Raw genomic sequence first — 1,126,214 nt, 5'->3', positions numbered from 1 at the left:
CTTCTCCCTGCACAGATCAATAGCACCGTTGGGTGGGGGTAATAAAGAGTCTGTTTACAATATTAAATTTCTCAAGACTTGAGGTGGGCTATTTTGGACTCTTCACCACTGATGAATTTTGCCGTCGGCTGCTTTATCTACCTGACAGGAAAACTTGAACTACTGCCATTTCTAAATTGCACTTCTAAATATTGACTTCACGGCGAGATTCGAAGTGTCATAACACAGCTCACTGGAGCAATGAAGATTGTCCAGACCTCGTCCAGAGGCCTGTGCAATGTCCTGTGGGAAGTGGAGAAGGAAGAGGAGGATTTGGGAAGAAAAATAAAATCAAGTCATGTTTAGAAGAAAGGCCACTGCACTTCACTTAATCTTGTAGAGACAAATGAACGCTCACTGGGCTGTTGGCTGTGCGGAGGGGCCGGAGGGGACCTGGGTGGAGGCAGAAAGGAGAGCAGTGACCGGTGATCCCTCAGTTGTCACTAGTAAGAAGGGACAGTGCCAGAGGACTCCTGGCTAGGTCAGGGGGTGGGGCCTTCAGAGATACTTGGCTCTTGGAGAGCCTTTGTTGGGATGTCCAGCCGAGAAGGACCAGACCATGTCTGAGAAACAAGAGATTGCTCATCTGATTTCGATCTAGATTTCAACATGGCCAGATCTGCAGCTAATCTTCATTTCGGTCGCTGAGGAAATCTGAGGAGACTTTCTTTTTAGCTTCTTTCTCCCAATAACGAACACTATAAACTGATCATAAGGTGTATTTGTCACATCACATTAGCTGTCAAACTGTGACTCAAAAGAAGCGATTGGACCTTTCTTGCCCTTAAGGAGCTGTTTTGGAGGAAAACGTGATATTTTACATGCAGATTAGCATTGAGGGTTTTGGGTTTTGTTGTTGTTGTTTTTTTTGTTTTGTTTTTTGTTTTTTTGTTTTTTTTTTTTTAGATATTCAGAGATATAAAACTTCAAGTTGTTCATTATCCTGAAGGAGCCAGAGCCTCCAGGATGAGATAGAGAATAGCGCTCTGTAATGCTGTACAGAGAGCTCTGAAATATGGCAGCCATCTTCCCCTCTACTGCTATGAAAGGCCACTGGCAGGAGATCATGGGTAGAGGAAGCAGCCCATAGGGAGCTGGGGAGAGATGATGAGGGATGTGCTCTTCAGAGCACAAAAAGTTCAAGTTCTAAGACATAGGAAATCAAATTAACCAGCTACCATGGAAGCTGACCCATACAGCACTGGGCCAACTTGTGTCTTGATGGTCCTTAGATTTGTCTAAGGTGGTCCCTAAGTCAGAGTGTCCAATCTGTTCCTTCTCTTAGGCCCATGCACATGGGCCCTTGTACTTGTTAATAATGGTTTTTGGGACACCTGGGTGGCTCAGTGGGTTAAAGCCTCTGCCTTCGGCTCAGGTCATGATCCCAGGGCCCTGGGATCCAGCCCCAAATCGGGTTCTCTGCTCAGTAGGGAGCCTGCTTCCTCCTCTCTGCCTGCCTCTCTGCCTACTTGTGATCTCTGTCTGTCAAATAAATAAATAAATAAAATCTTTAAAAAAAATAATGATTTCTGAGAATGAACTCAAAGTGTATTTTTTGGCTTGAGACCTCATCACAGTGGGCTGATCCATAAGCCTCGCTCCTCTAGCAAGTCTGGTTAGCTTGGCCAGTACACGGACTTCTTTTCTTAATCTCATGTCTGACCCAGAAAAGTTGAGTCTCCATTTAAGGTAATGAAGTCCCCTTAAAACCTTCCCTTGCTTGAAAGCTGCTCATGTCAGCTGAGGTAGTGGCTACGGGCAGAACCCCAGGTGTCTTCTGAAGAAACTCCAGTCCTTTCTCTGAAAGTCTACCTGCCAGCAGAGCCAGCCTGGGTCTAATTGTTCTTCTGCCCAGTTTCTAATTTATGCAGCCTGCTCCGACCTTTGTGGGCTCACCTATGGATGCTAGTCTCTGCTCTGTGGCAGTTTTCCGGGCACTTACCCCAGCACGGCTGTGGGTCTGTTTTCTAGGGTCTCCATCTGTCTGTGCTCCATGCTACTCCAAGAGCTGGCATGGCCTGGAGTGTCCTGAGCAGCTCTCCACATGACCGCCTCCACCCAGCATCCTCCAAACTCCTGCTGAAGGCCCACGCCCTCAGTGTGGGCCATCTGTGATTCAGCCTCAGCTTACTCATCCTTCTCTCTGTTCTTCCAGAACCCACCTACCACTGTCCCCCACAACCCACCGTGCTCCCACAATTCTATCAGGCTGCTGCTGTCCTCCAACCCAGGCCAGTGAGCTTCCCCAGCTGCCTTTCCCCGTTAATCTCTTCATTTCTTCCAGGCCTCCTCTGATGTCTTCTTTCATCATGGCCATCGGCAGTATTACACCATTAAGAATTTGGAAAAAAAAGCATCTATAGCCATGTACATCGGGAAGTCAAATTACCCACTTACCTAAAGAATGAATCTCACCAATGGGAAGATAACTGTAAATGGATTATTTTGTTAGCACTGAAACCTCTCATCCTTAAGTGCAAGATTTTAACTGCCAAGATGAGACTATTCTGAAGACTTCTCACAGCAGCCAGGGTAGTTTGCATGATGACTTACCTCATTGCAGTAAGTAAAGTAATTTAGTTTCTCATTGATCTATGATGGGCAGGAGGAATATTAATACAAGGAGACTTCATTTAATGCAGCACCAAAAAGTTGTAAGTGCTTTGAATTGTCTTTTCAACATTGTAGGGGAACTCAAAATGTATAGAAACAGTATGCCAAATTCTTTTGTAAAGCAGAGAAGCAACACATAATTTACCTCTTTTGACTATCCAAAAATTTTGCACATGAAGAAGTGTGATCTACTACAACAATGTTGCTAAAGCAAGGAAATCAGGAAATAGCTTTGTGTCTGGTCAGATGTTAGCTCAAAACAAAAGTTTAGAAAACATGCCCATAAGACATATTTCTTGTAAGGATCCCACTTTTCAAACTCTGGCTTGGTCTTTGAACATGACAACTACATCATTTGTCTTAAAAGACTCCACGGTGTTTGAGATTTGGAAGGCTGGAGGGACCTGGGTGTCAACACACACTCACCTGGCCAGTAGTACATGTAGACCTTCTTTTTGGCCTTGGTCAGAGTGACCCACAGAGGTTCTGATCCATTCCACCACAGAGGCATCAGGCTGTCTCTGTTGACACCAATGTCAAATGACTTGTTGGTGGTCGGGTCCCACATGTAGTTTCCAATCATCTGGTGGACCTCACAATGGCGGCCTACATTAAGGAAAACACAAGGCCATCAGTTCATTGTTCTGGTCTTTTCATTCTTCATCTTTTTATAAAAGCCATTTTCTCTTTTCTGTTTATAAAAGCCACTCGTGCACAGTGTATTTCTTAGGAAATACAGAAAAACATGAAGATTCACTTTTGATTTTTTTTTCTAAATCATAGAGGTTTCTTCTCTCTTAGATTGTACCACAAAGACAAATGAGAAGTCTAAAAATTGGTTGAGGCTGGGGTCATTTTGTGTGAAGGTAATTTCCCATCCTATTTTAAGTTATACTGAAGACGTAGCGCACACAATTTGACCCATTGTTCATGGCTTGATATCTAAATGTGAATCTATACGGAAATTGTAGCTTCCCCTGGGGCTGGGATGAGATCTTCACCCCAGAGCACCCCTTTGAAACCTCTTCCCACAAAGTCATGAATCTAGATGCTGTGTTTATTCCCTTGTTTTCCTGGATAAGAAGAGTTATTGCCTCAGCGCAGAACAATGATAGAATCTACGACATTTGGAACAGAATGGTGAAAAATAGATTCAACTTTGAAAAACAAAGCAAGAAAACAGCCCTCCAAATGGAGTGTTACACAGAAATGAGGATTGCTTCTGTTGGGCACAGCTTAGTCCCAGAAGAGAAGCCAGAAGTGAAAGACGCAAGCGCTTGGACTCTTTTGAAACGTTAGCTTAAATTATTTATTTTGGAGCAATCTGCTACATCTTTAAAGTAAAAATAACACAAACATTGGCAAGTGCATCAAAAATTGCTGCAATTTTCGTGAGCGTCATTTGGCATCAGGATGAAACACGCTTCACTGGGCTCACTAACTAGGCTTCATCAAAGTGGCTTTTTTTGGGTTTGTTTGCTGTTCTTCTTTCTTCTTGAGCACCTCTACCCTACCTCAACACACACAACAGATTCATTTTTAAACAAAAACAAAGAGAAACCATAAAAATGCATTTCTGAAAATTTGAGACCCAAAATATGATAAAGGAAAAACCTTTTATTTCATCATAGGAACCCAGGCCTTCTACAAATCAGGCTTTGAACTTAAAGCCCAGAAATCCAAACAAAATGGTGTTTTACCCCAGGATGCAGAGTTAGTTTTTAAACCCTGACCACAGATTTCACATGTGGACTGATGAGATTAAAAACAAATAAAAAAAACTTTGAGCAATTTCTCCAATGGTTAAGGCATTTAGTTATATTTATTCCTTCAACTAACATGTATTCAATAGCTCCTATGGGCTCCACATTGTGATAGGCATAGAGATTCAAAATCAATACATGTTGTCCCTATCCTCAAGGGCCTTGTAATGTAATACTCAACAGAGTTTCTTCCTTGGGCTGAGGCTAAGAAAGGGACCAGGATGCAACCTTAACTTGAGACTTGGAGGTATTCTCATCCACTCTTTTGAGGATAACTTCTAGTATGTTCTAACTCGTTAAAAGTAGGAGCATCCTTCTTATTGGTTGATTATGTTTGTTTGTTTGTTTGTTTGTTTTTTAGCATATCAGAGTTTAATAATATCAAGGTGATCCTCTCTTGAGTAAGATTTCTTACCTATACAGCATCCTGTATCGAAGACATTTTTAATTATCCTACTAATGCTCACCCTTTTCACAAGGCAAGATAATCATGGTAATATTCACTGGGAACTGTGTCTTTTTTAGTCTTTTCTACTGTCCTCCTAAGGGCAGAGGTATCTCATCTGGAGCTGGTGTCACAGACGTGACAAGGGTGCAAAATTGGAATGGGGTGTGGAAAAAAGCATTACCAAAGTCAGTAAGCCATACGTTTCTAGACGAATCACAGGAAAGGGCTGGAAGAGCTAGGATAACGGGAAGAGACCCCAAGTGGGAGGGGTACAGGGAATTTCTGTTTTTACCTGAAAATGTTTTGACTATTTTAGAAGAAATGCCTGAAACTCAGTCTAAAGCAGGGGCCTCATGTGATCCAGTTTCCACAAGGTGCTACTTTCAAGGAAGAATGAAGCAACTGAAAATAATTTTTAAAGTACTTATAAATTGTGTATCTCAGAAATCCCACAATATCATTTGATAAAATGTTTCTCTTCTTTTCAACCCTCACACTCAACCGTCTAGACCCTTGAGGGTGCAAACTCTCTCACCCTCTTTTGTTTTTTAGCTAAAAAATTATAAGGAGCCTCCTGTGGATTGTAGAGCTGTCTTATGACTGGATTGTGGGAGGTGTGCTTGTGAGAGAGAGAGAGAGAGAGAGAGAGAACGAACATTCTTCCAGAGAATTTCTGTTAAATTAAATTCTCCATCTCTTTTTTTGAAATATCCAGAGAGCCTCACTGAGGAGAGACAGGATCTATATGTGCCATTAACACAGAGTTCTGGCATATTTTAAAGTTTCAAATGATGAAATCTGGTTTCCTGTGGTTATCTGAGTCCCTTAGCTTTTTTTGTGATGGATCTTCTCGCCTCCCCATTACGTAAAATGTAGCATTAGCCTTGATACTGCTTTTACACACCAGCTGAATCCACTGACTCAACTGAGCTCTGATAACTTTAATTATGGCATTCTTTGGGAAGAATTTTTAAGACAAGGACCCAAGGGTGGCTTTGGTTTCTGCTCCGATCTAGCACACTGATTGGTCTAGCCCAGAGTGGCTCATCCATTCTCTCTCTCTCTTTTTTTTTTAAGGTTTTATTTATTTATTTGACAGAGAGAGAGAGAGAGAGAGAGATCACAACTAGACAGAGAGTCAGGCAGAGAGAGAGAGAGGGTGAAGCAGGCTCCCTGCTGAGTGGAGAACCCGATGTGGGACTCAATCCCAGGACCCTGAGATCATGACCTGAGCCGAAAGCAGAGGCTTAACCCACTGAGCCACCCAGGTGCCCCTGGCTCATCCATTCTAAAGGAAACACAGATGTATGGAGATCAACACTTCTCCAAAGGCTGGAAGTGATATACTTCCTGTTTGCTTCCTGTAAATAAATGGTACCTAAAGAAGATCCTGGGACCAGTGGTTCTCTCTATTTGAGTTAAAGGGCTTCCAAGTGTTGACTGGAGCTCTTTCAACAAGACTAACCTCAGACCCCTGTTTAGAAAGTAGGTTTTATTCTTTTGGTAGTTTGGGGCCTTTAAAATGGGAGGGTGTATTCTTCAAAGGCTTAATCATAGATGCTGTGCTAGTCCCCAGGGGCATCCCTTTGTTCTGGGAAGCATTGCCCTTCTTGGAAGCCAGCAGGAGGATGTATGTTCCCCATCTCATGTCTGCTCTGAATCTCCTCTCCCAGATGAGCTGATTTCTTTCCACAAATATATTAAGGCTGGCAGCCTGTGCTTATAACAGTCTGAGTCTGCTCTTATTCAAGCTGGTTTCCTTACCTACTCTGTCTCTCTCTTGCTCTTTCATTTTTATTGCCTGGGCAAATGCGGTGGCTGTAAAAACAGAACAGAACAAAACACAATGTACTGGCTTCTGCAGCCCACAAGCTCTCATCTCCATATTTCTGCCTGACCTATATCTATTTTTATACATCTGCAACTCTTCTTGGTTTTCCTCTGGTTTGGGCTTTCCAAACAGAGCTTTGCTCAAAGTTTGATTATTTGGACCCTTTCCTCAAGACTTCAACAGGAACTTTCCTGACATGGACACAAACCACAAATCTTGGGTGGTTTTCAGGTATGATGTAAAGAAGGCCTACTTCTGTTCATCCCCTCCTCCAAAACAGGTGGGACTTTAAAAATTTGTTCCAGAAGGTGTAGCACTCACTCTGAAAATGGGGACAGCTCCTGGTACAAAATTTCCAAACACAGTTGAATGTTTTTCTCTTTTTCCCTCCCGAAGACTTTATAAATTTGTTAACACAAAATGTGGCAATCAACCTGATACTTGAAGGACTTGTGGACATTTTTAAAAAAATGAGTTTCAGGGGTAGAATTTAGTGATTTATCAGTTACATACAACACCCATTGCTCATTCCATCAAGAGCCCTCTAAAGAATTTGTGGATCCTTGAAGCCCATCCATAGATGCCCTTCAGTTTAGGAGCTGTTGCACTTGACTAGGGGCCGCCAGTGGCTTCAGGCTAGTGGCAAGTTCAGGGGCTACTGCCTGCCTTTCTCAGAGGAAGCTCATGGAATAGTTTCCACACCTAGAACTACTGTAATGAAAGGAGAAGGATAGGAAACCTGCATTCTTTATTCCCCAAAGTCTTTGTCAAGTGTGTTCTGAGGTAATGACCATCACCAGAAGCTTCTTACCAAATACCCATAATCCTCTGCATCTGTTATATGTCTCTAAACATCTCAGAAATAGCTGGCCTTCACATCAAGTGAAATGACTGCAAATCTATTTTATCTGTAACTGATGGACATCTATAAAGTTGCTGTTAATCAGTCTTAATTTTTTCTCATTATTTTCAAACAGTGAATGTTACTTCCTTTTATAGTTCTTCATTTCATTTATTTTTTTTCATTCACTCAATGTGTATTTATCAAATGTTTATACGACAGGCATTTAAAGATCACAAGCTATGATCCCTCTCTTTGAAGTGCTCACAGCTTGGTAGGGGCAACACCTTGGTATAACGGTTAAGGGGGCAGGTCTTAGAGGCAGACTGCACTGATGTAAATCCAAGCTCTACTATTTACTCTCTGTATGACCTTGGACAAGTAGCTTAGACTCTGTAATGCATCAATTTTCTCATCAGAGTAATAAGGATGGTAATAATTACTGTGATATATACATATGGATATGCAGTTCTCCCTTTGCATGGAAGTGTAGGACCATAAAAATGACCAAGCACAAAAATAAAGAGAAATAAAACCCAGTATATCACTAAAGAAAGTCAACAAACCCTGAGAGAAGAAAGTAAGAGAAGAAAGGAACAGAGAAGAACTACAGAAATAACCATAAAACAAGGAACAAGATGGTAATAAATACATACTTATCAATAATTACTTTGAATGTAAATGTACTAAATGCTCCAATCGAAAGACAAGGGGAGACAAAATGGACAAAAAAGCAAGACCTATCTATTTGCTTCCTACAAGATACTCATTTCAAGACACACACGGAAAGTGAAAGTGATGGGAAAACATTTAACATGCAAAGGGAAGGGAAGAGAAAACTGAGGAAGCAATATTTATTTCAGACAAAATAGACTTTAAAACAATGACTGTAACAAGAGACAAAGAAGGACACTAATCATAAAGGGAAAAATTGAACTAGAAGATATAACAATTGTAAATATTTATGCATCCAACATGGGAGCACCAAAATACATAAAGCAACTAATAACAAACATAGAGAAAGTAATTGACAGTAATACAATAATAGTAGGGGATTTTAACATCCCACTTACATCAATAGATAGATCATCTAAACAGAGAATCAACAAGGAAACAGTGGCTTTGAATGACATATTGGACCAGATGGATCTAACAGATATATTCAGAACATTCCATTCTAAAACAGAAGAATACACTTTCTTTTCAAGTGCACATGGAACATTCTCCAGAATAGATCACATATTAGGCTACAAAACAAGTCTCAACAAATTGAAAAAAATCCAAGTCATAAATGAATCTTTTCCAACCACAGTGCTATGAAACTAGAAACCAACAAAGAGAAAAAAAATCTTTAAAGACCACAAATACATGGAAGTTAAAGATCATGCTACTAAACAATGAATGGGTCAACCAAGAAATCAAAAAGGAAATTAAAAAAAAAAATACACTGAGATGAATGAAAATGAAAATGCACGGTCTAAAATCTCTGGGATGCAGCAAAAGCTGTTCTAAGAGTGAAGTTTATAGCAATACAGAGCTACCTTAAGAACAAGAAAAATCTCAAGTAAACAACCTAATCTTACACCTAAAGGAGTTAGAAAAAGAAGAACAAATAAAATCCAAATCCAGCAGAAGAAAATAATAAAGATTAAGCAGAAATAGATGAAATAGACACTAAAAAGCCAATAGAATGGATCGATGAAGCCAGGAGAAGGTTCTTTAAAAAGATCAACAAAATTTGATAAACCTTTAGCCAGACTCATCAAAAAAGGGTGGGGGAACTCAAATAAACAAAATCCAAAATGAAAGAGGAAAATTAAACCACACCACAGACATACAAAGGATTATAAGAGAATATCCTGAAAGATTATACGCCAACAGATTGGACAATCTAGAAGAAATGGATGAATGCCTAAAAACATATAACCTCCCAAAACTGAATCAAGAAGAAAGTGAACATTTGAAAAGACAAATTACTAGCAATGAAATTGAATCAGTATACAAAAAACCCCAAAAAACAAAAGTCCTAAACCAGACAGCTTCAGAGATGAATTCTACTAAACATTTAAAAAAGAGTTAATAATACCTATTATTCTCAAGCTATTCCCAAAAAATAGAAGAGGAAGGAAAGCTTCTCAATTCATTCTATGAGGCCAGCATTACTCTGATACCAAAACCAGATAAAGATTTTACAAAAAAAAGAGAACTATAGGCCAGTATCTCTGGTGAACACAGATGAAAAAATCCTCAAAAAATATTAGCAAACTGAATCCAACAATACATTAAAAAAATTATTCACCACTATCAGGTTATATTTACTCCCAGGATACAAATGTGGTCCAATATTTGCAAATCAATCAACATGATACATCACATTAATAAAAGAAAGGATAAGAACCATATGATCCTTTAAATATATACAGAAAATATCTTAGACAAAGTACAACATCCATTCATGATAAAAACCCTCAACAAAATATGTTTGGAAGTAATGTATCTCAACATAATAAAGACCATATATAAAAAAGCCTCAGCTTACATCACACTCAATGGTAAAACACTAAGAATGTTTCCCCTAAGGTCAGGAACAAGACAAGGATGTCCACTCTTATCACTTTTATTCAACATAATACTGGAAATCCTAGCCACAACAATCAGACAACAAAAAGAAATAAAAGGCATCCAAATTGGTAAGAAAAGGGCACCTGATGGCTCAGTTGGTTAAGCATCTGCCTTCAGGTCAAGTAATGATCCTGGAGTCCAGGACTGAGCCTTCCATCAGGCTCTCTGCTCAGCAGGGAGTCTGCTTCTCCCTTTACCTCACCCCCACTCCTCTTCTCACTCTTCCCCCATCTCTCTCAAATAAATAAATAAATAGATAGATAGATAGATAGATAAAATAAATCTTAAAAAAAAACAAATTGGTAAGGAAGAAGTAAAACTTTCAATATTTGCAGATGACAAAAAAAAAACCTAAAATCCCTAGAAAACCCTAAAGACTCCACCAAGAAATATTAGAACTGATAAATGAATTCAGTAAGGTCACAGGATACAAAATCAATATATAGAAATCCATTGCATTTCTATATACCAATAATGAAGTAGCATAAAGAGGTGTTAAGAAAATAATCCCATCTACAATTGCACCTAAAATAATAAAATACCTAGGAATAAACTTAAGCTAGGAGGTCTGAGAACTATAAAACAGGGATGAAAGAAATTGAAGATAACATAAACAAATGGAAAGATATCCCATGCTCATGGATTGGAAGGATAAATTTTATTAAAATGTCCATAATACCCAAAGCAATCTAAATATTTAATACTATCCCTATTAAGATATCAACATCATTTCTCACAGAACTAGCACAAACAATCCTAAGATTTGTATGGAACCACACAAAGACCCTGAATAACCAAAGCAATCTCGAAAAAGGAGAACAAAACTAGAGGTCTCACATTCCCAGATTTCAAGATATACTACAAAGCTGAGTAATCAAGATAGTATGGTACTGGCACAGAAACAGAGATCAAAGGAACAGAATAAAGAGCTTATAAATAAACCTACAATTATATGGTCAATTGTTCTTCGACAAAAGAGGAAAGAATATGCCATGGGAAAAAGATAGTCTCTTCTACAAAGAGGTGTTGGGAAAACTGAACAGCTATATGCAAAAGAATGGAAGTGGACCACTTGCTTACACCATACACAGAATTAACTCAAAATAGATTAAAGACCCAAATATGAGACCTAAAACCATAAATATCCTAGAAGAGGGGCACCTGGGAGGCTCAGTGGGTTAAAGCCTCTGCCATCGGCTCAGGTCATGATTCCAGGGTCCTGGGACTGAGCCCTGCATCTGGCTCTCTGCTCAGCGGGGAGCCTGTTCCTCCACTCTCTCTCTCTCTGCCTGCCTCTCTGCCTACTTGTGATCTCTGTCTGTCGAATCAATAAATAAAATCTTCAAAAAAAAATCCTAGAAGACAGTACAGGCTGTAATTTTTTTGACATTGGCCATAGCAACATTTTTCTAGATATGTTTTCTGAGGCAAGGGAAACAAAAGCAAAAATAAATTATTAGGACTACATCAAAATGAAAAGCTTTTGCACGACAAGGGAAACAATCAACAAAAGGAAGTCAAACTACTGTATGAGAGAAGATTTGTGCAAAGGACATATCCAATAAAGGGTTAGTCTCCAAATGTATAAAGAACTTCTACAACTCAACAGCAAAAAGACAAATAATTCAATTTAAAAATGGGCAGAAGACATGGACAGACATTTCTCCAAAGAAGACATGCAGATGGCCAACACACATGAAAAGATGTTCAACATCACTCATCATCAAGGAAATGCAAATCAAAACAACAATGAAATATCACCTCACATCTGTCAGAATGGCTGAAATAAAAAAGATGAGACAATATGTGTTGGTGAGGATGTGGAGAAAAAAGAATCCTCGTGCACTGTTGGTGGGATGCAAACTTGGGGAGCCGCTGTGGAAAACAGTATGGAGGTTCCTCCAAAAATTAAAAATAGAACCACCATATGATCCAGTAATTCCACTACTGGGTACTTACCCCCCAAAATATGAAAGCACTAATTCAAAGGGTTATATGTACTCCTGTTTATTGGAGCATTATTTACAATAGCCAAACTACAAAAGCAGCCCAAGTGTTTAACAATTGATGAATGGATAAAGAAGATGTGGTATATACATACACAATGGAATATTACTCAGCCATAAAAAAGCATGAAATCTTGACTTTTGCAACAACATGGATGGATTTAGAGGGTATACTGCTAAGAGATATAAGTCAATCAGAGAAAGACAAATACCATATGATTTCATTCGTATACAGAATTTAAGAAACAAAACAAATGAACAAATTAAAAAAGAGACTATGGAGAACAAACAGATAGTTGGGGGGGGGGGGTGAAACAGGCGATGGGGATTGAAGCACACTTATGATGAGCACTGAGTAATGTCTAGAACTGTTGAATATTGTATACCTGAAGCTAATAGAATGCTGTATGTAAACGATCCTGGAATTAAGTTTTTTGAAAAATGAAACCAGGCAAAACTATCCTAATAATCAGTGGGAAAAATTAAAATTCTTCCATGGCTTTTAGTATTTTTGTCAAAATATTAGAAGTTCTCTTACTGGAAGTAATAACTATATAGAGAAATGAAGAAATTAGTAAAATTAATACTTATTAGTACACTGTAATTTAAAACATTAGCAATATTGACAAAGAGTCTTATTTCTTTGTAAAAATAAAACTTATCACCCTGGTTTGAAAGTGCTAGCCTTCTTCTTCCCAAGATAAAACACAATACAAGTGAGCATATTTTCCTTGTCTTAGCCAACTGTTTTACCCTTTCTAAGTTTGCATCAGCTTCAAACATTTTATCCTTTGTGCTTTCAGTATCATGAAATATCTCTGAGAATTCTTCTAATATGAAGATCCTCGCTGCTCTCACTTTAGTACCTCTTCTTCCTTGTCATCACAACTGCTTCCTTCATTTATTTCAATAGGTTCACCTTTGCTAAGTTCCTCTGGCTGCACAGTGACCGTGTCCGATAACACCTGGAATCAGCATCCTCCCGATCAACTAGTTCCTCTAAGAGCCCACTTACTTTGGGTTCAGCTCCTGCAAAGGTATTTGCACAAAGCAGTACATTTCTGCCATGTCCTACTTCTAGACTCTTCTTTAAATGTTTAGTAGAATTCATCTCTGAAGCTGTCTGGTTTAGGACTTTTGTTTTTTGGGGTTTTTTGTATACTGATTCAATTTCATTGCTAGTAATTTGTCTTTTCAAATGTTCACTTTCTTCTTGATTCAGTTTTGGGAGGTTATATGTTTTTAGGCATTCATCCATTTCTTCTAGATTGTCCAATCTGTTGGCGTATAATCTTTCAGGATATTCTCTTATAATCCTTTGTATGTCTGTGGTGTGGTTTAGTTTTCCTCTTTCATTTCGGATTTTGTTTATTTGAGTTCCCCCACCCTTTTTTGATGAGTCTGGCTAAAGGTTTATCAAATTTTGTTGATCTTTTTAAAGAACCTTCTCCTGGCTTCATCAATCCATTCTATTGGTTTTTTAGTGTCTATTTCATCTACTTCTGCTTCTATGAGGCGTGGATGTTTTCAGCTGTGTGTTTAGGTCATATTTCTTCCAAAACTTAGCTAAAGAACCTGCATGATCTCCCACTGTAATGCCATAGCTTCGTCAACAGCCCGTCTAAGAAAACAGGCTTTAAAGAGTTGAAATAGTGCCTTGATCTATTTGCTAGAATACTGAAGATGTTTTTGTAGTAAAAAGCATATTTTCCCATCTTTGTTCAAGTGTTGAAGAGAATGAGGGTGACCTGGGGCAGCATTATCCAGCAGCAGGTGTGCATTCTAGTTAAATTATGTGGGTTTATCGCTGGGAGGTGGGGAAGCAACACAGTTACATGTTTTGCTGTCTGTGCCTGAACTAAATAACATGTGCAACAACCAATTACTAAGAGACCTTGAAAGAAGTGATGTGATTGGTCACTGATCGTGATACACATTTGTTATTTACAAAGTGGTCTGTGGACTGAGGAGCCAGCAGTGAATTATACTTTATGCTACAATAGCTGCGATTAAGATCACCATATTTATTTTAGTTAATATGGGGTGGCAACTGAAGTTAGAATCCTGTTGCTGGAGAACTGGTATTATTTAACTCAACTCTGGTAAGTGGATCTTGTACTTCCTCAAACTGAACGGAGTGTGGAGTGTATTTGCATATACACAGACATATGTGCAAGCACATACGCACATAGACACACACACACACACACACACATATATACACATATACGTAGCACATAGTAAGCACTGTTAACACTCAAGTTTATTGCTATTATTAGGGTGGAGAATCACAGAAACAAATATAATCTAGAGATCAGCTGCAGATGCTTTTCTCTTGCACTCTCTACATGAATGGTTGCAACCCTATTTCCACCAAGATTCTTGGAAATTCCCACATCATTGGAGGCACCTTCTCTTCTACACTCTTGCTTCCATTATACATGGCACCCCAGAAATGAAGCTCGGTCATTTACTACATTGCATGACATCTCTACGAAGAACCCCCCCCCCAACAAAATATTCCTCCTTGGCCCCTCACTGTAAAGGTCCCAGCCTTGTCCATCTCACTGATTCACCTCCTGTCCATTCTCTGTTCCACGGCACCTACCAGCCAAATTTCTCTCCAGACCTCAGTGTTCTCAAAAGCAATTCAGTCCTCCAGAACTCCTGCTCAACTCGCGAATTTGCATACTCATTAGCTCATAGAATGCTGGAAAAAAGGAAGGAAGGGAGAAAGGAAAGAGGAGGAAAAAGAAAAAGTGTTTCTTTAAACAGGAGCCACCCACTTTAGAAGGCCATTGTCGTTAGAGTTGCCAGGTTTATTTTAGGGGGGAAAAAAAGAGAGAAAAGGAAAAAGACAAAGATGAATAATTCTCAGTTAAATTTGAATTTCAGATAACAATGAAATTTTTCCTCTATAAGTGTGTCCCATTTTCCATGGAACGTGCTTCTGCTAGAATATTATTTGTTGCTTATCTCGAATTCAAAAGTGGCCGGGCGCATGAGAAGCCGGTTAGGAGGGACCCAGGGAGCCCATGAGGAATGCAGAGTGAGGGGAGGCCAACCCAGCCTGCAAGAGTCAGGGAAAGCCTCTAGAGGAGCCGGGAATTGAAAGCTAGGGAGGACTTTTCAGGCACAAAAAGTACTGCACACGGAGGTGAGGGCGAGCACAAAATGAAGAAGAGATGGGAGAGGGGGAGTTTCTTATTCAGGTAAAACAGAGTTCCACTTTCCGTCACTCATCGTTCAGTTCACTTTCCTTAAAGGGTGAGAAGCTCTTAATGATATGTTGTGCTGGTACGATTCAAGGTGGTCATGGCCTGATTGGGTCAAGGTCCTGGCACAGTAAACAGATGGTACAGCTTCCCGAGAGGCGCGCTTTACAAAGCGGTGGCCAGGGTTTGGGGGAACCAACAAGAGATGGCGAAGCAACCCAAGGTGAGTGTGGCGGAGGGTCAGCACCCCTCCCCCACCGCACTGAGGCTTGAGAGCAAGCGGAGGAGGAGTGCGGCCAGTGCTGAGCTAGGGAGTCAGGACCGGTCTCCCGAATTCAATCTCCTCCCCATGTTCAGCTGAGGCCATCCAGGAGGTCAGCCTCCCAGAGCTCCAGGAGGGCGAGGGGAGGTGGAGAGGCACAAACAGATAAATAGAGAAGACCCAGCATAAAATAAAACCATAAGCCAGAGATTTTTCAAGAAAAATCACATTGACCTCAGAAATGGAGGGAACAGCTGGCGGCCTCCAGGTCTACCTAATCCTCTACCTGTACATTCAGAGGTAAGGGATAACTCTCTGCATTATGTAGATATAAGGTGTGAAAGGGTCGAATACTTGCCCAAGGTCACAGTGCTAACAAGTGGCGCACACGGTACAGGGCAAAGAGAACAAAAGCAACTTGAACTCTGACCCCTTGTCTTTCAATATAATGTTCTTTTGCTCTTCATTTTTCATGACTACAATAGAGTTAGTGGTCATATTTGTAATCCGGAACACATATGTATGCTGCTCTCAAGAGGAAACCTCTTGGCTTTTTTTTTTTTTTTTAAACCATTTGCTTGTGTCTGTAAATATACCTGCAGAAAACAACCACGTAGCCTCTTGTATCACTGAACACTCAGGTTCCACAGCCAGTGAGGAACCAGGGGAGGAATTTCTCTATTCTACAAAAGCTTTCTTAACTCTGATGTATAACCACTCTTACAAAGTAATACGAATCTTTAATTTCTAAAGTCATTCGTTGCATTTTTCTGGGGTCCACTGGTGTTTCCACTGGATGAGTGGGGCCGTGTCTACTCAATATTACAACAGCTCATTGGAAAGGGAGAAATGAAGTTGCATGTTAGGCCCATCAGTTTAGTTGAAACATGGTGATGTAAATACAGGTTCTGATGAGGATCTGGGAAATGATTGTTCTAGAACACATTTTCACCCAGGGGCAGCCCTCAAGAGGCTGAGGCCAGAGTTGCAGGAAGGCCTCTGGGGCCACCTGCTGGAAATCAGTGTCACAATCATGTGTGACGGGCACACTGGGACAGGCTGCCCGCAGTCTGTCCACCCCTGGAGACAATGGCTACCGTGGAGAGATGGCGGGCGTGTGGCCAGACACACCAGGGTCTGGGCTAAGGGCTCTCCCCTTCTTCAGCTGTGGGAATTGAGGTTAATCCTTACCTTCTCAGAGCCTCATTTTTTTTTCCATCTCCAAAATGGGAATAATAGTACTTTCCAGGCAGTGGTATTAAAAATAAAAGCTGTCCACACTACAGTGCCTGCTGTGTTTCAAGTACTATTCTCAGTTCATATGTTATAGGTTGAGTTGTGTCCTCCCAAAACAGGTATGTTCGAGGCCTAACCCTAGTACCTCAAAATGTAACCTTATCTAGAAACTGGGTCTTTAGAGAGGATAATCAAATTAAAATTGAAGTCATTAGGGTTGGCCCTAATTTAATATGACTGATGCCCTTATAAAAGGGGAGACTGGGACACAGAGAGAGCCACATACCAGGGAAGATGCTGTGTAGACAGAGGGAGAAGACGGCCGTCTATAAGCCAAGGGGCACCGAGAGCTACCAGAAGTTAGAACAGGCACGGAAGGATACTCCCTCGGAGCTTTTAAATGGGGTGGGAACCTGCCGACACCCTGATTTCTGACACTGGCATCCAGTAAGTGTGCACTGATTTATTGTAACAGCTCTCAGAATCTAACGTAGCCCTCAACCCTGATAGCAACTCAGGGGATAGGTACTATTATTAGCCCACTTTATAGATGAAGTAACTAAGGCCCCGAGAGGTGATGCTCCTGAAGTCTCTCAGCAGCATGTTTGGTGGAGCCAGGACTCAACTCAGGAGCCTGGGGCCGGAGGCCTTGCCCTTCCCTGGGATGATCCGCTAACGCTAGCTGGAAAGGGCAGGCACCGGCCCCCTGTGCAGCCCACAGCACTCAGCGGGCCCTGAGGGAGGCTGTTGCTGCCGCTGCTGTACGTGCTATCACGCAACTTGGAATGCTTCCCCCTCAAGGACAAGATGGCTTCGGGGAACCGGCTCTGTCCAGGAAGAAGGTGGCAGGAAGTACTTCAATCGGGGCAATGCGCAGGTGGGCTAGAGGCCGAGTTAGACTCACTCAGGTCTTACCACCTGAAGGCCAAAGGTGTGAACCAATCTGACAGGTAATAAGCTTAGTAATAAGACCGATCAACTTAGTAGTAAGACTCATTCTTGGCTACTACGTATGGATCTGGAATTAGGTGTTTTATGCTTCCATCTTAGTATTCAACGTAAATCCCAGAGATGCGCGCTGTCATCCTCATGTGCAGGTGGAGAACTAAGGCTCAAAATGGCAACGCAGCTGCTAAGAAGGCAGAGCCCCAATTCAAAAGCAGATCCCACTGACTCGGTGCCCTTGTGCTCCCCACCATCCACTCTCCTCCAGCCACCAGGCTGCGGATCAGCCCATCAGGACTTGCTCATCTTAAGAGAAATTGCCTCATAACCCAGGGTTGCTTCTGAGACTCTCACCAAGGTAACCGCATGGAGGGGCGCAGGTCTCCAGAAAGCCAGACCCTTTGATCTTTTACAACTGACTATCGTGCACAGACCTTACTATAAATATCTCTAAAGAAGGGAATGCTGCCAGACAAGGGATACTAACGAAGCAGATAGAGATCATACATTCTGTCTTCCTCTGGAAAAAGTCCAGTTGTAAAAAGAGAGGCTCTCAAAGGTCTGAAATCTGGGGGTCTCAAGTTAATGGGTGCATTTAAAGACTGAGTATATACACAACACCTCAGATTGATGTGGCTCCAAGAAGTAACCATATTGCTGATTCAGAGCCAGGCAACCGAGAATGTTCTAAGTCAGACTTTGTACTGCTAGACCCCTCTCAGCACTTCTTGAGCATTTGGAAGCTCTAACGGTGAGTTTAGACCCTATTTAGATGGGTGAACTTTCGAAGGACTATTTGATACCCAAGACACTTCAAAGAATTAAGAATGTCTTGCTCAAGGCACCTAATTTACAAGTTGACATTGGTTTTAAGGATGACCTCGCTTGGGAAATACATCTTATTTTCTTAACTTGTTCAAAGACAGAATTTAGTATGTTCAAGAAGGGGCTTCAAATGAAACATGCACAGTCAAGTTGAAATAAAAGCTCAAAACTTGCATGTTTTTAAATGCAACTACTGATCTATGTGCCAGACACAGTCATGATTAGAGTCTGAGTCATAGATATTGCAAGACCAAGATAACAGGCTTTGATTATAGTGTGAAGTGTAGGGAATGCAACAGAAATAACCCCAAATGTTAAAAAGGAGAGCTAGTTTTTATTAGAGACATTCACACTTGTAGTTTTGAGGTCACTGGACTAAAAAAAAAAAATGTACAGTTTTATTTTTCCGGTATGAACTAGATGGGTGCAATTATTTAACAACGGAGCACAGGAGAAGAAACAAAAAATTATTTTCTTGCGTAAGGACAAAAATGTAAGTTTTGGAGATTTTATTTTAAACACTTTTTATTTTTGGAAAGCTAATATTTTTTAATCAAAGCTCAAAGAAATTTCCAAACAATTTAATCTGTCCTCACCTCTATATACAAGAGGTGTTAGAAACAAGCCTGAACTAATTATTGCATTAATATGGAATCTCTTTTGAGAGACACATTTCCATTTTTCTGAGTACTTCTAGGGACTTCTAGAGATGGAAGGTATTTGAAGGGAGAAACTTCTTATTCTGGATACACGAGTGAAATTCTGCCCGAAGTGAAAAAGCCTCCATCCCCTCCATACCCCCCCGCACCCCCCCACCCGTCCCTCCCCTGCCCCCCTCTCCCGGCAATGAACTGCACTCTTCTCCCCTCTTCACACCACTTGGGGTCATTACTTGGGCATAAAACAGGCTCCAGCCCCCTCCCATCCTATCTGCCTGCAAGTGTTTACATTCTCTCCTCTCACCCAGGACAGCAGCTCTTGCCAGAGCAGGGGGAGGGGCAGGGGGTGGTTCTATTTCTCCAGTTGTCCCACCTGTGGCTGGGGGAGGGGTGGAGGGCAAGGATGGAGAGTTCAACTCAGTAAAAAAAAAAAAAGAAAAAGAAAAAAGAAAGGCACATGTAGTTCTTGGATCCAACCCACATTCTCCAATCCGGCTTTTCCATTGGTGTAAAATCTGGGATGACCGATGGGTGATCTCCAACAACAGGGACCAGATATCAAAATATTATTGGATCAACCATTAATTCCAGAAACTGATAAGGAATCATCAAATGCAGCTGTTCAGGAGTATGAGGTAAACAGCAATGTCAATGGCTCAATCTAGTGTGGACCAACCCATCTATAAAAATGAAAACCATTCCACCCCACCCCTGCTTTTTTTGGCGGGGGGGTGGGGGAGGTAGGAACCAAATGGAAGAAAACTAATTTTTTTTTCCAAGATTATTTATTTATTTATTTGACAGACAGAGAACACAAGTAGGCAGAGAGGCAGACGGGGGGGGGGGGGGGGGGGGAAAGCAGGCTCCATGCTGAGCAGACAACCCGATTGGGGGCTTGATCCTAGGACCCTGGGATCATGACATGAGCTGAAGGCAGAGACTTAACCCACTGAGCCACCCAGGTGCCCCAAGAAAACTAACTTTTGTCAGTGTGATTAGTTTTGTTGATCGTTGCTAGAATGTGTGAGGTATGATGCTGGTCTGTCCAAGTTCATTATACACTGGGCCAGGTGTGACCGTGGAGAAGTGAGACCGGCTTCCCAAGTCATGGGAAACAGTTCAGGTCACCATTGTAGCCACGGTTCATCTGCTCTGATCAATGAGCACCAGCGACCAGCACGTAAGTAGACAGTTTCAGAGCTGACACTCCGCCTCACCTAATGAATTGTATATATAATTCTCCTTGGGTGCTCTTAGCATACATAAAACCTGTCAAAAGAAAATTTGCCTTGCAGATGAAAGAGGAACTCAAATGAGCAATTCATCACTTGGCTAGGTGTGAGAAGTATCTTTTTGATGTCCTGATAGTTTCCCTGTCCAAGGAGTCCACACCGCTGGAACAGAGGAGCTTTCTGAGTTAAAAATAGCAGCTCAGGCAGGATGAGAACAGGCAGGAACTGAGGACCTGTGAGAAGCATGTGGCCTAGGGCATGGTGTGCTGGAGTCCAACAGACTGAAGTCGGGATCCTACCCCAGCCGTGGGAGCTCACACAAGTCATTGAACTTCAACGAGCCTTCATTCCCTCATCTGAAAAATGGAGGTAATCATACTTTCTCACAGAGTTAAATAACGGCAGTGGTTAAAACGTTAACACACAGTAGGCACACAGCAGGCACTTTGGTGGGTGCACAGCGTTACCTAAAGCCCCCTGCAAAGGGCCGTGCTGTGAACGAGCACGCCAGCTGCCGGTGTCAGGGGCTTCTAGGGCGGGATGCGGCTGGGCCGCCTGTCTCCTATTTCGTGCTTGCACCACACGATCAGAGGCAGACTCTCAGATCCCTGAAGGAATAGAAAAGAAGCATCGCCACATATGTGCCTTGCTCGGGAAGGTCTGGGAGGCCTGAATCCCACGTCGGGACATGCGTGGCCCGACACTGCCCTCTACTGGCGGTCACAAAAAACGCCACCACCTGCAGCAACGCCCCGGTGACGCTAAGCGCCTGTCGCCTGTGCCAGCCTCACCTTTCGTGTTTGCATTTCAGGGTTGGAAGGCACTCCAGGATTCTTAAAGCTGCCTGTAGAGATGCTGAACATGCCAAGAATCCGGGCGGAGGCAGGCAACGAGGCCTGGGGGTCAGGGGGGCTCCTTCAGTCGCGCGGATGCAGAGCCAGGAGCATCTCCGGTATGAACGTCACTCATTTTGATTCTCCTGTTGTTTCCTGTCCTCAGCCACCTCGCCTCCCATCCTGATCTTTGTTTTGTTTCACTTTTCTTTTCACTTGCTTCTATTTGGTACTTGCTTCTTATTCGGCATGTGATTCTATTCAGGCTTTTATTTTCCTACTCTTTATCACCCTCCTCTTCCTTTCTCTTTGCCTTAAGGTCAGTGATTTTTCACCCCAATTTGTAAGGGTCACTGCCCTGAGCATTTAACTTCTCTAGCCCCCCTGTGTCCTTCTGGGAGCCGCTAACCCTGTCCCTTGGGAAATGCCTCCCCCCCCAACACACGGTCCATTCAGCAGCTTCTATGACCAGACCTCTCTGACTACAGTGAGTGGGAAAAGGGGGCCACGGACACCAAGCCGGGCCCGCTCGTCCTGTAGTGACAGCTGCTCGAGGATCTGGAATGTGCAGGTCAGGCACCTGCCCCTGCATTCCCCACGTTGGAGAACCCTTTGGACTGAGGTCCTGGACCTAGTGGCACATGGCGCTGAGCAACAAGTCTTAGCATGGTGGCTTTGCGCCTCCCTCCAGGCTGAGCCGCCCATGGCAAATCTCAGTCTTATTTATGTTCAAGTGCTTCTGGGCTCAGTGTAAGTGTATCTCTTCTGAAGAGCTTAAAGTTTAAAAGTTTTCTTTTTTGGGAATGTTCAAACGTACAGAAAGAATAGGATAAACAACAACAGAGAACATTCTGCCTTGGTTTCATGTTTCCCCTCCCCACTGGAATATTTGTAAAGTAAATCCCAGACATCATATTTTAAATCTTAAATAAATCTTCTATTTCTTATATTGAAGAACTTTTTAAAAAAGGATTTTATGTATTTACTTATTTATTTATTTATTCGGCAGAGAGAGCACGAGTAGGGGAAGCAGCAGGCAGAGGGTGAGGGAGCAGCAGGCTGAGCAGGAAGCCCGATGTAGGACTTGAGCATAAGGATATACAGGCCAAATGGAAATTCCAAAACAAATCCTTTTCCAAAAGATTGCTTCACTTGGGAAGGGAGGGATTCTGCAACCCTGGTGAAAGGAATGGATGTAGGTGTTGACCGTCCGTGGTTGTTGCTGAAATCCGTAGATAAAGGTTTACGGGAAACTTGATAGTAAATGGATTAGGCTGACACCATCCAAACCCACAGGTCAAGTTTAATGAAAAGTTAGAGAACCAGACGTTATGAGCGTAGGAGAGTAGACAAGAGCAAGAAAACAGTCCCATCGATGATGGATTCTTGCCTTAAAAAATACTGAACCTGAATCCAATCAGACCACTGGATGGAACTCGTAGTTTTCAAGAAATATAGGAGATGCAGGAGCATATTAAGACTGCCCAAGGCTATAAGAGGCCAAATCTACAACATGAGACATTTTCAGGACAAAAGACCTAGTTTGTCAATTAAAAAAATATTTGAGGGGGCGCCTGGGTGGCTCAGTGGGTTAAAGCCTCTGCCTTCGGCTCAGGTCATGATCTCAGGGTCCTGGGATTGAGCCCCACATTGGGCTCTCTGCTTGGTGGGAAGCCTGCATCCCCCTCTCTCTCTGCCTGCCTCTCTGCCTACTTGTGATCTCTCTCTCTCTGTCTCAAATAAATAAAATCTTTTTTTAAAAATTGAGACTAAATAATAAATAAATAAAATAGAGGACTTGTTGGTTAAAGGAGACTAACAGCCACACCCAAAAACCAAATATGGTTTTGTTTGGATCCTGATTCAAAGAGATCAATGCACAGGCATTTTTGAGATAGAGAACTCAGAGCATGGACTGTGTAGCAGATGTTATTGAATAATTATCATTTATTTTATTGGGTATGAAACAACATCATTTTTTTAAAAAGTTCTTCAATGTGGAGTGCCTGGGTGGCTCAGTGGGTTAAGCATCTGCCTTGGGCTCAGGTCATGATCCCAGGGTCCTGGGATTGAGTCCCACAGGGGGTTCTCTGTTCAGCAGGGAGTCTATCTCTCCCTCTCACTCTCCTCTGTGTTCAAATAAATAAATAAAATCTTAAAAAAACAAAAGAAATTAGGACAAACTAGGAGGAAGGGGCAAGAGCTAAAGAAACACCTTTGCTGGATAGTGAAAGAGGAAGCTCTTAGAAGAGTTCCTAAGTACTTTTTTTGAAATAAAATAGGGTATCAGTCAATCATCCAATCAATTAGAAAAGATCTTAATGCTTTAATTCTCTGCCAAACTAATGAAATATACAAGATACTGTATGTCTGCAACATACCTAATAATAACCAATGAGAACCATATGAGAACAGAAGCTTCTACTATGTGCCAGGTACTGTGCTGAGAGGTTTCCAGAATTATTTCACCTGATCTTCACATTAGCCTTATGTAACAGATAGTTTACAGATGGGAGAACTGCGGCCCAGATAATGAAGTAAGTTATGTAAGTTCCCCTGGCAGGATTGGAACTAATCTATATTTAATTTGTACCCAAAAGTATCTTAAAATATTATTTTGTAATGAAGTATACACATTTGAGTTTACTGCTCTGTTCTCAGGGATTAGTGGAATTCCCCAGGAGACACGAAGGGGCAAAGGTAGTGACATTTGCATGGCCTGCAACTGCACAAGCCCTCAAGTCCCTGGAGCCCCACACTTACACTTCACTCTGGCTCCAGCGATCACTCAGCTGGTCACCTTGGGGCTCTCTCAGTTCCTTCATCATCGCCCGCTAATTCCGTACTTGTATGCACTCACTGGAAATAATCCACTCCCATAAAAGCATTAAGAAACAATGTACCCTTTGCTGAAGATTTCCTAACAATACACTGCACACAGCACTTACACCGAATCCCCAGGAGATACAGTGCTCCGGTCTCTCTTCTCCCCAGGCGGCTCCCAGGACCTAACTCTCGCCTTCCCCACCTCCATACTCCAAAGTGCTCAGGTTTGCTTCCCGACTCCCTCCCCTCCAGATCGACCCCCTTGCTCCCTAGGCCTCTCATTCTCTCTTTAACCTCCGGCAGAGCCCTTCTGCTTGTTCCAAGTCCCAGTTTCCAAACCTGCAGACCCCCATGCATCTCTCCCTGCGTAAACTAGGATCCACTCCCCGTCCAGATCAGAGGAAGACTGTAAATCACGTTATTTTTTCCTCTTACAGGGATTGAAAGAAAAGTGATTCATGTAAACGAATCGCCTAATGATCATTGGATTAAAGGCAACGATTCTTTCCATAATAGCCTTGCTCTCTTCCCTTCTCCACCACGACTGAGTTGATGCCAAAGGCAAATGGCAGAGAAGCCCTTCCTTCGGGGCCACAGCTGCAGAAGAGGGCATTCTATCCCACCACTGGGAAAATCTAAGCCAGCACTGGAATGGGAATCTCCGGGGACAGACTAGGAAGGACTGAGTCAGTATCCCAAGGTTTTATGTTTGTTAGGCGGCAGAGCTCGAATCCAACCCCAACAGTATGACTCCAGAGCCAGCACCGGCGGCCAACAGAGCGAGGGAGTCAGCTTCCCCATTCACAGCTACCACATACCAAAAACAAAGTCTGTGCCAAACAGAATACAAAGTGCATCACCAGCATTACTTTTTTAATCCTCACACCCACCCCGTGAAGTAGACACATCATCATCATCTTTTTATCTAGGTGAGCAGATGGAAGCCCAGAGAAGTGAAGTGGCCTACTCAAGGTGACGAGGGGACAGACACAAGCATGTGCACAGGCCACCGGACTGGGGTTATGGCTCCTGAGCCGCGTGCCGTGCTGCCTTTCCGTGGGCCGCGGGGAGCACACCTCCTATATGGGACCCCAGGAGGGGAAGGATTTGGCGAGGATCAGAGCTCTAGGTACCAGCAGTACAGAGGCGTGATCTGTAATGGACATTGTTACCAGCTTGGGCTGGTGCGGCCTGAAGCAAAACCCGCTGGAGTTGACGGAACCTTTTACAAAGTAACTCAGTAAGAAACTTTCATCATGAGAATTAACATAGGACTAGGAAAACACCAAAACACAAGTGGCAGCTATCTGCACACCATCCTTACTGCCCAGGCTCGGATGGTCGTCCTGGCCGTGGAAATGTGGCCAAAAGGAAGGAATCTGGCCTGGAGAGAGACTCCGTCTTCAGCTACAACCTGAGGCTCAGCTTTCTCACCACTAAGGTGGGACTAAAAGAATCTTACCCCTTTGCACTAGATTAAGAAATCCTAAGGATATATGAGTTAATAATATAAAAATATTCGAGAGCTCTTTGGAAGAAAGGTGCTAGAGAAACGTGACATGATATATGTACATAGTCATGCTTGTATTTATTCGAGAGATTCACGCTTCCTGCTAGTACTGGACCTACTAGATTGTCAGACAAATGGCAAGTAACCAGAATACAGGATTTTATTAGGCAGATATTGAGTGTGTAGAAATATGCGAATAACTTTTACTTTTAGACCTCCAGCTACTGTTGCCAGCTACCGCACAGACAATGAAATAGATTAAACTTGAACATTTGGAGCTTAGATGATTTCCGCCATCGACAGGCGTGGGCGAATGCTGATGTGAAGGCTGGCAGGTTAGGTACTCGGAAGGGCTCTCCCCCTGCAATATAACTACAATATATAATATAACTAGATCCTAGATACAATATACCGCACACGTACACACACACACACACACACACACACACGCACACACACATAGTGTTTAAAATTTTGCTAAGCTCCCAAGTGGTCCCAGATTAGTAGTGTGCCTTCTTTCCTGTAGAAGCAATTGAATCTCTTCTCTCAAGGAAAGTCCCAATTTAAGGCCTCAGATTTCCCACAGAGTAGGTTCAATCAAATATGAGCTTAAACAAAAATTAAAAAAGGACCAAACACACAGAGAAATAAACCAGGTAGCACAGGCAGGTAATTCTCAACAAATGTCTCTTGCCTTCCTTCCGTAGGGACTAATTGTTGCTGAGAAGCAAAGTTGAGCCAGCAATGATAGTTTCCAGCCACCCTTGAATCTAGGTGGAGCTGTGAATGCACTTTGGCCAACATAAAGAAGGCAGAATTGGTTAAAAAAAAAAAAAAATTCTCGGCCTGGCCCACAGTGACTACCTCTGTGATCCTCTGCAATCTCTCCCTGTCCACTTGCAGGATGCTGGTGCTCAGGGGGACGTTGGAAGCCACGTGCGGAATATGGCACAGCCTTCACCAGTCAAGGTCCCTTGATGACTGCATGGAGCAAAGTCCTACCCCAATCCACCCACTTGACATAATGCAAGTAAGAAAAGAGATTTAGGAGACGCCTGGTGGCTCAGTTGGTTAAGGTCATGATCCCAGCATACTGGGATCAAGTCCCCCATCAGGCTCCTTGCTCAGCGGGAGCCTGCTTCTCTGTCTGCCTCTGCCTGCCACTCTGTCTGCCTGTGCTCACTCTGACAAACAAGTAAATAAAATCTTTAAAGAAAAAAAGAAGAAGAAGAAGAAGAAAGAAAAGAGATTTAGAATGCTAAGCCACTGAGGTTTTGGAGTTTAAGTGTGTAAGAAGTCAGTTTGACTTTAACTAACTAATCAGTCACTGTAAGAGTCAGCAGAAACAACTCAAATTTAGCACCAGGGGTTTAAAAGTTTGGGACTCCCATATCTAGAATATAAAATGAGATTTATGACATGTTTGATAAAAGAGAATCTAAATTAACAAGGAACCAAAGACTGTCAAGAAAAACCAGGGAGGCATTTTCACATTAAAAATACAATCATTTAAGTTAAAATTTTGGTGGTCAGCTAAATAGCGGAATAAACACATTTTAAAAGATAGTAAACTGGAATATAAAACTGAAAGACCCAGAAGTCAGCATATAAGGGAAAGAGATTAAAATATGACATAGAGACTGTAGTGGGTTTGAACGGTGGCTCCTCCAAAGATGTCTACCCAGAACCTGTGGATGTGACCTTATTTGGGAAAAGGATTTTTACATGTGGAATTAACTTAGGGAACTTGAGATGAGATCATCTCATCCTGGATCATGCACGGGTCTTTCCAAGAAGAGGAGAAGACACAGACACACACAGGAGAAGGCCATGTGTTGAAGGAGACAAGGACCAGTGATGAATCTACAAGCCCAGGATTCTGGCGGTCCCAGAAGCTGGAGAGAGGGATGGACAGATCCTCCCTTGGAGCCTCTAGAAGGAACCAACCTTGCCAACATCTGGATTCTGACTCTGGCCTCCAGAGCTGTGAGAGAAGACACTGCTGTTGTTTAAAGTCACCTTGTTGGTATTTATGGCAGCCCTAGGAAGCTAATACAAGGACTCAGAGATAGGAAGAGCGGAATGAGAGGTTCTAATTCACTACTAGTAAGAGACCCAGGGGGAAGAATAGAGAGACTGGAGGAAAGTCAGTATTACAAGAATGACGGCAGATAATTTTCCAAACTAATGAAATACATGAATCCTTAGGTAACTGCAGCATATAAAAAAGCAGGTTAAACTGTAATATCAAAATTCATATCAAAACAAACGTAGTGAGGATGCAGAACATCCCTTTCTTCAAAGTATAAACCTGAGAGGGGCGCCTGGGTGGCTCAGTGGGTTGAAGCCTCTGCCTACAGCTCGGGTCATGATCCCAGGATCCTGTGATGGAGCCCCGAATGGAGTTCTCTGCTTAGCAGGGAGTCTGCTTCCTACCCCCTCTCTCTCTCTGCTTGCCTCTCTGCCTACTTGTGATCTTTGTCAAATAAATAAATTTTTTAAAAAATTTAAAACAAAAAAAACGATATACCTGGGAGTAAAATTACCTGAATTACCTGGTCATGGGTAGAGTTTACCCCAGAGAGTCATGGTTTATACCTGTTGTTCCAAAGTAATGATTCTTAGCAACTTTTTTTTCTCAAAAGTGTCCTGATCGATTGTATAGATTTTGAATGTCGCCTAGTCCCCCGCCATAAAGACAAACAGGATCTACAGCAAAACTGAAAATGCATCCTGCGAACCTTAAGGGTAAATCCTATAGGACCAACCCAACCAATGCTACAGAGAGCTACGTGGTCTCAGCATATGTGTGGGGGCAACAGAAGGGCAGCTGTGACCCTTTTCTAGAACACCGTCAACACCCTGAGACCCTTTGATACATATCACCATCTTCCAACTTACATGACACCTTGTCCTGGTTTGGATTTTAAAAAATTGTAGTACTGTTGCCAAAAAAAAAAGTTTATCTGAATCTAGTCACGAAGAAAAATCAGACAAATCCAAAATGCGGCCGGTTTATAAAAGAACTGGCTGGGCTTTTCAAGAATGTTAACATTACAAAAGTCCAAACAAAACAAAAAAGCAAGGATAATATTCTTAATAGAGACCAAAAATCATGGCAACCAAATGTACAATTTGAACCTTGATTAGAAGTTTTATTTCAAAAAAAGTTATAAAGGACACTATTTGGGCAACTGAGAAAATGTGAAAATGACCATGGTTATATGGGGGAACATTCTGTACATGCTGAATTATTTAGAGCTGAAGTGCCATGATGTGGCTAACTTACTTGCAACTGATTCAACAAAAACAAAAACAAAACAAAGCAGAAACCTCTATTTCTCAAGTGGGAATAAAGCAAATGTGTCAAATGTTAACAATTAGAGAACCAAGTGAAGGGCACATGGACATTCCCTAATTTCCAATACTCTCAGGATTTCTTTAGCTTGAAGATTTTTTATTGTAAAAATCTGGGAAATATTCAGATGATAGACGTCTATTCAGCAATTTAAAAAGGAACAAACCATGGATATGAACCTCAAAGCTATTCTGTTCTCATCAGTAGACGAAGCAAGACCCAAGGGACCACGTACTGAACGACTCCATTTATATGAAATATCCAGGGGTGCCTGGGTGGCTCAGTTGGTTAAGCAACTGCCTTCGGCTCAGGTCGTGATCCCAGAGTCCTGGATCGAGTCCCACATCGGGCTCCCAGCTCCATGGGGAGTCGGCTTCTCCCTCTGACCTCCCCTCTCAGGCCCTCTCACTCTGTCTCTCTCAAATAAATAAAATCTTTAAAAAATAATAAATAAATAAATAATATAAGAAATATCCATAGGCGGCAAAGCTAAAAAGTCATAAAGTGGATTAGTGGTTGCCTAGGGTTGAGGCTCAGTGACAAACGGGAGTTATCGACAAATGTGTGCGAGCAGTCAGCCACCGAGATGAGAAGAGAAAACAAGAAGAACTAGAACCAAACTCTGAGAAGCCCCAGTGTGAAGGCACTGGCAAGAAAAAAAAAAAAAAAGAGTCAGTGGAAGTTACACGAAGGTGATATTGAGAGGAGAGAGGACACTCAGAACCCAACAGAAATAGTCTCCAGAAGGTAGGCGTGGTCAAAAGGTAAAATGCCACAGAAAGATGCTGGAAGATGTCACTGGATCTTGTTACTGGAAGGTGTTGGGTTGACTTAGGAAGAGCAGTCATGGTAGAAAGATGACATCAAAAGTCAAACTGTACTTCACATACCTGCCCAACCACAGTCTGAGCTGAAGCCTCCGAGCAGTCTTCCTGCTTCCGCACTAATCCCAGTCGGGTCCTCATCTCGGCGCCCCAGTAACCAGAGTGATCTTTCTAAAATGAAAGATGCTCTCACTCTGCTCTTCTACTCAAAACGCCCCAGACGTGTTCCCCATACTCAGGATAAGATCCAAAGTCTGCACCATGACCTACAGAGACCTGACGTGACCTTGGGTTAGTTCAGGTCCTTCAAGAAGGAAACTGAGCCAAGGCTATACACACACGAGATGTCCTGGAGGAAGCATCTATGACGGATGCAGGGGACGGTGCGAGAGTTGGCAGGAAATGGCTGACACGTGTGAGGAGGCAGAGAAGGAAAGTGTTGGGTAGAAAGAACCTCACAATTCTAAGAAATTTGGGCCAGGTCGATGCGGGGGGGGGGGGTCCTTCAACCAAAGTCACCAGCAAGGGAACGGGCTGCAGCACTGTGGGTTCACTGTAAAATCTGGAAATCGGAGCAGTGCACGTTCACGGCTGCCACACCACTTGTTCCTTTTCAGACCCCACCACTCACCTCACGTCACACATCACACATCACACATCACACCAACGTCCCCAGCACACACCAGCCTCGGACCTTCCATCCCTGCGGGTCCCTCTGCCTGGAATGCTTTGCCCTCAGATATCTACATGGCAGGCCCCTTATTTTCTTTAGGTCTCTGCTCAAATGCCAACTAATCAGAGTCATTTCCAGAACACTGTCAAATGGCACTCTCATCATTTTCAGTGCCCTCGACCTGCTTTAATTTTCTCCATAGACTTTATTGCCACCCGACGTTTATAACCTACCTGTTTATTTGTGGCACTTCACAGGAACGGGCGTTTCATGAGGGCAGAAACTTCACCCTGTTTTGTACATGGGTGTCCCCAGTGCCTAGAATTGTGTATCTCTGGGCCCGGGGAAGGCACTGGATACTTTCTGAATGAATGCTAAGTGGATGATGAGCAGCTTTTATGTCCACAGAGCTAGTGCTCTGTGATTACTTATTTAACGATTGAATGAGTGAGGCGCTGTTCTGGGAGTGGGGGATAGAGCACTGAATGAGACCAAGTCCCCGATATCATGGAGCATACATTCCATAATAAAAATAAAACACTGATGACCGCTTGCTGGAGCCTAGTAGATCATTTATGAAAGCAGAGGCATCTTGTCCTAAGTTCCTTTAAGTTCACTTTCAAGGAGCAAGGTCTTACAGGAGACTATCTCAGGAAAGAAGGCAGATGGCCCGCAGGTTAAAGGAGCCCAGCAGTCTTTGTTTTTAGCCGCGAGTTTATATTTTAATTCTAGAAGTCAAGCATTAGTTTACTTTGTGCCTGAAGCCTTTCCCAGTGGTGTCTCCTTAAGAAAACGTTAACGCAGCTTGCCTTCTGTGAACTCAATTCTGAGACTTACAAAGCAAACATTTTCTTAAAATATCAACCTAGTTCTGTTCAACAAAATCAAACATTGTCTGAGGTTTTTCCTCCAAGTTAAAAAAAAAAAAAAAAGGCTCTTTCACTCTTCCTGATATCATCCAAAGACTTGAGAAGCCATGCTCTGCTTGTGTCATCAGCAGCCACGTGACGAGAAGCTTCCATACGAGCTGCCTCTTGGCCTTCCCACTGTGTTTGCTGCTGGTCCAACGGACCACAGACCGACGGAAGTCTGAGGAAGAACGTACCAAGAGCTCAGGAGAAGCCACACGTGAAAACTGAAGCCAACGAGCTCCAGTGCTCTGAAAATGCACGAGCAATGTGACATCAAGGAGCAGCGATTATGAGGAGAAAAGATGAAGGAGAATAGACGGCCCATTAAATGGTGGAGACATTTCAAAATAAAGACATCAAACCGCAAACCCAAGATTCATTCCTAATCCCCCAGGCCCACTCATAAAGCCATTTTTGCATCTCACTGTTTTTCCCTTAGGTGATCAAGGAGGTCCTGATGACCACGTAGGAGTCGAGCTCTGGTGCCGTACAATCACTTGGACCTGAAACCGAATCCATCTGGAAAGAGGGATAAGGACCAAGATGACAGATAAGGGGATCAAGCAGACCAATGTACTTGCCATTCTTTCAAAACTGAATTTCCTGGATTTTCCCTTCTTAACCCACCAGGGCGGCCACTCAGCCTTTCAGGCCGTCTCTCGGGCTGGGGCTCCGGCTGAGCAGCTCTGTGTGTCCGGCTGCTCGGCGACTGCGTGGGGGAAATGGACTAGGGCCGGGAGGATAAATAGATCCCGGTGGTCACATGGGGACTTCTGCCCTTGGCCGCCCCTGTTTTCACGGCCATGACTCTGTGTGGGGGTTCCTGAGACCAGAGGGGGATGAGGTCCATGAGGTTATTTCCCCCAAAGCATTAAACTGTATTCCTCTAGGAAACGGGTAGTGAAGGATGGGATTTTAAATAGAAATTTCTGGACTAGGTTTCTAATCCCCCAAATCCTACCTCAAGCCAGGCCATTTTCCTTCTTTTTAAAAATCATAAGGCTGCATCTTAACAGGGCAGGGGCGCGTGTAAAAACTAAATTCATGGTTTGCGACGTAAATCTAGGGACATAAGGCTTCCAATGCTAACCAAAGCTACAGGTCCAGCTCGGTCCCCTAGGGAGGGCACTGAGGAGGGGACACCAGGTCCAATAACAACACCACCTTTCCTTTGACAGGAGCTGGGGTCGGAAAGTTTAGGGGGAACCGATCCTCACAACAGATAAGAAACAGCCCCTTGCTGTGGCACTGGGATTCATGTTCCAGGAGCCTCAACTCCCTCATTTTTTTTTTCTTTTTTAAAGAAAAGAAATGAACCGAGAAAGACTCTGAGGCCACAAAGTCAAGAGAGTGCCATGGGCTGGACTAGAACCTACTTCTCTTGCTGCCAGTTCATGGCTCCCCTCACGCAGATCTCTTCAAGAGACCGGAGAAGCGACCAGGCCAGCACCTAACATTGGCTGATTAACGTGGACAGGAAAGGACTCCCGTGAGGGGAGAAGGGGTCGGGTTTGGCAGTGAATAGAAAAAATATAAAATACAGCTAAGCAAAATGCAGAGCAATCCTGTTTTGGCAGAAGCATTGCCTTTTTATTTCATTTTGTGAAGGAATTCTTATTCTCCTGCTGACCACAGAGCCACCTGGAAGGGGAAGCTGGGCTGAGGCAGGACACCTTCGACCTCACACCGTGTCGCCCCGGGGAACTATTGTTTCTGAGAACTTTTCCAGACTCTCCATTATAAATGTCTTAAACTCCCAAACCCGAAATCTCTGGGGAGTACAAAAGAAGTCATCTCAAATCACCAGAGCGCTGCTTTCCTCACCAATTTGGAATTTAGTGAAAAGGCAAAACGTAAGCATGTTAAGTTGGGTGTCTACTTGGCTCTTAAAATATTTGAGTTCGCAAGGGACTTTATGATACCCGTTTCCGCTTTGTAAATCGAGGACACGTCCTGGGTTGGGTGTGGACTGGCCTGGGGGAGAAAAAGGCAGACAGAATCCCAGAGCCCTGCCCAGGGCGATCTTGGCCATTTCTGCTCGGATCTTTCTCCCGCCTTGAGACTGAGCACGTCCCCCTTGGCAGACCGGCCGCGGGACCTCCCTTTCTGTTAGGAGTGGGAGTGGGATGGGGAAGAGAGAAACTGGCCTAGTGTTTAAAATAAAGTGGTTTCCAAGTAACTTTAAAACCAATACAAAGAGGCATTTACTGAGTTCCTACTGGGTGTCAGGGAGCATGAGTGGGATGTGGAGCAACTCGGACTCCCTCTCCATTGAGGGGTTGCCGTGGCCTCCCAGGAGCCCAGAACCAAGGGTAATTGGAAGCAATAGCCCAGAGATGCATCTTGGTGGTCTGGGTCAGGATCCCAGATGTGGCTTATCAAAAGAGGCCTGTTTAAACCATTCTTCGCCACTGTTCAGCCTCGGCCATTTGAGATGAGTAGCTGAGTGTCCGAGGTTGAATCCTCTCTTATACCCGCCCCCAGAAGCGCTCATTGTTCACATTGTCCATTGAGGCTCACAAAGGACGGTTTAAAAACACAGTTGCCCATGAGGTCTCTTAGTCTGGAGGAAGCCTGGAAAGGCACGGACTCTTGCACTGTGGGGGGAGCTGTGCGTGCAGGCATATGCCACGCGTGTAAAGCTAGCCACGAGCTCACTGTCCGAGGGACAGACACTCAGATGGCCACACAGGGTGGAGCTGCCCTGAGGGCCACTTCCTTGGAGGCAGGAAAGGAGAGGCAGCATGAGGCCACGGGAGAATTTTGGACTCCTGGTTATTCTGTTGCTTGGCTTTGTGATCTCGGGCAAGCAATTTACTACCTCACAGCCTTGATCTCTTCATCTGTGAAGTGGGGATAACTATGCCTACCAAACGGGGTTTTATGAGGGTTGACAGATGCAGTATTTGAAAGCACCCAGGACTGAGCGCTACAGATGTACAGACATATAAATACTGCAGACATCTGGGAAATGTACATTCTGCTCCCTGCTGGACTGTATCTGGAAGACAATAGGAATGCTGTAGAGATGTAGGCCATCCATTGTCTTCCCTACCAACCAGAAGCAGCATGGCGAAAATGCTGACTGTTGGATGGGGGTAGGAAGTCCTCTGCCCTGGTCCTATTGACGCACTTCCTGGCTAGGTGGCCTCAGACAAGCTGCTTACTCTCTCCAGACTTAAGGTCTGTCATCTGCAGAAATGCCCTTATGTAACTCCCGACTGTAAAGATGATTATAAAGATCGTGATTATAGAGATCAATCGAAGGCATCAAGATGAGAAAGGAAGAAATAATCGTCCTAATTTGCAGGCAACATGATCTTGCATATTCTTGTATGCACAGAATCTGATGGAATCCATGAAATACTATTAGAACTAATAAACGAGGGGCGCCTGGGTGGCTCAATGGATTAAAGCCTCTGCCTTCAGCTCAGGTCATGATCTCAGGGTCCTGGGATGGAGCCCCGCATCGGGCTCTCTGCTCAGCAGGAAGCCTGCTTCCTCCTCTCTCTCTCTCTCTCTCTCTGCCTGCCTCTCTGCCGACTTGTGATCTGTCTGCCAAATAAATAAATAAAAATCTTAAAAAAATAAAAAAAGAACTAATAAACAAGTTCAGCAAGGTCGCCATATACTAGATCAACACCCCCACACCAACTGGGCTTTCATATGCTGCAAAAAAAAAAAAATTAAGAAAATAATTCCATTCACAATAATATAAAGAAGAGGAAAGTGCTTAGAAATATCTAACAAAAGAAGTGCAAGACTTATGCACGGAAAACTATCAAACATGGCTAAAAAGGTTTAGAACGCGAGTAAACGGAAACCCATCCCATGTTTCCAGATCAAAAGACATCATGTGACGCTCTCTAAATTGTTCTAGATTCAGTACAATCCCTATCAAAGTCCTAGCTGGGTTTCTTCCCCCCCCCCCCCAGAGGTTGATAAGCTTATCCTAAAACTCACTGGGAAATACAAGTGACTGAGAATAGCCAAAACAATCTTTAAAAACAAGCACAAAGGCTGGGGGGGAGGGGTAGAATCACATCCTGATTTCAAAACTTACTACAAAACTAAGTAATCACAGCAGTACAGTCTTGGCATACGGAGGGACATATGGAATAAAATGGAGAGCCCAGGAATAAACTCTAACATTTATGGTCAGTTGCTTTTCAACGAAAGTGTCAAGAAAATTCAGTAGGAAAGAAATACTCTTTTTGACAAATGGTGCTGGGTTACTGCCTCACACGACACACGAAAATTAACTCAAAATGGATCACAAACCTAAATGTAAGAGCTAAAAGTACAAAACTCTTAAAAGAAAACACAGGGGTAAATCTTCATGACATTGGCTTAAGCAGCTGTTTTTTACATATGACATGAAAAGTACAAGTGATAAAGGAAAAAAAAAATCAATGAATAGACTTCATTAAAGGCTTTCACACTTGAGGCCACGCCATTAGGAAGGTGAAAAACAACCTGACTCCTAAGAGAAAAATATTTGCAAATCACATTCCTCTAAGAGAAGTATATCCAAAATGTATGAAAAATTCCTATAACTAATAATAGAAACAGATAGCCCTGTTTTTAACAATGGGTAATATAATCTGAATAGACATTTCTCCCAAGAAGTTATAAAATAGCCACTAAGTGTGTTATGTCAAGGATCACTAATTATTAGGGAAATGCAACTCAAAACCACAGCGAGATACCACTTCTCACCCACTAGAATGGCGATAATGATAAAAGACAATGGCAAGTGTTACTGAGGATATAGGGAAATGGGACCCCTCATACATCACCGGTGGGAACGTAAAGTCAGGCAGCCATTTTGCGAGCCAGTCTGGCAGTTTCTCAAAATGTTAAACGTAAAATTACCACATGACTCAGCAGTTCTACTCCAAAGTACCTATGCAGAAGAAATGACAACATACATCTAGACAAACACTCTGTACACGAATGTTTGTAGCAGCATTATTCGCAACAGCCGAAGCCTGGAAACAACCCAGATGTTCATCAGCTGGTGGACGGACAAACGCAGTGTGGTCTGTCTGTGTAATGGCGACTCCTTGCCAGTGGAAAGGAATGATCGACTGATAGGACATGGATGAACCCCCAAAACCACTATGAAGAGTGAAAGAAGCCAGATCCCCCCAAAAAACACATATCCTATGGTTCAATTTATATAAAATGTCCAGAAAAAGCTAACCTTTAGAGAAAGAAGGTAGATTAGTGGTTGCCTAATGTAGTTGCTAGAAGTGGGAATGAGGAGCAACTACAGGGTAAAAGGCTTTGTGGAGAGGTGATGGAAACAGTCTAAAATGATATTGTGAGGATAGCTGCATACCTCTGTAAATATACTAAAAATCATTGAATTGTACACTATAAATAGTTGGATTTTATGGCATGTAAAGTATACCTCAATAAAATTGTAATAATAATTTTAAAAGATCGGTGGAGATCACAACTATATAGACCCATAAACCAGCATATCGACAGGCAAACACCAGCCCCCGAATCCTCCAAATACAGAATTCATCTACAAAGCACTGTCCCTCCTTTCCATCTCCCTACTGGTCTCCAATCCCTGCTGCTACGTTCAAGCCCCCTAATCTAATGACTTGTTGTTTCTTCTTTTCTTTAATTCTTCTGTATGATAATTCCGTCTCCTGTTGAAAAATCTTTTTCCTTGATTATTTTGACCCTGTTTGACTCCTGCTGATTTTCATTTTGGGTCTTTGCTACAATGGTCTGTGGTAGGTCTGTATTTCTTCTTTGTTTCCTTTCTTCTTTCTCCTTCTATATCACACTCCCTAAATTTAGCAAGGTCCCTCAAGGTTTCATCCCGACCCTTTTTTCTACTCTTGCTATAATCTTCCCAAGGGGATCTCATCTACTCATATAATTTCCTACCTCTCTGAGGACGACTCTGAAATCTTCATCCCTAAACCATCATGACTGGTAAAGAAATCACCACCCAGATATCTTGCAAGTACCCAAGGTCTGAGAATATAAATGATTTTATATAAACAATTATAAATAAACATAAAATCAGTTCTAAATATAAAACTGATTTATATTTTTATTATTGAAGTGAGATATTTTACTGAAATATGAACTAGCTTGTTCTCTTTTTAGATATTTACTTCCATTGTGTTTCAAGCGGGCACCCAGCCCCTTTTGTCTTTGGAGTGGTCTGTGTTTCTGGAACAACAGCTGATACTGCCTGCTGGACACATTCTTTTCCCTGGGACACTGTATCATCTCAAAGGAGCTCATTTGAACATACTGTGAACACATCTCTGCAGGGGAGAATATAAGGAAGGCTTATTTGCCTTTGAGGGAAGCAAGGAAGAGAAAAAGGCAGGGTGGACTACATAATTGCCAGGACCTAGTGCAACAGAACCATGTGGGATCCCTTGTTCATGAATTAGTAAGAATTTCAAAATGGTGACAGCAGAGCATGAAAGCACGTGCAGGGTCCCTATAAGCACGGGGCTCAGTGTGACGTATAGGTCACACAACCGTGAAACTCATCCTGGTGGAGATTTTTCCTCCAGACCAGGGAGAGCTAAGAAGGATTTGCTGGTCCAGTGAGAACAGAAAATGATGCACTGCTCGGTGGCGGAACTCCATGGAGAGGATTGACATTTGAGAGACACAACAGGGGAGGCTGGAGTCAAGACGCAAGGTTTTCCAGCTCAGAGCAGCAGAGCCTGGTTTCTGGAGCCTCATGGGTTGACATGGACCAATGACAAGGGCTGCTGTCCTCAAGGCCTTCGGACTATATATGACCCAGGACCTTTGCATTACCCTAGACATGGAAGAAAAGTCACCCCACTACCCACCCAGCACTGACTGAGACTGAATTTCCACTGAGCCCAATGGGATGGGAGTCAGAGTCAGATTTAGGATTTTTTTTTTTTTTTTAGTTGTGGCAAAATACATGTAATATAAAAATCATCATTTTAACACCATTTTTCAGTGTGCAGTTCAGTAGCATTAAGTGCATTCATGCTATTGTGCAATATCACCATCATCCACATCCAGAACTTTCCTTATTCCAAACTGAAACTCTCTCCTATTAAACACGAACTTCCCATTCCTCCCAGCCTATAGCTACCACCATTCTACTTGCCGCCTCTATGAATCTGACTACCCTAGGTACTTCACATAAGGGGAATCAGCTAATATTTTTCCTTTTCTGTATGGCTAATTTGACTCAGCATGTTTTCAGGTTCACCCACAGATTTGGATTTGGGGAGGGTGGTCAGACCTAGGAGGTCAACTTATTTGGGGTTAAATTGTAAATTTCTATTTTTTCTTTTAATTTTTTTCATATTTTTATTTAAATTCAAGTTAGTTAGCATACAGTGTAATATTGTTTTCAGGAGGAGAATTGACTGATCCGTCACTTGCATAGATGATTTTTTTTTAAGACTACAAAGACACGCACTGTTTCTGACACATTCAAGATTGTGAACTTGGATCCACTTTACACACAGATCAATTCATTAACATTACCAAAAGACGAGCTTCAGTTCTTGTCTGATACTGAGACTTTTTTTTTCTCTGATCCTCCACATCCAACCCGTCTTGCCCATTCCCTCTCCACAGAGCCCAGCCTCTCCTTGACTCCAGGTTCATTCTGCCTCTGAGGACCTGACTCCCAGGCGAGCTCTCACTGCCGACTGGATGGCCTCCCACAGACCCGCAATGCTCAGAAATGTCACAGTAGGCGTCTCAAAGCCCAGTCCCGCTCTCCACACACTCTTCATCGTTCCTGCCTCTGCCCCTTGACTTGCGTAGGACCAGCCACCCTTAAGGCCCGTCCTCCAAGTCTCAACCAAGTCCAAATCCTTTGGCTTTATTTAAATATCAGCACCTCAGCAAGCCTTTCCTCTTCCCCACGCACTCTCAGAAAGAGTCTCTGTGTCTCCTGAGCCTATTCTATTCTGTCCTGTGATTTTATTTATTTCAACACATCTTTAGCCGCTTAATTCCAAGTTCACCCAAGACAGAAGCCATGTCCTGGTCATCTCTAGACTAGCGACTTATTTAGGAGAGTAAATGTTTGCTATATTCTCACATACAGAGGCTTCATGCATGAATGTACTGTATGCGTATATGGTCACATTATATGTTGTCGCAGTTACCAAATTCTGTAGTTCAGACAGTAAGCGGTAAAGGAGTTAGTAAACTCAAAGCACCACCCAGCTCTGAAAGGTCCCTATCTGTGGGTCAAGGCCCTTTATAGGAAATACATCTCATTTGGACTTGCAGGAGGACAGGTGGAGAGAAGCTGGCATGTGGGCTGGAGTGGAGGCTTGGGGCTTCCAGGGAGCACGGGAGCAGAATCCTTCCACAAGCAATAAGTAGCATCAGCAAAGGGATGGACTGAGAGTTCCCTGAGAGGCCTCCAACAAAATTAGTGAGGTGACAAGGGAGAGGTGAAGACATCATTCTCCAGAATTCCATTCTAGTGGGCATTTCACAACTGGCCAACAGGACCCTAAATGGTAGGGACTAATCTGATGTCCACTGAGGGAACCTCCTGAGGTGAATTTTCTGAGACACCCACACAGCTGGCTACTCATTTCAAAAGAACAAACAGATGGCTGGGATTTGGTCAATAAAGTCATTTTTTTCCCCATCTGATTATTTTAGTTTTTAGCTAGATGTTGAAATACACGCAGACACAGTCTGAGAGTAAATTCTCTGGAACAGGATCTTCTTATCTGCTCCATCAGAACTTGGGGGAGGTTTTTAAGAAGCTTAAAGGATAGCAGCCAGCCTTCAGTGACCATCCGTGGCACCGGGAAGTAGAGAGGATGGCTCAGCCATGTCCAAACACCAGCCCCAGCCGTCTAGGTGGTTCCACCTCCTCCTTGATCAGATCTTGGAGGAAATCTACTTTGACTCTCATTCCGTTTCAGCTTATACATCCTGGGAGAGGTTAATAAGGGTGAGGGAAGAAGCAAGAGCCACCCAGGCAGGGAAGCCCCGCTGTGAAAGTGGGGTAGGTCTGGAGCAGAGCTGAGCGCCCAGGCAGAGCAACCCACCGGACAAACAGGCAGGCAGGGTCACAAAGGACGCCGCGGATCCCTGTGCTTGGTGAGGCTCTGCCCTTACCTAGCCGCTGGGTCTGAATCTTAGGCCTCGGTCTCCTGTTCTGCACAATGAGACAAACAAATGCACCAGCATTTCTACAGCTGCTTCTGCTTTTCACATTGTGTGACTCTGAATGCCTCTGGGGGAAATTTTGGATTGGGATATAGTGGGTTTTGTTACATATTCCCAAGCTCATTCCCATAGTTATAATGTTCTATTTTACACTGACGAACGCATGCTAAAATGGACTCTGACTGTACAAGGAGGGGTGCCATGGTTTGGGACGAGGCCAGCTGGCTAACCTGCAGGGGAAGGGGCTGGACTGGGAGTAACGGGAACATGGAATCGGATCCACCCACAGAGCCCAGCACAAGGGAGGACAGCCCTGCCTGCTGGGGAGTCCAGGATGACACGCTAAAAGCAGCGACGGTGTTGCTATGAGCCCCGGAGGAGGAGAAGCACATCCGGTGTGAACCTGAAGGGGGGAACTGAGCAGCCAATGAAATACGGCCAGAAGGACTCCAGAACCCAGTGAGATCCACACAGATATATGAATGCACCAGAGGTTTGTTAAAGAGTGGTGGAACCTTAGTAGGGAATGTTCAGCAACAAAATTCTATAGAGACTACAAAAAAGATACATGACATAAGGCTTTCCCCCAGGGGTCGGACAGAAGTCCCGTTACTAGTTGAACCAGCAAGGTCCGACAAACAATGTCTCTTCTGAGCAAGCACCGGACCCAGACACAGACAACTAACACTCCCTTGCCCGTGAGCAGGTGTAGACCAAAAGCAGGACGGATTGCTGTGCGGACTGGTTTTGTCTGCAGGGGTAGTTGGAAGGACCCACCTAGAGAATAGAAGAGCCTTCAGAGGGTAGAAACAAGGTTGGGCCTGATAGATTGTCTTCAGTCCTGCTTCTCGTGGGGGGCAGTGGCAGCTCCCCTGAGGTGACAGTGTTCCATGAAGGGTGATGGGAGTGGCCTTCACCATGATCTCCTGAGCCCTGGCTGGTTGTTGCTGGAAAGCCTGCGGTATAGACTGAGAAGACCAAAGCAAACCACAGAACAGTGCTTTATGCCCACTAGGCTGGAAAGCATCTTTTTAAAAACTCTTTCAGTGTGAATATATTTCTTAAGTCACAAGGGCAGTGCAATGGACCAAATGTCCAAAGTCATACACTGAAGTCTAATTTCCAACGTGATGTTATTAAGAGGCTGGGCCTTTCGGTGGTGCTTAGGTCATGGGGAGGGAGCCCCCATGAATGAGATTAGCGCCCTTATAAAAGGGACCCCAGAGAACTCTCTCATCCTCCTTCTGCCAGGTGCGGACACGAGGAGAACAGGGCCATTTGCAACCCAGGAGAGTTGCAAGAATCCTCGCCAGAACCAGACCCACTGACATGCTGATCAGAGACTTCAAGCCCCCAGAACTGCAAAAAGTAAATTTCTGTTGTTTGTAAGTTGCGTAACCCAAGGTTCTTTGTTAGAGCAGCCTGAAGGAAAACAGGGGGCCTTCTTCATGCTAAATTAAAACGTCTACTTACTCAAATAGAGATGAACACGTTCCACTGGATATGGATATATTTTTAATTTAATATTTTGAGTAGAGAAATCATATTGTTCAAAAGACGGGCAATAAGACATTGCCCTGCTCTATTTGTCCCTCACATACCTACAAGAGGGAACCGTGGCTCTGGTTTCTTTTCTATTTTTAAAGGTCGGTTTTTCCTCCATTTGGCAAAAATCCTTGCCAGGGCCCCAGTGACCTTGAATGGGGGTGTCTTCCAGCAGAGGTGGCTTGTGCCTCCTGCCTCCTGGTGGGGCCCGACCAGGCAGAGGGTGGGAGACAGTGTTTCTGACCGGAGACCGGAAGAACATGTGTGAAAATTCTGTAAAATAACTGACCACTCACACAGAGTACATGGCCTGGCAGTTGGGAACAGCTCAGGGAGAGGGGTTTGGGGACATTTTTCATGAGTGTAGACGCTGGTGACTGCTCTGAGGGGCCCTCGTGGCCTGACATGGCCTGGCCTCACATCTGCCCTCTTTGGTGGACTCTTGGCGGGGTGTCTCTGCAGGTCAGGGTGTTTCCTAGAGAGGAGAGCACACCCAAAGCCCGGAAAGGGAGCTCAGACAGCCAGAGAGGGTGAACCTGTGGGACAACCCTTTAATAGGCTTCCATCCCCTGTACCCCCCACAGGGGTAGGGGCTGGCGCAGGTGGGGAGCATGTTTGAGGCTGGGCCTGTGATCTGCCAGGGAATGAATGACTAGAAGCCCAATATTGGAGGTTTTCTCCCAAAGACCTATGTTTGTTTAAGGTTTTTGCCTTCAACCATTAGTGCAGAATGTTTCCTCAAGACCACCTGAGGAAGTCAAATCCTTATACATATAGATATTTTTCAGGGAGAACTAGACAGCCACAGAGGCACTGGGCTCAGTTATTTGGCTTGTGTGCAGAATACAGAAGAATAGCCAAGGCCCAGGGATCCCTCAGGCAAACTCTAGGGGTGTCTGACTCCTACATCACTAAAAGGGGGCACCTCCATCCCCTGCCTCTCACCCTCAGGCCGGCATCCTTGTCCCGGGCCATCAGCAGCCAGTGGGGTGAACCACAGACGACTTCCTTTAAATGCATAAAAGAGGTCAAAGGGGACTCCCTGTGATCCTAACAGAGGAGGCAGAACATCACTGAGAGCCCCATCCGATCACCCTCTCCCTCCGCCCCACTGTGGCCCCGGAGAATCTCCTTTGAGCCTCATAACCATTCCCAGCACCTAGAACAGGGCACTTAGAACATTCCCAGCATGTAACTGGCACTCAGTAAGCGCACAGTTAACCCCAGGGCTCTTTCCCAGGCCTCCCATCTTTTTTTTTTTTTTTTTAATTTATTTTCAGCATAACAGTATTCATTATTTTTGCACCACACCCAGTGCTCCATGCAATCCGTGCCCTCTCTAATACCCACCACCTGGCTCCCCCAACCTCCCATCCCCCGCCCCTTCAAAACCCTCAGGTTGTTTTTCAGAGTCCATAGTCTCTCATGGTTCACCTCCCCTTCCAATTTCCCTCAGCTCCCTTCTCCTCTCCAGCTCCCCATGTCCTCCATGCTATTTGTTATGCTCCACAAATAAGTGAAACCATATGATAATTGACTCTCTCTGCTTGACTTATTTCACTCAGCATAATCTCTTCCAGTCCCGTCCATGTTGCTACAAAAGTTGGGTATTCATCCTTTCTGATGGAGGCATAATACTCCATCGTGTATATGGACCACATCTTCCTTATCCATTCGTCCGTTGAAGGGCATCTTGGTTCTTTCCACAGTTTGGCGACCGTGGCCATTGCTGCTATAAACATTGTGGTACAGATGGCCCTTCTTTTCACTACGTCTGTATCTTTGGGGTAAATACCCAGTAGTGCAATTGCAGGGTCATAAAGAAACTCTATTTTTAATTTCTTGAGGAATCTCCACACTGTTCTCCAAAGTGGCTGCACCAACTTGCATTCCCACCAACAGTGTAAGAGGGTTCCCCTTTCTCCACATCCTCTCCAACACACGTTGTTTCCTGCCTGGCTAATTTTGGCCACTCTAACTGGTGTTAAGGTGGTATCTGATCTTAAAGCCGTGGGAACTCAGGGGTGGGAAGATGACAAGACTTATCTGATGCCCAGCGGTCCTGGCAGAGGACCGGAGCGGTCCAGGAGCCGAACCTGGCACCCCGCCCTCCCTCCTGCGCCCTCTCTGCTCCACCAGCGCTTCCCAACCTGCTTTGCCTCAGACATTTGGGTTGGACAACGTGGCATGAACACACAAGGCTGCTCATCCCCAGGGGACGGGGCAGGGACCAGGACCCCAGCACCCAGGCTGGGACCCTGTGCTGCAGACATGTGCACGGTGACCCCACTCATCCTCCTGCTGCACACCTGGTGACCACCAAAGCTCTTCGAGGCAGGCAGCCAGGGGCCGTGACCTTCATCGAGGGGTAAAATACCCACAGTAACCCCGACTACAAGTCTGTTCATGATCCCAGCCTGAGCAGCCCTTTGCCCAAATGCGACGGCTCCACGTGGTTCCCTGACCTGTCTGCCGGACCCTTTCTCCCTGGTAAGGAAATGGCAGAAGGTAGGACCAGGTTATGATTGAGCACAGTATCCAACAAGAGCCAAATGCTACACACGGGAGCCAGAGGAGCCCCAGACCTGCCCCGGGTCCTCGCCTGGGAGACAGTGGACACAATGGCGCTATTCATGCGAGGGGACTCTGAAACTTGAGTATGTGTTGTTTAAAATGTCTCTGAAATAAATGTTATTAGCACACTGACTCAGGCTCCCTCCAAAATAATTTTAAATGTCTTTTAACTCATTTCTGGCATATCGTTCATGATGAAGCAGGTACTGAGAGCAGCGTGCTTCAACCAAACTCCCAGAAGCCTTGGCAAGAGGAATACGGTCCTATCCATCAACACCGGGGGACGGGAAGGGGGAGGGGAGAGCAGCCATGGTTGGAGGACCGTGCCGGAGAACCTTCTGGAAAAGGATTTGCTGTTATTATAATCAAAAGCTTTCACCACATTTTTAAGCTTTACCCACAGCCCTAAACCGTTCCCTTCTTCAAGGGTCAGGTTCCAGCAGCTGAATGCCATATAACAAGAATGCCCTCTCATCACCATGGAAGCCAAGAGAAACACACTTTTTGAAAAGTGGCACTTTGGTGTAGAGAAGTCTGCTGATGGGAGCTTAAATAATGACACACCGGGAAGGATTATTTTTGTACATTCCTGGAACACATTTTTTTCTCTGAGCCTGAGCCAGGTCCTGCCCTTCACACTTCTGTGGCCCTGTACGTTACCCAGCCAGCCAAGCAGGCCGGCTTGCGGCCGCGTGACCAGGACCCGTAAGAAAGATGCGGTTCGATGTCCCTGGGAGGTAAATGACAAGATGCAGACCAAGCTCAGGCAGACGGGAAGAGAGATTTAACTGTGTGTCTGTGAGAAACACCCTGAGAGAAAAGAAGTCCATTCACTGGGGGCCCACTGGGATCCACTGCATCTGTCGTTGTTATTCCTCATGTTTCTGGAACTGTCCTTTAAGACACTCTCTCTGATCCCCTAAAGGGCTAATTCAGATGACTCTCCTACTTCAACTTGAAATCTATTCTGATAAAATCTACTTCCCCCGGTGCCTAGGTGGCTCAGTGGGTTAAAGCCTCTGCCTTTGGCTCGGGTCATAATCTCCGGGTCCTGGATTCGAGCCCCGCATCGGGCTTTCTGCTCAGCGGGGAGCCTGCTTCCCTTCCTCTTTCTCTGTGGGTCTCTCTGCCTATTTGTGATCTCTGTCAAGTAAATAAATAAAAAAAAAAATCTACTTCCCCAAAGAGATGGGTCTCCAAGCTTCCCCGTCTCTGGTCTCTGCTCACAGGAGCCCCGAGCTCTGAGTACCTCCGGGTCCTCAAATCAATTCCTGCTCCCTTCCTCGTACTTCCTCCTACCCCTCAGTGCTGAGTGGGCCTCAGTGAGGGCTGCCTTCAAGCTGCTCCTCAAACTCAACCCGTCACGTACATGAAGAATAGAGGCTTGAACGTTTCAAGTGGAAGAGGAAGAAAGGAGGAACCTACTGGGCTATTTTCAGTGCAGCTTTCAAAGCCTTCCATCAACTGCACGTCTTTTCTTTTTTTATTCCCAAATTCACCTCTCCAGCCCTTCAGCCCACACTCAAGTGGTGAATGGGTTTAGTGCCCTTTCACCTGCCTTGTTCTGCTTCTCTGACTTGCATGGGCTGTGCCTCTCACATTGGCAGATTTCAATTTTTCTTTCTTTCTTTCTTTTTTCTTAAGATCTGGCCCCAAACACATGTCCTGCTAAAAATCTTTCCACTCATCTTTCAATGTTTAGTTCTAGAAGGAACTAAACGGAAACGTCCAAGCCCAGAGTAACTCCCAATAATACTTCTCTGCCTGCCTTGCAGACACTCACACGCCATTCCTTCTCACGAAGACCCACAAGCTTCTTATCAAATGCAGCTAGTGCCCGTTCAGTGTGCGTGATATGCTGCATTAATGTTCAAGACAGTTCCTGTCCCCACTATGACCTACTGGCATCAAGCTTGGCCCTATAATTTGCTTTGCCCAATGGAATGAGTAGATGTGATTTGTGCTACTTGGAGCAAAGGTTCTAAGCATTACCATGTCATTCTGCCAGGTTCCGTTTGTCCCTTAGCCACGTGAACAGCTCATCCCATACAGAAGTTCCTTTTTCAGCCTCGATCTCAAAATGAAGAGGAAATGGGGCAGAGTTAATCCTTCAAGTCCATACATGAATGAGAGATAAACCATGGTTGTAAGCCTCTGATATAGCTTGTTACTACAACACAATTTTGCCTAATCTTAGTGATAAAGTATGTAATAGGTGCAGTTTTTATAATGGTGGCTTTACATGAAGGGTCCCACAAGCCTGGTGGGTAAGTTTTCCTTTCTCCATTCTAATGACAGATAATATTCAAACTTGCAAGAACTTGTTCAAACTCTGGAAGTTAAGAGGTGACAGAATAGATGAAATCAGGTCTTTTGCAGCAAATTCATAGCTCTTTCCACTCTACTGTGTGTAAGGGGCTGACTGTGCTCCCCCAAAACGTGTTGAGGTTCTATCCCATAGTACCTGTTGAGTGTGACCTTATTTGGAAACAAGGTGTTTGCAGATATAGTCAAGTAAAATGAATTCATTAGGATGGACCCTAATCCAGTGTAGCTGGTGTCCTTGTAAGAAGAGAAGAGACACGGAGATACAAAGGGAGAACACCAGGAGACAACGGAGGCAGAGACTAGAGTGAGATGTCAGTGCATCGACAGGCCAGGGAAGACCAAGGATTGCTGGCAACACCAGAAGCTAAGAGAAAAGCATGGGAGATATCCTCCCCTATAGTCTTCCAGAGAGCATGGGTCTGCTAACGCCTTGATTTCTGATCACCAGCCTCCAAAACCGTGAAGGAATAAATTCCTGGTGTTTCAAGCCACCCAGCATGTTGGAAATCAGTGCATCATGTTACAGCAGCCCTAGGAAATCAATGCACCATGTCTAACTCAATTCTGAGGTGGGAACCCCTAGAAACTCTCAGAATATGGGGGACAGAAGAGGTCTGTCTAAAAACACCTCACTCTTCCGTTGGCAGACTTGCGTCACCCTCCTGACTATGTTTGTTTCCAAGAGCTGGCCTAGCGTACCATGCCAGGCAGCTTACACAACAAGAATTTCTGCTTCACAATTCTGGGGGCTAGACATCTGGTAGCAAGATGTCATCACAACTGGCCTCTTCTAAAGCCCCTCTCCTTGGCCTGTAGATGGCCACCTTCTTCCCGGTCTTCACATGGCCTTCCCTCTGTGCACACCTGTGTCTTAATCCCTTCTTTCAAGGACATTAGTCCTATTGGGTTAGGCCCCACCAGATATAAATCTGCAGGGTCGGAGGACGCGATTCAGCCCCCCATGCGATCTCGTGTTTCCAAATGTCTACAGAGCCTGCCATGATGCCTGGGTTCCCACCCTGGCCACTTAAACAATCTGGGATGGAGGCTCAGGACATAAGGATGGCCCTTCCAGCTCTTCAAGTGGCCAGATCCGACCCAGGTTCCGACAGCCAGGACCACACGAAACTTGTCCTTCATTGTCCTCCCACGGGTGTTCAGGTGGTTCTGAGCCATTGGCCTTGCTCGAGTTTTAACGTTGCCTCTGCTTTCTTGGCTTCAGCAATCTTGGTGAGAATCAGGTTCTCGCTTGGGCCATGCTGATGACTCGTTTCCTAGTTAAATCTCCTCCCAGCGCCCCATGCCTTTGATCTCCTACTTTGGCACAGCCCCTCCACATGGGTGACTTTCCTTTCAACCCTCTTATTGCCTCCAACCTTATAGTCAAAATTTAAAACAAAATCGATGACATGTTTTGAGATATATGAGATTATTAGACATAGCTAGTAGTTAGTTCTTCTAAATGGCTGTTAATTGCTTCCATAGAGCAGAGCATAATTTCAGGTTTTTCCCTTCTTTTTTAGTTTAGGAGTTATCTAGAATCAAAATAATAACTGACAAGTTCCCTGAAACTCAGAAAGTTTCAATCATCATTATAATACTGCTTCGTGATAACAAATTTTATTTAAAGAAGGCAGAATAAATAATCCACGGTGCGGAGATGAAGAATAAGGAGAAAGAGAGAGAGAGAGGAGAGAATGATGGAGTCACGTGGGCTCCTCAGGTAGTGAGTGGGGAAGGCAGATCACTGCAGTGACTTCAGGAAAGAAATCTGAAAAAAGAAGGGGGCGTAAACCTTGAGTCTTTCTGGGGCAAAGCATTCCAGAGGTGGCCACCTGCCTGGAACAGGGGAGAACCAAGGGGAAGAGGGTCAGGCATGAGCTGGGAAAGGAACGGGATGGCCGCATGGGGCCAGTTCTCAAAGAACTTTGGATTCTACTTGGAGTGAAAGCAGGATCTGCTGGAGGGTCTGAATGGAGGAGCGACGTGATCGGATTCATGCTGTAAAAGGACTACTCTGGTTGTCCGTGGAGACGCACAGAAGGGTGGGCAGGGCGGCGGAGGGAACAGGGGCTGTTGGGCAGTTCTGGCAATAGAGGGTGTGGACTCTAGGGCTGGAGGTAAGAGGGGTACAGACTTGGCCATGCACCTGGGAAGGGGAGCCCTCTCGGGCTGTGAGGGAGAGTGAGGTAAGGAAGGGACCAAGGAGCGAGCAGTCGGTACAATCAGAGGAAACTGAGGGGGCTATCGGGAAGGAGCAGCAGGGCCCAGCCCAGCGCTGCTGCTGGGCCGGAAATAGAAGCCTGAGGATTGACATTTGACCATATGAGGTCTTTGGTGAAAACAAAAAGTGGAACTGGGTTTTGTGCAAGAGAGAAAGAGAGGAGAAGGAGAGGGCATACTGGATATCGTATATTCAAAGAGGCGTCTAAATCGAGGGACGCTAACGTGCTGGGATGAATGTCCCTGAGCAGATGCTGAGCTTGGGGGAAGGAGGGTACCCTGGAGGCCACGTCCACACCACTAGTGCTGTGGGGATGTAGGGGTCTGTGGGCAGTCCATCAGGTAAAACCTGAGTTCTCCAGAAGACTGAGGAGGCAGGCTGTTTTCAAAACGTGATTTCTCAAGTATCTTCTGTAGTGATTTCTGTTGGTTCAAGTGACAGCCGGTTTTCATTTAAATCAGCTATTTTCACAAAAGCAGGGGAAAGCGTACCTTACCCTGCAATATCTTACTCCATAATGTTGCATCCTTGGTAACTGGGAAGAATTTGTGTCCATGTAATTTCTAGGAGTGCAACAGGAAAGACGTTGGCACAAATATTAATTCTAATGGTTAACATCCTTGGTTTCCTTGGATTCCAGTAGATCAATGAAGCACCTTTACTCAGGCTCTAATTGTCTCCTGGACTGGTCTTGAGGAGACTTCTGTCCCCAGGTCCCAGGTCTGACACCTGACCTCCTCGGCACTCTAGGACGGGGATCAGAGTCCTGCTAATTGCTGGTGAGAACCTGACCTCTGACACCTGTCCTCTAGTGTCCGTCCTGTTACTGACATTGCTTGGTGTCTGGAGTGAGGCACCCAACCTCCCTGTATTTTATTTACAAGTTTTTAAATGTTGAACTGATAATGGCATATTGCAGAACAAGCTAATCTCAGCATATGCTTGTCTCCTTGTAGATTATCTTCAGTAAAGATGAAATTCTAGACCAGCTTCCCTGCTACTCAGGACATTTCTAGACCACTTTCTGCAAATGCTTAATCAGAAGCATTCAAGAATTACAAACAAACGTTGCCATCAGCCTTGATAAAATGATACTAAGTTATACTTCCTCAAAAATATCCACCATTTTCTCTTACCCATGATTTGGATTGAATACATCATTGCTTTTCTTCCATGGATTTTTATGTTAAACTTTACTTAACTGTGAATTAACCTCAGAGAGAGAATAACTTTACAACGAGATCTACAGTAAGAGAGATCAAAACAGAAAGCAGGGGCCCCTGGAGGGCTCAGTTGGTTAAGTGTCTGCCTTTGGCTCAGGTCATGATCCCAGGGTCCAGGGACTGAATCCCATGTCAGGTTCTCTACTCAGTGGGAAGTCTGCTTCTCTCTCTGTCCCCCCCGTATACCCGCCACACACACACTCTCTCTCTCTCTTTCTCTCAAATCAATATATATATATTTTTAAATTAAAAACAAAACAGAAAGCACAGCAGTGGTTGTGTTTACACTGCAACTGTGTTTTAACTGAAAAAAGGCTGGTCCACACAGCTCTTCAGAAAGAGAGCGGATGCACAGCGGAAGCTCTCCACCTGTGTGGGCCATGCATGGGGCTCTTGACTCCAGCTCACAGCCCACCTCCTTCAAAATGCTTCACCTGCCACCACAACTGGAAGAACACTCTTCTCCCTTCTGATCTCCTGCAGCATATGAGGAAAGGACCCTCAGGCTATCTGTGTATTCGTTTGCTGGAGCTGCAAAACAAAATACTGGGCAGCCAAACAGGAGGCTGGAAATCCAAGGTCACGGCGCCGGCAGGTTTCATTTCTGCGGAGGCCTCTCTCCTTGGCTTGCAGATGGCGCCTGCTCACTGTGTCCTCACGGGGCCTTTTCTCTGAGTACATTTATTCTTGGTGTCTCTTCCTCTTCTGAAAGAATATCAGATTGGATTGGGTCCTCTCTAACAGCCTTGCTACACCTTTCTCACTCTCTGAAGACTGTATCTTTACAGTCATTACTGTATATATTACATTCAGAGATACTAGGGGTTGGGACTTCAATACATAAATTTTGGAGGGAAACAATTCAGCCCTTTTCACTCATCTTAGAATATTAGTAGGTACCCAATGTGTTGGTCCTCCTCAACTTGATGGTGGGCTCCCTGGATGAAAGGCCCTGTTTTAAGATTCTGTGTATCCCCAGCAATCAATCGTCTGATGGATCTTCTTGATCACTATTAGAGTTTTGTTCACATTGGTCCTGCTGCCAATATGTATTTTGATGGAGAAAAAAAATCAGCCAGAGTGGGTTTGTGTCAGTGACGAGGCTAGACGATTTCCCAGGTTCCTTACGTATCCCATTACTGTTCATTCCCCGTCACCATCCCTGTGGCTTCCCCAAAAAATCCTCCTCTCTAGGGTGTCAGACATTTGCTTCATTTCTCATATTTAGGCCTCCCAAGAGTTGCCAGTCCTAATTTTTTTTTTTAATTCCCTATGTACTGCTTACTTTCATGTCTACATCTGGCAGTGCCTGAGGTCCTAGCCTGACCGAGGATCTGGAAGCTGAGGGAACAGGCTCAGGGCAGTGCATTGGGCTGCCCAAAGTTGTCCGGCACCATCCTGACCCCAGAAAGACTCCAACCAAGTTTTTCCAGCTCCAAGGCCAATAGCTTAATATTCCTCATTATGCAAAGTAAGAACACCAAACGCTTTATGTCTTGTGGGCAGTAATTCATGTAATGAAGTGAGATCATCATCTCTCTTAGGAATTCTGATGAACCTTATAACAGTATAACTTTTAGTACCAAAGGATCCAGCATGCTCCTTTTGTCGATTCATAAAATGCTCAAATGCTCAAACCATATGTTTAAGTACAATTCCCAATGGATATGTTCTTCCTTAAATGAAAACGGGAACTTTTCAACATCAGGTGGAAAACTCAGCATGGCCATTGGGAGGAATTGTCTCAACATAGCCCCGAGTCAGTTCCAGGGCAGTGGAGATAAAACCAGCTTTGTGGCCTGGTGCTTCCGGCCCCCAAGCTTGCTCTAGGCCATATGCTCACTCGGTAGGTACGAGATAAACCCAAAGACACATGTGCGTGAACGTGAGCCTTGTTAGACACGTTCTGTGTACAATACTGGTTCCATGGGGTGCCTGGGTGGCACAGTCTCTTAGGCATCCAACTCTTGGTTTCAGCGCAGGTAGTGATCTCAGGGTCATGAGATCGAGTCCCACGGGGCCTCTGCGCTCAGTATGGAGTCTGCTTGAGACTCTGTCCTTCTCCCTCTGCACCTCCCACTCGTGCTCTCTCCCTCTCTCAAATACATAAATAAACCTTTTAAAAAATATTGCTTCTATAAAAGTGTAAGTCAGGCTTTCAAATACTACTTCTTACCACCTAAAACTATTCAGGCAGAACATGTATGGCGCTCAGGCTAGCCTCGGTCTGACAGTGAAGGTGAGCTCTTTGCCAGACACTCATGGGCTCTGCCTGTCCCATCACGGAAAGGGCTCTCTGTCACAAGGAGACAAGTGAAAAAAACCCTAGTCGGAGAAGAAGGTATGTCCCCGCGTGACTGGCATTTTGTGCCAATCATTCGTTGTGCCAATATCAAGAATGTGGGTCTGACAAACAAAAGGCCAGGCCACCGGCTTGGTTTCGCTGTGCGGGCTGTCACAGTCCCCTTTTCCTCACTGGAGCCTGGCTCTCTAAAATGGATTTTGTTCATTCTCCACTGGCCTGGAGAAAACTGCACGTGGCTCTTTATGAATTGGGCCTCCCAGCAAGACTCTGCGAGACAACCGGAGTGGGGGTGGTCTGCGCGTGTGAAACTCCCGGGACAGAACTGGAGTCAGGCTGTGACACACAATGCCATCTATGTGTGGCCCAGCAGCCTGCGAACCAGCTCCCTGCAAGGGCAGAAGCATGCCAAGTGGGGACGAGGGGACTTTTGTTCATTCTCTTTATCTTACTGAGGCTGGTTGTTTGTCTGTTGGGGGAAATTAAAAAACAAGCAAATAAATTCCTTGCCTGGGTGCTGTCTGGATTTTTTTTACTCCCCATGCTTTCATTCCTAATTCTCCAAAGTATCTTCTCCCCTAAATTTTATGGCATTTTTATGTACAGATGCATCCACTACCTACGCATGAAGTCAGAAGTATCAATTTGTCTTTCTAGACTCCTTCGGGTTTGCCTCGGTGTGAAGATCCAGAATGAGATCCAAGCGGTCTCCTCCGCTTCCCGTTAATATAATTTATAGAGTTTTCCTTATGCTCGGAGCACGTAGCAAAGTCCTGCATAAGCAGCACTAACAGCGCATTCTTAACAGCCTCCCTGGACAGTTTGCTAAATTCTTTCTGAAAGCCTCTTGCTGGCCCTAACAAAGGTTAACTAAAAAACAAACCAGACGCTGGGAATCCCGCTGTGAGAGCAGAAAATATGGTTCTATCGCACAGATAGAGGACCGAGTTTGTGCCATCACATTTGGCGTTCTGGAAATCCCTGACGAAGATCATTTTTAGGCAAAAAATCAGCTTCCCAAACCCAACCGTGCTCTGGGGTTGGCTAGGGTTTTGTTTTGTTTTGTAACTAAAAGTTAAAGATGGGAATCCAAACCATGAAACAATTTTTTTTTTTCCTTCTCCATGTCATTTGACTTGGCCCAAGAAAGCAAAAGAGGGACAAGTAGCATTGCTCAGTAGTTCTTCAGGGAATGACCTACACATTTTCTCCACACAATCCAGGAATCCTGTGTGTAATTTTCATCATCCAGCACATTGATAAACAAGCGAAAACACCTCCAGGATGACAGATGACTGCAGAGCAAAGGGACAGAAGGAATTTGGTACCAACACACATGCCTTTTTAGCTTGAACTTAGAAAGTACAGAGTTAACTAGAAGTTTTATTGGTGAAACAAGTAACTACTTCTAAAATCATCTATTTATGTCACATGTTCTCCACACCAAAACAGGTCCTTGGGATAACTTTTGGAGAACAACACAACTGTGGGAAAAAAAAAAAAAAAAAAAGTCTCAGCCAAGAACTTTGGCGTCCCAAAGGGCTAGGGAAACCTGAACATTTAAATCAGACTTCGATGCCAGGAGCTCACTGTTCCCTGTTGGGACTCTGGCCACCACCCCCACGCCACCCAGAAGAGGACACAGTACTCACCAGTCATTAGGGTGTAGTAATTGGGGTAAGACAGACTGGGAAAGTCGGGGGTCAAGTAATCCACTTTTACTCCCCGGCTCACAATCTCTTTGAAGCCAGGCAAGGACTCCAGGGCCTCATCACTGATGTAGTCAGAGCGAAAACCATCCAGCAGAAACACCAGGAGCTTCCGGCCGGCCGCGGCTGGCTGCGCCAGGCTGAGTGCGAGGACCAGCAGGAGGGCCCTGAGCTTCACGGCCATGCTGCCAGGAGCCCGCCCGCCCGCCCGGCTGGCACAGCCGTCCCCTTGCAAAGACTGAGGATGGAGAATCTGTAGCTATTCTCTCTTCTAGGGGCTGGACCTTGACTGCTGGCCTTCCTGAGCCAAGTTCACTTTCAGAATTTAAAGGTACAGCACCCCCTTTTAAAAACATCTATGCTCACCCTTTACTAGAAAGTCTGGAGACCAACTCCTTCCGAGAAGCCAGGTCCCCAAACAACCCAGAATCGACACCAGGGGAGACAGGGCGACCTCATTATTTTGGGTGAGCATTCCAGAAATACAGGCACCCACAGAGAGGTAGAAATTTAGAAGATGACGGAAGTCCACGCCAACTTTGCAGTTGGGCTAACCAAGGGGTGGGGTCAAGGGAAAGAGCAATCTTTTAATTTGCTGCCATCCTGCGTCTCTGCCCAGTTTAAACTCTCTGACTTTTTCGCTTACAATTTAGTAACACGAACCTCTTCATTCAGGATATAAACAAGAGATGATCAAAACAGGTGAGCCCCGTTTGTGAACTTTCCACCGGGGTCTCTGTGACCATCACATTTTAAAAACATATTGTCTAGGTCTCAGCCACTTTTTTTTTTTCCTATGGATCTGTATACAGTGTTTATTGTTCTATTTTACAAGCTGCTGGTGTCTGAACTCATCTGCAGGAGGAGGTGGTTCTCACCGTTGGGGAAGGAAGGAGGGTCTGGGCTCACTTGGGGAAAGGTCTCTGAATTTTAAGGATGCGTATAGCCAGGGGTATCCACTTTCCTCTGCCGCTATCGGGGGACACGACCCAAAATGCAGCTCCCTGAGAATCCACAGGTCCGCAGACGCTCTCAAGCCTCCACTGATAGTGATTGTGACGTATCTGGGGAGGGCACTGCTGATATGGCTTATCTTGTTCTACATGATCTTACTGTTTTATGATCACATTTAGACAATTTCTCTAAAGTTTTGGGTCAATAAGTTATTGCAAATAAGCCCCTTTGGTATACATACCAATACACAAGAAAAGAAAGAAACATATGGAATAGAATTCAAAACAAATCCCAGCATTGCCTACACTAAGATGCCCCCTAATCTTTTACCTTCTGGCCTGGAAAAGGTTGGAAATAAAAGCTAAAAGGCAGTAGGTCAGAGAATGTGTTTAATATTAACTGCCCAAAGTCTTATGGTCTAAAGTTTGTGTTTGTTCTCTGGAGGATCTTGTTTGGATGTGGTTATCAACACCCAACACTTAAGAATGAGTACTTCCTGCTACTTGTTTTTCAGAAGTAGACAATGCTGCAAGGTCATTTGTCACACTAGTTTAACCCGGACAATGCAGAAAAATGGAAAATTTCCTCCCAAATCTGGAACCATCTTTGTGTTGAAAGTTGTTCTGTTCCAGGTCTTGCTAGTGTTATGCATGAGCTCTCCAGAGTGTGCCACCCAGATGTGTCAGCACTTTTGAGCCTCGCCTCCATGGAAAAGAAGGTGACATGGCAGAAAAGAAATCAAGGCTTGTAGAAAGAAGACAGGATTCCATGGCCTGGCTTCTGGCATTATGCAATTGTGTGATTCTGAGAAGTTGCCTCTCCATGCGTCAGTGTTCTCCTCTGAAAAGCGATAGAAGCTTTCCGGTCTTTTCCAGCTAAGGACCTGAATAGACATTTTTTCCAAAGAAGATATCCAGATGGCCAACAGGTACATAAAAAGATGCTCAGTGTTGCTCATCATCAGGGAAATGCAAATCAAAACCACAGTGAGCTATCAACTCAGACCTCTCAGGATGGCTAGCCTCAGAAAGATGAAACAAGTGTTGGTGACGATACAGAGAAGGAAATAAAATCCCTACCCTAAAGAGCTAGCTGCACCCCCAAGTTTACTGTAGTATTATTCACAATAACAATAAATGGAAACAACCTACATGTCCATTGATGAGTGAAACCAGGAAGAAGACAGGGTATATATACATATACAATAGGATATTATTTAGCCACGAGAAAGAAGGAAATCCTGCCATTTGCAATGATATGGGTGGACCCTGAAGGCATTTTGCTAAGCAAAACAAGTCAGACAGAGAAAGATAACCCTATGTTCTCACTTGTGTGTGGAATCTAAAAAAATCATAGAAACAGAGAGTAGAATGGTGGTTGGTTGCTAGGGGCTGTGGGGGAGGGGAAATGGGGAGATACTGAGAACAAACTCCCAGTTACGAGATGAGTAAGTTCTAGGATCTAACAACATAGAGTATGATGACCACAATTAATGCTATCCTTGAAAGTTGTTGAGAGAGTAGATCTTCAATGTTCTACCACACACACAAAAGCCCAAACAGTGATTATGTAAGGTGATGGGGGTGTTACTAGCCTTACTGGGGTAATCATCTCGTAATACATACGTGTGTAATGAATCAAAGAGAGCGAGTGGGTGAGCACTCGAGCAAGTATGAGAGTGAACGGTAGAAAGGAGTCCAAGGTAGTATTAGAGAAAGTCCATACGAGAATCATTCTATTTGTTCCTGCCAGAAGAGTAATCTTTGTGCACTTTTTAAATGAAAAAGGTCTCCCAAGAACAGACTCTCTCTTTAAAAGGGCGCCTGGGTGGCTCAGTGGGTTAAGCCGCTGCCTTCGGCTCAGGTCATGATCTCAGGGTCCTGGGATCGAGTCCCGCATCGGGCTCTCTGCTCAGCGGGGAGCCTGCTTCCCTCTCTCTCTCTCTGCCTGCCTCTCCGACTACTTGTGATTTCTCTCTGTCAAATAAATAAATAAATAATCTTTAAAAAAAAATAAATAAAAGGCAGCTGACTAAGCAGGATCACACGAATACGAAGTGGAGTATCTAGAAACCATTAGCCTGACTCGTCCATCATCTCAGGCGTTTCCAGGTCGGAGGCAGGGATCCTTTCTTTCCGGCCGTCAGCAAACCCCGTTCGCCTTCGGACCTGGCCCCAGACTCACACGTACTGTGGTGGAACTCCCCGGGGCTCACCTATCCAGAGTACAGGTAAGGGCTGAACCCACCCCACCACGATCCCAGTCAGGAAGACTGAGCCAATGTGGCTTCTCAAGTTCCTCATTTGATTCTGGTCAAAGCCAGGCTCAGGAAACACCGTGGACAGTGCCACACAGCAGCGGACAAAGCTGAGCACAGTCACATCATTGTCCCAGTTTGCATGTTAGCAAATAGTCTCTGGAGGCCATGGGGGCGGGGGGCTTCATTTGGACCTTCTGAGAACTTTATAAGGTGGGTATTTTTGTTTTGTTTTCTTAATTTAATTTTTTTTTCAGTGTTCCAAAATTCATTGTTTATGCACCACACCCACTGCTTCATGCAATCCGTGCCCTCCATAATACCTACCACCAGGCTCACCCAACCCCGCACTCCCTCTCCCCTCCAAAACCCTCAAGTTTGTTTCTCAGAGTCCACAGTCTCTCATGGTTCGTCTCCCGCTCCAATCTCCCCCAGTTTACTTCTCTCCATCTCCCCAATGTCCTCCGTGTTATTCCTTATGCTCCACATGTAAGTGAAACCGTATAATTGACTCTCTGCTTGACTTATTTCACTCAGCATAATCTCTTCCAGTCCCGTCCATGTTGATACAAAAGTTGGGTACTCATCCTTTCTGATGGAGGCGTAATACTCCATTGTATATATGAACCATATCTTCTTTATCATTTGTCTGTTGAAGGGCATCTTGGTACTTTCCATGTGCCTCTGTGATACAAAGGAAATGCAAGGCTCAGGGAAGCCTAATGCCAAAGAGCCTGAAGCATCAGAACGGAAATTCAAGTCCAGGTCTCTTTAGAGTCCCATGTCTGGGGGGAAAACATTCAATTTTTGAAATTAGGAAAAGGAATCAAAGCTTGAGTAAAAGAAAAAAATAATAAATCCCGTAAGTATCTTTCATTTATCTTGATTGAAGTGAGGGAGGAAATAGGAAATCACCATTAGGATACTAGAGACATGACTATCCTGGGCACGGACGGATACCAGACTCCATGGAAGAAAGTCAGGAAGGGATCAGAAGAACAAAAGGATGGGGTGTGTCAAAGGGGCGTGGGAGCCACACTGAAAGGGCTCCCAGTGGCCAAAGCCAGAACAATCTGCATCATAAACTAAGCAATGCAATATTGGAATTTTAACCCAGAGTACAAAGGAAATATAGAAGTCCATAATGTAAAATGAATTGTTGAGTAAACAAATAAATAGGGGAGAAGTCACAAATATTCCTTTCAAAAGAATTCCCAACAATACATGTTGATACCCTCACTCCAGGAGTTGGAACTTGATCCCTACTCCCTCGCCATCAAGGTTAGGTCAGACCTAGAGACCCATTTTCAAAGAACAGAGTAGAGAAAGGAACAAGTAACTTTGCAGGGGAAAAGTCTGGCAAACCCAGCATTACAGGTGATGGAGGTTAATATCACCAATAATGTCACATGGACATCATGTACCCCTGTCATCTCATAAGATGGGACAGGCACTTGGCTCTGCAAGGTGTTCTTTCCAAAAATCCATAACCCCAACCTAATCGTGAGCAAAACACCAGACAAAACCAGACTGGGGAATTTTCTACAGGATAACTATCAAGTACTCCTTAAGAATATCAAGGTCATGGGACTCCTGGGTGGCTCAGTGGGTTAAAGCCTCTGCCTTCAGCTCAGGTCATGTTCCCAGAGTCCTGGGATCGAGTCCCACATCCGGCTCTCTGCTCAGCGGGGAGCCTGCTTCCTCCTCTCTCTCTCTGCCTGGCTCTCTGTTTACTTGTGATCTCTCTCTGTCAAATAAATAAATAAAATCTTAAAAAAAAAAAAAGAATATCAAGGTTATGAAAAACAAGGGAAGACCAAGACATGGCTCACAAACCATAAGCAGTTGAGGCAACACGACAACCAACTGCCATATGACCCAGGACCCTGGATGGGATCCGTGAACAGAAGGAGACAGGAAGGAAAACTGGTGCATGCAGATAAGGTCGTCCACTTAATTGTTCTGGACCAATGTTAGTTTTGGAAACTATTCTCTGGAGACACACAATGCTAACCTCAGGCAAAGGCAGGGGAAGGGCTTATGGAAACACTCTGCCTTGTTTGTGCAACTTTTCAGTAAGTCTAAAATTTTTTCAAAATGAAAAGTTAAAAAAAAAACGAAATTGAAACTAGAAGCCTGGTCATCAGTAACGGGCATCTTGGGAAGATAAAAGTGCTTTTGAGAAAAACAAAGCAATGGAGTCCTCTGTTTGGGAGCTGGGGGTGAAGATTACTGCAAATACATGCACACTAGCACCGGTCCGTCCACACTGACGCTGCCTCTTGCCATGGTACATGTAAGGCTTCTTACTGAAACAGGCAAGAAAGCTTTTCTATACTATCAGAAGATTTGTTTTAGTGGCTCCCAAACGAGGAAGCTTATAACCCTGTGACCAAAAAAGTATGCGAAGAGAAATCAAGGTTCTGTACCACACGAGTGTCTGGACACTGGTGCCTCCCTCCACCAGTCCCCAGAGAAGCTCTCGCTCTATCTGTACAAGGATCTAGGCACATGGGCATTTACTGCAGCAGTGTCTAATGGTAAAAAATTAGAAACAGTCTAAATGTCCACTAGTGAGAGTATGAATAAGTGACATCAACATTCGTCTAATAGAACACGACACAGCTGCTCAAAAGAATGAACCCCAAGGGTCCGTATTCCCCATCGGCAGTCCCACTTTCCATGGTTTGTTACCTGTGGTCACCCATGGTCAGGATCAGATGATCCTGCTTCTGCCACAGAATCAGAAGGTCAGTAATAGCCTAGCCTGAAGCTGGGTCACACCTACCTCATTCACCTCACTGCCTCTCACCAGGGAGGCATCTGATCGTCCCCAGCATCACAGGAAGAAGTTGGAGTATAGGACAGTAAGAGATTTTGTGACCACATTCACACAACTCTTATTACAGCATGCTGTTATAACTGTTCTATTTCATTGTTAGTTATTGTTGTTAATCTCTTACTGTGCCTAATTTATAAATTAAACTTCATCAGAGGTGTGTATGTATAGGAAAGAACACAGTATATATTAGGGTTCAGAACTATGTGCGGTTGGTCCTGGAATGTATCGCCCACAGAGAAGGGGGAACGACTGTAGACTTAAATGTCGAGTTCTTGGACGGATCTCAAGAACAACATTGAATGGGAAAAACAAACTGCAGGTAGATACAAACAATATAAAATTTTAACATTCAGACATGCAGCCCAATATATAATAGTATCAGCACCGAGGAAATTAAAAACACCACAATCAGGGTTGAGGTTTCCTCTCGAAAGGAGAGAGGAGAATGAAATTGGAGAGACGTACACTGGGGGTTTCAACTATGTCTGTTATGTTCTGTTTATTTAAAAAACAAAGCAAAAACCCAAGGTTGATAGATTTGTGACAAAATGCTACAATTTCACAAACCTGAAGGTTGGTACCAGGGTGTCATTTATATTACACTCTCAGATTTTCTGTGGGCCAGAAACATAGTATAACTTTTTTTTTTTTTTAAATCAGCAGGTCTTGGTGATTAATTGAACATGTGGGTGGTAAGAGAGAGGGAAAGGTCCTGGAAGGAGCCCAAGGTTCTGCCTTGGATGACGGAGTGATACCATTTGTCCAGATCGGTACTGTCGGAGAATTGCCATCTTTAAGCAATCACCTCGTCATATAAATCAGAAAAAAAAGAGAGAAGTTAACCTAATTCAAACCATGGTCCAAGGTAACAAAGGAACTTTATCTTCAAAATAGAACTAGGGAAGTGATCTCAGCACACCCGTCAAGAATGAGCAATTCTGAGTCCCGGTTCAAATATTCTTGTACAAATGACCTAATGTTCTCTCTTTATGTCTTTGCAGGATAAATAGAAATCATCATGGATGCAGAGGGAAGTAAAATGAATTATTTAATAATTATGCAACAGTTGCATGTCAAAACTCACAACCAATTGAAACTGCTTGGTGTTTTTTTGGTTTTTGTGTGTTTTTTTTTTTTAAAGAAAACTGGGAAAATGATTAGTCAAAGCAATGTGTATGTTTGAGTTTATCTTCACTGTGTGAAATGCGAAAGGACAATGCGTGTCCACTGGAAATGCCTTGACAAAAGGTTGCCGCATCTTGGTTGCTGCCAGATAGGAAGAACTGCTTTGAAAAAAGGAATTGGGACCCCAGAATTGCAGGACTGTAAACACAGAAGGGATTGCAGAAATGATCCAACTGTGCTCTCTTCATTTTGGAGAAGAGAGAGCTGAGTATCGAGTGGGTATAGGAACTTGCCTATGGGAACGCAAAGGTAAGTAAAGGCAGAGTTGTCTCCCATATGAATGCTTTTTTAGATTTCAACTTTATTCTGTGTCTCCTTCCACTCCAACTCTCCCTTTTATTGTTTATTTGTCTGTCATATATTTATGACTTGCTTTCAATGGGCCAGCTCCACAATCCCTTATTTGAAATGCTTGGGGCCAGCTATGTTTTGAAATGGAGGTGTTTTTCTGATTTAAAAAAAGAATGCAGTGCACATCGAGTATATTCTACAAAGCTCTGCAGCATCTGAGGCATCACTCAGTCAGGTCTGTTAACATTTCTACAGAAAATATATATACATTCACACTAAGTGGGGAAAACACAAACTGTAAGTGGCTTCACATTGGATCAAGGTGGATGTACACCACCCAGTGAATTCCTGTAAGATCAGGATTCTCCCCAAGTAAGTTATTAAAATATTTACGTTTTCAGAGCTTTTTGAATTCCGGAATTGAGGACAGGGGCATAAACTTGATGTTTTGGAGAAAACCCTCAATGTTATTGGGTAAGGATATTTACTTTGCTTCTAGTCCATGGGGCTTGGTGAGGCCTTGTCAGTGTAGAATACTGTTAGAAAGACAGAAAGGACAAGCCCTCCCTTTGTCCTAATAAAATGCCCAGTGCCATAAGAAGCCCTAGAAGGTAGAGGTGCCTCAAAACTAGCAAGAAGGAGGAACGAGTTGCTAATTTGGAAAGCCATAAACATGTATGTGATTGTTAATTAGAATGCAAGCACCAACCACCTTTGCTCTGGAGGATACTAGTTTAAATCCCAGCAATAGGCATTTGTCCTCTCATGGACACACCAAGCCCCTTGGAAGTATTCTCCTCTACACAACCTTGCCCAGGCCCCAGTCCCCACTGGAGGGCAGCCTTCCTATTAGCCATTTGTGTGTCGGCGAACTCCGCCCTATGACCTGACCACAGCTGATTGGTCAAAGGTGGGCCTGTGACCCAAGGCAAGCTGGTTTAACAGCTTGTATAGGCCTCAAGGGACAAGATGAACATGGCCACAAGATTTCCCTCTCTGGGAACCAGCACTTGGATCATTGCCAGAGACATATGTAAGCTGAAGCCATGAAGAAGCAGAAACCATTAAATAAGCAGAGGAATCAAGGTGGTGGAAAGGAGTAAATGAAGAGGGAGACGCAGAAACAGATGTGGGAGATACTGGATGTCCACAAAACAGAGAAACAGCGTGTAGCCAGTCCCCCTTCCACCTTGGATCCTTGCCAGCTCTGCCTTGAGTCCATGGAATCCTCCCAGTGAACCCCATTTTCTTAAGGGGCTCTGCAGGGGACTCTGATCTTTGCACCAACAACCACCTAAGCACTAAGGCTACTAGGTCACACAAAGTACCTCTTTCCAGTCCAGGGTCTGACAAGTGGGGTTTAGAAAGAAGTTTCCAGTTTCCTGCCTTAAAAAATGTTAAAAAAATGTTAACTATGCACCTGCCCGAACTGGTTCAAGCAGAGCCAGAAGCAGCCCAGATCACCCAGGGATATGCTTTCCAGCACTATGTTTATCCAGGCAGAAGGGCTTGGTCTTCGTTTGACCCAAGATCTCTCCTCATTGTAAGAGGCTGACCCAAAATGTCGAGCTCTCGGAGTCTCTTCCCTAAAGACACCCATGGATCAGAGCAATTTTGCAAATATGCATTTATTACTGTGAGCTTATCTTATAAAAACAGAGACTATTTTGAACACCAAATGCCATCATCATGCAAAAGTTGGGTAGCACTCTTTTACGCTCTAAGAGCTAGGTATGCATATCACAGAGAATGTACATTCCAAGTCAATGTATGTTGCTAGCAACTGAAGCTGAATTTTAAATTTGGTTCTAGAGGTAACTAAAACCTGGTGGTGATGTCATTTCTAGGAATATGATGAACTAAATACCAGGTGTGACCTGCTTGCTGAAATCAACTTAAAAAATCACCAACTAATTTCTTTAAAATATCTGTGAAATGTATTAACAATCTCGAACGAAAGAAAAGAATCACTGGGACCCCAAACCAAGTGAACACAAGAAGCCAGACTGGTCAAACGCTAAGATCAGCTCTCACCATGAGCACACTTGCCAGATAGGGGTGATCTGGATGTTTGCTCTATTTTTTAAATTTATTTTTAAATTTTTTATTTAAATGCAATTTAATTAATATATAATGTATTATTACTTTCAGGAGAATTTAGGGATTCGTCAGTTGCATATAATACCCAGTGCTCATTATAATGAGTGTCCTCCTTAATTACCATCACCCAATTACCCCATGTGCCCATTCTCCTCCCCTCCAGCAACCCTCAGTTTGTTTCCTATAGGTAGAAGTCTCTTATAGCTTGCCTCTTTCACCACTTTTATCGTATTTTATTTTTACTGCTTTTTAAAGTGTCACTCCCAGCAGGGAACAAGAGACAAATCGTAGGCCAGACAAAGATGAGGGGGAGTCTAATAGAATCATTAAAGGGAACTCCATACAACAGATGAAAGACCATCACTAAAAACAGAAAAACAAAACAAAACAAAAAAACCATCTCTCTATTACTCTGAGACAACAAGAAAGGAAAATTGCCTTTCTTGAAATTCTGGTGAGGAAAAGTCCATGAGAATTCTTAATGACAAGCTAGCGCCCAGGTGAGTTTGAATCCAAATGCACACTGTTTGCGTAGTCAAATAAACGGCAGGCAAAGGATGTGGCTTCAAATTACCCCAAACTCATAGTGCCCACAGGCACCTGGAATTAGTAAATATTAATTATAATGCTTATGTAAATGCTGAAGTAATTTGCCTTGAACCAAACAGAAATTCCACAACTGAAGAGTAAAATAAACACGATTTCAAACTTAGAGGAAGTTTTAATAAAAGATTAGACAAAGTTGAATAAAGCATTAATGAACTGGAAAGCAGAGCTGAGAAAATAATGCAGAATGCAGTACAGAAAGAAAAAAGGAAAGGAAATATGAAAGCGTGGTTAGAGGTGGAGGACACCGAACATTTAAACATAATTCCTAAAGTAGAGGAAGAAATGGGGCAGGGTAATGTTGGAAGAGTATTAGTGGCGTCTTGCCCAGAAGCGACCAAGGTCAATAGCCTTCTGATTCAGGATGCCCGATAAGTTCCAGATAGGTTCATAAGAAGTGATGCTTACGGATAAACAAGGAGGACATTCAGCTAAATTACATAAGCCAGATGTAGAAGGACAAATACTGCATGATCTCACTTAAATGTGGAATCTAAAAAAAGTTGAACTCATGAAAACAGAGAGTAGGATGGTGGTTGCTGGGGGCTGAGCGGTAGAGAAAATGGGGAGATGTTGGTCAGAAGGAACAAACTTCCAGTTACACATGATGAGTAAGTTCTGAGGGTTGGCTGTACAGCATGCTGACTATAGTTAATAATACGATATAGCATATCTGAAATTTGCCAAGAAGAGAGTAGACCTTAAGTGTTTTCACCATACATACAAAAATAATGATTGTTATGCAAGGTGATGGATATTAACCAGCTTGATTGTGGTAATCATTGCACAGTGTTCACGGCTGTCAAAACATCACACTGTATACCTTAAACACATATAATTTTTATTTGTCAATTACACCTCAATAAAGCTGAGGGTGGAAAAAATAGTATATATCTAGGCAGATCATAGTGAAATTGGACAACACCAAAGACCAAATAAAATTCTTAGAAAGCAGACATGATAGGGATGGCTGGATGGCTCAGTGGGTTAGGGCCTCTGCCTTTGGCTCAGGTCATGATCCCGGGGTCCTGGGATCGAGTCCCGCATTAGGCTCTCTGCTCACCAGGGAGCCTGCTTCCCTTCCTCTCTCTGTCTGCCTGCTTGTGATCTCTGTCAAATAAATTAATAAAAATCTTAAAAAAAAAAAAAGAAAGCAGACATGATAAAAAAAAAAAAAAGAGAGAGAGAGAGAGAGAGAATAGTTAATAGAAACAAAAAGTAGAATAACAAATTATTTCTTAATCAGCAACAGTGGAAGCCAGAAGACAATGGAGCAATATTGTCAAGTTGCACAGTAAAAAATAATGATGAGCCTAGAATCAGGGGAAATAACTTTCCGTAATAAGAGCAAAATAAAAGTATTTTCAGGCACATAAAGACAGAGAGCGTTTGCCTCACAGACTCATTAAAAGAAACTCTATAAGGGATATGCTTTAGATATGAGGTAAGTTGACCCAATTGGTTTCTGATGCAAGAAGGAAGGAAAAATAAAGAAAATAATGACTATGCGCCTCACTCAGAAGAAACTGTGGTACAGAAAACAGTATTGATAGGCTGCATGGGGTTAAAATCAGAAATAAATACAATAATTACACAGAAAGTGAAGAAGATCTAAGGTCATCTTTGTTGGCTTTCTTCTTAACTGAATATGTCATAGTAAATTTTGTAATCATGCATTTAAAATATATAAATGTAAACTAGTAGGAGGGAGGGAAATGTGAGGGAAAATAACCAACCCAAAACCAAGAAAAGGGATAAAACACAAGAGAAAATGTTGAACAATAGGAACATCATGGGCAACAAAACACACGGTGACAGATACCAATCCAGGTGTCCCATTACTTACGAACAATGCTAGAACTCAACTTTCCCCTTTAAAAGTGAAGATTATCAAATCGGATTTTAAAAATATAACTATATGCCATTTACAAGAATATCCTTAAATATATAAGTCTACAGTTACGTTGAAAATAAAAAGGTAGCACACAGATTCTAGATAAATATCACCAGGTGAGGCTATATTAATATCAGACCAAAGAGAGTTTAAGGAAAAATCACAACTGGAGATGAAGAGAAGCTGCATAATAAAAAAGTTTAGTTTGCCAGGAAAATGGATCAATTACAAAGTTCTAATAACTTACAATATAGTCTCCAAAGATATGCAAGAATACCTCACAGAACTATGAGAAATGGAAGAATCTATCCCACGATGGGAGATTCCAAAACACCTCTCCAAATAATTGATGCTTCAAAATCACTAACAGAGCACATTTGAGGAGCATAATCAATAGGGATGGTCTACTGGAGGCATATTGAACATTACACCAAACAAGCAGAGATCTCCTACTCTGTGCAAGCACACATGGAACATCTATGCAAAATGGACCAAAAAAAAAAAAAACTACTCAACAAATTTCAGAATTTGATACCATGCAGCCCATAGTATCTGGCCACAGCCTAACTAAATTTTAAATCAACAGTAAAAAGAGAATTTTCTTATTCTTTTTCTAACACAAACACCCTGGATTACATATGTCTGGCAATAAAGAATATGCTGAATAATTCAAGGATAAAGAAGAAATCATTATGAGAACTATAAAATATTCAGAATGGAAGGAGAATATTGATACTCCAAGATAAGACAAGCAGATGCAGCTACAGTTGCACTTAGAGGGAAATTTATAACTTTAAATATTTATATTATAAAATAAGAAAGCTTAAAAATTAATGATCTAAGTACCTAACCCAAGAAATTAGAAGTAGAACAATAGAGTAAGCCCAATAAATTAGGAGCAAATCAATAAAAAGAGCCAAAATTAAAGAAATAGAAACGAACCTAAAACAGAAGACAAAAAAACAAAAGTTGGCAAGTTCAATAAAGAAGAGGGAGTGAGAGTGTGTGCACAAATAGACAACAACAGAAATGGAAAGAGGGCCAGAAGATGTCCCAAACTACTTAATTTCAATAAAGTTGAAAAGAGAGATGGGCGGTGGGTGGCTCAGTCAGGTAAGCATCTGCCTTTGGCTCAGGTCGTGATCCCTGCTCAGTGGGGAGTCTGCTTCTCCCTCTGACCCTCCCCTCTCTCATGCTTTCTCTTGCTCTCAAATAAATAAATAAATAAAATCTTCTTTCAAAAGAAAAAAAAAAAACAGAGAAGATTGTCAAATTTCTAAAAATCCATAAGGTAATAAAATTGACTCAAGACTATTAGGTCTTTACTGGTGGTGAACGCAGCGAAACATACAGACTTGCTGTATCACTATGCTATACACTTCAAACTAACAACGTTGGGTGCCAACTAAAAAGAAAAAATTAGGTTCTAATAGTAACAGAAATTAAATAATGAAAAGAGATACTATCACAGAAGCAAAGATGCTAAAACTCCATGCTGCATAAAATTTGAAAAGAAAATGTCAATAAAAATCCTTATATATTATTACTTTTTAAACCCACAGCTCTGTTCACCAGAAAGGCCTAGAAGCAATGTCATCTCTGTAGCAATGAGCTTTTGGGGGGAAAGGCAATTAAGGGGAGTTTCTCCCCATTCCAGCTCATTTTTTTGGAGGGTAAGTGTTACTTGGTAGCAAGAGAAATAAATGGACTGAACTCTGAAGACATGATTAAAAGACCAGACTCTGCAGGTAAAATAATTACATGTCAGTCAAGATCCTTGATTGTGGTTACTTGCTCATGAAATTGACAGACTAAAATAGATTGACATCTTTTTATATTTTTAAAAGAATCATATTGCCAAAGAAACCACAAACCTGGCAAAAGCTTGTGACGATTCCAACCCATACATCATTCCCCAGGCCCTTGAAAATGCACAGACAGGAACTGGATGGTGAGTGCCATCCAGCCAGACGAAGGGGAAGACTGATCACCCTGCTTCAAATGCGGCCAAGGAGGAAAGTGGACAAGAAGGAACCTTCCCAGGGAGGAAGTTTCTGGGGCCAGACAGGATGGTGGACAAGGGCGCTTCTTCCTGGCATCCCTGGAGATGCCAGGCGGGCTGATCACAGAACTTACCGTGCCTCTCGAAAGGGAGATGACTCTATGCAAACCCTGCAGGACCTGAAAGCCAGGGACAGTGGCCGCTGTGGGTTCCCCTTCTGCCTTTTCCTGAACTCGAGTTCGTGTTGTGATGATCTTGTCCCTAGGGATTCCATCGCGGAGGAGGTAGGCAGGCTGACAGCTCGTCTTTTGGTTGATCGTTCTTTGGACCAAAAGAAGACCCACTTGGACCTGTTCAATTCTCTCCATTGTCTGAAGTTCCTGGACCATAAACTGGAGGGCACTCTGGCTTGTTTCCCTGGGGCACAGGTGTATTTATTCTCCATAGAATAAAGAAGGAGGTTGCACATGTGCATGAGTAATTCTGTAGCCAGAAAGGCTGATGGTGGCAGGAGCGACTAAACCGTCCCCAGACATCTGGTCTCCACTTCTGAGTTTTAGCTGGGCGCAGTGCCTCCCTAGCTTGGGAGACCCTCTCTCCCAGTCTCCCTTGCAGGCAAGAGAGGCCATGTGATAAGATCTGGGATAGGAGTGAAGTTATTCCCTTAAAGGCAAAACTGTTCACTCTGTACTTCTTTCCCCGCTCCCATGGAAGGAGAAAAGAAGGAACAGTCACAGTGGCCCAGAGGTGAGAGCTCCACAGCAGAGAGTCCCAGAAGCCTGAATTCCTGAATGATCTCGTGAAGCAAGGCCAGCCTGCTATCCCCAAACCACTCCTCTACCTTTGAAAGTTAATGAGAAAAAAGATACACAAACTTCTGTTTTGTAGAAGCCATTCTTTTTTAGTATCTCTTAGTCATGGCAAAGAGCTGTGCCTCACACTTACGTACTCTTTCCATATGTCCACCTGTATTTTTTTTTTAAGATTTTATTTATTGATTTGACACAGAGAGAGACAACAAGAGAGGGAACACAAGTAGGGGGGGTGGGAGAGGGAGAAGCTGGTTTCCTGCCGAGCAGGGAACCTGAGGCGGGACTCAATCCCAGCACCCGGGGATCATGACCTAAGGCAGCTGCTCAATGACTGAGCCACCCAGGCACCCTGTCCACCTGTATTTTAAAAGAATATGCATTTTATTTGCAATGCAAATAAAATATCATACTATCATCAATATCAATAAAATCATCATAAAATGATGCCCACGTATTTTCACACTTATGTATCATGTTTTCTCTTTCTAAGGCACGGCTAAGAAATAACAGGACTGGCCTCTCCGAGGTGAATTACAAATCCACAGTCATAACTGAGACCCATTTACCTCCTCAAAACACAAGTGATATGACACATCCCGATTAGTCACGGTGGTTTAGCAACAGCGCTTCCAGGGATGGATCAGAATGTCTGTGTCTGAGGGAGGGGAGGAGGGCACGGGCTATTAGCTAATAAGCCGTCAACGTCTGAAATCCGTTACACAGAGCATTGAGCTAAAGTCATTCTGTTTCTTTCCTACTGGGTCCTGTCTGCACTCTATTACTGACATGACTACCCGGTATCCGTGCCTGATTTCCCTCCACAGTGCCTCAACAGGACTCACCTGACCACCAGATTCGCCATCTTACCTCATGAAAAGCAAGCCCTTTAATACAGAAGTTGCATTTTTTAGACTGTGAAATGAGAGGAGCGTCAGGGAACCCAGAATCCTCTAACAGAGGGTCTTGAGTCAGAAAACCCAGAACCCTCCAACATAGAAAATGTACCTGGTTCCCTTTCAGAACCATATTGTCAGATGACCCGTCATTCCAACAGGGTTTGTCGGGTGAACAGTGGCCCCTATCTTAGACCCTATGTGGCAGCACGTAGAGACTTGAAATCATTGGGATTCTATGTTTTTATATAGTGTCAGTTCTGAAATTTGGGGGGGGCCTTCTTTCCACAAAGTTCCCCCCGGGAAGAAAAGACAGAGAAGAGTTTTTAAATTTTAAGCTGCCAGTAAATAGGTAAAAAGGACCCTTGCTTAGGAGGGCAGAGAATACTATGGAAGCGGGAGCCAAGGGAATAATGGCGAAAGTTGATCACTGAGGTCTGCACTGGGGGTGAGTGTGGCAATTGCCCCGTCATTGTCCAATGTGACATCAGCCCTAGATACCTTCTTAAACACAAACACTATTTTCAGCTATCTAGACCCACAGAGAAATGGCCTTGGTTCTTCAAAGAATTGTCTCCCTCTAGTGGCCAAAGATTTCTTGAGACAGACTCAGGCCGGCATGCAAGGTAGCCTGGGTCCACTAAGAATATAAACCTTCACATTTTTGTGGAGAATGTGTAAATAATCCTTGAATTTGGAAATAGAGTTACAGCCTATACTTTTTACAAGTCTATTCACCAAAAATCCGGGAATGATAATATCAATTTCACATGGTTGTTGTGAGAACTAATCTAAACTCATCAAACTAAATCAACAGAGGAACGTTGCAGCTAGGAGGCAGGCCAGGCTCACTCACTGGTAAGACACTGGCTTTGGCACAGCAGCACTGAAGTAAAACGGCAAATGATGATATGTCCTGAACCCTCACTACCCCTCCCAAACAGCTGAAACCAAGAACCTCCAAATCTTCAGAGGTCAAGATTATGGACGCCCAAGGCCTGCTGTATGGACTGCTTCTGACAAACCGGGGTAGGCAGAAGAATGAGAGGTCTCCGTCCTAATTCCCGGGACATGTGTATAAGGTAGGTGTATGGCAAATTAGAGTCGATGGCATTAGAGTTGCTAGGGAAACTGTCCTGGATTATCAGAGTGCAGCCGATGAAATTACAAGCGTATTTAAATGTGAAAGAGGGAATTTGGAAAGGAGGTCAGAGTGATGTGCTGTGAAAACCAGAAGAACCTGAGCCCATGTCACCGGCTCTGAAGTGGGGGGGCAAGGGGGCACAGGTCAAGGAATGAAGGCAGCCTCTGGAGGTGGGAAGTTCAAGGAAATGGATTCCCCCTGAGAGTCTTCAAAAATGAACACAGCCTTGGCAACACCTTGATTTTGGTTCTGCGAGACTTATTTTAAATTTCTGTCATCCAGAACCGTAAGATAATACATCTGTATAGTTTTAAGCCCTGAAATTGGTAGTAACTTGTTACAGCAGCAGTAGGAAACTGACACGTGCCCTAAGTGCTTTCCTGGAGGAAATGTGACCTGCTGTCAGACCTTGAATCATCTGTTCAGAAATGACCTGCCAGTAAGCCTGGCACCATGGGCTCCGAAGACTCAAATCCGACCGAGATTCAGTTTTGAGCATATGTCCCCACCCTCCCGCCACCCCCCACAAGAGGATGGTTATTCAGTGCTCCTCCCCACATCAAGAGGGGATGGTCCTACCATTCTCCGTAAGCCTGGCCAGGTAGTAAGCACATCAGTAGGCTAAATAAGCTTCTTCTCAGACAGAATGAGAGGGTTGGATTAAAAACCTTGTTGGTGGGGTGCCTGGGTGGCTCAGTGGGTTAAGCCTCTGCCTTCGGCTCAGGTCATGATCCCAGGGTCCTGGGATCGAGTCCCACATCGGGCTCTCTGCGCTGCAGGGAGCCTGCTTCCTCCTCTCTCTCTGCCTGCCTCTCTGCCTACTTGTGATCTCTGTCAGATAAATAAAGAAAATTTAAAAAAAAAAAAAACAACCTTGTTGGTCCCCTCCAGCTCTCCAAATTCTATAAAACTAGAGTTCTTAGCTTTTTGAGCAGTTGATAAAATATCAGTGATGCTTTTGTTTCTGCAACTCTATCTGTTCCGTGATGGTTTGATCAGAGACTAAGACTAAGACTAAGACTCAGGGCTGCTGGCAGAAGCCTTTTCCAACCATTTGGCTGCAGCCTCGAGGAAAGCAGGGATGTCCTTCCAAACTACGCCTACGGGTGCTGCACACCCCTCCCACACACATACACCCCAAAGGGCTTTCCTTCGGCTTCTCCTGCTCCTACAGGAAGGCAGTCACCACAGGTTCACAAGTTCACACACACTGCCCGAAGGAAAGTGTGAGCAGAAGTGCCCCCACCCTCCACACAGGCTGCTGGGGAACAAGAGCTATGACAGAGGGGCTGAAGCTCTGTGCTCACGGCTCACAGTGGCCTTCCGGTTGAACCTTCCCCCTGGCCAGCATCACACCTTTGGCTTTCTTTCTTTTTTTTTTTTTTAATTAATTAATTATTTATTTGTTTGACAGACAGATTACAAGTAGGCAGAGAGGCAGAGAGAGAGAGTAGAGGAAACAGGCTCCCTGCTGAGCAGGGAGCCTGATGCGGGGCTCAATCCCAGGACCCTGGGACCATGACCTAAGCCGAAGGCAGAGGCTTTAACTCACTGAGCCACCCAAGCGCCCCAACACCTTTGACTTTCTTAACGAAGTGTCCAAGAAGCTGGAGGCTTTGGGGTTGCAAAATGCGGGAATGGATTTGCCTTAAACTCCAAGACCCTAAATCACCACCCCCAGGCTGAGGAAGGCTTTCTTAAGGGTGGGATGTGTCCAGAATGAGGTACAAACACATGTATTTCCCAAGCCGGGCTACTTGGCATCTGTGCCATGCCAGTGGCCCGTGAGGCTGCAGCCGGGGTTCCGACGTGAGTTTTGGGGGGAGCCACTGCCATTTGCTTTGGCTGTCTTTTTGGAGGGCTTTGCTCTTGAAGTTCTCACTCTGCCTGCGTGGTTGGTAAATATCCTTTTCCGGCTTCATTCTGGGCTCAAAACCAGTGTGGAAAAGTTGATTCATGGATTTGATTCAACCGCCTCTTGTTTCTATGGAAACCCAGACTGCTCCATAAGCCCATTTGTATATTCCTACTGCCCAGCCCGTTTCACAAGCAACTTAAAAGTAGACTGTCACCTCCCCTGGGTATTAACCTTTAACTCAGGAGCGGAAGTAGCTTTGTGGGACACAGAACATTCACATGCAAAGAACTCACAAGAGCCAAATCCAAAATTGTCATTTTATGTTATGTAGCCTCAAACACAGAGGCCCACTGGACTGTGAAGACAGACTTGGTGGTATCTCTGAGAAGAACCAAGCACACCTGTGATGGAAAGGGCTCGGAGGCTGCATCAAAGCTCAACTGTGGAGTGCCGTGATCGATTGGTGATGCCTGCCACAGACCTGGGGGTGGCCGTGGAGACACATGCTCTCCCTGAACTAAATGCTGTTAGTCTGGGGCATCTGGGTGGCTCAGTTGGTTAAGCGCCTGCCTTCGGTTCAGGTCATGATCCAGGGTCCTGGGATCGAGCCCCACATCAGGCTCTCTGGTCAGTTTCTCCCTCTGCCTGCTGCTTCCCTACTTGTACTGTCAGATAAATAAATAAAATCGTGTTAAAAAAAAAAAACACCCACAAACACTGTCCACTTCAGAGCAAAGCAGCACAATCAGTCTGTTGTTCACAAGGGCTTCTAGGAGCTCAGATCCAGGAATCAAGCCAGTAAGTCATAGGAGTCACTTCTGATCCACTCAGGGCACAGCAGCCCCCTAGAGCCAGGTTCTTCATGTCATGGGCACTAGTGTCCCATTCCTTTTATCTGGGGTATGCTATGTGCTTGTCTTGAGCATTTGCTATAAAACATTAAGAGGTAGCTCCATCCTTAAATGGGGGCCCATTCTGCAGAGAGCAGGGGCAGAGAGTGTCCAATTTCCCCTCTCCGGAACCGGGGACCCCAGAAGTATTAACTAGAAGTATTGTTGTTGCTGTAAGCAAAGGGAAGCTGGCTGGGGTTGGCTTCAGTGAAGTGGGAGACCATCCTTGCAAGGTGTGGAGATATCAGGACACCTCCAGAGAGGAACAGGAAGCAACTAGACGTCAGGGACAACTGTCCCAGCAGGACTCTCCCACCATCCTGAATCCGACTCACTATCATCGGCTTTAGACTCTCCCAATGGCTCTTCTAGGTAAGTAACCTGTCTCCATCAGCCCCTGGGCCTCCAGCCCCCAATCAACGCTGTTCTTCCCCTCATTCCAATTCAGAAAGTCCATGGAGGGATTCTTTTTTTTTTTTTTCTTTTTTCAGTGTTCCAAGATTCATTATATATGCACCACACCCAATGCTCCATACAATCCGTGCCCTCCATAATACCCACCACCAGGCTCACCCAACCTCCCACCCCCTGCCCCTCCAAAACCCTCAGTTTGTTTCTCAGAGTCCACAGTCTCTCATGATTTGTCTCCCCCTCCGATTTCCCCAAATTCACTTCTTTCCTTCTCCTAATGTCCTCCATGTTATTCCTTATGCTCGGCAAGTAAATGAAACCATGTAATTGACTCTCTGCTTGACTTATTTCACTCAGCATAATCTCCTCCAGTCCCATCCATGTTGACACAAAAGTTGGGTATTCATTCTTTCTGATGGAGGCATAATACTCCATTGTGTATATGGACCACATCTTTTTTATCCAGCCGTCTATTGAAGGGCAACCACCACCCCACAAACCAGGACTAGGCAAGGAAAGGGGGAAAGCAGCCCTCAGCTTTTAGGGTAGATTAGAGAGCTCAGAATCATCAAAGTCCAGAAGCTTTGGCTAATGGAAGTATGTCCAACATATGGAGTCTGAGGCAAGAGCATCAAACAAAAGAGTAATAATAATCATAATAGAAGTAGTCATAGTAAGAAAAATAATACCGTTCATTGAGCGTCTACTTTGTGACAAACATATTAAAGCCCTTTACATGTACTATTTCTAACTTTACCACCCTGCAAGGTGGTGCTATTGGGCCCATTCTGCAGTAAGAAAAATAAGATCCACCGGACATGAAGAGACTCTCCTATCAGAGCTACTAAGCACCAGAAGTGGTTCTAAAATGAAAGGCTTGGAGAAAGGATCAAGCCAGAGAAAGCAAGTCTTTCAGGAAGTAAAGTTCCTGTGATCCCCTGGGGGCCAATGTGCTTCTGGAGAGAAAGTCTTTTGGGAGGATGATGCAGAGCCTCTGGGCAGAGACAGTCTGGAAACCTGGAAGGTTTGATGCGGAGAGGGGGGTGTGTTTGTCCTGACTCACCTGTTGTTCCCGCATCTGTATTACCAGCACCCCCTCTCGTTCTCAAAGGCAGTCATGTGCTACTAAGTGTTTAAAAGCCGGTCTCACTACAGACACATACATGGGTATGTACTGATGACACGGACGGCACACACACCTGATACAAAGTTTGTGTAGTATGCAATCTACGGATAATACTAAAATATACACTATTCTTTACTGAAAATTCCATCTGTCCAACTGATTCTCAGAGAATACTTTTGTTGGTTTTTGCCCAAATCCTGTATCCTGAGCCAGCCTGCGGCTGCGTTTCCACCACCATTTGATCAATTTCCCAATAAATTGCTAGTAGAAAGCTACTAATTCTTTTTCCCGATAAATGTATTGTCATTAAATCTAATAGGAGATCTACCACCAAACTGTTTCTCTTCCTTGTACTAATTAGATTCAGAAAGCCTAAGCAGAAACTTCTCTCAGCTTCAGTGCCCCTGACTGCTCCAGTGCCGACCGTCCTCACAGAGCTGCGGGGATTACAACATTGTTTGACGCTGCAGTATTTAACAGCAGCTGTATTTGACAGCTGGCTCCAAAAAGTACAAAAACGGTCAGTGACAGACTCACTGCTCGCTGCCAGCATGAGCCAGTGCAGTCACCCCACTAAGAAAGTGCCCCAATTCCAGCAAGATATCGCAGAGTTGCTTACCTTCTAGAAGAATACGTCCAGCTCTCCCTCCGTAACTGCGATGCTGGGGCCTTTCACATCATGATATTAAGGACCAGCCAAGCAGAAGAGAAAGGAAAGGGCATTGGGAGAGGCTTTGCCTCCCAACACATGACCTGGGATCTGGGTTGTGTGGACTCTCCAACTTTTAAACTGTTCCTCACAGGGGCGAACAGGCAGGGACACTGAAAAACAAAGTAGGAGCTCCTGTGAGCTAAGTGGACTCCTGTGATTTTCTGAGTGTTGCAGTTTCTCTACTTTTTACAACCAGCGAGGAGACGTTCTTACAACTTCCCTGTACCTGCCAACAATGTGACTCTGTACTTACAAAACCAAGTTTATCTCAAATGTTTATAAGGCTTCATGGTGTGGGAAAAAGTGACTCCCAGCTTGGATACTTATGTGAGTAAGCTATTCAATCTCTCTAGATATCTATTTTTTTAAGCTATAAAATAGAAACAAGCAAGGGCACTAATACTAAATGTACAGTTTTGTGATTTAATTAATATGAGATGTTTTAACTAATTAATTGAGAATTAAATGAGATAATATACATGAGAGAATCCTTGTAAACTACCAGTGTAAAGTGCTATCATTATACTGTTTAAATTTTTGCTGACATTTAAAACTAGTGGCATCAGTAAGGATAGCCAGCAAAGCTGCCATTAAAAAAAAAACGAAAAACCAAAAAAATTCTCCAAAATTCAAGACAAAAAGCTTCATTTTCTCCAAGTTATTTTTTTCCAATTATTTTAGAACTATTCTAGAAAAATGAAGAATCAATATAAACTATTCCTATAATGCTCCCCACCTTTACATTCCCAGTTCGCAATTCAACAATTTTTTTTATTGAGCCCGTCTCCTGTGTCAGACACTGTACCAGGTTCGGGGAATTCCTGCCCTTGAGACGTTCTTACTAAGTCACTTTCTAAAAACTGGCAGGTAGGTACATGTAGGTTTTTACGCAAAGCAGGACTCGCTGCCAGCATGTCATATCTGAGTGCACCGACGTAAGGACATTCTCCTGTCAGCTCTACAATGACGGGGAATGCTCCATTGACAAGGACACACTCGGGATTCCAGGGAAGGAGCACAGTGTCCCGGGAGCAAAGGGTCCCGGGAGCAAAGCCTGCGTCTCGTTTGTGAAGCAAAGGAGAGGCCAGCTTCTGAGAATGGGCAGTCGGAGACAGAGCAGCTCTCGGTGTTTCGTGAAGCAGAGGACTGACTGCTTCCAGTGAGTGTGGGGATGGCTGGTTTGCTTGCTCGCTTTTGCCTTTATTCTCCGTCCAAAGCTGAATGCTGTCAGTCTTGGCTTAACTGAGGCTAGTCACAGAAAACAGAAAACCAGCAATTTGCTTTAACTATGTAATGTTAATGGACTATAAACTGACAAAGGAAAAAGGACTCCTTAACATGCAAGAGATTAGAGCTCAATTTGAAACAAATAAAAAACATTTACATGTAAATTCCTGTAGCAGACTTTTAATTATTATCTAAATAAATACACTTATTCCCTAATGAGCAGGCTACATTGTACATAAATTTCTAATCCTAAGTCAATGGATCACTACCAAAATAAAGGTTACTGGGTCACTCACTTTTTGGGAGGACTTTTTCTAAGTGTTGTGTCATAATCACTGACGGGAGGGAAATTTAGCGATGCACTTCTTGAGCTGGAAAACATTCAGAATCTTTGACCCCTACTAGGAATCTAATTTAAAGAAAGAATTAGATACAGAAAAGATAAATGGACAATATAGTCACATGAGTGCTATCACAGCAAAAACATTGGTTATAAAATTGTTTTGTCAATAGAATTGATTATTGAGAAACTATTAAGCAGCATGTTCTCAAAGCCTCACGTTTGGGGTATTTATAATGTTTACAAAAATAAATAGGATGTGTAACTGTTTATAATAAAAAATGCCATATGTAAGCTACATTGTATGATACATTTAGTATATATTTAATAATACCTATATACTGTATATATATGTACACATATCACATAGAAAACATCTGAAAGGAAATACACTAAAAATACTAACAGTAGTTTTCTCTAGGTGGTGGGATTTTGAGTGGCTTTTATTTTCTTAAACCTGATCTTCTTTTTACTGAGGTTCCCAAATAAGCCTGAAGATCTGCCAAGAAGAAAGACTATGCTGGCCAGGTTGACATGTAGTTCCTATGACAATTATGGGTACAACTCTAAAATAATAAACTGACATTTTTAATATCTTAACATAAATATTTAGTGGCAAAAAAAAAAGGACCATGATGAAGAATTTGCCAAGTATGAAAAAGTAAAAATATTGGGAAAAGAATCGTCCAGAATTCTACCAGTCAGAGGGAAATGCAATTCCTGTCCTGTGACTGACTCAGTGGCTTTGAGCTATGCCACAGAGCCCTGCTTCTGCCAGGGAAGTGCCCCGGGAGCTGTCGCAGTGGAGAGAGAGCAAGGACTGACCTAGTCCTCCCATCCAGGTAGGGGACCAGAAACAGAACCCCAATCCTCCACATCAATCCATTTTGCATTTTAGACTTTCATCTAATATTGCACTTAAAGAAAGACTTGGTGGCAAAACAAGTACAAATATAACAACTGAAGGCTGCCCTATTCAACCTCTTCTCTAAAGCTAAACCGTTTTGTTGTTTCTAGTTTTTTCTCTAACCTAATGGAGGGTTGAGGATAATGATCATTTTTTTAAAGCTCTCAATGTTGCTAAATTGCAACAAATTGTTGACACAAAGGTCAACCTGTTCACATTCCCATCAGCTTGCTCATCTCACCAAAGCCTTGCCTGCAATGAGCAGAATTAAAAAACAAACAAACAAACAAACAAAAAAAAAAAACTCTGTTAATTTGATAGATTTAAACCACAGTCCCTCATTGTGCTTGCCCATTTTTTTTTTTAAGATTTTATTTATTTACTTGAGAGAGAGAGCAGGAGAGGGGGTAGGATCAGAGGGAGAGGCAGGCAGGGAGCCTGATATGGGACTTGATCCTGGGACTCCAGGAGCATGACCTAAGCCCAAGGCAGTTGCTTAACCAACTGAGCCACCCAGGTGCCCAGTGCTTGCCCATTTTAAAGGCTGCTTCCTCCCCTTTGAGTACTTCTTCCAAGACTCCTTCCATCAGCAAACTCCCCTGTGAGGAGGACGTGGACACGCCCTCACTAAAGTGACTGGAGCTGTCCCGCAGCTGGTGCTTGCGTTGTCTTCTCTCGGGGCCCCAGGCCAGCCATCTGACTTGACTTCAGAGAGGGCCAAATCCCTGGAAGAAGGCCTCTACGAGAAATGGCAGATGCCATCGCTCTTCCTCCTGAAACACTGTCCTGAACCACAGAATCTCAGAACTGTCCGGGGCCCTGAAGAGTGGTCTTCCTCAGGCCTCTGGCTACACAGACGAAGGCTCGAAGCCTGCAGTGGGAAACCAGCGTACCAGTTAACGATACAGCCAAGGCCAAGACCTGAGTCTGTCTCCTGGGGGCCTCAGCCCCATGATCTTCCCAATGCCAGCCTCCAGCTGTCTCCATCACCATCAAACGGCCCCCAAAGCCAGCTGTGACTCTTCAGCCTTCTATCTGATCGCACGCTAGGAAAGGGTGTGTCACCATCATCCACGTGTAAGAATGATTCACAAGGGCCCCTGACCCAGGGGGTGGGCAGAAGCTGAAATCTAGCTCAAGCAGAGGGGTAGAGAATAAATGCAGAAAGGAAACAAACTGGGAGATGCCCCCCTGAACCCGGCCGAGTTTGTAGAGCTCGACTTTCAGAGTCAGCCTATGAGTGACCACTAGGCGGAGCTCTGTTTTCAAAATAAAGTCCTGATCCTTCAGTTACCAACTGGCTTTCAGCTCAAATGACCTTAGCTTGAAGATATCAAAGACTTAATGCAAGGATTCGCTCACCAAATCCACTGGCTCTCATCCAAATTGTATGCCGATGTACAGTCTATACTCTGTAGTGCCCCATGAGTTAAACCTTTCCATTTTGGTCCTTAAATTATTGTCTTAAAAGTAAATAAAATAGGGACGCCTGGGTGGCTCAGTGGGTTAAGCCTCTGCCTTCGGCTCAGGTCATGATCCCAGGGTCCTGGGATGGAGCCCCGCATCAGGGTCTCTGCTCAGCAGGGAGCCTGCTTCCTCATCTCTCTCTCTGCCTGCCTCTCTGCCTACTTGTGATCTGTCTGCCAAATAAATAAATAAAATCTTAAAAAAAAAAGTAAATACAATATATATGTTTCTGCATATGTGTGTGCATGTATAAAATAACACCGAACCAGAGAAGTTACAAAACATGCATTTACCCAAGAAACACAGAATTTTAAATATATATTTAAAATGTATTCTAACATATAAAGCATATATTTTATATTATGTAAGTAAAATGTAAAATAGACTTAATATATATTGGTGTAATTATATCCATTATATATTTAAATGTATTTTAATACATAAAATATGTACTTATCGCATTTATATATTATGTATTTAAAATTCTTTCTGCTGTTGGGCGCCTGGGTGGCTCAGTGGGTTAAGCCGCTGCCTTTGGCTCAGGTCATGATCTCGGGATCCTGGGATCGAGTCCCGCATCGGGCTCTCTGCTCAGCAGGCTCTCTGCTTCTGTCTCTCTCTCTCTCTCTGCCTGCCTCTCTGCCTACTTGTGATCTCTCTCTCTGTCAAATAAATAAATAAATAAATCTTTAAAAAAAAAATAAATTCTTTCTGCTGTTAAGTGACAAATAAATGCTTTGTAACCCGAATTATATATAAAGTATCTATTAAGTATATTCTATGTTTGTATGTAATATGCTAAATATAAATTTTATATAATAAAATATTTTAAAATATTTATTTAAATTTTTCCCTGTTGCTGGTGATAAATACATGCTTTGTAACTCCTCTGGCTCCGTTTTCCCCATAATAACCACCAAAAACCCCCATAGCACAAAATAGCTCTTTTATTGACCCGTTCAAGGTATTTATGTTTCTCTAGCCCACATCTGTTCACATATAGTTGAAAACAGAAAAGAAAGAGAGAGATTAAATTTAAAGAGAAATGTCATTCGCTGCTGTTCCTGGCTAAATTAGGACAGAAAGCACAAAGGAAAACAAGAGTCTATTGTAGCTAAGAGGAAGAGAGGCTTTAAATAGTCCTAACCAAATACGAAAATATAACAGTTCTCTTCTGGTTTCCTTTAGTGCTAGTTCTAACATACAGGTTGAGGGGTGGGAAAAGCATATTTTTAGTCGTTATTATTTATGTTGCTTTGAGGAAAATCACCTGTGTGGAACACAACAAACAGTAAATTGGGAGGTTTTAATGAAATCGACCAGCAACTTTTCTCAGCCCCCCAGGAAAAAACAAAAAGAAAAACTCCCACCGTCACCAAAAACCAGGCTTGCACAACCTCAGGGCAGATCCAGAGAGACCCATTAACTAGACGGCAGAGGGAACTGGATGGAAAAAACACCTACCAACAGGCTTCTCGTCAAGGCAAATATATATCCAAGGTTTCACTTCGGGAAACTGAGACCACTCAAAACGTTTGGAAGATACTTCATACATCCCTGCAGGACCCGGGATCCGAGCTCTGAAAATAACCAGAAAAGCACACACGTGGTACTCTTGGTGATACACAGCTCCTCTTGGTCATTCCAGTTCCCATCCATTCCTCTTTTAATCTAGATTCATTCGGACATAGGAAGTGAGAAAAGCCCAAACTGTGCAGAAAGGAGAACGAACGGGGGTGGGGGTAGCTCGTCATATTGGAGGGAAAACCGTCCCCACAAGTTCCGTCAGTAATAAGAGACTGGGAAAGAAACCTGTTTAGCAGGACGGAGAAACCTCAGGTCGTCAGGCACTCCTTGGACTCAGAATACAGTATCAGAGAACGAATCAGACAGGAGACTCTGGCAGGTTGGTAAAACAGAGCTTTTATAGGTGACCATCTGCCAGGAACTGGGAACAGGAACTTATTTGTCCTCTGGCCTCTGGGCAGTCCTCTGAGAACAAGACTGCACACAGCTAGGAGTGACCACAATCAGCTTGCCCTGTCTCTTAACAAATACTGCCTCTATACGACACCTGTATCATTCAAGGATGAGTAAGTGGGGGGGAAGGGACCCTACGAGGAAGAGCTAATTGTAAAAACCACAGAAAAACAGGAAAGGGAATGCATCTTGATGATCCAGTAGAAGAGTGTCTCTAAAAATAGTAAATAACCTAGAGTAAAATCCAGAAGGTTCAACGAACTGGCGTCCTCTGCAGGATATAAAAAGATACTGTCTCTATTTAGCAAAAGCAAAAACAAAACAAAACATAAAGAAAGAATAAGTGGAGATGAAAATTGAGGGATATGGGATAAATTAATGCTTTCCAGAGATAATGAAGAACCCATCACAAGCCAAGCATGGTGTTAGAAGCGGAGAACACAGAGCTGGGTGAGACAGACATGAGGCCACTTTTGAGGCAGCTCAGACTTTGGTGAAATTCACAGGCAAAAAAGTAATAAATGGTTTAAAATGCGGTAACTGCTATCAAGAAGATGCACAGGGTGCTGATTTAGGGAATTATGGGGTGGGGGCACCTACTTAGATAAAGGCATCAGGGAAGGTTTCTGTAATGGGGTAGGATTTACTCTGAGCTAGCTCTGAAAAGAGCAAGGAAAGAGCATTACTGGCAGAGAAAGCAGCTTGCCTTAAGGAGAAAAAAAGAGTTCTGTGTGCTTGAGGAACGGAAAAAAGAGCAGTGTGCCTGGTGAACGGTAGAAGATGAATTAGGAAACATAAGCAGTGGTCAGCCACCTAGGACCTTTATGGCCAGGAAGAGCACTTTGGATTTTAAGTACGAAAGACAGTTACTGATCATGAATATTTATGTGTGTGTGTGTGTGTGTGTTTATATATGTGTGTTTATTTGCATATATACATACACATACATACATAAATATACTTAAATATATATATTAATTACTACCACATAGAGAATGGACTAGAAGAGACCATAGAGGAAACAAAAAGGTAGAGGGTCTTAATTCCGGAGTATAATGGAGACAAACTGGCTATTTAAAGAGGCAGAGGGCAAGCTCCCAAGATGCAGAGGAAAAGGGTGCAGAGATCAAAAACACAGGAAAGATAACCTAGAATACAGAACTATTTTCTCGATAGCTGGCATTTCTGATGGAGAACTCACAGCCATTGGATGAAAACAATGGAGATAAAAGGACAACTTCCTGAAACAAACAATACCTAAGTCTAAAAAAGTAAAATTACATCCTTTGCCAAGAAAAATTAGAGTCCAGCCCCGGGATATTTCCTTAAGAAATGCCTGAATTTACAAAATAAATAATCAGACTTGTTCAAAGTTATCTGTAGAGAAAAATGTACAATCAGCGTGGCTTTGGACTTTGGCTCCATAACAGGAATTCCCAGAAGGCGCCACAGAACGACATCTAGGGGTCTGAAACGTTAACAAGTATGACTCAAGAATCCTATCGCAAGCCAATAGTGTTACTCATGTGAGAAAACAACAAAAAGGTATTATCACATCTGCAAGGACTAACAAATACAGGACCCACAGAAAAATTACTCAGGTCCTTTCTTAAAAGGGGTGACTCAAGAATGGAGAAGTTATGATACAAATGAAACGAGTAGGTATGTTATTACTTCACTCATAGAAATAAGTCTTATGGGGCCCCTGGGGGGCTCAGTGGGTTAAAGCCTCTGTCTTCAGCTCAGGTCATGATCTCAGGGTCCTGGGATCAAGCCCAGCATCGGGCTCTCTGCTAAGCAGGGAGTCTGCTTCCCCTTCTCTCTCTCTGCCTGCCTCTCTGCCTACTTGTGATCTCTGTCTGTCAAATAAATAAATAAAATCTTTTTTAAAAATTAAAAAAAAAGAAGTAAGTCTAAAAGGATGTGTTGAATATATACTTGAAAGAAAAGTTACACCATGAAAATATATACTACTAATAAAAATTGTATCTAAAATCTCACATACCAATAAGAATCAGGAAATGTGAGTGAAAATTCTCACAGTGAGTAAAACTATTCTATCTGGCTTGTTTTGACACATAATTGCATAATTGCTACGAAGAAAATGAATAATAGGGTCACAGTTTTGACAATAGCAGGGGGGCGTACTCAGAAGAAATTACCAGGTAAGATCTGTTTAAAGAACTACCATTGCTTTACTCTTTCAGAGATGGAGCAAAGGTGCTCTGAAAGGACAGAACATTTACATGTTGGCCCCACAGTATTTAATTAGGTCCAGAACTGACCTAGTTGGAATGATAGAACACAACCGGAACTCGTAACCAATACAGAAACAGACATTAAAAGCACTTTATTCCTGAATCAGCTAAACAGAGCAGACAGTTTATCCATCTTATAATTAAAATAGGGTAATGTTTAGTGAATATGTACAATTCTATAAGCATATCATTCGAGTTAAATGGATATTTATTCTGCATCTTGTCATCGTAAAGCTGAACTGAGTATTTGTTTATAAAGAAGGGCAAAGAGCTTTTCTGTAATATTGAAAAGCTTGTTTTCATAGTTTCAAGGGCAACTGGCTTATAACCATTACACCATGAATATTTATTAGAGGAAACTACATTGATTTAAATTATTTGATTCTAGGACATTGCTTGTTCTCCTAAGATGATAAACAATGGTGATTCAAGATCCACTTAGACCAGAGATGGGCAAACTTTTCCTGCAAAGGGCTGGATAGTCAGTATTCTTGTCCAGGCAGCCATATAAAATACATAAACGAATGGGCATGTCCGTGGTCCCAAAAAACTTTATTTTAAAAATGGGTAGCAGGATGGATTTGGTCAGGGGCCATACTTTGCCAACCAATGATTTAGATGATTCTTCCAAATGGAGTCCCCTCAGTTCATGGAACTTACTTCTCTAATGATCATCCCCCTGGCCCTGCCTCAGCCACTTTCATGACCACACCCTGAGCCACAAGCATGTCATTACTAATAACTGACACCTTTCCATCACCTCGATCCGTCTGCTCCGCTCAAGGACCTCCACTCTTACCTTTCCTACTTAGAAAAGAACTGTGACTCATATAACCCTTGGCCCCGTCAGGTCCTTCAACCCACTGGTCCTTTCTACACTATCCATCAGCCCCTGCTGTCCTTTTGCCCTCCCTCCACAGACTTTAGTCCCATGGGAAATCATGACAATCCCTCCTTTGCATAAATTTCCAGCTCTCTCAACCCTCCTTTGCTTTGTCATTCACTTGGCAAAACTACGCCCCTATTTAAACCCAAATCTCCACACACTGTGCAACTGAATGGGCCTGGAGGAAATCCCAAAGCCACACTGACTGGTCCTTTTCATTCATGACCATAAATCTCCAGTGAGCACTTTCTGTGCCCTTTCCCTAATCTGATCAGTCTCCCACTTTATACCTTCTCTCTCCATGGGCCACCAGCACCTCCTCTACAACCATCGCCAGTCCCTGACAAGGCTTATCATTTCATCATAAAATTAGAAGCTATCAGAATTAAAGTTCCACAAATATGCCAGCCAGCTCGGCCTTCTCTCTTCCCTATACACATTCCTACCCACTTCACTTGTGAGCTACTGCCTCACTTGGTTTTGGACCCCATGACCTCTTATCTACTTAAGGACACCACTCCCAGCCATTCTCCCTTCTCTCTCCAAGGTCTCTACTGAATCACTACTATGAGTATTCAAACAGCTGCCACATCTTCCCTCATCTATCTATCAGTCACTCTGGGTGGGATTGGGGGTAAGGATGGATGGCATTGGGGGTAAGGGTGGGTAGCATGGCAAAAGACCCTGCTCTGAGTAGGAAAAGTAGGGCAGGTAAAAGGAGGTTGTCCTCAGCCAATAGGCAAAACCAGGGCAAAGGGAGATAGAAACCACAGTGTACCCCTAAGAGTGCCCCACTTCCATTTCTCTAACTTTCCAGGCAGGTTTTGAAAGAAAAAGAAGTCCAATTGGTGCCAGCTAAATGTACTTGAAAAGGCAAAGAACTTAGTGTAGTTTCCAACAGACTAGAGCCAGTAACCTGAGCCCAACTCAGCCTGTGGAGAATTTAGATGCATGTCAGAGAGGTTTATGCTCACTCGATTTCTAAGCCCTTGGATTTTATCGCCATTTTCCTTCTTGTTCTATTGAACAATCTTTACAAAAAATACTTGATTATCTTGATTGGAATCAGAGGAAATGGACACTTTTCTTTTCCAACATTTGCACCAGGACAGGTCAGATGATACCGGAGAGGACAGGTATGACAGGTGCAGGATTTGGGAGAATATGGGGCACACCCAGGTGAGACAGGCAAGGGGGCAGGGAAGGCCAGCAGCTTGGGTTGAGCTCCTTCCCACTGGCTTGGCTCTCCTATGCTGGACGGGGGATGGCCTTTCCATCCTCCAGCAGAATTCTAGAAGATGATTTACATGTTGGTAGAGATAAAATGGGAAAAATCCTCTGGGAAGTCAGGTGGATGGAGTCAGGTGCCTTGAGAAAATGGCAGAATGGGAAAATTAACCATTGTCACATGCAGCCATGCCCTGTTCAGAAACTTCAGTCATCCAATCCCCACTGATTCAAGGCTTCATGCCAACTTGGGCATTTATCTTATCATGGTATCTCACCTACACCTGTCCTAGCAATGTCCATGTTTCAGATTTTCCTAGAAATCACCCTCTCTCCACCCTATTTTCCATGTATATAGGACCTACTTTCTGGATTTTCGACCATATTCTGCTTTATTCACCACAGGGTCAAATGAAGTCCTTACTACATTTTTCATGTAAGAGTTTTAGATTTTTTTGTAAATCTACTCAAGAGAAAATTGAATACTGAGCACTTCTGAGTCATTTCCTCAGTATTGGATGTTCACGAGTGCATTTTAGTCAACCCACGCAGAGGCTCTGTCACTGTCACATATAAATGTCACAAAAATATCAAATGCACTTTGAACTGCAAGGACGGCCCTTCCAGACCAGGAGCCATGGCAACACCGGTGGCACCCCGAATTCGTGTGGTGGATTTCTCCAGGTCCTAGCATGGGCTTCTTCATCTCTTTCCCCCTTCTGCTTTCCTACTCCTTTTTATTTTCCTTTCCACCCACCTTTTCTTGATTCTTTCCTGATCCTCATATTCTGGAATTCTTTTCGCAAAACAGGGGTATGCTAGAATGCCAACTGTGCCTCCTGTACCTAGAACTGTGCCAGGCACACAGTGGGTGTCCTGTTCGGTGAACGAATGATCGAAGGAGCTAACGATCCTGAGAACACTGTCGCTTGTTGGGCTGGCAGGAAGGGCTACCAACGATGGCGAAAGTTCCCGCCACAAGACCCGAGCTCGGACAGGAGAACAAAGGCCCAAGCAGGAATCTGAGACCCCCGCCCCGGGCTCCTGTGGACCAATGGGATCCCGATGAGCAGGAGGGATATCCAAATAAGGGAAACTTGCCAAAAGACCCCTGAGCTTTCCCCAAGACCCCTTAAAAGCCCCCTCCTCCCTGCCTTGGGCGCGACTTCCCCCACTCTGCTTTCCAGAGTTGCGGAACCTCGCCCGAGGGAGCCCACCTCCTCCCGGTGCAACTTTCTCGGCTCCCCTTCACCTGGGCCCTGAAACTTCACCGGAGAGAACCTTTAATAAACCTTGCCTTACACCCACTTTGCCTGGTGTTGTGTTTATCTCGCCGGAAAAACCTTACATCGCCGTCCTCTCATTTTTCGAAGCCCACCAGGCTTACCTAAAGCCTGTCGCTTTCTTGATGCCTCGCAGGAGTATTGATAACGGGTAATTATTTTTCTAGGATCTCACCCTTCCTCCAACAACACGTCTTCCTGGAGATGAAATACAACATTTCCTTCGCGAATCTAGGTTTTCGAGTACCACCCACTGCTCAGTCCTTGTTTTGCCAAGACCAGAGCTGGGACTCTAGGATGCTTCAGAGCTTGGAGACCTGAGAGCCCATGCGGCTTCCTGCGTAGGTTTCCATGAGAGAATCTGCACCTGTGCCTGCGAACACCATTGTTTTTGAAGGATGCTTCGTCTAGCTCCACCGCTACTCAACATGGAGAAATCTTTCAACCGGAACACCTGTTCCGCCCTCTTCGGTGGGTATCGTCTGGCGTGACTGTCGTAAAATACGGCTCTTTGCAGAGGGCGGCCGCCGTAAAGCAAGGCTGTCGTAATGGCGGGATGAGGCCCTCTCCTCCCGTCGCAAGGGAGATCCAGTCTACACACGTTCCTGGAGGGCCGTCCTGCGGCAGCTCCCGTAGCCCCTAGATGAGCTTGCAAAAAGGGGCGCTTGCTCTAGGGACAGTACTCAGCACACACTCCAGCAAGCACTTCCCATGAGTTTACTCAGTTGATCTTCTGAAGAACCTTCGGAGGCACGTCCTGGGGTTCACCCCTTTCGCCGATGAGGGGACAGAGGCTTAGATCAATGGAACGACTTGTCCGCGGCAGGAGGACGGCACTGAAATGTGTTCTTTCCCACGGGCAAGCCCAGGTGAGGGTGACAAGAGTTCAGGACAGGCGCTTGGGGTTTGTGCCCCACGAAGTCTTCACCATGGGCGCCCTCGGGGGAACAGGTGTCTCTCTTGTGAACACCTTGCACCTTGAAACTGCTGGTTTAAAAAAGGGGGAAAAATGTTTTTTGCTGCTGCGCTTTTGTTTTAAATATGTAGGGAACCATCTATATTTAGCATAAATGAATATTTGTGAGAGGTCTTGGGAATGTAAATATAATTATGCATTTTGTTTCAGAGTTAAAACCGACTTGCAAGGGGAATTTTGGTCTTTAGCCCGTTTATTAAATCCGGCAGTATCTGAACTTTGTTCTCAAAAGGGAAGGAAAGGAATGAGCATTATTGAATGCTCACCAGAAGCTACCCACTTTACAGAACGATGCTGTCTAATCCTGCAGCCCAAAGTGGGGACGGGGGCCTCCCTGGTTTTACGGGTGAGCAAATGGAAGCTTAACCACAGCAAATGGCAGAATCCGAATCCTGACGAAGTTCTGATGACAAAGCTAGACTGTTTCCATGGCCCCTGTGAGTTGGCTGGTGTCCTCCCGGTGCAGAGCGCTCCCAGATGGGCTGAAACTGGGCCATCGCTGCCCTATAGGCTTTCCCAGTGAGGAGATACCACACGGCCAGAGTGCCCCGCACAGCCCAGCCCTAAATATCAGCTGTATGTTTTTAGGGAGGCTAGCCCCAGAATCGAAAGCAATGCTGCTTTAAAAGCCACTGACGGAGGGAGAGCCTGGGTGGCTCAGTCAGTTAAGTGTCTGACTCTTGATTTCAGCTCAGGTCATGATCTCAGGCTTATGGGATTGAACCCTGCCTTGGGCTCTGTGAGGAGTGTGGCGCCTACTTAGGATTCTCTCTCTCTGTCTCTGATCCTGCCTCCTGCTCGTTTTCTCTCTCTCTCTCTATCTCAAACAAACAAACAAATCCCCCACTGAAGATACTCAACATGAAAGGGACCACCTCAGGTCAGTGACAAGGACTCTTTCCTGGACAAAAACGTCAAATCTTCCCCCACCCTCCTGTCAGGCTCCTCTGAGCCCTCTTCTCAACTAGTCCTCAACCTTGGCCTATGAAGACTTGAACAGAACACTAACATGGTTTCTGACAGTTCAAGGCTACATTCCTAGGGTGACCCTAAGTCCTCCTCAAAATGCTTGTCTGAGAAAGCTCAGGGCTGCCAGAAGAATATACTGTTTGCTCCAGCCAGCCCTTGAAGATGGCGCTCTTGTTTCCCCTTCTCTGGGGGGGGGGGGGGGTAGGAGCCTAACTTTGATAAGTGCCAGCTAGCAAACCCAGATGGGTTTCACATGGACCAACCCCCACTTCTCACTTCTTGCGATTTTTCACTTCCCTGACTCTCCTGGGCTGTGCTCACCCCCCTCTCTGTTGCCCCATTCTCCCTTTAAAATGCTCAGCTGCTTCTGTACAAATGGAAGTTGCGTTCAGTTCACACTGGCCTTCTCCCTATTATAGTGGCGTACCACTGATTAATATCTGTCCATACCATTGATAAAAATCGGCCCTTACCATTGTAACTAGTGTCCAGCTTTGTTTATCTTTACACCACTCAATTGGGGCAGACAGGCTGCTGCCCAGTGACGGTCACTGTCAGTATCTACTGCCCCTCAGCAGCCCTAGTCTCAGCAATCATTCTCCCTTGCCACCACTTCCCCCACCGTCCTGCCTCCTGCCCCGTGCCGCCTCCACCCCTCCTTCTGGGTTCACACTTCTCGTTTCCAGGACAAAATATAAGAATTGCCTGAGTTGGGCTGTGGCATGAAATCAAATAGCGTTTGGGCCAGGTGGGTTTTCAGTATACTGAAATAGTGCAGCCAAGCCCTCTTCTTCAGATCTCACAGAGCAGTTTATTAAGGAGATTGGGAGAAAGCACACATCTTAGAGCCCAAGCAGGGCCACCATGCCTTGGGCTGTTAGGGGTCAGCGCCCACCCCTGGGGAAGCAGAGGACTCCGGTAGGGAAGGAAGCCACACTCCTGGGCTCTTGGCCGCCTTGCAGGGGAGGAATTCTTCGGGCTGGCTTCTTCACTCAGTCTTCACTACCTGCTCTGCAGAACCACCTCCTGCGTCTACAAATGGGGTGTCAACTGGGAGTTTCCATGGGAGTTGGGTAATTTCCAGATAGCCCAGGGTTTCCTCTTGAGCTGTGCCCAAGACCCAGTATGTCTAATGCTTTCAAGTTTTCAGAGGAAGAGTCAGGTATCTTAGGTTCTAGTAAGTCAGCAAACAACAGGTTGTGGCTGAGTGTTGAGACCATCGTCTGGCATGTGAGCCAGGCTCTTTATGAATTTGGGCTAGTACTGTGAGTCGCTAAACTAAAGAAGGATGTTCATCTGTCCTGTGACTTTTTTGGAGTTAGGACATCTAAATATCTTTAAACTTTAATATTCAAACACTTCATATATATTTTCCTGGCACTATGCTGGGCAAACAGTAGGGGTGTAAGAAGTAGAATTATGGAAGGATTACAGATGAGTCCTGGAGTATTCCAAAAGAACTAAAAATTTGACTCCAGAAGGAGGGCAAAGCCATTGCCCATCTCAGCAAAATTTTATTACATTCCAGTAATCCCAGAAGCTGCTCTGTCAAATTTGTTCATCTTTTCCTCTCCCTCCCCACTTCCCAAACCTGTGAGCTATTCTTTTCCACCCAAGGGAATCTCTCTTTCCCGGCATTAAGCTTTTCCATTTCTGCAACCCTATACATTACCACTGAAAGGGAGGAGGAAGAGGAGAAGGCCTTGCTGTTCTTGTCTCTGTCATGTATGAATCTAAATGCCCGTGTAATGACATCTTCCCAGGAGATGCTGTATTACTTGAAGAGCAGCATAAAGCCTTGATCTTTCAACACAGTGTCTTTAATTTCCCCAGGTCTTTCAGATCAGTGCTTTTCAAACTATCGTGCATTGGAAATCTCCTGTAGATCTTGTTGAAATGCAGACTCTATAATTCAGTAGTTCTGGGGTGGAGCCCAGGATTCTGCATTTCTGATTAGCTCCCAGATAATGGCCAAAGGCTGCTGATCCTTATACCTCACTTTGAGGAGCAGGGTTTAGATAGCCTCATTTTTTCCTGTAATGCCCCTAGAAATGCTGCAGTGGGTTTATTAACTTTATTTTCATTGTTGCATCTCTTATTTACAATCTGGCAACCTAAGGAATCCTGGTTGCCCTATGAATTCACCGTCTCATAGATTTGAAGCCCGAGCTGGAGTTCTTTGGCCAGTGGGTAGTCTGTTAGAAATGGTGCCTTGAAGGGCTCTGCCCAAGACAGATTGTTGACTGGGAGACACTAGTTAGGACATTTCTCGTGGGTCTGTAATGAATCAGGATTCAAAGACTATTTAAAAGAATGTTCTGAATAGATTCATCAGAAAATCCAAGGAGCCTCTGTTTAGAATACTTCTCAAACATTGCTGGGCCAAGAGGCTGGAGCAGTGTGAATGATGCTTTTCAGCAGGAGAGATAAGGCAAGAGTCTCAAAGTAATGGGGCGCCACTGGGCTAAGCCTCCAGCTGAATCTGCCCTGCTCTCGTTAGCATATCCTTTTCTAGGTGTATGAACTAAAAAGGGAAGTGTGAGGATGCATCTTATGGAAGGGACCATGGGACTTAGGGTCTGAGGGCTGGGGATTAGGAGTCTGATGTCAGTAAAGACCAAGACCCAAGAGTCTGTGATCACACTGCTGGCCAGAACACACAGAAGGAGTTAAGCATCAGCCAGCTGCATTCTTAAACATTAGAAATCAAAACAAGTTATAGCGGAAGGACCTCCGAGACCACCTGGTCCAGAGTCTCCATTTGCAGATAAAGAAACCAACATCCAGGAAGTAGGGTGACTTGCTCAAGGTCATAATCGCCAGCTAAAATCTAGCTTTTGAACTCATGGTCCTGAGCTCTTTGCAGTTAAACCTGTTGTTTCTCACGTCCATTAACTCTTACATGTGAAATTACACATTTAAACCACCCCACCCCCAGGAATTAACTTAAACTCTGTTTCTGAAACTATACAGGCAGTGGCCAGGAAAAAAAAAAAAACCATCAAAAAATGCCATCACCATATCCCCCAGAGACCTAGCTGTGGCTCCTGGGGACAGCTGTACAGTTTGAGACGTGCTTAGACTGTTCATACAACATGTCTCTCCAACAGAGAACTGATTACATACCCATGAGCAGATTTAATTCCCACAGCAGCCCACTAAGTTGATAATAGCATTCCCATTTTACAGACAGGGAAACTGAGACTCAGATTAGGTAAACTGTAGCAAGTTACACACCGGCTGAAGTGGGATTCAGACCTTGACCAGCCTATCCCAAATCCTAGCTTCTTCCACCCTCTGTCTAGTTCCTCACCCTGCTGTTTTCTCCTTGAATGTGCCAGAAGCACTGCCCAGAAGCTCTGGGAATAGGACTTGGTTCTCTTCTACCCTGGGATAAAGAGAAGAATCCAAGGACAATGGGACCTAAAGCTTGGCTAGTGAAAGCAGCGAGGTCCAGGGAGGACAAAGGAAGACAACTGATGGGAGAATGCTCGCTTGGTGCCCAGCATTCACTGTACAGACTTTCCTCTGTTGTTGTTTCGATGAAGGGATCACTCAAGGTACTTTCCAGCAACTGTTTAAGACTTTTTTGTTTTGATGAGCTGGAATGATAGTGGTTATGTGGGTGGTGGGAGCCCCCTTTCTCACATTTCTTTCCTTCTCTCTCTGTCCTGAGGCCAGGGGCAATAAATCACCCATAAAACAGCCAAAGAGCATGGCAGGCTTGAACAAGACCCAGCTTGTGCTACCATTTCTGTCTAGTTACTCTTGTCTCCTGCCCTTTAACACCATGGGTTGAGAGCTTTGGGGGAAAGGCAGGTATCTACCATACCATGACCACTTTGCTTAACATTGACCATCAGATTAAGGATTTATTTATGTCTGCAGTAAGGTAGTGCATTTGAAAGCAGATTTCTATTAGGGGAGATATTTTTCTCAATTTTGTTGTAGTCAAAAACCAAATTAGATGACCCAGATCTTTGTTCCACACAGGTAGACAAAATCCCCCTGTCCTCCAGTGACAGCTAAACCAGTCAGGCTGTAATTCTTAGAGAGAAGGATGTTGTGGCATGGAAGAAATAGAAAGCCCAGAGCCTACCTCCTGGAACTGAGGGGTTGATTGCTGGAGGAAGGGAAAGAGCTAGATTGAGGCAGACAAACTCTGGGGTTTTGGTTTACCTCCTCTCTCAGGACCTGCTTGAATAGGAAGAGAGGAGCTTTGGAAACACCCAGATCACTGAAGAAAGCCTGCAACCCCGGGATCGGTAGTCCACTTCTCTGGGCAGAGAACAGGAGTTTCAGGTCCTCAGAGAACACTGGCCTTCAGCTCCACACCACATCCAAAATGCATAGGGTAATGGCAAGTGGGTGACAGATAAACCTAAGGAGGGGTTCTGGATGTCCTGGGCCTGAATGTGGTGTACTAGAGTCCCAAGGGTCCCAGGCGCTGGGAACACAGCCATGCTGAGACTGCCATCAGCCACCAGGGAGCTTGGATTACTTCAGCAAAGCCTTGGTGACTGCAGACATCAAGATCAGAAAACATGGCCAGATTCCCAGATGCCTGTGGGGGCTGGAGCACGTTGTCCCAACAGGCTAGATGAGACTGGCAGCCCCTCCGAGGGACCAGTGCAGAAAGTAATCCAACCCAGTCCCAAGTTGCAACAGACTGGAGTGTAAACAGTAGACATAGAAAGAACCCAGGAGTCTCTTCCACTGTGGGACGTAGGAACCCAACCCCTCCCTGGTTCATGCCTATTGTCCTGGCATAGTTTTTAACAGTGCTCTCTTTCACTCAAGTGTCCTGAATGGGTTTGACATGAATGGTGTGATAAATACAGAATAAGGTGCATATTGTGATTCCTATTTATTGATGAGAAAAAAAAGTCACCTATACGTATAAGGTTTCCTTTGGGTCTATGTATCTATGTATCTGCAGAGAACTTGTCTAGGATAGTGCTCGCGGTGTTACCTGGGGATTCGGAGGAGACAGGGAAAGGTTTTCATACGCATGCCTGCTTGTGCCAGGCATGAACTTTTACAAATGCAAAAAAAGTGTCCCATTTGGGAGATAAATGACAATGATGTGTCTGTTCAGAATATAGGTGTCATCTTGAAGAGGAACCAGGGGGGACAGTGGAAACTGAAAGCCTGAGCATTTTCTGCTAAAGGAATTGACTTTTTTTTTTTTAAGATTTTATTTATTTATTTGACAGAGAGAGAGAGAGAGATCACAAGTAGGCAGAGAGGCAGGCAGAGAGAGAGAGGGAAGCAGGCTCCCCACTGAGCAGAGAGGCTGATGCGGGGCTCCATCCCAGGACCCTGGGATCACGACGTGAGCTGAAGGCATGACCTTTTTTTTTTTTTTTTTAAACTGGGACAGTTTATATTATTGCAATCAAACCTAAGTTCACTAAACATAGTTTAGTTTTTCTTTTTACTCAGTGGATGTGGGCTCGGAAGGAAAATCATATCCACCAGAGATATAGAACATTTGCTGTGCCCATCTGAGTAAAGGGTAAGTAGTTTTATGACCATGCTGCAGTTGAATCCTGACTACTCATCTTGAAAGATTGCTTACTCATTTTTTCTAATAGACAGAAACTATACTCTTCTTCTGCGAGAGCATGACCTGCTGCTTTATTTCTCATTTTAAAGGTTTCGCTGTTGGTCCCCACTGAGGCCTGTCACCAGTGGCAGATCTCCAGGGATGAGAGAGCAGCACGTCACAGTGATAGAAATGAATTATGGGGTACAGTCATGGAGCCCCCGCCTTCGGGAGGACAGGTAGGCCTGGGCAGCGGCCCGCCCCCACCCAGTCACTTCTGGTCTGGAGAAGCCTCTCCATTAATCCCAGTAGCTGCATACGTGCCAGCATGTTTGCTATGCGTGCCTTGACATGAAGGACTGAGAAGTACTTCTGAGCCCTCTTTCACAGCTGATGAGATCTTGGGAAATGTGATGATGTCAAGAGAAGCATATGCCCCCCCAAATCTAAGAGCATTGTGATAAAAGTTGTCCTACGTGCTGGCTCTCAAGGACATTTTCTGGACTTCGTGGCAGCAGGTAGACCTCAGAACCTTCCTCCTGCCCTCTCACCTAGAGACCACAAAGCTATAGACAAAGGGAAAGCCAAGATCTACAGAAGTTGGCTATGGGGGAATCCCTCCAAGAACAAACTCTTCTCTGGTGCCCTGTATTGCTCATTGCAGGAAGATGATGTACGTGATAATAAACTTGAGACTGTGGAGGGAGGAAGCGAAACTGACATTTACAGAGTTACGGAAAACCAAGTTACTGTTCAGAGGGGTGTGTGAGGGGTGTACATACACACACACACACACACACACACTCACACACACACCCCATATATGCTACACACTAGTCTCAGTTTACTCTTCCAACTTCTCTTGATATGCCACACTTCACCACATTTCATTGATTCTAAGACGTATGTTTCTCCCCCACCATCTGACATCTCTGAAACTGAGAACACCTTCAAATCAACAGCCTCGTACAATCATTATTTGCCATGTAGCAGTCATGAGACAGTCACCATTGCCTAAAAATGGTAGAACGTAAAAGAGTCAGCAGCAAAATTTAGGGTGACTTGGAGGGAAGCCCTAGGAATTATAAGACACTTCCAACTGTAGGAATCTAATTACTGGGAACAGGGGGTGAGGGAAATGATGAATCAGACAGTTGTGTTCAGCAACATTTCTGAAGCAGGACACAAAAACTAGCCAAGACTGCATAACCAACCGTAAACCCAGCTTATGTGTCAGACCAATGGTATTGCTTCTTCGATGGATTATTTTAAGAAATTGCTGCATCACAGATGTTTAATGTCATCTAGGTCACTTAATTTTCTAATGAGATGCACTTTTGTTTGATTTGCTATGTACTACTGGGTAAAAGTTCATGGTTTATGGAGTTAAATCTTAACTTCTAAGTTTTGTCTGGTAGAGATCCAGATGATCTTTGTCCAATACAAAAGACACATGTTTTATTGGCCTGTAGGACATTAGCCAGTTTTGTTTCTAACCTAGCCATCTTTTTCCAACATATTTTTTTCTTTTTTCCCCAGTTTCATTATTTTTAAAAATCTGAGTATGGTTGACATACTCCAGCATATTTTTTCAATGCTCATAAACCCCTTGTTCCTCTAACTCTCCTCCAAATCAGTTGTTTATTATTTGAAAGCTGTTTATCCTATATTTGCATAAGAATCTTGTTTTTTAACTTTTTGAAAACTGTACATATCAACGGATAAATGGAAGCATGATTGAAAAGAGTTAGGCTCTGAATGTGAAGAAATTTTTGGAATACCTTCACCAATTTTTTTTCCCTTTACCTTCTCTTTTAGGCTTTATAAAAGGTGATTAATATAGAAAATATAAATAAGTCCAAAAGAGGATTTTCAGCAAATTTAAAATAAAAATTCAAAGTAATAAGAAATGGCTCATAATTTAGTTGTTGGTGGTATGCAAGAGAGTCAAAGAAATTAAATCCAACTCCAGAAAAGGAAGCTATTTACAAATGTCTCAAACTCAGAGGTGTGGGTTACTAGACCAGACAAATTGGAGGGCATGGACTTACTGGAATGGTGGCCATAAATTAGTGTCCTGTATGCCATCAATGCCACAGGCAGGGATCAGTGTTGTGGCCCCAATGGGCTGGCCTATAACCTTGGAGCATCAGTATAGGAAGCAAAATGTATTTGGTTTGGGTTGACACAATGGTTTCTTTACCAGATAAGTGTTTTTTAACACCAAGAAAATTTGGATTAACACTTAACTCCTTATTAACACTATTGTATTGTATTTGAAGATAAACTCTTTACTTTGAATTTAACTTATTGTATGAAAGATAATTTGAAGGATCTAGCTAATGGGCCTTGTGATTCCAATTTAAAATGTGTTTTTGAAGCCAAATCAGACCTATGAATACAGAGAATAAACTAATGGTGTTGGCCTGAGGGAAGGGGGGGTCGGAGATGGGCAGAATGGATGAAGGGGAGTGGGAGATACTGGCTGCAGGTGTGGAAGACTAAGTGTCCCGGAGAAAAGCCACAGCATGGAGAATACAGTCGATGGTCTGTCATAGTGTAGTATGTGACAGAAAGGCTAGCTCGCTGCGCTTACCGTGAGCATATAGCATAACATACAATGTTGTCGAGACACTATGTTGTCCCCTTGAAACTACCAACATTGTGTGTCCACTTTACTCAAAAAAGTTTTAAAAAAACACATGTTTTGGGGCACCTGGGTGGCTCAGTGGGTTAAGGCCTCTGCCTTCGGCTCAGGTCATGATCTCAGGGTCCTGGGATCGAGCCCCACATTGGGCTCTCTGCTCAGCATGGGGCCTGCTTCCTCCTCTCTCTCTCTCTGTGCCTGCCTCTCTGCCTACTTGTGATCTCTGTCTGTCAGATAAATAAATAAAATCTTAAAAAAAAAAACCAAAACACATGTTTTCAGTTGTTTACACTTACGATTTTAAAAATACTGGGATGACTATTTTAGTTTGAAAAAATACTGGATCATTTCAGTAACTTAACAAACTGCCTTTATTTATATGTTTATTTTATCTGATTTTAAAAAGTTATCTAAAGTATTTGGCAAACTTTTTCAGTCAGATATGTTCAAAAAGATACCTGAATATAATACATTTATAAAGGGGGGGCGCCTGGGTGGTTCAGTTAGTTAAGCATCTGCCTTTGGCTCAGGTCATGATCCCAGAGTCCTGGGATCCAGCCCTGGGTCCTGCTCAGCCAGAAGTCTGCTTCTCCCTCTCCCTCTGTTGGCCCCCTGCTTGTGTTCTCTCTGGCAATCTCTTTCTCTCTCTCTCAAGTAAATAAATAAAATCATAAAAATAAATAAATAGATAAATGTATAAAGAAAGTTAAACTGTTTGTGGAGATCCTATGATAAATTCAATTAGGCCCATCATTTTAAGTGCATTTTCTCATTTTTTTTTTTAAATATTCAGGTTTCCTTTTAAGTTTTTCAATTGCTGATTGACAGACATTCCCAAATAGTAAATATTATTGAGAACGTGTGTCGATTATAAATAAAAGAACAGGTTTGAAAGTTGAACTTAAAATTTAAGGAAGAAGCAGCTTAGCTCTTAAATTTTGGAAGTTTAATAATTGCATATTATTTTTTAAAACCAAATAGCCTCTGAAAAATCTTTTCTATAAAAAAAGGATCCCCTCCAAAAACTCACAGTGCCGCCCATGTTCACTGTTGAGTAGGACAAGCCCGCTGTGGGGCAGGAAGTGCGGGCTAGCTCTGAACTTCCGCTGGTGCAGTGAGTGGGTCCTGGACAGGATGGTGGTTCTATTTAGGATCTGTTCTTCCTCCTCCCTTCCCATTATTATTTTCCTTCTAGTCCTAGAATTTCAAACACTGGGTGTCAGTATTGCTCAAAAGCACAGACCTGTTCTCGGAGAAAGGATGTCTATAGTTAAAGTCAATCCACTGACCTATCACCCAAGAAAGCTTTTAAATATGTTTACGAGCTTAACCGCAGAAGCCAAGCGAATTGTTGTTCCCATCTCGGAAGCTGGCATGCAGGTTTCACCAGTTCTTCCACCTGACCCTGCACGTCTGCTGTTGTGTTAGAAACGGGGGGCAGCAGCTACCTTGAACCCCATCTGCCCCTTCTGGAAGCCTCCCTCCCGTGCCAGGGACCCCTTGTTGTTAAACAAATGAGGGACTTGGGATTGTGTGTCTCTTTCCCTGAGAGTGATGACTTCATGCAGGTGTACAAGCAGGAGGAGCGCAGGGATTTAAACACCGCAGAGGAAAAGAAATGAAAAGAAATGAGTTGACCTCAGGCTCACAGTTGCTGGAATCATTCCCAGGCACCTGACATTGACCTCCAGGACCAGAAACGCTTCTGCCTCGTTTCCACCCACCGTAGTCTTCCGCCGCTTCTCTATCCCCAAACCCAGGCAGAGGTTTCCATCTGTTTAGGTGGTTGCTTGTTTTGTTTTAATGACAAAGGACGGCCTCCTGCTTAGGACCCAGATTATTTTTCTACCTGGGCTTTCAAATTGAACTCTATCCTGCCGCCTTCTCCTATCTTACTGTTCTTCCCGCCCTGACCCCCGTAGAAGGGCAGGAATTCACTCAGGTTCCAGTGCGTGGGGGTGGGGGCCAGCTAGAAATGACAGCATTGTCACTTGTGAATTTGGAAACCTCTCTCTCTGCCTCTCCTGCCTTTCCTGTTCTTTCCTCTTTCGCTCTGTTCTCTTTCCATAATATAAAATCAATTTATTCCATTAAAGGCTTTCTCTCTACTTCCCACTTAATTTTCTAAAATCTTGACTTTCAAGAGAGACTCTTGCTATTTTGTATGGCACTTCCTATGATTTAATGACTATGAGCCACTTTCTCGATAAGCGAAAGGAAAAGGGGCTTGCAGGTATCAGCGACCTAGCTTTGCCCCTCAGAGAGTGGCCGGGAGCCCTGTGCTCCTTGCAGGAAATGAGAGCTAAGCCTGGAATGCACGTTGCTGTCCAGCAGATCAGAGGTGGCCCCCGCCGTTGGGGATCACAGTGTAGCCTGAAAAGGTCTTCTGGCAAGAGGAGGCCATTGTCCTTGGCCTGACCTGGTGCCTGCTGAAGCAGCTGGAGGGAGCAACCCACACCTCCCTTAGGCTGGTGTGAACCAGTGAGGGATCAGATTCTCTGGGTACAGCCAGGCCAGCTGCCCTGTGAGCCGAGACAGACTGACCCTCGGCTGGGCCACTAGTACTTTGCTGCTTCCGTCTGCCCCTGGGCTGCTTGGCCAAGCCTCCTGCCTCAGTTTCTCTGGCCCTCGTTGTCCTGTCATCTCAGCAGGATCCATCATTTCAATCCCTGATATTGTTGACTTCGGTACTCGGGAGCCTTTATAAAGCTTTTTGGCTAGCCTGCGTGCTTTTTGGAATCTGACACCTCTGCTTTGGACCCATCAGTCGGCAGGTATTAAATAATACACACACTATTTGGTATTCTGCCTTTTCCCCTTGACACTGTTGGGAACATTTCCTCTCCACTATTTCATAGACTTCAACATCACGAGATATCTTATGACGTGTTCCTTGCTGTTGGACATTTAGGTTATTTCCAGATTTTCACTACAACTAACGCCTTGTTAAGCACAACTGTCACAAACTCTTTGCAACCATTCTTTTAAATATTTTAAAAATATATATGTGATAAATGAATACATGCTCTGGGTAAAAACATTTACAGACCAAAGTCCCCCTTAATGACCAATCTGGTCACTATCACTCTTTAAAAAAGAAATATATTCATTTATTTGACAGAGAGAGAGAGAGAGAGAGAGCAAGCCAACACAAGCAAGGAGACTGTCAGAGGAAGAGGGAAAAAACAGACTCCCCACTTAGCGGGGAGCATAACATGGGGCTCAGTCACAGGACCGTGGGGATCATGACCCGAGCTGAAGGCAGATGCTTAACTGACTGAGCCCCCCGAGGCACCACTAATCACGATCACTCTTAATAGAGATAACTACTGTTTCTCATTAGTGCGTATCCTTCATGTTTTTCAATGTGTTGACATCTAAGTCCGTGTATCTAAATGAAGTATATGGTGCTGGATGGTTTTTATTTGTGAGGCAGAGAGTGGTGCCCAGATGCTGTCCTGCTGTCTGTATTCATTCAGCTGACTCTCTTGCAGGTGCTTCCAGAGAGCACATGACAAGGGGCATTCCTGTGTGACTGCTGCATAGGGTCCTGTAAGAAGGACAGACCACTGATGGCTGAGCTATTTCCCTATTGGTGGGAAGATTTGGACTCTCGTTTTTTGCTAGGACCAGCAATGCTATGTTAGATCTTTCCCTTATGCTCATGGGCACCTGTTTCTCCGGGGACATTCAGAGACGTTGAATTGTTGGGTGGTAGAGGAGGCACATGCTTTGTTTTCACAGATACCGTCCAATGGCCCACCAGGGTGGCTGTGCAGTAGCGGTCCTACCAGAGCTCCAGCCAGGGCGCTGGTGGTGCGCAACCCCACCCACGCTTGATCTGATCACACCTGGGACTGTTGCCACCCTGATTAAACGTGGTCTCTTACTGTGCTCTATTGGCAGTTTCCTGATTTCAAATGAGATTAAGGATCTTGGCAAGTTTATTGGCCATTTTAGTCACATTTCTAAAGGGGTAGTTGCTGTGTCAAAGCAGACGCTCTGTGTGTGTGTGTGTGTGTGTGTCTGTATTTCCATAGCTATGTATTTATGTATGTACGTATCTATCTCCTTAAGGGTTACCTGTTTTTTCCCCAAAATGCCCTTCTGTGCAACTGAACTGGATGTATACTCTTATTACAGAATATATAAAATCTATTTCTTTTCATACGCTCTACAGCACGGAGTTCTAAATCTGTTGCTTTTGCTCTGTTTGACAATTTGGTAGGTAAATGTAGCATCTTTTTTCTTTTTTTTTAAGATTTTGTTTATTTATTTGACAGAGACAGAGACAGAGAGGGAACACAAGCAGGAGGAGTGGGGAAGGGAGAAGCAGACTTCCCACTGAGCAGAGAGCCTGATGTGGGGCTCGATCCCAGGACCCCGGGATCATGACCTGAGCCAAAGGCAGACGCTTAACTTCTGACCCACCCAGATGCCCCAGTAAATATAGCATCTTATTTAGTTTAAATTGCTTTCATTAAGAGTAAGATTTTCTATTTTCTTATAACTCGGGGCATTTTAGATTTCATTTTTTGTGCGAGTGGCTTGCTTATCTCTCCCATTTTAGTGTGGCACTCTTCATCTTTATTTCTGGGCGGACCTATAAGAACTCTTTCCAAGCCTTAAATATATTTACCTATGTCTTAGGGTACAATAGGGTTTGGACAGTTCAATAAAAATAATCTTAATATCTTAATATATAATATAATACACGAATATGTTAATATAATATGAAACTACACATAGTGATATAAATTCCTCACAGTATAGTCAGATTCTGGCATGGAAGGGGCCTCTGGGGAAATCCACTTGGGGAACTAAAGCCCCTCAAACAAATAAATACAACTTTTTAAGAAGACTTTGTTCCTGTGGTCTCCATATTGTCTCCTAATGTAGAAAGCTGGCTGAGATAGTGTCGTGATTTTGAAGGCTCGAGTGTGATTAGCCTCCAGATGTTCACGGTTAAAAGATCAGGAGGATGGGGAGGATGCCAGGTCGTCACAGGTCCCGAATGCCTGGCCACTCTTCCCAGCAGCCAGGACTGCTTGAGGCGCCCCCCAGAGCCCCCAAGGCTGCGTCTGCTGTCACACAGGCTGGAACACGTGGCTGCCACCTCCAGCTGGAGGGGTAGCTACAGCCCTTCACTTCCTCTTTTGGCAATTAATCCTCCCTTTCTCTGCATTAGAGAAAGTTCGCCTTGATTTTACTTGTTTCTTGAAGGGCTGTATTTTCTAGGGAAAGGCTCACTCGACAAAAAGTTGAAGAACCTATCCTTGGTTGCAGCTCTAGAACTAGAAGGCTAGTTGTCACTAAAATGCACGCAAACAGTGGACAGTAGCTTGGACAATGGACAGACTCTAGCCTAGAATCATCCGCTGCAGGTTCAAACCCCAGCCCCAGCCTGACTGATATGCAGCTTTGACACAGGACTCAAATTCTAAGTGTCAGCTCTCTTATCTGTAAAACAGCAATCATGTTTGTACCTACTTTAAGGCAGTTGTGAGGATTAACTGGATCCTGGTCCAATAAACATTTTATGTGTGATGTCTCCAATCATTATTTTTCCATCTATTCTCAGAATAGAGGCAGATCTCTATGTGTGAATTACACTTTCCCAGGTGGTAAAAAGGGCCAGATTAGGGCATATAAATTTCTTCTGAAACACCGTAGCTATAAAGGAGTCTGGTATGGTTAAAAGGACCTTGTTTGTCCTGGATATGACATTAGATTTTTTTAAAAATCTCCCTCCGGTTGAGGAGTCTGGCAACCCTGGATTAGCCAACAACGGTTACTATGGCTGCAAAGAGGCAGCAGAAAGACCTCACAGCAGTGTTTACTGAAACAAAGGGAGTCCGTGGCTCCCGGGAGTTCACTCAATGACTGTTCTTACGTCCTTGGGGCCAGAAGACAGCAATGACTGCAAAACACGTAGAGATCCACAGCCATGCCCTTTCGAAGGACATCCCAGAGTGTCCTCGGTGGACTGACAGAAGCCCTCCACGACTCTATCGGGATTTCCCCACTTGGAAAGGGTGGCAGAAGTCTCCTTTCTTAAACACTCTGGGTGATTTTCTGTCTTAAGTTTCACCATGTCCTAAGTCGTGTTTATGCTCTTGGCATTCGAAGGATGCTTCTTCACGTGAAGTGAAGGTGGATGATTCATACTGGCCCAGATTTCTGGATTAATTGCAAGAAATGTGCAAATAGGGGGAAGATTTCAAAAAGCCGCTGATGCCTCTGTGACCTGTATAGGGCTGTTTTTGGAGATATTGGCTGTGGCCTGCAACCTGGGGCTATGCATAGCTACTAAGGAAGTGTGATCTTTAGTTGGGCGGATTTGGCTCTGACTTCGGTCTCTACCCCTTAGAGGTCACGTGACACCTGTTAGTTATTTAATATCTTTGAGTCTCAAATTTCTCGTCTGCAAACTGAACATAACATTGAATATCACACTTACATCAAAGGCTGTTGTGAGGACTAGAGGTAACATAGAGATAACAGTGAGCACAGTGTAGGGAATACAGTTGCGTTTCAAAGTGGGCTGAATAGTGACTCCCCCAAAATGTCCACATCCTAGTCTCTGGAGCCTGTGAATGTTGCCTTGCATGGCAAAATGGGCTTTTCAGGGACAATTACACCAAGAATCTTAAAGTGGGGCTGTTATCTTCAATGACCCAGGTGGGCCTGTTGTAATCACGAGGACCCTTAAACGAGAGAGGTAGGAGATCAGAAGGAATAGTAGGAGAAAGTGATGTGACCACAGAAGCAGAGACTGAAGTGAGATGGCCACAAGCCAAGGAATGCAGATAGCCCCAGAAGCTGGAATAGGCAAGGCATGGACTCTCCCCAGAATCTCCAGCAGGACCCAACCCTGCCAACACCTTGACATTATCCCGTGATACATATCTGACACTCTGACCTCCGGCACTACTATAAGATAATAAAATTGTGTTGTCTTAAGTTACTAAGTTTGTGGCCATTTGTCATAGCAGCAGTCGGAAACTAATACAGTTTCCGGCAAACAGCGGTTTTCACTATCAAGCGCAATAATGTTCGTTCCAAATGTGGAAACATTTTTTTTTAAGATTTTATTTATTTATTTCAGAGAGAGACAGAATGAGAGAAAGCATGCGAGGGGTGAAGATCAGAGGGAGAAGCAGACTCCCTGTGGAGCCGGGAGCCTGATGCAGGACTCGATCCCAGGACTTCGGGATCACGACCCGAGCTGAAAGCAGTGGCCCAACCAACTGAGCCACCCAGGCATTTTTGAAGGCTGTAAATTGCCATATGAGGATGAGTATCATCAATGCCCCTGTTTCATTCTGCTTACATTTAAATCAAGTCTGCTGCTTCTAAACTGTGTATTTTAGCGTTTTCCTATTATTCCATCCATGGATGATAAAGTTATATTCTCATCCTTTTTACCCTTTCCCAAGAAGACCTACTTCTTAAGAGACCATCAGGTGTAGTCCATACCCATAGGGATGTAGACTGCTGACCTCCACCATTCATACGACACTCGAGCTACGTGATCTGAGCATGAAGGGTGAACAGCATGAATGAATAGGGGAAGGAAAAGAAGGTACTCGAGTAGGCCGTGGCAGGGACTGCCAAGACTGTCCTAATATCCATTCTCCCCATATTCTGTAAAGTTTCCTACCTGGGGAAATGACTGCCCATGGAGGGACTACTACAGATCTCAGCCTGCCTTGCTGAGAGGTGTGGTCACGAAGTTCTGTCCAATGACGTGGAAATAGAATTGGCGTATGCAGCTTCAAGGAAATGTCCTTAAAGGGACACTCCATGCCATGCTGCTTTTCATCCCATTCCTGCTGGCTGGATTACAGATGTCCTGGTCACCTCCATCTACCCCACCGAAGCCTAAAGTTGAAGATGCCAATGTAACAGAAGGACTGGTCCTTGGTGATTGTGGAGCCAACATACTGTAGTCCAGAATTGTCTGAGTCCATGTGGAAATAAACATCTATCTTGTTAGAGTAGCTGGCTGTGTTTATTTGGTGGTAGAGGGAATGAGTCATTTGTAATCAAACCAAACCTTTACTTGTATAGAACTTATCATGGAACTTACTATATAGGACGTTAGTCTTACCACTTGCTGGTGAAATAGAACTTCTGGAAGAAGCAGATAAGATTTTTATCGAAATCAGGGAAGGAGAGAGAGGGCCTACAAGAGATTGAGTTATACCAGAAATAAAGTCATGATTTTCCTTAAGCATAGATAAATTGAAGTCGATGATGGTGAGTTCCGAGTCCTGATGAGTAGTTAGGAAGAGCCACTGGAGGAAAAAGTCAAAGACCAAGGAATACAAGGGAAAAATTTAGCCTTGAGGATGACCCAGAAGAATAGATACGTGATTACAGGTCTACAGTCTCTTATCTGAAACCATTGACGCCAGGAAAAAGTTTGGGAACTCGGATGGTTTTGGCTTTTACAGATAATACTGAATGTTCTATATATTTTTATGTATGAATATTTTTAGGTATATATCTATTTATATTTTTATGCTTCTTATATGCTTTTATATACATCTTACATTATGTGTATTTATATCATTAGAGTATGTACTCTATAACATCCCCAGGAGGATATGGGAAGCACTCAGAAATCAAACCTCTTCAGCAGCAAAATATGTGGAATAGTCACACTAGTGCTTTTTAATGACTGAAAACAGTCTCACTGCAGTTCAGGTTATGCTCTTCCAGTAAATGTGTTTGCTTGAAATTTATTTTTTAAAAGATATACACAGGGGCACCTAGGTGGCTCAGTGGGTTAAAGCCTCTGCCTTCGGCTTGGGTCATGGTCCCAGGGTTCTGGGATCGAGCCCCGCATTGGGCTCTCTGCTCAGCAGGGAGCCTGCTTCCCCCTCTCTCTGCCTGCCTCTCTGCCTACCTGTGATCTCTCTTTCTCTGTCAAATAAGTAAATAAAATCTTAAGAAAAATTTTTTAAGAATAAAAGACATATACACACAAAGCAAAAAAAAAAAGCAAAGGTACTTTCGGTGAGGGATTGTGGGCCTCTGTTAGGATTTCTAGTCCAAGGAAACAGTGTCCGTGGAGAAGAGGTACCAAACGATTAAAAAAGAGGGAAATTGTCCTTGGCTTGAAGAAAGGCTGAGTCTCTAGTCCTAAAGAGTTGATTTAATACATTCTATCTCATGTATTAAATACATACATGCATTCTGAGCTCAGCAGTGTTCCTGTGTGGGGCAGGGCCATGGGATTCTGGGGCCCAGGAAATTAGTGCCCGCAGGGCAGAGCACAGAGAGGGACAGTGGCAGAGGGAGCTCCCCAGAGATCTGCAGAGGCTCACACTGAAGACTTTGCTGGAACACTGATGAGAACATGCCAGTGAAGAAACTGGGCCAGGTTGGAGAAAGGACTGCCCTAAAGGAACGGGATTGGATTGTACTGGCCACAGTCCCGCCAATTTGGTTGCAGTCAAGAACAAGAGTTGAGTAGTCAAGACAGAGACTTGTGGCCCCAAGCCTCAAGTATTTACTATCTGGCTTTTCATAGGAAAAAAATGTGCCACCTCCTGATGTAGGGGATAAAAATAGAATACTTTTGGGTGCCTGGGTGGCTCATTGGGTTGAGCCTCTGCCTTCAGCTCAGGTCATGATCTCAAGAGTCCTGGGATCAAGCTCTACATCAGACTTTCTGCTCAGTGGGGAGCCTGCTTCCCCCTCTCTCTCTCTTTGTCTGCCTCTCTGCCTACTTATGATCTCTGTCAAATAGATAAATAAAATCTTGAAAAAAAAATAAGTTAAAATAAAAACTTCTTCAGGGAGAAGAGGATTTCTTTACCTCTTGGCCCCTTCCAGTGCCAGGCAGAGGATCTTACGTTTAAAAGCACTTGATAAATGTTTGGGATGGATGGATGTTATAAGTTGTTTCATCGAGGAAACACAGGGAACGGTTTTTCTCTAAAGTGAATACACAAAAGGAAAAGCACCAAGTTTGCCTGCTTTGCCTTGCCACCCATGGTCAACAAAGCTTAAGTTCATGGTTCTGTGGTATTTCAGGGCGGGGGGTATCATCTTGATTTTATTTGTTTTGGGTTTTGTTTTATCTCTGGCTACAGAGGTTGAGGACATGGAATTCATGACCCATTGTCAGTATTGGTCTGTGCAGGGCCTTTCCTTTGGCTATTTAGTTATTCGCTTTTACCTGCTCACCTCCCCATAGATAACCATTGGAATGTGTTTAATGATGAATTTTTATTTGTGCCAATTTGAAAAAAAAAAATTGTGGTTTTATGCATGTATTTTTAATTTACCGGAACCAGGTTGTGTCCTGTATCTCTTGCTACCTCTTACCCTTCCCACTCAGCACTGCCTTCTTAGGACCCAGACACACTGTCCGTGTACATCTGTTCCGCTGCGTCTAAGCCCTCCCTTGGGTACATCTGCGCATTTCACTTGGCTGCTCTCTGTATTCTGTTTTCCCAGGGTATCATTGAAAGTAACTTGCCAGTTTAATCAATCGTGTTTTCCATGGTTTGCAGAAAGACGAGGCGCTCCATCTCCTTGACCATGGCTGGAATAGGAGTGAGGGGGCCCCGCCCACCCCCGACCCCAGGAGAGGTCAAGGAGGGGTCAGTCTGGGTGTAGGAGCAGCTCTGTTCTCCCTGGTGTCCTTGGCCCCCGGCCTAGCCTCTCTGTTTTCTCACCTGCCGCAGAGTCAATAATCCCTGCCCCACCTATGGCACAGGGCTGATATGAGGCTTAGGGAAACAATAGGTAAAAAAAAAAAAAAAAAGCTTTGAATAGGGTTCCTCCCCACCTACGGGAGTCAGCCCTCCCGGTCATCCTTCAGCTGGTTCCCAAGCCCAACAGGTGACTGGAAAAGCAAATGCTCCCGCCCCCGCCCCCATGCCACAAAGAAGCATCTCTTCACTCTCAGGGTTATGCAATCAACAAAGCCTTCTGCCCTGGGCCCCCCTCTTGTGTCCCTTAGTCACACACACCCCCCCTTCCTTGGTGGGTGACCTTCCTGGGCTCCTCAGGGCGGTGTGCACTCCCTCGGGCGGTCAGTCCCAACCCCGCTTCCCCTTGATCTCCTCCAGCCACCGTCTCCCTTCCTCATATACCCCACACGTTATTTCCATTCCCGTGTTTACTCTGCAACCTAGCGTCTGGGAACACAGGCCTCTCCAGGTTTCCATTCCTCCGCTAGGCCCACAAGAGAGAATCCTGGCTGCTTTTGTGACTATTATCTTAAGCACATTTGCTCAGTCCACTTCCACACCCCCTCCCCAGGACCAACAACAAAAACAAGGTGCCACGTCTCCACCAAAACAATGCCCAAGAATGTACCCAGTGTAGGCGTGGACACAGCCTCCTAACTCCTTTGTGCAAAGACTGGAAGCAGCTTCCGGGGGGGTTGGGGGGGGGGGCTCTGTGCTCCAGGCAGAAGGACTTGAGCCAAATCCAGTCAGCAGCGCTTCCTGACCAGCCGCCCCCCCTCACTCTTGCTCCTTTTTCGCGAACCCCTTCCCTGAGGACAGGAGTTCCTCTGGCTTGGATGCTTCCTCTGCACCCCAGTCATGGTTATAGCATGGCCATTACTATTCAGGACTACTGCCCAGGGGGTGGGCAGATCCGTTTTTCCTATAAGACTGTGAGCTTCTAGAAGGTGGATGCGGGTCATGCCACTCTCCGCCAACACCTGTGAGATGATAAATTTCTGTTGTTGAATCCACGCGGTTTGTGGAACTGTGGCATGGCAACTCTCGGAAACTAATACAGGTGGCCAGCAAGCCTCTATTTCCACTTTTTTTGGCGGGGGGGTGGTGGTAGGCGCTGCAGCTGTAGAGTTTAGCACAGCAACTAAGACTCATTGATAAGAGCTCAATACTTATTTACTGATAGTAAAATTTGTACCCTGGAGAACAAAGAGGAACTGTGGTTCCTGTTCTTGAAGCTCTTGTGATGTGACTGAAAACACAAAGAAGAGACCATTCAAAGTACGTGCTGAATGCCAGGTCAGAGACACGGGCAGGCAGACCGCGGTGAGTGCCGAGCCCGTCACTCAGAGAGGGTGGGCAGTGCTGGGCAGCCATCCCAGAAATCTCCTGTAGACTCCCGAGTCTTGAAGTAAGGGTTAGTCAAGTGGAGCAAGAGAATTGGAGCAAACAGAGCAAAACCTAACAACAAGAGAGAACACGGACTGTTTGTGGACATGTGAGGTAACGTGGAGCCTGATCGTGAGGGGTCTTGTGTGACCTCCTGAGTCTGAGAACCCAAGAGTAACTTTATTTTATTTTTTTCATTTACTTATTTGACAGACAGAGATGACAAATAGGCAGAGAAGCTGGCAGAGAAAGGAGGAAGCAGGCTCCCTGCTGAGCAGAGATCCCGACATGGGGTTGATCCCAGGACCCTGGGATCATGACCTGAGCCGAAGGCAGAGGCTTTAAGCCACTGAGCCACCCAGGCACCCCCCAAGAGTGACTTTAAAGAAGGGAGTGACATGCATGGTCAGGCATGAGTTCTAGAAATTTCTTTCTGGCAAAGTGAAGATAGATTACGGGGCGGGGGGTATGACTCACCACTAGGAGGTTCACCAGTCTTTGTGGACATTAGAAATTGGAGGAGATCTGTCTTTATCATCCCTCAGCCTCAAGGAGAGACCACACCCCCAGTGCCCATCCTGGCCCGAGAAGGCTGGGAAGGTAGACGCACAACCCCACCCTGGTTTGTCCTTTTAATGGGCAGTAATACGTCCTCTGCAGATGTGTTTTACTACTATTTTTAAGTCCAGACAATCCCCACCCTCCTAGAATCTGCCTCTAATTCTTGGAAGTTGGGATAAAACCACATGTTTTTCATCATTCTGCAAAACCGCTAGCTCGAAGCACGTAGCTCTGTGACATTGGGGAAGAAGCTGTGGACATCTGTGTTGTGTTTCTGTTCCCATTCATATTTCTCTGGTATATTAAAGCAAAATTGCACCAGGCTCTAAAGACCACGAGGGAGAATCAGAGGGCACACGGGATCCTGAAAGAATAAGGTGCCCCAGACAAACCATTCCCTGGCGCGGGACAGGAGGCAGAGGAGGGGCTCCGAAGCCCAGGCCATTCCCTTCACCGCATGACACACATATGGGATCTGATCAAAGTCAAATGTATTTTGGTCCTGTCGTCCTGGTGTCATTGTCACCTCTCAGAGGACATGTGGTTGCCCTGAACGCCGTGCTTGTGATAGGAAGGAAAGCGGACTAACAGAACTCACTCTGCAAGCAGGGGAGCAGAGCCTCCTGCCAGGACCCGCTAGAGCCCCAGGCACGTCCGCACCCATCCTGGCCCTTCGGCATCGTCCAGCACTGTTCCAGCCTGGCCCTGGGCCCCTGGAAGCCAGCCAGCTGGATGCAGCCTCAGCACCCTGGGTGTTCACGGTACTCCTTCTGCCCTGTGGACCCCAAATGCCAGAGGACTCCTGTGCTGACCCTTGGATTGCGATAGGGGCTGTTGCTGACATCAGCATGAGCACATTAAGGCAGCCCATGCATGCCTCCGTGGGTCCTTCTCCTGTTGGCGCTTCGGAGGCCCCGCAGGATCTTGGCGGAGCTGGGCGGCCACCAGCGTGTGTGGGCAGACCCGAAGTACTCGGAATTCCCCTGCTGTTACCAATGGGTTCTGATGGGCTTTCCTTTCGCTTCCTCTTGTAGACTTTTGAGCATTGTTATTACTGATGCAATGGACAGCACGGGTCCCATGTCACTCTAGCATAACTTGCATGACAGCAATGGGAGGCTTTGTCCCAGGCCCAGAGGGGCACCTCATAGGACTGAAGGCAAGAAGAACCAAGGCAGTGCCACCCCCGGCCACACATCAGGCCTGGGGAGTCTGCTTTGCTGCAGAAACTATTGAAGTGTCTCCCCCGCCCACCTCATAGAATATTCGGGAGAATCCAGCGAGCTGTGTATTCCACATCCTGGGAAACTGAATAAAAAGGGAGAGGGAGAGTTGTGACCCCGCAGGTCAATTTTATGGCTGTTGTCCGGGACACATATATAAACAACGGATGACACTAGAGTGTTGAGATAAAAGACTCTCAACTTCAATGTCATTAACTTGCAAAGCAGTTTAAAAACAAAACTGAATTGCTATCAATATTCCAGTTGAGATATTTCACATTAAAAAACAAAATTTCCGTCTCCTCTTGAATAAGAAGACAGGACGACACTCAGCCCATGTCTCTGTGTGTCAGCAACCTGCGCCGACTCAAAAGCAGCTCTTCCCTCCCAATGGAGCCCTGTTCTCCCACTTGCCAGAATCCCACCTGGTCTCTGAACTGTTTCTATTCTTTGCCCCTGCAAGGCCCCGCAGACCTTGGAGTTGGTGGGGTCCTGCTTACTCAGTGGACCCCAGAGATCCAATCTGGGGAGTGCTGGGCCAAACGAGGCCCATTCTGGTGACATCCAGTCCCCCAGCACAGAGGGACAGTCCTCTCTGCTTGTTCTTCCTACACTAGGCTGCTAAAAGCAACAGCTCAGAGCATCCACAACCGCACAGTAAGAAGAACAGCCACTTACAGCCCAAACTGCACTGCAGGGTTTCAATGCATCTCGCTGCAAGTCCACATGGAGCCAGGAATGCTTTGTGCCCTGTTCGTGCCGTTGTCTGTCAGTGCCGCCAGAAAAGGGGACAACGACAGGGCCCCAGCACAGCACACAGTGTTTCCTCAGGTTAATGGCGAGGGTCCAGTTCAATGGGAACAGTCTGCCCCAAAGGCACACTTAAGTTTCATCTCTTTCAGGAAATGCCTGCTCATGATTTTTCAGGGGTCAGTTTTCCAGAATCTTTCCCATAAGGTTATTTAAAAAAACAAAAACAAAATCCCAAAAGACTTAATAATTAGCCCCTGTTAACCTCCTGTCTTGTATGCTGGTGTTTGAATACACTGCGGGGTGGCGCGTGATGACGAGCACTAAAACTTCAGACCCAGATAACCAAAGGTAGTGGAGAGGGGAGGGCTCCCATAACACTAGAACATCTGGCCTACTCTGGGCATGAAAGAGACCATGAACGAAGATGTATTTAACTTCTGTTTACTTAGATGCACAGTGTGTTTCTCTTGCTGGACCTTGAAATATTAGTCGGACTACCAAGAGGTAGTCCCATGTCTTCTCCAGCCCAGACTGAGAAGAGCAGGTAGGCTGGGCCACCTCCCTGGAGTTTTACTGACCTCAAGCCCGGGCTGTAGGGAGAAGCACCTGCCCCAAGGGTAGGCGTACGACACTTTCGCTAATACCCTCCCTCCCATTGCCCCCCTCCCCTACCTCCCCACTCACCCTACCTCCCCACTCTACACAGCTAACACAACATGGAACCACTTAACTGAAGTGCTCATCATGGAATGGGACAGAAACTCTCTTGAATGCACAGAAAGTTCTGAATGTCCTGACTTAGAAAATACGCCACTCGATCTTCAGCATATGATTGGCAAACTGCCTTCCACACACTGGGGTCATACTGAGCTCCGACCACCTAAAGAATCCTTTAAAGCATTTCTCAGTTCCTCAAATTTCAGACCCAAGAAGTTAGGCTCAGAAAAACCCCAGGATTTTTTTCTCTTACCTGCCAGAGGCCCGCTTTCTGAATTTTGAAGACAAGCCAGTTCGTAGTAACTCACAGTGGGAAAGTCCCTCCATGTCAAACCATCTGGACCACACGGGCCCAGATGGACCATACCATCAGTTTTAATTTTCAAACTAAACCAAGATAATCTCCTCCAGTGACAGAGCCGAGCCACTTGTCCTAGACACTCCTGTACCTGATGTGGGACCCTCACAGTTCCATTAGAAATATAATTCTGCGCACCACCCCCGTTGGGGGGTTGGTGCTATCCAAGCTTTCATGTGAACGGAGGGCTCAATCAGCTATGGGCTTCTTAGCCCTGAAGAACTTCCATCCACTAATGCAGCTAAGCAAGGAAAGCCCTGTGCCCTCCTCCTTCTCGAAGCCATCACACACACTCTCCAGCGTGTGATAAGTGGACTCGTTAGAACAGAAAGACATGGGCAGGATTTATGGGATGGAGATTGGAGTTTCGGTTCCTTCTCTGCAGCTTAATTCTCTACAGCTCACTTTCCTCACCTATCTGCTCTCCTAGCCCAGTTTGAGGTTCCAATGACTGAACACTGGTAAACAACTCCCTTGGAAATTCTCATATGAAGTTAGTTAGTAACTAGCACTGAGAATGCACAGAAGTCTGTTGTGAGAGGACTTGCATACGCATCCTAGTGAGACATTCATTCTGTGTGTCTGCCGCATGGCTCTCAAGTCTCAAGATCAATATTTCCAGGGTTAAAAGGCGAGTTTCTTGGGATGCTGAGAGAATGAGATCAGCTGGCAAATCAGTAATATCTGGTGAGAGGCCTTTTAGAGGATCATGAATAAATATGGCAAAAATTAATTATTTTTAATTCATTGTTAATTACTAAATAATTACATACACTCTAATTATACAGAGAAATATTTTAATTAATTTTAATTATATTACTAGTTACTTAAGAATTGCTCGAAATAATCTTATTAAAATAATTACAATTATTGATTGATTAATAATTAATTCTGCCAGGTTTGTTAATGAATGAACGATGAAGTGGGCTGCTGTAGTCTGTAGTGAAAGATACAACAGAATCAGAGGGAAAACACAGTTCATGTCATCAGGCTTTCAGAGATCTGTAAGAATATGTGTCTTGGAACTAGAACACATTTTGTTCTAGAATAAATTCTCTGCATTGGTGCTTTAAAGCGTCAAATAGTTTTACCTGATTTTTAAAGAATAAATCATCATTTGTGTAGAGGTTTTATTTAAAAAGAATTCATGGCCCCTAAAAATATAATCAGCTGTAAAAATTTCATCAGATGAACATTTTCTGACTACATAAAATTTAGGACATGAAGATTGTGCTTTCCTTGGGATCTAGGGGGAAACGTGAAGCCCTCGTCACCTGGGAAATTAACTCAATCTGGAAATATGGTGTAGAGAATGATTTTTATTAGGTTCTCGGGCCAGTCAGAGGAATGCCATCTCATTTGAGTGACCAGCCTCACCTTGGTACCTGCCTCCCACATCATCTTCAACAAAAAGGAAGGACTTTTCGTCATCCTTTGAGAAAATGTCCTTTTCATTCTCAATGAAAATTTTCTTAAATAATAAATCGGATTGAGAAATGATGCATAAACAAGATGTGGTCTGGACGCATGTATGGAATATTATTCAGCCCTAAAAAAGGAATAGCATTCTGACACATGGAACCACATAGAGGAACCTTGAAAACCTGATGCCAAGTGAAAGAAGCCAGTCACAAAAGGACAAAAACTGCATGATTCCACACACATGAGGGACCTGGAATAGGGACCTGGAATAGACCTGAAAATAGATCAGATCAGAGATTACCAGGGGTTGAAGGGGGTAAGAAGGAGGGGTCACCTTTTTATAGGTACAGACTTTGAAATGCTGACCAAAGAGCCTTAGAAATAGTGGTGATGGTTGTACAACCTTGTGAATGTACTTAATGCCACTGTATTGTAGACTTAACAGCGGTCAAAATGAACACTGGTAAACAACAAATTTTGTTAATGTGTATTATAACACAATAGCATAATAAAAAAAATACAAAAATAAAATTAAGTAAGATGTCAGATGCTTTGGGACGTCAAATTCCACCTAGGGCCCTTTGGCTGAAAGACAAGACCAGACCACGTTCTCCTCTTCTATCACTGACCACTTACAAACTTCCTCTTTTAGTCGGACATCCCCTCCCTGATGGTTCCTGCTGATCTTACTCTCAGTTTCTAGTCTCACAGCCTGGGGAATGAGTTTGATTGAAGCCTTCATTTTTGGTTTTATCTAAAATTTTACATTATCTTGAAAGCAAAATTGCTATTTAAAGTAAGCTGGGAGGGGCAACTGGGTGCCATAGTTGGTCAAGTGACCGACTCTTGGTTTCCGCTCAGGTCATGATCTCGGCGTTGTGAGATTGAGCCCCACGTCAGGCTCCACGCTTAGAACGGAGTCTGCTTGAGACTCTCTCTCCCTCTCCCTCCCCAATGTGCTCTTTCTCTCTTTCTCTCTCTCTCTCAAATAAATAAATAAATAAATAATCATCTCTTTAAAAAATTAAATAAGCCAAAATATAACTGCAACTTTAGGGAGACTTCACTACACATGGTATCGATTCCTAGCCTACCCGCGATCAGCCTATTTTTACTCTCCTTTTCTTTTATTTCAGAAAGTAAGAATAAAATGGCTTTGCTTAAATATAACAACAATAGCCTCTTTTCTGATTTCGTTTACTTCCTTGTATTAGACAGTTTTCTAAAACTCGCCCGGAGGTCCCTCAAGCTGACTCCATAGCTAGGATGCTTAGAGAATGTCTGTGTTCCTTATAACCACTCGTATCAGATTTGCTTTTTAAATTTCAGGAGGCAGAAAATCCCTTAAAGATTTTCTTTGTAAACAAAGACCTTTGAAATAGCGCCGATTATCCATTTCACATGAGACGGGAAGCTTTTACCCAAGATTAGTGTGCATGGCTTGAACCTGACTCCAGGTTCCCCCCGTTAACCCATGTGGAGGAGAACCTAGTATGATAAGAAAGAAGTGAATGTGAAATGGGCTGTTAACAGATGGTGGTAGTTACTTTTAGGCATCGGACTTTATTCCGGATGTTTCTGTGAGGGTGTTTTTGGATGTGATTAACATTTTTGACTTGGAGTCAAGTAGATTGCCCTCCATAATGTGAGCCGGCCTCCTCCAAAAAAAACTGAAGGCCTGACAGGAACAAATGCTGAACTGTCCCACAAGCAAGAGGGAATTCTGCTGCAGACTTGAACTTGAACTTCAAGTGGTGGCTCCTTCAGGCTCACCGTGCAGGTGGGAGCTCGCCAGCCTCCTTAATCCGTGAGGTTAATTCCTTCGGATACATTTCTTTCTATATATACACACACATCCTTTCCGTTCTGCTTCTCTGGAGAATCCTGACTCGTACACAGATCTGGAGAACAAGCCCCAGGTCTTCTGCTGTGCGTGCTGAGTAATTTCAGCAAGTCGGTTAACCCGAGCCTGAATTTCTTCATCTACAAAATGGAGATTTTTATATTACCTTGAAGGGGGCTGGAGAGAACGTATACGAAGCACAGGATGTATCATGGCTGCTGAACAAAGAGTAGTTTTGAAGAGGGAGCACTACAAACCTGAAACTAAAGAAACCATTTCTCCTCCCCTTAAGGAGCTTATACCCTTGCAGGAGAGAGAAGTAACAATGGAGGTGCTGTGTACCAGTACCAAACCGTAGTGCTACACACTCGCTCTCTCAGATCTGAAGAAAACCCAGCACACCGCCCCAAAATATGCCACCTTAGCATAAGGATTATTTTGAGCTAAAGGCAATTATTTCTTGACCCCTCCCTGTCTAAAAGCAGGGGTGTAAATTTCCATTTATAAAGGTGGATCCCTCTGATCAGGAAGAGGACAAACCCAGAGGACTCTTAGCACCTGAGATGATTCTTAACCTGCATAACAAGCCTTACTAAACAGCTCTATTTACTTTTCCTTCCCTTAATTTCCCATCAGTTACCAACAAAAGCCCCCAAACCCTTTTCCTTTGTCTAGCCTAAAATGGTGTACATATATATATATGCCCCCAATACTAACACTGCCTCCTGGGGTCACATTTCTTTGTGAACTCGGGTGCATCCTTACATAATCAATTCTGGGGATTTTTTTCTTGTTAATCTGCCTTTTGCCAACTTAATTCACTAGTCCTCCAGCTAATGAGTATAGGAGGATAGAGAGAAAAAGTTTATCTTCCCTACAGTCTTATTCAAAATATAGGAGACCTTGCGATTAAGGCTTGATTAAGGCCACTCTGAACTGATATTCCCAATCTCCAATCTTAAACCTATTCCTCTCTTGAATTGATGGTATATTGACCCAGAAAACATAAAGACAAAGATATTTAGGAGGGTAACACTGACAACTAATTGGGTAGAATAGATGGAGACGTATTTAAGAGTAAAATGATCCGTAATTATGGGTGGAGTGTAGCCAGTTTATTTTTGTTGGATGTTGAAATTAGATCTGTTGAATTATATATTGAGCTTCCTTTTTGCTCATCTATAAAATTCAGTTAGTGGTATGCAGTAGGAACGCAGAAAAGCTGGAGCCATTGAATAATGGCTAGATGAATGGTTGATAGTCATGAAATCAAAAATTGTTTACCCAACAAAATATTGTTTACCCAACCCTCTAGGCTAGGTGGCTTCAAGCAAAGACAGTGGAGTCAACAGAGAATTATGTGTTATGTTTTTAAGTTTATTTATTTAAGTAGCGCTGCACGCAACATGGCGCTCAAACCCATGGCCCCAAGATCAAGAGTCACATGCTCTTCGGACTGAGCCAGACAGGTGCCCTGAGAATTATGTTTTAATGGGACGACAGAGTAAATGGAGAAAGGAGATGGATTCTGGAAAAACTGCAAGAATGTCAGATATTGGGAGCCCCCTGACTCCGAGGCCCTGTTCAAGTATTTAAACTTCTAAATACTTGCCCAACCTCATTTTTGGTAAAGGAAGTTATATTTAAGAAAGGAAGATAGAAAACCCATGCCTCTCTGATCCCGAATAAATCTAGTTACTACAACACTCAGGGAGACCGTTTGGTCGAGGCAAAGGAACGTGGATACCCCTGGTGTGAGTGATCTAGAGCGGCTACTGCTTGCTGTCCTGATCGTAAGATAATGCTAGGTGAGCCCATCAGAGAAGAGGTTTTGTCAGACCCAAGTTCAACCATGTAGACCTCAGAGAGTGTGTGATACACTGTTCGTTGGTCCAGCCAGTGCCTAAGGAGGGGTCGGGATTCTCTAAACTCCAGTTCCCCGATGAACACAGAAGGGGCCTTGGAAGCCTGAAGGATGTGCGTTCCTTTTCGGCTCTTTTCCCGCACAGGGGCTGGTGTGTTAAACAGGTGAAAGCAGAGAGACAGCCTGTGTTTTGATTTGGTGCTGAACAAAACGCCATTCGGACTCTGATTTCTATCCTAAGAGCACACACAAAAAGAGTCTACAAACTTAAGTATGGAGAGGGGGATTCTCTGTTACTCCCTAAGTGCCTAACTGGAGCTCAGCTCTCCCCTTCTCCCATTCTGAGAAAATCCCAACTGAGGGATTTTCTTCACCAAAGAGTCATAAGGGTAACCTCCAGGCTAGCTCCAGAGGTAAGAGGAAGTTGGTGTAATTCATGTGATAAAAATTTAATACACATCAATTCTTTATGTTTACTGCTATTAATTTTGCGGGGAGAATGATAAGGCCCCTACCCTCAAAGATGTTACAGCTGAGAGTCAAACATAAAAATGAACTAAGGCTAAGGACGCCTGGGTGGCTCAGCCAGTTAAGCATCTGCCTTCAGGGAGGTCGTGATTCCAGACCGCTTGGAATCAAGTCCCGCACTGACCTCCTTACTCAGCAGGGAGCCTACTTCTCCCTCTGTCTGCTGCTCCCCCTGCTTGTGCGTACTCTCTCTCTCTCTCTCTGACAAATAAATAAAAATCTTTTTAAAAAATGAACTAAGGCTATACACAGAGAACTTAACATTATTGAATTTTTTAAAAGATTTTATTTGACAGACAGAGATCACAAGGAGGCAGAGCAGCAGGCAGAGAGAGAGGGGGAAGCAGGCTCCCCGCTGAGCAGAGAGCCCGATGTGGGGCTCGATCCCAGGACCCTGAGACCATGACCTGAGCCAAAGGCAGAGGCTTAACCCACTGAACCACCTGGCGCCCCAACATTGCTGATTTTAAGACAAGACTGAGAGCACTAAACTTTATTGAGGATCGGTATGTTCCAGCTACTGGCATAGGAACTTTCAGTTACCTCTCTGGTTAAGCTGCCCAGACAGGGGAGAGATACTAATCTGCATTCTACTAAAGAAAGTTCCAGGCTCAGAATGGTTAAGGAACTAGAAAAGGATCCTCTCATCCAGAGTTTTGATTAAAAACTCCAGAAAATCATTCTACTACCTCGAACCTAATGATAAATACTACGCGTTTTAATGAGAGAATGATCACTATATTTTGGTGTGTCCAAAAAAACACAATCTCCTTGGCTTTCCTGAACAGCACCGCTCCCAGCTAAACAAGCACAAGGCCTTATAAGTACAACTCGTCTGCATTCCATTGGCATAAATTCCCATCAGACAGCCCTCTCCCTTCCCTCTTTCCCATCGGCTGGCTTTTAAAGAAGTACCTGCCTTTCTAAGGCAAAAAAAAAAAATTGTTTTTGCCCCTAACCAAGGGCAAAGCCCCTTTCTGAAAATTTTGTTGTCCAGTAACATCTCTGTGGAATCATTCAACACGGGAGAATTTTGTGTGACCGTATGTTCATGCTGGTTTTGTTCTCAGAGTGGCCACAAAGCCAAGTTCAAGGCCAAGAGTGAAAGAAAGTTCAACTGATGGCATGACTTTTCCTTGCAGTGACATGGAACTGTCAGCTTTCTCTGCCCTTTCGTGGGGTGCGTATGCTCACACATTATATATACATATTTAGGTGGTATTTATAAATGCGTCTCAGAAAGATGGGAGTTTCCCATGGACGAGGTAATGGAGACGTGACTTGGCAGTTCTAATCCCCATGCACATAATGTCCAAAAGAGCTCATCCCGCAATCAGGATTTGGCTCTCAATTGATCATTTCATTAAGATTCGACAGGAAATACCGTTTTTAGAGAGTCTGGAATTTTAATAACTCGAAAGACTCCTGATGGTCTTATTTATTTTATTTGCGGGGCTCCCAAAAAGGAATTTCACAGCGTACTGAACGGCCAGAAGTAAGCATTTTCTTACTTGGCAAAACAAAAGCTGAACAACACAAACACCTAGGCACACACTGGTCTATGCGTGCAACCACGATGAGATATTGAGAGCAAAGAAAGAAGCACCGCAGCCTGGGCGGCGGTATCTGCAAATATGAAAAGGACAAACAAACTAACTAACTCGGTGTAAAAATAAGTTGGAGTGGGGGAGGTTTTCTGTGCCTTTTGAAATTATGTAAAGAGAACACTGGACTCAGGCCAGAGGGGAAAAATTGCAGCCTTTAGGGGACTTTTGCTGGCGGCAGGACATCGGCCTGGTCTTTAGTATCATTCAAAAAGCCGAAACTGATTCATCCATACAGAATAACATATAAACAGGAACACAGGCATTTAAAGAAAAAAAAAAAAAAAGGTTCCTGGAGGCAGCCCTGTGCTCTTTTCACTCACCCCCTAGCTCAGTACCATTTAGTTAGTTTTATGAGTCCTTCTAATAAATGAGCTGAGGTGGTTTCCTATAAAAGGGTTTAATGGCGAAGAGCCATTATGCAGGGTCATAGAAATAGAAAAACACCTGCTCCAGCCAAGGTCCCTAACAATACATGCGGGCTTGATTCGAGCCCCAGAGCTTTGGGGACCTTGTTAAAACGGAGGGACACAGACATTCATACATGGGCCTGTGTGCCTGTCCTGGAAGTAGGGGAGGGCTCTAGTTCTCTCAACTTCATTACCAGGTGCTTTGTTACAATGAAAGCAAGTCTCGGGCTGAATTCGGCCATAAAATAAACATTTGGAAGCCAGCAGGCACAAAAAAGTTGTACAACCAGTTCTGTAAACTCAATGAAGTACAGTTCTCTGTCCTACTGGCTCGCTGACAAATTCCTTGCATAACACACTCACTGAAGGCAGATGTGACAGCATTCTAACAGCAAGATTTAGCCCAGCGTCTAGTCAGTCAGGTGCGAGAAACTTCCTGTGAGTTCTGGATATAGGTCTGTTTCAAACCCCAAGGTGGGGACAGCGTGAGCTCTGAGCTAGGCTTTCTAGAGCATCACACCCTGTTTAAGTAATGTGGGGAGTGTCCAATAGAGTATTTTCAACCACCTTATGTATTTTGAACACCTTCAATGCCACCGATGAGCACTGCCTCTACGATCCATCATGCTAAATAACAAAGCCGTTGGTTCTGATAGGAATTGATTGAGAGGGGGCACGCTTAGAACAGCCTCTAGAACAAGAGTGTCCTGATGACCTTTCGGATTCCAACAACCCTTCCCTGAAGTGTGTATTCATCCCTGAATAGAGTCCTTCAACATTACCACACATGCAGTGTTGATTAAAAGCCCAGAGACTGATGCCTCGCTGGTACACGGTCTTGGAAGTTCCTTGCAGACATTGTAGCATTTGTTTTGGGGCAGTTTATTGTTTTTACTCAGAACCCAGACAGGGACGGGGCTTACAAGTTTGAGCTCTAGACTTCAGAGAACCCTATCTTTCCTCTTGCCGTGGTCTGGAGTCTTGGGCAGAATCTGCCCAGACACAAACAGTCCTGTTTCCTCACTCCTGTTCCTATGACCAACCCTATTTAGAAGGTGATGGTAACCAGGCTGAGAGTTGGCTCCTTACCAGGCTTCTCCGTGCAGGTAGGCCACAGAAGTGATGTTTAGCCTGGATTCCAACCTTTTCTTTCCATAATTCTTAATGTGACCTGATGTTTTTGATTTGCCAGGAAAGTACTAGAATATCAGCCAGTCAACACCAGCCAAAACACCATCATAAATAACACACTCGGGCGAGGGGCACCTTAGGCAAAGACGCTCTTCTTGACTACTCTTTAGCCAGGCCCCTCTGAGCCTGCATTCTGGCTGGGCCTCATCACTGGGCCCTGTCTCTGGCCTCCCTAGACCATTTATAGCAAGAATTCTGCTAGTCACCGTACTGAGATTTCCCCCACCCTTGATATCTGACCACCCTGGCCTGCCTTCAGCAAAACCCTAAGTCAAGTTAGCAAGAATCCCCCCTACCCTTGGTGTCTCCTTTTAGTAATTTTCTATCTACCAACCCCTCAAACCCCCATTCAGTTCCTTGGCTATAAATCTCCAGCTGTGTGTTCAGAGTTGGGCCCATCTAAGTCTCCTATTGTAATAGTCTTGACACTTCTGACAATAGTCCTGAATAAATCATCCTTACCATTAACAACAACGGCAGAATAATTTCTTCTTTAACAGTGATGGGACCATGACTCGGGATCAGATTCCCCATTGGACCACTGAGCCTCTCTCCCAGGACCCTAAGTGCACATTTTTGAAGCCTTTGTCTTCACTCATGACTCACTGATTGAGGACCCATCAGTGAGTACAGCTTCTCAGCCAGGACCCCTGACGACAGTCTGCTGAATCATGGTAAGGACAGATTTAGATTCTTAGGATTCTGAATGTACTGTCTGAGGCCGGGCTAGTCTCAGGCTTCCTTGTTTGAAAGGTCCCTTCTGACTTGGCTTTCTTCCCCGGGTCCTTGTTTCCAGCACAGGTGCTCTGCCTTAACTGCTGGGCTGGAAGTCCTTCCCAACTCTTTCTTTCTACTGGGGATTCACTCCCTGATGCTGGGGCTAGAAATTTTTTCCTGGCTCTTTGTGCCTCTTTGTTCTGTTTGATCCTGCTTTTTCTACAGGAACTTCTCAATCAGCTGAACCTCGCCTTTCTAAATCCCTCCCAACTGTATGTTTCACCACTACCGTGCTACTTCTGTCCCCTATATTTCTTGTTGCCATGGTTTCACTCAGAGAATTTGGAACTTTGGTGGCTCCTCTAGTCTAACTCAACTACGACCTCTCCCTTCCCATCACTTCCATTCCTCCTCCCTTCTTTTGCCACTTCCGATCTTCCCTTCAGCTCCCTTGAATCCTTTCCTATGTCCCCTTCTAAGCCCTGATCTCCTCCATTTTTCGGTTCATCCTGCCAGACTTTCCCCTTCCCACTCCAGCCCCCCAGTTCCCATAGTCACTTGAACTTTAGGCCTTCTGTCCCCCATCAGGGGCTCTCAAGGAATGTAAGGACCCCCCAAAGCAACTACATATCGAGCAAAAGAAAATCTTACAAGTTTCCTCCACAAATATTGTTGGAGAACAAAATGGAAACCAATATATGGAATTGAGTTTGTATTCTTCAATTTTGCTAAATTCATCTATTACTCCTAGTAAGTTTTGTTTTATTTTTTTTAAAGATTTTATGTATTTATTTGACAGAGAGAAATCACAAGTAGATGGAGAGGCAGGCAGAGAGAGAGAGGGAAGAAGGCTCCCTGCTGAGCAGAGAGCCCGATGCGGGACTCGATCGCAGGACCCTGAGATCATGACCTGAGCCGAAGGCAGCGGCTTAACCCACTGAGCCACCCAGGTAAGTTTTATTTTATTTTATTATGTTAATCACCATACAGTATAGCATTAGTTTTTGATATAGTGTTCCATGATTCATTGTTTACGTATAACACTCAGTGGCCCATGCAATCCGTGCCTTCCTTAATACCCATCACTGGACTAACCCATCCTCCCACTACCTCCTCTCTAAAACCCTCAGTTTGTTTCTCAGAATCCATAGTCTATCATGGTTCCTCCCCGCCTCTGATTTAATTCCACTGAACTACACTGAGAACATTGTCTATAAATACAGTTTTACCTCCTTTACAGTCTAGATGACTTTTTTTTTTAAATTGCGCTATCTTAATATAGTACAACATATAGTACAATGTTGAATAGAAGTGATGAGAAGAGACATGCCTACTGTTCTGGATCTTTGGGAGAAAGATTTAGTCTTTTACCATTGTATACAATATCAGTTTTACCTTTTTTGTAGATGCCTTTTATCAGAGTGAGGACATTTTTATTTTTAGTTTGCTAAGGGTTTGGGGTTTTTTTTTTTTGTTTCTTATTTGACTAAGAATGGATGTTGCATTTCTATATACTTATAACAAACCACTGAAATCGTAATTATTTTTCTTGTGAAAAACACCTTTTAAATTAGGATCAGAAATATTAAATACTTAAGAATAAATTTGATAAAACTCCAAAAGATCTGTCCCCTGAAAACAATAAAATATTGCTGAGAGAAGGGTGTCTGGGTGATTCAGTCAGCTGAGTGTCCTACTCTTGGTTTCAGCTCAGTTCATGATCTTAGGGTCCTGAGATGGAGCCCTACTTTGGGGTCTGTGCTCAGTGGGAAGTCTGCTTGAGATTCTCTCTCACCCTCTCCTTTTGCCCCTCCTCTATTCATTCTCTCTCATTCTCTCTATCAAATAAATAAATAAATCTTTAAAATATTTCTGAGGGGGCTCCTGGGTGGCTCAGTCAGTTAAGTGGCTCCCTTTGGTTCAGGTCATGATCTCAGGGTCCTGGAATTGAGCCCTGCATTGGGCTCCCTGCTCAGTGGAGAGCCTGCTTCGCCCTCTCCCTCTGCCTACTTGTGCTCTCTCTCTGTCTCTCTGCCAAATAAATAAATAAATCTTTAAAAAAAAAAAAAAAGCTATTGCTGAGAGATATTAAAGATCTAAAGGGAGATATACCATGTTCATGGCAAGAAGATCCAACATTATTGGCCTCTAGAGCCAGTGCAATTCCAGTCAAAATCTCAGCAGGTTTGTATGTGTATGGAAATTAATAAGCCTATTCTAAAATTTTTGTGGAAATGCAAAAGACCTAGAATAGTCAAAACAAGTTTTAAAACAAATAGTTGAACTTAAAAAAAAGAGAACTGATATGAGTAGATCACAAAACTTACCATAAAGGTACAGTTGTCAAGCCAGAGCAATTTTGGCATGAAGACGGTCAAATAGATTGAAGGAGCAGAAGAGAAAGTTGAGATGGGACAGGGGACCTGCACATATATGGAGAATCAGTGTCTTATGAAAATGCAAAAGCAAGTAAATGGAGAATGAGTCTTTTTTATTTTTTTACTGTTTCGTCTCAACAAATGATACCAGCATGATTGATAGTCCACATGCAGGAAGAAGCTCAAGCCATACCTTGCACAGTACATAAAAACTAACTCAAAATGGATCTAAATGTAAAACTGTAAAACTTCTAGAAGGAAATCTCTGTGATCCTGGGTTAGATCTCTTCGATATGCTACCATAAATGCGATTCAATAAAATCATAAACTGATAAATTTAACTTCATGAAAGTTTAGAAGATCTTCTGAAAATGCTATGCTAAATGCTAACATCTTCTGAAGATGCTATGAAAACAGACGAGTCACAGGCTAGAAGAAAATATTTTCAAAACACCTAACTGAGAAAGGGATTTTATCCAGAACATATAAAGAATTCTCAAAATTCAAAATAAAAAAAAATACAATTTTTAAATGGGCAAAATATTTTAACAGATTCTTCACCAAAGAAGATAAAGAAATAATTATATGAAAATATGCTCAACAGAATTTATCATTTGAGTAATGTAAATTAAAAACACAATGATACCATTCCACATTATTAGAATGGTCAGAATCTAAAAGACTGAACACAAGGTTTGCGAGAATGTGGAGGTATCAGAGCCTTATATACTGCCAATGGGAGTATAAAATCATACTATTTTGGAAAACAGTTTACCAGTTTCTTAAAAATTTAGATATATACCTATTATTATGATCTAGGCATTCCACTCCTGGATGTTTGCCTCAAAAATGTGGAAGCATATGTCAGTACAACGACTTGTACAGGAATGTTCATGGAAGCTTTATTTGCAATAGCCCAAAACAAGAAACAACCCAAAGGTCTTACTCAGCAACATAAAGGGAGCTATCGGTATAGGACGGCACAGATGAATCTCAAAACAACTCTGCGAGTAAAAGAAACTGGAGAAAGAAACGCAGACTGTGTGATTTCACTTACACAAAGTTCTGGAGAGTGAAAACCAATCTATGATGGCAGAGAGCAGATCGGGGTTACTTGGTGTGGGCCAGAGACATGGGGGGAGGACTTATGACGGGGTACAGGGAAATGAGACTTCTGGTAGAGATGGTTGTTCACCATCTCAGTTGTGGTGATGGTTTTGTGGGTGTGTACATATGACAAAACTTCTTGAATTGTACAATTTAAAGATGATTTCTTTGTCAGAGAGAGAATGAGCAGGGGAGCAGCAGGCAGAGGGAGAGGGAGAAGCAGGCTCCCCGCTGAGCAGGGAGCCCAATGTGGGGCTCGATCCCAGGACCCCGAGATCATGACCTGAGCCGAAGGCAGATGCCTTCGGTTAACCAATGGAGCCACTTGGCGTTCCTCAAATTGTACACTTTAAACATGTGCATCAAATGTTGTACATTTTACTGTATGTCAGTTATACTTCAGTAAATCAAAAAAACTAAATCCACTACTTTGTGCTCAACACAGTATTTCTCCAGTTTAAAAAGCACCTTCTATGGGGCGCCTGGGTCGCTCAGTGAGTTAAAGCCTCTGCCTTCAGCTCAGGTCATGATCCCAGGGTCCTGGGATCGAGCCCTGCATCGGGCTGTCTGCTCCGCGGAGAGCCTGCTTCCTCCTCTCTCTCTCTCTCTGCCTGCCTCTCTGCCTGCTTGTGATCTCTGTCTGTCAAACAAACAAATAAATAAATAATTAAAAAGTACCTTCTATGGGTACTACCACCTGGATATTGGGTGAGAAACCCGATGTTGATGCCATGTTACAGCTCACAGCTGGATCACTGGTGCTTCTAAGCTGAGTTCCTGTTAAGAAGGATCAGGCATCTTCAAGATGCTCAAGTGAGTGAGGAAAATGGATTGGGAGGAACTGGAGAGGCAGCGTGGACAGGTGGAAGGTAGACGGGATGGATGTGTGTTCAAGCTATAGTGCTATTACTTACCGCGGTGGGACTCAGAGCTAGCTTCTTAATTTCTAACAGTGTATCAGTTTGAGGGTACTTGGTCCAAGCATCAGAAACTGAATTAGGCTAAAATGTGGAACCAGCAGCAGATAAGAATCAGCAGCTCCAAAGATCTTGATAGCAAAAACCAGGTCTCAATAGTTTTACCAAGGATTTTCCTTCCTCTGGTCATGAATTAAATTCCAGAGACTGAGGGTCCAAGTGGACCAGTCCAAGTCACAAGCCTGCCCCTTGACCAGGGGAGAGACAAGCATTCCATTGGCAAACAGCAAAAGGGATTCGGGATGCTCTCAGCAAATGAAGGCAGGATGGATGGTTGGTGCAAAAAAATAACAAAAGGCACTCTAAACCAGTTACGTATTGCCACCTATAGATTTAGTGGCTTAAGAAAACAATGATTTCTTACCTCTCATAAGTCTGTGGGTTAGCTGCTGGTTCCTCTTCTGGTTTCACCTGGCTTGCTCAGGCAGTTGCCTTCTGTGACAGGCACCTGGCTGGAAGGGCCAAGTTGGCCACACTCACATTCGGGAAGTGCTACCGGCTATGAGCTGGTGGGTCTTGTTCCTTCCTCCAGTGGCCTCACATCCTCCAACAGGGCCAGACGTGCTACATTTATAGACATTACAGGATAGCGGTCCATATGAATGAAGGCAGAACCTGCCAGACCTCTTGAGCCTGGGCCTTGGAATTCACATGCATGTCTCTTCTGGCACATTCTCAAGGCTGAGGAGGTCACAAGGGTCATCAAATTCTGGGGAGTAAAGAGATAAACTACAGCCCTGCATGGGAGGGATGGCTAGGTCACGCGGCGAAGAGTATGCATCTTACAGAGGAGTACGTAGCCAGTAAACAATCAGCCAGCGGCATTAAAAATATATTACTTACCTCATTATGATATTAGCACAAATTCCTAAATTCTAGAGTTATTTTGATAACTAAATAAAATAACACTTGGCAGGCCTCACATCTAAAAAACACATGGTGAAAGCATACCTATTGTTAATGTCCCTGAAGACAGAGGTTATAGCCAGGCCTCCCTCACGGAAAATTCTCATCTTCAAATACTTGCTGTGCTAACTTCTGTTTCTTGGTGCAGGCTGCAGGATCTACCATTTGACAAGGAACTGAGCTTTATTGTTGTATTTTTAGGGTAAAATCTCATTTATCCCTTCCTTTGTGTAAACTCCAAATGCAAGTGGAGTAGGGGATGAAACACGTTGAAATTGTACTTTGATTTGCCTTCTTTTTTTTTTTTTTTAAGACTTTACTTATTTTTTGAGGGAGAGAGCCGAGGGGTGGAGGGAAAGGGAAAAGCAGACTCCCAGATCAGCGGGGGCCCCCGACATGGGGCTCGATTCCAGGACCCTGAGATCATGACCTGAGCCGAAGGGAGAGGCTTAACTGGCTGAGCCACCCAGGCTCCCCGGTTTGCCTTCAGTTTTTGTGTTTAGTTTGTGTGTGCATGTTGGTCAGTGTCCAGTCAGAAAAAAACTACAATAGGAATTTTTTTTTTAAAGATTTTATTTATTTATTTGACAGAGAGAGATTACAAGTAGGCAGAGAGAGAGAGGAGGAAGCAGGCTCCCTGCTGAGCAGACAGCCCAATGGGGGACTTGATCCCAGGATCCTGAGATCATGACCTGAGCTGAAGGCAGCAGCTTAACCCACTGAGCCACCCAGGCGCCCTACAATAGGAATTTTAAAGAGAGGGGTGGTTAAGCAAATGTGAAGGCCTGGAGGAGAAAAAGGAAGCCTCGATCTTTCAGAGATTAGGAACAGCAGGAGGCTGACACCATCCGAAGGCCGACGCAGTGCAGGAAAAAATGGCATGATCCAGAAACCACAACCGCTCTCTTGCCGAGGCTGCTGGTATACACCCCCCGGCCCCACTACTCTCGTTGGAAAGTCTTTCCAGAAGCTGGAGAGGGGCTGAACTCCCACCCTTGGTTGCCAGTCACTGGACCACAGCCCGAGTGCGGGAGTGTTGCCCTACTAGAGCGCCCCATGTCCTCACTGCTACTGAAACGCCACCACCTGAACGCAAACCCAAATTCACCTGCTGCTGCTGTCTGGGCCCAGAAAGATGGGCTCCTCCCTCCACCCGCCTTGCAGTATCCCACGGCCGGAACCTACGTGCAGGCCAGCTGGCTGGGGGGTCTGGGAAGCGCAGCTCGCAGGCTTCCAGCCCCTCCAGAGAGAGCAGGGCAGGCAGGGTGGGAGCGGTGCCGGGAGCCAGCACACAGCACGCAGCACCGCGTAGGATTTCTACACAGATGTTTCCCGTAGCACTGCTGTGTGCACCCCCAGATGTTTTCTAGTCAGGTCTGTCTGAAGCAGAGAGAGCCTACGGGGAATGTTTCAGAACTTTGGCAGAGCGCTATCATGCCACATTTGAGCATCTGATCTTCAAACCCCTCTTCCGCACGGCCGTTGACTCCTTTCCTCCTTGGGATTTGGCCGGGGCTGTGTAAACGCTAGCAAAAATGTGCGTTTTACACTCCACTGTGCAAAATACCAGTGAAATCTTTCTGGTCTCCTGCCTTTTACCCACTTGAAGTGCCTCATTAAAGTCATGTGGGGCAGCTTTGCAAAGGGATAGCAGGGTCCTTATTTTCCCTTCAAAGGGCCCAAAAGGTGCTCCTGGTTTTCTCTTCAAAAATGTCTGTAATCTGGGCGCCTGGGTGGCTCAGTGGGTGAAGCCTCTGCCTTCGGCTCAGGTCATGATCTCAGGGTCCTGGGATTGAGTCCCACGTCCAGCTCTCTGCTTAGCAGGGAGCCTGCTTCCCCCTCTCTCTGCCTGCCTCTCTGCCTACTTGTGATCTTTCTCTCTGTCAAATAAATAAATAAAATCTTTAAAAAAAAAATGTCTGTAATCTTTAATCAGCAACTGCACATGAAGGATAACAGAATACGCCACCCCAAAATAGGCTGGTCGGCATTTAGGCCGCGTCACCCCCAAATATGCTGCTCTGGTATACTCTTTTGAGCTGCAGGCAAATGCAGGGAGAGGCTTTCTCTGGACCACCCTTACCCACGAAAAGAGAGGCCTGCCGGAAGGAACTCCGTCGCCATGAATCTCCTCCCAGTAGCATCGTCAACCACGGAGAACGGACTCTTGTCACAGGAGGGCGTCCTCGAAGTCAACCACACAGCCGGATAAACTTTGTCGCAAACTATCACACCTCCCATCTCTCCTTTCAGGGCCCATTTTTCTTTCCTAAAAATCATCTCCTCTCTCCTAAGACGCCTACATTTCCTTCCCCTTTCCCTATTAAGATGGCTTTTAAAACAGGGCTCCTGACTGGCTCAGTCGGTTGGGTGTCTGCCTTCCGCTCAGGTCATGATCCCAGGGGCTGGGGATCGAGTCCCACGTTGGGTTCCTGCCCCACAGAGAGTCTGCTTCTCCCTCTGCCCCATCCCCCCACCTGTTTTCTTTCTCTCTCTCTCAAATAAGTAAAATCTTTAAAAAGATGGCTTTTTTTAAAAAAAAAAATTTTATTTATTTGACAGAGAGAGGTCACAGGCAGGCAGAGAGGCAGGCAGAGAGAGAGAAGGAAGCAGGCTCCCTGCTGAGCAGAGAGCCCAGTGCGGGACTTGATCCCAGAACCCTGAGATCATGACCTGAGCCAAAGGCAGAGGCTAAAAAGATGGCTTTTAAACCTGAATTCTAAGTCACTTCTTTGAGTTACTCATTTGTCCCTGTGTGTGTCCCACATATACATGGGGTAGACTTGGTTTTGGGTTTTTTTTTTTTTAAGATTTTATTTATTTATTTGACAGAAAGAGATCACAAGTAGGCAGAGCAGCAGGCAGAGAGAGAGGAGGAAGCAGGCTCCCCGCTGAGCAGAGAGCCAGATGTGGGGCTCGATCCCAGGACCCTGAGATCATGACCTGAGCCGAAGGCAGAGGCTTAACCCACAGAGCCACCCAGGCGCCCCATGAGGTAGACTTGTTAATAAAAATCTGTTTTTCTCTCATTCATCTGTCTTTGATTACAGAGGTCTCGGGTAAGAACTCAGGATAGAGGGAAATTATTTTTCCTCCCTTACACACATGGAGTCTGCTAGATCCACAGTGATGCCAATGAACTAGCAGCAACTGTCCCCTATGAGACAAGGTCATCTCCCCTTGACACCTGAGCCTGGTTCTTTAGACGCTTCTCGAATTGTCTCTTAGGTTTACTGAGCCTGATTTTCCCTTTATGGGCTCGAATCGTGCTTTGGTCTGCAAGGCAAGCCCTGGGGAGGGGAGGGATATGGGACAAGTGTGATGGGGCAGAGCCGCTCTGACAGACGAGGCTTGATCAGGGCGCAGAGGAAACTCTATCCGGACCATGGAATTAGCTTCTCAGGTAAAATGAGGTCACGCTCAACAGAGAAGGCAGTTGTCGAAATGGCAAGTGAAGCAAGGAATGTTTTGGAGGCAGCAGTCCCCCGGAACCTTGAGGCAGCCTCCATACCTGGCTGAGGCACCCGATGGGGCTCCCGCGAAGGCGATGACAGAGACACAGCTGCGTGGTCGGGGGTCTCGGGGTGCAGGGATGGCATATTACAAAGAAGTTTAAAGATGGAAGCCAGCTGTGTTGCTTTCCCTTTTCAGTCCTGACAAGGACGTAATGACATCATCTCCTCTTGAGGAAGAGGAAAGCTGGGGGCACCTCACATCTGGGAAGCAACATGGCCAGAAGGAATGCCCTGTCTATTCTACCCACACATGAGTGTGAACAAATCCTTGTGAGTGGGCTTCCCCTAAGGGAGCTGAGGGACAAGCCTTCCTGGGCGTCTGTCCTGTGCCAGGCACTGCACTGTGTGTTTGACGCACATGATCCACTGTAGTCTTCCCCAGGACCCTGCATGGTAGGTCTCGGTGCACCCATTCTACAGGGAAGGAACATAAAGTCTAACACTGTGACTGCTCACAGGCAGAGGATTAGAACCCAAGCCTGACTTCCTCCAAAGCGGTCTTGTTTCCATGACAACAGCCTCTCCGTTTTGAGAGAGCTCTGTGCGGAACTGGACAGGAGCTGGACGACTGGCTTGGACAGAAGTGTGTAGCAACAGAGAGGAGAGGGGACAAGTCGGGCTGGCATGGCCGTGCGCTCATCACCGTTCCGCTGCTCCTCATGCCCCTCCTTCCCTGCCTATGGCTCTCAGAGGTGCAGACTAGCCCGGGCCACTTCCTTTTATTTATTTATTTATTTTTTCCAGAACCCTGTATCACTTTGATTTTGGGATCCCAGACGAATGCTTCTGTTGATTTCCCTCACTGTGGGCCCCTTCCCTGCCAGGTCCACGGCCTACATCCCAATCCACCAGCTCTAAGGTGAAGGCCTTTCGTTCCACAGGAGTCCTCCCTTTTCAAAAGGCTGTAAATACAGCTGGGCAGGGCCTGTAGGCCTGCTCTTTAACTGCCCTCCCTAAAGACCCATTACATCACCATGTACCCAGGGGATGGTCGCTAAAATATCTTCTGACCAACTGAAAAAACACATTAATCTTTAAGAAAAAAAAAATAAAAACTTGGCATTTTAGGAAAAGCATAGCCATTAATGTCAGCTTCGTGGGCTCACTTTGGGATTTGCAAGCAACGATTTGGACAATCACGAAGCATGCAGAAGTCCGTGTCATGGAACAAAATGAAAGAGGGAACCCAGAATATGTTCCCATTCTCTAAAATCTCTTTCTTTTAAATTTGGTGTCACGGGACAGTATTTCCTGGCTAGGCAGCCTGGCGCGTCCTCACCCCATGTGCCCTGTTCCTCTGCAGAAAGCACAAGAAGGAGAAAAAGGAAATCTCGTGCCTGGGAAATCGCTGGCCAAAAAATAAAGTAAATTCCTTCTATCCCAACACTTTGCCTTCCTAACCTACTTCTGCACCTGAGCTCGGTGGCCAAAGCCTCGACACAGTTAAGCCAAACAGAGCTCTGAAATCAGGAGGAGAGGGAAAGAACACAAGATGATCTGAGGACAGAGAACAAGCTATTTTAGCTCAGTTTCCCACTCTAGGTGAATATCATCTAGAGAAAAATGTTTGAAACACCGTTTGATGGAAAGCCGTCCTGGGGAAGCAGCAAACCAGAGATTTCCTCTGGGCCAGGTGTTCTATGCTGCTTTTGGCCTTCGCCACTCACTGCACACCCAGCAGAGGGGCAGACGAGCACTGAGGGCACTGGGGTTCTCCCATTTCACGGACAGCTACAAGGCAGACCCTCCCGAGAGTCGGAAAACAATATATCCCCTGCAACAACTTCTTAGGAGGTTTGGGAGACAGATCACTTGGTTAACTCTCTGTGAACTCCATAGTCTTTTCAGAATGCTGTCTTCCTGCCTTCAATTATACTTCCTCTCTCAGCTGTGGGACAGCAGTGCCGCTGCAGAAATGACCTCCCCACTCTTCGAGAGGCTTCGGCTCCTCAAGCGAACGGATGAATGGATGGACGTGCTTGCAACTCGGTCTCTAGGACCCGGGAGCCTGTGCTTGGAGGGGCTGTCTTGCTCCTCTACACTGTCAGATTTCTGTCGACTCAAGAATCTGTCCAGAAATCTGGGGAAACGTTTCTGGTAGAGTGACACCAACTGTCCCTCCACCGGCTTATGCATTGGCCACAACATACAGGAAGGAAGTCACAGCTTAAAAATACAATTCACACGTCAGCGTTCGCCAACATTGAAATTTTAATCTGAAGTCTCATGGTGTCCCATGCTGAGCTTTACCCAAAGTCACTGATATTCAGACATCTCAGAGCATCTCCTCTGGGCTGAGATCTCTCTAGGACAGCCGCCCCAGCAGAGCCAGGGGCAGGGGCAGGAGAGTGGGGCTCTACTGAAGAAACCCTGAACACGGCTGGGTTTGAGTCCCACATCCATAATCCTCCACGTGGCTGCCACATCCGTCTGCCTCGTGGTGAATTCCCCGGGCTTTAGGACATGTCCTCGCATCTCCTTTAGTCCCCCTTAACAAGGATTTTGGAACCTGCCTTCTGGACTCTCCAATGATCGATGCGGGAGCTTGTCACTGACTCAAAGAAGCTTTCATCAAAGTCTCTCCTACAAATTCACCAGAGCAAGGCTTCCCCTATGGAGCCTGCCACCTGCTAGAGGTCCCTACACGTGGTGTGGTCACACTCAGAGCCCACAGCAGCAAAATTTCAGCATCTCCACCCCAAGAGGAAGTGGGTGTTAGTACCTTGAAGTCAATGAACTTCTCCAAACTGCCCTTCAGTAAACTGTTCCAACTTCTGATATGCCTATCTGTTTTCATGTTTTAGATCACTTCCTGGTACTAGCCAGGACTCGCAGAGATAACTGACTTCTTTTATAATATCCCAACTGGCCTCCACACCTCCCCAAAGCCTGCTCCGTGATGGTGAGACTCTGTTACCCAGGGGTCAGTGGAAGGCCATCTGGCATCCAGGATGTGGGAAGTCATCATTTTAATCCACGGACCATCTGGGTCTATTAAGAGACCTGTGTTTGTAGCCTGGTGTTTCACTCAATAAACTGCTTTTCTGAACGTAAACTCCAAGTCATCACTCCACACCGACGAAGTTAAATCAGACACCTAGCCCCAGATATGCCTTCAAGTTACGGCTCTGTGACTGCTCAGAGACGCAGACCCGCAGCAGCCCTTCTCCCTGCCGGGCTAAGAGAATCGTGTATGTATTTGCTGACCAAAGTTCTTCCTAGCCTGGTTTGGCAGAGCCCTCCCCTGATCAGCGTTAGAAGTTGAACAAACAACCTTATCTTTTGGCAGCAGTTTTTAAAAAACATGCAAGTCCTTTGCTTTTTCCTCCAGTGGCCCCCCCCGGGACCCCCCGCCCCCCGCCCCGCCGTACTCTAAGGTGCTACTGCCAACTCCCCACACTTCTCTTTACAGCATTGTCCTAGAATATGGTACGTGATTTAAAAAAAAAAAAAAAATAGAAGAAGAAGAAAAAGAAAAAAAGAAAGAAAAACCACCTGACAGTTTTGCTAAACCAGTGGGGTGAGGGGACCCCCATGGGTAATGGAGATCATTTCCCTGGGATGATAATTGAAGGCCAAGGTCCACTGCACTTCGGGCCCCTCATTTAGAACACCGAGGCCAGTGTTACTGTCACCGCGCCAGCTGAACATCGGCTCCCTTGGAAGCCGGTGGGTGCGGCAGGCAAATATTTATACCTGCAGGAGCTGCTTTGGGCCGGGCTGAGGGCACTGTGCCCAGAGGGCTCCCCCCAGGACTCCTTCCTCCTCTTGCTTGCAGCAAGTCCCCTTTAAACCTTGTTCCACCGACCCTCTGCTCAAGGCCTTCCAAAGAAGGACTGATCGTTGCCTTTGATCGAGCTCCTCACTGTGTAATTTAAACCCAGTTCCCTTGCACATTTGATCTGTGCCTTCGCAGCCCCTACTCATCCGTTGCGTGTAACTCGTTTTTCATCACTATTGCTTGGATCCCTGGGTGAAGAAGTTGCGTATGCCTAGCTCACCCTCTAGTCTCTGAATCTTGTGACCGGACGGAGTGAGCACCAGCTTCCATTTCCTCCGTGCTCCCTCTGCCTGAGGTGCTTCCCTCTCCGCAAAAGTTCAGTGAACACTGACTCTCTCTCTCCATGGTTGTGCAGAAAGAAGCAGGGATGTTCCTATCCTCTGTGGAATGGTCACATTTACAAGTCCCCGAGCGCCCTACCGCCTTTTCCAGGCTCCTCGGTCATCCTGGTGGCTCTCCTTTGGACGGTCTTAAGGATTTACTTGTCCTCTGACAGGGCAGGTTCCACAGCCCAGACATGAAGGGATCACCGAGTCACTTCTAAGTGAACAGCAGGCAGACAGGCAGGAGAGATTCTGGAAAAGCTGTGATGAATGCGCGCTCTTCCGGAACAAAGGCCAAGGCCAAGTCCAGCAGCACCAACAGGACGGGTGTAGCCACTGGCAAGGACAGGAGCACAACCCCAATATCTTCTAGGGTGCGCCTTGAGGAGGGACCCAATGGCCACGTGGGGGGCTCTGCAGCTGCATCTGGGGCACTCCCAGCTCCTTCCCAGCAGGAGCACCATCTTCCAACCTAGAGGATGTATTTGAAGGCCAAAGGGGGAAAAGAGGCACCGAGATGGGCGTGGGCAGGGGGAGGAGGTGGGGGCGCGGGAATTGACCCCACAGGTCATGGAGTTTGAGAAACAGACATGGGTATAGATTCACTGTACACATTAATAGTCAGGAGGTCCTAATATCTGTCAGTGGGGTACACATTTGAAGGCCACCCCCATCCTACAGTAGCTTTGTTGGTGAGGCTTTCTCTCTCAAGATCCTGTGATGGGCAGAGGCATTGAAATCGTTTGAAGGAACTTGGCTGGGAAAGTTTGGACATACGTGTCTAGAATCTGCTTTTCTGTATTTCTGTCTCCTCCAAGAGGTCCAGGGCCACAAAATCACAGGAGGCTGATTTGAAGGGGGAATCACAGGGGGCGAGGCAGCTTGAGGGGTGCAGGAGGCAGACGCAGTATCTTTAAGTATGAGAATAGGGGTGGCACTGTCTCCTTGGGAGGACCTCTTGGGCCCTCTGATACCATGAGAAGCAGCCACAAGAATGGGAGGGCTGCCAACTCTGGCCATCATGACTGTGTCAGCCAGTGGTCCCAGAGCCCAACATAGCTCCCCAGGGATGCGCCATGTTGGCTGGTGCTGCCATTGTTCTTCTCGACACCCAGAAGTTCATCTATACCCTCCACACTCTTACTCGCACTCCAGGCTCCGCTCGAGACCTCCTCCAGGAGGAGGCTTTTCTCACTGCTGCCACCCTTCTTGGAACTCCTGGCACTCGTTGCTTTTACCCATTATGTCTGCTTTTGCTCAATCTTTCCAAGCAGATCAACATTCGGAAGCAATGAGCCACAAGGGTTTCAGAGTTAAATAGAAAGTTTCAGCACTAAATGAAAACTTGACAAAAAGAAAATTCTGAATATCCTGCAGAAGTGTCCTCCATCAGTGCAGGTAGGAGCTAGTTTCACAGCTTCAAGGAACTGGACTTTCCAATGTGTCTGGAGAAGTCATGAGTGAAGATAGAAGGCTTTGCAAAGACATTTCCCCCAGTGCCCAGAAAGAAACGATCGACCAGCAAGGCTACCTCAAGACTGTACTGCTTATTTTAATGAAGCAGGTCACTATCAGAAACAATGGCCATATGAACACTCCATCCTTGAGGAGAAGGCACGAGCCTGGGACGGACGGACTGACGGAGATGCCATGCCAGTGGAGGTTAACTGCTGACATTTTTATTAGCACTGTTATCTGTTTTATTAGTGCTCTGGTTATAAATTCAATAAGCTTCGAATGATCTACCCCAACCATACTTTCCCTTTATAAGCCCAGTTATTCCTCATGCTTGATTTTGCAGACCTAAGGGGCTTTGTGGGGGAGGGGAGACTATATATATGGAATTATAGTAGAAACCCGAGTATTTGAGAATTTGTGGCTATTGACCCATGACACCATTTTCTAGATTCTTGTATCATTTAACTTTGCTGTTTGTATTAGTTTTCTATTGCTGCTGTAACAGATCTCCCACAGACTTAGTGGCTTAAAAACAACACAAATATCTTACAGTCTGAAGATGAGAAGTCTAAAACGGGTCTTCCTGAACTAAAATCAAGGTTAGAGAGAGCTCTATTCCCTTCGGCCTTTTCCGTCTGCTGGAGCCTGTTTTCATTTCTTGGTTCATAGCCAACACTGGCCAGTCAAGTCATTCTCATATTGCATAACCGACTTTCTTGCCTCCCTCCTTCAGTTAAAGGGTCCATGTGATCACACTGGGCCCAGCTGGATAATCCAGGATCACTTCCCATCTCAGAGCTTTGATTTACTCCTATCTGTAAAGCCCTTCTTGTCGCGTAAAGAAACATATTCAGTTTCCAAGGACTAGGGTGTGGACATTTTTGGGGAGGGGGGCATCATTCTGCTACAACTCAGTTCTTTACCATTCTGTGTGTTCATACTTTATTGAGGGCACTGATGCTTTGTTGTTTTGCCTTTTAATTCCCCACAGCAATTGCCCAACTCAGAGAGTCTGATGGCATTTTTATTCTTTTAAAGATTTTATTTATTCATTAGAGAGAGAGCACGTGCACACGCAAAAGAGAATGGGGGTGGGGAGCAGAGAGAGAGGGGGAAGCAGACTCCCTGTTGAGCATGGAGCCTGACTCACGGCCTGATCCCAGGAAGCTGGGATCCTGACCTGAGCCAAAGGCAGACACTCAGCCGACAGAGACACCAAGGCACCCTTAGAGGGTATTTTTAAGTGAACTTTCCTTCCTGACTCTTAATTTGAATAACACCCAGGTGTACTGCTAGGTTGAGGTAGTGTTGACCCAACCATGGCATCTTACACTCTTCCTAGGTAGGATACAAAGATAATTAACGATTGCCCCAATTTTCAATAAATTTGAAGTGTTCAAGATGACTGGTCAACGTCCAGGCTTTTAAAAACATGAGTAACACATATAGCTAAAGATAGAAATAAGTGTGATCCAAGATTGAGCACAGGTTTTCAGAGCAGGAATAGAGCTGGAATTAATGGAGCTGAGGACCAGGGAGAGAGAGAGTCAGAGTCGGTCCATTCTCCCCACATTTGGAATAAGGTCTTGGGGGAAACCAAAGCAGTAGGGAGGGGCCAAGATAAAGTGTGCAAAGATGTAATGGTATCAAAATGAGAACCCAAAGGATATCAGAGTACGTTTATGCCTAAATCTATCCAAAGAGCAAAGGAGTGCACACTTTATTTAAAGCGAGACAAGTAAAATGTTAAGATGTAGAGACTCTTGGAGGGAAGGGAAGGCAGGAGGAACTGATAGAAGCAGCTTCCCCCGTCTTTTGCTTTGTCAGTCATAGGCTCAAATGGATCCAGGTTCCATCAACATTTCAAGTTTGTCTCCATCCGTCCCTGAACCGCTCTCCAATACCATAGTCACACGATGTACTCACCTTTCCCTGTACTTCCCACCTCCCTGTATTTATGTGTTTATTTTTATTTTAAATCAATTTAACTAACAACTAGTGTATTATCAGTGTCAGAGGGAGAGTTTAGTGATTCATCAGTTGCATACAACACCCACCGCTCCTTCCATCACGTGCGCTCCTTAATGTCCGTCTCCCAGTTACCCCACCCCCCACCCACTCCCCCTCCAGCAGCCCTCAGTTTGTTTCCTATCTTAAATGTCTCTTAAGGTTTATCTCCCTCTTTAATTTTGTCTTATTTTATTTTTGCTTCCTTTCCACTATGTTCATCTGTTTTCTTTCTTAAATTCCACGTAGGAGCAAAATCTATATTTGTCTTTCTCGGACTGACTTATTTCACTTAGCATAATTCCCTCTAGTTCCATCTGCGTCGTGGCAAATGGCAAGATCTCATTCTTTTTGATGGCTCAGTAGTATTCCATCGTGTATATACACCACATCTTCTTCATCTTCTTTATCCCACCTCCCTGTATTTAAAAGTGCTGTCCCCTCCTGCCTGCCGTATCTTTCCAGGTTTAGCTGAAATGCAACCAGACTCATCTTGATGAGTAAAGATTCTTCCCCTCCCGGACCCCCAGCACTTTACAAAGTGCGGAGCACTGACCACATGTGGCTTCAAATGCCCACACAACCTCTAAAAGCTGATTCTGCCATGGCTAATGGTATTTTCCAAAGATGACAAGATGACAGCTTCTGCCCAGGTACTTCCAGAACTTTTCCACTACCCTGCCAAGAGGTAGTCTAATTCTCTTTCCTTGGATTCTGGGCGAGGGTGTGGCTTGGCTGCAACCAATGGAACGCAGCAGAAACGAGGCCGCAGGACTTCCAGGTCACAAAGGCCATTCACTGAGCTTTGTCTTGCTTCTGAAGCACTTACACTTTGAGCCCTGACCTTCCAGGTTAGACGTGCAACTGCCCTAGGCTGCCATGCTGTGTGGGAACCACAGCACAGGGAGAGGCCCTGGATGGATCCTCATTGAACTGTGCTCATCTTCAAATGCTCCCAAATCAGACACCAGATATGTGAGTGGAAGAGTCTTTAGATGATTTTTCTCCCAATTCCATATCCCCCGAGATTATGGAACAGTCATTTCTGCAGTCTCAATTTCAAAGCCCCAGAATCCATGAGTAAAATAAGAACATTGTTTTAAGCCGCTGAACTTTGGGGGTAAGTCCTTCTGTAGCAACAGTGACTGGGTTACCAGGTAGGAGCTGTATATGCATTTTCACAGAATTTACTGTTGAGGAGTGTTTCTGAATCTGAGTCATTACTCTAGCCATTTTGTCATCAGGTAGATTAAATTAGAGGACAGTCAGCGACTTCTCCAGAGCCTCAGACACAGTGAGGGAATAGAGAAAGACATGATAAGGTTCAAGAAAAAAATATCTGGAGGGAGCCTATCACTTTTCTAGAAGAGAAAAGTGAGCAGATGTGGGTGCCTACATCTGCTTTTCAGCCTACAGTCTGCTGAAAATAGGCACAACTCCCTCCCTGTTATCCTCCTGGGGTGAACTGTCCCCCTGCTCTAGGGAAGACCACCACCCAGCCTGGGCACGAGCGGTCGCTGCGGGAGGAAAGGAGCAAACAGATCTCAGACAGATGAGGAGTTTCCAGGCAGTCCTGAGAAACGTCTTTTCTGTTGCTTCTCATGTCTGTCTTTTTCATGCCACGTTTTGAGTGACACACACACAGACACACACACACGCATGCTCGTGCACAGCTGACAGTGCACAAGACTTCCCAGGGACTGGACAAAGTAATTGTTGCTGGGAAGAAAAGGGAAGCGCATGCTTCCGGTGAGTTTTGCCCTGTGTGGCTGACGTGTGAGGAAGTGGGCAAACTTCCCAGCACAAGGAGTCTTTGTGACAGGCTCGCAAAGGAGAAGAGAATTATCCCCAGCGAAGTTACTGAAGTGAAAGTGAGCCGTCCTCACAGGGAACCCTGTGCTCATAGGGGGAAGGGTGGAAAAGAAAAACAAAAGTTTAAGTAGGCATTGTAATGTTGTCTCGACAGTTAAGGAGTCGTCGATCAATATCATTAAGACATTTAGAAATCCAAGAAATTATTATTTCAACTACTATTTTTTTTCTTTTCTTAAGACAACTGAATAATTTTGCCCAGACCAGGACAGGAATCTAAAGTTCTTGGATGTTACTTCCCAATTAAATTAATCAATCAAGAAGTAATTACTGAGCAGGAAACTCCAAAACTGTTCATTTGGATAAAGAAAGTCCAAGAACGAACTTCTTGAAATCTGTAGTAAATGGATGTATCCTGCTGTATTAGCTGTGGCTTCTTATGCATTATAAATCCCCTCAACATTCAAGGCTCCCGACTTACATATTAAATTACCAGGCTTCCCTTTTCTTATCCCAAAAAAGGTAAACACAAACTGAGTATTGGTTTAAGGCACATAGGTGTTTCTTAGTATAGTCACCTCCCTACACCCTCAATTATCTGATTACCAAATAGACAAATCTATTTGGTATGTCTGTGCTGACATTCTGGGAAAAGTCAATTACAAATCATCTTATTGGGGCACCTGGTGGGATCATTGGTTCAGTGTCTGACTCTTAGTTTCAGTTCAGGTCATGATCTCAGGGTCATGAGATCAAACCTTGCATCGGGCTCCATGCCCAGTGCAGAGTCTGCTTAAGACTCTCTCGGGGCACCTGGGTAGCTCAATGGGTTAAGCCGCTGCCTTCAGCTCAGGTCATGATCTCAGGGTCCTGGGATTGAGCCCCACATCAGGCTCTCTGCTCAGCGGGGAGCCTGCTTCCCTTCCTCTCTCTCTGCCTGCCTCTCTGCCTATGTGTGATCTCTCTCTGTCAAATAAATAAATAAAATCATAAAAAAAAAAGACTCTCTCTCCTTCTGCCCCTGTCCCCCATGCTCCCTTTCTCTCAAATAGATAAAGCTTAAAAAATAATAATAACAAATACATAAATCATCTTGTATTAGTTAAGAGGGTGTTGGTTGCTATCACACATAAATCCCCAAAAGTCAGGGGCAACACTGTAGTATTAAATATAAAATTTTACTTACGAGGTTTATTTCCCCCCTCATGTGGTGTCCAATGGACACAGGGCTCCACTCAACACAGCCCTGTGGAGACCCCAGCTCGAGGAGCAAATGTGTGAGTCCTCAGCACACAGACCCCAGCGCTGCCCTCTGACATCCAACCAACCTCCAGGTTGCGGAGACAAGGAATCATGTTTCTAGAGGCCAACAATGGAATTGTTTACATACCTTTTGGCTGCATTCGAATGGCGTCATGTGGCCCAAATTAGATGCCAGTGTTTCTGGGCATTGTTATCCCTGGCTGAGTGTCCACTTCCCAGCAGCACAGAAGGGAGCATAGTTCTTTGGCAAACAGCCAACACTTCTGCCTACCATCTTGTTTCCACTACGCATGCTGTCCATCCCCAAGCCCACGGAGGAGTGCCACAGATGATCAGATCAAGCCCAGTCCCCACCAGATCCGTGCTTTGCTGCCTTGGTCGGCATTATATTTAGTTTGGAGCAGTGCCATAGAGCTGGGAGATGGTCCCTCCTGTGACAACGTGGCACTCATGGGTGAGGTCGTGCTGTCTCAGCTCACACTTGTAGCACGGTGATGCTATGACTCTCCGTGTTCCGAGGGTTCATCTACTCAAGGGGTTCTCCCATATGTGCAAGGACTTTGTGGAAAAGAAGAGTGTTCCTTCCATCCTCAATGACAGATGGACACATTGGCATGGTTGGTGACTGTAGGCCAACTTTGGGAATCCAGCACCAGGCATCAAGAAAATTTGCTATGGGCCCCGGGCCAGGATCCTACCACTTAATAAATTCTAGCTACCCTCATTCTTATGCAAGCAGCCACTAATGATGTAATCATTTGCATAATAAATTAGCCTACTCTGGGGGCCCATCACCCTCCTTCTATATAGATATAGGTTATTTTTTTTAAAGAATTTATTTATTTATTTGACGCAGAGAGAGGGATCACAAATAGTCAGAGAGGCAGGCAGAGAGAGAGGGGGAAGCAGGCTCCCTGCTGAGCAGAAAGCCCGATGTGGGGCTCGATCCCATGACCCTGAGAACATGACCTGAGCCAAAGGCAGAAGCTTAATCCACTGAGCCACCCAGGTGCCCCAGATCTAGGTTATTTTAAAGTAATGGCCATGTAAACCGCATTTATTGTTATCACATTATACTAGGCACTGTACAAAGTACAGTATGCGGCTTTTTATCTATACTAGGAACAATGGTGACATTATTGCTTTTGTTTTGTTTTGTTTTGTTTTTTTGTTTTTTTTTAAAGATTTTATTTACTTATCAGAGAGAGAGAGGGGGAGAGAACAAGCACAGGCAGACAGAATGGCAGGCAGAGGCAGAGGGAGAAGCAGGCTCCCCGCCGAGCAAGGAGCCGGATGTGGGACTCGATCCCAGTACGCTGGGATCATGACCTGAGCTGAAGGCAGCTGCTTAACCAACTGAGCCACCCAGGCGTCCCTATTGCTTTTGTTTTTAAAATGAGGTACCGCAGCAAGGTCAAGTAAGTTGTTCAAAGTCAATGAGTGGCTGAGCTGAGATTCGAGTCTCGAACTCGTGACTCCCAAGTGAGCTCTCCTTCCACCACGCTATCCACCAGCTGCCCAAATACACCACGAGACGCTGACACCAGCTGCCGAGAGCACGTGCTAAGCACACACAAGGCCAGCACCCACCCTTCATCCTTCCCTGGCAAGACTCACCCGCAGAAGGCCTCTCAGACTGTTCAGGGCCAGCCTGCGGCCTTCATCTTGATGGAGTAGCCCCCATGTATAGGCAGTCTGATGACTATGGGTTCTTCGCAAAGTGAGTGTTCATTGTACACAACCGTGCACAACAGCCTACGATCGGTGGCCACACCCTCTCCTTTTCAATCTTGCGAAGGCTGAGCCCCAGAGACACAGCGGCTGTTTCGGATCATTGTGTTGGTGTCGTCATTACAAGGCCCACTTCTCTTCCCGTCACATATCTGCTTCTTCACCTTCAACAGTCAGGTGTCCCTCCTCCATGATTCAAACAGTGACCGGGACAGCCTTTTTTGCCAAGCCACGGAATATTCTAAAAGATGGCTACTAAAGCCAAGAATCCCTATCACTTAGCACCTTCTCTGGTAGCACATCTGTGCGTGTTTCTTTGGAGACTTTAAGCAAAGGCAGAGCCTTTTGAGGTTGGAGATCACAAGAAAGAAAAGAACACCACACGGTCCCTGAGTGCCTTCATTAAAATAATGACTTCATTTATCGGAGTACTTAGGATTGCCAGGCCCTGGGCTGAAGGATCTACACACACTGTCTTACACCATCGTCACAGGGACCCCACAAAGACTGTATTCTTATTTCCATTTTACAGAAGAAAAACACAAAACAAAACCCAGAGTCAGATTAGGTAAATTCATCACGAAAGGGAGCCACAGACCTGGACCCCAGGTTTGTCTGTCTCTGAAGGTCATGCTCCTTTCCCTGAACCAGCCCACCTGGAGGTCCCAGAGCTATCTGCAAAGAATACCAGCCCAAAGGAAACCCTGGCGTGGAGCAGAAAGCCTCTCCAGGGCTGTGTGGCAGGGCCTTTGTTGTGCAATTACAAGAAAGGGAACACAGTGTTCTGAAATTGCACAAGGAATGTAAACAAGACAAATGGAATCTCAGAACTGGTGCTAATCCCTTGCTAGAAGTTGTTTCCAGAAAAAAGGTCTTTTGTGTAACATTTGACAAGGAGGATAGGCCCCCAAATTGCTGGGAAAAAAAAGCGCTGAGAGCAATGGCTGAGTTTTGCAAAGGTGTATATCCCTAAAGGAAATTTATTTCTTCCTAAGAAAATGGTTTCCTTGTTTAGACCAGACCTCAAATGCTTGCTGAGCTATTTAAGAATTCCAAGGAAGATGAGAATTAGCTTTTATAGGGAAGGTCCCAAAGCCAGCATTAGTTGATGAAAGTAACTTCAGAAAGTGTGATGGAATGATCTTGGTACTTCATAGTGAACCCCAACGGCACCCACTTAAGATTCGTAACCACTGATGGGGACACCGTGGGAGGGCGTTGTGTGACGGACCCCTGCCGTATGTCTCTTCATATACAACAAATAGATCAAGGCCACGAATTCCCCAAGAATTGCTTCAGTCGCTTCAAATGCAAATGTTCACATGTAAAAATACCTATCTATTTGGTCATATTTTCTTTGTAGCAGAAGCTTCAGAAACTTTCAGTACAAATGAGTTCATAAGATGTAACCATTCATGGAGCATTTACAATTTGTTAGGTCCTACACATAGTATTTATTCAATATTGAAAATACCCTATGAGTTTGTGGACCAAAGAATTCTCATGTCCATGCTACAGGCCAGGAAACTAAAATCTGAGGAGGCTAAATGATTTTCCCCAATATCAAATGACAAAAATAAAATGATAATTGTTTGATGTCCTTTATTCAAAGGAAAATGATCCCCAGAATGGGGGAGTACAGTTCTTCTCAGGCAGTAAAGTACTCTTCCCGAGGGAATCTGGGCAAGAATAGATTGTTTAGAGAATAAGACACAGTAACTCAGAAACAGAGGATGATTGGCTAGGAGGTCAGTGACTTCCTTCTAAGGCAAAGAGTTCCTAGTTTCAAAGTGAAGGTAAGCTAACACTAAAGGTTTGTGACTGGTGTACGCTAGGTTTCTTTGACAGTGATGCATTTCCCTTACGTGTGACTGACTTAGGTTTCAGTCTGTGCAGTGGGCCAAGCCACTTGGGCGGCCTCCATTTTGTGAGTCCAATAGAATTACCTTTATCACCAAGCTCTCATGGTCGTGGGACCCAGCTCTGCATCAAGCCCCACGTCGGGTTCCACATTGGGCATGGAGCCTGCTTAGGATTCTCCCTCTCCCTCTCTCTCTCTCTTAAAATAAAATAAACAAACAAACAAAAATCCAAGGTTTTATATGAGGTTCAAAGATGAAGAAACATAAGACCACATACACGTAGTATATACTTATATGTATATATAGTTCCTTCCTCACCCCCAGAATTGTAGAGAGAGATAGACAGACAGACAAAATGAGATATAGATTCCCCTGAATGAATTTACAAATATTACACAAACCAGTATCTGCCCTGGGGTTTCTTGGCAGACCACCATCTTCATGGGGCAGCTCATTCTCACAGAAATACCCAGGGCACTTCCATTCTTAGACTCAGCACCAGACTGAGCCACCGCTTCAGAGACAGGGAAGTTGTATCCCTTCATCTCAACCCCAGGCCCTTATCTCCTGCCACAGATTTTATCTTTTGCCAGGATGACTGCCAGTTGAGATCATGACCTGAGCCAAAATCGAGAGTCAGATGCTTAACAGATGCTTAACACCACCCAGGTGCTCCTGGAGTAGAGCCATGTTAAACGCTATCATGTTGTCTCAGCCATGCCATGAGGAATTAATGAAAATCCAGGCCCATGCAGTTGGTAGAAAGAGTATAGAGTGCAGTACCATGTCCTCCCTTAGGCTGGTAGCAGGAGCAGTCTCTGGGAAAGGCCAGGTGTGCCAGTAGGGACATGGACATGATCCTGGGGCGGGTCAATGGCAGTGTGACCAGAAGCTCAAGACGGAAGGCCCCGAGAGACCTACCCTTGAGTTCAAGTCAGACAAAATTTCGGGAAACAGCCATGAATGGCCAGCAAACCACTGTGAAGACAGCCAATGTGTTGCAATAGTGTAGCCAGGGGCCATGTCATTAGGACTGTCACTTGGCTACATTGTGCCCTGCCGAGGACAACCAGCCAAGGGGGTGAGTTTGGGCTGAAACCTAGCCTGTGCTCCACTTACCAAGCATGCCCACTTGCATGGGGCTGTGTCCATCTGGCAGAAGTGGGTGCGTATTTCCGATTTTCAGAGAGGTGTTATATGTACTAGGGCAACCCAAATGCCAATGTAGTTTGAGTTACACTTTAAAAAGTACAACTCTGGGATATAGTTAACAGAATAGAGTATCAGGGTGAAGAGGACTCAGGCCCACATGAATTGACTCATGAAATAGGTTCGAGTAGAGAATTATCAGGGGGCTTGGGCAGTGGGCCAAAGCAGGTGACATATCTCCTGTCAGAGAATTGGGAAGAGACATATATATAGCCCCTTTAGCCAGTATTTGGAGTGCAGGGTGCCTTGGGCATTCATATCTATGTGCCACAGGATCTAGGAGAGCTGACCTCAGGGAGCATGGGCAGATGGAGAAAGGCCTGTGCTGTACCTTGGCAGCCAAGACATCTTCATAACCTTCTGGAAAATTCCAGAAACTCCTAGACTTGTGTGAGGGAGAGTCAGAGCAATATAAATCTGTGACTACCAGTTGGATCTCATATCCTAACTCCCATAACCATCAGTGGCATAACCTAGGAATCGTGACTTACATCTAGGGTGTGTTGGAAGGCTTTATTTGTATACCTTCTCCCATCAAGACTTCCTTGGGTCAGGGATCATGTTCCATTCATACTTGTATCCCCCAAAACCTCCTCTAGTTCCTGATACACAGTAGATGCTTAATCTATGTTTGTTGGTAGGGCAAAGGATAGAAAGCTACAGGATGTGATCTCTACAGAGCGGGGCATATCGTGCTCCCACTTACTGATTTCTGGCTGCACACAAGTTTGGGCCACCCAATCTGACACTGCAGCAGTGCTAGGGAGCTTGGAAAAGGCTAAGATGTGAGAGAACAGCTGAACCTCTCTTGACAGTCATCTTGGGACACTTGAGCACTGAGGATTCTTGACTCATTATCTGCCCAGGCTAGCCAGTTCTCTGACTAACGAGCTGGGTGTGGACAGTTTGCTGAGCCGGGAAGACAACCAATGAGAGGAGAGAGTGCACAAAAACCTGAGTGCCAGAGTCCACTGTTTCTTCTATGATGGATGCAATCTAACTTAAGGAAAAGAGTGGACTGGGGGCTCTCCTCTCTAACTCCTTGATTTCATGACCAGTGTACCAAAGGAGAAGACACAGTTGGGGGATATGGTTGGTAGGCTTCGCCACAAACTCCTAGTTTCACTTACAGGTTCCAGGAGACTGAGGCATGAGCTTCATGTTTCCATTAAATATCTTCTTCCCATTCAGTCAGGAATTGTGGGCAAACTTCTCTTTTTGACATTTGTCCTTGGTGCCTGGATAAATGGAGAGTTCACATTTAAGTGAACTGATGTAAACAACTGTTAATTTACTTTAGCTGAATTCAACAGGGGTTTAGAAGCAGGAACTAAGCACACAACTCAATGCATCAATGGACTTATAAAAAAAAAATCTAGGATATCAGGGACTTCCACTAACTATCCAGGTACAGAAGTAGAACTTTGGAAAAATCTAGAAACAAAAAAGGCAGGATGTGATCAAGAGTCCCCACGAGTGGCCCAGTCACTGGGGAGGTCTGGGAAAGATCACTGTGGACTGGGAAATGCTCCCTGTGGGCATGAGCCAGACAGCCAAAGCTGGGTGAGTTAAGGGAGAAGAAGGGAAGGGGGAAGACATTTCAAGCAGGTAGAATGGCATGAGCAAAGGTTTGGAGGTATCATAACTGATACCTCAAAAGTGTTTCTGTTAGGAATAGGAAACAAAGGGAAGTAAGGTTGAATGAGTTGGTTGCAAATAGATTAAATGTTCTACAGAAGAGTATATACTTGACCACATGTATAGGCCAGCGTTTGGCAAAATATTCTCACTGAAAGACTAGCCTTGTTATCTTGAACCTAAGAAAAAAGTTCCATGGTCAAGTAAAAATCACAGTCCCTGCCATCTTCCCATTGGGTAATTCACACTGTGCATTAACATAGTCCTTCAGTAAAGAAAGAAATTGGTTTCGCTTGGTTTAAAGCCCTTTTAAACATGAAAAGATGTGCAACATCGTTAGTAGTTGGGGAAGTGAAAATTTAAAACATAGTCCCCTATTAGAATGCCTTAAAAAAAAAAAAAAAAAAAAAAGAACTGGCAATACTAGGTATTAGGGAGGATGCAGAGCAGATGGAAATCTTGTACTACTGTTGGCCAGAGTGCAAAATGGTACCACAACTTTGGGAAACAGTTGGGCAGTTTTTAAAAATAAAGTCAAATACATACTATCTTAGCTCAGGGCTGCCATAACAAAATGCCATACCCTGGGAGGCTTAGCCAATAGAAATTTATTTTCTCACAGTTCTGGAGGCTGCAAGTCCAAGATCAAGGTGCCAGTGTGGCTGTTTTGTGGTGAGAACTTTCTTCCCAGCTTACAGGTGGCCACCTTCTCTTTGTCCCCAGGTTCAGTCTGTCATCTATACTTACTATACACCTAGCAATCTCACTTGTAGGTCTTCACCCAACAAGATGAAAACTTACATCCACGTAAAAGTAGGACACACATGCTTAAAACATTTTATTCATCATCACTTACTAACAACCCAAATGTCCTCTGAAGGGGACAAGGATACGCCACCTTGGTATAAGGATTATGTTGAGCTGGAGGCAACTGAGAATGAGCAGATGAAGAAAGAAGCCTTCTCAGAGCCGCCCCTGATTAAGAACAGAAACTTCTGAGAAATGAGGACTGCTATAAATCCCCTCTCCTGGGGGAATTTTATGGCCGCAAAGAAGATGGAAAGTAGGCACCAAGATGGACCTACACAAGCAAGTCATACTAAATAATCCTTCTCTCCCATTAGTTTCCCCATATATTTACCTTCCCACAATTTACCACCCCTCAAAGCTCAAACTGTTCTCCTTTGTCTTATTACATCTCCACAAATTTATTGCCCTTTTGCCAAATTGACATGCAAACTTTCAGGTCTGACTGCCTCTTTAGGGTTTTGATTTCTGTGAGGCCCTCCTTATGCATATGAAATAAACCTTTTCTTCCCTATTAATTTGTCTTTTGTCCATTTAATTTGCAGGCCTCCAGTTACTGAACCTAGGAGGGTAAAGGAAAAAGTGTTGTTCTTCCCCTGCACCTTTGAGGAATGACTGGATGAACAAACTGATACATTCGTACAAAGGAATACTCCTCCACAACAAAGAAGAATCAACTACTGACATGCAACCATATGGTTGAATGTCAAGTACATTGTTTACAGGGAAAGAAGCCAGACTCAAAAGGCTACATATTGTATAATCCTGGAATAAGCAAAATGTGTAAGAGTAGAAGGCTGACGAGTGGCTGCCAAAGCCTGGGAGTAGGGTGAGGGTTGACTAGAAAGGGACAAGAGGGAAGCTTTGGGAGTGAAGGAGACTTTTTACATCATGATGGGGGGGGGGGGGGGATGGCTACACAATTGTGCATTTGTCAAAACTCACAGAATTGGATGCATTTAAAAGGTTAATTTTATTGCATATAAGTTGTGTCGCAATCATTTCTTTTAAATGAGCATAAAGGAAAAAATGACACAGAAGGAATGTCAAACAAGTAAAAAACCAAAGTACCGATTCACATGCCTTGGAACTATGTGTACGTGGATCACAATTTGTAACTCGGGTTTGAAATCATAGATGAAGCATTCAGAAGTTACATCAGGATCCATCATTCATTTATTCATCCCACAAATATTTAGTGAGTACTTACATATGCGTTGTTCTAGATGCTGGGGTATTTGAGGGCACGTGCAAATTAAAAATAAGAAGCTTAATCATTGTTGAAAATAAGAGAACAGACCCATCACCATGTTCTTTCAGAATTTCTTTCTCTGTTCTTTGCCACACTATGGAAGAAAATGCAGGGAAGGAGATTACAGAATGTGAGGAGTATAAATTTGTCATTGTTAATATGGTGTTGAAAGAAAATCCCAATGAGCAATTGAAATTTAAGCAAAAACTTGTAAGAGATGAGGAAGAAAGCCATGAGGCTATCTAGGGGAAGAATGGTCTGGGCTAAGGGAACAGTAGGTGCCTAGCCCCTGAGGGAGATTGTACACCTGATTTTCAAATGCTCACATCTCACTGCCTTTTCTTCTTTTGCAAATGCTGCTTGCTGATCTCCCCATCTGACCCACTCACCATGCTCACAAAACAAAGACTCACCCTTTGGAGGAAACTGGCCTTTGCTTATGTCCATCTGTACTCAACTTTATTATGGTGATTCTATTTCTTCAGCATCTTCTCTAAAGAGACCTAGTAATCTCACTTGTTTGAAGTCATCCCCAGTCCTTCATCCCATAAAGCTCCGCTCAAGCAATCTGAGATGCTATTTCCCCAATTCTGAGATGTTACTGATAGTAAAATGCTCTATCACTTTAATAGCCTTTCAGTGGGAAAAAGGAATGAAAGAAAGAAGTAAATAAGAGAAGTTAGGAAGAAAGGGGGAAGGGAAAAAGAGAGAGAGTGGGGGCTAAACTTACTGTATATTCTCTTAAATTCTTTAGGACTTGCTTATCTATGCAATTACATGCTGCTATTATTTTCCTATAAACTAGCAATGAACAGTGGATTTTGAAATTAAAAACACAATACTATTTACATTGGCACTCCCCAAAGTGAAGTACTTAGGTACAAATCTAACAAAATATGTACAAGATCTTTATGAGGAAAACTATAAAACTCTGAGTAGTATTAGAGGAACTAAATAAATAATAAATGGGGGGACGTTTCATGTTCATGGATAGAAAGACTCAAGGTTTTCAAGATGCCAGATCTATAAGTTCAAGGCAATCCCACTAAAATCTCAGCAAGTTATTTTGTGGATACCAATAACCTGGATCTAGAGTCTGTATGGAGAAGCAAAAGATCCAGAATCTCCAATACAGTATTGAAGGAGAAGAACAACATTGGAGGACCAGCCCTACCGGATTTTAGTCCTGTTCTCAAGCGGTAGTATAAAGAAGGTGTGGTATTGGTGAAAAGAACAAGCAGATCAATGCTCAACAGAAAAGAGAACCCAGAAGCAGACCGCCATCAACATAGTCAACTGATCTTTGACAAAGGAACAAAGTGATACAATGGGGAAAAGACCGTCTTTTCTATCAATGGTGCCGAAACAATGGATGTCCAGAGGCAAAAAAAAAAAAAAAAAAAAAAATTCTGGACACACAGATCCTTCACTGTTCACAATTACCAAAGCCTCACTCTGGCTTATTTCATAATCAGAGACTATTCTTCCAGATCATTTTGGACCCCTCAATTATTCATAATCTTGTGGGGACTTGCTGCTCTTCGGCCACACTTAAGAGCTTGGCCTTAATAACACACTTAAGATTGATCATGTAATTTGGAGGCATCGTGGAGAATCCTAGGGATGTATTGTCATTTCCTCTTTGGTTAAAGTTATAATTTTGTTTTTCCTTTTTTAAAGATAAACATAAACATAAACCTTCTACTGAAAGTCACTAGAAATTTTCTGTAGTTTCTGGATTTTGAATAACACGGTTTTGTTTTGTTTTAACAAAAAACTGCATGAAGCGGTCATAACAATTTCCCCTAGCTTTGAAAACTTTTTAACCCACTCTGTGTGGTGAGGCGATTTGTAATGTTTGGCGTGTGCTAGGCAATCTTTATGCGCACATGACATATGTTTGTTTCAACTCAGTAAAATAGTGTAATCTTTGTGAAGTCATTTCCAGTGACCATTAGGGACACACATGTAAGTTAAGAGTATGTGGTGCCACCAAATAAAGAAACAGAAGTGACGAAGTGAAGAGGTACTTGTATGTTGGCTCAGTCTGTGTGGCTATCGGCAGTGCCAGCCCCAGGGGCACCTCACCCTTCTGCGCAGCCACTGGGAAGTATTTTTGACAGAATGTGCATTACAATTCTGTAAGAGTTAACATATAGAAAAAAAATAAAGGGAGTCTTGAACTAGAGAAAATATGACAGCTCTCAAAACTCACAAAGCCAGGGGTGACTGGGTGGCTCAGTCAGTTAAGTGTCTGCCTTTGCCTTAGGTCATGATCCAGGATCTTGGGATCGAGTCCTGCATCCAGCTTTCTGCTCAGCAGGGAGTCTGCTTCTCTCTCTCCCTCTGCTGTACCTCCTGCTTTATGTTCTTGTGCTCTCTCTCTGTGTCAAATAAAGAAATAAAATCTTAAAAAATAAAGTATTAAATAAAGTCACAAGGCCTTGAGAATTCTCTTTAGCCCACAGAGCTGGAACCGTATCTACCAGCTAAGAAGTTATGTCTACCTCTATACTTTCTGTATTCCCAACTCCCCCTCCAGCTCCAACCCTGGAGATAACAGAATTCAAATCACCCTTTGGAGGGAAAAACAATCTAAAAAGGAAAAAGAAGACAACAGTTAGTGTTTATTTTAAACTTCCTGCCTGAAATACCAGGAGACTGATTCCTTTCAGATCGGACTTGGTTTCCTGAAGGCTCCTGGGCAAACATGCATTTTCACGGCTCTGCTAAATCTTGGAGTCTCCCTTTTCTGGGGCCTTGAACCTCACTTGACTTAGTGACTTAGTTGTTGTGAAACACCAACTCACCTCTGATAATAGGAATCAGGAATTCATCTTAGAAAAATAGCCTGCCGTTTCATGTGTTCATGTGTATGTTTTTTGTTTGTTTGTTTGGGGTGTATTTTGTTTCTTCCTTTTTGAATAAAATCATAAAGCAATAAGCTTTTAATCATGGTTACAAGCTCTCCTATGGCAAAATCCCTCCCTTCCTGTTTCGGCAGTAAGAGCTTTGCCTTGCTGCCTCTGGAAAAATTCCCAGCTTTTAGAAAGACAAGCCCCCCACCCCCGAAATATGTGACAAGAACCTGCACAGGGAGGGCAAAACCAAACCAGGACAAGATGCAGGTGTCTGGAAGAGTCACTTTTGGGGGGACTCAGTGCCTCTGCCTGAAAGCCAGCCCCCGGGTGAGAATGGGGGTGGGGAGCTATCCCCTGCAGCCACAGACAAGGAAAGCAAACAGGGTCACAGGCCTCCACTCCGCCCGCCTTGGCAGTGTTTGGTTACTGGAGAGAAAAGAACAGCATCTCTTCTGGGGCGGCTAGAAACCCTTTCCTCTCACGTCTGACCATGAAATCCTCTACATTGATGCAAGCTCTTGGATATCTCTTACTTATTCCGGTTGATTTCTTTTACGAGAAAAGGACCTCTTTTCATTACCCACTGTCTCTGCATGGCACAGCACACTCGGAGGTCAAGGAATTTTCTGGCCACCGGCACGGTCGAGGCTGAGCAGCAGTGCTAGCCCCCAGACCGATGGCCCTTCCCAGGGGCACCGCCGTTGAAAATGAAAAACATCATTTAAGAAGAACAGACCTTTGATGTAAATAAAAAGTCAGCACTGCGTCACAGTGATATACAGAAACGCATCTTTTGTACCTACTTGTATTAGATCGCTGTCTTCAAGCACAATCCTCTCAAAATAATTACTAACTTTTGACATTGATGCTGATCGTTCTTAAGACAATTTCGTCCACAGGTTTTCTTGCGGTCTGTCCTTTGCTGGATGGTAAATGTCAGCAGAAATTTGGTGTCGATTACATTTCATCATAACTTCCTTGAGAATCAGGAAATCACTAATATTTTTTTCACTAAGCATGTACTTTGTAAAACTCATATTGCTCTCCAAATTGTTTATTATAAAAAAAAAGAATTACTAAATGTCAAAATAAATAGTTGTGGATTCACAATACAATATGGGACAAAACCACGTGGAAGTATTCAGGGTACGTGGTCTCTGTGCTGTGGGAGCCGCGCTCAGCTTTTGTTTCCTGCCCACATGACACATACGACCAACCTGTAGTTCCCCGAGTTTGCCACTGACCTTGCCAAATGGCAATGGGATGACGCCGTACATCTCACCGGCCACAGTGCAGACCACCCGGCACGACCTCGGGAGGTCTGGAGACTTGGAGGAGTCATCAACCCCTACACACAGCTGTCTGAAGGCATTTTATACTTTACGCATCCCACAAGCTGTCCTTCAAAAGGAGGTATTCGTTGTGTTGTGTCGGGAAAGTAAGAGCTCGTCTGCCCATGCATCTCATGCAATAAACGCAGACATCTACCAGACTTGCCCAGGTTCACTGAACGCGACTCTCAGTAGAAGTATTTGACAAAGTTCCCCAAACAATCCATGTTCATTACGTTTGAAAAGAAGACAGAATCTCTATTATGAGAGCACAGTATTAAATATATATATAAGTTCTACTGTATTATTTATTAAGTTGTTCCAAACATTTATATCTTTGTTTTCCTTCCGTTATACCTGTTATGTTGATAGGGTCATGTTAAAATCTGTTTTCCATCTTCTTCTCTTCTCATCTCGCATAATTTCTGCTTTATGTTGGTTGTCTTTGTATTACGTGGTCCATAGATGTTTATAATTTCCCTTCATTGTGAATTGTGGTGATTAGCCTTAAGTGTATTTTTTGGTCTCTTTTAAAGCTTTTTCGCCTGAATTCACTTTAATTATTATGAGTCATTACCCTGTCTTCTTATTGTTTTTATTTTTCTGGTGTATTTTTGGCCATTTCTTTATTTTGGGTCTTTTGAATCACTCTGTTTGGGGTGTGTCTATTAAATATAATATGGGATCTGCTTTTGTCTTGTGAGCTCATCTGAGAATTGGCTCATTTGTCCCTATAGCAAGACAAGAGAAGAAACCAGCAAAGTCCATTCTATTGCCTAATATGATTTACATGTTTAGTGTCAAGCCTATTAAACTGTGGTATAATTAGGCATGTGTTATATTTACTGTATTTCCTACTTAGTTGGGCATATTTTCTTTGCTATTTATTTTCTTTTTATTGTTTTTGCTATTTCACAATGTTTGTATGTTTGTTCCAATGGCTGTCTTTCTATTTGTTCCATTTATGGTGCCCTTAATCTCCTTTAATTTTTCATACTGAGACTTTGCCGTCTGGTATGTCCATTTGTATCTTTCTTCACTTATTAACTATACAACTGCCGATTTTACTATTCTACCTTCCTATTTCTCTCCCTTCCCTTTTTTTTTTTTTTGGCTGTTTTGTTTTTACTTTTCCGAAACATAAAATATAGAGATGCTGATCTTCAAACCATATCCTCACCCTTGTTTTAATCTTACCTGTGTAATTAAATATATTGCAACATAGATCATATAATAATTAACTAATATTGATAGGCTAATATGATAAAATTGCATCATAAAATAGATTTTTATCACTAATTCTCTGGCTAAAGTTTTCCAGTTATCTCTCGGTCAGATAAAACTCTTCCTCTAGGGATGCCTGAATGGCTCAGTTGGTTAAGTGTCTGCCTTTGGCTTAGGTCATGATCCCAGGGTTCCTGGATCAAGTCCCACCTTGGGCTCCTTGCTCAGCAGGGAGCCTCCTTCTCCCTCTGCCTGCCTCTCCCCTTGCTTGTGCTTGGTGCATGTTCTCTCTGCTCTAGAAAAGCCCTACAGCACATGTGTACAGTATTCTATGAGTTACTGCAGGTTAAAACCATTTCCTTTAACCTTGGTATTTGAAGGACAGCTTGGATGGATAGAAAATCTTTGGCTCACACTCTTTGTTCTTGGGCTTCTTAAGAATGCTGTCCTTTGCTGACTAGCTTTATAAGTTACTCATGAGAAGTCTGATGTCAGTTTAATATTCTTACCCTTATAAGTGATTTGACCATTTAGTTAGGAGGCCCTGTAGTGGATTGAAGAGTGACTCTAAAAAGATACTTCTATCCAAGTCCCTGGAACATGTGAATGTTACCTTATTTGGAAAAAGGGTCTTTGCAGGTGTAATTAAGAGTTTTGATAGTAGATCATCCTGGATTACCCAGATGGTCCCTAAATTTAATGACACATGTTCTTATAAGAGAAAAGGACAGGGGCATAAATTTGAGAGGCCGTGGAAGAAATGCAGAGGGACAAAGAGGAGAAGGCCACATGAAGACAGAAGGGAGGTTGGAGTGATGTTACCACAAGCCAAGAAACACCAGGAGTCACCAGAGGCTGAGAAAAGCATAGAGGATTCTCTCTTAGAGCCTTCAGAAGGAACACGGCCATGCTGACGCCTTGATTTTGGACTTCTGGACTCCAGCGCCATAGAAAAAGAAATTTACATTGTTTTAAGTCACCAGTTTGAGGTATGCTATTATTAATACAGGCATATTAATACAGGCTTTGAGGATTGTGTGTCCGTGTGTGTGTGTGTGTGTGTGTGTGTGTGTTTAAAAATCTCATGGTTTATTAGAAGCTGTCTCAAAATGTCTCTTTCTAGATAAATTTTCCTAGATATGCAGTAGCCTTTTCAAATACTGATTTACAGTTTTCCTTATTTCTGGAGAGTTTTCTTTAATTATAGCTATGCTTCATTGCTTTATTTTTCTTCTTCAAGAGCTGCTACTGTATGTATGTTGGACCTTATTTGCCTGTCTTCCATTTCAATCACATTGTCTTCAACCCTGGCAACACCTCTCTTAATTTTATTTTCATTCTCTTGATTACTCATCTGCCCTCCTCCAATGCTGAAATCATGCAACACCCAAATCTGTTTTCTTTTGAGCACTTTGTATTTGTTCTTCATTTTTGAAAAGTTTTTGTATTTTTCTTCAATTTATTTCCCAAAGTCAATCAACTCTTATTGCATTTCTTCATATTTTGTACCCATGTATGGCCTTAATTTTTAAGTTTATGATTTTGGTGTTTTCCTAAATATCTCCCTTACTGAAGTAAGAGAGCATTACTGTACAGTTTTCTTCTGCTTTGTTATTGGTTTGGGGTGGAGAATTTTTATCAGTTCAATTGCTGTGATTCTCATTTTCTGTGTTCTTCTAATAGCAACTCTTTACAGAGTTAGGTTGATTTTTTTTTCCCCCCTGGGCATTTTGTAACAGAGTTCCTAATTCAAGAATGTTCTCGGTCCTTAGCTGTCAGTGCAGTGGAGCAACATGTCATTAGTGGACAGTGGGGGAGCAGAGCCATCATGCCATATTTATATGTCATTTCTACAAGATCCTAAGTTTTCTCATTAGTTCATTTCTGTGTCTCTTTACTCTTTTCCCCAGAGATTTTACGTCTCTTTTCTCCTACACTCTGTTCCCACCTTATAGTGACAAGTGATAGGAACTCTCTTGGGATAGGTGTTCATTTCTCTACTTATTGGTAATTTGAAGTTTGAGGTATTCTTTCTTCTAATGCTGAAGTCATGAATCATGGATGGTTTTCTTTCCTGTTGAATTTAAGGTCTGTATGAAGAGATTTGATTTCATGTGGCTGCACTTTTCCTCCAAATATGGAAACTCCCTTGATGAGTGCTTCTTAGCCCCCTTTGAACCCGTTTTCTCCTTTTATCATCATAAAATCTCATACACTATTGAAATGTTTATAAAATGCCAAATAGATGAAATCAGGTAACTAAAACCAAATCAAAGCCATGAGACAAAGCACGGTTTTCTTTCTAGACACACACTTTCCTCTCCTCAGATTCTCATGTGTGAGCATTTCCTCATCCTCTGCTCCAAATCCCTGAACTGAGTAATTTCCAGAGCCATTGCCTTAGTCCATTCAGGCTGCTATACCAAGAATACTATAGACTGAGTGGCTTATAAACAGCAGAAATTTATTTCTCACAGTTCTGGAGGAGGGAAATCCAAGATGAAGGCACCAGATGGCTGTGTTTTGCTGTGTCCTCACATGGCGGCAGGGAGGAGGAAGCTCTTTGGAGCCTCTCTCATCGGGGCATGAATAGTATTCATGGGAGCTCTACCCTCATGATCTAATCACCTCCCAAGGCCCCACTTCTCAATACCATCCTACTGGGGGAAGAGGCTTCAACATATGAATTGTGGAGAGACACAAATACTGTCTGTAGCAGCTGTAATATTGGATCAAGATATTTTGTCATAGTTGTTTTGATGCAGGAATATTTGGATACTTCTAGACTTATGCCTTTTGTAATACTTTTGGTCTATCTTTTTCTTAACTTGTTACTGTCTGATCTGTCCATTTTAAGTGGTTTGATAGGACTTTTACCCCATAACTATCAATATCATTGATAGAATGACTAATACAAGAGAATGAATAATGAATGCGACAATTGCCCCTTCTCTTTTCCTTCTTCTACCATTCTTCCCCCTTGGCCAGAATCCATCCTGTTTACATACTATTATTTGATCATGTCCCCATCCTTGTTTTGGTCTTTGCTACACAATTACATACATTCAATGTTCATCATCAGTGCTTTTGTTGAAGTTTCCCCATTTATCCTTTGCTGGAAGCAGCTCATCCTTCAAGAGAGTTCCCTCAGAGAGCCTGTGTGTGTGGTATTGATTCCCTGTAGGGTCTTCAATGTAGCACTAAGAGAAGTATTCCTCTGGAAGAGAATCAGACACAAAGAGAAGCAGTGGTGGTCCTTGCAGTTCTGAAAGTGAAGAAAAAGACAAGAGGGGAAGTCTTGAGAATCTTGAGGAAATGAAAGAAATACACTTTTACATCATTATGGTCACACTACAATGTTTTTATTATTCATTTTTAATCTGAATGTCCCAATGTTTCCCAGCCTTTATACAAATGATGCCGTATGCCACATAGACTAGCTGTCCTAAACTTGGAAGTCCAGCCTATGCAACCTAAGGCTTTCAGAAGCATAACCCCTGCCACTACTACCACCAGTTTTTGAGGTCCCTCTGGCTCTAGTATCTTGGGTTCTCTGCTCTGTGTACCAATCTACTAAGTACACTTCTGGCATTTTTAGTCTGCTGCTTCCTGTGCCAGCTGCCAGCCCTATGGCCTTGTGGCTTTTAGCCAAATTCTCATTCCTTGGTTGTGGCTGCTACATGTTCCACTGATGTGATCCTACTCCAGAATGTCTGAGAGCTTCTCCTGGCCTCCTGCCTCTGTCCTTTCTAGGGTAGTTCTTGTCATTCTACTTGATCTGCCACTCAGGGTCAGGCCACAGCTCATCAAACCACTAGCTAAGGAAATAAGGAGGGTGATGCATTCTCAGGTTATAGCTTTCCACACCTTCACCCATTCTCTCCTTGGGAGATACGCACTGCTCAAGCGTGGCCAAGTGTCCTTATAACCTCAAGCAATAGTCTTGACACTACTGAGAGCAGCTCACCTGTTCACCTACCACTTTCAGAGTCCTTTTGGCTCCAGCTGGTCACATCACAGGATCTAGTCTCTGACACATTCTTCTAGCTCTTTTTCCAGAGCTTTCTCAGACCCAGTGTTAATCAATTCAGGCAAAAAGAGGCCCTGGAAGGGTACTCCTGCCCTCCTACCTGGTATATGTTTGGGCTCTGACAAAGCATCTGCCATATAAGTTTCCTTGTCCCATCCGTAAGGTGGGATAATATTCCAGGAGAGGGTAGGAATATACCAAGAAAGCACAAATGCTTAATTGTTTATTAGGCTGTTTTATAAGTGTGTTGAAATATACCTACTTTTGAAATTGCTAAGTCAAACATCAAGCATCACATGCATCTTGTGGGAAAAACAGAGCACACTGGTCTGTGTTGGATGGGTATTATTCTACTGACCCAAATGAAGCCAGTCAGAGCCACCTCAATAATCAAAAGTTTATTTAATTCCACTTGGTGGTTTTATAAGGCATTTAAAAAATTTGGTTGGGTCTATGTTGTTAAAATTGAAAGTAACTACCAGCAGGTTCTGACCGTTTTCTTAGCTCCTTCTAAGCCACTAATAGAATTAGCTTGTCCCCAGAAAGGATGGTCCAGGATCTTAAAAAGCAAGCAAACAAAAAAAATGAGACCTACTGATTTTAGCTACGTAGAAACTGGGGTCATGCATTTGAGCTCTGGGATCCTCAGTGGCAAATCCTTGAATCAATCTAAGTCTGGGAAAGAATGGGTAATTTGGAATCAGCTCTCCAAAATACGGATATTAGCTATTTTATATACAAGTTGTATGGTTGATCAAATTGAATGCCTGCAATATGCCCTGTATTTTTATAGCATCATCTTACTTAATGCTTACAACATCCTTCCAAGTGAGGTGCTAATACCCCATTTTATATACAAAGAAGCCACTTCTCATAGATCTTAGGAGATTGCCCAAAGTCATTAATAAGTGAGAGCTGAGCATAGGTTTATCTGATTTCAAAAACCTAACGTCCTTCCACTACACCATGTTGCCTTTCCATATACCCTGGCTACACCGGATGAAGTCTCCATTCCCTGGACAGTCTTACCTGGGATTTCCTACTTTGTTTGGTGTTCTTGGTAAAGAGTGGCTTCTTCGAGGTGCATAGATATCCTGAGTAGGCACTGAGTACCCATTCCCAATTCCTTCTAGTATGCCTTTCTCTAGTGGAGAGCCTGGAGATCTAGCACCGCGTTTCCTAGTCTTTTTTGTATCTGGGCTTCCAAATGTGAGTGATGTTCAACTAATTAAATCCATTTGCATGAGACCGGAAGTCAGCATGGCAGCAAAATCCACCTTCCTGCTGATTTGGCTGTAACCCTCGGCGAACATGACTGTGGAGACACTGGGGCTTCCGGTCACTAATTCAGTGGGTGCCAGGAGATAGTCAGAATGGGGTGACAGGGACTTCCTGATTCTTATATTTCTAGGACAGCCATGTGTTTCCAGGGACCGCCTCCTGATCGCCAACCTTCACAGCCATGGCAGACGTGGAAGCAGCCCGAAAGTTGGCTCCTCCAGCCTTTCACACAATGCTAGAAACACCTGCTTCTCTCTGTTCAATGCCTTTCTGCTTAAAATAGCTAGAGTGGTTTCTGTTTCCTGCAACTGAACCCTGCTGATACACACTGTTTTCCTTCTTTCCCACTAACTGCGGGCCTTTGCAACTGCCATTATTTCAACTGACCCTTTAAGCTCTAAAATGAAAGTTTAAATATCCCCCATTCACTCCCTATCTCTCTTATCCAGCTTTATTTTTCTCCATAGTTTATTGTCACTCGGAGATGATTTATGGGTTGAATGTCCACCCCTCCTAGAATTTAAGCTCCACTGGAACAAGGACTTGGTTTTGTTCATGTCTATACAGTTCTCTAACACTGAGAACAGCCCTGGGAAAGAGTGGGAACATTGTACACGGTGTTGAATCTATGAAACCAGCCTGTGGTTTCCTTCCCATATCATGGAGGTGTTGCAAGTGATCCCTGAACCCATCAGGTGGAATTTGGGCAAAGGCTTTGAGCTGTATTTCACACTTTTACCACGATTCCTGTGTCTATCCCCTGGATGTGCCAGAGCTCAGCCTGGGAAATGAAATCTCTGCTGTATTTCATAATTGCATTAAAACTACAATTCGTCAACTTTGCGGAGAAGAAAGGTGCTGCAGAATTTATAGCACGAGATCCTGTGGGGAACAAAAGAGAAGTCAAAGTCCATAATCTCTTTGGGAGTCAGAAGAGTTAACTTCAGAGAATATTTTTATTTTATTTTTCCAGGTGTGGGCAGAGGGAGAGAATTATAACCAGCCTCCACATCCAGCATGGAGCCTGACATGGGACTCGAACCCATGACCCTGAGATCGTGACCTGAGTTGCAACCAAGAGCAGGAGGCTTAAATGACTGAGCCACCCAGCCACCCCTAGAGGATATTTATCAGTGTTATTTCTTTTTTTTTTTTAAGATTTTATTTATTTATTTGAAAGACAGAGATCACAAGTAGGCAGAGAGGCAGGCAGAGAGGGAGGGGGGAAGCAGGCTCCCCGCCAAGCAGAGAGCCCGACTCGGGGCTCAATCCCAGAACCCTGGGATCATGACCTGAGCCAAAGGCAGAGGCTTTAACCCACCGAGCCCCCCAGGTGCCCCTATCAATATTATTTCTAAGCCATTTCTATTTCCTGATAGATTAGTTTCCTAATGCCAAGGAACTCACCCCCTTTAGCTGCCACGGTTCTCCTGAAACTTCAGACAGTGGGTTCAAACAACTTGGCGATTGGAAATGCCAGCACCTTTGAACTAGTGCATTAGAGAGAATCTGGAGAGTATAAGCTTTCTCTGATCTGTGACCCAGGCTCCCGGCAGATGGAACATCTTGGGTATTCTCTTTCCCTGATGATTCATGGGGACGGGTGTTTGGGTGTTTAGATTTTAAAACATTCTTCTCAACCAAAACTGAAACCGAGAGGCGCAATCACTCTGGAATTTTTTGCACCTGCAAAAACAGCCGTGTTACTAAAATCAGCTGCTTTTGCTGTGCAGACTGCTGCGTGTGATGGTGGTGTTTCTCCAACCATGTGTGTTAGGGGTTCACCGCGGGGCACTTACATGGTCCCGGCATGGGACCTCTCGTGGAGCCAGCATTCTCCGTTCCAACGTGTTTATCAAGCAGATCCAGAGAAACGGACCAAATCTCCAAAGAGCAGCTTGCTTAGACCAACAGAAGTTCACGTGCAGCTTCTCTCGGTAAGAAATTGGTCAGAGGACTCCAGAAAATGCTTTTCAGACCGTGTGCACTCTGAAATGTCCTACATCTTGATTCTTCCACAGCATGACTCAAGTTCTTGGACAGACTTAACATTTCTGCTAAAACCAGCTATTAGGCCTGGCCACTTCCTTCCTTCCTGGCACTATTTTCAGGAGGAGAGACCCGGAGCCCCTGCACCTGTTGCCGGTGTGGCCATAGGAGGAAACCTCTACAAACCCTCATTTGTCCCCACAGCGCAGCTAGGGGTCCCCGATCTGGGGCAGGGGCCAGGGTCAGTGTCCAGAGGGGCCGGCTGGGACTCCGAGACCAGGCAGCCTCAGGAGGGAACATTTCCCCTGGCACTTCCTGGTCTGTAACTGGCCACATTCCCCGGGGGCGCAGCCAAGAATTCCAGCCCTGTTCTCTTGATACTCGGATGGCTGATCCCATGGAAGGAGAGGAGGCTCTGGGGGTGACTGCCAACCTTGTTCCTCATGTTGGGATGCAGATGTGACTGAGATGCCGCTCTGAGATGCTTACAGTCCCTCAGGCCATGACGCTCTTGGGGAGGGGTCCACTGCCCTGGGAACAGATGGTGAGCTGGCTCCTGGCCCCCTTGGCTGGTTGTGGGTCCGGTCCCGCTGGCTCTGATCATCCTGGCCCTGGTTATGCCACTGCGTGGAATTTTAGCATCAGGTAGCTGAACACCACCAGGTCAAAATCGATTTCTGCTTCTGTTTTCTTTCTAAACCAAAACTAGTACGGAGACATCAGATATCTGGCATTGCATGCCAGGGACCCATCTTGGCTACCTCCTTGAAAACCTTCCTAGCATGCTTTTTGTCTTTCTTCAGTAGAAATCTGGCAGAAGAGCGGGGTTCTTATTCTCACCTTTTATCTGGGTCTGTTTGTCCACAGCTAGAATAACAGGGGCTTTTTAAAAACCTAATGAATTCAACGTTCAAAGAATGGCCTCAAGCAAATGGAATGTCTAATGGTCCCTCTCCCCGGCTTAGGGCAGCAGGGAGGCCGCAGGGGTTTAACATCATTTTCATTCACATTCAAAATATTTCCAAAAGCACAAGTTTTAAAATTCAGCATCCTGAGACTGAATCCCTAATAATCTTCCTTATTCCTAAAATGTTTATCTCGGGAGCGGGTCCCTGATAGTTTTAATATATTTTAGATGTGAAGATAAAGGGATGGATACCGTTTGGGGGTTTTGATGTCCAGTGGATTTGTGTGTATTTCTTATCCATGTGTATTTCTTCTTCTCTATAAATACATTTGAATAGACTAAACACCTCCTTTGGCCAGCTACTTCATCAAAACATTGAAAAAATGCTACGCTTGAGCACGGATTTACTTAGATATTTGCAAATGGGGTTCTGGAAGCCCTCTGCAGTTCGAGGATGGGCTGGGTTCTCTCAGCCTTCTGACTGGGAGGAAGTTGCTGTCACTGGACTCACAGTTCACAGCTATACCGAGCTCCTGTTATCAGGGGAGAGAACCGAGCGCCAGCTGCAGAGAATGGAGATGATTGTCCCAAAGGTTGCTAACATTGAACTTGCTACTGACACACACACATCCTCACCCACAGGCACACACACACACGCCTATCATAAAAGCCTATCAGCTCACACAGACGCTGGCCAAATGAAGCATGTGTCCCTAGTACTTCCTCTAACTGACAACAACAAGGTCTGAGGGTTGCATCTCTGAGATGCCCCATCTCATCTGCCTTTCTTCCTCACGTCAACCCTGGGCTTCGTAGAACTAGCTTGTCTTCCTACTCTCCCGGCAAGTAACACTAGAAATGATGCAGCAGATGATTATCTTTTTAGTACTTCAGCTGTGCATTCCAAATCCTGAATTTTCCTTCAGCTGGTTTGCTTCTGCGAGTGTGGTTACAGCCACAGAGGAGGAGGGCGCAAGCGGGGATGGCGTCTGGGCACTGCAGGGCTGCGGCCAGGGGCAGGAGGTGAGCTGGTTCCTCTGCTTTCGGAAGGGGCAAGGGGGCTCGGGATCAGGAGCCACCCTTAACCCTCTGACTGCCAGACCACGTGGCTTAGGGCCACTTTCTGCTATTATTTTTTCTATTTATTTTAAAACAGGATGACTAAATAAGAGGACTTAGAAGTCACAAGAAACAGGGCTTCTTTATTTAGGACTCGGGAGAAGAGCAGGTCTTCACTGAAGAATGGAGCGCTTAAGAGGCTGGGAGCATCTCCTTCCTCTTCAGGGTTTTTTTCACTAAGAAAGTGAGGCTTCCCCATGAAATTGAGGTAAACACACAGTCAACAAAAGGGTTCCTCATGGAAGCAGTCAACCATCAAGATGTGGCATTTCAACCCAACACATCAACCAGTAAAATGCTTCGGTTAATTTCTGTTCTGAGCTGGATAATTTTATGACCACTAATTATGTCTGCAGCCACACATGGAGAAAAGCATAAAAATAGCTCTCTGTCCTTTCGCTGAAAGAACCTTTTCAAAGATTAACTTAGCAATCTCCTCCACAACGCCCAGGAGTAGATGGGCAGGTAAGTCTTGGTTTTCTGATTTTATAGACATCGTGGACGCATGAGAGGTTCGTGCAGTGGTTCTCCCAAGGTCAGGGACACACCTTGAGATGACAAAAGGGTGATGGAGTCTGGAGTTCTATCATGCAGAAAGGCATGCCCTAAGAACCAAAGACGGCTTCTCTGGGGCCCTGGGTCCTGGAAAGTAGACTGAGGTAGACCAGAAGCCCACCGTGTATTTCCTGTTCCTGGTAACATCTTGCCAGTGGGCCTGCTATGGGACATAAATACAAAGTTTTCATCATACATATAAGCCCATGGACAAGAACAGGAAAAGCACAGAGGTGGGTAGAATGTGCCCACAGTAGAGGACATAGTGGGTTGGCTTTGGACCCCCTCCATAATCACACCAAACTTGGCCTTCACTCACGCCCTTGACTCTTACTACCCAGATAACCTTGAGGAAAGGCATTTTTTATTTGAAGCCTCCATTTCTTCCACGTGAAATGGAGCTCAGTCCCTATCTGGGACATGACCTTGATGAGTGAAGAAGGTAGCTCATCCCAACGTGCAGCCGAGCACCTGGCTCGGGGCGAACACTCAAAACAGGAGGCTATTTGATCTTCGGAGTCAGGAGCCTTTCGGGGCTTCTTGTGGCTGAAACGGGAGAAAGTTTTGATCCCCAAGAAGCACAGACGCTTTGCCACCCCTGTCCCATGGTGGAACTCTCAAGCAGACACAGACAAAGTCAGGCATGATGCCCATTAAAAATTTAACTATATATCATATTCATTTATTATCAATCCACAGGATAATCTGATTGCTACATGAGCTCATAAAAGCTTTTTCACCTTTACAAAATTAAAAAAAAAATGTGCCACAAGGATGTAATAACAACTGCTGATAAACAAGAAAAGGAAATCTTAAAATTATAAATTTGCTGTAGAAAAGATAAAAAACAATTATATTTTCTTTAGAATTTTACCTTGAATAAAATATTCCCCTGTATAAAAAATAAAAAAGCTTGCTCTGGTTAGAATTAGAATATTTTTGTCTTCAAATCTGGGAATTTGCATAATATCTCCATGATAGTTTTCCTTTGTACCGCGTGGCATTCAAGCACAGCAGATTAGATTTTCTTTTTCTTTCTTTCTTTTTTTTTTTTTTCTTTTAAAGCAGTCTTAAAAATGGGATCTCCGTGGAGAAGCTCCTTTTCTTCTCCTCCTCCTCCTCAGGGATGTGGAACACAGCCTTTGCGGGGAGGAAAGGGACGAAAGGAACTGGATGGGACCGGCCGGGAAGCGGGACAAAGGGCCATGGTGGGGAGGGGGGAGGGGGCGCTGAATGTGCTGAGAAATAGAGCAAGGTCACAAGAAGAAGGTCTATCTGTAAGTGCTTTAAGATAAGGTGCAGAAGCAGACGGCCGCGTCGCTAGTACTGCCCTATATACATATTCACAAGAATAAAAAATTCCAGCTAGTTCACATTTTCTCATCCGTTCTGAGGCATCCACTCCACCATGCTGGCCTTGACCGCAGGCAATGCAGCACCTCGCCGCCCGTGTGAGTGTTGGTCCTATGACGTCCTTGAACTTGAGGGAGCAGCCCTGGGAGATCCAGCAGGCTCTAGAGATACGCGTCTACCAATGGGCTGGAGTCCTGAGTTAAGAGAAGCCCCAGTACTGGAGTTGGACACAGCAATCAATGTTCTATTGTCAAGGCTTTTTCCCTTAGATTTGTCTAAAATAGGCGTCAGAGAGGAAAAAAATAAAATACAAACAAACAACAAAACAAAGCCAAGAAATCCCAACAACCACTGGGGGAAGTCAAAGGCCTAACAGCTCTTGACACGGGCCTGGGTGATATCCGATGTCTTCTTGATGACACTGGCCCGAGTCTCCCGGTCCGGCCGACTGCTGCTGGGTGCTGGGGTCACAGAGGGAGGGAGGGGGAGGTCTGGTAGAGTGGGCCACGAGCTGTTGTAAGGCACCGGACAGCTCTCCTCTTTGATGGTGACCTGGAGGTCAGGTTTGTTGGAAGTCACGAAGGTCGCCATGCTGGGCAGCAGGTAGGTGCTTCGTGTCCCCATGTTGCTGAGGTACTGTTTGCCTTCAATGTTCCTCTTCCGCCAGTGTGGTCGTCCCTTTCAAAGAAAAGAATCAAGAGACGTATTTTTTTCCTTTGCCTTCTATCGAATGGCTAAAAAAAAAAAAAAAGCCCCCTGTGCCCACATGTTGGTGTGTTAACTGAGTTTCTTAAGAGGCATGGAATGAACAGAAGCTTAGCGACTTGACGTCCCTCAGCCGAGACCCACACCCAGCTGCTCACATCCCAAACAGTGGTCTCGCTTCCGTTTTTATCGATTCCCATTTGCTACCTCCCAGAAAAACAGGCCAAACAGTTCTATGAAGGCAGGAAAACAAGGCAGCAAGTCGGTTTCCGGTTCCCCTCTCCTCTAGCTCCCCAGCCTGATCAGGAGGTAGGTGTTAGGTCATCCTGGCTGGTCTGTCCTAGAGTCTTGCTTCCTCACTCATGGCCTAGTCCAGTCTTTTGAGTCAATCTGTGCTTTCAGAGAAAGGGAAGTGAGGAGGAACTCAGAGGGCAAATGCCTTCCCACTGTGTTCAAACGGGTGCGGATTTAGAGCTCCAACGTGCCAAGCAAACAGGGGGTCTCAAGGGTGACTTCACTCAGGGGAGCTGGAATTTCTGACCTGGAAGAAACAGGGTTGGAATGTCTGTGAGCAGCTACACTTCCTGTCTTTTCGGAGTTCCTGGACTCCACTTGAAGTGTGTAGTACACCGGGAAATCATGAACTGAAACCACCATCAGTCAGTCTCTCTCTCTTTCTCTCTCAAACACAGACGCGAAGCAGGCAGTTAGAGCCATTTCCTGCCATTGTGTAAGCTCAGCCTGGAGCAGGGGAATGGGAAGCAGGAGACTCTGAATCCGGACTGAACACACACCTAGCCTCTGGGCACGGACCGCCGAGGGAGGAGACCCCAGGTACACGCGGAGATATTTTTGCTGAGCCCTTTCTGACGGTGACTTCCAGTCACTGATGTTGGCCACTCGGCCCTTCTGTTCTGCCGGTGAATCGGGATGTGTACAGTGGTCAGAATATCAACAATATCAACAATGGCCTCACTTCAGTCTCCATTTCCTGCCGTCATAGCCTCTTTTCCTAAAAGGAACACCTTACTGTCTCTCCTTCCATTCAGCCCCCAAAGCTTAAATGTAGAATTCAAAATCCAAAAGTATGGTCAATTTTCATGTTATGTGTATTTGATGACACCCCCACCACCAACACAAACTCTTCTGGTAGAACCCATGAGCGGATATAGAGAAACGTAACCAGCAGCAAGGAACCCGAAGTGGTGGTGGGGGGGGCACGCTTTCCCACAGCATCTGTTGGAGCCACGCGGTGGCCGCCATGCTTACCTCCACGCTCTCTTCATCACTGGGCACACTATCGGTAGTTTCGCTTTCTGTTCACAGAGAGAAAAACACAGGGCCATCATTCCTGCCGCTCAAACCGTGGTGAGGCTTAGGCAGTGTTTATAAAATATATCCACACTTCTTTTTTTAAGAAAAGAGAAATGGGTCGGTGAACTCATGACCTTCACCCCCCTTTGTGAGGCTCCATACACATGTGTACTTGGGAGATGCTACAGTGGATTTTATTTCTCTGATTTTGGCGGTTCATCGGAGAAAGGTTTTAGAGTCGGGGGTAGCTCCCTCTCCGAGGGCCAGGCTATGTCTTCTCACGGCCGCAACCTCCCAGGACTGGGGTGTCGGCCCCCGCGGTGCCAATCCGCGCTCTGCTTCCCAGGACTCTGCTCACCCCTTTTCCTCTACCCACACACCCCACGTGAGCTTTCTCCCACTTCATGTCAGTCCCGACTCAGAGCCTTCCAGGATCATTCCCACTTACTTGGATCCCTCCTTCACCTCATATCTCTTTCACACTTCTATCTCGGGTTTATAAAGTTGCCTCTTCCACCCTGGTTACGGAGGTAGACAGATTCTGAGGGGCTCCCATGATCCTCCTCTCCTGGTGTCTACTTGCCTGTTGGGACTCCCTCCTCTGGAAGGTAGCTGGGACCTGTGACTCGCTTTGAGGCAACAGAACACAGCGAGCGATGGGATGTTACATTAAGTAACTGAGCCCTGTTTCCTGAGGAGACTTCCTCCCTTGCTGGCTTTGAGGAAACAAGGAGCCATGTTGGGAAGGTTTGCATGACAAAAAACAAACAAACAAAAACAACTAAGAGCTGCTTCTGACCAACAGCTGGCAAGAAACCAAGGCTCTCAGTTGGACAACCCACGCCTACGTTCTACCCCAAATCATGTGGGCTTAGAAGTAGACCTCCTCCCGCCATTCTGCCCTCAGACGAGCTAGCAGCCCCGGACCACGCCTTGACCACAGGTCTGTGCATGCAGTGGGCTGAGCAGAGAAGCCCGCTCAGCCATGCCTGCACTCCCGACCCTCAGAAGCTGCGCTGGGATCATAAATGCGTGTTGTCTGAAGCCACCGAGTTTCTGGTGATGTTGCGATGCAGCAACAGGTAACTAATCCGCTTATCATCCTGAGCCAGTGTGCCAGCTGCGAGACACAGAACAGCTTCGCTGACTCCACAGAGTGTAGCTTCCTCATCTAAGATGTGAGTATGAACATCTTCCAGAGAGGACTGAGTGAGGAGTCCGTGGGAGGATGTGTGGGAAAAGCCCGAGCACAGGGCCGGGCCCACAGCGTACACTCAATGCGCGACAGCACACCTTCGTCCTGAGCTCATCAGCCTTGCTCAGCATTGGCTTTGCACAACAGGCTAGATGAACAGAGTCAGAGTCAATAGTTAGTGATTACACATCATCTGTAAATATAATACAAGATTTTTTTTAAATAGAAAAATTTAAGTTAAAATTTTTAATTTTTTAAATTATTTGTCATTTCTTTAAATAAAAAATTAATGGTGGGCAGCTCTTCAGTGTCTACGGCAGTGGGAAATGAAAGCACGGAGGGTAGAGAAATACACTGAGCCTTAGGGATCCCGGAGTCTGGGTCCTTCCTTTGCAGACAGGGCCTACAGAGAGCATCCGGGGAATGTTCATAGAGAGCCGGGGGCCAGGGCTGTACCCCTGCAGAGATCCTCAGTGGGAAGCAGCTTCTATGGCCACCCCCCGCCCCTCATGCAGAAGAGCTCAGGTACTCTAGCACCTTCTACCTCTTTCCGTCCCAAACCTACAGAGCAGCTGACCTCCCGTCTCCCATCCGGCTGGTGGCACAGCAGGGACCAGATGCCCCGGCCCAGACAGAGCCTTTTCGACCATTCAGAGCACTAGCCCCATAGGACTTAAAGGTTAAAGAACAAATGGCCAAAGTGAGCCCCAGGGTCATCCCTTCACCAATGAACACGAGAACGCTGACCATCCTCAGCCACTCTCCAGGGACGCCCCCTGGGCATGAGTGACCCCAGAGGGCCCACTGGGAGCAACCAGAGCTCGGGCCTGGCCTCGCCTTTCCTCAGACCTCCCCAAAGCCTCCCTAGCTGGGAGCAACAGCCGCCTGGAGAAGGCTTCGTCTTAGCTGACCATGGCCATGACAATGCTGACGGACAACAGCAGCTAAACACACAGCAAGGTAGAAACCCTGCTCCCCGAACCCTCATGCTGGCCCAGTATCCCACAGAGGCAGCAATCAGGATGGCCACTCCCAGGAAGAATGAGGAACAGAGATGTTGAAAACCCTGCCAAAGCTGTGGCCTGAGTCAGCACGGAGGACAGAAAACAAAACTGCACGTCCGACTCCAGGGCCCCGGGCACAGAACACAACAGCTCCGCTTCCCGCTGCGGTCCTGCCACCCCGGCTGAAATGTCAAGATCCCCTTTTCCATTTTTATGCTTAGCTCTCTCTGTGCCCTGAAGCCAGGGTTCCTCTTCCTCCCATACATGTCTAGACCCTCTTTGCTCCTACTGACCTTCCATAAATACCGTCATCTTCTGGTCCTTTTCCCCCTTTGAAACAAACAAACAGACGCCAACAGACCTGGTCGGGGGGGGGGGGGCAGGGACAGCTGGAAATCAATGGAAATGAGCAATCCCCACCAAGGCTCTGGGATCCAGCCCCAGCCCCAGCCCCAGCCCCAGTCCCAGCTGCGGGAGGAGGTGGAAGGCAGAGCCTGGGCAGACTCCTTGGTAAGACCCCGCAGAGAGACCACAAACATGACCGGCATGCTTACTGCCCTTAAGGACCCAGTTTTCAAAGCTTCAGGGAACCAGTCTGTGACCAAAAAAAAGACATCCATGTTCTGAACTGACATTTTCGGCTAATGCAAATGTTCGTCAAGAGCGTGCCTTCCAAATTAAGATCACCTGCTTTTGGAGTGACTCTGAAGGCTCTCCATATTAGCAAGCTGAGATTTCCAGCTTTCATTGCTTATAACCATGGTCCTGCGTGCCTTTCCCCCAGGAGCACGAGATGCCTCAAGCTCCAGCCTGAGGACTCCAGAGCCTTCTCTCTGGAGTAAGCCTGGCTCTCTCAGCTGCCCCGACACCACTGGCTCCCGGGGCTTTGCTGGGCACGCACAGACCCGTGTTCCTCTGTTTCTCTGCTTCTCCTTCACTGTTGCTGTTCTCAACACCCGTTCCTATACTGCACGTGGGTGCACGGCAGCTGCTGCGTCCAAGTCAAGGCTGCGGACGAGTATCAGCGTGCACTTTTATTTCATTTTCCCTTTTGAAGAGTTTAGATCTCTTTTTTTTTTTTTTTTAATTGGTAGTGAATACAATGGAATAAAAAGAAACTGCAGCTGCTTCCGTAGTGTGGCATGACTAAGCGGAAAAGCAGGTATGTTGAGTACCTATCACAGGTACACGAGTAGCTCCGTTTTAACACTGTGGCCCCAGTGTCCCTGAAAGTGACTGGTGAGAGGGAAGGGGGTCAACCCCGGGACGGGCTGATCTCAGAGGCCCTTCTTCCAGAGCTGCGGTTCTGGGAGACACTAGTCTTCACTTCACACGCCCCTTCAGCCCCATTTTGACTGTTCAACCACCTCAGGAACATTCTGGGGAGGGAGACAGGAGGCTTGGTGCGAAAGCCTTTTTTGCATTCTGACATCCTGGTACATTTTCTGGAAGGCTCCTGTTCAACAAGTTTTACAAGACAGATTGGCAAGGATTCCTCTCCCTCGGTCCTTTTCCTCAGCTCACTAGAAAGTTCAATCAAAAGGTCCAAATCAGAGGTTTCTTCGTTTCAGAGCACTTTTACCTTTGCCCCACTCATTAAAAGGCAAGGTTTCTCTGGTTTCCATGGGGACTCAAAGTCTTCATTGCTAATTGCTGGTCAAGAGGCAATCTCCACTCCCTCAGAGACAACCAATTAATCCTTTCTACTATGCTTTCTTCCCCATCCCCTCGCCCAGTCCTCCATAAAAATCCTCCTTGGGGTTTCTTTTATTAAACCATCAATAATCTAGTAAAATCTTGGGGTCATACACACATCAGGCAAGAGACCACTATGCAGAAGACCTTGAAATAGAAAATGACTATCCTCCGGAGTTTCCCAAGGCTGGGCTCTGGGATATCTCTCGGCATGAAAGTTCTAATCATCCAATGAGAATCTTATACTGTCTTCAAACATCCCATGCAAGCACCTCCGCTCAGGGAAACCGCCTCTTTCCTTGCTCACCACTTAGACCATAGAGAAGATGGACTTGCAAAACAGACTGTGGTTTTGTAATACCACTGGATTATACTTCAGTGATCAGGGAGGATTAAAAAAAAAAAAAATCACAAACAACAGCCTCCAAATACCAGTTTTCGAAGCAAGTGAATGAAATGGTGAGAGGAAGTTGAAATTCAGTTGAATTTCAGCCCCAACAAAGGAAACTTATCATAACCAAAAAAATACCCCAAAACAACAACAAAACAACAAACCAAAAACCAAGCAACAACAACACAAACCAAAAAACAAAAACAAAAAACCAGACAAGCAGTAAGAGGGGTGAATGACAACCCAAAAGCTGCCTTTCCCAGCACAATGCTATAAAGTTCCTCGACCAAAAGACCTCAACCGGCCATGGTCCCTAACAGGTAAACTCCAGGTCTGTAAGCTCTGGAAAAGAAGCAGTGATGAAACATCTTGGCTCCTACCAATACGCCTCACTCCAGAAGGTTCTGGAGAATTCAGACAATGAAAACAAGGGAGAGAACTAAAGGCCAGACTGAAGAGCCAGCCTCCGACAAAACTCCTGCTGCCTGCCAGGCTGGCACTGCAATCCTTCTTTTCTAATCTATGCAAATGTCCTGAAAAGGGTAATGAAATTTTCATCTCTCTCTGCACGGCTCAGCTGTTCCTGGGATTCTTCTGCTGAGGCAAAATGCCACTGAGGGCAGAACAGCAAGACGACGTCTTTGCAGAAGCCTCCAGAAGGCTTCAGGAAGGCTGTAACAGATACACAGAGAAGTTGGTTCTGAAGCTCCAACCCTTGCAAAAATTTGAAACAGCCACATGGGTTGGAATAATGCCCACAGCGGCACCATGGAGGAGAAAGTCACACGTTTCCAGCCATAGCTGTGCAAAGTAAGCAAAATAGCCTAGTGTTAGCTCAACTGTAAAACGAAGGCATAAACATGCTACTCTGGCCCCTTTGGTGGGTCCTGAAGATGGGGGACGAGGATGCGTTCTGCACCACAGAGCCCTGGGCACGTGTCTGGGGAAGGGTGACTGGGGAAGGGTTGAGCACAGGCTTCTGGTACCAGCGACATGTTCTTCTCCGGACATGCTGCCTTACCCACACTGGCCTTAGTTCCCTGATTTTTAAAGAGGGACTAACAATGATACCCAGGCTGATGGGGCACAGCTCCCAGGGCACCATAACCCTGCAGCAAATAGGAGTTTATATCTTGGCAAAGACCACCAAGGATCTCAAACAGGTAGGGGCTCAAAATGTGATGATGAAGCAACCTGCGACCAGCTTATCCTCTTTGACAGATTATAGGCTTCCTGTAGCCAAGAGTCGCTCTCACGTTCCTTCTACGTTCTAGGCATAGAAGAAAGTCAGGATCTTGACGACCTTAGGCGGAATCAGCCCATCACCAAAGGACAAGCACGGTATGATTCCACTTCCGTGACCTACCCAGAGTAGCAGATTCATGAGGCAGAAAGCAGAGTGGGGCATTGCCAGGGGTAGGGGGAGGAGAGAAGAAGGAATTGGTGTTTCACGGGGACAGAGCTTTAGTTGTGTAAGATGAGAAAGTTCTGGAGCTGGATGGTGGTCATGGTTGCACAACAAGGCGAGTGCACTTACTGCCACCAAAATGTGCCCTTAAAAATAGCAAAAATGGCAAATTCTGGGCTATGTCCATTTAACCGCAATTTTTAAAAAATCATCTAAAAATACATAAAGTTGGTGTTCAGAAAATTGAAGGTTAGGTCAGTGGTTGACAATTCATGAAGACCCTGTCATTTGAAGCAAACTAATTCTAATACTGACTGTGTGCCAGCCACCGGAGGGGCACCCAAACTAAACGACACTGTCTGGAGGCACGTAATGGACACTGGGAAGATTCCTGAACGTGTACAAGAGCGGACTACAGTTCCTCGGTACAGGGCCTCTGTTTTCTATTTTTAATGTTTGCAAGCAGTAACACTGACTCAGAATTTATATTTCTAATTATAACCGAGTCCCCAGAAAATGAAGTGGAGATTGTGGGAGAGCGTAAGATGACGTAATGGTGGTAGACTAGGGAGCTACCACTTTGTTCTGCGAAGATGCAAGAGCCGCCTGAATTCAGTTCTAATCCTAGGACTGCCTGAGTCGATTCCTGGTTATTATGTGGTCCTTCCCCAGGGAATCAGAGCCGGGCCCAGGCACCTGGCCTGATGAGAAGCTGCACTAAATTGAAAGAGAAGGGGAAAATAAGTGGGAACTAGTAAACACGGTGGGATGGAATGAGGCTCTGGGTCTCAAGGCTGAGTTCAAGTCCTGACCCAAACACTCACTGGCCACGTGACCCTAGGACACCTGCCTTCACTTCCAAAAATTTGAAGGAGTTCTTTGAGGTTCTATCTAGCTTGGTCCGACTCAGATTCCACTGAAAACACCCTTCTGGATTTCTGATAATTTATGCAAATAAAACAGACATCGATGAACTACTTCTCCAAAGAAAAATTGTTAGTCTTGCATGAAAATGTTATGAGTGATCGAGTCAAGAAATGCTGTGCCCATAGTCTTCTGAGAACACAAGTACCCAAGATGTTGTTCATGGAGAAAATAAAACAAGAATAATTCGCAGGATGGAGGAAAGGTTTTTTGCTGTGTGGTAAAGCGGTTGGCCCCACGGGAGGGGCTGCACCACACCCCTGAACCTTGCTCAGCTCTAAAGGTTCCCTCCGACCCTCTTACCTGCATAGGAAGACACGGGGGAAATCTGCAGAGGGTAGAGCTCACTCATGCTGACCGGCTGTTCGTCACTCTCGGTGGTCACCTCTACAACCTGGCAGATGTCCGGAGGATTAGCGACAATCTCTTGATCCTCGATGTTGCTGTCCAGGTGTGACTGTCCTACAACTTCAAAGACAAGACAGCCATAATGCACTGATGCCTGACTCCCCACAACAGCAGGCCCTCTCAAGAAAGACAACCTTTCCCCAAAGAGCTGAAGAGTCAGGAATCAAATTCTCAGTCACCATACATCATCGGCCATGAAACTGAAGAACCCAGCCTTAGCTTTGCGTTAATATCTCCGGAGAAACAGCTTTGCCAGGAACCTGGCTCCCCGGGGCCATTCCCAGCATGCTGGCCCATGGTGCTTACATGTGGCAATGTCCCAAACACAATCCAGTCATAGCCAAGCCTGCAGGACCAGGGATTGCACCCAGAACTAGCCCTAAGTCCAGACAGACAGTGCTTTGAACTTGACCCATTTCTGTCCTCTGCTCTTGCTCCGAAGGAAGCTGCTGTGTGCCAGGTCGTGGGTCCAGAGAGACAGAATCAAATCTTACTAAGGAGAAAGGACCACCAGAATGCACTCCATTGTTTCATTTCCAGCTGTGGGGGCTCTGCTCGTGCTCCCAGCCCTTTCCTATCCTCCAGGCAACGTAACCAGGGGAGGAAACACCAGACGATGGGCCAGAATGCTTGCGCGAGCCTCACACCCGCTAACTAGGACACTGAGAAGATGAATTCCCACCACCGGCTTCTGAATCCTGCCTCCACTTTTTGTTAATTAAACTTCTTAGTCGTTTAGTTCATTGTAGATTCACATACAGCTGGAAGAAATCATAGAGACAGATCCTGGGTGCCCTTCATCCAGTCTCCTCCAATGGAAACATCTTGGAAAACTCTAGCCCAGCATCAGGGTACTGACACTGGTAACATTCTACACATTTTGTTCAGATTTGCCCAGTCTCACTCGTAATCCTGTGTGTGTGTGTGTGTGTGTGTGTGTGTGTGTAGTTAGTTTTATGCCATTTGATCACATATGTCATCTCATGTGTTCACCAGCACAAATTACAAAACAGATCCATCATCACAAGCATCACCTATCCCCACCTTCTGTCGGCCTCTCCTCCCCACCGTCTCCAACCCCTGACATCCGCTCTGTTTCCCAGTTCTGTAATTTTTGTCCTTTCAAGGATGTTTCATAAACAAGCTCACCCAGTAACCTTGAGAGAGCAGCTTTTTTCACTCTGCCTAATTCACTGGAAATTCAACCCTGCCGCCGGTCAGTGCATATTAATAGTTGGTTCCTTGCCACAGCTGAGTAATATTCCCCAGTGTGGATATACCACAGTCTGTTTAACTAGTCAGCTCACTGATGGTCTTCCGGGTCATTTCCATTCTTTGGCTATTACAAATAAGGCTGCCAAGAACATGGGTGTATGGGTTTTGTATAAATGTAAGTTTCCGTTTCTCTGGGATCAAGGCCCAAGAGTGCTGGATCACATGGTAACTTCACATTTCCTTTTATAAGAAACCGCCAGACCACTGCTTGGTGTGGCTACACCGTTCACATTCCCGGCAACGTAAGGATGACCCGAGTCACGCACATTCTCACCAGCTTTTGGTGTGGTCACTATTTTCCTACTTTGGCCACTCTGAAACCTCTCGGAGTTTTCACTGTAGTGGTATCTCACTGTTGTGTTCATCTGAAAGCCCTTAATGCCCTCCCCTACTTTTAAATAGAACTGACCTTATACCTCGTTGGCAACTGATTGAATGAGGTATCCTTGAAAACTGGCATCGATAAACAAATGGAAACAACAAAGCAATCACAATGTTTCCCCAAGGGCCTCAAAATACTTGGCCACCATAATCAATGTTTTACTCAGGCCTGTGTAAGTTATTTAAACATCCCCCCCCACGCCCCCGGGGAATGACAGGCAAGCCATCCTAATCCTTTTATCAGTGAAAAAGCTCGGGCACAGAGAGGTAGATTAACTCCCCCAAAGTCACACAGCTCAGGTTCTGAGCAGAGCTCCTTTTCCCTCCCGCTTTCTTGACCATCAGGTTAGGCTAAAAGGCCACCACGTCCCTATCTTCTTCAGAAGTCTGCCATCGTGGACAAGTTCTTGTCTTAACCACTCAGTATTTTAATTGCTCCAGTATTTTTGTTTATAAATGAGTTCCTGTTTTAATTGCTTTTTGGAGAGAGATGAAATGACTAGCACGAGGTAAAGAGAACATGACCTGATTCTATTCAGAAAAGCCTTGAGAAGGGAGTGAGAATTCTCGGGTTCTGGAATGAAGAGAGGGGAGGCACCCAAGAGGCTGGGGGAAGGAGATGTGGGGACGTGCTAACCGTCCACGGAGCCGCAGCACCTCCTCAGAGAGGAAGGGAAATGGAGTGTTGTTTAGGTTCTCCTGGGCAGGGGGGGAATGCAACTAAAGAAAAGGCAGGCAGGTTATAAGCGGCAGGTAGTCCCCAAATTCTTTTTTTTTTTTTAAGATTTTATTTGTATTTATTTGAGAGAGACAGTGAGAGAGAGCATGAGCAAGGAGAAGGTCAGAGAGAGAAGCAGACTCCCCGCGGCACTGGGAGCCAGATGCGGGTCTCGATCCCAGGACTCCGGGATCATGACCTGAGCCGAAGGCAGTTGTCCAACCAACTGAGCCACCTAGGCGTCCCAGTCTCCCAAATTCTTATTTTATCCCTTAGCCTATCCTACTTGAACACGAAGACCATCAGTTATGCTGTTCACCAGACCCAGACTGAATGCAGACACTGACCTCTCTCAAGTTTCTTCTGCCTCTTCTCCCCTGGAAGATAAAATGGCAGGAAAACAAGATTTCCCAAGTCCTAAAAGCAGCTGGTGGATAGAAAGCAAACAGGGTGTGCATGTGTGTGTCTGAGGAGGGCTTGGCGACAAGCAACAGGTAGTCTCTGCCCACTGAGGCGATTGAGGTCTTCTATAAACTTGATTTAAATCAAAGCTGCTCTCACTTGCAACCCTCTAAAATTCACTTCTCTTTTGCCCTGTCATTCCAAGTAGACCGCAAGCGAGCCGGGCGCACACATAACGGCAGCAACTCAAGTGTCTTCCTATCCTCACAGCCCCTTGCTCTGACCAGGAAGTCTCTCCCTCACTGCTTCTCCTCACAGTGCCCAACTCAGCCAGTCTTTCAACTCACAGATTTACTGAGCACCTACTTTGTGAGGGACATTGTTGTCAAGTATGAGGAGGGGCAGAGCACCATCAACCCAGTCAAGGGCCTGGTTTGTGAGAACTCTGGTGGGGCTCTGGGCCAGCACAGAATGCTCCAGAAGTTAAGTTTAGGACAGTTGTGAAAAGAAGCAGAAGGGAAGGCGGTCAGGGAGAGACCATATGAAAAGAGCTGAAAAAGTGGAGTATTTTTTTCCAGTCTGAAGACTCAGAGGTTTCACTGAGGCAGGAGCACATGGGCTGGAAGAGGGGGGTGAGCAAAGGCAGTGTTCAGAATGCCTCTGCTTTCTGGAGCCTTCTCCTGACCACCCCAGAACAGAAAGACTTCTCCTTCCAGAGCGCCTCTCCCTCACTGTCCCCAGTGCTCAGCTGAAACTACAGCATGACACAACCTTGTTCTACTTCTTGACTTTCTGCCTCATCCCAAGGTAATACTGTATCTCTTCCTGTAACTTTTTATTTGTGTGCTTCATCTCCCAACCAAGCCTCGGCTCCTGAGAGAGTTGAAAAGCAGGATTAGAACCTTCTGTACCAAGTCCCAGCACAGGCTCATGGTCTCTGCCTCAAGCAGCCCATGAAGCTCTGCTAAACAGACCGACCAGAGCCCAAATCCCGCGGGAGGTCACGGCCACATGAAGACACCTGTAACAATGAAAGCTTCCTAGTGAATTTCAAGACTTCTGGCAAGGGGGCTTTTCAGAACCTAAATGAAGTGATGGAAACAGAGGGGGCCACAGTAGCCAGAAACTGGGCGAAAGAGGAGGAAATGTTTCGAGGGGGAGGTGATCAAATGTTCAAGACCATAGCGGTGGTTACACAACTGAGTGCTTCTGTCAAAATTCACAGAACAGTACACTGAAAGGGGTTCATTTTAGTCTATTTCATGTAACATCTGAACACCATGGGGGCCTAACTCACAAGCGGCAAGCCCAAAGAAGCAAGGACTTGCCAACATCTGAGATGCTCTCTGGATGCTCTGCAGGCACTAGCTCTAATCATCTGACCGATCTCTCTCTCTCATGAGTTTCCTGAACCACCAGCCTTTGCCCTGAGTGACAATACAGATAGCAACACTGACTCCTGACAGTCAAAAAGACACACGCGTCGTAAGCCATCAGCAATCTGCTACAGTGATCCAAGTCAGAACAGACACCGTGTGGGGCGCCTGGGTGGCTCAGTCATTAAGCATCTGCCTTCGGCTCAGGTCATGATCCCAGGGTCCTGGGATGGAGCCCCGCATCGGGCTCCCTGCTCAGTGGGGAGCCTGCTTCTCCCTCTGCCTGCTGCTTCCCCTGTTTGTGCCCTCTCTATCTCCCCCACTTTCAAATAAATAAATAAAATATATTTTTTTAAAAAATGGCACCATGCAGGGCCCCCGAGTACCCTGACTGACAATTAAGGGTAATAAAACCAAACACTTCCTGAGCACTTACCTTTGCCTTTCCCACTGTCCCCTGACCTCCCACCTGGAAGGCTCCACGACCCCACAGGGAGGGTACAATGATCACCCCCATTCTAGATATGAGGAAGGGCATCGTGGAGAGTTAAATTTTAGTTCAAGGTCAGAGGGCCGGTAAGTGGCAGAACCAGAAATCAAATTCCACCCTCCCTGACTGTGGCTCAGCTCCAGTGCTCTGCCGGGCGGTCTCCCCCAACCAAAAGGGCTCAGCAAGTTCCCACCGGGCTGCTCCCGCCTTTCTAAGCCCATCTGAGGCTAAAAACTGGCCACTCTCACCTTCATGAGACTCGGGGCTCATAGCCCGTAGGGAAATTGCTTTCTCAGCAGCTCAGTACTGGGTGCCGAGGAAATTCTCTAATGGTTGGAGGGGCTAGGAATCCACTAGAGCTTCTCCAGCACATTGGGTCAGCCCATCAGGAAAAGAGTCACCCACAGGAATGCAGTTTTATCTGGACCTAGTTGCTAAGAATTGCAACAATATTATTCATGGCTGCTTACTGATGCACCAGTTTGGTTCCTTAAAAGGCCATTCTGACTTGATGAACCATTGCTGTCTTAGTGTGGGCCTCCACCTGAGAGAGCCGTCACCGGCCTATGCCCCACAGAAAGCTATCGGAGCAGAGACTATTAGAAATGAAGACACGGGGCTCTGGAAGAGGGGAGTGGGGTGGTCCTACCACTTTATAGCTAAAGAAAGCTGAAGCCCAAGAGGCCAGCCAGACTGCCAAGGTCATCCAGGTCGCTGTAGGGTTCAGCATAAAGCTTATCAGCGGGCATACAAAATCAGGCTATCCACGGTACTGTGGAGAGAAATTTCTTCTTGATCCTATCTGAAAGTTCGAGAATTGAAACTGTTAATATTAGTGCTGTCGATGCAGCACAGACGAGGCTACCCTCCCTACTCAAATATATTTCAATATAATTTTGATAATATAATAATCATAATATCATTTGGCCACCTTCTAACTACACAGTGATTTTTCCACTATGCTCATTTTGTGCTCCCAACAACCCTGGGAAGTAGGTAAGATCAGTATTACTATTACTTCTGTCTTATATTTCAGGAAATCGAGTCTCAGAGAGGCTAGGGAGTTTGCCCAAGGTCATGTGGTAAGTGAAAAAACTGTGGGAGTAGGTCTAGAGACTATGTCTTGTGACTCCTAATCTGTGTGCTTTTTATTTTATTTTTTGTAAGAAAACGCAGCCATGATTTGGGTTAGATGCCCATGAGCCACGGTGGGAAAGATGGTCACTATGGGGTTAATGGAGAATGGACCTCTGTCCTTGCATGGGCCAGACATCCCAGCTGCAGCCTGTGCCCACCTCAACAGGCTGCCGTAGGTCAAGGCAAAGCAAGAGCGTGACTGGGGCAATATACACTCTTCACTCCCACGAGAAAACAGCGCTGCGTGCTACCGTAATAAAGGGAAGCAAATAATCTGTCCCAGTAAAATCTCAGTTGAGTTAATCAACACATCTCAAGGGTTGATGGGCTGGGAGCAGAGATGTGGATGAGAATTCTTGGGGTAGCAGCTTACACTTCCCAGCAGAACTGCCAAATGTCCACGTCTTTCTGGGTCATGTGGACGAGCCCTCACGGCCACTCCACAAGGACGACACGCACAACCCACCTAGCTTTCTCAAGGGACAGGCACATGGAAGTCAAAATATTCAGAATAATTCAAGTTCAAAAACAAATATAAAAGGGGTCGGCAGGGACCAGGTAGCAGGGCTCTGGGGACACAAGAGAGACTTTGCGTCGCAGGCAATGGTGACATGGTGAGACTGGCATTTAAAAAAAAAAAAAATCCCATGGCACCTGGGGGTGCTCAGCGGCTAAGCATCTGTCTTTGGCCCAGGTCATGATCTCAGAGTCCTGGGACTGAGCTTCGAGGTTGGGCTCCCTGCTCAGCAGGGAGTCTGCCTCGCCCTCTCTCTCTGTCCCTCCCCCTGCTTGTGCTCTCTCTCTCACAAATAACTAAATAAGATCTTTTAAAAAAAATTCTTTTTAATTTAAAAATTACAAATTAAAGAAAAAAAATCTGTCCATGTGGAGAATGAGTGGGGAGGGGGCAGAATGGAAGCAGAGCCCCAGCAACAGTGAAGGTGACTGGGGGTGATATCGAAAAGAGAAGGAAGGGGATGGATTTGGGAAGGATGAGGGGAGACAGGAGGAGCTGATGGTTAATTATAAATGAGGGGGGTGGCAAGGGAGAGGAAAAGGGTGAGAAATATATAGCCTCTTAAAAAAAAGACGGCAGGTTTCTTGGGCAAATAAAAACGTCTCAAGGTTGAAAAGCAACACCAAACCACTGCCAAGGCTCATGCTGGCACACAGCAACTGAGAGTGTCCTGTGCAGTCCCGCATCTGTGACCAGGCTTCCCCAGGTCTAGTCCCCTGAAGAAAAATAAGGTGCACTCTCGGTTCTGGGTCTGGGATGGGTCTATTGTGACGTTTGGGTTTCACATCTCACATGGAGTTTCATATTGCTTAGAGTTTTCTAGGAGTTCTGGTAAAATTGGATGCTTTGTCCCTCAGGGGCAGAGAGCTCAGCCCTCCCGGAAGAAGGCACAGGGCATAGCACACAGGCCACTGAGAAGGAGCATGGAAGACCTTCACTCCCTCCCCCTGCTGAGGGAGGCACCTTCCATCTAAAAATCTACCTCAAGCTATTTTGTATCTTGTAGATGGGAGTTTTTGAAATGGTACGCACCAGGAAAAATAGCAAAAAAGAAGAGTGGACAAAGGGGCTGGGAAAAGATGAAGACACAATTCTATAGCCTAGCAGCACTTCTGGCCACCCTCAAACGATTACGAATTCTGGTACCCAAGGCTGCCAACCTTGAGTCACAAGCACGAGGCCCCCGTAGGGACCCGAAGATGGTCTCTATGTTGTGAATGTGTGTTCTCTTGCAACTGCAAGTCCTCTCTGGTTATACCTGAGTTTCTAAGCTTGTCTAAAAGAGCTACTCGATCTTTACTTTTCAAATCAGTCCAATTTGGGAGCTATTACCAAAAAGTGTACATCCCATAAGGTGCACTTGTGGGCAGACAAAATCCAAATCGCATTATTTCCTAATGGCTGTATGTCTAGTCACCAAGGATTGCCTGATTGACTTGGGAGTACTGAACAGCCTCCCTGCGTGCCAGCAATCTCTGCTTTATTGAAGGGTGGGGTCACCTTTTACCAAGGAACACAATGGGGCTATAAAGCACTGCCCAGGGAGCCTGACAAAGCACCCGCACCTGCACACTTTTTACCCTGGCCTGGAGATGATTTCCAATCCGGCTCAGCAACAGCTCTGCTAACCCGGGCAAGACGCCAGCAGGGTCTCGTCAGAACCATTCAACATGTTGCTGGCGTCTTCCGCTTCCTAAAAACAGAAGTCACTGCACACAAAAAAGAATTCAATGCTAAAGAAAAGTAAAAATAAAAATGAGGAGGTTTTTCTGCTTTGTTTTGTTTTGTTCTGTTTTTTTTTCTGCCACCCTTCAAAGGAAAGCAGGCTTAGGCCTTTGGGCCTGCTCACCCAGGCCATTTTATCATCCAGGAGAGACAGAATGTTAGAAGACAAGACTTAAGTGCTGAGACACCGTGCTCCTTTTTGGGGTCCCAGCACAACTGGCTAAATCGGAAAGTGCGTTCAGCTGTCAAGGACAAGACCAGGGCCCAGCCCACCAACAGCCACAAGCATGCATGTGTGTGTGTTTCTGCTGTGTAATTCGTGGCAAAAATAAAAGTCAACCACAGCAGCCATCAAATAAGAGTTCTCCTCTCACAGCGACTGTTTCGTTCACTTGCAGGATTCACTCACAGCAGCCTCCACCCGGCCTGGAATGAGAAGGTACTAGGCAGCTGGCCTCTGCTAGCTTAACTTACTAATTTTCAATCTATTTTCCTCGCTAGGAACCGAGAGACCATGTGAAAACCTGCTACCATACAAAACACTCATTTCAGTTCCCAATTCAAAATCTTACCCACATATATGCTTATAAAAGCAGAATGAAAAACACCCAGAAGCTTCCTTCTTGGGGCCTAAAGACAAAACTGGAATGAACTCTGGGCTCAGAGACGCATGAACTGAAAGCAAGGACTGGTGTCATTTTTTAAAATCAGGCATTTTTAAAAGGTTGAGAGAGAGAATCTCTCAAATTCCACCGTGGCCTTGGGAGTCAGAATCCCTGTGTTCTCATCTGGGTCCACAAATCACAAAGGCTGGGGATGGCTAATTAATGGTCACGGCAGGAGTGGACATAAAAGCTCTAGGAAGGGTTTAAAAATCCGAGGCAGTGCTACCATTCACAATGATCACAAATTATCCCCTTCTTTAAAATACTTGCATGGATCTACTTGCTGTATTATTATGCACCTTTGTAAGGGCCACCAGCTAATTAGAGATATTCAAACTCCTTTTACTGCCCTCATTATTATTTTTTTATTAGGCCAAGGAAGAGACTCAATTAATCCAGCAGGTGATTTTCTAACCAAACTGGGCATCCGGCTTCCGGCTTTGCCCCGGAAGTAAGGACTCATTAAATCAGCACCAACCCCCATAGCAGCAATCATACCAAAGGGCAAGGAACAATCAACCTGACAGAGAATTTACATGCCAAAGACTCAACCAGATGGTTTGTGCTTTTGTTTTTAAAGGTAAAGAAAGCTCTGCACTACTGTGATTTTTGTTCACCATTTTATACCAGGCTGAATTCACCTCATAATTGAAGGAGAGCTCCAAACCAACCAGCTCACTCGACAGAGCTCAATCTTAAGAAAAAGTGCCTGGAGTCTTGGCAAATATTTTCTTTCTTTCTTTTTTTTAAATAAAGGGCTCATTGGGCAAGGCTTTCCAGAGGCTGCCTGCTCAGGACAGGAAGAGCACTGAGAACCCAGGAGGGGTTGAAGCAGCTCCAGGCGAAGACCAGAGTGCTGGTCACTCCCCAGGGGGGGTGAGAAGCCGACTGGCAGGCATGGGCTCCCATCCTTCCCTCACACTGCCTCTGCCACAGCCCTCAGCGTTCAAGGGAGTCCCTACATACACCACCCTACCTCCCTAACTCCAAAACCCAGGGGAAGAGGGGGAGGAGGGACTAACATGTGTAGCATCTGAGGGTCGGGAAGTGAAGGCACCTGGACAGGAGGTTTGCGCTCCTAGTTCTGCGTGATCTCGCTGGTTTTACCAGCATCAGAAGCCCTGACAGTCTACAAAATGGAGAAGAGTTTCATGAACCACAAGGTGCCCAAGGACAAAGCCTGCTTCTGGATTCTGGGGCTGGTGCTGGAGGATGAGATCACCGCAAGGCCTCCACCATCTACTCAGCGCCGTGGCCCAGTGGGATCTGGCTGAGACGAAATTCACTCTGGTCCCCCTCCTGCCTGAAACCCTCCAAGAGGTGGGGTCTACAGTGTGTGTGTGTGTGTGTGTGTGTGTGTGTAAAACAGTTGTGAACTTGACTGTCTCTCATACTTCAATTAAAAAAAAAATTTTTTAAACACACCCTCCAGCAGTTCGGGAACTAAATCCAATGTCCTTCCCATGGCCAGAAAAGTCCCCAGGACCCCACCCTTCATTCGTCTCTGACAGACCTTCGTGCCCCTCTCCCCAGGCTCACCCGCACTCTGCCACTCTGGACTTCCTTAGCCCTCCAAGCAGGTTCCTATGTGGGGATCCACGCCAGGCCATCCCGGCGCTCCCCCTCACCCACCACTTCAGAGGAAATGTCACTCCTTCCAGAAGCTTCCAGAAGCCTCCCATCTGACACTGGCCCCAGATATTCTCCCTTATTCTCTTCTTTGCAGCATTTCCCACACATGCTAGTGCGGTAGTCATCTGTGGCCATAAGTGTTTACTGTCTCCTTCCACAGAACTAGGGATGGGGCTTGTCCTGTTCCCCAACCTATTTCTAGCACTGTCTGGTGTGTGGACGGTGCTCAAGAATCTTGGTGGAACGAAAGTGTGCCATTTGGGCCACAGGTGTCTGTACCTCAGTTCCTTCATTTGAAAGAAGAGCTCTACCTTTGTGGCAGATTGTGCCACGGACCGGGTTCTGAGAGGACCCTCTCCTTGTTCCCGAGTACAAAGAGTTAATTAACACTTTTGTCCATGGGACTGCTTACTGAAAGATGGAGAACCGCTAATCATGAGGGCGGAAGAAACCCATTTCATCTACTGGATTCTCCTGGGAAGTCACTCTTGGCCTATTTTCTTGAGGCTGACCCATCAAAAGTTCCTTTATCTGGTCCTCAAAGGCCTTTATTCTTCAGCCCTGAAATCCGGGGGCTGGAACTTCACATTTTGAGATGGTTCCAAGACCTCCTCCCACTGACTATGTTATTTCAAATCACGTTTTACAAATTTTAGACCCCAGGGGGCTGCTGGTGTAGATAAAAAATGAGATGTCAAAACAGTTTACCTATGATGTTCACCGTACTATCCACTTCATTTTTTATAGCTGAAGTCAGGACGGCATACTCAGGAGAAAGATCACTTACTCCATTACTAAGCCCCAAAGATGACTCAACTGGTTCTTGCTAGGAAGAAGAAAAGAAAAAAGAATTGAGAACACTTTCTTCCGCCTCCTTTTTCTTAGCTTAAATTCTACCCTCTGTCTAATTTTTTTTTTTTTTTTTTTTTTTTTTTTACTGCTACGGTCACGTTCATCCCCTGAATGCATTCCCTGGTAATTTCAATCAGCCCAGAGCTAAAGCAGCACATTTCTGCATGGAATGTCCTGTAGGTATTTCCCTGCTTTCATTTTCCTTCGAGGAGCACATCTACTCGGCTTTTCTGAAAGGCTTACACCTGTAGACAACAGTCTGGGGGTTCAGCGGGGCTATGCAACTGTCTGTGGGAAGAGCCACGTGCCCAGCTTCCAGGTGGAGGGAGAGAGTGCTCAAAAGGGTCAACTCCTGGCTTTCTAAGGAAGAAAAGCTTCCAGAAGCTTCCTTTACAACAACTTCGGAGGAAAAGGTCTGCCTCCACCATTGCTAAGAGCAAGAAGCCGGGGAGACTTTGTGAATAACTTCTCCTCAGATAAGGTTTGCCCTAGACACTGGCCACCTGAGCACTCGTCACTGAGGGGCTGGTCGGTAACGAGCCAGACTGCTCAGAAGGCCATCTCCCCCTGTGGAGTCTAGCTGGGCAACTCCACAGCCATGGCGTCCCGCAAATGCCTTTCGACTGTCTGAATGTTCCAGACAGCCCGAGAGGCTATTCGTTCATACTAATGAAATGATGCAACAAGTTCCTCATCCTTAGTGTAGCTCTCACTTCCGGTCAAGTGTCCTGGAACCCTCCCACCTCTGAGAGGGTTGGGGGACTTTGGGGAAGCCAGTCCTGAGGTACACATGGACTTTCAGGACGTTGACGAGAAGAGTTTTTCCTCATGGGAAGATTGCATCTGCATCTATGACAGCAATCGAGTCAGACAAAAAAAAAAAAAAAAGCCACACAGGACAGCTCTTTTGGGAAACCAAGATGGAGAACGGAAGCAGAAAGAACACAAGAGGGAGCAGAAGATCATCAGAGGTAGACATGCCTATGATTTGAAAAACCCAGAGAGGTGGGCATCTCTCAGGCATGCAGGGTATCCTTACCATTTATGGGCTACCCGGAATCAGGGATGAGCCCCCCAAAATCCTAGGGAAGCCACACAGGAAGGAGGGGGAAAGCACCTCCTCCTTGATGATCCCCACCTGGCAAACTCCCATCATGAGAAAGAACTTCAGCTTGGAAGACATCACGTCAGTATACAGCTCAGTCCTAAGAACTTTCCCACACGCACACTGACAAGAGGCACCAAAGGGCAGGGGAGGGGCCCAGGACCCAGGCCAGCCCCCCCAGCCCCCCAGGGGGAGTCTTTGCCCCTTTCTCCTGCAGCACCTTGCATTTGCCCATTTTGCGAGGCCTTTCTGGGGAAAAAAGTCGCCTGCCTGGGACTTGAGTCTCCATCCCTTCTCCTCCTCCCTTACGCCCCTGTTAGAGCCTGTGGTGGGTGGAGGCCGCCCCTCTGGCCTCGGCCTCAAGCTCCAGGCTCCCGCGGGGCTGGTATGACAAGCCCGTTTGTCTGTCAGGCTTTGCTGTCACACGGGGGTCAGAGCCTGGCTCCTCACCTCGCGCTGGATGCGGGACCTGACTGAAGCCTCTTGGAGCCTCTCCCGGGGCTGTGCAGACAGTGGGAACTTGAGGACAGAGCAGACTCCACTCCCAGGGACCACGTGAAGATTGAGATAAACAGGCACCTGGCGCTTACTATCAAGTTAACACTTTCCACTACCCAAGCATAAAGAAATGAGGCTAATAAAACTGCTCTCAAGTACAGGGACCTGTCTTCCAGGTCCGTCACCCAACCCCACACACTGACATCCAGCAGGGGGGAAGGACTGCGCTGTCCCTCTTGACAACGCGACTGTCCCACGTTACCGTAATTCTCCGCCTTCTCATGGCACCTGCCTCTCTCACTGCCTCCTCCGGGGGCTCCTATTCCAGGGCTCTCCCCACCCCCCAGACATGCTCCAGATTTCATTCTGCTACTTCTTTTTCCTTGATGGCTCCAAAGGAACCATGTACAGAACATCTAAAGGAATTGTCGCAAGACCACCCCCGCCGTGCCCAATCTGTATGGGTTCCTTCTGTTGTAAAGTTATTTATTTATTTTTTTAACTCATTCTGCTTGTAGGTTTCTGATAAAAGTCATGAGGCAGTCAGACTTGCATATATTTAAAAACCTAAATTATCTTACTCTCAGCTGAAGGCCTCTGTTTCACATGATCTGCCGTTTAATTAGTGGCAAGTGATACTTCTATCACTTTCCACTTGAGAAAACTATGACTCAGAGACTAAATTAATTTTCTAAGATCACACTACTTCTAGCCTAAGGAGATACAAGAACTGAGCTAGGTCTTCAGTCATGCGACATGAGCCCATTCCAGGAGCTTTCTGCCTTAATGAACCCCGCGTGCATCTCAACAGAAATTCAGACAGAACCATTTTCCACATCGCTGTCCCCACCTCACCCCGACCTTGTGTCCTGCGCTACTTCTCTGATGGAACCCTACGCTCTACCACTGGAGAGTGCGTTGGACTATTTTGAACAAGGTTTTATTCCTCCCATCCTGCTTCAAAAAATGCCCTGTTGCTTCCAAAGTCTCCAGTGCAAACCATCTCGCGGGTTCTCGCCCTCCGGAAGGACAGTAGTGAACTGTCCCATGAGGGGCAACAGCCAGCATCTCTCCGAAAGTTCTTCACTCAGGGTGCAAAACAAGGATCTTCACTGATCTCAGGCCTCAACTAGACATGTTTTTTTGTTTTTTTGTTTGTTTTTTAAGCAAGGAACTCAAAATTACAAAAAGGGCACACAGTTCTCTGGAACATGCACACAGAGGTCTCTGTCCCGTGTCTCCCGGTCCTGTGTGGTGCCTGCTCCCGCTCTGTCCCCTGCTGTGCCATACCACGGCCTGGCCTGACCGGCCCTCAGCCAGACCCCTTTCTGTTCCCTTTCTGGCTTTAGACATAGGCTCTCCTGTGAATCAACTAGTTTTGGTTTCTAATCCATCCCAGAGAAAACCAAACAGAGACCATGCGTAAGTTCAGACCCCTCTGTGGTGCATTAACTCTGCCAAATCTTTATGCCCAAGAACCTTCCTTCTCCGTGTAGAATCTAAACTTTGGCCTGCAGTTTAAGGGGTTTGGGACAAAAGCAAACTGGCATGAGAGAGAGAGAGCGTCCAAGGGCAGGAGCCGCTCTCTTTAGACCTCTGAAGTCTCAAAAGCTGAGCTTGCTGGAGGGGGTTGGGGTGGGCCCGAGTCAGAGGACAGCAAGGCCACTCAGCCTCCTCTCCAAGTCCAGTCACTCTCATCCCTGTGCCACAGCCCCTTGTCTAGATGTCCCTTGCCTAGAGGCAAGATACAGCAGCCGTCTGAGCTTTTCTGTCTACAACCCAGTTCCCTGCTGCCAGAGATGCCCTAATTCATCTGTGCAAAGTCGGGCTCTCTGCAGCCCAATTGAAGGAGATCTCTAGAGCTCTCTACTAACTAAAATTTCAGGCTGCCCGCTGGCCTTCATAAAAGTAGCCTGGGGGTGGGGCGCCTGCGTGGCTCAGTCGGTTGAGCATCTGACTCTTGATCTCAGCTCAAGTCTTGATCTCAGTGTCGTGAGTTCAAGCTCAGTATGGAGCCTACTTAAAAAAAGTAAAAAGTGTGGGCGCCTGGGTGGCTCAGTGGGTTAAAGCCTCTGCTTTCAGCTCAGGTCATGATCCCAGGGTCCTGGGATTGAGCTCCGCATTAGGTTCTCTGCTCAGCGGGGAGCCTGCTTCGCCCTCTCTCTCTGCCTGCCTCTCTGCCTACTTGTGATCTCTGTCTGTCAAATGAATAAATAAATGAAAAATCTTAAAAAAAAAAAAAAAGGTAAAAAGTGGCCTGGAGGGGTGGGGTGGGGGGTTTGTACACTCCTCACCATGGGGCCACGAGTAAGATAGGTTGACGCCTCCTGCCCAGTCCTACGACATCTTCCTTCCTTTCCTTTCTTCCCTGGAACTAGACTGTCTTCATCTTCTTCCTACTCTCATTATAACCTTCCAAACCTCCCTTTAACTTCTCTCCTTTACCTTTTTATCTTGTCCTTGAGGCTCGTGTTCTTCTCATACAGCTTCTCTTCTTCTTTTTCTACTGTCAAGGCCCCCGGGGTCATTCCTGAGTACCTGACCGCACACCCGCCGCCCCACACCTACCCGAACTCTGGGCCCATGAGATCCCACTGTCATTCACACTCAACACGTTCCAAGTTAAACTCAGGTCCTCCTCCACAAAACATGCTCCAGCCCCACCTGTCCCTTCTATCAGGCTTGAAACTTTGATCTGCTGCTGTCTACACCCTCCGCATCCTCTCCGACATCTCCCCGTCTGCATTCCGAGGGCCCCCAACTTCATCTACACTTGCACTGCGCTCTCCGCCCCTCCGTTCCGTCCTACCGCCATGAGAAAGACCTCCTCCCCTTAAACATCAACTCCACTGTGCACGGCTCTTACCCAAGGAACTCAACCAAGCCTCGTTTCACATCATCCCGCGAGTTTACTCAGCCACAGAGCCTCCGGGCTGAGCTCTGAGTCGTACCCCCAAGAGCCACCAAGAGCGGAAGGAGGCAGCAGCCCCAAGCAGGCAGGCAGGCGGGCCCTCTCTCCTGCTCCATCCGGGGCAGCTCTGCATCTGCCTGTGTTTCAAGCGGGCTGCCAGTCTCTGTTTTCATTTGATTAAGGTCTGGAAACTGAATACCTCTTCCAACCAATGATGGGATCGCTCCAGTACCAGCCCTGAGAGGTGGTCTCTGGATAGTGATGGGGAGCATGTTGCTTTTAATCCAGCTCAAGGTCACCGTTAGAGCCAATAGCTTGATTAGAAAGTTCTGCTAAAAACCAGGACCTGCTTTTCTGTAACTTTGACCCAGAGGTCTAGGTTCAGAACTAATACAGACGGGGCCTGCTCTCTCCCAGGTGACCTGAGACACCCTCCTAGAATACAGTTCCCATCACAGCACCAATGCTTTGATCTGGAAGCACGTTATAGGTACAAAGCATGCATGTTTCACTGTCAAACAATCCTAGGAGCCAGGAACTATTCATGTCTAACCCTCCCCACCCACGGTCTTTTGTTTCCCACTGTTGCCTCACACTGAATCCTGCTCTAATTAAGCCAGTTTCCTGACTCATCCCGGGAAGACCAAACAGCAACTCTGACTTCCCGGCCTTTATGTCATGCTCCTGGTGCTGACCGCCATGGCGCTGACTGCCATGTTACTCCATCCATGCCCCAAAGCCTGGCTCAGGTATCACCACTTCCAAAAGGCCAAGAGGCACCAGGTGTGGTGAAAGAGTGTGGGATTTGGAGCTGGACTGACCTGGATTTAAATCCCAGCAGTGCTACCTTGGAGAAAATTACTCAACCTCCCTGTGCCTCCAATTCCTCATATACAAACAGGAGATGACCCGCCCATCCCAGGAAGAGCGAGATGACATATTAATTAGAGCTCAGAACTTGGTAGAGGCTCAAAAATGTCAGCTACCACTCCTCTGTTTATCCCCTTCTCTTTTTACTGATGTTGGCCTCTGTGACCTTTTTTTTGAAACACACAGTATGGGACTGTCCGCTCTCCTGGGTCTTAAGTCTTATTTCCTTAGATGGGCAGTTACCTCCACATAGGCAAGGCCCAGCTCAAGTAAAACACAGCACACTGAGTTCAGAGCATATATATTCACAACAGAGAACACTGAGGAATATCGAGGCAGAGTTTCTGCCCCTACTACATGGCCGGTGGGCCTCGGTTTCCCAGTCTCGGGGGAAGCGATTTGCTGAGGGAACTTACAGCATGGAGATAAACTGCCTGAGTGACCTCAGAAAAATTCTGACACTTAGCCCACAGGTTCTAAACCTCATTTGCTAGTTAAAACTTCAACTTGAACTGAATGAAGATTGGGAAGAGTTTGTCGCAATAGGAAAATTTCGCACCTTGTTCCTACATCGAAGACCAACATTCTCAGTGGAAGAAGCCTATCTAGTCTCCCCTGTCACACACTGGCATGGGACCTATTAACTCAGAGCTTGGGCACTGTGACAACAAAAAGTAATGTATTAATAGCTCGGGAAGGATAAAGTCCTTCAACTGTACAATTCCGGATAAGTTGGAGAGATCCCCTAGGAAACGTTCTACCGAAACATTTTGTGAATGCAAAGGCATTCACTGTCGGGAGCCACAGAGCTTGGGAAGCCTACTGGCCTTATCTACGTTCAGAGGCCACACTGTGGGACAGATACAAGCAGATTTAAAGTCAGAAGTGAGGCTCTCCTTCTTTCTGATGAACCGCCTGCCTTCTGCTGAAGGGACAATGTCTCTCTGAGGGACAAGTCTCAGGGACTAACCACATTGTTGTCACCGGAGGATTTCACAGTATACACTTTGCTGGGGGCTCTCACTTGCTTCCCTGGGCCACCATGGCCAAGCCTCACCTGGGGCTGTCCCTTCCACCCCTTGCTCAACTGTGCGGCCATAGGGAAGACACCACCACATCCCGTGCTTATGAGAACAGCCCGTGTCATCAACTAGAAGAGGCGCATCTTCTCAGATGTCCCCAGCCCTGAAACAGAATGTGCCTTGTCATCAAGTGTGGGCCATGGTCTCACCGCAAGCAGTTTTTCTTGCTCTGACAGACCTAAACTGATAGTGTTCTCTCACTGTGGGCTCTGATATTCGATGGGGCATGGAAGGCATGTTTGAGCAAGGTTTGCTGCTGGCGAACGTCAGTTACTCCCTTCTGTCTATTAACTGAGATGGGGAAATTAAATCTGTGCTGCAATGTAACACCCCACTCTGGCCTCACACGTTATCTCTATTTATGCATCTACTTAGTGATCGAATATGTACTGATTATCTGTTCTGTACCAGGCACTGAGCTAGATGCTATGAAAATAGTAGTGAATACGACACAGTCATACTCAAGATTGCAGCAAAGTCTTCCAAGTCACCTATTTGTGGGGAAGTCCTACTTTTCTGACTAAATAATACTCATTAAAGTATAGGCCCCCGAAAAGAATCCCAACTCTGGGAAACTTGATACAAATAATAACTAGTGGGTTTTTTTTTTCAATTGCAAGGAAAAAATAATTTTTAAAAAGATTTTATTTATTTATTTGACAGAGAGATAGAAAACACAAGTAGGCAGAGCGGCAGGCAGAGGGAGAGAGAAAAGCAGGCTCTCCACTAAGCAGGGAGCCCGAAGCGGGGCTTGATGCCAGGATCCTGGCATTATGACCGGAGCCAAAGGCAGAGGCTTAACCCATTGAGCCACCCAGGTGCCCAGAAAAATACATTTTTTTAAAAAGTGATGTTAGGGCACCTGTGTGGCTTAGTCGTTGGGCATCTGCCTTTGGCTCCGGTCATGATCCCAGAGTCCTGGGCTCAAGGCCCGAGTTGGGCTCCCTGCTGAGTGGGAAGGCTGCTTCTCTCTCTCCCACTCCCCCTGTTTGTGTTCCCTCTCTTGCTGTGTCTTTGTCAAATAATTAAATATTTTAAAAAATTAATAAATAAATAAAAAGTGATGTTAAAGGAGACCTACAGATTAAGAGAAAACTTAAGAGGGCCACCTGGAGGGGCTCAGTCAGTTAAGCATCTGCCTTCAGCTCAGGTTGTGATCCCAGGGTCCTGGGATCGAGTTCCACATCAAGGTCCCTGCTCAGTGGGGAGTCTGCTTCTCCCCCTGCCTCTGCCTCCCTTTCTCTGTCTCTCATGAATAAATAAAATCTTTTTAAAAAAAATAAAAATAAAATAAAATAAAACGTAAGAGACACAATGTGTAAAACCTTACATGGATTCTCATTCCAGTAAACAGGCTATATAAATATGACATCATTTATGAGACAACTGGAAATCTGAACACTGACTATTTTTTATAATATTTGGAGAGACTGAGGAATTACTGTTAATTCTTCAGCTGCAATAATGCTACTGTGTTATTTTTAAGGAGTATCCATATTCTGAAGGGAATTGAACCAGTAATTGGGGAAAAAATCATATAATATGGGATCTGCTTCAGAATAGTGCGCTGAACCATATGAAATGGTTTGAGTCAAAAATGGCTGAATATGGGGCGCCTGGGTGGCTCAGTGGGTTAAGCCGCTGCCTTCGGCTCAGGTCATGATCTCAGGGTCCTGGGATCGAGTCCCGCATCGGGCTCTCTGCTCAGCAGGGAACCTGCTTCCCTCTCTCTTCTCTCTGCCTGCCTCTCCATCTACTTGTGATTTCTCTCTGTCAAATAAATAAATAAAATCTTTAAAAAAAAAAAAAAAAGGCTGAATATCGGCCACTCTCATGGGCTGGAGGGAAATGGATGGTGGCACCCACTCCTGAAACAAAAAAGTCCCGAGCTATTAATGTGCAAATTGGGGTGATGGCCACCGGGCAAATTCTCCTCAGCTGTCTCCTTCTTATGCATATAAAATTTTTCCACAATAAAAAAGTTAAAACAAAATTGGGCCTCAGTACTGTGCTATATTTAAAATAAGTCACAAACTAAAAATATTTAGGATGGAAAGTGGACATGTCAGTTCTGAAATATTCTGCTCAAGTATTTGTTTTCCACTCCGACGGGAAGATGAGCATTTCCGAAACTTTAACAGTCTATCTCAGCTGCCCCTCAAATTCTATCTACCTTCACAAGTCTCCCTTTATTTCAGAAGTAAATACTGTTGTGTTTTGTCTACTGGGACTAACTGGCTTGTTTTTAAACACAGTGCTGTCTGGATAGCTGGGGTTATTCCTCCAACAGCGATTCTGGCTTAGGAATCAGAATAGTTGGCATTGGGTACCAGGGTGGCTCAGTGGGTTAAGCCTCTGCCTTTGGCTCAGGTCATGATCTCAGGGTCCTGGGATTGAGTCCTACATCGGGCTCTATGCTCAGTGGGGAGCCTGCTTCCCCCTCTCTCTCTGCCTGCCTGCCTCTCTGCCTACTTGTGATCTCTCTCTGTGTGTCAAATAAACAAATAAAATCTTTTTTAAAAAAGTAAAAAAAAAAAAGAATAGTTGGCATCACCTTTAAGTTCAGTTCTAAAGGACCATGCCACTTTGGCCATGTGTGCCACCACCCTTGGACCCATGTAACTCAACTCCCTCGAACCTCAGTTTCTCCATCTGTAAACCGAGTGCCTTGAGCCCTAAGACAATCTGACGGTCTGTAGGGCTGGGAGTGTAGTGTCTGCTCTCCGGTCAGCCACTGAAGCTCATCCTCAATTTAGCACAGGTATCTGGCTATTCTCTGTTTAACAAGGCCATGCCACGTAGGCACAAAGACCCTCACACTGCAGGGGGTTCCAGACCACAGAGCCTACTGAAAGGCTTGCACGCACGTGCACACACGCGCGCCCACACACACACATACACACACATCTGTATGGAAAGACTTGGGGAGTTGCAAGAGTTAGTTCTGAGGTGGGGAGAGAGACTAGAGAGAACCACACGGACAGGGTGTTGTTCGAGCAGAACTCTGTGTCCCCAGCCTTAGGGCCTGTCATGGAATATATGCAGAACATGGAGATGATACATTTTAACATAAGTATATAATACTTAATAGACTTTAAGGTCTATTTATGAGCCTGAAAACATGATATCATCAGATTGTAGCTGGTTGCTGGAGCTCAGCTAGAACTAAGGGACCAGCTGGCAACAGTCGTGGGGACCAGATGGAGGCTGGAGTCCAGCTCAGTGTGAATTTGCGACTTCATTCATACACTGCTCCATGACACTGGATTAAGCAGGGGATGCAGGTACCAGAGTCTGTGCTGGGGAAAAGCCGAAGAGGAGACATGAAAAGCACATACAACACAGGAGCCAAAGAAGAAAGATGAAATACTTCACAGTGATCACGTTGCTTGTTTTTATGAGACAGAACAGGAATCATTAATATGGTCAAACTTTGGCTTTCTCTCTGAACAATAAAGATTACCTTGATGTGCTTAACTCTGTCTTCTTTTTCTGTCTTTGGTTTCTTTCCTGTGGCAACAAAAAACAGTCTGGGGTTAATTCATGAGGCACATACCGAAAACAGTTTCCCCTCGATTCGTTCTGGAACTTTCAATGAACCTGTACGTGCTTTCACCCACACACAGCCAAGTTTCTCTGACTGCCTTCAGCAACCTGACGGTCACTTCCCCCAGGCAGGCAAGGGGAGGACTATTACCCACAATGTGAACAACTGCTCTCCCCTCGGAGTGACCACAGATGTGGAAATAAAGAAACCACAGAGATACTACAATATATATGACGTAACCATTGTTTTAGTTAGTAAATATCTACCTTTCTTCGAAGGTCGCTCAGATAAGGGCAACATCCGGTATACTCTGAATGCATTGTTTCCCTTCTTTATACTTTTATCCTTGACTTCTTCAATGTCAGGCAAGGAGTTCATGGCACATCGAAAATTCGCCTTCCATGTTTTGGGATCAGGCTTATCTACTCCGGGCTGATGCTTTCCTAACAAAAGAGCCAAAAGAATGAAGGTTAAGAAAAAGAGCAGGGAAAAATAGAGCGTAGAAGTTTCTGGAAACATATAGGCTTGCTGACCAGATAGTGCACACATCCCTTTTTAATTCCAGGCTCCTACAGTGACCAGCCATGCTGCTTTGTCCGGGACCGAGACCGAATTCCTGGGATGTGAGAATTTTTGTTTTAAAACCTAGACAGTTCTGGGCAAACTGGGACAAACTGGTCACCCCAGCTCTCACCTAACAGCTTGAGAAAAAAACTAATAATGGTAGAATGGAGAGGCAATGTAAGTAACAGAGAAAGCTGGCAGGCTGGGGAAGTCTTCAAGCCCAGGTAACTAGAGTGTCCCTTTTTCTTCAAACTCTCAAATATTAGTAAAAAGTCTAATTCCTGTAAATAGCATTCCCTCCTTAAATTCTGTTATAAATAAATATATTCTTGACTACATTTTGGAGAGAGAAATTCAAAGCAAGTTTACCACTCCAGAACAAATAAGTTTATGGGGAACATGATCAGAACCCCACATTCACAGGAAATTTAAGGACTAAGTGTCACTTCTGAGCAAAGCATCCCTTCGGAGTGAGGAAGTTCATGCCCCCCGTGTCCTGGCTGTGCCTGGGGACACACCACAGGTTTTTCAGAGCTGTCTTCATAAGGCCATAAGCCTTATGTGTATAGTAAAAAAGAAAATATTTTCAATGGTTAACACTGTATTGTGTAATTGAAATTTGCTAAGAGAGTAGAACATCAGCGTTCTCACCAAAACCAAAAATAATAAAAGGTAAATATGAGAGGTGATAGATGTGTTAATTAATTTGATGGGGAGAATCTTGTCGTAGTGTAGACGTCAAATCATCACGTGGTATACTTTAACTATCTTACAATTTTATTTGTCCATTATATCTCCAAAAAGCAAAAGAAAAAAAAAAAAAAGACACTGGGATGCCTGGGTGGCTCAGTCAGTTAAGCGTCTGCCTACAGCTCAGGTCATGATCCTGGGGTCCTGGGATGGAGTCCTGCACCAGGCTCCCTGCTTATTGTGGAGTCTGCTTCTCCTTCTCCTGCCCCTCCCACCACCCATTTGTTCTCACACTCTCTCTAATAAATAATATCTTTAAAAGAAAGAAAAAAAAAAAGGAAAAAAAGGCATGAAATCAACAATAAACAACAGTCTGCTTCTGTGCCCCCATGCGGGGGCTTTAATACCTGTGTGGATCGCCCAGTTTCTAAAGAGGGGCGCATCTTTTTCGACATCCCATCCATGTCTAGCCGCGTGCATCCAAGGGATCTGGAAAATCTTCTTTTCCTAAAAAAAAAAAAAAAAAAAGTAAAAAAAGAAAAAAAAAAAAAAAACAAAACCCACAGCCATGGGGTTCAGGCCACCTTTGCAGAAGGTTCTTACATCCTAGCCAGTAAGATGCTCTCCTACGTGACACTGGGTTTGCGGGGCGTCTCCAGTAAAATCCAGTAGGAACCAAACCCACCTCCCCCACTGGGCTCTAGATCTCAACAGCCCATTCGGAAGAGATTCAGAGTCCTGTGGAGTCTGGCAGAATAGGAATGCATTCCAAGGTCAGAGGAGTTGATTTTGGGATATGCCAACGTGTTCTGTTATCTGTGCCATTTTTTCTTAAAGGACCACAGGGAACTGGCCACTGACTGAAACCTCTAATGCTTATTGTTATCGTTGTTACCAGTTGCCTTAGGTAAATTAGGTAAATTAAAACTTGGGCAACTTTCCAAAATTACACCCATTTGTGCTCCTAAAGGGAAATCAGGGTTATCCGAGGTCACTGCCACAGAGATCAAACACCTCAATCTACTGTGCAGCCAACAGAAAAAGACTGGGTCTACTGCCCTGCATGAAACAGTAAGAAATGCAAATAAAGATGTATTAAATGTGTGGAGATATTACTTTTTTAGAAAAGTCTCTTGGTACAATTTCTACAACAGACCATTTTCCATCTCTTTTACTACTCAAGAGGTAACTCAAAATAGTTTACATCAGCCCTGGCCTTTAAACACAGGATTAGAAACCAGTGCTTTGGAAACAAAGTCACACTCATGTGCAACTTCTTCAACCAGCTCTCTCCCACCAGTCTCAGCAGTTAGTGATTTCCCACAGCACTTTACATGTGACTGCCCATGTGTTCATGTGGTCTCGGTTTCATTTTTTGCAAGAATCTACAGAGTTCCATGGACGTCATTATCTCTGCCCTACAGGTGAGGAAACTGAGGAACAGAATTAGATTCTACAGCCAAGGAAATGATGGTAGCAAGCATCCGAATTCAAAACCAGGCCACGTGATCCCATCCATGTTCAATCACTATATCACACCACACATTGTCTCCCAGTGGTCAGACTGAGGTTTCTCATCTTATGACACATCCGTTGTCTTGACTTCTGTGGAAACCAAGCCCAGGAAAACGGTCCATTTTTAAGCCCTAAAGGTAGTTCAGGTAGTTTCTAAGTATGGGGATCTGGGGGAGGAAAGAAAATGTCAGTAGGGATTTTCCACCACTTTGGTCTCTCACACAACAAAAGATAGAAACCATCCCAACCAATCCCAAAGGGACTTGATGCCTCTAAGAAGCCTGAACTAAAAATATTTCAGAATATTTGAGAGTTCCCCAAAAACTGTTTAAAGGGAACATTCTACTGTATTTAAAACTCAGTTAATAAAGAACTGAAAGCAAGAGACTTTTCATAAACCCCTCCTCATTCAGTCTGCCTCACCCACCGAGATAGCGTGGTTTCAGGTTAGCCATTTCCAAAGAGCAGTGATCAGCCAAGGGCTGAGGGAAATTTTATTTTTTAACGCAGATGAAAATCAGAGCACAAAATCATTTAAGGCAGTTTTTGATATTCATGTGAAAATGAAAAAAATAAATTTATTTCAGTGAAAGAAACTTCTCCAGAAAGAGCGACCAGATCTAAAAGTTTACACTTAAACAGGCAGACCCTTTATGGAACCTGCTGTTGCACATTTTTGTAGGTCAGGGGAGTTCAGAGGGGACACGATCTGAAGTCTAGCTCATGAAACACAAAGTTGATGCTGGTAAGTAGGTTTTTTTAAGCATTTGCACATGTGCTGTTACATGCACACATGCATGCTCTCACACACACACCTACCAAAATAAGTCTCACAGAAACTGGGCCCAAATCACAAACCCACAAACAGAGCAGCTAAACCTAGCAATTATCTACCATGCATCCACAGATTATCTTTCCTGGGCAAAAGGTCTGAGGGGACCTTTCTCGAAAGAGGATAACTAAATGGCCAATAAGCACATGAAGACACCCAACATTGCGAAGCATCAGGCGAGTGCCAATTGAAACAACAACGAGATACCATTTCCTACCCCCAGGGTGGCTAGATTAAATTATTTAAATAATTAAATAATAAGTTGGCGGTAATGATGTGGAGAAACTGGAGGCTCCCTACATTGCTGGTGGGAATGTCGCCCAGCATAGACACTGTGGAAACCAATTTGGCTATTCTTCAAAAAGTTACACACAGAATGCCCACATGAGCCAGTAATTTCACTCAAAGACTTATAAATAGGCGTTGAAACAAGTATTTATACATGAATGTTCAAAACAGCACTATTCACACTAGCCAAATGTCCACCAACTGATGAATGGATAAAGGAAATGTTGTACATGCACAAAATGGAATATTATTCAGTCACAAAAAGGAATGCAGTATTAACAGGTGCCACAACACGAATGAATCTTGAACGTCACATTCAGTAAAAGAAGCTTTCTACAAAAGGCCACATCGTGAACAGTTCCACTTAAATCCAAAGGGGCAGAAAGCAGATTAGTGAATGCCTTTGTACAAGGAAAGGATGTGAAATGCTTTGCAATGGAAAGTGACTGCTTAATGGCCAAGTGTTTCCTTTTGGGGTGATGACAATACTGGGATTATAGTGATGATGACTGTAGCCAACATTGTGAGCAGAAAAATCCACCAAACTGCACATTCAAAAATAGATAAGTGGCAAATTAAACAGAAACCACATGTAACTTTTGGGGGGGGGGGTGTATAATAGAATTTATTTTTCTTCCTTATCTTTTTTTTAAATTTTATTTTATTTCTTTTCAGTGTTCCAAGATTCATTGTTTATGCACCACATCCAGTGCTCCATGCAATATGTGCCCTCCTTAATATGTGTAAGTTTTAACTAGTTTTTCATATTGCAAAAAAATAAACTGCTACTAAACATATCACATCTCTCTCTCTCTCTCTCTATTTTTTTTAAGATGGTGCTGAAAGACAAAGAAGATAAAACTGGAAGAGATTCTGAGCAGCAAACATTCTGGTCTTCAACCAGTGTGTCCTATAGGATGGTGACGGCGTTTGCTCTGTGTCTGTGTGGACCCCGGGCCATCAGTCTGTGCTACCAGAAGCCCTGCGTGCCCCATTCACAGAGGCTGTTCACACCATGTTTGGAGGGACAGGATGTTCTAGACTCAACCCATGTTTATAGAGAGAGAACTGTGCCTACCTGAGGGAAGGAGAGAGAAGCAGTGCTTGAGTTGACAGGAACATTTACGATTATCTTGAGGAATGCAGAACATACCTTGGCCCTAAGTGGCAACTAGCTCTCTTCATTTCCTCTGCCTCTTCTCTCCCCCAGTGTTTAGAAGATGTTCCAATTTACTCTGCTGTTTTTGCTGGGGCTCCTCACCTTATTCTGAGATGACCTAACATTTAGACAAGTGTGAGCCTGCTTTCAGAGTGAACAGAAGGATAAGGTCTGAAACTATCTGGTGACGCCATAGGCCTGAGGAGTGGCCTCGGCCACCGGGGTCCAGTCCGATCTCCCATATGCAATGAGCACGTCAATAACCAGAGGGGAAATTGATCAGAGCTCTAAGAGAAACAATGAACCTGGTTGTGGCTGCCTCCTTCATTCCTCAAGAAAAGCCCCAGAGAAATCACAAGCAAGCATTTGGACCAACCCAGCAAGGACCTGGTCTCTTCGACAAATCAAAAACAAGAAGTGGGGAAAAAAAAAAAAAAAAGGAGAGGCTACTGTTCATAATCAAGGACAATCAGGAGATACTTCAAGTCTGAACAGCCCTCTCTGGATTCTGACTGAACAGATCAATTGTAAAAAAACACACTCTGGGGAACACAAAGGCATGCTGAATATGGGTGTGCGGTGATGATATTAAAAGTTATGATTAATGAGGAGTAATCTATGGTTAGTCAATTGATAATGGTATTGTGAATATACAGAAAATGGCCTTAAGTCTTACAGACAGACATATGCTGTCACAGAGTTGTTTCCAAATGCCCCCGCACACATGAATACTCTAAATGTCAATAATCTTTAAATCTGGATGTGAATTTCGAAACCACATGAGAATATGCTATACTATTCTTTCTAGTCATTAGACAATTCAAACCTGCCATGTATGTTTATAAATACTCATAATAAAAGTAACAGGGCCAAGCCAAGGCCTTCTGCATGAGCTTGTGCTAATGCATCTTCGCTGAACTTCCTCACTTCTCCCTCAGAGGACACGTGCCATCACCGTCCTCTGCAGCATGCAGATGGAGAACAATTTAAGGCATTTATTAACCACCTATTTGTCTCTTACTAAGAATGTCCCAAATACAATGGACTCTCCACTTGACAGAAACATGCCAACTGCCAACCCAATGTTCTTAAGTCCAATTATCTTCACAGAACAAAGACATGGTATCCAATGTTGCTCCTCTTCAAGTACACATTGTTCTCCCATTTACTCATGGAACAGTGCTCACCCAAAACTTCCTCAGGTGGCCTAGCACCGAGCCAGCAAGCAGCAACATTCAAGACAGGCCTGGACCGCCCGCTGCGGCCATCCAGCATGGAGTAGTTCACCCCAACACCAACACATTCCGAACAAGGCAGCTGAGGCTTAAGTGAGTAACAAAACCAGTCTTCAGTGGGAGAAGAGATTTTACAAAGACCTCAAACCACTCAACACACCATCGGGGATTCTTAGGCAGAATGCTTCTGAGTAAGAAGGAAATAATAGGGGACGCCTGGGTGGCAGTCAGTTAAGCGTCTGCTTTCAGCTCAGGTCATGATCCTGGGGTCCTGGGATGGAGCCCCACATCGGGCTCCCTGCTCAGCAGGGAGTCTGCTTCTCCTTCTCCCTCTACCCCCTGGCCACTCTCTCTCATATAAATAAATAAAATTTTGAAAAAGAAGAAGAAGGAAATAACAGTAAGGTTTCCAGTGAAATCTTTACATGGGCAGAAGAATACCAAAGCCAAAGTGAACAGAAACCTATAAAAAGATGGCTTGAGGAGGTGTAGGTATGGAGAGAAAATGTCCACAGTGACCAGGACAGCCCTGCCTGCGCGTGCAGACACAGCCACAGGCACATTCCGCCCAGGCCCGTGCACGGCCTGCCTGACCGGTCCCCCGGCGCTCCAGCCCCCCGGCCTCATGAGACGCATCATCCGCTGAAGCCATGGTCCGCTCATGTTGAGGCCAGACCAGGTAGGTCAGGGGTCTCCTTTCCCCACCGCTAGAAGAGACCTCACAAGCCAGGGGCCAGGAGGGCCACCTACGAGGGCCCAAGTGTTCCCACGCCCTTTCCAGTCATCTATCAGAAAAACAGGGACAGAGAGGACGGAAGAAAAGGTGTCTGAATGGAGAGTCCCGGTTAGGAAGCAACCATAAGAGGGTGCATTCGTTTCCCAGAGCTCTCCTAACAGCTGCCACAAAGCAGGCAGCTTACACCACAGGAATCCATCCTACCACAGGCATGGAGGCCAGAAATTTAGAAACAAGATGTCAGCAGGGCCGCATTCCCTTCAGAGGCTATAAAGAAATCCAAAATCAAGATGTCGGCCGGGCCACATTCCCCTCAGAGGCTGCAAAGACAATCTTTGCTAGATGCTTCCGGCTTCCGGTGGTCCCAGGCATTCCTTGGCTCATGGCTGCGTCTCCGTAATCTCAACATCTGTCTTCACGCGGCCTTCTGCTCTTCTGTCTTACATGGACACTCGTCACTGGACTGGCCCAGCTAGATACTACCGGGTAATCCTGAGATCATTCATCTTTTCCAAAGACCCTTTTTCCAAGTCAGCTCACATCCAGTTTCCGGGGCCTACGGTGTGGATATATCTTTTGTGGAGAGGGGAGGGGCGAGGGGAGGCACAATTCAATCTACTAGAAGGACAGTTAACTGCACCGTATTAAGTGCCTTCTCGTGCAGGGGACACGATGACACGGTAAGTCTGCCCCTGCATCAGGGCAGCCAAAATTGGTGGATGTACTTTTTAAAAAGGAAAAAAAAATTACTTCTCTTCAGAAACCAGGAACTTCTGTTTCAATGCCACATTCTAAATCAATATAGGTGATGCCATTTTGTTCTTTAAACATAATCCTACTTGGGGCTCCTGGGTGGCTCAGTGGGTTAAAGCCTCTGCCTTCAGCTCAGGTCATGATCTCAGGGTCCTGGGATCGAGCCCTACATTGGGCTCTCTGGAGCCTGCTTCCCTCTTTCTCTCTGCCTGCCCCTCTGCCTACTTGTGATCTCTGCTGTCAAACAAATAAATAAAATCTTTAAAAATATATATATAATCCTACTTAATGTCTCTGTGTCTTGGCTTCCTTGTCTATAAAATGGGAAACATCACAGCATCTCCCCCATTGTGGGGATTGTGTGAGTCAACGCACGTGTCTCACTGAGAGGAGCACCTGGCACTTCATAGGCATTAATTTTTATGATTATTATCATTATCAAGCACCCTACGTTTCTTCAGTTCTCCTTGACGACAGTCTTCCCTCCCCTTCCTGTATCACCACCTGTGGCCTGCTAACCACGCAGGCCAAGACCGGACCTGACTTCTTGTTTGTGTCTTTGGAGCAGGCTAATTACAAAACTCCTCCAGGATACAAATCTGAAACGCCATGGATATAGCTTGCCTAGAAAAAGAAACTATTTGCCGAGAGACCATAAGATAAGGGGCCAGTTCCCATGGAGAGACCATATGGTTTACTTATTTCCATTCACTTGTTACCCCCACCTTGTTTCAGAAAAGGACCCACCACTGAAACCGATGCACTCAAATACAATACCATTCCAGTTAAAACAAGTGAAAAAAAAAAAATAAGTGGGTGAGGGAAAAAGAGATAAGGCTCAAGAGATATCTGAAAAGATAAGACAAAGCCAGGAGAGATAGGAGTAAGCACAATGTTATAGGACCCTCCACACTTGTTAGAAGTGGGCCACAATCAAGCTCGAGGCTCTTAAGCACGCCATACGAGGAGAAAGCCTGACCAGCTGAATTATTCATCGGGTCCTTGAGATGAAAATGAGGAGGAGGCAGAAGAGGAAAAAGAAATTTACTCAGAAGAACTGTGATATTCCTGGTAGCGGGAGAGAAGCTTTTCCCTTGGGCCCTCTTCAAGAAGGCGTGATATATTAGTGGCTTTTCTGGTGATAACTATATATTTTCAGGTGTTCTTCATTTTGACAACCACTCTCTCCCTGTTTCACTCCTCTAACAGGTAGGATCAATTAGATTGAGAGTCTGAGGTTGGTAAAGTAAGGGAGGATCTATGTACGTGTGTGTGGTGTGTGTGTATACATGGAGGGTTGTAAATGACAGCCTGCTTTCTTAGGACCACATCACGTGTTTCGTGATAAAAAAGGAGACCCTTTTTTTTTTTAAGATGAAAAAACCAGAAAGTTCTCTTTACCCAGATAATACTGAGAAGAGAGCCAAGAAGTTTCCTTCCCAACACAGAACCCCAGAGTTTCCATGTTCTCCAATCCTAGAAGCCAGGGGAAGCAAGAGAGGCATTTAGAGAAAGAAGGGGGTCAGAATCATTAAAGAATAACACAGATCATTTTAGGTTGGTTGGTTTTGTAATTAACAAGCATAAGATTTTGAACACAAATAACACAATTTTACTTTTTGGCCGTCTCCAGGCTCATCTTTTAGTAAGTACCTCTCTCTCTCTCTCTCTCACACACACACGGCCACCAGCACACGTACCTTGTTAAGCCACTTCAGCCCAGGTATCGTATTCGAATTGATCTGTTCCTCCAGCCACGGGCGCATTCGCATCCTTTCCACTGGCATGGTACCCTTTGCAGAAGAGAAACACAGCATTAGGTAATTCTGGTAATGACCGTCAGGTCTGACAAGTTCTACACCCCTGCCTGACCCTCTTCCACTGTCCCCTTCCCCAAAACCGCACAGCTGACAGGCACAGGGGATCGGAGGGCCAGGCCGGCTGTGAGGGGTCTCTGCCCGCTGAGGCACACTCAGTCCCAAGGAGCCGTCTCAGTGGGGCGATGGTTCGGGCTAAGCATGCTCTCAGCTGAGAACGTCCCATGGGTGTAGGCGGCCTGGACTGGCAAAAAGCCTGGACACCCGAGTGACCTGGCCTAAAGAGAGATAGCCCTATCCCAACCCGGTGGTGTTGACAACAGACCTCTTCTGTGTATCAGGCGGGTATTGGGGAGACCAGCAGTTTACAAGTAACTTTTGGGTGTTACCTTTCCAAGAGCCCAGGGTGGACCCAGCAAAACAGTTGTGGGAAACAGTGCTTAGAACCAACTCATGGCTCTCAGGCATCAAGGTGACACAAATGTTCTGAACCGCAAATGTTCATACTTGAATGTCGAAAAGCATCCATTCACTTGGTATGCTATCTACTTCCAGAGCCCAGCGGCATCTTTGGCCTGGCTTCAGCTCGGGGCTCAGGTTCATGTCCTCTCTTGCTCCCTCCCTCAAGGGTCTCCCATCATGGCCACGTCCTTCTGACCCGAGATCCTCCTCCCTCTCCTTTAACTGACCTTCCCTCTGGAAATGGCTGCCTGGCCTAAACACGGTTCTGGTCCCAGCCCGCACACTGCCTCTCTTCCCTCCTTGCGGAAACATTTCTAGATAGTCTTTCCCTTGGCCACTCAAATACATCCAGAGTTCAGTCACTGACGAAGGGCTATCTAGCACTCATCTTCATCCTATTTGCATGTAATTTAAATGGGATGTGGGATTCAAAAGCAAAGATGAGGTCCATTCAAGCCTTCCCTCTACAAAACTTCACGGGCAATGGGACATCATCTTCTTTTCAACCCTTAGCTGTGTCTTCCTTCTTTTATTCATTTCTTCCTCCAAAAATGAACTCCGAAAATTCTATTGGGATGAACTTGGGTTGCAAAGATCAAAGTCTCGGTCACTCTCTCTTCTAGCTTGCGGGAAACTTCTCTCCCCTCCATGCCTCCCCCAGCTCATGCCAGCGTGCGAGCATCACCATGTAAACCATCTGTGACCACAGCCTTGGCCTCGAGAGCCTGATGACATTCTAGAACTCGACCCTAGAACCCGCACATCTCTCCCAGTTCAGATCTGCTGCAGGTGCCCCCTCAGATTCCTTGCTCACACCATGCTCTCTGCTCCTCCTTCCCAGGCCCTCCCGCTCCTCCCCCATCCTCCAAGACCCAGTTTCTGCTCTCCTTCTCCAGAGGCCTTCCCAGACCACTCCCACCTGAAGAAATCCTCCTCTTGGACTTCCCCAAAAGTCACTGACAGTTCTGATGGTCTGCCAAGCTGGGCTGCCATTGCTGGTTGGCCCTGTCCACTCATGTGGAGGCTTCAGGCCACCATTCTTTGAGATAAGTAACAAGAAGCTCAGGGACCCCAGGGGGCTCCCACGGCACCACTCCTCTGAGTGGTTCCCAAGTCATTCTAGTCCTTTGTGCATTCAACCCACCTTTTCAAGGTCATTTGTTGAGAACAATATTCCAGGAACAGGAAAAGGCAAGACATCCTCTAGCATCTAAAAACTCCTAGTCTAATAGGGGACAGGAAGGAAGAGATGACCATACCACACGAAGAGTCCTGCGTACGGAACGAGACTAGAAAGCAGCCGGCAACAGGAAGGGTGCCCGAGACAGGGCCCGGAAAGCCCTGCCTCGGGATTGTGTTCATCATCCCAAGACTGGAGGGGAAACTGGGGATTGAGGAAAATGAATGATACAATCAATTTTGTGGACAGTGGATGCCAAAATCCAGACCAGTACACCACAGCAATACACTCTATTTATCGGGCACACAAATATTGACTTGGCAGGTCTAGGTGAGCCCTGTGATTCTCTATTTCTAATAAGCTCCAAAGTCCTTGGACCAGGCTCTGAGGAGCAAGGCTCTAGATTGACTTCTATTTTTACTTGCGAGCCACCTGCTCTTCTGTGCTCTTCCTGAAAAGTCTGGTCATTCTGGCAGGCAGACCCCCTCCATTACGCTGAAAGTATCACGTTCTGTATCACCTGTCAGTCCATCCCTTATTTACATGCCGTGCCTTTCTAACAAGGACACAGCTCAGCCAAACCTCGGGCTCTCACTTACCTAGCCAAAATACCATGGAAATCACACACGTAAAAAATGTTCTAAATCTTGAGTCAGGACTGTCATTAATCATAAGCAGATTTTTAGGAAAAGCAAAGATAGCAAGTACCACCTAATCAGAGTAGGATCAACTCTGCTACAAAGGGCTTTTCTTATTTCGGGTTCTACGTTTCATCTTGTTTTAAACACCTAGGACTTCCCCCAATGTTACACACCGAAAAAAATAATAATCCTTTTACATGAAGCTACTTCCTCTAATTATACTTGACCTTACAGCCTCGTCCTATGTCCCACACACTAAACAGGTAATATACCAGTGGTCTCGCCATATGACACAGAAGAAAACAGGTTCCATCTGACATAGGTCTCCTACGACTATCACAAGTTGAATGCACGTTCTGACTTCTGCAGAAGAAAGCAAAGGTGGAATTCTACATTGAGCCTAGCGCCAGAAACTCATAGTTTGATACAAAAAATTAATGAAATTTCCAAAGATTAAACAGCTAGGAGGACAGTCACAGAGAGTCAGAGGCTAGATACTGAGAAAAGAGGCTTCCTTGGCATGCATTTTCTAGCTTCTGTCAATGAAATTCACGGTGACAGATGGGTCTTTCTTCTGGAAGGCAAGTTTCCCATAGGCACCTGGTTCCATGGGCCACAGGAAACTTGAACAGAGTTGAGAAAGGTGTGGAACAGGTTAAAAAGACAAAGATGTGCTATTTTTGGCAAGAGAATCATATTCCACCAGAAATCGAAGACACTCGTGTCCCAGTCCTGACCTTATCATTACTGGCATGTTTCCTTGGGCTAGTCACCCACCCTCTGGTCCGCACTCCAATGATGTAGGAAAATGAGAGGTTTCAAAAAGATAATTTCTCAAGTGATCTACGAATCTAGGAATCCTTTTGTGACATGAAGGCTCATAATCTGATTTACCTTTTGTGTAAGCTTCTACGCTTATACAGTGGGTTGGTTTTTAAGAATGAAATGCTTGGCGGGCACCTGGGTGGCTCAGTTGGTTAGGCCTCTGCCTTCGGCTCAGGTCGTGATCTCAGGGTCCTGGGATCGAGCCCCGTGTTGGGCTCTCTGCTTGGCAGGGAGCCTGCTTCCCCCTATCTCTCTGGCTACTTGTGATCTCTCTCTGTCAAATAAATAACTAAAATCTTTAAGAAAAAAAAAAAAAAGAGTGAAGTGCTTGGGGCACCTGGGTGGCTCAGTCATTTAAGGGTCTGACTCTTGATTTCAGCTCAGGTCATGACCTCAGGGTCCTGGGATCAAGCCCTACACCCCGCTCCTCACTCAGCAGGAAGTCTGCTTAAGGATTCTCTCTCCCTCTCCTGTCCCCATCCTGATCGCATGTGCTCTCTATTGTTCTCAAATAAATAAGTAAATCTTTTTTTTTTTTAAGTGAAATGCTGAAATTATGGCTCTTCAAGCCTAAAATACGAAGCATCTACCCTCGAGCCCGACAAAGGCACTTTCTAAAATCACCTGTCATTACTCCTTTGAGATGTGGGACTGGGATCATCTTTTAAACCCATGGCATTAGCCTCTACATCAGTTCAGTACACGGTGGGTATTTAGAATATTACTGGCACCGGTGTTGCTGCATGAATGCAAGCTACTCCCCAAGACTCCTAGGAAGTGAACAGCGCCCCGTGAGGTTGACAATGGTAGGGTCACCCTCAGAGTCAGTAACGGCAGTCATGAATTTTAACCTAAATAACTGAATCTTGGATCTTGGAATAGTAACAGCAATGGCTACTATTTACTGAGCACATACTATATGCCAACCCATTAAAACCAGAGTTTTTCTGAGTTTCCTGTGTAATTCTTACAACCCTAGAAGGTAGGGACTTTAGTGTTCCATATTACAGATGACCGGATAGGTAAAGGAAGTACTGAAAGGCAATCTCCTAGTCAGTAGGAGAGCCAAGACTCTCATTCTGATCTCCCTGAAACGCTCAAGCTTCAGAAACCCTAACACCTGCTTTTTTTCTTACTCTAGAAAGCACTCAGTTATGTTGGTCTTTTAACTCTTCTACTTAACTGAGCCTTTCCCAACTCCTGTCTGTTTTGCATACCACTGACATATTAAATTTCCTAAAATACCACTTAAATCATGTTAATGTTCTGTTCCAGTGACTTCTAAACATCCCTGCTGGATTTAAGATAATAAAATCCTTGGCTGGGGGAGGCAGTGTGCTTTTGGTAATGACACAATAGGTAATTCAGACCTAACTCTCAAGGCGAATAACAAGAAAACCTACACAAAACATGTTTTTCAAAATCTGTTTAGAAGAATCAGAGAACTAACAAGGCAGTAAAGAATTAGGAGAGGAGGATCTGGGAAAAGAAAGAAACCCAGGAAGGTAAACCTGACATTTGGCACGTTCTTCTCCCAGCCTTGGGGCATCTGCTGATTCCTTAATAGGAGACTACAGGGCATGTAGAAACTGAGCAAAGCTTCTGACACGTTTGTTCATTCGGGGGACCAAGGGGGACAATGAAGATCAGGACCTAAGTAGGAAAGGGAGTGCAGGCAACCAAACACACACACACACACACACACACACATACACACACAAGCTTCATTTGGGATAAAACTAACTGGAAATAGACTAACCACAAAGACAGAAGCCTAGCTTTGAATCACTTCAATCCCTGATCAAATTAAAATGATCTGGAACTCCCAGAAGTAAACGTAATCATATCTTGAGGAAGACAACATTATCCTAGGATTTATATTATCTCTGGAGTTTTTCATCCACACAATCAATATAGTTGAGAATACAAGGATAAAAGACAACAACAACAAAAAAAAGTCAATGAAATATGGACAATAAAAACAGACCCACAGGGATTCAGACACAGGTCTTAAACAGATTTAAGGGATACACAGGTACCAAAAGTTTTCAGACACAGTTTTTGAGACAAGTATGCCTAACGTGTTCAATAGCCTTTAAAACAAGTATGCCTACATAACAAGACAAGATGGACAACGTTGGCCAAGAACTAGAAACGAAAAAAGAAATTCTAGGACTAAAAGGCAAATAATTAAAATTAAGAACTCACCAGATGGTTTTACTAATAGATTAGACACCATGATAAAATAAAACAAGAAGAAGAAGACAGGTCAGAAGGAAATAAACAGAATGAAGCACTTAGAGACCACAGGGTGAAAATGTTATCTTCCAACCACAGATTTAATAATTTACTACAAACCCCAAACAGACAAATACAAATAACACCACACTACAGTATGCATGCTGGAAAACAAAACCGTAGCAAAAAATCTTAAAGACAGCCAGGGGAAAAAAACAGGCATCACCTTCGAAGATCATACAACAAAACCTCAAGACCCAGAAGCTTTAGGGCAGTTACTCCACAGAAACTATGGGAGACAAAAGACAATGGAAAGGTGTCTGTAATGTACTGGCAGAAAAAGCTGCTATTTTAAAAATCTGAGCTACAGCAAAAACAGCAGCCCCACAGCTCGTCAGTTTCCAGTTATAGGGGCACAGGAGGTGGTTCAAAATTAGGGAAGACAGCCGAGAGTATGGGTGCTATGCCACAAATATGAAGGGCTTCAGCGTGAGTCTGACCACAGCAGCGCTCCATCCCGTTTCTTCAGCACCTGCGACATTGATCTGCTCTTATTAGTAACCTGCCAGGGCTCTTGTCACCACACAGCCATGTGCCCACCCCTCCTACAAGCCTACAGAAATGCAGCCCTTCTAACAGAAGCTAGCTCCAATCTCTTTTCATCTACGAAACCTCTCACCGCTCTAACCAGTGAACCCTCTCCTCCTATGGCAGCCGAGTCATCCAAGGTATCACAAATATTTATTAGTAAACACATATTTATTGCAAGGAACTTTGCTAAGTGCTAGGGAGGATTCAGAGATGTGTAAGACACGATCACTAGCCTCAAGGAATGAGTAAGTTAACTGGGGGTATGAGACATAAATTCTATAAAGCGACCTAATAATACTCTAATTACGATAATAAAAGACTGCACTAGAGATCAGAAGGCAGTATATGATTAATTTCCAACTACGTGAACTAGTTCGTGAGGAATCCATAAATCGTCATGGGATGCATTGGTAAGGCAAAGCTTTGCGGCACAGTTAGAGCTTCCAGGATGGGGAAGAACAGTCCAGGCACGACAGGGTGGCAAGCAAGTCAGGCAAAGGCGAAGGCTAGTATAAAGGGCAGAGGCAGGACGGGGTAAGATGGGTTTGCAGATGTGGGCGGAGCAACGGACTTGGGCATCGGTGTGGGCGGAGCTGCGTGAGAATCAGCGAGCAGGTGAGCAGGGGAGCATCGCGGGCTGGGTGGTTTACAGAAATCATCGCTCACCCACACACCGACCATTATCAGTTACATACTATTATCCCCATTTTAGGGAGGAGGAAAAGTATAGCTTGAAAAGGTAACTTTAAAAAAAAAGGAAGGAAGAAAGAAAGAAAGAAAAAAAAGAAAGAAAGAAAGAAAGAAAGAAAGAAAGAAAAAGAGAAAGAAAGAAAGAAAAGGAAACCATGTCCCAGCCGCCTAAGCCCCTAGAAAAGGGACGGAGGCCTATACCCCATCACCCAGCTTCTGTATAGAAGGTCCAAAAATATTGGCTGTGCGCCTGAGATCAGCCGTGTGCAGCAGTCACACAGGGGCAAACCGAGGCGAGGAGATGAGCCAGAGGCAACTGCTCTCTGGTCCAAGGCGCTGGCCGTGGGAACGCAAGTGGCAACACCCGCGCAGGAATGTACTTGGGGCATTTCCTAATAACTTTTCCTGGCTATACGGTAATCTTTTCCCAAATGCGAGGGACTCTTGCATGAATATTCTAACTCCTCACACCGACCTTTGTACCCTTTTGGCAAAAGCTGAAAATTCAAGCTCAAAATTATGTGAATTGAAAGGAAGCTGGCGTTGCGAACTGAAAAGCCTCGTCACCACCATCCCTTGGCCCCATCACCTGGTCCAAGTGCTTCCTGGGAATCAGCCCCTGGGCCAGGGCTTTTCATGCATTAGTCCATTTAATCTTCAAACATGCTAGATGAGGTAGAGTGGCTTATCCCCATTCTACAGGTGAAGAAATGGAGCTGCCTACCAAGCTGCACAGCTATTAGGCGGTCAAGCTAGGATTTGAACCCACATCCACCTCATGCGAAAGAAGATGCCAGAAACCCCCCAGGCCAGTGTTTTTCCAAACGCTGCGTCATGAAATCAATGCATGGCACTATAGTTTTCAGGTAAGTGAACGCACAATACAAACGATGAGAGTTCCCCCAATAAGGGTAAGGTTGTTTTATTAAGCTTTTTTAAAAAACCAATTTTATCTTATATTATCCTGGTACTATGGTTAAAAAGGGTATAAAATGCATTTTACTGGGCCGAATCGCTCCCCAGCTGTGGATACAGATGTGTGTGCACCTGTGGGTGGCTGGGCGGGTGGGTCATAGTGGAAAGTAGGAAGCAGAAGAGAAGGATATAGCAAACCTTAGAACCCTAAAAAGACTCCTGGAAGACAGAAGTGAAAAGCACGAGAGAAGTTGAACAGCAAGTGTCCGGCATGAAAAGACTGTGTTCAGAGCTAAGTAACAGACTCGGGTTTGAGACCCACCCAGTTGGCAATCCTTAACACTTGTCTGCCTACAGCATTCCCACCACTCGGCACACTCTGGTGGGACCATGGAGGATGAAGTCAGCAATTCCAGTCATGAAATCGGGAAGACATTTGAACCCTGGTTTGAGCACCAGACCCAGAAAAAACATGCCTCTCGCTGTACATGTTACCTGCACCAATGCAGAACCAACGTCAAAAGTCGTATTAAACTGCAGGAGTGTTGATACGCAAGGGAAATCAACTGTGTGATGTCTACTATTGTCAGTGATGCAACCCTCATTCCAGGCACTTACTGTTTTATTTTACTCAACTTTTGAAGATGTGCGTCACAGATTCCTTTAATAATTTTAGTAAGCCACTTTTTCTCAAGGTTTTAAGCAATTCAAGCATGAATTCTCCATTCTCCTACAATGTGGGTTTTTCAAGAGCTCAACCTTGGAGCGCCTGGGTGGCTCAGATGGTAAAGCGTCTATCTTCGGCTCAGGTCATGATCTCTGGGTCCTGGGATGGAGCCCCGCATCAGGCTCCCTGCTCACTGGGGAGTCTGCTTCCCCCTCTCTCTTTCTTCTTCTGCCCCTCCTCCCTGCTCATTCTCTGTCTCTCAAATAAATAAAAAATAAAATTAAAAAAAAAAAAAAGAGCTCGACCTTGAAAAATGGGGGCAGGATTGCCAGAAATGGCTACCCTCGATGTATCAGCACCACTCGTTATACTTTTCTATTCACCTATACCAGCACCCGCCAAAATGCCTGTGCTACATTAGTACCAGGGGAACTTTTTTAAAATTTTTTTTAAATTTTTTTGACAGAGAGAGAGAGATGACAGGCAGAGAGGCAGGTGGGGCAAGGGAGGGGAGAAGCAGGCCCTCTGCTGAGCAGAGAGCCCAATGCGGGGCTCGATCCCAGAACCCCCAAGATCATGACCTGAGCTGAAGGCAGATGCTTAACCTAACCCACTGAGCCACCCAGGTGTCCCATTACCTGGGGAATTTAAAAAAAAAAAGAAAAGACTCCCTGGTCCCATCTTAGACTCGCTGAATAAGAATTTCCAGGGATTAGGAACCAGGGATTTTTTTTTTTTTTTTTAAATCCCAGGGCAATTTGGATATGCCGCTACACAGATATCACAGTCATTCAGTCCCATCAGCTCAATGGCCTTCTAGATCCCGTATGCATAATAAACATCTCCAAATGAGTCATAGGAGAATGAGGACGCCAATGGTGAATAGATTTCATCATGAATAGAATATAAATACATATGAAATTAGAATTCTAAAATGCCTTTAAATACCACGGAACAAGTTTCCCATACTGAGAATCATCCAAATTATAGTTTTGCATATTCACCGTTCCACCCACAATTTTCTTATTGGACGTGTTTTCTATATCTTTTCAGAAGATATTACCATAGCTATTTTTGAAATATTTCCCTGTCTCTGACCACAAACTACTCTGGTACCTGCAACAGTGTGACTGAGCCTCTGATAGTAACTCTGATAGCATCATTGCAACCGAAACTGACGGATGGCCTCCATGTGTGTGCTCGAAAGACACCAAAAGGTATCAATGGTTTTCCGTACTGTTGGTGAGCCAACGGTCATTCTAGGAAACTGTTCTCAGTGCAGCCTAAAGAGAACAGGGGTTCTCTCCATCTAGAGAGCAAGCCTGGAAGGAAACGGGGGACACAATCTGTCTATGTAGACCTGTGCTTTTTGGAGAAGGGGCCCAGAGCCCTGCCCTCCATCCCTGCCTAACGACCCCCACTCCCCTGTCCCCTCTTCCCAGAGAACCCACTCTCTGGCCCCACTCTCTGCCCAACACAGCTACTCTAGCACTTCTCCCCTACAAATGGGTCTCACTTCCTCCCTCTTGCTTGCTCATGTGGCACAAACTCATGCCAGGGCTGAAGAAGGCCCAGTCCTGACACCACCATGACACGTTGATGGTTTATCACATCACCTGAGCATTCAAATTCCTGCACGTCTTTTTTGCTCCTCCCTCATCAGCCCCTGTCACTGTTCCCCACGGCAGTGATCTCGGATCTTTCCATCCTCGCTCTGTCTAATTCACCTTCACACTCACTGATCCCAGCAAAGGCTCCTGCCTCTCCCTTCAGAGAGAAAAACAGATGCCACCGGCCTCTTCTTTCTGAATTTCTGACTCCTCTCCCGCTTCAAACTTATCTGGACTTCCATGCCCTCCTTTTTTCCTTCTCAGACCAGGCAGGTGGTGATATCACTCTTTGCAAGGGGAATGTGGAAGGTTTAAGAGGAGAAATAATGAAATTGGTTTGGGTCTATTGGCTTTGAGATATCTTTGGGATATTAAAAAAAAAAAAAAAAAGAAAGTGTTGGGTGGGCCATTAGTTCCATCAAGGCTAGAGGTCTGGAGAAAGGCCTAGCCTGGAAACAGCCAGCCACCCCACCCTCTTTGCAAACTTCCCTTGAACTCCTAAACACTGCCTCCAACATATATCCCATGCTCCTTTCAAGCCGGGCACCTGGGTTAACATTGCTACATATATTAGCATATACGTCTGTGTTGTCTTCTACTTTGCATCCAGCAGGCACCTGATAAATACATACCAGCCCTATCCTGCAATTCTGCACGTGTTCTGTCCCCACACAGTCCAACAAGAGAGCCACCAGCCACATGTGGCTCGGAACACCTGAACTGTGGCTGAGGTGAATGAGGAACCACTGGTCCCCAAAGACGGACAGGGAGTTTCAAGGCCAGTTCTAGTTTTTCCAAATTACAGTGAGTGCTCAGGTGTCTGGTCAAAACAAAATGTCTGCCTAGGACACCCTAGTGGGGTTTTTGAAGAGGCAGGCTTGCCACTTGACATTGAAACGGCTCTATTTTGAGAAAAGCCTGGGCTGCTTGTTGTTGCTGTTGTTTGCTTGTTTGTTTTTTCTGTTTTTTTGGGTTTTGTGTTGTTGTTTTGGGGTGTTTTTGTTTTTGTATTTGTTGTTGTTGTGGGTCTTTTTTTTTTGTTTAGTTTTTGGTTTTTTGAGATAATTCTGGTTTTAAAAGGCCTGACTCACACTCTGCAGGCTTAATCACCTTTTGGAAGGCAACCTGTTGGAAAGTGAGGGAGCTTCCGTGTGAGTAATTCGTATCCCTGTTCCGACCTGCAGGCCCCTGGAAACACCACCAGCTGGCGGGTCCACAACATGCAGGATCCCATGCTACGTGACAAGATACGAGCAACAGCCGGTGAGTCTTAAGTGCTCAACAGCGTCAGGCCAGTTCTCAGCTTGTTGTGAGTATTAGTTCGTTTGATTTACCTCCATCCTGAATGGTAGGAGCTCCCAGAATCTCCATTTTACAGATGAAGAAACTGAGACACGGAAGATTAATAAGTAACTTGCCCAAGGTCCCAGATCTACGGAGTGGCTGAGTTCACATTTAAACACAAGGGGTCTGAGGCCCTTACTTGACCTTTGGACCAGGAGGCCAAATTAGGGTCCACATAAAGAGGCATGGAGCGCCCAGTACCTCCCAGTCAGACACAGTGTCCGCACTGGGTGCCTGTTCTGAAGGGGCTTCCTGGGCCAAGACAGCCCCGTGGCCAGTAAGCACTGCTCCAGCACACTGGTCAGTCCGATGCATAGAAAGCAGCTTCCCGACCTCCGTTATCCAGCACACCCCCGTTAATCCGTACTTCCTGTCCCGCTTCCTGCCTATCCTGGCTGGTGGAAATCAGCAAGACGTACTGCATATCCTGTCCAGCCAGAGCTTCATTTTTGCAATCTGTACTGGGAAAACAGTAGTCCGCCACTCCAAAATAGAACCATCTCCCTGCGCCCCACCCCTTCACCTCTACCTCCATCTCCTGGTTAAGAAAGCAACAGGAGAGAACCAGAGGGTTTGTTATCTCTGTGTCTGTCACTGGGGTGCATTCTCCCGTTGTTTTCCTTTCTGCTTCTGCCATAAGGCGGGGTCACCTGGCCCCAAGCATGGGCCACCTGAGTCCAGGGTGGTCTTTAGAAAGGGGGGGGAGGAAGAAAGTGAGCTCTGCCCAGCCTATTCTTTTTTCTTCTTCTTCCTTTTACTTTTTTGTAATCAATTAATTACCATATAGTGTATCCTTAGTTTCAGAGGTAGATTTTAGAGACTCGTCAGTTGTATATAACACCCAGTGCTCCTTACATCCTGTGCCCTCCTTAATGTCCATCACCCTGCTACCCCATCCCCCCTGCTACCCCATCCCCCCTGCTACCCCACCCCTCCACCCCCCCAATCCCTGCCCCTCCAGCAGCCCTCAGTGTGTTTCCTAGAGTTGAATCCCTTACGGTTTGTCTCCATCTCTGCGTTCATCTTATTTCTCCTTCTCTTCCCTTATGCTCATCTGTTGTTTCTTTAATTCCACAATGAGGGATTCTTGATGAGCCCCAAGAACTATTTCGGGAGCACCCATAAGAACCACAGACACTCTACCTCAACGCACATTTTGCATGAACATTTCTGTAAGGTCCTGAAAACCGCTCAGGTGGTAAGCATGTGGGGTATCTGTCGATTTCCAAGCTGGCTGTGTGTATGCAGAGCAAACATGGGCCATGAAGGCATTTTGCTTCTCCCTCATTTTTAGGATCAGGACCTCTAACAAGAGTCAACCCTCAAGCCCGCAAATGCCACGCCAACCTGCCTACATCCGTACATCCTCTGCACCATGTGTGTCCTACACCAACTCACTCCCCTCTTGGAATGAAGGGCCAGTTTTAAATCCACCCTTCCCAAAAAGCTTTCCCTGACCAATGCAGGTTCAACTCGTATGGCAATAGCCTTCCTGCTCGTATAGATAGCCTTCCTGCTCGTACAGAGAGAATGGCCCCTAGAAATAGCTGGATGTTAATGATAATTGATCTTGTCTGACTCTTCGCTAATTAAGTTGACCTGGAACTTCCCAATAAGTGATTACAATTGCCACAGGACCTAGCACTATCCTTATTTGTCACTGACTAGCACAGTGGCCATGATGCACGGCAGACAGGCACCATGGCTCAGGGACAGCATGACCATATGAGTGGGGTGAGACCTGAGAAGGCCTTGGAGGCTCCTGTGTCCCAAGGAGCTAGTGCCACGTCCTTATCACCATGCCCTGTATGAGACTAGAACTGAGGAGTTGTGACCCTCACTGAGAATTCAACCTGTCATTCCTCTAAGAAGTCAGAAATCTCTTTAGTCCCACTACTTTCTCCACAATTAGAGGGAGCACACAGGTCTAGGAGTAGTGCCTCAGCAACCCTGGCCATTCCCCGGGGCACTGCCTCAGGAACCCAATGCAGAGGGGAGCAGAACCCCAGATCCTTAAGCCTCAGTATTCTCATCTGTAAAATGGAGACAGTTTGTGGTAGGATTAATAAGATGTGTAAAGTGCCTCGCCTACTACCCGGTCAACAGTGGATATTTAATAATTAATGGTTTCCACAGACACAAATTTTTGGTCAGGGGTATTTGATGGAGTGTCATTTCCAACACCCAAAAATGTAAATTGATCCAAATACCAGACAGTAGGGACACGGTTACGTAATATGCAGTAGACTCAAATAATGAAAAACCACGACTCTAGAAGAGTATTTCATCTGCATGGGAAAGTGATCGGCATACATATATTAACACAGAACTAATCTACTTAAATATATATTCTATGTATTTTTATCTATTCCATCAAAGTGATATATAAGTTAATATAGTTCAGAACATAATACTAGTAAATGAAAAAAATAAAAAGCAAGCAGGGAAGCACACTTAGAGAATATGCTGAGTCGGGGTGCCAACACAGGGCACCCCTCTTGACCACGGCCAGAACTCACCTCCCACACACGCTCTAGCTGACTCCTACAGAGGCCAGTGCCTGAGACAGGACAGACCCTGTGCATCAAGACACAGCTGTTTGGCCTGGAACTGGGTGGCCAGGGGCCAGAGGAGTCCCCCAACCCCAGCGCTACCAGACCAGGTGAAGAAGTTTGCTCCACAGTAAGTAAAACGTTGTTCTCCATTACAGCACAGGGTGTCTAGGGGCAGGGTACAGAAGGGGAACAGTCCCCAGGAGGAATCCTAAAACCACATCCTAATGAGTGCCATCCTGTGTTCACTCCAAGTCCTGAGGTTTCCAACAGCCCTGAGGGCAGCACAGTGCTCTAATTTTAGATTAGAGAATAAGTACAGTATGACAATAAAGAACATTCTTCTCAGAATGACAGGGTTCCCATCTCGCCTTCCTCCCCTCACCCTCCCTTCACAGATGATGTCGTCCAAAAGCCTGTTAGCCGGAACCATGCAAAGCAGATGTACTGTGTTGAAGAGTGCAGCCCCCAAATTCATGTCAACCCAGAACCTTGGATATAACCTTATTTGGAAATAGGGTCCTTGCAGATATGATCAAGTTAAAATCAGGTCATACTGGGTTAGGATCCAACACGACTGGTGTCCTTACAAGAAGAGGGAAGTCTCAGGGCGCCTGGGTGGCTCAGTGGGTTGAAGCCTCTGCCTTCGGCTCAGGTCATGGTTCTGGGGTCCTAGGATCAAGCCCCACGTCAGGTTCCCTGCTCACGAGGAGCCTGCTTCCCTTCCTCCCTCTCTGCCTACTTGTGATCTCTGTCTGTCAAATAAATAAATAAAATCTTAAAAAAAAATAAAAAGAGGGAAGTGTGGACAGATGACACACAGAGAGGGGAGAAGGCCGTACGAAGACAGAGACGGGGGTCGGGGGAGCCTCCCTAAGGCAGAGAACGCCAAAGACCCCAAAGTGAGGAGAGAAGCAGGGAGCAGTTCTCCCTGAGAGCCCCCAGAAGAAGCCACCCTGCCAACACCCTGATTTCAGACTTCCAGCCTGAACTGTGAGACCATGAATTTCTGTTGTTTAAATCACCCAGTTCTGTGGTACTGTACGGCAGCCGTAACAATCTGAAAACAGACATTTGGGGAGCAGCACAAAAGCATGCTAATGTGGGGTCCTGGCATAAAGAGAGGGTCTCCCCTTGACATAAAGAGAAGAAGCAGTGGCATATAGCATGGGGAGTAAGGAAGCCCATGGGCGGCAGCGAGGATAGACACTGGGGGAGATGGCAGCCTAGAAGGGGGTGTCAGGGCCCGAGTGGGGTGACTAGGCTCCTGTCCAGGGGCCGCATTCTCATCCAGGACAGAGCAGCCTGAGTAATGAGGTGGGGGGGGCAAGCTCATTGCCATGGGGAGGCCGTGGGGATGAGCAATGGGATACATACAGGTAACAGAGTAATTCATTAACATAGTAAGGATAATAGGAGCCACGTTTATCACTTTTGGATACAGAAGTTCAAATATAGAAAGAAATCTAGAATAACTCTGGGTGTTGGAACAGAGTAAGGGCTGAGTTCATGGTTCATCATATATCTCAATAAATACAGAGCTAAATATAGATGTAAAAATCTGTGTCTGGGGGTGCCTGGGTGGCTCAGTAGGTTAAAGGCTCTGCCTTCGGCTCAGGCCATGATCCCGGGGTCCTGGGATGGAGCCCCACATCAGGCTCTCTGCTCAGTGGGGAGCCTGCTTCCCCCCGCCTCTCTCTGCCTGCCTCTCTGCCTACTTATGATCTCTGCCTGTCAAATAAATAAATAAAATATTTTTAAAAAAAATCTGTGTTTGCATACAGTACATATAATCCCTGCCCGCTAAAAGGGTCTGAGGGCGGCAACATACCATTACTGAGTACTCGTAATGTCACAATCTTAGTTTCTAAATAACATTCTCCACTCGAAGGAATCAGGGCTTCTTGGGAAAATGGCTGATTTCAGGTCTAGGGCATGGAACGCAAAACATGAGCATGAACCATTTTGGGGGACCGGAAAGAAGTGTCCAAAGAACTCTGGCGACACAGCAAGAGGACAGAGCAGGCAAATCGGGGACAATCTGAACATTGAAATACTCATAAAAGTGTGTTAAGGTCCACTGAATGAAATAGGGATCAATGAAAAAGTAAACAATATAAAATAAAATATAAAGCAGAATGCCAGGCAGTAAGCGTAAACAGAGTATGGAACCAAAAATCACCACTTGACAGCTACCGAAGAAATAACCACCAGCAAACATCAACGGATGCTAAAATGAGGGCATGAAAGACTCATGAGGACTGGAACACTTACAAGGTCTTGAAATACCTCCCACAAAATATCTTTTTAATAAAGGCATTAGGGCAAAGGGAGAGAATCTTAAGCAGCCTCCATGCCCACCATGGAGCCAAAGAGGGGTTCGATCTCATGACCCTGAGATCACGACCTGAGCCAAAATCAAGAGTTGGACGCTTAAGGGACTGACTGAGCCATCCAGGCGCCCCATCCACAAAATATTTCTTATTACAGAGGGAAAAAGAATAACCTTACAAGGGAGAAACCTAACAGAGACCTCTTTAAGCCGAATGATCAGATGAGTATCACCAGTAAACTCAAGGTCATTCACCACCTAGAGGATGCAGTGAAAATGGAGTCCCATGTCTTGATACTCTTGCAGAAAACACACCACTCAATCTAGTCACGAGTGAACGTCCAACAAGCCCTAACGGACAGGCATTCCATAAGACAGCAGGGCTCATCACTGTCAAAAATCTCAAGGTCACAGAAGTTACCGGAAGATGCAAGGCACAGGACACCAGAGCCTAGGGGGGATTCCTCTGCCATGAGGGTCCCTGTTAAAACCACAGGCGGACCTGAGCGGGGTCTGTAGATTAGGCGGCCCTAATGTCAACAGCCTGTTTCTGCACGTGATCAGGTTGGAACGTGGCCCTGTTTGCGGGAAAGACAGACTCAAGCATCCAGGAGTGATGGGATGTCGTGTTGGCAGGTGACTCTCTTTGGGGGGGAAAAATGCTTTTTTTTCCCAGTGTTCTTGCCATCTCAGTGTAAGTCTGAAATTAGTTGGGAAGGAAAAGATTTGGTGAGAAAGACCACAGCAGAGTTCAGGAGTGAGTTGCTGTCTCGAGGGGGAACAATGGCAAATACATTTCTCTGCAGATGCAACAAATTCTAGAAAGTGCCTCTCTGGTGCTGCAGTTAAACTGTTGGCAGTTTTTTCTCAGTCCAAGTACCACGACCGGATTAAGTACACACAGCAATGATGATATCCGTCCATCCATCAGGGGCAGCGCCATCAAGCACCAATTAACTCAACGAGGAGCCTGGAAGTTTCATTTCCTGGGGAAGATGGGGAGTGATGGTCCATAATTCACTTAAATTGCAAGTTGTTTGGAAAACCAGACGTGATCAGGAGCTCGCCTGCCATAGTTCAGAGAAGGGTCTCGGAGTTAAGCATGAAACATTGACCTCCTAAATTCTGTACTAATATTTAACAGCAGTTAGCAGTTATCTAAACTTGAAAACACGAGGGTGGTGTCCCAGGGATGTGGCCTCACCCTGACAGTGAAGTTAGCAGCAAAGAAAAGCGGTTCAAAGCCCCCAGGCCTGGGCTGCCCCCGACTGCCTTTGCCAGAGAGCTGGCCTTCAGAGGCCCCACGCCAGTGTACCCTCTAGAGGACATTTCAGGCCCTCGGCTGTCACTCGGTGCCCCCAAAGCTGGCATTCCTGGCATAGTTTCATCCCTCTGGCGAGGACGGCTCCCCTCCCTCAACCTGTCAGGCACTTGGCTCCCAGAACGCCCACGGTGAGTAAGGGTTTTGCTACTTGCTTCTCATTGACAACCTTTCCTCAACTTGCAGAATTCAGAAGAGTGAACACCCTTCAGTTCTCCTTGCTTTAACTTGGCGGAACACGGCGGTAATGACTTTGGCCTCGGAGTCAGGAGCACAGATTTCCAAGAGAGTAACTCTAGCGCTGGGAGAATAGGAAGTGCCACCCGTGGGTCAGGAACAATTCCTTCCTTCAGCAGCGCCAGTCCCAAGCAGCCATTCTGTGAGCTCTGTGTTCCAGCCCCAATGCGAAAGCTACCCGGCGGCCAGAAACACCCCCCCATCTGTTTAAAGCCCATTGTTGCCTCTCCCTCCACTGTCCTTCCTCCCCAATCCTCAAGCTAGTGGGGCTGCCCCAAGGCCTCTGCCCCTCCATCTCAAGAGCGTCCCCTTTCACTGCCTGACCTCACATTTTCCCCGTCTTAGCTCCCCAAACCAGCTCCTCCAGCAAGCCTCCAAATCCATATGGCCCGCTTGACGAGAATCCCCACGAGGCCCCAGAGCTCATCATGCTCTATATTCCCAGATTCTAGACTATGGCAAAGGCTGAGGCTTCATAAATAAACCATGAACTTAGGATGTATGCTGGGCATCAACGATCATGACGGGGGGAACAGAGAGGGGCTTCCAAACTACAAAAAACAAGGCTAGTGCGCAAGCAGTTATAATAAGGGAAGCCAAGGATATGCCATTATAAAAAGGTACATATACCTGCTGCGGGGAATCCCGTCTAAGAAAGAAGGTATGTATACCTTTTAAAATTTTTTCCTTGTAAACAGCTTCAAATGATCATACAGCTTCAAGATGTAATGATGTGGAACCTTGTCTATTTCAAAGCTGTGTATATGACAGCTCACTAGAAACTGATGGAAGCCCATCAGCCCCATGTGGCTGTCCCCAAGAACTCATTGATGGTTGAGATGGCAACCAAATCATTTACTGTCCAAAATGGAACCGTTCTAAGCATGAATGGGGCCTGATTAATAGTTATACCTTGACTCTGAACAGATGTAAAGAGGGGCTGTCCCTGGAAAAACAAGGACATGGGGGTGTTCTTGTTATGGGAGGTCAAGGCTCTTTTATTCGAAATCCTTGGACCAGGCAGATTTCAGAATTCAGCCATGTGGGGGGTATTAGAGGCAGAATATGGTGCCTCTGCCTCACAGAACCAGAACACCCCCAGGAATATCTAGAATAGAACCCCTTCATCCAACCCAGCAATTCCTTCTGCAGTAAAACATGAACCCTCACGCTGACTGGGATGAGAGAAAACTACAAATCATTGTATGCCAGTTCGGGGCAGACCATCCTGCCAAATGAGTCATAACAGAAACTTTTAGTTTGCAGGGCTTTTTGGATTGCAAATAAAAGATGTGGGATCTGTAATTAATTTCAAGTTATTTCTACCCTTGGAATATATTAGTGTTCCCATATTATACAAGGAAATCATATCTTCTTCCTTAAACTGTACTTACATCATAAATTAATCTGGCATGCACTATGCTTAAATTAGCGAATAATAATAGCACAGTTTTAGTCCCGAAATGGGAAGGTTTCATGCAAACTTCTTTTGCACGTTAAAAAGTAGGGAAATACTTCTGCGGAATATTTTTATAAAATTTGCAATCTTAAGCAGCCATTTAAAAATTATTCTTGCCTTTATGTCAGACCTCCCTGGCAATATGGATATATTTTCACTTTACCAATCTTATATATAAAATATTTATTTATTAAATAAGAAAACCCTTAAATAAGATGCAAAATGTCTTTCAAATATCCTCCTTAGGCATTTGTTGTTGTTGTTTTTTAAGATTTATTTATTCAATAGAGAGAGAGATAGGAAGAGAGGGAACACAAGCAGGGATATTGGGAGAGGGGAGAAGCAGGCTTCCCACTGAGCAGGGAGCCCCAAGCGGGGCTCGATCCCAGGGCCCTGAGATCATGACCTGAGCAGAAGGCAGATGCTTAACGACTGAGCCAACCAGGCGCACCCTCCCTAGGCATTTGCAATGACATTGTTCCTTCTCCCATAATATTTTAAATATTTCATTTCCAAAATGAAATTCATGACAAAAAAAAATACTTTCACATGTGTCAGGTTGGAGCGAGTTTGTTTTATTGTCTGTGTCATCTGAGCGAGGACTGCACCATCCATGGACACAGATGGGTAGAGGAGCCACGCTCCCATCTGGCTGAATGAAGCTCTATCATCGCCAGAACCAAAAGCACTAAATACTCAGCATGGCACAAAAGCTCATTTACTCGAAGAACTGTCTGGAAAGTTTACCTGCTCCATTTTTTTTTAAATCACTTTAAAATAACTTTGAAGGAAAGAGCCTCACTGTCATGGCCAAGTGAGAACTACAGTACCCGCTGGACTTGGGCAGAAAGTCAGTTCCGAGATCCGGAGGCACACAGCTTCTCCAGTGTGACATGTGAAGAGAGGAAACACACTAAGGCTAATGACGGTCAAGGTGAAGAGCCCCCAGAGAGCTTCCTACCGTAAGGGCTAAAGCACTTACACCAGCGTTTACATCTACTGACTTAAACTATTTATAAATACCCACGTTAAAAAGTCAAAACTTGCTTGAAAAAATAAAGCTGTCCTGATTCTTTAGCAGATAACGATGGTGACGTCAGTGGATGGCAATGATTATTTCTAGAGCACCCACGATGCACCTGGTGTTAAATTCTAAGCCTTCTATACATGATCTCATTAACCCTCACAGGAACCCTATGAGGCAGGCGCTGCAATCATTACCGTTTTAGGAACAGGAAGATGTGGCTTAGCCCTTCCTAGAGCTGATTCCGTCCGCGCCCCCCCTTCCCCGCCCCGAGCTCCATTATCATGAGAACCCAGCGTCCCAAAATAGGCTCCAACCTTGAGTGGACAGTACTCATTCCCGTGTGCCCTTTCAGTCCTCAAACATAAACGCTAGAAAGCTGGTGTGTTTCCCAAGCTTTCCTTGGGATGCTGCCCTCCGTCTGACAGTTGCCTCCTCTAGTCAGGATCGTTTCAGGAACAGGAGACTTCAAGTCGGTCACCCAGGGCTTGCCCGTCAGAAAGAAAACACAGAGGGGCGCCTGGGTGGCTCAGTCAGTTAAGCATCTGCCTTTGGCTCAGAGTGCTGGGATCCAGTGTCCACACTGGACTCCCTGCTCAGCAGAGGGCCTGCTTCTCCCTCTCTCTCTGCGTGCCGCTCTGCCTACTTTAGCTCTATTTCTCTCTGTCAAATAAATAAATACAATCCTTAAAAAAGAAAGAAAACACAGAGCAGAACTGTAGCATTTCCTAACACTTTCTGTTTCACTGGGTCTTTGTTCTGAGCGAGGTACAATTAAGAACACAAATTACCCACACACAAGGATGGAACAAGAAGATAAGTGAGATATCTGGGGCTTTTTCTAAAAGAGGGAGCCACGTGGTGCTGGAGGGCTCCAGGGCTGCGCTGATGAAAACACTTGCTGGGGTGTGTGACCTGTGGCGCCAGATCCAGCAGCACAGATAAGCAGGGGGTTAAAACCTGACATCCCTAAACAGAACTTTGAAGAACCTTCCCCCCTCTCCCTGGTGCTGCTGGCAACCACGTGATGACAGAGGCACCAAGAGGGGTCATCAGGGTACAAGATTTCATGCTGCCCTGGCCCTTTGCTTACCCTCCAGCCTGCAGCTCGAGGCAGGGGAGAAATGAGGAAAGGCCTCATGAAGAAAGGTGCTTCCTTCCTGAAAGTGGCTGCTTCCGAATTACACACTTTCCTTAAGAATGGACAGACCAAATGTTTTGGTTCAGGGAAATCGTTCTGCACCTGTCGTATCTGCTGCAGGAAGAATGAGGGCGAAGGAGATTCGAGCCATACCTGGGGACTCCCAGGAGGCTGGAAAAGTCTCATCACAGCATGACTTTGTTCATTTTCTCCCCGCCAGCTGCCATGAAGGGAACAGAGCAGAAAAGGTCACAGTGTGTAGTATGGAGTCTGGCCCAGATGCCTCTTCCCAACTCTAGCTCTATTGCTTCTTATCTGGGTGACCTTGGGCAGGTTACTCACCCTCTCTGTTCTCATAGGCTTTTGCAAGGATTAGATGAGGAAACGTAATACCTCCAGAACAGCTCTATCTCTCATGGGCTATAGTATAAAAAGGTACAAATTTTCCAAATAGCAGCTTGGCCACAGGCATCAAAAATTTTATTTTATTTAAAAAAAAAATTTTTTTTAAATTTTTTATTTTTTATAAACATATATTTTTATCCCCAGGGGTACAGGTCTGTGAATCACCAGGTTTACACACTTTACAGCACTCACCAAAGCACATACCCTCCCCAATGTCCATAATCCCACCCCCTTCTCCCAAACCCCCTCCCCCCAGCAACCCTCAGTTTGTTTTGTGAGATTAAGAGTCACTTATGGTTTGTCTCCCTCCCAATCCCATCTTGTTTCATTTATTCTTCTCCTACCCACTTAAAATTTTTATTTATGAGAGAGAGAGAGAGAGCATAAGCAGAGAGAGTGGCAGGTAGAGGGAGAAATATGTTCCCTGCTGAGCAGAGACCCCAATGCGGGGCTCAATCCCAGGACCCTGGGATCATGATCTGAACCAAAGGCAGATGCTTAACCGACTGAGACACCCAGGCATCCCAGTACCAAAAATTTTAAATGATATCCTTTGACCCAGCCACGTCACTTCTAGGAACCTTTCCCAAGCAATTTAAACAAGCCTGTGTGAAACATGTTTTCTTTAAAAAAAAAAAAAAAAAAACTACAATAATCATGAAATCTGTTACAGATGCAAAGGTAATATTCTCATTCTTATTTTAAAAAAAAAAAGTTGCATACAGTTGCACAGATAAATTACTCCCCAGATACATCTAATTAATGAACTAAGAGCATTTTTAAATCCATCACCTTTCTCAAGTATTTTCCAGAAGAATTCATAGAAGGACCTCAAAGGGCAGAAATCATGCTGTGACTGCTGGGTGTGTTCGGGCCCAGACCCCAGTACCTAGATGGCACTGATTCTGCAATTCAGCAAAGCAAGAATCGTGGACAGATTTCCAAGCATATGGACTCGGGCTCATCCGGCATGTTCAAACCTTCTTTCCATATGGAAAACAGGAAAACAAGCGACCCTAATTTTTCCTTAATCAGCATGTCCTCTGAGCATTGCCTTTGCAGTACAGAAGGAAAGCACTCTGAAAGGCAAGGTTGCTTTGGGGAGTTAAGTAAAAAGTTCACTTAAGACTGTCCCTCATTCCATGAATAGGTTGGTGTCCCAGGGGCCACTGGTCTAAGTCAGCAGAACGAAAGCCTGGAAAAGATATCTTGGTCGTCAGGTATGCCAGGAAGGTAGGGAAGACGTTCAAGAAGAGGGTGCATGTCAGAAAAGTGTGGACAACGAAGTGGGTAAGTAGGCCACGCTCACACTCGCTTGGGGAAGGGTGCGCGGCAGCAGATAGCAAGGACCTGAATTCACCGATTTATTGCTATCACTCAAGTCCCTGTAACACTCTGCAGACCTCCAGTGGGCACGCTTGGTCCCGACTGGGTAGACAGAAAGGTCAAGGAAGGGGACACAAGGAAAGAAGGGAGGGCAAAGCTTTCGAGGCTGAGGTTTGAACAGAGAAGTCACCGGGATTCTCAGGAGGGCCAGCATCCTGGAACCGTCTAAGAAAACCTGTCTGCCACCAAATGACAAAACTGCCATCTGATTTCAAATCCATTTGTGGCGGACTATGTTGAAAACCAATGCCTTCCAAGCAGAAAAAAACAGGTGCCTGAAAAGAATTTGCTCTGAAAAAGGTTGACTTTGAAGGGCAACTGCCTATCTTTCCCCCTCGATGAGAATAAAGGTTCCCTTCCCTCAGTCCACATCCACAGGCCGTGCCTGAAGTCCTTCTTGCTGCCACTTTTCCTTTGAGGATTTCCTTTGAGTTGTCCCCCCGGCCAGTAAGCACTTAATAAAGGTTATTTCTTCTTTTTCTTCTTCTTTTTCCTATTATTATTATTATTATTACCACTACTACTACTACGACTACTACTGCTACTACATCACCTGGTGCAATGTCTTCCAGCAGCTCCAAAAGGCCGCCTGAATAAAATCTGAGCCACAACTCAGCCTGTCCCACCTTCCCGTCTTTGTATCCCACTGATTCCTCCCAAAGCTCACAGCTTCATGAACTTGAGAACGGGCATATCTCTGTATAAAGTCCTTGTGAGCAGGAACTTCATCTTATTCATCTTTAAACCTCCCCAGATATCAAGCGCAGCGCCTTGCAAATAACTTTACATAGTAATCGTTTACTGATAAGTGTTGGAGAAGGTCAGGGAAGAGCCGGAACTGCCGGCTGAACTGTGAGCTGGACCCCAGCAACAGGACACTCCTCACCCCATCCCCTGTCCTCCGAATGTGCATTCTCCTTGCCTTTCCTGCTCCCAGAAGTTCCTCCAAGGTCACAGCCTTGAGATAGTGATGTGATGTTGAGAACACCTGCACAGTGTATGTGACTGAACCCAGTTAAGGCCTCTGTAGAAGTGTGTAGGGTTTGGTGGGCAAGTGCAGAGATCCAATCGCCGTGCTGCCCGCAAGACGACCCTAATTTCCAAGTTCCCTTATTAAAACTGCCACCTACCAACCTGGAGTGGCCTGCTTCTTTCTCCATCTCTCTCTGCCCTCTGAGTAGAGGGGTCAATTTCAGATCACACCGGGGAAGCTCCCAGGAGAGTTGCAAACCAGCCTAAAGGAAGTGGGCAGATCCCTCCATGGGCGGGGGGGGGGGGGGGGGGGGGGGGGGGCGCGGGCAGAGGATACGAACAACATGTTGTGATGGAAAGAACTTATTATACGAGTAAGTGATAAAAAGTAGGGGGGACTAGTGATTACAAAAAGCATGCAACCCAAAAAAGAATAATTTTACTATTTTCATGACATTTTCCAGAAGAATTGAGCTTTGTACATTAACAAAGCTCTGAATTACATTTACTCAACTTTTCACTCAAAAAATCTTATTGAGCCAGGTACTATAAAGAGCCCTATGTACCAAGCACAATGACAAAATTTGGGGTGGGGGGTGAGGACACAAAGGAAATGAGGACATGATCTCTGTCCTCAGAGTTGACCCTGCAATGATGGACCCAGGCACATAAGCACCCAACTCCAAAATGAGGTGTCTTGTCCTTAGGTAACACTAGAGAAACAAAAGGAAGACAGTAGAACTTTTCGATGATGCACTTCAGGATCTAAAAGGGTCTGCGATAACTGAACGGGGCATTCAAAACCCCTGGGCTGTGGTTCGTTCTCCCCATCAGACTCCCCTGTCCCCATCACCATTTCATCAGCCTCACAACAGTGTGACCCTGAGCTTTATAGGGGTGAATTTCTTTTGTGAGGCATTTTGGGGGAGTTCTACTGTATTATGTAAAATCCCCAAAGAGCTAACTCTGGAAGACTTCCAAGAAGAGGGGGCATCCTGGAGAGGGAAGGGATCCTCAGGTGAAAAGCAAGGGGAAGAACATTCCAGACAAAAGGGGGAATAACAAATAAAGGCAAGAGGAAGGAAGTGTGCGTGGCATGTTTGAACCATTAGTAACAGGGAGAAGCTGTGCCCCAGGGAGAGGGTGGGAGTGGTGGAGAAACAGCTAGAAGGCTTGTCTGAGGCTGGCTAATTAACAGAGAACCATTTGTCCTTGCACCTTAACAAGGGTCCCTGTTGACTGATGAGGGGAAACACCCGATGCACCCCAGGGCACATACAAACATGGCTGATGTGCTCTCCACCGGCCGTCTGGTCCTGTTCCTTACTAGGCAACACAGCACATGAGTCCTGTTAGCTCTAAGGTACTACAGATGGGCCCGTGTCTGGACAGGAAATAAATGGAGAACTAGGCCAATCATTACAATTCAATGCAGCCAACATTTACTGATTATTGGGTATATGAAGTCATCTTGCTGAGCCCTGAGGAACGCATGACAGCACTCCAAAATTTATCAGTGGAGTCGAGAAGGCAGTCATTAATAATAGATGTAGAATGTGATATATTGTAATATAATCCAGAAAATTCTAGGGCCTTTGAGTAAGATCTTCAAACCTTAGCCTGACAGTGAAGTGGAGAGCCCAGCAAAGATCCATTATATGCTCTCAAGGCAGCCAGTCAACCAGGCTGACGTGGCCTCCACACCGGATGGAGGGAGCCATTTTGACTGCAGCCGTGCTGAGGGAATGCAGGTGGGAAGGAACCTTCCCATGGCACGGCCAATCTCACCAGTTTCCTCTGGGCTTCCTGAGTCCCTGTAGTTTAGGCCTGACCCTAATGATCCATGAACCAGCCCTTCCATGGCCTTGGCCTTCAGGAAGGGGAACTCAGAGAATGTGAGCCAGTGTACCTCACGCCTGGGCAGGGAGGAGCGTCCAAACCCAACCGCCAATCTCACTCCTGAGGGGAGAGCGAGATCCCCATCACTCTTTGAGCCAAAAGGACACCCTAGCCTGAAAACTTCTGGCACCCTGCCATCTACTCTCTTGGTTCTCTTGGTTTCTCATCCATATTAAGGACAACCGTCTACTGTAAACCTATTCATAATCACTTCCCTCTCTTTATAAACCAGATCAAAACAAACAAAAGCGAGCACAAAAAAATATTTTCATACCTGGGCATCACTTCCTCTTGGGAACCTATGAAAACACCTCAAAAGCAGGCCTGGTTCTCATCAAAAGCACAATCCGGTCCTTTCTGCAATGTCCGTCATGCGTAGAACGATGTACACACACCCCCTTCCATCTCCTCTCCAGTGGGGCAGGCACACCGCCCCACCACACCCCGCCAACAGTCATCCCCTACCACTCTCTAAAATGTAAGGAGGCGATGTTCCAAATCCCCAATCACGCCCCCCCCCCCATAGAAAACCTGCTCTATGCTCAGAACAAAGCCTTTCCTTACTGGAGCACACGACTTGTGGTAGCTGTGGTCCCCCAGACCCAGCCGGTCACTCCCATGATCCATCTGGTCCTGCCCCACCAGACCCTCCCCCTCCACGCACCGAGACCGGAAGGAATCTTCCGCCTGTCTTTTCTTTGCTCTGACTGTTCTTTCTTTCTTTCTTTTTTTTTTTTTTAAGATTTTGTTTATTTATTTGACAGAGAGAAATCACAAGTAGATGTGGGGCAGGCAGAGAGAGAGAGAGGGAAGCAGGCTCCCTGCTGAGCAGAGAGCCCAATGCGGGACCCGATCCCAGGACCCTGAGATCATGACCTGAGCCGAAGGCAGCGGCCTAAACCACTGAGCCACCCAGGCGCCCCTGACTGTTCTTTCAACCAAAGACGCCCTGTTCACCCATTTGCCACCAGTGGCCAAGGCCGTCCTCCTGTGGTAGGTACGAAATGGAGCACAGCCTCCATTTCTCTAGGCAAAGACACAGATCCTTTGGCTTGCTGGGCTTGTATCAAGCACATATTTCATTCTTCTTGTTAGGACAGATGGTTATCTACCGCCTGTCTCTCTAAGTAAATGATAAGCTCTTTGAGAACATGAAATTGTCAACTTTATGTCTCCACAACCACCAGGCTTCACACACACCGGTTTGTAAAGGTCTGCTGAAGGAATTAGTTCTCCTGAGAGTTTCATTTAAAATATGTGCTTGCAGAAAGGAGCCTTCAACTTTATTTCATCATCATCGTATTTGTTTTCATAGTCCTGGAGGTGAATTCTGAGGTCTCTTTAGAAAAAGCCTGGGCCCCCAACCTGAAGGGAATATAAATTCCACCACCACCACCCCGCCCCCCTTATGTCAGAGACATTATGTATCTTCTTCCCAATTAGTCACAAGTCGCTCTTAGTTATAATCCGTATGTTCTCTTGGCGGGCTGTATGATTTAATAAAGACCAACACCACAAGAGGATCTGGTGAAATGAAAAATCTGAGCACAATGTAAATGCAAACCAAGAGTAAATTTGCTGCTGTACATTTGTGATATTTCACTGAATTTCCTCATCTCCTATTGCTCGCATAAGAACAAATAAATGGGGTGTCTGGGTGGCTTGGTGGGTTAAAGCCTCTGCCTCCGGCTCAGGTCATGATCCCAGGGTCCTAGGATCCAGTCCCATGCCGGGGCACCAGGCTCTCTGCTCAGCAGGGAGTCTGCTTCCCCGTCTCTCTCTACCTGCCTCTCTGCCCACTTGGGATCCCTTTCTCTCTGTCAAATAAATAAATAAAATCTTTAAAAAAAAAAAAAAGAACAAATAATTGGTTCCTTATTTGGTCGATAATTCTCAATAAATATACAGATGCTTTCATTTTACTTTACAGATCTGTTATTAAAGCAATAAATTTATTTTTCATCCACACAAATGGTAGTATTAAGCCATTACTGGATGCATTACATTTAAATTCTCATGCCCCAAGTGTTAGTCTAAGGCTCCTTTTACTCACTTTTATCCTAATACCACAGTGGTGATGAACCTGAGGGTTTGTTTACTGAGCACCATAGGAAGAGCCCACTACAATTAATTCATTAACATGTTCAAGCACTGCTATGACTTTCCTCGTAACAGAAATCTTAAAATTCAAACTACCACACTACAAAAAGTTAATTCTTTACGACAGAGTTCAACACGACATACCGAGTACTTCATCTGGCCACAAGATCTTGGGCAGGTCATTTGAAGTCTCTAGCTGAAAACCTGAAGCAGCAGACCATAATCTCTAATGAAACTTCCAATTCTAGTACTCTATTAAAAGATTAAATACTTTTATCTGATTCCCTGTTTACCATGCCACCCTGATTTACTTCATGCAATGTAATTTAATTCCTCAATGTGCACACTTTATCAACTTTACATCGCAAATATTACAAATGATCTTATGCCCCATGCTATATATACTATATGAGGAGGGATCATTGTTAGCTTTTCAGATCATCTAGCACGTCATTTTGGAACCAACAGGAAAGAATGACATAATCCTACAACTCAGCAACCGAAAAACCCAAATAACCAAATCAAAAATGTGCAAAAGATTTGAATAGACATTTCTCCAATGGAAATATACTAATGGCCAAGAACATCATCAGCTGCTAGAGAAATGCAAATCAAAAGCACAATGAGGGTGGTGTCTGGATGGCTCAGTCCGTTAAGTATCTGTCTTTGGCTCAGGTCATGATCTCAGGGTCCTGGGATCAAGCCTCATGGCGGGCTTCCTGCTCAGCAGGGAGTCTGCTTCACCCTCTCCCTCTGCCCCTTCCTTACCATTTATGCTCTCTGTCTCTCTCAAATAAATAAAATCTTAAAAAAAAAAAAAAAAAGCACAATGAGATACTGCTTCACGGCCATCAAGAGAGCTAGTATTAAAAACAAAAACCCTAAAAAACAGAAAATAGCAAATGTTGACCAGGATGTGGAGAAACCGGAACCTCCATGCATTCGTAGAAGGATACAAAATGGTACAGCCACTGTGGGAAAGTTTGATAGTTTCTCAAAATATTTAAAGCATGCAATTACCATATGATCCACTGGACTGAAAGAATGGGAAGCGGGAACTCGAACTGGTTCTTTGTAGACTACCCATCACAGCAACACTCTTTACCATAGCTAGATGGTCATGGTAACCTGAGTGGCTATCAACAGGTGCATGGATAAACAAAATGGGGGAATACTATTCAGTCTTAAAAAGGAATGAAGTTCGGCACACCTGAGTGGCTCAGTCTGTTAAGCCTCTGCCTTTGGCTCAGGTCATGATCCCAGGGTCCTAGGATGGAGCCCCACATGGGGCTCCCTGCTCAGCCAGAAGCCTCCTTCTCCTTCTCTCTCCCCCTGCTTGTGTTTCCTCTCTTGCTCTAACAAATGGATAAATAAAATCTTTAAAAAATTAAAAAAAAAAAGGAATGAAATTCTGGCACCTGCTACAACGGGGTGAACCTAGAAGGCGTTCTGCAACGTGACCAAAAAAAAAAAAAAACAAACAAAAAACAGACACAAAGGTGCAAATATTGTATGATTCCACTCACGTGAGGTAGCTGGCATCATCAATTTCATAGAAAGTAGACCGGTTGTTGCCAGGGGTTGAGGGCAGCTGGGTTATCGTTTAATAGGTACAGAGTTTCTGTTTGACAGGGTGAGGACGCTCTGGGGTGGATGGGCTGACAGCTGCACAGCATCATAAAAGCCCTTCACGCCACCAGATTATACACTTAAAGATCTCTCTAATGGTAAATTTTATGTTATGTAACCTTTACCGCAATTAAAAAAAAAAAAAAAAAGTAAGTAGCATTTACGAATTCACTACTGTTTGCACTGCTTCCTTCAGTCCTATCACGGATGATGGTGACTCTTTGATTCCAGGCAACCGGAAGTTTTCATGAGCCAAACGCGTGCGCGCGCAGCCAATGGGCGCATGCGCACACACCGAGCGTGCGAGGAAAGAGAGGGAAGCCAGGGGGGAACTGAGGCTTTTCAAAATAAAATAAGGGCCAGTTTCCTGTTCCTGGTGATGACACCTCAAACCAAGCGAGGGGAAAGCCTCTCCTGGCCACGCGCACGGTCAGCTTCTCCCAGCACCCACCTCTGGGGAGGGAGGAGAGCAGGGACTCCGATTAGCAGCGCTGCTGGTTAGAGCGCCGACCTTGAAGGAAGGGAAGTAGAGAGCCGAGATCGAGATCAGGACTTCCCCCACGTGGTTTTCCTGGACGATAAAAGATGCCAAGCAACAGTTGAATTCTACATGCCAAACGAAGTGTGGAAGGATTGTAGAAAAACAAGAGGGACAACAAAGCAGTATGCTGTTTTGTGCCTGTTATGTGGTTTATTATTAAGAATCTGTCTTCTAGGGGCGCCTGGGTGGCTCAGTCGTTAAGCGTCTGCCTTCGGCTTGGGTCATGATCCTGGGGTCCTGGTGTCGAGACCCACATGGGGCTCCCTGCTCAGTGGGAAGCCTGCTTCTCCCTCTGCCTGCCTCTCCCCCAGCTTGCATTCCCTCTCCCGCTGTGTCTCTCTGTCAAATAAATAAATAAAATCTTGTTTTAAAAATCTGTCTTTTAGGAATTAAAATGTATACAGCCGGCCAAAAATGTGTGCTATTGGCGCTGCTGCTTCCCCTAGGCTCTAAGACAAGGCCATGTGGCCCATCAAGACCTCTAGAGGGGATTCACCCACATCTAACAGCTCTTCCAGAAGTGGGGCCTTCCCAACTGCTTGATTCTGTTTTATATAGCTGTTAAAATTCGTGATCTCCTTGCAGTCATATCCTCTTGGCTAGGAACGCAGATCCTCTACCTAGCTAACTCAAATCCAAGCTTATTACCTTGTAACCTTTTTCAACCTCCCTCTCCACAGTTAGCACTGAGTAAATAAATACCTGTGAAATACATTAACTGAATGAATGAATGAACAAAATAGTCCACTGTGCCAGGGGAATGACTCATCTTAACCTAAACTGCAACCTGACTTTAAAGAATTTTTTTTAAAAAATTCTTAAGTCTTAATGTATGAAATGCACCTGTAAGAGAGGCAAATCCTCCCCCGCAATATTGTAAATTCATCCTGACTTCTCCACTCCCCAGTATGACCACACCCAGAAGTGGAAATGTAGTTCATCTGTCTACATTCCCCCCTGGGGCCTCCTTGGCAGGCTCCCCATTTCTACTTTCATTTTATAACCCAGAGGAGAAAGGGGAGCACTGCCATCTGTGTTGGTCTCTGGGAGTACCCAGAACACCCCCACAAGCCCACAGTGTCCTTTTGGGGCAAGAGCTTCTTGTCTGACTTCTCTGTCCCGATTCTATCCTGAGAACCTTAACTTCCAAGGTCAGCTAAACAGTGCACACGAGTGAAGTTTTTCCATATGAACAAAATCCCAACATTCCCCAAAACGAGTCAATAAAGATTTACCTTCAGGATTACTATTTTTTAAAGTGAGATTATACTTTCCTGTTCTTCTGTCAGTTGCAAATCCCCAAACCTACTAGAATTCACTTAAAACTAATCTGCAGTGTTTTCATTGGTAGAAAGCAATCAGGAAAGCTCTGACCCACTGAGCAGCTGGGAATTTCTATGCTGAAGGTTTGGTTTAGTCTTTATTTTTCTAGCTGCCGGCCCTGCTAACATGATTCAATGAAGGTCGTATTTAATCTCACAGAGAAAAGCTACCTAAGCAGTTCTTAGGTAGGCTTCAGTAAAAATAAATTGCCTTGGCTCTATGGAGAAGAAGTCTGTAGCTTCAACCCAACAATTATAGTCAGAGGGAACAAATAAAGGCAACTATAAAATACTGTACTTGATTTTCAAAGAATTTCACTGCTTACACGTTATGACTAAGTGTTCATTAATAATAAGGTTATTGTTAATAACTAACCCACCAAGAAAGGAGCAGCTCCCAAATATCCCCAAATCCCAAATATCTCCGGTTTATCAGTGACTATAGCTTATTTATACGTACAGGGAGCAATTAGTACACTCGCTGGATCTTAAATGTCAAAGAAAAGAGCTGGTAAAATTGTTTTAAAGTCCTAGGTACAAAGGAGAAGGAAAAAAAACAATTTTTCACCTTCTGGATGTTGAACCCCTAATACAAAGCGACAAATCTCGATGTTTACATGCCCAGTAGATATACCATTAGGTTTCTAACCCAACACAGCTCTGGGCCATCCATTCTGAACCGGAATTCAGCCTTCTGAGCTAACCTTTGCTTTGAGGCTGAAAATCAAATCAACAAATATTTATCTACTTCTTACTGCGTATCAAGTATTGGTGGGGAACACCACCAGCCTAGCTCACAAATCCCATGCCGGGTAGCTGTTACACATGGAGAAACCCAAGGAATCGAGGATTGTCTTAACAGTTCAAGGGGCCAGAAATGTTCAGGGCGTTTTAGTATCTTGGGCTGAAGAGATCAAGGTGGGGTTTATCTGGGGAGGTGGGGGGTGGGGGAGGGCCGTGCAGTTTTCACCAGATGACCGGACCACATCACCAAAATGACCGCTCAAATCTGCTTTCCCTCAGTCCTGTTAGGTTCAGTCCTCCGATAACAACTTTTCCCCTTACTTCTCTTCATGTCCTAATCCTGTACCACACCTAACACGGCAGCCATTTGCGGCCACCGCACTCTCAAAATGCGGCCAGGCTGAATTTAGATGTGCTCTAGGCACAAAAGACACATTGGATCTCGAAGATTCTGTACGAAAAAGGAACGTAAATGACCTCATCAGTATTTTCATATGAATCACATGTTGAAATGATAATATTTTGGACATGCTGAGCTATATTAAATAGTAAAACTAAATTTTCCACTTTCTTTTTACTTTCCTAACATGGCTACTAGAAAATTAAAGATTATGCCTGCAGCTCATGTTTTATTTGTATGGGACAGTGTTTTGTTTTGTTTTTTAAAGCTATGCTTTGGTACTCTGCCTCTGCGTCTGGTTATATCCAATACTAGCTCATAACAATCCAAAAATGTCTCCAGGATCTACAAAGGGATGAAAACTATTCTAAACTTTTTTTTTTTTTTTTTCAGATACAAGTCAGGGATTTGGAGGTTTCTGCAGTTGTGAGAAATCTTACGCCACACTCTGATGGAGTCCGACACTAAGTCATTCTCCAATAAAGGTTGTGTGACAAACAGAACTCTGCCGGATTCCTCAGTGGTCCTGTGAGATACTCCATCCCGATCGAGCCCCAGGAACGTGTACAATACAGAGAATGTATAGGGCATGTCTGCATTCACTTCCCCTAGAAACATTTGATTCTTCACTGGGCCATGAGAATTGGGTCTGCAGCCATTTGTCTAAATTAATTGCTCTGATCCAAGAGGATAATTGTACTCTTACCCGCTCCGGGGGGCCAACTGGTTATAGCTGGGACTAGCTCCCTGGGTTAAGTTCCCAGGGTGCCAGAAAGACCTGTCTCTAAGCGTGGACATTTCAAATGGAATGAAGCCCAGATCTTAGGAATACTCCTAGAAAAAGCCTGACATTCCAAAATGTTAGGATGAGAACCCTGAATCCTTTCCATCCACTCTCACGGGAGCATAGCCCACACCCACCTGCTCTCACAGCATCATTGAGGGTCTGGGAATGGCTGTCCATTGCCACACCCCTCTGGCTGTGGACCTGGCCATCATGATGGCTAAAGAAGTCTTTTCCCCTCCCCCAGTGTCTTGTTTCTGCTGTATTCACGAACATAAAGGAGGTATCTGTGAAGTGCAATAACATTTGTGACCCCCCACACGCACACATTTTTTGACAAAACATGTCCCACCCTCCCCTCACCAAGGAGCCCTCAATCTCAGTGGCTTCAAGTACCAAGAGCTGAAACTGGGACAAAGGCATCTCTCAGCATGAGGTGGGAAAGTCCAGCTTCTACAGCCTGGCTCCATCCATCAGGGCAAACGAGCTCAAGAATGGCCACATCCAACGGTTGGTTAAGCCTCTGACTCTCCATTTCAGCTCAGGTCTTGATCTCAGGGTTATAAGTTCAAACCCTGCTCCCAAGTATGGAGCCCACTGGGGGGGGGGGGGCCTTATCCACGTACAGCACCCTCCTCTGCAACAGCCCAATCTTAACCTTTATCAAGGTGAGGTCAGATGGCACACTTCAGAGTTGTTGTGAGAATACTTTCCCGGTTATAAAAGCAATTGTACTGCTATATTAATTTGGAAACTCCCAGTGTTTCAAGGGGAGAAAAAAAGCCGAGCACCCTTGATCCTACCATGCAAATATTTTCTGCCAGCTATGTCTTTAATGATGTATATACGCATACACATACATCTGTAAAATAAAGTTAGGGTCACAGTTAAGTATCTCTTTTCCTCCACTCAACTTATATCACAAGCACTTTTCCATCATTAAATGCAAAAAGATGAATTTGATCAGCTATCTGTCCTCATCATCCGGATGTGCGGGAGTTCATTTACATGCATCCCCATCGCGGGTACTTAGACTGTTTCCAAACTTTCACTATAACAAAAGCTAATTTGATGAACACCCTCATAAAGAAATCCGTCCCATCTCTGGTTACTTGACATGAGTACATTCCTAGAAGTAGGATTACTGGAACAGAGGGTTTAACATTTTTAAGACTTTGAGAATGTAACATCAAACTGCATTCCAGAAGATTTACTTCAACATACAATCCCAACTGCAACACGGAGTGCTTACTTTCACCATCGGTGACCTTCGGGACCCAGTGAGGCATTCAGGACTCAGCCTTAACTGTGCCACCTGTTCTTTGGGGGAACATGGAATCAACCCTTACTGCTTTCCTGATTCCTAGTCCCCTCTCACAACCTGACCCCAAATAAAAGAGCAGCGAGGAAGACCAGCATGGGATCTAAGAGAAGACCAGCATGGGTCTGAGACAGCGATTCCAATATTTCTAAAAATGTGTATCACCATGTGTCTTCCTTTCAGGGCCCATGGTTGCCTCCAAAGGCAATTCTGGACCGAGTCTGAGAGAGGCTGAGGCCTCCGCCCGGGACATCAATTCCCCTAGCCACCGCAGCCCCAGCACTCTTACCTCAAAAGGCTTCAACCAAGCCTAAGGGAAATCTACCCACAACCTCCTGTTCACTTGCCCAAAGTCGGCTGATGCCTAGCGGTTTTCCCATCAGATTCTACGTCCCGCAGGATAAAAAGGCTTAATTCCAAAGTCAGACATGGGGGGGGGGGGGTCCTTTAGTATTTCAACTTGACCTTGCATTCCTGCTAATTAACTACCAACTTGCTCCCTGCTTCCCTGAAATTCCTTCAGTGACACCTGTAATGAGACAGAAAATCTACCTGCCTGAGTCCCTCTTTTCTCTCTCTCCCATTCCAGAATTCAGGAGGCGCTATTCTGCCCTACACCTTATTCTGTTTTTTCATCATCTCCCTCTACGACAGTGTCACCTTCCAAAGCTCGCCCAGTCCTATCCTACCCATCCACGCACCCACTAACACCCCCTATCCAGGTGTTAGGACGCTCTTCTCACCACTGTAATTCTCATCCGGTTCAATAATTCCAGGGTAAGGAGAACAAAAAAAGCTCTCTTCAAAAATAATACATTAGGTATTAGTTGGGGAAAAAAAAAAAAAAAGCAATTTGTATGCAGTCCCTTCTCAGTCAAAATGTCAACCTCATGAAATGGTAAAGTCAGTAGGATTCTAAGATTACAGGGACAGGACAGTGTATTCTATCTATAAAATATTTCTTTAGATCCTACACAAAGCTGACATTTATCCGCTCAATAAGAACAAATTACACGGGAAGCTCATCTTTCCTTCCATCACACTGGGTGTGCGAGCATAGTAACAGATTGCTCAGTAGGCCTGAGAAGAAATTATTTATGAAAATTACACAGCACGTACTTAACTTCCAAAAATATTGGTTTAATGAAAATTAGAACTTTATCACACAAAATCCTAAATTAAGATATTTCGGTAAATGACACTGGCCTTGCCCTTGAGATAAACATGCTCAGAATCCCTCATCAGAAAGAACCACACGAGCCTTGTTTCTCATAAAAAGGGGGACGATGCTCCAATCCACGATTCTCTCTTGTTTAACGGAGCTGAATACCACACTGATAAAGGGGAAAATGAGCTGTACCAGAAACAAACACAATACAAACCCATAACTTTTGATGGCCTTCCTAGACCAAGAGACATACCCATAAAACAAAGCCCTTCTTGCCTCTTCAGAATGGAAAATTCAAAGGATCACAATCATCACACTAATATCACATTCATAGGACAAGCAAGGTCAACACAAGCAGGCCAGCGGAGAATGACCATGGATTCCCTACTCAAAGCCCTGTCTAAAATGTGGGAAATAGGTCTGCATAGCAGGGCCCAAGACAATACAAAAATAATCGATCAGGTCCTAAGAAGAGATACCTGATTCAGTGGTTCTCTGCCTTTGCTCTGGCCCATGCATCTGAGGGACAGGGATCCAGGAGGCTCTGGTACGTAAAAGGCTTGCTATAGGGGTGGGGGTAGTGGGTTCTTTGGGTGAAAGAATCAAGGAGAGGAAGGCACTGTAGACATTCTTAAGTCTAGAAGTTCCTTGCGGCTTCTGAAAGCCCCCTTCCCCCAGGTGACGTTGAGGCGCACAAGAGCCCCATACCCCGTAGCAAACAGAACCATGCAGCCCCATTTTACAGATGTGAAAACTAAGGTACCAAAAGGAGAGGTGATCGGGAGAGTTAAAGAAAGGGCGCAAACTCAATTCCGGGCCTCTGGACACTTGAGTTCACTGCACCTGCTCTACACAGAGCCTTGAACACAGCTGGTGGTCAACAAGTATTTAATAAACTAGTGATAGACGGTTACATGTGTGTGTTCATTCACTAAAATAACTGCCTGGGTTATTATAATTGTTCACATCCTGGGATCCCTGGATGAGTTCCCCAGCAGAACACAATGTTCCTGCCGCCAGCAGGGGTCCTGGGCTAGTTGCAGAACTCAGAGAGCCTAAGGGGACTATGAGTTTTAGATCAACCAGATTTGAGGATGCTCCTCCTCCAGGGTGGATCAGGAGTTCTGCCTAGAAGTCTTATGCCACTCTCATAATAAACATAGGCCTCAAAGTCTTCCTAACTAAACCAATTTATTTCAGGCACAGTTTGTCAAAAGATGGAGCTGGTGAGGGGGAAAATCACTCAAAAAGGATGCTTGAAGGTAAAATGCTGGCAGCTAGGGGCCTGCTGCCTGTAGCCCACGGGGCCTGGCAGAGTCCCCAGGACAGGATAGGGCTTGGCATCAGGTGCCCCAGGGCTGGATTTGCTGTTGGTATATCTCTCTTGGTATATTATAGGTAATTTATCAGTCTTTGTTGAAAAATCAAGATTTATTCCAACTGCCTCACTTCCGTTTCCAGCATCCACTTCCTTGAGTGCCATTCCTGAACCCTGCCTTGGGCAGACATTCTGCACCCAACAGCAATCACACTCAGGACAAAAGCAGGACACATCTGGGGCAAATGAGCAGAGAGCCCTGCCCTCCTACCCCATATGAAAAGGACCTGATGTCCCATACAGACAAAGAGAAGAACTGATTTTATTCTTAATAAAACTGACACTTCACGGCAATTTACATTCTGTTTATATATTACTTTATGTACTTTTAGATGTTATAGTTTATCAAAATATACTATCCGTTTATTACACATATGCAGTGTTGGGCATACAGTAAGCATTCAATAAGTTAAAGTTAACTGAATTCCCTTAAAGATGTTACAGCTAGGGGCGCCTGAGTGTCTCAGTGGGTTAAAGCCTCGGCCTGGGGTCGTGATCTCAGGGTCCTGGGCATGGGGGGGGGGGTCTCAGCTCAGCAGGGAGCCTGCTTCCTCCTTCTCTCTACCTGCCTCTCTGCCTGCTTGTGATCTTGTCTGTCAAATAAATAAATAAAATCTTTAAAAAAAAAAAAAAGATGTTACAGCTAAATACTAAAATCAGCTAGGGACATACCCATAATAAAGATAGTGAATTAGAGAGTCTGAAGCAACTGTGAAGAAAATTCACACTAAAGCACCTTGAGCCTGAAAAGATGGAGAGAGAGAGAGAAAGAGAGAAAATACATTGGCATCACTGTTATTTCCATATCATTTGGTCTCCATGGATACCATCTAATTCTCTTCTGACAGGAAAAAATTCACTGACAATATTATATTTCACTATTAAATTCTTTGATGCTTTACATAAAAAAGCTATGCTGTGTTAATTCCTCGCCATTATCCATATACTCTCAGAAGAAGTTAATCCTTTTTGCTGCAAAGTCTGTAAAAGAAAGTCACTGTTCAGTCCTGATTTCCTGGCTTTTTCACATTAAAAATAATGACAGAATTCTGAAAGTTAATGCCTTACACATTTGTAGATTGCTGTAACTTATACAACCTTCTTTCATACCCAGTATCTCATCTGTTCCCCAAAGCAACCCTATCAGATAGGCATTTAAGTATTATCATCACCTTCCACAGAACTAACCCCAAAAGGTAATCACCGGTTGTGTATTATCAGCTCACCAATTACAATACAATTTCCCCAGAGGGCAAGGAAATTCTTCTGTTCTGAGTTGAACCCGCAGAGCCTAGAACTGTGTCTGGTGCTTACTGAATATCCCAGGAATATTCATTAAATGAATAAATAAGGCCCTTCATCTGCTTTACTCCCCTTTTTGGTGTAAAGCACAAAACAGAACCATGTCCCAGATACCCCATTTAGAGTTCTGCTCTCTATCAAAAGGAAATTGAGCGAAAATGTTCTAGAAACAACAGAGCTCATATTCAATAATCATAAGAATAAAAGGACAGTGTCCCTGCAAACATGAAGCAATGAGTGCCCACCAAAAGATAAAAATCCTACAACTCAAATGTTCCACTACTCCTTGTGAGGTTTAACTCGCTTGGGTATATTCAACATCTGCCTGATAAAGGACTTCAGAAGGCAGAGGAAGAGAAAAGTGAGGCCATGGTTCATAGAACTGTTAGGACCTTAGGACAACCATTTCTTTGCCATAATTTGCTTCCAATTTAACTACAAACTCTAACTCTTGATTACCATGACATTTTTACAGGTAAGTCTGAGATATGCAAAATTATCTTCAACTTGTGAAGATCAAAAGAAAAAAGACAAGTCACTGAGAATGAAGCATATAAATGTTTAATATTAGGAAGCAATTACAAATCATCACAGAACAGAACTCCTGAATCCAAGAGGCCAAAATCTAACTTCTTACACAACAGGCTGTGTTATAAATTATAATCATTCACTAATTAGGAAATTCCGGACTTTGCCATCCATCAATCAATAGACGTTCCAAGGTTACCCCGCAGAAGTGCCCGTTTAATTTCCAAATATTCCATCTCCGAAGTTTCCTTAGAAAAGATAAATTTTTTCTAGGATTTTTTAGGTTTCTATTTCTACCTCTTTCCCCCCTCCAAAAAAAAATAAAATTAAAAAAAAAAAAAAAGAAGAAGAAGAAAAAGGAAGGAAGGACCAGGCGTTGGGAAAATTAGAGAATCCTGAATCTGTGTGCACCCCGAAGTGAAACAGTGATCCCTTCCAGGTCCTGGTGGGGAGCGCGCATCTGCCTGACATCAAGACGACCCACCTTTCGAACTCAAGTCTGTCACCAGACCTCTGTCTGCACCTGCCCAGCGAGCACCAAAAAGTGCAGGCTCCTAAGCTCCAGTGCCATTTTCAATCGGTCTGAAAACTAATAAATGACGGCAGGCTTGACAGCAGCCTTGGCGATTCCTGAAAATCCACAACAGGAAATGTAACTATCCTCCACCCTCCCTAGCCATTCATCAAAAGCAGACCGAGTCGCAGCAACAGAGAGGCCAGTGGCACAAGGCAAATGCCAGCAGTTTTCCTCCTGGAGAAAGACTCTGCGTTTTCTTATTCCGTGACCGAGGACGGGGAGCCCTACCCACCGGCCGCACCGGAGGGAGGTAGCTGAAGAGGGACGGAGCGGCTAAAAAATGTCCCCAAGTTCCAAACACTCCACTAAGGGGTTGCATACGAGTGAACGCCGCCCCGCTCGTGCGCGGCCACCCCGACTGCCAGTCCCAGGGGGCACACGTACGGCTGATGCCCCAGGCTTCTGCCTACACCCCCGGACCCGGGCGCGCGCCCGGAACACCGTCTCCGCGCCCGGCTCGGGCTGCCAGCCTCCTTCCCTTCTCCCCCTCTAACAGGGCAAGGGGGTAGGGCGGCAAACGTACCGAGACCTGGGGCCAAAGACAGATGCCGGCGCGTCCTGGCGAGGGGACGTAGTTACACCCAGAGGCCCCTGGAACTTGCAGCGGCTGCCCGAGCCCCTCTCGGGGGCCGGCCCCCAGGCCGGGGCACCGAGCGCGGCCGCAGGCGGGCGGGCGCCACGATTGGCCGCGGCGGGCAGCGCTCGGTGGGCGAGCCCGGCCGGCGAGGCGGAAAGGAAGTGGCGGCCACGGCTGTGCACCAACCACGTTCGGCCGGCGGGCGAATGCCACTCGGCGCCCAGAGCGGGGTCGGAGGGCGCGGGGCGGGCACTCGCGTCCCCACCCCGCCGCTGCCCGCGCCCCTGGACCCCCAGGGGACGCCCGCCCCCACGCCTGCCAGCAGGGCGCCGCTCGGTCCCCGGAGGCTCCCCACCCCCACCTCGCCCGCTCCGTAGCCGAGGCGGGTCAGGCCCAGCGCACCAGGCCGGCCCGGGGGCGCCTGCGGGGACCCGGCGGCGCCCGGCGCTAGGCCGCGGCCGGGGCGGATGACCCCTCCGCGCGGCGCCCTCCCGGGACGCGCCGCCGGAGCCCCTCCCCGCGCGCCTGGACAAGTGCAGTGACAAAGCCCCCGGGCCAGGCCGGACGCTGGCCGGCGGGAAGGAGGACGCGGCGTCCCTCCGGAGCGGCGCTGGCGGCAGCGGCCCAGCTCCCAGGAAGCCGGGCGTGCCGGCCAGGCCCGGCGCCCAGCCCCGCTCGGAGCCCGCCCGCCGCCTCCGGCCGCTGGCACCCGACGCCCGCGGCCGCTCCCCCAGTCCCGCGGGCCGGCGAGCCCTGGGACCGCTGCGGGGCGCCCCACCAAGTTTCCTTTGGCCGCGGCGCCAGGCGCCTCTCCTGGCCGGGGCGCGGGGCGCAGGCGGCGGGGCGGACGGCGGGCTCCTTCTTGTTTTCGCTGGGGCTGCCCGGAGAGAGGCGCCGCCGCCGGACACCGAGAAGGACCCGCTCCCCTCCTTCGGATCTGGTGGCGACCGCGTCTGTAAACACACACGCACGCAGACACATGCACACGACAATTTTGTTTTAAAAGGAGGCCCGACTCCGGCGGACCTGCACCCACACACACAACACCTGGGGCGCAGAATCACACAGAGCAGGTCTGTGTCCATGGAGCCACCTCTCCCCGTCTGCAAATCCAAAAGTGAAATTAAACCTCCACCAACCTCCTCCTCCTCCTCCTCCCTCTCTACCTCCTCCTCCTCCTCCTCCTTGCAGCCTCAGCAGCCCCAGTAGCAGCAGCAACAGCAGCAGAACCTGCTTCCCCTAAAATCAGATGATCCATAAGAGCTCCGACCGTTCCTCCAAAAATCGGTATTAATATTCATGAACCCCAGCATTTTCCGCCTGCAAAACACTGTGTCAAACCGTCAGGACGCGCGCACACACACACAAACACACACACACACACACATCCCCTCCAGTCCTCACAAACATGCCCTCGAGAAAAACACACACGCACAGTCACAACTATTATTTGAAAAATGTTACCTCTCGGTGTGCTTTTTCACACTACCAATACAATTCCGCAAGGTTTAAGTGTTGCTAGGGTGTGTGAAATGGAAATGAAAGCCCGTCAGTTGAATAATCGCAGGAGCAAAACTAAAAGTTACTCCCCGGCTTGCCTGAGAACAGTCCAGATCGAAAGCAAAACAAGGAGAGGAAACTGCGAAGAGCTGAGGCTGGAAATCCCCCCACCCCCCGCCCTCCTCCCTGCCTGGCTCCCTCCCTCCCTCGCCTCCCCCCTCCGCCCTCCTCCCTCCGCCCTTCCTCCCCAGTGTTTGTTTCAAGCTTGTGCAAGCAGGAGGTGGAGGCGGAGGGAGGGCGCGCGCGGCCCGGCCGGGAGGTGCGGAAGTTCGCCGCCGCCGCTCATTGGCGGGCCGCGCCGCTTTCATCATTTCTCGGAAAAGTCAATTTCATTTTCACTTCCCCACGTCGCGGCAGCAGGAGCAACAAGCGGCTGCTCGTGAGTCTGTTGTTGGCACCCCGGGACGCTCCCGCTCGCCGCGCCCACCGCCGAGGCTTGGGTGGGAGAGGTGGGGGTGGGGGTGAAGGGGGTGGTCCGGGAGCGACCCGGGCGCCTGCTTCGGTTCTGGCCAGAAGCTAGCGGCGGTAGGAGAGGAACGCAGGTACCCGAGCCTCCACCCTCGGGGTTACCTGGAGGTTGGGAAGGAAGGAAGGGGGAGGAGGCGGAGGGCGGCGAGGGGAGCAAAGGGGGCGCTTGCCTTCCAGCGGGTGGGGCAGGTGTGAGTGGTGTTGAGCATCGCTGTTTTCAGGGGGGGGGGGGTGACAATTCACTCTGTGACATGCCCGCCTCCAGGAATAAAAGGAACAATGAACTGACAAGACAGCAGTACTTCGATAGTCACGCAAGAACTGGGCCCGCCGAGGACCGGCGACCTTAACCTTAACTGAACCGTCGTCAGGAGTTGAGGGTGTCACCATTTGGAGGGCTGTCGCCATCTCTGGCACCACCTGGCGCTCTGTTCCGGAGGGAAGGTGATAAAAGGGGGTGCCCCCCCCCCCCGGGTCGGTCTACAACATCACATGCGAGTTATCGCCGGTGCAACAGAAGTTCCTTTACTGCAGGAGGAGGTGCGCAAGGGTGTGAGTTAATCTTACATCCAGATGGCTTTATCCTGGCCGGTCCAGGAGAGGGGCTTCGTACTGGGATGCGTTCCTTCAGCCAGGTTGAGATTTGGCCCCTTTAACTTAGTAGCTGGGCCTGCTCCCTCAAGTTGTTCGACCAAAGGCCTCGGTTTTCAATGCTGTGAAGCGGGGATAAGTGATAGAAGCCAAGAATACAACTACAGCACCTGTCCCCTTCAGGGTGTGTGAGCTCACACCAGCACAATTCATTTGAGACCTACCGCTTTGGGGTCCTTTGCCTTAACAGTGTCAATTCTCATCTAATTATACCTCTTTCTTCCCTCAACTGCAGTTTAACCAGCCTTCTCCCAACTTCTCTCTGCCACCAAGAAAGACCCTTCCTGGGAGGCCGTAGCTATTGCATGTGAACACTTCTAAAAACATAGCGCCAACATCCCTCTTTGCCACTGAAGTATTGAATTCTGTGGATTGGAAGAAATAAAAGTCTCTCAGTGTGCATATGTGATGAGGAGATGGCTGAGTGTTTAGGATTCTGCTTCGTGGCTGTGATCTCGGAAACAGATCTCACATATGCACATTGCTTCTTCCCTCTCCTGTAATACTGTCTGACACAGACACTTGCTTCCTTATTTCATAGAGCATTGACCACTCCAAGCACTGAGCATCCTTATAGACAAAGTCTGTAATGCGGCTGTCGCCCTTTACCCACCTAGGGACACAAGTTAAAAACCCAGTAGTCATTCGTGATGTCTTCTTTCCCCCAACGTACATCCAATGGGTAGCACCCTACTGACCTGTTGATGCTAATACATGTGGACCTGGCCCCTTCATCCCCAATGCACTCCCTGTGACCAGTGAAGGCAGCTGTTGCCAACCATGCCCACCCTTGGGCTCCTCCGGGTTAGCAGCCACGCGACTGTCCAATGCAGTAGAAAACTGACTTCAAATAAAGCATGATTCTAACCCTAATTCTGCTTCTCATAAACCGCCCTGTAACCTTCAGAATAAAGTCCATTTTTTATTACATATTTATTTATTTGGAGAGAGAGAGCGCAAGCGATGTTGGGGGGTGGTTAGAAAGGAGGCAGGCAGAGAGAGAGAATCTCTGCCAGGCTCCACACCCAGCATTCCGTCAGACACAGGGCTCCGTCTCGCAACTCTGAGATTATGACCTGAGCCAAAATCAGGAGTGACTTCACGACAGAGCCCCACAGGCGCCCCATCGAGTCCATATTATTTAACGAAACCTATAAAATCCACTATGACCTGGCACTGAGCTACTTTTCCAGCCTCATCTCCTACAACTGTCCCCCCCACCCTGCCAGCTCTCTGCTCCTCCCTTTTGTCTAATCAGCTGTCATTTCTTTCTATAAATCACCAAGAGCCAGCCTCTTTGTTGTTTTATCCTTTGCAGGGTACCCAGCACACAGAGACCCAAATACTTGTGAATTAATAATCACCTGCCCTTTTTTTATCATGAAATATTTTAGACTTTTCAGAGTATTTTACTTTTTAATATATCATAACTGATATTTATTGTACAGAATGCAGAAAATGCAGCAATGTTGGGAGAGGAAGATAAGCCACCTGAAATGTCACCAGTCAGAATTTGGGCTGTTGATATTTTTATGCATTTCTTCCTTTAATTTTCCCAAAGGGCCATTTCCAGTCCTCATTGGCACAGTCTCTCTGTATCATGTAGAAATGCCCGTTGCGCTGCCCATTTTCCATGATGTCTGAGTGACTTTCCTCTGTCCTGTTCTATTTCTTGGCCGGCTCCTCTTCTGCTGCCAGCCCCCTAAATTATGGTGTTTCCAGACATTCCATCTTAAACCCTTCCATTTTCTCATTCCACGTGCTTTCCCTTTGAGTGCTCTCACTCAAGGCCAAAGCTTCAGATAGCTTTATTTGGTGTTAGCTCCAAAATCTGTAGCTTCTGAAGGCTGAATTCATTACCTCCTGGACGGTCCTTGGGTTCGACGAATTATGCATGTCTAAAACTGAGGACATCTTTCCCAACAATCTTGTATATTTGTCACCTCACTGACCTACCCAGCAGACTGGCAGACATCCCTGACTCCTGCCTTTCCTGAGCCCCCTGGAGCTCCCGGAGGCAGGGGTACTGTTTCCAATTTTTCAGGCCCCTGAACACATAAAGCATGGGATGAATTTCACTCTGTTCGTATAACCTTGATGATGTATCGCTACAGACCAAAAGTATAAATACGCCCCCCAAATCCACATGGTATTGATATACACAGTCAAGAAATATTTCTTAACCCTTTGATGAGATACATACACTCATAAATCTCTGGAAAATGGATTGATGTAGCAAAATATAATCTTTTCGAAAGTCCCTGAATAAAGTGACCTTTGCCATTCCAAAGAAATTTGACCAGACACCTTGGTCTAATACAAAACCATTGTTCAAGCAGTCTTCTGTAATGAAATGAGAGTGATCTCCTTAGTGAGGCCTGTTAATGTTTCACCTGTGGAATGGAACCTTCTAAAAGATCCATCTGCATGCATTAAAGCTAATTTCTTTTCAAGGAAGTTGAATAAGAGCAGTGATTGGTTGGGGCTGTAGTGATTGATCTCTGTGCAGTGAAGGATTTCAACTAAGGAAGAAATTTAAAGATACATTCAAAGTTAACCTCTTTCAGATGGGTTTTTCATTTATTCTTCTAACAAGAATGGTTTGATAAAATAATCATTCAAATAGCAAATATTTATTAAGTGCCCACAAATTTTTCTCAGCGCTGGGAACTGAACCAAAACCATTGGAAATCTTGGCCTCCGGAGAAGGTTTCTTATAGTCTAGTAAACTGACATGTTAATTTCCATTACATTGTCCCCTCCATGTATAACCACATTAAAGTTAAGAATGTGCAATACAATGGCTGGCTCATTAAAGTGTTAAGTATTTGTAGTTCTGATTACATCAGTAGTCTTCTCATCCATCAGTCAATGGATGTCCCAATCCTCTCCACCTTATCAATGATACCACTCTGTTCTGGTCACAAAGCATCTTCTTCATGGTGTTATAATTCAGGGGATTATAAAATCATAGAAAAGTATTCCACACGTGCAAAAGCAGTTCATCCAATACATAGACTATAGTCCTGAACTCCAGAGAATATTATTGTGAAGTCCATGTTAAATAAATATACAGTCAAGTTGGATTTTTTTTTGAGACAATAGAACTGTGATGACATTGAAAAGCACTCAAAGTTCAAGGATCAGGGGCATCAAGTTGGAGAAATTCTTTTTTTTTTTTTAAGATTTTATTTATTTATTTGACAGAGATCACAAGTAGGCAGAGAGGCAGGCAGAGAGAGAGAGGAGGAAGCAGGCTTCCTGCTGAGCAGAGAGCCCGATGTGGGACTCGATCCTAGGATCCTGAGACCATGACCTGAGCTGAAGGCAGAGGCTTAACCTACTGAGCCACCGAGGCACCCCAAGTTGAAGAAATTCTTGACTATTACCTCATGTAATGCTTTCTCCCACTTCACTAGAAACTGAAATGAGGTTCATTTTGTTGCAATTATTCTCTGAAAGTCATGAATTTAAATTGAGTGACATATTGCCCTGTCCTTAGTAGTAAATATTAATTTTGTCCTGTTCTGATGAAGTAAGGGAAAAAAATATTCTTTAAAATTGCCAGGATAGGGCACCGCACCCTGGCTGGCTCAGTTAGTGGAGGGTGTGACTCTTGATCTTGTGGGGGGGGGGTTGTAAGTTCAAACACCACATTGGGTATGGAGATTACTTAAAAATAAAATCTTTACAAGTAAATAAATAAAAGGAAAAAAATAGGATGTGTGTGTGTGTATGTGTGCACGAGAGAGAGAGAGAAAAGGGAAAAAGATTATCTTGTCTAAAAGCAAGGTTTACATTTTGAAAACTTCGTAAATCGTTTTTTGCTAAAATTTCTCTATTCCATCCCACATAGCCTTGAAATATTCATCACTTCTTCAAGGTGATAAACAATAAAGTAATACTTTTATTTTTAAAGTCAGAAGGAAAAGGTGTCAATTAAAAAAAAAAAAAAGGAAAAAGGAAAAGGCATCCATGGTTCTTTTTTGAGGTTCTTCAGAAAGAATTACTATAATAATTTCAAGTATTAAAAATATTTTAAATAAGAAATAAATTTCAAGTTTTTAATGCAAACCACATAATTCACTGGATCTGGATATTTAGAGATTTTTGTTTTGTTTTGTTTTTTGGTGTTTTCAAATGACTGACTTTATTTTTTTTTTTAAGATTATTTATTTATTTATTTGACAGACAGAGATTACAAGAAGGAAGAGAGGCAGGCAGAGAGAGAGGAAGGGAAGCAGGCTCCTCGCTGAGCAGAGAGCCCGATGCGGGGCCCGATCCCAGGACCCTGGGATCATGACCTGAGCTGAAGGCAGAGGCTTTAACCCACTGAGCCACCCAGGCGCCCCCTGACTTTATTTTTTTTAACTGATGCTTATTTTTTTATATTTTTTTAATTATGTTATGTTAGTCACCATACAGTATGTCATTAGTTCTTGATGTCCTGTTCCATGATTCATTGTTTGCATATAACCCCCAGTGCTCCATGCAACACATGCCCTCCCTAATACCCATCACTGGGATCACCCATCCCCCAACCCCCCCCCCCAACACCCTCAGTTTGTTTCTCAGAGGCCATAGTATTTCATGGTTGGTCTCCCTCTCTGATAACCCTCCCCCTTCATTTTTCCCTTCCTTCTCCTAAATTCAAATCAAAACCACATTGAGATACCACCTTACACCAATTAGAATGACCGAAATTAACAAGACAGTAAACAAGTGTTGGAGAATATGTGGAGAAAGGGGAACCCTCCTACACTGTTGGTGGGAATGCAAGCTGGTGCACCCACTCTGGAAAACAGTTCCAAAATTCCTTAAGAAATTAAAAATAGAGAAACCCTATGATCCTGCAATTGCACTACTGGGTATTTACCCCAGAGATACAGATGGAGTGAAAAGAAGGGGCACCTGCAACCCAGTGTTCATAGCAGCAATGTCCACAATAGCCCAACTATGGGAAGAGCTGAGGTACCCTTCAACAGATGAAGGGATAAAGAAGATGTGGTCCATATATACAATGGAATATTATTCAGTCATCAGAAAGGATGAATACCCAACTTCTGCATCAACATGGATGGGACTGGAGGAGATTATGCTCTTTAGAGAATTTTTTGTTACAGCTTCCACTCTTTGTAAGTTCCTCACTTCCAGCAAATGAAGTGCGATGACACTCAGCGTGTTCTCTTTCTTGCATTCTGAATGACACCCCTTTGTTCTACTTGCAAATGTTTGGAAATTTGCCAGTCAGACAGAAGAGTGTCATGAAACAAAGGATTGAGAGTATTTTTAAGTCTGACTTACTGGGAAAAACTTCACCTCCGCTAAATCCGACATGCGCGTAACAGTTCACACACACACACACACACACACACACACACACCCTTGAAGGTGGTAGGAACAACACAAGCCCCTGCTCTCCCAGAGTTTACATCCCAGTGGGGGCAATGTCAACAGACAACCCAACCAATAAAAAAGTTACAGATTTGTCTTGGTGTTTTGAAGGAAATAAACAAGAGCTTTGATTGAAAATACCAGTGGATCTAGGTGGTCAAGGAAGGTTCCTCAGAGAAAATGACAGTTAAGCCAAGGCTTAAAGAACAAGAGGATAGGGGCACCTGGGTGGCTCAGTTGGTTGGGCTCCTGCCTTTCTGATCCTAGGATGGAGCCCCACATCCACATCGGGCTCCCTGCTCAGCAGGGAGTCTGCTTGTCCCTTTCCCTCTGCTGCCCCCCCTGCTTGTGCTCTCTCTCTCTGGCTTGTTCTCAAATAAATAAATAAAATCTTAAAAAAAAAAAAAAAAAGAAAGAAAGAAAGAAAGAACTAGAGGATCCTGTGTTAGTTTCCTAAGACTGCCATAACAAAGCACCACACACCAGGCAACTTAAATAAACAGGAATGTACTGTCTCCCAGTTATGGGAGCTGATAGACCAAAATCAAGGTGTCACAAGGAAAAGGTTGATTCCTTCTGAGGCTGAGAGAGGTATTAGGTCCATGCCTCCTGGCTTCCGGTAGTTTGTCAGGAGTCTTGGCCCTCTTTGCCAAAGATGATCTCTGATCTCTGCCTTTATCTTTACATGGTATTCGGGAGTGTATCTGTGTCCAAAATTCTCCTTTTTATAAGGATACCAGTTATTGGATTAGAGGCCCACCCTACTCAGTATTGTCTCATCTTAACTAATGACATCCGCGAAGACCTGTTTCTGCATAAGGTTGCATTCTGAGGTACTGAAGGTTAGGACTTCAGCATATGAATTTGGTTGGGGGTTGGGGGGTGGGGAGGACACCATTTAACAAGTAACAAGTTCTAGTCGTGCACTAAAGGCCTGGGACAGGGGAAAGCATGGGGACAGAGGCCCTAAGAAGCGGAAGGGTCTGGTGAATTCTGGAAAACATGACTGAAGATCAAGGAGTTTGGGTTTTATTCTAGGATCAATGGGCAGGTTTCCATGGGTTCTGTGGTTTTAAAAGGTCATGTTATAAATTTCCCAGTTGTCGCTTTAGCACTGCAATGCAAGGATTTCTTAATTTGTTGGTTTCTTAGGAGAATTTGCAACGGTTCTTTTTTTGCCCTCTCAATTCATTAAGTGTGGAATTGCTGAGGAAATACAACATATTTATGATATTCTGAAAGTTCTGTCTTTTTTATTTTTTTGAAGATTTTATTTATTTGTCAGAGAGAGAGCGTGGGCACAAGCAGGCTAGTGGTACCACTAGCCTACCACAAGCAGTGATAGGCAAAGGGAGAAGCAAGCTTCCTGCTGAGCAAGGAGACTGACATGGGACTAGATTCCAGGACCCTGGGATCATGACCCCAGACAGAAGGCAGATGCCTAACTGAGACACCCAGGCATCCCCGGTTTTGTCTTTTTAGACTCATTTTTAATTTCTCAGTTAAAATATTTATTTCCAGTTAACTTTCTCTCTGATTTTCATCTCCAGAAATGAAGTAAGTTTTTACTTCATTCTTTCTACCCTAAATAAACTTTCCTTAAAGAAGAAAGAAAACAAGAAGATATATTCAACTATAGATTCCAGGCATTTTCCTCAGACTATTTTGAGTAAACAGTGATCATTTTCAAGAGATTGTGTTGCCACAAAAATCAATATTCATTCCGAAGTTCAATGGCTCCAAACTATTTCAGTGTTTTGATTTCTAAAAAAATTTCAGATTTTTTTCTGTCAGAAACTCCTCATGTAATAAATCGTTTTCACAAAACTGAATTTTTGTTGGCAGAACAATCAGCATAAGTAAGAATTCATGGTTTGCCTTGAACGTTCTGTAATTTGAAAGCAAATATTGGTTTAAACAGCCCCTCACGTATTTTCTCAGCCTCAAGTTGTGGATCCTGATTTCTGCACCACTCCTCTCCTGGCAACCAAAAAAAGGTCAAGTTTTTTTCTGTTTTATGTATTGAGGTTCTGAGTAAGCTTTAATTTAGGGAAAAGGTTCTGTTGTTTTAAAAAAAAAAAAATTTTTTTTTTTTCAATTTTAACACTAACGGCCACAAAAACTGTATGTCAGTTTTACATCGTTTTCAGATAATCAGAGAGAAAAAAGAACACACAACCAACTCTTTTTTTTTAATATTTTATTTATTTATTTGACAGTGAGAGATCACAAGTAGGCAGAGAGGCAGGCAGAGAGAGAGGAAGGGAAGCAGGCTACCTGCTGAGCAGAAAGCCTGATGTGGGGCTTGATCCCAGGACCCTGAGATCATGACCTAAACCGAAGGCAGCGGCTTAAGCCACTGAGCCACCCAAGCACCCCACACACAACCAACTCTTAAGTGGGAAGCCACGAAAGACTGAATGAAGGAGAGAAAGGAATACAGACACCAAGTGACAGGAGGTGATTGAGGTACCAACGTTCTAGGCTCATCAACAATTGACTTGCTCAGGTGTGGGCTCACATTTTTCTTTGTTTTTATTTCCCATCTTGATGAGACCTTCTCGCAATGCAGAACAAAAGAATCGTGACTACTGGTTTTCATGTATGCAATTGAGGTTTGAACAGACCTTTTTCCCTCATTGAGAAACTGGAAAAAAATGACCCCCCGAGCCTGTCATCTTTCATAATGTTCAATGCATGTTTTACCACATATGCGCTTTTTCTTTTGTTGGTATTTTTGCTTATGATGAACTTAAGTATGATAGTAGGAAATATTTATACCACACAGAGGGGAAAAGGAAAATAGAGTTTGTAGGTATGGTATGACCACCCCAAAGATGTCTTATGAATAAGGCCAAATGGAACTACATCCAAACCTTAACAGTGATTGTCTTTGAGCAACGGAACTATGGATGATTTTTGTTCCTATTGAAAAGTTAATGTTGTTTGAGAATAGATTTCACTTTTATTCATGTAAAACTTTAAATACTACTATATAGGTGATTTTGGAAAAGTATTTTTTGATATATGATGTTTAAATAAATTACTTGTGAATTTTAGCTAGTTTTTTCCATAGAACTTCAAAAAAGAAAGCACTGATGAATGTATCTTGTATTTTAGACTACATTCTTCTAAGAATTTTAAACCTATATCTCTTTAAATTACATGGAAGATAATTTTTTTCCTACAGATAAATGCCATGGAGCTTCTCCTAATCTTTTATTTTATCAAAACATTCATCTTTTAAAACCCATTTATGTTTTTTTTAAAGATTTTATTTATTTATTTGACAGACAGATCACAAGGAGGCAGAGAGGCAGGCAGAGAGAGAGGAAGGGAAGCAGGCTCCTCGCTGAGCAGAGAGCCCAATGTGGGGCTCCATCCCAGGACCCTGGGATCATGACCTGAGCCGAAGACAGAGGCTTTAACCCACTGAGCCACCCAGGCACACTGTCCCATTTGTGTTTTTATCCTAACAGTTCAAATAGTGACTCTCCAAATGAACATATATGAACAAGCTTATAATGTGTATCCAGATAGGTAGCCATTAATAAATGATACATCCTATGATCATTAATATTTCAATAACCTTTTGCTTTGATTCACATCATGGCTTAAATATGCTATTTGAAAGCAAATAAGAATTAAGAGAAATCCATAACAACTAAAAGATCTTGTCTAATTATAAATTTTCATTTCACTTATATGCAAATTTCAGTTACTATATTCTTAGCAATCAAATTCAAATTCTTAGATCTCAAACATGAATGAGGACTAAGAAAAATATCAAACTTCTATGTTAAATTTGTTCTTCCTGCATCTCGTCTTTCTGGCACTTTCATATTTAGTCATCACATTTCCTTTTCTGCTTGCTCAGTTTCCACATACAACCAGATCAGTAGAAGGGGAGGGAAAACATCTCATTTGAGGGCAGTGAAGGAAAGAATCTCTCTTAATCTATCCGTCCCTCTCTCCTACATGCACACATGTGTGAATATGCACGCGCGTGCACGCACACACACATACACACACACACACACACACAGAGTAGAGGAGGGTTCTCTGCGTGCAAATGCTCATTTGGAATTCAGGATGTATTTTACCACAGAAATAATAAGAAACTCTAACAATGTAAGTAATACAGTTTACCTTCATTGTGGGTTTACGAAGAATTTGTAGGCTGGCTTTGGAAACCAGTTTGACGACACTACATAAGGGAAATGTCCAGTCTAAAATCTTAACAGCTGTTTTCCAAGGACGTTGTTAGAGTACTTTGGATTGTGTGGGTCTGGGACTGCCTGCCCTCTGCAGGGCTGTGCTTGGCGATTTGGAAGAGAAGAGGAGCAAGGAGGCCTGGTTCCTGACCTCAAGGCATTTGCAGGTTCCACTGGGAGACAGGGCCTGCAATGAAATTGTTACTTCATCCCAGAAACAGGTTGGTGGCTCCACTCCCAGATATCATTTTAATACATTTATTTGCCTGTTTGTTTAGCAAACAAGTTCAGTGTGTTTCTTGACTCTATATTTGCTCCTTACATAATATTTTCTAATATAAGCATTACGTGATTATACTAGAATATTAGAGCAATACAGGCCTATTTTGTAGTGACAGAATTGGAAAGCACCTGAATGTCTATCGGTAACTAAATGATTGAATAAATCGTGGTTGATCTATTCTATGGGATGTTACGCACAAATAAAAAGAACACATTAAGACTTTCTGTTGAGCTAGAAAGGAGACCAGGGTGTGTTTCTTTTTTTAATTTTTTAAAATTTTTTTAATAAACGTATAATGTATTATTAGCCCCAGGGGTACAGGTCTGTGAATCACCAGGTTTACACACTTCACAGCACTCACCATAGCACATACCCTCCCCAATGTCCAAAACATCACCACCCTCTCCCTACCCCCTACCCCCAGCAACCCTCAGTTTGTTTTGTGAGATTAAGAGTCTCTTATGGTTTGTCTCCCTCCCGATCCCATCTTGTTTCATTTATTCTTTTCCTACTCCCCAAACCCCCCATGTTGCATCTCCACTTCCTCATATCAGGGAGATCATATGATAGTTGTCTTTCTCCGATTAACTTGTTTCGCTAAGCATAATACCCTCTAGTTCCACAGGATGTATTTTAAAGAGAAAATGACAATGCAAAGAGCTGTTCATATTGTGATCCTACTTTTGCAAAGACAACAAAAAAGTGTTTGAATTTAAAAAGGATACAGGTATATATACAAAGCTATTAATATTGGACAAGTGGGTTACTAATTTTTTTTTTATTTATCTCTGTGTTGAGAAAAAAATGATATTTTAAAAAAGAAAATCTGGAAATACAGAGCAGATTTAATAGAAAAAGTAAAATCTCTTTGATTTCTGATTTTTATTTGGTTAGGGTAGTGTCTGTATGGGAGAGAGAGATGGAGAAAGAGAGAACAAGTCTGGATAATTGATTATTAATAAGTAGATTTTTCTTGACTGTCCACTGTGTTTATGTCACTTCAAGGGTCTTCTGGCAAAAGTGTTTTAATCCAAAGCCACCAGCAGACCCAGAGTGGAAACGCTTCTAAGCAGGCCGGCATTTCAGTTCCATTTGGGATCTACCTACTCTCCCTGTGGGAATGGCCCATCTTAGCCTGTTCTGTACATCTCTCCTACCTAAAGGGAAAGGAAGACTTTCCTAAAGTGTAAAACTGTGGGAATAAGGGGTGTTATTCTCACACCAGTATGAGCCCTGCTCTTGTTAATGGTTCTCTGCTTCATACTGATGAATTTTCCAACATTGTCTTAAAGAACCAACATGACTTCCCACCAGGCAAGCTAGATGTACTCACAGGAAGGAAGCGAGCAGATAATGGAGTCCAATCTGCTAACTATGTTTTGAGAAAATGCTGTATACATTTCTGCTCACCATTACCTATAAGCCCACGACACAAGTTCAGTGAGCTCTGAAAAAGGAGTAGCTTAGTCCAGTATTCTCTATATTTCTTCTGAAGAATTATTCACCAGGAGGTAGATAACCATTATATCAACATGACACTTTCATCAGTACAAAACTGAACCATTCCAGACAGTAAACAACAAAGCATGGCCAGGACTTCCAAAGGAAAAGCTAGTAGGCTTCCCTAAGGGAGTAGGATTTGAGCTGTATCTTAAAGAATAGGTTAAAAGTAGAGTAATTAAAAATATATATTTGTGTGTGTGATTAATAGCCAGCATTAAAAAGCCTTGACAGAAGCTTTCAGACTTTGAAATGTCCTCTCATCCCACAGAGAACACCCATCTAACAAACTCATTTGGTCCTATAGTCCAAGCTAGTTCTGTATTTAAGCCAAAGAAATTTTGTCAAATTATACATTAAATGTATTGGTAGGGTTAGGAACTAACTTCTTCCATTAAAAATTAGAGATGGGGGTGGGGAGAAAGATTGCTAGATCCAACATGAAGAAGAAATAAACGTGTGTTTACTATGATCTCTAATGCAGATCTTTAGCCTCTAAAACTATAGATGGAAAACTATTTCCCTGCGATACTTTAACTGATTCCTTGGGAATGAAAGAAAAGTTACAGTCACCAGATGGTGCCTATAGATGTGAATTTCTTGGATCCTCTTAGGGCACGCAGCGATGGGCAGCTGACACTATGATGGTGATAAACCTATTCATGGTCATGGTCAGGATGTACTGAAGAGTTGTCTCAGCTTACTTATCAACTCAGCATTCCACTCACAAGTGGCTTTGATTACAAATCTGTGTCTGATCCATGATACCAAACAGCTGGTGGAAACTTAATACCTTTTGTCTAGATGTTTAGCTTGTGGTCATGTAGGCAAAACACCTGTGCACTAACCTAGTATTTCATCCAGATGTTTGATAGTGTGTGCCTATGACCCTTTCACTATATACTTTATTTCTTCCTGTTAGCCAATATAAAGCCCAGATTAGATTAAAGTTCAATTTATCTCCAAGTTTATGGTTTAATTAAACAAAAAACAAAGGAATGCTAAGAATCCACATATGGTGAGCCATGTTTTCTGCTATAAAAAATGTGAGAGACTCTTGAGTTCAGAATAACAGAGTAATAACATAACCCACCCAAACAACTTTTGTCAAAATTCACCAACCAAGAAATTTCAGGGATAACAGGTAACAGAAATGTATATCAATCATTAGGAAGCTAAATGATGTCCATACTCCATGTCCAATATATGGAAGTAGATTTTAGAAAGAGGAATAATAGCAAGAGGCAAAGGCTGAGCAAAGAGAAAGAAAGTCAAACCCTAACACCTGCCAAGGGAGTTGGAGGGATAGCTGTGAGAAGTGGGCTAATTTTCCACAGAGGACCCAGAAAAGACACAAGAATAGGAAATACTGGGAAGGGGGCAACAGGATTAAATTAAGTCTATCTAAAGAACAGTTAGATCCTTACAGTTCTCCACCTTTTCTAATTCCCAAGCAGTTTGTTGACTTCTCTTTTACCTTCAAATACTGAAATGGGCAGTGGTAGAGTTCCTTCCAAAGTCAGTGAATCAAGGTAGTCTGTTTGCTAAACATTGAAATCTCCATCTCCCTTCCAGAACACCACCAACATCCAGAATCAAATTCCTAAATTGGAGATTAGAGGGTGTTACCCCAGAGGAGATACTGGCCAACACTATTTGGAGAGCCTCAGTAGAAAACCAACTGGTCCCCCCAAGTTTGCCTCAGTGAAAAACACCAGCTCCTGTTCAAAGAGCTTCTGGTTGGGTCAGCTTTTTGGTGCCTTAATCTTAAGAGTGAACACCTTAACATAACCACAGTGAAAACAAAAAGAATAAAGAATTTCCACAACAAAGATGATGCAGGAAAGAAAACATTAAAAAAAAAAGTTCATTGGGACGCCTGGGTGGCTCAGTTGGTTAAGCAGCTGCCTTCGGCTCAGGTCATGATCCCAGCGTCCTGGGATCGAGTCCCACATCGGGCTCCTTGCTCAGCAGGGAGCCTGCTTCTCCCTCTGCCTCTGCCTGCCATTCTGTCTGCCTGTGCTCGCTCTCTCCCCATCTCTCTCTCTGATAAATAAATAAAATCTTTAAAAAAAAAAAAAAGTTCATTAACATCATTAAAGATATGATAAAAGATACTGCATCTATAAATTAGGAACAAAAAAATATAAAAAGGAACCAGTGGAGAACAAAAAAAGTTTCTAGAAATCAAAAATAAAACAGAATGTTTAAAATTCTATAGAATAATTGGAAGACAATGTCAAGTAAATCTTACATAAAGTATAATAAAATAATAAAATAAGAGAAAAGGAAAATAGGAAAAATGAATTCCTCCCAAGACATCCAATCTCTAGAAGAAATTCCAGAAAAATGATAATTAAGATAACAGTGGAGAGAAAATTAGTAAAAGCACAAGAAAATACCTCAGGACATTTTGAGGAACATGATTTTCCAAATATAAAAGGTATATTTGATGAGCACCGTGTGGGAAGGAAGATACTTGATGATCTATACAAGGATTATCATCACAATGAAGAACCAAAAAGACAGTTTGGCAATGAAAAAGTAACAAGGACTATACCTGACCTCCTGCAGTAAGCAGTTAGAAACCTGGACAAAACATAGAACAACTTGTTTCAGGCATTGACTAGAATCCTTGAGAAAAAAGGAAGAAATAAGCCAGCGCTGTGCTCTTTGTTAGAGGCAATTTCCACACTGTGGTTGCAGTGATGGGGTGGGAGGAGGGGAACCAAACAGAACCAAGAAAGGGAGTAAAGAAACAAATATGATAGGTCAGAGAGGCTGAGGAGCTGGGAGTTGTGAGGCAGAGCTCTCAAAAAAAGGTAGTTATAGGGGCACCTGAGTGGCTCAGTGGGTTAAAGCCTCTGCCTTCGGCTCAGGCCATGGTCTTAGGATCCTGGGATTGAGCCCTGCATCGGGCTTTCTGCTCATCAGGGAGCCTGCTTCCGCCACCCCCCACCCCGCCCCCGCCTGCCTCTCTGCCTACTTCTGATCTCTGTCTGCCAAATAAATAAATAAAATCTTAAAAAAAAAAAAAAAAAGAGGTAGTTATATAGAAAAAAGATTCAGAAATGTGTATGGTCCCCTTTAGTGTTTGCTGACTCCCGAGCCAGGCATGTGGAAACTAGTACTCCAAAATGCTAGACAAAGAATGCCTGGCAAATTAAATGTTCCCAGAGCTCACACAGACCTTGAAATTGAGCACTCAACCCCCAACAGGCAGAATGAAGAGGACTTACTGATCATCCAAGGCATTTATGCCTCTCAGGTAGGGCTGAACAATCCTGGGAGTAAAGGCTACTTTCAGTATGTCTTAGCAAAGCTTAAAAACAGACCTTAAAGGGATAAAGCTGATATGGAAGTAAAACTACCTGCTCAAACAAAGCCAAAAACTCATTACGGTAAGACAAAAATCAAACAAAATCCAGACATTCAACAACATAAAATACACAGTGCCTAAAATCCAATAAAAAATTACTAAATATGACAAGAAGTTAAGAAAATGTGACCCATAATTAAGGGGGGGGGGGTGTCAAGCAATAGGAACAGACACAAACAAAAGCCACAGACGATGGACTAGCAGACAAGGGTTTTTTTAAAGCTATTAGAACTGTGGACACATTGAAAGGAAAATAAGAACTCAATGAGGAAATACATGGAAGATATCAAAAGAACCAAATAGTGAAATTTCTAAGATACAGAAGTACACCATCTGAAAAGAAAGTTTAACTAGATGAAACCACACCTAGAGCTTGGCTTCTCCAGTAGGAGATCACTAAGGCTCCTTGGTGATCAAAATTACTCTCATTGCTCATAAGTCATGTGGATAGCATATATCCTTAATATGATGTGATGAGAATGTCACTTTACCTCTGTGATCTTCCTCCCCCAAACCCATAACTCCATGTGGCAGACAAAAAGAAAGTCCCCCAAAATGTTCACCTTTCAAAGCCCAGAGCCTCTGAATATGTTACCTATGGCAAAACAGACTTTACAGATGAGATTAAGGATATAGTCTTTGAGATGGAGAGATAATCCTGCATTATCTGACTAAACACAATCAAATTGCATGAGTCCTTAAAAGTAGAGACCCTCTACTGGCTTTGTGGTCAGTAGAGGGAGAGAGTGAGAAAGATGTGACAGTGGAAAAAGCATCAGAGAGATGGAAAGGTCAGAGAGAACTCCTAGGTTTGTAGATGGAGAATAAAACTACCAGCCAAGAAACTGTAGATGGCCTCTAGCTGCAAAAGTCAAGGACACAGAATCTCCTGAGAGGTGCCAGAAAGGATCACAGCCACGTTGACACCTTGATTTTGGCCCAGTGAGACTCATGTCAGACTTCTGACATGCAGATTCATAAGAAATAAATGTGTGCTATTTAAGCCACTAAGTTTGGAGTAATTTGTTACCTCAGCAATGAAAAATAAGTCTAATCATGAAAAAAAATCAGACAAACCTACACTGAAAGACATCCCACAAGATATCTCCCCAAAACTGTCAAGATCATCAGAAAACAAAGTCCGAAAAACTCACAACCTAAAGGAACCTAGGGAGACATGATGACTACATATAATGTGGTATCCTAGATGGGAAAAAGGATGTTGGGTAAAAACTAAGGAAATGTGAATGAAGTATGGACTTTAGTTAATAATAAAGAATTGACGGTTCATTATTTGTAACAAAGGTACCATGGTAATGTAAAGAGTTAAGAATAAAGGAAAAAATATCATGTAGAGAAGAACAAAAACAAAGAAGACAGCAGACTTCTCATCAGAATTTTGCGAGCCCAGAAGACAATGGAATGGTACTAATTAATAATCTGATTGATGAATTCAATTTAAAAAGCAGCACAATGCAAAAAAGCATAATTAAACAAGTGAAACTATAAAAAGCTTCTGCACAGCAAAAGAAATCATCAACAAAATGAAAAGGCAACCTATTGAAATGGGAGAAAATAATTGCCAATCTTGTATCCTGTAAGGGGCTAATATATAAAATATATAAAGAACTCCTGTAACTCAAAAGAAAAAAATCAAACAATCAGATTAAAAAATCGGCAGAAGATCTAATGCATATTTTTCCAAAGAAAATATGCAGATGGCCATCAGACACATGAAAAAATTTCTCTACATTATTAATCATCAGGGAAATGCAAATCAAAACCACAATGAGATATCACCTCATACCTGTGAGGATGGCTAGTATCAAAAAAACAAGAGATAACAAGTGTTGGCAAGGATATGGAGAAAAGGGAACCCTTGTGCACTGCTGGGAATGGAAAATGATACAGCTGTTATGCAAAACAGTATAGAGATGTCTCAAAAAATTAAAAATAGAACTATTATAAGATGCTGGAATTCCACTTTTGGGAATTTATCTGAAAAAAATTAAAACACTAAACTCAAAAAGATATGTGCACCCTCATGCTCATTCCAGCATTATGCATACTAGCCAAGATATGGAAACAACCTAAGTGTTTTTTCAATGGTTGGATAAGAAAATTATGGTATATATACAATGGAATGCTATTTATCCATAAAAGAGAATGAAATCCTGCTATCTGCAAATCTATGGATGGACTTCAAGGGCATTATCTTAAGTGAAGTAAGTCAGACAGAGAAGAAGAAATACTGCATGATCTCTCCATATGTGGAGTCCAAAGCAAAGCCAAACAAAACAAGACAAGCTCACAGATAACAGAACAAATTGGTGATAGCCAGAGGCAAGGCATGGGCATTGGAAGACAGAGGTGAACTGTTCTTTGTTTTCTTGTTTAAATAAATGGACTTTGTATTTTATTCTTTTTTAAGGTTTTATTTATTTGTTTGACAGAGAAAGAGATGGTGAGACAGGGAACACAACCAGGGGGAATGGGAAAGGGAGAAGCAGGCTTGCCGCTGAGCAGGGAGCCCAATGCAGGGCTCCATCCCAGCACCCTGGGATCGTGACCTGAGCCAAAGGCAGATGCTTAACGACTGAGCCACTCACGTGCCCCAATAAGTGGACATTTTAAAAACCAGGAAATGGAAATTAAAGTTTTTTTTTAATGATATTGTAAAACGACAAGAAGAAAATATCTTGGAGTAGATAAAATCAAAGTCTTGGAAGTCACTGAAGAAAAAATTAAATTTAACTACATATAAATATTTTTACATTCAACATGAAAAAACAAAGTAATAAGACAACTAGCAAACTGAAAACAAATATTTGCAACATATATAACAAGGTCATGATTTCTATGAAATAAAAAAATAAATAAGATTTCTTCCTAAGTCTACTTAGGAAAAGACCAAAACTCCAATAGAAAAAGGACAAGTACATAAACAAAGGGAGATGTTTCATAGAAAAAAAATGGGTACTAGACATTTTATGAAGATATTTGATGGCAGCTATTATGAAGTAAGTGATCCTTAAAATAAGAATTTTTTTTAAAAGATTTTATTCACCTATTTGACAGACAGAGATCACAAGTAGGCAGAGAGGCAGGCAGAGAGAGAAGAGGAAGCAGGCTCCCCGCTGAGCAAAGCCCCCCCCCCGCCCCGCCCAGCCACATGGGGCTTGATCCCAGGACCCTGGGATCATGACCTGAGCCAAAGGCAGAGGCTTTAACCCACTGAGCCACCCAGGAGCCCCAAATAAGAATTTTTAATAAATGATTTCTGGCAAAGATCAAAAAGCCTGATAGGAAATAATTTTCTGCAAGTTCAAGGGAAAGAGATGCTCTCATACACCTGTTGTAGGACAGAAAATGGGTGCAACCCTTTGGGAGGCCAACTTGACAATACGTATCTTAATGTAAACTTCCCATGCCCTTTAACCCAGCGTTTCTAGATATTCATTGTTTTGCTAGCTTAGTAGATATACGCTTAGGCACTTGGTACTCATTGCAGCACTGTTGTTCTTATAAAAATGTGTAAATAATCCAAAACTTTACAAATAAGAAACTCTGTAGTGGACTCAAAACTTGGAATTTAGTTTAAGAGACAAGATTTGGGGCGCGTGGGTGACTTGGTGGGGTCTCTGCCTTCGGCTTGGGTTGTGGTTTCCGGGTCCTGGGATCGAATTCTGCATCAGGCTCTCTGCTCAGCAGGGACCCTGCTTCCTCCTCTCTCTCTCTGCCTGCCTCTCTGCCTACTTGTGATTTCTCTGTGTGTGTCAAATAAATAAAAATCTTAAAAAAAAAAAAAAAAGACAAGACTTACATACTGGAATCAATTAGAAAATAATCCTAGGGCAATGTATCCGCTTGCACATTGTACGTAGACAAATTATGCTGCTGATCCCCCAAAGTAACTTTTTAGAACAGAGTCCACCACTGTCATGGGTTAAATAGTGCCGCCCCCCAAAGACATGTTCATGTCCTGACACCCAGAATGTGTGAATATGATCTTATCGGAGACTGGGCCTTTGCGGACATGGTTAAGTTCAGGAAATTGAAACAAGATCATTCAGGATTATTCTGGGGGGCCTAAATCTAAAGACAGGTGTCCTTAGGAGAGACAGAAGAGGAGAAGACACACTGATAGAACAGAAAGTGTCAGGAAGACAAAGGCAGAGAGAGAGACTGCATTGGGGATACTTGCAGCTCCAGAAACAGAAAAAAGAAAAAGGAAGAATTGTTTTCCAGAACCTTTGGAGGTCAAGAACTGTGGTTGTTTTTATGTTTCTGCTATATATATAATGTTACTAACTACTGATTAACCACCCCTACCTTTCAAAGTCCACAAAATCAAATAGATCCTTAACCCTACAATATATGTCCACATTATTTCGCTGAACACCCAGATTCTGTGGGTTGCATAGAATTTCATCATACCACATCTCAATTTCATGGGCCCATGTGGTCCCATATGGGCTTCTGGGTGCTTTGTCCCCTTTCCAAGTCGATCAGTTGTCACTCTCAGACAAATGTCTGACCTTAGTGTTTTTTTCCATCTTTATTCCTATTCAACGCCAGGAGAGATCAAGCGATTGGGAGAAAATGGAATGGCACATAAAGATTAGTTTTTGCTTTGTTTTTTTTTTTTTCTCTCTATGCTTACAAATAATTTTTAAAAATCTTTTTGCTATGTTAATACCTCCAGTGAAGACAACTAAATAGATTAAATGTGTTTTCAGAGGAACAATAAGGCCAGTGATCTTGATAAACCCTAGTCAGTGCACACATTTTAGCTATTTCACAGGGCTCAGTAAGAATAATGAATGCACAACCTTGAACGCCCCCGCCACACACACAGGTATCCTATCGCAGACTCATTAACAAAACTTAAACACTCACTTTAATGATATTATCTGACCTATTTTTCATAGAATGACCCATTTTTCTAAAAGACTTAGACCAAACCAATATTCCCAGGTTTGGGACCACCAAAGAAGGAAGGAAGCGGACAGAACTAACATTTGCCGAGTGGATGTTCCGTGACAGGCTCTCTTCTAGATGATTACCCACACTATCACCCTGAGAGCTCATTCCCTTTGAGGTTCAGGCTCTAATTCCATTTCAATGTTTTATCATCTCTGCCTGGTCGGCTGGAGGAGGCTTCTACTTTGGTTTCCTGACAGCCCATTCTGGACTCGGATGCACCAGAGTGTGATTAAAATAGATCGCATCGCTTTCCTGCCTAAGCCCCTTCAGGCACTTGCCATAGCAATTAGGATGAAATCCACACTCCTTTCAATGGCCTACAAAATCTCGGCTTGTGGTCTGGCCTGCACCCTACTTAGTTAGCTCTGTCTCACTTCATCTGGGACAACTCTCTTCCCCACTCACTCCCGAAGCCTCAGCTCAGGGCTCAGTCAGTACAGTGCAGCCCACAGGCAAAGAGCTGACCACCAGTCTCTGAGAGGTCCCTGAGCTCAGAATGGTTTTTCACATTTGTAAAAAGTTGGAAAGAACCAGAGAAAGAACACGATTTGGTGACCCGGGGAAATGACAAGCAATTCAAACATCAGGGGCCATAAATAAAGTTTTATTGGAACCCAGCCATGCTCATTCGTGTATCCATTATTCAGGGAGGGCTTTGTGCTACAAAGAGCTGAGTAGTTGGAACAAAGACTGAGTAGCTCACAAAAGCTTGAAATTTCTACTAGGTGGTCCCTTGGCAAGAGAAGTTTGCTGGACCCTGCTTTACTCACACTGGTCTCCTTTCTGTTTCTAAGACTCACCCCGTGCATTCTTTCCGCGGGGCTTTCTATTTCCTGTTCCCTCCTCCTGGAATGTTCTCCAGCTCTCCGAGTGTATTCTCCTAGGGTCTCATTATCATGGACAAAACTAGCAGAAAGTCACGTACTGTGAGATTCTATCTCTCTCCTATGAAAGGGTCAGACTCCGATCCCTGGATAAAGGATTGGATTTCAAATTCTTCCTTTCCTATCTGGCAGCAGCAAGAAAACAAGAAGCTTTTTGGAGGCCAAGGTTGGCTCTGAACTGCCCTGACCTGGTGATTCCCTCTGCAACCGGTGGGAATGGATGTGCCTTGCCAGTCGCACTCAGTACTCTAAGAAGCTGGAGGAGAGACTGCGTGTCCCATCTTCCAGACTCGAGGGAACAAAGAAAGCTTCAGACACTCTTCTCATGCTGTTTCAGCCACAACTCAGTCCCATTAGAGCCAGCATAGCAGGTGCACAGCCCAGAATTCTTAGTGTAATCTGCGAACATGGGAATGCAAAGGAGGATGAGGTTTCTATGATTATAGCACACTGGTACACGGAAGACAGTAGCCCTCAGTATAAAAGGTAAATACATTCGGTCTGCGGTGTCGTCCAAGTGCCCAGATCTTGGATCAGGAGACCGCCTCTCCCCCTATCAGCGGCAGGATCATGCCATTTGTTGACCCACTGAGTCAGCTTCCTGTTCTGTAAAATACCAACTTCTTAATCCTCTTTCAGATTCCTAAGGATCAAATGGGAAAACATTTGTAGAAGTGCTTCTGCAAACTAAGTCTTAAAGAAAAAGTATTTCACGAGCCCTCTTGTAATGCTATAAAACCCTGTGACAACTCCCACAATTTTGTGCATATTTTAAGACTTTTTAATTAAATTGGTATGTGCTTAAATGTTATTTTGTTCTCAAAATAGGTAAAGAAGGGGCACCTGCGTGGTGCAATCAGCCGAGTATCTGATTCTTGATTTCGGCTCATGATCTCCGGGTGGTGAGATCAAGCCCCACGTCGGGCTCCATGCTCAGTTTGGAGTCTGCATGAGATCCCCTCTCCCCCACTCCTTCTGCCTCCCCCCGCCCCCGTTCATGCTTTCTCTCTCTCTCAAATAAATAAATGAATCTTTCTAAAAATAGATAAAGAAAAGATACATATAAGATTCTAGGGGCTGTCAGCTTAAAATGCAAGTACATTCAGTGAGATGCAGGAGGCAGCCTGTCTGAGGTGAGGCGAGGACAGGAGATTCTGAAAAAGAAAGCCACAGAGATAACAGATCAAGGTCAAGTGAGAGGGAGAAATGTACGGTACCTCCTCTTGCATTCATGTGGCAGTTTTAATTTTAAAACAATATATTTCTCAGGGTGCCTGGGTGGCTCAGCGGGTTAAGCCTCTGCCTTCGGCTCAGGTCATGATCTCAGGGTTCTGGGATCGAGCCCCACATCTGGCTCTCTGCTCAGCAGGGAACCCACTTCCTCCTCTCTCTCTCTCTCCCTCTCTGCCTACTTGTGATCTGTCTGTCAAATAAATAAATTAAATAGTTAAAAAAAAACAAACAAAAACCCCAATATATTTCTCAAAGCAATTGGGTGAATGGGATGTGCTTCAGGAAGTGTTGCCGTGTAAGTGAGCATACACAGTGCCACAGGGGGCATTCTGATGGAGCCCCCTGAGGGAAAGTGTGAATTGGAAAAATAGAGGAACATGCAATAAATCTGTAGTGAGTGAGGACAGCTCTGGGCCAAGAGCTGGTTTTAACATCAACCCGTATGTCTGTTACAACCTGAAAGAGGACCCCATCCCTGGGGTCCAGAGACGCGGGTCCAAGTGAACGCTCTAGTGCCTGCTGGCCATATGAAGTTGCTCTCTGGGAGCCAGCTTTCTCATCTGCGAAATTGGGACAGTATGCTGTATCTTTCAGGGTGGTTGTGGGTAGAGATAAGCGTGCAAAGCCGCTTGCACTGTACGCTGTGCAAAGGGAAGCTGTTGGGGCCGTTCAATCCGGCCAGGTCTGTAACTATGCTTTGTTCAAACTGCCCCATCTTCACTGGTTTGCAAAAGATACCAATGTCAGAGCATAGCCAACACTAGAAGCTGACAAGTCGTACCTGGGGTCCTGGAGATGATTCACGGTAAGAGCCCTGCGGGAATAGACAGAACCCAGGGGCCAATGTCACAATGCAGATCTTCACGTGACTCAAGAGTCTAGAGTCCAGGATGTGACAGATCAAACGAGGCCAAAGCCACAGACCTAGAGAAGCAAACCCAAATCCCTCAGCACAGATCTCTACAGAAACTCACCAATCGCCTTTGAAGACGTGGAGGTGGTGACAGACCACCTTATAGACCTGGGGTCCAGGGTGGGTGGCCTCTCCTCCACCTCATGTCCACCTTCCCTTCCTGACTACCAGCCCCAGCTGGCAGATGAGATCACCACGCAGTAGTTCAATATTCCCAGTCAATGTATAGAAGATGAAAGACAATTTAGGATTACCCATAATGTATAAAACAATGGCGTGTACAAAAGATGATTACTGGACCTTGTGTAATCTTTTGTTACAAATGTACTTCATGAATTTTCAAGAAAATCTAGCATGCAGCATGTATCAAACTTTATTGTACTAATAGAAAAATGTTATGGGCTTCCCAATTCATATGTTGAAGCCTGAGCTGCCAGTACCCCAGAATGTGACCATATTTGGAGACAGCACCTTCAAAGGGGCAATTAAGTTCAAGTGGAGTCATCAGAGTGGGCCCTAACACAATGTCTTTATAAAAAGAGGACATTAGGACATAGACAGAGATACCAAACAGGTCCAGGCACAGAGAGATGACTGTGTGAACACACAGCAAGAAGGTAGTTAAAAGCCAAGGAGAGAGGCCTCAGGAGAGACCAACCTTGCCAACACCTTGGCCTCAGACTTCCAGCCTCCAGAGCTGTGAGAAAATACATTTCTGTTATTGAACCCCCCCTCCCCCAATGTGGTACTTGGCTGTGGTAGCCCTAGCAAATTAAGGCAGAAAACCCGTTAATATCTTAATGCCTAGTTTGGGATATGCTGGAATAGATGAATAATCATTTCAATACGATTTTATTAAAATTTATGGTGGATATTTATTCATTTTTATGCATCAGTTACCTAGTAGCCCTGGTTTATAAGCACTAACTTAGCCTTTGTGTGAGTTCTTTGCACTAGACCTGTGCAAATGCCCCATGGGGTAGACTCTGCCATTACAGACAAACTCAGTCCGTTCTCGGGCTGTGCTCCTAATCCCCAGCCGAGGCCTATGGGACCGTGTTGGCTTTGTACCAATATGGCTAAGCCGGAACCATGTTTCCCGGAAATCAGGCAGCAACCTTTGGAAGGCGGAAGTGACGCGGCGGCCATGATTGAAGCAGAAGGTCGGTGTGGGTGGCAGCTCGCGCACCATGCGGTACCTCTGCTGGCTCTCCGCTTCTCCAGTTTCTCTGAATCCTGGCTAGGTCTGTAAATAACTCCATGACGAAGTGCACCAGCTCTTCTGCAGGTCTGCTTCATCGTGGAAGTCTCAGGAAAGGCATCAAAGCCCAGTTTGAGACCTACAGGTCCCTTCTCTTCTGCGCAGGTTCCGGTCCTCTCCTGCGCTCCTCGTGGCTCCACTTCGCATCCGTCTTCCCCTCCTGAAGCTAGCCCAGCCTGCTGACTTCAGACCCGCGTCTTGACGCGGGGACAACAGATTGCACAGACTGCTTAACCAGCTCCCATAATCATGTACATTCTAATCCCTACAATAAACTCCTTGTTTCACTCAAAGTGGTTTTGCTTCTCCAATCAAACTTTAATTGATACAGATTTTGGAACCAGAGTGAGGGCTGCTGTAATAAAAACCTAAAACATATGCACTGGCTTTGGGACTGGCCTTGAAAAGTCTGTCAGCAAAGATTTAAATAAACATGAGGAAAATATTATTGGAATCTGAAAGAAAGGAGACATTTTTATGGAGTGGCTTAGGGAAGTTTAGCAACATTGACACCCACGGTAACTTGGTAAGTAGAAAACGCACCAATGAACTGTGCGATCTGGCGGAGGAAATTTCCAGGCAGTGTTGAAAGTGCCACCTGGCCTCTTCCAGCTGCCTACAATAAAATGAGGGAGTTATAAAGATAAGCTAAAGAACAAACAATTAATTATAAAGGTGACAGGACTTGCTGAGTCTGAAAACAAAATGGCTTCTCGTTCCCAGATGGCAAACAAATCTAAAATTAAGAGGTGGCTTCTGGATCTGGTTCCAGTAAAAATGGAGCAAGCAGATTCCATAGTCTCTCTCCCACTGGTTACATCTAAAAACACTAAACAGAACATGAAAGGTAATAATACTGGGAGAACTCTGAAAGGTAATAATACTGGGAGGGTTGGGGAGGGAAATCAAAACTCCAAAGGCCAATAAGGTGGTGAGAAGTTTGGGGTGTTTTTTCTTCCCCAACTCTTGGCATAAACTCACAACTTGAAACTTGGAACAGCTTAAGTTGCAAAGACAGGAAAATATCTCAGAGAAACCCTTTCTTTCTGATCAAAAGAATAGGGAGGGTAGGGTGCCCAGGTGGCTGAGTCCGTTGAGGATCTGACTCCTGATTTTGGCTCAGGTCATGATCTCAGGGTTTTGAGATGGAGCCCCTCATAGGGCTCCTTACTCAGCAGGGACTCTGCTTAGGATTCTCTCCCTCTGCTCCTCACCCCTCTCTCCCATGGGCTCTCGCTCTCAAAAAGAAAGAGAGAGAGAGAATAGAAAGGGGAGTCCCTTCATAAAAGACAGTCATTAGGGAAATTCTCAATTTTATTTCTTTCTGACCTGTCCTGATTCCATAAAGCATTGAGACTTAGGGGTCTTGGGGAGGGGATGAGTGTATTTTGCTTGTGGGAGGGGTGTGAGTCATTGGGGCCAGAGGGTAGACTATAGCTCACTATATCACCTAAAGACGACCATAAGAGTATCTCCTGTCCCACCTACTCTTCTGAAAATGCGATCTTATCATCTCTGCTAAGAGATGAAGTCTGTATCTCTTCCCCTTTGAATCTGTGTGAAGCTTTGTGACTACCTCATGCAAAAGTGATACTAATGGAACTTCCAAGGCTCGATCATAAAAGGCGATGCAGTTAGCTCCTGGCTTATTCTTTGGACATGTGTTTTTGGAGGCCAGCTGCCATGCTGTGTAGAAGCCCACAGTACATGGGGAAGCCAGGCATGAGTGTTTCCCCGCGGCCCCAGCTGAAATCCCTGCTGACTGGAAGCGATAACCTTGGATTCCAACCCCAGCCACCCCCAGATTTCAACCCAGCAAGAACAGCCTACCAAAGCCAAATCAACGCCTACAATTATAAGAGATAATAATAATAAACATTTATTGTTGTATTATGCCACTGAAGTTGGGGTGGTTTGTTACATGGCGATAGGTCACTAGAATGGGAACCATAAAAACAGCTGTTCTAATTTCTTGCTCAATAGCTCTTTGGAATTTCTCCATATCTATTCTCCTACCTCCCACCTGGAACAGCCAGCCCTGCATATTGATTGCCAAAGCGTTCCCACCTTGTTGTTCTCACATTGTGGTTTACACTTCTCATCTTGATCCTTATTGACTGGGAAACCCTGCAGCCCAGACACCTACACTAGGAATTGCCTCTAAGATCCATCCTCAAGCTTTGCCCTTCAGATGTGGGACCAGCAGAGCAGGAAGGAGGACCTTTCATGACTTGGGGATCATAAGTGTAGAGAGAAGCTTAGTAGCCCCTTGTGAAAGTGAGAGTGAGTAACGGGTATAATTATTGTAATTATCACACTACAGAAATCTAGAGAAATGTTGTCAAAAATACAGAGTAAGTCCTAAAGGGAAGAAAGAAAAAATCAGGAGAGAAAAGAGGAAATGAAAGGGACATGTCAAGAACATGAGAAAAATAGACACAGGCTTCTGAGAAATAGAGGGGAAGAGATACAATCAGGAGGTAAGAAATGGAAAATGAGGGCAGAAACCCAGGACCAGTGCCTAATGCTTGAGAGGTAACCTAAAAGATCTGCTGAGTCATACACACGTGTGTGGAGCTCCGAGACAGCCATGGCGTTGTGCAAGGAATGCGCTAGCACTCTACCATATGTAATCTATACTTCATCGAGAAAGTGAACAAGAAGAAAGAAAGAAAGAAAAAAAGCCCTAACTGGACTAATGTATACCTATCTTCTGCCTCTGCTGTCAGAACAGTAACATTCAAGTCAGTTATATATCTAATAATAATGCAAAACTATGAGCTTTGGAGATGACGCCTAAAATTTTGAGGGTCTTAAAGGAAGAGATCTGACAAGGATCACTCTGCTTTCAACGGTGCCTACAACGTTGACAGAGCATACTGAAGGATGGGCGTTGGCTTCCCGACATCTGATGGGATGTTAATCATTTAAGGAACAAAGTGTGCTCTACCATTAAATAAATTATGCTGTAAGAAGATGAGAGCCATGACAGAGGTCAAGAAAAGCAATAACAAAATAAGCGATATGGTAGAAAGCAAGAGTCTATAGAACATGGCTCCACTTTACTGAAGGACCCCAAACCAAAGAAGCATGTTCTTTCCTCCCTATAGCCCTGAATGAGAAAAAAATTATCCTATGAATCTGAGACAGAGAAGGTAAAATAATCTGGCTTTACTTCTCATAGCACCCTGGTTTGAAAGGGCATTTGATGGGACATAGCCAGGGTGCTTGAGCAAATGCGACACAGGTGGGCCAAACTATTGAATCCCTCATCCCTGGGAGAGGCCATGTGCAGCCCCATGCATTTGCCCCTGCATGCAATACACAAATATTATCTATCATTATTATTTTCTATGTGTCTCCAGTGAGGTAGAGAAAACAGAGTTATAGTTGAGTTGATCATTTATTGGCAAGACCTTCTTGTAAGTAACAAGTCTGTGCGTAATCTACCCTGATTCCATCCTGGTTAAGGAGAAGGGAAATCCACTTCAAACTACTTTACTATCTGCTTGGAACCCTTTCTCCAATCTGGGCTTTACACCCAAATTTATGTGGGGAGAAGTAGACTAAGGTAGGGGAAGGGTAATGGAGTTTACTGACCAGCTAAGTGACCTTGGGAAAATTACAAATATCATCTAATGAAATCCCTTCACTGTATCCATGAGGAGCCCAGAATGAGGTTAAATGGTTTGAAAGATCAAAGCTATGGGTAGGGGTAACACCAAGAATACAACCCCTATTCTCTCCAGTGCCAGTATGAGGCTGCCCCCGCACTTGAACCAGACTCCTGCCCTGCCTGCCATGAGTAAATTACTCATTTAAAGAAAAAAAGAAAAAACCCACCATGTCACATAGGGAAATCAGCAGGACTATGGTCCAAGAGGACTGGCTGGCCACCAGGCAGGAAGTTCATAATGGGCGAAGGGCCTTGACCTACTCCTCACATTTAAAGATCAGAGTTCTGCTTTGTTGATCCAGAAACCCCAGAACTCGTTGCATCATGGGAGGACAGACTCATACCTGCTGTCCCCAAAGACCTGAAATACAAACCAGTGTATTCCTTGATAAGGGGGACTAGGTCCTCCCAAGGACTATTTCTGCCATCTTCAGTCACTCCTTCTGGTTATCCAGGTCCCTTAGGGGCTAAGCTGAGGAGCACGAAATCAGAGCACCCCAGCCTCCATGAGACCTGACAAAAATCTTGCTCATAATAGGGTATCTATGACTACTGCTTCTTCCTCCACGCCCATCCCACCTGCTGTTGAATTCGGCTGTCTGGCTCCTCGCCTGAGAGGGCGTTGGCCATCCCACTCCTAGAAACACTCGTCCTTCCCTATGTAGAGCAAACACAATTGATTCCTGGTCCTCTGTGAGAATAATGACGTTCAGTCTCAGATAGGCTTCTATAGATGTCCTGATATAACACAATGATTAGTGGGGGTCATCTCTATTTCCTTAGTCAATAATTGACTGACTATCCTTAGTCTAACTTCCCTCACTATCTTTTGATACGTTCTCACTTAGTCCCAGAGGTGAACTTTATCTCAAAGCTGTGCCTTCTTGTTGCCGCATGCACTGACTACAGATGTTTCTAGAAGCAATGCCTAGTGACTAGTTCGGGAGCCACCCAATGAATTCTCACTGACCCGATTTTGGGAAATCAGGAAGGTTAACACACATTAGAGTTGCTCACTTGGGATTATTTTCCCACCGAGTGGCACAGAGGGGCTGATTTTGTGTCACTGAAGTACCCTTTAGTGTGACTTCTCCACATACCCCTCCCTTGGTCCACTTTCCATTTGTTTTCTTCTTTTTGAATCTTTGGCCTCCTTTGCTCCTGCATATTTGTAGCATGGCACAACCATGAGCTGCACTGACCAACCGCCTCACTTCCTCTGGAGAGAAGCAGAGATGAAATCCTGGCCTTCGGTGCTCCACTGCCAATTCTCAGCCAGGAGGCTACTTGGGGGGCCTCAATTTCCTCAACTGCAAAATGGTGACAGTCCCTTTTGTCACCTGTCTTCTTCCCAGGATTGTTGCGAAATTCAAATAAGATAATATAGCTAAAAATAGTAGGAGAGGCTTGGCAAGCCACACAAATGTAAGGAAAACATGCAGTCATTTGCAACACAAATAATTAGGCATTCATGTTCATTCATTTAAATGTGGCTTTGTTCCTTTCCTGTATCTAATTAAATCAAGAGAAATGTCAGGTGTAAGATTCTAAGGGAACAGGATTATATTCTTCCAGGACAAGAGAAATATGCCCTCAAGTGCCTTGGAAATAGAATCAACTTGGTTTTCTGTGCTTTCGGATTAAAGCCCTATCTGGAATCCTTATGGCTTTTTATCTTTCCCAACCATTTTGATGCTAATGTAGGAAAGTTCAGCAGGGATGAATATTCTAAATATATATTACTTTGTTTAATGAGTATCTTCATTAATAGTTATGGTTCATCATGTGACTGGCTTTTTTCAAAAGCAAGAGTAGGCGGATAGCAAGCCAACCCTTGTGCTTGCTTGGAGAAGAAAATTCGGAGACCCAAATAAGTAAATTTAATTAGAGATTTCACATGGAATGATTGCGGGATGCAGGCAAATTTCACCCTGCCTTACAGTAGGAGGGCTTTGTCCTGGTGCATAGCGTTTCCAAGGCCCTTGCTCCTCGGAGCCCTTTTCCCCTGCCGCATACAGGCTTTTGCAGCTGCTGTAAGGTGTAGAGATTTCATTTGAAACGCGGAATATTCTCCAGCTTCTGTAATAACCTGCAGCTGTTTGACCACTGGCCGCAAGAGGTTGAATGTTGTGCATTGTCCCCGGAGCTACTTCAAAACCAAAGCAAAATATTTTCCACTTCCGAGAACCAGTGAAGGGCCACCTATTAGTGGAATTTAAAATATTTCTCCAATTAAGCCCCAGACCTATAGAGTCAGTTTTGAATGTGAGAAGAAAGGGACAAGGAGTTAGTCGAGTTGCTCTAAAGAAGGCTGTTCTTGAGATGAAAAAGCTCGCTGTTTGGAGCAGCCTTCAGCCCTCCTTCTGAATAAGGAAACACCTGCGTGCAGGGGAAATACAAAACCCTCATTCCCTCCAGGCGAAATGAAAGGGAAAAGTTTGTGGATTTTTCTGGGCTGTTGTTGAATGCTCAACACCTGTAAGTGAATGCCTAACTAACAAGTAGTGTGCACCGAGGACAGACAATAAGCTGTTGGTTGAATTAGTAATTAGTGAAAACTGTAACTTTAGGGAGGATTTCCTTTATAAAATTTCTTCCAACCGAGTTCAAGTTTTTCCTTCAAATTCTAAAAATACGTGATTGCGAGATGCCTGGGTGGCTCAGTCGGTTAAGAGTCTGCCTTCCACTCAGGTCATAATCCTAGGGTTTTAGGATTGAGTCCCACATCAGACTACTTGGTCAGCAGGGAGCCTGCTTCTCCCTTGGCTGCTGCTCCCACTGCTTGTCCGCTCGCTCGCTCTCTCTCTCTCTCACTCTGACAAATAAATAAATAGATAAATACATATATAAATAAAAAAAAATAAATAAAATAAGACAAAAATACATGGTTGCAAGGTTGTAACACCACTCTGGGAGGGACACCCACAGATTGGGGAAGGGTGTATGTTCCTGGCAAGCTAGATTAGTTGAACCAACCCTGACTTGGCAAACTAGATTAGTGGAACCAAGGGGATGACAGCAATCTCAGCAGATATCACTTATACCCTGTGTCCTTTTCTATCAATGCATTTCCATTCCAGCGGCCATTAGACCCTGGATTATTGCTAGGCTAACACTTGTTTTTCTTTTCAAATTGTTTGGGATTGACCACACTGGAGCTGGTCACATTCCAAATACTTACACCAGATATCTTTAACAAGAAGTGTAAACCAATGGTATTTAGTTGTGTTTTGGAGGAATATTTGAGTGACGGTTAGAGATTCTAGGATTAGAAAAAAGACACAATGGGCATGACTGTCATGGTCTCCTATTGCCTCTTCAAAGCCACCCTCTTGTTTTTGTTTCTGCCATGTAGATAGACCAGAAACAAAATGTCAAGGTTTTATTTTGGTCACTGGGCTGTCACATGTATCAATTTGATTTTTCTCCTCCTAGATGAGACCCAGGTGGCAAGAGGTGACTTTCAGAAAAATATTTACTTTCCACTGAAGAAAGATGTCCTTGACAAAGGTGACTTTGGGGGCTGGGATGCATGGTTGTGCACAAAGATTTGGTGCACAGAGATGCTACAGCTGACTCCTTCTCTTTCTTTGTCCCAACTCTGAGGATCTTATTCAGAAGAAGAAACCCTGGGATTTCTTGTACTGTAAAGTTCACAGGAAACTAGATATGGGCCTGATAAAACCAGCCTTGTTGGGTTTTCTCATCAGAGTGTTAGCTAGTATCTATCTATGTTCCTTTAGTGCCAAGCAGCCTAGACCCAGAACTAGAAGAGCCCGCGGAGTTCCCCAGAGGTAGACACTGGGATCCCAAGAACAAATATCTTAACTCAGCACTATGACTTGGATGCATGCGTACCGTGTCTTCAAATAACTGCATTTGCCCAAGAGCTGAAGGGCCTTTTATAGTAGAGTCCTTCAACCATAAACGGAGTGACGATTTGCGATCCTCGTATGGTACACAAAAAGGACACAGAAAAGAAGGAGAGAAATGAAGCAGGAAAACAAAAGAACATTTCTCCATCTACTCCCCTGCTCTTTACCGAGCGTCAGAGCTCCACTAGGATCACAGCATGCTTCAGGGAGCTATGAAATCCTGGAGTCTCTTGGGACAACTCCTATTTGAAGAGGCCCATGTTATGCTGAATGGGGGATCCAACCTGGAAAGGCTTGCTTTTCTTCTCTCTGCATCTCTGACATGTCTGAGCTGCTTTCTAGTGCGATCACTATGGCACACAGGGAGCCTAACCACGTTGCTATGCCTCTTTCTTCTGCTTCTTTCTATTGCAAACTTTTTCCTTCTAACACATTTGAGGGCGTGGTATGTAAACGTACATGTGAATTTTTTGATGTCGGAATTGAGGAGGAGGAGGAAGCTTTAAGAATGTCCCAGTTTTGCTTATGCGGTATCAGCAGACCCTTCAGGGCACCTCTACCAGAAAAAGTAAGACTCTGTGTATTCCAACCTCTGTCACTTCTGTAGTTCCTGCTTCCGGTCACTCCTGTGAGCTCAGACCGATGACCTGCCCTTAATGACGGTCCTTGAGTGAAACTGAGACACTTAGGTACAGTTTTTGAACGTGCACTTTCCTATTCAGGACTTCCCAACTCATTCCTGTCCCACCTCTTTTGGGGGAGTACGGATAGATTCACCTGCTAAAAAGGCAAGGCAAGTGCCCCCAGCTGGCCAGGCTGAGCTGTTTCTGAAATTCAGAACGGCTATGACTCATGCCTCCTACAGTCCGTTAACTTCTCACTCTGACTCCTACAAACCCACTTATTTTCAAATTTGCTCAATAACTATGACATTCAAAGGCAACCTGTCCATGCACAAGGTACTGAGAAAACACGCAGTGAGACCTGAGGGGGCACAGAAGAAATGCTGACCGCAGAGGGAAGACTTTTTTTTTTCTTGGATGCTGGGTGGTAAGACATAGTTACAAATGGGATTCAGCAGCAAGTTTTAGGACATGCACCATCCTGCCCAGTTAAGGGAATGCAGTCATCCTAACTGGTGATTTTCAGGAAGTCACTCCAGATTTTAATTGAATTTACAGGCTCCTACGGGATTAAGAACAGAAGGCTTTGTGCCCAAGGCAGACTGAGCTGGTTAACAATGAGTTGAAATGGTTTTTGGCCATAAAGTTGTGATGCTCAAACTTATTCTCCCTGTGAACACTTCTGGGACCTGTGGCCAATGTCACAAGAGGAATGTTTTTAAAAAATGTTTTTCCAGAGAAGGTTCTGGTCTTTTCCTGCATGGGTCCAACTGCCAGTGCAATTAAAAAAAAAAAAATTCAATGAATGCATAAAGCAGAATTGCAGCTGCATTTAAGAGAACATTGGGAGAAGAAATGACAAAAAGAAACCATCAGTTTGGTGCAAAGTCTCCAAGTAGCAAGTAGCACCAATTTGTCCCATCCTTCCATTTGACTCCATGAATTTAAAGGGGTCTTAGCTGCCTATACGTGGTCAGTGTCCAGGGATTCCAGGAGCCTATAATACTTTGCAAAGAGGAAATATTCAGCAGATTCATTCAGCGAGTATTTGTTGAGTGCCTACTGTGTTTCAGCACAGAGACACAATGAGTTACGATCACAATAGCTGGTGTGGGAATCAGCGCCCCAAAATTGAACCCCTGGACTATTAGTGGGAACCCCAAAGATACATATTCAGCATGAGTCCAAATTAAAAATACAACTCGTTTTCTGTGTTATGAATTTTTTTTTAATTTCTTTGCTTTGAAATGAGATCCACACAGACTATAACCTTTCACTTTCACTGAGGTCTGGATGCCTATACGCAACTCTCAGAGGAAGGCTCACCGAGATGTCTGTCAGAGCGGCTCTGTAATCACCTTTAAACCTAAACTCATTTTCTGCCCTCCACATCTGTAGGTCAGCTGATGGCAGTCAATTGCCCGAATCCAAGCCTTACCTCCTTCTACTCTTTCACTTGCAAGATCTGATTAGTCGTCCCATCACATCACTTTAATGCTTTAAGCACTATTCAAAAAATATGTGATCTCTTCTGTAGATATAGTACTGGGCATTCGTAGATGGGAACTATCATCATCCCATTTTACAGATGAGCAAATAGGACTACAGAGGTAAAGTAACTTGCCTAAGTTCACACACTAATAAACAGTAAAGCCAATATTCACGCAAGTTTCTCCAATTCCAAAGACCAGGGGTTATAAACCCTGCGCCTCTAACTTAACAGTCACTGCCCTGGTTTAAGCTTTGTCCCTCCCTCTGTCCTCTTATTATCTCTCTGCCCTTACTCTTTTCTTTCCTTTGTTCATTTTTTACCTTTATTTTATTATTTACAGTCAAATGTATAAAGGTATAATATGTGAAAATGAAATTCACCCCTTTCCAGTACAGTTTGATGAGTTTTAACAACTTGTATGGTTGTTTCCAGCACCCCAAAGAGTTCTTCTTGGACTTTTAACAGTCAAGCCCTTTCTCTGGTTCCAGACCTTGATGATTATTAGTCTGATTCTTCCCTCTGTCATTTTGCCTTTTAAAGAATATAACGTAAATGGAATAATATAGTGTATAACCTTTAGCATCTGGCGACCTTCACTTAACATAAAGCTTTTGATTTCATCCATGCTGTTGTGGGTATGAATAGTTTGGTCCTTTTAATGGCTGAGTATTTTCCTTTGCATGGATGGACCACTGTTTGCTTAGCCATTTCCCAGATAAAGGACATGTGAATTGTTTCTAGTTTGGGACTACTATGACTAAGCTTCTAGAAATATTTGCATGTAGGTCTCTGTATAAATATATGTCTTCCTTTCTCTTGGTTCAATAAATATATAGGAATGGGGTTATGGGTCAAAAAGAAAATGTTTGTGTGTGTTTGAGTTTCTAAGAATATCTCACACTGTTTTCAAAAAAGGCTATATAATCTTGCATACCAACCAACAATGAATGAGAGTTAAATTTGCCCTCCATCCTTACCAGCACTTAGCATTGCCAGTCTTCTAAATTTTAGCCATGCTAGTATGTATATAGTGGTATCTCATTATGATTTCTATTTGCATTTCCTTAATGAATAGTGACATTGAAAATCTACTTAATGTACTTATATCCTATCCATTTGTCTTCTTTAGTGAAGTATCTGCCAATCTTTATCTCATTTTTTTTTAAACTGGGTAGTTTGTCTTTTGATTATTGAGTTTTGAGAGTTTTATATTTTATGTATAATTTATTAGATACATATTTGCAAATATTTTCTCCAAATGTATGATTTGACTTGTCATTTTCTTCACAGTGTCTTTCAAAAACACTTAATTCTGATTAGCTCCCAGTTCTGATTAGTACAATTTATTCATTTATTTTCTTTTATGATTCCTGCTTTTTTTTTCTTACTAAGAAATCTTTGCCTAAGCCAGGGTCACAGAAATTTTCTCCTACATTTTCTTCTGGATGTTTTATAGCTTTACCTCTTATATTTAGGACTCTGATCTATTTTTGAGTTAACTTGCATATGATGCAAGGAAAGGGCCAAGGTTTATTTCTTTGCCTATGGATGTCCAATAGTTTGAACACCATTTTTGAAAAGACCACGCTTTTCCCATTAAATCATTTTAGTACCCTTATCAAAATCAATCAACCATATATGTATAGGTCTATTTCAGGTCTCTTTACTCTGTTCCACTGATCTATACCTTATTTTTATGCCAGCACCATATTGTCTTATATACTGTAATTTACAGTAAGTCTCCATCAGGTAGTATGATTCTCCATTTCTAAATTATTTTGGCTAGTCTAGGTATTTTGCATCTGATACAAAATCAGCCTGTTGATTTTGACAAATAGCTTGCTGAAATTTTTTTATTTGGATTGTATTGATCTATTGGTCAATTTAGACAGAATTGGCATCTTAACAATACTGAGTTTTCTAATCCATGAACATTATTTAAGCCTTCCTTAATCTCAGCAACATTTTGTAGCTTTTTGTGTATGTCTTAATTTTTTCTTAAATTTATTTCAAGTATTTCATTTATTAAAAGCATGGGAAATGATTTTTCTATTTAAATATCCAATTGTTAATAACCTTGCAATCGTGACCTTGATAAACTCACTTATTTATTCTAGAAGATTTTGTAGGTTATTTGGTTTTTTCTATGCAAGTGATCATATAACCTGTGAACAAAGACATTATTTCTTCTTCCTTTCAAACTGATATGCACTTAATATCATTTTCTTTTCTTAGCACACTGGGCAGGATCTGTAATAATTTTGAGCAGAGTGGTCAGATCTGACATCCTTGTTTTGTCCTCGTTTGGGGAAGTAAAACATAAAGACTTTGACTCCTAAGTATTATGTTACCTTCAGGTACCCCTTATCAGATGAAGGAGATTATAATCTATTCATTGTTTCCTGAGAATTTTATTTTATTATAAATTGATGCTAAATGTTATAAAATGTGTTTTCTGGATCTATTCATATTATCATATGGCTTAACCTTTACCATCTGTTGGTAGAATGAATTACATGGATTGATTTTCAGCCATTTAAAGAGCCTCGCAGAGGGCCCTGGAAGAGCATGACTTTATCTTGGGGATCATGGGTTCCCATGTTGGGTGTACAGAGTACTAAAAAATAAATAAATAGATTTTTTAAAAAGAGTCTTGCATTCCTCAGATAAGCCCTATTTAGCCATGATATATTTTATTCCTTTTACATATTGCTGGATTGTATTTCCTGATGTTTTGTTAAGGATCTTTACATCTGTATTGATGAAAAATATTAGTCTCTAGGTTTTATGTCTTTTTCCTATTTTGGTATGAGTGCAATGTTGGACCATTTTCTGGAAAAATTTGTGTGGAATTCATACTATTCCTTTCTTAAACATTCAGTAAAATTCATCACTGAAGTCATCTGATCTGGAATTTTATTGTGGAAATGTTTTAACTATAAGTTCAATTCCTTAAAAGAGGGCTATTCAGGTTATCTGTTTCTTCTTGAATGAACTTTAATAGTGTGTGTGTGTGTGTGTTTTATAAATATGTCCGTTATATTTAACTATCAACATTATTGGCATAAAGATGACCCCAATACTTATTTTTTAGCCTTCTCATATCTGTAGGATTTGTAGTGATGTCCCTCTTTTATTCCCAATATTGTTCATTTGTATGTTGTTGTTCCTCTTCTTTATCAGTTTGGCTAGAGGTTTATCAATTTTATTGATCTTTTCAAAGAAATAGTTTTTTATCTTATTTATTTTCTCTATTTGCCCCCTTATTTTTTTAGCACGTTGATTTCTGTCTTATTTTTATTTTTTATTATTTCTTTTCTTCTGCTTGCTTTGGATTTAATTTTTTCTTGATTTATAGGCTTTATCTTAAGGTGCAAGTTCAGGTTAATAATTTGAGTTCTTTCCAATATAAGCTTTTAATGGTATAAATTCTCCTGTAACTGTATTAAGGAAATTTTATATATATACACCATATCAATCATTCATATTATAATTATGTCATAATTATAATTGATTAAATTATAATATTTCCTCATCTTTGTGATTTCTTCCTTAATGTAAGTTATTTAGACAGGTGTTGATTAGTATTCAAATATTTCAAGTTTTTCTGGATATCTTCCTGTTATTGATTTATAGTTTAATTTTTTGTGATAAGAAAATTTACCTTGTATTAATTTCTGCATTCCATACTTTTCTCCTCAAAGCTACACTCTAAATGAAGAGTATCTCTCTACATTGCCATGGAGTGATCCCCAGAAAACAGTGTGAAAAAAGCAAGGTAGAATTACAACTTATATATGTTTTTTAAATGGAAGGATAAACCACAAAATTAATAAACAAAATGATTCCCTACAGAGTGAATTGAAAGAACCATTTAGAAGGGAATAGTAGAGATTAGATTCTTCAAATATACTTTGTTTTGTATATTTTACTCTAGAAGCATGATTATAATACAAGACTGAATTGGAATAAGAGGGGAAAAGAAACTCTTAAAAAAACAATATGATCACGAAATCATACAGACAAATAAAATGGTTTTTCCACAATGCTTTGTATTTGCTTACAAAAATAAACAAATGGTCCGTTTAAACCTTCTTAAAAGAAGTATTGTGGTTAAACTTGATCAACTAGTTTTTGTCTGGGAGCCAGAGTATAAAGAGGGAAATATAAACCCCAAATCTTAAAGAGGAAATTTTGTAATGAGAAATACCTATTTGCTCATTCTTTTCCTGAGTAAACATTTTAAATTTCTGGTTTTTTATGAAGAAAGTAAATCTAACTATCTTATTCTTCTACTAAAAAAAACCTCAAGGACTCCCCACTGTTTACGTGAACAAGTGTGATACCCATACCCTTGGTAGTATCTGAGATGATTTTAAGTCACCTGTGGACAAGTATTTTCTAAATTTTTAACTATAATGTTCTTACTGTAAAGTGTATTAGAAAAAACTAGCATAACAAGACTGATTTCAGGGACATTACGCTAAGCAAGTTTAAGTTAAAAAGTGAGCTGATGGGAATATCCAACAAATATTACAGAGACAACAGGGATATGGCAAAAGTTGGTAAAGCGTGGGGGGATAAGTTGTTTTGGAATCAGCGGCTAACAAGGTGAAGTTCACGTAGCACACAAGGTCTTCTCTCTCCACCTCCTTTCTTGCCACTTCTTGCCCAGCATTTTATGTATGCGTCAGTAACAAACATGGAATACCAGCGGGTTTCCATCCTCCAAACTGTGTCTTGCCTTCCTATGCCTATCCTTTTCTTCTCGCCTGTCCTCTCAACTCCAAATGAGCCCTTCAGCTTGCGTGCAGACCATACATCTGTACTTCTGTAGCCGCACCTACCCACAGTCTACAGAAATGATGTCTTTGTATGCTTTTAACCCAGAGGATTATGAGCTCCCGAGGGCAAAGATTGTTTTATTCATCCTTGTACCTCCAGTGCTAGCACAGTGGTCATTAACTCAAAATCGTCTTGCATGAAACCTAGAGTCAGCGTGGAATATGCTTAGTCATAAAATGGTAGAGCTTTTATTGAATCCCTCCTGTGTGCAAGGCAGGGTAGCAGACAGTTGGGAGCAAAGAATAAAAATAAATCCCTTTAGGTAGCCTGTAATGATCTCATTTAATCCTCAGAATGCTTTTATGAGTCAGGAATTATTCTCTAGCTTATAGATGAGCAATTTGAGGCTTGGAGTAGTCGCCATCTAGCATAATGGTTAGAAGAACAGATTCTGCCTTCAAAAAGCTTATATATAAGGGGTTCCTGGGTGAGGTTAAGTTGGCTGAGTGTCTGACTCGGTTTTCAGCTCAGGTCATGATCTCAGGGCCCTGGGATCAAGTCCTGCCTCCTGCTCCCCGCTCCTGGCAGGGTCTGCTTGTCTCCTTCTCCATCTGCCCATCCCCCAACCCACGCGCTCACTCTGTCTTCCTAAAATAAATAAATAAATCTTAAAAAAAATAAGCCTATAGTCAAATCCACTTACTGGCTCTGAGTGGGTTACTTAACCTCTCTAAATCTAGGTTTCCTCTTCCGTAAAATGGAATAACAGCAGCAATACCTACTTCTTTGGGTTGTTTTGAGGGTTAAATGAGATAGTGTTAATAAGGCTACCTGAACAGGGTATGTATACATATATTAAGTCTATGTCTATATCACATTTTAAAATGCATGTATACATATATGTATCACAATAATTATAATAATATAGAAGAGACTATTGTATTGCTTCATGGTTTGTCTCAATTAACAGGAGATGTAAATAAATTACATCCACAAGTAATTTAAAAGCAACTCAAATCATTATATCATTCTTTGAAAATGCCAAAGAGGATTTCCTCCATACCACACAATCAAATATCTGTAATATCTTTCTCATCTAGCATGAAACTGCCCAAAGCCCTACTGATCAAAGCATGCGTCTACTTTCCATCTTTTTCTGCCTATGTCTGACCCTCTCCCCACCCCAAAAGAAAACCAAACAAAACTCTCTCTTCAAACACAGCCTGTGCTGGCTTTCTTTTTTTCTTTCTTCTTTTTGTCTCTCTCATTTCCCCTGCCAAATCCATTCTTTCCCCCAAATAACTTTCTGCCCTTTCCACTGTAAATCAATTTGGCTGTGAACCTAAAACAACTCTAAAAAGTAAAGTCTATATTTTTAAAAGTCTTTGGAGCTTTCTTGGTTTATAGGCTGTGTCACAGTTTTCTGGTAGTCTGCATAACACTGACCGAGTTATTCAGTTGAGGAGGAAAATAACAGCTAGCATTTTTTGGACATTTCCCATATGACAAACCCTGTTCTGAGTATTTTATGTATATTATCTCATTTAGGCTGGACCCTCCCCTCCTCTTAATTTTACCTTGATCTGTCAGGTGGGGCCCAGTTATCAAGATGGCAAAGATAGGCTTACCCTCATTGGGTGGGAGAGGAGACCCTATAAATATGTTACCTTTCTTTCCATGTCTCAATAAGTTAACCTCCCCAGTTAAGAGGTTAACTTAATGCTTAGTAATGGAGGAGGTAACATTTCTCTCCAACTCCAAACCCCACAATCTTTGCAAACTCCATGAGGATAAGACACTAGATTACTTAAAGCTGAGCTGTCTCAAAGGATAATAATAGAGTATAGACCAGTGGCTGCCAGAGATTAGTGTGACTACAAAGACATAGCACAGGAAGTTTTGTGTGTTAGTACAGTCGTTCAGTATCCTGATTGTGATGATGGTTACCTAAATTTATACATGTTAAAATTCACAGAATGTATTCCACCGAAAATTCCATTTCAGTCTGTGATAATGATAACGAAAAAGGAGGAGGAGGAGGAGGAGAGGAAGAAGAGGAAGAAGAAGATGAAAAAGCAAAGCTGTTGTACAAAATTTCTCCCATCCAATATGGATAAACTACTGAAATTGACCCCAAAATCAGAAACTAAAAAGTCTAGGCTGTCTTTCCTCTCTAGGAAAACCATACCTAGGGTCAAGTTGTGACTAAGCAAAGGCTCCTTTTTACCTTCCACCTCCTTTTCCGAGCACCCGCCCTCCTTGCCTGACCCTCTCCTGCAGCCCTGCAAGCAGGGGCGCCCATGGGCTCCTGCTGCCCTCCTCCCACGTGCACAGGATCTGCTACTAGTAACATCCGGCCCACTGCCCTGGGATTCCTGTCCTGGGGAGCTCTGTGCCTTTGACAACTATAGCCCTAATCTATGTATCAAAAGTAATTTCTTTGACATGAGGTTCTGCTCTCCGCTGGTTGTCATAGCAGGAAGGGTCTACTGAACCCTTGCTCACCAAAGGGAGGTATTCCTAACCAAGAATGATCGAACGGGATGGAAATGTTAGTCAGGAGTAGACAGACAATGGGCAGATGGGGGGGGCAGGGAAACTTTCACAAGCTCATTCCACTCATTTCTTGTAGGTCCTGCCCATTATGGCCTCAAAATATAAACAGCCCTTCCCAGAAAGATGTTATTCCTTTTTTTTTTCTTTTTAAGGTTTTATTTATTTGACAGACAGAGATCACAAGCAGGCAGAGAGGAAGGGAAGCAGGCTCCCCGCTGAGCAGAGAGACCGATGCGGGGCTCGATCCCAGGACCCTGGGATCATGACCTGAGCCGAAGGCAGAGGCTTTAACCCACTGAGCCACCCAGGTGCCCCAATGTTATTCCTTCTTTAAAAGTCTTCAGAACAGTGGGGGAGGCTGTGTGGGGTGGGGGGCAGAAGTACATGGGAACTCTGTACCTTCTGCTCAATTTTGCTGTAAAAGTGAAAATGCTCTTAAAAAAATGATGTCTATAAAAAAAAGAAGTCTTCAGAGCCTTTTCAGTATGTATGCTATATGGCAATTCTTCAGCTAGTCTGGGAAAAATGGACTTTATTACTCAGTAGAGTAATAATAAAATAGAAACAGCTAGAATTTTCTGAACAGTTAACCTATGACGTTCTGTTCTAAGTGTTTCGCATATGGGTTCTCATTTAATTTCCTAACAATCCCAAGATGTAGGTGCTATTATTGTCTCAATTTTACAGGTGAGGGAATTGAGGCAAAAGGCCAGAGCCAGGTGACCTCTTATGACAGACATGGGGGTATGCCACCCGGAGGCCTGGTCCTGGGGCTCCCCTGTGGTGGGGGTAGAGCAGAACAGCCAGCCCCTTGCCCTGTGCTCCCCAGGGCTGGTCACAGATGCAGATCATGCCTGGCCCGAGATCCTGCCCTTCCTGGCAACACAAGTGAGGTTCCATCCAAGGTCGGTGTGGAAAGGTCGGGCCATTTCAGCTCAGTGAAGGACAATGACCGCCCAAAGCTCCCTGCAGGGTTGACTGAGGCTGTCAGACTTGGGTGTTGTTCCTACCCCTTCCACCTAGCCCCACTTCTGCCCTGCTTTCATAAGTGCTGATCTGCAACACATATCCTGTACCCCAAACTCTGTCTCAGCATGGACTTCTGTAGGACCCAACTTCCATAGCGCTGGCCAGGGGTCACACAGCAGCTAAGTGATGGTATCATGAGTCAAACCCAGGCAGTCTGATGTTTCCATATATAAATACAGAAACAGAACATTGATAGCAATGGTTGAAACCATTACTTGGAATATCAGAAACTTTGTTTTTAATTCTTTATAGTGGCTTTATTGAGATATAATTCACATAACATACCATTGACCTTTTTCAAGTATAAACACAATTCAGTGTTTCTAGTATTGTCACAAAGCTATACAACCATCACCACCACCTACTTCCAGAACATTTCACCACCCCGAAAAGAAACTCTGTACTCACAAGCAATTACTCCACATTTGTCATTAATTTGGTTCCCCTAAACAATAATTAATGTAGTTAATCTATTCTTGTGGATTAGGCTATCCATTTACTATCATCAGAGGTACAAACTTTATTAATTTGACTCTTTTTTAAAGTATCAAAGCCATAAACGTGTTCAAATTCTTGTTTTGTAATGTCACTCCTAGGAACGGATTCTCTAAAAAAAATTAGAAAAGATGGAGGAGGGGGCAGAAATCAAATTGTTTGCTACAGTAGAGTTTCTACAACTCAAAACATGGAAACAACTTGGTCCATTGTGGGGAATGGTTAATGAAATCATGGCACTTTAAGAAAATGGAGTATTATGCATCCATTAAAGACCAAATAGCAGGAAGGAAAATGCCTGGTATCATATTAACCATAGCGGCAGAATACAAAATTATATCTACAACTACGTAAAACATGTACATATGGATAAAGATCAAAAGGAAATGGATAAAAATGAAACAGTTGCTACAACAGGATGTTGGAACCCTGAATTATTTTTATCCTTCTGAGTTCCTTTATTATGTCAAAATGTGGTCCTTGCAATAAATTAGAATTGGAGGGAAACATGCATATATCTACACCAGTGAAACTTTTCATTCAGAAGGGCAGGTGGCATGACATGAAATTCTCATCAAGAGCAAAGACTTGGGATGCCTGGGTGGCTCAGTTGATTAAGCCGCTGCTTTCGGCTCAAGTCATGATCCCAGCATCCTGGGATTGAGTCCCACATCGGGCTCCTTGCTCAGCAGGGAGTCTGCTTCTCCCTCTGCCTCTGCCTGCCATTCTGTCTGCCTGTGCTCGCTCTCTCTCCCTCTCTCTCTCTCTGATAAATAAATAAAATCTTAAAAAAAAAAAAAAGAGCAAAGACTTTGGAGTCACACAGACTTGGATTTTAATTCTGGCTCTGATACTTCTGATATGTGACTTCAGACCCTGACCTAAGCTCTATAAGCCTCATTTTCCACGATTAACAGGAGCTGATACTATCTACTGCATAGGGCTATTGTGAAAGATTTGAGGGACAGCGCCTACTACCACTTCATAAACGGAAGCTACTGCTATTTTTTTCTTGCATGAGTAACAGTGATGGGACTCATGGTAGTGGGACTGACAAGGGAACAGAGGGAAGGGGACAGAGGTTTTTGTTCATGAAAATACTACTAGTAATGCAAACTTTGAATGGCAATACGACTTTACAGTGAATAAACAGGTAGAGGATTTTCCATCATCCTTATCAAAGGATTCCTCCAATTTAGACCAACTGGACCTTGCTTCCAGGGAAAGTTGGGGTTGAGGTCTTTACTCTTTCTTCGCTGGAGACCTCAAAAATTCTGTACCTGTAAGGTACTCTTCAATGTGCTGGTTGGAAACTTCATCAAAGAAAATCAAGGACTGCTGAATTTGTGTGACTCATTTTATGAATGAATACAAAGGCCTCCCAACTATTTTCATTGCTGTAATTGTTAGTATTATCATCATCACTAACAAAGAGCCACTGTGGCATATTAAGCAAGTCCTATCCGTCTTTGTCTGTTCCGGAGGAGGTATGCTCTTCTCCCAGGCCCATGTCTCCCTTGAGCACAGGACACACAAGCCCACTCAAGGAGCCAGTTCCACTTCCTTATGCCTCCATTTGTCCTCTCTTCTCATCCCCATATGGACATGCTGTAGCACCTTAATAAAAAACAAAAATCCTCACTTTATCCCATAATCCCTTCTAGGTACGGCCATTTCTCTGCTCCCCTTTACAGCAAGTGTCTCTGGAAAAGAACAGAAGAATGCTAAAATTTACGAAAGCACAGTGATGGGAGTATGTATGTTGCATTATTCTTGCTATATTTTTGAACAAAAGTTTCTTGAGCTATAATTGAAACACAGTAAATTGTATATGTGTCACATGTACAGTTTAATACTGTATGAGTTTTAGTAGTATACAATAATCAATAACTACATATTTCATACATATAATTTAATAATAATATATGCACTTAACCCTGATTATTCATTGTTATTATATAAAACCAAAATTTTTTGTATATTGGTCTTGCGTCCTGTAACATTTGTAACCTCAGTAGTTTTAGAAATTTCTTGTAGATTCCAAAGGATCTTCTACATAGACCAAGGGTTAGGAAACAATGGCCCATGCTTGATTTTCAGGTAATGTTTTCCTGAAACACATAAATACTCATTGGTGATAAATTGCCTATGGCTGCTTTTGCACTAAAGTGGCAAGATTGAGTAATTACAATGAAGACCAGACTATCTGCAAATAGTTTTGTTTCTATAACTTTTAGCACAAAGCTGAATAAAAGCGATGAAAGCAAACATCCTTGTCTTGTTCTTGACCTTAGAGAAAAAACATTTAGTCTTTCACTATTAAGTAAGATGTTAATATTGATTGTTTGTAAAGGCCCTTCCATAACTAGTTTGCTGAGTTTTTAATCATGAATGGATGTGGGATTTTGTCAAATACTTTTTTCTATTTCTATTAAAATTATCATAGTTTTTAAAATCTTAGGAATCTAATTCTGTAGTTTTCTTTACCTACAGTGTCTTTGGTTTTGGTGTCAGGGTAATGCCAGCTTAAAAGTGATTCCATGTTTCTGGCATTCTGGAAGCATTTGTATAGATCAGTATCATTTCCTTATTCAATGTTTGATAAAATTCACTAATGAAGTCATCTGAACGTGAAGTTTTCTTGTGAAAAAATTTAACCACAAATTAAATTCTTTAGTACAAATAGAGAAATTAGGGTATCTCTTCCTGCTTGGGCTTTTGTAATTTGTTGTGCCTTTCAAGAACTGCACATTTCATCTAATTTGTTGGGTTTACTGGCATAATATTGTCCACAATATTCCTTATCATCCTTTTACCATCAGGGGACAATATAGTGATGCCACCACTTTGTTCCTGATGTTGAAAACCAGTGTTATCTTTCTTTTTCCTTCATCCTTTCAGATAAAAATGTCAATTTTATTGTTTCCATCGATTTCGTCTATTGTTTTTGTTTTCTACTGTATTGATTTGTGCTATAATTTTTTTTAACTCAGCTTTGGGTTTAATTTGCTCTTTTTTTCCCTAGTTTCTTAAAGTGGAAGCTGAGATTGATAACTTAAGATCTTTCTAATACATCCATTCAATTCGATAAACTTCCTATGTACTATTTTATTGTCATACTGTGCATTTTATATGCCCTTTTATTTTATCTCTTTTAAAATACTTACTCATTTTTCTTTTTTTAAAAAGATTTTATTTATTTATTTATTTATTTGACAAATAGAGAGATCACAAGTAGACAGAGAGGCAGGCAGAGAAAGAGGGAGAAGCGGGCTCTCCACTGAGCAGAAACCTGATCTGGGCTCAATCCCAGGACCCTGAGATCATGATCTGAGCTGAAGGCAGAGGCTTAACCCACTGAGCCATCCAGGTGCCCCTCTCACTTTCCTTTTGATTTATTCTTTAACCATTTGTTATTTAAATTACAAATATTTGAGGATTTTTCTAGTGACCTTTCTGTCATTGGTTTCTAATTTAATTTTATTATAGAGAAAACACATTGTATGAATTCAATCCTTAAGAATTTATTCAGAATTATTTTGTGGGCCAGGATATTACCAAGTTGGTATATGTTCCATGCACATTTTAGAAAAATGTGTATTGTGTCATATGCAAGCTAACTATTCTATGACTAACAAGTAGGTTAATTTGATTGATAGTGTTCAAATTACATATTATCTTAGAGCTTTTGAGGTCTTGATGAATGTCTTCACAATGATAAATCATTGTGGAATGACATTTTTATCCATGATCTGATATTAATATAGTCATTCTTTTTCTTTTTTTTTAGCTACTCTATCTTTAGATTAGTATTAACATGGTAAATATTTATCATTATTTTATTGTTAATCTCTTTGTATCTGCATTTGAAGTGTGATTCTTTTTTTTTGTTTGTTTTTGAAGATTTATTTATATGAGAGAGACAGAGAGAGAATATAAGTGGGAGGTGCAGAGGGAGAGGGAGAGAGAATCTCAAGCAGACTCCACACTGAGTGCAAAACCTGATGTAGGGCTTGATCTCACAACCCTGAGGTCACCACCCAAGCTGAAACCAAGAGTTTAAATAACTGCACCCCATGGGTATCCCTGAAGTGTGATTCTTATAGGTAGCATATAATGGGTCAAAATTAGGATGCCCCAAAACAAATTCTATTTTATCTATTTTGAAAATCTCTGTATGAAATGTAGACCATTTACATTTAATGTGATTACTGATATGATTAGGTTCACATTTATCATTTTTCTATTTGCTGTCAACTTGTCCCATCAGTTTTTCCTCTCTTTCATCTTTTTCTGATTTAATCTTTTCTGATTTAATCTTCTTTTCATTTGAGTATTTTTTATGATATCATTTGATCTACTTTGTTAGTTTATCAGCTATAACTGTTTTGTTATTTTTTGTGGTTGCTGTAGACATTTTACCTTACCACAATCGGTCTTGAAATGATATTATGCCACTGTACATATAACAACCTAAAAGTATGTTACTTTATGTTACTTAAACTTTTTGCTATTATTATCATGTGGTTCAGCTTTATATATGTTGTAGTCCTATATTACAGTTATTATTTTTGTTTAAATCATCAATTATCTTTTAACAAGATTTAAATACTTTCAAAATCTTATATTTTTACCTATGTAGTTTTCATCTTTGGTGTTCTTCCTTTCTTTGCTTAGATCCACCTTTCCACACTATTTCTTGTAGTGTGAGTCTGCTGGTGATGAATTCCTTCAGCTTTCATATATCTGAAAAAAATCTTTGTCACACTTTTATCTTTCAAAGACAGTTTTGCCAGGTATACAATTCTCAGCAGTCTTTTAAATTATTTTATATGCTTTAAAGATGTTGCTCCAATGTCTTATCATCTGCATTATTTCTGGCAAGAAATCTACTGTCACCCTTATCTTTGTTCTACTGTATGTAATATGTCTCTTTTGAGATGTGTTTTTAAAATTATCTCTTTATCAGTAGTTTTGAGCTGTCTAGTCATGATGTGCTTTGGTGTGATTTTCATCATTTCTTGAACTTGGGCTTGTTGAGGGCTGTGAATATATGAGTTTATAGTTTTCATTAAAATTCAAAAAATTTCCTTATTATTACTTCTTACAAAATTTTTTCTGTCCAAGCTTCTCTCCCAATTACATATTTATGAGGCCATTCAACACTCTTCCACACCTCACTGCTATGCTGTTTATTATTTTTTCTGATTAATTCATTAGTGTTTCATTATTGTTATTTCAATTTCATTAATCTTTTCCTTTACAATGTCTAATCTGCTATTGATTCCATCCTATATATTTTCATCTGTGATATTATAGTTTTCATCTTTATACATATTTGGATATATTAATATCTTCCATATCTCTGTTTAAATTTTTGAACATATACAATAAAGATATAATAATCATGGTCAAGTCTTTGTTTGCTAATTCTAACATCTGTGTCACTTCTAAGCTGATTTTGGACCAACTGATTTATCTCGTTATTATGTGGAGTATTTTCTTGCCTGATTAACTTTTATTGGATATCAGACATTATGATGTATTTTTCCTTGAAGGATGCTGGGTATTTTTGTATTCCTATAATGAGTCTTGAGCTTTATCTTAAGAGGTTAAATTACAATGATTTGACATTTTTCTATCTCATTTTTAATATATGTTAGCCAAAAATGCAGTGTCTGTGGCTAATTAGTCTCACTACTGCCGCAAAAGCTTCTAAGCACTATAACAAATGTTACGTGAATCTTGAGTTCCATTGTGGCTGGAGGAAAAAGACACCATTCCCAGCACTGTGTGAATACCAGACAATATTTCTGCTAATCCTTTTAAAGGAATCATGTGCTAGTGTGTATTCAGTTAATAATAAAGTGAGACCTTCTCCAGATCTTTGAAGTTCTCGCTCTGTGGCTCTCTCCTCTACAGTATTTTATTCTGTGATGTTAGTCACTTAGTCTCCCTAGACTCTCAGCTCCACATCCTCAATTCAAGGATCCCACCAGGCTCTGTCCCCTTTCCTGTGCTGAGGCCCAGAAACTCACTCAAAGCAGTAAGCTGCAGCAGTCATGTGGCTCACTCATTTGTTTCTTCTCTTTCAAGAATAACTGTCTTTTGTCACCCAAAGTCTTTCAAATCACTGTTTCACGTATTTTGTCCATTTAAAAAAATGTTTCATGTGGGAAAGTAAATACAGTCCTGTTATTCAATCTTGGCTGGAAGTGAAAGTCTCTATTCTTGCTATATTTATTCATGAAAATGTCCACAAATAAAACAAATTAAGAAAAAAAAAAAAAGGAAAGAAAAAAAAAACTCTGCAAAAGAGAGTCTTCTCTGTTTCCACTGTATTCCTTCCCATGCTTTCTCAAATCCACTGCAATCTCTTGTCCCCCAAATTATGGAAACCATGCTCTTCAATGACCCACAAAGGATGATTCTCAGTCCCCCTTCCACTCACCATCAGCTTGTAACCAGTTAATCACGCCCTCCATCTTGAAACACCTTTTTCCCTTTTATATCCATGATACCGCAACATACACTCTCTTGGTTTTGCTGCTGTCAGCCTCTCTTTTGTTGGATCCTCTTCCATTTTCCCACCTTTAAAGATTGGAGGACCCCAAAATCAGTCTTTAGTACTTATCTTTTGTCTATTCACACTCCTTCCTTATTTCATTTCATTCAGTCCCAAGATGTTGAATATCATCTGTACATTCACTTTTATTTCAACTCTAATCTCTTTCAGACTTACTTTAACTTGACATTTTCATAAGAATTTTTAACAGATATCTAAAACTTAGCATGTCCAAAATCAATTCTTTTTTTTTTTTTTTAAAGATTGCATTTATTTAACTGAGAGAGGAAGAGAGAGAGAGGGCACAGGATTGGGGAGGGTCAAGGGAGAAGCAGACTCCCCACTGAGCTGTAAGCCTGACAGTATATCATACTTAACGGGTCAATCCAACAAGATCTAACAATTAAAAATATTATGCTCCTAACTTCGGTGCAGCCAATTATATAAAGCAATTAATAACAAAATTAAAGAAGCACATTGATAACAATACAATAGTAGTAGGGGACTTCAGGACCCCACTTACAGCAATGGACAGATCATCTAAGCAGATGATCAACAAGGAAACAAAGGTGCTGAATGACACACTGGACAAGATGGACTTCCCATATGTATACAGAGCATTCAATCCTAAAGCAACGGAATACACATTCTTCTTGAGTGCACATGGAACATTCTCCAGAATAGATCACATACAGGGTCACAAATCAGATCTCAAATGGTACCAAAATACTGGAATTTTTCCCTGCATATTTTCATATCACAAAGCTTTGAAACTTGAACTCAATCACAAGAGGTAATTTAGAAGCAACACAAACACTTGGAGATTAAAGAGGATCCAACTAAAGAATGAATGGGTCAACCAGAAAATTAAAGAAGAATTTTAAAAATTCATGGAAACAAATGAAAATGAAAACACAACTGTTCAAAACCTTTGGGATACAGCAAACATGGTCCTAGGAGGGAAGTATATAGCAATATAAGCCTTTCTCAAAAAATTAGAGAAGTCTCAAATACACAAGCTACCCTTACTCCTAAAGGAGCTGGAGAAAGAACAGCAAATAAAGCTTAAACCAAGCAGGGGAAGATAAGTAATAAATATTAGAACAGAAATCAATGAACTAGAAACCAAAGAAGAGTAGAACGGATCAATGAAAGTGGGAGTTGGATCTTTGAAAGAATTAATAAGATTGATAAACCCCTAACCAGACTTATCAAAAAGAAAAGATAAAGAACATCAAATTAATAAAATCATGAGTGAGAGGAGAGATCATGACCAATACCAAGGAAATACAATTTTAAGAACACATTATGAACAACTATATGACAACAAATTAGGTAATCTGGAAGAAATGGATGCATTCCTGGAAACTCATAAACTACCAAAACTGAACCAGGAAGAAATAGAAAACCTGAACAGACCCATAACCAGCAAAGAAACTGAAGCAGTAATCCAAAATCTTCCAACAAAAAAGAGTCCAGAGCAAGATGGCTTCTAGGGGAATTCTATTAAACATTTAAAGAAGAATTCATACCTTTTATACTCTGTTTCAAAAAACAGAAATGGAAAGAAAACTTTCAAACTCATTCAGTGAGGTAATACTTTGGTTCCAAAACCAGACAAAGACTCCACCAAAAAGGAGAATTACAAATCAATATCCATGATGAACACAGATGCCAAAATTCTCACCAACATACTAGACAGTAAGATCCAACAGTACATTAAAAAGATTATTCACCATGACCAAGTGGGATTTATTCCTGGGCTGCAAGGGCAGTTCAACGTTTGCAAATCAAACAATGTGATACATTACATTAATAAAAGGACAAGAAGCATATGATCCTCTCAATTGATGCAGAAAAGCATTTGACAAAATACAGCATTCTTTCTTGATTAAAACTCTCCACAGTGTAGGGAAAGAAGGAACATATCATAAAAGCCACACATGGTAAGCCCACAGTGAATATTGTTCTCAATGGGGAAAAACTGAGAGTTTTCCCCCTAAGGTCAGGAACATGACAATGAGGCCCACTCTCACCACTGTTACTCAACATACTACTAGAAGTCCTAGCCTCAGCAATCGGACAACAAAAAGAAATAAAAGGCATCCAAGAAGGCAAAGAAGAAGTCAAATTCTCTCTCTTCGCAGATGACATGATAGTTTATGTGGAAAACTGAAAAGACTCCACCCCAGAGTTGCTAGAACTCATATAAGAAATCATGGCAGGATGTAAAATCCTACAACATGGCAGGATATAAAATCACTGCACAAAATCAGTTGCATTTCTATACACTAACAATGAGACAAAGAAAGAGAAATAGGGAATCAATCCCATTTACAATTGCACCAAAAACCTAGGTATCTTAATACCTAGGAATAAACCTGACCAAAGTAGTAAAGTATGTGTACTCTGAAAGCTACAGAACACTTATGAAAGAAACTGAGGAAGACACAAAGAAATGGAGAAACAGGGTTGCCTGGGGGGCTCAGTCAGTTAAGCAACTCAGCTCAGGTCATGATTCTGGGTCCTGGGATCAAGCCCTGTGTCAGGCTCCACGCTTGGCAGGGAGTTTGCTTCTCCCTCAGCCTCTCCCCCTGATTTGTACTCTCTCTCTCATTCTCAAATTTAAAAAAAAAAAAAGAAAGAAAGAAAGGAATGGAGAAACATTCCATGCTTATGGATTAGAAGAATAAATATTGTTAAAATGTCTATGCTACCCACAACAATCTTCAAATTTAATGGAATCCCTATCAAAATATCATCAATTTTTTTCAATGAAATAGAATAAATAATCCTAAAATTTGTATGGAAGCAGAAAAGACCCTGAATAGTCAGAGGAATGTTGAAAAAGAAAACCAAAGCTGGTGGCATCACAATTCTGGACTTTAAAAGGAGAATTAGCTCCTTTTAATTAGCTCCTTTTTAAGCTCTATTGGACATCTATAATCATCAAGACAGTACAGTACTGGCACAAAAGCAGACACATAGATCAATGGAACAGAATAGAGAGTCCAGAAATGGACCCTCAACTCTATGGTCAACTAATCTTTACATAGCAGGAAAGAATATCCAATGGAAAAAGGACAGTCTCTTCAACAAATGGTGCTGGGAAAATTGGACAGCCACGTGCAGAAGAATGAAACTGGACAATTTTCCTATACCACACACAAAGATAATCTCAAAATGGATAAAAAGCCCAATATGAGACAGGAATCCATCAAAATCCTAGAGAACACAGGCAGAAATCTATGTGACCTTGGCTGCAGCAACTTCTTGCTAGACACATCTCCAAGGGCAAGGGAAGCAAGGGCAAAAATGAACTATTGGGACCTCGTCAAGAAAAACCTTTTGCACATTAAAGGAAATAGTCAACAAAACTAAAAGACAACAGAGAGGGAGAAGATATCTGCAAATGACATATCAGATAGAGGGCTAGTATCTAAAATCTATAAGGAACTTATTAAACTCAACACCTGAAGAACAAATAATCCAATCAAGAAATGGGCAGAAGATATGAACAGACATTTCTACAAAGAAGACATCTAAATGGGCAACAGACACATGAAAAAGTGCTCAACATCACTCAGCAACAGGGAAATGCAAATCAAAACCACAATGAGATACCACCTCACACCAGTCAGAAGGCCTAAATTAACAAGTCAGGGAAAAAACAGGTGTTGGCAAGGATGGGGAGAAGAGGCAACCCTCCTCCATTGTTGGTGGAAATGCAAGCTGGTGCAGCCACTCTGGAAAACAGTATTGAGGTTCCTCAAAAAGCTGAAAATAGAGCTACCCTAAAACCCCCTAATCACACTACTGGGTATTTACTAAAGATACAAATGTAGTGATCTGAAGGGGCACGTGCACAGGAATGTTTATAGCAGCAATGTCCACAACAGCCAAACTATGGAAAGAGCCCAGATGTCCATAGACAGATGAATGGATAAAGAAGATGTGGTATATGTATACAGTGGAATATTACTCAGCCGTCAGAAAGGATGAATACTTACCATTTACATCGATGTGAATGGAACTGGAAGATATTACGCTGAATGAAATAAGTCAATCAGAGAAAGACAACTGTCATATGGTTTGACTCCTGTGTAGAATATAAGAAACAGCACAGAGGATCATGGGGAATAGAGGGAAAATTGAAAGGGAAGAAATCAGAGAAGGAGAAAAACGATGAGAGTCTCTTAACTATAGGAAACAAACTGAGGGTTGCTAGAGGGGAGGTGGGGGTGGGGTAATTGGGTGATGGGCATTAAGGAGGGCATGTGATGTGACAAGCACTGTGTGTTATACGCAAATGATGAATTACTGAATGCAACATCTGAAACTAATGATGTACTATATTTTGGCTAATTGAATCTAAACTAAACAAATAAAACCCTTGTCAGTGCTAAGGGGTAAATGACCTAATATAGGACCCTTGGTTAGCAGGTCACATTAATATGATTTTTTTTATGCAAAGGTAAAGTTTAAAGCTGAGATGGGTACACAAGGCTAAACCGCTCTGTATAACAAAGAATAAAAATATTATTTCCTTGGAGAGTCTGAAGGGAGAGGCCCAAGAAATAAAAACGGGGCTCCACATAAATGGGAAAGATAAGGGGAGGAAGAAAAAGTTGTGGGAGGAGGAAAGAGTTGGAGAGTAAGATGTCTGGTAAGAAACTGGAGAGAGAAAGCACAGAGTCTCTCCATGGAGGTTAAGAGAGAAAGAAGTTCGGTGATAACAAGAACTCAGAGCCAGGCCGTCCCTGGAAAGTGACAGGAATCTTGGGAACTTGACCCCAGTTTTACTCAAAAGTGACTAAGACTGTCACATCTCTGGAATGGGAGGAGCAATGTATAAATACAACATTCATTAACCTCCTTTCTACCTTTTAAGAAACGGATGGAAACAAATAATCGAGATGTCCTCTTTGGAAAACAACAGCAACAACAATTTGATGTGAACGGAGCCCCCTGGGGTCCTGCAGGGAAAGGTGGGAGGCAGCGCAGCAATGTCCATAACAGAAAGTAGGTTTCCAATTCTGTTAAATGTTTCCATTATCAGGGAGGATGAAGATGTGGCCATCCCACTGCGAAAACAAAGTCAAGGGCTGGAGTCTTACTCAACTTTATTCTAGGCTATCCTTATTAAGAAAGGATTTATTAAGATAGTCTATTGTTTTGGCTAGGACATCAATTAGTCTTAATTTGACATTGAATTACATTGACATTCAATTACCCTTAATTTAAAAATAATAAACTTGAAAGTACTGTTTTAATTCTTTGTTATAAACATGTCTACAACAAAATTCACAAGAGAGCAAAGAGTAACTCTGGTTAAATCAGTGTGTTTCCTTTCCACTTGGGAAACAGAGCACAAAACAGTGATCCTTTTATGACCACACCTAGCATTTAGATACAAAGTTATCTTGTAATCTTGAAGTGAGGTCCATGGGACCACTGTGACCCACCAAAGGCCAGCCATCCTGAATTGGAGGACACTCAGAATATGTCCCTGCAAGTTTTACTTACAGTCCTATCTATGTGAAGAAATAAACGGTGTTGGGTGAAAACAAGAATCTATTGTTCTGAAACATGGCGTTCTCTCCCTTCTATTTCTTATAACAACAGAACAAAGCAGAAGTCAAGCAGCAAAAACATAGCTCAAATGCTGCAGCCAACTGTCTATTTTTTTTTTCACATTCTGCCCACACCTTAAATAAACATGAAACATTATAACTAGCTACAGTCAGATACTACAGGAAACAGCAAGGCCAGAACAAAAACCTCAGACATCCGGCCTTTATCCTTCTTCTACATGAAATCTACTTTGCTTTATGACTATAAATGTTGCCTTACAGAAAGGTAAAATCAGACATGATGTCATAGAATGGCTAGGTCCACACAACCTTTCTTGAAATTAGTATTTGGCTGAAAAGCACACAACTCACAGATCGGAAAAAAATTATGTTTTATCAGAGGTGACCAAAACTAAAAATTTTGTTTGTATCACTGTCAGGAACAAGGCATGGACGGGGTTCAATATGAAGGTCCATTCCTTTGGATATTTTCTTAAATGCCTGTTAGCTATTTATGGTAGTAATTATAGTGGAGCTGGGTCAGGGTTATTTATAAAGCTTTGTTGAAAACTAACATCTCTTTTGTTGTCCTGATCAACAACCTCAGGAGAAAACAAAAGAAGGCTGGTGGGTAGAACAGCAGCAGCAAAGAGTGCACATTTTCTCTCATGTATCAGTGGAAAGCAAATGAATGGGGCCTCTGACCTAGAACCAACTACCCCTGCATTTAAAATGGCAGCTTGTGGGGGCACCTGCGAGGCGCAGTCAGTTAAACCTTTCAGCTCCGGTCATGATCTCAGGGATGAAGTCCAGCATTGGGCTCCTTTCTCAGTGGGGAGTCTGCTTCTTCCTCTCCCCCTGCTCATATTCTCTCTCTCAAATAAATACAATCTTTAAAAATAAATAAATAAATAAATAAATAAATAAATAAATAAATAAAATGGCAGCTTGGGGCAAATCGAAAGATTTGTTGCCAATATGTTCTCTGGGCTGCATCTGCTGAGAGATTTTCATTCTGTTTTGCAACTGAATAAAAAGACCTTGAACCAAACTGCCTATGGCCCCCAAACTCCTGTATTAATAACAATTCTAACTTTTGCATCCAAACCTCACAAGTCTTTTATCTGTTCAATTCCAATAGTTTTACTTTTAGTCTATTTCAATAATTTTTTTTAAAAAAAATATTTATTTATTTATAAGAGAGAGAAGGAGAGCGATCGTGAGACACAGCAAGCACCAGCACGGGAAGGGGGAACAACTGGGGAACAAGAGGGGGAAGCGGGTTCCCCACTGATCAGGGAGCCCCATGCAGGACACCAGGATCATGACCTGAGCTGAAGGCAGTCGCTTAAGTAGACTGAGCCACCCAGGCGCCCCCTACTTCAGTGATTCTTATCAATGTCCCACCTTTGATACTAAATACTAATCAGAATGATAACAGCCGGGCGCCTGGGTGGCTCAGTGGGTTAAGCTGCTGCCTTCGGCTCAGGTCATGATCTCAGGGTCCTGGGATCGAGGCCCGCATCGGGCTCTCTGTTCGGCGGGGAGCCTGCTTCCTCCTCTCTCTCTGCCTGCCTCTCTGCCTGCTTGTGATCTCTTTCTGTCAAATAAATAAATAAAATCTTAAAAAAAAAAAAAAAAAAAGAATGATAACAGCCACCTCTCAAGAAATGCTTATTACATGCCAGGCCCTAGGCTGAACCTACGTTATACATCAGCTCTTTGTAACGGGAACAAACCTATGTATTAAATATGATTATTCTCAGTTTATAGATGAAGAAACTGAGGCTCGGAGCCATTAGAGAACCTGTCCAAAGCCACAGAGCTAAGTAGGAGGATATAGGGTATGTTCACCCGAGTCTTTCTATGCTGCCTCTGCACTACTTCTTCCACCTTCAACGTATCCGACTGAAATTCCTCCCTTCTTCCCAACAATCTGCTCTCCTGCCGCCCTTCCACCTGGCTCCTATCTCAGGATGGAGTCGTCACCATTCATTCCACGGATATTGTACTGGGTGTTCATATGCATTGAGAGCCTACTGCGTGCTGGGTACTGTTCTAGGTGCTGAGGACACATCAGTGAACAAGACAGACCAAACCCCCGCCGGGTGGAGCTTACATTCCAGAAGGGGCCGAAAGACAATAAACAAGAGCAAGCCGCGAAGCACCTGTGCTGGTCCTGCCTGAAGTGAGGTGCAAAGAACCATCTCCCCGTTCAGAAAAGCAGAGTCTGGGCACAACTAGGCAGCGGTTTCTCTGCTGCAGCCCTGCCGCGTTCTTGCGACCGGTTAAAATAAGCTACTCCCAAAGCTCTCCAGGCGGCCCACAAGCTCCTCCTACCTTAAACTTCCCAGAATGGCCGAGCCGCTGTTACCCAGGAAACGGCCTGGCAGGAAGTAAGGCTGCGCGGGCAACATCACGATGCATCCTGGGAGTTGTGGTCCGCGCTCAGAATGCGCAGGCGCAGCCGTGGAGGCGGGAGATGGGGCGGAGAGGAGCGCACCCAGGAGCAGAGCCCCACGGGGATTGTAGTTTTTCATGAATTACGCACATTAAAGGCGTCAGAAAATCAGACGCGGTTCCAAGACTTTTCATTTCAGAAGGTAAAGGGATCCGGAATGGATGCCTGTGGGTCAGGGAGACTTGGTTTGGGAACGGTGAGGGTCGTCCTCCGTTCAGCGGTAAATCTGAGATGAATTGAGATAGCCCCCAAATGGAGAGAGTGGGGCGAAGGACAGACCCCATAATTTGCAAACGGGAATATGGAACGACGAGAGGATACAGTGGAGTAAGGGAAAGAAGACGCCCCAGAGACTCAGAAAAAGGACCGACCTCAGTATTCACTTCATGAATCAGAGTATTTTTCAGAAATTTTGGCCTCTTCAAAAAGGATACAGAAAAATTACGTATATGACATGCAGTCTAATGAAAGTATGGCACAGTCTGGAAGAATATGCCGCAAACCGTTAAGATTTTTCTTTGGGATTACCTTTTTTTACACTTTTATGTGTATCTTGAGTTGTTTACAAGGGCTAAGTATTCCTTTCTGGTAAAAGATACCTCAAGTATAAAAAAAAGTATACAGAGCAATTTTTTAAACATCTTGGTATCCTTCCTTCTTCCCTTCATTCCTCCCTCTTTCTTTCCTTCATTCTAAGAGGAAAAAAAACTACAGAAAAAAATAACTTTACAAATAGAGATGTCCTTTATGTAGCCCTTTCTCCTCTGCAGAGAAATACACACACTTGTTCGCACACGCTCAGACACGTACACAACGTATCTATTCTGCAAAGTATGTACGTGTCTGTGTGTGGATATACATATAAATGTTTGTGTATTATGTGTTTTTCAGATGATGGTGTCATACTGTTGTATAATTCTTTAATTGGCTTTTTTTTTCTGTAATTGGCTTTTACTACTCTGCATCCTGTTTTTGAGATTTATCAAGCACAATGCATGTAGTTCTAATACTTCCTTCTGTATATCATTGCATTCTATGACAATGACATTTAATTATCTAATCTGGCAAGGAATATTTACTCTTTTAAATATTTTGCTTCTAAACAAAATATTGCTATGTACATTTTTAAATAGGTGCATGAGTTTCTCTAAGGCAATTACCTGTGACTGGAGTTGCCAGGTCTTGGGATTATACCTGCTTTCAGTTTCACAAACTGCTGCCAAGTTGCTTTACAGAGTAGCTGAACCTCTTTCATTCTATCAAAATTGAATTCCCTGTGACACACATTCTTGCCATCACTGAGTGTTTCCCTAACTTTCTCATTATTGTTAGCTTCATTGACTTAAAATAGTATCTACTATTTTAACTTACATTTACTTGACTTTGTCAGAATTTTTAAATTTTAAAAACGGGACTTTTTTCTCTTTTTTCTACAAGAAACATTTATATTTATATAATAGAATAATTTATTTTGGATTTAGATTGCATTTTGATAATGGTGTCTTTTTCTCTGTATTGTAAGTTTTTTGTACTATTTTACATTACTTGTATAATTATTTTTAATTTTATTACACTACTTTTCGCTATCTTTCTTTATGTATGTCGAGGACTAAGCAACACTTCCTTGCTTATGTAGAGAACACTGTATTTCTAGTGAGTTCTGTCTAAGGCTGCCTTAACTTTTTAGCCAGTATGGCAACAAACAGTATTGTGTATTATGTACTCTGTACTCAGAGTATGTGTACATATTGAACCTGTAGGCCTCAACCTTTTTCTCCTGAAAAGCTTTTCACCAGAAATTTTCTATTCCTATTTCAGTTTACTTTCAGCATTTCTGATTATTTGGCCTTGATCTCTTGGCTTTGCCCATTTCCATCTAAATCAGTTCATGCTTTCTCCTATTTTTTTTTTCAGGCATTCTCTGTATCTTGCTGTCAACCATAAGACATTTTTAGGAATCAGGTGTATAGAGATAAAATCGGCACATAGTACAATTCACCCTTTTTAGTGTGCAATTCCAGAAGTTTTGACAAGCATACGTAATGATGTATCCACTACCAAAATTGAGATAGAGAACAGACCCATCCTGCCCAGAATGTTCCCTCATGCTCCTTTGTAAACAACTCTTCCAATCTGATGCCCTGGCAACCACATATCATTTTCTGTTCCTATGCTTTCGTTCTTTTGAGACTGTGATTGTGTTAGTCTGTTCTGGTTGCTATAACAAATTATTATGGACTGGGTGGTTTCAGTAACAGACATTTCTTTCTCATAGTTCGGGAGGCTGGGAAGTCCAGAACCAAGGCGCCAGCAAATTTTGTTCCTGGTGAGAGCCTGCCTCCTGGCCTGCACATTGTCTACCTTCTCACTATGTCCTCACATGGACACAGAGTTCTGGTTTCTTGTCCTCTTCTTTCTTCTTAGAAAGACACTAATCTCATACTGGGGGGTGGGGGGCCCCTCTATGACCTCATTTAAACTAGATTTCCTCTCAAAGGCCCCATTTGCAAATACCATTGCATTTGGAGTTAGGCCTTCAACATAGGACTCTGCGGGGTGAGAGACACATAGTTTCAGTTCATAGCAGTGGTATAAGTAAAATCATATATAGCCTTTTGAGGCTGAGTAAAATGCATTTAAGAGTCAACCATTTTGTGTGTGTCAGTAGTTTTTTTTTTTTTTTGCCAAGTAGTATACCAATACATAGATGTATGGCAATTTGTTCCAGGATCCATCAGCTGAAGGAGATTTGTGGTGTTTTCCAGTTTGGGGAAAATATACACAAAACTGCTATCACCATTTGCATACAGGTTTTTGGGTGAAGGTTCGCTTTCATTTTTCTTAGGTAATTACAAAGTAGTGGGTTTGGTATGTCTTATTTAAAAGTGTTTATATGAAATTGCCAAACTGTTGCCAAAGTGCCTGTATTATTTTTATTCCCACCATTGTGTTTGACAGCGCCTGGTGGTGTTCTTTTTCCTCCCCCACTCTAACTATGTGTACCGATTCCTCATTATGGTTTTAATTTGCATTGTCCCAATGACTAAAGATGATAAGCATTTTTTCCTGTGTTTATTTGCCATTCATAACTGTCTTTTTTTAAAGATTTTGTTTACTTATTTATTTACCTTTTTAGAGAGAGAAAGAGCCTGCACATGCACAAGCTGAGGGGGGAGAGGGGGAAGGAGGAAGAATCTCAAGCAGGCTCTGTGCTCAGCTCGATCTCACTATAGAGCAGGGAACCCGATGCGGGACGGGATCCCAGGACCCTGGGATCATGACCTGAGCTGAAGGCAGATGCTTAACAGACTGAGCCACCCAGGCACCCCTGTGCTTTATCTTTCCTGCCTTTTTGCAATAGCTAAGGCCATCAGTATTATTGTTCAATAGGAGTGATGAGACAGACGTCCTTGATTTGTTCCTGTGTTACTAGGGGAAAGCATTGAGTTTTTCACCATCAAATCAGATGATAGTTAAGGATTTTTTAGATGCCTTTATCAGCTTGAGGATCTTCCAGTCTATTCATTGTCTTCTAAGAATTGTTATCATAAATGAGTGTTAGATTTTAGCAAATGCTGTTTTGCAGCTATTGAAATGATCATGTGGTCTTTCTTCTTCAGTTCCTTGTTATGGTGAATCACATTGCTTGATTTTCAGATGTCAGACTGGCCTTATATCCTCAGGATAAATTCTATTTGATCATGATGTTTTACTCCTTTTATTAATTGCTGGATTTCACTTGCTAATATTCTGTAGAATATCATTGTGTTTGTGTTCATGAGGGATGTTGGTCTGTAGGTTTCTTTTTTGGTAAAGCCTTGTTCTGGTTTTGACATCAGGGCAGTGTTATTCTTATAAAATGAATTAGGACTCTTCTCTCCTCTTACTACCTTTTCGAAGAAACTTGGTGTAGAACTAGCATTATATTTCACCAGTGAAGCCATCTCTGATAGTTAATATTATCTGTCCAATTTGACTAGGCCATGGCAACAAGATATTTGGTCAAAGATTATTCTAGATGTTTCTGCAAAGGTATTTTTCAGATGAGACTAACATTTAACTCAGTAGACTTTTAATAAACAGACCCACAATGTGGTTGGGCCTCATCTAATAAGTTGAATGCCTTATTAGAAAAAAGAGCAACCACCCTGAAAAAAGGGAATTCTGGTAGCAGACTACGTGAGTCTCTAGCCCTGGCCCATCCCACAAATTTCAGGCGAGCCAGCCTCCAAATGTACATTATTTTAAATTGTTTCATTACTTGTTTGCAAAAGTAAGATAACCAATCACAACATGCATCCCAAAAAAACAAAAACCATTCTCAGTTTCATAACTTTAAGAAAACAAAGAAGAAAAAAAAAATATTTGGTGTCACCATTTACCCCTTCAGAGAAAAATATCAGCCATGCATTTCATAAGCTGGTACAGTTTCTTACAAAAACTTGCATCATGTCTCCAGACAATTCTCCTACGTTGGGAGGTTGAAGATTACAGTGTAGATGTAAACATCTTAATGAATTTTGACAGGAAGGTCTTTATTTCTTGACATTAATAAAAGGATATCACAAGACAGAAGACTTACTTAAGACTTAAATGACTCATAGTAAAATTAGTCTTATTGGGACTGTGCTTTAACCTAATTAATAATCTCCTGCCAGGGGAAGGGAGGACTGATTTCTGTTAAGATGACCACCTGGGAATTTGAACCTACAATCAAAGAATATATAGTTGGAGCTAAAGGATAAGACTGTTATTCAGAGAAACTGGATGAAACCTAGGAAGTTCAGAAAAGACAAAGTTGGGGTGGGTTTTTTTTTTTAAATTTAGATATAAACAAACAAATATACAGTCCCACATAGAGCCTCTGACTTGTGATTTTTATTTCTTCAATTATTTAATAGTTCATCATTGGTGGTATTGATGCTGTCTATATAATTTCAGTTAGTTGCATTATTATATGGGTCACAAAAATAATACAACATGGTAAATAACTACTGAATACGTAAAATAGTAATAGTTAAACTCACACTTATCTTTATCAAGGGCGGGAAGTAGTTCTCAAATCACTGAGAACTATGAATCCCTCCTGCTCAGCAGCAGCTGTGATCATGTTTCCAGTTGCCTAGACAAGCTTTTAGAAGAACAGACTATCCCCTGTGGGTTAGAATGTGGAGAAATGGATCCTCTTCTACACTTTTGGTGGAAGGGTATATTGGCATTGCTTTCATGAAAGTTGGCATGATATTAATATTTTAAATATTCTTCAACTCAGAAATTTTGCTTCTTGTTATCTATCCTAAAGAAACACTTGTACATGTCCATCTCCCAGTTATCCATGCCCCCCCCCTTCCACCAGCAACCTTCAGTGTACTTCCTGTAATTAAGAGTCTGTTGTTATGGGCATTAAGGAGGGCACGTGATGTAATGAGCACTGGGTATTTTATAAGACTGATGAATCACCGACCTCTACATCTAAAACCAATAGTACATTCCATGTTGATTAATTGAATTTAAATTTTAAAAATGTGTTATAAAAGAAAAGAAATACTTGTGTATGTGCACAAAGAGGTGGGTATAAGGATTTTCCTTGCTTCCTTTCCTTGCTTCTTTATGATCATGAACAACTGAAAACAACCTAAAAATCAGCATTGGGACAGTAACTAAATTATGGCATATCTATAGAGTAAAAATATATTGCAGCAATCAAAGGGAACAAGTGAAGTCTGACATAAAAGAAATTCTTAAGGACAGACAATGTAGTGGGAGAATGGGAGGGGAGAAGTAAGCTGTGGGATAAAATACATAGTGTGCTATGGTCTATGTCTGTGAAGAAAAATATATCATGTATATGAACAAGAAATGTATGCATAAAAATGCATTTTAAAAGGTCAGGAAGAGGGGCGCCTGGGTGGCTCAGTGGGTTAAAGCCTCTGCCTTCGGCTCAGGTCATGATCCCAGAGTCGTGGGATCGAGCACCTCGTCAGGCTCTTTGCTCGACAGGGAGCCTGCTTCCCTTCCTCTCTCTCTCTCTCTCTGCCTGCCTCTCTGCCTACTTGTGATCTCTGTCAAATAAATAAATAAATAAATCTTAAAAAAAAAAAGTTCTGGAAGAGTGCACTTCTTCCAGAGGATTAGGATTGGGGGTGACAGGATTTTGCTTAATCTCATAGTGTGATTTTTATAACTGGAATGCCATTTTCAGGTATTGTTACTCATACATCTTCAAAATTTATCAAATAAAAGGCATGCAGAAGAGAGGACAAGACATTCAAACAGGCTAGTCACCAAAAAACCAATACCAATAGCAAAAAAAAAAATTCCAAAAATATTTTGAAAATGTATCAAGAATTAATGATGGCTCTTTTTGGGTGATGAAGCTATGAATGATTTATTTTTAACTTCTCTTTCTATTTTTCTCTATTTTTCAATTTTTTAAATAATGGAAATATATACCAGAAATTTTTAAAGGACTAAGAAATGGCTGGTAAATCCCAACTAGCATGCTTCCACTTTTTTTTTTTTTAAAGATTTTATTTATTTGACAGAGAGAGATCACAGTAGACAGAGAGGCAGGCAGAGAGAGAGAGAGGGAAGCAGGCTCCCTGCTGAGCAGGGAGCCCGATGCGGAACTCGATCCCAGGACCCTGAGATCATGACCCTAGCTGAAGGCAGCGGCTTAACCCACTGAGCCACCCAGGTGCCCCAGCATGCTTCCACTTTTAATTCTTACTCTGCCAGGGAGGGTAATTTAGTCTATTTGGAGTATGTGGACATTTCTGATGAAAACTCCCATGGAAAAGTTGTGGTGAATGGCCTTCTCCTGATGTCATGTGACAGACCTTAACACACTGATACACTGCAAACCAACTGAAAAAAAAAAAAAAAAAAGCCCAGATTTGTAGCATTTTCCGATTTCATGGTTATGGGTTGAATTGGGCCTCCCCAGAAATATATGTTCAAGTCCTAACCCTGTGTACCTCCAAATGTGGCCTTATTTGGAAATAAGGTCATTCTAGATGTAATTAGTTAAAATTAAGTCAAACTGGAGCCGGGTGTGCAGTTAAACCAATATTACTGATGGCCTTGTAAGAAGAAGAAAAGTGACACAGAGAGACACACAGGAAAATGTCAGGGCCCACAAGTGGAGGGATAGGGCTCACACAGGTGGAGTTTGGAGGGATGGACCTATAAGCCAAGGAATGCAAAGGGTTGATGGCCACCAGCAAAAGCTAGAAAGAGGCAAGGAAGGTTCTACGCAGAATGTCAGAAGAAGCATAGCCCTGTTGGCACTTTGACCTCTGACCTTCAGAACTATAAGAGAATACAGTACAGGTATATCATTGATACTACTTTTATAATAGCAATTAGTTACATCATTACAATGGTTAGGAAAATAATGCTGCATAATAAATAATACATAACATGGTAATAGTTAAATCGCAATTATGGTACTTTGTGGTACTTTGCTAAGGCAACCCCAGGAAACTAAGAGACAGGTATAATAAGTACTTCTGTCACGGCCATTTGATATAACTTCATTGAGTGCAAAGTTTCGAAGGGGTGTACAGGGCTGGTTCTCATGAGCCAGTATAAGCCAGCTCCAGCACATCCCCAAAGAGCTGACTTCGAAGCCATAGAGAGTTCCAAGTTTGTCAGAGAAGAATCTGTCCGAGGTTTGACCAAGAACTTTCAGCACAGAGGTATCATTAGTGGACATTGTCTTATGTTGTCTAACTTTTCTAAATCTCTGTGTTGGTTTCAAGAAGCACCTTAGGCTATATCAGTTCTAGAGAAGCAAGTGCTGTCATGAAATGTGAAAGTACCTGATAATCATTCAAATATCAATGACGACATGAGGGAATGTAGGTCAAGTTCCTGGGTTGAGATAATTCCTGTGTATATTCTGACTGTTTCAGTTAGGAGTTTAGAAACCACTCAGCACTGATAGATATCCTGGATGGAGAGAGTCAAACACAACCACAGTGATACTGGACACGTACAAGAATGTCAGGACACTGGAGTCTTCCTGCACAAGCTCTCTTCTTGTTCCCATCCCTCCAGTGAGGACCTGGGGCTTTGGAGTCGGTCAGACCTGAGTTCAAATTCCAGCTCTGCTGCTTACAGCCTCTTTGGCTTGGAAGAAACTCTTTAGCTTCTACAAACTTCAGTTTCCTTTCCTTATCTGTAAAATGGTAATAGTATAACTTAATTCAAAAGTGATACTAGAACTTAATGCAGAGGTCAATTATGAGGATTAACATTTAATGCAACACCTGCTATATAATAATAATAAACAGTGAGTAAATAATAATTAAACTGTGGCAGCAACTCCCTGATGCAGGAGTCCTTAATCCAGGAGGTCGAGCAGCTCAGTTCCCAGAGTTGAGCCACAGAGGCTTGTTGATCAGGTCTGACGGCAGCGTAGGAGGGAGCGAGCGTCCATGTGCCCCACATGCTCGGCCAGGGGTGCCTTGAACTAGGGAAACACCTGCTCCTCTCGGTTCGGTTTGAAGCCTGCCTCCTTCCCAGGTTCTTGAGGTCTGAATCCACCCACAGTTTAGTCACTCCTCGCCAAAACGAATGTGCGACGTTGAGAGGAAGCGACAACCGTGGACGATCAAGACCAGCACAAGCCAGCATCTCTTTAAAAAGTCGGTGGAGACCTCTGTCTTGGCAGGCCCTGAAACCCAGGAGAGAATGCCTGAAACCGTGGATGGTACTGAACCTTATACACATGATGTGTTTTCCTAATTAACCTTAAGTAGTAATAAACCACAACTATTACGACACTATGCTGTAATAAAGCTATATGGATATGGTCTTTCTGTGTCTCCAAATACCGTGTTGAACTGTACTGGGCCTTCTTGTGACCAGGTGAGATGATAAAAGGCCCGCCCGTGCAGAGCCCGGCAGGTGAGTGACGCATGCGCACTGGACACGCAGCGCGGCTGCTGCTGACTTCCGGACGCTCTGTCAGCCAGAGGAGCATCTGCTTCCGGGAGGCTCCACCCGGGAGCCAGGGACCACCACAGAGCCCCTTTGCTTCTGGAGGAAAGAGCCAGACGTCTCAAAGGTCAGTCTGCCCCCCAAGTAGGACCCCAGGGCCTTCTGGATATTCAGCAAAGACAGCTCCCCAGCACCTAACTCCATCTCCATTCTGGGTTGTGATGATGTCGCTACTTGTCTCATTGTGGTCCTGAGACACACACAACGTGTGTCGTGACGCATTTTGAGGGAACTAACCCAGAGTTGGGTTAGTTGGTCACGAATTCCATAATAAAATGCTTTTTCCGCCAGCGCACAGTGAGGAAGGGTGCAGTTGCGCCTCCTGATCGGCTTCAGTGAAGATGGGCATTGTCACCAAAGCGTCCTTAACGTCTTGGTGAATTTGACAGGACAGGAAGATGACATTCAGTTAGTGACAGTATGTGAGGCAGAATTAAATGGTCACAAAGAAAATGAAACCCACTTTCCAATAACTTAAGGTATGACTGTCAGCTTTAAAACTGGGGAGATTTACAGAGCCTTCTTCTGAGATGGAGGTCGGGAGACCGAGCTGCGCACTGCACCAGATTTTCAGGGAAATGTCCACTCCTTTGGAAGGAATACCAGGACCTGAATGACCAAGCTCCAATTGGCCCACTTAATGACCCATTTTTAATGTTTCGTCTCCTGTTTCCCGTCCTTCTCCCTCTAGCCCCATGGAATGCTATGCCATCCAGGAGGCAGTCTAATCCTTCACCTCTCTCATTGGTCTAGTCTGTTCCCACTCTGTGGCCTACTCTTCCTCTCCCATCCATTATCTACTCACCCTCTGAGTCAGACCTGGAGCCCTGTCCCTTCTGCATGGTCTTCCTGACCCTCTCAGGAGGACCTTCTTCCCGGCTTCCGCTATACTTGGTCATTACCTCCATTGTAACATTTATCAGTTTTTATTATAATCATTTCTATTTCTCCTCTCCAGGAGAGATAAGCCTCTCAAACTTAGAGGTGATTTTGAGTTTCTTGTTGTGTCCCCAGTGCTTTAACATAAATGTTTAAATACTATTTAATGAAAACCACCAATTTCTAAAGCTGTTGGCAGTTTACAAGTCTTTTTTCAAACGCATCATTTCTACTGATTCTAGAAGTGACTCAGTTTTACCTATTATTAGCAATTATTGTCATCCCACTTATTTTGCAAATGAGGAAGCTACGGTTCACAGAAGCTATGGCCTGAGCTACTCAGCTAGTAGATGGTCAAGTTTTAAAGACCTGAACATTATAATGGTATTATTAAGGGTACTTTAAGCCGTAGTTTTAAAACACAGATAATCTTGTTGATAATCTGAAACATTGAAAAATGTTGCTGAGAATATAGTTTACTGGTTTCACTACAGAGCACAGAATAAATTCTACTAACAAATATTATAGCACTAACCTTAAAGATAAAAATCATTCTATTAGAAAGTAATATATAGTATTAATATACTACTATATTACTATACCTAGTATATTACTATATACTAATATATTATATAGTAATATACTAGTATATTACTATACTACTATATATTACTATACTATTATATATTACTTTCACAAATAAAAAAAATCACCACCAGAAAACATGGCAGTTAGTGAACCTTATTGTTGAGCAGGCTGCTGTTACATTTTATTGAGTAGTATTTCTGTTCTTGGGATAAAGTTTAAAACAGCAACTAGAAGAACTGTTTTAAGAAAAGACTGATTTTATTTTCAGCGGTGTGTCATCATATAAAAGTTATCCTCACAATGGAAACTGCTGGAAATAGTCAAAGTTTTGCAAAAGTTTTTCATTAACTGTTTCGTGTTGTCCGTGCTTTAAACATAAACAATTGCAAACTCTTCATAAGCTGTTGTAATGCTAGCTCAGCGGATAAATTAGTAAAACTCCCTTTCTTTGAAATCCTAAGCCAAAAAAACATTCCTTGCAATGCTAATAAGAATAAATGGACTTGGATGGGCCATCCAAAGGTTCTCCTATTCCAGGATCATGTGCAAAAAAGAAAACATCGACTTAATTGTGTTTCTTGCTTATCCAGGTCAGTAGGTACCAATATCCACATATCCAACTGCACAGAGATGGAACCTAGAACAGCAGGAGGTGGTGTATGAGAACACGGGAACCAGCGGAAAAGGGGGGAGGGGCAGAGCAATAATTAATAGCTGGCAGGTGTGGTCTGCAGGATGTAGGAGGCAACTGGTGGGCTAGAGGAAGAGAATGAGAAGAAAGGATGCTCATCCAAGGCAATGTTAATGAACCAGCCAAAAGGCCACAGATGGGTACTTGCAGTCAGAGAGATGATCAGAATAGCAGAAATAGCACACTTGGCACATAGATATGGGGCCTGAGGAATTCATTTTACTTTTAAGTTTAATTTTGTTTTAATTAATTTTGGTTCTAATTAATTTTTTAAAGCTTTTAAGTTTTAAAAATCTTTTAGTTTTTTATTGTGATACAGTAGATACAACACATACCAGTTTAGCCATTCTGAAGTCTACAGTTTAGAGGCATTAAAAACATTCATATTGTTGTATAACCATCACCAACAACCGCCTACAGAACTTTTTCATCTTCCCAAAATGAAACTCTATACCCATCAAATAACCTCCTAGTACCCTGCCTCCGCTGCCCCTTGCCTGAGACACCATTCCACTTTCTGTCTCTAAATTTGGCTACTCTAGGTATCTCATCGGAATAAATCATACAAGATTTGTCCTTTTGTGTATGGCTTCTTTCATTTGGCATAATGTCCAGGTTCACACATATTATAGCATGTATCAAAACTTTTTTCCTTTTTAAGGCTAAGTAAGATTCTATTGTATGTAGATACCACATGTTTTTTAAAAAAAAATCATTCATCTGTCAATGGAAACTTCAGTGTTTCCACCTTTTGGCTATTAGTAATAATGCTGCAATGAATGTGGTTTGACAAACATCCATTTGAGTCCTTGCTTTCAGTTCCATTATGTGTATACTCAGAAGTGAAATTGCTGGCTCATACAATAATTCTATGTCCCTCCCTTCCTTCCTTCCTTCCTTCCTTCCTTCCTTCCTTCCTCATTCGTTCATTTTTTAGAGGGACTGCCCTATCATTTTCCACAGTGGCTATACCAATTCACATCACTACCAGCAATGTATAATGAGTTCTAATTTCACCACACCCTCTCCAACACTTATATTCTGTTTGTTTGGTTTCTTTATAATAGCTGTCCTAATGGGTGTGAAGTTGTATCTCATTATGGTTTTGATTTGCATTTCCCTAGTAGCTAGTGATGTTAAGCATCTTTTCATGTGCTTCTTGGACATTTGCGTATCTTCTTTGGAGACATGTCTACTCAATGTTTTGCCCATTTCTAATTGTTTGTTTGGTGGTGGTTGTTGAGTTGTTCAAGTTCTTTATATGTTCTGGATATTAATCCCTAATCCAAGAGGTGATTTGCAAATAATTTCTCAAGTTCCATGAACTCTCTTTTCACTCTGTTGATAATGTCCTTTGATGCACAGAAGCTTTTTGTATGTTTTGTTGTTGTTGTTATCATTGTTTTTGTTTTAAGTAAGCTCCATGCCCACCATGGAGCCCATTGTGGGGCTTTAGTTCATGACCTTGAGACTGAGACCTGAGTCAAGATCAATGCTTAAGATCGATGCTTAACTGAGCCCTGATACACAGAAGTTTCTTATTTTGGGGCTCTTGGGCGGCTTTGTTGGTTAAGTGGCTGCCTTTGGCTCAGGTCATGATCTCAGGGTCCTGGGATCAAGCATTGGGCTCCCTGCTCAGTGGGGAACCTGCTTCTCCCTCTGCCCTCCCCCTGCTCATGTGTGCTCTCTCTCTAATAAATAAACAAAATCCTTTTTTTGACATTTTCTTTTGCTGCCTGTGTTTTGGGTGTCAGAAAATTTTTAGTTCTTTTTTTTTTTTTTTTTTTGGATTGTTTTTTATTCATTTGACAGAGAGAGAGCAGGCTCCCCACTGAGCAGAGAGCCAGATGTGGGGCTCCATCCTAGGACCCCAAGATCATGACCTGAGCCGAAGGCAGAAGCTTAACCCACTGAGCCACCCAGGTGGCCCCAAACTTTTAGTTCTTAATTTTTGAAAAATACCATGTCTCTTGCCTCATATGTACCACCAGACCAGGTCCTTTTAATTGCTAAGATTTGGTCAGAGGTAACTGCATTTTGAGGTGGAGAACATATAATTTCAGGATTGGAATGGAAAACTCAGGTAATTATTAATGTTCCAGATGCAAGCAGAGAAGGTTCGGTATGCCAGCAGCTTACTAATCAGTCTTAGAAATCTGTTTTCGAATTCCCAAAGGCAGGAGTAGGATTCAGTACACAAAGGCCTCTTAGGACCAAATAGACAAGGTGTGAAGATGAGAATGAGATAAGATTAAATAGGATAAGGTGGGTTAATAATATGAGGCGGGCTTTTGTCTGGAAGATTGAAAAAGGGGGGAGGGGGCTTCGCTTTCCTGAAGGATACAAGGTGGTCAGCGCCCTCTGGTGGAAGACCCTGGCTTGTTCTGACAGAGAGAGAAGGGTTTGACCTCTTCCGGCAATTCTGTATTAGGAATGTGAACGTTAAGATGCTGTGGGCTCATTTTAGACTCTGGGACACTTTGGCCTCTGGATTTCTATTGCCCTTCACAACCCACTCTCCTAAGACATTCAAACTTACATGCAAATTTGTTTACCCTGTGCCACTGGGGGCAAGCTGCTCTAGGTGTGAAAGTTTAAGGATAGAAGCTCACACCTTCCTCCCAACTCCTCAGGAGATTTGACAGAAGTCTTTCCCTCCTGAGGCGCCCAGTCGGGAGCAAGGCCTCCTCTTTGGGTTGAATCAACCATCTTTCCTCCTGGACATATTCTTTGCCTTCCTCAAGACATTCGCTCTGGATAGACACTCGGTCAAAGACACATTTCCCTTTAGGGTCTCATTCCTTCACTGCTTATCTTCCAGTCACTTGTACTAAGAGCAAACTACCCCAAGGCTGTGCTGCTTCTGGAGAATTGAAAGCTGCTCCCAGGGGACGTAGACTTTCTACTGCTTCACAAACACAGACCTTTACCTGAATAGGATATGGCAGGAAAGTCAATAGTGATTATCACTTGCCTCTGAAGGTCTCTAGATGCTTTGAATCTCCCAGGGCTTTATTACTTTGCAGTCTCCTAGGCAGATGAGATATATTTCCATTGAAGACAAGATAACCAGCCTGACGTGACCTACTTGCTATTTATGTCCCCAGCCTGATCGGCAAGGGACTTTTGCTCAGACTCCCCCTTCTTACTGGTGAGCACAGACATGTGTCCACTCAAGAAAACCTGGAACCAGGAGGAAGCTGACTTCACCAGGGAAGGATGTCACTCTCTATGTAATCATGAGGGAGCAGTGATCCACCACACAGGCAAAAAGTGGGCAGGAAGGATGTGGGACCTTTGATATGAAAGGTGTTTACTTTGGTATTTAAGGGATATCAGGGAAAACGTATGATGGGAATTTACTAAAATCAGTTGGTTGTAGAGCATTGATTCCCTATAGTTATATTTTCTTCTGACAAAACTTCTATGTAGCTAGTATGATTGTGACTGGGGTTGTTAGTGCCTATTTGGGTGGGAAAATTTTTCTTATACCCTACAAGGTTCTTCTGACTGGTCTAAGAATTTAAATTGACAGAGAGAGATTAACAGGAGAAAATCAAATTTGATCACGTGTATTTGAGCAATCCACATAAATGTGAGATATCCAAGGACAGGCAAAATGACGTATATATGTCGTTTTGGATTAAGGAGAAGGGGTTAGTGGTCTGAGGCTTCAGAGAGAAGGAGGCAATTCACAGAAATAATGGAAGGAGCAAATGTTTAGTAAACAAATGCTTGTTAGGCCATCCAGAAAGAATGGGACATAGAGAGGACTTCGATCAAACTGGCCTTGCTATGTTCCTCGCTATCTACCATACCTTGTTCATATTATACTGTAGTTATCTATGGTGGTACCTTCCTTCCTAAAGCCAGCCCTCTATCTAAAAATGTTTAGGCAAGACAAATAAATGAATAAATAAAGTAAAAAATAAAAATTTTTAGGCAGTTAGCGGGAAGGTCTTAAAAAAATCAGCTTAAAATAATCCACATGCCAAATAGACATATTTTGGGGCAGTAGATTTTGTTTCTCTACATGCCAGTCTAGTGACATCCAGGTTCCTAGTTGGAAGTTGTAGCCAAATTTCCATCAGTTAGCTATGCATGTCTTTTATAGTGTTACCAGCAAAATCTCTATCCTCCTGTCTTCTCACATCTCCCACGTCACAATACTGTGTCTCTTCTGCCTGAGTCCTTCTTGCAGATTATCCAGGAGCTTTATGAAAACTCAATTCATGTCTGTTTGTACTTTATTTTTTCCTAGATTTTAATTATTTATTTGAGAGAGACAGAGACTGGGAGCACAAATGGGGAGGAGCAGAGGGAGAGGGAGAAGCAGATTCCCTGCTGAACACAGAACCCAACATGGGGCTCGATCCCATGACCCTGAGATCATGACCTGAGCTGAAGTCAAGAGTTGGACACTCAACCGACTGAGCCACCCAGGTGCCCCTGTCATGAAAGTCAGGCCCCCTGGAAGGAAGGCAATAAGAAAGCAGCTATTAGAAATGTGGGATAGTATGGTTAGCCTTGTGGTTACAACAAAAAGCAAACAACAAAAGATAAAAGAATAATAATATTACATGCAAGTGGGTCCACCAAGAACTTTTGCTGCTTTTTACAGTATTTTTTAGGAAAAAGAAAAAAATAAGTATGGCCCTAGGAAATATATATACACACACACACATACATACACACACACATATATATATATTTTTTTTTTTTCCTCAAAGTCATACTGTTAAAAGCTAATTAGTTTGACTTGAGATATTTTTGGAAGAATGTGGAGAATAAACAAACACATACACTGTTCATAGAAGTAGTCTGCTGACTTCCAGATCAGAGGCACCCAATATATAATTACTTTAATATATGCCTCAGTCTTCATGTCAAAATTCTGATGCCTCTGGAGTTTGAACACAAGAATGTGTTTCCATGCTCTATGCCGGTTTCTGATCACTCATCTTTGAGAATCTTGTTTACTCAAGTCAGTTGGTTTCCTTGAAACATTGTTGCTAACAGTCAGTAGTCCAGCATCAGTTTTTGGGTTTTTTTATTTTGGGGGGGGAGGTTTTGCTTCAAAACACAGCAGACGAAATGACCTTAGCATTTTAAGATCAGTTTTATTTGCCCGTATGTAAACATATGTGTTGTTTGATCAAAAAATGTATTACTCAAGTAAAAATTATAGAGATCTTTTTGAACATCTGCTTAATCTTTGTTTTACCTTTTAGTAAAAAACATTTTATTTAAATTGAATTTAATTAACATATACTGTATTATTAGTTTCAGTAGAGTTTGGTGATTCATCAATTGCACACAACACCCAGTGCTCATTATATCACGTGCCCTCTTTAATGCCCATCACCCAGTTACCCCATCCACCACCTCCCCTCCAGCAACCCTCAGTTTGTCCCTAGAGTTAAGAGTCTTCTACAGTTTGTCTCCCTGTTTTCTTCTTATTTTATTTTTCCTTCCCGTCAGCTATGTTTATGTTTTGTTTCTTAAATTCCACATATGAGTGAAATCATATGATATTTGTCATTCTCTGACTGACTTATTTCACTTAGCATAATACCCTATAGGTCCATCCATGTCATTGCAAATGGGAAGATTTCATTCCTTTTGATGGATGCATAATATTCTATTATATATTTTTATACACACACACACCCCATATATATATACACCACCTATTATTTATTCTTCTTATTATTTTATTATTATTTATAATTAAATTATTGTTTATTATAATAAATTATTATAATAAAATATATTTATTATATCTTATTATTATTCTTATTTCTTAGCTTATTTCTTATATATACTACACACATATATATACCACATCTTCTATAGATATAGATATATATCTGTTCTTAAAAATAATCAGCTTATACAGATGTGGTATCTATATATACCACATCTATATGTATATATATACCACATCTTCTTTATCCATTCATCTGTCAATAGACATCTGGGCTCTTTCCATAGTTTGGCTATTGTGGACATTGCTGCTATAAACATTTGGGTGAGGCGCCCCTTCAAATCACTATTTTTGTATTCTTTGGATAAGTACCTAGTACTGCAATTGCTGGGTCCTAGGGTAGCTCTATTTTTAACTTTTTGAGGAACGTCCATACTGAACATCTGCTTCATTTTGACTAGTTTTAAATTCAGCAGTAGTAACTCCAAAGCAATTCAACTTATTTCTATGGTATGACACCACACGGGCTAATCTTTTTGTCTTTTTTCAGTGAAATTGACAATGTTTGGCAGTTGCTTTAAAACAATATACTAGGTTAACCTAAAAGAACCTAATAGCTTTCATTCAATTGATATGAGAATATCACAGATCTCTAGATTGGATAGTACAATGCCTGCTATTCAAATAAATGCAAATTGTTATAATGTAATGACACCTATAAATACTAAAAGCAGATCCATGGATGTTAAGTTAAGGTATAGAGACCAGTATTTCTACTTATTATTCTAGAGCAGAAATATCTCAGTTACATTGATTGCAAAATAAAATAGGAACTTTAGATGGAGTAGGACTTAGGAATCAAACAGACCAGGTTATAATTCTAGCCCTTATACATATGAACTGCATGACTTTGGGTAGGTTATGTACTCTCCCAGAATTTGAATTTCTATATCTTCAAAAAGGAAATTAAAATCTATGGTTTATGTGGGGATAAAGAGGATGAACGCAGATGCCATGGGCAGTGTCTGGTCCTTAAAGCAGGTGGCATTAAAGAAACATTGGTCCCCTTCCCACCTATATTTTTTGCTTATACTATAAAGTTGGAAATGGGCTGCCATCAGGAATAGTCTTAAGGGGCTCTTGGGTGGCTCAGTAGGTTAAGCGTCTACCTTCGGTTCTGGGTCATGATCTCAGAGTCCTGGAATCAAGTCCCGAATCCGGCTCCCTGGTCAGCAGGGGGTCTACTTCTCCCTCTCCTCTCCCCCTACAAGTGCTCTTTCTCCCTCTCTCTGTCAAATAAATAAATAAAATCTAAAAAAAAAAAAAGGAATATTCTTGGAAGAGACTGATTTGGAAACTTTTCTTATTAAAAAGGGGATGGAGAAGTGCCAATTTTATGTCACAAGGATTTATTGTCATATACTTGGAGCTTTATGCTCACAAGATATTTTTAGAACTTTTAGAGCTTTAAGAGAACAGTTTGGATGTCATCTTATTCCTTTAACATGGAACTTTCTTTCCTTTTCTGAGATTTGTGGACAGTATCTTTTATAATTCTCAAATAGTGTAATTTTCTCCCTAGAGTCTGGCCTATTCTAATAGCTACAAAACAATATTTTTACCAGCAGATACTACTGCATTTTTTATGAAGATTACAGATTGAAATTTCTTCTGAGTTTATGTAGTGGGGGTTTTTTTAGGAATAGGGAAGAAATACTTCTATAATCTATAAAATAGAATAGAAATGGTGATTACTTTCTCCATATGTCTATCATATTATATTTTATTATATTTATATACATACCGGTTTCCTATTCCATAGTATACGTTACCTGAAGGCAGAGGCTGTGTCATACATTCCCTGTACCCCTAATGCCTAGCTAATCAGAGAGCACACAGTAGGTGCTCAATAAGTGATTTTTTAAAAATGTGCTAAGAAGGAGCGCCTGGGTGGCTCAGAGGGTTGAGCCTCTGCCTTTGGCTTTGGTCATGATCTCAGGGTCTTGGGATTGAGCCCCACATGGGGCTCTCTGCTCAGCAAGGAGCCTGCTTCCTCCTCTCTCTCTGCTTGCCTCTCTGCCTACTTGTGATCTCTGTCAAATAAATAAATAAAATCTTTTTTAAAAATGTGCTAAGAATAAATCTTGCTACATAGAAAAATACATATGAGTACAATCTACAGAGATGGCCAGGACCTCAAAATTCAGTCTCCAACTGTCAAAACCTTACCCATCCTTAAAGGCCCAGCCCAGGAGAAAGAAACTTCTTCCTAGATACCCTCTGATCTTTCCACAACCCAGAGAGATAACCCTACTCACTTTCATATTCTCATAGCACTTTGTACATCTTTTTGAATATTTGCCATTTTCTGCCTTGTGTTATAATCTGCTCAGTGACTCAGGTATGAATTATTAACTTGTGCCTACTCATGGTTGTGTCACCCTTAAGCATCTCACGGTACTAACAGACAGTGGTCCTCATCGAGTGCATGTTAAATTTATCCCTTATTTAACAGCTAAGCTCTGAAATCTTTAAGTTAAAAAAAATTTTTTTTAAGTAGCTTCAAAACCCTTTTGGAAACAGGTATATTTTTAACAGAGTGAACATAGAAAAATACTGAATTTTGTATATTAGAAGAAAACTACCTGGATTTGCATCTGGGTGCCATCATTTATTGCTACTGGACCATGGTCAAATGACTTAGACTCTCTAGGCCTAGTTCATTCATCTATAAAAGAGGGTAATAATAATACCTAACACTTACGGTTGGAGACAATACAGGTAAAGGCCTTTGAAGAGAGTTTGTTGCATAGTGAGCTCTTGGTAACTGTAATCTGTTATTTAATGATGATGATGATAATAATAAACCCAGAGATTGTTACTTCATATTCAGCTTTTTAAAAAATACCCAACAGGGACAGCCACTCAGTCAGTTAAGCATCTGCCTTTGGCTGAGGTCATGATCCCAGGATCCTGGATCGAGCCCTGCTTTTTGCTCCCTGCTCAGTGGCAAGTCTGCTTCTCCCTCTCCCTCTGTGATCACTCTTGCTCTCACTCTCTCTCAAATAAATAAAATCTTTAAAACAAGACAAAACAAAAAACATCATTGTTAAGACTAATGTCATGAAGATTTTCCCCTATGTTTTTTTTCTGGGAGTTCGGCAGTTTCAGATCTTGCATTTAAGTTTTATCTATTTTGAGTTGATTTTTGTATTTGTTGTAAAATATGAGTCCAATTTCTGGTATGGAGTTTTACATTGCTACATTGGTGCTTTCTTGTGGCCATTCAGTTTCTGCAATCCCCTTGACTTCAAACACACAATCCACCTTTTTATTTTTCTTCTAAAATTCTTCTCTTTGTGTAAGATTCATCTTTGCCTAAAACAGAGCCCATTTCTCTCCAGTGTGTTTCCCACATTCCTTACTACCTAAGACAGGCATTGGCTCTGGTGCTGCCCTACACCCCCTGCAGCCAACACTGAGTCAACAAGAAAAATTTCCCACATTAAAATATTCTGAGATTCAACCCTCAGGTAATAATTCCCCTGCTTTTAGTCATTCATATCCTTTGGTTCACCGAAATGTTGAGTCTAGTGCCTTCTAATTGCTGACCTAAATAATATCCCCAGTTTTTTAAATATAAAGTTTATTTTAGTAACAACCGTGAGTCATTACAGAAGCTAATGAACTTGGGAATTCTATGAAATCATCCAAGCATATAAAGCCTATTTTCCAAGGTTCCTTTTTCTTAGTTCAAGGCCACAAGAATTGGAACATGATGGAACTTGACTTCCAGCCCACATTTGCCTTATGTCTAGATAATTATGAGTTATAAATCAAGCTAACAATTTGTTAAGTGAACACATTCTATTCTATGTTAAATCTTTTTTTTTAAGATTTTATTTATTTATTTGACAGAGAGAGAGATCACAAATAGGCAGAGAGACAGACAGAGAGAGAGATGAGGAGAAGCAGGCTCCCTGCTGAGCAGAGAGCCCAATGCGGGACTCGATCCCAGGCCCCTGGGATCATGACCTGAGCCGAAGGCAGAGGCTTAACCCACTGAGCCACCCAGGTGCCCCTCCTATGTTAAATCTTAACAAACATACCATGGTAATGACATGTAAGGCCAAGGTTGAACTTAGAATTTTCAGGTTCCTTGGTGTTCTGTATAGGACCTTGGTGACAGAGGCAAAGCTGGCCCCAGCCCTGGGCCAATCCCCTTCCCTTTTACCCCAGCCCTTTTCCTTATGTAAGGGCCTTGTATCCCCCTATGTGGACTCCTTAAGGCCCATTCCAGCTCCAGCCACACATCCTTACTCCCTTCCCACAGTAGTACCTGGGTATCCTTTGGGCAAGCACAGTCTGTCTTTTGAAGAGGGATGCAGGGAAGAGGGCCTGCAGGCTCAGGGCCATTGGGACAGGCGCCTGACTATCCAGAGTGTGTTCTAGAAGAGAGGGTGCAAGCTCCAGGTAGGAAGGAGTACAGTCAGGGAAGACCAGAGAGGCACCTCCTAGAGCACAGGTCCAGGCAGGGCCCTTCTTGCCCAAGTCAACTGCTCAATTGACACATGACTGTGTCATGTCCTCTCAGCCCGCTTCCCATTTCAGGCTCAGCTCCAGTGGACAGTTCCACAGAAGCACAGACTTTCCTTTTGTTGCCTGCATAAGCTCAAGTTCAACTTTCTGGCCCATAGCCATTCCCAGCATTGTAGGAGTTTGCCTACACACGAAAGCAGGCCAGAAATATCTCTGAGTTACCCATCTCTGAGGCTCCATCTCAACTCATACAGGACAGGACCAGTTGGGGAAGGGCTCAAGCTTCCCATTGCTTTGGGTAGACGAATCTGGAGAGCTTTCCCTGAGCCCCTTTTGAGATCCTCGTAGAAACAGGAGAGCCACCTCCACAACACACCATTATCTTGGCTTTGGCTTCTCTTCCTTCCCTGACTCCCTCACTCACTCTCTCACTCTTGCTTCCAGGAATCATTTCCCAAATAAATGCCCCCCACTCAAGTCCGTGCCTCAGGCTCTGCTTTTTGGGATACTCCACAGAATAAAGAGACACATCTAAGAAATCAAAGGACTAGAATATCTAAAGTCCTTTTATGAAGCTTTACTCCTATGGCTAAATTTTGCCAAATCAACCAGAGCCTATTGGGAGGCAGGATAGAGGCAGCTGCTTATGGAAAATGAAGAAGGAAGGGAAGCAGACCAGAAACAAAAACCTATTAGTAATTTTGACATCAAAGATGACAATGAGCAAGACAAAGTGCGAAGAGACCCTTGAAACAGTTGGCCAAGGGCCGAGGCTCGCATATACCAGAATTTCCTGGACAGTCCCCGCTTCAAAGTTTTGACATGAGATTCATAAACACATCCTCTAGTCATACTGTTGTTCAGGTTTAAGTTTCAGAAAATGAGGTCACAGACCATCCACAGCCATGACCAGGCCAGGAGCTGCTTTCTGTTGCTTGGGTCCCTTGTCCAGAGCCAGGCCTTAGGATCGGCTTCCTACATAGTACGTAGTGCCTAGTTCCCGGAAGCTTAAGGGAAAGAGCTTTTCAATAAGACCAACAAACACCACTTCTTTCACAACCTAACCCTGTTAGGGGGACCCTATTGCAGAAAGCCCCTCTAGGGCCAGTGTACTACTGGCCTCTGGACGACCTTGCTCTGTACCAGCTTTCACTACCAGGCTCTGAGTAGGCACCGGAGAGCCCAGACTTTGGCCCCTGTGACAGGGAGTCACTCGTGGCCTAAAAGTGAACCCAGCCATCTACTATTTACCTGCCCAATTTACAAACCAAAAATAGGGTGGATGGCTGAGAGAGGACTAACCCTGTAAACCATCAGTCTCAAGAGCTGGAAGGACTAACCCCTCACTTAATAGATGAGACTCTGCCATAGGATTATAGCCTCTGGTATATACATTAGGCTCTTCTGTAGATTTGGTAAAATTAATCCTAAAACCTTAAGGGGTTGCATAATGCAACCATTTGCAATTTAATAATGTTTTTAAGGGGTAATTTTGTACTGTAAACTGGTGGGGAGGGATCCTGCAAGATGCAAAAGGATTGATTTCATTATCTGTGCTGACCCCCAGTGGTGGAGGTAAGAAGGCACACCCAGGAGTGGGCACTGGTGTTGGTGCATCCAGGAGACAGACATTACAGACCTAAGAATAGACAGCGGCCCATCCTTATAGTCAACGTTACAATAACCTTATAGGCTTGATCCTTCTCTTCAGAAATGAAAACGACATCACTATAGTTATGAGTAAACACCTTTTATGTACTAGCACTGGAAAAAATCAAAATTTTGACCTCCAGATATAAGGCGATAAAATGTTTTAAATATCCCAGGTATTATTCAGCAAACATCACTGAAATGAGCCATGAGTCAGGCACTGTTTTAGGCCCTTAGAATACAAAAATCAGTAAAATGAGGCCTTTAGCTAAAGGAACTCACAGTTCTTTCCCCGGAATGAACACTCAACAAATCATCACATTCAGTGTGATGTGACCCGTTATAGCAACAAATTGGCTTTTTCCACTAATATTATTAAAAGCATCAAACATCAGAGATATCAGGGAAGAAAAAAATAACTTGGCAACTATAGGGTTGCCAGAATAAAGCAATAGAAAGTGTGAACTTTTGAAATATGCCAAATTGCAAATTAAATAGAAAACGGTAGGTAATGAAGCAAACAGCAAAAATCTTAGCAAGCAGTATTATGAAAAGAAAATAAATGCACTAACCTGAGCTTTGGATGTTTTTGTCATGCAAAATGGAAGGTAGAAAAGAGGCAATATGCATCAATCTCAATTTATTAACACATTTCAGTAAAAAGTAGACTGAAATATATTTGTCCTTAGCAGATGAACAAAAGGAATAATTCTTTAGATTTTAGACTTAGATCTGAGCGACCTTGGCTGAAAGGATGGAAGCAATTTTGAGCCATTTAAAAAGAAAGTAATTGAAACTAAACTGGACCAAAATTTAGGATTAATTTAATTTAATTAGGATTTAGTTACATTTAATTAGTAGTCTATGAGATAAATGTTACCTAAATAAATGACAACCAAGAAATGACAGACACATTCTAAAATATCAAAAACTAACAACATCTTGGTTTGGACACCTATCACTGAGAAAGGACCAAAAATGGAAATTTCTACTTTTTAAGAAAATGTGAAACTTTTGGGTAAAAATGATTGAATGCCGTTAGATCACAGGATCTACCTCCCTCAATACCTAATGATACAAACTACCTGAAGAGAAACAGCGGAGTTCCCCTAAAGTAACTGATCATTGTGTGATGTCAGGCTATAGCCTTCAGAAAGAGATGCTGACTAATGAAAGAGAAAGAAAACTTTGGCAAGGCTCTGCCAGATGTCAGACCCAGTCTCACCAACAAAATGAGTCCAGAGCCACTGGGTAGTGCAGGTGCATCTAGGACTACAAGACCACAAGGATCTCTAAGAATGTTGGCTATTGTATCAAAATGAGAAAATAATTTAAATTAATGAAAATTTCATGCTGTTTTATTTTTTAATTTTAAAATATTTTACAGGAAAATGATTTTTACAACAAAATATATGATCTGATATGTTTGATATCATAAAGAACAAGAGTATCTCCAAAAATGAGTGTTCAGAACCCATCATAATATCTAAATATCATAACATCTAAATGACCCTCCTAATATGCCCCATATCCAAGAGAAAGAAACTGAGGGAATAGCTTTGTCCTGTCATGGAGTGAAAAAAAATTTCTCTAAAGCCCAGCATTGGTTTCACTTTTACTTCAGTTATCTATTTTTCTGTTAAATTCAAGAAAATACAACAACTGAAGAAAAAAAAAAAAACTGGCCAGATGAGCTCAACAATAGAGTGGAAATGATAAAAGATAAAAGCAGTGTACTTAAGAACAGTGAATAGAAATTACTCAACCAGAAAATAGATTGGAAAAAAAATGAACAGGGCCTCAGGATCCTGCAAAACAATAACAAAAGTTATATTTGTATCATTGGTCCCAGAATGAGAGGAGAAAGAATAGAGAGCTAGAAAAATATTCGAAGAAATAATGACTAAAAACTTCCCAACTTTGGTGAAATACATAAACCTATAGATGCATGAAACTAAATGAATCTCAAATGAAAGAAATCTGTGCCAAGACACACCATAATCCAACTTTTGAAAACAAGCAAATCTGAAAGTAATCAGAGAAAGATAATTGAGAGCATCAACTCAAAACAGCAGATTACTCATCTGAAACCATGGAGGTCAGCAGAAAGTGGCACATTTTTCAAGGGCTGATAGAAAAGAATAGGAAACTGTGAATCGTATCCAGAGAAACCAACCCTGAGGAAAGAAGGGTAGGGAAAACAAAAGCATCCTCAGATGAAAGAAAACTAAGAGAATTTGGCACCAGCAAACTACCCTTGACAAATAATAAAAGCAAGTTCTCCAGATAGAAAGAAAATGGTAATAGAAGGTTTGCAACTTCACAAAGAAAAGAACAGTGGAATGGAGAAAAATAGGGGTAAATATAATGAACTCTCCTTCGCATGAGTTTCTGAGATCATTTTTGAGGGTTGATGCTGAAATTATAACACCATCTGTTTGGTGTTCAAAATATGTAGAAGAAATACTTGAAATAATTATATTATAAAAGGAGGGAGGGTAAAAGCATCTAAATGGAAGTAAGTTTTCAGTACTTCACTTGAAGTAATTAAACACTGATACCAATAAGTCATGTGATAAGTGTGATAAGTTATGTATGTATATTGTAATACCTAGAGCAACCACTAAGAAAACTATACAAAGCAACATACTCAGAAGCAGTATAAGTTAAACAAGGTGGAATCCTAAGAAAATTATCAAGCATCCCACTGGAAGGCAAGAAAAGAGAAACAGAAGAAACAAACAGAAAACAATAAAATAGCAGACTTAAGCTCCAGTGTTTTAAGAATTACTTTAAAGGTAAATGGTTTAATAATACTAACTAAAGGACAAAGATTAGCAGAATAGATTTTAAAAATAAAAAAAACATTGAATTACATACTGTGTACAAGAAACTCACTTCCAACACAACATGAGTAAGTTGAAAATTAAAGGATGAATAAAAGACATATCATGCTAATATTAATATTGATAGTAGATAAGGATAACAGTTCAAGTAGATTTCAAAGATAAAATTAAATGGAATAAAGAAGTGCATTATGTAATTATTTTAAAAAATCAACCAAGATACTGATTGTGTGATACTGATACTGATAGAGATACTGATTGTGTGTATGCCAAACAATAAAGCTTCAAATAAAGGCAAATATAAAACTTTTACTCCAATTAGCATTATAATGATCCCATTTATTCAGACTTATTTTACTCTATCCTTGCTTCCATCATCTATCTTTTTATCTTCCTATTTATCTGTATATGTTCCAAGAGAGGTGGATGGTGTGGTATTTTCCTATATTAATGATGGTTATTTCTATGTTGTGGGGCTGAGGTGGTTCTTTGCCATCTTCTTTGTCTTTTGCTGTATTAGTCTGCTATATTTTTTAATATGAGCATTTTTTTAAAAAAGTAAAGTCATAAAAGAAGTAGCTACATTGGGGCGCCTGGGTGGCTCAGTGGGTTAAGCCGCTGCCTTCATCTCAGGTCGTGATCTCAGGGTCCTGGGATCGAGCCCCGCATCGGGCTCTCTGCTCAGCAGGGAGCCTGCTTCCTCCTCTCTCTCTGCCTGCCTCTCTGCCTACTTATGATCTTGTCTGTCAAATAAATAAATAAATTCTTAAAAAAAAAAAAGGTAGCTACATTAAGGTAAATTAATGTAGAAATTAATGAGTTCAGTGTTTGAACATTTTATTAGCATTTCTAATTATATTTTTTTTAATTTTTTTTTTAAGATTTTATTTATTTATTTGACAGAGAGAGATCACAAGTAGGCAGAGAGGCAGGCAGAGAGAGAGAGAGGAGGAAGCAGGCTCCCTGCTGCGCAGAGAGCCCGATGCGGGACTCGATCCCAGGACCCTGAGATCATGACCTGAGCCGAAGGCAGCGGCTTAACCCACTGAGCCACCCAGGCGCCCCTCTAATTATATTTTAATTGGATTTTGAAGTACTATCTCACAGAAAACAGATGTGCTCAACCTATGTTCACTGTGCATTTGCCTGAGCTGTGCTTCAGTTTAAGCAACTTGCTTTGTAAAGGGACAAAATTGAACCAGACCTTAAGTATATGTAAATGCTTATCTATTGATTTAATTAAAATGAGATAGAGTCAACTCTTCATTTGAATAAAGTAGAGCATCCTGAACTATATTCTGGGACAGCTTGTGTTCTAGGTACATAGAGATGACCGATGCTTTCAGCCATCAGGAAGGCTCAGTGGGCCCTGGAAGCCCTAAGCAATTCACCTTGGCCACAAGCTCTGTTGTCCATTTATCTCCGTCTGTTTTAGGGATGTTATTTCCTGTGCATGCTGTGATGAAAAGAAAAAAAAGGAGCTGAAAGATTTATTACTCTTATGCCTCAGTCACATTGGTAAATGAAAGCGAAGTTGCTTCTAGATGACCTAAGAAACCTCACTGGTATTGACGCCAACATGCATATTATTAAACAGAGCAAATGATTATCAAGTAAGACAACAAGCTAGAATTGCAGAATTGTAGTGGTTATAGGTTACATTTCATAGACCATAGCAATAACTATTTAAGTCTATGTATGTTAAGAGACTCCACAGTTAAGCAGAAATTAAAACATCTTTCATTAATACGACTGTGAGCACTTTCAACGTACCAATTTTTCAGAACTAACTAGATGATCCATGAGAGTTCCTGCTTTTCTGCAATACAAAGAGAAGGGAGAATTTTTTTTAAAGATTTTATTTATTTATTTGGCAGAGTGGGAGACAGCAAGAGAGAGGGAACACAAGCAGGGGGAGTGGGAGAGGGTGAAGCAGGCTTCCTGCCAAGTTGGAAGCCTGGTGTGGGGCTCGATTCCAGGACTCTGGGATCATGACTTGAGCCAATGGCAGCCACTTAACAACTGAGCCACCCAGGTACCCAAGAAGAGAGAATATTTTATTTTATTTTTATATTCTTTAGATTATTAATGTTTACCAGCAGCATTATCAAGTCGAAGTACACCAGTTCCAAACAGCACCAAGAGAAAAAAGCAGCCTTGACAAGATTAGATCTAGAAATAGAAAAAATGAAAAGAGCCAGGAAGATCCAAGACACAATTAAAGAAGAAAGAGGGGAGATTTACCCTGCCAAATATCAGAACTTCTACGAAGCTATGGCACTTAAGATAGCCTGGTTTTGCCATAGAGATAAACCAGCTGACCAAAGAAACTGGCCCGTAAAGTAGAATAGAGTCTCTGAACAGGCCTCCACTTATTTAGTCTATTATACACACACACACACACACACACACACGTATATATATATGTATGTATATGATATATATATATATATATATCATATATATATGACATATAGGTAGCATGGCCAATCAACAAGGAAAGGAGGGGCTTCTCAATAAACAGGACTAAGAAAAAAATGGCTATGAAGGGAAAAAGAAAAATATATTTTTATCTTTATCTACAAAAATTAATTCCAGATGGATCAAGAACTTAAGTGTCAGAAGCCAAACTTTAAAATGTTTAGTAGAAAATATGGAAGAATAAGATGTGAAAAGACATTTAGCCATAAAAGGAGAATGAAGTTTTTATTGTAGCAAAATAAAGAACTTCTTTCATCAAAAAATGAAAAGACAGACTCTAAATTGGAAGGAGATATTTGTGGTACATAAAATCTACCAAGGATTAATTTCATATCAATGCAGTATAAGGAGCTCCTGTGAATTCACTAAAAAAAAAAAAAAAAAAAATGACAACCTGGTAGAAAATTGGTAAAAGACATCAATAGGACTTTCTTTTTTTAAAAAAGATTTTATTTATTTATTTGACAGACAGAGATCTCAAGTGGGCAGAGAGGCAGGCAGAGAGAGAGAGAAAGGGAAGCAGGCATCCTGCTGAGCAGAGAGCCCGATGTGGGGCTCAATCCCAGGACCCTGGGATCATTACCTGAGCTGAAGGTAGAGGTTTTAACCCACTGAGCCACCCAGGGGCCCCCCAGATTTCTAATTCTTGAGTTGTGTGCTGTGGTGCCAGATGCTCATTGTATTATTCAGTATTATTCAAATTCATTGTATTATTTAAATATTATTCAAATATCAAGTATTATTCAGATATCAAGGGTTATTCAAATTCATTGTATTATTCAAGTATTATTCAAATATATTTATAAAGAGGCCCAAGCACAGTCCAGGATGAACTATGAACCAACGTGTCCTATGAACCAAGAATTATGATTAATCTATTTTGTGTATTTTAAGTCATTTTATTTATTTTTTTTTAAGATTTTATTTATTTATTTGACAGAGATCACAAGTAGGCAGAGAGGCAGAGAGAGAGAGAGAGAGAGAGGGAAGCAGGCCCCTTGCTGAGCAGAGAACCCGATGCGGCACTCGATCCCAGGACTCCGGGATCATGACCTGAGCCAAAGGCAGAGGCTTAACGCACTGAGCCACCCAGGCGCCCCTTTAAGTCATTTTAAAAAGCAGCAGAATTTTAAACAAATGCAATGTAGCATTTCTTGTCACTTTCTTATTCTACAATTTCCTTTGTTGCCTCTGTAGCAATATTTTATTTTAAATTTGATTTTTTTGTAAAAATTTCTTACATTTGGTTTGTCAAGATTTATTTTCCAAGTCTACTCTTAAATATGTAGTGTTCACTGTCTGTTTGTATCCAGGTGAGAACATTTAGAATACATTCTTTTCAAGGGGTTCAGCTTCTGCAACATGTTGTAAGTATAAGTCATGATTTCCCTTCTAATTGTAATTGTCACCTAGAAAGAAGATGGCATTATACTCTTGGGGTTGATTTTTTATGTAGCCTAGGATAGGATGAGATACTGGCTTCTCTCTTTCTTCTTTTTTTTTTTTTTTAAGATTTTATTTATTTATTTGAAAGACAGAGATCACAAGCAGGCAGAGAGGCAGGCAGAGAGAGGAGGGGGGAAGCAGGCTCCCCATCAAGCAGAGAGCCCAGTGCGGGGCTTGATCCTAGGACCTGAGCTGAAGGCAGAGGCTCAACCCACTGAGCCACCCAGATGCCCCAAGATGCTGGCTTCTAACAACACAGATTCATTAATGACCTAGCACACTAATCTATTAGTTGCTAGTTATCTTTGTGTTTTTCCACTAAGTTGGAAAAGGAAAATACAGATTCTGTGAAGTTAGCCTAGTTGTGTTACTCATAACATTTAGGGAGTTTGGTTTTGTTTTGTTTTGTCTTTTAACTTTTGCTGCCTAACTGTCACACTTCCTATGTCATATGAAAGACACTTTTCCTATAGGGATTCTTCCTTAGTGCCTTGTGGCACATGAGAACAGACCCACCATTGAGAAGCATTTAAATAGCTTGTATATTAATTTGAAAATTCAAGGAACAAAATGTTATTGTATCTTTTAGCTCCTAAACAGAAGACCACAGTGACAGTAAAGTAGGTCAAGGCATGGTAGCAGAGAGAGTTTGTCTTGGTCTTTGAGAGTGAATCCCCCTTACCACTTAGTCATGACTCATTGACCAAACCAGAAAGTTCAGATGGAACAATACAGCAAAATAGCAAACATCATGGTGTGTGATCACCGTAGTGTGCTGCTGATACTTTCAATGGACACTAGACCTATCATCTCGTTGATGACAGGTAGGTTGAAAAATATTTCCTTGGACATTTTCTTCAGTCTTTCCAATTGTATTGGGATGAACTTAGTGTCCACAGGAACACAGGTTGGAATTTATTCCTTGGCAGGTGTAGGCTAGAGGAGCGGGTCTGTCTTTGGTCCTTGTGGCCTTAGGTCACCCTAGGGAACACGATGGTGCCACTACTAATTTAGAACATGGTGGAGAATAAGTTGCTAATCCGTGTCTAGGGAGAAAAAGAGATATTAATAGCATACAGCTATAAAATGAGGGGGACTAATACTTGCTTATTGTGAGAGGTAGGAGTTTCAGATATAAGAACTTAGAACTTGACAGCCAAATTAGTTACTGGGGCTTGGTAAAACCTCTTCCAGTGAGGCTTAAGCAGTGTGAAAATGGATGAACCCAAATGTGAAAACAGCTGGATCAATTGGTAGAGCCTCTCCTACTTGCAAATGAAATGTTGCATCTTGTATATATTGTTATAATCCAATCTAGCGCCATTTAACTAATGTAAAGTCTGTCAGAAGTGCTAGGAAGACCCAAAGTCCTACAAATTAATACTTCCTATGAGGAGATTGTCAGTCTTTTATAAACTACAGGTTTTATGTTCATGCTATGGGCGGGGCCATTTTTAAACATATATTATGGCAAGTTTCTTTTCCAAATGCAATTTTCAGATTTTTACTGTTCCTGCTGGATCTGGACAATGTGGGTAGTGAGACAGTGTTGGTGTTATAAAGCTTTACAAACTGTTTACAGTGTCCTGAAAAATGCTCACTAGGTCTTAATGAACAAGGCATTTCAAACATTGGAATAAGGTCTTTTCCAACATTGGCTGACAGATATTTCCATCCTGAAAATATACAAATACTGAAGCATACATTTATAACGATAACATTTTATTTGAATAGGTTAAGTATGAATAATTAGGAAGATCCTTCAAGGAAAAGGGTAAGTTGCCTTCTTTGTCTTTAGAGTTCTTCTTATACCGTGGGCCTGAAAAATGGGGAATTCTTATGACACTAGTGAGGTTACACTGGCAAAATTATGGAGAGTGTAACTACCATCTAATTACTGTTGGAATTCCTTCTTTGTTCATGGGTGCCAGTGGGAAGTCAAAGTAGTGGGAAGCAGAAGTAAATACTTTGGCAATACCAAGTGGCCGTCTAGGAAGTGCCAAAGATGATTTGATTACCAAGTCACCCTGACAGTTGGAATGTAAGGTTGTCAGAGAACACTGGTTATGTCTTGTACACCAAGGTTCCAGTTTGAGAATGAGGAATAACGTATTTGTATTAGATATCTGACAGTATAATAGTCACAGAAGACATTGATGCTGGGGCCATCTGGATATGTTAGCTCCTTCAGAATTGAAGCACCCTTATGGTATTACAACCACCATTAGCCATAGTTATCCCAAAGCACAGTCTGGGCCACTGAAAATGTTACCAGCTTTTTGTGTTTTGTGTTTTTTGTTTGTTGTTGTTTTTAGAAGATACAGTACTCACTTAAGGAAGAACATCAAATTCTGCTGCTTGGGGGTGACTTTTTTGGCCAGGTAGGGGTGGGGCCTCAGTTGTCTCTGTGGTGTTTGGCTTGAGTAGGGTGGTTATTGTCTAAAAGTTTTCTGTATTGCTAGGCATATGCTTTCCCGGTCCCTTGGCTAGAAAGAGCAGACTTCTTTGGAAGCTTTTTTCTTTCTTTGGTGTGTACTCATTGGTGTTTATGAGTGGCTAGTTTCCTCCTTAGTTGATCCAAGATACATGAGACAAAAACAAAACGCGGGAAATTCACTGTCACATCATTCCCTGAGTTCTGAGGTTGTTCCCCAGACTTCCTTTTTCTGTCCACCGTCAAAGTCTTACATTTGCTTTATAATGTCTAGGCATTCTAAGCTATACTTATCAGGAGAAGTAGGAGAGAAGTGCGTCTACTCCATCTTGGTCCCTATGGTGTTTTTGTATCAATGAAATAGATATTACATTGGAATTAAGAAACATAGCATGAATTTCAGATGTCTCTAGAGATACGCAGAGTGATCTAGATCAGAGTTTTTTCCAGTGGAAACCCTAGGTCTGGGTCACATTTAAAAAATCAACTTTATCTGGTTTAATATTCATACAATAATGAATATGTTACATACAATTGAATGCACTAATTTTAAGACTACAGCTTGTTGAGTTTGACAAATACATACACTTGTGTAGCCATTACCACCATTAAGATGTATTCTCATTTACCCCCTAGATCTCCCTTGTGCCCCCTTTGCAGTTGACAGAGCCCTAATCCCTGTCTCAGGCAAGAATTGATATGATTTCTCTCAAGACAGCTTTGATTTTGCCTGCTTTAATTCTTTATTTAAATGGAATCATAGGGACTTCTGGGTGGCTCAGTCAGTTAGACATCGGACTCTTGATTTCCATGCAGGTCGTGACCTCAGTGTTGTGAGATCGAGCCCCACATCATGTTCCTCTGTGAGGAACCTGCCTAAGATTCTCTCTCTACCCCTTCCCCTACTCTTTCCCTCACTAAAAAAAAAAAAAAAAAAAAAATAAGTGAAAATTGGAATCACATCATATGTACTCTTTTGTTTGGCTTCTTTTACTCAGCAAGATGCTGCTAAGATTTATCCATGTTGTCTGTACTGGTATTTGTTTCTTCTTATTAATAACAACTCTTTTAGCTCTCGGCTAGCTCAGTCAGTAGAGCATGAGACTCTTAATAACGACTCTTCTGTGGTACAACTGTCCCTCAATTTGTGTATCCATTCATCTCTTGATGGACATTTCTACTGTTTCCATTTAGATCACTATACATCAAGGTGCTGCGAGCATTCATGTGCAAGTCTTCCGTGGGCATCTATTTTCATTCCTCTTGAATAAACACCTGGGAGTGGAATGAGTGGCTCATTCAGTAAACGTACATTTAACTCTATAAGCAACTGCCAAACTGATTTCACAAGTGGCTGTCCAATTTTGCATTACCAACAGCAGTACGTGAGAATTCTGGTTACTTCACTTCCTTGGGCTCTGGCTTCGAGCCACCAACACTGATGAAGATCCCTCCAGAGCCAGTGTGTTTTCATTGCTAGGCTCAGCCAGTGGCACTTCTTACTAAATCTAACTGGTACTCCCACCATGCCAGCTCTTTAAATTCCCTGGAGCTGAAGGGTTGAGTGAGGTCAGATTCTGGGGTCTTCCCCTCATATACAAGCACAGAACCACAATCTCCATTTGACTTTGGAATTCTGGATTTTAAATCCAGCAAGTCTTTCTCAAGCCTAACCCCACTATTTGTCAGCATAGCTGATACTTCTTTATTGACACACTGCCCAGGGTTCTTAAGAAGCCTAGCCTGAGGGTGCCTGGGTGGCTCAGTGGGTTAAGCCACTGCCTTCAGCTCAGGTCATGATCTCAGGGTCCTGGGATCGAGTCCTGCATCAGGCTCTCTGCTCAGCAGGGAGCCTGCTTCCTTCTCTCTCTCTCTCTGCCTGCCTCTCTGCCTACTTGTGATCTCTGTCTGTCAAATAAATAAATAAAATCTTAAAAAAAAAAAAAAAAAAAAAAAAAAGAAGAAGCCTAGCCTGAAAGAAAGAGAGAAGAAACCATCTGGAAAGGCAAGGGTGGTGACACCCAGTAGATCAGTTAGCAATCAGTAAACTGATAGGAGATAATGAGCAAGATCCTTTTGTAGTTGTTTTAATCCTGATAGACCTTGGAAGATTTTTAGGTTACTTACTTTTAAAATGTGGGCTTGTCTCATGGAACGTATTAATATTAATACAAAATAATATTTTCCTTGAAAATGAGGAAAAAAAGGCTTTATGCAAATGAAATATTCCCCAATTAATTCCATTAATTCAATTTCAATTAATTAAAAAATAAATTTTACCAATCTCTTTCTCTTTATAGTAATAATCATGCAGGAGATTAAATTTTACTTGAAAAATCCCTCAACCCACCCAAAATGGGCTAGTATTTTGTTAATTCTCTAATTGTTACCTACTCATTAAACAACTTGCTAAAATCTTACTTAGTGGATACTTCTCTCCTTGGACAGCCAGGGCAGACCAATCTGTGGACATTTCGACATTTTGATCAGGATAGTACTGCAAGAGGCCCAGAGCAGGGGGCCGGAAGTGTTTGGTCCTATCTGAGCCTTAGTTTCTCCATATTTAGATTGAGAGTATTTTTAAAATTAGATCTCGGGCCGCAGGACCTATAATCCCAAGCCCATTTTATAGATGGATGCCCACTCTAGCCTTAAGATATCTATCTGCAGGACAGATAGAATGGAGAGTACCTGAGATGGTAAGAAATGCTTCCCCAGGGCGAAACATTTCCCAGAAGGACAATATTATTCCAGGGTGTGATCTCTGAAATGTTTGCCGTGATTCTATATACCATCTAACAGGGAGAAAAATCACCTTGTGAATTTTCCAAGTGAATCAACTGCTGATTCACAGGCGTGTCCATGAGATGTTACTCATCCCATGGGAAGACTCAGCCCTCAGTCCTCCTTTGGAGTGGAGTCTGACTGAGCAGGTCTAGCTGGCAGAATTATTATGTTCTCCTGGTTTCTGCCCCCTGGTGTCCACGCTCCATGTGATTCTCTTCCCCTTGAGTGTAGGTGAGATCTGGAAATACAGTGGGATTTCATCCTGTGATAAGGTTGGGTTACCTGCTAATGGGGAGGGATCCTACAGATGTAACAACACCAAGAGGGAGATTATTTGGGGTGAGACTGACCTGAGCAGGTGAACACCTCAAAAATGGATCTGGGCCTTCTCTGAAGAGAAGAATTGTTTGAAGTGAGAGAGATCCTCCTACTGGCCTTGAAGCATGTTAGAAACTGTCTGTGGAGGGAGCCAAGTGGCAAGGACCCAAGGCTTGTACCTATGGAGAGTGGTTTCTGGTCAATGGCTAGCAGGCAAACAGGGACTTTTGTACTATAGCCGTAAGGAACCAAGTCCACCAATAACTTTTATGAGCTTGGAGACGGTTTATTTCCTAGTCAAGTGCCCGGGCAGGGATACGGGGCCCAGCTAACATTTTGCCTTCAGCCTGCTGGGATCCCAAACAGAGATCTAGCTCAACCGTGCTCAGACTGTAGGCCACAGAAGCTGAGAGAATAAATGCATATTGTTTAAAGATGCTAAGCTTGTAGTAAGTGGGTCTGCGGCAGCAGAAAGCAAATAGAGCAGGAGCCGTTCAGCACTCATCTCCTCCACCCAGCTTTGTGCCCCTTGACTTTACAACCCTAGCACAGGGCCTTGCACATGGCAGGGCAGAGAGTCCAACCTGGTATGAGCTCTAAGGATCTGATGGAAACCATGGAGGATGTATTAGGTGGTAGTACATGACCCTTGATGTAGGATAGGACCCATCACCTGTGAGGTCCTAATCTGTGTGCTTCACAACCACTGTGCAAGGATGATAGTATTTGTTAGAATCCTTTTATGAATAAGAAAGCTGATGTCCATGGAGGTTAACCAAGATGCCCAAGGTCATGTCATTGATGAGCAAAAGGTCAGGCTTCATGGCCAGATCTTGATGACTCCAAAGTCAGCGAGCTATCGTTTGCAGTCTCCTTCCTATTCTTTACCTCCACTCTGTTTTTGAGTTCCCAAGGGCCACATGGTCCCCCACCTCCCAAGTGCTTGACTCTGGTGTGCTCATGTAGTTTTACTCCTTGCCTAGAGCAACCCTTGTAGACAAAACATTCCTCGTTGGTCCCCTTGCTCATATATGTTTGCTGCTCCTCACACGTGCCATGATGGACAGAAGCTCCTGGCTTTGATACTCCAATGCCAGGAGCCACTGCTCCTTTGCCTTCTGGAGCCTCTGGTGACAGGTGAGAGAAGAGTAGAGTTGAATAGAAAATCAGGGATATAAAAAAAGAAAACTATGAATAGGTATCTTCCCATTTGTAGCCAGAGTAGACTCCCCAGATCTGTAGCATTCCAACTCTATTCTGGGATTTGTTCACCCTTCTTTAGTTTGGCTTTTTAAAATGATGCCGTATAGTTCTTGCTTCTCTTGAAGGCAGTTTCTGGAAAATAAGTCTCTGCCACTTGTTCAGACTGTTTTTAAGGATCTGAGATCATCTATGTTTCTGTGCTTTCCTACAGCCATTCTCAAGGAAGGGCTTGGTCCTTCCTGAGCCTCTATCCACTGGACGGATTCTCCTTGCTTGTGCTGCTTCGCTATCTCAAGAGGCCAGAGCTCTAAGAATCAAGATAGGGGTTTCTCACAATCTGCTTTGCAGATGCCTCCTCTCTGCTAGATTCTCCTCTCTGCTAGATTTTTTATTTGTATCTTTTGGAGAAGTAGTAGAAAGAGTCAAGAATCTAAAGTCAGAAATAGCTGGGTTTGTGTTCGGGTATCATCACCAACGGACTGTATGACTTTAGGCAAGTTATTCAACCTCCCAGCTTTCATTTCCTTAGTTACAAAATTAGGAAAAGAATACCCCCTTCGGGGCGCCTGGGTGGCTCAGTGGTAAAAGCCTCTGCCTTCAGCTTAGGTCATAATCCCAGGGTCCTGGGATCCAGCCTCACATCGGGCTCTCTGCTCAGCACGGAGCCTGCCTCCTCCTCCTCTCTCTCTCTGCCTCCCTCTCTGCCTACTTGTGATCTGTCAAATAAATAAAAATCTTTAAAAAAAAAATACCCCCTTCATCTGATTCATAGGAGAACTATAGGAGATGATGCTTGTAAAGCCTCTGGCGTGGAAAAATTGTGTAACAGTGCTAGCTACTATTATATGCACATGTGGCAAAATGATAGTAGGCAATATTAACTGATGCATTCTCATCTTCGTCATTCCCACTTGCTTTTACTCTCTTATGCTCCCTATTCCCATACTGCCCATTTGGCTATTAGACATGAGATTTTTGTGTCCCCAAGGAGAATTGTCGCAGCAGAAGAAAGAGGGCATTATGTTCTCAAGTCCTGATGTCTACGGCTGAAGCTGACACAGAAAGAGAGGGCTGATCTGCTTCTTCCCTCCCCTGCCTCCTTGCCACTAGGTCCAAGTCCTCCAAGCTGGAGGAGGGAAGAGACCTAGCAAGGAGAGTAGCAGAATGAGTCACTGGTGTGGGTTTTGCCCATTTTCTACTTGGAACCCTGAAAGAGAAGCTTCCACAATAACACCCCCCCCCCACCAGAGTAACTGTAGAAAGAGCAGACTCACAGACACCCATGTAGCATGTCCCAGTCGCACTCAGGAAACAGCTAACTAACCTTCCTCTGTGGTCTGAGGTGCAGTTGCCTTTGAGGGGTGCAAAACACGCCATCCCCAAATGGGCCTCTTTGGCATAGGATTATTTTGAGTCACATAGGATTATTTCGAGACACAGGAGAAGCTCTGAAAAGAGAGTAGAAGTTACTCTTTTTCAAGAGAAATTTGTATTTACAAAGGAAACTTCCACTTGTAAGGATGTCTCCCTCTATGTACCAAGAAGAGAAGGATGACTCTTTTTAAAAAAAAAAAAATTTTTTTTAATTTCTTTTCAGTGTTCCAGAATTCATTGTTTATGCACCACACTCAGCGCTCCATGAAGGATGACTCTTAATCATAAAAGACTGACTGATGGAGGGAGCACAGACTTAAATCTGTGTAACAACCTTACTCTTGTTTATCTTGTTTTTCCTGATAACCTCCCACATAACCAGCCCACCTCACTCTTCTTTCTTTTTTCTTTAGCTGAAGATGGTAGTTAAGCCAGAGGCTAAGCCATCTCAAGGAGTTATCACCTGCTTTTCCCTGGGTAGCTTCCATTTACACATGAGGTATACATGTTAGTAAACTTCTGTTTTTTGTTTTTTGTTTTTTTTCTTATTTTAATCTGATTTTTATCACAAGGGTCTCAGCCAAGCATTCAGAAGCTTACAGGGAAAATGATCTTTCTTCCCGTACAGGGGCCTCAGGGATTCAAGGGCATTGAGTAGCAGCAGAATAAACCACGAAAGCAGAAGCTCACTGGGAATGCAGATATCTCCACGGATGCCAGAGAGCAGAAGTGATGAGGACAACCTAGCAAAATGATGTAAGTCTCAGCAGGACTGTCACAGGCCCCTGTGACAATGGAGGACCACCTACCTCCAACCATCCAACCTCTTCCTCCCTCCATGACACAATGCTTCGCAAACTCCCAGGCAAGGAGAGAGCCTCCGATTGGCTGAGTTAACACTGACTGGAGCAAGTGTGCCCTAGATTGATGAGTTTTCCACTGCCAAGTAGTACTGAGGTTCAAGTGACTCAATTTATTAACAGAGCGCTGAAGTTAATTTGTAGACCCACAGAATGGAGGCTGTCCCAGTGAACTGAACCTCTGAGCCAGTGTGCATGCACATGGGCATGTGCTCATGCTCACACACATACACACACACAAACACACCCACATCACCATGGCATCCTTCCTTGCTCTGCTTGCCTCTGGGAGTGATCTCTTTCGCCAAGGGCCATGCCACCCTAGACTTTCTCACTATTCTCATACTTGGGATTAAAGACACTTTAAAGCAAACTCCCGTATTTATTAAAGCTTTCTTTCTTTTTTCTTTCTTTCTTTGAGATTTCATTTATCTATCTGAGGAAGAGGGAGGGAGAGAGAATCTGAGAGACTCTGTGCTGAGTGCAGAGCCCCACGTGGGGCTCGACCCATGACTGCAATACCTGAGCAGAAACCAAGAGTCGGGTGCCCCAATTGACTGAGCTACCCAGGCACCCCTGCCGCTTAGTTTTTTTTAACATACACAGTTCTAGGTCAAAGTCATCTAAGAACCAGAAGGTATAGCTTTCTCTTTCACCTAGGTTATTTGCCTTTCTATCTAATCAGCTGCTAATTTGAGCCCCAGGAGAAGTTAATTTTTAAGAGTGCTGCCCATTTCCTGCTTGGCACCCTGAAAGAGAAAACTCCCACAATACCACCCCCATCAGAGTAGCTGTAGGAAGAGCAGACTCATGGACACCCTACCTGTCCCAACAGCATTCAGGAAACAGCCAACTAACCTTCCTCTGTGGTCCCAGGTGCAGCTGACTTTGAGGGGTACAAAATTTCACCGACTCTTCTCACACGTCGTGCTTTGAAAAAATTACTGATACTGATTATTTGTACACTAGAAAATGTCCTCAGTTGAATGTCATCCAGAACATTCTGGTTGACAAGTAGTGATGCAGTTCAGCGGAAGCTGATGTGACTGATGAATTTATCGGGATGGCAAAGGCACGAGGACAATTCAGAGCAAAGCAGCAATTGACCAGGCTTTTTTCTTGAAGGTGGTTTGGCTACTTTTGGTAGGATATTCTGGTGAAAGATAAACTGAGGCATATTACATTTTTAAGAGTTTATTTGAGTAGAAATGGATTTGAATCAGGCAGCAGAAAACCACAAGTGGTTAGGAGCTCCTTGGGGCCTCGGGGCAAGACTTGCATAGAAAAGGCAGAGAAGCAAAGCACGGAAATTGCTTGATTGGGTCTAGCTTGAACAGTTGCCTGATTTGGAAAAGTTGGCTGTTTGTGATTGGTTGGCCTTAGATTTGAATTTCTTAGCCTAGAGGCATCGTTGGCTTAGGTTTGGGTCTACTTTCTGGGCTGCCCCAGCATCAGGGTCACCTCGGTCCAAATACTTACCTTTCAATTACAACTGAAAAATAACCTCTTGTTTGAGCCTCCTGCCTGGCCAGAGCTGAGCTGGAGAGAGCCAAAGGCATTGAGGTAGGTGATCAATTAGGACAAGCCAGAGTGAGAGTAACCATGGAGCCTTTAAATGCTTATTGGGTTGGAGGAGGAAGAGGCAGACTGGGGAAGCACTAGCTCTCCCAGTGTTTTATTTTTCACCCTGGAACAGGGCCAGCACAAACAGGAAGCCCAGACAAAAGGCTCCTGCCAGTTTGTGGAGGGGGTGGAGAGAGCTGGGGAAGAGTAGGAGTGAAAATACTGAATACTGAGTCAGAGTGACTCAGAGCTCAGGGTCCCCCTGCCCCCAACTCTAGAAGGTGCTCTCTGCAGAGGTGCCTGAAAAATGCCTCAACCATGACCCCCCCGCCCAGAGCCCCCTGCATAAGGAGGCCTCCAAATGGTGGTGATAGGGCTAGGAATGCAGGTATTTCTATGCATCACCAGCCAGGAGGGCCCAAGGATCCCTCCAGAGACTCCATGCGTTGCACACAGACACAGTGCATTGGCTTTGCATGAAGTGGGCTATGAGGAGGTGAGCTTCCCCCCATGAGGTCCACTAGGTAAAGCCTCTGTAATTGGCGAATGTGGGGCCTGAGAGATCACGCAAAGTGTTGTGACCTGGAGTCACACTCCTCACCCCTCAGCTTGACTTTCTTATCCACAGCTCAAGTCCTAACTGGATGTCAGTGGGAAGAGATTTGTGACCCGCCCCCACCCAAGGAGTTTTCAAATGTGCCTATTTGAGTAGGCCTTTCTGAGCACCATCTGTATTCTAAACCCTTGTTAGTTCATTTGCTGTTTTTCCATATACTTCCTGAGAATAGATATATGATAAATGTTGCCTGTATTATCTTGACCTTGATGGCTATTTTCCTTTAAAACAGTAACATGAAGTCAGTAATATACTCCTTTTCTGTACATCTATACACTGGTTTGTTAGCAATGAGGACAAATGGCTGGTTTCTTTTCTTCTTTTCTTACGTGTTCCGATGTTGTGATGTTCATTCTCCTCCATACCCACTCACCATGTAAAACCCAGTGAGGAAATCAACATTCTTTCTAGAACTAGTGTACCATATGCACCTCACATGGGTGGTAAAAGCAGTCCCTCAAAAGCTGACCTATTCTGACTTAGCTTGGCCTTGGTTCTCTGCAGCTGGGGGAAGGAGGCTATACCAAGATCAGTCAGTTGACCTGCCCTAGGATCAGCTGGAAGCAACCCCAGTTTTTAAACTATTGAGTCATCCAGGTTTGCTTTGCTTTCTTTTTTTGACAGATAAATAGGTAGAGATTGGGAAGCTAATCAAAGGCTACTTAGGATGGGCGGAAGTTAGACTTCACATGCTCTGGAATTTTCTTTGACTCAGCTTACTTTTGTTGACTTGAAAGGAAGGGAAATAGCCTCTTATCAGGTGTTCCCTGTTTTTTTCAACAACCACTAACTCCACAAGGGAGTCTTTTATCTTTATAGTCCTAGTATCTAGCACGGTGCCTGGCAAAGAAATTATAAATACTCAATAAATATTTGTTGAATAAAAATGTTAAATTCCCCAGGGACTGTCTGCAAATTCAAGACTGAACCTGCTAATGTGGCTGCCATAGTCAGGCAGGCAGGCAGGATCTCTCTCAAGGTAGCTCAGCATCATGGTTTAGTGGGTAGACCCTACAACTAGACTCCTGGGTTCAAAATCTTGGCTATGCTCCTTAGTTCTTTGTGCCTTTGGTCAAGTTACTTTAGTTTCCTGCTCTGTAAATTGGGGCTGTCTTGTAAGGTTGATAAGAGCACTACATGAGTTAATATTTAAAACCACTTAGAAGAGTGAGGGCATAAAGTTGAGAGCTGTATGTGTTGACAAGTAAATAAAGTAGTTTTCCCAGTTCTATTGACATATTCAATGGCAGCAAATTCATGGATATCTAAATAACCTATCATGGTTCTACTGTGCTTTAATTTATCAGACAACTTCTCTGTCGTTATCTTTTTTGTTGTTCTGTTTTTTTGTTTTGTTTTGTTTTGTTTTTAGAGAGAAAGAGAGAGCATGTATACACATGCCTGGAAGTTGGGGGTTGGGGAGAGAGGGAGAGAGAGAATCCCAAGCAGGCTCCATGCCCAGCACAGAGCTCAATGTGGGGCTCCATCCCATGACCCTGAGATCATGACCTGAGTAGAAATCAAGAGTCACACTTAACCAACTGAGCCACCAAGGAACTCCTCTGTCATTATCTTTGAACAAATTCTCCTATCACTCCTACTGGTAGGGAGATATTATGACCCCCATGTTAGAGAAGGAGAAACTGTAGTTCAGACTGGGGAAGAAGTAGTTTGTTAGCTCAATAGAACCAGTGCTTAAATACATGAAACCCAACAGAGAAGGTGTGGATGTGGGTGGTGGAGTGGGGATGGGGAATTCTGAACTGAAATGAACTGTGACTATGTTCTGCGAAAAATATTTCTTAGTCATAGTTCCAATATAAGTTTCATATGCTGGAAAAAAAAATGGGTTGCCCACCAACCATAATACCTCCAGAGATAGTGCACATGTCAACTTAACATTTCCTGGAATTTGCTTGACACAATTTGAAATTATGCCACTCTCCAACTAAGGTAGCTCTTTCAATGCAGTGACTTAAAGGGACATGTCCATCAATCAGTTCTTCAGCACAATGTAGATGACCTTAAGGCTCTCACAGATGAACTTTCACAATAAGCTTCCACCAGCGACTTGAGTTTTAAGGAGAAATTTGTAAAGAGACTCTCTAACAAATAATTTAAAAGTTTTAGTGGTTAACTTTAAGGATATGAATGTATTATAGCTTTTTTTCTTAGGCTCTCATTGGATAAACCAAACCACTGTTTTGGTTCAACCGTCTCAACCTTCCAATTCTGCTCTATGCTTGAGGGTGTATGAGGAAATGCAGGATAGGAGAGGGAGAGAGCAGGGATAAGTCAGATCCTAATTGTGTATGATTATATACTAATATTAGAAATTCAAATGAAATTTAAGTGATATTTGACTGGTTCAAACATCAGAAAGAGATATTTAGAAAGTTCATATTCAATTTCTCACATTAAAGATTTCTGAAAAAAATGTTTTCAGAAGGCTAACAAGTCGATCAAGAGGGATAAAGAACTGAAAATAAAATAGAAGGATGGAATATTAATTAATTAAAGTCTTTAAATTTTGTATCAGCCTGGGTTGGGTCAAGGAAGTATTGAATCAGACCACAGCTGATATGCACAAGCCAGGCAAATCTGATTTCTTTTTTTTCCTCACTCCAAAGTCTCAAGTTCATAGCAGGAGACAGGAAGCTATGGGGGGGGGGGGCGGTGGGGGAGCAAGAGATGGGGAAGGCAGGGTGAGAATGCACAGGTGCAGAACAGGCTTTCAGTTCATATACTGCCTCTACCCATCTCCCTAGTGGTAGTCCAACTCATTCTTACAGATTTTTAAATAGTAGAAACTCTCAATAGGCACCACTTACAAATTTTATTTTTCAACCCTTCCATCTGAATTTACACTGACAACAATGGCTCTGGAGGCAAAATGTTCAAAATAGAGACATGGCAGCATTGGCTAAATTGGCTAAATGTAGCCTAAATAGGGAGCTATAATTTCTTGACTGTATGACATTCTGATTAAATATTAGAAACAAACAACAACAACAAATGTGCGTGCGTGTGCGCGCGCGCGCGCACACACACACACACACACTCAGGTTTTGAGCAGAATCAGGTTTTTTTAAACGTTAAAAATGGGAAAGGGTCTTGAAAACCTTGAAGGCCTGGAAATAAATACTATAAATGAACAATAGGATCTGGAAATACTATAAGAAACTTATTTCTTTATAAGATTGTTAGAGACTATTAGATATGGATAGGTTATAGAATATTAAGTTTTGTTTCCTCCCTGGCTTGCCACCATCTTCTGAGCCTCCAAACCCAGATCACCTCTCCCCTCTCCTACCATGGCTTCTTCTGCCGGCTATCCCTCTTCACCAGGCTGCTTCTGCTCTGGCCAGTCATTTTTAGCTAATGAGAATGATCACCGCCTACACTGCCCACAGGTACTGTGATGAGTTCTTAGTCACAGAACTTTCATATGCATCTTGAGAGTAAGAGAGAAAGAGAGATGACAGTCTTAAGTCCAAACCTGAGTTGAAAGAAGAAATAGCAGAACAGGTGTTGGCCAAGATTTTCCTCTCATTCAATTCATGGGTAAGACCAAGGATCATTAAATAGGCCCCCAACAGAGTTTCTCCAACAAAGATCCAGGGATCACCCAAAGTGCCTGTTGAACAGAGATTCCTGGACCCCATTGTCCTTGACCTCTTGAAGCAGGATCTCCAAACATGGAACCCTGGTATTTTCTTTTTCACATGGTGATTGTGAGGCCTGCCAAATTTGAAAGGTTATGAGCTCTCTCTAGGCATGGCCAAAGCACCACTTACTTTTACATACCATGTGAGTACTGTGAGAGTCTTTAGAAACCCTTGACTTTACGCCTGTGGACACTAGGAAACAGGTTGTAATTTGGCCACAATCACTCTACTATTAGTGGCCTACTAAGACTGGGACCCAGATATCTTCCTTCCTAATAGCCATATATGATTTACATCTGTGATTTATTATTTCCCCCTGCATCTAAGAAACGGACTGATTGAGATCCTCCCACAGCAAAATTCACTTTTTTCTCTTGCTCAAGATTAACTGATAAGTTGGATAGATTGGAAAAGAAATGAAGACTTAAATTGGAATCTTTTATTTTAATCTATGGAAAGTTCTGGCAAATCACTAACAATGATGAAATAGTAACAGTGTACGTGGAGTATCTTTGGTCACAAGATTTCTGTTAAAAGACAATTCTGGGCCATTTCTAGTCACTGCCATGTCTCACTGCTGAAGTCTCATCATGGAAGGACACTTTTAAGAGTACAGATTTATTTCAGGTAGCAAGTAGAACTTTATTGGACTAGAGTAAGAGTAGCCCTTCTCAAATGCTACATCAAAGATTCAGATCTGATACCAGTTTCAACATGTATAGGTTTCTCCCCCACACCATCAAGCAATTCTTGGACACTCTCATGGTGTCTTCCAATGCAGCTTGATTCTGACACTATCTACCTGGAGAGAGTGTCCTACGGCACAGGGTAAGGGCTCAGTCCTGAAAGATAGCCACTGTCTCCCCATGCCAATTGTGGGTTCGGATTGTCACCTGTGCTTCTGATGACAGTCTATGAATCAGAGGTTCCAATGATTCCCTTATGGGTGCCTTTGGTGGGATACCCTTCTAATGGGTTCCATTAATTAGCTAGGGTGCCTCACAGAACCCAGACAAGCATTTTATTTACCAGATTACCAATTTATTATAAGAGGATATAACTCAGAAAGAGACACAAGAGAGGCATAGGACAAGGTATGGGGAAGGGGTGCAAAGCTTCTGTACTCTCTGGGTGCACCATTCTCCCCATGTCTCCATGTGTCCATCAACCTGGAAACTGTCTGAACCCATTTCTTGTGAGTTTTTATGGAGGCTTTATTACATAGGCGTAATTGATTAAGTCATTGGCCACTGGTGACTGAACTCAACCTGCAGCTCCCTTCTCCTCCCCAGGGGTCAGACCAAGGACAGGGAGGATGAAAATTCCAAGCTTCTTATCACATGGCTCCTCTGGCAACCAGCCCCCATGCTTAGGTTACCTGGCTTTCCAAAAGTTATCTCATTGTCATTATAAAAGTCACCTTTATCGCTCTTATCATTTAGGAAATCCCAAGGTTTTTAGGAGCTCTGTGTCCTATTTCTTATTATAAATCACAGTATCACATGGACCATTTCAACGTGCAGGAAGTTTGATCCTGGCCAACTGAGAAAAGTGAAGATAGTAGAACGTGTGCATATGTGTGTGTATAATGAGCATACCACCTTTTCTTGGGAAAGTATTGGTCCTTTAATCTGAGATTGTGTCCTTCTTTATTTGGAGGGGGAGGTAGAAAATGAGAAGTTGGGGGGAGTTAAAACATCTTTTTTTAAAAACAAATAATGGTGATAATAGGTTGTGTTCTAGAGAACGTTCTTACTTGGCAAGAACAAAAGTTGGATATCTTTAATTCCATAAAATCCAAGGTTGTAAACACAACTAGATTATGTAACATTACCTTATTACCATGTTCTCTCATATTGACTCTCATTTCAGCAAATCAGTGCTCACGTGCCTGGGGACACACCTGACGTTCTCACCTCTTAGTTCCATGACCTCATTTCCAAAATTCTGGGTTAAGCAACTTCATCCTTCTACTCAGTCATATCTTTTTCAGGATCAGATTTGCCCCACCTTCCACTCACTCTCTGACCATAATGTCTCATCATTTCATCCAAGTTTATCAGGACCGTCAGGCTCTGGACCACTGTTCTTACTCCCTGCATTTGTCACCCTTCTGTTTTCACTCCCCTCTCCGGCCAGCTTAGATTCCATGGTTCATCCATTCAGTAAATCATTTTTCAGCGTCCTGAAGTCCTCTGTATTCTTCTTCTTCTTTTTTTTTTTTTTTCATATAAATGTGGGCAAAGGCCCAACGTTGGATAAAGCCAACACACACCAATACCCAAACAACTGAGTGTAACCAAGTAAAATCACACCACGGGGCAGGCTGGTGCCGCTGTGACCTGATTCATAATCACTGGTGCCAAGGGGACCCTCGGCACTGCCCAGCGACTTACCGAGCTTCTCTGGTCAACTCACTCTCCTGCTCTTGACAACGATTGTTGCAAACTTTCCTTGATGCCTTGATCACCTCCCTAACTCCGAGCAGAGACCTTGTCTTCTACTTTGTAGAACATAGAGGCTGTTATAAAGGAACTTCCTGCCACAAAAACTATACACCTGGCTTCATTAGCACCCAGCTTCACACTTTCCCCGTTAAAAAAAAGTCTTTCCTCTTCCCCGCAATTATGCTCCGATTTACCCTCACTCATTTACTGCTCTGACTACTCCTTCTCTCTCTCCCTGTCCTTCAAAGCCAATTTCTCAAGTTTCTTATACTTGTTATTTGCTTCTTTGCTTTCCACTAATGAATCAGTCCACTCAAAGCTGGATTCCGTCTCTGTATTTGCAGGGTCCCCTTTGTCGGGATCACCTATAAAACCTGCCCTCACAAAGCCAATGCATATTTAAAATCTTCCTTTTCTCTGAATTCTCAGTGGCTTGTCACATTTCCTCTGGAAAGTTTCTTCCCACAGCTTTCTCAGCCCATACGGTTTTCCCGTCTTTGACTTGAATGGTCCTTTTCCTCCTTTCCTTGTTCAAAGGTTGGAGCTTCCTCTTCTGGTGTGCATTCCCCCCCAGTGCCATCTCTAGGCAAAGCAACTACAAGGCCACTCTTGATCTCCTTAACCCCCCCACCCCCCCATCCTTCCCCCACCCACCCACCTCTCTTGTTGACTCTCCTCCAGCCACAGTGACCCTCTGAATGCTCTCCTTCAACCTTCCAGGCAGAAATGGGTTTTGGGAAATTCTTTGGTAAAATCAGAGAATTAGCACTCAACACTCAGGACCCAAGCATGGGTCCCTCCCAGGGAGGGCTGTCGGGTCCCCAGGCTTATATTTAAGTCACATAAAACCAAAGCATAAGGAGCAGATTAGACAAGGACTCTTCCAGCCCAGACAGGCTCCTTAATAGCTTTTTGTACCAAACTTAAATTTGGCAAAAACGTTTTCTTGAAAGGGAGATGCTTGCCTTTCCTGAAGATGCCTAAACACCTCAGTTCTTCAGGTCTTTTCATTATTATTTTTTTTAAAGATTTTATTTATTTATTTGACAGACAGAGATCACAAGTAGGCAGAGAGGCAGGCAGAGAGAGAGGAGGAAGCAGGCTTCCTGTTGAGCAGAGAACCTGATTCGGGGCTCTATCCCAGGACCCTGAGATCATGACCTGAGCCAAAGGCAGAGGCTTTACCCCACTGAGCCACCCAGGCGCCCCATCTTTTCATTATTTAAAAAAAAAAATTTAATTCCAGGATCACTAACATAGAGTGTTGCATTAGTTTCAGGCGTATAGTATAGTGATTCAGCAAGTGTAGGCATTACCCAGTGCTCACCGTTAAGTGTACTCTAATCCCCTTCACCCATTTCTCTCACACCCCACCCAGCTCCCCGCTGTTAACCTCCAGTCTGTTGTGCAGTTAAGAGTCTGTTTTTTGGTTTGTCTTCCCCCACTTCTGTTCCTTTGTTTTGTTTCTTACATTTCACATTTGAGTGAAGTCATATGGTACTTGTTAGGTCTTTCATTATCAGGGTGGTAAAAGGTAGAGATTCTGGGCATGAAAATTGTCTTGTGAATATTTCTTGGCCTGTTTACCATGTGATAATTAATGATAATCATATTGTAAAGGATAATTATAATCATATTGCAAAGGATAAGGATGGAACAAGTAGAAAAATCAACCAAGAAACTAATACTTGTTTGTTCCGTCAACAACAAAATCCCGAGAATGATCTTGGGCTCAAGTTCTAATATTAATATGTTATGATGTCTCAATTAATACCTCATGGCTGAGACAAAGAAGTTAGTGAGCTAAACAAAATCATCTAATGTGGCTTTGGAAATGTATGGTGCCTTCTTCACCCCTCCCCTCTGTACTCCTAATGTACAATCCGTGTTCTCATAATTGAGAAAGTTTTGTGCCCCTCTCACCTCCCCTTGATTAAATTCCATTTTTGAAGGCTTGAAAGGTACAATAAAAAGGAGTCATTTATATCAGTGGGTTTTAATATGGAGCTGGGAGGCCATTAAGGTGGGCCTTATGCACACTCCTCCCGGGGTGGAAACATGGACTTTTACACTGGGCCAAACAGCCGATATTCCCAGGACTTTGCATGAACACCTGCAGTCTGGTATAGGAATGAACTTTTGCTCAGTGATTGCCTTCACAAGCAATTATGGTTAGCCAAGATTGGTTTTCTGTTGCCAACATCAACCAAATTCTTTGCCAACATAGACATGCATTCCCTTTTCTCTTTAATAAACCCTGACTTCTGTTTCCTAGTGGGTCAAAATTTGGGTTGCTACCTTAACGTGTACTCCCAAATTGCAATTCTGAGACCCAAAATAAATGTGTTTGTTTGATTCAGTTCTGCTTCTTCTCTCAGTTGACACAGGTAATACACTGACATGGTTCCAGAAAGTTGAAGTCTTATAGGAAAGTGAACACATGTGAAATCTCACTTCCATCCCTGACCCCATCCACCATTTACATTTTTATTAGTTTCTTCTTCTTCTTTTAAACCCTCCTGGTGTTTCTTTATGAAAATGCATTCTTTTTTTTTTTTTTGAAAGATTTTATTTATTTATTTGACAGAGATCACAAGTAGGCAGAGAGGCAGGCAGGGGAGGGGTGGGAAGCAGGCTCCCTGCTGAGTAGAGAGCCCGATGTGGGGCTCTATCCCAGGACCCTGAGATCATGACCCGAGCCGAAAGCAAAGGTTTAACCCACTGAGCCACCCAGGCGCCCCAGCAAATGCATTCTCAACTCTGTCCTCCCTTTTTACACAAAATAGAGCATATTACCTATGTGTTCTGTTTCACCCATTTCTACTTAATCATACATAGGGGAGATCTTCACCTATTGGTTAAGCAGACTCCTCCCCACTTTTTACAGCAAATCATGTTCCATTATGTGGACGTATCACAGTCTATTTAACCTGCCTTCTTTATAGATGGGTTGCTGTCTTTTTTTTTAAACCATGAAAACAATGTTGTGATGAGTAATTGTACCTAAAATTTTGTGCATGGACAGATGTATGGGTAGCTTGAATTTCAAAAAAAGTAGATTGAAATGAAGAACATAAAATTTGGTTAAGTATTGCCAGATTCTCCTCCACAGGGAATTACACCATTTTGCAAACCAACCAGTGGGAGGAGGTATCTCCTTGTGTTGCCCACAGAATGGTATCTAACTTCAGGGCTTCTGTCGATCTGACAGAGGACAGATGACACCTTACTTTAATTTGCTTTTTCTCTTATTACGATGGAAATTAAGCACTTTACCTGAGTGTTAGGGACATTTGGTCTTTCCTTTTCTGTGAACTGTGTCCATGCCTTTGGTCCATTTTTCTACTGAATCGCTGGCTTTTTCCTTTTAATATCTCAAACTTCTTTAGATAGTAGTGAGATTAGAATGGACTCATTTTCTCAACCCATTATAGAACTATAGCTTTAAAGAGTCTTTAAAACGTTATTCATGCCACCCTCTATTCCCTGAAAACAGGAATCCCCTATTCCCAGTTCGGACCATTTAATTTAGTTTTCTGACTTAAAAACTATTCCATGTTCATTATAGAAACACTGGAAGGAATTTAAAACTTCACGTTTGCACTTTGTTATACTCCTTTTCTAAGTACGTTATTTAAGGGAACACTTTCCCAGGGTGGCCACTAGGGACATTGTGGTTTGACATACATGTCTCCCAAGTTCTTTTTCCCCTTCTATTAGCCCCACTGAAAATGCATGTGGTGGAAAATGCCCTTTATGCTGTTACTATTCTGCAAAGCAAGGAAACAAGCAAAAACATGGTCATATTTAGGGACCGTGGTCTCTACAGACCTGCTGTCCTTCCTGGCATCCTGGTCATCTTAGGAAGATGAAAGCTCTGCTTATCCTATTCAGTAATTCGCCACCACCTCAAAATATTTGATGACAAAATCCTGCTGCATGCTTTCTAAATCAAGCTCCAGATCTTGGTTAAAACTGTTTTTAAACTAGAGTTAGTGGCACCATATCAGAAATGAGAACAACAAAAACTTGAACATGTTGGTGATTTAAGTTAAAATTTATATTTTGAAATAAAAATGCATAACAAAAATTTACAAAACAGTCACACAGGAACACATCTCAAGATACCAGGACATGCCTTATTTACTTAGAAAAAGTTCCACAGGTAAAACAAAGAGTGGTCATTTATAAATGTCAGTTTCTTTCTTTGAGCAAGAGATAGCTCACCTTAAATGTCAAAACCCCTGAGGCCCGGGATGCAGCAAGGACTCAGGACCTGCCTGAGGGAGGCCGCCTGTGGGGTTGGCCTCCATGGTGGGGGCTGCTTCCCCAGGCATTAGAGGAGAGGGGAGACTGGTAATTTCTAAGGTCCTGCGTGCCAAGGGCCTTTCATTCAATGAACGGGACATCATTATAATTACCATTTTTTGTACCTTTGACTGTAAACTTCAACAGAAAATAACACGCTTAAAAACTGTACCATAAAATGTGCTATGGTTTCTGCTGTGACTCTTAGCACCTTTGGAAAATTTCCACCTCAGAAATTTCTGAGTTGGTTAGCTCTCTTGGAGATTCCTGCCTTGGGTTGGGGGGGTATCTTCCACGCACACTAGTCCATACGGAAAAACTAGCTAGCGGGCCTTTTCCCAAAGCCGGTCCAGGGCTCTGCCCTCATCACACAGGCTGTGCCCACAGTGTCTCTGCTCAGGCTCAGACCATCTTCTAATGACGGAGTGCCCAGCTGATTGATTTATTGTTTTTCGTGGCATTTCACTGGTTACTATGTAAGTTGTATTTTAGTGCATTCCTGTAAGAGTTTCTTCAATTCACGCTGCTAGCAGCGTGATCGACAGTGTGAGGTTTTTACATAACATCTCTTCACATATTTTGCTGGCATGTGAAGCTCAACAGATTTGGCTCAGGCACAAAGGACAGGATTTGGGTGCTGGTGGATAGCTGCATCTCTGCACCTTGCAGTTCTAACTCTGCCTACCCCCTCTTGATGTTGCATTTAGCTTAATTCCTGGCGAGAGTCAACGAGATTTGCTCACAATTCCTCTGGCAAAATAATTAGTTTCCTTTTCAATACTAAACATGACTTTTTGCAATAAAGACATGCTCGGGCCCAACATCACAAAACCATGCTCTCAGACAAATTACCAAAAAATACAATTGACTTGTCTCCAAATCCTGATTCTAAAATCAAGGTAGGTCTTTAGGACTTTGACCCTGCCCACCGAGCCCCATATTCTAGGATACATTATTCCCCATTAGCATGTCTGTGGTTTGACAAAAATCAGAGTACATACTCTCATATAGGAGCATGTTAAGATCATTGAAATTTATAATTACAGTGTTTATCCTCTTTCGTGATTACTTAAAAATTCATTACAGCATCACTGAAACTTGTTAATTTTCAGGGCAGTTGATTTAGAAACATTTCCTCTCACAACGATTGTACTACTACCCATTTTTATTTATTCCTAATTAAATTCAATTTCGACTACCTGATTCTGAGTGTGAGGTAGCCTCATAGTTTTATTGCTATGAAAGTAGCAGGTTCCAAAGTACCATGTGAAGTATTCGATTAGATTAAAATGAGAGGAAAATACAGGATCAGTTAAACCATTTCCTCACTTGGCATATGAACTAAAAAAAATAAAAAATAAAAAATAAAATAAAAAAACCAAAAACACCATCCATCTTTAGTGGTAAAGATACAGTTCTTTTGTGAGCATAGACACAATACATGGAATCTGTTTCTTTCCATGAAAAGCAGAGTCAAGAGAAAAGGACTCAAATTCTGTGGCTACCTTTCGGTTAACCCGGGTAAGAATGTGCATAAACTCAAGCTTGTGAGCATACAGTTTCAGCATCGTGCAGAGTGACTGGATGAACCAGGATCCGTCCTTTGAGTTTCGCCAGGAATAGTAACCTATGAGGCAGAGTAACAACCCAAGTACCATGAGTATCTGATTTTATAGATTATGTATAATCACAAAGGTAAAAACAAGCACAAAGATCCACATGCATTACCAGCCATAAAAAGGAAATAAACACCTCCTCTTGTTTCAGGGGAGATGCTGCTGGGGGTGGGGTTGGCGTTGTGCATACACCTCTCCTTTTGGTAAGGAAAAAAGAGTGTGAACTACCTTCCCCGCTGAATCATGGTGAGCTCTCTTGTTTGGGCTTCCCTTCTCATAGGGAGGAAGAGGGAAACATGTGAAAGATGCAGGGACAAATGTGTAAGAGACACTATTTTAAGAGGCATGATGTTGCCATCAGATTACTGATTCACCCCAGACATCAACTGCTTATGTATGCACATATTTGCATGTCCTAAATTTGTCTACAAGGCATCCAGACAAAGTATGATAAAGACATTACAGAATATTCAAAAACTCGAAAAAAAGAGAACACAATGTATCCATTGTACTTTTCCTCAGATTAACTCTCAGATCTATTGCTTCTAGTTTGGAAGTGCTTTACCTGGAACTGTCTTGAGGTTAAAAAGAAATCATATTGAGCGTATTTAAAAATGTAACATTCTTTAAATATACATTTGTCCTCTGTTTCCAAACTTTGTGTCACCCCGAGTTAGCTGTGTAATAAATAAATTGCACAATCAATTGATACTTATTTATAGGAGGACAGGTACAACACAACCGCAATAATATGTAGTAACCGATTTCTTTTCTCCCCATTCCACTCTACCCTCTCACACACTATTCAGGTTTATTTTTATTATTTCCCATCTTCCGAGGAATTCCTGGAAAATGTGACAATATAGCACATACTATACCGTATCATAAGATTACAATTCATCCCCTATATTACAATACACAATATTGTATTGTATATTATAATATCTGGCATTAAGTTCATGGAGGACACTGTGGATGTATGCTTTCTTATTTTTTTAATTTTAATTTCTTATTTTTTAAGATGATTTATTTATTTGGTAGACAGAGATCACAAGTAGGCAGAGAGGCAGGTGAGGGGGTGGGGGGGGCGGGAAGCAGGCTCCCCGCTGAGCAAAGTGGGGGGGGGGGCTCAATCCCATGACCCTGGGATCATGACCTGAGCCAAAGACAGGCTTCAACCCACTGAGCCACCCAGGCGCCCCTCTTATTTTTAATACATTTAGTTAGACAATATATAGTACATCATTAGTTTTTGATGTAGTGTTCAACGATCCATTAGTTGAACTTAACACCCAATGCCCATCACAATACGTGCCCTCCGTCATGCCCAACACCCGGTTACCCCATCCTCCCACTTTCTTATAAGTGCACACCTTCCAGCCGAACTTTGCTTAAAGATGACTTTCTGACACTTCTGTTACCTTAAAATACAGACCCCTTAGCTGTTTATGAATGTGAAAACCTTGGAAACCTTTGGAACACTTGCTCTGTGTTTAGACTCTCCAGGTAACGTCTGTTATCGATAACTGTCTTACCAGGGGCCGTGGAATAGGCATACAGGAAGTCCGCTTCAACTGGTATTTTCTGACAGGCCATGTCGTCCTCGGCGCCACTGTCCGTCTCAATACCGCAGTCCAGGTCTGTGCCTCGGCAGGCCTAGCAGTTAGAAAATAAGCATTTAAAAAAAAAAAAAAGAAAAAAGAAAATAAGCATTTAAGGGCGCCTGCATGGCTCAGTTGGTTAAGCTTTTGACTCTTGATCTCAGGTCTTGTCCTCAAGGTCGTGAGTTCAGGCCCCCATGCTGGGTGTGGACTACTTTAAAAAAATTTATTAAAAACCATTATGTGTGTATACATATAATTGTTATTTCTAAGAAATGTAAAGGCTGGGTAAACATGGATGTTAAATGAGGAATCTTTTTGATTCAAGTCTAAAAGGAATATTTATTCTCTATCTTGTAAGTGATAGTTTAAATGAATAAAAAAGTTAAAGTAGTTCAGTAGCTTCAGGGGAAAAAAATAAATCATTGGCTAATCCACAAAAGAGCAAATTAATTCCTGATTAATCCTCAGTAACTAAGTTGTTTAAGTATAAATTACCTGAATAATGAAAAGTTTGGGTTTTCCAGTCAGACTTCGACAGTAATCCCCTCTGAAGAAACCTGTTAGTTTTTTCAGGTCAACAGGTCCATTGGTTCCAAAAATTATTCCTTCATCCCCATGGCTTAGAAGTACACAAACAAAACTGCTCCTTTTGCTATGATCTTCTTTAGAGACTGGAGAAATGTTTACAAGTAAAGAAAATAAACATAAAAAAACAACACAACTTCATTCACCCATCATGTTTAAATACCATCGTATTTAAACTGTACCTGAGGAAGATGAAGAAACGTGAGGACAGAACTGAGAGATCATCAAAACCCACCTTGGGGCAGTCGACATACCTCAAACCATGTTAGGGAGGTAGCATGAGTAACTTTTACTTTATGTATATAAAATGTGGGATTATATAGAATATGGTGCCCCAGTTCTCATGCCTTATTATTATAATTACAGCTATCCCATAATATAAAACTGTACAATAAAGGAGGGGTCATCATTCTTTTAATTATTTCTTACCACTGTCCATTAATTCCAAAATTTCTTCACATGTGAGATCATTTTTATTCCTGACTTCATATTTCAAGTTCGTGAATGTTTCCCGGAGGTTTGCTGCATCTACATCTGTACCAGACCGAGGTGCCATTCCTTGAAAACAGAAAGGATTACTTATAACTGCATTAAAAAAAATAATAATTCCTCTGAAATAAACTATTCAGCAAGTCACACAATCCACAATAAAATCTTTTCAACTGCTAAGAAAATTCAATGACTTTGATCTAACACACAGTCTCTTTAGTTTCTTAGCATATAAGACACTTCATAACATAAGCTGAATCAGTGCTATGGTCAGAAGGGTATCTTTCACAGCTGCTTAGATAGTGAAAAACACAACTGAAATGCTTAACGAGAGAAGTTCGGATAAATAAATTGTGATTCACTTACATAATGGACTACTGTGTTGCCATTAACATTTCTGTAGACATGACACAGCTCAGTCAGTTGAGCGTCTGACTCTCAATTTTGGCTCATGTCATGATCTCAGGGATGTGGGATCAAGCACTGCAGTGGGTTCCAAGCTCAGCCCAGAGTCTACCTGGATTCTCTCTCTCCTTCTGCCCCTCCCCTGATCTCTCCCTCCCTCTCTCTCTCTATGTCTCTCAAATAAATAAATCTTTAAAAAAAAATTTCCATAGACAAAATTTTGCCATGGGAAATGGTCATTGTATTAAAAAACCCTGTAAAACAGGATCCTACTTTTGTGTAAGAAAAAATGCTATATATAACAATACACACATCTCACACATTCAGAGGAACTGCATTTTTTTAGGTTCCCAACAATTTTAAGATCCATTACTACTTTAATATGCTTCCAGAAAAACACACACACACACACACACACACACACACACACACACACACACACACAAACCACTACCACATTAATCTTGTTCACCAGGCATCCTGCTATGAGTAATTTCCTTCAACCCTTCCAAACACCAGTGTGACAGTGACTGTGACCAGCTTCACTTGGACAGATGTGGGAGAGGGAGCAAAGAGAAGTTCAGGAACTTGTTGAAAGTAATAAGGCTAGCGTCAGTCCTGTACCCAGGGGGTCTGGGCTTCAGGTTCTCCTTTAGAGTACTCTCCACATAAATGGACAGACTGACTATACAATGTGCTCAGATCTAAAAATGGCAAAGTGTTAGAGAAGACACACCTTAGAAATGAGTAAATTATAACATGTATTAATACAAAAAAAATAGTCAATGCCTATGCCCACAAAATACTGTTGATAGAGCATCTCTGAGTAGTGTGACTATGAGTGACTTTAATGCTTTTTCTTTTATTAATCTGTAGTTTCTGAAATTTGTATTATGGCTATAGGTAATTTTGTAAAATTAAAATAAGCCCATCAAAGTTTTGACTTTGGAGAGGATGACGACACCATTCAACTATGTGACAAAGAGACTGAATTCTGGTCCTGGGTTGTGAGCCATTTATTTGTTTGTTTGTTTATTTTAAAAGATTTTATTTATTTATTTGACAGACAGAGATCACAAGTAGGCAGAGAGGCAGGCAGAGAGAGAGGAAGGGAAGCAGGCTCCCCGCTGAACAGAGCACCTGACGTGGGGCTCGATCCCAGAACCCTAGGATCACGACCCAAGTCGAAGGCAGAGGCTTTAACTCACTGTGCCACGCAGGCGCCCCATGAGCCATTTAACAGTAGAACAGAAAACACAAGACTATCAGGAGAGCACTGTGAGGACCTGACCTTCACATTTCAAAGCAGAAGAAGAGCTCATTCAATTGCTAAAGTTAGACTCCTGGGTTAAGTAATTTGTGGTTATGGCTGTTAAAGAATAGGTTCCACAGTGTAAAATTCTACAGGAAGTGGGCATTATAACTAGCAACGTGATGTAGAGTATCTATCTGATGGTTGAAGGTGGCATCTCAACTTATAGCCAAAAGCAATACGAAGACTTTCGTTCAGATTCAGACACCTACTTTTCTCACTACTCCTTCCTCATAACTATTCTAACACCAAGTTCTGCTTATCGTTCCAGGGCAACCTGGATTCTTCTGGCCATTTTCACCACCGGCCCAATAGAAGGCCTCCTAAATTGGATCTGGTCCTTCCAATTTCTTTAATTAAAAATTAAGTCTAATGTGATCGATATGCCGATTCAAAGAATTATCACAGCATCAATATAAATATAAAAAATAAGAAATGGAGAAACAGCCCAAATGTCCATTCATAGGATAAATTATGCAAATTAAGCAAATGGAATACTATATAATAATTAAAAGATCTGATAATTATATAGCAACGTGAAAAATGCTTACATTACATTAAGTGGAACAAGCAGAATACAACTCTGCTTACGTATTATGAATCAAATTAAGCTTTGAAAGAAACTCTCAGGAAAAAAAGAATCAACACATCCAGATTTTAATGAACTTTCTGGGATTATAAGAGATTTGATGGTTTATATTCTCTAAATATATATATATATATATATATATATATATATATATATTCATATTCTGAACCATATCAGTAGAGTCACACCCAGTAGAGAGACTGAGAAGAGAGATTTAGTGATCAGGCCATGGGGAACTTACGAAAGCAGTTTCTGCAGAGGTAGAAAACAGAAAAGAGATTCAAGAGGGATGGAGAGAAGTGAAGATGGCAAGCTTACAGCCCATATTTTCAAAAATTTAGAAGAGATAAAAATCAGATCATAGCTTAAGAGGAAGCAAGGTGAAAGAAAGGTCTCTTTAAGATGGGGTTCTGTCATTTTTGTGGGGGGAAAGGAAAAAGTTAATAGAGCAAATGAAAATACAAAGAAGTGAAGCAGTGCTTCACTGGAAGGAGGTGGATTCAGAGTTCAGACTGCGGGGTAGGGCGTGGTCAGGCACACACCAAGGCCACACATCCCAGCTCTGCTACTAAACGATCTGTGTGAACTCTGTGTCAGAATTTTAACCTTTCAGCATCTAATTGTGGTTATTTTTCTGAATTGTTGCAAAAATTAAACGAGATAATACCTATGAGGTGCCTCACACAGTTTTGGGAAAGAAAAATATACTGCTCCTTATTTGTTGCAATCTTTCTGTTAGAATGAACAAGGGAACAGGAGAATAAAGAAGCAAGAGTTTTACAAAATTTGGGGCAGGAGAGCCAACATATAGATGGGAAGCTAGCTGTTGGAAGAGGGAGAAATTCTGATAATGGGCGGAAGATCAAGAGTTCGTGATGGACTATGTGTAGGGTCCTGCTCTATCTTTACTTTGTGGCTATTCTGTGTTTACTAACGAATAACATCAGTTCTATTTTTTATATTATACCAAACGTAAATGGTACAATATTTGAAGAGGACTAAAAATTACGTTAGGGTACATACCAGTACTTCTATGAAAGTTCTTATTATTAATTATTATACATAAACCCATTTCAGGATAATCCATTTTATAACTGTTGTCCAAGGACATTCCAGAGTCCACTGATTTGCTTCCATGTAAGATCTTTCTGTTTGGAAATCAAAAAACAGTTAACAAAGGTAGAAATGATCGATGCTGCTGTTCACAGTAATACAAATTTTATAACACATAAGAACAGTTCACATTTGTTGAAAGAATGTCAGGCTTTGTGCTATAGGCCTTTCCTGATTTAAATTTCATGAGAAACAGATGTGGAAATGCATATCCCGAGGCTCAGTGCTGAAGGTGACACAGACACTGTCAGAGCCAAGGGTGAGCACACCTGTCAGACTTCAGAGTTCAGGCTTTTACTCTCTACATTTTAAGTTTTCCTCTAAATTTTTATAAAATTTCACCAAATGTATTTTATAGTTTAAAACTCTTAAATTTCTTATAGCTTGTGAGATATTTATCTCTCAAGGTAAGAGTAAGATCTTAAAAATACCCTGAAAATGAGAAGAAACTGAAAAAATGCAAATACATCTCAAAGAATGTTATTTTTCACCATTCCTAAATTGTTCTTTAAACACTATGAGCTGAACAAATTAACAGTTAATACACAGATCACTGTTGTAAAGAATTGGAAATAGTTGTCTACAGGTCACTTATCCAAAAATCTGTTATCTAGACCATGATCAAAAAACTTTTTTTTCAAAAAAGCCAAACATTAAGTATTTTGAGATTTGCAGGTCGTACAGTCTCTGTTGAAGCAGCTACTCCATTCTACTGGTGAAAGTAGCCCAGGACGACATGTAAAGGAATGTGTGTGGCTATGTCCCAATAAAACTTGACCAAAATAGACGGCAGGCCTGACCTCTGATCTAGTCCAAGGATCAGGACACATCAGGTCTAGGGACACCAAACATCAACACCTCAAGTCCACGTCCTCATGCATTTAACCTGAGAGTATTTCAGATTATATACAATTCTACAAACATTGTTGGGAAAAGATTAAAATAGTAAATTAAAGCAGTCGAGGTCAGAAACAACTATATTTAGCGAACAGTGAAGATCCCCACATTTTACGGGTGAGAAAATTTATGCTCAGAAAGCCAACTGACTTGTTGAAAATCATATAAATGGTGGATCCCAGAACTGTAATTCCCCTCCACCCCTGCTGCCTCCTTAGGAGGGAGGGCTCCTCTACCATCAACAGGATAGCTGCATGGGGAGGGGGACATGCCTGACGCAGAGCAGACTCAAAAGCCGAGGAACACGAGCATAACTTATCATCGGATTGAAACAGACCTAAACCTGTTTTGGGGTCCTGTGCAATTTGCTATTAAATTATATTCTGTATGATATGAAAAGGTAGGAAACCTTTTAAGTCACTTAAAAAGGTTTAAAGAATAAATAAAAGACCCCAAACTTTCTAAAATGAGATTGTATTTCAAAAGTTTAGTTTCTGGGGCGCCTGGGTGGCTCAGTGGGTTAAGGCTCTGCCTTGGGCTCAGGTCATGATCTCAGGGTCCTGGGATTGATCCCCGCATTGGGCTCTCTGCTTGGTGGGGAGCCTGCTTCCTCCTCGCTCTCTCTGCCTGCCTCTCTGCCTACTTGCGATCTCTGTCGTCAAATAAATAAAATCTTTAAAAAAATTTTAAAAAAAGTTTAGTTTCTAATAAATCTCTTCAGTTAAGCAGACACTGCTAAATCATTATTGGTAACCTGGTGATTGTTCTGTAATACTTTTGTTTAGTATGAAGATCACTAAATAATTACTGTGATTTTTGTCCAAAATAATAATACGGGATCTCAGAAGAAACTTTCAGATTTCAAAGTTCCACAGGGGATCCCAAGTGGATAATGACATGAATTACATTAACGGTGTTTACATCTGATCTTTTTCCTTTCTCCATCTTCTGGTTATGGGAAGCATTAATAAGCAAACTACTAGAAAGAGGAAGACAGAAAAACAGACAGGGCAAGATCATCTAAAAGCAGGCAGTTCTTCCCCAGACTCAGAACTGGCATTTCATTTTAGTTTTAAAACTCATAAATAGGGATGTCTGGGTGGCTCAGTTGGTTAAATGCCTGCCTTCGGCTCAGGTCATGATCTTGGGGTCCTGGGATCGAGCCCCGTGTCAGGCTCCTTGCTCAGCAGGGAGCCTGCTTCTCCCTCTGCCTGCTGCTCCCCCTGCTTGGGCTCTCTCTGGCAAATAAATAAATAAAATCTTTAAAGAAAAAGAACAACTCATAAATAAACAGAAAGCCAAAAAATCTCCTCCAAACACAAAAGCTGTCATCCTACAGACAGATTTTGGGAGGCACAGAAGAATTGCAAGCTCTGACTCTCCTAAGGCATCCTTCTGCAGGTTGGGGATTCTGACTATGGGGCAGGCGCTGTACCTCATCGTGCCCTGTGCCCTCCCCACAGTATCATGAAAGTTTGGTTTGAAAGACGAGATTCAGGGAGGATAAGTTAACATGAGCAAAAGCCACGCAGCTGCCAAGGGAGATGTCAGCTGGTTCTCTCGAGTTTGAAAGCCCTTTCTGCTTCCCCGTTCCTTCAAGTCTGCTGTATTACCTACACATCTTTCCTTCATTATAAAGGATAGAAATAGAATATTTTTCTATTAGAAATATATTATAGAATAGATTAGAATAGATATATATAGAATATAGAGTATATATAGAATATATAATCGAATATTTAACATAATAGAATATATAGGAATATATTATAGAATAGAATATACCCAATAGAAATACTCACGTTTCTGAATTTTTAATGGATTTTGCATCCACTGTGTGTTCACTGTTCTCCATGGATACTTCTAACTGGAATATAAAGAAGACAGGAGTTAATCTGTCATTAGAAGACCACGGCATTATATTAATTATTCCAATGCTATATATGGACATTTTACCACTGGTATTACCACTCCTGGCTCAGCTTCTCCTCTCTTGTTAAAGGTTTTTGGGGGTCAAACCGGAGGGCTATAATCCTTTCTAAAAGTATGTGCAATGTAGTCCATTTCTTTCTCTTCTCTTTTTTAACTGAGCTATGAACTTCATTTAGTGCACAGGTAAGAAGCACACAGCTTGATAAATATTTACATTTATCCACTCCCACCTTATCAAGATACAGATTGCAATTTGTTTCTCTCACAACAGATCAGGTCAATCATTGCTAAGAACTTAGTCTTCCAAGGCAGCACAGTCGAGACGAAACCCGGAAACTTCCCATCACAATGGTATAGCTCACATGCTACTATGCTACAAAGCTTTAGATTCTCAAAAGACACAGCACCAGGAAGTCCAAACTTCCATGTAATCTTTACTCTGAAACTGGGCTTGAGAATTCCACCTACTCATCTAGGGCTAGAATGGCCAGGGAAACCTAGAAGAAAGAACTAAAGTTTCTGCTTTCAATCTTCCATCAGACAATTCCAGTGGACCTGACACGGTGAGCGAGTCCTTATGATCGGAGCAGCTGGCACCCACGGAGGACTTATTAGACAGCAGGTACTGTGCTAGGCATCTCATCTTTCCTCTTCCCACCACTCCTGAGAGTCAGGAAACCCCATTTCTAGTGATTAAATGACTCTGTCCACAGTCACAGAGCTAAGTGACTCAGGCCCTCTCCTTCCCACTCTGCTCTGCTGCCTCTGAAGAAGCCAGTTCCTTACTACTTGTCTTCTGGAGTTCTCCCATGTCTTCTCTGGCCTTCCAGAAGTAAACGTACTTCCCATGGCAATCTGCCTCCCTAAATGAAGAAAAGAGAAAAACAGACCCCCAAATTCTTGACTTTCTCCAGCCTCTAGAAGCCCTGGCAACCGCAAAAATACAAATCAAAATACAACTTTAACCTGACTCGTATACTAAGATCAGAAATCGTAAAATAATATAAAAGCCCATCAATAGGTCTCAGCCAACCACAAAAGCCTTTACAGAAAGTCCTAGCATTCTTCACCACTTTTAAATTAAAAAAAAAAAAAAAATTATGATACATAAATCTACCATCTTAACTATTTTAAGTATATAACTCAGTAACATTAAGTATAGTTACATTAGTGTAAGCTATCACCATCATCCATCTCTAGAACTTACTTTTTCATCATCCCAAACTGAAAATCCCTACCAAACCCACCCTTTTCCAAGCCCAAAGCTAAGGAGACCTCTTCTGTTCTCCAAAGCTAATTTCATTCCTGCCTTCTCCCCAAATACCGTGTGAACCTATGGTTAGAAAAGATGGAGACAAGAATATGGAAGAAAGGAAGTGCGACCATTTCAATTCAACCACAGAGGAGAGCAGTGTTTTACTTCCTCTCAAAGCCAGTCTTTCTTTTGCTTTTCTAACAAAGACTCTTTGCTTTTCTACCATCTTGTTTCCTATAGGCTTTCTAGAAAACCAAGGGAGGATATAACCTTGGTTATATCCAAGGTGAATATAACCTTAGTGAGCACATGCTTTGTAACAGGTATCACTGTAGGCACCAAGACAGAGTGGAAGACAAGACAAAGTTCTTACCTTCAATTTTCATCCTAGAAAGGAAGAATAATTATAGATTGATAGTAAGATTTCTGACACTAATTGGGACAATGAAGAAAAGAAAATGGGGTAAAGTAATGGAGAGACTGGAAGTATAAGCTACTTTACCTAAGCTGGTTGAGGAAGTCATCTCTCGGGTAATGTTTATATCAAGACTTAAATGACACAGAAGTTGTCTTTGCTGGGAAGGACCAAGAAGTACAAAGTCCCTGAAAAAGTTTGGGGTACTCATGGTACAGAACAAAGACCATTTTGACCAGTGCATGGTAAAAGAAGGGAAGGCATAAAAAGAGATGAAGTAGGGAAGGTGAGATCACATAGGGCCCTCAGGAGCCAAGAGCGGCTTTGGTTTTATTCTGGTTGCAAGGAAAAACCATTGGTGTGTTTTAAGCAGAGGTGGGATGGCATGCTTTAAAAAGATCTCTCTGGCTGCTGAGTGGAGAATCAACTGTAGAAGATTGGGGTAGAGGCACACAGGCCAATGGAAAGCCTTACAGAATAGTTCTAGAAAGAGATGATGGTGGCTTAGATTAGAGCTGATCACTGGATATATGTAGTTAAGAGTCTGGAACTCAGGGAGAGATCAGCACTGGAGATACACAGGGCACTCTCCTATTTACAAGGCCAGCCTGAGACTAAGAAAGATGACTGAAATGAGGAGGGAGGTGAGTGGGGAGGAGTCAGATGAATGCTGTATACCAAAGCATGCAGAAGTCTTTCAAGGAATGTTCCATGCTTTAAATTTTGCTAAGAGTTCAAGTCAGTTGAGGACAGACCATTGGCTTTGGCAAGAAGGTCATGGGTATAGTGGGGATTATGAGGAAAAAATTGTCTAACACCTGGAAATGGGCAAAAGTAATTTTTGTATAGCATTTCAGTGTGGTGCTGGGCATGGTCTAGAAGAATCTTGAGGATTCGCTGACTTTATAGCCTGTCTTTTTTTTTTTTTTAAGTTCTTATTTAAATTCTAGTTAGTTAACATAGAAAGTAATATTGGTACCAGCAGTAGAATGTGGCGATCAATCACTTACATACAACACCCTGTGCTCATCCCAAGTGCCCTCATTAATACCCATATGCATTTAGCCACGCCTTCCCCACCTCCCCCCCAGCAACCCTTCTGTTCTCTATAGTTAAGACTCTCTTATGATTTGCTTCCCTCTCTTTTTCCACCCTTCCTCCATATCTTGTTTCTTAAATTTCACGTTTGAGTGGAATCATGGTATTTGTCTTTCTGACTTATTTTGCTTAGCATAATACACTGTAACTCATCCACATCGTTGCAAAAGGCAAGATTTTATTCTTTTTGATGGCTGAGTAATATTCCATTGTGAGTATATACGGGTGTTTGTGTGTGTTCACACATAGCGTATCTTCTTTGTCCATTCATCAGTTGATGGACATTTGTGCTCTTTCCATAATTTGGTTATTGTTGATAATGCAGGTGCCCCTTCTAATCAGTATGTTTGTATCCTTTGGGTAAATATCTAGTAGTGCAATTGCTGGGTCATAGGGTAGTTCTATTTTTAACTTTCTGAGGAACCTCCATACTGTTTTCCAGAGTGGCTGCACCAGTTTGCATTCCTATCAACAGTGTTAAGATGGTTCCTCTTTCTCTGAATCCTTGTCAACACCAGTTGTTTCCTGTATTGTAATTTTAGCCACTCTGCAGGTGTGAGGTGGTACCTCATCTTGGTTTTGATTTGTATTTCTCTCATGGCTGTGGTTGAGCATCTTTTCATGTGTCTGTTAGCCATCTGAATGTCTTCTTTCGAAAAATGTCTATTCATGTCTTCGGTCCATTTCTTAAGTGGATTATTTGGTTTTTTGGCTGTTGAGTTTGATAAGCTCCTTACAGATTTTGGTTACTAACTCTTTATCTGACCTTGTAATGAGTAGGTTATTTTACAACTCTGTAGGAAATTAAGTCATAGAAAATGGATAGCCATACTAATGGTTCTTGCCTATAGCAACAAAAATGAATTTTGTCTTTCAATGATACTGATTTTTGACCTATAGAAAAATGACCCTTCCAAATTATGTTTCACTGCCCTGTAGGATATTAACCAGTTCTGCCTCTATTAGCAAATTCATCTCAGTATACCTAACCATCTGTTTGCTCTTCTAATTCTCCTTTGAACTGGTCTTAGTCTCTTACTGGTTCTATTATTAATTAAATAAAGTACCTGAAACATATTTATTCTACATTTACACAACAGCCAAGTGTCACAATTTTCAAACATTATAGTTTAAAAGGATCAATGTTATGGCACTGGGTTAGGGAGAAAATGGGAGAACAAAAAGGAGTAAAGAGAACACAAGTGAGCAAGCAGTTTTGCAGGGAAGGGGGGAAGAGAAATGGCATAGGAGCTGGAGGGGGACGAGAGGTAGAGATTTCTTGCTTTGTTTGGTTTTGAAGACGGGCCATGGAAGGCTTGCTTTCATGCTGATGAGAATGATCTGTGTAAAGTGAGAAATTAATAAGGCAAGAGGAGAGAAAGTTCCTGAAGGGGTGAAGGATTTGCAGATCTCTCACCTGTGGGGAGGCCTTAGTCTCAGCTAAGAACAAGTAAGGGTTCATCCCCCCAAAGGCAGAAGGAGGGCAAAGTATTGGGGCACATGTGGAAGGAGGGCGAATGTGAGGCAAGAACGATGAGGTACTTCTTATAAGATCGCTTCTATTTTCTCTATATTTAGAAGACAAACTCTGAGACAAGAATCCCAAAATGTCCAAGGTGTACTTTCGTGTATATTTACCCATGTGTTATAAACAAGTAATACCAAAAACCAATCACATACAATGCTAGCAGGGGTGTGGGAGATCGGCATTCTCATACACTACTACAAGGGGCATACATTGGTATTATCTCTTGAAAACATCTTGCTATGTCCTCCTATCCCTCAAAAAAAAAACTTAGAAGTTTTGATCTGGTAAAATTACACTTCTAAGAACATAGCCTAGAAAAAATAACCCCAGGGAGTGGGAAGAGGAGGGTAAGGGAAGGAGGGGAGAGAAGAACATTGAGAATTGAGAATAATTATGTTGTGGTATATCCATACATTAGTTAAAACAGCTAGAAAACTTTTTTAAAGAACTAAATTATGCAGGAAATGCTTATAAGATTAAGTAAAAATAGGTTATAAAGTTTTATAAAATAATATAATCTCAATTTTCTATACAAGAAAAGACCCAAAGTAATTATCCAGCATCTTCACACATTAACCTATCATCCAACAGTGGCTATCTCTGGGTGATGGGATTACTGGCTATATTATTTACTCCTTGATATTTTCCTGTATTTTCTATGACATCTATTTTTTTTTTACCTAGAAAATAGTAACAAGGTTTATCTTATAAAATAATATCTATAGGCAGGGATAGATTGCATCAATCAGGATTGTGTGGTCAATTTCAACCTTCAGCCCTGCTTCAAGAATGACAAAAACAGGGGACTGCTACTACTATGAAAGTAGCAATCTTTTCTTGGCTGCTCTGTACCATGTTCTAGTCTCCCTCTTTTTCTTTCTTTTTCTGTTTCACACATACCACAAACATAGATTAAGTACAAGAAACCTCAAACATTCTTAAACCATAAATATAGAGCCCAATTGCCCCATGCATGCCAGTTCTAACTGGGCAGACTATAATGCAAAACAATTATCCATCCATGATTGAAAAAACAAAGTTGTGGTTAAGTTGATGAAATGAGAGAAAAGCTACAGAGTGGCTAACAATTTCAAACCAGAGGCAAATACATAGTAAGTGATTTATTGTTATTATATTACAATCCATAAGAAAATAATATTATCTATGTTTCAAGACTTTATGGCCAGCCTGTAGTAAATCTGGAATGGGTGGCTCAGTGGGTTAAGCCTCTGCCTTCGGCTCAGGTCATGATCTCAGCGTCCTGGGATCGAGCCCCACCTTGGGCTCTCTGCTCAGCAGGGAGCCTGCTTCCCCCTCCCTCTCTGCCTGCCTCTCTGTCTACTTGTGATCTCTCTATCAAATAAATAAAAATAAAATCTTAAAAAAAAATAAACAGAATGGGAAAGAAGACTTAATAAAAATGGAAATTTCTAAAGCTGAACCTAGAGCTCCTGCCATGTCCTTTCTGGCCCCAATTTGCTTCAAATTGGCCCTGCGGATGGGTTTTCCAAACATAGGATACACAGTATGTGTTCAGGACCCCCTAAAAGCTGATGGGTTCCCACATATGATTGAGGCCTTTAAGATCTCACATCAAACACTCCTGCAAACAGTGCCACAATTCTTAGACGGAAATACTAACTTCTACCAACCTTTTATCTCTTGCCAACAATAAAGCTATGGGATGAAACTATGTTACCCTTATAGAAACTTTAAATTTAAATAGTGCTCTGCTTTCCAGAGTTTTAAAATATTTGGCTTTTTGGCTCATATCAATGTTAAGATTTCACCTAAACAGTAGGTGATTTTTAAGTACTCACTTCCTTTTCATACATTTACTGAACTTTAACCAAGTCACTTTTAATAGTTAAAGAAAGTTTCATACAGATCAAGCCTAATACAAGTAATTGTAATTTAATGATATTTGATATTAGGCATGAGATGGACGATTTTGTTTCAGTAAGGCAGTTGGTGGCTGGAAGGAAAAAATATGAATTCTTTAGAATGGGATTTAAAACAGTGTCTTATACTATTTGATAAGGACTTCTCAGGAACACACACTATGATGAATTTCATTGCTTTCTTTATCAGTACCTGAACCATATATATTGCAACAGGACCAGCTGACCTTCGTATATTATCACGAATTTACATGGTGGTAAATAAAATCCCCATTGCATCAGACATGTGCACATTTAGTCTCTTCTTGTCACCATCTGCTTTTTCCACATGGAAACACCACATCCACACTCTTGGGAGAAAGAGCTTTGGTTCTTGCAGAACTTGTCACATTTAGCATTACGTCACCTCCATTAGCTAATGCCAGGCTGAATACAAATTATACTGGGGATGGTGATCTCATCTTAGAAGGATAAAAAAATGATCCCTCAAGGGAAATATTTAACACTCTCAGTGATCACAGGACTTTAAGTTCTTAGAACACTTTCATTTGACAAAACATAAGTGGGAAAACATACCAAAAGCATTCAAAAAATATATCCTAGCACAGCAATGAAATTATCACTGATTCTCCCGTACTGATGTATGTAATTCTATCAACTCAGGATGCTGCTGATAATGAAATACATTTCTAAACATATATTAGATCCTGGAGAAATTGTAATAGACCAACTGGCATTAGATGGCAATTAGAACTTGGGTCTTAGACTTACTTTCCTAGTTCCTAGACCCCTTTAATGCTTGCCACTGAAGCTGCTACAAACAGTCAGATCTTCAAAAACAAAAACAAAAACAAAAAAAGGTTGTCAGTATAAATGTATGGTCACTCTAAAATAGGTATTTAAACATTTTATGCTGTTTTCATAAACAAGTGAAAAGTCATAATGTTTTCCTATTTATATTCTAGTTAGCCGACTAAAGAGACCATTGTATATTGCAATAATAATGCAGTAAAGCAGGATAAATGATCTACAGTGAAGGCAGCAGAATGAAAATTAATTTCTAAAACTGAAATTTTGATATCAAGTTATAAAGTGTTAAAATTAAGAAGCCCACAAAACCCTGTTATTATAAACGAACAGTTTGAAAGTGTGCCTATGGTAGAGATTTCAAAATAAGACATTAGATGAGTAAAGTTTGCCAGATTCTACTCTGCTAACTTGTCACACAGCAGTAGCCTATTCCTAGGGCCTGTCCTAAAAGGAAGCTGAGGCAAAGGATAACGCCTGGTTTGAAATCTCCAAACGTGACATCAGAGTGAATACTGCTCACTTATGAATCATCTATCATGGATCATGGGTCTATCTAAAAAAAAAAAAAAAAAAAAAAATTATGAGTAAAGATTTACCAAAACACATAGCCAAAGAAACGGCCAAAGAATCACAATGCCTTATGTGATTTGAGGGTTGTGTACAAGTGTCATGTACAAACAGCTCCTCTTGATGCTGGCTCGTCTGGGCTAGCCTCTGAGCCAAAAGGTACTTTTACTTATTTAGGTACACATTTATTGTTTACTCAGGTCTTTCTGGCTAGTCCTCAAACCGGGATCTGTCTGCCTTGAGAGGGCAGACGCCCACTCCTCCACAGGACTAGGGTAATCCTCTCCAGAGTTTCAAGGAAGGAAACTAAAATCCATAACCTAAAAGCTCTCATTAAGATGAGACAGAGAACAAAAAGAACATGACAGAAACTGACAGCAGAGATACTGAAATAGTAAACGCACTTACTCCAATTAATGAACAAAATAGGAATGACAGTTATGGTGTTTTTGATACCATTGGGTAATCTTCTAAAAGTCAAATATATGGTTTCATGTTATTAAGATATTTTCTATATGCCTGTAAAGTCAAAGTGAAGCCTATCCATTATGACTTCCTATAATTTTGCCAAGAGTTTGAGAAACATCAGGATTGTATTTATGACCTATTAGAAGGGACCTATTAGAGGGGCACCTGGGTGGCTCAGTGGGTTAAAGCCTCTGCCTTTGGCTCCGGTCATGATCCCAGAGTCCTAGGAGCACTCCTCTCCCTCTGTCTGCCTCTCTGCCTCCTTGTGATCTCTGTCTGTCAAATAAATAAATAAAATCTTTTTTTTTTTTAAAGGACCTATTAAAGAGGACAAAGTCTCAAAAGCAGTCAACATACCCAGATTTAGTAACTTAAACAGAAAGAACGGACTTCTCACAGTAGTTTGGATAAGAACAGATTTCAGCTGTAATGTACTAGAGGTTTTATTGAAATTCATTCCCATCTGGTCTTTGAATTTCTCTGGGGAATTTTAAGAATCACCAAATTGGACATTGCCATTAGACCTGGTAGTAAATCTCTTAATATTTACTTTGTAATTAAGGTGAAAACACACTGAGCATCAAGTAAAATAAAACAGAGTAAACTAAACTAAGTTCAGTTGTGCCGGACAAACAGATCAAACCATTCTTTCCTTTTCTCTGGAAGGGCCCCAGGACCAGGAAGACAGGCTCGAATGGTTTCCCCACTGTTCAAAATCATATATTGTATAAAATAAATATAGAACGAAGGATCTTGGATGCCGTTGATAAAAATTACAACCTACAGAGTCTCCTCCCTGGCTGCTCAGAACCACTCCTCTGCAGAAGCACATTCTGGTTTACAACCACTGGATTAAAGAAACCCTGCCTGCCAGGGAAGGTCTGAAACTGGGAAAAGTCAGAGTCGGTAGTCAGTAGTATTTATTCATTTGTCACTGGCACTGTCATAATTTACTGAACTATGTGCAGAGCACTGCAGTAAACCTGTGTATGGAGTTGTGGTTGGAGCCAAGGAGCCTGTCCCTGTGTGGGACTCACACCTGGACTCCCTTATTCAGCTCCACAAGGCAGCTGCCAGACAGTGCTCAGTAGGGATCAGAGAAGTTTATCTTACTCTACACTAATTCAGAAGCTCTATAAGCAATATGCAGGCAAGAACAAAATAGGCAGAGAAGTAACATTATCTAGCTACAAAGCATAGTCAACAGACATCTCATTTTATCCCAATAACCCTGTGAGGTGTGTATATCTGATTTATGCCTAACTTATGAATGACCTAGTAAGTGGCAGCCTTGGGACTTGGCCTTGAGTGTTCTGACAACAAAATACTTACCTGTTCCCCTCCACTACATTTGTTACAGGTGTACAAAACATTATCTAACAGTCTAAGAATTCCCACCTCTTTGTTGGGGCGCAAAAACCAGTGCTTCCCCGATTTGAGGCAGAGTTTAAAGATCTAATAGTAGACACCAAAATTGTTTTAAAGCCATACATGAAAATAAAGACTGCCTTTTAGCTCTGGAGGGGGATGAAGCAGTAGATTGTGTGAAATTGGTTTTGAAAGCAAAACAGTAAAGAAATACTGTAACTGCCTATATCAGGTAACATGTCAGTTTCTTAAACAGGCAGGAAGCAAGGCCCTTTTTAAAGAGCAAAAGCAAATCTGATTTAATTAGGTTCTTTTAACTGTGAACAGATTTTATTGCCACACTCCAGTAATTGTTCATTAAAACACATTCTAATTTTCAAAGCCTTTTTTTTTTTTTTTGCAAAAGAGCAAAGCAAAACCAAAGCTCAAACATCAGGTGGTGATATGGAAGACTTAAGCTTTACAGTCATTCTTGGAGATCATGTAACTCCAATACAAAGTGGCTGAGCACCACCTTCCTTAGCACCTGTTACTATCTTGCAAATTCACATTGTCACAGTGACTCCATATTTCACTTCTACCATTTCTTTCTAATTCTCATCTCTTAATTATAATTTGCTAAGTAAACCCAAAATAGGTTTATGTTTTCTAGATAGGGCATAATTATTAAAAAGCATAATATTGTAGTGTGGGTATTACTTATGCCAGACTATATATATATATATATGGAGAAAAACAATAAGGAACAACAAGATAACAAGATAAATATAGTCCCTCATGGAATTTGCTTACAAACTATTAGGGAAGATAGTAGACAAGCAACTGCAAAGGACATGCCATTTGCTTTTTATGAAATGTAGGATGCAAAAGGAACTCATAATAGAAGACTTAACCTTGAAGTACTTAATGAGAACAGAAACATAAGTGGGAGTTCCTCAAGTGAAAGTGATGCAATGAAGGGAAAGAGGGAATGCAGAGTGTTCCAGGCAGAGACTAGGTCTGAAGATCAGCCTGGCTGTTCAGTAAATGAAATGGTGATATAAAGAAAGATAAAACAAGGGAGGGGATTAAGGCGCCAACCTATGCTTGGCTTTGTTAGCCTTGTTAAAGGATTGGAGTTTGTCCTATGCCCAAAGGAGCAGCCTTCTAGAATTCTATTTTATAAAGATCATTCAGCTTGCGCTGTGAAGAATGGAATGGAGGGTTGGGGGTTAGGGTCTGGAAGTATGGAGGCCAGTAAGGAGGCTGCTGTAGCTAGAGCCTAGGGTGGTTCTCAAAAATGGAGAAGAGTGGACAGAGCTCACCAATATTTAGGAGGTCCTGGTGGCTTGATGGCTAATTGGGGAAGGAACAGGGAGGGAGAGGTAGCTGAGAACGCTCATTTTTGGCTTGGATGCCACTTACTGAGTACAGGGACAGGGGCAACTACTGACTGCATGGCTTTAGAACAGGCCCACCGAAATCAAGAGGGAGGAGGGTTGGGAAAGGCAGCCTTTTCAACATGGCCTGAGGGTACTTTAAAGCAGCTCCCAGGTGACTTTGGCAACAGATACATAATCACAGGGAAGAGCTGCAAGGAATTATGGAAGCCTGCGGGTCTGGAATTCAGTGCTTGGAATTTACTTCTCTGGAAAACTGAGTCACACCATCAGCCCGAAAAAATCTAGGCCCGAGACAGAGAAAGCAGCAGAGACCAAGCCCTCTTCCAGTAATAGGAGGATCAGTCCGCGACTCTCAGCAGCACCAGGCTCGCCTCCCGCCCTCTCGAGACTCCGTTTTTTTGGCGCGGGTCATCCGCTCCTCTTTTCCCGACCCAATATCAGCCCAAGGTCCCAGCCACCCTCACTTCTCAAGCATCCCGCTGCGTCGGCTCCAGCTCCAACCTCCTACCACCCGGCCCCGGCGCCCCCCACCCTCACCCCAGGCCCCCGGGACCAGACTCTTCTGCAACCCAGCCTCGACGCTCCCGGCCCGGCCTCTCAATCCTCCAGTCCTCCGGGCTCCGTATCTCCAGCCAGATCTCCGTTTCTCAGCCTCCACATCCCCTGGTCTCGCCCACCCCCTCGGGTGTCTCGCTAAGCAGGCTTCGGTGCACGTTCTCGCACCCGTCGTGGTGCCATAACAAAGGATCCGCTGCACCGACCGTGCCCACGTCCTCCTCCCCGGAGCAGCTGCAGGCCGGGGCAAGTCGCCGGGGCGGGCGCAGAGCTTGGGAGGATGGAGGGAGCGGGCCCAGGGCTCCCTCGGCGGGAAGGGCCGCGGCGGGAAGGGCCGATGGCAGCACTCACCGCACAGCCTCCAAACAGCAGCCGCGTACGGATTCCTCTCGCACTCGTTAGGCTTCCTAAACCGCAGCCTCTGCCCGCAGCCCTAAAAGGTGTACTCCTGGGAGGCCCCGCCCCTAGGCCCGCCCCCTAGGCCCCGCCCCGGGCCCGCTCCCTCCTTCTCGCTCGGGAGACTTGTTCCTCCAGCCCTTGCGCTCTCCCGCTCCCACCCACCCATGCTGCTCCCTCATAGGCCCGGCGTACTCTCCTCCCCGCCCCCCGCCTGCCATATGCCTCTCCCTCATAGGCCCCGGCGCACTCCTCGCCCGCCCCCGTCGCCCCTACGCCGCTCCTTCATAGGCCTGAGTGTTCCTTCCTGTCGGCCCGCCCACCCCGCGCTGTGGCCTCGCCCTCGCGCCTGGTTTGAAGGCTGGTCCCGCCTGCTGCCCCTGAGGACCGGCGGGTTTCCGCTCGTGGCGCGGGGTTCTGAAAGTAGGAGGGACACCTGAACGCTCCGCGAGACCCAGGGAGCAGAGAGGAGGGAGTCAGAGGCGGGCCTGACGCCCGCTCCGACCTCCCGGAGGTAGGGGAGCAGGTCGCGACCCGCGCTGGGCATCTGTACTTCCCCTGTGGTGCCGAGGCCTTTCCTTCGCTCACCCCCCAGTTCCCTGCCCCTCAGTCCTCCTTCCCTGCGCTCAGTATTTCCCCGCCTGTTCTGGTTCACGAGCTGTGTTCAGACCCTGATGCAAACAATGCGTCGTTTTCGCAGAGTGTTATCAATACAATCGAGCACCAGATTCTGCATCCAGCTTCAGGAGGGTCAGGGATGTCCTCCTGAAGTCGGGGACCCCACGTTAGCAGCTAGCCTGCCCCCAGCATTTCTGCCTGTCCGGGTGTACGTCAGGGGTGTAGTCTGCCCATAAATAGACGTCGTGTGTGTGTGTGTGTGTATATATATAGACGCCTTATAGATGTACAGCAGCCCTTTGAAGTGCTCAGTACCTTTTTCGCAGTACATTTTCTTATTTTTCTCCTTCCAACAACTCCTGGAGGTCCGAATCCCAATCCCCACGCGGGTTAAGAGAGTTAACTCATTTGCGCTTAACGAAAGCAGAATTACCTGAGTTCGATTTGCATCTCGAGAACACCTGGGCCTTTCTTCATCCCTCCCAAATTGAGAGAGGACCAGTGTTCGGCAGGCGCTTTTTCTGCTGCAGTAAAACTGGAGACCAGGACCCTCTCCAAACCCTACCAGTGGTTTCGGGCACAGTTCTTCATAGGGAGTGTGGTCGCACAAGCCCTGTCACCCCGCTGGGGTGCCCACACCCCTTCCAGTGCTAAGCTCTTACCAAAATGATACTTCAGTGAAGGCAGCAGCAGCGGTTTTCTGTTTTCCTGTAGATTGTACTAATCAGTCTAGTTGAGACTTCATTATAGTAAAAGGGTTGGCTAGAGGCGGTGTCTTCTGACTGAAGTAAGTAATTTCTTTTCACAGAATTGTCGCAGAGGTGGCGGACTTTGATCTGGGCCTCGAAGAGGAAGAATTTGAGAAAAGCAGGCGAGGCCTTCCAGGTAAGAGAAATAGGTGGTGGTACTGGGTCAGGGACAGGATGTGATCCTCGCTAACCATAAGAAATAAAATGATTAAGTGGTTTCGATTCTGGGGAGACTGTAAAGTGGCTTACAATCTGGTCTAGATTCTCGAGGGAGTTTGGACTTCTTGGGGGTAAACTGAAGTGTGAATTGAGTGATTTTCTGAATCATTAATTAGTGTCGCTATGGAAAGTTACAAGTCAGGTTTTAAGGGTGACTAGTGTGGCAGAGAGGCTGTTTGGATGGGGATCCTGTGGGGATGGTAGAAAGGGGGAACTGGAAAAGAACAATAAGTCATTGTATGTTTTCTTATCCCTTACAGGAGATTTTTGGGAAATTATGAGTTACTTCTGTTCAAGCATTGAGAGGCAAAATGACCAAAGTGGAAAAGGTGAATGTACTAATTTGGAATGTACTCTTAAGTAGCAATATTTCTATAAGTGAGTTTTAATCACATACTTTATTATGAATATTCCAGCAGTGGGAGAAATAGTATAAATGTATTCCAAGAGGCCATAAGGGATTATGTTAAGAAAATATTGCCAGGGGCACCGGGGTAGCTCAGTCGGTAGAGTGTCTGCCATCGGCTCAGGTTGGGATCCTGGGGTCCTGGGATCGAGCCCCACATCTGGCTCTCCGCTCAGCTTAGAGTCTGCCTCTCCCTCTTCCTCCGTGATCTCTCTCACTTTCACTTTCTCTCAAATAAAATAAAAAAAAAAAGAAAAAGAAAAAGAAACTGTTGTCAAATACCAGAACACAACTAAATATTGAAACTGGAACATACATGCCAGAAAGCAAAAAATACTGATAAATCTGTTCTCAGGACAGAGGGAACAAGGGTTGACTTGTGATAGACAAAAGAGGAAGGAAGTTTTCCCTAGAGGCCAGGAGTCATGAAGCATGGGCCATCTACTGCAGCTGTTCCTGAGGTTCAGGCCATCAGGTATCTGAGCTGGGCATATCTAGGCATAAACCTAGGGAAACCAGGGCTACTGAGGTTGGCTGTCTGTGTCTTCGCTCTACCTCCTTCTCTCTGCCTCTTCTCCCACTACAGTTCCTATAAAAGGACTAAGCCAATCTTTTTTTCTAGCCTGACCACCTTTAGTTGTAAAGTCAGTATGGACCATGATTGAAAGCAGTGTTAAGAAATAACACCGTGGGCAGGTGGGGAAGGGGGGCACCTGGTTGGCTGAGTGGGTAGAGCCTATGATTCTTGATCCTTTGGTGTGAGTTCAAGCCCCACATTGGGCATGGAGTTTAATTTAAGAAAGGAAGGAAGGAAGAACGAGAAAAGAAAAAGAAAAGGAAGGAAAGAAATTAACTAACATTGCGGTGCATTGTGAAGAAATAAACAATAGAGTTCTTAAACCTACTATTTTAAAAAAACAACAAATATTTTTCTTTCTTTCTTTTCTTTTTGTTAACAACAAATATTTTTCTTTGGAACTTGGAAATTTACCAAAAATAGTTAACAGCTCCTGTGTGCGAAGGGGTTTTTGATGTACAGTTATATAAAAGAAGGACAACAGTCCTTCCCCACCAGGAATTAAAAGCATTTCCAAAATGGTGACATATTTCTCATCCCAAGGGATAGGGATGAGGAATATGATAGTCCAAAACCAGAATGCCAGATGCCTTTCTCGTCTCCATTTCCTTTTCCTTGGGTCATTCAGCACTCCTGCTTCAGTAGTCCAGCCCCCAGCTGTCTTCTGACCCTCAACCCAGCTGTTAACATTTTTGAACTGTTCAGACAACATGAGAGCATAACATATATCGAATTCTTCTTTTTCCTTTGTTGTCATTGTGGTTTCTTCGGTCCAGGAAGTGTCAGACTGGTTTTCCACTGTGTCTCCCTGACTTTCATATATGGCTTCCTTCCCATGGTATATCAGTATTTTTACCAAATCAAAAGTTTTCTGGATGTCCATGTCACTAAGTGTGAACATCCACATGGTTATTCTGTCAGTTATACTGATAAGATACTAGAGCTATAAATCCTATCTAATTGCATTGTGTTAATTTTTTTTTAAAGATTTTATTTATTTGACACAGAGAGAGACAGCGAGAGAGGGAACACAAGCAGGGGGAGTGGGAGAGGGAGAAGCAGGCTTCCTGCTGAGCAGAGAGCCCAATATGTAGGGCTTGATCCCAGGGCCCTGGGGTCATGATCTGAGCCGAAGGCAGACGCTGAACCACCCAGGTGCCCCCGTATTTATTTCTTCATTAAGTAATCATTGTGCTTTATTAAAAGTTAATACATTTCATAGAAGAAAGTCAGTTTCTCACTTAGGTTGTCAGAATGTGGAGGATTTTTATCGGTAGCGAAGCAGATTAAAATAAACCGAATACTCAGGATCTAGCAGTCTGGAGTCCTATGTCATTTTGCATTGAAAAAAGCCGTTTCATTAAAAATTATTCCAGCTCTTCCATCCAGTGAAATTATATCCTGTTCCTAGGCATGTCTGGTATGAAGTTTATATTGATACCTTTAGAATTGTGTTTGTTTCTTGGTTTATAATTTATAATTTTCATGTGGATCACGTGTAATTGAGAGAGTAATCTTTCTTAGGTCTGACATGTTTGAAGTCCAATGTGAAATCTAACAGTGTCATGATACTGTATCCTCTCAATCTTTTAGGATGAACCTCCTTTTCCTTCCCGGGAATATATCATTTGCCATTGAGTTTGTGTTGCAAAATTTTCTGCAAGAATTCAAGAGAGTATTTATTGATTCGATAAGCACAAGTACTGAAATGGCATAGCCAGAGGTAAATAGGAATTTTTCTCTCGAATGCTTTAGTATATGTTGTTATTTCACCTTAAAAAATGAATATATGTGCTTTCTACATAGATAAATTATTTTATTAGTTAAGATGATACTAATGAAAAGGGAAACTACCTCAGTTATCGATTTCTTTTTTTTTTTTTTAAGATTTTATTTATTTATTTGACAGAGATCACAAGTACGCAGAGAGGCAGGCAGAGAGAGACAGGGCTCTGAGATCATGACCTGAGCCGAAGGGAGAGGCTTAACCCAGGTGCCTCACAGTTACCGGCTTCTGTATAAAAAAACAGACCAAAACTTCTTGGCTTAAAAATAGTTCATTTTGGGGTGCCTGGGTGGCTCAGTGGGTTAAGCCTCTGCCTTTAGCTCAGGTCATGATCTCAGGGTCCTGGGATCGAGCCCCGCATCGGGCTCTCTGCTCAGTGGGGAGCCTGCTTCCTCCTCTCTCTCTCTGCCTACTTGTGATCTCTACCTGTCAAATAAATAAATAAATAATCTTAAAAAAAAAATTCATTTTTTCTTTCAGTTCTGTGGGTTGACTGGGGTGGTCTTTGGCAGATCTTACCTGAACTCACTCAGGCTTACTTAGGCATTGAATTCAGATGTCTGGATGGTCCAGAATGTCTGAATTCCATGTATCGGTAGTTGGTGTTGGCTGTTAGCTGAGGTAACTTGGTTCTTGTCCACATGTCCTTTTATCTTCTGTGAGACTGGAGTTCTAGCATGACAGTCTGAGGACAGTCTTGGTCTCAGGACAAATCCAGTGCACAAGCACTTACTATACCTCGGTTTGCTTCACATTTGTTGATGTGACATTGACCAAAGCAAGTCATGTGGCCAAGTAAAGAGTACATGTGTGGGCTTAGATAGCATCTCTTCGAGGGAGGAATGGCAGGTTTTGTGGCCATTACTTACCTACGATGCAGGCTCTTCCCCCCTTCTAAAAGCCTATCCTTTTTTGGTAAGTAAACCATAATCCCAAATCATAAAAGTATTTTCTGGCCCCCTTACCTTGGCATGGCTAACATGGAAGCATGGTGTGTAAATAAAAAACACATGTCATTAATAAACAGGGATTAAAAGACTGCTACTTTAATACAGTCATGAAATTAACAGACATAGGTTAAAAATATGTGTATTCCAGGGCGCCTGGGTGGCTCAGTGGTTAAGCCGCTGCCTTCGGCTCAGGTCATGATCTCAGGGTCCTGGGATCGAGTCCCGCATCGGGCTCTCTGCTCAGCAGGGAGCCTGCTTCCTCCTCTCTCTCTCTCTGCCTGCCTCTCTGCCTATTTGTGATTTCTCTCTGTCAAATAAATAAATAAATAATCTAAAAAAAAAAATTTAAAAAAAAATTTAAAAAAAATATGTGTATTCCTATCTCTAAACCTGCTTATGATTAACATGGACATTCTAAACCAAGACTAACCAATATTGCAGTTCCATTTATACACTGAATTGTTCTCCCAACTAACCACTGTTTTGGGAGAAAAGAAGAACAATGGATAGAAACAGAAGAAAAGGGAACTGCACAGTAGTGTCTGGAAACGAACTCTGTACTAAGAAATAGCACAAAGGTGATGGCCAATATAGTAGCTCCACTTGGGCAAGATAGATAATGCTTGATGCAATAAACTGGTTATAATAAAAACCATAATGATACACAAACCGTTTATGTTTACACGAGGCTTTGTAATTTACAAAACGTTTTCTTACATCCTGTCACATTTATCCTCATGATAATTACATAAAGTGTTCAGGATGACATTGATCCCCATTTTGCAGTTAAGGCTTAGGGTACTTCTAAAATCATAGCACTATTAGATAGAAGAGCCAAGATCTAAAGCTATCTGGTAACTAGCCCCATTCCTATTTCACATTAAAACTTCATGCAAAACTATATATGTACATAGTACATTTATATACATAGTATATATATTATATTGTGTATTATATATTCTATATAATATAGAATATATGTAATATAAATTGTGTATTATATATAGCTATATAACTATATGTATGTGTGTGTGTGTGTATGTATATGTGTATGTGTAAGGAAATGGTTTTTGACGTTTTACCAAAAAAATATATTCTAAAGAAAGAAATTATATCTTTGTTTTAGTGCTAATTGACAGAAATCTTACATGGGTTAGGATTTAATTTCCCTGTAACTTCTAAACCAATGGAGAGAAAATGGGAAGCAAAACTGAAGCAAATTGAAGAACGAGCATCTCGTTATGAGAAGAAACCGTTGCCCTCGGTATACAGACCAAGATTGTCCAAGCTAGAAGAACCACCCTCCATTTGGAAACTATTCCATCGGCAAACTCAGGCTTTTAATTTTGTTAAAAGCTGTAAAGAGGTAATTTTCTTATCTTTACCTCTTTTTTTTTTTTTTTGAAGCTACTATAACTTAGGATTTTTTTTTTTTAAGATTTTATTTATTTATTTGACAGACAGAGATCACAAGCAGGCAGAGAGGCAGGCAGAGAGGCAGGCAGAGAGAGAGGAGGAAGAAGGCTCCCTGCTGAGCAGAGAGCCTGACTCGGGGCTCAATCCCAGGACCCTGGGATCATGACCTGAGCCGAAGGCAGAGGCTTTAAACCACTGAGCCACCCAGGCGCCCAGGTGTTTCTATTTTTAATTTTTTCTGAGGAAACTCCATTCTGGTTGCCATAAAGGCTACACCAACTTACATTCCCACCAGTGGTACATAAGTGTTTCCTTTTCTCCAAATCCTTACCAACAGTGTTATTTCCTGTCTTATTTTTTTCTTTTTTTTTTTTAAGATTTATTTATTTATTTATTTATTTTAGAGAGAGCGGGCTGGAGGAGGAATAGGGAGAGAGGGAGAGAGAGAATCCTCAAACCAACTCCCCACTGAACACTGAGTCTGACACAAGGCTCCATCTCAGGACCCCAAGATCATGATCTGAGCTGACAAGAGTCAGACGCTTAACCAGCTGAGTTACCCAGGTGCCCCATGTCTTATTTTTTTGATACTAGCCATTCTGACTGGTGTGATACTAGCCATCAAAATCATTTGATTTGATTTGATTTGCATTTCCCTGATGATTAGTAAGGTTGAGCATTTCTTGATGTGTCTGTTGGTCTGTTGGCCATCTGTATGTTTTACTTCTTCCTTACCAATTTGGATGGCTTTTTTTCTTCTTTCTTTTACTTGTCTGATTGCTGTGATTAGGATTTCTACTACTATATTGAGTAAAAGTGGGAAGAATGGGCATCTTTCCATTTTTGGGTCTGATGTTGACTGTGGGTTTGTCATTCATGGTCTTTACTATGTTGAGGCGTGTTTCCTCTGTATTCCCTTTGTTGATAGTTTTATCGAATGTTAAATTGAGTCAAATGCTTTTTCTGCATCTATTGAGATGATCATCTGATCTTTATCCTTCATTTTATTAAAGTGCTGTAGATGCTGATTTGTGGATATAGAACCATTCTTGCGCCCCTGGAATAAACCCCGTTTGATCATGGTGAATGATCCTTTTAATGTATTGTGTTAGGTTTGCCTATATTTTGTTGAAGATTTTTTGCATCAGTGCTCATCAGGGGTAATGGTAGTGTCTTTGTCCATTTTGGTTTGAGGGTCATGCTGGTGGCCTTGTAAAACAAATTCAGAAGCATTCCTAGGGGGGAAAGGTTCCTTCTTCTTATTTTGGAATAGTTTGAGAACTCTTTATTAAATATTTGATAGAATTCATCTGTCTAGCCATCTGGTCCTGGACTTTTGTTTTTTGGGAAGTTTTTGTTTACTGATTCACTTTCATTACTAGTAATCTATCTGTACAGACATTCTATTTCTTCCTGATTCAGTCTTTATCCATTTCTTCTAGGTTGTCTAAGTTGTTGGCATATATTTTCTTATAGTAGTCTCTTATAAATCTTTGTATTTTTGTGGATGTCAGTTGTAAATTCTCTTTTATTTCTGATCTTTTTTAAGGGTTTTATTTATTTATTTGACAGACAGAGATCACAAGTAGGCACAGAGGCAGGCAGAGAGAGAGGAGGAAGCAGGCTTCCCGCTGAGCAGAGAGCCTGAGGCGGGACTAGATCCCAGGACCCTGGGATCATGACCTGAGCTGAAAGCAGAGGCTTTAACCCACTCAGCTACCCAGGTGCCCCTCTGATTTTATTTCTGTGTCTTCCTTTTTTTATTCTCCCCCCCCCCAAGATTTTATTTACTTATTTGACAGACAAAGATCATAAGTAGGCAGAGAGGCAGGCAGAGAAAGAGGGGGAAGCAGGCTCCCTGCCAAGCAGAGAGCCCAATGCAGGGCTCGATCCCAGGACTCTGGGACCATTACCTGAGACGAAGGCAGAGGCTTAACCCACTGAGCCACCCAGGTGCCCCTTTCTTTTTTATTCTTGATGAGTCTGGCTATATTAATTTTGTTTATCTTTTCAAAGAAGCAGCTTCTAATTCCATTGATCTTTTCAATTATCTTTTTAGTCTTTATTTCATTTATTTTCACTCTGATCTTTACTATTTTCTTCCTTCTAATTTGGGGCTTTGTTTGTTCTTATTTTGCTAGTTCCTTTATGTATAAGTTTAAATGGCTTTTTTGGAGATTTTTCTTATTTCTTGAAGTAGGACTATATTGCTATAAACTTCCCTCTTAGAACTGCTTTTGCTGTGTCCCAGCTATTGCGTGTCCATTTTCTCTTGTGTCCAGGTATATTTTACTTCCTCTTTGATTTCCTCATTGACACCATTGACCCCTCTGACCCACTGTTAGTAACATGTTGTTTGTTCTCCATGTGTTTGTTATTTCCAGTTTTTTTCTTGTAATTGATTTCTTATTTCATATTGTTAGAACAGATGCTTGATAGGATTTTAGTCCTTTTAAATTTATTGAGCCTTGTTTGGTAGCTTAACATGTGATCTATCTTGGAGAATTTTCCATGTGCACTTGAAAAAGAATATTTTCTTCTGTTTGGGGATGAGATGTTCTTTATAATCTATTAAATGCATGTGGTCTAATGTGTCTTTCAAAGCCAATACACTTTATTGATTTTCTGTCGGAAGGATCTATCCATTTATGTACGTGGGGTGTTAAATTACCCTACTATTATTGTATTACTGTCACTTTCTCCTTCTGTCTATTAATACTTGCTTTATATATTTAGGTGCTGCTCTGTTGGCTGCATAGACATTTACAATTGTTTTATCCTCTTGTTAGATTGATCCCTTCATCACTATGTCATGCTATTTCTTTCTTTTTAAAAAAATATTTATTTATTTAGTAGAGAACATGCAAAGTGGGAGAGGGGCAGAGGGAGCGAATCTGAAGCAGACTTCCTGCTGAGTACAGAGTCCAACAAGGGGCTTGATCCCATGATCCCTGAGATCATGACCTGAGCTGAAATCAAGTGTTTGATGCTCAACTGATTGAGCCACCCAGGAGCCCTTATGTCATGCCTTTCTTTGTCTCTTTTTACAGATTTTAAATATATTTCATCTGATATAAGTACTGCTACTCCACCTTTTTTTGTTGTTTCTTTGCATTTGCATGGAATATCTTTTTCTATCCCTTCTTTTTCAGTTTATATGTCTCAATCCAAAGTCTTTTGTGGGCAGCATATAAATGGGGTTGGCTTTTTTATCCATTCAGTCACACTTTGTCATTTGATTGGATCGTTTAGTCCATTTACATTTAAAGTGATTATTGATATATATGTACCTATTGACATTTTGTTTATTGTTTTCTGGTTGTTTTTGTAGTCCTCGTTTTTTTCCTTCTTGCTGTCTTTCCTTGTGATTGATGACTTTCTTTTATTTATTTATTTATTTATTTATTTATTTATTATTAACATATAATGTATTATTAACCCCAGGGGTACAGGTCTGTGAATCGCCAGGTTTACACACTTCATAGCACTCACCATAGCACATACCCTCCCCAATGTCCATAACCCCACCCCCCTTCTCCCAACCCCTCTCCCCCCAGCAACAACCCTCAGTTTGTTTTGTGAGATTAAGAGTCTTATGGTTTGTCTCCCTCCCGATCCCATCTTGTTTCATTTATTCTTTCCTTCCTCATATCAACTTCCTCATATCAGGGAGAGATTGATGACTTTCTTTAGTGTTACACCTGGGTTCCTCTCTCTTTATTTTTTGTGTATCTGTTACAGGTTTTTGGTGTATAGTTACCATGAGGTTCATGTATAGCATCTTAGGTATATAGCAGTCTATAAAGTTGGTGGTTGCTGATGTTCCAACACATTATAAAAGTGCTACATTTTTACTTTCTACCTCCCTGTTTAAGTGTATGATGCTATATTTACATCTATTTATTTTACATATCCCTTAACTAATTTATGTCAATACTTAACTACTTTTGTCCTTTAACCGTCATGCTGGCTTTATAGTGATTGATCTACTTTTACTGTGTGTTTTCTTTGATAAGTGAAATTTTTTTTCCTGTCATAATTTTCTTCTAGTTATGTTCTTTTCTCTTCCACATAAAGAATTCCTTTTAACAGTTGTTGGAAAGCCAGTTTAGTGGTGATGAACTCTTTTAAATTTTGTCTGGAAACTCTATCTCTCCTTCATTTCTGAATGGTAATCTTATTGGGTAGAGTATTCTTGGACATAGGTTTGTTTCTTTCTGTACTTAAAATAAATCATGTCATCCTCTTCTGACCTGCCTAGTTTTTGCTGAAAAAATGCACCTATAATCTGTGGGTGTTCCCTTATATGTACCTGGTTGCTTTTCTCTTACTGCTTTGAATAGTCTGTCTTTAAATTTTGACATTTAGTTATCATGTTTCTGAGTGTGCACTTCCTTGGATTCATCTTGTTTGGGCTCTCTTTGCTTCTTAGAGCTGTTTTTCTTTTTTCCTTCCCCAGGTTAGGGAAGTTTTAGGCTATCATTGCTTCAATTAAGTTTTCTCCCTCTTTCTCTTTTCTCCTTCTGGGGCTTCTATAATGTGAATGTTTGTGCCCTTGATGTGTCCCAGAGGTTCCTTAAACTATGGTTATTTTATTCATTTCCTTTTCTGTTCAGTGTTCAGTTTGGGTCCTTTCCACAATCTGCATCCTCTAATCTGCTCTGGTTTATACTAGTGTATTTGATCTGGTGATTTTCTTAACCAGACATAATAGGGAATGGGCACTTGTTCTCGGTTCTCCTGCTTTAGGCACCCATGCAGGAGCCTGATGTGGGGCTTGATCCTTTTTCTCTTCAGGGAGGACTTCTGTGCCTGTGCTAACTGTCCTGCTTGTGGTTTTCCATACCAAGGTTTGATTCCTATTTTTGCTTTAGCTCCTCTTACCCTTCTTTTTTTTTTTTTTTTTTTCCCTCTTACCCTTCTTGATGTGGCCTTGTTTTCATGTCTTTTGTCTTAAGCTGTGGAGGATCTATTCTGCTGGTCTTTGACTGCTTTCAGAGCAAGTTGCCTTACTTGTGGCAATTACTTCAGTGTGTCCATGGGAGGTGAACTCAGCATCCTCCTATTGAGCCTTTTTGTCCTACGCCCACATAATGATATTTAAAAGAAGATATGCTGAGGGGCCTGGGTGGCTCAGTCGGTTACACATCTGCCTTTAGCTCAGGTCATGATCCCAGGGTTCTGGAATCCAGCCCAGGGTGGGCTTCCTGCTCAGTGGGGAGTCTGCTTCTCCCTCTCCCTCTGCCTGCTGTTCCCCTTGCTTGTACTCTCTCTCTATATATCAAATAAATAAATTTAAAAACAAAACAAAAGAATGAATAAAAGAAGTCATGCTTAGAGTCCACATCCATGGACTGAAAAATAATAGAATGACTAGATTTTAGTGGAGAACTAAAACAATACCCACAAAAATGTGAGGAAATGAATGAGTGGAGTATGAAAATTTGAAGGATGAAATGAGGAAGAAAAATGGAACTGAAGTAATAAGAAAATAAAATGTCTCAAATAATATAGTGTAGAGTTCATAAACCCTGGGTCTTAAATCATACCACCAAAGCAACCATGTATTTAACTTTCTATGCTCTCCTTTTGTGCTTTGGAATAATAGAGTGGATTTATAATAGTAATTTCCTACTTATCAGGTAAGTGGGATTAAGGAGTGGTTGCTGGTTGCTACCCTTGCAAATGGTCTGATGCTCAGAAATAAACAAATGTGTACTGCACATCATTTATTTGGCACTGAGGGGAATATAAAGTATGAAAAGGTGCATATGTGAAGTCAAGCATAAATGTATTGTGATTCTGATCACTGATACTATATAAAAACTCAGTGTGCTTAAAATTTTTTAGGATGAAGACCGTTTGTTCCCTTGTAAAGGGAAGCTAACTCAGATCTCATCAGAAGAGTTTAGGAAATAGGGACACCTGGGTGGTTCTGTCGGTTAAGTGTCTGCCTTTAGCTCAGGTCATGATCGCAGGGTCCTGGGATTGGATCCCAAGTTCCTGGAATTGAACCCCATGGCAGGCTTCCTGCTCAGCAGGGAGTCTACTCCCTCTGCCCCTCCCCCTGCTCCTATGCACAAACACGCTCTTTCTCTCTCTCTTTCCCTCTCTCAGATAAATAAATAAAATCTTTAAAAAAATAGTTTAAGAAATAACAGCCTTTGTATTCATTTTGTGTAAACCCAATTCAAGTATTGGAAATTAAAATCCTGACAGGTTAATTTGAACTAGTATGATTACTAAAGTTAACAATTACCAACTATAAAATTTATCTCAGGAGGATTGTTTTAATGTCAGTAATTTAGTCTCTAATTGAAATCTCATTTCTGAAAATGGAAGTTTTATTTCCTTGATAGGCTTAACAGCTGCCATTAACTAAGTGGAAAGAAAAGAACTTGTGTATCCCTTTAATAGAAGAAACTCTTTGGGGCAACAAATGCAAATGGTTATATCAAGTGCCACAGCCATTAACCTTAAAAAAAGTGTCTCAGAAAAGACTATTTATAGTCTTATACTTGTTAAAGGTAAACATTTTAAATCTTAAGCTTTTAATATTTACTTGCAAGTATTTAAAACATTTTAAAAATTTAAAAAATTTGTTGTCCACATGTTTTTATATGTACTAGAGAACTTATTAATTTTAGTCTAAGTCATTTTTTTTTAAGATTTTATTTATTTATTTGAGAGAGAGAGAGAATAAGAGAGAAGGAACATGAGAGGGAAGAGGTCAGAGGGAGAAGCAGACTTCCCACTGAGGAGGGACCCCGATGGTGGGCCTCGATCCCAAGACTCCAAGATCATGACCTGAGCTGAAGGCAGTTACTTAACCAACTGAGCCACCCAGGTACCCCTAGCCTTAGTCATTTATAGTTAACATTTAGGTTGTTTCAAAAAATAAGTTTTAAATGTGTGGCCCAGTCAACTGAGCCTCAGACTCTTGGTTTTCACTCAGGTCTTGGTGTTGTGAGATCAAGCCCCATGTCAGGCACCTCACTTAGCACAGAGTCTGTCTGAGATTCTCTCTACCTGTGCCTCTCCCCCTAATGCATGTGTGCTGTCTCTCTCTTTAAAATGAATAAATAAGTCTTTTTTTTTTTTAAGATTTTATTTATTTATTTGACAGAGATCACAAGTAGGTAGAGAGGCAGGCAGAGAGAGAGGGAGAAGCAGGCTCCCTGCTGAGCAGAGAGCCTGATGCGGGACTCGAACCCAGGACTCTGAGATCTTAACCTGAGCCAAAGGCAGAGGCTCATCTGAAGGCAGAGCCACCCTGGTGCCCCAATAAATAAGTCTTTAAAAGAAATAAGTTTAATTTCATAAACTAGAAAGTGAAGCTATAATAGGAAGTCAAGCTAGAGTGATTGAAAAGTGATTTTTCTCTTTTTTTTTTTTTCTCTTTTTGGTCTGGTGTTTGAATGGTTTCTGCCTTGAACATGTATTACTTAAGTGAATAAAAATAAATATAATTAGATTTTGATTGGCATAGTCACAATAATTATTTTTCTTTTTTTAGAAATAAAGATGCTCAAATTCCAGTTTTCCAAAATTTGATAAAATTCATGAATATTGACTAGCTACAGTTGTTTTTCGATTTCTGCTTTTATAAATTTTTCTACTATTATTTTTGCTCTCATAAAGGATGTTCACGTATTTGCTTTGGAATACAAAGTGGGCGATGGACAGCGTATTTACCTGGTGACAACCTATGCTCAACTTTGGTTTTATTATAAATCCCGGTAAGTCTGTCAAGGACAACATATTAAAGTTACATTTCCTTCATCTAGTAATGTTGGTGAAATTAATGCTGGCTTAATTAACTGTTGTGAATCTCCATCCCACATTTGATTACTCCTTTATCCGTAAAATTGAACCCTGGAGCTTCCGTGTCCTAGCAGCACTAAATGATCTTACCAGGTGCTGGGAGAAAAGTCAGGGGCAATCGTGTGTGTGTTGTGAGTTCTTGTGCATGTGATGACACAATTCCCCCATCACTTTTTGTTCAAATTACAAAATTTTTCTTCCATAGGATGCCATCTGGATTTCACTTAGCCCAAGTCATCATTCATTTACCAAGGCAGTATCTATTTTTATTAACCTGTGTTAAAGTCCTATCTCTTGACCCACATGTGAGAACTGAAAGCTTTTGAAGTCAGGTGATTCAGAATATGTTTCTAGCCAGTTTTTCAAATACTGTTTTCCTAAAGAAAATACAAAACTTAAGAATTCTCATAAAAAGCTTATCCAATCCCAAGAATACATGTGATCCTGGGATTCCAGTTCGAGAAAGAGAGTTCTTTTTCTCAGACCAGATTCGTTCTGTCATGACACAAGAGTAAAGAAGGATCATACAATGTCAAAATTATCTGTGAATAAATAACAGCATGAGGTTGACCATATTTTCAAGGCAAATAATGTGACCAAATATGATTGTTTGACGGAAGCTCTTAATATTACAATGATCCTTAAACCCACAGGGGAGCAATTGTTCATTTAGTCATGTCTTCATTATGCCATAGTTGTCATTAAATCACAGTTAGTCCAGTATCTTGAGATACAGGATCAACTACCATGATTCAAAAGGTATAAGACAGAAACCTAACAATCTTGAACTATTTAATTCAGGAAAAATCTCTTACACTGCTATGAAGTCATTCCTGAAAATGCTGTGTGCAAGCTTTATTTTGATTTGGAATTTAACAAACTTGCTAATCCAGAAGCTGATGGAAAAAAGATGGTTGCATTACTCATTGAGGTAAATTACAAACTCAGGTTTTTCTCCTTATATCTGTATATCTTTTCATTCACGTATTCATTAATTAAGTGGATGCAGCCTGTTTAATATTTGGGTTCTGTGTTTCACCTCCTTTTCCTTTTCCTCTTGAATTTTCATTTCTTAATATGACTTCTCTGAGTAAATTTCTAAAATGGTCAGAGATTCAATTTAGGTCCATATATATTGTAATATTAGTATATCTATAAAAAATAGACTTGAGAGGGGCACCTGGGTGGCATAGTTGGTTAAGCAACTGCCTTCAGCTCAGGTCATGATCCTGGAGTCCCGGCATCGAGTCCCACATCAGGCTCCCTGTTCTGTGGGGCGTCTGCTTCTCCCTCTGACCTCTCCCCTCACATGCTCTCTCTTTCTCAATCTCTCTCTCAAATAAAATCTTTAAGAAAGGGGTATCTGGGTGGCTCAGTGGGTTAAGCCTCTGCCTTCAACGCAGGTCGTGATCCCAGAGTCCTGGGATCGAACCCCGAGTTGGGCTCTCTGCTCAGCAGGGAGCCTGCTTCCTCCTCTCTCTCTGCCTGCCTCTCTGCCTTCTTATGATCTCTCTCTGTCAAATAAATAAATAAAATCTTTAAAAAAAAACAAAAACAAAAGAAAAGAAAAAGAAAGTCCTAGCAAAGAGGGGCACCTGGGTGGCTCAGTCAGTTAAGCATCTGCCTTCAGCTTGGGTCATGATCCCAGGGTCCTGAGATCCAGCCCCGCATCAGGCTCCCTGCTCAGAGGAAACCTGTTCTCCCTCTCCCACTCCTCTGCTTGTGTTTCCTCTCTCACTGTGTCTCTCTCTGTCAAATAAATAATTAAAATATTTTTTTAAAAAATCTTTAAGGAAAAAAAAACACTTGAGAAAGATGGCAGTTCAGAAACTTTGTTTTTAAATTATATATTATCTCTATTGCAAGTAGCTGACTGATAAAAGTTAGGGAAAGTAATTTTTACTGTAAAAATTGGTTACTGAGCTGAATTTTCAAGAATTAAAAATTATGCCCTAATTTTTGTGCTGGGAGGAATTTTGGAAATTATTCTGTCTTACACCATCATAAAGGAGAAGTCTAAGGTCTAGAAAAACTTAAAACTCCTAGGTCCTATAATATTGGTAAAACATGATCTAGAAGTACACTTATTGTTGTTTTTAACAAAGAGAAAATGCTGTCATTCCAGTATGTATTTTTGGTTTAGCGGTGTCAACTGGGAAGTTACTAACAAAAGGAGTAATATGGGCTAGTTCAACAGAAGTCTATTAATGTTTTCTTATAAGATCTTTTTTAAGATTTTATTATATTAAGTGTTATTAAACTTATATTGGCTATTATTTGGGCTCAAAGTAGTATTAACATTTATTGATTAGTTTATTTTCTTTCTTTTTTAAAAACTTATTAAAGTTTTTATTTTATTTTATTTTTTATTTTGAGAGAGAAAATGAGCGAGCCAGGGGAGGGGCAGAGGGAGAGAGAGAATCCCAAGTTAACTCCACGCGGAGCACAGAGCCAGATGTGGGCCTCGATCCCATGACTCTGACATCATGACCTGGGCGGAAATCAAAAGTTGGATGTCTAACTGACTGAGCCTCCCAGGCACCCCTTAATTTTTGTTTTTCTTTTTCTTTTTAGAGAGAGAGTGTATGCACATGTGAGTTGGGGGAGGGACAGAGGGAGAGGGAGAGAGAGAATCCCTCGGATCATGACCTGAGCCAAAATCAAGAGTCGGACGCCCAAATGACTGAGCCACTGAGGCACTCCTTAATTTTTTTCTCTTAGATGTTAACTATAGATGACACATTTTATAACTTTAAAAATATATCTTAAAATGTTTTTGATAAAGAGTATCTGCTGATTATGTTGAATCACTCTTTTTTAAATTTTAAATTTTTTGAAAAATGTATGCAAATACATAAAAAAAGTCATGTAATATTAGCTTTTTCTTGGCTTCCCCCCTCCTTTACTTAGGTTTATTTATTTACTATGAAGTATAGTTGACATTTAATATTTTATTAGTTTCAGGGCTATAACATAGTAATTTAACACTTAATATACATTATGTAAGATTCATCATGTTAAGTCTAGTTTCCTTTTGCCACCATATAAGCTTATTATAATATTAATGACTATAATGCTTACATTGTTTTGCATACATCCTTGTAACTTATGTATTTTATAACCACAAGTTTGTATCTCTTAATCTGCTTCACCTATTTTGCCCATACTCCTACTTCTTCCCCTCTGGCATTTGCATTTTGTTCTCTGGATTTTTGAGTCTGTTTTGGTTTATTTTGTTGTTTAGATTATGCAGGTAAGTAAAACCATGTGGCATTTGAGTTTCCCTGTTTGACTTATTTCACTTAGCATAATACCGGTGCTGGCAAGTGACAAAATGTTACTCTTTTTCATGGCTGAGTAATTTTAGTGTGTGTATATATACCACATCTTCTTTTTCCATTCATTTGTCAGTGGACACAGGTGGCTATTGGAAATAATGCTGCAATAAACCTAGGAATGCATGTGTCTGTTTGAATTACTGCTGTTTTATTCTTTGGGTAAATCCCCGGAAATAGAATTGTTGGACCATTTGGTACTTCTGTTTTTCACTTTTTGAGAAATCTCCAGACTGTTTTCCATAGAGGCTACACAATTCGCATTCCCACCAACAGCGCACAAGGATTCCCCTTTCTCTACATCCTTGCCAACATTTGTTACTTCTTGTCGTTTTGATATTCACCATTCTGGCTTGTGTGAGGTAATACCTCATCGTGGTTTTCACTTGCATTTCCGTGATGACCAGTGATGTTAAGCATTTCTTCATGTGTCTGTTGGCCATCTGTATGTCTTCTTTGGGAAAAGGTCTATTCAAGTTTTCTGCATATTTTAAAAATCAGATTTTTTTGTTGTTGTTGTTGAATTTTAGGAGTTCTTTATATATTTTGGATATTAATCCCAATCCCTTATCAGATAAATCTTTTGTAAATATCTTCTCCCACTCAGTAGATTGTCTTTTTGTTTTGTTGATGGTTTTCTTCACTGTGCAAAAGCTTTTAGTTTGATACAGTCCCAGTTGTTTATTTTTGCTTTTGTTACACTTTACTGAGGAGACAGATCCAAAAAATAATGCTGAGACAAATGTGCAAGAGATTATTGTCTTTATTGTCTTCAAGGAGTTTTATGGTTTCAGGTCTTCAGTTTAGGTCTTTAATCCATTTTGAGTTTATTTTTGTACGTGATGTAAGAAAGTGAATTGTTTTTCATGTAGCGGTTCAGTTTTCCCAGCACTATTTATTCAAGACCTTGTCTTTTATCCATTGTATATTCTTTCCTTCTTGGTCATAGAATAACTGACCATTTAACTGTGGGTTTATTTCTGGGCTCTCTATTCTATTTCCTTGATTTATATGTGTACTTTTGAGTCAGTACTTACTGTTTTGATTACTGTAGCTTTGTAGTATAGTTTGAAATCTGGAAGTGTGATACCTCCAGCTCTGTTCTTTTTTCTTGAGATTGCTTTATCTAGTTGTGGTCTTTTGTAGCAATGTCTACACAACTAGGCTTACCTGCTGGGTATAGCAGTGTGTGTGCCCCTATGAGCAGGGGGAGGAGCAGAAGGAGAGGGAATCTTAGGCAAAGCTGAGTGCTCTTTCCCATGACCCTGAAATCATGAGCTGAGCTGAACCAAGAGTGGGACACTTAATTAACTGTATCACCCAGCTGCCCCAAGATTATTTTAGGTAATATAATCTTCATATATATTTACATGGAGATTAATTTCATTTATTGGTTACTTTGTATAACAAGTGTATAATCCAGTAAGTACTTTTCCTTTTGAGTCCCCCTGTGAAGAGGCATAAATTAGATTAACTCTTAACAGATGGTTAAGAAGTAACTGACTAATAATAGCTAGTGATAATATATAATAGCTAGTGGTAACATATCATCCTTTGAGGCAATGACAACTGATGAAATTTAATAAGCCCCTCTGCCAAATGGAATGGACTCTGATGCTAGTGCATTTATAGAACTATACTGACAGGTAACATTGCTCAAATAATCATATTTCTAACTTGTGGATCATATAGTTTTAATATTTAAATGTCTAACTTTTTTTTTTAAGATTTTATTTATCTTTTTGACAGAGAGAGATCACAAGTAGGCAGAGAGGCAGGCAGAGAGAGAGGGAGGGAGGAAGCGGGCTCCCTGCTGAGCAGAGAACCTAATGCGGGGCTCGATCCCAGGACCCTGAGATCATGACCTGAGCCAAAGGCAGAGGCTTAACCCACTGAGCCACCCAGGCTCAGTCCTACATTTTTATTTAAAGTTTAACTTGGGAAAGTTGACTTAGATGATTAGGATTACTTTTTGTTTGTTTGTTTAACCTAGGCAGTCAGTACATTTATTCTGTATAGCTCCAGAATATAAAACCAGACTTTATTCCTCGATCACAAATGTTTCAGCCTCTAGTGTCAGTGTGTTTAGGCACTTGGAAGACCACGGGTTAGTCCACAGAGACCTAGCTTCTGCCTTCATAGAATTCATAGTCTCATGGGAATAACAAATTAGGATAACTTTAGTTACCATAATTTAAAAAGGGGGCTTATGGGGCGCCTGGGTGGTTCAGTGGGTTAAAGCCTCTGCCTTCAGCTCAGGTCATGATCCCAGGGTTCTGGGATCAAGTTCCACATCATGCTCTCTGCTCAGCAGGGAGCCTCCTTCCTCCTCTCTCTCTGCCTGTCTCTCTGCCTACTTGTTATCTCTGTCAAATAAATAAATAAAATCTTTTAAAAAAAAAAAACAAAACAGGACTTAAACAAGATAGAGCTTAATTTCTCCCTCATGTAGTATCTGGATATGGCTCCGTTACACCAGAGACCAGGCTTGTTGCTTTGCTGTTTCCTGAGATGTTGCCTTTATGTACTCTGTCCAAGTGGCTCATGACCACAATGTCTGCTTTCCTGTCAGTGGAAGATGGTGACTTCCCCCATGTCACCGGGTATGCCTCTCCCCCGTAAGAGTTTAACTTGGAAATCACCTGCTTTCCTTCTGTTCATATCCCATTGGCCTGAACTTGGTCGTGTGGCCACACCTTACTGCCAGGGAGTCTGGGAAGTGCAGTCTTTATGCTGGGTGGCCTTGTGTCCAGGTAGACGGCATTCTGTCTCCACAGAAGCAGTAAAGAATGGATGGTGAGGGGTGGCCTTTGTAATGGAGTGAACACCCAAGTCAAAATAATCACACAAATTCACATAAAACTGTAGCCCTATAAGAACTATAATCGGGACAGAGTGTGAAGGGGGAATGGATGTAGAGAGGGAAATTGAGGAGGCTTCTGAGAAAGTGAGAATTTATTGACGACTACAGAGAGCGTGGGAGGGGTTTTTATGATGATACAAAGATAATGATGATACAAAGATAACATGAATGAGTATAAGTTCGGTATAAGTGCTTGGCAGTTTATAAGCCTTTTGCTCATATCAAGATAACCATGTACGGTAGTTCTTAGTAACTTCATTATGCAAGTGGGAAAACAGGTTTCAGAAGTGACTTGTTTTGTGGCTGCACAGCTAATGCTTTTAAGCAGAGACGTATACCAAGCAATGTGCTAACTTTTTACACTCATCTAGTCTTTTACTCCTTAAAACAAATCCCAGAAGTTAGGTCAGATTATAATCCCATTTTGCGGTCAAGGAATGTAAGGTTTGGACTTGACCAAAGTCACACAGAGCTGGTAAGTGGCAAGGCCAGTAATCAAACCTAGATCTTTCTGATACCAAATCTATGCTCTTACCCCTGGGCTTGCTGCCTTCTTATACTGCATAACTGCCTTCAGTGTCAGTAGCACCTCGCCCCAGAGGGCTGAATTTTTGGAGGTAGATTTTGGCTCAGTATGTCTGAGGAAACTTCCAAAAACTAAAACTATGAAAAATGGAATTAGTGACTTTTTAACTCGTAGATGATATTTGAAGAGATGATGCTTAAAAATAAATATATTTACTATGCTTAAAAAGGAATATATTTATTGTGATTTTGGAAGAGATTAATATATAAGATAAATTGTTTGAATTTTAGGACGTCTTTACTCCTGAGAGTCTATGACTCTCAGAACATGTGGGATAATTTAAATGTGATGTATATTTCTGTGTATCAGTAATTTGGTGAAATTGCTACATTGTAAATATTCAAATAATAAAATTAAAAAATGAGGGGCACCTGGGTGGCTCAGTGGGTTGAAGCCTCTGCCTTCGGCTCAGGTCATGATCTCGGTGTCGTGGGTTTGAGCCCCACATTGGGCTCTCTGCTCAGCAAGAAGTCTGCTTCCCTCTCTCTCTCTGCCTTCCTCTCTGCCTACTTGTGATCTCTGTCCGTCAAATAAATAAATAAATCTTTAAAATAAATAAATAAATAAATAAATAAATAAATAATGAGTTAGAGTTGTACCAAGATATTTGAATTTCCTCATGGAAAAATTTTAAAACCATTTGAAATACTAATTACTTACATTTTACCTGTGTTTTTAGCATGTTTGTAAAGCACTTCAAGAGCTATACAGAGTTAATTGTTCACCCGAAGATGTTTTCAACTTGGATTCCAGCACTGATGAAAAATTTAGCCGTCATCTAATATTTCAGCTTCGTGATGTGGCATTTAAAGATAACATTCATGTTGGTAAGTGTACTGTTTTTTAAAAAGTCATGGAATTCTGTTAAAATCCTCATATTTTCCTTTTCCTCTTAAGGTTTTGTAAGTATTTGTCAGGTTTTGTGTTTGTTGCCCTATCCTAAGTAATGAAATGTGATTTTGCACATCGTCAGGATTTGCCTTTAGTTCTAGACCTACCTTCCTCTTCTAGACACATTTTAGACTTGTTAACCTCCTCAGGACGCCCTTGGCATTATTGCCTCCAGCTAGAGATTGTGAGATGGTCACGCATTGCATGGTACGGGTTTCTGCTCCAACAGGACACATTGCAGAGGTTTTCTGGGTAATGCACGAGAGGCCCAGTTCAGATCTTATCTGTGGTGCATCAGAGCCGTGTTTCTGTCCTTCGCTTCAGCCTTGTCTTAGCCTTAGCTTTTAGGCTGTGAGGACTGGGGCTTGGGCTCCAAACCACACCTGGAGAGGCTTTTTTATTGTTTATTACACCAGACTGAACCTCAGGATCGGGAAAATGTCCACATATATAAGTCCGAGAGTCTTTGTCTGGTACTGGACATGGAGAGATGCAGGCCCCGGTGTGGAAATGGAGTCCGTCTGAGGGGGAACAAGTAGGCAGAATGGGAAACACTGAAAATCAAGGTCTCAATAGAAGCCCCAATCCCGATTATTGATCGGAGCAGCAGTAGAGCGAGTATTTCTAGCTCTGAATGGCAGATGATTAACCAAAGTGCAGGTGATAGGTAATGCATTTCAGAACTACAGTTGTGTGATAGTTTCGCGGGTACCTAGGGGAAAAGGCATGAACATAGTCACTAAAGGACTAGCATAGAAGTCAGGGACCTAATTGCTAAATTAAATTAATGCTAGGTCACAGTGACCTAGTTCGCTATGTATGAGGGGCTCCTATTCTCTCCCTATTTTGTGTTGCATCATTGGACATTCCTATCGTCTTTCATCCCTTAGATATTGATAATTGTAGAATCTCTTCTTGTCCCTCTGTTCCCTCTACCCATAACCTTGATTATCATCCGCTCTCAAGTCAACACATAGATGGTCATCAGAGCCATAAATCTTCACCTTCAGCCCAGATTGTCTGTGGTGCTGGACCCATACAGCCAACTGCCTATTAAACATTCCCACACAGACACTTCAAACGCAGCATTCCTAGACCACATGCCTCATTTTCTCCCTAACCTTGCCCTTTCTCCTGTGATATGTAAATCAGTGAGTAGTATCCATCATCTGCCCAATTGCCCGAGTGGAAAAGCTGGTGTCCTCTCTGAGCTCTGTTTTCTCTCAGCCTCCTTATTCAGTCAGCTGGCTGGACAGATCTGATTGTGCCGCCGATGTGCCTCACAGCCTTCCGGGACTGCTCATCACCTTCGGGAAAATGTCCAGATGTCTTAGTGTGCGCAGAGGCCCGCCGTGCGCTAGCCTCCTCTCACACCACCTGACCCTCGTAGTGTAAACCCTGCCAGTGTTTTGTTTGGTTGTAATGCGACTGCCTGACTTAAGCTTCGATTGCTGAGGCATCTATTCCAAGACTGCTGTCTCAGTAAACGTGGGCTGCCACACCCCACCCACTGAGGCTCTTCAGATTCAGAAATTTTTTTTTTTTAATTTATATTTTTAAAGATTTTAGTATTTATTTGATAGACACAGATCCCAAGTAGTCAGAGAGGCAGGCAGAGACAGAGGAGGAAGCAGGATCCCCGCTGAGCAGAGGCTCAGCTGATGCGGGGCTTGATCCCAGGACCCCGAGACCATGACCTGAGTTGAAGGCACAGGCTTTAACCCACTGAGCCACCCAGGCACCCCGGATTCAGAAATCTTGATTGAGTTCAGTAACTCACGTTTTGGGCATATCTTGTTTTCTCTTCCTTGGTTTAAATTCCTGCTCTTATGTTTTAAATTCACCAGTAAGACGTGAGCCCAGGCCCCCACCTGTGCTTGCGCTCCCTCCCTGAGAGCGTGCTGTGTGGCCCCAGGTAGGCGGTGTAATTTGCAGGTGTTATAAGTAATAAACCTTTAGTTTTTCAGAATTTCCTGATGATTGTTACTGAAGGGCCTCTTGTAGTCATAAATGAGAGCCACAAGGGCCAGTCCTGGTACAAAATAGGTCTTCTTTCACCAGGGCCATATTTTCTATTGTCCGTGGGCCTTTGGACTTTTGGGTGCTGCTCTCTGAAAAGACATACCCCAGTTACCTGGTCTGTGAAGACTCAGTATGGGTATCATCAGATGAACAGCCATTTCTGTCACGTCCCTAAGACTCAGGGTGGTGGTTCATCTGGGTTGTAGCTAGCCCAGGACTTCTGGCATCCAAGCATTCAGCACTTCCGAGGTAGTTTTTCTGTTGTCGTTGTTGTTTTGTATTCTTTACTTAAGTTCCACTTAATGTTTCTTTAGGGCAGGGACAGTTTCTTATTCACTTTTTATTTCCAGAGCTTAGCGCGTAATAATGTCTTTATCAATAATAGTGCCACAGCAATGAAACACAAGCAGGCATTTGGTAAGGATGTGGGGAGTGGAAGACTGCCAAGAAGGCTCTAGCTCCGAGATCCCCATGCCACAGTCTTAAGCAAGACACGTCTTTCATCCTGTTCACTCCTTGAGTCTGCTCTGCAGCTCCCAGCGGAAGGCTGAACATCGAGACTGGTTGCTAGGAAGGGCAGGGAATAGAGATTTGTCAGGTAATTAGCAGTCTCTGCTGCAGATGTCTTCTGAAAGCAGAAGACATTCAAGCTGGCTTTAAATCCGGTTTCTTTAGAGAAACAAAGTAAGAAAGGCTTTACTGGCAGAACAGCTTACACAGAAGTATGGAGATACAAGTTTCAGGCTCACCTGGGGTGGGGAGGCAGAGGGGGGCCGAAATTTCTTTCCTCCAGAATTACGGACTGCCGAGACGGGAGATGCAGCGATGATAAAATTAGGCTAAGATTTCCCCTTCAGTTCCCGTCCCCCCACGTATGTCTTGGTGACATTTGTAGCTCCCCGTGTCAGCCTGCCAGAAAGTAGAATTAGAGTAAGCATAAGCAATCAGAGAATGTTGGCCAAGTCTGTAAGTTTGCTCTGCCTGAAATACACTTTTGCCAGCCTGCCGTAGGATCTGGAATTCCTGGGATGAATACGTTCTTTTGAGTTATCCCCAGCAGTAAAACACCTGTCCCTGCCTTGATGAGGAGGGCGAGGGCAAGGGCCATAAGACTGGGGAAGACCTGGAAGCCTGTGCGGGACTGCCTTCATGCTGCTGATACTGTCACTGTTGTGTCCTGGCCACCTTCGCTCCCTGCCAGAGATCAGAGGGCCAGGGCTTGCCTGGCGAGGGCCCCCTTCCTGTGCATTCATTTCTCCCACTGCTCCCGTCAGATACATGTAATTTCCAGGAACATTAATGTTACCCATTTATGTTCGTATTGCTTTATTGTCCTGTGCTACATCATGATTTATTTTTACTCAGAATTTACCCTCAGTTCCCTCATTCCAGAGACAATCATGCCTGCATGTCATTGCAAGGATCAAATGCTTCTGCTTTCATTTTGATGTATAGTGTTTTATGAACTACTCGGTTTGTTTCATTGAGCAGAGAATAATTTAGAGAAAGATAATTTTGAATTTAAAGCATGTATATCCTGTGATTTAAAAGTTTAAGCTGTGGGCATCTGGATAGCTCAGTTGGTTAAGCGTCTGCCTTCAGCTCAGGTCATGATCTCAGGGTCCTGCGTTCGAGTCCCATGTGGGGCTCCCTGCTCAGTGGGGAGCCTGCTTCTCCCTCTCCGTCTGCTACTCCCCCTGCTTGTGCTCTCTCACTCTCTGTCAAATAAATAAATAAAATCTTAAAAAAACAAAAGTGTAAACTGGTAAATAAAGTGACAAACCCTGACAATAGCAGTTTTAGAAATTAAAATTAAGTTTCTCTTACCACACCGCATTTCTCCAGTATTGTCATATATGAAGCAACTTAACCAAATTCTCACTTGAATTTGTGGTATAAATAGTACATGAGAGTTCCACAAGTTCTGGATTGTCGTACCATCTTTTCTTGGTAAAGGTAGGCCCGCTAGTCGTTAGAGCTCTTCGAGTAAGTGCTGAAATGCCGTACACATATTTAATTGCTTTCAGTCTGGGCTTCATTTATGGGGCCACAGCCCATCTCATGGCCAATAAGAAGGAAAAGGAGGAGGAACAGTAGTTGTGGAAGTGATGGCTGGGAATGTCGGGGTTCCCAGGACATATTCTGGCAGGAAAAGGAGAGAGAGGCAGCTCTGAGAAATCTGACAGCCTGACTCAAGGAGATGATGGTGGTGTTTATGTGCGTTATCTTGGCAGCACTGTTGATGCATATACACCTTTCATTCTTTAACCCATTAATTGTCAAGACACGTCTACTCAATTTGTATTAATAAAAGTGGTGCTCTTGGGGCACCCTGGGGGGTGGCTCAGTTGTTAAGCGTCTGCCTTCAACTCAGATCATGATCCCAGGGTGCTGGGATAAAGCCCTGAGGCGCTGGGCTCCCTGCTCAGGGAGGAGTCTGCTTCTCCCTCTCCCTTGACCCCACCCCCGCTTGTGCTTTCTCTCTCTTGCTCTGTTCTCTCTCTCTCTCCAATAAATAAATAAAATCTTTAAAAATAAAAATAAAATCAAAGTGATGCTCTCTTGGTGACAGTATGTTTGGCCCAGGTTCATGGTAGTAACAGTGACATGTCTCCTCAAACCAACCTTCCTTTGTAAGATGATCTATTTACTTATTTATAACTTCTACACTGGAATAAAAACATTTATTTTAAAATAATAGTAATTAGAGAATCTTGCAGGTCAGGTCACTGGGCAGTTTTTAAATTTTTATTTAAATTCTAGTTGGTTACCATATAGTGTACCACTGGTTTCAGGGGGTAGATTAGTGATTCATCACTCATATAGAATACCCAGTGTCGTCACATCTAGTCCCCTCCTTCTCTTTAACACCCACCACCCGTTTAGCCCAGCCCCCACCCACCTCCCTCCGTCAACTCATAGTTTGCTCTCTATCTTTAAGAGTCTCTTGTGGTTTGGTTTCCTTCTAGTCTCCCTCTCTCTCTCTCTTTTTTAATCCCTTCCCATATGTTCATCTGTTTTGTTTCGTAAATTCCACATATGAGTCAAATCATATGGTATTTGTCTTTCTCTGATTGACTTATTTCACCTAGCACAATATACTCTAGCTCTATCCAAGTCATTGCAAATGGCAAGATTTCATTCTTTATACTGGCTGAGTAGTATTCCTGCGTGCGCACGTGTGTGTGTGTGTGTGTGTGTGTGTGTACGCGCGCGTGTGTACATGCCACATCTTTATCCATTCATCAGACATTGGACACTGTCTCTTTCCATAGTTGTGGGCTCTTTCCATAGTTTGCCTATTGTTGATAATGCTGCTATAAACACTGGGGTACACATGCCCCTTTGAATCTGTATTTTTGTACCCAACTTCCTAGTACAGTTGCTGGGTCAATAGGATAGTTCTATTTTTAACTTGAGAAACCTCCATACTATTTTCCCCAGTGACCACACCAGTTTGCATTCCCACCATCAGTGTAAGAGGGTTCCCTTCTCTCCACATCCTCACCAGCATCTTTCCTTTCCTTATTAGTTTTAGCCATTCCGAATGGTGTGAGGTGGTATCTCCCTGTAGTTTTGACTTGTATTTCCCTCATGCTGACTCATGTGGAGCATCTTTTCATAGATCTTTTAGCCCTCTGGATATCTTCTTTGCCAAAATGTCTATTCATGTCTGCTACCCATTTTTTTTTTTAAAGATTTTATTTATTTATTTCACAGACAGAGATCACAAGTAGGCAGAGAGGCAGGCAGAGAGAGGAGGAAGCAGTCTCCCTACTGAGCAGAGAGCCCGATGTGGGGCTGGATCCTAGAACCCTGGGATCATGACCTGAGCTGAAGGCAGAGGCTTTAACCCACTGAGCCACCCAGGTGTCCCTGCTACCCATGTTTTAAGTGGATTATTTCTTTTTGTTTTTTGTTTTTTGTTTTTTTAAAGATTTTATTTATTTATTTGACAGAAATCACAAGTAGATGGAGAGGCAGGCAGAGAGAGAGAGAGAGGGAAGCAGGCTCCCTGCTGAGCAGAGAGCCCGATGCGGGACTCGATCCCAGGACCCTGAGATCATGACCTGAGCCGAAGGCAGCGGCTTAACCCACTGAGCCACCCAGGCGCCCTTCTTTTTGTTTTTTAAAGACTTATTTATTGTTTTGAGAGAGAATGAGAGAGAGAGATCAGGGGGAGGAGCAGAGGGAGAGAATCCTCAAGCAGACTCCCCAATGAGCCCAGAGCCCAACATGGGACTCAGTCGCAGAACTCTGAGATCATGACCTGAGTCAAAACCAAGAACTATGGGCGCCTGGGTGGCTCAGTGGGTTAAGCCGCTGCCTTCGGCTCAGGTCATGATCTCAGGATCCTGGGATCGAGTCCCGCATCGGGCTCTCTGCTCAGCAGGGAGCCTGCTTCCTCCACTCTCTCTCTGCCTGCCTCTCTGCCTACTTGTAACCTCTCTGTCAAATAAATAAATAAAAATCTTTAAAAAAAAAAAAACCAAGAACTAGATACTCCACCAACTGAGCCATCCAGGTGCCCCTGGATTATTTGTTTTATGGGTATTTGAGTTTGATAAATTCTTTATAGACTTTGGATACTAACCCTTTATCAGATAGGTCTTTTGCAGATATCTTCTCCCATTCCATAGGTTGCCTTTAGTTTTGCTGATTGCTTCCTTCACTGTGCAGAAACATTTTCGTTTTTGTCTCCTTGCCTCCTGCAGCATGTCTAGTAAGAATGTGCTGCAGCTGAGGTGGCAGAGGTCGCTGCCTGTGTTCTCCTCGAGGATGGTTTCCTTCCTCACAATTAGGTCCTTCCTTCATTTATGAACTTAACTTTTGTGTATGGCATATGGAAGTGGTCCGGTTTCATTCCTTTGCATGTTGTTGTCCAGTTTTCCCAGCACGATTTGTAGAGGAGACCATCTTTTTTCCATTGGATAATCTTTCCTGCTTTGTCAAAGATGAGTGGACCATATAGCTGTGGGCCCATTTCTGAGTTTTCCGTTCTGTTCCATTAATCTGCGTGTCTGTTTTGTGCCAGGACCATACTGTCTTGATGATTTCAGCATTGTAATAGAGCTGGAAGTCTGGAATCATGAAGCCCCCACCTTTAGTTTTCTTTTTCAGGATCACTTTGGCTATTCGGGGTCTTATATGGTTCCATGCAAATTTTAGGATTATTTGTTCTAGCTCTGTGAAAGATGCTAGTGTTATTTTGATAGGGATTGCATCAAATGTGCAGATTGCTTTGGGTAGTACAGACATTTTAATGATGTTTGTCCTTCCAATCCAGGAACATGGAATGTTTTTCAACTTCTTTGTGTCCTCTTTAATTTCCTTCATAAGTATTCCCTAGATTTCAAAATGCAGATTTTTACCTCTTTAGTTAGGTTTATTCCTAGGTATCTTACTGTCTTTGATGGAATTGTAAATGGGTGGATTCCTTAATTTCTGTTTCTGCTGCTTATTCATTGGTGTATAGAAATACAACAGATTTTTGTACATTGATTTTATATCCTATGACTTTGCTGAATTCATGTCTTAGTTCTAGCAGTGTTTTGGTGGAATCTTTTTTTTTTTTAAGTAGGCTCCATGCCCAGTGTGGAGCCCAGTGTGGGGCTTGAACTCTCAACTCTGAGACCAAGACCTGAGCGGAGATTAGGAGTTGGGACACTTAACTGAGTGAGCCACCTAGGGGCCCCTGGTGGCACGTCTTTTATGATATTTATTATAAGTGACACCAAGTGACCCTGTCAATGGGAATTGAAAAAGTAAAAGATTACCCAAGAGGAAGGAAGTAACAGCGGAAGTATGTTACAGTTTGTAATAACAACTCAGTTTTAAAACCAGAAATCAAAAAAAGAAGCCTTGCTGTATAAAATTGTCATGTGTAGATTTGTGCCTAGATTTTGAGTTACAGTTTGTAGAAAAGAATTAGGTTAATCATAGTATTTTTTTTTCTAGGTAATTTTGTGAGAAAAATTTTGCAGCCTGCTTTTCATTTAATTGGCAGGGAAGATGACGATAGTACTTCAGAGACCACGGGCCATGAATTTTCCCGTTTTCCTGAAACGCCAATTAAACAAGGAATTTCCTGTAGCAAAATGTCCTCAGATACAGACAGAGGAGAGAGCTGGGCCTGGAAGTCAAAGGAACGGGAGAGCCCGGGCTCAGCTAAGCTGAGAGGTCCTGACCTATCATTTTTAGTTGTGAAGAATAACATAGGAGAAAAGCATCTTTTCGTAGACCTCGGTAAGTGAGATTGCCAGCTCTCTGCTGGACTGTCCTTGTGTACCTCCCCGAGCGAGCGACCCATCAGTGCCCATCCGTCACTTTGCTGAGGATGCTTGCTGCCACCACTGCTCCATATAGCGACCATGGAATCACTAGCAGAATATAGCCTGGTTGGGTAACACATAGGCCACTCGGGGCCCCTCATTCAACTGGCTCCGTTCTGGTCAACTAAACCTCATTCTTTAAGAATTTTTAAGTAGGCTTCACGCCCAGTGCTGGGCCCAGTGCAGGGCTTGAACTCACGAGTCTTGAGATCAAGACCTAAGCTGCAGTCAAGAGTCGGACGCCCAACTGACAGAGCCATGCAGGCGCCCCTAAACTTCATTTTTATACTGTGGCTCTAGCTGGTGGTTTGAAAGCCGTTAAGAGCACATTTTGCCACTGAGGGTTGGAGCAGCTGAGAGGGTGTCAGAGTCTAGAGGCTGGAGAAAGCTAGGTTTAACCTACAGGTAGGGTACTCCAGCCAGCCAGGCCAAGGGTAGGGAAGCGTTCCTGCTGCGCTCTACCTTCCTAGCTAGCTGCCCTGACAACCAGGTGCCAGAATTTGGAAATACAGTCAGATCCGCGGAGTGCAGTGGTCTGGGTGTATACCAGCATGGGTTACGAATAGAGGAGCATTCTTCCAAATGACCAGTTTTGTTCTTTCTCTAAGGGGAATAGCCTCTCGAGGTTGTGTGAGTATGCAGTAAACTAGGCAGAAGGCCTGATGGGAAGTGATTCAGGGGGAGCAAAATAGCTGATCTCTGTGCTCTGATTCGACCCCAGTATTGAAGACCCGAAATTCATGATGGTTAGCCTTAAAAGTTAGTTTACTGGGGCACCTGGGTGGCTCAGTGGATTAAGCCTCTGCCTTTGGCTCAGGTCATGATCTCAGGCTTCTGGGATCAAGCCCTGCATCAGGCTCTCTGCTCGGCGGGGAGCTTGCTTCCCCTCCTCTCTCTGCCTGCTGCTCTGCCTCCTGTGATCTCTCTCCCTCTGTCGAATAAATAAATAAAATCTTAAAAAAAAAAAAGTTTACCACACCAGCAAGGAAATTTCCATGATATGCTTGAAAGAAAGATTTCAAGAGTATACCCAGAATTATTTATACACCAAAAAGGACATTCCTTAAGGTGTCTTTTGAAAAGGACAGGGATTTAATAGTACATGCTGACTTTTTTTTTTAAGACTTTATTTTTTTAAAGTTATCTCGATCCCCAGCATGAGGCACAAACTCACAACCCTGAGATCAAAAGTCGCATGTTCTACTGACTGAGCCAGTCAGCCACCCCGAAAATTTTTTGAGGAAACTTTTTATTGAAGTACAACATTCAAACAGAAACGTGGCTAATATGTGAGTGTGCAGGTCAATGAATTATCACAAAATGAACATACCCTTGTCACCACGCCACCCTAGATGAGAAATAGAAATTACCAGGATCCCAGAACCTCCTCCCTGTGCCTTCTAGTGAGTCCTCTTCCTCCTCCCCACAGGTGACCGCTAATCCATTCTCTAACACTGTCTGCCTATTTCTGAACTTTATCTTTGGAATCCTATGTATTTGTAGCTTGCCTTTTTACTCTCTTAATGGTGTCTTTGGTGAATGAAAGTAACTTTAAATAGTAGTAGTCTGATTGTCCATTTTCCTCTTAGTGTTTTTTTTTTTTTTAAGATTTTATTTATTTATTTGACAGAGAGAAATGACAAGTAGGCAGAGAGGCAGGCAGAGAGAGAGGAAGAAGCAGGCTCCCTGCTGAGCAGAGAGCCCGATGCGGGACTCGATCCCAGGACCCTGAGATCATGACCTGAGCCGAAGGCAGCGGCTTAACCACTGAGCCACCCAGGCGCCCCTTCTTAGTGTTTCTTGTATCTTATTAAATCTTTCATTATTCCCAAATTATGAAGATATTTTCCTATCTATCAGACTTATATTTTTACCTTTTCTATTTAGATCTACAGTCCACTTGGAGTGGATTTTTGCCTGTTCTTTGAAGAGGAGTTAAGATTCATTTTTTTCCCATATATATATATATATATATCCATTTGTCTCAACACTATTGAAATAACAGTCCTTTTCCTATAAGGACATCTTTGTCATAAGTCAGTTGTCTATATATGTTTTATCTTTTTCTGGATTATGTTTTATTCCATTGTTGTATTGATCTGTTTTTGTGCCATTACCGTTACTGTCTTAATACAGGTTTTTTTTAAGTCTTGATACTTTGATCTTTGAAATTTCTTGGCTGTTCTTGACCGCTTGTACTTCCATTTAAATTTTAGAATCAACTTGTCAGGTTACACACACACACACATAGCTAGAATTTTGATTTAGTTTGCATTGAATCTAGAGATCAACTTGGGAAGAATTGACATTTTTATGATATTTAATGTTCTAGTTTGTGAACATGCTTTGTCATTCCATTAACATAGATGTTCTCTAATTTCTCTCAATGTTTTATAATTTTCTAAACAGAGAACTTAAACATCTTTTGTTAGCTTTGTTTTTGAGGGTTTTTTTTTTTTTTTGGTTTTGGTTTTTGTTTTTTCTCACAGCTGTGGAGGATAGAATTGCAAGGTTAGGGTGCCAGCATGGGTGGGTTTTGGTGAAATCCCTGTCCTGGTTTACAGATCACGGTCTTCTCATTGTATGCTCACATAGTGGGGAGAGAACAATATTTGATTTTTTGATGCCTCCCTTTTGGGATTTTTGACACGAAAATACTCACTGTTTTGGAAGCTCTTTAATAGTCTCAACCTTTTTTTCCTAAATGATTTGCCAAACTTTCCTATTTACAACAGGAGGGGTGCCCCCACATAATCTTGTCTCATTTTCTGTTTCTGCGTGTGGCGTCTTCCATACCAACTCAACTTTATCTTAAGTTACGTATTGCTTTTCTTTTGTTTACAGCTAATAGAAAATAATTATTTTTTTCATTTTTATTTTTGTTTATGTGAACATGAGTTTTTTTCCCACCATTTTTTTATTGAGGTATAATTGACATGCCACATTACATTAATTTCAGGTGGTCAACATAATGATCTGAATTTGTATATATTGCAAAATGATCAGCACAGTAACTCTGTACTTAGTTACAGAGTATTTTTCTTCTGATGACAATTTCTAAGATAATACTCTTTTAGCAACTTTCAAATATGCAATACAGTGTTGTTAACTATATGTAATATGCTGTACATTACATCCCCATGACTTATCTATGTTATGACTGAAGTTTGTGTTTTTTGACTCCCTTTACCCATTGGCCCACCCCCACCTCCCCCCCTCAAGCAACCACCAGTCTATTCCCTGTATTTATTGGCGTGGGTTGTTTTTTTCTTTAATTTTTAGATTCTTTGTATAGGTGATATGGTATTTGTCTTTCCCTGTCTTATTTCACTTAGCATAATGCCCTTAAGGTCCACCTATGTTGTCACAAATGGCGGGATTTCTCTCGCTCTTTTTTTTAATGGTTAAATGATATTCTATTTTGTGGAGATACATAAATACTTTTTCTTGTTTGATTTTCTTTATTCATTCATCTGTCCACAAGACCATATGTTTCCATATCTTGGCTATTGTAAGTAATGCCGCAGTGAATATGGTGATGCATCTGTCTTTTTGAGTTAGTATTTTTATTTTATTCAGATAAATACCCAGAAATAGAATTGCTAGGTCATGCAGCAGTTCTATTTCTAATTTTTTGAGGAACCTCCATACTGTTTACCCCAGTGGCTGCACCAATTTGCCTTCCTGCCAACAGTGCACAAGGGTTCCCTTTTCTCCACATCCTCATCAGCGATGTTATTTCTTGTCTTTTTGATATATCCACTCTGACAGGTGTGAGGTGAGATGTCATTGTGATTTTGATCTGTATTTCCCTGATGATTAGGAATATCGAACATCTCTTGGCCATCTGCATGTCTTCTACAGAGAAATGTCTATTCAGATCCTCTGCCAAATTTTTAAATCTGATTTTTTTTCCTGTTGAGTTGTATGAATTCTTTATATATCTTGGCTATTAACATCTTATCAGATATATGATTTGCAAATGTTTTCTCCCAGTCAACGTGCAGCCTTTCCATTTTGTTGATGGTTTCTTTTCTCTGCAGAAAATGACTTCGATGATGTCCTGCTTGTCTATTTTGCTTTCGTTGCATCTGCTGTTGGTGTATTTAAAACACCCATCTCCAAGATCCAGGTCAAGGAGCTTATTGCCTGTTTTCTAAGAGTTTTATGGTTTCGGGTCTTTGAATCATTTTGAGTTAATTTTTGTATATGGTGTGAGAAAGTGGTGCAGTTTTATTCTTTGGCATGTGGCTTTCCAGTTTTCCTGACTCACTCTCCGGAAGAGACTGTTCTTTCCCTATTGTATATTCTTGGCTCCTTTGTTGCGGAGTAATTGAACATATAGACTTGAATTATTCCTTTGCCATCTGTTCTGTTCTGTTGATCTGAGTCTGTTTTCATTGCCAGTCCCGTACTGTTTCGATTACCGTCGCACTGTGGTGTAGTTTGAAATCAGGACCCGTGATGCCTCCAGCTTTGTCCATCTTTGTTGGGATAGCTTCAGCCATTCTGGATCTTTTGTAGTTCGTATAAATTTTAGAATTCTTTGTTCAGCTCTGTAAAAAAATGCCACTGGAGTTTTGATGGGGATTGCACTGCATCGTAGCTTGCCCTGGGTATTATGGACGTTTTAACAATATTTTTCCAGCCCATGAGGTTGGCCTGTCTTTCCATTTGTTTGTGTCATCTTCAGTTGCTTTCCTCAGTGTTTTGTGTAGTTTCCTGAATATATAGGTCTTTTACCTCCTTGGTTAAGTTTATTCATAAGTATGTTATTCTTTCCAGTGCTTTGTAAATGGGACTTTTTAAAAATGGGGTTGTTTCTTAATTTCTTTTTCTAATGGCTTGTTACTGTAGAAAAATGCAACAGATTTCTGTGTTGTTGATTTTGTATCCTGCAAACTTCACTGAATTCATTTATTCTGACAGTTTTTTGATGGACTCTTTGGGGTTTTCTACATAGAAATTTCTGTACATAAACATCGGCAAATAGTGACAGTTTCACTTCTTCTTTCCATTTTGGATGCCTTTTGTTTCTTTTCTTCCCTACTTGCTTTGGCTAGGACATCCAGTACCATGTTGGTAAAAGTGATGAGAGCAGTGTTCTTGTCTTGTTCCTGACCTTAGAGGAAAAGCTTTCAGCTTTCACCACCGAGTATGATGTTAGCTATGTGTGTGTCACATAGCTTTATTTTGAGCTGTGTTTCCTCTGCGCTCACTTTGTTGAGAGTTTTGATCATGCGTGGATGTTGAATTTATACACACACACACACACACACACATATACATACACACACGTTCTGTATATGTCTGTTATTTCCCTCTGGCTCAATGTGTGGTTTAAGGTTGATGTTTCCTCATTATCAATCTTCTGTCTGGATGATCGATCCATTGGTGTAAGTGGGGGTACTGATGTCCTCTACTGTCGTATTTCTATTTCCTGTTAGGTCCTTTAATATTTGGTTTATATATTTAGGAGCTCCTATGTTGGTGCCTAAATATTGTAAGTGCTATATCCTCTTTTTGGACTGGCCCTTTTGTCATTATGTAATGCCTTCTTTGTCCCTTACTGCAGTCTTGTTGAAATATTTTGTCTGATGAAAGTAGAGCTACCCCAGCTTTCTTTTGGTTTTGATTTGTGTGGAACTTTTTTTTCCGTCCCTTCTCTTTCAGTCTGTGTGTGTTCTTATGTCTGAAATGGGTACCTTATTGGGAGCATATAGATGGGTCTTCTTTTGTTTTTACCCTTTCAGCTTCTCTGTGTCTTTTGGTTGGTGAATTTAATCCATTTATAGTAATTATTGATCAGTATGTACTTGTAGCCCTTTTGTTCATTATTTTCTGGCTGGTTTTTCATTCTTTTTTTTTCTATCTACTTCTCTTGCTCTCTTCCTTTGTGGTTGATGAATTCTTTAGTGGCATGCTTCCTTTCTCATTATCGCTCTTGTAGCTACTATGGCTTTTTGCTTTGTGGTTACCATGAGGCTTAAGTATAACGACTTACTTTCATAGTAGTCTATTTTAGGTTTATAACAACTTAAGTGTGAATGCACTCGAAGCTGTACATTTTTACACTCCATTCCCCCCCTCCCCGTTTTACATTTTGCTGGTTACATTTTATATCTTTTTGTCTTGTGCGTCCCTTAGCTCATTACTATAGTTGCAGTTACTTTACTCCTTTTTTGAGATCTTTACACTAGCTTCACACTTGATTCACATACTCCTTTAATATATAGTTTCCTTTACCAATGAGATTTACGCTTTTATACGTTTTCTTGTTACTAATTAGCAATCACCCCCTTTTGGTTTTTTTTTCCAGCTTAAAGATGTCCGTTTAACATTTCTTGTAAGACTGGTTGAGTGGTAATGAACTTTTTTATCTCTTGCTTGTCTGGAAAGCTCTTTATCTGCCCTTCAGTTGTGAATGATAACTTTGCCAAATAGCGTATTCTTGGTTGGAAGTCTTTTTCTTTCAGTACTTGGAATACTTGCCACTCTCTGTGGCCTGCAGCATTTCTGCTGAAAACGTGTGCTCATAGTCCAATGGGGTCTCCTTGTATGTAACAAGTTGTTTTTTGGTTTTTTTTCTTGCTGCCTTTAAGATCTCTCTCTCTCTCTTTTTTTTAAACTGATGGCATTTTAATTATAATGTGTCTTGGCATGGGCCCGTCTGCTGCATTATTTCATTTGGAATTCACTGTCCTTCTGGATCTGGGCGTCTTTCCTTCCCCAGGTTATTAAAGTTTTCAGTTATTTGTTCAAATAAGTTTTCTGGCCCTTTCTCCTTCTGGGACTCATATAATGTAAATGTTAGTCTTACCAGCGTTGTCTCAGAAGGCCCTTAAGCTATCTTCACTTTGTTTCCTTCTTTTTTCTTTCCGCTGCTCTGTTGGGGGAGTTCCTCTGTTCTGTCTTTGGGTTCATTGGTCCGGCTTCATCTAGTTTGCCGTTGAACCCTTACAGTGTATCAAGATCAGTTGTTGTTTTTTCAGCTCTGAGATTTCTGTTTGCTCCTTCCTTCTGTTTTCCGTCTCCTTGTTGAAGTTCTCCCTGTGTTCATCCGTCCCTCTCCCAAGTTTGGTGAGCATCTTTATGAACCATTACTTTGAACTCTTTTTCAGATAAATTACTTCTCTCCATTCCGTTGAGGTCCTTTAAGAGTTTCATCTAATTTGTTTGGAATGCAGTCCTCTGTTCTTCATTTTGCTTGAGTCTCTTTGCCTGATGAAAGAGCATTTCCTCCCAGTCTTGAAGGGTTGGCCTTGTGTAGGAGATGAAACTTCTCCTTCAACCCTGTCCTAGCTCTTGGTTGTTTCCCAAACTTTTGTAATTATCCAAGCAGCCTGTTTTAGCTTTTATGGTTCCCAGGACTTCAGAATATGCCTGGCCCAGTTAATGTCCCAAAGGGCAGGATCTCATTCAGCACCTGGGTTCAGGCTGATTGGAAGCTAGACCCTCAGGTAGCAGCTTTAAGAGAATGGAAATACGTACAGTCAAATGGGTCTGCAGATGTGAGTCCCGCTGACCCGCCCAGCTGGGGAACATGGAGGCATCCTGTGGGTGGTAGTTGCAAAACTCAGGACTTGCTGAGCAACAAGCTCGTTTCTGAGAGGTCCTGGTGAGCTGTGGTGAGGTGGGACAACACAAAGATAGCATCACCTGGCCTGTGCTCCCTGGGAGCAGCTCTGGAGCTTCTAGATGTGTGCCAGACTTGAAGATTGCCCCCCAGGCCAAAGCTTTAGGACAAGCAGTTAGGCCTCTTTCCCAGAATGTTCCAGTCTTCTCTGTGTGCAGTGCGCAGGGGGTGGCAGCCATCTAAGAACTCTCTCTCTGACTGATGCAGTCTCGTGAGCCCCTGGACCCGAAGCCCCCTAGCCCCCAGAGTCAGGTGACTGAGGGCTATCCCCTAGGAGGTAGCTCCAAAATGCAGGGTACCCGATGTCAAAACTGAGGGACGAGATGCTTTATACAAGTTCCCCTCAAGTTCCCAGAGATGCTGGTGCTGTGAAGCACAGCAGGAGAGAGGACAGAAATACTGCCTGCCCTCCAAGGTCTCAGGAAAGGTTTCCCGGCAGACCCTACCGGGGTGTTAATGTCATTAGAAACCAGCCCCATCCGCCGCGCCAATTGTGATAGCTAATAGGCTTCTTAGAGAGAATGCGCCCCTGGGCCTGTTGCCTCTTGCTGAGCCCTAGGGATGGTGGCTGTTGAAGAACTCCTTCTCTGTCGGTCTTAGTTCTGCAGGACCTGTGAGCGTCAGTCCAACAGGCCACCAAAGCCAGGTGATGGAGAGGAGTCCCCTGGCAGCAACTGCAAAAATCAGGGCACCAGACAAAGGGCCTAAGCCCTGTTCTGGAAGATCCCAGTGAGCTGAATGGTGCGAAAATTTTGTCCACTGAGCTCCATGCCCTGACGGCCCTTCTGGATGCTCCTATAAGTATGCCAGACCCGAAGCTTGCCCTTTGGGCTGGGGCTGTGGATCAAGCAAATAGGCCTCTTGCTCAGAAGCTGGGTGTGTTTCCGCGTGTCTCTGTGCGGTGCCCTGGGAGTGGTGGTCTCCCGAGCACTGTCCTTCCAGCTGTACAGTCCTGGGGACCCAGGAACCAAGCCTCCTTGAACTTCAGAGCCAGGCGATCAAGGGATCGTCTGAAAAATGGGTTCCCACGTGTAAAAACCCGGGCACCAGATGGGAATAGACACTTTCCTCCAGGAGCTTCTGGTGCTCTGGAACACAGCAGAGGGGGAGCCAAAGCCAGCCTCGCTCCTCTGGCTGGAGTGAGGCTGAGGGGGCAGGCAAAGATGGCCCCCACTGAGAAAAGGGAGGGGGAAGGAAAAGAGGGAGAAAAAAGGAAAAGAAGAAAGATGGCAGCCACCGGCTTAGAGAGGCGGAGAGGCTGATGGTGCCCACCACCTCCATCCCTGGAGAGTATCCCTCAGTCCAGCGCTGTCAAGTTTGGAAATGAGTCCCTTTCACATAAAGTCTGGGCACTTTCGGAAGGGCTGCTTGCGCACTAGGCCTTGGGGTGAGTGAGTGTGCAGGCGAGCCCTTGAGAGCCCTTCGTCAGTTAGCCACAGCCCAGTCTTCAAAGCCAGATGTTTCTGGAGCTCATCTCTTAGGGGCAGGCCTTAAAAGTCGGGGTACCTAATGTGAGTTATGATCCTTTACTTTCAGGGAGAAGCTCTAGGTTTTGAATTCCCTGCCAGTTGTGGGTGTTGCCCTGGGGGTGGGGCTTATGGCGAGATTGTGTCTCGGCCTTTCCAACCTGTTTCCATGTGGTTTCTGTCTCACTGGGTGAAGGAGTCAATCTACCGGGTTGTAGGTTTTTTCCAGAGGAAATCGTTCCAAATACCAGTGTAGCTTTGGTGTGTTCCCGTGTGGAGGAGAGTTCAAGCTCTTCATATATCACCACCTTGAACCAGAACCGGTTGTTTCTCTAATAATGCTATTCAAAATTAATATTTGCTGACCATAAAAACAAATCATGGAAAACATGCATTCATAATTGTTTTATTAATTTTTAATAATAGGAGTTTATACAAGAAATAGAAACTTCCGGCTGTATAAGTCATCGAAGATAGGGAAGCAAGTGGCTTTGGAGATTGCTGAAGACAACAGATTTTTTCCTGAACAGTCCAAGAATATTTCTGAAGAAAATCAGTATTTCCTGTCTTCTTTGGTCAGCAATGTCAGGTATATAGTACCAAAACACACCGTTGTGCATTCATGAATGTTTATTAAACAGCGAATGACATTGTGTAGTACCAAAATGTGAATTGTGTAAATTCATTCTAACTTAAGAATTCTTAAATTCTAGGTTAGCTTTCTTTTTATAAGAAAGAAAACGAAAACTACTTGAATTCCATTTGGAAAGAGTTACTGTTAATATCTACTTTCCATGGATATACATTCATATGTAAAAAATTTACATACCTCCTTCATTCAAAGAGTATTTTCTTGAGATCATTATTTATGTGGTTATGTCAATTGTTTAATCCACTGAACGTTATATCATGACTATCTGCCAAGTTAATGACTTGCAACAGTTAGTTATAACTAAAACTTTTATTGCTTATATAATTTTCCATTATACTAATGAACTCTAATTTATTGTCAGTTTTGTTGTCGAACACTGAAGGTACCACCTTTTGGTCATTTTTAAAAAGTGTGTGAAAGACCTCTTTCAACAGAAATGTTTGCCTCCATTTCTATACCTGGGTTGGCAAATTTTTGTTAGTCCAAACCACACTTAACAATCAAACTAAATTGCCTTCCTCAGTTGACTTGCTCTACTTCTTTTTCCTTTACCTTCTCTAGGTGTAGTTCTCAGGAGAAATCCCATAAAATGGATGTTCATAAAATACTTAAAATACTTCGCTGGAGGGGAAGTTGTGTCCGCATAGCCACTCGCCAGCAGTTACTTGGGAGGGTGGGAAGACGGGCGGTTTCTCTTCATATTATTTCTGGACTTTGGGTTCTTTCATAACATTTTTCAGATGGAACGTCAAAGTCTTAGTTTCCTTACCTTTAAAATGGACATGATGTGACCCCCTCTCTTAGGGAGTTGCGAAGATGGAGGGAGTTAAAACTGGACACAAAAGGACAGCCATGCCCGGCACATGGTAGTCTCTCAGTAAATGTGAGTTGTTAGCAATGGCAGTTCCGCGATTCTGGACGCACTGTAGAGACACTGGAAAAATTGTATGACAGCTGCTGCTCACTGCTGCTGGCCCAAGAGTGGCTTCTTACTTTGTCTTGTGTGGGAAAAGCACCGAGGCCTGTAAGATTGCCTGAAGTCATCTCCCTGTTACTAAACCCCATTTCCTTTGTAGTTTCAGCATTAATTCCACAGAAGTGGATTTCTACTGAATAAGGGTTTCCTTAATTTTCTTTTGTGGTTCCAAGTAAATACTGGGTACATTTCTTCCTAAAATGAAAGCTAAATTCTTTAGGGTTATAAATGCGTCTTTAGGTTAATTTTTTTTTCCTTTGCTCTCTCCCCTCCTTCCTTCTTCCCTTCTCCTCCCCACATTATTCACACTTTTTCAAATCCTTGTAACAAAAATTTTAAAGGCGCCCTACTTTCAAAGAGTAGAATTATATACTTCATTCTGTGGCTTCAGCAGTCCTAGAGTCCTCTGATTCACACTATAGTTGAAAAAAGTATTTTAAATGATCACCAGACTAGTGTTGGGATTGGTGTTTTTGTAGGCAAGTGTGACTTCATTGTCCTAGAAGAATCAGCTGTTGAATAAAGGATTTTAACGTGGAACTATGTGAAATTCAATTTTCTTTCTGTAGCCATCTCTCTTTGATTCTGAGATCACCTTACATTATCTCTTTCAATATTTTCTTCAGATTCTCAGATACTTTACGCATTCTGACCTGTGACACATCTCAGAATGAACAGAAGCGAGTTGAATATTTTAACAGTACCAGCACTAAAGGTAATTTTAAGAACACAATTTCCTATGAAAATTTAAGGATACAAAGTCTGTTTTGCCTTAAAAGTCTTAAATCTTCAAGATTCTTATCTACTGATTCTTTAAAACAACTTAGTTTGTATTCAAATTGGAAAACGTAAAAAAAGATACTTTTTTTTTTTTTAAGATTTTATTTATTTATTTGACAGGCAGAGATCACAAGTAGGCAGAGAGGCAGGCAGGAGGGGTGGGGAAGCAGGTTCTCTGCTGAGCAGAGAGCCTGATTGGGGGCTCAATCCCAGGACCCTGGGATCATGACCTGAGCCAAAGGCAAAGGGTTAACCCACTGAGCCACCCAGGCACCCCAAGAAAAGATACTTCTTAAAGTTTATTCACTAATTTTCATTTTATGGTGATTGGGGAGGGGGAGCCCAGAAGAAAATAAAGTAGTTTTGTTTGTAGAAAGAAACCCCTATTGAAAGAAAAACTAACAGTACTCTTCCCCTCTGTCCACAATCACCGATGGACAGCCACTGTGTGTTTCCACTGAGCCTAGAGGAGCTTTCCCTGTATTCTCTCATTTTTTTTTTTTTTTTTTTTTAAAGATTTTATTTATTTATTTGTCAGAGAGAGAGCGAGTGAGAGCGAGCACAAGCACAGGCAGACAGAGTGGAAGGCAGAAGGCAGAGCCAGAGGGAGAAGCAGGCTCCCTGCGGAGCAAGGAGCCCGATGTGGGACTCGATCCCAGGCCGCCGGGATCATGACCCGAGCCGAAGGCAGCTGCTCAACCCACTGAGCCACCCAGGCGTCCCTTCTCTCATTTTTTTAATGGCTACAGAGTTTTTTCATGAAATGCATATGTTCTTCATTCTTATACTGAAAAATGGGCTTTTTCTATCAATACATTAACTCTCTAGTAAACATTTTTACACATATTTTGGGCCATCATTATTTACAAGAGCAAAAAACTGGAAACAATCTAAATGTACAAAATGGGGTTGGTGACACTACTATAACATCCTCTGTAGCCATTTAATTTAAATTTGTAAAGCTAATATAAAATGGAAAATTTCCATTTATGATATTAAGAGAAAAAAGTAGACTCCAGCATTATTTGGGAAAAAATGTGGGTAACATTTTCTTAGGTTTATTTTCTTCTGGTTGTTTAACAGTCATTTCTAGACATTGCCTTGGACTTTATTTCTCTCATTTCTACTTCAGTATATTTTCCATAGTTTCTCCAACTATGTATATTACCTAAGTGAAATACAGGTTTTATTTTAAGAAAAGTAGATACTTCTGTGTTTAAAAGTTAAATGACATTTCAAATAAGTTATCATAAATTATTCCAGTAGATTCTTAGATACAAAATAGAACTGATCGTACAGCTGAGGATCATAGGAGAACACACCTATTGCTAACAAGTGGAGTTTGATCCTGGCTTCCGTGTGGAGAGCTCTACCTTGAGGACCTGTGGGGCATCTCAGGAAAAGGGCATTAGAAAAGATTTATTACAGGATGCAGGCTTGAGTTAGGTGCTTTTGAGAAGTGTCTAAGGAGGCATGGATTTGTTTCAAAGACACGATTGGATGACTGACTATCTTCATAAATTTTATCTAGAAGGAAGGCAGGTTACAGTGGGTGTAAAGCTATAATTGGTTAAGAAGAAGCAATTACTTATATCAGGTAAGGTGGGAGGTGTTGGTCATTTCTCCGGTTTGGAAAATGTTCATGTTTTGTCTGTGTTCGGACACAGTTTTGGAGTGAGTAGTCTTATTTTTTTCATGAATCATCTTGGCCACAGAGCGGCCTTATCTGATGTTGAAATTCTGTGAGATAATTCCTTATTAGCAGGAAAGCACCGTTGCTGAGCTGTCGGGGACCAGCCTAGTGTGTCGCAACATGAAGGCTGCGCTGATAGCAGTAGGCTGGCTCAGGAGTACAAGGGGTTGCTTTTCTCTTTCTCAAAATGAAGAAAGCAGTTGAAATGATTACAGGTGCTTCTTAGGAGTAGTTAACATTTGACTTAACTGCCAGGTTTGACTTTCCCCTGCTTGCTTGTAGGGCGAGCAAGAACCCATGACTACCTGAAATCATAGAAACAAAAAAGTTGCAGGGGCTCCATAACCTATCATTGTCCTAAAGAACAACTTTTAACATTTAACTCTTCGACTCTTAGCCGCTCTAACTACAATTAATTTTTCTCTCTGTTGCAGCAGGAAACATTGAAGGTTTTCATTGTTCACCCTACCCTGAAATTGACCAGTTTGTTCTTTCTTTGGTGAATAAAAATGGCATTAAAGGAGGTAAAGATAATCTTATTCTGTATTCACTGTAATATGACAGAGCTTTAATACCTTTAGAAACATTATTTGTATTTTAGGAATTCGACACTGGAGCTACTTTTTCCCAGAGGAATTACTGGTTTATGATATTTGTAAATATCGCTGGTGCAGAAACATCGGGAGGGCCCACAAGAGCAATAATATCATGTAAGTGATGTTGTTTACTAACGAATTCTATGTATTTAACCAATATTATTTTAAATGTTTATAATTTGTACGGTTGAACATAAAAATGACTTTGGTTTCTACAACAAATTTAGTTGTATCAAATATTGTATTTGGGTTCTGTTTTATAATATTGAATTTGGCTATGTTAATTATCACCTTGCTTCATAGCACATGTCATCTTTATTTGTACTTTATTTGGTAGTATAATTCCTTAGGTAGTATAATCTTGAGAAGAGAAAGACAGGCCTGAGCAGGGCTAGGAAGAAATTAGAGGCAATAGACAGGTGAGCGAAGGGACGAGGAAGTGTCTCTCTCTCGTCCTTGACATTTTATGGTGTGTAAATTGAAATTGAACAAATTTGGGTGAAGAGGAAATTATTCAGTGTTAAGAGTTGGAGTTAACATTAACTTGGTCAAGACAAAGAATGGTACTGGACGGCCCAGTTAAGCGTCTGCCTTCGGCTCAGGTCATGATCCCAGGGTCCTGGAATGGAGCTGCTTGAGTCAGGCTCTCAGCGGGGAGTCTGCTGCTCTCTCTGTGCTCTCCGTGCCTCTCCCAAATAAATGAATAAATCTTATGAACAAGAAAAACAGAGAATCATATTGAAGGGAACCAATATTTATCGAATGCTTGCTGTATACACCAGGCCCTATGTTAGGAGTTTTCTTTAAAATCCCCCTGGCAAAAGGAGAGGAAGTGAAGGATGAAATGGAATTTTAGATAATTCAAGGATATGGTGAGAAAAGGAATAAGACAGAAACCCAGTAGGTATCAGTTATGATATGGGAAACTTTGCTGTTTTGTATTTAATATCAAAGCTGAGACTTCTGTATATCAAGTGTATACAGCACGTGTGCCAGATGTGAGGAAAGATCATAAAGCTTTTGCTAGAAGCTGGAAACATTGTGGGAGGCATCTTTCAGTGCCACACGTCTGTATGCAGATTAGCTTAGTGTAAAAAAAAAAAAACACTATGTGTTCAATACACAAAAGCCATCACTTAGAATGACACAAAGGAAAAGCTCCCCCGTAGGCGCAGAACCAGTGGTAACCGTGGTTATGGTTTTCGTGTATCTTTCTTGTCTTTTACTCTATGTATTTTACCAGGAATTCATTATCATAAGATGATCATTCTTTTTTTTTTTTTAAAGATTTTATTTATTTGACAGAGAGAGAGAAATTACAAGTAGGCAGAGAGACAGGCAGAGAGAGAGAGAAAGAGAGAGAGGGGAGGAAGCAGGCTCCCTGCAGAGCAGAGAGCCCGATGTGGGGCTCGATCCCAGGGTCCTGGGATCATGACCTGAGCCGAAGGCAGAGGCTTTAACCCACTGAGCCACCCAGGTGCCCAAGATGATCATCCTTTAACTTTTTGAGATTCTCAGGTTTTTACATATTTCTTTCTGGAAAATTACCTGCTTCTATTATGTATCCATAATCTCTTCTTTTTCTTAACTGTGAAATCCCCGTACATATAAAAGCATGTGTTCTCAGGTGTGGGTACGCCTCAAAGGCACGCTGAAATGATCACGTGTCCTGTCTGCCACCCACCGTGAGAAATGGAACTTGACCAAACCTCAGAAGTGCTCTGTGGGACCAACCACAGTTTCCTCCTTTCCTCCGACCACCTGAGATAATAATAACTCTTGTCCTGGGTTTTGTGTTCATCTTGCCCTTGCTTTCTTTAAATGTTTTTTCCCCCCATACATACTTATATTTCCAAGCAATAGATTGTTTTGTTTTCCGTGTTTCTGAATCTTGTGTAAACTGCGTCCTCAGAATTGCTTTTTGGTCAACACTGAGTTCGTGGCGTTCGTCCATACAGCAACATGCGGCCGCTGCTTATTTTTCCACTGTGGTGCGGTGTGCCGTTATGGAAATACGACCGTGCACGTCTGTTTCCCTCCTCTGGACATCTGGCTCACTGGCTTGAGTGACGCCGCTGCAGGTGCTCAGGTACATCCTGCCTGTGGCCCATGTGCCAGAGTTTCTCAAAGTCCGTGCCTGAAGGCAGAATTGATGTGCGATAGAGTATGCCCAGATTTCACATGACTACGTACGTAATTTTCCCAAATGGCCAGCTAATTCTCCCGCCAGCAGTGTTTTCAGATATTTTCTGCTGTTCCATAATCTCACCAAGGTATATTTTAAAAATCTCTGTTTGGCTGATCTGGTTGTATAAGAGGACACTGTGGTTTTCATCTGAATTTACCGGATCTCTAATGAATATGACATTGGATGATCAAACCACACTCACAGGAAACAGCAGTCTGACCCGAGGTCGGGCTGACGAATACGTTGTAAGATTCAAGGAATCCAGAGGCGGTCCCATGCTATGAACTCTGTGTCACCATCACATCCCCATGACTTCCTCATCACTGAAGGTTTGTAAGTAAGGTTTGCGTCCTTGAACTCATTCTTACATAAAAATACTTATTAGTGGGGTGTGTGTCCTTTTGAGCATTGCATAATCTCTCAAACCTTGGAGTTAGTGGACGCTGCCACCCCAGTTCTCTCTTATTCCACATTGACGGTTATGGCCCTTGGTTTTTTGTTTTCTTAAAGCCCTATGAATTTTTTTTGCTTTTTCTTTTTTTTAAGATTGTATATATTTGAGAGCAAGAGAGGGAGAGAATAAGCAGGGGGGAGGGACAGAGGGAGAAGCAGACTCTTCGCCAAGCAGGGAGCCTGATGCGGAGCTCGATCCCAGGACTCTGGGATCATGACCCAAGGCAAAGGCAGATGCTTAACAGACTGAGCCACCCAGGCGCCTCGATTATGGTCCTTGTTATCATAGTCACCACCAAAAACCTCAGCTCAGCAAAGACAGGCCATCACTGAAAGGCATGAAAGCTGCTACAATATGGAAGCTGGGAACGCTAGGCAAGCAGAACGTGGGGTGCCTGAAGACGTCCAGTATCGCCGTGTTTCCCTAGAAGGACGCGCATACTCTTCGTGGCCTGGAGACAGTCTGGTGTACAGCCGGGGGACTGTGGCCCCGGGGTCTTGATGAGGCTGGTCCAGGTTTTCTGAAACTTGTTAGGTGTGCTTGGTTTCGTATCTTTTTATCTAGTACTTGGTCTATTTTACCAAAATTTTTAATGTTACTGGCAGAAATTGTTCTTAATGTTCTTAAATGTTTAATATCTTATGATTTGTAGTTACATCTGCACTTAATTTCTGAAAACATTTGTGTCTAGCTAATTTAATTTTGATCAAGCTTGGCAAGAATTGTATTAGTTTTCACATTTTGGCCTTGTTGATTTAAAATCTTGCTTATTACTTCCCGCCCTTTATTTTATTAGATCTATTTCCCAAATTAGTTACATATTGGTCTTTAGCCATTCTTTTTTGTGAATCATGCTTTTAGGATTCTAAATTTCTCTCCAAATCTCATTTTAGCTCTGTTTGCCATATTTTACTATGTATTTTCAATTCCATTCATTTTCTAATTTCGATCATGATTTTTGAGTAATTGATTATTTAGAAATGCTTCAGTTTCCAAGTTATGGGTTTAGCTATTTTTTAGCTATTTTTGTTACTTTTTAAAAAAGATTTTATTTATTTGAGAGAAAGAGAAGGTGAGTGCAAAAGGGGGGTGCACGAGAGGGTGGGGACGTGGCAGAGGAGAGGGACAAGCAACCTGTGCAGAACGGAGCCCGAGGCAGGGCTTGATCCCAGGACCCTGAGATCATGATCCAGGCCAATACCAAGAGCCTGATACTTAGCTGATTGAGCCAGCCAGGTGCCCCACTGTTACTTATTTCTAAACAATTTGCTTTGTGGTCAGAGATGTGTTGTGTGAATACTTTTAAATTTAATGAGATGGACCTGGTACCCTAGCACACTCAGTTTTTATAATTGTTTTATATGTGATTGTAAAGAACTTCTAATGATCTGAGGCAGTGTTCCTATAAGCCTATTATAGCAAACGTGTTAATTGCTTTTAATTTTATTAAAAAATGCTTTTTAGGTCATTCACATTTTCTGTACCCTTACTGAATTTTTTGTGATTATTTGTATCAATTACTAAAAGAATGTTTTTTAAAATCTTGATTTATGGTACACAGTTTATCCTTGGAGTCCTGTCAGTTCTGCTCATTCATTTTGAAGCCGTCGTACGTGGCGGGAACAGGTCGGGAACTAGGTCTTCTTGGGAAGAACTTTCGTCGATGTGTGTTATTTTGCCCTAAAGTCCACTTGGGGTGTTATTTTTAACATCCAGAGTTTTCTTTGGGTTGGTTTGTATTTATTTCCATCCTTTTACTTCTTACCTGGTCTCCATCTTGAAGGCGTAGGCACGTCTTTGGTAAGCAGCATGTAGATGAACTTTGTTGTCCATCCAGCCTGGGGGTTAAGTAATAACTTTTTCTCCCCTTTCTTTTTCCCCAACGTAAAGGATTTTGGTTGATCTGAAAAATGAAGTTTGGTATCAGAAATGTCATGACCCTGTCTGTAAAGCAGAAAACTTCAGATCGGACTGTGAGTTACTAATTTTTACATATGTACTAAGTGGGAAGTGGACAGCTACATGGAAGAGTGAAACTGTTTTCTTGTCCAGGTTTTCCGTTCCCTGCTGAAGTGAGTCTCCTGTATCTTCTCAAAGAGGTGAGCACAGGTTTGAGTTTCTCTCTCATTCCTAATGTGTTCTCGGTACGACAGTATAACTGAGCTGTGCGCCATGTCCTCAGGACGTGTTGTCACAGAGGAGTGTGCCCCAGTGACTGGGCCGGCGTCAGCACGCACCCACTCGTGCGTGCCTGCGGGCTTCCTCTGCTGCGCTCGGTGTGCACACCCACCCGTTGGACCGCGCCCAGCCAGGGACAGTCTCTCACTCTTGGCTTTAGGAAGATCAAAATACTAATCTTTGTGTTTATTTCAGCAACTCTTGTCTGTAGGTAGAATTGCTAGACAGGGTGTGTATATTTTAAATTTTGGTAGAAATGACCAGATGGCCAAATTGACTTTGTCCTTTTAAAAACTTTTATTTCCCCAAATCATTCACACTCATTGTGAGAAAAAATTAGAAGACACATGAAAAGCCAACAGGGATAAACTCCTCCTTGCCTAGAATTTGACCAGTCAGGGATAACTGATGTGCTTTGGCAGATATCTTCCAGAATTTCTGTTGATGTACGTGCACATATATATTTTCAGAGTCACAGTATGCACCCTGCTTTATAGACCTTTTTTCCTAATTTGTTTTCATAAGTACATATTACCAGTTGGTATCCATAAAAATGGTAGGACATAAGGCTTCACAAATTTTTTTTATAGATTTTATTTATTTGACAGAGATCACAAGTAGGCAGAAAGGCAGGCAGAGGGAGAGGGAGGAGAAGGCTCTCTGCTCAGCAGAGCGCCCAATGTGGGGCTCGATCCCAGGACCCTGAGATCATGACCTGAGCCGAAGGCAGAGGCTTAACCCACTGAGCCACCCAGGCGCCCCTAATGAGAACTCTTTATTAACTCTTTGATCATGTTATTTTCCAGATTGAACATTTTAGTGTTCCTTTTCCCCACCTCTATCACCCTTTTCCTTTCTGGTGTTCTGGTTAGAATAAAAGTTACCTGCTACACGCAGATTAAGTGAGCTCAGTTGACATTCTGAGTAATGATCTGCTGCCTATTCAGTTTGACTAAAAAATGTCTCCAGCACAAATTCATACAACTAACATAGACATGGTAGGAGCAGGACCAACATAGCTGATAGCCAGATTCCCTGGTAAACTGTTAGGTTAAAAAGTGTTCTTGAAATAACCAAGAGAAAATTAATTTGTAAAAATAAACTTTGCCTCCAAGAGGAGGAGGTGTATGTCATCCTTATGTTCGGAGACTTATTTTGAGGAACGTTTGTGGTTTCAGTGGATTTTTAATTACTTTTCTGCTTATCCAGTAATACCTCAAAAATGCCAAGTTGAAAGTAGCTTTGGTACATCGTATTACCACTGCTTGGACAGAATTTTTTTTATTATTATTTGAAATAAAAAATTAATAAATTAATAATCAATTAATAAAAGAACAGCTTACTGAATACCCATGTACCTATCACATCATTTTAACGGTTTATATTCTGTCCTTTCTGCTTCCCCTGGCTTTTTTGCTTTTAGTATTTTAAAATGAATTCCCGATCTGTGTTAGTTACCTGGTTTTCTGTTGCATTCATCCTCTCAGTTTTTTAAACATTTCTTTTTTCCCTGTAGCAATGTTGCCCAACGACAGGGAGCTCCCCCTTCACCCTGATTTGCCGTCACTAACACTTGGCCACATTTGTGTTCTCCCTCTGCTGTTCGGGCGCACGGTGTTATTTTGGAGGACTTTTTGTCTTGGTCCATTCAGGCAGCTATAACGCAGCACTGCAGGTGGGGCGGCTTGTAAACCAAGAAGGTGCTTTCTCACAGTTCTGGAGGCTGGAAGTCTGAGCTGAGGGCACTGGCCGATTGGGCGTCTGGTCGGCTCTCCGGGTCGTAGCCGTCTTCTTGCCAGGCCCTCCCTGTCACAGGGATGAAGGAGCACTCTGGGGTCCCTTTTATACGGTTACTAATTCCAGTCAGGAGGGCCACCTCCTCAAGACATAGTCACCTCCCAAAGGCCTCCCTCCTAATACCATGACGTTGGGGGTTAGTTAGCATTTCAGCTTAGGAATTGAGGGTAACACATTCGGTCCATACCAAATCTCTTGAGAGGAATTTGCAGCCATCAACCCTACGTCTGTCTCTTCATGTTTAAGCTTGTAACTAGAGATATTTAGGTTAAGGATATTCTTAAATGAGTGCGGTAAAATTCCTAAATTCAGAAAATTTAATGTTGTACACTACTGTTATCTAATACACACATCCATACTCCTGTCTTGACATTTGTCTCAACTGTTTTTAACAGTTTTTTAAATTCATGTTAATTCTTAAAATATTTATAAATAGGAAAATCAGTCTTTTAAGATAGCAGATAGATTTTCCAGTTCACCTTCAGCTGGACTGTCTGCTTGTTAAAAAATTCAGTCTGCCATCTCTCTAGCCCCATCTGTGTATACTGAAAAGAATGTACCAGAGGAACCAGGCCAGGGGGGGGGGGGGCGGTTCCAAATTTAGAGTTTCGAGTGTCTGAGCTACAGTGGCAGCTACATTTGAATTCACTCATTCCCATGGCGACTGTCCTGGAGACACTGTCATCCAGCATATTTATTTTAGAGTCTGTTCAAGAACTGGTCTTCTGCCTAATACCTTAGCTTAACCTAGACTGGCCGTAGAGTGAGAGCATCGCAGTGTCTCCGTGACTGACCTGTGTCCTCTCCCTCTCCCACTCTCCACTACCTTCCCCTTTCAAACTGAAGGAAGAAGAGTTCACAGCAGCCGAAACAATGAACAGTGACACCGGAAGTGCTCAGAAGCCACCATCGGGCCTGTCGTCAGAAGGTGCCGTTTCCGACGCCGACTGGGACGATGGCCTTGACGAGACTGACTTTGTGGAAGCTACTGAAGATGCTGAACTAGCCGAAGCCGCAGAGAGCGGGCTCCTCGGTTACTGCGGTGGGGAGGAGGACATTCCCGATGAGCTCATCGTGCAGGTATTACGAGAGTAGCTCATTAACCGTGGGCTCTTCGGTAACCGGCCGTGATGGGGCCTGGCGACGATTTAGTGACCTAAGCCTTATTAAACCTGTTAATGAAAACCAAGTTTTATCACTTTGCTTCTCAGTTCCTATTTTTTACTGAAGTAAGCCAGTTTTCTTCAAAATTAGAAATCTTACTAATTGACCAGAGTTGGTCTATGTTCATATCAGCTTCATTTTGCAGGTCTGTTGATGGGTTAAAACTCTTAATCTTATTTAAAAATTTTTACCTGAATTGTAATTGACATACAGTATCCTATTCAGGTGTATATCCTGATTCGGCATCTTTATACATTACAAAATGATTCCCATAACTCTAGTTACCATCTGTCCTCACACAAAGTTATTACATATTACTGACTGCATATTCCCTATACCGTATATTACATCCTTAATATATTTATTTTATTTATAACTGGAACTTTGTACCTCTTACTCATCTTTACCTATTTTACCCCCCTGAACTGCTTCTCCCTCTGGTAACCAATAATTTCTTATATTTTGGAGTCTGTCTCTGTTTGGTTTTCTAGATTCCACATCTAAGTATAATCATACGGCATTTGTCTTTGACTTATTTCACTCAGCATAATACACTCTAGTTCCATCCATGTGGTTACAGACGCCAGGTTTTAATTTTTTTTACAGCTAAGAAATATTCCTGTGTGTTTGTATAATACTCCCTCATTTTCTTTATTCATTATCAGTGGACACTTAGGTTGCTTCCATATCTTGGCTGCTTCAAGGAATAATAATGCTGCAATAAACATAGGTATGGTACATTCCTTTGAATTACTGTGTTCATTTTCTTCAGATAAATTCAGAGGAAGTGAAGTTACTGGATCGTACGGTGTTTCTGAGTTTTTGAGGAACCTCCATACTGTTTTCCATGGTGGCTGCACCAACTTACAGTGCATGAGGTTGCCTTCTCTCTCTCTCCTCACCAACACTGGTTATTTCTTATCTTTTTGATAATAGCAATCTGATGGGTGTGAGGTGTGATACTTTTTTTCTTTTTAAAGATTTTATTTATTTGAGAGAGAGAAAAGGAGAGCATGCACATGAGTGGGGTGGAGGGCCAGAGGGAGAGGGAGAAACAGACTCAGGGCTCGATCCCAGGACTCTGGGATCATGACCTGAGCTGAAGGCAGATAGGTGACCCATTGAGCCAGCCAGGTGCCCCTTCATTATGGTTTTGATTGGCGTTTCTCTGGTAACTAGTGGTCCTGAGCCATCTTTTCATACGTCTTTTGTCTGTGTTTATCTTCTTTGGAAAAATGTCTATTCAAGTTCTCTCTGCCCATTTAAAAAATTTTTTTTATATTGTATAAGTTTTTATATATTGTTGATATTAACCTCTTATTGGATGTATGATTTACAGATATCTTTTCCCTTTCCATAGGTTGCCTTTTCATTTCATTGTTTCCTTTACTGTGCTGAAGCATTTTAAGTTTGATATAATCCCATTTGTTTACTTCAGCTTTTATTGCCCTTGCTAAAGAGATTGGTCCTCTTAAAAAAAAAAAAAAAAAAAAGCATATATATGGACAGGGGTAAGGGCTGAGGGAGAGGGAGAGAGAATCTTAAGCAGGCTCCATGCCCAGCATGGAGCTCAACATTGGGCTTATGCTCACGGCCCTGTAATTTTGTGATGTCTTTGTCTGGTGTTGGTTATCAGTTATGCTGGCCTTGTAAAATGAATTTGGAAGCATTCTTTCCTCTTCAGTATTTTGGAATAATTTGAGAATAGATACTACCTCTTCTTTAAATGTTGGGTACAATTTACCTGTGAGACCACCTGCTCTTGGACTTTTGTTTTTTAGTTGTTAAATGACTGATTCCATTTCATTACTAGTAATTAGTCTATTCAGATTTTCTATTAGTGATTCAGTCTTAGGCTATATATTTGTATTTATCCATTATCCATATCTATGTATAATGTATTTATCAATTTCTTCTAGGTTGACCATTTTGTTAATGTATAATTGTTCGCAGTAATCTCATGGTTGTTGGAATTTCTGTGGTGTCAGCCATTGCTGACTTTATTGGTGCCCTTCTCTTTTTCTTAATGAATCTGGTTAGAGATTTACCGATTTTGTCTTTTCAAAGAACCAGCTTTTAGTTTCAGGGTATTTTCTATTTTTTTTTTTTTTAATTCTCCACTCATTTACCCTCTGTTTATTAATTCCTTCCTTCTGCTAACTTCGGGCTTTGTTCAGTCTTCTTTTCCTAGCTCCTTTAAGCATAAAGATTTTTTATTTTCTTGCGTCTTGAGGTAAGCCTATATCACTATGAACTTCCCTCTGAGAACTGTTGTTGTGGTGTCCCCCAGAGTCTGGAAAGTTGTTTCCATTTTCTCTCAGTATTTTTCAGTTTCATCTTTGGTTTCTTCATTGACCCATTGGTTGTTCAATAGCGTGCTGCTGCTTTTGTACGTTTGTATTTTTTCCAGTTTGCCTGAATTTCAGACATGTGCTCTTTCTTGGAGAATACTCCATGTGCCCTTGAAATGAATGTGTATTCTATAGTTGGGGATGGAATGGTCTGTATATGTTAAGTCCCTCTGGTTTAATGTGTTGTTTAAGGTCAAGTTTCCCTTACTGATTTTTTGTCTGGATAACACTGATTTAGTGGGGGTATTAAAGTTCCATGTTATTATTGTATTGTTAGTTTCTCCCCTTATGTCTGTTAATATCTGCTTTGTGTGTAGGTGTTCCTGTGTTGGGTACATAGGTATTTACTAATGCTCTGTCCTCTTCTTGTATTGACCCCTGACCATAATGTAATGCTCTTCTCTGTCCTTTGTTAGTCTAAGTATGGCTACTCCAGCTTTTTTTTCCATCCCATTTGCATGGAGTATCTTTTCCCCTTTCTTCACTGTGTCTAGTCTGAAGTCTATGTTGTAGGCAGCATATAGATGCGTCAGTTTTTAAATCCATTTAGCTACGCTGTGTCATATGATTGAAGCATATCAAAATGCCATTTTGTTAACCATTTTCTGTTTGCTTTTGTTGTTCTCTGTACCTTTCTTCTCTTGGTCTCTTCCCTTGTGGTTTGATGGTTTTCTGTAGTGTTTGGGTTCCTTTCACTTTGTCTGTTTTAGGGTTTTGGTTATCACGAGGTTCATATGTACTGACCTATGTAACAGTCTATCTTAAAATGATAATCCCTTCTAGTCCTTGGTGGGATAGCTGGGGCTAGCGTGGGCCCCGGCAGTCCCAGGGCCCTCTCTGCTGGAGACGGGGTGCCGGGGCCAGACGTCTGCAGTGGGCCCAGGCCAGAGGGTCCTGTTGTGCTCTGCACTAACACCGCTCTGTGGCATGGCTGGAGCTGGGGTGCACACGGGTTGGGGGGGGGGGGTCAGTGCTGGGAGGACAGCTGGACCTCTCTCGCCCTGCAGATGCCATGGCCTAGAGGCCCAGGGCTCAAGGGGCCAGGCCTAGAGGAGTGGTTAGGGGACCCAGACCCTGCTCCAGCCAGGCTCTTGGCGGAGGGGTAAATGAACAACAGTGCTCTTCAGCCTCTTGAGCCCCAGAGGGTTCCACCAGTTCCCTACAGCATGGTGGATGTTCTAAGGTTAGTGCATGGGTTTCCTTCACTTACAAGTCTCTCTGTCCTTCAAACTGATGTTTTGTTTCGGGGGCGGGGGAGTTGCTGTGCCCCAGGGCTGGCGACTCATGGGCCAGCGCTTCAGGACTGGGGTTCCCATTGTCACCCCGTGTCTGCCTCTTACCTCTCTCTCTCCTTGGGGCTGGGTCGGGCTCCTGGCATCAGTGAGCAGCGGTTTGTCAGGCCTCGGTGTTCTTCAGGAGGAACTGCTCCATGGGTGTCTGGAGATGCGGTGAGTTCGGGGTCCTTCTGTCCCGTCTGGGAACTCCTCCCTCTGCCACTTCCGGTTAGAGCTCCTCTAGGTCAGAGTCTGATTGGCTGGTGTCTGGAATCTGGCCTCTAAAACCACTTATACACTCAAACTTGCCACCTAACATGGTCATTCAAACCAAATAACTATGAACAAAGTAATACTAAATTCTGGTGAAACGCCAGCCTGAACAAGTAGACAAATTTCACTTCTCAAAGAATTTTTATTTACAAAAGTATAATATCAGAAGGGAACAGGCAAGCGCAGGGGACTAGTCTTTACCGAGTCACATTTCAGTAGACTGGTCACCTTTCTGGTCAAGGAGCTTCTCTAATTGATGGTTGATATTTTGTAGGTGGTTTTCAGCTCCCAGAAGGGTTCTCGCTTTGACTAACAGAGCTGGAAGGCTGGATGAATCATACTGTTGAAGGAAAATCGTATTTTGATTAACATGCCTAAAAAACTTCTTTAACCATATCTGTTATACAGCTCACTGCTAAATGGAGCTTTTCATAAACTTTCATTTTTTAAATTAGGATCATTTTTAAAAATTGGTTTAACCCTTTTCCTTAGGGCACAATTAAAAAGGTTACAAGGAGGGGCGCGTGGGTGGCTCAGTGGGTTAGGCCGCTGCCTTCGGCTCAGGTCATGATCTCAGGGTCCTGGGATCGAGTCCCGCATCGGGCTCTCTGCTCAGCAGGGAGCCTGCTTCCTCCTCTCTCTCTGCCTGCCTCTCTGCCCACTTGAGATCTCGGTCTGTCAAATAAATAAATAAAATCTTGAAAAAAAATAGATTACAAGGAAACTGCTCTAGAAAGCTGAGGCTGATCTCCTCTCAGACGACCAGTTGGTTCCAAGAACTGTGGCATTTAAATTATTTAAAACAAAATCATTCCTCATACAGATCGAGACTTGGTTTGGGCAAGTCTGCCGACCTCATGCCTCTTTTAAACCCAGAAAACTCTAAGGCAGATTAACTTTTACCAGAAGAACTAATGGAAGACGAAAACCAGGCCCATCTAAGTTCACGAGGAAAAATGTATGGGGAAGACTAAAGACAAAATTAGAATACAAACCCAACATAAAATAGAAATCAAAACCCAACTCATGATTTTGAAATAACAAAGCCAAGCTTCATGTCGTAAACTAGATCCGGGGATGACGGACTGCATCCCCCTACAGAATTTGCTCATACTTAGGTTAACTGTTTAATTTCATTTTTTCAAGGTGTTTTCTTTAGTCATGAAAAGAACAGCTTTGCATGGAAAAGCTGTGCAACTGTGACTTCCATCCACATAATTAATTCTTCTATACTATACCCTACCCTAGTACCATGAATTTCAAACAGATATTTGAGAGTCTAATGTATTCAAGCTGCCATGGGACATGCGCTCTCAGGGAGGTGTGAGGGGTAGGACTGACATTTGGGGTTAGAGGTCTAGTTTAGGAAAGAAGACAGATACCCAAATACCTTCTTTCCACAAAGGAAAAGAGACACTACAAATGAGCACAGAAGGCCTACGGGCATGCGAAGGACACGTTAGAAAGACTAGGGTATTCTGAACAAAGTCAAGTCCTCACGTCTGTTTCCACCAAAGTTATGTTCAAATTCAAGCAGCACTATGATCATCTCCAAGTGAGTATCCAAATCCCCAACTCAAGCAAACTGTAGACTAGTGGGTACTGTCACAGAAAACATTAAAAGCATTTTACTTTCAGATCTAATATACAAACTGAAGGCTTTTAAATCAGTGTAAAAACTTAAAATTGAACTTGGAAGTGAAGAACACAAGTATGATCATAAGATATGTATTTACATTTTATATAAAATTGTATTTGGATTTTTTTCCCTGTAATTTAAATTTCTATTGATCTGAGCTGGTCCTTGTAACAGCAGCAACATCTGCAGCAAAAATCCAGAAGCAACAAGTTTTATAAAAATAACATACGCCTTTCCCTACTCTAGGTCCCTCTCATGTTTCCCGACTTCTAAAATTAGACCTACCATGCATGGGGGATGACGGCTTATGTGCAGCCATTTCTCTTTGATGAAATCAGCATTTCTAGATTGTTCTCTATTCCTCTAGCCTGAAGTAGCCAAAGAGGTGATGATCACAGGGATGCTGTTTGGGGGACTGTAATGCACCCCCATTTCCCTCTCCCCCAAGCTCCTGCCGAAGTACTCCACTGTGCTGGTGCCCTGATCTTCTGAATCACAGTGAAAAATAAAAATTGAAGTTACCGTTTCTTTTACATGAGGTTCTTTTTCTCGAATATCTGAGTAATCTTGATGAAGCTGTCTTAGGTTAGATAAGAAACATGCCGCATTCCTCAGGGAAGATTTTCTCTCCTTAAGTCCGTCATGTCTGACTTGTAGTTGTTTCCGCTGTGGCTCTAACCTGCAACGAGACCGTTTCCCCCAAATGAGCACCCGCGGCCAAATGGATCAGCCAAGGGGGTAGGAGGCTGAGGGCCAGGTCCACTGAGGCAGGACCATGCAGGGGCGGGGGACTAGGTCTTTAAAGAATCTTCAGTTCTGAAATTGTGTGTGACAGGGTCTAGGTTTCAATTTAAAATATAGACAAAACCCTGAAATACGATACACAGTGAGGAACTGGAAATGAAACCCACAGAAGAAGATGCCTTGTACATCCCACAGCCCATCCGGTCCCTTTGAGGGAGCTGTGGTTTACTCCTGGCCTCGGCCAGGGGCTCTCATGCTACAGGGCAACAGCGAAAGTGCAGACCAAAGGCCTTCCCTCTGCCCATCTGCCAAGGTCAAGTACAACCCGTGGAAAAATTATCCGAGTGCCTGGATGAAAAATCCACAGGTAAACTACTTTCAACTACTTTCTCTCTTAGTTTCTTACCTGTAAAATAAAAAGGGATGGCTTGAATTTTATGGACCAAAAAAGGGACAGGCTACCAATTTTTTATTCTCTTAAAGACAAAAAGCAGCTGTCCTCTAATACAATTTTTAGAAGAGTCCTTTTAACAGTTGTGTCTGTTGACAAATGCAGCATTATGGAAAGACAAGGGCTGTGGTCAGGGGCACAGGGCTGGCACTCAGTCTGCGACATGAGATCCTGGCCCCCCACTTCCTCGGGCGGGACTGAGCCTTTCCACCTGTCAATTCAGAATAACCAGACACTGCGTTTTTCTTTCTAGGCCTTTTCAAGATATAATTCTAGACATTGAAAAGTATATCTAAAAAAGGAACCAAGAGGCTGGTCTTTAACTAAAATGTCTTTTTCTTATTAAACAGACATCATATCCCCATAATCCTGGGAGATGGGTTAACAAGCAAATATCTGAAGCCTGCAGGCCAGTGCCCAGCATACCAAGGAAGCTTGTTCAAATGTGGTTTCCTTTGGGCCTGAGCCCCTGGAAACTTCTCCCCAGTCCGGCACCGGCCCAGGCGTGACATGGGAGCCAACGCGCTGGACCCTCTCCCAAACCTCTCTGGCATTCCTGTCTCAGACTCGGCACTGGAATTACAGGTGTTCTTTTCTGATCATGCCACTTTCTCGCCCTGTTTTGCAACACTCTTCGGAGCACAGAGTGGACCTGACTGCTGCTCCTTCTGCTGCTCCAGGACCCATTCAGCCAGTTGTCCTGGCCGCACGGAAGGCCTCCTGAGCCCTGCGTGCAGGCGACCCCACCGCGGGGTCCCAGGGTCCTAGACCCCGCACACGGGGGCCTGTTCACATCACACAAGCACCACGCCAGCAATCACAATAACAAGAACCGGTAACACACACGGCACCAGCTGACTGGCGTCACCGCGAAGCACTCTGCATGTTTAGTCATTTCGCCCTCCCAGCGCCCTGGGAGGGGTGGGTATCGTGCTCCTTTACTGAAGAGGAACTAGCCCTGGGAAGGTCAGCAGCCTGACCCAAGGGGGCACAGCCGGTAAGTAGCTGAACCTGGGTTTGAACCCAGGTATCCAGTCCCAGAGTCTGCACACTAAATCTCTACATGCTCTGCCTCATGGGCCGGGGTCAGATGTGACCACAGACAGATCCGTGCCGAACTCTCTTTTGCCAAAAGCTCCAGCTCCGCAGCACGACCGCCTTCACTGAGCTTCCAGACACCAAGAACACCTGGGATCGCAGGACAATACAGACCTCAGTGGTGGGGGCCCCCCACCCCCACTGTACTGTAATCACATCCCTTCAGGTAAGTTCTTAGAGGAGCTTAGATAAGACATTATCTTACCGAAGCAGTTCATCCTGGAGTTCAAGCAAACGCTGCCTTTTCTTTTCAATATCTGAAATAATCTAAAGCAAGACAACAATTTGTTAAAATGACTCCCTAAATATTCCAGCACTGCTAGTGACCCTGTACCAGGTGTTAGAGATGGAGGGGGAAAGAGACCGCAGGGGCATTTACTCCAAGACAACTCTAAAGGGGAAGCAGGGGCCAGACCTTTCAGACCCCACGAGCCATCCAGTAAGGAGCTGGGATTTTATGTAGGTACACCAGGAAAATGCTGATGCAGGAGACTGCCCTAATCCAATCTGTGTTTTAAAGAGATTATTTATATATTACAGATTATTACTTCAGCCGTCCCTTTTAGGGACACTGGACACTCGGACTGTTCCCTTGCAAGGAATGCAGAGCTGACCAGCAGGACAATGAAACGGAAGGAGAAAAACCCAGCAAAGGTCTATAAATCGTGGAAACAAAAATATATGCGCTTCAACTCCATTTCTATTATAAATGTGAAGGGGGAGCCACTCTTCCAATCCTGGATTCATGGAAGCGTGGAGCTCAGAGGTCATCTGGTCACACACACACACCGATGGGCAAGTAAGGCCCGGGGCTCCCTGACTTGTTTCTCCTCAATATCCTCCTGGTAGAGTTTCTAAGAAGGTGGGACAACACTGAAGTAGAAGAACCAGGACAAGAAATGAGGTCGCTGAACCCTTACCACAGAATTCTTCCCAGGCTGTCCCTTGACTTGAGACTGGAACAGTTCTTTATGCTAAAAGGTTTTATTCTCTGACAGCCACAAAAGCAATAAATATGTATTACTTAATAATTAGTAACAATACCATGGAAGTCGTTATTTAGGCCTTGAAGGCTGCCTTAGGTTGGCTGGGATCCCCATCCCTTCGCGTGCATTGGTATTAATAGTACACAACCGCAAGACCAACCAGATAAAATCCTGACTTAAAAAAAAAAAAAAACTTCAACAAAGCAAAGGTCCTGAAAGCCAGAGTCAAGGGTGTTACTTAGCGCTGCATGGCTCAGTGGCCCACGTGACTGTCTGCAGCTAATCACACGCACGTGACTTACCTTCGTGTTCTTCCTTTTCAGAGTTTTTGACATCTGGACTTCTTTAAGCTGCACAAAGGAAAAAATATTTGTGTGCATTTTCCAAAATTAAAATGTTTATTAACTTAAGATCTATTGCATTTGGTTTAAAAACAACCTGTGAAACAGGAACAGTTCTAATGAGCTCTTTACCATGTCACCAGCACATGAGATCTTTTCTAGGACAACCGTCCGCTGCCGCAGGATGGGCATACACACGGAGACCGACAAATTGATGTCAACGAACTTACCGTTTTGATGAGTTCTTCTTTCATATTAGAATGAAATTTTCTGATGGCTTCCTTAAAAATTTTAGATTCTACTTTTTGTCTATAGCAGGGGAAAAAAAAGATCAGACTAGATATTATATAAAGGACTTTGAAAGGTGTGTTTCATTTTCTTAGCACATCAACAAACCACAATTAGACATACTCCATTTTGAAGATCTAAAACGGGATGGCTAGAGACATTTCTCAGGCTTAAAAAAAAAAAAAAAAACCTAAAGGTGTGCCTGGGTGGCTAAGTCGGTTAAGTGTTTGCCTTAGGCTCAGGTCATGATCCTGAGGTCTTTGGATTGAGCCCAGTGGTGGGTTCCCTGCTCAGCATAGAGTATACCACTCCCAATGCCCCTTCTACACCCCCACCTTCCCAGCTCATGCTGTTTCTTTCAAATAAATAAAATCTTAAAAAAAACCAAAACACTACAAACAGCCTCAACAGAAGAGAAGGAACAGGAAATCTTTTTCCCTAAGCCTTGGAGTATGTGGTTAGCTTCACTCCCTGATACTGGCTATGTCCACAGGTGAAGGCAAGTGACGCAGAAAGGTGTACAGCCAGTCCCCATCCTTTCCTGCACTGGATCCAATGAGCGGGAGACTTCAGCCCCTCCCTGCCTGCCAACAATTGGAGGAATAATTGTGTGACACATCTGGACTGCCCAAGAAGTAAGTAGGGAGAAGTCAGCGGCACTGACACACCTGAACGTACAGTTCTTCAAAACCGTGCAGAGCTCACCCTAACAAACTGGTTCTGGTCCCCGTCCTCAGAGGAGGGCCCAAGGCTCCCAGTCTGGTGTGCTCACAGCTGCATGACACATCCCCGGTGTGCAGCAGTGGCAGCCATCTTCCAGGACAGCCGTGAACCCCCTACTCTGCCTCAGCCCCGTAGGGTACTAGAAAGGATCCTTTGAATCGAAAGTAACAAATATTCTGTATAAATGACAGGTGATTAGAAAATGGTTTCTCTCTTGGGGGAGATCCATGAGAAGGAAAAGATACTCAGGAGAAGGGGGCTAAGCGAAGCGTGACACAAGAGAAGGCCTGTACTTTCAAATACAGATCTTTGTAAAAGGTCTCATTAAAAAAGTGTTAGAAGTGTGTTTCTAGTGACATCAGCAAGATAGTGGAATAGAAAGCCCCAGGCCAGATTCCCCGCATTAGGGATACCAATTTAACAACTCTATATAGCCCAAAAGACCTTATGAGAAACCAATCAAGTTGCAGGCAAGTTCAAAGTCAGGAACAATCCTACTGAAACAGGTAAGAAAGGTGGCTTCATATCAACTTGGACAGCCCACCTTCCAAGCCAGCACACCTTGGTTCGATCGAGAAGCTCCGTGCGTGGTAAAGAAAAGAATGGAACGTAGGTCTAAGGTTCTGGCTTTTCGGAGGCTGCCCAAGGGCCTCCCTTCCATCATTCCCAATCCCAGAGGCTAACGGAAGCAGCATACTTGGGAATGCCTGGCTGCCGTGGAGAAGAGAGCTCAGCGGCTGCTGTAGTAAGAGAAGCAGCAATGCCACTCACAGGATAGCAGGACAAGTGGCCCAGCTCATACCTTCTCCCTTGGCAGGGAAAGAGAAGAGAAGAAGGTTATCCAACATTTGGAATGGTTTCTGTGTCACCGAAGTAGAGCAGTGGTGATAACTGAAATATTTTGGATGCCTCTGGTCGGAGAAACCACAAAGGAGCTCTGCACCTTGTTGCAGCATGACAGAACCTACAGTACCACCGAGAGACACCAGAGGGAGCTCTAGTCTTCAGAGATTACAAATCCCTAAAAAAGAAGCAAAACCTCTCTAGTTGGAAAATTGCATGCTCAAGCCCAAAGAAGATACACCCCCAGAAAGGATTAAGGGACCACCCAGGCTGACTGGCAAAGGCCTTCCCCTGTACAAATCCAGTACGTAAAGACCGCGAGGGGTGGCTGCTTTTTATATGTACAAAACACTGCAAAAAATAACAAGGCACTAGAAGAAACAAAACAGGGAGCCTGCTTCCTCCTCTCTCTCTCTCTCTCTGCCTGCCTCTCTGCCTACTTGTGATTTCTCTCTGTCAAATAAATAAATAAAATCTTTAAAAAAAATTAAAAATTTAAAATTAAAAAAAAAAAAAACATAACCCAATCAAGTGGGGGAAAATCCCAAGAAATAGACTTTAAATAAAGAAATGGAAATTAGCAAATTCATAACAAATACATAACATTCATAAGCAAATTCATAACTCAAAAATAGTAATCTTAATGAAGCTCAATGTGCTATAAGAAAACACATGAATAAAATACATCAGGAAAATAGTGCATAAACAAAATGAGAATGTCAACAAAGAAAACTTATAAAAAGAATCAAATTCTGGAGCTGAATAATACAATGACAATTGAAAAAGTCACGAGATGGGTTCACAGTAGATTTGATCAAGCAGAGGAAAGAAATGGTATTTGAAAATTACCAAGTCATTTGAAACTATCAAGGTGGAAGAACAAAAAGAAGAATGAAGTGGAGAACTTTTGAGATTTACGGGAACCATTCAATACACCATTATGTGTGTTACAAGTAACCCCGAAAAGGAGGAACAGAAAGGAGCAGAGAACATGTTTGAAGAAATGCTCCAAAATTCCCAAATCTGAGGATGGAAATGGACACCCAAATTCAGAAAGCTCAAAAGACCTCAGCTAAGAGGAACCCAAAGAGGCCCACACTGACACACATGATATTCAAACTGTCAAAATTCAAAGGCAAAAATAGAATCCTGAAGGTAGCAAGAGAAAAGCAAATTGTCATGTACAAAGGAACTCCCATAACATTGTCAGTGGATTTCTCAGCAGAGGATGGGATGAGGTGTACAAAGCACTGAAAGAAAAAAGTGCCATCTAAGAATACTATACCTGGCAGAATTATCCTACAGAAATCAAGGAGAAATAAAGACTTTGCCAGATAAGCAAAGGCTGGGTTCATCATCACTAGACCTGCCTTTTAAGAATTACTAAAGGGAGTTCTTCAAGTTGAAAAAAAAGGACAACAGACAATAACACAAAAGTATATGAAAATATAAAGGTCTCTGGTAAAGGTAAATATACAGATGGATATAGACCCCATAAAACTGTGATAGTAATGCACAGATCACTTTTAATACTGATATAGAATTTAAAAGATAAAAGCATAAAAAACTATGAAACTGTGTCTAATGGTAAAAAAACAAAAAGGTGAAATCTGTGCTATCAATAACAAAGTGTTATTTATCCCCATAAAGTGAAGGAGGGAGACATAAAGAACTTTTGTAGGTGACTGAGGTTAAGTTATCATTTTGAAGCAGACTGCTATTAAAATCATTTATATCATTTATGTCACCCCCAATGTATGCACACACATTTACACACAAAATCTACAGAAGCACAAAAGAACAGTGAATCAAGACATATCATTACAAAAAAAAAAAAAAAAAAAGAAAGAAAATCAATGAAACACAAAGGAAGGTGAGGAGAGAGGAAAAGAACTAAACAACTATAAGACTTAGAGAAAACAAAAGAATTCAGTAGTAAGTCTGTCATTATCAGGAATTCCCCAATCAAGAGAAATCAAGTGGCTGACTAGATTTTAAAAAGAAAAAAAAAAAGATCCAACTGCATGCTGTCTACAAGAGACTCACTTTTTAGTTAGGTAAGGAAATATATAGGCTAAAGGCAAAAATACTCCATCAAATGGTAACCAAAAGACAGCAGTGGTGACCATACTTACATTGGACAAAACAGACAAAGTCAAAAATAGTCACAAAAGAAGAAAATTATGTAATGAATAAAGGGTCAGTTCACCAGGAAAATATAAAAGCTACATGTGCACCCAACACTGGAGCAATTCAACAATTCTGAATTAACAGAACTGAAGGGGGAAACAGGTAGTAACACAGGAATAGTATGTTATTTCAATACTTCACTTTCAACAATACATCAACCAGACAGAAGATAAAACAGGAAGATAAAGAAAAAGGAGATTTGAACAAAACTATAAACCAAATGGATCTAAAACCCCTACATAGAACATTCCATCTGATAACAGAATCCACATTCTTCTGACAAGCACACAGAACATTCTCCAAGACAGATCACATGTTAGGTGACAAAATACGTCTTAACCAATTTAATTCAACTGAAATCATACTGAGTGTCTTATGGGACCACAGTGGAACAAAACTAGAAATCAACAGCAAAAGGAAACGCAGAAAACTCACAAATATGTGGAAATTAAACAATACATTCTTGAACTACCAATTGTTCAAATAATAACAAAGGAAATCAGAAAATATCTTGGAACAAATGAGAACAAAACCAATTACCAACACTTATGGAATGCAGCAAAAGCAGTACTAAGAAGCTAATACCAATAAACACGTACATTAAAAAGAAGAAATACTTCAAATCAACAACCTAACTTTACACCTCAAGAAACTAGAAAAAGATCAAAGTTAGCACTAGCATAATGAAGAACAGTAAAAATTAGAGCAGAAATAAATATAATGAAAAACAGGAAAAAGAATTTACCTAATAGTTTTTTGAAGAGATCAACAGAACGGACCAATCCTTAAACTAAGAAAAAAAAGACTCAGAAAATGAAAGAGCAGGCATTACAACTGATGCCACAGAAGTAAAAAGCCCACAAACTGGGTAACCTTGAAGAAATGCAGAAATTCTAAGAACATAAAACCTGCTAAGATTGAATCAGGAAGAAATAAAAAATATGTTCAAACATGGCTGGTAAAGGAGACTGGCTCACTAATCAAAAACCTCCTATCTAAGACCCCCAAACCAGGTGGCTTCACTAGAGAATTCTACCACATATTTGAAAAAGAATTAACAATCCTTCTCAAACTCTTACAAGAAATTTAAGTGGGGGAAGGAAACACTTCCAAACTTATTTTATGAGCCTGGCATTACCCTGACACCAAAATCAGACAAAGATACTAAAAGAAAAAATGAAAGACCGATATCCTTATTAATGCAAGACTCCCCAACAAAATACTTGTAAAGGGAATTCAACAACACATTTAAATGATTGTACATCATGAAGTGGATTTCTGGAATGCAAGGATAGTTCAACATAAGAAATACAATCAATGCAACATACAATAACAGAACAGAAGGACAAAAGCCATATGAGCATCTCAACTGATAGAGAAAAAACACCCGACAAAATCCAACACCCTTTCATAATAAAAACTCTCAACAAACTATGAATAGAAGGAAATTACATCAATATAAAGGCCATACATGAAAAGGCTACAGCTAACATCATACTCAGTGGTGAAAGTTAAAAGCTATTGCTCTCAGACCAGGAACAAAGTGGGGATGCCTCACTTGCCATTACTATTCAACACAGTACTGGGAATATTAGCCAAAGCAATTAAGTAAGAAAAAGAACCAAATGGTATCCAACTGGAAAAGAAGTAACATTACCTCTGTCACAGAGGACATGATTTTATATGTAGAAAATCCTGAAGATCCCATACACACACAGAAACTGTTAGAATAAACAAATTCAGCAAGATTGCAGGATACAAAAATGAACATACAGAAAACAGTTGCATTTCTATATACTAACAATGAACAGTCCAAAAAGGTAATTAGGAAAACAATCCCACTTACAATAGCATCAAAAAGAACAAAATACTGGGCGCCTGGGTGGCTCAGTGGGTTAAGCCGCTGCCTTCGGCTCAGGTCATGATCTCAAGGTCCTGGGATCGAGTCCCGCATCGGGCTCTCTGCGCAGCAGGGAGCCTGCTTCCTCCCCTCTCTCTCTCTGCCTGCCTCTCTGCCTACTTGTGATCTCTGTCAAATAAATAAATAAAATCTTAAAAAAAAAAAAAAAAAAAAAAAAGAACAAAATACTTAGAAATAAATTTAACCAAGGAGGTAAAATATTTATACACCGAAAACTATAAAAACATTGTTGAAAGAAATTGGGGATACAAATAAAAGGAAAAACATCCCATGTTCATGGACTGGAAGCCCTAATACTATTAAAATGTTCATACTACCCAAAGCAATCCATAGATTCAATACAGTAACTACTAAATTTCCAATGGCTTTTTTGCAGAAACAGAAAATAAAAATCCTAAACTTCATATGGAATCTGAAAGGACACCAAATAGTCAAAACAATCTTGAGAAAGCAAACCAAGTACTTAACACTACTGAATAGTAGTACTGAATACTACTGAACTACTACTAATAGTAGTACTGAATACAATACACTGAATTGTATATTTAAAAACGGTTAAGATGGTAAATTTTATGGTACATAAATGCACATTTAAATAAAAATTTTAAAAGTAAAAATTCACAATTAAAAAGTTCATCAGCTCTCCCTTTAAAAAAGGTATTTCTAATATAAATATGAAATCATGACTTTAAGATGTTAAAAACATATAAAAAATTAGGAAAACTGGTGAGATCTTTCTGCATATGGCTTACAATGACAATAAATTTAGTAGACTATACCAACTGAAATGGTGGTGGTCTACATACAATAGCCGGACCCAACTTTTTCAAATTCTAGTACCTTAAAAATCTGGTCACTTCCCTACAAATAACTAATTGAATCAGTTATAAAATAGCCTATGTTTGTCCTGTCTGCACTTCATGGCCTATTTCCCTAATTATATATACTTTGGTAAATTGCTTACAATCTGTAAACTTAGCGAATTATTCAGGTGTGAGTTCCAGATATAGGGTATTAAAAACAGTACACCCTCAAATCTTTAACTTGATTATGAATAAAACTTTTCATGTGGTTGAGAATACTTTAGGTTAAGAAAATAAAACAAGACCAGTGATTCTACCAGAATCATGCGGTATGACAAAAACACAAGGGTATGTGTATAAGACTGACGAATCACGGACCTGTACCCCTGAAACAAATTATACATTATATGTTACTCAAGTAAAAAAAAAAGTCCATCAAGTGCCTGGCTGGCTTAGTCGCTAGTGTATGCGACTCTTGATCTCAGGGTCATGAGTTCAAGTCCCACACTGGGCATGGAGCCTATTTAAAAAAAATAAAAAGGGCTAACAAAAAAACTACAACTCTTCTAAATCATTTCTTACATCAAGAACACTATGCTAAAAGGTAAGATATTGCCATTTTGCTAAAATATCAGAAATCTTTAAGTCTTTTCTTCCTTTGAAGAGATTTATGAGTGGGAAGAGTGACACAGTCAAGAGCTGTTCTATAGTCAGAGACCTTTACCAACTGTAACTACACACTGGCTTTAGAGCGTACAGTACCAAAGAGAACATACACTACGGAAGAATAAAACAGACAATTCCCACAAAGATGCTAAGTTAGCATGAGAGGCTGGCTCCTTTCCCCAAGATCAACCCCAGAAGAACCAAAGAGGGAAAACTCCTTCAAAATGGGGGAAGCTGTGAAAAACGCTGTGAGAGGAGGAGGTATTTAGAATGGGCGAACCGGTGAGAGGGACAGGGGCTGTGGCCCAGCACCAGAAGGGAGATGTCGAGGTTGGCCTCTGCTTCTTCCCCAGCATGATTCTCACAAGCTGCGCCGAAGAGCCGCAGCCAATGTCTGTCTCTATCCCTGTGCCTTCGAGAGTCAAACCTGGGCAGCAACTACGGGGCCTGGAAAGCAACGTGGAGACTACCTGGGGCCGGTTGTCTCCTCCCCGTTCCCCTGCCAAACCCCCAGGGCTGGAGAATGATAATCTAAGGATTGTAGCAGCTCCTAACACTACTGGAGCTGGAGGGCCAAGCGTAAGCCCGGACCGGACAGGTTACCAGGTGGGGTAAGTGAGGCTTTCCTCCCTAGGCCTTAGCCAGCCCCCTCCCTGGCACTCCTGGGAATGGACAGGAATCACGGCTTGGTCTTCCCTTATATACACTGTCTGTGTGACAGAAAAGCTGACAGACTGAGGTACCTAAGCTCACCGGCTAGAGGAACAACAGAGGAACACAACTCTATTAAAGAGAAAACAAATTATTAGATCAGAAATTCTAAGAGCAGGAGGTATTTCAAAATAGGTAACAGTATTTTGAAATTAGCCTAATAAATATTCTACGGAGGACAGTAGCAACATATAACATGACATAAAGGGAACCAAATAGAAATGTTAGACAGAAAGTCCTAAGGCTACATTACACGACTGGGTAGATGCGATAAATGGCATTTTGGAAATACCAGAGAAATAGCAAGTTAGCAAAGTTCTTGTTTCTAGACTGAGGAAATCTAGAAAAAGCAGAGGACAAGGATATAGCATTAGAGAGAACAAAAATATTTTTAATTTTGGAGTAAAAAAGAACCACCTTCGACTGGAAAAGTGAGACCCAACAGAGTGAAATTAAAGAATATCACACATAAAATATTCTAAAAGCTTAGAGAAAAATAGCAGATTACATATAAACAAGACTGACAGACACCAAATTTTCCAAATCAACACTAGATGCAAAAGAAGACAAAGGAACAGTGACTCGAAAGTATTTAAGGAAATGATTTGGAACCTAGAATACTATATTGAGCTAAACTGTCCTTCAAATTCAATGTCATGACTAAAATAATCCAAAGGATTTAGACATTTTTACAGCACAAAGAGCCACACTCAAAAATGTTGGGATATCACTGGCCGCGCGTCCCACCCAGCCAATCGTCCCTGCTGTGCCTCGGGCCAAGGTTTCAACAGACCTCACCAAAATGCCATCTCAAATGGAACATGCCATGGAAACCATGATGTTCACATTTCACAAGTTTGCTGGTGAAAAAGGCTACTTAACAAAGGAGGACCTGCGAGTACTCATGGAAAAGGAGTTCCCTGGATTTTTGGAAAATCAGAAAGACCCTCTGGTCGTGGACAAAATAATGAAGGACCTCGACTAGTGCCGAGATGGCAAAGTGGGCTTCCAGAGCTTCTTCTCACTAATCGCAGGGCTCACCATTGCATGCAATGACTATTTTGTAGTACACATGAAGCAGAAGGGAAAGAACTAGGCGATATTGAGCACCACTCCTACCCAATGAGAGTTCTTCCGAAGGGTCTCTTAAGGAATCTGTCACACAGCTTCCCTCTGTATAAAGGATTCCATTGGCAGTTGGGGACCCTCAGAAAATTTACAAATAAAATCCAACCCCCATTTGAGAAGCAGAGAAAGAAAAGTCAGATAAGCTTTTGATTTTTATATTGTTTGCATCCTCTTGCCCTCAATAAACAAATTCCTTTTTTAGTTCCTCAAAAAAAAAAAAAAAAAATGTTGGGATAAACACTTAAATAAGAAAAGAGACATTACCAAAGGTTGTCATAAGAAATATATGAAATAAAGGTGAGCAAATAAATGCCTTAATAAGTTTGCTGCGGTCGTAAAAATAGAGAAGAGAAAACAATGTATCTTACCCCAGAATTAAAAATCTCTGGGGTAGGGGAATGGGAGAGGTGACCAAGAGTTAAGAGAGCTTGCCAGAGTTCTAATCTTACTAGTGTAGAGTTATAGATTCTATTTTTTTTTTAAAGTTATAACTAAAAACATCAAAGGAGAACCAAAAAAACTAAAGTAAGGGCGCCTGGGTGGCTCAGTGGGTTAAGCCGCTGCCTTCGGCTCAGGTCATGATCTCAGAGTCCTGGGATCGAGTCCCGCATCGGGCTCTCTGCTCAGCAGAGAGCCTGCTTCCCTCTCTCTCTCTCTGCCTGCCTCTCCATCTGCTTGTGATTTCTCTCTGTCAAATAAATAAATAAAATCTTTAAAAAAAAAAAAAAAAAAAACTAAAGTAAAAACAACACATCAACACATTCTTCCAAATATATTGGTAATTGTATGTAAATGGACTGAAGTCAAGAAAGATGGACACATTGGATTTCAACTTTACTGTTTTTTTTTAAAGATTTTATTTATTTGAGAGAGAGTACACGCAAGTGCATGTGTGAAAGAGAGCAGGAGCAGTGGGAAAGGGGCAGAGGGAGAGAAGAAGTGGCTCCCCACTGCAGGGAGCCCAATGCAGGGCTGGACCCCAGGACCCTGAGATCAGGACCTGAGCCAAAAGCAGACGCTTAACTGACTGAGCCACCCAGGTACCCCTGAACTTTACTATTTCTTATAAAAAATTATTTTAAGGTCAAAGGCTGAAATAAAAGGAAGTAAAAAGAATATAAGTTCTAGCAAATCTTAGCAAAAGAAACCTAGTGACACGATACTGGTATCAGATAAAACAGATTTTAAGACCCCAACACTTTTAGGAATGGAGAGGGTACTACAGAAGGATAAAATGTTCAGACTACAAGACAGAGCAATTAAATGTGATGTCCTAACAGAATAGTCTCTAAATACATATAGCATAAACTGATAAAAGAATCAGGAAAAATACTGATTCGACACAGATCCAATAATTAGATTCCCCATAGATTATGTGCTAAGCCATAAAGCAAGCCTCAAAATTACAAAAAAATATCACCAGTCTCTCAAATTTGATCATGACATGTTTTAAGACACAAGGTTAATATAAAAATATAAATTAAGAAGTCACATATTTGGACATACCAAAACATACTACTAAATAATTCTCAGGATTAAAGAAAAAATTATAATGGAAATGTAAAAATTCATCAACTAGGGGATGAAAACACATCAGAAGCCATGGGATGAGCAAAGTGATTCTTCAAGGAAAGTTCACTGGGCACGTATATCACATTGGAAGACTTACTCATACTCCAGGATGGTCTTCTCAAAGGCAGACAAAATGACATCTAACTCTGAGATGTCACTGGCTTTCTTTCCTTTCAGACACCAAATAGGTTCACAGTCGGAATGATCTGGAATATTATGAGAAGTCCATTTAACATACTGAACATATTTTGGCTCTAGGCCCAGGGTTCTGAAAGCCTACAACAAAAACTGTCCCACCAAATTGCCAACAAGAGCCGCGGTTGGAGAGGCACATGGAAGGAGCCAACTCACTTCTCCCTAAGCCAGTGTAAGCTCAAAAATCGCCTCTCCGAGGTCACTAACTGCCCTCTCCTTGGTTCTCCCATTTCTGCCAAAAGAGCCTAACGCACTGCTGACTCAGAGCTCCCTGTTCTCCCTTTACTTGGTCCGCTGCCACCCAACACCACTGGTCACAGAGCTCTTCTTTGTTAATCACAGTTCCGTAATTTTAATCTACCTCATAGATCACTTCTGGAACACACAGAGATTCCTCAGTGCGCTGATCTGGTTTTAGTAATGTGGGCAAAAGGTCAGCACTGAGTAAAATTGGGTTGTATGAGACTTAATGATAAGGATAAGATCCCATCTGGGGTGGGCAGTGGAGGTAAAAGGATTGAAGAGTATACACCAGAAAGCAAGGGGGCTCTTTTTGGATGATGGGATTGTAGGTGATTTTTTCTTCCTTTCTACACTTTCCAAATTTTCTAAACATATATGACTTATCTTTTAAAAGAAATGAAGGAGAGAAAATGCTTTATTTTCCTCCCATTTTTCAATAAATTTTGACTTGTATCAATAAAAATGCAGAACAATGCAGATGAATCTCAAAGAAGTTATGCCAAGTGAAAAAAAAAAAAACCTTATTCAGAAGGGTAAAACCACGTTATGTGTTCAGCAAGGTTTCAACACTGTGATGAAAAATTAAGGTGATAAAGCAGGTGTAACAGTAAAATCTAACACTATAAATACATATTGTAAGAGTCCTTCAACTTTGTTGTAGGTTGAAAATTTTCATGACAGATGTCGGAAAAAAATCAGTTATATAAATACACATTTTTTTAGCTTTTTAAAGTAGCAATTTTATATACTTACAATTTACTACTTTAACAAAGTTTTTAAAACAAAATTCTTGAATGCTTGATAAGGTATAAAACACTATTCTGTACCTGAGTCTGTGGCTTCACTTCTTGATTTCTTCTTTCTGCCACAAAACCCCTTTTTCTGAGTTTTCTACCAAAAAAAAAAAAAATTGCAAAGATGTTTAAGAAAAGTTTTCCTTTTCTTAAAACTTAAGTATTCTGAGAACAGTATTATCAAACACTTAATCACTTAATTCTGGCTGTTACTCTCATTTAGTTCTAAATTATTTTTTTATTATCATATAATGTATTACCTGCCCCGGTACAGGTCTGTGAATCTCCAGGTTTACACACTTCACAGCACTCACCATAGCACAGACCCTCCCCAATGTCCATCACCCCGCCACCCCATCCCTCCCATGCTCCCCCCCCCAGCAACCCTCCTCATTTAGTTCTAAATTATTATGTATACAATCTAATACAAAGAGACACTGAAAAATTAAATGGTCTCAAAAAGTAAATAAAACTTCCAGTTGGCTTTTAACTATGGTTGCCTTGCAGGCACCTGGGTAGCTCAGTTGGTTAGGTGTCTGCCTTGGGCTCAGGTCATGATCCTGGGATCCAGTCCTGCCTCAGGCTCCTGCTCAGCAAGGAGTCTGCTTCTCCCTCTGCCTCTCCCCTATCCTCTGGCTTGCGCTCTTTCTCTTAAATAAATAAAAATTTTTAAGAAATAAACTAAAAAGGCTTTTTAGGTAGCACTGTAATTCAACGGGATTGAGAAACACTACCCTGAGTAAGGCCTACCCTAGACCCACCCTAACAAACCCTAAAACCAATCTCAGACCAGATTCACTAGAAAGAGCCTGGAGGTTGTAAACAGAATTCAACGATGACCCCCCCAGGGATCTGTAGAACTCCCTCCCCTTGCGTGTGGGTGGCTGCTGTGAATAAGATAGGGCGCTCATTCTTCCTCTTAGGTCACCTTATAGAAGACTCCGCTGTAGCTGACTGGAGAGATTCTTTGGCTTTTTTAGATGGTAGCTGCCATGTTAGGGTCATGAGACCAAGACCTAACAGTGACCCCCAGCTTCAGCCAGAGAGAACACAAGGACCTCAGGTCTGCAAAGGCAACCAACTAAATTCTACCAACAATCTGAATGATCTGACGTGAGGACCAGGAGTCTCACATAAGATTTCTGTTCTACCCAGCACCTTGATTTCAGACTCGTAGGACCCTGAGTGGAGAATCTGGCTAAGGTGGCCTGGACCTGTGACCTACAGAAATTGTGAGTCGTAACTGTGTCGTTTTAAGTCACAAAGTTTGTGGTAATTTATCATGCAACAATTATAGCAGAGGTTGAGTCGCAGAGAGTTTGAGCTGCTTAGAAAATATGTTAGGCCTTCCACAAATTGACCCTAACAAAAGAAAGATAAAAAGTCAACATTCCTAAGACGACGACAGAATTCAGAGTCTCAACAACCTGTCAACAGTATCCAATACACAATCCGAAAGTACTAAATTAATAATGTTATACAAAAAATGTGACCCACAGTCAAAACAAAACAAAAATACTCAAGAGAAATGAACACCAAGTCAGCCCAGAGCAAAGACATTGAAGCAGATGTCACAGATATGTCCCAAAGAAGTAAAAGGAAATGGTGGTCTAAATGACTACAGAAACCCAGGATACCTTAGCAGAGAAACTATATTTAGAAAACAAAACTAAATGGAAATTCTAGAACCAAAGAGCACAGAACTGAGGAGTCACTGGGTCGTGTTTCAGTTTCCCGTGGCTGCTATAGTTACCACAACTCGGTGGCTTAAAACAGAAACAGAAATTCTCCAACAGTTCTGGGGGGCAGAAGTCTGAAATCAGCTTCAGTGGGCCAAAATACAGGTGTTGGCAAGACACGGTTCCCTCCAGGGACTTAGGTCCCTGGGCGTATTGTGTGGAATCCCACAGCTCCCACACAGACACCGTTCTCTGTGGCTGGATGCCCCACTGACACTGATGTGGTGGGCAAGGGAACGACACTAAGGCCGTCTCACTAAGCCATGACGCTCTTGCTTCTGTCTTTAAAGCTGTCTCTTGCAGAGCAGCCTACAGTTAGCCAGTCTCTGCCCCGTAGCTGGAATGTTTAGTGCACTTCCTTTTGATGTACAACTGTTACTGTGATTGGGTGTAAGTCGGCCATATTGATCTTTGTCTTCCGTTCACCTATTTCACCCCACTCTTGCACACTCTCCAGAAGCCCATTTGCTTTTGATGTAATTTTAAGTATCATTAGGTTCAAGTCTACCATCCTCTACTGTTTTCCACCGGCCTTTTGTTTTTTTCCTTCTGTTGCTAATTTTGGATTAACTGAACATATTTTGGTTTTCCATTTTCCTTGCTCAATTGGCTTCTCAGCTATGCCTCTGAATTTTAAAGAATGGTTGCTTCTGGGTTAAAAATGTGCATCCTTGGGGCGCCTGGGTGGCTCAGTGGTTTGGGCTGCTGCCTTCGGCTCAGGTCATGATCTCAGGGTCCTGGGATCGAGCCCCGCATCGGGCTCTCTGCTCCACAGGAAGCCTGCTTCCCTCTCTCTCTCTCTCTCTCTCTCTGCCTGCCTCTCTGCCTACTTGTGATCTCTGTCTGTCAAATAAATAAATAAAATCTTTAAAAAAAAAAAAAAAAATGTGCATCCTTGAGTTAACAAAGGCTACTTAGAATCAGTATGTGAACACGTCATACATTCTGCTTCCTGAGAGTCAACTACTTCCCACCACATGAATCTCATGACATGACCGCATTCTTCCCTTTATCTGTCACCCTCTGTGCTGCTCTGGTCACAGGTTTTACTTCTACATTCGTTGTAACCCAACCTTACAGTGTTGTCATTTTTGCTTGAAACAACTGTTTCTTAAGGAAATTACGAGAAGAAAAAAAATAGTTTGTTACCCACTCATTTTTTTAGAATTTAGTCTCTTCAAGTAGGCTCCAAGCCCAACATGGGCTCGAACTCACGATCCTGAGGTCTCCTGCTCTGCCGACTGAGCCAGCAGGCACCCCCTCCAAACACCCCACTTTGTAATCCTTTGACTTTTCTTTTCCAGTTGTCTTTTTCTCCTTCCTATAAATCTGCATTTCCTTCTGATACCTTTTTTCTTAGCCTAAAGAACATCCTGTAGCATCCTTTTAACAAAGATCGGCTGGCAACAAATTCTCTAAAATTTTCTTTATCTGAAAGTATGTTTATTCACCCTTTTTTAAAGGATATATTCACTGACGTAGAATTCTGGGGTGACTTTTTCCCCTCAGCTCTTGTTGTTTTCTTGAGCTGCTGTGAGACTTGTCTTTGCTCCCCCTGTATTTATTCTGTCTCTTTTCTCCGGCTGCTGTCAAGGTTTTCTGCCTCTCTTTGTTTTTTTGGCATTTTAACTCTGATATGCTTACGTATGGCTTTATCTTGCTTAAGGGTTTACTGAGCTTCTTGGATCTGTAAGTTGGAAAATTCCAGTCATGTTTTTAATTTTGCTAGCCCGTTCTGACTCTTCTTTCGGTACTCTTATTATATATATTGTAGATCCTTTGGTATTGTCACAGTTTTCTGTGACTCTGATATTTTCCCCCCAAAATTTTTCTCTCTGATTTGCAAATTGGACAAACTTTTATTGCTTTGTTTTCAGTGTCACTGACCAATTTGCCATTTCAAATGTGCAGAGAAGGGGGGTATTGCCAGGTGGCTCCACTGGTGAAGTCTTGACTTGGGCTCAGGTCGCAGTAGCAGGGTTCCGTGCTGGGCGTGGACCGTGCTTGGGATTCTCTCTCTCTCTCTGCACCAGCGCCCATAAATAATGGGAGAGGGAAGGAGGGGGAAAGGGAAGGAAAGCGGAAGGAAGAAGGGAGGGTCGGTCATTTCACGAAGCCCGTATGCAGTGACCGGTGCCCCGTAAGACACGTCCGTGCCCGTGAGAGTCACCACAAGGCCCCTTCGAGAGGCAGAGGGAGATGAGACACGAAGGAGAAGATGACGTGAAGACCGAAGGCAGACACTGTGGTGATGTGAGCACGAGCTGAGGAATGCCAGAGCCGCCAAAACCGTAAGAAAGCGAAAACAGAACACGATGAACGGACTGAGCCACCCAGGTGCCCTAAAGTCCTGGTTCTACTCACTGTGCTTTGATCATGTAAAAAGTCGGAATCAGGGCGCCTGGGTAGCTCAGTCGTTAAGCCTTTGGCTCAGGTCACGGTCCTGGGGTCCTGGGGTCCGGCTCTGCACCAGGCTCCCTGTTCAAGCAGGGAATCTACTTCTCTCTCTCTCTCCCTCTTCCCCTCCCCACTGCTCATTCTCTGTCTCCCACATGAATAAATAAAATCGTTTTACAAATTATTTTTTTTTAAGTAAGAGTTAGATGAATTTGGGTAAAAAACACGTGGGAAGGGCGCCTGGGTGGCTCAGTGGGTTAAGCCGCTGCCTTTCGGCTCAGGTCATGATCTCAGGGTCCTGGGATGGAGCCCCGCATCGGGCTCTCTGCTCAGCAGGGAGCCTGCTTCCTCCTCTCTCTCTGCCTGCTTGTGATCTCTCTCTGTTAAATAAATAAAATCTTTAAAAAAAAAAAAAAACACGTGGGAAATTCCTGCACTATTTCTGTAACTTCTAAGTCTAAAATTAAGAAAACAACAAAGCTACAAAATTCATGATGCAAAACTCTAGAGAACTAAAGCGAATCCACAAAATTGGGGTATTAAAAACCACCTGGGTGGCTCAGTTGGTTAAGTGTCTGCCTTCAGCTCAGGTCATGATCTCAGAGTCCTCTGCTCTGCAGGGAGCCTACTTCCCTTCCCCTCTCTCTGCCTACTTGTGATCTCTGTCAAATAAATAAAATCTTTTAAAAATATTTTTTTTTTGAACAGGAGGATGAATTATTCAAAACATTAAGGCAAATGAATAAAAGGACATATTGAGAACTTGACCAAAAGATACTAAATGTCAAGAATTTAAAACAGAGTGATTATGACCCAGACATCTTATCTTAGCCACTTTTTTCCTAAGGAAATGATGGAGGACATATACCAAGATTTAGCTAGAAAGAAATTCATAAAAGCGCTTAAATTTTTTTTTTAACTGCAACCATTCATTAGTAAGAGATTAACTACGGCACACTCGTGAACGAAACGGCGAGCGCTAAGACCACAGCCTTTAGGTGCCCAAGGCTGGTGACCCGGGGCTGAGGAAAGTGCAGGAAAGGCGCTGAGGAGCCTGGGCCAAGGAGCAGGGTGGCTCCTTTCAGGAGACGGGACTGTGGGTGATTTTATCTTCCTTTCCATACCTACTGAATGTTCTCAAATATTTTTTTATAACAAAAACATAAAACTTATCTTTTTTTTTTTTTTTTTTTTTTTTAAAGATTTTATTTATTTATTTGAAAGACGGAGATCACAAGTAGGCAGAGAGGCAGGCAGAGAGAGAAAGAGAGGGAAGCAGGCCTCCTGCGGAGCAGGGAGCCCGATGCGGGGCTCGATCCCAGGACCCTGAGATCATGACCCAAGCCAAAGGCAGCAGCCCAAACCACTGAGCCACCCAGGCGCCCCAAAACTTATCTTTTTTAAAGAAACAAAGGAAAAGAGAGGAAATGCTGTTTTCCTCCTAAACATTTTTCCGTCAACCCTCCTCCTCCCTCTAGGGCAATGGCGGACCCGCTCTTACCGAATGACGTGGTTCTGTCCCAGGCTCTTTTTCAACAGCGGACTCGGCGCTCCGGGGTCTGATGTGTTTAGGAGTGACCGACTCAGCCGGCTTCTCTGGAAGCTCCGAGGATGTATGGGGTGTATCTGGCTGTGTCCTTATTTTCTCTGCTGGTTGAACTTTCCTTCTTACAGTCTCTTCTTCAGTGCTTTCAGGGTCATCGCTAATGGGCCTGACTCTCCTTCCTGGCTATGGCGAGAAAGCAGCATTACTGGCTTAGAAAATACAAACGCTTTATCCTCCTTCCGGAAATAGTGGCCAGCCCTGGTCAAGTCCACATTGCTCATTCGCCATCTTCCAGCTCGAACATAACAGGAAGGTGGCCGGGGGCAGGGAAGGGTGCGGACAACCCAGACCCAAGAGTCCCAAGAAACGCTCCCCACAATTCACGCGGCCTTTGTGGATCGAGATCTAAACACATGACATGATCACTATGAAAATCAACTAGGGACAGAGACATTCGAGCCTCTATAAATAAAAGCATCTAAGATATATGAAAATATATTCCCTTTTTATAGTAAAAGTATTTTCTGCAATGTAACATTCTGTATGTAAAATGTGGTTATAGCACATTTTCTCTGCATCCCATCGAAATGGGAAATCTGCCGCAAGATACACTCCTACATACCTTTTTGGCCCTCATCTCTGTAGACATGTTTTCACCTGCTTCGATTTTGTAAGTGTCTGACCTATACCAGAGAACAAAACATCAGTAGTATCTTATACTTTTTTCTTTTCACATGTCTTGTACAGGTTGCTCGTCCAATATTAAAACAAGCTCAGTTCCATGAGGAGATTTCCGCTTGTCCTGGGCAGGTCTGCCACCTTCCGGATGTACGGGTCATCTCCCCCACACCATCCCACGCCCAGGCCCCGTCAGTTTATTCTTGGTGCGCAAGTAAGCGCCATAACTGCACCACCTTGTGGCCATGCCCCAGAACTGCACCTTCCCCGTGTTCCCACTCCCGGGGAACTACACGGGCCATCATCTGATGGACTGAAAGCGAAGTCCACAGACACTAGGCCCGTCATAGGGGATATAAAAGGGAAGACCTTCTTTTTCCCTTTTTTTTTTTTTTTAAAGATTTTATTTATTTATTTGACAGAGAGAGATCACAAGCAGATGGAGAGGCAGGCAGAGAGAGAGAGAGAGAGGGAAGCAGGCTCCCTGCTGAGCAGAGAGCCCGATGTGGGACTCGATCCCAGGACCCTGAGATCATGACCTGAGCCGAAGGCAGCGGCTTAACCCACTGAGCCACCCAGGCGCCCTCTTTTTCCCTTTAAAAAGGAAAACAAAACAAAACAAAACCCTAAATTTCCAAAGAGAGATGAGAGTTCATTTTGTCACTCAACTCAACACTCATTTAATGCCAACTTCCACGCCATGCAGACAGAACATGGCGGGCCCCCTGGAGCCAGCAGGCATACCAGGGAGAGAAGACTGGCCGTTTAGAAAGACGGCACTGGAAGCTGTGGGGCGGGTGGGCTGGAGGGGAGAGAGCAGTTCTGGAGACAAGGGACAGCAGGCAGGTGACGCTGGCGAGAGGAGCCAAGTGCCTAGGCCAGGGCTGGGGTACGGAGAGGACAAATAAGACTGGTCAGAGAACAGAGGCTGCCGGGATGACTCTCAGGTGACAGCAGGACCATTAATCTAGAGAATGTCAAAGGAGCTTGCTGACACTGGGTGAGAGAGGAAAGGACTGAGCTTGGCTTTGCCTTTGTTGAATCCAAGGTGCCCGTGGGCATCTAGGAACATATGGCCAATCTGCAGGACATGGCAGGCCCCAGAGAAAGGCTGGGCAAGACAGACAGACAAGGAGCGCAGTGGCATCTGGGTAGCTAAAACCAGGACAGTAACACTGTGGGCTGGTGGAGAGAGCAGAGAGCAGCCTCACCTGTGCACACGAAGAGGCGAGGGAGAGATCAAGGAACAAAGACCCAAATGTCCCTGGTGAGGATCTGGGGCCTAGAGGTTGATGCCTCCACGAGTCCTGCTAACCGCCACTCTCTCCCCGGTGCGTCCCTGATGCCCTGACTCCCCTTCGTGTCCATATAAATGAATGAAAGACCTAACTGTGAGACCGGAAACTGTAGAAAGCCTAGAGGTAGCAACCTCTTTGACATTGGCAGTAGCAACTTCTTACTAGCTACTTCTCCTGAGGCAAGGGAAACAAAAGCAAAAATAAACTACTGGGACTTCACCAAGCCGAGAAAAGCTTATGCACAGCAAGGGAAATAATCAACCAAACTAAAAGACAACCTAATGAATGGGAGAAGATATTTGCAAATGATAAAGGGTTAGTATCCTAAGTACGTAAGGAACTTGCAAGGGGCGCCTGGGTGGCTCAGTGGGTTAAGCGTCTGCCTTCGGCTCAGGTCATGATCCCGGGGTCCTGGGATCGAGCCCCACATCGGGCTCTCTGCTCAGTGGGGAACTTGCTTCCCCCTTTCTCTGCCTGCTGCTCTGCCTGCTTGTGATCTCTGTCTGTCAAATAGATAAAATCACTCACCATCAGGGACATGCAAATCAAAACTCAGTGAGCTGTCACCTTACACCTAGGTTCAGAACAGCTAAAATCGAGGCTGTAAGAAACAACAGGTGTTGGCCAGGCTGTGGAGAAAGGGCCTCGTGCCCTGTTGGTGGGAATGCAGAAGCAGCCACTGTGCAGAACGGTATGGAGGTTCCCCAAAAAATTAAACAGCAAACCGCACTACTGGGTATTGACCCCCTAAATACAAAAACACGGATTCAAAGGGATACATGCATCCTGATGCTTATAGCAGCGTTATTTACAATAGCTAAACTGTGGAAACAGCCCAAGGGGCCGTCGACTGGTGAATGGATCAAGCGGGAAACACATCCAGTGTATGTTACTCAGCCATCAGAAAACCAAAATCTTGCCTTTCTCAAGGACGTGGATATAGAGCTGGAGAGTATCGTGCTGAGTGAAGTCAGTCAGAGAGAGACAAACACCGTCTGATTTCACCCACATGTGGAATTTAAGAAACAAAGGAGCACAGGGAAAAAAAAAAAAAAAGAGTAGGAGGCAAACCAAGAAACAGACTGTTAACTACAGAGAACAAACTGACAGTGACCAGAGGGGAGCAGGCTGCCAGGCTGGGTGAAACGGGTGATGGGATCAGCAGTGCCCCCCTGTGGGGAGAACTTGGTGACTGGAACTAAAATAAAAACTTAAAAAAATAAAAAATAAAAAAGGCTTCCCCCTCCCTCCTTGTTTTACCTCAAAGCTAAAACCCCCTTCATAAGCATGTTCTGTAGGATAGGCCGGTGTCCATTATAATGACTGTGGGGCTCTTTACATTAAATCCGACTTTTAGGGGCGCCTGGGTGGCTCAGTGGGTTAAAGTCTCTGCCTTTGGCATGGGTCATGATCCCAGGGTCCTGGGATCGAGCCCCGTATTGAGCTCTCTGCTCAGCGGGGAGCCTGCTTCCTCCCTCTCTCTCTGCCTGCCTCTCTGCCTACTTGTGATCGTTCCCTCTGTCAAATAAATAAATAAAATCTTTATAAAAACATAAAAAATAAAAATAAAATAAATTTGACTTTTAAAATTGAGGTATCATTGACATATTAGCTTCAGGTGTTCAACGCGATGCTTTGCTACTTGTACACACAGCAAAATGTTCTCCTCAGTAACTCTAGTTAACATCTGTCACCACAGAGAGCTACAAAATTTGTTTTTCTTGTGAGGAGAACTGCTAAGATCTACTCTCCCGGCAACTTTCCAATGTACAAGGTATTAGCTGTAGTCCTGCTGCTGTAACTACATCCCCAGGCCTGTTTCCTGTGACCGGAAATACGTGCCTACAGTTAGTTACTACAAGTCACGTTAATTTCTGAGAACAAGTTTTTGTGCACCGGTTCTCTGGAGGAAAAACCCAAGTTGGCTCCAGAGATCTTCGAAAAGCTGTAGTCATTAAGCGCCTGTCTCAGAGAGCTTCTCAGGGAGATCCCACTGACCACGGCTCGACGAGCACTTGAAACCGAATCCTACCTTTTCTCTGCCTCTTTTCCTTGAGGAGTCGAGGGCACGGAGGACCCGCAGTGCTTGGAGAATTCGTCTTCATCAGCATATATCGCGGTGCTGTGTAGAGGAGGGTCTACAAGAGATTTTTTTTTTTAAAACAGAACTTTAAAAGTCTGGCAGCTTGAGCAGCGTTTCTCAATGTTCCAAACCTCAGTGTGAACATTCCCACCACACAGGCGACGGACTCCCCAAAGGTCTTTGGGCTCGCACCTCAACGCTAAGCATTTTAAACCGTTTCACTAGCAAACACGTGGACGTTTATCAGTGTTCACCTGTGTTACTGTAGTGACACGCTCTGTGGGAGTTTCTCAATGAGCTGAAAGAAATGTGCGTGGGAAGCCTGGGGTCCTCCGTCCTCACTGGGAGGAGCGTCAGGGCTCTATGTGGGACCCCACGCTGGGAAAGGCCAGCAAATGGCTCCGAGTAAGGGAGGACACTCCTCCCTCCTCAGGCAGGGGGGGCTTGGAGGAGGGAGGGAGGCGGCCAGGGGTAGCTGCAGCCAAGTGACCACTGCTCCATGCTCAAATCTTAGCTCGTGGTGTAGACTCTGGACAGGTGTTCCACCAAACAGCTGCTCAAGCGAGGAACACTATCCATGCATGATTTTAAAGGTAGGGATAGGCTCTGCGCTGCCCTCAGACAAAGGGATTTGCTGATGCTGCAAGTAACAAAGAATAAAAAAGAAATAAACCAATCCTGAATCTCCGTACGCAGCCAGTCACCCATGCTGGACTCTCACACAGAGAAAGAGAACCCAATTTTAATAAGATAAATAATCCAGCTTAAAAATGGATAAATGGGGGCGCCTGGGTGGCTCAGTGGGTTAAGCCTCTGCCTCCGGATCAGGTCATGACCCCGGGGTCCTGGGATAGAGCCCCGCATCGGGCTCCCTGCTCAGTGAGAAGGCTGCTTCCCCCCAACCTACTTGTGATCTCTCTGTCAAATAAATAAATAAAATCGTTAAAAATCTTAAAAAAAAAAATCTTTAAAAACAAAAATAAAAATGGAGAAATTATCTGAAGAGACAACTCTTAAAAGAGACACACCAATGGCCAACAAGCACGTAAAAGGATGTTCAAGATCATTAGCCACTGGGGAGACACAATTCAAAACCACCGCGAGGGGACCCTTTCACGCCCACCGTCAAAACAAAACCCAAGTGAGGCCGCGGGGAAACCGGGGCCCTGGCGGACCGCGGCGTTTGTGTACCGGGGATGCTGCAGCCTCCGTGAAGACGGCAGCGCGAGGCCTCAACTAAGTGACCACAGGATCCGGCAACCCTACTTCGGCGTCTACACTCCAGAGTGAAAGCAGGGACTCTAACAGAGGTTGGATTCACAGTCATCACAACATAAAAGCGACCCGAGTGTCCACAGACAGCCAAATGGCGGTACACAGAGAGTGGAACAGGATTCAGTTTTCAAAAGGAAATTCAAGGGGCGCCTGTGTGGCTCAGTGGGCTAAGCCGCTGCCTTCGGCCCAGGTCATGATCCCAAGGTCCTGGGATCGAGCCCCACATCGGGCTCTCTGCTCAGCGGGGAGCCTGCTTCCTCCTCTCTCTCTGCCTGACTCTCTGCCTACTTGTGATCTCTGTCAAATAAATAAATAAAATCTTTTAAAAATATATTAAAAAAAAAAGGAAATTCAGACTCGCTACAACACAGGTGGGCCTTGAAGACATACTGTTAAATGGAGGGGAATAAAAGGAATGAAAGGAAAAATACTGTAGAAATCCTCTCATATCTAGAGTAGTCGAATTTCTAGAAGCGACAAGTTGGGCTGGGAGGCGTGGACAGTCAGGAGCTGCTGGTCCAGCGGGCACGGACTCTCAGGGGGAAGTGGGAAGGTTCTGGAGGTGGACGGTGAGGACAGCGCTGATGCCACAGAACCATACTCTTAAAAATGGTGGAAACCGTCAGTTTTATGGTCTGTATAGGTCACCACAAAAACACAGTGAGACAGCACTGGACAGTCACGGCCAGAATCGGAAAGTCGGGAGAAAGGGAAGCACAGGTCCGTGCACCAGCCTGTAGCATGCGCGCTCCCGGCAGGATAACCCAGTGGCCCCACAGGGGAAACCAGCCAGGCGGAGAACGAAGTGAGGAGTATCCAAGCCATGGATTATTGAACGAAAATGTTTTTAAAAGGAACAAAGTATTGATTCTCGCTACAGGACATAGGGACCCTGAAAATACGAGGCAGAATGAAGGAAGCCGGTCACAAATGAACAGGGTAGGACCCCGTTTACAGGAGGAGGCACACCCAGAGCCAGGAAGGAGGCGGAGGGCTGCTATGGGCCGGGGGAAGGGGGCGGGGAGGGACTGCGAATGGGTACACTTTCCTGCTGGGGTGAGGAAAGGTTCTGGAATGCACAGGGGCGAGGGTTGTACAATTCTGTAACTACACCAGAGTCCCACTGAATTGTACTTGAAAATGGGGAATCTGGGTAAGTGAATTACATCTCAATTTAAAAAATTCTGTGAGGGCGCCCCAGCGGGCTTAGTCAGGTCAAGATCTCAGGGTGGTGAAATCAAGCTCCGTGCTGGGCTGGAGCCTGCTTATGATTCTCTCTCCTTCTCCCTCTGCCCTTTCCCCATGTCCCCCTCTCCAAATAATAATAAAAATGAAAAATAAAAAACTTATGTGGTTTCCTTTGGATTTGGATATTTTACATTTCAATTTCCTTAATTAAAACACTTCAATCAAGCCATAACAGAAGATGTATTCTGACAATGCTTATAAAACATATACTGTTCTTTTATTAAGAACAGACTAGAAGATATTAGAGACCAAATTAAAAATATATTACTCAGAGTACAAGTTTTCAAAATGCCCTTAAGATTTTTTCCAGCAACAATGTCTGATCACTGCTGATCCCCGTGGGGGGCACCTGGCACTTTCTGCCATGTTTTGGCCTGTGGAGTGGCCACAGAGGGCACAGCCAGAAGCAGTCCCAGCCAGACACCTCACGTGCCCCTGGTCAACCCAGTACAGCCCTGTTCTCCTCACACTCCCAGGAACACAGGCGAAGCTCTCCCCTGGCTCTCCTGAAGGAAACTTCTGCCTCGGTGTATCAAGGAAAAGGGAAAATTACCCCTCTTCTCCTCCCTAAATTCAGGCCCCTTTCTGAATGACTCCGTTGGTGGTATGGAGTAAGAAACAGTTCACATTCTCCTCGTTACAGAATGCTACGATGGGTGTCCCGATAGGACTGGCTTGACGGATGCTACCAGGAGAGCTCCATCCTGATAAATGTTTAACAGAGTTCGTAGTCCCAGCGTACCGAGAAGTGAGGAAAACTAACTCAAATTATCAAGTACTCCCCCCAACACTACAGTCCTATGCAGACAGCCGATTTTTAGATCTGAAGATATTCCCATATTTTTACCAGTAACTGGCCTAAAGGTTTGAGGATACACTACTTTATAAAACTTTAGGATAAAGACTTAAAATACTGACCAAAGATTTCGTAAGTTTCTTCATCTTTCTCATTTTCACCCAGCCTGTCGATGCTGGAGATAACAGAATTATCGGGGAAATCAAACACATCAGTGGGCTTCTGCGTTGGGACAGCTTTCTAAAAGTAGACAAAAGCAAAGTCATTGAATGAGCTCTACCAGGACCATTATGAGCCGATTTATCCAGCGAGGATAATTCTGCTATCGCGCTACCGAATGAAGTGATCCTTAACACCTGTTGCGGGGAGAGACACAGACCCCCTTTTATAAACAGGGGCAGGGGCTGGCAAACTTTTCTGTAGGGGACCAGACGGTAAATATATTAGGCTCTGCACCTGTTGCAACTTCTCAGCTCTGCCGCTGTGGTCTGAAAGCAGACGGCGACAATGCAGAGAGAATAAACAGGGCTGTGTTGCAGTAACTTTATTTATGAATACGGAAAACTGAATTCCGCGTCATTTTCCCCTATCATGAGATGTTCTTCTGATTTTATTTCAACCATTTAAAAATATAAAGATCATTCTCTGCTCACAGGGCTGTCCAAAACACAGGGAGCAGGCAAGATTTGGCCCATGGGCCACAGTTTGCCGACTCTGGATCTTGGCAGAGCTCTGGGCCCTGCTCCAGAAATATGCCCATATACCTGAGAGTTCACAAGGACCCACAGGGCTGGAAATTGCCAACCAAGGGTTTATGGTTCAATATACTAAAAAGCCCCACAAAGTTTGCTATCCCAAATCCTCATGAATGGATCAAAACATACAGAAAACGAGAAAAACTTCCATCTCAACTCTGGAAAATGTGGAAGGTGCCATTAACAGATGAGAAAGCATAAGAAAATTCTGGAAGACAGAAAGAAGATGGAATAAACTAACCAAACAACAACAACAACAACAAACACAACGTTCCCACTTACAGACCCTCCATCCTCCTTCCAGCAAACTGGCTTCCGGCACACAGCTGCCTTCGAGGGAAGAAAGAGGTCAGACAAGAGCCACCCCCGAAGGCTGGGGCTAGGGCAGCAGGTGGAGAGAGAGCTCAAAAGACAGGGGCCCCGGGGCGCCTGGGTGGCTCAGTGGGTTAAGCCGCTGCCTTCGGCTCAGGTCATGATCTCAGGGTCCTGGGATCAAGCCCTGTGTGGGGCTCTCTGCCTAGCAGGGAGCCTGCTTCCCCCTCTCTCTCTGCCTGCCTCTCTGCCTACTTGTGATCTCTCTCTCTCTCTCTGTGTCAAATAAATAAAATCTTAAAAAAAAAAAAAAAAAAAGACAGGAGATTAGGGCAGAGAGTAGACAAGCCCCCAACTCCCTGCATGCAGAAAGCAGCCACTCTCAATGTCGTTGATGTGGGTTTCTACTGCCAAGTAGATAAGCCATTGGAAAATAATATGAAATGAGCTTTGCAGAATGCTGAAGAAAATGTACCCGCTTTTAACATACATTTATTTTAAGACCCTAAACAGAAACTGTAATATGGACTAAATCAACAGCATGAAATCACAAACAACTGTGGGAAACAAATGGAGAAGTGATTGAGTGAAAAAAGCAAAATACGGACAGTTGAGCACATTTTTGTAGGATATTAATTATCCAAATTGGAAAAAAAAACAAGGCTCAGAAAAAAAGATTCAAAAGGTTAACAGTGGTTATTTCTTCCAATATACTGGTAAAAGTGGAAGGAAAAGGAATATGCTTTTTATCACAATAAAACTGAGTTTACCCAGTGAAATCTAGAAGAGTCAAAGCTTCCCTCGAAACACGTTATTTCATATCATCGGTTACAGGAGAATCACATTAAAATACGAACATAACTTACATCTTTTGCAGAATGCGTTCTTCCTGCAGTGTTCTTTGAAGATCTCACACTATTAAACAGCAAAAACACATACAGGAAATATTTAAAATAACTGGGAAGCACCCTAACTTGCAACCCTTTCTAAGCATTTTTTTCTCCCCAAATTACATTTCTTGCTAGTTGCACAAATAGTGCATACCCAGTGAAAGTCAGGTTATGGCCAAATCCTTCCAGAAAACAGAACCCGTATCTCACAGGTATTTTTTACAGGTCAAATCCTATCACTGGTATAGAAAGTCGCACACCTGTCTGCCTCAGGCACACAGACATTCTCCATCCTGCTGCTATCCTTGCCCCTGAGGACAAGTCAATAGCAGGGACTGACCGTTTCTGGAGCACTAAAAAGGGAGGTCCAGCGGCGAAGCACCTGACATCTGTTCCACCCCGCGGCTGGCTCTTGGGTATATATTTTCTCATTTGGCTCTAACAGTCCTATAAAGCAGAAGTGAATCCCATTGCAGATGTAGCTTCGCCCAAAGCAGCACAGGGCCAAGGAGGAGAAGCCGGCATTAAAACACTCTTTCCAGCTTCCCTCTTCCCACTGCCTCAGGCCCCTCCACTGGGCTTTAGCATAAAAGGATACAGCTGTAGATCTTCAAGCTTAAAGTAAACAAGATGGAAAAACAGGGACTAAAACACGAACTGAAAATAAGAGTCATGGGAAATACCGCCGCCAGTGAATGGGTATCAAGTATCCTTTGCACACCAGGCACTGTAGTAGGGCACCAGGGCTGCTCTGGAAAATTCCATACCCAGTCTCTTACTTTACAACATGCCACGCAGACACCCGTCTGTGGGTCACAAAATCAGCTTAGTGTGCCTGAATCCACATTTGAGTACGGTTGTATGTGATATAATTTCGAACTTACAGAAAAATCACAAGTATAAGAACATTCCTGTCCTTCACCCAGGTTCACCAATGGTTTACATTCTGTCTCCTACACTTTCTGTATGTGTATATGTAAACTAGAGACAGCATGCACTTTTACCTCCAAATAATTCAGTGTGTCTCTAAGAAAGAGAGTGTTCTACTGCATCCTCACCGTACAATTTCCAAATTAAGAAAAGAAACACTGATAGGATTATATAATCTATCATATAGTCTCTATCCAAATTTCAGCCATTGCTTCATCATATCCTTCAAAATTTTTTCTGTTTTCAAAAAGGAAATTAAAAAATATAAAATATAAGATTACATTGGGGATTGGATTTTCATAAACTTTGTTGTTCTGCATGTATGGAGAGCACATTTATGTACAGTGATGTAAAATATCAGTACTGTGAATCACAAACGAAAGGGCTAAACTCCTTAGAGCCGTGGTTCTCAAACTTCCCAGCATCAGAATCACCTGGAAGGTTTCGAACAGACTGCTTGGCCCCAGCCCCCGAGTTTCAGATTCCACAAGCCCAGGATGGGATCTGAGAGTTTGCACTTCTAACAAATCCAAGGAACCACACTTTAAGAACCTCTACTTTATTGGAGTTTCAGCTCCCAAGAAGAAGGTAGAACCGGTATTCATTTTACGGCATCTATGATTCTAGGATTCAGAAAAGTGACTTATCGATGCTCATACAACCAAGTAACAGAAATAGGATTAAAACCCAGATCGCCTAACTTCTTATCCTCCTCTCTACTGGCTCCTGCTTCCTCCGTGCTTCAGAAAAAAAGTCAGGTTTCCTCCTTACCTTACGGTAGGAGCAAGGTGAGGTTTCCCAAAGACGGAAACGTCTGTGATACCATATGTGAGATTTCTGGTGGATTTCAGGAGTCTCAAAGGCAAGAATGTTTTATGTACACACGCAGAGAGAGAGGAAGGGAAGTGGGGGGAGAAAAACAAAAACTACCTGGCCTATCAGAATGAGTTTAACTTTCCGCAGGTGATGTTAAGGCCCATATTCTTTCCCGATCCTCCCCTCTATTGGGAAAGTCCTCGGTTCTTCCCCAGCTGCAGGAGTTTAATCCCAGTTTATGCCTGCTGTCCTGCTCTGCTCACCTTCCACAGTCAACGTGCATCTACAAACGCCACCTTCTCCAGGCAGTCCTCCCACCACCCAGGACCTCCTGCCCCTATGTAGGACCTTGTGTACCCACTGCAGCAAGCCGAGACCCCTTTAGCCAGGGCCACTCCGGGCCTTTGGATGCTCTCAAGACACAGTCAGCCAGATAGTTGTCAATGAACCCACTAAAAAATAATATTTTGGAGAGTGGTTTGGCAGCCTGTATTTAAATGCATGCCCTTTTTGAGAAACAAACAAAAACCAACTGCTTGACCCATTTTTTAAAAATGGGTTATTTTTTAAAATAACAAGCAGCAGCTTGGTCCCCCAGCCGAAGGTGAGGTTCAGCTTTTAAGGCCTCTTATAAAACCCCCAGGGTCTTGAAAATAAGATCCTGACTTACTGACCAGCCACAGCGCAAACGTTTCTAGAATGTCAAGTCTGGCAAGCAGGTGGCACTCGGCGGCAAGCTATTGTTGGGTATTTTGTTTCAAAATATTTTGAGTCTACTTTAGACCACACCCACCCACGCCAAGCGAACATTAGCAAACGTCCTTGGGCACCCTCCAGGCAGAGTGCTCAGCGGTTAACTCCTCCGTCTGGCGGCAACCCCGCGGAGTCGGGATTATCATTCCCATTTCACGGGTGGAAACCGAGGCCTGGGCGAGCACCGCGGCGGCAGAGCCAGGGAGCCTCGCGAAGCAGCACGAACAGCTCCGAGAGGCACAAACGCCGCCGCAGGGGAAAGAGATAAAGCCTGTCCCTGGGTCCGGGTCTTCACGGGCGGCACAACTCACCCGCCCCGCCCCGGGTACCGCATCCGCCGCGACGGGGCCATCCTAGTCCACCTAGCTCCCCGCAGACGCGGCCCATAAGGCTCCCGCCAAACCCCGCGCCGCTCCGAACAGCCAATCGCAGCCGAGCACGCTCGCCCCGCCCCCACGTCACTCCCCGGACCCCCAAAAGCCGGGGGCCCGTGGCTCCTCCCCGTCCTGGAGCTCGAGGGAAAACCCGGTCTGGAATTCTTGGAAAGCTGGAGTCTGCGTCTTACAACCCATTGCTGATGGTCTCTGGTAAGGCACCAGTTTGCCGGGCTTTTCCTCCCACCCGTGCGCCGCGCCAGTTTTCCAAAGCTCCGCAGTTCCTGAGCCTCGTGGGCCCGCCCTTGGGGCGGGGAAGGGGAGGAGCCGGAGCGGAAAAGAGGTGGTGCGCGCGCCCTGGGTGCTGGATCCAATTTCCGGAAGGAGCTCCTGGGGCTTAGGCTCCTGGGCAGTTAGAGCGCGCCATGGCCTGAAAAGCAGGGTGTGACCCCGCTGCTGCCCTCAACCAGTTGTATGAGCTCCGCGTATTATTTTACTTTTTTTTCGGTTTCCTCAGTGCAAATGGGAAGGGCCCCTTCTGGAGCTAATATTCTCTTCTATTCTTTTCTTTAAAATGTTTAAAAATGTATTATCCTGGGGCGCCTGGGTGGCTCAGTGGGTTAAAGCCTCTGCCTTCGGCTGGGGTCATGGTCTCAGGATCCGGGAATCGAGCCCCGCATCGGGCTCTCTGCTTGGCGGGGAGCCTGATTCCTCTCTCTCTCTCTCTCTCTGCCTGCGTACCTGTGATCTCTGTCAAATAAATAAAATCTTTTTTAAAAAAAAATGTATTATCCTGCAAATGAACGTTGGGCCCTTACCACACAGTAAATAAAAATGAACTTAAAATGGATCAAAGACCTAAACTTGAAAACAATACACCTCTTAGAAGAAAGCACAGCAAAAACTTCATGACATAGAATTGGGCAATGATTTCTCCCATACGTGTCAGAAACACAGTTGGGATGATGAACAAATTCTGCAGACGGAGAGTGGTCGTTGGTTGCCTAACCTGAATGTACTTAACTAGCGCTACAGTGTGGAGTTAAAAATGATTAAAATGCTGAGTTTCATGTTATGTATATTTTATCACAATAAAAAGTTATAACAGGACAGGAAATTGTTGAGTGCTCTGGATGAAATAAAAACTCAACCCAAGTAGGTTTAAAAAATAAAAGGAATTTATGAGCTTGTGTCCAGAGGTAGGCTGGCTGTCGAGCTCAGTTTGACCTGGAGATCTGACAAGCCATCAGGGCTCTGAATCCATTTTCTCACTCTCCTGGTACATCAGCTTTTTCCTTGGGCTGGGTATATCATCATCACCATCATCACCACCTCTACCATCATCATCATCATCATCACCATCATCATCGCTTGGATTTATTGAGCATTTACTATGATCCAAGCATTGTTCTAAGTGTTTAGTATTTACTAGAACCTCACAATAACCCTATATGGTAAATACTATAATCCCACCTTACATATAAGAAAATGAAGGAGCAGCCCCATAGGGGGGAAGTGGTGGTCCCTGCATTAGGTCTTGGGATTTGGGTCCAGAGCCGGCACATGGCAGCTGTTCCAAGTCCACCATTCAAAGAAAGAGAGTGGCTATACCCAGCATTGCCAGAAAAAGGCCTCTGCTTTACTCTAATTGATCCAGCTTTGGTGACATACCTACCTGGGTGAGTCAGAGTTCTCCAGGGAAACAGAACCAATAGGAAGTACCCAAACACACACATATCTCCTATAAATGTGTATATGTATATTTATAGAGATAAAATAAATCTCTCTTTCATGTATATGCATATAGAAAAGAAAATACCCAACTGTTAAGACAGGAAGAAGTTCAGCACTCTGGATGGTGTATTTATATACATCTACACAACAGAGAGATTCATTTTAAGGAATTATCTCACATATTCAATTGTGGAGGCTGGCGAGTTGGCAATGAGAAGGCCAGCGGCCTAGAAGTTCAGGTTAAGAGTTGAGGTTGCAGCCTTAAGTCTGAATTCTGCAGGGCAACAGGCCGGAAACTCAGGCAGGATTTCTAGGCCACAATCTTGAGGCAGAATATTTTGTTATCATGGACAAAATCCCAGTCTTTGCGTTTAAGGACTTCAACCGATTGGGCAAGGCCCACCTCACTCTGCTCTACTCAAAGCAGAATGGCGAACAATTTGCCCTACTCAAAGTCTTCTAATTTAAAGATTAATTACATCTAAAAGATGCCTTCACAGCAACATCTAGACTGCTGTTTGGCCAAACACATGACCCCTGAACCAATTCCTGCAGCCAAAGAACTGGAATACACTCATTAGCGTCCAAGAAGCTCATGGATTCCTGCTAGAACGGCGGTGGTTGACAGGGGTTGGAAATTGAGAATGTGGAAAATAGATGCTGTGGACACAGACAACTGAAATCCTCTGCAGAAACCTGCCTAGGCCAGCAGAGCCAGTCATAGGGAAGGCAGGATTCCAACCTGGTCGTTCTGAAGCCAAATTCACATGCTGCCTTCTCAGTTACTAACTGTTAGGTTAGAGCAGTGATTCTCAAAGTGTGTGAGGGAAGGTGAGAGGAAAGGGGGCAGTTGCCGGATCTCCCAGGCTTGTGTAGCGTGATAAAGCAATAACACCGTAACATGAAGAAGACTCTCAGTTGTTCTGGTCAAAGCGTGAGTGAGAGGGACGCCAGGGTGGCTCAGTCAGCGAAGCGTCTGCCTTGCCCTCAGGTCACGATCTCAGGGTCCTGGAATCGAATCTTCTTCGAGATCCCTGCTCAGTGGGGAGCCTGCTTCTCCCTCTGCCTGCCACTCCCCCTCCTTGTGTGCATACTCTATCTGACAGATAAAATCTAAAAAAAAAAAAAAAAAAAGGTGGGTGGGAGCCGTGCCTAAGACTTTAGTGTCTGATGACAATTTCAAAGCCTCCATGGTTATTTGTACTGCTGGGGCAAAGATCAGAACTTGCACGAGTGCCTGAACATAGAAAGCCAAGTGCGGAGCCCAGCCTAGGGGGAGGCAAACACGGAGGCTCATAAGAAAGTAAGTGAAACATGGGGGCGGGGACTGGAGGCTGGCAGCTGGGGAGGGGAGAAGGGTCAGTCAAGGGAAGAGGAGAAGCCCAGCAGATCAGAGAAGCTGCAGCCAAGGACAGATCGGGTTCCTGGGAAACTCTCTGTGCAGACAATGGCAGATTATTTTTCAAGGAAGCTACAGCCTATATTTTCTGTTTTCAGATGGTCCTTGATGGATGCTCTCCCCCAACACCGTTAACCTTTTGTGCATGTTTGTTAAAATCAACAACTTTGTCTCCATGTACCTAGGGAGGTTGCGAAGGATTAGGGCCAGGGGCCAAGATAGGGTGGGTTGGAAGGGGGCCCGAACACGCAGGAGTGGAGAGTGCAGGTAGCCTGGGGCAGTGTGAGCAACCAGAGGAGGAAAAGTGATGGTGGAGAAGCTGGAGGACATCCTCATGGGTGGGTGGACAGGTGGGCGGGGGCCCTTGGTTCTAGAACATACTTGCATGTTTGGAAAATGAAAAAAAAAAAAAAACCCAGCAAGTATTGCTTTTATAATATACATGCAGAACATGAAGACATAGAAAACATCTTGGACCCCGGGATGAATGGAGTGGCTGGGCATGAACACCCCCTGTGGAAATCATATATCTTCCCTGTGGATTTGGGTGATACATATTAGCTTTATGTTTTAGGATGTATTAGTTTAATGTTTTAGGATTATTAGTTTGATTTCTAAACAAGAATATAAATGGAAGTATTATTATTTATCTTACAGGTTTGTCATAAAGATAATATTTAAAGAATACAGTAAAAAATGAAGTCTGTATATATACATACATATACATATATGTGTATATATATACACACATATATAGATATATATAAACAGCCATTTGTAATGGATTTTGTAATTGGTTTTGTAAGAATACAAATTTTCACCAGGAGTTTAAGGAATTGCCCCAACATAGCTTTGGTTTTTTGTTTTTGTTTTTTTAATTTAAATTCAAGTTAGTTAATATACAGCAATTGCATTACTAGGTATTTATCCAAAGGATACAAATATACTGATTTGAAGGGGTCCGTGCACCCCAATGTTCATAACAGCAATAACCATGATAAGAAGAGAGCCCGGATGTCCATCAACAGATGAATGGATAAAGATGATGTGGTATATAGAACAATGGAATATTACTTGTCCATCTAAAGGAATGAAATCTTGCCATTTGCAATGATGTGGGTGGAACTAGAGGGTATTATACTAAGTGAAATAAGTCAGAGAAAGACAGATACCATATGATTTCACTCACATGTGGAATTTAAGCAACAAAACAGATGACCATAGGGGAAGGGAAGAAAAAATAAAACAAGACAAATTCAGAGAGGGAGACAAACCATAAGATACTCTTAATCTCAGGAAACAAACTGAGGGCTGCTGGTGGGGAGGGGGGTCGGGGAGGGGGGATGGAGTAACTGAGTGATCGGCACTGAGGAGGGCACCTGATGGAATGAGCACTGAGTGTTTTATGCAACCGACAAATCATCGAAATCTACCAGGAACCTAATAATGTTCCAGGTAGATTTCCAGGAATGCTTCCAGGTATGGTACCTAAGCTGAATTTAAATTAAAAAAGCAAAAACCAAAGCAATGTTGGAGCAATTCCTAAAACTTCTGGCAAAAATCTGGACTCTTACAAAACAAATTACAAATGGATATTCCACTTCTGGAATAAAAAAACAAAAACAAAAAACCTCCAACCTACCCTTTCTTATAGGGCCTCTGCTCTTTTTTCAAGTTAGCTTTTCTGTCGAACTTCGCGTACAGAGATGTGGCCACCGGAGGGCAGACAAAAACTGGGCTGGGAGGTTTGAAAATGTGATTAGAGACCGGAGCTCTCGTATTCAGATGTTGTAAGAAACAAAATAGGTAAACACAGGGGATGGAAGGAAAAATAGAATAAGATAAAAACAGAGACAGGGACAAACTATAAGAGACTCTTCTCTCTCTCTCTCTTTTTATTTTTTAAGATTTTATTTATTTATCTGACACAGAGAGAGAGACAGCAAGAGAGGGAACACAAGCCGGGGGAGTGGGAGAGGGAGAAGCAGGCTTCCGGCAGAGCAAGGAGCCTGATACTGGGCTCGATCCCAGGACCCCAGGATCATGCAGAATCATGTAGGATCATGACCCAAGCCAAAGGCAGATGCTTAACAACAGAGCCACCCAGGTGCCCCACTGAAAGAGACTCTTAAGTTTAGAAAACAAACTGAGGGTTGCTGGAGGGGTGGTGGGGGATGGGGTACCTGGTGGATGAGCATTAAGGAGGGCACGTGATGGTTTGAGCATTAGGTATATACACCCAATTGGTGTTATATACCCAATGCTCATTCCATCATGTGCTTATATGCAACTGATTAATCACTAAATTCTACCACTGAAACTAATAATACACTGTATTTTAACTAAATTGAATTTAAATTTAAAAAAATTTTTAAAATTAAAGATAAGTCAGTTCAAGATTAGTGAGAGGACTACATAGATTTTTTTTTCTTTTTCTTTCTTTTTCTTTTTTCTTCTTTTTTTTTTTTTTTTTGAGACAGAGAGAAAGTGAGCAAGCACGAGTTTGGGAGAAGGGAAGGATTCGATCTCAGGACCCTGGGATCATGACCTGAACCAATGGCAGATGCTCAACCAGCTAAGCCACCCAGGCGCCCCAAGACTACACATCTTTACTACCTGTTGCTCAACTCCTTTTTTCCTCGCCCCACTGTCACTCCCGTAAGTTTCCCTTACGGCAAAGGGTGTGATTTTCTATTATGGAAACACGGAAAACAGGAAAACACGGAAAATAATTTCTTTCTCAAATTTTCCTTCTGTGTTTTTTAACTTCCTGTGAATGACTGGGTGCACAGATTAACCCACTACACTTGGCCGTTCTCTTCAGGAAGAAACTCCAGTCGTTATCTGTTTTAAACAGACCAACTGCTCCACATCTGTGACTATGATGCTGGAAACTAACCGAAAACGTCCCAGGAGGGCAAGGCCGGGGCAAGGAAGCAGGAGACCTCTGCTTAGATATTCCCTTTCAGAAAAAGAGGAAATAAAACTCAGAGAGGAAGTTTTATTCGGTGTATTTTAAAGTTGGAAGGCAGAAAGATTTTCCGTTGTGGCAAACTGCAATGACGTTAGATCACTCCGTGTGTCACAAGCTCTCTGGCATTTCCCTGGCTCTGATCCCACTGCTGAACTTACTTGCTCTGCCACCAACGTCCTACTTTTTCCAGACCTAACTGGCACCACTCCTAGCCCAGCTGAGATCACATGGCTAGTAGTTCTGACCCCTGCATCAGGACCTGCCATGTCACATGTTTCGGATTCCATTCCCGGCTCCCTGCAGGCTTGGGTCTGGGGCAGGAGCATTCTGGCAAAATCCAGGGTTTCTCCAGCCCAGCGATCACTGATTCCAACCTGCAGAAGAATTCATTTTATAACTCAGACTTGTAAGAGGGACCCATGAGCACCTAAGCAGAGAAAGAGGAAAAAAAGCACACCCGCCAGGAAGAGATTTTTTTTTTTAAAGATTTTATTTATTTATTTATTTGACAGACAGAAATCACAAGTAGGCAGAGAGGCAGGTGGAGAGAGGGGAGGAAGCAGGCTCCCCGCTGAGCAGAGAGCCCGATGCGGGGCTCGATCCCAGGACCCCGGGATCATGACCTGAGCCGAAGGCAGAGGCTTTAACCCACTGAGCCACCCAGGCGCCCCCAGGAAGAGATTTTTGTAAGAAAATAAGAGACATAAAATTTCTACAGTAGAGATTTGTCTCCATGATTCGCTCTCAAGCTGTGGTCCCAAAAAAAGTTTCTAAAAACAGTTTTCATCCTTGTAATGACCTTGCTCACTCTGCCATGACTTTTGGGCAGCCTGACAGCACTCAGAGTGGTGTGGCTGACTTTGTCCCCGGAGGTCAAGGAGGCAGCTGGTGCCCTTACCTCAGGGATCCTTTTCTGCTCAGCTGAGAACAAAATAGCAAAAGAATCAAGGTGCCATCAGCCAGACCACCTCCGGTCAGGTCGACAGGCTTCCCTCTCAAGCCCCTAGGTGACACAAAAACCTTTTTGGAACCTTCTGTAGGAGTAAACAGATCCCCCCCAGCACACTCCCTTTGGCTGCCGCCCTATGTCTCACAAGCCAATTTATTCACCTCTTTATTTAACCTTGTCACTTAGCATAAAGAAAATCATTACCAGCTACCCTACTCCTCCACGTCACACCACTGCCAGGACACAGACATGCCTGACTCTTTATTTCCTGGGCTTGGAGAATAGGAGAAGACTTCCTAGAGGAAGTGGCATTGACACTCTAATTGGAATAAAGGTATAGGAGTCTATGAGGCCAGGGTAAGAGAGTGCTCTAGGGAGAGGGCATGTGCAAAGGCCCAGTGGTGAGCAAGAGTGGGATGCATTCTGGGAGTTAGAATACATTCAGTGTGGCTGGCACAGAGTTGGGGAGGTGGCAAAAGATGAAGCTAGAGATCCAAGCAGGGTCCCCCAGTTCTTTGCTCTTCAAGGTGTCGTGCACAGACCAACAGCAGGGGCATCCCCCGAGAAACCTATTCAAAATGTACAATTTCAGGTCCAATGCCAAATGTATTGAATCCAAATCCAGATCGACATTTTAAGCTCCCCAGGGGACCTGATGCACAACTGAGAAGTGCTCCTCTAAGCGTAGGAAGCTGTGCTCCACTTGGGAGCAAGTGGAGCTTTCTGAAGGTGAACACAGGGGCACCACATGATGGGCTGGGGGTTTAGAAACGTCATCCTGGCTGCGGAGTGGAGGAACAGAGGGTGAGTCAGTAGAGACCCACAGAGACATAGGGAGGCCAGTTCAGAGGCTGGTGCCAGTTGTTCCAGCAGGAGACAGGTGCCACCCTGACCAGGCACGAGGGACAGAAGAAAGGGGGGGTTGGACGCCGCTGAGAGGCTGTGGAAGAACAAAACCAAAGACTGCGTGGTGGGCGGAATTCCCGCCGGGTGCAGGGCCCACTGCCCGCCAGCCCGGCTGGGTGTGGTGGGGGAGCTGGCCCGAGCTCAGCGGGGTGGGGCCCGTATCAGTGGGTGTGGGAAAGCACAGGGCTCTTAAGGGAGAGTCCCTCTGCATCTGCCCCTGTTGCTTAATGCAGAATGTGAGCAAACCGGTTTCATGCATGCTTCACACGTGTCCCATTCAGTGCCTGGTGCTTAGGCCCTCTGTGGCAGCCCCCCCAACCCCCGCCCCTTCCCCACTGCCCCGCACCCCTGCCAGCTGTCACTCTCATGACTCACCCTCCCATTTTAACATGCAAAGCAGGAAGTCTGCCTAGAGTTCCTTGGTGGGGCTGGGGGCGGGGGGCGGGAATCCAGTAGCCTCAGTAGTTAGCAAGGACAATTTCTGTAAGGGAAATTTGACAGTCAAAACCATTCTCCGTTCCCTCATTAAAAATCTCAGCAAAAGTGAGTGGCTAAGAACTTACGTTCAGCACGTGTTTGTGGAAAACCCCTGCTTCTGGCTAAGATCGGCCCATCTCTGTGCCTTTGGAAACAAGTAGAATTCATCCAGCAAGACTTCTACCATTTGAGCAAGTCAACAGGGCAAAGGAATTAAAAGTCAAAAAGGTAAAATGTGGCTTTCCTTTTGTGCCAAAAATAGGGCTAAAAATTCCGGAGTCCACGGCATTTACGCACCTCCACCTTGTGACATAGCTGCAAACAGGTGCATTTACAGTGGAGAGACTGGGGGCGCCTGGGGACTGGCTAAGGAAGGAAGCTTGTCCGACACGGTGATGGACATCACACTGTGGAGGCGAAGGGACAACAAAAAAGGTGACCCAGGCACCAGAAGTCGTGCAGCGGCAAAATTCAGGACTCGTTCGCTCATGTTCCTGACTTTCCAGGAGCCCACGCCCACGCTCGCTCCCAGCAGGCCTCTGTCCTCGCTGCTCTGCTGGAACGCTTCCGTCCAGGGTTGTCACCGTGGCAGAATCCAGTGGATGGTCCTCTGTCCCCACCATACTGTACCTTTCAACAGCATGTGACATCACTGATCCCCGGAACGTTCCCCGGAACGTTTCTCTCTCCGCTTCCGGGACACCACGTGCTTGGCTTCCCACCTTCCTCCGTGGCAGGTAATTCCCCGTCCCAATGGCCGGCTCCTTAATGCCCTTTCCGATGTGCAAGGCTGGTTCTGGCTTGGGAAGTCTCTATTTCCCATCCAGATTTTCTGGTTCCCCAGGGTTACCTGGCGAAGTCTCTGACACCTTCTTTTTGCTGCTGACTTGCCAGTATGTTATCTCCAGCCCGATGGAGGAACAGAGGGTGAGTCCACGACCCCCATCCGTCTTCACCGGCTTGTCTTGTAGGCCCCTCAATAGAAACTGTCCATATTCAACCTCTGGATTCCCTCCCCCAAAGCCCATCGAGTCTTCCCAGTTCAGTGAGTGCAGATGTGCGTCTCCCCAACTGTGCTCACACCCCGACATCCAACCCCTTTCCTATCTCTGCGGCCACCAACCTGGCTCAAGCGCCATCGTGCCCCACGCCGTCCTTGGGTGGTCTCTCTGCTGCTTCTCTGATCCCTCTGTGGTAGCCAGGAGCAGCCTTTGAAAAGGGTAATTCGGGGAATGTTACTCCTTGCCTTGAAACCCCTCAGTGGTCTCCTCCTGAACGCAGAGTCACTTCCAGATTCCTTTCTGGTAACCTGAGCCGCCTTCTGTAACTGTTTCCAATGCGACACTTGCCCTCACTTACGATGCTCTGGCCTCCCTTTCTTTCAGATCCTAGGATACATCCCATGCTTTCTCACTTTTGCACTCACGAGTCTGCTTTGGGCACTCTTTCCCCAAACCCTGCAAGGGCAGTTCCCCTTCCTCATTCTTCATGTCATGACCGTAAGTGTCACCTTCTCAAAGGGACCTACTTTGACCCAACACTTAAACCAGGCCCTGTGGTCCCCTCCCCAATACACTCTCAGTTCTTCTCCGAGCGCCCATCACAATCTGAACTCATTTGATTGCTTTTTTGTGGAGGGTCTGTCCCTCTCTCTGTGTTACAAGGTGAGCCTGTTCCAGGCAAGGGTCTAGTCTGCTGCTCTCGTTGCTGTGATCCTACTGCACAGAACCATGCCTGGTGCGCAGCTGGTGGTTAATTGTGGACTCACCCCTAACAGGTCCCTAGAGTCCTCTACGGAGACATGTTAGGAACGAAACAGCATCGTACAGGAGTGTAGCACACAGTACTTCCTAGTATAACCCGCAGCTGCTATGACCCCAACAGTGAGGATTTCTAGAACTTCTGAGGGATCTCATGAACCAGCTATATGCCTGCGACACAGCCTCACACACATTCTCCTCTAAAACAGAGCGGCTGGCTCTATCACACTTTGAGTCCTTGACAGATCTGGGGTTACCAACATCGAAAAGAGCAACCAGATTTAATTTTGGATTAGCCATAAAACCAGAACAAAACTCCTGGGAGTGGTATCAGGCCCTGCTACGACAAAGAGCAATAGCAGGATAGGAATCAAAGCCATTCGTACTGACGCTTGGACGCAGAACGGGCAGGGCCGAGAATGACCTACAGATGTGTTTGTTTGGTCAGAAGTTCATGGCCGAAGGTGAACAAGAAGAAACATCCACAGCGTGAGGTTGGAAGCTCAGCTCCAGCTTCCATTCTGCTTGGTGTGTGACACTGATCACGTCCCCCGTGTGCCTAGATTTCCCCGTTGTAAAACGGGGACAGTGGCAGCATTTGGCTCCAAGGGTTGTAACGTAAAGTGGGTCATCTGGGTAAAATGCTAAGAATAGCGTCTGGCGTGTGGCAACATCGGATGCATTTTAGTTTTTCCTTTTTCCAAGGAATCGAAGAAATGAGAGGCAAAAATATTTACCAAATGCTAAATATACTTGACAACAAACAGCCTTTCTGAGTTTAGATCTAGAATGGGGGTGTGTCACCGGGGTGGGGGGAGTGCTGCAGGGAGGGGCAGGAGGTGCTCTGAGGGCAGAGAGACCCCTGGGGTTTTAGCGCTACCCTGCTCACGCCTCCTCGCCCCTTGTCAGTGGGGAGACACCTGCTCCCTCGCTGTCCCTAAGACAAGCTTAACGCACAGGAGTTCTGGACAGAAGAGAAGATTGTCTCATTCCAAGGCAGCCATCGGCTTCTGTTCCAGCTGGGTTTGAGACACAGACCACTGGGCTCTGATTAGTGGGAAGAGTGCCACTGGTTCTCTCTTGCTGTTGAACAGGGCTCGGACCCCAAACAGTGCACCATGGAAGTTAAGACTTGAAAGACATTGTTTGGGGATTAGTATCCAGAATATATAAAGAACTCCTAGAGCTCCATAAAATGCACAATCAACCCGATTTGTAAAAATAGGCAAAGGGCTTGAAGAGACACTTCTCTAAAGAAGATATACAGATGACCAGTAAGGCCAGGAAAAGATGTTCGCCCTTACTAATCATTACAGAAATGCCGAGCAAAACCACCCTGAGATAACACTTCACGCCCATTAGGATTTGTATTACCACAAACACAGAAACCAACCAGAGAGGACGTTTATAGACAGGATGTGGAGGAATAGGAACCCTGGTACTCTGCTCGTGAGGATGTCCAATGGTGCAGCCACTGGGGCCAACAGGATGGCGGCTCCTCAACAAATGAAGCATGGAATTACCATATATATGACCCAGCAATTCCATTTCCAGGTACACACCCAAAAGAATTGAAAGCAGGGACTAAAACAGGCATCTGTACGCCCATGCTCAGTTATTCTCAATAGCTATTATTAATCTCAATAGTATTAATAGTAATTACTATTAGTACCATTAATAGTACATTAATAGCACATTAATGGTACTAATAGTAATTACTATTAATTAGTATTTATTAGTATTAGTAATTAGTATTATTAGTATTAGTAATTAGTCTTTATTAGTATTATCAGTAATTAGTGATTTCTTTTTTTTTTAAAGATTTTATTTATTTATTTGACAGAGATAGATCACAAGTAGGCAGAGAGGCAGGCAGAGAGAGACGAGGAAGCAGGCTCCCTGCTGAGCAGAGAGCCCGATGCGGGACTCGATCCCAGGACCCTGAGATCATGACCTGAGCCGAAGGCAGCGGCTTAACCCACTGAGCCACCCAGGCACCCCAGTAATTAGTGATTTCTAATAGTATTAACAGTATTAATAGTATTAATCTCAATAGCATTATTATTTTTTTAAGATTTTATTTATTTATTTGACAGACAGAGATTACAAGTAGACAGAGAGGCAGGCAGAGAGAGGAGGAAGCAGACTCCCTGCTGAGCAGAGCGCCCGATGTGGGGGGCTCGATCCCAGGACCCTGGGATCATCACCTGAGCTGAAGGCAGAGGCTTTAACCCACTGAGCCACCCAGGCACCCCAATAGTATTATTCTCAATAGCTAAAGGGTATGAACCACTTGAGTGCCCATCCCCATAAGAACAGATAAATGCGGGCTGTGCCTACCATGGACTACTATTGAGCCTTAAAAAGGAAGGAAATCAGGTGACGGTCATGACAGAGGACAGGTATTGTGATGAGCACTGGGTGTTACATGCAGCTAATGAATCGTTGAACACTACCTCAAACACTAAGGATGTACTGCATAGTGGCTAACTGAACATAATAGAAGACCAAAGGGAATTAGTAGGAGTGTAACAAAGAGTATCTATCTATGGTCCTTCAAAGAGGCCAGAGGTTACTACTTTGAATTTATCATGAAGGAAATATGCTCTTGGCACAATAAATTACCCTGGCACTAAATAAAATTTACTATCATAATAAAAAATAAACAAAAATGAAACAAAATAAAAAGGAAGGAAAATTCTGACCCGTGCTAAGCCATGGATGGACACGGTAAGGGAGATAACCAGTCCGAAAGACAGACACACTGTAGGATTTACCTGCAAGGGGATTCACAGACACAGTGAGGATAACAGTGGTTGCCAGGGGCTGGGGGGGGGGGCAGGGAATGGAAGTTAGTGGTTAATGAGCAGAGTTTTCCATTCACAGGATAAAGTGTTCTGTGGACAGAAGGGGCTGATGGTTGGACATCAACATGCATGCACTTAATGCCTCCAAACTGGGTTCTTAAAAAATAATTAAGATGAGGGGCGCCTGGGTGTCTCCGTCAATTAAGCATCTGCCCTTGGCTTGGGTCATGATCTCAGGGTCCTGCGATCGGGTCCCGCGTGGGGCTCCCTGCTCAGCGGGGAGCCTGCTTCTTCCCCTCCGTCTGCCCCCCGCCCCTCACGCATGCTCTCTCTCTCACATCAACAAATAAAATCTAAAAAAAAAAGTAATTAGGATGATACCTGTTATGTGTGTTTTACCACTTTTTTTTAAAAAAAAGGATAAAACCCAGCATGAACCTCAACCTCATCCCAGGAGAAGCTTTGTTCAAAATTGCAAGCATTTGTTCACAGGAGATTAAATGAACGTCTACTGGTTTGCAGGCTGTGTTGGGCACTAAGGGAGGGAAAAGAAAGGTCGTGCCCAGTGGGAAGACGTCACACTTCCCTCAGCTCAGGGGAAGAGGGAGAGAAGGGGAGACAACTATGAACTCAAATGAAAGGCAGAATGGCTCACCAGAGATATGTGAACAGGCCTTAAGTTTTAGAGGAAAAAAACCGAACATCTCCACACCAAACAGGAGATTTAGGGGAGGGAGGCAGATTTCAACACCGCAGACTACCTAAGAAACCGGGACTGACTGGCGAACAACACCTACAGGAGAGGAAATCTTGACGATGATAGCGTAGCGTGGAGACCAGAGGAAAAGGAGAGAGAACAGGTTGGCTGCTGCAATTGAGACATCTTCTAGAACAGTGCTTAGTAAGAGAACTACTAAAATACACAGAATTAAATCCCCCACAGAACCACCAACTACAGCCAATGTCTCCGGAAACAGAGCTTCCCGGCAAAGAATTTGCATTTCCAAGAATATTCGTATTATGCACACCATGGTTTTCTTCCGTGCAACGTAGCAGGGCAGTTGCCAGAGAACCCTGAGGTTCCGGGTCACCCTATGGGGGTGTCAGGGAAGCCGCGGGAGGACGGGTCTGTGGCTGCGCGCACCCAAGCCCGCGCCCTGACAGGAAAAGAGAAGCCTTCACTCCCTTGAAATGCAGAAATATTTATTTTGGTTTCCTTCATTGTTTTTTGGAAATTCTGTTTTGGTTTATAAAACATAGAAATAGCCAACACTTAAAAGCAAACATTCAAAACCCCAAGGTGACAAATTATTGACTTTTTGTGCAATGAAGAACACACGGATGAAGTTAGGCTACCCAATAGTGTTACTACGGTGACAACCCTTCAGTGCCAACCCTGTCGTGCTCAGGTAAGACACAGACTCTCACAAACCCCAAACCAGCTGCTTTCAGTGTGTACAGGACAAACCTCATTCGGTCACACGTGGCAAAGACTTGCAGCAAAGTGAAATGCAGCTAACTTCCAAATTAACTTTTAAAAGAACAAAACAAAAAAAAATCCCTTGAGAAGTGAATCCCAGAAAATGAGTTTTCCAGATTTCTACACGCTAGAATTTTGGCTTGTCAAACACATTTCATAAAAATCAGGTAGCACTGTAAGAGCCTTCATTCTCACTGTCCATTTCGGTAAGTGCCCAAGTGTACCTACTCCCTTAATAGGCTTAAAGACATGCCCTGCCTGAGAATTGATCCGGGGGTGGGGAAAACCACTTAATCACAACACAATCTTTTGATATGAAAACCACATTAAAAATCCGTCGGCCATCACAAAGAATGACTGTTTCGGCGGAGATCAAGGGGGACAGTTCACTAGGCGTCACAGTTGAGCATGGTCGATCCAGGTAATTATTTCCTTCTTGAAATGCTTGTCTTCACTGCAGAGTCTGAGGCAGATTTTTTAATAACCCCTGGGAAGCGATCGGTGAGCGGGGAGGGAATCGGGTCTGGAGAAGAGGGTCTGAGAACATTCTGCGCTTGTGGGCACCGGAAGCCGTTCGCTCAGGTGAGCAGCCGTTCATCGGAGACCCGGCGCCTGTGCTGGTCTGAGCGGGATCTGTTCTCTCCTTCGCCGGGAACCTTCTGCTCCTCCGGGATCAGAGGGACCGTGGAGAAGCGCGGCCGCTCTGAGACCGAGTCGGGGCGCGTGTGAGGCGGGGAAGGGGAGGAGGCAGGGGTTAAGAAAGAATCTCTGGTCCACTTGTGACGTCCTCCAGCTGGGACAGTCCTTGCTTTTAAGGGACAGCTTCCCTCCAGTGCACTGTACTTTGCAGAGCAGCAGAACACCTGCAGGATTTGCAGCAAGTAGCAGACATCTCGGAAATAGCAAAGTCCTAACCCCTTAGTTAGAAAAACAGGGAGACAAAAGTTTTCACCCGTCTTTTTTTTTTTTTTTTTTAATACCGAGGAAGTCTCAAATAACTTAGCCCATGGATAGTTTCCCCTTGACAATTTTAAGGCTCATTTAGGAAATTGTGTATCACCATAAACACGGTCTGCAACAGGAGGTGACTGTAAGGCAGTGTTCCGTTTCCTCTAATGTTCCTATGACGAGAACCCCGAATGCACAAGTCAAACATGGGCGCTCCCTTTCCTATGCGCGCTCTAGTCAAGATGACCGCCGTGAAGGCCAGCAGCTCCAGGAGACGGCGGAGGTGGGCGGCTTCGTCCTCTCATTAAACTTTGATGGTGGAATAAAGTTCATCTATCTGTGACCTAAAATAATTCCGAAGTTCGGGCCGTTTTGCCTTCATTGTTGGGGTCAGGAGGCCGTTGTCGATGGAAAACAGTTCAGGGTGAAGACTAATGCCTTTGACCTGCAAATAAATGAGGCCATTAAAGCAAACCTAGGGCCGACGGAACCCAGGCCTTAAAGCACGTTGGTCGGAAAGGATGGACACCCTGTGGCCGTCCAGTTCCTCCTGGGCCTCAGGCCAGCGGCTCGCTCAACGCGGGGCAGGAGCTGCTCCCAGGACAGGCCCCAGGCTTGGATCCTGACCTCCGGGGAAAGAGCATGCCTGCCCTTGGTTATAGAAATCCCTCCCCGGGCCAAAGCTTGCCCTTTGTCATTCCTCGTGGGTTTCTTGAGGTCCTCTTGTGCTCCATACTTATTCATACAAAATCCTCAGGTCAGAGATGGGTTTTGTAGGGGTGCAGGCTCCATGACGCCAATCTTACCTGTTCAAATGGCTTCAGGCCAGAATCCTTCCCAAGCCTCACCATGTCCTCCAGGATGGCTTTTTTGACATCCTAGGAAGGTGAGAAAACGACAAGCTTGCTGTGTTGGCATCTCTGAAGGCACGCCCTGTGCCAAGCCAAGGTCCGAGGAAGCCGACCACACAACTCCCGAGCCTTACCTTGTTCCTGCACAGTTCTTCAAAGGAACCTGCGAATCCTTTCTTTTGGGCCCAGGGACGTAATGTCTCAACATCTGGTACCACAATTGCTATGAGAAATGCCTTTAACACAGACAAGTGAGTTATTAGGTGGCTTGATCCAGATATTCTGAAATAATAATTCTTTGTCATTCTGCATGAAACCTGGGACGATCTGACAGAAGTTACAGACCCTCCCTTCAGAACACATTATCAGCCCCAGTCTACTGCGCCGAGGTTAAGAGCTCCCAGCTCTAAAATACAGATGGCATCAGAAATTTTTCAATTAAATATCTTAAAAAGGACCCCTGGGAATCAAAATCTAACGAAACCCTAATTTTTTACTTTTGTGCGCAAGCGCGTGTGCGTGTGTGTGTGTGCATGTATATATACAGTTTAATAAAACAGGGTCAAATAAGCAGTGAGACCATAGACATCAAGTAACTTAAAAAAGAGAGAAAAAAATTTATATAGATTCATTTTTTTAGATCTCCAACACCGCATTTTTTACAATTTAGTAACAATAAAAGCAAATAAAAGTCGACAGTATGTTAAGATTATAGGTCAAAGGGAGATGCCTGGGTGGTTCAGTGGGTTAAGCCTCTGCCTTCAGCTCAGGTCATGGTCCCAGGGTCCTGGGATCGAGTCCCGCATCGGGCTCCCTGCTCAGTGGGGAATCTGCTTCTCTCTCTCCCTCTGCCTGCTGCTCCCCCTTCTTGCACTCTCTCTCTGTCAAATGAATAAAATCTTAAAACAAAAAAAAGATTCTAGGGCAAAGAAAAACAGGTATATTCTCAAAGAAAAACAGGTGCATTCCTTACAAGATAATATTCTTCAACAACTATTTAAAAGTCTCAAGATTCATAAAAAGATTAGCTTTCAGGGGACCAGGCCCTTTTCTTTTCCCTGACACCATCTACTTGACGTTTTTGGCAATGAGACCTTCCGTTACGATATTGACCTTGGTTTTCAACTATACGTATTTACTGGCTCACAACCCCCACTGCTCACACACACGATTTTGGAGACACAGCACAAATACGATGGGTTTAATATGTTGAAAATTCTAAACTTTCTTATAATCAACCCATCAATATTTCCTTTCATAGTTTAAATGTAGAAGCATATTTTACGCACCCCCTAGTATCCTTATCCAGCTGCCCTTGGTATGCCAGAACACTCTAGGTGAAATAAAAATATGGGATTTAAAGAGAAAAATTTTTTTGGATGAGAAATGCCAAGGAGCAAACCCCGATAATGTTCCAGCACGTCACACGAGAAAGGCAATTCAGTCCTCACTACAGACCTTCCACTGCCCTGCAAATGCCAGGAGTTTGAGGCCCCGGCCACGCCCGTGCGACTCGGCTCACAGCTCCGAACGCGCGTACCTGCAAGCTTTCTCCGTGGACAAACACCTGAGCGACAGGCTCACTCCGCACGTAGATGTTCTCAATCTTCTCAGGTGCTATGTATTCTCCCTGTGCCAGTTTGAATATGTGCTTTTTCCTGTCGATGATCTTCAAGGTACCGTTCTGTATACGAGAGGGTGGGGAGGGGGGGTGCTGTCAGGGGGAGGGTGGGAGGGGCGGGGGGGCTCACTCCTGGGCCCTGGGGCAGGTCCATCAGGCCCACGCTGGGACTGTGGGAAGGATACAACCCCTGCATCGGACGTGCCAAATGCCACCGTGTCCCCTCTGGTAGTCAAAACCCACCCCCAGGGGCCTTCCTGTGGTTCCAAAAGTCAGCTGCAGGGAAGTTTCTCTGGTTCTGGCACATTGGTCCCGCACCACGTCCCCAAGAAGCAGACTGAGGTCAAGGTGATGATGAAATGTGTTCCCAAGAGCCCAAGCCAGAACTGGACTGACACTTAATCCCTCTTGAACTTGAAAGAAGGGACTTAATGTATTTCAGAGCACCTTGGTATTCTGAAGTCTGAATTAGCTGGGTGGGGAGGGGGAGCATTTTTCAAATCCGTAAAAATTTCCGGGAGTCTCATGCACCTTAAATCTACAAGAATGGGACGATGCAATGATAAAATCATGCAATGATAAAACTGGCCTACGTCACTTCTGTAATAGCAGTTCAACATGGGGACAACTTAGAAGAAGCAATTCCGAACTGGTCAAACTCACGGTTGTGGTTTCTTAAAGCTCTTTTCCTTCCTCTGATGGACCCCGGCATTTGTCTACAGTAATAATTCTGAGACTACATTCAAAGACGTTGGCCTAACCTGTGGGACACTTACCCTCTTTTTAAGGGGAGGGCAAGCCTAAGAAACACACACACTCGCAACTTCTTGCCCACCACACCTCCTTCCTGGCCATTGACCACAATGTACCCTGTACCTTCTGGAACTAAGGCCTTCACGTGGAGGCCCAGCACTGATACAGAAAAAGCAATACACCGTTCTCTCTGGATTTCGAATGGGAAGCAGCCATCAGAATTGATGTCACGCATCAAAACCAAACATACTCGCTACATTTCAAGTGAAAACCCACCCAGGCACACTATGAGTATAAAGCTGTTCCCTGCAGGAGATGGAAGAGCCTCCCTGCTACCAAGGGAAGGGGAAAGTGAGGTCGCACAACAGCAATGGGCAGAAGAAAAGTATCTGCGCATGGGGGAGGGGAGAGCTTACCGGAAGCCACTTTCCAATGTCCCCCGTGTGTAACCAGCCGTCTTTGTCCAGAACTTCTGCTGTTTTTGCTGGGTCCTTCAGGTAGCCTTTAAATACATTTGGCCCTTTCACACACACCTGAAGAGAGAAAGATAGGGAGCAAGGGTGGTTGGGCGGAAGTGGAGGGCGGGGGCCGAAAGTTCCAGTTAGGACTCAGGTAGGCATCAGAGACTGAATGTACAGCCCAGTGACCTCCGCCCACACAGACTTGTGACTGTATTTAACAGCTAAGAGATGAGATCTTCAGAGTTCTCAACACAAGGGGAAAAAAAAACGATTTTCCTTGTATCTCTGTGAGATGATGGACTATGAAGGAGACTTATTGTGGGGAGTAATCACTCCACCACTAATGGACGTAAATCATTATGACGTTTACTCTCAACGCATACAGCGTGTATATCAGTGACATCTTGAGAGAACTGTGGGGGACAAAGGTGATCTGTTAAGAGCATTTACGGGGGCGGGGGTATTCTATGGAGAAAATGTGTGTGTGTGTGTGTGTGTGTGTGTGTGTTACGTATCTCAACCTTTAGTGAGAAGCCCCGAATTCCATGATCCAGAGGGAGCTAGCAGGGAACCACACTGGGGCCCTGGAGGTTCATCCAATGCCTCTGGTCCCCTTACCCTAACGACATCAGTCACAGTCAAACTATAGGGCTGATGACTGCCTGAGGTTCCGGCTCAAAGCTCCCAAGAGGAGGAAATCACTCTGAAGTCATCAGGCTTTCCTTCCACTAGCCAGTGGCTCACTAATAGGCCTCCAGGGCCATGAGTTGTCAGAAACTATGCTCCAGGCCTTCGGGCACAGGAGCCTTTGCACGGTCTCGAGCCCAAGTCCCTGCGGTGTCTGGCGGAAGAGACATGCATGGTACCCTCCCACATAAGGGTACCTTCAAAGAGAAGCCTGTTTGATCCAGGATCACCAAGAACATCAAGCTCGGTGGCCTTACGTGACACTGCCGGCAAGCGGCCCAACTATCGGAGGAATGGCAGTGTGGGTGAACGACTTGCGAGGGGTGGGCAGGGGGGGCCACTCACCTCGCCCTCGCCCTTGGAAGCCAAGTAGTTCATCTCTTCCACATCCACGAGTTTTATAAGGTTGCAAGGCATTGGGGCGCCAACATGGCCTGCATGGTAAATAAAAGAATGATCATTCCCAGGAGGACTCCTACTATCTTTAAGCCAAATGATTTTTCTGGCCAACAGGCCCGCTCAGGAGGAGAACAGCTGGTGTAAATGTCTGTCTGCAGCGACGACAATCCGTCTCCCCGGTAAATGAGCACAGACAGTGTATTTCCAGAATAGAGACAAACATTCATAAGTCTCTTAGGACTTTTCCCCAGTTTGAGGCCCCAAGTTATTTTTTCAGAGTAGAAGTACTCGGGCTGTGGACTGTGAGGGTTTCTACAAATTCCTGGAAGCAAGCGTTCCGAAACCTTTACCAGGTTCCTATGATCTGACGGCCTGTGCTCACTGTTTGCCCCGTCTCCCTCACTCAGACTTCTCTACTCCCTACTTCCTCTGAGAGGAGAAAACACACAGCTTTGGCGACTGGATTACTCTCTCGACGTCACCTGGTTCTGACCAAGATGGTCTTCACTTCCTTAAGTACAGGGGAACACGTTTTAGATTTAAGTTTATTAAGACAGGATGGTGGGGGGGGGCTGGGGGGCTCAGTCGGTTGGGCATCTGCCCTGGGCTCAGGCCATGATCCTGGGGTCCTGGGATGGAGCCCCGCATCCGGCTCCCTGCTCCTCCCTCTCTTCCTCGCTCATGCTCTCTCCATCTCTTTCTCTCTCTCAAATAAATAAGTAAAACCTTAAAAAATAAAAATCTCATTCTCACAGTTAACTCAACTCTCCTGCCAGAAGTTGCTAGGACTGGGCTGACTTTTTCCAAACAAACAATAGAAATGAGACGGGCTTTAAGAGCAACACAAATAATTCCTTCTATGTTTTAATAATGTCTGTGTAAAGAGATCGCTGTTCCAGATTCTCTAGTCTGGTAAGGAACCAGTGGTTAAGAATTAAACCACGAAGAAGGTTCAGAGACCGTCAGTACGAGTCCCAGCAGAATTGTGCTCCTACAGTCTGGACACGAGAGTCCAAGTTCCCAGACGGTGCTCACATTTATGCCACAGCAAACACATCAGCGGCATTGGCCTACCAGAGCGTAGAATGTACCACTGGTCAGCCTTGGGGTGGGATTCTGGCTGGGTAAGTTCCTATACACGGTTTATGTGCTTTTCCACCAACAATCACTTCCTGTCAGAGGGCCCCAAGGACGTTCCTGGGATGAAACCACCGACAAGCTCAAGGACAACTGCTCCACTGGGTAATTTCTGTATCTGCCTCTCCTTATGCCTTTCGGGAGAAATGACATCTTTCTTTCTCTCTGTGGGCTCAACTCCCAGCCCAGCACCCAGTGTAAACTTGAGTCAAATTTACCAGCAAATAATTTGACCCAAATCCATTCCTGGAAAGCTCTGTGAGGCCAAATGTTCTGAACCTGGTGCAAAGGGCTTTCATCCCTCAGCTGTTGGCTTCAGATTCTAGGTGAATCTCTACCACCACCCGCCTTCCGGCTGGTCCTCCAAGCACATGCGCTCTGTCCCAGCAGCTCTCCATGAGGATCCCTGATTTACAAGGCCATTTGCCCCAAGGCTCGATCACCCGAGACACAGAACTTCCGTTGGTCAAAGGACCAAGGACAAACCCAATTCCAAGAATTCCCATCGGAATAGCGAGATTCCCATAAGGAGTGTCCCACGGCTCGTACCTGCTGTCCAGTCCCCAGGCACAGTCAGGCAGCAGCCGGCGGTGCACTCGGTCTGTCCGTAGCCTTCATAAAACTGGACCAGCAAGAGACAAAATGTTAGTAAAGAGAACAGTCACACTGTTCTGCAAAGGCACAAATCAGGACGTTCTTCTCACTCCTGAGTGATGGCTAACTGTGGCAACATGTCTCTTTTAAAAATCTGTTCAGAACTACTACAACAGCACCCAAAGATCTCCCCCCAAATCCGAAACCCTGGCCGCTGTCCACGGTCATCTTCTACTTGCCCTCCTGCAGAGAGGTGAGGGGGACACTGACATGGCCTGACAGGTCACACTGCACATGACCTGCCCAGGAAGGCACTCGCTCTGTCTGCTCATGGCTGTGCCCCACACCTATCCCGTTAGTCACCCGGTCCCTGCTGCCTCCCGGTGCCCTTCAAGGCAGGTTCTCCCCAGGGTTTGCAGGTTAGGTCCTCACTTGCAACCCATCCCCATCCCCTCAGGCCTGATGAAAGGCTAGTTTCCTGGCTGGTACTTCCCCCAGTCTGTGGTGGCCAAAGACACATTACCTCCTGCCCAGGGGACAAGACAGACACACTCCTGTCTCCAAGCAACCTGGGAATAACGTGCTCTTCCGAACCAAAGTAAGACACCCGCTTATAAGAATGCCTTTGTGGAGAAGAGAGACCTGGGCTGGCAAAAGCCGGAGATAAGGAGCAGAAGGGACGCCCACCTCACCTGACAGCCGAGCGCTGCTCGCAGAAACGTCAGCACAGTGGCGGACACCGGCGCAGCTCCTGTGATCATCAGCCTGACTTTTCCTCCCAGGCTCGACTTGCAAGGTAAAGAGAGGGGAACAGTGAGGGGCCAATGGCTGCACGCGGGTGGGTTCCTCAAAGACCCCTTCTGGAAACCTAGTCCCCGGATCCACCAGCTCCTCTGCAGGCCGCACAGAGAACTCTCGGGTGTTTGAAAGAGGAAGGCTTGGCCGTAGATGGTTGCCCCCTGAGGCTACCCCCTTCTCTATCAACACAAGCCAACACCTCTACCTGCAGGTATTTTGAAGGAATTAGAACAAGACTGTGGTGGGCTTGGAGGTAACCACCACATCTGGGGCATTTTGGGGGACACGGTATCATTATTCCATATTCTTAATCCCACGTGCCTATAAAATGACGTCAATCATAACATACTTGTTGCAGAAAAGGAAAGCAAAATAAAAAATCAGAAAGGCTGAGTGCATCTGGGTGATTCAGCCAGTTAAGTTCCTGACTCTTGATTTCGGCTCAGGTCATGAGCTCGGGGTTGTGAGATGGAGCCCCACGTCGGGCTCTGTGCTCAGCAGGGAGTCTGCTTGAGATTCTCTCTCTCCCTCTGCCCCTGCACGCCTTCTCTCTTTCTCTCAAATAAATAAATCTTTTTTTAAAAAATTACACTGATAAATCACTGAACACTACACCTGAAACTAACGATGTACTCTATATGTTGATAAATAAAAAATAAAAAAATTAGAAAGGCTCCAATACCCTGAATCCTTTTCTGCCTCTCCATGTTACCATGTTGTTCAGGTTTGCATGGGATACTGAGGTTTAAGTACCGGCTTTGTCCTTAATTTTTAAAAATGTGCCTGGTTTACTAAAAACGTGCTCCTCTCTCTCAGCTTCATACCGCGCTTTAAGAAAGAGCCCTCACAGACACTCCAAAGGCCAAGTGAGTTTCCCCCGGCAGACAAGAGCTGTGAAGGTGTCACCTGTATCTTGTGAAAGATCAGTCTGTCCCACAGGCTGTTGTTTCTAATGATGCCACTGCGGAGCTCTGCTTCTTTCCTCTTGGAGGCGAAGTCCAGCAGCCACCGTTTCAGCGTGGTGTTTGCCTGCCCAAAAATCTGACGGGTCAAGGAAAAAGAGAGTTACAAAATGATGGGGATGGCTCGAATCGAAAAGTCAGATAATAACAAGTGTTGGTGAAGATGTGGAGAAACTGGAGCCCTCAGCCTCTGCTGGGGGGCAGGGAGTGTAATATGGCATGGTTGCTCTGGAGAATAGACCAGTAGTTCCTTAAATGGTTAAACCCAGAAGTACCATGGGACCCAGCAATTCTGCTCCTAGGTAAGTGCCCAAGAGAAATGAAAATGTTCATTGCATCATTATGCATAATGGCCAAAAAGTGACAACAACCCACATGCCCACCGATGCGTGAAAGGAGAAATAAAATGTGTTGTTGCCACACGGTGGGATATTACTTGGCCATTAAAAGGGATGAAGTAGGGTCACGTGCCACCACATAGATGAACCTGTGAAAGAAACCAATCACGGAAGAACACGTTACATGATTCCATTCATATGAAAGTCCGGAATAGAGAAATCTAGAGATTCAACAATCAGATGCATTTGCCTGGGAGTGGAAGGGGGTAGAGATCAGCTCCAGGACAGATGCAGGGTTTCTTTCTGAGGTGATAAAAATGGGCTGTGGTGATGGTTGCAGAACTCTGTGGATATACCCAAAACCTTGGAATTTTATACTTTAAATGGGTGAATTATATGGAATGTGAATTATATATCTCAGTCAAGCTGTTTTAAAAGAACCATTAAGAAAAAACACCAGAGGTTCTCATAGATCACAGAAGCCTTGCCTTACACTAAAGAACATGAAAACTATCCCATCCAAATTGACCTTGAAGACTGCTCGTGCCACACGCTGGTCTCACCCAGGATGGGTGGTCCGTGCCACAGAGACCTCCCTGCCCCAAGGGGCTGGCCGTCTCTCCATCCCTGGCTTGGCTTGTCACTTCTTTCCTGTGGCTAAGTAAGTAATGTTAAGTGTGTATGAACGTTACAATTTCTAGAACCATTTCATAGTTACAGTTCTCATGTGATGCAACTGGCAACTTTATGAGCTAGACAGCAGGGGGAGGAGGCAACAGTCCATCGTGCAGATAAGAAAATGGAGGCTCTAAAGTGTTTATGGTACAAATAATATGATCTCCCACCTTCCACCTGTATTGGGCCTTCCGGTTTACAAAGTACGTTCATGTGTTTTCTCTTCTAATCCTCACCAATGGTTCTGTGATATAAACGCATTCTGGTTTAACTGATGGATAAACCACACTTCTGCGAGACCACGTGTACAGAAGGTATCTGGCTGGCCCAATTCGAACCAAAGTCTCGGACTCCCTCTCCAGTGCTCTGTCCCCACTCTGCTGCTCCTTGGAACTTACTCGGTCAAACATCCGGTTCAGCAGTCTAGGGACCACAGGAAAGATTGTGGGTTGAAGTGTCTTGAGGTCGTCCATAAGCAGCCTGATATCTCCTTGGAAAAATCCTATTTTAGCTCCATGACACAGCATTACACACTAGCGTAGGAAAAAAAATAACACCCATGTCTTCATCAAAGCAGGGACCACACAACATACACACAGACACACAAGGCTTCTGTTTTAGCATTTTGGAGCAGTGTCCAGAAACCACGAAGTTCCTACACGTTGGTCACTTTTCAAAAAACATTCTTGACTTCCCTGGTCATTATACAACATCAAAGTGTGGTTTTTCTCTTGATCACCCTGAAGATAAAGGAGCTGGTAAGAGACCAGATGACGTTGTTTTTAGTGATGATCATGGAGTTTCTGCTATTTCAGCTCTAGGATAAACAGCTGGTGAGTGAATGACAGGGTGTTAAGTAATCCCAGTATTTCACTTGCCTAGAAAATTTAGGCCTAATTTGTTCTCCAAACAACAACAGAGCAACTTGCAAACTTGGCTACTTGCCAAGTGTGTTCCAGTCTCATTTTTAAAAATCTGAATTTCACAAAAAAATGTCTGAAAAGCCACTGACTATGTTGCAGCTGGGACACTGGGGTGTCAAAGAGCAGAGTGGCTTAACATTCAGCTATGATCTACTCCATGGGTTTGTTCCCACCCGATGCAAACCGCACCGGCAAGCCGTATGCAGTTGACCCACAGTCTGGCTGTTTTAAATTTTAAAGAGAAAGAGAGATTCAAAAGATGATGCCATGGAAGTACAAATGGTCTCAGGCTTGAAAGCAGAAACCACTAGAAAGGTACGCCCAGCCTGGTTCATGGTTTAAAAATTCAAGCTGGGCGAGGAGGGCTTTTGTCCTCGATGGCCTGCCTCCCAGGCACACATCCCTAACTGCAATTAGGCATGCATGGGCCATTATCAGCCCGTCTGAGATCGCTTTGGAAACTCACAAGATCTCCTGAGGTGCACAGGAGGAGAGGTAACAGACCCAAGATGGGATCTCATGACCCTTGGTCCTTTAGAGTAAGTGCACCCTACGGGCCAGCAGCCGATCAAAGGGCCACTCGCTCTCAGTCACCTCTCGATTAGTCTCAGTCACTGACACTCAGCACAGTGCCTGGCATACAGCCGGAGCTCAATAAATATTTGTTAAATGAATGGATGGTGCCCACGGTTTTTTCCTAAAGTACAGGATCCAAATTGTTGGAGAAGTTAAAGAGATGGTTGTTGTCACACAGTCGTACAAAGGGAGGCGAGGCTAAGGTCAGCTAAAGATCATCCTACTTTTCCAAGGGCACTTGGAATACTGGTGAAAAAAATGAATCGTAAGCGGACTTGTACAGTATGAACAACCCCAAGGAAAACCAGCAGCTTTTTATAGAGGCAGAGGCTTCATGAAGCTTTGCAGGATGGCATTCATAAAAATTCTACCTTGACAGTTAATCTTTCTGGAATCATGCCCAGGTGCATCTCCTGCAGAAGCCTGAGCTTCCAATTTTAAAATGAATGATTAAAGTTCACGTATTCAGACCGCTCCCCCTCCTCGCAACATTTATACTCTTTTAAGTAATTAGCACCATTTCTAAAAGGGGGCCGTGCAAACAATTCTCTCTGGGGGTGACACTCTGCCCTGAAAACTTACCTGCATCAGTTGCTCATACATGTGTGCAAGTGGTAAAAACGAAATGTGTATGTCACTGGCATTCAAGTCAAGAGATTTCTGGAAAACACAACAACTTAGCAGAACACAAACAAACAAGCACGCGCGCGCAGAAGAACAAAACAAGGCCTACCTCTACAACTCTTTCAAACATATGGGCGAGAGGCAAGAAAGATATCAAAGTATCATCTGGGGAAGGATTGACTGTATTCTGTAAGCAAAGACACCGGCAAGCAGAGAAGCGTTAAGATTCCCAGTAATTTCCCATTTTTATTTCAGAGCACATGATACCTTAACGCTAAGGAGAAAGCGGCTTTCACTTGCAATCGGCCATTAATTCTCACAGAAGGATGGAAATGAAAAGGCAAGGCTTTTTATGAGTGGAGGTCATTCCTCATGACAAAGGAAACCCACTCGGGATTTTAGCCCGAACAGGGAAAATTTTGCCCAGATTGGCATATTAAGGGATCATGTGCTTTAATCATTTAGTATTCCAAAGTTACTGTACCCCACTGCCCAGCGAACTCAATTCCACCATAAGTAAGAAATAAAAGGTCCATTCCAACATAACACAGCATATTATGTTGTGGGAATAGATGATCTATTCCAACATAAAATAGCATTTTATGTTATAAAGGGATAGGAGGATTTCCAAGCTCTTTTCATTTATAGTATAAATGCATTTTGAGTATTTGAGTTTGATCAAGATCTTTACCTGAGTGGCCTGCTTTATACCCCATGAAAACTACATCGATTTGTTTAGTGCAAGAGCTCTCCTCTGGCCCCAACTCCTCTAAAATGCTGATTTGTGATAGAGTTCTGCATCGAGGCTAAGCTGGACATCTGGTTTCCATTGCAAGGCTAAGGCTAAGAATGGTCTTTACTTAGGACCAGGCATAGTGAGGGTTTTACGGGGAATATTCATGTTATTCATGTGTAAGGAATTCTGGCCAAAGTAAGAGATGACCTCCAGCAGCTGCCACCATGCCAGTCAGGTGCCTATGCAACTGCCCCCAGGCCATGCCCAACCCCCACCAGTGTGGAGCAAATCCAGTAGCCTGATCCTGCCACAATCTTCGATTAATTTTATTCCAGTGTGATCTGCATCCCAACTAGTTCATCTCAGGAGGTAACTGTTTATATAATGAGAAGTCAGATTCTATAATTTTTATACTTTTCAATTTTTGATCTGGTACTCAAAAGAAAATGTGCATTAGCAAGATTAGAAGTTTTACAAAGTTGAGAATGCCCTTGATCGTATCATGAATTTTAAACCAAGTTTGTAATCATTTGCCTCAGTGAGCCAGGAGTGTATTTTAAGTTTTCTTCAAAGGCTAGTTAGGAAATAAAAATTCTACTTGGGTCAGGTGCTAAATGTTGAATTGTTTATGAAATATATGCCCCCAAAATAGGTATTTGGGACTAAGAAAGTGTGGGTGTAGGCAGGAGGGAGCTAGGCCTTCCGTAGCCACTAAAGACTGTATTCCCCAAAACCATTAAGCATGGGGGCTCCGGTCATGAAAATTAGGGCTCACAGAAGAACCCTCTCAGACACTGTTATGAGGGAAAGGCATTATATTGTTTGAGAAGGACTTTTAAAACTCAAGTTTGAAATATATCCTTGGTGCTTGGACCGAACTGTATCACCCCCCTGCCCAAATTCATGTTAAAGTCCTAATCCCCCATGTGATTGGATTTGGGGATGGAGCCCTTGGGGAGGTAATTCAGGTAAAATGAGATCATGGGGTGGGGGGCCTGATCCAACAGGCAGGTGTCCTTGCAAGCAGAGGAAGAAACAGCAGAAACCTCTCCCTCATTCTCCATGTGCACACAGAGGAAAGAGCAGGTGAGGACACAATTCTGGAGGTGGCTACCTACAGGCCAGGAAGAGAGCCCTCACCAGCAGCCAAATTTGCTGATACTTTGATCATGGACTTCCAGCCTCCCGCACTGCGAGAAAATCAATATCTGTCGTTCAAGGCCCTCAGCCTGCAGGACTTTGTTATGGTCACCCAGAGGACGAGGACACACTGGGGCGGGGGAGGAGCGGAGCAAACTTTAAGATGACAGGAAACACTAAAGGTCAAGGCTTTAATCTTTCTCGTAAAATGGAAGTGAAGTCAACTGCAATAAGGACCCATAATTCAAAAACCTTCTGCGTCCCATTAAGATTTCATTTCTCCACTTAAATTATTTCCCCGCACTGGAATAGTAGGTGGATAAGGGCACAAGAGAGTCAGTTCTTCTTGGTTCTGTCCCGGAAACAGTTATAGGACAGTATCCAAATAAATTTGTACCCTAAACAAGTTGTAATAACTTCTGTCTGTCAACTTAGCTTTACGGTCACACACAGGACTTGGGGGATGAGGTCCACAATGAAAATGATTTGAGGGCGGTGACCTTAGACTATATTAAAGCTCAGCTCTTAACTCTGCCTCCAATTCAGCAGGGGCCTGACACAGTGGGGCTGCCTTTCCCGCTCTCATTCTTGAGGCCTCCTGCCAACCAAGGAACATGAAGGAAGATGATGATACCCCCGAAGTTTACCTCTGTGACTTTCACAAAAGCTGAACAATCGCTCACTATATTTCCATGAGTGATCAATGCTCCTTTGGGGTTGCCTGCAGAACACACAGGAGCAAAACAAAGTTAAAGAAAGTCCACCCAAAAGTGCACGAAATTAAGGACGCCCAGAACCCTATGTAATTGGGTTATGTGCCTCTAGCCTTAGGTGCACCCGGGAGAGCCAAATACAGAATGACCTTACATTCTGGAAAAATCTGCCATCCTTTACGTGAAACTTCTTATCATGAACAACCTTTACTAACACGGGTGACTTTTAGAGGGCATGTAAGAAAATGTAGGAATTTTATTTCTGGAAATCAAATGTTGGTTTGTCCCAGGAAAGAGGGGAATCTACCGTCCGCTCCCATAAACATCTGAGGAAGCGCACAGCTCAGATTCCGAGGTCAGACACAGTGACGGGGAATAGTGCTCGAACCCCTATGTCCTCTGCTTTTGGTCCATCTGTAGCTCAACTAAGTCCCACGTCACCTGGCATCCAAGAAAGGGGGGTTGGGGGGGACACACTCCAGACACCGCTCAGAAGCGACTGCATTTCAAAACTTACCTGTCGTCCCGCTGGTGAAACAAATGACTGCAAGGTCTTCAGGTGCCGGAGGCTACAGGACATTTAAAAACAAAAACAAAAACCAAAAAGAAACCACACACAACCAAGGTGGTGTAAGTCAGAACCGAAAAGAAAACTACAAGCCATAAGCTAACCCCCAAGATCTGTACTAGTCTCAGAGACAAGTAGATATTGGAAGAGCTGAAGCAGGAGGCTGACAAGATGAACTTACCTTGGGCCTCTGTCTGTTGGCTCTTCCCAGGTCCTAAAGGAGAAGAGAAAAAAAAATCCTAAATGGGAACATTTTCTAAAAGTAAAGAAGGTGACATCCAGTCACTCCAAGCCGACCTCACCGTGGGATTCACTTATCACTGGCCCAAAGACAGTAGACATTTCAAATGAAAGAAATGGGCAATTTTAACCAACCTAAAGCGATATATTTAGGCATCGTCTTTAGACGCCATTTTCCAGTTGTCTTCGCTCATAAATAAAACCGTATAAATGGTATGAGGACTAGTCTTTCAAACAGGATTTACTCAAAAGAGAGGAATTAGAGTCTTTGACCGTGGATTTCTTGCCCCCACTCCCACTCCCCTTTATGGTCTTTAGCAAAGCCTGGCTCTTAACCAACGTCAAACCATAATCTTAACCCAAGAACTGAAGATGTTCTGTACCCTTCCGCGGTCACCCAATTCTGGGTAACTGGCATCTTCTTCAGTCTAGAGAGAATAATCCATCTCTCGTAGACGAAATGCTTGAGGCTCAAATAGCTGTACTCCCCACATGGACTGGATTAAAAAAAATAAAGATTTTGGAACCTCCAATTACAAAACAGTCCTCTCGAACGGTCATAAAGAGTGGCAGGTTCGTTTCCGAAGGGTGCATTTCCCAGCAGCTAGCACCCGTCACTGCCAGGGGTCATTTGGACGTTGTTCAGTTCACTGCACACAGGTATCTCGGTGGCCACTTTAATTAGTTATTAATTTCTCTAATGAACCATTTATATTCTTTTCCTATTAAAACTGAATGGCCTGAATGAGCATATGGAGTGAGCATGCCTAGAATTAAGTGGAAATCTAATGAGTGCGCTTAGGGTTCAGGGAGTTTCTGCCCGGCGTATGGTTTTAAGCTGTTTTTAATCTTAATTACATTTTAAATTATATCAGAGACAGACTACTGATTCAAAACAGGAACAGTAAAGTCAACCAAGAGCTGAAGCAATGATAATTTCATTTTTTTCCCCAAAGGAATCTTCATCAGACACAAATCTCCATTCATCTGTTCAAAATTCTTACATAACTTCAACAGTTACATGCGATCTGACTTTTAATTTATCAGGAATAAACGTTATCCAAATGAGTGCCCTATGGGACAAGAAAGCCCAGAGCCTCAAACCTGTCTAAGGACATTATGTAGAAGAGAGTACAGCAACCATAAAAATGAAAGAGTTGTTGCCATCTTTAGGTTCCAAATGCCAAAAACAAAAACCAAAAAAACTTAAACCAGAAGAAAATCCAAATTCCAGTTAATGATTAGCATGCTAAAGTATTTAGGGGTGAAACAAGTGTAACTTAAAATGCATTAAAAAAATAGATGCAGATATGGGGGCTTAAGTGGGTAGGAGAAGAATAAACGAAACAAGATGGGATTGGGAGGGAGACAAACCATAAGTGACTCTTAATCTCACAAAACAAACTGAGGGTTGCTGGGGGGAGGGGGTTTGGGAGAAGGGGGTGGGGTTATGGACATTGGGGAGGGTATGTGCTTTGGTGAGTGCTGTGAAGTGTGTAAACCTGGCGATTCACAGACCTGTACCCCCTGGGGATAAAAATATATGTTTATTTAAAAAAAAATTAAAAAAAAATAGATGCAGGAATAAATGGAGGGAGTGATGTGTAGGGGATGAAGCAAATATATTGAAACACTAGCTGTGGGATGCTTGGAGGCTGCGCAGTAGTCTACTGACCAATTCTCCCAACTTGTTTGCATGTTTGAAAATTTTCATAATAAAGTATCAAAACAAGCAAAAATTCCAAATACCAATATTTCTCTTTTTGATCCTATAAAACTATCTGTTAATATAAACTTGATCACAGGACCAGCCATAAAGCCAGTTTTACAACCACTTCTTGGAAATTAACCTTTGGCTTACCAAATTTTTAAAGACCGAGTATGAATTACATTACACAGGGAAGTATAGAGCGTCTTTGATAAAATGAAGCCTTTGATATAAACTTCATATTACAATCTTCATTTACCTAAATTTTTTCATCTTAAAATTACTAAATCGTAGAGGCATCAAAAAACACACCAAATTCCTGTGTGTGCACACGCGCGCGCGCGTGTCTGCATGTTTGTGTGGTGGGGTCACGGAGAAAGAGGAAAGCTGGAAACGATAGCATTATTGTGAGCGGCAATCACAAGGGCAGAAGCAAACGCGTGAGAACACTCGGTAAAAAGCCAGCTTGCCCCATTGAACAGTACGGCATATGCATTCTTATAGACTCAGCTTCTCTGCTACTGTGTGTGTACGTTTGTGTGTAAATATGTACACGTATAAGGACTCTGTTCGAACAAATTACAGTTTCCCTATGAAGACTAAGTTCCTCCAGAAAGGTATGACACAGATCCTTGTTTGTAGCCTCCAAGGAGAACCATAAGTAAAATAAAACCCTATTGATAACAATTCCAGGGAAATATTTATAACATTTTCGGAAGGAGAACAACTTACTACTGCATGTAGCCTCCTCCTGCGATATGTCCCTGACAAGATCCTCCTCTTACCAGCTCCTTGGGATTAAACTATAATTCAAATCCTACTGGAGAATCAGCTTTTTACACAATGTGATGTCAAACAACTGATTTAAATATGGGCCCTGCTCATTTTCCTAGCATGGTTACCTTGAAAGTTTTGATTAACGTGAATCTTAAGAAATTCAATATAAAAATAAACCAAATCCGACATCTATGCTGGGAATTCACCAGGATGCTACAAAAGCAACTTGGGAAAAAAAATAATGAGGTCAGTAGTCTAGAATAAATGTGTGGGCACTGCAACTTGTTTTACAAGAGCACCTTCTGTATGATGGATTCACAGTGGGGCACGTACGTAGAATTCTTCTTTCCAGTTAAGGAGACAGGAATTTCCACTCTGGGTCTTTTATGGTTGTTGAGATGACCAAGCAGAGCTAGGATTTCCACATTTGAACCAAAATGGCCCCAGGGACACCTGTCAGAGGAATGGGCAGGATGACTCACCTCCAACGCCTTCATACTGATGATTTCCACGCCACATCTTTTGCCTCGTTCCAACAGATCGATGCCATAGGAGTCCATGAGGACGATGGTTTTAATGCCTGGCGTTAACTTATTTTCTACACCGTCTAATAAGAGGTTGGCCTTCTCTGGCTTGTCAACAAAAACCAGAGAGAGTTCAGCTAGGAAGGAAGAGATATGTGAAGAATGAGCTCTGAGGTATTAAAAACCTGACTGTATCATATCTGACACCAGGTTATTTTAAGGACTACAGTGTTTGAAGAGAAAGAATTGTGTGCATTTAAACAAAATCCTGGGGACGCCTGGGTGGCTCAGTCGGTGAAGCATCTACCTTCGGCTCAGGTCATGACCCAGGGGTCCTGGGATCGAGCCTGATGGTGGCTCCCCGCTCAGAGAGGAGTCGGCTTCTCCCTCTCCCTCTGGCCTTCCCCCCGTTCTTGTGTTTTCTCTCTCTCTCTTCCCCTCTTTCTCTCAAATGAATAAACAAAATCTTTAAAAAGACGAACAAACATAAAGTCCCTATCAAATCAAATATAACCCAACATAAATCCACCAAAGCGAGCTGATAACCAGGCCAATGTCCACCCAAAAACCACAGACCTACCTTTGTTGACTATGTAGGTGATTGCTTCCGTTCCAAGGGTGTCATAGAGAGGAACGACCACCATAGAGTAAGCAAAGCATCCTTGTTCAATCATCACCCACTAGAGGACCAGTAAAGGTTGGGGAGAGAAAAACGAGATGTCACCATGGAACTAATTCAAGGAGAACACCACTCTAGAGAGATTCAAAGTGGAAACACTAAACGTGGCAAAATTCACATTTGTGTGTCTGCTACTATGTGCCAGGCACCCGGAGGGACTCAACGTGCGAACAAAACACCTGCTCCCTTCTAAGAAGGAAAGAGCAATTTGCTGGGAGAACTGATGCACATACACGAAAAGATAATTAACAATACAAGAGAGTGACCGACTCGGACACGAGGGAGCCCATGGTAGGCCACCTTCGTGGGGACGATAACTGAGCTCAACCCTTTGCCAGGGCAGCACAGTTTGGATGGAGAGAAAAGCCAGGAGACTCCAGGAGTGGGGACCGCATGACCGAGAGCAGGGAGGTAGGCAAGCACCCTGGCTGGCATGGGTGGCCCAGCAGGTAAGGCTGCGGTGCGACTAGGGAGGGGCCCAGTTCCATTCCCCCAGGGAACACAGCCACGGAGGCTTCTCAGCACAGCAGAGGCCCTGGGGTCTGCAGATCAGCCAGGCAGCTGTATGCAGTAGCATCTGGGAACTGAGGAAGGAGGGACACATGCTTGTGTAACAGGAAAAATGTTCTGGCAACATCTCCCCGGAGAAGTGATACAGGAAAGACATGATAAGGTAACTGGTCACCTTGCCTCTAAACTCCTCAGTCATGTGGCAACTACTCGGCCTTCTGGGCTAACACAGTGAGGTCAGCCTTTCACTTAAAATCCTTGGCCGCCCCATCACCTCCAGCCGGATCCTCGCATCCCCGGCAGCCCGCCGACACATGGCACCGATACAGACAGAGCTGCTGTGCTTAAGGAGCACGGTGCACTTACATTTACTTGGCCCCGAACTACTTTTCCCCCTTTTCTTTCCCAGCACCAGTTCCAAGCGACAGATGTGGAGGTCAGGTCCGAGCTTCTCAGCAGGGTCGTGTGGTACGTGGTACAGGAGTCTTTCCTGCCCCTCCAAGCTCTACCATAAGAAAATGTCTCCTTCCCCAACACAGACATGCTGCTTGATGCAAACATGTGGTTGTTCCTGACATTTCCTTGGCTCCCCCACCCTCAGATACTTCAACACTCCACTGGGAGGCCACCTCCAGGAAGTCCTCCTTGACTGAGCTCCCATAATCCTTTTTCTCTGTGTCCACCCTTACCACACTTCAGAGAAAGCAGGAGCTTATGGGCTGGTCTTCCAAGTCACTGTTGTGCTTTGGTGCCTCGCAGTGCCTGGCATATAGTAGGTGCTCAGTAAACATTTATTAAACTAGCTGATACATACAGGAAGGGGCTTACTCTGTGAAGTAAGGAATACCTGTCCTCGTGATCGACTCATTATAAAATTCCACTCATGCAAAAATCTGGGTTGTGTTCCCTTGAATGAGTTTTTCTTGAAATGAAAGAAACTAAATTTCATGAGCCTGGTCACCGTCCAGCTGTGGAAAACGCTGTTTTCCCTTACCAATACATAAAACTGTAGGAAACCATCCTCATTTATACAACAGTCGGTAGCACAGGGATGGAGTCCACAAGTCTTTTGGACACAGGAACCAATCCAACTTCTTCAAGCTTAGTGCCTGAATTTTTCCCAGCCAAGTTATGCCATTAATCTGTTCACAAAGGCCATAAGCAACAGCTCCAAAAGGGCTTCTCATTTAAACTGATCTTTAATGCAAGGGTCTGAAGAAGCACCAGACAGTGCCCTTGACAGCCAGTCAGACAGACAGACCACACACCCACACGAAGGCTGACTCATGGTTAAGGCATGCCCATGGTGTTTTTCCCCCGCTGCTTATGGTATTTTCAACTTTGTAATCTGATCAGAGGGCAAGCTCCTACCTTTCAGAGAGCAAAGAGGAGAGTCTGCAACTGACAAAGATGTGTCATGCTATTTTTCTAATCACAGACATAAGCCTTAAGGTAAGAAGATTCTTTGTGAGCTACTTGTTCTAGCAACTTCTCTGTTAAGTTTTTGTTTGGAACCTGGTTTTAAAAAAACAAAAACCAATAATCCAAAAAGTGATTTTCTTTTCCTCTGCACTTAAGGTCAAGGACACTCTGGCTCGGGTTTTTGTATGAGGCACTTAAAAAAAAATTTTTATTTATTTAAATTCAATTAACATAAAATGTTTGTTAATATAACATATAATAATTGCTAATAATGTTAATGTTTCAGAGGTAGAGGTCAGTGATGCATCAGTCTTCTACAACATCCACTGCTCAGAGCAGTGGATATTGTATCCTTAATGTCCATCAGCTGTTACTTCATCCCCTCACTATTCTCCCCTCCAGCAACCCTCAGTGTGTTTCCTATGGTTCAGAGTCTCTTATGGTTTGTCTCTCTCTCTGATTTCATCCCCTATGATCCTTTGTCTTGTTTCTTGAATTCCACATATGAGTGAGATCATAAGATAACTGTGTCACTTTCTAAGTAATAACACAGAGACATATTCTCGGTAGAGATCAGAACACAAAATCAGGTCCTGAGCAAAAGCAGGTATGAATTCCCAACGGCTCTTCCATTCCAAAACTCTCAACACCACTCAGAATTGTCTCATGGTCAATACCTCGGGTCTGTTCTGAGCGAAGATGCCAATGAATTGATCCGAGGAAGGCTTGAAGCCCTTCTGGAGGAGCGCTGAGCCCACACACTCGGCTATCTCGGCAACCTAGAACGGGAAGGACAGACATCAGGACGGGTCAGGCCCAGCGCAAGGAACAGAGCTCACCGGGTGACGGCCGCGCCCGACACCTTGGCCAGGGAGCAGGAGCACACGATGAGGAGACCCTTAGCGCTACGTTTATAAAACGCAAGGCATGATTCGCCAGATCTCACTCTTAAGGGAAATGATCAGACGGCCTCCTCCTGGAAAGCAGACGAATCGGATCCCAACAGCTACAGGCCACAGATCGCTGGATGTTAGGCCTTCTGAGACATTTCTATTTCACACTTTACTTTCCTAAAATTATAAAACTATAATTTCATAAAATTATAAATAATACAAGGACACAGAACTATTATTATTATTATTATTATTATTATTGTGACCATCTGGAGTTATAAAGAGCAGCAAAGCAGCCCAAACTTGTCACTTGCTATAAAAACAGAAATAACAAGGTTGGGGGACACCCTCCTTCAAAAAACTTGTAAAAAGTTTACATAAAATAAAGAGATAAGAAAATAAATACTCTTATTGCAAGTAAAAATAGGTAGATTCATAAAAATTAGGTAGGACTATAAACTTGCCCCCATCCTCTCCCTATTCCTATTCCAAAGTAACTAAAAAAAATTTGTTTTAATCTGCAAATTTGGATTATTTTCCTGATTCTCAGTTGGTGGCTTCTCAAGAGCACTTGGGAATCACACCCACGGCCCTGGGATAAAGCCACACCTATTCTGGCCCAGAACTGTTTGTCCTGGCACATGGCGCCACCGCACTCTGCCTATGGGGACGAGAGCTGACACAGGTGAGGTGACAGCAAGAATGATATGAATATGCTTATTGTTTTCGTCCCACGGCCTGTTTCACAACCTCTGCTCGCATGTCAGGGACGGGAGCCCGTGAAACGCCGCCGTGGCTGGCAGAGAGTATCAGGATAAACCGCAGGCATTTCTAGCTCTAGATAGAGGCTCCGGACATTTGTTCGGGAAACCTCAAAGGGACTCCTAGCCCCACAAAGGTCAGAGTCACTAGGCTAATGAAAAGGCTTGAAGGTACAAGTCCAGAGTTGGCTTCTCTGGGTCTAGTTTTAGGTCTTCACCAGCCTCTGGCTGAAATGTACCAAACACAGATGAATGTCTTCAGGAACTGCAGCGATTTTTAATCTGCCTCGAGAAAATCCAATCGGCCAAGGACTTGCCTTCTCTGCCTTCTGGCTGGCATACAATGGAAGGAATCAGACAGCACTGGGGGGGATCTGTGAGGCCTGAAGCCCACCATGCAACACTGTGTGTCCAAAGCAATCGACTGTTTACACACCACGTGTGAAAATGAGGAGGCTCGGCAACTGCCTTATCTGGGCTCTGGTAAAGCAAAAGGAAAGAGGCAAACTCTCTCTGGCCCCCAGGGCCACACAGCACATTGCTCCTCCCACAAGGAAGGTACGCCACGCCATTCTGCTGCTCTGCTCTCCGTCAAGAGCTTCGCAAGCAAAGCCTTTTGCATTTCATTCATCCTCAGAAGAGGGAAGGGGAAGAAAACACGGTGTGTGTCTCCGTGTGGGGAGGGCTGGTGAGCACAAGTCCCAGGCCGGCTTCGGGGTGCTTCGTGACCATCCCCAGTCGCATACACTCCAGCGTGTGTCAGCTGTCAGGGCGCCCTTCCCACGGAACGTGGAAGGAGGAAGCTCATTTGTAGTCCTGAATGCCACAGGATGACCTGTCCCTACAGCAGGGAGCCATTTCCTGGACAGCCGTGCTGGAAACACGAGGCAGCAGACTGGACAATTCCCAGGGGCTCCTGTACACTCTTGGGGTCCTACTGCCATGGGGGAGAGAAACAGGTGCTTCGAGATGTCCTGTTATCATGATAAAAATATAAAGCAAAGTCTTCCTGCTCTGCTTTCTGCCGTCAGCAACTATTTAAACAGCAGCAGCTGTGAATCAGCGGGGCCTGCAGAGGGACAAGAATAAATCCACCCCGATCCCAGCTTCCTTTGTGCTGATACAGTAATGCAGGTGTCGCCTCTGAACATCTGTACCACTCACTACAGCTGCCCCGTCACACCAGTCCCCAGTGGGTCAGGTTACCTAGACCAGAAGATGTGGATCTCACTTCCGGTCCCATTTTTGCCGCTGACCAACTGTGACCTTGGGCGAGTCCCATCCTTTCCTAGGGGCTGTTTTCTCATCTTTAAAATGAGAGAGTTGCTCAATATATTGGGGCTTCTAAAAGTCTCTAGCACCCCGTAAGGCAGAGGAGAGCTTCTATCCCCTCACGGGCTTTGGGAGAGAGTCACCTGCTTCAAGCACATTTCTAGAATATTATCTCGGAATTATATTCTGCTCTACGGTGTGCCCACTTAAGTTCTACAAGAAAGTGCTTTTGAACCACCAATGAAGTGACTTAACCATTTTTCCCCAAATCTTTGTGTAAAATTTCTCCCTTCAGAGGCTGCACATTAACCCCAGAGCTCTGGGCTAGCCCAGCGCACAGATCCTGGAGTAAGCTTTCAGTCCTCCCAGTCAGTAACTCCAAGAACGGACAGATTTCAGCCCCACAGTGTACGTGAGGACCCACAGAGCCAGAAAACTCACCTGTTTGTATGAAAGCCATTCGTAGGGCTGGTCTGGCTTCCGAGAGCCTAAGCAAGGGCCATTATCTAAAAAAAAAAAAAAAAAAGAATGAAAAACAAAAAATGGGTTTAATGTGCATAAATATTCTAATTGGTACCCGACTTCATTCTATAAAGTATCCGCAGACTTTGGTCCCCAGATTGGAAATAAGAAGGAGTTCAGATTAGAAATGTGTTCTCCCAGGGTTCTGGTGTGATTTTTTGTTTGTTTGTTTCTATTTTATTCCTTAAATGGGGCAGGAGAAGAGGAAAAGTAAGAGGATACGAGACAGGGGTGCCGGATGGCTCAGTCAGTCAAGCGTCTGCCTTTGGCTCAAGGGTCCTGGAATCCAGCCCTGCTCACCAGGGAGCCTGCTTCTTCCTCTGCCCCTGCCACTCCCCATGCCTGTGTTTCACCTCTCACTCACTCTCTCTCAAATAAATAAAAAATATATATATATTTTAAAAAAGATATGAGGCAAATACAATTTTTAAGGACAATCAATTTGTGAATTCTTCATACCCTATTGGTTTAGAAAGGAGTCAACAGCTGCATGGTAAAAAAAAAAAAAAATCCTAGTGTAGGTTTCAGAAGAATCCCTCAAAATTTCTAAAGTATAAAGCATTCTAACTCAAAATGTAAAAAGGAAAATGTGACTAAAAAATGTCCAAATTCTGATGACTTGGAATGTACTTACATGGGTGAAGCCTTACTGGCAGAGAAACAAAATAAGGAAAAGATACAAAATAAAGAGAAAATAAGGTGGGGTATTTGCGAAAGCAAAAAATAAAGAAATATCAGGATGTGTCCTGATTCTAACTTGGGTACTGAATAGGCAGAGAGCAAGAAAACCCGTATTACATATTGCTGCTAAGGGCTAGTATAGTAAAAAGTACCACTGAGATCATTTATATTTGGAATCACGGGAGTTTCCTTCTGCAGATCGACCCCAAGCTCACTTTACGCTCAAGTTTGTAACTGTTGAAGACAAAGCAATGTCCAGCTAAAGGAAAAAGAAAGAAAGAGAAGAGAAAAAGCTGCCATGTTTAGATGATGAGAGCTGACCACAGAGCTAACGAGAAACACAGGCTCTGTGTTAAGCTGGGCCTCATAGCTCCTGCCACAGGGCGTGTTTTTGTCATCTCCCCTCTGGAACAGGGGACCTGCATTTCTGTTTTGAGACTACAGCGTATACAGCTGCCCCATTCTGCGTCTGAGTGTCTGCTGAGGTGTCCCGATTTGGTCTGGGGACCTGGAGGACAGCAGGAAGGCTGAGCCTGGCCCCATAGGCAGTGCATGAGGTAGGGCCCATGAGGCAGAGTCACGCCCTGGAGAAAAGGAGGGGGATGGGTGATGGGTCAATCCCGAGGACAGGGAGGACCCAGGCTGGACCGAGTCACTGCTTCACATTGACTTCTGGCTGTCTCTACTGCAGCCTTGAGGCAAACAGAAAAGAGCACTAGGGGCCTCCTTCTCAGACTCTCTGTCATTCACAGGGACTGTGATAAAGGCCAGGCCGGACATCACAAGTTCCACCAGACACACGCCATATGAAATAATGCTAGGTTATTCTCCCAGAACAGGGATTGGTGGTGTATGTAAGCTGCTGCCAAATCAAGCCTGCCACCTGTTTTTGTGAAGCCAGTCTTACCGGAGCACAGCCTCACTCGCTCATTTACATATTATCTAAGACCTTCAGCCGAGCAGGCCTGATAGAGACTTTGTGGTCCCAAGAGTCTACATATTTACTATCTGGCCCTTTCCAGAAAAGGTTTACAGAACCCAGCTCCAGGACAGTTGGAACTTAAAAAAATACCATACCCGAGCCCTACTAACAACAACAAAAAAATTTTAATTCTTTAAAAAAAAAAAACAACTTAAACTCAATTAATTAACATGTAATGTATGATTTGTTTCAGGGGTAGAGGTCTGTGATTTGTCAGTCTTTTTTTTTTTTTTTTTAAGACTTTATTTATTTTTTTTTTTATTTTAAAAGATTTTATTTATTTCTTTGACAGACAGAGATCACAAGTAGGCAGGCAGAGAATGAGGAGGAAGCAGGCTCCCTGCAGAGCAGAGAGCCCAATTCAGGGCTCGATCCCAGGACCCTGGGATCATGACGGGAGCCCAAGGCAGAGGCTTTAACCCACTGAGCCACCCAGGCACCCCTCATCAGTCTTATATAATGCCCAGTGCTCATTATAACACATACCCTCCCGAGTGTCCATCACCCAGCCCAATTCTTTATATAATTGGACAGGGATGGGTTCCGGGCAATATTGCTGTGGAGCAGAGACAAGAATCCACAGGTTCGCAGGCAGAGCCCTCCTCCTACACGTGGCTCCCTGTGTACAGTCTGAAAAGACAAGCTTTTAACAACTCCATGCCGGCTTCTCCTTTCATTCAAGAAACTCCCAAGTACCTTATCTAGATGCTGGTGTTTGCTCTCCTGTAAAGGCTTCGTCATATGGTAGTCTAGGCAAATTAAAGCTTAGAATAAGGATGCCTGGGTGGCTCGCATGGTTAAGCGTCTGCCTTCGGCTCAGGCAGGGTCCTGGGATCAAGCCCCATGTCAGGTTCTCTGCTTAGCAGGAAGTCTGCTTCTCCCTTTCCCTCTGCCTGCTGCTCCCCCTCCCTCAAATAAATAAATAAAATCTTTAAAAAAAAAAAAAAAACTTAAAAAAAAAAAAAAAGGCTTAGAATAAAAAAAAGCTTCCCTGGTGGGGGTTAGAAGGCAAAAGTGACTTACAAAGCACCTTCCTTCAATCAGTATAGATTAAGAAGCGTGAACTTTGTTTTCTTCAACTTCTCTGTAACAGTCACATAAGATTTTCATTTTCTAAGTAGAGAAAGTGACCAAAAAATTCTTGAAAAGTTACTGTCTTGAGGTCAGAGGAGAGTCAGAAGGGTAACGTAAGTCATCGCACTAGCAGGATGAATTCATTCTCTGCTCATACTGAGAAAAACGTAAAAACATTTCTACACATGGCTTTGTGGTAGTGGTAAAGATTCTATACACATATGTACAAATCTATACATATACGAATATTTAGTATACAAATATTTTGAAGTGGCTGTATGGAATGACCCACCCTGACCCTGACACTATATTTGAACAAGTTCAAAATATAGAAGTAAGTTGGCTTTCCCTTTAGAGTGGGGCTTAATGAATCTTCTATAGGAACACTGGGTCAAAAACGCATTAGAGCCATCCAGTGTTACCAGTAGCCAGTAAAAAACAGGACACTTCTGAGCGCGTATTATCTGCAATACATTGTGGGGCCAGAGTCGGCAACAGCACACAGTCCCTCACTGTCAGCCGACTCCAGTCTAGCTAATTGTGGCAAAAATAAAAGCTAGCCATCAAAAGATTTAAACAACAAACCATGAATCCCGGAGACCATTTCTACAGAGTAACCTGGAACAAACCAAAACTAAGAGGTGAAAACACAAAGAGGGATGCGGGCAGCTGAGGAGACATTAATGGAGCACCTACTGTTTGCCAGGCCGTGTGCCAATGTCGAGAGAAGAGACAGCTGCCCTGCTCAAGGAGCCCTGGTGAGTGGGACAGAACAGCAGGCGAGTGTCTCCGCTCCCTGGAGGGGCGATTACAGAAATAGGCACAATTTGCAAGGGGGGAAACACCTCACCTAGAGGCAGGAGATGAAAAGGAAAGACTAGGGCAGTGGCACAAAAAAGGGAGAAATGCAACAGGCCCTGTAGAGGGCCAGTACACAGAGACAAGCGCACGAAGGCGTGGGGTTATGAGAAAGGGGAGAGGGGTGCTGGTTTTGCAAGAGGTTCGGTGTAAACTTGAGGAGACTCTATCCGGGGCCTGACAGGGAGAGAGGCCGGAAAGGCAGGCAGGAGCCGTGGAGCGCGGGCTGGGTTTCTCCGGCGACCGTTAGTGTGGGAGCGTGTCCCGTGAGCCACATTTGCAAAGGCTCTCCTAGAACACTACTTCCTTGGGATGTCAGTGTTTATTTCTCAAAATACGGGTCTCGTGGTCCAGTAAGTTTGAAAATGTTGGATCGGGCCCCATTAAACCCTTTGACCTCAGGAAATGTCAGTGCCCGATAATGAGCTAATCTCTGTGAGACTCTGCATAAAATCTAGGACACGCCGAAAACCTATTTGACCATGAGACCCTCTCTGCCCCAGGAGCAGCCAGAGGGGCTCGTGCGCTTTGGGGTTCACTCTCGAGATGGTATGGGAGGCGGCAGGGGACTTGAACAGGGGGAAGGGGACAGAGATGACAGCAAATACGACGTCCTCGAGAGAGACCGCTTGTTCTCAGTGAAAATCACTGACCATTAGTCACACAAGTGCAGCAAAGGCTTACTTGAAATCTGGATGCCTCTCTGGAAGCCTTCGTACAAAGTTCTGACATCTTCGTAGAAATACACCAAGGGCTCATCGCTATCCAGCAGCGGGGATCTCCGAGCGCCATCGCTACCCTGTGCAAAGAGACACAGACGCAGGAGCACATTAGGGGAAAAACATTAAAAATAAAAAGCCTAACGTGCGCGCCCACCAGGCCCTCCACAGGACCCCTGTGGGGTCGCTGCTCAGTATTTGTGGAATGAATGGAAGTGCAGGATTGCTAAGAGAACTCATTTGCCTGGGGTCAAGTGTAGCAGGCTTCAAAGAATCAAGGCTAAGACCAAACGGCCGTCAGAGGGCCCCATCTCTGAGCAGGGGTCTGGCCGGATAAGGGGAAGAGAACAGAAGAACTAGAAATGTGCCGCCACCACCACACAAGCCTCCACTATCCACGGCACGGGGGACGGAGCCTGCATCAGCTCTCATGGAAATGACAGGCTGTTTGCTTTTACTTCCATCCTGTGTATTCCTTTCGAGATGATTTCCACTGTTTGATCCCCATGTCCACAGCAGCATAATCTGGGAGGACCTTCTGATTTTCCAGGGAAATCAGATGACGACACAGGAACTTCTGGTACTACAGGAAAGGACCACTCACAAGTGGGAGAGACTATTTCTAGTGTGAGGTTTGAAGAAAGCAGAGAGAAAAGCCTTCACGAGAAAGGAGCAAAGGGCTGGGTCTCAGACAGCACAGTTGCTGATGGAGACACCAGAAGCATTACAGGGTAAGAACCAACATGGAGAGCCTTCGTAGGTCATGACCGCCAGACAGACTTTGGTGGATCCTTTTTCTTCTTCTTCTTCTGTTTTTTTTTTTTTTATGTGTGTGTTTTTTAAAAGATTTTATTTATTCATTTAACAGAGAGAGCGAGCGAGCGAGCGAGCGAGGGAACACAAGCAGGGAGAAAAGGCTTCCCACCAAGCAGGAAGCCCCATGTGGGGCTCTATCCCAGGACCCCAGGATCATGACCCAAGCTGAAGGCAGACACTGAACAGACTGAGCCACCCAGGCACCCCTGTTTTTTGTTTCTTTGTTTATTTGTTTTTTTTTTTTTTAGGATTTCGGTAGGATTCTTCATATCTCCTGTAAGCTCTCCCCCCAACCAATTTATCATATATGGACTTCAAAAAAAAAAAAGAAGAACAGTACAGAAATATATTAAGAAAAAAAAATGACTAGCTCCTATTATCAGTTCGATGAGTTCTTTCCAGACTTTTTTCTTTGCTTTACGTAAGTTTATATAAACTCTTTCATTATCTACTAGATACTAGTATGTGTTTGACACTTGACCTAATGCAGCAAATCGTTTTCTGGGATAAATATCACCCGATGATATATTTGACTCATCAGCATGCTCTATCTTGGCAGATGCCTGCTAACACCTGTGGCCATGATTCCAAACATAATTATTAATTATAACACACTACTTAATAAGGCAGACAAGTTATTCTCTGTTTGTACTATGGTAGGAAAATCTCTGCTCCGTAGAATCATGCGTCATGACGACTTAATCTCTGAGTCTGTTTGCTTGTCTGCAAAACGGGGATCCCATGTGTCCGTGTCCAGGGTTACTCTCAGCTAAACAAAACTGGTCCTATAAAAGAGGAGTATGTAGAATATGATTCAGACACCCTGTAACAAGCCTTAACTACGAATGCCAGTCCTGCTTAGCCTGTATCTTTTCTCCAACAAATACTCTGATTAAAATTCAGAAGTAATTTTGTGGCTTTACAGTACGCACTAGAAGCCTTTTCAAGCCGGGAAGGCACCCACCACAAAGATCCAGGGCATCACGGCTACGGCAGGAGAAAAAGGAGCAAGGGACGGAGTGACAGCAAACAGGAAGAACAGAGGTGTGCCTGCTGGAGAGGAGCAAACAGCCACGTATAACCGCCTCCTGGCCACTGGCCCGGCCTGGCCCACTGTGCCTATCAAGCATGGCCAGGAGGCACAGACAGCTTGGTGACCCAGGTCCTCATGACCTCAGCTTAGGACAGGGCCTCCTATGCCTCCTATCCTGCCATGGTATCACTCGGGGGTCTCTCTGCAAAAGCAATCCTGCCCTCCCCCAGCATTCCACTGAAAACTCTCACAGCTATCAGTGGGGCAGAGGGGCATCAGGGGAATAAGACACAGAGCTTTCTCCGAAGGACCGCCGCGTCTTATCCTTACCAGGCCCTTCTAAGGAAAGCAAGTTAGCTCACCCTTCCCTAGATCTACTGAATCAGAAACTCTGATCCAGTAGAGTGTGATCCAGCAGCTGTAGCAAGCCCTCCGGGGGATTCTGGTGCACGCTGGTAAGAACCACTCATTGGATGCATTAAGGTACGCAGGGGAGTAGTGAAAATCAGAATGATGCGTCAAAAAGAGAGCTACAAGAAGTGAGGCAGCAGCACGAAGAATGAGATGGAGGGCAAGGGACCAGAGAAAAATGCACTCATGTGGGCCTGGGTGAGGGCAGTGCCAAGTGGGAACAGGGTGAAGGGTGCCACCAGAAGTCGGAAGAGTTAATAAACGGGATCTGCCCAGTCACCGGGTCTAAAGGAGGTGGTCTAAAAATAGCAGTTCCATTTAATCAAAAATAGAAGACTGGGCATGGGGGCCGGGTTTGAGAAGAGAGTCCGTTTAGCTTTGGATATAGGGAGACCATATCCCTTTCAAGATAGTAAATCAACCTCCCAATCCCTATTTTGAGAATCACTGGTCTGGAGGATAATTTGATGACAAACTTTTGGTTAAATACTTCTTTGGTTAATTTTTTCGTGGTACATAATCCTCAAAACTTTGAGAAACATGGAAGTAACAGAGCCAAATCCAAGTTAAAGAAGTTAATTGAAGACAAGATGTTTATTATTCTTCTTCTAATTAGCAATCAGAATACTTAGCAAAGGTTTGAAGACGAAGCAATAAATGAGCTCCAGGCCCCAAAGGCACACCATTTAAGGCATAGGTGAAACTAGGTAAAAAGTCACACTGTCACTTACTCGTAATATACTCTGTAATTTCAAAATTTCTGAATGAAAGGGGAGGGGGGCACTAAGCAAGATCTGTGCTTTGCAATGTGCTGCTCTATGAAATGATCACACATTCCCCTGAGGAATCACCATTTTAAAACAAAAATGCTATTTATAAACACTGGGTGTTGGCAACCTTAATTATACCTACAAAGGGGAAAGGACTGCACTCGGGGTGTTGGGAATCAGGGGTGAAACTGAGCTCACATGTCTATATGTGCTACAAACTCAAGCCATTTCAAAAGGAGGGCATTCTATTACTGGGTCACGCAAGGACATGTTGCTATTTCTAGGAACATTTACTTAAATAAAGAAACAAAAATACTTCTGGACTTCTGATATAACCTACAGATGGAGGGTAGAGGCTGGGGTTTCAATTATTTCCAAGAAACAGAGAGAGCAGGGGTTCCGAGGTGGCTCGGTTGATTGGGCATATGCCTTGGGCTCAGAAGTGACCCCAAGGGTCCTGGGATTGAGCCCCGTGTCGGGCTCCCTGCTCAATGGGGGCCGGCTTCCCCCTCTCCCTCTCCCCAGCTTGTGTTCTCTTTCTCTCTCGAATAAATAAATAATTAATAAATAAATGAAAAGAAGGAAGGAAGAAACAGGGAGAGATAAGCAGACAACCCCAACTAAACGTACAGGAAATCGGTCAGTAAGATTGAGTATCAAGGAGAATTATGCTATACACTTCTTTAATGTGGTTTCAGAGTCTTATAATTTAAAAAAAAAATAGAGAAGGTCATGAGTCAAATACACTACGGTCACATCAGTGGTCCTGAGTCCATTCGGCAACATCTCTATAAGCTAAGGTTCCTCTTGAGGTCAGTCTCCCCATGTGGGCTGAATTAGGAAATGAAAGTTCAAGTTCCACTTGGGGCCAGTAAGGGCAGGACCTCAGTGGATGTCTGCGTATCCGTGGTTCCCAAGACCGGAACCTTTGCCTATACGGGCCCTTGCTCCCACTTTCTGAAAGTTCACTTTATGAAACTTGACTTTTATGAAAGACTCGCATGAGTACTACCTGTTTCACCAACTGGACAAAATCCGAAGAGGAGTTTCACGTTTATGCAAAAAGGAGTTTTGTGTTTACATAGATCTTTTTGTAAAAGGGAAGTGGCATAACTGGAACTTCTGGAAAGTGGGGGGCACTCTTGCTTTATGCCCTTTAAAGGGCATACAAACGCTTACAAACGCTTTCAGAGGGGCGCTCTACTTATGGATACCAGGGGAAACCTGTATTTGATGAAAAGGACTCAAGATGACGAGAGTCATTTTGTGCACGCTCATATTTAAATGCAAAAATGGAATTACAGGGGCACCTGGGTGGCTCAGTGGGTTAAAGCCTCTGCCTTTGGCTCCGGTCATGATCCCAGGGTCCTGGGATGGAGCCCCGCGATGATGGGTTCTCTGCTCAGCGGGGAGCCTGCTTCCCTTCCTCTCTCTCTGCCTACTTGTGATCTCTATCTGCCAAATAAATAAATAAAATCTTTTTTAAAAAAATGGAATTACATTGTTGTGGGTTTCTGGGGGATAGAAAGATCCAGACTTTGTAAACTGGTCTCGTTCATCTCTGTCTAGAAAATGGTTATCTGCAGGCCATGACAGTCAAGTTCCCTCTGTGTTACTCCTGTTTACTCCTGCTGGGGGCGGGAGCAGAAAGAGGAAGGGAGACAAGCGGGGGGAAGGTGAACTCCGTAACTTGTAAGGAAACTGTGGAGGACGTGGCTGAATTTTAATGTTAAATCCATCTCCAGGGGAAAAACAGCAGAATCACAGCCCTAGGGGCATGGGGTTTTTATGGGTTGTTGGATTTTTGTTTATTCATTTATTTATTATTTTCTATTGCCAATATCCTCCATGTGAAACTTTCTTCCCAGCACTTACATTTTTACATGCCTCTTACCCTGCCCAGAGCATCACTGTCTTGCTCCACAGGCACAAAAACCACTCTTAAATCCAGTGACCTCTTAGACTCCCTGGCCACCAATTCTCAATCCCACCAACACCAGATTTTTGCTGTATGAAACAGGGCCTTTAAAGGCCAGCCGGTCAGTAACCTTCCCACCTCAATTCCCGAACGCTAACAGGACACGTAAAACACACCTAAACTCCCCGTGATATGCTGAGCTGTCTACATCCCAGCATAGCGGGGAACCGTCAGGCTCACTGTTTATGCTTACCCTTGAACAAACTGACTTCCCCAGATCCTTTACATCCAGGGAGGAAAGAAAGGACAGAACCATCACGTCACCATCAGTGCTGGGTTCTGTCATCTGAGTGCAGGAACAATGGAGCTAAGTGACTATTTCCTGAGCACCCGCTACATGCCAGCTGCTCTGCAGGTGAGAAAGCAGCCCCAGGGCAAGGCTTTGGCAGGAAATGTCCTGGACGCAGCTCCATCGACATCTGGCATGGTAAGAAGATTCTGTGGGTCCCGAGCAGGTTCAAACTCACCCCCACACCACTTATCTCTATCTTCAAGGAGCCAGACCCAGATCACCGGTGGCCGACTCAGTTTTTTGGATCTTTAACACTTTCCCCTCATCCCAGAAGGGCTTCCATTTCACACCCCCCACCCGGTTTCCTACTTCCTGAGCCCCCACTTTCCCAAGCGAAGGATGTGCTTCCGGGTCGCGGCGGGGGGGGAGATCTGGCACAGCACTTGGAAACGATAGTTCTGTGCCCTAAGGCACATTTCAATGTCATCAGGAGGGGACATCAGCCAACCACAGAAGGGAAAATAGCACCCTCCCACCTCCGTGAGAGGGAAGAAAGTCTGGAGCCACCAAACCCCAAACCCACAAACACACATTGTTCCAGCAGGACAAAACTGCCTGTAGCATCTCTACGTGCCCGCCTTTAGACATGCCAACCATTCCGCTCCGCTGTGGGCGAGTCGACAGGGAACCAATGTCTACTTCTCATCCATGGCCGGCCTTCTAGACATGAAGTGTGAGAAGGAGGGAGTTTTGTCGAGGGGCTCGGAAAGTTTTCAGTTGTCATTTTTCATTTGACACGAATTGCCCTGGCTATTTTTAAACTCAAATAAATATTCCAGCACACACTTCTGTCATTTATGAATACACACGTTCCCTGCTCAAGGAAGCCTGTGAGAGGCGGCATCCCTTGCACAAAATCAAAGCTCGTGGTCAGCCCTGTTTGACCATACTCCTATTTAGTGAACAGTCGTAAGCGTTTACTGCCTGGTTAAATGGAACCGAGAAATAGATTTTTCTAAAACAATCATCTTTCTATCTTTGCATTCCTAAAGGCAGCTACTTAATAACCTCCAGGGCCTGGTCTTGGCATGGAGTCAGAAGCTCTGCCTTCAGTTCTCTGTCATGCCTGCCCTTGTCCATACGCCCACTCGCCCGCCCACCGCGGCCCCATGACCAGCGCCTCCTCATTCAAATGACTGGTCACCTTCAATTAGCGGATGAGCCCAAAAACCTAGAGAAGCCCGGTGAAATGTCCTACGATGTGAGTGTAGCCAAGAAAAAAGTAACTAGCAAGGTTTTTCATACTTTTTTATTAAGAAGGTGGGGAGTCTTAGAAGACGTGCTAAAGTTACGGCAAGGTATGAAAATGCTGATGTTTGCATACCCCCAGGATGCTAGGTCTAAACAAACACACCCCTTCCATCCACTCCCACTGCCCCAACTGCTAGGACCGCTTGCTAAAAATGCCCTCCGATGCCAAATGCTTTAGAAAAACGTGTTTGAAAACACTCTGAGCACCAGAGCAGCCAAGTTGCTAGGGAAAAGATTAAAAAGCCAAATCTTTAAAAAAAGAAAAGCAAATCTTTGCATCCGTCTTTAACCACACGCACAACGATTTTGCAGTCGGACCAGGGAAGCACGGGCGGGGGGGGATGCTGACCGGACACCTGCAATTACAAACGGCAAGTGAATGGAGGCTGGCGCCCCCCCCCACAGGAATTCCCACAAGCACTACTGACCAGTATGACACCAGCGCATCAAGCCAGGAGATCCTCTGGGAGCCACCCGGACTTCCAGTCGACCGTTCCAAGTCTCCTCCAGGATGAGAATTCTGTTTTTATTGAGGTTTCTAGTTACACGTGACTACAGAAAGAGCTAGACTGATGCTGCTATCTCTCCCTTCCTCTTCTTGCTCCCCTGCCACCTGCCACCGGGTTCGAATTCGTGAGTCTGACGCCCCCTGTTTCGAGTGCTCGGCCAAGGCCACCAGGCGGGCGGCCATGGGTGCACCGTGTGAATGCATCCGCCCTTCCCACGGCTCTTCCTGCTCTGGCCCGGCAGCGACCCCGCGGACCCTTCCTGCCGCTCTGCCTCACGGCTGTGTTTGCCCCACTCGGAACCAGCCCCAGCCATTCACGTCCTGCGCGTTGCCATTCTTTGCCTTTTGATTTTTTTCCAGCTTTACTGAGGTGTCCTCGATAAAGGCCCCTAGAGTGTACCGAGGTCCCGTGAGGCCCCTAGAGTGTACCGAGAGAGAGAGGCCTGCACTGTGAAGATTCTCGCAATGGAGTCATTAACATCTCGTCACCTCACAGACGTGCATTTTGTTTACTTTTTTGCTGAAAACACTGGAGTCCTTCGCTTAGCGACTCTCAGTTGTCCCAGGCAGGGTTCTCCGCCACGTCGCCATGTTCTAGGCGAGCGCCTCAGACCTCGCTCATCGGGCAGCTGGAAGTCTGGGCCCTTTTCTCCCTATAGTCCCACCTCCCGCCCCGGGGAACCACCGTTCTCCTCACGGCTTCTCTGAGTCAACTTCTTTGGGTCATTTTCACTCTCTGGATTGCCAATGTCATTACCTCAGAGACAGGCAGTGTGTCTGTGCAGGTCCCATGTGAGTCTTCATCAAAACTTAAGCCCACGCTATCTGCTGAGCGTGGCCTCCAGGCCAGATGTGTTCCCTTTGGTGCGCTCCTTTCAGAGTTCTGATGAACCAGAGCTCTAGCTTGAGGGCACGAGAACCAGCTGCTCATATTACTCTTGGCTTAAGGACGCTCCTTGCCCTCTGCCAGGGAGAGAAGAGGTCCTTGGCTGTTCTGCCCTCCACCCTGTAAGCAATGCGAGGCCAACAACCTCTTCTTCCCAGGGACAGGGCGCACATTGCTCGGCCGATGTTCAAGTGCTTCTGAATGGATGCCCGTCAGATAACGTCTCTGTGACTCATGGCAGACTAAATCCAGAGTGTCCCCTCCTCCGTAGGAGACCTTCTAGAGCAAAGGACTAACACGCTATGGCAAGCTGCTCACCGTATATAGCCCACCATGTGGACGGGCCGATCTCAAGCTTTCCTGCCAAAACGGAGAGCCAGCCAGCATGCGCCCGAACGTCAGGAGATCATCTGGTGTGAAAGTCATCCAACTCAGACAAGAAGCCCGACACCCAAAGAACCGGTTCTGTATTGTGAAAGATACGGAGCCTCCCTGGAACCAAGGGGCCACGGCTAACAAGTTTAAACAGTGAATCTGTTACAGATTAACTGGTTTAGTTGCCAGAGATAAATCTGAAACGAAGTCCTGATATTTTTAAAATGAAGTCTCAAAAAGCCTGGACCTGTTGGTATAAAAAAGTTTTGGGGGGCTGTCTGGGGTGGCTCAGTTGGTTAAGCGTCTGCCTTCAGCTCGGGTCATGATCTCCGGGTCCTGGGATCCAGACCAGCATCAGCTCCTTGCTCAGCAGACAGTCTGCTTCTCCCTCCCCGACACCCCGTACCCTTCCCCTATTGTGCACACGCTCACATAAATAAATAAAATCTTAAAAAAAAAAAAAAAAGAAAAAAGTTTTTTGCATCCTACAATCTACTCCCTTCTTTAATATTTAAAAACAAAGCGTATCACTTGGGTTTTCATTTAAGTACACCCTAATCTAGCCGTAGTCACTCAAAATCTTCCCGTGTGAATCTGACAAGTAAGCTATCTCAAGGCCTGCAGGACATCTCTCATCTTCTTTCTCCTACCTCCTTCAGCAATTACAATGATTCCCTTTTATGCTTTGGGATGGTTTGTTGCCTCGATCCCTTAAACTCTGGTAGGTGGGCTTACGACCCAATCAGCACCAAGTTTTGCTCTGACCCCATCTACGTGCAACCTGGTGCAGGGGAGGAGGAGGAGGCGAGGCAGCTCACCCGAAATCCACCTTTGCTGCTGGCCCAGGCTCTGGCAGCTCCATGCTCTCGGCCTCACGCATCCCTCCCACCCCATTCTTGACGGTGTCTGATCCCGCCGCCAGCCTGTGCAGGACATTCCGACTTCATTCTTCTATTACCCGTTCCTTTTCTTCCTTTCATTCCATCACTACTCGCAAACTCATCCGCCTGCAATACCCGTTGTCAGAAGAGGCTGCTCCTGGGTCCAAAGGTCTAGCCACTGGCTCTTCACATTAATCTAGACAGGGATACCTGGGTGGCTCAATCGGTGAAGCATCTGCCTTTGGCTCAGGTCATGATCCCGGGGGGTACTGGGATCCAACCCCAAATCAGGCTCCCTGCTCTGTGAGGAGCCTGCTTCTCCCTCTCCCTCTGCCTGCCTCCTCCGGCCTACACTCTCTTTCCCTCTGTCAAATAAATAAATAAAATCTTTAAAAAATTAATCGAGACAGACCCCAACTTGCCTTATTATCCTTATTTTCCTCCTCTCCCGCCCCTGAAAAACCCTAGCTAGAATCCATAACTTCCAAGTACTGTCATGAACTGTAATGAAAGCAGCATAACAGAGCTCTTGATAGCACACTAACGGTAGGTGCAATTTTGCCTCTTTGGATTCAACTGTTTTCTTATCTATAAAACATGATGGTTACGAGGAGGCCTTTACAGAAGAAGAAAACTAACACTGACCGAACACGTAGCATGGAAAAGCGGACACTCTGCAAATAATCTAAGCAGCGCCAATCTAATCTAACCCACCAGGGAGGGCAGATACTGTCACTCCTGTTTTCTAGAAGGCTGAAGGTCGGGAAAGTCAGGGGAACTTGCCCAAAGCTGCCCGGTCTAAGCCAAGGAGCCAGGCCCAGCCTCTGCCACATCCGCAGCCTCCCTGGTCCTCTCCAGCGCCATCATGCTCTCCTCTGTCCCACCAAGGCCTGGGTCTAGGTCCCAAGGGGTCCCTAGTCACTGTGGTGAAGGTCATCTTCATCAGGGGACATGGAGATCTCAGCCGACAGGCAGAGGCAAGCGGAACCTGGAAATGTGCCCATCACCTGTGAACGTGATTAAAGGCCGCACAGACACAGAAAACCTCGCTTCCCTCCACAGCTCAGAGTCATGGAGCAGCAGCAGAAAAATTCTGTGGCAGATGGAAGTTCCTCCCCAACATGCAGGAAGAGGCAGTCCTTGGGGTCCCGCTGCTGCAGGCGGGTCCGCTGCCACCACGGATGCCGGGGCACAGTCCTCTAAACACAGCCCAGATCAAACCATGCTTGAAAGTTAAAAAAGGCTTGCTGGATTCTGTTCCAAACTCCAGCTTCTCTGTCCCATTCCGCAGCCCATGTCCTCACTGCCTTTCATACATGGGGCTAGGGCTCAATGCTAACATCCCCTTTATCACCGTGACTTTTTAAAAATTGTTTTTATTCACTTGAGAAAGTGAGAGAGAGGAGGAGAGAGAGAGAGAGAGAGAGAGAGAGCGCAAAAGTGGGAGGCAGGCAGAGGGAGAGGGAAAAGCAGGCTCCCCATTAAGCAGGAATCCTGACGTAGGACTCAATGCCAGGACCCTGGGATCATGATCTGAGCCAAAGGCAGACTCTTAACCAACGGAGCCACCCAGGCGCCCTTCCACCCTGACTTTTAAAAGGAAATGTCAGAAGCGGTAACTTATCAAGAACCTCTGTGCCGCTGCTTTAAGAAGGTGTAGCTTGGAGGGGCGCCTGGGTGGCTCAGTCATTAAGAGTCTGCCTTCGGCTCAGATCCCAGGGTCTTGGGATCGAGTCCCACATCAGGCTCCCTGCTCTGCGGGAACCCTGCTTCTCCTCCCACGCCCCCTGCTTGTGTTCCCTCTCTAGCTGTGTCTCTCTGTCAAATAAATAAATAAAATCTTTAAAAAAAAAAAAAAGAAGAAGGTGTAGCTTGGAATCATGCGGTGGGTGGTCATGAGATGCAGCAAAACCAAAAAGTGCAGATTCCTCTCGTTTTAATAACCGGGAAGGTTTATGGGAAGCGGGAGAGGGTAAAAATCTGGATGTGAAATGGAGGCAGGGGGTGGGGGGATCAGGATGTGGACTGGCAAATGGCGCTTGCTTGTTTTCAAAGTAGGAACCAAACAACAATATTTTATTCCGGCAATCAGTTCCTCTGACCGTGCCAGATAAGCAGGCTTTTCATGAATATGTAATGAAATGAATTAAGGGCTTCTTTCTGCCATAAGCAGTCCATACGGCCATGCTAGCTATATAAACACATCTATAACTACCAAGCTCTCTTGAATTCAATATTTTAAGGTCTTTTTTTAGAAATGCAAAGCAAAAGGACCTACAAGTTCTGAAAACCAGAGCTAAGTCCATTTCTATAAGCCAAGAGAAAAATCAGGAAGCCTCTCTACCAGGGAGTGGAATTATAGATTTTAATTTTCTTTCCGCTTCTCAGTAATTTTTAAAGTATTCCACAGAGGACACGCATGCTTATTTTCCCAAGTCTCAGAATGACTTTATGCGAAGCTGGAGCTTAAAGAGCATCTTGTAAGTGCTTCCACAATTTCTCATATAATACGAATTAGGCATTTACAGTTACTGCTAAATTATAAATATCTTAAACCTGCGCTTGCCAAATATTCTTTTCACAGCAATGGCAATGCTACTGTGAGATACCAGGTCCTCCTCCAGAAGAAAAGGAATCTCAAAAACCTCACACACATCTATTAGAAAAATTGAATTCTTCTCCTTCACGGTTTGTGATTAGCTGAGGTAAAATATTAAGCCATGTTTACCTTCTAAATAAGGCATAGAACCAACTTTTCTTGGCAATAATTCAGTCATTCTATTTTTACATTTTGGCATGTATTAGACTGACGTATCTACTATATATTTAAAAAGCTTCAAATTAATGAATCCAAGCAATTGTCTAAAGGAAAGCAAAGAACTAAAACTATAAATAACAAAACTATAAATAACAAAAAGGTACTCATCAGGCCAAGGTTCATTTGAAAGGGCATCTCTCCTGTTCACGGCCATCAGCCTGGGGAGCAGGGCAGGATGGAGAAAAAGAAATATTCTTTATATGTGCTAAGTTAGAAATACTGAAAACGGATTCTGCCCTGGGTAGGGGAAAGCGAGAGACTACAACGCAGAGAATAGGCCAAGAGTCCCAGCACCAGAGAGACCTGGCTGCTTCATCTTTTCAACCCCTCACATTTTATACTAAAGAGATTCAGAAGGGAAAAAAGGCAGAGCCGAAGCATTAAGAAAGAATCTTTCTAAAAAGGGTCCTTAACTTTCCCCATGCCATTGCAACCATTCAGCCCTAATGAGGGAAATACATTGCGTTTCACTTTCATGACGACAAGAACATGGCTGACAGTGTGCCCAAGTTCTACACAACTGTGGTACTCAACCTCTGATACCACCTGAATGCTCTTGGCCGTGTTATTCTGGCAAGTTCCTAGCATTGCCTTTTCCTAGGTGAAATCTCAGAGTCTCTTTCAAAAGCTTGGGAGGTGTTCTAAGTATCAGGTGTACCACAGAGGAAATCCTTCTTTCTGGAATGTTTGTTTGACAACTCTCTTCTCTGCTGGAACACAAGCCCCTTGGGAACAGGGACTCTATGCCTCTCCTTTCCTGCTCACAGAATCTTCTGGGCCGACTGTAGGTCCTAGCAACGGGTCAAAACTGAGTAGGACTCTTGCAGTGAGCCTCTGGGTGACTAGAGGGAGACACCCCACCAACACCACCCACTTTGTCCCTCTGCCCTGTATTTTGGCCCTTACCCCCATCTATGACCCCACCGGCCAACTTTGTGTGTTGAGCACATTTTGGCTTACAAAGTGCCCTTGCAAGCAAATATCAGCCAGTGACTGATGTTGACCAACATAGCACTCGACGGGGAACCTGGAGAAATGCAGAGAAATGCACACAGCAGGCAGGCCAGCCCCTCCACTTACCGGCACTTCCACAGACTGCATGGAGAGGTCGCATGGTGGCTTCAGGGCTTTGGGCCTCGTGGCGTACCAGAAGGTGGTGAGGGCGGCAAAAGCTCCAAAGCCCATGAGTGTGTTGGTCGGCAGCGTGCGAACGTACTGTCGGAAGTCAGCCAGCTCTGGCATTCGAAAATACCGGAACAACTCGTGGGCTTGCATCGTCCCGTGATGGTCGCTCCCTAAGCTGAATTCTGTCAAAAGACAAGAATGTCACATTCCTTCCAGGAAGGCAAGACCTGTGTCCAAAACTCCTAAAGGCCAACCATCCAACTTGATTCCTGACTGGTCAAGGCTCTGAACCCACAGTCTAATGGTCCAGCTCTTTCCTTGGCTGTCAAGTTTCAAGTCTCTAAAAACCCTTTAGAAATTCATTGTACGTTTGTACGTGTAGGGGCGCCTGGGTGGCTCAGTGGGTTAAAGCCTCTGCCTTCGGCTCGGGTCATGGTCTCAGGGTCCTGGGATGGAGCCTTGTGTCAGGCTCTCTGCTTAGCGGCGAGCCTGCTTCCTCCTGCCTGCCTCTCTACCTGCTTGTGGTCTCTGTCTGTCAAATAAATAAATCAAAAATCTTTAAAAAAAAATAAAAAATAAAAAGAAGAAGTTCATTATATGTGTATCAGTTTGTGTCAAGCTTCCATTCCCCATGTTAAAAGGTTTCGTTCAGGAAGAATTCTTGCCACAACATGCTCCAGTGGCGTAAGTCACCACCTCCTTCCCTGATACCGTCTCTGTTCCCTTCCACCTGATCAGATATACTCAGCTGTCATTAGCACGGCTAATGAGAAGAAAGGGGAAGAGGCACAAATAAGCCCACACCACCTAACGGCCATCCGCTCCTGCTTCTGCCCACGCATCTCAGAACGAGCTCCCGATGGATACAGCACGCCAACCTAAATTTCAACATGCCTCTTGCCTTCCCCATACTCTGTACCACAAAAGCAGCAACACATATGCCAGAGAACCAGAGTTCACTATTTGGATCGAATAATTTCTTTTATATATATATATAATATATATAAAATTTCTTCTATATATAATATAGTATTACATTATATTATAATGCTAAAAGGGTGCACATGAAGTTCAAACCAACCACCAAACATCTAGAGAGAGACTGTAGCGTAGTAGCTGAGAAGTAGTAACGAAGGGTATTTAAGACCCCAGATTCCAGAGCCAAATCCTGTCTTCCCAGCTTATTAGCTAGAGGACTGAGGACACATTACTTCACCTCTCTGAGTCTCGTAGCCCTAAGAATAAATGGAGGCTGAAAACAGTAGTGATCTCATGGGGTTTTTATAAGGACTAAATGCACGGGGCACCAGAAACGACTCAATACGTTCTAGGCACTATCATTATTTCACCTACCAAGACTCTGTGATTGGTCCTGTGTGTAGAACAGGAAGGGGCAGAGTTAATTAAAAACAAGGCTAGACCACAAAGAGTTCACCAACAAAATTAAGAGGCCAAAAACGCACATAAGAAAACTAGACAAAAAGCCTCACACTGGATGTTACAGACAACTCATACATATACCAGTATAAAAAGTGTGCAGTACAGATAATAAGTAAGAGTAACTCTAAGGAGAGAAAACTATTGATGAGGAAGTACTCTACAGCACGTGTGGCAGTAAAGCGGAGAACATCGTGGTAAATGCGGACGGCTTTTCTCGAACACCGCCTGCCGATTCAGAGAGTACGAACATTTTAGCTATCATTCAGGAGGTATCTGTGAGCCACTTACAGTGTGTTCTTTTAACGAGCTAGGTCACAAAGCTGAAGATAATTTTCTTTTTTCAAATACAGACATGTTTACGTTTCCAATCTATACTACTGTAATTATTATTATTTTTTTTAATGGAGTGGCAGGGGACCCACTGTTTTCACCGGCCACCAGTCCTGTAGTATATCTGGTCAGCTTGGGCAGACATGTGCTACAACAGCTCTGTGTAGGTGTACGTATACACACACACACACACACACACACACACACACAGAGGAAATTTCCAGGTTTTACATAACAATTGAGAAGGAACAGATAAGCAAGATCTCTTTAGGTCACAATGGTGGAGAGAGAGAGCTCTCGGACTTACAAAACCACTCACCATCTGTGCCACCCGGGGCTGACTGCTAGGTGACAAGCCACCACAGAGCAGAAGAGGTGGCGAGGGCTGGGGGTGGGAGGGGCCGGAGGAGCTCAGCCGCCGCTTACCCGACCTGCCAAGGTCTCTCAGGACATCAGTCACATGCTGACTCGCGCGCTGCTGCCCACTGGGCTAAAGGTAACTAGCAGACAAAATTCATACTTGACTTCCCAGGAGGAGAGAGGGTGGAGGATGGGCCAATGAGCAGCTGAGAGCAGAGTCACCCCACTGCTCCACCCATGGGCAGGGACGGGCATCAGTGTCACTGCCAGTGCCAGATCTGAAAACAGACACTGTTTTCTTTCTGCTCAGTTTCCCCATGAGAAGAGACAATGGACATATTTAAAAAACAAACAAACAAAAAAAACACAGCAAAATACACGATCAGATGTTGGGTGGTTATGTCGAACCAACATGAGACAGACCAAGAAAGAAACAGATTGTCTGTAGTACACTCCCGGCAGATTTACTCTAGATGAATGCACAGGAACTGAGTTACTCTGGTTGGTGCCCATCGTGGGGCATCCGGCGTATGCCAGGCCTGGTGCCCGCAGTGGGGAGAACCCGGTGCAGGTTCTCCATGGGCTCACCTGCTGGTGGGGAAGGTGCAAAATTAAGCCAGCAATGTCTGCACGGTGTGAGAAGCGCTCCCGTCGGTGGAGCCGGAGACGAGGCAACGTCTCTGTGAGGAAGAGACCGCGAGGATAAGCAGACAAATCAAGTCTGGCCCCTGTGGTCACGTTGCAAAAACAGCACTGCTACCCTACGGACGCGAAGCAACTGGACGTGTACAACGTGCAAACGTGCCTTTCTCTGCAATTGTTCTGCCTTCCAGCCGCCTTCACACCACGGCGCCCCAGATCTGAACAGGACTTTCCCACCCACCCCCGACACACCCCTCTGCCCTGGTCTCTTCTCTCCCACAGGTCCCGAAGGTGATTTCCATAAAACCTAGACTGCGTGAATTCGCCGGGGCTGTTCAACAGAATCCCATCGCTGTGTGAGGACAAAAAATAATTCCCCCGTGAACAAATGGTTATAAGCTGGTGATTTTTCTTTTCTATTTTAAGCATCAGCAGTAGCCAAACTGCAGACAGCATTAGACTAAGAAAGGAAAAAAAAAAGTCTCTTTCTAGAGATAAGAAATAAATTAAGATACTAAGAAAACTAAGAAAGAAAACTTGAAAAAAACAAAAACTTCAGAAAATTACTGATTTAGGGGCACCTGGGTGACTCAGTGGGTTGGGCCTTTGCCTTCGGCTCAGGTCATAATCTCGGGGTCCTGGGATTGAGGTCAGCATCGGGCTCTCTGCTCAGCGGGGAGCCTTTTCCCTCTCTCTCTCTCTGCCTGCCTCTCTGCCTACTTGTGATGTCTGTCAAAAAATAAAATAAAAATCTTAAAAAAAAAAAGAAAGAAAATTACTGATTTAGTAGCACCCCGCTAGACCATTTAATCAGACCTGAGTGTGTAACTTTAAGGGTTTAAATCCAGCTGCATTCTTATCTTTAACTGGTAATGATGAGGTATAGCAGTTTAATTCATGCCTCTCAGAGGAGAGCCAGGCGACAAGCCACAAACCAGCTTCACTGAACCCACTGGTTAACGCTGTATATAGGAAAACTATAGCCTTTCCGGTAAAGAACTAAAGCAAATCCTTCTTTTAAATCCACAGGAAGAACAACTCCTGTAAAGCATTATAAATCTCCCCTCCATGGAACTGCTATGAAGGAAAAAGTACTTGGGGTGTTTAAAAATGAAGGCAGACCCACATCCAAAGAAAACTGGCCACAATAAACAGCCTTTTAATGCTGCAGGTGAATATAAACACCACGCTTTAAGACAGTCCCCCATCAGGTCTTGAGGAAGAAGAATCCAACAAATTATTAAAAACCAGACAGATTTTATTCTTATTCCAATGGTGTTCCAGCTGGAATATTTTTAAAATTCTTTCAAAAGCAAATTTCCACATCATCCTCTCCATACGTTTGCAGGCCTGGCAAATAACAAGGTTGCTGCTTGCTAAGAATAATGATTCAATCAGCTTAAAGGCTTAGGCAGTCAGTATTTCTCTGTCAAGAACGCACAAGCCTATTGTCAGCTAGCTTCTCCTTCCCTGCAACGCTCTTGAGGCTCCTTCCTCCTCACACCTACGAAAAGGGGGTTTGCTCACTGGGGTCCTGAAGTCTAAAACCACAGAATGGGGGCACCTGGGTGGCTCAGTCAGTTAAGTGTCTGCCTTAGCTCAGGTCATGGTCTCAGGGTCCTGGGATAGAGCCCCGCATCGGGCTCTCTGCTCAGCAGGGAGCCTGCTTCCTCCCTCCCCAACCTCTGCCTGCCTCTCTGCCTATTTGTGATCTCTGTCAAATAAATAAAATCTTAAAAACAAACAAACCACAAAATGGACAGTGAACATAAGAACAGCGGTCAGGGAAGTGTGGTGCACTTCCAGGGCAAAGTACCAGAGGGAAGGGTGCCTGGGCTTCCAGAAACAGATGCACGGGGCCAAGTCACAAAAATTGTATTGCATGACCATCACAAAACAGAAATCCTGGTACTTATCAACCCAAACTGTGGAGAGCCAGCAAACGCTGATTTAGGGTTTCAGGAAGTAAAGCTTTCACACTCTGTATCACACTGTCTCGCAATACAAAACGATTATAAGGAAGCTGAGGCTGGAGATTTACGGGGCTTCCCCGAGACACTGACCTAGCTCTCAAGTAGTGCTTTTTCCTGTACGTGAACCATTCCTACCCTCTGCCCCTCGTCCTTAGCACAAGGAACATGCACCTACCCCTCTGCGCGGGGCGGGGGGTGGGGGTTGTGTGTAACTTGCAAGTCTCCTGACACCCACCCCGGCTCAGGAACCGTGAGAGCGGCTGCTCTCTAAAGGTCCTTCTGGCCCTCACTTTCCACAACAGGAGCAGAGCCTAGCATCTGAACTCCATGTGAACGCTCCATGTCTTACATAACCACCCGCGCTTGCCCCATCATCCTGCACTCGAACATATGGGCCCAAGGCCACCTGCACACAAAGTCTCACTTCTTACCATTTTGTTTACACCAGGAAAAAGGGGTGTGGGGCAAAGGTGACTCACAAGGGCATCATTCTCTAAGGACACACGGGCACACACGTGTGCGTACACACACACACGCGCGCGTGCGCACACACACACACAGCTCCTATGATTGTGTAGATTTATACTTACATCAGCATTTTATTTTCTTCCTATCATTTGCAAACCCAAAAGAAAAGGTAATCTGGATGTGTCTCCCCTTCTAAAGTTCCTCAAGGTTTCATTCAGCTGAATAATCACGGTCTGATGGAATACTTCGCTAGGAATGCAGCCTTCAAGCAAACCCACAGAAATAAACTGCACCCTTGTCCTGGCAGCGGCAGATGAAGAAATCCTGACATCTCTCCTTAAAAGCAACAAGCCAAGCTGGCAAGATGCTGCCATTCCTTGCTCCACCTCCTCCCCTGGTACAATAGGCTATTTACAGAAGCTCAAACTCCCCCTTTGTCCTGCGCTGGCTTGGGCAGAGCTTGACCTCCGGGAGGAACAAGAGGGCGGCAGCCAGACCGTGCGCTGTTCTTTCAATGTGCCACTCCAAAACTGTCGGATTCGTGCTCCTTAACCCTGGCTGGCAAATGACCTAAAACTAGATTTGCTTAAGCCATCCCCTCTTGAACCAGAAGAGCGGCCCCGCTCTCCCTGAAGAGGGTTGTATGGGAGTTCCACAGGGACGCCGCAGTCCACCAGTTTGGGAGGAAAAGCAGAAGTCGCTGTCCAAACCCCATTCTGTACAGGAGCTCCTGACCACAGACACTGCCCTGGGACCATCGTCCTGTTCTGAGCCTGAGTAGGGCAAAGACCAACCATCCGGGTAACTTCGGGAACCCACACAACAGCACGCAAGTCATTCCACAGGGAATTAATTACTCCCTTCTACTGCCTTGGAGCGGTTCTTCCCAACTAAGTATAATAAACCTTAAGCAACACATTTGATTTCCATGAAAGTGAGGCTCTGGATCACCAAGTCAATTTCCAACAAGATTGTAAAAGGAGCAATGAAGCAGAGACACTCTCCCTGCCCATATGCCCAAAGTTAGAAAGAGGACATAAAGCATCTAAAGCATCAAGCTCGACTAATTTATAACCAGTGAGACCAGGGTGATGCCTCACCTGTTCATACTGGCCACCAAGACACAACTTCCACAACAGTTTCTGTAAGCTACGTACATACTTAGGCCACATGACAAAGAATTACTTGAGAAGTGTGTGCTTTTTCCTATTTACATTTCACTGGTATTTTATTAGAGTTCTTTGAGCATGCTTCTTCAAACAGGATCTTTAAACGTGCTTCTTCAAATAGGATTTTGTGCGGTTACGTCGGTTGCCACCACTGAACAAATTCTCCCATGTCACAGGAACACACCTGTACAATGTTAGGACAGTTTAAAAAATGTGCCCGATGGGTCCATATTATATAACTCAACCTCATACCTGATTGCTTGTTAAACTGACTTTTAAAAGCTTTTGACAGTAATATCCACTATTTGCCTTTATAAGGTCAAACCTCCAGAAAAAACAACCTAATGAGTATTACATTTCTTTTCCTTAGAAAAAATCTGAAGTCAGTGAGGTAGGCTCTGTGAGGACCCAAGACTGGGACTGGCCGAGGGGGCTTCAGGAAAGGGGCCTTTTCTACCTGATGGGTGTTCAAACTGAGGTGACTGACAGAACCCCCCCCACAAATGAGAGCCTGGGTAAGAGAGAGGCACCTTGCAAAATGAGGGAACCTGGGTAACATGAGGACATCAAGACTGACAGAGTTTGGGGGAAATCCTCACCCTCTCTCGGGGCATCTACATTATTTACTCTTCACGTGTGGACCGCGTTCGTGAAGTTTGGAAGTAAGAAACGTAACACAAATATACACACAACATTCTGAGAAACAAGGTGGCAGTCAGGGCCAAAGAAATGAGAGAAGAGGTCACACACCCTCAAAGAGGAGCCGTGTGCAGAAGCCACAAAGAGGGCTGGTCCTCAAGGGATCGGTGTGGCCTCTGACCGTCAGCTCTGCTTCAGGGTATGGGGACTAAACAGGACGGTTGGAAGCAACTCCCCAGCTCAGCGCTAGGACTTGAACAGATTAATCTGGAATGAGTGACAGGATGAAACTGGGTTCAGGAGAAGGGAAGGAAGACATTCAGGGAAATCAGTGTGAAATGATTTCTTGGAGAGCCGCTGTGCTAAGCAATCACAAACATGACTAAGCACAATTCTCACAACAGCCCCCACGCAGGGAGATGTTATTAGCTTCAGCTCAAAGATAGGAGGCTGTGCCCGGGGAAAGTCCAACGTCGTGCCCCAGCTCCATGCGAGAACGGAACTAGACACCAGGTCTGAAGGCGAAGCCTGGGGACGCTGAAAGGCACAGGCTGCCACCAAGGCATGCGGTGATTCAAATCTAGACAAATGTGGGAGGCAATGCGCTGGATGGTAAAAGAACCATGACATGGGGCTTTGAAAAGTGGGGATCTGAACCCCAAAGCTCACCGACAGATGGAGGACCCAAATGTGGAACCTGCAGACAACGGAGTATCGTTCAGCCTTTAGAGCAGAAGAAAATTCCGACACGCACCATAGTGTGGACGAACCCTGAAACGACGATATGTGTTCCAGGGACTTTGGATGCGGCGAGTTCGTGGAGACAGAAATAGAGGCTACAGGAGTGGAAGGTGGGAGGGGCAGGGAGAGTCGCTGCCTCGCGGCAGTGACTGTGGGTCTGTGTTTGGGATGAAGAAAAATTCTGGAACTCCGCGGCACTAACGGTTACACAATATTGAGAAAGTGCTTAATGACAATGAACTGTATGCTCCAAAGTGGGTTAAAGGGTAAATTTTACATTATGCCTATTTAACAGTAAGAGGCTTTTAATGACTTAAAAAAAAAAAAAAACATATTTTGGTATGTGGATATAAAGGGGAAAAAGGAGGAACTGGAGGGCTGGGTTTTCGAGCCCGGAGAATGAACCATAGAATGTGGAAGAAAAATGGGGAGGGGCGAGGCTGGAAGGTGGTTTGTGGGCTCCCAGCCAGCTTCCCAAGGTCCTGAAAGCTGCCCTCCACGTGTGAGGAGAAGGGTCCACCTCTCCCCACGCGTCTCCGGGTGAGCTCCCCTCCTGGCGCCTCACCTCAGCAGGGCTAGGAAGCAAGTGTCCCAGTCTCCACTCCTCCACGGAGCTCCTGACCTTCCCTGGAAGGTACCAGAAGGTCTTCCCTATGCCTCCACGCCCACTCTGTATCCCTCCCTTTGCTGTCTCCTTCACCTACAGCTCTTTCCCTGGCACTGTTTTCAGATGTCCAGCCCACCCAAACAGGCCATTTTCTCTCATCAGTTCGTAAGTACATGACCTCCTCAGTCAGAAGCAGTCAGCGCCCCCCTAAATCCTTGGAGGATGCTCCCCGCAGCCCATGGGTGACCCTTCACGCCTCCTACTTCGCACTTGTGGGGAGCGTCTGCATCTCTCTCTCTCGGGCCGAGGGCCTCTTCCCATCTGTCTTTATATGCCCCGATGCCTTGTCCAGGACAGGTGCTTTATTGACCGTCACTTAGTTGTGAGTGACCCTCTGGGATTCTGACCAGTTCTCTGCTATGGGCCCTGGGGAGGGTGTATTTATAGAACAATGATTCTCCAAAGGGAAAGGAGGTATTCCAAGTATTTCTAAACTTCAGCATTCTCCCTCTAAACCCCACATCGTGGTGGCGGCGGCAGCTGCTGGGAGCCCGCGTGCAAGAAGGAAGCAAGCACCCCCACCTGGTGATGTGGGGGGTGGGGGTGGGGGGGAGAAAAGGTGGGAGACCACTGAATTAAAGCTATTTTAAAAAAATACTCTCCTGCCCATCTTCCCATGATGTTCTCCAATGCCCAGTCTGTTGCACTTCTGTATAATGTCACCTCAAGGTCATCCAAGGACAAGGGTCCTCTCCTCTCCTTAGCAGACATGTAGACATATATTCAGACAGGAGACTGTGGATCGCTTTTTGAAAGACCAGGGCTGCCCATAAGGAAGGGAAGAGAGCAGACAAATACCTTTCTTAAGTAGAACTGCAAATGTCAGAAGCAGCACTTGAGTCCTGACACCAGGCTGGCACCCAGCTTCTGGAAGCGAGTCTTCTAGAGCAGAGAAGAGAAGCCTCGAAACCAGAGTAACCTCCCAGGAGCCGCTGGGAGCAACGGCGGGACCTCAGGGAGGTGAGCCCATGGCACCGCCCACGGCCACGGCCATCTGAGAAAGGAATGCCACGCGCAGGACCTGCCCAGCATTCTCTGGAAGGCAGAGGAAAGAAAGCTGAAGAGTGCTCCTTCCATCACCCTTCAACATAGATGCGAAGATCTGTCACGGACAGCCACTTGGGAGAATGGTGACTGCAGTTTGCGCACAAGCGAAGACTTCCAGGTGACATGAGGTGGCTTGGATTTAAGAGGAGACGTTTCCATTAAAAAAAAAAAAAAATCCTAAGGGAAGCAAGGTTTTTCCACTGGTCTTCAAACATTGATTTAATTTTGTTAAGTGAGTCCTCAGAAGCCAAGCCAAAGCAGGGCCATTTCCCGCTGTGAGGTGGAGAAAGGGGCAGGGTGGGCAGAACGGGCCTCGGGCAGTCGCCTCACTTGAGCTGGTGGACATAAGACCCGCCGGCTAGGCCGACCCAACCCTTCCGTGGGAACAGAGACAGAAGGGGCTTCGGTAGGTCCGGCTTCCCACTCACCCACTGGATCCAACAAGGCACGTGACCTCAGCTGACATTTGGCACAGGAGCCCAAATTATGTCTGGAGGACCACATGTTATGAACATGACACCACGGTCTGGGGGACAGGGCAACACCAGGAGAGCCTATTCTGACAAGAGCTAGGGAAGGAAATACAATTGAGAACGGACTCTCCACCTTCCAGGCCTGCGATGAACCACAAAACAAGCTCTGGGACAGGAGGCTTCACCTCCTGGGAGGGAAAGACCTTACTAGGAAAGAGGACAAATGTCTTTTGATGTTAGCCATGGCTGGACCCCACGAGGCAGGAACTCCACTCAGGGCTCCAGGATGGGAAGGGGGGCCCATTTGTTTGAGAAACTGCACACAGAGAAGGTACCTAAGTCCCGGGTTCCCCTCAGACGTTGTGTCCAGGAAAACAGGAGTCTCAGAGGCAAAAACCTCATTGCTCTAGGGACTGGCTGTGCCCGCTGAGCTGCTGCCTGTGTGGGCCTCAGAGGGGATCCAGAAAGGGGGCGGGGGGGGGACAGAGGGAATCTGTGCGTCCTTCTGTCACCAACACCAGGGAGCTTCTCCAGGGCGATGCTACAGAGAGCAGAAGGTGGCCACACAGCCTTGTCTTGAGTCAGGGACTTGGTAACAGATTCCACCCCCACCCAGAAACTCCAGATGACAGCATGACACGGAAAGATGACAAGCAACATTACATTAAAAACTGTCACTTCTATGCTACACCACATAGGTATTTGTTTTGTGATTTTATTAGTCTATGTACTTTGCTGTGTTATTACTTTTTTTTTTTTTATTTCTCAAGATGAAGAAGATATCACTAGGTGAAGTCAGTTCATTTCTTCTCACACATACATATTTCCCACCTCTCCAGAAAATGGCCTAGGGCCTTCTAGAAGAGTGACAGAAGGGGCAGAAGCCCCATCACTGTCCACCTGGTGTGGGACACTGGTGCAGCCAGTGACCAGCTATGTGGCAACTTCCACCTGAGGGTCTCTCTAAGAAAGGTCCCACCGCGAATGAACAAAATCGCAGGGGGAAGAAACCACTCTCCCTCCTCCCTGGCCGACAGAAGGCCAACAGCATGAGGACGCAGTTCTCGTGGGCTTCCTCTGCCTTCGAAGAGTTTAGGGTATCGGTGAAAACAAACAGTCCTGCAGGAAAGATTTAATCCAACTATCCAGACAGAAAGGGAAGAAGTGAATGGTGGAGGGCTTCGGGAGGGAGAAAGCACTGCAGATGGGCTGGTGTGGAGGCAGGGCCTTCCAGAAGGCGGAGGGGAGCAGGCAGAGACCAGTGGGGGTGAGGCAACAGCCCGAGAGCCAACCCAGGCTGCCAGGTTGGGGGCAGGGGCGGCTGGCTGGTCAGGAACCGCAGTGCCACAAACCAGGGTCACAGTCACGCCACCAGTTCACGCTGAGCCCTGGCTGGCTGCAGAAGCTCGTCCCCCTGCAGTGGGGCGTCGTCTGCCAAGCATCCCGTGTCCCCACCAGGGTGAGGCCTGATGCGGGTGACAGAGAAAAAGGAGGCCCAGTCCTTGCTGCTCACAGAGGTCACGACGATCAAATAGCAATGACCTGGCTAAGAAGGCTGAAGGGACACAACGTTGGGTCGAGTTACTTACACCTCTGAAAATAGACCGTGGCTGCAGGGGGGCGGATAAACTAGACGAGCGGCTTAGCCGTGCGCGTAAGTGGGAGACAGAACACGGGCGGACCTCCACCCACACAGAGGAAGGCCAGCCACCCAGGGACGGGGACGCTTTCGAGTGTCTGCGGATTTCAGCACAGAAATTAATTGTTTAATTGTCTGTGTCCCTAAACAGCAGCGATGAAGGGAACCTCCCATTATTCTTACCCGGTGGGCTTCCTCAAGGCCAAACAGAGCCTTGGAAGAGCGTGGGACCCCCGAGGCGACCTCTCCGTGTGGTCAGCTCTGGGGGAGACCTCGGTGGTGGTGGAGGAAGTGACACATGAGAGGCACACAGGGTTGAAGGATTAAAGCTCATTGTATGTGGAGGGAAGGGTGGGGCCCTGGTGACAACCAGGGACAAGGGCTAGAATAACAGCCAGAGTTCAGGTAACTACCAGAGGAGGTGGCAGGCGGCAGGTAAGCTGCAAACAACACACACCCAACAAGCGGCGAAGACTGCTGAAAAATGACACCATGTTCCAAAGGGAAGGAAGAAGAAGAGATGGCCTCCGCTGGCTATTACCTACTTGCAACAAGTGACACGAATTCGGGGTCTCTATTTTCCCCTTGTGTTTTTTTTTTAATTTTATTAGGAAAATGCCCACATGGATTCAAAGGTAATTAGAATAGTTTAAGAAGGCACGATGTGCCCCTAATCCCAGCTTGAGCTTTATTCAGGACCAACGTTTTATTTTACACCCATTGAAACAAAAAGCTTTCAAAACAAAAAGATTTCAAAGAAATGCCACACCTCCTCTCATTCAGGTGACACTTCGGAGGTCCGTCCAGCATGATACTCGGGGAGCTCTGTGCACGGATCTGCTGGGAGTCAGGCTGACTGACCCATCCCTGAGTCCTGCCGTCTGACTACAGGTTTCAACAAAGAAAGCCAACCTAAATATTGACTTAAGTGCCATATGCAGCATGATTTTTAATTGTCACCCAAGGGAAGGTCCGTATGTTCAATTGAGAATATTTCCTGTGTATGCACTCTATATCAAACATTGCTCTAGCCTCAGGGGAGGGACACAGCATAAAATAAAAAATAAAACATTTGTCCTAGGGATGCCTGGGTGGCTCAGTCAGTTAAGCATCTGCCTCTGGGACCTGGGATCAAGTCCAATATCAGGCTCCCTGCTCAGTGGGGAGCCTGCTTCTTCCTCTCCCTCTGCCCCTCCCCCTCCTTATGCTCTCTCTCTCTCTCTCTCTCTCTCAAAGAAATAAATAAAATCTTTAAGAAATAAAAAAATAAAATAAAATCTTTTTCCTAATGAGGCTTCTACATTGTTAAGCTTTGGTCCAAAGTCAAAATATACTCTGGGTTTAACATGACTCTTCTGACATAAGAGGCCAAATTAACATGAGTCACAACCTAGTTTTGCAAAGCAGTTTTGATTCCCCCTTAACTGACAAACTGAGTTCTCTCTCTCTCTCTCTATTTTTTAATGGCATTTATAGGTATCCTGCCATGCTGATGTACAAAGAAGGAGTTATTTTCTGGTTCTCTCAACTTTTTAAAATGCATCCAGAATAATAAAGAAATGGGTACGTAATATGGAAATGCAGCCATCTATGAACTCTAGACATCTGCAAATATTTTCTGAACATTGCTATATATATATATATATATATATATATATATGAATTTAACCTAAAAAGTAAATAGCGGCAGAAGTTCTAATGCCTCCACTCTGCACCCTGGGTGGTCTTCCCACCCACACGCGCAGGGCACGTGTGCTCCGTTTTGGAAACTACCACTGAGCAGTACCCGCAAATTCTGCGAGCACCTGCCTGACCAGAGTCTCTGTCAGCTCTTGAGTATGGGAGATCAACAAACAAAAGTGCTAACTGGAGCCCCCTGAAAAGTGTGCCACAGCTAGGGGGCAGCGTTACCAGTTGGGGACAAAGCCTACACACAGACGTCCCACTGAAGAGGGAGACAAAGACACTCAACATTGCCCATGAGGGCAAGAAGTGTTCTGGAGAGGACAGGCTTTGCCAGGGATGTCGCCGGGGCAAGCGTGAGGGCCCAAATGGACTGGGCCAGCTAGTCTGGAGGAAGGAGAACCAGTGCCCCAGAGCCACAGGGGATCCACGGCGCTTATCTCTGAACCCTATCAGGAAAACACAGGCTGGCTCTGCCTTCCAAGTCGAGCCTGTGTCTGGGCCCGCAGCCACACCTCTCTGGACCACGGTTCTGGCCTCTGGGAGGTGGCTGGTTGGACTGCTTGACAGGCAAGTTCCCTGCCAGCTCCCCATTCTGGGGTACCTCAGAAGCCTGCGTGACGCACAATGTGGGTAATTGTCCCTAGAGAAGGAACAAACAGCTATTTGACCATTTTACTAGTGGCACGGAGACAAGGTATGGTTTTAAGTAGAACTACCAGGTAAATGAAGACTAGGGTACAGTTATGTAAGATTATCTAGAACCTGACACTGATCTGCCTTCTTCCCACTACAAAGCCTATAGCCACCTGCTGTTTGAAAATCTCCGGAAGTACCCTGCAAACGATACCTCAGATATACCCCTAGACATTAAGTTCAACCCAATGAAAGTTCAGGCTTTGGTCTAGTGATTTTTGATGCCTTGATCTTACCTACAAGATCTAAGCTTTGCCCAGAACCATAATACACAAACCTGGGGCATCTAAAAGTCTATTCTTGTCAGCCAGTGACTCCCTTCTATACCTGACCATCGGAACGTCTCCTGGTCTCAACCAACCATCAGGCGGTATTAAGTGCTTACTCGCAGTAAGGTCCCATGTCAAATGCTGCTGAAAACTGGTCTGTTAAATGCCCAGAGCCTAGAACGGAGCTGCGGAGCCTATGTGAGGGAATAAGATATGTTCACGTGAAAGACAAATGAAGGATGGAGGGAGTTATTCCAAACCAGGAATAACGAGTACAGCCAGGCATCAACCAACTGGGAGCGAAGTAAGCCACTGGCCCACAACAGGCTCAGGAGATCCCCGGATGAACCAGGCTGGAAGTCTTCCAAATCAGAATTAGGGGTGGGGGCCCTTAGGGTGGCAGCTATTTCTACCCAGTATGGGAGTGTTTCCACATCTGAACCATCGTGGCTGCGGGCACACCGCCGCCCGCTGAATGTCAGCCCGGGGTTCCAGTGAGTGATGGGGATTCTCTAAGGAGCAAGGCTCTGAAGAAGGGGGGTGCGATAAGGACTCGCAGACAGGTCATGCTAAATGCACAGGGTCCCTGCGGTCCTTCCAGGACATAGGAAAGCCAGTCAGGCAGAGGAGAGAGCTCACGGAAATGTTCTTGGGAGGCAGAGATCTTGATGCAACACTATGCTTCCAGAGTCTGCCTTTCCAGAAGTCCCAGGATGTGGTAGCTGGGGAGATATAAGGTAAACTGCAAGCTGGAAGCAAACTCTAGAAGCTCATGAGAGCCAGGCTGAAGACGTGGGGCTTTCTAAAGGGAGTCCTGGAAGCCTTCTGGGCAGAAGGGAGGGATTCACTCAGAGTTCTGCATTAGGAAAAGTAATCACCCTCCCTCTCCCTCTCTCTCTCTCTCTCTTTTTTTTAAGATTTTATTTGTTTATTTGACAGAGAGATCACAAGTAGGCAGAGAGGCAGGCAAAGAGAGAGTGGGGGAAAGCAGGCTCCCCGCTGAGCAGAGAGCCCGATGTGGGGCTCGATCCCAGGGCCCTGAGATCATGACCTGAGCTGAAGGCAGAGGCTTTAACCCACTGAGCCACCCAGGCGCACCCCCCCCCCTCTCTTTTTTTTTAAACGAAGGGTCTCTGCTGTCTAAACCAGAGGTGATGGGGCTATGGATTGGGCGGTGATGACCAGGAGGAAATGGAAGAATGGCTATGTGTTGTGCAACCCTGTACAGAGAGTAAATTAAGAAAAGCAGATTGCAGGGCACAAATCAGAGAGTACATCGAGATCTGGTCATTCCCCGAACAGGCCCAGGAACAAACTCCCCTGTGTGTCATGGCCAGAGGGGAACACAGGTTGTGTAACCTGGGCTCAGTCACCCATCTCCCAAACAACAGGTTTGCCAAGAGAGCAAATTAGTCTATTTCAGTGTGGTGGGGGCCTGGGGTTGCTGGGAAGTCCCTCAGACCAGGGTGACTGAGGAAGCGAAGTGCCTGAGCTGGGGTCCCTACCCTGGCCCCCTTCGACCATGCAGCCCTGCTTTTATTTGCTATCTTGGGGTTCTGCCTAAAACTGTACTAGAAAAAAGGCAGCCCTCCCCACTAGAGGATACCACTGTGCCTTCAAACCCTGAAAATGCACAATTCTGTTCTCTTGTCTAAAACATGCTGAGAAAGTCTGTTTCTGGTAAAAAGTGCCCTAAGATATGCAGCGGAAAGCAAATCTATGTGCCGCGGCGAGGCTGAGCACTTCCTTAAGCAGGTGAGGCTTGAGCAGCTCTGCTAAGCCTGGGTCCCTGGCCTCAGCCATGCAGCTCTTCCTTCCACACACCTGATGCATTAAGCATGCGCCTCGACGGTTCACCAGTCTTAGGAGACCAACTTCCAGGGCAGGGCAGGCACAGCCTTTTACTCTTTAATTCTCTAGAAAGCCAAGCTGCTTAGCCAGTGATCCTGCTACTCACTAAACTGAGCTGAACCAAAACTTGTTGTCCTTTTCGGCACTCTGGTGGTCCGAGACCGAGTATAAAAATCAGACAGGGAAATAGCAAGGGGCAGTGACATGGAGACTGTTCTCAGTCTCACCACCAGCTGGGTAACCTGGAACTTTCCAGACACTCCCTGGACCAAGAACGTTTCAAGGTCTTCAGAGGCAGCGGAGCCAATTAATTAGGAGCTCTGACCCTGAAGCCTGACTATGCGTGCAGGTTCAAATCCCTCTGTGGGCGACTTAATCCCTGCACCTGTTTCTATATCCTTTGTAAAACAGGGATAATAGCAGGACTTACTTTGCAGGGCTGTTGGGAGGCTTAACTGAGTCAACACGTGAGAAGCACTGAGCACAGGGCCTGGCACGGTTGGCTGTTATCACCACCTCTCCCGTCCCGAGCCTGAGCCTGCCCCTGCCCGGGCTGGGACCACAAGGTTAGTCATCTGACACTGCCCTGCTTTGTAGGTGACAGCTGAGCCTTGAGGCAGAAACTAGTCTCTGTAGCAACTTTCTTTTTATTCTAGTTGTTAAAAGAATAAACGGTATTTGAGGTATTTGGGCCTTAGCTCTACAGACATTTCTCTCTTAACAAACCTGAGGGGGAAAGTACCCATTTCTCTTGCAGCCAAAACTGTGCATACGGACAGATAATACATTTATCAGAAGGCCTTCCAGAATGAGGAAATGGTATAAACAGCAATCCACATTTCCTCCTCTGATGCCCTAATTTTTTCCATTTCTCTTTCCAGACCATGAAATCCTTATTTCGACAGCTTCTGACTAGAACATATGAACCCCAAAGTCCATTAAAACCATTCATGAACAAAAATAATTCTCAAATCACTGTCCATTCCAACAGTTTTAGAGCAGAACATGCCCTAATTTCTTAAAAAGATACATTTAAATATATGAGAAGCTTGGCAAACTGTCCTAAAATAGTTATTCTTAAATATTCAACAATAGGGGCCCCTGGGTGGCTCAGGCAGTTCAGCATCTGACTCTTGATTTTAGCTCAGGTCACGATCTCGACGCCCTGGGATCAAGTCCCATGTTGGGTTTGGTACTCAGCAGGGAGTCTGATTGAGGATTCTCTCCCTCCCCCTCTGCCCTTTCTGCCCCACCCCCACACACATGGTGCCCTCTCTCTCTCTCTCTCTCTCTCAAATAAGTAAATATTTTTTAAAAATATATCCAACGATAGGAAAAGGGTAAATGAATTGGGACATATCCCATATACCACATTATGCAGTTATCCTCAAAAGTCATTTTTTGAGGAGCAGGTAACAACATGGAAAAATGTTCACAATATAACTTACGTGATTAAAATTAAGTTATCAAAATAACTGAGCCTCGGTGACTCAGTCATTAAGTGTCTGCCTATGGCTCAGGCCATGATCCCAGAGTCCTGGGATTGAGCCCTGCATCGGGCTCCCAGCTCAGCAGGGAGCCTGCTTCCTCCTCTCTCTCACTCCCCCTCCTTGTGTTCCCTCTCTCTCTGTCAAGTAAATAAATAAAATCTTGAAAAAATTTTTTTATCTTCAATTAAAACTATATGCTCAAAGTAAAAAAGGCAATTGTTTAGAAAAACACAAAAAGGAAATGCACAAAAATGTGAACAGCATTTATTCTCTTGAAGACGGTTTTTAAAGAGCTCCCAAATTTTCTATAAGCATAGATTCCTGTTATAATATAAAAACATATAATATATATTCCTATTTTAATATAATTCTATAACAAAAGCATACATTCCTATTATAAATACTTTCATATTTATATACTATATACACTTTTTTAAATTATAATTTTATATTTTATATTCATACACACACACAAACATACACATACATATATAGGTTTTCTAAGGCAAATCATTTTGACTTAGGTATTAGTTTTCAAGTTTTCATGTAAAACTTGAAGACTGGCAACTAACTCATGAAGAGAATTCAGCCAGGTACCCACACAAAGCCACCAGTTTTGAAATCTTAGATTTTGCAAACAAGACATTTGCCTCTAGCCACAGGCATTCTCCCAAGCAGGCAGCACAGGGCAACAGAGCGCTCACCTCCACCTCAGCTTTTGTCCAAAGAATGTGCCCTCTGTCCAAGCCAGCCACGTTTCAAGCAAGGCTCTTTCCATATTTCATGGTCCCCTCTTGATTCCAAAAGGTTACAACTCAGTCAAGAACTTCTGAATGTGAGGATATAAAAAAGGCAGGAACAGTAACCTAACACAGACTACACAATAGTTTTCTCTCATCCTTGCCGTCTGGGCAATTTTTTCACAATTCTGTATCACCTTGGGCTTCCACAAACTAGAAATTCCTAGGCGCTGTCTGTCATTCCCCATTTTAGTTAAGGAACTGGAGATAAAATGATCATTTCTGAGTTGCAGCCAGAAACACTGGTAAAACTGCTTCTATTCTAGTTCTTAAGCTTTACAAACTTGGGTTTCTTTAAAAGCTCTCAGAGAGGGGCACCTGGGTGGCTCAGTCAGTTAAGCGTCTGCCTCGGGCTCAGGTCATGATCCCAGGGTCCTGGAATCCAGCCCCCGATCCCTAGGTCCCCAGGTGTCCAGATGTGGGCTCCCTGCATAGTGGGGAGTCCACCTCTTCCCTGTCTCTCTCCCTACTCATGCTCGCTCGCTCTCTCTCTTTCAAATAAATAAATAAAATCTTTAAAAAAAAAAAAACAAATTTTTAAAATAAATTAAAAAAAAAAACAAAAAACTCTCAGAGCCCCTTTAAGTACGACAGTGTTTAAAACTAAACCCAACCCCTGGCAGCTTCAGATCAGCTCAGAGATGCAACCTCTAGGCATGAATGTCAAAGAAAAGTGTCCCTAAGATATTTGTCTGCTCAAGCTGGTGTGACAACCTACAGTAAAAACCTCTGGCACCTTCAGTCTACCTCTGACTGAGCTGCCCGTGAGAGAGCAAGGCTTGAAGACCACGGTTTCAAGTTAGGCTGTAAGATACCAATAGCTTGGAGCTGCCTTAAAGGAAGTTCTTCTGTATTTTTGAACACAAGAGTCTAACCCATTGCATCATCCAAACAATACTGTTCATAAAACATTGTTAATGGATCCTAACTCAACAGATTTTGTATATAAGAGAAAGTAAGTGCCAAAGAATAATGGACAGATGCTTTATGGGGAAAGTTGCGCAATAAATTCAGCAGCTGACCTTAAAAATTATATATTCATCTCAGGTTCTTGAGTGTCAACATCTAGAAATTACTAGTATTTCGTAGTCTTGGTCTTTCCACAAAAGTGAAACTTAAAGAGAGAGAGGAGAAATCCCCAGCTGTAAGGACAAACCAGTCTGATCTTTCCCTGGCCCCTCCTCTGAACAGGTCCATTTTCCACAAAACGGCTACCTCAAAAACAAAAGATGTGGTAAAGCCTGGACAGGAGGCATGACAATGTGGCATGCAAGGAAACTTTGAGTTCTTTCAAGCTCCATTCAGAAGAGAGAGAGCCATGACAACTCTGCCTCTCTGATACAAACAGAAACCAGTCCCTACCTGCATTTGTCCCAAGTAGCTCTCTCTCTCAAATGTCCCAAATCAAAAAGCCCAGAGATCTCTTTCTAGTCAGGCTGCCAGCAATAATAATAAAATTACTGCCAAAATATGCATGACATAGACAGGAAGGAAATAGGTCAAAATGCTTATAATTGCGAGGGAAGGGTGATTAAAAAAAAAAAGCTTCTCTGTTTACAGTAAATGCAAAAAACAGAGGTGTATAATATATGGCCTATGATAGGTCTACATCATTTAAGTGAGGAAGGTAAGTATGAAGTTTGCTTTTAAGGACTGTCTTTTTCAAGTCATAGAATCTTAGCTCATGAAAGGCTTCAAGCCTAATGCGGTCCTTTCACAAATAAGGAGTCAAGTTTCAGACTGGAAGGGATTCTCCCAGTTGAGTGAGGACTAGAAAGAAAGCCTCCAAAGACCGGCTCCACCATGTTGGCAAGCAAGATTTCCTCTAATAAAGTTCGACCTCCTCGACCCCACTCATCCGCCAATCTAAGCTGCCCTCTCCACTTGAAAAGTGCAGAATCAACCAGAAATTTTGTTTGTGTTAAGCAAATAACTGCTTACATTGAGGTAACCACAGGGGATATTTGTGTCAGAAATTGTGAGATTTCACGTTTTTCTCATGCTAAGCAATGACAAAAATAAATAAATAAATAGATAGATAGATAAATAAATAAATAAAAGGAAGGGTATTGACAGTCGGGGGCACTTCGGATACTCCTGCACCAAGAAGATGCTTAAAAGTGTTAACTTCAAAAGACAAAGAACACTTTTATCAAGGTTTTAATTAAGCTCCATAACCTTGAAGGTAGGCGGATCGGGGAAGGGGTCTGAGATTTAACACACACACTGATCAGTGTCTGTCTCTAGGTCCGAGTCCACGTGTCCATTCAAGCCGTTTACCACCACTCTCTGTTTACGCCGCAAGGAGATAAGGCATCATTTCTGCTTCCTAATTTCAAAACACAGGCTTCGTACATGAGTGACTCCAGCACCGCTGTGTGCAGCGGCTATGGGCACTCTGGAGACACCGCGAGAATTTCTACACTTGGCAACCGGCTTTTGGATGCTGCCTTTGACCTTTCCGCAAGCGCCCCGCGCAGGGGCCGCTGTCACGCCGCGGCAGCAGGACCGTCCGGCTCCGTGCTTCCAGGCGCGGTCCGAGAGCGCCTCAAAAACCCTGCCACGGGGCCAGGAAGGACGCCCGTGGCCGAGAGACCACCGGTCCCAGCCCCGCGGGATCATCCCTGGCATGTGAAGCTCGGGGTCCGCCTTCCGGGCCGGGCCGGTCCCCGCCGCCACACAAACGAGAGGCCGATCCCGCGGCGCGCGTCCCCCGGCCCCCGCCGCGCACCAGCCCCGCTCCCGCGCAGCCCGGGCATCCCCGGCTCAGGCACAGGAAGCGGCCCGAAGGCCTCTGCCACCGCGGAAAGAGGAGCCGAGGGCAGAGGCCGGAAAAGCAGAACGGCCCTGGGAGCCGAGGGGAGGCTCACGCGTCTCCGCGGCGGCCGCCGCCTCCCGGGCTTGGGCCGGCGGGGCAGCCTGAGCCCCCGCGCCTCCACCGAGACCACCGGCAGCCGGAAAGGACGCGGCTCCCCTCGGCAAGAGCACTCACCTCCTCGGCTGGCCGGCCGCTACGCCGCCAGCTGTCAGCACAGCCCACTGCCTGTTCAGCGCCCGCTCGGATGCTATTTAAGGGCGCCGCCGTAGAGCCGCGGCTCCCTGGCTGCGCCCCAGCCTCCTCCGCCGCCGAGCCAAGCCGCTCGCCGGTGCGCCAGCCGCGCCCGCCCCGCCCCGCCCCGTCTGGTTCCGCCCCGCCCCCGTCCACAAGCCCCGCCTCCGCCAGCAAGCCCCGCCCCCGACGTGCGCCTGCCTGCCTCCCGGCGGGAGGAACCCAAACCTGGCTGCGTGCGGGCGGGTGCAGGGAGGCAACGAGCAAACTCAGCAGGAGTCGCTTCGCCTGCCTTCCATTTCATAGCGAACCTGTGGAAGGGCGAAGGGTGTATCATAGAGCCTCAGCCTAGAAGCCCGGCCACCTCTGGGGTCCCGTTGCTGCGGGGACCGGAACACGCCCTTTTGCGTGCTCCACTCCCAGTTGCCTGCCTTGCTGACTTTTGGCGACCCGGGTTTCTCTGCAGGCAGAGACCCGGGGCGGGGTGGGGAGCTTCCCTGGCCTATTTTCTTTTCTTTTTTTTTTTTTTGACACTCACTTGCGGAGTCCTTTTTACCCGATTTCACCACGGTCCCCACATGGGGTTTTGCCACAGTCCCTGGCAGGGAAGACTCGTCTGGACTTCTGCAATGTCTTGATCGTGAAGCAACTCCGGACCTATCATACTGGTCTAGTTACAGCAGAATGCAGATCCAGCGTTACTCAAGGACAATATCCACCTGCCAAGTTCTTGAGGCCTCTATCTCCAATTCAGCCCTGGCTGGGGTTTTGAGGGGTTCTGCATCTGTGCAATGCCCATTTGACATGAACTTCTTCAGGTCCTATACCAAATGTTATTTTTCCTCCCAGCACCTGAGGTCTGCCAGTGTCCTTAACCTCTAATAACAGTGGTTCAGGTTACAGGGGTGCTTGCGCCTGGTATTGGGAGGAGAGCTGCTATCTAGTACTTCTTTAAATTTGCAGCATGGAAAACATCATTGTGATGATAAACCCCTCTGGAAACAACTGCCACAGTGTACTGAAACAGTTCACACACGTTATCTCCTTGAATCTTCATCATAACCCTATGAGGTGGATGCTGACATGATTCTCCTTTCCCAGATGAGGGAGAAACTGAGGCACAAAGGTTGAATGCTACTGCAGACAAAACCGCACTTGGAACTCACGCAGTCTGCTTCCAGAGCACGCCCTAATAACCACTGGACTGCACTTTGTCCTTAAGGTTTTGCGAGCCGCGTTCACCGGAGGCGGTCTCAGGCATATCAAGTTGACTCAAGCAAGTCATATCCCGGGGACTTTCCTCCCAAAGTGTGCCAGGCACTATAAGACAGTGATGGCGAGGGCAACCCATGCTCCAGTGGCCTCTGCAGCAGCACAGGACTCCACAGACTCTCTAAGATGAAAATCGGGCTCCACTTTCCTTTCTGTTGGTTTTCACTTGGCTAATCCTTGGTTTGTCTGCTCAGATCTCTTCCTCCTCACCTGTGATTTTATCACTCGTAGCCTCTTCTTTTTTCTCTTGCTTCTCTAACCAGTCCTTCAGCCCCTCCTTATGCACTTCAAAGTTCTCTGCTGTAGTGGTTTGTACAGGGCTGCCATTACAAGTATCACAAACCAGGGAGCTTACACAACATAAATTTATTGTCTCAGAGTCCTAGAGGCTGGAATTTCAAAATGAAGGTGTGGGCTTGGGTTGGTTCCTTCTGAGGGCAGCGAGGGAAGAATCTGCTTCAGGCATCTCTCCTTGGCTTGGAGAAAGCTGTCTTTTCCCTGGGTCTCCTCACCCGGTTTTTCCACTGTGTGCGTTGTGACCACATGTCCCCTTATGAGGACATCAGTCATATTGGATCAGGGTTCACTGTAAGGGCATTAATTTGAGGACCTCTGTGGAGGCCCTATCTACTTGGGAGTTAAGACTTCAACAAATAAATCTGGGGAGAGGAAGAGATGCAATTCAACCCACAACGTGTGACAGCTGTCACGGACTATCTTCCCTGTCGCTTCCCCCTCCAAGACCCTTTTTTCCTCGTCGGTTGACTCTTCCTTGGTTTCTAGCTCTAATGCAGGTAACTGACCCCTGAGAATGAGAAAGGCACACAATCAGGAATTACATCTCAATTCCTACTCTCCCTGATAAAGCTGCTGTATGATATAGGGAAGGAAGCAAGTTCAGGTTTCTCCTCTGGAAAAAAAGGTTTCTAGACTAAATAATTCCTCAGGTCTCTTTCATAGCTAACACTTAAAAACAAAACAAAACAAAACAAAAAAATTATCTCAAAAAAAGTTTCACAACGTATAGGGTTTCACAACATATAGGGTTGTTCCATGACCATGAAATAAAGACTTTGAAGACAGGCAGAACTGCACAGTGGTTAAAAACATTGGCTAAGCCCCCTCTCTTCCTCTGTAAGACAGGAATAATGGCACCCACCTTAGGAGGGTGTCAGCCCATCGCCTTAGTTTTCTCATTAAATGAACGTTCCAGGCTCCACGGTGGGGGGTTCCATTTTGTGACTTGGAAAGATATAGGAACACAGACTTAAGTCCCTTTTCCATCTTCTTTTTTTCCCCAAACATTTCTGTAGCCACCCGAACAAAAGGCAATTAATTGAGTGTTGCAATGGAGCAAATCTAATGGAAATTTAAGTCTCTGATCAGTTGTTCTCAGTCCCATATTGGCTTGATTAAAATGCTATGGCTAACTCTGGCTAGATCCAGATCTATCGAACACCAGTTGATCCATTTTCTGGAGAAGCTAAACAGAATCAAGGTCCTTTTGGAGACAAACTGAGGGACAGGTTGACAATGATCTTGTCTCAAAAGCTCCCACTTGTGATTGCCAGCAGCAGAATTGTCACTATTATTGATCTTCTGTATCTACCGATTTTGAGCACAGTCATCTGCAGGATAACCACATCCATTAATAGTGGCCGGTGTGCTTTTAATTCCAGGATGGCTAAAGAAAGGGTTGGCATCAGTGGCTGGTGCTTCTCTCTCAGTCTCTTTTGAGGCTACATTTGCATTAGGCATATATCCCTCTCCCCCGTGAAACTGTTAGTGTCTAGAAAGCGGGACTGTATGCCATTAATCTCAGATTTGCTGGGCTTCCAGCAATAGGAAGAAAGGATGTTTCCACCAAAGTGACACTGTTCTATAACTACTGGTGATTATCACATAGTCTCCAGTGGCCCTCATTGAAGCCATAGTCTTCCCTTCTCCCATGCCCCTTTTATTGCTGCCATGCACTTGATCCTCTGACTTCATTAACTTTATGAGGAGAGTTAGTCTACAGCTCTCTAGCCAGTAACCTCCATGGGTGTACCCCTCTTCCCACTGGGAGGTTCCCAGAGGCTCTCCGAGGCTCTTGTCCTGCTGGGTGGAAATACCTGCTGATTAAGAGCAAAGCCTTAGAGTCAGACTGCTTGGATTCAAATTCCACAATTTACTGGTCCCAGACCTTGGGCAAAAAACCCTCTAATCCCTAGTTTGTTTTATTTTTTTTTTAAGATTTTTATTTATTTATTAAAGAGAGAGAGAGAGCATGAGCAGGGGGAGGGGTTGAGGGAAGATGGGGGAAGCAGACTCCCTCACCAAGCAAGAAGCCTGACACCCATCTCCATGCGGGGCTCCATGGCAGGACCCAGAGATCATAACCTGAGCTGAAGGCAGACACTTAAGCAACTGAACCACCCAGGCACCGCTAATCCCTAGCTTTCTTATCTGCCAAGTGAGTATGATATCCTAGGGCAGCCAATCTAAATCACAATCCGTTGTAAAGTGCACCATTATCGTATGTATCTCTGAGAAAGAAAAAAAAATGTTCCACGTTATATTTGCAACATCACAGTTGACAGATGAACCCTATATTGCTTGGCTTTTACTGCATAACAAATCACCTTAAACCTTAGCGGCTAAATGTCGGTCTTTGGCTCGGTCATTATCCAGGGTCCTGGAATCAAGTGCCTGCATCCGGCTCCGAGCTCAGTGGGGTTTCTGCTTCTCCCTGACTTCCCCCCACGCTCACTGCTTGTGCTGTCCTCTCACTCTCTCTTTCTTTCACAAATAAATAAATAAATAAATTTTTAAAAAAGAAAAAAAAAACTTAGTGGCTTAAAATAACAACCATTTATTAGCTCACAGTTCTGTGGCTGGGTCCATGGGCTGGGTTCAACCAGGTAGTTTCTCTGCTGCTCTCTCCTGAGCTCGCTCTCTCTCTTGCCGCCAGTCAGCCAGTAGGTAGATGAGCTGGATGGTTCGAGAATGGCCTCAGTCACTTGGTCGTCAGGCTGTTTGCTGGGGTCCCTTAGTTCTCTTCCAGGTGCCCACTCCAGGGAGCTAGTTCATGTGTGCTAAAATGGTGGGCTCAGGGCTCCAAGCTCAGCAAAGGGGACAAGCCCTGATGTGCAACTGCTTTTCAGATGCCATGTCTGCCGCCATTCCAAGAAAGCCACATGACCAAGTCAACTATCCATGTGGGAAAGGATTACCCAAGGACATCAATTCAGAGGGGAACTATGGTGACCATGTTGCAAAAAATCTGGAAAAAAAATATGCATTTAAGAATACACAAAATATAGTAGTAGCGATGGATGTTAAAGATTTATTAGGGTGATCATATCATAATATACATATATCGAATCATTACACTATATACCTGAAACTAATATGTTATATGTCAATCAATCTCAACTTGAGAAAGTAGAGAAGAAACATATTAGCTGAAGTGAACATAGAGTTTAAGAATATTTACTTTGTAGCTTTGTAGCTTTGTTGGTGGAGGGACACTCCCCCCCCCCCCCCCATGCTTAAGGAGATGAGAGGCAAATGTTCTGGAAAGCAGAAGTCATTAGCTTCTAGCAGAGGCAAGACCTTTCTCTGGGACTGGAGGCAAAGAAGTTCAAGTTGGTACTGATCAAGTTTGAAAATAGTACAGTTCAAAGAGGAAAGAATCAGGCCCTCCACTCTTGTGACCAAAGTAAATAAAATATTCTTCATTCTAAAGAATATAGAGTCCTGATGCCCTTTCTCCCTCCACATTCCTCCAGAGATTGCAGTCCTGTGCTCCCTCTGTTTTCACAGAAGAAATAGGGTTTTTACAGGAAAAGCCAGGCGTCTCTGAGTTTAGCCTTGATCAATTTTAAAACATGACTGTCCAGTTCATTGGATAGTGCTGGTATATACTGTTTCCCTAAGAGTTTCTACCTTTGAGCATTCCTGGCGGGTCTAGCCTTCCTTAAACTTCAGTAAGCCAGCACGGTTTATCAAACTAAAGTTCCCAATTCATAACCACTGATGCTCTGATAAAATAAGCATTTCTGCTTTAAAACTTGGAGTGTCCCTTTAAACAGTTTAGGTTGACAAGATGAAATATATCACCAAAAGAGCTCCTTTCAGGGTACTTAAATATTAATCATGCCCCTGCCTTCCAAACATTGCGTTCTCTCTTTGTTCAATAATCCCTCCACTGACCAATAGAGGAATACAGAAGCCAACACTGCTGAGTGTGTGTTTTCTGCTTATTAGAAGAACATTTAAAAAAAAAAAAAGAAGAAGAAGAAGAAGAAGAGGAAAACCATAATTTCTTAAGAAAATAAAATCCTGGGGCACGTTGGTGGCTCAGTAGTTAAGTGTCTGCCTTCGGTGCAGATCCTGATCCCAGAGTCCTGGGATCAAGCCCTACATCGGGCTCCCTGCTTGGCAGGAAGCCTGCTTCACCCCCTCCCACTCCCCCTGCTTGAGTTCCCTCTCTTGCTGCATTTCTGTCAAATAATTAAATAAAATCTTTTTAAAAAAATTAAATACAATCCTATGTCTGATTCCTGAATAAACACTGGGATAGATCTGGACAGACGGGCAGATGATGATAGGTAGGTAGATAGATAGATAGATAGATAGAGATAGACAGAGGGATAGATATGATTGGAGTATGATGGGCCTTTGGGGACCAAGGGTCATCCTGGATCCAAGAAAGGATTTTATTTAAGAAAAAAAGCAGGGTGGGGGTGGTTAGTTGCCCTGTGAGATAATGTCTGTGAAGCACTCAGTACCTAGTACCGAGCTCGATAAATACTATTGCTTTTGCTTCTCTTTGGAAAGCCTTTGTAGCTTATGCTTCTTTCTACCTGCAACCCTGTAAAGTCTTATTTATCATCCAAAACCTAACTCAGGCATCCCTTTCTCCAGGACACACACACGGACACACACACACACATAATGTATTGTCCCCAGAGCCGTGCTAGCCTGCACATGGAATGTGTGGCCTGTTGTAACTAACAGATTGTCCCTTCTGTGCTTCGAGGCCCATGGGCCTGGCTTTGAGCTCCCTGACAGCGGACATTCTGTGTCTAGCCATCTCCTACCCTCCTGTCAACGCGACACTGGACACTCGATACCCATTGATTCAACGGAACAGCTCTGCCGCCTCATTAGAACAGCTCCTCATTCCCCAAGTGTAATTGTTCTTTCCTCTGGAGTTGCTCCCCTGGCTCTTTGTGATGTTTCCATCGTAGGACTTGTCACACTCTGTTGTGATGACCTGTTGGTGTAACACGCACACGGACAGAATGTGCGGGATTCTCCCTGATAGCACACAGATTCCCCCTTTCCCTATGCCTGATAGTAGCCGGGAGTACTCTGCAGATTCCTGTAAATGAATAAAAACTGTTTCAAATGCCCATTCTAGTTATACTCAGAAAGGCCTGTGGCCTAGAGGTCTGGAGGAAACTTAGATTTAGTATTAATTCCTCAGTTATCTCTAGTCCTCCCCTCTCCTCTCAGGTGGCAATGCTGTTCCCTTACCACATGCTTGGGAGAGTGGTCAGTGGAGGCCCAGCCCCAGTGCCTGGGGCCTCTCCCACCTCCTACCGCCCCCCAGCCCCCTACCCCCACCTGCCACCACCAACAAGGAAATATTATGTGGCAGGCCCACAACACCCAGCAGTATTTTAAGTTTCTCTCAAGTGAATAGAATGTGGCTGGAAACACCACGGGGAGTGCAGGGGACTTGGACCAGATCGCTGGCCACCCCAGTTCCTGGGGACAGGACACTGGTAACCCCCCGCCCCAGGGTTGGCACATCAGCTCCGAGAGGTGTTGAAACTGGGCGAATGGAGCAACACGCAGCCTCCCTTCGATCCGCTGGGGCTTCTCCTTCATCCCCACTGCACCAGCCCTCCCTCTAAACGCCCCCCCAAGCCCACGCCTCCGCCTTCTGGAGACTGCCATGGTCCACCTTGAGAATCTGATGAACGCTACACATCCTCACTTCCTAAGTGTTTATCACATGCTGTCTGTGGGTGTCCGAGGATCCCTAGGTTAAGAGCCTCTGATCGAATAGAAAGAGTATTCAGCGGGGGATTATAAAGATCTAAGTTCAAGGCTGGTCTCTGCCCCTTAGCGGTTTAAAAAAAAAAAAAATGGTTCAAGAAAACAATTTAAGTGATATTGATGAGGGAGCAGAAAGCAAAGTGAGGGCAAAGCACAGGCTGAGACCCCACAACACCCCCTGGCAACAGGTGGGATCTGTGGGATCTCTGTGACATTCCTCAGTCACTCCCAGCTGCCCTGAAACTAAGGAAAGGAGAAATGGTTAACTAACAGCGATCGCAGTCCTGCAAGACCCGAGTCTCTATCAGTGATTTAGAAGAAAAAACCATTCTTACGGGTCTCCGGAAGTTAGGATGTTGATAGACCCCCAAGATTCAATTTCCTGAAGCCCTACCATCAGCCTCCCATCCAAAGTACGGCGGGAAACAAAGGTAGAAGGAAATGTAAATCAAGTAAAACTTCCTTACAATTTGCAGCCCATTGACCAACACTAGCGGCCGGCAGAATAGAACCTTCCTCCAGGAAACTCCCAACAGTCAGAATGTTAATGCTTGGCTGGAGGGAAAAACCACCTCAGCTTGACAATAGCCAGGCCCCCAGGATCCTCCAAGGCTTCTTTAGCATATCAAAGTCCTTTTGGATGCCTCCCTTTCTCCTCACCTCCCCCACCTCCCCAATACTGAATGACCTACCTCTCACCAGCCCAGCTCAGCCACTTTTCCTGCCCCCGCTTCAATAAAATCATCTTTTTCTGCACCGAAGACGTCTCAAGAATTCTTTTCTGCACCTTCAGCTCCAGACCTCACCTACATTCCCAAACTACATCAATAGGAACAAATTATTGAACACTTCATGGAGCCGATAGCTCCCATTCAAGAACGATACAGCAGGGAGGGAAGGCAGGAAGCACTTTAAAGATAAATAATAAAGAACAGGGAAGAGAAAAACAGAAACTCTCTAATTGGCTGGGGCTACCCAGTTAACCTTGACTGCAGTGAGAAGGAACGAAGACATACTAGAGACTGAGCTGGCTTGGCATTTGGGGATTGGTGGACTCAATATATTGCATTTCTGGGCAAGGGGAGCATTTATAGGGAATTTTGGTTTCCTGATGGTACATCATGGGCAGGAGCAGGAGCAGATCCATCATGGGCTTAGAAATTTGTTTTAAGGCTGGTTACGTGAATCAGCTCTGAGCCTCTACAGGTTGTAAGCGGCTTGCCACCTAACAGGCTCTTGGTTCTAGGTTCCCCAGCGCAAGCTTTCAGCTATAACCGTTTTTAAGTCCGTGGTGCTATCAGTTTGGCACAAGCAGGCAGCAAACGATTGATGGTTTACTCGAAGTTCAGCTCTGCATCCCTTCACTTTGAAGCATTTGCTGGATCCATTGACTAGATGACCTCCAGGAGCCCGGGACTGGAGAGGGCAGGTAAGCGCGGGACCGCATGTGTGTACACCTGCTCATGAAAGGTGTCGAGAGCGGACTAATACACGGGACCGCAGCTCACAGTATGATGGCCTCCTGCCTCTCTATCCCTAGAATAGACTCCCTCTCAAAAATTTCAGCACAAAATATTTTACCTAATTCACGCCCTAAAAGAACCCGTGGTATGGGTGCCTCCAGCCTTGTGGCCAGGTGATCAAAGTCTGACCCTTGTTTGGTGTCCCCCTCTAGAACATTCTCTTTCTTCCCTGACCCTGTTCAAGTCAAAGCCAAGAGTCTCCATCAGGAATATTCTTATATAGTCAGCACTGAGGGAGAAGTCTTTGGCCTAAATCTGCAGAACACACGGCTTTTTGAAATTAGTTCCATTTGGTAAATAACCAATGTTCTCACTGACTGAATAAAATTGATTATAATATTCACTCTGCCCAGCTAAAGGCTACTAAAATGTGTTTTGCAAAGGACTGGTTTTGCATCACTGTTAAAAATCCTTATACTTTTTTTTTTTTTTTAATAGCTGCCAAGATATTCTTCAATTTAAAATGCAGGCAGCTCACATACATATGGGCTTCTGGTCATTTAGACTCACTAAACGTTTAGGGACGACTGGGTGGCTCAGTGAGTTGGGTGGCTGCCTTCAGCTCAGGTCATGATCCCAGTGTCCTAGGATCGAGTCCCACATCGGGAACCCTTGCTCAGCGGGGAGCCTGCTTCTCCCTGTTTGCCACTTCCCCTGCCTGTGCTCTCTCCCACGCTCTCTCTCTGACAAATACATACATACATACATACATACATACATACATACATAAATACAAAAAAATTTAGACTCCTCTACTTTCATGGGGTCTTCTTCAGGTCAGTCGATTTGCCAAAATTTACAAAGCTCCCACTTTGCCAAGCACTGGGGTTTTGGATAATAATCTGGAGAGGTCACCTAAAGCATAAATAATTGTAATTTTCTGAACTCTTTCTCCTGGGTGTTGTTCTTACTGAGGTACCCCATGCTATTTAGTTTCTATAACTTTCATGTTAGATGGGGGAAAAAAATAGCACAGTGGTCCAGTCTAAACACTGCATTCATAGGTCTGCTTTAACGGGTCATCTTTTCAGGTTTATTGAAAAACCGTCTCTATCACCCATTCACATTGATGGAGCAAGCACCATCTGGGGTTAGAACTGTTGGGGGTATAAGACATGATTTCTGTTTGCAAAGGTTTTTAAATTAAATTGGGAACTGTGATAAAATAAGGAATATATTTAGTCTTTATCCTTGATTCCTGGCACAGAGTCCCTAAAACCCTTGGAAATTCCCAAGTCATTAGTGTCTTTTATTACTCAAAGTGAGTCCCTTTAGCTTGAGTTTATGCTAATGAGGCTATGTGGGTCTCAGGATAGGATTGGTCTTCCAGGAAGGGGCAGGGGTCTGGAGATTAAGTTTTATAAAACTTCTGAAAAGAAGAAATTGGATGAGCTTCTGGGTGAGTGGTTGCAGTCACCCGCCCGGAGGGAGGGGGCCATAGCCCCATGCCACAGAGAGAGACACTCCTGAACTCAGGAACCCCCTGGACCTTACCCTATGTACCTCTTCATTTGGCTGTTTATTCTTATCCGTCATAATTTCCTTTAGAGTAAACCAACAAATGTAATGTTTCCCTGAGTTTTATCAGTTGTTCTAGCCAATTATGGAATCTGAGAAGTGGGTCACGAAAACCCCCGATCTGTAGCCAAATCGGACACAAGTGTGGGGTGTCACTACTTGTAACTGGCATTGGAAGCTTGGGGGGCAGTCTTTCGGGACTGAGCCCTTAACCTGTAGGGGTCTGTGCTGACTCTGCGTTAGGCACAGAACTGAATTGTGGACATCAGCAGAAAATTGGCTGTTGGTGTTGGAAAACACCCCAGGAACGCAGAATATATTGATTTAAAGATAAATAAGAATGCCAAATAGCACTTGAAAAATGTGAGTGGTGTCTCTGTGAGCTTATGCTAGGTCTTGCTACAGTAACATGACCTCTGAAATGTCGGTGGCTGATAACACAAGTTGATTTTTCATTCTCATGACAGCTGAGCTAGAGATCAGCGGTGAACGCCACAGATCTTCATCTTTCTAGGACCCAAGATGGTGGGACAGCTTCCCTCTAAGGAGAGGTCCCTCACGGCAGAGAAGAAAGTGCAAGTACCACGAAATCGCTCTCAAAGCTCTGCTTGGACGGAGCACGTGTCACTTCCATTCACGTTTTATTGCCCCCATCAAGTTATGAGAGTATCATAATAAGAATCCTTTCATAGGAAGGGACTTCGGATAACAGGGCCCGAGATTCTCATCTATCACGAATAGTGTAGAGAAGGAGCGCTCTGAGAACGAAGTTGGAGAAAGATCTTGGGAACCGTAGCCATGACAGGCCCCTCAGCTGAAGCCACTGAAGGGGTTTTGAAGGAGGGTTAGGATTCAGACAGATGGAGTCGTTCTGGGCCCTTTAAATGCCATGGCAAAGTGCCCAAGACATATTCAGATGTCAAGAAACAGACAATTCTGAAAGAATTAGGGTTGGAGTTGGTAGGTTGTTTAGGAGGAAGGCTGAACTACTTGAATCACTATATATGGAAATGTGAAGTAACTGCTACTATGTATTGAACTTTGCCCTAGGAGTTGAGATAAATATACTCTTCTTTAAATCTACCATGAGATTTCTCCCCATTTTAGAGAAATTATGGCTTTAGAGGTCGAGGTCCTGGCCTGAAGCCACAAAGCTGATGCGTGCAGAAGTCAGGATTCAAACCGTGACAGTCTGCTGCAGAAATATAGTCTTTGGTCTACTACTGCTGGGAGAGCCCGGAGGGATTAACACACTTGCCCTGTGCCCTAAGCCAAACAGCCGGCTTCTTAGCAGCAAGCAACAGAAGCCCACTATGACTGATGTGGATCGATCCAGAACACTGGGAAGAACTCACAGGATGTTCAAGATGTTCAGGACATGCACCTGGCATCTAAGCCGAGAAGCAGGTAGAAGCCTACCCATCTCGGAGCAAGATGAGTCTTGTTAGAATGCCACCAGCACAGCCGCGATAACTGCCACAGGCAGACGCCAGCCCTCCCTTTGTGTCTGTTACCCTCACTCAAGAGTCCAAATTGTAGGATGAGCTTCGGCTGCCAGCTTCTGGCCCTGTGCCTGAGCCCTGGCTGCCAGGGGTAGAGAGAGAAAGAAGGAGGATCTCTCTGCTTTGTTGTCTGGAGTTGCCGGCAAGGTAGCATGACCCCCCAGATAGGAGGAGTGTTGAACATTGCAGAGCAAACTGCAATGTCAACCATATGACAAATGTCCACCATATTCTGTAAACCCATGGGGGGGGCATGCAATTCGGTTATTGATATCATATATCTCATATGCATATATATGCAAAACATATGCATATATAACATATGCAAGGCAAGAGGCAGGTACTAGGATTGGAATTGATATAGACAAGTGAGTTAATTATCTCTCAGACACTTGGGGTGATGGGATAACGGAAGGCCTTAGGGTGGAGTAGCCCCTCAAAGTTTTGAAGGAGAAATGCATAAGGATCATCAAGCTGATGATAACAAGCCCAGGTACCCATGAGCATGTAGGGAGGCACAGGTGTGTGACACAGCACCGACTGTGAAGTACCGGGAGTAGAAGAGGGACACGGGGCCGCCATGACAGCCGCTCTCGGCCAGCCCAGCTGGGTGCACTGGGTGATGGAGAGGTAATCAACAGTTTCAAAGAGAGGTGGCTCACGGTTGCATTTTATTCATTTCCTTATTTATTTTAAGATTTTATTTACTTATTGAACAGACAGAGATCACAAGCAGGCAGAGAGGCAGGCAGAGCAAGAGAGATGGGGAAGCAGGCTCCCTGCCAAACAGAGAGCCCAATGCAGGACTCGATCTCAGGACCCTGGGATCAAGGGGCTTAACTCACTGAGCCACCCAGGCGCCTCACGTGCTTGCATTTTTGAAAGCTCGCTCTGATCCCTGATGGAGGGTGGACAGCAGGAATGGGTGTGGATTGGGGTTAAGCCTGGCCACAGGAGATCAAGTTTCCATTTCGACTCTTTCACCAATTAACTGTGTGATTTGGCCTCTAACTTAGGCTTTCCGTGTTTAGGTCTCATTATTCTCATCTTTAAGAAGATTTAGATGGATAAGATAATTTTTTTTTAAGATCTTTTGTTTATTTTAGATGGAGGGCAGAGAGAGAGAAACTCAAGCGGACTCCCTGATGAGGGTAGAGCCTGAGGCTGTGTTCCATCTCATGACCCTGACTGAGATCATGACCGGAGCAGAAACCAGGAGTCCCACGCCTCAGCTCAGCCACCCAGGTGCCCTGGATGGATAAGATAATCTGGACATGGTCCAGTTCCCTTCAGAAGTTCTAGGTTTAGTCACCCCAAAGGCAGATTGGAGTACAAATATAAAAGAACGTCAGTTCCAGGGTAAGGTATTTGAACTATTACTGATTTATTCAACAAACATTTATTGTGTTTTCTACGTCCAGCACTGTTCTAGGGACGTAGCAGAGGACAAGAAAATTCTCCAACGCTATATGACCTTTTTGGAATAAGAGCTTACATCCTAACAGGGTGGGAAGTCAACAGTAAAGGGACAACAGACTAATAATATCTAGTGGCAATATGTGCTATCAAGAAAAATAAAGCAAAGCAAAAATAAAAGTTGGGGGGACTGAGAGTGACAGGAGAGAGGCACCCCTACACCCCCTACATGTGCTGGCAAGGAAGGCTTCTCAAGGAAGCAAAAAAGATTTTGAGAAGATATTTAAATGAAGGAGGGATCAAGAGCCTTGAAGACAGGTGGAAAGAATTTTCCCAGCAGAGTGAGCAAATAAATGGCAACTGAATTCTTAACAACGTGGATGGAGCTAGAGAGTACTGTGCTAAACGAAGTAAGTCAGAGAAAGACAAACTCCATATGATTTTGCTCCTATGTGGAATTTAAGAAACAGAACAGATGAGCATAGGGGAAGGGAAGGAAAAATAAAATAAGATTAAAAACAGGAAGGCAAACTGTAGGGCACTCTAAACTTTGGGTAATAAACTGAGGGTTGTTGGAGGGGAGGTGGGTAGGGGGATGGAGTAACTGGGTGGTGGGCATTAAGGAGGGCACGTGACAATGAGTACTGGGTGTCATTTGCAACTGATGAGTTGCTAAATCTATCTCCAAAACTAAAAAAAAAAAAAAAAATACATGGCAACAGCAAAGGTATCAGGTACATTTAAGGGAGAGCAGGAAGGTCAATGAGGCAGAGCAGGGTAAGGAAAGTTTCAGGTAAAGGGAAGAGCCAAGACAAAGGCTCTGAGTCATGTGTCAGGACGGACAGGGCAATCAATATGGTGAAACGGAGCAAGCCAGGAAAAGGCTTGCCGTAGATGAAGTGGCAAGGGGCCAACCTTACTCCATGACTTGTTTTTTATTCCATTATTTCAGTGTGGTAGGCACCGGGCTAAGCTCTGGGAACACACCCATCAACAGGCCATGTCTTCAAGGAGCTTAAAATGCTTCTAAAGCACTTGTAGGTTGTCAAACACATTTTTAGTCATCGACCGTATTTTCCAGCACTGCATATCTTGCCAACTCAGTCAAGATTTTCTAATCCATCAGGCTGTTGCTTAACGTGTCTACTTTGCCCAGCTTTGCCCTTATTATCAACCCACCTATCTAAAGTTTCTTTGTCTTTAGGGTAAGGTCAAATACTAGTTACTTCAGGAAATTTCTTATACCCTAGGTTGGAAGAAATCACACGCATCCACTGATCTGTCCAACCACCCATCCATCCATCCTATTCTTTGATTCTTTTCTTTTCTAGCAGGTCTGTCCTGGACATTGTTGATGCAACAGTGCACAAAACAATTCTGCTTTCAATTATGTCAGAATGTAATGGCAAAGTTGGACAAGAACTTTCCCGTTGAATCACGGGAAACATTACAATCGATTGTTTTTTAAGCAGGCACTTCCTATTTGCCCAATGCCAACATTAAACACAATGAGTAATAATAAAAAGTTAAGTATCCAATCCTAACTTCAAGTACATCTCCTGTTTTACAAATAGAATCTGTAAACAATTTTTCAGTGTAGAGAAAAGATATTAAATATCTGCTAATTAAAGTCTTCATATAAAATTCAAATAATAGAAATTCAATTGGATAATTTGGTAGGATGACAAAAATAAGTACATTTGACCGTTGAACAATGGAGGGGGCTAGGGGTGCTAACCCTCCCACACACAGTTGAAAATTTTCGTACAGCTTCTGACTCCCAAAAAAGTCAACTACTAATAGCCTACTATTGACCAGAAGCCTTACCAATAATGTAAACAGTTGATTAAACCACATTTTGTATCTCATACATATTATATACTATACTCTTACAATAAAGCAAGCTAGAGAAAAGAAAATATTAAGAAAATCATAAAGAACAGAAAACATAGTTACAGAACTGTACTGTATCAATACTATAACTTTGTATCATGTTTACAAAATGAATCATAGTACCTCCCTCAATATCATCTTATAGGATACAAACACACTGTAGATGTTAATACATGTTAATAACACTAGACATCAACAAATGAAGATATAATGTAAAAAAAATTCATATTTATTTATAGGTCTAATAATTCACGCATTCACAATGAAAAAGCAGCAAATGATCAATTTATGGTAGCCTAGTGTATCCTGTATGATTGCTTCACCGGAGCCTAGCGTATACATTAGTGAATGAATTGCTATAAAATTTTTATGGTGCACAGCTTTATAGTCTTATTCATAACACAGTAACACAGTACTGAAAACACAGTTGCATTGTTTAAAAGCACTTACCCATGATTGGCCAATATGTAATTTCTCCACTTATAAGAGAGAGATGCATACTGTACAGTGATGTAATTCTTTGAAAGCAAAGTTATAAAAGGGTAAAAAAAAGAATATATCACTAATTTTGTCTTAAATACCACTCACGTTATGCCTACATAAGGATAGTCCATCCCTTTCCATAAAAGTCTTGCTCACGGTGTTCTATGCAGTGAATTCTTAGTCCACAGCAAGGATGATGACACGGGAACGTCTCATACGGTTCTTGCCCTACCAATGTTAGATTTCGCAGATCATTCTTAATGGAATGGCTTAATGACGATATACTATTCATGAAGTGGAAATGGATCATAATAAAGTTCTTGATTCCCATCGTCTTCACAGTGAGTAGGCTGAGCAGGGGGACGAGAAGGCATTCCTCTTGTTGTCTCAGGGCGGGCAGAGGAGGAAGAGATAGAGGAAGTAGAAAGAGAGGTAGGAGAGGCAGGCACACTGGGTGTAAATTTATATAAATATATTGTAATTTCTGCCTTACTTTTTTGCTTTTTTCATGTCTCTAAAAATGTTTCTATATGGTACCAATCTTTCTTCCCCTGTTTCAACGTCCGTATTGTAGAAGGGCCCATGTCATTAAAAAAAGTCAAAAGCAGTCTTGAATAATCAGGTTGATTTCTGCCAGATTGTCCAATGATCATTTTTTGGGCACTGTTCTTCTGTATCTTCTCTCTCACCATCGGGCATCGGTCTGGAAGGATTCATTCATCTCCATCAGGCCACCTCCTATCTCCTCTGGTGTGGTATCCATTAGCTCTTGAATTTCTCTAAGCCCCATATCTCGAAGCCCTTCCTCCCCTACCTTTTTTCTGCTGTATCCATAATCTCTATCCTCATTTCCTTTTGGCTCTGTCGTAACTTATGTGAAGTCATGCCAGCTCTGAGCAGCTTTCTCCAGCAGGAATCCATTGCTTCGGGCTTGTTGGCTTTCATGGCTTTTTCTTTAACAATGATGGCATCTCCAATGGTATAATTCTTCCAGATCTTTTTGATTTCTCCTTCCCAGGGTTCTTTCCTATAACTTTGGGAATACTTTCCATAGAGTAATGTGTGTAATGAGTCTTAAAAGTCCTTATGGCCCCTGATCTAGAGGCTGAATTAGAGATGTTGTGTTTGGGGGCGAGTAGACCATTCCGACGCCTTTGGTGTTGAACTCATGGGGTTATGGGGAGGGGCACTGTCCACTATCAAAGGAACTTTATTTTAAAAAAATTTTTTTTCAGACGAACTTTATTTTATTTTATTTTTTTTAAAGATTTTATTTATTTATTTGACAGAGAGAAATCACAAGTAGATGGAGAGGCAGGCAGAGAGAGAGAGCGGGAAGCAGGCTCCCTGCTGAGCAGAGAGCCTAATGTGGGACTCGATCCCAGGACCCTGAGATCATGACCCGAGCCGAAGGCAGCGGCTTAACCCACTGAGCCACCCAGGCGCCCCGAACTTTATTTTATTTTTTTAAATATTTTATTTGTTTATTCATTTGTCAGAGAGAGAGACAGACACAGTGCACAAGCAGGCAGAGGAAGAGAGAGAAGCAGGCTCTCCACCGAGGAGCCCGATGTGGGACTCGATCCCAGGACCCCAGGATCATGACCTGAGCCAAAGGCAGTGGCTTAACCAACTGAGCCACCCAGGCGTCCCTCAGACAAAATTTAAAAGGCAGTCACTTATTACTAAGGTACTTCCTGACTTCAGGGACAAAGTATTGATGGAACTAAGCCAGAAAAAAAGGGTTCTTGTACAACCAAAAGACCGACACAGCTGGTGTTTATCTTTTCCCTTCAAGGCTATGGGTCCACAGCTTCATAGATGAGGGCAGTCCTCATATTAAACCCAACTACATTTGCACAAAACAAGAACATTAGCCTATCCTTCCTGCCTTAAATTCCGGTCCTTGCTTCTCTTCCTTACTAATATATACCTTTGTGGCATTTCTGCCTTTCATCTGCATTAAAAACCCATTCAGGGTATGTCTGGGTGGTTCAGTCGGTGAAGCATCTGCTTTCAGCTCAGGTCATCATCTCAGGATTGAGTCCTGCATCGGGCTCCTTTCTCAGCAGGGAGACTGCTTCTCCCTCTGCCTGCCGCTCCCCCTGCTTGTGCTCTCTCCACCACCCCCCAACAAACAAACAAATAAATAAATAAATAAAATCTTCAAAAAATTATATTAAGGGGCGCCTGAGGGGAGGGGGGCTCAGTGGGTTAAGCCTCTGCCTTCTGTTCAGTTCATGATCTCAGAGTCCTGAGATAGAGCCCCGCATCAGACTCCCTGCTCAGCAGAGAGACTGCTTCCCCCTCTCTCTGCCTGGATCTCTGCCTACTTTTGATCTCTGTCGATAAAATAAAATCTTTTTTTAAAATTATATTTTAAAAAACCCATTCAGGAAGATCTTTCTCCTCAATGATTTTCTTAATGTGTCTGGGAACTTATCTGGTGCCTCTTGGTTGGCAGAAGATACTTCTCCTGTTAACTTGAGATTATTTAAGACAAACTTCTTTCTAAAATCAAACCATCCTTTTCTGGCATTAAATTCTTCAGCTTTGGGGCGCCTGGGGTGGCTCAGTTGGTTAAGCGACTGCCTTCGGCTCAGGTCATGATCTCGGAGTCCCCGGATGGAGTCCCAGGATTAAGTCCCGAATCGGGCTCCCAGCTCCATGGGGAATCCACTTCTCCCTCTGACCGTCTCAGCCCTCATGCTCTCTCTCAATCTCTCTCAAACAAATAAATGAAATCTTTAAAAGTATATATATTCAAAAAAATTATTTAGCTTTGGATCACTTGCCTTCCTTTTGCTTCAAGTTGTCATAGCAGGACTCGATTTATCTTAAATGAAGTTAGAGGTGGTCAGTATGCCTTTTTTTTTTTTTTTAAAGATTTTATTTATTTATTTGACACAGAAAGAGAGCGATCACAAGTAGGCAGAGAGAGAGGGAGGGACGCAGGCTCCCTGCTGAGTGGGGAGCCCAATGAAGGGCTTGATCCCAGAACCCTGAGATCATGACCTGAGCCGAAGGCAGAGGCTTAACCACTGAGCCACTTGGGCACCCTCGGTATGCTTTTCTTACAACAATCCTGCACCCAGATAAAAGCTGCATTCTTGGGGGGCCTAGGAGTTGAAGTCTGTTAAGAGTCTGACTCTTGATTTTAGCTCAGGTCATGATCTCAGGGGCATGGGATCAAGTCTCAGCGTGGACCCTGCTTGAGCTTCTCCCTCTCCTTCTGCCCTTCCCCCTCCCTGCTCCCCCTCCACTCACCACGCAGTTTGCACATTCTCAATAGGAGAGAAAAGATATTTTAGCAAGGAGTGCAAGGTTTTCATGCCTGCTGGCGTAGCTGTGGCAATGGCGTCACAATTTTTTTTTTAACCATGGTCCTTTGCTGGATTCGCTTACTTGAAACCACTCACAACCATAGATCTAAAGATCACCATCTCCAGGACGTATCAAGCAATTCAACTTTTTTCTTGTAAGGTCAGGACCCCTTGGGAGCACTTCCCACATCGCCAGTGGTCCTTCTTATGGATTCCATGGCATTATCTAAAGTATGGCCCTAAGTGATCGCTTTTTACTGCAACACATGGTTTCCTGGCGAGATGAGCTGCCCACATGGAGACAATTGGCATTACAGGGCTTTTTCAGAGGATACTTGCGACACTTGAGCTCCCTGCAAGAGCAGCAGGAGGCGGCTACAAAATGATCAGTGTGATGTAATATGCACTACAGTTAGTTTCAAGCAGTTATGATTTAATACTACCTCACTGTGTAGTATGAAACTGAGTGAAGGTGGAACTCCCATTGGGGGAACTAATGACAGTGAAGGCCCTTTTGAGAGATGGTGAAGTATTAGAAATCCTAGGGAAGAGCATGGAGCTCCTTCGGACGGAGGGACTTAGCGCTGCTCATCATCATCCCCAGACACGGCTTGACAGAAACATATGTTGGATGGATGAATTTTTTAAAAAGGAATGATTGAACCATAGGAGCTACTTCAAATTCTTATTCAGGAAAATGACTTAAAGAAAGTGGTGCTTCTAGAACATTCGTCTGGCACAGCAGAGTAGGAGAGAGTGAAGAGAGGGCCACCCTTGGGAAGTGTGATGTCACATGGAAAAGCCCAAAATCACCCCCAGAAAGAGCCAAAGATGACGCCAGGGACCAGAGGGATGGCGGGGTGTTTGTGAGAGAGGAGGGTGTTTGAGGACCGTCGTCTTAGGAGAAGGTGAAATTCGGGGGTAGGGGAAGGGAGGGCATGAGGACGGACAGGCAGCCCCCAGTCCATTCACACAGGAGTGCATCAAAGCTGCCTGCTCTCATGTGTGGAAGACGGTAGGCAGAATCCCGCGTGAAACGTTCCCACTCAGCTTGCCGTCCTCTTTTAAGTTAATTTCCCCTGCAATTCTGAAGCAATACCAACTCTTTAAACAACCAAACCAGCAAAGTGTGCCCATGACTTATTTCCGTAAGTGTCTGGTGTCCCCACCTTCTCTGTGATCCAGCTGACGAAGGCTATTGTTTTATGTTTTGTGCGTGTTAAGGGGGCAAGGGTGTACCTCGCCTGCTTCTGAGCTGGGGGGTCTGATACTCTTGATGAGGTCCCGAAAAGGCAGCAGGAAGCTGTGCTAGGAGGAGGAATGATGTTTGCTCTGAGATTGTATCCACCACCCCCCCGGGAAAGCTGGGGTGATGCAGCCAATAAATGAAAGGGTTAAACCCTCCGTTGGCCTGTCTCTGGATCCCCCATCCATGGAGAGTTTTAGAAATAGAGCAGAGTTTTGTCTGGAAAACCTTAAGACCTGTCCGAAGTCTGGCATATATTCAGATGACTCTGTTGAAACATGGCTGTTACATACAAATAAAAGTCACATTATCATAGAGTTTGTGGGGCATCCAACTCTCTTTGTCAGAAGGATAATAAGGGTTCACAGAATTTCTGAGGGCGGTGGCAGCAGCATGTGGATCAATTGGGAACATCCAGGCCAGTGACGGATGATGGTGGCTTCTACCAACATGGCAGCCCGGATGGTGGAGAAATTGGGGTATTTCTGGAATATATTTTGCAGTAGAACCAATAAATCTTATTTCTTGGTTGGATGGGATTGGGCAGTGGTATTAACAGAGCAAACAGAAAACTCCAGAATGACTGGTTTCTGTTTTGTTTGTTTTTTGCCCTGAAAGACAGGTAGATGAGGGTACCTCTGAGATGGCAATGACTGGGGCAGGAACCAGTTTGGGAAGAATATAAATAATTGTGGGGCGCCTGGGTGGCTCAGTGGGTTAAGGCCTCAGCCTTCGGCTTAGGTCATGATCCCAGGTCGTGGGATCGAGCCCCACATCGGACTCTCTGCTCGGCAGGGAGCCTGCTTCCTCCTCTCTCTCTCTCTGCCTGCCTCTCTGCCTACTTGTGATCTCTGTCTGTCAAATAAATAAACAAAATATTAAAAAAAAAAAAAAAAGGAATATAAATAATTCTGCTCTGGAGATGTTAGGTTTGAGATGTCTGTTACTGACCTCAGAGAAGTTTCTGAGCAGGCAACCAGACATACACTCAGGGGAATTCAGGGCTGGAGACTCAAATTTGGGAGATGAAGTTTTGCAAATCTCCTGGCTCTTCCTCAGACGTTAGAAGGGGCGAGAGGGGGTAGAAATGCTTCTTGCTTCAGAGAAATGAGTAACTGGGGTGCCTGGATGGCTGAGACGGTTAAGCGTCTGCCTTTGACTCAGGTCATGATCCCAGTGTCCTGGGATCACCCTAAGTCGGGCTCCCTGCTCAGCAGGGAGTCTGCTTCTCCCTCTCCTTCTACTGCTCCCCCTGCTTGAGCTCTTTCACTCTCTGTCAAATAAATAAGTAAAATCTTTAAAAAAGAGAGAGAGAAAGGAAGAACTGAAGTCCATTTGCTCATTCACATTGTCATTCATTCTTCAAATTATTTATTCAGTTCTTTTCAGTGCTAGATAATGTTAAAGTCTGTGAGTACAGTGTGATTCGATGAGCACAGACAGAGGCAATCCTCACCCTCATTGAGTCTGACACCTAGACAGCACTGCGAATGTAATCTGAGCCTCCAACGTAAGTTCAAATTTTCTAATAGCCACGTTAAGAAAGCAAAAAGAAATAGATGAAGTTGGGGTGCCTGGGTGGCTCAGTGGGCTAAGCCTCTGCCTTCAGCTCAGGTCGTGACCCCAGGGTCCTGGGATTGAGCCCCGCATTGAGCCCCGCATCTGGCTCTCTGCTCGGCAGGGAGCCTGCTTCCTCCTCTCTCTCTGCCTGCTTCTCTGCCTACTTGTGATCTCTGTCAAAATAAATAAATAAAATCTTAAAAAAAAAAATAGATGAAGTTCATTTTAAGAATGAATGTTACTTAACTCAAGATGTCCCAAATAATGTCATTCCAACATGTAATCAATATAAAAATGATTAATAAAATATCATACATTCTTTTTTTTAAATTTGGTTTTCAAAATCCACTGCATATTTTATACCTAGAGTGTGTACCAATTAAGAGGAACCCCACGCTCCGAAGACTCAGTAGCCACTTACAGCCCAGATCTAGAAGGTACTGTGCAACTTTGCTCCTTGATGTTTAAAGCCCTCCCTTCTGCCTACTGGCCTTCTCTGGATGCCAGGGACCATCTGAAGCTCCAGGATGCCATCAAATAGTGAGGCTGAAACTGGGGATCACAATACCAGAGCGTGTCCCCCAAAGGGCCAGCAATGGCAGCCTGATGGTACAGGTACCATCGAGACACAGATCAGTATCCAGCGAACTCCAGCCACACCTGGATTAATTGTTGACGCACTGGATGGAGGATAATTGCTGTGTGCTTTTAAAATGAGACCATCGCCACCAGGGTAAATATGTGTAATAGATGGGTTTAAAAAAAAAAAAAAAAGAGTTGATTTTTAGCAAAAGTAAATCAAGCTGTTTAAATCCCAGGGTCTCCCCCAGACAGCTCCCTTTGTCTTGTTTCCCTGCCATGTGGTAGTGACTCTACTAGGCAGGCTGGGACAGTCTGGGGTCCCTGAGAAGCAGCAGCCAACGATTTGCTTCGGGAGCTGGGGAAGGGTGGGTTGGCCATCAGACGGCACTGCAAGTGTGACCTCGAGTGGAGGAGGGGAGGGAAGGTGGACTGGACACTTCCTCGGTTTCTGTGCACTCAGGAAAGAGCCTCATTGTGGCAATGTGGTCATTGGTGGGGTGCAGCCTGTCGGAAGGGTGGCCTCAGCAAGGCAGAGATGGATTGTAGAGCAGAGCGCAGCCAGCAGGCGCCCTGGGCCAGTCATGCCCCCGAGGAGCTGGAGGTCTGCAACCTCAGGGCCCCTGTAGGCCCACATTCAGGCTCTCTCTTGAATGAGCGGTGCAGGCCCAGCTTGGCTCATACAGGGGGCAAGTCCATGTGACATGGTGGAATGTGCTCGAGAGCTGGCATTTCGGTTCTGGGCGGTTGAGCCCCGAGTCCCTGACTGTCACTAGCCTTGTGACCTTAGGTGAGTCACCTAACCTCTCAGAGCCTTGGTTTCTTGATTTTAAAGTAACACCTATCTTGGGGCACCAGGGTGGCTCAGTCATTAGGTGTCTGCCTTTGGCTCAGGTCATGGTCCTGGGATTCCATGAGCCCGCATCAGGCTCCCTGCTCGGCAGGAAGCCTGTTTCTCCCTCTTCTACCTCCCCTGCTTGTGTTCCCTCTCTTGCTGTGTCTCTCTCTGTCAAATAAATCAATAAAATCTTTAAAAAATAATAATAAATAAAGTAAAACCTATCTCACAGCATGGTGAGGAATGAAATGAGCACACATGGTATAAAGTGCTTTGTACGATGTTACAAATGTGTGTGTTTGTAGCAAAATCAACAAAGCGCAGTTATTAAAGACCAATTACAGAAAATCTGGAATTTTGCCATCAGAAAGTCTGTGGCAATAATGAGCATTTTCTCATCTTTGTGGTCATGTTTGTGCAACACTGTGTCCTCTTCCAGGATTCAGATTCTAAAGGGCCTTATCACTTACTAGATGTCAGTTTCTAGATTATGTGCTCTATGCAGATATTTATAAAAAATTTAAAAAGGCACAAGAATCAGGAGAGATAAAGAGGATTTTCAGAAAGACTTAACATTTCATAAAAGAGGGCTATTCTGCTCCCAAATAATTCATGGTTGATGATAATTTATGTTAAATCAATGGTAGCAGCTCACTGTTTCCCTGTTTTCCTTTTCTGCCTTCGAGGATCAGAAGCATTTTCCTGTGAATGCAAAGCTGTTTTAGTTAAAGGATGTCCCTCAGTTTATATTTTTGGCAAATACTGAGGTTTGAAAGGCAGGACAGACGCCTCTGAGATACTGTAGGGCATAAAATGACGGGTCCAAGCAGTAGCTCAGACCCCTCCTCCGGAGACTCAGACTCCGGATCACTCATTTTGTGCAGGATTCTAGTAGATGGAGTATGGAAAGCTGGAAGAACAAAGCTGGAAAGACTCCATGGATTAATTTCTAAGTAGTTGAAGGATCTAGAAGGTGTAGATTTCATTCTGAAAAAAAGAAGGGGGTGGGTGGTGGGGGTTGGAAGTAGCTAATCTGATGTTAGACCCAGGGTTCTAATGTTAGCTCTGGGGTTGTGGGTAAGTGAAATGAGGTGTTGGACTGGTAGGAACCGGGTAGCCAAGGGTGGAGGCTGAACTATACCAAGTGATTCAGCCCAGTAACAATGTACTCGAGTATGAAGAAACAGGTCACTCCACCCAAGGACACCTCCAGACAGAAGACTCCCCAACCAGGCTGCTTGTCTCCCTGCTGATCTCAGTGAAGTGCTTTGTTTCATCTTGCCACCACCCAAAGATTAAAGGTGGTGATTTCTCCTTCAAAGGCAACCCTAAAGTTATAGCTTTCCCAACTTCTCCTTCCTTCTGACCATGCAAACTCTTCTATTTCACCGCAGTCCTGCTTCCATGGGTAGTTCAAAGAGCACCTGACTACAGCAAGAGGGAACAAACTAGACCCAGACAGAGGGGGTCTAACTAAGCCAGGGCTTTTGAAAGTGAGGTTCACCAACCCCACCCTGCATCAGGGTCACCTGGAGAGCTCATGAAGGAGGCTTTGTCACACTGGGTGTTGTACGTAAGTGATAAGTCACTAAATTGTGCTCCTGAAACCAATATTACACTACAGGTGAACTAACTAGAATTTAAATAAAAATTTGGAAGTGGGGGGACAGAAAGCTTCCTAGGATTTGCAAATAAGAAGCAAGATGAAAGAAAATATCAGTCAACCAGCATCAAAGTTACTAGCTAACAATAGTAAAAATAAAAATAACATTACTTCTATTATCATTAAAAATGCAAATCATATATCTGATAAGGGGTTAATATCCAAAATACATGAAGAATTCATACAACTCACTTGCAAAACAACAAATAATCAATTAAAAACCAGGCAGAGGATCTGAATAGACATTTTTCTAAAGAAGCCATACGGATGGCCAACAGGCACATGAAAAGTTGCTCCACATCCCTCATCATCAGGAAAATGCAAATCTGACTCTTAAATACAGTGAACAAACTGATGGTTGCCAGAGGGAATGCAGGTGGAAAAAAGGGTAAGATAGGTGAAGGAGATGAAGTACCAACTTCCAGTTATGAAATAAATAAGTCACAGAAATGACAAGCACAATGTGGGGAATATAGTCAATAATATTGTGATTCTGCTGTACAGTAACAGATGGTAACTACACTTATCCTCGTGAGCATTGAGTAATTATAGAATTTTTGAATTGATATGTTGTACACCTGACACTAATACAATATTTTATGTTAATTTTATATCAATAAAAAAATGAAAAAATAAAAAGAAGAAGAAAGGAGGAGGAGGCTTCACCAGTCCCACCCAGACCTACTTATTCGGAATGCCTGGGTATGGAATGCAGACCTGTATTGTTCCACACATAGACTAATTTGGACCCACACCTACACTAATTTTACCCCAAGTGATTCTTTGCACACGCAAGTGTGAGTACCAATTAGATGATGTCTAAGCTCTCAGATCACAAAATCCTGTGGCTTCATGACCCTGGTTTGAGAGAATTTATCTTGTTTTTCAGTTATTTACAGTTTTAAAGTTTTAAGCTCCTTTTTCCCTTGGGTATTTTCTCTGTACCTTCTCTTTGATTAGTCAGAGATCTGCTTTTTAAGGCTTAGCAAATTATTTTAAAATAATGGACATAGCACATTACATGCAAGACTCTCTGTGTTGCATGGCGGATGGGATACTTGCAAAAACATACGAGGTCCCTGCTCCGAAGGAGGCCAGAGGAGGAACTAAGATCACGTGGAACCAACTTTGCTGCACAGCTGAGGTCAATCCCAGGGCCGACAATTCATGAGGCCCCCCTTTTGATTGGTCAGTACTTGGTCATGCCAGTTGATAAATATTCTGAATATCCATTCTGGCAATAAACAAACTTCTTCAAGATTTGAGAGGAGGATGATATTACAACCAGCTTGGGCAATGAGGGGAGCTCCACAGAGAAAGAGGCAATTGAAGAAGACCTTCAAGGATGGATAAGATTTCAATGGGAAGACGACATTCCAGTAGAAGAAACAGTATGAGAAAAGGCATAAGTGTAGGGAATTGTAAGGTGTGATCATGAGATTGAATTTGGAGTTAGCAGAGAGAGGCTTAAAAGGAAACAGGAAACATGGATGGTGTATCAGTTATCTAGTGTGGCATGACCAACCACTCCAAAACCTAAAGGTTTAAAACAACGACAATCTCTTTATCTTGTTTAGGATTCTCCAACATGGCTTTGTCCCATCAGTGTCAGCTTCACTGGGGCTGGGGGATGCACTTTCAAGATGGCTCCCTCACATGGCCGGAAAGTTGGAGGTGGCTATCTGTTCTTCTTTATGTGGGCTTCTCTATAGCTTGGGCTTCCTCACAGTAGTTGGGTTGTAAAAGCAAACATTCCAAGAGAGCTGGGTGGAAGATCTCTCACCTTTTATGACCTTTTTTGGGGGAGTCATAGTATCACTTCTGCTGTGGTCACAAGCCCACCCAAATTCAAAGAGTAGGAACAAAGACCACAACGCAGGAGTGCCGAAGTCTTTGTAAGAAGAGAATTCGGGAAGGGAGTTGTTAATGTAGCCAATGTTAGAAAATAAGAGTGAGTGAACAGAAACTCCAATAAGGCATTAAATAGTAATATCAAGTGCTTTTTAAAAATATAGATGATTTCATTGCATATATCACAACAACCTTCCAAGTAAGCAAAGCAAATAGTATGCTTTTTTGCAGATGAAAAAAGAAATTCAGAAGTTGTGGGAAAGTGGATGTGCCAGGAGTTTAATGAAGCTTTAACTTCAGAGCCCCTACTTGCACTGATACCTTCTTCCAAAGTCCTAGGAGGGGCCCAGAATTGTGGCCTCATAGTCATACATTTGATAAATGTTCAGAGGTAAGATATACTAACTGCAATTGGTTAAATCTGCCCAACTTATCACTTCAACCTCCCCTCCATCACATTGTTCCTTGTGTCAGGTGTCAACAGAGTGGATATCGGCATTTGGAGATCTAATTAAGGAGAAATCAAATTGTGGATAGATTTATTTTTGTTGGAGTAGGATAGATTGATGTATTTTTCAGGAACTTCAACATATGGTTATGGTATTACCGGGAATCCCAAAGTAGAATGACCTTCAGGGATACTCCTAGAGCTTACTGGCGAAACTGAAGTCCAGGATGTGAGGTTATACGGTGATATGACTATGCCCTGTGGTATCTGGGATCAGAATGAAAATACATGGGTAGTGGCAGAAAACGTTAAAATGTACATAATCAGAAGCTTGTCTGTGGAGAATGTTTCTGACCAGGACATCATTGCTATACCTTTCCAAAGGCAGAAGACAATGCAAGGAAACCAGAAAACATTATAATATAAGTATTAATTAAGAGAGAGGGTCTAGGGGTGCCTAGGTGTCTCAGCTGTTCAGCGTCTGCCTTCAGTTCAGGTCATGATCCCACGGTCCTGGGATTGAGCCCTGCATCGGTCTCCCTGCAGGAAGCCTGCTTCTTCCTCCCCCACTCCCTCTGCTTGTGTTCCCTCTCTTGCTGTTTCTTTCTCCGTGTCAAATAAATAAATAAAATCTTGGGGGGAAAAAAAGGAAGGAAGGAAGGATGGATGGATGGATGGATGGATGGATGGATGGAAGGAAGGAAAAAAGGAAAAAGAAAGAAATAAAGTTTGTCCTGCAAGTCTTTGAAAGGAACACTGGCTCTCAGAGCTGCTGACAGGTAAGAAGTGATGCCTGGAATTGGTTTGCAGGAGGTGGAAGAGAAATAAGGCCACCTAGTTGTCATCATAAAGAGGAACCTATGGAGAAGAGGAATGGGGTCACCATCATTATCAACCAGTAACAAAAAGCACTCATGATTTAAAAAAAAAAAAAGCTTTATTTATTTGAGAAAGAATGAGAGTGAACATGAGAGGGGTAAGGGTCAGAGGCAGAAACAGACTCCCTGCTGAGCAGGGAGCTGGATGTGGAACTTAAGGCAGTTGCTTAACCAACTGAGCCACCCAGGAGCACTACAAAGTAGCATCTTTTACATGACACGGTGGGGATACTGGAGTACAGAAGGTGACCACTAGGCAGACACACTAAATTGGACCCAGTTTCTGACATGTATGATACAAGGTAATATCAAATGAAGCTAACTCAGGCTACCTATTGGGTGAAACCAACAACAGAAGGAAAAGTAAACTTACACGATGTGGCAACTGTGCCTACATTACTCATTGCCACATAATACTTGTCACTTGAGATGGACTATAGGTGTCACCAGGGCAGGAATTCGAGAGGAAATATGATCCTAAGAATCACATCCAAAGCGGGCTGGGGTAGGGAGGTTATTCCCACACCGTGTTCCAAATAGTATTTGGGGGGGGGGGGGGTTCGGCTCATGATGGAATTCCAGTGTATGAGGGGAAGGAACTTTGAGTGTGTTTGAGGAGTGATCTGAAACCCATAATGATAACAGTTGCTATCACATTTTTAGACACCAGTGTCAAACCAGAAAAAAAGAGATTAGGTAAAATAACTTTGAATCCTGAGGATGCTTTGAAAGAGAAACAATCTTTGATGTGGCTGTTAAAGGTCACAGGACCCAAGATATTATCAGACATGGTGGGGTTGGGATCAGATGGGTCAGGTTGAAGAGTGGTGAAACCTGAAGGAGAATATAAGAGTTCATACATGTCAGATGAAGACTGCGGATCTAGTACTAGGCAAAGGGGACATGTCCACAAAGAGATAGGCGGTGGGAAGGGGTTGGGAGGAACTGAAACATACTCTGAGCATTCCTGGTGGTACTGACCTCAGAAAACAAAAAATAACCTCCTGTGTTTCCTTTGCTACTACCTCTGGCCACAGCCTAGTTCCCAGTACATTTATGTCTCCAATGAATGGATGAATGGGCAGTACCCACTGACTTTTTTGCCACCTGCTTCCTCCTAGCCTGGGTTCCAGCGGTCACTACACCAAGTGCAGAGTTTCTTCCGAGTTCCCTCAGTCTTTTCCCTCCTCAGCAACCCTGAGCACAGTAGACCTCTCCCTCCTTGGGAAAATCCCTTCTCTGTTTTGTGACTTCTGTGATCTGTGTTATTGTCTTTTGTTGTTGTTGTTATCTCTCCCTCAGCTCCTTTGTTCGGTCTTTCTTTTTTTTTTTTTTTTTTTTTAAAGATTTTATTTATTTATTTGACAGACAGAGATCACAAGTAGGCAGAGAGGCAGGCAGAGAGAGAAGAGGAAGCAGGCTCCCCGCTGAGCAGAGAGCCCGATGTGGGGCTCGATCCCAGGACCCTGGGATCATGACCTGAGCCGAAAGCAGAGGCTTTAACCCACTGAGCCACCCAGGCGCTCCTGTTCGGTCTTTCAACAGCTTCTCTCCCATCTCATGTTACCCAGATGGAGGCACCTCCAGGTATCAATCCGGGTCCTCTGGTCTTCTCTCTTTATATTGGGCTCTAGATATTTTTTTTTCTCAAATAAATACAATTATTATAGCAGTCTCCAAATCTGCATATCCAGAGTCAACCTTTCTGTCCAAGTTTCTAGTAACTAGTCCTCAATGCATTACCATCATTTCAAACTCAAAAATCCAAAACTTAACTCATCATCTAGCTCCTAAAACTAACTCCCTCCCTCGCTTCCTAATTTCTGGTCATCATACTTCTCCAATGCTTCCAAATATGTGTCTTCGGCCTTATCTTTTCCTTTGTTTCCTACATCAGCCACCACATCCCATGGACTCATCTTTGCCATGTTTGTAAATTCATCCTCACCTGTCTCTCCTTTTCCCAAAAATCCCAGGGGCCCTCATCACATGTCTCCAAGGATATAGCCCACAAGCTGTTTTTCTCTCAATTATCATCTGGAATCATTTGGCAGCAGGGACAGTAGCAGGAATACCATGTGTCAAACACTTACTGTACATCAAGTACTTCAGCAGAAGCTTTAAATACATGACCCTCCTTCTGCGCCTGGGTGGTTCAGTCAGTTGGGCGTCCGCCTGAGGCTCAGGTCATGATCCTGGAGTTCCAGGATCAAGTCCTGCATCAGGCTCCCTGCTCAGGGAGTCTGCTTCTCTCTCTCTCTCCCTTCTTGTGGTCTCTCTCTCTCTTCCTCAAATAAGTAAAATCTTAAAAAAAAAAAAAAAAACACTAAAATACATGACCTCCCTTAAGAATGGGTGCTACTGCCAAACACATTTTACAAGTGATAGACTGAGCCTCAGCAAGTTCACCTGTCTCCCAGAGTCCTTCAGCTAACATGGAGTATGACCTTGAACTCATATCTTGTCTAATTCCAAAGTCGCCATGCTATGTATGCGCTAAAATATCTCCAGCTGTCTCCTGTTACTTCCTGGGTCAAGTCCCACACCTCTGTTAAATATCCAGTGTCTCCACAACTGGACTTCACCAAGCTGTCTAGTTGACTGCGTTCTGCTCTCCAGGGTGGTACCCTTCTTCTTAACTACCCCCACCTTCCTATGTAGTGGGTGGAGCACAGACATTGAATCACAATTCTGACATTTAGTACTCTTACTTGTAAAATACCCATCTCATAATCCCAGATTGCTGTGAGGATTAGATATAATGAACATACAGGGCATGGCATGGTGCAAGGAATGTAACAGGTATGTAATAGATAAGACCCACTGTTGATGGGTGGTATCCCTTCTGCCTCTGTGCCTTTGTTCATGATCCTACCCATATCTAATGCTTGTCCTTCCTATTGGTCTAACCCAACAGTTCTTAAAGACCAAATCCCACCTTTATGAAACTCTGCTCTACTCCAGCAAACACTGATCTCTCCCCTCTACATTTGTGAATACACTTTTTGTACACACGAGATGACTAGTATTATATACAATCTTATTCTGCAAATGAGACTCACATGTGACTTGTGCACTCCCTTGTATTTCTTCTGTTCTCATCTTCTTTCTGTTCCCATCACAAAGGTCCTGGAGTGTACCTGGAGTGTACAAAGGCCTTGGCAAAGTGTACTGGAGTGATTCATTTATCGATTGATGGAGAAATTTAAACTTTAGGAGAAGCGTGAGAGAAAAGACAGCAAATTGGGTATTATCTTGTTTGATTTGATTTAGCAATCGGTTTATCCTGTAAGATAAGGCCTGGACCAGGAGAAGTGGTTCAGAAAAACAGCTGATAACATTTATGGTCTAGGGAAAGAGAAACAGTAGATCTCTATATTACTGAGCTCTTACTTTGAAGAAATGACTTGAGATAGATTTTCAGGGAATGGTAGTGAAAGAGACACAGTTGAGAGTGAGAATCAGTAGCCTGGTAATAGTGAAAGGAGGATCCAAGACATTCTTTTTTCTTTTCTTTTTTTTAAGTAACAGAAAAAAACAGGAAATACATTTCAACAGAAAATCCAGAGGTTACATTACAGAAGTAATACTGTGACTGACCTCAAGAGTAAGAGGAGAAGCCTTAAATGACCTCAGGGACCTAGTAAATTGGGTCGTGGGAAGCCAGAAGCTTTGCCTAACTAGCTACTAATGAAGGAAATTAGATAACCATGTTATTTTGAAAGAAACCAGATTATGTTTATTGAGTGATCTGAAAGAAATGAAGGGGTTAGATACGGATACTTTGTGTTGGTTTCTGAGGCTCTGACCCACCAGAGAGTCATTTTGCCTTATTCATGGAATTGCCAAGATGGGTGGCCATATTGACAAGCTTATGAGGTTTGATGGGTGGGAATGGCCAGCAGCAAAAATAAGTTAAAAGGAGAGAATGTGCTGATGACTTTGAACCCCTTCTAATTCTGTTGAGATGTAACTACATTAGTTAGAGTGAAGACAGAGTAAGCAGCAGGAGTGTCGTTAAGTCACATGGAAAGCACCATCTTTGACTGTGCCAAGCAGCAAGGCTGTTTACTCCAAAGACTGCAGCATGTAAGTTCTTCAAGGTAAAGGAGAAGAGGGATATGTCAGCCAGGTTGGCTAACTGTATCCAACCGTCCCAGAATTCCAGTGATTCGCCTCACATCCAGTCGGGTGGTAGGCATATGGCATTTCCCATGATGATTCACGGACATGGCTTCTTTCATGCAGTTCTACCATCAACACAGGATTTCAAAATCACCTTGGTATCATCTAGTCGGCAGATGGGGGAGTGGGGCAGAATTTCCTTAGCCCCTCAGGGCCAGTATAACCTCCATTATATTCCATTTATGAGTGCGGATTATATGTTTCACACAGATGTTACAGTGATTGGGAAATTAATTCCACTGTGTTCTCAGGAGGATGAAAGAGGCTGGGTGAAAGAGTCAACCTCTTTAGAGAAAAATATAGTATTGGGCTGGGTAAAAAGTAAACCAGGTAATAATTCATATTTTTCTGTCCATCAGCATACCTTTAAATGTGGGATGATTTAACTTTCTATTTCAAACAGCTGTTTTGGACTGTGAATACTCAAAAAGCATAGGGGTTCCATATGCTTTTTGGCAAAACATATGAGTAAATGAAGAGGGCAAGAATAAATTTTTGAATGCACGTGTTATTAAATCAGTAACGCTTCTACAGCAATATGGCGGAAGCTAATTTTGCCTCACCAAGAAACAAAGAAAACGTAAAACTCTATGAAGCAGAAATGAGAACGGAACTATGAAAATTGATCAGAGACAAAAATTATACAGCATTGAAATAGTTGAAATCCAGTGACCTTAATGTTCCATAATCGCATTGGTGGGGGGCCTTTCATTTTAAAGGTTATTTTTCTAGTTTTAGGTCTCCTAAACACTTTTGGACTAAAGGAAATTATTATGACTTGCATGCAAGTAACTTAATTTACAAAGCTCAGGGAATTTTCCAGAAGCATCAAAGGTAGATTTGAAGGTAAACACACCTGACCAGTATGATATAGCTTATAGAGATAGGGAAGGTCATTCTGAAGCAACAGCATGAGGGATAGGAGTTGGAAATAGACTAGAACTTTTTATCTGTGGGATAATTCTCAGACTCTCCTGGAAGACACATAGATCTACTTAAAGTTAGTCCAAGAACCATGCTTTCTCCTTACAGAGTCCTTGGGTAACAGAAAAGATGTCTCCATTCTAATTTCAGCTCTACAGCAGACAGAAGTCGTCTAGTTTAACGCCCATTTTAACTTGAGGGAAATTCCTCAGAGAGGGAAAATGATTTGCTTAAGGTCACAGATGAAGTAGATAGTCTAATTCCACTCCAAAAGGACACAGGAGCAAACCCATGGATGTGTTGAAACCGAGGCTGTTTGGATGCAAAATATCACAGGTGCTTTGACAGAATGTGGGATGGGCAGTAAGAAAGAAGGAGGCCCCTCATTCCTGAATCAGTGGGTGAAGAAAGAGTCTATAGTCAGGTGGGTGAGGCCTGGAGCTGGGGGTTGCAAGCAGCCTTCAAGTGCTCAGAAAAGAAGAGGGTGAAGAACTGCTTTCTGGAATCTGTCTGTTTCATTATAGGAGGAAAAGACACTATGGGTCAGTTCAAGCCCCAGAGATGGGGCCAGGCTGGGTGCCAAGGCCACCAAAAACCGAACTGGAATTCAGAATAAGGCTGGCCTCCCTCCCTGTGGCCTAGAGACTAGAGCAGGCAATAGATCTGGGCCCGAGGAGGGAGTGGGCCCGAGGGAATACCCAGCTAGAGATGAAGGCAGGAAGAGAGGGCTGGGACTATGGCAAGTGCTTCTGGATGCTGCCAGGTGTGACAGACAGCAAAGTCCCTCAGGAGTCACCTGAGCCCAGATATTGTGACCAGGCCACCGGACTCCTCTGGGCTGGTGATTTCTTTTCAAGCCCCACTAGGTATGCAGGAGGGTAGAGACACTTCTGTGTTGGGTCTGTGGCATTCAGTGCTGGCTCTGGGGCTGGGGGTATGAGAGGGTCAGGAGGCTGGAAGTGGATTAGGAAGCAAGGACCCCAGAAGCAGGGAAAATTAAATAGAAATGAGGACCAGACCCAGCAACTCTGTGTCCCAGAGGTCTCAGATGGGTCTTCTAAAGACCTTAGGATTGCCACTCAGTGTTGTCACTTAGTAGTTTGCTTGACCCTGGGCAAATTTCCTGTCCTTGCTAGCTTGTAGCTTCTTCCTTTCATTTTAAAAAAAGTATTTATTTATTTATTAGACAGAGATCACAAGTAGGCAGAGAGGCAGGCAGATAGAGAGGAGGAAGCAGGCTCCCTGCTGAGCAGAGAGCCCAATGTGGGGGTTTGATCCCAGGACCCTGGAATCATGACCTGAACCAAAGGCAGAGGCTTTAACCCACTGAGCCACCCCAGGCTCCCCAAGCTTCTTCCTTTCAAAGGGTCAAATAACACAGCTGGTAAGTAGGGACACGGAATCTCAGCCAGTTGGTGATGGCCCGAAATTCACTCTGTGCCTAAGGCCCAGCTGCTAGAGCATCACAGGGGCTGCGTGAGGCTTGGGGAAGGGCACTGGGCGGTGGGAGCTGTATCCTTCCCAGTCACCTTTCCTCTGGGGCTTTTCCCTCACAGGTCCATGATCCATTTCCTCCTCATCTGATCAAGTCTGGGGGGTGGAAAAAGGCTGTGAAGAAAGAACCGCCTACCTAAATAATGTGACAGCCTATACCCATTTAGGTAACATCACTCACAGTGAGATGTACTAAATCCTTCCATGGCCTTCCATTGCCGGCTTCCGTGTGAGATACGAGTATCACCACTGCTACCAACCCTGTCACCTTGCTTCTATTATTAGCCCCGATTGATGGATGATGTCACTGAGGTGCACCCAGAATCACCCAAAGTTCTGGAATCAGAATTTGAACTCAGGAAGCCTGTGCTTTTGAACCACCAGACCACACAGTCCTTCTCTCCTGGATTAAGCTACTAGATTATGAACAAGTAGCAAGAGAGGGAAGAGAAGGAATTTTTCATGGGAAGAACTGATAGCTGGAGTTTTGGGGGAGAGGGAGATGAAAAGAATTGAACTGGAGAAAAAAAAAACAGTTTTTGTGGGGACAAGAGAGAGTAAAAGTTGTCTGGGGAATAAGATGAAGTCTTCAAAGCTGGTTTTATTCATGTATTGTCATATACCGATAAACTAGGCCTTCATTGAGAAGCAGGAAGGAAACACGGTATCAGGCTCCAGGAGACTCAGGCTAAAACCAGATGTTTGGACACCTCTAAAGTCTAGTTTGGTGACAAGAGAGGTTTCTGACAGAGTGTGGAAATCACTGCCTAAAATAGATCCTTGGACCAAAGGTCACAGAATTACAGGAGGGCTTCAGCAAAGACACGGGGGTGGGGGTCTCTCTCTCTCTCACTCTCCTAGGATGCCTCCTGTCTCTGCGCAGAGCAGGGATGGAGGGGGGTTTCTGAGTCATGATGAAGAAACTCAAACTCCACTCATCCAGGTCAGGCTCCTTCCCTTAATTCTAGCCAAGATCAGACAAGAACAACAACAAAAAAACCTAGGGTCAGTGACTAGGGGCAGAGAGGGCATGTAGAAATGAGGCCCCTAGGGACTTTTTTACATTGCAAAGCCCTGAAATTATTCTCAGTTTTGCTCTGTTGTAAGAGGAGCCACAAGTTAGCAACCATCTCTTGGTGGAGAGGTGCGAGCCCAGAAGTCTACTAACCTCTGCCCAATATTTTCAGATCAGCTTTGTGAGTCTCTAGAAGACACATAATATCCTATGGAAGTAGGCAGAGGGACAAGATAATTATTCAAAAGTTATTGCAGGACTGTTTTTATTTAAAAAAAATTTTTTTTAAAGATTTTATTTATTCAACAGAGAGAGAGAGAGACAGCAAGAGAGCAAACACAAGCAGGGGGAGTGGGAGAGGGAGAAGCAGGCTTCCCGCCAAGCAGAGAGTCTGGTGTGGGGCTCAATCCCAGGACCTTGGGAGCATGACCTGAGCCCAAGGCAGATGCTTAACCAACTGACAAACCAGGTGCCCCCAGGACTGTTTTTAAAGGAAGAAAATCCAGGTACCAGAAAAGCAGAGCTCTTAGTCTTTTGAACACTGATGTAAACTATGATTGTGATGGACAAGAGTGACCAGGATTAACAGAGTAACTGAGGTCCACAGGCTTCTAGAAGCCAGAAAGTACAACACATAACAAGGAAAAGAGAAGAATGGCTGACTGAGCAGGAATAACAGGTCTCATTTCTTCAGTTTTGCCCTCTACCCCACCTCCTAGCTCAGCACGGCTAGACCTGCTCCTCTCTATGATGACCACGGATGAGTTTACACCAAGGGAGAAAGCCTCAGCCTGAGCTAGTATTGCGTTTCATAATCACTTCCCTTCTTCCACTTATGTTTTTTCCCAAATCTAGAAATAGCATACTTGGGACGCCTGGGTGGCTCGGTCGGTTAAGCAATCTGCCTTCGGCTCAAGTCATGATCCCAGGGTCCTGGGATCAAGTCCCACATCAGGCTCCTTGCTCACCGGGGAGCCTGCTTCTTCCTCTGCTTTGCCCCCGTCCCCCTCCCTGCTCTCTCTCTCTCAAATAAAAACATCAACTCTTTAAAAAAAATAGCATACTCATTGAAAAAGATTCAGAAAATACAGAAAGGGTCAAAACAGAAAATCCCTTGGAATCTCAGTATGTGTTATCCTTTGCCCTAAGAGTAAGGGGTCATTTGTCTTGTTCATCAAGCTCTATTCCCCAGATCCAGAGTAAGCGGCACATAGTTGGTGTCCAATACAACACCTTTTTTTGGTGTGACTCAACCTATGTTTTAAAATTGAATCAATCCATATACAGAGATTACATCTTAATATCTAATTACACATTATCCACTATTTCAAAGCATACTTTTTCAGGTAAACATGTACATATAATTTTCTCCTGTGCATTCTTATTGTGGTAAAACACACATAACATAAAATTTATGATTTTAACCATTTTCAATTTGTACAACCATGGCCACTGTCCATTTCCAGAATTTTTTTCTCATCTCAAACAGAAACTCTGTCTCCATTAAACTAATGGAGACTAACACTAACTCCCTAATCTTTCCTCACCCAGTACCTGATAACCTCTTTTAGCTTTATCTTTTGGCATTTACACATTCTAGGTACCTCATATAAATGAAATATTTTTATTTTTTTTAAGATTTTAAAAAATTATTTATTTATTTGACACAGAGAAAGAGATAGCAAGAGCAGGAACACAAGAAGGGGGAGTGGGGGAGGGAAAGCAGGCTTCCTGCTGAGCAGGGAGCCTGATGTGGAGCTCAATCCCAGGACCCTGGAATCATGACCCAAGCCGAAGGCAGACGCCCAATGACTGAGTCACCCCAGCACCTCACATATAAATGAAATCTTACAGTATTTGACACTTTGCTTCTGGTTTATTTCATTTAGCATAACATTTTCAGTGTTCTTTCACGCTGGAGCATGTTAAGTCTGAATACTATTCCATTGTATGTATATTCTGCATTTTGTTTATCCATTCATCTATTGATGGACATTTGGGTTTTCCCAGTATTTATTGTTTTGCAACTCCTTTTTTCACTTTATAATTTCTCACTCATGGCAATCTCTTTTTGTGTTATATATTTCTATATATATGTTATATATTATATATACTCAATATGTTATATATTCTCACAAATATAAGAATATAACAAATAGTGATAATTATCACATATATTTATCCATTTTATGATTTTATTTGACAATTTCCCTATGAGTGCACAAGAGATGACCTAATCATTCTCCTGTATTTGAACATTAGGTTACCTCAGACTTTTGCCATGGCAAGTAAGGCAGAAACCTCCTTGGACATGAAGGTCTGTCCAAGTGTGTGATGAACATTACTGTTTCTCAGTAATAGATCTCTGGAAGGCAAATTACCATGACAGTTATGTTATCTCAACTTCTTGATGTTTTCTTTCCAATTTGCTTCTTATATGGTTTTCTGGAAAGGTGCATGGGTCTTCTAGTTGTGAATGAGAAAGTTAATTGTCCCCTGTCTACACGGAGTGTTATCACATGAAATGTCTTTGCTAATGTTATTGATGAGAAAATTGTAATCTTATTGACTGAAGTTGCATTTAGTGGGTTACAGGACCTCGCTCGGGCAATCTAATATGTCCGTGTCCCTCAGAGCAGCTCTTGTGACTTGGGCAGTGGAGAAGTCTGTAACAGTGGGGGTGGGGGCAGGAAAGGGGAAATGTGAGGGCACAGGTGGAGAGTGGGGGAGTGGGGACCAGTTAGCTGGAAGTATGAGGATGGGGGGCTCTGATAAGTTAGACTCTACCTGCATTTATAATGTACTGAGTCCTAGCTCAGCTCTCTGCTACAACCTCGGTCACCACAAGCAGAATCTTCTCGGTTTCTCAGGCTAACAGGCCGGCTGCACTAATCTGCAGTCCCAAATGATTTCTACACAGTTCCTTTGGCTTGCCATGAAAAGGTGTTATTATTTGCATTTTTTTTTTTATGATTTTATTTATTTACTTGACAGACAGAGATCACAAGTAGGCAGAGAGGCAGGCAGAGACAGAGAGAAAAGGAAGCAGGCTCCCTGCAGAGCAGAGAGCCGCAATGTGGGGGCCTCGATCCCAGGACCCCGAGGCCATGACCTGAGCCGAAGGCAGAGGCTTAACCCACTGAGCCACCCAGGTGCCCCTTATTATTTCCTTTTTGCAGATGAAAAAAATCCAGCCTCTAATAACTTAAGGAACTTTTCAAGGAAACACAAGTGTTAAGTAGCCCGTCTGGGATTTGATGTACCTAACTATAAACCTACGCTTTTCCTTCTACATTCATTTTTTTTTTTTAAAGATTTTTATTTATTTGAGACAGAAAGCGAAAGAGAGAGAGAGAACACGAGAAAGGTGAGGGGCAGAGGAAGAAGCAGACTCCCTGCTGAGCAGGGAGCCTGATGCAGGGCTCGATCCTGGGACTCTGAGATCATGACCTGAGCCAAAACTCAACTGACTGAACTACCTGGGGGCCCACCCCACCCCCAGCCCCAGCCACCAACATTCACTTTTTTTTTTTTTTTTTAAGATTTTATTTATTTATTTGACAGACAGAGATCACAAGTAGGCAGAAAGGCAGGTCGAGAGAGAGGAGGAAGCAGGCTCCCCGCTGAGCAGAGAGCCCAATGTGGGGCTCGATCCCAGGACTCTGGGATCATGACCTGAGCCGAAGGCAGAGGCTTTAACCCACTGAGCCACCCCGGCGTCCCCCAACATTCACTTTTAAAAAGCTTCACAAACTTGACAAGTGCTGTAAATTTATACCAGGAACATAGAAAAGAATGTTTATTTTACTCGGATGTACCTTTTTAACAGCATTTTTATATAGATCAAAGAGGTTGCCAAGTGAATTGATAAGTAGAATTTTCTATTTTTAATGTTCGGATTTTAATAGCACAGTAGAATGCAGCAAACACACCAGAACCTAATCTCTGCTCTGCTGCTTGCTGTTTATTAGCTGTTCGACTTCGATAGATCCCTTCCTCGCTTCCAGCTTCAGTGGCTATGATATCCAATCCCCAGAGTGGTCGTGAAGTTAAATGTGACAATATATGTAACTGAATCTAGCAACGTAGGGGGCATGCATTTTAGGTGGCCAATAAGAAATTCTACAGGTCATGGTGAGATGGCAGTTGGCAAAAGGGAACAAACTGGGGACAATTCAGGAACAAAGGAACTAATGCATTTATTGCTAGTCTATACCTCTAAGGGAAAGGAAGATACATTTCTTTAACTTTTTATTGAAGTCTAACACAAATACAGAAAAGCGAGCAAATCACCGTAAGTCTCAGTGAACTACCCCAAGTAATCCCACTCATGTGATCACCTCCAGGACAAGAAATGGAACATAACCAGCAACTCGGAGCCCTCTTGGTTTCCCCTCCTCATCATTTCCCTTTCAGTCTTTCCCAGTGGTAACCAACTGAGTGTTGTTTAAACCAATGGGCAGAGTTTTGCCCATTTTCTATGAATGAAACTTGGCCCCTATCTCAGACCATATATAAACATAAATCACCTAAAAAGTATGATGACTCTCATAGGCATAATTTTCAGTGGTGGGGGGGAAGAGCCATTCAGGAAAGAATATCATTTACATAAAGTTGAGTCTTTTGAGTAACAAATTCTTAAGGTAGCCATATTGGTCAATCTTTTCCCTTACAGTAATACTTTGTGACTTAAGACTTCCCGTCAATTAATCTCTGATAAAGAAGAGGAGAAAACATCACAGGGGAAAAAAGAGTGTATTCAATAAATGGTGCTGGGAAAATTGGACAGCTACATGCAAAAGACTGAAACTGGACCCCCATCTTACACTATCTACAAAAATAAATTCAAAATGGATGAAAGACTTGAATGTAAGACCTGAAACCACAGAACTCCTTAAAGAAAACACAGGCAGTAAACTCTTTGACAACTCTCTCAGTGATGATTTGTTTTTAATTTCCAAAATAAAAAATCAACAAGAGGGACTATGTCAAACTAAAAAGCCTCTGCACAGCAAAGGAAACCATCAACAAAATGAAAAGGCGTCCTACTGAATGGGAGAAGATATTTGCTAATCATATCTGATAAGGGATTAATATTCCAAATATATAAAGAACTCTTAAAACCCAATTCATTCCACTAAAGTAGCAAACCAACAATGTGATTCAAAAATGGACAGAAGAACTAAATAGATATTTTTCCAAAGAAGACATCCAGATGGCCAAGAGACACGAGAGAAGATGTTCAACATCCCTAATTGTCAGGGAAATGCCAATCAAAACCACAATGAGATATCTCCTCACACTTGTTAGAAGGGCTAACATCAAAAAGGCAAGAAATGACAGGAGTTGGCGAACATGTGGAGGAAAGGGAAAGACATTGTGCACTGGTGGTGGGAACGTAAACTGGTGCAGCCACTATGGACCCAGTATGGAAGTTCCTCAAAAAGTCAAGAGGAGAACTTCCACATGACCCAGGAATTTCACTTCTGGATATTTATCCAAAGAAAACAAAAACCCTAATTCAAAAAGATATCTACGCCCCCATGTTCATTGCAACATTATTTACAATAGCCAAGATAAGGAGACAAGGTAAGTGCTTATTGACAGATGAATAAAGAAGAAAGATGGGGGAGATATATGTAGAATGGAATATCACTCAGCCATAAATAAGAACAAGATCTTGCCATTTGCAACATTGTAGATGGGCCTTGAAGGCATTTATGCTAAGAAATAAGTCAGAAAAGACAAATACCATATAATTTCACTTACATGCAGAATCTAAAATAAACAAATCAAAACAAAACAAAATAAAATCAGAAAAAGCCAAGCTCATAAGTACAGAGAAGACTGGTTGCCAGAAATTTAAATTTAATCAAATCTAACAGTTTATTTGAAGATTCTTTCGGATAGTCTATGTACATCACCAAATTATCAGTAGGAGTGGTTTTTATCCTTGTGTTCATATTCTTATACTTGTTTTCTTTATCTTGCTTATCAAATTGGCTGGACATTTTTGTCTCACTCTCAATTCCAGAGGGAATGTTTTAAACATTTAATCATGCTTGTGTAAGATTATTTATAGGCGCATTTTATTAGATTCAGGCAGTTTTATTTATATTCGCTAGAGGTTCTAAACACAAATATACATTGGATTTTGGCAAATTCTTTTTCAGCATTTATCAAGAAGGTAGTATGATGTTTTCCCCTTCATTCTGTTAATGTGACAAATTTCATAAATCTTAAACCATTCTCTCTTTGTTCCAAGCATGATGGGTTTATTTTTAAAAAATATTTAATTTATTTATTTCAGAGAGAGGGGGACAGGGAGCACGAGCAGGGGCAGGGGCAGAGGGAGAGGCAGACTATCCGCTGAGCAGGGAGCCTGATGTGAGGCTCAATCCCGGGATCATGACCGGAGACAAAGACAAACCGGCTGAGCCACCCAGGTGCCCCCGTGATGGATTTACTTCATTTTACTCTACTATAAAACCAAAGATTCCATTACAGCACAGAGACCATTATATCTCTAAAGGTCTTGAGGAAGTGGCAGGGCACATGCAAGACATGAAGTACAAACTGGAGGACTGGGTCAGTTCCTTCACCACATGTCACTGCACTATCACTGAGGCATGCCTGTAAACACACCAGACTGAAACGTCCCACAGACTTGACAACTTCCAGGCATGCCTTCAAGTGCCGACCTTCCGGTCTGTAGACTTCAGTGTGGGGAAGATAACCATTCTTTGGAAGAATAAAAAGTTCACGCTTCTGAAATGTCACAGAAGAATTTTAAGGTCAAAACACAGCAGGTTCATTTCTCTTCATCTCCAGGGATGTTTTTACTCAAAACCACATTAACTCACAAAACAAACTGAGGGTTGCTGGGGGGAGGGGGGTCAGGAGAGGGGGGTGGGGTTATGGACATTGGGGAGGGTATGTGCTATGGTGAGTACTGTGAAGTGTGTAAACTTGGCGATTCACAGACCTGTACCCCTGGGGATAAAAATATATGTTTATAAAAAATAAAAAATAAAAATAAAAAACCCACATTAAGCTTTCCAGTTTGACTCTCACCCCAACATTTTGACCTCCTGCATTGATGTTCTTTCCATCAATTAAAGCTGATGGGGTCAGTTTGACTCGTGGTTGGCAGTTGGGGTATCACCCAGTCCAATCACTCTGGGATTATTTGCTTTAGCAGATAAAGGAGTTCTACAAGCCAGTGTGTAATTAGCAGCAACATCAAAACAGGTATTGGTGTCAGCTATGTGAGCAAGGCTCATTGGTGATCCGATCTTCTCATTTTAAGCTCCCGGTAGATACAACCTCCAAGTTCAGTGCCATCATTTACTTGAGGGTGTAGCTGGAGGTCTGCAGCCTGGTAACCCATGGTAAAAATATTCTGTGACTGTTTAGACTTAGCTCTGTGAAAACTCATCTGAGAGCCAGGAAGCCAACTTTCAAAGGCTAACACAGCTCAACCATAAATGTTTGATCCAGAAAAATCTATATCAACATTACTGTCAAGATGGAAACAATCTTATTTATAGGGGACTTCAATTTCCCACTATTCTTTCCTGTATTCAGTACAAATATGGTATCAAGAGTCAGTTTCAACCCTTCAACCAACTTATTCTATAAAGACATTTCTGGCCCAAGGGTGCCATCTCTTTCATTTTTGGTTGAAAAGAAGTCCCTAGTTACAGATCTTACATTTGGTCTCTAGGTTGTCTGATGCTTTGCCTATATCTGTGGAAGCATGACCGGAAGTAGAACATTCTACCCCACTACGAGATTGGGTTCTTAGATCTACTTACTATACCAAACCCAAATCCTCTGTTGAAGACATTCTTTGCCACCATTTCTAGCTCACAGCAAGTCAATGTGTTATGTGTGTCTCCAGCCAGAGGACCTGTTTCCATTCTTCCAGGGCAACCCAAATTTTAAACCATCCTTGCCTTTCTGGAATAGCCCACTTTGGTCACAATGTATTCACCAGACATTGTTGGACTTGTTTTGCTAATAGTTGATTTGATTTTTTTTTAACATTTATGTTGTATTGGCCTATTACTTTCTTTTTTTTTATAATGTTCTTGTCAGGTTTTGGTATCAAGGTAACACTGGCCTTGGGAGACAAAATGTCAAGTGTCTCACTTTTTCTCTCCTCTGGAAAAGTTAATGTACAATTGGCATTATTTCTTTCTCAAATATTTGATAAAACTCACCAGCGAATTCATCTGGATTTGGGTTTATTTTTAGTGGAAAGTTTAAATTATGCATTCCATTTCTTTCATTATTACAGGACTATAGAGATTTTCTTGTGTCCATTTAGGTAAACCGTGCTTTTCTAGAAAATTGTCAACTGGTAAAAAAAATTCTAGGTATTCACATTGGTTTTAATATCCTTACAACATTTCAAATATTTGTAGGATCTGTAACAGTGTCTCCTCTTCCATTTTTTTTTTTAAGATTTTATTTATGCACTTGACAGAGAGAGAGAGAGAGAGAGCGCGCACACGAGAGCACAAGCAGGGGGAGTGGGAGAGGGAGAAGCAGGTTCCCTGTTGAGCAGGGAGGCTAATGTTGGGCTTGATCAAAGGACCATGGATCATGACCTGAGCCAAAGGCAGATGCTTACGTGACTGAGCCACCCAGGCACCCCATCCCCTCTGCTATTCTTTTTATTTATTTATTTATTTATAAAAAGATTTTATTTATTTAATTAACTGAGAGAGAGACCACAAGCAGGCAGAGAGGCAGGCAGAGAGGGAGAGGAGGAAGTAGGCTCCCTGCTAAGCAGAGAGCCCGATGCGGGGCTCGATCTCATGACCCTGAGATCATGACCTGAGCCGAAGGCAGAGGCCTTAATCCACTTAGCCACCCAGGCGCCCCCCCTTTCCCATTCTTGATATGGGTTATTTTTATCTTTTTTCCCCTTGATCTCATTAGGGAATTAGTACTATACAATTACAGTTACAATTACAATTACAATTACAATTAGGTACAGTTATTTTGAGGTCTGTGTCTGATTATCTAGATTCCATAAGTCTATTTTTGTTGTGTTTCCCACTTTGGTTATCTATCACAGTAACTTGTCTCTTTATAGACTTATGAATATTTTAAAAGAAATATTAGATATTGTATGTGAAAAACTATAGGGAAAAATTGAAAAATTGAAGTTTAGGATGATAGTCTCTTTCAGTAGAGAGGATTTATGGTTTTCTTCTTGTTAATAGCAAAGAGTTCAAGCTATCCCAGATAACCTGAGTTCAGTCAAAGATTGGGATTATTTGAAGCCACTTTAAAAGGGTATTAGGATCCTCCTCTTTGGTAGTCTCTGAACTCCAGCTTTTTCTACTTAACTTCATGAATGTGTCACCCTCTGTTGAACTACTCAGCCTCTCAACCACCTCTTCTGGAAGCTCCAGAGACCCAAATGCAATGCCCATCTCCCTTCTTTCATAAGATGTTGGGTCCCCGATTCTTCATTGAGTTCTCAATTCCCCAATACCTTCAAAGATTTTTAAAAAATAATTGTTCAGCTCTTCTAGTTCTTAGCAAAAGGATTAAGCTGAATTACTTAGATTACCCAAAATCAGAAGGGGGGACCTCCCAGAACAGAAGTCTTTAGGTATAAATGAAAGGAATCGGAGTGAAGAAAAAGACAGGCTACAAAATGAAATATTAGAAATATTAGAAATCATATGCATATGAACATACTATGAAGAACATAAACAGTACAAATGAATCTATATCTATATCTATATCTTTTATCTCTTGTATATATATACCCTATGACTAATCACCTCCCCACTTTGATATACTTGCCTGGGAAATGTAATAAAATTTGTTATATAAACCCCAATTTTCAATTATTAATGAGAATATAGAAGAAATTGAGAGAGGAAAAAATAAATGATATATATTGCAGTTACTTAGGTAATAATAAGATGCAAATGGTCAATCAATTATTAGGGACAAAATAATTACCATTCAAAACATGAATTGATAAGAAGATGTGAGAATAGTAAAGATTTAAAATATAAAAATTAGGAAAAATTTATGGTTACTGTAAGGGTGGGAGGAAAAAGCCAAACTAAGAGCAAAATAGTGTTAATAAAACAAAAGCACAGTAGCATTTGGAAAAAAGAAAAAGAAAAAAAGATAGCAATCTTCAAAGAAGCTTTATCACCAACAAAAATAATAGAAAATAAAGTAGTGGTAAAATAGAAATTAAGGAAATAAAATTTCTTAAACAGAAACTTCAAGTATCAACTCTTGTTGAAAAATCAATTTTCTATAGTTAATTTATTATTTTCTGCCTCAATAGTTACAATGCATGTCACATATTCCAAGACTTTTTGTTACTTTTGGATATTTATCAACAGTTTTTTAGGATTACTACTTTGAACATAGTCTTTATTGAACAGATGGAAATGTCAAATGTGTATAGAAAGAGGAAGAATCTACACAGACCCAGTTGATCCTGAACAAAGCTTCTGGAATAAATTCCTGGTATAATTTGTGTTTTCCTTGTATTGGCTTCTTTTTCTTAAAAATCTACCTACAAAAGGATTCCAAGGAAGTGATTAAACAATGACTTTAAAAGAAAGTACAACTTTTAGAGTTGCACTAATTTAGGCCCATGGTTCCAAGTCAAAAGATTGCATTTATAAATGCAGGAGAGGAAAGGAAACAGAATTGTTGAGGATGAGGGATGAGAAGCAGTTCAACAAATATTTTAGCTTGAAGTCATTTCTGGGTTATTAGGACAAGAAAGTGTACTGAATGGGGTCCAAAGCCAAACTAGCCAACCAAGGCTAGGACCTAAGAGCTTCATGATGAGTTGACTTGAGAACGAAAGGGAACACCAACCACAGCACTGCAGATGCTCAAGCCTGGCACATTCTAGAATGTTCTAGAAGTCAACATGGAGCACATGATGCTAGATAGACAAGAGGATATTCAGCTCTTTTAGTCTTGCTTTTGTTTTTTGTTTGTTTGTTTTTTAAAGATTTTATTTATTTATTTGACAGACAGAGATCGCAAGTAGGTAGGCAGGCAGGCAGAGAGGAGGAAGCAGGCTCCCCACCAAGCAGAGAGCCTGATTTGGCGCTTGATCCCAGGACCCCGGGATCATGACCTGAGCTGAAGGCAGAGGCTTAACCCACTGAGCCACCCAGGTGCCCTAGTCTTGCATTTGTAACTGAAGAACAACTTGATAATAGGAAGATCATATTAGAGAACACAGAGTAACACAGAACACAAATCTGGTGTTTGAAAACTGAGAACTATGTCTGGAAAGACTTCACACAAGCCATCAAAACATGAGGTCAGAATATGAGTCAACCTGCGATTGCACTACTGGGTATTTACCCCAAAAATACAGATGTAGTGAAAAGAAGGGCCATCTGTACCCCAATGTTCATAGCAGCAATGGCCATGGTCGCCAAACTGTGGAAAGAACCAAGATGCACTTCAACGGACGAATGGATAAGGAAGATGTGGTCCATATACACTATGGAGTATTATGCCTCCATCAGAAAGGATGAATATCCAACTTTTGTATCAACATGGACAGGACTGGAAGAGATTATGCTGAGTGAAATAAGTCAAGCAGAGAGAGTAAATTATCATATGGTTTAACTTATTTGTGGAGCATAACAAATAGCACAGAGGACATGGGGAGATGGAGAGGAGAAGGGAGTTGAGGGAAACTGGAGAGGGAGATGAACTATGAGAGACTATGGACTCTGAAAAACAATCTGAGGGTTTTGAAGGGGCGGGGGTGGGAGGTTGGGTGAGCCTGGTGGTGGGTATTATGGAGGGCATGTATTGCATGGAGCACTGGGTATGGTGCATAAACAATGAATTCTGTTACACTGAAAAGAAATTAAAAAAAATATATAAGTCAAAATGCAACGATGGCGCACTCAAAATAGGATATATGTCTCTTAACCTGAACATCTGACTCAGGATGTTTCCTCTATGGGTTTCTTTTCACTTATTATTATGAAAAGGTTTGAAGAAACCATCCACTGTAGTACTCCAGAAATTTTCCTCTTGTTTTTGAGTTATCCTGAGTTGTCTTCAGTTATATCAAAGAATGGTATGAAATCCTCAAACAAATGAATTAATAGTTTTGTTTTGTTTTTTAAGATTTTTATTTACTTGAGAGAGAGAGAGAAAACAAGCAGGGGGAGCAGCAGAGGAAGAGGAGGAGGCAAGTTCCCCACTGAGCTGGGAGCCCGACGCAGGGGGTCAACCCCAGGACCCTGGGATCATGACCTAACCCAAAGTCAGATGCTCAACTGACTGAGCCACTCAGGTGTCTCAAATGAAGACAATTTAATTACAAGCTTTAAATACAAGCTAAATATATACCAGAAGGGATTTAGGGAGATCGCATGGAGTGTTATAAAACAAAATAATGCAAGAGTGTTGGGTCCATAACCAAAGGAACGAGACTGATACAAAGCGAAGGTCAAGCAAAGCTTTATTTCGTGCCAAGCATCGAGAATCAAACTGACCAGTCAGGGCCGTCTCTTACAAAGGGGCGACCCTTCCCTGCCTCAAAGACTAACTTTTATAGAGCAAAGGCCATGTGGTAGAGCCTAGCTACACACAGGTGGCCAATGAGATTACAATTTACCCTAGTAGATATTTGAACTAGCCTATCACCTTGGTCAGAATTGGCGACGAAAAGGTGAGGCCCACTCTCCCTATAGCTAGGGAGATAGTATGAGCGCTCCACTGATTAGATGTCTCCACGTGGCCTGACCTGCCCTTGTATCTGGGCTTTGCAAGTAAGTTCCTCTGGGAGGGGCAGGGTCAATCTAAGTTTACTGCATAGGGTTAATCTAAGTTTACTACATAGGGTCAATCTAAGTTTACTGCATAGGGTCAATCTAAGTTTACTGTGTAAACAACAAAATGGCTCCCTCCGGCTAAGTAGGCCCTTATAAGAGTACATTCTTTCTAAAAAGTGTGGTAACCTTTGTATTATGTAGAGTCTATCTAAAAACACCATATAGTTTCCACACATGTGTCTTAAAGTGATCTGAAGCTACAAAATATAAAAAAACAATGAACTGAGCAAACAAGTCTTACTTTAGGGATACAGAATCAAAACAATTGATGGATTTATGCCATTTTTTTTAAGATTTTGTCAGAGAGAGAGAGCACAAGCAGAGGGAACAGCAGGCGGAGGGAGAGGGAGGCTCCCCACCAAGCAAGGAGTCCGATGTGGGATTTGGCCCTAGGGCCCTGGGATCATGACCTGAGCTGAAGGCAGACGCTTAACCGACTGAGCCACCCAGGATTCCTGGATTTATGCTTGTCGCTTTTCATTGTGTTGAGTTATATACCACTTGTAAAACTATTGTCTCTCCAGTTCTGACTTAGGTCCTGTGTTCTGCTTTGTAATGCTGGGGTTGGGGCTGTACCCACAATTTTCCTGTGCCCTCAACCTCCCTCTTGGAGTGTCAGTAAGGAGCACTTGAGAAAGACTAGGAGGCAGGAGAAAGGAAAGGGACCTACTCCTTTTGGTAGCTTCCTGTTCGGGTCGGCATGGGAAGCCGTGCTTCATCCCCCTCTAAGTTGTACTTTGTTCCAAAGGGAGCAGTCTGCTGTCCTCCTAACCTTTGAAGCCCCTGCCTCATTGTCCCCTCAGAGGCCACCACTAGCAGCTGGTGTCTTGTCCTCAGAGCTGTAGGTTTCTGCTCTGTGGGCCTTCTCTTTAAGCTTCTACATTTTCAACATGCCAGCATCTTCCCTTTGTTGGAACCCTGGGGGAGTGGGGGAGTGTCACTACTTCCTGTAGCTGCTCATTCAGTCTATGAAATGTGATACCTGCATGTTCCATTTCACCTTGTCACTTACTCTAATGGGTAGAATAACGGTCTCCCTAAAGACATCTGCAGCCGAACCCCCAAAACCTGTGAATATGTTACCTCACATGGCCAAAGGAATTTAGCAGTTAAGGATCTTGAGATGGGAAGATTATCCTGGATTATCTGCAGGGGCCCAGCATCATCACAAAGGGTCTTACGAGAGGGATGCAGAGGGTCCAAGTCAGAAAAGTGGGTGTGACGATGGAAGCAGAGGTTGCAAGGATGGGAGGGCCGCTGAGACAAGAAATGCTCGTGGTCTCTGGAAGCAGGGATCGGCAGGTAGGCACAGATCCATGGGAGCCTCCAAAAGGAACACAGTTCTGCTGACACCTTGATTTTAGTCCAGCAAAAATGTTTGGACTTCTGACCTCCAGAATGATAAAGCAGCAAATATGTGTTGTCTCCAGCCACTCCATGGGAGGTAATTTGTTGATGGTGGTAATAGAAACTTACTCTGTTAGACCTACTGATGCGCTGCATGTCTCCTGACTTCACCCCAACTGAGTCAAGTAGAACTGCAGCTCTAGGTCTGTATTATTAACAGCGTAAGTGCCGCTCAGTTATTTCGCTTGATTATTTATTTTGTTAGAATCATCAGGTCTCAATAATCCTCCCCAAGGTTCCCAGGTGCTTGTGACAACACACTGATGTTTTAAAAATAGTCTTCCTATTTGCAAAATGTTGTCCTTCCTTTCAAGCCAACTTCACATTATAGAACGTGAAAATATATGAGCTACATTAGAAATGAAAACAAAAGACACTGGCCAGTTTGTCAGGTTGTTGTGAACGTTGGGAAAAACCAGTGTGAAAGCCGTGGCACTCGTTATGGTGGGAAGCAGAAAAGAACACCTGGATGCCAAGAGCAGTGGTCTGGCTGATGTGGAAATGAGTGAAGGTCAGTCATCTGATCATGAAGGTATCCAGAAACTAGAAGTCCAAGAAGACTGGGAGACGATGTCAAGTGCAAACTCAAGGAATGTAGCAAAGGTATGAAGTCGTAGCTGCACAACAGCACTTCTGGTAGTTGAACTGGAGCCAACATTGAGGAAATGCCCAGTAGACTAGAAACAAGGCTGCCATTGTGGTTGGTAGTGGGCAAATAGAGTTCAGAGTCTATGGGTATCTATAAAGGCAGTAACAAACAAGGAGATCCACAAAAGGGTTTCTTTGCTTTATTTTATTTTGTTTATTTACTTGAAATAGAGAGAGAGAGAAGCAGACTCCCCACTGAGCAGGGAACCCGCTGACATGGGGCTTGATCCCAGGACCCTGGGATCATGACCTGAGCTGAAGGCAGATGCTTAACTGACTGAGCCACCCAGGTGTCCCCACAAAAGGGCCACCTAAAAAGGAATTTGATCCCTAGTTCTCAAAGCAGATACGTGGATATGTGTCGTTTTGACTCTGATTTCTGTAACATCTACTGCTCCGTGTGAAAATATGCAAGGACTCCAAGTCAATTTAGAGTTAAGTACATATACGTAAAATATATTTAATATATGATATATGTAATATATTTATACATATTTCTACAAATGTATATGTTTTATAAATCTTTTACTTAATATTTTAAAAAAGATTTTATTTATTTGACAGAGACACAGCGAGAGAGGGAACACAAGCAGAGGGAGTGGAAGAGGGAGAAGCAGGCTTCCTGCTGAGCAGAGAGCCCAATGTGGGGCTCGATCCCAGGACCCTGGGATCGTGACCTGAGCCAAAGGCAAAGGCTTAACAACTGAGCCACCCAGGCGCCCCTACTTAATATTATGTTTATATCTACATAAATGTAGATATAAAGAGATTTATTTTAAGGAATCGAAGCATGTAAATATGGAGGCTGGGAAGTTCAAAATCTGCAGAAGGGGCCACAGCCCTGAGACTCAGGAAGAGATGATGCAGCAGTTCAAGTCCAAAGACTACTTGCTGGCAGAACTCCTTGATTAAGACCTTCAACTGACTGGATGAAGCCCACCTACCTTATGGAGGTCAATCTGCTTTACTCAAAGTCCACTGATTCAGATGTAAATGTCATCCAAAAACACCCTCAAAGAAACATCCAGAGAGGGATGCCTGGGTGGCTCAGTTGGTTAAGCATCTGCCTTTGGCTCAGGTCATGATCTCAGGGTCCTAAGATTGAGCCTGCTTCTCCCACTGCCAGCTGCTCTCCCTGCTTGTGCTCTCTCTCTCTCTCTCTCTCTCTGACAAATAAATAATAAATTCAAAAAAGGAAAAGAAACATCCAAATTAATGTTTCATCACCTAGCTGGACATCATGGCCCAGTCAAGTTAATATATAAAATTAACCACAAAATTGACCCATACCCTGAAGATATTAGAACAACTTGAGAACTGAGTTATGTAATGCACTCTTCAAATGCAGGGTCCAGGTTAAACAAACCAAACTGATTTTGTTCCAAGGTTTTTGTTTGTTTGTTTGTTTGTTTTTAAAGATTTTATTTATTTATTTGGCAGATAGAGATCACAAGTAGGCAGAGAGACAGGCAGAGAGAGAGGAGGAAGCAGGCTCCCCACGGAGCAGAGAGCCCGATGCGGGGCTCGATCCCAGGACCCTGGAATCATGACCTGAGCCAAAGGCAGAGGCTTAACCCACTGAGCCACCCCGGCGCCCCATGTTCCAAGGTTTTTAAAAAAGTACAATTATAGTAAAACACCACATATTTTAAAAGAAGTAATCTGAGAAACTGTTCTTATATAATGTAACGGCAAAAAGGGAAATAATCGTCTCCCTTTAAGGGAGGACTAAGGAGCAGAAGTTTCTATAACACATGTTTCTTTTCTTTTCTTTTCTTTTTTTTGTCTAAAGAAAAAGAAACTATATAAAACATAAGACTACCAATTATAATAGCAAGGCATATTGAAAGGAGTGAGAAGTGACACTTTATAACTAAAAGAAACAATAACCCTGAGACTTCTGATGGCTTTCTACTTCTTTGAGGGTCGCTTAGTCATTGGGTAAAGTAGGGCTACCCAAACGGACAGCCTCTGAAGGTATTATAATTTCAGAGAACACAGTGATAATTAAGAAAAATAACTGAGTTACTACATTGGCTTATATTCAGTACAATGCTGAATCTGTAAGAAAGACTAGATACTGAATCGACACAGCAAACTGAGTGCCTGTTTCTACCGCCCACCCAAAACGTCCAGAACAAAAGACCTTAAAACATTAAAAGAATGAGTTAAACCAAGAGAGATTAAAAAAAGAAGCACAACCAGAAAGCTTAAACTTTGAGAAAAGTCACAAATGATAAAAAGCAGATAGAATCCTATTAATGGAGGAAACCCTAATCCAAAACACACATAGGAGAAGATAGCTATGGTGTTAAGGATAACTCTGGCAGAACATCGAGTTCCGGGTAAAGGGAAGAAGGAGCAGAAGTGACTGAGTCAATGAGCAACTTGGTGACCTGAATAGCCGAGGAAGGCGGATTCCTTCTCCTTGCCCTTCCCACGCTGAGGGAGGACATCGCAGGGCTGGCCAGGCGGAGTGGACCCCGGCTAATGTCCCCAGAGAGATCTGAGAAGTGCCTTAGATGTCCAAGCTGGGATTGTCAACCAGGCAGGTGTGAGTGTGGTTCTGGAACTCGGGGAAATGTAGGGACAGGAGAGCACAGGTTGGAGTCATCCCACCGGGACAGTATTTGAAGCCAGGAGACTGTGTGAGATGACCTAGGGAAAGAAGGCACAGAAAGAAGGGGCCCCGGGACTGAGCCCCAGGACACCCCAACATGTGGAGCACAGGCTTCGTCTATGTGACACCGGAACAACCAGTGAGAGAAATTAGTTTACATTTGTGAACAAGTAATTGAAGGGTGGCATTGGGGGTGACGTGGAAAGGGTCTTGCCCACCTGGGACAGAGCTGAGGCACATTCTAGTCCTCCTACCAAATCCAGGCGTCAGGGCTGACTGGGAGCTCTGTCACACGAGTGCAGAGTAAATGTCTATTTAATGAGGAAATGTGAACATCTATAAATAAACTTCCTGTTGTTTGGGGAGACTTTAGACCAAATTTCTCCCTGTTGTTAAGCAGTGTCTTCACTCACCTCACATGCTTCCTCTCCATTTGTCCCCCTTGGCAGGTAATACACCATTTAGGTTCAAAGGCTTTTATTTATTTGTTTGTTTGTTTGTTTGTTTAAGGTGGGGAGAGGCTGAGGGAGGGGCAAAGGGAGTCTTAAAGGGACTCTTCCCTGAGCAGGGAGCCCTGGCAGGGCTCGATCTCATGACCCTGAGATCGGGACCTGGGCTGAATCCAAATCAGAAGCTTAACCAACTCCACCACCCACGCACCCCCCTCCCCAAAGACTTTTAAATAAAAAGGGGCATCCTTCGGGCACCTGAGTGGCTCAGTCAGTGGAGTGTCTGCCTTCGGCTCAGGTCGTGATCTCAGGGTCCTGGGATCGAGCTCCACATCGGGCTCCCTGCTCGGCAGCAAAGCCCGTTTGCTTCTCCCTCTCCCTCTGTGATCGCTCTCACTTTTGGTCTCATTCAAATAAATAAATAAATAAACAAAGTCTTACTTTAAAAAGGGACATCTTTCCTTTTTACCTACCTCTACAGTAAATTAGCATTTTGTCATTTTATTTCTAAGTTCCAGCTGTACTATTTCATTTTTCCATGAAGACCTTTTCATGAAAAATAGCAGATGAGGAACTATTCCCTGATAGAGTCTTCCAAAGATGGAAGACTGAGTGCCTGAGAATAAGAGCCAGGACCACACCCAACCGGCTCCTTTTTCCCAAATAGAGATTTGACCTCCGTGCTGACCACTGAGTGTGATGCCATTAAAGGAACCAGTAGGTTTCCTTGTACTGTAACAATATTCACACCCTCTTAGAATTCTAGTGTCTGTTTAGATCACAATGGGGTGGAGTGCCTGACCATTAGCCCTAGTTCATGGGAGCACCCATCCTTGCAAAGAGGAGGAGGACAGAAACAGACAAGAAATCTGTGCACAAGAAAAAAAAAATGTATTGTGAAATATTTCCATGCCAATAAATGTAACTCTACCTTACAATTTTTTTCTGACTTCAGAGATTTCCATTTTATAAATTTGTAACTCACTTAACCCAACCTATATTCTTGGACATTGAATTTTTTTTCTTACCATAAACATCTGTTGCTGCAGTCTGGCTGTTTCTTGAGAGAGAAATTCTTAGAAGAGAGATTACGTGATATGCTTTTAATGGATTTTTGCCATGTACTACCAAAGTGTTCTTCAGAATTGTCATAAAACATACATTCCCACTCCCACTATCAGTGACCCCTTTTCCTACACCATGGTTAACTTAGACATTACCATTCTTTGAAATCTTTGTCAATTATTTGGGTGGAAAAAGCAGCTTATTGTGGTTTAAATTTATATTTCTTTGCCTATGTTTTTTACATTTTTATTCAAGTCCAGTTTATCAAGCTGTTAAAGATGCCAACAGGAAAAATGCAACCTCTCGTTGCTGCTTTTTTCCAGGGTGACTTGTCCGGTAGCAGGCTTTCACAAGTGTCTTGGGACCCAGATATCTGGGTGGTCACACAGCAAGAGCGGGGTAGTCTGAGAAATCTGACCCTGTTTCCCAACCCTTTGGTGCTTGCACTGAAACAATGGTCTGTCGCAAGACAGCAGAATAGTGTCTTTAGGCTGGGGAAATATGTACCTCTTTTAAACAGTGTTCACCTAATGATGCAAGACTTTTGCAAAAGTTGGGGAGGGATTGGAGGAAAAACAAAAACAAACAAACAAACAAACAAAACAAACAAAATACCCTGCAGAGAAATGAGAACGTGAAACTGCCAACTTCACAACTTCATGAAAAGCAATTCCAGCAGCAAGAAGCCCTTTGCTTTCTGGGGCAAAGACAGGCCAAGAGCCTACTCTTCAAACATCCCCTCTAACCATTTAGTAGGAAACATTATAATTCTAAGATGATTAAAAGGCTTCCATCGTAGTCCTGCGATTTGGGTTGGGGGTTTATTCTCGCTGTCTCTGTTACTGATGTCAAGGGCTGTGAGCTTTGGCTTCCCCACTGTCAGGCACCCAGGCTTGCTTAGGTCAGTTGCAAAATGGGTTGAAGGCTTTTGAGGTTTTAGAGGATTACCAACGATAGCCTGTCCTGGCTACAAAAATCATAAAGTGACATTTTATCACACAGTCCATGGAGTGCTTGGGTTTTCTCTGTAAAAACAGAAATTGTTACTTTTCCTTTAAAGAGGGAGAAAAAGACCTACTTCCAATTCAAGCAGCATATTGACTATTGCAGAAGAGTGAATGCTTTTTGGGATGAATTGCTTGTATGGGGCAAGGAAATGTGAGCAAAATGCTGTTGAAATTAAAAAAAAAACCTACTGAAAGGTGGAAAAAGTCTGGTAAAGCATTCAAACCATAAGGAAGCACTTCACTTACGACAAAAATGCACTTTCGCCAGCAGTGTTGAATGGCGTCCCCATGCGATGTCTTCTCCCCAGCACTGGCCTCATGAACGTCCCCCATTGGACCCTCCAACAACCCAGCAGGGACAGCCCCTCAGGACACAGGCTAAAGCCTGCATCTTAGAGCCAGGAGGGACCTCGGAATGCACCTAGTACAAATTCCTTGGAGGTTAATAGCCAGCCCAGAGGAGATACCCTGGACATCTAGCCAGGCCATCGCCTTTCTGAGATGCTCTCCTTCGGTCCACACCCGGTGCCTCTCAAAGCCCCTCTCCGATTGGCGGCTGCTCTGTGGGAGTGGCAAGCATTCCTCATACATGCTAAAATGCAGGTGTAGATGAACTATAGGATGTCTGGGATTTCTAAGGATGGCGAGACCTCATTGGGGACCTAGATGAAGCCAAGTTGGCTACGAGTTGGTCATTGTTCAAGCTGATCACGGACGCATGGAGTTTACTATACTATTCTAGGTTTCACCTGTTTTTGAAAATGTTCGTAATAAAATACTTTTTAAAAATAATGAGATAGTTAAAAAAGAAAAAAAAAAGGAACAAAGAAAGACTCTCTGGAATTCAGGGTGTGAGGAGCTAGGAGTTTCCTACAGAGCATAGGTCTGGTGTTCTATCCATGGCTTTTGGTCAATAACTATGGACAATAATGATAATGATCAGAACGATGACATGTGAGAAGATGAGTATGGAGAAGCTCTATCCTCTAACAGGTGCTTTAGCTGATTCAAAGTAGGTGGCCCGAGGACCACAGACTGAGAAACCCTTCAGTCATGAGTTATAGAACATGGTCTGATTTCTAACTTCCAATGGGCCAAATTTCCTTTATTCTAGCAAGGCCACTCTAATGGTAGATGTGGGCAACTAACTCAATTTATCTCAATAGTCCAAAGGATCTAAAAATGTGATGATAGGTAAGTACTTCCTAAATACTACATACCTCATTACTCTCCCCCCACCGCAACATATTTATTGACAGAATAGCCTTCCATAGTTCTTAAAAATTTGTGTATCAGACTAAAAAAGCACCACTGGATAGCAACCATTTTATCACAAGATTTAGTAAAAAGGAAACTATTAATTATTGAGAAAAAAATGGGAAAATACTGAAAGTTCTTATTATTCATGAAGGTATTTGATTTAAGGAATTTAAAAAACCATTTATTAGAAGAAAATATTAATATGCTAGCACTTCTTTGGCAGTTCTAGGGAGACAGTCAGGTTCTGGGGAAGAGATAAACCAACAGTATTCCCCTCGAGAACACAACTGCTAATTTTGGATCAAGTTCTGTAATCGGTGAGTTATTTAAGAACAGGGTTATAGGAAAACAGGATCTCTCATACCTTGCTTTAGGACTGCAGAATGCCACAACCCCAGTGGAAGGAAATTTAGCAGACCTATCAAAATTACAGATGCGTGTGCCATTTGACTCAGTAATCCTCTAGACACAACTTCGCACACTTAAATGTTAACAGCCTTGCCCCATTTATTGTAACAGCAAACAACCGGAATAACCCAATTGCCCATCAGCAGCAGAGTGGTTAAATAGGTCATACTCATCCAAACAATGGAAGCCATGCAGCTGCTAAATAAATCAGAAAGAGAGGGAGGGAGGGAGGGAGGGATGGAGGGGAGGAAGGAAGGAAGGAAAAAAGGAAGGAGTAGACCCCCCTCTATTCCTGTTATAGAGAAGTCTCCAAATTAAGGAGAAAAGCAAGATGCTGAAAATAAGGGAAAAATAGGAATATATATTCTTATTTGCTTAATTCTGCATAAAGAGGCGTTTGAAGGAAGTAGTGAAAGTAGTTATAGATAGGGTAATCATATTATTTTTTGTCTAAATGGAATAGTTCTGAGAGGGAAAGGGATCACCGTTAATATTTATACCAAGATAGTAGATACAACCTAGACAAACCAGTCTATAGGGTCACTCTACCCAACCCAACCTACCTAGTGGGGGTGTGGGGAGGAGATGGGGCATGGGGAACAGAGTAGCCTGGGACAGGTGGAAGTAAGACTTCACAAAGTACCCATTGTGACATTGCTTTGACTTTGGAATCATGCCTATATGTTACCTATTGGAAACAATGAGAAATAAGATTAAGAAAATATTGAATACCACAATCACTGTAAAGTTGACTCCTGGATTTCAATGGTCTTTATGGTCTTATGGTAGATAAGCATTTAATGATATATAAACTCCCTATTGGTGGTGTTTGAAGATAAGACTGGGCAAGCGTGAACACACCTATGTTCTCACAGGTGAATTTTCCAATTAAGAGTGGAGGATATTCAACCTTCATTTATTCAGCCATCCATTCAGGTTTTCATTCAGTTTTCCACCAGTATTAATTGAGCACCTTTTATGTGCCGGGCTAAGTGCTGAGGCAGAATAGATTCTGACTTCTTCAGGGAGCTCTGGGTCTAGAAGAGGCTACAGATAGCCCACAGGACATAAGAACAGCATAACAAAGTGCAATGGCCACCAAAATAGCAAAGCTGTGGGCTCATGCGCTTCCCGGAGGACATCCTCAACCTGCTGAATAAGTAAGTAAAAGAATGAAAGAGTAAAAGCAATGACGTAAAATGACCTCTTCTCTCTCTTCCAAACCTGCAAATTGCTTGTTGTACAACACATAGAGCTACTACTATCTTGGAAGAACAAAAATGAGCAAAGTCAAATTGTTCTCTTTGGTTGTCAAGAGGGTTTGGTAGTATAGAATAGTCCAGAATTCTAGGTCCTTGCCTTGACTTGCTGTGAGACTTTAGAGAAGGTAGTAAGACTGTCTGAATTTCAGAAAATATAAAATAATGGTGTCTGGCAAATTGCTATCTGTAGATTCATAATTCTCTGTCTGATTTGCAGATTTGTATCTCTATATTTCCCTCCACTTCAATAGCAGGCATGTCATTTTCCCCTCTCAGGACCTTTGTACATGCTGTTCCCTCTGTTTGGAATGGCCTTGCTCTTAGCCCTCCCAATGCCAGCTCTTCTTCATATGTTAGATCTTATTTTCCCCTTTTCAAAAGGGGCTTTCCCTACTATCTCTCAAGCCTTCACAGTTCTTATAATATTTTCCAGGTATTTTATCTGAAACTATAAGTTTTGTAAAGCAGGAATGGTATTTCTCTTTTAACCCTAGGGTCTAGCCCCTGAGAAGTAGAATGTTCTCATAGGATATGTTGAATGAATTGGTTACAAAGTCCTTTCATTCGGTCGTATTCTAATTTCCTGAGTTGAGTGGGAGGTGGCGTAGATTGCTTCATAAGACTGTCATTTCCAGCTTAAACACAGCTGTGACTTGTCCAGACTCAAGTGCTCCCCCACCACAGACACCGTGGGGGGAAGAAGGGTGCCCACGTTTGTGCTGTCGAAACACTTAAGTGATTGCACGCTGTGGTGCAGGTTTTGGAGGCTGTTAATCTTGTTCCAAATCTGGCTATTTCTGAGACATAGCTCCCATAGGACACCAGCTCTTTTGTCTGGATATAATTTTTTGCAAAAGCGATAATTATTTATAGCAGTTTACACAACTGACGTGTAATTCTACTGGGACAAAAGTAGCAGGGCTGACAAGAAGCCTGCCAATTATGAATTATTTTGGGCCCCTTGGCACAAATCTATTCTCTAAGACAGACCAAAAATTATCTTCCTCCTGGCCTCTTCCTTTCCATGGTATTTTTTTTACCTCAATTCCTGCTTTTACATTGAACTTAAGAGGCTACAGTTAGCTTAATTTAGTAGTTACCCCGGAGGCCCCGTCACCCTACTCAATCACTGACTCATCTCTTCATTCATTTTATCTCCAGTGACATCAGGCCAGGCTAGAAATAAATGCTGAGGAAAAGCCAGCTAAGGGGAATATACGAGTTTTTAATTGGGTCTGAGAATGAATAGTTATTTTGAAAACATTTTCATGGTCTCCAATGAATCACATGTTCTCCCCTCTTGCCTTCCCCAGATGTCTAGATCTCTGAGAACACCCCAGAACAATGAAAGATGAGTGGCAAAAGGGCTTGCATTCTAGAATCTAGACTGAGTGTGGAGGAAGAGGCAATCTTCTTTCCTACTGTGTTGGGTGTTGTTGGTGAGAGAAAGGGGAGAGTCAAGAATGGCTCCAAGGTTGGGGCCTGAGAAAATGGAAGGATAGACTTCCTGTCAACTACAAGGTAACAAGTTCAGTTCAAGCTGGTTATTAGACCCCCAAGGGGAGATGCCAGAGTGCTTTGCTTGGAAGACAGGCCTGTAGGGACCTTCTTAGATGTCCAGAGCCTGGCACATGTCAGTATGGCACAGCTACCAATGGTATCTCTGCTCCTCTCCCCAAATGAACCATAGTGTTTGCCTCCCCTCCTCCCACTGACTCCTGCTTCTAAGAGTTCTTTGGTATTTTTCCTCTTTCCCGGAAAGTCTACTCAACCACCCTTCAGTTTTCAGTCATTCAACAAACATTTACTCTGAGCCAGAGATTGCCTAGGATGAAGATGGATGGGTCCCTGGTGCCTTGTGGGAGCCTTTCCCTTTATCCGCACCATCTCCTCTGATCTCAACCACAGACTGAGCCCCAGCTACCTCGAGCCCTCCTTCTCATCCTGGTTACATGTAGTCCTGACTGTCATTGAACAATGTGGGGTGAATATATTGCTCCCAAGTGAAGATGCAGGCTGTCTGCCTCGAGCACGTGGTGCGCATTCAGTGACTCCTTATGGGATGATATTCACAACTCTCATTTATTTGTTTGGTCTCCAGAGCCTCACTCTTTGGATGCATCGCCAGATCAAGTCCAAGCTCCCATGACCTAAGGATCTCCCAGACTGGGAAAGGAGCAAGAAGGAGGAGAGGAAGGGTCTAAGTTGTCAGCACTGGACTCTTGACTTTTATCTAATGGGCTTTGATTCTTCTGCTCCAGCTCAAAGCCCTACCCACCCTGAGCCAAGTTCATTAGCACTTCTCTGAGAAGGGGGCTGCATGGCATCAAGTAAACAGCATGGGCTTTGCTGTCAGGACAACCTGGGCTTGAATTCTGCTCTGCTACCTGCTGGCTGGCAACGTTACCCAAGACACTGAGCTTCTACCATCCTCCTCTTACTCACTTCTGCAATAACATATCCTTCCTCCAAGGTTTTTGTGAGAATATATATATATATCTATATATATATATATATATATAGATATATATAGCAGATAGCCCAGTGCCAGATATATAGACCTGCCCAGGAAATAAATACCATCTTCTCTGAAAGGGCCCACCGGGACCTTCTCCAATTCCTGGGCTGGACCACACCAGTGTTAATAAGTCAGTTCCTTGCCTGTTGGAAGGCAATGTTCCGACAACTTTCAGAAGGGAGTCCAGCTTGAACTACCTGACCCACAGGGGTGGTCATCAGCCGATGAGTCCCCAGGAGAACTAGAGAGAGAGAGTCCTTATGGGGGAATCACAATGGAGTTATGGGGAGTCCATGTGAAGGTCATTCATTCTCTTCTCTTGAATCTCACAACAACTTCCCTCAATCCTAGTTTGTTATGACTTGATCCCAATAGTTTGGGGTCCAAGAGTAGTGAGAGGAATTTTAGACTTTTTCTGGTGCTTTGAGAGAGCAAGCGAGATTGGACATAGGTGATGAAGTGTTTCTGGAACAGTAAAATTAGTCACAAGGCCCGGTCTACACAGGCCAAATCAAGTGGAGTACTCTGAGAAAGAAGGAAGGGATTGTGGGCTTTCATTACAGGGCAGTGATTCTCTGCAGCTTCCTTCAGTGCATTTGCAAAGCCAAGACTCCATTTAATCCTTATCCCTTTCTGGGGTTTTGGCCCCAGGTCATAGATGAGGACATTGCTTGGAGCAATTACAAGGACAGAATCCTGCTCAAAACCCAGGTCTTCTGATCCCAAGACCAGTTTTCTTCTCCCTCCTCCATCTTGCCTCAGATATGGGTCTCGATTCAACCTCTTCCTGCACAACAAGCGTACACGACAATCATCTGGTTAAATCCTCACATTTTATGCCCAGCTTTTCATACATTCTTAAAGTACCCATTTTCCTGTGATTTGTGCGGAACTTGAAGCTTGGCCATGGAAGTATCTATCTGAGGGCGATGACCTTCCTTTGCTCGAGCTGTCCAATATGTAATCACCAAATCTGGGTAAATACAACTACTTTTCCCAAACTAGCAGGAGCAAGTCTGAAGCTCATCTCTTTACTCTTTCTTTCATTTGCGGTTTTTAGGTACAAGGGTGAAAAGTCTCCAGCTCTGCAGAATTGCTAACAGATAAATATTTAATAGAAAAGAGCACTGGGCTCAAAGTCAAGGCAACATTCTGCCTGGTCAGCAGCCCTCACCTTTGTCCCTGTACTATCCTCTTTAAACACCCCAAATCTGCAGACTCAACTTCAGTCTGGCCTCTGGGGCCAGGTCTGTCCACAGCCCAGTGGGTTTATCCCAACACTGACCCTCTTTTCTGGCTCCTGCCTTGTATGCTCTTTCTTTACTCCCTAAAATGAACCCCATCTTTCACCGGATCTTTGGGTTCCTGCCCTGTGTCTTAAGTTTGAATATCCATGTTTGTTTCTTGTCAACCACGTCAGTCCCTGTGGGACTGAGTTTCTGAGTGTCTAGTGCCAGAAGTCCTACCAGAGACAGGACACCTGTGCCTGAAAACGGTCCACTACCTGGGACCTGCTCGCTGCCATCAGGGCACCGAACACCATCTGGCCTCAAGATCTCCCAGCATCACCTGTTCCCAACTTGTCCTTGGGTCCCAACAGCTGCTGTGTAGCCACAACTTTCAGAAACCTCATTGTTCGCGAGACTGCACCTGCTCTTAGCAAAGCGCTCTCAGTGTGTTGGCCAGCTCCCTGTCCCCTTCTGGTAGGTACACTTAGTCCCAAGGTTCCAATCCTCATGGTCTGTCCCATATGAAAAGGAAATAGCTCATGCAAGGCACATCCTAAGACAGAGAGGTGCAGAGAAATGGTTTGAGTCTGGCTCTTCTACCAATTAGCTTGGTGGCCCCAGGCAAGTCAAGTGACCTCACTTAGTCTCCTCTCTTAACCTCAGAATGCTGAGTACTGAAAGTGCTAAATGTGTGTATGGTGCGGAGAGGGGGCATCTAGAACTTTAGTAGATCGCCGGCAATTTGAGGATTCTGTGACCTCCACATTTACACAATTAATTTATATGATGAATAAGATGGAAGGCCATTGTGCTCAATACACAAACACAGGCCGTGGTGGTGAACTGTATATGTCAACTTGACTAGACTTAGGAATGCCCAGACGGCAGGCTTCTGAGCGTGTCTACAAGTGTGACTCCAGAGGACATTAGCACTTGACCAGCTAGACTGAGTAAAGAAGATTGGCCCCCATAAGGCATCATCCAACTTGTTGAGGCTCTCATAGAACAGAAAGGTAGAGGAAGGGCAAATGGTCTCCCTCACTCTCATTGAACAGGGACACCCAGCTTCTGCCCTCACACACTGGTACTCCTGGTTCTTGGGTCTTTGGACTCAGACCAAGGTTTACACAAATGGCCCCCAATTCTCAGGCAAAGTTTTCAGTTTCCATAACCACCTAGGTCAAGTCCTCTCTGACAAACCTCTCTGTCTCTCTCTCTCTGAGAGTGGTCTCTATGTGCTTGCAATTCTGGTGTGTCTAGACCAAAACAGAGAAGAAGCTTGGTTGTGAAAGATCACCAGCCAGGACAATGTCAAGGGAGCTCGAGGCCAGAGAGAAGGGATGCCGCTACGTGGGGGGTGCTCTTGACTCTCTGCCCTGGACCAGAACTTGCCTGAGACTCTTTCAACATGGCGTCCCAGGCAGCCTGAATCAATTGACCACAAGCTAAAACTTATTGCTCTCCTTTCCTGGAGCAAATCCCACTGTGTATAACCATTGCTCCAAACATATTAACGTACGAAGTTCCATGCACACTAGAGACACTGTGGAAGAGGGGGCAGGCACGAAAGTGGCCTGGGGAGAGGACAAGGGATGCTTTGCCTTTGTCCAGCTCCTTCCCCAGGGGAGGACAAGTCTCCTACCCAACGCTACCCTATGCATATTTCAGGGCAAGGAGAGATGATTCCTCATGAATGCATCTAAATTACTGATTCTAGACATTCCTGAAATAAAGTCTTTTGAATTGATTTCAGTCCTTATACCTGGATAATTTTATAGATTGTATAGACCAGAAGGAGACCTAATTTCCTATCTGTAAAAACGAAGAAAGTATGTTTATCAATAAGTATTTTGGTTTCTTTAACCAGCTATCACATTTGTTATTTGTTCTCTGAATCCCAAGGGCTGAGTTCATTTTTCAAAATAAACAACAAAATACTGCCTTTGCGCACCAGCGAGCTTGTGGAGGGCTGGATGGGTGGAGGTGTTGGCCGGGAGGCAAAGGCGTCTAGCCTGCCTGCTGCCATTCAGTCTCTGAGTCTTTTCTGCCTTGGGGGGCATGCTCTAGAAAGAAAAGTTTCCCATCTGTTCACAACAATCTTCTAAGGTAGCTCAGACAAGTGTTATTCTTCTGCAAATGAGGAAATTAAAGCCCAGGGAGGTTAAAGCCCTGTCCAAGATCTCAGGATTAGTTAGGAAGAGAAACAGAGTGCTATCCCCTGACTTTTTCTGCCATTCTCCCTGGGACCCACAGCTATGACAGTTCTGCTGTAATGTGGCTTGTGACCCTTCTCCCCTTATGATCTCCACAGAGATGCTTTTCCTTGCACTAAACACTTCAATGCACACAAGGGACACTTCTTGATCACCAGCCAACCCCAAATGAAACTGCTTTCCTAACTAAGGAATTCCCCAAGGAAACAGACAGAAGGCCACAGCCTCAGATATTGCAGGAGGGACACAGGGGCAGTGTTGGAGGAGGTCACAGAGAGGATGTGATGACTGGTTTGACCCATAAGCTGAACTCAAGCTATCAGAGGCTCCTCACCCCCTACCCTGGTCGGCTTGCCCTCCCCATGCTAGCAATTTCCCCAAGAACATAGCCTCTCTAGAAACTTTTAGACCTGGAAGCCAGGTATGGAGAACTACTCTTCCTGTGACCACCCAAGATAGTCCTTGTAAAGAAGTTCCCTTGCTCATTAAAACTGCCACCTATCATTAAAACTGCCACCTATCAATCTGGAATGTTTTTCCTCTTTCTTTGGTCTTTGGTCTTTCCTTACCCTGTGACCTAACAGAGAAGTTTCCATCTTCCCTGCCACCAGAACATGCCTCTATCCAGAGCACTTAGCACTTGAGATTTGAGGGAAATGTTGCAAGTCCATTTGGTTGCCCATAGGTTCCTGGTTCCTTGGTCAGTCTGGAAGCTTTCTTATGGGCCACTCCTTGCTGGATGATATGAGCCAATTAGTGAACATTTCTACACATCTGGGGAGGGCCCAATATGTAAAATGGGAAAAATAAGAAAACTCACCTCCCAGCGTCATCCTGGGGGTGAGTTGAGACCATTGTTTTGTAAACACTGAAGTTCTAGAACAATGTCACCATTATGATTGTTATTAGGTGGTTGGAGTGTGGACTATAGAAATAACAGATGGTCTCTGCTTCCTCTTGCACTGAGAGGGAGCCTACAGGATATTCACAAGACAACAGCATTCCTTAAGAACTACATCATGCAGCATTCACTTAATTCAAGTATAATTTTCTTATAGTTAAAAATCACAAAATGGGCTGGGACATGTGTTCTCAGAGCATACAGATCCATAATGATAGCAGCAAAATTTTGCTTTAGTGATGCTTTTTTAAAAAGTCCTAGCAACATATGGTGAGTGCTGTGAAGTGTGTAAACCTGGCGATTCACAGACCTGTACCCTGGGGATAAAAATATATTATATGATTATAATAAAAAATTAATTAAAAAAAAAAAGTCCTAGCAACATCCTTTTTGTTTAGCTGTCTTTCCCTGAAATCAATAGGGCCGAAGGTCAAGGCCACTGCCAGGCCTTTTTAATCCACTGTGTCTGACCTCATTTCAAGGGCACATTTGCAACACCACTACTTTTTTAGAAGTTTAGATGCTACGATCATGGATAGAAAAGATGTCAAACTATTTAAACAATGCGTGTTAAAATAACAGCACTATCATCACCAAAATCACAACAGCCTCTGCTCCAGAGTCCCACTAAGGCTCGCCATGACTGTGACCAAGGCTTATACAGGTTTCTGTTTGCCGCTAAAGTAAGCGGCTGCCAGACACAGGACGGAAAGTGGTTTAAATGTCACTAAGTTGGTGCTCTGGCCCTGTTATGCCATTCTGCACAAATCATACCAATTTGGAGGAATTTGCAGTATGTTAAGTGTTGCCCATTCAGAAATATCTTAGGACTCTTCTAAGGAGCATTATTTAAAATTTACATAATCCCAATATACACGAAATGGGGATGCATGCTTGGAGCAAATTACATCCAAGTGGCCACTAAGCCCTGAGAATAAAGGTGGGAAAACTGACGGGGAGGGGGCCACTGGGTAATTGGGGGATACTTTTCGAAGAATGAACATTTTGAATACACTGGATAAAAATACATTTTGAATATGCTTGAATAGAAAATAATTTGGAATGTGTTGAATAGAAGACATAGTCTAATGACTATAATATGCCAATTCTTTGTACCACTGGAAATTGCTCAATTCCAGAATCAATAGTTCTTCTGATCTCTGTACTTTTGAAGAAAACTGGGATCCTTTCTATTTAGTAAATCCTTTGGGTTTCACTTAGCAGCAGGGTAAACACCTGGGGGCAGGGAAAGGAGCCACCCCCAAAAGGGTAAGTGCCCCCTGAAATTCCTGGGGTGGGGAGCAGGGGCAGAATTCAAACTCACTTTGTCAAACACAGAGCATGGATCACCCAGTATTTCTCAATAACTAAAATAACCAAATAATCATTAATATCTGTTGGAAAGAAGCTTAAGTGGGCGTTCTATCTTTGGTTGCCAAAGGATACATTAAATCGTTTTGGGTGTTTGTTTGAGTAGTGGACTAGATAGTTGAGGTTGCTTAGGGAAACACAAGGCACATTTTTATCCTGAATGGAGAGCCAGAAATCCTAACTTTAAAACAGCAACAAAATTCCTTCTTTGCTCGAATGAGCACATCAGTCAGATAATCAACAAATATTTATTGAGTCCCTGCAATGGGAACTCTGACCTCCTTGTTTAATAACACTTGGTGAATTCTCTCATCTCCTGTCAAAGAAAATATTTCCTCTATCCAATTGCCTTAAAACGTGTTTATTTTTCCATTTCATCTTTGGACCAGCTAAAGGTGTTTTGTGGTTGTTGTCATACATTTTTGCCTCCCTCCGATTAGAGATGGATTATTCAATCCTCTGTCTCTTTCCCATTCCAAATTCTATCCCCTGAGGTCAAGAAAGAAAAGCTGTGTTTCCGTGTTATAGAAGACAGACCCACCAGTTAAGTTCACCTACCTACCCTACCTCATGCTACAGTTCCCAAATCTGGTTGTGCATAAAAATCACATGGGGAACATATATACGTATGTAATCCAATGGTAGTCAATGTGCCTTAATCCATAGAATTTCACTTGGGAACTACTGACATTGTTTTAAGGCAAAGAAATGGAAGAGGCTTTGCCACAGAGCTAGACCTGCGCGCCCCACCCTCTCCTGCCCCCTCCTAGCTCACAGTCCTGTTTCAGATCTGCTTAAGCCGCCATTACATTCAATAACCTCCAGGATTAAAGAGATGAGTATCTCTTTGAGATGAGTATCAGTAAAATCCTAAGTGTACTTTTGGACATACCAGTTTTATTTTTTCCCCCTTGGATCTCCACTCTCTAGGAATATGTGGGGTCTCAAATTCCTTAAGGGCAAGAACCTTTATGAAAAGTGACTGGGTACAACTATCATATGATCTCCCTGATATGAGGAAGTGGAGATGTAATGTGGGGGGGTTGGGGGGTAGGAAAAGAAAAAATGAAACAAGATGGGATCAGGAGGGAGACAAACCATAAGAGACTCTTAATCTCACAAAACAAACTGAGGGTTGCCCCTCAGATGGAGGAGGGGGGGGAGGTGGGGGGGTAGGGAGAGGGGGGTGGGGTTATGGACACTGGGGAAGGTATGTGCTATGGTGAGTGCTGTGAAGTGTGTAAACGTGACGATTCACAGACCTGTACCCCTGGGGCTAATAACACATTATATGTTAAAAAAAAAAAAGTGACGGGATAGCACATCATTGTATGATGGGCGCTGTTGAAAACAAACCACAAGGGCTCCAATCCATCCCTTTAGATCAAATCAATCACTCAGCATTTACTGAAGGCTTGCTAGGTGCATAGCTCAGTGCTAGGCTCTCTGGGGATAGAGGATTAAGGGGGGAAAAAAAACAAGGAAGCATTCCAAAGGAACTTGCACTCAAACATAAGGAAATTAACCCAATGTGTGCAATCAGTTCTCCTCTAGGGTTGTTAGGGTACCATAGCTGCTGTAACACACAAAAGCCCCACATGTTTCATATAAATTTCTAGCACATGGGTAGCTTTCCTTCAGCAGGTGATTCAAACACACGGTATGAACTATCAGTTGATACTGCTTTAAAATGGTTAGAATCATAAAGCAGTACTGTCTCCTTGTCCTCTCACTGAATCACTTATAAGGCAAGTCTTCCGCTTGGGATTCTCTTCAATTTGGGAACTCCAGGCAGAGTGTCCCACCCAACCTTCGTAACTGGGCAGGACCTCACCACACAGATGTTCGGGGCATGAATTTTCTCTTTGGTTTTCTCATCTATTTTTATTTTCCCTTTTTTCTGATTTCTCTCCTTCCTTCTCTCTTTTTAAAAAATCTTATTAATGTATACATTTTGGAAAGGCAAAATTTATAAATTTTAGTAAGTGAAACCAAACCCCAAAACTATAAATGCTGTTATGTCACTTCAAAGCCTTTTCTAATGAAGTACAAATGCAAAAGTAAACACATGAAAATAAAATGTACTGCCATTAGGCAAGAAAAAGAAATAAAAGGCATCCAAATTGGTAAGGAAGAAGAAAAACTTTCACTATTTATAGATGACATGATACTGTATATAGAAAACCCTAATGACTCCACCAAAATGAATTGATAAATAAATTAAGTTAGGTCACAGGATACAAAATCAATGCACAGAAATCCACTGCATTCCTATACACTAATAATGAAGCAACAGAAAGTGAAATTAAGAAAACGATCCCCAGGGCCCCTGGGTGGCTTAGCTGGTTAAGCATATAACTTAATTTGGGCTCAGGTCAAGAACTCAGGGTCCTGGGATCAAGGTCCATGTTGGGCACTGTGGTCAGTGAGGAGTCTGCTTGAAGATTCTCTCCCTCTGCCTTTTCCCCTCCCTTGGCTCACACATGTGTGTACTCTCTCTCTAAAATAAATCCCCTTTTTTTTTTTTTAGGATTTTATTTATTTGTCAGAGAAAGAAACAGCAAGCGAGAGCATAAAAGCAGGGGGAACAGCAGACAAAGGGAGAAAGTAGGCTCCCTGTTGAACAAGGAGCCTGATGTAGGACTTGATCCCAGGACCCTGGGATCATGACCTGAGCTGAAGGCAAACACTTAACCAATTGAGCCACCCAGGCACCCTGAATAGATAAATCTTTTTAAAAAAGAAAAAAATCCCATGTACAGTTGCACGAAAAAGAATAAAATATCAAGGAATAAACTTAGCCAAAAAAGGCTTATACTCTGAAAACTATAAAACATAGATGAAAGAAATTAAAGGTGACACAAAGAAATGGAAAGATTTCCTATGCTCCGTGATTGGGAGAACACATATCCGTACTACCCAAAGCAACTGACAGATTTAATGCAATCTGTATCAAAATACCAACAGAAGTTTTCACAGGACTGTAACAAATAATTTTAAAATTTGTGTGGAACCCCCAAAGGCCCTGGATAGCCAAATCAATCTTGAGAAAGAATAAAACTGGAGGGATGATATTCCCAGATTTCAAGATACACTACTGTAGTCATCAAAACAGTAATAAAAAATAGACTCGGGGTGCCTGGGTGACTCAATGGGTTAAGCCTCTGTCTTTGGGTCATGGTCTCAGGGTCCTGGGATCGAGCCCCGCATCAGGCTCTCTGCTCAGCAGGGAGCCTGCTTCCCCCTCTCTCTCTGCCTGCCTCTCTGCTAACTTGTGATCTCTGTCAAATAAAATCTTAAAAAAAAAAAAAAAGACTCATAGATCAATGGAACAGAATAGAAAACCCAGAAATAAAGCCACGATTATATAGTCAATTGAGCTTCAACAAAGGAGGAAAGAATATATACAATGGGGAAAAGTCTCTTCAACAAATGGTGTCAGGAAACCTGGTCGGCTACATGCAAATGAATAAAACACTTTCTTACAGCATTCACAAAAATAAACTCAAAATGGATTAAAGACCTCAATGTGAGATCTGCAATGATAAAAATCCTAGAAGAGAGCACAGAGAGTAACTTCTTTGACATGGCCCATAGCAACTTTTTTCTAGATAGGTCTCCTGAGGCAAGGCAAACAAAAATGAACTACTGAAACTACATCAAAATTAAAAGCTTCTGTACAGCAAAGGACATAATTAACAAAACAAAAGGCAATTCACTGAATGGGAGAAGATATTTACAATGACATATCTAATACAGGTTAGTATCCAAAATATATAAAGAACTTATACAGCTTAACACTCCCCCCAAAAAATCCAACTAACAACTGGGCAGAAGACAAGAACAGTCATTTCTCCAAAGAAGACATGCAGATGGCCAACAGATGCATGAAAAGATGCTCAACATTACTCATCATCAGGGAAATGCAAATCAAAACCACATTATCTCACACCTGTCAGAATGGCCAAAACAAAAAACACAAAACAACAGGTGTTGGTGAGGATGTGGAGAAAAAGGAACTCTCTCACATTGTTGGTGGGAGCACAACCTGGTCCAACCACCATGGAAAACAGTAGGGAGTTTCCTCAAAAACTTAAAAACAGAATTACCACATGATCCAGTAATTCCACTATTGGGTATTTACCCAAAGAATATAAAAACATGAATTCAAAAAGATATATGCTGCCCTATGTTTATTGCAGTATTATTTACAATAGCCAAATTACGGAAGCTCTACAAGGGTCTATCAATAAATGAATGGATAAAGGTGTGGCGTGTGTGTATGTGTGTGTGTGTGTGTGCGCGCGCGCACGTGCTTGTGTGTGTTTTCAGTGAAGTGTTCAATGTGTGTTCAAACTAAGCCATAAAAAAGAATGAAATTTTGTCATTTACCACATGGGTAGAGCTAGAAAGCAGAATGCTAAGCGAAATAAATAGGAGAAAGACAAATGCCGTAAGATTTCTCTCCTACACAGAATTTAAGAAGTCAAACAAACAAAAAAGAGACCAGCAAAAAAACAGATCTTAACTACAGAGAATAAGCTGATACCTACCAGAGGGGAGGTGGGTGTGTGTGTGTGTGAGAAATGGGTGAAGGGGATTGAGTACACTTCTCCTGATGAGCCCTGGGTAATGTACAGAATTGGTGAATCACTGTATTGTACACTTGAAACTACTAGAGCACTGTATGCTGACTATACTGGAACTACAACTTTTTTTTTTTTAAGATTTTATTTATTTACTTGTCAGAGAGAGAGAGGAGCGAGAGCGAGCACAAGTAGGCAAAGAGGCAGGCAGAGGGGGAAGCAGGCTCCCTGCTGAGCAAGGAGCCCGATGTGGGACTCGATCCCAGGACGCTGGGATCATGACCTGAGCTGAAGGCAGCCGCTTAACCGGCTGAGCCACCCTGGAACTACAACTTTTAAAAAAGAAGAAAATAAAAGAGTAGAACACAGGAACTTTGCCAGTATCTTCGATATATATATATATATATATATATATATATATATATATATATATATATATATATTTTTTTTTTTTTTTTTTTTTAATCCAAAAGTATCAGTGGCTCAACACAGAATGCTAGTTCTCTTCCTAGACCAGGTGGGGACAATGTCCTCCCCATTTCGGCAGCCCACAGAACCAGAGGGAACACAGGTCTTTAAAGGGCTCCCCTTTGTGGCAGAGCTATGGGATCCAATCATCAATGGGAATCACTTTTTCCCCCCCAATGGGAATCACTTTTAACGCAAAGAAACAGCAGCGGCAACAAAAATCTTCCTTTTTGTGGGAGGGGGAGGTAGAGAGATGGGATACTTGAGAAAGCAGAGGCACAGGAAAGCCCTTTTTGGCTCTTCCACGGCCCCTGCAATCCTGACACGAGCTACCACTCAAGGCAAAGAGGGCCTGACTTTTTCCCCAGAATTTCATCGCTCATTAGCCAAGCTGTGGCTTCCTTGGTGTGTGTCGCTGGCATGAGATCGCACCCACAGCAGGTCTGGCTAAAGGGTAGACAGTTTCTAGGAACTTTAGGGTACAATCGTTGTGGTGATTTCTAAGATCCCTGGGCCAGTGCTAACACGAGGCCTCTTCTGTCTGGCTTCTGAATCTAGACAGACAGCCAGGGCCTGGAGGCTGGCCAGAGGGGTCACGGGAATAAGCCATGAGTGCAGGGGACAGAAGCCCATGCACACTGAGCCCATGTGGCAAGTCCCTCAGAGTCCAGTCCATTCCACTGTTAAAGCCCCTACCTTTGGTGTGGGCTTAAAAGAGAGCATGATTTTCATCCATATTTCACCATCATATCTTTCGTAATGACTGGGTTCCCCCAGGGAAGTGGCCCTAATGTCTAAAAAATGGGAAGATGAAGACTGTGGTTATACAAATAAGAAATGTATCAAATGGAAAAGTACCAGGGATATCCCCAAGCCCTGAACAGTGGCATCTCACAGATGCTGTCAATACTGCCTGCAGGACTTACTCATTCATGTTTCATAGTTTAAAGTTGTGTAGATGCGTGTGTGTGTAAGTGTGTGTGTGTGTAAGGATGGCAGGCAAAGATGACTTCTCTCTGCCCTATCTCAGTTTACCAGTCTTCTCAGGGCCACAAGGCCTTAAGTAGATGTGGAAGTGGTTAGATTGAGGGCCTGCTTGAGGCATGTTTGTCCCATGAGTGGGGACAGAGCCAGTTCGCTGAACTCTTCCAGCATGGTCTTGGGTCATGGGGATGTAGGAGTGTACCTAGAATGGCAGAAAGAGAAGTTGTAGAGAGACGGAGCACCACTGCCACGGGGAATGGAAAGCCGGGAGAACAGAGTAGGTTTAAGAACTCTTTTGAGGGACTTTACTGATTTGTGGTGCCATGGGTGCCCAGAAACTTCCATGGAAAGTCAGCACGTATGACACTGTAATAGGAGAGAAACAAGGGGATACAGACCATCTCTGATGGCGGGTCAGGTTAGACTCTACTCAAGAAGCGACATTCAGATTTTATCTTAAAGGATGGATGGGGGGACACCTGGGTGGCTCAGTGGGTTCGGCCTCTGCCTTTGGCTCAGGTCATGGTCTCAGGGTCATGGGATCGAGCCCCGCATCGGGCTCTCTGCTCAGTGGGGAGCCTGCCTCCTCCTCCCTCTCTGCCTGCCTCTCTGCCTACTTGTGATCTCTGTCTGTCAAATAAATAAATAAATGATCTTTTTTAAAAAATCATAAAAAAAAAAAAAGGATGGATGGGAATTTTCTAGAAAGGAAAAGATAGGTGGGGAAGTGGGTCTCAAAAGCAAGCCCAGGACAGATGCTGGTGATTCATTTTTCACTGGTGCGGGGGGGAAAGGTAGTATATTTTCAAAAAGCTAGATTTAGTCAGTTTAAAGGAACTTTGGTTTGAAGTGCTGTCCTTTCTACTTTGGGAGTGCGGCCATTTGTCTTTCTCTTACAAAATCAAGGTGCTAATAGCTGGTATTATTGTAAGTTATACTCTCCCTTACTTGGCCCAACACAAACAATATTCACATTCCCACATTAAAAAAAAAAAAAATGCACTGGTCTTTGAAATCCCATGAACGGAGAACAGTAGCAGTGAATTTCAGGCTGAGGGAGCAGAAGATACGACAACCATCCTGCCCAGACAGGCCAGGGTGTATGCGGAGAACGGGGAGGAACCCCGTGTGTGGTAATGATGGGGACACAGCAACAGTTTAGGGTTAGATGGGGAAGGGTCTTTCATAAGAAACTCAGAATGCCTTGAGGAAACAGGAACCAGCAAGGGCGCAGAAGTTGAGGAGAGAGCTGTTTATATTTGGAGGTTTTTTGGGAAGGTGATCTTGGTGTTCAGCAAAGCAGATAAACTGGAGAAGAGATGAGACAGTGAGTAATGTTCCATGGATAGGACGGGAGATTATAAGCAGCAGCGGTAGGAATGTGGAAACAGAGCAAGACCCCAAAGATTATACTGTGACAGCACGGGGTTCAAAGACATTCAGGGGAAGGCTATAAAGAATGCACTATCAACTAGCAGAAATAACCAGTGAATTCAAATGTATCTGAAGATGTCTCAAAGCCAAGTTGTAAAACCTGCAAATAGCTTATCGATCCTTCAGGCTCAGAAATCCCTTTCTGGAATGAATCTGAACTGAGAACAACACTGGGATTACCCCCAAGTCTGTTTCACCTAAGAAAGGATGCCTCTGGGTCTACTGGCCAGGACTTTAATCTGGTATTTTTTGAGAATAAGAGATGACAGATTCAAAAGACTTCAGGGGGGCAGGCAATTTAAGGGACAGAATAGATTTGCAAGCATTATGATACATTGCAACGGATTCTTGGCCTCCGAGAGAGGGCGGATATAGGACGTGGTAGGGACTGTGGCAGACGGGAGTTTCCATGCCCTATCTAAGGGGCCTGCTGCTGCCCTGTACCAGCTTATTGTTGCACTGACAATGAAGCAACACTTCTAATTTTTTTGGACAAAGCTGGAAATCTGGATTTCTATTGTCAATTTATTTTATTTTATTTTATTTTATTTTTTATTTAACTAATTCAATTTTTAAAAACAACCACAACACTCCGAGAGTCCAGACCCATTTCGTTTGCAAGCTGGGTGTGTTCCACTGATGTCCCATCCAAGACTTTGGGTCAGGGGTTAGAGAACTATTGAGCCCGTCTATGTCCACAGCCAAACCTCATAAAAGAAACATGTGAAGCTGTTTAGTGATATAAGTAAGAGAGTCACCTGCTGGGGTTTCCAGAGATGGTAACATTGTGTTTTGGAAACTTTACTTGTAACCTCCAAGCAATGCTACTGCTTTTACCACATTTGTTTTTCCCAACTGCTTTATGGGAAGGAAGAACAAACACTACCCCTGTTTGACTGTTAAGACAAGTGAGGCCTGTTTCCCTAAAACCCACTGTCTACTGTCACTACATGGTCTACACAGCCATCTGTGATGGGATCCCCAGCTTTATGGGGATAACCAGATTTATGTCCCCGCCCCCAGAACAGGAAGTCTCTGTAGCTGATAGTCTCTGAAAGTGGCTCAGAGGTTGGCATAGGCAGGCATGGTGGGAGAGAAGGTTCGTGGACTGTTGGGACTCACCTGGGAATGCCCACAGTCCTTACTTGACCATTGCCCCAATAGAGGTAGGAACCCCAGAGAATCATTTAGGTGTAGATGGAGCAAACTCTCTGCTCTGCACAATCCCACAGGGGCCCCACTGGAGGATTTTCTTTCCTCAGTCCTCTTAGCCAGCAGAATGTCAAATAGGATTTCCTTTTTCTTCTTTGCTACCTTCCTATGAATTTGGGAAGGGCTGGATTTAGGACTGCTGGATTGTCTCTTTGGTTCCACATCTGGGGTGATTTATTTTGGAAGTCATTTTATTGGGGTCTATTTCAAAGTTCGCATTCACCTCTGCAGACTAATGTGAAGATATTAGAGATACCTGGAAAACAGGCATGCATCTAAGCAATGATTTTTTCAATGTACATTTGAATAAATGTGAATAGAATCTGAAAAATGAATGAGAAATCTAGGGGAGGAAATATAGTAACTTAGAACCGGAATGCCAAAGTTGGGATGCCTGGGTTTAAGCCTTGGTTCTACCATTTTCCAGTAGGGTGACTGTGGAAATTTCCCTTCACAAGATTCTTAATAATACTGTCTACCTCATCATGTCAGTGGGAGAGTCCAAAGAATGATCAGCTGTTACCTGAGACACAGACTCTGCATGGGGTTGGGTGGGGAGGGGTGGCAGTCAACATGTAGGACTTCTACAGCTCTGGTGAGAAACTGGATAATAACTGAGTTTCATCCAAGGTCTCAACCAACCGATCGGGAGCTCCAAAGCTGGTAGAACCTTTCAGCATTATCCAGAGCTGGGGTAGAGGGGCTGGATCTTTATACCCTGAGATGGATCAGTTGCTGGGTATGGGCCACCCCTGGGAAGACAGGGGGCTCAGGGAAAGTGGCTTTCAGCCAAGAGCAACTCCCTGAGAGGGGCTGCCGATGCAGCTTTCTGCAGGCAAATGCCCAGCAGTGGGCAGAGTGAAGTCCTTCACTCTGGAACGGAGAACAGGAGAAGACAACAGGGCATCTACCACACTCCACCCTCCGAGGCTAATTTTACATAGGCATAGAACACATAATGGAAGTGATCACTGCATGATCATTTCAAGTTTTTAGGTCACTTCCTCACTTTCAAAGCACAAACAAAAATTAATACATAATCAGAGAATTCAGAATCACAGAAGCTAGGAAGCATTTTTGGGTTTATCTCCTCAGATCGTGTTATTTACAGATAAAGCAAATTGAAGAACCAAGAGGTTTAATGATTTCCTAGGTCATGGCATGAGTCTAGATTAAATTCGGGTCACTGGACTTCAGATTCAGTGCCCCTGTCCCCATATCACAATAAAGCGCATTGTAACAGCCATGGCTAATAAATAGATTTCATCTTTCATGCCAACTCTAATGAACTGGTAGTGGCTACCGACAAGAATATGTTGGGAAGGAGGTTTAAACTACAGCCTCAGAACCATCTTAACTAGAGACCTAGTCCGGGATCGATAGTGTCCTTGACCTAGAGATAAACATGAAAATGACAAGCAAATTAAAAATGAGATTTACAGAGAAAAGCAGACTTTATCCTAAAAGAGAAAATGCCACACTTCGTTTATTTATAGCATTAAGGATTTATTTACCCTGAAGATGCTTCCTTGAGTTATTTTTCCTCCTCCGCATTTGCAAAGGGAGGGTGTTGGGCCACCAAATTCTGGAGGCTCCTTTCAAGTATCCCTCGAGGGCATCCAGAAATCTCGGTTGATGAAATGGCTGCTCTGAGAAGGCTAAAGGCATTTCCAGCTCATCTTTCATGCCTGAGACACATCCTCATTCCTCAGAGTGGTAAGAGGCTCCAGAGTCAAAGTTGATGGGAATTCAACTTTATTAAAAAAAAAAAAAATTTTATCATCGTACAATGCGCCTACCATGCAAGTCAGCATTTTAACTGTTTTTAAGTTTACAGTTCAGTGGCAAGAGAGCACATTGACAATGTTGCTCAATCTTTACTGCTTGTGTAGAAGTGTTTCATCAGCCCATGCTGAAACTCCGGACCCATTAAACACTGACCTCTCTCCTGTCTTCCTCCCCTCAGTCTCCGGTAACCTCTGTTCCACTTCCTGTCTCCATGCATTTGCCTAATCTAGGTACCTTATTTAGGTGGACTCATACAATATTTATACTTTGGTGCCTGGCTTATATCCCTTAGGATGATATTTTTAAGGTCCACCCAAGTTACTGCCTGTATAAGCAGTTCTTTTTCCGAGCCAAATGCCATCCCACTGTATGTATATATCACACATTATTTTGTTTGGTGGAAATAGTGCCGCCATGGGAATAGTATGTTTGGCACTTAGTTCATGCCTAAAGCCTTAGAATCATGACGTCACTGGAGAGCACCTTTTGTTCATGGTAGAGGTGAAGAAACAACAACCCAGAAAGACCAACACCCCCGCACCCCCAGCCCCACTCACGGCAGCCTCAACAGGAGGCACAGAAACCATGGGGTGGAAAACGTGAGTTTCCTCCTTGGCAAACTCATAATGAAATGAACACACCACTTTCTTCAGTCTTTGCTCAGTTTATTTGTGGCAGATAAAATAATATGACTTCCTCTAATAGCTATCCAGTACTCGTTAAAGCAAGTGGTCCAGTTATCTATTGTTCTATAATAAACACTCCTAAGTTTAGCAGCACACTGTTTTGTTATGCTCACAAATTGTTTGGGTCTGGAATTTAGGGGACTGTCTGTCTGTGCCTCAGCCAGAGAGATGCTTGTAACTGGGAGCAGCCTGAACGCCAGCCGCTAGAATCATCTGGAATGACTTTACTCATATGCCTGATGCCTGGGCTGGATTGCCTCAAAGGTGGGCTCGGCTTAGACTGGTGAGGAAGCGTGTCTACACCTGATTCCTTGCAGGCCTTGAGCCTCCCCACCGCCCGGTGGAACCAGGGCAAGCGTGCTGCTTACATGGTGGCTCAAGGCTTTGAAAATGAGTATTCTGGTCAATGAGGCAGAAACAGCATGACTTCTGACGACCTAGCCTTGGCAAGCCTGTGTCCCTTTCACTGTACCCTACTGGTCAAAGAAGTATAAGCCTGTTTACTTTCATGGAAGGGGCACAAACCTCACCTTTCATGGGGAAAGTGTCAAAGAATGTGTGGCTTTGATTTAAAACTGCTGCACCCTTGGGGCGCCTGGGTGGCTCCATGGGTTAAAGCCTCTGCCTTTGGCTCGGGTCATGACCCCAGGGTCCTGGGATCGAGCCCCGCATCGGGCTCTCTGCGGGGAGCCTGCTTCCTTCTCTCTTTCTCTGCCTGCCTCTCTGCCTACTTGTGATCTCTGTCTGTCAAATAAATAAATAAAATCTTTAAAATAAATAAATAAATAAAACCGCCACACCCAGTGACTACCGCCCCCTTCAAAAGGGACATTGACCAAATGCTGCCTCCTTCCATGTGGTCCCAGCCGGATACCATGTGACTCTCCCAAGGCTGCCGTCCCTGCTATGGCTTTCAAGAAAGCCCTTGTAGAAACATCTCAGCTCTACTGAATATCCTTTGACTTACTGGTGGTGGTGAATCTTTTTTTTTTTTTTTTTTGAAGACATTTGACAGAGATCACACATAGGCAGAGAGGCAGGCAGAAAGAGAGAGAGGGGAAGCAGGCTCCCCGCTGAGCAGAGAGCCCGATGTGGGGCTCGATCCCAGGACCCTGGGATCATGACCCAAGCTGAAGGCAGAGGCTTTAATCCACTGAGCCACCCAGGTGCCCCGGTGGTGGTGAATCTTTAAAGGTGGATTGGATGTGGGGGAAACCCAGGGATGGAGGTGGATGGATAATGGAACATTTATCAAACATTTTAGTGGACTACCAAACTGCACAGGGCGCTAGGGAGAGAGACCCGTCAATATAGTTTAATTTTTAGTTAAAAACAAACAACCAAATTTGAAGTGTGACCAAAGACCTAATCGTATTGATTAGCTTTTAGGTCTAGCTATGACCTGTGAAAGTCCAAAAGGGACACGTGAAGCACCGTTTCTATATGGGGCAATAGCTTCCCCCACTTCCCACATCGTCAAGGAAAAGCCATTACGTGGATAGGGAAATTCTTCTGTGTTTGTTAAAAATATCATCTCCCATGATTTTTTAAATCATTATTTCAAGGTCACAAGTGAAGAACCATGACTCCGTGCGTTTCCTTCCGACTCCACCCAGGTGCCGGAGCTCTGTGAGGAAAAGGAATCCACTTTCTACTCGGGCCAGTCACACCAGATCAGTTTGGTCTTATGCTGACTGGGGTGCAGGCCTCCTGAACGCGGCCTTGGGCTTCCATATTTTAGATATGAATGTTATCAAGGAAGGCTTAAGCACAGAAAGCAGGACTTCCACAGACCTTGCCTCTGGTGGCCTTGCCTCCTGTCTATTTGGAGCCTTGTCCTGGAGGGCTATTAGGTCACCACAGCAACCAGCAGGCCTCTGGGAAATGTTCCCAGCCTCTCCCATGAATACATAGACAACTTGTGCCTGTAGCTTCTGATCTGACTTTTTACATAAGCCCTGAGTAGAAATGTAGTGGTGTTCCAGTGGAAGAAGGTCATTTCTACCTCACAAACTAAGTGATAGCTCAGAGGCCAGCTCGGTAGGCTGAGCATAGAGGGATGGTAAATCCTACAGTTGCCCCCACAAAAGTGATTGCAGTATTTGTGTGTGTGTGTGTGTGTGTGTGTGTGTTTAAGAGAGCCCAAATTCTCTCGTATTTTATATCTGACTTGCCCAAACACCCACCTCTGTGAGGGGGCTTTTTAATTTGGGTATCTCTTCAATAACATCTACTAGGGGACCCCTATCTCTTTCTCTCTCTGTTAAAGGTCGTAGAGTGGCCCAACTAGTGTTCTGGGTATTAGTTCTAAATAAAATAGGGGTCAAGGAAAAACAAATCAGTGGAAGAATCAAGATGTGTGTTTTTCTAAGATAGTGATCTGGCGAGCACTTTAGCCTGAACCCTTGACCTGTCTGGGTGCTTCTAGAAGAAGATGTATTCCTGTGAGAAGAGCATTGGGCTAAGAATTAGAGTCCTGGCCTTCCGCTGTGGCCTGACGTTCTCATCTGAACCTTAAGACACACCAACCGTGTGATGAGGCTCATTACTCTGGTTGCGCAATGTTGCTTTAAAAGTCTTTCATGGGGGCGCGTGGAGGACTCCATTGGTTAAGCCTTTGCGTTCAGCTCAGGTCATGATCCCAGGGTCCTGGAATGAGCCCAGGGATCGGGCTCCCTGCTCAGCGGGGAGTCTGCTCTTCCCCTCTGCCCACCCCTCCCTCCCTACTTGTGCCTTTGCTCTCAAATTAATAAATAAAATCTTAAAAAAAAAAAAAAAGTCTTTTATAATATTTGATTCATTCTACAGGCATTTTAAAAGACTTTAAAGGGTGGGGATGGGGGAATTGGGGGATGGGGATTAAGAAATGTACCTGTCGTGCAGAGCACGTGATGTATGGTCATATTGAATCACTACATTGTACACCTGAAATTAATGTAATGCTTGTGTTAACTATACTGAAATTATAATAAAATATTTTAAGATTATTCACTTTAAGGGGCACCTGGGTGGCTCAGTGGGTTAAAGCATCTGCCTTTGGCTCAGGTCATGATCCCGGGGTCCTGGGATAGACCCTTGCAATGGGCTCTCTGCTCAGCAGGGGGCCTGCTTCCCCACCCCCCTCTCTGCCTGCTTGTGATCTCTGTCTGTCAAATAAATAAATAAAATCTTTTAAAAAATTTATTCATTTTAAGGACAGTATTAAAAATTTTTAAAAATTAAGTTTACTTATTATACAATGTTCTCATATACATTTTTCCTGTAAGGAGAGGCAAGGTGAAGCAAATAGATCCTTTGACCTGAGTTCAACTGTTGGCTCCCAGAAGGATCAGTTGTGTGTACTCTGGCAAATTAACTCTTCAGAGCTTTCAATCCTCTTATTCCTATAAAACAGCTTTAATTGCAGTTACACGAGGCTGTAATCTTAAGGATTCCAGACACTGTTTCACCACTAACAAATCTGGGCACCTTAGGTCAGCCATCTAACCTTTGGTACTTTAGTTTCTCAACCTGTAAAAGAGGAAATAACATCTACACTACCCATATTCCACAAGGATGTTAATAAATATAATTAAGTAGGAGACCAAGTAGAAGACACACTCTGTTAAGGGAGTCTTAACACTGCCAGGCTAGCATACAACACGAGACCACTTGCTCTCCGACAGTCCCAGCGGGTTAAGGTCGCCACTGCCCCTCCCTCTTTTCCCCAGCACCTCTACCCTATCCTCATTCCTAGCTGCCGGTGCTGCCTCTTATTTCACTGAAAATATTGCGGTGCTCAGAAAACAACGTCCACCACCAGAGCTTTCCCCCAAAGCACCTGCACCCATGTGCTGTTACTGTTCATGCTCTATCTCTAACCTGCTTCTAGTTTCATTCATTTCCCCCCTATATTTGTCCATTTTCTATTTTGATTCCTACTCTAATTTGAAATATTTCTTCCTTCTACTTAGTTTGGATTTATTTGCTCTTGTCTAGCTTCATAAGGTAGAAGCTTACATTGTTTTCCGACCTTTCTTCTTTTCTAATATAAGCATTAAATCATACATTTCCTTCTAAATACTACTTTATCCGTATCTCACAAATTTAAAAAACCTAGTGTTTTTATTATCATTCAGCTCAAAATATTTTAAAAATTTCCCTGTGATTCTTCTTCTTCTTCTTTTTTTTTTTTTTTGGCCCTTGGGTTATTTAGAAATGAGTTGATTTCCAAATATTTAGGGATGCTCTATATATCTTTTCATTACCAATTTCTTTCTTTTTTTAAAAAAATATTTTATTTATTTATTTGACAGACAGAGATCACAAGCAGGCAGAGAGGCAGACAGAGAGAGAAGAGGAAGCAGGCTCCCCACTGAGCAGAGAGCCTGATGCGGGGCTCCATCTCAGGACCCCGGGATCATGACCTGAGCCAAAGGCAGAGGCTTTAACCCACTGAGCCACCCAGGTACCCTCATTACCAATTTCTAATTTTTTTTTTTTTTTTTTTTTTTTTTTGTTAGAGAGAGAGAGAGAGAGATACAGAGCGCAAGCACAGGCAGACAGAGTGGCAGGCTAGAGGCAGAGGGAGAAGCAGGCTCCCTGCCGAGCAAGGAGCCCGATGTTGGACTCGATCCCAGGACGCTGGGATCATGACCTGAGCCGAAGGCAGCCGCTTAACCAACTGAGCCACCCAGGCGTCCCACCAATTTCTAATTTAAATCCATAGATGCAGTTAGAGAATATATTCTGTATGATTTTAATCCTTTTAAATTTATTGAGATGTGTTTTGTGGCCCAGAATATGGTACCTAGTAAATAATCCATGTACAATTGAAAATAATATCTTTTCTGCTGTTACTGGGAATATTAGTCTATAAATCCCAATTGAGACAAATTGGTTGATAGCATTTTCAAATATATGTCCTGATTTTATGTCTAATTGTAATAAGGTTATCAAGGAAGGAATGTTGAAATCTTTGACTATAACTGAGGATGCATTTATCTCTTCAGTTCCATCAGGTTTTACTTCATGTGTTTTGAAACTCTGTTATTACATATATATGCAGTGAGGATTATGTATTGTCTTCCTGCAACCTAGCTTATTTATTTTTAGGAGATATTTCTCTTATTCTTGGCAGTATTCTTTATCCCAGAGATGTCTGTCCTAAGGTCATCAACAGAGGAGTATTGAAGTTTCTGGCCCTCAGTGAGGATTTGTTTCTTTATCTTTTCAATACCATCAGGGTTTTCTTCATGTATTTTGCAACTGTGTTATTAGATGTCTTTGCATTTAGAATTGTGTACTGTTTTCTTTATAAACTAGTTTATTTATCCTTAGGAGATATTTCCCTTATTCTTAGCAACATTCTTTATCCCAAAACCTCCTTTGTGGAATATTTATATAGCCACTTTAACTTTTCTATGATTAGCCCTTTCTTACCATGTCCTTTTGTACCCTTTTACTTTTCACTTGTTTATATCTGTATATTTAAAATGCATTTCTTATAGATAGCAGATAGCTGGATCTTGCCCTTCTATCTCTGTCTTTTTAATGGAGTACTCAGGCCCTTTACATTTAATATAATTATCAGTGTGATTGAGTTGGAATCTATCATCTTCATATTTGTTTTCTATTTGTTCCAACTGATCTTTGTTTTCCTTCTTCCCAATTTAGAGTATTTTTTACTATTTTATCTTCTTTATTGGCAATTACTTATACTTGCTTGGGTTCTTTGAAGTGTTTATTCTAGGGTTTACAATAGTATTATGCCACTTCATGTAAAATGAAAGAAATTTCTAGAGGCTGAAATAATCAAGATTAGAGCAGAGATCAATGAGATAGAAACTAGAGATACAGTAGAACACATCAATCAAACTAGAAGCTGGTTTTTTGAAAGAATCAATAAGATCGATAATCCACTGGCCAAAATAATCCAAAAGAAAAGAGAGAAGACCCAAATTAATAAAATTATGAATGAAAAGGGAAAGATCACAACTAACACCAAGGAAATAGAAACAATAATCAGAAATTATTATCAACAGTTATAAGCCAATAAGTTAAGCAACCTAGATGAAATGGATGCATTCCTGGAAATCTATAAACTTCCAAAACTGAATCAGGAAGAAATTGACAACCTGAATAGGCCCATATCTAGTAATGAGATTGAAGCAGTGATCAAAAACCTCCTTAAAAACAAGAGCGCAGGACCTGAAAGATTCCCTGGGGAATTCTACTAAACTTTCAAAGAAGAAATAATACCTATTCTCCTGGAGCTGTTTCAAAAAATTGAAGCAGAAGGAAAACTTCCAGACTCTTTTCATGAAGCCAGCATTACCCTGATCCCCAAACCAGACAAAGACCCCACCAAAAAGGAGAATTTCAGACCAATATCCCTGATGAATATGGATGCTTAGATTCTCAAGACCCTAGCTAATAGGATCCAACAGTACGTTAAAAAGATTATCCACCATGACCAGGTGGGATTTATCCCTGGGTTGCAAGGGTGGTTCAACATTTGCAAATCGATCAATGTGATAGAACAAATCAATAAGGGAAGAGAGAAGAACCATATGGTCCTCTCAATTGATGCAAAAAATAGATGACAAAATCCAGCATCCATTCCTGATTAAAATGCTTCAAAGTATAGGGATAGAGGGAACATTCTTCAACTTCATAAAATCCATCCATGAAAAACCCACAGCGAATATCATCCTCAATGGAAAAAAGCTGACAGCTTTCCCTTTGAGATCAAGAACATGACAAGGATGCCCACTCTCACCACTCTTGTTCAACATAGTATTAGAAGTCCTAACAACAGCAATCAAAAAACAAAGAGAAATAAAAGGTATTCAAATTGGCGATGAAGAAGTGAAACTCTCTCTCTTTGTAGATGACATGATACTTGACGTGGAAAACCCAAAAGACTCCACCCCCCCCCCCACAATTACTAGAACTCATACAACAATTCAGTAATGTGGCAGGATACAAAATCAATGTACAGAAATCAGTTGCTTTCTTATACACTAACAATGAAAATACAGAAAGGGAAATTAGAGAATAGATTCCATTTACTATAGCACCAAGAACCATAAGATACCTGGGAATAAAACTAACAGAAGAGGTAAAGGATCTGTACTTGAGGAACTACAGAATACTCGTGAAAGAAATTGAAGAAGACACAAAAAGATGGAAGACCATTCCATGCTCATGGATTAGAAGAATAAACATTGTTAAAGTGTCTATACTGCCTAGAGCAATCTATACTTTCAATGCCATCCCGGTCAAAATTCCACTGGCGTTTTTCAAAAACCTGGAGCAAGCAATCCTAAAATGTGTATGGAATCAGAAGAGACCCTGAATTGCTAAGGAAATGTTGAAAAAGAAAAACTGGGGGCATCATGTTGCCTGATTTCAAGCTTTACTACAAAGCTGTAATCACCAAGACAGCATGGTACTGGCATCAAAACAGACACATAGACCAGTGGAACAGAGTAGAGAGCCCAGATGTGGACCCTCAACTCTATGGTCAAATAATCTTCGGCAAAGCAGGAAAAAATATACAGTGGAAAAAAGACAGTCTCTTCAATAAATAGTGCTGGGAAAATTGGACAGCTATGTGTAGAAGAATGAAACGTGACCATTTTCTTACACCATACACAAAGATAAACTTGAAATGGATAAAAGACCTCAACATGAGGCAGGAATCCGTCAGGATCCTAGAGGAGAACATAGGCAGTAACTAACCTCTTTGACATCGGCCACAGCAACTTCTTTCAAGGTATGTCTCCAAAGCCAAAGGAAACAAAAGTGAAAATGAATTTTTGGGACTTCATCAAGATCAAAAGCTTCTGCACAACAAAGGAAACAGTCAACAAAATAAAGAGGCAACCCATGGAATGGGAGAAGATATTCACAAATGACAATATAGACAAAGGTCTGACCTCCAGGATCTATAAAGAACTCCCCACCTCAATACACACAAAACAGATAATCATGTCAAAAAATGGGCAGAAGACATGAACAGACACTTCCCCAATCAAGACATACAAATGGCTATCAGACACATGAAAATATGTTCATCATCACTAGCCATCAGGGAGATTCAAATCAAAACCACATTGAGATACCACCTTACACCAGTTAGAATGGCCAAAATTAACAAGACAGTAAACAATGTGTGTTAGAGAGGATGTGGAGAAGGGGGAACCCACTTACACTGTTGGTGGGAATGTAAGTTGGTGCAGCCACTTTGCAAAACAGTGTGGGATTCCTTAAGAAATTAAAAATAGAGCTTCCCTATCACCCTACAATTGCACTACTGGGTATTTACCCCAAAGATACAGATGTAGTGAAAAGAAGGGCCACCTGTACCCCACTGTTCATAGCAGCAATGGCCACAGTTGCCAAACTGTGGAAAGAACCAAGATGCTCTTCAACAGATGAATGTATAAGGAAGATATGGTCCATATACACTATTGGAGTATTATGCCTCCATCAGAAAGGATGAATACCCAACTTTTGTATCAACATGGATGGGACTGGAAGAGATTATGCTGAGTGAAATAAGTCAAGCAGAGAGTCAGTTATCATATGGTTTTGCTTATTTGTGGAGCATAAGAAATAACACAGATGACATGGGGAGATGGAGAGGAGAAGTGAGCTGGGGTAAATCGGAGGGAGATATGAACCATGAGAGACTGTGGATTCTGAAAAAGAGTCAGGATTTTGGAGGGGTAGGTGGGGTGGGAGGTTGGGTGAGCCTGGTGGTGGGGTATTATGGAGGCCATACATTTCATGGAGAACTGGGAGTGGTGCATAAACAATGAATTCTGGAACACTGAAAAGAAATTTAAAAAATAAATAAAAATTTTTTAAAAAGAGAAAGTCAATTATCATATGGCTTCACTTACTTGTGGAACATAAGGAATAATACGGAGGACATTAGGAGAAGGAAAGGAAAAGTGAAGGGGAGGAAATCGGAGGGAGAGACGAACCATGAGAGACTGTGGACTCCGAGAAACAAACTGAGGGTTTTAGAGGGTAGGGGGTGGGGCGATGGGTGAGTCTGGTGGTGGGTATTAAGGAGGGCACATACTGCATGGAGCACTGGGTGTTATACGTAAATAATGAATCTTGGAACACTGCATCAAAAACTAATGATGTATTTTATGGTGACTAACATAACAAGAAACCTTTTTTTTTTAAAAGATTAAAATCACCATTTATAAATGTAACAATATCATAGTTTATATTAGACTATATTAACTCTGTGCCTTTTTTGCCCAAATTTAATACCTTCGATTTAATGAGAAAAAAAGATATCAGGTGATTTCAAACTAAGGGATGATTTGTAAAATACCTGGCCAGTCCTCCTTAGGAGTATGGAGGCAAGGAAAGACTGAGAAATTGGCACAGAATGGAGAAGACTAAGAAGAATAGCAAAACTAAATGTGATGTGGGATCCTGCTTTGGATCAAAGAACAGAAGAAGAAAGAACCAGAGGTAATCCAAGCAAGGTCTGTGGTATAATTCATATATTCTTTCAATATTAATGTATTTATTGTGGTCATTTACTATAGTGTGTAAGATGTTAACATAAAAAAACAAGTATGTTGGACTGCTTGATATAGTCACATAGTCACTGAGGCTCTGTTTCTTTTTTACCCCCCAAATTAATTAATTAATTAATCCATCCATCCATCTGTGCTCCTGTTTGGATGGTTTCTATTACTATGCCTTCAAATTAATTAATCTTTCCTTTTATATAGTCTAATTTGCTACAAAGCCCATTCAGTGAACTTGTCATTCAAAATATTGTATATTTTTAACTATAGAAACTATAGTTCTGTTTTTTAAAAGATTTATTTGTTTATTTGAGAGAGAGAGACACAGGAAGAGAGGGAACACAGGAGCAGGAATGGGAGAGTGAGAAGCAGGCTTCCAGCTGAGCAGGGAGCCCAATGCGGGGCTCAATCCCAGGACCCTGGGGTTGTGACCTGAGCTGAAGGCAGATGCTTAATGACTGAGACACCCGAGTGCGCCACTATAGTTCTTTTTTAAAAATATCTATTTCTATCACCATATTCATATTTTTCTTTAATTCTTGATCTTTTATAATAGCTATTTTAATGTTCTTGTCTGCCAATCCCATCATTTCTGCCATTTTTCAGTCCTGATTATATCAATTTATTTTTCCTATGGTTATGGGTCACAACACTCTACTTCTTTGCCTGCCCAGGAATTTTTGACTGGGTTTTGTGTTGAGAGTATAGATTTTGTTGTCTTTTAAGAAATAGGGCTGGAGTTTATTCTGACAGTCAGTTACTTGTTTGATCCTTTTATGTCATGCATTTAAGATCTGCAAGAACAAGTCTAGAGTAGCTTTCTTTTAGGTCTGTAAGTGACTGAGGCTTGCTAGTTGACCCTTACTATTAAGGTACGACCCTCCTGAGGCCTCTGTTGAATACTCTGAGTGTTCATCGAGGGCTTACCACTCTAACTAGTTGGGATTCAAACATTTCCTAGCTCTGTACGAATGCTGAGAATTCTTTAATTCATCATTCCCTCATAGTTATTCTTTGTCCAGGATTGTGGAGGTCCACACTGGGCATCCACGGTTCAGTATTCAGTCAAAGATTCATCAGAATTGCTACGCAGATTTACGAAGCCCTTTAACTTCATGGTGTTCTCCTTTCTGACACTCCATCCAGCAAATTGTTCTAGATGCCCTGACCTCTTCAAACTCTGATCTCTATCTCCTCAGCTGAGCAAGACTGCCTCACCTTGCTTGAGTTCTTCACCCTTGTCCTTCACACCAGAAAGTGCCACCAGGCAAACAGTCTAGGTCATTGTAGGATTCACTCATTTGCTTCCCTTCCCTCAGAGCATACATTCTTTCCCAGTGTTCTAGATCTTGATGGGAATTCTAGTACCAATTACTTCTTCATGCCAGGAATTGATGTCTTCTATGTGACTATCGAAAGCCAAAACCTCCTTTTGTGTAGCAGATCCCATCTTTTTCACCTACTGGAGGATGTGTTTGTGGCAGTTCTTCCCAGTGTGTCTCCCACGTTATCAAATTTTTGTCTCTACTGGATCATTCCCACCACACAAACATGCACTAACTTTCTGCATATAAACAGCAACAACAACAAACAAACAAAAAAACCCTTTTTTAACCCCACTTCCTTTGCCAACTCTCACCCCATTAACCTGCTCTCCTTTGTAGCAAAACTCCTTGGACCTGTACCCTCTTGGTTTCTTTTTCCCACCTTACTCATCGCTCCTTTTTAGTATCTTTTGCAGGTTCCTCCTTCTCTCCCCAACTTCTTAACACTAGAGTATCCAAGAATCTGGCTCTCCTTTTTTTCTCTATATACTCTCATTTCCTTGGTGATCTCCTGTAATCCCATGGTTTGAAATACCATGTATTTATCCCAGGCTGACAACATACACATTTACATCTTCAGTTCAGACCTCTCTCCTAAAGGCCAAGCACGAATATAGTCACTTGGATAAGAGGAATCTCTAAGAGAAATTGAAATCTCTAAGAAATCTCTAAGAGAAATCTCTAAGTAACATATTTAACACACTTCACCTTCAGTATTCCTCATCTCGTTCGGTGGCGATTCCAAATTTCAATTGCTAGGCTGAAGACGTTCCAGATTCCTATATCTCACACATATCACACAACCATTAGGAAGTCATCTTGGTTCTACCTTCAAATTATACCCAGAATCTAAACACTTCTGTCTTCCTTGTTACCATTCGAGTTCAAGCTACCACCATCTCTCTCCTAGATCACTGCTATACCTTCCTAATAGGGGTCCCTAAAACTATCGTTTATTCTACTACCAATCCAACTTATATTTATTTTCAATGTAAGTTAGATCATGTCACTTCTCCATTCACAATTCTCCAGTGGCTCCCCACCTCATGCAGAAGAAAAGCTAACGTCCTTAGATAATAGCACAGACGGCTCTGTCGGATCCGTTCCCATTACCTCCCCGACTTCGTCTCCTGCCATTGATAGCCTCCTCACACCCCGCTGTCCAGTCACACTGGTCTTACTGTCCCTAGAACATGCCCCTCCTTGCTACGGTGTTAAGTTCTACCCGGCAGGGATCTTTGTAGGCTTTGTTTTCTGTTGTATCCCAAACACACAACAGAGCCTGGTATAATACTAGATTCTGCAATAAATATCTGTTGAATGAATGATCACAGAATTAGCAGGCACGCCCTGAAGAGAATGAAAGAAGGCGAACTTCATCTCTTTGAGTCCAGAAAAGGGGTGGGCAAACTATGCCCTGCCGACCACAATCAGACCCACTACTTATTTTTGTAAATAACGGTTCATTTTAACCATGGCCAAGCCCATTTTTTTGGCATGCTATTTGTGGGTGCTTTCCCACACGTTACAGCGGAAGAGTTGAGTAGTTGCCTCAGAAAACGGTCCACGAATATTTACTATCTTGCTCTCCATGGGAAAATTTCGCTGATCCTCCATCTAGAATTCAGAAAGGAAGGACTCAGCTTGTTCCTATTGCTCCGTGGAACTCCAGCCACCAAACACAATGAATGCAACACACTGAAGGTTTGGGCGGGGGAGCCAGTCTCTCGGGACCATGCAAAGATGCGACCACCTCTTTCTAGGGGAAGAATTAGGCTAAAAATGTTTTCGTCCCATGCTTGGGGAGTATTCTGTCCATGGAGGCAGCCACAAGTAGCCGTGTCTGCCCACACACATCACCAATGGGAAGATGAAGGAAGTTAGCTCTATTTTTTACATCTACATCAATTAATCTCTCAAGAGTTGAAAAATTTCCCCTAACTGCCTATTCTTAATCATGTTACCACGGAAGGGTCATTTATATCATATTCTGTGACCAAATGACGCATTCCAGTTCCTTAAAATAGAGTCAGCTCTCATCTATCTTATGGACAAGGCTTCTCAGAACCCTGACTGGTGCTGTGGGGGGGGGGGGGGTGTCGTTCAGCAGGTGCTTCTGCAGGATCGTAGAAACTTGGGCTTGAAAGAGGTGAGGGGTGGGTAGTGGGTTCTCCTTCAAAATGAGCCTGTAGCGGGCCAGCAGGCCCTGGCTGGAGGGCCTCCCTAGGAAGTCGTGATGGCACTCAGGACGCCTCGGGGTTGCAACGTGCTTTGGACCCGTCTCAAATCCCAGCCTCCCTAGGGATTCCTTGGAACTGGAAGGACTCTGTATCATGGAGCCAACTGAGAGTCTTGCAGATTTATATGTCTGGTACTGGCTGGAATCAGACCAGATTTGGTGGCCCTGAACCCATGAAATGTGGAACTCTGCTGTCTTTGCTCTAGTCATTGGGGGGGAAATACTCCAGTTCTCAGGCAGAACTCACCCTCTGGTGAAGTCTCCCTCCTCCTGGGAAGCTCATCTCCCCCACCCCCCACCGCTCCGCCTCCCCAGAGGAGACCACTGCAGTAGGACTCAATAGGAAGGTGTTTTAAGGAACTCTGGCCTCTCCTGAAAATACCTCTACCTGCTGTGCATTCCAGTGCCCCCACAGGTACATCTCATCTGGCCCAGGTACCAGAACCTTCTCTGGAGAAACACAGAAGATGGGAGAAGATGAACGGTTTCCTGGTAAGTACCACTATGAATAACAGTGGCACCATCCAGCCCCTTCCTTACTTCCCACGGGGTCCCAGGCTCCTGTGCCTCTGGGGTCTGGGGAACTCTGTGGTCTGGGGCCAGGGCCACCCATCGGTCTGGCTTCTGCTGGCTGTGAGCGAGCGGGGAATACGTGGGGTGCTTGTTTCCACAGCAGCCTCTCCACCAGCAACCAGCCCGGGAACAGCGGGGAGCCTCTGAGACTCGCCTCATTACCCTAAGTGCTGCCTTCTTTTGAAAGCCAGAGCCTGAGGAATGTACATTCCTCTAATGGAGGAGGTTTGTACCTACTGTGTCCGCGTGCATTGCAAAACACACTCCCTCTTCCTTCCAAGTCTCCTCTGTCCCCTGAGAGTGAGCTGAGGGGGAGCGCAGGTTGCCTCTTTTTCTCCCACCACACAGGACTTTCTGTTTGCATTTGGTGCTTCCTCACAGCTCCCCGGGCTCCCCTGCAGCCCGGGCTGACTCACAGGACGCTTTTGAGCAGGTCAGACTGCCCTCCTGGGTCTGGCCCCCATCTGAGGTCTCTCCCTGTGAGGCTGCGGGTGCCGCCGGTCTCCTCCGGGACGAGCCCGCAAACCGAGCCACGTGCTGTTGTCCCTCGATGAGGACGAAGGCAAGGACAGCACACAGCCACCTTGAACTAGAGAAGAGAGGAGGGACTGGGAGAAATCTATTTTGCCCCTTTCCTAGCCGCTCCTCTTCTAGAGTGCCGCTCTGAAGCTTTTTTCCCTCTTATCATTTTGGGGTACTCTGTGAGCCTGCAGAATTTAAAATGAAGAGATTAACTGACTATAAATGAAAAGTTGGAGGCAGCTTAATATAGGGGAAAGAGTATAAGAGTCAAGAGGTCAAGTTCAGCCCTTTGACCTGAGCTGTGGGCTTTGGTCTCCTCATCTGTAAAAAGTCAGAGGTTTTTTCCAGCTCAAAGGTACCAAGATTCTAGTCCCTTCTCCTGTATGTGGGAATGGATAACCACTTTCCATCTGGGATGAGGGAATGAGAGGCGTGTGTGTGGGGGGGTCCCTCCTTTCTTTCTGACCTTGTGCTATAATTAGACGTAAATAGTAAGATGTAACCACCGGAGGAAACAAGTTGGAGGGTCCAAAAGACTACTTGGCCCATTATCTTTGCAACTTGCTGCAACTGTAATTATGTCAAAATGCAAAGACTATTCACAGATGTATTGGCACATGTACACATGTGCACACATATATATGATCCCCACAGTAACATGAATGAGTCCCAAGTACAAGATGCTAAGTTAAGGCTGCATTCTGGACGATTTCATGGGTGTGACATTCTAGAAAAGACAAAACTTAGGGATGGAGGAGACTGGTGGTTTCTGGGGATTATATGAAAGGCTTCAATGACCCCAAGATCACTGTTCAGGCCAAAATCAAGAGTCCGGACGCACAACCAAGCTACCCAGGCCCACAACTTCACTTCCATTCCAAAAACTACTGTGATTACTTTTGCGTAAATTACACATTTGGTTTTCCCAACTGAAACGTCAGTTGCAACACTATTCAAAGGGGGAAACCATTTCCCGAGATCATATGATTAAGTACAGGCTGAATTTTACATTTAATCTCTTCCGTGTTTTAGATTATGGCGGTACAAATGAGAAGCTTCGGTGGCATTTGGTTTAGTGACCCACTGAGCTCAAAACACAGCCGGGTGGTTACCGAGGGCGGAATGATTATACCATGGAATTAAAGTCTGAACAGATTATGGGAACATGAAACCAAAAGAGGGTTTTAGTCAAAACAGAAAGAAAGAAAGAAGAAAAAGCTCAGGAATCAACTCATTCTCCGTTTTCTTGAAAACGTTCTCAAACAGCTCTCACAGCGGCTCAGATACATTGTGCTCCCTAGATTCTAGCCTTAGTTCTTGGACTGGGTTGGAGTTTGGGAATGTGATAATGTTTGCTCTCCACGCCACTCTACCCTACCCCACTCCGGAGAGCCTCTTTTAGCAGGCTTATTTATTAACTCTCTAACTTTGTTGAATGCTTTCTCACCTGGGTGTACCAACAATAGGCTAAGACCAGAATTTCTGCAACCCTGAAGCTGAAATGGGTGGGGCCAGGTGCAGAGCAGGTCAAGTACTTTGAACGCCAAGTCACCTCTCTCTTGCTAAATATTTTCTTTCTGTTACTTTTGCCTTGGTTCTGCATCAGACAGTTTAAACTCTGAAGTTATAAACATACAGCCCTTAAGAAACATCAGCTCATCTTCTCACAGCCACTTACTGGTTCAATCGGCTTTTCGTGGTTTTCAAAATTTCTTTCTCAGCATCCCTGCCTATAAACATTCAACACTGAAATGCCAGGTGCCAGCTGGTGTTTAACCATCCATAAAGATGGAATCTCAATCTGGCTTGGGCCTTCTCCCACCTCCTGGGACTGGGGGGAGTTGCCTCCCCTCTGTCCGGGTCTGTCGTAGAATGAGTGCTGAACTTCCCTTCCCACTTAAGGATGGAACTTTCTGGCTCTGAGCTTCAAGTGCATCAAACGGTGTTGGCAGGGGTCATGCTATAAAGCAGTTATCGGAGAGGCGTATTGCGTGGACCTTGGGTGTTCCTTTGTATTTTTTACCTTAATTTATATTAAAATAATACCGCATGAATTTTAAGGAGCCAAACAGTCCTACAATGTTTGTTTTGGTAAGTAGTGCCCTCCCCCGCACTCCCTCCCCCAGCTCTCCTCCAGAAAAACCACTTTTACGCTCATGAGCTGATGTATTTTTTTCTCCATCTCTAAATAAAATGCTCAAGGATAAGCAGGATACGTGACTCCAAGATAGGACAGCAGGGCTCTGGGACACGCCACGCCAAATACCTTGCTTGGGTATTTTGAGCTGTGTAGGGAAATGCAGGGAGAGGCTTTCTCCGAACTCCCCTCATCTGCCTAATGACAGATCTTCCAAAGGAAACTCACCAGTCATAAATCCCAACCCAGGAGCATCATCAGAGAGAACTGAGTCTTGTTACGGAAGTCAACCCCACAGCCAGACACACTTCACACTTGGTCTTGAATGATCAACACCTCCCATCTCTTCTTCCAAGGGCCCATTGATCTTTCCTAAAAATCATTTCCTCTCCCCTAAGAGGCCCATCTTCCCCTCCCCTTTCCCTGTGAAGATGGCATTTAAGTTGGAATTCTTTGCCAATGCGGGGCTCCACTCCAGGACCCTGGGATCATGACCTGAGCTAAAGGCAGATGCTGAAACAACGGAGCCACCAGGGTGCCCCTTGAGTTGGAATTCTTAAGCCACTGTGGGAGTTACTCATTTATGTCTTTGGGTGTCTCCCATGTATCCATGATGTATGCATGTGAATCAGCTTTGGTTTTTCTCTGGCTTATCTTCTCTCCCAGTGGAGCTCAGAAGAGAAGAGGGAAACTAACTTTCCCTCCTCTACAGTGTTCTTGATTTTTCACTTGTAGGCATTAGCTACCGACTCACTACTTTGTAAGTTAGGGATTTGGCTCTCCTGCCTTTACCCCATGAAACACACAGCCTTCCCATCCCCTTATCTTCCCAAGACAGGTATGTCATCAATTTTTGTCAGAGCTCTTCAGTAACTATAATTCTTATCATTATGACCACATAAATGCTACTCTACTAAGCTACATAGTGATCTACAGTGACTGACTATCCTGAGCACCTTTTCATTTCCCTGGAGAGTAAGTCAAGTAGTAGCAGCAATCATCAGGAACTCAAACACAAACTCTCATTCAATTATGTAAACAGCCTCTCAAGACATTTAGAGCACCCCATATTTTACCCATCTGACCCTGAAGAAATGCTTCCACCTTCTCTGCCATGTTCTAGTCTGGACTGGTTGGTCTCCACAACGGGGGTAGAACTATCACCCTGGGGTTGACTTTCACCATTTTCCTGAGGATTCCCTTCAGTTCCCTTGTGTGGGATCTCCTGTATTGTGAATCTTGAGTCTTCTTTCTTGGTTTAATCCCTTGTTTTGGTGAAGCATCCCCTTTGGTAGCTTCTGGATAAAGCCATGTGAGAAATACAATTTTTGAGACACCGCCTTTCTAAAATGTCTGTAGTCTACCCATTATGTAGTCATACATAATGGATGTTCTGTGATTCTAAGACAGGAGTGGTTTTTCCTCCCAGTGTCCAAGGCAGTGCTTTTTCACCCTCTTGCCTCTGGTATTACTGTTGAGAAAACTGATCACATTCTAACTTAATCTTTTGTGGGATTTTTTTGCACTCCATTTTTTCTGTTCACTCTTTCCAAAACTCCTGTTATCTAGATTTTAAACCATGTGAATTTGTCCTCTGTTTTTTTTTTTCCTCTTTTATATCATTTGCTCTATTACTGGGAAAAGCTTCAATTTTATCCTCTTATTATTAAGTTTCTCAAAATTTCTGTTTTGTTTCTGAAGGTTCTAAAGCTCTTTTTTCTTCAAAAGTTCTGTTTATCTAACATTTTGTTGTTATTTCAAGGCTGAAATATCTCTTCTTGTCTCACTGAAGATACTACTGATAGGTTTTTTTTTTTTCCTTTTCAATGTCTCTGTTTTTCTCATGTCGCTTTTCTAATGTTGATTTGTCTTAGTCTGGATCTTTCACATTAGGGTTTCCTCATGTGTAAATCTTGATCCTATGCTCATAAGAATGAGTATGTGGCTGAGGCTTTTCAACAGTGAACTTCACTCAAGGGTCAACTGGCTGAGCTGTTTCACTGGGGAAGGTGTAATCAGTACATGTAAGACTTTCTTCTTGAGAGGACTCTTCCCATCTCCAACCTGAAAGACCGTGACCTGGCTGCCAGTATTCTGAGAGCCAAGGAGATAGGGAGGACTGGGGTCTCAGAAGCCAATAAGATTGTAATTACTCTGTCTCTCACCTCCATCCCTGCCTACTGTCTTCCAACCTAGAAACCTTGTTTTCTTCTGCAGGGAATAAACTTCTAACTCCATGAGTGTGGACGAGGCCAAGTGTCTGACTACACAAATTGGTGGAGGTGGTCTGGGGATCAAATTGCTCCTTAAAAAGTTTTTGCCAAATCCTCCTTCTTTAGATCCTCCCTCGACTCCCATTTCCAGAGGGGCTGTGTTACCAAGTCATAGCTTTTTTAGGGAATCTGTGTGTCAATCCACTTTCCTCACTGCTGATTCAGAATTCTGCTTCCTTATATCTGCTGAAATCAGCACTTGTTTATTTGCTTTCCAGATTCCAAAAGTATGCTGTGATTTTCTCCTCTCCTACTCTCCCCTCCTCTCTTCCGTTGAGGTTTCAGAGAGATGTCAGGAGAAAGGGATGAGAGAGGCAGTTCCACCTGCTACTTTTATATGGACCCCACCATGTAACTAATGTTAGTTGCTTAAGAAAACAAAACAAACCACAGAAAGAATCAGAATAATACAGAGCCCTGATGTAGAAAAAAATGTTCTCTTGATGTTGGAATATAAACTGAATCTTATCAAAACTTTAAAAGCTGTAAAGATAAACCTTCTGACCTTGAACCAATGAAACTTCCTTTGCACCTAGGGAGTAAATCCAGCAATGAAAATAAATATATAATGCACCTTGGTATGTAGTTTATTATCTTTATGGAGTTCATTAGGCAGTTCCCAGAAGTGGAAGCTCTTCTAGTTAATTCTCCCTGAAGTTTTCACTCTCCTTTGCTCCCTGGCTGCTCCCTGAAAACCACCTGTGTGTTACTCTCAATACCTTAGGGTGGGCTACGTAGAATGTCCAAGGATACCTTCCCTTAACCTTATTCCAGAGCCAGTCCTTAATTGCCACTCCTTAGTTCCCTTTTCTCTGGGCCCAGTTATATTCTAGAACCAAGGATCTTCCAAACATAAGGAATATCAAGTCTTACAAGTATGATGGAATTAACTGAGCTCCCCATGTAAGCCCACACAACCTCGATGGCTCAGGCATTTACAGGGAAATTAATCCCAGGAAGGAGACAAGTGCTCCTTTGGCACCATGATGTCAGGGGTTTTATTTTTGCAAGAAATAGAGTCAAAGTTACATTCACAGGAAGAACATGAATGCTTTTCTTAAGACTAGAGTGTTGGTATTTAGAAGTAAATTCTTGCATATGTTGATAAAGTGTGCTTTCCATTAGGTAAATTGAGGAGGAAACCAGCTTCAGTCATGTAGGTAGAAAGAAAACAAATTAGAGCCAAATATTCTGCTATTTTTCCCCACTTATGGGACGGGGGCACCCATATGCTTTCACTGCTGGCAGAAGCCTGCACGGAGGAAAATTCTCACTGAGATCTAGCCAAAGCCTGCAGTGCTGGAATGTGCAATTCACAAGCTGACAATGGGGAGCATGCCCCTTTACTTTGTGCAGAGGACTGGAACTTTCCAGGGAGGGAGGGGTATGGATGCTGGTTTGAAGAAGGCCTAAAAAAAGACAACATGGAGGAGAAAGAGGGAGTTTAGGGGGATAAAGGGTTAAGGAAAGAAGGAATATTCACAAGAACACCCCCTTCCAACATGGAGTCCTGAGTGTAGAATAAGACAATGAATTAGCTTGCACCTCCCGTTTCCCTCAAATGAAACAATGACTTACAATCATCAATGTGCTCTATGGGTTTGATCATGGCATGGAAGTTCCCATGCAAAGGACAGGATCTCCTCGTGGTCACCTGTCAAGGCACCAGGCACTACCAGGTAGAAAAGGCAATAGACAGCTTCTCAAGACCAATAGCCATAAGACCAATTCACCTAATCCCCTACTCACCTACACGCACCCAGGAAAAGGGCTAGTTCAGGGCATAAGAGGAAAAACAGCCTTGGAAGTGGAGGAGAACTTTGTTCGCTTTCTTCTTCCTTCCATTCCATAATACAGAAGATTCCATCCATTCCATAATACAGAAGTTCTATTGGATATCCTGGTACTCTGTTTAGTACTCAATTCACAACAGAAGCCCTGCTTTCTTATCTGGGGTCAGGCTAGTGGCATCCTGGCTACCAAGACAGTGTCTTGCATTTGCATGTATGCTCTTACCTAAAATATCTAGAGTCCTTTTCCATATGTTCTTTCATCTGATTATCACCACAACAAGAAATGGTTAAGCATTCTACAGGAAATCCACAGCTCATTGCAGAAGACCAGAGTTTGCTGTGTTGGTCAATCTTTGGGGTCAGAATTATTAGTTACTAGCCAATTAATCAGAAACACATCCTCCTGGGCGCCTGAGTGGCTCAGTGGGTTAAGCCTCTGCCTTTGGCTTAAGTCATGATCTCGGGGTCCTGGGATCAAGGCCCGAGTCAGGCTTTCTGCTTGGCAGGGAGCCTGCTTCTCCCTCTCTCTCTCTCTGCCTATTTGTGCTCTCTCTCTGTAAAATAAATAAACAAAATCTTTAAAAGAAAGAAAGAAAGAAACACATCCTCCTATCAGCAGCTTCAGTCCAAGGGGATCAAAAGGGATCAGGTAGGAAGTGGTCCAAAAGCTCCTGTTCTTTCAGGTAAAAATGGTATAAATTGACACACTTTTCAGAACAACCCAGTAGAGGGAAAAGAACACAGTTTCTGGAGAGAGCCCTTACACTCCTTGGATATGTTACATACTCTATTGAAAGGGACAACCTTCCATAGAACTACCATATAGCAGTTAACTTTTCATGAAATACATCCTGAGAACTTTCCATATTCTCCAAGTTGCAAACACTAACACAGAACACAATCACCCCTAGGAAATGCACAAGGAGGAGCCAACACACAGTGATGCTGAGATACGGGAGCACACCCATTTGTTCACTGGTCTCATAATGTCCCCAGTAAAAATTCAGCAGCTAAGTTACTACATTCATAACCCTTTGGTGCTGTTCTTAGACACTGGGAAACAAACGTCAACTCCTCAAATGTCAAGGGTTGGCTGTAACCAAGATTTGTATGTATAGCAAGAATTAACCTCCCATTGAACAAAGAGAAGCATAACCTGCCAATATTATGGCCTGATGATGAGCCACAGTGTAGAATGACATGAGGCAGATGGCATCATGCAGCCCCAAGAGCAGTCCCTGGGTGCGGGGGGGGGGGGGGACCTGAACACAGGAATCAATCCACAATCTCATATACCTCGGGAAAGCTGAGAGGATCGAGGCTGAGGGAAATGTTTTGGGTTTGACAGTGAGATCACTGATAATCTATAAACTGATATAGCAAGAGGTTAAAGATCTGAGAGGATTGGCAGGAGACAGAGAATATTCTGTTAACAAGTTTCACATAAAGAGGAGAATGAAATGAAGAGGATTTGGGGTGGGGTTAGCACCCCAGCTTTGGGGGGAGACAAGGAGTGAAGAAGGGCAGGTGGAGGGAAGCTGGTTAACAGTAAGACAAAACACAGACTACTGTCATGGAGGTCAGGACAGGCATTCTTAAAAACAGCATTGAGATATGATTATCACACTGTTAATGGTATGTATTTAAACTGTATAATTTTATAACTTTGGGACACATGCATATGCCTATGAAACTATCACCCAAATCAAGATAATAAATATATCCTTCAACCTCTAGAGCTTCCTCCTCCACCTTTGTGGTCCTTTCTCCCCCCAAGTCACTCTCATCGCCAGGCAACCACTCATCGGTTTTCTATCACTGTACATTAGTTTTCACCTCCTAGAATTTTATGTGAATAGAACCACACAGTACATATTCTTTTCTGTCTGATTTCTTTCACTCAGAATAATTATTCTGAGATTCATCCATGTCATTGCAAGTATCCGTTGTTCATTCCTTTTTAGTGCTGAGTACTATTCCACTGTATGGATGTACCACAGTTTGTTTACCCACTCACATGTTGAAGGGAGATTGAGTTTCCAGTTTTTGGCTATTCCAAATAAGGCTGCTGGGAACACTGGAGCACAAGTCCATGCAAGACTTTCGTTAGACACATGCTTTTGTTTCTCTTGGGTAAATACCTAGAGGTAGAATGACTGGATTGTATGGTAAGTATAGGTTTAATTTTTAAGAAACTGGTGGACTATTTAATGAAGTGGCTGTAACATTTTGTATTCCCACCAGCAGTATAAGAGCGTCCCTGCTGCTCCACATCCTTGCCAACACCTAGTGTGATCAGTCGTTTTAATTACAGCCATTATAATGTGGGCAGTAGTATCTCATTGTGATTTTAAATGACATTCACTATTGACAGTGAGCATCTTTTTATCATGGGCCTATTTGCCATCCCTCTATCTTTTTGAAGTATCTTTTTAGCTCTTCTGCCCATTTTTTTTTTTAATGAGGTTGTTTCTTATTATTGAGTTTTGAGGGTTTAAAACACAGATTTGGGATACAATTGGTATATTAGATAAATTATTTGCAAATATTTTTGCCAATCTGTAGCTGACCTATTCATTCCCTTAACAGTGATTTTTGAAGACCAGAAATTCTGAATTTTGACGAATTTCAATTTATCAAGTAGTTCTTTTATGGATTGTGCGTTTACTATAATATCTCAAAAATCTTTACCTAGCCCAAATTCACAAAAGTTTTATCTCATATTTACTTCTAGAAGTTTTATAGTTTTAGGTCTTACATTTACAGCTATCATCCATTTTGAGATAATTTTTGTGTACGGTGTGAGGTAAGGGGCCCAGTTTATTCTTTCACATGAAGATATCCAGTTGTCTAAGCACCATTTGTTGAAAAAATTATCTTTTCTCCACTGAATTGGCTTTAAACCTCTGTCAAAAAATCAGTTTTTGTGTGGGTGTGTCTCTTGTCTTTATGCTCTATTCCACTGATCTTCTGTCTCTCTTTACACAAATATTATAATTAATATAGCTTTATAATAAGTCTTGAAATCAGGTAGTGCTAGTACTTCAACTTTTGTTCTTTTTCAAAGTTATTGTTGCTACACTAGCCCTTTGAATTTCCATATAAATTTGAAAACCTATTTTTTTAATCTGCACCAAAAAGTCTGCTATGATTTTATTAGAATTATGTTGATCTACAGATCAATTTGGAGAAATTACATCCTAAATGGTCTTTGGATCCATGAACATAATATATCATTTTATTTATTTAGGTATTTTCTAACTTTACTTAGCATTGTTTTTATAGTTTTCAGTACACAGGTCTGGTCTTTCACATCTTTTTTTCAGATTTATTCCTAAGTATTTCATATTTTTGATGCTATTGCTAATATATTTTTATTTAAATTTCCAACTGTTCATTGCTGGTATATAGAAATACAAATGACTTTGGTATATTGATCCCATATTTTTCAAAACCCATCTATTGGTTCTAGTAGCTTTTTGTGGATGCCATCAGGTTTTCTACATGGATGATCATGTTGTCTGAGAATAAAGGCACCTGTACTTCTTCCATTCCAATCTAGCTACTTTTCATTTCTTTTTCTTGCCTTATTGCACTCGTTAGAACATCAAGTGCAATGATGATAGAATAGAAATGGTGAGAACAGACATCTTTGACTTGTTCATGATCTCAGGAGGAAAGCATTCGGTCTTCTGACATTATGATGTTAGCTGTAGGTTTTTCATAGATTCTGATTATCAGGTTAAGGAAGCTCCCTTCTATTTCTAGTGTGCTCATCCTTTCCTATCAGGAAAGGATGATGAATTTGGTCAATCCTTTTTCTATATCTATTAAGATGGTCATGTGATTTTTTGGTAGCTTATTAATAGGATAAATTATATTCATTAATTTTTCAAACATTAAACTAAACTTGAGTTCCTGGAATAAACTCCACTTGGTCATAATGTATTATTTTATATATATATATTGTTGGATTTGACTGGCTTGTGGTTTTCATGTATCATCTTTGGCTGAATACGGTATCAGGGCAATGCTTGACTCAGGGAAAGAGTTGAGAAGTTTTCCACCTTTCCAATTTTCTGGAAGAGTTTAGATAGAATTGAAGCAATTTCTTCCATAAATGTGTCATAAAATTAATCAGTAAAGCCATCTTGCTTGGATTTTTCCTTGTGGGAAGTTTTTTTTTTTGTTTTTTTTTTTTATTTGAGAGAGAAAGAGAGAACACTCATGAATGGGGATAAGGGGCAGAGAAAGAGGAAGAAGCTGACTCCCTGCTAAGCAGGGAGCCCAATGTAAGACTCAATCCCAGGACCCTGAGATCATGATCTTAGCCAAAGGCAGACATTTAACCAACTGAGCCATCCAGGTGCCCCTCTTTGTGGGAAGATTTTAACGACAAGTGCAATTGTTTAGTAAATATACAACTATCCAGGTTATCAGTCTCTTATTGTGTAAGATTTTGTGGTTTGTGTCTGTCAAAGAACTTGTTTATTTCAACTAGTTGTTGAATTTATTAACATTAAGTTATATACAATATTCCCTTATTATCCTTTTAATGTAGGTCTTCTGACTAGGAATTATTGCTACTTTGGAGTAGAGAAGTCTGTTGAGGGGGCATACTCTGTGCTTTGTGGGATGTTTAGCAGTGTCCCTGGTCTCTACCTACACTGCATGCCAGTAGCATCCCCCAGCTCCCCAACTGTGATAATAAAAACTGTCTCCAGACATTGCCAAATATCCTTGGGGTGGGGGTTAGAACAATGCCCAGTAGAGAACCAATGTTTAAACATCTGTAGAATCTGCAAGGATGGATTCTCAATCTTGATATTGGTGATGTGCGTTGTCTCTTTTTTACCCTCATCAATCTGTCTAGAGAGTCTTAAATTGATCTTCTCAAAGAAGGCAGGAGGGAGGGAGGGCGGCTGTTCCAGTTGCTGACTTGGCAGAGCCCTTGCTTCAATTCAATTTCATCCCAGCTGGCATCAGTTTTTCACGTTATGCACAGCCACCACGAGGATTATCCCAAATACCGCTCAGAAGGCACATGACAGAGAGATGAGCCCCAGATGTATATGAAAAATGGTTTGCATGTGTTCTATCAGCAGCTCTACAATGATCTACATTGGTCTGGAATCACTCCTCAGGCCATTTAAGGGCAATTTGTGAGTTACAGCTTGTTTTGCTACTGTGGGTGTTGCTGGTCTTGATTATTTCCTTCATGTCTTCCCACTCATCTGTCCTTCCAATCACAGAAACAAAGATGAGCCCATGCTTGGAAAGGGGAGAGGCCACAGATCTCCAGAGGAGCTCGGCAGAACAACCTACTTTGCTCCTGGTCCTGGTCCTGGTTCCAGCACAGAATAAGTTCCCCCTTCATCTGCTCCCATGATCCCGAGCCTTCTCACTCCCCCTCCACTCCCTTGCCAGACTTCTTTTTCTTTTACTATGGTTTTTGCACAGGCCCCCAGAGGTAGGACCCAGACTCAATTACCACATTGCAACTATACTGAATGGCGCATGATTTTAGGCTGTCCCCAAACACTAACTTGCCTACTGTGTCTCTTAGTTTACAGTGAACTCATACTCTTAGGTAAGCATCTTCTGGAAAGGACCCAATGAACACGGTTGTACTTAAGTGACAGTATTTTAATGTGTTACCCCTCCTAGGGGTGTTTGGAGATCACTGAAGTGGGGGCTCTTTTCATCTTTCATGATGTTAGAACAGAAATGGAAGGTCTCTTCTATGAGAAGCAGTTTTCACACTTGGTGGACTTCTGGATTAGACTGTGATTCCCAAAGCAAATGTACAAGAGAACAGAAAATTATTTTCTCTATTCGGAGACCCAAGAGTGAGAAGATAGGCCATGGAATGAGAGAAGAGAGAATTTGAGGGGGAATCCCTGCTTTGAAGTGGGGGGGGGGTCTAAAAGGAGAGGGAGTGAAGTTATAGGAGGCCAGAACTCTAATATACCTTCAAAGTACTGTGCTTTACACTTCTACATCTTTCTATCAAAGAAATACAATCATGACAGCAAAAGCAGGCATTTGTGACAGGCTAGTGGAGAAATACTTCGTACACAGCCCTACTTCCCAAGGGCCCTCATCGTAAGCCCTGGTGAGGAACTGCCTGATCCACCCACAGATTGGGAGTCTGAGGTGGGGCCTCAGACTGGGTGGGTTCATGGACCCGGGTCCCCGTTAAGGACAAAGGCTCATAGCCAGGATGCTTAGGACTGTGAGGCCAACTGCCCATCTAAGCATGGGGCCTGGACCAAAACTCCCAGAGCTGTACTGAGGCAAGGAATTCAAGACTCTGTGGGCTAGATTTTCCCCAATCCCCTGTCCCTTAAATGAGAAGCGTGAGGGTACATCATCACGAATACTAAGTGCTTAGCAAAGAAGCACGTTGTTAAGTGTTGACGGCTAATATTTTTACTAATCCAGCATCATTTGGGATTGAAATTTCAGGCCCAAGTGGTTTGCTTGATCTTTGTGCCCTGCCATGTGTATTCTTCAGGAGCAAGCATTTGATTGGGTTAATTTGTCACCTTTCCATTTGAAATACAGAATCGCTCTAGATCGTCTGGGATGCAGCCAGGCTCTCCGGGGCCCATCTCAGCACATGGCTGCCTCTGGCTTAGGTATCAATCAGCTGTGGCTGGAAGGACATGTTTATGTCACTTCCCATCTGTGACACTGGCCGTGACAGCTTATGGAGCATGTTTAGGCCCCATCCCTGGGAAGAGAGACAGGAAGAAGCCAGGGGTGTGGCAGGCACTGCGATGCACTAAATGGAACTTCACACTCCGCAAGACAGAATGACGTCATTCGTAACCCAAAAGGGAGAAACGCTATACTAACAAGCCAACCAGAAAATTCTTTCCTTCCTTTCCTCCTCCAAAAAAACATTTATTCAGTCTCCATTTCTACAAAGTGTCCATTTCGATGCTATATTGTAGGGTGCAAATATGACCAAGACATAATTCCAATCCCTGCTCTGGACAAATCTATATTCAAATAGAGGGGGAGAAAAAGCGCTATGATACGAAAGTGCCAAATGCTTTTGTGGGGCAGAGCAGGGGCCGAGGGAGAGGACCCACCTGGCGTGAGAAGATTCCAGGGTCTGAGGCACAGGAGAAGCAGGAGATGATTTCCCTCCTCCCCACCCTGCTCCCAGCACACAGCAACTAAGTGGCGATGCTAGGATTTGAACCCAGGCTGTTTGGCCCCCAGCCCACCTGCTTACGGTCAGCTAAAGGATATGGCAGGAGAAGAGGAAGCATAGAAAACAGGATCAGAAAGATCAGGTAGGATCAGAACTTGGAAGGCCTTGGACACTGGGCCGGGGGGTCAGATTTTACTCTGCCTATAATCAGAAACTTGGAAGCAAATCTGGAAGATTCTTCTGGGTAGAGGCATGAAGAGGCTAGAGGCGAAACAGGGAAAAGGTGCCCTGTTAGAAGACCTTGTGAGCATCAGGTGACACGGAAGCAAAGGTGGGACCTAAGGGAGAGGCAGTGGGAAGGGGAAGACAGGGACGAAAATCCAGCCCATGATTGCACGGAGGATGTAGGACTTGGTGGCTGTGGCCTGGGGGCCAGTCAGTTCCACGCAGGTGAGATCACTGTCATGCAAACTAATCTTCAGCTCACAGTTTGGACGCCATTCTATAATTTCCAGAAAGGCAGGCGCTCCGGGGCTGGAGATCTGTTTCTGATGAGACAGCACCCCACCTCTGGTGAAAGAATGTGGCTCTGGCCAACAAGGCCCCCCCGAGACCAGATCTTCAGCTGCCCCTGTGCTTGTAGACTCTAGAATGACGACAAATTCCAACTGCAGGGATCTGGGGGAGCTTCGGCCACAGACGCCCGTAGTAACGAGAAAGTGCTGGGCGTCTCCGGTATACCAGCTCGTAGGTTTGCTGCAGACTGCGTTTGCAACAGGAAGGTTGGGACACACCGGCCTCTGTGCCCCCAGCCAGATGTGCCTGAGCAAAGACGGCCGATATTACAGGTACTTTCATCACTTCACAACTGAACCGCCAGGAGTTTGCCTGCGGCTTCTAAAGGACCAAGAATTACTTTCAGGAAACTGAGGCTGCCCAACGTGTCGGTGAGGTGTTCAGTGAGATGAGGAGGGGGGAGGGGAGAAGGAGAAAACACCCGAAGATGCTGCCCGTTCACACCTACAGGAGAGAATGTGACACCGCTCCCAGGAACGAGGAGGTTTGGAAGCTCACTTAATGGGTGACAACAGGCCCCTGCAGGGGAGAACTGATGCAGAGGCCCGGGGGTCCAAGCTGGGGAGCTGGGCGCTGTCACCATCAAGGGATCACTGAAGCTGGGACTCTCCCAGGAGACAAGGCCCGGGAGCGACCCTCAGAGGGATGCTGACAGCGCGACACTGACCCCAAGTAGCTCCAGCCAGATGAAGACCTAGCACATCTCCCACGTGAAAAGATAAAAAAGACAGACTGACAGACACCAAGGCTCCTTGGTAGATGCCTGGGTTGGTTCACCAGGGCCACCATAACACATGCCACACTTGGGGGGTTTACACGACAGAAAGCAGTTCTCTCACAGTGCTGGAAGGTCCAAGAGCAAGATGTCAGCTTGGTCAGCTTAACACCCACATATTTTCTGGTACAAAGGAGAGGTCCTATCTCTTGTGCTCTCGTCCTTTTTTCCAAAGGAAGGGGTTTCCCTTGAAGTAACTGTTCTCCATGACTGTAGAAGACTACCCTAGAGTCTCCCTCTTTTTAACCATATATATATTTTTTCCTACGTACATTTAAGATGCACCTAGCTGGAAACAGCCATTTCTTTCCTTACACAAAGCCTAAATATGATACAGCTTACTTACCTAAGCTATTTTTTAATTATCTTTCCTCTTTAGAATCTAGATATAACATCACTGAAAGGCAGGGCAGCTGCCACGGTAAGAGCAGGTGTTTGTATTTGCAAGAGCTGAGCCAAAGACCCACGCCACCAAGTGACGTGGACACTGTGGTGTACAAGTACAGGGCGAGAGCGTATTTGTGCTAGAAGTCTCTGCTGCTTGTTCCAAACCCTCTCTGTTCCATGCTGCGTTGCAGTTTCTGCACAGTCCTTCTTGCTACTGCCGCATTCTGCGATTTGCTTGTTTGCATGTTTATGGCTACCTCCCCCTCTAGGGTGTAAACTCTAGGACAGCAATGCCCTTCTTGCTTGTCCTGCTCCTTGGACACATGGTAGGTGCTCAGTTAATGTGTCTTGGATGAATGAATGTCTAAACCAACACTCCCTTTGGTGCATCATGATCCCTTAAGATGTTTGTTCAAAGTGCAGGCTCTTGGCTTTGTCCAAACCCTGAAATCAGAATCTCTGGTATGGGGGAGGGGGGCACCCAGGACATAGCATCGCTCGTTCCAGCCTGACCTGAGTCCAGAGAACTCTAAAGGAGCATGGGGTGTAGCTGGGTGTCCATTCCTCAGCAAACTCACTCTTTAATGGCAAGCAAGTAGCCAATGATTCTAGAAAATGCATCACTATGTGCTCTGGGGTGGGGTGCCCATTCCAGGTGTACAGGAATTTTATCAAGGAGTTGGGGGGGGGGGTCTATCTGGCTCATGTGGTTAAAGAAGCTTTCTGGCAAGATACGGTTCTGAGAAAAGACACAGAAGGTGTGTTGAGTAGACCAGCTGGCTTTACGAAGACTTTGAGGTTGTTTATGAGGTTGGCAAAGTTGTATAAACCCAGAGAGGCCTGGTACCTACTGCTCTCCAAGTGAGAAGGACCACCATGGAGGAAAAGGAGGGGCAGGAGCTCTCATCTTGCCTGAGTGATGGACTAATTGCGGAGCTGGGGGCACACCATGGCTTCTCTCTGAGCTTTAATTTCTTGGCTGAGAAAAGAGGGAGAATAATTTACGTCAGCCTCTCCTGTAGGCCTGGGGTAAGGGGGAAAGAGCAGAAGTAGCTGGGATAATGGTTGGGATACCAAGGAACAAGGGGAAAAGGCTCTCGTTACTAGGACCTCTATGATTTGGCAGCACATAATTACCAGTTCCTCCGTATCCCAGCACCATGAAGTGTCTGGAAGCTATGGATTCTCTGTGGGCACTTTACCTTCAAACCCACCAAGTCTTTTTTTTTTTTTTTTGTAAGATTTTATTTATTTATTTGACAGACAGAGATCACAAGTAGGCAGAGAGGCACAGAGAGAGGAGGGGAAGCAGGCTCCCTGCTGAGCAGAGAGCCTGATATGGGGCTCAATCCCAGGACCCTGAGATCATGACCTGAGCAGAAGGCAGAGGCTTTAACCCACTGAGCCACCCAGGTGCCCCAGAAACCCACCAGGTCTTGCAGCAACTAAAACCCAGTTTCCACGGTTTGATTTTCCATGCTTCAGCTTGCATATTCACTATGTGCTTAAATTCCTGCATCTCCTTCCAAGTGGCTCCTAACCCACGCTTGGGGTTGCCCTGGCTTGCAGAAAAGGGTCCCTAGAATGTGTGTTCTGACTTAAGCCACAGAAAAATGGAACCTATGACACACTTTATTATTTTTTTAAAAGATTTTATTCATTTTACATGGGGGGGGGGGAGAGCACGAGCTGGGGGAGCGGAAGAGACAGAGGGAGAAGCAGACGGCTCTGAGCAGGGAGCTGATGCGGGGCTCGATCCCAGGACTCTGGGATCCCGGCATGAGAGGAAAAGCTTAACCCACTAAGCCACCCAGGTGGCCCCATATGACACACTTTAAAATCCAACTTTCTCATATTTGGAGCCCCCCAGGTTGCATCAGAATGGCCTTCTGCAACGAGCCCAGTTCTGTGTTTCCTCCAGCAAGGGTGCTGGGGGTGATGGAGACCCCGACTCTTCCTCGGGCATCAGATCTAGTTCTCGGGAACAAGTGTTAAATCTGATCAGCACAGTGAGTCAAACATCCTTCCCTGGGTGTCTCTGATCTCACAAGCCTTTGTGTAAAAAGGAAATTACAATTCTCCTCTAACACCAAGATGTGGATGTCGTGGGTTCACACCAGGATTCTTGCTGGAATTTCCAAGAATTCCCAAGGGCGCTGCCTCCCGCTCTTCTAGGACAGATCACTTTGCTTTTGCTGCCCTGTTTTCCCTCTGAGGTGCTGCCGTGATGCAGTCTGGGATCTCTACAGTCTCATGAGATAGTTGCCCCCCCCACCCCATCCTTGGCGGGTGGCCGCCAATGCCAGCTGCCATCAGCCTCCTCACATTCCCCACTGCTCAAAGATGGTGCATTGCCTGTCAACTGAGTGCCACTGGGGACAACTGAGGCATGACTCAGGGGGTGACAGGGCCACATGACCAGAAGGGCACCCAGCCCATGCTCAGTCACCCTCGCGGTCACCCACACAGCCATCCATGGGCTTCCTTGGGGCATAGGGCACTACGGGAGCACCTGCCATCCAGCTGTGAGGCTCCCCAGGTGGCTTTGCCCCTTGTCATTAAGGCCACATAAGCCCCAGAGAGAAAAGTCCTACTTCTCCTAGTTTCTGTCCTCCTCTTCCCTCCCTACTCTGGGATTAAACTCTTTTCAGGAAGATGAATGTTTGTTTACTCAGAGGAAAACACCCATCGCCACCCATGGGGCCTGGTGACCACCAGTCGGCACCTGTCCCTAGAGTCACAGATGGCCCATTCCTCAGAGCCCAGCCCACTGTGACTCCGATGCCGGCAAGAAATCAGCCCAGGAGGGCAAATTCTGTGTCATTCCCCTCACAGGAGGTACCCTGGGTACTCAGGTTCAGTAGACGGGGTAAAGCGGGGTCGCCCCAAGCAGAGGTGGTGGGGGTCGGGGGGACGAAGAGGTGAGACTTAGTGGGGCCCGAGTTTCAGCTGCAGAGGTTGACGAAGGTTTGGAGTTGGTTGGCGGTGATGGTTGCACAACAGTGTGAATGAGTATCGAGCTGGGCTTTCTTTCAAGGGTTGTGACAATGCATTTTCTGTTAGGTTTATTTTCCCATAAAAACAGAAAGAATCAGCCCAGGTCACACTATGCGGGGCTGGACAGCTCTTGCCAGCAGCTTGCTCCGGCGCAAGCGACGTGGGGACAGGGCCCTCCAGCCAAGTTCAGCACTCCTGAGAGCATGTTTGCCTGGAGAGGTTCACAAACATTTCCCAAGAGCGATCTACTTTTCTGCTCAGGCTAAATTCACATTTGAGGAGAAAAAAAAAAATTCTTCTAACTCTGCAGGGGTGCAGTGGGCTGGTACAGACTGGCCTCAGGGGGTCAGGATCAAGCACGCGCACGCTCAACTCGCTGACCTAAAGCTCCTTCCTGGCCTGTTTGCTCAAAACAAGGAGTCTCTCCGGGGGCCTTGGGAGCTTCCACCTCCCCCAGGCAGAAAACTGCTGGCAACTTCTCAGCGGCAAAGGGTAAAACACGAAGTTCTAAAAGCCGTGGGTTGTGCATGGATGGCTAGACCGGCGGGCACCTTCCCATCTGTGTGCTTGGAAGAGATCAATCTTGAGTCCAAAGAACGTTTTGTCTTTGCTCCGGCTAAGCTGCCCCCCACTGCCGGGTCCTCCAGCCTTCAGCAGCATTCTGGTGGAAGGGTTTGGGTAACCTGACACAAAGTCAACGGTTGCCAACCTCCCACACTGGGAAAGGCCGGGGTCGTGTTCCTCCTGGCTGGAGGCCTTTCACAGAACCTGGGAAATGCTCGCTGTGGGACAGATCACTCTTCTCCACTCAGGCACACTTCAAACACAGGGACGGGGAAGGGGCGTTGAGTAGGAGAAGGAAACAGAACCACTTGACGTGCATCAGTGAGAGCCCAGAAGGAGAAATCCCCGCTGTGGTTTACAGACCCTCCATATACTGCTCTTGGGCCTGAGAATGGCTTCCCCGCCCCGCCGCCCTCACCCCCCATCGGCTCTCAGCGAGCCTCAGTAGGGCTTCTGGGCTTCAACACACTTCCTGAAGATAAAGAATTCTAAGAAGTCACTATGAATTGTGCTAAGGGGGTCATCGACACCATCTGAGCATCTGTTAGGATGGGATTTTCTTTTCTAAGGTTTTATTTGTTTGAGAGAGAGCGTGCACACAAGCACAGAGGAGGGGCAGAGGGAGAGGGAGAAGCAGGCTCCCTGCTGAGCAGGGAATCCCACGAGGGACTTGATCCCAGGACCCCGGGATCATGACCTGTGATGAAGGCAGACAATCGACTGAGCCCTAGGATGAGATTTTCTAAAGCAGAAAAAATATCCTAGCTGTATCCAAGTCAACAGATTTTGTTTACCACTATTAAACATATTTTCTGCTGCCCCAACTTTCCGAGAAGTTAGTTTGAACAGAAACGAGTCTTCTTGTTATGCTTTTCGGCCGCCCCACATCTAAGTGTCTACGTTTCAGGAATCCCCCACCTTCCTCAGACAAAGCTTGCCTTGTGCTCTCAAGGAAGAAAATGCCAGAGGCTCACCTTCCCAGACTCCCTTGCAGCTCAAGGCAGTGACACACACCCTGCCTGTCAGGGTCCCAGCCCAGGCTTTCCACTGGAAGCTACTGACGAGAGAAGGCAGGGGCAAGACAGGACGCATTTCAATGCCAGATGGTGGCTGCCGTACGAGTTCTAGAAACACTTCCAGTGGCTAGTCTCTGGTCCCTGTAGGGACATGAGAGGCTCTGGGCTATGATTTTGGTGGTTGTTTCTGGCCACATGGTTCCCAAGCCTAACTGTCTGGTCCTTCTGGAAATTCTGTCAACTACCTGATATCCTTTCTCCTGTAGCTTCTTTCTTGTTAAGTAAACCTGAGTTGGTTCCTATTGCTCAAAACTAAAATTCCCAAATGAAAGTCTCCTACTTGCATTATACCCAGCACCACGTATGGGAGAAATAGTATTTATTTTAGATTAAACCCTGATGTTGCAAAAAACAAAAACAAAAACAAAAAACAAACATACTAGTGTGCTTTCCCGTAATTTCTAGCTCTCTAAAAACATCAGCAGTAAGTTCTTACTACCTAAAGTACAGTCTTCCTGGAGGAGGCAGAGGAATAGACATTGTAAAGAATTTGCTGTATTCCAAGTCTTTCCCAATGGGCTGAAGAATCAATGCCCCAGCTAAATGGATACCTAAAATTCAGGCAGTGCCAGGCTTCAGGAAGAGTCCAGACCACGGCATACAGGTCTCAGGAGACAGGCTCAAGGAGGAAGAGGCCCCCTGGGACTCCCCCATCTCCTCCACCCGTCCTTCCTCACTGTTCCTCATGCTGCCAGGCCCAGGCTGGGTCCAGGAGGGTCCTTGGCTTCGCAAAGGATGGAAATGAGATGCAAGCCAGCAGAGCTGACTGAAGATGGATATAGAGAGAGAGAGATGGACGGATCGTCCAGGAGACTCAGAAAGGAAAGAGCACGGAGCTCTTCTTTGCTTGGGGCCTGGGGTTTTTACTGGCGATTGTAGTCTGGTGCGCGTGCCCACTTAGGCATCCAGGCACTGGTCAGAACTAGGATAGGGTCCAGGGATCCTTCATAAGTCACTCATTCCCAGCACTCATGGGTCTTGGTGTTAAGGTCTTTGGAGTCAGTGTTGCCACCACCTTGCCTAGTCACTCCTTTGTTGTGACCTACAGTGCTGGAACACTCCGAAGATAGCGTGATCTCTTTGTCCCTTACAAGGAGGACATATGCCATCTGCATTACAAGGCACTTGCAGAGTGGGGCAGGATGCAGGCCCTATCAAGGATAGATTCCTGAAAAGGGGCAAAGGAAAACAAAACAAAACAAAAACAAAAACAAAACAAAAATGGCAGTCTGTTCAGTTTCCTGGTGTCATTCCCAGGACTCTGTTACCCATCCGTGGACGGACAGGGGTGGGGCGGACAGGTACGTTGAACTTGGATTCAAAAGGCTCTCCCTGCACAGGGCTATTTCTCAGCTGGGAGCTGGCGCCGGAGACTGGGCCATGCTTATGGTCCCGTGGACCCTCAGTTTCCCCACTGGTAAAACAGGTGAGAGATGTGAACGAAGTTAGCTTGTTCTGAAATCCTAACCCAACAGCCAGGATGGGATGGGGAAGAAGTTTTGTTTTTCACGGGAATGAGTAAACACCCCCTAAAAATGTAATGAGTTCTTCATAAAGCGAATTTATTTCTGTTAACACACTAAGTTATATTTTGTTATAATTCACTTTAGTGTGATGTCGTGGGGATGATAGTGAATAACAGGTGCTTTAATTTCTTTATCTGAGTGAAGAACGAATTGGCAAATTCTATATTGGTCTTTTGAATCCTTTTGTGGAATTTTATCAAAATTCCACAAAATTGTGAAATTCCGAAATCTGGAAACTGTTAGATGATCTACATTCTAAGTTCCCTGGGTCTGCTCTAAACTTCTTGGTATCTATAGCTTTGATCCACTGGAACTACCTGGAGAATATGAAAAGAGCTGAGAGTCAGATTTTTGATCTAACATTAAAAACTGTGCATAAGGGCGCCTGGGTGGCTCAGTGGGTTAAGCCGCTGCCTTCGGCTCAGGTCATGATCTCAGGGTCCTGGGATCGAGTCCCGCATCGGGCTCTCTGCTCAGCAGGGAGCCTGCTTCCTCCTCTCTCTCTGCCTGCCTCTCTGCCTACTTGTGATCTCTCTCTGTCAAATAAATAAATAAAATCTTTAAAAAAAAACTGTGCATAATGCTTAAATAATATATTCTCATAGCACTGACTGAATTTTAACAGAATCTAACGGTTTCTTATAAACGGATTATAGCACTGCCTGCCTGCCTCCCTTTCGTCCCTGGTGATGGTTAACTCTGGCTTTAGCTAGCTACCCACAGTCTTTCAGAAAACCTTGAACAAAGGAAATTACCCTCACCTTTTACCTAGATAGCAGTCAGCATTTGCACCATTACCAAGCCTTGCAAGCATCCCAGGCTTGCCGCACAGCCAGAGCTGAGCTCCTGTTCAGCACGTGTCATCTGACTTCATTTCAGAGATAGCTGGGAGGTAATTTAACTGGCAGGACCCTAAGCAGATGAGTTTGTGCTTGTAGAACAGTAGACTAACTCAGAGTCTCCATCTGTGAGTTGCTTATAATGTTTATTTCCATTTACCACGTAAGGGCCCTACTGGGCCCGGAGAAAGGGCAGGAATCTTAATCTATGCTAACATTTAAATATCCCTATACTGACAATATGAAGCTTTATTTTTTTTTTAAGCTCCATTAATTAGTTTCTTTTTGCCTGAGAATCTCAATTTCCACTCAATGTATATGATCCAGACTCTTCCTGAGTTCTACTCTAAACTAGGTTTTGTTTTTTTGTTTGTTTTTTAAATTTTAAAGATTATTCATTTATTTGACAGACAGAGATCACAGGCAGAGAGGCAGGCAGAGAGAAAGGGGAAGCAGGCTCCCCAATGAGCAGAGAGCCCCATGCGGGGCTTGATTCCAGGACCCTGAGATCATGACCTGAGCAGAAGGCAGAGGCTTAACCCACTGAGCCACCCAGGCGCCCCATTTAAACTAGGTTTTTATGAAACTCTCCCTTTTATTCAGAGGACTTATTTCAGTCTGTGATGGGACATATATTACATATATTTATTTGTGTGATTATTTGAATAAGAGCTGTCACTCCCTCTGGGTGCAAAATGCTAAGAGACCCAGGATCAGGTGTATCATTACATGCCCAGCAAGCCGCAGGCTCTTGAGAACAATGTTTCCTGGTTGCAGGATGACGTTCAGGGCACTTGTTCCTGTTTAAGGACAAGCTGTCAAAAAGTACTGGCTCTTTCTCAACAACCAGCCTTCTGCTGCTGTGTGCCTTCAAGTCTAATGGCTTGACATTCATACTAAAACCAAATCAAGGTGCTGATACAAACCATTTGGAACTTGCATAAAATCAATAGACAACCCTCCTTTGCTTTTTCTGAAACCTTTTTTCCAGACTGTTCACCTGTTCAGATAGTTCTACATCTGGCCTAGTTTACAGCAGAAGGTGATGAAGTTTGGGGTTGGGCTTTTTTCTCTTCTATCTGTGACAGAATCTGCCAGAAGCCATGACCACAGGGACTCACCCAAGTTGGCTCTTTACAGAACCACGGGCTGGAAGAGGTGCCTCTCTCGTTCTGCAAGCAGAAGCAGCCCCGCCCCAGGGACAGAGCAGGTTCTGGAAACAGGGTAAAGGTTATCCAAGGGCAGTGAGGAGGGAGATGCTAAACCAAGTCCTGGCACCAGCTCAGTCCGAGCAGGTGCAGGGACTGTACAAGCTGAAGGAGATGATTTCTAGAGCCAAGAACCTTGGCCTCCAGGTCATAAGCATCTCAGGGTTGGCCATGACTCAGACTGGGACTTAGTTTTCCTTCAAGTTCTGATGCAAGGAGCCCATTCCTGAACCCAAGGCAGGGAATCTGCACAGGGGCGCCCCTGGCCAAGTACCCTCTCCTTAGCTAGCTGTCTTGCTCCCCCATGTCTGTGTCTCAGGGCAGTACGGAGCCAGACTCACCCTCTAACCTTGAAACCCGTGAAGGCGCCTGGGGTCACCTTGGTGACATGACATCGCTTATGGGACTTGGGAATATCTTCCTTGTCCCTCTGAACATTTTCCAAGCCCAGCACCTCCCACCCTGTCTTTCCCCCACTACTGATGGCGTTCAGCGCACAGGCTAACCAGGGGGGTAGTCTGATTCCCTTTGCCCTTGGTGGTCGTGAGGGAGAGGGGAACTGACCCTGGGTTCTCCCCTGCCTCGCCCCCTCTAAGGGGCACTTGTCAATGCTCTATCCCTGCCCCTGTTTGTCACAGAGAAAACTCAGATGTTTGGGACTTCTTCAGTGCCCCCTAGTCTGGAGCAGACCCCGCCGGGGTTCCACCCAGCGTTCCACTTCAGCATCTCTCTTCCGACCAGCTCCCCCTGCGGGACTCTGGATTTCTGTCACGGATGCAGAGATTTCCTCTGTGGTCCAGGGCCAGGACCACTTGCCCCGCCCCCACGCCCACGTGTGTCGGTGGCCACGCCCCCACGCAGCCCTTCCTCTGCGTGCCCCTCTCCGCCGTCCTCTCCCTGCACTGCGACACTGGCCAGGCCTCTGGGACCTAGTGAGCCCCCATCTCTAGCACGTCCTGAAAGGGCTCGGCTTCTAGCCTCTCTATTCTTGAACCCAGTAGATTAAAAACTGCTAGGTTTTAAAATTAAAAACCATGGATTGCACCTACAGGGTGTCCCAGGGGACTTGCTAGAACTCGGGAGACCGGGGCTTGATGCAGCCCTCGTATAATGCATCATTATTCAGAGGTGGCCCTGGAGTATGTGCCTTCCAGCTGAAATCCCCATGTCTGACCACGTTCTGAGTTCGAGGTGCTAATCCATCCGGGACGGCATGGTGACAGCACACTCGGAACTGCACACACCTTGGGTTCAGATCCCAGGGTGATCACTTACTGGTTTTGTGACCTTTAAAAAATGACTTAACTTCCCGGTGCCTCTGTTTCTTCCCCCACAAAATGGGGTCAGTGTGACAATTAAAACTCACGACACATGCAAAGCATCGGAACCAGCAGTAAGTACCCCTTAAAGATAAGATGTCCTCTCCCAGTACGTCAGCCATACATGGAGTTTCATTCCAAAATACTCTTTTCACTAAGTCCTTTTCTTTACTCAAAATTACCCGAAGCTTACTTCCAAACGGTAGAGTTTGGAAACCAGGGAAAAAGCAACTTTATGGTGGAGAATCTGACAAACCGTATCTTGACCACAATGGGGTGCCTGGGTGGCTCAGTGGGTTAAAGCCTCTGCCTTCGGCTCAGGTCATGATCTCAGGGTCCTGGGATCGAGTCCCGCATTGGGCTCTCTGCTCAGTAGGGAGCCTGCTTCCTCCTCTCTCTCTGCCTGCCTCTCTGGCTACTTGTGATCTTCTTCTCTGTCAAATAAATAAATAAAAATTTAAAAAAAAAATCCTGCAAGAGAAAAAGGACATTAGGGGAACTCTGAGTAAAGAATGGACTTCAGTTCATAGCATTGTATCAATATCGGCTCACTAGTTGCGGTAAACATGCTGTAGTAATAGAAGATCTTAACATCAGGGGAAACTGGGTGAGGGATATGTGGGAACTCTTTGTATTATCTGTACAACCCTTTGGTAAATCTAAAACTATTCTAAAATAAAAAGGTTATTTAAGTAAAAAAGAGAAATCCCAACAACTCCCACCATCTACACCACCCACTTCCTACTGGGACACCCAACCTACCTCCTCGCAACTCAGTGGGAACCCTCCCACTCGACCTGGTGGGTCTTCCAGACCTCACCACCCTGTCCCAGCAAGCCTTCTGCTCTGAAACCCACATGCTCAGCTCTGCCTCCCCCCACCTTCCTTCCAAACTCGAGATCCTGCCAGGCCGTTGGGGTGGAGGGACCCTTCTTCCACAGTTTTCCGGCCCTGACGCCTCAGACATCCCGATAGTGCCCTCTTCTGAATTCTTATACTCATTCCTTCCTTCTCTCCCTTTGGATTCGCATTTTGTCGGTCAATGTCATTGACTCCATCTCCCCCCCCCCCAGCAAAGCATAAACCACCCGAGGGCATTTCTGTGTGTCCCCACAGCACTTCTCCTGTTCCTCCCATTCTCCAGATGTCTTTCCTGCACCTAAGAGAGGCTTCGCAAACTGTGGTAAAACGTACACAGCATGAAATTTAGCATTTTAGCCATTTTTAAGTACATGGTCCTGTGGCATTAAGGACATTCACGTTGTTGCGCAACAATCGGCACCATCCACCTCCAGAACTTGTCCATCTCCTCAAACTGAAACCCCGTTCCATTAGACATGAGCTCCACATCTCCCTCCAGCACCCCTCCCCCAGGCCCCCAGGCACCTACCATTCTGCTTTTGTCTCTATGAAGTTGACTGCTTGACCTCATAGAAGTGCCATCATACAGTCTTTGTCTTTTGTGACTAGCTTACTTCACTCAGCATGTCTTTGAGATAAATTCATTACGTAGCATGTGTCAGAATTTCTTTCCTTTTCCAGGCTAAGTAGTATTATGTTGTATGTACACACCACCAAAACAAACAAACAAACAAAACACCTCTTTTTTAAACTGCCTAGAAGAACCACGGCTATCACAGGAAGACTCTAAGGAGATCATGGGTGGAAATACACCAGACCCAACTCTTGGGTTCATCAGCCTCTGCCTGCTCAAGACCACTTGGGGCAGAGTAACTGTAATGGATGAATGTTTGCATTCTATCCTAGCCCCCAAGTTCATGGTATCAGGAGGTAGGACCTCTGGGAGGTGATTAAGTCATGAGGGTGGGGCCTTATGAATGGGGTTAGTCCCCTTTTAAAAGGGACACCAGGGAACTGTCTTGCCCTCTCTCCCATGTGATGATACAATAAGAAATAGGTCATCTGCCAACCAGGAGAGGGCCCTCCACAGAACGTGACCGTGTTGACACCCTGGTCTCAGACTTCCAGCCTTCAGAACCGTACACAACAAATTCCTGTCGTATACAAGCTCTGCGGTCTGGGGAGATTTGCTACAGCAGCTCAAACCAAGGAAGACACAGCCACAGTCAGCCTCCAGCCCACTCCTCTACCTCAGTCTGCACTAGGCAAGTGGGGGCCTTTGTGTGGGGTTTGCTAACATCCATTTACAGACATGAATGGGGAGCCTGGGTGACTCCATTAGGTTAAGTGTCTGACTTTTGATCTCAACTTGGGTCTTGAGCTCGGGGTCATGAGTTCAAGTCCACATCGCACTCCATGCTGGGCATGGAGCCCACTTAAAAAAATGATTAAATAAAGTGAAAACCACCAGTATCACAAATGAGATCCCATACCTATCAGGCCTTACGTGGATTCTTGGATAAAGGTAGCCACTGTGTCCACATCTTGTCATCCTCTTCATGTAATTATAAACCTGCTCTTAGCCCCAAACAACTGGATCACCTGTTCTTCCCACTGGCCCCAGGCCACAGCAATTTGCAGCTGACTGACCAAAAGTCAACCATCAGTCCGTGCTGTTCTCTCCCCCTGAATGCCTCATTTACTCTAACAGTGTTGCTGCTGTCCTGGGTTAACAGAAGCTGACATTTGCTCATCTTGGTCAGAGTAAATGAGGGTAACCACCTTAAGGATAACTCCTGAGAGATCTGTGACTTAATCCGATTAAGGCTGGTTTCTTGCCCTTGTCGGGCAAGTAGCTCTCCCGCATGGCGACCTCCACAGAGTGACTCGGGGCCACCTTCTTTCTTGGGATGTCACTACAGCACACACCTTTCCTCCATTGTGGGGGGAACAGAGAGAGCAGAAAAGCCACCCCTGTCTGAACAGTCTCAGACTGGAGATGACATCTCGCATCTGTTTAGAGTCACGTGACACCACCTAGCTGCCAGAGGCGAAAACCCCTTCCTGAGTGTCCAGGAGAAGGACATCACAGAGCATGGTCTCGGCAACAGGATCGTAACGGATACCTCGAGCTCAGTGACCCTCTCTGAGACCGGAAAGGTCTTTGGCTAATTCTCTGCAGACCCTACAACAGAGATTTGCCCAGAAAATTCTGTTGTCAGGCTTCACGGTAATAATAGTCATCATTTACTGCATGCTTACTCAACATCAGATATCAAGCCAAATGTTTTATGGGCATCATTTCATTCCATTCTCTTGGCCACTTTATCAACAAATATAATCACTTTTTTTAAAAAATTTTTTATGTATTTGAGAAAGAGAGAGGGTGTGTGAGTGAAAGAGAGAGCTCGAGCAGGGGGAGGGATAGAGGGAGAGGGAGAAACAGACTCCCTGCTAAGCAGGGAGCCCAACATGGGGCTCCATCCCAGGACCCGGAACCATGACCTGAGCCGAAGGCAGATGCTCAACAGACTGAGCCACCCAGGAATCCCTAATTATTCTTACTTTACAGATTAAAAATACTTCTGATTCCCTGAGTTGGTTATCTAGAGTTGCCATAACAAAGCACCACAGACCAGGGGGCTTAAGCCACTGACATTTATTTCTCATAGCTCTGGAGGCTGGAAGTCTGAGATCCGGTGTCAGCAGAATTCATTTCTTCTGAGGCTTGTCTCCTTAGCTTCGAGATGGTTCCCTTCTCCCTGGGTCTTCACATGTTCTCTTCTCTCTGTGTGTATATCTTGGGTCCTGATTTCTTCTTATTCTAAGGACACTGGTCACGCCGGCGTGGAGCTCGCCTTAAAGACCTCGTTTTAACTCCGTTTCCTCTTGGAAGAGTTCATCCCCAATGACATTAAGACTTCAACATATAAATTTTGGGGGAAACACAGGTCAGCCCATAACATCTCCCAACTTTTCTTTTGTGAACTTATCCCATAAAAGTAGTTAAGAATGTGTGTGAAGATTTCACCATTAGTTGCTTATTGTTTAGAACCTTGCTTCTAATAACAAAAATAACTTTTAGGAATGAATTCAGCAGCAACGGACAGAAAACCCAACTTCAAACTGCTTAAAGCTACCCAAGAGCTTGGGTGTAGGTGATTATTGGTATTGATCACCGGCTCTCTGAAAATTTTTTGCTGTTCTCTCACACTTGTCCCCTCATGGTCACATAATGGCTGCATGTTTTTGTTTAGGTATTAAGAACATGGAAAGAAGGATCGCATTTTCTGCCTCTTTCTATGAGGAAAAAAAATTTTTCCAGAAATCTCCACAGAAAATTTTCCCTAATGTCTCATGGATTGAAACTGGGTCCCTAATCTGGTGGCAGGTGAACAACTGGGAAGTAGAGAAATTTAGGGTGAGTTTTAGGTTGTATAAAGCTCTGAGGTACCAGGAGGGAGAGAAGGAAAATCTGTATAGGGGTCACTGAGGCTCTATGTCAAAGATTAACGTTACTAGAACATTCTGGGTGGATCAGGACTGCTGCAATTCAGGACTGCTCCAGTCCAGTCAGGACTGGTGAGGTGGGCTCCGCAAGTGGATCCAATAGTTCTTTGGAGAATGGCTGACCCTTACCTAGGGGTGGCTCAGGCAGCCCTCCCTTCCAGACTTAGCACACATTTTTGGAAGCAAGGGTAAATTTATGAGTGTGGCTAAATTTATGGGAATGTGGTACTCTAGGATTCAAACCACTTTTCTGTAATGATACTCCAGCCAGCAAGAGAATAAGGCCTGCAGATCACCCGGGTGACCAGCTACGCTCTCCAACAGCCTCTCCATCTTGTGTCTAGAATAAGAATCAAGGCTTCTGGCCCCTCGGGATTTTTAGGCAATTGAGGAGAAAGGGTGCCCAATGGCCACGTTCCGGGACTCAGACAATCAGCTGAAAAGATATAAAGTGAGTCCACAGGTAGGTTGTAAACATGCCAAGCAACTTTTACTTCCTAAAACTTCTCTAATGAACATGGTTCAGCTTTGTAATAGGAAAGAAAATATAATTTTTAGGAATAAAGGTAGTTACTCTTGGAGTGCCTGGGTGGCTCAGTGGGTTGAGCCTCTGTCTTTGGCTCAGGTCATGATCTCAGTGTCCTGGGATCGAGCCCCACACCAGGCTCTCTGCTCAGCGGGGAGCCTGCTTCCCCCTCTCTCTCTGCCTGCCTTTCTGCCTACTTGTGATCTCTGTCAAATAAATAAATAAAATATTTTTTAAAAAGGTAGTTACTGTTGACCCAAAGAGAACAAGCGCAATTTTCAATTATTTCTGGTTATCCTTCTCATAGTAGCGAAAAAAAAAATTATTAACCATCCCTATGCCCAACTTTTAGGGTATTGTGGTACCATCCATTTGAAAGAGTTTAGAGTCATGAAAATAATAAACGTGGAGATTGTGTCAACACATGGCAAGTGTGTGTGCAGAGAAGGAAGTACCATGGTACCACGGTACCATTGGTACCATGGACAATCACATTTAGACAGTGATAAGAAGGAAAAATAAGAGAGGCAAATAGTGGGCATTTTCAAGTGAAAGGGTTCTTTGTGTGTATGGAAGGTGTGAAGTGTAAATCTCTGTAAAAAATGGTTTTTAAAAAACAGCACATCTGGTTTGCTGTGGCCTCTGACACGTGGCCCCATTTTCCCTCAGGTTCAAATCTTCAGGGCTGTCTTACGCCAAAGAACGTAAGAAGTAAGTTCCTTCTCCCATCTTCCTCCCTAGCTCTGCCCTTCCTAGAATCTCAGGGCTCCAGGTCCATCGTGGGCCAGTCTGTCTCTCTGTTGCCTTCTCACAGACCAAGTTCAGAGAACCCATTCTCTATAAATTTGCCCTCTGCTCCTTGGTAGTTAGCCAGCGTGGGTGCATTAATGTCTGCTATATAATCAGTGAGGACACACCAGGGTCCGCTATCTTTCATGGGAAATATTTTACTTTCCTCTAAGATACTGTTTTCTACTCCTTTTGTGCTCCAATTTGAAAAGTAACAGATGCCCATTATAAAGAACATATAAATGTTGCTGATTACATTGCAAAGCGATCTGTTACGTTGTGGGGGCCCCCACGTTCGCAGTCGTTCCTGGGGACTCCTCACCCACGGTGTGCATGCCGCGTGTGCGCCTTGTGGCTCTGCCACTCAGCCAAGGCCGGCCGGACCGGGGTGGACACCTGCCGCAGGGTTCAGCCAAACCGTGAGCCAGCCACCGTCTCTGAGGCGGGCTCTTGAGAAAGTCGGACCCTGCGGCCACTGTAACTCAGTGAGCTAACAAACAGATCTTCTCTCCTGGGGAACTTCAGCGTGAGGCACGCAGGCGAGAAAAGTGGACGAGGGGGGATATTTGCCTAAGGATGTAGGGTAGGAAAGAAATGAATAAAAGCTGGCAGCGGCCGGAATCGGGCACACGCAGGAGCCACGGAGGAGAATTAAGGGGAAGAGACGGAGTTCAGCTGCTGGTAGGAGAAGAGGGAAGGAACCACGTTTGTATTGTACCTGGAATGTAAACAGTGGCTGGCACATGGAAGCCACCGATGGGAGTAAGAAGGTGGCACACCCAAGTATTTTACAGAAGTTGGGGGAGTACTATTGTTGCCTTGATGTCTCCCCCACCTGCGCACATACACACACACAGCTTGGGGGACCACAGAACCACTCCACTCCCCTTCATCTAAAGTGTCAGGACGAACGCCTGGGTGGTTCAGTCGGTTGTGATTGTCCCCAGGTCCCCAAGTCAGGGTTCCCTGCTCAATGAGGAGAACCTGCTTCTCCCTCTCCCTCTGCTGCTCCCCCTACTCATGCTCTCTCTGACAAATAAATAAAGTATTTTTTTTAAAGATTTTATTTATTCATTTGACAGAGAGAGACACAGCGAGAGAGGAAACCAGCAGGGAGAGTGGGAGAGGGAGAAGCAGGCTCCCCACCAAACAGCCCGATGTGGGGCTCGATCCCAGGACCCTGGGATCACGACCTGAGCTGAAGACAGACGCTTAACAATTGAGCCACCCAGGCACCCCATAAATAAAACCTTTTAAAAAATAATAAAGTTTCAGGAAAATTCTGAACTTCATCCCTCCCTGAAGCCAGAATGCAGCGTCCCGCGGCTCGTCCAGCTGAACTCCCTGTGACTGTGGGAACTGGTCTGCATCTGAGTGTCCCCTCCACCTGCCACACTGAGCTGCGTTCTTGAAATCCAGCTAGTGCAAATGAGAGACCAAATTTCAGATTTCTCTTTAAATGTTCAGTCTAGGTGATTAGCCACACGAGGCTTACGGCGAGGCTACCAGATAGCCTTGCTCTGGGACAAATCTGATCCCTGAGGACAGGAGAAACGGAAGGGGCAGGAGCTTGGTGCCCAGCGTCCCGTCAGCCCGGCTGTGGGGTGCCCGCCAATGCTGCAGCGCCAGGACAGGGCTCCTATTTTGCCCTTCCTGCTGCGGCACCTGCTCAAGTTCCCTCCTGCTTCCCCCCGCTTTGTCCCCCCCCCACCCTGCTCTCTTTAGCCCCCTGGGGACCCACCCTGTCCTTGGGCCCCTTCACAGGGTGGACACCAGTGCTCCGGAAACCACGTTCCACTCAGCTGGCATCGGCCTGCCCCTCCCTCCTCTGAATCTTTCATTCAAGTCACAACCTTGTCTTTGAGAACCGACCTCACCCCGTGGGACTCCTCCTAAATGCCACCTACGCCAGGTGTGCTAGAGGGCTGAGCGGACAGAGAGGAGGCATGCGGAGGAAGAGGGGCTGCCCATCCGACCCTCTCCATCCCCGCTGTCGGGAGCAGTCTCCAAAAATGACGAGATCTTGTCAATGATCATAGGGTTAACACAGTTCGTTGCTAATATGGCTGTGATGGCAAAAAGCTGTTAGAGGAAACCACAGATTTGCAGTACGTTTTGGAACACGAGTGGTGCGGAGAAACACAGCAACGTCATCGCTTGTCCGTGTTCATTGCCTCACTGACCAGAGCACAGCACCCCTGCCTCAGGACATCCGAGAGGGCCCCGCTGGGCCCCTCCTGCCGTGTAGAGAAGACTGAAGAATAATGGGGGTGGGCAGTAGTCTGGAAAATCTAGTATTCCATTAAAAGAGGTTGCTAAAGTACAGCCATAAAAATCTTATGTGAGTCTGTCATCTACCACTTTGTCCCTCAGCAGCTCAACATTTAGTGTCAGACCTCTGAGGCTAAAACGATTAGCTGAAATGTGGGTAAACACATATGTGATACTTGACGACACATTCTAAGTCCCACTGCCGTCTGAAGATGTTTAATAATCAAACCGAATTTCTTTTGCCAGCAAAACGTGGCATCTTCTCTTTAGGTACAGAATATGTCCTAAAACCCGACTGGGGAGCAGAAGGCTCCGACTGAGTTCACACCCCGGTTGCAGGACCCACAGCAATCATCCGACACAGGTCGTGAACAGGTGAACTGTGACCTGGAGGAATTCTCAGAAAAGGTGACCAATCTTCCACATGCCGAAAGGCAAGAGGTGACAGTTTTGTGTGTTGTTTGGCCTTCCTCTGACGAGTCGGGTCTGTGACATCCCAGGGGTGCCCCGAGGACACCAGAACCCAGGCTGCAGAAGACACGGGGCGATTGTGTGAACCCCCACAGACAGATGCTAGAAACCCTTTGCATCGGTCTCTGTCCCAAACCGGGGGGGTGGGGTGGTATTTTGTGCACAATATTTGGTTCTGCGAGCTGAAAAGTTTGGATTTCAGCTGAAACCTTAGAGAGGAGTTAAATAGTATGTCGTCAGCCCTACAAAGTGAGCGGTTAACACTGAACACACGAGCGCACTTTGTCACACCTGACACGGAGGCGTTCGGATCTGGTGAGCAGCTCACACTTGAAATAGCTCGCTTATCTTTTCAAAGGTCTGAGAGATTCAACTGATTTGGTGCATCACAAGAGCTTCAACAAGGCCCTGGTCTCCAACGGCCTCCGCATCTCTGCCTCCACAGGACCCCAGACACCCCGCCTCGGTCATCCGTGTGCACCTCCAGCTCAAAGCCTCCCCTCTGGCCCCTTCTCTCCCACAGAAACCTCCACGGCATCCGGCGAGCTGGGGAACTCAGAGTCCACCTCCTTGCCCTCCTTCATCCCCAGCCACCTGAGCCCCACGCCCGTGGGCGCTGGGTCAGAAACACCAGTCAGGTGCTACCCTGGCCGATCAGGCTTCCTCCTGCTCACCCGGGTTCCTGCAACAACCTACCCACTGGCCTTCTGTCTCCAGGCTCCACCTTCTCTGCTCTCCTCTCTGCCCGACTGTCCTCCTGAGACTGATCAGGAGGTTTTCAAAAGATAGAATTCAAGCTCTCCAGAGGAGCCGACAATACCCTTGAGCCTCTGGCCTCCATGTTAGCTTGGCACCCTTTCTCCTATCCACCCGCACACTCTCCGTGTGCCAGCCCCGCTGAGCTGGGCTTCAGGTCCTGGTCAGGTGCACGCTTCACCCCTTACCCTTACGCCTCTGCCCACCTGCTCAACTCCCTCATCCTTGGAGGCCCTCCTATAAAGCTCTCCCAAGGCCCCCTAACAGCCACACCTCTCAGAGCCTTATATCATGTTTCGTGCACGCGCGCACGTGCATGTGTGTGTGTGTGCATGTGTGTGTCTCCCACCAGACTCTGAGCTCCTGGGGGGTGGGTAGGAAACTCGTGCCTGGGGCACACCATCTAATAGAGTGTGAAAGATGTTCAGGGCTTGGCCTGGAAAATCAGTTCTGTCCATGCTGATTTGACCAGTCCCATTATGGCTGAGACCAGGGAGGAGAAAGCCCCTGAACACAAGATCCCACTCACTAAGCTTCTGTGCCAGGTGTGAGACGCTGTGCCAGGCACTTTCTACATCATCTCACCGGATCTTCACCATGGGTCTGGGAAGACAGGAGTACTGTCACATCTTACAGGAAACCAGGTCCTACAGCGTACTGAGCCTCAGAGAAACCAAGTCTTGGGCCCAAGGCCCAAAGTCCAGTCTCTCAACTACTATACTGGCAAAGCAAGTGTTCTAGAATATGTCCTTTGATATCCAACAGTGGTGGTGTGGCTAAGTGTCCTTGGGGAACCTGTCACAGTTTAGGGGTAGCGGCGGTTGGGCGGGAAACATGCTGGTTGGGCAGGAACACTCAGGGGGTGGGTTCACTGGAAATGGCATTCTGATTGGTTGAATGCAGTTTCTTCCTATCTGGGGTCTCATCTACTGATTACCGGGTGCCTCGTACGTGTGCACTAAGTCCACATATGAAGCAGAAACATCTAGGACCCTGTTGATCCAGCCAACTGACCAATTATTAAGTTTGGGTTGAGTGTGGAGTGCCCTGGGCTGTGGCTACCAGAATCTTCCCTAGAGACTTGGCATTAACTGATAAAAATGGCTTTGGATGGTTTAAGCAAGACCCATCCCAAAATACATGCCATGCTGTTACTCTGTCTCATCTGTAAAGGACCCTCCCTTGATCTGACCCGATGAGGGACCCAAGTGTGGAGCCTGGGCAGCTTCTAGCTGGGCAGACGCCAACTCGCCCTCTCTCCAGAGGCCCCTCCTGCCGTTTAGTCATGCTCCGGATCTATTCTGGGCCACGTTCATTTCCTGTGGTGGAAATGAACACATGTAAGCTGTTCATTCTCATTACAGCCAGGGTCTTCAGCTCAGTGAGGACTCTTCCTGAATTAGATGAATGGATCTGCCAGAACACAAGGCCCCTTCAAAAGACCCCACCCACCCTTTTTTTTGCACCTCCTCCTGAGGCAGGAAATAATGGGGTTTGTAGGAGACCCTTGCCTTTTACCCACTGTCACTCCACAAAGGATGTGCAGGAAAGCCCCATTCTGGCTGCTGTTTGCTAGCCAGGGAGACACCTAGTGGTGAAAGGGATAAACTACAATAACAAGGGATTCAGAACTTTTTTTTTTTTAAACAATTTTATTCATGTATGATGGACATAGAACCATTGTATATGTTAAGATATACATATGCATTGTGAAATGACCACTGAAATCAAGCTAATTAATATATCCACTGCCTCCACATAAGTTCCTTTTCTTTTTGAGAGAGTGTGTGTGTGTGTGGTGAAAAGACTTAATCCGAGATCTGCTCTCTTAGCAAATCGTAAGTACACAACACAGTATTGTTAACTATAGTCACCTTGCTGCACACAGATCCCTACAACTATTTCATCCAGCCAAAGGAAAACTTTGTGTCCTTTGAGGTTATTTTTTTTTAAAGGTTTTATTTATATATTTGACAGAGCGATCACAAGTAGGCAGAGAGGCAGACAGAGAGGAGGAAGCAGGCTCCCTGCTGAGCAGAGAGCCCAATGTGGGGCTCAATCCCTGCTGAGCAGAGAGCCCGATGTGGGGCTCAATCCCAGGACCCTGAGATCATGACCTGAGCCGAAGGCAGAGGCTTAACCTGCTGAAACACCCCGACGCCCCAAGGTTAAGGATACTATTATGAGTCTCTCATTGGTCTTCATTCATTTCTTAGGGTTTGTAAATAGTACCACTGAAGGTAGAGGCTGTATATCGGAGCCTCACTACATTTTTAAAATCTGGTGTCTCTAGGGGAACTGGCCTCACCCCCTCTTTCTACTGCTTTGGGTCCACGAGTGTATCTCTAAAAACTAAACTCTTACTTTCAAAGTATGTTTTCATTATCACCCAAAGTAATTTCAAACATCCCTTAACTGAGGGGCAGGGTTAGCATTTGGCCAAATAGCGGTAACAAGAGGTGGGGGGAAGGGCCAGCAGGAGCGGGACAGGATTCTGGTCCCTGCTCTGCCCCATGGGTCCTGCCTATCAAGCGAGCCCTGAGCCTCAGCTACCGGAGCTGCCCAACGAAGATGGTCAACTACAGACCTCAAAGCTTCCTTCCCACTGTAAAGCTGCATAAATACAGGTGATGCAATGGACTATCATTCAGAGCTCTTGGGGGCTTGAGAGGCTGAAGGTGCTAGAAAATTAGAATCTGTCCCAGTAACCTTTCTGGTATGTGAGCACTAGTTATGTGCAAGGGAACTGGCCTAAGGGTCCTCCAGTCCCATTCTGCAATCCCACTTATGAATTATTCATGTCTTACACACAGCATGAAAGGGGAGGGGGTAATTGCTGAGTTGACCTCTAAGAGGAGATAAGGTTGGAGAAGGAATGTTGTTTGCCAGAGAGCATAAACATGGGCTTTTGGGATGAAAAAGGACTTTACAGATGATCTAGTCTGCACCCAGCCACCTCCAGATGAAGGAAACAACACCTAGCCTGACTTAAGAGACGGGATCCAGATCACACAGCTAGCTTACTGCTAAATCAGAACATCCCATGGAGAACAAAGAAACAAGGTATTCATGACCCCACCCATCCAGAGGGAGAGAGACAGGTTTCCAAGTCAGTATTCACCAAAGGCATAGAAGACAACACAGAACTGTGACGAATTTTTTTTTTTTTTTTTAAAGATTTTATTTATTTAAGAGAGAGACAGTGAGAGAGAGCATGAGCGAGGAGAAGGTCAGAGGGAGAAGCAGACTCCCCGTGGAGCTGGGAGCCTGATGCGGGACTCGATCCCGGGATTCCGGGATCATGACCCGAGCCGAAGGCAGTCGTCCAACCAACTGAGCCACCCAGGCGTCCCGAACTGTGACGAATGTTAAAGGTCATTGCTCTGTGCATGCCCCAGTCACAAGCAGACCCCAGATGTCCTCGAGAGAGGAGAGAGAGCTGGTCCCCAGGAAAAGGAAAGGACAACTCTGGGGAGGCTGCTGACTTCTCGGATACAGAGCCTGACCAGGAACGCAGGCCCCATCTTCCTGAATCTTGGGTCAAGTAATAAAATGTTCCATTTAAGAATTTTCTAATGGTGTTACTAAACACAAAGAATTACAATACCACTAAATTTTCTCCCCGAGTGTTGGCATACTGAAGCAAGGTCAACCTTACCAGCCTCATGTCTTTCTACTGTGCTGCTCCCTGACCCCCGCCCCCAACCTCACTGCTGGTCCCCTTGCCGGTCCCTGAACCTGGCGGTCCCCTTCCTGCCTCGGCACCCGTGCGCAGACGGCTCCTCTGCTCGGCCTGCCAGCCTGCTGGGACCCACCTGACTCACTCCCCCGTCTCCCTCAAGCCTGCTCAAATGCCATCTTTGCAGGAGGCCTTCCCTGACAACCCTATGATCTAGAGGGCCATCCCGCCCCTGGTTCCCCTTGCTCGCTTTCAGTAAAACTCACCTCCTCCAACCCCGATGCTTGTCTCTGTCTCCCCTCTAGCGTGCAAGCTGGCTCTGCCCGCAGCCCCGTGCTCCCCCAGGGCACAGACGCGTCCCACCCAGAGCTGGATCTCTCGGCTGGCACGCAAATGCTGCACTTCCACTCTGCCACCAGGCAGACGTGTGGTTTTGGCCAAGTTACTGGACTTCCCTCTGTCTTGAGCTTCTCATGCCTGAAGGGGAATATCTGCCTCACAGGATGTTCCAAAGGATTAACCAAGATGGGGCAGCACAGGTCCTTCCACTGTGCGAGGCTACGGCTTGGCTGTTTCCTTCCCTTTTGCCGGCTTCTGAGGAAAGGTTAAAAAAAAACCCAAAACACAAGAAATTACATTTCTCAGAGTCTCCTGTGTTGCCTTCAATTCCAGGGCTAAACTCCTGGCAGACACTGAAGAAATACTTTGGGAGTAAAAGCAAATTTAAAGGGGAGTTGAGGGGTGCCTGGGTGGCTCAGTGAGGGAAGCATCTACCTTCAGCTCAGGTCATGATCTCAGGGTCCTGGGATCGAGCCCTGAGGAATCGGCTGCTTCTCCCCCGCCTTCCCCTCCACTTACACTCGCTAGCGATCCTGCTCTTTCTACTCAGAGAAGGAAGCTGACCCAGATTGTAACCATTAAGGCAGACTTTCCAGAGACAAAGAATGAAAAATGCATGAGTGTGTGTGTTGTCGGAGAGATGGCACCAGCACTGAGAGAGGTGCTCTTGCCTAGAGTGGATGATTCGTCCCCCCAAAACCCCAGCCTGGCCTTCTCCTGCCCTCGCATGTTCTTAGGAGTAGTTGAGAACGCGCCAGGTCTGTGTCGGAGGAGGGCTGCACGCCGGGACCCACGGTGAGAGGCCGGACAGTGGTCCCCAGGGTTATCTGTGTGGCAATTCCCAGAACTTGTCGATGTCACTTCCTACACAAAGGGGACTTTGCTGGTGTTTAGGTGAAGGATTTTGAGGTGGGGAGATTATCCAGAATTAGCCGGGAAAGAAAAGTACCCTACATGCAATCACAAGGGTCCTTCCAAGAGGAAGACATAGGGACATCTGGCTCCAGAGCGGAGAAGGCTCCACGCTCATGGTGAAGGTACAGGAAGAACCCTCAAGTCACAAGGACACACGGCCACTAGAAGCTGGGAAAGGCAAGGAAACAGATTCTCCCTGGAGCACTTAGAAGAAACCAGACCTGTCTGCAACTCACAGAGGCCAGGGAAAGTGATTCTGGACTTCCGATCTCCAGAGAACTAACTTGTGTTGTCTGAGGGCACTCCATTGTGGAGATTTATTCCAGCAGCATTAGAAAATCAGCAGTTAGATGACGACACTCGGTTCACTGTGGGAAGGCAGCACCACCCACATGAGGAGAGCGCTGGGGATGGCCCGCCGGGTGGTGCGATGGGTCAGGTGTGTGGCTCAGTCACCCCACTCGGCTGGCAGCCACCCAGAGCTCGCCTCCGAGAGACGCCCCCTCACACAGCTTCCTGGGGAAGGCGTTGAGCTTCCCTGGGAAGAGATAAGAACGTCCTGGCTTCCTGTGGCATCAGAAACCCGTCCCTCCTGCAAGAAGACGGTAAGTGACAGATCTCGGACACACCTTCCCCTGATGGCCTCCAGAGACGGCTTTCCTTGGCAGAATCACAATTGAGCCATTGGGCAGCATTCAAGTCTAGCAAGTTCAGTCTGCCTGGAACGGGCTCCACTTGCTTTTAGAGCATTTCAACACTTCTAGGCTGTGCTCACTCCCACATGCTCTGGAACGCTTCTCGACACCCTGATCACTCCCGCGAGGCCCGGACAGGGGCTTTACCACGAGAGGCCCCCAGATCAAATCTGAGGCCTAGGAAGCTGTCTCAGAGACACGACGCGAGTCAGAGTGAAATTTCGCACAGGTCAAGGCCGCCGAAGACAGTGTGTCTGGCTTAGCTCTTAGTTTGTTCATTGAAGAGCGGGTCTAGGGCAACACCTAACCGAGCGGGCAGAACTCCAGCTCCGTGATGCCGCTGCTGCAGGCGGCTCGGCCTCGCCATGACCTCCTGAAGCGGGTGCTGGAGGGGAGGGCACGGCGCAGGGGGACCCTCCATGAGGCCACCCCGCTAGCAAAACCGACGGAGGCGCGGGTTGAGCGATCCTCCTCAAGTCCACACACGTCCACAGCACTATAAGCGGTTCGAACGACACGTAAAAGGCCACCCAAAGGCCCCAGCTTTAGGCCCATCACCAGAAGGGAAGCATGACAAAGGGTAAAGAATGTGGGATGGGCCGCTGCTGCCACAGCCTGCAGGACACCATTTTGGCCTGTTTCTTGCTCCTCTTTCAGGACTGACAAATGCACAAAACCCTACAGGCTTCAGGGAGAAGGGACCTAGGCGCCCCAGGCCCCTCAGGGCTGGGACCAGGCATCTGAGGGTGTTAAGTTGTACAACTGAAACCTCTTAGTTCAGTGGCCCGAGACTGGTTTTCCAGGGTCCTGGAATGCTCTTCCTGTCAAAGAGATCTGCCCGAGTCTCCGGTGAGGTTTTGGTCCCTCGAGAGCAATGAAGAGAGTCTATTACAGAGCCAGCTGCACGGGCTGGAATTCCAGCTCTGCCATTTATTAGCTGCGTGACCGTGACCATGGCCAGCTACTTACACATCTCCACCTCAGTCTAAATTGAGAAAAATAAATAAATAAATAAATAAACAGACACCACCTACCTCACAGGGCTGTGGTGACTACAAGACAGTTCAGTCTGTGTTCATGTCTCAACAGCGCCTGGAAAAAAACATTCAATAAAGGCTATTAGTTTACTATTGAAGACAAGCAAAGGAGTCCCATAAAAGGTCACTACTGAATGACCAAGTTTTAAAATCGATAGTTTCTATAAGCTTTATGTTATGATCAGGAAGGCTAGCTGCTGTAGCAGATGATCGCCAAGGGCTGTTGACTTGACACAGGAGAACCCTACTTCTTGCTCAGGAGAAATCGAAATGAAAGCCCGTGTCATTGATCGGCAGGCAAGCAGCCCTCCAAGGGATGCCTTGCAGGGACCAGGCTTCCTTCCGTCTCAGGGCTCCACGTCCTCCAGCTGGGACTTGTCTCCGCTGGAGCCAGTCAAAGGCAGACTCGGAAGGAGTGGCAGGGGAAGGTTTACCGGCCGGGCCTACCGGTGGGACCTCTCCGGTGAAATCAGTCCTTTGGCCACAACCCAGCCTGTACCTTACCTGGAAAGAGGCCGGCCAGTTAACAGCAAGCATTCCCCACCGGCCCCCATCAAAAGATGTGCAGAACAGGATGACCTTGTCTTCCAAATCTCCCACCTCCGCGCCCCACATCTGCGTTGGGTTTTGGTTTCTAGTTGAGTTTTCGTTTCTCCCTAGCCATGGCCCACTCGGAATTCCATATATTCCAGGGGTTTCTGGGCTGAGACGCGCTCTGCGGAACGAGAGCCCCCTCTATATCTCAAGTTCCAAATGCTGACGCTTCCTCAAGTACCCAGGACCTTATACATGACAAGTTGGAGTTTTCTCTCTCGCGGTAACATGTTTTCAGTTTAATCCATCACATTTTGATATCCCCGGATTCACAGACTGGTTAAAACAGGTCACTGAATGAGTAGTTGGTTTCTAGTTTATGCAGAAGAAAAAGAGTCTCAGAATCTACCGTGTGAGAGACACACGGGACTGGCGTGCAGTGAGCAGGCTACAGAGTGGATGTGGTGAAACATCTACTTTTTTAAGTGACAACAAAACTTCTTAATTATCGCCAAACTGCAAAACAGACTTAAAAGCTGGTAAAACTATCAGAAGCACCACAAATTTATTCTTGACTTTGCAAACAGCTATATTTTTTTGTATTTTGATAGACGCTTCATTTTTTAAAAATGCTAACATTTTGGTTTTTAACAGGGAGCAACAGGTTTGGTTGTGGTTTGCAGAAAGCTTCAAGACAAATGGGCAAAACCTTTCAGAGTGGTGATGCCCCAAGGTATTATTACAAAACAAGGTCTGTCTGGTGAATGCCTCACATTTAAAATATCCACACCATAAGTACGAAAGTGTGAATGAAGAAGTAAAATGCTAAAATAATTTTTTTTAAGGTTGAAAAATGGGTAGAATAAAAAATAAGCCAGGAAGCAACAGGAAAAATCATATAATATACTAAAATTTGACTATTACTGCCTAGAAATTATCAATGAAGGTTATAGAATAGTTAAGAAATTAACTTTAAATTTAAATTTAGGAATTAAATTTAAATTTAAATTTAGGAATTAAATTTAATTCCTAAATTTAAATTTAAAGTTAATTTCTTAACTATTCTAATTAAATTTAAATTTAAATTTAGGAATGGTCCTAAAACTGCTTCAAAAAAAGTTAGTCAAACCGAAATCTAACAGAAAAGTTTCCATATAAAACCCTGAAATCAAGGCTCCTAGTGATAAAGTATGCTTTACAAGATCCTAAATCTATTTAGTCCGTAAGAGGGCTATAATGATCTATGATTGTTAGTTTTCTGGAAAATTGAATCTTATTTTAATACTGTTAGAGTGAACTGACAAAACATAACCAGTTAACTAAATCTTTCCAGAAAACAGGGGCGCCTGGGTGGCTCAGTGGGTTAAAACCTCTGCCTTTGGCTCAGGTCATGGTCTCAGGGTCCTGGGATCAAGCCCCACATTAGGCTCTCTGCTCAGCAGGGAGCCTGCTTCCTCCTCTCTCTCTCTCTCTCTCTCTCTCTGCCTACTTGTGATCTCTATCTGTCAAACAAATAAATAAAATCTTTAAAAACAAAATTTAAAAAAATCTTTCCAGAAAACAGTTTGCTATTTAAAAAAAAAAAAACAAAAAAACCATTTTGTTATGAAAGTCATTCCCATTCAAATCAAATGATAAATTTAGTAAATCAGCAAAGGTGGCAAATTCAATGAATTCATCAGCAGGCAAGTTTTATTTCCACAAAATCGAATTTTGGCAAATCAGTTTTCAATGCATTTACCTAAAATCAACCTATATCCGCTCCATCCTTTTGCAAATAAAAGGCACCAGATTACAATAGGACCAGTCATGTTTTGTATGAACTGACCGTAGATCATGAACAATTCATTTGTCCCTGATCCAGCCTTGAGCTCTCCTGCAGTAGTTATCACAAATGCCTCCCTCAAAGGGAGGGAGTGGTGGCCGAACCCCCCGAAATGCAAAGGAGACACTGCTGCCAGTAAGGCCAGAAATGAGCCCATGTGTCACCCTTATTAGAAGTCGCATGGCATGTAGCCTTGGGCATCTCCTGCCTTCATTAGTTCCAGTCCTCCCCAGGACTGCTGTAATCAATTACCATAACCTGGGTAAGACAACAGAAATGTACTCTTTCACAGTTCTGCAGCCTAGAAGTCCGAAGACAAGGTGTCGGCAGGGCGGGGCTCTAATCTGTCCCATGCCTTTCTCTTGGCCTCTAGTCCTGCCGGCAGTCCTTGGCATGACTTTGCTCAAGGCTTCGGAACTCCAGTCTGCCTGTATTACATGGTGTCCTCTCTGTGTCCTTACATCATCCTTATATATAGATACGTGTCTATATATAAATATCTATCTATATATAAAAATTTTTTTAAAGATTTATTTATTTATCTTAGAGAGGGAGAGCAAGAGGGAGGGATGGAGGGAAAGAGGATCCTTAAGCAGACCCCCCACTGAGCAGGGAGCCTGAGGGGGGGCTCTATCTCCCAACCCTGAGATCATGACCTGAGCTGAAATCACCGCTTGGCTGCTTAACCAACTGAGTCACCCAGGTGTCCCATCATCTTTTAAAAACAACAGTCATATTGGATTAGGACCCTCATCTTTTTTTTTTTTTTTTTTTGAAGTGAGCAAAATATAAACATTAAACCAATTTATTTGGATGTAGAGGAACTTGTACACATTCTTAACTCTCATCTATGTTGAATTTTTAAAAAATTATTTTATTTATTTATTTGACAGAGAGAGAGATCACAAGTAGGTAGAGAGGCAGGCAGGAAGCAGGCTCCCTGCTGAGCAGAGAGCCTGATGCAGGGCTCAGTCCCAGGACCCTGAGATCATGACAGGAGCCAAAGGCAGAGGCTTTAACCCATTGAGCCACCCAGGCACCCTTATGTTGAATTTTTAATAGCTTTTATTTTTTTCTTTGCTTTTTTAAAATTTTTAAGCACTTAAAAATAATTACTTTAATTTCAGAATTGCTACCTAATTTTTTTTTTTAAGATTTTATTTATTTATTTGACAGAGAGAGATCACAGGTAGGTAGAGAGGCTGGTGCAGAGAGAGAGAGAGAGAGGGAAGCGGGCTCCCTGCCGAGCAGAGAGCCCGACGCGGGACTCGATCCCAGGACCCTGAGATCATGACCCGAGCCGAAGGCAGCGGCTTAACCCACTGAGCCACCCAGGCGCTCCGCTACCTAAATTTTTGAGGCAAATAATAAGATTAAGTTTAGATACAAATTTAATATAGAAATATCTCTATCTAATATAGAAATGTTGGGCTGGCAGGAAGGGCTACCAAAGATGGCGAAAGTTCCCGCCACAAGACCTGAGCTCGGACAGGAGAACAAAGGCCCAAGCAGGAACCTGAGACCCCCGCCCCGGGCTCCTGTGGACCAATGGGATCCCGATGAGCAGGCAGGATATCCAAATAAGGGAAACTTGCCAAAAGACCCCTGAGCTTTCCCCAAGAACCCTTAAAAGCCCCCTCCTCCCTGCCTTGGGCGCGACTTCCGCCACTCTGCTTTCCAGAGTTGCGGAACCTCGCCCGAGGGTGCCCACCTCCTCCCGGCGCAACTTTCCTGGCTCCCCTTCTCCTGAGCTCTGAAACTTCGCTGGAGAGCATTTTAATAAATCTTGCCTTGCACCCACTTTGCCTGGTGTTGTGTTTATCTCCCCGGAAAAAACCTTACATTTGGTGCCGAAACCCGGGAAGGAGATTGAGCCCCCACACAGTGGGGAGGCTCTCTCCTTTCCCTGGCTGAACCGGACCTGCCCTTCCGAACGCCACTTCCGAAGCTGTGGTGAGTTTCCCCGATTCCGCGCCTCCTTCCGGAAAGCCCTGCCCTAATCGCGGCCGCGTCAGGGTGGACCCCTCCGGTCACCAGGTGACCTCCGTGACTCCGAGAGACTGGGAGACGTCCTAACCTCTATGGCAGTCGACACAGTTTTTCCGCAACCCAGTGGTGGACGAGGGGACGCCTTCCTCCAGCCCTCGGGTTGCCCGGCAACGAATCGTGGGGACCTCCCAATCCAAATTCGACCCTAAAACATCCCGGGGGTGTTTTAGGCCTGCTGGCCAATCTTAAAACCCTGGAACTGGACCAGGACCTGCGAAAACGACGTTACTGTACTGTCGCTTGGCCACAATACCGATTAGACAATCAGTCCCAATGGCCTCTGGAAGGCACGTTTAACTATCAGACTTTCATGCACCTAAATAACCTCAGCAGACACCAAGGCAGATGGGCCAAGGTCCCTTATGTCCAGCTTTCTGGACTCTGCACTCTCGCCCCTTCCTCTGCTCTCACTGCTCCATCTCTCAGGTCCTCTTGGCCCGCTCCCCTCCCCCTCCCCTGCCACCCACTGCTCCCAAAGACTTGGACCTCTCCTCCCCGTCTCCTCTCTCTGAACCCCCAGAGAGCTTCACCCACCCACTGACGAGAGGGCCTCTGGTTTCTCCTCCTCCTCCTCTTTACCACGATCCTTCACCCCAAGGTCCCTTAAATTCAGGATTTCTGAACCGGCGCTCTCATCTACCCCTCCTTCTCCCCCTCCCCACTCCTATCCGAACTCCTGACAAATTTATCCGCAGTAAACGGGAAACTCCAATCAAAGTTTACTGAAGGTCAAATAGGCTCTTGTTATTTGTTAAAGTCTGCTAGCAAAGAGATGACTAGAACTGCTGGTTAATTGTGTGTCTCGGAGTTTTAATGGGTCATTCTTAAGGTAGCATTCAAAGTCTTTGGTAACCTTTAACAGAATGGGATAAAATACCCGAGCGCTGGTCGCCAGAACTAGGTTTACGCTTTTGAAATCTGTTGGTAAACACCTTTTGTGTTTAATTGAATTCTGTTGTAACAGCCGCAGGGCTACTGTTTGAGCTAGATCCTTTCGTAAAGAATGGAAGGGGAGACTGATCACCATCCATTAGCCAGGGATACCCAAAGGGGAGGGTGTCCAATCTGTTTGAATCTGAAGAGTGCCTGACGGCGTGAATGTGTCTGTGTGGCTCCAGCCGCACTAGGGCTCGAAAGCCCCCCCCCCCCCCCCCCGCTGAGTTAGTCTGCCCCCCAAGGGAGGTTGCTGGAGTTGAGGAAGTTAGAGTTCATGCGCCCTTCTCTCTACAGGACCTTTCCCAAATTGAGAAACGTTTGGGCTCCTTTTTGGCCAGTCCTGATAACTATATTAAAGAATTCCAATATCTAGCCCAAGCCTATGACCTCACCTGGCATGATTTACATGTGGTCCAGACCACCACCCTCACCATAGAGGAGAGGGAACGCATCCAGGCTGCTGCCCGGGAGCACGCGGATCAGGTCCAGCTCACTGATACTGGAGCCCGGGTGGTCCCAGCTGTAGAACCAGGTTGGGATTATCAGGATGGCCAAGATGGCCACTGGCGCCGCGACCGCATGGTCCAGTGTCTCATAGCAGGCATGTGGCCAGCCTCTAATAAGGCCGTTAATTACGACAAGATGAGGGATATTGTCCAGGCCCCTACGACAACCCCACCATGTTTCTTAACCAGTTGACCTAACCTTTAACCCAGTACACTCGCTTGGACCCTGCCTCTCCTGCGGGGGCCACGGTACTGGCTACTCATTTTGTCTCTCAATTGGCACCAGATATATAGGGAAAGTTAAAGAAGGCTGAGGAGGACCCTCAGACCCCCATTTCTGACTTGGTGAAAATGGCATTTAAGGTCTTTAATTCCCGTGAGGAGGCGGCTGAGCTTAAATGACAAGCCAGACTCCAGCAAAAGGTTCAGTTGCAGACCCAAGCCTTGGTAGCAGCCCTGCGGCCGGCCGGCTCCGGGAGCCAGCAGAGAGGGGCAACCAATCGCACCCCGCCGGGGGGCCTGTTTCAAATGCAGGGCCGAGGGACATTGGGCTCGCCAGTGCCCCAATCCAAAGCCGCCAACTCGGCCTTGCCCTCAATGCCACTTGATGGGCCACTGGAAATCCGACTGCCCTAACCTCGGGGTATCTTCGGCGCCTCAACGTGGGGGACCCCCCGAGATAGTAAGTCTGGCCTTTCAACTGCTTGGATTGGAGGACGACTGACGAAGCCCAGACTCAGCCACCCCTCTCACCCAGGCCGAGCCCAGGGTTATGCTCCAGGTAATGGGTAAGTCCATCTCTTTTTTGCTGGACACGGGGGCTACCTACTCTGTTCTGCCTTCCTACTCGGGACTTACTAGAACCTCACCAATTACTGTTATGGGGATCGATGGGACCTCCTCCAACCCTAGGGTGACCCTTCCCCTTACCTGTAGCCTGGATGGGTTTCCCTTCCCCCACTCGTTCCTATGATTCCTTCCTGCCTGGTCCCTCCACTGGGTAGGGACATTCTCCAGAAACTAAGGGCAACTATCTGCCTCTCCCCTTCCTCCCCTCTATCCACCTGAACCCGTCTCATCCTACACCTCTCCACTCCCTCGACTCTCACTCCAGATGACCTACCTACTGTAGACCCTCAGGTGTGGGACACCTCAGAACCCATCATTGCTTCCCACCTTACCCCGGTTAAAGTACAGCTTAAGGATAACTCTAAGTTTCCCTCAAGCTCAGTTCCCTATTTCCTTAGCCCACCGCCAGGGCCTGAAACTATCGTAGAACGGCTTTAACGTCAGGGACTCCTGATCCCCATCATTTCCCCCTGTAACACTCCATCCTCCCAGTATGCAAGCCCTCAGGGGCTTATCGACTGGTACAAGACCTTAGGCTTATCAACGAGGTCATGGTCCCCCTCCACCCAGTCGTTCCTAACCCTACTGTCTCGCGTTCCCCCAAACACCTCTCACTTTACTGTACTGGAGCTAAAGGACGCTTTTTTCACCGTCCCCTTGCACCCTGATTCCTATTTTCTTTTTGCCTTCACCTGGGAGGATCCTGACACGCATGCTTCTGGACAATTAACTTGGACTGTTCTACCCCAGGGGTTCAGGGACAGCCCTCACATTTTCGGCCAGGCCTACAGACTTAACAGCAGTGCGTCCTTAAGGCCAGTACTCTACTACATATGTGGATAACCTCCTCCTCTGTAGCCCCTCCCTCTCGGTCTCCCAAGACGACACCTCCACTCTACTTAGTTTTCTGGGGGCCAAGGGATATCAAGTACCCCCTCTAAGGCCCTCAACATGACCTTAGGGCAGCCCATCACGGTCTACTCTCCTGCCGACTCACAGATCTCCTTAGCCACCGATACCTGGCCCATCTGACCCTCGTCTCCAGCTATTCCACCTGCTATTCCTAGAAAACCCGCATGTCTCTTTCTCTCTACCTCCCCCCACTTAAACCCTGCAACTTTACTGCCTATACCCTTGCCAGATAAGGGGTGGATCTACATCCAGGACAGGGTTGCCCTGCCAGGCAATCTGGTGCACACCTTGATTACTGACATCCACCAATCCCTCCATAGTGGCCCATAGGCTCTCCACTAATTTCTTCAGCCATTGTTCTATCATCCTTCCTTATCTAAGGTAATAGAAGTTGTCCACAGGGTTTGCAAAACCTGTTCCGCCGTGAATTCACAAGGAGGAATCCGCAGACCAGGGCCTAACCAACAGCTCTGAGGGCATCAGCTGGGGGAAGACTGACAACTGGACTTCACTCCCATGCTTCGCCATAAAATACATTCACAGGCTTGATTGAAGCATACCTCATGGCCTGGGAAACAGCGGACGTAGTGGCTACAATACTCATCGAGCGCATCATCCCGAGGTTGGGATTGCCCCGGACCCTCCAGTCGGACAACGGACCTGCCTTCATCTCCAGTGTAACCCAACAGGTAGCTAAGAGCCTCAACATAACCTGGAAACTTCACATCCCATACCACCCACAGTCATCGGTAAGGTAGAAAAGGCCAACGGGCTGCTCAAAGCCCAACTCACCAAACCTACCCTAGAAACACGTCTTTCCTGGCCTACACTTCTGCCTATGGCTCTCACCAGACTCCTGGCTACGCCCCGCGGGTCTTCAGGCTTAAGCCCATTTGAATTACTATACGGCCGCCCTTTCTTAGAAATCATAGCCCTCCAGCCATTTCCCCGCCTCTTTTATCCTATCTACCTTACCTCACTCTACGTCCTGGGGATACCCCTCCCTATTGACTGGTCACTCCCCAACTTCAGGGCCACAAATAATACGGTCCATATGGGCCCCATGGGGGGAAACATACATATTATTAATGTGTCCTCCATTACCATCCAGCTGCCATATCACTAATTCCTCCCTCCTGTACTGTACTCCCTCGGGAATATTTCTCTTGTGACCTCAGGGAATCTATCGCTGCCTGACCACTAACGACTCCCTGGGCTGTATATCCATCCTACTATCTCCTTCTACCACCATCTACTCTGAATCCCAGCTGCTGTCCATCCTATTTCCCCAACACCATGGAGGAAGGGCTGCCTTCCTCCCATTCATAACAGGGGCAGGAATAGCCACAGGGGTGGCAACTGGAACAGCGGGGATAGAAACCTCCATAGACTTTTTTCTTACAAACTCTCCCAAGCCCTGAATGATGACACAGAACGGGTTGCTGACTTCCTCGCAGCCCTACAGACGCAAGTCACCAGCCTGGCAGCCTTAGCTCTACAGAACCGAAGGGCCTTAGACCTTCTGACCGCCGAAAAGGGGGGGACCTGCCTATTATTAAATGAAGAATGTTGTTACTTTGTTAACCAATCATATAGTTACCTCCAGGATCAAAGAGCTCAGGGATCGGATCCAAGCACCGTGGCGAGACACGTCCTCCTGGGGCCTGGACCCCTACAACTGGGTAACCTGGCTGCTCCCTCTGGCGGGACCTGTATGCATAATCCTCCTTCTAATCTCAGTTGCTCTCTCTCTTTTCCAGTACTTGCAGGGTCGCCTACAAGAACTTGCCTGAGTATCTGTCAATCAACTCCTCCTCCAGCCCTACTCTCGCCTGCCCACTTCCAACTACCCCCATGAGGACGCCCCCTGTCAGCAGGAAGTAGCCAGAACCGAGTCGACGCCCCTGACACCATTATATTAAGCAAAAGGCCGGAATGTTGGGCTGGCAGGAAGGGCTACCAAAGATGGCGAAAGTTCCCGCCACAAGACCTGAGCTCGGACAGGAGAACAAAGGCCCAAGCAGGAACCTGAGACCCCCGCCCCGGGCTCCTGTGGACCAATGGGATCCCGATGAGCAGGCAGGATATCCAAATAAGGGAAACTTGCCAAAAGACCCCTGAGCTTTCCCCAAGACCCCTTAAAAGCCCCCTCCTCCCTGCCTTGGGCGCGACTTCCGCCACTCTGCTTTCCAGAGTGGCGGAACCTCGCCCGAGGGTGCCCACCTCCTCCCGGCGCAACTTTCCTGGCTCCCCTTCTCCTGAGCTCTGAAACTTCGCTGGAGAGCATTTTAATAAATCTTGCCTTGCACCCACTTTGCCTGGTGTTGTGTTTATCTCGCCGGAAAAAACCTTACAAGAAATATCTCTATCTCTATATGGTATAGGACCCTCATCTTAACTAATTACATCGGCAATGACTGTATTTCCGAATAATGTTAGGACTGAGCAATCAGGACTTCAACAAATCCTTTCTGAGGACACAATTTAACCCCTAACACCACCTTTGCCCTCACTTTCCAAACACTGATGGTCAATGACTGTTACTGTAAGTGACCTCTCCCATGCCCTTTGTCATTTCTCTTTTTCTAATATATTTGAACAATAATTTTCAATGGTAAGTCAGACATACCAACACATTTGACTGACGGCAAAGCAGCTCTGGCTGAATTAAACTTTATAAAATCTCTTGCTAAAATCCTGGCTAAAACAGAACCCACAATTTGTCCTTTTCTCATCTTATTTTTATGCAATAGCTTCACTTGCCCTAGCAGCCTGCATTTCATATTTTCTGGAATGATTCCAATTTAGTGTCATTTTATCCTTTTTCAGTAAAATCGGTATAGAGATCACTTAAATGCAAGATCATTGTCATGTTTCTTAAGCCCTCTTAAGCAAATAAATTCACAAATAAAAAAAAAAAATCTATGTCAAGAGTCCCAATTTGGAGATCAGAAAATTTGTCACTAACTGACGGAGATTAAAAAGTAGGAGTCTGGTAGTACCTAGGCGGTGTAGTCGGCTGAGCATCTGACTCTTGGCTTTGGCTCAGGTCGTGATCTCAGGGTGGTGAGATCGAGGTCTGTGTCAGCCTCTGAGCTCAGCATGGAGTCTGCTTGGGATTCCTTCCCCTCCCTTTGCTCCTCCCCCCACTCACACGCTCCCTCCCTCTAAAATAAATAAATAAATCAACAAATAAATAAATAAAGTCTTTAAAAAAAAAAAAAAAAGGTCTGGTGAAAACTGGGGCAGGACGGTACATGGGAGATCACTGAACTCTGGAGAAAAGTCCAGGACATGAGCATGAAACCAGGATAGGCCCGTGGCACATCTAACTTCTCTCCCTGTGGGCGTCACACCACCAAAAGGAAGGACACCATGATCTTATAATTTAGCTCTTAGTGGAAAATGTCCATCCTGCTATTCTTCCTGGTAATTATCTGAAGAAGGAACCTGAAACCAAGAACAGGAAGTAGCACAAGAGTTAACACTGGCAAACAAAAGGCTTATCAGCTGAGAAGAAGGGAGGTGCCAGGAAATGCGCTGGAAACTCAGGATATGAATAGGAGCAGAGGCACTATGGAGTTTATCAGACTTACAAATGAGTGACGATACTATAGGATAATTACTACACTGGAGGTAGGATGAAAGGGAAGTGGGAGAGGTACGCCATCTATCTCCTTGGTGCATCTCAGGAGGCATGTCTGAGCAGTTTTTATGGAAGAAAAAGCATTTGGTCGAGGGAAAGGGAAGGGAGGGGTGTTCCCTGTAGAGAACATGACAATCGGGTCAGTGTTGCTGGAGCACAGACTGGGGGCCTGGGAGCAGCTCAGAAGGGCCTCTGTGAAGGCCTTCAGTACAAGGGATTTTAGGCTTTGTCCTAGAGCCAGTTGGGAGCCATCGGCAAATTCTGGTGAGGAAAGCATCATTACCTGACTTGTGGGACAGAAAGATCTTTCTGGGAAAACTTCCAAATTCATTCCACAAGGGCAACATTGCTCTCATACCAAAAACCAGACAAAGACACCACAAACAAACAAAACTACAGGCCAATATTGCTGATGAAAATAGATGCAAAAATCCTCAACAAATTATTAACAAACCAAATTTGGCAGTACATTAAAAGAATCATTCACTGGGCATCTGGGTGGCTCAGTAAGTTAAGTGTCTAACTCTTGATTTGGCTCAGGTCATGATCTCAGGGTTGTGAGATGGAGCTGGGCATGGAGCCTGCTTAAGAGTTTCTCCCTAGGGGGTGCCTGGGTGGCTCAGTGGGTTAAAGCCTCTGCCTTCAGCTCAGGTCACGATCCCAGGAGATCGAGCCCCACATTGGGATCTCTGCTCTGCAGGGAGCCTGCTTTCTCCTCTGTCTCTGCCTGCCTCTATGCCTACTTGTGATCTCTGTCTGTCAAAAAAAAAAAAGGGGGGCGCCTGGGTGGCTCAGTGGGTTAAGCCGCTGCCTTCGGCTCAGGTCATGATCTCAGGGTCCTGGGATCAAGTCCCGCATCGGGCTCTCTGCTCAGCAGGGAGCCCGCTTCCCTCTCTCTCTCTCTGCCTGCCTCTCCATCTACTTGTGATTTCTCTCTGTCAAATAAATAAATAAAATCTTAAAAAAAAAAAAAGTCTCACTCTCTCTGTCCCTCTGCCCTTCTCCCCACTCCCAATTTGTTCTCTCTCTCTCTCTCTCTCTCAAGAAAGAAAAAGAAAGAAAAGAAAAGGCTCATTCACCACGATCAAGTGGGATTTATTCCAGGGATTCAAGGATAGTTTGATATTTGCGAATCAGTCAATAGGACACATTAGATCAGCAAGTAAAAACCATATGATCATCTCAATAAATGCAGAAAAAGCATTTGATGAAATACAACATCAATTCATAATAAATTCTTTCAACAAAGTGGGTTTAGAGGGAACATACTTCAACATAACAAAAGAGCCATATATGAAAAAACCACAGCTAACATCATACTCAATGCTGAAAAAATGAAAGCTTTTCCTCTAAAATTAGACAAAGATGTCTAAAAGACAAAATACCTAAAAAAGACAAAGATGTCCACTCTCAACTACTTTTATTCAACATAGTACTAGAAATCCTAGCCATAGCAATCAGATAAGAAAAAGAAATAAAGGCATCCAAATTGGTAAGGATGTCTCTATTTGCAGATAACATGACATTATATACAGAAAATCCTAAAGGCTCCACCAAAAAATTATTAGAGCTGATAAATGAATTCAGTAAAGTTGCTGGATACAAACTTAATACCCAGAAATTGGTAGTATTTCTATACACTAATAATGAAGTAACATAAAGACAAATGAGAAAGATAATCCCATTTACAATTGCACAAAAAGAATAGAATACCTAGGAATAAGTTTAAAGAAGGAGGTGAAACCTGTGCTCTGAAAGTTATAAAACACTGATGAAAGAAATTGAAGGTGTTACAAACAAATGGAAAGCTATGCCATGCTCATGGATTGTAAAAATTCACATTGTAAAAATGTCCATACTACTCAAAGCAATCTATAGGTTCAGTGCAGTCCCTATCAAATACCAATAGCATTTTCCACAGAGCTGGAAAGAATAATACTAAAAATTGTATGGAACCACAAAAGACTTCAAAGAGGGGCCCCTGGGGGGCTCAGTGGGTTAAGCCTCTGCCTTCGGCTCAGGTCATGATCCCAGGGTCCTAGGATCGAGCCCCACATCAGGCTCTCTGCTCAGCAGGGAGCCTGATCCCCCCACCCTTCTCTGCCTGCCTCTCTGCCTACTTGTGATCTCTCTCTCTCTCTCTCTGTCAAATAAATAATTTTTTAAAAAACTTTTAAAAAAGGGAGATCTAAAAAAAAAAAAAAAAAAAGACTTCAAATAGCCCAATCTATATGGTGACTGGTGATGAGTCCACTCTCATGGTGATCACTGACTTATGTATAGTGTTGTCAATCCACTATGACAGAGAAGAACAAAGCTGGAAGTATCACAATCCCAAATTTTAAGACATACTACAGCACTGTACAGTTAAAACTATATGGTACTGACACAAAAATAGAGATAGCTCAAGGGATCAGGATAGAGAGCCCAGAAATAAACCTATGCATCTATACTCAATTAATCTTTGACAAAGAAGGCAGGAATATAAAATGAGGAAAAATACATTATGTGCAATAAGTGGTGCTGGGAAAATTGGACAGCTACATGCAAAAGAATGACCACTTTCTCACACAATATACAAAAGTAAATTCAAAATGGATTAAGGACCACTTAAATGTGAGACCTGAAACCGTAAATTCCTAAAAGAAAACATAGGCAGTAATCTCTTGGACATTGGTCTTAGCAACATAGGGATAGGTCTCCTTATGCAAGGGAAACAAAAGCAAAAATAAACTATGAGGACTACAGCAAAATAAAAAGCTTCTGCACAGCAAAGGAAACTATCAACATAACTAAAAGGCAACTTACTGAATGCGAGAAGATATTTGCAAATAATATATCTGGTAAGAAGTTAATGTCCAAAATATGTAAAGAACTTATACAACCCAACACCAAAGGAGCACAGCAATCCAATTAAAAAATGGGCAGAGAGGGCGCCTCGGTGGCTCAGTGGGTTAAGCCACTGCCTTCGGCTCAGGTCATGATCTCAGGGTCCTGGGATCGAGTCCCGCATCAGGCTCTCTGCTCAGCGGGGAGCCTGCTTCCTCCTCCCTCTCTCTCTCTGCCTGCCTCTCCATCTACTTGTGATTTCTCTCTGTCAAATAAATAAATAAAATCTTTAAAAAAAAAAATGGGCAGAGAACCCAAATAGACATTTTTGCAAAAAAGACATAAAGATGGCCAAAAGAGCATGAAAAGATACTGCACACCATTAATCATCTGGGAAATGTAAATCAAAAGCACAGTGAGCTGTCACTTTATTTTAGTCAGAATGGCTAGTATTAAAAAGAGAAGACACAGGTGCTGGTGAGGGTGTAGAGAAAAAGGAAACCTCGGGTACTGCTGGTGGGAGAAACACACACGCAACCACACACACTAGCATATGAGTCATAAAAAATGAAATCTCATCATTTGCAACAATATAGATGAACCTGAAGGGTAATGCTAAGTGAAACAAGACAGAGGAAGCTAAGAATCATGTTTTGTTCATATGTGGAATCTAAAAAACAAACAAAAAAAACCAGACTCCTAAATACAGAGAACAAACTGGTGGTTGCCAGAGGGGACGTGGGTAGGAGGACCGGTGAAACGGGTGAAGGGGATTAAGAGATACAAACTTGCAGTTATAAAACAGAATCGCAGAGATGAGCAGTGCGCCATAGGGAATATGTTAATAACACTGTGGTGACAGATGCGGACCATGCTTAGCGCGGTGAGCGCCCAGTTGTGTACAGAATTGCCAAATCACTATGTTGTACACCAGAAACTAGCATGCCACAGGATGTCAATTATACTTCAAGAATAATTTTGTGTAAAAGATCGTTCTAGACCCTTTTTGGAGGTTGGCATAGAGGGAGAGCGAATGGGAGCAGAAATGCTTAATATAAGGCCACTGCATCTGAACAAGGTCTTGGCAGTGGGATGGGGGACTGGGAGATGAAGGGTTGGTTAGAGAGCAGAGGAGAAGAGATTTAAGAAAAATCACAAAGGGTGCTTGGCAAGTGGGGGAAGGAGGCCCTACAACAATGCTCTGAACGGTCCAGGCAGCCGACTGTGGTGGCAATCGCTGGACACGTGAAACGGAAGACGGGAATACTGGAATGCATTCGGGCATGCCGCGGGACATGATGGTTCCGTCCCGAAATGCTGAGTGTAACTGATCTGCCCAAGGGGCATCTAGGTGGAGAGACAAAGTAGGGGTTCAGGAGAAAAGTCTAGAGGAAGAGAGAGATGTTCACCTGCTAAGCCTGTGGGTACAGCTGAAAACATGCTCGTGAGTGCAGTCACTCAAGCTGAGTGACAAGATCCAGCAAACATCCATATTGAAGGGACGGGCAGAGGGAAAAAGAAAAACCCACAGAGGAGATTGAGGACGGGTCCGAAATCACAGGAAGACCAGGAGAGTAGGGTCACAAAAACCAAGTGAGGAGGGAGCTTCAAGGAGGGTGACACCTGCACCAAACGCCGGAAGAAGCCAAATGTCCACCTGGTTTGAGCACGAAGATGCCCAGGACGGTTTTACGGGGGCAGTGAGCATAGAAGCTGGATTTCGGGGGACGGCGGCTGGTTACAAGTGCGAAGACAGGAGAGACAGAGAGCGGAGCCCATTCTTGCTAGGTGCTTGGCTAAGGACTGAGAGAAAGAGAGCTAGAAAAAAAACAGAGGCAGGCGAGTTTTTATTGTTGCCGTCTGTTTCAGGACATGGACATTTTGGGTGGGTTTCTATGCTGGGGGAAGGAGATGGATGACATGGAAAAAGAAGGGGTGACCCATGGAGCAAGGTCTTAGAGGCAGGAGGTTAATGGGATCCAGAAAGCAGGGGCCAGGGGGTATAGCTCAGTGGTAGAGCATTTGACTGCAGAAAGCAGGGGCCAGGTGAGCGGCAAGGGAAGAGAAGCTAGCCCCTGACGGGAGGATGGGCTCCTTCTCGCAGGGGTGGGGAGGAGGGAAGAAGGAATGCAACCCGGGAGGGGTGTGGGTAGAGAGGAGGGGCAGAGAGTTTGCCTTGGCAGTAACGACTTTCTTTGTGAAGTAAGACACAGAGACCTCTCCAGAGGAGAGGGTTGAGAGAGTCTGGAATTACAACCGAGGGAGCAGACACATGTGTGAGTAGCCCTCAGGGTCCATGTGGGGCTGGATGTCCTCAAAGTGGGGGTTGGGCGAGGACACCCATTCATGCTGCTTTGTGAGTACCCGGGTGACTCAGGAGCCCGGCGGAACAGAAGACAGATGTGAAGCAGATGTGACTCCCTGCCTGTCGGTCTGCCGAAGAAGGGGCCAGAAGCTGGGAGAGCTGGTAAGAGAGGACTTGAATGATGTAGCTCGGGACACAGGTGGGGATAAGCAGGGGCTCATCATGCCTGGAGAGCGTCGAGGAGACCAGAACGGAGATGAGAATGGTTTGGGAAGCAGGACGTTTCTTCACAGCACCCGCCTCGGAGCACCATGAAGTCCTTGTTTGCTTGTTCTCCTGCCACTGGTCCGGGTTCTAAGCGAGAAGGGACCGTGTCTCCTTGGCCTGCCCACCGCCACATCTCAGAGCCTCGCCGAGTCCCTAGAGCATAGAAGGTGCTGATTAAATCTTTGTAGGACGTGGAAGGAGAGAGCTGGAAGGCCTAGGAGAGACTGGAGGAGGGTCAGAGAGGCTCTTGGAATATTCCCCAGGGATAACGGGACCCAAGGCAGAGCAGCTGCCACTGGTGGCTGAGGCAGAGCAGAGAGAGAGCACCACAGAGGTAAAGAAGTGAAAACGAAAACACACACACACACACACACACACACACACACACTGAGCTTCTGGGTCACAGTTACAGTGGTCTGGAAGTGGAACTGTGGGGCTGAGAAGGTGGTCCCTCATGACCCTGTGGTAGGGGAGTCGTGGACAGGAGAGAACGAGAGACTCGACAGCAGGTTTCTTTCTTTTCCTTTTCTTTTCTTTTCTTTTTTTTTTTTTTTAAAGCAACGCCGCTATGAGAAGAGATGCAAATTTAGGAGAGTAGGGCAGTAAGCTGTGCTGAACATCCTGAGTTTGGGACAGCCAAGGAGTGTGGAACAAGACTCCGGCAGTGGGGAGCCGCGCCTGACAGTAGTACTTCTCAACCTTGGAGGCACACTGCCGACACCTGGAAAGCTCTGAAAAATACGACGCCTGGGCCCTGGGCTCAGATCTTCCAATGTAGTAACGGGCTGGGTCACGATAAAGCACTGCAGGAGATTCAGGTGGGCAGCCAGGATGGGGCCAGAGACCCTCTGGCCCCGAGAGGAGGGTGCGGAGCCTGAAGCACAGCCCTCCCCCCACTACCCTTACGAGCCAGGTGACCGCGGGCAAGTCACTGGTCTTTCCTCCCTGAGTGTCCTCCCCCAGAAAATGAGGATTGTCACACTTCCAAGAACTGAAACCATTAAATCAAAGAATACGTGTAAAGTGCCTAGCCCCGTACAAGGGCTTCTCAGCAGGCCCGAGTCTGGGGAAGGGCAGAACTCTCGGCCCGCGTGCCCTAAGAGAATGGGGCTTTCGGTGGGCTAGGAAGGGGAAGGAGGAGTCTCCCCAGCCTGTGATGCAGAGACGGACGCCCACTGTGTGCACATGGTCTGGTGGCTCACACCGCAGTCTTCAGGACATACCGTGGGGTACGGGAGGCAGTCAGAGGTCTCACCCCTCAGAGCAGGGTGCTGGTGGCCAGGACTCGGTTGGGGTACGAGCTTGGAAGTGTGACAAATCCACACACTCCCGTGGGTGCTGGGCCAGTCTGCAGGGAACACCACTGCGTGCCAGGCAGGGGCCCTTCAGTCTGTAACCAAGGTGACAGAGCCCCTACTGTGTGCCAGAGGCCACACTAAGTCCCAGGGAAATCATGATAAACCTGGCAGAGATGGTTAGGACCCTGCAGCCCATAGACCCTCCTCCTCGACATCCGCCCATCTGTCCCCGTCCCAACACCCTCACAGTCACCGCCACTGGCACCCCGTCATTTCTCTCATGGGTTCTGGCAAGAGCCCCTCACTGTTCTCCCAGTCACCAGCAGTGAGCTCCTCCAGTCCACTCTACACTCAGATCACACATCAGTTACCAAGTCGTCACTCAACAACTGTAAAGCACCTGTGTGATTACGCATCATGACACAAGCACACGCTGCCAGGACAATATATTAGGGGAAGTGACCCCAAAACTGAGAAAGGCGAGGCAGGCAGATCTCTCTGGCCTGCCCACCCTCCCCGTGGCTCCTCCGTGCCCCGCTTCACACACTCCCTCTGCCTCGATTGCCCCACCGCCCACGCCACTTCTTCCCAGACTACCCTAACCCATGTCCTCCTTGGGGTCCCTCCTACCCATACCCTGCCCCCCAGCCACCACCATCCACCAGCACTGGGCTATCCTCAGACCTCTAAGTCCTCACTGCAAGGGGCTTTCGCAGGTGGCCGAGCCTCTCAGGTTTGTTTCCCACCACACCCAGCAGCTAACACGATTCCAGGAGAAGTGGTCAGGGTTCAGAGAAACAGAACCAATAGGGGTGTGTGTGCGTGTCTGCACACGCACGGAAGAAGAAGCGACAGACCAATGTTTGTAAGTCACTGGCATGTGCGATCCTGGAGACTGACACGTCCCAGCCCCGCAGAGGAGTGGGGAGCGGGAACCAGAGCCCAGGTTTCGTGGCAGGAGAGCCCAGCCAGGAGCTGTGCCCAACACTGCCGTAAGGACAGCCTGAGAAGTCAGCGGGCAGGAGAAACCCCACCGACGCTGGAAGACAAAGCATTCAGAAGGGTTGCAAACCTCTGGTGTCAGGATCCAGGGGCTGATTCCTCTTCTGGGCAGGGCTGCGTGGGCCCTTCAGCAGCTGTGCACAACCCTCCCAACCCCAGTCCTGTATCTGATGGGAGCGCGGTGCAGGGCTAAGCTCCACTTTGCGAGACTTAATCTTGACCTTCCACCTCCTGAGCAAAGAGCAGCAAGTTCACCAAACCTGCCTTTCTTCCTTTTGCCCTCCCTTCTTTCAATATTTATTTGTAGACTTTCTCCACGCCAGGCCTCGTGCCAGATATTAAGGACACGAAGATGAATAAGCCAGAGTCCCCATCTCAGAGAGCTCCCATTTCGGCGGGTGCTGTGGCGGGGTTATTACGATGCTCCGTGCTGGGTGTACCTGCCCCCTTGCCTACACTTCACATGTGACACATCTCCCTGGGAAGCCAGCCCTTTGTATGGGCTTTCGGCCTGTTGTTCACTAATATCCTTCTCTGCCCCTTCCAATTTATACAGAAAAATACTCTGGCCAGGGGCACTTGGGTGGCTCAGTGGGTTAAAGTCTCTGCCTTTGACTCAGGTCATGATCTCTGGGTCCTGGGATCAAGCCCTGCATGGGGCTCTCCACTCAGCAGGGAGCCAGCTTCCTCCTCTCTCTCTGCCTGTCTCTTGGCCTACTTGTGATCTTTGTCCGTCAAATAAATAAATAAAACCTTAAAAAGAAAAAAAAAAGAAAAAGAAAAATACTCTGGCCAGAGAGATGAGTCACCCTAGCAAGACACAGCTGGTATCCAAACAGCAAGTCCAAGGCAAACAGGCTTGTTTCTTTTTAAACCCGCAACCCACGTGGGTCAACACGAACTAGAAGTTGTTGAATCGTTCCAGCCACTAGAGGGCACCAGCCAACCCCTGATCTGTCCAAACCAGCCCAGCATTGTGGTTGCAGATCCCTAATACTAATTAATACTGTTTATCTTTTCTCAAACGAGGCTTGCAAATCAAACAAGCTTTAAACTGATCACACAGACTTTCCTCTTGACCCAAGAAGAGGGTAAGGGGAGAGAGAATCAACTGGCCTAATTCAAAGAAGAAAGGCCACAGATAAGAAATGGATCAGAACCAATGACAAAGCATTTTTTAAAACCCATGCTCATCATAACCTCACTTCATTGACATGCCATTGTAACAATGGTTAGGGACCACTGCATCAGAATCAAAGATCCATATCCAAGGACCACACCATGGGAATTTTTTTTTTTTAAGTAGGCTCATGCCCAACATAGGGCCCAATGTGGGGCTTGAACTCATGACCCTGAGATTAAGATTTGAACTGAGATCAAGAGTCTTGAGCTGAGATCAAGGCACTCCAGATACTCCTTTTAATAAGCCTGGAATGGGACCCCGGGATGTGTGCTATCAAAAAGGCTTTGGTGCATAGGAGCTTAGGAGTTATTGCTATGTAACTGGAGTATCAGAAATGTGGACATGAAGAGAGAGAAAACTGAATTCAAACATCTGATGATTGTAGGTTAACTTGCACCTTTGGGGGCTGTAAGGAGAATAAATCTACAAGGTCACTGGGCATACTGAGAACTGCCTTCCTGCTTCGTGAAGTAGCAGCTGCATCTGGTTGTTGGATGGTGGGTGTGAGTTATTAGCTGAGAAGTGCTCTTCTCTGACTTCTGATCTCAAAGGGATCAAGGCTACAGCAAGCCAGGCATCCTGCTGGAAAGCGGGCTGGTGCTGGAGTTAGGTCAGCCTCATTTGTATTCAGCTGTACCCTTTAATGGCTTTATGCCCTTGGGTCAAGTGTCCTTGAATTCCCCACACCTCTCCATAAAATAAACATGATACTCATCTCACTGTGGGGGTTCAATGAGCAGAGACTGGAAAGCACTTAGTGGAAGGGAGGGGAGGAATGCTGGCTATGTGCTGACCATTACTCTTGCTAACCCAGGAGAAAGAAGAGCAGCACACCACTCACCACTGCCCTCTGCAGGATGCCAGTGGCCTGGGCTCTGTGTGGATCCCTGCTACAGGGACACACCCCATGCCCCCCCCCCCACCCCTCGCCCCCATCCCCAGTAGTTTATGGAGAGGAAGGTCTTTCCTGGCATGTGGTCTGAATTCAACACCTGATACGCTTACAACACTCCTTTTCTGAGTCTCTCCTGGAACCATCTGCACCATGGCTCTTAGTAATCCTAGCAGTTATGGGTGTTCATAAGCCTTAGCATTTATAGGCCCCCAATTAAATCAGTCATCTTCTGCACCTCCTGCCCCGTATCCATGCCCGTCTTACATCTTTCCCTTATTGCTAATCTCAGTGGGGTCACTGTGTAGCCAATTCCCCCCATCTTCTCCGGCCACGCTGAATCCTTCCCCAGGTCCTGCTGATTTTCTCTCTCCAACACGTGCAGCCATCTCTACCTCCCATGCAGGACCTCAGCATCTTTACCTCCACCTGTGACAGAAATTAAACTGCTTTGCACCAAGCCTGTCGCCCATCCATGACTTATTCCCTACCTCAGTCCTCCTTGAAATTCCTGGTCTCGTAAGATTAACTTGTGGTTTCCCCAAACTAGAAAGCCATTCCATGCCCTTAGGCCCTTAGGGTTGAATGGTGGTGCGTTGAATGGTGGTTTCTCAAAAGTTACGTCCATCCAGACTTGTGGTTGTTCCATTATTTACAAAAGGGTCTCTGGACATGTTATTAAGGATCTTGGGATGAAATCATCCTGAATTATCCAGGTGAGCTCTGAATCCAATGACAAATACGACAAATGTCCTTATAATGTCACGTGGACAACCATGTAAAGACAGGCAGAAACCAGAGTTATGCTGCTCCAAAGGACTGCCTATGCCACACGAAGCTGGAAGAGCCAAAATCTCCCCTCGAGCCTTCATAAGGCCCACGGCGCTGCTAACCTCTCCATTCTGGACTTCTAGCTTCCAAAATGTAAAATTAATTTCCATTATTTGGAGTGATCGCATTTGTGGCTGCCCTAGGAAACAATACACTCACTCACCACTGAGAACTCGATTCTCACATCATCTCCTCCAGGAAGTCCTCCGGAGTTCCTCTCACCATCACCTGCCTCCTGCCAGCTTGTGTCAGAGTCCCTTCCCGGGTCTGCCTCACTCAATAAACTCCTGAGAGGCAGCGCCCGGGTTCTGCTCTCCATCGTCACATGAGGGTCAGCACTGTTCCAGGAAGACAGCAGGCGCTCTACCAGGATCAACCCACGCGGCGGTCGGCCCCGGGCACACCTGCTCGGGGCCTGGCGCGGCAGCAGGAACCTCCCGAACATGACCTCGCTGAGAACCCTCAGTAAGCCGAGGAAGGAGGTAGCGGCTCTGCTTCACGGAGGAGAAACGGCGGGGCAGCGTCTCGCCCAGGACCTCCGCAAACGCAGGGTCGGGATTCACATCCAGATCTCCCGGAATCCCAGGGGCTGGCGAGCGTGAGCACGGCGTTTTCAAAAGACCTGTGGCCAATAAGAAGGATGTTCAAATAAAAAGTTTTTAAAATTAAAAAAAAAAAAAAAAAAGAAGAAGGATGTTCGAGGAGGGAGGGGAAAAGAAAGACTGCGTCTGAATTAGCTAGGTCCGAACCAGAGCCAGAGCGCATGCGTGTGTACGTGCGTACATTTGCGCATGCGTGTGCGCGTGTGTACATGCGTGCGTGTGAGTGTGCACGTGCGCGCGCGTGTGTGTGTGCGATAACAAAGGCATAGGTTATAAACCAGAGATGACCTAACTCATTCTGCAGCCTAAACACAGCAGCTTTTTTTTTTTTTTTAAGATTTTATTTACTTATTTGGCAGAGAGAGAGAGATCCCAAGTAGGCAGAGAGGCAGGCAGAGAGAGAGAGAGGAGTTAGCAGGCTCCCTGCAGAGCAGAGAGCCCCATGCGGGGCTCGATCCCAGGACCCTGGGATCACGACCTGAGCCGAAGGCAGAGGCTTTAACCCACTGAGCCACCCAGGCGCCCCAGCTTTTTTTTTTTTTTTTAAGATTTTATTTATTTATTTGGCAGAGAGAGAGAGAGATCACAAGTAGGCAGAGAGGCAGGCAGAGAGAGAGGAAGAAGCAGGCTCCCCGCTGAGCAGAGAGCCCGACGCGGGACTGCGGGACTCGATCCCAGGACCCTAAGATCATGACCTGAGCGCAGCGGCTTAACCCACTGAGCCACCCAGGCGCCCCTAAACACAGCAGCTTTAATCCTGAGGCCTGGGAGCAAGTAGTCCTGTGATGGAGAAGGGATAAGAAAGGGAGAGGGGAGTGCCTGGGTGGCTCAGTGGGTTAAAGCCTCTGCCTCCGGCTCAGGTCATGATCCCAGAGTCCTAGGATCGAGCCAGCATGGAGGGGATGGGGGGGGGGGCCTCTACTCAGCAGGGAGCCTGCTTCCCTCCCCTCCCCCTCTCTGTCTGCTTGTGATCTCTGTCAAATAAATAAATTAAATATTAAAAAAAAAAAAAAAGAGGAGGAGGAAGAGGGAGAAGGGAAAAGGGAAGGTAAAAAGGAGGGGTAGCTCCGCTAAGGTTGGAAACTGTGCTTTTCTATTCTCCACGCCCCCACTCCCTCTGGTCCAGCTCTCTGGCCCCTTCTGGCCTCAGGGCAGAGGCTGTCTGAGCTCTCACTATGGTACTTCACCAGGTTTGAGAGGCTAAATAATGGCCCCAAAAGACAACCACGTCCCAGTTCCTGGAACCTGTGAATGTTACAAATGTCACCGCAAAAAGGACTTTGCATACTTGATGAAGGTAAGCATCCTAAGGTAGGGAGATTGATGAGGTGGGTCTGAAATATAAGCACAGGTATCCTTAGGTGAGCGGGGCAGGTGGGGAGGAGAAGGTGGGCTGACCCTGGAGACACAGATTGGGGAAAGCAAACATAAGTCAGGGAGTGCTGGGCCAAAAAGCTGGAAAGGCGAGAAGCAGATCTTGCTCTAGGCCCTCCAGAGGGAGGGAGGCCTGGCTGACACCAGATTTCCGCCCCTCCATACCCCACCCCCCCACCCCACCACTACTAATTTCAGACTTCTGGCCTCCTGTGAGACAATAAATTTCTCTTGTTTTGGGTTTATGGTAATTTGTTTATGGTGATTGTTACAGCAACCACATGAAAGGAATACACCAGGTCTTCCAAAATTATACTCCGTGTTAATCAAAACTTATTTTCTTGACAGCATCCTTTAATTTTTTGTGTTACAGAGGACCCAAGTTGAGTTAGATCAATTCACCCTAAGGACAGTCCCTAATGCTCTAAGAGGCGATGAAATTTTTAAAGGAGGGGATTTCAAATTCTTCAAATTCTTTTTTTTCCCTCTCTCTCTCATTCAACTTTTGTTTTAATGGGTCTCAAAATTCTGTGACAGATTTTTGGTGAAGTTGTTTCCATTACAAACTACTGATTTTAAAAACTGATAACTCAAAACTGCCACACACACACACAAAAACACAAATGGTCCACAAAACATTCTCCTTGCCTTCTGAAGTTTTTACGATGCATTGTTATCAGCAACCAGTCTTTTACTCTTCAACTTAAATGGCCAACTGACACAAATGGCTCTGAGACCGTTCTCCCACCACTGAGTAAGACTTGGGTGGTGGGTATTGGAAAGAATATTCATTTAGTCTTCTGAGCTTTCTGGGCAGCCTTGGTGACCAAGCCATCTCCAGCTGCCTTCTTGTCCCACTGCTTTGAGGACACCCACAGCAACCGTCTGTCTCATGTCCTGAACCTCAAAACTGCCAGAGAAGCTCTCAACACACAGAGACTTGTCACAAACAATATCAACAATGGCAGCATCACCAGAGTTCAAGAACTTGGGACCATCTTGTAGCTTTTTTCCAGAACGACGATCTGTCTTCTCGTTTGGCTCAGCAAACGTGCAAGCAACATGAGCTGTGTGACAGTCCAGCACAGGTACATCTCCAGCACTGCTCTGGCCTGGAAGATGCAGGATAATCACGTGAGTGGTGAAGCCAGCTGCTTGAACGGATGGATCATGTTCTGCTATCACCAGCCACACTACCACGACGAACATCTTTGACAGATACCTTCTTGGCACTGAAGACATTGTCTTCTTGGCACTGTCCTAGGAAGACCTCACTCAAAGCTTCATGGTGCATTTCAACAGAATTGACTTCAGTGGTAACATTGACTGGAGCAAAGGTGACCAGTATGCTGGGTTTCAGAACATCAGTCTCTGCTTGGCCCATAGGGACAGTACCAATCCCACCAATTTTATAGACGTCCTGGAGAGGCAGAAGCAAGGGCTTGTCAGTTGGACGAGATGGTGGCAGAAGGCAATCCACAGCTTCCAGCAGTGTGGTTCCACTGGCATTCCCATCCTTATGGGTGACTTTCAATCCCTTGAACCAAGGCATGTTAGCACTTGGCTCCAGCATTTTGTTATCATTCCAACCAGATGCTGGCACAAAAGTTACTGTGTTGGGGTTGTAGCCAATATTCTTAATGTCGGTGCTGACTTCCTTAACCATCTCCTTGCATACTGTATACTGTCCGGCTGTAGGACAACTCAGTGGAACCCATTTTGCGAACACCAGCAATTAGTTCTTTCACACCCAGTGTGGAAGCCAGAAGGGCCTACCCATGGGTCTGCCCATTCTTGGAGACGCCTGCTTCAGATTCACCAACACCAGCAGCAATAACCAGGACAGCACAGGCAGCCTGAGATGCGCCTGCAATCATGATTTTGATAAAGTCTCGGTGTCCTGGGGCATCAGTGATAGTCACATAGCACTTGCTGGTCTCGAATTTCTACAGGGAGGTATCAATGGTGATACCGTGTTTACGTTCAGCTTTCGGTTTTTCTAAGACCCAGGCACACTTGGAAGGAGCCCTTTCCCATCTCAGCAGCCTCCTCCTCAAATTTTTCAGTAGTTCTTTTGTCGATCTCACCACGTTTGTAGCTCAGATGACCAGCAGTGGTAGACTTGCCGGAATCTACATGTCCAGGGATGATGATGTTGATTTGAGTCTTTTCCTTTCCCATTTTGGTTTAGGTTGAGCACCATTTTTCATTACACCTGTGTTCTGGCTGCAAACCCATTGCAAAAAAGCTAAAATTCCTCAAATTCAGGTCTCATCGGTAAGATTAATGTAAAGAAATAGAGTGGATGGAAACCTTAAGCAGTGGGGTACAAAGTGGAAGACAACAAACAGGCAGATTACAAATGAAGGTCTCCCCCAGAAGGGCTGTCCCCTTAGTAGGGTCCTTCTTTTGACCCATGAGAACTTACAGAGTCTTCAGATACCCTACATTCTTTCTCAGTGGCTTGGATGCCACTGCATCCAATGTCTGGCACACAGTGAATGCTGGATCTAATGGTGAATGCATGGAGAGGACAGGGAGGAAGAGGAAGAGCTGGCCTGTCACCTCTAGGCATGGATGGGATCAGGTGACCTACCCTAAGACCTCCGTGATTACAGCCCATACAATGGAACTGTTATTAACATTGCTATAATGTCCATGTCTCCCCAACCTGAATCTTTTCCCCAAGTTCTCAGTCATGTATTGTAATTTACAATACTTTCTTGTCTTCAGTAACATACACCTCTAGTTTTCTGTGCAAATTTACCCCATAGAACAGATGAAATCTTCAGGCTATAGGAAAACCAAAGCTATGAGGCAAAGCTGCTCAGGGGTAACTTCTGGATCCACTCAAGTTAACTAAGAGCAAAAAGCTGTAATTATCAACCCAAAAGAAAGCCAGTTGCTGAGAATAATCAAAGATAAAGGACAGTGTTCACGGCATCTGCAACACACTTTCCGATGCAATGCTAACATCCAAATATGAAAGGCAACAGCCTCATCTCTCCTGCAATCTCCTAAAAGTAGTATTTCTCCGGGTGCCTGGGTAGCTCAGTGGGTTGAGCCTCTGCCTTCGGCTTGGGTCACAATCCCAGGGTCCTGGGATTAAGCCCTGCATAGGGCGCTCTGCTCAGCAGGGAGCCTGCTTCCCCCCTCTCTCTCTGCCTGCCTCTTTGCCTACTTGTGATCTCTCTCTCTCTCTCTGTCAAATAAATGAATAAAATCTTTTTTTTTTAAGTAGTATTTCTCAGTGTTTATATTTATACTCCCCCGCTAGTTCTTGTAGTTCTCTTTAAAGTCCAAAAATAAATGGTAAAATCGGACAACATGGGGTCTGCCTATGGAATTAGCTCGAGCACGGATGCCAAAATAATCCTCAGGACTCCTCTCCCAGTTTTTACTTCATTCAACAAAACAAATGGGGAAAACTACATTTGAGAGCATCTACTACTTTCAAGTACTACATAGACAGGAAGCAAACAAGTACTTGCACATAGGAGACCTCACTCAAGGGAAGTAGTGCAAATGTCCTACAAAATATCTGGACAAGCAGAGCTACAAAGCCCCCTTTGTTCATAGAAGCCTTTCAAGCTAGCAATTAAGGCGCACCACCTAGAACAGCCTGGAAGTCCCCTCTTCCTTTGCTCTCCTGCTGCCGCCCGCCCGGGGTAGCCGTTCCTACCTGGGATTGGGCCATCATGCCACCGTCAGTTGTTAAATACCAAATGGTGCTTCCGGCTTCAGCTGGAGCAGTGCTCCGGGCACTCGGAAGTACACTGGAGTCCACAGAGGGCCTTGTTCCAATGCAGATTCAGATTCAGTTTGGTCTGGGGCGGAGCCGGAGGTTCTGTGTTCCTAATGAGCTCCCAGGTGGCTGGTCTGAGACATACAGTTGGAGTAGCAGGGGATTAGAGCACTTTGTTTTTCCTTAAAACAAAGCCAACCCAACTTCTGAAGGCATGTGATTCCAGTAGCAGGTGTGACGTGTCAGGATTTCCATGAGGGTCGAAAGAAGCGGAAAAGCCTTTGGATAAAGGGTGGTGCTAAGTAGCAAGTGTGGTTTCAGAGCTGCTGGCCCGGTCAGCAAAGACTGACAGGTACTGTATGGCAAAACAGAAAGCACAGAACAGACTGCTTCAGAAACGAGAACAAAGGAGATATGGACAAAGCCCTGGGAAATCTATGATGAGCACAGGTTTCCCAAGTCTCTGGACTCCTTCCAGCACCTTCTGCGTGCGTCTTCATGGTTGGAGCGACTGCAGTTACACTGGCCCTCCTCATCTTCAGGTTGCATGGACAGGCACTGACCCTCCCACTGACTTCCTGTGGATGCCATCACTGAACTAAGAATACTACTGGTGATCAGAGCAGGGTGAGGAAGCAGAGGTGCTGAGTAAGGAAAAGTCCAGAGAAGTTGCCAGCCTAAGAGGGTACCCGATACATGCCTGCTTGGAATAGGCATAGGTCGTGACCACTGTGTTGAGGCTACTGGACTGGGGCCATCAGTAGAATATTTTCTCCTTTCTTAGAGTGCCAGCCCATGGGCCATGTCCTTTTCTGCTGGGTATTCCCAACTTCTGGCTCCTATCGGGATTCACAACATGCTGCCATCACAGCACTTGTGAGAAGGAGGAGCACGCAAAGTGGGACCAAGGACGCAGCTGATGCCTCCAGTAACAGTCACGCCAGCCAACGGCAGGCAGCCGGATGTCCTACAGAAAGCTTGCCAGCGTTACGTCACAGCGCCCTTGACTAGACTCTCCTGCACAGTAACAGAGAGGAAGCCGGAGCAGCTGGCCCTGGAGGCCACACAGCAAAGCCACAAGCAGGGGAACACTTTGAGCCAGGAGCTTGGTGTGCACCGCTGAGCAGCCTCAGGTCTTCCCCTCACCCCCTCAGACACTCCCGCAGTAAAATGGTGTGCTGGATTTGATGGTCTTTCAGTTTCTTCTCAGAGGAAGCATCCTACCACCTGCCATCCCACATCCTGTGACGCTATTGACCTCAGAAAGAGAGTCTAGGAATTCGACTCCCTTCGTCCCTCCTCTTGCTGGTCCCAAGAAGTGGAGGAGGGTCCGCCAGAGCCCCGTCTTCTCCACTCTCTGGCAAAGACTCACATTTTCTCACTTGATTCAATCCCCAGTCCCATTAATGAAACTAGAAAAACCTGCTCTCTGCATTAGAGGTTAGTGTTGGAGGGAGAGCTCTGAAACCACCCAGAACACTTTGTCTTAGAGCAGTTCGGCTAAAATGACCAAATAGTCACTACATTTTCTTGTTCTATTCACTTCCTCTTCCCCTTCCCAAATCCATAAACCCTCAGTTTCTAGAATTGGGAAGAAACCCCTAAGAGTCCTTCTTTGCAGTGTTTGGAACCTATAGGTCAACTCTATAAGGAAAAAAAAAAGCAATGATCACAACCCTAACATACATATTCTGCTTGTGACAGCCGTGTTCTCCACAAAGGTCTTCAGATGCTAGGAGTCTAAGTGAGGACTAATATTTGGTTAGCATTGTCTAATTTCTAAGTAGTCTTCCTAGGTTTGCTTTGAGGCTAATGTTTGCCTCATTTGAAATGATTCTGATGTTAAGAAACTTCTGTGCTTAGAGCCCTTTTTTCAGTCTCCCGCACGCGGAGAGGACCCTGCTGGCCAGCAAGCACAGGTGACACTACTTGAGAGACGAGTATCCAACACCCCCCCCCCAAATGTTTGTCCAGTTTGGGTCAGTTTTTTTTTTTTTTTAAGATTTATTTATTTGACAGAGAGAAATCACAAGTAGACAGAGAGGCAGCCAGAGAGAGAGAGAGAGAGGGAAGCAAGCTCCCCGCTGAGCAGAGAGCTCAATGCGGGACCCCCAGGACACTGAGATCATGACCTGAGCCGAAGGCAGCGGCTTAATCCACTGAGCCACCCAGGCGCCCCCAGTTTGGGTCAGTTTAACAAATCTCATGAGAAAGTACTGTGGCCTTTTCAGGAGAGGGAAGCTCTTTTCGAGATGAGGGGAAAAAAACAGAACATGAAATTAATGAAAATATCACACACAGGTGCAGAACCCACGAAACAGAATCACCAGAGAGCCACTGCAGGACAAACTTCTGGGCAAAACAACACTGAATTGGGCACTTCAGTCTTATTTTAGGCCACCTCGTGGCCTAGTCAATACACTTGTGGTTTCCATTTCAAAGACGAGGACACAGCTTGGTTCTGGGTGGGAACAGTTCAAGGTCAGGGAATACTTTATCAACTTTATCAATCCTGCCCAGGAGGATTCAAGGGAAGATGGCCATGAGGGTCCCGGCCAGGTACTTTCTGGCAGTGTGATTGGAGCTTTCAGGCTGGGACAGAATACAGTCCTTGCCTCCCCTGAACCCGGTGAGGCCAGACATACCCTCTCTCCCAGAAAGGATTGCCGACCCGGGGGGGACGACGCATTGAGCAAGCACGTGCCTGCACCCCACCTCCACCCACCTACCCACCTTCACTTGGACCCCCTGCCAAGCCACACTCGGGTACTTACAGCCTTGGGCAGGCTGGGGAGCCCAGCTCCTAGAGCAAACACGGGAAACTAAACAGTTTGCACAGAATGAAATTTGGCCCGCGGAAGGTGCCTGCCTGCAGCTGGTGGTTAACACCAGCAGTAAGAGGATCAACGCCTAGTCCGCTGGCTTAAAAGGGGGGTGGGGTGGGGTGAGAAGTGTGCGCGCTTCCCTTTTACCCATTCACGTTAGTTAATTTGGATGATAAGGGTTTGTGTTTAATCCTTTTGTGTGCGAGTGAATGTACTGAAATCGACAACCCCTGAGAGGGCACCCGCGGCTGGCCGAGCGACCTGCGGGAGGGTGCGGGTCGTGTCCAAGCTGGCGTGATGTAAAAAAGAAACGTCCCACCGAGACTGAAAGCAAGACCAAGAGACACCTTAGGGGTGCGTCGGGCCGACCAAGCCCCACACCTCCCAGGCCACATCGGGTGGGCTGCCCTCTTCCCCAAGGCACAACACCCAAACTGCCTCTGCGCCCTAGGAGTCCCCTAGGTCCCACCAGCCAGCGGGGACCCCTCCCTAGCCACTTCACCTGAGGACTAACGACCCGCAAAGGGAGAGCCCAGGCCCTGCTATGGCCTAGCAGAGTAGAGAGAATGTAAGTGAGGTGGGGAGGCAGAGAAGGAGGGAAAGCTATCGAAGGCAAGGAAGGTCCCCGTTGTTCTCAGATGGAAGAGATCAGAAAAAGGTGACAGCTCGGTGGCTCTAGAGCAGGTAGTAAAACCAAAGTCATTTTTATAGTTTCCATCTGCAAGAAAGCTCACATCCCACCTATATCCCGCACGCCTGGAACCCCCGGGGTGCGGGTCCAAGGCTGCAAACGCGAGCGAGCCCTGCGGGTGGGGGAGGAGGCCCCCCGGCCGCCGGCCAGGCTGCCCGCAGGGGCGCAGGAGGCAGACAGAGTTCCCAGCCGCCGCCGCCCCCCTCCTTCCCCTCGGGCCCGTCCGGCAAATTTCTTCCCTAGTTTCTGTTCGTGCCTTCCCTCCCTCCTCCTCCCCCGATATATTCGCTCTCTAAAACCATAAAAAAGAGATCAACTTCCCTAACTTCACGGAGCCCTTTTCAGTGACAAATATTGATGCCCAAAGTGTCTGCGCTCTCCCGCCCCCAAACGTTAAGAAAAGGCGCCCGCGAAAGGGGGACATAAAAAGTTAACAATGCTGTGAAAATATGTTTGCAGAAAATAGACAATCGTTGGATTAAACGTATTCAAGTATGAAATAATGCCTTTTTGTGTCAAAACTTGGGCGATGGGCGGGTACAAAAGTTCCCTGTGGCAGCTACTTGCTCCCTTTGTGAGCCGTGCGCTTTGGCGTCTCCACTTGGGCGCATTACTCAGAGCACTCTAAGCGCGATTGTTTCTCCCTTTCTAATGACATTTACCGGATCAAAACATGCTGTTAATTCGATCAGAAGGCTTCACCCTCCCTGACAAAGCCACAATAATTTCTCCTGAAGTTTGTTAAATTGACCAAAATTAGGCAAATGAATAGGGGTCTGTAGGCGCCCCCTCTCGCAGGTGACGTCGTATAATGCTCGCCTGGGCCAGCTGCATTCCCCCTTTTCTTCTCGGCCCACTCCTCTCCATGTTGCCCCCCCAATCCTCCCAGCCCTCCCCCCCACTCTCTCTCTCTCTCTCTCTCTCTCTCACACACACACACACACACACACACGCCTGCCTGTTTCTCCTCCCCCACCCTCTGGCATTATTAAAATTTAGCCCAATGAAACTATTCATACTTTTCAATGGACATTTTCGTATAGGATAATAGGCTACAAATTGAGCCTCTTCCCCCCGCGAAGAGAGAGCCCGAGGGGGGGAGAGAAGAAAGCAAGCGACGTGGTCAGGGAGTAGGGGGGAGCGTCGCGTGCCAAAGACCCGCGGGAGGGGCGAGGCGAGGCGGGAGCCTCGTGTGCCAGCCGCAGCCCCACACCTGCCGGGATGTCCGGACAAATAAAGCGGTGTAAACAAAAAGGGGGGAGATGGACGTGTCACCAAGTCGTGTGAGAAAAGCCTGGGAACAAACGGGGCGCCTCCGTCTCCAAGAGCTCTCCCTTGAACCCGGCGGAACAGCCTATTAAAGGCTTACTTAATTACTTTAATGACTCTGGACAGGCTTTAAAACGCACTCGGCGCTGGGACTGCGGGCTTGCTGGGATTTGTAAACAGGCAATCGTGTGAGACTCAGCGGTGGGACTAAAGGAGGCGACACTGTTTTGTGAGGGTCCTCGCCCCCCGGTGCCCGCGGCCGCTGCGCTCCGGCGCTCTGCGCCTGCGACTGCTGCAGGCGCTCGCTCGCCCGCCGGCCCCAGTTTACCGCCTCCTTTTCCCGCCTGGGCTGTTGCCATGCAAATGTTATTCCCCCGCCGATCACGTGTCCTTTGAAGGGCCACGTGGATTAACAAAGCTGATCTGCCCCCAGCTCGCCCCCCTCGGCTGCTAATTTTTTTTTTTTTAACTTCTTTAAAACTGATCTTGAATGCATACATCCCCCAAACGCAGCTCCCCTAATCCTATGGAATAATTCAACTCGTGAATGCACTTGGAGCCCTAGATGACCGCTTTATAAGGCAGTCCCTCGGAGTTGGGAGGCGGCAGTCTACCTGGGACACTCGAGGAAGCACACGAGGCGGAAAGTGGACGGGTGACTCGCGCCACCGCCTCTCCCGAGGGCGCGTACTGACCAGGATGTCAGACAAGCTCAAGGAACGCAAAGTGAGTCGGCTGAACCCAGGCGGCCCTTGCGCCCTGGTGGTGGGGGCGTCTGACTCCCCCAGCTGCCACCTGGCTGGACAGACGGCAGGGATGCGGCACGCGGGACTCTCGTGCGGAGGAACCTTGAGTGGTTTGAGTAGGGAATGAGGTTAGAGAGAGGAAACTCTTTAACTGAGGAGGAGCCCACGCCCAGGCTGGTGGCCACCTCCCCAGTGCCCTGGCGCTCAGCTTGACGGCGTGGCCCGGCCGGGTAGGGCAGCTGGAAGAGGAGCGCACCAGCCTGCGCGTGGGAGGGCAGAGCTCATTTAACCCTTAGGTGGAGGGGCAGGGACCCCTTGGGGGGGGGTCCCCTGGGCAGCTTTGCGGGCTGGGAAGACGGTTGACACGCAGCTACAGCCATGCCTTTGACGACTCCCTAGGCAACACTATCCTAAACGTACAAACCTCTGTTTGCAGAGAACCCCCGTTTCCCACAAAGTGATAGAAAAGCGGAGGAGGGACCGGATTAACCGCTGCTTGAACGAGCTGGGCAAGACTGTGCCCATGGCCCTGGCGAAGCAGGTAATGTCAGAGGCCGAGCTTGCACAGCCAGGCGCTGGGGATCCGCCGCTGCCACTCTCGGCAGGGATGCAGCGGGTCTGGAGACTCTGGGGGCCCGAGCGCCAGGTGAGCCCCAGGCGACCCTCTGCGCAGGTCCACTGCGGCGCCCTGCTCACTGCTCCAGATAAAACCGCGCATCCAGACTGCTGGGGTCGGCTTGAGCCTGCGGGGTAGCTGCGAGGAGCCCTTCCTCCTTTTGCAGAGTTCCGGGAAGCTGGAGAAGGCCGAGATCCTGGAGATGACGGTTCAGTACCTGAGAGCCCTGCACTCGGCTGATTTTCCTCGGGGAAGGGAAAAAGGTGGGCGCGGGTTGGGCAAAGGGGAACCTGGGCAGGGAGAGTTCGCCGCATGGAGACATGGGGGTGGCAGTGGGGAAGGCCTGCAGGAGAGGTCTCCACTCTGGATGCGGCCAAGGGTGGGGGGCGACGTCCTACGTCAGCAAGGGGGCGGGGGTTTCTGGGGATGCTGGATCCGTCGCCTGCTCTCAGGTGGGAAGGGTGGGGTCTGGTTCTTACGGAGAAGGAGGTCGTTTGCTTGTGCTTTTCTGGCCTCCAGACTGGGGTAGGAGAGGACAAGCATCAAATGGGAACTCTGGCCAAAAAAAAAAAAAAAAAAAAAACCCGTGACGGGAGGGAGGTGCCTGGCACACATGTCGGGCTCCCGGTGGGGAAGGGGCTGCTCATGGTTTGTTTTTGTTTTTCCTTTCTGCGGGTTTACTCGCCCCTCCAGCAGAACTGCTAACGGAGTTCGCCAACTACTTCCACTACGGCTACCACGAGTGCATGAAGAACCTGGTGCATTACCTCACCACCGTGGAGCGGATGGAGACCAAGGACACCAAGTACGCGCGCATCCTCGCCTTCTTGCAGTCCAAAGCCCGCTTGGGCGCCGAGCCCGCCTTCCAGCCGCTAGGTTCGCTCCCGGAGCCGGATTTCTCCTATCAGCTACACCCAGCCGGGCCCGAACTCGCGGGCCACAGCCCCGGGGAGGCTTCCGTGTTCCCGCAGGGTGCTGCCCCCGGGCCCTTCCCTTGGCCGCACAGCACCGCCCGCAGCCCGGCACTGCCCTACCTGCCCAGCGCGCCCGTCCCGCTCCCGAGCCCTGCGCAACAGCATAGCCCCTTCCTAGCGCCAGTGCAGGGGCTGGACCGGCACTACCTCAACCTGATTGGCCACGCCCACCCCAACGCCCTCAACCTGCACCCCTCCCAGCACCCCCCGGTGCTCTGACGCTGCCTCGCCGGCCAGATTTCCCCAAGCTTCGGGCTCTGCTTAGGAGAAATACTGTATATTGTACAGGTGTAAATATTGTGCCAACAAAAAACTGGGTGGGAGAAAGCCAAGAGCAAATTAGTCTCCTGGAAGATCTCCCCCCTGCCAATAAACAATTTCTGATAAAGACCCAAGAGATGGATTTCTTTGTTACCGTCTGTTCCTTCACAACCACGCTTGGAGGTGTCGAGGGCGCGAGTCTGATAGGGCCAAGGTGATGATCTTCAGGACGTGGGGGTAGGGGGCGCCGCGGGGTCTGAGGAGGAGGGAGGAAAGTCTAAATAGAGCCTCGTTTCGGGGCGGGAAGTCGTGGCTCCCTCAGGGCTCCAGACCCGCACGCGACAGGTGCGCACCTTGGGCATTTGCCTCGGAGCAGGACGCGCGCGAAGAAATAGGTCCATGACTCTCGGAAAATGCAAACCGAGGACCCGCCCCAAACTGGCTTTAGCGGACTTACGCCAGCTGCGACCCGGTCGCCCTTCCTACCGCGAGACAAGGCCGGGGGTCGCGCGCGCAGTACGCGCGGGCTGGCCTGGAGAGCGCCGCAGCTCAGACCCCCCGGGATGCGGGACTCTTTACGCCCTTAACACGTCTCTGAAAAACAGAATAGGGAGAGGAAGTAACTTCTGAGCCTTGGATCAAAAACAACATACGGCGAAGTTTGTTACTTTAGGATGACAACTACTGGGCGCCGCCGGAGGGTTCAGGGAAGCTGGCCTTGCCTTTTTGCGCACAGATCAGCTCAGCTTCAGGGACTCTAGGCAACCGAGTGAAGAGCCGGCAGCGATCGGGTCCAGAGACGCACTCCGCGGGGGACTGCCGCCTCGGCAGACCCCCCACCATCCGCCGCTGGATGGGGTCCAGACGCTGGGCCGTCTGTCCAGGTTCACAGGCCCGGTTAGAAAAAGGCCCCCTTTCCCCCATTGCCGAGAGAGGGAGGCTGGATTTTAACCTTCTGCTCAACCCAGAACGTCGTGAGGAAAATTTTCAGGGCCCAGAGGAGAGACTGCCAGTGAACTTTTGGAGATTAGGGTTTTCAGTTCCAACCGGATCTGCGCCCTACCCACAACACAGCGATACATTTGACATAGCAAACAAAAATGTTTTTCTAAAGGCCCCAATAGCAAAATGAGCCTGCTATTGTAGGGTAAAATGAACAAGGTATCCAAGCTGCTAGGCTGATGGGTTTGCGGTGATTGGAGAATTTTTTTCCTTCATTGATTTTTCCCCCCTTTGTTCCTGTATTTCCTTTTTTTGTTCCCTAGCTCCGATACCCTTTAAATAAATAATTCGAAATCATGTAGCATGTTTTCCTGTTTCCAGAGGCCATCTAACCGAACTACAATGACTTGTCTTCTCCCAGATTAGCTGGAGGACAATAAATTAACTTATTCCATTTCTGCGGACAGGGTTTAAGGGAGCTCAGACCGGAGACTATTCACTGAGGTCATGGAATAGATGACCTGTAATTTGTAAACCATCAAACCTGATTGATACAGAGACAGGCGGGGGGGGGGGGGGGGGGGGGAGGAAAGAAAGAAAGAAAAGAAAACAAACAAAAAATAAACCGTCTTCATTACTTTGCCCATAAAGTGAAATTTAAAAGCGCGTGGAGGGGGCACAGGAAATCGATAAACTTTAGAAAAGTTCTTGCAAGTAAGGAGTTCTTGTCCTAATATCTACTCCACATCACTACAATACTGATCTATAAAATGTGAGATGAAAATACCTTGTCCCCTTTCGAACTAAGAGAGCAGGAGCCTGAAAGCAAATGTCAGGCCAGGAGGCCTTCTGGATCACAAACATACATTGCGCAGTATGGGATGGAGGTGAATTATGCAGAAATGGGAGAATGCATGGTGCCTATTATTGGAACACATGTCTTACACCCATTTTCATCAGCGCTGGATACAGAATATGAAGAAGGCCTTTCAGGCTTTTTTTTCTCTGAGCATTAAGCCAATCTGAATTCCCTTTGGCAGTGAAGCATTAAAGATATAGTGTTACCCTGGAAATATAAATTATTAATATATTCAGCATTTTTGTCACTTCTCAACTGTTAACCAAATTAGACAAAACTTTCTTTTACTAAGTAGATTTTCTCTTTGGGATTAGCTTTGGGAATGCACAGGGCCACCACAGTAAAAACTTTGGTCATTTACATATAATTTTGCAAACTTCCACTGGCCCATGACAGTCTTTGTACCTCAAATGTTGGTATTCTTGATTTTTTTTTTTTTTCTTTCTCATTTAACTGTGGAGGATAAAACCCTGCTTTGGATTTACAATGACTTTAGGATAAAAGTCTCCCTCCCCTTTCTCTTCCTCCCTCTTTCTCTCTCTCTCTGTGTGTGTGTGTGTGTGTGTGTGTGTCTGTGTGTGTGTGTGTCTGTGTGCGTGTGTGTTGTGTCTTTTTCAGAAACCTTCATCTCAAGTTCCAATTCTCCAGGCTTGGCCAAAAGTCAAACTTGGAATAGTCTGACTTTGCAAAAGATTAAAAATGTCACTCCAAAATGGAATCGATTCAAATCAGATTGTGACTTTAAAGTGTTCTTTCCTGCACTTTCTCTGACAACACATTACTCCCAGCCTCCCAGTCCCAAACCCCCACCTCCTCCCCCCTCTGTCTGAGTCTCTTATGCCCAATCCCTCCACTCTTTCTTTTAAGTAAGTTGTATAGTAATGGTTTCCAAGAGAGGCTCAACCAAACCCAGAAATAACAAAAAACAAAAAACAGTGGGTTTGGCTGGAGGTGACCCATTGTGATGCCTCTGAAAGGGGCAACCTCTTGTTTCTTGGGCTTCATCCTTGAGTGGGCAAGAATAAAAATAATCATCCCCATGAAATCAAAGGTTTTCTCCAGAGGCTTGAGGAACAAAGCTGATGGCTGGTGCTCTGGGTCGGTCCCTGTGGCTCTGTAGGGCCAGAAGTAGGAGCTTCTAGGCTCCCCAGCCGCCCCTGCCGAGAGGGTGGTAATACAGAGCTCACTTGTGCTTCCAAGCGTTATTGAACAAACACAGTCCACGTATCCGTGGGGGCCCTCCAATCTGGGCTGCTACATACCCGGCACGGAAGCTGGAGGAGCAGCTCTGTCTTCACTGGCCCCACAAACGTATGGCATTCCTAGGAACATGGTAATGCGTGTCTGCATACAGTAACACGCCAAGAAGAAGAAGGCAACGTGCAGCATTTAGTAGGTGCTCAATAAACATTTGGGGAGTGACTAAATGACTAGATGAATTCTTCATCTGCCCTAGACCTCTTGTTTCTGGCCCCGAGACCCCTCCTAGAGACCAGAAATCACTGGTAGAGGCAACTGGAAACCCATGGTATAACCTCCAAACATTCTGAGGGTCGTCAGGCATAGCAATGGCTCTGCCTTTGCCTAGAAATTCTACCTGTGGTCTGGCAGCAGGAGATGGTGCTTGGCCTGCTTGGTGAAGGCTATTAACTCTTGCTGAGGGCCCAGCTAAATGCAGACCCCAAATCCAGGGTTTGAACTCAGAACTAACCTGATGGGGTTCTGATCCTTTCATACGAGAAAGATCCAAGACTGGACTGAGCCAGATTCTACCCTCTTTTCTGCATCATTAGTTGTTCAGAGTGTGGCTTCTGGAGCCAGACTACCTGGATTCGCATTCCAGCTCTGCTGCACATGAGCTGTGTGCCTTCGGACAAATGACTAAGCTTCAATATGTCTGTTTCATCATCTGTAAAATAGAGATATTAAAAATGCATATACCTCCTACGGGTTGCTAGGAGGATTAAGTGAACTGGTACATTCCAAGAACTCTAGACAGTGTCTGGCCCACAGTGAATGTTTAAGAGATGTTAGCTACTGTAATAATAATTATCTAGTACTCCATCCTTTCTCCCAAAGAATCAAACCTTGGGGCTACCTCAAGATAAAAAGTAAAATGTCGAGGCAATCATTAAAAATACACCTGGGTGCAACACCCAAAGAACAAATAATCCAATCAAGAAATGGGCAGAGGACATGAACAGACATTTCTGCAAAGAAGACATCCAGATGGCCAACAGACACATGAAAAAGTGCTCCACATCACTCGGCATCAGGGAAATACAAATCAAAACCACAATGAGATATCACCTCACGCCAGTCAGAATGGCTAAAATCAACAAGTCAGGAAATGACAGATGCTGGCGAGGATGTGGAGAAAGGGGAACCCTCCTACACTGTTGGTGGGAATGCAAGCTGGTGCAGCCACTCTGGAAAACAGCGTGGAGCTTCCTCAGAATGTTGAAAATAGAACTGCCCTATGACCCAGCAATTGCACTATTGGGTATTTACCCTAAAGATACAAATGTAGTGATCCAAAGGGGCACATGCACCCGAATGTTTATAGCAGCAATGTCCACAATAGCCAAACTATGGAAAGAACCTAGATGTCCATCCACAGATGAATGGATCAAGAAGATGTGGTATATATACACAATGGAATACTATGCAGCCATCAAAAGAAATGAAATCTTGCCATTTGCAACAACATGGATGGAACTAGAGCGTATCATGCTTAGCGAAATAAGTCAAGCAGAGAAAGACAACTATCATATGATCTCCCTGATATGAGGAAGTGGTGATGCAACATGGAGGCTTAAGTGGGTAGAAGAAGAAAAAATGAAACAAGATGGGATTGGGAGGGAGACTAAACACAAGTGACTCTTAATCTCACAAAACAAACTGAGGGTTGCTGGGGGGAGGGGGTTTGGGAGAAGGGGGTGGGATTATGGACATTGGGGAGGGTATGTGCTTTGGTGAGTGCTGTGAAGTGTGTAAACCTGGTGATTCACAGACCTGTACCCCTGGGGATAAAAATATATGTATATAAAAAATAAAAAGTTAAAATGGAAAAAAAAAAAAAATACACCTGGGTGGCTCAGTCATTAAGTGTCTGCCTTTGGCTCAGGTCATGATCCCAGGGTCCTGGGATGGAGCCCCACATCGGGCTCCCTGCTTGGCAGAGAGCCTGCTTCTTCCTCTCCCACTCCCCCTGCTCGTGTTCCCTCTTTCACTGTGTCTCTATCTCTGTCAAATAAATAAATAAAATCTTAAAAAAAAAAATCTGACCCCCCACCCCAAACAAATCTTAAACCTCCATTTAGGGCAAGTGGGGATAGGGAGCTCTAATTCCAGCACATAGTCAATTTGAGGGCTGTGGGCCCTTCTCCCAGCTGTGACTGTTACTCGGAGCCCCCCGATAACCTTGGAGTACCATGTCTCACACTCTCCCCTGCACAGAAAGCTGGCCTTGTGTTATCCTACAACAGTTCTTGTACCTGCATTCCCACGTTCTCGCTCCAATTACACATCAGTGCCTGTCTGGAGCCCATCGTTGTTTGGAACATGGGGTACACAAATAAACAAATGCAGTATTCCTTACGTACACTCTCTAATGCAGCTTTCTGCTCTTCTCAGCATCTCCCCCCACCCCTGCACTCTCCCCACACAAGCCCTTCATCTGTCCTCCTCTTCCCCTGTCCGCTCCACTGCTGGCTCCAGGCTCCACCCCTGATGCAGGTGAAGGCTGAGCCCTGGAGGGACCCTGCCCCAAGTGCTCATTCCCTTGCTGTCTTGGCCTTCAGTCCTCATTCTCCGCCCTTTTCGGATTGCTTGTCCTGCTATCTACTTCTCCAGGGGCCAGGGGCCTGGCTTAAGAATGTGTCTTAAGAATGTGACTTAAGAATGTGTGTCCCCCGTGTGGAAGGGACATCCCTGGAGGAATCCTTCTGACACCCCTCGCGCTCCCTTCCTGGTTTGCAGCTGTCAAGGGCGGTCCGTGCTCGGGAGCTGGGCCCAGGCACCCAGCTGGCCACAGAAGCCCTTTCTCTCTCTGGCTGCCAAGCTGCCCACAGGGAGCAAGCAAGCATCCCTACTAGGCTGGTTGGCAGATTTCTAGCTCTTCCTGTACTTCTTCTGGATAAGTTTAAGGTCAAGTGTTGCAAGCCCACCTCTTCATCCTCGGATCAGTAACAAAACAGACATTTTTATCTCCACCTGACACCTACATCTGTGTCTCAAATGATTCAGAGCACAGCGAGGAGGGGGGGGAAAAAGACTAATTAATCAGATAGCCTGAAACCCCAGAACGTGGGGGTCTACACGTGTGCAGCTAGGAAGGTAGATACACACATATGCCCCTGTGCATCGGCCACGCTGACCCCGGAGCGCATGCGTGTGTGTGCACAGGATGTCTGCTTGGGTACACGAGTGTGCACGTGGACGGGCAAACTGGAGCCAGAGGAAAGAGCCACCCACTGAAGAGAATGGCTGGGTGAGAACTCGAGGGACCCAGCCATTTCAGGTTGGCTTGGCAGATAAGCAGCAGCCGTGACGAAGGTCTGCACACCTGTTCCGTGATAAACTTTGCCAAGCCCTCTGCACTGTGGGAAGAGCTGAAGCAAAGCAGGAGAGAGGCAGTAGGCAGTGTGGTGCCAGTGGGGGCCTGGGGGAGAGCAGGAAAGTCACCGAAGCCACAGCAAAGGGGGGTGGGAAATGGAGCAGGAACTCTGCACTGAGCTGCAGAGCAAAAAGGACCCCAAGAGAGCTGGGAACCTGCGCGCCTTGTAATTTCTCTATTCCTGACAGGCCTCATTTATAAGGTGTAGCTTAGAGGCAAGAGTCAATGAAAATCTAATAGGGGCACCTGGGTGGCTCAATGGGTTAAGCCTCCTCCTTCGGCTCAGGTCATGATCTCAGGGTCCTGGGATCGAGTCCTGCATCAGGCTCTCTGCTCAGTTGGGAGCCTGCTTCCTCCTCTCTCTCTCTGCCTGCCTCTCTGACTACTTGTGATTTCTGTCAAATAAATAAATAAAATCTTTAAAAAAAATGAAAATCTAATAGTTAAAACTTTATAAATATGATGAAACTTTTTAAATCCAGTATTTCTCTTGCAAGTTTTGACAAAATGAAAGTCCCTCCCCTCTATCACTGTTTTGTTATTTTAGGTCCATCAGTAAAGGTCTTTCTTTCTTTTTTTTTCTTTTCTTAAGATTTTATTTATTTATTTGAGAGAGCAAGCGAGCAAGAGAGAGAAAGCATGACTAGGGAAAGAGGCAGAAGGAGAGGAAGAAGCAAACTTCCCACTGAGGGGGGAGTCAGATGTGGGGCTCAATCCAGAGACTCCAGGATCATGACCTGAGCAGAAGGCAGATGCTTAACAGACTGAGCCACCCAGGGGCTCTAGAGGTCTTCTGCAATAGAAGAGTTTCATTTCTACTCACTAAACACTAGGACTTCATTTTCTTTTTTCTTTCTTTTCTTTTTCAGGATTTTATTTATTTATTTGACAGACAGAGATCACAAGTAGGCAGAGAAACAGAGAGAGAGAGGAGGAAGCAGGCTCCCTGCTGAGCAGAGAGCCCAATGCGGGGCTCCATCCCAGGACCCTGAGATCATGATCTAAGCCGAAGGCAGAGGTTTAACCCACTGAGCCACCCAGGCGCCTCAGGACTTCATTTTCTACATAAACAGGATTCCTATTTCATATGTATGTCTGAATATAAAACTGTGACCTAGTCCCGTTGCTTTCCAAACACAACCTAAAATGTACTTAGTGAAGAAAAAGAAATGCTAGAGGGTAGCCACGGGGAGAAGGCACACAGGCCATGGGACTCCAAGGTACAACGCGGCTCCGTACTTCTGGGATGTATTCTGTCCCACTTCGATGTCCAAGCCACGGCTGCAGCCCATAGAGCCTCCGCAAAACTGGGGGGAAGTCGGGGAGGACAGTTCTGGACACTTAGAGAAGTTGTTCTGGAAAAAGTCAAATTGCAGGGAGGGTCATTTGCAAATGTATATTCTGGCCGTGAGCCACCAACAATAAATTGGTGGAAGCGTGAAGAGTCCCTGATCTCACAGACCCTTCCTCCTCTGACATCCAGTTAAGAGGGAGGTAGACAGGAATACATCGGAACCTCATCTGAACTGTAGCACAGCTCAGTCAGAAGGACCCGAGCAACATGGGTGTTGTCGAATTAGAGCTGAATTGTACCTGTTCTGATCCCGAGCCCCGGGCCAATGATGGCTCGAACATGTGCGCTGACCCGAGGCTATAGGGGTGGGGCAGGGGGAGGCATTTCATGGGTGTATCGGTAATTTCAGAGGGACAGTGCTGGTTCAGAGTGAAACATTTCTTCGAATGCAATTAAAAACTGAAAGAGAAATTTTAGGCATTCTAAAACTACTGAAAGTTGGATGGTGTTATCTGCTTTCTTGGTAGGAAAGGAACACTGATCAGTGAGACAGCATTTTTGCATCTGTTCAATTAGGAATTACAGAGAGAAACACCAGGAAAGCTGATCATGCTTTGGAGGATAATGGATTTTAGGAAACAGTGAGTCCCAAGAAGCATCGAATGCTTCCTCTGAGGACAGTCCTGTGGGTAGTAACAAAGAGATGCGGAGAACGAGAACATACGATAAATTTATGTTGTGCCTGAAGGTGGTTTGGGGGCATGAGGTGTTTGCTGTGGTTTGCAAGCTTCTTCCAAAAAAGATTTTGTGGTCTGTTTTTACATATAATGTCTGGTCGCACTTTGCCAGGACACATGAACTTCATCTTTATTAAGGAGGAAGGTGCAGAGCTGAGGTACTGACCTGAGGTCTGGGAAGAAAGCTATCAACATGCAGCCTCTTAAAAGGCCCTCTGTAGGGTCTTCTAGTCACCCTGGAACCCCAGGAGAGAAGATCATTGGATAAATAAACTCTTTCTCCCCAAATATATAAATATATCGAAACATCAATGTTTCTTCCCTCCCTTCTTTCTCTACCCACCCCCGCCGGTCTCAATCACCAACTTTTTCTCTTATTAGAGAAGATCCACTTACCCTGAAGGTTTCTTCGGAGTTCCTTAATGTAGGCAGGGGTATCCTATGCAAAAGAAGGGAAAGTGCTCCCATTTTCTTTTCAGATCTCCTTACCTCCCCGGAGACTCACCATCTGCCTCCCCATGTCCACCGCTGTCCCTTGGCCGGTCCCTTTTCCTCTCCTGAACTCCACATCCAGTCATCACGTCGGGTTGAGTTTCCCTCCTATCTTTGGAATCTGTTCACTTCTCTCTCCTCTGCCACAGCCAGAGCCCAGGCCACCAACGTCCCCCTCCAGCTTCCCAGCCACCAGCTGCCACGTTTGCTTCCTCTAGTTCAGTCAACATGGCCGCCAGAGTGATTTCCTTCTAACGTATAGATCCCAAACTCCCCTGCCCAGCATTAACAGATGCCTTCCCAGGCCTCCTGGGATAAAGTCCAAGTTTCCTGTTCAGGTCTTCCTATTGTGCACCCCCCATACTTCTTGGGCCTCCCTGCTTGCTACCAACCCAGACTCTACATCAGGCACACTGTGTCCTCCACTGCTCAGGAGCTCCTGCCAGGCTCTCGTGTATGCCACATTTCAGAGGCAAAGAGAAGTTCAGAGAACCTTTTCCCCTAGGTGACTGGTCAGGATGCTCAGACCTACCTACTCTTCGTGGATGGGATGTGGGTGTTGACTCACCTCACGTGAAGGGGAAATGCCTACTTGCAGTAGCACTGAGCCCATGCCTACACATCTCTCTCTGAAATGGCTTCAGAAACATGGACAAAATCATATGAAAATGATGCTCTTGTCTGTATGTTTTTTTCTGGACTTTTAAAATAAGTAGCACCGTTATTTGAAGCATTAAATACACTCACCAAGAGGCATGGCGATTAAGAAAATAAGCTCGGAGCTAAACTGCTTGGGTTAGAGTCTTGGCGCCACCATTTTCTAGCTGTATGACCTCGGACAAATTATTTAACAGCTCTGTTCTCAGTTCCCTGGTTAAATGGACCAACAGTACCTACCCGTAGAGCAGATGGGAGAACAGTTAAGGCAGCAGGTGCCTGGCCAGTGGTCTATACCCAGGAACTTAGCTATTACAGCTGAAGTCTGCATGGGATTGTTATACAGACTAAAGCAACTGCCTTTCAAACTGATGACCTAATATTGGATATTTTGAAAAAAAAAAAGTTTATCTTGTCAATTCATTGTCTCTTTTTCCTTTAACCTGCCTTAATGTTCATGTTTTCCTCTCTGTGTCAGAGAAGACATCAAGATGGAAGAAAGGAAGGTATCTTTTGTTGTTAGGACTCGCTAGGTACCAGGCACAGGGGCAGCTCCAGAAGTTCTAAATAGAGCTCAGAGCAGCTTGGGGATGGAGCAGGGCGTGGGGACAAGTCTTAAGCTGCAGACACACTGTTCAGGGAGGCCGTAGCTGAGCTGATGAAAACTGAGAGCCCAGTACCCCAAAGGCAGTCCTTGCTGTCTTCCCTGACTTAGCACGCTTCACATGCTGCCGTGCCATTTCATCTTCACGGTCACCCTCGAGTTTCAGATGAGGGCTAACTCAGAGAGTCCGTCCTAAGGCACACAGTCTCTTTTGGGGGCAGAGCTGGGATTTGAACTATGATATGTCTATGTCTGCTTCCCAGTGTCCTTTCTTCTCTGCAGCAGCCGCCACAAGTCAGGAACATCTCCGCACTTTCTTAGAATAGCAGGGTTTGGATGGAAGCTTGAGAATACTCTTCTTGTACAAAGTTGTGGTCCTCCAGGACTTTAAAACTCGGTGGCTGGACGTCCCAACACACAATCTTTAAAATGCAGGTTTCAAAAATTCATGTAACATTACAAGACTAATTACAAAAGCAATAGGTACTCATTGCAGAAGGCTATAAACACATTCGAAAGTAGAAGGAAAATACAAAAACACCCATAATACCATTATGTAGTTATAAGCACATTTTTCCTTAAAACCTTACTGTGCACACACTAATTTTAAAATGAGTTTTAAATAGCGAATATGATATAAAATGTTTAAAGTACAAAAGGGTTAAGAGTGAAAAGTCAGGGTTCTTCCTCCCCAGGCCTAGCCATCCTATGCTTTTTCCTGGGAAGCAATCACTATTACCAGTTTTTTATGTATCCTTTAAAAACTAGTCCGTGCAAACGTAGAAAGAAGGTCATTTTACAATTCTCTTTATTTTAAAAAATGGTACATTAAAAAAAAAAGATTTAGGGCCCTGGGTGGCTCGGTTGTTAAGTGTCTGCCTTCAGCCCGGGTCATGATCCCAGGGTCCGGGGATCGAGCCCTGCATTGGGCTCCCTGCTCTCCGGGAAGCCTGCTTCTCTCTCTCCCGCTCCCCTTGCTTGTGTTCCCGCTCTCACTGTGGCTCTCTCTGTCAAATAAATAAATAAAAATTGTTTTTAAAAAAAAATTTAGAAAGATTTATTTATGTTAGAAAGAGAGCATGGGTGAGCAGGGGGAGGGGCAGAGAGAGAGGGAGAGAGAGAATCCTCAAGCAGACTCCTGGCTGAGCACAGAGCCCAATGCTTGGCTCAATCCAATGACCCCGAGATCATGACCTGAGCCCAAATCAAGAGCTGGGCACATCATCGACTGGGCCACCCAAGTGCCCCCAAATGGTACATTCTTTTATGAGTAAATATAAACATACTGTTTCGTGCTCTCTTGACCTGACCCACCTTCCATCTCCTTTAGAGTCATGTCTCCTTCCCAGCATTTCACACTCATATTCACTCAGGAGGTTGCCTTAAAATCTGCCTTTCTGGTAAATCCAGTGTGAGAGGGACCAAAGTCTTGAAATTTTTCCCAAGATCATCCGGTAACTATTGCACCGAAGAGACAGGAACCAGAAACCCCATCACCTGAAGCGTCTCTTTAGCAGGGCGGCACATATGCAGGATGTGTGACGTTCTGTCACAGCTCTCTGAACAACGTCCTTCTGGTAAATTAAGTCTTTCTAAGTAGGAAGGGTCACTGGGTCTAAACAACTTGCCTGTTCTACCCGTTACAACTCTGACTTCCAAAACTAGTCAAGCTCTCTGCTGCCTTTGCAAATGCGCTTGGTCCTTTCTTCTAGAAACTTGTTCCACCACCCTCGCAACCTCCTCAGCTCCCTTCTTTACCCGGTGCACTCCAGTATATATATTACATATGTGTGTGTGTGTGTGTGTGTGTGTGTGCCACTATTAAATTAAAGCAATATTTTCTAACCTCAATTTCCAAACTAAACAAGTGACAAGCATTACCTACAGTCGTGGAAGCAACCCAAAGACTGAACCACAAGCAGCCACTGAAACAGAAGCTTATGAAAGCAACACAGGAACGAGGAACGAGTTAACAGTGGTTTCAGGAATGTGAATTACCTGCGCACAAGAATAAAACCCCGAGGGAAACTTGGCCAATTGCACTGTGGCGATGGTGAGAGCATCATACATTAGGGAAGAGATTAAAGATGGTCATAAAGGGGCGCCTGGGTGGCTCAGTGAGTTAAGCCGCTGCCTTCGGCTCAGGTCATGATCTCAGGGTCCTGGGATCGAGCCCCCCATCGGACTCTCTGCTCAGCGGGGAGCCTGCTTCCTCCTCTCTCTCTGGCTGCCTCTCTGCCTGCTTGTGGTCTCTCTCTGTCAAATAAATAAATTAAAAAAAAAAAAAAAAGATGGTCATAAAATGCTTGCTAAGAACTTTGAAAATCTGTTTATTGTAAAATCAAATAAAGATGCAGAAAACGGCATGAAACGATGACTAGTTTAACAGCGTGCTTGAAGGTGGATACCCTTACCTACCCGGCAGGTGAAACAACGCTGCCATTTCCTTGTCGCCTCACCCTGGTTCCAAGCCCTCACCGCCCCCCACCCCACCCCCAGCTACTTACCCACTGTCCTGCCTTTTACGGCAAGTACTTGCTATGAGGATTAAAGAATTTATTTACTTACTTGAGAGAGACAGAGATGGTGACAGAGATGACAAGAAAGAGCACGAGTGCGGAGGGGAGGGAGAAGCAGGCTCCGCGCTGACCAAGGAGCCGGATGTGCGGCTCCAACCCAGGACCTCGGGATCATGACCGGAACTGAAGGCAGCTGCTCAGCCAACGGAGCCACCCGGGGGCCCCTAGCTCGGTGTTAAAACATAGCTTTATCACCCAAATGTGCATCCCTGGACTATGATACAGCTTAGTTTTTGTCTTGCTCATCTAAAAATGTTTGATACGCCTTTTAAATCTCTTTCAATCTATAGAATCTCCCCTCCAACCCGCTCAGTTCCTTACCGTTGATCCGTTGGGGAGCCCAGGCCGTGCGCCCCGGTTTCTCCGAGGCTGGATGTTGCTGGTGGTCAACTGGCGGCCGCTCCTCCCGCAGCGCGGTCCAGAGGCTGCCACAGGCTCAGGTTTGATGCGGTTCCGCTGCCCTGGGAGGAACCACAGGTGGCCTCGCCGTTCACCTGGGGCTCCCTCCCTGCCCTCGGACACCTGCTGGTCTCCCTCCCTGCCCTCGGACACCTGCTGGTCGGGGCGGTCAGACACGGATTGCTCGGATTTGCTCGCAGTGTCGGTGCACACCCGCCGTGGGCCCTAGGAGTTCGCTGCTCTGACGGCTCTTGTGACACAGAGGAAGGCACCAGGCTCTCACTGCTATAGGCCAAGGCTGGCCTGGCCTGCGAGTTCATTCCCTGACACCACAGCCACGGAGCTCCGGGAACGGACACATTCTCTCCTCTTCCACCCCGACACGCTCGCCTGCTCCCCACTTGTTACCAAATGCACTGACGAGCATACTGAAGGGGGGGCGAGAAGGACTTTAAAGTGTGAAACTGTTCCAGTGACCTCGCTGAAAATTCTGAAATGGAGCTTCGTGTTACCTTTTATCATCTGAAGGCACTTTGGGCCCAGGGGCATTTCAAGCAACACAGTAGTCGCCTGTCCCTGGCGTCAGTGACCTCTGACTTGGGACGACAGTGGACCAGCACGGGTCGTGCTAACAACCAAGATGTGTGCAGCGCTGTTCTTTGAGGAATCAAAAGCACCTCAGTGGTCCGTTTTTCCTGAGGAAGGATAAATAGATCCTCTTTTTGCGATCAGGCTGAGTGACACGCCCTTGGCGCCTCACAGGGCAGTGACACACCGTGGAACTGGGGGAGTCGTCCCTGGCCCTTCCCCTCCCCTCACCTCTTTGCCCTCACCCGCAGTCCCTCAGCGCGGCAGAGGCCAAGCCACTACTTCCCACGCAGGACACTGCACGGCCTAACGGCTCCTCAAAAATCTCGTTTTTCCACAGAGCAGTCTGAGCGGCCTGTTTACAGGGAGTTTAGATCCTATTTTCCTCTCTTCCTCCACTAAGGACTTCAATAACCTGTCGCGGCTGCCACGGAGTCCAAAGGCCTCGCCAGTCTGCAGGCAACATGTGGTCCTTGAGCCCCATCCACCCACGCTCCTCCCTGTGCGCCCCACGTGTCCCCCTGGGCTGCCCACCTGCTAGGGCTTCCCTGTCCCCCAGCGTGGCGGCCCTTCTCAGCGTGGGCCTCCCACGCTCTCCCCGCTCGCTCTCCCTTTCCCTGTCGGTGTCAGCAATACCTTCCTGGACCACCTCCTAAATCCAACTGCCCCGACACTCAGCCACTGAACATCCAATAGGAGAAAACTGTTGCTTTTGTCTTTTCAGATTACTCCTCATGATGCTTTTAAATTGTGGTCCAGATATAAATTTACCAATTTAACCATTTTTACGTGAACAGCTCCATGGCATTCCGTCTCTTCACACGGCTGGGCGGCTAACACCAACGGTCCACCCACAGAATCTTTCCGGCTCCCTTCACTGAAACTCTGTGCCCCTCCAACAACTCCCCATTCCTCCACCCCTACTGGCTGGCAACCACCATTCTCCTGTCTGTGAATGTGGCTGCTACTGGTATTTCACTTAAGTGGAACTGGTAAACATTTATCCTTTGGGGTCTGGCTTATTTCACGTAACCACTAATGTCTGCATTCTCACATGGGTCAGAATTTCCTTCTCTTTAATACTCTTCCCGTCTATGTCCAGTCCATATTCTGTGATTCCCTTCATCTGTCGATGGGCCCCTGGGTTGCTCCCACCTCTTGGCTACTACGAGTAATGCTGCTGGGAACATGGGTGTCCAAACATCTCTTCAAGCCCTACTTTCAGTTCTTTGGGGCCTATACCCAGAAGAGGAACTGCTGGATCACATGGGAATTCTATTTATAATTTTATAAGGTACCACATACTGTCTTCCAGAGACCGCACTGTGTCATCATTTCCCTTGCCAATTTCTCCACATCCTTACCAACATTTGTTATCTTCTGGTTTGTTTTTATAATTCCCATCCTAAAGGGTAATTGTTTTCATAATTGCCTTCATTCTAAAGGTGAAGTGGCATTTCATTGTGGTTTTGAAGTGCATTTCTCCAATGATAAATGTCTGGTGTCTTTTCATGTTTATTGTCCATTTGCATATCTTTGGGAAAAATGTCTATTTATGTTCTTTGCTTATTTTTATTTTTAAATATTTTATTTATTTATTTGACACAGAGAGAGAGAGATCACAAGTAGGCAGAGAGGCAGGCAGAGAGAGAGAGGAGGAAGCAGACTCCCCACTGAGCAGAGAGCCAGATGTGGGGCTCGATCCTAGGACCCTGAGATCACGACCTGAGCTGAAGGCAGAGGCTTTAACCCACTGAGCCACCCAGGCGCCCCCTTTGTCTATTTTTAAATTTTGTTGTTTTTTTGCTGTGAGGTGTTGGAGTTACTTATATATTCTGGATATTACCCTTTTATCAGATAGGTAATTTGCAAGTATATTCTCCCATTCTTTGGTTGTCTTTTCACTATGTTGATAGTGTCCTTTCAGGTACAAAAATTGTAAATTTTGATAAAGCCCAAATTATCTTTATTTTTTCATTTTGTTGCTTTACTTTGGGTGTCATATCCAACAAATCACTCATAGTTTTTAAATATGTTTTTATCTGAGTTTTTGTTTCATGAATGTCTACCCCAATAGACTATGCATTTCACAAAGGCCGAAACCCGTTTCCCTCACCATCCTACCAATGACTGGCAGGTGTTCCAATACATGTATCTGTAGTCTGATGAATGCGTACCTTCTGATGTTTTTAATTTGTGATATAGTATGGTACCCTATTAACGTGCACATTTATATGAAAAATACTGACTGACAAATGTGGTTTCTGTGTGCTATTTAATTATCTTTAGCTTGAAAAGTCACACTAAATTTAGGTGCATGCCTTTAAATCGGACCACAAATTTCAAGAAGTGTTGGGGGAAAAGATTAAACACAACAGAAATTATATCAGGGGTTTATTTTAAAAACACTTTCCCCCAAAACCTTTACAGATCAAAAAGGAAAAGACTAAAAACAATCTCCCAAGTTAAGCCCATCCATTTCAGGCATGAGGTCACTGGATTATATATTTCTTCGTTCTTTGTTGGCAGTTTTCCAAAGTGGTATAGACCCACTTCCTAGCTTAAGAGATAGCCTGTATAAAATGCTTAAAAAGCCTGTCTTTCCTTTCTGATTTGGTTAACTTTCAGGAGGAAGTTAAAAAGCATATTTTCTGCCTCTGAGATCAAGCAAACCCAGAAAGGGCTCTCCAGTTCTTCCACTTACCAGCCTCTAGGATTTAAAACGGAACGGGCCTTGTATTGCAGTTGAGAAACAGCAGGGGGAGCTCATGAGGTTTTTAAGTCAGCTATTACCAACCACTGCCCCCCCCTTCCAAAGAAACAACTTCACATTAAGTATCAACTGAAGAGTTCCAAGGTCAAGCCCAAAGGAGAAAAGGAAGCAACAAAAATAAAATTCTCCTAATGAGAGGTGAAAATGGCCAAAATCAATTTCATAATAAAAGACTGATACAAACTAACACTTAATCCAGACCCACAAATCCAACTATCCTTACGTAACATAATAAGCCAATGTACCTCGGGTGCCCAAGACCCCATGACTGCCCCAAGCCTTTATTTATCTTTCTCCTGTGTCCAAATTAAGTGACGAGGCAGCTGGCTTAAAAGCAATTATACTTAAATTGTCTAAACATGTTTTTTTTTTAATATTCAGTGAATTTCTTTTTGGGGAGCAGCTTCAATTGTGTAAAAAAAAAAAAAAGAAAGAAAGAAAAAGTGGGTTGTAAACAACAGAATAATAAAAAGAATATACAAAATCTAGCCCGTATTCACTGGAAAGAGTGAGGGGAACCAGAAGCTACATACTGAGTTTTAGAGCTGGGCTGAGAGTCACTCCCTGTGAGGACAGGAGTGGTGTGACAGATATGAACAGTGGGGTATTTCCTATTGAGGGAGAAATCCTAGCAAGTGACACTCGCTGCCATGATGTCCTTTGAACCTCTCAGCCTGGGAGGCCAGAATCAATGGTTGGTCATCACCGGCTTTAGTCCTGAGGCCCAACGGCGAATGGAGCAGAGAAGCCCGGCCAGCAGTAGGCAGAGGCTCAGGCCGCTCACAGGCCTCACCAGGACTAGGAAGGGCTGTGATGTCTTACCTTTGCTCAGACTCTGTCAACAAGTATGATAGCTGAGTGTCTTGGAACACATCTGGAAGTAGCTGTCGCCTCTTCTAGGGGGGCTAATGTTGACATTGGGGACACGGACGGATTTTGGCGAGTGGCCAGAATGTCTTACAAACACCATAGGTTCAGGGTCTTATCTTGGTTTGTGATCAGTGCTTCCCAAAGAGGATGGATCTTTCCTTATGTTATTTCAGGATGAGTATCAAACCTTCAAACAAAATATTGTGAGTTGTAATTGTACCAACAATGAGAGATCTAATTTGGAAAGCAACTAGGATAAATACATGTGTAGAAACAGAGGCCAGCTCAGTTTCAGGCTATTGAATTTTCTGTGTCTTCACACGATTTCAAGGGCTTACAGAAAAGCAAGCTGCTTATACTAGAGGGGACACTTTCAATAAACTCCATCAGATGAAAGCATGCACGAATCATGCATAATTATGAATTATAATAATTTAATTTTCTTAAAAAGATGATCAATTTTCCCCCAAAACTAGATTAGAATGTATTCTTGGGTGAAAATATACATTCAGAAAAGAAATGAAACCATAGGAAAAAAGGTCAGTGCAATAGTGTGACCTTAAAAAAGAGGCTCTTTAAACAATATAAGGCTTCTTACCTCTTTAAAAGAATATATATTTTTCCTGCACGAAATGCATGAGGTTCACTTCATCTAAATCTTTAAATCCTTTTTTTATGATAATTTTTGGAAGCTCAGTTTTTAATGATCTTAAATAACTTTTGGAGGAAAAAAGAAAAGAATAAAGGAAGCTTTGTTTTCTACATACTAGTTTAATTCAACTGCAACAAGAAGAACCTCAGAACTAAATCCAACTTTTATTTCGGTTACAAAAAAACATTGAAATTCACCAGAAATACCACCAAAAGTCCCTGGTGACAGAAATTCGCTTACTTCACAGCAGCATATACAAGATCAATAAACAAGTAGTAAACGCCCTGGAAGGAAAAGAAGTCCTTGAATTTACAAGTTTAGTAAGCCCCATACTTACCCGGTAGACCGCTGTTTCCAGCCATACAGCTCAGAGACTGGCGATGTGTCTGATAAAGATGGCCGGTGGCAGGCTTTTCTCATATGGGAAGTACTGACTATTCCAATCACCTGTTGAATAACAAACCCCAAAGTTATCCCAGTTATCGTTTCCCTCCGTTCTGAGCACCCTGCGCAGAGGTGAGGAGCCTGTACAGAGGGGCCCTCCACTGCTCAGGTAGGTCTTTGGTCCATGGACATGCTTACCGCTCCCGTCACTAGGGAAATGAGATTCAGAAGAAGACCTTAAGGTCAGATGAGAAGGGACGTGAAGCTGGCCTCTCGAAGGAGCTCAGGATCTTTCCCACTCATCCTGGTGTGCTTTGTTCCACAATAAGGATGGGTCAGGATGTTGCGTTTTACTCCTCTCCACAAGGCCAAGGACGATTTTATTGTTTAAGAGTGAATAAGATATTTCTTCTGTTGAGTTATTTCTGCAAGTACTGGCTGCGTGGGTGTTCACTGAGTATGACAAATGTTGAGGTGTTCAGGTATGACTGAGGAGTGCTAGATTAAATAAGAATATTCCAAGCCTGCTTCAGACCACCCATTTCCAAGGGCTTCTGAGTAGACAAAGATGATGAGACATTGCAAAGAAACACTTCTAACAAGCGAAAAATTCTACCCTAACCACTAAGCGGAGCTGGAGTGAGCAAGATTGAACTTAAAGAATTTCCTATTACCAAGTCTGATTGGTGTAAACAGCAGAACCAAAGGACATTGTAAAAACAGTCCAACCTGCTTTCACTGGGGCTCATACCCAAGGGCCAGCTCTGTATTCTGGAGTATGAAGCCTGAACACCTGGGGCTATTTACAAAGAAGCAGAGTAATGAGGGAATGACACTGAAGGAGTAAAAAAGATGTGGATTCCGGATGCCTGGGTGGCCAGTTGGTTAAGCATCTCCTTTTGGCTCAGGTCATGACCCCAGGGTCTTGGGATGGGGCCCTGCATGGGGCTCCCTGCTTAGTGGGGAGTCTTCTTCTTCATGTGCATACTCTCCCTCTCTCTCTCTCTCTATCTTATTCCATAAATTGGAAATGCTTTATTGCTTTCCAAATAAGAAAGAGCTAAAATTGCTTTTATGGCTTAGTGTGTGATGGGTTTGTGGGGTCATAGTTTTGTTATTCCTGAAGGTGTCTGTTCACTACAGTCTTCCTCCTGGGAGTGTGAAGCTTTCTGGTTTTTTCATGAACTGCTCTTCACCAGGCTCAGAAACATCCACCGGAGATTTCTCATCAAAAAGACTGGATGCCCCTCCCCTGAAAAAAAAGATACAACCCTTTCTCCTTTGTAATATATACTGCCGATTGCCCCAGTGTTCCCAGCATTAACTGTGGGAAAACAGTAACACACAACACAAACTCGTGATGCAAGCATTATGAAGTTACAGTTTCTCATCGCTGTTAACATCCCCAGATGATGGATCTTTTAGAGGAAGAAGTTTTTTAAAAAACAGTTTCAAAGATGACACAGACTGACATAAACTCATGACATTGGTGTCTGCTGCCTGAAGATTCATTTGAGCTGGGAATACTGTCAACGCACGAAATGTCACTGTGGTTGGTGTTCGTCTTCTTGTGCGCCATGCACACCATGTTCTCTTTCAGAGCTTTCTGAGCTGAGGGGTTTCACTGACAAGATATCCTGACTTCATCTGGAGCCACGATTTCTTACTTCTTTAGGATTCAGATGATGGAACTGAATTCTTGAAGGGCTCTGACAGTTCAGCCTAGGTAATCTGCCCTTCTGGAAGACCTAGAAATGCACCCATATATATCAAAATCCATTCTTAAAATTGTATCACATAAAAGGAAATATATGAGGAGATTATAAAACTTGTGCAGATTTCCACGTGGGTTGCAGAGGCTACGTTTTCAAATTTTCATTGAGTGGTGAAATTTTCATTGACATCTCCCTTAAGTACTCAAGACACTCACCATCACTAAAAAGTAACAATTGTAAGACCCCCACATAACATAGCTAGTTTTTAATTCCATGGTCCAGAAGAAGAAAGAAGAAGAAAAATTATAATGAAGGGCATCTGGCTAGTTCAGTCAGTAGAGTACGTGACTCTTGATCTTGGGGTTGTGAGTTCGAGCCCCATGCTGGGTATAGAGATTACTTAAAATAAAATCTTTTAAAAAAAATTACAAAGAAAATCTTGAAAATCCCCTAGTCTTGACAGTTAAAAATCATGCAAAATTTTTTCGGGAATTTTAAAGGATACTGAACAATTGACTTAAAGGGTCTGAATTTTGGGGGGCGCCTGGGTGGCTCAGGGGGTTAAAGCCTCTGCTTTTGGCTCAGGTCACGATCCCAGGGTCCTGGGATCGAGCCCCGCATCGGGCTCTGGGAGTCTGCTTCCCTTCCTCTCTCTGCCTGCCTCTCTGCCTACCTGTGATCTCTGTCAAATAAATAAATAAAAATCTTAAAAGAAAAAAAATAAAGTGTCTGAATTTTTCCATCAATCAGAATTTGGTCCCCATTAATTAAAGGCTTGCCCCCTCAGGAGGGGAGAGAATGACCACTGAATGGGCAGTGGCGAGGGGAGCTCAGTTACAGGAAATGAAGGCCCAGCCCACAGGACAGGGTCACAGAGACTTGTGAATTAGACAGGACTCCTCCCGCCTCTGTGCCCGCAGCCCAAACAGAACGTGTGGCCTGAGTGCAAGAAACTGGCTGCAACCTCCCAAGCACTAAAAAATAAAAGAAAAAAAGCACCCCCTCACCCCCAACTCCCCAGTGAAGGCCAGCATGCTTCTCAAAAGACTCTGTAACAGTCCGGGCGACAGAGTGGGTGGGCGCTGAGGCCTGGTGCTGTCTCTGACAGGGCACCGAGCAGGGCCAAGAGGCCCAGGAGACCAGATCCAGGCAAACCCAAGGGCAGGGGGAGAGAAGCCACGAAAAACCGGTACCCCTAACGAGCGGCTTTTGCACTTGGGTGAAGGAAGCTAGTGACAGAAACCTTCCAGGCTTTTGTGTGGGGAAAGGGCAGGCGCTGTCCATCCTTTTTGGGGGGCTGCTAAAAAGAAGGACTTTCAGAGTCTTCACGAGAGACGTGGATTTTAAGGGCAACCTTGGGTCATACAGAGCTAATCAACCGAAAACAATAAGAAAATGAGCCTGACCGTCAGCGAGTATCTGAGGACTTTATCAAAAAGAATTAGAAATGGACAGATTCACTGGGAGCTGCAAAGGATCAAATCTGCAAGGTGGCATTGTGTGGCCGGGATTAAATTATTTATTCATTGTTAATTTATTTATTTATGTATGTGCAAATGACCTTGCTGCTGCAGGTGCTAAGGGGCCTCTGAAAAGGCTGGGTTTTTAGATCCAGGCCTAGAATATTGGTCCATTTAACTCATTCTTTCCTTAAGGCGATCAGCACTGACTTTTATCTAAGGAGATAGAGGAGGAAAAACCGTCTGTGTGCAGGGAAGGATGCAGGACTTGAGCAGCCCTGAGGACCCAAGAATTTCAGCTCCATTCAAGATTCTGGGGAAGGCTCCATGCAGTTTCATGTCCAAGAAATTAGCAAATGAATGCTTATGTCAATATGCGAAAAATCCCTGTTAGTTTAAACAGATAAAAAGCCTGTGGGGAAACCCCAGAAAATGCAGGCTCTTTTTCTTTCCCTTTTTAGTTAATTTAATTTTTAAAAGAGGGCACAGCCCTTCTGGAGTTCTATGGAAACCCACAGATGTCAAAAAAATGAAAAATAAAAAATGGTCTAGTGAGTGCTTGATCTTGTACATGCCTGAATTGTCTCAGTGTAACTACTGGAAGAAATAAGGAGATTTTATCAGCCATGCTTTGTACCATGATCAGTATTCGGTAATGTCCTGCCCAAACTGAAAAGCGGAGAATTCATCTTTACCTCTTACACATGCCTCTGGCACGAAAACATATAATTACTCGGTAAGTATAGCGACAATTTATAGGGGAAACCTGAGGGTGAAATCAATAGGGGCATTATTATCTCTAAGTTTAGGCGAATAATGATGAACGAAAATGGTCATCCTGTGTTCCCGGTGACCCGGCACAGTGGGGACACTGTGTCGGACATGACCTTTGGAGGAAGAGCATACAGGAGCTCAGCGTGGGGGCCTCAGACAAGAAGCCATACATACTGAAGCCGGCGACCTCATGCCAGTGAGTCCTCCTTAAGGAGAGAAGGAGAAAAGCCCACTGACTTTGCAAAAGAGATACAAGACAGCTAAAGATCCCTGAGGGAGAATCCTTCTCCTAGATCGGCAAGGGATGTTAAACAAATGATCTGACTCAGGAAACACCGCCTTTCAGAATATACACTACCTCTCAAGGTGAATTAGAAACCGCTCTTGAACTACGAAGAGGTAAGCTTTCCCCAGAGGAGGCAAGGGTGGGGGGGACGGAAGTTGGAAGAAAAGCAGAAAAAAAGAAAGAAAAGAAAACCCAAAAAGGAAATGTCTTTATTTATTTTTAAAGATTTTATTTATAACATTTTAAACATTTATTTGACAGAGAGAGTGAGTGTAGGAGCACAAGGGTGGGGTGGGGGGAGGCAGAGGGAGAAACCAGCTCCCCGCTGAGCAGGGAGCCCTATGCGGGCTCCATCCCAGGACCCTGGGATCAGGACCTGAGCCACCCAGGCACCCCAGAAATATCTTTAAATACAGATTTTGTTTTACATATTCAGTTGGTCCCTAAACTATAACAGATTAGTACCCAAGTGATAAGCCAACTATTAAGTTCTAAAGGAGAAAAGGGACAGTAGAGGACTTTTCCACATTGCCAAGCACTGTTAATTTCTTCTCCACTATTTTGCAAGTTGTAGGTGCTTTGTTGCTAAGTGCCAAACTGCCCCAAGAATAAAAACTTCAAAATAATTTCTCCCCTCGAAAACTTCTTAGATTTGCCTGACAATAAAGGGATAGTCAACCTAAAATCAATAATGGTTATAATTCAAAGCCTCATAAAATTATGAATTCCTTAGATAGATTTTCAACTTCTGAATCCCATAATTTCTTTTCTTTTCTTTTTTTTTAAGACTTTATTTATTTGACAGAGAGAGATCACAGGAGGGGGGATGGTGGGGAGAGGGAGAAGCAGGGTTTTTGCTGAGTGGGGAGCCTGACGTGGGCTTGATCCCGGGACCCTGGGATCATGACTTGAGCTGAAGGCAGACACTTAACTGGCTGAGGCACCCAGGTGCCCCCGTAATTCATTTTCATATGTTAAAGTCCTAATCAGTTTGTGGCACATCACAATTTAATATATGCCTGGTCTGAACAGGAATTTTAAAAGCTTTATTTCTGGGTAGGTTTTCATTCATCGAATGGATAGTAAGGTATTTGAAGTAATGAAGCAACATATTACAATTTTTCCCCATAATGAACAGATGATCCTCTTTCTCATTCCTCAAATTAAAGAGGATTTTTATTTTATTTTAGTAACTATAAAAAGTAAGTGAAGATCCATTCCAAGGTATTTTAGAAAAACAACTAACTACCAAAAAAAAAAAACCCAAAAAAAACAGTTTTTCATTCCTGGTAGAAAAAGACAGAACATGTCATTTAAAACAAAAACAAGGGCACCTGGGTGGCTCAGTAGGTTAAGTGACCAACTCTTGATTTCAGCTCAGGTCATAATCTCAGGGTTGTGAGACTGAGCCCCAAGTTGGGCTCTGCACTGGGCGTGGAACCTGCTTAAGATTCTCTCTCTCTCTGCCCTTCCCCTCCCAAACTTGTACTCTCTCTCAAAAGAAAAACAATTAAAAATTTTAAAAAAACCCCAACTCTGACATTCATGTATTAGCTTATGCTCTGAAAGTGATGTACAATTGAGTAGTAACTTTGGAGAGATAGAGTTGAAATCTTTCAATAACAAAATGTTTTGTGGAGGGGAAAAGAGAATCTTCATCTTTTTTTTTTTTTTTTTTACTTCTTTTTCATCTGTGAAGTTTGACTTATTAGAAACTATCAGGGCAGAAATTAGCAGGTGTCACCAAAAGAGACTCACTTTAAAAATCAGCACCATAAGGGGCACCTGGGTGGCTCATGGGTTAAAGCCTCTGCCATCAGCTCAAGTCATGATCTCAGGGTCCTGGGATCGAGTCCCGCATCGAGTCCTGTTTCCTCCTCCTCTCTCTCTGCCTACTTGTGATCTCTGTCAAATAAATAAGTAAAATCTTTAGAAAAAAAAAAACCAGCACTGTAAGATTGCTCAGTTAGTAGACTGTGTTCAGAAAAGAGTCAGATGGAAAAAAAATTCTTAAAAAAAATTTTTTTTTTTTTGATGGGCTTTAGCTTTACTGGAAGCTCAGGGTTGGGTTCCACATCCCACCACCACCAAGGGAACAGTGCCGTGGAGGGGGAGTGCCCCACAACCCCTACCTCTGGGAATCTTAAAATTTTTAAGTACCAATTTTTCCAATTAATTTTCTTCAGCAATATCAAGTTTGCCAAATGTTGTTTGTAAGCTTGAAATGTCAAAATAATCATTCAGAAATAAACACAGACCGAGTGCCAAATCTTATCATTACATTATTTTGCTTTTTCGTTGAAGTACTTGGAGATCACACGTCTGCTCATGCAGAACGTGAGCAGATGCTCTGGGTTGGTGAAGCCATCACCTGATGTTGTTCCCTAGGAAGATTCGGGGAGTTGGCCAAGAAATTAAGAAACTGTCCTTTTTAAACCCTAAAGTCATGCAGAGCAATTAAAACAAGGAAAAAATCAATATGTAATACTTTATTGTGCTCTTTTCAAGTCATACATAGGGATTAATTCTCTCTTTTTATAACTACAGCAATAAGCAACAGCAGCATGTGCTGGTTAAAAGCCTTAGAATGTTCTAGGCATTGTGCTAAGCAATTACCATAGATGATTTCATTGTAGACTCAAAATAGTGCACGAGTTTGGTATTATTACTTCCATTTTTTCCACCTTTTCCATTATTTCCATTCATCAACAAGGTTAAGGAACTTGTCTCAGGTCAGACAATAGTTAAATGACAGAGTTGGATGAGAACTTGTGCCAGTCTCATTTCAGATTCTGAGCTTTTAGATACAATGTTTCTGCCTCTTTTAAGCACCTTTTCCTACTTCTTCTTCTTCTTTTTTTTTTTTTTTTTGTCTTTAAGTGACTAAAACTTCTTGCTGATTTTCATTAAAAACTCAGCCTTGTATTTACCACTAAACAGGCCATAAGAGGGTGCTTTTCTTTAGTGTCATCTCATTTGTCCCTAAAGATGGACAGCATTCTGGGAGGGCACAAGTGGCTGTTGGCTGCCCTTTCCCCGGCGCCTCTGGCTCTTCCCTGATGTCCATGATGCTGCTCACCAGCCCTCCTGCTTCCCGGTCTCATAGCTGCTCTCAGGAGAACCACCGTTCTCCTTTCTATGCATTTTTTGCTATCTCCTCTCCCATCTAGTACTTAATAGTGCCTGATCATAACACATTTATATGTAGCATTTCTATGTATTAAGCACTGATCTAAACATTTTACATATACTAACAGTTATATCCTCATATCAACATTATTAGGCAAGTAGAATCATTAATCCCCATTTATAGATACTGAACAGAGACACAGGTCAAGTAACTTAACCAAGATCACACTAGGAAATGGTACAGTTCACAATCTAATCAATTGACTACATTGTGTGATATCACCTTGAATTACTTATTTGCATCTTTATTGTCTGCCTACTTCTACAATGTAAAAGGAGAAGAATTTCTGCTTTACCCATCACTAGATCAAAAGCACTAAGAACAGCACCTAGCATTCAGTAGGTGCTCAATAAATATGTTGGCTGCCTGACAGCCACCTTTCAGCTTTCAAGAGCATTTCCCTGACCCTATAGATATTGCCAGATAACACAAGCTCCTCTTTAACTTCATGTGCCATGACTGGTCATTCGTGGGATATCAGGGGCAATCTTTGGGTCTTTTGCTCTTTTACTTTTTTTTTTTTTTTTTTTTTTTTTTTTTTTTTTTTTGGTGGTGGTGGTGGGGAAGAAGAATTGGGCTATCTGCTATGAAAATCAAGTGCTTCATAGCCTCAAAGCTTGCAGGTCTCTGAGACGGAAGGATGAGGCCATGGAGATGCACTTCTCTGTCTTGCTCAGCACCCCGGGAAGTTGATCTCTCCCTCCAATCTGCTTTATTTCACTTCTTGTGCCCCTCCTGGCTGCTGACTGGGTTTGTCCGGAGAGAGACAGCACAGGGGGTGGAAGGTGGGGAGGAAGTTCTGATGTTCTTCTGCCTTGGTGCCAGGGTTTTGCCAGCGGCTGCTCCATCTGTGGCTGTCAGGTCCTACGGGAGGGTCCTCCTCGGCGCGGTTGATGACTCCCCTTCCACAGCTCCGCAGGCCCCTCGGACAGCACTGCCCCCCTTTGCTACTTCCGGCCCGATGGGAAGGTGTTCCCACTGTGCTAGTTCCTAGGTATCTCAACATCCTTGACAGGCTCCCTCAATCCTGCTCACACCTCCGGAAATGGTTCCTTCATGACATACTCTTCAAAAGCCCGCTGAAAACGTCTTCCTGCCGGGATGCCCTGGCCCCGTGTGCCGTCTGCGGCAACATTCCTCTCTACACAATCCCTAGTTTCCATTTGCCCGCATCCAGCATTTGAAGGAGTCTTCTTCATTTCTAGGCTGTTCTATTTAATAAAATGTCATTCCTTTGCCAGAGGCAGGGAAGATCTGCTTCCCATGAAATCCTATTTCTGCCTTCTGGAGCGCACAGAATAAGCCTCCTCTTTCCTCCACCTGACAGCCCTGTAAATATTTAAACACAGCTGGCGTGGCCTCCCCCAAATCTTCTCCTCCCCAAGCTAAATACATTCAATTTATTTTCCATTGTATATCTCTCCATGCCCCATCTAAGTGCCTGAAAACAAGGGAGTGAAGAAACAGGGGAATAAATTTATAATAATTGATAGGTGTGAGGGGTAAGATCAGAGTACCAGGAAGGAAGCCCAATCTGTCTGCGTCTGACTTACCCCTGGGGCTGATGTGTCAACTTCGCATCACACATTTATTATTACCATTTAAACTTATATATCACTTAACTCATTCTTTTATTCTGCATTTTTTATATTGGTAAAATATACATACTATGAAAGTTAACATTTTAACCATTTTTAAGTATACAGTTTACCGTCATTAAGTACATTCACAAGGCTGTTGTGCAACCATCACCACAATCCATTTCCAGAACTTTTACATCACCTCAGTCTGTACCCATTAAACATTAATGCCCATCCCTGTCTCCCCCGCTCCTAGTAACCTCTATTCTATTTTCTACCTTTTGAGTTGCCTATTCTAAGTATCTCTTATAAGTGGAATCACACAATATTTGTCCATTCGTTTGTAGCTTCTTTCACTGAGCATAATGTCTTTCGGATCCGTCCATGCTGTGGCACGTGTCAGAACTCCATTCCTTTGCAAAGCTGCGCGACGTTCCACTGCAGGGACAGGGCACATTCTGCATATCCATTCATCTGCTGATAGACACCTGGGCTGTTGTCACCTTTTGGCTATTGTGAATAATGCTGCTGGGAACATGGCTGTGTAAATATCCGTTGGGAGTGCCCGCTTTTAATTTTTTGGATATATTCCTATGAGTAGCACGGCTGGATCATGTGGTAATTCTATGTTTAACTTTTTGAGGAACCTCCAAACTGTTTCACAGTGGCTATACTTATTTACATTCCCATCAGCAATGCACAAAGGTTCCCGTTGGCCTGAGTCCTTGCCAACACTTGTTATTTTCTGATTTTTTGATAATGGTCATCCTAATGGCTTTTTCCCTTAAGCCAAGCTTTACTGATATAACTGATACACAATAAACAGTGCATATCTAAAGCATATAATCTAAGTTTTGACATACATATACACTTGTGAAACCACCACCAGGCTCAAGATTATTGCTGTATCTATTATTTCAAAAGTTTCCTCAGGCTTCTTTATAATCCCTCCCTCCTCCTGCTTCTCAGGAAACTTCAACCATTTTTTTTAACCCTATGTATTTTGGTTCCCCTATCCTGCCTTATTCCCCATCTGTAAAGCTAATCCCTTGGATCAGAAGATGAAAGCAAAATTGCCTAGGAGATATATCCAATAGCTTTTACACATACCAAGTGCACCCCTCCCAGAAAGCCAGAAGAAGAACAAGTGTCAAGAACAGAATGTCTCTGAACTTGCAGTCTCTGCTTATACTTCCCTTTTTCCCAGATAAATACAGAGAAATCAGATTGAAATTATAGTTGCCTTTAAGGTAAGAATTATCGCTCCAATTTTATAGACAAAAGAGCAGAGGCTTGAAGAGATTAGACAACTTGCTCAAAGTCCCATGACCCAACACTAAAAGAACAAACCATAAAAGAAAAATTAGTTAAGTTGGACCACATAAAAATTTAGAGCTTTTGCACTTTAAAAGATACCATTAAAAAAATAAAAACACGTGGCGCCTGGGTGGCTCAGTGTGTTGAGCCTCTGCCTTCAGCTTGGATCGTGATCCCAGGGTCCTGGGATCGAGCCCCGCATCAGGCTCTCTGCTTGGCAGGGAGCCTGCTTCCCTCTCTCTCTAACTCTGCCTGCCTCTCTGCCTACTTGTGATCTCTCTGTCAAATAAAGAAATAAAATCTTTAAAAAATTTAAAAAAAAAAATAAAAAAATAAAAACACAAGTCACAGAGTGGGACAAAATATGTTTGTCAAATCATATATTATCAAATCATATATCTGATAAAAGGCCTTCATCAGAATATATAGGGAGCAAATAGAGGGCAAAAATTAAAAAATAAAAAAGAAGATATAGAGAGGATCTACAATGACCAATATATAGAGAGTGCTCGACAACTGACGAAAATTTTTAAATGGGCAAAAGATTTAAACATACATTTCTCTAAAGAAGATATACTCATGTCTAACAAGCACATGAGAAGATGGTCAAAATCATTAGTCATTAGGGAAATGCAAATTAAAACCCCAAGGAGATACAACTAGACACCCACCAGGACAGTTATAATAAAAAAGGCAGGCAATTGAGGGGAAGAGAGAAACTGAAACCCTCTTGTTATTGGGACTATAAAATGGTACAATCACTTTGGAACACAGTTTGTAAGTTTCTTAAAAAGTTACACATAAAATTATAAGACAATCTAGCCATCCCACTCCTAGGAATCTATCAGAGAAATGAAAACACATGTCCACACAAAGATATGTACACCAATGTTTGTGGCACCGTTATTCAGAAAGTCAAAAACTAGAAACATTCTAAACGTCCATCAACTGATGAATGGGTCAACAAGATGTGGTAGACCCACACGAGGGAACCCTCTCGGGCAACCAGAATGAATTTCCGACACATGCTATGACATGGATAAACCTTAACGACATCAGGCTAAGTGAAAGAGTCCAGACCCAAAATACATATTGCATGATTCCATTTCTAAAAGATGTCTAGAGAGAAACAAATGCATAGAGACCGAAAGTAAATGGGAATGTTCTAAAACTGGCTAATGGTGATGGTTCCACAATACTATAAGTTTACATGGATCATTGAGTTGTATACTTATAATGAGTGAATTTTATGGGACATAAATTATACCCCAGTGTACCTGTTTTTTTAAAAAATCACACAAATGGTAAATGGTAGTACAAAATATCAAGGGAAGTTATCGTGAAGGATTTATGATTAAGGAATTTATGCAAAGAAAGGGGCAGGAAGTAGAATATAAGTTTCCTCAACCTCCCTAAAAATTCACAAAAGCTTCTTTAGGGGGTTACAGTAAGCAACCATACTGTAAATGATTCTTTCATAAGAAGCTATTAATTATATTTATACCCTTTTACTGTGTTTTGGATTTCTTGCAGTTTTTCTTCAGTCTATTATACTCCCCAAGATTCTGTTAAGTTCCATACGGGGTGAATAAATTTCCGTGATTTTATTTTAAACTCTGTTTGATTTGAATTCCTGCAACTGAAAGCACTTAGTAAAGAGCAAATAGTTACTGTGAATGTATCCCTGTGGTCTAAAAACAATCCCTGAGCTTCTCCGAGGACATCTAAAACTGCTTACTGAGCTAATTGCACCAACCATGTATCCACAGTTATTATTTCTGTGTAACAGTGGTTATTACTTATGAGCAGTTAAGGCTTCGCAGATATACACAGAATATTCCACCACAATTATCTGTGGCAGGAACTCCGTCTCTGCCACAACCCCAGCTGCCCTCTCTCCTGCTCTCTCTCCGGTCCTGGCTGGGCACATTGCTGCTCAGAATAAAGGACTACATTTCCCAGCCACCCTTGCAGCTAGATTTATCCCTAAGCCTAAATTCTGGACCACCTGTTGTAAGCAAAAGTATTGTGTGAGATTTCTGGAAATGGTGCTTAAAGTGAACAGACTCAGATAAAAGTAACCCCCTTTTTGCCCTTCTGCCTTGTCCCCTTCTCCAGGCCTGCCAAGAGAGCCTGAAGGGCCAAACTTCAACAGTCATTAGGACGAGGAGGTGACCTTTAAAGATGAACAATGAGCTTTAGGATGGTAGGGCAGCCTGGGTCCCTGGTAATAGCCTGGAGCTAACGGGTAATATCCCTTCTGGGCCGCCTGCCTCCATTCTTCTCTTACGGTTTGGGGGAAACACCTCTATTTTGTTTAACAGACAGAAGCCATGTTTCTTTTACTCACACAGAACCTCCTCCTCATGACACACTAACAGAAAAAGAATCTGCTGGAATCGTTTCTGTAAGGCACGAGAGAGAGAGAGAGAGAGAGGAGAGTGAGGAAGTAACGTCCGAAAGCTGCTGGCAGTGTGTCTGTGAGCCCTCAGCAGCGGGGATACAGTGGCGCTCTGTAGCCATGGTTACACCGGCCACAGCTGCTGTACTGGAAGTCATCTCAATAATAGGATTTATCGAACTATACTTAATGATGGCTGCCCAGTGAGGCAGCAAACGGTAAACATGCACACTATCGCATGTTCATTTCCTGAATCTGATTTATCTTTTCCAAAGATTGGAGAATTATCCTAAGGTGAAAGCCAAGTCCACTAGGAGTCCCTAAAATGCTAATCTAACCAGAACTTTCCCTCAAATCACCAAGTCTCCAACTATTTTCAGGTTCTTAAAATTCTCAAGAATACAGTACTTATTGACTGGGTAGAAGGTGACTATATTATCTAGTGGTCCTTATGTGCATTTATTAGGCACATAAATCATGTACATTCAGGCTTAGGATGGCTGTTGAGTCCCACTGTGCTTGCCACTTTCAAGCGTTCCTTAATGAACATAATGTGGTGGCTCTCTTCGCACTTCATGTAAATAAATGTTTACTGAGTATTTCAGATGAAACCGAATTTCAAGATTTTTATACCCACAACAGTGGTGAGATAATGTGCCTGCCAATGTCCTCAGTGAAGAACTACAGGCTTTTATGACTGATGGAATAAATGAGGGTTGGTAGTTCTGTGCTGGCACAGATGTATGTGGTACTAATTTAGGCTTAGAAATATTAAATGACTAAGAAAAGTACTTAGACACATAAAAATTAATTCCTGAGATTAACCTTTCCTCCAGCGGCCTCAGGAAGTTATCTTTTTGAGTCTCAGGTTCCTTTGTGTACCAGAAATAAGATGGACAATATGACCTCTAAGCTTCTTTTTAAGGCTTGCTTCCTATGAACATGAATTTTCTCCTGGGAGTAACATAAAACAAAAACAAAAAGAAGTAAATAACAGTAAACTGCATTGTTTTCTGATTTACCGACAGGAAAATCTGGGGGACTAAATCAACTCACATCCCAATGTCGTTAAAAGTAAATGACTTGGATACTGTGACAAATGAACTTCCCTTTAACATTTCAAGTTACTGGTTATTTTAGACCATTAAAGTTTACACGGTAATATGTTAAAACTAAAAATACATGGTCCTGTCAAAATCAAAAGGAACTTGGCATGTAACTATTTGTCCTTTCCTAATACTTTCATTTATTTAATATTTTTAAAAGATTTTATTTATTTGAGAGAGAGATTGAGAGAATAAGTAGGAGGGTGAGGGGCAGAGAGAGAGAGCGAGAGAGAGAAGGAGAAGCTGTTGAGCAGGAAGTCTGACGCGGGGCTCAATGCTGGGACCCTGGCATCATGACCTGAGCTGAAGGCAGACTCTAAACTGACTGAGCCACCCAGGTGCACTTTTCCTAGTATTTTTAACAGGCGTACTTGGTATACATACCCTTAGATACCTGCTCTGGCTGAGAGAAACACATTCCAAACTTACCCCATGGGGTGCATTTGCATGTGGGAAAGAAAGCACTCACAAAATCCTTCTGTTTGGGGGTTGTTCAGAGGTCTTCTCCATAGTTTAAAGTTCGGGATGTGATCAGTCTGGTCAGCGCACCTAACCTGCCCAAGCTGAAGCAACCTTCAGGGGTCTGGAAATTAGAAAATGTGGCTGAGAAGCTGCTGGGCTGACAGGTCGAAGGAGAGCTCTACTTACTTGTGGTATTTGGAGACCGTGAGGTCCTCTCACAAGACATCTTTTGGGGTGCCCAGGTGTCTCAGGTGATTAAGCATCTGACTTCAGCTCAGGTCATGATCTCAAGGTCCTGGGATCGAGCCCTGTGTCAAGGTGTCTACTTGTCCCTCTGTCCCTCCCCCTACTCGTGCTCTTTCTAACAAACAAATAGAACTTTTTTTTTTTTTTTTTAAAGAAAAAAGACATATTTTAAGTTCCTGGAATTTTAAATCTCTCTGAAATCCCTTCAGTTCATCAGTAAGAACTAACTGGGCAGACGTTAACAAAAGCTGCGTATTAAGAAGCGACTCCTAAAATAAATAAATTAAAAAAAAAAAAAAAGAAGAAGTAACTCCCACTGAACCACGGCTCCTCCTCTAATTAATCATTCCATATTACTCTGTACACTAATGTATTCTTATTGCTAAATCACACCAACCAATTCTGGAGTCGGTAAATTATGGGATCCGAGACCAGATCAGTGGTTTGTTAAAATCAAACTACTTGACCAATACTCTAAAATTCTTTTCCTAGATAATTTAGTTGAACAAATGTGATTAAATCGGAGAAAATGAAGGAGAAAGTGGGACTGGTAACTAATCTCCTCCATCAATAAAGCTATTCTGTAAACTGTCAGAGAGTTCTAGTTAAACATCAAAGATGAAATGCATGAGTTTATTTTCACTGTTTCCTAAAACCCTTCTAAAATGACAGTAAAGGAATAAAAATGCCATAAACTCACAAGGACAAAGCACAATAGTAAAGACAACATGGTATAAGAGATGGCAACAAAATTTTGATGCCAAAAAGCACAGGGACAAATGGTAACTGCAGAGCAGAGGCATGCAGACAAGAAGACTTATTGAGCATCTGATGTATGTAAGTGTTGTTTTCATTTCTGAGGATCCTGAGGTTTAAAAAAGACACAGAAATTCCTGCCTTTGTGTAGCTTATATTCTAGTATATAATGTATCTATTAAGCTAGACAGAATGCTATATGAGGAATAATTACCACCTGACTCCTACAAAGAGCTCTAATAAATTCAGAACTATTATAACCATCTCCGTTCCTACTCCTCTAGTTCAGCCCCTTGGATTTTTACAACAGCTCGGAAGAGGTCTCCTCGCTGTAGATCTTACTACCACCGCCCCAATTCATCTTTCTCAGAGAGATGGTTTTTATTCAACCAATGCATCTTGATCAGTTTACTTCTCTTCCTACAAATCTTTTAACAGTACTTGCTTGCCTTTGGGAGAAAATCCAAGCTACTTAGTCATTAAGGCTCTCCACTACCTGCTTCTTCCTTCTCTTTTCGACAGCACCATCCACAGCCACCCCCTTCCATCCATACTGAATAACAGCTTATAATTCTTTAAATCTATAATGCTTCCTCTTATGCCTCCAGACCAATGGTTTCAAAAAATTATTTCAACCAACAATAAGCAATGCATTTTACACTGTAACCCAGTGCAGTTTTCCTCCCCGACTTACCCCATCAAACACACACACACACACACACACACACACACACACACACACACACACACGGTGGTGGGTGGGGGGAGTTTCATGGAAGAATACTTATCCATACTGTGTGAGGTGTACTCTGATATTTTCTGTTCTGTTTTTTTGTTTTTTTATGTTGGTCATGACATATTAAATTGATTTCATGACCTACTAATGGTCTAAATCAAATGTCTGAAAAACATTGCTTTAGGTCTTTGCATATTTTAATGTCTCTGCTTGGAACACCATCACCTTTTCTTCTTCTGGTTAATTCTCATGTGTCTTCAAGACCTAATTTAAAGTGCTCACCCTCTCCTTGCTCCCTGGATTAGGTATCATCTGTGTTTCTGTGGCACTTCATGTACACCTGCTACTCCCTATTACCATAGTCTCCTCGTTGGTTTGTTCCCCCTTCTTGACTGTGAGCTTCTAGAAGACAGTGATAGAGTTGCTCATATGTGCCCCTGCTGCCCAGGAAACAGTGCCCAGCACAGGGTATACTGGCATCTGAATTCATCCACTCCATTCTTGGGTCATTTTTTTTTTTTCCTATTTGAATGAAGCAAGCTATCTCAGGGATCTCTCATAAATTTCTATAACAGAACCACCCAGAAGCTTCTACCTTCAGGAAAGAGCTTTTCACTTCCCATTATGATTTAGAGTAGCAATTTTCAAACTCTCATTCCAAGAGCCCCTCTAAACTTTTAAAATTAGTGAGTGTCCCAAAGAGTTTTGATTTATGGGAAATTATATATATATTTAATATTTCAATATGAATTTAAAATATAAAATATAAAAATATTCTAGTATTTAATAAATACTTTAATATATGTTTATATTTATCGCACACATCATGTAAACTCTGGAAACGCCACTCTACACCTGTCAGAATAAGAGTGAACAAGACAAAGAACATTTTAGCATTATTATGAAAACAGTCTGACCTCCCCACACCAGCCCAGTCTTTGAAAGGGTCTCAAGGACTCCCACATGTTCTCAGACCACAGTTTGAGAACCACTACTACAGAGTACCTAAGCCATAGATATTGTTGCTCGGTGAGGGCCAGTCTATAAATAAGACCTCTGCTTGTAGCACCCGAGCTTGGAACTAATTGAGAGATAAAAGAGTGTCATAGGGGTCAGTTTTACTATTGATAGAGCTCTTGGATAATGGCAACAATGATTTTTCTAATATTGTAACTCCAAACTTACCACCTAATCATAGTGCTAACAATTGCAGCTTTCACCCTGTAAGAGCAGATTCCCATAAAACTCTTGGCGTGGAGCACTTCAACACGCAAGCACCTGTGGACACTGGCTCTTCCACAAACCAAATCTGAAAAATCTCTCTTTTATTTCTGGGGAGTAGAAAATAAGGAGGGCAGAGAAAAGCTGAGAATGTAGTTAGTGGAGCTCCCTCTGCACGGAAAGAAACATCAGGAATGAGGAATAAATGTTACCCCACAATGCTGAACATCAATTCTGGTAGCACACCAAAATGTCCTAAGTTAGCAGAGGGCCAAGTTTATGTAATTTCCCTATTACTACCCCAATTCTGCCTAATCTGTTAAATTCTTTATAACATTTAATAACTGAACCACTGACATGTGATTTACAGTCACAGAAGCGGGTAACCACATTTTCGTACAGTAACATTTGCCTACGTTAATGTCTCTGCTTGGAACACTGTTCATTCTTTTTTCTTTTGGCTAATTCTCAATCTTCTACTAATGCTTTCCTAATGTTTTAAATTGTTTTTTTTTTTTTGCAAATTACTTTTATTATTATTTTAAACCCATGTTTGGAATAATGTACCTTTAAAAAAATTAACATATAATGTATTATTAGCCCCAGGGGTACAGGTCTGTGAATCTCCAGGTTTACACACTTCACAGCACTCACCATAGCACATACCTTCCCCAATGTCCATAACCCAAAGGAATAATGTGCCTTTCAAAAAGAACTCTAGGGCACCTCGGTGGCTTAGTTGGTTAAGTGACTGCCTTCAGCTCAGGTCATGATCCCAGAGTCCTGGGATCGAGTCCTGCATTGGGCTCCCAGCTCCACGTGGAGTCTGCTTCTCCCTCTGACCTCCCCTTTCATGCTCTCTCTCTCTCTCAAATAAATAAATAAAATCTTAAAAAATAAAAAGAACTCTATGTAAAGGAATGTCTGCTTTAACTCCTGCTTGCTTTTCAACAAAGACAAATCCCAGAATGGGGGTGGACGTGGTGGTCTGTGCCTTTTTGCAACTACCAGTTTTTCTACTACAACTGGGGAGCAACATGACCAAAGATCAGAACTGGACTGTTTTCCACAGTCAGAAGTACATTCTCCCAGGCTTCCTGTTCCTCAAACACTGCATACAAGATTACGCAGCATTACACATAAACAACATCCTCTGAGCATGTGTGTAAATAACACAGAGATCTAAATTCAAGTCTCTGATGAGTGCAACCAAATCTTTCCTGACAAATATGGGTGACTTTGCTGAATGGATACTCTTGGCCTAAGGAAGTGCCTGAACTGTTCCTTTATTTTTCCATCTGTCCAAGAGATAAAATTTCCTACACTTAACTTTGTTTCAGGCAGGAAGACTTCTATAATTTCCATTCCAATCAATGCCTTAAAAAAAATTTTTTTTTCTAAGATTTATTTATTTGACAGACAGAGATCACAAGGAGGGAGAGAGGCAGGCAGGGGTGGGTGGGTGGGGCAGGAAGCAGGCTCCCCGCTGAGCAGAGAGCCCCATGCAGGGCTCTCCATCCCAGGACCCTGAGATCATGACCCGAGCTGAAGGCAGAGGCTCAACACACTGAGCCACCCAGGCGCCCCAATAAGTGCCTCTTAAAGGGAAGAGCTGCTGAGTACATTAAAATTACAGCACAGTTTGGATGTCAATGCCAGAGAAAAAAGGGAGAGATGGGGAAAGAGGGCTGTATTGTTAAGCAAGGTATAAAAAAGTAAATTTTGCCTTGTACTTTAGAGAAAATAATTCTTTGGGCAACAAGAAAGACTTTAGGACATTTTGATCCAAAGACAATAGTCTGAATATTTTTGTAGATGCCTCTGAAAAACTGAGGATAATTAAATGGATTGTTTTATAAAAATAATGTTTCAGTGATTTTTAAATGAAGCAATGAGATAAAAATGTAAGATTAAACCCTTCAGAATAATGGTTTCTGAGTAAATCAAGGCAGCACTTCATTTAATTTGCAATAAAAGTGTGATTATTAAAGTATAAAACAAGAACGCTAACTGTAGGCTTCATTTTATTTTTTAAAATTTTCTTCTGCCATAAATAAGATTATGTTTCCTCCTTGTCCTTTTCCGAGGGGGTGATCTTTATGACATGAAATATGCTCTGAAGGCTGCCTCCACTCTTTCTTGTCTTCTACCACCTGCACTTTTCCCAAGTGGGATTCCCTTGGATATTTTCTTCTGCCCAATGCCCTAATATCTTGGTGCTTTTGCTGAGGCTTCAGGCTTCTGTCTTAGGATTTCTCTCAGTGCTAGTCCCATTGGACGCCGACGTTTCTTAGCAGCAAAAATATTAATGACGTTAAACTCCATTGTTCATTAACTGTGTATATAATTTCCTACTCAAATACAAATTTCAAAGTTAAGTGTCTTCACCAGATAAACTGAAACCCTAGACAGTTGAGAGACACAAGCATGCCGCATGTTGCCAACGAAAATAAGAAAGACCTGACAAACTACAGGCTAAGCGTTAGACAGACACATAGAATCAATGTGCTTTTTCTCATGCAAAGAAAAAAATTAGATGCAAACTTTACATTTAAAACTGCATTGTTCCGCTTTAATCTGGCCACCATCCGAGTGGTGATCTGGATGTTAGAGAAGAGATGAATGGGAGACATTGGCAGGGATTGAAGCTTGGGGATGAATGTGGAAATGTAGAATGGATGTTTCTTTTTTCTGGCTTTGAGTTGACTGTTGTTTCTGTCTGTTTTTTAGAACTGATCCGAGAGGACAGGGAAGTCAGTGTGGGCGGCTCTGAGGAGCCTCCCTCTCTACAGCTGCGGCTCAGAGGATTATGGCGCTTCGTCCACAAGGCAACATTGCACAAGTCGCCTTTGAACAAAAGTCATGGATACTATTAATGATATGGTAATCCTTAATCGAGCTACCTCCCAGTAGTGATTATACTGACATGGGAAGAATATCTAAGTCGTGGAGGCAGCCCACAACAACACTGTGTCATTGTTCACCCCAGGCTTGACCAGGACTAACTTCTACCAGCATCTCTAACGTCACCTTTCCCTCTGGAGCCTCCCCCCAACCCCTGGACCTACCTCCCACTCCCACCCCACCACGGTAAAAAAGTGGCAAAGAAAACCCTGATCCTAAATCTTTTTGTAGATTTGTTTTTGCAAGTTCCCACACACATTTAGTGTTGTCTCAAAATTCATGCTGTCAACTGTCTCTAGGAACCATTTCCATCTGAGAACAAGACCACACAAAGGTTAGCTCGGTAGGTCTCAGTGAAGATGTTTTAATTGTCTGACAATAGATTCTTCTATCATTTGACTTGCAAATACTGTCCTCTTACTCTCCGGTAACACATTCAGAATTAGAGAATTTGTCAATAAATTTCCAGAATTCCTTAATTATGATACTGAGATACCAGTGGTTTCACCATTTGATTCAACTCAAATACTCTCCCCACTTACTCTCCAGCACAGAAAATCCTACAACTCACTATACTGTGGGATTCCCCTGAGAGTCAAACCTAATTCACTTATAGATTATTCCCCTTAGTATAAGGAAAGTGACTTTTAGGAAGAAAAAATATAACCTTTGTGCAATTAAAAGTGTGGGATAAACATTTCTACATTGACACCTCAACTGACTTGAGGTGAAGGTACTAGAGATGATAAAGAAATCATGCTCTAAACACGATCCTGACCTAAATGCTTCTTTTCCATCGATCACTAATATTTTAAAGTAATGCCACTTCTCTGCCATCTAAAAGTGATCTCAACAAAACCAACAGCCACTATAATTTTATGGACACACTCCCATATTCACAACACAACCTAGATAATCTTTCTAAACCATGTAATAAGCCATGCTCAGCACACAATGAAGTTGTGATATGAAAAAAAAATGGGATTTTTCTAACAAATATTTCTGAAGAAGACCACTGTTCTAATCACTCTTTCTTTAGACTTTGAAAAAAAAATTCTTTTGGAAATCACACATAATTTTAGTAGAACTGCTATCCTTAAGGTATAAGAGATATATACATTTAGCTAATATATGGCCATAAAGGAGAAACAACAAATTGTATACATATATTATTTTTATTTTATTTTTTTAAAGATTTTATTTATTTATTTGACAGAGAGAGATCACAAGTAGGCAGAGAGGCAGGCAGAGAGAGAGAGAGGAGGAAGCAGGCTCCCTGCTAAGCAGGGAGCCTGATGTGGGGCTCCATCCTAGGACCCTGGGATCATGACCTGAGCGAAAGGCAGAGGCTTTAACCCACTGAGCCACCCAGGCGCCCTACATATAGTATTTTTAAAGGATATTTTCTGTTCAACCTAAAAGATCATATCGAACATTATGCCAACTTGTGAAAAATTTAGAACCATGAAATTAATGTGCATGCTGAGCTCTTCCATGTTAAAATTAATAATCAACTGGTTATTTCTGAAGCTGGACTGGGGGAAGATGGTAAGGGCATCATCTCTTCTTTTGACTTTGTGCTTTTTCTACAGTATTTGGATATTTGCAATAAGAATGTACTGCTTTTCTAACTTAAACAATAACAAAAATCAGGGGCCCCAAAACATGGATTTCTTGCAATGTCTGACTGCTTATCTTCTTTAAGTAGCTGCATTTTGTGAACTTTCTCACATGAGGGTGCCTTCCCAGTCTCAGCAAACTGTAGTCAAGGTTCCAACATTCTGGTGTATGTCACAATTGGCTACACACATTCATACATCACGTCAAAGAAAAGCATAGACGCTTTAACCTCCTCCCATTTACCTACTTCCTCTTCCATTCCTCAGGGGAATCACAGCTAAAAGGCGCCACATCTAAAAATTAAGTATAATATTCATTACCTGGAACGTATGATGAGAAAAATACTGATCTTATGGCCAAGAATACTAGATATGCATCTTAACCTCTGAGTCTGTTTTTAAATCTATAAAAGGGAGAGAATATTATGTGCCCTTACCAACTCAAAGACCTATACTACAGGAAATGGTCATTATTAAATTACAACTGTACAGCCAGAAATGATGGCTAACCTCCACGCCACACAGATATTTTGTGTATCTGGAGTTCAAAGTTAGCACATCAGTTTGCTGAAAGAAAATAAGTAAATACTTCAAACTTATATTGAATCTAGAGGAGCTACTTATTTATATTATTCCTGCTTTGCTGGATAATTATCTAGTCTTCTGTAAACATCGGGTCAAACGACCCATAATTATTTTTGCTCAATTTGTTAATAAATTAAATTTGTGAGGAAAGTTCAGGTTTTCTGGCACATTTACAGATAGAGAAGCTAAGCACTGTTAAAAACTGACTTACCTATGGTCAGCCATGACTCAATTCCTTCTTTCCATTATGCTGCCTATTCTAATTAGAAAGATTTGCTAATTCAGCACTGTCCAATAGGATTACCACATAAGTAATTGCAAAGTATGTACAAAAAGTAATTTAAAAATTTCTAGTATATTTTAGCAGATTTGATTAAAAGTTCAAATTAATTTTAATATTCTATGTAACCTGATTTATGCTAAATATTATCATTTCAACATGTAATCAATATAAAAATCATTAATGAGATACTGTAATTTTTTTCCTAAAAGACTAATAAGTCTTAGAATCTGGTATTTCGCACTTACCTAATTTCTATTCAAGCTTTAATAATGGTAAGAATAAGTAGCCAGAAAACATGATTTCCTCTGATTTGATTTCATATGCTTCGTAGCCACATGCAACTGTTAGTGCAGATCGAATTGCTCTTACTTCAGTCCAGAGGAGGGTAGGATGAGATATGTGGGCTCTGGAATCAGCCAGCGTGTCCTAGGTCTTGGTTCAACCGCCACTAAATGTGTGACGTGGGCAACTCACTTTCCGTACCACATGTTCTTACACGTCAAATCTTTGATAGAGTTGTTGTAAGAATGAAATGAGCTAATATTTAGTGCCTGATAAGTAGTAGGCATTAAATGTTAGCTATTGTTATCATTGTTGTCAGATGACACACAGGAACAAACTCTTCTTTGTATCCTCCCCCCAGTGAGATTTATAAGAAACTGAACACATTAGATCTATGACAGGGTTTGTTATGTGTTGAACTACATCCCCCCATAGGATATGTTGAAGTCCCTTGTCCTCCTATAGCTCAGAATAGGACCTTATTTGGAAATAGGGTAGTTGGAGATATAATTAGTTAAGAAGAGGTCATATTGGTTTTTTATATGTTGGTCCTTAATCCATTATGACTTATATCCTTAGAAGAAGAAAATTTGGAAACAGAGACATACAGGAAGAACATCACGTGACAAGAGAGCCAGACGCTAGGATGATGCAGATGTAAGGAAAGGAACATCAAGGACTGCCAGTCACCCTCAGGAGTTGGGAAAAGCAAGGCAGGATTCTACCCAGAGTCTCAGAGAGAGCGTTTCCTGCGGATACCATGATACAGAACCTCCAGCTTTCAGAACTATGAGAGAACAAAGTTTTGTTGTTTTAAGTCACCCAGTGTGTGGTACTTTGTTATGGCACTTCCAGGAAACTAATATAGGATTCTTTACCCAAAAGGAAGCACTGTGTCTTACAAACAGCCAAGAGTTGGAAGACTGACAACCTGGCACTTGGAAAGTTTCCCAGAGTCAGTGGAGGCTTCTATATAGTCTGGACAGTCCTATCTTCTCAAGGGCTCTTAGGCTGGTCCTTAACTGCACACATATTCTTTGGAAGGAGGATCCTGCCCTTGGAGGTGGTATCTGGGTGGGACAGCTGCCTATGAAATGACTGAGCTAAGTCACAAACCCAGAGGAACGATTCCATGGGTTCCTTGGGAATTACACTGGTGTGAGCACGTCCTAAAGTCTCCATGTTTTTAAATTGAAGTATAGTTGACACAGAGTGTTATATTAGTTTCAGGTGTGTAACAGTGAATCAATAATTCCATTCATGAAGCACTGCTCACAGCCATAGTGAGTCACCATACAACATCATCACAATATTACTGACTGCATCGTCTATGCTGCACTTTTAATCTCTGGGACCTTTTTTTATATATATATATATATAACTGGAATTCTCTACCATTTGCTTTTAATGGACTTGGTCATTTTTTGGCCACATTTTTTTCTCAAACATGCTATGATGATCAAAACATACTAATTTTAACTGGGTTGAGAAGTTTTTTGTATGTCCTTAAAAACTGGGCACTAAAGGGGGTACACACAAAGAAGTAAAATAAAAAAATCTCAAATGAATTTTTTTATTTTTAATACTCCTGGTCCTGTGAACTGTTCTATAGACTGTTTTCTACAGTTCTTCATCCTCCTAAATTAAAAGCTACTTTCTTTTTTTCTCCAAATACACATTAAAAAAATGAAGTTCTCAATCACATATGCATATTTTGTGATAAATTTAGAGAAGAAATAATCTCTCTAAAAGAAATACTGCTTTCCCAATTTCAAAAATGCTTGACTGACTGAAAACATAGAAAACAGTCAATAAATATATATTATACTGATTTTAATCTGATGATTCTGAAGTACTTTATTTCAGTGTTATGATCTGTTAATTCTTCATATTTGCCAGGAAAACATGTTTCTACAATAACATCATTTAAATATATTAGATGTCCCCTCCAAATCTCTATTTATATTTAGAAGAATATAAACTGCTCCAAGTAGAATGTTAGGCCTAAAAGAACCTTGGGAGAGCTTTTGTCCTAAACTTTTCATTTTATAGATGAAATAACCAGAGCAAAGGAATGTTAAAGACTTGACCAAGGAGGTGCTTGGCCGGCTCAGTCAGTAGAGAATGCAACTTTTGATCTCAGGGTTGTGAGGTTAAAACCCAGCTCAGGGGCTTTCACCCCATACCACCAAGCAATAAATACGATCATCCTGACACAGATGAGGTGGACAGTTAGCAATGAATCGGTGAATTTAAGCAGAATTTAGAAAAAGTCTTTACCATTAAATGAAATAATGCATGTAAAGCTCTTCACATGATGTGGGCCCATTCTAAATTCTTGTGAAATGGAGCTCCTCTTGCTGTTGTATAATTCAGAGGGACCTGGGTTCCCCTGACCGTGTTCTGGGCAAGTCACTTCAACTTTCTATACATCTATTTCCTCACAAGCAAAACGGAAATAATAAAGAGATAAAGGCCTGTCAAATAGATAAGCAGAGGTATTTGTTAATATTAATAATGAACTTACAGTTTGTTTTTTGGTATCCTGAATCAAGAATATAATTAATCCAAAGAGCTGCTCCTGTCATTAACACATCCACGTAAAATGGAAGGGAGTAGGGCAGGCTCACACCAACTCTGTCTTTAGTACCTGTCTACCTCGCTTGTTTGCCACCTCGCATTGTCTCTCTGGCATTAACAAATCAGCCTAAGTGTCCTTACACTGCTGTCCCGTGGGTGTTCAGGAAACTTCCCCTGCCTGCCTGTGTCTATGTCTCTCTACAGGTTCCCCTGGTTTTAAAAACTCTCCCTTCCTTCACTTCACCCTCTCAAACACTTGATCTTGACTTTATAAGGTAAAGTATACTTAGCAAGTTTAACTTATCCAACTAAGGTAGTGATTCCTGAATCATTTTCTGTGGTGTTCCATGAGAGAAGGCCAAGTAAGTCTGAGAAATGCTACAGAAATCCCACTACCGCAGACGCCCACTTTTGGATAAGGCCCACCAGTACCTCCTCAGCACTTCTGGTGCCCTTTCACCCTGAGGGCTTTCTGGTACAAGCACCTCGGACTCCTCAGAGGCCATTCTGACTGGGAGCTCGCTCTGCCAGCTCCATGAGCAGCCAGAGAGTTCACGCTGCCAAGAGCAGCCCATGACCCACGGCAGGTGGGAACCGACGGGTACATCTACTCTAGCTTCTTTGTTCTCAACTGCCACAGTCCTGAGAGAGGTTCTAGCAGTTTTCCAGAGGTCCATGGTAGGAGAGTGCCCCAGATGCCTATGCCAATGACTCGCTCATGAATACACCCGATCTATATTCGCTTTCTCCCCTTCTGGGTCTCATTTCCCGATAGCTCACCAGTATTTCATGGGACCGTCTTTGAAATAAACTACTTGCTTTAAGATCTGTTTTTCTTTCCTCAAAAGTTATGACACATGCTGGCAATATTAGAGACTGTGTGAAATCCTTCAGGAAAGGGATTCATTTAACTTTATTTAATCAAAAACTTTATTTAGTAAGTTTCCCAAACTTATTTGGCCATGGGAGACTTTTCCTTTTTTTAAATTTTATTTATTTATTGGACAGAGAGACAGTGAGTGGGAGAGAGCACAAGCCAGGGGAAAAGGCAGAGGGAGAGGGAGAGACAGGCTCCCCACTGAGCAGGGAGCCTGATGTAGGGCTTGATCCCAGGATCCCAGGATCATGAGCTGAGCCCGAGGCAGTCACTTAACCGACTGAGCCACCCAGGTGCCCCTGGCCATGGGAACATTTTTAAGGATAAGAGTTTTAATCCTATGAAACTAGTGTTTCTCTTTGAAATATACTTTGGGAAATGCTGAACGAAGCATTAATGACAGACAAATTAAAGTATTATCCCTCTCAGAGATATCCACATCTTAACAGCTTCTGCAAATCTGTACTTTCTGACTCAAAGAACTGGGTCCCTTTAGATGAGGAGTTCAGGTTCTACAGCAGACATGATGGGAACTAATTTGGGAAGGGTGTGTCTTGTGAAGTCTCTTAAATCAAATCAGGTTGGTAAGTGTCTGCATACTCTGCTATCAAGAACAGGAAATTACAGATGGCTTTGTTTTGACTCCAGAGTATAGTCCTGAGACTTGGAGGACAGCAGGAGGTGTATGGAATGAAGACACTTACTTTCTAAAACTGCTCTGGAGAAAATAACTATCATTTGGAAGAAGGAGCTCATTTTTCAGTGGTCTCAGCCCAAAACATCAGATGCCTAGGACTGCAATATCCCTTAAGATACTTCAGGGAAAAAAAAAAAAGCTATTTCAGGAATAAAATGGTCAATATTTACCAGAATTTTAAATACTTAAGCCTTGAACTACTTTGGAAACTCCATAAAAAGAGGTTCTCTGATCTAGAAATACAGATCGGGAATATTCTGGAAAGCAGTCTTGCTCTGATTTTAACATAAGCATTGGCAACAGCCATGTACTCACTCTACTGTCCAGGCTGGACCCCACTGGAAGGAAGTGGTAAGAAGCCTTGTGAATGGACAGTACTTGGGAGGGGGGTGAGGGGGTAAACAGTCAGCGTGTGTGGGAGCATGTTTAGCACAGCTGGGATAGTTCATCTCCAGGGCCTGACTTCTGCCGCTTACAGCAGTTCTCCTCCTAATTCTGCAACAAGATTTATACTATCTCTTTTGTCATTTCAGTCACATTATCCCCTCTCATGGCCGTTTTCCAGATGTTGAGATATGGAATATTTTAAAATGAACTGCCATGGATCAACGTTAAAACATGCCACTTTTTTTTTTTTTTTTTTTTTGGTCAACACAGCTATTCTGAAATGCTCTCTCACTTATAAAACATTAATAAATGAGCTACAAATCAGTGAAGAGAAATTTCAAGTAATCCTAGTTCTCCTAGGGGTCCATTCTCTGTATTAAAAACAACAAGAACAGAATAGTGCCCAGTGAGAAAGTGTGGAAAGCAGTACCGATCACCCAGCATGGCCACGAGTTGGAGGGATCTGACATTTCCATCTTCATCCCGGGGGATTCTGTCAAGTAGCAACTCAAACTCCTCACCGGTAATCTCCACACCAAACCTGAAACAAATAGCAGTTAGCATCAGTCACCCCCCAAGTTCACATCTGGGTCACCCCTACCCACAATAACCGAAGCATATGGCTGCCATTACCGCTTTGTTACTGCTGCGGTCCTCGAGATCAAGAGCACCACGTGAATATCAGAGGTTAATCAGGGTGTTGATCGCTTCAGCTTTCTCAAAGAAAGAGATTCTACCACAGAAACCCCACATTGGTGATGCACAGAAATAGAAATACCGGCGTGTTGAATTGTGTGGGATTGTCCTCTGTAAAAAGTTATTCATTACACTAAAACACTGGTATTGCTTAAACAAGCTAACTCTGAAAGGCCTTTCAATTGAACTGCTTAGCATGAAAGAAAAGGTAAGAAAAAAAAGTGCCTTTCCAAAAACAGCTTCCTAATGCTCTTGCAAAAGCATTTCATAATGGCTTTACAGACATTTTGCATACAAATATTTAAAAAGCGGCAGTGTTTATTCATCAGCAAGAAAGTGTTTTCATCTCTCCAGAACAATCAAAACATAATCCTTGAATTACTGGCATAAATAAGAATGACTTAAGCAATAATAATGAACAAGGCATTCATTCATCATTTTGCAAAGCTGATAAAGACCCAGCTGACTTTTGGAAAAGAGGGGGAATAGATTTTCTTTTGGCAATGCAATGAAAGAATAACATGAGAAAGGGTTTCTTTTTCTCCCCTCATTTTCATTAATACTTCCTTGATAATTATAAAACAAAACATAGACACCATCAAGAATAACACAACAAACAAAAAATGGCTTTACAAAGAATTAAGTTATCACATATGTGCATTTCATAAATACGGAGTGTGATAGTGCCTCAGAGGCTTGGATGTCCTTTTTTCACTTGCATAAAATCAGGGAAAAAAAGGAGAGACCCAATTATTTAATGAGACATGTAACACTTCCCCCTTTATTCCCTGTTATTCTCTTTTCTTTTTCATTTCCTAGCACTGAAGTTACCAGTACTAATGAATAAATCTTTGGCATTGTCCTGAGAAGATAAAACTAATTCTTAGGTTTTATTTGCACTTAAATTCTTAAACTCAGTACTTAAAAAAGAAAAGAAACGGGCTTTTCCCAGGGATACTGGAAAAAATATCGGACTGAAAGTCAAGAGAACTGAATTCAGTCTCTATTTACCACTGCACAGCAATGTAATTATGGCAAAATCACTCGACAGTCAGATTTCAGTTATCTCAACTCTCAAGTGGTCTGTAAGTTCTCTCTATCTTACTTAGTAGTCACAGGATTATGAGAAAATGAAAATAAAAGTGCCTTGAAAAATAGGAGAATATTATAAAATATTATGTATTATGAAAAAAATACTGTGTACTGTGCATTATTATTATTGATATAGAGTACAGTTTTTAAAATCTTCAAAAAGGGGCTCCTGGGTGGCACAGTCGGTTAAGCATCTGACTCTTGGCTTTGGCTCAGGTGGTGAGATCCAGCCCCACCCGGGGCGCTGTGCTCAGAAGGGAATCTGCCTGAGGTTTTCTCTCCCTTTCCCACTGTGCTTCCTGCTCATGCTCTCTCTCTCCCCCCAAGTAAATAAACCTTTAATAAAATCTTCAAAAAAAATACTAGAATTTATTGCTTAAACTTAAACAGTGACACAAGTAGCCCTTTTTCTCCAGATGCCTTCTGAGTGGAAAATGACACTGTGGAGAGAACGTGGGCTTTGGATTAATTTGAACCCCAGTTCTACTTAGCTCTCTGTGGCCTTGGGGCAATTTTCTTAATTCCCAGAGCTTCATGAAACTCTGGGAAATTTTATGCGTCCATAAAAAGAAAAGCTACTCAGGAAATTTAAAAAGTTAATACATGTAATATGCACATACTCTCTCTCTCTCTCTCTCTCTCTCTCTTTGGCTTTTTTTTTTTTAATTTTTAATTTTTTTATTAACATATAATGGATTATTAGCTCCAGGGGTAGAGGTCTATGAATCACCAGGTTTACACATACCTTCTCCAATGTCCATAACCCAACCACCCTCTCTCTGCCCCCTTCCCCGGCAACCCTCAGTTTATTTTGTGAGATTAAGAGTCTCTTATGGTTTGTCTCCCTCCTGATCCCATCTTGTTTCATTTATTCCTTTCCTACCCCCTAAACCCCCCACATTGCCTCTCAACTTCCTCATATCAGGGAGATCATGTGATAATTAGGTTGACTGACTTATTTTGCTGGGCCTAATACCCTCTAGTTCCATCCACATAGTTGCAAATGGCAAGATTTCATTTCTTTTGATGGCTACATAGTATTCCATTGTATATATATACCACATCTTCTTTATCCATTCATCTGTTGATGGACATCTAGGTTGTTGCACATACTCTCTTTAATGGGAAAGGTATTTGGGGGGGATGTATTTCCATAACAGTTAAACCGCCTTCCTTTTACTGATGGGTAAAATGAGGCTTTCTCTAACCACTTTACTTCACTCTCCCCTCACTGACCTAGTTATTATCATTATCATTCTATTTTTATTATTATTTTTCTTATCAATGGAAATTATTCTTACTGCTTTATTAGTGACTAGGTATTGTCTGTCCTGTGTCTGCACTTCTCATGTAAGCTACATGAAAATAGGTACCTTGCCTCTCATGCTCAGCACTGTATCCCTAGAACTTACAACAATGGCCAGAAAGTGCTCAAAATGTAGTGAATGAATGAATAACTCATGCCTCCAGTATGATGATATGTATTCATAGAAAGAGGAACTTTTAAAAGCTACCCTTCCATTATCCATTCTAATATGACAGGGAAAAATGAAAGTCAGACATGTTTGCTTTGGAAAACATTTTACACTTTTTTTTTTAAGATTTTATTTATTAATTTGACACAGAGAAATCACAAGTAGATGGAGAGGCAGCCAGAGAGAGAGAGAGAGAGATAGGGAAGCAGGCTCCCTGCTGAGCAGAGAGCCTGATTCGGGACTTGATCCCAGGACCCTGAGATCATGACCTGAGCCGAAGGCAGCGGCTTAACCCACTGAGCCACCCAGGCACCCAAACATTTAACACTTTGAATTAAGTGTGGATAGCCTATGTTCACAAATTTAACAAGACTTCTAAAAAATAATAAAGCTATATTTATTCATCCTTCTGGCTATTCAACAAATACTTAGAGACCACCTACTATGCGTTAGGCAGTATATTAAAGGTTTGGAATACAGTGATAAGACAGACCTTACAGCATAGCAAGGAAGACCGTAAACAAGACATTGCAATAAAATGCAAAGAATATTATGACAAGAAATACAGGATTTTAACAGAGCTTTTAACAACATGACCTAACTCAGTCTATAGTGAGGAAATGAATCTTAAGAAAAGGGTGAGTTGTGAGTTACCTAAGTAGAGAAGAAAAGAGAAAGAGCATTATAGGTAGAGAACAGGCACATTCTGGAAATGAAAAGATCTCAATCTTACTAATGCACACAGTTCAGGTATCAGAGGAGAGAGAGACCAGGTTTGACAGAAAGATGAATGCCAGGTTGTACAGACATTACAGTAGCCCCTGCTCCCCCATTTGCAGGAAATACGTTCCAAGGTCCCCAGTGGACACCGGAAATGGCAGAGAGCACTGAACCTTATATGCACTGTGGGTTTTCCCATACATACATATCTAAGATAAAGTTTAATTTATAAAAAAGGCACAGTAAGAGACTAAGAGTAATAACACAAAAAAGTAGAACAATTACAATATGCTGTAATAAAGTTAGGTGCGTGTGGTCTCACTCCTAAAATATCTTATCGTAATTGTGCTCACCCTTCTACTTCTCGTGATGCTGCGAGATGGTAAGAGGTCTACGTGATGAGATGAACAGAGGTAAGCGATGTGAGCGCTGTGACGTCCTGTTAGGCTACTACAGACCTGACAATAGGTCAGGAGGAGAATTATGTGATTCTAGACCATGGTTGATGCCTTGTAATTGAAACCAGTGAAAGTGAAGCCTCAGATGAGGGGGGACTACTGTACATGCAGCCACTTTTAAAAAGTATGGGCTGTATTTGAAAGGTGTGAGAAGCTATTTGATGGCCTTTGATGTGTCAGTGTGGCTCAGCTAACAGTCACCAGTTATTCAATTAAACACTCATCTATGTGTTGCATATTTGGCAAATACGACTGAAGTTCATAATCACTTGACTTTAGGTAAAGGAGATGATCCTAGATCATCTGGCTGGGGTTGACTTAATCAGTTGAAAGACCTTAAAAGCAGAACCAGATATTCCCTGAAGAAGAAATTCTGCCCATACACAGCAACTTCAGGCCATGCCTGAGAATGCCAGGCTGCTCTTCCTAGAGCCTGCCTTAAGGCATTTAGACTTTGCCTCAACCGGTGTAAACCAATTCCTTGCAAGGAATCTCTTAGTATATTGGTTCTGTTTCTCTGGTTAAACCCTAAGTAAAATACCATTAAAGGATTCAAAGCATACAGAGACAGACAAACTTGTGTTTTTAAAAGCACTGTCTGAGTGGAGAGGGATTTGAAGGAGAGCAATACTTGTATGCTTCAGAAGGAGGCTCTCTAGCGTGAAATAATTCATGTTACAGAGCACACTAGCTTAACTGAGATGGTAAAGTCATGAATGAGAGAAACAATGTAAAAGATACAAAACTTGATTTTTTAGTTTGATGTCTAATGTGAGAGAGAAGTCAAGGATAATTCCTAGGTTTCTGGCTTGGATGACTGGGTAGCTGGGGGTGTCATTAACTGAGATGAAGGAACACTGGAGGACAAACAGGCTGTGATGGTGCAAGTGAGGATTCTGAGCTCAGTTTTAAACATGTTGACTTTGGGCTATGAGACAACCAAGAGGAAGTGTCCAATAAGAGGGCCGAGATAAGGGTCTGAAACCCAGGAGAGCCACTGGCTGGAGATAAAAATGTGGAAGTCACTGCTATATAAAGGTGATCTGAGACTATAGGATTACATGTGATATTAAAGGAAAATACATACAGTGAGTTGAGAAGAGGAAGCAGGGCAGAGGCCCTACCTAAGGGACGAGAAGAGGAAGAGTGCTGACAAGAGAACCTAAGAAGTCGTGGGGGAAAAAAAAAGGCAGAAAGGAAGCCAAGAGAAATGATAACAGGAGCCAATTAAACAGAGGGCTGTGAAGAGGAGTCAATGGTCAGTCACTTCAAAGCAGTCTAGAGGTCAAGAAAACCATGCATTTCATTGAGTTCAGAAGTAAGAAGACAGGACACCTGGGTAGCTCAGTCGGTTATGTGGCTGCTTTTGGCTCAGGTCATGATCCCAGGGTCTTAGGATTGAGTCCCACATTGGGCTCCTTGCTTAGCCAGGAGCCTGCTTCTCCCTCTGCCTGCTGTTCCCCCTGCTTGTATCCTTTCTTTTTCTGACAAATAAATAAAATCTTGAAAAAAAAAATAGAAGTAAGAAGTCAATGACCCTCATGAGAGCAGTTCTGGTAGAGTGATGGGGTCCACAACCATACTGTAGTGGGCTGAGTGAGTGGAACTGGAGGGAAGAGACACAAAATCTACATTTCTTTCAAGAAGCCTGGCTCGGAAGGGAAAAGGAAAAAGAAGGCAAGCAGGAAGGAAAGGTGGAGTCAAGGGAGATGCTTGCTTTTTTTAAGATGAATAATATGAGCACTGTTAAATACTGCCAGGGGCAGTATGAAGGCAGAGGCTGAAAAGAGAAAAAGAAGGAATTACTGACAGAGCCTATGAAAGAAAGATCACGGGACACCTGGGTGGTGCAGTCAGTTGGTTCTTGGTTTCTGCTCAGGTCATGATCTTGGGGCCATGAGATGGAGCCCTGCATTGGGCTCTGCACTCAGCATGGAGTCTGTTTCAGATTCGCTCTCTCTTACTCTGCCCCTCCTGCTCATGTGTGTATGCGCACACACTCTCTCTCTCAAATAAATAAATAAAACTTAAAAAAAAAAAAAAAAAAAGACCACAGGTAGATGGGAGAAAGAATACCTTTCACCAAAACAGGGGGAAAGAAGGAAATAATGGATTTATAGGATTTGAAATATCAGGGGCTCCCCCTTTTCTAATTTTACTATGAAGATGCAAGCCTATTTTACCGAGATTAGGGCAGGGGAGGAAAGCAAGTGAGAGGGGATGTGTTTTGAAGAAATTGAAAAAGATGTGAAATATGCAGAGTGGAGACGGAGACATGGAGTTGACTGAGAGAACATAGTAGGGGGTGACAGAGAAAGTGAAGAGCCCAGCTGAAGTTGGTGACAATGAATTTACAGTGATATTCACCTACTCAGTAGTCTGGCTTTTCCCAGTAATCTGGTGCAGTGAAGGTAAAATGGACAATTGGACTTATCCATGTTTGGGAATCTGCCGTACGGATGTGAATAAAAGAAACAAAGCAAGATAGTTTATGATATTGACAAGAAAATGTCTAACATGGGAGAAGAGATTCTAAGCTGGCTTTTAGCTCAGAGAAGGTGGTCAATGGCCTAGAACAGATAGAGGATGCTAGTCAGAAATAGGCTGAAAGTATGATTTCATAGGATTTTTGGATAATGACACACACTTTTGGGAGAGTCGAGTAGACGTAAGAGTAAAAACTAATATTTACCAAGAATTTAATATGTTCTTAACACTATGCTGAGTATTTTATGTGCATTGTCCCCATATATTCTCTACAACCATCAATTGAGTATTATCATCACCAACACTATCCTGATAGTTTAGAGATCTCTGAGGTGCCTAAAGAGGGCAGGAGAGAAATGGTCTAGAAATGACACCCAAAATCTTGGATAACGAGGTTTGGGTTTGTTGTTTTTTGGCGGGGGATGAGATTTTATTTACTTATTTAAGAGAGAGAGAGAAAGCACAAACGGGGGGGGGGCAGAGGAGAGGGAGAAGCAGACTTCCATCTGGGCAAGGAGCCCAACATAACGTGACATGGGGCTCAAATCCAGGACCCTGGGATCATAACCTAAGCTTAGGCAGATGCTTAACAAACTGAGTCACCCGGGCAACCCGGACAATGAGCTCTCGAAAGGGCTTCTGGAGAAGTAGTGTCCTTAGCAGAGAGCCATTTGGTTAAACTAGATTGTAACCTTTTGAAGAAGTCAAGAACATAGTAGAAGTTAAGTCCTCTTGGATTGGAACTTCTGCCAAGCACAGTGGGAGGATGTCAGAATGAGAAGAGTGAGGGTTTGGAAGAGGGAAGAAGCCCAGATAAATATTAGGATAGGAAAACACCGAGAGGGTACATAGGTTAGACAGTTGAGGAGGTTTACATCATGGGTATTATAGCAAGGAAAATGAGTGTGAGGTCACATGGCTTCAGACTCTAGAAGAAACCTTCAAACATAACCATCCAGCCCCTATTTTTCTTTTTTAAGATTTTATTTTTAAGTAACCTCTACACCAAACATGGGGCTTGAACTCATAACCCTGAGACCAAGAGTCACATGCTCTACTGACTTGAGCCCACCAGGTGCCCTTGCAATCCCTATTTTCATTTCATCACTCATTCTGTCCCTACAGGCAATGGGTAAGTAGCTTCAATTCTGACTGTAGTCAGATATATTTATCTGACTACAGATATCTGTAGCCAATAGTTATTGGCCACTTACTGCATGTCAGATCTTACAAGTATTAATTTTTTCAGTCCTAATACTATTATTATCTCCATTGTATGGTGAAACCTTACATCGCTAGTATCTGATGGAGCTTGAACTTGAACCCTGCTAACGGACTCTGGAGTCCTAAAGCTGGCCATTTCGTTACTCTTACTGTTTGAATAAGGCTAAAATTTCTTCCCTACGATTGTCTTTCCTACATTCTATACTTTCTCGAGCAGAAAAAGGTCCCTCCACAATCCTTCCATAGAAACTTAAACGTTAATGTATAAGATTATGACATCAATACATCCATAGCTAACCTTTAACGCTATACTCTGTAAGTGAGTTTTGACATAAGGAGAGTTCATCTTGGACTTTATCTAAGAGAACTTACATTCTTAAGTACCCCAAAGACCTCCTTTACTGAGAAGGTAGTCTTGGGACACCTGGGTGGTTCAGTCAGTTAAGAATTTCAGGTTTCGGGGCACCTGGGTGGCTCAGTGGGTTAAAGCCTCTGCCTTCGGCTCAGGTCATGATCTCAGGGTCCTGGGATCAAGCCCCGCATCGGGCTCTCTGCTCCGCAGGGAGCCTGCTTCCTCCTCTCTCTCTCTCTGCCTGCCTCTCTGTCTACTGGTGATCTCTGTCTGTCAAATTAAATAAAATCTTAAAAAAAAAAAAAAAAAAGAATTTCAGGTTTCAGCTCAGGTCAGGATCTCAGGGTTGTGGGGTAGGCCCCACACCTGCCTCTGCACTCAGCACAGAGGCTGCTGGAGATTACCTCCCTCTCCCTCTATCTCTGCCTCGCCCTCTGTTCCCCTCCTGCTCCCACATGTATGTCTATGAACTCTCTCTAAAATAACTCAATAAAATACTTTTAAAAAAGAAGCTAGTGTTGGGCAGCTGGGTGGCTCAGTTGGCTGGGTGTTTGCCTTCAGCTCAGGTCATGATCTCAGGGTCCTGGGGCTGAGCCCCACATTGGGCTCCCTGCTCAGCGGGGAGTCTGCTTCGCCCTCCACTCCTCCCAGCTTGTGCTCTCTCTCTCTTTCTCTCTCTCTGTTCTCTCTTTCAAATGAATGAATTAATTTCTAAAAGGGAGAAGGTAGTCTTTAGGCACAAAGCCCAAAGATACTATTTTAGCACAAATCTACCCTGTTTAAAAAAATCTTCTGTCGGGGCGCCTGGGTTGCTCAGTGGGTTAAGCCGCTGCCTTCGGCTCAGGTCATGATCTCAGGGTCCTGGGATCGAGTCCTGCATCGGGCTCTCTGCTCAGCGGGGAGCCTGCTTCCTCCTCTCTCTCTCTCTGCCTGCCTCTCCATCTACTTGTGATTTCTCTCTGTCAAATAAATAAATAAAATCTTAAAAAAAAAATCTTCTGTCATGCAATAACTTTATTCTGTCCTCAGAAATATCAGAAACCAGTCTCTGATATTTCTCCCTGAGGACAAAAAACAAGTTACTGACAGGCTTATTACTTTCAATTCCATAACTGACAATATCTCAGGAATTTTTTTAGCCCCATACATTTTTCTGTATGCAATAAATAAAAAAGCAAAGTGGCTTTCACACATATAAAGTAAGCAGAAATCCCATTATAGAAACTCCCCCTTTCTGTTACTGAATGATTTTAAAATCAAAGCACAGTATTTATATACAGAGTACAGAAGTAATAAAAAATAAAATGCCAACAAAGAAGCCAGACTCGGGATTCTATTTTTTTTTTAATGTTATTTATTTATTTGACAGACAGAGATCGCAAGCAGGCAGAGAGGCAGGCAGAGAGAGGGGGAAGCCGGCTTCCCACAGAGCAGAGAGCCCGATGTGGGGCTTGATTCGAGGACCCTGGGATCATGACCTGAGCGGAAGGCAGAGGTTTTAACCCACTGAGCCACCCCAGGCGCACATCAGGATTCTATTTTAATATCGATTTAGCAATTAGATTTTGCTTTTAATGAGTGCTATTTCTAAAAGAGTTAAATAAAAAAGATGTGGCAGAGGGCCTCACATTAAATGAAAATCTTTTACTTACTCCAAAGGTAACTACAGCAAGAAGGCTCAAAGTTGAAGTGTTTATATATCAATTAGTTTTGAGCATTTCACTAAGGACTTTGTAAATGGCATTCTTCAGAAACAAACAAACAAAAATACAATGTATATTAGCTAACTATGTTTCAAAATAGAGACAATACTATGTCTGCTATAATAAATTTGGGGTTGTTTCATTGTATTTTAGCATTGATTCTTCAGCCAAGTCCCTGGAGATAGGATCATATATTTTCCTGATCAATCTATGTTTAATGGGATAATTCCATTATTTTAAGTGTATTATTAGATCATACCTTACATTCAAAAAAGTATTTAAGGATGATCTCTTTTCTCTAAAGAAGTGTTTGGGGTTTGTTTTAAGACTTTCTTTAATTTATTATATTGTGTTTTTTTCCCAACTAGACCACTTTATTTTTAAAATATAGACAAGGATATATAGTGGAGGAAAAATACTATTTTTCATCACCTCTGTTCCCTTCATTATTGTAGAAACCTTTACTCTATGCTCTCTCAGAAATCATCTGGGTACTACTATAAAATACATTCTCAGGTTCTGAAAAAAGTATTTTCTGTCTTTATTTCAAAGTGGACAAATAATTTAAGCTAATGCTTAGGACTATACTTTTCTAAAATGATTAGATGTTAAAACAAAAGCACAGTATAAAAAAAAATCACTGATCAAACCCAGGGTGAGTGACAGAAAACCCACCAACCCAGATCACATATGTCAGATCTCTTGGCATATGACAAGCCTGCTATATGTCCCGAGTAATATGTCTTGTCTTTTCGCTCTCCTGTGCACCAAGTCAGGCAGAAATTACCCTAGGAGACCTACAGGCTTAGGTTTGAAAGGTCCCAAGGGGGCCAGGTGGAACCAAGCCTGAGAACGGAGATTTACTAATATAACCTGGTATGATAAGCCACAAAGTAGTCCAGGGTCACTCCACACTCCCAGAGGACCTCCCAGCTGCTTCTTGGACGACCTCACCTTGAGATAGATAGATAAACATATACATATACATATATATATATGTATTTGTATTTATATTCATATTCATATAAACAGAGGTAAGGATATAGACTCACACACATACATACACATATATGTGTATATGTATACACATATAGGGCATCTTTGTTATTGTTTTATTTTTTAATTAGTTATGGTTAAGAAGAGAAGGATATTTAATACTATAAGAGTAGTCCTTTTCTTATGTTCACCAAAACAAACACAAGCAAAGGGATTTGAATAATGGATTTTTTTTTTCTTTTTTTCTAAAAATCTCTTAGCATGGGTAGTAAAGTGGGAAGTCCTGCGTTTGAGTCCTCACTTCTGCTACTTACTAGATGTAAGACTTCGGCAACTCTCTTCATTTCTCACACATTGTTTTTTCATCTGTAAAACCAGCAAGATAATCCCACCTAACCTACCAAACTACAAGCCTATTTCTAGGGTCAAGTTGCTTAATAAACATATAAACTACTACATATAAATCCTCAGGCAGTCTCCTGATGTCAGGCAGTAGTGATATTAACCACACAGCTTCAACATTAACTGAAAAAAGAAAAAAAAAAAAAAAAGTGGGTGGCTAGCCTCCTCGCACTCCCTTTGCATTCCTTGTTCTTCCAGACATGGTAAACTCGGTTTCTGCGGGATAGGATTTCATTTCAGTTAGTGAGAAACAAAGCAACTGGACAATGAATAATAGCCCGGACAGGATACAGCTGAAGATTTGCGCAGAAGAATGATGAGGACCGGCTTGATGCTGAGCAGGTGTTCTCCCTAGATTGTCTAGCTTGAGGATGATTGACTTTGGGAGCTACGGCTTGTTCCCAGGTGGGTGAGCCTTAGGGCCACGGGTTTTTCGAGATATGGAGGAACACGTGAGACCCTGTGAGAAGAAGGTAGGGGGATTTTCCAAGCATTAATGTGGGGATCTTACCTGGAAAAATTCTTGTTAACGCACACAAGTCCCCGCCCTATCTCAGGGAAAGAGCGGCAGCTGGCATCTGCGCTGCTCGAGGAATGCGAACCGCACAAGCCTCCAGGTAAGCCGCTGTGCACGTGGCAGCGAGGCATGCTGGGATGGGGAGGTGGCATGCCGGGATGGGGAGGTGGCATGCCGGGATGGGGAGGTGGCATGCCGGGATATGGAGGGGCATGCTGGGATGAGGAGGGGCATGCCGGGATGAGGAGGGGCATGCCGGGATGGGGCAGGGCATGCTGGGATGAGGAGGGGCATGCTGGGATGAGGAGGGGTATGCCGGAATGAGGAGGGGCATGCGGGGACGGGGCGGGGCATGCTGGGAAGTCATCACGTGGAAGGAGGGAACGTGAAGCCCGGGGCTATCTGAGGAGATGGTCCCAGACACAGGTGTTCAGTTATTTCAGAAGTGAAATTGCCCTGGTAGTGTCCATTTTAGAGCCGTTCTTATAAAACAAGACAGCTTGGATTGTTTACAACCAGCATCTCTTTTCCAAAGATGAGTTCCCCCCATGGGGTTCCCCGAAGTACCTCAGCTTGGTCCAGATGCCTGAACGGGACTATGTCCTGCAGCCTCTTCCCACGTCCCGCAGTGTTAACGATCCCCACCTGTACTGACTTCCGCATCCTGGCCCTGTAAGCCGTCTCTGCCTGGGCTCTAACTTTTTACAGCACTGCAGGGAGAAAGTCCTCTGAAGGTTTTCTTCCACCTGGTGTAAATAATACAGGCCCTTAAAAGCCTCCAAAATCATATTTCAAAATCCCAGCGGTAACGGTTTTTTCCATCTTAGACAAATTCTTTTGATGCATGCATTAATTTGGGATGGAGCCCCAGCCCTAGGTGAGTGGATTGTGGATGCGATCCTATTAAATAGAACTTCGACCTGACTGCAACACACAGATTGGAATATAGCTTCTGTGTCATTTTGAACAAAAACAACAAAGGATTTACACTTTTTCTTTTGTCTCTCTCTCTATCTGTCGCTCACTCTTTTTGGCATGTCTGGCTGAGATGTGACAATGTACTAGAAAGATTCTGGGTCTGATTTCACACTGGAGGTTTTCCCAAATGATAAGTGCAAGAATATCCTCCCGGGTGAAATTATCACCGTTACTCTGTTTTTCATATGTAACCTAACCTAGCTAGTTCAAAATTTAGGGCAATTAGGTCCATCTGTGCAAACTATTATTTCCAAACTATTAGCTTCCAAATTCTGCTCTTTTCTCAAAGTCTGATTTTAAATATTCTGTTAAGTTCATTTTAGTATATTTGAAATGTTCTCATTCTCCCCTTCCTGTTAGCCCTTTGTGATTCTCTTGTGAGAAGGCCCATATGTAAATCAAATGCAATTGGAGTTGCCTTATGAGATTTACAAAATGCAAAAGAAGAGCTGAAGGGAATAATTCTACTTAATCAAAAGAAAATATTTAATCATTGAAAAAATATTAATTACCTCAATAGGTAAGTAAAGTTGTTATTATGGATCATGTTTAATATTCTATTTTAGGGCAAATACAGTATCATACAGAACACATTTATGACCATAATCATCACCTGTTAATCTGTCCCTTGTGTCATTTTAAACTAAAGTTTTAAAATGAAATTAAAACTTTTACTTTGGGATCAATACTTCATAAAAATGGAGGTATAGACAGACATAGATTTAGCTACAGATATAGACACAGTTCTGTATGAATTACTTCAATGTTAGTTTTCAGTGCAAATAAATAAATTTTTCTTTTTTCAACTTTATCTGTATTGTTTCTTCTTGATAATATAACTTATTTCTATACTTGTTATTGACTTTTTTCTCCTTAAAACACCATGGAAATTATATGAGTTTTACAGAAATGTTTTGAATAGCATAAAAACTTGTAACATAAAACATTATCCCTTCCACAATAACTGCTCCCTCCATCCTCCAGAAAATAACTACTTTTGGCTGCTTGATGCCTCATCCTTTCCATTTTTTTTCGTACATACATATACTAACATGTATTATTAGTTCACAATAAAAGTATATTTGAATAATTATTCTGTTATTTTATTTTTTCATAAGTTGATCTTAGATAAGCTGTACTAATACTCGTGTACTTAATCCTTTTTGAAAAGAGATATGGTGTTCCACTGTGTGGATGTACCATCATTTACGTAACCAACCCCTTACTAATGTATATATTGGCTTTGTTGAATTTCTCCTTACAGGCTTGCTTTTTGAACTATGTTTTTTTTTTTCTTTTCATTGCCTGTTTACCAACACCCCTACTACTACCACCACCAATTTGGTGTTTTCTAGTGACCCAGAGCCACTGTACTTCTTTTTCATTTAGCCTGTTTTCTGAAATGTTTTTCTGACTTTTTAAAGTCTTGTCCTTTCCTTTTGAAACTTCTCTTTTCATGCTCTTATTTTTTTCGCATTAAGGACAAAGGTCCTCTTAGAGAAAATCTCTCCTCTCCGGTACAAGTGTGAGCTCCTCACACTCTTTTCCAACCCCGAGGGTGAAGAGAAAGAAGCAGTGAGGATTCCATTTCTGATAAGAAATAAGAGGCTGCTCCTGGCAGGGAGCCTTGTCAAGATCTCCCTATTCTGAGCACTCCATTCCCACGTGAACAACAATGAATGGAGATTTCACCCGCCCACCCCACATTGTTCAAGTTGTCCTTTGCCCTTTCTGTCAAATCTTGGCACCCAGGAGACAGCAGAACATGTTCTGAATTCAACCCTGGGGAGCCACCGATCAATATCACTTGACTCTTCTTACCCACTAGTTGTTCTCTTTCTGTGCCGGACGTGGAGGGATGCCTAAGCTATTCTTTGTCATGGCCCCTTCTCAGTTGGCCCAGCTAACCCCCATAGGGTGGGATGGCTCTCTCCAACCCCTAGAAGAGTGCCATAGGCGGGAACTAAGAGTGGGGACAAAGTGAGAGGCTGAGTCTCAGGCCATAGGTTCTCTGACTGCTTCAGTTGCGGGGTCAGTGGCTATGGAGAAAGTTAGTATAGTTTACCTCTTTGTGAGCTTAATTACCAAATACCGAAAATATTAACTGTCCACTTGATTCATGGAATACGATAAAAATAAAAATGTATAAAGTACTTTGAAAGATTCAGCACCGCCCCCCAAAGGACCTGTTTGCATCCTCACCAAAAAAAAAAGTCAGATTCCAAAGAAACAGAGTTTACTGTTTTACATGTCTCTTCTCTCTTTTTTGGTACATATATTTCAATGACTTCCCTTTTCTTCCTTTTTCTCATTTCTGGTTTTGTCCTCCATACCTACTTAGCCCTCCCCATGAGTTAGTTCTTATTTATGGAGCACATATAATATATTTATATTTGTCTTCAGTGAGACCTTCTTTCAGCAGAGTTTTTTGTTTTTGTTTTGTTTTTTTTTTTTTTTTTTGAGGGGGTGGAATGGATTCAGAGGGGAAGAAAGACATGACTATTGTCATTTTTTAAAAACCTTTTTTTTTTTTATGTTGCTCAAATTTCTTTTATACCTAAAACATTCTCTGGAATGTTTTTATGATTAAGACCTTCATCCTAAGTGGCAACCTTCAAATAAGAACAAAAACTTTAAAGGGAGACTAAATTCCTGTCTGATTTTAAGTGCTTAGAAAGTTAATTTCTTCCAAGCCATAGATAAATTGGTTAGGAAAACCAAATCAAATCCCTAAACCAACTCAATGTTTCCTTGACACTGACCAATGTCTTAATCTCTCTGTATTTGAATCTTCCAACTTTAATATCAGTAAAACTTTGATGCCAAATGCCAATTATCTTCTAATACTTAGATAGCAGATTATGGGTTAAGTAAAACAAATCTGACCATGACACTGAACTCCTTAGGAGAAAGGTATTTTAGAGATTTTCAGGTTTAAAACTAAGAAATATTTTAGGAGCTTAAATGGGACAAAATTTCAGAAAATTGTAATTCTCATTTCCCATCATAGTTTATGGCAAAAGAAAAGCCAGAGAAATTCTTTTTTAAATGGCTGTGAAAATTTTTTTTTCAATTATAAAAACAGTCTTCATGTATGTATAAAAGTTCTTTTTTTCTTAGTTGGAAATGGCCCATCTCTAAGCATATCTTACCATCTCTTCCTCTCCAATTTACTTCCTCCTTCCCAAATGCATTTTAATACTGTACCAATGAATTCCAGAACTAAATTATTGTTTTGGCCCTTGGTTCCTGAAGAAGGGAAAGATATGCAAATTTCTCTTTTTATTAATAAATGCATACCTTCTAGTATATTATAGGCAATCTCATAACTCATGTCAACCTGAATATTTAACATCATTTGGATTTTCAAATACAACACTTAACTGTAATAAAAGGAAGCCTGAAGACTCAGTATTCAGTAGAATTCTACGATAATGGACACCAGATTGCAGATCAAAGTTATTATAATGTAATGATCTCACTGAGCATTTCCTCTTTGCTGTTCAAATGACAGAGATTCCGGCCGTCAAGCAGAAGGAAAGACCTCAGAATGTGTGACTAGTAATATGAGGCTGCCAGTGTCCCAAGCTTACAGCCTAAGTTAACTAAAGGCAATTCACATTCATTAAGTTGGAAAATAACAGTGTATTAAAGATTTCAGAAGGGAGCTGAGTGTAAACCGTATTAATCACTAGGATAACATTTCAAATAACTATATGGCTTTCATGAGGAGATCTGACATAAGTGGTATCAACAAAATTATTTTTTTTAAATAGTTTTATTTGACAGACAGAGATCACAAGTAGGCAGAGAGGCAGGCAGAGAGAGAGGTGGAAGCAGGCTCCCCGCTGAGCAGAGAGTCCAATGTGGGGCTCCATCCCAGGACCCCAGGATCATGATCTGAGCTGAAGGCAGAGGCTTTAACCCACTGAGTCACCCAGGCATCCCATCAACAAAAGTATTGATGGCGTGTAAAATTATAGATCAAGCTGCTGCACAATTGAGGTTTGAAGAAGTCACTAACATTTTTTTTTTCACAAAAGGAGGATCTTATTAAATGCTGGCAGAGGCATGTGGTAAGCCAAATGGCCTCCTAACTGGTTAGATTTTCTGACTTGCAATTATGTTGGTTTAATTCGGCTTGGTTACCCTGGACCCTCTATAAAGTTACCCAGTCTGTACAGGGGATTAGGAAGCAGAAGCATGAACAGCTGGTGCCAAAATAAGTCCCAGACCTAATCTCTTTCCCCCATGTCCTTCCCCTTTCTCCACAACCTGCCAAATTCTATATTCAATATATCGAAAATCAAATGAGCCCAGAACTTGAACAGAAGATTATTGAAGAGCGTGAGTTTTGGAGTTAGATAAACCCAGCTTGGAAGACCAGCTCAGCCACTTACTAGCTATGGGATCTTGGTCAAGATATTTAATTTCTCTGAACCTCACTTTCTTCATCTGAATATCTGAATAATGAATAAAAATATCTACTTCACAGATTTCACCATGAGGATTTTTTGTTTCTCTTTTTGTTTTTTTTGTTTTTTTTTTTAGCCCAGGATCTGAATGCAGCAGCCAAAAGAAAGTACCAGGAGTATCACTGTTATGTTTCCTGAATAGTCTTTATATGTCTGCTATGTCAAGAGAAAACAAAAGAGAAGGTAGGGTTAATACCTAAGTCTCAGAAAATAACCACTTTTCCCACCAAAGAAGGACTTTGGTGATGATGACATCTGAGATACTGTGTAATATTACTATTAATACCACCTTACTTCATTTTAGAAAAACGCTTTGTAAGTAGAGACCATCCCAAAAGTCACTGGTTGCCAGTTGGATAACATTTGTAGAATTTGAGGGATGGCCCCAAAATAGCCATAAAAATTGCTGGAGTTCACAGCACAAATTAAAATGTGTTCTTCTCAGATTCATGAAAATTAAAACATCTACTTTTCAAAAGGTATCATTAAGAAATGAAACAGCAAACCACACGTTTGCAAAAGGGCTTACATTAAAAATATATAAAGAAGACTTATACCTCAATAAGAAGATAATCCAATTAAAAATGGGCAAAAGATTTGATCAAATTCACAGAAGATGACATACAAATGACCAATGAACTTGTGGAAATACTTTCAGCTTCCTAAATCATTAGGAAAACACAAATTAAAATAGTGAGTAAAGACTCTACATGACCATTAAAGTGGCTACAATTAGAAAGACTGACAATAACAAGTGTTGGAGAGGCCATGAAGCAACTGGATTTTCATACACTGCTGGTAGGAATGCAAAATATTACAACCATGCTGGAAAACAGCTTGGCAGTTTCTTATCAAGTCTCATCCAACCCATCAATTCTACTTCTAGGTATTTACCCAAGAGATTGAAAAAAATGTCTACAAAGAGACCTATATACACAAAGACCAGCAGCTTTGTCCACAACAGTCCCCAAACTGAGAACAACCCAAGTGTTCATCAACAGGTGAATGGATAGATAAATTATGGCATATGCACAGAGTGAAATACTTCCCAGGACCAATAAAATACTGACACTCTATGGGTAAATCTCAAAAAACATGCTGAATGAAAGAAGGGAGACACCAAATAAAACACCCTGTATGTTTCCACATATGTGTATGAAATGCTAAAAACAGGAGATCCGTTGGGGGAGTAGAGGGAATTGATTGCAAGGGAGCATGAGGGAACTTTCTAGAGACATGGAAATATCCTCTATCTTGACTGTGGTGGTAGTTACACTGATATACACATTTGTCAAAATTCATTGAGCTGTAGACTTCACATGGGTACGTTTTATTGTATATATGTGTATCTGGGTAGTAAAGAATTTAACTTCACCCAAAAAGGGGTCTGGCCTTTTCCTTCAGCTTCTGGGAGGTAATCTATAAGCCCTTGGAATGTCGTGTATGATAGGAGTGTCTTTGTTTACCGGGGGGCCTTGGATTATGTTCATCATCTAACAATGTGACATAGGGTTGGAGCTGGATGCATCCGATAGCATTTAGGGTAGGAGCTGATCACACCAGGAAGACCAACAAATCTGAAGTAGGTGAGGGCTTTGGGTCACACAGTATTGGCTTAACCAAAGGGGCTGGAGCCTAGAGAATGAAATTAGCACACAGGCAACCACTCATGCCTGCAAAACAGAACCTCAGTGAAACTCTGAACATGAAGGCGCAGGTGAGCCTCCCTAGTTGTCAACATTCCATGTATTAGACACAGATAGGAGGAAAATAGCACAGCCGAGACTCTGTGGGGAGAGGACATGGAAGTTCCACATTTACTTCTCTTCCTGGATTCTGCTCAGTGTCATTTTTCCCTTGGCTGACTGTAATCTGTATCCTTCCCCACAATAGAGTGTAACTACGAGTAGGACAGCGTTCAGCGTGTTCTGTGGGTCTGCTAGCTAGCAAGTTATCAAACCTGCACTTGGTGTCAGAAGCTAGAGTGGGTTTATGGAGAACGTGTCTCCATGAGTCTTGCAGTTTCCTAAACTCCTTAGGACTCAGCTCTAAGCTTTAGCAATATCACATCTCAATACGTATTATTTTTTAACGTATGTATGTACATATGTTTGTGTGTATGTGTATATATACACACACATCCCCAATGAAACATTGCTTTGACTGCTAGAAAAGAAAGAATCTCTTAAAATTTTTGCAAGGGCCTTAATATTTTGTGCTCCAGATTTTTTTTTTTTTTAAGATTTTATTTATTTATTTGACAGAGAGAAATCACAAGTAGATGGAGAGGCAGGCAGAGAGAGAGAGGGAAGCAGGCAGAGCCCGATGCGGGACTCAATCCCAGGACTCTGAGATCATGACCTGAGCCGAAGGCAGCGGCTTAACCCACTGAGCCACCCAGGCGCCCCAATGTGCTCCAGATTTTAAAGACATAGATAGAGCTTTATAAACTTAGAAAAAATATGAATGAATGGGCCTCAAATCACAGAATTTATCTGGGCAAAGTGGGAAGAGATAAGCACACCAGGGGTTGTCATTTATTTTTCTCTATGAATATTATTTAAGGGCTGCCTGGGTGGCTCAGTCATTAAGCATCTGCCTTTGGCTCAAGTCATGATCCCAGGGTCCTGGGACTGAGCCCCACATAGGGCTCTCTGCTTCTCCTTCTCCCACTCCCCCTTCTTGTGTTCCCTCTTTTACTGTCTCTGTCAAATAAATAAATAAAATCTTCTAAAAAAATAAAATAAGAATAAAAAATATTATTTGAGTGGTAAAATTAAGGGTAATTTTTGTCTCAATATTTTTCAGCATTTTTCAAATTAATGAAAAAATAAATGTATACTGGGCAAATTTATAAATACATACTAATATATATAAGAAATTCAGAAATATGAAAATTTGACACTTAGAACCTTATGGTCACTGGAAATACAAAACATCTATTTTCATTTATACACAGACTCTTGTTGCAGAGAAGGAAAATACTGTGGTCAAAGCATGTAGGCTTAAAACATTTTATATTTGTATAAAATTCTGTAGAGGAAATAAAATGGAAAATAAGGGGGCGCCTGGGTGGCTCAGTGGGTTAAGCCGCTGCCTTCGGCTCAGGTCATGATCTCAAGGTCCTGGGATCGAGTCCTGCATCGGGCTCTCTGCTCAGCAGGGAGCCTGCTTCCTCCTCTCTCTCTCTCTGCCTGCCTCTCTGTCTACTGTGATCTCTCTCTGTCAAATAAATAAATAAAATCTTTTTAAAAAAATGGAAAATAAGGTGTCACGGAGAAAAAGGAGCAATTAAAGTATCCAATGTAGAAGATGAGCTTGTTTTAGAATTTGTAAAAATAGCTGATGGTTGCTATCAAATCACTATGGTATTTTGCACTCAATTAGATTCATTTTAAAAAATGAGATAATAATTTAATTTTACAATTTCACTATTTATAGTATGCCAGAAGTTAAACCTCTTCAGTTACTTAAACTTTTGTTGAACGATTTTATACGTAAACCTAAAAGTTTGTGGCTCCTGTGTATGTTTTCAGAATTATTTGAGGGGTACATGAATAAAAGATTTGAGGGCCACTAGCGTTCACTGTGAACCACATTTGGCAATCAGGGGATAAATGTAATATTCAATCTAAGCCAAGGACACTCTGCCACCTGGTGGCTCAGAAATTTTCATGGTCACTAAGCAGAAATAAAAACCTCTTCTCAGATCAGCTATGATGATAAACTAATTCATGTACATAGAATCAAGGATGTGGATTATTTGATTACAAGGCATATAGGTTCAGAGGAAGAAATAAAATGGTTAGTTCTGAATATTATCATTGCAAATCTAGAAAATTATCATTGGTAGTCTTTTAGTGGGTAGGAAGAAGTCTAAAATTTCTCGCCTAAGATCAATTTCAGAGATTCTTAAAATTTCAGAGATTCTTAAAGATTTCAGAGATTCTTAAAATGCTAGTCATGTAGTTTTCTGAATTTAAAAGCAACTTTTACTTGTCATTTTATTGTGGAAAAAAAGAAAAAAACTGATAGACTATATGCACTGTATAAAAGCGCAATCATCAAAGATTTCATCATACTTTAATGAAAAAACATACATGTAAATAGTTATTACCTGCTTTCAATGGCTATCTCAAAATTCCTGTGGACTAATGATGTTTTCTTCAATTTGTCAACCTTTCTGTCAAAAAATAAGCAAAAAACAAGAAAATGTGGACATTGGCAAAGTAAAGCCAGTGGCTATACTTCTAACTTCCTGAAAATCCTTCAACAACTCCTCGGACTTGCAGGTAATAGAACTTAAAGGTGGTCCCCTTTCTAGGATGTGTGATTTGAACACATACGTGTGTTCTTCTACCACATTCTCTAGATAACTTGGAATAGACAGATGAGAAACTCTTATTTTCAGGATGCAGCTTCACAATCTTCAGAGTTATTGATAACATACAAATCACACTGCAGATGATTTCAGAACTCTCAGTCCCTTTCATAGAAGTGCCAATCGAAGTGTGTTTCTCTCATATCCCTGTACAAAAACATTTTCAGTTTAATAGGTACCGTATGTAATGGCTGGCTTTGTAATTCCCTAAAGAAAAGAAAGTAACCATTTAGAAACAAAGATAAAAACAAAAGTGGAACATCTACCTTGATTTAATTTTACTTGAAAGTGGTCAAGTGTAAGAGGAAATAAAATTGCAACAAATTTGCTAATTTGACATCAATTCCACTTAGAGTGGAACTGATTCTTCTCTAGTCACTATTTTTTTCTATAGAAAAAAAATATGTAACATAAAAGTCATCATAATCTCTTAGGTTGAAAAAAGGAAACGGGGTCAGGAATCCAGAAGAGTCAGCTTTTTTCTCTGTTACCCTAATTTAAAACTCTGCTTTTTTCTTTCCTCCCTCCCATCCTTTCTCCATCACTTCTTTGTTTATTTGTTTGTTTGGTTGGTTCCTTGCTTTACTTTGGGATATCTTCATGAAAACAAGAGCTCTCTTCTAGAAGTTGGAGGGGTTATTTTGTTTGGTTGGTTGGTTTTGTTTTTGGCTTGCATTAACAGATGATCCTTAAAAGGTCCATTTTATTTACATCTATTAAGATAACAAAAGGACATATTAATGCATGTGCATATGGGGGGAGGAGGATGTAACATACTGATACTGCCCCCCCCCCACCACCAGCAGGGCTAATGATATTAGCTGCTTTATATGAGCATCAGCTATAAGACAGCCTACCCAAGGAAGGTATCATGTCTTTTTTAGTTTATTGTTCCTACTAAGCCTGTCACCACACTTGAATTTAGTAGGTATTCAAAAAACAAACTTATTTAATAAAATGAATAAATAAGACTATGCCCAAGCTAGCTGAAGAAGCTATTATATTTCATTTTGGTTGCTCCTGGGTAATGTTCACATTATCCAACAAAATTTTAAAATATAGCTGCTTCTGAGCTGTCTTGGCTTATAGCTATCTGTTTTGCTTCTCATGTGGTTTAGTCAACTAAAAATGATAGTTTAGAGTAAAAACATATAAAATAATTTAAATATAATCATTTTTAATGGTTAATTCAGTGTCCACAAATGAGTAGCTTATTGGTGACATCTGGCCTGCAGATGTGTTTAATATTAACATTTTTTATAAACAAATACAGGTATTTAAAAAAATTTTTTTTGAAGATTTTATTTCTTTATATTCAGAGGGAGAGAGAGTGTGTGTGAGCACATATGCAGGGGTATCGGCAGGCAGAGGGAGAAGCCGGCCTGAGGCGGGACTCGATCCCAAAACCCTAGGATCAGGATCTGAGCCAAAGGCTTAACTAACTGAGCCACCCAGGGGCCTCTAAAGAACTCTGTTCTTAAGTATACAGTAGGCAAGTTTTGGATGGCAGCAAAGTTTTGCATGGACTGATATCTTCAGTAAGTCACAAAGCATTTATGGCTTTGGCCAAGAACTTAATTTTACAGATAAAGAAACTGAAACAGATTGATGACGAGTTAGGAAAGGATGCTAAGGAGCTCTTGCCCTCAACAATAAGTAAAACCAAACCCTCCTCAAAACCTTCCATTAAGATTAACACTTTAAATAAGAAAATTTCATATAAAAATCTGGTTTCCTCATTCTTCTCTAAAAGTCAGAAGATGTGTCAATATCTACAAATCCTTAGTGACCACAACTGGCTATGGCCGAATGGCCACTGCTCCCTTGAGAAGAAACATATCTGCCACAATATCCACTACTTTTTCCCCCAAACTGAAGCCAGTTTTCAGGGGCTACTTTACCATCCAATTAGTAGTAGAGAAATATTTCTCTGTTGCCATTTTTCTATCAAAAGAGATTAAAAGGACCACAGAGTTTGAGGAAGAAAAAAATGGGTGAACGATTATTTCTTTGTGGAAATTAAACCTATCCCTGCCTGTTTAATCTCTGGACTATGTTTATAGGACTTTGTTTACGGGACTTGCCTGGCCAGTGTGGGCATCCGAATTTGTGACCCCCTGAGATAGCTCACGAAAGAAGCTTTGTCAACATGTTCAAGCACGTAATTCTAGATAACATGTGTGTGTGTGAATATGAATACGAACAAGATTTCAAGGCATAGCTCGCCTCTAAATGGGGCTCACATTTCACAAATTCACCTACAAGAACAACTAGGTAAGTTTTGAGAGGCAGTGACAGTGACTTGCCCTACCCCACAGTGAGACATAAAATTGTAGTAACTAAAATCCTACACGTGACTAGCCACCTCAGCAGCTCCAGAAATAGAGCGCAGTCTGTGTGGAGTTTAGAATATGATACAGTTGGCATGGTTGAGTGATAAAAGCAAAGTGCAGGGGCACCTGGGTGCGCAGTTGGTTCGGCAGCTGACTCTTGGTTTTTGGCTCAGGTTGTGATCTCAGTCCCCTGTGGCACTCCCTACTCGGCAGGGAGTCCGCTGGATTCTCCTCTCCTTCTGCCCTTCCCCCTGCTTGCACTCTCTCCCTTCATCTCCCTCAAATAAATAAATCTTTTAAAAAAAAAAAAAAGCAAAAATACAATAAAATGTATTAGCACATACCCATTTGTGTATGTGTTGTTATATATAAGGGATAATATTTTTAAATTATGGGTGGATTTTTTTTTGTGTGTTTTGGAGTACAAGCCTTGGGCACTTAAAGCATCTATCTGCCGAAGGAGAAAGACTGGAGTGTGTTTCATGCGGTAGATGTTATCGCTGACAAAGTCAATAACCCTTATTTCTTCCTTCTTCCATGGCGGCAGAAACCCCACAAAAGATGCTGGGGAAATGCCTGATACCTTCCATCCTTGTCTTCTTTCTGGCTGCGGTGCTTCATGTGACATGGGTATGGATAAAATGAAAACTAGAGAAATCTGTTGGGATGGCTCCTGAAGAGATTTCTCACCCTGATATAAAGGACAGAGACATGAGGAGATGTCTCTCCATCCCAAAAGCTCCCCTTCACGATCAGCCTCTGAGCGAGGCTGTCGGATGAAGTGATGCCCAGAGTAGCTGTGACCCTGACGTGATAAGACAGAATAAGACAGAAGACGACAAGTCTTCCTGCAGATGGTGGAGACAAGGGTCGGGAACCCTCTGGCATTGAGGCATTGCCAAAACAACTCTAAAGTCCTTAACTCCCAGAGTTTTTTTTATCTTGCAAGATTATTAAATGTCTTCATTGATGAGGCCACATTGAGTTAGACACCATCACTTCTACTTCACATCCTTCTAGCTTCTGCATTACAGAAAGAACATCTAAAGGAGGTCTGAGGTAATATCCGATAACTGATACATAACAACAGTGTTACACAGAGAATTATTCCAACTCCTGTCTGCCCCTGGAGTATATCAGCATCCAAGCCCAGAAGACCCAAGCTCACTGGGTTCCCTCACAGAGTAAAGAAGATGGCGGCTGTGTTGGTGACAGTCGGCGGGGTTGTGTTTGTCTTTCAATCTGTGACATCCAGTCAGGGAGCAGGTAACCGAAGGCACAGGGAAAAGTGGACCCCCTCCACAACCGCTCTGTCTGGGTTCTGGGAGGGTGCAGCCTCATGGCGGGGGGGGGGGGGGGGGCATAGGGGCAGGATCAACTTGGATCATGGTCAGGTGGAAGGTTTAACCCAAGGTTTAGCTTTCATAAGCCACGTGTGCTGGGGCCTGCGTGCTGACAGGCCTCAGAAGTAACTAAGAACCCTGGCGAGGAAGTTCCCCAGAGGCAGCCGCCCTTGCAAGGGCAAACTGACTCTGGAGAGAAAGAAGAAAAGATCTGGCACACAAACCCACAAGGGCTTAACCTGATTCTTAAGTCAGGGGGACAATGAACAGATTGTACCTGAGAATGACATGATGACTTTTGCAGTTTAGAAAGGTCATCCCTGCAGCAGCGTGTGTGGGTCCCGGAAGAGGTGGGCAGCCTGGAGGCAGGTAGACCAGCTCGGAGGACCCAGTGCGGTCTGATAAGGGGGAACAGTACCTCGTCAGAGGCAGGGAGGACAGAGAAGATGGTCAGGGAGGAGCCTCTCTTCTCCTTGGTGACCTCTACGCTCCTTAAGGGTGAGACGAGAAAGAACAGGAGTCTAGGATGCTTTTTGGTTATCTGGTTTGGATGGAGGCTGGGAGATAGGAGACCTGTAAGGTGGTGTCTAACAGGGTAAGTTTGAGGTGGGGTTTACAGTACACGGATGCATCTGACACACGAGCAAAAGAGATGTGAGCTAGACATGTACGTGTGAGAGCCATCACCACAGAAGTGATTTCGAAGGTATGGGTGTGCGTGAAAGTGACTCTAAGAACATATGAAGGAGAATAGCATCGGGGCCGTGCCACACCCGAGGGGTGAGAAGCTAGAACCCTCCAAGGAACCCATACAGGAGCAGCCGGAGAGAAGAGTGGGAAACCAAAAGAATACGACATGGTATAACAAAACCCAGGCTAAGTGCAGATTGAAGAAGCAGTGGGTGTTCGGTAGAACTCCGTGTTCCAGATAAACCAAGGCCTGGAGAAGGCACATTTTTGTCTGGCAACATGGAGGTCCCCTGAGGCAGCAGCAAGAGTAGCTTCGAAGGGAAGGAGAGCCAAAGCCAGGGGGCCACGTCGTGCACGAGAGAGTGGGAAAAGCAGAGTACACTTCAGAAAGGGTCTGCCAGGAAAGCAGAAGGTAGAAAGATGCCAGGAAAGCATACAAGCTTGCAGGAGGGGGTTTTGCGACGTTTATCCAGAACTCCGGCACTTAAGTCAACACGGCATAGTGCAATCACAGAAGTAGACTATGTTGACATTGATTTCCGACTTAGAACCGAGAGGCTGAAAGTAAATGACGGCCAAGGCTCTCACTCCTTTGAGGTCATCCAGTAGAAATACCGGACAACTCATTTGTCTTCCGGGGACCTTTATGAAAAGAGTCTCAGGAGGCACCTGGGGGGCTCAGTGGGTTAAAGCATCTGCCTTCAGCTCAGGTCATGATCTCAGGGTCCTGGGATGGAGCCCACATCGGGCTTTCTGCTAAGCAGGGAGCCTGCTTCCCTCTCTTCCTCTGCCTACTTGTGATCTCTCTCTGTCAGGAAAAAAAAAAAAAAAAAAAAAAAAGAGCCTCAATCTTTCGCCTGAAGACCTCTTGCTCGTCCACTGGACCTTGGTTGGTTGATTTTTCACTGGGTGTGCCAGAGTGGGTTTCCCACTCTCTGTGTTGTAAGTGAGAAGCCCATGTCAAGCTTTTATCTCCCGAGAGAGGACAGTCCTGCAAACAGGCCCCTGATGTGTGTCTAATGCATATGCAATCAATCTGATGACCCGACCCATGACTGAGAAACATAGGACTTCTGACCGTCTATGTTTCAGGAAGCAACACAGAGAAAATTTCTGCCCAATGGAGAAGAACATTTTAGGTGATTCTAAATCTACATTGGTTGATGGACTGGGGAAGATGACAGGGACCCTGGCAGCCCTGAGCCCTGTCTATGGCTTGCATTGTTGAAGCACCTAGATCTATAGTGCTAGTTATAGGACCATATTTAGCAAATGTTACAGTACATTTTAAATTAACTAAAATAAACAGATTCCACATTACTATGCATATTTCGCATCATAGCTATAGCATGGGGTATTTTTTTATTCAAAGAATAATATTATTTGGTCTCTTGGAACACTGCAGAACAAGGTGTTGTAATGATATAATCTTTTCCTATATTTCAAAGAAACGCAGTTATTTACTTACATGTATATTCACTAAGTTTTGCATCAGGAGTAGAAACTTATAAAGTCATAAAGTAGGGCAAAGTGCTAAGCATTCTATCATTTAATAAAAAATCCTAGTTATTTTCATGGGGTTTTAAGTACTCTAAGGGTGAATCACAGTGAAACATTTGGGAGTCTCTCGTCCCTCAAATCCTAACATAAAATGTGGTGTTTATGTTAGAAAGACTGCCAAAACAGAGTGCAACCTCACACTTAGACATAAACGAACTCCTATTTTCCAGTCATAAACAAAACCGAACGCACCGAGCAAAAGATCCGTCCCAGAGCAGGTTTTGGTCATTCTTTCCCATAAACCAAGGCACACGCATTATATATCACACGGCCCGGTCTCAGCTGGGGTTTGGAATTTCCTTTCTTGGTTCTACCTATTGGAGGGAAGAAAAATAATCCCTTCAGTGTCGGAACACACTGTCAAGCTATTCTAAATCACTGTGGGCTAGAAATCTCTCGAGTTTTCTCCTCATGATTCAAAACCAGTGCAGAGATTGAGACAAGGCTGAAAATCATGTTGACAAGTAAATCAGGAAAAAAAAAAAAAAAGAATAAAATGTTAATAAAGAACAAGCTGAGTGAGAGTCTCTGTGTCCTTCAAAGCAAGCCCACATTCTGTCCAAGAGGTCTGTGATGTCCTTCTTGGCCTGGAAGTCAGAAGCAGGCAAATTCTCACTCACTACCTGTTTGACTCCGGGTCCCTCTCTGAGCGTCAGTCTCTTACATATAAAATGAGGGGATCTGACTACAGGACTGCGAAGAACTCTTCCCTTTAACTTGGAAAGTCGCTGATTCTTTCTTTTTATTCCATTAGGAAATGCATGTCTTACATGTGTCTCTACATAACAACAAGGCATATAGCAGACTCAAAATACACGGGAACTAATGAACTAGTATTAGTTCTCACTGAGAACAAGAGGATCCTCTTTAGCAATTATTTGAGAAACTGTAGCTTATGAGTTCTCTTCAGAGTAGGAAGAGAGAATGTTACATGGTAAAAAGCTTCTGGACTGAAAGATTTCTGGTTCTTTGTTAGTGACTCCAGCCCTGTTAGATCCGCAGAGCTCAAAAATCAAAATCTTTTGGAAACCTAAAGAATCCTTTTGTTCTTCATGCCTACAGGATCCCCATGCCCAGAATGCAAAATCTGGACCACCTGGGGAATGCGTTTTACAGAAAAAAAATTGCAGAAGTACAATCCCTAACAGAGAACTTCAGTGTACCTTCTGAACCAAGAAATAACCTGGGCAGAAGATCTTCACTTCAGATAGGAAATGGAACAATAGAAAATAAAGTTCTATTTAAACACCTTTGAGCAGAAAATAAAGGCAGAGAACACGCTGTAAACTGTGTAAAGACCTAACCACCTCTACGACTTATTTTTATCTTCGTGGAGCTCAATTTCATCATTATTAAACCTTTAACCCTGGATGAGTTAATTTTCTATTTGGGGCTTTCTCCTCTAGAACTAAGTAATGTTTGGGGTGGGGGAAAATTGATCCAGATAAATTCTAGAGTCACCTCAAGCTCCTATGATTCTAAATAATACGACTTTTCTAGTTATAGAGGTCACAGTTCATATCACAAATTTGTTTTAACATGGAGGAAACTTGAGGACATTATATTTAGCAAAAGAAGCCTGTCACCAAAGGACAAATACTATATGATTCCTCTCATATGAAGTATCTAAATCATAGAAACAAAAAGCAGAAAAGTGATTACCAAGGGTGGTGGAAAAAGGGAGGGGGAAATAGTGCTTAGTGGATACAGAGTTTCAGTTTTGCAAGATGAGAATGTTCCAGAAATCAGCTGCACAGCAGTGCACATATACTTAACATTACTGCATTGTACACCTAAAAATAGTTAAGATGGCAAACTTAATGTTATGGATTTTTTTTACCACAATAAAAAATAATTTTGTATTAGTATGAAAGGAAAGAAGAAATCTAAAGCCATCCCAAATTCAAAGACTTAGAGAAAATGTCTATTAACTGGCTTGTCTACCAGATATGTTCATTATTTATTTTTCAACAGTTAACGAGTATCTACCCTGCGGTGCTGTCTATTGGGAACAAAACAATGGACATGACAGAGACCCAGCTCTCACAGGTAAGGAGAATAACAATTACATCTAAGGGAAGTAAGTTCCAGAAGAAGGGACACACCGAGAGTAATGGAAGGATAGGGATGAGGAAAAGCTTCTCAGCAGGGATGTAAAGGATGAGAAGATATCGAGGCAAAAAGAAGGCAACAGCGTTCTAGTCAGATGTCCGGGTCTCCCCAATGGCATGAACAGCGCTGCGGGGGGTGGGGGGGGGAAGCACCCAGAGAGGAGGCGCTGAGGGTACCAGGGGCGAGATTACGAAGGGCCTTGGACCCCGTGTTCTTGAGCACGGACATTTTCTAAAGGCTGTTGCTCCACTCGGTGGAGATTGGTAACTGTGGAAGGGACAAGATTAGCTTTGAATTTTGAAAGACCTCTCTGGCTTCGGTGCCAAGAACGGGTTGTAGGGGTCACGCCTGCTGGACGGAGCCCATTTAGGGGGCTGCTGGGCAAACATGATGACACAAAGGCACAGCTGGGGTCATGCTGCGTTTGTAGTTTGGGGCTCCAGTTTTCGTCCTCAATACCCCATAATTAGCATTTTCCTATTTCAATTAAAAAAAAAAAATCTGTGGTAATCCTTCCTAATGGCTGCTTGGTACTTCGCTGTCTGGAAATTCCATGATCAGTCTAACTACTCTTCGGTTTTTGAATGTTATTTCCAAGCTTGTTATTCTATAACAAGCGGGATGGTTATTTTGGTACAAGATCCTTATCTACATTTTAAAAATATTTTCATAAAGAGGCGCCTGGGTGGCTCGGTCGGTTGAGCATCCGACTGTCGATTTCAGCTCAGGTCATGATCTCAGGGGCGTGAAGTGGAGCCCTCCACTGGCCTCCGCGCTCGCCGGGGAGTCTGCATCTCTCTCCTCCTCTGCCCCACCCCTTCTTTGTGTGCATGTGTGTGTGTGTGCGCGTGTGCTCTCTCTCTCTCCCTGTCTCAAAATAAATAAATAAATCTTTAACAAATATCTTCATAAATGTTAAGATGATACTAATCTCTTGCCGCAGATGGCAGAAGAGATGTAAAAGAAATGACTGCAATCCAGGCATGCAAGGCAATGTTACGAAAGGGGCGTGTGTGTATGTGTGTGTGTGTGTGTGCATACACACAGCTTTACTTTGTCCTAAAAGACCATTCTAGTTTGCAGATCTTCCAAAGAAGGTATAATCTAACACTCCCTGTGTTGCACAGGACATGGGAGGCTGTGGGAGCTCCACAGCACATGGGTCTATCTGGGCAAAAGGTCAAGTGCTGCAGAAGGCCAAAGCTAAAAATAAAGTGTGGCACTGGGAACATTAAGGAGTTGTTTGGAACATTAAGGGGGAAATGAGTCATACTAAAGTAGCACTTCAATATCCTCCCAAGATACTGTGTAACCTCCTCAGCCAGGAAGGTAGACCAGTTCTTTCTTTCTTTCTTTCTTTCTTTTTTTTTAAGATTTTGTTTATTTATTTGATAGACACAGGGAGAGAGAAAACACAAGCAGGGGGAGTGGAAGAGTAAGAAGTGGGCTTCCCGCCGAGCAGGGAGCCTGATGAGGGGCTCGATCCCAGGACCCCGGGATCATGACCTGAGCCAAAGGCAGATGCTTAACAACTAAGCCACTCAGGTGCTCAAGGCAGACCAGTTCTAATGTGAAAGTAATTTTATTTTATTTTGATTTATTTTTTTGAAAGTAATGTTAATAATAATTCTAATAATTTTATTAACAACACAGAGGAGTGTTGTTAATAAGCACTCTAGCACTTTTGTTCCCAAAGGCCAAGTTCTCACGGACCATCTACAGATCATGCTGTCCCATGTCCATTAGCACAGGTCTCCAGAGAGACAGAGCCCTGCAGAGGTGAGGAATCTGAGCCTCCCTGCGAATTTATCAGTGGTTAGTGGATTGGAATATCAGAGCAATGTGGAGGGTCTGTAGAGCCTGTGCATGGGCATGGAGAGGATTTTGTGCATGGTCCCATCATCACTGCAATCCTGGAAATTTTGCAAGAAGTCCAATAACTAATGCTGGTTGGACTGTTTGTAAGAGTAGATCTCTTCCGGAAATCATTAAAAGATCCTCCTCCAGGAGTGCCTGGGTGGCTCAGTCAGTTAAGCTTTTGTCTTTGGCTCAGGTCCTGATCTCAGGGTCCTGCGATAGAGCCCACATCGGTCTCCCTGCTCAGTGGGGAGCCTGCTTCCCCCTCTGCAGCTTGTACACACACACTTTCTTTCTCTCAAAAAGATAAATAATCTAAAAATAATAAAGTTTTATAAAATTAGATCATTCATAAAATGATAAAAGAATATATAAAAACAAATGCTTTCACACTTAGATCGAGTATCTTTTCTAATTAGATAACTTAATAGATTCATTCTCAGTCTTCGTTTAACTCAGCTGATTCATCCGTTTGGCAGAACTAAAAACCAAAGCAAATTAGGCTGGTTTTGTATTTTGCTTGCACTGTGTCCCCACCTTGCCTAGATATAATGGGATTTCTAAGAATCTAGGAAATTCTCTGCAGAGACTCATAACAAAAGAAGCAGAAAAGCAGAAAACTTTGATAAACTGCAAACTGGATAACTGAGTCAGGGAATGATTTACCTGAATGACAACTATGTACCTGAGAAATTAATAAAATAATCCCATTTACAATTGCACAAAAAAATGAAACACCTGGGAATGAGTTTAAACAAGAGGGAGAAAACCTGTGCCCTGAAAACTATAAAACGCTGATAAAAGAAATGAAGATGACACAAACAAATGGAAAGATACACCATGCTCATGGACTGCAAGAATTCATATTGTTAAAATGTCTATACTACCCAAAGCAATCTACAGATTCTATGCAATCTCTATCAAAATATCAATAGTATTTTTCATAGAACTAGAACAATCTTAAAATGTATATGGAACCACCAAAGACCCTAGATAGCCATGCAATCTTGAGAAAGAAAACAAAGATGGAGGTACCACAGTTCCTGGTTTCAAGATATCCTACAAAGCCACTGTAAGCAAAACAGGATGGTACTGGCACAAACATAGACACATAGATCAAGAGACCAGAATAGAGATCCCAGAAATGAACCCACCTACATATGGTCAATCTATGGCAAAGGAGGCGTCCAACTCTTGGTTTCTGTTCAGGTCATGATCTCAGGGTCATGGGATCAAGCCCTGGATGGGGCTCCTCGCTCAGCATGGAGTCTGTTTGAGTTCTCTCTCTCCCTCTCCCACCACCCCTCCTCTCCTCTTCCTCTCTCTAAAAAAGAAAAAAAAAAAAGGGAGAGTAAATGATATTTTGTATAAAGAACCCAGGACACTGTGCAGCAATTAATAGGGCCCCAACAAATGACCTTCATGATGACCAAGTCAGACCTATTCCATAGCTGACCATAATCCAAAGCTGAGTCTAACACAGGGGCTGGGGTGTGGTTGACAGGGGCAAAAGCTGAGGGGAAATTAAAAGGAGGGCTAGGAAGCAAGCTCTCAACACACATTTACTGAAGAAAAAAAAAAAGAGTAAAATATACATTTTTTGAAAAAATATTTTTTAAAAGAAACAAGCACTAATAACCAGTGTCCACCATATGCCAGGCCCCATGCTGGGCACTGGAGTCAGAAATGAGAAGGGAACAAGGAGTGAGAGCAGAGGGCGGGAAGCCTCCTACCCTTAGACCCTTCCAATCACTGCCCATCTGGCTTTAAATGTAAAGCCCAACAAATTCAAGATACAAGGATGTGTTTTCATTGATATTAATGTCACACTTTTTCTTTGCATTTCCAAGAGGGAATGTGTCAGCATTTGTTCCACAGTAAGTAAAATTTAAAAGAAAAAAAAAAAGAAAGAAAGAAATGAAAGTTACCACTGCCAAAGTTTTCAAACCCCATTTCCTTCATATGAAAACCTAGTTTATTAAGAATTTCCTTAAATTCTGGCCGGAGTGTTGTTTTTTCATCTTCTGCGTTTTTCCCATGGTGTGAGATCCAGGAACCTGTTTTTAATAAAAAGAACAATGGATTGGCTAAAATGTGAACTATATTCCACTACAGACATCTATAAATAGATTCCCACTGACTCGATTCCTTGAGTTGTATTATTTGGATTATCAATGTGAAAGGAGAAGATTATAACCCATAAAACCACACACGTCCAAGACACACGCCTCCTGTAATACAATTAACCCTATAAATTCCAGCATAAGCTCTTCGACATTCGGAGCTTGCTTGCACACACTGATAAAAGGCAGGCACTGATTTGTTCATGAAGTCAAGAGCAGACCACATTTGGGGGGCTAATGTCTGTATGGACCTGTGAGGCTGTCATCAGCGCCCCCTGGCTTCTATTAAAACGGTCAGACCGGGTAGGAATTCCCGAGGGAAGGGGTTCCTTACCTGCTGTGTACAACTCTTCAACGTTTATCATGATCTAGTCCTTGGAGTTCCAGCCTGTAAGAAATTAAGATCCTAGGACCCCAGGTTCGAGCCCCGCATTGGACTCACTGTTGAGCGGGGAGCCTGCTTCTCCCTCTCCCCCTGCCAGCTGTTCCTCCTGCTTATGCTGTCTCTCAAATAATAATAAATAAATGAAATCCTAAAAAAAAAAAAAAAAAAAAGAAAGTAAAGAAAAGAAAGAATTTCTCTCCACCCTCCTTCATGGAGCCCAGCCACCTCCTGGCACAGTCAAGGAGACTTGACCTTTTAGAGTCAGAGAAATATATTCTGCAAACAGAGTGGGGCAATTTACCCTAAATTCTTGAGTGTGACTTCAACTCCCGTTATTGCTGATTTGCTTTTTTATTTTTTATTTTTTTAATGATCAGCATTAAATCCTTGCCAGGTTTCCACTCCAGCCCCGTTCTCACCTCCGGAGGCTGGTTATCTTCCCTGGTGTAAGAGGCAGGAGGACCTAGTCTGAGTCTTTAATGCTGAGTACTTCCTGGGACACGACAGAGACAGGTCCCAGGCCTTCGAGCTACATAAGATTTTGGAAGCCATTTCTCTTAGCCAGGCCCAGACACAACAGAAAATCCTTACAGAAAAGAAACGTTACCAGAAAAGTGGTAACATTGGAAAAATAAAAACCAGCTTAATTAAAGGTAAAAGAAAAAGTAATTAATATAATTACTGCTAACATTCTGGTGTTTGGCATTCATGTTCTTTATCTTGTGTGTATTATTAACACAGCCGAGATTCATATTATATTATATTATATTATATTATATTATATTATATTATATGGTTTTATACAGACAGACACATCCTCATACCTTGTGCTTTTCACCTAACCTTATTATATGAACGTTTCTCATATTATTACAAACTTTTGGGAAAGGGTTATTTTACTGGCTGTGTGATATCCACGGGCTGTGTGAAAGTTCCACACTTTACTTCTTATTAGCCATTTCCCTAGTGGTCATTATTACATACATTCCAAGTTCTATCATAAATAACTCTCTAGTGAAGACCTTTATGCATCCAGATTTTCTCTATATTTTCAATGATCTTCTTGAAATAACTTTCCATTAGTAGGATAGCTGAGTCAATTACCTTCATCAAGTCTACAAATGGGTACTCTTTCCATCAGTGTATACAAGTACCAAGATAAGAGTTTGAAGCTAATTCTACTTTTTTTTTTCTTCAGATTTTATTTATTTATTTGACACACACAGAGAGAGAGAGAGTATATAAGCAGGGGGAGAAACAGGAAGAGGGTTCAGTTCCCTGCTCTAGGGATCCTGGGCTGGATCCCAGGATCCTGGGATCACAACTGAGCAGAAGGCAGATGCTTAACTGACTGAGCCTGCTGGGCGCCCCGAAGCTAATTCTACTTCTTGTTGACTAAAATATTTGGGGCGAGTTATTTAACCTCTCTGAGTCTGTTATCTATGTGAAATAAATTTCAGGTTTGTCCCACTTCCTATTAATTAGGCGCTTAGATCATGGTTGAATCATCTTAACCACAAGGCATGTGAGGAAGATAAAACTGTACAATATGGGCCGTTGCTTACAGAACCTACTAGACACTACATAATTGAACTGGTAGTAAATACTTGGTACATTTGTTACTGTTACTTCATTTCTGAACAGAGTCAGTGTTTTATATATTTTTCTATTTTATCCTTATGCAAATTATTTACCACCTCTGTTCTCAGCTTCCCCATCAGAAAAAGTAAGGATAATACCTGTGCTTTTTGTAGAATGAGTATTTCTTACTATTAAGCTTTTAACTCACAGACTAATGACACACACACTGAATGGAATACAGGTAGGATTAGCCACACAAGTCAGAGAGACGTGGAGGGGAAGAGGAAAGAAGAAAGTAACCTTTACCCACAGCCTGTATTTTGTGCAGATTAACTACACACACACACACTATCATGAGAGGTGCTTCACAGGTACTCAGATTTTACAGATAAGGAAACCGAAATTCAGTAAGGTTAAGCAACTTTCTCAAGTTACCAAGACACAACACAAGCCTGTGTCCTGAAACGCAGAAGGGCACCCTTCTGTTGTATTGGCTTGATCCCAATGCAACACCAAAGGCCAGATGTCTGTGCCTTGTTGACCTGTAAATGTGGTCAGTGTAGACAGATCCATCTCCTAGCCGAGGCCCTGTAAGATGACTGTGGGTTTAAATGATGTAAATAGGCTCCACATAGGGATTATAAATTACAGGGATTAGCTAATTACAAAGTATCCATTTTATGGTTCCAGTTGTGTGGAGAGATAGCTAAAGACTGGCTGGTCTCCTAGATTTTCCCTACTTGCACATTCAGAGCATTCCGGCAATCCATGTCAGTTCTGCAAGCAGTGCTCGGGCCTTCTGAGACCGACTTGTGCACAGCGCCAAGACAAAGATGTGGCCACTGCCCTCCAGGGCCTCCCACCTGAGCCTGGGGCTCAGACAGGTGACTTACAAGGAGGCTGTGGTAGCCAGCAGAGAAGACTAAAAATGCTGTAGGGAAAGGGAGGAGGGAGCAAGCAATCCTACCAGAGGTAGTTTATCCAGAAGGAGGACTTGAGTTAAACTGGGAGGCTGGGAAATAGACTAGAAACAGATGGATTGCTGGAGGCAAGAAACCAGGAGGTCATGTGCCAGCTAAAGGGGGAATGTGACTGCAGAGAAGGGAGGGATTGAGAGGGCTTTGAATGCCAGCTGGGAGCTGGCATTAAACTTTAACTTTAAACTGGCCTTAAACCTTATTCTGCAGGAAGCAGGGAGACATCCCAAAGGCCTCCAAGCGGGAAAGTAACACCAGGACGGAGGTCAGTTCTGTCCTTCGAGGACAGGTGGGGAGAATAAGGAGCCTATCCGTTCCCGGTGACGCAGGGAGCCTGAAAGACAGGCATCCCTCCCAGGAGACAACTTGACCTAAACTGTAAGCTCCTTGACGGCAGGGTCAGGGTCTTGGCCACGTGTGTTTCCTTGCTGTCAAGCACAATGCCTGGTGATTAAACAAGAGAGAGACAGGAAGGAGGGAGGGAGAGAGGAAGAACGTTTGGGGAATGAATCAGATTCACGCAGAGGGATGGATGCACGCCTGTGCAGGCTGAGCCCGGGCCTCCCAGGGGAAGGGTCTCAGGTCCTGCCCCAGCTCCGAGAGAGGCCGGAGAGGAGGGGGCCTCCTACACCGGCCTGGAGAAGGTGCTCGCAACACAGAGGCCGCAGCGCCTCGCTCAGGTCGGCCGGCGGAACTAAGCGTGACGCGGCCGCAGCGAGGCACGAAGTCGTCGCTGAGTGAAGCCCGGGGGAGCTCTGCGTCCTGCGGGGCGGGGGTTGACTCAACAACCGAAGGAAGGAACCTCTGCGGCCGGTGAAGGCCGGGAGGGCGCTGGGTTCAGCGAGGCGGGGAGGCTCGTGGTCCCGGGTCGCACCGAAGCTGCACAAACCTCCCCAACCCCCGAACCCCCAAGCCGAGCGGACCCCAGCCGCCCGCGCGCTCACTTACCTGCCGGCGGCTCCCGCGGGCTCCCCCGGGGCACCGTCTGCCCAGACCGCGGGGGTGCCAGAGCCCGGGTGTCCGCCGCCCCCCGGACGCGCCGCGCACTCAAGCTGGGCTGGGGGCGGGGCGGGAGGGCGTCCGTCCCCGCGGGAGGGGCGCGCGGGAGGGGGCGTCCCCGGGCCCGCGCTCTCCCCGCCGCGCCCCACCCAGCGGCCGCGAGCACCCGCGGAAGCCCGCGCGCTGCTGTCGGGGTTCCTGCTGCGGCGGTGTGGGGTGCCGCGGTTGAGAAGGGGGCACCGAGAATGCAGAGCGCGCTCAGAGAGCCGGCTCCCTTCCAGCCGCCCGCGGTCACGCCCCTCGTCGCGCAGCCTCGGCTGCTGTCCCCGGACTCCCTGGCGTCTGTCCCGCGGGAGCCGCGAGGCGCAGGGCTCCGCGATGGGCGCCCCACTCGCCGCCGGCTGGAGGTTGCCACCGGCCGCGGCCCCAGGGCGCAGCCTGCCCTCCGCACCGCGCTTCTCCCCAAGCCGAGCACAGAGCCCGAGAAGCGGACCCGCCCGCGGCGACCCCCCGGCCCGAGCTGCCCCCGGACGCGCCCGGGATCTGGTCGCGCCGGGTCGGGGGCCCGGGTGGGGGCACGGACGTTGGGGTCCTCGGAACCCCGGGAATGGGCCTGGCAGGAGAAGGGAACTGCAAGAAAGGAGTAAATCTGCAGATAGCTCCATTCTTTGCTCTTCCCGGTTAAGCAAATCATCCTGCTCCCCTCTGGATAAATCAAGAGAAACAGCCGAGATTGGTGGCCCCGTTAGGCAGCAGGTCCCACTGCAGAAACTCTACCACCTGTCTAGCTGTCTCTGTTTTCTGAAGACAAATAATCCTCGCTATGAACCTCTCTACCCAGCTTCTCCGGAAGGTTAGAAGAGCTAAACAGATCTTCTTACCGGGACGTTCTATTAGCATTCCATGTTCTTTGCATTTCCACATCAATTTTATAGAATTCGTTTGTCAATTTCTACACCCAAAAGAGCTTGCAGAGATTTTGATCAGGGTTGCATTGAGTCTGTTTTGTCAAACTGATTCCTAAGTTTTTCATGTTTCTGAAGCCATTGTAAATGTTGTTTTAAAAAATATTTTACTGGGGTGCCTGGGTGGCTCAGTGGGTTAAAGCCTCTGCCTTCAGCTCAGGTCATGGTCCCAGAGTCCTGGGATCGAGCCCCATATCGGGCTCTCTGCTCAGCGTGAGCCTGCTCCCCCCCCACCACCCCCCGCCTGCCTCTCTGCCTACTTGTGATTTCTATCTGTCAAATAAATAAATAAATCTTTAAAAAAATATTTTACTTATTTAATTTAGAGAGCGAGCGAGCGAGCGAGCAGGGGAAGAGGGAAAGGGAAAGAATCCCACAGCCTCCCTTCTGAGCCAGCCGGATCTGGGGCTGGGTCTCAGGACCATGAGATCATTACCTGAGCGAAATCTAGAGGCGCTGACTTAACCGCTGAGCCACCCAGGTGGCCTGTAAATGTTATTTCTTAATTGAATTTCCAAGTGTTTAATGCTTGTATATAGAAATACAATTGATTTTTGTGCATTGATCTCTTATTCTACTAAACCTTGTTATTGGATTTCTAGCTCCCAGAACTGTGAGAAAATAAAGTTGTGCTGTATTCAACCACCTAGTTTGTGCAAATTTGATACAGCAGCCCTAGGAAGTGAACACAAGGAGATGGCAATCCCTAATTGAAACTGTGGATCTGTTTCTCCTTGCAATTCTATCAATTTTTGTCTCATGTATCTTAAAACTCTGTTTTTCGATGAATAAACATAGAGGACTGTCATGTCCTCTTGAGGAACCAACACCTTTCTCTTTATGAAATGACCTTCTTCACCCCTCATGACATTTTTTCTGTTACAGTTTTCTCTATCTTTTTACTTTTAGCCTACTTGTGTCTTTTTCTTTTTCCTTTTTTTTATGAAGGGGATTTTCTTTTCTTTTCTTTTCTTTTTGCCTAATTGTGTCTTATGTTTAAAGTGCATTTCTTGCAGCAGGCGCCTACTCAAGTCTTGCTTTCTTTTCCTATATGACAATCACTGCTTTGACTTCATGATTTTTGTTTAATATTTTAAAGCTTCATGTGTATGTCTTTTTAAAAGTAGGGAGATTTCCCCCCCTTAGTTTCTGTAGTATTGACAGGTTTTTAATAAAAATCAGAGACCTAGAACGGCTACATATGATCCCCCCCTAGTGGCTACATTGAATAATGCCATGAAATTCGAACAATTATTTCAGAGCACAACTTCTCCGTGGCAAATTTGATACAGCAGCCCTAGGAAGATTTATTTATTTATTAAACAGTTGTGAGAACCTCGCTAATTTGACTTTAGTGTTTTCTGCGCTGTGAATAAACTCCTTATGGTCACAAGAGATGCCCAGTCCTTACATAGGCCAAGAAGGGAAACTTGGTAATCTTGAACTGGGACAGTATTAAAACCACCCAAAATAATTAATAACGACTATGGTGTTATTAATACCTTAATAAGTAATTAAGATAATATATAGTGGTTGACAAGGGATAGTCATGGAAAGTAAGGAATGAAATGATGACTTTCAAAAACATTCAGAGGATAAATAGAAAGCATATAATAAGTGATAAATAAACATTTTAAATATGTGTAGTAATTCCTTTGCAACTTCCTTTGAATCTATAATTATTTCAACATAAAATTTAAAACATATCAACGATCAATGATCATGATAAAGGGAAATGGATCCAAACTTTCTAGCTAAAAGAATAAAAGTATCAACTTTAAAAAAAAGAGAGAGAGAGAAAAGAAAATATGGAAGACTACAGAGAACATACATAAAACATACAAAATGGAGAAAAGTAAAGGGTTAGAAAAAGATTAACCAGGAGAATACAGACCAAATGACACCAGGGGAAAAGACTTCAAGGTGAAAACATTACTTCAGATAAAGAGGATCACAACTTAAGATTAAAAGTTAAATTTGTCCGGGCACCTGGGTGGCTCAATGGGTTAAGCCTCTGCATTCAGCTCAGGTCATGATCTCAGGGTCCTGGGATCGAGCCCTGTATCAGGCTTTCTGCACGGTGGGGAGCCTGCTTTCCCCTCTCTCTCTGCCTGTCTACTTCTCTGCCTATTTGTGATCTCTCACTCTGTCAGATAAATAAAAAAACCTAAAAAAAATTTTTTTTTAAAAAGTTAAGTTTGCCAAGAAAGTATAACAATTCAAATCTTGTATTCCTTTAAAATTAAAGCCCTAAAATATGTAAAGGAAAATTTGACACAGCAGCAAGGAGCGACTGATAAGCCAACCATTAATGTGGCTATGATTTCATATGGCAGATTATTGGTACAGTCATATTTCTGCTAGTATAATGACTCCTCCTACTTTATATGATGAAATTCTGCATACCCGTATTTCATACTGTTCCACGAAAACTATGGTGGGTTAAATGTGCTCCAGTACTGGAAAAGGTTGAGAACTGTTGCACTAGAAATTGAAGCACACTGTTTCCTATGGATTGAACAGCCTTTACTGAACACCTGTATGTTAAAAGAGTAAGTTGTTTTACTTATTTAGTTTAGCCATTTAAAAACTGCATAAGCTGGTGTGGGGGTTCTGGGTGGCTCAGTTGGCTAGGTGTCTGAGTCTGGATTTCGGCTCTGGTCATGATCTCAGGGAGATGGAGGTCTGTGCTGATCATGGAGCCTGCTTAGGATTCACTGTCTGCCTTTGGTCTGCCCCTACCCCCACCCCCAGGCTCCCGCGTGCTCTCTCTCTCTCTCAGAAATGCATAAGCTGGAGTTTCATAGAGCATGATAGTGAAAACCATAGTTTTCTGTAACTCTAATTATAGTCCTCAAGTTCCCCCCTCCCTCATCTCTCTCTCTCTCCCTCTGTCAATGAAGTCTGTCTCCTTCTTGAAATAATAAGTGCTTGATTTACCAAGCAACAGTAAAGAATTTCCAAAATTATGATATATCTTTGGTATATTTTCTTTTAAAACTAAGAAAATACTATATAGCAAGCACAAATATTGGCCCAGGAACTCAACTGTGCAAGACAACTTAATTTCTATGAAGAGACTCCATTCAGCCGCGTGGTGAAAGCAATTTGGGTCCTTTTTCTCTTTCACTTTGGCAGTGATTTGCATATAAATCTCAGGGATTTCTATAAAGATGGGAAGGGAGGGGCATATGGTCTGGATTTTCACCTATGCACGCGGGCATCAGCTGCCAGGTTCTTATCCCCTTCTGGTCTTCAGTCATTGCTCTGTCAAGGTCATTCTTGACATTTGTCTCATTTCCAAACATGAGGCTCTCCAGGTCTGGCTTGTTTTCAGTTAACTTGGTTGTCCTTGGATACATACAAAATGCTATTCCGCTGCTCCTGGGCCACCGTGGGGCAGGAGAAACTCGTGGCGTCTATGCAGGGTCCTTCAAACAGGCAGACTAACCTACAGGTACTGGAATTTGTTCTTTTGTTCCTTTATACTGGGATGAACTCTGTCTCTGACCTGGGCACTAACACATCACCCAGTCCCTTATCTCCTGGCTTCTTGCTGCCTCTCTGAGCTGGGGGAGAGTACAGCACCCCTATTTCTTTTTTTTTTTTTTTTTTAAGATTTTATTTATTTATTTGATGGAGAGAGAGTAGAAGTAGGCAGAGAAGCAGGCAGAGAGAGAGGAAGGGAAGCAGGCTCCCCACTGAGCAGAGAGCCCAATGTGGGACTCGATCCCAGGACCCTGAGATCATGACCTGAGCCGAAGGCAGTGGCTTAACCCACTGAGCCACCCAGGCACCCCAGCACCCTTATTTCTCAAGGACCCACACTGACATCTCACTTCTTGCTTTCTCCCTAATCCTTTCTCTCCAGGTTTGGGAAAACTTGATGTAATCTTTGGGAGGATGGGGTGGGTGGGAAAATTCGCTTTTCTTCAGGTGTTCTACCAAATCTACTGTTTATACTTGAAACCTTTCTTTTCTTTTGGAAATTCTAATGCCAAGAATAGTTTTCATTTTCTCTGCTTTCTGCATTTTTTTTTTTTTTAAAGATTCCATTCATCCTCTTGACAGAGAGAGACAGAGGGAACACAAGCAGGGGGAGTGGAAGAGAGAGAAAGAGAGAGAAGCAGGCTCCCGCGTGAGCAGGGAGCTGGATGTGGGCCTTGATCCCAGGACCCCGGACCGAGCTAAAGGCAGGCACCTAATGACTTAGCCACCCAGGTGCCTCTGAATCCCCTCCTCCCCCCAAGCAATGACACAGAATGTCTGTCTAGCTGCATGAGAAAAGGATCATGGGATAAAAGCAAGCATATAGGGAAAAAACCTCATGTGTTAAAATAGCAAAATATTGTTACTCAACCGTGCAGAGGAGCAAAAATGGTCTCATTGATAACATTTATGATACGTTGATTGTAATAGTAACAGGGATTCTCCTGTCAATGAAGTGAAAGCAGAGGAGCCCTTGAATCATAAAAAAGGTAGGTGTGGTGTTTGAGTATACAGGTCAGAGACAGACATACAGAATTCACCAAAGTGTTTTAAAAAATGATGGGTTGGTGCGGGGGCACCTGTCTGGCTCAGTTGGAAGAGTGGGTGACTCTTGATTTTGGGTCATGAGTTCAAGCCCCACATTGGGTGTAGAGGTTATTTCAACAAAACTTAGAAAAAAAATTATTGGTAAGTCGCATGAAACACTAAATGCGAGGGAAGCCAGTTCAAAGGGTTCTTAAAAATCAATCAAGTTGGGACGCCTGGGTGGCTCAGTGGGTTAAGCCGCTGCCTTCGGCTCAGGTCATGATCTCAGGGTCCTGGGATCGAGTCCCGCATCGGGCTCTCTGCTCAGCAGGGAGCCTGCTTCCCTCTCTCTCTCTCTCTGCCTGCCTCTCCATCTACTTGTGATTTCTGTCAAATAAATAAATAAAATCTTAAAAAAAAATCAATCAAGTCAACTCCAGGTGAGTCAACTCCAGGTGAGTAATGGCTTTATTCACAGAGAATGCAAGTCAAAAACCAGAAGTGTCAACGTCGGAAGTAGATAGTTAGAGTCAGATATGTTATTACTACCCATAAAATAAGCTTAATTGTCCAATAAAATACCAAATATTCTTTTTGGAGTTTTGGATAAAGTAAGGAGGGGATGATAAGGTTATGAATGGCAGAGGAGTCATGGAACTCTCTTTAGCAAGGGGGGGTCCTACCTGTGTTAGTGGGGGCTTGAGAGTGCACCAGCTCCCCTGCCTCTAGCAACCACTGAGCCCCTTTCTCCAGGGATCAGGGCTTTCCAGGAGAAGTCCCTCTTTCTGACCACCTTTCTCTGTTTTTTTTTGTTTTTGTTTTTGCTTTTTTTAATGATTCAGGGACTCTTCTGCCACCGGAAATCACATCCTTTAAATAAGAGTGCCTAAAATCTTTCTAACCAAACTTTTTGTTTCATAAGCATGCATAAAATGATAAAAAGACAGACTGTGACTGAAGTACCCCTTTGAAAGTCATTCAGCTGGGAGGACAACGAGAGACCCGGTTGGACCCTGTCGCCCACAGCACAGGAATCATCATGTAGACACCAGACATTAGCGTCTCTAGGACAATAATCTTAACTTTCTGATTTTCCTGAAGTTTTCAGTGTCGAAAGTGAGAATGCATTAATGCTTGTTGAAAGGTTTTGAAAAAGAAAAAAGTGAATGAATGAATGAATAAATAAATTAAGTGTTCGTGGTTCAGATCATTTCTATGTTGATGTGGAAAAGTCGGAGGAAAATGCACACCCAAGGATCTGACCACTAAATGTAAGAAGGTTCTAGAATGAACAATGGGTTTAAAAAAAAAAAAAAGGACACATTTTGTAGTTTCATAGTTTTGCTTGGCATTAGCTAAAATAGGAACTGGTAGTTGAAGCATTTTGAAGGAATCCTCATGACTTCTGAAGGTATGTGGTGTGTATGCTCAACTTTACTATAATGACACCTGATTATAAAGAACTTGTTAATTCCATGTTTATTAGCTGAGCTACCCTGAGCAAGCATTGTGAGAAATACTGCATTTATTTTGTTTTGCCCTTTTGAAAACAATGCATCATTGTGAACGTGTCTATTAAATACCTTCGAATGAAATTCAGAAATTCATATGTGGTCTTCCACGATTAAAAAAAATAAATTTTCAGAATTTACTCCTTACTTAAGTGTTTTTTATTTCTTGTGCCTTTTATTCTTTAACAGATCCCATTCTCTATGCCCAGCTTGGTAAAAGATTGAAGACTCTTTAAGAAGTTTCTACTAAAATTAATGAAGATTAGCCCAATACCCTCCTCTCAGTTCCTCCCAGACCCCCCAGCCTCCAAGATGCCATGCCAAAGAGTTTTCTCTTTGATCTCCCAGATGCCTTGTCCATTCTCATATTGGCAGAAAGCCCCTGAGTGCTGGGATTGGTGGGTAGACACATGTTCTGCTGAGCACCAGTCTCTCCCCTGCCTGTGTAAGTGATACCTGGATCTTGTGATCACAGTCAGCTCATGCTCCTGAGGGCATCTGAGGCCTCTCTTTTCTGAGAAAGTCCGTGGAGGGAGAGAAGAGAATATAGACTTCCATGGAAAACCTCTTGTCAAGGATTCCAGCTACAGCTTGCCCTACGTGACGGGATAATTGGACAGAAGCCAAGGAGAAATATCATATCTTCCACTTAGAAAATAGAAAAAATTGTGATTGGTGAAATCAAATGCAACAAAGATGATAATACTTCCTGAGTTAGTACGCTAATATTTAATTTAATTTCAGTATCTGTTAAAAATCTTCTAGCGATATGGAACTAATTGAACCACTTGACAGTAAAAACAAATCCAGACATAGAAGCAGACAAAACCTTTTGTTTTTTTTAAGTGGTTATAGAATCACATGTAAGTTGTTCTTTTTTAAAGATCAATGATCAAATAAATGAGTCATGGTATGGTGATTTCCTTAATTAAAGCTATATAAGAACACAATATATGACAAACTAGAATTAGTAATCCAAAGCAAATAATGGAGAAAATAAACTATCTGCTTAAGAATTAGAGTTGGCAGTGGGGGTGGGTGGCATCTGGGTGGCTCAGTTGGTTAAGTATCCAACTCTTGGTTTAGGCTCAGAGGGGTGATGGGATTGAGCCCTGCATGGGGCTCTATGCTCAGCACGGAGTCTGTTTCAGGTTCTGTCTCTTCCCACTCCCCTCCTTACCCCCGTTGCCCATGTGTGCAGATGCTTTCTCTCTCTCAAATAAAATTCTAAAAAAAAAAAAAAAATAGTGTTGGGAAACGTGAGAATGGTATGGTATGAAATTAGATCAAAAGAAGTAGAAGGAGGGGCGCCTGGGTGGCTCACTCAGTGAAGCTTCTGCCTTTCGCTCAGGTCATGATCTCCGGGTCCTGGGATCGAGCCCCACATCAAGCTCCCTGCTTGGCGGGGAGTCTGCTTCTCCCTCTGCGTCTGCCTCGGCCCCCCACCTGTGCTCATGCTTTCTCTCCCTCAAGTAAATAAATAATATCTTAAAAAAAAAAAAAAAAAAGGAAGTAGAAGGAAATAGGCCAGTAGGGCAAATAGACACTGTATCTACAAAAGATACATTTACATCAGAACATGAAGTATGTCATATGGATCTGTTCATATTTAAATAACACTGCTAGAACAGTGTAATAAAAATCTCAAAAGAAAAACAACAAAATGAAACGTGTTTAACACGCATTTATTGCTGTAAACATATAAAGAATTTTAAATATAAATACTCTGCTTTCACACCACAGGTAGTCAAGGAAGATTAAAAATGTATACCCAGGGGCGTCTGGGTGGCTCAGTGGCTTAAAGCCTCTGCCTCCAGCTCAGGTCATGATCTCAGGGTCCTGGGATCGAGCCCCACATCGGGCTCTCTGCTTGGAGGGGAGTCTGCTTCCTCCTCTCTCTCTGCCTGCCTCTCTGCCTACCTGTGATCTCTGTCTGTCAAATAAATAAATAAAATCTTAAAAAAAAATGTATACCCAAGGAAAACCCTGACAAACTACATCAAATCACATGGGTATGTGCAGTTCCATAGCAATTAAGGAGTGCCAATTAGAACTCATAAAATGGCACAAATAACTTAAAGAGGCTTTTTTAAAAGCCAGTGCTGGGGGAGGATCTGTGAGCATTTGACGCTGCTGGTGGGTTGCATCCTTTCTGAGGAGCAATTTCTCAATATGTAGCAAGAGCTAAAAATCTTTTTAAAATATTTAATCTACCCATTCCATTTTACAAAACAGAAATGAGAAGGGAGAGTAGTAAAGGGAAAATAAAATTTGTGCAAAGTACGTAGCAGCATTATTTTTAATCGTGAAAACAAGAAATATCTCTAATGCACAAAGTGAAATGTTTAGGCAACTGCTCAACAGTAACAGAATGGAACCCAGCTATTATGTGGATTAGTTTGACCCATGAAAGCTGGAAGAAATAAAGCTGACTCAGGGACAGATACGTCCACAGAGAAACTCTTAAGTTTCTTGGGACACTGAACCATCTCTTACTCATAGTGAATCTGCGGGGTCAAACTTTGTTCCTGGTACAGGGTAAATGCTACAGGGCTTGTTGAAAAATCCTCCAATGGCTTTTCTATTAATGCTGAATTCTTGACCTTCTGCCTGCTCTGACCTTGATAAACTTGCATTTGCTAGCTTTCACGGGGCTCGCCTAGAATTCTGGACTCTAGCCTGCCCAGCCTCAGATAAATGCATACCCTTCGTGGTCCTGGCACCTGACTAGTGACCTCTGCTCTACTGAGGGCTCCATACCCCGGGTGTCAGACAGCTGCAGTTCAATTAACAGTTAACATGAAAGGCTGCGCACTCATCAGCAAGCTTATGAAAAAATAAAATGCATAAACTTTTTCAAATATACAAAATTGGGAAGAAACTTGTAGGAGCCTCCCCAGTCCTCAGTGCCTAGCATGAAGAGGCAAACACAGACAAGGATTCGACCTTCTCTTACTTGACTCCCAGTCTCCCAGCTGCTTAGACGGGAAGGCTAGCAGCACTGACCCTCAGGAAGCCGCCACCCGCCCGGAGAGCATTCTGCCCAGATTATGTCCCCAGATTCTGCTGACAGCGGAGCAGCACATTGAGCCCTTACGGGATTTACAAAAGAAGCGTCCTGTAAGGCCCGCTGTAAGGCCCCGGTTGTGCCCCTGCACTCGCACTCGGGCTTTCCCCTCTCCCGGTGGCGCTGGAGGCCAGGGCCGTGAAGTATTTCGTGGTAGAATGAATGGTTGAGGGACTGAATGAAGGGAAGAGGGGATTCGGGGCAGGTTGCCAGATTATGAGCTCATCACAGCATCAAGTGACGTTAGCATTTATTTTGGAGGATCTTAATTTGCGAGCGCACACAACTCGGAAGAGGCCCACATCCGAGCAGGGAGTGAGGGCCGGACAGGGCTGCAAGGAAGAAGAAAACAGCCCGAAATCCCTTGGCCAGGAGCGGGTCCCGTGCAGGCCCGAGGTTAAAGCAAGCCGTGCTGGAGGCATCGGTCCCCTGTCTGTCCCCAGGTCGGCCCCAGCCTAAGCCTTCTGGTGCTATAAATACAGCGGCCCACACGCAGCAGAGACACGGTGTTCCCTCGGCTCGCCGGGACAGATAACATGAATTTGCCCTTTAAACGTCCCAAGCTCAAGGCACAGCCCCCGGCCCACCCCTGCCTCCCGGAAGCGCCTTCGCCCCGGTTGCCCTCTGCCGAGGAGGGGGACGGCGAGGGGGTGTCCAGGCACCTGCCCAGCCAATGCGCGGTGCGCGCCGGGCCCCGGGGTCCCTCCTCCTCTCGCGAGACGCCGCGCGGGGCATATAAGGAGGGCTGCGGGGCGAGGCGAGCGGCCCCTTCGCGTCGCGCGGGGACAGAGAGCGGGTGGCCGTGCCTGGCCGGGCGGAGGCGAGAGCGAGCGCGGGGCTCCCGGAGGCTGTGTGCGCCCGGCTGTCACCATGAGCGATCAGGCGTTGAGCTTCCTGAAGGATTTCCTGGCCGGCGGCATCGCCGCTGCCGTGTCCAAGACCGCGGTCGCCCCCATCGAGAGGGTCAAACTGCTGCTGCAGGTAGGCACGGCGGGGGCGGGGGCGCGGGCGCAGCGAGCCGGGTGCGGCAGGGCGCGGGCAGGGCGCGCGGGGCGCGGGCGAGCTGCGGCGGCGAGGGGGAGCGGAGCGGGGCGGGCCGGCCGCGGCGAACCTGGGCTAGGCCACGGGCCCCGGCCTACGGCGAAGGGGAAGGTGCCCTCTGCGTGGAGGCAGGTCCGGCGTCCCTGGCAGATTCCTGGTGTCGGGTGGCGCCCAGCGTTCGGGTGTCTATATATGGAAACCCACCCCGGGTAGGTTACAGCCAGCCAGAGCCTGCTCCTGGGACGGCACTGACCCTCCACTTAGGTCTCCGAGGTCGACCTCACCTTTCCATTTTCAGGTCCCTTGCACCTTTTGTCCTGCAACCACCTTCTACAGCACAAACCTCGGAATAATTATTGCCCCGAACCTCGCATAGTGTGTCCCATGCACCGTGCTGTAGGCTGACATTTATTTCATTTATCTTTCTGTAAGCTGTTAGGTATTATTCCCACTATTTTACAGCTGAAGAAATAGGTTTTGAGAGATGAACAGTTTTCAGAATAGACTCATGTTGTCTTACCTCGTCCCCAAATCTTTTCGTCTGCCGTCTGGTCTATGGCTTCTCTTCCTCCTTCTCATCCTGTCTATGGTGTGTCTCTCTTCTTGCCCAAAAGGCAAGGGCCCCTCAATGAGAAACTCAGCCTCCTCGATTTGGGAGTCGAAATTATCATGAAGAAAAATCCCAGTTGCTCACTCACAACGACAAACCCCTCAATAATTAATTACTTGCGTAATCTGCTAGAAAATTTTCAGGCTCTAATACCCAGTGGATTTATTCTACTTCTGTGAGAGCATCTACTCCTCCGAGATCCTGGTCTCCAGGGAGACCCAGTGAGACTGAGGCATCATTCTCTCCTGCCCGTCCATTGTGTGTGTGTTATATCAGAGCAGGTGCCCTGGAGGGCAGGAATCTTTAATCATTTCTATCTCCCGATAAGCCCCTAGCATAGTTCTCATACCTAGGAAAAAGGCAATGCATAAATGACTCTTTACAGTGGAGTCTTTTCAGTTTATTTGGGGAAGAACCTTTTCTCTCAAGTGCCCTGATAATTGAGGCAAAAGCAGATTTTTTGGGCTTATTATCCCAGTAGCTGATGTACTTCTTTAGTTAATATCTGCTTGATTTCCCCATAGATTTTTTAAAGAAAGAAATTCAAAGAGTTGTAAACGTTCATTTGCTCCTGTCCTCTTTCCTTCTCCCTCTGCTCTGGCCATCCTCACCCCATCCTCCCCTCCCTCCATGACCCCCCTCCCCCCCGCAGGTCCAGCATGCCAGCAAACAGATCAGTGCCGAGAAGCAGTACAAAGGGATCATTGATTGTGTGGTGAGAATCCCCAAGGAGCAGGGCTTTCTCTCCTTCTGGAGGGGTAACCTGGCCAACGTGATCCGTTACTTCCCCACCCAAGCCCTCAACTTTGCCTTCAAGGACAAGTACAAGCAGATCTTCCTGGGGGGCGTGGACCGGCATAAGCAATTCTGGCGCTACTTTGCTGGTAACCTGGCTTCCGGTGGGGCAGCTGGGGCCACCTCCCTCTGCTTTGTCTACCCGCTGGACTTTGCCAGGACCAGGTTGGCTGCCGATGTGGGCAAGGGTGCCTCCCAGCGCGAGTTCAGTGGTCTGGGTGACTGTCTCACCAAGATCTTCAAGTCTGACGGCCTGAAGGGTCTCTACCAGGGTTTCAGCGTCTCTGTCCAGGGCATCATTATCTACAGAGCGGCCTACTTTGGAGTCTATGATACTGCCAAGGGTGAGAGAGGGGCCTCAGGGGGTGTGGAGTGGGGAGGAAGAAGGTCCCCAGGGGTCTGTAACTCACGAAGGACCGGATATTTATTAATAATCTTGGTTTTGTTCCTAATCCCTGAGCTAAACGGATGCTTCTGAAGGGGTGGTATGGTGTGGATAAATAGCTAAAGGAGTCTCCTTGTCCTCTACTGAAATAAACTCTGGCCTTGAGTTATTCAGAGAGGAAGAAGGGGTGCCTGTCCCCCCCCTTGCCACAGCTCTGTCAGTGACCTAGTTGAACTTGGAGCCCCTTCAACATGCCCTGTACCCTGGGCACAACTCTGGCTTCCCTGGACCCACAGGGCAGTCCCCAGCTTTGGCTGACTGCCTGGCTGTGAGGCACCCCCAGGGGCAGGTTCTTCCAGAAGGGTAGGGCATGGAGTTGGAGGTACGGTAGCCTCTTCTCCATCTCTGCTTGCTTTTGGCTGAGCTGCTGAGAGAAATCACATCACAGCCATTTGGCTTCTTGCCTCTGCCTACAGGGATGTTGCCTGATCCCAAGAATGTGCACATTATTGTGAGCTGGATGATTGCCCAGAGCGTGACAGCGGTGGCAGGGCTGGTGTCCTACCCCTTTGACACAGTCCGCCGTAGGATGATGATGCAGTCTGGCCGGAAAGGGGGTAAGCCTGACACCTACTGGTCTAACACGCATTTCTCTGCCCAAGAGAAACACTCTGCAATGCTCTTCCTAGTCTTCACTGTTCTGGTTAAAATTACGTGTTAAGAACTTAGGAAAGAAGCTTTATAGTCAGTCCCCTTAACACTGAAATAAACAGTGGACAGGAAATAACTGTTATATAATAAATATATATACCTGTTATATAATAAATAACAGTGGACAGGAAAATAACTGTTCACTGTTCCTTTAGAGAAAAGAGTGTGTTTTATCAGAGATAAGAACATCAAAAAATGAGATATTTCAAGGTGAACTTTACTAAGTATCTAATATTATAGAGGCCGTAAGCCCTTTTCCCTTAGAGCCTGAGTACAGAAATACAGGAAACTAATTAATTAGCTGGTTTATTTAAAAATACTGCTTTGGGGAGACGGTGCTTTTGTTGGGTGACATGGCCTGAAGCCATTTTGGCTTCCATAGGTTGAAACATGAAATTGTCATTTTTAGCATCAAAAAGTCAAATATCAGTTCCATTTGCTTCAGCCTAATAGTTTTCTCTCTTTTAACTGTGTTGGGCAATATAATCTGAGACTCTGCCCATAAGATTTTCCGTTCTCATCCATAAAAAGGGGGACCACCAGCTTAGTTCTTCCACTCCACCCCATCCCTCCCACTCTATGGTCTGGCCACGTGTGAGTTAGCTGGTTCGTTGCCCTGGTTCTTTACCTGATTTTGGGTGGAAGGAGCAGGACTGACAAGAGACACTGACAGTTATGCAAGGAAGAGGGTGTCCAGCCGGACACCACACGAAGCTGGGGCTTAGCGCTCAAGTGACTGACTTTCCTAACACTGTGTGTATGCGTCTTGCCGAGGAAGAGCCTCTTTCCTCCAGAATTACAGAGCCCTTACCAGCATTTGTTTCCGCAGCGGATATTATGTACACTGGGACGGTGGACTGCTGGAGGAAGATTGCAAAAGATGAAGGAGCCAAGGCTTTCTTCAAAGGTGCCTGGTCCAATGTGTTGAGAGGCATGGGCGGAGCTTTCGTATTGGTGTTGTATGATGAGATCAAAAAATACGTCTAATGTAGTTAAAACGCAAGGTCATTGGTTCCAGATCCATTGTGTGGTTTAATAGACTTTTCCTATGGGAATTAAAAAGAAAGATCTGGGATAAAACCAGACTGAAAGGAATACCTCAGAGAAAAAAAAAAAAAAAGCTTCACTGAGTGTTCATTAAACCACAAATGTATTTTGTATTTATTTTACATTTAAATTCCCACTTCAGATATAAAATAACTTATCATACTTGTATAATTAACTGAAGAACTGATAATGAAGATAACCCAATGTGAAATCTCAATAAAGACCACTTAATGCACCATGTTTTTTTGAGTTCTTATTCATTGCTGTGTGGATTTAAACGTAAGACCACCAATGCACATTTCTAGCATGACTTACATAACTCGGTGGCCCAGCTTCTGAATGTCAGATGTTCTACTGTGTGTCACAGGAGTACCTACAATGCTTAAAATGTGTGGTTTTCAAACTTTGGCGGCTTTTACCCGCTTTCTTTTTATCTTACCTCAGGCCGTGGTGCTGGGGGCTCCAAGGCGATGGCATGGATCCTGACTTGCATAGTCCTACCTGATTTTATGCACTTTCATGCAACCCTCAGGAACTCTGAGATTACACTGAACAGTGTTGGGAGTTTTGTGAGATGAGGAAATGTTCTGTCTTAGGGCCTTTAGAGAAGTGTGCTACTGAGAATTTTATGACAGTGGGCAGTATTCATTGACAATCAGCTAGCAAGCTAGTATTTAGTACCTGTTAGGCTCTGTGGAAGTTACAAAAAGACAGAAACCAATTCTGAAAGAAACTTCCATGGGGTTAGGAGAGAGGAATGAAATGGCTGTTATTATATAATGTAATATTTAATATAATCTTGGTTGGGTAGGACTAGAAAGGAGGACATGAAATGTGGGGAGTGGTAGGAGGCAGGCCTGAAAGAAAATAGCAAAGTTAGATAACAGGTATAGAAGGTATCTGCCAGGGGTGCCTGGGTGGCTCAATGGGTTAAACCTCTGGTTTTGGCTCAGGTCATGATCCCAGGAGAGCCCCCCATCGGGCTCTCTGCTCAGCAGGGAGCCTGCTTCCCTTCCTCTCTCTCTGCCTGCCTCTCTGCCTACTTGTGATCTGTCAAATGAATAAATAAAATCTTAAAAAAAAAAAAAAAAAAAAAGAAGGTATCTGCCAGTACTTCTTTGCGAGAACAGTTTATCAAGACTAGAGACAAAGTCAGTTTTGGATATGACTCTCATAAACTAATGACCAAGAGAAAAGTAATTACAATTTCTAGTTGGAAATTACTTCTGGTCCAGCTCATAGAGCACGAGCCTGTTAGCAACAATGCTGGAAACCAGTCCCTATACCCTAGGCAAAGCTTGAAAGGCAGGCCCATGTGTTTTATGGGTTCCCTGGCGGGTGGTTTGAGGGGTGTGGTGTCTCTGTTCCTCCCGTTCTTCGCCCTCCTTCCCAAGCTCTCCCACCTACTCACTCCTACCTCCCCAGTAAAAAATCAGCTGCTTTTGTTTTACCACAACAAACAAGGTTCCATCTGCCCTACTGTAGTGCCTGTCTGTGCTGATGGGACAGGCTCAGGCATGCAAAAAGCAAGCTTCTCAGTCCCATCTCAAGGCCAGGTCACAAACATGTAGTGTTAGGGGCCTTCTGGATACATTACCCTCATGCTGCTTTTCATCCAGTGAATGGTGTGAATGGTCCCAGTTCTGTTGCTGATGGAGAGGAGAGGAAAGCAGGGCAGGCTAGTAGGGCAGGAACTTCGGTGGAGCATAGCTCAGAGTAAGGCCAGCAGCCTTTTCAGTATTTGAAACCTTAAGAGTTAGGTGAGGGAGGAGCCATGAAGAGCAGCTGAGACCTGAAAGCAATGGATGAATAGTGGGTGGTCCCAGGCCAACCAAGAACCAAAATTGTTCTTGAGTCTTTACAGGAAATGGGAGTTTATTAAACACAAATTATCTGCCACGTGCGAGTGACCCAGATGTCAGCCTCCCCGTTCTGCTAGGGTTACCTCGATGGCACTTAGGAAGTGCAGATTTGCCCAAAGGGCCCCCGAGTCAGTTCCTTGCTACAGTATCGCATTCACTGGTGACTCCTAGAACCAAGCCTCTGTCACGATGCTGTCATCTTCTGGCCGGGGACGTCATAGCTTTACAAATCCCCTCACTGTACCGTCACTGTGCAAAGCTGTCACACACCTGAAGCTCTGGGAAGATGGAAAGGGTTTACATTAAGCTAACAACTCAGAACCGAGCGCCCTGCCCTCAGGAATTCCTCACTTTGCTTTCTGCAAAGCTCTCTCCCTAAATGCAGCCCTCCTCTTACCACACCCCCTTCAAAAGTTCTTTCCATTTTTTATGCATTTACAGCTTGCCTCGACTGTTTGTGTTTAAATCTTAAACCATTTCCTTTCTGTTTTACTTTATGTAAAATACATAAATAGCACAGCTCGTGCTGAGACAAAATTGACAAATACCTACAACGTGCCAGGCTGTGAGGGAATGGAAGTTCTCTCTGCAAGGGCAGTGGTTCTTACTGATTTCACTGGAGCCCAGAACAGTGCCTGGGACACAGGCCATGTGTAGTGTTTGTTAAATTCAAGAACAAATGAAGAAAACAGGCACCTACAATCCAGAGTGAGAGAAACGGAAGATTTAGGGGAAGACGGGTCCTCCAGTTTGGTGGAATCTTGAACATGCAAAGGGTGTCGAGTGGACAAGTGGGGGCAAATAATGTAACTGATAAAAATTTCTGGCTGCTTTACATTCGAATTTCAAGTCTTTAAAAGGACCATTTTACAAAGTCTACCATGCTATGAATTCCTTTTAGTTTTCTGCTTCTCTTGAATATCAGCCTTTTCATCCGTGATAAAATTGACCCTTACTGGCAGATTGCGTATTTGCAAACTGGCCTCCGCTTTAAGATTTTATTTCTAACCCCTTTGTGTTCATTCGTGGGTACTGCCTGATACACAGCTGAGGTCAAACAAGGCCAGGCAGGCTCTGCCCTCTTGTTTCAGCTGTCACACTCTAAAAAAGGGTCTTCACATTTTCGTGTTTTGTTGGTGATTTCATGGTTTAAAACGGCCCCCCAGCATAGTGCTGAAGTGATGTGCAGGGTTCCAAAGGGCAAGAAGGCAGTGATGTTCCTTGTGGAGAAAATGTGTGTCACAAGCTTCCTTCAAGCATGAGATGTATACCACAACCTATCAAGTGCTGCTGAAGGGGGGCACTTGGGTGGCTCGTGGGTAGAGCATGTGACTCAATCCCAGGGTCATGAGTTCAGCCCCTATGTTGGGCGTAAAGCCTACTTTAAAAAAATGAGCCGCTGGACTTTTAAGCAGGGAACTGACTTCAAAATTCCATTTTAGCACTTTGGCTTCAGTGTGGAGAACGGATGCGGGCAAGGAGATAGCAGTGGAAACAGAGCAGTAGCAGCAGGACCACTTGAGGACTAGGGACTTGGAGTGGGGTTCAAAGGGGGAGGAGACCAGGCTTACCCTCAGGCTTGTCACTGGTATGAAAAGACAAAAGGATGAAGGATCACGTTCATCAGCATCCCCCAACCAGGACACACTGGGGAAGAGAACACTGGGCTGCCGTATTTGACAGCTGCCCAAACTCCTTTAGGCTCAAGATGAGCACAACTCACTTGGCAATTTCACTGTAAGATCTAATAATTATCTTGATGTGCCAGGGTGGCTCAGTCGTTAAGCGGCTGCCTTCAGCTCAAGCATGATCCCAGGGGTCCTGGGGTCGAGTCCCGCATCAGGCTCCCTGCTCAGCGGGAAGCCTGCTTCTCCCTCTCCCACTCCCCCTGCTTGTGTTCCCTCTGTTCACTGTGTCTCTGTCGAGTAAATAAATAAAATCCTAAAAAAATATATACTGATTTAAAAAAAAAAGATCCAAGAATTATCTTAAAAAAACAAGTATATTTGTGGTTTATAAAGCATTTCCATATTGGCAGACTAGGAAATACAAACCAATGCTCCCTCTGAAAACAAAAGGGTTCAAAGTATTTAAAAATCTGCTTGAAGGCACTGGGGAGCTAATAAGGCATGTGAAATTATGGGGCCAAGGCCACGATTTTGAGGAAGACAGCCCTGAGAAAAGAGCTTAGTATTTGAGGGTCACTATTCCCCAGGGAGTATCTTCAATATGTGGAAAACAGCCACAGGGATGAGGAACTAGAAACAGAGTTGAAAACCTCTTGGAGAAAAAGTGACAAAATCCAGATTTCAGGGCCTTCCAAGGAAGAGGAGCCCTGGTAAACATCCATGTTTAGAACCATGTCTAGGACCCCCAAAGCATGACCCTGTAACAATAAGAGAGTATGGGAAGTATAACCCGTGGCCACTGATGCCCACTCCATCTCTGTTTTAACACGATTTGAGACTTCAAGCACCCTTGCTGCCTGCCAGAAGCAAAAGTAAATCCTGTCTGGAAGAAAACACCATCCAGAGCAGGGGTTAACAAACTCTTTCTCTGAAGGACAAGACAGTAAATATTTTAGGGTTTGTTGGCCAGATGGTTTTTGACACAACACAGCTTTTCCATACTGCAAAAGCAGCCTTGGACAAGAAGAATGAAGGCAGCTTGGCTGTGTTCCAGAAAGCTTGTGTGCGAATACTGAAATGTGAATTTCATATAATATCCACATGCCAAAAATATTTCTGCTGGTTTTAAAAAACCACTTAAAAAGGTAAAAGCCACAAAACAGACACTAGGCTTCTGGCTCATGGGTTATAGAGTTGCTGACCCCTGATCTAGAGTTTCAAGTTTTTTCTACAATTTTTCATATAAACCAAAAATACAATCATAACTTTAAAACATCCTATTAAGGGCGCCTGGTTGGTTCAGTAGGTTAAAGCCTCTGCCTTCAGCTCAGGTCATGATCTCGGGGTCCTGGGATCGAGTCCCGCATCGGGCTCTCTCTGCTCGGCGGGGAGCCTGCTTCCTCCTCTCTCTCTGCCTCTCTGCCCACTTGTGATTTCTGTCAGATGGATGAATAAAATCTTTAAAAAAAAAAAAAAAAGGTAAAAGCCACAAAACAGACACTAGGCTGCTGGCTCATGGGTTATAAAGTTGCTGACCCCTGATCTAGAGTTTCAAGTTTTTTCTACAATTTTTCATATAAACCAAAAATACAATCATAACTTTAAAACATCCTATTAAGGGCGCCTGGGTGGCTCAGTAGGTTAAAGCCTCTGCCTTCAGCTCAGGTCATGATCTCAGGGTCCTGGGATTGAACAGGAAGGGGAGCCTGCTTCCCTTCCTCTCTCTCTGCCTACTTGTGATCTCTGTCAAATGAATAAAGTCTTTAAAAATAAAAATAAAACATCCCATTAAAATATATATTCTAGCGGTGCCTGGCTGGCTCAGTTAAGCATCCAACTTTTGATTTTGGCTCAGGTCATGATCTCAGGGTCGTGTGATTGAGCCCCTCACTGGGATCCATGCTGAGCTCCATGGAGGAGCCTTAAGATTCTCCCTCTTCATCTCCCCCTCCTGAGCTCACAGGCATGCTCACTCTTAAAAAAAAAAAAAAAAAGAAAGAAAGAATAAACCTATATATATATATTCTAAAAGAGCCCATGGGTTAAATAGTAGAAATCACAGTGGAAACTCGGGGTATTTTGAACATAGTGAAAAGAAAAATACTACATTATCAAAACTGGGTAACAGCTAACGCTATGCTCAGAAGAAACGGATAGCCTTCAATGCATCTACTGGAAAAGGAGACAGGCTGGGGGTCCGGGTGACTCGGGAGAGCATGCAACTCTTGATCTTGGGCTTGTAAGTTTGAGCCCCACGTTGGGTACAGAGTTTACTTTAAAAAAAAAAAAAAGAAAGAAAGAAAAAGCTGAAAATCAGTTAACTGCATATCCATTTCAAGGAATTAGAAAAATAACAGCAAATTAAGCCCAAGGAATAAAGCTGGCAGCCATTAAGGAAAAGGTATCATTCATGAAAAAGAGACAACAATGCCACGTGAACTGTATAACTAAACGTGAAAGTCAAAACTTCTGGAAAACACTATAGCAGGTATCCTCTTGTATCTGGGTAAATGAAAATTTAATAAAACCCAACATTTAAAAAAAGTACTAACTATAAAAGATTGATAAAGTGGACTAACGTAAAATTAAGCATTGTGTTCACATCATTAGTGAAAAAACAAGCCAGACTGGGAGAAAAGAACTGTTAACACACTGGGACTGCATTGTATCCAGAACATGTAACTGCTCCTACAAATCAACAAGAAAAGGACACTCAACCCACAGGAAAACAGGCACATTCCACACAAGATATCCTAATGACCAATACACATGAAAAGGCGTTTGAGCTCATTATCGGTCAGAGCAGTGTGACTAAATCACGTCATAACACCGCACACCCACCCAAATGGTTAGACGAAAATGACGGACACTGAATGTTAGGTGAGGACACAGAGCAACAGGAGCCAGTTAGTAGATTTGTGCTGCGAGAGTCAACTGGGACACTTGGGCTGGAAAACTCTATGTGGGCTCTATAACTCAGCAACGCCACCGCTAAGTGCATGCCAACCAACGCAGGCACATGTAATCAGACGCATCTACTGAAAATCTTCCTATCAGCATCATTTGTAAAACAGAAACCTGGAAGCCACCTCGAGGTCCATCAAGCACTGAATGGACACATAAATCCTGGGCTGGTCACGCGCTGGAGTATCGTACAGAAATGAGAACAAAAGAATTACAGCCACGTGCAACCCCATGAAGGATATCCGCGACGGAAACGTGCTCCGCAGACGCAGGCGGACACCAGAGCATCTTATTCCTTGCGCACGACAATCAAAACTAGGCAAGACCACACAAGGAAGGGTGTCAGAATTTTAAACAGTAGTTACCTTCTGGCAGGCAAAGAGCTTCATGCCTGGTAGGGAGCCACCCAGGATCTTGTGAGTCCCGGCAACACCCCGACTCTGGATCTGGGTAGTGGTGACGCAGGTTTGCTTTGTAACAATAGATGAGGTTATATTTATGTTTTGTGTCCTTTTCTGTATTTCTGTAATATTCACATGAACTGCAAACACCAAAATCTTTGGCATGCCATTCTCATGTCCCTTTCACATTCCCCAAAATAGAATTTCAAATTAAATCTTCTCAAATTAATGGCAGAATTCAGTTTTTCTGGTTAGTATATATAACTGCATGCAAAGAAGATGTATTTACTTAGTACAAGGTATATTCTTCATGAAATAAATCAGTCTCAGAGTAAAATCAAGAGAACAAAGTACACTGCAAACTTGGAGATCAGCTATAATTTCCAAATACATGAAATAAATGTGTGATTGCTGGTGAAGACTATCACTGTAACATAAATACTGTAAAAATTTAGACCCATAGTTTTTAAAAGTTTTTTGGTGACTACCTAATTTTTTTTTTTTTTACCATCTTGAAACAGTGGATGTGAAATTAGGTTCCTAGGAAAAAACCCCATGTCACACTATAGTAAATTAATGACGTTACCTCTTAAATTTTACTCTGTAAAAGAGTAAAACCTTAAAAACATCATCTTAGAATAAACAGTGCAACTTACCTGAACTTACAAAGTATACCCTGAAAGAGGTATAGACACTTAAGACTGTATCATGGTGAGTCCAGAAATCTCTCAGTGGCTTAAAAAACAGTCACCAGAACCTTAAAAGCAAATAAAACTTTCTGCTATGACGTAATATTTGCTCTAAGCATCCTTGAACTCCACAGTTGGGAACCCAAATATACTACCACGGGATCTGCTCAGTGATTTATTCCTACAGCTTTGTTGTTATTAAACCCTCATAAAAAAAGGTCCTAAACTGATGTTTTAGCAGCAAGTTTTAAAAAGGGTATTTCTTATCACTCATTATGCAAGTGAAATGTTGATATGGACACTAAAAAAAATATTCCATGAGGCTCTAAGAGTGTCCAATGCAGCATCATAGCAATTTTACAGAGCAAATTACATGATGTGGGGTCTGAAGAGATGGCCAACGATGTAATTATAAGCAAACTCTTTCCCACATAAATGTAATACTTTCAAAGATATAAATAGCTAATACCCCTTCCTTCCAACTTCATTCTAATTCTTAGGCGTGTAAAGCACCTAAAAGTTATTATTTTAATTTTTAAAAATGGGAACAAGAAAATACAGTTGACACTTCTTAATTTATGGGAAAAAAAAGAAAATACATTTAAGAGATGGGTACAGGATCAAAACTTAGTTATCTTTAATCCTTTCATTTTTCTCTTCACTATGTCAAGCTAATTCTTCAGGCCTTAAAACATTAACAGATTGGGAAATTAAAAAAAGATATTGATTTTTAAGTTTATTACTAATTTATTCATGGAAATAAAGTAGCCATTATCATTAAGAACATTTTTCGGATGGTATACAATCATGTATAGGTTAAGATTTTGGCATTTAAGATAGTAAACATTTTATGAATTAAAATATAATAAATTCAACTTGTGTCTCCACACTTTTATTGGTCATAATACTTCCCACAGTTTGCGTATTTGAATCTGAAGATGAGAAGCACACAAGCATCATAATGACCTCTTTTTAAAGTTGTCTAGATATCCATTTTGGACATTGGGTCAGTGATTTGAAAACAACTGCATTACACTACATTTATAAGTAAACCAGAAAAACTTTATTTGGAGTAGTAGTGAAGAATGCAGCTTTCCAATGGAGATTGAAAAAAGCAAGGAAATTGTGAGTAACAGCTATCCTTTAGGAAATAATCTTAAGTTAAAAGTCTTTCATAAAATCTTAAGATGGAGGCAACATTAGTTTAACATTTGACAGATATGAAAATAATTCCCAATTAGAATCTTGCCTAATAAGTTTAGATCCTGGATTAGTATAATTTCTAGATGCAGATGTAAATCTTCAAAGTATAAATATTAGGTCCAAGTGAACCAAATATAGAGTAGTGCTAGAGGATCCCTTACCTTTTTATAAGTTCTTGAAAATGAAAATAGTATCCTTACGATTCCTTCATGAAAGTGTCCCTCAAACCATAACAACTTCAAAGTACCTTGACTCCTAGCAGAGAACAGCATATTCAACTCTTCTCCTTCTATTTTTACTTATCACATGGAAATAACGACAAGAGAATTACAAATTCTGCTTTGAAAAGATGAATATTGTTCTTCTCAACATTCATTTCAAGTTGAATCCCTACTGTCAGCAATACTTAGATTAATCTCCCCATCAAAGCAATAAAGACAAAAGGCATTAAATTAGTATCTAAAATCAAAGTATAGGTTTACCTATAAAATTATGTGTTATATCCAGACATAGGACAGCAAAGGCCATATAAAATATATTCAGAGACTAATGTCATTATGAAAGGAAAAGGTTTTAAAGGTTTCATATATATATACTTTCCCTAACAACTTAAAACTCAATTTTTAAAAACTGGCTTACAATATCAGGCAGGTGTCCAAATGCTGAGTTATAAATTCAGCATTACCTTATCTCTTCATAAAGATAAGTTGTTATACAAACATTCAAAGTGCAATAAGCTAAAAACACAGCAAAGTAAAACACCCTTGGTTTAGTGTAACTAAAATTAATAAATAAAGCAGAGCACTAAATGATCTGCGAACTTGGTCATCAGAACACAGCATCAAACAATAAACAAACATTATAGCCCAAAAAAAGCAGCAGAGAAATCTCACAGTCGGGTCATGTTCCCGTGAATATTTTTTAACATCACTGTTCACACACTTTATGATCCTATCCTAGACAAAAATCCATCAATAACAACTTAAGACCAATAAATTCTGAACTGATATTTAGCAAAATGCAGTTTGGCTTAATGCCCAACGTGGTCAGAAAATAAGTTCAGCAAACACTACAAAGCTTGAGCTAACCTGGAAAACTAAACAAATATTATTGCGGCTACAGATCAAGAATTCATATTAAAAAAAGAAAGATTTAGCATTTAATCCATTACATTCTAAAGGTATACTGAAAAGGCCAGTAATGAAAAAGTGATTATTAAGACAGAAGAAGCAACCACAACTGAGATATACTTTGTTGTATGAAATAAGAGTCCACAGATTGACAGAAAATATTCTGATTTCAAAAGTCAACTATATTACACCCTATTTGCCATTACTAATTCCATTAAGATTACTAGGATTTCAAAAGTGGCACTGGCAAAAATGATACTTCAGGATTCAATCCAAAAGCCCAAACCAAATAATACAAGAAATCAGATGACATTTAAAGTAGCCTCAACAAATGTGTGATATTTTCCTTTACCATTTATACTTTAGTTTTCTTTCTCCATTCTTAAAAACAGTAGTTGGAATTTCTAAAGCTTCAAGACCATGCATTTCTTATTTACCTTCTCTTTTGATACAGCAAACACTAAACATAACACAACTTAACAGTATAGCCTAAAATACTGTTCTGACACAACCGAACATCAGCTTCTTGGCTCTTCAAACTGGTGGTGCTATTTTGCTCAACAAGTATTTGCTTTTGCTTATGGTCATCTGGTCCTTGGACAACATATTCACAATGTAGTGGACTGTAGCTCTAAAGTCTACCTCATTTCTCAGCATCATCAGTGGTATTTTACCTGAATGTGTAAGAATAAGGAAGAGGGCCTTCCCAGTTCAACTTCCTAATACTCACAGTTTGAAATGGTCTGGAATGGTTGATTATATTTTTAAGATCTAACTCAGCACACTTATACAGAGGTAGTAGATGATTTTGGTGAATCACAAGGACTGCCCTAGCACAAGCGTCTCTCAATTTGCTCACCAAATCTAATCAGGCCCACCAATGAGAACAAATTTCAAGTTCTGTTTCATAATAAGAAAGTGTACAATCAAGTTTTACAAACAAATTATGAGCTGTACCACCTATATCCTGGAGCAAAGAGAAAAAGTCAAATTTAGGAGCTATGCTCATAGTTCAAAGCTTATTAAAAAAAAAAACACATAAAACAAGAACAATATAGTTAACATCTTGGGTTCAATGTGCAGTGATATCGCAACTGTTTTGTCAATATCGGAGCTGAATCAATTTCTATGTCAAGAAAATATACATGCATACTACCATTTCTCTATCAAATACATATGCATCTCATAGAAACACATCCTCATAGGAAACACTGATTTCACACTGTCTTTTTGAAAACAATTTTGCACTGAATTACAATACAATTACAACTCACTGTTCATATCTTAAATTAGAGATGTTTACACAGAGAACTGTAGTAATATACAAGAGCACTTCATTAAGAACCGGATGAACAATGCTTAAAGTAAAAAGTTTTTATAACCAAGCCGTACGAACATTAGGGGGCTTAGGTCTTAGTAACAGGCCACTGGACGTGTCAAAAACTGGTCGCTCACTCTTACAACTGAGACCACTGGTAGCACTGGATGTTCTAGAAGCTCCTCCTGAAAATATATGAAGAACAAGAAATAATTTTATTTAAACTAAATACATACATCATCACCTGAAAAACTTCCTTTCCTAAAGTTCAGAATAAATGTTTGTTCCCTCACATGCATTTTTATTAGTCTAATATAATTCTCAAACAGGAATGTACTTCAGAATTCCCTGTGGAAATTAAAAATATATTAATAAACATGCCCAGACTCTACACTAGGGGATACTGATTCAGTAGATTTGAGATGGGGATAAAGGTTTTAAAAAGCTGCTCAAGTGATTCAAGTGAAAAAACCAAAAATCTGTATTAACTATTTATGAATTTATTCAACAATTTATCACATTCAAGGCACAATGCTAAGTATTAATTACTAGAACAAGATCCTCCTATCTTAGTCACTAACTATACCAAGGAAGTGATGCTTGAAGAATGAAATTAATAAACGGAATTACTAGTCATGTGAGTGTTTAAGACTCACATGAGCACTGGGGAGTTGGGACTTTTAAAAAAATTAACATACAATGTATTATTTGCTTCAGGGGTACAGGTCGGTGAATCATCATGCTTACACAATGCCTAGCATTCATCATAGCACATACCCTCCCCAATGTCCATTACCCAGCCACCATCTCCTGCCTACCCCCGACCCCAGCAGCCCTCAGTTTGTTTCCTGAGACTAAGAGTCTCTTATGGTTTGTCTCCCTCCCCTGTCCCATCTTGTTTCATTTTTCCCTCTCTTCCCCCCATCCCCGCCCTGTGAGTCCAACTTTCTTCTAATACTGTGTTGTCTTTTTTTTATAGTTTAGAATGCATACGTGAAGTAATAGCACAGACTTCTGTATGTGAGGATGTCCAGACTTTCTGCGATGTCACACACCCTACCGCTAAGTGGTCACCGGATGCTACATTCTCTGGGATCCACCACCAGCTGGGTGTGTGCTGATCACAAATCAATAATCAGGAGGGATTATATCTGATGACTCTACAGACTAATTCCTGTTTTAGATATCCAGTATTGAAGACAAAATATATATAAAGGCTGGACGTTACTACCAATAATTCTTAACTGGTTAGGGGGAACGTTTCAGCAGCTTTTAAACAGTGTTATCTCTTCCTTTAACAAATGTAATGAAATTCTCTCCGTTATCGAAGACAATACTGATATTTTCAATTTTTATCTCCCTGTTTCTTTCCTATGTTGCCATTACATGCTGTGCGTGAAGCCTGAAATTAAGTGAACTAACAAAAGACAAGGCATGCCCGTGAAAAATAAGACTGCATTCCAGAAGTCGGCTTATATATATGCTATATATTATATATGTATGTTATATATAACATATGTTATATATTTTGTTATAAAATAAATAACACAATGTTATATATTTTTAAAAGGATGAAATACACAAACATAAGTACAAAATAATTCTGAATATGCTTACTTAATGGGCTGTACTGGCCAAGAGTGGATCTCACTTGTCTTGAGGATGGTGATGAGCTGAGATAACCCATATTGCGATGATAGTCCATCAGCTGGTCAGAACGTTTCATACCAACAGTTGGTTTCACAGCTTCAAGCCTTTTCAATAAAGCCTTAATTTAAAGACAATCAATTTGAAAGTCAATGTTAGATAAGTATCAATAAGCAGTAAGTTATTATAATAACTTAGCAAAAGAGCAGTAAGTTTTTAAGAAGGCAAATACTTTTTAAATAATTTTATTTTAATTCCAGTAAGGTTAACACAGTGTTACATTAGTTTCAGGTGTACAATATAGGGATTCATCAATTTTATACATTATTCATGTATTCATCATGGTAAGTGTACTCTTGATCCCCATCCCCTATCTCATCCATCCTCCAACCCCCACACTCTGGTAACCATCAGTTTGTTCTCTATAGTTAAGGGTCTGGTATTTTTGCTTTTTTGTCCTTTGTTTCTTAAATTCCACATGTGAGTGAAATCATGTTGTCTTTCTCTGACTTTTTCATTTAGCATTATACTCTCCAGATCCATCCATCCATGTTGCAAATGGCAAGGTTTCATTCCTTTTAATGGCTGAATAATATTCCATTGTATAATGATATCTTTTTGTCCATTCATCTATCAGTGGACACTTGGGCTGCTTCTGTAGTCTGGCTATCGTGTGATAAACATAGGGGTAGAGATACTCCTTCAAATTAGTGTTAAATAGGAAAATACTGGATAGAACCTGATAGTTATGAAATAAAGATTTTAAATCATTGAGATACTATATGGAAAATATATACTTTCAGAAAAATCTAAGGGTCTGCCTATCCTGTAAAACCACTGTGATTTTAACACCTGATCACAGGTACATCTCTCTTTTACATCGCCTTACAGTCTTAGGAAAGGTGCTATAAGCTGAAATACACTGAACCACAGAATGGACATAATGGGACTAAAAAGCCCAGTGTGTTCAACCCTAGAAATTACCATAAACCTATCCAGACTACTATAAATTCTGTTTATCATTCCTGAGCACTGGCTTTTAACCCGTTCACTTTCCAGCTGGGCCCCAACATTGGGCACTGAAGAGAGGCCAAGTCGGCAGGGCTCTCAGGTCCCCCACTCCTAGCTTCTATCAGCCCCCCTATGCTTTCCACGTTGCCTGTATTATATACTAAAGATTCTGCATCAAATTTAATTTGGAAAAAAATAAAAATAAATTAAAAAATTTTTTATTGGTAAGAAATCTGAAAACCAACTACTCTAGAGTGTAAAACTTTAGAAAAATATTTTATTTATGTATTTGACAGAGAGATAGAGAGCACAAGTAGGCAGAGCTGCAGGTAGAGGGAGAAGGAGAAGCAGGGTCCCCACTGAGCAAGGAGCCTGATCAAGATCTGAGCTGAAGGCAGACACCTAACTGACTGAGCCACCCAGGCGCCCCTAGAATGTAAGGGCTATATAATATTCAATATTGTGGTATTTTAATATGATTCAGTAACAGCATCTAATGAGTTACATTCCAAATTTTTCTTTCTTCACATATTGGAAGTTGGAGAGAGTTTCTTTTGCTTGATTTTGCCAGGCATTGTTAAGAAAGGAATATTTAAGCAGACCAAATGGATCAAGGAATTGATTTATGATTGTTTTATGATCGCTCTACTGAGTTAAACTATCTCTGCAGCAACTATCTCTTTTCCTTGAAAAGAGAATGTTGTTGTTCAGCACTCAGATTCCCAGTAAAGAAACCAGCCTCCTGAGTTCAGTCACAGGACAAGTTTTCTCACACAATCTGTTTTTTTCCCTCTGCCTCAACTAAGTTTTTCTTTCTTTCTTTTTTTTTTTTTGATGGCAAAATATATATAAAATTTACCATTTTGACCATTTAAAAGCATACAGTTCAGTGGCATTTAGTATATTTGTGTCATTATGAACCAGGACCACCAATCAACTCCAGAACTTTTTCTCAACTTTGTGTTTGTTCTTATCAGTCTCCCGCCTACTCTTCTAATCAGTGTTCTGAGTAACTCCAGAGGTAGAACAAGTCAAAATATTCCAGAGAAGAGCCGTTCAGAGAAAGGAGAAGGTTTTACAGAAATGAACTGAGCCTGGGGAAAAATGGCAGAGGTAGAGAGCACAGGAAACAGCAACCGGGCCAACTGAGACATCTCAGCCTGCCAGTTTTGTTTTTGCTTTTTGTTGTTTGCATAAAATGGCCTTTCTCAGTTTTTAGGCTTTCAAGGTCTTTCTCCCTCAGGAAGCCAGACCCAACTAGAGTTAGTGGTTTTCTTTGCTGAGCTGAGAGTTATGATTTAAACACGGTTCCATGTATGGTCTATGGTCTTGCCACATCATAACATGCTGTCCTTCTCTTGCTGCATACAGAGAAGCTGTATAATTTAGGGGCAAAACCTCCTAAGATTATGCCTTTTCTACCTACAGTTTGTAATTGCTCTGAGCTCTGCAAGACACTGGAAGGGATAGAAAGAAAAAAATAAAAAATATATGCCCTGTAAGGTAATTTATAGTATGGGAAGAAAACACTACAGCATGCCTGAATGAACAAGACATTTACAACTGAGTTAAGAAACTTCCTATATATCACATTGCCAATGTATTTTACTGGGCAGAGAAACATTTGCTGTGCTGATTACCCTATTAACTACCTACTGAACTGTGGAGGGTGGGAGAGACAGGACAGAAAACTTGTTATTTTCAGCTAACTACCAATTTTGATTTTTTTGCTGGTATTAGCCTCATTTTTTGGATAAACTAATTTCCTAAATTTACTTGGCTAGATGTATTTTTTTTTTAATTTTAAGAAAACTGCAATGCTTATTCATCAGATGTAAAACATATAAAGGAATTATGATCAGAATCAATTCTAAGGAGCGCCTGGGTGGCTTGGTGGGTTAAGCCTCTGCCTTCGGCTCAGGTCATGATCTCAGGGTCCTGGGATCGAGCCCCTCGTCGGGCTCTCTGCTCAGCAAGGAGCCTGCTTCCCTTTCTCTCTCTCTGCCTGCCTCTCTGCCTACTTGTGATCGCTCTCTCTCTCTGTCAAATGAAATAAATAAAATTTTCTAAAAAATCAATTCTGAGATAATTTGACAATAAGGCAAAGAATACACCCATTCCGTTGTCCTGATAATGATATTTACCAAGTTGATATGCAGAAACTTTGGGAAATAAGAGAGATATTAATGCTATCCAGACCACATGGAACATACCCCATATTGAGTTTGAACATCTCATAGGAATATAAGGAGCTAAGCAAAAGCTAAGGAATAGCAAACAGAAATAGCTCGTGCTTATGGAGACTATTAAAATACAAAGCAGTGATTACAGTATAAACCCTAAAGTCAAAAGTAGATACATTTTAATCTAGTCAACAGTTTAGAACTTCTGGGTACAACTTTAAAATGACAGTTGAAAATATTTTAACATTTGTATTAGTGACCAGAAATGTAAGCTATCTAGTTAGAAAGGCCTGGATTTAAATCCTGGCTCTGATACTGATTATCAACAACATGACTTGATATGGATACAAACAATGAAATAATCTCCAAGAGTCAGTTTCAAGCAGTGAGATAATGCATATAGAATGTTCACAGCAATACCTGGCATACAGTACAGAGTTATTAAATATTAATGCTATTATTAATACTGTTTTATGTATTTTCTAGTTGTCTGACATAAAAGAGTATTACCTTCCTAGCTACGTTATAAATTATATGACAGGGCAATATTTTATATTTTAATATTCCTTCTGGTGTCTTACATAGCTCATAGCAGACATTAAGCAAATTTATGTTTCATCAACTGAGAAATGGTAAGATTGGTTACTTAACCAATCTGTTGGTTCACAAAATCTTAGAACTGCTACTCTAATCAAATTCTAACAATGAATCCCAAAATAGTTTGTCCAAATATTTATTTTCTCTTTAGAAGTATCATACTTTTTCAAAAGAAAACTAATCTAGCCTGAATCCTAAGCTCTTTAGGAAACAGAAAGTTAAAACAAATGAATATTACGTTAATGTTTCTGCAGCTGTCAGCAAAGGAAAGGTGATTTATCTTTCTGAAGTGATAAAACAAAGACCTTAAAGGACATTAAAGGGTAACAAGCCTTCTACAGTCAGGAAAAACCAGGACTGTTCTTATTTTTCTGTAACTGAAGTCAAACTTAGTTATCACAGCTTTTTTTCTTCTATGAAAGGAGACACAGACAATAACCAGAGAAGAAGGAAACCCAGACTGATCTTAGAGCAAAGGTACTGATTATTCAACATTCACACTTGAATCCTTACACTAGAGATGACTTACTATAAATCTTCATTTTTGTGACATTATCACTCTCCCCTTAATTCATTTTTTTTAAAGAAAGAATTTATTTGAGACAGAGTGCGAGCTTGTGGGAGCATGCATATGTCCAAGAGCATGGGGAAGGGGCATCACTTTTACTTTAAAAATATTTTGGGAGCACCTGGGTGGCTCAGTTGGTTAAGCATCTGCCTTCAGCTCAGATCATGACCTCTGTGTCCTGGGATGGAGCCACATCAGGCTTCCCACTCAGCAGGGAGTCTGCTTCTCTCTCTACCCCTCTCTGTCCCTCCCCATGGCTTGTTCTCTCTCAAATAATTAAAACCTTTAAAAATATATATATTTTAACAGAGGAACTTCTGAGTGGAAAGACTGTGTTCTACTTTATTGCCTACATATTTTAATTTCTTTAAAATTGACTAATTACCTATACATGTAATGTATGTATATATGTATATGTATTCTCAGAAAGTAAAAAAATAAAATTAATAAATTAGCTCCATTTGAATTCTAGGCTCTAATCCTTATGCCTTCCTTCAGGAATCTTCCTTCCTTCCCTGATCTGGGAAATACTCCTCACACCCTTTTTTCACAGTTCAGGAAAATGACAGTATATTTAAAATAATGAAACAGGGTGCCTGGATGGCTCAGTAGGTTAAGCCGCTGCCTTCGGCTCAGGTCATGATCTCAGGGTCCTGGGATCGAGTCCCGCATCGAGCTCTCTGCTCAGCAGGGAGCCTGCTTCTCTCTCTCTCTCTCTCTCTGCCTGCCTCTCTACTTGTGATCTCTGTCAAATAAACAAATAAAATCTTTAAAAAAAATAATGAAATAATCTCTTTTCTTTTAGATCGTAAAGTGAAATAAAACTAAGTACCCTCACTTACCTGCTATCCTTGCCTTCTGCTAAGATTATTCTGGTGCTCTTTCATGAAGATAGGATTCATATTATATTCAAATGAACATAAGGAAATATGTTTTAACAAGAATATTTTTTAAAAAGAATATTTCAAAATTCATGTATTAAAAAATGAGTCCCCCTTTTGGAAATTAACAAATTCTGAGTCTTTATGTAGCAAGCACGCCCTCTATTGGATAAAATTACTTTTTCTTTTTTATCCCTTTTATTTATCTCCCTTGTGAATGAGGAGACAATTATTTGCCTCTTGAAACATATAATGAAGACTGTGAACTTCACCAGAAAGATTAACAGTATGCTTTTAACTATAATGCACAGCACACTCAGTTTTATACAGTATCTCTGCCCTTCCTTTCTACCTACTCAGCACAGAACAATTTCTTTGCTAATGTGGACCTAAATAAGGATTTAGTGGGTGGCTGATTATAAGATAAAAAAAATCAAAAGTTTACAAAAGCAAGCAGTTAGAAAATGTAATAAAATATCTCATGCGCAATAGCATAGAGATATATAGTTTTGAAGAAAACCACAAAACTTTACTAAGGTAGAATATACGAACGGTTGAATTAAAAAAGAAGAAGGTGGGTCACCTGGGTGGCTCAGTGGGTTAAGCCTCTGCCTTTGGCTCAGGTCATGATCTCAGGGTCCTGGGATCGAACCCCACATCGGGCTCTCTGCTCAGCACTGCCCCCCTACCTGCCTGTCTGCCTACTTGTGATCTCTCTTTGTCAAATAAATAAATAAAATCTTTGAAAAAAAATATTAAAAAGAAGAAGGCATGAATAAATGGAAGGACACACTACAGGAAGGTAGTATTTTAGAAGTGCCAAATACTTTCCAATTAAAATATAAATTTAACATAATTCCAACAGAAACTATAATAAATTTAGAAGAAAAATTAATCAGTCATTATGAAGAATGACTGTAGAAACAGCCAAGAAAAGTTTTATTTTGGTTTAGAGAATGAAGAGTTAAACACAAATGTGAAGATGAGTTCTCCCTGCAGTAACATAATGATATTTTATAATAAAATGTTTATTTTGCTTTTCAGCTTTGTTACTTTTTTCACTTCTGCATGAATTAGTTTTTGATTAAGAGCTGTAATGTCCAAAGTCACTAGCCACATGTGGCTAACACAGCATTTGAAATACGGCCAGTCCAAACTGAGATGAGTTCTAAATGTAAAATATACTAAGATTTCAAAGACCGGATACCCCAAAAAGAAAAAAAGAAGCAAAATAGCTCATTGTTAATTTTGTACACTGGTTACATATTATAACATTTTGAATTTATTCAGTACATAAAATGGTTTATCAGAATTTCACCTGCTTCTTTTGACTGACCTTCTCAATGTGACTACTAGAAAATTTTAAATTATACATGTGGCTCATATTATATTTCTACTGTTTTCAATATACCAAAGATCTTACTGTCAAATGGGAAAAAATATTGCTCACATAGGCAAACTACTAAGTATGCCAAGTAAAAAGAACAAAACAGTGGTAATTCTTCAGTGTATTAAAATAGCTGAAATGTACAACTGACCTGAGAGATGACAGAAGCCGTAAACAGAAGCTGTTAACAGGGTTCATCCTAATATACAGAATAGCCACTACATAGTAATGGTTTCAACTGTTCAAAAGTAAACCCAGAGTCCTCAAAAAGATAAGCAGAATTACGATATGATCTGGCAATTTCAGTCTTAAGTATACACTCAAAGGAACTGAAAGCAGGCACAAACAGATACTCAAATATTAATGTTCACTCCAAAACTATTCAAAAGAGCCAAAAGGTGGGAATCACCCAAATGTTCATGTACAGATGAATGGATATTCAAAATGTAGTGCACACATAAAGTGGAATACTATTCAGCCAGAAAAAGGAATGGAGCTCTGATACAGACTACAACATGAACCATGAAAACACTATGCTTTGTGAAATAAGCCTAACATAAAACAACGAACATTTTATCACTCCATTTACATGAAATCTAGAATAGGGAAATTCATAGAAACAGAAAGTAGATTAGAGGTTACTTGGGGGGAAGGGGAAAAGAGAGTTATAAATAGGTAAAGGGTTTCCATTCAGGTGATGAAAAAAGTTTTGGAAATACTGATGGCACCACTGAACTGACCGCTTCAATCAGTTAAAATAGCAAATTTTACGTTCTATATGTTTTACTCCAAATCAACAAAATTAAATACATCAGAACCCACTGAATTATGCACCTTAAATGGTTATGGTGTGTGTGTTACCTCAAAAAGCTGTTTTAAAAAAGTGATCACAAAGCTGGTAGCCTGCATATGCTTCTGTTACCTTGAGCAAGGTAACTGTGTCCCACTCAGTGTCTCATTTTCTCCTCCATGACAACAGTCTCTACGTTATTTGGTTGCTATGAGGGCTAAATGACCTAAAATTTGTAGACTAGTATGGACTACGCAATTACTTGTCAAATGAAATAAGCACCAGAGTAAACCCGAATGTTCATGACACAATTTCAAATTTTCAAAAATCATGAATGAATGAATCTTGAATGAATGAATCTAGAAAAACTGCTAGTCACGTGCAGAAAGCTATACACATCAACCTCATTTCAACTTGTTTTGCTGGTCCCTACTCATTACCACATGTAGGGTAAGCCTCCTGAAGGGTTTAAGACTTTACTGTTTTCTGTAAATACAACTCTCAGCTCCCCAATTCTTAAAATTAGTGATAGCAAAGAAAAAATTAGTGATGGCAAGAAAACATTTTACAAGAGTTGGTACAGGTTTAGGTAAGCACATGGTGAAATAGGGCGTACTGGTGATGAAATATCATGAGGATGGATTCTGCAAACTGTTCCAGTCATTTTAATAATAGTTTTCTCAATTATTTTAGCTCTGAATTTGTGCACTTATTAGGGTCTAATTTTAGTTTAAGACAATACCTGTGGTTAAAATCTTGGTCAGCCTTTTACTCATTCGCTCTATATCCCCAGGTTAGTTACCTTATCCCCCTTGGTCTCAGTGATTCTATCAGTAAAAAGGGCATGAAAACAATACCCACCAGAAAGAAATTATTGCAGGATTCAAAAAGCTAATATTTGGAGACACTTGGAACAATGGCATTTAGTTCAGAGCCCAGCAGACATCAGCAATTATGATGAGTATAGTTTTATGAAGAAAATCACAGGCTATGAAGAATAGTTTTTAATGGAAGATTTTCAACAGTCCCCATATACCTTAGAACACCGAAGTGTTAACTTTGGAATTTTAAATAATCAGTGTCTTCCACACATTCAAGTAGCAGCCCAACAAGGATACAATACAATGAAACAGATATGGCTAGTGACTGAACACTTTACAGAAGATACGCGTATCTGATCCTTGGAATACCATTTCCTATACTACTGTCTGACTTAACACACCTAGCCAAGTAAGGGAGCTTTCAGTATTTTCATTTAACGTTCCCTTAAAATACAGCTTGATGATGGAAAAAAAAAAAAGCACACATATTGTACCTTCTAGCTCATAGCTCATTATGTATTTTATACAATACATATCTATACTTACTTTCACATTATTAAAATGTGGCTGTATCTCATTTCCTGTTAAGTTGGCCTTACAAATCATTACAATTCATTTTCTTTGAGGACTAAAAATTTTTAGTTACTTACCAAATTTTCTCTTTCAATCCTTTGCTGTTCCCTCTGTCTGTTGAGGGCACTATGGTACAACTTAGGGGGATGAACAATCGATCTTCTAGGAATCGTACTTTTGCTTCCTGATTTTTCAGCCTGTCTTGACAGTTCTTTCAAAAGCCTCTGATTTTCCCTATCAATCTGTCTCACCTCCTCTCTTGTGAAAGAGTAGTTTTTCCTTGGTGCTACAGAAGGCTGATCAAAGTGATGTTTTTGTGGTCCTTTTTTATCTAATTGCAGAAAAGCTAAAGAAGTGAACAAGAAAAGGAAAAAATGACTGAAGGAGCACAGCAACATGGTGGTGCGTACTGATGCTTAACTCTTACAAATGGAAACTATTAAATGGAAAGGAATGTATGAAATAGTGTTAATGACATCCAGACTATAACTATGTTGAAAGAAATTCAGAGGCAGCTTAGAATTTTAAGTTTTGTTGGATTCTTTGGGAATAAAAGTTACATGCTGAATGGTGAAAATATTTTATAAAGAAATGTAAATGTTATGAGTTCTATGGCAGGTATAATTTATAGAAAATGCCCTTGTCATGTCCATTTTATGTTTCCTTAAGGCAGCTCAGTAGTTGGGGAGGTTAGAAACCTCTGGAAAAGTGCATCAACACACCAATACTTCCAACTTGGACTGTTTTTGTTAACTGGAGGGCGTACTTAAAATATAAAATGTTCTCAGCAATGACTGATGGAAACAAGGGTTAAAAACTGGCAAAAACAAATCCAGAATATGCTGAAACTTTCAAATTAATCTGAAAATACTTTATGGTTTTTAATATTAACATTGAAACAAATACCGCTACAGTAAAAGTCAAACATTTTATTCCTAATTAAACATAAACCAAAATACATACATTAAATAAAAAATATTTTGCATACTATTGTTAGCAAATGAAATTTTATTAACATGCTTAATTTTTAAATTTCTGTAACAATTTTCAGTAAATCACAATTACCAAATGTTTGTTCAAAGTTTCTAAAAATATTAAACTTGCTGAATGTTTCAGCTTAACTCTGTACCAAAAAGGAGTATAGCCTATCAGATTAACTGACTGGAACATTTGTTAACAGTATTTTTTTTAAGAAGTAACTATTATTAGTTTGCAATTCAGTACCTTTAATTCTTTTACTTGCTTAGCATTTTACACTGTTAAAAGCAGAGAGCTTGAAGGGGAAGAATCCTTCCCCTTAAAAATTGAACCCCAATTTTAAAATGTGACTGTGCAGAAAAGTCAAATCTTTTGAACAAAGTCAAAAGAACTGGAAGTCTACCTCCTTATGTTTAAGCCAAGGACTATCAAAGATTACAGAAACTTAACTTAAAAAGATTTTAAGAAATGGCTTTCTGAAAGGAAAAATTAGAGAATTACTGGTTGGTAATTTGTTGAAAATCATACCAAGTTAATCGCAAAACCCAAAGAACATATTTAGAAAGATGCAGGTGCGCTGTACATAATTCAATCATCTTGCTTCCAAGAAATGCACATTTTGTAGAATTTAATAAGGTTCCTGAATTAATTTAGCCACATTTGAAAGCCTTTAAAATTAAATTTTAAAGGGAATTAAAAGCTATTTTCCTAATGGCATTTAAAAAACGTTTTTAGAAGCAAAATAAGGCAATAGCAAAAAAAATTAATAAAGGAAGTTCAATCTAATTCATTAAAAAAAATAGTACTCACTTTCCATGACAGAAAAAGTATACATGGAGTACTACTTATATATTGATACCAGATATCACTATTATATTTTTCTAAATTGGTTACATGCTTTAGTTTGAGGCAACCTCAAATACTTGGCCCATTATTTTTTCAATTAAGATCTAAAAAAGTTTTTTAACTTGAATAAACTTTCAGGAATACAAACATTTATATAAATATGTACATATATATTTAAACTCACGTATTTAAGAAATATTGTTTTCCTAATTTTAACAAAACAATTTTGTTCTAGCTCTCTATAGTGTTTCGATATCATGCCCATCATCACTAGATCTACTTACTGAGTCGGTCATCTAACACAAATCACTCACTAGTGCTATCAGCTTTACTTTCATCTATGCTGAGACACAGCATTTAAAAAAATTTATGTTATGCTATCACCAGAAATTTTATTCCATGCTATATTAAGTCCTTACTAATATGTTCTTAAAAAAAAAAAAATCCACCGTAGACATGTTCATGATCCCTATTAAAAAAACAAAACAAAACAAAACAACCACCAATGGTTTATTTTTTAAAGGTTTAAAGAAAAAGTCCAATACTTATAGTTGGGGGGTCACAATTCAAGGAATAATGATCAAATTTACTAGATTTCTTTGTCTTCTTTATGAACAACTTGTCAGATGAGGAATTCTGTGACATTCTTCCTATCCCCTTCCTTTGAATCTGGGCAGGCCTGTGACTGTGTGGACCAAAATGATACAGCCCAAATTGTGACTTTCAAGGCTAGGGAAGGAGGAGATGCAATACCCCACCACCCTCCCACCTTGTTTGCTGAAATACTTGTGCTTGGGGCCCTGAGCCACCCTCTGTGTCTGACTAGACTGAGGCTGCCACCTTGTGAGGAAATCAAACCACATAAAGGGGCTATGCACATGCATTATGATCCTAGTCTTCTGAATCATCCTAGGCTGCTGCTTTATGCATCTAAGCTTTGGGTTTTGGTATCAGAGCAACAGTAACTAATACAAAATCTGGTACCAGGAATTAGGGTACTACTATAAAAAACCCCTAAAATACAAGGTATTAGTTTTGAGACCAGGTGACAGTAGAGCTGGAAGGGTCTGGAGGAGATGGTCGATGTAGAGGATGAAGTGGCAGAATTTTAGCAAAACTGCTGGCTGTGGCAACAAGGAAAATACCTGCCACTGGGGGATTTGGCTAAGCAGAATCCCATGAAGGATGCTGAAAGGACCAATGGTTTACTTCATCCATACTAATGAAAGAGGAGAGGGATAGGTTAAAAAAAAAAAAAAAGGAAATGATCTATTTTCAGTCAAACTATAGAGAGAATATAAAAAGAACCAGGACTTAGGTGGCTCGAAAATGTATCTACTACTCCTTCCTAATCTCTCCTGGCAGAAGACTGTCCAAATACTCAAAGAGCTATGACTGAGGAACCATGAGTGAGGAGGTTTAGCTGTACTTGGACCAGATTTAGACCCTGGATGTCGAGGTGGGACGTGGCGGGGAGTGGGATCTTCAGAAAGGGGGAATGTGTTCTCGTATCTGAAGGAATACAAATCAGCGTGTGGCCATAGGCTGGAACAGGTTTTGAAACCTGTCCATCAACTTGACAGTCCTCCCATTACGATGGAGGGTATGTGTCCCTCCCTCTTAAATTTGGGAAGGCTTATAACTGTTTAATAGAATATGGAAGGAATGATGCTATGCGACTGGCATGGTCACATTCTGAGGCTAGGTCATAAAAGGTGATGAGGTTTTTGCCTTGTCTCTCTAAACACTGTACTTGGAGCCCTGACCACCATGTTAAGAAATCCAGCTGTACTGAGGCTGCCATATGTGAAGAAGCCAGGACACATGTAAAGCTGCATGTGGGCCCTCTTTCAGCTGCCCTGGTCGACCCTAAACACCTGACATGTCAAAAAACCAGCACTCAGAGGGCTCCAGTCCCCACTGTCAAGTCACCCAGCTTCTGAGTCTCTCCACACCCCAAGTGTTGGGGTGATTTGATTTTTAGCAATAGTAACTGGCATTTCATCACTTTAAAAAAAAAAATACTGTGTAACAGACAAAATACAGCCCATACATAGGCCATTAATTTTGGTGTGTATAATTTAATTATCAATCAGTCTTCCACAGTGATTATGGTTTTGCTCATCTCATGATCTAGTTCTTATCTACTTTTTATCACAAATTTCAAATCAATGGCTGTTCAATCATTTTTGTAGATTTGGTCAGCTTATAAATGTAAAACACTTCTTTTTGTCCCTTTTGTGCTTTTCACATCTTGAATTCTATTTTGTAAACTATTAAGATTGATACTTCCATTTTCTCCTCTTTATTTTCATTCCTCCTATACTACTTAAAATGTCTTTTTAATTTGGATTTGATTTAAATTCTTAAAGATGCCCTGATGGTATCTTCTGGTAAGTTAAAACCGTCTACTTATACTGTTTGAGCTCTTTCTCCAATCTTCCTTTTTTAAAATGCTTTTTTGTTGTTTTTTCCCCTTTTAGGAAGATTAACTATGCTAATTCTTTCTCTAATACACCAGAAATGATAAATTCTAATTCTATCCTCCTAGAAGTTCTTAAATTTCTTGGTCTCAGGACCCTCCAAAAAATGTTCATGTGAGTTATATTTATCAATATTTACCATTTTAGAACTAAAAAAATACTTTAAAGACATTAATTCAATTGCTTCTCGGCCTTTTGGCTAATATCAAGTGAAGACATTAATTCATCTGAAAATAAACCAATGACAGGTTAAGATCATTCTTTTATAAAAAACGAAAAGAAATTAGCAAGGAGAGGGGCAGAGTTTAATAGTCTTGCCAATATTAATGCCTGGCTTAAAACAAGACAACTGGATGCTCATATCTGCTTCTTTGTTCATTGCAGAGTGCTGTCATTGTAGTGTAGCCCCTGCAAAACCACTATGCAAATGTGACAGGAGAACAAGGCAAATCATGCCTTAGTTTTATTAGGGAAAAGAGTGTTGTCCTTGCAGCCTCTCTCTAAAATCACTGAGCTCTGTTTCAAGCTTATGTTTTTCATCTGTGAGTCTGGTGCCTCTCTGCGGATTCTAGCTTTTCTCAAAAGTTGATAAACACTTGGTGGTGAGTTGAGAATAATATCTGACATTTCCTACTCCCCTCTCTGAATCCTGTTTGCTGCAGCCTGTCAATAAAGGGCTAAGATGTGCCACCAGGGAGGATGAGGCAGGAGCCCATCTCAGGACAGGCAGCCTCTTCTTTACGGAGTAAAACCGGGTCCGGACCTTTCCCTCAAGTAAGGTACTTCACTTCCTCCATCCTGCGTTGGTGTCAGTTGAGCAGTAAGCTTAAGCACTTTCTTTACCCATCAGGGTTTCCTTAATCACATTTCTGCCTCTTATATTACTTTTCCTTTTCAGAATACATCTCTAATGAGGTATCTAATTATTTCATACAGAACCTAGGTGGTAAAATTTGAGGAGGAGCATTTCTAAAATGTGTCTATTTTGCCATCAAGTTTCTTCCTAAATTGACCTGATTTTACCTATACAAAGACCGAAACACACCTTCAGATCTAGTCATGTCAATTTATTGTTCTGCAAATATCACACTCATGTTATCACCCAATATATAAACTTGTTTACTCCACCATTTCATTTTTTTTTAAAAGATTATTTATTTATTTATTTGACAGAGAGAGAGAGAGAGAGAGAGAGATCACAAGTAGGCAGAGAGGCAGGCAGAGAGAGAGAGAGAGAGGAGGAACAGGCTCCCTGCTGAGCAGAGAGCCCGATGCGGGACTCGATCCCAGGACCCTGAGATCACGACCTGAGCCAAAGGCAGCGGCTTAACCCACTGAGCCACCCAGGCGCCCCCAACCATTTCATTTTTGAAACATTCTCTCTGCCTGCCTAGTCAATGCTTTATAGCTCAAGGCCAAAGAACCAATTCCAACCACACCTTTTCAACATAAATATAGCAAAGAGAAGCTTGGGGTGGGGACAGGAAGTCCCCCAAATCAGTCATGTTATTGAGATAAAAGAAGCTGAATTATTTAGAAATTCTACTAAATTTTCAAGATCTACTTTGAAGTCAGCTATCAGATAAATAAAGTCAAATATCTTATACTACTAGGCTACACTAATCTTCCCTTCTAACAGTTCTTATAGAACCCCAGAACCCTGAATTTAGAATACACCTTAGCAACCTATCAATTGCCTCATTCTACAAATGAAGAAACTGGGGCACAGAATAGTTACTGCTTGTCTAAGGTCACATGGATAACACTCAGAAGCCAAAAGTCTTCTGATTCTACTTCTAGAATTTTCTTCCCCTCACTGTGTAAGTAACCAAGTTCAAAACTGTTTCCTATTCTCTGGCCTGTAATTGGGATACTTGATTTTACATTCCTTGATTAACCATTGTTTCAGAGGCTTAATATTTTATAGTTCAAATTTACAAACCTGTTAACATGTTATTTTAAACCAATCAATAACATTAACACTGTTGGCTCTAAAGGCATCCCTCACCATCTGAACTTTGGCCCAATATTTTAATAACTAATTTTTTTTTTCTCAAAACAATAAAACTATTTCATTGCATCTTTGCATTGAAGCTAGTGACAATGTTTAAATTGAGAGGATGCAGATTACACTGTGTTCCCACCTCAGCTGTTCTCTGATAGGATCCCATCTCCTGCTCATAATTTGTGGGATGTGCTGTGCATTATCACTCTTGTCTTCTTCAGGTTAGGTGGAAAAGGTTGTGAAGAAATTAGCTCAGCCAAAGAGGTCTAGAACAGCCCGTAGAACAGATGTTGAAAGTGATAAAACATATTGAGAAATAAGTGCAAAAAAGGAATAGCTTGGCCATGCACATATCTCCCCCTCACCAGGTCCAACAATTCAGTTTTATAAGAAAAACAAAGAAAACTTAGGAAATTATTCTTGGATCTGAAAAACAGTGGGTCAATTGAGTATGAATCACAACTCTGAAAAACTGAAGTAATACAAAGAAATGCTTTATGCAATAAACTGATAGCTATAATTAGTGTATACAATCTCTTACTATTATAAAAAACCATTGTAGATTGTTGTATTAAGGACTCCAGTAACAGATGGACCAAGTGGCAAAATGCCACCTTTGTTCCTGTGCCTTTAAAAGCTCTCAGCAGTACTTAGAATCAGGTCACTCAGATCGGTGATCCCTATCTTGTAGCATTATGAATAAATTTTTCTTCTACATTTAGCTTAGTTCCTGTGCTGAACAGTGTTTCAGTGCTTCATTTATATTTGGAGAAACTGTTTAGGGATTTTGGGTGGGAATAATACTTAGGCTTTCCATATCCAATTAAGTTTCAAAAATGAATTAGATTGGAATAGTGAGGGATACATCATTTTATTACAAGGAAACCAAATAGATTTTTAATGTCTTGAAACTCAACATTAAGGTCCTTGAATTGGCTTTGGTATCACTTCTGCATTGACTAAGAAATGTGGCTCTTTGGGTTTTCTACTCTAGATTTAATGAACCAGAATCTGCTTTAAGAGGCTCTCCAAATGACCTGTATCCCCGGAAGAGAGGGCAAGGGACATAGAGAATCTTAAGCAGGCTCCTTGCTCAGTGCAGAGCCAGATGAGGTGCTCAATCTCTCAACCCTTAGATCCTGACCTGAGCCAAACCTGAGTCTGATGCTTAAACCACTGAGATACCCAGTGACCCTTATGCAATGCATATTAAAGCTTGAGAAACTCTGGCCTTGTGGATAAACACAAGGAGTCTGCTTTTCCCTTTTAGCATACATTTCTACTTTCCTCCTTAAGTCTTAACAAATCTCCCCGCCTCACTTTTAAAGACACCTACCTACCCCATGAAGCCCTGTCCCTAAAAGGAGGCTGACCTCTCTCCTCCTCAGGAATCCTTAGGATTCCGACTCCTAACTTCAGGGGGAATCAGGCCCATAATAACCCTATTCTCTTGCTAATGACTGTCTTACAAATAGGAGCATAACCAATTCTGGGCAATGAGACTTAAGTGAGTCAGATCAAAGCATTCTAAGAGAGCCGGAGGAAGAGACAATTTCCCTTTCTCTGGACATTCTCATGTCTAAATGTAAATACTATAAATTGCCACAGACATCTCCTACTAGCCTAAGAATGAAGCAAATACCACAGCTGGGGGAACACAGTGGTAGAACCTAGGTCTCTAAGGACATTTTTGAGTCACTGAATTGGCCAACTCTCAAACCTGGTCTATCTCTGGAATTCTTGTTAGGTAAAAAACATTGTTTCATTAGGAATTTCTGTTTCCTGGATCCAAAATCATCCTAATACAAAGAGATGATCATTGACAGTCCTGAACAAAAAGCTCAGGTATCACAAATTATTTTCCATTAGGTGGCTTTTAAAAATCTGACAATTCCAAAAGTGTGAAGTGCTTTCTTTCTACAAGAACCTTGTTATTGGATGTGTTCCCTCTCTCTCACCCTCTCAGTCCTAGGATAGAGTGGTCCTTGTAATTTGTGGAATTAAGAGGCACCTGAGTGGCTTAGTCAGTTAAGCAGCTCCTTCTGCCTTCGGATCAGGTCATGATCCCAGGGTCCTGGATCAAGCCCTGAGTTGGGTTCCCTGCTCAGTGGGGAGCCTTCTTCTTCTCCCTCTGACCCTCCCCCCATCCCTCTTATGCTTTCTCTCTCTCTAGCAAATAAATAAATAAAATCTTTAAAAAACACTAGTAATTTGTGGAACCAAAAAGTACTTAAGAAATGGAACAGTGGGCCCTTAAAATGCAAATTATAATTTAGTCAAACAGTATTAAAAAAACACAATAAAACCTGCAAGCCATATTACACATTTTAACTAATTTTCTATAACATTGTTTTCAATATCCATTTATACTGTTTTTAACCTAATTTTATTTTATTTTTTAAGATTTTATTTATTTGACAGAGAGAGAGAGAGAGAGAGAGAGACAGTGAGAGAGGGAACATAAGTAGGGGGAGTGGGAGAAGCAGGCTCCCCACTGAGCAGGGAGCCTGATGCGGAGCTTGATCCCAGGACCTTGGGATCATGACTGAAAGCAGACACTTAATGACTGGGCCACCCAGACGCCCCTCAACTTAATTTTCAAGAAAAAATTTTTTTTACAAATTTAATTTATTTATTTGAGAGAAAGGGAGAGCACACATGAGTTGGGGGTAGGAGTAGAGAAAGGGACAAGCAGACTCCATACTGAGGGCTCAATCTCATAACCTTGAGATGGTGACCTGATAACAGGAGTGCCCCAAAGACAGTTTTATGAGATACTTTATATGCCAAATGTTAGATGCTACTTTTAAAGACATGTAAATCACATTTGAAATTAAGAACTCAGCACTAGAAATAGCACAGAAGAAAAAAAGCAAATATATTAAGATGCACATTATTAATACAAAGCATCAGTGACCAGTCTACATTATCTCATCAGATAAAAATTTTTTTAAAGATTTTATTTATTTATTTGACAGAGAGAGACACAGCGAGAGAGGGAACACAAGCAGGGGGAGTGGAAGAGGGAGAAGTAGGCTTCCCACAGAGCAGGGAGCCTGATGCGGGGGCTCAATCCCAGGATGCTGGGATCATGACCTGAGCCTAAGGCAGATGCTTAATGACTGAGCCACCCAGGTGCCCCTGATCAGATACATTTTAATAATTTAATTTCAAACACCTTCCAATTTTTATCCTACAGAAATTATTTTTAAAAACAAATTCTGTTGCAGTGTCTGGTTGGCTCAGTTGGTAGAGCATGTGACCAATATCAGGGTTGAATCCAAGTCCCACATTGGGTGTAGAGATTACTTAAAAAAAAAAAAAAATCTTTAAAAATAAATATAAATGAAAATTATGTCAACTTCAAGGAAAACAACTGACAGTATTTTTTGGTGAAAATAAAATCTGAGTGTTTTAGTAAAAATCAGGATTTCTGGCAAACTTGAGTTTGAAAGCTTCCCAAAAGCCTCCTTATGAGATTGGTAGTGATATTAACAACTATAATTTTTACATAGTGTATTATGAAATATGTCATTTGTAAGCTCAACAAACCAGTATTTTCCAAATAACCTATAAATTCTGTTATAAAACTATGAAGGGGTAAAAGACACATTCAAAATGTAAGATCAATAAGTTATACAATAATACACTATGAATTAGTCTCAAATGTCACATTGTAACTAACATTTAAGAAATTAATACCTGTGGAATCTTGGTATCAAAGAATATCTAAAATTAACTGAAAGGGCATTAAAATACTCCTCCATTTTCTAAAGATCTGTGAGGCCAGTTTTTCTTCATGTACTTTAACCAAAATATCACAACAGATGTATACAGAAGCCAGTACAAGAATCCAGCTATCTTCTATTGCCACGCATCAGAGATTGGCAAAAATTACTCATTTTTTTGAAAGACAGTTATGTTTCATAAAACATCCTTATTACCATTATTGGTTTATTACCATTATTCTTAGATGAATTAATACTGTTTAAATTTCTAATGTGATAAATATTAATAGATATAATCCACACAAAAAAAGGCTCTTTGGGGTCCTCAATAATTTTTAAGAGTGTGAATGTTTTTGGTCCAAAGGCCAAAAAGTTTGAAAACTGTTGGGGTAGAGACTGGGGTTTGCGCTGGCTATCTGGAAGGGTTGAAGACAGGGAAGTCCTCAACTTGATCAATCATCAACCTCATGAATCATACAACTGATCTTATACACTAGAAAGTGGCCATAAAATTTTTTTAAAAAGTGAAAATTTTTACAGTGGATGGCTTCACAAAATTTTCCCTAAAAAAGAATATATATATTTTTTTATATTTAAAGATTTTTTTTTTTAAATTTATTTGACAGACAGAGATCACAAGTAGGCAGAGAGGCAGTCAGAGAGAGAGGAGGAAGCAGGCTCCCTGCCGAGCAGAGAGCCCGATGCGGGACTCGATCCCAGGACCCTGAGATCATGACCTGAGCCAAAGGCAGTGGCTTAACCCACTGAGCCACCCAGGCGCCCCCCTAAAAAAGAATATTAATAAAATATATTAGCAATTGTAATTTTGACTATGGCACAGATGTATCCTGTGCCTTTCAGATGCCAATCTAAGAGGTAATTGTTAAAAAAAAATCAAATGTCAGTGAAATGTATGAAATATGCTTCCTGACCATTGCAGCTATGCAACAACAGAAGTTTCCCTTTGTTCCTTCACTGACAAATACTGCCTATTTTGTGTCAATAGATTTAAAGATTCTAGCAATGACTAAGATCCTACCCTCATGTGGCTTATAACCTAGTGGGAGAAATAAGCAAATCACACTAATTCCAGGGTCTGGTAAGTATCCTGATGGAAGGAAACCAGGCTTTTGTGACAGAGAGCCAGGGGCAGGAATGTGAAGCTACTAAAAATAGAACGTTGAGAAAAAAGTATCTCTGAGGAGATGATATATATACCATTAAACTTGAAACCAAAGGTGTCTATGCAAAGAAAAAAGGCAACAGCAAGTGGGAATAGCCCATAAAAACAAAGTATCTGGGAACAGTAAGGAAGCACTGTGACTGGAGCAAGGTAATAAAAGATTTTTTTTTTAAAGGAGATGCAAGAAATATCCACACAATGTACAGTAATGGTTTTCATCAACTGGAATAGCCTATTAGACTAACTGCATCAAAATTTCTGTGGCGCCTAGGCATCAGTATTTGTTTTGTGTTTGTTTTAATATTAGTCTCCCAGGTGACACTAATATATTGCCCGGGATGAGAATCACTGGGCATTGACTCTGTTAGGCTACAATAAGGAATTTGGATTTTATTCTTAACATAAGAGTGAGCCCATGGAAGAGTTAAGAAAGAAAGTAGTAAGGCTGATTTTATTTTTAAAAGATCACTCTGGTTGTTAGTGGAAAAAGCAAAGGGGCAAGAACAAAAAAACTCAATCCTGAAAGTTTTAAGAGATTGAGTGGAGGGGGTGGAGGCTTAACAACTACATGATAATGGCCAAATTCCAAGAGCCTGATTTTTCAGACACACTAAACAATCAGTAGGTACACAATCAGAGCAAAGAGAAAAGAAAACCTATAAAAAAGGGGACAAGTGTAAACTCCTCCAAAACACTTTACCCATCTGACTATGAGAATCATTTGATTACCTAAGGGATTTGTTTATACTCTTACATTACCACCATATGTAAATTATGTACCAAAAGATTTATTTTTTCAACTGCATTTCAAACAGAGAATACAATTCACATTTAAAAATGTTATCTTCAAGTAACTATTTTACAGTTACATTTACTAGAGTAAAGATAAAGTTTCAAGCTATTTTTATCTCATCTGGAAAAAACTATTTCTTTCACACTAAAGAATAATAATAATAATGAATTGATATGTCCAAAAAATAATAAATTGACGGAAGTACAGCAATAAAAATTTTTACTAATTAAAAAAAGTCTGTATCTTATAAAAATATACCATGCTCATGGATTAGAAGATTAATATTCTTAAAAAGTCACACTACCAAAAACAATCTACAGATTTAGTGCAATCCCCATCAAAATACCAATGGCATTTTTCACAGAGCTAGAACAAAGCATCCTAAAATTTGTATGGAACCACAGAAGACCCCAAATAGCTAAACCAATATTGAGAAAGAATTAAAAAAACACGGTATTACACTTCTTGATTTCAAACTATACTACAAACTATACTACAAAGCTCTAGTAATCAAAATGGTATGGAGTGCCACAAAAACAGACACATAGATCAATGGAACAGAACAGAGAGCCCCAAAATAAGCACACGCATATACAGTCAATCTATGACAAAGAAGACAAGATTATACAACGGGGAAAAGACTGTCTCTTCAATAAATGGTGTTAGAAAAACCAGACAGATACATGCAAAAGAATGAAACTGGACCATCTTATACCATATACAAAAATAAACTAAACATGGATTAAAGATTTGAATGTAACTCCTGAAACCATAAACTCCTGGAAGAAAACATAGGCGGTAAGCTCTCTGACATCAGTATTTGCAGTATCTTTTTTGGACTAGTCTCCTCAGGCAAGGGCAATAAAAGCTAAAATGAATACGATTACACCAAACTAAGAAGCTTTTGTTCAGTGAAGAAAACCATCAATGAAATGAAAATGAATGTGAGAAGATATTTGAATCATACATCTGATAAGGGGTTTGGTTTGTATACCCAAAATATATAAAGAACTTACACTTTCAAAAACTATCAAAAAAATAACCTGATTAAAAAATGAGCAGAGGACCTGAGCAGACCACAATGAAATATTACCTCATACCTGTCAGAATGGCTAAAATGAAAAAGACAAGAAATAACAGGAGAAAGAATCCCTCATGTGCTATTGGTGGGGATGCAGAATGGTGTAGTCACAGTAGAAAACAGTAAGGGAGGTTCCTGAGAAAATTAAAAATAGAAATAGCATATGATCCAGTAATTCCATTACTGGGTATTTAATCCAAAGAAATCAGAAAACATTAACTTATGGGGCACCTGCGTGACTCAGTTGGTTAAGCATCCAACTTCTGATCTCAGCTCAGGTCTTGATATCAGAGTCATGAGTTCGAGCCCCACATTGGGCTTCACGCTGGGTGTAGAACCTACTTAAAAAACAAAACAAAACACTAATTTGAAAAGATATATGGACCCCTATGTTTACTGATTATTTATTATTTACAGTAGTCAAAATAAGGAAGCAACCCAAGTGTTCATACATAGATGAATGGATAAAGAAAATGTGGTATATATGTACAATGCACTATTACTCAGCAATAAAAAAGAATGAGATCTTTTCATTTGCAACATGGGTGGACCCAGAGGGTATAATACTGAGAAATCAGTCAGAGAAAGACAAGCACCATATGACTTCACTCATATGTGGAATTTCAGAAACAAAACAAACAAAGAAAAAAGACAAAAAACCAGACTCTTAAATACAGAGAACAAACTAGTGGTTATCAGAGATGAGGTGGGTGAGTGGATGGTGAAATAAGGAAAGGAAATTCACAGTACACTTGTCACGATGGGCACCGAAAACTATACAGAATTGTTCAATCATTACACTGTACACCTGAAACTTTAACAGTGTGTATTAATTACACTTTAATTTTTTAAAAAAGGGCAGAGACCTGAATAGCCATCTTTCCAAAGATGACAGGATGACCTACGACGGCAGACAGGTACCGAAAAAGATTCTCATCATAACCAATCTTCAGGGAAATGCAAACCAAAACCGCAATAAGATGCCACCTCACACCTGTCAGAATGGCTAAAATCAACAATACAAAAACAACAGGGGTTGCTGAGGATGCAGAGAAAAGGGAACCCTCTTACACTGTTGGGAATGTACATGACGCAGCAGCTACAGAAAACACAATAGAAGTTCCTCAAAAAATTAAAACCAGAAAGGCCATATGATCCAGCAATCTACTTTTGGGTATTTATCAAAAGAAAATGAAAACACCAATTTGAAGAGACATGCACACCCTATGTTCACTGCAGCATCATTAACCATAGTCAAGATATGGAAGCAACCGAAGTATCCATAGCCAAATGAATGGATAAAGATGTGATATATACATATAATGCAATTATTACTCAGTGATAAGAAAGATATCTTGCCATTTGTGGTGCTATGGACCTAGAGGGTATGATGCTAAGTGAAATAAGATGAAGACAAATACACCGTTTGTCTTTCACTTGTATGTGGAATCTAAAAACCCAAACAAAAGAACAATACTAAACAGACTCAGATATAGGAAACAAACTGTTGCTTACCAGAGGAGAGGAAGGATTAGGGGTTGCGGGGGACAAAAGAGGTGAGGGGAATTAAGAGGTACAAACTTCCAGTTATAAAATAAGTCACAGGGATGTAATATACAGTATAAGGAATATGGTCAACAATATTGTCATAATTTTGCACAGTGACAGATGGTAACTAGACCTATCATGGGCATCATCTCATAATTTATAAAAAAGTACTGAATCACTGTGATATATACCTGAAGCCAATAGACTACTGTGTCAATAATACTTCAAAAAATTTGTATCTTAAAGGAACTGCCACCTGAATTATGCTATTTCATCAACTTGGTAATTAGTTTTCAAGTAATCCTCTTTAACCTTTAAAGTCTGAATAGTTCCCTAAGGTTTATTCCAAAATTTCATTTGGTAGCATTTCTTGCCACTTTCTCTGATATGAAGACAACAGGTCAGGTTATTTTAATTTTAGTACTGTTGCCTTTCTTAAAGAAGAAAGTGAAATCTATCTCATGCCCATATCTCTCAAATGTGAAAACCATGTCTCCACTTCTCTCATTTCTGTTGTTTATATGGTCCCTCCAAACTTTATGACTTTGTAAGAAACTAAACAAAATTAGGGTAGTAGTTACTAGTCCTCATTCATTAGCTTTTCAATATTATAACTAATGATATTCCAAGTATTTTTAAGGTAAAATAGGATATTTGGTAAAGTTATTACATCAATTATCCCAAACAATAAAATATGTCTATTTTAGAAAAACCAGTGCAAATTCACAGTATTTGGTATTTAAGCTCAATATACCATGAAGTTTACTATTTGTCCAATATTTATAGCTTTTAAAAAGAAAATTACCTTTCAAAAGATGATTGAGATCCATTGTGTCATGTAAAGCTTTTTGTTTGTATCTGTGGTCTGAATTGGAATCTAACACTGAAGATTTTGAAGTGAGATCAGGCCCATGTTTTTCTTGCCCTTTTTTGGTTGATTTCAAAGATTTTGAATTATTTTTTAAATCTTCAACATTTCCATATACTTCTTGACTCACGTTTTCCTGCCTTTTAACTTTTACTTTTTGATCATTTGATGCTCCCAGTTCAAAAGTCTGAACAGGGCTGATGTCTGGAGTTGACAGTGGAGTGACATCTGTCACAGTATCTTCCGATTCCTCGGGGTAGTCATTGACTTTTGGTTTAGTACTTGAAGGCTGTATTCCTGCTGATTTCATTCCTGGTTTATATTTCTGTTTTGGTGATAAGTGGGTTACACCACATAGACGTTTCTTTAATGATGGCGATGAATCAGAAATACAGTTATCGGACCCTGCATCTGAACAATCTGTGCCTGAACTTGAAGATGAGGAAGACAGAGAGGAAGAGGAGGAAGAGGAATTATTTTTGGAATACTTTTTACTTATGTTTTTTTTAAAGTTATTAGATGGTTTAGCTGACTTGGACCTGACATGTCTTTTCCCATCATCACTGCTTTCCTCTCCATCTGTATAATAATCATCCTCACCTTCTTTTATAATTTTAGGAATTCTCCTTGGAGTGGGCAAGTGTACTTTATGCCCTGTTGTAGCATCCCACAATTTTTTTGATCTTGGAGTGGTCAATGATAAAGAATTTCTGATTTGCATATTATCATTTTCTACAGGGTGTTCTTCTGGAGGAATTTCCTCCTTTTTTTCATTTTCCTTTTTTTGTATTCCAAATTTCGAATTTTCCGTATCTTTATCTATTCTCTCTTCAGGGTCATCATTTTGCTTGCCAAAAACTGTGTTACTTTCACATTTCTTTGCTTCTTCAAAGTCACTGTCAAAGAAGGAATGGTCCACTTCACCTTCTGATACATCTATAAACCGATCCATGGTGGTAAAAATATATCTGAAAAAGAGGCCAGTGTTACCATCAAACTAAAGAATAATTTCCCAGTACTTTTCACTTTTTATAGTAATTACATATCCCAAACTGAGAAGTTTGATTACAGAGAAATGACAAAAAAATAGAGCCACCAAAAAAAAAAAAAAAAAGTAACTCAGTAAGTGATAATCAGGCACAAGGGTAACAATAAATTGTACCAGTGATGTGAAACAAGTTCAGTTCACAAGAGTACTCAAGGCAAGCTTATTACAAACATATACCTCAGTAAATAGCCATACACCTAGGTGAACCCTAAGGAAAATTTGCCTTCTATAAGTACAATTAGAGTTTAGAATAAGAAGGGATGGTGTTAAACCTCCCCCAAATCAGCTAAGCCATCTTGAATTTAGAATTTGACCTCTAATACTATTCTCCACTTAAAAAACAAAAACAAAAACAAACACACACACACACCCCAAACCAAAAAAAAAAACCCATAAGTCAAAAAACTGTAATGACTTGGAAGGCAGTTAATTCTATTTCTGGAGGTAAAGAAAAACAAGGGCCTAGAAGATCTTACTGTTATCAGAAGGTACAGTATTCAAATATGCCTGATACCGTGATAATACAACAAAGGCTCTAGTTTAAAGGGGTTTCCAGGGCGCCTGGGTGGCTCAATGGGTTAAGCCGCTGCCTTCGGCTCAGGTCATGATCTCAGGGTCCTGGGATCAAGGCCCGTATCGGGCTCCCTGCTCAGTGGGGAGCTTGCTTCCCTGCCTGCCTCTGTCTACTTGTGATCTCTCTCTCTCTGTCAAATAAATAAATAAAATCTTTAAAAAAAAAAAAAAAAAAAAAGGAGGGGTTTCCACTGTCCAAGTTGGAAAATTTAGTACTGGAAAACAAAACACACAAAACACTCTTAAAAATGAAAAAGTACTTCCATGGAAAGCTATTATATGATATTCAAAATCATAATGATATTCAAAAGGGCAAATAAGATGAGGTACATTAAAGGAAAGGTACATATAAATTTCTAATAATATACAGCCAACAATCCAATTGTGCACTCAGTATATTCAAATTATGATTAATTCTACGACAATTAAAAAAACATGTAATCTGTATTCTCAATCAACCATGATACTCTGGAGCCTTTTATTGCTTAAGTGATCCTGCAACCTATAAAACAAGTACAAACATGATTTAAAAATCAACCAAACTCAAACTATCAGTACTAATGCAATAGGTTAATAAGACAGATGAGAGGTATGTGTGGTAATACATCCTATCATCATTGGGTAACTTACTCTGCCTTAAAGGTTTTGAAGAATTTAAGAGATTCTGACATAATAAACATAAAAACTTAACTATTCAAAATCAACTTTTAGATGCTTATTTAATAACTTACCAGATTTATTAAAAATGTCTAAGTGCTTAGTTAGACTTCCTTTATTAGATATATAAGTATCCCTGGCCAGATGTCCAAGGTACTTGAGAAAATCAAATATACTAAAATTGTAATTGTTCTGTTCATATAAATTAAATTTGCCAGTCTGCAAATGGTATAGAATGTTCAGGGAAAATCAAGCTAAGTGAAGATTAATCAAAGTACTAGTGAGTTTTATTTTATTTATTAACATATAATATATTATTTGCCCCAGAGGTACAGGTCTGTACAGGCTTACACATTTCACAGCACTCACCATAGCACTAATACTCTAATATTCCCCACAATGTCCATAACCCAGCCACCCTATCCCTATCCCCTCCAATTCCCAGCAACCCTCAGTTTGTTTCCATGAGATTAAGAGTCTCTTATGGTTAGTACAAGTGAGTTTTAAAATTCTAACACATTATTATATTTAAATTGAGAAAAGATATGTAAGTAGATCTTAAAAGTTTAAAGAAAAATCAGATAACTTATACCTAAACAATAAATACAAGAAATATTATTTCCCATAGCACAGATCAATGCCCTCATAAGTTTCAAAACTCTATCAACAGAAGGATGCCTTCTCCACAAACCCTCAAAGATATTTAATAGGTTTTAGATGTCAAATTAAAGTCTACTCTTTTAATTTATAAAAACTGAAACTTATCTCCTTGGCATTTGGCTATTAATTTTCAGAGCCATAAAAAACCTATCAGCCTTTTAAATCAGTACCTTCACTTTGGAAATTCATCCTAAGAATATAGTACTAAAAAGAAAGAATGGTATGCATTATAGTATTACCTGTACTGAAAAAACTTAAATGAAAAAATACTATGACTCCATTAAAAAAATTATTTACATCAGGGGTCAGCAGGCTACTGTGCATGAACCAAATCTGACCTGCCATCTGTTTCTGTAAATAAAGTTTTACTGGAACACAGCTACAGGTTTAGATATTGTCTCTGACAGCTATCACACTATACTTGTAGAGTTCAGTAGCTGTGACATAGACTACAATATATTTATCACAAAGCCTAAAATATTTATCAACTGACCCTTTACTGAAAAAGTTTGAGGACCCCTGATTTAGGTGATATATCAGCATGAAAAATGCACAATACAAAACTGTTTATCCATACCGGATTAATAATACAATTTATGCATTTAAATAAAAACCAGGGGGGAAAAGAGCAAAATTAAGTTGACCTGTTTGAAGAAAACCAACTATCTCACTACATTTTTAATATTTCCATTACTGTTTTTATACAGTGTCCCTGCAATAAATTAAGTAGACTGGGAGTCTGCACAATGAAAAAGAATGAACAGAGTCAGACACAAACTTGGTTTTGCCACCTACGAACTGTATTTCTGGGCACATGTAAAGGATGTTCATCACAGCACTATTGTTTGTAACAGCAAAGAGTTAGGAAAAACGCAAAGTCTAATAAGAGGAAAATGAATAAGCAAAATATTGTATCTGACATACTATATGTCAGTCAAAATGGATGAGCTAAGATCTACAAAAATAATATTTACTAAAGAGAATTAAATGAACAATTATATAAAACTTAAAACACATGATACTGAATTCCTCATGGGAACAAAATTACATAGCATGGCCTGGAAGGACCAGTTCTTAGCTAATAAACAGCTAAGAGTATGAGGCTGTGAGGGAAGAGGAGGAATGAGGGTGAAGAAGCCCATAGAAGGTAAAAATAAAGAACCTGGCATAGGCCTGGGATCATGGGTCACCACATCACAAAGAGTATGACTGACGGGCACCTGGCTGGCTCCGCAATTTGAGCATATGACTCTTGATCTCTGGGTTGCGAGCTGGAGCCCCAAGTTGGGCATAGTGCCTACTTAATTTTAAAAATATAAAAATAAAAATAAAAATAAAAAAAGAGTATGACTGATCATTGTCAATCCAACTCTGCTCATCTGAGTTCAAAAAGGAAACCAATAAATCAAAACAGCCACTGCAGGCTGGCCAGCTCTTACATTATTTTGCCATTAAATTCCCAAAAGTTACCCTCTTTTGTAAGGTAATTAACTCTTTGATCCAAAATACCAAGGGATGGAATAAAAAAGGGTTACAGGTAAATTTTTTTTTTTCTCTTTCACTTTATTACATGGTTAAAAATACCTTTGTGATTTAAAAAATTTGAGGGGAGGTGTTGCCTGGGTGGCTCAGTCTGGTTAAGTGTCTGACTCTCAATTTCTGCTCAGGTCAGGATCTCAGGGTGGTGAGATCCATGATCCCAGAGTTATGAGACAGAGCATGAAGCCTGCTTAAGATTAGCTCTGTCCTGCTCACTCTGCCCTTCCCTCCACCCCTGCCTCCCCGTGCTCTCTCAAAAAAAACCAAAAGAATTGTTTTTTGGGATGCCTGGGTAGCTCAGTTGGTTAGGTGGCTGCCTTCAGCTCAGGTCATGATGCCAGGGTTCTGGGATCGAGTCCTGCATTGGGCTCTCTGCTCAGCAGGGAGCCTGCTTCTCCCCCTGGCTTGTGCTCTCCCTGTCAAATAAATAAAATCTTTTAAAAAATTTGTTTTTATGGGGCACCTGGGTGGCTCAGTGAGTTAAGCTGCTGCCTTCGGCTCAGGTCATAATCTCAGGGTCCTGGGATCGAGTCCCGCATTGGGCTCTCTGCTCAGCAGGGAGCCTGCTTCCCTCTCTCTCTCTTTGCCTGCCTCTCTGTCTACTTGTGATTTCTGTCAAATAAATAAATAAAATCTTTAAAAAAATTGTTTTTTAAAGTTTCTTCAAAATTTAAAAACAAATGGTTTTATGGAATTGCCTGGAGCATAAATTTCCCTACTTTAGTTTAAAAAACAACTCTTTCAGGGTGCCTGGGTGGCTCAGTGGGTTAAAGCCTCTGCCTTCGGCTTGGGTCATGATCCCAGGGTCCTGGGATCGAGCCCCACATTGGGCTCCCTGCTCACCAGGGAGCCTGCTTCCTCCTCTCTCTCTGCCTGCCTCTCTGCCTACTTGTGATCTCTGTCAAATAAATAAACAAAATCTTAAAAGAACTTGCCCAGAGTCACACAGCTTGGTAAGTGGCAAAGCCAGGATTCGCAGGCAGGCAGGCAGGCAAAGTTTAAAGATCATGTTATTAATCACTGTTTATTCTGCTTCAAAATAAGGTCCTTAACTAAGATATGGGTTTTTTTTTTTAAATCTTTAAAATACATTGCTATGATATCTATGATTTATCTAATAATAAACTGCAAGATAACAAGATCTTCTCATCAAGGGGACTTTTAAAGGAAAACGGGATCTATTTAGCAATACGGTTTTAGGAACAGTTCTGTGCAGAAAAAGAGGATCTGTACAGTTAAAATTAGATACACATGTGAGGGGCGCCTGGGTGGCTCAGTGGGTTAAGCCGCTGCCTTCGGCTCAGGTCATGATCTCAGGGTCCTGGGATCGAGTCCCGCGTCGGGCTCTCTGCTCAGCAGGGAGCCTGCTTCCTTCTCTCTCTCTCTCTCTGCCTGCCTCTCAGTGTACTTGTAATTTCTGTCAAATAAATAAATAAAATCTTTAAAAAAAAATACACATGTGATTGTCACACATTTTGCTGGAATTTATTTGCTATGTAGCAATTTTCCATTAACAAAGTAAACTGAAAAAAACCTCATGGGAACCACAAACTAAACCAGTGGTAGCCTTGAGTAAATTAAAAAGTGTTAACCTAGGTAACAAGAATTCAGAACTTTAACTTATGACCCTCTCTATCCCAATCTGAGCTTGTGACCAAACCACCTGTCCAAAGACGGTAGTGAATTACAAAGGTATTTCTGACAAGGAGTGACAATTGTGGAAGTCACTAAATTTGAAATGTTTCCAACAAGCCTCCTCTTTATGTGTTTGGCATATCAAGTCAATTTTGCGATCCCTGATAATCTTGGGTAAGACCTACGTAAAGTTCCCTATGAAGGTGCATGGCAAAATAATTCAAGTTAGAGCTAATACCCTTCCATACCCTTAGAGTTTCCCAACAGTCCTGAAAGGAAAAAATTTTACCACCTTACATTAGGTATGAAGAGACTAAGACCTAGCAATTCAAATGGCTTTAATAATTTAAATTGATAAGTGTCAAGTATGCCTCTTATGATTTCAAGCTTTATCAAATTTGTGAATTAAAAAAAAACTGAGATAGACAGTTGAAATTAAGGACTCAAATGGATAAGTGGAAAAAAAAGCTATCACTCACAGAGATTTTATGACGTGCCAAGCACTATTCTAAGCACTCTTTCATTGATCATTTGCCACTGATTATTTTCACTGACCATTTAATACTGGTAATGACAAGGAAACTGAAGCACAGAGGTTAACTGACATGTTCAAAGACCATGTGGCTAGAAAGCAGTAGAGTCAGGATTTGAGTCCAGAGAGTCAGCCGTCTTACTGGTTATGCTGTATTGAAACAAGCAGAGGAAAATGAATAAGCTAAAAACCTAACGGGGAGGTATACTCTGAAACTGCCAAATAATAACACAATAATAGCACAGACACAGAATGAGGGAAGGTGAGAAGGGCAGGTGCACTGAGGGGCCCAAGTTCAAAGAACGTTCACTGAAAAAAGACTTGGAGCTTACCAAGTGGCAAAAGAATGACTGAGAAATCAAAACATTAAAATGCTCTTAAGTCATCCCAGGATAGCAATATGCAATCTTGGGGTAACCTGCATTACATTCTGCTTGGTCAAACTACTTCTTGAATAAAGCAGTTAGCTCTCAGTGCTATGGTGAAGAGTCTAGAATCTAAGTCATGATCAATGTTTTATAGAACAAGGGATTCATAGTTAGTAAAAGTAACGGTTAAGAGAAAGGGTATGCTCAGTTAAAGGACTGTGATATGAAAAAAGATTTTAGAGCTATTATTTGTAGTTACAGATGTAGAACTTCCATCAACAGATGTAATGTATAAGAAACCTGTTTTTAATAAAATTAAAAAAAGAAAAAACAAAACTTGTTTTTTTTTTTTTTTAAAGAAACCTTTTCTTAAATCAACATCAGAATTGCTCAAAATGGAATGGGCTACTTTCTAGGATTATGAGCCATGAGTCACTAGATAGATTTTGGAGCAAAAGCTCAATGTCCACTTGTGATGCTACAGAGGGAATTCATGCATTAGGAGGACATGATTTTCCCAACCATAACATTTTATCAACTAGGTCTAAATCCTAACAAATATTTGTAATCCAAATAATTAGATAGTTTTTTGAAATCCGTTTTTCATAGCTAACAGTTTCGTGCCTTATCTCCTTACTAAACTGGGAACTCTAACATTAGACATTCAAATAATGTTTATCTGATGAAGGAGTTTGGAGCTAGGAGGCTTAAGATTTTCTGCTATGTAAGCAGAAAATTCACTGCTTTTCCCTGAGCTAGTTCCCTTGACAGTTTTCCACAATTGTTCCCCTCCAACACCCATACCTCCACCACACACACCAGAATTAACTATCCTCTGATCTGTATTTACATGGTTGATGTAACCTTCAATGGTTGTTAAGGACCCACCTTACCAAGTGCTCACAGTTCATGAGAGGTGGCGCGAAACACCTGGGAGACTTTTTAGGCATAATACCCAACAGATAGGGTTATTGTAAGGATTTAAGCACTGCGGTGATTTAACTGAATTTATGGAAAAAATTATCCAACCATCCCACCCACTAGGCAATCCTTCCCATAACATTTATTTCAAAGTTAGTGAGATTCAATTAACATTGGAAAATGAAAATGTGGACTTATGACTGTCACGATTCTCTTTACAACATATTGGGAAAGGATAGAAATGAAATGCTAATTCATTTAATAACTCTTCTGGGGCTCAGTGAAAACCTCTATTTGTCAAAAGCTGCCTGGGCGTCACTTGGACACTTACCATTTGTATAACTCCCGCAGAGCCAGCAACAGAAATACTAATGCTTTTTAAGATACAAATAAGATACAAATACCAAATAAGAATCTGGCATTTTTCAAACTGTCATTTCGTTACTGTGACATCACATTATTTCTGTAATTAGGTGTATAATATGCTCCTAATAAGGTAACCGACTGGGTATGAAAATTCCGGCCCTAAGTAAAAATCCGTTTTCCAGGACTTGAGTCAAGGGTCCGTTCACCACCTCTTCTTGACCACCCCCTTCCCCGCCCCCCCAGGGCAGCAGAAGATAACTGAGAGGCCGCCCTCAGACTCCCGAGTTCAGAGTCAAGTCTTCAGAGGTGGGCGGCGCCGACCCGAACCCGGCTCCCAGTTACCCCCACTTCCTGACTCAGGGCCGACCCCGGCCCCCGGCCCATACCCGAACGCATCCTGGGGGTAGGCCGGACGGTTCCCACAGGGGCCGGCTGAGGTGCGGGAGGCCCCAAGGACCCTCCGGCCGCGGGCTCGGAAGCCTTTGTTGTGGTTACACCCACCACTGGAGAGGCTGGTTGGGCAGCAGCGCCCACGGAGCAAAGGGGTGGGGGTCCCGGCCAGGCCGCCTTTCCTAACCTCCCGCGCTGGATTCCTCACACCAACCCTGAGGACTCGCCGCTGCCTGGGCTCCGGAGACAGGAAACGGACCTCCAAACGGAGGCGAGGGAGGCGGGCGGGGAAGAAGGGGTTGCTCGCGCGCCGCTTACCTGGGTGCTGTGGCCGTCGCCGCCGTCTCGCGCGCCGCCAGCGGCGTTCTAGGGTCGCGCGCACGCGCTAGCGCGCGCACGCACGCCCCACACGCGGCTCCCAGCGGCATGGCTCGAGCTTCCGGAGGCGGAGAGAGCGGAAAGGGAAAGGTGGGGGGTGCAGAGGGAGCGCCGCGAGTACCGCGGGAACTGGGCGGGGGCCAAACGTGCGGCGCGCCGGCTCCTCGTGGCCCCTCGCGGGGGGTGGGGGGGCGTCATAGAGCGCCGTGGGCCCGCCGGAGGCCTAGAGAGGCTCTCTGTGCCGCGCCCCACTGCGGGTGTCGGGGCGGGGGAAGACAGGCCCACGACTCCGAGTGGGAAGGCGCACGTGAAGAAATGAGGCTTGGAGGCCGTTACTTGCCCAGCGCACCGTTAAGGTCTTACCGCTACTGCCCCCCACCCCCACCCCCGCCACTAATGGCAATGCGGTGGACCTAGTTGGTACAGCGGCTAGTTGGGAAAGTGGCTTCAATTATCTTATATAAGTCCTTACCAAAACAACGGCAGTAATAAAGGGGGGCAGCTGTGACTTTGTGATTCTTTTTATCAGCAGAACTCCGATCAAAGAACTAGTTGGTTCTACGATTCAAGAGCCGGTAACGCATTCTGACTACTGGTGAACGAGGTGGGTGGTTAAAGGAAGAAAGAAGTGATCTCTGCGGAATATGTTGAAAGCTATCATTTTTCGGCTTCGAACTCCCAGGCACATAGTAGTTGTGATAGGGTAATGGTGCCCCACATAAGTACCCTTCCTAATCCCTGGAACCGGTGAATAGGCCATTTCACGTGGCAAAAGGAACTTGGTGCAGTGGGGTTAAGGATCTTTTCTGTGTGTGTGTGTGATTAAGGGTCTTGAGATGGGAAAATCAACCTAGATTATCCGTGTAATCCAATGGTTTCTCAAAAATGAGAGTCAAGAAGTTTGGAGTCATTAGTAGGAGTGATGGTTGTAGAAGCAAGAGGTTGTAATGTAGAGCACCGTGACTTCAGTTAACAATACTGTATTGCGTATTGGAAAGTCAATACAGTAGATCTTAAACGTTTCTCATCATGTAAGAAGTTCTCAGAGGCGATGGGGTGGCTCAGTTAAGCCCCCAACTCTTGATTTCCTCTCAGGTCACGACCTCAGGGTGGTGAGATAGAGCCCTGAGTGAGGCTATTAAGGCTTAAGAGTCTTTTTTTTTTTAAATTTATTTATTTGACAGACAAGAGATCACAAGTAGGTGGAGAGGCAGGCAGAGAGAGAGGAGGAAGCAGGCTCCCCGCTGAGCAGAGAGCCCGATGTGGGGGCTCGATCCCAGGACCCTGGGATCATGACCCGAGCTGAAGGCAGAGGCTTTAACCCACTGAGCCACCCAGGCGCCCCAAGGCTTAAGAGTCTTAAGGCCCTTGAGTGTGGAGCCTGCTTAACATTCCTTTTCCTACTTCCTTTGCCCCTCCTCTCTCTCTCTCTCTCTTGCTCCAAAAAAAGAGTTTTTATCTCAAGGGAATAAATACGTAACTATGTGAGGTGGTGGATGTTAACTAGACTTATTGTGGTATTCCTTTCATAGCTGTACATCCTGGACTTACATGCTGTTATATGTAAGTTATATCAATAAAACTAAAAAAAAAAAATTTTTTTTTAAATAAAAAGCAAGAGGTCAGAGTGATGTAAGGGGACCTTGAAGCAGGGAAAGCAGGCACCTCTGGAAGTTGACAAAAGGAAGAAAAGGTGTTCTCCCCTGAAGCCTCCTAGAGGAATGAAACCCTGTAAATACCATGATCTTAGACTTCTGACCTCTAGAACAGAAAGAATAAATTTGTGTTGTTTTAAAGCACTAAATTTGTAGTTATTTATTATAGCAGCAGTAGACACCTAATACATTAGGTAGTCAATAACAGTTTTTGCATGAAAGTGCAAAGAAAGCGAGGAACTAAGGGTTATCCATATCCTAGGGAGTGTCACTAAGGAACTGACTGTATTTTTGTTCTTTACAATGCGTTTTGTACTTTCGAGTTATAACTACCAGCAAGTACACAGTATCCTCCTGTTCTTTTTATAGATTAAAAAGTAGGATTTCACTTAATTCTGCCTGATGAAATTTTGCTGGCACCATTTCCCAGGGATGATTTTCTACTCTGTGGTCAAAAGTTTGTTATACAAAGGGTATGAATAAACATTTCTTTGAAGTATATATACAAATGGCCAGTAAGCACATGAAAAGATGTTCAACATGGCTAATCGTTAGGGAAATGCAAACAAATCATGAGATCCCACTTCACACACATTAGGATGGCTATTATAAAAATAAGAGAAAAAATAAAAAGGATTGGCAAAAATGTGGAGAGATTGGGAACCTTGTATATTGCTCATGGGGATGTGAAATGGTATGACTGATGTGGAAAACCATGGTAGAGATCAATAAATTGAACTCAGAGCTACCATATGCCCCAGCGATTTCACTTTGGGTATGTACCCAGAGGAGTTGAAAGCAGAGTTTCAAACACATATTTGTGCACCCATGTTCACAGTAGCAGTATTCACCAAAGCCAAAAGCTGGAAATAACCCAAATGTCTGTCAACAGATGGATAAACTAAATGTGGTACATTCATGCAGGAATATTATTCAGCCGTAAACAGGAATGAAGTTACGCTAGATGCTACAACATGGATGAATCTTGAGAACATTATGCTAAGCGAAATAAGCCAGGCATGAAGGGACAAATATGACCCCACATATATGAGGTACCTAAAATAGGCAAGTCACAGTAACCGAAATTAGAAGTGGGGAGCCTGACTAGTTCAGTTGATGGAGTATGCAATTCTTGATCTTGGAATTGTGGATTTGAGCCCCACATTGGGTGTGAAGATTGTTTAAAAATAAAATCTAAAAAGAAGAAAAAAGAGACTAGTGGGGGGTTGGCGTGGAGAGGGGAGGGGGAGTTCTTATTTAATGCGTGCGGCATTTTACTACAGGTTGACAAGAATGATCTAGAGATGGATACTGGTGATGGATGTACAACAGTGTGAATGTACCTAATGCCACTGAACTGTATGCTTAAAGATGGTAAAATATTAATTTTTGTGAATGTTTTATGATTAAAAATAGCAAAAAAGGCTTATATCTTAAGCTTTAATTTTGGCTTTTTCTGAACTACGAATTTGTAAAAATTTTGCCTTTTGCCTGGTTTTCTTTTCCTAGTCTATATTCTAGTCTTTTTCTAGTCTATATTGAATGAATCAATAAGCAAATGAAATAGATGGTAAATAAGCTTCTTCAGGCCAGAGATTTTAATTGCTTTGTGCCTCTTCATAATTCTGGTCATAGAGGGTCATTAACTCATAAGTGAAAAAAGGCTCTTCCCCAGATTCATTAAATCTGGACTCTTATCAGAAAAGATGAAAATAATATCCCCTGGCCCCTTTTCAAAAATTGTTTTTCACTTATTGTAAACCTCTTGGAACAGAATATGGGCTTGACTTTCTGCAGAGAGCAATTAAAAGATCTTTTTGCATAATAGCTGGAGGTTTTTTCATGTATGCTAAACTTTCTTATGAGGAAATGTGTTTTTTTTAATTTAGGAATTAAGTTTTGAAGGATGAAGTCTTTATGGAGTTGAAGTTTACAACCAAATTGAAATTAAATATAGTTTCATATTTTTTAAGTTTCTTAAGGGGGTACCTTCAAAATATCTAAGTGCTCTAAGAGGAAATTGAGAAAGTAAAATGACTTAGATTCACATTTGAATCTCCTGTACTTCCACAAAGCAGAATTAGTGGCTCTCTTCTCACCACCATAGAACTTTGTAATACCTTAGTAATATATATTACATTGCTTTATGCTTTCCCCCAAACCCAGTTAGAATGTGAGCTCTTCAGGGACAGAGACCTTTTTTTTTTTTTTTTAAGATTTGAGAGAGGGGCAGAAGCAGAGGGAGAGAGAGAATCTCTACCAGACCCCACTAAGCAGGGAGCCTGATGTGGGGCTCGATCCCACAACCCTGAGATCATAACCTGAGCTGAAATCACGAGTGGGATGCTTAACCAATTGAGCCACCCAGGCTGTCTGCAGAGACTATGTTTTACATTGTTTTCTAACAAAGCACCTAGCTAATATTTTTGTACTGAATGAAAGAATAAATAGAAGTCACATGCTACCTTCTAGAAGTTCACAATATATTGAAGAGCTAGATGAATGCTATTGTACTGGTTTTGTAAGGACATTATTTGTATAATATAGAAAGCAGTTTGTTTTGTCCTTTGACATTACTTTTAGCTATTTGAAAGATGGCATCGTGGAGGAGAATCTTATAATTTAGGTCCACCACTTACTAGCTCTGTGATTTTGAGCAAGTCATTTAACTTCACCGAGTCTCAGTTTCCTAGTCTGGAAAATGGGATTATAAAACTTACCTTATGTCCTTTGTAGAGTTATAGTGAGGAACTTATGTTTTAAACAGGATTTCTGAAAGTTGAAGTTTCCATTAAGGGATACCTGGGTGGCTCAGTGAGTTAGGTGTCTGCCTTTGGGGTCATGATTCTAGGGTCCTGGCATCTAGCCCAGCATCTGTCTCCCGGCTCGGCAGGGCGTCTGCTTCTCCCTCTCCTTCCCTTCTCCTCCACTTGTGCTCTCCTGCTCTCTCTCTCAAATAAATAAAATCTTTTTTTTAAAAGAAGTTTCCATTAAAATATGAGTTTTTTTTTACTTTTATTTTTTTATTTCTAAATATAGTATCATGGAAGAATATCATTTATTCATTCAAAAATATTTATTAACGGCCTACTCTGTGCAACCCCTATTCATACTCTAATTAATACTCTAATACTAATTTTTATTGCCTATAGGTGTGTTCTCTTTCCTAGAGCAAATAAATGACAAATGAGAGACACTGGCTTCTTTTTGGTAGTATATAAACGCTTTATATAATATTAAATACATAGTGTTAATCTGAAAATATTAAAAATCTTTTCCTAATTTATGTAAGTATATTTAATCCATATTGTGTCCTGCCTACTTTTAATACATATCATGAAAAAGTATCAAGATCAGTTCAAAAATTTTTTTGCCCACATGCATTTTGGAGAAATTAGTTAATAATTAAACACAATTTATATTCTTTTTTAATAATCTGCTGCCCAATAATACTGGATATTAAATTTAAGTGACTGTAGAATTTTTTTCATTTTGTTTCATAACTTGAAAATATTAGAATAAAATAAAGCTAAATGATACATCTATATATATAATCACCAAACTCTTTACTGAGAAACATAGTTGTATACTGTCTCCCTTCCCCCTATCTTCCCTGGGTCTATTTGTTCATTTTATAAGTAAATAGGATTAGATTATGAGGAACTATCAATTCCAAGAACAAGAAATGTGAACTTTAACATATTTACAGTGCTAGGTCACAGGATACCACTGATTTTGGTGACCAACCAGATGATCCACAAGAAACTGATTAGTGTGTTCCCTCAAAGCAAATGGTGGTAAGTTGTTAAACTAATGCAACCAATGAATTAAATACTCCCCCTATTTAAGCCCATGTGTAGGCCCCTCCCCACTTAATTACTGGATGGGCCATATGATTTGCTTTGGCCAATGGGACATTAGCAAATATAACCTAAGCAAAAGCTTAAAAAAAACGTGGCATTCCTGAGACTGTCCTGAGAAAAAGGCCAACCTGACCTTGTGGAGGGTAAGGACACAGGGAGAAGAGACAAGCCATCTCAACAGAGAGTCCTTAGATCACACAGTCCCAGCCTATGCATCCAGGAGGCCATAGTTTCATTAGTGACCCCAGGCAAGAAGAGCAGAATTGCCCAACTGACCCCAGTCCAAATTGCTGACCCACAAAATCATAAGCAAATGAAATGGTTGTTATTTGGTGGTAGTTTGTTATGCAACAGTAGATAACTGTGGCACACCATATTTCCAGTATGTCTTCTTTTGGATAATAACCTCTTGGATAATACTTTGTTTCAAAAGAATAAATAACTGGAATTTAAATAAAAACTTGAAACAAACAAAAGTATTTGGCAGGTAAAAATCAAATTGCACGGCTCATTGTATGTAAATTATTCATAAAACAATTAAAAAATTAAAAATAGAAAAATCCATCAAATATCTTACTTCCTGTGAATGTTGTATTTGTCCTTTGTTGAAATAATGACAGACGATTCCTTATAGAAAAACAGTATAGTCACAGTAATTTGAAAATACATTTTAATGCTTGCTTTTCTTCACTATGCTCCCTGGGAAGCAGGATATAATGCATTTTATTGGACAACAATAGTGCAGTAGTTGAACTGTTGAAATTCTTCAGGATTGCTATGAGAAGAGAGTTCTGACACTTCGCTTTTGTTTCCCCCCATCCTTTATTTCTCACTGCTTTTCTCGTCTATTTACTTCTTCCCCTTCTTCTTTCTATTCCCGATTGGCCCTATCACCCGTCCTTTCAAATCATTAATCTCTTCAGAGTTCCATCATTTCCTTTACAATTCTTTCATCTATCAAAGATACAGCTGCTTCTTTTACTGCTCTTAGTAGTAATTACTAGTATTTAGCATATTAGCAAACATATCAGTAAACATCTGTATATTAAGCATGGGATCGTGATAGGAGAATTAGGAGAATAACGTTGGACCTTTTGGCTCGTGTAGGTAATAACACTTCTATTGACTCTTTGTAACAAAAACATAGGGACTTGGAGCCAAAGTGTTTATGGCAGCTGTGCACACCCTCTGGCACCAGGCCGACTTTGGGGGCCTTTCCATAACTAGCAATTGCAGGCTTCATTACTCTTCCACGTTCGTCGGATTCTTTCCCTGAAGGGAAAAAAAAAAAGGAAGGTTGTTGGGGGGAAAACTGCATTAAAAGCGAGGATCAGGAATGCTTGCCGATTTTATCTAAATAGCAGGTGAAAACAAAGCAGAAATTTGGGGAACCCTAAGCTTGGGAGATTACTTGGCCGTGAAGAACGGAGAGCGAGGATTCAGGGATCACCTGAGCCGGAGAATTACAAACGCTTCTGACACCTGCCGCAAAATTTTCCATCGCGGACGGTACCCTGCGGGGAGGGGAGCAGGAGCGCCGACCCGAGCAGTTACCCTGGCGATTGGTGGCGCCCCCTCCCCTGAGGGGCAGCGGCGGTCCGACCCCGCCCCCGCGCCGCGGGTGGGCGGTGGGGGCCGGGCGCGGCCGGGCACCTCCCACCTGTCACTCAGCGGGCCGCGGTCGCTCTCCGCCCCCTGCCTGACGGGCACCTCGGGGCCGCCCCCGCCCCCGCTCCCGCTCCGCCTCAGGCTTCGCCAGCTTAAGTCACAACAAGGTCCGGCTACCTGGGCGCGCCCGGCCGGACGGCTGCGGGGCGGGCGCCGGGTGGCGGCGCTGAGGGCTCGCCGAGAGGAGCTCCGCGGCGTCTGTTGGAGCCGTTCCCTCGGTGGGCCGCCGGCGAGGGCATGAGCGCCGACCGCCCGTGCCTCAGGAGCGGCGGCGGCGGGAGCGGCGAGGGGAGGAGGCGCCGCGGAGAGGCCACCGTCCAGGGCAGCGCCGGGGGACAGCAGGGCAGGAAATGTGCCTGTGCTTAGCGGCTCAGGAGGCAGCATGCACCCCGATGCCACCGACAGCAGCGGCGCCGGCCTCAACCTCGCGCCGGCCGCAGCCGCCGGCGGCCGCCCTGACTCCGGCGCCCCGGGCGAGCGCCGGCCGGACCCCCGGGAAGACGCGGCGGCGCCGGGGGCTCCTGGCGGCGGGAGCTGGCGAGTGCCAGTGGCCGTGGCCGCACTCGCCGCCGTGTGCCTCTCCTGGCTGGGGCCCGGTTGCTGGCAGGCGACCGGAGGCGCGGGGCCGTGCACCGTCCTGCTCAGGCTCTGCCTGTACCTGGGCTGCGCCGCGGCCGCCTTCCTCCTGGGGACCCTGTTCTCCCTCGTCTGCCGGAGCCGGCGAGCCCCTCCGCCCGACTTCGTCGCCGCCTGGAGACGGCTGGCTGCGGCCGCCCGCCGGCCGGGGGTAAGTACCGGTCTCCCCACTGCCTCGCGCGCCGGGGCCTCCGCCCGGCCCTCCGCGCTTCCGGTGCCCGCCGCCCGTCTCAGAGTCCCGGGTGGCGGCAGCGGCGGCGGCGTGGTTTGTCCTCTCCGCCCCGGCTGCCGGAGAGGAACCGGGCTGGGGTTGGTTGGCCCCGCGGGTAGCTGCGAGCGGGCTCCGGGCTGCTCCGGGCTGGCGAGATGCTCGCCGAGATGCACGTTGTTAGGCTGTGTAGTTGCTCCACAACCACCCCCAGGCACAACCTCGGTAGCCGAATAATCACTCCGAATCTTGGATGCTGCTCTGCAGTTGGCGGTGGGGGCACTCACTGTACGCACGCGCTGCGCCCTACATCGGTCACTGTATTTCTAACCGTTCTCTGGGGGAGGTAACTTTATGACCTTTTACCGATGGGGAAACTTGTTCAGAGAGGCTGACTTGGCTTAATTCTCATCCTGCCAATACCTCTCATCCCAAATCTGGCGCACTGTGTAGATCAGTGGCGCAGTCCCAGCTAGTTTCTGTGCTTTCGAAAAGGGATGTCAGATATAATTTCAGTTTGCAACAAAAGGAACCGTATTCCCAGTGGGTTGGGGACAGCAGGGCGGTGATTAGGGAAGACAGGAATGAGCTCTTCCCTTCTTCGGTGCCAAACCATTGCTCGATCAACGTCCCAGCTTCCTTTGATAACTTTATCTAAGTGAAACTTAATTCTGATGTAGCTTGTTAGCTTGTGTGTTTGGGGCACATTATGCCGAGTCTGAGATTTGTTTCTGCCAGTAATTTATTTAACATGGGTTTACTAAGAGAATTATAACTTAAATTTCATAAGCCAATAGGATACAGGATAATGGCTCTAAACAAGGAAGTGAAGAACTAACATACTCCACAAACCAGTGATAGATGAATGCACCATTGTTCTAGGGGATAGAGAAATAAAGTCCAGATTCATTCATTCATTCATTCAGAATTGGTTCTTGGTAGAATCAGTGCTTTCAACAAAAAGCTGGGCATTAGCTGCTGGGACACAGAGCTAGTGGTGTTGCTAGTAGCATTGGTGTTGGGAGGCAAGGTGAGCTGCTCTGAAGGTTAGTACTTTAGGGACAGTTACACAGCTTGCACCACTGCAAGAGAAATAGACTCACCAAGGCAGAAACAGATGTCCCTTTCCCTCCTGAGACGGCTGCCTGGTTTAACACCCTGCTGACCAAGAGTTGCCTGACCCCAGCAGGAACAAGTGTCTCAAGATCTACAGAGAGCTGTTCAGATCAGCAAAGAGTAGCCTTGGCCAGATTGAATACTCTGGGTTAAGTCCACACAAATTACTGATATTTAAAGTTTAAAGTGTCCATTACATCATAGTTATTTTTCCATCTATTTAGATGGATAAGCACTCTAAGAGCACAGTAGTTTTGCAGATACCATCTTGGCAGGGTTTCTCAAATTCACTGTCCAATCAAAAGAACTTCATTTAAAAACGTGAATTTGAAATCTTAACCAATGGATAGCATAACTTGGCACTCACTGCTTGACTGAACGATATTGTCATTAAACTGAAAGTGCCTAGCCACTTTAAGCTAAGGGAAATGGCAGTGATTCAGCTTCATAAAAATATTTGTTAGAGGGAACATTGCCCTCTGGGTTTTGTATTTGCTTATACTATGATCTGCTTATAGTTTTGTAAATATCAAGCTCTTCATCAAAATTACCCCGTCCTGAGTCAGTCTCTTCTGAATGTACTCTTTAGATAATGGCTGGAGGATCGTAGGTAAGGAAGTCAGGCATCCTCACTCTGTAAATTCGGTATATTAAGGAAAAGGAGCTTCTGTTTTCCTCGGTGGTCTCAAAAATTAGTAATGTTTATTTCTTTTAAAAACCTTCATGAAACAGTCCTTTTTTTTGTATCTAATTTAGCAAGAGTTGATGGGCAGGTGTATTTTTCCTCTTGATTTTTCTCTATAGTGGTAGAAAATAAGAATCCCGATTTTACTAACTGGTTTATTGATTTATAAATAATGTCCCAATTCTTTAGAGTATTGTAAGAAGTTATAATTCAGTCAGTACATATTAAGTGTTTTATATGAGCCAGGTATTATTCTGGAAGCTGGGATTGAATCAGTGAGACACATAAGAGCCCTCCCTACTCCCTGGAGATTATATTCTTATGGGAGATCAGGCCATAAGTAAGGTGATATTTTTAGATAGTGATAAATGCTTATGAGACAAAAAGTAAGAGTTAAATGATTAAGAGTTCCTAGTAGGTGAGAGCAGGAAGTTTAGATGATGAGGTCAGGGTCAAAACCTAGTGTATTGCATTTTGCCTCTGAAGGCATAGAAGTTTTATATTGTGGGTTACCACTATTTCCGGGAAAATACATTTCCCCAAACCGCCCCCCTCCACCACCAACTCATTTAGACCTCTGGGTAGATAAAACTTGGATTAACATCGAGAAAGATGCTTTAGTAGAGGAATTTGAGAAAATAGTATCTTAAAGGTGACAGAAAACGAAGCAGTATATGTAATTCTTTATGTATACAACTGGAAGATTTCAGTTAATAGAAGTGAAGCATAAATTTAAGGAAAGTAGATTATTGGTTATTCTTTGGAACTTGGATTCGTGTAATAGTCTTAAATGAGAAAAGAAGGGAATTGGGAAAAGCTTTATATTATAATTAAAATGCATATTCTTCACATAAAATCTTGTTTTTTTGACAGTACTGGTGTTATTTACTCAAGCCTTAAGTTGTGCTGCATTGCTTATTTTACCCCTTCTTCTAGTTGTGCTATATTTCTAATTTGTATTTAAGTGTTTTTTTTTTTTTAATGTTCTGTTCTTTATGAATGGAAGCATAAGCATGTGGTGTAGTATAAAATATGTCAGTTCTGTGGGGGTAGGAGCTGGACCACACAGGTCATCTAACATATGTGGAGGGGGAGGCTGTTTAGTAGTGAACCAAATGGCGCCTCTTATGATACAGTGACTATTTTACTACAGAAATTTTGATTCAGCATGAAGAAAAGAAGCCTCATTCGTTCTTACACATTTTGGATTCTTCTAGTATGAGTCCTACAGGTCAGAGGCTGGGATCTATCCTTCTAGTTGCTTATCCTTCCTTCCTCTTTTTTTCCTTCTTGGTCTCCTTCTATAATGAAAAAAAAATGTATACACGGTTAAAATAAGCAACCTCAAAGAAGCCCAAACTAAAAGTGACAAGCGTTTTTGTGTCTAGAAGTGTTTAAAATGCTTCTGCCTGTTTCACAGTGTACCTATTGGTTAAAAACTCCATGTAATTAGCACCCGTGATTGACACCTTTTGTCATTACCTTACACGTAGCAAGAGCTCAAGGAGTGTTTGCGGATGATGACAGAGAAAATTGTTCTCTCATGCTTTTCCGTTCCTCTTAATCCAGTACTAGCATTTACTGGGCATCTCCTGTGTGCGTGAATTTTTATTTTGGGAGGGATGGGAATTACTATTGATTAAAGTAGTAAAAATAATTTTCAACTCAAATAGAAATAATATGTAGTAGTATATACAGGTTCTAAGGAAGCTTTCCTGTAAGGTCAGGAAAGTCTTAGAGTTGTTATCTGGGCTTCACTTTAGAAAAACTTGGACTTTGTTACACAGGTCAGCAGATTGGAGCTGTAATGCCCGGGCTGGCCTGCTCCTGGGGTAAGTGTTGTTAGTCCAGCTTTGCAGAGCAGGCTGTCATAGTATGTTCCATCTTGTGCCAGGCCAGTTAACTTATCTGGCTCAAGAGCCTCAGGTTCACTGGCCACAGTTACTTGACCCTAGTACATCGTCTAAGCAAGGCAACAGAAAGAGAAATATGATGAAAGTGAATCAGTAGTTTAGAAAACTAAACTATGTCTATGGATTTTCTCTTTTACATTGTAACTTACTAGATATTTCTTGATTTATGGTTCATAAATTAAAAAAAAAGTAAGCAATTAATTGATGATGATCAGAAGGCTGATACAAGAAAGTCCACAAAAGTAAATAGTAGCATATGGGAAACAAAGTCCACTGCTCTATGAAGAAAACATTAATGAGAGACTTTCCAAAGTTCAAGCAGATAGAAGAGTTCAAGTGGCTTATCAAATTTAATTAATAGGCATTTACTGAATATCTGCTACATATCTGCTATTATGATCTTATTAGATCACTTTTTGCCTAGTTAGCTGCTGAGTGCCTGTGTCCGACACATAGTAGGAACATAGCAAGCTCTCAGGAGATCAATTTTGCCTGAATAAATGGATTATTGTTTGAGACAAGAACAAACTTAACTATCCTACTTCCATTTTGAATTGAAATTTTAACCCCAGCATCCTAGAGAAGGGTCAGAGCCTTGCAATAGGTGTCACCAAGAGCTTGGGAAATTGGTCTCTGGAAATGCAGGGCAATGTTTTTAGTGTTGGGGAGGATTCAGAGATGAACAAGAATCTCCCTGTCCCTGCCCTCTCAGGCTGAGTAGACAGGACTGATCAAGAAGCCTAGTGAGATGCCAGATGTTTAGAGAGACAGTAAAATATTCACAGAGCAATCCATGGTGTCAGTTGGCTTGAGTAGGACTTCAAGAATTCCTAAATGAGTTCTTTTACAAATACAAAAGTTCTTTGAGTAAAACAAACTTAATTTAGTTACTTGAGGGGAAAAAGGAAAAAGAGACAGTGATTAGGGAGCCTATATACAACCTCTTTGTGACTTTCCTTTATTATGCTAATGTGATAAACTAACCCTCAGTAATTTGATAATGGATAATGGCATAGTATACTTACTGTCTTCAGAATATTTGCATTTTAACCAGAGGATTTAAGTCATGGTGGCTAGTGGGAAAAAACGTTCTTGAGGAAGATGGCTTTTTGAGAACCCCTTAAATCACAGTGTCCTCCCTAGCTCTCTTTGTGATCTAAAGGTTGTTTTCCTCTAAATTCACATTATTAATAATTTTTAAATTTAATTTTTTATGTAGATTATAAGTTCACATGTTTTTTTAAAAAGCATATACAAGGGTATGCGGTGAAATTTTCTCTTCCTTATAGATAGTTATTATTGATAGTTGTCTATTCTTCCAGATATATATCGTGCACATATAAGCAAATACAGATATGTATTTAAAGGGAGAAGTTTTGTACAGTAAATCTGTAATTTACCAATACAAGAACAATGATTACGCATAAAGGACAGTTTTTTTTCTTTTTTTATATCTTCATTACAAAGGCACTATCCCTTAAGCTTAGGAAACACAAGAAGTTATATATGAATGATAAGTTCAAAGTATGAAGATACAATACATGATTATACCTGGAACAAAAAATAAATGCTTATCGGGCGCCTGGGTGGCTCAGCGGGTTAAGCCGCTGCCTTCGGCTCAGGTCATGATCTCAGGGTCCTGGGATCGAGGCCCGCATCGGGTTCTCTGCTCAGCAGGGAGCCTGCTTCCCTCTCTCTCTCTCTGCCTGCCTCTCCATCTACTTGTAATTTCTCTCTGTCAAATAAATAAATAAAATCTTAAAAAAAAAATAAATGCTTATCAAAAACAGGATACGAATGCTAGGAAATACAGAAAGCGTGATTTGATTTAGTAAGACTCTAAAGGAGGCAATATTTAGTTTAATAATTTATACAAAAAGTAAGTCAACCAAACTGCTGACAGAATGCCTGTACCATTTAGGATCTGAGTTGCCGCTGAGTATATGAGATGAATCATAAGAGCTAGGATTGGAAAGTTAGTTTGGGTCCTGTTGTGGAAATCTTGTCAAGAGAATAGAACTGGATTTTAGTCTGGAGGCTTGGCAGCTACCGACCCAGGAGGAGAAATGCCATGTTAAGTGCAGTGATAAAAAGTAAAAGTTAATTGCGTACCTATGTGGCTCAGTCCTTAAGCATCTCCATTCAGCTTGGGTCATGATCCCAGGATGCTGGGATGAGCCCCACATTCGGCTTCCTGCTCAGCGGGAAACCTGCTTCTTCCTCTCCCACTCCTTCTGCCTGTGTTCTCTCTCTAGCTGTGTCTCTCTCTGTCAAATAAATAAACGAAATCTTTAAAAAAAAGAGAGAGATAATGAAGCTGTGTGAATGGAGACAAGAGAATAAATTTGAGTGAGATTTTTTTCTTTGATGTAAAATATCATCATTACAGTTAGGTTTAATTATCTTCTCCAGAGTGTTCCAACATTCTCTTTAAACAATAAATTCAGTCCCCAAAAAAGGGTCCTCCTGTTCACAAAATGAAGACCACAGTTTCCAAGTTAAATGTTTGTTCTTTTTAGAGCCCACATTTTGGTCCTTTCCCGGGAGGTTCGTTTCAGTCTTGAATCTCAAGTTTTGTTTTGTTTTTGATGTCACCCTTGTAATTGAATGTTGCCTTCTTGAAAATATCTTAGGTTTTATTTCCCAACCTTATTGTTTTGGGGTAAGGAGTACTCCCAGACTCCTGAAAATGTGAGCTCTTGTAGTCAGAATGGTGCACACAGTTGTATAAAATGGTGACTCAGCAGGTTTAGTGCTGAAGGCTCCCAGCTTAAGAAAATGAACATTGCCAATGGAAGGCTTTAAGTATTAAAATGATAGCATACGAACTTGTGGCTTTAAAAAAAATGCAACTTTGCTTTCGAAAGAAAAATACTGCAAACTTGGAATTTATTTATTTATTTTTTACCCCAGTATTAGGTCCCTTTCCAAATTAAGGTTGGGTGAGTGGGTGGGAATGATGGGAGTGGTAGGCATCTCTTCTAGAGGGTTCTCCTGGATACCTTGAGCCTCAGGCCAGGGCCTGCATCCATGATTCATTTCTGCATCTGTGTTAGACTTGAGGAGTGTGCTTATATAGTTTCTGGAAACACAGTGAAGGTTTCCAGAAGGTCCAGTGGGTTTGGTTGTATTTTGATGGGTTTCCCAGATCAGGTCCTGCTTTGGTAGAATGTACTTAGGAGTGTGAGATGTGCCTGTTCTGTCCCTGGGGGTGACCTGTTCTGGTCAGTAACTATAGGCACTGGTCAGTCCAGTACATTTGTCAGCCATACTGGGGTTTCCATGTCTGAATTGCCATGAGCTGGATGTGAAGAAAAATGTCTGTGGGAGCTCCAGATAAAATGTCTCGGAGGCCAAGGAAGAAAAAGAACAAATAGTACATTTTTAGGGTAAGAGACATGAACTTGTTTAGGCTACTAGGATCTATTTAATAAGCTTCCAGTTTTGGTATAGAATACTACTCTTAGAAAATTAGATAAGTTTCTACAAATACCTATTTCTTTAAAAAAATTTTTTTTATTATGTTATATTAGTCACCATGCAGTACATCTTTAGTTTTTGATGTAGTCTTCCATGATTCATTGTTTGCATGTAATACCCAGTGTTCCATGTAATCTGTGCCCTCCTTAATAACCATTTCTGGGTTCACCCATCCCCCTACCCCCTCCCCTCTAAAATCCTCAGTTTGTTTCCTGGAGTCCATAGTCTCTCATGGCTCTTCTCCCACTCTGATTTCCCTGTCCTTCATTTTTCCCTTCCTTCTCCTAATGTCCTCCATGCTATTCCTTATGTTCCACATATAAGTGAAATCATATGATAATTGTCTCTCTGCTTGACTTATTTCACTTAGCATAATCTCCTCCAGTTCCATCTATGTTGATGCAAATGGTGGGTATTCATCCTTTCTGATAGCTGAGTAATATTTCATCGTATATATGGACCACATCTTTATCCACTGACCTGTTGATGGGCATCTCAGCATCTTCCACAGTTTGGCTGTTGTGGCCATTGCTGCTATGAACATTGGGGTGCATGTGGCTCTTCTTTTCTCTACATCTGTATTTCTGGGGTGAATACCCAGTAGTGCAATTGCCGGGCCATAGGGTGGCTCTATTTTTAACTTTTTGACGAAACTTCACACTGTTTTCCAAAGTGGCTACACCAGCTTGTATCCCAACAACAGTGTGAGGGGGTTCCCTCTCCAACATTTGTTGTTTCTTGCCTTGTCAATTTTTGCTATTTTTACTGGTGTAAAGTGGTATCTCAGTGTGGTTTCGATTTGAATTTTCCTGATGGCTAATGATGTTGAACATTTTTTCATGTGTCTGTTAGCCATTTGTGTATCTTCTTTGGAGAAGTGTCTGTTCATGTCTTCTGACCATTTTTTTTTTTTTAAAGATTTTATTTATTTGTCAGAGAGAGAGTGAGCGAGAGCGAGCATAGGCAGACAGAGTGGAAGGCAGAGTCAGAGGGAGAAGCAGGCTCCTGCGGAGGGCAAGGAGCCTGATGTGGGACTCTATCCCAGGACGCTGGGATCATGACCTGAGCCGAAGGCAGCTGCTTAACCAACTGAGCCACCCAGGCATCCCTTCTGACCATTTTTTGACTTGATTATTTGTTCTTTGGGTGTTGAGTTTGAGAAGTTCTTTATAGATCTTGAATACCAGCCCTTTATCTGTAGATATTTGCAAATGACACTACAGATACAAATACCTATTTCTAAAGTAACCTGCATTTCTGTAGTTCTCAATCACCAGTATGTGTGAGTGACAGTATATATATATATGACTGCCATTGATGGCAGGAAGTAAAATTTTATAGGTGTTTACTTCTGTCTGCTCATGCAGAACCTTGGTCTACAGTGCCTCTAACTGCCCCTCCCCAGTATTTCTGAGAGTCCATTGGCAGTGTCTTCTGTATTTGTGAATAAGCTTATTTGTGTTCTTCCATTCGTGGTACCTGCAAAGCATTTGAGAGTGGCTTTTCTGCCATCACTGCCGGCAGTCTGTGAAAAAGCACATTTCCTATTGTGCTACTAGTGTCTCAGTCCCCTGAAGCTGGATATCCAGGTGTGTGTATTTAGTCCTTTTTTTTTTTTTTTTTTTTTGTAGTTCATAGTAGCTGAGTGTGTAGCCCTGTTTCTCTTGGATATACTTCTAAACATTTTTTCCTCACCCTTATTATGGAAGCTGAGGAGCTGATGCTCCTGTTTGCATTTCTTGTGAAGATAGCTCTACCTTGTTGTCCACCTGGCCAGGAGCAGCCCTTGGAGTCAAAGCTAGAGTTCTCTCTGTCTCCAACCTTGAACCCATACATACAAGTCACCTCGCAAAAGGCCTCTTTATCCTCTAAGTCAGCTCTTACAAATACCCACCTGAGGGCTGCATGCAGGCTTTCCCATTTTGTTAGACATGAAGTTAACATTTTAACTATTCCAGAAATTTCACGATTTTTTTTTGAGGCAATTAATCTCTTTCTCATGATTTTTTTCAGTTTCGCTAAACCTTTCTGAGATTACAATCTCTAGATTATCTCAGGAAGTTGCTTTGTTTTCCAGATTTGAATTATGGTTATTCTTGGATCTCTTTTTTTATTATTTTAGGTAGTCTCATCCTTAAGCCCCCTGTAATAACCATCTCTACACTGAGGAGTAGAGATTTATTCCTCTTTTGGGGTCTCAGTCTCATGTATTCAACTGATGACTTGGCATTTGCTTTGGTGCCTAAAACTCAGCTAGTTCAAGTGTCCTCATCCCTCTTCTGTCGTCTTTTATGTTCATGACTAACACCTCCTTACATCAGGTACCACAGCCAGAAGGCTTTGAGTTCCCTGAACATCTCCTTCTCCTCACTCTCCATATGCCGTCCGTCCATCACCAGGTCCTGCCTTCTTACCTCTTGAGCATCTTGCACCCATCTACTTCTTTCCATCTTTCCTGCTTCATCCCAACTGCCATCATGTCCCACCTAGATGACCGCAGTAGCCTCTCAACTGTTCTCTCTGTCTCCTTGTTGGCATATTAAAAATGCAAACCTAATCAATCCATCTTCAACACGTTTAATTAAAATCCACCAGTAGCTTCCTGTTCTTCCCAGCTCTTCAGCCTCACCTATCTTCACTACCTTCATCCTCATGGTCCATCCTCAGTCCTCAAAAGGCCATGCTTGCTCCTTCACTGGTGACCTTGTATCTAGCTTCCTCTACTTGGAGAAGCCCACTGCCCCCTTGGGTAGTTAATTTCTTTCCCCCAGACCTCAGCTATTGTTTCTACAGAAATGGTCTCCCTATCTGCTGTGTATACTCTCATGACCACATACCTTTTCTTTATTTTTTCTATCACAACTGTAATTTTAGATGCCCTGGATGATATCTTTCTTCTCTTTCTTGATCTCCATGAAGGCAGAAACTCCCTCATATCTTTAACATTTAGCATGATTTATTTATTTTTATTATTTTTTTAAAGATTTTTATTTATTTATTTGACGGACAGAGATCACAAGTAGGCAGAGAAGCAGGCAGAGAGAGAGGAGGAAGCAGGCTCCCTGCCGAGCAGAGAGCCTGACACGGGGCTCGATCCCAGGACTCCGGGATCATGACCTGAGCTGAAGGCAGAGGCCTTAACCCACTGAGACACCCAGGCACCCCACATTTAACATGATTTAATAGGTAAAAGATAAATCTTTCTTGACCGAATAACTGGGAATCAACATAATGGTTTTGGAGCCAGTCTTCTGAATTTGAATCATGGCTCTGCCCTAATAACTATGACTATGGGAAACCTGCTTAAGATTCCTAGACCCCAGTCTTCCTATCTGAAAAATGGAGATAAATAATTTCTAGGATTTTTGGGAACAATGTTATAGTATTTGAAAATACAAATTCTAGTATTGTAGAAGTGCTTTGAATATAGAAGGTATTAAATGGTAGAATTTACAGTATCTCTTTTGAAAAGAACTTTTTATTATAAAATAAAAAATGCAGATTCAGAGAATCTCACAAAATGTATGGTTGGATGAATGATCATAAAGAGAATACCCTTGTAACTTACAAAAACCTCAGAAGCCCCTCTAAGACCCTCTGTATCTCCATCCCATTTCAGCCCCTTCTATTACACCTAAGTGTCTTGACTTCATTAGTAATCACTTCCTTGCATGCGATTATAGTTTTATCACTCAAATATGCATCAGTGTACATCATGGTGTTTTTCTTGCCCATTTAAAAAAAAATCAGTTTCCCCTCTCTCCTTTTCTTTCCTTTACAGTTTATCTGTGAAGAACCTGGAGCATCTATCCTGTGGCATGTCCTATAGTTGGGGTTTTGCTTGATTGTGTGTGAATGATGCAGTTCAGCATGTTCTTCTCTTTTGTATGTCCTGGAATTTGGCAGCTGGATCCAGAGATTTGATTAAACTTGTGTTTGATCCCTTTGGGAGACCAAAGGTGGTGGTGTGATCATTCATCAGGAGGCACATAACCTCATTTTTCTTTTTTGTTTTATCAGTAGCTGTTGATGCTTGATACCAAGTTCCACTGACTTGTTGGGGGTGACAGAATGGTAATGTTTTACTTCTGCCATGGAGTGAGTCTGTAGTACGAGCTACTGGAACCTCTTATGTTTCTGGGCAAGGAGTGATTTGCTGGGGTGGACATCTGAGTCTGAGTGAAGGGTGGTGGTCACGTGGCCCAGATTTACAATCTGCTGGTGGTGATCCATTATCAGAAATATGTAGATGGGGGAAAAAAATAAGTGCGTGAGGCTTCCAAGAAGGAGATCATGTTCATTTTAATTTAATTCTTTCATTTTTATTTATTGTTTTGAATATTTTTAAAGAGAGACATGTTTCCTTCATCTATTTAGTTACACAGTAGTACAGTTCACATAGAAAAGCAGGGTAAATGCTAGTTTTTTCCCCCATTGCTTCTAAAATAATGAGTTGATGGTAGTTGGGGGAGGGATAGGGTGGCCGGGTGATGGATGTTGGTGAGGGTATGTGCTAGGGTGAGTGCTGTGAAATGTTGTAAGCCTGAAGATTCACAGACTTGTACCCCTGGGGAAAATAATACATTGCATGTTAATATAAAAAAATTAAAAAAATTTTTAAAAATCTCAAAAAATAAAATAATGAGTTGATTCCCCATCATCCTCTGAAGGTGATTAGTTGTTTTGTGTTTTGAAAAAAAATTACAAAATTACAGATTTGAAAACAATAGATGGGTTTCAATAGTTGTAATTATCTTTTTTGAAGCTTCAATAATCCCATCTTTGGCTCTCTGGCATAACAGGATATTTCAGGTTCATCTTGAGCATTTTCTGTTCTCACACCTGCAATTAGCCATTTCTTCAAAAAGAGCTCTGATTTCTTTTAGTTGGAAGTGGAATTTCAAGAACCCATTCTGCCTCAGCTCTGTGCAGCACAGTCAGACCCAGATCTAGCTGTTGGAACTTCATTTGCTTTATTTGTTTGTAGGGTGACCAGTGGACCTGATTTGCTTAGACCTGTCTTGGTTTTAGCATTGAAAGTTCTGTGGCCCGAAGGAAAAAAAAATAAAACCAAAAACTCATTCTAGGTGTTAAGCTCATAGCTATTAGTTTGGTCATTGTTTCTTGGCTTTCTCTTTGGAGAAATCTGGAAAAATATGTGTGAGATCACGGGTTCAGGGAAATAGTTTTTGTGGTCTCCATTGAACTCACTGCACTCCAGTGCATGATTGTGAATACAGCAGACAAATATGTGCACTACCGAGTCCCAATGTGAATGTTAGAGAGTGACTGCCTTAGTAATTATTGTAGCTAAACTTAACATTTATTGTACTTACTGTATGCTGGTGGCTATATGTATGTATTACCTAATTTAATTTTTATACCTACTATGTGAGATAGGACTGTTATTTTACAGATGGGAAGACTGAAGTTTAGAGGTTTAGAGCAACTGAATAAAGTACCCAGGCCATGTAGCATGTGGAGGAACTAAGGATTAAACCCAGGTCTCTTTTACTCTGGAGCCTGTACACTTAACCACCTTATTACCTTTGTAATTATTAAAGGCTAGTGTTACCTAATTCAAGTTAAAAAAAAAAAAAAACCTGGATATTCTCTGAGATGGTTCTAGGATCTGTTTAGGAATTAATGTCACTTTAGAGCTCTCAGGTTGAATAGAATGGTGTTCCAGCTGCCCCTTCTGTGCTCATGACGATCATTACTAATCAAGTATGGCCATATTTTGTTTATGTTTTTCTGCTGGATCTGATGACGTCTCAGAATCCCTTTCAATATAGTCTTCCAGGCAACCACTAAATATTTACCAGAGTTGGCACATAATGTGAAACCCATCTGCCATTCTGAGTGAGAACCACCTAGAAGGGCAGTGGTTCCTCTGGATTCCCGGAGCACATTTCTGTGTCTGTATTACTGTCATCACTTTACTATATGATAATAGTCAGTTATAGAGTCTTCTCATCTGCTCTGGTAAAAGCCACTTTTCCAAACTACATTCCATTAATATTTAATTTCTGGGAGATGCTTTTAGGTATACTGCAAAAACAAGAGGCAGGATGAGAGCCTTGTTTGGTCACATAATTTCAAAAACTAAGTTCTTGAAACTTGCCTTATTTATTTATTTATTTATTTATTTATAAAAGATTTTATTTAGTTATTTGAGAGAGAGTGATACAGAGAGTGAGCACACAAACTGGAGGGAGAGGCAAAGGAAGAGGGAGAAGCAGACTTCCCACTGAGCAGGGAGCCCAATGCAGGGCTCAGTCTCAGGACCCTGAGATCATGACCTGAGCCAATGGCAGACACTTAAGCTACGGAGTCATCCAGGTGCCCCGTTCTTGAACCTTTATAATGTGCATTATTGTGTTAACTTCTGAGAAGTCCTATCTTAATGGAATCTATTAAACTGTACTTAATCCTGTTTTCTATACATGATTGATCACCATATCCCCACTTTTGTTTTAAATAATAAAGAGATTATTAAGAAATAATATACAATCTATAGAGGTAGGACAGGCCCAGGGGAGGGCAGGCCCCTGTCAAGCTGCCAGCACCATTTCTTCATATTTTTTTGCCCTTCTCTGAGGGGATTAATTCTCAGACTAGTGGCCAGATGACTGTAGTAGGCACAGGTATTGCAGCCACACAGGATGATGTCCAGGGGAAGAAAATCCCTCTTCAGAGCAAGGGAAAAGTTGCCAGAAATGCCTCCTGCAATGTTCCCTTCACATCTTACTGACTGGGCTGGGGCAGATATCCTTTCCTAACGAATTGTTGGCAAGGGGGACAGGATTTCTGAGGGTGACCTGAGTGGGTCCTTTAGGAAGGAAAGAAGTAATAAAGTCAAAACACTGAGCATTTCACTTCACCTCACAGGTCTTCATGACTAGGGCTAACTTCTCTTAGCCTGTCTTCCACACTTTCATTCATTCTTAAAGCTACCTTCTGTTCCTGAATTTACCTTTGTGTGGTGGGTGTGTGAGCACCCACATGCCCCTCGGAAGGCCACTGCCCCCATCTCTACATGGTCACTTCTGCTTGTTGGTAAAAGTCCACTTCAACTGCCCTTCCGTTCAGTCCACTTTACCTGCCCTTTGGGTCTACCCAGTAAACGTTTATTTCAGTGAGGAGAGGGAGAAGTCTAGGTTAATTCCAGGGTCTGGCATGGGTGGCTGAATGACTCTAGAGGCTATTTGCTCAGTTTTGGAATGGGGGAGGGTAATGAGTTTTTGCCATGTAGATTTTGAGGGGCCCGTGGATATGTTCAGCCTGCAGTGAGGTATGCTGGTGTGCAATTTGAGGGAGAGGCCAGGATGAAGCAAGTAGATTTGTTGGCAGTCAGGATGCAGGCGGTAGCTAAAACTACAAGGATTGATTGAATGATTGAAGCCAGGGAGCCAGAGGGTAGGTGGAGGAGGGGCTGCTCACTGAGGTGTGAGAGGAAATATTCCAGGACAGGAAAGAAAAGCCCAGAGAAGCAGAGAATCAATGGCAAGTAGCATCAGGTGTAGGTTCAGAAGAGGTCCAGAAGGAGGTCAGAACGTCCAGAAGGTCCAGAAGGTCAGAGAGGTCCAGAAGGAGGACCAAGCAAGAGGTGTCCACTGGGTTTGACAACTGGGAGGTCTTTGGAGATTTGTGCCAGTGGTGTTTTGGGAAGCAAAGGCGGATGTGGGAGCAAAAATTATATTCTTGTGGGTGAAGAGTGAGCAGGAGGTAAGGAAGGAGAGACAGTACATGGACAGTGCTCCTCTAGAAGCTTGGCTAAGGAGGAAAGTAGAGAAGGCAGCATTTATAGGAGTGTGTGTGTGTGTGTGTTTGGGGAACTTTTGTTGAGTGGAGATATGTAAAAACATTTTTGGGTTAAAGGGGAATCGTGAAAAGTAGAGAGAAAGGGCCTGAAAGCCTCCGAGCTAGAGGATGATTGATAGGGCAGTGTCCAGGCAGGTGGGACCAGAGCACAGGTGGAGGGTTTAGGCTTGAGACTAGTGGGAAGGAGGAACAAAGGGGAGGGTAGGAGGTTGGCAGAGAACTCAGATGTTTCACAGATGTTTCAAGTTGACCCCTACTTTCTTGGTACGTAGGAAGTAAAATTAATTGCTCGTGGTTAAGAGGATGACAAATGTAAAAGTTAATTTTTCTTTTTAAAGATTTTATTTATTTTGACAGACAGAAATCACAGGGAGGCAGAGAGGCAGAGAGAGAGGAAAGGAAGCAGGCTCCCTGCTGAGCAGAGAGCCCGATGCGGGGCTCGATCCCCGGACCCCGGGATCATGACCTGAGCTGAAGGCAGAGGCTTTAACCCACTGAGCCACCCAGGTGCCCCTGTAAAAGGTAATTTTAAGAGAGGTCGTAAAAGGTTTGGAAACCACCACCACCACCACCACCACTACCACCACCACCACCTCTTGGAGAAAATAACAGGAAAATTTTTTGTTGAGCCCTTACTGTTGTACCTGGGCCCTATACTAAGTACATTCTCATTCAGTCCTCATAGTGACCCCATGAGATACTTACTGTTATCCCCATTTTATGGGTCAGGAAACTGTTTTAAAGAGATTAAGTGACTTGCCAAAGGTCAGGTTGTGAACCAGTGATCCAGGCTTTTTCTGACACTGGGGCCAGCCTCTCAATTTTTATGCTCTCCTGCCACAAGGGAGAGGAAGCCTAGCAAAAGTAAGTGGGCATATTGTTTTATTGGAGTTAAGGGCTGATGTGGGTTGGAGGCCAGGAGAATGTGGTGATGCCCATTGGCTTGGTTGTGATATATTTTTTAGGAGGCCCACTTAGCTCTTGCGATGGAACCAAGAAGGAGCCAGGATGTGGAACAGGTCAGGGGGCAGGAATCCTTGATAAGAGTTGCTCAGGTGTCAGCTAAGCCAAGGAAGGAACAGAGGCCAGGAGGGAGCTTAGAGAAAGGGGAAGGATCAAAGAGATTGACAGACTTCTAATGCTCATGCCAAAACCTTCGGTGTGGCTACAAGAAAGGGGGAGTGGAGAGGAAGGTCCTGGAGCTGAGGAGCCAAGACACTGTGTTGTGGATGTGATGTGCCCGGATGTTGCATGTGATTCATCTTCCTATTTCTCTTGTGACTGAGGAGTTGCCTTCAGGAGCTCTCTGGTAAAATATTGTCTGAGGAGAAAGCTTGCATTATACACTATGAAATCAGAGACAATGGAAAGTCTATGGATGGGGAGAGTGGGGTTATTGTCTCTTGACTGTTTTGACCAAGTCCAGCTCTGGCAATACGAGTGCCCTTCATGGCATTTGCTTTGAACTATACTTGGGTGATTTTACCAATTAAATGCAATAAGAAGTTAGTTAATAGAGTTGTTTTTCTTTAGAAGAGTATGTCTTCGGCAATTTAAATTTCCAAGAATGGTTTCATTCAGTGCCTGTACTCCGTGTCGACCATTCTAGGAATACAAATAATTTTTGATTCAAGAACTGCATTTAAAACTAGCTCTTATTACTTTAACTGATTTTTCTTGTCTCTTAAAGTGAATAATGGTTTGTTAATATTGTGGAATAGAAATTCTTTGGAGAAAGAATTTTTTGAGACTACAAATGAAATACTGTAATTTTGGGGGCATCTGGGTGGCTCAGTGGGTTAAGCATCTGCCTTTGGCTCAGGTAATGATCCCAGGGTCCTGGGAGGGAGCCCTGCGTCAGGCTCTCTGCTCGGCAGGGAGCTTGGTTTCCCCTTTCTCTCTCTCTGCCTGCCTATCTGCCTACTTGTGATCTCTGTCTGTCAAATAAGTAAATAAAAAATCTTTTAAAACATTTAAAAAAAAGAAATATTGTAATTTTCATTTCAGTTAACAGAGCAAAGTCAAAGTTAGGAATAAATCTTCTGTGATTCTGCTTCCACTTAATGTAAAATGATTGCTATGTTCTTAAAATCTTCTGAATAGTAAAAAAGTCTCAGTTTTTTCAGGTGTCATAACTTGTATTACCAGGATCATTTAGCCTTTCTCCGTGTAGTCTAAGGGTCCATAAGTAATTTAGAAATTTTTGTTAAAAAATATATACTTATTTCAAAGACACACTTTAAGCTTTCTGAATTAAGAATCTTGGGGGATTGGACCAAGAAATCTGCATTCGAGCAGATTCCTCAAGTGATTCTTGAAAACTGAATTGGTGTGTTTTCAAGCAGTGGATAGCAGCTTCTGGGTATCAATAGGGGCAAAGGAAACTCAGCCGCATGTGGTATTCGTATATGTTCATATACCCACAGGTACCAGCATGTCCCCTCTTCTTGAGGATGGAATGGCTGCTGCACAAAGGCCTATCTTTAATACTATGTTTCTTCTCAGAGGAAGTTTTATTCTTTGACTTTCAACATTTATTTTAGATAGGAATGGAAGAAATAATTTGTATGATTTGGATCTAGGCAGGGACAGTTAACTTTTTACTTATCTGTTTGGAAGGGATAAAAAAGTCAGCCTCTGAGTAGTTTGCATTTAATTGTGTTTTCAGTTTTATACAGCCAGAATTTTTCATGGCAATAATTCATCTCCTACATTTCAATATCTTGTATATATTTGTTATCTGGGCCACTCTACATGGAGCTCAGCTTTTTGCTTTAAGCGAACTGTGGAAATAGAGATCCTACTGAATCAAATTACTAATGTGATATTTTTCTAACTAGGTATGTACTAAATATTTAATCATCTGTTTTTATTTAAAAGCTAGTCAGCAAATTAATAATGGTATTATAGTGTTTCAGGACAGTAATGGAATATTAAAAAAAAAAAAAACCAATAACCGTGATTGCTTTCATTACTAAAGATCTCTGTGAAAAAAGCAATTCTATGTGACTCATGTATTTCTTGAGTTACATGAAGCAGAGGTAACCACTCTTGACTCCTTTATTATTTGTAGTGAGTGGTTTCAGTGAGAACTTTGGTGAGATGAGAGTAATTTTTGTAATATACTTCAATATGTATGAACTTCAAAATTCTTCTGAAATGATTTCCTGTGTTGACTGTATATTAAGTAACTTTTCTTCCATGACCTGGGCTGGAAAACAAAATGTAGAGAAGATACCAGACTAGGAAGAATATTAGAATTCCTCGGCATAGTCTCCCTCTTTAAAATGGTTTCCTGATCCATAAAATGGGAATAACAGGAACTATCTCATGGTGTCACTGTGAGGACTGAATGAGAATGTACTTAGTATAGGGCCTGGTACAACAGTAAGGGCTCAACAGTAGTTCTTTTTTTTTTTTCCCCCAAACCTTTTGCCACCTGTCTTATTTGATTGTGAACTTCCATCAAGAATAGATTAAGGCCTATGAACCCAGAGAATGTAAGTTCTTTAACTTTGTCTCTGTAGTACCCAACTAAGTGGCAGCAGACACACAGAATCCTCAGTAAATGTTAAATGATTGAATGAATGGATGGAAATGTGATTCATATCATGGAAACTTGTGATTTCCCTCGTGGACTCAAAATTACAGTGGAAGCCAGTGATAAAATGGTTACAGAATTTTCATTACACAAACCTTTTCAGGAATGCACAAAGCTAATGTCAGTTTTCAATTACCCTTCCTAAGCCAATTTGCTTTTCCTCATTCTCCTCCTTCCAACCCTAGTATCTTTTCTAGAGTTGCCAATTTAGGCCAACTGCTGCTGCCTGTGTACTTTTAAGTGCATGTTAGAATTTCAGTTTCCAAATCTGTTCTGATTTGAAATATACTTAAATTTCTCTTAAAATCAAGTGAAGTGTGTTTTCTAAAGATCTTCAGATTTAAGTTCCTGACATTAGAAAGAAAACACATTTTTCTTCCCATTAGTCTAATTCTTCTGAGTGGAAAAACAATCCTAGATATATTAATCTACTTCAAAATCTACCTCTGCTGATCAATTAATAGAGAAACACTCATTTTTTCTCCTGGAAAGTGGATTATTAACCAAGAAGCCTGCTTGGGACAGTTAGGCCTGAAAGCATGAAAGGTAATACCAGTCACATGTGATAGAACTCATAATTATTTTGGAGGGAAGGAAATTAACATAGTAAAAAAAATTAGACCATGACTTGGAACCATAATAAGAACCTATATTTGTCAACTGCTTTATAATTTTAAAGCACTTTCATATTGCATTATCCTTCTTACAATGCAGAATAATCCTTTTAATATAAATAGAGCAGAAATGATTTAGATTGAATTGAATCTCAGAAGGTGGATATGTTCACTAGAACTCAGCAAGAAAGTGGCAAAGACCCAGCCTATGGTTCTGGGTCTTAATTTAGTGCTCTTGTCACTGTAATGTCATGTCCTATGCTTTGCCATAGTAGTAACAGGGAGATGGTGCTCCAGAAAACAGTATATTTGAATTTCATATTTGTTCAGAGAAAAGTTCTTATTTCATACTCCTTTATAGGATCTAGTCTCAGATCTATCCCAACTGAAGAAGTTCTTTCGTTATAGAGATAGAAACAGAACCTTGATTCCTACATTTGATGTGTGCAGGCAGGGCTGACCTTTAGCCTGACACAATAATACTTTGATAAATGGTGTAATAAGCTATAGGAGCTACTGATAATCTAATCTACCATTCATCTCTTGCCAAGTTCATTTTAGGTAAAATCACGATAGGGATTTGTATTTCTGGAGGCCAAGCTGGCTTTACTGAGTATTCTGCAGGGTAGAGAAGACCCTCACTTGCTCCTGTCTCTGTGTCTCTTCCTCATTTTCCTGTCTGGAAATGCCCTGCAGCTTTTGGCTTTCAAGGTACATAGTTTGGAATTGGCTGAAGAGGCTAGAAAGGGATTTTTCCAGTTCACCTTTGCATAATTTGTGCCTCAGAGCACCCCCCACCAAGCCCTCCCACCATGCCCTGTTGTTCCTTCAGTTTGTGCTTAGCTGATAAAAAACTCTCCCTGAAGCACAAAATTCTTGAGGTATACAGTCCTTTGAAGGAAGTCAGAGTCTAAATCCATCTGTATATTTAATAGACACTTAGTATTTTTTTTAGAATGTTTCTGGTGGCACTAAGATCAATAGCATAGAAATGAAAATATTTTTTCATTTAAAATAGGAAAAAATGGTGGAGACAAGGTAAATGTACAAAATAAATAAGAGATTAGTTACATTGTCATTTAAAACCATATATTCCAAATCTTTTATTTAATGAAAGATGTTCATAATGTAGTATTGAGTATGAAAAGCCAGTTTCAGAGCTGTGTGAATACTATGATCCTAATTTTAAAAAAAAGTATGAAAATGAAAAAAACTACCAATAATAATTTGTTTTTATTATTGTGTTACCAGGCTCTCTTATGTTCATGTGTGTCAACTCATTTAATGCTCTCATCAACCCAAAGAGGCAGGTGCTATTGTTATCTTTATTTTAGAGATGAAGAATTGAGGTACAGAAAAATAAGTTGCCCAAAGTTACTTAGTAAGTGTCGGAGTTACCCGCTAAGAAGAAATATACTGAAATGTCAGTAACGATTATCTCTGAATTAATGGTGTTATAGGTCAATTTAATTCTTTACATCTATAATGTAGAATGTGTCTTTGTTCTTTATGTTATTAGAAATAGCATTTTGAAAAGAAATTAAAGCATGTTTGGGATCTTAGAAAAACAATATGAGATCATTTGTAGGTTTGAATTTCAAAGCTTTTTTTTTTCTTATATGTGAAATAGGAATAATACTTGGTTGGGGGGGAACACAAATACTACTACTTTCCATGAGTACACTCTCCCTTAATCCTTAGTGTATGTGTTTGACAATTTTCTTTTATCAATAAAGAAAATGAGACCTTTTTGAATTCCTGATTAAACATTATAAAGCACAATCCAGGAAACTGGCTTCTGATCAGACCAGGTTTTGTTTGAATACTCAAATACTTCACCAGTAATGGAAAGTGTAAAGGTACATACACTGTAGAACATCTCCAGGAAATGTACACTTTCCTCCTTTTAAAGTATGGCCTCAGAGATAAAAATATTTCAAGAACAATGTGTTTTATTATGTTGTGTCTTATTTTCCTGTTACTGTTTCAGCCCTTCTTTCTTACTTTCATTTCTACCATTCCTTTCCCTTCAGAAAACCAATAAGCCATCCAACCAACCCACTGGTTAGCCTCGGTTTGTTGAAAGCTGGTAACATTTTGGATTGGGTGCCAGGCACTCTGCTAAGTGCTTTCTGGGAGCAGCAGTTACAGAGTAGAGGACCGTGGTTTGAATGTGGCTCATGGTTTTTGGCCCCAACAGTGTAAGCTCGCAGTGTTGGGAATTAAAATTTCTCAGAGATAGCATCTGAGCTTTTTGATTTCTGTTTTTTGTTGAAGAGAGTTGGAAAATCTAGCTATACACCGGGGACAACCCCCTTAACTCATTTATATTCCTTACCAGGCTCCTGTTATCTCTTTCCATTTTTGGACCCTTGGTACTAGCATCCTCTGAGATATTCTAAGCCCACTGAAGCTAGAAAGGGAAGTGGTTGGTCATGGATCCACCTTGAGTAAAATGCGCTTCTGGACAGATTTCAGAGCCCGTGTTCTCTCGGCTCTGCCCTGCTGCCCTCCTAGCTCTGGCCCCTGGCTACTCAGCTTCCGTCTTAGACCTGACCTATTGCTCATGTCACAGTCTTTTGTCAGTGTCTTAGTCAAATGAAGTGGATTTTCAAGTCTTTTGTCATATCTTCTTGAGATAGCCTTTCAAGTTTTTAGTCCCTTATCTTCCTAGGAAGGCTCTGTCTGATTCTTTGGTTTTGGAGAAACGATTTTTTGAGGCTGAGGCAGAAAATGATTGGCTTGAAAGAGGCAGGTTTTGAAAATAACATAGTTTGAGAATGAGTGTATTAGTCATGGGATCCCAGGAGTCGTCAGATGCTGAGAATACTTGGAAAGGCTCAGCCATGTGACAGCTCCATGTGGTTAATGGTGATGATTGGGGTTTGGGGTTTGTTTTCCTAAGATAAATCACTATTTCGGTACCTTATAAGAAATTACCCATTACTCTTTCAACTCTGTGCAACTGTTTTCTTTTTAAAGTAGGCTAAAGCACATTAAAAAAAAAACTTTTTTTTTTTCACTGTATAAACATATACTGAAGGAGAACAAGGAAAGTGCCACTTGTTTGAGTAGCCCAGGTAATGGGCATGAAAGCATTTCCAAGTCATGGGCTGCTGGGCCTGGCTTGGTTTGTGTTCCCACAGGAAGCAACACAGTAAGTAAGCAATGTTGTGCTTATAAACAACGGACAATGAGGTACATGTCTTGGCTGGATTCCAGGTCGTTTCTGGTTGTTTAGTTGCTAATGGTGTTGGAGTACCCACGTCTCTCTACATGGATTCTCTCTGGATGTTGCGTCCTCAGGAAATGGTGCCTGTAGCTCCAACACAAAGACAGTGGACTGTGTTTTGGCAACAGACTAAAAACTGATCTTCAGAAGTGAACAGAAAGCTCATATCTACTCAATAAAGGGTTTATTGATATGCTACTCTTTGATACTTGAAGATCTAGTTACATATATTAGGGAAAAGCTCTTTGGTTTTGCCCTGTCTTTGGGAAACAGTTTTTAAAATAAGCAATTATATGTTAGGATCTCATTTTCTCTCCAGAGAACTCACCGAATGATTAAAAATGAACTCAAGTTCATTTTTTAAAAGGATTTTATTTATTTGATAGAGATCACAAGTAGGCAGAGAGGCAGGAAGAGAGAGATGGGGAAGCAGGCTCCTGGCTGAGCAGAGAGCCCGATGCGGAACTTGATCCCAGGACCCTGAGATCATGAGCCGAGCCAAAGGCAGAGGCTTAACCCACTGAGCCACCCAGGCACTCCTGAACTCAAGTTCATTTTAAGCTAGATTTAAATCTTAAAATGAAGACGGAGTTCACTTATTTCAATTACATAAAAAACAAAGTGTACTTTTTACCTGACAGGGGTACTGGTTAATCAAAAGCTTTTATGAGTTAATAGTGTGGTATGGATACTAAAAACTTAAATAGAGCTGAGTGGTTAGACTACATTCGAAGTCCTAATTTCAGGATTTGAAATCTTACTGAAGATTTATTTCTAGCACTTTGCTGCAGTGAGAAGAGTACAGACATTTTTATTTCCTGTTTCCCAGTACTGGCATTTTAGGAAAGTGGCTGTCAGGAAGAGGTAAGCTTTCCTGGGGAACGAGGCCTGTGGCAGCACAGATAGGGCAAGTCAGCATTTGCCTTAAAGAATAAGTCTTTTGGGGAAGTCTCTGCCATGCGGAGTTTGTTTTTTCAAACCTATAAATAGAAGGGAAATGAAGATAATTTTGGCTCAACTGCCCTCTGAGCCACAGGAATTTATTCAAATTTTGCATTTGTTGCAGCCAACAACTGCAACATATTTCTCCCTGCCTCTTCCTTCTTCCCTTTCTCTTTTCTTTTTCCACTTTGGTATAAGGATTAGTAAATTGCATATTTGTGATCTAAAAGAAGAAGAGTATGTGTGGTAGTGACTAACTTACACTTGTGTAGTAATTTAGAGACAAGGAGATTCTGGCTCCATTATACCCTTAAAAAAGGAATTTTCATGCATGGTTTCCCAGTTATTTTGGTCCCATGATGCTTCCCCCCCCCCCCCATTTCCCTTACTCAGAGATTCTCCATCAGGCTGTGGGGATGGGATAGGGATGAAGGGGTTTTTTCTTTCCAGTAAGGGCCAGTAACCCCTGGGGGATGGGCTGTGGAGAAATCCAGAACCCCACATTAGAAAAACAGATTGAAAAAATAATAGTGATTTTACTGAAAGAGCCAAAATAGAGAACATTGTTCTCATACTCTTTTTTAGATTAAAAAGAGTGAAGGACTTACTCAGCTGTAGTCAGTAGTGACAAACATATGTTTATATACTGCATATTACATCTAAGTATGAAGCAGAGGGAGAAGAGTATGTGGACAGATGGCAAGAAGTAGTAAAGCCATGATTAGGGACAAAAAAGAGTAAAGGTGAGAATAAAAAATATTAAATTTTGGAGGAAGTTGTAAAGATTGACACATAAGCACAGAATATGCTTAAATATGTGTGCTGCCTGTCAGTCACATTCTTTTTTTTATGGAACACTTCACAAATTTGCATGTCATTCTTGTACAGGGGCCATGCTAATCCTCTCTGTATAGTTCCAGCTAATTCTCTGCTTTTAATGGCTGCATTATATTTTAAAATATGGGTGTACCATAATTGAACTCTGACTATTGATATTTGGGTTTTTTTTTTCTCATTTTTTGCCCTTGAAGTCAATAGAACAGTGAAATTCTTGGCATGTATACTTCTTTGTATACGTGCAAGTATTTCCATTGGTTGGATTCCTAGGAGTAGAATTGCTAAATGAAATTGTAGCTCATAGAAATAACATTTCCCCCAGCAATGTATGAAATGAGCAATTCTATGTATCTTTGCCAATATTAGACAGTATTCATCTTTCCCCCTGCTTTGGTCATTGGTCAAATTTGTATTTCTCTAACTAAAAGGGAGGTTACATATTTTTTTCATATATTTATTTATTTGTTTATCTTATATGATCTTTCAGTTTCTTTTCTTGGATTTTAGTTATTTTTCTGAGGAGCTCTGTATATGTTAAATAATAGTCCTTTGTTATATATGTTGAGATATTATCTCCTGCTCTATCATTTACATTTCTTAGTATATTTTGCCAAACAGGATTTTATTTTATATAGTTGTATTTGTTAGCTTTTTTTTTTTTAAACTTTTGAATTTTGTGTCTTCTTTTAGAGAGACCTTCTCCATCCCATGATTATACACGGCTTCTCCCTTATTTCCTTTGAACAATATTTTTAGTTTAAAAAAATGTACTTTTTTTTTTTTAAAGATTTTATTTATTTATTTGACAGAGAGAGATATCACAAGTAGGTGGAGAGGCAGGCAGAGAGAGAGAGAGAGAGGAGGAAGCAGGCTTTCCACAGAGCAGAGAGCCCGATGCGGGGCTCGATCCCAGGACCCTGGGATCATGACCTGAGCCGAAGCCAGAGGCTTTAACCCACTGAGCCACCCAGGTGCCCCCCAAAATAATGTACTTTTTATATATTTGGAATTATTTATGCATAAAGTATGAGACAAAGCTCTAACCTTTTCTTATACATGAATATCAAGTTATTCCAAAGCCACTTATTCAATAGTCAAACTTTCTTATGTTCTTGATTCTCATATATAGATAGATTTGTTTTTGTACTTCTATTGTTCTGTTGATTTGTTTATTCTTGCTCTGGCATCATGTTGTTTTGATATCTGGTAGGGAAAATCCTTCTTTTTCAAAAATTTCTTAACTAATGTCAAGCATTTATTTACTTTTCCAGAAGAACTTTATAATCTATTAAGCAACATCTTAAAGCTTATTTAAATGGTATTTCATGGTTTGGTTTTATTTTTATATATAATTTATTCATTTAGTAATCTGTGTCCTTTTTTTCCTTTCTTTACATTTCAGAGTCCTGTGTATGGAAACCCACATGAGTCAGTTCAGTCTAGAAGGGTAGTAATTTCTCATAATATGGACAAAGCTCTGAAAGAAGGTAAGGATTAAATGAAAGCTTATGATTACCATGTAAAGCAATTCATTATGTTCTGAAGGGAAAATTATAATCTCTAACAGATTTATCTATCCTTCTTGTCTGTGTGTAACATTGGGAATTTTTATAATGTCTGAATAAATACATCCATATTTTAGTTGAATGGATGGGATTTAAATATTGACTAGGATTTCAAGGTCACATGAAGCTAACCAGTCATGTAGAGCTAGTTCCACCATATGAAACAAGGATCTGTTCTCTGTCACCTAAAATAGGTATTAGGAAATATTTTTTCTTTTAGATATAACCTAGAGAAGGAGTGTTGGGGATGAATGCACTCAGGCTTGCTCATCAACAAATCAGTTAAGCAAATTAAGGGATATAGCAGTCAGCCTTCTTAATGGAGGACATGTCAGTAAAACTAGTATTGAGCTATGTTGAAGGTAAGTTGTAAGGGCATGGTATTGTTCCATGTAGAAGTGGAAATCAGGTGTAATTAGAAATATTAAAGTTGAAAAGACATTTTGAGATCAAATTAAATTTCAAATAATATTTTTAAAATCAAATTTCTAAAAACACAATTTCAGTTATAAGTACAGAAAAAAAGTGAGTTTTTAGAGTGAATATGGAAATTAGATATAAAGTTGAGAGAAGTGAATAATGTGGTAAGTACATAGTAAGTATGTTTACTTTCATGGTTCACAGAAATCACTGTATTAAAATTTGAAGATGAGTGCTATGTGAATACAGAAGCAGTCTGAAATTGTGTGGATTCATAGTTTTAGAACTTTAGGGACTAATTAAACTTTAAAAATATTTCTATTAGTAAAGTATGGTAACTTTGATAAAAGCCAAATGTAAAATCCAATAATTTTAATTCATAATCTCAAAATCATGGTTTAAAAGTAACTAATTGCTTTTATTGAGGTAAAATTTACATACTTTGAAATACACAGATATTAAGTGTACATAAATTCAGTAATTTTCATAAATGTGTATAACTATGTAACTAGCAACCCTATGAAACTAAAGCACATTTCTATCATTACAGAAAGTTTGCCTTCTGACCCCCTCTAATCAAACACACTTTCCCTTGTTCTAATTTCTATCATTATAAATAAGTTTGCCTGTTCTTAAACCTTATAGAGATGGAATCATATAGGATATAGTCTTTTATGCCTGGCTTCTTTTCTCAGTATGTTTTTAAGATTTATCAATTGTTTGAATCAGTTCATTTTTTGTTATTACTACTGAGTAGTATTTTATTTTACTAATATGACTGTGTCCATATATTTATTCTTTCTTTTTTGGACATTTGTGTTGTTTCTAATTTTTTGAAACACACTGGGTAAAGTTGCTATAAACAAGCATTTTTGTGGACATATGTTTTCATGTGTTATGGACAAATTTCAAGGAGTAGAATTACCAGACCTAGGGTAAGTTGTGTGCTTAACTTCATGAGAAATTGACAAATAATATTGTAAAGTGATGATGTCTTTATTTAGGCTCTCACTATGTATGACTGTTCCAATTGTTTTACATTATCACTGATATTTACTGTTGTCATTTGTTCTATTTTAACTATTCTGATAAATGTAAAACAGAATCTTCCTGGAACCTTAAATTGCATATCTATGACAACTAATGATGGTGAGCGTCCTTTCATTGATTATTGACCATTTCTATATCTTCCTTTGTGATTTGTCTGGTCAAGTCTTTCTTTTTTAAAATTTACCTTACAGTTGATTTGTAGGAATGTTTTTAAAGATTGTAGATTCACATCCTTTGTTAGATATAGATACAGAGAATACTTTCTCCTAGTTCGTAAATTCCCTTTTATTTTTTAATGTTGTCTTTGAGCAGAAGTTTTTAATTTTGATGTTGTCTAATTTACTAATTCTTTTTTCTTTCTGTTCTCTAGATAGGGTAATTTTTATTCATCTGTCTTCAAGTTCACTGTTTTTTTCGTTGCTTTTATCTACTTAAGTGTATCCAGTGAATTTTTTTTTTTTTTTTTTAAAGATTTTATTTATTTATTTGACAGAGAGAGACCACAAGTAGGCAGAGAGGCAGGCAGAGAGAGAGAAGGAAGCAGGCTCCCCGCTGAGCAGAGAGCCCGATGCGGGACTCGATCCCAGGACCCTGAGATCATGACCTGAGCCGAAGACAGCGGCGTAACCCACTGAGCCACCCAGGCGCCCCTCCAGTGAATTTTAAAATTTCAAATATTGTACAAGGTACCTGGGTGACTCAGTGGATTAAGCCTCTGCCTTTGGCTCAGGTCATGATCTCAAGGTCCTGGGATCGAGCCCCATATTGGGCTCTCTGCTCAGCAAGGAGCCTGCTTACCCCTCTGTCTCTGCCTGCTGCTCTGCCTACTTGTGATCTTGCTTTCTCTGTCAAATAAATAAATAAAATCTTTTCAAAAAATTTCAAATATTGTACTTCTGTCTAGAATTTCTTTTCTTTCTTTCTTTTTTTTTTTTTTTTCAGATTGTATTTATTTATTTGTCAGAGAGAGAGAGTGCACAAGCATGAGCAGCAGCAGGCAGAGGGAGAAGCAGGCTCCCAGCTAAGCAAGGAGCCCGATGCATGACCTGAGCTGAAGGCAGATGTTTAACCAACTGAGCCACCCAGGCATCCCCTGTCTAGAATTTTTATTTAGTTCTCTGCAGAGATTTCCCCATTTGCCATTTGTTATTACCATCTTTATCTTTAATTCCTTGAACATATTTCTATAATTGCTTTAAAGTCTCTGTATGCAAAGTCCAAAATCAAGGCCATCTTAGAGTTGATTTATACCCATTGGTTTTTCTCTTAAGTATGTGTTACTTTTTTTTTTCTTTTTCAGTTTTTCTTAGGTCTTCTTATTTTCTATTTTATCCTGAACAATGCAGATGCTACTTTCTAGACATTCTAGTTTTATGTTACCTTCCTCTGAAGAGTGTTGGTTTTTGGTCTAGTAGCCAGCTTAATTTTTGACTGTTCACCTTGAGTATACTTGGTTTTATACATATTTTCAGGGCAGGTCTGCTTGGATTTTATCCTTAGTCTAAGATGAATCCCTCAGTCTTGGGACATAGGCTGAAGTCATCAAGTTCATGTTCCTTACACAGTTTCAATGAAAGTCCATGGTCACACCTGTAACAGGGCAGGACTCCATCTCCAGACTCTGTCACTCTGTCTTGGAATGCAGTCAGAGAATCTGCTCAGCTCTTTCAATTCCAGCTGTTGCTGTTTCCTTGCAGTCTTACCTCCATACTTTGTAGGGCAGAGTCAGCAATGGGTTTGAGGGTTTATAATGCAGATTTTGTGGCTCCATCTTATTTGTATTTCCTGCCCTTATTTTTAGGCGCTTTGGCAGTTCCTAACTCTGTTTTCTGATATCTTATATTAAAAAAAATACAGATGTTCAGTCTAAATTTGAACTTCCTTGTGCCTCTAAGACTGTTGAGTACTTTAGGTGAAAGTTACATAAATGTGGTTGGTACCAGGGCCAGTCCCTTCTATCAAGGGTAGATTTTCCCTTCAGTTCCTCTCACTCTGCTCTCCAGTGCCTTTATGTATTTATTTAATTTTTTAAAAGTTTAAAATATTTCCTTTATTTATGTGACAGAGATAGGGACAGACAGAGAGCACAAGCAGGGGAGCAGCAGAGGGAGAGACAAGCTCCCCACTGAGGAGGGAGCCCTATGCAGGGGTTTATCCCAGGACCCTGGGATGATGACATGAGCCCAAGGCAGTTGCTTAACTGAGCCACGCAGGCACCCATCTCTCCAAGGTCTTTAAATAGTTCTTTAATATATATTTTTTAAAGTTCCTGATAGTTTTCTGTAGGAAGGTTAGTCTGGTATAAGCTATTCCACCATCCCTGGAATTGGAATCTTCTGCCTTTCTCTTTTAATTTGGTAAAATACATATAATGTAAAATTTAACATCTTAACCATTTTTAAGTTTACTGTTCAGTAGTGTTAAGTACAATTTCATCACTACGAAAAGCCTTTAGAACTCTTTTCATCTTGCAAGACTGAAACTCTGCCTATTAAACCACAATACCTACTCCTCTCTTCCCCCAGATCCTGGTAATCGCCATTCTACTTTCTATCTCGGCGCCTCGACTCTAGGTACTACACATAAATGAGGTCATATAGTAATTGTTCTTTTGTCTTTAGCATATTTGCTTAACATAGTATTCTCAAGGTTAATCCATATTTGTAGGATATGTCAGAATTTCCTTCCTATTTTAAGGTTGAATAATATTCTATTTTATCTATATAATCACATATAAAAAAATATTTCTTAATTTTTTTAAGTAAGCTCACCATGCAATGTGAGGCTTCAGTTTACAACCCTGTGATCAAGAGTCACATACGCTACTAACTGCGCCAGCCAGGTGCCCCCTATAACCACATTTTCTTTATCCAGTCATCCACTAATGAATATCTGGGTTGCTTTCATCTTTTGGTTGTAGTGAATATGCTACTGCGAACATGGGTATCTCTTTAATTTTTTAAGCCTTTAAAGTTGCTCTGAAATTGGGATAGCATGTTTACTTACCAGGGACCAATTTGTTTCAGAAATGTTAATGGAAAAAAAAAAAAAAAAGATAAAGGTTGAGGCCTGGTTGACAAAAACCCAAACAGAACAGAACAAAAAAATTCCCAAACCACATTATCTTCAGGCTAATTTCTGTGCAATGATTTATTTTGAAAGAGCAGTATTATCCAAAGCCTTTGGGTAAGAGCTTTAGTTAATTACACTTTGTACAATAATTGTTTTCTTTGTTTTTTTTTTTGACTGTATTATTGTTTACAATTTCCTCTTGTTTTAAGCAAAATGATTTTCAGTAGAATTGAGTATTTATATCATCTACCAAAAGAAAAGCTAAAGGCTGCCATAAAGTTGGCTATGAGAATAAAATGAATGCATCTGGCAGTTGTTAAAAACAACAATAAGCTAAAACCAAAATTTTCTTCTAAAAAATTTTGGACATTTAAATTAATGAAAAATTAGAATCTAGAAATACATGTTGAGAAAGTTAAGAGGTTTCATAAGTATTTAGATAACCTGTAATGATTATAATATGCATCTTTGAAGTATTTTAATTTGCATTTCTAAGCCCTGGCACCAGTATATGTAATTGAAATTCTGAATGTTATTAGCTAGCTATAGTAGACTTGTATTGATAAAATTGAGGGTCTCTTGGTATGCTTGCAAATTTTAATAGCAGGTACACTTGTTAAGGCTGCAGTAACTTGAGTTCAGTTGATGTGAAGTGCTTACGAACTATTTAAAAATTTCCCCCTAACGTTAGTTTGAAGTAGATAACATAATTATTCCATCTTACTTTTATATCTTCATTTCACTCCCTTTAGAATAAGTATTTTAAAAACAGATTTATTCAAAGAGTTGAGTAAAACACAAGGGGTGTGTGTATATATGCATGTATAAATGTGGGTGGGTTTTTTGTCATTGTTACTAAAGTGTGCTTGTGTTATAGCTCAGTTAAATTAGGACTTGGCCTTAAATCTTGATAGATTGAATTACAAAGAAGAAAGAAGTAATATTTAAGAATGTAGCCCAAAATAATACAGTTTGGCTTTCTGTGAACTAGTAAGAATTATTAAAGCTTTGAGGTGTGCCTGGCTGACTCAGTTGGTGGAACATGCAACTCTTGGTTTCGGGGTTGTGAGTTTGAGCCCCATGTTGTATGTAGAAATTACCTAAAAATAAAATCTTCAAAAAAATTACTAAAGCTAAAAGTGCTAGAAGCTGAATGATATACCCAGGGAAGATGATTAAAGTATATTATTGCTGTGCTTTGTTAGCCGATTTTTAAGTGTAGAAACTGTATTTTTGGGGTTCAGATATGGTATGAATGAACCATATATTTGAGAAGTCAGAACAGCCATCTTTCTAAACCAGATGCTCTCAAAAGTTTCTCCCAAAGTTACATTCCCAGGAAGACTGACAGGACATACTTTTGAAAATCTTTGAGTATGAAATCTCAGCTCTATAGCCTAATTTTTACTTGGCTATCCCGAGTCACCTCAGGGTGACTTGTCCTTATTACCATTAGGTCAGATTCTGGTTCAGCACTTTCTTTGTTCCAAGGGACTTAGGCCATGGATGTTTATGACCCCTGGGGCCTTACCTCTTGAGCAGGAAGGCTGTGTCTTGAATTGCTCTGGGGAAAGGCAGAAGTAGAATGGCTCTTATGGAGCTCTTTCTTTTATACTCTTTCTTTAGTTTGAGTCATTCTTTATTCTGAATATGTATAGGCAGAGAGTACCTAACATCACATTATCTAGACTAACATGATGGCCTTTAAATTGGTCTCTTTACTTACAGTTTTTCCCTACTTTGTTACCCTAAATCCTCTTTTCACATTAATCCTACTAAAATTAAAGTTTCAAACATGTTACTCCATTCTTTGTAATCTGCTTATTTCATTGAGAGTAGTCTAGAAAATAGATTTGATAACAGCACTTGAATTTTTTTTTTAAAGATTTTATTTATTTATTTGACAGAGAGAGATCACAAGCAGGCAGAGAGGCAGGCAGAGAGAGAGAGAGAGGGAAGCAGGCTCCCTGCTGAGCAGAGAGCCCGATATGGGACTCGATCCCAGGACCCTGAGATCGTGACCTGAGCCGAAGGCAGCGGCTTAACCCACTGAGCCACCCAGGCGCCCAGCACTTGAATTTTTGTTGGCTGCTAGAAGAAAGACTCTTTGCTTGGCAATGAAGATAATTATTCTTTTATTTCTCATTTGGTTTGTTATAGTACTCCTATTTATCTCTTATAGAGACCATAAAACAATTTTATCATGAATTTCTGTGTCTCCTCAAATTGATCCATAGGATACATTTTAAAATATTTTGTTCATATGTGCACTTGTATACAAATGAGTATATGTAGATATGTTGTATATACTTAGAATCATGGTTCTGTTTCATACTTTTTTTTTTTTTTTTTCTGCCTGACATGGAGCTCAAGCTCATGGCCTGAGATCAAGAGTCACATGCTTTATGGACTGAGCCAGCCAAGTCCCCTTGGTTCATACTTTTTATATTTGCTCTATTTTTATAATACTTAGCTTAAAGGTATACTGATAAGCTACGGATAGAGATTTGTTAGTTCCAGGTATATCTTCTATTACTGAGTTGAGATTTTTTTTTTCTTGAAGATTTTATTTTACTGAGAGCTGGAGCATTCACACAAGCAGGCAGAGGGAGAAGGAGAAGCAGGCTCCCCGCAGAGCAGGAAGTGGGATGCGGGGTGTGTGTGGGGGGGGTGCTTGATCCCAGGACCCTGAGATCACGATCTAAGCCAAAGACAATTAACTGACTTAGTTACCCAGGTGCCCCTGAGTTGAGATTTTTACCAATGTTCATTTTTATCAATTTCTAACAAAAATGTAGTATCGGAGGAGTATTTTAGAGCTGTATTAATTAGCATATGCAGTGTGTGGTTAACAAGTGTGATGGGAAATTATGTAGATGAATATGCCCTTCACATAAATCCTTAGCATGCTAAGAAGATCTTATTTTAAAGATATTAAGTCTCTTATAATTGCTTTTCCTTCTATAATTTGAAACTCAATTTTAATGAGAGGAAAAATACTTCTATTTCCCAAATGTTTTGGATTGTAGATTTATTTGCTACTAGCTAAAAATTCTGTGGCGTGACAACTTTGTTTAGTAAAAGAGTAAGGGTGAAAGAATTGAAAATGAATAAATTAGCAGTGCTTTGTTGTCAGGGTGGCTCTTACCAGAAGAAGGGTCTAAAAGCTTTGCAGACAAGGCTCTGTGGAGATTATATAATTCAGCCCCCCATCACAGGAAATAAATTTTTCTAGGTCATCCTTGTCCATTGGATATCCAGCTTGTTTAAAAGTTTCTTATGATAGGATATTCACCATCTGCTGTTAATCTTGGACAGCTTTAATGTTTTTATTCAGTTCCTCCTTATGTCAAACAGAAAAAAACATTTTTCTTATGACTTCCACCCATTCGTCCTATTAGTGCCTTCTGGCACAATTTTTAAAGTGTAGCCGTTTGCATATTTTTTTTCACATAAATGTTTCAAACAAGCTGAATGTCCAATGGAGAAGGATGCTCTTTCAGATTTCTCATTCTTTTACTCGTGTGACTTGTTTGTTCTACCTTCATGCAGAACTACTGTGTGCTGAGTAGGAAGGGTGACTGGCAGATAGGACACTTGGCTTTACCGCCTATTTGATTTTGAGCCAGTTATTTCACTTCTTGGAGACTCAATTTCTTTCTTTCTTTCTTTTTTTTAAATTAACATACAATGTATTATTTGTCCCAGGGGTACAGGTCTGTGAATCATCAGGCTTACACATTTCACAGCACTTACGATAGCACATACCCTCCCCAATGTCCATCACCCTGCCACCCCATCCTCCCATCTACCCTCCAGCAACCCTGTTTCCTGAGAGTAAGAGTCTCTTATGGTTTATATCCCTCCCCAGTCCCATCTTGTTTCATTTTTTTCCCTCCCTTCCCCCCCATGACCCCCTGCCCTGCCTCTCAAATTCCTCATATCAGAGAGATCATATGATACTTGTCTTTCTCTGATTGACTTATTTCCGCTTAACATAATACCCTTTAATTCCATCTATGTCATTGCAAATGGCAAGATTTCGGGGTTTTTTGATGGGCGCCTCAATTTCTTGAGAGGATGTAACTCAATTACTGTGTAGGAACCGTGGTCTATTTGTGTCCATAAATGAGATTATGGGATTATCCTATTCCTGTTTTTGCCCCATTTTCTTAAATATCCAGGTCAGAAACCATTTATGCCTTCTCCTAGTTGGAATAGTCCAACTAGGAATGAGATGTGTTGGGGCATCTGGGTGGCTCAATTGGTTAAACGTCTGCCTTTGGCTAAGGTCATGATCCCAGGGTCCTGGGATCAAGCCCGCCCCATGTGGGGCTCCCTGCTCAGTGGGAAGCCTGCTTCTCCCTCTCCCTCTGGTCCTCTACCTGCTTATGCTTTCTCGCTCTCTCTCTCTCAAAAAAAAAAAAAAAAAAGAAAAGAAAAAGAAAAATTTTTTTAAAAGGAATGAGATGTGGCTACTTTTTGTAAAATCTAGAAAACATAACCATTTATTCAAATTAATATCTGGAAGTGAGCAGAAAAAAGCCAAAACATTTAGGATGTGATTTATTTGTTGGTTTTGCCTTTATTTTGCATTTTGTGTCCAGTGGCTATCTATTCTACCATATATACTGGAATCTTTATATGTCAGAATTAAATGCTTCTTTAATGAAAAATAAAAGATTGAGTTATTTTCTTTTTCTCTTTCTTTCTTTCTTTCTTTCTTTCTTTCTTTCTTTCTTTCTTTCTTTCTCTTTTCAATGCCTCTTAGTCTTTGGCTATAATGGTTCTCCACTATAAGGCTTAAGCTGTCTTATAAGTATCTTATCCCACTACTTAGGCCAGTGGTATCACTTTGAGGATTTAGCTAAACCGTTGTACATGTGTCTGTGAACAAAATTCTTGATGCTTTATGTATGTTTTTGACCTACGGAATTTAAAATGCCATTTTGTGAATTACTATAAATCTGCAATGTAGAAATTCTGGAAATGTGGAAAAGCATTGGGTACACTTTCTTTTTTTATTCTTTTTTTTTTTTAAAGATTTTATTTATTTATTTATTTGACAGAGAGAAATCACAAGTAGATGGAGAGGCAGGCAGAGAGAGAGAGGGAAGCAGGCTCCCTGCCGAGCAGAGAGCCCGATGCGGGACTCGATCCCAGGACCCTGAGAACATGACCTGAGCTGAAGGCAGCAGCTTAACCCACTGAGCCACCCAGGCACCCTTGGGTACACTTTCATAGTTGATATTCTGAGGGAAAAAAAAAAGCCATCACGGAATATCAAAACAAGAATTGTGTTTTCCTTGATTTGTGGGCTTTTGCACATATATGGAATCCTTACATAGGATGAACTCTGAGCTGGAGGTTCCATTGCTATTTAGTTTTCTGAGAAATATGACCTCCTTCCTATCACCTGCTCATCTACCCCCACCAAGCCCACTTAAAACTGGTGTGGAGCAGCCAAGATGAATAAAATGAGCCTGACCTGCCAAACTATTTGAGAATTATGGGTTAGACATTTGTGGGCCAGGTGTGCAGTAAATCAGGATCCCAAGTTACATTTTATTCTACAGGATTCCCAAAGCAAAGCAAGAGGATAGACTATCTGAGACAATGATGGTCATATCAAAATAAAGCCAAATGGTATTTGAAGAAGGAAAGAGAAAACCTTGAGAAATAAGCAGTGATGAAAAAATAGTACAGGTATCCTTATGCTGAAACACAGATATGAGGCTGTGCTTTTCTCCCTTGGGGAACTCGTGACTTAAGTCCAGTAACATTTTTATTTTTCAATCTTCATCTTCTATGCAGACTTGAGCTTCCCTGAGCAACAGAGAACTGCTGTGTAGAAATGGCGATTAAGTAATGTGGCTAGTCCAAATTAAGATGTGCTGGAAATATAAAATATATACCAGATGGTGAACACTTAGCATGGAAAAAGAATTTTATTAATTGATAATCTTGATTCTGTATTGAAATCATAATATTTGGGGTTTATTAACTGAAAAATATTATTAAAATTTAACCTGTTTCTTTTTCCTTTTTTAAATGTGGCTACTAGACACTTAAAATTACATATGTGACTCTCCTATTCTGTTGGACAGCACTGGTCTAGAGCTAAGGGTTTTTATATCCAAGGCATAAAATTGATCCAGAATTAAGAAGAGAGATACTAGAAATCTTCCACAGAAGGTTGTCAGCCACAGATGCTGAGCCGGCTGTGATATCTGACTTAACGGATTCTTCCTGCATTAGTTGGGGTCTCAGTAAGAGACAGAAAACACAGAGTACTTGAACAAGAAAGTTTAATATAAAGAATGATTAGGGGCACGTGGGTGGTTTAGCAGGTTAAGCCTCTGCCTTCAGCTCAGGTCATGATCTCAAGGTCCTGGGACTGAGCCCTGAAATGGGGCTCTCTGCTCAGCAGGGAGCCTGCTCTCCCCAACCCCGCTCTGCCCCCTCCTGCCTCTCTGCCTGCTTGTGATGATCTCTGTCAAGTAAATAAAATCTTTTTTTTTTTTAAAGACTTATTAACTTGCAAGAGAACTTGACTACTGAGGAATAAAGAGAACTCCAAAGAATATAGGAAGAGCAAATAATGGGAGCACCCACTAGTCCTATGGCCGAGACAGAGCACTTTAAGGAATGATGCATTTGGAAGTGGGTTCCTTCTTCACCCCAGAGCTGAGATCCAGGCCTCACTGGAGAGGGCACAGCTGTGGCCCATGTAATGGTGGAGAAGTTTGGGGGATATAACTCAGGCTGGGGAAGCCACCCCCAGGGTGCTAGCAGACTTCTCTGGGCAGCTGCCCTCTGAGTGCCATTGGAATCTGCTGGGAGTGAGGCCATCTGGTGCCCCATGTGCTGCTGCCTGCTGCACACTGCAGGAGCAATCAGAGAATACACAGGAACCAGGATGGGAAGAAGCCCCTTCCTCCTCCGCAGTCCCTCCAGCATCCTCTCCCGACAGACTCTAACACGGCATGGGTTGGCAAGGAAATGTTTACATGGTCCATCTCCAGTATCATAAAGCAGGGCAAAAAAGGGTGAATTTGGAAGCAAGAGGCAATAAATTGATAACTGGCAGACTCGATAAGTGGTTGCCACTGTGTAAGACACTCTGTTTTTTGATAAATTTAGATCGGTTGGCCCCAGGATAGAATATTTAAAAATTGGTGTGTCCACAAAAATTCAGGACATGTGGTCACCACACCCTCAGAATTTTAGTTATCTGAGAATCTTTTTATTTTGAAATATTCTAGGAAAGATACGTCTTCTCTTGTGTGGTTATCTATTTGCTTTGTATTTTAAACAGTGAATATTAAATAGTGGGTTGTCAGCTTCCAGTAGAAATGTGGTCGTGGTATATGCTTCTTTCTTCTAAGTTTTACTCATTGCTTTGTTTATTCCTGGTAGTGTTTGACTACAGTTATAGAGATTACGTTCTGTCCTGGTATGGAAATCTCAGCAGAGATGAGGGACAGCTTTACCATCTGCTCTTGGAAGACTTTTGGGAAATTGCCAGACAGCTGCGTAACAGACTGAGCCACGTGGATGTGGTTAAAGTCGTCTGCAATGATGTTGTGAGGACTTTACTCACTCATTTCTGTGACCTGAAAGCTGCAAATGCCAGGTAACTGTTCTAACATGAACAATCTCCCCCACCTTTTTTCTACATTAAAATATTTTTCGTATACAGAAAGGGGTCAAAGTCAAGAGAAAACTCTAGAATTTTCTGCCTCTTGCTGCTGTTTGGCTTGAAGTGTAGATACATTGAAGGAGAACAGTTACAGTGTTGTGATAGAGTAGATTTTTTTTTATAACTCTCTAATAGAAAACCCCTTTATTGACTTCTTTAATTTGTGAAAAACTTAATGAAATTAATTTTACCAAGTTGGTACTGTCATGAACTTGTTTGTAGAATCATGAGTACCTAGAAGTAGAAAATTTAAATGTAGTATTTTATATTGTGAAATGTCTATGAATTAACAATTTTTAGAAAGATTTAGAATTCATGTTTCCTTTTGTGAGTCCTGTGTTGAGAACTCTGTTGCATCACAATATCCTGAAAACTGACTTTTTAAAGGAACTCAATATTGGAGGTTGTGGGCTATAATTAGAAATGTTTCAATGTGAAAAGTGTGAATAGTTAGGCTCGTTAGTTCTTTGTACTGTTCCACTGACACTGACAAGATGTGTACCTATGAAGTGATTCTGCCTTTGGAAGGAAGACTTTAAGGCCATTTTTGTGCTTATAACAAATCCTTATGTTCAGAGGTTTGCTGGGGGGATCCTAATTGCATGTGCTATTCCTGAATGAGTGAGAATGCTGAATTACAGCATGTCTAGCTTGCATGTAAAAGTCGTCTTACTGCAGGAGAGGAGTAGCCTTCTGCCTGTTTGGATGTGGACTTAGTAGGAGGGGGCTCCTTAATTTAATGTGGCCTATTCGCACTGATACTATTCTACCTCTACTTTCATGGGGGAGACAAGGTATCTGAAATATACACACAAGGATGAGTAAACATTGGCATCCTTATCGGGCAGGTGGTATCTCCTATTCTCTGCTGAGAAGCCTGCTGGGCCCTGTGCTGTTGCTCGGTGGGGCCTAGTTGCTAAATGTCCTTGAGCAGCAGCAGCAACCTGTTCTTGGCTATACTGCCTCTTTCCATGAATCGTGCTTTCTCCCAAAGTCTGTGTCACACAGGCTTATGAGATCAAAATGTGCAGAGCCATCATGGGCCTAATATTTTTCAGTTTGTTGCCCCCAGTATTTTGCATTTTAAAAAAATTGTGACCCATAGTAAGAAATACATTTTATACTGTGACCCAGTTTCATAAAACAATATTATTACCTGCGATAACTGATACTTTTGTGTTAAAATCTTTTTAAAAATGATGTTTGAGATGAGCTGGATTTTAACTTATTCCTTGTGGGCCACAATCCATGATTTGAAAAAAATTACTGTAGTGCAGTGGTTCTAAGATTTTTTTTTTTTTTTTTGTCTTGGGATCCCCTATACTCTTAAAGTTATTGAAAACCTAAAGGCATTTTTTTTTTTTAAAGATCTTATTTTTAAGTAATGTCTACACCCAATGTAGGGCTCAAACTCACAATTCCAAGATCAAGAGTTGCGTGTTCTTCTGACCCAGCCATGCACTCTCAAAAGCACCTTGTTTATGTGGGTTCTATCTCATGGGGTTCTGGGACCAGCTTGTACTGGTTTGCAAGAGCTGACTGTGCACATCCCTTCCCTACTTTGAGATCAGGGATATTACCTTGCTAGCTTGTCATTAGCCATGGCGGGAGTACTTACACTGTGCAATGGGAGAATGCTACAAGTCAGAGATGATTTTCCCCCGGGGGAGCTGGTGGTTAAACATATGCCACCTTACCTCTTGCTATCCTATTGGTGTTCACCACCATGTCAGCTATTAAAACCAAGACTTTTTTCCCCAAGATTTTATTTATTTGAGAGAGAGAGAGAGAATGAGAGAGAGAGCATGAGAGGAGAGAGGTCAGAGGGAGAAGCAGACTCTCCGCTGAGCAGCAAACCCTATGTGGGATTCAGTCCTGGGACTCCAGGATCATGACCTGAGCCAAAGGTAGTTGTTTAACCAACTGAGCCACCCAGGCGCCCCCAAACCAAGACATTTTTAAAGTGTACAAATACACAGTTCTCTTGCCATTAGGCAGTAGACTCGTGGTGTTAGCACACATTAGGTAGCCTCTGGATACTCCACTGTGTGTGTAAGAACAGGGTGAAAAAGACAGATGACATTTTATATTACACAGCGGAGTCCTCAGACCACCCTTTGAAATTTGCTGTTGGTAGAGAAAGCAGCTCCCAGCAAGTATGTGAACTAACAAGGAACGTGAGAGAATGAGGACTCTAGGGTTATACCCCTGGCATCTCAAGAGCTTCAGCGACTCCTTTCAAGTGTTCAGCAACCCCTAGGAGCTCCTGCTAGTTTGCTGCAGTATCTGTTGTGTAAAGTGCTCCTGACTTCTGCCTGCCAGATGCTGTCCAAGACTTGTTGGAACTCAGGGGATGCTCATTTTAAAGTACTCAAATTATGGTTCAGTGAAGGACAGTATTTTAAATCCATGTTTTATTCCAGTGAGAAGATGGATAGATTTAGGTTTAGGAGAAGAGCAAGTGGTTAGAGAAATTTAGTATTTTTATGATGATCTAATTTGAACATGAACATATATATTTCATGGAGACATTTACCAGCTTCTGAAATTACTGCTTTTGTGACTAATATAAAGATATTATGGGTAAAGCATCACAGTAATAGAAACAGAGAATTGATTCCATTTTAGAAATGCCTTCCCTCTGGGCTTCTAGTTTTCTTATACCAACAGTAGATTTTATTCTGTTGATATCTGGGCTATGCCTAGAAGCTCTAGTTGATAATTCTAATTAAAGAAAAAAAAAAAGTCTTACCACTGTACTCTGGGATTATAGATATTTGAAGAAGTGCCAGTAGGCTACTGGTGTTTTTCATATAGATGATTATGCCCTGGAAGTGAACTCTAGAGAACTAATATCTGATTATGCATTATCTTCTACAAATCACATAATGAGACTGCTAGACAATGTGTCTAGGTTTGATGGCTGTGTCTGCACTTGCCTGCCCCAGGTAAATAGTGTCCTCATCCTAGAAATCTCCACTGGTGTGCAGGTATCTATTGGCTGCAAAATGACTTTGGCAGCCTGGGAAGCACCCAATTGAATTGGCTACTGTCAGACAAGACAATAATAAATTGCATTAATAAAAGCAACACATACGCTGGTTGACTGTTAGGCAGTTGTGTGGGGGCAGCTTTTCAGTCAGCTTGTGTTTATTTCCAGGCCGACATTCTGTTGCTGCTTTAAGCCCAGTCCAGATCACATTTAAGGCTTGCCTCTGCTTCTTCTTCCTTTGTCCCTCTGTCTTGTTCCAGCATGTTTCAGGAAAATCTAAAACTGATTCTTTTTAAGCTGTTTAATCAGCAGCATCTTTAATTTCACAGTCTCCTTCTTACATTCCCTTTGTGTTTGATTTACTCGTCAAGCATAGTCATTCTGTTTGAGGGGAAAGTGTTTTTTATTCATATATTCTGTCTTTATCTCTGGATTTTTCACCCTTTTCCTCTTTGCAATCTTTGATTCTGGGGTAGCATAGAGTCTGGACTAGAGAGTCAGGCAGAACAGGAGAGTTAGTTCTACTGTTTATTACCTCTGACTTTGGACTATTTGCATAGCCACTCAGATCCTCAGTGTTCTCATCTATGAAATGCTGTTCATGATGCCTGCTCATCAGCGTAGGTGGGAAGATTAAGTCTTCTTGTACATGCGAAATTTCCAAAAGGTGAATGTCCTTTTGCTCACTCAAGGAGGGAGAGCCCAGATGCAAGTAGTAGGCATTAGAGTAAACAAATGATCCGTCCACACCAGCAGAAGAAGGCTGCTGCCTGGACGCAGGCACGTGGACACATCATGACCCAGAAGCAGCCACGTGCCTAGGGATCTTTTCCTGGGTTCTGAAGCAGTACTCGATGCCCATGAACCGGAAGGCATCATAGGAATATACGGCTTGGAGTGAGCAGAGGGATTCCAGGGAAGCACTGGCCTCCCCTTTTTCCTCAGATGGACCTCATTTTTTTGACCAGATATCTGGCCTTTTATGCTCACTCAGAAAGTTTTCCCTAACTCAGTTCTAGGAGGGAGATGAACTTGTAGAAGTCTGTTGGCTAGGATCCTTTGATCTGCTTTCCACTGGAACAGAGAAGGGTTTGCGTATACTTTGAGAGGGATTTGATATTATAGAAAGAAGCTTCTGTCATTAGTTTTTTGGGGCCAGATTTCCCCAATAATTGTCAACCGAATACATATTTTAGAGTAAAGTTTTATCCGTAAAAGTGCTTGATGAGACAAGAGTAGCATCTAGATCTTACTATATTAAAAGATCATCTCTAACTGGCAGCATAGCTAGAATTTTAAATAATTGAAGATGCCACTTTAAATGTACTTTACTTGAGCCCTAATAACCCCAACTCATGTGCCCCAAATCAAGAGTCCCATGTTCTACCAATGGAGCCAGCCAGGCACCCTGAAGATGCCATTTTTAAAAAGTCAGCATATGATTAGTATATATGTAAAGGGTTATTCTTAAAATCTGTTTATTTTGTTGGCTTTTCACATTAATATTGAATTTTTCTTGGTTGTCTTAGAAGGCAAAGAGGAAATCTTCCTTTTTTGGAGGATTAGTCTTCTATGGAAGACTAGTCTTCATTCTCCAGTGCAGAAAGAAATTGCAGTCAGCATTCTGGAGGTGCTTGTCGTAAAAGGCACCAAGATGCATTTGTTTCATCACTGTTTAGCACTAGAGTGATCCCTCCTGCTCTACATAGTGTCAGTACTTCCTCAGGATTGGCCCCTAGTTACTATAAGAAGTCCATAAATGTTCCCTCTTATCTAGAAGGTGTTAGAAGAATGAATGTCCCTGTCTTTCTTGAACTACTACTATCAAGGTACTGTGGGAAAAGGAGGTATAGAAGGTTCTGCTTTCTACTCCTCTTCACTCAGGATCCTCCAAATTAATGGTCCTGGGATAAGGATAAGGTCAGTGCTGATAGCGAAGCCTCTGACCACAGCTGTCAAGACTATTTAGAAAATACTTGGGAACCACACAGAAGGCAATTTGCCATCAATTTATGTAGCACCAGATACGTCATGGACCTTCTCTTCAGTAGAAAACCCATAGCATTTTTATCCCGTGATTACCTAGTCAGGAAAGCTGGCTAGTCACACTGGTAATATTTTCTTAGATTTTTTTTTTTTTTTTAAATAATGAAGCAATAGATCACATTTAAGAAGATGTCTAGAAGACTTAAAAATAGTCCAGTTAAAGAAATACACAGAGGGGTGCCTGGGTGGCTCAGTGGGTTAAAGCCTCTACCTTCAGCTCAGGTCATGATCTCAGGGTCCTGGGATGGAGCCCCGCATAAGGCTCTCTGCTCAGCGGGGAGCCTGCTTCCTCCTCTCTCTGCCTGCCTTTCTACCTACTTGTGATCTCTGTCAAATAAATAAATAAAATAAAATCTTAAAAAAAAAAAAAAGAAACACATAATTTTCTGGATTGTTGCTGTGATTTGGGAGTTATGTGTAATTGTTGATGCTACTTAAGGTTTGAAATCCTGAAAGAGCATGCATTAGCATTTTTCTAAATTAGTCTGTGACTGAGAAAATTATTAGCTATTGACATTTTTGAGGAGTGGACACAATTATTAAAACTGATATATTGTCCATTTGAGATATTTTATACTTAATGATACATAACTGAATTGTTTTCAGAACTTTCTTTCCTTCCTCTTCCCCTCTTCATCAATTTCTTTTAGACATGAAGAACAACCAAGGCCTTTTGTGTTACATACATGCTTGAGGAACTCATATGATGAAGTGAAATTCCTACAGATGTGTTCTCGGGTTCTGGTGTTCTGTCTCCTTCCCTCAAAAGATGTCCAGTCTCTCAGCTTACGTATAATGCTTGCAGAAATACTCACAACAAAAGGTAGACTTGTAAATAATTCATATTACTAATGTGATGATTATGCAAACAATTGTTCCATACTAATGTGATAACACTTTACCTATGCTGCCCTTGTATATCATGGGATGCGTGGGAGCTAAGATATTTTCAGGTTTTCAAATGTGAAGTGTTATTCAAAGACGGCTTTATTTGGCCCTCCATGACAGACAGGTTTTTTATGTAACATGTTGCCAAATACATAGTCCATTCTGTTGTTTATTTTGACACAGGATAATTAGTCCTTATGTTCTTCACAGGCAAGCATCCATTTGGGATAGCTTTTGAATTATCCAGGTCAATAATATATACATCAATGAAAGAATATCTGTACTCAAACTCTAGTGTGCATTTACTTAGAATACTTTTAAGATAGAAAATTCATTGACAATGCCTATATGTAATTTTGTGAACTTGGAATAAATAAAAAAGGAATTGTACTACAACATAATGTAATTACTAAAGGAATTTTAATGAGGAAGGTGCTTGGCCAGAATACGAAAACGGAAGAAAATATGACCTAAGAGAAATTTCTCTTACCTCAAAATCCCAAATAACATTGCATTTTATATGCGTTGATTGATTGTCTCATTTATTATTTGTGGTCATTAGTGGATACCAAACATAGAGAAAAGGGAGTTTTTTGTTTTTGGGGTTTTTTTTTGTTTTTTTTTGGCTTCATGACTTTGAGATCAGCAGCTGAGCTGAGCTTAAGAGCTGGCTGCCTAGCCAGCTGAGCCACCCAGGTGCCCCAGAAATGGGAACCCCCCCTTTTAAAAAAAAAAAAAAAGATTATTTATTTATTTTAGAAAAAGAGGGTTTGTGAGAGCAAGTTTGTGTGAAAGTGGTGGGGGTGGGGTGGGGGGGAGAAGCAGAAGGAGAAGAAGAGAGTCCTCAAGCTGGTTCGACACTGGGCTTGATCCCAGGACCCTGAGATCCTGACCTGAGCTGAAATTAAGATTCTGATACTTAACCAACTGAGCCCCCCAGATACCCTGAAAAGGGAACTTTTTAACTTAAAGTTAGTAGGATGAGTTTGTTAGTAGGATGAGTTTGTAGTTGTTATCATTGACTTTTTAACAACTTCTTCCCTGAGGCCTGCTTTTTTCAGTTGTGAGAATGTTAACTTTCATTTGGCAGACAAAACACGTGAGCCTTATTAAACTAACTAACTAAATAAACAAAAGGAAAAAATCAGTGTACTTAATTTTGATATCAATGTTAAGAGCTTGGGTTCCAAATGACACTCTTTCATTATTAAACTTAACTCATTTGTTAAAACAACCACTTGATTGTAGCCATAGTTGGTAGCATATCCAGAGGGAGCTGTGTGTGCACACAGATTTTTGAATATTTGAATTGTTTGTCCCCATTTGGGTAGTTTAAAAACATTCACCAGAAGTGGTTTCAGTTCTGTAAATGAAAAACAGTTCCTTCAAAGAAACATACCTTTTTCAGTGTTGCTTTCTTCTTCCCACAGTCTTGAAGCCAGTAGTGGAGTTACTTAGTAATCCAGATTACATTAACCAGATGCTACTTGCCCAGCTGGAACGCAGAGAACAGATGAATGAACATCACAAGAGAGCCTACACCTATGCTCCATCTTATGAAGAGTTCATCAAGCTTATTAATAGCAACTCTGATGTTGAGTTCTTGAAGCAGCTAAGGTATTTGATCTTTAATTATAGCATGACAGTAGCTACTTATTATCATCCTCTGCCTAGTTAGGTACTAAAAAAATGTGGTTGTCAGGGAGGCAGAAATAAAGGAAGTCCATAAATCTTACTACTCAGTGACAACTAAATTTATCCAGCTTCTCCTTTAGCAGAGGAATTAGTTTTTTTTCCCCCAAGTATCCTGTTTTTCAGGTAATTAGGTTATAATAGATTGCAAGCTGTTCAGTTGTAAGAGTAACTACTTAGCTGCTCAGAAATTTACTTAGAAAAAATGGGAAGAAGATGATATGTTTTTAAAATTATATAATGGAATATTGCATTGATTTTAATTTTTCTTAGAAAATGCAGGCCCAGGTTTGGGAATCATGGGTTCTTGACTAAATATTTTGAGGAAACACATTTGAAATATACCTGGGAGTCTCTTTGATGGGGGCATTGAATCTTCCTTGTTGTACTTGAGATATCTTAGGGGTGAATGTGTCTGTTTTTGTATATTTATTTTTTATTGCCATAGTATATGCATAAACAGTATGATTATATAGCAATATATAATTTTTAGCTTTTCTAGGCTTCTGTTTCTGTAGTTCTTCTGTTTTAGTGTCCCCAAACAATAATACATGGGGAAGAAAGGCAACTCCGGTATGTCCGTTTTGTCTCTGATAAGTAATTTTGATGAATCATAGATGGAAAATAAAATATTAGCTAAAACAATCTTTGAACTCTTCAAGGATTTTAGATTTGGGTCACCATTAAGGTGAGTTGTGCTGCTTAGTCTTCTAATCTGAATAATACACTCTTATAAGAGGTGTACGTTTGTAGAGGGTACCATGTTCTTGTAAACTGTGTCCTGTATTAATTTAGGTCCTGCAGATGTATAATGATGGCTTCAGTTGTATGATTGTGTATACAAATCATTTAATTCTTAAAGGATGTAATCTCTGGAGATTTGTTTATGCTTCTCTTTCCATGCATAGTCTTGAAAAGCTATGTGGTACTCATTTATTAGAGATTTATAATCATTTGTGTCTGAAACTAGAAATTCATTTTTGATTATTGTGACCCTTGAGCTAATAAAGAAGGCAAGGGTCAATATCCCAGATTTGTTATCTGGAGTATACAGGTTATACACACTCAAAGGTCATTTCTTATCATGACTTTCTTTGAAATTTAAAAGGAGTTTAAAGTGTCATTCTATGGAAAGTGAAAGAGCTCACAAGGACAGTACACCCTTGTTGCCTCCTCTTTGCCTTAAACTGCCAACACACACACACACACACACAAAGTGCTGGTTCTAGAGATGCTGTACAAGCTGATACCCCAGTTTTGCTCTACCTGGGTGCTGTTTTACCCTTTGTTCCCGGATACACTGCCTGTGGTATGACCAAGGTCACCCTCTGTGAAATTATAGTTTTCTCTTAATGCATTGTTTGTGAACAGATACTGTTCACAACAGTAGTATCTGTTATAGACAGTATAACTGTATAACTGTATAATAGTATATAACTGTATAACTGTATAATAGTATATAACTGTATAACAGATAGCAGGATAACTGTTGTCAACATACTGTGGATAGATTGCGGAGGACTTGCCTTCCTAAGGACTTTTCCCTGTTAAGCAGTCTTTCAGAATACAGTTAGAAGTGGATCATTGGGTAACTTCAAGGAAGTTTAAGATAACAATCTAGGATCAATAGTGGCAGATAGTTAACTGAATCAGTGTTCATTCTACTTCCAGACTTATGAATGTTCTGTTTTGTGTATCCACAAAAGATCCCAGCACTGCACATATGTTGACACAGACAGTGGTATAATAAAAAGGTACCAAAAGACTATTTTGTGATTAGAGGGCATTATTTTGAGGCATACTACAGTTCTGTAATATGAGATGAATGAATCTTGATTAGAATGAATGGTTTATCTTTTTCAAAATGCACTAGTCAGAGGCTCGGGACTATTCAAAATGCTGTAGATATTTTAATTTTGGCAGTTGGTCCTATAGTAGGTAAAGAAGAAACTCAGTAAGAATTGACCTTTAGAAACAAAAGCCCTAGGATGACTGGACAACCTGCTTTTGTCACAGTAGGGGCATTTTGGATTGCCTTCACCTGAGTGGCCAAAGATGAACACTAGGGGTCCTGACATGACATTTTCCCCTTTAAAACATGGTGAAAATAAAAATGGTATGAGCCCTTAAGTCTTTCTGTAAGATCACTTCCTCTTGTTGTCATAAATAGGGCAACACTGAAGTCTAACACGTTGGGTGTCCTGAGAAGCAGGCGCTCTGTTGAGCATGGAGAGGCTAAGGGGCAGTAGAAATGCTGAGCTAAAGAGTGGCTTATTCTTTAGACACTGAGATATGGTTTATACCCTGTTGAACTCAGCATTTTAAAATACATGTTCCAGTGGTTTTTAGTATCATGTTCCAGTGGTTTTTAGTATCTTCAGCCTGTGCAACCATTACCTCTAATTCCAGATTATTTTTGTCATTTTAAGAAGAAATCCTGTACCCATTAGCAGTCACTCCCCATTCTTTCTCTACCCAGCCCTTGGCAACCATTAATCTACTTTCTTTTCTCTGTGGATTTGCCCATTATGGACATTTCATATACATGGAATCATGTAACATGTGGCCTTTTGTGTCTGGTTTATATTCAGCATAATATTTTCAAGGGTCATCCATGTTGTGGTATGTCGCAATATTTCATTTCTTTTTTTGGCTGAATAACATTCCATTGTATGAATATACCATATTTTGTTTATTCTTTTGTCAGCCAATGGATAATTGGGTTGTTTGCATTTTAAAGAATGCCTTTTGAGTTTTCTTTCTTTCTTTTTTTTTTTTTTTAATTTTCTTTAAGGCAGAGAGAGAGCATGAGTGGGGAAGAGGAGCAGAGGGAGAGGAAGAGTAAGAAGCAGACACCCCACTGAGCAGGGAGCCTGACATGGGGCTCGGTCCCAGGACCCCGAGATCCTGACCTGGCTGAAGGCAGGCGCTAAGCCAACTGAGCCACCCAGGCACCCCCATTTTGACTTTCAAGATACTGAAGCATCTTCAGTAGTATTATCAGAATTTTCCTAATCTCTTCCTATCACCCATCCCATATATATTCCTGTTGCATATGTTCCTGTTCTCTTTCCTGTCTTGTACTTTACTTCTGGCTTTTGTTTCCAGCAGAGTTCATAGAACCTATGGGGAGGACACTCAGGAGGTACTTTGAGGATTAGATTATCAAACTCTTAAAGTGCCTACTCTGTTAGAAAACAGAATACATTTTCAGATTTAATTAAGTTGCTATAATGACTGAGTGCAACTGCAATGACCTATTTTTCTGACCTCTGTCCCTCTGTAGACCTTCAGTTTCTCATTTACATTTTGGGAGATCTGTTGATGACTTCCTTTGAAGGGCTGCAAATTTCTCTTAGAACAAGGAGTCGTATATGTTAGTCAGCATCTACTATGGAATCATGGTAATCCTGAAGAGCACACAGTCCCCTCAACAGCTTGGCAAAGAACCTTGGGCGAGAATACTGTGAAGGCCATTTTTCTCAGTGGTAGCTGTACACATCCAGAGTTACTTTCTGAATACCCTTGTAAATACCGCATTACCTCTCCCCAACCTGTGACTATGAGACAGTTACTTGGCCTTCGCTGTAGATAAAATTCCAGGCAATTCTGTTTGCTATAGTACTGGTATATCTTTTATCCAGGGGACAGTGTCCTTACTCATTGTATCTTAGAGTAATCTGAGGGCTAACCTTTCTTCTCTGCTTCTTGCCCAGATTGAACTAGAAAGAGTACCAGGAACAACTCTGCCATTGTAGAGGTTGATCTTTTTGCTCAAAAAGGTGATGCTGCATAAGTTATCTGGTTACTAGTTATTGTTTATCTGATAGAAAAATTGCTCTTTACATAAGGAGTAACATGGAAGACATTAGGAGAAGGAAAGGAAAAGTGAATTGGGGTAGATTGGAGGGGGAGACAAACCATGAGAGACTGTGGACTCTGAGAAACAGACTGATGGTTTTGGAAGGGTGAGGGTTGGGGGGATGGGTGAGCCTGATAGTAGGTATTAAGGAGAACACGAATTGCAGGGAGCACTGGGTGTGGTGCATAAACAGTGAATTTTGGAACACTGAAAAAATAAAATAAAATAAAGAAAAATTGCTCTCTCTTCAATGGTCAGTTTGCTTAGAGGCAAAATTGCTTTTTATCAGACTCCTGTCTAAGACATCGATGAAGCTTATTAGCTTCCTCGCACTAATGGAGCAGTTTCTTTCATCATAGTCTGAACTATTTTATCTTTCTTGTACAATTAGAGCACTCTGCTGTCTGACTTTATTAGCATTTTAGGTCGCTATCTTCATGTTGTTCTCAGTAAGATTTTAAGATAGGCCGCCTAGGGCAGGGAATGTGTATTATTTAGACTAAGCAGTAGATGAAACCATCCACTTTTATTTCATACATATTTGGGAGATAGGTGCATATTTTCTGAAGGAAATAAAGTCATTAAACTCTGCTGGGTTGGAATGCATTAAAAACAAACAACCAGACCAAAGAAATCTTGAAGGTCATATTTGTAGTTCTGTGATAGTTTGTTTTTTTCTGAGTCAGCATAAGCTGCTTTGGCAATACGATTCTGGAGCTAGAAATGCTCCCTCCGAGTACACTAAACCAGTGGTTTTCGAGCTTGACTATATATTAGAATCACCCAGGCTTTTAAAAAAATTATGGCTGGATATCTCACTGTTCTTTGTAGCTACTTCCTTTTTCTTCTTTTCTGGCATCCAAGGTGTCGAAGTGAGGGTGTGGTGGTGGGACTGGTACAACATTTTTAATTTTCCAGTGTCTTCTCGTGGAAGTCATCTACTCTGCTAATGAGACAGGAGCCAGAAATCTAAATGTCCTGTTCATGCAAGATACTAAAGGACAACTGAACAGACTCCCACCACCCATGTGGGTGGTGGGGTGGTGACCACCCTCAAGGAAGGCAAACCAGAGGTCAGAGCAAAGTGGCATCTGTTAGGAAGACCTGACAATTACAGCCACACTGGAGAAAGCGCTGTGTTCCTTTATTTTGAAGAGAAAGAGGGTGTGGGAATAAACATTAAAGTGGAAATGAAAGGTTCTGCCCTTACAGAATCTCCTAGAGGGAGCAGGCAGATCATGGCCCAGGAATACCCCCTGTTGCCTATGTTGTGTAATTCCTCAGTTTGTTTGCACAAAGTGCCCTATGAAAGCGATTTTGGTCCTCCTTGAGAAATATACTTGCCTCCATTTCACCCCCAGGGATTTTTACAGGTAGAACCTGGGCATCAGTGGTTTTTAAACGCCCCCCAGGTACAACTAGAATTGAGAATATCTTTTAAATGGGATATTCTTTCACTTGCTATCAATCTCAAGTCTCAGCTAGGTATCCTATAATTGTTATATTCTAAGTCTTTGAAAACTATTTATCACTGTTTGCGAGGATGGTTACTATTGAGAAGAATATTGATTAGGGGTGCCTGGGTGGCTCAGTGGGTTGAGCCACTGCCTTCGGCTCGGGTCATGATCTCAGGGTCCTGGGATCGAGCCCCACATCGGGTTCTCTGCTCAGCAGGGAGCCTGCTTCTCCCTCTCTCTGTCTGCCTCTCTGCCTGCTTGTGATTTGTCAAATAAAATCTTTAAAAAAAAAAGAATATTGATTAATCTAGACACCTCATTCTTCTACCCTGTTTATCGTAATGAATAAAGGGCATCTTATCACTGGTGATCCTGAGACACGTATTTAACCCCAGGTTTCTCAGCCTTGGCAAAAGTGCCATTTGGGCCCAGATAATTCTTTGTTGTGGGGGTGGTTCTATTTATTGTGGAATATTAACATCACTAGCCTCCCCCACTGGACGCCAGTACCAACCCTGTCGTTGTGACAACCAGAAACGTCCCCCAGACATTGCCACATTTCCTCTGGAGGACAAAATTGCCCCTGATTAAAATCTATTGCGTGAGCCCCATGAAAAGATTGGAGATACTTACATTAGGATTAGATTTAGATGAGGAGGCTAGAAAACCCAAAGAATAATGATTACTTGCCAAAGTACAGAGGGGGCTTTTTCTTTCTTCTATAAAAGAAGTCTGGAACAGGCATTTGAAGACTGGTAGGAGACCTCTACCCTCCTGGGGGACCCAGGCTTCTTCCAGCTCACTGCTCTGCCATCCTAGGGATATTCCAGAGTCCTCAGAGTTCAGGGTGTAGTCTAGAATGCCATTCATCGTATCCTAATTCCAGGAAGCACAAATGAAGAGAAGAAAAGAAGGTGGCAAAGGTCATCGGCCGTCTTTTAAAGAACTTCCTGGAAGCTACTACATGATATTTCTGCTTATATTTTTTATGTCAGATATAATTTTTCTGGGAAGCCTTAGGTTCAGTTAAAAATGAGAGTTCTATTACTAAGGAAAAAAGAAACATAGACACAGAATGGGCACATAGTCGTTTTTGCTCTGGTGCTACCTTTTGTATAGTTCTAGCAAGGCAGGATAGCGCTACTTCCCACACAGACATTGGACAAATACTACTTTCCTGGACTGGACACTTGCCAAAGTTAAAGAGATGCCAAGCAAATGCCCAAGAAGAGGAAACTTCTTTGTTTTCAAGCTACCATATGTTGAATATCTAATATGCATTAAGTAAAGTTCTTACCGTGTGATTTTTGTAACAACTATGTGAATTAAGTATTACTATTCTCATTATGTAGTCGAGAAAGGTAAAGTGACTTGCCCGGGATCGTTTAGCTAATAAGGAACAGCTGGGATTTGAACTCAGCTCTGTCTGACTTGAAATCCCACATGAGAAGGTGGGTAACCAGTTAGCCAGGTGGGGAGAAAAGAGGATCCACACACGGCCCCAACCTTGTGGAATTTCCTGCAAGTGTGGTGACCAGTCTGTACTGTCTAGGAGACTTTGCAGGCACTAATTCTTGCATGGAGAAGAGTACTGCCAGAAGCCCCATCATTTGTTAGTGAAACAGGCATAGGCTGCCAGAGAAACAAGTCATAATAAAGAAAATTGGGGCAGCCTGTCAGTGCTATAATTTCATCTGCTGCCAGTCCAGTCTTTATTAGATTTTTTCAGTTCTGGATTTGTTTATTTCTGACCCCTTACTTAAAGAGTGACATGGAGAATCTAAAAATAGTAGAGAAGAAATTCTAATAATGAATAAAAGGTTTAAAATTAAAAAGACTTAGTATTATTTCTCTTGGAGAAATGAAGGAAATTTTTTTTATCGAGTGTCTACTGAGATCAATGTGTTTTCTGTTTTACTGGGATAAAGCAAGAGGGAATGGCCATAATGAATAGGTTAATTTAAGAGGTCATAGTGAACAGTGGAATGGGTTACTGAGGAAGTTTGCTGAGTAGTTTTTCTTTAGATATTAAGGGGATGGATTTCATCCCTGAATTTCAGAGATGCGTTTCAGAGGTACATTTGCACATGAAGATTAAAACTCTAAAATTATTAAAATTCCTAAAATTGCTTGCTTCTGTGTAGGTGAATTTAAATTATTTGAATGTTTGGTGCTTCGACCAGTGATTCTGAAGCTATATTGTGAATCATGAGCACTAAAGTTGAATTACATTATAGAGGAACATGGAAAAAGAAATCGAGCATACCCTTCAGGCAAACTGCTACACCATGTCCGAAATCAGTAAGCATGTATAAACTGAGGGAAAGGTTAACGTGGGTGGGCAAGGAGATGAGAAATGATGAAGTGCAAAACAAAGAGATGCCTGGCAAATTTTTATGAAAAGAATAAATGAATATAAATTTAGTTTTAAAAAAACCACATTAAAATGCAAGGCTGCTTATTGAAAACATTCAAAAACATCTTTCAGTTTTATAAAAAGTCAAAGTACATTGACTTCAGAATTTAATTCCTTCTGTTGATGTCTGAGAAATAGCAGAGGCCACAGAGGTGGGAGTTAAACATATGGGAGAAAACAAGATATCTTCATTTAGGAGGAAAGATAAGTATTGACAGCATGGAAATTTTGATCTAAAAAGAGGAAATTTGGGGATAAAGAAGCTTATGATCTCTCTGAAATTAAAGAATTCATGATGAGCTTATAATTAGAAAACACAGGCACTGTGAGTAAGGTGTATTTATCTTATGAATCACTGAATTACCATGAGGACCATGAGTCCATTTACATAAATCACTCAGCCCAGGATCTGCATATTCCAAATTATTAGCTACCACTATTGTCGTTGTTACAATCTCAGGCCCAGGATTGCAAGTAGATTTAATTTCATCGTGAGCACTGATCAATGACTTGTGGCCCACTAGAGTGCAGCATTTTATTTGGGGGTTTGAGGAGGCCCGATAAATAACAATGCTCCTCTCTCCAGCCTGAGACTGAACCATGTTAGGGCTAAGGAATAAGCCAAATGAAGGCCCAAAACTTTGCTCTTATTACTGATAGATGATGGAGAATGTAGTTTATATGTGCAAACAGTGACTCTCTAAAACTGAGTCTCAGAATATGAGACATTCTTTCCCACCTGGCTTGGTCCCTGATTCTCCCTCCCTCCCCATCTTTCTGACAGGTGCAGAGTCCACATGCTCGCTGTCCTTGGAGGCAGAGAACACATGCTCTGAAGAGGAGGAGAACAGAAGGGCTGTGCTTCACATGCCCGGTTCCTCCTCCTCTGTGGTCAGATGAAAGACCTCTTCCTTCTCTAGGGCTTAGAGGAGAGGATGAGAGAGAGCTGGAGAGAGGCCAGGGATGGAGTCCCTGACACTTAGAACAAAACATCAAAAGGAGGAGGTGGGATGGATGGGTAGTGTTCTTTTCTTTAAAACAAAACAAAAGTGCTGGTGCTGGCTCTCTCCTTTGTAGAGAATTTTATGATTCACTAGGTTCTCTGAAGGAATGGCAGTGAAGAGTATAAGAGGGGGTGCTGGTAATTTTTAAAAACTGGCTTTTAAGGGAAGGGATCAGAAACCCTGACTTGTAGCATTTGCTGGTTTCTGTGGTGTTAATACTAAGCAGCCAGGATGACCTCATTGAGTAGGAAGTTGGAAAGAGACTGGCTGCAGCACACCGTCTCATACGTCGTGTCTCCACTGTGCCGATACAGTAGACGTGAATAGCCGGGAACATAGATAATAGCAAAATATAATTATTAGGAAATGATTAAAGTATTTTCACTTTTTAAGAAGTACAGTTTAATCGCAAGTTTGTTTCACTTTAATAGTGGTAGGTTTTAATTCCTGAGATGTTAACAGGCAGCTCACACAAGTCAACACAGGCCTTGTGAGATGGCTCCGGCACATTGCTGAGTAGTGGCCATGCACGCTCTGTATTTTGATGACCCTGCACTGGACAGAAATGCAGTTCTTCTTGAGGTAGGTGAGGGTTAATAACACAAAAATCACCCTACACCAACCAGTCCAGATCTAACATAGACTCTACCCACAGGCATGGGCTCGAGTCAGATAGCCCAAATTTTTGCAGACCTGGCTTGTGCTTGGCTTCCTTTCCTATAGGCAGTGTGGCCTTGGCAAGTCATGTATACTCTGAGCCTCAGTTTTAACTGTGAAATGGAGAAAGGAGTTTCTATTTCATGAGACTGTTGTGATAATTAAATGAGATTAATGCATCAGCACAGTTCTGAGGACAGACCTGCTAGGCTCCCAATAAAGAGCTAAAAATATAACCGTGAGCAGGAGAAGGCAACAGAATTCTCAGATCCTAACTTGAATAGGCTTAATGGAGGAGATGAGACAATACAATCTCTCATGTCAGAAAAACTTCAAAGTGTAGAAGAAAGTCATTAGGACATTTTCAGTACAGAACATAAAACTAGGCAACTAAAGATGATATTCAGTAAGCATTCTGAATGAAAATGCTTCAGGCAAGAATTGAGAATGGAATATAACAGCAGTGGTGCCATACATTGGTCTATAAATAAACAGTTTATGGTAATATTAATAGCTGATATAAAAAATATGAGAAGCACTAGTCGAAAAGAGGTACAGATAGCAGAGAGAAAAATTTTGGCCTTTTTGAGGTTAACTGAAGGACACCAGCTAGTTGCTTTTGTAACATGTAATTTCCATAGACTTCTGGGAACTAGAAAATGAATATATGGTAACATGTTATTTTAGGAAATTTAAAAATACAAACCAGATGAAGAAAAATAAGCCACATTGCAAACACATGACAATACTTGATATTTTCCAGGTTATTTTCCATATATATATATATAACATGAATTGTGTACACGTGTTTACGTAAATTCCGGATACGTCAGGCTGCTCTGGTCCAGAACTTTCTAACTGATGTGACTCAAATATAGTGTATTGGTGTATGGAGATAAAGGTTTCCTCAGCCCTCCAGGTTGTTGGGTAGGGCCTGGGATGGCTGATGACCTTGGCGTTCTGTTCAAATACTATCATTTGCTATGTGTGCCACAAATGGAAAAAGCTTAGGAAGCATCCCTAGTCTTTCTGTTGGAATCAGTTGCCTTCTACACATTAGAAAAATGGGAAACCAGTTTAAAAGTGCCATTAGAGGCAAGAGCCTCTGACTGCTCTGAGTCCTGACTCCTACTTCCCCAGTTTGTCCTACAGCTCCCTGGCACTTCCTGCTTAATACCATTAAACATACCCCATGAGAAGAAAGCTCTGAACCTTGTTGTTCTTTTCAGACATAAAAACTGAAATGAGAGACTTACTTGGTTCATGATACTGGTGAAGATTAAAAATTTGACACCCAGGGTTGACAAGGCTGTAGGAAGACAGACGACCTCATGTCCTACTGGGAGGAGTATGAATTATTGCCTTTCTGCAGCACAGTTTTATAATGCAGAAAGCAGGTCACAAAATGTGCATTCTTTCTGATACAGTTATTATTCATAAGAACTTATTTTAAGGAAATAATCATGAATGTGTGATAAAGATTGTTCCAAGAAAGTTTCTTGCAGTTTTATGTAAAATAGAGAAAAGCTTGAAATAACGGAATGCCTAATAATTAGGGCTTAGGGAAAAAAAGTGTCGACACATCTGTACATTGGACTGCCACTTAACAATGGTGTTTCATCAGAGTATATAATAAAATTGGCAGATGGTATACATTGAAAAGGCTCTAGGGCTTTTTATAGCATAAATTCAGTCTTACAAAACAAAACAAAACAAAACAAAACAAAAAATTGTTTGAAGTCTGTAAATACTTACCAGATGTTAATTGTGATTGACTCTGAATGTCATGCTTTGTATATTTTCCCATTTTCTTCAATGAATATATGTTATTTTAGAGAAAGTAAAAATGGGTTCAGCATGAGGAGGTAAAATCTGCCCAGCCATTTATCAGGTTGGAATAACAGATTCTAGCTACAAAGTTAACAGGAAACAGTATTTTTTTTCCCCAGGTATACATAACAGCTAGAAAGTGTTGTAATGATAACCTCCTTTGAATGGCTGCTGCTTTCTTATGCACCGAGAAACTTTGCTCTCTAAAATCTTAGATTTCGCCATTTAAAATTACTTTGGGGGGCGCCTGGGTGGCTCAGTGGGTTAAGCCGCTGCCTTCGGCTCAGGTCGTGATCTCAGAGTCCTGGGATCGAGTCCCGCATCGGGCTCTCTGCTCAGCGGAGAGCCTGCTTCCCTCTCTGTCTGCCTCTCCGTCTACTTGTGATTTCTCTCTGTCAAATAAATAAATAAAATCTTTAAAAAAAAAAAATAAAAAAAAAATAAAATTACTTTGGTAAGAGTGACACATCCTATTCTTGCCTGGAGGGTTTCGGCCACTTTGACACAGAGAAGCACCCTCATTTATAAATTGGATATAGAGCTATAGATAAAGGGTTTTCTGGGCTAACCATTCCATGTTTATTATAACTTTATTGTTTTCAGGAGAGTGAGACCCTGAATCTATGTGAAATGACGATTTACACAGCTCTGCTTTGAACCTGTCAACATGCTGCTTCATTTATAATTTCATCTACACTGCATACTTCCCCAGAATCCCATAGAAGCTATCTTTCCCTTGGTTTGAGGAGACACCCATGTTTCTTCATGCTTACTGCAATGAGTCAATAAACCTGATTGTGTTGGACTTCAGTGACCTTGGTGGCCTTAAATTGACTAGGCTGAGGTACTTTTATGATCAGAAAAAAATAAGGCTACTTTAAAAATTCTTATATATATTTTACAAGCACGCACATACATCATCTCCTTAAATACTGCATATCTAAAGGGTCAACCAACAGTGGTGTTAAGGTACAAAAATAATAGTTAATATTTATTAAACTCTCGCTGTGGCTTGGGCACTATTTCAAATATTTTAAAGGTGTTACCTCATTTAATCTTCATGGCAATCCTGTGAGGAAAAATACTGTTACTCTTCTTTTTACAAAAACAATACTACTCTTCTTTTCTCCTGAGTTTTGGAAAGCTTAAATAATTTTTTTAAGGTGACACAGTAAGTGTTGGAATCAGGATTTGAACACAGGGCACCTGGTGTCAGAGCTAACATGCTTAACTACTCTGCTTTATTTATCTTGGAAACAGCTTTAGTGTAGCCCTCTGAAATCACCATGTCTTTATTTCTTTTCAAATGTTGTAACCAAAGTCCTTCTAAATGAAAATATTATCCCTAGGCTAGCACAAAGTAACCTGTAACAACCTTGAAAACATTATTTTTAAGTTTTAAATTTTTAAAAAACATGTTTATGTATATGGTATTCTAATTTATGTCATTGCGAATTTTATTTTATTGTGTGTGTGGTGGGGGAAGTGCAGAGGGAGAGAGAAAATCTTAAGCAGACTCTGCACTGAGCATAGACCCGGACATGGTGCTTGATCTTATGACCCTGAGATCATGGCCTGAGCCAAAATCAAGAGCTGGGACGTCTAACTGACTGAGCCCCCCAGGCACCCCTTTAATTGCTACATTTAGTATAAAACCTATTTTAAACCATCCACCATATGTAGACACCTGAGACTAGGATTTATTCAGCTTTTGACTCTCCTAAGACATTCCAGCATATGCACATCCAAGATAGGTCTAAAATAGTAATTAAAAAAAAATGTGTAAGGTGTGTGTAATGAAATGAGGAGACTAATATTTGTGTGTGTGTGTATAAATAACTTAGAAGTCAATTCTAATAGAATTCCAAAGTTGTCCTGAACAATTGACAGTAAAAGGCAATAAATGTATGTATTTCTAAGGGGATTATTTTGAAGACCAATTTTGTAGCATTTCAGGTGAGTTTGAAATGGTGGGAAGACTTCAAAAATACAAACATGCTCTGAGTCTTTATTAATGTAGCTGAGTGTTCAAAGCCAAAGAGAGGTGAGGTGGTAACTCAGGTAAGAGGTGGCTGGTCTTCATGTGACCTTTATCTTTTCCCTGGGATAAGAGATACTGGGGGTGAGATCTCACCGTAACTGGAAAAGAGCCAAATTCTTGTTAATATTAGAGTTTACGTTGGAAAAACACATATTACACTTGTGCAGTTGTGATCAAGAGGATGTTCACAAATATCAGTCCTTCAGATTCTTGAACCAAACTCCGCACCAGGAAGGTCATGCACTCCTCTGGTGAAGAAAGCTGAGTGAGTGCTGACTCTCCCCAGGGAGCTGGCTTCTGGAGGACTAGGAGGCCTGTACCATCAAGGATAGCTGACAGCATTTGGATGTACAGCTGACCACTGAAAAACATAGGGTTGGGATGTTAATCCCTCATGCAGTCAGAAGTCCACATAGAACTTAGAACTTCCCTAACACTCTACTACTAATAGCCTACTATTGACTGGCAGCCTTACCAATAGCATATACAGTCAATCAACACGTTTTATATGTGATATGTGTCATGTACTATATTCTCATAATTAGCTAAAGAAAATGTTAAGAAAATCATAAGGAAAAGAAAATATTTATATTACTGTACTGTATCAAAAAAAATCTGCATATAAGTAGGCCCACATAATTCAAACCTATGTTGTTCAAGGGTCAACTGTATGTTGTGAGCTTTTATTGAGAATGAAAGTCACTCATTTCCTGCATTATCTTTTGGTATCAAGTGAAGGTGAATTTTACAAATTCAATAATCATCTTCAAATGCCTGTTATGTGCAAAGCACTGTGAGAAGGGTTTGGTGTACATAAAGATGAGTTGGTTGTGGGTCCTTGGATTTATTCCCCTGCTGTCAAGGTATTAGTAGTCTAGCATAGGAGACCAATGTGGGTATAAATTGCTAAATTGGAAGTAAGATGTTAAGATCAGAAGTGGAGGGCAAATTGCTAAAGAAATGGGTAGGAGCAAATACTTTGTTCTGTAGAAGAGAGGGATCTGAGAACCCTGAGAGAAGAATGCTCTGAACTGATATTTAGGAACAGATAGGATTTCAGCAGATAAGGGAGAGAGGTTGTATGCAAGATGGAGAGAAACAGAGCAAAGGCTGGGGGTCAGGAAAGAGCTGAGTATGTGCTGGGGTATTGCACGCAGTCTGGTTTGGCAGGAAAATGGTATCCAGGAGGGATATAGAGGGCAGTGAGCCTACAAAGATTATCTGGCATTGGCCATGCTTGTATACTTGGAAAGGCCCAAGACAAGATAAATATTAACCCGTATTGAATTTTAGAGTAGCAGGAAAGTGGTCAAGAGCATGAACTTTAGAATCAGCAGCCGCAGGTTATCATTTTGGCTCTAGTACTTAAAAGCAATGAGACCTGGTATAGATTTCTTAGTCCACCTGAACAACTTCTTCCTCTGTGGTATGGGGATAATTGCAATACTTATTCTGAGGATTAAATGAGAGAGAGTAATCTAGACAGATACCCAGTATTGAATGAGAGGACTCTGTGTTAATATTAGCTGATATTTCATAATAATTTTATGCATTCATTTAAGAAATTTAACTCTTCACTCAAATAGCGTGCATTTCTTCAGTACCATTGATGACTCATTTGTTCCAGAGGATGAATCACCAAGAATATAAAAAGAACAGAATGTTCAGAATATTATTTGTACCTGTTTAGTTTTACAGGTGTTGTATATTAATGTAACTTCTTGCCTTAGTTTGGACTGGTATAGCAAAGATATCATAGTCTGGTTGGCTTAAACAGCAGACATTTATTTCTCACACTTCTAGAGGCTGAGAAGTCCAAGATCAAGGGGTTGAATATTGAGCATCCTTCTCACTGTGACATCACCAAATGGGAAGGGCTTTCTGGGGTCTATTTTTTTTTTTTTTAAGATTTTATTTATTTGAGAGAGAGAGAGAGAGCACAAACCAGGGTGAGAGGCAGAGGGAGAAGCCGACTGATTTCCCACTGAGAGGGAGCCTAATGGGAGGCTTGATCCTAGGACCCTGAGATCGTGACGTGAGCTGAAGGCAGACACTTAACTGACTGAGCCACCCAGGTGCCCCTCTAGGGTCTGTTTTATAAGGGCACTCTTCTCATTTGTGAGGGCACCACCCACAAGGGCTAATCACCTTCCGAAGATCCCAGGTCCAAATACCATCACATTGGGAATTAAGCTTCAATGTATGAATTTTGGGGGGAACAAAAATTCAGTCTATAATATTCGCTAGTATTTACTGAGTGCCTGTCATGTGTTCAGTGTCAAGCTAGGATCTGTAAGAGAATATAACACACAATCCCTGTCTTCAAGAGGCTAATGATTTAGTTGGAGAGGAACAAAAAATAGCATATTTTTGTTATAGACAAAGCCACAGTTTTATCTTATGCTCAGATGTGTTATTTCTTAGACAAGTGTTAGTCTTGAGAGGACCGGATGTACCATTTCTTAAGAGCACAACACTCCTTATGGAAATGGGAATTTATATTGCTTTAAAACAGCAATATAAAATAGTAGATAACTAGGAACTACTTTTTTTAGAGTTTATTTTTGCGCACGTGAGAGCCCTGTGTTTTATTTGATTAGTACAAAATACAGTCTAAAACTTATCTCTGAAAACAGCATTTTCTAAATATTCGATCTTTTCTTTTTCTCTCTTTTTAAATATCAGGTATCAAATTGTAGTAGAAATAATCCAAGCAACTACAATTAGCAGCTTTCCCCAGCTGAAGAGGCACAAGGGTAAGAACCAGTTTGTTTTCTTCAGTTATATATTCTAAAAGTTCTCAGTCTACCCTGGTCTTTGCTTTTGTCAGAATGTTGGCAAGTATGAGCATTCTTCTGGCTTATATTTAGGTACTTTCAATTTATTAAAATAATAGTATATCAGCAGCATTAGAGAAAGTAAATATAACTTCATGCTAACAAAAACCCCTGTTTGTATTTCTGTGTTTCTTTGAACTTTATTCATCTGTCATCATAATTTTTCAAAGACTGAAATCACTGGGTATAGAGTGCTTCTGTTTTTAAAGTAAGCATAATTTTACAGTTTTTTCTCATTAAAATTTAATCTTAATATTCATGAATATTTTTAACTTGAAACATAATGATAGTTATTTAAATGACTCCAGTGAGTTGATGTTTCATAATTTCCTTAATCTTTTCCTTTAGTTAAGATTTGTATTGTAAATAGCTTCTCTCCTCCTTCTACATTAAAAAAAAAAAAAAAAAAAACGTTCTTTATTTTTCCTATTTGTTTCTCTTCAGGTGAGATTTTCACCCCAGCATGATAGGAATAATTAAGGTATAAAGCTGGCTCTCAAATCCCTTAAAGTTAGCCTGGGGCTAGCATATCCACTGTCATATATGAAGTTGAAGGTCATGCCATTATTTAGAGTGCAGATCTTGATTCGTGTCTGAGAGGTAGCAAACAGCCCTGACCTTGTAGGCAGGCCTTTCCATGAAAATCTGAAGGCCCACTCAAGTCCCATCAGGGAGCAGAATGTTAAAAGGACAAGTTGGGCCAGAGCCTTAAAATGGGGTCCCAGGTTTCTGAGTGGCACAGAGGCAACAGGAAGCTTGGCCTGAGGTCTATTACCTGTGTCTGAGTCACTGACCAAGGTAAAAAGAGATGAAGGTATAGACTAGAAAGAAGCACTAATTCTTAATCTCTGCCCAGTAAGGAAGATTGTACAAATTTGTTCATTCAAAAAAGGTTTACTGAACACCAGTGAGGCGATGATGATCTAATAATGGACAAAACAAAATCTCTGCATTCATCAAGCCCTAAATTGAGATTGGGAGGCAATCAGACAATGAGCACATCAAATAAACAGTGTTTTAGACAGTGAAACGTGCCCTGGAGAAAAACAAAGCTGTGAGATGGGATGTATGGAAGGGAATCCTGGCCCAGCTGGAGGGGGAGGAAGATTAGTATTCAGATAGGGTTGTCGGGGAAGACCACCTATGTGCTGACCTGGGCGCAAAGACCTGGGGACCTGAGGGTATCTGTGGAAGGACAGGTGCAAAACTCTGAGGCAGAAGCATGCAAGGCTTGCTTGAGTTGCTTGTGTGGCTGAAAAGGGGTGAAATGGGGGAGATCAGAGTTGGCACAGGATCCCATTCCGAAGGGCCTTACTGGTACTGCTTGGACTTTGGCTTTTAGTCATCATGAGGAAGGAAGTTTATGGCAGTTTACTAGGGCTGCCATAACAAAGTAGCATAGACCAAGTGTCTTAGGCAACAGAGCTTTATTTTCTCACAGTTCTGGAGCCTGGAAGTCCATGAAGGTGTGTCCCTGGGGTCTGCAGTTTGGTCCTTCCTGAGGACTGTGAGGGAAGGGTCTGTTTGTGCCTTATTTCTTGGCTTCTAGTTGGCCTTCTCTCTCTGTCTTCACTTTGTCTTCCCTCTGCCCTGGTCTTTGTCTGAATTTCCTGTTTTTTTGTTTTTTTGTTTTTTTTTAAATGAATCTTATTATTTTTTAAAGATTTTATTTATTATTTGACAGACAGAGATCACAAGTAGGCAGAGAGGCAGACAGAGAGAGAGAAAGGAAGAAGCAGGCTCCCTGCTGAGCAGAGAGCCGGTTGCGGGGCTCGATTCCAGGACCCCGGGATCATGACCTGAGCTGAAGGCAGAGGCTTTAACCCACTGAGCCACCCAGGCACCCCTGAATTTCCTGTTCTTGAAAGGACACTAGCCTTTCTGGATGAGGGTCCATGCTAATGGCCCCATTTTCACTTAATCACCACTGTAAAGATACTGTCTCCAAATATGGTCATTCTGAAGCCCTGGGGGTTAGGACTTCGTGAATTTGAGTGGGGGAGGGGGCCCATACAATGTTGTCAGACATTGTCAGTGACACTGCTTACTTTCATGCTTCTATTTGCCATTTGAGCTGCTCTCAACTGTCTTGGGTATTCTGGCTTCCTTCTATCAAGCATTGGGAAAAAGGCAGACAGGCTGAGTTCATTTGGGGCCTTTGAGCTATTTTGCCTTGGGACAGAAAACAGAGGAGACCTGTTTACTTCTCTGAGGTCACTGTTTAAGAATGATTATCATCATGTCCACAGAGTGTAATACTCAAACGGATTTTAGTCTTCTTGCTTTTTGCAAAGATAAACTGTCAACATTAGTCTTTTATTACTTAGTGTTTAACATGAACATTTAACATGAGAATATATGCACATTTTAGGTATATAAGGACAAATTCATTGCTAAGAATGTATTCTTTTTTTAAAGATTTTATTTATTTATTTGACACAGAGAGAGATCACAAGTAGGGAGAGAGGCAGGCAGAGAGAGAGAGAGGCAGGTAGCAGGCTCCCTGCTGAGCAGAGTACCTGATGTGGGGCTCAATCCCAGGACCCTGGGATCATGACCTAAACTGAAGGCAGAGGCTTTAACTCACTGAGCCACCCAGGCATCCCTAAGAATGTATTCTTAATTTGATGTATTCTGGTTGAATTTTGATTATAACTTAAGTATTCAGTTTATTATATGTATTAGTTTCCTAGGACTACCATAGCAAAGTACCACAAACTGGGTGGCTTAAGAAAGAAAAATGCATTCTGTCACAGTTCTAGAGGCTTGAAGTCCCAAGCCAAGGTGTTAGCAGGGCCATGTTCTCTCTGAATGCTCTAGGGAAGACTCTCTTTCACACTGTTCTCTTAGCTCTTGGTGTTGTCAGCAGTCCTTGGTCTTGAACACATGTCACTCCAGTCCCTGCCTCTATCATTATTACATGGCATTTTCCTTGAGTTGTTGTCTCTTTTTTCTTATACAGATACCAGTCATACTGGATTAAGACCCACTTTAATTAAAATGAGCTCATCTAAACTTAGTACATCTGCAAAGATCATATTTCCAAATAAGGTTACATTCACGGGTACCAGGGTTTAGGACTTCAACATATCTTTTGGGGGGGATATAGTTCAACCAACAGTGATATAACTGATATGTTCGAGATAACACTGTAGTGACGTTTTTGTGAAAATGCTACAAACATTTATTTTCAGTAAGCTCTCTGACCACATTAAGATGTGCTTCATTACTCTTCTTTTGGGTTAATTCTGGTACTGTAGTTAACTTTTCTAAATTAGTCTCTTGGGACACCTGGGTGGCTCAGTCAGTTGCCATCTGACTCTTAATTTCAGCTCAGGTCATGATCTCAGGGTCCTGAGATCAAGCCTCGCATTGGCCTCCATGCTGAGCAGGGAGTCTGCTTGAGATTCTCTCTCTCCCTCTGCCCCATCCTTACTTTCTCTCTCTCTAAGATAAATAAATAAATCTTGAAAAAAAATTAGTCTCTTTTAAAGTCTATAGTAGGGTTCGAAGTAAGAAATAAAATAGCAGCAAAATGTAGGATAGTTGAAACCATTAGGTGATTTCAGCCACAGTGTGTCTTCATGTCCAGAACAAAGAGAATTTCCGTGGAATCCGCACTCTGACAAAATGTGTGGGTCTGTATAAGAATGAAGGGAAGCATAGTAGGGGGAAAAAGGGGGTAAATTGGATTGCATTAGAAATTAAAAACGTGTGCTGTATCACAAGAAAGTAAAAAGACAACCTACAGAATGAAAGAATATTTGCAAATCCTATATCTGATTGTATCCAGAATATATAAGTAGCTCCTACAATTCCATAATTAGAAGACAGTGTAATTGAAAAATGGGCCGAGGATTTGCATAGACATATACAAATGGCTAATAAGCACATGAAAATATGCCCTGCTTCATTCTAATGCAAATTAGAACTAATAGGAGATAACCAGTTTACACTCGGTAGAATGGCTAAAATAAAAAAAAACAAACTGGTATTATGTGTTGGTAAGGATGTGAGGAAATTGGAACTTGTATACGTTGGTGGAAGAGATGGAAAACAGTCTGGCAGTTCTCCAAAATGTTAAACAGAATTACCATGAGACCTAGAGTTTCCATTCCTAAGTATATACCTAAGAGAAATGAAAACATACACCCACAGAAAAACCTGTGCTTGAATGTTTGTAGTGGTGTTATTCATAATAGACAAAAAGTAGAAACAACCCAATAGCCATGAACAAAATGTAGTATATCCATACAATGGAATATCATTCAGCAGTAAAAGGAGTTGATTCATAAAATACATAAGTGAGTATTACACATACTACAGCCTGAATAAACCTGAAAACATTTTGATAAAAGAAACCAGTTATAAAAGGCCACATACTGTATAATTCACTTCATATGAAATTCCCAGAATAGGCAGATCTATACTGACAGAAAGTAGATTATTGGTTACTTGGGGCCCTCAGCATAGATATTGGCATGGGAAGTGAGTATGAGGGCTGGTGGGTACAAGGCTTCTTTTGGGAGTGATGCAAATATTCTTTTACATTCAGATTTGTGGTGATGGTTGTATGACCCTGAATATACTAAAAACTACTGAACTGTGTGTGGTAAATGAGTGAATTTTATTTTTATTTATTTTCTTAATAAAGATTTTATTTTATTTATTTGACACAGAGAGAGAGAGAGATCACAAGTAGGCAGAGAGGGAGGCAGAGAGAGAGGGGGAAGCCGACTCCCCGCTGAGCAGAGAGCCCTATGTGGTACTCGATCCCAGGACCCTGACATCATGACCTGAGCTGAAGGTAGAGGCTTAATGCACTGAGCCACCCAGATGCCCCAAATGGGTGAATTTTAAAGTGTGTGAGTTATATCTCAGTAAAACTGTCTAAAAAAGGAATGAGAAGGTAGAGACTAAAAATTCAGCTCGTGGCAAAACTAATTTAAGTGAGTGGCTGCCATATTGGACTATAGGACCTAATCAGGAATTTCTAGGAGTTTTTAGCACTTTCAATAACTAAATGAAGTAGCATGTTCAAATATCTAGGCTCGTCTCTGGCAGGCAAATGCTTAGTAGAGTCGAACTTGAATAATAAGTAAAGTTATTTTATAAAAGCTTTTTGGTGAAATGTATTTCTGTTTTTAAGTTTATTCTAAATTCTAATTGGTCCTTCTGGTTTATCTGATTTGGCTTTGAGCCAGAGAATTTCTTTCTCAGAGTCTAGGACTCTGCTTCTTGTGTATGTAAAACTAGCTTGAAACAACTTTATAGGCTTAGAGTGTGGGCAGAGTGGTCTCCATTCAAAGGGGACTGCACATTGGGCTCAGAGGACACGTGCTGGAGAACTGAGTAGGGAGAACCAGCTCTTGTATTGCTTCACAAAGCAAACTCTCACATTTCATGTACCTGCAGGAAACATATAATAGAGGGGAATTGAGTGTGACCAAAACAAAGATTTTTATAATTATCTTTCCAGGTTAGTCTGTGTATCACTAGAATGGTTTGATAGAATATTTACATTATATTTTTATTGACTAGTTCTATTTAAATAGGGTGTTCAACATTTTTATGTTATTTGAGTTACTAGATCTTCTAAATCTTATAACAATTCATTTTTGATAAGTAATTAAAACTTTTCTCCCTAATTGTATTCAGGTTATGGTTAATGATTCAGATCTATTTATGTTCCTATTTCTATAATAAAGAAAACATTTCAGTGTAGTGCCATTGCACATTATAGCTCTAACAAGGTAGAGAAACCATGTAATGCACAATCACATATAAATGGAAATAGAAAAATGAAAGTTCATTGTGTATGAAGTAGATTTCATTTCTTTTGAGGGACAGAGTACAAGTGGAGGAAGGGGCAGAGGGAGAGAGAATTTCAGGCAAACTCCGTCCTGGGCATGGAGCTTGAACTGGGACTCAATTCCACAACCCCACGATCCCTAGATCATAATGTGAGCTGAAACCAAGAGCCAGATGCTCAACTGAGTGAGCCATCCAGGAGCCCCTATTTATGAAATCTTTTGAAGTATTTTTGGAGTATTCTCACTGTCAGGGTGATGCAATGTCTGGGAATGAGGTATTCTAGTCTGGGACCTGGATAATGGTAGTGTGAGGACAGGATTGACAGGAAGACTATGAAGGAAAATGGCCTACTTGCTGACTGATTGGATGTAAAGAAGAATCAGAGCATGGGAAATTATCCTGCTGGTACAGCCTGCTGACTTTACCCATGAGGAAATGGCTATCTGGAGAAGTTAGAGACCCTAACTTCTAGTCTGCAGCTGTTCTATAATATTCCATTGCTTCAGACTGGTGAAGTGGTTTAGGGTAGACAAGAAACCTTGTTCAAGTGAGCTTCTCTTGCAAGCTTCCTCATGAAACCTGGATACATCCTAGGACTCAGTTTTTTCAGTCTTCAGATTGAGGCTCTGCATGGTCATACAGGGTTTCTCAGTGAACACATCAGAAGAGTTAAGGAATGTATATGGGGGACTGGTTTTGGACGTTCTGGATGTGCAGGACTGGAGGAGAGGGAAGTGCCTGTTTGATTTATTTTGCTCAACATCATCAGAGAAAGACAAATAACATATGATTTCACTCATATGTGGAATTTAAGAAACAGAACAGGTGAACATAGTGGAAGGGGAAAGAAAAATAAATAAGACAAAATCAGAGAGGGAGACACAGCATAGGAGACTTAACTGTAAGAAACAAATTGAGTTGCTGGAGTGGAGGTGGGTGGGGGATTGGGTAGCTGGGTGATGGGTACTAAGGAGGGCACGTGATGGAATGAGCACAGGATGTTACCTGCAACTAAACTCTACCTCTGAAACTAAAAGTATACTATATGTTAATTAACTTATTTTAAATAAATAAATAGTACCCATGTGGCATTTTGAAACTGGGATTCACACTGTGGAGAAAAGATGCAACCCTGCAGAGAAATATTTGCATGTTACCAGTGTAGAGATAACAGTCTTCTATTCATGCTGTCTCTAAGTCACTTATCTTTGCAGAACTGATGCTGTGTTCTCCATTATCAGAGGAGAGCACTGTATACCAGTCTGAAGTGACTTCCCCTGATTCATAATATCATCTGCTGTCTCACTGTATAAGTTCTGTAATGTGGCTTCCCTTTTTAAATAATTGGGTTGTTATAATTTAAGTGCACATACTTTCTTGTAAAAGAGGAAGATCAAATTTAGTATTCCCCACTGTCCTTACTTTTTCTTTTAACTGAATATTCAATAACATATCAAGTCTCACAGTATGTGAGATCTAGAGTTTTAATGTATGGCTGGCTCATAAAAGGTACTTTAAAAACTGGTTCTAGGTAGCTCCTGTATCGTTCCTCAAATTGATCTTTTCAAATAAATTTGTCTGTTTATTTTCCTCCCTGTTAAAGTCATTAAGGAAAGTTAAATTTTTAGCATTATAGTCTCCCCAAAACCCAATTATTGAGTTGATTTTAGTGATCTTTGAATTTTAGGGATAGTGTGCTTTAGTGAAAATAGGCAAAGAATCAGGGAAAAACCTCAGGCACAGAATCAGGCAAAGAATCGGGCAGAGTTGGGGAAAGACCTCAGTCATAAAGTTAACTTCTTGCTACAAGCTGCACCTACCTGGACTGGTTTCCTTCAACCTAGAAAATCAGGCTGTGCTCATTTCTGTCTTCGAGTGACCATGAGGTAATGTTAGGTTGTGTGTGCTGTTGTAAGCACTTTCATTGCCAGTGCTGTTTCTCCTTAGTTTCGCGTTCTTTCTGTGAGTGGGAAGCTGAAGTTTTAAAAAAAGAACGAACAGATGGAAGATCCTACGAATATTTAGATTCAACCTAGGGTTGAGAAATTTATTTATGAATGTAGTGATATGTGTGTACTATAAATATAGTTTTGTAGTTACATATAAAGATGTTTCTGGCAAATCTTTTTTAAAAAAGATTTACTTATTTATTTTAGAGGGAGAGAGTGAGCATGAGCAGGAGGGACAAAGGGAGAGGGAGAGACAGTCTGAAGCAGACTATGCTGAAGGCGGAGCCCGATGTGGGGCTCCATCTCATGATGCTGAGATCATGGGAAATCAAGAGTTGGATGCTCAACTGACTGTACCTCCCAGGTCCCCCCCCCCCTTTAAAAGATTTATTTACTCAGAGAGAAAGAGAGCATGCACATGCACTGAGTGTGGGGAGGGGCAGAGGGAGACAGAATCTTGAAGCAGACTCCTAGCTGAGTGCAGAGCCTGGAGCAGGACCTTGAGCTGAAATTAAGAGTCGGCTGCTTAAGGACTGAGCCACCAAGGCACCCCAACTCTTTTTCAGTCAAAATCAATAACAACTAAGAAATGGGATGAATAGTGAAAATACTTTGAACATATTAGGAAAAAATATTTGTATAACACTGGGAGAAATTACCTGACTGCATGTCCTCTGAGACCTTAAGGAACCAGCCAGATAACTCAGGATGACAAAGGACAGCCTGGGGGCTATTTTACTTTGTATACTTATGAAGTGTCAAAACAAGGCTTTTTTAAGTCTTCAACAAACTCCAACAAATCCACATAAAACTCTGCGTGTGTTTTAGATTCACTGTAGATTAGTATATCACAGATTAGGAACAGATTATCCTCTTTAACAAGGTAGAAGTTTTAATTTTATTTTTGATGGCTTTTTTGGGAGGAGATTTTTATCTTTTCAAGGAATAAGGCATCAAATTATTTTTTATATGTTTACAGAGCTTCAGGGGTTTAATGATATGATATGATATGATATGATATGATATGATATTGATATGATTCTAGGGAAAATAAGTCCTAGAAAGAAAAATCATATTATCAAACTCATTTCCTTGTGTTATAGGTAAGAAAATTTTATTAGCTATAGTTAGGGGGACAAGATCTTAGAGTAAACTTAAAAACACTAAATAATTTGAAACAATTAGTCTCAGAAGATTTAGTTTGTTCACAATATTTTCTTGCCTCTGACCTTATTTTATCATTCATCCTGACCAAATGTATTAACTGAGACCTGAGTTTTCCCAATTAATGACCTTAACTGCTTGTTGGTCATGGAATTTAGGAAGTTTAGCCAAGTCCAGCTGGCTAACTTCAGTGAACTTTTTTCAATCTTCATTTTGTTTGACTATTTGGTGCATTTGACATTGTTGACTATACTGGCTAACACTTTGTCTCATTCTTACTTGTTTTTCTGCTTGCTTATTCTTCTATGTTGGCCTTTAAATGTTGGAGTTCCTCAGTATTTGTTTCTCATGCTCTCATTATTTTATACCTGTATGGTCCAATATAAGAGCTATTAAATTAATTAAAGGTAAATACAAATTTAACTCAGTTCCTTAACATACCAGCCACATTTCAATTGTTCGGTAACCATATGTGGCTACCATATTGGATAGCACAGAATGAACATTTCCATCACCACAGGAAATTCTGTTGGGTAGCACTGCCTCTACCCTTTATCTGGCTAGTCTTCTCTTTCCCTTATCTATATGCCGATAAGTCTCCAAATTTCTAACTACAGAACCTCCATTCTCTACTTTTCTACTTATTCAGTGTTTTTGTTTGGATATCAGAAAGGGACCTCCAAATGAAAATGTCCAAATCAAAGTACCACATAACTGGTCCCCCTCTTAGTTTCTTGTTTCAGTGAATGGGAATACTGTCTGTCCATATACCATAAAGTAGGAGTAATTTCTTTCAACATGTACTATGTCTAGTCCATTACTGTCATACAGATTGTCCTCCTAAATATATCTCAACTCTGTTCTCTTTTACACAACCATCTTCCAGTGCCACTCTTTCTTGAACAGTGGTAATAGCTTCTTAATTGGTCTCCTTCTATCTACTCCTGCCCCTATTTAATATATTTTTTCATATTGAAGTCACAATGATTAAAAAAATATGCAGATGTCATCATGTTACCTTCATGCTTCCAACCATTCATTGTCTTCCCATTGTTCTTAGACATGCAGCCTACAAGATTCCTGCTTGCTCTGGCCCCTGTTTCTGTCTTCAGCCTCATCTCTTGCCATTCCATTCCCTCTCATTGTACTCTAGCCACACTAATGTTTCTTTTTCCTCAACTCACCCTGATTCATCCTCCTCATATTCCTTGCCCTTTTCTCTGATTCTTCTAAGAATGCTTACCCTCTTCTCAGTCTCACTCTGTGTAGGTGATTCCTATTTATCTTTATATTTTATCTCAAATGCGACATCTCTGATCACAGCCCCACTTTTCCTGATTCTGGGCAGATAAGAAAGCTCTTGAATTTTTAGGAACCCTCATATCAGTAGAGAATAATATACTCTGGAGGAAGTCATAATCACCAGAAGTAGGTCTTTAGTCATTCAGCAAATATTTTTTTGAGTGCCATTATGTGTTAGGCACAGCTGTGTAATGAAAAAAAAAACTGTCTCTGACCTTAAGGAGATCATAGTCTGACAAGGAGACAGGGAGACACACATACAGAATTATAATACAATTTGATAAGTGTAGTGAGACTTACCTGTTCAGAATTTAGTGATGGAACAGAAGTGTCGAGCAGGCAGCTCTACCTGGAACAGAGGTCAGGAAAGACTTTTTCTTAAGAGTAGCAGCATTGAGATGGAAAGATGGAGTCACCCTTGTTTTCTTCTGGGTTTATCAGGTGGAAATGGGTAAATGGTACCACATGTCTACAGACAAAGAAGAGAGGTGTGGAATGGGCTCCTGTGTATAAGCTTTGTCAGGTGAGACACTGTGCTGGTGCTTGGCATGTAATGAAGAAGTAAGGCTTGATAGGAAGACAGGGGCTGATGCTAAAGAAACTTGTAAGCTATCCTAAGAAGTTTGGGCTAAATCCGGTAGAACAGTGGTTTTCAAACTACAGTGCATATCAGGATCACGTGGAGGGCTTGTTATAATGCAGATGCCCAGACCCTACCCCACAGTTTCTGATTCTGGAGATCTGGAGTGGGCCCAGGAGTTTGCAGTAATGCTGCTGCTACTTATCCAGGAACCACACTTTAAGAGCCACTGCTGTAGATTATGAAGAGCCATTAATGTATTAATGTTTATATTTTAGTACCCAACTCTTTAGCTTTTTATTTACAATTAGAACAGCCAGAGTAGTTGAGTAATAGTCTGTTGAAATAAGTGAACTGCTATGGTCTGAATGTTCATGTTTCCCCAATTTTTTAAAAAAAGATTTTATTTATTCATTTGACAGAGAGAAAGAAAGTACAAGCAGAGGTAATGGCCGGCAGAGGTAGAGAAAGCAGGGAGCCTAATGTGGGACTTTTTCTCAGGACCCTAAGATCATGACTTGAGCCAAAGGCAGACACTTAACCTGGCCACCCAGGTACCCCAAGAATTGAGTTTTTAAATGACCCATGGTGGCCAGGTTTTCTGCCCCTGCCTTCTGTGTCATGCCGGTCCCTGGAAGGTCACAGACCTGTCTGGCTTTATTGACCACATAGCCTTGCACCTCTTGGCAAAGGCTGGACATGGATCTTGTGTCTCCCAAAATTCTTACACTGAAATCCTAACTCCCCCAAACATGATGGTATTAGGCGGTAACGCCTTTGGGGAGGTATGTAACTCATGAGTGTGGAGCCCTAGTCCCACTAGTGTGGGACTCGTGCGGTACTTTTATCCAGAGGCTCCATGGAGATCCCTAGCTGCTTCTACCATGTAAACACATGGCATCTGCATCCTGGAAAGGGCCTTTCACTAGAACCTGCTCATGCTGGGACCCTGATCTTGGATTTCCAGTCTCCAGGACTGTGAGAAACAAATTTTTGTTGTTTATAGCCACCCAGTCTGTGTTAGAGGTGCCTGAACGAACTAAGACACTGGCCAACTATAGGAAATTCTAAGTAGTACCGGGACACAGAGATTGTCCCTGCAGTTTGGTGGATATAAGTCTAGGATTACAGTTCCCTTTTTAAAGCCTTCTTTTCTGTTCTTCTGTTCTGAATCCCGAAATGTTATGAAGAATAGTTAAGGTGATTCACGAGTAACATGTATTCAGCTGATGACAACAAAGGACATGATGATGTTGATTTGAGTCTGCTAGAAACTGCAAAGTATAAATAGTATACACTGGGGAGTAATATGCTCATAGTATAGGTGGGGAGGCTTTGGTCAAGTTGTGCAACTTTAGAGTTTAAATAGTTTTGGAATTGAATATATCAAGTAGAACTATAGAAGAACTTCAGAAAATATTACATATGTGTATGGATAAGAACCATAATGCTATCCATTATCCAATATTAGGAATTATTTTTTTTAATATAATTTTTTATTTTTTATAAACATATATTTTTAGGAATTATTTTAATAAAGATAATATGTACCTTCTTTGTCTGATCTTGTGTTTAAAGATGCATTGAAAGAAGGGAGCTAATCTGTAGACTTTAGTGGACTTCTCACTCTCCTTCCTTGTGTTTTTGATATGATCTGATTTTCTAGCATTGCAGTAATTTGATAAAAACAGATTTATCATGAAAAACAGATTTATGAATGACCTAAACTTAGAAGACACCTCAGCCCATGGCTACTGGGGCCCCTGCCAGGGTTTCTCCCTGCCCAGCCCTCATACCCTGAGTACTGCAACCTCTGCCATCCCTTCTCCAGCATCCCATCTGGCTCCCTGGACCCCCTCCGTCCTCTGCCTGGAGGGACTAAGGGCTCAGGGCACTTCCGTTACTCTCTATATAGTCCCAAAACATTATAGCCAGTCCTCTTACCACCTCTGTACCTCAAGAAAACTTTAATCATCACATATGATGGCACCCACATTTAAACAAATGAAGTTTAGGTCCAGAGATGGTAAATAATATGCCTTGTATAATTAGAACTAGTTAGTCACATATAGATTTGGAACTTGAACCCTGGTCTCCTGATTTTTAGTCCTGGTCTCTTCCCACCACCCTGCTCACTCTCATGGGTAGATGTTATGAAAGTCTTGTTCAAAACTTAACAAATTATTGGGCTGGATCTCTGTTCTAAGTGTATGTCTTGTGCCTGTTCAACTCATGATTCCAGTTTGGGAGCAGGACTCTCTTAGTCTTGTGTGGATTTAGTTGATATGGCATTATTACTTTAAAAATGTATTGTAAGCATGTTGGAGGGCTTTAAACCAAAGGAAATGCTCGAAGTTTCAGTACTTGAGACATTTAAAGGAAGAAGAAAAGGTGTACTATAAGCCTCCCTGACCAGGCGTGGCTAGGTCAAACTACCAGCCCTCTGTAGTCTTCTCCACTATAACATGAGTACTTCTACCACCAGCCCCTGCTGTGAACTCTGCTTATTCCTCAAGTATGCTTTCTGCTAAAGTGGAGTGACACTTTAGACTGAAATTCAGGTGTTTGATGTGGTAAGAAAATTCCATTTGTTCTTTTTGAAAAAGAACATACTGGCCTCAAGTTGAAAAGTAAGATAAATATATATATTTTAGTTCCTGGGAAACTTCTGAGGTGATTTTCAGATAATTTTGAAGAAATTGCTGATGATTAGTAACTGCTGAGAATTGCTAGTTTCATGTTAAGAAGTCGAGCACCATTTCTCATGGTGGAACTTGACTCTTCCCTAGGTAAATGCATATCTGTTCCTTGAATCCTCCTCTCAAGAGGGTTTATTAAAACTCCTATTTACATGTACCAGAAAGATTCAAATGATTGTTAGTTTGTCACTATGGACACGAGTTGAGGAATGGAGGCCCAATATTTTCTGGTGAGGAACTTTAATTCCTTACCTCAAGGGTCTGGGGGTCAAAAGCAGGCCTGCTGGGGAGGAGAGCCACATGTTGAGGGGTCAGGGGAAGGGGGCAAGTGTGCAGACTTGTCTTAACCATCACAAAGTTTGTACCGCTGTATTAGTACTTCTTTGTGGGGTGGGGGTGCAGGGCACAGTCCCCCCAACCCCCACCCCTCAGGGTGCCAGGGACATTTGAGTGTCCAGAGACCTTATTGATTGTCCCATCTGGGGGAAGGAATGCTGCTGGCACCTAGTGGTAGAGGCCAGGAACGCTGCTCAGCATCCCACAATGCACAGGATGGCCCCCAGGAAATTTATCCGGCCCAGAATGTCAGCAGTGCTGATGATGAGAACCCCTGCCCTGTTACCCATCAACACCCCAGTCAGCCTGCTGAGAGTGCTGCTGGCAGGAGGAAAGTGGGGCCATGTTAATTCACCGTTACTCATGCTATTTCTGGAGTCCTTAGTTTACACTGTAAATGACTTCACTCTCCTTTGCTTCATTAGAACCTGTACCCAACAGTTCTCCCTGGTGTTTGTATTTTACTGCTAGACACTTCACTTGCTTGAGGAAGAACTCTGTCATGCACAGAAGGTTTAAAGCAGAAAGCAGTGGCAGATATTGTCCATAGGTCTCCTGTAATGTCTTCATAGCCAAAAGCATTCACCCAATGTGTAATCTGAATTTCTTTTCTCAGCAGAGGAACCCAATGAACCCATTTCCTTTTGTTCTGGCCTCAGTAGAATCTGGTCTATCTGGAAGGAAGAACAGTAAATATTTATAATTAATTGCTTTAGAATATTCGATCACTTGTGTGTTCATCTTGGCACCAGTTTCAAGAACCACTGCCATTCACTGTTTCACCTGCTGCTGTTCATCTTCTTGGCCTTCTTTTTAAAGCTAGGTCAAACAGTTGTGTGATTCACCAGTTTGTAACAATGCAGTGTTCCCTCATGCTCTCCGGAGAGCCAGCCATGTGAATCTGGCTTGAGCGGGGCCACAGTGTTTTGTCACATACCCACTGGCCTTTACTTTCCATGGCCTGAATATTTCCTGACTGAATGGGTTTTCAGGTCACAGAACACATTCATGAGTATCGCTGGATTTACAAGGGTTTTGGCACGACACACACAAGGGCTACATGAGTTCCACGTTAGTCACTTAGCACCGAACGTGGCATTAGTCTTCCGAGGCAGAAATAAACAGAATTGCCTAAGCAACAAGCTGCTGTCGAATTTGTTAGCAACAAGCTTTGTGATCAGACAATGGCATTGTGTTCACGTGAGCAGGCGACATTCAAGTAGAACACGAGAATATTCTTCTCAGCCCTGCAGCTGGGTTTTAGATGAAGGTTTATTCTCTTTATTACTTTTTTTTTTTTTTTTTTGGAATTTGCTTCTAGTTTTTGTGCTTTTAGAAAGGCTTTTATGCTTTCTTAAGAGAAGAGTTTGGTTGTTGATAAATGTGTGTCGATTCCTTTCTATGTGTGGCTCTTTATTAGCCCATTTTAACCCCAAATTAAAACTCTGCTCTAGATTTATTTTATAAAAGGCAATTATTTTGTTCCCAAACTTTAGGATATTTTAATATGTCTAACATTTGATTTTAAATATCTATGTTATAAAAATGAAAAATTTTTTCTGAAAAATTAGCTGTTCCAATCCATGTTATTTCATTTGGTTACCCACAGAAAACATCCTAGTTTGTGATAGACTAATTCGGAGGCAGACTTACATTCACCTTTATTTTCCCACTAAGGGAACTCTGGAAATACTATTTTTTTCTTCTTTAGATTGTCATAATTATTATTATTAACCTTGGGTTAATTAATTCTTTGGTCAGGACCTATTAGTTAAGTATAGGACAAGTTAAAAAATTATTATTAAAGTCGAAAGCATTTCCTTGGCGCTCATACAGAAAAGTCATCCTATAATATCTGACAGACCCTCTGGAATAAGGAAATCTGTTGATCTGAAGTCAGCCTATTACCCTTTGTGCTAAGTGCTGAAAAAATATGCTTCTGAAAGATAAAATGTTTTGTGGTACTCATCTAAGCTTTTTCAGTGAATTTGTTCAGCCTGTTTGGGTATTGTTTTAGGGTTTGCACAAATTGACTAAGTGGGACATGAGAGAGGTAATGATCATTCTAGGGATTGGAGGACTCCAGAAGAGTTCTAGAAAACATTACAAAGTGTTCTATAAAACATTTTCAGGGGCACCAAGAAGCAGAATCCAGCTTCCTTTATTACGGGTACTTCCAATCTGAGCCGACCACATTATGACTCCCTTTCAGAAGGTGTGATCTGTCTGCCTAGGTATATTTATATTTATCTAGTGGTCACCTAGCCCCCGAACATTGCCTGAAACAATCTCACTGTTTCTGTAGTGAGCTTGCTCTTCTCCTTTCCATAGAGGATTTCCCACTTCCCCACTTTCTGCAGGCCTCTGACACTTGCCCTTTTTACTTATCTCACTGTAAGCAGATAACCTCACTCACTACTTCAGGGGAATGGAGACCATATGAGGAGAATGGCCCCAGCTTCCAACCAAACTTGGTTTGTAGGTGTGCCCATCTCTTCTGCCTTCTGTGTTACTGTGGTAGAGGAGGTGGCCTTTTCCCAGAGCCCTCTATTTACCTGTCTTCTGGATGCCACTCCCCATCATCACTTCGCTTTCTCTCTGAGTTTATTCCTTCTCATCAGCAATAAAACCAGCTCATCTCTCTCCCACTAAAAAAAAAAAAAGAAAAAAAAAAGAAAAAGAAGCCTTCCCTCAATCCCAGTCCTGCTTCTACGTTGTGTATGCCAAGCCAGTCCATTATCCACAGGGAGATGACTAAATACTTAGTCATTTTTGAAAATCAATATTGTGTAAATTTTTTGCTTTTACTTGAAATTATATAATGCGCACATAAGGAAACATATCACTGTAAATGCTTTTGAATTAAATCTTAAAAACTCCTTGCTAAGATCGATAACTCCTAAGTGGAACCGTCAGAATTCTGATTCTAGATGTTAAAGAAAATGTTCCACCGTATTTAACATGGTGGTTGCTAGTGATTGACAATAACAGGTTTGGTGGAGAGAAGGGGCAGAAACAATGTTGTCAGAGTAAAGTGAAGAATGGGAGATGAGGATACTCTGTTTCTCTCCTTTAGAGCCCAAGTTCTAGAGAAGGCCAATACCTGAAACATAGTAAGCACTTAGCGAAATATTAGCTCTATGCTTGTTGACCTCTCAGGAATGCTTGACACAGCTCATTCACCCATTCAACAAATATTCAGTGAATTCCCACTGTGTTGCCAGGCACTGCTGTAGGTGCTGGAGACACAATAGTGTGTAAATAAACAAAATGCTGACCTTGATGAGGACCTACTTACAGGATAAATAAGTCGAATATAAGTGTGGTGATAGGTTCTATGGACAAAGTAAAGCAGAGAGGGAGAAAGGCAGGGTTGTAGGCTGGGGTTGCTATTAGAAATAGGGTGCCTGGGAGGGCTCCCCCGAGATCTGAACTGAGGATCTGAAGGAGGTGAGGAAATGAGCCTTGCAGATCCCGGGGGCAGGGGGTGCCGTGAGGGGGTGAAAGGGCCTTGCTGAGGGAAGGCATGAAAAAGCCCTGAGCAGGGAGCCACCCAGTGGGTTTTGGAAGCTGGTCACCAAAGACCATGTATTATGTGAACTGTCTAGAATAGGCAAATTTGTAGAAAAAACCCCATAAAAATTCCCAGGGCTGAGAGGTTTGGTGACTGCTAATGAGTACCTGTCTTCTTCCGAGGGTGATGAAAATCTTCAAAAAAGTGATTGCGGTGATGGCCGCACGGTCTGTAAATATACTAAAAGCAGCTAAACTGTACACTTTAAATAAGGAGAATCATATAGTCTGTGAAGTGTATCTCAATAAAGCTTTTATTTAAAAAAGGCAAGAGAATCTTTAAAAAAAAATAAATAAAAAAAAATTAAAAAGGCAAGAGCCTGTAAGGAAACTGGTGTAATTACTATGGAGAGCTGGGGAGGATGAGGCTGGAGTGTGTAGGGCCTCTATGCCCTCTTTTAAGGCCTTTCCCTGCGGGTGAAATGGTGTGGGGCAGGGTTTTGAGCAGGGGAATGATGTGACTGGGTTGATACGTTACATAGGTTAGCCTCGGCTGCCATGCTGACTGAAGGGGAGGCAAAGCCGAAGGTATGGTGACCATTAGGAGGCTGTGCAGCACCACACAGGAGATTCTGTTTTCCCTGTGTTGCTGAAATTTCTTCTTTGGCTTCTCTGTAAACCATATACTCACGTTCATCTTCTATCTCTCCTTTACCTTCTCCTTTGCTGGCTTTTCTTCTTCTTTCTCACTATTAAATGTAGGGTTGACTTAGATTCTGTACTGGGACCATTTTGTCTTCTCTGGGTTGTCTCACCTCCTCCTGTGACTTGAGTTGTCATCAACTGCTGAATACTTGTCAACTCCACACCTTCCATCTCCACTCAGGGAGCCAAATGCCCTCAAACTCTGTTCGCTTTTTCTTTTGTTGTGCTACAAAAACCATCCCAAAAGGCAGTGTCTTAAACAATATATTTTCTTCTGTACACAAGTTGGCAGTTTGAGCAGGTTTGGCAGGGATGACTCTTCTCTGCTTGACTGCAGCTGGATGCCTCCCCTTCTAGATGATATATGAACATGGTGCCAAGTTGGTGCTGAATGTGAGCCGAGGCTCCAGCCAGGGCTATGGTCTGGGGGGCCTCTCTATGTGGATCTCTCCATTGACTGCTTAGGCCTCCACAAGCACAGAGGCCTCCTGGCTGGAGGCTTAGGGCTTAGGGCTCTAAGCGCATGACGATCTAACTTTAGAAGTCATGGCATTGCTTCCTCTGTAATCACAAACCCACCCTGTGTTCAAGAAAATGGAACATATACCCTATTTCTCAGAGGGAGGTTGTCAAAGTAACACTGACTGAAAAGAGCAGGTGGGATGAGAGATCTCGTGAGCACCTTTGGCAAATATCATCTGCCACATGGTCTGTGGTTGGATTTAAGATCTTTCATAATTGTGCTTTTTTTATAATGTTCCCTGGTTCATAAGTGGCCCCACCACCTCCATGGTTGCTCATGGCAGAAACTTGGGAGTGTCTTTGATACCTTTGTTTTCTTTACAGTCCTCAGCTACCTGTCCTCTTCTGTCTGGTCAGTCACAGAGTCCTGTTCTCTTAAAAAATCATTCTCAGATCCTTCCAGTCCCCTCTCCTGCCATTGCCGTGACCCTGGTTTAGGCACCTGCTTCCTCAGTTACTGCAGTGGTCTTCAGCTGGTTTGCCTTCTTACGGTCTTCTGCCTTCCAATTTTTTTTTTTAATCCTTCCTGTGTAATCTTTAAAAATACAAATCCAGGGCGCCTGGGTGGCTCAGTTGTTAAGCCTCTGCCTTCGGCTCAGGTCATGATCTCAGGGTCTTGGGATCAAGTCCCGCATAGGGCTCTCTGCTCAGCGGGGAGCCTGCTTCCCTCTTTCTCTCTCTCTCTCTCTGCCTGCCTCTCCATCTACTTGTGATCTCTCTTTGTCAAATAAATAAATAAAATCTTAAAAAAAAATACAAATCCATTTATGACATACTCCTGCTTAAAAACCCATTAGACGCTGCTCAGTGCTATTGAGCTAAAGACCGAAGTTGTTTCTATGGACTAAACAGACGAAACGGCTTTGTGTCTTCTGGCCCCTGCCTCCTCCACATTTACTTTGGATCCCTAGCTCCCCCTTGCATCTGCTGCACTGGCTCTTCCAAGCCCTCCCAGGCTCTCTCCTTCCTGCCTCAAGGCTTTCACTTTCACACCTGCTGCTCTCCCTGGGCGCCACATTCCACTGCTTCATTTCATTTGAGTGTAATTTGCTCAGGGAAACCTGGGTCAGGAGCACTGGTCAAGCAGCTCAAGGATACCTGCACATTTTCTCTGTAACCCATATGCGCTCGTAATTGCTGTTGCTATCTTTGGATATCTGCCTTGCTAGGCTATAAGTTCCATGAGATCTAACAGTTCGTCTCGGGTCCCAAATGCCTAGCCAGTGCCTGACACACAGTGAGCACTCCATGCTTAGGAATGTCTCTGCATACATGATACATGCATATATTTAAATACACATATGCACATGTACATTGATTGTGAGTGTAAGTGTATAGATGAGGTGTTTTTTTTTTTTTAAATGTTTCATGCCTGAGTAGGATTTTTCAGTGGTATATTTAGAAATTAATGATACTTCTATTTGAGAGTATATATGTCTATATGTGTGTTTAGCATGAATTCTCTTCTTTAGTACCCACTGTTCAAAATATACCACATCAGACACCAGTCTCGTTCAGAGTTGTTACGTTCCCCTTTTTATACCTTGTCCTCTGACTGGGTCCTGTCCATCCATCCCATTCAAGGTAAAGAAACTGCTGCAATGAAAGCTGATCTCCTAAGGGCCAGGAATATGAAAAGGTACATTAACCAACTGACTGTGGCAAAGAAGCAGTGTGAGAAGAGAATCCGAATCCTGGGAGGCCCTGCCTATGACCAGCAAGACGAGGGGGCCTTGGATGAGGGAGAAGGGCCTCAAAGCCAGAAGGTAGAGCTTTGTGGTTTCTGTTTTGACCATTTCATGTTCGTTATAAACACTCATGTAATCTCCTATCTGGTCTTTTAACTTTCTGGTATTTAACATAGGACATACGTTCCAAAACAGAGACTCACACGTTTGCTCACAAAGATCTGTATTACTTGGTGTCCTTGACTTCTGTGAATGGTAACAGGTAGGATAGGTAGGCATGGGGTATATGTGTGTGTGTGTGTGTGTGTGTGTGTGTGTGTGTACATGCACACGTGTGTTTTCCTAACCCACAAACCCTGAAGCACGCACTTACATTTATAAGGGCCCAATCGAATTACCCACTACCAGTTGGATAGAACTAACCACCTATGGACTGACTAGAAGGCATCTTGTAAATAATTTTACTTAGCTCTCACCACAATTCAGTGAAATTTGAATTTCTTGATATTTCCATTCTACAGGTGAAGAAACAGAGTTGGTTTAAGTGAATTACCTAGGGCCAGGTGGGAAGAGTCAGAATTAGATAAAAACCCAGATCTAGTTGCTTCACAGTCTGAGTGCTTTCTCACTAAGCCATACTATGTCAGCGATTGTTTCAACAACAAAACTTTGGACTGTCTGATACTGGGTCTTCAAATCATGGAGCTTAGGAAAGTGTCCTAACCCTACCTCAGTACTGTTCTTACTCTCAAGGACCCAAGCTTGTCTTCCAAGACCCAGAGAATGCTAGGGTTGAAGGAAACAGCAGCAGCACTCCCTGAGGAGCTTGTTTGTACCACTTGGGAACAAGACTTCAAGGCAATCTCCAAACCTCTCTTTTATAACATGGCACTTAGTCACAAAGAGGCTACCATCACTATAATTTGACTGGTACAGCCTCTGACCTCACCTGTTTGGGTTTTTAGTCTCTTGATCTTTTCTTACTCAGTTCTTGGTTTGACTTCAGATGCCTATCTGTGACTTTTACCTTCCTTCTCATTCCAGAGATGAACTTTGACCTTTTTCTTGTTCGTGGCCCAGTCACCATTAGATCCTCTTCAGGATAGTTTATGCTTGACCTTGGACCAACTAACACAAGCCAGAGTTGTTCTTCTGCAACATCTTGGACAAGTGGCACAAATGCAGCCCCGAGTAGCTCTTGTTTTATGGAAGGGTCTCCCCTTACCGCTGGAGATATGTTTGTTTTGCTCTTAGTAAATACACATTTCTACAATTTTGGCTTTGTGGTCCAAAGTGAAAATCTTGCCTTTTGGTGAATGTTGGAGAGAGAGTGGAATTGGCAGGTTGAATATTGTCCTTCTTTCCCTTTCTCCTCAGCCTCGGGACTCTTAGATAGATTCCTAGCCACATTTGTCACAGAAAAAGTTCTCTTCTTGTGTCCCGTATATTCATTCATTCATTCATTCAACAGACATTTATTGAGGGTCCACATTCTCTCAGTTATAGTGCAAGGTACTAGAATACAAAAGGTATAAGATGGAGTCCCTGAGGGTTGCTGGGGGGTTGTGGGGTAGGGCTGGGGGTGGCTAGGGTGATGGACTTTGGGGAGGGTATGTGCTATGGTGAGTGCTATAAATTGTGTAAGACTGATGATTAACAGACCTGTACCCCTGAAGCAATAATACATTATATATTAATAAAATAAAAAAAGAAGTCCTATACAGTTATGAAATAGAAAGGTAAGTGATCCAATGGAGATTAGAGATTTATATACCTAGAAGGCCCATCTAATAGTTTGCCACCTAGTCAAAAGATGATGTGGTTTTAGATCTTACAGTAGAAGAAAACCTTGAGAAACGTAAAAGAAGATCATTTTAGGAGAACTGAATGTGATGATAGTACATGTTATCCAGCAGTATTTACTAGAAGTAGAATTAATCTGGTTTTATCTCCATTTTGACTTGTTTCTCCAGATATTTAGGAAAAGAGCAACCTATTACTGTTACAACAGTTTAATCTCAGTAAATTTATTTCCTTAGGCTTCAGGCTGAAAGCCTTAGATAATGTTGCAGAATTCTCATGTTCATGCTGCAGTGTTTTCTTCCCAATGTTCACTTTTTTCCCCACATAGGAATGAAATTATATGGTATTTGTCTTTCTCTGACTTATTTCATTTAGTGTAATACTCTGTAGCATTATCCGTGTCCTTACAAATGGCAAGATTTCACTCTTTTTTATGGCTGGATAATATTCCATTACACACTCGTGTGCTTGCGTACACTTCTTTACCCATTCATTAGTCAGTGGCCACTTGGAGGGGGCTTCCATATCTTGGCTATTGTCAGTAATGCTGCTATGAACATCAGAGTGCATGTATCTCTCTGAATTCGTGTTCTTGTATTCTTAGGGTAAATACCCAGTAGTGCAATTGTTGGATTCTAAGGTAATTCTATTTTTAACTTTTTGAGCAACAGTGCACTAGGGTTCTTTTTTCTCCACATCCTCACCAACAACACCCGTTGTTTCTTGTGTTTTTGATTTTAGCCAATCTGACAGGTGTGAGATGATCTCTCACTGTAGTTATGATTTGCATTTCCCTGATAATAATTGATGATAAGCATCTTTTCATGTGTCTGTCGGCCATCTGGATGTCTTCTTTGGAGAAACATCTTCATGTCTTCTGTTTGTTTTTTAATTGGATCATTTGCTTTTTGGTGTTGGGTGGTTTCGGGGTGAATATTGAGCCACCCTTACAACCCAGGAGAAAAATCCCATTTGATCATGGTGAATGATTTTTTAAAAATGTATTGTTGAATTCATTTAGCTAGTATTTTGTTGAGAATTTTTCCATCAGTGTTCATCGGGATATTGGCCCGTGGCTCTCCTTTTAAGTGGTGTCTTTATCTGATTTTGGTGTCAGAGTAATGCGGCCTCATAGAATGAATTTGGAAGTTTTTCTTCATTTATTTTTTGGAATAGTTTGAGAAGAATAGGTATTAATTCTTTAAGTGTTTGGTAGAATTCACTTGTGAAGACAACAGGCCCTGGACTTTTGTTTTGTTTTAGTTGATTACTGATTGAATCTCTTTGCTGGTTATTGGCCTGTTTAAATTTTCTAATTTGTTTTGGTAGTTTATAGGAATTTATCCATTTCTTCTAGGTTGTCTAATGGCACGTATTTTTTTCATAATATTCCCTTGTAAATATTTGTATTTCTGTGATATTGGTTGTTGTTTCTCCTTTCTCATTTGTGATTTTGAGTCCTTTTTCTTTATTTCTTGTGAAGTCTAGTTAGAGGTTTGCCAATTTTACTGATTTTTTTCTCAAAGGACCATGTCCTGGTTTTATTATTCTATTCCATTGCTTTTGTTTGGTTTTGGTTTTTGTTTTAGATTATGTATCACTTATTTCTGTTCTAGTCTTATTTCACTCTTTCTTCTAGGTTTAGGTTTCATTTGTTGTTCTTTTTCTAGGTTCTTTAGGTGTAAGTTTAGGTTATTTATTTGTGATTTTTCTTGCTTTTTGAGGTAGGCCTGTATTGCTATATATTTCTTCTTAGAACTGCTTTTGCTGCATCCCAAGGTTTTGGGCTGTTGTATTTTTATTTTCATTTATTTCTATATAATTTTTAAAATTTCTTCTTTGATTTCCTGGTTGACTCATCCATTGTTTAGCAGCATATTATTTAACCTCCATGTAATTTTGGTCTTTACAGATTTTTTCTTGTGGTTGATTTCTAGTTATAGCATTAGCATTTAGCATAACATTGTGGTAAGTAAAGATGCATGATATAACTTTGATTTTTTAAAATTTATTTATTGAAACTTGTTTTGAGGCCTAACATGTGATCTGTTCTAAAGAATGTTCCATGTGCTCCCGAAAAGAATGTGTATTCTTTTGGTCTAGGAGGAAATGTTCTAAATATATGTTTATTATACATTTATTATATATATATATATATATATATATATATATATATATATGGATATTATATATCCATTGCTGGTCCAATGTGTCATCAAATGTGTCATCAAAGCCATTGTTTCTTCGTTGATTTTATGATTAGATGATCTGTCCATTGATATAAGGAGGGAGTTAAAGTCCCCTGCTCTTAGTGCATTATTATCATCATAAAGTTCCTTTATATTTGTTATTAACTGTTTTATGTATTTGGGTGCTCCCATGTGGGATGCACTAGATATTTACAATTGTATCTTCTTTTTGGTGTGTCCCATTTATCATTTATTATATAGTGTCCTTCTTTGTCTCTGCTTAGAGTCTTTGTTTTAAAGTCCATTTGTCCGATATAATTATAAGTAGAATATATTATTACTCCAACTTTCTTTTGACATTCTTTTGCATGGTAGCTGTTCTTCTGTGCCCTCACTTTTATTCTGCAGGTGTCTTTTTTTTTTTTTTTTAAAGTAGGCTCCATGCTCAGTGTGGAGCCCATTGTGGGGCTTTAACTCACAACCCTGAGATCAGGGCCTGAGCTGAAATCAAGAGTTTGATGTTCAACTGGGTGAGCCACTCAGGCGCCCCTCCATCTGCAGGTGTCTTTAGGTCTAAAATGAGTCTCATATAGGCAACATATGGATGGGTCTTATTTTTTTATCCTTTCTGTCTTTTGATGGGAGTGTGTAGTCCATTTACATTCAAAGTAATTATTGATAGATACATATTTATTGTCACTTTATTTCTTTTGTGGTTGTCTCTAAAGATTTTCTCTGGTCTTTTCTTGTTTTTCTCTTTTTCATGGTTTGGTGATTTTCCTTAGTGATGTATTTGGATTTCTTTCTCTTTATTCTTTGCATATTTATTAGTGGTTTTTGATATATGGTTATCATTAGGTTTGTAAATAATCTCTTCTGCATAGAATAGTCTATATTAAATTCATGGTCATTTAAGTTGAACCCACTTTTTATTTCTCTCCTCCCCATGTTCTAGGTATATGTTATCATATTTTACATCCTTTTGTGAGTTCCTTGACTGATTTTATACTTATATACTCATTTTTACTGCTTTGATGTTTCTTACCTATGTACTATAATTTTTGGTCTCTCATTTATACTCACAATTTCCCCTCTAATATTTCTTGGAGGGCTGGGTTAGTGGTCATGAACTCCTTTAGTTTTTGTTTGTCTGGGAAATTCCTTATATCTCCTATTCTGAATGATAGCCTTGCTGGATAAAGTATTCTTGGCTGCAGATTTCCTATTCAGCACTTTGAATATGTCCTGCCACTCTCTTCTGGCTCAGAAAGTTTCTCTAAAAAATTCCCTGATAGCCTTATGGGGTTTAACTGTCTTCTTTTGTCTTACTGCTTTTAAACTTTTTTCTTTATCGTGTGTTTTGCCAGTTTAATTACAATATGTCTTGATGTGGATCTGGTTTTGTTGATTTTGTTGGGGATTCTCTGTGCCTCCTCGATCTGGATATCTGTTTCCTTCCCCACATTCAGGAAGTTTTCAGGTATTATTTCTTCACATAAATTTTTTGCCCCTTTTTCTCTTTCTTCTTCTGGGACACCTGTAATATAAATATTACTACATTTGATGGAGTCACTGAGTTCCCTATTCTCATTTTGCGTAATTCATTTTTTTTCCTCTTTTATTCACCTTGGTTACTTTCCATCACTCTGTCTTCTAGGTCACTAATTTGTTCCTCTGCTTCTTCCAGCCTGCTGTTCATTCCTACAAGCATGTTTCCCATTTTGTTTATTGAGCCCTTTGTCTCTGCTTTGTTATTCCTTATCTCTGTGTAAGACATGTAAGACGCTCATCTTTCACTCTTTTCTCAAGTCCAGTGAGTATGCTTATAATCATTGCTTTAAATACTCCTTAAGACATGTTACTGATATCTGTTTTACTTCGCTGTCTGGCTGTGACCTTGTCCAGTTCTTTCATTTGGGATAAATTTCTTATTTTAAAAAAGATTTTACTTATTTATTAATAAAGACAGAGAGAGAGAGAGAGACAGTGTGTGTGTGTGTGTGTGTGTGTGTGCGCGCGCGCGCGCTCGCACCAGAGGAGGGGCAGGAGAGAGAAGACTCCCTTTTGAGCAGGGAGCCCAACATGGGGCTCAATCCCAAGACCCTGAGATCATGACCTAAGCCGAAGGCAGATGCTTAACTGACTGAGCCACCCAGGCGCCCTCATTTGGGATAAGTTTTTGTCTTCTCATTTTGTCTACATCTCTGCCTGTTTCTCCTGTTCTTGAGGGTAATGACCTTCTGGAGAATAGGTGTTATAATGTCCTACCATGTAGTATCCTTGTTTCCCAAGCCTGGTGATTCTGGGACTGTCTCCAGTATGTGGTGTGTATATTCTCTTTTATCCTGGCTGCTTTATCCTTCAGGCCAGTTATCTGGAGAGGCTCTCTTTGGCTGTCGTGGGCAGTGTTTGGTCCTTGCACTGAATGTGGCACATTTTAACCAGATGTGCTCAGTCTGCTTGTGAAGTAAGACCTATCACCACTGCCAGCAGAACTACAAAACTCCTGAGTCGGGACACGTGTGAGCAAGTGTTTGGGCTGGTCTTCTTGGGGAGGGGGCCTGCCATGCTGGGACTGAGGCAAACATGACTGTGAGGGACAGTTCCACTGGAGCACAAACACAGGGGGTGCTTGGTATCAGCAAGTTAGGTAGTGAGTGTGAGCATAGTGTTGTTTCCTGCAGGTGGCCCTGTACTTATGCTGAGGGGTGGGGGAAGAAGATGAATATGGCCAGTTCCTTTGTTCCTAGAGTGGTCTCTCCATGAACACTGCCTCTCTGGGATATCTTCTGAAAGGAGTGAATAACCTCCCCACTGTGTGCCCTAGGTGCTCTTCAGATCTCTGTTTCCATTTTGTATGTCTGCAGGTTGTTTGCTGGCCTTCTCTCCAAGAGTAGCACAGTTCCTTCCAGGCTCTAAGAACTCCAGGCTTTAGGCCCCACTGGTTGCCAGAAGGCACGAAATTTGAAATTTGGCCCCTCTTACTTTCTAAACCAGTTACTGTGGGAATTTGTTTCCCCCGTGTTCCCCCATCTCCATCCTTGTCTGTGACCCTGGCTGCATCCTCACCGCAGCACCAGGATCCATCAGCTCTCCTGAGCCACATGTCTGTATTTCCCACTTTTTTAATGTGGCTTTTTCTCTACCTTAAGTTGTGGAGTTTGTTCTGCCTGTATTCAGGTCAGTTTGGGGGGCATTTAGGGTGATTTGGTAGTTATCTAGTTTTGTTTGTGGGTCAGGGTGAGCTTGGGATCTTCCAAACCACTGTCTAAGATCAGTTTTCATATCAACTTATATTTGATCCGAGACCCATCCAAAATGAGCACCCATCCAGTGTAGCTCAGGACTCTGTGCTTGAATATGAAAAGATGCCCTGACTTTTTGTTTCTGCTGGAGTTCTCGTAGAGCATTTTTCCTAAATGCAGCTTTCCTTCTTGAATTCCATGCTATTCATAGTTTGCTACAAACACAAATAAAGTAATTTCTTAAAGAGAGCAACTGTTTAATTATGGTTAAGAAGCTGTGCTACAGAGTCAGAAAGCCTAGCTTTCAATCCCATATCTACTGGGATTGACTTTGGACAAGTTAGCTTCTTTGTACTCCATTTGTAAAATCAGGATAATTGTATGTACTCTTTGGGTGGTGACCATTAAATAATGCACATATGGGATAAGTACACCACTTGGTATGTGAGCACTCAGTAAATATTTGTTATTACTGGCATTGATTATTATGGGAGTATGTTTAGGGATGATATAGATATAAAAAAAATCCAATTGTAATCTCTTCTTTTAAGATAAAACAACATTCCCAAGATCCTTATTCTGCATATTCTCATTAGTACGTTGGAGATAGCCTCATGAGTATATTGTAGATATTGTGTAACTAGAGAAGCCTGGTCCTACATCACTCTTGATAACATGTTGGGTATGTTAGGAACACATTTATTTCTCTAAGGCCCTGAGGTACTTCTGATTGCTTTTCTTTCTGGAGAAAAATTAGCTGGATAAGAGGTAGTAACCCACACAAAACACAAAACTAATTTGCAAAATATGCATCATGAAACTAGATCCAGTTGGACTGGGAGAGACCGAAAAAGCAGTAAATAAAAATTCCTGAAGAGGAATAGATAATAATCTGCTTTCCTGTCTGAAAGGCTTCACATCCTTTAGCACATGTGACTGTCTACCAGGATAATATTTTGTCTCCTGCCTAGAGACCATTGACTATGGTGCATCCCTCCCAGAATTACCAGGGGTTTTAGGACAGAAAGAAAAGGGCTGAACTAACAAATAAATTAAGAGCACAATGTTTGCTGTATGGAAGCCCTTAGTGAATGTTAATTATTGTTCTATCCTCTATAGTTTAAAAAAATAATTATTTTTGTTGTGGTGTCAACTTTGACCTACCCACCTTTCTCTTCATACATCTATACAAAAATCTCAGAATTACTAAAATTAGTTAATCTCAAATGAATTGAAATTGAGTTACTCTCAAATGAATACATTTGGCTGAAGTATACGATCTAGTCATCCTGTTCACCCAGACCCATACCCTTAGTGTAGGTGTTACACAGTGAAATGCTCTTCTTTCCTTCAAAAGCAGAAAAAAAAAAAAATGGAGCAGACAATTTGGTTAATCCACCAGCCAAGGTAAGATCTATCAGATGTTTAATTATACTTGAGATGTATTTGCCGTCATGTACTTATATATATTTGTACTGTTGGAACTGAGCATAAACTATTCCAAAGACCAGTAAGAATCTAAAAATGGCTAATATTTTAGAAGATTTTTTAAAATTAAATTTATATTTTTTTAATTTTTAAATTTATTTGACAGAGATCACAAGTAGGCAGAGAGGCAGGCAGAGAGAGAGAAGAAGGGAAGCAGGCTCCCTGCTGAGCAGAGAGCCCCATGTGGGGCTCGATCCCAGGACCCCAGGATCATGACCTGAGCCGAAGGCAGAGGCTTTAACCCACTGAGCCACCCAGGCTCCCCTTAGAAGATGTTTTGAACTTGGCTTTGCAAATATGTGAATTTGTACCTAACTTGGAATTCATTTTTATCCAAGGAAAATTATACTGGGAAGACTTCCTTAGATTTCATGGAATGCCCTTTCTGCTCAGCTTCTTCTGATACTAAAAACCGATAGCTCTCTGAGTGCTCTGTTATCCCTAGCCAAATTTGATATGGATTCCCACAAACCTCTGTGGACCATGTACAGTTAGAATTTGTGTTTCAAAATGCTTTACTGTTAGTGTTTGCATAACGATACATGCTGTGATCTCCCAAAGTTGGTAAACTAACTAAATACTATTTGTCTGATATATTTTGGACTCTAATTTTTAGTTATCTGTAGCACAGAATGGCTGTCTCCTTTAATTAGTTACCAGAAATTGTTAGAAAAATCCCTGCTCCTTTCTGCTCACAAAACCTCTTAAGGGCTCACTGTCGGCAGAAGAGTTGAATCTGTGTTGATCATATACACTTGATTTTAGAAAGATCTTACTGGTAACATTTCCAAAAAATTTCTGATTGTCACAATTTAAATTTTAATAATCTTAAAACATAAATTTTTCTTTTAATTATATTTGATTTATACTCACATGTCTTCTTTTTTTTTTAAACCTAACTAAGCTAAGGATATGGGGTTTCAATTCTTTCTAAAGTAATTTGAGGCATTTCTCCTAACTAATTGAGTTACGAGTAATTATAAAGGTGATCTGCTTTCTCCTAATACGGCAGCCTATGCTCAAGATTGTGCACACTGTGTCTCCAGATGTAGTTTCTCTTTTTCTCTAAGCATGCATGCAAAATGGTAAACAAAGGAGTAGTTTTGGTACATTTTTTAAAAATTTTAAATTAAATTGATGCTTACAAAAGATTTTTTAAATAAATCTGAATAAGGCTGGTAGTTTAGCGAATAGTACTGTGTTGATGTTCATTTCCTTATTTTGATCATTATATGTTGTTCATGTAAGAAAATACTCTTGTTTGTAGGAAATGTAGGCTTTATCCAGTGCTAAAGGGCTGATCATGTCTGCAGCTTACATTTTTGTTTTTTTAATAGTATGGTAGCGGTGATGGTGTGTGTGTGTGTGTAGCAGGGAGAGAATGTGATTTTAAAAGGTGGTAAAATTTGGGGCCTTGGGGCAATAAGTAAAGTTAATTGAAAAAAAGATACTATAAACAAAAGAGCAAGATATAAAATCATTTTCCTCAGCTGTATAAAAATAAGATGGAAGGCAAAAATGTCAAATTATTGGATTCTAAACTTCTAGTTTTTTTTATACATTTCTCTTCAATTTTTCTATTCTGAATATCTGTTTCTTTTAACTGTATATCCCACAGGGCAGGGATTTTCATGTTTCATTTCCTAGAAATGTGCCCGATACAGAGTAGATGTCAAAAAGATCTTTTGCTGAGTGTGGATGATTAATTGAAAATTGGTGTTTATTGAATATGTACGTATTGAATCTTTAATAAACTTCTCCATTTACAATTTAGGAAGTGGAGTGAAATACCATAGTACACTATTGACCCTAAAAAATGAAACTCCCTCCCAATGTAAAAAACTGATCCATTGAAAGTTAAAGTAAACTGATAATTAAAGTATGATTTTTTATATTTTTCTTAATTTTTTTCCTTATATTTCCTTGATAGATTCTTCAGTTTGAAGATATCTTGGCCAGTACTTTCTATCGAGAGCACTTTCGAACGTACATGGAAAGGATGGACAAGAGAGCTCTGATTAGTTTTTGGGAGTCTGTGGAATATTTAAAGAGTGCTAACAAGGTAGTATATAAAGCATCAAAAGAATATTAATCACTAGCTGATGAAAACTTGCATGTTAGACACTGTATCTGTGTTTTTCTGTGAAGCTGTAAGATAAGTATATACTTAAAAGACTATTTAAAACCAAATATAATAATGAATTATTGTCTAGCCCCTAATGGTAAATAAAATTAGATTTTATTTTACAAAAAACACACCTTTGAATGTGTAGTCAAGGGAAAAAGTGACTTAAAAGTGTACCGAAATACTGCATTTACTTTCAGGTAGTTATTTTTTTTAACACATTGTAAAAAGACATCTCTCTCTTTCTCTCTCTCTCTCTCTCTCTTCTCTCCACACTGCTGTTTATAATGAATTGATCTTGTCATCTGAACCTCAGTCTCATAACCATATTATTTTAATGTCATATTCATGTGTGTAATTTATATGACTGTTCTTCTTTTATTTCATTTAAAATATAATTGAATTAATGGGGCCTGGATGGCTCAGCCAGTTTAGTGGCTGACTATTGGTTTCAGCTCAGGTCATGATCTCAGGGTCCTGGGATTAAGCCTCCCATTGGGCTCTGCACTCAGCGGGGAGTTTGCTTGTGGATTCTCTCTCTCCCTCCTCCTCTCTCCCTGCTCTCTCTCTCAAATAAATAAATAAACAAATAAATCTTTAAAAAAACAAACAAGGGGCGCCTGGGTGGCTCAGTGGGTTAAGCCGCTGCCTTCGGCTCAGGTCATGATCTCAGGGTCCTGGGATCGAGTCCCGCATTGGGCTCTCTCTGCTCAGCAGGGAGCCTGCTTCCTCCTCTCTCTCTCTCTGCCTCTCTGCCCACTTGTGATTTCTCTCTGTCAAATAAATAAATAAAATCTTTAAAAAAATAAAAAAATAAAAAAACAAACAAAATATAATTGAATTAAGAAACACAATGAAACAAGATGGGATTGGGAGGGAGACAAACCATAAGTGACTCTTAATCTCACAAAACAAACTGAGGGTTGCTGGGGGGAGGGGGTTTGGGAGAAGGGGGTGGGATTATGGACATTGGGGAGGGTATGTGCTTTGGTGAGTGCTGTGAAGTGTGTAAACCTGGTGATTCACAGACCTGTACCCCTGGGGATAAAAATATATGTTTATAAAAAATAAAAAATTTAAAAAAAAAAAAAGAAACACAAAAGAACATTTTTGGTTATAGATGCCTCTTACAATGAAAACCCCAACAATAAGCATCATGTTTTGCGCTCAGCAATGTCTCAATACATTTAACGATTAAAGACTGTGAAATATGTATGTTAGATGTGTTTATAACTATATGGGACAGTATGTATAACATACATATGTATTTTGAGAGGCTTACTAAAATAAGCACGAAGAGCAGTGGGTACATTAAATTACTATTTGCACTTTATATGAGTGTTGGCAGAACTCAATACCAACTTAAAATACATCATAAATCACAAACTACCTCTTTTTTGTTTTTTTGTAAAAGATTTTTATTTACTTATTTGAGAGAGAGAGGGAGGGAACACAAGAAGGGAGAGGGGTAGAGGCAGAGGGAGAAGCAAACTCCCCGCCTGAGTCGGGACCCTGATGTGGGCCTCCCTTCTGGGACTCCAGGATTTTGACCTGAGCTGAAGGCTGATGCTTAAAGGACCGAGCCATGCAGGTGCTCCACAAACTACGTTGGTTAAGGAATTAAATTCATTCTCATAGTATTTTTAAATTCTCTTAGAAATGCCTTTCATTGTTAATTTGTAAGCCACAAATTACCTCATTTTAACAAATACTGTTTTTGCCCACTTTATTACACGTTTTATTTACTAGACTTGATTCCAAATGACTTTTGGCTGGTCTCAAAGGAATATTGCAAAGAACAATCTAAAGAATTTTTCTAAACTACTGAAAACGATTCAGAAGATTTCAGTGGAGTAAGAGCATATAACTTTGTCAAATGCAACACTGATTTGGATGTGAAATTTATGGGATGTTTATTAAATTCACAGTCTTCATTTGTTAAGTTGCTTGTCTTCATTTTTTTCTTTTTAAAGATTTTATTTATTTCAGAGAGAGAGAGAGAGAGAGTGCGTGAGCAGGGGGAGGAGCAGAGGGAGAGAGAGAGGGAATAAATCTCCAGCAGACTCCACGCTGAGTGGCAGGCCCTAAGACCCAGAGATCATGACCTGAGCTGAAACCAAGAGTTGGATGCTCAGCCACCCAGGCACCCCTCTCTTTATTTTCACTCCTATTGAAGACTCTGTGTAACATTCCTAGAGTTAATGAGATGTGTCTAGAGGAAATATAAATATTATGTCAGCCAGAAGGGCTATTTGCATTTGTGAGCTGGCTGGCTGTGACCTACGTGTAACGTTTACAGCTAAGTCCTCTAATATAAGCTTGATTATAATGCAATAATCATCATTCTGAAAGAACATTTTTCGTCTTTTCTTAAATTATACAATACTGATTTTTTTTTCTCTAGTGAGAAATGGCACTTCCAATTATTTATATTAGATTTTTAAAAGCCAAATTAAATTTAACTGACATTTGAGCTGTGGTGTTCAGATTTACGATAAGGAGTCCATTGCAAGAAGAGAACTGTTGTCATTTTTCTCCTTCCAGCATTTCAAAGACATTACATTTGTTAACTACTCAACTGAAGTTTCATTTTAAGGAGCCAGTTGTCTTGTCAGGGTCTGCCTCTTGCCCCTTGCTTCTGAATGTGCATACAAAACCCAAAGAGCCGCACTGAAATGTACAGTGTACATTCCTCATGTCTTCCTTCCAGCTTAGAAATGTAGAAAGTTCTGAAGATAATCCTTTTTGTCAGAGGTGATATTTCTTACCTTTCTTGTTCATTTTTCTGTCTTTTCAGAATGAAATTCCTCAATTAGTTGGCGAAATTTACCAGAATTTCTTTGTGGAAAGCAAAGAAATATCTGTGGAAAAATCACTTTACAAAGAAATCCAGCAGTGTCTTGTAGGAAATAAAGGTATTGAAGTGTTCTGCAAAATCCAGGGAGATGTTTATGAGACCCTAAAGGATAGGTATTACCCTTCGTTCATTGTCAGTGACCTGTATGAGAAGCTGATGCTGAAAGAGGAAGAGAAAAATGTCTCCCAGTTGATTTCCAGCAAGGATGAACTGGTGAGTCACCTTTAATTTTCTCCTCCCTTCGCAGTGGTTAAGCTTCAAAAGTGATCAGGTAGGCTCATATTGTATAAGCGGAATTTGGTGTGCGCCTTCATCTTTTAATTTACCGACTTCTTCCCTTGTTCCTGTGAAAACTGACTCCTGCTGCCTGGTGTCAAGTCAGAGACCTCACTGCCCCGTCTAGACCTGAGACATACCCTGAAAATGCGAAGGCAGAAAGCCTGTGGGGTGGGGCATTTGTGGCCTAGACCAGATAAGAGAATCCGTAGAACATGGTGCAGCCTGAGAATAGTCAAAGGATGGGAACATAAGGAGAGGAAGAGAATGTGGGCGGAGTTACAGGAAATATTTTGGAGTTAAAAAATATCAAATGTAAGTAAGATAGATGTTCCAAAGAAAACCTTGCTCGGCCACACCTGAAGTCTAATATTCTTAAACGTGTTGCCATTTAATTGGAGAACTACAATTGCCACCTGTCATTTACTATTAATGATTTACATGGGTTTTAAGATTTGTGAAGGTGCAAATAAAAACAAAATGTTTTATAGTCACCCTACTTGGAAAGATGGTAATTGATCACGGATTTTTTTTTTCTGCCCAGTGGTATCTCAAGCCCTAGGGAATCAAGTGCTTGCTCTCGATGATATTAGAAGTCAATATCTCTGAACTGTTAAATTCATTCCTTCAGACTTTTTAAAAGATTTGTTACTTAGTTCTTTATACTTTCAGTGTATAATACCACCAAACTGGTCCAAAAGTCATTACTCATTGCATCTTATTTTTAAGATAGGTCAATTTGTTTAATTTTTTATTATTTATTTATTATTTTTTGGTCAGATTATTTTAACTGTGTTACCTCTCTCCCTCAAAAATTAAAATGGTTAATTTGCAAATGCTGTAGAAGAGGTTATTCAGACTAATTAAAAATGTCAGTACCCAACAGATAAATTGAGGAAGGTCTTGAACTAACAGTTGATATGAAAGGCAAACAAATACGAAAAATTGTCCAACTTCACCTTGGACTCAAGAGTAATATGTATCACTGATCTTTTGAAAGATCCTACTTCTAAAAATTTATCTTAAGATAATAACTAAAGGGTAGAAAAGTATATATATATAATGGAGTTTGCTTTAGTACGTTTGGGATAGCAAACCAGCAGAATAAACCCAGAGTAGGAACAGCAGCAGGAATATGTGTTGGTGTACTATCAATTCCCAGGATATTATAGAGCCATAAAAATTAAAATTTTATGTTTTTATTATGTTTAAACTGTAATCAATACCCTCAAAATAAGCAGCATTGTGAGTTATATGGAAAAGACAGAATACATGTTTATGTATACAAAGTGTACTATACTATGTCATGATATGTACATTGCGGACAAAGATTTGAAAGACCCTACAAAAATAAAAAGAGCTTGGTTTTTTAGGACTATTAATACTTATTTTTGTCGAAAAAAGTTATTGTTTGTTACTTACTAATTACCAAAAATTAGAAGAAAAAATTCTGGAAGAACGTTAAGGACTATAAACAAAGAAGAAGGCTGTTCTCAGCTGTTCTTTCCACTGCCCTGCACAAATCTGTTTTATATGCTGTCTGTTGGTAGTCTATCCAGATTTTAAAAGTTACACAGTTCTTTATGAATCTTAAGTCACTTTGCTTTTATTTAATTAATTTTAAGTCCCTTTGAAATGCTAACCATTTTACTTGTAAAATGATCTACCTGTTGATTTATAAAATACATCTTCAAGAGAAGGACTGAACAAAGTGTATACTGAAAATACTTTCACTAATGGGGATTTGGAAATTTTATTTTATCTTATTTTTTTAAAGATTTTATTTATTTATTTGACAGAAAGAGAGAGAGAGAGAGAGCACAAGCAGTGAGGAGCAGCAGAGGGAGAGGGAGAAGCAGGCTTCCCAAGGACAAAGGAGACTGATGTGGGGCTCAATCCCACGATCCTGGGATCATGATCTAAGCTGAAGGCAGAACCTTAACCAACTGAGCCACTCAGGTGCTCTGGAAATCTTATTTTAAAGAGACTTGCTTGAGTTTTCTATAATATTCTTTGGAGCCGGAAAGGAAGCCAAGTGTTTCTCAGTGTCTTTGTCCAGGATTAGGCACGGATCATTCGGTTGGGCTGGACAGAGAACTCAGTTGCATTCCTTTGTTCCAAGCAGGTTCCCTTGGGTGTACAATCTGGAAAATAATGGTATGGAATCCACCCCAGGCCCTCCTACTTCAGGCTTAATGATGTTTCTTTTTTCAGTGCAGTTCCAGATAACTTTGATTTGTTACTTTATTGAGGCAAAGCAGCCAGCTCCTGGGCTTTCTACCATAGAGTCTTTCCTTAGTGGGATCTAGTATTGGGCACAGTGTAATCATATCAAGCTTATACACTAGTAATAATGGTTGAACAGTCCAGCATCAGAAGATAGTGTGGTTCATGTGACTTTCTCCCCCAGGGCCCAGGAATTGAGGCTGGTGAGGAAGCTGTAGATGAAGGCACCAGCCGGATTAATGAACAAGCCAGTTTTGCTGTAAACAAACTACGAGAACTAAATGAGAAACTTGAATATAAAAGGCAAGCTCTAAATTCTATTCAAAATGCACCAAAACCTGACAAGAAGGTAACTCTTTTGCTTTCAAGGTTGTATTTGAAAGTTTCCACTTTCCGATTTGATAAAGTTTTCAGTTTATGTTTGCAAATCATCACAATTTCCTTAAAAAGAATTTTAACTGTTAAGTTCCATTGTCAATTTTTTGCTTCTAGTATAGAATGAGAAAAGTAGTTGCTTTTAGTCTTCCATGGCTTGGGGTTCTCCCTCAGTCATCAGCGGTGAGTAGCTCCGTGTTCTCTCACCTGGCTTGCCTATGGTACCTTTACAGAAGAGGGCAAAGCATTTCCTTGTGCCAGTCACAGCCCCAGCTGATGGTAAAAAGCAGGTTCAGAAGGTTTAGGCTGGGAATACTTCCTGTAGGCTTTTTGAGCAAGGACAGAGTCCTTGCAGCCTTCGTGTTCAGGAGAGTTTGAAGTGAAACTTCTGTCCTCACACCACAGAGTTACATATCCTTACAGGTTTTCTCATGAAAGAGATCCATAGCCTTTTTAAAAAAAAAAATAGAATTACTTATTTTTTAAAAATTGTTGCAAAATATACATAACATAAAGCCTACCATTTCAACCGTTCTGTACAGATCAGTGTCTGCATTCACACTGTTATGCAACTGTCACTCCCATTCCATCGCAGGACTCCTTTCATATGGCAGAATTGAAGCCCTGTACCCATTAAATAATACTTCCCATTGCCCGCTCCCCAGCCCCCTGGAAACCACCATTCTGCTTACTATCTCTTACAGATTTAACTACTCTGAAATACATCATGAGTGGAGTCATACAGCATTCATCCTTTTGTGACTGGTTTATTTCACTTAGTATAATGTCTTCAAGGTTCATTCATATTATACTGTGTGTCAGAACTTCCTTCCTTTTTAAGGCTAAGTAATTTTCCACTGTGTGTATATATAACATTTTGTTTATCCATTCACCCATCAGTGGACATTTGGTTTGCTGCCATCTTTTGAGTATCATGAATAATCCTGCCATGGACATGGGTGTATAAATATCCTTTCAAGGTCTTGCTTTCAGCTCTTCTGAGCATGTACCCAGAAGTAGAATTCCTGGGTCATATGGTAATTCTGTTTTTAATTCTTCGAGGAGCATCCATACTTTTTTTCCATAATGGCAGCAGCATTTAATACCTTCTCACCAACAGTCCATGTAGTTTCTGATTTCTGTATATCCTCACTAATAATTGTTGTTTTTCAGTTTTTTGATAGTAACCATCCCAATGGGTATGAGGTGGTAGTTCATTGTGGTTTTGATTTGCATCCCACTAATGACTAATGAGTATCTTGTCATGCATTTTTTTTGTCATTTATATAAATTTTTTTTGAGAAATGTCTATTCAAGTCCTTTGCCCATTTTTTAATCAGACTGTTTGGTTTTTGTTTTTACGTTTTTAGAGTTCCCTATATATTCTAGATGTTAATACCTTATGAGATATTTGATTTACAAATATTCCCTCCAACTCCGTGGGTTGCCTTTTTACTGTGTTGATAGTATTTGCACAGAAGTTTTAAATTTTTATGAAATCCAGTTTTCCTATATTTTCTTTTGTTGCCTTTGCCTTTGGTGTCATAGCCAACAAGTCTTTGCTACTTTAATGTTATGAAGCTTTTCCCTATGTTTTCTACTAAGAATTTATAGTTTTAGCTCTTATGTTTAGGTCTTTTCTCCATTTTGAGTTAATTGTTGTTTAGGAGTTTAGGGAAGTGTCTCACTTCATTATTTAGCATGTAGGTATCCAATTTTCTGAGCACTCTTTATTGAAGAGATTGTTCTTTTCCCATTGATTGCTGTTGGCACCACTGTCAAAAATCCTTTGGCCTATATACAAAGGTTTATTTCTTGGCTGTCTATTCTAGTCCATTGGTCTACATGTTTGTCTTTATGTCACTACCATACGTTTTGATTAGTGTAGCTTTATAGTAAGTATCGAAATCAGGAAGTGTGAGTCCTCCAACTTTGTTCTTTTTTAAGATTGTTTTGTCTATTCAGTATCCCTTGAGATTCCGTATGAATTTTACAATGGATTTTTCTATTTTTGCAAAATACATTAGAATTTTTAGAGGTATTGTGTTCAGTCTGTAGATCACTTTGGGTAGCACTGTCTTCTTAGCAATGTTTAGTCTTCTAATCCATGAACATTGGAGATCATTCCATATAGTTATGTCTTCAATTTCTTTCATCAGTGTTTTTTAGTTTTCACTGTAGAAGTCTTTCACTCCCTTATTTAATTCCTATTTTAAAAATTTTATGCTATCTTAATTGGAATTGTTTTCTTAGATTTCCTTTTTAGATTGTCCATTGTTAGTGTATAGAAATACAGCGTATTTTTCCTGTTGATTTAAATATCCTACTACTTTGCTGAATTGTGCAGCATTGCAAGTAATTTAATAACTCTCAGGATGTTTTCCCTTTGGCAGATTGTTTTAAAGTTGAAGGAGGAGATAATTCTAATAGAGAAAGAACGCACAGACCTACAGCTGCACATGGCAAGAACAGATTGGTGGTGTGAGAACCTCGGAATGTGGAAAGCCTCCATCACCAGTGGAGAGGTAGTTCTTACTGCTTTTCCTCCCAATTAATTTTAAGAGTATATCTTTATACGGAAGATTTTGTCCTAGAGAATTAAGGTTGAGGGTAGAAAACCTATGTTTGTTCTTGTAGACTGCATTTGTCATTCCTTCTCTGCTGTTTTCACTCTGTCACACCTGTGACTGCGAGTTATAGGAGGGCTGCCTGGTATAGATCTGTTTTCATTCCACTTCAGGTTCTCCTTATTCACCGGAATTGTAAGCAACTTTCAGATAGGGACAGTTAATGTCTCTGAATTGACATTTTATTTTTCCATTAACAATTGAAATAAAATTGGAAGGCGCTTTTTGAAATTTGGTGGTGAAAATTAAAAATTTAAGTGTCTCTGAGTGCTCCATTCTGCTGATTTCATTCACTTAAATCTCAGTTGCTATAAGATCTTTAATAATGAATATTTTTTCCTTTGAATTAGAAAATATTTTGCCGTTCTTTGAGGAATATGGGTAACAGTTTTCAGAATATGCTATATCCTTTTTGTCTTTGAAAATAATTTCTTTTCAAGTAGAGAAGCATGTGGGCATTTACATTGTTAATTTTGACAACTTCTTCATTCCCGCCTGCCTTACTCTCAGTCCTGTGGAAATCTGGAGTTGAAGGTCAGGTCCACACAGAAACGAGATCATGAGTAACATAGTGTTAATGTTCACACTCTTACTATGGTGTGGGGTGGCTTGAAATTCATAATCTTAAATTCACCTCTAGATTACATAGCAGACAAAGCGTGTTCTCCAAAAGCCACTGTGAAAGCACACACAGTACATGAGTGCTTGACCAAGTGCTTCACCATGTCTTTGGTACTTACTAGCACTCCCATCAAGGTAAGCTGCAGGAATTTGCTGTGAGACATTGGTCATGGAAAAGATAGTGGATAAGGCACTGAGGAGTCCCCTGAGTGCCAGAGTTCACAAGGCAGTCCCATGGGGATTATGTGGAAGATATGTCTGCATCATGCCAGAGTCTTCTGAACTCTGATCCGGGCTGACTTCCTTACTAGATGTGTGATCCTACAACAACCGAAGGACCCTGTGCATGCTCTGATCTCCTGTGTCCTCACAGTGGGATAAAGATCCTACCTCATGGGGCCCCGGGCATGCTCCGGGAGTCTTGTCTCCTTTGCCTTCCTTATTGAGTCTTTGTCTCTAATTCAGTTTGTAATACCAATTCAAGCTTAAATTCAGTGTGTTTTGTTTTTTCTCTTAATCTATTTATGTTAAGTATAATAATGGCCTTTCTGAATTGTGATATTGTATATATATGTTAAGGAACTGTGCTAAGGAATTATCTAAGTTGGAAGGTAGAGGAAATTATGTGTTTCAATGTAAAATTTCATGGAAATTGAAATCCTGGTTTGTTGAATCCAGAAATTAAACTGGGGAAGGCTTTATCCTTTCCTGAGACAGGTTTTGGCATATCTCACACTTGTTTGCTTGCTGTTCATTTGTCTTTTCAAAGAAACACACTTAAGATGTTAATTAAGTCCACTATATTAGTTTTCTTTTGATGTGTAACAAATTACCACAAATTTCATGGCTTCAAACAACACCCATTTATTAGCTCACAATTCTGTAGGTTGAAAGATTTAACTAGACTCTCTCATTCTCTACTCATTGCATCATAAGGCTGAAATCAACATACTGGCCAGACTGAGTTCTTTTCTGGAGACTGGGGGAAAAATCCACTTCCAAGCTCAGTCGGGTTGTTGGCAGAAAGTTCCCTGTGGTTGTGGACCTGTCTCTGTTCTCTTGCTGTCAGTGGAAGATGCATTCCCCCCCACTCGCCCTTCTCCATCTTCACACTAGCACCACGTGTGCAGTCTTTCTTGTACTTCCAGTCTTTCTGATGTCTTCTCCTGCCACTTGCCCAAGGAATCTCTCTGCTCTTCAAGGGCTTGTGTGATTAGGTTAGGCCCACCCAGGTAATCCCTTGTGTTAATTTCAGCTGTCAAATGTAACATAACCTAATTGCAAGAATGGATTCCATGATATTCATAGTTCAGGGATGAATACACTAAGGAGGGCATATACACTAAGGGCATATACACTATATATACAGGGCATGTACGCTAAGGAGTGGGAGGTCTTGGGGCTATTTAAAAATCATGCCTACTGTATCTGCTCACCACCCTTTTGTTGTGTTTGTTTTTTTCAAGGTTACAGAAGAGAATGGTGAGCAAATGCCTTGTTACTTTGTTATGGTAAGCTTACAAGAAGTTGGAGGAGTTGAAACTAAGAACTGGACCGTCCCCAGGAGGCTCAGTGAGTTCCAGAATTTGCACCGGAAACTTAGTGAGGTATGAATACTCATGAATACAAGGTGTAGAATTACGAAGCAAGAAGATATGTAAGAGCTCCTTTCAAGTTTTTACATATAAAGAAACTAATTAACCTTTCTCCTTTGCTGTGGATACTGGCAAAGTGGCATTTTCAGCCTGACATTTGGAAATTAACTAATAGACCAAACCATTTTCGTAGAAATCCTTCAGGACAAAGAATTGTCTGATCTCAATTGAGCCTCATAGAACCTCAGGGCTGAGAGAGGGCTAGGGATCACTTAGGGCCACTGGTTTTTGAAGCTGCCAGTCGTGACCTTTTTAGTGGGTGGAATCAATTAATGATTGTAGCGACAAGAAGAACATAGAATATATTAGATTTCAGGGACACCTAGGTGGCTTAGTCATTAAGCATTTGCCTTTGCTTTGGGTCACGATCCCGGGGTCCTGGGATTGAGCCCCATGTTGGGCTCCCTGCTCAGCAGAGCAGGAAGCCTGCTTCTCCCTCTCCCTCTCCCCCTGCTTGTGTTCCTGCTTTCACTGCCTCTCTTTCTCTGTCAAGTAAATAAATAGAGTCTTTTAAAAAGAAAAAAAAAAAGAAGAAGAATATATTGGATTTCAGCACTAAGAGTAAGGGTCATAAAGTGTTATGGTTGAAAGCACAGACTCAGGATCCACACTGCTTGTGTTTGGATCCTAACTGTACTATTTAGTAGCATATGACCTGGTACTTGTCACTGTGTCTCGCTGTCTCTCTTCGTCAGTAAAGTACAAATATGATAATGCCCATGTCTCCTATCTCTCAGACTTTTTGTGAGAATTAAGGGAATAAATGCATACAAAGCATTGAGAAGAAGGTGTAGCACCTACCAAGCATTATCGTGTTGGTGGTGGTAGTAGTAGCAATGAGCATTGTTTCATAGAACTTCTTAGTTTTATGGGTGGGTTATATTTTATATGTAGATATGCATGTATGTGTGTGTCACATGTTGCAACATAGCATGTATTTCCTCCTGTGAGTTTTAGTTAAAAATGTCAGAAACCTTCTAATCTAGGTCAGTTCTTTTAAGAGGAGAGGAACTGACCCCGGAGAGTTTGATCAGTCTATCACAGGACCTGTTCCTAGTGGCCCAAACCATATTGGAATCCGGATCATCTTATTTTTCATTCCTTATCCCCCCATCTTTCTCAGGAACTGCATCTTCTCTAACTCTCCTCCTCTTGAAGATGATGGCCCTCTTCCCTGGCAACTGAAGCACTCTTTGGTCACTTCTCCTTTTGTTTCTGTTCATTGTTCTCTGGCTCAGAATGAACGGACACTGGTAAAATCCTGTGGTCACCTATTAGATTGCTCTTCTGCGAATGAAATGTGTCTGTTTCCTTTAACCTTTTCTCTGAAGGGGATTTAAAAAAAAAAAAAAAAAACACTTGTAATCACTAACTTATGAATACTGTAATTTCTTCAAGTGCTTTTAAAACGATGGTGGCCAAAGTCAAGCGTCCTGCCCCAGTACTTCTCAAAGGGAATGCTGTCACAGTTGCAGTGTGGAAAGTGAAATCTCTGTCTTAATAAAAAATTACATTTTTCCCAAAATGTGTGAGTAAAATTGATCCTACAGAAAAGTGTGTCATTTGCCCTGTAACAAACCAGTGTGAAAGTTCAGTATCCATCCAATTGCTGATAAAAACAGAAGGAAGGAGAAAAAGGAATTTAGGGGAGATTTTGAAATAAAATATATATGGAAAGTGTTCTTTGAAAAAAAAAACAAGTAGACTGAAGCCTTAGAGGAAATAAACCTTATAAAATTCTATGTCTGTCTTTTAGTCTCATTTTCCTTATCTATAGCTGATCCCTGGAGTTCTTTTCTTACCCTTAGAATTTACTCTCCTGTGACTTTTCATTTTTGTGTATGAACCCTTCCTATTGACAGCAGGGACAAGAAGCACCTTTTCAGGTCCCTGGTGAATTTTAATCTTCCCTTCTGACTCTCACTGCCTCTTTCATTTCTTGAAAATTGTACCCTAAATTTGAGCCCTGATTTGCACGTCTCCTTGGGCACATGCCATTGTACCCCTGATTCTTCTGTGGGCTCTGTGGGAAGGGCTAGTTTTTCCTTCCCCAGTACCCAAGTACTTGCATGCACTTGTTACAAGTGACTTCTCTTGCTGTGGCCAGGCCAGCAGGGTACTCCTGTGCGTGGAGGATGACAACAGCAGTCAAAGCAATTGCAGGCAGAGGCTGTGTTCACTGACTTTCAATGCCAGTTGGTTTCATTAAGTGTATTCATCTGGCCCCAATGCCTTCATGAAGGGCCAGTGTTTGGAAATGGGGGCAGAGTCTGGAGCATTTGGAACCCACTGCCCTCCTAGGGTCTGAGGTTAGACTGGCAGAGTTCTGTGTGGGAACGGGCATGAAGAACACAGAATTTGTGGTCAGATGGATCTGGGTTTTAATCCTGATCTTTAATTGTCTCATATGTGAAATCGGAATAACAATTGCCAACTCTTCGAGCTGTTATCACACACGCCGAGCTTCTAGCACAGTGTCTGACAGAATGTAGGACTGATCAGTGCACAAAGGGGCTGTTATTATTTGTTGATATATTATTATTCATGTACTTGCATTTTGCAGTTTGCCACTGAAGGACAATAATTTTTCTTTCTGTTGTTTTTCCAAATGGGATAACTTTTTCACAAAGATGCTGTAAACAAAGCATGTTCTAATAGGAAGATTTTCTTCCCGTGAGCCAGGCGTCCACACCTAGAGTCTTGTGCTTTGGTGTGTGTTGTGTGAATCTACCTGAGCAGCCTGGCATCTGCACTGGCCAGCTCCCAGGCGTTCGGAGTCCTAGGGATGAGCTTTAGCTCTTTTCATCAAATGTCCCATTCCTCTCGATTCCATGAGCCTGATTAGAACAAGTTGCAAACCTCAGAGGAACAAGTATAGGAGGAAGGTTGTTTTGTTCTAATTATAATTCTAAACTTTTTTTTTTTAACATGAAAATATGATTCGAGATGCTAACATTTAATGTTTTCCTCCACAGTGTTTCCCTTCTTTAAAAAAAGTTCAGTTGCCTTCTCTCAGCAAGCTGCCTTTCAAATCTATAGATCACAAGTTTATGGAGAAGTCAAAGAATCAATTAAATAAGTTTTTACAGGTAAGCAACTGAAAAGTTTTGGATACGAAAGGAAAAATTCGTTATTGGGGTTAAACTGTCATCATTCTAAGAGCTTGCTTGTTTGCTTCCTGGTCTTATAGGTCATGCCAGATCCTTAAAATATTTTTGGTTTGCTTGTTTGTTAATAATTAAGGTATGGGGGTGCCTGGGTGACTCAATGGGTTAAAGCCTCTGCCTTCAGCTCAGATCATGATCTCAGGGTCCTGGGATCAAGCCCTGCATCGGGCTCTTTGCTCAGTGGGGAGCCTGCTTCCCCCTCTCTCTACCTGCCTCTCTGCCTACTTGTGATCTCTGTCTGTCAAATAAATAAATAAAATCTTTTAAAAAAAGAAAAAATAATTAAAGTATGCGATGCACACACAAAATATAAATACAGAAAATATAAAATATGTACAGTACAGATAGCATGTGTGTAACTTGTCCTTTTCTGCATACTGAGCCCACCCTGTAACTAGCACCCAGGCCAGTACTTCCTTCCTGTCATGGCCTTCGTCCCAGGGTGGTGGCGATCCCAGCTACTAATCACACAGATACAGTTGTCTTTGAACTTCCTGTAAATGGGGTCATGCAGTGTAGGCTCCTTTGTGTCTGACCTCTTTCACTCAACAACTGTGATCAGAGGATCTGTCCATAGTGCTGTTCTGGTTGTAGATTATTTGCTTTCACGACTGTGTAGGTTTTTCACTGTGCAAATACACTACGGTCTATTCATCCCACTGTTGACAAGCATTTGGACCATTTCCAGTGGAGGCTATCTTGAAGAGGGCTTCTATAGAATGGTACTTAACTTGTGGTGAATCTGTGTTGTGTGGTACCTCCGGGTCTGGGTTTCTTCGTTTGTCCAAGTGGTTGTGGCAGTTTTTACACTGTGACCACAGCACATCAGGGTTCTGATGGCTCTCCCTCCTCCCCCCAACTCTTCTCTGCCTGTTTCTCTTTCGTCCTCCTGGTGGGTATGTGCTGGTATCTCACTGTGGTTTTAGTTTGCATTTCCCCTGGCGGCTAATGAAGTGGAGCACCAGTCTGGGTGTTACTGGCTACTCGGATAGTTTCTCTGATGAATTGTCTGGTCAAGTTGAGTCTGCTCTTCCGTCATGTTGCCCATCTTTTCCACACCGCCTTGTGGGACTTCTGCATGGGATTTAGATGGGAATCTCTTGTCAGACCACTTATGTTGCAAATACCTTCTCCCTTTCTGTGGATGGCCTTTTCCGTCTCTTAATGATTTCATTTCGTGAACAGAAATTCTCACTTTTAATTTAATCCACTATATCAATTTTGTCTTTTATGATTATGCCTCTGTGCCTCTTAAGAAATCTTTGCCTACTCCAAAGTCCTAAAGATACTCTCCTGATTTTTTCTAAATGCTTTATTCTTTGTCTTCAGTCCATTTTTAGAGAATAAGGCCAAACATATACTACCCTTGATAGCAACCACTATTTATTTTTCCTTAGCTGGTCCCTCTGTATTCAGAAGATGGTTAATTTACTCAAAGCATGGACCCCAAAGCCCATATAGTCTTTGGAGGCATGGAACTTTGCATCATGAAACACTTTTTGGCTATATAGTGGTAGCTAGATGGCCTAGGATTTTTAAATAATAGATGTTGCCAAACTCTTAGTGAAGGCTTTATTTTAAAACATAGTTGTTCAATCAGAAGTATGGGTCATTGTTAAAATAGATTTAAGTCAGAGTCGCTTTGAAAGTGTTAGTCTCTTTTTTCTACTATTCCTATCTTCCTCTTTCTCTCTCTCTCTATATATTTATATATGTGTGTGTATTTTATGTATATATGTATCCTAAAGTTTTTCTAAGATGCAAATTATTTTATTCCCCGAGGGAAACTTTCATTTTATAATAAAATAATATATAAATATGTGCGTATATGTACATATAATATAATGTAATATAGAGTAAATTTCCCTTAGGAAATAAAACAATTTACACCTTGAAAAACTCTCTGAGTTTAATTATGGCAGAACTGGATTAGAGAATCGCCAAAGTTTATTTAAATGCTCTTACATGAAAATTTGAAACTGAAATACTACCATTTTGTTGCTGATTCAAAATATCTAGGAAATAATTAAACTCACTCCCACACTGTACATGATTAAATCATTTGGATGAGCTAACAATCTCGTCTGTGAAATAGAAGTGTATTTTTCAAAATTCAGGACTTCTCAGCTTAAAGTGTGTAGCTTTGGAACCCTCCAGCTGACTCTCTTGTTTCCTTCCAGCCTCTGCTGTTGGGAGGGTCTCTGTTTGTCTGGCCTTTCCTGCTGTCGCAGACCCCACACTCTGGACCTGCACTTTCGGGGGTACAGGAAGGGCGCAAAATGTTCTTTTATTGGATTGGTGGTTGTGAAAGTGGGTTAGTGAGTTCTACTGTTGTGCCAAGAGAAACTGCACTCTGAGACCCTGCCGATAGGTTGTGGGGACATGAACAGGCTTCAGCTAAGCCAGATGAAACAGTGGTGTCTTTTGTGTGACCTTTTGTCTTTTAATCAAGAGGATTTTAAGTCAGGAAATAATAATTTAGATTGTTTTGCATTTCCTCAAAGACTCTTTGATAAAGCCCTAGCCATTGAATATATGTTATACAGCAGACTGTCTTTTCATAATTGTTGTCCCACCAACCGCAAACAGGAAAAGTAAGGTGCAGAATGCTTCGTCTTTTATTGGGTCCACAGGACCTTCCAGAAAAAGAGATTCCACTGAGTGTGTGTTTACTTGATTGCTTATTTATGACAAATGGTTTTCTAGTGAAGCATACGAATCGCACAGATACCTAATAACCTAGCTACTCATGGCACCTGGGTGGCTCAAGTTGGTTGAGCATTTGTCTTCAGCTCAGGTCAGGATCCCAGGGTCCTGGGATTAAGCCCTGCATCCAGTTCTGCTCTGCTTCTCCCTCTTCCTCTGCCTGCTGTTCCCTCTGCTTGTGCTCTCTCTCTGTGTCAAATAGATAAATAAAATCTTAAAAAAAAAACAAAAACGTAGCTACTCATTCCTGGCCATCCTGTTGCTAATATCTTTCTTCGTTCCTGCTCACATAGGCACACCACCTGCCCTAGCCATTCCCCTCCTGTGGTGCTCTGTCCGGTTTCTGGGTGTGCATGTGCTGTGCACCCTTTCTGCATCACCCACTGAATGGTCATCTGAGGTCTTTGCTAGAATAGAATAACATGCTATAAGTATTTGGAGAGAAGGAGTTGGAAATGGGATGCCATCCCCAGAGAGCTTAAAAATGATAAAACCCTAATTATATCTTGTCCCACAGAAATCTGTGAGAATTTCTCACTTTTCCTATGTACTTAATCTGATTATTTTCCCTCGTAATAGAATATAATTTAGGCCAAAGTCTTATCACCATTCATGATCTCTTTATTTATGTTGATTGTAATAAGTTTGAGACTTAACATTAGTTAACGTTTCCTACTATTTTATAAAATAATGCTGGAGTAAAGATTAGCTAAAGGAAATCAAGTTAGGGAGAGGATATCTCCTGCCACCTAGTCCACCTGTACATATGACTGAACATTTGATACTCTGCAAAAGGAATAAAGGCCTATTTATTGGGCTCCCGGGCTGGGGAAGGCAGTAGTGACACCAGCTCCCCATTCCCCTTAATCTCCTTCTCTCCATCTGGGCAGAACTTGCCCATTTCCAGTCCAATCTTCTGCAGGACAGAGGAAGCTAACAACCACTGGAATGTTGATCGTCCCTCTTGGAGCCCCTGTCCCCAGTGTGGCAGTACTGGATGTTCTCACAGGTGCCTGTTCTAGGGAGTCATAGAGTTCATTGGATTTCAACTTTTACCTGAATAAATGTAATATTACTGTCAGGGACCAAGTCCTCTGAGACTAGATCTTAACCTCTTCTGCCACCCCAGGCTCTGAGATCAGAAGTTCTGTGTGCTCCCAGCGTCCCTCTCCCCTAAGGGGATTACATCATTAGTGGGGCACTGTTTCCCACTGGTCTCATTATTCCTAAACCCTTTATCCTTTTTGTTGTTGTTGTTGGTTTCAAGTTTTTATTTAAATTCCAGTGGCTAACATACAGTGTTATATTAGTTTCTGGTGTACAGTGGAGTGATCCAACACTTCCATACAACACCTGGTGCCTATCACAACAAGTGCCCTCAATCCCCATCACCTCTATCGCCCAGCCCCCTAAACCCCCGCTCTGGTAACTATCAGGTCTCTAGAGTTAAGAGTCAGTTTTTTGGTTTGCCTCTCTCTCTGTTTTCCCTTTGCTCATTTGTTTTGTTTCTTAAGTTCCAGATATGAGTGAAGTCATATTAAAAACTGTGTCTTTTAATACTAGACATTTAGACATTCTCGTGGTCATGTTGTTGATCTTACTGTCCTATCAGTAGCACCTGCTTGGACATAAAAGTTAATTTATGTTCTTCTTTCCTATCTCCGGAGACCAGATAAGTACCTAAAGAACTTAAGGACATTTCTAGTCTTGAACAGTTCTGTAAATGTGTGAACAAGCACTGCTTAGCAGATGGCAGCACGGGGAAAAAACTCCTGCCTGGTGTTCGGTGCCATGTGACAACTCAAAGTGTCTTTTCAGCTGATGTACAAAGTCTGAACCCAGCCATGAAAGGGTGGTTGAGTGGTTTCCTTGTGCAGTGTGTGAATGTGTAAGTTGTTCCAGTGCCACTGGATGGAGTGAAGTTGACATTCGCAGGCAGCGGTCCCTGGTTCTGTAAGCTGATGCGAAGCTGGACGTCTTCTTGCACTGAGCAGTTGTCCACACAGCCTCTCCCACAAGCAGGATGATTAGGGTGCTTCAGTTAACCTGCAGGGGTTGCTTGCAATTAAGATCATTGGAATTCATCTCAATGCTCTGTTTCAGGGGGAGAGGGAAATGGTTTTGGGTCCGGAATTATGAAAAGAAATCCCCAATGCAATCCTTCGTGCCTTACTTGCCCCTGTTTGTGGTGGTTTTCTGGCAGAATGGACGTATTCCTCCATAAGAGTAATGCACCCTCTTTCCTTCCCAGAATCTGCTTTCAGATGAAAGACTGTGTCAGAGTGAAGCACTTTATGCCTTTTTGAGCCCTTCTCCTGACTACCTCAAGGTTATTGATGTGCAGGGGAAAAAATCCACTTTTTCATTATCCTCATTTTTGGAAAGACTTCCTCGTGACTTCTTCTCCCATCAAGAGGTGAGCTATGGAAAGGTCATGCCATGTTTGCAGCAGATTTAGGGGAATGTCTTTTTGAGGGTTTCTTGAAGTATTTTAAACCTTGGCTAAGGCTTTAACATCAAGCTTTTCCCTGAGGTTAGACACACATTTTGGCCTGTGTTGAGAATGCATAGATTTCTGCATGTAGAAAAGTTGAAAGAGTACTTAAAGTTGAAATGTGAGCACATAGTTGGAATATACACTTGAAAGGAAAGAACAGCTCTACCAACTTTCCTGGATAATTGATCTGCTTCCTTTGATCTTTCTGAACCCCAGGAGGAGGCGGAAGAGGACAGTGACCTGTCAGATTATGGTGATGATGTGGATGGGAGGAAAGATGCCTTGGCTGAACCATGTTTCATGTTGATTGGGGAGATCTTTGAACTTCGAGGAAGTAAGCTTCTTTATTATTATTTAATGTTATTGCTGTTAAGTGGTTACACACACACACACATACACACACACACACACACATTCTCTCTCTCTCTCTCTTTCTCTTTCTCTCTCATAATGTCCTTCCTGAATCAAATGTGTAGTTATATCCATTCATTCATCAGCAAATACTTTCAAGAGCCAACGAGACACCATGGTAGAATCTGAAGCCATGACCTTAAGGCAGATAATTATCTCTGCACTTGCAGAACTTTGGGTGAGTTACTGTATACCATGTTCCTCTGAATATAGATAGAATGCCTTGAATTTCTTCTCTGTGATTTAGCATGGCCTCATTGCTTTATCCCCAAAAGGTATACAAAAATTAATTTTGCATAGCCAAGGAAGGAGCGGTGTTGTTCAAGGTGAGGTTTGGTGCTGGTAGGGTGTGCTGTGGTGAGGGACACAGGCATGCTTCAACCTTGCCCTTCAACTACACCTTTGTTCCCATAGAAGAGTGGTTACCACTGGAAGGGTGGGGGGGTTCTGTCCTTCAGGGGACATTTGGTGATATCTGGAAACATTTTGGTTGTTACAGCTTGGGGAATGGTACTACTGGCGTCTTGTGGGTAGAGGCCAGGGATGTTGCTAAACTTCCTATAATGCACAGGTCAGCCTCCCACAACACAGAGTTGTCCTGTCCAAAAGAGTCAGTGCCCAGTTGAGAAGTGTTACCCTCGTAGTACTTGAGGGAGATGTACTTAGAAGAAACAAGAGCAAAAAGAGGGTGAAAATACTCTGATTAAGACCCACACAGGTGCTTCTCTCCCAAAATGGTCCTTGGGTAAAAGGTCAAACCATACTACTTGGGCATGTCTTGAGTCCTAAATAGGACCCTCTGTCTACACACAGCTTCCATAGGCCCCCAACACTCTAAATCACGAGACCAGTGTACTCAGTGTCCCTGGAGCCTCAGGACTAGCTAGAGCTAGGACAGGTGCCTGAAGGCACACCTCCCCACCTAGAAGAGAAGCACAGTAATGCCACCAGCCAGTGCTAGATGTGTTGCTCTCTGACTGACTGCCCTGTGCTCTGTCTGCTCAGATTAGCATCTCTTCCCTTGGGGTGAATAACACGGGCTAGGAGTTTTAAGTGCCAGAATTAATTATTTTGGCCATCAATAAGCCAAAGTTAAAACAACCAGCAACACTTTGGGAACATATGTTTTAGATACCACTCTGTAGGAGAAACAAAAGTATATCAGATATAGAGTCTTCCTTCGGTGAATTTACAACACAAGAGTTCCAACAATGTGCTTCACGTTAAGTAGTAAACCCAAGTCTAAACTACAGGCCTAGACTTATACATAAGGGGGTATTCATTTTAGCATCATTTCAGTAATGAAAAGTTGGAACTAAGCAGAACTTTAGAAATGGGAGATAGTTAAATTAAGAAATATCCATGGGAGAATATCATCCAAATGCTAGAGATGTTTTCAGATGAAAAAGCTCTCCCTGTTCCATATTTGAGACACCCTAAGGTATAAACTGATGTTTGCCTTGGTTCAAGGTAGGCAGAAACAACTAGTTCTCCACCCAAAGTCTGACTCTTAGTGAGATCTGGCCCATTAAATCGTGAATCCTCCCTGTTCCCCAGAGTGGAGGAAGCAGTGTTTCAGCTTTCGGCAGTGTGCTCTTTGTGATCCAGAGACTGAGAGACCAAGTCTTGTCTTTGCAGCGTGGATTTCCTCCATCATATGCCTGCTCAGAAGCATATTTGGTTTTGCCTGTGACATTTCAGAGGGGAATAAATAGAACATCATTTATAATGAGATGTGATATCGTTGCCATCAGCAAAATTCTAGAGTAGCTGCAGCTGCTTCTGTCTCTGAACAAATGAGTCCTTGTAAGAAATACTAGGGCTGTTTCCTGTGTGGTTTGGGGTCTGGGGACCAGGAGAGGCTAGGAAGAAAGTAGTAAAGGCACAGTTCAGTGTTGGGAGAGAATTTGCACCAAAGACATTTTGTGGTTCCTGCTCTAGTTCAGTGTACAAAAGGGCATCAGTGAGACAGCCTTTAAAAAATCAGTAACTGTCGCTGATCTGTCAGGCATTCTTCTGACAGCTGCCTATGTCCTCAGACCCTCTGCATGGAGCTCTCTGCCCTAGAAAGCCAGAGTGAAGTTATCAGCACTGGCAGGCATGCTCCTCCCAGCCGAAATGACAGCCTACAGTGAACACGTCAGCTTGCTCTCAGCGTGCTCTGAATTCCATAAAAAATTAAAGGCACTCTTGAAGCATAGTTCTGATTCCAAGACTTGACTCTTACTTGAAAGATTAACAACACTACTTTAACTGGACATTTAGGTCCATCTAAAAAGTTAGAAATAACTCTAGAATGTTTTCAAGTCTGTGTTAATTGTTGACTTTATTTGGTTGGTTTTCCTTGTACAGACGTGTTTGTGAACTTAGTTCTTTCAGGTTTTCCTAATTGGGCAGGAACCCTGAACTCTTATAGCTAAGCCTGAATTTCTCATTTATGTGTGAATAGCTAAACATTTCAATGAATGGAAATTTATATAGATGGAAAAATTGGTTTAGATTCCAATTTGCAGAACGGAAATATCCTCATAGCATTTCTTTCTTTCTTTCTTTCTTTCTTTCTTTTTTTAAGATTTTACTAATTTGTTTGACAGAGTGATACCATGAGAGGGAATACAAGCAGGAGAAGAAGGAGAGGGAGAAGTGGGCCTCCTGCCAAGCTGGGAGCCTGATGTGGGGCTCGATTCCAGAACCCTGGGATCATGACCTGAGCCAAAGGCAGACGCCTAACGACTGAACCACTCAGGCATTTGTTTGCCTTTTGGCTTATATTCATATTTGGTACCTGTAAAAATATCTCTCCATGTTAGTAATAAAAGTTTAGATCTGTAAAACCTTTCACAACGCTCGCATAAAATATCAACAAGATCCTTAAAACCACATGATACTCTTTCCTTGAACAGATGAGGAGACTGAGGCTCAGAGAAGGTGGTTTGTGCCCAGCAGCTCTGCGAGGTGGCCCAAGAGAGCGCTGACCCCACCTCTCACTCAGGGACCCAGCTCTTCGAAGTTCACCTTTCTTCCAAAGGCATAAAATACATAAAAATATGCAGTGATCTACAAACTACTATCCAAATGGGAAGTTAGACCCACCCATTCATTAATATTTCAAAATATTTGTCAATATTGAACCACAGATGTTTCTCATTCAGAGCAGTGTGTGAGAAAATTGGGTTCGACAAACCAGACAGAAATCTAAAATAGGCATTGCACTGTCTGCTAGCAGAAAACAGACGTCTAAGTAGCCCGGAGACATGTGAAATAAAGTATTATTTCCACTTGCTAGCTCAGCTGGTTGTTCAGGCATTGAAAAGCTATAAAAGCTTAGGTTTTCTCTCATCAGTTGCTATGTAGAAAATGAAAGCTTAGGAGAATTTTGGGGGGCAGAAGTTTGCTAACCTAGACCCAGATTCTGCAGGTATCATAGTCTTGACTTTGGTGTCAGGACTTGGATTGTGTCAAGTGATAAGAATTTATGCTTTTTTGCAGCTATGAAAATGTCATCACTGTGATACACTGTGCAAATTATTTTCCTCTGATTTCTATTTCAGTGTTTAAATGGGTGAGAAGAACATTAATTGCTCTCGTTCAGGTCACATTTGGAAGAACCATCAACAAGTGAGTTACATGACATTAGTATTTGAGTTCATGCCTTACTTTTTGCCTTAATGGTCAAATTATTAAACTCGTGGTATGGTAGCCAGTGATCTCTCTAGCTGAAGGTTTTGTATTTTCTCATTTTGTTGCTGCTATGATTCTAAGATTGGATAGAGAGACAGGTTTCTGAAATAATTTCTCCCATAGAATGCATGATGAACTAGATGATCAAAGCTTCAGCTATCTTCAGCATTCTGGCTGCAGGGGCATCTGGCTGCCTTAAATTGTGGAGTGTGAGACTCTTGTGGTTGTGAGTTCGAGCCCCATATTGAGTGTGTAGAGGTTATTTAAAAACATAAAAAACAAAAGCAAAAACAAAAAAAGTTCTGTGACGTTCTCTTTTGATCATGATGACCAGTTGGGGTATTTTGGATACAGCGTTTTTATGTTATATCATGGGAATCAGTTTACGGCTTGGACTTTAACCCGAAATGAAAGTAGGATGAGCATCACATGACATATATTTATTTGGAGGGAAATGCAAACCATATGTTTTCTTTTTTTCCAAGTTGGGGTAACATTAAAATAGTAATTGCTCTTACAGTTAATATCTTAATATCATCCATTGAGATATATGTGTATAACATATAACAGTGTTATAAGCCATATGTGTATTCTAAGCTATACATAAGAGTTTATATCCAGTACTCTTCAAGAGATAACATGACTTACTGCACAATAAAAATGTGAATCACTTATGCTAAAAGATAAGGGGGAGAAATCACAGCAAAATATTTTCAAGATTAAATTATTGGATTTTCCCATGTGAAAGATCAGTTGTCAAAACCACCCCAGTAAACTCGTACATATGTTTATCATATAACTCATAACTTTTTAAAGAAAACATAGTGAAGAACAGGTTATCTTCTGACTCATTCACAAATAGAATATAGTTTCCTTTTGGTCATAAGCAAAAGTTCATTTCAATTTCTGAGATCTTTAAAAAATGATATTAGTGTCTTATTTAGTTTGCTTAGTTATCTAAACTTTTGTTTTAATCAGAAACATGGCCCGTATAACTTACCATTTCAGTCTAACATGAGCCTCTTAACTGTTACACAGACAGGCCTTAGATAAAGAAAATTCCACCATGGCCCTATATTTCTCAGTACTCCGTACTTGCTAATTTGTTTTCCTTTTCAGTTTCAGCAAACCATGCATACTTTCCTTGCTCCTATCTACCATAGTGGCTCTTACTTAAAAATGAGCAGCCGTGGTTTGTGAGCAGTGAATATATTTGGCATTTACTTTCATGGGACTTGGAGGAGAGGCATCATGTTGAGGGTTTTCAGGCTGTTCATTTCAGTGGGCTTTTTATCAGGTAGAGAAATGATGGAGCACCTGGCCCTTTGCTATTTTTGCCTTTAGCAGAGATGACACATCATAAAATTAAGCAGCAGTACAATATGTGCCTCTTGCCTTGTACCAACTATAATTTCACATACCAGAATTGATTCAAAAGCTTCCTATGGTTTTGGCTAATTGAGAGTCAGACTTAAATTGGTAGAAAATACTTAGGTGATGGCCTTTTGTGAGAGTCACTTAGCTAATTTTAAATTGCAAATTGAAATTTTCTTACTTAATTTCTTCATGTAGTGCCAGTGAGTGACTCAAAGCAAGACTACAGAAAAAACAAGCTGTCTGCATTTTCATGTAGATTTTTTTTTAAGGTAGGAGGCTGGCAGGTTCTCTCTTAAAGCAGAAGTCCCATTAAATTAGTTATTTTATTTGGTCTCGATACAAATTGCTCAGTTTTTTTTTTGTTGTTGTTGTTTTTTAAGATTTTTTTTTTTTTATTCATTTGAGAGAGAGCACATGCATGGGGAGGTGGGGAAGGGCAGAGGAAGAGGCGGACTTTGTCGTGTGCAGAAAGCCTGACGTGGACCTGGAGCCCCTTGTGGGGCAGGATGCCAGGATCGTGACCTGAGCCAAAGGCAGATGCTTAACCAACTGAGCCACCCAGGCATTCCTGAATTTCCCAGTTCTAAACAGTATAGGGAAGTATCGTAGGAGACATGTAGTTATGAACAGAATTAACATAGCTTTGACTCATGTTGGAGTTTATAGACATCAATAGTAACTGATTCCTGTGCAAAGTACCAGGGCTTGAAACCTATATTTTAGATACTATTTCTGAAAGCCTTACATTGTCTCTTTAAATAGTTAGGAAGTCAGATATTCTTGAAGGCTTTTTGATTTATTATTATTATTCATGAATTGAATTTGAAATTTCAAGATTTTCTGGCACTGTCAAGATGATTCTTTCCCCCTTCCCCCCTTCCAACCTCACAACTGTTCTTGGGCTCTTTGAACTGTGTTACTTGTCTCTTGACAGCAGAAATCCTGGAATGGGTTAGCATTTTACTAATGACTAATGAGATAGGGCTATGCGGAAAAGCTGCATAACCAGATAAAAGCCATTTATTTGTAACTGTGCAAGTCAAATGTCTGCCCAACTTTTATTCCCAGAGAAGTGTGGAATACTCTAGCAATGTATCTTTTCAAAGGCTTCCACTTGAAGGTGAAAGGTAATATATGGGGGCATCTGGATGGCTCATCAGTTAAGCATCTGCCTTCTGCTTGGGTCATGGTCTTAGCATCCTGGGATAGAGCCCCACATGGTTTCCTGCTTCTCGGGGAGTCTGCTTCTCCCTCTGCCTCTCCACCACCATCTGGCTTGTGCTCGCTCTTGTGCTCTTTCTCTCTCTCTCTCTCATATAAATAAAATCTTAAAGAAAAGAAAGAAAGGTAGTATCTTTTTTTCCCCTTGCCTGGTGAGCATGTGAAATGCTTACCCTGGGTCAGGGCACTCTGCCTAGCATGATGTGCCGTAGCAACACCAAGAGACAGCTAGTGAAAAAGCCAGGTTCTTCCCCCAAGACTCCAGGAGCTCAGGAAAGCTTTCCAGACCACTTTTAACAGTCTTAAAATGATTATGTTTTCAATTTATACCACCCCATGGAGAAGTTAGTGAGTTAAGTACTGTGCACAGTTAAAGTAGCTGCAGGTTTCAAACCAGTCGGTCTCCTCTGGGTTCTTGTCCTTACCGACTGCAGGGTACTACATGGCAGACATTTGGAGAGGTCGGTACCAACAGAAAAGTGAGCTCCGGGAATGAACGGTCATCCAGTACCGCCAAAATGAAGAATACCTTTCAGAGCCAGAGTTTAAAAATCCAATTCCTAGTTTATTCATCAAACATTTAGATCAGGCTGTATCTTCACCTACCCATTGATAAATGCCTTTTGAGAATAGAGTATACAACTTTTAAAAACCTCATCCAAGAAATATTTTTCTCTTAAAAGACAAATCCGGGACACAGTGAACTGGATTTTCAGTGAGCAAATGTTGGTTTACTACATCAATGTTTTTCGGGATGCTTTTTGGCCAAATGGGAAATTGGCACCACCGACCACAATCAGAAGCGAAGAACACAGTCAGGCCACAAAGCAGAGGGCACAGCAGAAGTTGCTTGAAAACATCCCAGGTGAGACCTGGCTTCTGATCCTGAAAAATACAGGGATAAAGGGCGAATGTTAACCCTAGTAAGGCGTTTTCCACTTACATCTCTCAGGAAACCTTATTTACAAGATAAATTTTTTTTTCTTTTTTTTTCTTTTCTTTTTTTTTTCTTTTAAAACATGTCCTTTGCTAAGAAATTATACTGAGAATCTTAAGAACAGTAGTGGTTATAATGCTTTCTTTTACTTAGAAAAATGTTTTAGGACAGATAATAAATGTTGTGCTTTAAAAATCCTGCTAAAGTACACTGTTCAGAGATTAATTTTTTAATTGGGTAGCAATATATTAAAATTGTAGTTTGTATAAATGCCTTCTGTTGAAAATTCTAAATAAAGCTATTTTTTTCTTTAAACGTTTGAAAGAACTGATCATTCATGTTCCTCATGCCCCAGTGCCTTTATTTGTTCCATATACATCATGTACTGTTTCCCTCACTGGATATGCATAGACTGTGTACTTTATTGGTAACAGCACAGAATGTAAACTTAATCTTTCAGATACGCTTCAGAGCCTTGTTGGACAGCAAAATGCCCGGCATGGTATAATAAAAATATTCAATGCACTGCAAGAAACAAGAGCCAATAAGCATCTGTTATATGTGAGTAATTTAAAGCCAACCAGAGGACCAGCTATTAATTCAATCTGACATTTCCGTTCACAAATGGGAGTTCATTTTAACCCCTTGTGTACTTAATCATTCCTCTTACTTGTAACTCTGAACCCATTATCTACTCAGCTTAATTTTTGTTTGTCTGACTGTTCAGTTGTTCAGTTTGGAAAAAGAAAAAGAGTGCCTCCGGTGTGTGCAGCTTTCCCATCCTGTCACGGGAGAGATGCATGTGACATTTTTGCATGGCTGTTTAACTTTATTTCGGGAAAGCAAACTATTTCCCAGTCATCCATCTGATTATAATTATCAATATTAACTATTGTTGATGGTGTGATAATGGCAAAGAGACCATGAAATGAATCAGTCTGATACTAAATGGAGTTTAGATTATATTAGTCCCATTTATTGGAGAATAACTTGTTTATGGAGAAGCATCTCAGACCTAAAATGAGACTTTCTCCTAAGACATAAAAATTATGAGTAAACCCTTAGAGAAAAAAAAACTCCATATTTTCCTACTTTTTTTTCTTCTTTCTTGGTTCAGGTGCTGATGGAACTGCTGCTAATTGAGTTGTGTCCTGAGCTGAGAAGTCATTTAGATCAACTAAAAGCTGGTCAAGTTTGAGACTGCACAAATAAACCACCAGAGAAATGTCTGTGTAACAATAGACATGAAATATTTTCCTCTTTTCCACAGAGGGCTTGGTTGAGAACCATATTGATTTTTATGTTAGTTACCTCCCTCTAGTTTTGTGTGAAGTAAGCAGAATTTGTTGGGGGGGATACTTAATGCCGTCATAGGCAACAGAAAAACACACTTCTATAACTATTGTTTTTATTTTAATAATAAGATAAAGTTCAACACACTGATTGAAATAAAAATGTTAATATGTGATAAGAACCTAGGAAATATTTTAAATATTTATGAAAACAGTTTTGTTTTAAAATGAAGAACTATGACTATTGTACAGCTACTTTCCTCACTGAGGACTCTGAACATTCCTGTATTATTTCATGTGTACTAAAGAACATTGTTGTGCAATGCTTTGTGGAAAGTTATTGTGAAAATTTTATTGTCTTTATTTTTACCAAAGATTTCCCATAGTTTGAAGCATTTGAAGCAATAAAATACAAAAATGGATCACTGAGCTCTATGATGTGTAAGGTACATACATCTCAAAAAACGAGGTTGAAACACTTCAGGCAGTTCAAATATTTATCAGATACCTTTTTTGGGAGGGGGTAAAAAGCACTGTGCACATAAATACTTCCGCAAGGAAGTACAAAGTTGGCTGCCTTTCTCCAAACACAGAATGAATATGTGAAAAATACAGTTTTTAGTGTGAATGTGAAGAGCCGAATTCATGTGTGAAGTGATCTGTTGGGAAGTGGGATAGGAGCTGACTTTGAAGGGTTTGCAGCGATGAGACAGGGAGACGCGGATGGGAAGTTACTTCAGGGACCTGAAGGACTTGATTTCATCATCAAGTCTTGTGGACTCTTCGGAGCCTTGTGTGAGATCCAGGGTGTAGGTGTCACTTTGTGTGACTGTTAATAGTGGGGCCATGAACATGTCAATCACTTTTCACCATCTATTATGCAATATTAATAAAACACATTCCCTTCTATAACTGTCCTTCCCCCTAGCCCAGGAATATTGAAAACAATACAACTAGTTGGCAAAAATTCAGTCTGAAATCCATGAAAGAAAGTACTGTATATATACTAAAGTGGTATTGATTATGGCATTGCTAGATCCTACCTGCCAAGTCCTCAATATCGAATGTAAGAATGAAAGGTGAACAATTAAAACTTAGTAAACCAAATTTCATCTTTGGGATAAAGATAGTCACAGCTCTTTGATCATTTTTTTTCAAGCCAGGAGGATATTTGACGCTTCAGGATGAATAAGAGATATCCTTCACTCAGATAAGAGAAGCAGCCTGAGAACACAGAACCCCAGGAACTCATCCTAACACAGTCTAATGTCCACCTTATGCGTAATGAAACCATAGCTGTTAAAGTGTATACTGAACGTGAGAAAAATCACGATTTTGAGTCCTCAGTCTTTTTTAAGATAAATTTTAACATTTTTGGGAAGTATAAGAAATAGGAGCTATAAGAAATCGTAAGAGTTTTTTGGTTTCTTTCTTTTTTTTTTTTTTAAGGTTAAGGATCTGGAACTCACTCAGCTCACTTCAATTCACTTGAGTTAAAGAAACTGACCCACTGACCAGTCACGGTGTATACCTCGGTCTGCAGCAGTGGTAGTTTACAAGGGCTCCCTCATGCCACAAGTACCAGCTTAATGGTAACTACAGTAAACTGAAACTTTAAATTTTATGTTGGATTCACTGAAGATAGTTAAGTGTAATGTTTCACCCCATATGACACCTGTCAAATTCCTACATTGGGAATTTCTCAGACCTATATTTTAATAGCAGTTAGAAAGCAGTCTTGACTTTGGGATGAAGAAAAGAAAGCATATTAAGTGTGCAGTTAAAGCCAACAAAGCACCGCCGTATTACATTCCTATTTTAGGATTCTTAAAAGCTTAAGGGACTGGATTCAGTGTGGAGAAAAGAATACTGGTTGGGAGTTTAGATTGTCAAATGGCTGAAGGAATATTATATATGGATGGTATTAAGAACAAGAGTGAAGTAAGTGGGCTTATATTGTAGAAAGAGATTTAAGCTGGGTATTATGAAATCTTGTTATGGACTTGAGCTATTGAAACATTAGTGGGGGAAAATAGAGACTCGAGTAGAGATTTTTAAAGAAAAGGATTAGATTTCAGGGATGGTTTAATTTTCTCTGTCTTAAGAGATTTAAGGGAGAAGTATGTGATCTTTTGAGGGTATCACACAGACCTAAGTCTATGGAAAGTGCTTTTCTTTATATAGAGACAAAATGAAGTTCAAGTAATATAGAAAAACCATAGTACAAAACAAGAACGAGCAATTTCTGCCATACAGAACTTCTTTAGTGACTGGTACCTGCGTATTAATTATACTAAGATGAGACCTTGTTTAGATCCTCTTTTGGGAAGGATGATTGTGATTTATAAAATAAAGACACATTGGTATGGTGTGTTTTCAGAGAAGGTGTTGTGAAGGTATCTAGAAGACACTGTTTCCAATGTGTTTGTTTCACAGATGTACACTGCTACACCATCTTCTCCATCTGGATGGTACTATTTAAATGATTAACTTTTGTCTTCACAGATCTCATTAATGTAAGGAAAGCCTCTTGCTAATTTAAATTTTTAGCATATTTACTGTTCTTATATTGATAGATGACTTGAGTTTTTTTTCATATTTTATCTTGCTTTGAAATGCATCTAAGTTTTTTTAAACCTAGAAAATGAGTCTAAGCACAAAGAAACATCTAGCTTGGGACGCCTGGGTGGCTCAGTTGGTTAAGCAGCTGCCTTCAGCTCAGGTCATGATCCCAGCGTCCTGGGATCGAGTCCCACATCCGGCTCCTTGCTTGGCAGGGAGCCTGCTTCTCCCTCTGCCTCTGCCTGCCACTCTGTCTGCCTGTGCTCACTCTCGCAACTCTCTCTCTGACAAATAAATAAATAAAAAATCTTTAAAAAAAAAAAAAAAAAAAAAGAAACATCTAGCTTAACTGGTTATCTTATCAGGAATATAGCAGTGGTTTTACTCCTTAAGATCTTTAAGGGGAGATATGGAGAGGCAAGATTCTAAAACTTACTTTTTTTTCAAGTTTTTAATAAATTAACCAATTATTTATAAGAATATCTTTTAAGAATAAAAGATGTCCCAAAAGACTTAGTGCAGTCTTAGTTTTAATTTCTTAGAAGTATAAATGCTGGGGCGCCTGGGTGGCTCAGTGGGTTAAGCCGCTGCCTTCGGCTCAGGTCATGATCTCAGAGTCCTGGGATCGAGTCCTGCATCGGGCTCTCTGCTCAGCAGAGAGAGCTTTCCTCTCTCTCTCTGCCTGCCTCTCCATCTACTTGTGATTTCTCTCTGTCAAATAAATAAATAAAATCTTAAAAAAAAAAAAAAAGTATAAATGCTACACAAATTTATTTAAAAACATTATTTGAAAATTTCTTTAAATTTCTTTATTTCATATTAGTTTAGTGCATCTTAAAAATTTTAAATGACAGCAAATTAAAATCAATAATCTGTCCAAAATTCAGAAAACTAAATAAGGGTCAAAGAAATTTAATGAATTAAACTTGAAAATGGTGTTTTTTATGTTTGCAGCATATATCTGAAGGAATTATAGCTAAGAAGACTACACTAAGTCTTTTAGACACTCTATTGAAAGAAAAGAAAGAGGTATTTGTTTATGGAATGGTTTTCCATATTTGATGTTATCTCGGCCAGTCTGTAAACTAAGAGCTGGATCTCTAAGGACTTTTTTTGCAATTTGATCCTATAGCTGGGTTTCAAGTTGCAAAATTAGAGATTTAAGAATGAAGGTAACATTTCTTTAGTAAAATACCCAGGATAATGTAACTTGGGGTGCAGAAGATAACCAAACGTTGCTCCTGTAAAAATACACACATTCTACGGTGTTAGGGTTGACGATCTTTGTTGAAATCCATTATGGTCTAAATTCTTTGACGAATAAGTAAACAGTGAAGTTCATCTGCCAATGCAGGATTGAGACGACAAGCCTGAAAGTCAAAGATAAAAAGTCCGTAATTTAGATACATTTTGAATTGTTAAGGTCTTACTAAAACTTAAAGTTTTAGGTTTGTTTTTAAGAACTACAGTGAATTTCAAGGGAATTTCTTAGTTATGACACATTTCTATTTTGATTTCTTGATAAAAGAAATTCAAATTAGTCTATGCAAAAAAAAGATCTTACTGAAAATAACCATGTTATTGTTACTGTCACTTGAAAGAGAAAATTTTATGAGTGTGAAACAATCAAGGGAATTTACACACTGATGATAGTGTTCTAGGTTATGAATTATTAAAATAAGTAACATGGAAAGCATTAGCATTTGGCCTCAAACTTGCTATTATCTTATTATATGAATAGCAGCAACTCTATGATAATTTTATTTTAAAATAACATTTTATTATGATAAAGTAAATAGCGAGAAGTAATAGTGCATGTAACTGCACAGAAAGTCAAGAATTTGGAAGAGACATCGGAGGTTATCTCATTCACACCTGACTCCTTTTTCCTTCAGGACCCATGACAGTTGGTTTGCTTGGTTGCTAAGTCACCATCTTATAGGGAAGACTTTTGTTTTTATTTCACAAGCAGTTGTATTAGGTTTTTCTTTATACTAAGCTGAAATGTCCCTCTGTGTACTTTAGAATCAATGAAGGGGTCCTAGGAGAATATATGAAACTGGTTTTGTGGTGACCCAGAGAGGCAAAGTAGTTGGCATTTGCCTCATATGACAGGATTCCAGACCCTTCACTGGCATGCTACTTTTGAATTTTCTTCATTTTTAAAAATCATCTTCTGTAAAATACAATGCCCAAAATTGAGTAATGGGGGTATTATCTCCCACCATGTGCAAAATAGTTTTAAGATTGCAGTCTGCTTGTTTTGCTGTTTTATTTGGGATTAATATATACCACATATCAGCATATTTTTGACCCAGAATTTTCTCTGCTTATATTTATTTAGAAAGGACATGATGGATACCACAGAATCTGAAATTGACTTGGTTTGGAAATTGGTATAATACAGAGCATTTAGATTTTTTAAAAATTTAAAGACAACAGCTTTTCTTTTTTTTCTTTTTTTTTTTTTTTAAAGATTTTATTTATTTGACAGACAGAAATCACAAGTAGACAGAGAGGCAGGCAGAGAGAGAGGAGGAAGCAGGCTCCCTGCTGAGCGGAGAGCCCGATGTGGGACTCGATCCCAGTACGCTGGGATCATGACCTGAGCCGAAGGCAGCGGCTTAACCCACTGAGCCACCCAGGCGCCCAAGACAACAGTTTTTCTTACTGGTAGAATGGTGTAGTGGTAAATCTCTCAAACAGCAGTTGTCTTTGTGTACTGTGTTCCTATGTTTATGTGTCAATATGGCCTTAATACTTTGGAAATTTTAATTTGAAACAATTTAGGGTTTCCAAAGTTGCCTGCACATTGGAGTCCCCTGGAAGGCTCATGACTTAATTGTTCTGAAATAACCTGGGCTTTGGAATTTTTAAGAGATCCCCAGGTGATTTTATTTTATTTTTTATTTTATTTTTATTATTATTTTTTTATTTTTAAAAAGATTTTACTTTTTTTGAGAGAGAGAGTGAGAAAGAGCACCATCATGGCATAGGGGGCAGAGGGAGAGAGAGGAGATTCCCTGTTAAGCAGGGAGCCAGGATCATGATCTGAGGCAAAGGCAGATGTTTAACCCACTGAGCCGCAAAGCCGCCCCCCACCCAGGTAATTTTAATGTAGACAAGTTTGAGAACCACTACGATCCTATGGTCAGATTCAGGCAAAGGATTTTTGTTCCCCTGCTCCAGGTAAACAGCTTGTGTACCCCCACGAATTGCTTTATAAATTTTAAGAAGACATAATTCTAGTTTGGACTTGATGGATGTCATGGACCTAAGGCATGCAGTTTTTATTATATTTATTTTTTAAAAAATTTTCTTGCAGTTACTATTCATGAGTCCCCCTTTCCCCACCTCATTCCCACTTTTTAAGTTGCTTGATTTTAGAGGTGAAATCCGTTTGGAATCTACATCACATGAAATCAAACAGGAAAAGTCTCACTTCAACTGATTACCTCAAACTCATGAATATTCCTCCTAAGTGTGGTAGATGTCATACATAACATTTTAAAAAACTACGTATCTTTAAGGTACTAAAATGAGAGTAGATTCACACTTCAACGTGGAAGAAGGCATGAATATTCTAGCTTTAAGGTCTCTCTCGGTGCTGGGCCTTAGGCTGTAGAGTAGCAGAGTGAGAGGGAATAATATGCATCAAAATGGGACTTCCATCATCTAGTTCAATTATGCTAATAAGAATCTGTTGAATTATCTGCAAACAATTCATGTGTCTGACAACCTCTCCTAGACAGGTTGTCTGCACAATGGTTAAGTAGGAAAAAAAAAATACTAATCCATAAGTATGTTCAAGGCTTAACTACCAGTTTGGAAATATCTGTTTGGGTTCATTCATATAGATTCTCAGGTTTACTTACTTTAGAATAGTAGTGTTTAGCTGTTGCTTCATCCTTTGTGATACCCAAGCCAAGCTGAAGGCATCGGGCATGGTAGAAAGATGCCATGGCCATGCCTCTGATGATGAATTCTGGGAGACAGTCCGTGACCTGGGCTATCATGGGTATGTCGTGAACCTCATCATAGTCAGCAATCCTGTTGTGATGTTTAATTATGAAATTATAAAAAGACATCACTTTAGTTTTACATTTTTACAAATGACATATTCAGAGATACAATATTCCTTGCACCCAAAGTGATTTCCCAGTTTTTCCCCGTTTGAGGATTAAGTTGTTTGTTATTGGTGAAGGGTAAATATAATAGAATATTTATATATAACATATACATTTAGATGTCATATATAAATTATACATATGTATAATTTATACATTATATATTCTATTATAATTTATTATACATATGTATAATTTATATATAATAGAATAAATAGAATAAAATAAAACCAGGGGAAGAGGAACTACCAGAGTGGTTATGTCACAGCTTCTCTGTGATAATACTTGTCAGACTTAATAACCAAAAGGTTTCTTTTTTTTTCTTGTAATATTAATATTTTAAACTCAATATCACTTTGCAGATTCAAACAATGGGGAAAAAGGCATTTTCTATTTCTTTGGGTCATTTATTCAAACATTAACCTTAAATTTGCACTAAGTCCCATAGGATCAGAAAACATACTAAGTAACTAACACATCTCTCTTTGGTAAAAATGGGCAATAAAAAGAAGTCCTCCTTTATCATTCTGACACAAGCATGGAGAGTTGTGTGAGAATGTGAGCTACTCAACTCAATGTCACCTGTAAAATTATGGGGAATAGGAATGTGGATAATAATGAAAAGTCTGAAATATTTTAAGAACTATTTAAAGTGTTGGTGTTAACCAGATGGGTACTTGAAGATTGGGGACTTCGAGAATCGCACTTTTTTAAAAAAAATTTTTAATTTTTAATTTTTTTTATAAACATATATTTTTATCCCCTGGGGTACAGGTCTGTGAATCGGCAGGTTTACACACTTCACAGCACTCACCGTAGTACATACCCTCCCCCATGTCCATAACCCCACCCCCCTTCTCCCAGCCCCCCTCCCCCCAGCAACCCTCAGTTTGTTTTGTGAGATTAAGAGTCACTTATGGAAGTGGCCTGCTGCCTGGAAGCCATGATATTGGGGGATGAAGGGTGGAACCAGCTCTTTCATCCTACATTGTAGATGGCTGCCCCACCCTGGGCGAGGCCAGAGGGGGGCCCAGGGAGTGGCTCAGTCAGGCATTATTGGGAGGGAAACACATCATCATGGCCTTATAGCCTTTCTAGAAGACATCCAGGTTTGTTTTTCCTGGTACATTACTTTTTGTAAGTTATGAGCAAATAAATGTAGGAAAGCACATGGGCTCAAAGAAGAGAAATCTCCATATATTTTATAAGATGTTAATGTTGACATTTTTTAACCATTACTCTCATTGTACAATCTTATCAAGCTATCTTGCAACTGTGCAGTTCTAGAACATGTGGCTGAAGAGTCTAGAAGAAATAAACGTATTTAATAAGCATTTCTTATATGCTAAACTATGTTAAGTACTTTATATACACTATTTTTAAAATGCTATCGAAGCATTTTCTTCTTTATTAAAAAGGAGATTGATGCCCCCAAAAGTTAAAGTTGATGAGGATGATGCAGCTGGCATATAGAGCAAATAGCGCTGAAATCCTGAAGACCGATGGCATAGAATTATACTATTCAATAAGGTAGCTGCTAGTTACACGTAGTTATTTGAATTAATTAAAATGCAGTGAAATGTTCAGCGCTCAGTGGCACTAACCACATTTCCAGTGCTCAATAGCCATCCTTTCCAGTACTGCAGCAAGTTCTATTGAACAGACCTGGCACAGAACATTTAGTAAATGCTCTGTAACATTTACTGTAAATATGTCCATCCAGCTTATTTACCTTTTGGAAAATGAAACACACTTGGTAAAAAATTTCATTTTGTAGTAATACTCCACGAGATTCCCTTGAGCATAGACATTTCCACGTTCTGCTGCTTCCCTTAAGCACTGCAAGGCAGCTTCAGTATCTTGGCGGATGCCTTGTCCATAAAAATACATTAATCCAAGTGCACCCTGGGACTCCAGATTTCCATTGCCACATGCTTCCGAGTGCCAATAAAATGCCTAAGAAAAAACACAACTTCATTTATTTATTATTCACCAGGCAGAATTATAAGGGAATACTGGAAAGAAAAAAAAATCTCTCATTATAAGGTAGTAGCATTAATTAATCTCCTGGAATAGTTCTAGCACCTTGAGTATATTTCAGGTTGGTCCTAATTTCACATACCTAGAAGAGAGTGCTAAGGTGAGCCCACCTGTCTTCTACCCACCGTGTAGGTTAGGCCACAGTCCAGACTGCAGCTGTTTCAGGATTCACGATTTCTCATTTTTCCAGAGGAAGGACTGGGAGGGTAGGGAGTAGGAGGTAAGTGTCTGCTGGGCTTTGAGACACCTGCCATGAGGCCCTGCAGGGAGAGGAGAGCTGCCAATGCTGAAGGGCAGTCAGGTCCAGGTGGACCTCCGAGATGGCGCCTATGGAGATCAGAGGCAACCAAGGTAAAAGCCATGTGTGGCCACGAGCACATGTGCTCAATGTGCAACTGCAGTGAATTTAAATTAGTTCAAAAAATTATTTCCAAGTAGCTGTTCAGTTATCCAAAGTGGGTCTTGGTTGCTATGTGTTTCTTTTAAGTTTGTCCTTAATGCCTCCTACAAGTAGGACTCGGCTCTACATTTCCTTCTCCCTATAGGATTTCTTTGAAAATGTTTCAGTGATTGATGATTAAAGAGATTGTATTTCTGTAAAAATCTTAAATTGATTTGATTTGTTACTAGGCTTTTGTTTTGGTTTTGGTTTGGGGGTGGTTTTTTTTTTTTGTATTTTACTTATTAACATCATAACTTTCTTAGGACAAATTAATTTATTCACATGTAAAAGGATTTGGGCTATATTTCAGGATTCTCTTAGCTTTCATGGTATAATAATATTTTGTGTGTGTGGCTTTTTATAGCATGCAAAATTCTCACACATCTGTGGACTCCTTTGGTAGAGGTGGAGATGAGTAAAGCATGAAATGAGCTTTGAGATACTAAAATGTGAACTTTACATTTTAAAGAATTATAAGAGATTTTTAAAAGTAAACACTCATTCTTTACCATCCTCCATTCAAAAAAGAAATAGCAGGGGTGCCTGGGTGGCTCAGTGGGTTAAAGCCTCTGCCTTCTGCTCGGGTCATGGTCCCAGGGTTCTGGGATAGAGCCCCGCATCGGGCTCTCTGTTAGGCGGGGAGCCTGCTTCCTCCTCCCTCTCTCTCTCTGCCTGCCTCTCTGCCTACTTGTGATCTGTGTCTGTCAAATAAATTAATAAAATATTAAAAAAAAAAGAAATAGCAAAATATTAATCTACATGTGGTGCTAGCATTAAAGACAAATAGATCAGTGTTACCTTTTCTAAGTCTTTAGGCTCTTTTGTTGAATAATACAATCCTAGGATACTTTGAGCCTTCACACTAGCTTTAGGATTTCCATTGTCTGCAGCAAAAAGCCACAGTCTGAAAAAGAAAGGCAAGGCAAGTTATTCTTTGTGTCAGCATTTGATTTAAAAAAAAAAATAAAAAATAAAAAAAAAATAAACACTTGTTTTCAGGTAAAACTACCTTTCAGCTTCCTCATCTGATTGTTTGATGCCTTTCCCTTCATAATAAGCTCTTCCAAGGTTGTAGGCAGCTGCAAACTGTAAGTGCCTTGCTTTGGGACATGGAGAATCAACAATTTTCTTCATATATTCCACTCCTTTTTCCTTCCACAAAGGAAAAGAACAAACAAAAAAACCCTAGTTTTTAGTTTTATCCAAACTAAATTCTTTCTCCCAATAATACTGTAAAGTGTTCACCCTCTGACATGATGTTTGCTCTCATGACTCTGTGCCCAGACAGGATGGTTGTGCTTTAGTCTGCAGAGCTGGAAAGAAAAGAGGGACGGAGGGAGGGAGGGGAGATCCGTCTACTGAGTAGGCGTTCCCAGAGTTCCAGGATAGAAGGCATTTCCCTCACTCTATAGCTTTCAGAGTTGCATTATGTTTCAATATGGTTTCCTTTCTTCTCTCCTCCTTCCTACCTTATCACCCTTATTCTGCATGGGCACAGTTTTTAGTACTTATCAAAGTACAGGAATATCTGTAACTTCTTCCACATTTATAATTAGAGTACATTTGTGAGCCCCAAACACTGTTTTCTCTCTTTAAGCACACCAAGTATGCTCAGTGATAATTTACATCCAATATGCTAATCTTCATATGATACCTGCTTAGTCGCAAAGAGCACAAGACGACACTGCGCCCTCCAGAAATCCATCAGACACAAATTTTCAAACATCACTCCAAAAAAGAAAATGTTTGACCATCAAATACATTGCTTATACACTACATTCTAGCTTTCATCCTTCACTGCTCTCTCCAAGTTCTGTTGCTGGCTGAACACCACAATAATAGAAAATAAAGATGTTTGCCTTCTAGTGAGTCCCAATTTATAAGGATTTATTTTTGTGAATGTGTCACATGGGTATTTGCCTTTTCCCCAAAACCTAATAGTAAGAGGGAGCTTACTGGTAGTCAAGTGATGTGATTGTGTAAATCCTTCCACAAATCGCAATGTCTAAATCTGGAGCAAACATTAAAAAATAACCGACTTTTTAAAGTAGGTTCCAAAAAGCTCCCCAACTTTTTAAAGACACTGGAAAGTTTACCAGAGGACACACAAGTTGAGAGATTATTCTTTTTTTTTCCTTAAATTAAACTATAATGTATTATTTGTCCCGAGGGTACAGGTCTGTGATTCATCAGTCTTACACATTTCATAGCACTCACCATAGCACATACCTGCCCCAATGTCCATAACCCAGCCACCCTCTCCCTACCTCACCACCCCACAGCAACCCTCAGTTTGCTTCATGAGATTAAGAGTCTCCTATGGTTTGTCTCCCGATCCCATCTTGTTTCGCTTTTTCCTTCCCTACTGGAGAGATTATTCTTAAAAACTGCAAATAGAAGGGATCCATGAAGTTCAGTGAACCCCAGGCTGGATAAACAGAAAGTAGCGTTCCTAGGCATACATCATAGTCAACCTGCTGAAAGCCAAAGAAATTTTGAAAGCAGCCAGATAAAAATGACGCATTAAATACAGAAGAACAACTACATAATTAGTATTTCAGAAGACTGAAATCACACTGTGCATCTTTTCTGACTACAACAGTATGAAACTAGAAATAAATCAGAAGAAAAAAGGGTGGGGAATACACATGGAGGTTAAATCACACGATACGAAACAACCATGGGTCAATAAAGCAAAGAAGAAATCAACAAAGTATGTGGAGACAAATGGAAATGAAAACACAATATCCCCAAATATTGGGACACAGCAAAGACAGTTCTAAGAGGAAATTATGTAGTGATACAGGCCTACCTCAAGAAACAAGAAAAAAGCTCAATCTAACCTTACACCTAAAGGAACTAGAAAAAGAAAAACAAAGCCCAAGGTTTGTAGAAGGAAGGATAAAGATCAGAGCAGAAATAAATACAAGACTAAAGAAAAATGTCAATGAAACCAAGAGCTAGTTCCTTGAAAAGATAAACATATGCCAATAAATTGAACAACCTTGAATAAATTCCTAGAATCATCCAATCTTCTGAAACTAAATCAAGAAGAAATTAAAAATCCGAACATTACTAGTAATGAAATTTAATCAGTAAAACACTAACAAAAAAGTCAAGGAACAGATGGCTTCACAGGTAAATTCTACCAAACATTTAAAGAAGAGATAATACCTATCCCCCTCAGACTATTCCAAAACAATAGAAGAGGAAGGAAACTTTCCATGTACATTCTGTGATGCTAGCATTAACTGATACCAAAACCAGACAAAGACACCATAAAAAAACTGCAGACTAATATTCCTGATGAACATAGATGGAAAAATCCTCAACAAAATATTAGCAAACTGAATCCAACAATACATTAAATCAAGTGGGATTTATTCCAGGGATGCAAGGATGTTTCAATATTCACAAATCAGTGTGATAACATCACATCAGCAAAACAAAGGATAAAAATCATATGATCATCTCAAGAGACACAGAAAAAACATCTGGTAGAACTCAACATCCATTCATGATAAAAACTCTCAACAAAGTAGGTTTGAGGAAGCTTACCTCAACACAATAAAGGCTATATATGAAAACTCCACAGCTAACATCTTACTCGCTGGTGAAAAACAGAACTTTTCTTCTAATATCAGGAATAGGACAAGGATGTCCAGTCTTACCACTTTTATTCAACATAATACTGGAAGTCCTAGCCTCAGCAATCAGATAAGAAAAAGAAGTATTGGGGCGCCTGGGTGGCTCAGTGGGTTAAGCCGCTGCCTTCGGCTCAGGTCATGATCTCAGGGTCCTGGGATCGAGTCCCGCATGGGGCTCTCTGCTCGGCAGGGAGCCTGCTTCCCTCTCTCTCTGCCTGCCTCTGCCTGCTTGTGATTTCTCTGTCAAATAAATACATTAAAAAAAAAAAGAAGAAAAAGAAGTATTCATTTTTTAAATAAGCAAACTGTCACTGTTTATAGATGACAATGATACTATATGTAGAAAATCCTAAAAACTCCACAGAAAGCTACTGGAAGTCATAAATTAGTAAAGTTTCAGTATATAAAATTAATACTCAGAAATTATTAGTATGTCTACATTCTAATAACAAAGTAGCAGAAAAAGAAATTAAGTAACTCTCATTTACATGGGTCACCTGGGTGGCTCAGTTAGTTAAGCCTCTGCCTTCGGTTCAGGTCATGATCTCAGGGTCTTGGGATTGAGCCCTGTGTCAGGCTTCCTGCTCAGTGGAGAATCTGCTTCTCCCTCTGCCCTCCTCCACTCCCACTCATGCTCACTGTAAAATAAAATCTTAAAAAAAACTCCAAAACTTCCAATTACAGTTGCACAGAAGATAATAAAGTACATAGGAATAAACTTAACTAAAGAGGTGGAAGACCTATACTGTGAAAACTATAAAACACTGATTAAAGAAATTAAAGATGACACAAACAAAATAGAAAGATATTCCACACTATTGGGTTGGAAGACAACATTGTCTGTCTTACCCAAAGCAGTCTACAGATTCAGTGCAATCCCTATCAAAATACCAACAACATTTTTCACAAAAGTAGAACAAAAAGTACTAAAATTTGCATGGATCCACAAAAGACCCTGAATTGGCAAAGTAGTCTTGATAAAGAGCAACAAAGCTGGAGATATCTTAATTCCAGATTTCAAGGTATACTACCAAAGCTATAGTAATCAAAACAGTATGGTATTGGCACAAAAATAGACACAGAGATCAATGGACAGGAGGTAGAGCCCAGTAGTAAACCCACAATTATATGGTCAATTAATCTGACAAATGAAGCAAGAATACACCATGAGAGAAAGACAGTCTCTTCAATAAATGCTGCTGGGAAAAGCGGATAGTTACAATGTAAAAGAATGAAATTGGACCACTTTCTAACACCACACACAAAAATAAAAAGGCCCAAAGACTTATATGTGAGACTTCAAACCATAAAACTCCTAGAAAACAGGCAGTATTTTCTCTGACGTTGGCCATTAGAACATTTTTCTAGATAATGTCTCATAAAGCTAGGGAAACAAAAGCCAAAATGAACTACTGAGCCTACTTCAAAATAAAAAGCTTTTGTAGCACAGTGAAGGAAACCACACCAAAAGAAAAAAGCCAAAAATCTACTGAATGGAGAAGTTATTTGCAAATAGTATAGCTGATAAGCAGTTAATATCCAAAATATATAAAGAACTTACCCAACTCTGTCATACACACAAATAACCCAATTAAAAATGGGCACAAGACCTGAATAGCCATTTTGCCAAAGAAGACCTAAAGATGGCCAACAGACAAATGGAAAGATACCCAACATCCCTCATCATCAGGAAAATGCAAATCAAAACTACAATGAGCTATCACTTCACACCTGTCAGAATGGCTAAAATAAAAAAGACAAGAAATAACAAGTGTTGGTGAGGATATAGAGAAAAAGGAACATTTGTGCACTGTTGGTGGGAATGCAAACCGGTGCAGCTATTGTGGAAAACAGTATGTAGGTTCCTCAAAAAAATAAAAATAGAAATACCGTATGGTTGAATAATTCCACTATTGGGTATTTACCCAAACATAATGAAAATAGTAATTTGAAAATATATATATGTCTCTGCATTTATTGCAGAATTCTTTATAAAAACCAAGATATGGGGACGCCTGGGTGGCTCAGTTGGTTAAGCAGCTGCCTTCGGCTCAGGTCATGATCCCAGGGTCCTGGGATCGAGTCCCACATCGGGCTCCTTGCTCGGCAGGGAGCCTGCTTCTCCCTCTGCCTCTGCCTGCCTCTTTGTCTGTGCTCGCTCGCTCTCTCTCCCTCTGTCTCTGACAAATAAATAAATAAAATCTTAAAAAAAAAAAAAAAAACCAAGATATGGAAGCAACTTACATGTCCACAGATAGATGAATGGATAAAGAAGATGTGATGTATATGTATTTGTATGCACACACACACCTTAAATTAATACAATGTTATATGTTAATTACATCTCAATAAAAATGGCAGGGGCAACAATAGTAGTAGTGAGTGACTTCTCATGGGAATTAATGAAGGCCAGAAGATTTGAGAACAGCATTTTTATTTTTATTTATTTATTAAGGTTTTATTTATTTATTTGACAGAGATCACAAGTAGGCAGAGACGCAGGCAGAGAGAGAAGAGGAAGCAGGCTCCCCGCTGAGCAGAGAGCCCGATGTGGGGCTCGATCCCAGGACCCTGAGGATCATGATCTGAGCCGAAGACAGAGCCTTTAACCCACTGAGCCACCCAGGTGCCCCAAGAACAGCATTTTTAAAATGTGGAAAAGCAAAACTTCGACCAGCAAAAAAATTCATAAAAAGTGAAGGCAGATAAAATAATGAATACTGTTATGCTGAAAATAAATAAATTTAATTAAAAAAAAAAAAAAAAGAAAAGACGGCTTCTGGTTCCAAAAGGAATAATGCTATGCAGACAAAAATAAAAGCTGTCTTCCTGATTTAGCAAAAAAAAAAAAGGCAAATTAACAACATTTTTAGATTACCAAAATCAGAGATAATTCATTATCTGCAAACTGTACTATAAGAAGTGCCCTTCAGAGGAAATTCTTCAGGTTGAAAGGAAAAGAACATAGTGCCAGATGTCTACACAGGTTGATAGGAAGGAATAAAGAGTTCCAGAAGTGGTAAGTATGTAACAAATATAAAAGGATACACACATATATACATATACATATGTGTACCTAATTGTTTTCCTCCTAGTTTCTTCAAAAGATATGACTAAAGCGGGCGCCTGGGTGGCTCAGTGGGTTAAGCCACTGCCTTGGGCTCAGGTCATGATCTCAGGGTCCTGGGATCGAGGCCCGCATCGGGCTCTCTGCTCAGCAGGGAGCCTGCTTCCTCCTCTCTCTCTGCCTGCCTCTCTGCCTACTTGTGATCTCTCTCTGTCAAACAAATAAATAAAATCTTAAAAAAAAAAAAAAGATATGACTAAAGCAAAAATTATACTTTTATATTTGGGGATTTATAATATAATGTAAATTTAAGAAGTATACTATGACAACACTAAAGATTGGGGGTGGGTGGGTAAATGAAAGCACACTTATTCAAGGTTCTCTTGTTTTACCTGAAGTAATTCTATATAAACTCCATGTAACTTGTGCTAAAAGTGCATACTGTAATCTCTAGAGCAACTATCAGAAAAAATATGACTAGAAAATAAGTTCAAAAGGTAATCAAATTGTTTCATCACCATTTCTCACTGAGTTGAAATAGCAATTTTATGATGTACTAAATACTTCTATATCTGTGTACATCTGTTTCTGGACTCTTGTTCTTTTGCTCTTTGCCTTATTCCTGAACAAAACCCAAAAACTACATTGCTTTAAGTACCACGGCTTTTTGCTCCTTCATATGAATTCTTTTTTTTTTTTTTAAAGATTTTATTTATTTATTTGACAGAGAGAAATCACAAGTATTTGGAGAGGCAGGCAGAGAGAGAGAGAGGAGGAAGCAGGCTCCCTGCTGAGCAGAGAGCCCCATGTGGGACTCGATCCCAGGACGCGAGATCGTGACCTGAGCCGAAGGCAGCGGCTTAACCCACTGAGCCACCCAGGCGCCCCTTCATATGAATTCTTTAATCAGCTTGCCACATGCCATAAAAAAATCTCATAAGGAATTTGATTCTGATTACATTAATACACAAAGTTAAATCTGGGGAGTGGTTAGAGGTAAGACTTAGGAAACTGGTGTCTCTGGGAAACCAGTGCTGCTGCCTGACAAGAGACAGTGAATTTTTTTTTTTTAAAGATTTTATTTATTTATTTGACAGAGAGAGATCACAAGCAGGCAGAGAGGCAGGCAGAGAGAGAGGAGGAAGCAGGCTCCCTGCTGAGCAGAGAGCCCGATGCGGGCCTCGATCCCAGGACCCTGAGATCATGACCTGAGCCGAAGGCAGCGGCTTAACCCACTGAGCCACCCAGGCGCCCGAGACAGTGAATTCATAAGCTCCTGCAGTCTGGCACTGAATTACATTCCAGTGTTTACTGCCTGATGCTATGGAAAGTATTTAAAAACCTTTTTCGGATTCTATGAAACAGGAAGAGAAAGGCTACATAGGTAAACTTGTCCACACCACAATTTTATCTCAGCCAAAAATTTGGTTGCTTTACCCGTTTTCCCCCAGTGCTATTTCCAGGTTGCATTTGTAGCTTCCTCAGATACGGCAGTGTGTGCGATCTTTATCTCTGTGCGGGTAATAACGACCTGTGAATGCTCCCTGAAGAAAACGGTTCAAATCTACCGCGCCAAGTATATACAGTTCAGTCAGCCTCTGGACCAAATGAGTATCAAGAACTTGGGAAATTAATAAAAGAAAGCGATAAAAATTAAGAGTGGGCTCTTTGGCCCTTTACTGCAGGTTAAGAGTATAATCAAGCTAACAGTGTCACTCTAGGTGAGGAGGGACCTGCAGAGGCCATCTTTATGCTCCTCTGGCCTCCATATGTAATCACATTCGAGCCATTCTGTTTGGAGTTGCCCTATGCCAACCCATTGAATCTGCTAACCTTCTGGCTCCTCCACTTCTTCATGTTCTTAATTCCCATATTTTCAGCTGATTCTGTATCTGTGGCCATACTCATGTCTTTGTTCCTGTTTCCCTCTTTGGCCTTCTCTGCCTACTCAGCTGCACTCAAGCAGCTGAGCATGGTCCTTCTTTAAACTCGTGATCACACATTTCAGAGCGAGCTCTCCGCCCTGGCAAACAGTACTATCAATTTGTCTCATCAATTATCTGGCCCACTTACCTGGTAGAGAAGATACGATTTCAGACTTTATCCTTTGTCTTCGCACTTCTACTGCTCCCTGCCCTTTCCCTCATTCTCAGTTCATGGCTTCACCTTTTTAAAATTTTTATATTTTTATTAAAAAAAAATGGAGTGGTTCAAGAATTTGTATGTCATCTTTGTACACAGAGACTATGCTAATTTTTTCTGTCCTTCCAATTTTAGTACACATACTGCTGAAGCAAGCATATGGCTTCACTTTCTGCACTGAGAAAATAGAAAATCAAAAGAAACACCAAATCCGTGAATTTACCCAGCTCATCATTTTTTCCCTCTATACTAGATCTCGTGTATCGACTTACAAATATACTGTGGCATCTCTGTTCTGGGGGGATGCCCCCTCGAGGCCATGATCCCTTCGTTACTGCATATGCATCTGTTCTGCTTTATGGTAAAACTCAGTGCTTCTGTCTGCCTTCTCCCCGGCAGTCTCCCCAGCCCCCTTTGGCCTGCGTCCCTTACCATTCCACTGCAAAGGCTGGTCAGTCTGTCCAGTGAGATTCATCTTAATGTGCCTAATTCTAAGTGCTCAGTTTCCATTAAACTCACCATAGCAGAATTTGAGACAGATGATCTCTCTCTCTCTCTCTTTTTTTTTTTTTTTTTTTTTTTTGGTAAAGATTTTACTTATTTATTTGAGCGCATGAGAGGGGGGAGGGTCAGAGGGAGAAGCAGGCTCCCCGTAGAGCAGGGAGCCCGATTTGGGGCTGGATCCCAGGACCCTGGGATGGACCTTGAGCTGAAGGGAGATGTTTAACCAACTCAGCCTCATGTTGTTCCCTCCATCCGAATGCCAGTCCTGACCTTATGAGCTGTTCTTGTGTCCTGAGCGTCAGCACCTGTCAGCGGCTCTGTGAAAACAAGTCCCGCCTTGTGCCTAGCACACGCACCTGTCACCGTCCAGGACTCACAACTGCACTCGTAGTTTTCCTCAGACTATGCGCTCCTCTTCGTACTGACCTTTGCTTCCCCAAGCATCTCAGACTCTTCCTGCCTTGTAAATGTTTGTGGAATGAAGGAGTGAGTAAAGAATACAATGAATCCAACTAAACTAGAGCTGGATAAGTCACAAGAGTACACACCTCGGGGATGGTAGAGCAGGTGCTCACGGCGCAAAAAACAGAGGCGGATATTTTTTAAGCTGCTTTTGTGTCTTTTAGGGCAACTCCATTGATGATGATGACCCCCATGAACGGTACCAGTGCACAAAGAAACGCCACTGTCTTAAGTGGTAGGATCTATGTGTGTTTTAAGCATCGGGGTTGTAGGTGAACTAGAGGTGAGTTCAAAGGACCTGAGAGATGCTTACTTATCTAGGGAGAGACAGGCAGTTGGTGGTATGGATCTCAGCAGGAGGCTTTGGTGTGAAGACAACAATCTGCATATCTTTGTGAAGTCTAGGGAGTGTTAGCCATGGGGCAGGATGAGCTGAGAGAGTAAGTGGGGGCAGCAGAGGCCTAGGTTGTTCTTCTTTTTTTTCCCCCCTCAAAGATTTTATTTATTTATTTGAAAGAGAGATCACAAGTAGGCAGAGAGGCAGGCAGAGAGAGCATGGTCACCCAGGTGCCCAGGGACCTAGGTTCTGACATACTTCACACTTAGGAGAGAAGCAGCTAGCAAAGGACAGGGGAGGCTATGAAGAGATGAAGAGGGAAAGTTGTATTCCAGACACAAACAAGATTTGATGGAAGGTTGGGGCGCCTGGGTGGCTCAGCTGGTTAAGCCTCTGCCTTCAGCTCAGGTCATGATTCCAGGGTCCTGGGATTGAGCCCCGAACTGGGCTCACTGTTCAGTGGGGAGTCTGCTTCTCCTCCTCCTGCTGCCTGCCACTCCCCCTGCTTGTGCTCTATCAAATAAATAAATAAATAAAACCTTTAAAACAACAACAAAGAACCCCCCAAACAGTAGAAGATGATGGTAAGAGTTTTTTAAAGCATGGGAGAGAATCTTAGATACCAAGAGGAAGATGTTTCAAGAGGGTTATGGTCAACTGTGTTCAATTCACAGTAAGGGCAATGTAGTCCTGCATTCGACATGTTACTGTGTTTTTAACAGGCTAAATTATAAATAGTTTAAAATAAAATATCTTGTATTTAATGGAAATATTCATTTTTTTCATCATTTACTTATTTCATGTGCTATGATTACAACAGAGTACAAATGAAGAATTTCAGGAATTAAAGTGTAGTCCCCATTGTTAACTTTATACAACACAAAGTCAGGAAAGAAGACACGTGCCTTCCTTTAGAAGTTATTCAGTCTCTTGACAACTTTGCGAGTTAGATGGACGGGTTTTATTTTGTGTGCTGCCTCCAGTGGATTGAATTGGTAATGTCACCTTCAAGCTATGTATTGATAAAAGTCCTGCGCTATGTCTGGATTCAACTATTAAGGGGGCTGTGATCAGTTATCCAGGATGGCCAAGGGTGTGGGGAAATGACAGAGGTATCTCTAACTTGGGTTTATTTGTCCTAATTTTACAAATGTGGAAACTGGAGTCCAGAAATAATCTCCCCAAGACCATTCTGCTTATAAGCAGTGAAGTGAAGATTAGAAAGCCTGTGACTTTTCACAAATTGTTAACAGACCATTATGGATAGAGCAGTTTTGCTAATGAACACAGAGAAATGAACTTCTGAGCATCTTTGAAAAATTTAAAAGTAAATTCCCAATCTTTATTTGATAGTATGTGAAATTTCCTTGTAAGAGGAGACATAATAAATAAATAATAAAGCCCATAAGGAATAGAAAAAATTATAAAACTGATCTCCAAACCTCATAGCTCAGTTTATTCTTTCTTTTATCTTCAAGCATGCATAAATAAATGAGGTCTAAAATATTGATACACATCAATTATGCAGGTATTTAAATAATAATATAGATCATATTTATTGACAAGGAGAAGGATATTCAAAATACATTGTTAGGAGAAAAAGGATATAAAAAACATATATAGTACGGCCCTACCTTGAAAAAAACGTACACACACAAATATATATATATAATTTTTTGCAGGGGGTAATACATGGAAGCATATACTTTAAAATAATAACCAGGGTCATATTTGACAGTAGAATTTGGTGATCCTATTTTGCTTATTTTCTAACTTTCCCCATGGAATAAATTTTTAAAATAAAGGAAAACATTTTAAAACAAAAGTGTTATTGACAGTCAATATTAGCAAGGAGGGGGTGAAAAGAAATTTTGTGTTTCACATAAATGTAAAAATGCCTACTGCTATACCTTAAATACTAAAAGGATAGATATTATTAAAGTATAAGTATAGAAATATATTATTAAAATAGAATTTTAATTCTATCAAATAATCCGTTAACTATGAGATCTTTAGAGACTGTAAACAAAACAGTAACTTACAGCATCTGTAGGTGTCCCCAGCCCATCATAATACATCACTCCTAGCTGGTAAGTTGCTTGATGGTCTTTCTCCTTGATTTCTTCGAACTGTTCTAATGCTTCTTCATACCATCCCTAAAAGCTCCCAGGAAATATTGAATTACTTTCATTATTACCTTAAAGTAATCCCAAATACTTAATTCCCACTTAAATCTGGCTAGGAGCACCAAATATAACAAAAGACGGCAACAAATTTATGGAATTTGCAAGTATGGCATCGACAATAGCGCACTATAAAATCAATTAAATAGATGTGAGTATGGCAACTGAGAGTGACCAGGAAGAATCTGGGTGAGATTTCTCTTTTGCTTTCACTCTTATTTTCGGATATGCCAAACTTCTCTTGAAGTGATAGCGCAGCCCTCTTGAATCCATCCTACCATATACCCTCACCACTTCTGGAGTACGAGAAACTTCAGAGCTGGGGCCAGAGCATCAGAGAAAATGTGAACATCAGGATATTCACTATCATTAAATATCCACTACTTGGATGGTTCATGTCCTCCAGGGTTGCAGTTCTCCAGCTAGGGAGAAGACATGAAACAACAAATGTAATTCTCTAAAATTATCTTTCTCCCAGGCTTCCTTTGGAAACCTGCATGTTTTAAGGCTCCTCAACAGTGCTATGATCTGAAGCTATGGTGTGAGGGACTAATGGGGCTGATATCTTACTCCACAAGGGAAAATATCTTGCACTAAAGACTGAATCCTTTGTAATCATGGAAAGAAAGTCTGTTACTAAACTGGAAAGTTATTACTTAGGGAGAGCAGACCAGAGAAAAGCAACTTCTGGAAGGCACAACAGCCACTGAAATCCTTTTTTTATAAACTATAATGAATCAACAAATTGACAAAACCAATTAAAACTGCACCAAAATACTAATAAATACTGATTTTAAAGAACACATAATAATGAGTTAATAACCCAGCTGTTAAGACTCATTCTCCTTTCTGGCTAATGATTGGCCGAGATGTGAGGGAGCTGGAAGAGTTAGAATATGCTATAGGAAGAAAGAGAAAGGAGGTCCTTTTAATTTTCGTGATTTTTAATACCATCTACATTCTGGAAAATCTTAAATATATATTTTCAACCCAGACTTCTCCTTGGAGACCTAGACTCTTAATGTGTAAGTTTCTACTTTGAAATCTGTCTACATAGATGACAACGGACATCCGAAACACCATGTGTATGAAACCTGAACTCTTGACTATCTTCTCAATAGTCACCTTCCCCATTCCTCTACTTTTCAGTCCATGATGCTATTATTTGTGTCTCCAAAGTAAATCCAGGACCCAGCTTCCACTGCACCATTCTGGTCAAGACCAGCATCCTCTCTTGCTTGAAGTAGTATGATTTCCCCCTAAACTGGTCTTGGTTTCATGCCTGCCTTCTAATCTGTTCATCATGGACTCAAGACACTTGAGTGTTTTCTTATTACAATTTAAACAAAGCTGATCTAAAGCCATTCTCTGCCTTGCTTGTTACCACATTGGTCTCAATTTCTAGAGCTCACAGAGCACGCCTTCATCTCTGAAACACTGCATTTTCTCCCCTTTGCCTGGGATGCACTTGCACTGGGCTGTTTGCACTGCTCATTTCATTTTTTTCAAATTAGTTTCTCTCTTTCTTTTCTTTTTTTTTTTTTTTTTAAGATCATTTATTCACTGGAGAGAGCATGAACGAGCGAGAGCAGGAACAGCAGGGGGGAGGAGAGGGAGAGGGAGAAGTAGACCCCCTGCTGAGCAGGGAACCCGATACAAGGCTTGATCCTGGGATCTGGAATCATGACCCGAGCTGAAAGCAGACACTTAACCAGCAGAGTCACCCAGGGGACCCTCTTCAAATTAGTTTTAACCACAGGTCTTTCTACCCTCTCCTAAGTTAATCTCTTAACTTACCCAGTTAACTGCTCTCATAGTACTCTTTCTTATTTGTAATGATGTATTCATTTATTTCCTTCCTCTAGTAGACTAAGTTTCATGAAATGGGGACTATTCTGGTCCCCTCATCATGATATGGTCTGAACTGAGCATCATAATAGTTAACACCTATAAAACACATATTAGGTGCCAGGCCCTGTTAGTAATACTTCTACAATGAATACATCCTTACAGTGGCTCTAGGAAACACACATTACCCACCTTTTACAGACGAAGAAACTGAGACTCTAAGAGGTAAAGTCTTTGTGTCCAAGGCTGCACAGTTTAACAAGTACTAGAAATCATAATACCTGATGCCCCGAGCTGAGAGATCATTCTCTTAACCTATGCTAGCCTCATGGTGACAGGTGCATGATGAGCCCTCAACAAATATTTGTCATCAGAAGGAATGATGGGGCAACCAGATTTAGGGGTAAGTGGGATAGAGGTTAACAGCTGCCCAAATAGTCAGTGAGTGGTGAAGGGATTGGGGACAGCTGGTCCGTTTCCACATGTCCCCGTGGGGGTCAATGAAGGACTGCTGTTATATATATTATATGTTTTACACAGTTTCGCCTACATCTGTGCCTCAGGATGCCTCAGTGTAATGTGGAGAAAGAGGGCAGCTACCCTCCTACCTCTGGAGAGGAACATATGAAGCCTCTAAGTGCTAGGTAAGAATCAGCATCTTTAGTTGTTATTCATATGAAAAGAATTTATAAATGATATTATTTGGGGCAAAAATATAAAAGTGATATTTTTAATTTCTAATGTGAGAATGCATTATATACCGGAATGACTCCTATAAATGACTTTTATTAGAATGACTTTTATGGAGGAAGGTCAAATATCTCCTTAATCTTGTACTTAAAGCCATAACCATAACCATACCTATGGAATTTACCAGAATTCCCTCTGCATAAAGGAACTCTACAGGAAATTTTGCAATGAGGATCCTACAACAGCATTATATGAAATGAAAACTGGGAAAAATGAAATAGAAAAAAAAACCAGAGAGGGAGATAAACCATAAGAGACTCTTACCTCTATGGGACAAACCGAGGGTTGTTAGAGGGAAAGAGGATGGGGGGAGGGAGTAACTGGGTGAGGGACATTAAGGAGTAACTGGGTGAGTGATGTAATGAGCACTGGGTCTTCTATGCAACTGATGAATCACTAAATTGTACCCCTGAAACTAATAATATGCTATATGTTAATTAAACTGAATTTAAAGACATTTTTAAAAAATGAGAAAAAAAAAAAAAACAAGCAGGAAATAATACCTCTTCAAAATATAGTTGGCCTCGGAGAAAATATGCCATAGCATCCCCTCTTCTTATTCTTTCCTTCAAGAGCTGCAATGCCTTATCCACCAAATTCTCATGGCTGTAACGATCTGGTTTTAAAAAGGTAAAGAATTCCATCTTTATCCCTATGATATGAATTTCCACTCTTGAAGTCGTGAATTATATAGAACTCATCTGGCACTGTTTATACTAGTTTCCTTCTTGGTTCTCATTTATAAAACTGGCCTCCTTAGCTCAAGGGAAAAAGATGATGACAGCACCTAACACTGCACCTGGTATAATCATAAAATAAAATGCTTATTGGTTTCCAAGCCCACCTGGTTTACTAATGGGAGCTTGAGCACTGCAGTCTGTGTGCAGATCTTTAGGCAAAGCTACCCTGTGGATGAGTGAAATTCTTAATTTGAGCGTTAATTAGATCTACTCTAATCAAATGAGCTAGTGCCATTCCCAATTTAATATCTGTAAATATATGGAAACAAAGTGGTAGCTTTCAATGCCGATTTGAAGTAAAGTGTGGCATTGTTTTCTTTAACAGAAGTGACATCTGGCTTCTCTTTTGCAGAAGGGTGTCCTAAAGTCTTAAGAGTAAAATCAGGATTGGAATCTAATTATGAGACTTCTCCACTGAGGATTGGTTACCAGGTGAGCAGCAATTTCTCAGATTCCTGCAGGAAATCTAGAAAGGATTAGAAAGTTAACCAGTTCCTTCAGAGCAGTTTAGGCTCCTATTTCTTGTCTTTTTTGCTCTGGTGTACAAAACTGACTTTTAGTGAGAATATTATCAGAATGTACCAGTCTTTTCCTTCCTCCATTGGAAGAATTTTGGGTTCTTAGCACCATACCGGGATAGAGAGGTATAAAAAGGGTTCTTGGGCAACTTTTCACTGGTCAACTTCATCCTGTTTCCACGATGTGTATTCTGTAAACAAGAATAAAAAAAAAAAAAAAAAAAAACACAAGATGGTAGAAATGTCTTCCTCCAGAAAAAAATGCAAAAAGATTCCACTCTCAGTCGGCACTCATAAAATGCAGCCTCCCCACATTTGCCTAGGGATGGGGCAGCAAACTACAAGCACATTCTTTCTGAGGAAACCAGGGCCATCCATAGCTAGCAGAGGCACAAGCATCCTCCATTCTATTTCCACAGCTTGGGGTGAAAGAGGAGGGCCATTGGCAAGTCCTCGCTAGCTGTGAGTTCACATCTGCAGTGGCTTGTGACATCACGACACCTGCCACTCGCAGGAACTGAGAACCCTGCCCATAGGCAGAGTTCTTTTTTTTTTTTTTTTTTTAAGATTTTATTTATTTATTTGACAGAGAGAGAGAGAGAGATCACGAGTAGGCAGAGAGGCAGGCAGAGAGAGAGGAGGAAGCAGGCTCCCCGCTGAGCAGAGAGCCTGATGTGGGGCTCGATGCCAGGACGCTGAGACCATGACCTGAGCCGAAGGCAGAGGCTTAACCCACTGAGCCACCCAGGCGCCCCCATAGGCAGAGTTCTTGTGCACTATTACTTTGCCTCCTTACTGAAGCTCAGGATACTCATTCATTTCAAACTAAAGCATTTGTCTGTTTTACCTGGGAACACACTTTATTTTAGCTGTGTTGTTCAGTTTTATCTTCCCGTCTGCATTGGATTGCCATGTTATAAGATGGATCAGAGTCGAATGGACAATCAAAGCCTTCATATAAAATGTAGAGGCCACCTCATTGGGGATGAAGGAGTCCAGGTTGGCCCAGGCTGAGGGTAGTGAGACAGCAAACTCAGTTGTTGCTATGCTTTTTTTGTTTACTCCTTGGTGTTCTAGGGTTACAGCTGACTCCAGCCAATCAGGGACAAGCTTCCAGTAACGGTTCCTGATTGGTGGTGAGGAAAAGAACTCAAGAGACCTTTAATGTGATTGGAAAGCGGCATTTATGCTATTATGTGAAAGGATTTGGGGCAATAAATTGTTTCATTAATAAGAATGAAGTGCAGAAAAGGGAGATGATTCAGTATTGGGGGGGGGGGGGACCACTGCAGTATCTTTGTCATTTTGAAAGAGGCATTTAATCTTTTAAAAGGTCAACTTTCTCATCTGTAGTTTGAACTATTAGTTTGCGCTAGAGGATTTCCAAATGCCTGTTGCTAGATATATAAAATTTTTTGATTATATGATTCCCAAACCCTTTGTTTCAGTGAATGTGAAAGTTTCTAGTGAGCTTCGAGGTGAAGCAATAATAGGTTAAGTATGTAGAAGAAAACCGACTCAAATAGGATGATATTATCAATTTACTGAGAAACTGGTTACAGAAGTTTTTCTTTTTCTGAAGACATCATCCTGTGTGCTATTGTATCTAAAACGGCTCAGAAAAACCTTGGCATATTCAGGAAGGTCATAGGAGATGAAGCAAGTCAAGAAACATTTCCCTACCTTCTTTGAACTCATGTTGCTCTCTGCGGTTACAATACTGCACAGGGTTTTTGTTGTTGTGGCTTAAAAGAAGCGTTGCGGGGGGTCTAGAAAACACAAGCAAAGATTGATTGAGCTCTCTTAAATGCCAGGTTTGTTCTAAGTGCTTCACAGGCAGTAACTCCTACAAAACTTTATGAGATAGGAGCTATTATGAGGCCCTTTTAACATATGAGAACACGGAGGGAGTTAAGTAACTTCCCTAGGGTCCTAGGGCTAGGACGTGGGACAACAGGGACACCCCAGCACCCCTGCACCTCATCATTATTCTATACTATTCTCTCCAAACTGCTGATCTTTCTAAGTGCCACGACTTCTGTAAGAGAATACATCAAAATTTAGTACTTCATAATTTTAGAAAATGAGATCTAAGAAGATTTTAAAAAGTCTGGGTTTATTTCTGTCAAATCTTGGGGTTAGACATAAAATCATCATTTGAAACTCGACAACTGTTTGCAGAGCATGCTGTGAGTTTAAAGAATTTTCTAATAAAAATTGTAGACATTAAATGATGATATAGAATCTGAAAGAAATCCAGTCTTAAAAGGAAGTGTTGGTGTAGTAGATGCTGATGGTGCCCTTCCCAGATCCTCGTTACTACTTAGTGCCCATCTCCAGCTGCTGGCAGTATTAATTGAAAACAACTCACAGCTGTTCCTTCTTCCTCTGTCCCCCTGCCAAATATGAGTCCCCTCAGTCCTGGACACTTCGCTCCCTCCTTCTCAGAGACTGATCCCTCGCACGAGCACTTGGAAGGCCAGTTCCTACGGAGAGACACAATCTGACACGAGTCTTGAGCATTCTGGCACATCTTTGCTGCGTATGTCAAGAACACAGGCCATGACTTCTTTCCACATGGGCCATTTCTCAGGGTTGTGTTTGCAGTGAGTACCCTTGAGGGATAGGGTAGTAACTCCCCACAGATAAAGAACAGGCTTGTTTCTCTGAGAAGTACTAAATCCTCCCCCCTCCTCCATTGCTTAGTTCTGTTCTCTTATAATACAGCCTACTGAATACATGCATCTATCGCCGGTCCTTTGTATGACCTCTGTGGGGATTAGGGGTCATAGGGAACCAGTTTCAGCAGCACGCGGACAACTCTAGCTAATGCTTTTACTATGAGTGAGAAAGTCATTTATCTCTGACCCAGGACTGTTGTGTGTTCTGCCAAGATCCATGCAACATGTTGCTTGTGAGTTATAAGTAGACTAAAACCTCAGGCCTGCACAATTTTTGGTATGCCTTTGCCTCAAGGTGAGATGAACTCAGAAATATATGTTCTCTGTGAGATCAGAATGAAGATCAGAATGAAGATCAAAATGAAGTTGCCATCTGAGCCCACATTCCTATTTAGCATTCCCTCCTTGCCACCAGATTGTGCTTCTTTTACTCCCTCTTCCCTGAGAGTTACCACCCCCCCAACCCCCACCGCCCCCTCGCCCAGCCCAGCCTAGCACTTGAATAAAAATCCCTGGGTCAGACTCTGCTTCTAGGGAAACTGACCTAACAATAGAGATATATGGAGGAAGAGGTTTTTATTCCTATTTTTCTTTTCTTTTTTTTTTTTTTTTAAAGATTTTATTTATTTCTTTGACACAGAGAGAGATCAGAAGTAGGCAGAGAGGCAGGCAGAGAGAGAGAGAGAGAAGGAAACAGGCTCCCTGTTGAGCAGAGAGCCCAATGCGGGACTCGATCCCAGGACCCTGAGATCATGACCTGAGCCGAAGGCAGAGGCTTTAACCCATTGAGCCACCCAGGCGCCCTATTCCTATTTTTCTAAAGTCGTCAAAATAAAGGATAACTTTCCTTCCAATAAACTTTTAGACACAGTATACTGTGGATAGTATGTACAGTATAGTATATGAATATTTTGATAAAATAATAATCATTGGTAAGAGGACTAAAATTAGCCTAATGATGAATAACCTTATTAAAATGCTGGATGACGGGAAGCAAAGAATGATCTGAGAGTAGGGGGAGTCCATAGAGATGGAGATGGAAGTTCTAGCTGCTTCTCTGTCAGCAGAGAGTCACCAGATAGAATTGTAGGACAGAGCTGAAGCCAAATGAGTATTTCAGGCACGCTAGGACTCCTCTGTGGTTATGTTTTAGCAGGGATTCAAATTCAAATGAAGATAAATACAAAAGATAAACGTGAAAAGCCAGGGGAAAAAGACAACAAGTGTTTAGAACAGACTAGATTGTAGTACTACAAGTGAGAAATCATTAAGTCTTAACGATAATGCCGAAAGACTTCTATTTAATTTTTAAAAACTTAAAAATTAAAATCTAAAAAATTGAATAGATACAAAATAGCTTTTGGATATATGTGTAAAGAATGAAGTAAAATAATACGATTAACATCCATTGCCTGCCATTTTAATGTTTAAAAGATCCATTACCTTTAAGTGTCCTGTAGGCCCCTCATTTAGACCTCATCCTTCCTCCCCTCTGAGCCCCCCTACCCAAACATAAGCGACTTTTTCACGTTTCCTAGCTATTTGTGTTTTCTCTTCTGCTAGTATCTGCTTTTGTGACATTTGTCTTGTTGAGTTGTAGTCCTACAGATGTCAGGCGGGTCTCTTATAAGTAGGCTTCTTTAGATTTGTTGATTCTTTTTTTATAACCAGGCCAATAACCTTTGATTATTACTGGTACATTTAGTTCTTTTACATTTATTTTAATCACTGTTGAATTAGAATGATTCTGTACTTTCAATCCATTTGCTTTATTCATGTTTCTTTTTTTTCTTTTAATACCTGTTGTTGGATTTATGGAACTGACTAGTTATTTAATTTGCCTTGAGAATATTGAACTTCTGAGTCGTAGGGTTGGTGTCTTTGAATAATTCTCAGACATAATGTATTTATGTTAGTTTCAGGTTCCTAAAGCTCCTGTAACAAATTAGCACAAACTTTGTGGCTCAAGACAAGAAAAATTTAGTCTTTCATAGTTCTGGAGGATAGAAGTCCAAAATCAAGGTGTTGTCAGGGCCATGGTCCCTCTGGTTCTATGGAAGAAACCATCCCAGATTTCTTTCCTAGATTCTGCTGGTTGCTGGCAATATTTGGGGATCCTAGGCTTGTAGGCTCTGTCACTCCATCTTGATCTTTGTCTTCACATGGCCTTCTTTATGCATCTCCTCTACCCTGTTTGTCCTCTGCTTATAAGGACACCAGCCCCTGGATTGGAGCCCACCCAAATCTAGTATGATCTCAACTTCACTTGATTTTTTTGTAAAGATCTTTTTTTCAAATAAGGTTTCATTCACAGGAATCATGTTTTATAGGACTTTGATATATCTTTTTGGAGAACACCCACTACATTCTTCAAATATGGCTTCTGCCCCATTCTATCCTTCTTCTCTTTCTGGCATTCTACTTAGACCTTCCTCCCATATCTCTTATTCTGTTTTTCACATTTGCCATCTGTTTATCTCTTTTTGCCACATTCTAAGTAATCTCTTCAGCACTCTTTCCCATTCCATTAATCCTTTCTTTAGCCACATCTGGTCTGCTGCTAATATTTAAAATCTTAATATTAGCTATCTAAAATTTTTTTATTGAAGTGTAACATAAATACAGAAATGTATATGTGAGTTTCCAGCTTGATGAATTTTCACACAGATCAAGAAAGAGAAAATTACCAGCACCCCAGAAGCCTCTCTCGTACTGCCTTCTAGTTACTACATAAACCTCCATGTAAATACAATATTGCGTAAGTGATTTTTGCATGCTTTGTATACCATATAAAGGGAATCATTCACTGTATATTATTTTGTGCCTGGCTTCTATTGTTCAACACAGGGGGTTCATCCATTTTGTAGTGTTAGTTGTAGCTTTCTCCTTCTTGTTGCTGTATAGTATATTACAGTGTGTGAATATACCATAATCTATCTCTTGCACTTGATGGACATTTGGGTAGCTTCTATTTTCGACTTCTGAGAACAGTTCTTCTACGAACATTCTTCAGCCTTTTTTTTTTTTTTTTTTTTAACCCTGTAGCCATCTGTATGCATTTCTCTTGGGTATAAACATAGGAGTAATAATTGCTAGGTCAATGGGTATGCATGTTCAGCTTAATTGCCAAATAGTTTCCAAGTGCTTGTGCACCAATTACTTTTTAAAATTAAGTGCTTGTTTTGGATCTCTGGTGGTTTAGGTAATCTATGGTAAGATTCTTGGTTCATTTAAGTTTTCTGTTGAAATCACCTATTCAGTTAGGGCAATTTATCAGAACTCCTGGTTAAAAGCTTTTAGTAGTCTTGACTCCAACAAATCTGAGACAGCTTTCAACTCAGGACTTGTTCATCTTGTACAGCTGAAAGTTTGTACCTCTGCCTAATACCCTGCCATTATTCCCACCCCAGCCCCTGGTAACTGCCATTCTACTTTCTGCTTCTGTGAATTTAACTAGTTTAGATCCCTTATGTAAGTGGAGTCGTGCTGTATTTGTCCTGTGTCTGGCTTATTCCACTTAGCATAATGTCCTCCACGTTCACCTGTGTAGCAAAATTGGCAGGATTTCTTCCTTTTGAAAGACTGAATGATATTCCACTACATGTAAATACCACATTTTCTTTATCCATCTGTCAATGGACTAAATGTCTTGGCTTTTGTAAATAACGCTGTAGTGAACATGGAAGTGCAAATCTTACTTTGAGATTCTAATTTCATTTCAAAACATTCAAAAGTAGGTTTGCTGGATTATTTGGTAGTTCTAGTTTTAATTTTCTGAGGAACCTCCATACTGTTTTCCAGAGTGGAAATTTACATGCCCACCAATAGTGCAGCAGGGTTCTCTTTTTTTCCACATCCCCACCAACGCTTGTTGTCTTTTGTTTTTATGATAAAAGTTATTCTTAATCTCAGGAAACAAACTGAGGGTTGCTAGATCAGAGAGGGGTGGGTCATGGGGTGGCTGTGTGATGGACATTAGGGAGGGTATGTGCTATGGTAAGTGCTGTGTAAGACGGATGAATCACAGACACATACCCCTGAAACAAATAATACGTTATATGTTAATAATTTTTAAAAAGTCTCTTCTAATGGATCTGAGGTTTTCTCATTGCGGTTTCGATTTGTCTTTCTTTGATGATGAGTGATGCAGAGTACCTTTTCATATACCTTTTGGCATATGTATGTCTTCTTTTGAGAAATGTCTATTCAGGTCCTTTGCCCATTTGTATTTATTTATTATTTTTTAAAATTTTAATTCCAGTATAGCTAATGTATAGTGTTTTATTAGTTTTGGATTTAACAATTCTATACATTACTCAGTATTCTTCATAAGTTGTACTCTTAATCTTCCTTTGCCCATTTTTAAATTGGGTTATTTATTTATTTATTTAGCTATTGAATTACACAAATTGAAGTCCAATTTTTTTTTTCTTGTTTGTGGGTTAGGTATCGTATCTAAGGTAAGAAAACCATCGCCTATATCAAGATCACAAAGATTTACCCCTTTATCTCCTTCTAAACGTTTTATTGTTTCAGCTATAGGCTTTTGCTCTCCATTTTGAGTTATTTTGGTATACAATGGGAGGAAGGGGTTCAAAGTAAATCTTTTACATCTAGATATCCATTTGTCCCAGTACCATTTGTTTAGATGACTATTATTCCTCCAGCTTCTGTTATACTTTTATAACTAAGTAGTTTTGTTTTGAAGTACATGTATTAACTTTTTTATTTTTTTAAGATTTTATTTATTTGACAGAGATCAGCAGGCAGGGAGGCAGGCAGAGAGTGGGGGGGGGGGGAGACAGGCTCCCTGCTGAGCAGAGAGCCTGATGCAGGGCTAGATCCCAGGAGCTTGGGATCATGATCTGAGCTGAAGGCAGAGGCTTAACCCACTGAGCCACCCAGGCACCCATGTATTAACACTTTTACAGGCAACTTCGGCCTTTAAATTTTGTTTTCTGAACAATCTATTTTGAAAGGTAAAAAATTTTTAGAGATAGAATTGAATTTCTACTTTAAGTGGTAAATCAAGTGTATTAAATTCAGAATGGAAACTTCCATTGGTATATGGAAAGTAGTTTCTATTTACAACTTCTATTTGTATATTGTCAGTAACAGGTAAAGTAGGTAATTCTCAGATCAATTTTGCAACTATTTTAACAATGCAACTAAAATATTAAAAATTATTTTAATTTTGTTTAGGTGAAGGTGGCCTTTATATTCTGAAATAGAGGGTATCTGCCATTATGTACATACCTCATCAAGCAAAAAATGGTTTCATTAGGAACTTGGCTTCAGAAATGGTAAAGAACATCAGGGACTAGATTTTCCTCATCTTCTTTATATGATAAAAAAAAATGTAAAGAGCATGTTAAGTGGCTAATATTGATAAGTGGAGAAAATTTACCACCCAATATGGTCAGTAAAGTGTCAGGAGATCTGGTGTCAGGTGCTTAGGAGAGGAATCAGGCTATTGGGGCTACAGAGAATAAATGTGAGCCTCAGCCATGCTGGAGGTGTCCCCCATCTCTGATAATTCCCAGACTGGACCTCAACAAACTGAAGGATACAATTAGAGAATGAGGGACAAAGTCAAAGAAGGGCTTGTGAAATTGTTGCTGGGCTCAGGATGGTGAGGAATTGATGAAGTCTTAGATGAAAAACTGCCACAAAGGACGGTGGCTAAGCGCTGCAGTCCCTGGTGAAATTGAGAGTGAATGCAGGACCCTGCATTATCTACTGCTGCAGAAAGGCACACACTTATTTAAAGTTCTTTTTTTTTTTTTTTTTTAAAGATTTCATTTATTTATTTGACAGACAGAGATCACAAGTAGACAGAGAGGCAGGCAGAGAGAGAGAGAGGAGGAAGCAGGCTCCCTGCTGAGCAGAGAGCCCGATGTGGGACTCGATCCCAGGACCCTGAGATCATGACCCGAGCCGAAGGCAGCGGCCTAACCACTGAGCCACCCAGGCACCCTTAAAGTTCTTTTAAAATCCATGTATAACACTGAAATTCCTATCATAGTAGATAAACAACGTTATTGGTGCCCATAAAAATAGAGTTAAATAAGTGTCCTTGGCAAATGTGCAAAGGCCTGGGTTTATTGTTATTGTTCCTTTCATTACTGTTGCCTAATAGTCATTAAAAGAATAGTAGTGTTCATATATTAACTGAAAGCATAACCTGTACACATACATGGAAACTTAGAAAAGAATATTATGAACATTACAGAGATCTCCCAAGACAATATTGAGTCAGGCAGTGGCCTTCTGTTTTTTTATTCACCCCCCTCTTCCAGTTAGGTCTAATTGTTTATTTAAAACAAAAGTGCTTTTCTTTTTTTCATGCCCTTCCTTTTTATGCCCTGAAATGAGGGGGAAAAGAAGTGTAGGAAAAGGCAGGATGTCTTTTACTACCAGATAAGCACTGGGTGGAAGAGCCGCATAGCTTTTTTTTCTCCCAATTTACCATGTTTTCTGTGAGCAAATAAGCCAATTGAGGAAAGACTGATTTGTTAAAAATCTTGGTAGTTACGTGAGATTCACATGCCTCACCTGTCTTGTTCCTGCTGTGTGGAAACCGTTTTTGGCCAGTTATGGTTACCAGAGTCTTTCCTGAGGGGAGTCACTCAACATCCAAAGGTGAATGAGGCCACTTGCTACGATGAGCACTGGGTGTTATATGTAAGTGATGAATCACTAAATTCTACTTCTGAAACCAATACTAAACTACATGTTAGCTGAATGGATTTAAATAAAATTTAAATAAAAATTTAAAATCAATTTTTATTTAAATAAAAATTTGAAAAAAATATAATGCACTCTATTCAGCTACTCTCTTTATATTGCTTAAATGAAAGAAATACGTTGCTCAATAAATATTTTTACTGCCAGCATTTATTGTGTTTGGTCAGTTAAATAAGAATAGAGGAATTAATAAAGAATATATGATCACACCATATGCATTTTAAATTATAACATGTAAATATATGTCACTTTGGAATCTTCTCATCTAGGGTCAGAAGCAATTTCTTTAACAGAGGTTGAATGTTGAGAGTTTAGAGTTGTATTTTTTTCATAAACCATGGGCATATGAATTCCATTTTATGTTCCTTTGGAGTATGAGTTTAAAAATGTCCATGAAACAGTCTGAATGTAGAGCTATTTCTCATCTTTTATGGTTGACTTATCCTCACCTACTTGGAGAACATTCTTTTTAGAGACTGGATTTTGAAAGCATTGAGTTTAGTTTTCTTAAAAATCACAGCTCTCATTGTTCCTATTTCACCAGTTATGTAATATTTAATTATATTAGATATTAAAAATGATCTTTTTAAATGTGGAAAAAATTCAAAGTGATGTGAGCCCAAGTAACTGGGCATTCTAGAAACAGCCTGATAAGATCTCACAGTGATCAAGGCAATATGCAGTGTGTTTTGCAGGGGAACTGAAGTGTATTGGTCAATCAGAACAAAAAACAAGTACTGTTTGGTTTTGAAGACTTTATGGATTTTTTTGGGTGCTTTTGATTAAAACTAGCTTCATAAGGTTTTAGGTATCATCCATCATTACTGTATTTGGAAAGAGTTACTTAAAAGTGAAAATAAATATTTGTCTACACAAAAACTTTAATAGCCATGGTCTACAGAAAGAAAAAGAATACATAATGGTTTAATTTTAAGTTGACTCAAGTCCTCTTTTTAAAAATAAATTTTATATTTTAGAATAATCTGGGATTTACAGAAAACTGCAAAAATAGTACACAGAATTGCACTAATTTCCTCTACTGTTTTTTGTATTTGTTTTTGGCAAATACTTAAAATCTTATTTGAATATAGTTGATGTTATATTAGTTTCAGGTTTACAGCTTAGTGATTCAACTTTACTATATGTTTCACTAAATGAAAGAGTTGTTTTTCTATGGATTGTAATAATATTCTCTAATGACTTTCTTTTGGTTTTAAGAAGTCAATCTTAGGGGTGCCTGGGTGGCTCAGACAGTTAAGCAGCTGTCTTCACCTCAGGTCATGATCCCAGGACCCTGGGCATAAAGCCCCATGTAGGGCTTTCTGCTCAGCTGGGAGACTGTTTCTCCCTCTCCTTCTGACTGCTGCTCTGCCTGCTTGTGCTCTGTCAAATAAATGAATAAAATCTTAAAAAAAAAAAAATAGATGTTACTCTTAGTAACTTCAAATCTACCAATGATGACCAAAATTCTTTAAAATTTAGATATAAGAATGTGGTCTGTGGAATCAAATGATCTGAGTGCCAGCTCTATCCCTTCATAATGATAGCACCTTAGATAAGTTATTGAACCTCCCTAAGCGTCAATTTCCTTTCCTGTAAAATGGAGCAGATAATACCTATCTGTATTAATCTTGGGGCATAGCAAGTGCTCAATGTCAATTTATTTTAAAAATTGAAATAGACATTAGTGGTCACTTAATTTCTTATTTGTAAATCTTTATTTTACATCACTGCTCTGTACCATATTCTGCAACTAGACTGAATTGCATATAGTTCTCTTAACATTGGAAGATACTTCATACTCCCTAGAAATACTCTTTGCTTCATGGGCTACCTGGCAAACTCCTACTCACCCTTCCTCAGTCCAAACATCTTTCATTCATTCATTTGGTCATTTGGTCATCATCCAACTTTTTTTGTAAAACACTCACTCTAAATGGCATCCTCTTTCTGGAAACACATCTACCAGCAAATTTAACATAAATAGAATTAACATTGCTTGGAAGAGGGCCTGTTGAATATGTATCTTAGATCATTTTTCTCTTTAGAAAACTGACCCCGTTTGCTCTGTGTTCGGTAGTAACTCCAGTTGCTTGCTGGTAAGATAGTATTTCTTCCCCAAATGTATTTCTTCTGTGTATTTTGGTGCTCCACAAGCTTTATTCATTTTTAGAAAGCTTTTAGGTCCATTACTAACAGTAAACCAGATACTTAACTGAGACAATTTTTCTGAAACATTGTTGAGCGATGGACAGGTAGGAATGAAAGACCCGCGGATCCCCTTACCCAAGAATTCAACACTGCCACAGGATGCAAACAGCAAGAGGTTCTTTATTGTTATGCAGGCGCCTGCGGGTGGTCAGCAGCTCCTGCTAGCTGAGCACACCTGGCTGGGGTGGTGCAGGATTTTTATAGACAGGTACAAACAAGTCCCGGATGGGACGGGGCCGATTGGCTGACAATTTGAACATTTGAAAAAAGGCATACTTGGTGTTAGCGGATTGGCTTTGGAAGACCCCCTCGCGCGAAGAGAAAGGCGGGAAGGGGAACAAAGAGGGGAAGTTTGACCTTATTACTCAGCAGAAAGACATCCTGCCTACCTGACTATGCAGCCCCCTTGCCTACGTGACCTACGGGACCATGCAGCCCCCTTGCCTACGTGACCATGCCCCGGCTATTAGGAGAGGGTATCTTGTTCAAACAGGAGTCAAGTGTCATGCCCTAAAAGCCAAGCGGTTACAGAAAGGCAAAAGAGCAGTTACATTGAATTCAACCCTGGGGGAAGGGTCTTTACATTGCAAGGGGAGGAGGGGTGCTCTTACACAACAAAAGAGCAGCTAATTAGTTAACGACAGGGTGGGGGGGGGGTCTTTCAGGAAGTGAGTAAAAGGAGAAAAGCTTTAACAACTATTCACAAAATTCCTTTTCCTTGTCAAACTCAGGTATGTAACAAGAAGTTAACACTAATTACCAGACTTAACACTTGCTGAATAGACTCTTGTTTTAAATAAAAAGGATATAATATGGAGGCATATTCATCACACCGATATGCCATTGCACATGTTAACTGCAATTTCTGGTTAGAAGGCTATGAAGTTCTCTGATAATCCCGCGTATCATTTAAAAATTCCTGAAAATGAATTCTGACATTCATTTTCATCTGTGTGAACCTGAAGCTTAATTGTTTGCTTTAAAAAACAGTCCTCACGTAACTGATAAACACGAGAAAAGGGAAATTGGCAGTGATCACGTGTTCTCACAGATCTCTGACATTCTTCAAATATCATAAAAAAGGTATTTTGAATAGTTTCAATATAAAAACTATAGAACACAAGCACGATTCTATATGTTTGAACATAAATACACACACACACACACACACTTATGTTCAGGTATACACATGAATATGGAAAACTACCCTTTGGGTCAGTGTATAATAAATTATCGTAAAATTATTTTATGGCTCTTATTACAAAATAAACAAGATCCTGCCACCAAAATGAGAACTCAAAGGCCGCTCACTGAGCTCGAGCTCCAAGAGCGCAAGAATCGAGTTTCCTCATCCGTTTGCTCTCAAAAGGTATCAGCAGGAAGAAGGGAATCCCCGAGGATGTTAAGGAAAAGGAATATAAGGCTGCAGCTTTAGTTTCCGGCAAGACTGATGTGAAAAGCGCATTCAGGTCACGACGGTCAAGAGGCGACGGACGTGGGGACCGCTACGCCCTGAAGGCCGGAAGTCGGCGGCTCCAGTGGCCCGGACCGGAAGGCCTCCAGCGGAACGGAAGGAACCCGCGCTCCCCGGCCCCCCGCCAGCCGCGGCCCCCTTCCCCGTTTTCCCCTCCTGGCCGTAAGCGAGGGCCCCGCGGCCCCGCCGGGGAAGAGCCTTTTGGGTCACAAACGTCCTTGGCCTGCGTCCCTCCGACTTTCCTTGAACCCTCCCCCCGTCGCCACAGTGAGGGTTCGGGCTGAGCGTCCTCGTCCTTGACGCAAGCTCAAGGTTAACAGCCTGGGCTCTCAACCGTTCCCCAGGCGACGAGCCCAGGGGTGCTTCAACCTGTCCCCAAGAGGGGACCCAGGACAATGGTTGGCGGGTTTTTACCGGATTTCCCAGGATGGGCGTGGTGTCACCGAAAGGGCCGGGTTTGAGAAATCGTTTAGGTTGGGGAGGGGTGTCAAAGCAGTCCCTGTGGTAAAAGCCATCAGTTCCCTCAGCCGCCCCTCCGCCCCCGCAGCTCCCGCCCTCCTCCCTAAAGGTCCAGGCCGTCGGTGACAGAGGAGAGCTGGGGGGCGCGGGTGAGATTTTGAACGTGAAGCCAAAGGAACTCTCATCCTTCCTCCGGAGCTGGAGGGCGGAGGACACGGCGCCAGCACCATGCACAGCGGCTTCCAGAGATGGTTGCCAGAATTCTCTCGTTTCCTGGTTACGTGCGTGCTCGCAGAAACGAGAACCTTCGCCCGCGACTCCCGCTTCTCCACAGGGACCAAAGGGCTGGGCACGCTAGTGTGAGACGTGCCAAACGCAGCAAGCCTCATGGCTGCCGCTGGAGTCCCGCCGCCCCGCATTCCCGGCGGCGCAAGCGCACTGAGGCTCCGCGGGCGCTACTTAGAGCCCCGCCCCGGGGTGGGCGGAGCTGGCGCCTCCCGGCTGGCCAATCGGCGGGCGAACCCGCGACTTCTGCGCCAGCCCGCCAGGAGGTGGCACGTGGCTGTGTTTGTGTACGTGCTGCTCCCGCAGGGAGGAGAAACGCCCCGCAGCTGGGGTGAGGCTCCTGGGGCGCGGCCGGGGCTGGGGCGCTGCGGCGAGAGGCCCGGCCCCCTGGCCCCGGCAATCTAAATTCTCCCGCCCTCGGGTGGGCTGCGCACTCTTACCTGCCGGTCCGCGGCGCCTGGCCCGCTGCTCTGCGCTCCCCAGACGTCCTGTCCTCGGCCGTAGGCGGAAGATGCTGTTGCTTGATTGCAACCCAGAGGTGAGACGCGGGCGCCTTCCGGCCTGCAGGCTTAGCTTCCCCGGGTGTCTGTCAGCTCGGGAGCACTAGCGAGGGGGGACTGACCACTGAGCGCTGCCGAGTCCACCCCCTTCAGAGTCAGGTTTGGGGCGTGGGGTAAGATTTCCGACAGCGGGAGAGCGCGGGGCGGGATAAAGGCAAGAGGGATGCTGGAGCTGCTGTTCTCCCGCAGGTGGATAGTCTGAAGCATCTGCTGGAGGCCGGGGCCTCGGTCAACGCACCCCCGGATCCCTGCGAGCAGTCGCCTGTCCATTTGGCCGCAGGTGGGGGCCTGGCTGGCTTGCTTCTGTGGCAGCTGCAAACGGGCGCTGACCTCAACCAGCAGGTAACTAGGTTACCGATTGTTGCTGTGGCCCGCCCCCCTCCCCCGCCAAGATCCACAGAAACGTTTCGCAGACGCCAGAATATTGTTTCCCTTGTTACGAATGTGACTATCGCGAGATGTCTGGTAGCGTTATAAAGCGAGGCACTCAAGGAATGTACAAGTTTCTGGGAGCCGCGTTAACCAGGTGACACGTGAAGTTAATTCTGTGATTCGGCACCGCTGACCTCAGTATTTCAGTATTGACTTAGGGGACTTAGATTTTTCCATGGTCTTTTCAGACATCTCAGTCTGGCGTGTATTTTACGTTTACAGCGCATTTCGGCTTAGTCTGGCCACGTTTCAAGGGCTCGTCAGCCAACGAGCTCTGTGGCTCCTGCTGGGATCCTGCGCAGCGCACGCAGGTCTGCAGTTCGTTTCAAAAGGAACGGATGCTGCATTACCAGACGAAAAGTCTCAGTACGGAAATGATTTAAATAACAGTTGTGATTAAAAAAATAATAAATAACAGTTGTGAGGCAAGCTCACAACTCTTACAGTTTTCTACAGAACTGTTTTGTGGTAGTCTGCATCTCCCATTGAATATTAAAGTAGGGTGAATTTAAATTGTTTTACCTTTGTAATACTCTACTCTGCTTTTATCTGCTTTTATACACCTAAATTTTAATGTAGGTAGTTGTGGCTGCATGTGTTTTTATTGATGAAAACTTTGTACTTAATAGAACACCAGGTGAACTTTATTGAAAAAAAACCACCAAATTTAAAAAATTTAGTACAATGTTGTTCTAACTGGTTCTCTTCAACAGTGATTTGACTCTCCCTACCGACTTCCACAGAAATGGGTTTGGAAGAAACTAAAATGTGCTGTCTTATCTTTAAGGATGTCTTTGGAGAGGCTCCGCTACACAAGGCAGCAAAAGTTGGAAGTCTGGAATGCCTTAGCCTGCTTGTAGCCAGGGATGCCAAAATTGAGTGAGTATAAAATCAGTGACTTCAAAAATTTCGTATTTTCTTGGATTAGGCTAACAGATCCTTGAAGCTTAATTACATGCGCTTTTAAAAATGATGCTTGCCTAATTGACAATTTAGAGTATCATTTAAATGTTAACTTAGGTTGTTAATGATGCCTAGTACTATTGAATTTAAGTAAAAAAATGGATCCTTAGCAGAGGTGCATTTCTGTTCTTCTGTTGTGGCAATATTACATCTTAGTTTTGGTTCGGGATAATCCCTTCAATATGAAAGTTCTCATTGACTTCCTTGGAGTATTACTTACTAGATGGAGCACAGAACACTTCCATTCACTCAAAAATGGAAGGTCCACTGTGTGCTGAACTCTGCTAGTCACTCAGGATGCAGTAGCAAGGAATATTGGAATTCTCTGATTGCTTTACCACTTCTGTTCTGAAACCAAGATTTGTATGAACCCAAAGCTCTTTTGTAGAAGGATATATTTATTAAAAAGGCTAAACAAAAACTCCGTTTTTGTCTTAAATTCAGTTTATGTAATAAGAATGGACAAACAGCTGAAGATATTGCTTGGGTCTATGGATTTCTAGAATGTGCCAAGTTTCTTACAACAATTAAATGTATGCAGACAGTAAAATCAAGTGACCGATCCAATAGAGATGATTGTGTTCCAGTGCTCAGACAGAAACGAAGCTTCGGAAGTGTAGAAAATACGACTGGAAAAAGGAAGTGTTGGTGAGTAACTCAGTTCTGTTTTCCTCCTTCCTCAGGGATTGCTTATTCGGCGCAGTTAGTTATTTCAGTCTTGGCAGTCTTATTTCGAAGTGTGTCTTTTTCTTTTTGTGAACACATGCTAATACTGGTTATAGTAACTACTGCTAGATTCTGGAGCCCAGAAATCATCTTGCATGATGGAAGGCTAGGGAGAAAACCTTTTTTTAAAAACTTTCTAACTCACTATGTTTAACCACAGATTCACGTTGGTTCTGAAAAGGTTTGAAGAAGGCCTTCACTCCGTGCAGATCTACTGCTCAGCTACAAGCTATGGCTTTTGGCTCACCAGGTGTATATCTCAGCTCCTTCTAAGAAGGAGGAAAACTTTCTTCTAAGTGAAGATAACAGTTCAGAATACATGTTTTTACATGCCTGTAATATTTCGGTTGTGCCTGCTTTGTCTTTTAAGTTATTAAAGAATGTCTAAAGAATAAACTTTTGTTTGTGTAGTATCTAACAGCCTTTGAAAAAAATTGTAGTTTATTTTTTACTTTTTTTCAATTGTAGTTTAAAATTGTAGTTTAAACCATCAGACCACACCCAGGATTCTCTTTGAAGTTAAACTTAGTCTTTATTAACATATCTATAATACAACTTTACTACAGTCTTCGAGTCCAAGATATTTTAAAAAATATTTGGTCGCTGAGGAAGACATAAATTATAATAAGCGTCTTTGTTCCAAAAGTCTGGGCCCTTCCATCCACACCAGCCCTAGATTTGGGAGAAGGGAAAGGAAAACCTTTTACTAAATGATAGGATTACATGATCAAAATTGTAACATTTTACAGTCCGGTTCTGTCAGCTGAATCCTGGAATACGACTCTAACTTACAAAACTCAAAGATATGAACAACTATAAAGCCTAGAAAAGTAACATACTTGGGTCCATTTCAGATAGAGTTAAAAAAAAAATTAAATTCTACAGTACTTAATCACAGAAAAGATAAAGTTCCCTTATGGTAACTGTTACTCCAAATAATCACATTTTTATTGAGTCTAAGTTTTATAATTCTGGCAGTCAGCAGCAGGTGATAGAATTGGCAATCTGTTTTTCTTGGGAGGCCACTAAAGGCCGTCTTAGGGACCATACTGCGCGTCTTAGCTACGAGGAAAGTGGCAGGGAGAGATCTGTGCTGGCCTCTTGAATTGCCCTTCACTGTCCTCAGGCTATAATCCTTCCACTTCCCATTCTTTTCCCCAGCAGAGAAAATTACTTTTGAACAAAATCTGTGAATCCAAAAGTACATCAAATTTCTTCTAGGGCCATTGATCTATTTTCTTAAAGACCCAGCTAATGACTAGTCTGAGTTACATCATTTTGAAATGAAACGCTTTGCTGGGAGTTGGCCAGCTAGAACTCTTAAAATAAATACCACTGGGTATGTGACAAGTAGTGTGGTCTCATTCCTTAGCCTAACTCGGAAGCTGCTGCTCTGTATCCTGGCAGTGACCTAGAGCTAAAGTTCATGGTTTCTACAGAAAATAGTGTCTTAGCTCTATTTTTTAGTGTGGAGGTTGGAGGGTTTAGAGGAACTCTTTACTGTTTGCATTTTTCTTTCTTGGACTGCAAAAATTAGATCTACATTCTAAAAGTTCAATGAAAGTAAAAAAAAAAAAATCCTCCATCAGTCCTATTTCCCCACTCCTAGGTAACTACAAAAAAAATCTTTTGTCTTTGAGACCTGTTTCTTTATGTAAACAACCTTTTTTAGCCAAACCTTTTCTAAAATTTAATGTCTTAAAATCTGTTATCTTAATGATGAATAAAGGCTTTTACTCTCTGTTTTCATCTTTCAGCCTTTTCCAGGTAACCAGGCTCAAATCATTGTAAAGAGAAGTGGGTAGAGTGGGTGCCCAAACCAGAAACTGATGGGAGTCGACAGGGGGGAGTATGGTCTTTTTCTTTGAGGAGACTAGTCTGGGAACTTCAAACAGGAAAGTTCCACAGGAGGGTAAAGAGAGGTCAGGCAGAGGCAGAACTTTCCCTACAGTCCTTGCTAGGCGGAATGTTTGTGAAACCTAATCCTAAAGTGGGGCCTCTGGGAGAGGACTAGGTTGAGAGAGGGGAACGCATGAAGGGGATTAGTGCCTTCATGAAGGAGGCCCCAGAAAGGTCCCCCATGTGTGGAGGTTGTGCTGTCTGTGAGCTAGTAAGTGGTGCTCACCAGACCGAACCTGCCGGTATCTTGCATTTCCCCACTTTCGGAAAGCCGAGGAACCCATTTCTCTTGTTCATAAGCCGACTGGGCCATGGTGTTCTGTTACAGTAGCCCAGGCTCTAAGACACTGCTCTCGATTCTCAAGTGAGAGTAGTGTTGACTCTCACAAGGTCAGGCCTTGGCTTCAGGGCTCCTTATACGTGCTAAAAGGGCAGAGGGTTTTCTCCAATTGAAAATTCTACAGGGACGCCTGGGTGGCTCAGTTGGTTAAGCAGCTGCCTTCGGCTCAGGTCATGATCCCAGCGTCCTGGGATCGAGTCCCACATCGGGCTCCTTGCTCCGCAGGGAGCCTGCTTCTCCCTCTGACTCTGCCTTCCACTCTGCCTGTGCTCGCTCTTGCTCGCTCTCTCTCTGAAAAATAAATAAAATCTTTAAAAAAAAAAAAAAAATTCTACAGAAATCTAATTAGCAAAAAAGAACATTAGGAGCCTCAGAAAGTAATCAGGGACAACGCCTTATTCAACTGCTTCAGGAAAGCCTATCTAGACCATTCCATCTACTGCAAAGTTCCTCAAACCAGCCAGAAAGAAGTAATTTTATTATCTATATCATATTTCTAATTAAAGTAATGAACGCTTCTCACTGCCTCTAAGATGAAAACTGAATGCTCTGCTTCTCTGCCTGGCTCAGTTTCACCCCTGCCCATCCCTCCAGCCACACCCCTTCGCAGGCTTGGATCCTGTTGGAACTGGCGTAGTTCTGGGAACGTGGCCTTCTGTCCTTTCACCGGCTCTAAGGGATCCCTCTAATGGATCAGCCTGGTAAACTCTATTTTTTTGTTGGGAATAGTTTTTGGATCTCTCTTTTCTTCAACTCTAGACTAAGAGCTCCTTAAAGACCTTTATTAATACCCCTACTGCTCCAAGCAGTGGGCGGCACATACTGGCACTTCATGCCGAGTGACCCAACACTTGACTACGGAAAAAGGAAATACTGCTCCCACTTTGGTGTGCAGCAGGAAACATTTCAGAGACTTACAAGTCCAAATGCCTTGAAGGATAAAAGCAGGACACATTTATCTCCTGTTGTATTTATAGTCTTACCACTGGCAAAATATTTTACTAAACTGGGTTATAAAAGCATTCAGCTACACACACACTAAGCTCCTGACTACTAAACCCCTCATTCCCAGGGCTTTGGTAACTTCATACAGTTACGTCCTGTTTAACTTCTGAAAATGTCTCACCAGTGACTTTCCAACTGTGGTTTTAAAAAAATGACCTAATTAAACTACAGCTTCAAAGTTCACAGAAAGCTTTTTATAAGGTATTAATGATGTTGACTTAAGTGACAATATGAGAAAAATGAAGGGTAGTGAGTAACAGTAGGAAATATTTATGGGTTTGTGGCTGAAAAGGTTGTATGCTTTCTTTGTAATTTTAATATATTTAGCAAAGAATACAGAAGCTTAAATTCAAGTTAATTATGTCTTATTATCCTTGCCTTCTAAAGTTTTAGAATGAGTTTTCATACGTGAGAATTAGTTGCCTATACATTAAGTTAAATTTATACCTCCTTTAACTGGTACTGTAAGTATCAATGAATATTCTCACATTTGTCTCAAATTCAAATCCTTTACAGAATGAGAATAAATTATATGTAAATAAACTACAAGTAGCCTCCATAATGTCCAACATACTGGTTATTTTTGGTTAATAATACAATTATAAAGGTTATTTAATCTACTCTATTTCATTACATTTGTTTATGCAAAGCTGTAACATGTCCAAAAGAATGTATTTCTAAGCTCTTTGTTCCATTATTAAGTTTAATAACTAGGAAAGTCTTCATAAATCTAACCTGAATTTTGTTCTTTGCAATTCACTTTAGTTCCCTCTTCTCCTCCCTATGCAGACAGACAGTCCTCCCTGGCCTACAGTACCTGCTGGGAGGGTGCATCACAGCCCTGGGTCTGTAGTTCTGTTAAAGGCCAGTTCGCTCTCCTTTGCGTCTGGATTCTTTCCCTTGCATCTAAATCTGTGTTAAACAGATACTTACCTTTTCCAAAATAACTTGTAGATCTTCAGCGCCTGTATAATGTGGATCTAAAATCAGAAATTTTATCTGCCCTGTAATCTCATTCCACGCCACTCCTAGTATTGTGTGGGCCAAAACTCCTCCCCCTATAGCAAGGGAAATCAGAAAAAGAGGGCATATGTGAATCTCAACTCCCTAGTCAATTTCAATTTAAAAACATTATTTGGCCTGTTAATCTAACATAGCATTAAAATTGCTAGCCTAGATTAAAAAAGATTACAGATCACGTCAAGTGTACTCTGAGAAGATAAAATTGTTACCTTTAAAATCAGAAAAGATGCAATCATATTTGTAACCACATCAGGTTTCTATTCCACTGCCATATCCGTGGAACTGGATCTAGAAAGGGCTACGGAGGATCACAGTCGCCGCTGTGAGGCCTCTCTCAGCAAACGGGCAATGTGGCCTCTGTTCCGAGTACCCCCCGAGGGACAGCCCATCTACCCATTCAGGTCCTTCTGATACTCTGCTGAAATCTGTCTGCCTGCATATCTTACATACCAGTCTTAGCTTGCCTTCTGTCATCCCAGATCAAGTCTTGTTCTCCACAGAATCATCAAGGTTTAGACCAACTCATCTAATCCTCTTTATAAACAGAGCCCAGAGAGGTGAAGCAATTCATGTAATGCTACACAGCCAGCCACGTTAGAGACCGCACCATGACTTACTAGGCTCAACTGAGTGACCATGGCCTCTTTTTTATATACTGTTCTTGATTCTTTAAGTACTTCAACAGTTATATCACTTCTCTTCTCAGCCTTTACTTCTGGCTATTATATCTTTTTTATAACTTTCCTCCCACCTTGAAAATTGAACAATAAATAACCAGAGGTCAGTATGTATGGTATAAAAGCTAATTTTCAAATGTTTAAAAAATGACTGATTTTATGTGACATTATTTGTATCAACAATAAATTTTATATATTCTTCTCTTTACCCAAAGAGCCCAAGATGTCCCAAGCATCTTACCGATCATGACCGGAGTTCCTTCAGTCCGGAAGTGATGAGCCAGCTCCCGTCCTCGAGAGGCCATTTCACAACCTTGGCTAGAAAGAAACCATCTTCCATCAGATGAATGATTTCTCATACTAAGGTCCATTAAGGAGTTGGGAGCCAGTGTTTTCTACTGTTTTGTTTTCTTTTTTGGTTATTGAAAAAAAAACATGATAAATTTAAATAACATTAAGTGGTAGGTAACTGACTTGAGAGCAACCAAAAGCACCATAACCTTTCAAAGTATTTAAGGCCACTTAAGACCTTGCTTCTTTGCTTCTAGAATTGCATAACGAAAGATTTTTTTTTTTTTTAAGATTTTATTTATTTATTTGACAGAGAGAGATCACAAGTAGGCAGAGAGGCAGGCAGAGAGAGAGAGAAAGGGAAGCAGACTCCCTGCTGAGCAGAGAGCCCGATGCGGGACTTGATCCCAGGACCCTGAGATCATGACCTGAGCCGAAGGCAGAGGCTTAATCCACTGAGCCACACAGGTGCCCCTAACGAAGGATTTTTAAGGGAAGAGTGAAAGTGGTCACCTTGATGACCACAGGGCTCTTATGGGTGGATTTAATGTCAGAAGAATGAGTTTTAAGTCCTGGGTTCTTGTCTTCTTACCATCAGACTCAGTCTCCCTCCTCATCTTTAGCCTGGCACCCATCACCCCTGCCCTATCTACGTGACAGGAGATCTGGACTAAAACAGACAAGAGCTGTGAAGCCATAGTGAAAACGACAAAATGTTTTCAAGTATGACATATTATTTTAGGGAATATTTTAATGTCCTATACAATGTGTACTTTGGAGAAGAGAGAAAGCTGGCCAGATGAAGGGAGATCCTTTTTTGGACTGGAGGTCCCAGCTGGTGGCTAATTCTAAGCTCTTGCTTAGTAAGAAACGTGTAAGGTTTTGATGTGCCAAAACGTTCCCTTTGCAATCATGTGCTTCACTATTTAACCGATCATTTATCTGTTAGCTCCGGTTTTCACAGGCGGTCTAAACTGCAGCTGTGAAATCAGACATTCTGGGACATAAGCACACGGACAAAAGAGGGTAATGTATCTATTGAGGTCACTGTAATACAACATGTATTTAAATTGAGGTCACTATAATACAAAACGTATTTAAATTGAGGTCACTGTAATACAAAATGTATTTAAAACACAAGTTCACTGATAAGGAATAACTTCTTATTTAATTAATATTAGCTCATATTTTACTTTTATTTTTTTAAAGATTGATTTATTTATTATTACTTTTTTGAGATTTATGTATTTAAAGAGACAGAGAGAGTGAGTAAGAGAATTTCCCAGGGTGGAGCCTGACCCAGCACTTGATCCCAGGGCCCTGCAATCATGACCTGATATTTGCTCATATTTTCAAGCTAGAATTATGGCTAAACTGTATTGGGAAAAAAAGAATATATTATTTGGACACATTATTAGTTTACTGACCTTTTAAGAAGAAAAAGGGCAGGAGGTACACAAAAAGGGCCGTCAAAGATCAACATCTGAATCTCTCCCTTCAAGATATTTTAAAGAGTTGAAGATAAAGAAAAAAGTTGATTTTCTGTAACTCCAGTCATAGCTGACATATTTCCAAGTGTTCCTTTTCTCAGCTAACTTAACACCATGCAAGTATACGTATTGCCAAGTTTACTCATCCACTCAAAGTCTTCAATAGCCAAAAAATGTAGCGTTTAAAAAAAGATTTGTAAAGCAGTGAGGCAATGTGGAGGAGAGAGTAAAAACAGTGTGGAGGAAGAGGAAGGAGAATCCATAATTTTCCTCTTTTCTAATAAAATGACAAACTTGCTTTAAAACGATGTCACTAATTTCTTAAGGTGTCCTCACCTGACAAACAGTATTTTTGAAGTTACACCAATCAGTTGGTTCAGTACGAGCTGTACCTCGATCGATCCAATCCACTGCCGTGATCCAACAAACGTTGCTGGTTTGTCCCCGGCATCAACTAGAGCCTTTGTGTATTTAAAAACACAAAAAAACCCATACACAAGACAGCTATTAAACAACTACATTTAGGACCTGTTCCCTGATTACCAGTATGGTTTTTTTCCCCCTTCAAAACAGAAATAAGTCTGTACCATGAGATAATATTAAGGGCTAATGAAATGTACAGTTGATGAGAAGCGCACCTGCTGAATCTCCCTGTGTGTCGGAATGGCTCTCTCTGTGTAGCCCTGGTGCCTGAACCAAGAGCAGATGGTCTGCAGAGATCGGTAAGCACAGCCCCAGCCACTGTCATCCACCCGATCCTGCATATAGTGATGATAGCCATAGGTGCCCTGGACCACATGGATCTGTATAAAAAGAAGAAACAGAGTAACATACTAACTTAAGATAGACGCACATTTTCTACACAGACATCCAAGCCAAGTTTACTGTTCTCAGAGCCAAACTGTTACTTCAGTTCCTTACAAAAATGCCTTCAGAGAACTACAGTTGAACATTATACTTTCCTGGCTTTCAGCAACTGTCCAAAGTCATTACCCTGGGCTCTCAGGCCCGGCAAATCTTGCTCCCTGGCCGCCTCTCCAAGGTCATCTTCTACCACTTTCCTCTGTAGCTTGCTCTGCTTTGGGTTCGGATCTTCCAGGGGCAATCTGAGGCCAGAGCCTTATGGTTTGCTCTGCCTGGAACATTCTACCCAAATAATGTGCAGCTCGGCACCCTTACTTCGTTCAGGTCTCTGCTCAAGTATCAGAGACTGTCCATCATCATCAGCCAACCTGGAAATGGCATGCTTCCGTCCCTCACCACCCACCTCCTGCCCTGGCCGGCACTCTAGCTTGCTTTATTTTTTTATTTTCAAAGCACCGCTTGACACCTTGTTACTTTTTAAATCTCCTCTTAACCACACTAATATTTGAGTTTAATAAGGGCAAGTACTGTGCCTTATTTATTTCTGGACCCAAGCTTCTACAGGGGGTGAGGCAAACAGTTAATAGTCAATAAATGTTTACTGAATAAATGATGAAGAGAGGAATATATGAATGAAGGGGCCATATAATGGGACATATGAAGAATATTCCTCCAGTCTTGTAAACCTGCCACCATTGATTATAGCCCAGGTATGCTATTTAAATATCCTTAAATAAAGGCCAAGATCATGTAACTTCTTTCTTGTAGTATAACGTTAAGAATACTCGTGTGTTTTTGTCCCCCAAAACTGGTATTTTTTTTTTAAAAATCAGGTAAGAAGAGGCACGGACAAACAGAATCCTCATCCAACAATTAGCGTATTTTCTTCTCAAGCACAGACAGAACATTTTTAATGACAACATTGTGGTAGGTGGAAAAATGGCCCCCAAATGATGTCTATCTCCTCATCCCTGGAATCTGTGAAGACTATGTTATAGGGTCGAAAGGCAAAAAAAAAAATGGGGGGGGGGCTGGGTGGCTCAGTGGTTAAAGCCTCTGCTTTCAGCTCAGGTCAGGTCCCAGGGATCCCTGGAATCGAGCCCCACATTGGGCTCTCTGCTCAGCAGGGAGCCTGCTTCCCCCCCTCTCTCTGCCTGCCTCTCTGCCTACTTGTGATCTCTGTCTGTCAAATAAATATATAAAATCTTTAAAAAAAAAAAAAGGGAGGGGGGAGGCGGGCTCTTAAATTGTGATTAAATTAAGGAACTTAACGTATGGGAGAATTTTCTTGTACCAAGGTACAATTTTCTTGTACCAAGGTGTGCCTGAAACGCAACTCCTACAAGTATCCTTGTGAGAGAGCGGAGAGGGGACGCTGGCGCGGGAGGAGAAGGAAACAGCATGAGCACAGAGGCCCATGGGAGCGATGTGCCCAAGGAGCGCTGGCAGCCACCACAGCTGGAAGAGGCACGGGAGGGATTCTCCCCAAAGCCCTTGGAGGGCGCCGGGCCCCACTGACACTTGATTTCAGCCTCATGATAGGGATTTCAGACTTGTGGCCTCCACAGCTGAGAGAATACATTTTTGTAGTTTCTTTCTTTTTTTTTTTTTTTTTTAATTTTATTTATTTGACAGACAGAGAGGCAGGCAGAGAGAGAAAGAGAAACAGGCTCCCCGCTGAGCAGAGAGCCCGATGCAGGGCTCCATCCCAGGACCCTAGAATCATGACCTGAGCCAAAGGCAGAGGCTTCAACTCACTGAGCCACCCAGGTGCCCCATTTTTGTAGTTTCAAGCTACCAAATTTGTGGCTTCTGTAGCATCCTCAGGAAATGAATGTGTCTCAGTAAATTTCAGAATCTTTATTACATAAAAATTGTTTCTGATCAGTATGCAAAGGAGTCAGAAATCAGTAAAAAATATATATATGTACCTACATATATAAATAAATTCTAATATATCTGGATGTTAAAAAAAACTCTGAAATAACACATGGATTAAAGATGAATCAGGGGCGCCTGGGTGGCTCAGTGGGTTAAGCCTCTGCCTTTGGCTCAGGTCATGATGGTCATGACCTCAGGGTCCTGGGATAGAGTCCCGCATCAGGCTCTCTGCTTGGCGGGGAGCCTGCTTCCTCCTCTCTCTCTCTGCCTACTTGTGATCTCTGTCTGTCAAATAAATAAATAAAATTTTTTGGGGGAGGGGGGAAGCTTCTGCCTTCGGCTCAGGTCATGATCCCAGGGTCCTGGGATCGAGCCCCACTTCGGGCTCTCTGCTCGGCAGGAAGCCTGCTTCCTCCTCTCTCTCTGCTTGCCTCTCTGCCTACTTGTGACCTCTGTCTGTCAAATAAATAAATAAAATCTTAAAAAAAAAAAGATGAATCATAATAGAGGTGTAAAAACACCTAGAACTGAATAAAACTAAAATACTTTAAATTAAAACCTGTGAAAATAGTGCTTTGCTTGAAATTTAGAAACTTAGAGAATAAAAAAGATAAACAATATCCAAAATGCCAACTTAAGAAGTGAGAACAAAAACAACGAATCAAAGAGAGTAAAGGAAGGAGAAAGTGAAAAGGGCACGTATTGCAGGGAGCACTGGGTGTGGTACATGAACAATGAATCTTGGAACACTGAAAAAATAAAATTAAGTTAAAAAAATAAAATTGATTCCTCCCCCGCCAGAAAAAAGTTAAGAGCAAAAAATTAATGAAACAGAATATAGAATTTATAATTAAGGGGGTCAGCATAGCCAAAAGTTTTTTTTTAAAGAAGGCATAAAAATAATATTTTTATTTTATAAAAAATAAAAAAATCTTAAAAAATTAAAAAAAAATAAATAAAGAGACTGAAACCGGAAAAAAAAAAGGCATAAAAATGATACAAAGAATGAAAAAAAAAACAACCCATCACTACAACTATGGGAGAGACTAAAACCTAGGTAAAGAGAACTTAGAGATATGAAAAAAGTCCTATAACCATTAATAAAATTAAATTTATTAACAATGTTCTCATAAAGAAAATGCTAAGCACAGATTATTTTATAGGTAAGCTTTACCAAATGATCAAAAAAGATCATGCCAATCTTATAAAAACTCCTCTAGAAAATTAAAAAAAAACAAACAAAGGAATGCTACCCAACTCTTTTAATGAGCCAGTATATTATTGACAGAAAAAAAAATAATGTGAGGAAATTCAGAAGCCAATCTTATTCATGAACACAGATGCAAAAATCTTAAAAATGTTAGCAAATGAAATCCAGCAGAGAACAAAAAGTAATAATGAATCATAACCAAAGGAGGTTAATCCCATGAATGCAAATCTATTACCATTGGAGATTTGTGCTATAGTGTTTAGGGGTAAATACCAGGCTGTGCGTGGCTTTCTTTGAAATGGCCTGGGTCGGGGCTGGGGGGTGGGGGGGGGAAGAAGGTGAAATGAAGCAAAATGTTGACGGCTGTTGCACATATATAACAAGAAATAGGTACAGCAACTTTCCTATCAGGGTTGGCTGAATAACAAAATATCTGGACAAGCCATACACAGTTTGTTACATGGCAATAAAGAAGTCGAACCACAGTTCGACACAATACCATGACGAACTCTTGGATACTTAACAGTGAGTGCCGGAGCGAGTTGTAGAAGACCAAATATAAAATGACCCAGTTTTTTTTATAAAACTCAAAATGAGCCAAACTGTAAGTGTTGAGGAAATATGCACCTATGTGGGGAAACTATTTAAAAAAAAAAGGAAGTGAGTGATACAAATAAAACTCAGGATACACTGAGTTCCTTTCAGGCTGTGGGGAGGCAGAGGAGTGGAAAAGGAGGGAACACACAGGTAGGCTGGTATGTTCTAGTTCTTAAGTTGGGTAGGGAGCTCTCTGGTATTCATCTCCTTACCGTGCTTTACAATTTATATATATGTTATATGTACACATCAAACATCATATACTGAATGTCTTAAAATATGTAAGTGCGTCTTATATCTCCATAATAGAAATAATAAACCCATTTCACTGTCAAAAATCAATCAGCATTTATTTGGTACGTTTTGAATGTCTAGGCACTTTGTAAGGAACTATTAAAATTTAAAAATGAATATATGACACAGGTACACCCACCCTATCTAGAGGAGTCCCAAATACAGTCTGAGAGAAGACGTTTATGCAATAATCGAGAAAACCACCAAGAGTTATGTTGTTTGTTAGAGACTCTACACTTTGTATGGCCTATGGTGACACCATGACTGTGACAGAGCAAGGTTCTTAACCAGGAAGAGGTCTCCCAGGATTTCCTCCCATACAAGCAAAATAAATAAAATGATTTTCTATCATCGACAGGATGACTAGAGATAGAGACTCATCTGTCCACACGACCTGGTAAGCAGCCAGCCAGGGTCTCTCCGTGGGAAGCCGGGCAGTCCGCGGCTGCTGCGGGCGGAACTGCTGTCCCCAGCGCCCTCTGACGGCCAGGACTAGAAGTGGCTCCCGCGGTCCTCTAGGCTGTATCATGTATTCATTTTTCATTCTTAGGATTTCCTTACAAAGCGCACAGAGACGCATGAGATACTGAATAAATGCCAGGACATGTTGGACAATTAGGTTTCCTCTCAGGGGATCTGGGGTGTGAGAGGTGCCAGTCGGGGGCGGGAATCGGGCTGAAATGAGCTGGGTGGTGAGCTGCTTTAAAGATGACAGGAAACAACTGGAAACAATGAGGAAACAGGCTGAGAAAAGACAGGGTAAAAAAGCAGGCCACTTCAGATCAAAGCATACCCCTGGAAAGAGTAAACATCCCAGTAAGGAAGCAGCAGAGGCCTGAGACAGGAGGCCGCCAGTCATAGGGCTGCTAAGAGGCCAGGCTGTGTAAGAACTCCTGGGCTGGGTGCCCATGGGACCCTTTCTTCCCAGCCCACACGCACCCTTAAGGAACCGTTCCTCGTGCCCCACCAGCCACACTTCTTGGAGCTTCCGCTGGTGGGAAGCTGCCAATTGCACCCAGGCACCTGCTGCAGAGAAAACGTGCCACAGGGCCTTACCGAACTTGGCTGCGGTGTGCTGTGGGTAAACACGCTCTTTACTTGGCATGATTTCTCAGGCTCAGGGTGAAAATAAATGGGGAGACACCTTTGAATAAATCAGGGAATGGAATTTTAGTAGGAAAACTGTGGTACATGCTATCTATTTCTGACCTTTTCAGACTATTGTGAATACTGCTATTAAGCAACGATTATTAAAAGAAAGGGGTGGTAAATTTTGTTTGAGAGATGACATACATTCGGAATCAATCCTTAAAACTTCTACTGGATACACACAAAAAAATCACCACTGACACTGGTCATCAGTCGACTCCATAAATAATTATTAAACTCACCATACCAGTCTCTACGTTAGGTGGATTGAGATAAGTATGTGGATTTCTAATGTAACCATCTTTGTATGGCTCATCTGGAAAGTGATAAGCATTAGATCTTCTGAAATACGGTCTGTCGTGAGGCAGATTGAAGAGGTCATGTAATTCCTAAATGAAATCAGAATCAATAGAAAAGAGAAAAAAGTTAAATAGCTTAGATTCCTTGCTCGTTGGTAAACAAACTCAATCTAAAGACATAAAACAAAAATAACTATATATTGGCTATAAAAGTTATCAAACACACTTATAATATAATTCACAGAGGTCGAAAAGGGTGGGATTTAAACTAAACCCAAAAGAGAGTTATGTATGTTTTTCCATGGATATGGGTAGAAACTGGAAGGGATCACAGAAAAAAGGAAAATGTAGTTGAGCCTTGAACAATGTGGGGATTTGAGGCACTGAGCCCTCTCACGGTCAAAAATCCACATATATGTCTATGTATTATATACTATATTCTTACAATATAGTAAGCTACATAAAAGAAAATGCTATTACAGAAATACGAAGGGAAAGTACATTTACAGTGCTGTATCATAGTTACTGAAAATAATCTGTGGGCCAGCGGACTCTTGCAGTTCAAACCTGTGTTATTCAAGGGCTGACTGTAATTTGTCAGAGTGAGAGAAGTAACATAATTTCAAATTACTTTATTATAACGCAGTCTATTAAAATACATCCAGGGTGAAATCTGTTTTGGAAACAGCCTTGTAAATGAGTAAATTAGAATTAACAAGGATAGAATAACATGAAAGTATTCTGAAAAGTCATGCTTAGAGTACTTAACAAATACAAGGGGTGGTGATTAAATTCTGGAGGAGAGATGGGTGGTAGGAAGCCAACCAATAGGGCATCAAAATTAAAATACGCATACATGTTTAAAATGCAAAGTTTTCCCAACTGCATAAAAATGTGACCCTTCTTTGTAAAGTCTGACATTTTCTTTTTTGTGTCTCCTAAGTACTCTGGAGTGGGATCATCGGGTGCCTCTGCAGGTCAAGTCCACCAGCACTTACAGACTGAGCAGAGGGTCACAGCACTCTGCCTCCTCCCAGGGACAGATGAGGGAGATGTTCCTGTGGTACAGTGGCATGGACGCCAGGCAAGACCACACATCAAAAATATGCACTCCAAAACTAGCCAATTCATTAATAAATTTCAGTTCTTTGAATGCTGATCATGCTTTCCTCAAACTGCCTCTAATAAAACCCAAATAACCCTGGGAGGTGGGGATGGGGTGTAAAGTATTACTATAAATCCTAATTAGAATTAGCATAAATCCTAGCTTTCCTTCCCTAACCGTGATCTTGTCTCTTCTACAAATCTGAAAGCAAGGGATGGGAAAAGGAATTTATTTATAAACACTCAGCAGCAGCTCAAGGCATGTAAGCATCTTTTCATTTCTGTATCTCATTACAGAAAAATTTCACAGAACATATGAACCATACTGAGTTTCTGAAATCAAAATGTAAAATATGGTTTAGCATATTTTTTCATTAATACGCTTTTAAAAAAGTTCTATGTTAACAGAAATTAAATAACATGTGAAGACGGTAGTCTGATTCCACTTTCATGTTAAATCACAAAATAAATTCCATTTATTTGAAATGTTTTAAGTAAATATAAAGTGAATGAATGTCATAATTTTTCTAAGAATAAGTGTATTGGTTTTACCTTTCTTGCTTCCTTTTTTTTTTTTTTAAAGGATTTTATTTATTTGACAGAGAAGAAAAAGCACAAGCAGGGGAAGTAGCAGAGGGAGAGGAAGAAGCAGGCTCCCCGCTGAGCAGGGAGCCTGACCCCAGGATGCTGGGATTATGACCCAAGTTGAAGGCAGATGCTTAGCCGACTGAGCCACCCAGGCGCCCCTTGGTATTACCTTTCTATAGGCCTGAAGCTGACCATCTGGAATTCCTGATGGATATGAAATTGTTACAAGATTTTTTTCCCCTGGCAATAAAAAGTGCAGTGGTTCAGGGACCACAATAGATGTTCCTTTCATATACTTCAAAATACATTTCTCCATGTCAGTTAGTTGATTATGAATTGCATCAACTAGAAGTTTACGAACTCTGTGGAGGGAAATATTCAAGTACATTAATGAAAGTTATAGTGGTTATGATAAATTAGAATGGAGAGTTAATATATCCCAAATACAGTAAGAAAAAACTTCACTGGACCAGGATATTAAATGAAGTCTAACTTTATGCAAAATTAAGTATACTGTATATTTCCTAGGTATAGGTAATGGGAAAACCTTATAGGTTTTGCACACTACCCTATTTCCTCTAAATAAACATTTAATTACTAGACGACTCAGTTTAATAACAGGGAATAAATCATAGTAAAAGTAACAATAATCCTGGATATATCTACGTGATATTTAAAAACGGGCTCTGATTACTCTGGGGAGGAGGGCTTATATAAATGTGTCAGTAGCAGTACAAAATACTTACTTTCCCCATGTTTCTTCTGGAGCAACAGACAGAACTACATCTACAGGTAAAGTCATACTAACGTAGTGGTGTCCTCCGCTTTCTCTTTCAATGATGGGGGTGACAGCTCCCACAGAGATTGACATTTCCAGCATAAGATCTATGTTTACTATTTGATGCTATAAAGAGAAACAGTAATAGTCAACTTATAGCATACTGAATGTTAAATATAAAGGGCAAGTGACTTTTTAAGGGCCATACAAAGCTGTATTATAGTAAACTGGGATTATGACCCAAATCTTAAAAAAAATCTTAAAAAAAAATCTTAAAAAAAAATCTTAAAAAAAAAATCTCCTCTGCTCCAAAATAATTCGCAGGGAGGTGGAGAGGGAGTGGGGATGAAGATGAACTTGGACTGACCATTTGTTGATCACTTTTTTTTTTAAACATTCGTGTGTGTGCACGTGTGTGTATGTGCGCGTGTGTTTATAAGTATTAAAGCTGGTACACGTTCACCAGGATTACATATATTATTCTACTTCTGTATAGACTTAGAGTGAAAAAAAAATCCAATGAACAAGATATAATAACCATACACCAAAGGAACTTTTAAACATACATTAGAACTATAAGCCCCTGGCCTAGAGACACAGAGAACTATAAACAGATACTGAACTGTTAGTAGGTTTGAATTTTACAGTGGTATGGAATAACAACTCTGAAAGTACTTTGTTTGAATGTTTTCTGTTTTGAACAAATCTGGCAAAATAGTGAGTATACTAGAAGCCAAGTTTCTCAGAGGCAAAAAGTTACAAATTCAGTGAGGAAGAAGTAGAACTGGAAATACAAATATGATTTACAAAGATAAATAGAAATGTACCGTGGTATGTGTGTGTGTGTCTCTGTGTGTATAAATATGTATACATGTATGGTACGTATGCGTATGTGTGTGTGCTCCTTAGAGAAATGCCTGATCCCTGGGCTGGAACAGGGACAGTAGTACATAATGTGCCTAGATCATCTTGTGGAAGAAGTAGGAAGTACTCAAAAATACGTGTCAAAAGGACATTGGAGCAAGCCTGAAGAAGCATTCATTGACCAAATCTTGGAAAATGTGAGCATCCAAAGATTTTAACTCATTGCATAAAATAGGAACTCATGCTTCCATGCATGTAATAAATAAATAGGGAAAAACAAAGCTCTCCTTACAGTCCAATGTCATCTAAGAAGTATAAAAGGAAATGATAGCAAAATCACTTTGCAACCATCAGGCTATTGTCGGATTCAGACAAAAATTATTGGTTGACACTGAAAGTGGTGGGTAAAACTTTGGTGAGGAATAGGATAGCCTCAAAGTATCTTACCATGAGATACTTGCTACTTACAAGGGAAAATACAATGGCCTCACAGAGAAGAAAATGAGCAGACACCATGGGAAGAAAGGGATCAGAGTTAACATCACCAATACTAGAGGCCAACTGATAGCACATGCCTCTTCAATACGATGTGCTGAGGAGGACAGGACATTGCTTCAGGCGCATTCCTACCAACAGCGCACCACCTCAATCTAGTCATGAGGAAGCCTAAAACAAATCCCATCTGAGGAAGTAATTGACCCGTACTCTTCAAAATGTCAAGCTCCAGCTACACGTAATTCTCAAATCACCTGATTCTACAGCCCACAGTATGTTCTGTAACAGCTCATGTGGATGTCTCACTGGGGTCTCAAACCACGTGACCAAAACCGACCTCATGACTTCCCCATCGCCCATCTTAACCCAAGAAAGAAAATGGTCGTTCCATTTCCAATTCCTTTCCAAGTATCGTCCATTTTATCCCCTAAACATCTCCTGGATCCCTCCTCTCTGTTACCACAGCTGCTGGCTGAGTTCGGCTTCTTCTGAAGTGGCCCCCGCCTAGCTCTCTAACCTCATGTCCACCCTATTTTCCCATAACAGCCTAGAAAAACACTGCAGTCCTATTAACTTCGTAAAACTTCCTCCCTTGAAGTAGCTCCATTATTTATCTCCAGTGCTTGCCAACTTTGTGGCAAATGGCCGGTCCTCAATAACACTGGTTCAAGAAGCACCAGAACTAAGAACAGTGTGAAGAAAGGTAAATCATTTATTTACTATCTCACAGCACCATGTGTCTCTGTCATGTTTTAGAGTGGTTCATTTTTATTTAATTTTAAGTAATTTGCAAACATACTCGAACTGTGTATTTTTGTGGGAGCACAGAAAGCATCCCCCAAAATGTATGTATTAGGATATGTATGACTATGGAACAAAAGCTTAAACATGTAAAACAGAGATATAACCTCCGACAAGTCACTCTTGTCATTTTTGACCTCAAAAATCTGATCTGTAAAAAATAAGAGAGTTGCATTAAATAACCTCTAAGATCTCATCACTCTGGTCCAAATTCAAGGATTATAAATTTGCTTACCATGTCCGATAACTTCTTGTCTTTCTTTCTCATAAATTTTCGTTTTATATCTTCTTCCTGTTCAAAGCTAGACGTTTAATACACAAAGATGTTTACAATATGAAATGACATGTTGAAAACATTTCTAGCAATTTTCAAACATACTCACTGAATAAAGCGCATTATGTTCTTACAAGCAGAGCTATCACTCAGTTCTCCTGGAATGGTGTTTACGTCACTATTAGGCCATATATATACTGAACTGTGGCAAATTCTGAACACAAGGGCATTTGAAGAAAGCTTGGTTGACAGGTCACTCAGCACATGTTTTAGTGCTTTCTTGATAAATATTTCTAAATTAAAAGAATATAAATAGAGGTTAATAAAAGAAATCTTAAACTTTTCAACATGAATCGTTCCAAACACACAAAAGTACAACATAGGAAATTGGCTCCCAAATAACTATTCTCTAGATTCAATAATTGAACATATAAAAAGAAAATTTATGCCTTTCTTTTTAATAAATTGAGATTAAATTCACAGAGCATAAAAATTCATCCTTTTAATGCATATAATTCACTTGCTTTTAGAAGCTGACAAAGTTTATAACCATCACTATTTCCAGAACACTATCATCACCCCAAAAGAACCCTATACTTATCAGCACTCATTTCCCATTCCTCTTACACTGACCCATAGCAACCACTAATCTACTTTCTGTCTATATAGATCCGCCTATTCTGGAAACATCCTATAAATGGAATCACGCATTATGTGTCCTTTCATGTCTACCTTTCATCCTGTCTAGTACTTTCAAGACTCATTCATATTGTAGTATAAATCAGTACTTTATTTCTTTTTTCTGGCTCAATAATAATATCCTTGAATGAAGACAATATACTTTATTTATCCATTCATAAACTGATACACAAGTGGACTGTCTCTCTGCTTTCTGGCTATCATGAATAATGCTATGAACATTTGTGTGCAAATTATTGTGTGCACATATCTTTCTTAGGTGATCACTTAGAGTAGAATTGCTGGGTCACAGGGCAAGTCTATGTTTAACCTTTTGAGAAACTGCCAACCTGTTTTCCAAACAGTTATTTCACCACTAATATAAGAGGATACCAATTATTTTCAAAATACCACATACCTTATAGCAGTAAAACTATTGAATGAAATTCAAATTTCTTTGAAGTTCTTTGTATCTTTGGACTCTGCCCCACTAAGAGTAGTGTATTCTAAAGTCAAAGTTTTTTCTGTGTAATGTGTCATTAACCTGAAACTTTTTTTACTTCATTTTCAGGGATTTCTTTTTAATTTACTATTCTCTTTGGATTATGTAAAACATTTTCATGGTTCAAGAAGATATATTTAAAGACAATACACAAATACTTATTTAAACTTTATATTCTTAAATCCTAAACCTATTTAATCTTGTGATTAAAACATTTATTTAGGGATGCCTGGGTGGCTCAGTTGGTTGGACGGCTGCCTTCGGCTCAGGTCATGATCCCGGAGTCCCGGGATCGAGTCCCGCATCGGGCTCCCAGCTCCATGGGGAGTCTGCTTCTCTCTCTGACCTTCTCCTCGCTCATGCTCTCTCTCACTGTCTCTCTCTCTCAAATAAATAAATAAAATCTTTAAAACAACAACAACAAAAAACATTTATTTAACTATCACCCTGATATCTTAAATAAATACCTTGGGGCTGTGGTAGAGAAAAGATTACTTATTAACAAGAGAGATTTAAGGGCGCCTGGGTGGCTCAGTGGTTGAAGCTGCTGCCTTCGGCTCAGGTCATGATCTCAGGGTCCTGGGATCGAGTCCCGCATCGGGCTCTCTGCTCGGCAGGGAGCCTGCTTCCTCCTCTCTCTCTCTCTGTCTGCCTCTCTGCCTACTTGTGATCTCTGTCTGTCAAATAAAATAAATAAAATCTTAAAAAAAAAAAAAACAAAACAAGAGAGATTTAAGACATCTCGATATGTTTCAGAAGGCCAAATTTAAAGACTTTCAGCTACACTACAAAAGACAAACATAATTCCTGGATTATCTTCTGTTTATCCCCAAATTTACTTTCATTAGTTTGGGAGTGGAGATTCGAATGGACCAAGATTGAGAGCAATTTTTTTAGCATGAAAGGATGAGTCAGAAAGAACATTCTGCATTCTCTCTCTTCCTATTTCTGTGGGGCCAGGAAATGATGGCCAGCTAGGGACCTTTCCATTCCTTATCTTTCTGAACTTCTCTGTGGTTTCTGACGCCACTGATCACACTTTTCCTGAATGATTTTATTTCTTATCATGGTGTTAATGATCCTTCAGAGATATTCTTTCTCTCCAGTCTTGACCACCCACCCTCCCCTAAATTTCAGATTCAAATTACCTGAATCTGCACTTGATAGACTCTGGCATCTCAAATGAAACATCTTTCAAACACAACTCTCCCTACCCTGATATCCTTTACCTCTGTTTGTGGCCTTAGCCCAAGTCAGAAACGGGAAGACATCCTAGAATTTGCTTGATACAAACTCTGCTGATATTTCTCCCACAGAATTCTTATACCATTAAAAAACAACATAACTTTCAAGAGTGTAGGCTCTGGAGATTCAGGGTTATATATAGGTGCAAGTCTGCAATGTTCAAATCTGCATGTCTTGTTTGCACTGTGCTCATTGTGAATATTTATATTTATTGTGACAACTGTCAGTGGACAGTGAAGTTTCTTTTTTTAAGAAAGAGGACATTTTTTTCTAATTTGCACAGAGAAGCCTCACAGGCAAGCAGTGGTGCTGGAACATAGTACCCAAGTTTAAATCCGATTTATAGAACTCACTAACCACCCGATTTGAATTTATCCTCTCTCTCACTCAGTTTCATTTGCAAAATGAAGAGGATCCCAGTATATTTCATCATCAATTTATAATAAAAAAGAAGTTTTTTTGGTCAGACTTACCATTAGCAGTAGCTAGCTGAAAAGCTAGATCAAGGCCTCCTCTTATTCTGAAGAGTATATCCATAGTCTCTGAAATCACCTGAGACAAACAGAACCAAAATTCCGTTGTAAAACAAAACAAATTCATCTTCATACAAATGAGAGTCAATTCTACTTCTGGAAATTTGTCCTAAGGAAATAATCGAAGTTCAGCAAAAATTTAACTTCAATGTTGTGCACTTCCCACACTGTTTTCATCATAGCAAAAAAAAAAAAAAAAAAAAAAGGAAATCTTCTAAACCAGTAAGAAGTCAGTAAATAAAGAACAATACTACCATATAAATATTAGGCAACCATTTGAGGAACTGCTCTATGAAGTGTTCTACAGCTGCCATTTGAACAAAAAATACTTAATGACAATGAAAAATACAGAAGGCAAAAGTGAAAAAGGCAAGAGCGTATTTAACGCTGCATGATTCTGCACAATGTAACTAATCACTCAGGACTTCTGTACTCTTCTGTAAAATAGGAAAAATCCGCTATTTCATAGGGTTGTTGCGATGATTCCACAAGAGATCTCAACCTCCCTAGGCTTCCGAATTGAGATCCTCTCTGAAGAAATAACATTTAAGGCTGAGATGAGAAGGGCAAGTAGGTACGAGTATGAACAACTAGAAAGGAAAGTTGGGGGTGGAGGTAGGAGAACCCACTGCAAGCAGGGGCACAGGCTGGTGAAGACCCACTTGGAAGAACACTTAAGAGCCTACCACGGATCAGTAGAGATCTGACGAGGGCAAGGACAGGGATGGTAGGAGTGGCGTGAAGGACAAGTGACAGGCATGCCGAAATAGCACGCAGAGGATCTGATTATTGATCCGATGTTCGGGGGTTGAGAAGGGGAAGACGACAAGGATGATTTCCAGGTTTCCGGCATGCCCAACACGGTGGATTTCCTGATCCGCGGATAACTGGAAGAGCGGGTGTGGGACGAGCCGAGGTGGAAATAGTTTTGAACTTGCTGCGTGTGAAATACATAGGAGTTATCCAGGCGAAGGTAGTAGATAAAGATCTAGAGCTCGGAATACATTTCTAAAATCTGGATCTATAACTTGGGAGGAAACGCAGGATGTAAAGAAAAGCATCCTTGAAGACCACCACCTCCAGGAAAAGGCTCGGAAGACCTGGCCGGACGGCTGGGAGGGAAACGCGGGGGCTCAGGGAATAGAGGATCTGAAGAAAGTGACTCCTATCTTTCCCAGGTCCGATACCTCTTCAAACCTTCAAGACAACAAATAATCCCTCGTTCTCAACATGATTCCACAAGGAGGAGACGCGGGGAGCGAAGGTCCTACAGTGGCTGAGCTGGGATAGTCTAGGCTGTGCGGGACAGTCTCCTTCCAGCTCTAGCAGGGACAGACCGAGAGAAAGGAGGCCCAGCCCACCGAGCTCGCAGCTGCTACCGTGGGTCCTGCCAGGGCAGCTCCTTTCAAGGGCTTGGACTCATGGAAACTACGAAAGTCTGAAGGGAAACGCAGGGGTCTACTGCATGTACTCACCATGTCTGCTACGTGGCTCGGACAGCGGCGCTGACCACCGCGCAAGGGCTCCGCACGCTAGCCCGGAAGTGGCGTTTCCAGGGGCGGAGCCTGGGAAGACTAACTACAACTCCCAACATGCCCCGCAGCAACGTCACGGGGCGGACCTTACCACGGCTTCTCGCGGAAGAAGTCTCTTCCCCCTAAATTCTATTGGTTGATTCTTTCTCATTCTACCCATATTCTAAAGTCTTTACGCCTGTTCCGCACTCTCCACGTATCCTTCCGTAGCGTACTTAGAAACGAGTTCTCCCGTGCCCGAGGCAACGCGTCACAATAAACAGCTGCGGCCACGGTCCCTATAGGCCGTGCGCGGAGCGTGCGGAGGCGCTTCGCAGGGAGGCGTCGCGCGCAGGAGTTGGCGCGACGTGGCTTGTAGCCCCTGTCGCTCCTGTGGCAGAGTTAACGCGGACCCGACCTCAGACGACCTGGTGTCGGCTGTCGGACGGGGTGTCCTTCTGAGAGGTGACTTGGTCCTCGGGGCCGCAGGGTGTTGTCCTTTAGATGCGTCCCTACTCAGAGCCTGTTTCCTTCATGGGAAGTCATTTTCCTGTCGCTTCAGTGTTCCGCCCTCTCCTCCACCGCCCCGTCCCCTCAGCGATTGAAGCTTAAGGGAATCTTGCCGAAGTCAGCTTGGGGTACACTTCATCCTGCGCTCGCCGGCTTAGGTTGTAAGCAACCTGGGGCCAGGATCCGTGGTGCCCTTTGAAATGTTTTCCTAGCTTCTGTCCGCGAGCTTTACCCACAGGAGGGGTTTGCGGAGTGTTTGTTGAAGGAACCAACGATTCTGTAAATGTGGGTCACGAAGAGTTAAGTAGTGGGAAAATTCAAGGCGGGAACTTCTCCTTTCCTTTTCCCCTCTGTGGCTCGCTGGGTCGTGCGCCGAGCGCTGCGCAGACGCTGGAAACACTGGGGTAAGGAAGAGCCAGACTCTCCCCGGTGCCTGCCTTCGTGGAGCCAACAGTTTAGTGGAGGAAAACAGCTGTTGATTAAAGGATGCCCACACGTTGTACGTGAACTCATAACCCGTTAGATAAACCATGGCGAGGGCTTGGGAAGGGAAGTACGTGAGAGATAATTAAAGAAGTGATCAATGAGCTACACAGCCCGAAGGATCCGTGTTAGCTGGGGGAACTAAAGGAGTCGGCACGGTGAAGTACTCGCAGGAAGCGAAACAGCAGGTGCCATGGTCCTGTGGCTGCAGCGAGCCTTATCTGAGAATTGAAAGAAGTCAAGTGGAGCCCAGGTGCCAGGGGGTGGGGTTCCCCGTGGTGACAAACGTGGGTGATTAGAGGACTTTGCGAACCATTTAAAGGATTTGAGTCCGTGAAACAGCAGTGGGTTGGAGCTTTGAAACAAGCCGCAGATGAAAGTGATACACCCCTAATGACTGACGTTTGCTTTGAAAACAGACCTGGTCAGGGGAAGAGGAGGAAGGGTGGGGGTGTGGGGGGTGGGATGGAAGCATATCTTCTTATGCTTTTGTTTAAACGGAGTCTCGCGGCCTTGATATTACACGTCAATAAGGTCGATGCTCAGATGAGCCCCAGTTGCCTGTGAACACACAAGCAAGTGTGTTTAGTGTCACTGAAATTCAAGACAAAAGGGTCTTACCGAGGATTATAAATTGGGAAGCATAACCCGTGTCTTATTCAGTAATGTAAGCCCAGTGCATCTAGTTGGTACTTAAAAAAATATTATGGGAGTGCCCTGGGCGCTCAGTCTAAGGGACCCACGCTTGATCTCAGCTCAGGTCTTGATCCCAGGGTAGTGCATTCAAGCCCCCACTTTGGGTCTCCACACTAGATGTGGAGACCATTTAAAAAATAATATATGTTTAAAAAATATAATGATGTATATAAATATATTTATATAGATACATTTATAAATAAAAATATATTTAAAAATATATAATGATGAAATGGAAGCAAATATTCCTTAGCTCTTGGTTTTCCTTTCCAGAACCTGTTTAATTAAAAAACATCTAAATAAATACTTGAATGTTTAATATGGTATTTCAGAAGGAAATTCACAATTGCAGTTTGCCCTTTAACAAATACTCTTAATTCATTGTGGATTATCATTTGTTTTGTTGTTCTTAATTTTTATCTTGCCTAGACAATTGTCCTTTCCCATCCATCCCCTTTGTGAACTAATTTTGCCAGTGACACATTTCTTGTATTCATTCAAAGTTTATAAAAGAACTATAGGATAACACATAATGACCGTATGTGTTGTGGATTCTGAAAAACTGTTGTAATTTCCAACATCAGAGACAACGCAGTATGTTTAAATTATTTGCTCTAAACTGAAAGCGTCCTCTCCCCTTATGTAATTGATTTTTAAATATACTTTGAACTTCTCAAAAGAAAGATGTTTTTTACACAGTATTTGTACTATACTATACAGTAACAGTTTTATCATTTACAACAGATGAATGGCAATATGATAGATGCTGTCATACACATTTGTTCCTATTTTGTAGATACATCAGCCAGAGAATCCAGGGGAGGGTTCATGGTCATAATTTGAATGCTATTATTCCCCTTTAGTCCCACAAAGTAGATTCTTTCCCCACATAGTTTAGGACCATTGTTTTACAGTGAATGCTAATTCCCAGACTGCAAGTAATTTGGACTGAAATTTAATAATTGTCTTTCTCCTGAACTTTTTTCCCTGGATTTTTCAAAAGAAAGTAGGATTTTGCTATAAAGAAATAACCATAGTGAACCCTCTGAAGTTGTCAATATAGAGAATACCACCACAAGAAGGAACCATGCCTGTGGAAGGAGGGAAAACGGATATGGAGAGGATTGGCCTCTTTAGTGAGATGGAATATATTACTGTTGGTGATAAATATGTGTCATCATTTAATCGTAAGTATATCTGGTTTTCTTTACAGCCTAACAGTGGGTACTTACTATATGAAATTTGGGGTTTAATATTTTATTTATTTATTTATTTTAAGATTTTATTTACTTATTTGACAGAGATCACAATTGGGCAGAGAGGCAGGCAGAGAGAGAGGAGGAAGCAGGCTCCCTGCTGAGCAGAGAGCCAGATGCGGGGCTCGATCCCAGGACCCTGGGATCATCACCTGAGCCAAAGGCAGAGGCTTTAACCCACTGAGCCACCCAGGTGCCCCCATGGGGTTTAATATTCTTAAATGGTATTTTTTATTGTTCTGTATTTTAGAGCATTAAAATTGTAAAATTTCAATAGCGTTAAGAGAGAACTTTATTTTCGGGGTGCCTGGGTGGCCTTCGGTCGGGTCATGATCTCATGGTCCTGGGATCGAGTCCCGCATTGGGCTCTCTGCTCAGCAGGGAGCCTGCTTCCTTCTTTCTCTCTCTGCCTGCCTCTCAGTGTACTTGTAATTTCTCTCTGTCAAATAAATAAATAAAATCTTTAAAAAAAAATAAAAGAGAGAACTTAATTTTATAAGAACAGGAAGCTCCTTTCACTGGGATACCCTTCCTTTGTATATTCTCTGTCCTAGGTAATTTTACTTCTTTCTGAAGGTGCAGAATAATTTGTTTTTAGCTTATGGTTTCTCAGATGGGACACTTTCTTATGCAAGCAGTATTTACATTTACATGCCAAAAGGTCATACATGACTTGCTTTCCTGAAAAGTAAAATACTAATTGAATAGCTAAGGGATTTTTAGAAAAGTCATAAATAATAAAGAGCTAAAGTAAATAAACATTTTAAATGACTTAGTTAAATTTTTGGTTATTCAGTGACTCCTTTGTTACAAAAAGAATACACTGACGTGTGACGTGAAGCATCTCCAAGATATATTGTTAAATAAAAAAAAAATCAAGGTGCAGAATTGTTTATTATATATTATACTAAGCATCAAAGATGGAAAAGTAAATGAAAATATTCATTGGGACATGTTTAAACATTCTCTGGAAAACAAAATACCATGATTTCCTGTGGGAGAGGAACTGGATGTACGAGTATGGGAGGAAAATTTATTGTAAAAACATGTTATTGGATTTGGAACCATGTGAATATATTACCTTTTCAAAAATTTCAATTAAAAAACGAGTGATACAAACTCAATTTAAATAACTTGCTGATTTAAGGATTGTTTGCAGTTCAAAAAAATTTTCAAATTACTGAAGGACTTCCCAAATTGAGGGCTCCTAGATCTAAATTTCAAAAGAAGCTCTAAATGTAAATAAATAAGGCTTTTTAAAAAAAGGCTGTTATAAAAAAAGCCTTTTAAAAAAATTGCTGGGCTACTACTATTTTGTTGTATAAATATATCACATTTATTTATTTGCTCTCCTGTTGATGCACATTTGAGTAGTTACTTGTTTTTTAATATTCTGAATGAAACAGCTATGAAAATTCTTGTTCACATCTTTTAGTGAGTATAAACCTCCTGTGTGTAGAGTATATATCCAGGAGGGGGATTGTCTCAGTTTGAGGATGGAACACCTTTCAATTCAACCTAAACCCCCAGCCCCGCCCCCAACAAGTACTTACTGATAATCTCACACAGTGTTTTCTAGTTTATGGATGGGGAAACATTGGATTAAATAATTTTCAGGGTCTTTTTCAGCTCTAAAATTCAGAGCCTATAACCAGGACCTAATTAATAAAATGGTTTAGTGGAAACCTCTTAGGTCTTATTGTGAATATACTCTAACACGGAGCTTTCAGTGAACGTTTCGAGACAGCATTTAGAACTCAAAACTCACTGGGCCCAATCCCACAGTTTGAAACTTTTCTCAGTTATTTTTCATGTTCTTTAATTATTAGTGAGCTCAAAATTATGATATTCCTAATTTATTTTTAAAGGACCTTTTAATGAGGCTGCAAGCAAAAATAAACAGATGCTACCTGGGGGATCCAAAGAAATGTCGAATCTCCAGGCTGGTTATTTTGATCCCCATTTTGTAAGGATATTTGAAGGTGAAGGCTATGTGAGTCTGAACCAAGTGAGGAGACAGCGTATGATGGAAGAAGCCAAAAAAAATCTAGGCAAAGCCTTCCTCCCTAGCAGTGGAGATAAAAAGCCGTAAGTGTTTGGGGAAAAGTCATAGATATGTCTCCTGTCCTTTTCTCTACTCTAGCTCAAATTGTGTATTATTCTGGAGGACTTAAGAAGTATGAGCCATTTTTTAAACTTTTACACTTGTTTTGGAGGTGGAGACAGTTAATATTGGGTGATACAGGTTGACAGGTAGTTCTAAGTAGATCCTCATCTCATTAGATTTTTGATTATGTCATTGCTCTCTATTAGTTCATGTAATAAAAGCCAGCTAAATAATGCAAATACATTTGTTTCAAAACCTTGAAAAAGCTACCTTGGGTCATCTGTGCCCTTTACTCTTTTTTTTTTTTTTTTTTTTGCTTTGTAAAAACTTTAAAAATGTATACATAAAAATTATAAAATTAAGAGAAGCCCTTTTTTTGATAAAGAAGATAATTTATGAAGATGTTATTTAAAAATCATGGTGAAGATACATGCATAGAGTTTAACAGTATTTTAGTTGAGACAGTTATTAATGTGAAGGTCCATTTTTTTCTTACCTTTAAACCACTAAACAAAGAAAATCATGTAGTCTGGTGTATCATATTATATATAAGCTTTATGATATGACATTAATGCACATTCTGTAATGTGTGTAGAATTTGTGGTGAGGATTGGTTGAAGGCCAATTTTGTGCTTAATTGTCCTATTTTTTTGAGGTTAGTAAAGCTGTAATCTCCTGAATTAATGGAAACTATTTTCACTTCCTAGAGATTATGAAATTTTGTTTATATGGAACATTTAAAATAAGCATAAAAAATAAAAACATTATCTCACCATAAAATTTGTGACTTTGGAAAATGGGGAAAATTAAAAACTAAAAACGTTGGTTGCTTTTTTCTTACCAAAGTTAGGCAAGTCAGTTCTGTTGCATATATTTTGTTCCTTTTTCAGTCATTCTTTAAATAAATTGTGATCAAATATGTATAATACAAAATTTGCTGTATTAATTTGCCTCTTTTTCTTAAAAACTGTATTTAAGATGTGGTTTAGGAAGCTACTATGGCACATTAGGTGGTCCCGTGCCATTCTTCAGTGCACAGTCAAAACCCAGAGAAAAATATGAGGCACCTGGAAAGAATTTATACACAAACCCAGGAAAGAAAGGAACTGGATATGGGTAAGATGTTTTTCATACTTTCATATAATTTGTTTTGAACTTAAATTTAAATTTCTGAATCCTAAAATCACCATTACTTAATTTCCTCCCTTAGCTATGCAAATATTACCATTGGTAAGCAGTTTTCACACTCTGCTGATTTCTATGATGCACCGAAACTAAATTATAAGGTAAAATAATCTATTTTTAACTTTCTTCAATCTTTGTTAGTTGACCTAGAGAACTCATTTGTGATCTAATTATGCATTGTTTTATTTTATCGGTGTTTGTTTTACTAGGGCAATGGTAGACTGATACTTATGATTTGTGATAATTTTACCTTTTTGATATTGATATCCATATCTTGCTATATATCTTTTCACTCTTCCCAGGATGAGCTTTTAACTCCTGGTATAGTTTATCACATCGACCTTATATCTCTCTCAACTGCTATGAGACTTTAGTTAACTTGGCCTGATCAGCTATGTCCTATTTTGAGTAGAAGAGCCATGTCTCAAACCTTAGCCATATTCCCACTACACCCTGGTATCTTGTGGCTAATGCAGTAGCGGCAGTACCTGCGGCCTAGTCGAGTCATTATGATCAATGAATGCAATGCAGGAGTGATAGGGAGAGAGGAGAATGTCAAAGGAAGAGAATGGGTGGATACCTACAGAAAAGAGAGTGATAGGATGGGAGGAAAGTACTCTATTTAATGATAGAAATAAAAGCTCAATGTACTCGTATATGCCTCTATACGCATTTTATATAATATTTGACTTTGAATGAAACATAGTCGCTTATATAGACAAAGCCTGTATGGGAATGAGTAGGGGAAACCTTATAAATTTTGGAGCAGTATCAACATAATTTAACAATTTCAATATAACTTAGAGGAAACTGGCATTAATGAAAAGTCAAATTCGTTTGGACATTAAACAATAGAACTTAAATGGCAACATTTTATTAGTTTTTGTTGTTGTTGTTGTTGTTTTAGGCATGCAGTTTTCAACAATTTTTCTGTGGTGACTTTAAGCAGCAGTAGGGCCACAAGATAGAAGGATAGTGGCCATTTTTGCAAAGGGGTGTGTCCAAACCCAGGAAAAGTTTTCTATTAAATTGGGCAGAACCTTGGTCATTTAACAAGCATCTTTGTTGCTATGTATGGATTATCACAAAATTATGTATAAGCTACTTTTCATCTGTAGGAATAGTAATAACATACAAATATACACAAAGCAGTTTTATCAGTGACTCAGTAGTCTTTTTTTTAAAGATTTTATTTATGTATTTGAGAGAGAGACAGCACGAACGGGGGAGGGGAAAGGGATAAGCAGACTCCCCACTGAGCAGAGAGCCCAACTCAGGACTTGATCCCAGGTCCCTGGGATCATGACCTGAGCCGGAAGGCAGTCACCTAACCGATTGAGCCCCTCGGGCGCCCCAGTAATTAGTCTTATCCGAAACTTTATGTGCATAAAATACTTTTCTCTCCTAATAGTAAAGTTCTGCTCTTATTTTCAGAACTTATTATTTAAAAGTCAGAAATTTTATGTATTTTTTTAGAATTTTAAAGAGCTTACCCTGTTGCATTCTTGCTTGTTTCTGACAAGAAATCTGCTGTCATGCTGATTTTTGTTGTTCTTCTGTATGTACTTACTGTCCTCTCTTCTTCGGCTACTTTTAAGATTTGTATGTTACTCGTTTGAGTAATTTGATTATGATGTGCTTTGGTAGTGTTTTCATCTTGCTTCTTCTTGGAGTTTATTGAGCTTCTTGGACTTGTGGGTTTATAGTTTTCATCAAAGTTGGAATATTTTCAGCTATTATTTCTTCAGTCATTTTTTCTGTTCTTTTATCTTTCTCTTCTCTCTCAGGGACCCCTTTTACATATGCATTAGATCTCTTGAAATTGTCCCACAGATTATCAGTGCTCTGTTTGCTTTGTTTTTTGTTGTTTGTTTTACTTCTCTTTTTCCTTTTCTGTATTCCATTTTGAATTGTTTCTTTTTCTATGTCCTTAAGGTCACTAATCTATTCTTCTGCAAGATCTGGTATGCTTTCATGTGTGTATTTCTAATCTCACACATTGTGTTTTTGCTCTCCAGAAGTTCTACTTCATTGGTTTCTTAAAAAAATATATCTTATATGTCTCTATAGTTAGTATACAGTTTGATTATTGTTTCAATTTCCTTTTCTGTTAATTGTAACATCTATGTCAGTTCTTGGTTAATTTTGAATTACTGGTTTTTCTTCTTTGAGGTCATATTTTTCTACTTTGTATTATTAATGATTTTTGATTGGATGTCAGGCATTGTGACATTTACTTTGTTGAGTGCTGTATGTTTTCTTATATTATAAAAATTCTTGGGGCACCTGGGTGGCTCAGTGGGTTAAGCCTCTGCCTTCGGCTCAGGTCGTGGTCCCAGGGTCCTGGGATTGAGCCCCACATTGGGCTTTCTGCTCTGCAGGGAGCCTGCTTCCTCCTCTCTCTCTGCCTGCCTCTCTGCCTACTTGTGATCTCTGTCAGATAAATAAAGAAAAAATCTTAAAAAAAAAAATTATTGGGCTTTGTTCTGGGATGCAGTGAAATGACTTGGAAACTGTTGGAATTTTTTCAGGTCTCACTTTTAAGATTTGTTAGGTGGGATAGGAGCAATGCTCAATCTAGGGCTAAGTGTCCCTGCTCCTGAGGTCACCCCTTTCTGCGTGCTCTACCCCGGGCCCTAGCAGCCATGTTTTCCAGTATAGCTGATGGAACCAGAACTGTTGCCAGCCCCGTGGTAAGAGCCAGGCACTGTTACCTCTAGTCTTTTAAGGTGGTTCTTTTTTTTGCCTTTGAGTAGTTTACTCATATATAATTTTTTAAAAGATTTTTATTTACATATTTGACAGACAGAGATCACAAGTAGGCAGAGAGTCAGGCAGAGAGAGAAAGAGAGAGAGGAGGAAGCAGACTCCCCACTGAGCAGAGAGCCCGATGTGGGACTCAGTCCCAGGACCCTGAGATCAAGACCTGAGCCGAAGGCAGAGGCTTAACCCACTGAGCCACCCAGGCACCCCCTATTTACTCACATATATGTGCTGATTACAACTGAATACTACAGTGCAGGAGTTGGTAAAACAAACACAATATTCTAGCAAAAGGTGATCTTTAAAGCATTGCTTTATGGTACCTGCATCAGCATCACCTGGGGGTGACTGACAAAACTACAGATTTGAGGATCGTCTAGCAGACCAAGAGGATCAGAAATCTTTGAGAGAAGAGCTTGTAATTTGTATTTTAAATAAATTATCAAGAATTTCCTACGAAAACTAAAATTTGAGAAACACTACCCAAAAGAATAAATTGAATGGTTATCCTTACCACTGTAGTGTGGAAGAGGTGGTATCTTTTGTATCATAGAAACAAAACATAACAAATGAATGTTTTAAAGTGAACCTAGCAGTATATATTTAAAAAATCTACTTGCATGTTTTAAAATATAAAAGAAAAATTTAATCATTTTGCATCATTTGAATCATTTGTTACATAGTTTCAAACTCTGATTTACAGAAGGAGAATGAAGAACACCACCGTTTAGTTAAAGGAACACCTTTCAAGTTAAACCTTTACCCAAGGGAATATTTTGATACCAATCCTTATTCGTTTGAGAAAACTTTACCACCAATTAAAAAAACAGAGAAGAAAGAATTACTTTCACACCCCTTTAAGCCCTCTTCTCCAGGTAAAAAGGTAAGTTAAAAAAATTTTAATTAGAGATTATTACACATTATAAAGAACTGTTGCTTCTTTCTGTCAAATCATTTTATTAGCCATGTAAATAACAAACTTCCATCTATGATTCACATTGGTATTGTGCACAGTAAGAATTGTGAAATTTATTTTAACAAAATTATGAAAAGTCACAAAGCCTGGCTAGTATAGGGAATAATGGAGTTCTTGAAATAATTATTTCTGAAATAATTATTTAAGTGTATTTCATTTTACAATGAATTTTCTCAGTTCCTCTCTAGATCTTAGGCACAAAATCACGAAAATCCAGACCATCTTTTAGTTTGTGAAATGGTGATTAAAATGAATTCTTTCCTACTCTGCTGAGGTTTACAAGTGTGAATAAAAATAAAAATGCTTCTTATAATTTACAAATCTTAGTATTCTGTGCATTGCCTGTTCATTTTCCCTGCAGATTTTCTACTGGGATATTTGTCTTTTTTGTATCGATTTACAAGATCTTTTAATGTGTAAATGATATTTTGTCATTTGTGTTGAAAATAATTTTTTTTAGTCTTGAACCTTTGACTTCATTTATGGTATTTTGTGCTATTCAGAAATTTGATAATTTGATGTGGTCAAATTTATCAATTCTTTGTGCTGAGTTTTATGTCATTCTCAGAATCACTTTCCTTACCACCTATATTATAGAAATATACATTTTTTATTCCTTCTATTAATGTTACACTTTTGCATTTAAATCTTCATTTGAAATATGTTTTGACATGAGCAAGGTACGGATTCAGGTTTTCTCTTTCTCAAAATCAGTTTTTTTTTTTTTCCCCTCAGAGATTTTATTCATTTATTTGAGAGGAAAAGAGTGTGTGCAAGTTGGGGGAGGTCCAGAGGGACAGGGAAAGTGGACTTCTTGCTGAGCAGGGAGCTGGACTTGATCTCAGGACCTTGGGATCATGACCTGAGCTGAAGGCAGACACTTAACCGCTTAACTTACTGAGCACACAGGTGCCCCTCAAAATCCCGTTTTTAAGGCAGGGGGAAACTTTGGGGGTGGATGTGCTCTGTATCTTGATTGCAGTCATGGTTTCAAGGGCATATACAACTCTCAAAAGTCATAGAATTGTAACTTTAAATGGGTAGTTTACTGACGTGAATTAGATAGACTTCAAGAAAATCGTTTTTTTAAAAAGACACTAATATCACTGATAGAATAATTTTTAATACCACTGCTTTGAAATGGCACCCTTGTCAAGTCAAAATTCCCATTTTCCCCTTCAATTTCTATTTTGTTTGATGTTTATTTCTATCTATACCAAGCTACTTTTAATTACATTTTGATTTGGTATGGTCTAGTTTCTTCTTGCTACTCTTTAAAAAAATTACATTGCCTATTTTCCCACATTTACTCTCTAGAACTTTGAGGTTATTTTCTAAAGATTTGGGGAGAAAGATGATGTTTGGTATTTTGCTTAAAAGTTAAATCTTCAGATTTTTGGATGTATTAGTATATTTATGATTTGAATCTTCTCATCTAGAAATAAACTACTTATAAAAACCTTTAGTACCTTGTAGAATTCTATATTTTACTTCACACAGGTTTATATACCCTGTATTTTATGTATTTTAAGGCTCTAGTCAACATGTTTTTTTCCCCATCATATATTCCCTTATGTAATTTATCTTTATAAAAACATTTGATAATTGGCTATTTCATTAAGTTTTCTTATGTTCTAATGGGTATTACTTGATTCTCTTTAGATTTTCAGATATATGATTACATTATCTGCAAATAATTTTGCTCCCTCCTTTCCAGTATTTGTAGCTCTTAAGTCATGTTCTTGTCTAATAGCATAGGTTAGCAGTGGTGGCCATCCTTTGCCTTCCTCTTGAATTTACTGAATTACTTGAATTTTTTCTAGTGTTTCATGTTTATAGATGCCAAAAATAGGGATAAATCTGGAATGTATGTAGAATTATATTGAATGTTTTGGTGTAATCTACTTAGACCATTTTTTTTCTTTTTTACTTGTTATAAGGTGAATAATAATAATAGATTTCTTGGGATGAATTCCACTTACCCATGTTGTATTAATCTCTAAGTGTACTAGTTTATTTTATTTGTTAATATTTTAAGTATTTTTGCATCAATAACATTAAGTGTAACTGGTCTGTCCATTTTTTTTTTGTATGCTTTGATCTATTTTGTTATGAGTAGATGTTAGCATAGATTCAAAACAATCTATATGTCCTCAGGTGGAAAACTTGAAATATTAAAATTATATCTTTTAATTTAATTTTCATGTATATTTGGCTTAGATACTGTAAGATAAAGAATGCCTTCTTAAATGGTTTATTATGATTCTATAGAGTTTTCTTAGTAGCTATATATAATAAAGAGATTAAAATTGTGGCAAATCAGCTTAAAAAGTCAAGGAAATAATTTCTTTTATGCACAGGTCAAAAAATAATTTTGATTGACTTCTTTTAGTAGACTATAAAAAACGTATAAAATAGATCACATTTTCCTCTCCCTTTCTGTTTCTATGTATTATTCCTTATTTTTAAAAGTTTTTATTTTTTATATCTTTTTCAATCATTGATATTTAATAAACTAATGTTATGTCAGCCTCCCAGTTGGACAGATCTTAGCTTTGGCCTCTTCTCTGAGCATCCTCTTGTTCTGAGCCCCCACCTCCTTTCTGTATCAAAATATATTTGACCTAAGTCTTATTCCCTCAGTAATAGGTTCACTCCTTAACTAGATGATAGCCTGATCTGGTAAACTCTTACTAAAATATTAATAATTGACAGGAATTTGGAATATTATCTTTTTGTAAACATTTGCATTTTAATAGAGAACTCTTGTAAATTACAGTGTCTTGCCCCTTAAAATTGGCGGCAGGGAGACTGCTGGTATTTGAAAAGTACAGGCAAACTTAGTTTTATTGGGCTTTGCTTTACTGTGCTTCACAGATACTGTCTTTTTTTTTTTTTAAACAAATTGCAGGTTTGTGACAATCCTGTTTGGAGCACGTCTATTGACACCATTTTCCCAACAGTATTTGCTTACTTTGTGTCTCATGTCACATTTTAATACTTCTTGCAATATTTTGAACTTCTTTACTATTAGTATATTTGTTATGGTGATCTGTGATCAATGTGATCTTTGCTGTTACTATTGTCATTGTTTGTGTGGGGGGTAACAGGAATACCGCCTATGTAAGACGGTGAACTTAACTGATCAGTGTCGTGTGTTCTGACTGCTCCATGGACTGGCCATTCTCCTTTGGAATTCCCCCTTCCCTGAGAACCAGCAATATTGAGATTAGGCCAATTAATAACCCTGCAATAGTGTTCATGTGAAAGGAGGAGTTGCATATGTCACTTTATTATTTTTTTTTTAGAGAGAGGGAGAAAGAGACAGAGTTGGAGAGAGAAGGTACAGAGGAGAGGGAATGAGAAATCTCAAGCAGACTTTCTGCTGAGTGCAGAGCCCTATGAGGGGCTTGATCTCATGAATCTGAGATCATGGCCTGAGCCAAAATCAAGAGTCCGAAGCTTAATGGACAGAGCCACCCAGGTGCCCTGCATGTCTCACTTTAAATCACATGCTAGAAATGATGAAGACATATTGAAAGCAGAGATAGGCTGAAAGGCTAGGAATGTTGTGCCAAACAGTTACTCAAATTGTGAATGTAAAGGAACAGTTCTTGAAGGAAATTAAAAGTGCTACCCCAGTACACATAAATGATAGGAAGCAAAAGCCGCTTCTTGCTGATGGAGAAAGTTTTAGTATTTAGAAGATCAAGGCTGCCTCAACATTTCCTTATGTCAAAGCAAGGCCCCCCCTCTTTCCTACGAAGGCTGAGAGAAGTAAAAAGTTGAGGCTAGCTGAAGTTGGTCCATGAGGTTTAAGGAAGGAAGCCATCTCCGTAACATAAAAGTGTAAGATAAGGCAACAAGTGCTGATACAGCTGCAGCAAATTACAGCTAAGAAGACCTAGCTAAGAGAATTCATGATGGTGGCTACACTCAGCAACAGATTTTTAATGTAGATGAAACAGCCTTTTATTGGAAGAAGATACCATCTATGACTTCAAGAGCTGGAGAGGAGAGTTCACTGCCTGGCTTCAAAGCTACAAAGGACAGGCTGGCTCTCTTGTTAGGGGCTAACACAGCTGGTGGCTTTAAGTTGAATCCAGTGCCCACTTAGATAACCAAAATTGTAGGGCCCTTAAGAATTACGATAAATCTACTCTGGGTTCTATAAAGGGAACAACAAAGCCTGGATGACAGCACATTTGTTTATGACAGGATTTACTGAATATTTTAAGCCTACAGTTGAGACCTACTGCTCAGAAAAAAAAAAAAAGATTCAAAATATTACTGGTTATTGACAATACCTCTGGTCACCCAAGAGTGATGGCAATATACAATGAGATTTGTTGTTTTCATGCTTGTTAACACATCTATTCAGCAGCCCATGGATCATGGAATAAATTCAACTTTCAAGCCTTATGATTTAAGAAATACGTATCATAAGGCTATAGCTGTCGTAGATAGTGACTCCTCTGATGGATCTGGGCAAAGTCACTTGAACGCCTTCTGGAAAGGATTCACCAATCTAGATGCTATTAAGAATATCGATAATTCATGGGAAGAGGTCAAAATATCAACAGTCTGGAGGTTGATTCCAACCCTCATGGATGACTTTGAGGGGTTCCAACTTCAGTGGAGGAAGGAACTGAAGATGTGGTGGAAACAGCAAGAAAACTGGAATCAGAAGAAGAGCCCAGAGATGGGACTGAACTGCTATTATCTCATGATCAGAGTTTAATGGATGAGGGGTTGCTTCTTATGTCTGAGCAAAGAAAGTAGTTTCTTAAGATGGCATCTACTCCTGATGAAGATGCTGTGAAGATTGTTGAAATGACAACAAAGGATTTAGAATATGACATAAATTTAGGTGATAAAGCAGCAGCAGGGTTTGAGAGGATCGACTCCAATTTGAAAGAGGTTCTCCGCTGTGGGTAAAACATTGTCAAGCAGGTTGCGTGTTACAAGGAAATCATTCATGAGAGGAAGAGTCCATCAATATGGCAAACTTGATTGTCTTATTTTAAGAAATTGCCACAGCCACACTAACCTTCAGCAGTCACCACCTGGTCAGTAAGCAACCATTAGCACATCAAGGCAAGAATTTCCATCAGCAAAAAATAATGATTCACTGAAAGCTCAAATGATGTTTAGTAATTTTTGCCTTTAGCAGTAAAACATTATTAAAGTAAGGTATGTGCATTGTTCTTTTTGACACTATCCTATTACACAGTTAATAGACTCTAGCATAGTGTGAATATAACTTTAAATGTACTGAGAAACCAAAAAAATCTTTAGCTTGCTTTTTGTGATATTCATTTCATTGCAGTTGTCTTGAACTGAGCCCCCAAAATCTCTGAGGTACGTCTGTATAGACAACTTTCTTTAAATGTAAAACCAACTCTGTAGACAATACACAAATATATTTGAACTTCCTCAAAATCTAATTTTGTTAGAAGCAGTTTACAAAACTACATTAGATTGTCTCATTTTTATTCGTAGGCTGGTGGAATGAAAGCAGGAACATTTGACCCTTACCCTTCACATTCTGCTGACCCTTATGTGGTTAAATTGGCAACCCAGATTTCCAGCAAAGATGCTAAGATTTTCCACCCACCAGGTGGACCAAAGAGCAGACCGGTTGAAAGTATAATGACTTTGAATGTCAAAAGGTAGTAATATGTTATCTTAGCCTGTAAACTAAGAGAAATTGTTTTTGACTTTTTGATCCCTAATATCTCTTATTTATACATACTTTAAACAATGACATATCTAGGTGTCTGAAAATCTCAGCTCCTTTTATGTAGAGGCTCTCCCATGTAGAAGTTTCCCCATATTCTGAAATTTCTAATAGAAAAAGCCCAATTTATCTGTATAAACTATTCTGTTCATTATTTTTAAAGCAAATCTGTAGTATCATTATGAGTTGTTTGAGGCTGTTTAGATATTTATAGTTCAGTTAGCAGTACAGTTAACATTGTTTTTCAAGGGGTGTTTTTGATCTTTGTTAAATTATTATCTTTATGTGGGCTTCAGGCTCTCAGTAATTATGAGGAATTCTAATGACACTTAAGACCTCTTAAGTTTGAAATAATCTTTTATGAAATCTTCTAGGAAATATTTTGGTTAGTTAAAAAAGCTATCAGCATCACTTTATAATACTTTAAAGAAAAGTATATTATTAAAGTATCTTAAAAGTTCAATTTTACCCAAGGTTTGAGCACTCTCAAAACTGAAAAAAGTTCTCAGGAGTTCAAATGTAAATTAGAGAAGGACAGTCCATCATTCCTTCTTTGTTTGTGTCCAAGATCATGCATAAGTGGAAGAATTGATTTGATTACCTTTCTATCCACTGAAAAAGTTTTATTACAAATTAAGCTAATTTATATATTTCTAACTTCAGTGTAACCATACACTAGATTAGGTAAAGGACACCAAATTCATAATCTTTTCTTTCATTAAAATATCTCAGTACATCTGTATCATTTGTGAGCAATGATTATAATGTAAATCTTACTCTCCTATCCCCAAAATAAGACTGCTCATCATTATTTATGTAATCTGTTGTCTAAAGGCATAATGTTCTAAGGGACTAGTTGGTGGAAATGTGAATATATAGAGTCCTTCTCTCATGTCCTTTGATCTTTATTCTTTGGCAAGCCTCTTTTCTATCAGTACTCTGCCCAGCTCTATCTACGTAATACAGAACCAGAGGGTAAAATTAGAATTTTCTTCACCACACTTACCCTCAAATAGATGTTTTTTTTTGTGGAGGTGGGGGCGGGGGGCAGTAGCAGGTTTTCCGAGTGTTCTTTTCTATCCATAGAACAGACCTGAGAAAGTTCATGATAAATTTGTTTGTGGCAGAGAGAATAACTGATTGCTCTTTTGGATAATCAGAAGTTTATCTTCTGTTTAGCAATTTTGAGTTTATTGATACTTTTTATATATTGTAAATATTATCCAAAAGCAAGTTTTAGCTTTTTTTTTTTTTTTTTTTACCCCAGGTTTGTTTATTTATTTAAAGATTTTATTTATTTATTTATTTTAGATGGCTTGCAAGTAGGGGGAAATGCAGAGTGAGAGGGGGAGAGAGAATCCCAAGCAGACTGCACCAAGTGCAGAGCCTGATGCAGGGCTCCATCCCACAACCCCAAGATCATATGACCAGTCAAAATCAAGTCAGATGCTCAACTGACTGAATCACCCAAGCATCCCTTACCCTAATTATTTATTTGTAGGCTGGTGTCTGCTTAAGATTCTTTCTCTCTCCCTTTGGCCTCCCCTCCCCTGCCTGCCTTTCTGCTCCGCCTGCTTACATACATGCATTCTCTCTGCGCGATATTTAAAATTGGTCCTCCAAACTAATTTTCCCTTCTTAATTTATATTTTAAGTGACAATTTTTAATCTGATGAGAGAGTTTGGTTTTAGATGATTAATTTTTTATTGCAAAACGTTTTTAATAAGAATATACAGATATATTACCTGCACCTAAAAAATTAAATGTGCATTTATTTTCCAATTTTAGGGCACTAAATACGAAGAACTACAAGACTGCTTCAGTACAGTCCTATTAGCATCTGGAAGACAAATAGCTTTCTAGGTTGTGACTACCAATAATTCATTATCGAGTGCTAACTATTTGCAAAAAAACATAAGATGTGGAACATATCTCAAACATTTAAAAGATATTTAAGCCTGAAATTCTAATATTCTTCCTTGCTTTAGTACTATTACTTAACAAATAAACAGTATTTCTTAATAATTTAATATATGGTTATTGATCTTTGTTTAGATATGTGTTCTGGGGAGAATATAATGTTTAGACCTTCCATAAAATTCTTAAGTGCTGTCTATCATTTGAAAGCTTAGTCCTAATGTTGAAGAATTGCAAGCTTGGAAATCCAGGGTGAAGGCTGGGGCTGGTGGGATAGAAAGAGCACATTAAGTCTTACCTTGTATTTCTTCCTGGAGATATCTGAAAATTGGAATGACAGCTTCTCCAAGTGTCACAGCCCATTAAAGCATTCTTAACATCAAAAAGAAATATGGATCCACTCCTATTGCATAGATTAATGTATACACTTTACAGAGTGAGGTAAATGTCTCCTTTTATGTGGTTTCATGCCTTCTATTTATGGCCTGTGTAGAACTTCATATTAGCCAGTGGCAGCCCCAGGATGAGTTGGAGGAAGGGAAAATGGGGAATGCCCTTTTAGTTGAGTATCTTATAAAAATACAAAGTTACAAGGTGGATGAAGTTTGTCTTTGGTGTCCTGTCATGCGCATTTGTAGCTGTCCAAAGCTGCCTCTCCTGGAACATCTCCCTCTAGGTCTTATTCCCTTGTTCCCAGATTATCTCTTTTTCATTTGCCCTACCACTTTAAAAAATACCTGTTCTTAAAAGATATGATTTACAGACATACTGTAATTTACAGTAAGGTCTTTATTAACAATCCTTATTCAATTGGGGGTGGTAGTGGTAGTATTTAAAAAAGGAAATTTATCTCTATTAATGTAATATATTGGGGAAGTTATTTTTGATCGATGGTGATTTCCTTAGTACGTGTCCTTTTGCCATTCTAGACTTCTCAGAGCTGGAAATCAGAATATATGAAGGCTGCAGTACTCTTCTTTTCAACCTGCTTTTTTTTTTTTTTTTTCCGGCAGGGGGGATTTATGTCAATTCAGCAGAATCTGGCTTTTAAAAGGATTACAGATGGTACAGAAAATTTTTACTGTTGTAATATGTATCTATTACACACACACATATGTATACACATACATACATACTTTAGGGGGGAATGTCTCCAATATATATTTATTTTTATATCATTTATTTTATTTTTTAATATTTTATTTATTTATTTATTTTTATATCTCATACTATTTACTTTTTTCTAAAAGAATATTTAAAATCTTTATTTCCTGTGCAAAAGACAGTGTAGATTGAACATCCTGAAGCCATTATCCAGGATGTAATGTGACCCAGAGGGAATACATTTGTCTTTAGGAATAATTTCACCAGGTGCACATAACTGAATAAAAGTCATATATATTGATAAGTGTTTCTGAATAAGCCTTATAAATGTATTCATTCTTTTGCAGTGAGATATATATTTTCAAATTTTATTAAAATCTAAATAATTGCTCATTTCCACTTTTACCTTTGTTAGCTATAACTAATTTTTATTGATGTGCCTCTAATGGCAGTACACACTTCATATAATATTCATAGTTGGGAATGCTCATCTAATACCTTACTGGAGGGTGTAAGAAGCAGTATGACAATTGGCAGTTCTTATTAAGAGTTTACATAAATGCATTGTGTCAATTTACAGAAAAGCAAACACAGAAACCAGTTATAGGAATAGTGAAGTCTGTGGAGAAACTAAGATATTTGAAATGATAACAGAGGAACACACACACACACTTGATTTAAGGGGCATAAATTAGGATGGTCACTGATTTCATTTTTTAAAATTTCACTTTTTTTATTTAGAGAGAGAGTGCGCATGTGCGAGTAGAGGAGGGCAAAGGGAAAGGGACAGAGAGAATCTCAAGCAGACACAGCACTGAGTGCGGAGGCCCACTCGGGGCTCCATTTCATGACCCTGAGATCATGACCTGAGCTACAATCAAGAATTGGATACTTAACTGACTGAGCCACTGAAGTGCCGCAACCTTTTGTTATTTATATTATCTTGGTCATAGAAAAAATATGAAAAGAGTTTCAATTTATTTTATGAGGCTAATATAACTGAACAAGGATAGCTGGGAAGGAAAATAATATTTTTTACTCATTAAAAAAAAGAGAATCAAGTACTAGCCAAAGGAATCCACATTTTAAATGATCATAAAATAAGATTGATTATTCTATGGCTATATGATAGCTTGACATTATTGAATCTATTATTATAATTAACTTAATATATTAAAATGGAGAAAATACATGTTTTCCTGATAGATGCTGAAAAGTCATTTGACAAAATTAAATACCCTTTCCACTTAAAACCTCTTAGGAGGTGAGGATTAGGAAGAACCTTTCTTACTTTATAAAGGATATCTATCAGAATTGTAACTAACATTAACCTGGAGCCATCAATAACTCTAACACTATTGGAAAATCCAGTTAATGCAATAAGACAAGAAAAAATTCCTGAGGGGAATAAATATTAAAAAAAGAAATACAATATCATAACTTGCAGATGATATAGTTACCGATGATGTAAAAAGAAATTGTTGAACAATATTAGAAATAATAAAATAGGCCAATAAACAGGATGTATATAATGATCTGCAAAAAAGATAAGTTTTTTTTAAAATATGACAATTAGAAAGTGTGAAGCTATTGTATTTACAATAGAAAATAAACTATGGAAATTTAAGATTAAAATGCAGCTATAAAAGAATGGCCTATCAGAGCTTCCAGTCGAGCATCTCTCCCGGTTTCCTGGAGTTTCCTCGCAGCATGGCCCCCAAACGCCAGTTTGAGGCTCCCGCCTCAAACGAAGAAACCGAGACAGCCTCCTGCCCCCAAGCCAGGGCAGATGTCAACATCCCAGCACTTGCATAAAGGAGAAAAAGAACAGCAAGAAGCAGTTGAACATATTGATGAAGTACAAAATGAAAAAGACTTAATGAACAATTAAGTGAGGATATTTTGAAAGTAAAACAGAAATATAACAAACTCTGCCAACCATTTTTTCAGAAGAGGTCGGAATTGATCACCAAAATCCCCAATTTTTGGGTAACAACATTTGTCAACCATCCATAAGTGTCTGCACTGCTTGGGGAGGAGGATGAAGAGGCGCTGCATTATTTGACAAGAGTTGAAGTGACAGAATTTGAAGATATTAAATCAGGTTACAGAATAGATTTTTATTTTGATGAAAACCCTTACTTCGAAAATAAAGTTCTCTCCAAAGAATTTCATCTGAATGAGAGTGGTGATCCATCTTCAAAGTCCACTGAAATCAAATGGAAATCTGGAAAGGATTTGACGAAACGTTCAAGTCAAACACAGAATAAAGCCAGCAGGAAGAGACAGCATGAGGAACCAGAGAGCTTCTTCACCTGGTTTACTGACCATTCCGATGCAGGTGCAGATGAGTTAGGAGAAGTCATCAAAGATGATATTTGGCCAAATCCATTACAGTAGTACTTGGTTCCCGATATGGATGACAAAGAAGGGGAAGGAGAAGAGGAGGATGATGATGATGAAGAAGAAGAAGGATTGGAAGATATTGATGAAGAAGGAGATGAGGATGAAGGAGAAGATGACTAATGGAACACTGATGGATTCCAACCTTCCTTTTTTAGTTTTCTTCAGTCCCTGGGAGCAAGTTGCCGTCTTTTTTTTTTTTCCTTTTTCTTTTTCTTTTCTCCTCTTGTGCTCATTTGCCCGGTTTTTTGAAGTCTCCCTTTTCTCTCCCTTTATACCATGGTTCTCAGCTTATTTGGGGGGGAAATACCTTGAGCAGAATACAATGGGAAAAGAATCTCTACCCCTTTATGTTCCAAATTCATTTTTGTCCCTTCCTGTCTCAACAAAAACAAAAACTTTATGGAATCAACACCACCGTGCTCTGTGGGAAAAAAGAAAAACCTTCTGCTCCCTTAGCTCTGCTGGAAGCTGAAGGGTGCTAGGCCCCTGTGTAGTAGTGCATAGAATTCTAGCTTTTTTCCTCCTTTCTCTGTATATTGGGCTCAGAGATTACACTGTGTCTCTATGTGAATATGGACAGTTAGCATTTACCAACATGTACCTGTCTACTTTCTCTTGTTTAAAAAAAAAGAAAAAAAAAACTTTAAAAAATGGGGTTATAGAAGGTCAGCAAAGGGTGGGTTTGAGATGTTTGGGTGGGTTAAGTGGGCATTTTGACAACATGGCTTCTCCTTTGGCATGTTTAATTGTGATGTTTAACAGACATCCTTGCAGTTTAAGATGACACTTTTAAAATAAAACTCTCTCCTAATGATGACTTGAGCCCTGCCACTCGATGGGAGAATCAGCAGAACTTGTAGGATCTTATTTGGAATTGACATTCTCTATTATAATTTTGTTCCTGTTTATTTTTAAAATTTTATTTTTGTTTCACTGGAAAGGAAAGATGATGCTCAGTTTTAAACATTGAAAGTGTACAAGTGGCTTTGTTACAATAAAACGAAATGTGTACACACACACACACACACACACACACACACAAAAGAATGGCCTGAACAATGTATGATGTTCCAGGGAGACTCAATATGTAAACATTCTATTTCTACTACATCAATAGATTAAAATGCAATTTAGTCAAAAACCCTACAGAATTAAAAATAATAAAACTTAAATAGCTACTTCTAAATTTTATTTTGAAGACAAAATATGAAAATACTGGTAGGAAAATTTGGAAGAGGATATTTGTTCCAACCAAAAATATAGTATGGGACTACTTATAACTACAACATTAATAGGGCATTTAAATTAAATGCCAATTAAAACTGGCAGGGAGAACACATTTATTTGCTGGCATTCTTTCTCTGACACTGAAAATATAACATTAAAATAATGGAAAATTATTTCCATTTCTAGAAAAATGTATAATGTAAAGGGATCATCAGAGAATAAGGAGTTTCAAAAAAATACAATAGACCAGAAAGAAAGAAAGAGCAAGCTAGAAACATTTAACTTAAAGTGTGTTTAGGAAAGACTTTCTCAGTCTATTTCTTTTTTTCTCCCACCTCTTTTCTATTCTCAGTGCTTTGGGCAGCCCAGAATTTTAACCCCAGATAAAAAACCTAAAAGATCTTGCCTCTAAACATTTGGAAGATTTACCTAAGGAAAATTAGGGCTACAAGAGTAAGGTTTTTATTCTGGCATTATTCTCATAATAATACTTAGCGTGGTGGTTTTTCTGGAGGCCTCCATAGCCTAAGTGTGGCTCTCTACTTAGACACCTTCAAGTGAAGAATGGCTAGTCAATAGCTGTATACACATACCCATAGCCACAGGCAGCTTTTCTAGAGATGAGGGAGAGTCAGTGGAAAAACATTCCTACAGATTTACTAGCTACCTAGAAAAATCACTGCTATGTTCTGTTCATTCATAGGACTTTCTAAACTTCCCAGACTTAGCTGTCCCAAATTGCCTTCTGGCCAAGGTAGAATAAGAGGGGCTGGACTTATTCTCCTAACTTAAACAATTGAAAACTGTACAAAACATACACAACCCCTCTTCTTAGACATTGGACACAGTACAAGACTGATCAATGAGAAAAAAACAACTGCAGTTGCTTTTTATTTGGAGGCACCTTCTGGACTGGAGATGATGGAGGGAAACCTCAAAGTATGGTAGCCTTGCTCAGGTGAGACAGAAATTGGAAGTCAGGGAGTCTAAAGTGTTTGGAATTTATGGGGTAGAGTTCTAGAGAGGAAAGAACTACATAGGAAAAAAGTTTAGAATTGTGCACTGGAGTACCCTTAATTCTGCTGACACCTAAGGCACATGGAATTTAACCCCATGAAAGAAGGCAAAGGACAACTAGGGACTTGTCAGTTAAGTGGTTCCACAGCTTGTAGAGCACCAGGCATCATTTGAGAATGGGAAGTTCCTATCAGCTCATGGAGGGTCTTTGTCAGTCTCTTAGGGCATTCAGTTCCAATCCCAGAGGATCTAGACTGTGATAAAGGTTGCACTAGACCCACCCTAACAAAAGTTTCAAAACAAGTCTCTAAGGATCAAAAATGAAACAGAAGTAACTAATCTCAATAGAACTACCCCCTTTTCTGTAAAGGGGACAACTAATATGAAATATGGTGTTTGCCTTCTAATAAAACACTACTAGGCATGCCAAGAAGCAGGCAAATAACCAGAAAAAAAAAAAAAAAACTTATCAGAAACAAGCCCCCAAATGGCAGAGAAGATGGAATCAGCAGCAAGGATATTAGAATAGCTATTATAACTATGTTAATGTATTTAAAGGAAAATATGAGCACAATGAGGGGAGAAATTAAAGGCATAACCAAGACCAGATGGAAAATCTAGAGATGAAGAAGAAAATATCTGAAATGAAAATTTTTAGTAAATGGGGATAATAACAAATTAGGCATTGCAAAAGGAAAAAAAAAAGAAACTAGTGTACTTGAAGATATAAAAATAGAAAACGTTCAAAGTGAAACACACAGAAAAAAAGACTAAAAAGAAAATGAAAGGAATGTCAGTGAGCTCTAGAACAGTATCAAGTATCATATGTTGTTATCAAGTCTTAGAAAGTGGCAGAGAGAAAAGGATTTAAAGAAATAGTGGCGGAAAGTTTCCAAATATGAAGAAAGACCCTAATCTAAGATGCCCAAGGTATAATAAGCAGGATAAACAAAGAAAATGCACACCAAGACACATCACAATAAAATTATTGGAAAGCAGTGATAAAGAGAAAAATCTTAACATCTGCCAGAGAAAAAAAGACTATGAGAATTCTTATCAGAAATGATGCAAGTCAGAAAAAGAATGACAACTTCAAAGAGTTCAAGGAAACTGTCAATTCAGAATTCTATATTCTATATATATATAATATATATATATATTCTATATTCACTGAAACACTTTTTTCCATTTCTTTTTTCCAAAACACTAAGGTAAAATAAAGACTTGGATTACAAGAAATGTTAAGGGAAATTTTTAGGTAGAATAAAAATGATCAGATGGAAACATGAGTTTAAAAGATGCTAGAACTGGCTGGGTCATTGGAGCATGTGACTCCTGATCTCAGGGTTGTGAGTTCGAGCCCAATGTTGAGCATGAAGCCTACTTAAATAAATAAATAAATAAATAAATACAATAAAAAAATTTTTAAAAGGATGCTAGTAATGATAAAGAGAAAAACCTTTTAAAAATGATTTTATTTATTTGACAGAGATCACAAGCGGGCAGAGGCTGGCAGAGAGAGGGTGAAGCAGGCTCCCCGCTGAGTGGAGAACCCCACACGAGGTTCAATCCCAGGACCCTGAGATCATGATCTGAGCCAAAGGCAGAGGCTTAACCCACTCAGGCACCCAAATTTCTTTTCCTCTCCTGGTTTAATTTCTTTAAAGAGTCAGAGATAACTTACTATTTGTAGTAAAACTATTAAAAATGTGTTGGGTTTATAACATAAACAAAAATAAATTCTAAATAACAGTAGCACAAAAATGGGAGGAGGGAAATAGAGATACAAGAGTCTTCCATTGTGTATGAATTGCTATAGTATCATTTGAAGAAAATCAGTAGTTAGCTAAAAATATATGACTGCAGGAAAGCCTTTAAAAAGCCAACAGAGGGGCTCCTGGGTGGCTCAGTGGGTTAAGCCGCTGCCTTCAGCTCAGGTCATGATTTCAGGGTCCTGGGATAGAGTCCCGCATTGGGCTCTCTGCTCAGCGGGGAGCCTGCTTCCCTCTCTCTCTCTGCCTGCCTCTCTGCCTATTTGTGATCTTTCTCTGTCAAATAAATATATAAAATCTTTAAAAAAAAAAAAGCCAACAGATTCCTGATAAGATTAATTGGAGAGAAAATGTAATCCTAAGTACTTAATCCAAAAGAAGGCAGGAAAAGATAAAAGGAATAAAATAGATGGGATAAATAGAAATCAAATACATAAAAATCAATTGAATTAAACATATTGATAATTACATTAAATGTAAATAGCTAAACACTGCTTTTTGAAGGCATAGATTGTCAGGCTTGGTAAAAAGACCCATTTATGTGCTTTCTAAAGTAAACCCACTTTCAATGTAAACACATAGGTTAAAAGTAAAAGGATCTACTTAGGTTTTTGGCAGCGTTGTTAGCACAAATATTCTATTTTGTAACTGTTTTAAGTCTTTAGTCTTAATTATGTATTTAAATTGTTACAATGCTCACCTTTACTTCTTTTTTCAATACCCAAATTCATTCATTTTTTTTTTTTGTCATTTGTAAATTTTATAATAAAGGAGAATGTGAGACCATAGTTTTTCACATTTGTGAGCATCATACTTTTTTAAAATTAATTTTTATTTGAATGTAGTTGGCACACAATGTAACATTAGCTTCAGGTTTACAACATAGTGGTTTGACAAGTTTAAACATTATGCTATGCTAACTACAAGTGTAGCTACCATCTGTCACCACACCATGCTGTTACAATATCATTGACTATATTTCTTATGTTGTGCCTTTTATTCCTGTAACTTATTCATTCCATAGCTGAAAGCCTCCATTTTCCACCCCTCTTCACACATTTGTCCCTTCCCCCTGCCTTTTCTCAAGATTACTTTGGCTATTCAGGGTCTTTTGTGATTCTATGCAATCTGAGTAATTTTTGCTCTCGTTTTGTGAAAAATGCTGTTGGTATTTGATAGGGATTGCATTCAATTTGTAGGTTCCTTTGGGTGATATGGACATTCTTTTAACCCAAGCTCATTTGTTTGTGTCATCTTCAATTTCTTTCATCAGTGTTTTATAGTTCTCAGTGTGTAGGCCTTTTACCTCTTTTGTTAGTTAAATAATATCCTAGATATTTTATTCTTTTTGGTACAGTTGTAAATTGAGTTATTAATTTCTCTTTATGCTACTTCATTATTAGTGTATAGGAATGCTGCCAACTTCTGGGTGTTTTATATCTTGCAAATTTACTGAGTTCATTTGTTACTTCTAACTGTTTTTGTTATTTTTAACTTTTTTTTTGTTTTTCTTTTTTTGGTGAAGTCTTTAGGGTGTTCTATGTATAGTATCATGTCATCTGCAAATAGTGATGTTTTAACTTCTTTACCAATATGGATGCTGTTTATTTCTCATCTGATTGCTGTGGCTAGGACTTCCAGTACTATATTGAATAAAAGTGGTAAGAATGGACATCTTTGTCTTGTTCCTGATCTTAGAAGAAAAGCTCTCAGTTTTTGTCCATTGAGTAAGATGTTTGCTGTGGATTTTTAAAAAATGGCCTTTCTTATGTTCAGGTGTATTTCCTCTAAACCCAATTTGTTGAATTTTTTTTTCCATCATAAAATGATATTGAATTTTATGAAAAATTTTCTGCATTTATTGAGATGATCATATGACTTTTATCCTTTGTTTTGTTGGTATGGTGTGTTAGATTGATTTGTGAATATTGAACCATTCTTGCATCCTCAAAATGAACCCCACTTGATTGTGGTGAGTGATCCCTTCAATGTATTGTTGAATGTGGTTTGTGATTTTTTTAAGTATCTTTGTTTTCTATTTTATTTTTTTTTTTAAAGATTCCACTTATTATTTATTTGACAGAGAGAGAAATCACAAGTAGGCGGAGAGTCAGGTAGAGAGAGAGAGAGAAGCAGGCTCCCCACTGAGCAAAGAGCCCGATGCGGGGCTTGATCCCAGGACACTGAGATCATGACCTGAGCCGAAGGCAGCGGCTTAATCCACTGAGCCACCCAGGCGCCCCTTTTTAAGTATCTTTAAAAAAAAATATTTCACTTATTTGAGAGAGAGAGAGAGAGGATGAATGGAGGATGGAGAGAGGAAGAGGGAGAAACAGACTCCCTGCTGGACAGAGAGTCAGATGTGGAACTCGATCCCAGGACTCTGGGATCATGACCTCGGCTGAAGGCAGATGCTTAACCAACTGAGCCACCCAATTCTCCCTTTGTTGAGGATCTTTGTACCCATGTTTCTTTTTTGTGGTGTCTTCTGCTTTTAGTATCAGGGTAATGTTGGCCTCATAGAATGTATTTGGAAGCTTTCCTTTCTCTATTTTTTGGAATAGTTTGAAGGAAATAGGTTTTAACTCTTCTTTAAATGTTTGGTAGAATTTACCTGTGAATCATCCCAGTCCTGGACCTTTATTTTTTGATGATTGATTACTGGCTAAGTTTTATTACTAGTAATTGGCCTGTTTGAATATTTATTTCTTCCTGATTGTTTTGGAAGACTTTGTGTTTCTAGGAATTTATCCATTCTGTCCCAGTTTATTGACATATAATTTTTCATGATATTCTCTTATAATCCTTTGTATTTCTGTGATGTCAGTTATTCTGTCTTTTTTCTGATTTTATTTATTTGGATCCTTTCTCTTTTCTTCCTTGATAAGTCTAAGAGTTTATAAATTTTGGTTATTTTTTCAAAGAACCATCTGTTGGGTTTCATTGATTGTGTGTGTGTGTGTGTGTGTGTGTGTGTATTTGTCTGTCATTTATTTCTACTCTTTTGTTATTTGCTTCCTTCTACCCACCTTGGGTTTTGTTTCTCTTTTTCTAGTTCCTGTAGGTGTAGGGTTAGGTTGAGCTTTTACTTTTTTTTTTTTTCCCCTTGTTTCTTGAGGTAAGCCTGTATTGCTATATAGTCTTAGGACTCATTTTGCTGGGTCCCAAGGATTTTGAATCATCATGTTTTCATTTGTTTCTGTGTACTTTTTAAAATTTATTCTTTGCTCCACTGACCTACTGGTTGTTCAGTATCATGTTGTTCAGCCTTCACATGTTTGTGTTTTTTACAATTTTTTTCTTGTGATTTAGTTCTAGTTTCATACCATTGTAGTCAGAAAAGATGCATGGTATGAATCCAATCTTCTGAAATTTATTGAGGCTTGTTTGGTGGCTTAATACGTGATCTGTTCTGGAGAATGCCACATGTGAATTTGAAAGGAATGTGTATTCCGTTGTTTCTGGGTGGACTGTTCTGTGTATGTTACGTCTGTCTGGTCTAATGTGTCATTACAAGACACTGTTTCCTTATGGATTTTCTGCCTGGATGATCTATCCACTGATGCAAGTGGAGTGTTAAAATCCCCTGCTGTTATTGCATTCCTGTCAGTTCTCCTCTTAGTTAATATTTGCTTTATGTTTAAGGGCTCCTGTGTTTTGTGTGTAGATATTTACAATTGTTATGTCCTCTTGTTGGTTTGATCCCTTTATCATTACATAATGCCCTTCTTTGCCTCGTGTTAGTCTTTGTTTTAAAATCTATTTGGTGTGATATAAATATTGCTAGTCCGGCTTTCCCCCTGCTCATGTCTGTTTGCATGGTAACTGTGTTTCCATCCCTTCACTTCAGTTTGTGTGTCTTTAGGCCCAGCAGGGCAGCTGAAGCGGAAGTGGACACCAGCCAAGGTGTCCCAAGATTCTCTGTGCTGATGGCACCCTGGCAGGACAGCTGAAGCTGAAGTGGGTATAAGCTGGGGTGCCCTGGGATGCTCTGAGCAAGGTGTGCCCAGAGCAGGGGGAAGCTGAAGCCTAGGTGTTGTGCACAGGAGGTCCCTGAGCTCACCGCCCAGGGGATGCCGTGACAGGACAGCTGAGCTCAAGTGGATGCACTCGGGGGATGGGGGTGAGGGTTGGGTCTCTATGTACAGAGGACACCTTGGCAGGATAGTGAAGCTGATGTAGATATAAATGAGTGTTCCAGGACTATCTGTGAGTATCCTGAAGGGACAGTTGACTCTGAGATGGGGGACAGGCCAGGAGGTCCTGGGATGCTCTGCAAAGGGGGCGCCTTTAGCAGGACAGCTAAAGCTGAACTGGGTGCAAGCCAGGGTGCACCATGTTCTCAGTGAGGAGGGTCTTCTGGCCAGGCCGCTGGAACTGAGTCTGGTACAGGCAGGTGTGTTCCGGGGTGCCTTGCATAGGGGTACCCTGTGGGGTGGCTGAAACCAATGCAACACCAGCCAAGGTTTCTAGGGTGCTCTGTGTGAGGGGCACCCTGCCAGACAGCTGTGTCTGAGGCAGACATCCACTCAAAGGTTCTGGAGCGCTTTGTACTTAGGGAGCCCTAATAAACTGAAGGTGAAGTGGTGAGGGCCTCTTGTGTTCTGGGGTGCTTTGTACCTGTGTCACCTTGGTGTGAGGGATGGGGCTATAGTGAATGCTATTCAGAGGTGTCCTGGTGCGCACTGTCCTTCGGCTGCCTTGGTGGGGTGGCTGGGGCTTATGTGGCTATAGGTCTGGGGCTCACTGAGACGGCAGGTCAGCCAGGATACCTGGACCATGCACTGGTCCATGCTTTCAAGGGGGAGCGTAAACCATATCCACCAGACCCTCCCACCCAGAGAGTGTTCCAGCAGCTCCCCTAGCCTCTGGTGGAGTTCTAGTGCTATCTCATATGCCAGGCGCAATGTTAAACTTCATCTTTTTAAAGAAAAGAAAAAGGGGGTAAGGGGGGAAAAGAAAAAAAGAAATAAAAGGCAAAAACAAATATAAAAAAGCATTTTTTTTTCTTAATTTAATCCCCACCCCCTCCATGCCCAGGTGCAACTGGGGTTATTGTGGGCTTGCAGTTCCGGGGCTTGCTGTGGTGTTGAGCAGTCCCTCGGCTTCAGGGAGTATTCCTGCGGTTCCTTTGCCCTTTTATTTTTTTATCTTAAAGATTTATTTATTTTAGAGAGAGAGGGAGAGAGCCTGCATGCGCCAGAATGAGCGTGGGGGTAGGGGTACGGGGGGGGGCAGAGGATCTCAAGCAGACTGCCCACTGAGCATGGAGCTCCACGTGGGGCTCCAGTCCCGGACCCTGAGACCACGACCTGAGCCAAAATCAAGAGCTGGTCACTCAGCTGAGACACCCAGGCGCCCCTCCTTTCGCCTTTTAAGCTATAGCGTTTTTTCTGTGTCCCATCACAGCTGGGGCTGGTGTGTGCTTGTGGTCCCAGGGTTTACTGAGGCAGCCAGTCAGGGCAACCAGACCCTGTTCTCATCTGTGCTTTTAAGGTGTCATTCTTCAGTCCCTATGACTTGGAAAGCATTCGCCCAGCTCCTCCATGTTTTGGCAAAGTTCTAGAACTACCTTTTATATGTTAATTGCTCTTTTAAACTGCTCGAGATTCTCTCTCTCCCTCTTCCTCTATCTCTCCCCACCCCCCAGATGTTCTCTCTCTCAAATAAATAAATTAAAAAATAATTTTGTGGAGAAAAAAGTACTGGACAAAGGATTTTGAAACATTGATTTTAGAAATTTATTTACATATCTTGGATGGAAGCAATTGATATAGTTGACTTGGAATTCCTGGAAAAAAAAGATTTTTTTTTTTAACATGGGAGTGCCAAGTATACTTGATAAAACAGAAACAAAATCTCTGCTCTCTGTCAAAGTTGCTGTGTGCATATACAATGTAGAGAAGTGATATAAGTAACAACATGAGTCTTATCAAAAGAGAAAAAATCCTTTCTCTCTCTCTTTTTTTTTTTTAAAGTAGGCTCCAAGCCCCTAATGCGGGGCTTGAACTTGTGACCGTGAGATAAGACTTGAGATCAAGAGACAGACACTTAACCAAATGAGCCACTCAGGTGCCCCCAAAGAGCAAAGGTCCTAAATAATTCCAGTATATAATAAATTGGATACAAATCTTATAAGACTAAATTGTATTCATCTTAAAAGTTTCCTTCTTATTACTGTACTCTGGCTAGTGCTCAGTGGGTGAAAAAAATCTTAAATACATCTCTACTAATTCACCACAATATTACATACCTTTCAAATCAGGAGCCAAAGGCCTACTCCTAGGACTGGAGGTGTCTTCATAAGTATCATAGTTGTCCAAATGGAATTTCTCTCTTCTTGAAATATAACCCTTTTTTGATGGGTCCTTCTGTGGACTACAGATTTTTTCACTTAAATTTAAATACTCTCTTTGAAGATTCCGCATTTCAAATTCTAAGGTATCCCTTTCATTTTCTATACTTCTTACATAGTTTTCTAAAAGTATTTTATCTTCTGCAAGTCTACTGATGCTATTTTCAAATTTTATATTTTCTTTACTATGTTTTTTTAGTTCTTCTTTTAGAATCTGATTATCTGTTTTAATTTCCATTACCATTTTTGATAACATTTCACATTCAGTGCCCATTTCTGACAAACTATTCTTATAAATACTTGCTTCTGATTTTGCATTTTTTATTTCTTTCAGAAAATTCTCCTCTGCAGTAGATTGGTAGGTTTGAATATTCTCAATTTCTCTTTCCATCATTTGTCTAGCAGCAATAGATTCTTGTAATGTTGTTTCAAGATTAAGTTTTTCATTTTTAACTGTTTCTATTATTTGAAGAAGCGTCTCTTGTTCAGTTTTTGCCAACCTTTCTTTCTCTTTTAGCTGCATTATCTCTAGTTGATTTTCCTTCAGTTCATTTTCAACTGAGCTTCTTTCCTTTAGAAGCTGGTATGTTTTTTTCTCTAGCATTTCCTTTTCATCTTGTATCAATAGAATATTTGTTTTCAGTGATTCCATTTCCATACTGATTCGATTATTTTCATTATTGACAATGGCCATATCATTTTGGGTTTTGTGTTCTTTACTTTTTAGTTGATCTAATGTTTCTATCATTTGTTGCTTCTCCAAACAAAGTTGACTATTTTTTTCCTCTAGAGTTTTGTTTTGTCCTACAAGAACATTATATTTACTAATTAATTTTTTCAATTCTTTAAGACATTCTTTACCATCTTCTTCTGTTTTAATTAACTTGGACTGAATAGCGTTCTTTTCTTCAACGAGATTCTTAAGTTCCTTTTCATACGCTTCGATTTTCTGTATCAGAGATTGTGTAGTAAAGACAAGAGGTTTTATTTTGTTCTTAAGGGTTAGATTTTTATTCTCCAGTTCTGTTACTTTTTTCTGTATCTGCATAGATTCTTTTAGGTAATTCTGTAAGTACTGAATTTTTGCAACACACTGCTCAGTAACAGAATTGACTTTGGATGTTTTCTCATTTTCAAACATTATTGGTCCTTGTTTTGATAGTGGTCGTGTCTCTTTGTCTTTCATTTCATATTTTGTTGGGTCAAAAAATGACAGTGTATGCCTTGGAACTCTGGAATGGAATTTTAAATCTGTAATATTCTTGCCAGTGATAGGAATTTCTTTACTGTTTTTCTCATTTCTCTTTCCCCTGTGCATTTCACTCTTGGATAACCTTTTACATTTCCTGCAAAAATTCACATGGAATTTTGATACGGTTTCCCTGAATGGGAGTAATTTGTTTACTAATGCCTCTAATTCTGAAATTCTCTTTGATTTTATATCTTCATTTAAGTTACTTTCTATATTTTCTTCCTTAATAAAGTTAGTTTCTTCTTTGTGACTGTGGGATAGGTCATATTTACCATTTCTTGGAACATTTGTGTCAGTTTTTAAAGTCTGAAGTTCATTTGTAAGTGCCAGTTCTCTATCATGTGACTTCTGTAGTTCTTCCTTCATTTGTTTGATAGAATGGCAGATATCATCTAAATTTTCACAAAATCCATGCTTGAGGAAAGGCTCAGTAATTTTGGATTTATCCAGAATTACTGTATCAGCTTGAGACATCACATTTTGAGGTGCATGAGGTAGAAAACTATAAAGGTTATTATAATTCTTTAATATGTCAGAATTTTCTGAGGGGTTCATAATTATGTTTGAAGCTGAATTATTTGTTGAAGTTCTCCAAGTTAATAGGTTCTTGAAATGTATTTGGGATGGAATATCTATACCTTGACAGAGATTGTTAACAGTATCACTGCTGAATTTTTCTTCTGTTGAATGAATAGTGTTGGACTCCTCAAAAGGATGAATTTTCTCCATAGAACGGACTTCTTCTTGATTCTCTATAGGCTAGTGACAATAAAAAAGCATAGTATAAATGTACTATCATTTGCCACATGATAAGAAAATCAAGAAAATATTTTGTGGGGGATTTATTTTTATTGCCCAGATGAACATTTTATCCATTTCTATAGGCAAAGAAGCCTAATGAATATGACTCATTTTCTCCAGAAAAATCTAACAGCAGTTATTTTGAGATCTGTAACTCTGGTCTTCACAGTTTGCTTAGAAATTATATTTATTTCCTCAGAGGCTGACATACATGGGCCAACCCTTCAATATCAGAAATAGAAATTTAGAACCCATTAAGAGACCATTGTAGATAGATGGGGAAGATAGAAGCAATAGGTCAAATGCAATAGGAAATTTAAGGAAGACGAGTATTTCCACTCTGGGCTATTTGTCAACCTTAGCTTGCATTCCTATTTCAGATGACTCGGGCTGTGTCTATTCTAGAAATGTGAGTTCTAATCACTGTAGACAGAGTGACTCTGGTTCCAGCCTGTTTCTAAAGAATTCACCTCAGGTCTTGGTCAATCCTAAAAGTAGAAAAATTCTTAAGTGGATAGACAGGCTAAAAAAACCTGCCTTATATTTCAATTTACTTGGGAATATTTTAGGTATTCCTCTGACAGTCCATTTGACCCTTGAAGAAGGTTAAAAATGTAAAGGTGAAGATAATCTGATTGTAGTAACGTTTTTGAAGTGACTGAATATAGAAATAGTTTTGTACAGAATAACATACCAAAGCTTTTTCAATGCATGTGCCGAATACTAGATTTTTTTCTGAGCTATATTGTGGGTTTTCTACTTCAATAATACTTTTGTTCAAGATTTCACTGATTTCAGACTGTACCTTTAAAAGATAAATTGATGTTATAATTTGATTTCAGATTTATACACTTATAAACTTATAGTTTATAAACTTCTAAACATAAGAAACATATGAATGTATAGGGATAATAGATACTATAATTAAAAGATACCTTTAAATTTCCTGGACCTAAAAATTCTTTCCCATCATATAGAATATAAAACAAATGTATTTAATTTATAATAATCTCTATCATTAAAGGAATTTTTAAAGAAAATTAAAAATTTTAAAGAAAATTATGGCTTTATTATATCATATATATATTATATATATGATATATTATTATATGGCTTTATAAGAAAAACTTACTTTAGTAAAATGATAAAATTTTATGAACTACATTCAAGTAATTTTGGATTTTGATTTTTTATATTGTTGAATAAAGCAGAGACTTTTGATCTCTCTCATCAGAATTGAATCTTCTGTCCCCCCAAGGAGGAGTCTGTCTTCTCTTGCCATTTCCCTGCAGCTGCTTTTAGTATAAGAATATTACGATGAAGTTTATATTGGATCTTCAGTGAGTATGTGTTGTGTTATGCACTGCCAGTATCCATACTCTATCCTTCTGTTAGTACTATCCCCCATTTGTTCTGGATGAAGTCCATGCGCCTTTGGTGATCCCACTTTCAGCTGCTTATGACTGAGAGCTAACCAGTCAGAACACTGCCTTCCTTTCAACGCAATTTATTTATTCAAGCACTGCATATGACACAATCTCAGGCAGTCAGAATCAGGCCAAGAATTCAGTATAAGGGAGAAAAAAACATGGTCTCTTTGCCGACTGGAATCTGGAAGGATAAAAGCCTAGAGCTTCTAGAAGCCCTTTTGGTACCACATGGAATCTGAGAATCCAGTACAGTGGAAAGTAGAACCAAAATAAAGAGTGAGATGGTTTCTGATGACCAAAGGCCTGATCATATGGATTAAGCCACTGCCAAGTGAACTGTCCCTAGGATTTTCAGTTACCTGTGCTAATAAAATATACTTTTTACCTGGGTCAATTTGAGTTAGATTTCAGATCACTTATAATGAGAGTTCCCTTTTGTAGGCTATATATTGGTAGTATCCAAATTCAACTATAATAGAATGTAGTTTCCCTCAAATTTTGAGCCTGGAATATGTTGTGGCCTTATTTTATTACATTCTACATGAACGAATCAGTTGGCTAGTGGTCATTAGCTTGGAAATGTGGGGTGATATCTTAAGTTTGGATATTTCCCAACAGAGATTAAAAGAAACATACCATGCTAACATTCTGCAAAGTCTGAATTCGGAGAGCCTGAAATGATTCCAGCTGATGCTGAAGGGCCTGTAATAAAATGAAACATGGTATGAAATTGAACCATTTTGGTATATGTGCTGCAGAAGCAAGCACGAAATTGAACCATTTTGAAATTGCTATTATTTCTTATATATGTTCCCCAAAGTTGCCTATTAACAGAAATGATCACATGAGGGTCAAAGGACTCACATTCTTAGTCATTCTTGCTAATTCTCCAGTGTATTTTCATGAAGATTTTTGTGAAAAATCCACATGCATTTTGGAAGTATTTATTCTGAAAGAGATCAGCCTTTATACAGGTATTTGGGGGAAAAAAACAAAATGAAAATGAACTTACTTTCAGTGCTGATTGTGGTTGTATTTGATTTTCCGATTCTGATATGCAGCCATATTCTAAAAAGAAAATTGAAAAACCATTATGATCTAATTCTTAAGTTTTATTTTTAAACAACTGTAATAGAAAGTAGTCTCCTAACTTTCTTGGATAGTGAGACAGAGATATGAGAATTTGATGTCCATATTAGGACATCAAAGAACCCAATGCTAGTCACATAATAAGGTCAAGAAATAATTTTCACTTGGCTTAAAATACCTACTTGAGGTTCTAATAATGGTTTTACTTTTATAATAAACTATTAATTTGTAATGCCAAACTTGGAACTCTCAAAAACTCAATTATCTTTGTTTCTGCAATATAAACTGCATTAAAAAAAAACTAAAACTAATAATCCTGTAATGGGAGACCTTTGACAAAGTACTGTGTAGGTCTCAGTGTCTATGAAATGGCCATGTGATGTTTTTCCTCATCATGGAAAACAAATTGGACTTACCAGCACAATTTTTGTCATGCTCCTAAGCAAAGTACTATAAAGATCCATGTGTTCCTTCCTAGAAAATAGGTTATGGACCTCTAACAGGGGAGAGACTATAAACTGTTTGCAAATTTCCTGACATACACCTCTCTTTGTCCAAATAGGTTTTTTGCTTGCTTTGTAAATTTTTATTAAATAATTAAAAAAAAACATTCAGTGTCCCAAATGAAATGAGAGTTATGTTGGAAAGTTCCCCTAGGCTGACAATTTCTGCCCTGAGAGAAGTTTTCAAAAGAGATCAGCACATCTCTCCTTTGGAATGACAGTCTGCCAGATGTGATAGGAGCTGGTTTGCAGAGTATAGGACCCCTCCCACCCCCATCTGGCAACTGGCATCATCCCTGAGAGGTTCAGAGCCTGGAGCTATTTGCTTAATTGAAGAATCCCACTTTCATCAGAGGGCAGGGAGGGACAGTAAGTCTGTTTGGATGTTGCTCAGCTTTGTATCTTACTAGGAATAAAACAGTAGTCTGAAATGTTCATCTTAGAGAGATTAAAAAAAAAAAAAAACCTCAAGTGAGATCTGGAAAAATGCAACAAGTCATCCCAAAGTTTTTCAGACTCTAAGAACTTCTAAATGAACTCAAATTGCAAATCCAAACCAATATATTACCTAGAAGCCTACCACCCAGAATCAACCATTATGGATTTTAGGTACTCTCCTTTCAGTCAGCTCTCTATGCATATATGCAGAAAAAAAGAAATTATTTTAGAACAGTGGGATCATATTATACATGTTACTTTTGATAAGTAGTATTAAATTTATGTTTCTTTTTAATAGAACAAAGAAAACTGTAATTAGTTGAAGTTATCACTATTACTCAGATTTTTTTCACTACATGAAAGATTATTTCCTATAAGATTCCTTTAAGCTAATGAAAACATGTCATGAAAAGGACTAACAGACAGGAATTTTTATATTTTTTTAATAACACACACTTCCTTTGTATTTAATGTTGTTTTTTCCCTGCAAAGAAGGGGGAATAAATGATGAGAAAATTAGCTGTAATTATACTTGCTCTCACATTTACTTCCCACATTTCATGATATTTGCTTATTAAATTATTTTCACACTGTGATGTTTTATGATGTTTTACATTTTGTTATGTGACCTTAATTTCCACAAAGCTATTTAAACACAAAGATGGGACATTATTATTGTAAATATTTTCAGCCTTCAACTTTATTCTTAATGGATTTACTGTTCAAAATTCCATCTCCTTTCTACCTCTGCAGCATCAGTTTCCCCTTTCCACACAGATTTCCTTTGTCTTGTTAGGAGGACTTAGAAGTTGAAGGCTAAACACAGTATTTCTTTCTAAAACTGAGTATGACATATGAGTCAAAAGAAATTTAAAGACTCAGTAAAGGGATATAGCAAATACAAGATTTTAAAGACAGAGCATGAGATTTACATACTGCTACTACATATATTTCCTTCTCTCTATCTCGTCCTTCTTTTCTGACTATAGTATGATTGCAGTTACCATGATGCTTCTTTTCGTATGGCTCAGTGAAACCTGAGCAACTCTGCTCAGAATTTCTATTTTCTTTGACATATTGTAGATATTTTCTCTAGACATTCTTCTTGGAGTCTATTGGTCTGTTCCTCTGAGATAGAGTTGCAGAGCCATTGTGTTTTCCGATCTGTTTTCTATAGCTTAAAAATTAGGTGAAGGGGTCTGGTGGAAAAGATATCATTTGGAGCTGTGAAAGCCTCCGTTGGAGGATGTGATCTCTGGCATTTTGCTGTTCCCTGAAACTGGGTAGAAATCTAGAGGAGATATATCTTATTACTGTAGGGAGATAGTCTCCTGATTGGGATCACTCCCTCAATTCAAGATGGAGTCCTGGAACTAGGACTGCCACGTAAGACTGTAAAGGTTATTCACTACACAGGCGCTCCTGGCCAAAAGATACATGTGGGCTGAGATGTGTGCCATGCTCTACTACACTCAGCTAACTGGTATCCTATGTGGGTTTGCATGTACCCAGAGTTGGATATACCTTTCTCTAATCCATGCAGAGGCACCCCATGAGCTAGTGGCAGCCCTACTCAGAACTTCTTTCTGCAGAGCAAAGTAAGCCCCTCTTGATCAGTGTCCAGATTTACTCATCTATTCTCCTAGCTGTTCCTCTCTAACCAACCTAAAGACCAGTCAGCAGAAAGGAAGACACAGGTATTTCTTCTTTTTGTATTCACAGTGGGAGGGGCATAAATGAGTATTTTCAGAATTTTGACTTGTTTTATTGCTTCTGAAAGTCAGAAGCCAGTCTGTAGTTTGCCTTGTCAGAATCTTCTGGTTATTTATTTATTTATTGATTAGACAGAGGTCACAAGTAGGCAGAGAGGCAGGCAGAGAGAGAGAGGAGGAAGCAGGCTCCCTGCTGAGCAGAGAGCACGACACGGGGCCTGGGATCATGACCTGAGCTGAAGGCAGAGGCTTAACCCATTGAGCCACCCAGGTGCCCCAGAATCTTCTGTTTTTATCTTTGGCCTCAATTTTCCAATTTTATGTCCTTCAGGTGCTGCTGGTGAAGTTTTTGCTAGTTTTCTAATTTTTTTTTCTTTTGTCCATTTCTTTTGGTACTGGAGGGGGAAGATCTAGGGTCTTCCTTGACTCTAAAATCTCTATCTGAAAGTCTAGAATAATTTTTAAAAGTTAATGATTTAGTTTTTGTTTGTTTCATATTTAGTGATTCATTCCTTCAACATCATTCATTCAAATATTGACTGTCTAGTGTGTGGTATGGCCAATTTTAGGTACTAGAGACACAGCAATAAATAAGACAACCAAGACTCCTATGGAACCTACTTTCTGGAGAATGAACAGAAAATAAAAAGCAAATAGAAATAAACAAGATACTTTCAAATAGTGGTAAATAACACAAAGAGGATAGGCTAATGTGACAGGGAGGATGGGGACAGCCCTGGAGAGGTGGTTGGCAGAGGCCTATCTGGCCTGGTCCCAGGCCTGAATGTGGTGAGTTTTAGCTAGGGGTGCTCTGAACTGCTTGTGAAATGAAACCTGTCACCACCTCCACTGGAACTGAGGCCCTTCAAAACTCTCTGGTCAGGAGACATGGTGTGGGCAGGGGTATGCGCTGATATTCTAGGGGTGGGACCTTCTATGCTGGGGCTGAGGCAAGCATGTTTGAGAAAGGCAGTTCTGCTGGCTTCAGCCAAGATTACCATATGATGAGAAGAGGCCAGCCATGTGAACATCTGTAGGAAGAGATTTGGAGCAGAGGACATGGCAGGGTCCTGAAGTATAACATGCTTATCTGTGTTTGCAGGAAGGAAAGTCAGTATGGCTGTGGCTTAATGAGCAGACGGAAGCCCATTATGATTAGAGGTCAGAGGGGGAGACAAGGGCTAGATTATGTAGGCCCTTGTGGGCCAACCTGAGGGGTTTGGCATTTATTTTAAGTGAAATGGGAAGCTTTAGAGTGTTTCATTCATGAGAATGATTTGCTCTGAAAACAAACATATATAGGTCACTCTACAGCATGATAATGGGTTATAAAGTGGCAATGGCAGAGGTACTGCGGTAATCCAAGTGAGAGACAAAGTTGTCTTGGACTAGAATGGCAGAGGGGAAGATGCAGAAATGTAGGTGGATTTAGGATAGGTTTTGAAGATAAAACATTCCTAGGGGATTAAATGTGGCCAGAAGAGATGAAGGAAGGATGACTCCTGGTTTTTTTTGGTGAAATCATATGGATGATGAGTGCTGATGTTATTTACTAAAATGGAAGAGAATAGAGTAGGAAGATGTTTTAGGGAAAACTTCTAGATATGTTAAAGTTTGGTTTTCTATTAGTTGTCAAAGTGGACATCAAAAGGCAGTGGATATTCCTGTCTCTTGTTCAAAAGAATGGATATGAACACTATATTGGAAAATATAGATGTCACTGCTGGCCTAGACAAGGGCAGTTTCTGTGCAGTGACCGGCACAAAAGTCTGAAAGAAGTGGCTAGAGAGAATGAAATGTGAAAATTTGTGGGCATTGAGTATAGGCAACTCCTTTGAGTTTTACTGTGGAAAGAAAGAGGGTGGCTAGTGGAATAGAGTGCATGTTAGAAGAGATGTGAAGGTCAGGACATGCCTGCTTCCTGCTGGAATCATGTAGTAGAAAAAGGGAAGAATAACTCTGGAGAATGAGGGAGATTAATTGCTGAAGCCAAGTACTTGAGAATTCCAGGAGAGCTAGGATAAAGGGAATGAGCTTTGGCTGAGCAGGGACAATTCTTCCATTGAAACTGGGGACAGTGGGAACAGGAGCAGGAGGATGGTGGTGGGAAGGTGGTGGTGGAATAGGAGGATCCCAGGCTCACTTTGTCCCATGAACACAACTAGAAAAAAGGAGAAAAAAGAATTGTACAAAATGAGAATAGATTTAGGGAAATCAGTGACTCTGCCAAATGTAATAATATTCATATTATGGGAGTCCCAGAAGAAAAGAGAAAAGGGGACAAAAAATTTATTTGATGTAATAGCTGAAAAATTGCCTAATCTGGGGACGAAAACAACATCCAGATCCAGGAGGCACAGAGATCGCCCATCAAAATCAGCAAAAGCAGTCACACACCAAGACATATGGTAATTAAATTTTGCAACATATAGTGATAAAGACAAAAATATTAAAACCAGCAAGACAAAAGTCCTTAACACCTATTCTTCTCAAACTTTTCCAAAAAACAGAAAAGGAAAGAAAATTCCAAATCCATTCTGAGGCCAACATTACTCTGATACCAAAACAAGATAAAGACAACACTAAAAAGAGAACTACAGGCCAATATCTCTGATGAGCATAGTTACAAAAATTCTCAAATGCTAACAAACCAAATCCAACAATACATTAGACAGATCACTCACCAAGATCAAGTGGAATTTCTTCCTCGATTGCAAAGGCAGTTCAATATTTTCAAATCAATCAACATGATACATCACATTCATAAAAGAAAGGATAAGTGTGATCATTTCAGTAGGTGCAGAGAAAGCATCTGACAAAGTACAACATCCATTCATGGTAAAAACTGTCAACAATGTAGGTTTAGAGGGAACACACCTTAACATAGTAAAGTCCATATATGAAAAATCCACAGCTAATATCAAGCTAAATGGGGAAAAACAGAGCTTTTCCTCTATGGTCAGGAACAAGACAAGGATGTCCACTCAAACCACCTTTATTCAACATCGTATTGGAAGTCCTAGCCACAGCAATCACACAACAAAAGAAAATCCAGATAGGCAAGGAAGAAATGAAACTTTGACTATTTGCAGATGACACAATACTCTGTGTAGAGAAAACCCTAACAAATCCACCAAAAAACTGTTAGAACTGATAAACCAGTTCAGTAAATTTAAGATACAAAATCAACACACAGGAATCTGTTGCATTACATCAATAATAAAGCAGCAGAAAAGAGAAAGCCAGGAACCAATCCAGTTTACAATTGCACCCCAAACAATGAGACACCTGGGAATAAACTGAACCAAAGTGGTGAAAGACCTGTACTCTAAAAACTCTAAAACACTGATGAAAGAAATTAAAGATGACACAAAGGAATGGAAAGACATTCCATCCTCATGGATTGGAAGAACAAATATTGTTAAATGTCTATACTATCCAAAGCAATTTCCATATTTAATGCAATCTTTATCAAAATGCCAATAACATTTTTCACAGAACTGGAACAAACAATCCTAAAATTTGTATGGAACCACAAAAGACCCTGAATAGCCAAAGTGATCTTGAACTAGAAAAGCAAGCCAGGAGACATCACAATTCCAGACTTCAAGTTTTATTACAAAACTGTAGTCATCAAAACAGTATGGTACTGGCACAAAAACACACATAGATCAATGGAACGGAATAGGAAATTGATAAATAAACCCATAATTATATGGTCAATTAATCCTTAATAAACCAAGAAAGAATATCCAGTGGGAAAAGGAGAGTCTCTTCAAAAAATGGTGTAGGGCAAACTGGACAGCTACATGCAAATGAATGAAACTGGGCCACTTTCTTATACTTCAACATAAATAAATTCAAAATGGATTAAAGGCCTAAATGTGAGACCTGAAATCATAAGAATCCTAGAAGGGAATACAGGCAGTAACTTTTTTGACATTGGCCATGGCAAATTCTTTTTAGGTATGTCTCCTGAGGCCAGAAAAATAATAAAATAATAAAATAATAAAAATAATAAATGCAAAAATAGACTATTAAGACTACATCAAAATAAAAAAGCTTCTGCACAGCAAAGGAAACCATTAACAAAACTAAAAAGCAATCTACAGAATGGGAGAAGATATTTGCAAATGTCATATCTGATAAAGGGCTAGTATCCAAAATATATTTTAAAAACTTATACAAATCAATACCCCCAAATAAATAATCTAATTTAAAAATGATCAGTTAACACAAATAGACATTTTTTCCAAAGAAAACACACCGATGACCAACAGACACATGAAAAGATGCTCAACATCACTTATCATTAGGGAAATGCAGGTCAAAACTACAATGAGACATCACCTCACCTGTCAGAATGGCTAAAATCAACATAAGAAACAACAGATGCTGGTGAGGATGTGGAGAAAGGGGAACCTTCTTGCACAGTTAGTGGGGATGCAAACTGGTGCATTCACTATGGAAAACAGTGTGGAGGGTCCACAAAAGATTAAAAATAGATCTACCCTATGAACCAGCAATTGTACTACTAGGTATTTACCCAAAGAATAAAAAAAAAAAAAATACTAAGTCAAAGGAATACATGCACCTTGATATTTGTAGTAGCATTATCTACAAGAGCCAAATTATGGAAATAGCCCAGGTGTCCATCGACTGATAAATGGATAAAGAAGTGGTGTGTATACATATATATGGGATACTCTTCAGCTATAAAAAAAGAACGAAATCTTGCTATTTGCAGTGACATAGTGGAGGTAGTATTATGCTAAGGGAAATAAGTCAGAGAAAGACAGATACCATATGATTTCACTCATGTGAAATTTAAGAAACAAAACAAAGGAACAAAGGGGGAAAAAAGAGAGGCAAACCTAGAAGCGGACTCTGAACTCTAGAGAACAAACTGATGGTTACCAGAGGGGAAGGGGGAGGGGAGAGAGGGTGGGTTACATAGGTGATGGGGATTAAGGAGGGCACTTGTGGGACCAGCACCAAGTGAAGTTTGGAAGTGTTGAATCGCTGTATTGTACACCTGAAATTAATATTATACTGTATGGTAACTAACTGGAATTTAAATAAAAACTTGAAAAACAAGAAATGGATGACAGCAGATAATATGGGTACAGAAGCAGGTAGGTCAGCAAATTTTAAGTTTGAGGGTCATGGAGTTTGGATCTGATTGCTGCTTGTTTGTTTGTTTGTTTTTCACACAGTGTGAGATTATATAATGAGTTTAGAGGTAGTGGTGAAGGGTTTTAGAGATTGAGGAAACAATAAGAGTGAAATAGTTATTTGGAGTAGTTTTGATTTATTGCTTTCTAAAGGCTATCAGAAAAACTTTTTGTTTTTTTATGAGTTTTGGAGACATTGGCTACCACTTATTCCCAAAGGAAAGCTAATCTTAAAATTCAGTAATACTTAAATAACCACATAGAATTATATGATTCTAGAATTGGAAGGGAAATTACCAAAGAGGCACAGGAGGGGGAACACAATCACAGGTCATCACTTATTAAGTCTTTGATAAACATGCAATATTGAGAGGTGTGTAGACAAAGTGAAAGATATGGTCCCAGCCCCGGAAGCTGATACTCTACTGGGAATGCAAGAAATAGTATTCATATTATATTGAATTAAATTGTCTAGCTGTCTCATATTTAAATGTGAGGAGTGAAAAACAAGATAGTTTATCAGTGGGATGGCTTTCGAAGTAATTAAAGATATGGGGAATTTATTCTGAAACCTGCAGAGGATTATGTCATAGTCAACCTACAGGCACACCTCATTTTATTACGTTTGGCAAATACTGTGATTTTTTTACAAATTGAAGGTTTGTGGCAACCCTGTGTCAAACAAGTCTATTGGTGCCATTTTTTTCCAATAGCATCTACTTATTTTGTGTCTCCTGTCACATTTTGGTAATTCTCACAAAATTTCAAAAATTTTCATTATTATATTTGTTATAGTGATCTGTAGTCAGTGCCAATAACTTGCTGAAAGCTTAGAGATGGTCAAAATTTTTTAGCAAAAAGTATTTTTTAGGGCGCCTGGGTGGCTCAGTTGGTTAAACAACTGCCTTTGGCTCAGGTCATGATTCCAGAGTCCCTGGATGAGTCCCACATGGGGCTCCCAGCTCCACGGGGAGTCTGTTTCTCCCTCTGACCTCCTCCGCTCTCATGCTCTCTCTTACTGTCTCTCTCTCAAATAAATAAATGAAACCTTCAAAAAAATAAAAAAGTATTTTTTATACTTCATACATTTTTATGTACATTTAAAAAATAGACAATGCTATTGCACGCTTAGTAGACCACAATAATATAAACATAACTTTTATAGACACTGGGAAACCAAAAAATATAACTCGCTTTATTGTGACATTCTCTTTATTAAAATGGTCTGGAACCAAAGCCACAATATCTCTGAGATATGTCTGTGTTAAGTGCATACCTGTAGCTAATAGATGAAGGAGAACAAATGAGTTTTTAAAATGCAACATAGTAATTACTCAATATAAAATGTTAAGTACTCTGTAGCCAAAGCTTTGTCATTCTCAGATTCAAATGCAGAGTTTTGCTCTGACAATATAAATTCATTCCTAGAAGGAACTGTTTTACAGAGCCTAATGAGGTGTGACACCATCTGCTTGGGGCTTTGTCAGGGAAGCTACAGAGTCAGGCTGCCTGTGCTTGAATCCTGGCTTTGCCATACACTTGCTATGAGGGACAACACAAGTAGTTATCTAGTTTGTAGGTAAAGCCCTTTGCAGAATAGAATGCATGGTACCAACTAAATGCTCAAAAAATATTTTTTGAGACAAGGGTATTATGGATATGATAATAAGTCAGGAAATTTCAAATTTCCAGTTGCAATGGAGGGGAGGGATGGCTGCTTGAAACTCTTCAATGTTTCCCATTTTGTGCTGAATAATGCCGCAGATCCTGACGCAGAACTACAGTGCTCCCCCCCCCCCCCCCCGATTTCCTTGCTGATCCTCTCCCTTCCCTTTCCCATTTCACCCCAACTGTTCCTCAAATGTGCCAGGCATTCTCCTACCTCAGGGCCCTCACGGTTGCTGTTCTCTCTGCTCAGATGCTCTTTCCTTGGAAATCTGCACTGATTACTCCTTTACCTCCTTCAGGTCTTTGCTCAGAAGTGATCTGCCCAGTGAAGTCTCCTACCACCCTACTTAAAATAAAATCGCACACTCCTCACCCACCTCCAATCCTCCCGCTCTCTCTCTGTGCATTACTTTGCTCCATGGGATTTACAAGCTCCATCTTACACACAATCTCATTTGTTCCTTCCAGGAGAAGGTAAGCTTCGTGTAAGCAGGGATTCTGCACATTTTGTTTGCTGTTGGATCCCCAGCACTTAGGACAGTGCTTGTTCAAAAATATTTGTTAGACGAATGAATGGATGGATGGTTGGATGAATGAATGAAGACTTGGGTAGAATGGGCGCTAAAAGCCGCACACTGTGAGTACTGAAGTTTCAAAGCATCCTTCACATCTTCATTCCAACCAATCAAGGATTACATAGGCTAACCACTTGCTCTTTTATAATTAAAGAGACCTCAGAAATACTATAGAGTTTCTTTAAACTTGGCATTATTTATACAAGTGGGGTTAATATTCTGTTGGTTAGTACTCAGGGAATGGATCACATGGTGACAATGAGGTATAGATAGAACAGAAAAAGAGGACAGAACAAAGCCATACCTCCTAGTTTTGCCATCTAAGGCAGCACCTGAGTTCGAATCTATGCTCCTAAAAACCTGCCCTTGCTAGACCTTGCACTTGTAACCCATCTGCTTTAGCCAGATGGACTGTGGCTCTTAAATAAATGTATGTGCTATTTTGCACGCAGCTTCATGTTCTGTGATGTTGGCATCTTTCCCCAGAGCCCTGAATCTCACTCGTGTTAGGGAACACAAGATCTTGCCAAATTAAAGTACATCAATTTCTTCTCACCTTAAATACTCTCTTCGAGGTAAAGATGGAGCTGTCGCAGCCTCTCTATTCCCTGTGAAGACTCTTACTCCCTGTTGGTTTCCTATGCACAAGGATGCCTGCATGTCTTTGTGGATGGTGGGGCACAGAAGAGTTCTGGCAGGTCACTGCACTGTCCTGCTCGCCTCCCCTGGGATGCTGCTTATACTGATGGCTCCTGGGCTTCCAGCTGTCTTTGGTCTACTCAGATGTGGCTGCTTTAGCTCTTCTTTCAGGGCCCCTCGATAAGGCATTTGTGAAGATCCTGAGTTTAGGAAGGTGCAGAAATCCTGCCCTGATCTCAGGTCACTTCCTTCAGTGTCTCTGTGTCTGGATTCCCCATTTGCCACGTGTCGGTTTTGGGCAACGGGGGGTCCTAACTTAGCACATCTCTTTAGATACCGCCTTCTACCCAGAGCGCTCTGTTCCTTCCCTGGCTTGTCACACTGACCACCAGGCTCTTCCAAGAGGTGTGTAACCTCCTAGAGCTTCTCTCAAGGAAGTAAGAATGCCGGATTCTCAATATGATACCCCTAACTGGGGATTTACACATATCTTACATATCTTATTTGTGGTTCATGGGGAGCTTGAAATTATAGCTCTTTGCTTATTTCAAACAGCCTCTCTATACAATATCTTGTAGTCTACAAATATTTCCTGTAAAAAGTAGTTTCTTTTGGGAAAAGTGTGTATCTTTTTATCATCTGCTAAAATAGTCTTCTTTGGTATTCAGAGAAGCAGTACAGTGTAGCACGATAGGTAAGGCTGGACTCTGGAGGCGCCCTGCTGAATACTGGCTTTGTCACTTGCCACCTGTGAGACCTGGGGAGGGAGTTAGTCACTCTGTGCCTCAATGTCCTCATAAAATGTGGATGATGGTAGTACCTACTTCATAGGGTTTTGAGAGGATTAAATGAATTGATACACTTAAATGCTTGGAACCACATCTGGCACAATGTAAGTGTGCTGTGTTAGCTCTTTTTAGTCCTATAATAAAAGTTCCCCGAAGTACCTGTGGACTGGAAGTGCACCTGTCAGGCCCGTGGATTTAGGCAGGGGACCCCTTGTCTATAGTCAAGGGGCAGAAACATCACTGCAGTGGAGATATTACCTGTTTCACTGCCACCACTTTCCTTTACCCCGTCAGAGGAATTTAGGATCTTGGACGCTGAAAGGAGAACGCAGTCAACTTCGTCCTCTTCCTCGTGATGCTTCTCTGCAACGGAACCATAGGTGGCTTTCAGCTTCTTTGGGAGAAGGGAGGCGAGGCGTGTGATTCGGGACGCGGGCGCCCGAAGCGGCCACGGGAGGGCGCGCTGGGGCCACGAAGCGCGGCGGGACCGGGAGCCTCCGGGGCTGGAAGCAAAGGCCGGGCGTGGGGATGTAGGCGGCGGTTTTCTCCCCGGGGAGAGCTGGGTGCTCGGCTGGTCGGGAAGATCGGCTCTCCAGAAGGGACCCGCCTTGGTGCTGAAAGGGCCGGGGCGCAAGGGGACGGCGTCCTCCCCTACCCGTCCACTTCCCAGGGCTCCCCCTCAAGAGACAGCTCCCCAGCCCGTCTCTCACCAGGGCCCATTTCTGCTGCTGAAGGTCTCCTCCCAACTGCCTTCCCCCACGCATTCCGCCCAGTAGCTCCGCGCCGGGGCAGCGCGTGGCCTGGTAACCTGGGGGCAGGCCCCTTCGAGCCGCTGCAGGGCACGTGCGGGGTCGGGGTGGTGGGAGGCGGAGGTGCGCGCTGGGGTCCCGGTCCCCGGACAGGGGCGGTTTGCTGTGCCCTCCCAAACCCGGGGCCGGTCTCCCTGGGCAGTTACTCCTGCCGCCGCTTTCGTGACCAGAACTTGATCTTGATCGTAGCTGGACTCTTAAGGCAGCACCTGTTGGACCAGAGCTGTGGGGACAAAGGCTCCAATGCTTGGAGACAGGCAAACACCTAGGAACTTTCTCCGTTTTTTATTTCATTGTTTATTTTGCTTCATTCCTCGTTTTTCAGCCTATCCGCCGGAGTAGTTTCAGCGTTTGGGGATTTGAACAGTCCAAAATCAATATTGTGAAAGGACTTTTGTTTTCTTAAAAGAAGACCCCGATTGCCAATAATGATCTTAAAATAATAATGAAATGTATGAAAATGTGCACATTAAAGCTGTCTCCACTGATCTCCATATGTCAAAGCTCGCTTATTTCCTGTGCACCTGGGCGAACCACTTGCAAAAGATGGATGTTGTGTTGGAATCTGGAACTCGTTCAACTAAGGGCTCATTCAACTAAGGACTGGCGTAGCTGCAGGCGATAACTTTGTGTAGAACAGAAAATGGCGCTCTTTAAGTAAAAGTTTTGATGAATATGTAGTACTTATTTTGCAAAGGCAACCATTACGGATAGAATATAAAATAATTGAAAGTTCAAAACTTAAGTCACAGTAAGGAATTTAAAGTCATGATACAGTAATTTATAATAATTATATGTTTTGCTTTCATGGAAATGAAACTCATTATGGTAGTCTCAATGTTTACTTGCTGTGCTTTCTCGTTTTCTAGAAGATTTGAGAGTCTTTCTTGTGGCATTGTAGACAATTTGAGTAAATTGCGTTTTTGAGAATTTATGTTCTGCATTGATGAATATAGTGACAAAATTAACCCCCCATCTACAAAAATTTTCAGCAATGTGTAGTTTAACAGACACATTGCTGAAAATTTTTGTAGATGGGGGGGTTAATTTTGTCACTATATATTCTAAATAATTTACAGTATTTTGAAGTGAGGATGTAGATAAAACACCACCACAATTTAATAAGTTAATTTCAATACTAATGAAATTTCCATAACAAATGCCATGTTTCATGTAACTATCAAAACCAATAATATGTTAATATAATGTAATGTTCTCTCATAACTCTAATTTGTCTATGTGATATATGTAGATTATGATGGCAAGTGAATATTTGTTACTATACAGAAATTTCTTGGGGATTTAAATGGGAGGATTTTGCGACACTATTTAGTATAGAATATGAAAAGAAGATGGTAACTTGCAATGTCAAACTCAAATTTACGAGGTGCCATAATCTCATACTTTAAGATACTTCCCAGTCAGAAAGCAGTTCTTAGGAAGTTAAATCAACAAGACCTTTGGATTTCAAACATTTTTCTTTTGTAAACTAAATCGTATCTATATTCTCAGAAGAAAAAAATAATGTGTCAAAAACTTATTGTAATTAACATTAAAAAGCCTATCTTTGGAGCCTACAAAGTTATAAAAATTAATACATTAAGAAAAATCTTTTAAATAATAAAGATGTCTATGATGTAAGTGGCATCCCCTCAGAAGAGGCCTCTTGTGTAGGACCTCCCACCAACAATTACACATGGAGACCCTCTCTGGTGAGAGAGAACCTGGAAATTCTAATAAGAGAACACATCTGTGGGGCGCCTGGGTGGCTCAGTGGGTTAAAGCCTCTGCTTTTGGCTCAGGTCATGGTCCCAGGGTCCTGGAATTGAGCCCCACATTGGGTTCTCTGCTCAGCAGGGAGCATGCTTCCCTCTCTCTCTGCCTGCCTCTCTGCCTACTCGTGATCTCTGTCTGTCAAATAAATAAAATCTTAAAAAAGAGAGAGAGAGAGAGAGAACACCTTCCTAAAAAATGAGGGTGGATGGTAGACATTTCTCTGGGGGCCTTCACTGCATTTTTGAATGTATGTTGAGGAAATCTTATTTGAATACTCAGGATCACTTAAAACCATTGTCATCTATCACAGCCAGTACTTGAAACTCCATTCTGAATGTGATTCAGTGACTTCCCCGATATGAGCACGAGTTTACTTCTCTGTACAACTGGGAGCCAACAACATTGTTCTGAGGATTACTGGGATCTTGTGTGAGGGTCCCACTACAGCAGGTACGGACGATAGCTGTGTCGGAGGACAACCATAATCGCAGCTCTAGACCTCAGAGTCTAAGGTGAGAGTTCATAAATAGTGTTGTTAACTTTTCCTTATTTAAAAAGATTTTATACTTCAGTTGAAAAAGATTCAACGATTCTAGCCCAAATATCAGAAAAAATCTATATTTTAAAAAGTAGGGAAGTGTACTCTCTAATTTGTATTGTATATCAACTTTCTTGATGCATTTGTCCAACTTCTAAAAATTTTACATGGTTGCTAAGTAAATGCACATTTAGATGGCCTGTAAAATGTGAAGTCCTCATTATGTTTTATTTATTAAATTATTTTTTGATAAATTTAATAATTATGGAAAGTGCAAAGAATGATGTAATAACCCTTTGCTTCTATCTCCCAGAATTAACAGTTATAATTCTATTGATGTATTTGGCTTATATTTATTTAGACAAATTAAAACGTTACATAGACGTGAACTCCCTACCACTGCCTATCCTGTTCCCCCGTCTCCATGTTCTTCCCACAAGAAACCACTATAATGAATTTAGAGTATTGCCTTACAGTCCATTCTTACATCTTTATAGTAATTACATGTGTGTTCTTGAGTAATGTAGATGGTTGCTCTTGTTTGTTTTAAAAATTTTCATGAATGATAACATAATTTTGTTTTATTCTGCAGCTTGCTCCTTTTACTCAAAATTATATATATTTTTAGGTCTTTCTGTATTAAAAAAATAGGTCTGTAATTGAGTTGTGAAAATGGGCTTAAATATCTTAGTTCTGCTGTTGTTTTTGACTTTTTTGGTTTCCTATTTATTTATTTATATACTTGTTTTGATTTTTAAAAAAATATTTTGTTTATTTTTGAGAGAAGTGAGAGAGAAAGAGAGTGAGGAAAAGAGAGAATGAAGGTGATAGGCAGAGGGAGAGGGAAAAGGAGGCTCTGCTCCCTAGAGCCTGGTCCCAGGGGCTCAATCCCAGAACCCCAGGATCATGACCTGAGCCAAAGGCAGACACTTAACTGACTGAGCCACCCAGGCGCCCCGGTCTTTTTTTTTCTTTTTTTTTTTTTAATTTTTGAAATTATCATCCACTTAAAGTAAAGTTGGAGCTACATGTTTCATTTTTTCTTGAACCTTTAAGAGGGAGTTGCTGACATGGTGTCCCATCACTCCTGAATGCTTTGATATGTACTTATAAGGACATTCTTCATTAAGAGCACAATATGGCTATTAAAATCCAGAAATTAGCACTGATACATTACTACTATCTAACCTTCAGACCCCACTCAAGTTTCACTGATTCTCCCAATATTGTCTGTTAGACAAAAGGGTCCAGTTCAAACTCTCGCACTGCACGTAGTTGTCTTGCCTTTAATCAGAGTCTCGTAAACTCAGAGTTTCCCATTTCATTCGGTGGGAATGAATTACCTTCTGTTGCTAACATGATTGATGTTGTTGCTTAAATTTTCCTAGAGGGGTCAGTGAGAGTTTCTTTATCTGGCTTCTATGTACATTTGACATGTCCCCTTTATTACTGGAACATTTCTTCATTTTTTTGCCTGGACAACCAGATGTTCCTGTCTCATCCCATACTTTCCCTGCCCTAGCCTTGAAATCAGCCCTTCCCTTGAGGAACCTTGGTTTGTTTTAGAAGAGAATGGTCTTGTATTTAGAAACCAGGAAGTGAGTGTTAGGTGTGAGTGTTGCTATCTGGTATAGCTGCTCCCAGGCCATCTTAGTGGATAGAGCTGGAAAGCGTCTGGATGCACATGCACACACACATACTGACATCTATACCCATGCTACATCCGAACACACGGGCATTCGCATCCGTATTTAGTTCTGTATCTATCTCCATATACTGAGTTCATGATACCTCCAGTTCCAGTCCAACACCGTAGTGCTGTTTCTGGGTCTCTCTCCATATTGTAATTTCCCTTAACCAACAGTGAGAAAGTTGACTCTTGTTATCTTTCCTATATTTATTTATGTGAGTAATACCTTTGTAGATATCCATTCTCTCAATGCCAGTCTCTCAGCAGGTCCCATGGAGATGTCCTTGCCATCCACTTGGGTTCTAATACCCTGCACTGCCTCTTCTTCCCTCCTAACTTTGCCTTTGACTTTGAACCCTGTATTGGGCCTGTTCTCCACTTAGATACCCTCCTCCCCTTCTTGGGCTCTGTGCACACTATGCTGGGCCTCCTATCTGTGTAGAAGACTTCCACGTCCCCCTGAACTTTGACACCATGCGCTAGCCAGTCCCACACTAGCCAGTCCCTCCTTACTCGGCTCAGGCTCTGCTGCTCACTGCTGCCAGTGCTCCCCCACACATGGGTGCTCCCCTTTCCCTCTTTGGGAATGGACACCCTGTGTCTGCTTTTGCAAGGTTGTGAAATGATTCATTCTTTTTTTTTTTTTCCCCCTAAAAGCTGGATTGTTTTACCTTTCATATTTAGATTTGCTAATTCATCTGGAATTGATCTTTTTATAGAGTACGAGGTATGTGTCAATATCCATTTTAAAAATTATGGCTATCTGATTGACCCACCATTTATTGTAAAGAACATAAGTTTTTTCTTTTCTTTTTTAAAGATTTTTATTTATGTTTTTGATAGACAGAGATCACAAGTAGGCAGAGAGGCAGACAGAGAGAGGGGAAGGGAAGCAGGGAGCTCCTGCTGAGCAGAGAGCCCAATGCGGGGCTCGATCCCAGGACCCTGGGATCATGACCTGAGCTGAAGACAGAGGCTTAACCCATTGAGCCACCAAGGCGCCCCATAAGTATTTTTCTTATATGTGCTCTCACTCTACCATCTTGACCCTAAAGTTCCTCATTGCCAAGTTGTAAAGTCAAGTAAGATGATTATTTGCTTGCCCAGAATATAGATTAGAATTCGATAAAAGGGAGAGTATATTGAAATTTCCTTTAGATTTCTCAAATGGGGAAAACCTCATTCTTCTGAGTGAGACCAGGACGACCTGGTCCTCTGAGGCTCTCATGAGCCATTGGCTGCTGTTGAGTACTCAGTGTCTTCTACAACACTCAGATTTTCAATATATAGAAATGAAGTGTCATGATGTACAGAAAAATCTGTAAATTATGCATTATGTTTGCGGAGCCTACCTGTCTCTGTTCCTGCTCCTGTGACACTGAATGGCTCACTATCCCATCTGAAATTGGTAAACAAAGCTTATACTCGGAACACTTAATGAGGGATGTTCAATTTCCTCCCTCCCTAATGTATTTGTTTCCCCAATAATTAAGCTCTTGGTGAAATATTCCTACTTATACTAAATGGCATTGAGAATTGTGGAATTTTATGAAGAAACATCTTCTAGATGGGTATAGGAGAAAACTGAAACATGGGAAGGTTCAGGAACTTTTTAAAAACTCTGTAACTGATCATTGACAGACTTCCTGATTCTGACACACCGGTTTACCCAAATCAGCTTATTTTAATGTTTTATTTTCCCTATAACAAATTATAGTTTTATGAGATGGGACAACATGTCATTTACATTTTACATAAGTATAGGCGAAGTATAAATATAATTAATACTAGAGCTAAAAGTTTCTGTTTCCTGCTGTGATATCACAGTTCACCTGCACTTTCTCGGTGGGATGAGACTGTTTCTTTTCTTTTCTTTTTTTTTTAAGATTTTATTTATTTCTTTGACAGAGACAGAGAGATCACAAGTAGGCAGAGAGGCAGGCAGAGAGAAAGGGGGAAACAGGCTCCCTGCTGAGCAGAGAGCCTGATGTGGGGCTTGATCCCAGGACCTTGAGACCATGACCTGAGCTGTAGGCAGAGGCTAAACCCACTGAGCCACCCAAGCACCCTAAGACTGTTTCTGTTTTGTTTGGCCTTCTTTTAGATAGACAGCGGAGCATATTCGGTCAGGAGATATGCTTTCTCTGGTCACACATGTCAGTTGATTCAACAACTTCCCTGAAAATGTCTGATTTTTTTTTTTTTTGATTGTGGAATTCATTGCTAATGGACAGAATTAGAATCTGTGCTGACAATGAGAAAAATCTGTGAGTCACAGTATTTCAAAATCTTCAAATGGTAACTCCTCCTAGAGAATCCGCTTTCACCTGTTGACTAACAGCTGCAGATTCAAGAATCTGGAACAAATTCAAGAGCACGGCATAAACACAAGCTAGCCAAAGCTTTTCTTAGCAATCTATTACTGGACTAAAATACTTCTTGTTTTTTTTAAATTTTTTAGCCTCAGAAGATCTATCAGTCATAGATGAGATCTACAGTAGTGTGAAAAAGTGATCAAACTTCTCTTAGGATATAATAAATTTGGATAATTTTTCCTAAGGCAAGTGCTTTGGCCAGAGAGGCAGACCGACGTGCTGGTGACTTCGGAAGTCAACCTTGCGTAGCAGGCCTTTGACAGCTCAACGCTTGCTCCCAATGCAAACATTTCCACTCTGCCTTCTCTAAGTTTCCTTTAGTTGATTTTAACCTAGTATCATCTGTATAGAATGAATCCCACAATTCACTAAGGATGGCCAATAGCTTTGGCCCTTAGGAAGTTGTTTGCCGTTTTAAGAGGACTTACTAATAGCGGGAAGGTGGGGTTGCTGAGAAAGTGGGTTTGGTCTAACTCTGAGACATTTGTGTGCTAAAGGGATAGATGTAGGTCACTATCAAGGTAGCTTGAGAAGGAATAGTTGTTAGGGAGAGAGGTACTTTCAGGATGGTATATGATACTTGAGCATACTTGCAGGCTGGAAAGAGTCAGTGACAGAGAGAGAGAGACAGAATTGGAAAAATAAGTTGGGAAGAGAACTTGAGGAATAAATTAATGGGCATGATTTGGACCAAGAAGATGATAGAGGACCAACAGTCTCTTTGACCATGTGAAGGTCTGGCCGTTTTGTCAAAAATCAAAAGCCAATTAAATGAGCACAACTACATCAAGCCAGAAGATTCATGAATTAGATAACTATTCCTGAGAATAGGAGAGCCAGTGTTTCACACTGAGACAGATCAGATTCATGAAGTTCACTAGAACTTCTTTTCATTTGAGGAGAGTAATTTTAAAAGCTTGAGTTCATGCAAAGTAATTGCACCAAAGACTCACTGGCAATATTCTGTTATACCCAATGCTGAGTTCAAAGCAGTTCTTATATACTCTAAGGATTTAGAAGACTAATGGAATTAAAGTTGATCCCAAGTGAAAATTCAAGCAAAGGCAAAGAATGACAACAGCAACTAAAACTGTAGGTTATAATCTTGTAGCTATAAAGAGGACTAAGTTCCCTTTGTTGACTATATGTATTTTATTTGAGTGTGTAGATTTTTAATAGAATGTTTACAAAATTCATGACATAATACCAGTTATATTTATGCATTGTTTCTAATCCTTATGACTTAGCCAAATAAACATTTTACAAATGAGGAAAATATCAGAGAGCTTAATTTTTGTACAAGGCTACACAATTAGAAAAAATCCCGTTTCAAATCATCAATGTTCCCTAGTCATAAGTAATATGTTTGGGAAATCTTTAAATCTATGAATTCTAAACACTATTATATTTCTTTCTCTCTGTGGCTTTATTTATTTATGTCAGTATTAACTTATAGTCAATGTTTGTTTTCTTTATAATAAAAAATAACCTCTTCTATAAGTGATAGGAAAAGTAGTATGGAATAATAAAAATAGTAAGTATTTAATAATAATAATAATATTAGTAATAATTAGTAATAATAATAATAGTAAGGGATTTTATTAAGTAATGAGTAAGTAAGAAGGTTGTCATGGAAAGAGCTCTGAAGAAGGATCTTGATTCTAACTGTAGCTCTGCCCCTGGGCTTTAACTCCTTAATCTTCAGAACTAGGGAGTTCTGAAGATTGGATGATCTCTGAGATGATTTCTGAGACTCTACCAGCCCATACAGTCCAGACCTGCACTTGACACTGTGTTTATCAGTGTTAACTGGCTGGCCGATCCATTCAGTGACAGCGTAATATCAGTGTGGCTAGGTTCTTGGTTCAAATTAGAAGTTTCATTCTATTCCAGTGGTCATGGACACCACCTCTGACTCACGTCACAGCTCACAGCTGAAATCAAGCAAGGAATATGGGTGTTTTATTGCAAATCCATTTGCTCTGTTGGAAGTACATATTAATGGTATCTTCATACAGCAAAGGAAACACTATTTTTAAAGCGTGACCAGTGCAGCTTCTTTAGTGTCCAAAACCAGGAAGCAGTTTAGCATCAGGAAGAAGGGGGTCACGTACTTTGAGGAATGAAAAGCTTTGTAACATGAAGTAGTGTTCTGAAAGGGTCATCGTTGGGAGTTTGGGGAGCTCAGATAGCAGCAGCTGGAGCCCAGATGCATGAAAGGGCAGGCTGAGCAATGTGTGTTACTTATGGTCATGACTAAGCCTAAAGCAGGCTCTTCATCCATGTGACATTGGCTGCCTGACCTTGGTGCTTTTATAAACCGGAGACATGCGCACACATGGGTACATGTACCTGTGGTGACTAATCCACATGCCTGTGTTTTTCAACCCTCATACTTCACACAAGGAGGCAATGGGAATTTGGCCTCATGAGAGGTAGTTCTCAAACTTACAACATAGTTTTGCTTTTGGTACAGAAATAATAACATGTGTATACTCCTTCACCAGGTGAAAAACTGAATAAATAAACAAATGGAATAATTTTCATCCCCCAATATTTAGCTTTTCATATAATCTTAACTTAAAATCCATTTATGCTTGCTGCTTATGATAAGGGTAGCAATTAGGACTTAAGAGCAGATATGGTATTAGTCTTTGAATAATGGACAATGGAATTGTGCTTTGGGTGTTCATAAATTAAAACATGCTGACATGCTTTGTTCCTAGAGAAAGAAAAACATGTTGTTGGACATTCTCTGTATATTTAGACAAAGTTTTCAGGTAATTAAAAAGGTAATGTTGATAGCTGATTTTATGTTCCTCTGAAATGAATGTTTGGTAATATTACTAGAACATTCAAAAGGAACTGTTGATAAGCAACCACTTCTTATAAAGGTGCTTTGTTTTAAAATTAAGTCCAGTGAAGCATTCTAATTAGCTTACAAATGTCCATTTGTAAATGTGCACAAAGTATTCAAAAGTCCATATTGTTATACCTCATATTTAACACCTCTTACTCGGTAGGTTTTCAAATAAATATTTATTGAGTGCTCTCCAAAATGAACAGACTTGAGAGGATGGTCTTGAAATGGTCCTTTAAAGGAGATAAGTGGTTTATTTACTTGAATTATCTAAACATCTCACTCTTTTTTTTTTTTGAATCACCTTTTTTATGCTTATGATTCAGATGGCACAGTATACGTAGTACAAGAACATCAAATTCTGATGACAGATAATAGAGAGTAATGGCTATAAGTAGCATTTTTCTAGGGTGGAAATAAAATCTGTTCAAAGGTCAATTTGACAAACTTTTGCAACTCCAGTTGTTAATAGAAGAGACTGAGATTTGCATTCTGTTTATCTTGGAATGTTCCCACGTTGGACACACTGGAGATTATCTTTCGAAGAGGTGCATAAATTGTCTGTGTGTCATATTAACGAATATGTTTTTACTCTGCTTACACAGGTGCAAACACCTGTGATAACTAGAACTGTTTTTTATTCAAACATTGATCCCGGTAGAGAGTGTAGCACTCTACCGGGGTGAATGTTTGAATCCCGTGTTTACTCTGAAAAAACCTGTAATTTAGTTAATCATGAGTCCAAAGTTCATAGAAGCCCAGATCTCAACCTTAATGGATGGTTTCATTGATCATTGTTAGCTTTAATAAGCATATAAATGTAAACACAGTGACTAGTCTCTTTACTAAGAAAATGTGTTATTCTGTGAGCTAAATCAAAATTGGTTGGCATTCTTTGTTCATGGCATGAATTCCTATGTAGGGTCTGGTATGAACTTATTGAGAGACAAAATATTAGTATATGGCGATAAAATGTGTTCTCATTTTTTTTAAGTTTTAATTCCTTTTCATTTCAACAGTGCTATTTTTATTTTATTTTGTACTTCATATATTAAAAACAATTTTCATATTGCATTCATTCTTTTTAAATTAGGTTTTTATTTTGATTTCAGTTAGTTAACACACAGAACTCATCACAGCAAGTGCCCTCCTTAATTCCGTCACCTATTTCATCCATCACCCACTCCCTCCCCACAGATTGTTCTCTATAATTAAGAGTCTGTTTTTTACTCTCTCTCTCTCTCTTTTTTCCCTTTGCTTATTTATTTTGTTTCTTTAGTTCCACATATGTGTGAAATCATACGGTATTTGTATTTCTCTGACTAATTCATTTTGCCTAGCATTATACTCTCTAGTTCTATCCATGTCATTGCAAATGGCAAGATTTTATTATTTTTTATGGCTGAATAGTATTCCATTCTCTCTCACTCTCTCTCTTTCTCTGTCTCTGTCTCTCTCTCTCTCTCTCTCACACACACACACACACACACACACACATCTTCTTTATCCATTCATCAGTTGATGGACAAATTCTTTCCATAATTTGGCTATTGTTGATAATGTTGCTATAAACCTTGGAGGGCATGTGTCTCTTCACATCAGTATTTTTGTATCCTTTGGGTAAATACCTGTTTATACAAAGTGTAATTGCTGGGTTGTAGGGTTGTTCCATTTTTAACTTTTTAAAAAAATTATCAGCATCAGGGAAATACAAATATATTTTTAACTTTTTGTGGAACTACCAGAGTGTTTTCCACAGTGGCTGCACCAGTTTGCATTCCCACTGGCAGTGTAAGTGGGTTCCCCTTCCTCTGCATCTTTGCCAACATCTGTTGTTGATTTTAGCCATTCTGACTGGTGTGAGGTGGGATCTCATTGTAATATTGATTTGTATTTCCCTGATGCCGAGTGAGGTTGAATATTTTTAATGTGTCTGTTAACTCTCTATATGTCTTCTTTGAAAAACTGTCTATTCACATCTTCTGCCCATTTCTTAACTGTTAGGGACAATTTAATGTTAAAACCTGTTTAACTATTAGGGCCTGCTTAGCCAGAGCAACTCTATATTGCCTAGGTAGCCATATTGTTGTTTACATCCACAGACTTCATTCCGGGAATAAACAAACACCCCGTAGTTGCTGGTATGGTTCCGGGTATTGGTTCCGGGAGTAAACGCCTTAACAATAGAAGCCACATACCTTGGGTCTGCGGTTATGCCCTATAAAACCAGCCTGTCAGATCAGGACGGGGTCGCTCTCTTCAGAGGTGGCCCTGGCCGGTCAGTCTGACTTCTAATGCTTGGCACAGAATAAAACTTCACATAACTTTCACTTTGTCTCAGTCTCGTTCCCCTGGCCAATCAGTCTAACTTCTAATGCTTGGCATAGAATAGGCTTTGCATAACTTTCACTTTGTCTCAGTCTTGTTCCTTTGATAATGGACCCCAACATTAACTGGTTTATTTATTTTGGGGGGTGCTGAGTTTTATAAGTTCTTTATACATTTTGGATACTAGCTTTTTTTTTTTTAATCAAATATGTCATTGTAAATATCTTGTCCCATACAGTAGGCTGCCATTTATTTATATCTTAATGTGGTCCCTATAGTTTATTTTATTTTTTTTTTATTTTTTATTTTTTATAAACATATATTTTTATCCCCAGGGGTACAGGTCTGTGAATCACCAGGTTTACACACTTCACAGCACTCACCAAAGCACATACCCTCCCCAATGTCCATAATCCCACCCCCTTTTCCCAACCCCCCTCCCCACAGCAACCCTCAGTTTGTTTTGTGAGATTAAGAGTCATTTATGGTTTGTCTCCCTTCCAATCCCATCTTGTTTCATTTATTCTTCTCCTACCCACTTAAGCCCCCATGTTGCATCACCACTTCCTCATATCAGGGAGATCATATGATAGTTGTCTTTCTCTGCTTGACTTATTTCGCTAAGCATGATACGCTCTAGTTCCATCCATGTTGTCACAAATGGCAAGATTTCATTTCTTTTGATGGCTGCATAGTATTCCATTGTCTATATATACCACATCTTCTTGATCCATTCATCTGTTGATGGACATCTAGGTTCTTTCCATAGTTTGGCTATTGTGGACATTGCTGCTATAAACATTCGGGTGCACGTGCCCCTTTGGATCACTACATTTGTATCTTTAGGGTAAATACCCAATAGTGCAATTGCTGGGTCATAGGGCAGTTCTATTTTCAACATTTTGAGGAACCTCCATGCTGTTTTCCAGAGTGGCTGCACCAGCTTGCATTCCCACCAACAGTGTAGGAGGGTTCCCCTTTCTCCGCATCCTCGCCAGCATCTGTCATTTCCTGACTTGTTGGTTTTAGCCATTCTGACTGGTGTGAGGTGATATCTCATTGTGGTTTTGATTTGTATTTCCCTGATGCCGAGTGATATGGAGCACTTTTTCATGTGTCTGTTGGCCATCTGGATGTCTTCTTTGCAGAAATGTCTGTTCATGTCCTCTGCCCATTTCTTGATTGGATTATGTGTTCTTTGGGTGTTGAATTTGCTAAGTTCTTTATAGATTCTGGACACTAGTCCTTTATCTGATATGTCGTTTGCAAATATCTTCTCCCATTCTGTCAGTTGTCTTTTGATTTTGTTAACTGTTTCCTTTGCTGTGCAAAAGCTTTTGATCTTGATGAAATCCCAATAGTTCATTTTTGCCCTTGCTTCCCTTGCCTTTTGCGTTGTTCCAAGGAAGATGTTGCTGCGGCAGAGGTCGAAGAGGTTGCTGCCCGTGTTCTCCTCAAGGATTTTGATGGATTCCTTTTGCACATTGAGGTCCTTCATCCATTTTGAGTCTATTTTTGTGTGTGGTGTAAGGAAATGGTCCAATTTCATTTTTCTGCATGTGGCTGTCCAATTTTCCCAGCACCATTTATTGAAGAGGCTGCCTTTTTTCCATTGGACATTCTTTCCTGCTTTGTCGAAGATTAGTTGACCATAGACTTGAGGGTCTATTTCTGGGCTCTCTATTCTGTTCCATTGATCTATGTGTCTGTTTTGTGCCAGTACCATGCTGTCTTGATGATGACAGCTTTGTAATAGAGCTTGAAGTCCGGAATTGTGATGCCACCAACGTTGGCTTTCTTTTTCAATATCCCTTTGGCTATTCGAGGTCTTTTCTGGTTCCATATAAATTTTAGCATTATTTGTTCCATTTCTTTGAAAAAGATGGATGGCACTTTGATAGGAATTGCATTAAATGTGTAGATTGCTTTAGGTAGCATAGACATTTTCACAATATTTATTCTTCCAATCCAGGAGCATGGAACATTTTTCCATTTCTTTGTGTCTTCCTCAATTTCTTTCATGAGTACTTTATAGTTTTCTGAGTATAGATTCTGTGTCTCTTTGGTTAGGTTTATTCCTAGGTATCTTATGGTTTTGGATGCAATTGTAAATGGGATTGACTCCTTAATTTCTCTTTCTTCTGTCTTGCTGTTGGTGTAGAGAAATGCAACTGATTTCTGTGCATTGATTTTATATCCTGACACTTTACTGAATTCCTGTATAAGTTCTAGCAGTTTTGGAGTGGAGTCTTTTGGGTTTTCCACATATAGTATCATATCATCTGCGAAGAGTGATAATTTGACTTCTTCTTTGCCGATTTGGATGCCTTTAATTTCCTTTTGTTGTCTGATTGCTGAGGCTAGGACCTCTAGTACTATGTTGAATAGCAGTGGTGATAATGGACATCCCTGCCGTGTTCCTGACCTTAGCGGAAAAGCTTTCAGTTTTTCTCCATTGAGAATGATATTTGCGGTGGGTTTTTCATAGATGGCTTTGATGATATTGAGGTATGTGCCCTCTATCCCTACACTTTGAAGAGTTTTGATCAGGAAGGGATGCTGTACTTTGTCAAATGCTTTTTCAGCATCTACTGAGAGTATCATATGGTTCTTGTTCTTTCTTTTATTGATGTGTTGTATCACATTGACTGATTTGCGGATGTTGAACCAACCTTGCAGCCCTGGAATAAATCCCACTTGGTCGTGGTGAATAATCTTTTTAATGTACTGTTGAATCCTATTGGCTAGTATTTTGTTGAGTATTTTCGCATCTGTGTTCATCAAGGATATTGGTCTATAGCTCTCTTTTTTGGTGGGATCCTTGTCTGGTTTTGGGATCAAGGTGATGCTGGCCTCATAAAATGAGTTTGGAAGTTTTCCTTCCATTTCTATTTTTTGGAACAGTTTCAGGAGAATAGGAATTATTTCTTCTTTAAATGTTTGGTAGAATTTCCCCGGGAAGCCGTCTGGCCCTGGGCTTTTGTTTGTTTGGAGATTTTTAATGACTGTTTCAATCTCCTTACTGGTTATGGGTCTGTTCAGGCTTTCTATTTCTTCCTGGTTCAGTTGTGGTAGTTTATATGTTTCTAGGAATGCATCCATTTCTTCCAGATTGTCAAATTTATTGCCGTAGAGTTGCTCATAGTATGTTCTTATAATAGTTTGTATTTCTTTGGTGTTAGTTGTGATCTCTCCTCTTTCATTCATGATTTTATTTATTTGGGTCCTTTCTCTTTTCTTTTTGATAAGTTGGGCCAGGGGTTTATCAATTTTATTAATTCTTTCAAAGAACCAGCTCCTAGTTTTGTTGATTTGTTCTATTGTTTTTTTGGTTTCTATTTCATTGATTTCTGCTCTGATCTTTATGATTTCTCTTCTCCTGCTGGGCTTAGGGTTTCTTTCTTGTTCTTTCTCCAGCTCCTTTAGGTGTAGGGTTAGGTTGTGTACCTGAGACCTTTCTTGTTTCTTGAGAAAGGCTTGTACCGCTATATATTTTCCTCTCAGGACTGCCTTTGTTGTGTCCCACAGATTTTGAACTGTTGTATTTTCATTATCATTTGTTTCCATGATTTTTTTCAATTCTTCTTTAATTTCCCGGTTGACCCATTCATTCTTTAGAAGGATACTGTTTAGTCTCCATGTATTTGGGTTCTTTCCAAACTTCCTTTTGTGGTTGAGTTCTAGCTTTAGAGCATTGTGGTCTGAAAATATGCAGGGAATGATCCCAATCTTTTGATACCGGTTGAGTCCTGATTTAGGACCGAGGATGTGATCTATTCTGGAGAATGTTCCGTGTGCACTAGAGAAGAATGTGTATTCTGTTGCTTTGGGATGAAATATTCTGAATATATCCGTGATGTCCATCTGGTCCAGTGTGTCGTTTAAGGCCTTTATTTCCTTGCTGATCTTTTGCTTGGATGACCTGTCCATTTCAGTGAGGGGAGTGTTAAAATCCCCTACTATTATTGTATTATTGTTGATGTGTTTCTTTGATTTTGTTATTAATTGGTTTATATAGTTGGCTGCTCCCACGTTGGGGGCATAGATATTTAAAATTGTTAAATCTTCTTGTTGGACAGACCCTTTGAGTATGATATAGTGTCCTTCCTCATCTCTTATTATAGTCTTTGGCTTAAAATCTAATTGATCTGATATAAGGATTGCCACTCCTGCTTTCTTCTGATGTCCATTAGCATGGTAAATTCTTTTCCACCCCCTCACTTTAAATCTGGAGGTGTCTTCGGGCTTAAAATGAGTTTCTTGGAGGCAACATATAGATGGGTTTTGTTTTTTTATCCATTCTGATACCCTGTGTCTTTTGACAGGGGCATTTAGCCCATTAACATTCAGGGTAACTATTGAGAAATATGAATTTAGTGCCATTGTATTGCCTGTAAGGTGACTGTTACTGTATATGGTCTCTGTTCCTTTCTGATCTACCATTTGTAGGCTCTCTCTTTGCTTAGAGGACCCCTTTCAATATTTCCTGTAGAGCTGGTTTGGTATTTGCAAATTCTTTCAGTTTTTGGTTGTCCTGGAAGCTTTTAATCTCTCCTTCTATTTTCAATGATAGCCTAGCTGGATATAGTATTCTTGGCTGCATGTTTTTCTTGTTTAGTGCTCTGAAAATATCATGCCAGCTCTTTCTGGCCTGCCAGGTCTCTGTGGATAAGTCAGCTGCCAATCTAATATTTTTACCATTGTATGTTACAGACTTTTTTTCCCAGGCTGCTTTCAGGATTTTCTCTTTGTCACTGAGACTTGTAAATTTTACTATTAGGTGACGGGGTGTGGGCCTATTCTTATTGATTTTGAGGGGCGTTCTCTGAACCTCCTGAATTTTGATGCTCATTCCCTTTGCCATATTGGGGAAATTCTCCCCAATAATTCTCTCCAGTATACCTTCTGCTCCCCTCTCTCTTTCTTCTTCTTCTGGAATCCCAATTATTCTAATGTTGTTTCGTCTTATGGTGTCACTTATCTCTCGAATTCTCCCCTCGTGGTCCAGTAGCTGTTTGTCCCTCTTTTGCTCAGCTTCTTTATTCTCTGTCATTTGGTCTTCTATATCACTAATTCTTTCTTCTGCCTCATTTATCCTAGCAGTTAGAGCCTCCACTTTTGATTGCACCTCATTAATAGCTTTTTTGATTTCAACTTGGTTAGATTTTAGTTCTTTTATTTCTCCAGAAAGGGCTTTTATATCTCTCGAGAGGGTTTCTCTAATATCTTCCATGCCTTTTTCGAGCCCGGCTAGAACCTTGAGAATTGTCATTCTGAACTCTAGATCTGACATATTACCGATGTCTGTATTGATTAGGTCCCTAGCCTTCGGTACTGCCTCTTGTTCTTTTTTTGTGTTGAATTTTTCCGTCTTGTCATTTTGTCCAGATAAGAGTAAATGAAGGGGCAAGTAAAATACTAAAAGGGTGGCAACAACCCCAGGAAAATATGCTTTAACCAAATTAGAAGAGATCCAAAATCGTGAGTGGGGAGAAAGCGGATAAAAAGAGGTTCAAAAAGGAAGAAAGAAAAAAACAGAAAAAAGAAAAAAAAAAAAGAAAAGAAAAGAATATTTTAAAAAAGAAAACACCCAAGAAAAATGTAAAAAAGAAAAAATATATATATTAGATAAACTAGTAAAAAATCGTTAAAAAAGAAAAAGGTAACAGTTAAAAAAAAAAATTTACCCGAAGGTGAGAAGAAAAAAACAAAAAACAAAAAATGAAAAAGAAAAAATTAAATTAACTGCAAGACTAAAAAAAAATCACAGGAAAAAAGCCATGAGTTCCGTGCTTTGCTTTCTCCTCCTCTGGAATTCTGCTGCTCTCCTTGGTATTGAAACCGCACTCCTTGGTAGGTGAACTTGGTCTCGGCTGGATTTCTTGTTGATCTTCTGGGGGAGGGGCCTGTTGTAGTGATTCTCAAGTTTCTTTGCCCCAGGCGGAATTACACCGCCCTTACCCGGGGCCTGGGTGAGTAATCCGCTCGGGTTTGCTTTCAGGAGCTTTTGTTCCCTGAGCGCTTTCCGTAGAGTTCCAGAGGATGGAGAATACAAATGGCGGCCTCCTGGTCTCCGCCCGGAGGAGCCGAGAGCCCAGGGCCCCACTCCTCAGTGCGCCCTCAGAGAACAGCGCCCAGTCACTCCCGTCTGCCTGACCTCCGGCCGCGCTCCGAGCTCACCGAGCCTGCGACCGGTTCAAGGTAACCCCGAGCTGCGAGCTCACTGTCGGCTCTGTCTCTGCAGCCGGCTTTCCCGTTCCAATACCCGCAAGCTCTGCGACACTCAGACACCCCCGATCCTTCTGTGACCCTGCGGGACCTGAGGCCACGCTGACCCCGCGTGGGCTTCGCCCCGGTTTAGCCTCTGGAGCGATGTCCCTCAGCGGAACAGACTTTTAAAAGTCCTGATTTTGTGCGCGTTGCTCCGCCGCTTGCCGGGAGCCGGCCCCTTCCCCTGGGGTCTATCTTCCCGTCGCTTTGGATTCACTTCTCCGCCGGTCCTACCTTTCAGAAAGTGGTTGTTTTTCTGTTTCCAGAATTGCTGTTCTTCTTCTCTTCGATCTGCCGATGGATTTTCAGGTGTTTGCAATCTTTAGATAAGCTATCTAGCCGATCTCCGGCTAGCTGAAGCAGTCTCAGCCTGCTACTTCTCCGCCATCTTGACTCCTCCCCCTCCTATAGTTTATTTTTGCTTTTGTTTCCCTTGCTTCAGGAGACCTATCTGGTAAGAAGTTGCTATGGACAATGTCAAAGAAGTTACTGCCTTGGTCTCCTCTAGGATTTTGATGGTTTCAGGTCTTTCATCCTTTTTGAGTTTGTTATTTTGTATGGTGTAAGAAGGTGGTTCAGTTTCATTCTTTTGCATTTGGTGTCCAGGTTTCCCAGACCATTTGTGGAAAAGACTGTCCTTTTCCCACTTGATACTGTTTTCTGTTTTGTCAAAAATTGACCATATAATTATGGGTTTATTTCTCAGTTTTCTATTCTGCTCCATTGTTCTATGTGTTAGTACCACACTTTTTTGATTATTACAACTTTGTAATATAACTTGAAGTCTGGAATTGCGATGCCTCCAGCTTTGCTTTTCTTTTTCAAGATTGCTTTGGCTATTTGGGGTCCTTTGTGGTTCCATACTAATTTTAGGATTGTTTGTTCAGTTCTGTGAAAAATGCTATTGGTATTTTGATAGCAATTACTTTCAATGTATAGATTGCCTTGAGTAGTATAGACATTTTAACAATATTTGTTTTTCCCATCCATGAGCATGGAATATCTTTCCATTTCTTTGTGTCACCTTCAATTTGTTTCATCAGCATTTTATAGGTTTCAGAGTACATGTTTTTCACCTTTTTGGTTAGGTTTATTCCTAGGTATCTTACTAACTTTGGTGCAATTTTAAATGGGATTGACCCTGAATTTCTTTTTCTGCTACTTCACTATTGGTATATAGAAATGCAGCAGATTTGCTGTATTTGTGTATTCATTTTGTATCCGTTGACTTCACTGCATTAATTTGTCAGTTCTAGCAGTTTTTTGGTGGAGTCTTCAGGGTTTTCTATTTATGCGTTAATCCCTAGTTATTAATTCTCTACATGTTGAAATTTCTAGATTTAATTGTTGAAAGAACAATTTTTATTAAATATAATGAACATGAAACTTCAGGGCATGCTTCACAGGCCTTGGTCGCTTAGTCTGAATTACCAGATTTCAGCCATATCTCTCTTGAATTTCAGATTAGAACTGTCCTATTATAAAAAAACAAATTTTATATTATTTTATTTTATTTATTTGAAAGAGAGAAAGCGAAAGAGAGAGAGAGAGAGAGATTGAGAGCATGAGCAGGGTGGAGGGGCAGAGGGAAAAACAGACTCCCTGCTGAGCCGGGAGCCCAATGTGGGGCTCCATCCCAGAACCACCAGATCATGACCTGAGCCATAGGCAGACCTTAACTGACTGAACCACCCACGCACCCCTATACTACCTTTTTAAAAAACTAATTATTAAACATGTGAACCTAAGCCATTCATTATTATTCTACTGTATACTACTATACGATATACATTAACATGCAATATAATGTCTAATGCACACTTTTATCATGAATCTTTCATTATTTAACCTCTTTTTAGTATAGTACACAGGTCCTCAGCTGTGCTTCCTGACCCCAGCTGAGGTGTTGATTAATCCTCTACAGATAACATCTGGCAGAATTTCACTGGAAAAAGCCATGAGGTGTGAGAGGGAACAGCTCTGGGATTGAATATTTCTCAAACAGATTCTATTTGCTCCTTCTGATAAAGTCATTCCATCTTCATCCCCTAGTCCAGAAATACTGGTGCTATTAATTTCAACACTTTTGCAAGACCCTGGAGGGTGTATTGGGTTGGTTTTCCGTATTCTCCACTGCTGCTTTGGATTTCAGCTTTCTTGAGTTTTCTAAGTCAATTACCATTTATTTCCCTAGCTTCCAAACTTTTAAGTGTAAATCTTTCCCAGAACAAAATACTTTAAAATGACATATGAACAAAAAATATAGTCTATTTTGGATACATTCATTTCTTTGATCTCTATGTTTCTTATTTATTTTAATGTTGCTCCAGTTGCAATCTCAAAGCCTAACGGGCCAAGTAGGTGTTGTGGTTCTTCTCACTGGATCCAAACCTTAGTCAGGTCAGAGTTAGAAATAACCAGTGAAGTCTGGGGGGATTCCAGAGCAATACAACATGTGCTCCATCTTCCATTTTGGGACAATAGGAGATTACCTGCTCCAGACCCAGAGGGTAGGGTATAGATATAGAGGGTTGGATAATCGAGTAGAGATGACTTTGTGACCGGGGGTGAGACAAAGGGTGCAAGACCGTCCCTAGCTCCCCTTCTCCACATCCTGCCAGTTCCCCATGGTTTTATGTGGAGGGGACATTTTCAGAGTTTCCAATGTATCCCCAATGAGGAGCATGGGAAGTAGGTAAGACATGCAAGTTAGGGGTGTTGCTATGTGGCTACCATAGTGAGAGGCAAGGTGACAAGACAGAACCAGGGGCCAGGTAGAATTCAGTGAGATGCAAAGGACCCATTACTCCAGGGAAAGCTGAGCTAAGACTTCTGGAGATGATGCTGGAGGTGGGTTTATTGTCTGCTCCCAACCATGTGGGGAAAACAGACAAGTGAAACCATGGATTTTAGCAGTGGATCCAATAGGATCCCCTTACTCAGAAGGGCCCTGAGCCTGTCTCCTCTTGGAGATGCCATCTTGGGAAGGAAGAGGCAGCAGTGATGAATTTTTGAGCATAAAGAAACAGACTTGAGGGAGGTCTGAGCCTTGAAGGCACTGACTATTTCGTTTGAAAGAAACATTTATAAAATAAAAGACCATTTCAATGCA

At 42.5% G+C, this 1,126,214-nt stretch overlaps 17 protein-coding genes, 11 long non-coding RNA genes and 2 pseudogenes across 89 annotated transcripts in view; 16 read left to right on the top strand and 14 right to left on the bottom strand.

The window, feature by feature from the left end:
- The window catches only part of ENPP6 (ectonucleotide pyrophosphatase/phosphodiesterase 6), a gene marked incomplete at its 3' end in the record, with an annotated part of 56,633 nt that extends 1,722 nt beyond the window's left edge, over positions 1 to 54,911 (bottom strand). The window contains exons 1-2 of the mRNA XM_082715482.1: positions 54,501 to 54,911; positions 3,079 to 3,258 (exon numbers count right to left, since the gene is read on the bottom strand). Of these exons, the coding sequence (XP_082571608.1) occupies positions 3,079 to 3,258; positions 54,501 to 54,741 (421 nt within the window). The 5' untranslated portion in view covers positions 54,742 to 54,911. The remainder of the gene's footprint in view (positions 1 to 3,078; positions 3,259 to 54,500) is intronic.
- A 1,356-nt stretch (positions 54,912 to 56,267) lies between these two features.
- LOC309855453 lies at positions 56,268 to 62,054 on the top strand. Its single transcript, XR_014306808.1, has 4 exons — positions 56,268 to 56,439; positions 57,623 to 57,741; positions 61,271 to 61,475; positions 61,612 to 62,054. It is a non-coding gene; the product is annotated as an uncharacterized lncRNA (long non-coding RNA).
- Positions 62,055 to 76,455: 14,401 nt separating this feature from the next.
- Positions 76,456 to 82,360, bottom strand: LOC309855455. The gene is made up of 3 exons (XR_014306811.1): positions 82,288 to 82,360; positions 81,940 to 82,055; positions 76,456 to 76,644 (listed from the first exon to the last, which is right to left on the bottom strand). It is a non-coding gene; the product is annotated as an uncharacterized lncRNA (long non-coding RNA).
- Positions 82,361 to 95,065: 12,705 nt separating this feature from the next.
- On the top strand, positions 95,066 to 105,717 carry LOC309855456. The gene is made up of 3 exons (XR_014306812.1): positions 95,066 to 95,572; positions 95,713 to 95,841; positions 105,358 to 105,717. It is a non-coding gene; the product is annotated as an uncharacterized lncRNA (long non-coding RNA).
- Positions 105,718 to 159,423: 53,706 nt separating this feature from the next.
- On the bottom strand, positions 159,424 to 164,818 carry LOC309855457. 2 transcript variants are annotated; one of them, XR_014306813.1, is made up of 3 exons: positions 163,699 to 164,818; positions 162,040 to 163,173; positions 159,424 to 160,245 (listed from the first exon to the last, which is right to left on the bottom strand). It is a non-coding gene; the product is annotated as an uncharacterized lncRNA (long non-coding RNA). The 2 variants fall into 2 exon arrangements; XR_014306814.1 differs by lacking the exons at positions 162,040 to 163,173; positions 163,699 to 164,818 and adding an exon at positions 161,606 to 161,685.
- A 2,696-nt stretch (positions 164,819 to 167,514) lies between these two features.
- Positions 167,515 to 249,967, bottom strand: IRF2 (interferon regulatory factor 2). Of its 8 annotated transcripts, none has more exons than XM_082715739.1 (10): positions 249,757 to 249,925; positions 249,432 to 249,622; positions 207,914 to 208,006; positions 200,103 to 200,202; positions 198,708 to 198,884; positions 198,358 to 198,404; positions 188,285 to 188,402; positions 177,154 to 177,318; positions 170,189 to 170,235; positions 167,515 to 168,892 (listed from the first exon to the last, which is right to left on the bottom strand). In XM_082715739.1, the coding sequence occupies exons 3-10, from the start codon at positions 207,998 to 208,000 to the stop codon at positions 168,584 to 168,586; spliced, it is 1,050 nt and encodes a 349-aa protein (XP_082571865.1). In that variant the 5' UTR covers positions 208,001 to 208,006; positions 249,432 to 249,622; positions 249,757 to 249,925; the 3' UTR covers positions 167,515 to 168,583. The 8 variants fall into 8 exon arrangements, with proteins under 8 accessions (XP_082571865.1, XP_082571866.1, XP_082571863.1 ...); XM_082715740.1 differs by having other exon boundaries at positions 249,459 to 249,622; XM_082715737.1 differs by lacking the exon at positions 249,432 to 249,622 and having other exon boundaries at positions 249,757 to 249,967.
- Positions 168,899 to 173,560, top strand: LOC309855448. Its single transcript, XR_014306802.1, has 2 exons — positions 168,899 to 169,753; positions 171,039 to 173,560. It is a non-coding gene; the product is annotated as an uncharacterized lncRNA (long non-coding RNA).
- On the top strand, positions 214,825 to 480,179 carry LOC309855458. Its single transcript, XR_014306815.1, has 2 exons — positions 214,825 to 216,734; positions 479,793 to 480,179. It is a non-coding gene; the product is annotated as an uncharacterized lncRNA (long non-coding RNA).
- On the top strand, positions 250,054 to 251,375 carry LOC309855447. 2 transcript variants are annotated; one of them, XR_014306800.1, is made up of 3 exons: positions 250,054 to 250,231; positions 250,586 to 250,860; positions 251,207 to 251,375. It is a non-coding gene; the product is annotated as an uncharacterized lncRNA (long non-coding RNA). The 2 variants fall into 2 exon arrangements; XR_014306801.1 differs by having other exon boundaries at positions 250,060 to 250,231; positions 250,586 to 251,375.
- LOC309855452 lies at positions 260,733 to 268,160 on the top strand. The gene is made up of 3 exons (XR_014306807.1): positions 260,733 to 260,800; positions 263,938 to 264,227; positions 264,446 to 268,160. It is a non-coding gene; the product is annotated as an uncharacterized lncRNA (long non-coding RNA).
- LOC309855449 lies at positions 293,286 to 308,015 on the bottom strand. The gene is made up of 3 exons (XR_014306803.1): positions 307,807 to 308,015; positions 298,184 to 298,295; positions 293,286 to 295,166 (listed from the first exon to the last, which is right to left on the bottom strand). It is a non-coding gene; the product is annotated as an uncharacterized lncRNA (long non-coding RNA).
- On the top strand, positions 317,013 to 371,682 carry LOC309855454. Of its 2 annotated transcripts, none has more exons than XR_014306809.1 (3): positions 317,013 to 317,221; positions 346,726 to 346,853; positions 370,642 to 371,682. It is a non-coding gene; the product is annotated as an uncharacterized lncRNA (long non-coding RNA). The 2 variants fall into 2 exon arrangements; XR_014306810.1 differs by lacking the exon at positions 370,642 to 371,682 and adding an exon at positions 365,842 to 366,234.
- CASP3 (caspase 3) lies at positions 359,290 to 382,012 on the bottom strand. Its single transcript, XM_082715770.1, has 7 exons — positions 381,800 to 382,012; positions 369,972 to 370,036; positions 367,183 to 367,307; positions 363,794 to 363,922; positions 363,275 to 363,450; positions 362,711 to 362,831; positions 359,290 to 361,186 (listed from the first exon to the last, which is right to left on the bottom strand). The coding sequence occupies exons 2-7, from the start codon at positions 370,022 to 370,024 to the stop codon at positions 360,957 to 360,959; spliced, it is 834 nt and encodes a 277-aa protein (XP_082571896.1). The 5' UTR covers positions 370,025 to 370,036; positions 381,800 to 382,012; the 3' UTR covers positions 359,290 to 360,956.
- Positions 381,964 to 434,748, top strand: PRIMPOL (primase and DNA directed polymerase). Of its 3 annotated transcripts, none has more exons than XM_082715731.1 (16): positions 381,964 to 382,358; positions 383,271 to 383,347; positions 383,691 to 383,759; positions 386,007 to 386,136; positions 388,276 to 388,515; positions 396,207 to 396,304; positions 397,191 to 397,320; positions 403,853 to 404,000; positions 412,045 to 412,332; positions 421,947 to 422,109; positions 423,775 to 423,863; positions 426,059 to 426,145; positions 426,223 to 426,331; positions 430,750 to 430,832; positions 430,912 to 430,958; positions 433,681 to 434,748. In XM_082715731.1, the coding sequence occupies exons 5-16, from the start codon at positions 388,336 to 388,338 to the stop codon at positions 433,927 to 433,929; spliced, it is 1,671 nt and encodes a 556-aa protein (XP_082571857.1). In that variant the 5' UTR covers positions 381,964 to 382,358; positions 383,271 to 383,347; positions 383,691 to 383,759; positions 386,007 to 386,136; positions 388,276 to 388,335; the 3' UTR covers positions 433,930 to 434,748. The 3 variants fall into 3 exon arrangements, with proteins under 3 accessions (XP_082571857.1, XP_082571856.1, XP_082571858.1); XM_082715730.1 differs by having other exon boundaries at positions 426,056 to 426,145; XM_082715732.1 differs by lacking the exon at positions 412,045 to 412,332 and having other exon boundaries at positions 382,106 to 382,358; positions 426,056 to 426,145.
- On the bottom strand, positions 438,019 to 1,065,580 carry CENPU (centromere protein U). Of its 3 annotated transcripts, none has more exons than XM_082715743.1 (14): positions 1,065,396 to 1,065,580; positions 470,590 to 470,796; positions 470,226 to 470,274; positions 468,415 to 468,532; positions 464,923 to 465,028; positions 461,537 to 461,597; positions 460,870 to 461,097; positions 455,266 to 455,329; positions 454,098 to 454,206; positions 443,386 to 443,464; positions 443,117 to 443,164; positions 442,034 to 442,095; positions 440,058 to 440,214; positions 438,019 to 438,236 (listed from the first exon to the last, which is right to left on the bottom strand). In XM_082715743.1, the coding sequence occupies exons 2-14, from the start codon at positions 470,679 to 470,681 to the stop codon at positions 438,102 to 438,104; spliced, it is 1,308 nt and encodes a 435-aa protein (XP_082571869.1). In that variant the 5' UTR covers positions 470,682 to 470,796; positions 1,065,396 to 1,065,580; the 3' UTR covers positions 438,019 to 438,101. The 3 variants fall into 3 exon arrangements, with proteins under 3 accessions (XP_082571869.1, XP_082571870.1, XP_082571871.1); XM_082715744.1 differs by lacking the exon at positions 1,065,396 to 1,065,580 and adding an exon at positions 471,951 to 473,139 and having other exon boundaries at positions 470,590 to 470,696; XM_082715745.1 differs by lacking the exons at positions 470,590 to 470,796; positions 1,065,396 to 1,065,580 and adding an exon at positions 473,060 to 473,518.
- LOC309855451 lies at positions 440,224 to 442,868 on the top strand. The gene is made up of 2 exons (XR_014306806.1): positions 440,224 to 441,994; positions 442,369 to 442,868. It is a non-coding gene; the product is annotated as an uncharacterized lncRNA (long non-coding RNA).
- Positions 452,027 to 452,561, top strand: LOC309855446 (protein S100-A10 pseudogene; annotated as a pseudogene). The gene has a single exon. The product of its transcript is annotated as a protein S100-A10 pseudogene (transcript).
- On the bottom strand, positions 487,315 to 559,524 carry ACSL1 (acyl-CoA synthetase long chain family member 1). 8 transcript variants are annotated; one of them, XM_082715721.1, is made up of 23 exons: positions 559,323 to 559,524; positions 555,443 to 555,841; positions 529,834 to 530,060; positions 516,700 to 516,814; positions 512,340 to 512,404; positions 509,650 to 509,751; positions 506,942 to 507,041; positions 506,320 to 506,498; positions 503,294 to 503,326; positions 503,062 to 503,113; positions 502,479 to 502,552; positions 500,065 to 500,142; positions 499,914 to 499,991; positions 498,231 to 498,365; positions 496,764 to 496,898; positions 495,752 to 495,847; positions 495,015 to 495,087; positions 493,275 to 493,363; positions 492,198 to 492,314; positions 490,948 to 491,091; positions 489,542 to 489,643; positions 489,363 to 489,434; positions 487,315 to 489,001 (listed from the first exon to the last, which is right to left on the bottom strand). In XM_082715721.1, exons 3-23 carry the CDS (start codon positions 530,026 to 530,028, stop codon positions 488,861 to 488,863), a joined length of 2,175 nt encoding a protein of 724 aa, XP_082571847.1. In that variant the 5' UTR covers positions 530,029 to 530,060; positions 555,443 to 555,841; positions 559,323 to 559,524; the 3' UTR covers positions 487,315 to 488,860. The 8 variants fall into 8 exon arrangements, with proteins under 8 accessions (XP_082571847.1, XP_082571845.1, XP_082571846.1 ...); XM_082715719.1 differs by lacking the exons at positions 555,443 to 555,841; positions 559,323 to 559,524 and adding an exon at positions 551,248 to 551,428; XM_082715720.1 differs by lacking the exons at positions 555,443 to 555,841; positions 559,323 to 559,524 and adding an exon at positions 531,968 to 532,195.
- On the top strand, positions 717,033 to 719,075 carry HELT (helt bHLH transcription factor). Of its 2 annotated transcripts, none has more exons than XM_082715774.1 (4): positions 717,033 to 717,138; positions 717,595 to 717,699; positions 717,941 to 718,037; positions 718,471 to 719,075. In XM_082715774.1, the coding sequence occupies exons 1-4, from the start codon at positions 717,112 to 717,114 to the stop codon at positions 718,965 to 718,967; spliced, it is 726 nt and encodes a 241-aa protein (XP_082571900.1). In that variant the 5' UTR covers positions 717,033 to 717,111; the 3' UTR covers positions 718,968 to 719,075. The 2 variants fall into 2 exon arrangements, with proteins under 2 accessions (XP_082571900.1, XP_082571899.1); XM_082715773.1 differs by having other exon boundaries at positions 718,468 to 719,075.
- Positions 731,444 to 793,108, bottom strand: LOC309855444 (uncharacterized protein). Of its 2 annotated transcripts, XM_082715784.1 has the most exons (9): positions 792,996 to 793,108; positions 790,831 to 790,951; positions 786,614 to 786,679; positions 765,352 to 765,462; positions 737,411 to 737,520; positions 736,374 to 736,608; positions 732,703 to 732,885; positions 732,113 to 732,252; positions 731,444 to 731,468 (listed from the first exon to the last, which is right to left on the bottom strand). In XM_082715784.1, the coding sequence occupies exons 1-5, from the start codon at positions 793,030 to 793,032 to the stop codon at positions 737,517 to 737,519; spliced, it is 339 nt and encodes a 112-aa protein (XP_082571910.1). In that variant the 5' UTR covers positions 793,033 to 793,108; the 3' UTR covers positions 731,444 to 731,468; positions 732,113 to 732,252; positions 732,703 to 732,885; positions 736,374 to 736,608; positions 737,411 to 737,516. The 2 variants fall into 2 exon arrangements, with proteins under 2 accessions (XP_082571910.1, XP_082571911.1); XM_082715785.1 differs by lacking the exons at positions 731,444 to 731,468; positions 732,113 to 732,252; positions 732,703 to 732,885; ... (3 more) ...; positions 790,831 to 790,951; positions 792,996 to 793,108 and adding exons at positions 739,129 to 739,205; positions 777,038 to 777,178.
- Positions 798,725 to 803,543, bottom strand: LOC309855441 (uncharacterized protein). 2 transcript variants are annotated; one of them, XM_082715772.1, is made up of 3 exons: positions 802,787 to 803,543; positions 799,230 to 799,283; positions 798,725 to 798,829 (listed from the first exon to the last, which is right to left on the bottom strand). In XM_082715772.1, the coding sequence occupies exons 1-2, from the start codon at positions 803,529 to 803,531 to the stop codon at positions 799,264 to 799,266; spliced, it is 765 nt and encodes a 254-aa protein (XP_082571898.1). In that variant the 5' UTR covers positions 803,532 to 803,543; the 3' UTR covers positions 798,725 to 798,829; positions 799,230 to 799,263. The 2 variants fall into 2 exon arrangements, with proteins under 2 accessions (XP_082571898.1, XP_082571897.1); XM_082715771.1 differs by lacking the exons at positions 798,725 to 798,829; positions 799,230 to 799,283 and adding an exon at positions 799,290 to 799,428.
- On the top strand, positions 813,523 to 817,719 carry SLC25A4 (solute carrier family 25 member 4). The gene is made up of 4 exons (XM_082715769.1): positions 813,523 to 813,876; positions 815,199 to 815,685; positions 816,203 to 816,343; positions 817,267 to 817,719. The coding sequence occupies exons 1-4, from the start codon at positions 813,766 to 813,768 to the stop codon at positions 817,422 to 817,424; spliced, it is 897 nt and encodes a 298-aa protein (XP_082571895.1). The 5' UTR covers positions 813,523 to 813,765; the 3' UTR covers positions 817,425 to 817,719.
- Positions 825,756 to 863,776, bottom strand: CFAP97 (cilia and flagella associated protein 97). Of its 3 annotated transcripts, none has more exons than XM_082715727.1 (5): positions 863,658 to 863,776; positions 854,588 to 855,618; positions 839,215 to 839,483; positions 830,297 to 830,447; positions 825,756 to 828,864 (listed from the first exon to the last, which is right to left on the bottom strand). In XM_082715727.1, exons 1-5 carry the CDS (start codon positions 863,765 to 863,767, stop codon positions 828,737 to 828,739), a joined length of 1,689 nt encoding a protein of 562 aa, XP_082571853.1. In that variant the 5' UTR covers positions 863,768 to 863,776; the 3' UTR covers positions 825,756 to 828,736. The 3 variants fall into 3 exon arrangements, with proteins under 3 accessions (XP_082571853.1, XP_082571854.1, XP_082571855.1); XM_082715728.1 differs by lacking the exon at positions 863,658 to 863,776 and adding an exon at positions 863,527 to 863,643; XM_082715729.1 differs by lacking the exon at positions 863,658 to 863,776 and adding an exon at positions 863,451 to 863,640.
- Positions 863,736 to 992,999, top strand: SNX25 (sorting nexin 25). Of its 5 annotated transcripts, XM_082715717.1 has the most exons (20): positions 863,736 to 863,807; positions 864,250 to 864,321; positions 897,394 to 897,478; positions 909,518 to 909,734; positions 915,489 to 915,661; positions 917,157 to 917,343; positions 933,371 to 933,441; positions 953,691 to 953,872; positions 964,450 to 964,581; positions 967,442 to 967,714; positions 970,188 to 970,352; positions 972,772 to 972,903; positions 975,093 to 975,233; positions 978,257 to 978,370; positions 983,406 to 983,570; positions 983,868 to 983,985; positions 987,614 to 987,680; positions 991,025 to 991,206; positions 991,739 to 991,839; positions 992,396 to 992,999. In XM_082715717.1, the coding sequence occupies exons 3-20, from the start codon at positions 897,457 to 897,459 to the stop codon at positions 992,474 to 992,476; spliced, it is 2,523 nt and encodes an 840-aa protein (XP_082571843.1). In that variant the 5' UTR covers positions 863,736 to 863,807; positions 864,250 to 864,321; positions 897,394 to 897,456; the 3' UTR covers positions 992,477 to 992,999. The 5 variants fall into 5 exon arrangements, with proteins under 5 accessions (XP_082571843.1, XP_082571841.1, XP_082571842.1 ...); XM_082715715.1 differs by lacking the exon at positions 864,250 to 864,321 and having other exon boundaries at positions 863,751 to 863,807; XM_082715716.1 differs by lacking the exon at positions 863,736 to 863,807 and having other exon boundaries at positions 863,932 to 864,321.
- Positions 988,169 to 1,019,729, bottom strand: LRP2BP (LRP2 binding protein). 8 transcript variants are annotated; one of them, XM_082715748.1, is made up of 11 exons: positions 1,019,623 to 1,019,729; positions 1,018,787 to 1,018,949; positions 1,018,004 to 1,018,130; positions 1,017,185 to 1,017,297; positions 1,013,943 to 1,014,056; positions 1,002,751 to 1,002,893; positions 1,002,540 to 1,002,645; positions 1,000,992 to 1,001,215; positions 999,008 to 999,182; positions 996,390 to 996,502; positions 988,169 to 991,226 (listed from the first exon to the last, which is right to left on the bottom strand). In XM_082715748.1, the coding sequence occupies exons 3-10, from the start codon at positions 1,018,107 to 1,018,109 to the stop codon at positions 996,437 to 996,439; spliced, it is 1,047 nt and encodes a 348-aa protein (XP_082571874.1). In that variant the 5' UTR covers positions 1,018,110 to 1,018,130; positions 1,018,787 to 1,018,949; positions 1,019,623 to 1,019,729; the 3' UTR covers positions 988,169 to 991,226; positions 996,390 to 996,436. The 8 variants fall into 8 exon arrangements, 7 of the variants coding, with proteins under 7 accessions (XP_082571874.1, XP_082571873.1, XP_082571872.1 ...); XM_082715747.1 differs by having other exon boundaries at positions 1,018,787 to 1,019,065; positions 1,019,623 to 1,019,676; XR_014306799.1 differs by lacking the exon at positions 1,018,787 to 1,018,949 and having other exon boundaries at positions 996,328 to 996,502; positions 1,019,623 to 1,019,728.
- ANKRD37 (ankyrin repeat domain 37) lies at positions 1,032,028 to 1,043,666 on the top strand. Of its 9 annotated transcripts, none has more exons than XM_082715778.1 (9): positions 1,032,028 to 1,032,334; positions 1,032,546 to 1,032,698; positions 1,033,576 to 1,033,667; positions 1,034,196 to 1,034,399; positions 1,037,287 to 1,037,417; positions 1,039,637 to 1,039,786; positions 1,041,807 to 1,041,924; positions 1,042,900 to 1,042,993; positions 1,043,386 to 1,043,666. In XM_082715778.1, the coding sequence occupies exons 1-5, from the start codon at positions 1,032,308 to 1,032,310 to the stop codon at positions 1,037,351 to 1,037,353; spliced, it is 543 nt and encodes a 180-aa protein (XP_082571904.1). In that variant the 5' UTR covers positions 1,032,028 to 1,032,307; the 3' UTR covers positions 1,037,354 to 1,037,417; positions 1,039,637 to 1,039,786; positions 1,041,807 to 1,041,924; positions 1,042,900 to 1,042,993; positions 1,043,386 to 1,043,666. The 9 variants fall into 9 exon arrangements, with proteins under 9 accessions (XP_082571904.1, XP_082571902.1, XP_082571905.1 ...); XM_082715776.1 differs by having other exon boundaries at positions 1,039,637 to 1,040,738; XM_082715779.1 differs by lacking the exon at positions 1,041,807 to 1,041,924.
- On the bottom strand, positions 1,034,985 to 1,056,919 carry UFSP2 (UFM1 specific peptidase 2). Of its 2 annotated transcripts, none has more exons than XM_082715733.1 (12): positions 1,056,834 to 1,056,919; positions 1,055,299 to 1,055,377; positions 1,052,510 to 1,052,693; positions 1,052,362 to 1,052,428; positions 1,049,935 to 1,050,092; positions 1,049,358 to 1,049,550; positions 1,047,440 to 1,047,586; positions 1,041,841 to 1,042,005; positions 1,041,539 to 1,041,663; positions 1,039,663 to 1,039,739; positions 1,038,655 to 1,038,779; positions 1,034,985 to 1,035,149 (listed from the first exon to the last, which is right to left on the bottom strand). In XM_082715733.1, exons 1-12 carry the CDS (start codon positions 1,056,834 to 1,056,836, stop codon positions 1,035,063 to 1,035,065), a joined length of 1,410 nt encoding a protein of 469 aa, XP_082571859.1. In that variant the 5' UTR covers positions 1,056,837 to 1,056,919; the 3' UTR covers positions 1,034,985 to 1,035,062. The 2 variants fall into 2 exon arrangements, with proteins under 2 accessions (XP_082571859.1, XP_082571860.1); XM_082715734.1 differs by lacking the exon at positions 1,056,834 to 1,056,919 and adding an exon at positions 1,056,045 to 1,056,295.
- CFAP96 (cilia and flagella associated protein 96) lies at positions 1,057,149 to 1,074,619 on the top strand. Of its 13 annotated transcripts, none has more exons than XM_082715768.1 (8): positions 1,057,149 to 1,057,337; positions 1,059,565 to 1,059,748; positions 1,061,686 to 1,061,905; positions 1,062,903 to 1,063,040; positions 1,063,135 to 1,063,210; positions 1,066,576 to 1,066,755; positions 1,072,351 to 1,072,520; positions 1,074,378 to 1,074,619. In XM_082715768.1, exons 2-8 carry the CDS (start codon positions 1,059,649 to 1,059,651, stop codon positions 1,074,424 to 1,074,426), a joined length of 933 nt encoding a protein of 310 aa, XP_082571894.1. In that variant the 5' UTR covers positions 1,057,149 to 1,057,337; positions 1,059,565 to 1,059,648; the 3' UTR covers positions 1,074,427 to 1,074,619. The 13 variants fall into 13 exon arrangements, with proteins under 13 accessions (XP_082571894.1, XP_082571882.1, XP_082571885.1 ...); XM_082715759.1 differs by having other exon boundaries at positions 1,057,230 to 1,057,337; positions 1,059,569 to 1,059,748; XM_082715757.1 differs by lacking the exon at positions 1,057,149 to 1,057,337 and adding an exon at positions 1,057,702 to 1,057,786.
- Positions 1,074,620 to 1,077,320: 2,701 nt separating this feature from the next.
- Positions 1,077,321 to 1,078,830, top strand: LOC309855501 (protein SET pseudogene; annotated as a pseudogene). Its single transcript has one exon. The product of its transcript is annotated as a protein SET pseudogene (transcript).
- An 8,936-nt stretch (positions 1,078,831 to 1,087,766) lies between these two features.
- CCDC110 (coiled-coil domain containing 110) lies at positions 1,087,767 to 1,106,191 on the bottom strand. Of its 2 annotated transcripts, XM_082715263.1 has the most exons (7): positions 1,105,167 to 1,106,190; positions 1,104,715 to 1,104,819; positions 1,092,883 to 1,092,938; positions 1,092,507 to 1,092,572; positions 1,091,135 to 1,091,245; positions 1,088,286 to 1,090,398; positions 1,087,767 to 1,087,823 (listed from the first exon to the last, which is right to left on the bottom strand). In XM_082715263.1, exons 1-7 carry the CDS (start codon positions 1,105,174 to 1,105,176, stop codon positions 1,087,774 to 1,087,776), a joined length of 2,511 nt encoding a protein of 836 aa, XP_082571389.1. In that variant the 5' UTR covers positions 1,105,177 to 1,106,190; the 3' UTR covers positions 1,087,767 to 1,087,773. The 2 variants fall into 2 exon arrangements, with proteins under 2 accessions (XP_082571389.1, XP_082571390.1); XM_082715264.1 differs by lacking the exon at positions 1,091,135 to 1,091,245 and having other exon boundaries at positions 1,105,167 to 1,106,191.
- Positions 1,106,192 to 1,126,214: the final 20,023 nt, after the last annotated feature.

Source organism: Mustela nivalis (genome assembly GCF_964662115.1).
Source record: "Mustela nivalis genome assembly, chromosome: 20".
Classification (NCBI taxonomy): domain Eukaryota; kingdom Metazoa; phylum Chordata; class Mammalia; order Carnivora; family Mustelidae; genus Mustela; species Mustela nivalis.
This window is presented reverse-complemented; position numbering and strand designations above follow the sequence as displayed.

Coding starts and splice junctions, on each gene's coding strand:
- IRF2 (XM_082715736.1), bottom strand. CDS start 209,702: ATGCTAGAGGATGTCTTGCCTTTTCCTGTTCCTGGAATATTGTTCTCA. Junction 188,403..198,357: donor ACAGAGTTAAGCACATCAAG/GTAATCTTTATT, acceptor TCTTCTTCCTAG/CAAGAACCAGTTGAGTCATC. Junction 170,236..177,153: donor CCCCGTGTCTTCCTATGCAG/GTAAGAGGGTCG, acceptor CTCTGTGAACAG/AAAGCGAAACTACCGATAGT.
- CASP3 (XM_082715770.1), bottom strand. CDS start 370,024: ATGGAGAACAGTGAACACACAGTGGATGCAAAATCCATTAAAAATTCA. Junction 363,923..367,182: donor GAACTTTCATAGAAGTACTG/GTATGTACCCTA, acceptor TCTGTTTTCAAG/GAATGGCACCTCGGTCTGGT. Junction 361,187..362,710: donor TGCCTATTCCACGGCCCCTG/GTAAGACAGTTA, acceptor TCTGCCTCATAG/GTTACTATTCCTGGCGAAAC.
- PRIMPOL (XM_082715730.1), top strand. CDS start 388,336: ATGGAGAGAAAATGGGAAGCAAAACTGAAGCAAATTGAAGAACGAGCA. Junction 396,305..397,190: donor TGGTTTTATTATAAATCCCG/GTAAGTCTGTCA, acceptor TATTTAATTCAG/GAAAAATCTCTTACACTGCT. Junction 397,321..403,852: donor TGGTTGCATTACTCATTGAG/GTAAATTACAAA, acceptor CTGTGTTTTTAG/CATGTTTGTAAAGCACTTCA.
- CENPU (XM_082715743.1), bottom strand. CDS start 470,681: ATGAGAAAATATATACCCAAGAGCCAGCCGCGGGGTGGAACAGATGTC. Junction 461,598..464,922: donor GGAAAAGAGGCAGAGAAAAG/GTAGGATTCGGT, acceptor TCTCTGGTATAG/GTCAGACACTTACAAAATCG. Junction 461,098..461,536: donor CAGAGATGAGGGCCAAAAAG/GTATGTAGGAGT, acceptor TTCTCGCCATAG/CCAGGAAGGAGAGTCAGGCC.
- ACSL1 (XM_082715721.1), bottom strand. CDS start 530,028: ATGCAAGCCCACGAGTTGTTCCGGTATTTTCGAATGCCAGAGCTGGCT. Junction 492,315..493,274: donor CTTCCAAGGGCGAGGGCGAG/GTGAGTGGCCCC, acceptor TTCTCTCTTCAG/GTGTGTGTGAAAGGGCCAAA. Junction 489,002..489,362: donor GCCTGAAGCCATTTGAACAG/GTAAGATTGGCG, acceptor ATTTATTTGCAG/GTCAAAGGCATTAGTCTTCA.
- HELT (XM_082715773.1), top strand. CDS start 717,112: ATGTCAGACAAGCTCAAGGAACGCAAA. Junction 717,700..717,940: donor CCATGGCCCTGGCGAAGCAG/GTAATGTCAGAG, acceptor CTCCTTTTGCAG/AGTTCCGGGAAGCTGGAGAA. Junction 718,038..718,467: donor TCCTCGGGGAAGGGAAAAAG/GTGGGCGCGGGT, acceptor TCGCCCCTCCAG/CAGAACTGCTAACGGAGTTC.
- LOC309855444 (XM_082715784.1), bottom strand. CDS start 793,032: ATGACCAAAACCTGCTCTGGGACGGATCTTTTGCTCG. Junction 786,680..790,830: donor AGTCATCATGTCATTCTCAG/GTACAATCTGTT, acceptor ATTTTTTGACAG/AAAGGTTGACAAATTGAAGA. Junction 765,463..786,613: donor GAGATAGCCATTGAAAGCAG/GTAATAACTATT, acceptor TATTTGTTTCAG/GTTTGGTGTGGAGATTACCG.
- LOC309855441 (XM_082715771.1), bottom strand. CDS start 803,531: ATGATTTGCTTAACCGGGAAGAGCAAAGAATGGAGCTATCTGCAGATT. Junction 799,429..802,786: donor CCCGCGGGAGCCGCCGGCAG/GTAAGTGAGCGC, acceptor TTTTTTTTTTAG/GATTTCATTTATTTATTATT.
- SLC25A4 (XM_082715769.1), top strand. CDS start 813,766: ATGAGCGATCAGGCGTTGAGCTTCCTGAAGGATTTCCTGGCCGGCGGC. Junction 815,686..816,202: donor AGTCTATGATACTGCCAAGG/GTGAGAGAGGGG, acceptor CTCTGCCTACAG/GGATGTTGCCTGATCCCAAG. Junction 816,344..817,266: donor GCAGTCTGGCCGGAAAGGGG/GTAAGCCTGACA, acceptor TTGTTTCCGCAG/CGGATATTATGTACACTGGG.
- CFAP97 (XM_082715727.1), bottom strand. CDS start 863,767: ATGCCGCTGGGAGCCGCGTGTGGGGCGTGCGTGCGCGCGCTAGCGCGT. Junction 839,484..854,587: donor TCTCAATCATCTTTTGAAAG/GTAATTTTCTTT, acceptor TCACTTCTTTAG/CTTTTCTGCAATTAGATAAA. Junction 828,865..830,296: donor TGGCCAGTACAGCCCATTAA/GTAAGCATATTC, acceptor ATATATTTTCAG/GAGGAGCTTCTAGAACATCC.
- SNX25 (XM_082715714.1), top strand. CDS start 871,286: ATGCACCCCGATGCCACCGACAGCAGCGGCGCCGGCCTCAACCTCGCG. Junction 933,442..953,690: donor CCAGCTGAAGAGGCACAAGG/GTAAGAACCAGT, acceptor ATCCCATTCAAG/GTAAAGAAACTGCTGCAATG. Junction 983,986..987,613: donor GATCTTTGAACTTCGAGGAA/GTAAGCTTCTTT, acceptor TTTCTATTTCAG/TGTTTAAATGGGTGAGAAGA.
- LRP2BP (XM_082715746.1), bottom strand. Junction 1,002,894..1,013,942: donor TGGGGACACCTACAGATGCT/GTAAGTTACTGT, acceptor CCTTTGTGGAAG/GAAAAAGGAGTGGAATATAT. Junction 1,002,646..1,002,750: donor TCAGATGAGGAAGCTGAAAG/GTAGTTTTACCT, acceptor TTTCTTTTTCAG/ACTGTGGCTTTTTGCTGCAG.
- ANKRD37 (XM_082715779.1), top strand. CDS start 1,032,308: ATGCTGTTGCTTGATTGCAACCCAGAG. Junction 1,032,335..1,032,545: donor TGCTTGATTGCAACCCAGAG/GTGAGACGCGGG, acceptor GTTCTCCCGCAG/GTGGATAGTCTGAAGCATCT. Junction 1,033,668..1,034,195: donor GCCAGGGATGCCAAAATTGA/GTGAGTATAAAA, acceptor TCTTAAATTCAG/TTTATGTAATAAGAATGGAC.
- UFSP2 (XM_082715733.1), bottom strand. Junction 1,049,551..1,049,934: donor CCAGAAGAAACATGGGGAAA/GTAAGTATTTTG, acceptor TTCCCTCCACAG/AGTTCGTAAACTTCTAGTTG. Junction 1,042,006..1,047,439: donor CTAACGTAGAGACTGGTATG/GTGAGTTTAATA, acceptor CTTTTTATACAG/ATCCATGTGGTCCAGGGCAC.
- CFAP96 (XM_082715767.1), top strand. CDS start 1,059,649: ATGCCTGTGGAAGGAGGGAAAACGGATATGGAGAGGATTGGCCTCTTT. Junction 1,059,749..1,061,685: donor ATATGTGTCATCATTTAATC/GTAAGTATATCT, acceptor TTATTTTTAAAG/GACCTTTTAATGAGGCTGCA. Junction 1,063,211..1,066,575: donor CACCGAAACTAAATTATAAG/GTAAAATAATCT, acceptor TCTGATTTACAG/AAGGAGAATGAAGAACACCA.
- CCDC110 (XM_082715263.1), bottom strand. Junction 1,091,246..1,092,506: donor CTTTGCAGAATGTTAGCATG/GTATGTTTCTTT, acceptor TATCTTTTAAAG/GTACAGTCTGAAATCAGTGA. Junction 1,090,399..1,091,134: donor CATGCATTGAAAAAGCTTTG/GTATGTTATTCT, acceptor TATTGTCACTAG/CCTATAGAGAATCAAGAAGA.